An 882,686-nucleotide genomic window follows, 5' to 3' on the forward strand; every position below is an offset into this window, starting at 1 on the left:
ACACTCAGTGTACAGATATCAGTGTGCACTAAGTGTATATAGAAAAAAAATAAGGGTAATTAGATACAGGTTTGGAATAGCACCTGGTGGAAGGGCGCTGGGAAGGAACACTCAGCCTGCTTTGTTTACATTAAAGAAGTGTGACATACTAAACAGCTGGCCTGACGATCACACACTGACCTGCTGCTGTGCTGCCGAGTCTGGCCAGTCCATGCTGCAGTGCACCGTCTCCAGCTCTCTAAGTTCAGCACCTCCTGTCCTCCACCTCAGGAATGTAGACTGAGGGCGACGCTGAGACTAACTCCCCGGGAGAGAGAAGGTCAGAGTGCAGGTGCCATCATCCCCATGGCTGCGCGATCGTTTTCTCTTCCCAGCCAGAGATCTTGCCTGCATCATATGTATTTTCATTAGGCCGCCGGGTGGTGGACCGCGGGAGCCGGAGAAGAGGAAAAGGTGGGTGGAGCCAGGGCAACACTGACACAGCCTCACTCTCAACCCGGCCTCACTCTGCTTGTGTCTGTGTGTGTGTGACGTCACTGGTTGTTAGACGCCAAGCGGGGCAGCCCTAGCAACCAGTGATCAGTTAGGGTGGCTGCAACTGGTGTGTGTCAGGGAGCCGCAACCCAAATGCGGAACACTGGCGTACCTCACGGAAGAGAACTTAGGATATCCGGTGACCAGATGTCCCCAAAACTGCAAAGCGGGGACAAACTTTTTCCGGGGACAGAGTCCTCAATCCGGGGACTGTCCCCGGAAATCGGGGACATCTGGTCACCCTATTGTAAAGGGGGAGGCGTGTTAGTAAGGTGACCACGCCCTTGTAGGGGCGCCAGAAATATTTCTGCGCATATGACCCTAGGATCGGCCCTGGAGAGCGTCTTGACTCTCCTGTAGTCCAAGGGAGGGGGCGAGCACGACACTCCACACCAGGGAGAAAGCCTTGCATTACTGTGTGGAGTTACAGACAGAAGAACAGGAAGTGAGGATTTCTCAGAAGAAATAATGACATTTAACCTCTTTCCCACCGCGCTATAGACAAAGCACGTCTACAGCGCAGTCGAGTTGTTCTGGGAGGACGTCCCTGGGACGTCCTCCCAGAATCCTGCTGCCGCGCTCCCGGAATCATCCGTAAGCGCCGGGTCTAGAAGACCCGGCGCATCACGGATCGCGGTCAAATGACGGAGCGATCACTTGTAAACAAACCATCATGTGATGACGCCGGTTCCTCCCTCCCCTCTCTGTACCGATCGGTACAGTGTGAGAGGAGAGCAGAAGCAGCAGCACTGTGGGCTGGATCTGTGACAACTGCAGTCACAGATCCAGCCATCCATCCCTGTGCAATACTCTGCAATACCCCCAATACTCTGCAATACCCCCAATACTCTGCAATACTCCAATACCTTGCAATACGTCGCCTATGGGGATTTTTAAGTAGCGAAGTTTGGCGCCATTCCACGAGCGTGTGCAATTTTGAAGGGTGACATGTTGGGTATCTATTTACTCGGCGTAACTTCATCTTTCATATTATGCAAAAACATTGGGCTAACTTTACTGTTTTTTTTTTTTTAAGCACAAAAAATTGCTGCGAAAATACTGTGTGAGAAAAAAAGTTGTAATGGCCACCATTATATTCTCTAGGGTCTTTGCTAAAAAAAGCATATATAATGTTTTGGGGTTCTATGTGATTTTCTAGCAAATAAATTATGATTTTTACATGTATAGGAGAGAAATGTCAGAATTGGCCTGGGTGCTCCAGAAAGCCTGTTGGTGCTCCCTGCATGTTGTGCCTCTGTATGTGGCCATGCTGTGTAAAAGTCTCACATATGTGATATCGCCATACTCGGGAGGAATAGCAAAATGTGTTTTGGGGTGTAATTTGTGGCATGCATATGCTGTGTGTGAGAAATAACCTGCTAATATGACTGAAACAAGATTTTTTTATTTTTTTACAGAATTTTCAGTCTTTTTTCTTTTATAGCGCAAAAAAGAAAAAACCCAGAGGTGATCAAATACCACCAAAAGAAAGCTCTATTTGTGTGAAAAAAGGACACAAATTTCAGATGGGTACAATGTTGTATGACTGAGTAATTTTCATTCAAATTGTGAGAGCACCGAAAGCTGAAAATTGATCTGGTTAGGAAGGGGGTTTAAGTGCCCAGTGGTCAAGTGGTTAAAAGCAAAATCGAAGGATGAGGTAAGTGAAGGAGTAAAAGAAACTATTTAGGATTTTTTTTACCTTTACAACCCCTTTAACCACTTGCTTACTGGGCACAAATACCCCCTTCCTGCCCAGGCGAAATTTCAGCTTCCGGCACTGCCTCGCTTTAACTGACATTTGCGAGGTCGTGCGACGTGGTTCCCAAACAAAATTGACGTCCTTTTTTTCCCACAAATAGAGCTTTCTTTTTGTGGTATTTGATCACCTCTGCGGTTTTTATTTTTTGCACTATAAACAAAAAAAGAACGACAATTTAAAAAAAAACACAATGGCCCAGATTCACGTAGATCGGCACATCTTTATGCCGGCGTAGCGCATCTCATATGCGTTACGCTGACGTGAGTTAGAGAGGTAAGCTCCGTATTCTCATAGCAAATGCGCTAGGGCTGCAACTAACGATTATTTTCATAATCGATTCGTTGGCCGATTTATTGTTTCGATTAATCGGATAATAGCCTTAAAAAAAAAAATATGGAATTTTTAAATTTTTTTGGGCCAATTTGTTGTTGGGCAGATTACAAAACACAAATTTCCGCAAAAACACATTACATGCTTTTCTGCAGCTTCTCCATTGAAGTATATTGAACCAAAAAAATAAATAAAAATAGCACCGCTTTGCGTTAAAAAGTCCTTGCCCTTTTCAAATACGCAGCAGCTGAAAAAAAATCATGGATGTGAACGTGTCCCATAGGAAAACATGTAAATGAACTGTAGTGTGTTTCTGCAAAAAGCACCAAAAAACTGAAGTGTGAACCCAGGCCTGAGATGTTTAGTAACATAATGGGGTTAAAAAAACAAAAATTAGTACAAAAAGGGCAAATAATTGCTACTGTAAGGGGTTCATTTTTTTTTACTGTGGGACAGTGAAAGTAATATTTACAGTAGCGATTTTCTTTTTGTACTATAAAGGGCTAATTTTTTTTTTAACCCCATTATGTTACTGGCCGATTGATCGATTATGAAAATTGTAATCGATTAATTTCATAATCGATTAGTTGTCGATTAATCGATTAGTTGTTTCGGCCCTAAAATGCGCCCAATTTTGTGCCGGTGTAACGTTAATTCGTTGGCGTAATTCAAAGTAGGAAGGAAGTGGACGTGATCCAAATGGATCCAAAATTGGGCGTATTTTAGGGCCGAAACAACTAATCGATTATGAAATTAATCGATTACAATTTTCATAATCGATCAATCGGCCAGTAACATAATGAAGCGTGACCCCATGCAAATGAAGGGCCGAACGGCGCATGCGCCATAACGTGATCGTATGTCCCGCGCCCCTCTGCGCATGCTCACAACTAGAGGTCGACCGATATGGGTTTTTCTCTGGCCGATACCGATGCCGATATTTCAAAATCGGGGCGGCCGATGGCCGATATTTTAGGCCGATTTTTGCGGCCGATATTTTAGGCCGATTTTTTTTTTCTTTCCCATTATTTTAGAAAACCTAGGTTGGGGAGGAGGTTATTGTTTAGGGTGGAAAGGTGGAGTGCAGCCTATCAGTGTCCATCAGTGCCCACCAATGCAGCTCACCAGTGTAGCCTATCAGTGTCCATCAGTGCCACCTCATTAGTGTCCACCAGTTCAGCCTGTCAGTGCAACCTCATCAGTGCCTACCAGTTCAGCCCATTAGTGTCCATCAGTACCACCTCATTAGTGCCCACCAGTGCAGCCCATCAGTGCCACCTCATAATTATTAAAAAAGAAAAAAAATACAATCTTAGTCATTTTAAGGAGGGGGGTACAGAGAGGTGGTTGTGGAGGAGGGAGGTACAGAGAGGTGGTTGTGGAGGAGGGAGGTACAGAGAGGTGGTTGTGGCGGAGGGAGGTACAGAGGTGGCTGTAAAGCTACCTCTCTGTACCCCCTCCTCTACAGCCACCTCTCTGTACCCCACTCCTCCACAGCCACCTCTCTCTGTACCCGCCTCCTCCACAGCCATGTGTTGTAGAGAGGGATGGGTGGGGATGCATTGTGCCCCTTAACTTAAAATAAGGGTCACGCTGATGGGCACATTTTATGTTAAGGGGCACTCTGATGGGCACAACAAAACGTGCTCCTTAACATAAAATTTGCCCATCAGAGTGCCCCTTAACATGCAATATGCCCATCAGCGAACACATTAAAAATATACCCATCAGCGTGCCCCTTAACATAAAAGTTTTGTTGTGCCCATCAGAGTGCCCCTTGACATAAAATTTGCCCATCACAGTGTCCCTTAATAACATAAAATGTGCCCATGAGCACATTTATTGTTATTAAGGGACACTCTGATGGGCAAATTTTATGTTAAGGGGCACTCTGATGGGTATATTTTTAATGTGTATGCTGATGGGCATATTTTATGTTAAGGGGCAATCTGATGGGCACAACAAAATGTGTCCATCAGTGTGCCTCTTAAAACAATATGCTCATCAGTGCGCACATTAAAAATATACCCATCAGAGTGCCCCTTAACATAAAAAAGTGCCCATCAGCGTGACCTTGCCCAGCAGTGTTAGTGTTGACAAAAAATAAATGCCCATAGTGATCTACATCAATGAACGAATATGCCACATACCTAGCTCGAATGCAGGGGATGCTGCAAAATAAGAAGCCGGGAAGGAGTAGCAGGGGGCGGGGCGCGCACTGGGCGTCACGCCTCTACTCGCAACGGAGAGCCAGTAGAAGACCCGGGAACCAGGAGCAGCAGGGGGTGGGGCACGCAAGGGTGACGTGAGAGACAGGCGTGGCCCCCTACGCGCAATGTGAGCACGGAGTGGACCGCGAGCTGCGGGGGAAGGACCGTGACGTCACGCCCCTACTCGCCGCCGTACGTAGACTTCCAGGACCTGCGGTGAGTAGCAGAGGCCAATGCGGATGGAGGATTCATGGCGGGGGCGGGGGCACTGGTGACTGGTCAGTACATGACTGGAAGGCAAGGGACCTCAAGGCCTGGATATTGTAGCGGCGAATCGGCCGATTTTTTCACGATAATCGGCCGATGCCGATTTCACAAAAACGGCCAAATATCGGCCGATATATCGGCCGACCGATATATCGGTCGACCTCTACTCACAACTACGCCCAGCGTAAACCCTGAGATACGACGGCCAACCGTTTACGCCTAGGGCATAAATACGCCCAGACATGCGCCCGTCGAGTGCAAAAGTACACCCGTTTGGTTTCTTGAGGTGTAAGTACTTTTGCTGTGTCTTACTTTATGCCATGCCTTCTCCTCGCAGTGATAAGAGGAAGAATAATTTACAACGGAAAATATTGCGCTAAGGGATATGAAGTGCTAAAAATGAATCAAAGGAAAAATGAGCAAAACCATGTTAAATTAATAACTAAAGCTGCAACCTTTTACCACATGTGATAGACATATGAAAACAAACAAAAATACCAAAATAAGATTGCGCTAAATTATCACAAAATAATATTTGTGAAAAAAAAATGGGTGTGTGGTTATCATTAGAAGAATTTTTTCTTTTTTTTAAAATGTAAAATTATTCCAAATACTCTTTAGTGTAACCCATGTGCTAACATATCAAGGAAGACATATAAGCCATAGATTAAAATAAATAAATTGCATTCAGTCCAAACTCAAAACATAAAGTGAAAGCTCAGGGTAATTAACCCCACACAATATGTGACTCCTAAAAACAATTGTCCATAGAGAGAAAAAAATCGATTTCACATATGTAAGTTGAGAGGAATAAAGATGAAGAAATTCCACCACCGATCGAGGTAAAGTTTGAGTAGAATGTAGAAAATCCACCAAGGAAGTGGTAGGTATTAAACTCTTACCAGACAGCCAAACAAGTACAGCATAACGATCCACTCAATCCCAGAAGGGGGGGGGGGGGCTGAAACACTCCACAATGGTCAGCTGGTCCTTGCCTGGTTGTAAAGATCCCAGTCTTCCTCCAGGAACAAATTTGGCTCACCTCGAGGCTCCAAACACCAATGTAGTACCCAAGAAGGAATAAATGCTCGGATAGTGAAGTACCGCAAGGAAAAAACTCCGGATTTTATTTAAAAAAATATGTGTATCCAATACACAGTACTCACAGGTAAAAACAAATAAAAGACAAGATGTAAAACGAACGTGCGCCCGTGCTTCCGGGGTCACGTTTCGACGTGATGACGTCAGTGCGTGGCTCCGCCCTGACTAGTTTCGACGTGAACAGTCGTTCTCTAAGGGCACTAATAAGAGGAAGAAAAACTTCTCCTCAGAGGAAAGGGCGATTATTATATCTGCCATGGAGAGGTTATGATGCTTGCCTGCATGGGGCAGAATGTAAAGGCACGAGTAAGGCTAAGAGGGATGAGATCCTGATGAGGATCACCACCCAGGTCAATGCCCTAGGGAATGAGGTAAGGAGGCCCCAGGACATTGTTAAGAAGATAAATGACCTGCGTAGGAAGGTCAAAGAGAAGCTGGGCAAGATGAGGAGGCATTCCAGCGCCACTGGAGGTGGACCAGCCTCTGCTCTTAGCTGACTCCCGAGGAGAAGGTGGCTGCCCGGTGCCTTCAGAGGGAGCGAGTGGAGGGCTATGACTCAGTTGAACCGGCCTTGAGGACAGGTAAGTGTGTTTTTTCTCCGATCTGGTGTGTAGCATGTGAGGGAGTGGAAGGGAACATGTGACAAGTGTGTGGGTCCACCAACCTGTGAATGTTTTGTGTCATCCACATCCACAGATGTCCAGGAGGGAGCTGGGCCATCATCTGCCTCTGGCCGTCCCACACCATCATCCCCTGAACATCATGACCCTGACCCCCTGGGAAGCCAAGAGACATTGGTGGAGGGGAGTGGTGCCCAGACCTCAAATGAAGAGGTGGTTGAGGATGATGTTGTCCGTATGGGTGAGGAGGTGTGCCTCTATTTGGAGGAATCCTCCCTATCGGCTGAGCCGTCGCGCACTTCAAGCCCCATCTCGTCCAGCCCCTCAGGATCCATCCCCATTACACCCACTCACTCAAGGGCCTCTCCTGGCCCCAGGAAGGCTACCAGGAAGACCAGGGGGTTCCTGACTTCCTTCCTGAAACTTTAACAAGGGCATAGGACTCCCAGACCCGCCATATGGGTGAGATGACCGTGGAGATGCGTTGTGTGGCAGACAGCCTGGCCTCCACGGGCAACATAAATGATGCTCTTCTAGATCTCACTGGCAACGGTGCAGCGGTGATCACCTGCCTGGGGGAGCTGCAAGCCACAACGGCTACCCTCGTGGCAGAGGTGAAGCCCCTGACAGAGGCCGTACAGGGCAACACAGCTGCCATTGAGGCGGAGGGGAGGCAGTTGCAGATGGTGCAGGCAGAGACCAATTCCATCCTCACCCACATTGCCGTGGCTTTAGAAGGCAGGCCGCCAGCCAGGGAGAGACCAGGGGATGCTCCTCCACCTGATGACCAACCCCCCCCCACCTGAGGCTTCTACCAGGCAATTACAGAGCCGTGGCCGTGGCAGCAGGCTTGGCCCACAACAGGGCAACTGATTTTTTTGTTTTGCCTTATCTTTGCTCTGGTGTTGAGTGTTTTTTTTTTTTTTTTCCTTGGGTCATGAGTGTTGTAATATTAATATAGATATGTAGGTATTGTAAAATATTGTGGTATATGTAAGGCACAGTATATATGTGTGACATACAGGAATTCAAGGTTACACATCAAAAGGTGTTTGCTGGGTTAGTGGTCAAACACAGATCAAAGGAACAGCTGAGAACCCTTTCGATATGTTAATCTTATCTAAGTTGCATACTGTGCCGACCTGAACAGGTTGACCCGTTCGGATCCCGGATCGGGCACGAACTGTTGCACCCCTAGTGAAGAGAGATGTAACCAGTCTCAACTTAATATTTCATATGAGCCATTGTAAAGCATCCAGTATCTCAAACCATAATGACGTTTGTTGCTTGATTTATGGATCAGTTCTAGTAGTTAGAACCGATCCAAGTGGGGGAATATGTTGTAATATTAATATAGATATGTAGGTATTGTAAAATATTGTGGTATATCAGGGTTTGACAAATTTGCTTGGAATCTAGGAGCCAGCTAAAAAAGTTAGGAGCCAGAAAACGCGCCCCGACGAGCTTGAGCGCAGGAGTGAACACATTCCTTAAGCAGCGCCCGCATATGTAAACGGTGTTTAAACCACACATGTGAGGTATCGCCGCGATTGGTAGAGCGAGAGCAATAATTCTAGCCCTAGACCTCCTCTGTAACTCAAAACATGCAACCTGTAGATTTTTTTAAACGTCGCCTATGAAGATTTTAAGGCTCCATTCACATCTAGGCGGACGAAATCGCGGCGTTTTGTCCCCGCAAATCGCGGTACAAATAGCGGCGTTTTGTACCGCGATTTGCAGCGACAAAACGCCGGTATTGTCCGCCTAGATGTGCCCCAGATTGACCCCCTCTATGGAGATGCTTCCCATCTCCTAGCCGAACGCCGAAAGACGCCTGAAAAAAAGGTCCGGGACCTTTTTTCAGGCGGCAGGCGTCCTGCGTAGAGATGTGAACCATCTCCATAGAGGGAAATGTGTTTCCAGCCCTCTGGCGGCAGCAGCGTAGCGCTACAGGCGTAAAAACGCCTAGATGTGAATAGGGGCTAAAGGGTAAAAGTTTGTCGGCATTCCACGAGCGGACGCAATTTTAAAGTGTGACATGTTGGGTATGAATTTACTCGGCGTTACATTATCTTTCATAATATTAAAAAAAATGGGGATAACTTTACTGTTTTATTTTTTAATTTAAAAACGTGTAATTTTTTTCCCAAAAAAGTGCACTTGTAAGACCGCTGCGCAAATACGGCGTGACAGAAAGTATTGAAACGATCGCCATTTTATTCTCTAGGGTGTTAGGATAAAAAATATATATAATGTTTGTGGGTTCTAATTAGAGGGAAGAAGATGGCAGTGAAAATAGTGAAAAATAGTGAAAAATTACATTAGAATTGCTGTTTAACTTGTAATGATTAACTTGTAATACCAACGGCCACCACCAGATGGCGCCAACTTACACATCTGATGGTAATAACTTGTAATACCAACGGCTCACCACCAGATGGAGCCAGCTCACATAAAAAAGGTTTTTTTTTTTTGCCCCCCTTCCAAGCCAAGTCGCCAGGACCCTATTTCTAGTTGCCATGGCGACCTGGCGCCCGGGATTTGTCAAGCACTGGTGTGTGTGTGTGTGTGTGTGTATATATATATATATGGCACAGTATATATGTGTGGCATACAGGAATTCAAGGTTACACATCAAAAGGTGTTTGCTGGGTTAGTGGTCAAATACAGATCAAAGGAACAGCTGAGGACCCTTTTGATGTGTTAATCTAAGACTAGTTGTGTGAGATGGCCTGATACTTCCTTAAATACAAGTATTTATTGATGGTAATTAGACTTGGGGAAGTTTCCATTCATTCAGAGAACCACTCCCTCCAGTGTGAGACCAATATTTGAGGCAGTCAAGCTGGCATTTAGCTAGTCTTGTCACTCTATGAGGAATATAGCACAGGTCTAGGAAAAGATGGGATTCTGAAATACTCTGCTGGATTTGTATCGTCTGTGGACTTTGGACTTTGTATGTTATTGAAAGTTATTTAAATTTTGCGTTCTCTGGAGAGCCTGGTGTGTTGCTGCGAAACAACGTAATTTATAGTCATCATACTAACATCTAAGATATTAATTATCCAATAGGAGTACTGGACACTATATACATCTAGATCACTACATTTATTGGATGGAACATATCATTATCACTACAATGAGTTTTTTTTCTTTGCTAAATTACTGCATGCGGTGAGGCGTGCAGAGTATAGTGTGACTGGTGTGTGTGAATGTGGGGGTGACACTCCTGCCAGCAAAGGGGTGTCACCCTCGGTCGCTGGGGAGAAGTTTTCCCCATGACTGTGTGAATGTGGTATGAATAGACAGCGACATAATTGGGGCCTTGGCGTGGCCTTGCTGCTCCCAAGTCCTGCATGGTGGACTTTGGCTAATCCAATGTGATGTGGATGTGGTGTGTGTGAGCTAAGGACCACAGTGATGTGCATGCGTGCATTGTCCTTGTGCCATGTTGAATGTGTGTGTTTAACGTGCAAAGATACTTTCCACGAGGCATCTCCTGACTGCTGTTCCCTCAGCAGACTGGGTAGCCTCGGGCAGGGGGGGAATGTCTGGTTCGGGGGTCAGGTCATCACGTATATCAATCTCCAGGCCCTTTCTTTCTGCAAAGTTGTGCAGCATGCAACATGCACCGATGATCTGGCACACAAAGTTTGGGGAATACAACAGGGTCCCCCCGGACTTATCCAGGCATCGGAAACGGGACTTCAGGATGCCAAATGTGCATTCCACCACTACACGGGTACGTATGTGTGCTTCATTGTAGTTTCTCTCTCCTCTGGTTTGGGGATCCCGGAATGGAGTCATGAGATGGGACCCAAGTGCATATGCAGAGTCACCTGGAAGGGAAAAGACAGGAGGATGTTAGTCGTGCATGTGCCCCTCATGATGTCTGCATCATGGGGTCGAACAGTCTTGCCTGACTCCCATGTCACTCACTCACCAACCAGCCAGCTGTCCCCATACACGTTTTGTTCGAATTCTGTTGGGATAGTGCTTTGACGGTATATGTAGCTGTCGTGGCTGGCCCCGGGGTGTTTGGCACGGACGTGCCATATGAGGCCTTGGCCATCGACTATCACCTGTACGTTGATGGAATGCCAGTGCTTACGATTGAGGTATATGTGCTCTCTGGCACGGGGGGGCCGTAGTGCCACATGTGTGCAATCAATGGCCCCCACGGTGCTTGGGAATCCTGCAATACTGAAGAAATCCTGCATTGCCTTATGCCGCAGGTGCTCCTGGGTGGGTCTGATGATGTGGTTGGTTGGACATGCGTCTGAGGATTGCGGGGACAACCTGGTGCACACATCTGCTCATGCTGGTTTGTGACATCCCAGCCACTACTCTAATGATCCACTGGCAAGGAACTGGAGTGTTGCCAGTACCTTGACCAGTGGCTGCACTGCATGTGAGCGGTGTGTCTGGCTGGTGATGTCATCATGCAGAGTTGTGGCTAATTCCAGGATGGCATCAGTGTTGAATCTGAAGATGCGATACACCTCCGAATCCCCCATGCCAAAGACGTTCATGCGCGTTCGGTATATCCTCTCCCGTGCCCTCCTCCTTCTACGCGCCTCTGCACACACTAGTAGTGCTATGACCATGCCTGCCCCTGGCATGTTGGCATACGGATGTGTTGTCCTGCAAGTGTGGTTGCTCAGCTCGTCCGTCACGGTGCTGCTGTAATTGCTCTCCAGCTGACTTGCGCAAGTCTGGTGCAAAGTTACCCCTGCTTTATGAGGGGTAACTTTAGGCCGGACGTATGTCTTACACGCACAGCCTGCGTCGGACGCACGTACGTTCGGGAATCGGCGTATCTCCCTCATTTACATATTTGAATAGGAAATCAATGGGGGAGCGCAAGATGCGCCCAGCGTAAATATGCGCCCATGCTACACCAGCATAGAAAAGTTACGTCGGTCGGAAGAAGCCTATTTTCAGGCGTATCTGGTTCTGTGGGTACGGCGCATAGATACGCCGGCGTATAAATACACTTACGCCGGCGTAACTTCTTTGAGAATCTGGGCCAATATTTTTTACTTTTTGCTATAATAAATATCCCATTTTTTTTTCTCAGTTTAGGCCGATACGTATTCTACGTATTTTTGGTAAAAATAAATAAATCGTAATAAGCGGTTTGTGCAAAAGTTATAGCACCTACAAAATAGGGGACAGAATTATGATTTTTTTTTATTATTATTATTATTTTTACTAGTAATGGCGGCGATCTGCGATTTTTATTGGGACTGCGACATTATGGCGGACACATCGGACACTTTTGACAAATTTTTGGGACCATTCACATTTATACAGCGACCAGTGCTATAAATATGCACTGGTTACTGTAGAAATGTGACTGGCGTGGAAGGGGTTAAATGTGTGCCCTGCATAGTGTTTCTAACTGTGGGGGAAGGGGACTGACTGGGGGAGGTGACCGATCTGTGTCCCTATGTACAAGGGACACAGCATCGGTTTCCTCTCCCTGACAGGACGTGGATCCACGTCCTTGTCTGTGTATCTGCCGAGCGCGGGTACCTGGCGGACATCGCGGCCGCCAGGCATCGGCACTTCAGTGATGCGGCGTGCGCGCGCCCCCCAGTGGCCGGAAGATGTCTACAGACGTCCTCCCGGCAATTGAGAGCCACCTTGTGGACGTCTTTTGACAATTGCCGGGATGTCAAGTGGTTAAGGGCACGTTCACATTTACTAAACGTGTAGTAGAAAAACTGTTGTTTTCTCTTTTTTAGGTCTATTTATTTTCACTTTGTGGTGAGTGTTCTGGCACGTTGCACTATCACAATGGATTTTTGGACTTGCAGTACACAGACTTTTCTGCAACATTGTTCTATTTGGGACTTTATATTCAATGTATATTAATATACATTTTTTTTATTCATGGACTTTCACTAGTTTCTTTTTTTAGAGTGCGCTGCACTTTTGTTGTGAAAATAACATGGTGTGGACGGATTTCTGTAAGTCACAGACTGTGTCATGACCCTCTACCCCAGTGGTTCTCAACCATCTAGTGCCGTGACCCCTTGATAAAATTTCCCAAGTTGTGGGGACCCCTAAGGGTAAAAAAAATTCATAGCGTGGGTTGAAAGCACCCAAGGCAAGACAAATAATTTGCACCCCTAACCCGTGGACATTTAGCGCTCCCTGAGTGCCTTCCACTCGTACAGTATTAAAACCCCTTATGGTACATTTTAGAATGTACCACTCTTTCTCTTTGTTCTTCCTTCTTTCCCTTTTATCTCTCCCTATCCTAATTCCTTGTTTTTTCCCCCCATCTTTCCCTCTAACTGTCTTTCTTGCTCTCAATTTTTTTCCTTTCTCTCCCTTTTTCTTTGTTCTTCCCCCTCTTATCTTCCTTCCTGGGATAACAGTGCGGGCTTCAGGAACAGCCCAGGATTTGGTGACCCCTGGCAAATCATCATTTGACCCCCGAGGGGGTCCCGACCCCCAGGTTGAGAACCACTGCTCTAGCCAGTGTCATAGCATAAAAGCGAGATGAAGCCACCATTGATCTAAATGTAATGTCGTTCCCTGATTGTGTTTAGGTGGTTAGTGGGCGTGGAGGAAGGAGGGAGTGGACTGTCATTTACCACTCTGTATACATCCTCGTGCGTGACCCTATGTGGGCTGCTCAGATGTGACCGGAAGGAAATGCTCAGCATAGAAACTGACTGAAAACTGAGTATATGCAGAGTTGTCGCCACAGCTGAAAAATGCCTAGCTCAGGGGTGTTAAACCCAATTTCATCATGGGCCGCATCAGCATTATGATTGCCCTCAAAAGGGCCGGTTGTATCTGTAAGATTAGATGTCCAGGGCGTCCCTTCCAATTTGATGTCAAGAGCCACCCCACCATCAGAAGTTGAGTCCCCCACTCTCCCTTATGTCACAGTGCTCTCCCTTTCCTTATGCTGCTGCTGGGAAGAAGCTGGATGCATTGCTTGAAAGCAGAAAGTAAGGTTCTGGAGTAGAACCAGAGGAGGGCTGGAACTCTCCTGCAGCTACAGGAGAGGTGTGAGGGCCACATGAAATGGCCTGGAGGGCTGGATTCGGCCCTTGTTTGACACCTGTGGCCTAGCTGAATTGGGGACATGCACAGAAGGTGGAGATGGTGAGCAGCAGAATACAGAACACAAATTTCATAGTGATGGAGTATGAACAGCATGTAATAAAGCATTTATTAATATTTTTATGATGTGGGTTTAGTGATACTTTAAAGGGTCACTAAAGGAAAAAGTTTTTTTTAGCTGAAATGACTGTTTACAGGGCATAGAGACATAATAGTTAACGGATTCCTTTTAAAAATGATTAAAAATAGATAAAAAAACAATCATATAATGTGCCTGCAGTGTAGTTTCGTTTTTGCTGTTGTTTGCTGGTTCTCTGATGTACAGAGAGCCACTAGAGGGCAGTCAGCCAATAGAGAGCAGTGATACTTTGTCTAAAACTCCTCAGCACCAATCCAGTTTCGTTTTACACACAGTAATCACAGCTCCTTGATTAGTGACCACCGTGAGAAATCTCCCAGTACTGTGGTTATCAGGAAACAGGCAACCAGGATGTGTCCAGAACAGAGAGGAATTACAGCAACATCAAAGCAAAAACGAACAATGAGGACATGAAACCAGGACTGCAGTAAGGTAAAGGAAGCTATTTAGCTAAAAAAAAAAATTCCTTTAGTGACCCTTTAATGCCTTCCCTGACGTGTTATTGATTATCAAATGAAATCTGCACTGTTACACATCATTGTTGTTGCAATTCAGCTTGCATGTTAAAGAGATTGTGTGCTTTCTATTAAAAATACCATCCTCATGCTCTCCAGTTAACCCTATGGAAGCCATTTGTATGTGTGGCATACACATTGCTAAATCCCTGGCCCACAGCACTGACACCAAGAGCTATGCTGCTCTTTTGGAGAGAGTGAACATCTCTCACATGCAGAAACACCTGCTATTTATAGCAGGGGTCTCCATACTTTCTAAACAAAGGGCCAGTTTGCTGTCCTTCAGATTTTAGGAGGGCTGACTTGGCCATTGGAAGTAGAAAAGGTCCTGGCATCTGTGGGAAAAATCAATGCCCCTTCTTTGGTTTGGTTGAAGGAGTTTTGCCCCACATTGGTGTTAATGGGAGGGATTGCACCCCCTCTTAAATATGCAAGAGGAAATGGTCGAGTTAAATAATAAAAAAAATATTGTAACGGTATGGCCCGTGGGACCCAGAGGCTCTTGAACGATGTGGGGTACTCCTGTTTCAGCTTCACCAATGATTCTTGGGTCTAGGGTCATCCTATGTCCACTAGGGGCATAGGATGACTGAGAAATTATATCTTGAATTACATGAGATGGGACAGTAAGGATAATTCACAATGTATTGCAGGATATCTTGAAATATTACAGGTGGTTAATTCTGAACCCAACAGGTCAATAATAGTGTGATTCATTCAATGTGGGGACACATTCTGTTAAGGTGTTAATTAAGTCTGGCTCTTAAGATATTTCATTGTGTAATGCTAATTAACACTGTATTGTGTGGAAGTTCTATTGATGCTAATATGTGTTGCGAGTTAGCACACTCTAAAGGTCAGACGTTTACTAAAGGAATGTGTATTGTGTAGCAGGTGAGAATAGCTTATCGGGGAGTCAGAATGTCTGTCTAAGACGTGGATTGAGGGGGATTCATTAGTACCCATTGTATGATGTTGTGGGTGGAGTGTGTCATTGTCGCTTTGATTACTGCAGCATGCTTTTTACTGTATAAAAAGAGCCTGAGTTTGTCATTAAAAGATCTATTCGTTTGGAACCAGAGAACAGAGCTGTGCGTCTCGTTTTCTGGGGGAAATCCAATGGGTCCTTGTGAAGAAAATAGACTTTATTCTGGATTTTCTCATAGGTTCTGTTTGTTTTTTAAGAACCCCTGGACCGATATGGGTGAAATTTGGATATGTTGGTCCCCCAGATCAAAGCTATCAGGGCATAGGTAATTGTAGGGATACCTTGTGTGGAAAGGGGTGTTCCAACTTTTGGGAAACTTGGGGTGCTCTCTGCCTGGAGATAATTGGTTTATTCCTTAACTGATCTCAATATCTCCCAGGCAGAGCTTGCTGTGATAATATCGTCTGCGGTGTCATGTAAATGAACTTTTGTCTGTATCTCAAGAAGCGTTCATTGTGTGAATCTCTATTGTTTAGCAGGTGAGAAGAGCTCACCTCGTCTGGGTAACTGACCAGTAATTAACTCATGTAGATTATATCAGAGACAGGACGTCTGTCTCCTAAGAGGTCTATTGAAGGGGGGGCTCGTTAGTAAAACCATTGTATGATGTGGTGGGAGGAGATTGTCATTGTTCATCTGATTACGTCAAGTATTCCTTTTGCTGTATATAAGTAACCTGCCTCTCAATAAAGATATTCTATATCTGGACACCCTTCATGAAGTCTTGGCTCATGTTTGGGGGGGGGGGAAGATTCTAATAATTCGGAAGAATCATCTTGGAAACTGCATTCATCTCTACTATCCCTCTACCTCCTATGGTAGCGATAATCCCTTATGCTCGGCGATTGAGGGACGGAAAGAAGGCCGCAGTACCATAACCACTGCAGGTCTTAAAGCGGTGGTTCACCCTCCTTAACATCATTCTAGCATTACATTCGGCATCGTAGCGCGAGCTACAGTATGCCGGTCTTACATTTTTTTATCCCCGTACTCACTGTGCTATTGCACATTGAAGATTCCGACTCCCGCGGGGAATGGGCGTGCCTATGGAGAGGGAGGATGATTGACGGCCGGCTCTGGCACGTCACGCTCCCCGAAGACAGCCGGAGTAGGTCTCGGCTCTTCACGGCGCCTGCGCACAGGCTATGCGCAGGCGCCGTGAAGAGCCAAGCCTATTTCGGCTATTTCCGGAGAAGCGTGACGTGCCAGGGCCGGCCGTCTATCACCTTCTCTCACCATAGGAACGCCCATTCCCCGGAATCTTCAATGTGGAATAGCACAGTGAGTACGGGGATAAAAAATGTAAGATCGGCATACTGTAGCTCGCGCTACGATGCCGAATGTAATGCTAGAATAAAATTTTTTTTTTTTTTTTTTTTTTTAATAGGGTGAACCCCCGCTTTAACAACTGGTGGCAAGCAGCGGGGTTGAATGGGATGCATAAAGACAGCAGGTGAATGGCCCAGCATTACGAGAGACTAAAAAGGACTATGCTAAAGGATCTGCTGGTCAAGTGGCAAGCAACAAAAAGAGAGCTACCCTCATAGCAGAACTAATGGAGGGCGACCAAACCAGCAGCATGGCGAATGTCAGCCAGGAGGAAGCAGAGTTCCAACAGAAGGTGATGTGGAGGCTAAACCTATATGGGCCAAATCCCACACCGGAGATGGTGACGCAAGTCCTGGAGCAGGTGAGCGCAGAACGTAGAGCACAACAGGCAAGCTTAAACCAAGGAGACATCGCTTCCTTAGCTGGATCTATAAATGGAGGGCAGCGGAGAAAGATTAACTATGCTGCGTTTAAAAGTTTTTCGGATGGAGAAATGGAAATTGACGCATACCTATAAGATTTTGAGCGTCAATGCGCTTTGGAGGGTCTGGAATCGGAGCAATGGGCCGCGATTCTAAGCAGCAAACTCACGGGCCGAGCAGCAGAGGCATACCGAGCAGTTCCTGATACAGCCATACACGACTACGCCAGGGTAAAGGACATTCTGCTAGCCAGGTATGCCGTGACCCCAGAGACTTACAGGAAAAAGTTTCGGGCATTACGGAAAGGGGGCCGAGACTCCTACACCGAATGGGCTTTTAGGATGTATCGGGCGGCCCAAAACTGGATACAAGGCTGCCAAGCCGCGACGCTAGAGGAGGTGCTACAACTCTTCTTACTAGAACAATTTTTTGACCACACACCTGCAGACACCAAGGACTGGGTCAGAGACAGGAAGCCAGCCACAATCGAGGAAGCGGCCAAGCTGGCAGACGAGTGTCACGAAGGAAGAAAAGGAGAGGCTAGTGGAAACCGCCCTCTGGTAGGGTCCAGCACCCCAACGGCAGGTCCTGTGACCCACCACCGACCGAACGCGGTACCACCCACTACACCACCTAATGTTAACCGGAGACCGCCATTGGTATGTCACCAATGCAATCAGCCAGGGCACTACAAAATACATTGCCCTCAGCGGAGCAGAGGCAATTGGGAGCGGCAATCACCACCACCACCGAGGGCAGCCACTCATCACTATCAGCATGAGCTGCTGGAAGACCACAGCACTGAATCTGAGCAATGGACCAAACTACATGAGGTGAACCTAGCACAAGCCGAGGGGGACAACCGGGTGCACCACAGACAATGGGTCACAGTAGATGGAATGGAGGCTGAGGCACTACGAGACTCTGGGGCCACCCTCACTCTGGTGCAGCCTCACACCATATCTGCAAAGGCGCGCACCAACAGGACTGTTGCAGTAAGAGTGGCAGGAGGCGCCATCCACAAACTACCCACAGCCCAAGTGCAGTTAAATTGGGGCACCGGAGCCAAGCAGATGGAAGTAGGCATTATGTCGGGCTTACCTACGGAAGTATTGCTGGGGAACGATTTGGGGTGCCTAACTTCACAGCTGCTTACCCCAGATCCCGCTGGAACCTGCCCTGTGACTACCAGGGCGCAAGCCCGCCGAGTGGGACAGACGCACTCCGAGGAACCACAGGTAGGAACCGAAAACCCTGTAGTATGTCCGGGCCCTATCCCCTTCTGGGGCACTCCACAAGACTTTGGCCAAGCCCAGCAGTCAGATCCCACCTTAGCAGGTTACAGGAAGGCCGTAGGTACCCCTAAAGAAGGTAATGCTCAAGAGGACTTCCACTGGGACAAGGGACTGCTATATAGGGTCACAGGGGGAGTGGGAAGTGGGGCAGCCCAAGTTATAAAAAGGCAGATAGTTGTACCCCGCAAATACAGAGCAGAGCTTCTAAAGCTCAGCCATGATATCCCTCAAGCCGGACATCTGGGTATCAAGAAAACTAAGGATCGCCTTACCCAGACGTTCTTCTGGCCAGGGATATCAAAAGACTTGCAGACGTACTGCAGGACATGTGACACGTGTCAAAGGATTGGGAAACGTGGGGACCACCCCAAGGCCAAGTTACGGTCCCTACCTATGATAGAGGAACCATTCTCCAGAGTGGCAGTAGACCTGATAGGGCCCCTCAACAAACCCAGCGCCTCCGGAAGGTGCTACATCCTCACGGTGGTGGACTATGCCACCAGGTACCCTGAGGCAGTGGCGCTCCCCAACATTGAGGCGGAGACAGTAGCAGAAGCTCTAGTCAGGATCTTTTCTCGAGTAGGATTGCCCCGGGAAATACTCTCAGATCAGGGGACCCAGTTCACGGCAACTGTCACTCAACAGTTATGGCAGAGCTGCGGGGTGAAACCGTTATTTAACTTCCCCTACCACCCCCAGACCAATGGCCTTTGTGAACGATTCAACGGCACGCTTAAGCAGATGCTCACAGCGTTCAGAGTCCTGCGGTCAATGGGAGAAATTTCTACCCCATCTCCTGTTTGCCTACCGGGAAGTGCCCCAGGCGTCGACTGGGTTCTCCCCCTTCGAACTCCTATACGGGAGAAAAGTCCGGGGACCCCTGGACCTCATACGGGAGCACTGGGAGGGCAACACAGGAGAGGAAGGGATCCCGGTTTTGCGGTACGTGCTGGAGTTCCGGGACCGCCTGCGGGCACTGACCGAATCAGTTTGGGAGAGCCTACAGGCAGCCCAGAAACGACAGAAACAATGGTATGACCGGGGAGCACGAGATAGGAACCTGGAAGTAGGGCAAAAAGTATTAGCCCTCAGACCATCCAAAAAGGACAAGCTACAGGCAGCGTGGCAGGGGCTTTTTAAAGTGGTGGAACAAATTAGCGACACCACCTATATTGTGGCCCAATGTTAGGATGAAAGGATCAGACGAGCCTTTCATGTGAACATGTTGAAACCATACTCCGAGCGCTCCGAGGACGTGGCCGCTATCGGTGCCCCGTCCACTGACGCTAGTGAAGGACTCCCCTTACCTGACCTGCTGGCAGCTAACCAAGGTAACCTAGAGCAAGTTGGGTTGGGGGAGAAACTAAATCTCACCCTGAAATCCGAGAACTGCCATGGGGCCATGGCAGAGGTTCAATACCTAGGGCCTAGAGTAGGGTCTGGGAAACGGCCCCCTGAACCCGCAAAAGTAGAGGTCATAGCTAATTGGCCCCAGCCCTGCACCAAGACGCAGGTATTGGCATCCCTAGGCACCGCCAGGTATTATAGAAAGTTTGTCCCGGAGTATAGCACTAGAGGTCGACCGATATGGGTTTTTCTCTGGCCGATGCCGATGCCGATATTTCGAAATCGGGGCAGCCGATGGCCGATATATGATGCCGATTTTTGCGGCCGATATTTTGGGCCGATTTTTGGATTGGGATGCATTGTGGAGGAGGATGGATGGTGCTGGGCGTGGGTGGGAGATGCGCTGTGGAGGGGGAAAGATGGTGCTGGCTGTGCGTGGGGGATGCATTGTGGAGGGGGATGGCTGGATGTTGCTGGCGGTGGATGTGTTGTGGAGGGGGATGGATGATGCTGGCCGTGGATGGGGGATGCGTTGTGGAGGGGGATAGATGGATGGTGCTGGCCGTGGGTGGGAGATGCGTTGTGGAGGGGGATGGCTGGATGTTGCTGGCCGTGGAGGGGAAGAGATGGATGGTGCTGGCTGTGGATGGAGGGAAGGGGGTGGATTGATGGAGCTGGCCGTGGGTGGGGGATGCATTGTGGAGGGGGATGGATGGATGGAGCTGGCCGTGGGTGGGGGATGCATTGTGGAGGGGAAGAGATGGATGGTGCTGGCTGTGGATGGAGGGAGGGGGGTGGATGGATGGTGCTGGCTGTGGATGGAGGGAGGGGGGTGGATGGATGGAGCTGGCTGTGGGTGATGCGTTGTGGAGGGGGATGGATGGATGGAGCTGGCCGTGGGTGGGGAATGCATTGTGGAGGGGGAGATGGATGGAGCTGGCCGTGGGTGGGAGATGCTTTGTAGAGGGGGGTGGATGGATGGAGCTGGCCGTGGGTGGGAGATGCTTTGTAGAGGGGGGTGGATGGATGGAGCTGGCCGTGGGTGGGAGATGCTTTGTAGAGGGGGTGGATGGATGGAGCTGGCCGTGGGTGGGAGATGCTTTGTAGAGGGGGGTGGATGGATGGAGCTGGCCGTGGGTGGGAGATGCTTTGTAGAGGGGGGTGGATGGATGGAGCTGGCCGGGGGTGGGAGATGCTTTGTAGAGGGGGGTGGATGGATGGAGCTGGCCGTGGGTGGGAGATGCTTTGTAGAGGGGGGTGGATGGATGGAGCTGGCCGTGGGTGGGAGATGCTTTGTAGAGGGGGTGGATGGATGGAGCTGGCCGTGGGTGGGAGATGCTTTGTAGAGGGGGGTGGATGGATGGAGCTGACCGTGGGTGGGAGATGCTTTGTAGAGGGGGTGGATGGATGGAGCTGGCCGTGGGTGGGAGATGCTTTGTAGAGGGGGGTGGATGGATGGAGCTGACCGTGGGTGGGAGATGCTTTGTAGAGGGGGGTGGATGGATGGAGCTGGCCGTGGGTGGGAGATGCTTTGTAGAGGGGGGTGGATGGATGGAGCTGGCCGTGGGTGGGAGATGCTTTGTAGAGGGGGGTGGATGGATGGAGCTGGCCGTGAGTGGGAGATGCTTTGTAGAGGGGGGTGGATGGATGGAGCTGGCCGTGGGTGGGGGATGCATTGTGGAGGATGAGATGGATGGAGCTGGCCGTGGGTGCGAGATGCTTTGTAGAGGGGGATGGATGGATGGAGCTGGCCATGGGTGGGGGATGGATATATATAAAATGTGTGTGTATACAGGAGTATGTATATGAGTTTGTATACAGGAGAGGGGTGTGCTCTGACATGTACACACTGTTCCCTCCAGCACTGCCCATTGGATGACACCTGTGAGCTCCCACGTGAGTAGAGTACTATCACTAGAGAGCCGAGGCACCTATCATAGATAATATGAATACTGTACATTACCCCAGTATCAGGCTGCCAGCCTCCAGCAGCACGAGAAATGAATCCCTCAGCCACGCTGCTGGTAGCCTCAGCCTGCGCGCCGGCCCCGCCCCCCTACCTCGGCAGCTGCAGTAGTTGTCTGTGCGAAGAGATCACAAAAGCTTCCTGCATGCTGGGACGGTGGCGAGATTACTGAACATGGACTCTAGGCTACGGCTGGAGCTGTAGCCTAGAGCCCATGTTCAGTAATCCCGCCACCGTCCCAGCATGCAGGAAGCATTACAAGTGTGATCTCCGCACAGACAACTACTGCAGCTGCTCGGGCTTGTGACATGTTTGCTTTCTGCTACAGCCCGCCGAGGTAAAGGGGGGGGCGGGGCCGGCGCGCAGACTACCAGCAGCGTGGCTGAGGGATTCATTTCTTGTGCTGCTGGAGGTGGAGCGGGACTTAGTGTGGCAGCCGAAAATCGGCCGATTTTTTTACAATAATCGGCCGATGCCGATCTCTTAAAAACGGTCAAATATCGGCCGATATATCGGCCGACCGATATATCGGTCGACCTCTATATAGCACCCTAGCGAAACCCCCTCACCGACCTGACCAAAAGGGCCCTACCCAAGCAGGTAGCCTGGTTCTTGGAGTGTGCAATGGCGTTCCAGGGACTTAAGACGGCATGGAGCACCCGGTGGCATACCACAGCTGCAAATTATTACCTTGGGAGGTCAGCTATGCCACCATGGAAAAAGAATGCCTGGCTCTAGTATGGGCCTTAAAGAAGCTCCAACCGTACCTTTATGGCCGTGCCTTTAGCCTACCCACTGACCATAAACACCTCATCTGGCTCAACCGAGTCTCTGGAGACAATCCCCAGTTGCTGCACTGGAGTTTAGCATTGCAGCCCTACAATTTTACACTGCAATACCGCTTTTTTGATCTCAATATCTCCCAGGCAGAGCTTGCTGTGATAATATCGTCTGCGGTGTCATGTAAATGAACTTTCGTCTGTCTCTCAAGAAGCGTTCATTGTGTGAATCTCTATTGTTTAGCAGGTGAGAAGAGCTCACCTCGTCTGGGTAACTGACCAGTAATTAACTCATGTAGATTATATCGGAGACAGGACGTCTGTCTCCTAAGAGGTCTATTGAAGGGTGGCTCGTTGGTAAAACCACTGTATGATGCTGTGGGAGGAGATTGTCATTGTTCATCTGATTACGTCAAGTATTCCTTTTGCTGTATATAAGTAACCTGCCTCTCAATAAAGATATTCTATATCTGGACACCCTTCATGAAGTCTTGGATGTGCCACCTGCCAGTGCCAACCAGAGCTCCTCTCTCTGCAGCACCATGTGAAACGACGCACTGGATGGAACCAATTGGCAATAACAGATGGCACTGATTGGCAGATGGCACTGGCAGGTGGCACTAATTTGCACTGTCAGGTGGCACTAATTGGCATGTGGATGAGTTTGGGGGGGGGGGAAGATTCTAATAATTCGGAAGAATCATCTTGGAAACTGCATTCATCTCTACTATCCCTCTACCTCCTATGGTAGCGATAATCCCTTATGCTCGGCGATTGAGGGACGGAAAGAAGGCCGCAGTACCATAACCACTGCAGGTCTGAACAGTCCTGTCTGCTGGATTGTGGTCCTGTCTGCTGGATTGTGGTGTATCGGAAGATGTCGTGGGTTAGTGGAATGGAATATCGTAACAGCGTTAACCTCTGACCGTTATATATTAGAGGTCGACCGATATGGGTTTTTCTATGGCCGATGCCGATATTTAGAATTTGGGGCGGCTGATGGCCGATATATGATGCCGATTTTTGCGGCCGATATTTTAGGCCGATTTTTTTTTTTTTTTTTTTTGGCAGGTGGCGCTAATTGGCACTGGCAGGTTGCACTGGATGGAACCAATTGGCAATAGCAGATGGCACTGATTGGCAGATGACACTGGTTGGCACGTGGCACTAAGGTGACACTGGCAGGTGGCACTAATTGGCACTGCCAGGTGGCACTAATTGGCATGTGGCACTGGATGGCATTGGCAGGTGAAACTGGTTGGTACTGGCAGGTGGCACTAATTGGCAATAGTTTGCACTGGCAGATGGCACTGGTTGGCACTGGCAGGTGGCACTAATTAGCAGGTGGCACTGGATGGCAATAGTTGGCACTGGCAGGTGGCACTGGATGGCCTTGGCAGGTGGCACTGGATGGCACTAGTTGGCACTGGCAGGTGGCACTGGATGGCACTAGTTGGCACTGGCAGATGGCACTGGATGGCATTCGCAGGTGGCACTGGATGGCATTGGCAGGTGGCACTGGATGGCATTGGCACTGCCAGGTGGCACTAGATGGCATTGACAGGTGGCACTGGATGATATTGGCAGGTGGCACTGGATGGCGTTGCCACTGGCAGGTGGCACTGGATGGCATTGGATGGCATTGGCAGGTGGCACTGGATGGCATTAACAGATGGCACTAGTTGGCATTGGCAGGTGGCACTAGTTGGCATGGCATTGGCAGGTGGCACTGGATGGCATTGGCAGGTGGCACTGGCTGGTTGGCATTAGCAGATGGCACTGGCAGGTTTCACAGCACATAATGTAGCTGATAATGTGTGAAACTCTCTCTATACAGTTTCACATGGTGCTGCAGAGAGAGGAGCTCAGATTCATTGTGATGTTGAAGGTGGGCGGGACCCGGGTTGGGCGGGACTCAGCTGTCCAACACCAGCCAATGGGATGAGATCATTGGCTGGGTAGCTGTCCCGCCCACCCCGGGTCCCGCCCACCTTCAACATCAGGATGAATCTGAGCTCCTCTCTCTCTGCAGCACCATGTGAAACTGTATGGAGAGAGAGTTTCACACATTATCAGCTACATTATGTGCTGTGAAACTGTGAGAGGAGAGAGAGAGAGGAGCTCAGATTTATCGTGATGTGGGCAGCTATCCAGCCAATGATCTCATCCCATTGGCTGGTGTTGGACAGCTGAGTCCCGCCCACCCCGGGTCCCGCCCACCCCGACATCAGTCCGACAGCTCCATTCTCTATCTCCTTAGTGTTTCACACACACGGCACTGCTCTGCAGACAGTGTGGAGAAGGGAGGGGGAACCCCATGTTCCTTCTTCCTTCTCCACACTCTGCTGATGCAGATCTGCTAAATATTGGCCACATTTGGATAATAATCGGCCGATGCCGAATTTCTCCAAAATGACTGAATATCGGCCGGCCGATATATCGGTCGACCTCTAATATTAATATATTAATATATTAATATATTAATATATTAATATATATATATATATATATATATATATATATATATATATATATATATATATATATATATATATATATATATATATATAGTTGTGTTCAAAATGATTCAACCCCCCAATGCTGTAAAGGGTTTTAGGGAATTTAGTGTACATTTGTAATTGTATTCAGAATGAAATCCTACAAGGACTTCTTAAAGCGGTGGTTCCCCCCTAAAAACAACTGTTTTTTTTTTTTTTATTCCACTGCCCCCCCACATTCCATCACGATTAAGGCACATATTTTTTTTTTTCTGCTGTACATACCTTAGTACAGCATATTCACCCGTGCATCCGGGTTGCGAGTCCCGCGGGAGTGGGCGTTCCTCACATGCTGTTGATTGACGTTTTGCCCAAAAACGAGCTCTCCCCCCGTCGCGTAAGCCGTGTCACGATTGGCGAAAGGAGACGAACGGCGATGCGCAGTATAGCGCCGACTCGCCGTTCGGCTCCTTTCGCCAACCGTGATGCGGCTTACGCGACGGGGGGAGAGCTCGTTTTTGGGCAAAACGTCAATCAACAGCATGTGAGGAACGCCCACTCCCGCGGGACTCGCAACCCGGATGCACGGGTGAATATGCTGTAGTAAGGTATGTACAGCAGGAAAAAAAAAATATGTGCCTTAATCGTGATGGAATGTGGGGGGGCAGTGGAATAAAAAAAAGTTGTTTTTAAGGGGGAACCACCGCTTTAAAGAACCATTTGCAACTAAAATGACATCAATTGGTTTTGTAATACAGTAGTAAATGTTTATTTTGTGAATTGTTTATTTACACAATTATTCAACCCCTTAAAGACTACCACTCTGAAGAACAGAGGTTCATTGAAGTGTATTCAATCAGGTATTGAAAACACCTGTGGATGTCAGGGAGCAGCAATAAAGCCTAATAAGCATTAATTAGGCAGCTTTAAAATGACTGTGATACTCAGCTCCTTCTAGACATTTACTGGTGTGGTTACAAACATGGTGAAGTCAAGAGAATGGTCCAGGAAGACAAGAGAAGAGGCGATTACTCTTCACAGGAAGGGCAATGGCTATAAGAAGATTGCAAAGATGTTAAACATACCAAGAGACACCATAGGAAGCATCATTCGCAAATTCAAGGCAAAGGGCACTGTTGAAACGCTACCTGGTCGTGGCAGAAAGAAGATGCTGACTTTGACTGCTGTGCGCTACCTGAAGCGTAGAGTGGAGAAAAGTCCCCGTGTGACTGCTGAGGACCTGAGAAAAGATTTGTCAGATGTGGGTACTGAAGTTTCTGCTCAGACAATACGGCGCACACTGCGTAATGAAGGCCTCCATGCCAGAACTCCCAGGCGCACCCCCTTGCTGTCTCCAAAGAATAAGAAGAGTCGACTGCAGTATGCCAAAAGTCATGTGGACAAACCACAGAAGTTTTGGGATTGTGTTCTGTGGGCTGATGAAACTGTTTGGGCCCATGGATCAACGCTATGTTTGGAGGAGGAAGAACAAGGCCTATGATAAAAAGAATACCTTGCCTACTGTGAAGCATGGCAGGGGTTCAATCATGCTTTGGGGCTGTTTTGCTTCTACAGGTACAGGGAAGCTTCAGCGTGTGCAAGGTACCATGAATTCTCTTCAGTACCAGGAGATATTGGATGACAATATGATGCAGTCCGTCACAAACCTGAGGCTTGGGAGACGTGGGACCTTTCAACAGGACAATGATCCTAAGCATACCTCCAAGTCCACTAGAGCATGGTTGCAGATTAAAGGCTGGAACATTTTGGAGTGGCCATCGCAGTCACCAGACTTAAATCCGATTGAGAACCTCTGGTGGGACTTAAAGAAAGCAGTTGCAGTGCGCAAGCCTAAGAATGTGACTGAACTGGAGGCTTTTGCCCATGACGAATGGGCGAAGATACCTGTAGATCGCTGCAAGACACTTGTGTCAAGCTATGCTTCACGTTTAAAAGCTGTTATAACTGTAAAAGGATGTTGTACTAAGTACTAAGATTGAATGTCACTTGGGGGTTGAATAAAACTGATGTGAGCACAGAAAAGACATTTGTGGTTATTTCATTATAAATGTTATGTTATATTTGTCTGACCTACACATGCCTCTTTGATTTAATTGTAAGCAGGATGACTGAATGATCAAAATCAATGTCAAACTGGCCAAAACAATCAATTTCAGTGGGGTTGAATAATTTTGAATACAACTGTATATATATTTTTATAATATAGTGAAGCAAATACGGTAATTGTTTTTTACAGTATAAGTTTTTTATTGTTTTCAAAAGACAAACAACAACACACACATAAACACGACAGTACAGAGAGTGCAAAGTCACAGTGCAATTGGAGATAATCATACACGTACAGCACATACATGGCATACTCCTGGCGGGAGGGCATACCCGCCACGTCTAGGGCAGGATAAACTGCAGAGAGGGAGCTGAAACCGATGAAGGACGGCACCATGTGGCGCCACCCGTCCGCCAATCCCACCCCGTCACCCCCCCCCTCAGGAGGGAAGCGAGGGGGCAGAGGAGGGGACGGGCACGGCCGGGGGGGGGAGGGAGGGGGGGTCTCACCCACCTCCCGGCCCCCGGGGGGCAGAGATATGATAGAGGATGCGATCAGGGGTCTCCAACCGAATCAATCCATTTCGACCAAATGCGTTCGAATTTCGCTGGGCAGTTTCTGCTTTCGTATGTCAACCGGTAGAGGGGGAGGACTTTGCTGATTGTGGCCAGCCAGGAGGACACAGTGGGGAGCTCGGAGCCCCGCCATCGGAGTAGGATCTCCCTTCTGGCATAGAATAGTGCGAAAGTGATGGATAATTTAGTATATCTATCTCCCTCTATCTCACCCAGGTAACTCAGTAGGAAAATTTTGGGATCCTTCACAAGCACCACCCCACAGCGGTCCGAGAGGACCTCCGCCACCTTCCTCCAGTACTCATCTAGTTTGGGGCAGGACCAGACCATGTGGATAAATGTGCCTTCGTCCCCCAGACATCTTGTACAGGCCGGGCTCCTAGCGGGGTAGATTTTAGCAAGTTTTTGAGGGGTGTAGTAGGCCCTGTGTAGAAGTTTTAGTTGGATGAACCTGTCTCTGGATGCAATCATGGACGGAAGATAAGAAGAAACACACTCCTCCCAAATCTCCTCGTCCAGATCCGGTATGTCGGCATTCCACTTGGCCAGGGTGCGCGTCATGTCCGTGTCGTATGCCAACGTGAACCTTAAGTAGAGGGATGAGAGGGGTTTCCCCATAATACCCGAAACCAGGAGGCGCTCGACCGAGTCCGACTCGAGCACCACCGGCTCCGGGAACTGAGCCGCCAAGGCATGTCTCAATTGTGCATATCTAAAACTAAAGGAGGACGGGACTTTATAGGTCTGGCATAGCTCCTGAAAGGACATCACCACACCATCCGGCATCACATGCCGGAGGGTGAGGACGCCCCGCCGAGCCCAGACTACCGGGTCAGGGACCGTGTTCAGATGGGGAAGATGCGGGTTACCCCACAACGGGGTGTGCGGGGATACAGTCCGTGGTTTAAGCATTCGAGCTCTAGACGACGTCCATACCCTTATCACCGTCGCCATGGGCTCCGTGACGGAGGGATGGGCCCTGCGCCCTCGGAACACAAGGTTGGAAAGGGCCGCGTAGGACCCTAGTACCGCCGCCTCTAGATTGACCGCCGGGTTCTGTCGTGGCTGGGAAAACCACCACCGGACCGTCACCAGGACCGCCGCCCAGTAGTAGGCCAGGAAGTTTGGAAGGGCCAACCCGCCCCCGGACAAGGGGAGATAGAGGAGACGTTTAGCAACCCGGGGAGGGCTGCCCGCCCAAATAAACGACATCACGATAGCGTCGAGCCGTCGAAAAAAGGACCTCGGGATAATGACCGGGGTCTGCCGGAAGAAGTATAGCAATTTAGGCAGTATCACCATCTTGATGAGATTTCCCCGGCCCACCGGTGTAAGGGGGAGACTACGCCACGTCGTGCATTTTTTGGTCAGGAGGTCTAGCATTGGAAGGACATTTTTGTTTAAGTAGGATCCGGGTTCGAGACCCACCCTCACCCCCAGGTAGGTGAAGTCCTCCACCCACCGGAGAGGAGTGCGAGTGTCCACTCGTGGCAACGATGGATGAAGTGGGAGGAGGACCGACTTGTCCCAATTGATTCGCACCCCCGAAAACCGACCGAACGTCTCAAAATGTGACAATGCGTTCTGTAGAGAGGCGGAGGCATCCGCCAAGTATAGCAGAGCGTCATCGGCATAGAGGGACAGTTTTTCTTCCAGGGGACCTACCCTAACTCCCCGGACCCCTGGGTCGCGCCGAATGTGCGCAGCCAGGGGCTCCAGGGCCAGGGCAAACAATGCCGGTGACAACGGGCAGCCCTGCCTGGTCCCCCGTTCCAGGGGAAAGGAGGCAGACAGGGTCCCATTGGTCCGAATGCGCGCCCTGGGGCGGGCATACAGCATCTGTATCCAGGACAGAAATCGGGGACCGAAACCGAACCGAGACAATACCGCCCAGAGGTAGCCCCACTCGACCGAGTCGAATGCCTTCTCGGCGTCGAGTGAGGCCACCACCCCGGCCTCCCCAGGGCCGGCTAGTGCCAGGTGGGTGTGGAGACGACGAAGGTTTACGTCCGTTCCCCGGCCCGGCATAAAGCCCGTCTGGTCCGGGTGAACCAGGGCCGTGATCACCGAGTTGAGTCTATTGGCCAGGACCTTAGCAAAAATTTTTGCATCGACATTTAGGAGGGATATGGGGCGGTATGATGAACATAGGGCAGGGTCCTTACCGGGCTTAGGAATGACTACGATTATTGCCTCGCTCATCGACTCCGGGAGAGCTCCCGATGTCAATGTGTCAGCAAAAAGCGACTGTAACTTAGGGGCCAGATCCTCCCCGTAGAGTTTATAAAACTCCACCGGGAAGCCATCTGGTCCCGGGGTCTTGCCCCCCTGCATCATTTTTAAAGCAGCCTGTATCTCCTCCAGTTTAATTGGAGCATCCAATTTACGCACAGATGAGGTAGTGAGGACCGGGACGTCTACCCCCTCTAAGTAGCTCAGTAGGTCAGCTAAGTCATATGTCACTCTGGAACTGTACAGGTGTCGGTAGTAGTCAGTAAAGCATTGGTTGATCTCCTTCGGAGTCGAATGGAGGGCCCCGTCACTATCCCTAACCTGGGCTATGGCAGACGCGCCCGACTGTTCCTTGGACAGCCAGGCAAGAAGCTTCCCCGTCCGTTCCCCCTGCTCAAAGATGCGCTGGGATTGATGGAGGAGCTTCTTCTGCGTCAGGGCTGTCCGCAAAAGGACGGTTTGTTGTGTCAGTATCCGAAGCTGGGAATAGTGGTGAGGGTCTCGTGTTCTCACATATAGGGCCTCCTGCCTGACAGCCTCCCTCTCTGCTTCGGTAAGCTCCTTCCTCCGCTCCCTCCTCACCCCTGCGATAATCGATTGGTAGTGGCCGCGGGAGGACGCCTTGAAGGCGTCCCACACCGTGGCTTCCCCAGCCGAACCGGGGTTTTCCGTCCAGTATGTCCGCAGGGTATCGTGAAACTTGGGGTCCACCTCCGGGTCCGATGCCCAGAATCTGGAGAGCCGCCATGAAATGCTATTTGGTTCGGTCGACAGTGTCAACGAGAGTAGCAGGGGAGCGTGGTCCGAGATCCCTCGGGGGAGGATAGCTATGTCCCGCACCCTAGGGAGGACCGCCTTCCCCACGTACGCCAGGTCTATCCGTGAAAAGGATTTGTGGGTGGCCGAGTGGCATGTGAAGGCCCGGGAGGTCGGGTGTCTCCAACGCCAGACATCTGTGAGACCGTAAGTGTCCGCCCATTCCGCCAGTCCCTGGCGAGTGGTGCCCGATGGGGTGAACCTGTCCATACCAGTGTCTGGGACTAGGTTGAAGTCACCCATCAGGACCACATTGTCACAGGGGAATTGCGCCAACTTGGCCGCAAGTACACCCAGGACCCCCAAGGAGGCGGGGGGGGGGGAGATAGAGCCCCACCAAAACCCACGGAAGGTTACAAATCAGGGCGTGTACCACCACAAACCTACCACCCGGGTCCAGCACTAGATCAAGGAGTTTAAAGGGGAGAGATTTGAGCACCAAAACACTGACCCCTCTGGCGTAGTTAGAATACGTGGAGTGGTAGTGGTGTCCCACCCATGGTTTTTTCAGGCTAAGGGTCCTGCTGCCCACCAGGTGCGTCTCCTGCAACACACAGATATGAGGACTATGCTTTTTGATGAATTGGAATACAAGGGATCTCTTGATTGGCGAGTTCAATCCCCGTGTGTTCCAGGAGAGGACGTCAAGGGTTGTCATGGTGACCCAACAGGGAGAGTAGAGGAGGATGAGGCAAGCATAAACATAAGAGCCCCGGACCGTTCCCCCAGGTCAAAACGCGGTCGGGGGAAGGGCCCTGGCCCACCAACAGAGCATGCAAAACAATAATTACAATTGGTACTGTCGTTAACCAAAAAACATAAAAAATCAACCGGGAGCCAACAGGGCCCCCCAACCCCCCCCCCACCCCGCCTCCCCCCCCCAAACATGGAAGAGGGCTTGTATCCCCAAACTAAACCCAGCCCTCAGGCCGGACATGAGGGCATCGAACAAGCGACTGTCCGCTTCTGCTAGGTACAACAGTCAGTGAACCTGAGAATCCATAGTAGGATGAAAGTGTGTGGATCACCCGGAGCCCCGGGGGCGCAATACTTAGGGACAAATAAAAGGGGCGGAAAAACAGTCAGGATCCAACAACAGAAACAAAAAAGGACCGGTGAAGGGGAAGAAATCACTTGCCGTGTCAGCAAGGAGTGTGGGCCATCGCTGCAGTGCTACAGTTCCTGGGATTAAAGTGGGGGGGCCTTCGCTGGGGGGACTGGAGGGGTAAAGAACAGGGGGACGGCCCGGGGTTCAACTCTCAGGGGAGAGATAGTGAGCAATGGAGGGCTGGGGGGGCCAGCAAGTGGGGAGCGGGACCCATCCAGTCACCAGGGGACAAGGAGAAATGTGTAATCGCCAGGCTGCAGGGGGAATGAACTCCATAGTCTCCCTCCAGGATGGGCCAGTCAGGTGCACCCGCAGCCATGACAGGGGGGATGAGTGCCCCCAAGTACCTTACTGGCGATCAGGCAATTCCCCCAGCCCCCCCATAAAGAAAATCCCCCATGAGTCTACTCACAGTCAGCCAGGATGCACACTGTAGGAGAAACGGCCAGGCCTCTCATCTTGGAAGGGAATCAGCCCATGCTGCAGCATCCCTCGGGGAAGTGAAAAATTGCACCCTCTCGCCGTCCTGAACTCGGAGCCTGGCAGGGAAAAGCATGCTGTATTTAACCCCGCGATCTCGGAGCATGGCTCGAACGTGGTCAAACGACTTGCGCTGGCGCTGTGTCTCCACGGAATAATCAGGGAAGATCAGGAGCCGAGCATTCTGGAACTTGAGTTCTCCCTGTAGGCGGGCAGCACGGAGGACGGTGTCCCGGTCCCTGTAGTGAAGGAACTTGAAAATAAAGGTGCGCGGCGGCGCTCCCACAGGGCCCCTGGTCGCCGGGATTCGATGGGCCCTCTCTATGGAGAAGTAGTGCGAGAAGCGGGCAGCAGGGAGGAGGGTAGGAAGGATCTGCTCCATGAAGGCCACCGGATCGGTGCCTTCCGCCCCCTCTGGGATGCCGAGTACGCGCAGATTATTGCGCCGATTCCTGTTTTCGGCGTCTTCCGCCCTGTGCTCCAAGGCTTTCACTCTGGATTTCAGGGCCTGGATGTCGGAGTGGTGGTCATGCTGGATGTCTTCCAGGTCCGAGACCCGCCTCTCCGCTTCCGACACGCGGTCTCTGAACGCATCGAGGTCTCTCCGGATAAGCGCCGTGTCTGCCTGCACATGGTCTATCTTCACCGTGAGGGTGGTCTGGCAGGTGGAGATCGCCGTCATGAGCGCCTCGAACGCCTCCGATCCGGTTTGGATCACACCATCCCGCGGCGGGTCCACGTGAGCCTCCATGCGGGCAGGCGGCGAGGGCAGTGTAGGCCCCGATTTGGGAGGGGTGCCCACAGGAGCGGTTTTCCGGCGAGTCTGGCCTCCCTTGTTGTTCCGGCGCATTCCCCACGGAGGAGGGTAAGAAAGGTTGAGGAGGTAAGTCAAATTCCACACAGGATTAGGGCAGGAGAGATTCTCAGAGCGGGAGCTCGTGGATTACACGTCCGCTCCCATCGCCATCTTGGACACGCCCCCCAAATACGGTAATTGTTACTGTGCAAAAATAAAATAAAAAGTTATGCTTAAAGTGAAACAAAGTAACCATTCAGTATAATGCACAAAAAGTAAATGAAAGAAAAAAAAAAAAGGTTGTGATACATAACATCTCAAAGTCATCCACTACCAGATATCTATATATCAAACCGACATCTAGCATTCAAATGGTGTATGAAACCTAATTCAAAAATACAAGAAACATAGTCCACTGTATCCGAAGGGAATAAGTCCAATCCCACAAAGAAAAGTGCATACAGGTTGGAGTGAGGGATGAGGGAAAATAGATGGCTATCCACCACTAGGGATGAGCCGAACAACCCCCCCCCCCCCCCCCATTTGGTTCGCACCAGAACCTGCGAACAGTCCAAAAGTTTGTGTGAACTTTAGAACCCTGTTAAAGTCTATGGGACTCGAACGTTTGAAATCTAAAGTGCTAATTTTAAAGGCTAATATGCAAGTTATTGTCCTAAAAAAGGACAAGGGGACATGTATCAATGCAAAAAAAAGTTTTAAAAACTGCAGTTTTTTCAGGAGCAGTGATTTTAATAATGCTTAAAGTGAAACAATAAAAGTGAAATATTCCTTTAAATTTTGTACTGGGGGGGGGGGGGTGTATAGTATGCCTGTGAAGCTGTCCCTGCACAAAGTGTCATTTCTGAAGGAAAAAATCATTTAAAATCACTTGCATCTATAATGAATTGTTGGCTCCCGGCAATTCAGAGAAAATGAAAAGAAATAAATGATAAGCGCTTCAAATCTGTGATAAACCACAACTGAGGTAAAAACGTAATAGAAAGAAAAAAAATACACAAACAAGTATAAGTGGCTGCACTTGTACTGAAATGAATCAAAAAAGTGAGTCCGAACTTCAAACAATTTCTTCTAATAAGTGAAGCTCAGTTCACCAAAGTGTATCCGAGTATTGAGTGATAAACCAACAAATCAAAAATTAGGTGAACATAGACAGATCAGTCTATAAGGGATAATATGATGGTGTGTTGAAAAGTGATAATGCGATGGTATGTTGAATGGTCAATTGTTTCACTCTGACATCTGTTGGGCGTCTACAAATCCTCACAAGTCTCATAGTTCCCTTACCTTGAAGGTGCTATATATAGGCATATAGTGAAATTCCTCCAGGGTACGGGTCTTGCTTCTCCCAAATGTGTGCACTCCAGCTGCTGTTGCTGCACGCCACTGGGTAAATCCAGGCTCAGTGATCCAGTGGGAATGTAATGAGGAGGATACAAGAGAAAAAAAAGGATGCCTCCAATCGTGTAATAAGTTGTAAAACGGGGGGATTTATTACACAAAAAGAGGATCGTACATGAGGATAAAAAGATCGTGCATACAGATCATGCAAAAATTGCGGGGACGAGGCGATCATATTGCCGCCTTACGTCTGATGGCCTCCGGCTTGTGTGGGTATCTCGCAGTCTCGACTCCCTACGCCGTTACGTCACACACCTCATGACTTCATCAGGGGAACCCTATTGGCTGTCGAGCCACTGCTTAAGTACATCCAAACCGGAAGTAAACAATCCACCATTTTCTTGGAGTCCATACATTAGGACAATGGGGATATTAATAGAGACTTTTTTTTTTCTTTTTATTATGTTTTACCTCAGTTGTGGTTTATCACAGATTTGAAGCGCTATTATTTATTTTAATTTTAATTTTTGTGTATTGTGAACACTTTAGATATAGCTGCCTCATATCCACCTGTCACACACTCTGGTTAATTTATTTGTTTACTCACAGTAGAGCATTAGAATTCATTTATAAATTCAGAGAAAAGTCATTCATAAAAAGAAAAAGCGTGGTGGTCCCCCCAAATTCAATTACCAGGCCCTTTAGGTCTGGTATGGATATTAGGGGAATCCCGCGTCAAATAAAAAAAAATGACGTGGGGTTCCCCCCAAATATCCATTCCAAACCCTTCAGGTCTGGTGTGGATTTTAAGGGGAACTCCACCCCAAATAAAAAAAGGCGTGGAGTTCCCCCCCAAAAATCCACACCAGAACCCTTATCCGAGCAAACAACCTGGCAGGCTGCAGGAAAAGAGGGGGGGATGAGAGAGCGCCCCCCCCTGAACCATACCAGGCTACATGCCCTCAACATTGGGAGGATGCTTTGGGGGTCTGTGGGTGGGGGGGCTTATCGGAATCTGGAAGACCCCTTTAACAAAGGGGACCCCCAGATCCAGCCCCCCTATGTGAATTGGTAATGGGGTACATTGTACCTCCTACCATTTCACTAAGAAAGTGTAAAGAATTGTAAAAAAATAAAAAAACACACCGTGGAGAAAGTCCTTTAACCACTTAAGACCCGGACCTTTAGGCAGCTAAAGGACCCGACTAGTTTTTGCGATTCGGCACTGCGTCGCTTTAACTGACAATTGCGCGGTCGTGCGACGTGGCTCCCAAACAAAATTGGCGTCCTTTTTTTCCCACAAATAGAGCTTTATTTTGGTTGTATTTGATCACCTCTGCGTTTTCTTTTTTTTTTTTGCACTATAAACTAAAATAAAGCGACAATTTTGAAAAAAATTCAATATTTTTTACTTTTTGCTATAATAAATATCTCCCAAAAAAGATATAACATTTTTTTTCCCTCAGTTTAGGCCGATACGTATTCTTCTACCTATTTTTGGTAAAAAAAAATCGCAATAAGCGTTTATCGGTTGGTTTGCGCAAAATTTATAGCGTTTACAAAATAGGGGATAGTTTTATTCCTTTTTTATAAATTATTTATTTTCAACTACTAATGGCGGCGATCAGCGTTTTTTTTTTTTTTTCATGAATGCGTCATTATGGCGGACACTTCGGACAATTTTGACACATTTTTGGAACCATTGTCATTTTCACAGCAAACAATGCATTTAAAATGCATTGTTTACTGTGACAATGACAATTGCAGTTTGGGAGTTAACCACAAGGGGGCGCTGAAGGGGTTATGTATGACCTTATCTGTGTTTCTAACTGTAGGGGGGTGTGGCTGTAGGTGTGAAGTCATTGATTGTGGTTCCCTTAAAAAGGGAACACACGATCGATGATGGCGCCACAGTGAAGAACAGGGAAGCTGTGTTTACACACAGCTCTCCCCGTGCTTCAGCTCCGGGGACTGATCGCGGGACACCAGCGGCGATCGGGTCTGCAGGTCACGGAGCTTCGGACCGGGTCGCGAGCGCGCTCTGCGGGGTTCGCGGGCAAAAGCCCGCCCGCAACCCACGGCTGGGCACTTAACCACTTAAGACCCGGACCAAAATGCAGCTAAAGGACCTTCCCCCTCTTTGCGATTTGGCACTGCGTCGCTTTAACTGACAATTGCGCGGTCGTGCGATGTGGCTCCCAAACACCTAAATATTGATAGCGTTTACAAAATAGGGGATAGTTTTATTGCATTTTTTTAAAATTTGTTTTTTTTTTACTACTAATGGCGGCGATCAGCGATTTTTTTTTTTTTTCGTGACTGAGACATTATGGCAGACACTTCGGCCAATTTTGACACATTTTTGGGACCATTGTAATTTTCACAGCAAAAAATGCATTTAAAATGCATTGTTTACTGTGAAAATGACAATTGCAGTTTGGGAGTTAACCACAGGGGGCGCTGATGGGGTTATGTGTGACCTCTTGTGTGTTAACAACTGTAGGGGGTGTGGCTGTAGGTGTGACGTCATCAATTGTGTATCCCTATAAAAGGGATCACACGATCGAGGATGCCGCCACAGTGAAGAACGGGGAAGCTGTGTTTACACACAGCTGTCCCCGTTATTCAGCTCCGGGGACCGATCGCGGGACTCCGGTGGCGATCGGGTCCCGCGGTCACGGAGCTTCGGACCGGGTCGCGGGCGCGTGCCGCGACCCACGACTGGGTACTAGCACAGGACGTACCTGTACGTGCATGTGCCCAGCCGTGCCATTCTGCCGACGTAAATGTGCAGAAGGTGGTCCTTAAGTGGTTAAAAAAAAAAATAATAATCCAGCGGTGGTAATCCACTCTCGGTCTCCGCTCCAGCACTGTCGGTATCCTGCGACGGATGATCTTCTCATGGCTGGACCCCGGCGGAGAGGAGGTCTCTTCATCCAGGTCCGGGATCCAGCGCACGCAACGCCTGTCTCCACCGAAGACAGCCTGGCGATTGATGCGGCTTCAGCCAGTGACGGCTCTTATGTAGGTGAGGGCGGGGACACCCGTCACATGACCCTGTCCCCCTCTGACGCACCCGACACGTCACTGGGGAAGCCTGGGCTTTCCCTTGCGTCAGAGGGGGACGGGGTCACATGACGGATGGCCCGCCCTTCACCTACATAAGAGCTGTCACTGGCTGAAGCCGCGTCATTTGCCGGGCTATCTCCGGTGGAGACAGGCGATGCGTGCGCTGGATCCCGGAACCTGGATGAAAAGATCTTCTCATCGCTGGACCTCGGCGGAGAGGAGATCACCCGTCGCAGGATACCGACAGCGTTGAAGCGGAGACCGATAGTGGATTACCACCGCTGGATTTTTTTTTTTTTTTAATAAAAGGACTTTCGTAGAGAAAGAGAGTGTGTGTGTGTGTGTGTGTGTGTGTGTGTTGTTTTTTTTTTTTAACAATTCTTTACACTTTCTTAGTGAAATGATAGAGGTACAATGTACCCATTACCAATTCACATAGTGGGGGGGGTGCGGGATCTGGGGGTCCCCTTTGTTAAAGATTCCGATAAGCCCCCCACAACTACCGGGCAAGGGTTGTGGGGATGAGGTCCTTGTCCCCATCAACATGGGGACATGGTGCTTTGAGGAGTCACAGACCCCCAAAGCATCCTCCCAATGTTGAGGGCATGTGGCCTGTTACGGTTCAGGAGGGGGGGGCGCTCTCTCACCCCCCCTCTTTTCCTGCGGCCTGCCATGTTGTGTGCTCGGATAAGGGGTCTGGTGTGGATTTTTGGGGGGGGGAAATCGACGACATCTTTTTTTTTTTTTTTTGACGCGGGATTCCCCTTAATATCAAAACCAGGTCTAAAGGGCCTGGTAATTGAATTTGGGGGGACCCCCACGCTTTTTTTTTTTTTTTCTATGAATGACTTTTCTCTGAATTGCCGGAAGCCGACAATTCATTATAGCCGCAAGTGATTTCAGTCGGGAGGAAGTAGAGAGGAGACATTGTTGGAAGTGGCAGCAGAGGAGGTATTGCTCAGGAATCCTTTTTTGCCATACCAAGTTTTCCTTTGAAGCTGCCTGCTATCAGAAGTATTTGATGAGCCCATTATCCAGCTCATATCTTCAGGCTCCTGGAATGTCATTCCAAAGCCTTGTCTGACTTCTGGTGACGTATGTCCCCACAAGTCCACCATTTCTGGTAAGCAGATATTCACACTGGTGGAGGTGTTTCATCACTTTAAGGAAGACCGCAATATTTTGTGCATTGACTGATTCTTTCACCAGATGCAATCATCTTCTTTATGGACTCATTTGCATTTTTTATGATTTTTGAGACCATTATTATTAATATTCATTTTTGTGATCACCAATGTTTATTGTCCATCGTTTCGTTCATGTTTAATTAAGTTCTATATGTAATCATATTCAAGCACAATCTACATTGCCTTTTCATCCATGTTTATGGTCATAATTCACATGGTTTAAGCGCTACACTTTGTTTTCTTTTTGCAAGTGATTTTAACCACTTAAGGACCGCCTCCTGCACATTTACGTCGGCAGAATGGCACGGCTGGGCACATGCACGTACAGGTACGTCCTGTGCTAGTACCCAGCCGTGGGTCGCGGGCGCTTGCCGGTGACCCGGTCCGAAGCTCCGAGACCTGTGGACCCGATCGCCGCTGGAGTCCCGCGATCGGTCCCCGGAGCTGAAGAACGGGGAGAGCCGTGTGTAAACAGCTTCCCCGTTCTTCACTGTGGCGGCGTCCTCGATCGTGTGATCCCTTTTAAAGGGATACACAATTGATGACGTCACACCTACAGCCACACCCCCCTACAGTTGTAAACACACATGAGGTCACACATAACCCCATCAGCGCCCCCTGTGGTTAACTCCCAAACTGCAATTGTCATTTTCACAGTAAACAATGCATTTTAAATGCATTTTTTGCTGTGAAAATGACAATGGTCCCAAAAATGTGTCAAAATTGTCCGAAGTGTCCGCCATAATGTCGCAGTCGTGAAAAAAAATCGCTGGTCGCCGCTATTAGTAGTAGCATTTTTTTTTTTATAAAAATGCAATAAAACTATCCCCTATTTTGTAAATGCTATAAATTTTGCGCAAACCAACCGATAAACGCTTATTGCGATTTTTTTTTTTTTTTTTTTACCAAAAATAGGTAGAAGAATACATATCGGACTAAACTGAGGAAAAAAAATGTTTTTTAATATATTTTTGGGTGATATTTATTATAGCAAAAAGTAAAAAATATTGATATTTTTTTTTCAAAATTGTCGCTCTATTTTTGTTTATAGCGCAAAAAATAAAAACTGCAGAGGTGATCAAATACCACCAAAAGAAAGCTCTATTTGTGGGGAAAAAAGGACGCCAATTTTGTTTGGGAGCCACGTCGCACGACCGCGCAATTGTCTGTTAAAGCGACGCAGTGCCGAATCGCAAAACCTGGCCGGTTCCTTTAGCTGCATTTTGGTCCGGGTCTTGAAGTAATACTAAAGGTTAATTTTTTATTAGATCAACTGATTGCTGTAAGCTAGAGCATTTAACCACTTCTCTACTTTGGGTGTTTTTCAGATTTGGTGTTTACAAGACTAAAACAGTTTTTTTTGCTAGAAAATTACTTAAAACCCACAAACATTATATATTTATTTTTTTCTAATACCCTAGAGAATAAAATGGTGATCATTGCAATACTTTTTGTCACACCATATTTGCGCAGCGGTCCTACAAGCGCACTTTTTTTGGAAAAAAAACACTTTTTTGAATTAAAAAATAAGACGGCAATAAATTTGGCCCAATTTTTGTATATATTGTGAAAGATAATGTTACGTCGAGTAAAATGGTACCCAACATATCACGCTTACAAATTGCGCCCGCTCGTGGCATGGCGTCAAACTTTTACCCTTAAAAATCTCGATAGGCGACGTTTAAAAAATTCTATAGGTTGCATTTTTTGAGTTACAGAGTAGGTCTAGGGCTATAATTATTGCTCTCGCTCTAACGATCGCGGCGATACCTCACTTGTGTCGTTTGAACACCGTTTTCATATGCGGGCGCTACTCGCGTATGCGTTCGCTTCTGCGCACGAGCTCGTCGGGACGGGGTGCTTTAAAAAATGTTTTTTTTTTTTCTTATTTATTTTTATTTATTTTATTATTTTTTACACTGGAAAAAAATAAATAAATAAAATGATCACTTTAATTCCTATTACAAGGAATGTAAACATCCCTTGTAATAGAAAAAAGCATGACAGGTCCTCTTAAATATGAGATCTGGGGTCAAAAAGACCTCAGATCTCATATTTAGGCTTAAATGCAAAAAAAAAAAAAAAAAAAATTGAAAATGTCATTTTTTCAAATGACAAAAAGAGGCTGGGCGGGACTGACGTTTTGACGTCACTTCCGCCCAGCAGAGCTATGGGGACGGGTGAAGGAGATTTTTCCTTCACTCGCAACCCCGCACAGCTGCCGAACGGTCGCGATCTCCTCCGCCGCTACCGACGGCTACGGTAAGCGGCGGAGGGCGCGGGAGAGCGGTGGGAGGGGGGGGCCCTCTCCCGCCGCCGATAACGGCGATCTCGTGGCGAATCCGCCGCGGAGACCGCCGTTATCGTGTACGGGACCGCTGACACTAAAGATAGATACCTCGGTTGTGGTAGCAGCTGCTGCCGTTACCGAGATATCTATCTTTAAAGTTAGGCCGTATAAAGACGTACAGCGGTCTGGAAGTGGTACCACTTACCTCGTTTTTCCTTTTGACCTCCAAAATACAGTAATTCAGGTTTGAAAATGCCATTTCCTGTCTCTCCTCTTCTTGCTTTCCACCAGCATTTGAGCTGTTTTGCATGGTGGAAAGCAAAATGTGCTCACCCCCTCCCTATGACTACAGCCCTGTGTGAAGATGCTCCCTTATCCCTCACAGGCATGGAGGCTAAGCCTAATGGGAACTGTAGTTCCCATTAGGCCGTGATGTAGCAAGAATGAATGCGCACTACAAACCAGGAAGTCCGTGAGAATAATGATTCAGGAGTGCTGGAGGTGAATAAAACAGGTATCAAACTAGTTATAATGCAAAACATTACTTTCTCCTATCACCTTCCAGGACGGCACACCTGAGAGATGAGGGCTCCTCCCCACAGGAAACACAATCACTTGACAGTTTGTTATAAGTCCCCACCCTTCCCCTTGATCCTCAGTATTGATTGTGTTTCTCCCGAACACAGCGACACGTTTGTTTTGTTTTAAAACCTGGAGACCGGGGAGGGTCGAAAGGTACCCCTGTTGAGACAGGTTCTAGGGAGGCCGGGGAGGGCTGAACTAACCTGTAGGCTTGGTCCAACTCACAGGTCGCCCCCAGGCGTGCACCAGCGCTCTTAGCTGCGGTGAGGCGAGCCATCGCTGTAGTGCCAAGAAACGCTGCCATGGAACTGCTCTCTCCTTCCCAGGGGGGTTGCCGCCATTAGGAGCATTGCGCTCCAAGCCTCTCTCTGAGAGAAACAGGAACCGCCTCACCGGAGCATGTGCGGTTCCTCACAGCGCAACCCGGAAGTGACGCGACAGCGTGGAGAGCGGTGGAAGTGGTCGGCTTGCGGATAGCCCTGACAGAGGTACCGACAGCCAGGACCCAGTCAACCTCCTCATGGAAGAGGATGGGAAGACAAATGCGACTGCAGGCAGATCCAGGTCGGGGTACAGTGAGTACAAATCCCCCTTGGAAAAGGAGGAGGGAAGGGGGTGAGAAGCTCCTGGCCTTCAGGGGTCTGAGATACTGGAGCTAGCCAGAACAGGACTGGTTTTTATTTCTCACCTTACCCTTTCCCCTCCCCAGTACAAACCTGCAGTCTTAGGGGAGGACAAAGTAATATTATGCATATGTGTATATCTCTAGTCTTGCAGAATCCCCCTGCGGATGCCAGAGGCCACAAATAAACAGTCTCCTGCCGCTACAGGGCATAGCTCCTCTAAAAAATAAATATGTGGGTACTGTAAGATAAACTCCCACTCTAAGGCCCCATACACACGATAGAATCCATCCGCTGAAAAATCCCAGCGAATGGGTTTCAGCGGATAGATCCTATGGTGTGTACACTCCAGCGGATCTGTTTCCGCGGATATTTATCCCCTGGGATGGATTTCCAGCGGATAAATATTTGATGACATGCTATCAAATCTATCCGCTGGAATCCATCCCAACGGATGGATCCGCTGGTCTGTACAGACTCACCGGATCCATCCGTCCGAAGGGATCCCCCGCATGCGTCGTAATGATTCGACGCATGCGTGGAATTCCTTATATGACAGCGTCGCGCACGTCGCCGCGTCATAATCGCGGCGACGGCGCGACACGTCATCGCCAGAGGATTTTGGCGCGGATTTCGATTCGATGGTGAGTACACTCCATCGCATGGAAATCCGCGCAAATCCTCGAGAGGATTTATCCGCGGATACGGTCCGCTGGACCGTATCCGCGGATAAATCCTCTCGTGTGTATGGGGCCAAAGCCTTTTCTTGCTAAGAATGCATTAATAACTTGGCAGGGAAAGGGACTCCTGCAATAATGAGGTATCTCTCATCTATGCAGACGGAAAGGCCGGCAATTGTCAAAACTTTCCGTGAAGCCGCCAGGCAGTCAGTAACCTAAGGTCTGACATAGAGGAGCTTATCCCTAGAGAAGACATATCCTTCCAGGAAGGCCTCGTCTGAATGGGATCTAGTGCCCTTCCCCCACTTTCACAGTCATTCCCTCTAGCCCAGGTAGAGGAAGCAAAGAAGGACAGGGAGGATATGGAAAGCCAAGCAGAACAGGACGCCCCTTCACCCTAGAGGGTCTGGATGGACTCCTGCAGGCAATACAGGCCTCTGAGGAGATTATAGAAGTCCCTAGAATAATCTCATATAGGGGGCTGAGCAAGGCTCAATCCAGGGAGTTGTTTTTCACTCCATTAACGCTAAAGGATTAGGGCCAGCTGCTATGAATCTGACAGACAGCTTACAAATGGTGCTGTTAGAGGTTTTGTAGCCCCAAAAAACCTACCTCCTAAACTTTTAGGATAGGGGCATGGGCGCCCATAGGGGGCATCTTGGTATATTACCCTTGAGGGGGTTGCTTATTGGTTGCAACATCTTCCCAAGTTCCAACCTATCATTTCCTCCTTACACTGCTGCTATATCTATCAGTGTGTAAGAGTTAATCAAAACCTCTTGTGGCTCAGGCAACAAAACCACTTAGGGCGGTATGAGAAGCATAAAATGCTAGCCTGAAACCCTTAATTGAGAGTTTTCTCTGGTGCAAACCTCTATGCTAAAGCTATGAAAATTAGCCTGTATTTAGTGTGAAGCCCTACAGGTGTCTGATTGCCTCCAGCCTAAGATTGTGATCACCTCTTCATGAGAGATCTAATTGAATTCTGAGTCTCTGCTCGTTAAGACCTTGAAGGCTTGGACTCGCTCCCACCTGTGTGTGGACCAGCTACACCTACTCAGACCTATGCAATAGTATAATAGCAGCTACCATTATTGTGGTATAGTCAAACACCTCAGATTTCCATCATTTGAAACTACCATGTTCCTTCACTTGGATGAAGGATCAGTATCTGGAATTCAGGTTATGCCTAGGATAGATTGTTGGTCTGACCGCATCAGAAATGCACAACATGGGGAGTTTTTATCTTGTGTCATTTCTGATATATATATATATATATATAAATATCCTATGACTCACCAGAAATGCCTAATATTGATTAGGTAATGGTACACTGTTGCTTATCAAACGCATAACATTGAATGGTTGGTGTCACTTCCATTATATAACCGTACACTACGGTTCAGAAACACAGTTCAGAAACACACCACATTGAATGTCGGTGAAATTTCTGTCGGATACATGACTGTACACTATTGCTTATCAGAAACGCATGACGATAAGTTACTGATAACATTTCTGCTGGTTATATGACTGTACAATTTTGCTAATCAGAAACGCATAACATTGTATTATTGGTAGTGATATTTATGAATTCAGATAGGCACTGCATTAAAGGGTCACTAAAGGAAACATTTTTTTTTGCTGAAATGACTGTTTACAGGGTATAGAGACATAAAAGTTAACTGATTCCTTTTAAAAATGATTAAAAATAGATTAAATTCAATCATATAATGTGCCTGTAGTTTCACTTTCGTTTTTAAACTGGTTTCATGTTTATGTGAAGTAAAGAGACCCACAGAACAAAAACAAACAAATCCAGGGCAGTGTTTTGTTTTTAAAATGAATCTGATTGGTTCTGTTAAGTTTTAGACACACAGTAATGACAGCTTAGACCACCGTGAAAAGCTCCCAGTATGATGGTTATAAGGAGCCAGACAAGCAGGAAGTGTGGAGATCAGAGCAGTTTTACAGCAACTTCAAAGCAAAAACAAGCAATGAGGACATGAAACCAGTACTGCAGTAAGGTAAAGGAAGATATTTAGCTAAAATAATTTTTCCTTTAGTGACTCTTTAAGCATGAGCTTGCTACCCTTCAGAAAGAAATACAAGATTTATGACCTGTATATCTGCGATATTATACATCGGTCACTTTATTTCAGACCTTATTTTCCATGTACATGGAAGGAACAGGATTTCTGATTACAAAAGATTCAGTCCTTTACATCTAGGCATGCCAGAGACATTCCCTAGACTTGAACCCAGTAGGGTTATAGGACACTGGAAGAAGGTCATAAAATCACCTATCATGATTTTTTAGTAGGAAAGGGGTTACGCCTTTAGCAATTGTTTGCTTGAAGATACAGCATCTGAGCTTATCTGACTGGCTCTCCCAATCCGATAAGTGTTTAGCTCGGTATGTATACCTCATGTCACCCCCTTGGACGAACTGGATGTGACTAACCAATATTCGTCTTTTACTCCTACTATAGAATTAATCCCTTGTGGTAGGGATCTGCTTAACTTAACACTCATTGGTGCTTGGAGTGGATCATGACCTCAAACACTGGATATTTACAAAATACTGTATTTTTTTGGCGTGTGGCATTCACGTGTTTTGAGTATATAGGGTAAAATTGGGCCTGCGTGTTATACGCAGGGGGCTGTGGAAAGTTTTCTTTCCCCCACGCTTTTGGTCTTTTCTGTTATACCAATAAATGCAGTGGTTACTCGCAGGTTCTTACCAGGCTCCTTTCTGCAAGGGTTAATGTATCTACCCGCAGGGCTACAAGGAGCCTGGGGATATAGAACACTTTCACATCTGACATGTCAGCATTCAGATGGGAAGAGAACCAGAAGTTGGGAATGCCCAGGGGATGATTGGACCTACTTGCCAACCGGCTTGCAGAGCAGCCGTTTTGACCTGTCTAGCAGTGTGCGTGGGAGACAGGAGTTTTGTCCACGCGCGTTGACGGGCGCATGAGTGAGCCACGCCAAGGCATCCTAGGGTCCTGACACTGACCAATAAGTGTCCTCGCTATAGAGGCACATGAATTCTGATGAATGGAGGGGGGCAGGAGGACTGGAGGGGAGCCTCCCTTCCTTGAAGGTGCAGGAGCATACCAAATGCCCTGCCTGGTTACATACCTGCCCAGTCATTTGAGTCCAGGGAATAAGCTTCCCTTAATCTAGTATCCTTGAGTGGGTTTATTTCCTTGTTTCACCATGACTATGGCAAACAAAAAGGGGACCCACAAGGATTGTCTGTCAGGAGACCTTTTTTTCTTTCTAAACCATTCTCCTGAACAGACTAGTGGCTTAAAACCAGATGTTTTCTTGGTTGATCAAAGTAGTTCTTTGTTTCACAGAACAAATCTCTGATTAAACTTTTGATGGTCGGGGCGTGGCCTGGAACGGCATGTGAGAGGACGTAGCTCTCACAGCTCCTGACCTCGATCCGGTGCCGATCCTCCCTCAGCCACAATACGGACCGGCAACGGATATATGCTGACCCCCGCTGATCCCGGGACCTCGGGGGAACCTCCGCCAGCTCTCTGCACGAGGGGAATGGTCAGAAAAGTCCTTTCTGAGCCGGGTCCCGAATTCCAAGATGGCGCCGCTGCTCTCTCTGTGAAGGGGACTCCACGAGGCGCCGAGAAAATGAAGGAGCACGGACCCAAGCAGCAGAGGCAACCAAAGTCTCAGGGTAAGGAAGTACCTAGAGACATGCTATACTTCACTCAGAAGTTAAATGGACTAGCGGGGGCTGATAATGGTGGACGTCCCAAGCATAGTGACTCTGACATGAATGAAACGCAGGCCCTGGCGGCCATCTTTACCGAGCACAGTGAAGGAGAGGAGAATGATCTGCCTGACTCAAGGGCCCAGGGCGCAGGGGATGCTGATACACCTGCAGCTACCCAGCCCACGCTGGCTGACATATTAAGGGCTGTTAATCTGGGCAATGCCTCTGTTAATACTGTGAGGGAAGAACTATCATTGATGAGGCAGGACTTTCAAAAGATGAGGGAGCGCACCACGGCTGTGGAGAGCAGGGTGAGCGAGATAGAAGACTGTTTGACCCCCATAGAACGAGAGGCCAAAGCCGCTTACCAACTGGCGAGGAAGGCCACTGACAGGGCGGAAGATTTTGAAAATCGCCTCAGAAGGAATAACGTGCGCATTGTCGGTCTCCCTGAGAAGGTGGAGGGTAGAGACCCCACGGCCTATGTGGAAGGCTGGTTGTTGGACATATTTGGGAAGAATACCTTCTCTCCCCTCTTTGCAGTGGAGCGCGCTCACCGAGTCCCGGCTCGCCCCCCACAGCCGGGGGGGCCGCCCAGGCCGATGCTGGCGAAATTACTGCATTACAGAGATAGAGAAACGGTGCTGCGCCAGGCAAGAGAAAGGGCTAACATTCAACACAATGGGGCCAGGGTGTCCTTCTATCCTGACTTCTTGGATGAGGTGCAAAGACGTAGAGCCAAGTTTTTTGATGTGAAACGCAGACTTCGGCAGCTGCAGCTATCATACGCCATGTTGTACCCGGCTAAGCTACGGGTGATAGTGGAGGGGCAGGCGCAGTTCTTTGAGTCCGCTAATGACGCAGCTAACTGGCTAGATCGGAATGAGCAACCCCTGAGACGACGACTACGAGAGGGAGCAGAGGAGGGATAGTGATGCCCAGGCCCATATCGGGACCCCGAGATACCTTGGAAAGTGGGACACCACGTTTGGATGAAGAAATCTTCTGTTATGTTTATCTAGTTATCCTCTGGCTGAGGGACAATTATATTGCTGCTGATCAAGACAAGAGCTTCAGAAATCTTTAATGGCGAATCTACTACACGTGACTTGTTCTGGCCTTCTAAGTTTGAATGGGAGGCCTTCTGCCGGTCCTGCCCGGTTGGCAGGGTCCAGAGCAACAGAGTTGATGCGGGCAGCGGTTTGCGCCTTTTTTTTTTTTTTTTTTTTTTCTATTCTTTTTTTTCAGCTTTTTGAAAGGTGGTTCTTTAAAACGGACATTGCAACAATCAACGTGAGCAGCACGAAGCCCCGGTGGTTATTTCTGCAGTTTTCGCCATCGGGCGCACTGCTTGATGGAATCCTGGAACTACTTGAGGTACACTTGCTTATTACTGACTTCTCTTTTTACACATGGCAGAGGTACCTATAGTGTCGTGGAATGTGAGAGGACTTCACTCCCCACTTAAGAGAACGATGATACGTATGTGCCTTAAAAAATTTCTACCAGGGATTTTTTGTTTCCAGGAAACACATCTCACGGTGGACACTATTTGCTGCCTAAGGTATGGCTGGGTGACTAAAGCATACCACTCCACCCACACCTCCTACTCTAGGGGGGTGAGTGTTCTGGTACATGGCTCCCTAGACTATCAGGAACTGGACAATAGCATCGACCCTGAGGGGCGATATGTATTTCTTTATTGCAGGTTGGGGGATTTAACGTGTATTCTTGCGTGTGTGTATGTACCCCCCCCTTTCGCGGCGACGGAGCTGCGGGCACTGATTGCCTACTTGGATGGCAAGCCTGAGGTGCCGCTGCTGGTGATTGGGGACTTTAATTGCTGCCTGGACCCTGCGTTGGACAGACACCCGGCCGTAGGAACCTCTGCCCTCTCCAGGGGTACCCCCCTGGCGCGGTTGTTGCAAGAGGTGGGCTGGGTGGATGTCTGGCGGCAGCGGAACCCGGGAGTTAAGCAATACTCCTGTTTCTCTTAATCTTATGGAAGCTTGTCTAGGATTGACCTGGGGGTGGGAAACGCACACATGCTTCCGTATGTCTCTAAAGTGGAGTATAGACCTCGCAGTGTATCTGACCATTCCCCATTGATAGTGCATTTGGTGGTTTCTCAGCCCACTGAGCTCCCTAGGGCCCCCTGGAAATTTAATGCCTTTTGGCTAAAATTATTTGACTCTCCTGAGACTATAGAAGAAAGTGTGCGTGGGTTCTTTACTGCTCAGGATCCGCAGGGCTCTTGTGTACAACAACTGGAGGCTTTTAAACTGTTTTTGAAAAGGGTCATGGTAACAGAAATTAACAAGGTCAAGAAGGCCTCATCTGCTTTTGTGCTGGAGCTGGAGGAGAGGGTGGAGGCCCTGGAGGGGCAATTTGTCCTGGATCCCTCTGACTCAGCCAGGGAGGAGTGGCAGGCCGCTCAATCTGCTTATGAGCGGGTGCTCTCCTCTAGGGCCGAAAAAAAGAGGTTCTTTTCTAAGCAGGCGTTCTTTGAAGAAGGGGAGAAAACAGGGCGCATGCTAGCGCGATTAGCGAATTCACAGCAGAGGTCTCCGGCTATAGGGGCCATAAGATCCAAAACTGGGCCCATTGTTAGTGCACCCGAACTTATCATGAAGGAATTGGCGGGGTTTTATGAAGAGCTGTACCGCCCTGGCACTGCCTATGCTGCGGCTGATTTGGAGCAGTATTTGAGTGGCTTGACGTTCCCTAGGTTGACGGTAGAGCAGAAAGCGGGGTTAGATGCTGTGATACATTTGCCTATATGTCTCAGTTTACTGCTCCCTGCTAGCCAGGTTATTGATGTGCTAATGTCCCCTCACTATTTCTAAAGGTTAATTGATCTATTGTGTTGTGTGAAGGAGAGCTGGGTTTAAGTGGCTTGTGTTAATTATTCTGATTGCTTCATTGTGGTAATTATCTCTCTATATGCGGGGTCGAGCGGTCTGGTTGATGTATTCAGTACAGCTAGTGCTCAGCGTCATTGATGTCATTGTCTAAAGAAAATGTGTTTCAGCATCGGCCCCGTCGTGTCTACCTACTCATCTGTATGGAAGCCCCAGTGTGAGGGGGGCGGAGATTTGTCATTGTAACAGTTTTGGAAATGACATATAAGCTGTGTGTTATAACATTAAAGTCTGTGTTGTTCAAGCAGTAAGCTTGTCTCATGTGTGGCTTTCTGGGCGATTCCAGGGATATCCCTCCTCGTGGAATATTGGGGTGATTTTCGTTATGGGAAGAAGGGAACGTTGACGGGGATATCATACCGATACCGTCACAATTGGTTGGTAGCAGTGGGATTTTTCCCTTCTATTCCCCTTCACACCCGGATTCCAAGCAGACACTGGAAGAACTACTGGAAGTTCGTGGAAGGATTGCTAGCAACAAAACCAAGCGGGTCATCATAGCAGAATCAATGGAGCTAGACCAGGAGGACGGGATTGCAGCAACGCCAGCAGTACAAGAGATGGAGACACCAGTGATTCAGGAGGAGGAATCGCCAGCCAACAAGCTAATGAGAGAGAAGCTAGCGTGGTTCGGCCCGAACCCAACGCCAGATGTGGTACTGAAAGTGATGGACCTGTTAGCGAAGGAGGCTAAAGAAATAAGAGACGCGGAGCTACAGAAGGATAAACAAATAAGGGACGCAGAACTACAGTTAAAACTGGCAGCAGTCCAACAAGCAGCCGCACATTCTCCAAACAGTGAGTACAGCACAGCAGACGCAAGGAAGATTCCGTTTAGCGCTTTTAAAGCTTTTGATGAAAAGGACTGTGAGATTGATAACTTCCTGGCGGATTTTGAGCGACAATGTAACCTGCACCGAATAGCTAGAGGAGACTGGGTTGCAGTATTGTCGGGCAAACTGTCAGGCAAAGCTTCTGATGCTTTCCGGACCGTGCCAGATCAGGATATTCATAGCTACGCCCGGGTTAAAGAAGTGCTCCTGGCTCGTTATGCAGTAACCCCAGAGTCCCACCGACAGAAGTTCAGGGACTCACGCAAAACCACGAAAGACTCTTATGCGGAATGGGCATGCCAATTGTCCCGGTCGGCCTCTAACTGGGCTAACAGCAGCCAGGCCACCCCCGCAGAGGACATTTTGCAACTAATGCTCCTGGAGCAATTTTACAATCACATCCAGACGCACGTCAAAGATTGGGTGAGAGATCGCAGGCCCATGACTCTACCAGAGGCCGCGAAGTTGGCGGATGAATATGCAGATACTCGCAAGACGAACCAGGTCACACCACAGGAACAACCTCCACCACAAACGGTGCCCTCACACCCACCAACCGCTAGATACCAACCTCCTAACAGACCGGTGACATCTAGCCCTCGCTATCATCGCCAGGAGGGCAACGAACAACGCTGCTTCCGGTGCAAACAGCTGGGTCACTTCAAGCAGAATTGCCCCATGAATGACAACACCAGGTCAAATTGGTCTCAACCTGGGTACCGCCCACCAGCAGCAGCCCATTGTGTAGACTCGGCTTGGGATCCAAAGGAGCTGGGTCAGGAAGAACCATTGGGCACCCCTTACGAAGCCCTCATGGTACAATCTGTTATTACGGACAACAGGGAACACCATTGTCAGCTGGTCATGGGCGACAGCCCTGAGCCGGAGGGGCCCTGGAGGGAGCTGGGCAGAAAGAGGCACCGCCGGCCACCCTTCAAGAAGAAGAGGTCCTGGAAGCCGTATAACAAGCTGACCTGGGAGGAGAAGAAGCGACTGGAGGAGAGGGAGTCGCAGCGGGCGTCCCAGATGCGTGCCGAGATGTTCGCCAAGGGCCCACCGGTGGCCCCTTACACCACCACCCAGTTCCTGATGATGAAGGACCACGTGGAGAGCCTGCAGGACATGAGCAAGCAGGAGCTGATCCGTGAGTACATAGAGCTGGAGGAGTGCATAAGCCGCATGGAGGAGGAGAACAACCACCTGAGGTCACAGCAGCATGAACTGGAGATGGAGCTGGAGAAGCTCCAAGAGGAGAACCGGCGGCTGCGGAGGGAGCAGGGGGTGGCTGACCTTATGGGGCTCTGATTACCCTCCCCCCCCCCCCCCGGACTCTGAGCACCAGTGCTACAGCATTTCAACAAATATAACTTTTTCTTTTTATGAATCTCCTGGGATTGTCACTTCAGAGCCATAACCTGCCCCCTCCCATAGCGGGACACCTAGACGGCGGCGCACAGACCCATTCGCTGTCTTCACACTGACTTCTGGTGACTTTGCAGATCGCACAAAGACTTGGGGACTGACCGGCGTGTGATCTGACGACCCGGTGACATACCTGAGTCTGAAGCAGTTGCCAAGGGAGGTCAGTCATGCCAAACGGAGTAAACCTCTGACTAATAGCTCTGAACCCGTCAACCCTACTGGACCAGGGAAGGTCCAACCGGGTTTGCCGGAGCAGGGAGCAAAAGGGGGGCCATTGTGATACATTTGCCTATATGTCTCAGTTTACTGCTCCCTGCTAGCCAGGTTATTGATGTGCTAATGTCCCCTCACTATTTCTAAAGGTTAATTGATCTATTGAGTTGTGTGAAGGAGAGCTGGGTTTAAGTGGCTTGTGTTAATTATTCTGATTGCTTCATTGTGGTAATTATCTCTCTATATGCGGGGTCGAGCGGTCTGGTTGATGTATTCAGTACAGCTAGTGCTCAGCGTCATTGATGTCATTGTCTAAAGAAAATGTTTTTCAGCATCGGCCCCGTCGTGTCTACCTACTCATCTGTATGGAAGCCCCAGTGTGAGGGGGGCGGAGATTTGTCATTGTAACAGTTTTGGAAATGACATATAAGCTGTGTGTTATAACATTAAAGTCTGTGTTGTTCAAGCAGTAAGCTTGTCTCATGTGTGGCTTTCTGGGCGATTCCAGGGATATCCCTCCTCGTGGAATATTGGGGTGATTTTCGTTATGGGAAGAAGGGAACGTTGACGGGGATATCATACCGATACCGTCACAGATGCGCCACTTACTGTGGAGGAACTTCAGGAGGCGGTGGGACTATTCCCTAATTTTAAGGCACCGGGGGAGGATGGGATTCCAGTGGAGGTCTACAAACAACACGCGGAGGTGCTATTGCCAAGGCTGCTCCGGGTGTTTAATGCTGCCTTGGGGGACGGGGTACTCCCGTCCTCCATGGCAAAAGCAAATATTGTTCTGCTTCTTAAACCGGGCAAGGATCCGGTTGAGCCGGGGTCCTACCGGCCAATTTCATTGCTGCAATGTGACATAAAGATCCTAGCTAAGGTCTTGGCAATGAGATTGAACACTGTCATAACGTCCCTGGTGCACGGAGATCAGGCTGGGGTTTATGCCAAATAAGTCCACTGCCATTAACTTGCGGCGGTTATTTCTAAATATGCAATCTGATGCGGACAATGTAGGTAACAGGGCTTTGCTGTCTTTAGATGCGGCTAAAGCATTTGACAGCATTGACTGGAACTACATGTGGGAGGTTCTGGCACGATTCGGGTTTGGTGAGAGGTACATAGCATGGGTCCGTCTACTTTACAGCCGTCCGGAGGCGGCTATCAGGGCCTTCGGGTGCCTGTCCCATGGCTTTGCGTTGGGGAGGGGGACGAGGCAAGGTTGCCAGCTGTCCCCTCTCCTCTTCGCGTTAGCCATTGAACCCCTGGCCATAGAGATTAGGGCCAATCAGGACATAGTAGGGTTCTGCTATGGCCCCCTGCAGGAGAAGGTGATGCTATATGCAGATGACACCTTGCTTATGTTGGGAGACACTGATGCGTCTCTGAGGGAGGCCATGGCAACCATTATACGGTTCGGGGGGTACTCTGGCCTACAGATTAACTGGTCAAAGTCGGCCCTGCTATTGCTAGATGGGGAGGCTACACAAACGGTGACGTAGTCATGCCCTATACCAGTCACGACTTCCTTTAAATATCTTGGGATTTATGTAACAGCCAACCCCAGGGATTTTAGCCATTTGAACATATCCCCCCTGCTCCAGAGATTCCGGGAAAGGGTCAAGTCATGGAACAATCTCCGTATCTCTGTGGCGGGCAAAGTGAAGATGATTTTAATGCCGCAGCTGCTTTACTGCCTCCACAATGCCCCGGTGGTGATCCCTCTAAAAATCTTTAGAATAGTGAATTCTATCTTCCGGTCCTTGATCTGGAAAAATAAGACGCCCAGAATTAAACTTGAACATCTTCAGAGACCCAAGGACAGTGGCGGGTTGGCGTTCCCCAACCCGTGGCTGTACTACCTTGCGGCGCAATTGCAACACCTGGTGGGGTGCTTCGGGGGGAGCCGGCTGGTTCCTCCGGAGCACTGATGCTACACACGGTGGGGGATGGGCCCATCCCCATGGCACTTGAAGCCCTGGCCTTCGCCAAACCTAATAAGAAATACCCCACGTATAACCTCATACAAAAGGTGTGGAATAAAAGCAAATATGTTCAGAGAGCTGATGGATACACTGATCACAGTCCCCTATGGCATAATGATACTTATACAGAACTAGCTAAATTACAGATTGGGGCTGGGTGGAAAAGCCATGGGGTCACACACATTAAACATGTGTTTCGACATGGGAGGCTCAGGCCATTCGCAGATTTGCGCGAGGAGTATGGGCTCCCATCCTCGATGCTCTTTCAATATATGCAGCTTCAGCACGCAGTAAGGGATCAGAGTAGGTCATCTGAGTGGCATCTGTCGCCGACTCCGGTGTTTGATCTCCTGGGTGATGCTGTGTCCTCGAAGGGATTTATCTCTCAATGCTATGCCATCCTACTACAATACATCTTGGGGCAGCACCCAGTCATGGTAAGGGAAAAATGGGAGAGGGACGTGGGACAATTGGATGGAGAACAATGAGAGGAGATATTTCAGGGGGTGAGCTCCTGCTCACTGAATGTGGCTCAGCGACTCACTCAGATATACATTATCTTCAGGGTGTACTATACGCCGCACAGGTTACAATTGATGGGAATGCAAACGGATGATATGTGTACCCGATGCAAACGTGACCATGGGGATCTCATACACCTCCTGTGGAGATGTCCCAAACTGCATAAGTATTGGTCTGAGGTGATTAGTACTGTTAATTCTGTATTTGGAGTATCCATGCCCGTGGATCCCAAAGTATGTTTACTGGGGGTGTTGGAGGAATATGTTGAGGAATAATGACCATGATTGCTAGAATATTGGCACAGCCAATCTTTCTATCTTAAAAAATTCACAGGCTCTCAGATTTTTCTTTAAGAGCACATGCCACCTAGATCCTGCATCCGAAGAGGAGACAGGGGCATAGGTGGAGCAGACCTGCAGGTCAATTACATGATCCAGCTAGGATACCTTCATCACACACTAGGGAGTGGAGGTTTTTGGAAAAAAGTCAGATTCTGACATTTAGCAGAAAGACCTTGCAGGCAAGGGTCCCACCCTGAAGTAGGCCTGTTGGTTACTTGATTATCCTCTCAGGTGTGCCGTCCTGGAAGGTGATAGGAGAAAACCTATGTTAGACTTACCGGTAACGGTATTTCTACGAACCTTCCAGGACGGCAGGCCTACTACCCGCCCTATGTGGAGGGAAAAGATAAGCGAAACGCTAGGTGGTAAGTACCTATACGGAACAATGTCCCTTGTGAACCAGTTCAGGATTACTTTAATGCATACTGAGGATCAAGGGGAAGGGTGGGGACTTAAAACAAACTGTCAAGTGATTGTGTTTCCTGTGGGGAGGAGCCCTCATCTCTCAGGTGTGCCGTCCTGGAAGGTTCGTAGAAATACCGTTACCGGTAAGTCTAACGTAGGTTTTTTACTTTATCAGCTACTGTCAGACTTTAATTTAGAGGAAAATATTTTTGTCTTTACAACCCCTTTAAGTGGTTAAATTACTTTTTTTCCTTCAGAAATGACACTTAAAGGGTCACTAAAGGAAAAAAAATGTTTTTTCTGAAATGACTGTTTACAGGGTATAGAGACATAAAAGTTAACTGATTCCTTTTAAAAATGATTAAAAATAGATTAAATTCAATCATATAATGTGCCTGTAGTTTCACTTTCGTTTTTAAACTGGTTTCATGTTTATGTGAAGTAAAGAGACCCACAGAACAAAAACAAACAAATCCAGGGCAGTGTTTTGTTTTTAAAATGAATCTGATTGGTTCTGAGGAGTTTTAGACACACAGCTTGGACCACAGTGAAAAGCTGCCATGAGATTTTTCATAAGGAGCCAGACAAGCAGGAAGTGTGGAGATCAGAGCAGATTACAGCAACTTCAAAGCAAAAACGAACAATGAGGACATGAAACCAGTACTGCAGTAAGGTAAAGGAAGCTATTTAGCTAAAAAAAAAATTTCCTTTAGTGATCCTTTAATACAGGGACAGTTCTAAGAACGGGAAACAAGCGCTACTTCACAGGCATACTATACACCACCCCTAGGTACGGACTTTATAGGAATATTTCACTTTTATTGTTTCACTTTAAGCATTATTAAAATCACTGCTCCCGAAAAAACTGCAGTTTTTAAAACTTTTTTTTTTAAATTGATACAGGTCCCCTGGGGCAGGACCCAGGTCCCCAAACACTTTTTAGGACAATAACTTGCATATTAGTCTTTAAAATTAGCACTTTAGATTTCTCCCATAGAATTTTACCGGGTGTTCCTCGGCTTTTCGAATTTGCAGAGAACAACCCAAATTGTTCGATGTTCGCCGAACATGAGTTTGAGTTTGACTCGAACTCGAAGCTCATCCCTATCCACCACCACCAAGGTGAGTTCCTCCTCGTGCAACACAAAGGTAAACCGGGACCGGGACCCTTATCGAATCGGATAGACCTCTAGTAGCAAGATCATAGATGCCTGCAGATAAACCTATGCGGGTCTTATGGTCGTCCGGAGTATCGGGGTCACCAGGCTCCTGTAGACCTCTGTAGTAATTAGCGCAGTATTTACCCCCTTGTTTACACCCCTTCTTAAATACCATTGGGAGAAATTGTGTCCCATCAATGGTGTCATTGGGAGAAATTATGTTGCATCACTGGTGTCATTGGGAGGCATTGTGTCCTTTTGTTGGTGTCATTGGGGGAGATTCTGCCCCGTCGTTGGTGTCATTGGGGGAGATTCTGCCCCGTCGTTGGTGTCATTGGGGGAGATTCTGCCCCGTCGTTGGTGTCATTGGGGGAGATTCTGCCCCGTCGTTGGTGTCATTGGGGGAGATTCTGCCCCGTCGTTGGTGTCATTGGGGGAGATTCTGCCCCGTCGTTGGTGTCATTGGGGGAGATTCTGCCCCGTCGTTGGTGTCATTGGGGGAGATTCTGCCCCGTCGTTGGTGTCATTGGGGGAGATTCTGCCCCGTCGTTGGTGTCATTGGGGGAGATTCTTCCCCGTCGTTGGTGTCATTGGGGGAGATTCTGCCCCGTCGTTGGTGTCATTGGGGGAGATTCTGCCCCGTCGTTGGCGTCATTGGATAAAATAGTACCTCAAGGGAAGGTTGAATAAATGCAAACAAAGGACTGCAGTTTGGAGACCACTGTCTTATAGCTTTGGCAGGAAATTGTGATGCAGTGGGCCTGCTGCATCTACAACAGACACCTACCAAGTTAACCTGTTATGGAATACCATACTTCACAGCCTTCTTTTCTCCCATTCTAAGGTGTCAGGTTAGGGCTGCACGATTCTGGCTAAAATGAGAATCCCAATTTTTTTGCTTAGAATAAAGATCACGATTCTCGCGGTGTAACATCTTCTTTCACATTGTACAAAGAAATTGGGCTAACTTTGCTGTTTTTTTTTTTTTTTTTTTTTTTTTAAAGCATTTGAAAAATGCTGCACGAATACGGTGTGACATAAAATATTGCAACAACCACCATTTTATTCTCTGGGGTCTCTGCAAAAAAATAATATATCAAGTTTGGGTGTTCTAAGTAATTTTATAGCAGAAAATAATGATTTTTTACTTGTAAGCAACAAATGTCAAAAAATATACTTTTAGGTAGATTCACACACAATAGCCTAAACTTGCGGCGGCGTAGCTTAGCGTGTTTAGGCTACGCCGCCGTAAGTTAGCTAGGCAAGTACATGATTCTCAATGTACTTGCCTGCTATGTTACGGCGGCGTAGCCTAAAGCGGGCGGGCGTAAGGGCGCCGAATTCAAATGTGTGTTATGGGGGCGTGTTGTATGCTAATTGTGCTTGACCTTACATTTTTCACTTTTTTTGAGAACTGCGCATGCGCCGTACGCCTTTCCCAGTGTGCATTGCGGCTAAGTACGCCGCACGGGCCTATTGATTTTGACGTGGACGTAAACGACGTAAATCCCGATTCACGGACGACTTGCGCAAACAACGTAAAAAAATTCGAATTTCGACTCGGGAACGGCGGCCAAACTTGACATTACTATTCCAATAGGGCCTAGCTCTAACTTTACGCGGCCTATTTCTTACGTAAACGGTGTAAAAGTACTGCGTCGGCCGGGCGTACGTTCGTGAATCGGCGTATCTCCTTTACATATTCTAGGCCGACCGCAATGGAAGCGCCACCTAGCGGCCATCCAAAATATTACAAGCTAAGATAGGACGGCGCAAGCCGTCGTATCTTAGATATGTTTAAGCGTATCTCTGTTTGAGCATACGCTTAAACATAGGTCGGCTTATCTACTGATAAGTCGGCCTAACTCTTACTGAATCTACCATTTGTTTCCACTTATTCGCGTGTTGTATTAAAACTTGGCAGGCTGCCTGGAGTTTGTTTTTCCAGCTGTGAGAACTCTCTGCACTTGGTAGTAAGATCGGAAAGGGAAAAAGATCGCAATTATGATTCTCACAATTGCTCGTGCAGCTCTGTTAGGTGTGTGTAAATTACTTCCTACTTTAGAATGTTCACAGCTTATGCACTTGGAATTTGGCATAATATCCTGCAGATGCCAAATTTCCTTTCCCCCATCCTGAAGCCTTTCTTTACCCCCCCTTTTTTTTTAAACAGTAAGCTCCTCCCACTCTAGGGAAACCTAAAGAACCCCTCCAATTTTCCATATTTTGTGGCCATTCCCTTTTCCCATTCTGAAATGTTTCCTACCTCCACTGGGTGTGTAAATGTCCCCAAACCTCCGGGGAAGCCCCTAGCTTGGTAATCTTACCTTAACCCTGAAAAGAAATGAATTGGACAAATATAATATATACAGAAAGCGTGGCTGCCTCTTTGTGTGATCAGTGCTGTTCTATTATATAGCAGCCCTTATACCTCCTACTTGAAGTGTAAAAAAACAAACCAACCTAGACCTAAACTGTAGGCTTGTAAGAATATGTAAATAGTCTAACATTTTGGTATGTAAAATTGACCCAGACATGCAAATTAGTTCAGGAGCAGTTTAGACATCTGTGCATGTAGTTAACGCAGAATACAAACCCAGTCACAGTTTGGAAAAAATGTAAATAGTATTACAACACCATAACATTTTCTTGGTTTTAATGGTAATGTTCCTTTAAGCTAGGCAGAGAATGAGGCAGGTTTTACATGGTTTTAAATCCTTGGGCTCCATGCACACTGGAGCTCAAAAACATCCTTTTGAATGTCGAATTGCTGGCAGGAAAACACTGCTTTAAAAACGCGATTTTTATCAGCGATTTGCGGTGCTAGCTTTCAGCCGCGTTTCTCTGGTTCTATTCAAAATCAATGGTTCCCCATGGGAGCCCATTGATTTGAATAGAAATTGCACCGCAAGTCGGATCATCATGACTTGTGTGCTAAGGATGAAGGGGAACCCCACCAAAAAAAAATGGAATTGCCGCTGGGTTCCCCCTCGGAAGATACCAGGCATTACAGCGGGAGAGAGAGTTGTGTCAACATCGGAAGAAGAGGGAAGAATACGACAGAAGACCGGGCCAACACTAGTAAAAAGAGCTGGCAGAAGATAGCGGAGGAGCCCAGCAGAAGGCACTGGAGAGCGTGAGGAGAGGACGGAGAAGTCGGAAGGGACCCCCGAAGACGGAACAGACCCCCGAAGACGGAACAGACCCCCGGATCTGTCTAATAAATTACTTTAAAAACCCTTTGTAGTGTGTTTTTATTTTTGACAGATTTTTTCCCAGGGGAATGGGTAGGGGTACGATTTATTAAAGGGGGGCCCCCAGATTCCGATAAGCCCCCGCCCGCAGACCCCCGACAACCAAAGGCCAGGGTTGTCTGGAAGAGGCCCTTGTCCTCATCAACATGGGGACAAGGTGATTTGGGGTGGGGGCACAGGGCCCCCTGCCCCAAACACCTACCTACCCCCATGTTGAGGGCATGCGACCTGGTATGGTTCGGGGGGGGGTGCATGCTCGTCCCCACCCCCTTTCCTGACCGACCGGGCTGCGTGCTCCGATATGGTCTGGTATGGATTTTGGGTGCGGTGCGACTTCTATTTAAATCAATGGGCTCCCATAGGGAACCATTGATTTTGAATAGAGCCAGAGAAACGCCTAATGAGGCTTAACCTTCTTTTTACAGCACTAACCCTTGTTTAACACTGTAACGGGAGGGCCCGTGGGACCCAGAGGCTCTTGCAGGGTGTGGGGTACTCCTGTTTCAGCTTCACCGATGACTCTTGTGTCTAAAGTCATCCTATGTCCACTAGGGGCATAGGATGACTGAGAAATGATATCTTGGACTACATGAGATGGGGCAGTAATGTAATCCACAATATATTCAAGAATGTCTGCAAGAACGAATTACAGGTTGTTTATTCTGAACCCAACAGGTCAATAGAAGAGTGACTCATTCATGTGGGAACACAGACTGTTAAGGGGGTGATTAAGTCTGCTACTGTCATGTAAACTAACCTTAGTCTGGCTGCTAAAGACCTTCCATTGTGTGATGCTAATTAACGCTGTATTGTGTGAATTTCTATTGATGATAAATGTGTATTGTATAGCAGGTGAGAAGAGCCGGAGTCATGATGTCTGACTTGTCAGCTGTAGCTAAATAGCTCATGTGGATTGTGTCAAACCTGGCGCCAGAAAGTCTACCCAAAATGTGTATTGGAGGCTCGTTAGGAAGCATTGTATAATGTTGTGGGTGGAGTTGAGTCATTGTTCATATTTGGTTGCTGACTGTATATAAAGAGCCTGAGTTTACCATTAAAGGATCTATTCATTTTGAACCAGAGAACAGAGCTGTGTGTGTCTCGTTTCTGGGGAATCCTATGGGTCGTGTTTGTCTGCTGGATTGTGGAGTGATGATAAGCTGTCGGGGGTTGGTGGAATGGAATATCATAAACGGCGTTAACCCCTGATCATTACAAACAGCTTTTACCGGCATCTGGCATTTCTAGGACTGCTCTTGAGCGCAATTTTATGTTCAGAGAACTGCCCATAAACTCCACTGCTGATAAACGTCCACGTGTGCATGGACATGGACACATAGGATAACAGAGTGGAGTTTATGGGCTTTAAAAAAAATTAAAAAAAACGCCCAAACTCCAAAAAACTGCAGTTTTTGAGCTCTAGTGTGCATGGAGCCTTACTAACCCAGTGAAGTGACTGGCTTCAAGTGATACACAGAAATGAAAAAAATCCTCCTACAAAAGTTGTACTTGAGTAACTACAGCCATCGTTATATTACATCTATTCAAAGTGCAGAATTTACACAGAATCTTTCAGCTCTGACAAACAGGTGGCGGAGAGCTGAAGTTACTGTACCTCAGTGAGAAGAGCTCTGAGAGCTGATTGGAGGGAAAGGGACACTCCCCCTTCACACAGGTACAGGGTTGAGGCTGTTGATCACAGGTTGTGCCCTCCCCTGTCACCATTTTTCTTCTGGTGTCAAGAAAACTCATCAGAAGTGACTCCCACAGATAGTAGAGGAAGGAGGCGGCAGACAGAAATTACACATGGTGTTTTGGATTGAGATAAACACACACTATACAGGGATATGTTTTTGTTAATTTTTCATATCCGAGGTTTACAACCACTTTTTAGGCTCAATTCACATCTATGCATGTTGCTTTTGATTGTTTCTGCAGTGCTTTCAGACCCTTATCCGAGCATGCAGCCCGGTAGGTCAGGAAAGGGAGGTCAAAAATATGTAGAATACATATACGCTTGAACTATGGAAAAACATTATTTTTTTTTTAACAAAAATGTGTTTTATATTTATTATAGTAAAAGATATTGTTTTTTTTTTTCAAAATTTTCGTTGTTCTTGTGTTTATAGCGCAAAAAATATAAAAAAGCAGAGGTGATCAAGTACCACCAATGAAAGCTCTATTTGTGGGGAAAAAAAGGATGTAAATTTTGTTTGGGTACAACGTCGCACAACTGTCAATTAAAGTGTCGCAGTGCCAAATTGTAAAAAGCGCTGTGGTCAAGAAGGGGGTAAAACCTTCCGGGGCTGAATCGGTTAATTGGAGTTACGGGGGTTCCCCCTCAAAGGTTTTTAAGATCCAGTGTTCCCTCGGATCCTCCAAAAAGAGACTTATTGCTTCAGGCACTACATCATTTAGTGCATCAAGGAGTGATTGTAGAGGTTCCTGTATCCGAAAAAAGGCACAGGGTTTTACTCTAACCTGTTTACGGTTGAAAAAACAAACGGGGACATAAGGCTCATTTTGGACCCAAGATCCCTAAACCAGTATCTACTGATCCAGTCCTTTTGGATGGTGTCTATCTGCTCAGTAGTGGCCTCACTGCAGATGGGAGACTTTCTAGCCTCCATCGATATAAAGGATGCATATTTACAGGTACCTGTATTTCAGCCTCATCAGAGATTCCTGCGATTTGCAGTAGAGGAATGTCATTTTGAGTTTGTGGCTCGACCCTTTGGGCTTGCTACAGCTCCCTCGGGTGTTCACAAAGGTCCTAGCACCAGTACTGGGTCTTTTAAGGGCCCAAGGGATCTTGGCACTCGGGTATCTGGATGACCTCCTGCTCAGAGATCACTCACTACAGGCTCTTGAAAAGAGCATAGAACACATAGTGCGGTATTTGGAAAGCTTAGGCTGTATCATAAATACTGAACACCTTGAGACTAGCTCAAAGTCTAAAGTATTTAGGTCTGATCCTAGATAAGATCAAGCAAGAGTATTCTTGCCACTCGCAAGGGTCTGTGCCCTGAAGAATCAGGTTTAGATAAGGGGCACCAGACAACTCTCCATTCAGCTTGTATGAGTCTTCTAAGGAGGATGGTATGCTCCTTTGAAGCGGTGCCCTATGACCAGTTCCATTCCAGTCCGCTACAACAAAACTTCTTGGACTTGGGGTACCCCCCCCCCCCCCCATTACCACTCTAGACCAATCTGAGTATTCACTATTTACCTCCGCCCTGTGACCAGTTTTCTATTCATGTACAAACCCTATGATCCATGCCTACAGATATCAATTTGTTAATTAAGTGTCTAAGGGGAACTGTATCAAATGCAAAACCAAGATACATCACATCCACTGGTCTTCCCTTATCTAGACGGCAGCTCACTTCTTCATAGCATGTCAATAGATTTGTGTGGCACTTGGCGGAGCAGTGGCTAGTTTCAGGCCAGTGCACAAGAAAGTACACAAATATTAGATTAGGACACAGGAGCAGTCCTTCAAGGAGTTGTAAAGGCAGAAGGTTTTTTTTATCTTAAAGCGGAGCTCCACCCTAAGGTGGAACTCCCTGCTGATCGGAACCCTCCCCCCTCTGGTGTCACATTTGACACCTTCCAGGGGGAAGGGGGGTGCAGATACCTGTCTAAAGACAGGTATTTGCACCCACTTCTGGCCACACAGTCTCGGGCAGACTGCGGGCATGACGCCACCTCCCTTCCCCCCCGTTGTGTTGTGGGAACACTTGTAGTGAAAATGTATAGTGCCCAGTACTCCGGTTAGATAATTGATATCTTAGATGTTAGTATGATGTTTATAAATTGTTGTTTCGCATCAACTCGCACCAGGCTCTCCAGAGAACGCAATTTTAATTAACCGACTTCCAATACAGAATAAAGTCCAAATTCCACAGATGATACACAAGTCCAACAGAGTATATAATTAAAAGTTTCATCTTAGAGAATATATATATTCTCTCCACTTGTGATCTGAGTAATGGTTTGATATGTAAACTTGACTTCCTATCTCTTTATCCATTGACAAAGTCACTAATTATTATTAGGGAGCTAACTAGTATACATCCCTGCATACCAATAACCTCCAATAAGTAATTAGATTACCTGTGGCCTAAGTAATGGTTTGATGTGTAAAATAGATTTATGCTCTCTCTTAATCGACAAGCGTCTTTTGAAGTGTAACATGTAATTACAGGCTACTGAAATCTGGCCTGTATATGTTGGAGATATATATATATATATAACACCCAACATATTACCACCTATACTACAACATATTTCCCCACTTGGATCGGTTCAAATCAGAATCGATTCAAAACCAAACTGCTCAGACATCCCTGGCTCTTAAGATTGAAGCCATCTCTAGGTTTTCTTTACCTTTCTGAATTATTCTTAATTGCCTTCTACCACAACAATATAAACCAAACAAAAAACATATTAATATGAATTGAATAAACACAAAAATTATGGAAAGAGTTCTCAATAGCGGGTGAGTAAAAGTGTTTTTGGGTATGCTCCACCAAGGCTCCTGAAATTCCTTATTAATTTTATTAGAACTGATGAGGTTTTCCTTCACCAGTTCTTTTAATTCTATAATTGTCCTACTATCCCTCTTAAATAATGTAAGTGGTGGTATTTTCTTAAATAAAGGAGAAATCATAGAGTCCCATTTGCCAAGATCAGTTTGCTCAATGTCCATAGATACTTGATTCATCTGGATATTAGCTCGAATGTCTTCCTCTCCAATTGATAACAGTCCATCTGTGAGGTTCACACACCAGCCCGTGATGGGTGTCCGGCACTGAACTTGTTTCTGCCAAGTGAATGAGGGAACCCCCAATGCACAGACCCTCGAGTCTTCTCCATGAATTATTCTCTTCCATTCCGGTTCAAATGTTTGCAATTGAACCATGCAGTTTCCAGAGTGTGTAGCAGCACAGCCATCTATATACTCCAGCCGCTCAAAAGAACAGGAACAAAGCCAGGCCTGGGCACGTCTGGTACAGCAGTTGGGATCCATGGTTTTCCACACTTGGTTGTCCTTGACGACAAGTCTGCTTTGCGGTAGCAGTTGTTTCAGTATATTAGTGCCATTTCTCACCTCCACCTCACCAAGAACGATCATCTTGTATACGGGTAAGGGTGCTGTTGACCATGTAGGGATGTCAACGGTCAGAGGTATTTCCTGCTTTCCAATGCGATCTTTATTGCAAAGAGTATCCAGGCTCCTTACTTTGGCAAGGGCAAAGTTCCTACAAGTAACACCACTGTCTTTGATAAGATGGAATAATAAAGTTGAGTTCATTATCCGTGGCCATTCTCCTTGTTTGATTTCTCTAAGCCCTAGGCTCAGGTGTTCACTCAGCAAGTTTCCTATGATACCACAAACTATAGACTTGGATACATTATTGGTTTGAAGTGTTTTATTCAGTGCACTCACCGACATTTGAATGTTCTTCAAATCTGCAGCAATGGTGTGAATGTTCTGAATATCTACTTTCATTTCAGCTAGAGCGTTTAAATCCACTCTTCCCCCTTTTAAGCAGTATCTGCTGTAATCCACCCACAAAATTTAGTCCTCTTATATTTAGGCTGTCTATATCAACCCTATTCCAAATTGAACTACCCAAACTGAGGCCTGATATGATATCAGTACCCAGATCCCTCTTTGAGACTTTCTTAAAATTAAGCCCTTGTGTAGCATCCCAAAATAAGTTTATATGTGTTTGAAAGACCGTTTTAAACCATAATCCCATTGATTTTGGGCAACTCTCTGGAATGTTAAATGACGTAAAATTCAACAATAATGGTACTGATAAGTATGAAACATCGCTATACACTAACGTTTGAGTTTGCTCAAGGAAGAGTCCATGTTCTGGCCACAGTAAAATTGTAGGACAGTCTCTAGAATTTGTGACCATTATATTTAAGACTTTTGTATAGACTCCATCCTTCATATCATGAGGGCTACAGGATATAAGACCCTCCTTGAATATTGTAAAATTATTTTCTAAAGTCATTTGCATTTGTGGTCCATTCTTTGTCTCCACTAAAATTATATTTGTACTCCTGTGACGATCGCTTCCTTCTGGGTAAGTCCAAACAGCATATTCCATAAGGTAATCAGATTTTGGCATCATGATCTCACATTCAACGGTTATCCACCCCCCGACTATGCCCTTGACGGTATCCCCATGTATCTGGATGCCCTCCGAGTTCTCTAAAACAGTAAGTTCTGTAGTATGATCCATTACACTTCTTTTATTTTGATCAGATTTCCCCAATGGTAAGCATTTGATTTCTTTAACTTGACACTTTTCCACTCTGATGTTTGTGATGCAAAGTATCCAACTTGGTATTTACTAGTGTCACCCATTGCATTAAACCACTGTTGTGAGCTTTTATGAGTACATTCATCAGTGGCACACACAGCCTTATGTACTGTAATCACATGATCCTTTAAGATCTCTACCCATGATTCAGATAATGACACAGTTTCTAATGCTGCTGGGACCGTATTTATCAGATATTCCCAGGTTCTCATTGTTCTGCCGAGCAGAGCTTCATAAGGGGCAAAGCCTATGGACCTGCACACTCTGGAATGAATAGTTGCCAGCACAAATGGAAATTTTTCATCCCAATCAGTACCTTGCTCATTTACAACCTTTCTAAGAGCATTTTTAATTGTCCTGTTCATTCGTTCAACCTGTCCTGCAGACTCAGGGTGATAGAAGATGTGACATTTTTGGATGACACCAAGGAGCCTACATGTCTCTTGCACCACTTTACCTACAAAGCCTGGCCCATTGTCACTGTCTAAAACTTTTGGTATCCCCCACCGACTAAATATTTCTTTGACCAAGATCCTTGCAGTAGTAGTGGCAGTACAGTTTTTGGTAGGGAAAGCTTCAACCCGGTGACTGAAAGAATCCACAACAACCAGCAAATATTTGTTCTGGTGTGCAGTGTTAGGTAATTCACCTGTGTAATCAATTTAAATTCGCTCCCATGGGAGCTTGTCTCATCAGTGCCCCTCTCCTCTTCCTATTTGCAGGATCATGCCTGGCACACATCAAACATGATAAGATATGGTCCTGCATGTGTTGTTTATTTTGAGGCCACCAAGCTACATGATCTAATCTCGCTAAAGGAAGTTTGGGGTGTCCACCAACAGGGGACCCATGAATCCATGTAAGAATGTCTTTCCTCACACCTTTTGGGGCAACCCATAAAGATAAATCATTTTTGTAGGTTATCAAAATGCCATCCTCCACCTGCATCTCTTGACCCTCAAATTGTATGGGCCCAGTTCCACACCTTTCTTTTAGTTGAGCTAATTCCTCATCCTGATCTTGTATTTTACCCAACTCGCATGTCCTTTCTTCAATTCCTTTTGCTTGAGCACGTGTAAGGGCAGACACTGGAAATTGCAAAGTATGCTCTATATGAGGCTATTCGGGGGATGTTACTGAAGCCTCCTTTGCTAATCTATCTACAGTATTGTTCCAGTAGTGCTCGGTTGTTTGTTTTCTATGGGCCTGTACCTTTCGGATACAAATTTTTGAAAAGAATTGGGTTTCCTCCTCTATCATTTTCCATAAGGATGCATATCTTATTTCACTGCCATCTGTTCCTTTTAAAGCCCATCACATTCCACCATGAAAGATAGACAACTGCACCCTTGCATACCTGGTCTGAGTCAGAAGCAATGTTAACAATTCCACCATCATCTCTTAACTCAATGAGAACTTGCAAAAATGCTGCTATTTCCACATACTGTGCAGAACGAGCTCTACATGAATATGAAAATTGTCTCTGTACCCTGCCATCTTGTATACAAACACCAGCAAATCCTGAGATTCTATTTCCATAATTATAGTAAGAAGAACCATCAATGTACCAGCACTCATTTTCCAAGTCAAAAGGTCTGGATACAGCAGTAAAAATTCTGTGCTGCAAACTATTTTCTTGCACTCGACATTCATGGGTTTCACCTTCAATCAACAATCCACCAATCAGGACACTAGGTTCTTTTAACACCAAACCCTCTATTTTCTGTCAACAAAGCTGTAGTCCACCTTGCCAGCCTTTTACAATTTGTACATCTGCTTCCTTCCATTTCCCATTTGCTAACATGACTATAGGAGTGTGATGACTAGCAATGGTGACCCTTTGTGTACCTGAATTTGATTGCCCATTAACACAGCACCATACGAGTACACACAGGATACTTTTGTTCTACAGATGATAGTAAACGTGATGCATAGGCCACAGGTCTTTGTTTTCCAAAATAGTCTTGGGTAAGTGCAACAGACAAAGTACTAAGGCCCACATGTGGATAGAGTCTGAATTCTTTGTTGGGGTCTGGTGATGCTAATGATGGGGCATTGCCTAAAGTTTCCTTTTAATGCTTCAATAGTTTGTGTGTGCTCTGATCTCCATTCCCATTCATCTTGCTTCAGCAGATTATACAAACATTCTGTTAATGATGCATAATGAGGCACAAATTCTCTGCAGAAACCTGTCATGCCTAGGAATTGCCTCAGACTTTTTTCATCAGTGGGCAAGGGTAGCTTACCTATCAGCTCAACCCTTTGCTCATTGATACGTCGCCCTGACTGTTGTACAGTAACCCCCAAAAATTGAACTTCTTTCTTTCCCAATTGTATTTTCTTTGGATTAACTTTTAAACCTGCTTCTCTCAGAAGAAATAACATTTCATTCACATCGTTCACATGTTCCTCCATAGAGGCTGATCCAATCAAAATGTCATCAACATATGAAATTACTCTTTCAGGTTTTGAAAACTTATCAATCACTTCTTTTATATGTGAGTGAAATATTGCTGCACTGTCTTTGTACCCTTGCGGAAGAACTGCCCAATAATATTGAAAGCCGGCCCAGCTGAAGGCTGTTTTATACTGACATGATGGGTCAAGGGGTAAATTCCAATAACTGTTACTGATATCAATCACTGTGAACCATATCATTTCTGGTTTTAATTTGGCAATAATTTCAGGGTAGGCTGCTACCACAGGAGCCATACTTTTAGCATATTTGTTTAAGGCACGGTAATCTATCGTCAGCCTGAATGACCCATTAGGTTTGATGACTGGCCAGGCTGGCGAATTGCATGTTGATGCACCCCTTTTTAATGTACCTTGCGCCTCCAATTGTTTTATAGCTTCTGTTATAGGTTTAATGGTGTCTTTTGGAACAGGGTATTGTTTGAGAGGTGCTGGATCAAATCCTTCCAATAAAATCATTGTATTCATCCTACCACAATCTTGTTTATGCTTAGCCATTATGTCATCAAATTCACATATCAGACTATCCCAACAGGGATCCCAATCTCCATGTAACACACCGACGGGCTTTACTGCTGCTGTCACCAATTCCACGGGAGGATGTCACACATGACCCAATCCATAATTTCCAGGCATCATCCACAACTTCATGTTTGCAAGATCAACTACCAGACCCTGCTGTACACAGACATCGGCACCAATTATGTCCTGATTTTGACAAACAACGTCACACTCCCACTTCTCTCCCCCTATTTGCATCTCAACACCACGCACAAAAGGAGCTTCGATGGAATGTCCAGTGACACCTGTTATTCTAATTTTCTCATTTCCAGGGACAACAGATTTACTAAAGCTAACCGCAGCCCCACTATCTAATAATGCGTTTACACGAGTCCCCCCTAATGTTACATCAACAGTGGGCCACCCCCAGGAATCTTAACATTAAATCAGTTAAAAATCGTCAGGAAGGGGCGTGGGGGGCTCGGAAACCCCTAACAATGACTGGTAGAGGGTGACGCAGCACTTTCCATTCCTATTGCTGCTACCTTGACCCCTCCTGCTTTTATCCTTTCCATTTCTTCCTTTATCTTGTATAGCTCCTCCTACAAACGATCTCTCTCACTTCTCATTTCACTAAACGGCACCCAAGGCTGTTTACTAGGCTTCTCTCTGGGTTCTGGCCTTCTATAACTACCTGTATTGTTATAAGAACTTCCTTTTCCATGGCCCATAATCCTCTCTATTTTGCTGTCCCTCGACTCTAAAAACTCTAGCTGCATCAACCGCAAGACTGTCTTCTCTACACCTTCTCCTCCACAAATTTACTTGCTCTTAACAAAATATCATTATTATCACTAGGATCAGGTGTAACAGATGAAATGCCTTCCCTGACATCATCCACTGCTTCCAATAACATTGACCTATGAACCAGACCACCACGTTCAAAACCAGGATTCCCAGTCATCACATATTCCATCACACTGCTAATTCTATCTGCAAGTTCATACGGGCATTCATTCTTCATTTGCTTAATTTTTCTTCACAAGGACACATTTGTCGTCACACCATACAATGCTTTCAAAAATTCCCTTAAAACATCCTTAGTTTTATGACGCTGGCCACAATTTTGCAAAATCCGTGCCCATAATCCATTGCCTACACTTTTCTGCAAAATTCTAGCTGGGTCCTCCACATTCAAGTTATATGTGTCTCTGACTCTCTGCAAATCACAAAACCATTTCATGAACCTATTTACATCATAGCGGGGTACCTGACCTACCTCTCTTATAATGGCTTCCATCTCCTGTGGCTTTAATTGTTTTGTGATCAATTTAATTTCACTTGTATCATCAGTGTTCAATACAGTTGTTGTAGTGGTAAGAGCTGCTGGTATGCATGGGGCTGCATGTAACTCACCCAATGGATATATTGGCTTATAATCTTTGGTATCAAGCTGTATTTTAGAAGTATCATTTTTATGCGTGTAACTTGATTTTTCTGCCAATTTATCAAAAGCAATGTTCGCAGCATGTTTACACTCCTCCAACTGTTTCTCAACAATTTGTATTTTCACTGACAATTCCTCATTTACCCGACTTAAATCATCACATGATTTTGCCTTCTCAATCAGTGCCTCCCCAGTAGTGATGGCATGTAACCTGAGATCTGACATCCTCTCATTCAACCCTTTTTCCATTTTCTGCTTTTTCCCTTTTTAATCTCCTCTATTAATTCTCTACAACAAGACCGTAGTCCCTGAATAATGATACCCTTACGTTTCTTTTCTTTTGTTTTCTTATCAAAGACACTATCAGATAAAAAGCATTTCATTAAATCCCATGACTGTCTACATTCTTGGGGAATCTCATAAGGCCCCTCATGACTTTTTATATAATTTAACAGCCATATATTCACATTCTCTCCTTTAAGGCTATTGTCGCCACCAGACAGCTAAAGCCATTGTGAACAAAATACAATGAGAGAGAAGAAAAAACTGTTTGAAAAAAAATAATAATAATGAATAAGGCACACTTACCAATTGTTAGGTTTCTTGGAACTTCCTTCCTGGTTCCTCACGGTCTTCTGTCACCTCACAGATTGTGAGATCCAGTCTCCAGAAAATAATTCTAGGCTTTCAAACTTGTTAAATTTTGTAGATCAGACTCTTGGTTCTTCATCAGGAATTGTTGTCATCACTGTTGTCATCACTGGCTTCTGTTGCAAAGTCCTGAAAATGCGCTTCTGGTTCGGGTCACGGCACCAATGTCGTGAAAATGTATAGTGCCCAGTACTCCCGGTTAGATAATTGATATCTTAGATGTTAGTATGATGTTTATAAATTATGTTGTTTCGCAGCAACTCACACCAGGCTCTCCAGAGAACGCAATTTTAATTAACTGACTTCAATACAGAATAAAGTCAAAATTCCACAGATGGGGGGCGCATGCGCGGCGCTGATCGGGATGGACGCCTGAGGCTGTAGCTCCGCTCCACTCGGGACCCAGATCACTGCTAGAGGGCCATACAGACCAACTTTTCTCCCCATTTTAACACCCCTCTAGCCGCATCCCAGTAGTGCATGCCGCCGAAGAGGAAGAAACAGTCCCAGGGCCCGGCTCAGCACACTTTGACACACTATCTCCTCCGTGCGCGGGAGCAGGACAGCATGTCACAAGATGGCGCCGCCGAGGATCCGGGCCTGCCGTGCCCAACGCTGCATGCCTCACCACCGCTTCCGTCTCCTGCATGGCGTTTGGAGACGAACCGTGAGTACCAGTCCGGATTATCCAAGGCCGATCTAGACGCTAGCTTGGAGTTTATGTACGAAAAGTTAGCCACTAAGTTCCAGACGGAACTCCATAAAACTTCCCACACGTTGTCGCAGGGGACCGATCTCCTGGAAACCAAGCACGACGAGCTAGCATTGGCTTATGGGGACTTAAGCAGGGAATATGATTCATTGTCCTCAGCGTTTATTCAAATGCAGTCCCAAATCGAGGACCTGGACAATCGTAACAGGCGCCATAACCTACGCCTGCGGGGTGTCCCTGAATCAGAAACAGAACTTATTCCCACGGCCATCAAGATCTTTAAGTCCCTGCTTCCAAATTGTGACTCGGCGGCATTCACCTGCGACCGCATTCACAGGGCTCTTAGGCCGAAACCACCCCCTGACAAACCCCCGAGGGATATAGTCCTCTGTATGAAGGACTTCCTTATTAAGGAGGAGATTCTGAGGACTGCGCGCTTGAAGCAGCGTATTGTGTTGGAAGAACACGTTATCCAGATCTATCCAGACATTTCTCCAGCCACCCTTGACAGACGCAGGGGCCTGAAGGAAGTCACGTCAATGCTCCAATCTGCCAGGATTCGTTACAAATGGGGATTCCCCTTTAAGTTGACAATCCCCCACAACGGCTCAACGTACACCGCGACTTCTCTGCTAGAGGGACAGGAAATCCTAGTGAAGCTGGGCCTCCTGGATGCTGCTACGATTCGACGTCCCCCCTCTACACCTAGACCTGCTCCGATCTGGCAAACACCTGAACCTCGCAGAGACAGATGGAGGATCAGATATGACCCTGGTGACAAAAATCTCGACTAGCCCACTCCAGTCGCCCCACATGGGGCCTCTCTACACCTCTTCTTTGGCGACTACTACATTTGGCGATGGAACTTTTTATAATTTTTCTTTAATTTACTTTTTGATGAACCTCCATCATTCTGCATGGCTCTCCCCCTGGCGTTGGTCCCCCGGAGCCGTGTCATGTCCTCCCCACCCAGCTAAATTGTGTTACCTTTTGCTCCCCTATATTGGTGACTGAGCCTTTCCACTACACTTTTTTGGACCTGCTGGGTTCGAGACCTGGTTGTCTCGCTTCATTTTTGGTTCTCTTATTATCGGGTTGTGTTCTTATCTACCTGATCCAATGCTTAGGTGTTGCATTTTGATTTGTTTTCTTTTTTTTTGGCTTTTGGTTTTAATGTGTTTTTTTTCAGGTCGGCTGGTACTATGAATACCTGTCTTATTGCTGAACTATGTGCTCTACAAACGTATGCTCTGATTGAAGTTCCCTGGCGCTACTTTTATGCTGTTGGGTCTGTGATTATGGTGGCGCCCCTAGTGGGTAGTACTTCTGTGTCAGTCCCCCAGGTGGCATTTATCTCTAGTATAAACTTTCTATTTATAATTCCCTTTTACCCTCCTCATGCCGGTTACGTGTATATCACATAACGTGAAGGGATTTAACTCCCTTGTTAAGCGGCGTAAGGCCTTTGGCATGTATAAATCTTTGGGGGCCAAAATCCTTCTTATTCAGGAGACCCATTTTGCTCAATCCTCCCATCCCAAATTTTTCCACAGACAATTTCCTCAAGCCTATTATTCACTCCACTCCTCTAAATCTAGGGGCGCTGCCATTCTCTTGCACTCATCTTTTCCTATGGAGGTTAAGCAGATTGTTAGAGATTCAGAGAGTAGATATGTTATAATTAAGGGTCTAGTGAATAACAAAGAATTGACTATTGCTAGTGTCTATGCCCCTAATGATGCTCCGGTTTCTTTTTTTGGCTCCTTTTTTGCCACCCTGTCCAGGTACCAGTCCCCGCATATGATAGTGGGTGGGGATTTTAACATGTTTGCCAATGCTAATCTAGACAGATGTACCACCGCTGCCAATGCCAGGGCTTTTCCCAAGACCTTGGCAAGATGCCTTCTTGATCACCAATTGGTGGATACCTGGAGGGCGCATAATGTGGGAGTTAGAGAGTTTACCTTCTATTCCCATCCTCACAACAGCTCGGCTAGGTTGGATTATATCTACGCATCTCCAGTTCTATTGGCCAACTCCTCGTCCTCCTCGATACACCCTTGTGTCTGGTCTGATCACCATGCAGTTTCTTTTACCATGAATTTAATCGGTTTGCCCCCTGCCCCTTATTCCTGGCGCCTTAATGAAGCACTCCTGTCTGATGCCGTGGTTCAGTCGGATGTGGAGAGGGCCATAGTAGAATATTTCACACATAATGCCATCCCTGATACCCCGTTTGCTACAGTCATGGGCTGCCCAAAGGCGGTGATCCGAGGAAAGCTCATTGGAATTGCCTCGGCGCGTAGCAAACAGAATAGACATAAAATTCTATCACTCTCGTCTGAGTTAGACCTTCTCTATAAGAAAGCTGATTCTTTACATTTAGATTCCACCAGGCAGGCTATAGACCAGAAGCGTCTAGAGTTGGATACTTTACTCTCGGATAGAGTTGAAAAGGCTCTGAGATGGTCGAGGGCGCGGTTTCTGCTTCATAGCAACACGGCCTCTTCCATGTTCGCTAGGAAATTGAATCAGCAAACGCGCCCTCCACATGTTTACAAACTTGATGTGGGCCCAGGCCGTACCTCCTCCCACCCGCAGGAGGTGCTTCAGCACTTCATGCGGTTTTATTCCTCTTTATTGGCAGCTAGGCCCTCGGAAACCCTCAGTACAGAATGATCCCTGGTTCCAGGCCCTCCCCCTCCCTTCCCTTTCTTCCGCACAGCGTGATAAACTGAATGTACCGGTCACCCCTGAAGAGGTCCTGGGAGTGATTAAATCATTGAAATCGGGTTCAGCCCCGGGTCCCGACGGGTTTTCGTCGGTGTACTATAAAAAATTCTCCGAACCACTGTCCACTAGATTAGCCCAGTTATTTAATTTAATTTTGCAGGGTGGTAGCTTCCCCGAAGAAATGTTGCTCGCCAACATGTCCCTGATTCCTAAGCCCAATAAAAATCATGCTCTCCCTCAGAATTATAGGCCCATATCGGTTATTAATAATGACCTTAAAGTTTTTTCTAGGATCATGGCTGATAGGTTAGCAGGAGTGATCTCCTCTCTTATCTCCCCCTACCAGTCGGGTTTTATCCCCCATAGGCTTATCACTGATAATATCCGCTTAGCTACGAACATTATTCAGGATGCCAACTTATTCTCCCCCAAACTTTTTTTGTTATACACAAGGCCTTTGATAGTGTCTCCTGGAACTATCTGTCCACGCTTTTGCCCCGCATGGGTTTCCAAGGTGAATTTTTTCATGCTTTTCAGGCACTGTACCAGAATCCCAAAACGCGCATCCGAATCCCGGGATGCAGCTCGGAGTTTTTTAGCTTGGGTAGGGGCACACGGCAAGGATGCCCGCTTTCCCCTCTTATTTTTGCGTTAGCCCTTGAGCCCCTTGCCATTGCCATTTTAAATAACCCGGATATACGAGGGTATACTAAGAGTTCCTCCATGTATAAGTTCTGTATGTATGCAGATGACGTTCTAATGTTTGTCACTGACCCCTTGCTTACCTTGCCCCCTCTGTTGTCCACTCTGACTGCCTTTGCGCGGGTTTCAGGTCTTTCGGTCAGTGTCGCAAAATCAGTGGCTCTGCCGGTGGGTTTCTCCCCTGTGGAGATAGATCACCTGAGGCAGAGTTTTTTGTTCTCTTGGGCGGCTGACTCTCTTTCTTATTTGGGCATTGACCTGACCGGTGACTACCGCAAGCTCTTTCAGGCTAATTACCCCAAGATGTTTGCTAAGCTGAAAGGGCTCCTGAAGCTCTGGGCCCCCGTTACACTTTTCCTTCCTGGGCAGGATCACGGCCATAAAGATGACAGTCCTGCCCAAACTCCTTTACCTGTTCCGTTTCCTTCCTGTTAGACTTTCTAAGTCCCTCCTGTTAGATTTCCAGTCACACCTGAACAAATTTATATGGCAAAACAGACCCCCGAGATTTTCCAGAGATGTACTGTACCGTCCAGCGGCTTGGGGGGGTCTGGAAGTGCCTCAGATTTGGCTCTACTATCTGTCCAGCAGGTTCACCCAGCAGGCTCAGTGGAATATAGCTAACTCTAGAGTCCCTTGGGTTGGGTCTATTTCCCCATTTTTTCTCCCGGGCCTGCTGTGGTCCTCTGGTAAATCATGGCCAGGGTTGCACCTAAAGAACAACATTGTGGCTGAGGGTTTGAGACTGTGGTTAGAATATAAAGATAAATTTAAGCTGGTCTCAGCGGCCCTTCAGGGTGCTTCATTCTTTGGGGATCCTAGATTCCCCTCGGCTTTCAATTACCCTGACTCATTTGACATTTGGAGGGATTGTGGTCTGACTCAACTAAATAAATTCCTGGAAAACTCCAAGTTTGTCACGTTCTCTCATCTACAATCGCTCTACCCATTACCCACGAGGGAATTTTATCATTTCCTGCAGATAAGACATTTTTTCCAGCAGCATTACCCCCTCCAAGATTCAGGCCTGTCCTCCCTTTATGAAGATATTTGTTTTTCAGCTCCTAGACAGAAGGGCCTCATCTCGTTGGTTTACAGATTCTTAGAGTCAGTATCGGAATCTAATCTAGTGAAGTATAGGGGGGATTGGCAGCGGGAACTGAATTTGGAGGAGGATGCCTTGGACTGGGTTAAAGGTTGGCAAAACATGCGCAAATGCACTAAGTCTCTGACAGTTGGAGAAACGGCAATTAAACTCTTGATGAGATGGTATTACACCCCACTCCGACTTAGCAAAATATTCCCGCAGGCTTCCTCGACTTGCTTTAGGGGCTGCCCGCAACAGGGTTCCTTTTTCCACCTATTTTGGGAATGTGAGAAGCTGTTGCCCACCTGGACGGCAGCTCTTGCAATGATTGATAAGCTGGCGGGGGAACATGTTGCCTTAACCTTTAAAAACTGCTTATTGTTCCAGGACATTAGTGATACCCCCAAGCATATGGTTGGGTTGATTCACTCCATTTGTATCGCTGTTCATTGGGCTATTGCTCTTCATTGGAAAAAACAATTGGTCCCCTTCGCTCCTATAGTTGCTCGATTAGACCAGATGATGCTCTCAGAGAAAATATTTCACACCCTGCATGATACAATCCCAATTTATGACGCCAAATGGAACCCATGGTTTCTATATAGACTACAGGTATAACGGACCTTAAAGCGGGGGTTCACCCTATGAACGCAAAAAAAAATATTTTTTTTCTTCTACCATAAAATCAGGCATTGTAGCGCGAGCTACAGTATGCCTGTCCCGATTTTTTTACCCCCATACTCACCTTGTACTCGTACATCGAAGATACCGGGGAATGGGCGTGCCTATGGAGACGGAGGATGATTGACGGCCGGCTCTGGCGCGTCACGCTTCTCCGGAAATAGCCGAAATAGGCTTGGCTCTTCACCTACTCCGGCTGTCTTCGGGGAGAGTGACGTGCCAGGGCCGGCCGTCAATCATCCTCCCTCTCCATAGGCACGCCCATTCCCCGCGGGAGCCGAAATCTACAATGTACGATTACAAGGTGAGTCCGGGGTTAAAAAAATCGGGACAGGCATACTGTAGCTCGCGCTACAATGCCTGTCTCGATGGTAAAATCATGTGAGTGAGGGTGAACTACCGCTTTAAAATTATTTTAATATGATTTGATTCTTTGTGTCTTGTTCTGTTCTTGCTTTATTTTTTTATTATTCTCAATGTGTGTTTTTCTTTTTTTATTCCCTTTCCACTTTGGCTTTGGCCACATATGTTGTACGGGTTTGCTATGGAATACTTCCTGTGCTCTTAATTTTTGATTCCTCCCAGGGCTCTGGGTTGGCCTTTATATTGTTTTCCCTTCTTTTCAGATTGGATGTATTGTTTTTAACATGTATGTTCTGTTGATGCTGCTTAAACCAAATTGTTGTATTGGTTTATCTGTGCCTTTCTGTGTTTCACCGATTTATTTCTCATTTCTCAAATAAAAACTATTTGTAAACAAAAAATTCCACAGATGATACACAAGTCCAACAGAGTATATAATTCAAAGTCTCATCTTAGAGAATATATATATTCTCTCCACTTCTAGATCTGTGCCTTCATGTACGTATAGAGAATATACCGGGGACATATTCTCTATCTGATAACCAGAACTCCCAACATTATATTGCTTGTTCATTGAATAGCTGAGCAATTTGATTGTTCATCTTTGATCTGAAAGACAGGAAATACATCCTGTCTTTTAGAGTGGCAGGTAAATGACTCCAGCCGCAGTCACTAATTAGTATGCATTCTTGCATACTAAGCCCCCTCTAATAAGTAATTCGATTGCATGTGATCTGAGTAATGGTTTGATATGTAAACTAGACTTCCTATCTCTTTATCCATTGACAAAGTCACTAATTAGTGGGAATGCTTAATAAGCATTTCCAGTATTGATATTCGTTTTTTATTAGTGGGAATTCTATAAATAGCATTCCCAGTATTGTTGTTCGTTTTTTATTATTAGTGGGAATGCTATATTTAGCATTCCCAGTAGTGATATTCGTTTTTTATTATTCTTATTTTTATTAGTGGGAATGCTTTAACCACTTTCCCCCCCGGACCATTTGTCAGCCTTAAGACCAGAGGTGTTTTTACAATTTACCACTGTGCTGCTTTAACTGGTAATTGCGCGGCCATACAATGTTGTACCCAAACAACATTTGCGTCCTTTTTTTCCCACAAATAGAGCTTTCTTTTGATGGTATTTGATTGCCTCTGCGATTTTTAATGTTTGCAATATAAACGGAAAAAGAGCGAAAAATTTGAAAATTATATTTTCTACTTTTTGTTATAAGAAAAATCGAACAAACTCAATTTTAGTCATACATTTTGGCCAAAATGTATTCAGCCACATGTCTTTAGTAAAAAAAATGCCAATAAGCGTATATTTATTGGTTTGCGCAAAAGTTATAGCGTCTACAAACTAGGGTACATTTTCTGGAATTTACACAGCTTTTATTTTATGACTGCCTATCTCAATTCTTGAGGTGCTAAAATAGCAGGGCAGTACAAAACCCCCCCAAATGACCCCATTTTGGAAAGTAGACACCCCAAGGAAACTGCTGAAAGGCGTGTTGAGCCCACTGAATATATATTTTTTTTGTACCAAGTGATTGAATAATGACAAAAAAAAAAATTACAAAAAGTTGTAACTAAATGATATATTGCTCACACATGCCATAGTTATATGTGGAATTGCACCCCAAAATACATTCTGCTGCTTCTCCTGAGTACGGGGATACCACATGTGTGGGACTTTTTGGGAGCCCAACCACGTACGGGGCCCCGAAAACCAAGCACCGCCTTCAGGATTTCTAAGGGCGCAAATTTTTGATTTCACTTCTCACTACCTAAGACAGTTTTGAAGGCCATAAAATGCCCAAATAGCACAACCCCCCCCCCCCCCAAATGACCCCATTTTGGAAAGTAGACACCCCAAGGAATCTCAAAAGGATTAATACATCCTCACATGTAGTGCACATGTGGATGCATAATATTTTTACATATGCCACGTCCTAAACGAATTTTGAAAAGAAAGAATGACTTAGGGGCTAGTCATGGACTTTGTCGGCATGATAGGTTAGTAAAGATATGAGTCTTTCGAAAAATGACTTTATATATAAAAATATTTATTACAAAAAAATATATATTTTAAAAGTTTCACTCCAAAGAGTACACATAGATTACACATAGCATTTGATCAGTACAGCGTTCACAGCAATTGATGTAACTTAGAAGATTAGATCTGGTTATACAACATTAGCACCAAGTATATAGTACTAGACTAGATGTCCTGATATGGACTGATAGTTTAAACCATAAATAAGTACAAAGGCTTCTAAAGAAAATCATCAACAACTGGAGATTTTAGCACTTGCGCTGGGTTGATCGGAGTCCTGACATGTTTCGCGCTGTATCTGAGCGCTTCCTCGAAGGACTTAGTGAGGTCAATGTGCTATATTGGTGAAGAAAACAGATATACATATATAACATATTGATTTAGAACAGAAGAAAAATGTATAACAACCTGTATAAGTATTTGAGAAACCGGAGTGCTCCTATAACATGCAATATGGTGAGGAAGGATGAAAGAGAGTCACCCCCATGAAAATTGTGGAAATAGCCACAACTAGCAGACAGGATGCCTGAGAATAAGGTCCCAAAAATTCCAGTACGAAGGAGACAGAAGGCATAATAGAATTGGAATATGATAGTTAATAAGGTTAGAGGCAATTTGCTTACCTATAAAAAGGAGTATAACAGTACAGAAAAAATAGCTGTAGAATAACCTGGCTTGGTACTCTCTGGATAGAGAGATATGTAGCAGGGGCTAGCAAGGAGTTAAATTTGTAACTCCCAAAAGGAATTAGATGGCGTAGCAAAGGCGGCAGGGCTGTAGCAAGAAATCAATACACAGAATCAGAACATTGTTAGAAATTGTTGATAGTAAAAAATAGTAATAAAAATTAATAAAGGGCAAATAGTAATGAAAGCAAGCATAATGCTTACCCAATGTTTGGAACCAGTTACATGTAGAATTTGCAATAGCTCATAACAAGGCTGCATTCAGCAAATGTAAGATTGGAGTGTTTGAAAAACATTAATCTTAATCTTTAGAGCAGTTCAAGAGAACAGGGGCAAGGATTGCCTCGATAAGCCAGTTACTGGAAAAGATATAAAGGAAAAAAGACTGTGAGCCCAATAGAATTGGCCGCACAAAGGTATGGAAAAAACGTTTAAGGGTAAAGATATTGGGCTTACCAGTAAGCAATGCTAGCCACACGTGCCGGTTATTCGTATGCCTCCCAGGAGGCTGTGAATAGCGTGTGCGGCTTATGGGCTTTAAATAGCCTAGAGTCCCGCCCCAGATCGACAAACACCTCGGCGCTGCCGGGTGATGTCATCCGTGCTGGCCGCAAAATAACAGCAGATGCGCGCGCACCGGAAGAGGTGCGCGCGCAGTACTGAAGTTTATGCACCATTCGATGACGAATACACGCCATCTAGTGGACATATTAAGATACAGCCGAGATGGAAAAGCTGTATCTCGAGCGGCCACATCATCTGGAATAAATAGAAGGGACAAATAAAGAGACATCGCATCTGGAGATGATCTCGGGGGGGAAAAGATAATTCCATCCAATATTCACCATAATTGCAGAAATGGAGCACAACCATATTGTATACAAAAATGAACATTAACATTTATAAGGTGTGGAAGTAAATAAATCTTCCAAATTGATACATGTTATTTAGTTATGCAGCGCAGAAAACCTCGTATAAAAACAGGGGTACAGTAGATGTACTAAAAGAAAGGGACAACTGGGAAAATCACAATAAAACAGTGATCTATAAGCATCATTATATGAACAGTATGATTAGCTACTGTGACATCTAGTTCTGCAAATAACAAGGCAATGGTGACAAGGCAATCGGGAAATCAAGATTAGACTTAAGTGCTAATAGAGCAAAATAGGGATAACCAGTTAGCTTAGTGTTTCTACAGGAAAGATTTATAGGATTGTGCTTCATTGATGCCTGGGGGTTGTAGGGCATTTAAACGTTCGATCCAATAAGCCTCTTTTTGGAGTACCTGCTTGTCCCAGTTGCCTCCACGGCAATCTTTGGGGACAATAGCCAGCACTATAAAAGAGGCAACTGAGGTATTAAATTTATGATATAGGTCAAGGTGACGGCTAACTGATGTTACCATTTTGCCCTGGGAGGAGTAGTAAACATGATCCCTAATTCTATGCTTAAAGTTTCTGATGGTTTTACCCACATAAAATGCATGACAGCTACAAGTCATGAGGTAAATGATTCCCTGAGTATTACAATCCGCATAAAAATTGGGGGTAAAGATTTCCCCATTGGGTAAAGAGAAAGTAGTACCCTCTCTAACCCAGGGACAAAAGTTACACCTGCCACATCTCATCATACCATTTGGGGGTCGTTGTTGATTTGGGTTTATTTTATAGTGACTAGAGGTCAATTTATCTCTCAGTGAACGGGATCTTTTAAAAGTAATATCTGGTCTTTGGCCAATGTAATTACTAAGGATGGAATCGTTAGTCAAAAGTGACCAATGTTTATTTAGGATATTGCGCACCTCGATGTGATGGCTTGAGTACCGCGTAATGAATCTAACTGGTTGCGACTCTGTGTTGGCTTTTTGTTTAAATAATAAGTTGGTACGAGATTGTCGTGCAGCCTTATTAAATGCTTTGCGTAGTAAAGATTTACTGTAGCCTCTCACCAACAAACGTTGCTTGAGTAGGTTAGCCTGTAGCAGGAAATCTTTTGTCATAGTACAATTCCTTCGTAAACGGAGGTATTGTGCATAAGGTATGCTTTTAAGGAGGTTAGTTGGATGTGCGCTGGTGGCGTGTAACAAGGTGTTACCTGCAGTCTCCTTTCTAAAGAGAGAGGAGGTAATTCTGCCATCGCCATCCTTTAAGATGGTGAGGTCAAGAAAGGTGACCTGGTCTGAAGATGCAGTGAACGTAAATTTTAAATTACGTTCATTAACGTTGAGAATATCAATGAATTGATATAGTTGGGAACTGGTACCTGACCAGATGATGAAGATGTCGTCGATGTACCTTAGCCAGTTGATCACATGGCCAGTGTACATCGACAAGTCCTCATCTGAAAAAATGTCACGTTCCCACCCCCCCAGGTACAGATTGGCGTAGCCAGGGGCACAGCAAGTGCCCATGGCTACGCCCTGTACCTGGAGGAAGTGGGACTCTTTAAAAACAAAATGATTACGTGTGAGAATAAATCGTAAGAGGTCTATTACAAAATCAATATAGTTCCAATGGTGATGATCCTGTTCACGGAGGAAGGTACGTGCTGTCGAAATGCCCAACTCGTGAGGGATACTGGAGTACAGTGCCTCCACGTCCAAGGTCACGAGGAGGGCATCCCGAGGCACGACCATATCCTCAATTTGTTTGAGAAGATCCAAGGTATCCCGGGTATAAGAGGGCAAAGTGAGTACATGGGGCATAAGAATAGAGTCTACAAACCGACTGGCATTCTCGGTCAGGGAACCTATACCGGACACTATCGGTCTACCTGGAGGTGTGAGAGGGTGTTTGTGGATTTTGGGTAATGCATAGAAAGTTGCAATTCTTGGATTGCGAGTATTAAGGTAGTTGTATAGATCTTGGTCTATGAGACCCCTTTGATGAGCAAGGCCAATAATGGATAGGAATTCATTTTTAAATAGAGCTATTTGCGTATCATTGATGCGTTTGTACCACTCTTTGTTGTTCAGAATGTGGAATACCATCTTCTCATAATTGGCCTTGGTCATAAGGACCACATTACCTCCCTTGTCGGACGCTTTTATCTCGAGGTCCGGATGGTTTTGAAGGTTCATTATAGCTTGTCGTTGTTTTTTAGAGAGATTATTAGTCAATGCATTAGTGTCCATTTGTTTACAATCATTTATAGTACTCAAAAGAAAAGCCCAAATATTTGGGTTACTTGTTAGATCTGGAAAGCGTTGGGATTTTAATTTGAATTTTTTATTAGAAGAATTAGAAGATACAGTGGATGACGATACATCCGAACAAGGGAGGGGATCAGGGGAAGGGGATATGTTTTCGTCAAGGAGGAGCATGAGGTCCCTAAGGGCCCTAAAATCATCCATGGTAAAGTTTTTTACTTGTTCAGTAATATGTTTTTCTTGGATGTTACGTAAGCGGTTTTCATCAAATAAAAATTTATATGTTAAATTACGACAGAAAAGATAAATATCTTTAATTATTTCGTATTTATCGCTTTTCATGGATGGGCAAAAACTTAGGCCAAGCTGAAGGACCTCAAGCTCCTCTGAGGAGAACAAATAGGGGGTAAGATTGAGAACATTTAAGTTGGATTTGGGGGTTAGGTTAAGGGTGGGGTCATCATGGTTAAGTGAAAATTAGGAACCTGAGTGGTAATATGGGAATCGAGGGTTCCTTGCCTCATGTGTTGTTGCAATTGTAATGTTGCTTGGGAATTGTCAAGAGAGATGTTTCGCCTAGGAACACCACCTACACTGGGCTCGGAGGTACCCAAGATGGGTGCTGGACCCAGGGAGGTACATTGTGGTAATGATTGAGTTAGTAGAGTTTGTATTGCTTGGGCTGCTACACCTCCCATATAGTTGCCCTGTGAATGGCTACCGTCACCGCTAGAAGGAGTGTCACCCCGAGTGCGTTGTGGCATGGTATTCTCTTTCAGTGGGGGGCGTTTAGACAAAGGTACGTTAGACCCACCACCAAAACCCCTCTTACGTGTCCCCGAAGTGGAGGAAGTGGATGCTGGGTAGTTCCGTCTCGAAGAAGGCTGTGAAGGCAATAAGGAAGAGGAGTCAGATTCAGTATCATCTTCAGTTGTGTATTGGTTACTGTCTACGTTACGAGGTACCCTGAAGTTAGAACGTGAGCCTTTGTATTGAGTGGGGGCCTGCCAGCGATAGGCAAAGCCTTCACTGAATGCAAATCTGTCCTTAGATAGCTTCACTTGTTTTTTGTAAATGATATCTTTAGTTGTTTTGGTTATAAAATCTTTGATGTCTTGACATCGTTTATCATAATGGGTATGACCTTTAATACCTTCATTATTGGATTGTAGTAGCAAGATATCCTGTTCTAAGGATAGTAGCTCTGACTGATGATGGCCTACCAATAATTTCATTAATTGCGTGCTACATGTTGAGAGTGCTTGTTCCCACGCCACTTTGAATTCAGGTATAGTGGTCTGGAAAGAAGGAAACACTTGAATACGGAGACCTAATGGGCTAATGTTCTCTCTGGCGTACTTATTAAGGAATTCAATATGCCAATGTAAATTTGATTTTTTCTTTAAAAGGCGTTTCATTTTGGCCATATATTGATTGATATTGATTTCCTGTTCATTATCTAGGTTACAATTAGTCTGAATTTCGGACATGTATCCTGACCAACCTATACCGGCAAAGTCCATGATGTAAATTAAAAGGGTTTAAACAGGAAAAAAGAAAAAAGAGAGAAGGGGGGAGGGAGAGGAAAAATAAGGGGGGGGAGAGAAAAGAGGGGGGGAAAAAGGGGGGGGGAGGGGAAAACTACTGTATAAGGAAAAAGACGAGGAAAACTCGCTGATAAGAAGGGATAACCTAATTATACTTGTAGAAATACTGTAAATATCAATAAGAACACTAAGTAAACCTAAAATATGAAGGTTACTAGTAGCCCGGGTGCTTCCACCCTAAATTAAATCAAAAGGATTAATACATCCTCACATGTAGTGCACATGTGGATGCATAATATTTTTACATATGCCACGTCCTAAACGAATTTTGAAAAGAAAGAATGACTTAGGGGCTAGTCATGGACTTTGTCGGCATGATAGGTTAGTAAAGATATGAGTCTTTCGAAAAATGACTTTATATATAAAAATATTTATTACAAAAAAATATATATTTTAAAAGTTTCACTCCAAAGAGTACACATAGATTACACATAGCATTTGATCAGTACAGCGTTCACAGCAATTGATGTAACTTAGAAGATTAGATCTGGTTATACAACATTAGCACCAAGTATATAGTACTAGACTAGATGTCCTGATATGGACTGATAGTTTAAACCATAAATAAGTACAAAGGCTTCTAAAGAAAATCATCAACAACTGGAGATTTTAGCACTTGTGCTGGGTTGATCGGAGTCCTGACATGTTTCGCGCTGTATCTGAGCGCTTCCTCGAAGGACTTAGTGAGGTCAATGTGCTATATTGGTGAAGAAAACAGATATACATATATAACATATTGATTTAGAACAGAAGAAAAATGTATAACAACCTGTATAAGTATTTGAGAAACCGGAGTGCTCCTATAACATGCAATATGGTGAGGAAGGATGAAAGAGAGTCACCCTCATGAAAATTGTGGAAATAGCCACAACTAGCAGACAGGATGCCTGAGAATAAGGTCCCAAAAATTCCAGTACGAAGGAGACAGAAGGCATAATAGAATTGGAATATGATAGTTAATAAGGTTAGAGGCAATTTGCTTACCTATAAAAAGGAGTATAACAGTACAGAAAAAATAGCTGTAGAATAACCTGGTTTGGTACTCTCTGGATAGAGAGATATGTAGCAGGGGCTAGCAAGGAGTTAAATTTGTAACACCCCAAGGAATCTGCTGAGGGGCATATTGAGCCCACTGAATATTTAATTTTTTTGTACCAAGTGATTGAATAATGACAAAAAAAAAAAAAAGAAAAAAGAAATTACAAAGAGTTGTAACTAAATGATATATTGCTCATACATGCCATGGTTATATGTGGAATTGCACCCCAAAATACATTCTGCTGCTTCTCCTGAGTACGGGGATACCACATGTGTGGGACTTTTTGGGAGCCTAGCCGCGTACGGGGCCCCGAAAACCAAGCACCGCCTTCAGGATTTCTAAGGGCGCAAATTTTTTATTTCACTCCTCACTACCTATCACAGTTTTGAAGGCCATAAAATGCCCAAATAGCACAACCCCCCCCCCCCCCAAATTACCCCATATTGAAAAGTAGACACCCCAGGCTATTTTCTGAGAGGCATGTTGAGTCCATGGAATATTTAATATTTTGCCACAAGTTGCGGGAATATGACAATTTTTTTTTTTTTTTTGCACAAAGTTGTCACTAAATGATATATTGCTCACACATGCCATGGGCATATGTAGAATTACACCCCAAAATACATTCTGCAGCTTCTCCTGAGTACGGGATTACCACATGTGTGGAACTTTTTGGGAGCCTAGCAGCGTACGGGGCCCCGAAAACCAAGCACCACCTTCAAGATTTCTAAGGGCGCAAATTATTTATTTCACTCCTCACTACCTATCACTACCTATCACAGTTTTGAAGGCCATAAAATGCCAAGATGCCACACAACCCCCCCCAAATGACCCCATTTTGGAAAGTAGACACCACAAGCTATTTTCTGAGAGGCATGTTGAGTCCATGGAATATTTTATATTTTGCCACCAGTTGCTGGAATATGACAAACTTTTTTATTTTTTTGCACAAAGTTGTTACTAAATGATATATTGCTCACACATGCCATGGTTATATGTGGAATTAAACCCCAAAATACATTCTGTTGCTTCTCCTGAGTACGGGGATACCATATGTGTGGCACTTTTCGGGAGCCTAGCCGCGTATGGGACCCCAAAAACCAAGCACCGCCTTCAGGATTTCTAAGGGCGCAAATTTTTGATTTCACTCCTCGCTGCCTATCACAGTTTCGGAGGCCATGGAATTCCCAGATGGCACTAAACCCCCCCAAATGACCCCATTTTGGAAAGTAGACACCCCAAGCTATTTGCTGAGAGGCATGGTGAGTATTTTACAGCGCTCATTTATTTTTGAAAATTAAGAAAGATATATATTTTTTTATTTTTTTTTAATTTTCAAATCTTTGTGACAAAAAGCAAGATCTGCAAAATATTCACCATACCTCTCAGCAAATAGCTTGGGGTGTCTACTTTCCAACATGGGGTAATTTGGGGGGGTTTTGTGCCATCTGGGCATTCCATGGCAGTGAGGAGTGAAATCAAAAATGTACACCCTTAGAAAGCCTGAAGGCGGTGCTTGGTTTTTGGGGTCCCGTACGCGGCTAGGCTCCCAAAAAGTCTCACACATGTGGTATCCCCGTACTCAGGAGAAGCAGCAGAATGTATTTTGGGGTGTAATTTCACATATGCCCATGGCATGTTTGAGCAATATATCATTTAGTGACAACTTTGTACAAAAATAAAAATAAAAAATAATAATTCTTTTTCCCACAACTTGTGTCAAAATATAAAATATTCCATGGACTCGGCATGCCTCTCCGCAAATAGCTTGGGGTGTCTACTTTCCAAAATGGGGTCATTTGGGGGGGTTTTGAACTGTCCTGGCCTTTTATGAACAACATTTAGAAGCTTATGTCACACATTACCCACTCTTCTAACCACTTGAAGACAAAGCCCTTAGTGAGACTTTTTGTTTACATGAAGACATATATTTTTTTTTGCAAGAATATTGCGTTGAACCCCCAAACATTATATATTATTTTAAAGCAAAGGCCCTACAGATTAAAATGGTGGGTGTTGCATTTTTTCCCACGCAGTATTTGCGCAGCGATTTTTCAAATGCATTTTTCTGGGCAAAAATACATATTTTTTTATTTTAATGCACTAAAACACACTATATTGCCCAAATGTTTGATGAAATAAAGAAGATGATCTTAGGCCGAGTACATAGATACCAAACACGACATGCTTTAAAATTGCGCACAAATGCACAGTGGCGACAAACTACATACATTTTTAAAAGCCTTTAAAAGCCTCTACGGGTTACCACATTAGATTTACAGAGGAGGTCTACTGCTAAAATTACTGCCCTCGATCTGACCTTCGCGGTGATACCTCACATGCATGGTACAATTGCTGTTTACATATGACGCCAGACTGACACTTACGTTTGCCTTTGCGCGAGAGCAGGGGGGGACAGGGGTGCTTTTTTTTTTTTTTTTTTTTATTATTATTATTTCATTTGCTTTTTTAATTTTATTTTAAACTGTTTCTTACTTTTTTTATTATTTTTATAATTTTTATTGTTATCTTAGGGCATGTAAATATCCCTTATGATAGCAATAGTTAGTGACAGGTACTCTTTTTTGAAAAAAATTGGGGTCTATTAGACCCTAGATCTCTCCTCTGCCCTTAAAGCATCTGACCACACCAAGATCGGTGTGATAAAATGTTTTTCCACTTTCCCAATGGCGCGGTTTATATCCGGGGAGGGGACATTCCCTACCACTGCTTGTAAAAGCAGTTTAGAGGCTAACTAGCCGCTAGGATTGCTTTTACATGAAAGCCAAACGCTGGCTGAAAAGAATGATACCAAGATGATACCTAAACCCGCAGGCATCATTCTGGTATAACCATTCAAAGTCCAGCAACATACCATACGTTGATGGTTCTTGTCGGACATGTATTGTAATCTAATTTTTTTTCGTGCAGCCTGTTGGCTGAACGAAAAAAAAGAGATTGATCGGTGGGTATGCCCACCATTAGAATACCTCCCTTCATCCACCCACTTCTAATGATGGGCATACATGCACCATTTATATATGCCGAAGCATGGGGGCATCCTCCCGCAAAAAAGTTATGCCGCTCACACACGTATGTACGCCGCATAAAAAGTTATGGTGCATACACACGGTCGGACTTTTCCACGGGCAAGCTTCCGACGGAATTTTGACCGTATGTACGCGGCATTAGGAGCAAAATCGCTCCTCCGCCCCTAATGCCCCCATGCTTCGGCATATATGCTCTTTTTTTAACTGTGGTGGTGAAATCACCTCCTACAGCGTTGAAGTCACAGCTTTATATATCGTGGGAGCAAACGCTGTTGCTGTCACGCTAAATAAATCCGCGATGCAACTGAATGGCGTACCTGCTAAGCAAATGATGGTTAACAATAAAACAAACATTACAGTATAACATACCATACCTGCAAAGCAAATACAATAAAACATTGTAAAAATAGAGAGAATAGATATAGAATAGTGAGTGGACAGTAGAGAGTGAACATAAGAGAACAATAAAGAGAGGAGAAAAATACAACCACAACTATTTTTGGATTTTTTATTTTATATTTTTTTTGTGTGTTTTTTTTTTTTTCCCACTTTTTTCACTTTTATAAAAACTAAGAAAACTGTAAACTGAACGTTGCAGATTATGGTCTCTCAAAATGTGATGGCCATCACATATTCCGAGACCCTGTGTTGGTGTGCCTAGGACTGTGTGGTGCTGTACCCTACGCTAAAACTCAACTAGTGTGTGGTAGCGTTTGAAACATACACCAATGCAGAGACCAGGGTGGTCAGGACAGTCGGGACAAAAAAAGCGGTTGTCACGCCTAAATCCGCGTTTGCTGCAGACACGACATCTTTGGCGTTTTTTTTGGGTAGGGGTATCAGGGATGACAAAAGGAAAATGCCTCTCATACAGCCGGCTCACTGCATTTGCGTTGGGAAGGTGGGGAACAGCACCATCTGGAAACAGAAGGGCTTCGACGATCTCTTCCTGGAATTTTAGGAAGAATCCAGTCCGTCCTGAAGCTCTGTATAGCACATGAGCGTTCAGCAAAGCCAATTGAAACAAATAAACAGACACTTTTTTTGTACCAGCGTCTGGACTTCCGGGCAATTGGGTACGGCGCCAACAACTGGTCATTGAGGTCCACCCCTCCCATGTTAAGGTTGTACTCGTGGATACAGAGGGGTTTCTCCACAACACCAGCCGCCGTAGGAATTTGGACTGCCGTGTCTGCGTGGACAGAACGAAAACATTCCGTGAATCCCTCCACTTCACTGCTAACAAATTATTACACTGTAAGCAGGCTCTCTCCCCCCGACTAAGACGAGATTCTACAAGCCGTTGGGGGAAGCCCCGGCGATTAGGTCGCACAGTGCCACATGCGCCAATTCCATAATCAAAAAGGTGACTAAAAAGTGGCACGCTTGTGTAATAATTGTCCACGTACAAGTGGTACCCCTTTCCGAATAAGGGTGACACCAATTCCCACACTATCCTACCAGAGCTCCCTATGTAATCTGGGCAATTCTCCGGCTCTACGTGACTGTCTTTTCCCTCGTAAACCAAAAAGCTAGATGTATAGCCTGTTGCCCTGTCACAGAGCTTATACAACTTGACCCCGTATCTGGCACGCTTGCTGGGAAGGTATTGTTTGAATGACAAGCGGCCAGAAAACTTAACCAGGGACTCATCAACGCAGACAACTTGATGGGGATTATACAAGGCTGCAAACCGTTCGTTGAGGTGGTTTACGAGGGGCCGAATTTTGTAGAGCCGATCGAATCCAGGGTCTCCCCGAGGATGACAGAGTTCATTGTCACTAAAATGCATGAACCGCAAGATCTGCTCGTATCGTGTCCTGGTCATGGAGGCGGAGAAAATGGGCATATGGTGAACTGGGTGCGTGGACCAATACATCCGCAGCTCACTCTTTTTAGTAATGCCCATGATGAGAGAAAAGCCCAGAAAGATCTTAAATTCGGAAACCGTAATTGGCTTCCAATCTCTGGCAAGGGACAGCTGGGGATTAGCGGCGATGAGTTGACCAGCGTACAAATTGCTTTGGTCCACAATAGATCTATAGAGATCTTCGGTGAAATACAGCGAATAAAAATCCAGTGACGTAAAATCAACTGTATTCACCTGAATTCCGGGTTGGCCAGTGAATGGGGGAAGTACGGGTGCTGCAGAAGTGGTGGGTACCCAATCAGGATTGGCGAATGCAGCAGGAAGGGCACTATGGGGACGGGCCTGTCTTTGTCGTCTTCTTCTTGGTGGCAGCGGGACACTACTCGTGCTTGCCACCTCTCCAGCTTGAACTGCACTTATGGGACTCGCCACGTCACCAAGTGTTACTGCAGTGCTGGATGTATGACCAGGATGTACTAGGCCGCTGGTGCTTGCCAGTTCACCAGAAGGAATAGCGGCGCTAGTACTTCTCTGCTCCATACGAAAGCCCTGCGGTTCTTGCACCTCAGCGACAGCAGAAGATCGGGGTCTGGTACGCCTGACCCTAGCAGGGACCACAACTCCGTCGTCGGAGCTATCTGTCAGGGAGCCACTGTCGTCTACAGGATCGTATTCTGAGCAAGAATTTGACAGATGCGTGACCTCATCACTATCTGTCAGGCTCATAAACAAGTAGGCCTCTTCATCACTGTACCATCGATTTGCCATTTTGGGCTCTAAATTTAGGGGTACATCGGTGAGATTCACAGGCAAAAAAGCACCTGACCTGTTAGCGACTGAGTCAAGCGCTACCAAAAAACTGTTAGCGATCGCAGAGATCAGGCCTGACTCTGCGAACGCTGCAGTTATGTGTTTTGTGTCAGTGATCGATCGATTGATCGATACTGCACTTCGGTGGGCTGGGCTGGGCGAAGGGGCTAAACGCAGGTGCTAGCAGGTATCTGGGCTGATCCCGCTAACAATGCGTTTTTGGGAACCCTAAACTGCAGGAAATGCTAGTATAGATCTGATCAGATCAGGTATCAATCCATTCAGATGCTATACCACTAAAGGGAGGCGTATGGTGCGTGCGTGGGTGTTAGTGCTACTGGCACTAATCTGACGCTGCCTGGGGCGACGCAGGCCCTATCTGGCGCTAAAACCAAACTTTTATCACCCGCCGGGCGATCAGGGGGTTAAAACTTTATTGCAAAAAATATGGCGGGTGCCTTGATGCTATAAAAAATGAACGAGCTAAACTGCGTCACCCGTGACACTTGTACTGTGATCACTGGTGACAGGGGGTAATGAAGGGGTTAAACCTTTATTGGGGGGGGGTTAGGGGGGGTCCCTAGACTTTTTAGGGCCTAAGACTAATTACCCTAACAATTATTTTAGTCACTAATGACACTAGTACAGCGATCAAAAAAAATCTGATCGCTGTACTGGGTGACAGGCAGTGAATGGGTTAATTTGGGGGGTGATTGGGGGGTGAATTGTGTGCCTACGTGACCTAGTGTCAGTGTAGGCACACCCCTTGCCGTTATACTACGGGCTCTCGCCCAGGAGAGCCGACCTGCCGCCGTAGAATGACGGCGGCTGGTCGGCAACTGGTTAATAAGCATTCCCAGTATTGATATTTGTTTTTTATTATTAGTGGAAATGCTTTAATAAGCATTCCCAGTATTGATATTCGTTTTTTATTATTAGTGGGAAAGCTTTAATAAGCATTCCCAGTATTGATATTCGTTTTTTATTATTCTTATCCTTTATTATTCCGTACGTTTTTTGGCTCTGCGTAACTTCTGCATACTTTCAGCTATTGAGACCATTCAACTATTAAAATGTTCATCTCATTCAGCTAACGATGGGACTTCTTCAAGTTTTTTTGTACTATTTATACTTTTTAAAATATTAAGCTTTTAGACACTTTTTTTTAACATTGAAGTCAATGAGAACATCTTTTTTCCCGCTTGAAATCACACGCAGTGCCAAAAGTTTCAGCTCCTTCATACTTTCACTTACAGACACCAAACAAACTTTAAAGCGGTCACAAAATATTCAGCTATCCGGCTATGACTTTTCAGATTGATATCTTTTACGGTTTTTGTGAAAACGCAATTTACGTTTACTGATTTTTTCAGAAAATTTTATCGGTTATAATGTAATCCTATGGAACAGTTTTAGAGTGGGTCATGTGACCTTTACAGCACAGATCATTGAAAAAAAAATTATCTTTAAAAAAAGGGGAAACAAATTGCTCTCACGCCCACAAGATCTACTTGTCATACACAATTTATATATCAAAACGTAGGTATTTTTGTCTGGTTTCAGGCAATGTGATCAGTTTTGTGATAGGCATTTGACTTTTAGTTCCAGGAGCTTCTAAAGGACAAGTGCGCCAAAATAACTCTCATTGACTCTCATGTTAAAAATGTTAAAAATGTTCCTGCAAAACACACAAAGACGCTCTTTTCTAAATCGCTGGCATGGCCACAATTTTAAGTTTATCAACATAAATTTCATATCAATGCGTTCACAAGGGCCGTGTCTTTCAAACGGTGAAGTCGCTGTATCGATCGCATGTACGGTTGTGGATTTATTAAGTTTTGTTTGAAGGCGTATTTCACGTATTTGGTCTGTGAATTAAAAGGCGTTTTGTAATGTTATTTCTTTCCATAAATAGCTTTCTACCTCAGTGCAATATTCCTCCTCACTGACCTGGGGGAGGGGGGAAACCTCTTGAGGGGGGAGGGGCGACCAGGAAGTCAGGATACTCTTTACTTTGCAGATAGAGAAAGGAGCTGTGTGTCCTAAAGATACTGTAGTGGTTATGGTGAATGGCTTTGGTGCGGGCTCAGCAATTCAGCATTCCCACTCGCATTTTCCTCAGGGAATGCATTTTCTAGTTAGTGGGAATGCTTAATAAGCATTCCCAGTATTGATATTCGTTTTTTAGTGGGAATGCTTTAATAAGCATTCCCAGTATTGATATTCGTTTTTTATTAGTGGGAATGCTTTAATAAGCATTCCCAGTATTGATATTCCTTTTTTATTATTAGTGGGAATGCTTTAATAAGCATTCCCAGTATTGATATTTAGTGGGAATGCTTTAATAAGCATTCCCAGTATTGATATTCGTTTTTTATTATTCTTCTTCTTAATTTTAATTTTAATTTTATTCCGTACGTTTTTTGGCTCTGCGTAACTTCTGCATACTTTCAGCTATTGAGACCATTTAACTTTTAAAATGTTCGTCTCATTCAGCTAACGATGGGACTTCTTCAAGTTTTTTTGTACTATTTATACTTTTTAAAATATTAAGCTTTTAGACACTTTTTTTTAACATTGAAGTCAATGAGAACATCCTTTTTCCTGCTTCAAAACACACGTTCTGCCAAAAGTTTCAGCTCCTTCATACTTTCACTTACAGACACCAAACAAACTTTAAAGCGGTCACAAAATATTCAGCTATCCAAACATGACTTTTTAGATTGATATCTTATACGGTTTTTGTGAAAACGCAATTTACGTTTAGTGATTTTTTTATCGGTTATAATGTAATCCTATGGAGCAGGTTTAGAGTGTGTCATGTGACCTTTAGAGTGGAGATCTTTGAAAACAAAAATTATCTTTAAAAAAAGGGCGAACAAATTGCTCTCACGCCCACAAGATCTACTTGTCATACACAATTTATATATCAAAACGTAGGTATGCTTGTCTGGTTTCAGGCAATGTGATCAGTTTTGCGATAGGCATTTGACTTTTAGTTCCAGGAGCTTCTAAAGGACAAGTGCCTCAAACGCCCTCCCATTGACCGTCATGTTAAAAAGTCTAAAAAAAATTCCTGCAAACACACAAAGACGCTCTTTTCTAAATCGCTGTCATGGCCACAATTTTAAGTTTATCAACATAAATTTCATATCGATGCGTTCACAAGGGCCGTGTCTTTCAAACGGTGAAGTCGCTGTATCGATCGCATGTACGGTTGTGGATTTATTACGTTTTGTTTGGAGGCGTAATTCATGTATTGGTCTGTGAATTAAAAGGCGTTTGTAATGGAATTTCTTTCCATAAATAGCTTTCTACCTCAGTGCAATATTCCTCCTCACTGACCTGGGGGGAGGGGAAACCTCTTGAGGGGGAGGGGCGACCAGGAAGTCCGCATACTCTCTACTTTGCAGATAGAGAAAGGAGCTGTGTGTCCTAAAGATAGTGTAGTGGTTATGGTGAATGGCTTTGGTGCGGGCTCAGCAATTCAGCATTCCCACTCGCATTTTCCTCAGGGAATGCATTTTCTAGTTTTAATTTTATTCCGTACGTTTTTTGGCTCTGCGTAACTTCTGCATACTTTCAGCTATTGAGACCATTCAACTATTAAAATGTTCGTCTCGTTCAGCTAACGATGGGACTTCTTCAAGTTTTTTTGTACTATTTATACTTTTTAAAATATTAAGCTTTTAGACACTTTTTTTTTAACATTGAAGTCAATGAGAACATCCTTTTTCCTGCTTCAAAACACACGTTCTGCCAAAAGTTTCAGCTCCCTTATACTTTCACTTACAGACACCAAACAAACTTTAAAGCGGTCACAAAATATTCAGCTATCCAAACATGACTTTTTAGATTGATATCTTTTACGGTTTTTGTGAAAACGCAATTTACGTTTAGTGATTTTTTTATCGGTTATACAGTAGGTGTTTGTGATATTGTGCTTTTAGCAGGACAGCGTCGCGCTGATACTCGGCGACAGGGTGCCGAGATCTCGCCGACATCTCACACTCACTGGAATAGTGACAGCACATCCCAGCAAGCGCGTCATAGAAGCGACGGGAGATCCGACTTGGATTCCCGCCAATTCTACACGTGTGCGGCGTTTGTTATGAATCCTGAGGGGGAAGTCCCCGCCGGATTTTAAATAAAAATCCGGCATGGGTCCCCCCCTCAGGAGCATACCGGGCCCTTAGGTCTGTTATGGGTTGTAAGGAGAGCCCCCCTACGCCGAAAAAAACGGCGTAGGGGGTCCCCCTACAATCCATACCAGACCCGTATCCAAAGCACGCTACCCGGCCAGCCAGGAAGGGAGTGGGGACGAGCGAGCGCCCCCCCCCCCCCCTCCTGAGCCGTACCAGGCTGCATGCCCTCAACATGGGGGGGTTGGGTGCTCTGGGGCAGGGGGGCGCACTGCGGCCCCCCACCTCAGAGCACCCTGTCCCCATGTTGATGAGGACAGGGCCCCTTCCCGACAACCCTGGCCGTTGGTTGTCGGGGTATGCGGGCGGGAGGCTTATCGGAATCTGGGAGCCCCCTTTAATAAGGGGGCCCCCAGATACCGGCCCCCCCGCCCTAAGTGAATGAGTATGGGGTACATCGTACCCCTACCCATTCACCTGCAAGAAAAGTGGTAAAAACACAAATAAACCACACAGTGTATTAAAATATTTTATTTTTCTGCTCCGGAGGCCGCCCCCTGTCTTCTTTATTAGCTCTTTTACCAGGGGGGGCTTCTTCTTTGACGTCTTCGGGTGGGTGGGGGCCGCCGTCTGGTTCTCTTCCACCGCCGGGGGGGGGTGGCTTTTAAAAAAGCCCCCACCCCCCCGGCGGGTTTCCTCCGGCGTCTTCGGCGGGGCTCTTCTTCTTCCGCTATCCCGACGGGTCTTCTCCGCTATCCGGGGGGTCTCGCCGCTCTCCGCTGTTGACTCGTCGCACCCCGGTTCTTCGTCTCGCAGTCCGGTCCCTTCTTCCGTGCTGTACGTCTTCTTCCGCGCTGTGACGTCATGTTCTTCACTTCTCTTCTTCTCCCGATGTTGACTCGCCGGTACTCCTCGCTGAAATGACGGATGCGCGCCTTGCATCGGACCTATATAGGCCTCACAGTCCCATCATGCTCTGTACCTACCCATGTGATACCTACCACGTGGGTAGGTATCACATGGGGGGGGGGGGCCCGCAGGGGGGGGGGGGCGCTCGCTCGTCCCCACTCCCTTCCTGGCTGGCCGGGTAGCGTGCTTTGGATACGGGTCTGGTATGGATTGTAGGGGGACCCCCTACGCCGTTTTTTTCGGCGTAGGGGGGCTCTCCTTACAACCCATAACAGACCTAAGGGCCCGGTATGCTCCTGAGGGGGGGACCCATGCCGGATTTTTATTTAAAATCCGGCAGGGACTTCCCCCTCAGGATTCATAACAAACGCCGCACGCGTGTAGAATTGGCGGGAATCCAAGTCGGATCTCCCGTCGCTTCTATGACGGCTCTGTCTCCATCGCGGCAAGCCAGCTCGGCGCTGGCTCCCGCGATGGGGCTCGTAGGTGCTCAATCTCGCCGAGAAAGAGAGCGAGATTGACACAAAATCGGGTTCACCTACTGTAATGTAATCCTATGGAGCAGGTTTAGAGTGTGTCATGTGACCTTTAGAGTGGAGATCATCCACAAAAAATATTATCTTTAAAAAAAGGGGGAACAAATTGCTCTCACGCCCACAAGATCTACTTGTCATACACAATTTATATATCAAAACGTAGGTATGCTTGTCTGGTTTCAGGCAATGTGATCAGTTTTGTGATACGTATTTTAGTTTTAGTTCCTGGAGCTTCTAAAGGACAACAGCCTGAAATCTTCTCTCATAGACTCTCATGTTAAAAAGTCTAAAAAATGTTTCTGCAAAACACACGACGCTCTTTTCTAAATCGCTGACATGGCCACATTTTTAAGTTTATCAACATAAATTTCATATCGATGCGTTCACAAGGGCAGTGTCTTTCAAACGGTGAAGTCGCTGTATCGATCGCATATACGGTTGTGGATTTATTAACTTTTGTTTGAAGGCGTAATTCATGTATTTGGTCTGTGAATAAAAGGCGTTTGTAATGGTATTTCTTTCCATAAATAGCTTTCCTTACCTCAGGGCAATATTCCTCCTCACTGACCTGGGGGAGGGGGGGAAACCTCTTGAGGGGGGAGGGGCGACCAGGAAGTCAGGATACTCTCTACTTTGCAGATAGAGAAAGGAGCTGTGTGTCCTAAAGATAGTGTAGTGGTTATGGTGAATGGCTTTGGTGCGGGCTCAGCAATTCAGCATTCCCACTCGCATTTTCCTCAGGAAATGCATTTTCTAGTTCTTAATTTTAATTTTAATTTTATTCCGTACGTTTTTTGGCTCTGCGTAACTTCTGCATACTTTCAGCTATTGAGACCATTCAACTATTAAAATGTTCGTCTCGTTCAGCTAACGATGGGACTTCTTCAAGTTTTTTTTTGTACTACTTATACTTTTTAAAATATTAAGCTTTTAGACACTTTTTTTTAACATTAAAGTCAATAGAACATCCTTTTTACTCCTTAAAATCTCATGTACGCCAAACAAATGCTTCTTCTCCTTCATACTTTCACTTACAGACACTAAACAAACTTTAAAACGGTCACAAAATATTCAGCTATCCGAAAATGACTTTTTAGATTGATCTCTTTTACGTTTTTTGTGAAAACGCAATTTACGTTTAGTGATTTTTTCAGAAAATGTTATCGGTTATTTTTTTTATTTTTTTTTACACATTTTATTTTATTCCTTTTTTCCAAGACAATACAATAAATATACCATAACGACAACATACAAACTAACAACATATATGGTCTCACTAAAACAAAAAAAGAGAGAAAGACTCTACTGACACTACGACTCCTGGGATTTCTACCTACCATTATACCTCCATGTCTAATTTTCCCTTTATATTTTCTATGGGGAGCATCTGGGGACATAACCCTAGTACCCATAATGGGGAGGATAAAGAAGGTGGGGAGGGGGGACGAAATGGGCAGAGATAGGAGAAGAGAAAAAAAATATATGTATATAAATAAATAAAAAAAAATTGTGCAAAAAGAAGTGAAAGAGAAAAAAATAAATAAATAAATTATTCTAGGGGGAACAAATTTCCCCGATTGTGTATCGAATTAAATGTGAAGAGGAAGGAGACCAAAGGAGACCAAGAGAAAAAAGGGATTGAGAGAGTAAAAAAATAAAATAAAATAAAAATTACTCAGGGGGGGGGTGGGTTAATTCCCCATGATGTGAATTAACTTAAATGTGGAAAAAAAAAAACAGCAAGATAGTGGATAAAATTAATCTGGAGGGGTCTTACTACCCCTTATTGTGTATATACTTAAGTGTAGGAAAAAAAAAAAAGAGAAATAAATAAATAAAATCGTGAGATATAAGAGAACTAATGAGTTTATTCGGAGGGGGGTTAATTCTCCATATTGTGTATTTACTTAAGTGTAAACTAGAAAAAAAAAATACATAAATTAAATAAATAAATAGATTATTATAGGGGAGATAATCCCCCCTAGTGTAAAGATGCTCCCCTTATGAGAAGACAATAACTACATGTGGGATATTTCCCCTTATTATATGTGTAGCATTCAGAGAAAAAAAGGAAAAAAAAGAGAAAATATATATATATATATATATATATATATATATATATATATATATATATATATATATATATATATATATATATATATATATATATATAATATATAAAAATAATTATATTGTATAAGGAGGGGAGGCCACAAGAACTCCCCATCTCCCCTATTCCCCTCCATTCTCTCCCCCCTCGTCCCCCCCATCACCCCCCCAGCCCTATACTCCCTCCATCCCCTCCAGATCATTTCAAATCTTGGCCCGGAGTCCACATGAAAAGACCACAGTTCTTCCATCCTTTTCATTTTGTCAATTTCTTGGAGCCATTCCCCCATCGATGGTGCCTCTTTTTTCCTCCAATTCCTAGGTATTAGTGCCTTGGCTCCGTTCAATAAGAACGGGACCACGGAACCTCTGTACTTTTTCCTAGACAAACTCGTAGTATGGAACAAACATTCCCATGGGTTGTATTTTATCTCATATCCACTTATTTTATTTACCAAGACCAATATCTTCCTCCAGTATACCTGTATATGGGGGCACTGCCACCATATGTGGGCATGGGTACCTTCCATCCCACACTCTCTCCAGCATAGGGGGGAGGCCTCACTATTCATTCTATGCAATTTCATTGGGACATAATACCATTTAGTGAGTAGCTTATAATTGGCTTCTTTTACTTTTGTATCCATCGATGTGGCCTGAACGTAGTCTAATACCTGTCTCTTCTTTTCATTAGGTATAGTTTGATTAAGTTCTGCTTCCCAACTTTCTTTTATTTTCACTCTTCCTGGTTCCATCTTAGTTGTCAACATTTTGTAGATACTTGATATTCCCTGTCTTGCCACTCCTTGGGTCATAAACTTTCCCCATTGATTTAATTCATTCACGGCTCGCAGGGGTTTTGACAAAGTGCCCACAAAATGTTGAACTTGCCTGTGCCTCCACCTGTCCCCTGGATACAGCCCATATTTTTCCTGGAGTTCTACCACCGTACACAATTCACTACCCTTCATTACATCCTTCAATTTCAGAGTGTCCGAGGTTGCCCACCCCAGGAACATCCCCCCTCCCTTCCCCGGAGGGAAAAAGTCTGACCCTGTGAGTGGCAACAGCCATTTTTTAATCCTACAAACCTTATCCCATATTCTAAAAGTTTCTTTTGTTATTACAGGAGTATCCCGAGGCAATCCTCTATATTTCCTTGGCACCCATATTGCATTACCCAGCTCTTTCTTACTTCCACTTCCACCCACTTTTTTTTACTTCCATCATTACCCTGGGCCCAATCTATGATCCTCCTTAATACCGCCGCCTCATAGTACCCTTTAAAGTCCGGCAGCTGTACTCCTCCTTCCTCTTTAGATCTAATCAGGGTCTCTGCTGCTATACAGGGCTTTTTCCCACTCCATATAAAACCCCTTATTATCTTTTCCAGGACTTTAAAGTACATTTCTGGGATTTTTATCGGAAGTGTTTGGAAGATATATAGAACTTTAGGCAGAATCATCATCTTAATAGTTAATCTTAATTTTATCGGTTATAATGTATTCCTATGGAGGTGATTTACAGTGTCACATGTGACCATTACAGCATAGATCATTGAAAAAAAAAATTATCTTTAAAAAAAGGGGAAACAAATTGCTCTTTTGCTACGCATTTTATTTTTAGTTCGTGGAGCTTCTAAAGGACAAGAGCGCCAAATTTTCTGTCATTGACTCTCATGTTAAAACGTCTAAAAAATTTCCCAGCAAAACACACAAAGACACTCTTTTTTAAATCGCTGACATGCCCACATTTTTAAGTTTATCAACATAAATTTCATATCGATGCGTTCACAAAAGCCTTGTGTTTCAAACGGTGTAGTGGCTGTATCGATCGCATGTACGGTTGTGGATTTATTAAGTTTTGTTTGAAGGCTTAATTCATGTATTTGGTCTGTGAATTAAAAGCGTTTGTAATGCTATTTCTTTCCATAAATAGCTTCCTTTACCTCAGTGCAATATTCCTCCTCACTGACCTGGGGGGGGGAGAAAACCTCTTGAGGGGGGAGGGGCGACCAGGAAGTCAGGATACTCTCTACTTTGCAGATAGAGAAAGGAGCTGTGTGTCCTAAAGATCGTGTAGTGGTTATGGTGAATGGCTTTGGCGCGGGCTCAGCAATTCAGCATTCCCACGCGCATTTTCCTCAGGAAATGCATTTTCTAGTTAGTGGGAATGCTTTAATAGGCATTCCCAGTATTGATATTCGTTTTTTATTATTAGTGGGAATGCTTTAATAGGCATTCCCAGTATTGATATTCGTTTTTTATTATTAGTGGGAATGCTTTAATAAGCATTCCCAGTATTGATATTCGTTTTTTATTAGTGGGAATGCTTTAATAAGCATTCCCAGTATTGATATTCGTTTTTTATTATTAGTGGGAATGCTTTAATAAGCTTTCCCAGTATTGATATTCGTTTTTTATTATTCTTCTTCTTAATTTTAATTTTAATTTTAATTTTAATTTTATTATTCCGTACGTTTTTTGGCTCTGCGTAACTTCTGCATACTTTGAGCTATTGAGACCATTCAACTTTTAAAATGTTCATCTCGTTCAGCTAACGATGGGACTTCTTCAAGTTTTTTTGTACTATTTATACTTTTTAAAATATTAAGCTTTTAGACACTTTTTTTTAACATTGAAGTCAATGAGAACATCCTTTTTCCTGCTTCAAAACACACGTTCTGCCAAAAGTTTCAGCTCCTTCATACTTTCACTTACAGACACCAAACAAACTTTAAAGCGGTCACAAAATATTCAGCTATCCAAACATGACTTTTTAGATTGATATCTTATACGGTTTTTGTGAAAACGCAATTTACGTTTAGTGATTTTTTTATCGGTTATAATGTAATCCTATGGAGCAGGTTTAGAGTGTGTCATGTGACCTTTAGAGTGGAGATCTTTGAAAACAAAAATTATCTTTAAAAAAAGGGCGAACAAATTGCTCTCACGCCCACAAGATCTACTTGTCATACACAATTTATATATCAAAACGTAGGTATGCTTGTCTGGTTTCAGGCAATGTGATCAGTTTTGTGATACGTATTTTAGTTTTAGTTCCAGGAGCTTCTAAAGGACAAGAGTGACAAAACCACTCTCATTGACCGTCCATGTTAAAAATTTTAAAAATTTTCCTGCAAAACACACAAAGACGCTCTTTTCTAAATCGCTGGCATGGCCACAATTTTAAGTTTATCAACATAAATTTCATATCGATGCGTTCACAAGGGCCGCGTCTTTCAAACGGTGAAGTCGCTGTATCGATCGCATGTACGGTTGTGGATTTATTACGTTTTGTTTGGAGGCGTAATTAATGTATTGGTCTGTGAATTAAAAGGCGTTTGTAATGGAATTTCTTTCCATAAATAGCTTTCTACCTCAGTGCAATATTCCTCCTCACTGACCTGGGGGGAGGGGAAACCTCTTGAGGGGGGAGGGGCGACCAGGAAGTCAGCATACTCTCTACTTTGCAGATAGAGAAAGGAGCTGTGTGTCCTAAAGATAGTGTAGTGGTTATGGTGAATGGCTTTGGTGGGGGCTCAGCTATTCAGCATTCCCACTCGCATTTTCCTCAGGGAATGCATTTTCTAGTTATTAGTGGGAATGCTTTAATAAGCATTCCCAGTATTGATATTCGTTTTTTAGTGGGAATGCTTTAATAAGCATTCCCAGTATTGATATTCGTTTTTTATTATTCTTAATTTTAATTTTATTCCGTACGTTTTTTGGCTCTGCGTAACTTCTGCATACTTTCAGCTATTGAGACCATTCAACTTTTAAAATGTTCATCTCGTTCAGCTAACGATGGGACTTCTTCAAGTTTTTTTGTACTATTTATACTTTTTAAAATATTAAGCTTTTAGACACTTTTTTTTAACATTGAAGTCAATGAGAACATCCTTTTTCCTGCTTCAAAACACACGTTCTGCCAAAAGTTTCAGCTCCTTCATACTTTCACTTACAGACACCAAACAAACTTTAAAGCGGTCACAAAATATTCAGCTATCCAAACATGACTTTTTAGATTGATATCTTATACGGTTTTTGTGAAAACGCAATTTACGTTTAGTGATTTTTTTATCGGTTATAATGTAATCCTATGGAGCAGGTTTAGAGTGTGTCATGTGACCTTTAGAGTGGAGATCTTTGAAAACAAAAATTATCTTTAAAAAAAGGGCGAACAAATTGCTCTCACGCCCACAAGATCTACTTGTCATACACAATTTATATATCAAAACGTAGGTATGCTTGTCTGGTTTCAGGCAATGTGATCAGTTTTGTGATACGTATTTTAGTTTTAGTTCCAGGAGCTTCTAAAGGACAAGAGTGACAAAACCACTCTCATTGACCGTCCATGTTAAAAATTTTAAAAATTTTCCTGCAAAACACACAAAGACGCTCTTTTCTAAATCGCTGGCATGGCCACAATTTTAAGTTTATCAACATAAATTTCATATCGATGCGTTCACAAGGGCCGCGTCTTTCAAACGGTGAAGTCGCTGTATCGATCGCATGTACGGTTGTGGATTTATTACGTTTTGTTTGGAGGCGTAATTAATGTATTGGTCTGTGAATTAAAAGGCGTTTGTAATGGAATTTCTTTCCATAAATAGCTTTCTACCTCAGTGCAATATTCCTCCTCACTGACCTGGGGGGAGGGGAAACCTCTTGAGGGGGGAGGGGCGACCAGGAAGTCAGCATACTCTCTACTTTGCAGATAGAGAAAGGAGCTGTGTGTCCTAAAGATAGTGTAGTGGTTATGGTGAATGGCTTTGGTGCGGGCTCAGCAATTCAGCATTCCCACTCGCATTTTCCTCAGGGAATGCATTTTCTAGTTATTATTCTTCTTCTTAATTTTATTCCGTACGTTTTTTGGCTCTGCGTAACTTCTGCATACTTTCAGCTATTGAGACCATTTAACTTTTAAAATGTTCGTCTCATTCAGCTAACGATGGGACTTCTTCAAGTTTTTTTGTACTATTTATACTTTTTAAAATATTAAGCTTTTAGACACTTTTTTTTAACATTGAAGTCAATGAGAACATCCTTTTTCCTGCTTCAAAACACACGTTCTGCCAAAAGTTTCAGCTCCTTCATACTTTCACTTACAGACACCAAACAAACTTTAAAGCGGTCACAAAATATTCAGCTATCCAAACATGACTTTTTAGATTGATATCTTATACGGTTTTTGTGAAAACGCAATTTACGTTTAGTGATTTTTTTATCGGTTATAATGTAATCCTATGGAGCAGGTTTAGAGTGTGTCATGTGACCTTTAGAGTGGAGATCTTTGAAAACAAAAATTATCTTTAAAAAAAGGGCGAACAAATTGCTCTCACGCCCACAAGATCTACTTGTCATACACAATTTATATATCAAAACGTAGGTATGCTTGTCTGGTTTCAGGCAATGTGATCAGTTTTGTGATACGTATTTTAGTTTTAGTTCCAGGAGCTTCTAAAGGACAAGAGTGACAAAACCACTCTCATTGACCGTCCATGTTAAAAATTTAAAAATTTTTCCTGCAAAACACACACAGACGCTCTTTTCTAAATCGCTGGCATGGCCACAATTTTAAGTTTATCAACATAAATTTCATATCGATGCGTTCACAAGGGCCGTGTCTTTCAAACGGTGAAGTCGCTGTATCGATCGCATGTACGGTTGTGGATTTATTACGTTTTGTTTGGAGGCGTAATTAATGTATTGGTCTGTGAATTAAAAGGCGTTTGTAATGGAATTTCTTTCCATAAATAGCTTTCTACCTCAGTGCAATATTCCTCCTCACTGACCTGGGGGGAGGGGAAACCTCTTGAGGGGGGAGGGGCGACCAGGAAGTCAGCATACTCTCTACTTTGCAGATAGAGAAAGGAGCTGTGTGTCCTAAAGATAGTGTAGTGGTTATGGTGAATGGCTTTGGTGCGGGCTCAGCAATTCAGCATTCCCACTCGCATTTTCCTCAGGGAATGCATTTTCTAGTTCTTTTTATTCTTATCCTTTATTCCGTACGTTTTTTGGCTCTGCGTAACTTCTGCATACTTTGAGCTATTGAGACCATTCAACTATTAAAATGTTCGTCTCGTTCAGCTAACGATGGGACTTCTTCAAGTTTTTTTGTACTATTTATACTTTTTAAAATATTAAGCTTTTAGACACTTTTTTTTAACATTGAAGTCAATGAGAACATGCTTTTTACCGCTTCAAAACACACGTTCTGCCAAAAGTTTCAGCTCCTTCATACTTTCACTTACAGACACCAAACAAACTTTAAAGCGGTCACAAAATATTCAGCTATCCAAACATGACTTTTTAGATTGATATCTTTTACGGTTTTTGTGAAAACGCAATTTACGTTTAGTGATATTTTATCGGTTATAATGTAATCCTATGGAGCAGGTTTAGAGTGTGTCATGTGACCTTTAGAGTGCAGATCATCCACAAAAAATATTATCTTTAAAAAAAGGGGGAACAAATTGCTCTCACGCCCACAAGATCTACTTGTCATACACAATTTATATATCAAAACGTAGGTATGCTTGTCTGGTTTCAGGCAATGTGATCAGTTTTGTGATACGTATTTTAGTTTTAGTTCCAGGAGCTTCTAAAGGACAAGAGTCATGTTAAAAAGTCTAAAAAATGTTTCTGCAAAACACACAAAGACGCTCTTTTCTAAATCGCTGACATGGCCACATTTTTAAGTTTATCAACATAAATTTCATATCGATGCGTTCACAAGGGCCGTGTCTTTCAAACGATGAAGTCGCTGTATCGATCGCATGTACGGTTGTGGATTTATTACGTTTTGTTTGAAGGCTTCGATAACTGATTTTGTGTGTGGATGAAAGCGTTTCTAATGGTATTTTGATTCCCTAAATAGCTTTCTTTACCTCAGGGCAGTCCTCCTCCCCCACCTCATGTGGAGAAAGCCTCTTGAGGGGGGAGGGGCGACCAGTCAAGTCAGGACACTCTCTATATTGCAGATAGAGAAAGGAGCTGTGTGATATTAGGCTTTATAAGTACTGAAGGAACACTGCTTGTATGTCCTAAAGATAGTGTAGTGGTTATGGTGAATGGCTTTTGTGCGGGCTCAGCAATTCAGCAATTCAGCATTCCCACTCGCATTTTCCTCAGGGAATGCATTTTCTAGTTCTTAATTTTAATTTTATTCCGTACGTTTTTTGGCTCTGCGTAACTTCTGCATACTTTCAGCTATTGAGACCATTCAACTATTAAAATGTTCATCTCGTTCAGCTAACGATGGGACGACTTCAAGTTTTTTTGTACTATTTATACTTTTTAAAATATTAAGCTTTTAGACACTTTTTTTTAACATTGAAGTCAATGAGAACATCCTTTTTCCTGCTTCAAAACACACGTTCTGCCAAAAGTTTCAGCTCCTTCATACTTTCACTTACAGACACCAAACAAACTTTAAAACGGTCACAAAATATTCAGCTATCCAAACATGACTTTTTAGATTGATATCTTTTAAGTTTTTTTTAAAAAAAGCAATTTACGTTTAGTGTTTTTTTCAAAAAAATGTATCGATTATAATGTGTTCCTATGGAGCAGCTTTACAGTGTGTCATGTGACTATTACAGTGCAGATCATTGAAAAAAAAGGTATTTTTGTCTGGTTTCAGGCAATGTGATCAGTTTTGTGATACACATTTTACTTTTAGTTTGTGGAGCTTCTAAAGGACAAGAGTCCCAAAATTTCTCTATTGACTGTAATGTTAAAAAGTCTAAAAAATTTCCCAGCAAAACGCACAAAGACACTCTTTTTTTTAAATCGCTGACATGCCCAAATTTTTAAGTTTATCAACATAAATTTTATACCGATTTTGTTCACAAAAGCCTTGTGTTTCAAATGGTGAAGTCGATGTATCGATCGCATGTATGGTTGTGGATTTTTTAAGGTTTGTTTGAAGGCTTCAATAACTGATTTTGTGTGTGGATTAAAGCGTTTCTAATGGTATTTTGATTCCCTAAATAGCTTCCTTTACCTCAGTGCAGTCCTCCTCCCTTACCTCATGTGGAGAAAGCCTCTTGAGGGGGGAGGGGCGACCAGGCAAGTCAGGACACTCTCTATATTGCAGATAGAGAAAGGAGCTGTGTGATATTAGGCTTTATAAGTACTGAAGGAACACTGCTTGTATGTCCTAAAGATACTGTAGTGGTTATGGTGAATGGCTTTTGTGCGGGCTCAGCTATTCAGCATTCCCACGCATTTTCCTCAGGAAATGCATTTTCTAGTTAGTGGGAATGCTTTAATAAGCATTCCCAGTATTGATATCCGTAAATGTATTATTCTTAATTTTAATTTTACTCCGTACGTTTTTTGGCTCTGCGTAACTTCTGCATACTTTCAGCTATTGAGACCATTCAACTATTAAAATGTTCATCTCGTTCAGCTAACGATGGGACTTCAAGTTTTTTTGTACTATTTATTCTTTTTAAAATATTAAGCTTTTAGACACTTTTTTTTAACATTGAAGTCAATGAGAACATCCTTTTTACCGCTTCAAATCTCACGTCCTGCCAAAAGTTTTAGCTCCTTCATACTTTCACTTACAGACACCAAACAAACTTTAAAACGGTCACAAAATATTCAGTTATCCAAACATGACTTTTTAGATTGATATCTTTTACGGTTTTTGTGAAAAAGCAATTTACGTTTAGTGTTTTTTTCAGAAAATTTTATCGGTTATAATGTTTTCCTATGGAGGTGATTTAGAGGGTGTCATGTGATCAGTACAGTGCAGATCATTGAAAAAAATTATCTTTAAAAAAAGGGGAATCAAATTGCTCTCACGCCCACAAGATCTACTTGTCATACACAATTTATATATCAAAACATAGGTATTTTTGTCTGGTTTCAGGCAATGTGATCAGTTTTGTGATACGCATTTTACTTTTAGTTTCAGGAGCTTCTAAAGGACAAGAGTCCCAAAATTCCTCCCATTGACCGTCATGTTAAAAAGACTTTAAAATGTTCCTGCAAAACGCACAAAGACGCTCTTTTCTAAATCGCTGACATGCCCAAATTTTCAAGTTTATCAACATAAATTTCATATCGATGCGTTCACAAGGGCCGTGTCTTTCAAACGGTGAAGTCGCTGTATCGATCGCATGTATGGTTGTGGATTTATTAAGGTTTGTTTGAAGGCTTATTTCATGTATTTGGTCTGTGAATTAAAGGCGTTTGTAATGGTAATTATTTCCCTAAATAGCTTTCTTTACCTCAGTTCAATATTCCTCCTCACTGACCTGGAGGGGGAGAAAACCTCTTGAGGGGGAGGGGCGACCAGGAAGTAAGGACACTCTCTACTTTGCAGATAGAGAAAGGAGCTGTGTGTCCTAAAGATAGTGTAGTGGTTATGGTGAATGGCTTTGGTGCGGGCTCAGCAATTCAGCTATTCAGCATTCCCACGCATTTTCCTCAGGAAATGCATTTTCTAGTTAGTGGGAATGCTTTAATGAGCATTCCCAGTATTCATATTCGTTTTTTATTATTGGTGGGAATGCTTTAATAAGCATTCCCAGTATTGATATCCGTCAATTTATTATTCTTCTCCTTTATTCCCTACGTTTTTTGGCTCTGCGTAACTTCTGCATACTTTCAGCTATTGAGACCATTCAACTATTAAAATGTTCATCTCGTTCATCCAACGATGGGACTTCTTCAAGTTTTTTGTACTTGTGACAGACTCAGATTCTCCTATGTCTAGGGTCACCTTATGTCCAATAGGGCCATAGGGTGACTAAGAAATTAAATCATAATTCATGTATTGCAGAAGATGGGACATTACTGATAGTTCATATTCCAGGATGTCTTGGGATATTATAGGTGATTTTATTCTGATCCCCCAACCAGGTCAATAGACTCACAAGATATACTAATTGTCCATTGTGTAAGGCTGTAGAGGTGTTAATTCAGGTCTGCTCCTATACCTTTCTATTGTGTGATAACAATACTGTGTTGTAACTGATTAAGTCAAAAAGGTCAGAAGTCTCCCTTCAGGCTGTCTGGGTAACATATTCTGTTACAATTAGTAATTAACTCCACTGATGTCATTATCTAGGAACGTGTCTTGTCAGGTTCGGTGCCTGGGTGTCTATCTAAAAGTATGTGATTGAAGCCCCCCATGGTATGAAGGGGGGTGGAGATTTCATTGTTCCTGTGATTGTTGAAACATACCTTGTACCTTTTTATATAAAGCTGTATTCTTGTTCCTATTAAACAGTCCTTACTTAGCACACATACAAGTCTCGTCTCGTTGTGCCTTTCAAGGCAGCTAAAATCGAGTATCTATGTCCAGGCTGATGAAAGCGGTACATGACGGAAGCATTCGGTCTGGATGCGGGGACCTTCCGTGACAGTGGTGGCTAGCAGCGGGACGCTTTCTGCAGTCGGGGACATCCATCCTCCACCTGGATCCAAGGTCCGGATAGCAGGAGAGGAGAGGTACAGAAACCAGCCGCCATGGAAGAGGAATTCGGAAGGAGGTTGCGAGAGAAGCAGATACAGCACAGAGGACCAGTATCAGAGCAGGTCCGACTTGGATGGTCTGATTCGATCCGCTGCGAACTCTGGAAGGAAGCGCTGGCTCTCGAGCAGCAACACCAGAGAAAAGTTCTCCCCTCCATCCATGTAAGGTACTGGTCGCAGTATGACGTACGAATGCTGTTATTGGGGGAACAACCAAAACAGGAGTGGACAGCAGAGTTAAGCAGGCTGATCCGGGCAGAGATGCGGTTGGACGAAAGCTACAGAGCCCAAGAGTGCCCGTGGTCAGCGGATGACCGCCCCACGGAAGGCTTTGACTATGATGGCCTGGGATTGTTGTATTGGAGGATGCACGAGGACCCCGACTTTGGGAGCGATCGGGAGTGGCGTTTGGAGGACATAATGGAGCACAGAGAGCGAAGACTGAATCTCTCGGAAGTGCACTGGGCACTGGATGATTTGGAGTTTGTGGCCGTTCAGGAATGGGAGCTGGAAATCGCCTACAGACGGCTGCTAGACTCTGCTCAGCGCCAGGGCTGGGCTCCCTTTGCCTGGGACTATCAGGAAATACCAGTGGACAATGCTGAAATCCTGGCTGAAGAATCGGCAATGTGGCAGGGTAACAGTGTGCTTTGCCAACCTGCCCCTGCAGCTATGGACCCGGAGGTCTTATGGCAGATGCAGCAAGTGCTGACTGGCCTTGATGATCCTGTTTCTGCATGGGATGATCTTGAATGGAGGAATGTGCCTGTCCAGCAGTATGCCAGTGAATCGGCAGTGGAAAATCTGGAGATTGCCATTCCCAAATCTGAAGTACTGACCGCAGGGCCGAGCTCTGCTAACCTCTGCTCAGTACCTATAGCATCTTCTGGGTTCCATGGACAGGAGATGGTGAACCCCTATCCCCAGACACCAGTTGCAGAGACAGGGGATTTGATAGACTTTTCTGCTAAGGAAGAACAACCTGAGGAGCCTCCAGCAGAAGAGCGGGTATCGGGGCCAAACTTCACTGTGCTCTGCTCAGCACCAAGGGCAGTATTGGTGGAGTTGCAAGAAATTTCCCCAGCAGAAGCGCTGGTCACCGGACAGAGGGTTCAAGACCTCTGCCCCACCCCTGTGGCAGTTCCGGAGGCTCAGGGTGAGAAGGTGGCGATCACTTCCCAGCAGCAGATACAGGGGGAGAAGGGAGAGGAGGTGTTCATCGTCCCTCCCCAACAGTTGGCCAGGGTGGAGAACGTGGTCTTTCCTCCCCAGCAAAGATACGTGCATCTGGGAGACAGTACCACAGACATGTTGTCCCGGCAGCCAGATGAGGGAACGGAAAAGGAAGCAGTCAGCTCACCTCCCCAATGGCAGCTACACAGTTTGGGTGTGGAGGAATCCAGCCTCCTTCCCCAACGGTTAGCCGGAGCGGATGATATGATGTACCCAGCGGAAGAGCTGGCAACAGAGCAGAGTGCAATACGCCTCTGCTCTCAACTAACGGAAGAGGGGGTTCCTGTGGTAGTGGATGGGACTTCGATCTTCACTGACACAACCCCAGAAAATGGTGCGGCACTGAGACAGGAGGATGTCAGCTTTGTTTTGCAAGCACCGGGGGATTTTCACCTACCACCAGTGGAGGGGACTTTAGTCTCCACTGGTATACCCCAGGAATGGTGGGCAGTTGGCCCAGATCCCCAACAGCATGATGGACTGAGCCCAGCCACCCTGTCTTCTCTCCAGCGGCTGAAAGGACTCCAGGGAGAAGGGCCAGTCCAGGCCTCTCCCCAGCGGCAGACATGCTCTCTGAGAGAGGCAGAGGTTGTCGGGGTAATTCTCTATTTGGAGCAGTTTATTTGGGGTACAGTATGGATACCAGCATTGGAGGACCGGAACTACTGACTAACTTCGGAGTCAACCCGTTTGGGGTTCCCTCTACTGGTGTCAACTACTCCTTGCAGCCAAGATTGGAGGTCATGCAGACAGACTATGTGAATTCACTTTGTCCGACTAACGCATGTCCAGACCAGGTGGAGGTCTGGAACCCTGTTAGTCATCTTCTGATGGGGGAGAAATGTGACAGATTTAGATTCTCCTATGTCTAGGATCACCTTATGTGCAATAGGGCCATAGGGTGACTAAGAAATTAAATCATAATTCATGTATTGCAGAAGATGGGACATTACTGATAGTTCATATTCCAGGATGTCTTGGGATATTACAGGTCATTTTATTCAGATCCCCAACCAGGTCAATAGACTCACAAGATATACTAATTGTCCATTGTGTAAGGCTGTAGAGGTGTTAATTCAGGTCTGCTCCTAGACCTTTCTATTGTGTGATAACAATACTGTGTTGTAACTGATTAAGTCAAAAAGGTCAGAAGTCTCCTTTCAGGCTGTCTGGGTAACGCATTCTGTTACAATTAGTAATTAACTCCACTGATGTCATTATCTAGGAACGTGTCTTGTCAGGTTCGGTGCCTGGGTGTCTATCTAAAAGTATGTGATTGAAGCCCCCCATGGTGTGAAGGGGGGTGGAGATTTCATTGTTCCTGTGATTGTTGAAACATACCTTGTACCTTTTATATAAAGCTGTATTCTTGTTCCTATTAAACAGTCCTTACTTAGCACACATACAAGTCTCGTCTCGTTGTGTGTTTCAAGGCAGCTAAAATCGATTATCTATGTCCAGGCTGATGAAATCGGTACATGACGGAAGCATTCGGTCTGGATGCGGGGACCTTCCGTGACAGTACTATTTATACTTTTTAAAATATTAAGCTTTTAGACACTTTTTAACATTTGAAGTCAATGAGAACATCCTTTTTACCGCTTCAAATCTCACGTGCTGCCAAAATGTTCAGCTCCTTCATACTTTCACTTACAGACACCAAACAAACTTTAAAACGGTCACAAAATATTCAGCTATCCGGCTATGACTTTTCAGATTGATATCTTTTATAGTTTTTGTGAAAAAGCAATTTACGTTTAGTGATTTTTTCAGAAAATGTTATCGATTATAATGTGTTCCTATGGAGCTGCTTTACAGTGGGTCATGTGATCATTACAGTGCAGATCATTGAAAAAAAAATTATCTATAAAAAAAAAAAGGGGGAACAAATTGCTCTCACGCCCACAAGATCTACTTTTCATACACAATTTATATATCGAAACGTAGGTATTTTTGTCTGGTTTCAGGCAATGTGGTCAGTTTTGTGATACGCATTTTACTTTTAGTTCCTGGAGCTTCTAAAGGACAAGAGTCCCACATTTTCTCTCATTGACCATCATGTTAATAAGTCTAAAAAATTTCCCAGCAAAACGCACAAAGACGCTCTTTTCTAAATCGCTGACATGGGCACATTTTTAAGTTTATCAACATAAATTTTATACCGATTCGTTCACAAAAGCCTTGTCTTTCAAACGGTGAAGTCTCTGTATCGATCGCATGTAGGGTTGTGGATTTATTAAGGTTTGTTTGAAGGCTTATTTCATGTATTTGGTGTGTGAATTAAAAGGTGTTTGTAATGGTATTTCTCAGTGCAATTTTCCTCCTCACTGACCTGGGGGGGAGAAAACCTCTTGAGGGGGGAGGGGTGACCAGGAAGTCAGGACACACTCTACTTTGCAGATAGAGAAAGGAGCTGTGTGTCCTAAAGATAGTGTAGTGGTTATGGTGAATGGCTTTGGTGCGGTCTCAGCTATTCAGCATTTCCACGCTTTTTCCTCCAGGAAATGCATTTTCTAGTTCCGTACGTTTTTTGGCTCTGCGTAACTTCTGCATACTTTCAGCTATTAAGACCATTTAACTTTTAACATGTTTATATCGTTCAGCTAATGATGGGACTTCTTCAACTTTTTTTCTACTATTTATACTTTTAAAAATATTAAGCTTTTAGACACTTTTTTTTAACATTGAAGTCAATGAGAACATGCTTTTTACCCCTTAAAAGCTTCTCTGCTACCAAAAGTTTCAGCTCCTTTATACTTTCACCTACAGACACCAAACAAACTTTAAAACGTTCACAACATATTCAGCTATCCGGCTATGACTTTGCAGTTTGATATCTTTTACAGTTTTTGTGAAAAAGCAGTTTTAGTTTAGTGATTTTTTCAGAAAATTTTATCGATTAGAATGTGTTTCTATGGGGCTGCTATAGGGTCCATGTATCGCCTCATGCTACCAGTAGTGACACTGACCCTAGCCAAATGCAAAACTAGTGAAAAAATAGTCAAACGATGAGTAGGGAAAAAAGGTCAGTGGCCTCCACCTGTAAAACCATTCCTGTTTTGGAGGTCTCATTGTTGCCCATCTAGTGCACCTGTTGTTAATTTTTTATTACCAGCAAAGCAGCTGAAACTGTTTAACATCCCCCCTCTGCTACTTAACCGACCAGCTCAATATCCCAGGAGTTTAATTGACTTGATGCTACACTCTGATTAAAAAGTGTTCCTTTCATTTTTTTTTTTTTTTGAGCAGAGTATTCTGTATATGTGGTATTATTTTTTTGGCACAACTCTAAAAAGTCCCTTGGGCATCCTTTACGTAAATTCATAGAAATTAGATAAAATCAGGAATGCATTATCTTGAAATGATTCCCTAATTTCTGTTATGTTCCTATACAGGCGAACAGCCTGAGCTAATGCTTCAAAAGCAAGAACAGAGGCAACGGATGTGTCCAAGAGTCTGGGATAGTAAGCCCTTGTAGTTCTCCTACTGTTTCCCCCCAGGGTGTGGAGTCTAAGCCCCAGCCCGCTTCTTCACCAGGGCACCTGATGGTGGGGATGGCCTATCAGCAAGCTAGAACCAGGTTGCGGCCCCCCAGGTACGCCCAGCTGAGAATGTTGAGACCACTACTGTGTGCAGGAGACTGAAGGGAAACCAGGAGAAAAGCCAAGGTCAGGGTGGGAGGTACTTTAGGAAAAAGGAAAAATCCTTGCTGGTTATTCTGAACTGTGCATGTGCAGTCGAGACAGCCAATTGGAGGACCGCTGGGCTCAGCCTCAGATCTAGCAATGGGACGTGGCTTAAATTCACACACACCCCCACAAGTAATTTGGGTACAGTGTTGCATGACCGCGCAATTGTCATTCAAAGTGTGACAGCGCTGAAAGCTGGAAAATGGCTTGAGTAGGAAGGGGGTGAAAGTGCCCTGTATTGAGGTGGTTAATGTACTTTTTTCACAAAAATATCAAAGCTTTCCATTAAATCTACATACACTTCACTTGTCATCAATGTTTCCAAACGTATCCATTCGTTTTGCCTTACTTCCTGGTCAGAAGTGTGTGATGAGCATTTTCACTGTTCACACATAGGGCAGCCCATCCACCTGAATGGGCTGCTCTACACGCAACAATCGCCCCAAAGAAGCTTCAGGAATTTTTTTTTTTTTTTTTTTTAAAGCAGAGCATGGTGCTTTTTTTAAATGTGATTATTGGTTCAGCGCATTTCTGAAATGCAGGGAAACGCACAGATGCGAATGGAGCCTCATTGTTCTTGTGTTAATGCACCATTTTACTCTTTTTAAGACCCATTCACATCAAACATAGTGGAAGCGCACATTTTCCTTTGACACACATAGGCCAACCTGTTGATTTCAATTGTACTACATGTGGCTAATGGGGGACATCTTGGCGTTTTGTGGGTTGCGTGTTTTATACTGTGAGTTTTGCAGCATTTGCCACTAATTTTTTTCACATGGCGGTCATTGTAACTTTTTCTCTCTCACGATATTTGCACAATAATTTTTCAAACGCCTTTTTTGGGGAAAAAAAACGGTTTCATGAATAACAAATAAAACGGTAAAGTTAGCCCAATTTTTTTGTATAATGTGAAAGATTATGTTACGCCGAGTAAATAGATACCTAACATGTCACGCTCTAAAATTGTGCACACTCTTAATCTCCATAGGCGACGCTTTCATTTTTTTTAACGGGTTACCAGTTTAGAGTTACAGAGGAAGTCTAGTGCTAGAATTGTTTCACACGCTCTAACGCACCCAGCAATACGTGGCGGTAAAACACTTTAGTAAAAAGAAAAATCCTTGCTGGTTATTCTGAACTGTGCATGTGAGTAGAGACCAAGCTCCACAGTTCACTAAATGTCTTGCTCCAGACTGCGCAAGCACAGTTCAGAATCAAAGACAAGGAATTTTTTTTCCTTAAGTATTTTACCGCCATGAGGTATGACCAGGTCAGGAGTTATTTAAATAGGGGTAACCTGGATGAGCAAGACACATGGAGGCACTAAGGGGTACTCTACAGAAGGATACAAGGGAGCTTCTGGAGGTAATAATTTGGTACCTCCAGAGTGCCCCCTCTTTTCCTCTACTGCTGGCAGCAGCTGTAGGTAGTTCTGTGTTTACGATGCTTCAGTTTATGAATGTGCAGGAGTGTCTGTCTCCTGTTCATTCATCTGCAGTGCAGCTAGGGCTACAGAGAAAAGGAATGGGGATGTGTACTCTGTTTTAAATATGAGACTCCAGGGGTCCACCTAGACCTGATATTTCACCAAAGTGTGCTGGAGAGCTTGCCAACTGCATACCTCTAATGGGCATTGTGATTATTTTGAGTGGTTCATTGTAACGATTACTTTCCAAATAGAACTGCTCCTCACAAGCGGTGACGAGTTTGACGTCACCGCTTGTGAGGAGCAGTTCCGTACCGGTCGGAACTCTGTTTTTGCTGTTATTTATCTACTAACCTGTAAGTGAGATATTTTATTTATTAAATCTTTAAAACGATATCACACCATTGTGGCCCCCTTTTTTCTTTGATGGTTGGATCATTGCCCTGAGTGCTTCTCTGAGGATCGCTGGATGTGAAGTTTCCCTTCAGCAGCTGCACAGTCATCATTCACGATTTCTTTGCTCTTTATTCACATGAATCTGGTAATGACCAGTGTGTTCTGAGGTGGAGGTTTATGTCACACTGTCCATTTGCCAGTCACTTGGGGTTGTCATTTACCTGTATACCATACAATATCACACCATTGGAGCTTTTCTTTTTTTTGGTTCACTATTGCTGGATTATCGGGTGACTGTGTCTGGCTGGGGATCTGTTTTCCTGTCTAGCCCAGGTGTATGGCTATCTGCTCGTGTTGATCCTTTGGATCATTAACTCTGGTAAGGGTCTGCAACACCAGGACACCTGGACTATTTTGGTTTCTACATTCCTGTGCTGGAACACGTTCTCATAAGCTGTCTCTACACTGAATTGTTTACCATATCACCTTTTCACATTTTTATGTACATCTGAAAAAATTCTTTAGACTGTTCATTGGACTTTTTCTTTTGTTATTGGTATTATTTTTTCACTGGTGATCTGCATAAGACACAATTTTTTAGCGCAACTCCATCTTTTACCTATATCATAATAGATTATAAGGAACCATATAGGAGCAGTTCCTGGTTAGAGTTTACATACAATTTAATCAATTTCTTTCTTTCTCATCACACATTTTATGGCTTTTCTTTGATGCCTTTTCTCCAATTATATTGGAATAAGGAAAACCATAGTATAAGCACATTCTCCCTATAGGATGCAATGAATTTTTATGACATGCATATCGACAACAAAACAAAGACATATTGCTTGAATCAAATGAGAAATTACAGTTCAAATCCACTTGTCTGATGTAGGTCATTCAGCAGGGACAAAAAGGGATTCAACAGGGAGATAATTAAGGAACAGGTTGAGTGACTGAGGCGGCCAGCCAGGACCAGGTACCTACCTACGTGTACAAATGTCAGTGTCACTCACAACTTAGACTGAGAGCTAATTGCCTTATATACTACCCAGTAACTGCCACCAATGCCCAGCTCATTAAATTAATGAATGAAGCATATGCAGCAGCTAATTGAAATTCAAAGAGCAAAGAAGCTTTGCAAAGTTTGGTCACCTACTACCCAGGCTTACTAGTAGGTGACCAAACTTTGCAAAGCTTCTTTGCTCTTTGAATTTCAATTAGCAGCATATGCTTCATTAATTTAATGACCTGGGCATTGGTGGCAGTTACTGGGTCTGATGTAGAAGATAATCAGTATCATGTATATCAATCATCATGTGTATGTATGTTGTATCACCCGACCCACTTGCCATTATGCCATAACATGTTCTTAAAGCGGAGGTTCACCCTAAAAAACATCTACCGTATTTATCAGCGTATAACACGCACTTTTTTCCCTTTAAAATCTGGGGAAAATCGTGGGTGTGCGTTATACGCCGATCCCCGCTTTCTGAGCACCACCGCCGACATATACTGAGTGCAGTACGGTGTTCAAAAACAGCGCGGAAGAAGCGAGAGGACACCACGAGGATACCACGAATGCCGCAGACGGATGCCGGACCGGACAAGGCCGCCGATGGACGCCGGGCAACTGTGAGTAACTGTATCTGTATTGTAAGTATTTCTTTTTTTTTCTTAGGATTCTCCTCTAGGTTTGGGGTGCGCGCTATACGCCGGTGCGCACTATAGGGCGATAAATACGGTATATACCATTACATGCAGCATACTTTCGTCAGCTACAGTATGCTTCTTTTTTTTTTTTCGCTGTACATACCGTTATATAGTTCTTTTTCTTTTCTCACTCTAAGTAAGTTAAACGATCACTTTAAGCATCATAACCAGCTGCTGCCACAACTGAGATATCCATCTCTTCAGTGGCCGGTCCTGTACACGATAACGGCGGTCTCCACGGCGGATTCGCCGCGTGATCGCCGTTATTGGTGACGGGAGAGGGTCCCCCCCCCTCCCGCCGCGCCCTCCGCCGCTCACCGGAGCCGTCCGTAGCAGCGGAGGTGATCGGGTCCTCTTGCTGCCTGTGTGGGGATGCGAGTGAGGGAAAAATCGCCCCCACCTGTCCCCATAGCTCTGCTGGGCGGAAGTGACGTCAAAACGTCAGTCCCGCCCAGCGTCCTAAAGAAACATTTTTTTTTTCGTCATTTGAAAAAATGACAGTTTCAATTTTTTTTTTCTTTTTTCTTTATTTGCATTTAAGTCTAAATATGAGATGTGAGGTCTTTTTGACCCCAGATCTCATATTTAAGAGGACCTGTCATGCTTTTTTCTATTACAAGGGATGTTTACATTCCTTGTAATAGGAATAAAAGTGATCAATTTTTTTTTTCAGTGTAAAAAAGTATAAACTAAATAAAAATAAATAAGAAAACAATTTTTTTTTTTAAAGCACCCCATCCCAACGAGCTCGCACACAGAAGCGAACGCATACGCGAGTAGCGCCCGCATATGAAAACGGTGTTCAAACAACACAAGTGAGGTATCGCCGCGATCGTTAAAGGGTAAAAGTTTGACGCCATGCCACGAGCGGGCGCAATTTTTAAGCGTGACATGTTAGGTATCATTTTACTCGGCGTAACATTTTCTTTCACAATATATAAAAAAATTGGGCAAAATGTATTATTGTCTTATTTCTTTTTCAAAAAAAAGTGCGCTTGTAAGACCGCTGTGCAAATACGGTGTGACAAAGTATTGCAATGACTGCCATTTTATTCTCTAGGGTGTTAGAAAAAATATATATATAATGTTTGGGGGTTTTAAGTAATTTTCTAGCAAAAAAAAATGTTTGTTTTAGTCTCGTAAACACCGAATCTGAAAAACAAGCCCGGTGGTAAAGAGGTTAATGGAGCACATATATGTTGTATGTTGTATGGTGTGTGTGTGCACGTGTGCCGGCAAAATGCACCTTTGCCTGAGTTGGCAAAAATCCTTGCACCGGCCCTGCCGGTGAGGATGAAGAATGTAAGCCGGCTCCCAGCCCCGCGAGCCCGGCCGTGTCCCGAGTCCGACACGCAGCCGCATACAGTAGGAGGCGGAGCACAGAGTGGGCGGGGACATTGTACACGGCACATGAGGAGGCTCTGGAGTCTGGACAGGAGGTAGGAAGGGAGTGGGACTGGGAGACTGTCATCTGGTGTTATATGCCTGGCCTGGCCCTGGGTCTCCCAGCAAGAATTATGAACTTTCTTTATAAGGCTTACTAACAACAAATCAATAAGGGATGTAATTTAGATAAATAGAGATGTGTGTTGCTATATGCTGCTGGATACATATTATTTTGAGATATATATATATTTTTTCATGATGCATTTGGCAATTAAAGTATATGTCGAGCCAAATTTCCCACTTGTTTTTGGATCGAGGGGTTCAAACCCCTGTTACTGACATCTGAGGCTTCTTTAGAGAGATTTAACATCACTTTCTGCAGTGCTGAAAACTTTTTTACAGACAGGAAGTGAGGGGAAATTATTTGAATGGAGCCTGGATTGAAGTGCAAACCTAACTGAAGTCCTTATCCTTACCTAAGGATAAGAAAACTTAAATTGCAAAACTTGAAAAAAAATGTTTTGACTTTACTTAAACTATAATTTTCGGAATGTAACCTGTAGATTTTGCCAGGTTTTTTTTTTGTTTTTTTTTGTTAACTATGTAATTGAGAAGTAAGGGTCTTTCCCTGTACTGTATTTCTCAGTTTCAACCATAATGTCCAGTTACCATCATCAAAGTGGCGCTCACAAGCGTAAAAAGAAAAGGGAAGACACCAGCAAAACTGAGAAACTTCCAAAAATCCCAATTTTTTTTAATGTGCCCAATGTTGGTCAGAGCTCTACAGCAGACCATAATGCAGAAAAAGTTGATGAGGCAAGCCCAGAAAGCCTTGACCCCACAATTACTGACATGCCAGAACAGGAGCCATTGCCACTTAGCATGTTTCCCCTGAATGAACCAAGTACAAGCCAGGAGTTAGGTGGTGTTACTGAGGAAAATATTGAAAAAGATTATCCTGAAAGTGAGCCACTTTAGTAGTGACATAGCTGTGCTAACTGACATTGCATCTACAAAATATGCCACAGACAGGGCAAACTTCCCAATTACAATTACAGATGCACATATGAAGAGATTTATCATCACAAATGGTCCTTGCAGACCTACAGGGCCCTTTCCTAGAGACAATGATGAGGTGTTTTTCAGTAAAATATTATGAAAAAACAACAAAAACAGGACTTAACCACTTACCCCCCGGACCATATTGCTGCCCAAAGACCAGAGTACTTTTTGCGATTCGGGACTGCGTCGCTTTAACAGACAATTGCGCGGTCGTGCGACGTGGCTCCCAAACAAAATTGGCGTCCTTTTTTTCCCACAAATAGAGCTTTCTTTTGGTGGTATTTGATCACCTCTGCGTTTTTTATTTTTTGCGCTATAAACAAAAATAGAGCGACAATTTTGAAAAAAATGAATATTTTTTACTTTTTGATGTAATAAATATCCCCCAAAAATATATAAAAAAACATTTTTTTTCCTCAGTTTAGGCCGATACGTATTCTTCTACATATTTTTCGTAAAAAAAATCACAATAAGCGTTTATTGATTGGTTTGCGCTAGGGTTGTCCAGATACCGATACTAGTATCGGTATCGGGACCGATACCGAGTATTTGCGGGAGTACTCGTACTCGCGCAAATGCTCCCGATACCTAAATAGAATACTTTTTTTGTATTTATCAACATGTTCTATGAAAATTCTTTGAGTTTTTTACTACTGCGTGACAAGCAAATAAAACATTTTTATTCATTTTTACTCATTTTTATTCTTTTATAATGTCTTGAGTTAGAGTTCTTCATAATTCTAAAGAAAATATCCTTAGTCTGTATTGTGGTTTGAAAACTGTCACATGACATTTAAAAAAAAGTATCGGTATTCGGTATCGGCGACTACATGAAAAAAAGTATCGGTACTTGTACTCGGTCCTAAAAAAGTGGTATCGGGACAACCCTAGTTTGCGCAAAAGTTATAGCGTTTACAAAATAGGGGGTATTTTTATGGCATTTTTATTAATATTTTTTTTACTAGTAATGGCGGCGATCAGCGATTTTTTTTTTCCGTATTGCGACATTATGGCGGACACTTCGGACATTTTTGACACATTTTTGGGACCATTGGCATTTTTATAGCGATCAGTGCTATAAAAATGCATTAGATTACTATAAAAATGCCACTGGCAGTGAAGGGGTTAACACTAGGGGGCGGGGAAGGGGTTAAGTATGCCTGGGTGTGTTCTTACTGTGGGGGGGGGGGGTGGCCTCACTAGGGGAAACACTGATTTTCTGTTCATACATTGTATGAACAGAAAATCAGCATTTCCCCTGCTGACAGGAACGAGAGCTGTGTGTTTACACACACAGCTCCCGGTCCCCGCTCTGTAACGAGCGATCGCGTGTGCCCGGCGGCGATCGCGCCCGCCGGGCACACGCACGGGAGTCGGGGGCGAGCGGGGAGCGCGCGCGCGCGCCTCCGGCGGCGCGCACGCGCCCCCTAGTGGCGGCTATACGATAGGACGTATAGCTACGGGCTCTCGCCCAGGAGAGCCGACCTGCCGCCGTATAATGACGGTGCGCGGTCGGCTAGTGGTTAAACTACCAATTACCTGGCTCTGTTATTCTCCTAAATTGAATGTTGCATACTGTGAACCATGCTGGTTATTTGGTGACCGTAAAAAACTAGGCTCTGAACCAGCATGGGCAAAGGTGATACAAAAATGGAAAGGCTTGTCAACAAAAATACAGTTCATAAAACATCTCAAACTCATATAGATTCTTGCCTAATATATGATCAGTGGCGTAAAAAGAGAACAATTGATGAGGAAAACGAACAACAATTAAGAAAAGAAAACAACTTTTGGAGAGATGTTTTAAATAGAATAGTGAATGTCACCTTAACTATGGCTATGAATAACATGGCCTTCCGTGGCCACAGAGAAAAAATAGGAGAAGTCAACAGTGGAAATTTCCTGGCAATTATTGAGCTGCTGGCTGAAATATGATCCCATATTAAAGCAATTGCTACAGTTACCAAAGGGCAAAATCAAATACCTTAGTCCAAAAATTCAAAATGAAGTAATAGACATTTTGTCAAAGCAAGTTCTGAATGACATTTTGTCTGAAGTGCAAAACGCACAGTTTTACTCATTGATTATAGATACTACTCAGGATATCTCTAAATGTGATCAAATGAGCCAGGTGCTCCGATATGTTTCTATTGAAAGAGATCCAAATACGAGAGTAATACAAATTAACATACATGAGGCATTTCTTGGATTTAACACTATTCATGACCAAAGTGCTGCAGGTATAGGAAAATAAATACTTGCATTTATCGATGATAAGGAATTTCGCTGGATAAGTGCCTTGGTCAGGGCTATGATGGTGCTGCCACAATGAGTGGAACCTATTCTGGTGTGCAGACTCAAATTTTGCAGAGAGAGGATAATGCACTTTATTTTCACTGTGCAGCACACAATCTTAATTTGGTCCTCCAAGATGCTGTGGCAGAGATTACGGAGGTCTCAAACTTCATGGGTGTGGTTCAACATTTATACAAATTTTTTGGGCACAGTGGAAAGCGGTGGGAGATCCTGTCTTCATTTACCAGCGAATCCTCTGTTACACTGAAGAAATTGTGTCCCACACGCTGGTCATCTCGCTATGAGTCACTGCTTGCCTTGCGTTTTCGTTATGCAGATGTACTTAAAGCGCTATCAAAAATAAGCCTTGTAGCTACCAAAAAAAATGAAAGAGAAGAGGCAATGGGGCTGAAAAAAAAATTGGAGTCCTTCCCATCTATATTTCTAATAGTACTTCAAACTAAAATATTCACAAGCATAAATTCTCTGTCTAAACTCCTCCAGTCAGAAAGCTACTCATTTCATTAAAGGGTCACTAAAGGAAAAAAATGTTTTTGCTGAAATGACTGTTTACAGGGTATAGAGACATACAAGTTAACTGATTCCTTTTAAAAAATGATTAAAAATAGATTAAATTCAATCCTATAATGTGCCTACAGTTTCACTTTCGTTTTTAAACTGGTTTCATGTTTATGTGAAGTAAAGAGACCCACAGAACAAAAACAAACAAATGCAGGGCAGTGTTTTGTTTTTAAAATGAATCTGATTGGTTCTGTTAAGTTTTAGACACACAGTAATGACAGCTTAGACCTACAGTGAAAAGCTCACAGTATGATGGTTATAAGGAAACAGGCAACCAGGAAGTGTGGAGATCAGAGCAGTTTTACAGCAACATCAAAGCAAAAACGAGCAATGAGGACATGAAGCCAGTACTGCAGTAAGGTAAAGGAAGCTATTTAGCTAAAAAAAAAAAAATTCCTTTAGTGATCCTTTAAGAAAGTCGTGGATGAGATATCCAATTTCAGAAGCAATTTTGGGGAAGCCAGAAATAATGCAGTATTGCTTGCACAAAAATTGAATATTGCACCCAGATTTGAAGCAAAACTAATTCGCACTGTCAGAAAGCATTTTGATGAATTGTGTGTTGATGAGAGGTTAGAGAACCTTGAAGAACGTTTCAAAATCAACATTTTCTATGGGTGTTTAGACATAATAGTAAGCCAGTTGTCAAACAGGTTCCAGGGACTTAATAAGGTTGTTCAGCGGTTTGAAATAATTCAACCTGCAGTTCTAGCATCAGCATTGGATGATGATTTGTTTAAAGCTGCATCAAATCTGCAACAAAAGTATGAAAAAGACCTCATCAACTTTCCCTGGTCAGCTTCTAAGTTTTAGATCAGCACTTAAAGAGGACATTCAGAAATTGTCCTCTGTGAAGGATCTTGCACATTTGCTCTTAGTTGAGAATAGTGCTCTTTCTTCAAATCTGCCAGATGTGTGCATAGCGTTGCTTTTATTCCTAACACTACCTGTGACTGTGGCCTCAGCAGAAAGATCCTTCTCAAAACTAAAACTAATAAAGAGTTATCTCAGAAGCACTATGTCTGAGCAAAGGCTTTCTGGGCTTGCTATCCTAAGCATTGAAAATGCTAGAGCAAAACAGCTGGACCTAAACAGCATTGTGGACACTTTTGCAGAATTGAAGGCACGCAGACGTGTTTTCTAAGATGTGGTGTTTTGTGAGTATACAAGTTGAAAGAGTTTTTAAAGTTCATGCTTGGTTTTGTTGCCATAGCCTTTCTCATTTTGGTTAAACCATGGGGTCTATTTATAACATATTCGCAGAGCCATTCACCCTCCTGAAAATTTCAAAACATTTCTTCTTTGCCACTGCAATGTAATATTGTATTTTGACTACTAGATGGAGCTGAGCATAGGAAATATTCTATAAATAAAACCCTTTGGTTACAGTTTGGCAAAACCATAAAGTGGAACTTTAGGCAAATATTTGAATAAATACATGTTAGAATTGGCAGCTTATGTTTGAATGAGCAGACATAGAAGGGGGAAAGGTACAATGGTGCAAACCTGACTGGCTTTCTAAGATGGCTTTGATGTGTGAAACAGAAAACTGGCTGAACTGAATTATAAGTATTTGGCAAATATTTTGTCTGAATGCTTATATGTATATGTCAGCTATTTACTTTGTTGTGTTGGCTAGCGTTCCACTTTACTGGTTTAACTAGCCTAGCCTCAGTCGTTGAATTGGCTGGTTAACCAATACATTTCTTTTTACATACCTGTACACAGCTGCCCATGTGCCCTGTTTGAGCATTGCAAATCAGGCAGAATTTCTTTTTCTTTTTTTTTTTTATCCAGTCAAAATTAGTTTTCTGCATATACTCTTTTGTACAGTGTGTGTAGACCTTGCCCATTTACCCATCTAAATCTTCCTGTCTGATGACAAATTGCACCTTTCTAGTCAATTAAATCAGAGGATGGCAGGTTTTTGGCTTCTGCACTGCCTGTTGGGCTGGAAAACAGCTTTGGAGAGAAATGGATAACATCAAATAAAAGAAATGTAGTAAGATATTGTTAATTTATCATCATCTTATCTACATATTTTAGATCAAGATTCACTCTTTTTCAGGTTGACTTTTTCTAATGTTCTGTTGCCTTACATTTGGCTTGTTTTTGGCTGTTGGTTATTTTTAAAGACATGTTGAAAATATGCACGTTAAGCATCAAGGTCTAAATCAAGTAGGTGTAAACTCAAAAATGAAGATTTTAATGCCAAGTTAAAGTGCATAGATTACAATGTAAGACCTAATTTATTCCTTCCCTTACAAGGTTGCCATCTTGTTAATCTTCCTCTTAAACCGCCGCAGTTTGCCTTGTTTGCCCTTTACAAATCGTGAGTATAAAAGAGTAAAAGTAGTGCACACAATACTTTGAATTTTGCATTTTATTTATTATATGGTTATTTAAATTTTTGTTTTGCTGTTCAAAATTAATATAAGCTGTTGCTTGGGTACTGTGCCACATGAGTGTAGTAATGTGTTGTTCAATGGCATTAGTTCACTTTTTTTTGGAGGGGGGGGGGGGGCCCATACAACATTTTGCTATGGGGCCCTGTGATTTCTAGTTACGCCCCTGCCCACGTTCATTAAATGAGGAAAAAATAAAACAAAAGTCCACACAGGATTCCCAGGCAGGGGTTTAAACGTTATTCAGGCAACTGAAAATACCAACCCACCTGGCTACTCTTTAACGGCACTGCTGCCACAGGTACTGGTCCCTCAAACCAGCAGCTCCTCCAGACCCACGGTCCTGGATGCACACGTCTCCGAAGCCCTTCAATGCATACAGCATCTGTCCGCACACAGCGTCTGTCCCAACACAGAGACACCAGCAGCCAGCTGCACACACTCCACCTTCCTCTCCACTCTGCTCTCACCAGTCTCTCATTATATTGGTTGTGTGCACCTGGGCACACAACCTGCTGGCTATTCATAATACCTGGACACAGGGTTGGAGATCCCATCCCACCCAATTCTCTGCAGGATCTCCAAACTACACAGCCCCATTCGAACTTGGCTTTGAAACAGAGAAAATTGTTTTGGCAGCTTTCTCCGGGTTCTGCTATGCTGTGTAGTTCTACAGTCCACTGACATGCAGACTCTGGCCCAGATTTAGGTACGACTTGCGCGGGAGCAAGTGTGATTTGCGCCGCGCAAGTACGGATTTGCTCCCAGGCAAATTTGCGGGTGACCCAGAAAGCAAGCTAAGCCTGAAATGTGCCATTTTTGCACGGAGGCAGTTTCTCTGCCCCGGCGCAATTAAGGGGCAATTTTGCTCAGGGAGCAACTTGCGCTCTCATGGTTTTCCCTCAGCAAATATGCAAATTAAGAACTGCCACTGATTCATAAACTTGCGCGTGTGAGGAGCATTTTGCTCCCAAAGCGCGCAAGCTGTTTGGCCGGGGCAAATTTGCACTTTATAAAAGCAGGGGCAAGTTAGCAACAGATGGCCACAGGTCAGCTGGAGAGCAACTACAGCACTCCTCACCGTGTGTAGGGACTACAAAAAAAAAAAAAAAAAACTTTGAGCATAAACTAAATATAGAAAAGCTCCTAATCTGAGCAAAAAAAAAATATCCCCCAAAAAAAAAAATATATAAGCATAATCAAAATAAATAGAAAAAGCTCATTATATGAGCAGCAAGGGATAGGTAAAAAAATACAAAAAATAAAAGGAAAATATATATATATTTTTTGGACATCCTTGTGCCAAGGGTGCCCCGGCTCTGGCTCCTCAGTCTGCGTGGTTGAGTCTGTGGTGGGGATGGAGCCTGGGCTGAGGATGGAGCCTGTGGTGGGGATGGAGCCTGTGGTGGGGATGGACCCTGTGGTGGGGATGGACCCTGTGGTGGGGATGGAGCCTGTGGTGGGGATGGAGCCTGGGCTAAGGGAGGAAGCCTGGGGTGGGGATGGAGCATGGGGTGGGGATGGAGGGGGGGAGGAGCATCAACCCCTACTTCCTCACTCCTGGCAGGTGGTGCCTGCATGCCCTCCATGGCGTTGGCCAGGCGGGTGAGCACACTGTTGGTTTGGGCCAACATCCGCAGCTGCCGGGTGGTATTGGTCCTCTGCTGCCGCCGGGTTAATCTCCCCTCCTCCCGCACAGCAGCAGTGTTGGCCTCCACCGCACCTGCCAACCTGCTCACCTCCGCTGTTAGCAAAGCGATGGCGCCCTGCTGCTCGACCATGCAGGTGACCATGGCTCCACAGTTGGCACTGACTTCCTCCAAGCTCTCAGTATCTCGTATCCCCCGGTCAGCATGCAGGGTGAGGGCCTGCTGCAGAGAGGAGGAGGAGGATGCCAGGCTGTCCGCCACCCGCCTCAAGTCTCCCACCATGTCCCCTATATGGCGGGTCTGCCGGGCCTGCTCCTCCTGCAGACCTTCACAGAGGCTGGAGGGTACATCGACCGGTTTTACATAGAGCCTTCCTTGGAGGAGAGGCTGGGGCATGAACTGAGGGAGAAGAAGGGGAGGGGGCCACACTGGAGGGGGGACACTGGAGGGGGGGGACACTGGAGGGGCTTGCCCTGGAGGGGGATGATGTTATGGTCGGGGGGGTGGTGGGGAGGTCAGGGATGGTGGGATCCTCCTGGAGGTACACAGATTCATCCAGGTTGAGGATAATGGACTCCTCCACCACTTCCTCCTCCCTAGATGGACTATGGGCGATATCCTCCTCCACCAACATGCCCAGGATCTGCAGAGGGCCTGACTGCACCCCATGATGTTCTGGGGATGGCGTGGGTCACCCTACAGCCGACGACGGCCCAGCCTCATCATCAACATCTGTGGATGACACAAAAAAAATATGTTGCTGGAGCAACACACTTATCATATGTTCCCTTCTACCCCCTCCCATGATACACAGCAGATATGAGAAACAAAAACTTGTTACATGTTCCATTCTACCCCCTCATATGTTCACTTCTACCCCCTCCCATGATACACAGCAGATATGAGAAACAAAAACTTGTTACATGTTCCCTTCTACCCCCTCATATGTTCCCTTCTACCCCCTCCCATGATACACAGCAGATATGAGAAACAAAAACTTGTTACATGTTCCCTTCTACCCCCTCCCATGATACAGAGCAAATATGAGAAAAAAAACTTACCAGTCCCCAAGTCCCGAACAGTGGAGTCATAGCCTGGGAGTCCCTCCACCTGCTCCAGCGCTAAACTCTGTGCGATAACCTCCTCCTCTGGATTTAATCGTAAAGAGCAGGCTGGTCCGCCTCCCGTGCCCCTGCTATGCTTTCTGATTAGGACAATTTTGTCCCTGACTCGACGACGCATGTCAGTAAAAAATTTTTGTATGTCCTCCCAGGACCTCTCCTCAATGCCCAGGGCATTTATGTCCAATGTAATAGCCTCATATATTGCCCTCCTTTGGGCTACGGTGGTATTCTTCCGCTCTGAACCAAAAAGAACGGCAGTATGGCGCGTCAGTGCCGCAAGCAGTATATCCATCTCAGCGGAGACAAAATTTGCTTTTCTTTTTTTTTCTTATCAGGAGGTGCCATCTCAGAAAAAAGGGCAAAATTACCTTGCTCAGGGGGGGGGGTGGAACAAGCAGGATGTAATTTTGCACAGGACCTGCGCAGGTCTGCCACTATTTATTTGCTCAGTGCAAGCAGCTGGGCAGAATTTGCCCTGAAAATAGGCGCAAACCACTGCTGAGTGGAAAAAAAGATCATTTGCATAGGGCACACCCACTTTCACTTGCGCTGCCTTAGGCCCTGATTTTTGCCTTACAAAGGAGCAAGTTAGCAGACAAAAGGAATCCAGAATCAGGTGGCAATCTTTCCAATTTGCCCCAGCGCAGAGCAAATCAGCTGCTCTTCACATGTGCAACTAAAGGGCAAATCTACCTGAATCTGGGCCAGTGTGTCTGTTTTTGCTCCCTTTTTATAGTGACAGGGACTCTCACTATTACATATCCCCCCCTTTGTTTCGAACCCGAAGGGGGCGGAACACCAGCACACGTCATCAGGGTTGGGACACCTCTGTGCCGGCTGTCAGCCACGTAGGCCCAACCCTTTTTTCAGGTGCGCTTCCAAGTAAGTCCTACCCTGACTCTCCATGTGATCCCACTTGTTTCTATCCTACGATTTTTCCTCCTTCTGGGGTTCTTGGGCTTATCTGCTTTTCTCGGGGGAACTCTGCCCTCCCTGATACCCTCACTTTCTTGATATAGGGAACCTGTTCCTAATACTTTGCCTGATGGGGAACCACCTTTTCTCTCAGTGACCCCAGATTTTCCCATTACAATAGTTTTTTCTTTATCGTACATCACGGGACACAGAGCGGCATTCATTACTATATGGGTTATATGGAGTACCTTCAGGTGTAGACACTGGCAATCTCAAACAGGAAATGCCCCTCCCTATATAACCCCCTCCCATAGGAGGAGTACCTCAGTTTTTCCGCCAGTGTCTTAGGTGTTAGTCATGGTTTAGCTTGCCTCCACATCCTTGGGATTAGGTGAGCTAACCGGTTCTGTCCAAAAAAGCCTCAGCGCTAAAGTGGTCAGTAACCGGACCCCAAACCCTTGGGGTATAGCCCATAATGCCTTTCTTTTTAGAGAGCTGGACCCTGGGCCCAGAACTTAGAAACCTTTGGGTGCCTAATGTTTCTGTTGCCAGAGTGCTATATGGGCCCAGGACAGTGGATCCTTCATAGGAACCCAGGGCCTGAAGGTCTAGACATCCCCACCGAGATGGGGGAAGATTGGGCCTCTTGCTTGGCAAAGTCCTGCGGCATGGAGCAGGTAAGTGAGGGGAAAACTTGCGGAACTTGGTTCTTAGCAGGTTTTTTCTGGGGGGTCACAGGGGACATGCCTAAAGTTATGCACTGCATCTGGCAAACTAGTCACATATCATAAAGATAGGATGGCTCTATATGTATTATTCCCCATAAGATGTGACCTCCCTTGTAGTGTTGGAAAAGCATTGAGTGGGGCCTGTGTGATATAAAAGTATATGTGTGTGTCAGAGAGCTGTGCTTACCTGCAAGCCTCCAGGCGATGCTCCATTCAGTCTTCCTCCTCACGGCCTGCAAAGCAGGCAAAACGCTGACCTCCTCATGGTTGCAGGCTGCAGTTTGCTGGAGCAGAGAGGTCCCTTCCTCCCAACCCCACCCCCCCCCCCTGTCGGGAGGGGCATTTCCTGTTTGAGATTGCTGGGGGGGAAGGGCGGGTCAGTGGCTTAAGGAAGGGGCGGCCCTTCCTTGTTTGTTCCATATAGCTCATTCAATACTTTGGAACTGAGGAGGAAAGACCAGAACGGCAAGCACGGGGCGCCGAGGACACACAGTGGCCAGAAAGAATATTGCAGTCTTCAGAAAGACTGTTTTCAAGCCTAGGAATAGGCTGTTTCTTTTCCATCTCATAGTTTTTCTTGCAATACTACTCAGGGGGACAGAATGTTTTTTCTTTCCTAGATTTGAAAAAAAAAAAAAAAAAAAAAAAAGTGTCATCTAGGGGAGAGGAAGCATTTTTTATCCCCCAAACAGGTGTTTGGGCATTTAACTATTTATAAGTCCCAGGTACCAATAAGTAGCAGGTGTACCTCGGTATTGTACCATGGCATCAAAAAACAAGGGTACAAGAGGTGGGGATTCCCCCAGAGAGTCTGAGGTCTCGGACAATGCTATGCCGCTGCTTTCCCCACAGGGAGCCTTGGGGCCATCGGGATCTGGGGCTGGAGCTGACGCGGGTCAGTCCAACCCTAAGATGGTCACGGAGGAGGTATTACTCACCTCTTTAAAAGAGATGCAGAAAAGCATGGGTAAAATGATAGCCGCAGCTATGCGGGGCAGTAAGCGGAATAGATCTCCGTCGCCCGAGCGCGGACCCTCAGAAGAGGAGGTCCTTTCCTCAGGGGAATTGGACGACCTCTTGGACAAGGACCAAGTAGGTTCAGGGATCGAAGATCCGGATACAGAGGAGTCTGGGGCAGTCTCCCTGAGGGAGAGCTGGTGGATTCAAGGATTGTCGGACTTGGTCCATAGGGCATTCAACTTGCCAGTACCAGATCTCCAGGTATCGACGGTTTCAGCTTTGGGCTCACTGAGGGCGCCTCAAAGCAATGCTGTGTTTCCGATCCATCCTCTATTAGAGGGAGTTTTGTTCCAAGATTGGAACAAGCCAGATAAGATCTTCTTACCACCTAAGAAGTTCTCTGTCCTATATCCTATGGAAGAAAAAATTTCCAAAAGATGGGCTACTCCTGCAGTGGACGCAGCCATCTCATGTGTTAACAAATCGTTAACATGCCCTGTAGAAAACATACAGGTGTTCAAGGATCCAGTTGATAAGCGCTTGGAAGCACTACTTAAGAACTCCTTCACTACTGCAGGGGCAGTAGTACAGCCAGCTGTGGCTGCGATTGGGGTCGCTCAAGCATTATCGGATCAATTTAAGCAGATGCTTAAGCTTATTCCTGCCCAGCAGGCAGAAGAATTTTCGGATGTCCCTAAGGCCATATGTTTTACGGTAGACGCAATCAAGGATTCTATCCAGCAAGCGTCACGTTTATCGTTATCCCTTATCCATATGAGAAGACTCTTATGGTTAAAAAGCTGGGAGGCTGAGCCCCCATGCAAGAAGCTCCTGGTAGGGTTCCCCTTCCATGGAGGACGACTCTTCGGAGAAGACCTAGATAAATACATTCAGACCATTTCAAACGGCAAGAGTACTCTCTTGCCAACTAAGAAGAAGGTTCAGGGGCCTGCGTTTAAACGACAGTATTCCCCTGGGCAGGGGCCCTCTAATGCCAAGCAGTATCGACGGCCTCCTGCAAAAGCAAACTTCGGCTTCAACAGCAAATCACAAGGACAGGCTGTTAGAGGCAAAAGGCAGTGGTTTCGCAAACCAGCAAAACCAGCCCCCAAGCCAACCTTATGAAGGGGCGCCCCCACCCACGAAGGTGGGGGGAAGGCTGCGACTCTTTTCAGAGATTTGGGAAGCCAGCATTCCCGACGAGTGGGTACGGTCTTCCGTGGCCACAGGCTACAAATTAGATTTCCTAAAGGTTTCCTCCTCCTCATTTCCAGGAGTCGAGGATTCCAAACGATCCGCCTCGGATTCCGGCCAGTCCTGGAACAGGGGCTGGGTTTCTACTCCAACCTATTCATCATCCCCAATGGAGATGTCAGGCCAATTTTGGACCTAAAGATGGTAAATGCATATCTAAAGATCCGCTCATTTCGGATGGAATCCGTGCGGTCAGCAGCTGCCACACTCCAGAAGGACGACTTCATGGCGTCCATAGACATAAAGGATGCCTACCTTCATGTTCCAATTTATCAGCCACATCAAAGATATCTACGCTTCATGGTGGCTTCGCGTCACTTCCAATTCGTGGCGCTTCCCTTCGGGTTGGCTACGGCCCCCCCGGGTGTTCACGAAGGTCCTAGCTCCGATCCTAGCCAAGCTAAGGATCCAAGGGGTCACGATCCTAGCATACCTGGACGACCTCCTAGTCATAGACCACTCGTCTCCCGGCTTGGAGCGAGCAGTGGCCCTCACGGTCCAATACCTCGAGAGGTTCGGCTGGGTCCTAAATCGAGAAAAGTCAGCTTTCCAGCCCACAAGGCAGTTGGAATATCTCGGCATGAGATTAGACACAGAACAACAAGGAGTGTTCCTACCTCTGAGGAAGGTAAAAGCCATCAAGGAATTAATCCTACTGGTTCTAAGCAAGAAAGAACCGACTATTCGCCTATGTATGAGGTTACTAGGCAAGATGGTGGCCACGTTCGAGGCGGTACCATACGCCCAGAGCCACACTCGCATCCTACAGGCAGCCATCCTGTCAGCATGGAGCAGAAGGCCACAGGCCTTGGATATCCCGTTGCCGCTCTTATCAAGAGTCCGACAAAGTCTGTGTTGGTGGTTAGACCCTCAGAATCTACTGAAGGGGAAGTCTTTCAGCCCAGTGGCTTGGAAGATAGTGACCACAGACGCCAGCCTGACGGGCTGGGGAGCAATTTTGGATGGTTGCACTCGCCAAGGTACTTGGGCAAAGCCAGAGAAGCAGTTGCCCATCAACATCTTGGAGCTCAGAGCTGCTCGACTAGCCCTCAGGGCTTGGACGTCAAAATTGCAGGGGTTCCCGGTGAGAATTCAATCAGACAATGCCACGGCCGTGGCATACATAAATCACCAAGGGGGAACCAGGAGTCAAGCCGCTCAGAGAGGTGAGCTTGATTCTCCTATGGGCAGAGGCGCATGTGCCCTGCATATCGGCAATATTCATTCCAGGAGTGGACAACTTTCAGGCGGACTTCTTAAGCCGCCAGACTCTATGGCCGGGGGAATGGTCTCTGCATCCACAAGTCTTTCAAGCACTCTGCCAAAGATGGGGAGTGCCGGACGTGGATATCATGGCATCGAGACTCAACAAGAAACTAGACAGGTTCATATCCCGCTCAAGGGATCCGATGGCCTGCGGAACCGATGCGTTGGTTTGCCCTTGGCATCAGTTCAAACTTCTTTATGCGTTTCCCCCGCTCCAGTTACTACCCCGCCTGCTGCGCAGGATCCGGGTGGAACACATACCAGTCATCCTGGTAGCTCCAGCATGGCCCAGAAGGGCATGGTACTCACTCATCCTAAAGATGGTAGTGGGAGACCCTTGGACTCTTCCTCTACGGCCAGACCTGCTATCGCAAGGTCCGATCCTCCACCCTGCCTTACGGCATCTAAATTTGACGGCCTGGAAGCTGAATCCCTGATTCTCAGGGGTAGAGGTCTGTCTCAGAAAGTAGTCTCTACCCTAATCAGAGCCAGGAAACCGGTCTCTAGGGTGATTTATTACAGGGTCTGGAAGGCCTATGTAGGCTGGTGTGAGTCCAAGCGATGGCTTTCTCGCAAATTTACCATCGATAGAGTATTAAGTTTTCTCCAGCTAGGAGTGGATAAAGGATTGGCATTAAGCACAATCAAAGGACAGATTTCTGCTCTGTCAGTGTGGTTTCAGCGGCCGCTGGCCACCCACTCGCTGGTTAAGACCTTCCTTCAAGGGGTCTTACGTATTAGACCTCCAGTTAAATCCCCGCTTTGTCCGTGGGATTTAAATCTTGTTCTGTCAAGTTTACAGAAACAACCGTTTGAGCCGTTGGCTGAAATTCCTTTGGTTCTACTGACAAGGAAGTTAGTATTTTTGGTTGCCATAGTTTCCGCAAGAAGAGTTTCGGAGCTAGCGGCCTTATCCTGTAAGGAACCATATCTTGTTTTTCATAAGGACAAGGTCGTTCTCCGCCCTCATCCTTCCTTCCTACCGAAGGTCATATCCAGTTTTCATTTGAACCAGGATTTGGTATTACCATCCTTCTTCCCTAAACCTACTTCCAGAAAGGAAGGGTTGCTGCATACCTTGGATATTGTCAGGGCCATGAAGGCCTATCTTAAAGCTACAAAGAAGATCCGGAAAACAGATGTGCTGTTCATTCTACCGGATGGGCCCAAGAAGGGGCAGGCAGCTGCAAAGTCCACCATTTCTAGGTGGATTAAGCAATTAATCACTCAGGCCTACGGCTTGAAAGGGTTGCCTCCTCCAGTATCATTAAAGGCTCATTCTACTAGAGCCATGGGCGCCTCCTGGGCAGCACACCACCAGATCTCTATGGCTCAAGTTTGCAAGGCGGCAACCTGGTCTTCTGTCCACACGTTTACAAAATTCTACAAGTTGGACGTAAGAAGGAATACTGATACTGCCTTCGGGCAGGCAGTGCTGCAGGCTGCAGTTTGAGACCCTCGGATTCCGGGGGCTCCTCTTTTTTGAGTTAAATTTAAAATTTAAAATGATTTTTCTCAACTAAGTTGGATTTATTATGATTTGAGTATATCTCTAAATTAAATCCTTTTGTCTTGGAGATGTTCTCCCTCCCCTCATTGTAAGCATTGCTTTGGGACATCCCATATAGTAATGAATGCCGCTCTGTGTCCCGTGATGTACGATAAAGAAAAAGAGATTTTTAATACAGCTTACCTGTAAAATCTTTTTCTTGGAGTACATCACGGGACACAGAGCTCCCACCCCTCTTTTTTGAGGACCATTTTGGGAGGCATACTGCTTGCTACAAAACTGAGGTACTCCTCCTATGGGAGGGGGTTATATAGGGAGGGGCATTTCCTGTTTGAGATTGCCAGTGTCTACACCTGAAGGTACTCCATATAACCCATATAGTAATGAATGCCGCTCTGTGTCCCGTGATGTACTCCAAGAAAAAGATTTTACAGGTAAGCTGTATTAAAAATCTCTTTTTTTGGTTTAACAACTGAGGTTACCCATGGCAATTAAACCCTCGTTGGCAGTATAGACCATTAGATCACCAATTTTGAGATTTCAACTTCCGATACCATCAGTGCTTGGTTCAGAATTTGTTAGGACCCATCCTGAGGAGAGACCACATACAGACGAGTGACTATGCTCCACGGAACTATCACCAAGCTCCACCTCACTTGCTGTCCAAGCTCTATGGGTGGCTGTCCTAACAAATGACACTGACCCAAGCACAAATCATTCCCTATGGCGACAATGCCAACTGGTGTATGCATTACCTTGCTGTAGAAACCAACTCTTTCAGCACTCTCTCCCACAGTGTCTCCGGGTACTTTAATTTGTACCTTTTGTGCGACTGACAGGAAAAATCGCTGCTATTGCCATGTCCATTTCGGTCCCTTCCTTCATGTCAAGGAAGGGAGAGGCAGTGTTCATGCCCTCTACTGACCACCGCTCAGCTGCACTTTGGACTGCATCAGCAGAAGTTTTCCTAGTCACCGCATCAGGCGGAGAGACTTCTGATGTTTTCAAACGTTCTGAGTGCCTTACATCCAAACCGGTAACTGGAAGCACCCTCTCAGAGAACCTTGAGACCATCTGCCACACTACTAACAAACATGGTAACAACCAGTTCCTCTTGTGATTAACATCAAGCATAGCCTGTACAACTTGGCTCCACCTACTGGTACTACTCAGTACCACCTTGTCCGACCATGGTGGATACACCCAAGTGTACAGCAAATTGCCTTTTTGGACTTCAAGCATTTTCAACAATACATTGGTCATCTTAATGCGATCCACATCTACATACAAGACCTTTCTAGGGACTTTTCCATTATCAATGACGTGGAGGGGCTCATCCACTGAAGCTGGAAAGTTAGAGACATTTACAGCGACCTCCACCTCACTGGTGGTATCGGTCTTCACAGCCTGGCGCTTAACTAGAGCGCCGTCAGATGTACGTCTCACATTTATCCCTTCTGCCACAGCATCAGTGAGCCGCTACAGGTCATAAGTCACATTGCCATTTTTGCACTCACTATTTTCCAGAGGTTGGGCTGCGGATAACACAACTGCCATGCATGCGCCCTTAACCAGTCCTTCTGACTGGAGGGGATCAATCTCTGCAGGGGCCAACACACCCTTGGTCACTGGCCACCCTGCAATCCCTCTGTTGGGCATAGCAGGTGCTATGTCCACATCTGTGTTGCGTAACCTAGCCTTATCCAGCATGGCTATCAATTGTTTGGCCCCACTGTCCCAGTCAGTGGTACTTCCCTGACAGGCATTCTGCAGCGCTGCATCACCTGTTCCAAGAGGCACCAAAGGAACCTGGGACTCATTACCCAATACAGTACATTTGCCATCTCTATACGCATCACATTGTACAAGCACATTGGGACGATGCTTCGTTACAAACCTCAGGGTGCAATACACTATTTTGACCAGATTGTTCTGGTGGCGCTACCACCTCATCCAGCTTTACACTACAAGCTTTAACTGGGTGAATAAATTGTTCACCAATCTGGTCACATACCAGGCGGGTGGTCTGCACCCACACACTCTCATTGTGTGGTGCAATCCCTCCTTGTTCCCCCAGAGTAGTGCCAGAGCGGTCCTGGACAACCTCCAGTTCCAACACTGGGAGATCCCTGGAGGTTTCCACGGTTGGCTCTGCCTCTGGCGGTCACGGAAGACATCCTACTCCCAACCTTTTCAGTAAACACATTGCCAACATTATTCTCAAATATGACATTTCCAGAAATATATTTCTCAACCTTTAAAGGATCACCATGACATGTAGACATAGCTGTAGCTATTGTGGGTGGCCCCTTACCCACTAGAGTAGCTCTACAGCTGACCTGGGAAACCCTCCGCTCCAACACTGTGGACTCCTGGGAGGTTTCCCTGGGCAACCCCACAGCACCTGTCTCTGTCACTAGGGAACATGGTATACGGATTTCTTTGGTCACCCCTAGTACAGCTCTTCCAGCACTCTGCTGGATTCCACCAGGTACATACAGAGTCCCCATGTCCTTTTTAGTTTACCCTGTACCTCCCCCTACTATGGGTAGCACACTGTAGCAAGTCCACCTGTACTGCGGATCTCCCCACTGAACACACTTCCACTTCATTGGGTTCTGTCCCATAAACTGCAACAGTCTTACCAATTCCTGTAGTCAGTGTCATAGCCTTCATTTGAGTGTGTTGTCCCTCATCTGTGGTGTCTCCATAGGCTGACTCTTCCATGTGGTCATGGAGAAACACTGCAGCCTTTCCAGACCCATCAACACCCCCTGCTTGTAACACAGGATCCCTGTTGCTAGGGGTAACCGCAGACCAGCACTTCAAAGATGGTTGGCTACACCTCATGGTGGTTACAGACTGTTGGGTCCTTCTTTCTGGGCTGACCACTTCACATAAGCGGCCATAATACAGGGGTGACAACCGTCTGCAATATGTTTGCAGAAAACGCTGGGGCTGGTACACTGATGCACACTCATGCTCTCCTAAGCCATTTCTTGATTTTTGCTTTGTCGCAGTGATGCCTCTCCCGTTGCTATGGGTGATGACCTCCCTTTGCTGGAGCATTGCTGGTGGCCCATAATGCGATGGAACTGTCCTCTAAGAAGGATTTCCTCTTTAAACTTGCTGTAGTCATCCTGGTCACCGCCCATCAAATGGTAAACCGACCGGTACTCTACCAGTAATAAGGTTTGCAGCCGTTTTGGCCACCGGTCTCTAGGCCATTTCCTCCTTACAGCGACTTTTTCAAATGTTTCCAGGAAGTCTCCAACCTCCTCTGTAGGTAGCATGGGTTGCATGTAATCAGAGGCACAGGCCCCTTGAACTGCATTCGACTCTGTAGTTTGGTTCCGCTTCAACCTCTCATTTATGGTCTCATACACCACTGGCCCCTTTTGACTGGCCCTCCTAGGTGGAGACATCTTCTCAGGCCACGCTGAGCTCACTTCCCCCTTTTAACTTGCTTTAACATGAACTACTTGTGTTTTGACTGTCTCATCCTTGCAGTCGCATGCACAGCAGCTTTGTTACACAGTTCACAGCAGTAAAAAAGGAAAATAAATCTCACAGGTGCACCACCTGTCCATCAAAATAAACTTCTGCGCAATGCAGTTCGCCTGGCACCACACACAACTAGCAGTAGTTCCTGCTGCGACTCACCACGGAGCAAGGACCTGAATTCCACCATCTAGATGCCCGCTGAATCTACCACTGTAGTATTGGGGGTGTTTAACTCTTGTGGTAGATGCATTTTCGTGCAGTGAGTCGACACCAAACAGGTATATAACGTTAAGGACCTGGTAGCCCACGTTTATTAAATGAGGAAAAATAAAACAAAAGTCCACACAGGAATCCCACGCAGGAGTTTAAACGTTATTCAGAGACAACTGAAAATACCAGCCCACCTGGCTACTCTTTAACGACACTGCTGCCACAGGTACTGGTCCCTCAAACCAGCAGCTCCTCCAGACCCACGGTCCTGGATGCACACGGCTCCGAAGCCCTTCAACGCATACAGCATCTGTCCCAACACAGAGACACCAGCAGCCAGCTGCACACACTCCACCTTCCTCTCCACTCTGCTTTTACCAGTCTCATTATATTGGTTGTGTGCACCTGGGCACACAACCTGCTGGCTATTCATAATACCTGGACACAGGGATGGGGATCCCATCCCACCCAAGTCTCTGCAGGATCTCCAAACTACACAGCCCCATTCAAACTTGGCTTTGAAACAGAGAAAACTCTTTTGGCAGCTTTCTCTGGGTTTTGCTATGCTGTGTAGTTCTGCAGTCCACTGACATGCAGACTCTGTGTCCGTTTATGCTCCCTTTTTATAGTGACAGGGACTCTCAATATATATATATATATATATAAAGGGTTGTCCCGATACCACTTTTTTGAGACAGAGTACAAGTACCAATACTTTTTTTCAAGTACTCGCCGATACCGAATACCGATACTTTTTTTTAATGTCATGTGACAGTATTTTTTTTTTTTACACAATTTTTTTTTTTTTAGAGGAGGGGTAGTGGATTGTCAGTGTGTTTTTTTTATTTATTATTATTATTTACATTTTATTTTTAAATTATTTATTGCAAAAAAAAAATAAAGTTTTTTTAATTAGCCCTTTTGGGGGCCTTTGGTGAGATATCAGGGGTCTTAACTGACCTCTGACATCTCCCCTTTAAGACAGGGACTAAGGACACAGATTCCCCAGTCCCTTTCTCTGCAGCCTCAGCTGAAATGAATGGAAAGAAGCTCCTCTCCATTCATAAACTGAAGCATCGTAAACACAGGTTACGATGCTCAGTTATGTGAATGGACAGAGTCAGTGATATATATATATATATATATATATATATATATATATCACAAAAGTGATTACACTCCTCACATTTTTGTAAATATTTTATTATATTTTTTCATCTGAAAACACTGAAGAAATGACACGTTGCTATAATGTAAACTTTTACAGATTGCCACTGAAGTCCTCTTTCACTCCTCCATGACAACATCACGGAGCTGGTGGATGTTAGGCCTTGTGCTCCTCCACCTTCTGTTTGAGGATACCCCACAGATGCTCAATAGGGTTTAGGTCTGGAGACATGCTTGGGCTGGCCATCACCTTTTAACCTTGCTACTTTAGCAAGGCAGTGGTTGTCTTGGAGGTGTGTTTGGGGTCGTTATGATGTGGGAATACTGCCCTGCGGCCCAGTCTCCGAAAGGAGGTGATCATGCTCTGCTTCAGTATGTCACAGTACATGTTGGCATTCATGGTTCCCTCAATGAACTGTAGCTCCCCAGTACCAGCAGCACTCATGCAGCCCCAGACCATGACACTCCCACCACCATGCTTGACTGTAGGCACCATGCTTGACTGTAGGCACACTTGAGACAGAAGGAAGGGTGACAGAGGGAGGAGGTGGGGATGATACAGAAGGAGGGGTGACAGAGAGGGAGAAGGGGTGACAGAGAGGGAGGGGTGGGGGTGAGACTGAAGGAGGGGTGACAGAGAGGGAGGGGGTGGGGATGAGACAGAAGGAGGGGTGACAGACAGAAGGGGGGTGACAGGGAGGGAGCGGTGGGGGGTAAGACAGAAGGAGGGGTGACAGGGAGGGGGTGGGGGGTGAGACAGAAGGGGGTAACAGAGAGGGAGGGGCGTGACAGAGAGGAAGGGGGTGGGGGTGTGACATAGATGGGTGAGACCCCCCCTCACCTTTCCTGGCTCTTTACCCCTCATCTGTTTTGGTGTTACCTGCAATATTCTATACATGCACAGTGCCGCGGCCGGCGGTGGACTCTGTAGACACAACCCCCCCCCCCCGTTCCTATTATCCCTGCCGCGGGCGGTGATGGATTCTGTGGACACCCCCCCGCCCCCCTCCCGGGCTCCCCGCACCTGTTGCTAGCCGCGGCCGGCGCCAGCCGAAGTCTGGAGACAGAGGACTGGTGTGGGCAGCAATCATCACAGCAGGTGCCAGGGCAGGTCACACGTGCAGCCGTTGAGCAGCCCCCGCGCCGCTCTGGCGGAAAAACTGAAAGTACTGTGTGTGTGTGACGTGACTGACGTCACATCATCACACAGTGCAGTGTGTCAGGCAGGCACAGGCTAAGCTCTGCTGAGGCTCACCTCGCCGCTCGCTGGTGGCTGGCTCAGTATGAGCGGAGGAAAAAGTACAAAGTCCAGTCGGATAGACACACACGCGGCGGCGCTGCAGCACTGGGCATGTCATCTAAAAAAAAAACAATCCTCAATGTCAGGATGGTGTCACCCCTCTTGCGGGTGTCACCCGGTGCGGATCGCACCCCCTAGCAACGCCTCTGCTAAGGGCTCCTCCTCTGAAAAGCAACCTGTGTTTGGCAGGTGGTGAGGCGTCAATATGTTGCCTCCTCAACACCTGATTTAAAACCATGATTGCCGTGCAATGCACGAGATTGCGACACAGTAGTACAGCAATTGGACGTTTAAAACATGTGGGAGAAGGCGACACTGTGCCCGGTGATCTTTGACTTCTCCCATGTCGTTCAGGTAGATCTCCACCTCTGTAAGGCTGCCTACCTCTGGCCTAGGCCATCTTTATGTAGAGAAACAATTCTTTTTTTACAGAGCCTCAGAAATTTCCTTGCCATGAGGTGCAATGTTGAACTTCCAGTGACCAGTATGAGAGAGTGAGAGCTATAACACCAAATTGAACACACCTTCTCCCCATTCACACCTGAGACCTTGTAACACTAACGAGTTGCAAGACATCAGGGAGGGAAAATGGCTAATTGGGTCCAATTTAGAAATTTTCACTTAGGGGAGTACTCACTTTTGTTGCCAGCGGTTTAGTTATTTTGAGGGGACAGCAAATTTACACTATTGTACAAGCTGTACACACACTACTTTACATTGTAGCAAAGTGTAATTTCTTCAGTGTTGTCGCATGAAAAGATATAAAATATTTACAAAAAATGTGAGGGTGTGCGCACTTTTTCAGAGATACTGTATATAGCGGATAAAATGTCACATAAATATATTTCTAAAGGTGCTTTTCCCTAGTCGTCTTCCAGGACAGCCCTTGAGAGATGGAGTCTCCTCCCATCGACACAGGAAACACGTTACCAGCAGTTCAAAAGGCGGTCCCTCAGGTCCCTGGCCAGTCTTTTTGTTTCCTCTGTCGGAGGAACATGTTACTTTAAAAGGAACATATTTTTTTTTGGACTCCTTCTCTCAGGGGCTCTCCTGAAGGGAATAGGGGGCACACAGGGGACTGGGTCTTTTCTGTATGTGCCCTGAGAGTCTCACCTTAATTGGTGTAAGGCACGGGTACCGTCCAGCTTGAGGAGCCGACCCGTTTTCCTTCCTCTTCCCGGTGCCGATGCAGGTCTGTGGCAGAATGGCGTGGTTCCCCCCCAGAACGGCAGGATTCGAAAATTCGCGCCGTTCAGTGGGGACGGAGACGCCGTTGCGTCACTTCCGCCGGAACCGCGTCATAGCTGAGCGCCGAGACTTCCTGTTCTGGGTCTCCACGAGGCGCAGGGGGAAGAGAAAAAGCCACGCTGATCCTGCATATCCCGACCTGCCTCCAGCTGTAACGGACGAGTGGCGGGATCGGAGAAGGGACCGACCATGGAGGCGCAATCCCTATTCGCTCCGGAGGACGCAGGCACCAGCATTCCCCAGGTAGGCTGCCGGGCATGAACTCAGGGGGAACTACTAGGCATGTTTGGTGACTAGGTGTGCTCCATGGGGGGTCACATCCCAGGGGGACTGTTCCTTTGGTGGTGGTAGCACTGGTATATCCCTCAGTGAGGGTAATTCCTTAGGAATTGTTTTCTTTTATGCTAGGTTAAAGATGCCACAAAGGAAGATAGATCTGGACGTAAAAAGTGTCCAAACTGTGGTAGCAAGTTGTCCTCTGGCTACGATAAATCTTTGTGTAAACAATGTATTGCAAAACTGTTAAAGTCTGAGGCAGATTCGCCAGTAGTTAAATTTCTGGGGTCTTTCAAAGAGGAAATGGCATCTACTTTTCAGTCCCTTAGAGGTTTGATTGCAAATGTTAGCACAGTTGCTGCCACCAGTAGTTCTAATACTTCTCCTTCTCCAAGTCCCACTATGCCTATGTTCAGGGGAGCCCCGTAGGGAAAGGGAGCATAGACCCGAGTTAGCTAGAGCTGAAACCTCCGAAGCAGATTCAGATCAGGAGGAAAATCAGGTCGCAGCTAAAAGAGTGTCTAAATACACACTGTCTGTTGAAGAAGTAGATGATTTGTTAGGTGCCATATATGGTACACTAGATATTGAGGAGGAGGAATCTCAGTTATCTAGACATGACACAATGTATGCTGCCTTAGGGAGGAAAAAAGCCAGGGTTTTCCCCATCCATGAAGTCCTGTCTGACATGGTCCACAAAGAGTGGGCGGAGCCAGATATAAAAAAACATTTTTTCCAAATTCCCTTAAAAGGAGATTCCCCTTTGACGAGAACCCAGAGGCAGTCTGGAACAAGGTTCCTAAACTAGATGCACCACTATCTAAAGTATCCAAGCAGTCAGATCTGGCCTTCGAGGATATGGGGCATTTGAAGGACCCAATGGACAGGAAGACTGACATTGTCCTAAAAAGGGCCTGGGATGCCTCAATGGCAGGATTAAAACCTGCAATGGCGACTTCGTGTGTGGCCAAAAATCTGGAGTTCTGGCTATCCCAATTAGAAGAACATCTTAAGGCTGGTACACATAGGGAGGAACTTCTTAAAACCTTTCCTATGCTTTTTAAAGCAACAGGTTTTATTTCAGATGCAGCTACAGATGCGGTTACATTTTCAGCCAAATCTGCAGCCCTCTCTGTGTCAGCACGAAGATCCTTATGGCTAAAAACCTGGGCTGGGGATACAGCATCAAAAACCAGGTTATGCAGTGTCCCATTCAATGGAGATCTTATTTTTGGTCCAGAATTGGATACCGTCCTAGAAAGGACAGCAGATAAGAAAAAGTAATTTCCCCCTAAAAAGAAAAATTTCTTTCAGAAAAAGTTTTTTCGTGCCCCCAAGGAGCCAGAAAAAACAGGAAAAGATTTCAAACCCAAAAAACATTGGGCAGGCCAAAAAGGCAGGGGGATAGGGAGCATTCTTTTTAATCGCCCCGGTCCAGACCCCCAAACCACAGTGACGCCAAGGTCCCGGTGGGGGGGAGACTAGGAAACTTTCTTCCCCAGTGGAAAAAAGTAACCTCAAACGAATTTGTTCTCAATGTCATCAGGAGAGGTTATGCTCTGGAATTCCACAGCGAACCACCGTCCAAATTCCTAGTGACAAAGTTACCCAGTCACTCAGAAAAGGCCAAGGCCTTACCTCTACTAATAGGAGACATGGTGGATCAAGAGGTATTGACACCAGTCCCTATTCACGAACAGGGGGAGGGTTTTTACTCTCATATCTTTGTAGTCAAAAAGCCCTCAGGGAGGTTCAGACTAATCATGAACCTGCGACCCCTAAACCTCTCCATCCGTTACAAAAAATTTCGGATGGAGTCCATCTATTCGGTAAAGAATCTTCTGCAGAAAGAAGTATTCATGGCAACCCTGGATTTAAGGGACGCTTACCTTCATATCCCAATAAAGAAGGAATGCCAGAAATTTCTTCGGTTGGCGATCCAGATAGACTCAAAAATCTATCATTTTCAATGCAGAGCTCTGCCCTTCGGGCTGTCGTCCTCTCCAAGGATATTTTCAAAAGTCCTAGGAGAAGCACTAGTTCCTCTGAGACTTCAGGCGGTATCAATTATACCATACCTGGACGACTTGCTCCTCACAGCCACCTCAGAGAGGCAACTCTGTCAAGATATAGATCTAACACAACGGAGTCTAAGAAATCTAGGTTGGATAATCAGCCTGGAGAAATCCAAGACAACTCCAACACAGGATATTTTGTACCTGGGTTACAGGATCCTGTCAGTAGAGCAAAAAATCATCCTGCCAGAAGAAAAGATATCCAAGATACATCATCGGATGACTCTTCTTCAAACAAATCACAATTGTACTATAAGAGAAGTCATGTCCGCCTTGGGGCTTATGACATCAGCCATCCCAGCTGTACAATGGGCCAGGTTCCACCAAAGAAGCCTACAAAGCTTTTTATTGGATCAGATAAAAACAAAGGATCTGGAGGATTTAGTGACAATCCCCGACAGGGTGAAACTTTCACTTTGGTGGTGGAAGGACAAAGAGAACCTGAACAAAGGGGTTCTCTGGGTCCCTCCTATCAGGTACATTCTGACCACAGATGCAAGCAACTGGGGCTGGGGAGCTCACCTCAATGCTCTTTGGGTACAAGGCAAGTGGACTCAAGAAGAAAGGAAGTCTTCCTCCAATTGGAAGGAACTAGTGGCAATCTTGAAGGCTTTACTTGCCTTTCAGGACAAGATACAAGGGCACCATCTCCAAGTCCGTTCGGACAATGTGACGGCAGTAGCTTACGTCAACAAGCAGGGAGGTACCAGGAGCTCTCGCTTAATGACAGTAGCAAGACAACTTTTCGAATGGGCAGAAGTTCATCTAATGTCCATCTCTGCAGTTCACCTGAGGGGAGAACAGAACAATACTGCAGATTTTTTGAGCCGACATTTAGTGTCGAATCAGGAATGGTCTCTTCACAAGGAAGCCTTCAGGATCATAACGAGTCAGTGGGGGTACCCAGACATAGACCTGTTCGCAACCAAGGTGAATGCCCAAGTTCAAAATTTTTGCTCTCTGCACCCAGGAGATCATCCTTGGGGAGTAGATGCACTACAAGTTCCGTGGACTTTCAATCTAGTTTATGCTTTTCCACCTTTACATCTCATTCCAAGAGTATTGTCAAAATTTCTAGTGGAAGAAACATCTCTAATTTTGGTGGCCCCTTTCTGGCCAAAGAGGCCGTGGTTCACGACAATACAAAATTTAACAGACCAACCACCACTGAGACTTCCCTACAGACAGGACCTCCTGTCACAAGGACCTCTCCTGCATCCCCAAATACCCATGCTAAAACTATCAGCGTGGTTACTGAGGAGGAAATTCTGAGGCAGAAAGGCCTATCAGAAAAAGTAATCAAAACCCTGTTACAAAGTAGAAAACCAGTCACCAGGGCAATCTATGGAAAAACCTGGAAGAAATTTAATTCCTGGTTGTCAGAGCAGGGTGAATCGGAAAGGAGTATTAAAAACATACTACAATTCTTACAGGATGGTATAGACAAAGGGTTGTCCCTCAGTACTATTAAGGTCCAAATTGCAGCCTTAAGTGTTTTTCTTGAAAAGCGGTTACAAGAGGATCAGCTTATCTCTAGGTTTTGAAAAGCTGTTTCCAGGCAAAAGCCAGCCAAAACAAACACAACTCCCACATGGGACCTGGTTCTTAAAGCCTTTTTGGGTGCTCCATTTGAGCCCATCTCGGAGGCCTCTATTAAACTACTCACCTTGAAAACAGTGCTCTTAGTAGCAATTACCACAGCACGCAGAGTGAGTGAAATTCAGGCATTTTCAGTCAGGGAACCTTTCCTTCAAATTTTGGATGACAGAATTGTTCTGAAAACAGACCCTGGGTTCCTGCCAAAAATGACTTCAAATTTTCACAGGTCCCAAGATATTATTTTACCTTCTTTTTATCAGAACGCTTCTAATAGCAGGGAGAGACGATTTCATCTCCTTGATGTAAGAAGATGCATTCTACAATACTTAGAATCAACTAACCCCTTCAGATTAACAGATTCCCTTTTTGTTCTTTTCTCGGGTAAACATAAAGGTCAGAAAGCCTCAAAATCCACGATAGCTAGGTGGATTAGATTAGCTATTCTAGAGAGTTATAGAATAGTGGGATTAGACACTCCAGGGGTTATTAAAGCTCACTCCACGAGGGCACTTGCAACATCCTGGGCAGAGAAGGCTGGTGCCACTCCGGAGCAGATTTGTAAGGCGGCAACCTGGTCAAGTTTTTCCACCTTTACAAATCACTACAGACTGGATCTACTGTCCAGCCAGGATCAAGCCTTTGGGAGGAAAGTCCTCCAAGCTGTGGTCCCACCCTAGATCTGGTGAGTACTTGGGGATCCTCTCAAGGGCTGTCCTGGAAGACGACTAGGGAAAAATGGAGTTAGTACTCACCGGTAACTCCTTTTCCGGTAGTCTTCCAGGACAGCACGATCCCACCCTTTTATATCTATAGGTAATGCATTAAACGTATTAACCTGTTGTAGTTATATTTTGCAGTTCCATCCTTCGGTTCTTGGGGAAGACTGGCCAGGGACCTGAGGGACCGCCTTTTGAACTGCTGGTAACGTGTTTCCTGTGTCGATGGGAGGAGACTCCATCTCTCAAGGGCTGTCCTGGAAGACTACCGGAAAAGGAGTTACCGGTGAGTACTAACTCCATTTTTTACATTTCCCACTTGTCGGTAACAACCCATGCAATTTATACACACAAAGAAACCAAAACAAATATAATTTCATAAATAATGTTATGTGGAATAAAATGGAATGACACTCTGAATGTATTTAATACTTCATACAAAATCTTTTGTTGGTAATGACAGATTCAATATGCCTCCTGTATGGAGAAACTAGGCGCATGCATTGCTTAGGTGTGATTTTGGGCCATTCTTCCACACACATCTTGAAGGTTCAGTGGGCCTCTGATCTTGAATTCTTTCCATAGATTTTTTTATTGGATTCAAGTCAGGTGATTGGCTTGGCCATTCTACCAGCTTTAATTACTTCCTTTGAACCCAATTGAGAGTTTGTATTTGGGATCATTGTCTTGCTGAAATGTCCACCCTCATTTCATCTCCATCATCCTGGTAGATGGCAGCAAATTTTTATCAAGAATGTTTTGGTACATTTTTTCATTCATCCTTCCTTCAAGGATATAAACTTTGCCAGTACCGTATACTGAAATGCAGCCCCACACCACGATGTTCCCACCTCTAAACTTCACTGTTGGTATGGTGTTTTTGGGGTGATGTGCAGTGCTATTTGATCTCAAAACATGGTATGTATTATGGCATCCAAAGTAAAATTTTGGTCTTACCAGACTATATTCTCTCAGTATTTCACAGGCTTATCTAAATGTTGTGCAGCAAACTTTAACCACTTGCTTACTGGGCACATAAACCCCCTTCGTTCCCAGGCGAAATTTCAGCTTCCGGCACTGCGTCGCTTTAACTGACATTTTCACGGTCGTGCAACGTGGCTCCCAAACAAAATTGACGTCCTTTTTTCCCCACAAATAGAGCTTTATTTTGGTGGTATTTGATCACCTTTGCGGTTTTTATTTTTTGCGCTATAAACAAAAAAAGAGCGACAATTTAAAAATATATATATATATTTTTTACTTGTTGCTATAATAAATATCCCATTTTTTTTTTTTTTAAATATTTATTTTTTCTCAGTTAAGGCCGATACGTATTTTTCGACGTATTTTTGTAAAAAAAAAAAAAAAACGCAATAAGCTACTGATTTGCGCAAAAGTTATAGCGCCTACAAAATGGGGAACAGAATTATGATTTTTTTTTTATTATTTTTTTTTTTTTACTAGTAATGGCGGCGATATGCGATTTTTATTGGGACTGCGATATTGCGGCAGACGTATCGGACACGTTTGACACAAATTTGGGACCATTCACATTTATACAGCGATCAGTGCTATAAAAATGCACTAATTACTGTATAAATGTGACTGGCAGTGAAGGGGTTAACACTAGGGGGTGAGGAAGGGATTAAATGTGTATCCTGGGTGTGTTCTAACTGTGTGGGGGGAGGGGGGTGACTGGGGGAGGTGACCGATGCTGTGTCCCTATGTACAAGGGACAAAGCATCCGTTTCCTCTCCCTGACAGGACATGGAGCTCTGTGTTTACACACAGAGCTCCACGTCCCTGCTGTGTTACCGACGATCGCGCGTACCCGGCGGACATCGCGGCCGCCAGGTACACGCATCGGCTTCCCAGCGATGCGCCGGGACAGTGTTTACCCGCTGCGCGCCCCCCAGAGGCGCGCGCGGGTAATGCACCTTAAAAGACGTTCAAAGACGTCCACTTGGCACCTGAGAGCCGCGCTGTTGACGTCTTTTGTCAATAGCGCGGGTCTCAAGTGGTTAAACAAGCTTCAGCATGCTTTTTCTTCAGCAATGGAGTGTTTCTTTGTGAGCGTGCATATAGGCCATGGTGGTCAAGTGCATTACTTATTGTTCTCGTTGAAGCAATTATATCTGCTAATTCCAGGTCTTTCTGAAGCTCTCCACAAATGGCCCTTGGCTCTTGGATAACTCTTCTGATAGTTCTTTTCACGCATCTGTTAGAAATCTTGGGAGTAGCACGTGTTTGTGGCCGGTTTATTGTGGACGCACGCCGCCATATACCCGCGATAGCCTCACGGTGAGGAAGAACGGGGAGGTGCATCTCCTAGCTCTGCCTAGTGACAATGACAGTGATCATTGCTTCCTGTAATCGGAAGTGCTGATCAGTCTTGTCACACACACAGCCCATCCCCCCTACATTAAGAATCACTCACTAGGGCACACTTAACCCCTACAGCGCCACCTAGTGGTTAACCCCTTCACTGCCAGTGTAATTTTCACAGTAATCGGTGCATTTTTATAGCACTGATCGCTGTAAAAATGACATTGGTCCCAAAAATGTGCCAAAAGTGTCCAATGTGTCCACTATAATGTCGCAGTCGCAATAAAAATCGCTGATCGCCGCCATTACTAGTAAAAGTTATTAACAAAAATGCCATAAAACTATCCCCTATTTTGCAAATGCTATAATTAGTGTGCAAACCGATCAATAAGCGCTTAGTGCGATTTTTTTTATTTTTTTAAAAAATATGTAGAAGAATACGTATCCGGACGTTTTAAAAAAAAAATAATTTAATATTTTTGGGGGATACTTATAATAGCAAAAAGTAAAGAATATTGCTTTCTTTCAAAATTGTCGCTCTATTTTTGTTTATAGTGCAAAAAATAAAAACCGCAGAGGTGATCAAATACCACAAAAAAAGCTCTATTTGTGGGAAAAAAAGGATGTCAATTTTTGTTTGGGAGCCACGTCGCACGACCGTGCAATTGTCAGTTAAAACGACGCAGTGCCAAATTGTAAAAAGACCTCCATCTTTAAGCTGACAAATGGTCCGGGGCAGGTTAAAAGAGATTTAAAGAAATATACCCAGAAGTCAGATATACAGGATATTTTAACTGGGAGTCGGACATGATGAAGGGTGGAGGGGGAATATAAATGTAAATATTAAAGTAGTACTGAAGGCTGAGACTTTTTTCATGGATATAATCACGTTAAATATAATGAACAATGCTGATAAACTTTTACTTTAAATTTAATTGTAATGCCTTATATTACCTCCAGTCTATCGGCCTCCAGCTTCTCTGGGTTCAGAAGCAGATCTTCCTTGCACAAAGCCCTTAACCATTTCAGCTCCCCCAGTTTATCCCCCTTCATGACCAGGCCATTTTCTCTTTTAGTCCATCGACGGACACAGCTCCTCTAGTCTTGACAAGTGGGTTATGTTCCGTCTAATAGGAGAGAACTAGGCAGAACACGTTAGATATTTAAGTCCCCCTAGTCCAGCCATCGAGCATGAGCAGACCTTCGCTACGCGCTGGGTTGGCCACGACGGACCCCATGGCTCCAGGGGTGGCCAGTGAGCTCTTTTTTGCTCTGAGGTCCACAAATGTCCGGGCTGGTGTTGTCTCAATCACAGTGGACCGGGCCGACAGCTACTCCGTACTACTCGGTTGTAAGCCTGTCAGGAAAGCACCAGCAGGTCCTCGCAAGGACGGGTAAGTATGGTTCCTCCTGCTTCGGCAGGATGGAACAGCTGGGCTTTTCTAGGATTAAGGGGTTCTCCTGTCCTCCCTTTCTCTGCTCTCGGTCACCTTTTTCTCCTCCTGGCCTAGCGGAGGTTGCTGTGAACGGGGTATGCCTGCGCCCTTCCTCCTGAACTGTACCAGGCCGCATTCCCTCAACATGGGGGGGGTGAGTGCTTTGGGGCAGGGGCCCCCCCACCCCAAAGCACCCTGTCCCCATGTTGATGAGGACAGGGCCTCTTCCCGACAACCCTGGCCGTTGGTTGTCGGGGTCTATGGGTGGGGGGCTTATCGGAATCTGGGAGCCCCCTTTAACAGGGGGGCCCCCAGATACCGGCCCCCCACCCTATGTGAATGAGTATGGGGGGAAAAGTGTCAAGAAAAAAAAACACTACACAGGTTTTTAAAGTAATTTATTAGGCAGCTCCGGGGTCTTCTTCCGACTTCGGGGGTCTCTTCTGAGTGAGTGAAAAACTTATATAGCGCAACACATGCGAACTGAATCACCTCTGGGTGCTGTATCCATTCTGTGAGTGAAACCCCTTGGCCTCAGAAGAGATGGGTTTTAATCTTTCTCCTGAAGGCCAAGTGGTCCGACTCCAATCAAATGGTAGTAGGCAGAGCGTTCCACAGTTGTGGTCCCTGGACTGCAAACCTTCGATCTCCCTTGGACTTGTATCTGGCTTTGGGTATCTGGACAAGGTTTTGATTGGTGGAACGTAGAATACGATTGGGGTTGTGAGCTTTTATTTTTTCGCATAGGTATTGGGGGGCGTTTCCATGAATGCACTTATGCATTAGACAGAGTACCTTGAAAGTGATTCTATCTTTTACTGGCAGCCAATGAAGGGATCTCAGTGAAGGTGAGATTGATTCCCATGTTTTTTTGCCAGTCACTAGTCGAGTGGCCGTATTTTGAACGACTTGCAGATGAGCGATTTGTTATTTGGGGAGTCCGAGATAGAGGGCGTTTGCATAGTCCAGTTTGGAATTGATAATTGTTCCCACCACGACTGCGACGCAGTCGTGGTGGGAATAAAGGGGGTGAGGCTGCGTAGCAGGCGCAGCAGATGGTGCGATCCGCTGACTAACCGACCCTATTTGTGCATCCACAACTCTGACTCTCTCTCATCAACTCTGACATCCTACCCCTACCCATTCACCTGGAGGAAAATAAATGTAAAAAAACACACTACGACGCGGAAGACCGCCGCTAGTAAAAGAGCTGGAAGAAGATAGCGGTGCCTGGCAGAAGGACACCGGAGAAGAGGGAAGAAGGTGAAGAAAGACTGGGCCCCCGCTAGTAAAAGAGCTGCAAAAAGATAGCGGAGAAACCCGGCAGAAGGAAGAAGGCACCGGAGAGCAGAAGAAGAGACCCACGAAGTCGGAAGAAGACCCCTGTAGCTGCCTGATAAATGGAGCTCCCGGATTCCGATAAGCTCCCCACCCGCAAACCCCGACAACCAGCCCCCCTGCCCCAAAGCACCCACCACCCCATGTTGAGGGCATGCGGCCTGGTACGTTTCAGGAGGGGGGTGCTCACTTGTCCCAACCCCCTTTCCTGACTGACCAGGCTGCGTGCTCGGATAAGGGTCTGGATTTTGGGGGGGACCCCACGCCGTTTATTCGGCGTACGGGGGTTCCCCTTAAAATCCATAGCAGAAATAAGGGCATGGTATGCTCTTGGAGGGGGAACCCTTGCTGGTTTTTTATTTAAAATTTGGTGTGGAGTTCCCCCTCAAGATTCATACACAGTGCACTGTGATTACCTGAGGTTGTGTGCCGATAGCTGCGCCAGATGCATTCAATTCTATTTTTTCTATTCGCACCAAACTGCAGGTAACAAAACAGCAGCTAAACGCAGTGTGTGAAGGGTGTCATAGGAAAGCATTGTGTGCTTCTAGCTGCGGTAGAATCCGCAGCTAAAAGCACCATTCTATCCGTCCGTGTGAAAGGGTTTTAAGACCTTAGATGCTTGGGAGGCTAGGACTCGCTCCCACCTGTGTGTGGGCTAGCTACACCTACTCAGACTTATGCAGTAGTAGAGTAATGGTTACCACTACTGTGGTATATTCACACACCTCAGACTTCATTATTTGGAACTACCATGTTCCTTCACTGGAGGGTGAAGGATTGAGTTCAGGCTAGGCCTAGGATAGATTGTTGGTCTGACCAAGTCAGGAAAGGTTCCACTCGCTGGTAATACCATCTGATATTTGACGTGCAGTACTGATGTCCACCAGCAGGTGTCTCCTGGCAGTTTGGAACTGTCGGGAGAGCCTTTCCCTGCTGGTGTTATGTGGTCTTTGGGCTGCATTACTGGCGTCCACCAGCGGGTGGATCCTGGCAGGATGGAGCATGTATCTCCTCCTCCAATTAGGAATCACCTGAACCTGATAGCAGGTAATGGTAAAAAAAACCTGGCAAGTTCAACATACTTTGCCTTGGCTTTGTCTTGTGCCCTGATTGGAACTTTGAACCTGACTCTGACTCTGATCCCGATCCTGATCCCAATACCTGTTCCTGTCAGTCCTGGATCCCTGGATCCCTGCCCTGCTATCTGATCCCTTCCACCATCTCCCTGTCCATTGCTCCTTGTCCCCCATTTACTGATCTCCCGTTATGACCCTGGCTTAGCTAGACTATGATTCCGGTATTTCCTTTTGGCTATATTTATTCGTCTGATTATTGTTATTTTGGGGTTTTGTCTAATATTGGTTTGTTGTGCACTGTGTATTATTTGAGGTGGTTGTGTTACATATTATTCACATTTCATTAATAAATGTAGCGCTACCCCCGATGGAGCTGCTGGTTAGATTTGGGACGGCATAATTAAGTTACCTCAGTGATGTGTCTAGGGGTGATGATGGTGATGAGAGCAGTGACGGAATGTCCAGACAGATAGTTGGCGTTTTCAATGCTTTTATTTCTGGTCCAACACGACCAACAGTCAACTTAAGGTAGATAGTATAGGTTGGTGAAAGGAGAATAAACTTTGCAGATTCAGGCTATGGATAGAGAAGCAGTGCTGCCTCCAATGATCACACTTGTCTCATCGCCACTCCAGCCGGAGTGGGTAAAGTGCCCCTGGACAGACCCCTCTCACAGGCCTGGCAGCCAGAGCGTCACTTAGAACTTTTTGGGGAGGAACAGGTCTCTGCCACAGACCTGGCTCTATTTGGAATTTAGGATTTGTAAGAGACCTCTGCCACAGGCCTAGTACATCAAGAACGTGAAGAGCAGAGCGAATCCTCCCCGTTGATAATTGGCCTGAATCTCCCTCAGGTAGACTTTTTATCCTTGAGTCACAGACTCACAGTTTGCAGCATACAACCTGTCAGTGTCCGGCCACTCAGATCCCCAATGGTTCGTCTAAGCCCTGTTGGATCACCTGCCTCAGGGCTCACCTCAGACCGACTCCCCATCGAACAGCACAACTCGCTTGGGATCTCCTTGATGAGGGATGGAGAACCCAGTAAGTCACTGGGGTCCCTTTGCAGCATCAGTTGCTCCGGGCCATGAGGGCCCAGAGCCAGGAACTCAGCGTAGCACGTGCGCCCCGGCTTGGTAGGCCATTTTGCCGGGGGCCCGTGATGTGCGCACACCCTAAAGGTGGGTGTCACACCTGGAACCAGGAACCCGCGAAGAACCCCGAGCAACGGCCTCCGCCACAGAAATACCCCTCCCCATCATGCTCCGCGAGGGAGAACTCCTCTAATTGGCTGCTGGGGAGAAGCGGATCTGCCCGGACCCCTCTGGCGCCACCTGCCATCCAGAGATGAAACTACATCTTAGGAGCACAGAATGACCCACAGGACAGTTCAGGGCTGGCGACAGCCGAAATTTAACGAATCAATATAGATGAGAGCAAATAACTCTCTCATCCCCCAACTAAATTTAATATAGCACCTGTACTGAAAAGTACACAGGCGCTACACAAATTATTACTTTCTTCACCTATATACGTCTGGTTCAGTCCACACAGTTCTGATCGTATTTGATTCATGATAGACCACACATTAAAAATGCACAACATTGGAAGTTTGTTTTGCGTCTTTTCTGTTATATAATGATCTTGTGGCTCACTAGAAATGCATAATATTGGTTATGTGACTGTACACTGTTGCTTATCAGAAACGCATAACATTGAATTGTTAGTGACACTTTTGTCATATAACCGTATACTAGTGCTAATCAGAAATGCACAACATTGAATTGTCAGCGACATTTCTGTTGGATATAAGACTATACAAGGTTGCTATTCAGAAACGCACAACATTGAATTATTGTTGGTGACATTTATGTTGGATATATGACTGTACACTATTGCTTATCAGAAACACATGACATAGAGTTACTGATAGCGACATTTATGTTGGTTACATGACTGTACAAGTTTCTAATCAGAAACGCACAACATTGTATTATTGGTAGTGACATTTCTGTTGGTTATATGACTGTGCAGTGTTGCTAGTCAGAAATGCACTGCATTGAATTTTTTTGATAGTGACATTTTTGACAGTTATTGGACTGTGCAGTGTTGCTAATCAGAAGTGCACCACATTGAATTATTGTTGGTGACATTTTTGTTTTATGTCTATAACCTGACGTTAATCAGTAGTGTGTTAGTGCCACTCTCTGCCGGTTATGACTGCACGTGGTCCAGCACCAGCAATACAAAACTGAGGTTGCATGTATCTTTTCTGTTGTCATACTGGATATGCGACTGCATTTTCTTGATCATCAGAAATGTACAATATGTGTTGGTATAATTTCTGTTGGTTATATGACCGTACTGCGTTTGGTATCAGGAATACACAACACCAAAGTGGTTCTTGTCCTGTCTTGTACAGCAAACTAAGGTAATAGATGGATCAGAAAAAAAAACAGCAGTGGAAGGTGTTCTTCTCTGTTTTTCATATTGGTCAGAAAAACACCATATTTGCGAGTGTCCTTTCTTTTGGAAGTATGACCTTAACTTATTAAGCATCAGAAGTACACATTTGAAGTTTGTGTCCTTTCTCTTTGCTTAGGTTATATGGTATCTTAATACGTATTAGAAATACACAACATTTTACGTTTGGTTTGTGTCTTCTCTGTTCTACAGGTGACTGTATATCAGAAAATACAACAGTGAAGGCCGGGTGTGTCTTCCTGTTTTGTATTCCATATAATGCTTGAGCTTGCTACCCCTCAGAAATACAAGATTTATGGCCTATATATCTGTGATATTAATTATATATTTGTCACTTTTATTTCAGACCACCTTTTCCATGCACATGGAAGGAACAGGATTTCTGACTGCAAAAAAAATCTGTTCTTTACATTCAGGTATGCCAGAGGCATTCCCTAGACCTGAACCCAGTAGGGTTATAGCAGTGGTCCCCAACCTTTGTGGCACCGGGGACCGCTATTGGCGTCATATAAGAAGGCAGGTGGTTTGCAGAGTGTTACAACCCACCCTGCACTGTAAAGGAGCACTGTAACTGTAATATAAAGGGGCCTGCACTGTAAGGATTACACTCCCTTTATATCACAGTGCCCTTTTGCAGTCATGGTCCCCCATCACAGTCCTCCCTTCAGCCATGGCCCCCCATCACAATCCCCCCCTGCGGTTAGGACCCTGACCCTATCACAGTCCTCCCTGCAGTCATGACCCCCACCCCCATCACAGTCCGCCCTGCATTAATGCACCCTCCTACCCCAATCATAGTCCTCCCTGCAGTCATGCACCCCCTTTCCCCCTCCAATCACAGTCCTCCCTGCAGTTATGCACCCCCGCTCCCCCCTCCAATCACAGTACTCCCTGCATAGTGCCAATTTAAATCGCTGCCTTCCCTGCAGCCTATGTCTATTTCCTCATGCTTCAGCAAGAGGTGAGCCCTGTCACGGACCGCAGTATAGTTAGCAGCCTGTATGTATTCTGCCATTTCTCCCGAGCGGCCGACAATGTCAGCCTATTAGCAAGGCAGGGGGCGGGACAGCTGCAGATCATGACAGAGAGCAAGAGACTCTTCATAATAACAAGTGGGCAATCGCCCGCTTGTTAATATAAGTTTGGCAGCTCTCGCTCTTTGTCACGATCTGTAGCCGTCCCGCCCCCTGCCTTGCTAATAGGCTGACATTGTCGGCCTCTCGGGAGAAATGGCAGAATTCATACAGGCTGCTAAAAATACTGCGGTCCGTGACAGGGCTCACCTCCTGCTCCGATGGCGGCCCGCTCGACAACAGGCCACGGACCGGTACTGGTCCGCGGCCCGGAGGTTGATGACCCCTGGGTTATAGGACACTGGAAGAAGGTCATAAAATCGCCCATCATGATTTTTTAGTAAGAACTTGGGAGTTATGCTCATTGGAGTTTTTGGCTTGAAGATGCAGCATCAGAACTTATCTGACCGGTTCACCTAATCCGATAAGATCACAGCTCGGCAGGTATCCTTCATGTCACCCCCTTGGACGAACTGGATGTGGCTAACCAATATTCGTCTTTTACTCCTACTATGCATGTCAGCATTCAGATGGGAAAAAAAACAGAAGTTGGGTATGTTTGGTTACATGCCTGTCCAGTCATCTGAGCCCAGGGAATAAGCTTCCCTTAATCTATTATCCTTAAAGTGGAGTTTCCATCCCAAATTTTTTTTTCATTATTGTGCTCATTAGACCTAAAAAATAAAAAAAAATAAAAAAATGTTCTCATCTGGAAATGCCTGTTGCTATGCAGTCCCACAGTCCCAAATCTGCCTTTGGAATTACCTAGGATCCCGACATCATCTCCCTCTAATGCAGTGTTTCTCAATTCCAGTCCTCAGGCCCCCCCCCAACAGGTCAGGTTTTCAGGATTTCCCTCAGATGAAAAGGCTGTGGTGATTACTAAGGCAGTGAAACTGATCAAATCACCTGTGCAAAATAATGGAAATCCTGAAAACCTGACCTGTTGGGGGGGCCTGAGGACTGGAATTGAGAAACACTGCTCTAATGCTCCTGCATCATTTCCCAGGATGCAGTGCACTACCCAATTATCACTCCCCATCCAAGACTTCCAGGAAATAAGTGATTGTGAGCTTCACAATGCCAACAAGCAAAATGACAACGGTGTGGACATTAGTTTTATAAACTATCTTTTTTGAATAACTATGCGGAGCGGCGGCGGATTGTAAAATAGTAAATGACCGAATTTATATTATAAAAACGCATGATGAAAGGATATACATTTAAAAAATGCTAATTGTGGTTGGAACCCCGTTTTAAGTGGGGTTTTCCTTATCACCATGGCTATGGCAAACAAATAAAAAGGGGACCCACAAGGTTTATCTGTCAGGAAGTTTTTTTCTAAATCGTTCTCCTGAACAGACTAAAACCAGATGTTTTTTGTTGACCAAAGTAGTTCTTTGTTTCACAGAGCAAATCTCTGATTTAGTCTTTTTGGTGGTCCTATGCAGCAGTTAGACATTATTATAGAGTATAGACCATGATTGCTAGAAGGTTGACAGTCAATCTTTCTATCTTAAAAAATCCACAGGCTCTCAGATTTTATCTTTAAGAGCCCATGCCACCTAGATCCTGCACCCGAAGAGAAGGCAGGGGCATAGGTGGAGCAGTCCTGCAGGTCAGTTACATGATCCAGCTATGGAGGTAAAAAAATTCAAGTCAAAATCTGACATTTAGCAGAAAGGCCTTGCAGGCAGTGGTCCCACCCTAAAGTAGGCCTATGGTTTCTTTATTATCCTCTCAGGTGTGCCGTCCTGGAAGGTGATGGGAGAAAACCTACGTTAGACTTACCGGTAACGGTATTTCTATGAACCTTCCAGGACGGCAGGCCTACTTCCCGCCCTATGTGGAGGGAAAGATAAACTTAACTAAACGCTAAGTGGTAAGTACCTATGTGGAACGATGTCCCTTGTGAACCAGTTCGAGATAACTTTTATTACATACTGGGGATCAAGGGGAAGGGTGGGGACTTATAACAAGCTGTCAATTCATTGTGTTTCCTGTGGGGAGGAGCCCTCATTTCTCAGGCCGTGTACACACGACCGGTCCAAACCGATGAAAACGGACTGAAGTTCAGTTTCATCGGTCCAAACCAACCGTGTGTACAGCCCATCGGTCTGTTGTCCTTCGGACAAAAATGAGAAAACTTGCTTTAAAATCGAACCGATTGACGGCTGACCGATAAGTCCAAACCGATGGTTAGTACACAAAAGCATCGGTTCAAAACCCGCGCATGCTCAGAATCAAGTTGACGCATGCTTGGAAGCATTGAACTTCATTTTTCTCTGCACATCATTGTGTTTTACGTCACCGCGTTGGTGTGTACGCACATCAGACCATCAGTCTGCTTCAGCGGTGAACCGATGAAAACGGTCCGTCGGACCATTCTCATCGGATGGATCGACCGTGTGTTCGTGGCCTCAGGTGTGCCGTCCTGGAAGGTTCGTAGAAAAACTGTTACCGGTAAGTCTAATGTAGGTTTTTTGCGATGTCCGTTACTTTAACAGACAATAAGGCGGTTGTGTGACTGTACCCAGGTGTATTTTTTTCCCACAAATAGAGCTTTCTTTTGGTGGTATTTGATCACCTCTGAATGTTTTTTTTTTTTTTGTTTTGTTTTTTTTTGCGCTATAAACAAAATAAACTGCCAATTTTGAAAAACATTTTTTTTTAAATTTCTGCTATAAAACATATATATCCAATAAAAAAAAAAAAATCTTCATAAATTTAGGCCAATATGTATCCTGCTACATATTTTTGGTAAAAAAAAATCCAAGTAAGTATATATTAAATGGTTTGCGCAAAAGTTAGTTTGCAAACTATGGGGGATATTTATGGGATTTTTTTTTACTAGTAATGTCGGCGATCAGTGACTTGCAGCAGCATTGCAGCAGACACTAAGGGCCAGATTCTCAGTGGAGATACGACGGCGTATCTCCAGATACGCCGCCGTAGTCCGGCCGGTCGCATCTATGTGCCTGATTCTTAAAAAATCAGTTACGCATAGATATCTATTAGATCCGACAGGCGTAAGTCTTACGCCGTCGGATCGTAACTGCATATTCACGCTGGCCGCTAGGGGCGTGTACGCTGATTTACGTGTCAAAATATGTAGATCAGCTAGATACGCGAATTCACGAACGTACGCCCGGCCGACGCAGTACAGTTACACCATTTACATTAGGCTTTTCCCGGCATATAGTTACCCCTGCTATATGGTGGCGTAAGTGCGGCGTACCAATGTTAAGTATGGCCGTCGTTCCCGAGTCGAAATTTGAAAAAGTTACGTCGTTTGCGTAAGTCGTCCGTAAATGGGGCTGGACGTTGTTTACGTTCACGTCAAAACCAATGACGTCCTTGCGGCGTACTTTTGAGCAATGCACACTGGGAAATTCCACGGACGGCGCATGCACCGTTCGGGAAAAACGTCAATCACCTCCACACGCCCACCTCTTCACAATTTGAATCAGGCGGGCTTACGCCGGCCTATTTACGCTAGGCCGCCGCAATTTTTTTTGAGAATACGGAACTTGCCTGTAAAAGTTGCGGAAAGGTGTAACGTAAATAGGATACGTTACGCCCGCACACAGTTGCGCCATTCTATGTGAATCTACCGCTAAGTGACACTTTTGAATTTTTTTGGGGGGACCAGTGACACTAATACAGTGATCAGTGCTAAACAATATGCACTAGCACTGTACTAATGACACTGGCAGGGAAGGGGTTAATAGGGGCATTTAAAGGGTTAAATGTGTTCCTAGGAAAAAAACAAGAAAAGGGGCGCCTCTGAGTATGTATCATAAGAATACTTTAAAGCGGAGGTTCACCCTAAAAAACATCTATGTAGCATCCCATCCAGCATACTTGCGTCTGCTATAGTATGTTTTTATTTTTTTTGCTGTATTTACCGTTTAATCATTCAGTTTCTTTTCAGACTCCAGCGGGGAGTAGGCGTTCTTATGAAGAGGGAAACATGATTGACGTCCGGCTATGGCGCAATCACGCGTTTCGGAAATAGCCGGACTAGGACTCGGCTCTTCACGGCGCTATACGGCGCCTGCGCACAGACAAGGAGCTGATTGCGCAGGCGCTGTATATATCCGAGTCCTAATTCGGCTATTTTCGGAAGACATGACGCGCCATAGCCGGACGTCAATCATGTTCCCCTCTTCATAGGAACGCCTATTTCCCGCCAGAGTCTGAAAAGAAACTGAACGATTAAACGGTAAATACAGCGAAAAAAATAAAAAAACATACTATAGCTGACGCAAGTATGCTGGATGGGATGGTACATAGATGTTTTAGGGTGAACCTCTGCTTTAATAAACAACAACATCCACTCACATGGAGAACAGGTAAGTTGCATTCAAATCCGGTTGCTGGGCTGAAGAGATGAAAGTGGGACTGCAAGTCACACCAAGTCCTGTAAAGCACCCAGAATTACTTATCGCAAAGCTCCCAGCCTAAAAAATAAAATCGCCCAGAGCAAACTTAAAAGTAACCAGGTCACCCCCAATCCCACCCTGCTCATACCCTTAGTTGGCATGTTCCAATGCAAAAAAGCCTGCTGCAAAACTTGTCCGTTTGTCCTACACGGCAAAAAATCATTTTGCTCTAAGGGCAGAACTTATCCACTGGACCATTTCTACAATTGTTCATCCAACTTTGTTGTATATGGTCTTACCTGCCCTTGTGGGTTGATTTATGTTGGACAAACTCTTTGCCCTCTTAGGCAACGTTTCGGCCAGCATCAACGACTTATCGAGGGTGGTAAGGATATGCACAGCTTCCCCCGGCATTTTGCCGATCACCATAAAAAATCTACCACTGGTCTTTCAGTCTGGGTCATCGAGCAAATTCCCAATGCGATGACAGAGGCTGAACGCTTCAAAAAATGATGTGCCCGTGAGACATTTTGGATTTATTGCCTTGACGTTCGTCCATGGACGGACACAGCTCCTTAAATCTTGACAAGTGGGTTATGTTCCTGTTCATAGGAGAGGACTATTCAGAACACGTTAGTTATATTACAACATGTAACTTTAACAGAGTTGAACAGCCCCGCCTAGGGGCGGTCCCTCCGGTCATAACCCCTCACCCTGCATCATGCAGCTCAGTTTTTTTCTGCCTAGTAGAGGAGGTGGACCTGGCTCCCTTTGGGCCCAGGGTCCTGAAGACATTTTTATTTATTTTATTTTTGCGATTCTTCTACCAACTGCCGGCTGGGTGACAGGCTGCATATTATAGATCCTTGTAGTCCCCCCAGTTCGGACATCGAGCGCGAGCAGACCTTAGCTACGTGCTGGGTTGGCCACGACATACCCCGTGGCTCCAGGGGTGGCCGGTGAGCATATGCTCCGGGGTCCAAATATGACTGGGCACTCACAGTGAACCAGGCCGACAGCTTCTCCGTACCATCAGTTGTGGGTCTGTCAGGGACGCGCCAGCAAGGACGGGTAATTGCGGTTCTTCCTGCCTCGGCAAGATGGAACAGTTGGGCATTCCTGGGATTAAGGGGTTCTCCTGTCCTCCCTTTCCCTGCGCTCTGTCGACCTTTCCCCTCCTGCCCTAGGGCCCGCTGTGACCGGAGTGTACCTGTGGGGGGACTCTGGGTCCCTGTGGGATGCCAGGGTCCACTTTCTGTGAGGGGGGGGTCTGTCTCTTGGGAATTCTCTGCACGGCCTTTTCGTCCACATCGCGGGGCTCAGGCACCATTTTTTGCAGCGCAGACGCCATTTTTAGTGTGCCTGCTTTCTCTTAATTCGTAAGCGGGGGCCCTCCTATTCCGCGCAGAAGCGGTATTTTTGTCAGTCTGGGTCAGCCGGCAGATCCTCCCAGTCTGACAAAGCTCCAGCTGGGGGACAGAAGCGTCTCTGGGTGCACAAGCCAAAAAAGCTGGCTACCAAGCTGCTGCCGCATGAAGTTTTGCCCCCACCCGACTCAAGGGTGGGGGGATGGCTTTGCAGCTCGGACCTCCCTGCTCTCCGACCAGTGGGTCTGCGAGATGGTAACTTTGGGGCACAAGATCGAGTTTCTTTCTTGTCCACCAAACGGATGCTTTCCCTCAAATCTTCCCCTCCTTCCAGCTCGTCGGGCTGCTTTAATGGGAGCAGTACAGGACTTGCTCAGGTGCGGGGGAATTTTGCCTGTGCCACTGAAGGAAAAGTTTCAGGGATTCTATTCAAATCTGTTTATGGTCCCAAAGAAGGACGGTATCCGTTCGATCTTGGACCTCAAGGCCCTCAATGCCTTTGTGAGGGTGCGAAAGTTCAGGACTTTCTGGCATACCTGGATATCAAGGACGCATACTTGCATATCCCCATCGGCACCGGGCATCAGAGGTTTCTGCGCTTTGCGATCGGCAAAGACCACAATCAGTTTGTGGCTCTTCCCTTTGGCCTATCGTCAGCACAAGGTGCTCGCCCCGATTCTGGCTTTGCTGACAGCGAGGCATTGGTATCGTGAGCTACTTGGACAATCTTCTTCTGAGAGCTGCTTCCGACTCAGAATTGGAGGAGGACATGTCTATAGTCAGTCAGACCCTCCGGGAATTTGGTTGGGTGCTGAACATTCAGAAGTCGGCCTTGGTACCGACTCAGCGTCTGGAGTACCTAGGATTAATTCTGGACCCCTTGGAGGTAAAGGTCTTCCTTCCTTTGGATAAGTCACTTTGGAGCAGACACTCCAGTCGGCGGTAAAATTGTTAGCATCCCGCAAATGGTCGTCTCTCCGTTTTTTGAATGCGAGTTTTGGTGGCCTCATGGTGGCCTCCTTCGAGGCAGTAACGTATGCCCAATTCCACACTCGAGTCTTGCAGAACCGAGATCCTGTCCAAATAGAACAGATCTCCATTGTCTCTGGATCGTCCGTTTCAGGTAAGTCACCTGGTCAGGGCTTCCCTGAGTTGGTGGCTGAGATCCCTGATTCTTCAGTCTGGGAAGTCGTTTGTTCCTTTCCATTGGACTGTGATCAAGATGGACGCCAGCCTCACAGGTTGGGGGGGAGTCTGGGGGGTCCAGTCGGCCCAGGGTCGCTGGACTCCGCATGAATCTCGCCTGCCGATCAATGTACTAGATCTTCGAGCGATCAGGCTATGCCTCTCCTCGTGGTCGCAGAGGCTACAAGGACGTCCAATCAGGATCCAGTCGGACAACGCCACGGCGGTGGCTTATGTAAACCATCAGGGGGGAACAAGAAGCTTGGCTGCATCATCGGAGGTCGCTTACATCCTGCGGTGGGCAGTAGAGGAGCGTGCCGGCTCTGTCAGCCATTTACATTCCAGCCATAGAAAACTGGCAGGTGGACTACCTAAGTTGCCAGATGCTGGATCAGGGTGAATGGTTGTTACATCCGGAGATGTTTCAACTCCTTTGCCGAAGGTGGGGCACACCGGACGTGGATCTCCTGGCCTCTCGACTCAATCGCAAGGTGTCAAGGTTTGTGGCCAGGTCCAGAGATCCCTGGGCAGACGCGTTGGTGGCCCCGTGGGGTCAGTATTGGCTAATTTATGCCTTTCCCCCACTGAAGTTGCTTCCTCCTCTGCTCCGCAGAGTGGACACAGAGGGGATCCCGGTGATTCTAAACGCTCTGGATTGGCCCCGGTGTCCCTGGTACGCCGACCTCGTGCGCTTGGTGGCGGATGCACCCTGGCGGCTGCCAATGCGGGAGGACCGTCTGTCTCAAGGTCCCATACTTCATCCTACTTTACAGTCGCTGGCTTTAACGGCATGGCTATTGAAAACCAGGTGCTAAGGGACCGAGGTCTGTCGGATTCGGTCATTTCAACCATGCTGAGGGCACGTCATCTTCGCGGAAGAGTTATCATTGCACTTGGAAGGCCTACATCTCTATGCAGGGCTGGACTGGGACAAAAATGTGGCCCTGGACTTCATCCAGACTGGCCCACTTTGACAGGTCTCTCCCATGGCGGCCGGACAAATCCCCCCCCCCCCCCCCCCGGCCACCAAAGCCCCCTCTCCCCCTTCACTAGCCACTCTACTTTATTAGATTAGAACGGCTGGTACTGGTATTCTTATAGGCAGTACGAGTGGGGAAGCTAGACATTATTTCACCCGGGGCAAGGAATCAGTTTGGTTCTCCCCCTTATGGGACAAGATTAGGCAGAAGTGAGAAACCCCAAGGCCATAGCTGTTGAGTCAGCTGTCTGTCCCCTCCCCCATGCTCCTCTGTCGTCGTCCCTGCTCCTCCCCCTGCTTCTCTGTTCCCCCCAGGTGAGTGCTGCGGGAAGGGAGAGGAGGTGAGCGCTGCGGGAAGGGAGAGACAGAGGAGCGGAGGGGGGCAGCAGTCCGCTGTCACTGAAGCAGGCCCACTGAGCCATCGGCCCACCGGGAAACTCCCTGTAGTCCCAATGGCCAGTCCATCCCTGTCTCTATGTGCAGGGAGATGGAGTGGCGTCCACGGACGTATTCCGTTTCCAGGGTCCTGCTGTTTTTACAGCGTGGAGTTGATCAGAAACTTGCCTTGAGCACCATTAAGGGACAGATTTCAGCCTTGGCTGTTTTCTTTCAACGACCCTTGGCGACCCACTCGCTGGTAGGTACCTTGTGCAGGGGGTTCGACATGTGCTTCCCCCGATTAGACCATTGCTTCTTCCAGGGGATTTGAATCTGGTGCTCTCGGCTCTTCAGGAGCCTCCTTTTGAGAACATCAGAGAAATTCCTCTCTACGCTATCTCAGAAAATGGCTTTTCTAGTAGCCATTACATCTGTCAGACGTGTTTCTGAGTTGAATGAGGACATTGTACTTCCGTCCTTGTGTCCTCGACCGTCGCATCCCAAAAAGGCTGCGCTACATACCTTGGACGTGGTACGCGCTCTGTAGGTGTACCTGTCTGCTACGGCTCCATTCCAGAGGTCAGGCTCAATGTTGTGGCGGTATCTGGTCCGCAGAAGGGCCTGGCGGTCTCGCGGGCCACCATTTCTCAGTGGATCAGGCAGCCCGTCATCCAGGCCCTACGCCCTTAAGGGGCGGGCGCCTCCTTTTCCTGTCACGGCACATTCGACCAGGGCAATTGGTGCTTCCTGGGCTTTCTGACATCAATCGTCTGTTTCACAGGTGTGTAAAGCTTTTTTTCCAAATTTTACAAGGTTGATGTGAGTGCATCTTCAGATGCTTCCTTCAGCCGCAGGGTTTTGCAACTCCTCCGTTGCTTGTTTGGGGTGAAGTTGGTTTTTGATTACTGTTCCCACTTCTCATTTTTTCTGACACTGCTTGGGGACGTCCCACTTGTCAAGATTTAAGGAGCTGTGTCCGTCAATGGACGATAAGAGAAAATAGGATTTTTTTGTACTCTCCGTAAAATCCTTTTCTCTGTCGTCCATGGACGGACACAACACCCACCCCTCCTTTTTAAGTTTGTACTGCTTTTTGACGAACTGAGCTGCATGATGCAGGGTGAAGTGTTATAACCGGAGGGACTGCCCCCTGGGTGGGGCTGTTCAACTCTGTTAACATTGCATGTTTTAAGATAACTAACATGTTCTGCCTAGTCCTCTCCTATGAACAGGAACATAACCCACTTGTCAAGATTTAGGGAGCTGTGTCCGTCCATGGACAACAGAGAAAAGAATTTTACTGTGAGTACAAAAAAGCCTATTTTTTTGCGCTATAAACAAAAGAGCAACAATTTTGAAAAAAAAGCAATATTTTTTACTTTATGCTATAATAAATATCCCTAAAATATATATATATATATATATATATATATATATATATATATATATATATATATATATATATATATATATATAATAAAAATGTTTTCTCTGTTTAGGTCGATATGTATTCTTCTACATATTTTTGGTTAAAAAAAAATCGCAATAAGCGTATATTGATTGATTTGCGCAAAAGTTATAGTGTCTACAAAATAGGGGATCGTTTTGTGGCATTTTTATTATATATATTTTTTTAATGGTGGCAATCTGCGATTTTTTTTTTTTTTTTTTTTGTATAATCAGTATTTATTGAAGAAATAAAAGGGGAAGGGGGAAGAGCATATAAGACAAATGTCAGATACACCCAACAGGTTGTCATTGTATAAAGATCTGGCCACACAGGGCCGTCAAGCAGTGGAGATACATATCAAACAATGCACACTGTATAAGCATGTATGAACCGCCTGTGACAGACGTAAACTTAGCCATGAGGGCCGATCCAGCAGCCAACACCCGAAGGTCGCCAGTGGCCGGCTCGACCCCCCGGGCAACATGGTGGCCGCGTGGGCCGCAGCCAGAGAGGATGTGGGAGCGAGCACTTGTGGTGCGAGGTGTCGGAGGGGGAAGAGCTGTACTGTCCGCCGAACCACCAGAGCCTGGGTATGAGCCAGGTGGGAAGCCTGCATGAGAGCCGTGCCAATACAGGCGAGCCATAGGGCTCATGACCGAACCAGAAGCTCACGTCCAGGGCAGAGGGGGGGCGGGGCACTAAGACCTCCAACTAACCACCCACCACCCCCAGGCGAGCCCTGGGTCAGGGCCAGGGATCGGCAAAGGCTCCCAGGCAGGTTATGGGGTAAACCAAGTTCTAACAATTTGCTCCAACTAGCCCAACACCACACTCAACAGTCTTAAGGGGTAACATCCCCCTCACTGGTCACAAGCCGTGACAATAAAAGGGAGAAGATACTGGGAGGGGAGAGGGAGAGAAGGTTCTGGGAAAGTGAGAAGGCACAGGTAAGACATGTAGGGAGAAAGGGAAGTAAAGGGAGAGAGGGGGGGTAGAAAAGAAAGAGTAGAGAAAGGGACAGTGCGTACCTCGTTTGTAAGCAAAGAACTTGTCCGCTTCCACACCGGGCGCTCCCCTCCAGCTCCAAACATCAGTACTGTACGGCCACCTCCTTGGCTAAGTGCTGGTGGGTCCAGCTGCTCCCCAGCGAGAGCTTGCAGCCTGCGAGTCTTAAGGGATGGCTCCGCCAATTCCAGCAAATCCACGTCTAAACTAGAGGGAACAAAAACAGGGTCCGAGACATAGTCTGTCCACGGCGCCCACGCGGTCATATGGCGGTCGTGACAGGTCGCCACCCAGCTCTCGGCCTCTCCGATGTCACTCACCACCCGTATCCAGTCCTCTCGACCAGGTACTCTAGACTGCTTCCAGTACACCGGAAGCAGCCTCCTGGCTGCATTAAGTAAGTGTGGTATTACACTCTTCTTATAGTGACTGAGAGGAATTGTAGGGACATGGAGAAGAAAGTGCACCGGAGAAAAGGGTATATCAACCCCCGTGATTGTCAGTATCTGATCCTTAACATCCGCCCAGAAGGGCTCAATCAGGGGGCAGCTCCACCATATGTGGATGAGTGTGCCCGCACCCACGCCAACACAGCCCGGATTCAGTTGGGTAAATACACGCCAGGTCCGCCGGCACACGGTACCAGCGAGACAATAGTTTAAAATTTGTCTCTTGTGTTTTAGAGTCTACAGAGGAAGAATGAGTGAGGCGGTACAGATGGGTCAGTTGTGCGTCCGTAAGGACCTGATCCAGAGCTCTCTCCCATCTCCGTATGTAGGCAGGCACGGGCAGAGGGGCAGCAGAGCCCAGCAAACGGTAGAGCTCAGACACCAGGTGTGGGGTGGGTTCATCATTAATAAAAAGACTTTCAAACGGGGTGATAGACGAGGGATCTCTAATCCTGTGGCCCTGTTTTTCAAAAAAGTAGTGTAGTTGCCTATACCACCAAAAGTTCATCCGTGGTCCCTGCTTCCCCGCCGGAAGGGCCTCGTAGTCCAGGAGTTTACCATCCTTCATAAGCTTCCCGCAGCTGGCATTTCCGTCCTCTACCCATGGCCCAAAAAAGGCCATTTGCTCTCCCGGAGGGAACCAAAGGAAGCCACCTAGTGGGGCCAGCGGCGACACAGGGGGAGACAATTTAAGCGTAACGTTCAGTCTATCCCAGAGCGCGAGCACATGGGTCGTCAATGGGGAGGTCGTCTCTGATAGACCCCTGTGTTCTCGCTGTAACCATGGTGCGTACAATAGGTTCCGTCCCGCAAGGGATTTCTCCAGAGATACCCAGAGCTTCGATTGAGAGTGGAAACGCCAGTTCAGTATCCTTTGGAGAGCAACTGTTCTATAATATCGTCTAATGTCAGGAAGTCCCAGCCCGCCCTCAGTCTTAGAGCGCTTTAACGTCTTGAGGGCTATTCGGGGCTTACGCGCGCTCCAGACAAACTCAGTCAGCATACTAGAGAGGCGATCAAAGAACAGTCTGGGCAATCTAATCGGGAGCATCTGGAAATAGAAAAGGATACGCGGTAGGATGTTCATCTTCACCACGTTCACCTGGCCAAATCAGGTGAAGGCAGTGCGAGTCCACTTAGTAAGATCATCTTTAATCGCGGCAAGCAGAGGGGGGAAGTTTGCCTTGTACAAGGCTTCATACCTATCCGTGAGTTGTACTCCCAGGTAGCGTAAGGATGTAGTGGCCCATGAAAAAGGGAAGGCGGCTTTGAGCCTGTTTATTAGGTCTGGGGACAAGTTAATAGGGAGGATCTCCGATTTGTCAAAATTGATTTTGAAATTGGATAGGGTGCCAAAGTGTTTAAGTTCCCTCAGCAGGACCGGCAACGAGAGCAGTGGGTTCGCGAGATGAAAAAGAACATCATCAGCATAAGCTGAGAGTTTATGTTCCGCATTCCCAACCTGCAAGCCCCTAATATCACCATTGGCCCGAACTGTACGGAGCAGAGGCTCCAGTACCAGAGCAAAGAGGAGGGGTGAGAGTGGGCACCCCTGCCTCGTGCCGTTCCTGATGGGGAAGCGGAAGGAAAGGGTACCATTCACCTTCACCTGTGCACACGGATCAGAGTAAAGGGCCAAGATGGACGCCAACATACGGGGGCCCAAGCCCAAATGTTTAAGTACCTCCAGCAGGTACGACCAGTCCACCCGGTCGAATGCCTTTTTGGCATCAGTGGGGAGGATGAGGTAAGGTTGGGGGTCTGCACAGGAGCGGGCCCAGTGAATGAGCTGAACCGCCCGTAGGGAATTGTCCCTAGCTTCCCTGCCCGGGATGAAGCCTGTCTGATTAAGGTGCACAAGTCCAGGCAACAGATGTTTGAGCCTATTGGCTAATATTTTTGCTAGAATCTTCACATCCAAGTTAAGGAGTGAGATAGGGCGGTAACTCTGTGGGGCGGCGGGATCTTTGCCCTCCTTCGGGATTACAGTAATATGGGCTAGTAAAGCCTCCGGCGGAATTGTCGTACCCCCCGCTATAGAGTTAAAGTAGCGCAATAAGGGGTTTTCTAAGTGGGAGAGAAAGGTCGCAAAGTAGGCCTTGGTAAACCCGTCCGGGCCCGGGCTCTTCCCAGCGGGCAGAGACCCAACCGTTGATCTAAGTTCAAGCAGGGTGATTGGTTGTTCTAAAGCTGGAAAACCAGAACTGGTCATCCGTGAGCGAGGGGAGGCCCGAAGAGGTCAAATAGTCTCGAATCGCCTGACATTTCGCATCCCGCGCCGAAGGAGGGAGACCAGGATTCAAATCATACAAAGCGGCGTAGTATTCCCGAAAGCCCGCTGCAATTTTAGAGGACAGCACTGTCGGAACCCCCGAAGGGGAATTTAATTTATGAACATGCATCTGCGCCGTCCGTGTCCGGAGCGCCCGTGCTAGCATGCGACCGCATTTGTTCCCATGTTCGTAGAACCTATGGGACATGTGGCGGAAACGCTTGTGTGTCTGCCTGTCTAGAAGCCGCAGGAACAGCTCCCGTAGTTCCGTCAGGTTACGCAGTGCCTCTGGGCCCCCCGTCGTCTTATGGTCGAGTTCAGCTTTCTGAAGGGCGGTGTACACCCTGTGAAAGTCCGCCATGCGTTCTCGCTTCAGCCGGGAACCTTGGGAGATCAATGCCCCCCTGACCACGGCCTTATGGGCCTCCCACAACGTGCCCTCACTCACATCCGCAGTGGAGTTCTCGGAGAAATTGTGAGACAAGGTGTCTGTCTGAGATTTCCCCCACCACCCCCGCGTCATCTAGTAAGTTATCATTGAGTCGCCACGTCCAGGATCGACGTGAACCCAAGGGTAAAGCAAAGACCGCCGACACCGGCGCATGGTCTGAGATGGTGATCTGTCCTATGGAGGCAGATCGCAAAAAAAAGCTCCAGGGTGTTCCGATCTACGTACAGGTGATCTATGCTGGTGTAGACGTCATGTACCTTAGAGTAATAGCTAAAGTCGCGGTCAGATGGGTGTAGTGTTCGCCAGCTATCAGTCAGGAGGAGGGATTGGAGGGACTTGCGGAAGTGTTTGAGGAACGCGTAGGAATGCGGGGGCCTAGCATGAGAAGTGTCTAGCAAGGGGTCAGGGCTGACATTGAAGTCCCCCCCCCAGGATCGGGAAGCCCTCCCTGAACTCGCCCAGACGTTCCAACATAGTGTCAAGGAACCCCAGCTGATTTACATTAGGGGCATAGATAGATGCCAACGTGTAGGTGTGTCCGGCCAGGGAGCCCTTCAAAAATACGTAGCGGCCTAGGGGGTCTATCCGGGTGCCAGTGGGCTGAAAGGGGCATGACCTGTGTATAGCTATAGCGGTACCCCTGGATTTAGGGGTTGGAGACGTGCTAATAGACCACTGGTTAAAGAAGTGTTTAGGGAGCCTGGGTAGCGACTGTGGTGTAAAGTGGGTCTCTTGTTAGAAGACCATCTGCGTTTTGAGCCTTTTCAACTCCCACCAGAGCTTGCTGCGCTTGTGGGGGGAGCACAAGCCTCTAACATTGTAAGAGCTTACCTGTAAGGTGGCCATAAGGGAAAAGGGGAGACAAAATAACAAGCATCAGTAATCAGTAAACACATAGTAAATACGTAAAAAAAAAGAAAGAAAAGGCAGAGGCCAAACTGTCTAGCCGAGTCACTATGGACCCTGTCCGGGACCTCGATCCTATACGGAGGGGGGGCCTGGACCCTAGTCCAAGATCCCAAAGGGGATCAGTACCCAAAAAATTAAAAAGGGTAGCCTACTGGGGGAACGTGGCCACCACAACAAGAGGGAAAGGAGGGGGCGTCCGCCTCCGACCACCGCATCAGGCGTGGAGCGGCATGTGGGAGAGGAGTAGGGAGCTAAAAGTCAAAGGTGGCAGTCCCAAGGGGTATAGGCAACAGTGAGCCCAAACAGGTGGGAGTTGGCACATCGGTATTAGGCATCATCAAGCATCTCCAGCCGGAGATGGAGTAAAGAAGTATCAGTCTCCGACAGGAGCAGGGCCTTGTGAGGACTCGGAAAGGCATTGGGCCCGTCCCCGTCTGCGGTTCCTGCGTTTAGCCGTTTGCCAGGGGCCCAAAGGTGGGAGGGAGAGGGTAGGGACCTCCGACGACGTCCGGCAGTCTGCAAAGTCCACAGGGTCCAGGTCAAGAGACGAAAGGAAGTGCGGCAAGTCATCTTTCGTGCGTAGAGTCACAGTTCTGCCATCTTTAGTAGCCTGAAGATAGAAGGGGAAACCCCAGCGGTATGGCAGGCCTGCGTCTTGTAAGGCCGCCAAAAGGGGTCGCAGCAACCTTCTCTGCATAAGGGTGCGCCGAGAAATGTCCTGGTAAAAGGTCAGACGCGCACCATCAAAATCATAATGGGTTTTACCCCTCATCTTCTGCATTATACGGTCCTTGAGCGTGTATTTGTGGAGTTTGCAGATGACATCACGTGGGTTGTTCACGTCTTGAGACGGTGGTTTAAGTGCTCTGTGTGCGCGGTCAATCTCCACCACAGCCATAGCAGGCAGGCCTAAAATGTCTTTAAATATGTCTTCCAATGTAGGAGTTATATCCCTAGCTCCGGTCGCTTCAGGCAGGCCCCTTAGCCGGATATTCGCCCTGCGGCTGCGGTTCTCCATGTCATCTAAGTGACACAGCAAGGCCTCAATTTGATGACTCTGAGCAGAGCATTTCTCCTGTAGCTGCGATATGATGGGTAGTAACTTTTCCCAGTTTCTGCTCCAGGGTTTCTACCCTATTGCCCAGATGTGCAGTGTCAGCCTTTAATTGGGCCACGTCCTCTTTCAGGGCCCTTTCAACCCGGTCTGCAAAACGCTCCAGGTCTGCTTTGGTGGGGAGGGCCCAAATATGGCGCCTGATGTCCGCATCTTCCAGGGGGTCAGGCTCCTCAGAGAGGCCCAGGAGAGAGGAGGGCGAATGCGGGGAGATCGGGGCTGTCGGGTCACTCACCAGCGACGGAGAAGGCCCGGGGGAGCTCGGTTGCAGCTGGGATCGGGACGTCGGAGCCCGCGAGGCTGGAGCAGCGCTCTGTGATCTCCCGGCCGGCGCCATTTTGGAGGTCTCGCGGCCGCCTCTGGCCAGCTCCACGAGGAAGGAATCAAGCTGTCCCTGCCTCGAGCGGTCTCCCCAAGGGGTCTGCGGGGGTGCCCGGACCTTCTGCGACATGTCGGGGGACAAACGGTAGGCAATCTTCTTCTGTAGCTTAGGTTAGGTGCGGCGGTGGAACGGAGTGGCAGACACACGCGTCCTCACTCCTCCATAGCCAGGACACGCCCCCCGCAATCTGCGATTTTAATCATGACTGCGACATTATGGCGAACACATTGGACACTTTTGATGCTATTTTGGGACCATTGTCATTTATACAGCGATCGGTGCTATAAAAATGCACTTATTACTGTGTAAATGACACTGGCAGGGAAGGGGTTAACCACTAGGGGGCGAGGAAGGGGTTAAGTATGTCCTAGGAAGTGATTTTAACTATGGGGGGGCTGGGCTACGAGTGACATGACAGTGATCACTGCTCCCGATGACAGGGAGCAGTAGATCACTGTCCTGTCACTAGACAGAACAGGGAAATGCCTTGTTTACATCTCCCCGTTCTGCAGCTCCATGACCCGATTGCGGGACACTGGCGGACATGAAGTCCGCGGGTCCCGCTGGCATGGTCACGGAGCTCGCGGCAGGGGCGCACGCTGCTGGTGGCACACACGCGCCTACACGGTGGAAAATTCAAAGGGATGTTGCCCATTCTGCCGACGTAAATGTACATGTGGCGGTTGGCAAGTGGTTAATATCTGATACAATTGATTGCTCAGACTGGGCATTGTGGATGCATCATTTGGTCGGGATGGATATATCCCCATAAGGTTGCCACACTGATAGTTCCCTAGTGATCTTTTAATTATTATAAAGCATTGGGTCTTCATTAAGCTTCATGTACACTAACAGCAGCTCCTAAACATGAGTTTAGGCACTTTTGGCCGCAGTCAGGCCGTGTATTGTGTTTTCCCACTGCCGCAGACAAGAGCTGCCAGTGAACATGAAGCCTAGTGGTGCAACGGATTGTCATTGATCCGTGATCCGATCGGGTCACCATGTTTGGATCGGCACACAAAGTCATCCGTGGATTAAGCTCTGCTGCATCCGCCGCCTCCGCCATAGGAAAGGCCGCGGCTTCGGCCTAGCTCCAGAGCAGCGGGCATCTTGGTACACCCAGCGGCGGCCTAGGTAAGACTAAGTAAGCAGACAATTGTATATACAGTGGGGGAGATGTGGGAAGATGTGGATATTACAGTGGGGGAGATGTGGATATTGTTAATATCCACATCTCCCCCACTGTAATATATTGCAGTGGGGGGAGATGTGAATATTGTAGTGGGGCGAGATGTGGGTATTACAGTGGGGGGGAGATGTGAATATTACAGTGGGGGCTATATATGGTGGTGGTCCGAAAAATGATCCGATCCGTGACTCTGATCCGAGGAACGATCCGAACCGTGAGTTTTTTGATCCGTTGCACCCCTAATGAAGCTTAATCTGAAAATCCTCCGCCCTCCTTTTTTTTCTTTGTTTTGTTTATTTATTATTTTTTAACTGTCCATTTCGGCAAAGTGCATCCTGAATTTTCAGTTTCAGTCCAGCTTTTACATTTCGGTGCACCACTATTGGATATTAAACCCGCTATCACAAGGTTTACCCCGTCTATAAGTACTTTGGCTACATATTTAAAATCTGTGTTGATCAACAAGGAAGTGGGAAGGGTGCTTTGTCCAGGAAGGTACAAGTGCCAGGTTTTGGGATAACGCAGACTGCAGGTAGGCGAAAGCCTAAGCCAAGGGGAGAGCCTTTCCCAAGCCAACTAATAACTTGGTAAGATGTAGAGAGAGGAGGTCAGAGACATTTTTTTCGTAGACATCTGTGAAAACAAGTCCTAATTTTTCCTGAGTTTGTGCCTGTGGCCTGTTGTAGTCCCAACAGAGAATTTTTTTTATCTATTGAGATTCTGAAGAGCTCAGGGAGTTTCAGAAGTGCGAGTTTAGTAAAAAAGGGTTAATCCTTAATGTACAGCTATCGGCAAAACGTTTTTTCATTGTGGATAGAGTAAGGGAGGGTTATAACCCCCGTTAGATTTGTTTTTCCGCCTTCTGTGTCCCATTGCAGAGATTTCCCTTCATTCTGTCTCATAGCTGAACAGGAAGTCAGAAGAAATCCCTGCACATTAAGGAAATTCCTTGGGGACCCTCAGGTCACCAGAACTAATGTCCCCATCAGAACATTTTCCCTCTAGTACTTTTCTGGGGACGACCCAAAATTTGGTATTTTCTTTTACTTTCACTTTAAATGATAATTGTAAACAGGACAAATAGGGTGAATGGGGGCACAGACAGCAATAAAAACTGACAGGTTTTAATCCCTCTCCCCTCTATCCAAAATGGAAAAAAACGTTTTCCTTAGTTCTACTTAATAAGGTTCACTGTAAGGTTGCATCAAATTGTATGAAATTGAAATGTTTATAGGTAGGTCCAACATCTCGAGGCCTAGTGACCTCTATTAGTACAGAAGTACAGAAATTTGATTTTGTTATTCACAGTGTAATCAATGTACTGAAAATAATATTAGATAATACAATTACATAGACTAAAAGAAATGCAGAAATGTTATTTACTCATTATTTATCTAAACATAATTTTGTTTGCTGTTTAAGGTAAATGCTAATGAATAATTTGAACAATCCGCCTCGGTGGAACATCCAACCTAATGAAGATGGAAATGGGAGTAAATGGAATTATGCTTTGCTTGTTCCCCTAATGGGACTTGCTGCTTTCCGTAAGTATTTTGAATGTTTGGCCAACCTCACTGTAAGTTGTCTCTCTCACCTGGTTTTGGAACTGAAGCCCAGTTCCATAGAAACATTTATTCTTTCCTGACATTAATGATGGCCAAAAAGATTGAAAATGCTGTAATCGACTAAAATAAATGGTTGGGGCCGCACAGTGGTTAAGTGGTTAGCACTTCTGCCTGGCAGCACTAGGGTCGTTGGTTTGAAACTCAACCATGGCAAAACCTGCCTGGAGTTTGCAGGTTTTCCTTGTACCCATGTGGGTTTCCTGTAGGTACTCTGGGGTTTCTCCGACACTCCAAAGACATGCTAATAGGTTAATTGGATCGTGTGTGTGTGTGTGTGTGTGTTTGAATGAAACCTAGGGACCTTGGATTGAAAGCTCCTTGAGGGCGGAGACTGATGTGAATGTACAATATAAAAAAAGTAATGGTTCTGTAAAGTTAGGCTATTGAGGGGTGCATGCGCATTGCTGAAACATGGCAGCAACACATTAACCCAGCTCTGCTCCACTCCAGCTAAGAGCAGCTGATCTGGGACCTGCGCTGATCTCATATCTGCCTGAATGGTCTTATAGCCGCCCTGGTCACCTTTCTATGGGGAAACAGAAACCCGCAGCAGCCCAATTGCCAGAGGACAGCCATCACACTGCCGGACTAGCCAATATGGCGCTGGACCCACAACCACCGAGACCGCAGCAAGGAGAAATGGATTACACTTCAGGAGCAGAGGGAGGTGAGCCCACATTGACATTAAAAATGGGAGACTTTAACCACTTCAGCCCCGGAAGGATTTGCCCCCTTAATGACCAGGCCATTTTTTGAGATGCAGCACTGTGTCACTTTAACTGACAATTGCATGGGACTTTTAGCCGGACTGCGACATTGCGGTGGACAAATCTGACCCCACATGACACTTTTTGGGGACCAGTGACATTATTACATTGATCATTGCTATAAAAATGCACTGATCAATGTAAAAATTACACTGGCAGGAAAGGTGTTAACACTAGACTAGAGTCAGTCTGAGCTAGTGGTGGAGTAGGATGCTTCTCGATGAGTCTGCTCTCACCCAGGGACCAGATAGACTTGACAGTCAGGCAGGCAGGTTCCTCCTACCACCCTGCTACAACTTCTGCTACCATAGCACCAGGATCAACGATCTCCTCTTTTCCCCGAGCCTCCCTCCTCGCTCAGCAGCCATCACCTCACGGGAGCCCTGTAAGGTAAGCCCCTGTTTCTCAGGGCCATTCTACCTGTTCCCGGGGGCCCTTGGCGGCCGTCCTTTTTAGGACAAGCCGCGGCAGTGGCCTAATCATTGCAGAGCCAGGACCTAGCTCTCTCCTCACCCCCCACACCATTAGACGTTATCGAGGCATCCCCCCGCCACCTCTCCTCTGATTTTCAGACATCCATAACCCTACCTTGGTCCCTGCGCCCCTCCGCCACCTCCTGGAACGATTTGCGGCGGCCGCGATTAGGAAAAACCACGGCTTCACCCGCGGCCTAGTTGGCGTGCCGCATCCACACCCAGCAATCTCCCCCAAACTACCTGAAAACCCTCCCCCCCTGCCTTTTGACCACAGGAGGATCCCCATCCTCTCTCAGGTACCCCCGAGCCTCATCCCACATGATCCACCCAGCCGCACAGTCTTAGGCTGGGCCCCTGACCTTGGTGGTAGCCAGCTTGATACACCCCAGCACTGGGGTATCCCTATTCACTCACCCCCACTCCCTCCTCCACAACCCAAAAACTGGAAATTGGCTCCCACCGGATGAATTCAGGAGGGAGGACATCCCCCTCCCCCTCATTCTGCCCTAATAGGTATCCACCACCTCTTTAGCACTTGATCCAGGGTTCGCCCGATCGCTCTTGAGGGGTCAGGAAGGAATTTTTTCCACTGCACATTGGCTTAGCACGGCTAGGGTTTTTGTGCCTTCCTCTGGATCAACCAGGGAGAGAGGATTAGCTAATCTTCCTTCCCATCGCCAGTGAAAACCCTCCCCGATAAAACATCTGTCCCCCCCCGGCGTTCGGTGACCATGGTTAATCTGAGATACTCTGCAGAAACCATTTAGGGTCTAAAGTAGGGTTGTCCCGATACCACTTTTTTAGGACCGAGTACATGTACTCGCCGATACCGAATACCGATACTTTTTTTAATGTCATGTGACAGTTTTCAAACCACAATACAGACTAATGATATGAAAAATGCTCCTTACATTGGTGGTCGGTGGGAAGAATGCCCCTTACATTGGTGGTCGTGGGAAGAATGTCCCTTACATTGGTGGTCGTGGGAAGAATGTCCCTTACATTGGTGGTCGGTAGGAAGAATGCCCCTTACATTGGTGGTCGTGGGAAGAATGCCCCTTACATTGGTGGTCGGTGGGAGGAATGCCCCTTACACTGGTCTCCCCTCCCCCTGGGCCATGCAGAGCTTATCAAAACTCAAAATTGTCTTTGCTTTAAAAATCGGACCTAAAATAAGATACAAATTTATAAATAAAAATGATCAATTTATTTTAAATGAAAAATTAAATTTTTTGTAAAACTACTGTATACATTACATTGCTAAAGTCCAATTGAGAATGTCTCTCTCTAGTCTCTACAGATTCTATCATCTAAAGAGCCTCTAATTTTTAGGTGACTCCATACTGTTCTGACACAGAATTAAAATCATGCAATGCTAGATAGTGACATGGCAGTGACGGCACCCAATTACTCATTTTAACTTGGACATATAAAGTACTAGTGAGTAGTGACAGTCACAGCAGTATTCATTCAGTGTACTTCACACAATCCATTTTACTTCCTTACCTGAGGACTGCTCTGCTCTCGGTCCTGCTTGTTCTGCTCTCCGCCCACTCTCCGCCCCTCTCAGCAGTTTCTCATCCCGCTCCATCCGCCCACTCTCCGCCCCTCAGCATGTTCAGGCTGCTCTCCTCCGCCTCCTCTAAGCCTGCTCTCCACCCCTCGAAGCCTGCTCTCCACCCCCTCTCAGCCCTACGCTCGTCACTGAAGAAAAAGATAAAAAAGCATCAACCTGCTCTCCGCCCACCAGCACGTTCTCGGCCAGCTTTCCATCCGCCCACTCTCCATCCGCCCACTCTCCGCCCCTCAGCATGTTCAGGCTGCTTTCCTCCGCCTCCTCTAAGCCTGCTCTCCACCCCCTCTCAGCCCCACGCTCGTCACTGAAGAAAAAAAAGCATCATCCCGCTCTCCGCCCACCAGCACGTTCTCGGCCAGCTCTCCATCCGCCCACTCTCTGCCCCTCAGCATGTTCAGGCTGCTCTCCCCTGCCTCCTCTAAGCCTGCTCTCCACCCCCACTCGTCACTGAAAAAAAAAAAGTATCGGGCAAAGCATTGGGTCATTTGCGCGAGTACAAGTACTCGCGCAAATGCTCAGTATCGGTCCCGATACCGATACTAGTATCGGTATCGGGACAACCCTAGTCTAAAGCCATTTGCCGCAATATTGCCAGGCGTCACCAAAAAAATCTCTAAGAATTGAGCAATTGTTGAGAATCGATCGACGATCAACTGTCAAAAATTGCAGCCACTTACCCCAGCCTAAGCACATATCATGTGCTTTGATCAACACAAGATCGGCAGTAAAGCACTGACTAGAAATCCATGATTTCATCATACAATACGATTTAGACTGCCTCTTTATCACAGAAAGATGGCTTACAGCCGACTGTAACACCATTCTGGGAGAACTGGTGCCTGAAAACTATCGTATTATAACTGAAAACAGAGTGGGGCAAAGAGGAGGAGGCCTGGCGGTGATCCACAAGACTCTCCTCGCGATCACTAAAACCAGTCCTTCAAAACCCTCTTCCATTCATGGAAACCCTCACTCTGCAACTGCAAACCAATCCCCAGGAAACCGTCCATATTCTACTCTGCTATAGACCACCGGGTCCAAAATCGCAGCTTCTCTCACCTTTGACAGAGTTCATTTCCACTTATACCCTAAACAGCAAACCTCTTCTGCTGCTCGGGGATTTCAACCTCTGGGCCAACTCCTCACAGGATCCCGTTGCCGACGCCTGAATCGACCATTTGGAACGATTAGGGCTGCAACAACTAGTAAGTGGGCCCACACATGCATCAGGGCATACGCTCGATCTTATTTTCAGACAAGATCTGGAAATAAACAATCTGAAAAATGAGCTGTTACCATGGACTGACCACCATGTAATTAAATTCATAATTACCAAAAACGCCCCCTTAACAAAAAGATTAAAACCGGTGACAACGCACTGGACCAGATCTCTGAAGAAGCTCCATCCAACTACTTCAAACCGCCACAGAAACTCTAGATGCCATCAACACAGCTCTACTACAGTCAGCCGACTTAGTAGCGCCAAAACGCAAAACCTGCATCCGGAAAAACAACGCCAGCTGGTTTAACGACCAGCTGTCGTTGCTGAAGCAAGAGCGCAGAAAAGCGGAAGCCGTCTGGAAAAGAAGCTCTTAAGAGGAAAACCACGCCATTTACAAGGCAATAACAAGAAAATATCACAAAGAAATCTTTAAGCCAAAAAAATGCATTTTTCCAATGCCATCACCAATGCTCTAAACCGCCCTCGTGAACTCTTCAAGCTGGTCACCCAGACCATGAATCCAGTCTGTCTTGAAGCCCCCAATTCTGATTCCCAAGAATTTTGCAATGAATTATCGAATTACTTCGTTAACACAATTGAAGAAACCCGTGAAAGCATTCAGCGAAACAGTACTCCCTTTAACCCCCCCCCCCCTCAATCACTCGCCCAATACCCACAAAAAATCACCGCAATCAACAAAGTTCACGCTTAAACTCATCCCCATTGAGACCACCAATAATATCATCGGTACTCTGCGAGACAGCCCATGTGGAAGAAAAATATATTTTAAATATATTTTAAAAAAACATTCTTAATATATGTTAATCAAATATATTGGCATATATTCGAAATGCTACAATTTTGGCCAGATTCAATATATTTCAAAAATATATTTCAATATATTTGTGAATATATTTTGGAATGCATTGTGAAATATGTTGCAAATATACTCATAAATATATGTTAAATGTACTTCTGAATGCATTTATCAATATATTTATGCAACCATAAATATATTGCAATGTGCATTTTGAAATGCATTGTGAATATATTCAGAAATATATTGCTAAATGCATTCAGAAGTACATTTCACATATATTTCTGAATATATTCACAATGCATTCCAAAATGCACTTTGCAATATATTTAACATCTATGTATGAATATATTTGCAACATATTTCACAATGCATTCCAAAATATATTCACAAATATATTGAAATATATTTTTGAAATATATTGAATCTGGCGCAAATTGTAGCATTTCAAATATATGGCAATATATTTGAGGAAAATATATTAAGAATGTTTTTTTTATATATATTTTAAATATAAATATAAATGTACTTCTGAATGCAAAATACATTCCTATTACATTTTGAAATGCTGTGTATTTATATATTGTATTTTATATATTGTAGGCCTATAAAACCAGCAAACATTTGGAAAAAAAACAATAACACAGTACAATACACACAACTTTATTATCATGTAAATAAACAAAAACTACAACACAGGGAATAGAAAGTGGTGTTAACGGTGGTAAATTACATTAATGACATAAAAGTTTATTTGTGGTATTCTGATGAGGTTCCTGATGTTTCCCTTCAGGTGATATTTCAACGCCGCAATCTTTCTCGTAACAGCGTCACTGATCACACCTTATGAGGTCCCAGGAAACTTTGTCAAAGTAGCAGCTTTAAAAAGTAAATGGAAAATATTAGACTTATTAGATTTTCCCTGTGAATCAAAAGCCATATAAGACCCTTTTCACACTGCAGCGCTGCTAAAGCTCCAGCCGTTTTTGCAGTGTTTTTGTAGCACTTTTAGGCGTTTTTTTTTTTTTTTAAAAGGGAAAAAGTCCAGTTTTTAAGGTGCTTTGGAAGTGCTGCCCATTCATTTCAACAGACAGGTGCGTTTTAGGAGCACTATTTATAGCGCTCCCAACCCGCCCCAGATGCTGCTTGCAGGACTTTTTCTAACGTACTCTGCAAGCGCACCACCCCCCAGTGTGAAAGTTCTCATTGCACTGAAAGGGATGCAGTTTCATGAGCTTTTTAGAGCCCATTTCTAGCGCTAAAACGCCTGAAAACAGCCTCAGTGTGAAAGGGGTCTAATAGATGCAGCTGAGTAAATAAAACTAACAAAATTAAGCATGTATAAAAACATCAAAATATTGTAGACTTTTCAAAAATCAGTATAAAAATCAACATCTTGCCTACAACTTGTCTTATTAGTTCAGACTACTACCAGACTGAGCAAGATATCATCTCATTTTGACACAACAGTCAAATTGGCTTACAGTCTACATGTCAAAGCTGATGTTTTCATAGGGTATAACTGTCCCTGCTTCTCTCCATCTGTCAGCCGCTTGGAGGCACCACCTTGAAAGTTACTTTTTATTGAAGTGGTTGTAAAGACACAAGGGTTTTTACCTTCATGTATTCTATGCATGAAGGTAAAATCTTTAAGCCAAAAAAATGCATTTTTCCAATGCCATCACCAATGCCCTAAACCGCTCTCGTGAACTCTTCAAGCTGGTCACCCAGACCATGAATCCAGTCTGTCTTGAAGCCCCCAATTCTGATTCCCAAGAATTTTGCAATGAATTATCAGATTACTTTGTTAACACAATTGAAGAAATCCGTGAAAGCATTCAGTGAAACAGTACTCCCTTTAACCCCCCCCTCAATCACTCGCCCAATACCCACATAAACTCACGCAATCAACAAAGTTCACGCTTAAACTCATCCCCATTGAGGCCACCAATAATATCATCGGTACTCCTGGCACCACCTATCACGCAGCTTATAAACCAGTCCTTCGAGGAAGGCAGGGTGCCCTCCCAATTGAAACCGGGCATGATAAAAACCCATCTTAAAGAAACCCACCTTTGACCCCAAAGACCCAAAACATTGTTGCCCCATAACAGGCCTAAACGTCTTCTCCAAGGTAATGGAGAAAGTAGTGGCACAACAGCTGCAACAGCATCTAGATACCCATAATTTGCTCGATCCTTTTCAATCGGGTTTCCGTCCCGGTCACGGGACAGAAACAGCACTGCTTAAAATATGGGATGATGTTCTCGAGGCCGCAGACAAAGGAGAATCTTGTCTTCTGGTACTGTTGGACCTAAGCGCAGCTTTCGACACGGTAGACCACAAACTACTACTAACTCGGCTAGCTGAAGTAGCCAGAGTCGCGGAATGTGATCTATCCTGGTTCTCCTCCTTTTTGGAAAACCGATCACAAATGGTGAAATTGGGACCTTTCACTTCTGAAAAACGCACGGTGTCATGCGGGATCCCGCAAGGATCCCCCCTGTCGCCGGTACTGTTCAACATCTACCTCCGCCCTCTCTTTGAAATCATCAGTAGCCAAAAGCTACTTTACCACTCTTATGCAGATGACACACAACTGTACTTTCGCATCTGCAACAAAAAGGATCATCATCTAGGGCTAGAGAAATCCCTCTCTTTGATAGAAAACTGGATGACAAAGAGTTATCTTAAACTCAACCGATCGAAAACAGAACGTCTCCTGTTTCACGCCAATCGAAAGAAACAACTGGCAACAACTTGGACACCCCCGCCCATTCTGGGCCGAATCATCACCTCTAGCACCAAAGTCAAAAGTCTCAGAGTCATCTTCGACACCTACATGACAATGGATGCACAAATATAGTCAGTAGTCAGCGGATCGCACCATCTGCTGCGCCTACTATGCAGACTTATTCCATTTATTCCTAAAGAGGACATAGCAGTCGTGGTGGGAACAATTGTTAACTCCAGACTGGACTATGCAAATGCCCTCTGCCTCGGACTCCCAAAGTACCAAATCACCCGTCTGCAAGTCGTTCAAAATATGGCTGCTAGACTGGTGACTGGGAAAAAACCTTGGGAATCCATCTCTCCTTCACTGAGAACCCTTCATTGGTTGCCAGTAAAAGACAGAACTACTTTCAAAGCACTCTGTCTGACGCACAAATGTGTTCAAGGAAATGTCCCCCAATATTTATGCAAAAAACTAAAAGCTTACAACTCCAATCGCGTTCTGCGATCCACCAATCAAAATCTACTCCAAATACCAAAAACCAGATACAAGTCCAAGGGAGAACAAATATTTGCGCTCCAGGGCCCCAGACTATGGAACGCTTTACCAACCAGCATTCGGTTGGAGGAGAATCACTTGACCTTTAGGAGAATGATCAAAACCCATCTCTTTTGAGTTCAAAGGAGAAATGGACAAACGAGCGCCCAGAGGCGATTTAGTTCGCATGTGCAGCGCTACATAAGTCACTCACTAGGGGTGATCAAGGGGTTATGTGTTTTTTCCTAGGTGTGTTCTAACTGTAGGAAGGATGGGCTCACTGGCGCATGACAGAGATCGCCTTTCCCGATCACTATGAACTGTAGATCTCTGTCATGTCCCCTGTCAGAATGGGGATCCACTTGTTTACACTGGCAGATTCGCTGACGTACATCAAATCCGCCCGACCTGCGGGCATGCTCCCACAGCATTCGCCTGCGCCAGCCACCATACAGGTACAACGTTTTGCGCAAAAGAGTCGACCTGCTGCCGTATAATGACGGTGGCTGATCGGCAAGTGGTTAAATATACCCCAATAGAGGATTAATGCAAAAATAAACTGGTTTATTTTTAAGTCCCCCATTTTTCTATGTATGACTTGATTCTGGGAATAATATTTCTTCTAGAGTCCATTAAACTACGATATACAAAACCCCATCTTTTAACAGATTTGTTTTCCCACATTAACATTCAAAATAACAGGGACTGAATTTCCTTCTGGAGACATTTTTAACTCGGTCCTCTAAATTTGACAGAGCACTGGGGAAGATGGTACCCAGCCAGGGGAGTGCAGCGGGAAGTCTTTCCCCATCGTCTGAAATCCAACCTGCACAGCCCCTAAATATTCAGATGACCCAATATCTTGGCCAGGTTCTCTGCTCTCCTTGTTCAGAAATTGGAGAGGGCTAGCAAAAGATTCACCTCGGACCTGAAGGGTAAATTTCCGGAGTTGGGCACCCTTATTGGAATGATAAAAAATAAGCTAGACACTACTATTGGCAGAGTCATCCAAAAAACTGAATGGGTTCAGGATTTTAGAAGAGAACTCTGGGCAAAAACTTTTCTCTATGTCCTTGTTGCTGATCTCCCACCTTCACCGACTATGCCATCCATCTTCTTCTGAGCTACAGCCCCTCTGTAATAGCCTGCTGATTTTGAAGTAAAACTGTTACTGCCCTGTGATTTCCTGTTTGTAAGACTAGTGGCTGCTATTCCTCCTGTACTCGCAGCCAGGCACTTCCCATTTGTAGTTTGTAGGGACTTGTACTTCCGTCGCCCTGCTTGCTGTAGTGGGTGGTCTGTACTGCCCATGGAGGTTGTGTCATCGTCCTCTGCTTGCTGCCAGCATTCACCCTCCCCGCCGCCCCCTGTGACAGATCTTGTATGTGAAACACCTGGTGCCATAAAGCCCCCTCCTCCTAGACCAGCTTCCTGATAGACAGCACACTGGTCCAATGCTGATCCAGGGTGCGCGACTTTACAGCGACCGGAATTTCACATACAAGATCTGTCGCAAGCAGGAGATCCCTGTTCTGTCATCTGGCTGGTGTCTTCTAACGATCCCTGCTGCACATATGGGCTGGAACATCCCAATAAGTACACACTGTTGCGTGATGTTGCAGAAACCAGTCAGGGACCAGCAGTGCTGGAGCAGAGCAATGCCCCTACTGCCAGGGAAAAAACTCCACTAGTGAGGGCAGGAGCAAGGCTAAGGGTAAGGAAAGACAGATTCTGGTGGTAGGGGACTTAATTATTAGAAGGATAGAGAGTGCAATCTGTCAAAAAGCACATAAGCGCGGTACTGTTGTCTACTGGGCGCTCAGGTTTGCAACATCACGGATCTGGCGGACCGATTATTTGGTGGGGCTGGGTACATGTGGGTGGTGCTGGGTACAGCTGTCTTGGTACACATGGGTACCAATGATAAAGTTAGAGGAAGATGGAGAGTCCTGGAAAAACTATTTCAGGGACTTGGGAACCAAATTGAGGAGTAGGACCTCCAAGGTAGTATTCTCATAAATGTTACCGGTAGCTCGAGTCACGCCAGAGAGGCAGCGGGAGATTAGGGAAATTAACAAGTGGCTGAGGAGCTGGTGTAGAAAGGAGAGGTTCGGGTTCCTGGGGAACTGGGCTGACTTCTTGCCTTCTGGCCAAAAAATTAGAGGGGATTTTAAACTAGATGATGGGGGCTAACAAGCTGGTCTACCAGTGTCCATTCACCTGGAGATGAAGTAAAACCCAGCTGGTAATGAATATTAGCCTGACTTTGTGTCCCATGATGTACTAAAAAAAAGGGGTTTTACAGGTAAGTATGATGAAAAAAATCCTATTGTTTTGTTTATTTTTTTCAACCAATAAAAAGGGTAAATCCAAATTATATAAGGGAGCGAGCTGTTCAAAAAAAGACGATTACTATACAACCTGCTGATAAAGGTGGGGCAGTTGTTGTACTGGACAAAGAATATTATTGTAAACACATGAAGGATTTATTGGAGGATAAATCTCACTATAGGAGATTGGATATAAGGAGCAATGAAATAATAAAAGTGTGGCGCTATTACTGTGACCGAGAGATGTATAAATCTTTACGATACTACCCTCTCTTGTGACAGCGTGAACAGATCTCATAGGGTGTAGTCCCTTAGAGGAAATGTGTGATGGTAAAAATGTAACACAGGTATGCGAATTAGCCAATACATTTTACAAACACAAATATTTGTATTACAATCACATGTGAATGTAAAACATCAATAATAATGACTATTGTGAGAATGTCCTTAAAGGTATATATATCATAAACAACCCAAAAGTGGGCAATGTGAAAAGTCCACAAAATTAAAGTGATGTATGTCTTCCCGGCCTACACAGATGGACTAATTAAGCCATAAGTAATCCAAATGTCTTTCAACATGAAGAGGGAAAAACGGCGTGAGTTGACAATACACCCGGGACTGCCTCCACCATCCAATAAGGGGATAAACGATGGGTACTCTTACCAAGCGGCGTGGATCCAACTCGCCATGTGGCGGTGGATCTTCATAAGCGTGAGAAGCAAGATTGATGCTTCAGCGGAAATCCTTGTGTATATACTTCAGATTCCTCCTTAGCTGATCAATGGTGTATGGTATATACCATCCAATGTGTATAGCATTCGATCACCTTACGATGTAAATAGGAGAAAACCAGGTTCTTTTCTGCCTCACCAACAATGTGTGGTATATGGAAAGAGAAAAAAGGATGGCTCCTCATAGCGTAAAAAAGTTTAAAAATGTATTCACGTAAAATTCTCCACAGCCACATACAAATCTTAAGTGAAACCACCAAATGCAGAAAACATACCAAATGTCAAACATCCAAATATAAAGTCACAAATTCCAAAAATTGGCAAATTGGGCTGTAGCCAGCGTTTCTGTCAGTTTGTTTGTAGAAGGTGGTAGTTACAAATCTGCTTTATTTGATGGAAATCGTAAGGTCCAAGAAATTGACCTTTTCTTGGCTAGCTTCAAACGTAAATTTGATACCCCTGTTGTTGTTATTTAGGGATGACATGAACTCATGGAGGTCTAGTTCACCCCCATCCCATAGGAGGAGGACGTTGTCAATGTATTTTGCCCATAGTACCACCTCTGGTCTATGGCAAGTATCCACGACGTCCTCCTCCCACTTGGTATAGGTTGGCCAAGCTGGGGGCATAATTAGCCCCCATGGCTACACCCCTATCTTGACGAAAAAATTGGTGATCAAACCAAAAGTAATTATGACTCGCTGCATACTGCAGCAAAGTCATAATAAAGTCAATCTGTAAAGGAGCCAGATTGGACCCGCGACTCAGATCTATCTTCACAGCTTCCAAACCCAAATCATGGGGGATAATGGTGTATAATGAAGTCACGTCCACCGTCACTAACCATAAACCCGGTTTGGGTGAAATGCTGGTAAACAGGTTAATGACCTGTTGTTTTGTATCTCTAATGAACCAAAGGTTGCAAGAAAAAATCTATATATTTGCCCACCCGGAACGTGATTGAATCAATCCCACTAACAATGGGACGTCCCGGGGGGCAAGTTTGACTTTTATGTATTTTGGGAAGATAGTATATTACCAGAGTCCGAGGAGCAACCGGTACCAAATACAACCTCTCTTTCTCGTTCAAGATGCCACTTCGGAAGCCCTGATCAACAATCACCTCTAATTCCCATTTGTATTTAGCAACTGGATCCCTGACCAGAGGGGTATAGGTATCGGGATCGTCTGTGATTCGATGCATCTCCTTTTAATAATCGCATCTATCCAAAATGACAACCCCCTCCCCCCCTTATCAGCAGGCCTTATGATTAGAGATTTGTTGGAGCACAATGATTCCAGGCCATTTTCCAGATCTTTTTGCATCTTAACTTTTTTAACTTTGATGTTCTATAGGTCTTTTAGCATCACATCGCGAAACACTCTAATACTAGGTGCCAGAGACCCAGGAGGGTTGAAAAGTGATGCATTGGCTAGATTGGTGTGTTTAAATTCAGGAGGGGGGATTGATCTCTCCTTAATAGGATTGGATTAAAAATGTCTCTTGATGTTCAGTTTTCTTGCAAACTTATGAACATCCATAAAGGTTTGAAATTTGCTCAGAGTCCTCGGTGGAGCAAACTTCAAACCCTTGTCCAATAGCCTTTTTTCTGAGTCTGATAACACTTGTTGGCTTAGATTGAAAATACCTGTGCCTATGTTCTTTTTTCTTTTTGAGTGATTGGGCCCGCCTTCCCCCTCTGTCCCCTCCTCTTTGTTCTATGGGCCCTAAACGGCCCTGATGGTTCATGGGAAAACCCCAATTGGGATTCATCCGATAGTCAGTTGGGGCCTGGGGGTAGTGAGGTCTAAATTGGCCATAACCCATCTCATGGTGGCCGCAATAGACAGGTTGACCGTTACTATCCCCATTCCCGTAAAACCCTTTGTCCCTGAGTTCACGCACATCAGGGCCAACTGAGTCTGATAAAGGAAAAAAACGGTTCTGGGTGGGAATATTATATCCTGAATTGCCTTCCCTGTTGAAGATCAAAATTGCCCCAACCATACTCTGAATGATAAAAATATGGTCTGGATGGAGTAGAGTCCCACACTCGTGGAGACTCTCCTTTATAATGATAGTATTAAGTGTCCTCTCTACTAGTTGTGGGCTTCTGTGGCCCTCTGAATGGGGTAATGGCCTGGGTTGAACCTTTCTTAGCAATTTTCTCCTTACTCTTGGGTTGTCTAGGAGACTGTAAGGCCCCACCCCTCTGGGTTTGCATTTGAGAGCCACTAGAGCAGATGGTCTTCCCAGACCCTTGAGGTATGGTATCCATACCCTCCTCATTCGCTGTCTCACTAGCTATTTTTTTCTGCCACATAAACGCCAGACCAGATTGATAGTCTTCAGTGTCTCTGATAAATGTATTTTTCTTTTCGTTTTTTTGGTCCCTTTCTTCCCTTCTCAAAGTTTTAAGCAAGCTAAAAGAGCACTCCCTATATTCTTCCCCACTTCTGAAAGGGACCAACAGTTCTTTGGCAGTTTTAATTTCTAAGTCTAATCTGGTCAGTTTCTGGTTTTTCCTTTCCCCCAGAAAACACAGAAAAGCCACACCAGAGTCATTGAAATATTTGGCCCAACTTTCCAGATCAGCCTCACCTTTCTGGGGGCAGACCTCCCATCGAAGGCATCTTGGGACCATAGCACTTTTGATGTAAGTCTCCAAAAAGGCTATGTCCGATTGTGTATGGATTTCTGCTATTAAAAGGTTCTTTAATCTCATAAAAAGACCACTAACATCTGACCCAAGGGTGAGGGGGGTGGAATCAAACACCCCCTCTGTATTGACCACCCGTCTAGCACGGAAATCAAAAATATCCATTCTTATAAAGAAAATAAATCTAAGCAGCAATTAATGCAAGTTTGGTAAAGATAATAGAAAATGGAAAAAAGAACCTGCGCTAGGATAAATAGGGATATATGATGGCCTGAAGCTCTACATAGGTAATCAGAAAACATAACAGTGAAAAGAAGTAAATAAAATATATTAGCCAGATTCAGGTAGATGGGCGCATCTTTGTGCCGGCGTAACGCAACGCATATGCGCTACGCCGGCATATAGTCAGAGAGGTAACTACACGATTCACAAAGCACTTGCTCTCAACGTTGCCCCGGCCTAACGTAAATTTGAAGGCGTAAGCCGGCGAAAGTGTAAGTGGGTGTGACCTTATGCAAATGATGGCCTGAGCGTGGAGCAGTGGCTTACACCCGGCGAATCATCAACGGAGCATGCGCAGTGATGTCGACATATGAGGGCTAAAATTGGGAACAACTGCGCTAAGGTGAAAGATTAGGATTGATAAGCAGCAATTAGATTGTGTATAAACAAAGTAAATAACGAATAAAAAAGAATAATTGCGCTAAACCCAAATGTGCACTTACATCAAATGAACAATTGAAACATGTGACCAAGTGCATGTGTTAAACAACTAAATTTATACTTTGAGGTATAAATAATCCCATGGGATCAGGGGGTCATGGCCGCCTGTCCCTGCTGAGCAATAATGTGTGTGAGCCCAGTGATCAATAACACAAATGATGTGTAAACCGTGACTACAATAATTGCTAAAAAAGTAGACCACAAAATAATATGTGAAGTCCATAAAGTCCGAAATAAAAAATTAGATAAGTGATAAGTCCATATGGCAATGAAGACACCCGTGAAAAATTCCAAGAATGCTGTAGTTAGGCACCAGACGTGAATCCACCACCAATCATGCAGCTGCTTACCAGAAATAAGGGTCCTGCCGGACCACTATCAACATATCTCTCAACCAAAGATCTTTAAGGCAGTAGTAGATCCTCCACTTGCACTAGAACCAAGCCGTACTCAACGATGGATATAGAAAACAACAAGACAGAGCTCCACATGGCATAAAATCCGGGTGATTTATTTAAAACAGGAGTAAACAAATATACAACTCACATTTAGTTGATAAAAAACAGCATTTGGCCTGTAACGCCGGCCGGACGTGTCCAGGAACAAAAGCCACTCGTTGGAGTAATGAAGGGGATGGCGTCCACACGTCACTCACTCCACCCGACGCGTTTCGTGACAAGATCACTTCTTCTCGGGGTACTAGTGGCGTGGGACGCCACCCCTTTTTATAGGAATACATTAATAATCTAATGATCAAACAATTCCACTATCCAAGCCTCGCTCCGGGATCCACACGCGCACCGGAAGTGTGTCGATCTGCATCCGGATTACTGAGTTCACCGGAAGTCAGTACCCATAGGTTGCCCAATGGCTTCGCCCAAAGGGGCGGACACTTGTGACGTATGTGATATCCACCACAACGAGGCATGGCGGGAACACCCCCAAGAGGCAGGACTATAATGTCACTGCTCAAGGTTTTTTAAAAATACAATACAATTAGACATTCTGGGTGGTAGAATATCGACTGCTGCACGTGATCACACAATGTGCGTCCCTAGACAGCATCGAAATCTCCACCCGGTAGAGAAATTTAAAATTTTAAATATTAAACTAAATCATGACGCCGTAAACCAAGCCTCGCCATGAGTCACTCGCACATGCGCCCATCCAACACCTCCGAATGCTTGCGCTCCACAAAAAGCAATTCGTGATTGGTTAGCAGGGCGGACTACCCCACTTCTTTGTAGGCTAGTGACGAGATAACCTGGCAGCATTACATGTAAGGCTGCTGGCAAATAAACCTGGCAGCATTAAATATAAAGCTCAGCATGTTGGTATATATCCTTGAGCTAAAATTACAACCTATGTTAAGTGACATTACATAGAGTGACTAAACTCAATCATATTCAGAAATTACATATATATGTGAACAAAAAATAAATTAATTGTTGAAAATCAAGTCATTTCTATTGTATAGGTGACCGCACTAAACGGAGTCTCATATACTGATAAACACAATTAGTGATTGAATCCCAGTGAATCCACACTTAATCCCCAGATGGGGGTAATCAGGTAGTGAAACCAAAAAAAATTTTGAAAAATAAAAATTTAAATGAAAATAAATAGTTTATACTCAGTGTAAATCTTAAGGCAAACTTGCCCAAACACCTGTGAAGTTTATCTCCAAACAGCACATCCATGACTAATTATTGTCTCATCTATACAGACAGTATAATTGTCTTCAGAAAAATGAAAAATTACAAATTTATAAATTAGGCATTGTTAATGAAGGCGTTAATATCAGTGTCCACGTTGAGGCCATAAGGGAGGTATGTCCTCAATCTATGGATCCATGCCATTTCAGTTTTAGAGATTTCTCTAATTAAAGAACTCCCCCTCCAGTTCGGCTTGTATTTGTCGATGCCCACAAACAAAGTTCCTTCGGGGTTTCTATGGTGAACCAAGTCATAATGCCTCGAAACCGAATGGTTTGGAAAACCACTTCTTATCTTGGCTATATGCTCGTTCAGTCTAATTTTAAGTTCTCTTTTAGTCCTCCCCACGTACTGTAACCCACATGGGCATTGGAGCAAATAAATCACCCCTTTACTAGAGCAGGTGATAAATGGTTTTACTTCATGGGTTTGTCCAGTACTGGTGGAGGAAAATTGAGAGATCTTCCGATCTTGGCATTTGTTTAGAAGGCACACTTGGCAATTCTTACACCTGTGGTAACCCGTAAGATTTTGCCAGAAAATTCTTGTTTCGTTGGGGGGGTCCTGAACACTTGGGGCCACACTGGCTCCCAAGGATGAGGCACCTCGAAACACCACAGACGGTCTTGCTGGTAACACAGGTGCAAGTACAAGATCGCTTTGCAATATATGCCAGTGCTTTCTAATTAAGCGTTTAATATTTTGATGTTGTACTGAAAAGGTGGTTATGAACGGCAGAGAAAAAGCATTCCTCTCTTGTTTGGTTTGAACCTTTAACAAGGATTCCCTGTTCATGTCTCGGGCAGATTGTACCGCCTGATCTAATATCAAAGGATCATAGCCCTTCTCAAGGAATTTGTTTGATAAGACAGCAGCCTGGGTATCAAAAACTTCAACCTCTGTGCAGTTGCGTCTAATCCTGGTACCCAGGCTGCTGTCTTATCAAACAAATTCCTTGAGAAGGGCTATGATCCTTTGATATTAGATCAGGCGGTACAATCTGCCAGCGACATGAACAGGGAATCCTTGTTAAAGGTTCAAACCAAACAAGAGAGGAATGCTTTTTCTCTGCCGTTCATAACCACCTTTTCAGTACAACATCAAAATATTAAACGCTTAATTAGAAAGCACTGGCATATATTGTACTTGCACGTGTGTTACCAGCAAGACCGTCTGTGGTGTTTCGAGGTGCCTCATCCTTGGGAGCCAGTGTGGCACCAAGTGTTCAGGACCCCCCCAACGAAACAAGAATTTTCTGGCAAAATCTTACGGGTTACCACAGGTGTAAGAATTGCCAAGTGTGCCTTCTAAACAAATGCCAAGATCGGAAGATCTCTCAATTTTCCTCCACCAGTACTGGACGAACCCATGAAGTAAAACCATTTATCACCTGCTCTAGTAAAGGGGTGATTTATTTGCTCCAATGCCCATGTGGGTTACAGTACGTGGGGAGGACTAAAAGAGAACTTAAAATTAGACTGAACGAGCATATAGCCAAGATAAGAAGTGGTTTTCCAAACCATTCGGTTTCGAGGCATTATGACTTGGTTCACCATAGAAACCCCGACGGAACTTTGTTTGTGGGCATCGACAAATACAAGCCGAACTGGAGGGGGAGTTCTTTAATTGGAGAAATCTCTAAAACTGAAATGGCATGGATCCATAGATTGAGGACATACCTCCCTTATGGCCTCAACGTGGACACTGATATTAACGCCTTCATAAACAATGCCTAATTTATAAATTTGTAATTTTTCATTTTTCTGAAGACAATTATACTGTCTGTATAGATGAGACAATAATTAGTCATGGATGTGCTGTTTGGAGATAAACTTCACAGGTGTTTGGGCAAGTTTGCCTTAAGATTTACACTGAGTATAAACTATTTATTTTCATTTAAATTTTTATTTTTCAAAAAAAAATTTGGTTTCACTACCTGATTACCCCCATCTGGGGATTAAGTGTGGATTCACTGGGATTCAATCACTAATTGTGTTTATCAGTATATGAGACTCCGTTTAGTGCGGTCACCTATACAATAGAAATGACTTGATTTTCACCAATTAATTTATTTTTTGTTCACATATATATGTAATTTCTGAATATGATTGAGTTTAGTCACTCTATGTAATGTCACTTAACATAGGTTGTAATTTTAGCTCAAGGATATATACCAACATGCTGAGCTTTATATTTAATGCTGCCAGGTTTATTTGCTAGCAGCCTTACATGTAAAGCTGCCAGGTTATCTCGTCACTAGCCTACAAAGAAGTGGGGTAGTCCGCCCTGCTAACCAATCACGAATTGCTTTTTGTGGAGCGCAAGCATTCGGAGGTGTTGGATGGGCGCATGTGCGAGTGACTCATGGCGAGGCTTGGTTTACGGCGTCATGATTTAGTTTAATATTTAACATTTTAAATTTCTCTACCGGGTGGAGATTTCGATGCTGTCTAGGGACGCACATTGTGTGATCACGTGCAGCAGTCCATATTCTACCACCCAGAATGTCTAATTGTATTGTATTTTTAAAAAACCTTGAGCAGTGACATTATAGTCCTGCCTCTTGGGGGTGTTCCCGCCATGCCTCGTTGTGGTGGATATCACATACGTCACAAGTGTCCGCCCCTTTGGGCGAAGCCATTGGGCAACCTATGGGTACTGACTTCCGGTGAACTCAGTGATCCGGATGCAGATCGACACACTTCCGGTGCGCGTGTGGATCCCGGAGCGAGGCTTGGTTAGTGGAATTGTTTGATCATTAGATTATTAATGTATTCCTATAAAAAGGGGTGGCGTCCCACGCCACTCGTACCCCGAGAAGAAGTGATCTTGTCACGAAACGCGTCGGGTGGAGTGAGTGACGTGTGGACGCCATCCCCTTCATTACTCCAACGAGTGGCTTTTGTTCCTGGACACGTCCGGCCGGCGTTACAGGCCAAATGCTGTTTTTTATCAACTAAATGTGAGTTGTATATTTGTTTACTCCTGTTTTAAATAAATCACCCGGATTTTATGCCATGTGGAGCTCTGTCTTGTTGTTTTCTATATCCATCGTTGAGTACGGCTTGGTTCTAGTGCAAGTGGAGGATCTACTACTGCCTTAAAGATCTTTGGTTGAGAGATATGTTGATAGTGGTCCGGCAGGACCCTTATTTCTGGTAAGCAGCTGCATGATTGGTGGTGGATTCACGTCTGGTGCCTAACTACAGCATTCTTGGAATTTTTCACGGGTGTGTTCATTGCCATATGGACTTATCACTTATCTAATTTTTTATTTCGGACTTTATGGACTTCACATATTATTTTTGTGGTCTACTTTTTTAGCAATTATTGTAGTCATGGTTTACACATCATTTGTGTTATTGATCACTGGGCTCACACACATTATTGGTCAGCAGGGACAGGCGGCCATGACCCCCTGATCCCATGGGATTATTTATACCTCAAAGTATAAATTTAGTTGTTTAACACATGCACTTGGTCACATGTTTCAATTGTTCATTTGATGTAAGTGCACATTTGGGTTTAGCGCAATTATTCTTTTTTATTCGACATATGAGGGCTTCCTTGTGCGCATGCTCACAACTACGCCGGCCCAACTTCCTGGTTTACGCCGGCCCACCGGCTTAAGCCGAGCGCATAAATACGCCCAGGCTTGCGCCCGTCCGGCACAAAAGTACATCCTGCTTTTTTCCCCCCCTGTGCAAGGTACTTTTGTTCGGATATGGCTGGTAGAGTCCAGAAGGAGAGGAGGAAGAGGAATTTTTCACCCCAGGAGAGGGCAGTCCTCATCACTGCCATGGAGAGATATGACACCTTCCTCCATGGTGCCCAGAGTCGGGATACTAGCCAGGCCAGGAAACAGGTCATCCTGGAGACCATTGCGACAGATGTCAATGCCCTTGGCAATGAGACCCGGAGCGCCAAGGACATAAATAAAAAGATCAATGATCTGAGGCTCCATGTGCGGGAGAAGCTGGGCGCTATTAGGAAGCACCAGAGTGGCACGGGTGGTGGACCACCATGTAATGTCAGTTTGACCCCGGAGGAGGAGGTGGTCACCCGGTGTCTGCAGAGGGAGCAGTTGGAGGGCGTTGAGGGCTTTGATTCCCTTGATGAGGCCTCGAGGACAGGTAAGTGTTTTTTATTTACTATCTGCTGTGTAGCATATGAGGGGGTGGAAGGGAACATGTGACAAGTGTGTGGGTCCCCCAACATGTGACTGCTTTGTGTCATCCACAGATGTGCAGGAGGGAGTGGCCCATCTGCTGCCGGTGGCCGTCCCACGACATCTTCCCCTGAACAGCCTCAGTCTGAGCCCCTAGATCCAGTGGTGGAGGGGAGTGGCCACACCTCTCCTCTCGAGGAGGTGGTGGAGGAGACAGTGGACCTTGGCCAGCTTTGCCTCATTATAGAGGAGTCCACTGTTGTGCCTGGGCCCTCTCACACCTCCCCCCCCCATCAGGGGAAGCCCCTCTGGCTCAGCCCCCAGCAGGGGAAGCCCCTCAAGGGGCTCACCCTACAGCCGGTCCCAAACATCCTCTGCCCCCAGGAAGGCGACACAGAAGACTAGGGGTGTTCCTCAATGTGTGCAGGAACAAATTGCCATGGACCAGGGCCAGCAGACCCGGCATATGGGGGAGATAGCCGGGCACCTGCACTGGGTGGATGAAAACACGGCCCAGATTTTGGATGCAGTGCAGGATGGCAATGCTAATAGCGCAGCAGTGGTCACCTGCTTTGGGGAGCTGCAGGCCACCACAGCGAACCTAGGAGGAGGGGAGGCAGAGGCAGCGCAACCAGCGGCATAACCTCACCCGCCAGCTGAGGATGCAGGCCCAGACCAACCATTTTCTGAGCCGCATTGCCGTGGCCTTGGAGGGCAGGCAGCCATCACCTGCCAGGAGTGGCACACCCGGGGATGAGCCACCTCCAGATGTCCCACCCCAGGCTCCCCCCAGGCAGCGGAGGAGCCAGAGAGGTGCCACCAGGCGCAGCCCCCGTCAGGCCAAATGAGTGCCGTTTTTCTTTTTTTTTATGCTCAGGATTGGAGTATTTTTTTTTATGTTATTTATGCTCAGGATATGAGTTTTTTTTATGCTCAGGTCATGAGCCTTTTATTTTAGTTATGAATGTACACGGTGAGGAGTGCTGACTACAGTGTGACTGGTGTGTGAATGTGGGGGTGACATACCTGCCAGTAAGGTGTGTCACCCTCGGTCATCGGGGAGAATTTATCCCCACGACCGTTTGAATGTGGTATGAATGGACAGCAACATAATTGGGGCCTTGGCGCGGCGTTGCTGCTCCCAAGTCCTGCATGGTGGACTTGGGCTGATCCAATGTGAAGTGGATGTGGTGTGTGAGAGCTAGGGACCACAGTGGTGTGCATGCGTGCATTCTCCTTGTGCCACGATGAATGTGTGTGTTTAACGTGCAAAGATGCCTACTGTGAGGCATCTCCTGACTGCTCTTCCCTCAGCAGACGGGGTAGCCTCGGTTAGGGGGGGATTGTGTGGTTTGGGGGTCAGGTCATCACATATGTCAATCTGCAGGCCCTTTCTCATGGCAAAGTTGTGCAGCATGCAACATGCTCCGATGATATTGCACACAAAGTTTGGGGAATACAACCCGGTACCCCCGGACTTATCCAGGCATCGGAAACGGGACTGCGCTCCACCACTGCACGGGTACGTATGTGTGCAGCATTGTAGTTTCTCTCTCATCTGGTTTCTGGATTCCGGAATGGAGTCATGAGATGGGGTCCAAGTGCATATGCCGAGTCACCTGGAAGGGAAAAGACAGGAGGATGTTAGTCGTGCATGTGCCCCCCGTGATGTGTGCATCATGGGGTCGGACAGTCATGCCTAACACCCATGTCACTCACCAACCAGCCAGCTGTCCCTGTACACATTCTGTTCAAATTCTGTTGGGATGTGGCTTTGACGGTATATGTAGCTGTCGTGGCTGGACCCTGGGTGTTTGGCACCCACGTGCCATATGAGGCATTGGGCATCGGCAATCACCTGTACGTTGATGGAATGCCACTGCTTACGATTGCGGTATATGTGCTCTGTGGCACGGGGGGGCCGTAGTGCCACATGTGTGCAATTAATGGCCCCCACGGTGCGTGGGAATCCTGCAATTTCGTAGAAATCCTGCATTGCCTTCAGCCACAGATTCTCCTGGGTGGGTCTGATGATGTGGTGGGACATGCGTTTGAGGATTGCGGGGACAACCTGGTGCACACATCTGCTCATGGTGGACTGTGACATCCCAGACATGACTCCACTTGTACGCTGAAAAGATCCACTTGCAAGGAAATGCAGTGTTGCCAGTACCTTGACCAGTGGCTGCACTGCATGTGAGCGATGTGTCTTGCTGGTGATGTCATCATGCAGGGTTGTGGCTAATTCCAGGATGGCATCAGGGCTGAATCTGAAGATGCGATACACCTCAGAATCACCCATGCCAAAGACGTCCATGCGCGTGCGGTATATCCTCTCCCGCGCCCTCCTACGAGGTGGTGGACCCATTAGTAGTGCTAGGACCACGGCTGCCCCTGGAATGTTGGCAGACAGATGTGTTGTCCTGCAAGTGGGGTTGCTCAGCTCATCCGTAAAGGTGCTGCTGTAGCTGCTCTCCAGCTGACCTGTGCCCGTCTGGTGCAAAAATAAACCAGCTTTTTGATGGAATAACTTTAGGCCGGACGTACGACTTGCGCGCACCGTGCGTAGCCTGCGTCAGGCGCACGTACATGCGTGAATCGCCGTATCTCCCTCATTTGCATATTTGAATAGGAAATCAATGGGAGCGCCAGATGCGTCCAGCGTAAATATGCGCCCACGACACGCTGGCGTAGGAAAGTTACACCGGTCGGAGGTAGCCTATTTTCAGGCATATTTCGTTCTGTGGGTACGGCGCATAGTTACGCCGGCGCATATTTACACTTACGCGGCGCATCTGTAGATACGCCGGTGTAAGTCTTTCTGAATCTGGCTATATATAATTGCGCTAGTATCAAAACCACCTTTACGGGGAAGGTGACTTAATCACCACTACCATAAATGTGGAAATTAAATAAATGAACATAAACCGTGAACTATATTGCAAGTGACCTATGTGCACAAACAGTGAACCAAATTGCAATCATGAAAATGATAATGAACAAATTATGGCTGCAACTAACGATTATTTTCATAATCGATTAGTTGGTTGATTATTGTTTTGATTAATCGGATAATAGCCTTAAAAAATAATTTTAAATTTCTTGTTGGGCAGATTACAAAACACAAATTGCCACAAAAACACATTACATGCTTTTCTGCAGCTTCTCCATTGAAGTATATTGAACCGAAAAAAAAAACAAAATAGCACCGTTTTGCATTAAAAAGTCCTTTCCCTTTCAAAAAGATTTTTATAAACAGCTTACCTGTAAAATCCTTTTCTCGTAGTACATCACGGGACACAGAGCGGCATAGTAATTACTATGTGGGTTATAGAGTCTACCTTCAGGTGATGGACACTGGCACTCTCAGACAGGAAGTTCCTCCCTATATAACCCCCTCCCCTAAGGGAGCACCTCAGTTTTGTAGCAAGCAATATTACTCCCAATATTTTCCCCAAGAGGGGTGGGTGCTCTGTGTCCCGTGATGTACTACGAGAAAAGGATTTTACAGGTAAGCTGTTTAGAGAAAAAGGGATTTTTATATCATACATCACGGGACACAGAGCGGCATAGTAATTACTATGTGGGATGTCCAAAAGCAATGCCAAATGAGGGGAGGGAGAGTTAAAAGAAGGATCAGAGGTACCATCGAGCGCAGGGAACTCAAAGAGCTGCCTGTAGAACAGCCTGCCCAAAGGCCAGGTCCCCGCGCCTCCCCACGTCCAGCTGATAAAACTTCGCGAACGCGTGGACTGAAGACCAGGTAGCTGCCCTACATACTTGGGCCATAGAAACCTGGTGCTGTACTGCCCAAGAAGTCTCCAATGCTCTTGTAGAATGAGCTTTAATAGAAGCCGGCGGCTCCTTGCCTTTCAGGCCATAGGCCTGAGCGATTATCTGCCGAATACATCTGGCTAAGGTGGCTTTTGATGCCGCCTGCCCCTGCTTGGGTCCATCTGGCAGAATGAATAAAGAATCTGTCTTTCTAATCTCTGCCGTAGCCTTTAAATATATCTTTATGGCTCTTACCACATCCAAGGTATGTAGTAATTTTTCTTTCCCCGACCTTGGTCTAGGGAAAAAAGACGGGAGAACCAAATCCTGGTTCAAATGAAAACTTGAGACTACTTTGGGCAAAAAAGTAGATAGAGGTCGGAGCACGACCCTGTCCTCATGAATTATCAAGTAGGGTTCCTTACAGGATAGAGCTGCCAGCTCTGATGCCCTCCTGGCCGAAGCCATGGCCACCAAAAAGATTAATTTCCTGGATAGCAAGACCAAAGGTATTTGCCCCAAGGGTTCAAATGGCTGCTTCTGAAGGACTGATAGGACTAAGTTTAAGTCCCATGGACATAAGGGGAGTTTAACCGGAGGACTAATCCGTAGAACTCCCTGTAAAAAGGTTTTTACCAGAGAATGCGTGGCTAACGGTCTTTGAAAAAGCACCGACAAGGCCGACACCTGGCCCCTAAGGGAGCTGACAGCTAGCTTCATGTCTAGTCCCTGCTGCAAGAACTCCAAGATTCTGCCAATGACAAATTTACGAGGGTGCCATTTTTTTGGCCTCACACCAGGCCACGTAAGACCTCCACACCCTGTAATATATTTGCCTAGAAACTGGTTTTCTGGCGTTGATTAGGGTAGCAAGAACGGATTTCGACAAACCTCTTTTCCTTAAAACAAAGGATTCAGCCGCCAAGCCGTCAAACTTAGTGACTGTAAGGCAGGGTGGAATCTCGGTACCTGGGACAGAAGGTCTGGCCGTAAGGGAAGAGGCCATGGGTCCCTGATTGACATCCTGACAATCAGAGAATACCAAGACCTCCGAGGCCACGCTGGAGCTATTAAGATCACAGGTCTTTTCTCTAACCTGATTCGGCGCAGGAGCCGAGGCAACAGTTGCAATGGTGGGAAGGCGTAAATTAGGGCAAAATGGTGCCAAGGACACACCAGGGCATCCGTCCCGCAGGCCCACGGGTCCCTTGTCCGGGACACAAACCTGGGCAATTTCATGTTTAACCTGGATGCCAACAGGTCCAAGTCCGGAACACCCCATCTTTGACAGATGGCTTGAAAAACTTCGGGGTGGAGATCCCATTCCCCCGGGAATAGTTGCTGGCGGCTGAGGTAATCTGCCTGCCAATTCTCTATGCCGGGTATGAATACTGCCGACAGGCATGGTATGTGGGCTTCCGCCCAAATGAAGATCTGATCCACCTCCCTTTGAGCAGATCGACTCTTCGTGCCCCCCTGGTGATTTATATATGCCACCACCGTGGCGTTGTCCGACTGTATCTTGACCGGGGAGCCTTGTAACTTGGACGTCCAGGCCCTTAGGGCTAACCAAACTGCCCTGATCTCCAACAGATTGATAGGCAGGCGACTCTACTTGCTTGACCATACCCCCTGCTGGGATAAACCCCCTAGGATGACCCCCCATCCTTTTAGGCTGGCGTCGGTTGTTACAACTTCCCAAGCCGCTGGACTGAAGGATTTTCCCTTCTTCAGGTTCTGGGGTGTTAACCACCAGCAGAGGCTTCCCCTGACTGACGGGACAAGCCTCATGGGGCAATCTAAGGACTGAACCTTTCAGTTCCACCTTGCCAGGATTACACTCTGCAGCTTCCTTGAGTGGAACTGAGCGTAGGGTACTGCCTCGAAGGTTGCCACCATCTTTCCCAGCAGCTGCATGCAGCGCCGAACAGTTGGTTTTTGTCTGTCTAGCAGCGACCGAATGGTCAGTATCAGAGAATCGATTTTTGCTTGAGGCAAAAAAACTCTTTTCTGGGCCGTATCGAGGCGTAAGCCCAAGTACTCCAGCGTTGTGGTAGGATGCAGAGCAGATATTGAATGGTGGTTTGGACTGCTCGCTATATGCTGGGAGCCGAGTGGTCTATTAGCAACAAGTCGTCCAGATACGCTAAAATTTGGACACCCCGGGTCCTTAAGTTTGCCAACACCGGTGCCAGGATCTTTGTGAAGACCCTCGGGGCTGTGGCCAGGCCGAATGGCAGTGCCACAAATTGAAAATGGTGCTGACCTACCATGAACCGTAAGAACTTGTGGTGTCCTGGGTATATCGGGATGTGGAGATATGCGTCCTTTACGTCTATGGATGCCAAAAACTCTCCCCCCTGCAAAGATGCGGTTACTGAACGAATGGATTCCATCCGAAAGGTCCGAACCACTAAAAACTTGTTTAGCCGCTTTAGGTCTAAAATCGGCCTGACATCGCCGTTTGGCTTTGGGATTACGAACAGATTTGAGTAGAACCCCAGACCTTGTTCTTGAGTGGGCACCCGCACAATTACCCTTTGGGTCAAAATATGGTCTAAGGATGCCAACAGTGAGGCCCTCTTTCCTGGGTCGCTTGGCAAGTTTGACCTGAAAAAATGAGGCGGGGGGATCTCCCGAAATTCTAACCGGTAACCGGAGGCTACTGTGGAAAGAACCCACTTGTCGGAGACTCCCTTCTTCCAGACTTCTGAATATCGCTGGAGTCTTCCCCCCACCCAAGCGGATGGGGGCGCCCCTTCACAAGGACGTCGTTGGGGCAGGTTTACCCTGTTTACGGACCCAGGGTCTCTTGTTTGTTGAAAACTGGCCCTGCGGCTTGTTGTCATTATTGGGTCTAGTTGGCGGCCGTCGATACTGCCTTGAATTAGAGGACCCTGGTGCAGGTGATACTGGACGCTTAAAAGTGGGGCCCCTGAACCGTTTTTTAACCGGCAAAAGAGTACTCTTCCCACTTGTAATCTTGTATATATTTTTCCAGGTCTTCACCGAACAACCTTTCGCCATGAAAGGGAAAGCCTGTCAACAGCTTCTTGCAGGGAGTCTCGGCTGACCAATTTTTCAGCCATAGAAGTCTGCGCATATGCACAAGGAACATCGAGAGACGAGATGCTTGTTGGATAGAATCCTTTATCGCATCTACTGCAAAGCAAAGAGCTCTAGGTAAGTCAGCTAGCTCCTGAGCTTGTTGGGCTGGAATGTCCCTTAGGACTTGCTTAGTTTGGTCCTTCAGGGCCTAGCACACCCCAATGGCGGCTACAGCCGTTTGCACCACCGCACCTATCGTGGAAAAGGAGGACTTCAATAACGTCTCCAGACGCTTGTCCACGGGTCCTTAAACATCTGGACATTGTCCACAGGACAGGTCAATGATTTATTAACACACGATATGGCGGCATCCACAGCTGGGACTGACCACTTTTTGGAGAATTTTTCCTCCATGGGATATAACACAGAAAATCTTTTAGGTGGAATAAAGATTCTGTCAGGCCGAGCCCATTCCTTATACATAAGCTCCTCTAAGAGCGGATGGACTGGAAAGAAAGTGCTAGCATGTGGGGCCTTCAAAGACCCTAAAGAGGATAATACACCTACCGGAGACTCCGGTAAAGGCAATTTAAAAGCTGTACGGACCATGTCCGTTAAGGACTGAATCCATAGCTTTTCAGCTTGGGAAGCTGAAAAAGGTTCTTCAATAGTAGATTCCTCAGATTCTTTCTCTTCTAGGTCCTCCTCATGGTCCTCTAGGAAATGTACTTAGTCAGAGGAAAGACTTTCCAAACTCTGGGACCGCAACTTCGGAGAAGGAGACCTAGACCGTTTCCTCACGGAAAGAGATGCAGCAATTATGGCTGCCAATCTCACTTCCAGTCCCCCCAGGGAGGTAGCCAGGACCTCTTGTGTCACAAACATCGGGGCTGGCTGAACCGGGCCTGCTACAGCACCAGGTACCTGATTCTCCCCGACGTTAAGCTCAGGATTCTCAGGGAGGGGGGTTGCTGCTGAGGCCTGGCCTAGGTCCTCTGAGCTAGATGGGGATCCCTTAGATCTTTTTGCAGACTTTGCTGCTTTGGATCCCGACCCCTTGGGAGCCATTGGGTCAAATCCTAGGTGCTCCCCAAACCCAGCAAGGAACCTGGCCGCAAAAAGTATCCCTTATGTAGTGGAAACTACCTGGGACACTTTGTGGAGCTGCCTATGGGCTAAAGCTTCCACCAAAAAAAACAGCCTGGTACTTGATGTGACCTGTTCTTTGGGGGAGGAGGAACAAAGGCAGGCACTTCCCACGATATGTCCAGATTTGGGCTTTCTAGCCCCTGAACAGATGCACTTCAAAGTGCCCTGGTCCACCAACCTGACCACTCAACGAGGATCTCAAGGTGTCTCTCTCCGCACCACGCGCTCTGTGTCTCACCATCCGCCGCTACACACACGCTGCCTGAAGGGACGCTTTTACTCGTGCACCCGCGTGCACGTTCTCTCCACCCCGTGACGTCACGCCGCACCGTCAATATCACGTGCACCCGCGCGCGCGACAGCGGACCACGGCGGACGCCGCCGCAGCATGGAATCGAGACACGTGCTACAGGGGGGACCCAGGAACACCCATGCCAAGCGGAAAACACACGCTCTCAGGCCAGTAAGCTCTCTTTTTAGGCTTTGTTTCGAAATGCATCTAGTACCTGCTGCCTACAGATCACCAGCACTAGACAGGCGTGTAACGGAATGACCCGTGACACCCAAAGACTTTGTGAGGATGGAGGATACTCCTGTGTCAGCGTCACTGATAACTCTTGGGCATGGAGTGGCAAGGGAATCATAATTCATGTATTACATGAGATAGGACCTCAATAATAGTTCATATTGCAGGATCTTGAGAAATTTCAAGATGTTGGCCCAACCAATCAATAGTGACTCATTTCTAGTGACATGCTAATTGCATCAGGGCCTGGGAGACAGTCCATTGTCCTTGTGTAAAGGTGTTGTAACGGACAGGTGTTAATCCCAGGTCTGCTCCCAGACCTATAATTATGCATGCTAAAAACTGTTTATGTGTGATAACACTGTCTACAACCTATTGATGCTCAGAGGTGTCGAGCTGCATGCGGAGACGAAACGTCTGCCTAGGAGACGGAGTGGGTGAAGGTGTTTTGTTGTTGATTAAGGAATGTTAAGTAATTGGCCTTAGTGTATGATTAGGGGGATGGAGATCTCATTGTTGCTTTAATGCCTGGTACTGTATAAAAAGCTGAGAAGAAACCATTAAAGTGTCATTACATTTGGAACAAGTACAGAGCTGCGTGTCTCGTCTTGATTCTGGGAAAATGCCTGCTGGTCTGTCTGTGTGTCAGATAAGCTGTCTTGGATGGGATGGAAGGTCGTAAACGGTGGTGACCGTTACAGTGGTGGCACAGCAGTGGGATAATTCCATCCCTTAAAGGATGGCTACAAGGACACAGGACGATGGAGATGCTGTATGAACGGCTGAAGCTCTCTTCCCTCAAGGACTTACTGGAGAGCCGGGGCAGATCGGCCAGCAACCGTAAGAGAAGGGACATTATCGCACAACTTGTCGAAATGGATAGAGCTGAGAGGCCCAGCGTAACAGACAGGACACCCGATGAAGAGTTTTGGGACCGGGCTGTTAGACGTGGACTGGCACAGTATGGACCTAATCCTCCACCGGAGATCATAGACCGGGTTATAGCGGCTGTGGATGCCACTTGGCTAGAGCAAAGAGGTGCTGTAGCAGCAGAAGTCACAGCAGCACCAACTGAAGAGAGGGGAGAGGTACAGAGACCAGTCACCATGGAAGTGGAGTTCCAGGGAGCCGGGGCAATTGGCCCCTCTCCCCAGCAACAAGCTGTGGTGGTAAAGCATTTACCCCCAGCTGAATCCCTGGCAGCAGGGCAGGATTCGACTGGCTGCGGCACACAACTGCAGCTTGAGCTGACATCGGGGGATGGGACTGTGGTCTCCCCTCAAAGCGACCCAGCAGAAGGGCTGGCAACGGAGCAGAGTGCCACAAGTCTCTGCTCTCAACTAGCAGGAGAGGGAGTTCCTGTGGGAGTGGATGGGACTGTGGTCTCCACTCAAAGCGACCCAGCAGAAGAGCTGGCAACAGAGCAGAGTGCCACAAGCCTCTGCTCTCAACTAGCAGGAGAGGGAGTTCCTGGACCAGTGGATGGGACTTCAGTCTCCACTGGTATACCACAGGGATGGGGGCCAGTTGGCCCAGATCCCCAACCATATGATGGACTGAGCCCAGTCACCCTGTCTTCTCTCCAGCGGCTGAAAGGACTCCAGGGAGAAGGGCCAGTCCAGGCCTCTCCCCAGTGGCAGGCAGGTTCTCTGAGAGAGACAGAGGTTGGCGGGGTGAGTAAGGCTCTGTTTGGAGCAATTTATTTGGGGTACGGTATGGATACCAGCATTGGAGGACTATATCTACTGACTGACTTCGGAGTCAACCCGTTCGGGGTCTCCTCCTGTGTCCACCGAAAGGGGAGAGATGTAACGGAATGACCCGTGACACCCAAAGACTTTGTGAGGATGGAGGATACTCCTGTGTCAGCGTCACTGATAACTCTTGGGTCGGAGTCCACTCTGTGCCCTTTGGGCATGGAGTGGCAAGGGAATCATAATTCATGTATTACATGAGATAGGACCTCAATAATAGTTCATATTGCAGGATCTTGAGAAATTTCAAGATGTTGGCCCAACCAGTCAATAGTGACTCATTTCTAGTGACATGCTAATTGCATCAGGGCCTGGGAGACAGTCCATTGTCCTTGTGTAAAGGTGTTGTAACGGACAGGTGTTAATCCCAGGTCTGCTCCCAGACCTATAATTATGCATGCTAAAAACTGTTTATGTGTGATAACACTGTCTACAACCTATTGATGCTCAGAGGTGTCGATCTGTATGCGGAGACGAAACGTCTGCCTAGGAGACGGAGTGGGTGAAGGGGTTTTGTTGTTGATTAAGGAATGTTAAGTAATTAGCCTTAGTGTATGATTAGGAGGGTGGAGATCTCATTGTTGCTTTAATGCCTGGTACTGTATAAAAAGCTGAGAAGAAACCATTAAAGTGTCATTACATTTGGAACAAGTACAGAGCTGCGTGTCTCGTCTTGATTCTGGGAAAATGGGATGCCTGCTGGTCTGTCTGTGTGTCAGATAAGCTGTCTTGGATGGGATGGAAGGTCGTAAACGGTGGTGACCGTTACAAGGGGGAAAAAGTATGAGATGTTAACACAACCAACCTGTCTCAACAGACATTGTGGCAGACATGCCCATGCATAGCAGCATAATGTAGGCTGCCCATACTCCCCTTACTAGAAGAATCTGCTGACGGACCACGTCCCGCAGATCCCCCACTTACCTGTCCACGCTGCAGGGTATTGCCAATGGCAAGAGACCCAGCCTTCACCCTTCACCGTGGGCTTTGTTAAAAACCTTCAGGGACTGGGGTCCATAGCAGGTCACCGCTCCCCTGGACCCATATAACATCCTGGCAACAGATAACAGCATTTGGCCGTATATTTTTGACCAATGCTCTGGGTCCAGAATCCAGCTCTCAATGAGAAGCATTATAGGCAAAACCCCGTCTTCCACCGGGGCCCGGGTACCGTCCACTTTGGCTATGAAGCACCTTGGACGGATCCAGTTTGAACAGCTTTAGCTCAGCCACAAAGGACCTAGCATAGCTTCACAATGTGACCAACACCTAAGACACTGGCGAAAAAACTGAGGTGCTCCCTTAGGGGAGGGGGTTATATAGGGAGGAACTTCCTGTCTGAGAGTGCCAGTGTCCATCACCTGAAGGTAGACTCTATAACCCACATAGTAATTACTATGCCGCTCTGTGTCCCGTGATGTATGATAGAGTAAATCATGGATGTGAACGTGTCCCATAGGAAAACATGTAAATGAACTGTAGTGTGTTTCTGCAAAACGCAGGCCTGAGATGTTTAGTAACATAATGGGGTTAAAAAAACAAAAATAAGTACAAAAAGAGCAAATAATTGCTACTGTAAGGGGTACATTTTTTTTACTGTGGGACAGTGAAAGTAATATTTACAGTAGTGATTTGCTTTTTTGCACTATAAAGGGCTATTTTTTGTTGTTTTAACCCCATTATGTTACTGGCCGATTAATCGATTATGAAAATTGTAATCGATTAATTTCATTAGTTGTTTCGGCCCTAGAACAAATCATGAAATATGAACCCTGCAATGGGCTATAACATTAACCAATGTGCACAAACAATAAACCAAATGAAGATCATAAATTGATAATGAACAGATCGTAAACCATAAACCCTGCAATGGGCTATAACACTAGCATTGGTGAAGTGACAATATAAAAATGCATAAACACAGTGAAATGAAAAGAAAAGTAAAAGTCCATAAGACTGCAGTATGAATGAACACCCAGTGATAGTCCAAAATGACAGCTGCACTTTCTTCCTGAGATCAGCAACTTTGATGCTGATGTAACTGAATATTTTTTTTGTAAATGTCAGATCCCTTCAAGACTGCCTATGCTGATGCTGAGTGACTATCCTTTTCCTCCTCAATGATCATGCTGATAGCTTGTAAGAACATTTTTGGTTCTGGGCACTGCCACCAGTGGCTAAGGCCCAAATTTTTCAGCCCCTGTTTAACAGGGCGAGTAATTACGATTTTTGATGCAATACTTTACAGCAGGGATCATTCCTGCGCTCCAACTTGAGCAGTGGTCTCAAAGTACCGGCCCGCGGGCCATTTGCGGCCCGCGGACCAGTTATAAATGGCCCGCAGGCAGGGTGGAGCCATCTGGTGGTGAGCCGTTGGTATTACAAGTTATTACCACCAGATGTGAGCTGGCGCCATCTGGTGGTGGCCGTTAAGCATTACAAGTTAAACAGCAATTCTAATGTCATTTTACACTATTTTCACTGCCATATTCTTCCCTCTAATTAGAACCCCCAAACATTATATATATTTTTTATCCTAACACCCTAGAGAATAAAATAGCGATCGTTGCAATACTTTCTGTTACGCCGTATTTGCGCAGCGGTCTTACAAGCGCACTTTTTTGGGAAAAAATTACACTTTTTTTAATTAAAAAAATAAGACAACGGTAAAGTTATCCCCATTTTTTTTAATAATATGAAAGATAATGTTACGCCGAGTAAATTCATACCCAACATGTCACGCTTCAAAATTGTGTCCGCTTGTGGAATGCCGACAAACTTTTTTACCCTTTAAAATCTTCATAGGCGACGTTTAAAAAAATCTACAGGTTGCATGTTTTAAGTTACAGAGGAGCTAGAATTATTGCTCTCACTCTACCAATAGCGGCAAAACCTCACATGTGTGGTTTGAACACCGTTTACATATGCGGGCGCTGCTCACGTATGTGTTCGCTTCTGCGTGCAAGCTCGTCGGGACGGGGTGCGTTTTCTGGCTCCTAACTTTTTTAGCTGGCTCCTAGATTCCAAGCAAATTTGTCAAACCCTGACTTACACCAGTGCTGGTGGTAATAATGCGCTCGCTGACACCAGTGCTGTTGTTTTTGAAGTTTGAAAGTTTGCATGCGGCCCCCCATGGCATATGAAAACTTGTCTTGTGGCCCTCAGGTAATTTGAGTTTGAGACCCCTGAACTAGAGTATCTGTGAAAGGTTGCAGTGTTGTGGCACCAGCACCAGTGCCTAAGGCCCAATTTTTATGCCCCTGTTCAACAGGGGCATGTAATTACAATTCTTGATCTAATATTTCACAGCAGGGCCCATTCCTGCACCCACCAAGAGTAACTGTGAGGACTTAGGGCCAGATTCTGGTACATCTGGCGTATCTCCGCGGCGGCGTAACCTATGTCATTTACGTTACGCCGCCACAAGTTTTTCATGCAAGTGCTTTATTTACAAAGCACTTGCGTGTAAAGTTGCAGCGGCGTAACGTAAATCACCCGGCGTAAGCCCGCCTAATTCAAATTAGGCGGGTAGGGGGCGTGTAGAATTTAAATAAAGCGTGTTCCCGCGCCGAACGTACTGCGCATGCGCCGTCTGTAAAATATCCCAGGGTGCATTGCTCCAAATGACGTCGCAAGGACGTCATTGGTTTCGACGTGAACGGACGACCAGCCCCATTCACGGACGACTTGCGCAAACAACGTAAATTTATAAATTTCGACGCGGGAACGACGGCCATACTTAACATTGGTTGCGCCTCATATAGCAGGGGCAGCTTTACGCCGGGACAAGCCGAACGTAAACTTCGTAACTTTACTGCGTCTAGCTAATTTGCGGGGAAAACGACGGACGCGCCAAAAAAAAAATTGCATTTAAGATCCGACGGCGTAAGAGACTTGCGCCTGTCGGATCTAATGGATATCTATGCGTAACTGATTCTAAGAATCAGTCGCTTAGATACGACGGCCCAGATTAGGACTTACGACGGCGTACATGGCGCTGCGCCGTCGTAAGCCCTTTGAGAATCTGGGCCTTAGTGTTGTGGCACCAGCGCCAGCACCAAAGGCCCAATTTTTCTACCACTGTTCAACAATGGAATGTAATTACAATTCTTGATATAAAAGTTCACAGCAGGGCGTTCCAGCGCCCACCAAGACTAACTGTGAGGGCTTACAGTGTTGTGGCAACACCAACACCTAGGGCCCAAATTTCTGCAGAGTATATACGGCAGGCCCCTACTTTCAAACATCCAACTTACAAACGACTCCTGCTTGCAAACGCAAGGAGACAACAGGAAGTGAGAGGAAATCTACCCCTAGGAAGGGAAATTCTCTTCTGTAAGAGGTGTCTCCTGTCCACTGATGCTTTATCACCAATCCATATTTCACAAAAAAAAAATCATTTTCAAAAAAAAAATGTCATTGGGACAGAAAGTGAGGTGCAATCTTCTGAACAGATGCGCACAGACAGCAAAACAAATGTTACAGTGGTGATAACCCTTCTCTATGTTTTCTGAAAAGCTTAAAAATAGCTTTTTTTGGCTGGAGCTACACTTTAAAAAAGTACCAGTTCAAAATTACAAACAGATTCTACTTAAAGCGGAGTTCCACCCTATTTTACAACTTTTTTGCATTCGTTTTTACACTGCCCCCTTAAATACATTTGGGATGTTTTATTTTTGTCTTTTAAAAACTCACGTTTTTATCTGTGAGTCTCTTATTCCCCCGCCGCGGCGGAATGGCCCCCCCCCCCCGCCGCATCCAGCGCTGCTATGCCTCCTGGGATATGTGTCTCTTCAATCCCAGGAGGCTGGGCTGAACATCGCAGCCGTGGATGAACATCTCGGGGGGCGGGAGGGAGGGAGGGCAGTGCCGCCCATAGAGGTGGTGTCCTTCCTCTTCTCCCTCTCCAACTCCTCCCCCGTCCTAGCTCCTCCACCCGTCCTAGCTCCGCCCCCGTCCTAGCTCCGCCCCCGTCCTAGCTTCTCCACCCGTCCGTCACCGCCGCCCCCGTCCTCCTCCCTCCACCACCCGCCCACCTGCCATCTGTCTCCGTTGCACGGAGATACAGATCATCAGGCAGAGAGAGCGAGTCTCACTCTGTCTGATAGATCTGTATGTGAGAGCACCGTGCATAGTACAGCCCCGCCTCCCTGTACATTGCAACAGAGCTCTGCACTGTGTGTTACAATTCTAGTGCAGGGAGGCGGGGCTGTACTATGATCAGTGTTCTCACATACAGATCACTGTACTCACATACAGATCACTGTACTCACATACAGATCTACACAGACAGAGATCCGCTCTGTATGCCTGATCATCTGTACCTCCCCCCACTCTGCACATAATGTCACCGCACCATCACCGCACCGTCACCGCACTGTCACCGCACTAACATCACCGCACTGTCACCGCACTGTCACCGCACTGTCACCGCACTGTCACCGCACTGTCACCGCACTAACATCACCGCACTAACATCACCGCACTAACATCACCGCACTGTCACCGCACCGTCACCGCACTGTCACCGCACCGTCACCGCACCGTCACCGCACTGTCACCGCACTAACATCACCGCACTGTCACCGCACTGTCACCGCACTGTCACCGCACTAACATCACCGCACTGTCACCGCACTAACATCACCGCACTGTCACCGCACTGTCACCGCACTGTCACCGCACTAACATCACCGCACTGTCACCGCACTAACATCACCGCACTGTAACCGCACTAACATCACCGCACTGTCACCGCACTAACATCACCGCACTGTCACCGCACTAACATCACCGCACTGTCACCGCACTGTCACCGCACTGTCACCGCACTAACATCACCGCACCGTCACCGCACCATCACCGCACTGTCACCGCACTAACATCACCGCACTGTCACCGCACTAACATCACCGCACTAACATCACCGCACTAACGTCACCACACTAACATCACCGCACTGTCACCGCACTAACATCACCGCACTGTCACCGCACTAACGTCACCGCACTAACATCACCGCACTAACATCACCGCACTGTCACCGCACTAACATCACCGCACTGTCACCGCACTGTCACCGCACTGTCACCGCACTAACATCACCGCACTGTCACCGCACTGTCACCGCACTAACATCACCGCACTGTCACCGCACTAACATCACCGCACTGTCACCGCACTAACATCACCGCACTGTCACCGCACTAACATCACCGCACTGTCACCGCACTAACATCACCGCACTGTCACCGCACTAACATCACCACACTGTCACCGCACTGTCACCGCACTAACATCACCGCACTGTCACCGCACTGTCACCGCACTAACATCACCGCACTGTCACCGCACTAACATCACCGCACTGTCACCGCACTAACATCACCGCACTGTCACCGCACTAACATCACCGCACTGTCACCGCACTAACATCACCGCACTGTCACCGCACTGTCACCGCACTAACATCACCGCACTGTCACCGCACTAACATCACCGCACTAACATCACCGCACTGTCACCGCACTAACATCACCGCACTAACATCACCGCACTGTCACCGCACTAACATCACCGCACTAACATCACCGCACTGTCACCGCACTAACATCACCGCACTGTCACCGCACTAACATCACCGCACTGTCACCGCACTGTCACCGCACTAACATCACCGCACTGTCACCGCACTAACATCACCGCACTGTCACCGCACTGTCACCGCACTAACATCACCGCACTGTCACCGCACTAACATCACCGCACTGTCACCGCACTGTCACCGCACTGTCACCGCACTAACATCACCGCACTGTCACCGCACTAACATCACCGCACTAACATCACCGCACTGTCACCGCACTAACATCACCGCACTGTCACCGCACTAACATCACCACACTAACATCACCGCACTAACATCACCGCACTAACATCACCGCACTAACATCACCGCACTAATGTCACCGCACTAACATCACCACCGCACTAACATCACCACCGCACTAACATCACCACCGCACTAACATCACCACCGCACTAACATCACCACCGCACTAACATCACCACCGCACTAACATCACCACCGCACTAACATCACCACCGCACTAACATCACCACCGCACTAACATCACCACCGCACTAACATCACCGCACTAACATCACCGCACTAACATCACCGCACTAACATCACCGCACTGTCACCGCACTAACATCACCGCACTGTCACCGCACTGTCACCGCACTAACATCACCGCACTGTCACCGCACTGTCACCGCACTAACATCACCGCACTAACATCACCGCACTGTCACCGCACTAACATCACCGCACTGTCACCGCACTAACATCACCACACTAACATCACCGCACTAACATCACCGCACTAACATCACCGCACTAACGTCACCGCACTAACGTCACCGCACTAACGTCACCGCACTAACGTCACCGCACTAACGTCACCGCACTAACGTCACCGCACTAACGTCACCGCACTAACATCACCGCACTAACATCACCGCACTAACATCACCGCACTAACATCACCGCACTAACATCACCGCACTAACATCACCGCACTGTCACCGCACTAACATCACCGCACTAACATCACCGCACTAACATCACCGCACTAACATCACCGCACTAACATCACCGCACTAACATCACCGCACTAACATCACCGCACTAACATCACCGCACTAACATCACCGCACTAACATCACCACCGCACTAACATCACCACCGCACTAACATCACCACCGCACTAACATCACCACCGCACTAACATCACCACCGCACTAACATCACCACCGCACTAACATCACCACCGCACTAACATCACCACCGCACTAACATCACCACCGCACTAACATCACCACCGCACTAACATCACCACCGCACTAACATCACCACCGCACTAACATCACCACCGCACTAACATCACCACCGCACTAACATCGCAGCACTAACATCGCAGCACTAACGTCACCGCACTAACATCACTGCACTAATGTCACCGCACTAACATCACCACCGCACTAACATCACTGCACTAATGTCACCGCACTAACGTCACCGCACTAACGTCACCGCACTAACGTCACCGCACTAACGTCACCGCACTAACATCACCACCGCACTAACATCACCACCGCACTAACATCACCACCGCACTAACATCACCACCGCACTAACATCACCACCGCACTAACATCACCACCGCACTAACATCACCACCGCACTAACATCACCACCGCACTAACATCACCACCGCACTAACATCACCACCGCACTAACATCACCACCGCACTAACATCACCACCGCACTAACATCACCACCGCACTAACGTCACCGCACTAACGTCACAGCACTAACATCACAGCACTAACATCACAGCACTAACATCACAGCACTAACATCACAGCACTAACATCACAGCACTAACATCACAGCACTAACGTCACAGCACTAACGTCACAGCACTAACGTCACAGCACTAACATCGCAGCACTAACATCGCAGCACTAACATCACCGCACTAACATCACCGCACTAACATCACCGCACTAACAAAATGAATTTATTGACAGTGCACATGTCTGGTATATGTATACACACCACATATATAACAAGAGATATATATCATCTTGTTATGTAGATATATCTGCACAGGAACAAATTATTTCGTATATTTACTGGTTCCTGGAAGGAGGAGGGGAGGAGAGGAGAGGAGGTTTGCATAGATAAGGGGCGGTAACTTCCTCTGACACTCCCATTGCTATTGAAAACTGATCTGAAACCATTACACTGCTTGTACAGCACTGAGCATGTGCGAGGCTGAAATCCAGGAAGTCATACAGTCTGGCTTCATGATGCCCACACTTAAGATGGCCCCAGTCAATTTCTGTTTTATAAAGTGTCTAAATGCTGTAACAACCTAACAAAACGGACCTTAGTTTACAGACTAACTGTAGTAGAATACATTCAGCTTGTGTATTACAGGGGTATTTATATTTAAAAAGTTTTTTTTTTCAATTTGTGGCCGGAACTCCGCTTTAACAACAAACCTACAGTCCCTGTCTTGCTTGCACTGCCTGTATACTGCTGTTCAAAGTATATAGGGCCAAAGGGGCTAGTAATGACCTGCAACCCATGCTATTTTTCTCAATGATTTTCATCCATATTGCTGGGACCAGACATTACATTAACCACTTAAGACCCGGACCAAAATGCAGCTAAAGGACCTTGCCCCTTTTTGCGATTCGGCACTGCGTCGCTTTAACTGACAATTGCGCGGTCGTGCGACGTGGCTCCCAAAGAAAATTGGCGTCCTTTTTTCCCCACAAATAGAGATTTCTTTTTGTGGTATTTGATCACCTCTGCGGTTTTTATTTTTTTGCGCTATAAACAAAAATAGAGCGACAATTTTGAAAAAAATGAAATATTTTTAACTTTTTGCTATAATAAATATCCCCCAAAAATATATAAAAAAACTTTTTTTTTTGCTCAGTTTGGGCCGATACGTATTCTTCTACCTATTTTTGGTAACAAAAATCGCAATAAGCGTTTATCGGTTGGTTTGCGCAAAATTTATAGCGTTTACAAAATAGGGGACAATTTTATTGCATTTTTATTAATTTTTTTGTTTACTAATTGCAGCGATCAGCGATTTTCGTGACTGTGACATTATGGCGGACACTTCGGACACATTTTTGGGACCATTGTCATTTTCACAGCAAAAAATGCATTTAAAATGCATTGTTTATTGTGAAAATGACAATTGCAGTTTGGGAGTTAACCACAGGGGGCGCTAATGGGGTTATATGTGACCTGAAGTGTGTTTACAACTGTAGGGGTGTGTGGCTGTAGGTGTGACTTCATCGATTGTGTCCCCCTATAAAAGGGATGACACGATCGATGCTGCCGCCACAGTGAAGAACGGGGAAGCCGTGTTTACACACGGCTCTCCCCGTTCTTCAGCTCCGGGGACCAATCGCGGGACTCCAACGGCGATCGGGTCCGCGAGTCCCGGAGCTTCGGACCGGGTCGCGGGAGCGTGCCGCGACCCACAGCTGGGTACTAGTACAGGACGTACCTGTACGTACATGTGCCCAGCCGTGCCATTCTGCCGACGTACGTACATGTGCCCAGCCGTGCCATTCTGCCGACGTATATGTGCAGGAGGCGGTCCTTAAGTGGTTAAAGCCGCAAGCAGTTTTAAATGACTTTTTCCTATAGTAATGTCATTTTGTGCAGGGACAGTTCTAAACACGTACCACTTCACAGGCATAGTATAGACACCCAGCAGGTATGATATTTAAAGGAATTTTTCAGTATTTTTTTTTCTAAGCGTCATTAAAATCACTGCTGCCGAAAAAACATTAGTTTTTAAAACTTTTTTTTGCATTGATACATGTCCCCTGGGGCAAGACCCGGGTCCCCAGACCCGTTTTAGGACAATAACTTGCATATTAGCCTTTAAAATTAGCACTTTTGATTTTGAACGTTCGAGTCCCATAGACTTCAATGGGGTTCTAAAGTTTGCATGAACCGTCGGTCCGTTCGAAAGTTCTGATGCGAACTGAACCGGGGGGTGTTCGGCTCATCCCTAATCATGACATATAGAAGGAATTTAAACAAAAATTACAAGAGTATATATACCCCTACTTCCTTCAACCATGATCTGATGGAAAATAAAAAAATTCCCAAACCCTTAAAAGGATTCCGACCTTCACTAGCTATAGATCAGGCTGTGCCTTGCAGGGATTTAGCCTTATCCATATGGGCCTGAACTTTGTCACTGTTATCACCGATCCATGTACAACAATCTAAAGATGAATTCACAGAAACCCCCCTTGGATGCCAACAGATAATCAAGTGCCATTTTTTCCTGTAAAAGGAGGGTCTTGATCTGTCGTTGTTCGAGTGAGTTTTCCCTTACAGCCTCTACGGTTTCATTAAATATCCCATCCACAATGGATAAGAAATTGTTCAATCGTTTCATAAATTCAATCCCCCAGGCCTTGTCGGAGTCTGTGAACAATTCCCTTCTAGTTTTTTTTGCCGTTCTTACCCTCTCTCGCGCCATCAGATCCTCTTGATCATTCGTGATGAACCACTTGCATTAGGGGAAATTGCCTTATAAGCTGAGGTACCGCATAAGAAGTAGTAGGGGCCAGTCAGAGTCGCACAGGGGGAATCACGCTGACAGTTACGTTCATTGAGTAGTAACAGGATAGAATGGGGGATGACTCCCTTGGTTTGAACCTTCCAACAGATGTAACTGTTATACCTTCCTTACAGGTAGTGGACCCTACAAAGTTTTCCCCTCTACCGAAACTAAAGTTGAAGCACACTTGTGGGCTACCTAGTTGTCCCGATACCCATACTGATTTTGTGAGGGAGGGGCAAAAGCCAGAGCTAATGTTAAAACTATAACTAATTTTACCCTCTAGGAATGTATCCTTAAGTTCTATTGACAAGTGTCTGTTTGGAGTCTTTACTCGTTTTTCGAATTTCCTCATACCAATACGGACATCATATATAGCATGTACTGCTGCCATTGCTGGGGCATCAAGGCTTGGTGGGGGTTTGGAGCATACCCAGCAGTTGGTCCTGTTCGCCGTTTTTGCCAGGTGGAGGTGCATTTAAAAACAATTAATTGGGATGCTTTTTCATCATTACCCTTGCTAAAATACACGCAAATAAAGCTATAAATAAAGAAGATACTCCTCATTTTTTCATGTAGTTGAGCAGCTTCTTGCAGTGGCTGGCGTGGATCCAGTTGTCTTGTCCTTCAAGCTTTAGAGAGATCAGCGTGGTCAGCTGAACCTGGAATGGTCTAAGGGAACCTGTCCTTGACCACGACCCAGTCACCTGGTTGGATTGAATGTAAACCAGTTATCGAGTCTGGAAGGGACTCGTGAACTCTGTTGTGGATTTTTTGGTGCTCACGTTGCAGTGACTGCACATACCACATCAGCTGAGAATGAAAAGACAATAGAAGATTGGGGGTGTAGTGTTTTATTTTCTCGCATAAGTATTGAGGAGCCTTTCCTTGTGTGCGTTTGTGGGTGAGGCAGAGGGTCTTGAATGTGACCCGATTCCTTATTGTTAGATAATAAAGGTTCCTCAGGGATGGGGTGATGGATTCCCAGGGTTTTTTTCTCCGTTAACAAGCCTGGCTGCCGTGTTCTGGACGACTTGTAGGCACGAAATCTGGTATTTAGGTAGTCCTAAGTAGAGGGAATTTGCGTAGTCGAGTCGATAATTGATGATTGTTCCGACTACTACCGCTGTATCCTCTTCCGGGATGAAGGGGATGATTCTACGCAGTAGGCGGAGAAGGTAATGGGATCCGCTGACTACTGATTCTATTTGTGCATCCATCGACATCTCTGAGTCAAAGGTGACTCCGAGGCTTTTGACCTTGGTACTTGGGGTGATGATCTGTCCAAGAATGGTGAGTGGTGTCCATGAGGTCCTAGCTTTAGTCTTTTGGTTTACGTTGAGGAGAAGTTCTGCTTTGGATCCGTTGAGTTTGAGGGAGCTCTCATCCACTCGTCGATCAATGCCAGGCATTTTTCTAATCCATGATATGGATATTCGGTGATCCGAAAGTAAAGTTGAGTGTCATCCACATAGGAGTGGTAGCACAAGTCCTGTTCGCTGATGATTTTGAGGAGTGGGCGGAGGTAGATGTTGAAAAGCACGGGTGACAGGGGTGATCCTCGGGACTCAGCAAGAAATGGTGTGCGTTTCCGACGTGAAAACTCCTAGTTTTACTGTTTGGGAACGATTTCCTAGGAAGGATGCGAACCAGGGTAGATCTAAGTCTGTAACTCCGGCTACTTCTTTGAGACGAATGAGTAGAGTTTTGTGATCTACTGTGTCAAATGCTGCACTAAGGTCCAGTAGCACCAGTAGGCATGATTCTCCGTCATCTGCTGCTTCGAGGGCATCATCCCATATTTTGAGCAGTGCCATTTCTGTGCCATGGCCTGGGCGGAAGCCTGATTGTAGTGGGTTCAAGAGTTTGTGGGTGTCCAAATGGAGTTGTAGCTGCTGTACTGCTGCTTTCTCCATTTTGGAGAAGGTGTTCAGGCTTGTTATTGGTCTGCGGTGGTTTGGGTCTTTATGGTCAAGGTTGTTTTTTTTTTTTTAGGAGTTTGATTATCCCTTGCTTTAGGGAGATAGAAACAATACCTTCTTTAAAAGATGTGTTATAATGGGTGCCAAAATATTGGTACATTCTTTCAGTAGTTTTGTGGAAATGTCATCTGGTGATGTGCTGTCTCAGAGGCTTCTGATGGTGTTTTTGGTGATGTCAACGGTGACTGGGACCAGCGAGACATTCATCGATTGTAGATTATTTGTATTGTTTTCCTCTTCTTGCTTTGGCTGACTGAGGTTGGTTGTTTTTTCTGTTGAATTATTTCCCGAATGTTTTTGATTTTATTGATAAAGAAATCCGATAATTCATTACAGAATTATTGAGTGTCGTTTGCTCGAGGCTCTAGGCAGGTAGGGTTCAGAGTCTGAGTGACCAATTTTCAAAGTTCACGAGGTCGGTTTAGGGCTTTTGAGATGGTGTTTGAGAAGTGTTCTTTTTTTGCTTTGAAGGTTGCTTTGTGGTATTTCTTGGTGAGTGCTTTGTAGTTTGTGTGGTTTTCCTTCGTAGGGTTTGTTCTCCAGGCTCCTTCAGCTCTTCTGCGTTCTTGCTTCAGTAACGTGAGAGTGTCGTTAAACCAGCCGGAGTTGTAGGGGGAACCTTGCCTCTGAGATCTTTGGATCTCAGAACAGTTCGGGCTGCATCGGTGTCAATGAGGCAAGGGAGGGGATATTTTAATTCCTCGATAAACGGGTTGATATGTCCTGACACCGTTTTGCCAACGCTCTATGAAGAATCCTAGCCGTGGCTGGCCATCCCTACAACTGAAGTTGTCGGATCGTCTGGAATGAACTGCCACTTACCCTTGGATCTGTTAGGACAGTCACATCTTAGATGTCCTTCCTCCCCACAGATGTAACAAGTTCTGGCTTTCCAGCATTGTCTCTTTTTCCCACGATCCTGGCCCGTTTAGTCTGCATAAGGGGCTTGAGACACAAGGATTTTGGATGTTTTATCCTGTTTCTTCCTATCCATCTCTCTCTCTATAGCAGAGAGAGTGGATATAATGGCATGTATTGTCACTTCATTAAATTCGGGTCTGGCTTATAATAACTACCAGAAACAAGCGCATTCCTCTCCTGGGTTTTGACTGAGTTTCATCACATCTGTGGTAGAGGAAGCACCATACAACTCTGGAAGTTTGGCTATCAGGGCCACACAGAATTCCTTACCTCCAGAAGTGGCCTGGTCGTGGGCGACAATGTTGCAACGGAAGATTATAACCCCTGCCAGTTCTTCTCCTACTTTTGCCCTCAGAACCTGGGCACAATCTGTTCCACTCATGCCGTAACTAAATTGATTTTGACAAAACATTCTCGCGAACCCTCGTGGATTCGTTCTATAGTCAGGCAGTTCGGCCAGTATGTTCCTGATTTCTGAGGAAGCAAAAGGGACATGCCATACCACCCTCTCCCCTAAAGTCCTTTCACCGTTGTAATTGGGAACACCCTTGTATTGTTGCACCCGGACTGGGCAAGTGCCAGGTTCAGAGACATAAGTGGGGCCAGGTGTATACTTTGAAGGCTGTGGCTTCATTGGTTGGCTAATGTGTGCTACCTCGCCCACAATGTTCCCTGTCTGGAAGCCAACCAATGAAGGGTAGATGGCAGGTATGGCTGAATCAAAAGCTCTCAGTGCAGTTATGCAGTAATATATGATTTGATATCATGCTTATTTTTTTTGTTAGCCTGTAAATCATCTGGGATGATTTACAGGCTAACAAAATAAGCATGATATCAAATCATATATTACTTTTCATACCCTTTGCTAGGGTCCTGGCCAATAATGTGGATATAAATGTTTTACCTGAAAGTTTGAGTGTACAATACACTCAGGTTTAGATGGAATATTCACTTGGATGGGATTGATTTATGAGCATTAATGGTGTTCATAGTAGTGCACCTGTGTGTATTTAAAGAAATATATATAATCAGAATAAGTGCGTGAGGCAGTTGCAGTGTAAATTAAATTAAATAAAGTGAAATGTGAAAAAGTATACACTATTATATACTAAGGGGCAGATCCACAAAGAAATTACGCCGGCGTATCTATTGATACCCCGGCGTAATTTTAAAATTCCTGCGTCATATCTTTGTTTTGAATCCTCAAAACAAGATACGACGGCATCTCGGTTAGATCCGCCAGGCGTACGTCTTCGTACGCCGTCGGATCTTAGATGCAATTTTTCGGCGGCCGCTATGTGGCGTTTCCTTCGAAATCCGCGGCGAGTATGCAAATTAGCTATTTCCGACGATCCACGAACGTACGACCGGCCGTCGCATTTTTTTACGTCGTTTCCGTTTGGCTTTTTCCGGCGTATTGTTAAAGCTGCTATATGGTGGCGTACTCAATGTTAAGTATGGCCGTCGTTCCCGCCTCGCATTTTGAATTTTTTACGTCGTTTGCGTAAGTGGTCCGTGAATGGGGCTGGACGCCATTTACGTTCACGTCAAAAACAATGACGTCCTTGCGACGTCATTTGGAGCAATGCACCCTGGGATATTTTAGGGACGGCGCATGCGCAGTTCGTTCGGCGCGGGGACGCGCTTCATTTAAATGAAACATGCCCCCTATCCGCCGAATTTGAATTCCGCGCCTTTACGCCGCGAGAGATACACTACGCCGCCGTAACTTATGGCGCAAATTCTTTCAGGATTCAAACCAATGCAAAGTAAGTTACAGCGGCGTAGCTTATCTTACATACGCTGCGCCCGGCGCAGATGTATGTGGATCTGCCCCTAAGTGTATGCGACTAAACCATTATTACCTTAAATAATATTCGGTGATTTGTAACTGGTGTAATTGATCACTATGCAGACTCACAATCGCTTCTAGTTCATTAAAGCGGTGGTTCACCCTCCTTAACATCATTATAGCATTAAATTCGGCATCGTAGCGCGAGCTACAGTATGCCGGTCTTAAATTTTTAATCCCCGTACTCACTGTGCTATGGATCATTGAAGATTCCGACTCCCGCGGGGAATGGGCGTGCCTATGGAGAGGGAGGATGATTGACGGCCGGCTCTGGCATGTCACGCTCCCCGAAGACAGCCGGAGAAGGTCTCGGCTCTTCACGGCGCCTATTTCGGCTATTTCCGGAGAAGCGTGACGTGCCAGGGCCGGCCGTCAATCACCTTCTCTCACCATAGGAACGCCCATTCCCCGGAATCTTCAATGATCCATAGCACAGTGAGTACGGGGATAAAAAATGTAAGACCGGCATACTGTAGCTCGCGCTACGATGCCGAATGTAATGGTAGAATAAAAAAATTTTTTTTTTTTTTTTAATAGGGTGAACCCCCGCTTTAAATCTGGCAGACTTTCCACTAGGGATTAAAGTTCTGTAGATGATAATAGCAAGTATTTTAGTTATGCATGGAAGGATTCATGAATGTAAGCTTCCAGTAGTGAAAAGGTCAGAATTGACACTTACTTTTGAAGCCAAAACGAGATGTATGGATATCTCCTAATGGCAGCACACAGCTCCCACCAGTAGCACACAGCGGATATGACAGCCACTGTGTCTGCTTATTTTGTGTGTTTGTGAGATTTCCACCCAGTGACGTCCATGATGCCGAATGTCTGGCGTCACAGGGTCCGCTCCCGTGGTGCGCATGTGTCAAACGGCACATGGGCAATGGTCCCGAATTGGCGGATATACATGAAGGTACGCCACCAGAAAGACGGTGGGCACCAAAGTGTGACAATCACTTAGTTTGGTGCCCACCGTCGGAGCAATCTGTCCACCGGGCGGGTCATGAACAGCGCACGGGGGAGGGGCATGAATTGCCCTCTGAGAAACTCAAAGAAAACGCCCAAAAAATAAAAACACATACCATTAAAAGTACAAAAACTCACAGTTAAAGTTAGTCTTACTATCTATTAAAGTCAGTGCAAAGTAGAGATTTCACTTTAAAACCGAAATTCAATACAAAAAAACACAATAGTTTTACTGAAAAGTATATAAAAAGTACAAAAACCGCCAGAAGTATTTGGTTATACTCTTCTTTTTTTTTTTTTTGCATTTAATTCTAAAGATGATATAATTTGTTGAGAATATGGAATGCCAACCTTTTGTTCACTATCAGGGGCGGACTGACAACTCATGGGGCCCCCCGGGCAATAGAAGATTATGGAGCCCCTCTGGCTTATAGATGGCCACCACGCCAGGAGGCAGTGCAGAGGCAGGGCAGCTAAAATCTTGGGATCTTCACATTAAAAGCATGTCAGTTTCGGACATATCAGGGACAGATCTAAAAAAAACACCGATTTTTACATACTGTCCCTGGTTTTACTGAGCCTGGCAACCCTGATGGGGCCCCCTAGTGGCATGGGGCCCTCGGGCAGTGCCCAAGTGACTCAATGGTCAGTCCGCCCCTATTCACTATACCAAAAGTTTGCTACATGTACAATGTAACTTTACAATCACCAAATAAAGATAATTTTGACAAGGAAAAAAAAAAGTACAAAATAACTAAACCTGGAAAGATTGAATTTACACAAAGGAAAACAACAAGGATGCCTAGAAACAAGATGGTGGCTCAGGCCGCATGGCTCCACAAACACAAAGGAAAACAACAATGGCACTATAGAAACATGATGGTGGCTCAGTACACATTGTTTCACACAAAAGGAAAACAAAATAGTGACTGCACCGTGTGTAATAACAAAAATGGGCCAGATTCAGAAAGATCAGCGGATCTTTCTTCTGGCTTAACGTAACTCATTTACGTTACGCCGCCGCAAGTTTTTCAGGCAAGTGCTGTATTCACAAAGCATTTGCCTGTAAAGTTGCGGGCGGCGTAGCGTAAATCCACCTGGCAGAATTAAAATTCGGCGGGTAGGGGGGCGTGTATCATTTAAATGATGCGCGTCCCCACGCTGAACGAACTGCGCATGCGCCGGCCGCAACTGAATCCCAGTGCGCAAATGACGTTGGCAACTCGTCATGCTTTCGTCGTGAACGTAAATTATGTCCAGCCGTATTCGCGAACGACTTACGCAAACAACGTAAAAATTTCAAAACTCGGCGCGGGAACGACGGCCATACTTAACATTAGCTACCCCTCATATAGCAGGGGTAACTATACGCCGGAAAAAGCCGAACGCAAACGACGTAAAAAAAAAAGCGCCAGGCGGTCGTTAGTTTCTGAATCGGCGTAAATCCGCATTTGCATATTCCTTGGGTAATAATACGGAAGCGCCACCTAGCGGCCGGCCAGGAATTGCAGCCTAAGATCTGACGGTGTAAGTCACTTACACCTGTCGGATCTTAGTGGTATCTATGCGTAACCTGATTCTATAAATCAGGCGCATAGATACGACGGCCGGACTCAGAGATACGACGGTGTATCAGGAGATACGCCGTCGTATCTTGTTTCTGAATCTGGCCCGGTGTCTTCAAAATCTAACAGTGGAAAAACAATTTAAACTAGCGAGTTTAAAACAGTTTCTCAGTTCCCGGTGTCTCACCCCTGAAATTGGAGCAATTTCCACTCTGGGATGATTTACAGGCTAACTGTATAAAACAAAAATTCTTCAAAATGTGGTCCCTCTTGTATAAAGCGGTAACAAGAACAAATTGCTCCTCTACAAACCTAAATTACCTTTTTAACACAGAACAGACTGTACTACTTAACTCACACTAAACGTTAGACGGACTATAAGGCTTCATTTCCATGGACGTTTTTACAGCCACTTTTCTGAGCGTTTTTTGCAGCTTAAAAACGGCTCTGCATGTTAGTCTATGGCCTCATGCCCACCATGACGTTTTTGAGCTGTAGATGGCTGAGCCGTTTTTAAGCTGCAAAAAAAAACCAGGACCAGTGCGTTCTGAAGCTCCAGCGTTAGAGCTGTAAAAACGCCAGATGTTTAAAAACGCTAAAAACCCTACCGCAGCGTTTTTGAGCTCCAGCTCAAAAATTCTTTTTTTTTTTTAAACAAAAAACAAAACATGGACAGGCGTTTTTAAGCTGTAAAAAGGGCAAAAAAAACGTCCATGGAAATGAAGCCTAATAACTACGCACTGTACAAAAGTTATTTCACACTGTGACCAGCACTATGAAATAACTAAACGACACAATGTTATGTCATTCAATGTCTGCCACACATTTAAAACATCAACTAGCACACTCCATGCATACCGTCACATTTTACTACAGGAATGGTTTTATATTTAACATAAACCCTGTATAAAGACCCTGTAGGCTGTATTGACCAAGGGTCTACAGAGGACAGTAATATATAGACTCTATTCCCAGCCAATACACCTATCCCTCCCAGTACAGATATTAATCTCCGTCCTTGTACACAAAGAGTGAAATCACAAAAATTCATTATTTTGCTAAGCGGAGTTGCCTGCAACAGCGAGCAGATGCCGGTTCCTAGGACAAACATTTTCAAAAACTGAAATACCAAACTTTGCCGGCCTTTTCCTGTCCCAAAACCGGGGACCCGGTTACCTTTAATGTGCATAGCCATTTGAAGGCAAGAAGCCCAGCTCATTGTGCTTTATACCTACAAACCAGCAAACAACCACACACACAGAGAACACGTCTCCAATCCCATGATAAGGTTTTCATACTGACGGTTATTACTGCTGGTCTCAATTGTGCATTTTTTTTTGGCATTGCCCAATAGTGAGTATCACATTATTTAAAATGTATATACACCAAGTTATCACTGATGGCACACTGGTATTAACCACTTAAGGACCAGAAGGATTTGCCCCCTTAATTACCAGGCCATTTTTTGCGATACCACATTGCGTTGCTTTATCTGATAATTGCGCGGTCCTGTGATGTTGTACTCAAACTAAATTGATGTCCTTTTTTTCTCACAAATAGAGCTTTCTTTTGGTGGTATGTGATCACCTCTGAGTTTTTGTTTTTTTTGCACTATAAACAAAGACCGACAATTTTGAAAAAAAAAAAAAAAATTCATACATCATGGGACACAGAGTCAGGCTAATATTCATTATCTTCTGGGTTATAATTCATCACCAGGTGAATGGAAACTGGTAGAGCCAAGATTTTTAGACAGGAAGTGACCTCCCTATATAATCCCTCTCACACAGGGAGCACAACATTTTTTTTTTACCAGTGTCTACAAGGTGGATGGCAAGGTTTGTTTGAGCTCTCTGAGCTCCAAGTCTATACTCCCACAAACGGTTCCAAAAATGAATCTGACACAGGCTACAGTACCTGTCACCGATAATGTGGTGCCAGCACAACGACATTGCGCTGATTCTCAGCGACAGGGTGCCGACATCTCGCACTCGCTGGAATAGGAAAAGCACATTCCAGCAAGCGCAACATAGAAGCGATGGGGATCCGACTTGGATTCCCGCCAATTCTAGACACAGCGTTTGGTATGAATCATAAGGGGGAACTCCACGCTAAATTTTAAATAAAAAACCGGCATGGGTTCCCCCCCAGAAGCATACCAGGCCCTTAGGTCTGGTATGGATTGTAAGGAAAACCCCTACGCCGAAAAAACGGCGTTGGGGTTTCCCCACAATCCATACCAGACCCGTATCCAAGCACGCCGCCCGGCCGGTCAGGAAAGAAGTGGGGACGAGCGAGCTCCCCCCTCCTGAGCAGTACCAGGCTGCATGCCCTCAACATGGGGGGGTGGGGCAGGGGGGCGCCCTGCGGCCCCCCACCCCAAAGCACCATGTCCCCATGTTAAGGACAGGGCCTCTTCCCGACAACCCTGGGCGTTGGTTCTCGGGGTCTGCGGGTGGGGGGCTTATCGGAATCTGGGAGCTCCCTTTAATAAGGGAGCCCCCAGATACCGGCCCCCCACCCTAGGTGAATGAGTATGGGGTACATCGTATCCCTACCCATTCACCTGGAGGAAAGGTGTCAATAAAATAAACACACAACACAGGGTTTTAAAATAATTTATTAGTCAGCTCTGGGGGGTCTTCTCCGCTCTCCGGGGGGGTCTTCTCCACTCTCTGAGGGGTCTTCTCCGCTCTACGGTGTCGTCTCGGCGCTCCCCGGTTCTTCTCCCGCTCGCTCCCCGGTGCCTTCTTCGGGGCTGGCCGCCGCTATCTTCTTTGAAGCTCTCTTACTAGCAGTGGCTAGCACGGTCTTCTTTGCCGCCTTCTTCTTTTCTTCTGATGTTGACTCAATGCTCCCTCCCGCTGCATGCTGGGACTGTGACGTCATAAGAGGCCTATATAAATCACCACACACCTGGCATTACAGCGGGAGGGAGCATCGAGTCAACATCGGAAGAAAAGCAGAAGGCGGCAAAGAAAACCGGGCCACCGCTATCTTCTCTGAAGCTCTCTTACTCGCGGCGGCCAGCCCCAAAGAAGGCACCAGAGAGCGAGTGGCAGAAGAACCGGTGAGCGCCGAGACAACACCGCAGAGCGGAGAAGATGGAAGAAGACCCTCCGGAGAGAGGAGAAAACCCCCGGAGCTGACTAATAAATTATTTTAAAACCCTGTGTTGTGTATTTATTTTATTGACACTTTTCCTCCAGGTGAATGGGTAGGGGTACGATGTACCCCATACTCATTCACCTAGGGTGGGGGGCCGGTATCTGGGAGGCCCCTTATTAAAGGGGGCTCCCAAATTTCGATAAGCCCCCTGCCCGCAGACCCTGAACAACCAACAGCCAGGGTTGTTGGGAAGAGGCCCTGTCCTTATCAACATGGGGACAGGGTGCTTTGGGGTGGGGGGGCCATAGGGCGCACTCGTCCCCACTCTTTTCCTGACCGGCCGGGCGGGATGCTTGGATACGAGTCTGGTATGGATTGTGGGGAAACCCCCACGCTGTTTTTTCGGCGTAGGGGTTCTCCTTAAAATCCATACCAGACCTAAGGGCCTGGTATGCTCCTGGGGGGAACCCATGCCGTTTTTTTTCATTTAAAATTTAGCGTGGAGTTCCCCCTCATGATTCATACCAAACAGCGCAGCTAGAATTGGCAGGGATTCCAAGTCGGATCCCCGTCGCTTCTATGTCGGCTTTTTCCCATCGCGGTGAGCCGGCTCGCCGCTGGCTCCCACGACGGGGCTCGTAGGTGGTCAATCTCGCAGAGAAAGGGAGCGAGATTGACACACTATCGCGGTCACCTACTGTATATGCTTAAATAAATGGTACCCCAACCTCGTAAAGAAGGCTTTTGATCCTGCAAGGTTTTGCCTGTAAGTGGCCTCCAGGCGCTGGACCCTGCGAAGTGGAAATCCTGGACACTACAGCGCTAAGGCATTTCCTGCAGGGTGCTATACAGGTCCAAGGGAGTGGACCATAAACATGAAAGGGTACCCAGTCCTTGAAGGTCCCGAGTGACAGGAACCCAATGTGAAGAGTGAAGATTGGGCCCTTAGTTTCTAAGTGGCCCTGCGCATGGATGGGTAAGTGAAACCCTTTATTATCGCCCTATTGTCTCCGGCATAGGCTCAAAGACTGAACGAGCCAGCAAATTCGTAGATGAGTATCTTAGACCACATGTTAACACTATGCCCTCATATATCCAGGACACCCCAGGTCTATTGAGGGCGTTAGATGGCCTTACTGTGCCTCCAGGGTGCCTCCTTGTCTCAATTGACGTGGAAGCATTATATTCTTCCATTCCACACACAAAAGGACTGGAAGTAATCAGTAGATTCCTGGCCGAAAGAGGTCCTAAATCCTGCAAAACTTAACGATTTAATTTTCAAACTCTTGGCTCACATTCTAACTAAAAATATTTTTTCGTTCGATGGGTCCCACTTCCTCCAGGTACAGGGAGTCGCTATGGGCACGTGCTGCGCGCCGTCCTATGCGAACCTGTACCTGGGGGGGTGGGAGCGAGAACTTTTTTCCAGTGATGTATCTACGGATCTGCTATTTTTCGTTTTGGGTTGGTATCGATACATAGACGATATCCTGCTCCTTTGGACAGGATCTTTGGAAGATTTAAATACGTTTATGAAAAAACTTGGGCAAAACTACTATAATTTAAAATTTACGATGAACTCCAGCATGACTGAATTAGCCTTCCTAGATGTAACTATTTACATCTCAGAAGAAGGGAATTTAAATACGTCTCTATATCGCAAGCCCACGGCTGGTAACACTATCCTCCATGCCACCAGTGCCCATCCCAAATCTCTAGTCCTAAGCATACCGTTCGGACAATACTTGCGACTCCGACGAAACTGCTCGGATGATCAAAAATTCAAATACGAAGCAGATCTTCTATACACAAGACTGAGATCAAGAGGATATAGCAAAAATTGTCTAAAAAGAGCTTTCGCAAAGGCCAATGGCAAATCAAGAAGTGACCTCTTATTACCCAGAAACAAACAAACCAGCCCTAATACTACCAGACTGATTACAACATACTCTAACCAACATGCTGAGATACGAACAATAATACAGAAACACTGGCATCTGCTTACATCTGATCCAGTGTTGGCAAAACATATAGGGTCTAGACCCGAAATCACCTATAGACGGGCAAGATCTATCCGTGATTGTTTGGTCACCAGTAAATACACCAGATCAAGTGACATAAAACGTGACCTACCTGGCCTCTATAGGTGTGGTGAATGCAATTTTTGTAGGTTTGTGATGGTGGGTGCTAATGTTTTATTACCCAATGGACAAAAACATATAATTAAGCAACATATCACCTGCCAGACTACCTGTACCTGATCCAATGCCAATGTGGTAGTTTCTATGTTGGGAAAACGATACGCCCCTTCTGGAAACGCATCAAAGATCATACCTACTATGCAACTAATGGCCTATTGAATACCACCATGGGCCATCACATAGCCTTTAGACATAAATACGAATCAGACGTATTTAGATTTACCGCCTAGAGAGTGTCTATGATATAACTTTGACCAGCATGTTTTGCAATGTGAAACACGCTGGATCCATAGGCTGTATCTCAGAAAAAATAGACATATACTATATAGGGGACGAAGATGATTTATGTGAACCAACTTAATACTATTGTTGTTTCTCTTTTTTCTTTTTCTCTTATTTTCCATATCTATACGAACCAATGGATATAAATTCTATTTTATCTCAACGTATCTAATCAGGGAATCGATACATTATGTTAATGGTGTTTATTTTATACTTTAAAATTTCTTCTTTTAACTCTACTGATCACCTGTATGCAATTGGGGTCTCTGCTTCTGCCATTGATTGCTTTACAAGACATGTTCTGTTTTGTATCTGCCATCTTGTGGTAACTTTAATTATTGCACCCGCATTGGACTCTAGCCATGACTTTATTTATTGACAACTTATTGGTACATTTGAGTCCTTATTCAGGAAACACATGAACTAGCTTAGTTTTATTTGAGAATATTCCTTTTTTGAACCCGGCCCATGAATCATATATGGGGGATTTTTCCTTCCCCCCCCCCCCCCCCTCCCTCTGTTGGTAGTCTAAATCGTCTTCTGTAATTGTTCTTTTTTTTTTTTATATTTATCTTTACTCTCCAGTTCCAGGCTGCATATTTACTGCCTGTTTAAGATTCTGTTACCAGGTCCGTCTGGCCTATACCCCTATTACTAGTCTTTTTCAACACGGCTAAGCCGTTTGGTCACACCCACTCTAACTATTGGAGTATCGTATTTGCCTCGCTGACAGGGCGGGCCAGATTCGATATTACGATCTGCATGATACCGCCCCTAGACACGCCCAGCCCATCCTGAATGATAGGTCGGGGCGGGACCTGCTCGCCTGCTCGACGCCGCCTTTTGTGCACGCCCGCTCCCTCCGTGGCTTGTGTTGCGGACTCGATTGGGTGGGGCTGTGACGTAACGCAGCAGCCGGTCCATCCCTCCTTGAGCCCTGCTCTGTTTATGCGCCATCACCTTCGGCGCTGTAGGTATGACATCATCACGTCCTTTGAACGTGACGCTTTAGCCCACCCCCTCCTCCTCACTACCCTATATAATGTCAGTCGCAGCAGTCATTATTCGGCGTGCAGCACAGGCTACCCCCCCGGGACACACGAGGATTCTTCTTTATCGAGGTATGCTCCCTTCGCTGGGCTCTGTTCTTTTGGGCAGATTCATCACCTTCTTGCTCTCTTACCTGACTTTGTCTGTATTTTATTCAGGCCTCCAATCTTTTGGCTTGTCCGTTATTGGACATTGCAGCGTGGCTGCCTTGTGTACGGATCTAATTTCCCTCCAGGCTCCCTCCACCTGCTCCCTGCCTTATTGGTCCCGGTCTGCTTTGGTTCTTATTTTTTGTCAGGTAAACAGGCTTTTTCTGCAATCTATATATTTGTTTGCAATTTGTCTTAAAACCTTTATTTGTCAGTTATTACATATGGATCCATTTATCCATTTTCCTCTACTCCCTAGAACCCGTATTTATTTATGTATTTAGATACATTAAGGCTTGCTGCTAATTATAGGAGATCCTCTTCTCTCCTTCTAGTGGGGTAGGCGTTCTATCTATTGAATATTCTGGCCTATGATCTAATGCCAACATACTCAATATAATTTAATATCTGTTTCTTTATGTTCTAACAGCTTTTCCACAAATTATATATCACCTATACATCTGTGACTTCAATTGGTCCTCGATGCACGTGGATGGTTATCAATTCAATTGGTATTTTCTGAGACTCTTTTTGCATATCGGCTTTCAGTGTTTTAATTTATTTTTCCATGTTTTCTGTACGTTACAAATTTTATATCTCATTTCAGACCTATGAAATTAGCAATACTCTATTGTCAAACTCTCTCTCAAACTCGTCCTGAAGAAGCCGCTAGGCGAAACGCGTAGGCGAGACGAAAGAAAATATTGCTTGTGAATGTATTTTTTGTACTTTTTCATCATATTTTATTGAAATTTACTGTATGTATTTTTGTAATAAATTTATATTTTTCTAAAAACCTTATGTCCCTGTGATTGCCTGAAAAAGTCCGCCCTGTCACTACCTTGTGTAGTACTTTTCTCTTGAATCAATATTTCGGATGTTGGCAAATGTGAGTGCCTTTATGTCTTCCCCTTCCCCTATTTCTTTTGAACCTCTTATTATATTGTGGGGTGTCCCAGTAATCCCAGTAATTGTAACAATCAGCCAAGCTAGCTAGAGGCTGGACATTTGTGTGGGGGAGTTTTGGGCTAGCTGTGGGTGTTTGCAAAGTGTACTGTTTTTTTCTGCTTGTGTCTGGTTGTTTTCTACCTGTATGATAGTGCGCCATCTCGCCTTATTTTACCATGACGCACATTCGTTCGCAAAAGTGCCGCCGTGCACAGCAGTTGTTGTTTGGAGGCCATAACGCACGTGCATTCGCAACAGCGCCGCTGGACTTCGCAGTTTGTCGGGCCATGGCGCATGCGACTTTGCCGCAAATGCACAGTAGCCTTTAGTTGGGCGCACAAAGATTTGCGTTGTACACTAATGCAGTCACGCCCGTTTGCCGACACCGTGCACACGCACGCACAGAACATTCCGGCGCACACTCGGCTAATTTAAGCTGTGTATACCAAGCATGCAGTGCTTCCAGAAGGCAGCTGTGGGACACAGAGCAGACTCTGAACAGACACTTTTAGCGGTTCATTTCTCCTTACCCGGGACACGTGAGTCACAAAGTGTTGCTTGACAGTCTATGGTGCTAGCCGGATTGTTGCATAGGGGCTTGGTGAGCCCTATTAAGGGCACACCTTTGTCATCAGCAGTTCCTGATGATCTTAGTCGTTTACCTAGTGTTGTATCCCCGGAAAGACCAGAGGCTCCCGGGCAATTGAGACGCTGCCTACAGTCAACGCTGCTGCTTCACCTTTTATCATTAAGGGTAGGGTGGCAAGAAGCATGACAGATCCCCCTACCTGGAGCCTTCTAGTTTGGAGCAGGAATGGGTTGAGACTGGGGAAGAGCTAAAAAGCTCAGGATTCAATGGAGTGCCCAGCAGATAAAGCTGCTTCTGAGCAAACTGGACAAAAGGAGATCCAGTTGCTGTCTGCCTCTCAGTAATAGAGGATTTCATCCTAAACGCTTACCAAAATGGTTTGTTATGCCTTTAAGTGGCCTCTTTAAACAAGACAAAGGTGACTGAGCCCTGGTCCTCTTGGGATCCCTGAGGCCTCTTCAGGCCGCATAGTCTTTCCCCCTACACCCCCTGCTGGAACAGGCAGTGTATGCTGATTGGGATTATCCTGATAGGATTTCTGTTCCTCTTAAGAGGGTTTCCCTTTTTTTATACCATGGATGAAAAGTTTGTTAAAAAATGGAGCAGCCCAGCCATAGATGCAGCTGTCTCTTCCTCAAACAAGAACTTAACTTGTCCGGTAGATAATGCACCAGGGCCGGAAAGACCCCGTTGACAAGAAATTGGAGTTAATATTAACGGCTTCCTTTTCTTTGGCCAGTTCAGCCAGCCAGCTGTTGCCAAAATGGGAATTTGCCAGAAGGGCCGTCTTAATAGCATCATGGGCCCTTGGGCAAAGTAATGCTCTGGGGCCCCCTATAATGATGACAGTGCAGGTAAACAGACATCAAGTAGGTAGGAGGCAGACTGCCTCCCCTGTGTATCTATCACTCCCAGTGCCATCAAGGGGCCCCCAATTTTGGGGCAGCGTGGGCTCAAGGACCTGCTGCTTTGGGGGGAAAAACAGGGCCCCCCGTGCAGCTGGGGCCCCTGGGCAGTGCACAGGTGTGCCCTCTCATTAAGACAGCCCTGTTTGCCAGTCCGTAAAGGTTCGGATCAAAAGACCTAATAGGCTTTACCAAGAAGATGGTCTGCCTAAAAGTAGGACAGATATTCCTTAAGCGCTGTGTTTTGCTGTTGACGCCTTTTAAAAGGGATTCAATACAGCAGGTTTCTCGTTGGCCCTCTTGTCTGTTTATATGCACAGACTCTTTTGACTTAAGAACTGGTCAGTCGAGCTTTCTTGTAAAAAGTTTATTGGCAGGTTCCCCTTTTTTATGGGGAACGTTTATTAGGTGATCATTTGCATAAATATATCCAAAAGATTTCCAAAGGGGAAGAGTTCTCTAATCCCTGTGAAGAAAAGCACCAGTCGTCCCTTGTTTAAAGCCTCAGGGACTACTTCCTCAAATGTCTCAGCGTCAAGGCGGTTCCGCCGCCAACAGGATGCTAGGGCAGGGGAAAGCCTCAAGGCCAGGGCCACTAAAAAGGCCCTGGGTCCAAAATTCTTCTAAAACCACCACCATGCCCCCCCCCCCAGAGCTTTCTACGGGCCCTTTCACACTGGTGCGTTTTAAAAAAAAAAAAAAGCGCTATTAAAACGCTCATAAAACGCTCCCCATGCCCCCTCCATTGAAATGAATTAAAAACCGCCGTAAAAACGGAGCCTTTTTACCACGTTTTTAATTCATTTCAATGGACAGGGGCATGGGGAGCGTTTTAATAGCGCTATTTTTACCGCAAAAACGTGGCAAAACGCGGCAAAAACGCACCAGTGTGAAAGGGCCCTTATATGCAGCGTTCCCTCGGATCCTTTAAAAAGAAACTTATTACTTCAAGCACTAAATCATCTAGTGCATTGTAGAGGTTCCGATACTCGAAAGGGGCACAGGGTTTTGCTCAAACCTGTTTTAAGGTTTAGAAACCAAACGGGGACACCAGGCACATTTTGGATCTAAAGACCCCTGAAAAAGTATCTAGCAATACAGTCATTTTGGATGGAGTCTGTCTGCTCCAGTAGTAACCTCACTCCAGAGGGGAGACTTTCTAGCCTCCATTGATAAAAAAAACATGTATTTACAGGTAAGCAGGGCTCAAAATTTGAAGTCACGAGCCACTAGCCAGCCTTGAAAGTTACTCGACACCAGTTGCCTCTCCCAACCCAGGACATCAGAGCGGCTGCGGCGCGGGGAGGGGGGATCGATCAGGAACACTGGCTCTGTAACACAGCCTGCATCTCTGTGACACACAGAGGAGGAGAGAGGGAGGGGAGCGCTGTAGCCTCCTCTCAGAGGTGGCTCTAGGCTTTGTGAGGCCTTAGGCAAAATTTAGACATGAGGCCCCACTCACGCCCATAATGGATAAAAAAAAATTCAAGCAAGTAAAAATGGCTGCAGAAAGATGTATGATCTAGCACACAGGCGATCAGCACCACTTCCAGGGCACCTATCAGACATATGCAGCCAATACAACATCTGGGACCCAGCAAGGTGACAACCCCTCTAGGATTTTCCCATGTGCCCTGGGAGAATGGGAAGGGGGTGTCACTGATTCAATCCACATACACAGAGGAAGGAGAGTGGGGAAGATCCCAGCGCAGAGAGAGAGGGAAGGTGAGAGCGAGGGAGAGAGAGAGAGAGAGGGGGAGAGAGAGAGAGAGAGAGAGGAGAGAGAGGGATCCCTAGCCCCGTCCCTGTCTGCAGCCCCTCCTGTGTACCAGTCTGCAGTGCCTGTCTGTAGGAAGCTGTGTGTGATGCTTGGTACGGTACCTTTCATGACAGCAGGATGTTCATGACGGCCAGTAGCAGGCAGGGTCCGTTCTCATTCTGGGTGGGGACAGCGTCCTGCTGTGAGATGGAGTGGCCCCGGTCATCTTTACCTTCCACCCGTCAACTTTTTCCGGCCCCAGTCAGCCTGTCCTCCAGTCCTGGGAGGTCTTTAGAGCTCTTCTCCCTCCAGAACTATGGATCCTTGCAAGCCTCGCTGCTCAATTTGCCCGCCAGGCCTGGACTGGGTCAAAAGATAGACTGAGCAGCCCATAATAGCGGTGCCTTCCCCACTCCCCAGCCTGAGACCCCCGTAGCAGCCGAAGGGAAAAGAGGGGGGAACCTAGCAGAGCTATCAGGGGGTCAGAAAAGGGAACAGGGTGGCGGAGAGCACAGGAGTGAGGCTGAGAGCAGCAGAGGGGGGGAGAGTGTGGAGGGCAAGAGCACTGGGGGAGTGGAGAGCACTGGGGGGTGCACTGGTGGGAGTGGAGAGCCTGGCGGCTGCAGAGAGAACAGCGAGGTGATGGAGAGCATAGGGGTCAGAGAGCACCGGGGGAGCTGTATAGCACAATGTGGTGGAGAGCATGGGGGGAGCCAGGGAGCACAGGGGGGTGGGGGTTGTTGTAAAGCACTGGGGGGAGCTGGATAGCATAGTGGGGTGGTGAGCATGGGGGGGTGCCAGGGAGAAAAGTGGGGGCTGGAAAGCACAAGGGGAAGCTGGAGAGCACAGGGCAAGTTAAAAGCACAGGGAGAGACAGGGAGTGCCACGGGACGGGGGGGGGCAGAAAGCGCCTGGGGAGAATTGAGAGCACTGGGGGTGCAGGTAGAACTGGGAGGGGTTAGGGAGCATGTGGGGAGCAGAGAGCTCTGGGGGGCTGGAGAGCAATGTTGGGGGAGCCAGGGAGCATGGGGTTGGAGAGCACTGGGGGGGGGGTATAGGGAGGACCAGAGAGCACTGTGCCGGGGATATCAGTGTGGGGGAGCACAGAGCACTGGGGGAGGTGAAGAGCTATTGGAGGGGATGACGACTGGACAGCACAGTGAGGGGGAGAGCCAGGGAGCACAGAGGGGACCAGAGAGCACTGCGGGGGAGCTAAGGAGCAGTGGGGGGGGAACTGGACAGCACAGTGGGGGTAGCATGGGGGAGCACAGAGAGGACCAGAGAGCACTGAGGGAGGGGGGACTGGACAGCACAGTGGGGGGGGCAGGGCAGCACAGTGGGTGAGCCAGGGGGCACGGGGGCCAGAGAGCACTGGGGAGGAGCCAAGGAGCAGAGGGGGTATGCAGGAGGAACTAGGGAGCACGTTGGCAGTAAAAAGTTGGATAGGAGGAGCTCCAGTGGATGGATCACATCCCGGCGCCTGCTGCAGCCTGGCTGACCGACCAGAGAGAAGGTGAGTGCCCGGCCGTGCCGCCCTCCTGTGTGCCTGGATAGGAGTGGAGGCGACAGCTGCACATGGAGGAATTGATCTTTCCATATTCCTCCTGCAGCCGCTCAATCTTCTGCGGGCTTTCATTGGCTGCACATAAAATATGGAAAGATAAATTCCTCCATGTGCAGCTGGGCTCGGCCGGGTACTCACCTTCTCTCTGGTCGGCCAGGCAGCAGTAGGTGCCGAGATGTGATCCATCCACCGGAGCTCCTCCTGTCCAGGCACACAGGAGGAGGGCGGCACGACCGGGCAATCACATTCTCGCTGGGAGGTCGGCCAGGCTGCAGAAGGCGCTGGAAGGGGATCCATCCACCGGAGCAAGCTAAAGGAGCAGCTCAGCTGCTTTGTGCCGTAAGCATATATCGATCAGGGAATCCCCCTCCGGCAGCTCTGATGTCCTGTAAAAAAAAAAGCCTGCACTGCTTCTGCCAGAAGCGATCAGCGAGGAAGCTGTCAGACTGGTCCAGCCCTGCTCCTTACTCGCCCTGCACTAAATTCCACTCGCATTTTGCGAGTAGGCGAGTGGAATTTTTGAGGGCTGTATACCTATTTTACAGCCTCAGAGGTTCCTACATTTTGCAGTAGAGCAACGTCATTCTTAGTTTGCGGCTCTACCCTTTAGGCTGGCTACAGCTCCCCGGGTATTCACAAAGGTCCTAGCACCAGTACTGGGTCTTTTAAGGGCCCAAGGGATTCTGGTGCTCGGGTATCTGCACGACCGCCTGCTCAGAGATCACTCAGTTCAGGCTCTAGAACAGAGCATAAAATACACAGTGCAGTATTTGAAAATCTTAGGCTGAATCATAAATGAAGAAACACCAGCTCAAAATCTAAAGTATCTAGGTTGATCCTAAACCCAGTCCAAGCAAGAGTATTCTTGCCACCCATAACGATCTGTGTTTTGAAGGATCAGGTGTGTCAGATAAGGGGCACCAGACAACTCCCCATTCGGCTATGTATGAGCCTTCTAGGGAGAATGGTATCCTCCTTGGAGGCGATGCCCTATGCCCAGTTCCATTCCAGGCCCTTACAACAAGACATCTTGTTGGCGTGGAACAGGGGAAGAAAAGCCCTGGATTATGCAATGTGCTTATCCCCTCAGGCATGCTCAAGCCTAAATTGGTGGCTGCAGAACCTGCAAAAGGGAAAATTCTTTCTCCCAGTAACTTGGAGAGTACTGACTACAGATGTCAGTCTCTCAGGTTGGGGAGCGACCCTAGACGGGCTCTCAGCTCAGGGGAAATGATCAGGAACAGACCAGTTCCTGCCTATCAACGTCCTGAAATTATGGGCAGTACGTCTGGCTCTCTACACTCCTGGACGGTGGAGCTTCAGGACTACCCTATCAGGGTCCAGTCCAACAATGCCACTGCAGTGGCCTACATAAGCCCCAAGGCAGTACCAGTTTCGACAACAAACTACAGCAGTTTGTGTCCCGAACAAGAGATCCTCTGGCACTTGGAGCAGATGCTCTAATAGTTCCATGGAGCCAGTACTCCCTGGTTTATGCTTTCCCTCCGATCCCTCTCCTCCCACACTTGTTGTGCAGGATTCAGAAAGAGGGGGTTTCCAGTCATTCTGGTAGCACCAGCCTGGCCCAGAAGATCCTGCTTCCCAGAGATCGTGACAATAGACGGACCATGTATGCTTCCCTGTCGCCCTGATCTACTGTCTCAAGGTCCTATATTCCACCCCAATTTACAGTCTCTAAATTTGACAGCATGGCTATTGAAGCCAGGGTGCTGAAGGACAGCGGCATCTCGAGATCAGTAGTGTCTCTACCCTAGTAAATGCTAAAAAAGCTGTCACTAGAAAAATCTATCGTAAAGTCTGGAAGGCTTATATTGCTTGGTGTGAAGCCAAAAAATGGCATCCATGAAAATATGTGCTTGGGAGAATTCTTTCTTTTCTACAGTTGGCTGTAGAAATCAAATTGGCTTTGAGTACAATAAGAGGTCAAGTTTCGGTCCTATCAGTGTTCTTCCAAAGGCCTTTTAGCCTCCCATTTACTAATCTGAAACTTTTATGCAGGGGGCAACTCATTTGCTTCCCCCCATTAGGTCACCTATGTGTCCTTGGGACTTGAATTTGGTGCTGTCTGTATTACAGAAGCAACCATTTGAACCTATTAAAGGAAATCCCATTAGACTTGCTGTCACTCAAGCTAGCCTTCCTGATGGCTATCTCCTCGGCTAGGAGGGTGTCAGGATTGGCATCCCTGTCATACAGGGAACCATATTTAATCCTTCACCATGACAGGGTCATGTTACGACCTGTTACTTCCTTTTTGCCAAAAGTGGTATCGGCCTTTCATTCAAATCAGGACATTATTGTTTTGTAGGGTATGTAAGATTTTTTCCATTAAGTTTATATTGTTGATTCTGGGTTTGAGTGGGGCTAGGGGAATTGAAGGTGATTTCCAATGGAAAGCTATTAGCCAGTGTATGGCGACACATATTGTGTGAATCAACCTCAGTTGGCATGTGGAAAGACCGGTGATTGGGGAAAAAATAATGCAATTATGTATAGTTAAGGTAATTATATTGCCAGAGATTTTGGAGGCGAAATTCTCCAGTTGTGACCAAATGCCTCTGACCTTGTCACAACGCCAGAAGATGTGGGGGAACGAGCCTAAGGAACTGCAATCTCTGAAGCAAGAAGGGGAAGATAAAGGAAAAATGGAATGGAGTTTAATTGGGGTGTAATTCCATCTTGTAAATAATTTTAGGGACGTTTATTTGATAGAGATGGATTTAGTGCACTTGTGTAGGTTGTTTATACAATTATCCCAGTTAACTGTAGAGTATGTGAAGTTTTCGTCTTGTTCCCATTTAATCATATAAGGTAGTTTGTTAGTATCTGTGTTATTAATTAAGGTGGAACAAATGGTCTCCTTGGATTGAGCATTCCCCCCTGTTCTTTAACCCAGTCTAGTCTCCCCTCGTTTGTCATACTTTATTTGATATAGTTTGATTTCAGCCAATTACACTGTTTTTCCGGCCTTCAACTTGTCTGCTAATATGGATAATATTTGAGACCTTTATGCGATGTACTGATTTGTTTACTCGTTTTGATTTCTCATATGATTTAACCCTCATTTTGTATCTGCATTAATTGTATGGATTTGTACCACCATCTATTTCTTTAATAAAAGTTTGTAAACAAAAAAAAACAAAAAAATCTGGACATTATTTTGCCTTCTTTTTTCTCTCTGTCTCGTTCGGCAGAAGAGAGACGACTGCACTCCTTGGACGTTGTCCAGGCAGTCAAGGTTTATTTGTCTAGATCTGCGGAGATCCGAGAATCAGACTTTTTTTATTTTTTTACCAAAAGTATCCAAGAAAGGGCAGACAGCTTCCAAAGCTTTCACTGCCAATTGGGTCCGTCAATTGATCATTCAGGCCTACGGGCTGAAACATAAAGCTCCCCCCTTTCGGGTGAAAGCGCATTCTACCAGGGGTATAGGAACCTCCTGGGCTTTTTGCCATCAGGTATCTGTGGCTCAGATTTGTAAGGCTGCTACCTGGTTTTCAGGGTACACGTTTATCAAGTGGATGTTCGAGCAGCCGATGGTTTCGGCTTTCGGCTGCAGTATACTGCAGGCTGCCGTGTAAAGTTCTGATGGCTATTATTATTTGGCAGGGTGTCTCCCTCCCCTCAAGGATATTGCTCTGGGACGTCCCAGAAGGTAATGAATCTTAGCCTGACTCTGTCCCATGATGTACTCAAAGAAAAGCATTTTACAGGTAAGTATGACGTAAAAATCCTATTTTTTACTTTTTGCTATAATAAATATCCAAAAAAGAATAGGCCAATATGTATTCTTAGCAAAAGGAAAGTAGAGTGTACACCGCTCCAAGGCTGTCTGCAAATTAAAGATCTCTTCAATCTTGTATTCTTCTACATATTTTTGGCCAAAAAAAACCCACAATAAGCTTATATTCATTGGTTGCGCAAAAGTTATAGACCCGGATTCACGTTGCACTTACGCCGTCGTATCTTGAGATACGCCACGTAAGTGTAAATGTGCACCTATGTATCTGTGCGCAGTGCCCATAGAACTAGATACGCCTGAAATTGGGCTTCATCCGACCAACGTAAGTTTCCTACGCCATCGCATCGTGGGCGCATATTTACGCTGGCCGCAAGGGGCGCTTCCATTGATTTACGAATCGAATATGCAAATAAGGGAGATACGCCGATTCACGAACGTACTTGCGCCCGACTCATTCATATACGCGGTTTACGTAAGTCTACGTCCGGCGTAAAGTTAAGCCTCATAAAGCATGGGGTAAGTCATGTTAAGGTATGGACCAGGGAACAGCCGTCGTATTTTACGTTGTTTACGTAGTAGTACGTGAATAGGGCTGGGCGTAGGTTGCGTCACGTCATAGGCAGTGATTCGACGTATCTTATGGATGTGGTGGCAAAAAGCTGGGCTGTACGCAGAGCACAGCGCCATTTTGCCCTGTGCTATTAAGCACAGAATCCATCTTAATGAAATAATGCTTATTTAAGCTAAATAGATTCACTCACCATCATTCTCTGCCATTCATACAAAGAGACATCATCACCAGCCTGTTCTCATATCATTCTGCCAGCATCCCTGCCCCAAAGGCTCAGCCAAGCACCCTTTATTTACCCAAAACAGGAAGTGCTCACTGCACCCATTAAACACCTCCCTCATGGGAGTGGTTAACACATGATGTTCCACTGACACAGCTAACACCATATAAGGACGTTCCTTCTAACAGGAAGTCCCATAGAATACATGAATAGAATATAATACAATGGATACAATACAATGCATAGAAGTACATACAATGCTGCTAAAGTCTTATGGGCGTGTCCGGGCGGGGAGCGCATGTGCCCCTCCAGAAACGTCCATAAGCTCTCAATATTAATCGCTGATAGAATCCTAATCTGCGCCATTCCATAGAATAATGCATATCCAGATTATACCCTTATTAAGGTGGAAAGGAAGCTATCTACAGGCGTACGCTACGAATCGCAAGCCCTGCTGATCAGACAAGACCCAGATAAGAGCGCACATCTGTCCATAACCACTAGTGTGCCCGTGGAGTGAGCGCATCCCCTCCTCAACGATCGTCGGTGCTAAATGCACAGAGGGCCCCTCGTTAGCGGACATACACCCACGCCGCAAACATCACACTCCAACCTCAAGACATTTTCTACTACCAGACGAGATTCAACCAGCCTCAGACTGCCCCAGTCAGTTCTATTTAGAGCGGGTTGTGGCAGTACTAAGACTGGGTGCCATTATGACAATACATATTAAATACATCTTCAAATTTCCACCACATGGAGTATTTTCGACGTGATTCTGAGCATGCGCACTGGGATGCGTCCACGGGACGGCGCATGCGCCGTTCCTTTGGACCATCATTTGCATGGGGTCACGCTTCATTTAAATGTATCACGCCCACTTCCACCTACTTTGAATTAGGCAGGCTTACGCTGCCGAATTTACGTTACGCCGGCGCAACGTTGGCAGCATTTGCATTGTGAATTCGGTGCTTGGCTCTCTGCTTTACATCGGCATATGAGATGCGCTACGCCCGCCTAAAAATGCGCCGATGTCTGTAAATCCGGGCCATAATGTCTACAAAATAGGGGATAGATTTATGGCATTTGTTTTTCTTTGTTTCTTTACTAGGAATGGTGGTGATCTGCAATTTTTATCGGGACTGCAACATTGCGGCGGATATATCGGACACTTTTCTTTTGGGACCATTGACATTTATACACTGATCAGTGGTACACAAATGCACTGATTACTGTGTAAATGTCACTGGTAGGGAAAGGGGTTAACACTAGGGGGCGATCAAGGGGTTTAATGTGTTTTATCGTGGGGGTTTCTAACTGGGGGGGGGGTGGGACTGGCTGGAGGAGGAGACATATCGCTGTTTCTGATTACTAGGAACAGAGATCTGTCTCTCCTCTCCTGTCAGAATGGGGATTTGTGTGCATCGTGTCCCCTGCCGTGCAGCGGCCCACTACAGTGTTCTATCAGTGATAGCTTAGTGCATATACATATCAAATATGAAAAGTGCTGTAAAAATATGCAGGTTGAAGTCCTTATTCAACTGTGACCATTTTCAAATCCTTGCGCTTCAATTAAAGCGGTGTTTCACCCTGCAGAACAACTTTTTAGCATAAAATGAGGCATAGTAGCGCGAGCTACAGTATGCCTGTCTTAATTTTTTTATCCCCGTACTCACTGTGTAATCGTACATAGAAGATTCCGACTGCCCGCGGGGAATGGGCGTTCCTTTCAAGAGGGAGGGTGATTGATGGCCGGCTCTGGCACGTCACACTCCCCAAAGACAGCCGGAGTAGGTCTCGGCTCTTCACGGCGCCTGCGCACAGACTATGCGCAGGCGCCGTGAAGAGCCAAGCCTATTTCGGCTATTTCCGGAGAAGCGTGACGCGCCAGAGCCGGCCGTCAATCACCTTCCGTCTGGATTGGAACGCCCATTCCCCGTGGGCAGTCGGAATCTTCTATGTACGATTATACTGTGAGTACGGGGATAAAAAAATTAAGACAGGCATACTGTAGCTCGCGCTACTATGCCTCATTTTATGCTAGAAGAAATTTTTTTTTTTTATAGGGTGAACCCCCGCTTTAAATGATTCCATTCCACTGTGCATCTTTATATGATTCCATCAGAAAATGTGCTCCAACACTAATAATGCTCACTCACCAGAGCCCAAAGGCCCGCTGGACCACAAAGCGTGTGTAATGATGATATTATTACAATCTGAGCATGGCGTTCCAAGTTTTCTCCTTTGCCGCTCACAGACGCTGCTTCCCCCCAGCAGGATATACACCAATCGACAATCGGCCTGCTATCGCCCCTAAAGGTGCTGCTGTATACCTGCGGGATTGTGCCGACTTGCCGGCAGCTGGTCGGCAAGTGGTTAACTAAAACGTTTTTTTTTTCACAGCATCTCTGTGGAACTTTTTTTGTGCGACTTCTTTTTTGTGCAATATTTTTTTTGTGCATTTTTTATGTTTTTGGAATTGCACAATAGTGAATATGGGTGTAATCTTTATTACTGTCAATTGTAGGATGCATGTAGTTTAGTTGGTGCCTACTTTATATTTGTTGTACAATATAATAAAGTCTGATGATCTTCATGCAGGTGATGAATGACAATTCCATTATAGGTGTTGAATCCCTGGAAATACACCTCTAATGGTATGTAGAATCCTCCAAAGAAAACAAACCAAAAGCTTTAAACCCCAAATGCTGAGACCATACCACTATATAATCACATAGGTGAAATATATAGAGCCCCAGGCAGCTGTGGAGGCACTAGGAGTAGTAGCTGAACAGATGGGGAAACACACACGCAGCACTCAGATGCAATTGGCAATACACATGGAAGATCATAGTAATGTTTTTAAAAATTATGAGAGGCAGAACTGCCAGTGACGTGTCAGAAAACCACATTTATTTGGTTACATTTATTAGAAAACTTGAACCATGACATGCAACTCCAAAAGCCAACTCTTTCTGTTTTTCACTGATAACAGTGGCTTGTGGAATCTGCTATGATAATGACAGTTTACTGTGCTATACAAAGTCATGATTTTAGTTTTTTCGTTGTTATTTTTTAAATCATACCAAATTTGTAGTTTTTGCCATGTATCATTATTTACACCAGTAAAAGAGATGCCCCTGCCCCCACCTATAAGTGGCCTTCACAGCAAGGAGCACATAGAAGGAAAAATGCTTGAAAGACAAAACCAAAAAAAAATCCCAGCTCAATTCACCAACCAGTCTGCTTACCAATTAATGGGTGTAATGAAACGTCCCACACTCCGCTTGAGTGCTTTCGTCATATACCGTTTCCTATCAGTCTGGATATAGATATCCGATATTCCAGCTGCTCTCAAGCACACGATGACGCAATACTTGCTAAAAATTGACTGTTTATTATAACCAGAATCAAGTCTGATATACAGTAAAAGAGGAGGTGCTCATATTACTCTTGTAAGCAGAAACCTAATTAACATGAGCTAATTAACTAATCCCTTAAAGCAGCCGTTGTGACGCCCTAATTACAATACACATTATCATACATATCAAACACAGAACTCCTTCATACAACTGCAGGGTCAATTAGCACAGACAACAATGGGTGACAGAGAAGCCACACTCAACTCATTTACATTATAGAAGACAACAGACAGACAGGTGGTTGGAGGTGATTACATTAGCATCATCTTACAGTATATGTCCCAACAGTATGAATTGGTCACTCTTTCTAATATGACATATACAGGGTCCCCAGGCATATAGGTCCCTGTTCCCCTAAATGCCAGGGCCCATGATCGCAAGGCAAGAGGACAAAAAGAACACTTATGAAAAGGGTTTCGGAGCATATCTACAACATAGAAATTGGTTAAAAAATACCAAGGGGTCTCTCTCCACTTTAAGAAATATCACCAGAAGGACCCGTCCAGTCTGAAGTTCTGGGGTATAGACAGAATTCTTCCGAACTGGAGAGGCACAAAAATGGTGAGGGAAATATCAAAAAGTGAGACCCGTTGGATATATCTATATTTTTCCAGTATCTTCTAATATAGAGTTTTAATATATAGTTATAATACATATTTGTTTTACTCATTCTTGTTCGATTTGATGATCCCATCATCAGATTCCCCATGTAATTAATATAGAATGAGTGTTTGGCCCCGATTGAATGATCGTGTGGTTAATTTTTTAGCCATAGCCCATTGATGGGATTTTTAGGGTTAAGTAGACTGGGAATGCTAACATTGGACTAATGATGATGTTTGGCCCTGATCGAATGACCGTGGGGATTTGGCTCTGTGAGTCTGAACGTAATCTTCTTGTTATAGCCCACTGATGGGATTTATAGGGCTAAATTGACTAGGAATGCTAACATGGGTCTAAAGATGGTGTTGGATAGAGTTAATTTCTTTCCCTAATATAGTAAATATTAATGAATAAGTAATGTTAATACATTTTTATTTTTACATGAAGGGATTAACATCCATTTTAAATAATAACTTTTAAGATAGAGAGTATTATTCATTTCATATTATATTTATTTATTTTGTTTTTCATATAGTTTACATTTATATTTGTATCTGTGCATATGTATACAGGCATACCCCACTTTTAAGTACACAGTGGGGTTTATTTACTATAGCTGTAGAGTGCAAAATCAGGCTCACTTCTGCATAAAAACCAATGAGATTGGGGGCGTGGCGTGGCCTAGCCAGCAGGGATGATGGACGCTTAGTCTAAGAGCTCCTGTCACCTCAGAAAAGCACATTGGCTTTAGTGACAGTTAAAAACCTTTTTTCTAGCAGGAAAACGCCTGGCCAGCTGGAGACACCCTTCCTGCCTGCAGTTGAACTCCCAAAATAAAAAAAAAACGCCGTCTGAGGCCGCCGGGGACGGATTTCCTGGACCGGGGGAAGTGAACTAGGAAAGACCGCGGCTTCGGCCTAGTCTCGGAGCGGCGGCCATTTTGGTCTTCTCGGCGACGGCTTCCCACACTCATTTCTGACCCACCGTGCTCTTTAACACCCCACCGCTGCCTGGACCGGGGACCGGACAGCTCGGGGACACGACCGGAGCACACTACACCCCTCAAACACCGCCTGAAAGGCCGCGAACCTGGCCCTCACCCGGAGTCGGCGGCCATCTTGGTCCTCTAAGTGAAGGCCCCCGGCGGAGATAGCTGCTCCCCCCTGCCTCTCTACACCTCACCACATCCTGGACCGGGGACTAATCGGCCTGTGGACACCACCGGGGTTCCCTATACCAGGTAATACCTGCCTGAAGTGCTGCGGTGTCAGGCCTACACCCAGTGTCGGCGGCCATCTTGGTCCTCCCTGGGTGGGCTCCAGGCGACCACATCTGTCTCCCCCTGATTCCCAACACCCCACAACCGCTTGAATTGGGGACCGAGTTGCCTGGGGACACCATAGAAATACACAGCCCCCTGGGGGGAAAAAAAAAACAACAAAAAAAAAAAAGAGAGAAACTGTCTGTTGGACCGCAAAGCCTGTGCCCTGCATTGGTAGCTATATTGGTCCTCCCTGAGGTACCCATCTGCTCCCAATTCCTGCTCCTCCGGACCCCCCATCAAGCCACCAGATTCAGCAAAGACCGAAAGACCGGGGAACAACATTGCTGCTGTATGTTGCGCCTGGATTAAACGTCGGAAAGACCCGTAAAGTCTGTCAGACCTCCGGCTCGGCAACCATTTTGTTCCACCTAGAGGTGGCCTGCAGCACTTTCGTCTAAATTGACTCATCTCCTTACTTTACTGCAATATACCCGCTTACAGCCTACTGTCAGGAGTGACTGAAGTACATAAGGCACAAACTGCCCAGGAGACCTCTTTCAGGTGCCGGTTAGTATGGGAACTTCATCCCGCCGTTCCTCGGCCTCGCGTTCCCGGTCTCCCAGAGAAAACACCGGAGTTGCAGGGCACAATACCATGGACCAGCCCCACACTCCCCGAGGGAACACGGCACCCATCCACCGGGGCTCTACCCAGAGCTCACTCCAGACTTCCTCACAAACACCCACCGACATCGTGCTGACCGCTCCGGGACCAGAGATACCCCCTCAAATGATTAGGGGTACGGCGGAAACCGGGAGTGCTGGATTGCCACAGATTAATATATTGGACTTAAGAGCAGTGGCGGCAGACATCAAGGACACTCTTGCTGCGGCAATAGCTGAACTCCGCAGAGACCTGCGCTCCCTCTCTGACAGGGTATCAGCCACTGAACAGATAACGGATGAACATGAAGTAATTCTTCAAAAATCTACCAGAAAGATAGATGACCATACCCTCCAGCTGAGGGAAGTCAACCGACAGCTGGAAGATCTAGACAACAGAGGCCGACGCCGGAATCTTCGTGTGAGGGGAGTGCCGGAGGTAATTGAGGGCGACCAGATCCAAAGAGAAGTCACTACCCTGTTCAACTCTATTATAGGTAAACCCCCTCAAACCTTTATTGATTTTGAGAGAATACACCGTGCCCTGCGCCCAAGGGGTAGAGATACAGATCCCCCTAGGGACATAATATGTTGCATGTCAGACTTCAAACTAAAAGAAGAAATTCTGATCAAAGCCAGGGGACAGAGATTGCATTGTGGTGAAACCCCGGTCCAGCTGTACCAAGATCTTTCAGGAATCACCCTACAACATAGGCGTGATCTTAAACCACTGTTGGAGGCCTTGCGATCAAGAGACATTAGGTATAAATGGAAATTTCCGTTCTGTCTGGCAGCTTCTAACCAAGGTCGCAATGCATCTCTGAGAGTGCCGTAAGACCTGCCCAGATTTTGTGAAACACTTGGTTTGCCTCCGATCTCAGTGCCTGATTGGTATGCACCCTACCGACGGTCAGTTGGGAGAAGGGGGAAACCACCTGAGACACCCATGGAAACCCAAGCTACCAGGTTTCGCAGGATGAGATCCCCCTCCAACTCAAGACTCCCCCAGAACTCCCCTGGGGCAAGAAGAGAGCAAGACCACATGACCCCACCGGAGGCCAGAAGGGCCAGAAGAGATCACAATGAGTGAACGGCTTGTCATATGTATATGTTGTCTAATGGACCTTGAAAGTTTCACCAATTCCTGATTGATGTGTTTTCTTTCTTCATTTTTCGGAGTGCTCAAGAAAAAAGGACATAAAGCGATTTGTTCTCCACTAAGGTGTCATCGCCGACTGATGTCCCTCGGCTTGAACGTATAGACTTCCCTCTATGGTTAATAGCGGAAACATTTTAACCTCAGAAACTGTTCTATGGGCACCCAAAACGCACTTTGACCAAACAACAATGAACTATCATTTCGCCCTATACTGAGGGATACCCATTTTCCCCTGTTCAACCCTGGTAAAACTCCACCAGTTAATGTTGGATGATCACAGAGACCGATAACCCTGGAGTCGGTTTTCTGATACTGGACTTACCGGAAAATTCTCTGATCATCATTTCACCTGGACAGTATGATCCTAATACTCTAGTCCAAACCTAATACCTATTATAGTTAAGTCCCCACACTTGGGACAATTTAATACCATAGTCTCTCTAACCTCTCCCCTCTCCTGTATAACTTTGAAGGGACCTCGACATCCATGAGTACTCACGGTAGCAGGTAAAAGGCCTTGACCGGTCTTGTTGGCAGCACACCCATGCTACTTATACTCTTCCCGGACGGGAAGTTGCTTAGCAATATTGGTCAAGGCCCAGCAAAAAGGAATAATAACAATTTAATAGTGAATCTATATTGCTTTCTAATAGTTGAACAGTTTTTTCTTTATTCTGCTTTATCATACAGTAAGAAGTAATAAGTTGTTTTTTTCTCTGAATTGATAGAAATGTAAGATTCACACTGAGAGATCTTTTACTATTCTAAATTTTACCAGTTCTTATGATCCACTTTAGGTCAACTAACAAAATTGGCACCTGTATGCATTTTTTATATGCACTCTGTCTCCTCTCAGTCTGAATCTATTCTGGGGTGATATGGCAATATTTTGGTTATATTTACTTGTTTTGTTAAGAATCCTAGTTATAGACTCATAGGTAAAACTTTATTAACAAAATTTTGCCTTCTTGTGCTGGCTCTGGTTAACCCCACAACAGTGGTGTGCTGGGGCTTCTGGGACTTGGGTGAGGTCCTGGGGGTCGGGTACCCACTGTACCCTTCCGATTGTCCTTTGTAAATAGAAAGTGAGTGGACTTATCTCCACCACTTAATCGGTAACTATAATTTACTGGCTGTTTGGCGTACTTTAACAACATTACCCTTTACCTTGTTAACTACTCCTGAGGCTTGGAATTTTCCCGTCCTAACCCTTTCCTAACATATCTCCTGCCCTTCTCCCACCAGATTATTGCTCCACAGATATGACGCCGGTATCATCTCCCTTACCCACCTCACAGATGGGGGGACCCTTAAGTCACATTAAATTATATTCTTTAAACATTAGGGGACTGAATACCCCCGAGAAACGTTCTCGCTTACTTTTCTCACTACAAAAAGAAAAAGTACACATAGCTCTCATCCAAGAGACACATTTTCGTACGGATGTAATTCCCAAATTGACTGATAGGAATTTCCCGCTAGTGTTTCACGCCCCTAATAGTGAGGCAAAATCTAAAGGAGTCTGTTTTAATCTCTCGACATTGTCCTTTTCAAGTCTCAGAAATTCAGAGAGACCCCCAGGGACGATATATATTCCTACGTGGGACCTTACATAACGTTACGTACACGATAGCTAATATATACGCTCCCAATACGAAACAAGTTCCCTTTTTCCGTTCAACCCTTTATCAATTAACATCCTTTCAAAGGGGTACCCTTATTTTAGGTGGGGATTTTAACGTTCCCTTACAACCAGATTTAGATACATCCAATGGCTCCACCTGTTTAAAATTCAGCGCTCTGAAAGCGATCAAATCCACCCTCTCTACCTTGTCCTTACATGACACTTGGAGAACCCTTTACCCAAATGTGAAAGATTTTACTTATTTTTCACCACTTCATAAAAAATATTCACGGATAGACCACTTCTTTCTCACACAAAACAACCTCACTTCCCTAGTCAACGCTACTATTGACCCAATGCTGTTATCAGACCATCATCCGATCACTATTCTGCTCTCGATCCCTACAAGTCGTCCCAGATCGCCCATTTGGAGACTAGATGACTCCATTTTGCTAGACGATAATTACACTACTGATATATCTAAACATATCAGATGACACTCCCGCTCCACTGGTCTGGGCTGCTCATAAATGTGTCGTTCGAGGCCATTTCATTTCAATAATGGCCAAACGAGCCAAGCTGCGGAAAGCACGTATCTTAGAATTATCTGACAAAGTTAAGGCCCTGGAACTTACACACAAACGAACATTAGCTACCCAAACACACGATGAGCTAGTAAAAGCCCGAGAAGAACTTCTTGAGGAAATTAAGAAAAGGCTTGCCCGTAAGCACACACTTACAAGTAAACTGTTCTATGAATACGGGAATAAGTCTGGCAAACTTTTAGCTGCGGCCCTGCAAAAAAAAAAGGCATCCTATACCATCAATAATATAACCGCCACTTCCGGGGAATCCATTGTTACTAACAATGGAATTGCAGAACAATTTGTAAAATACTTTTCTGGGCTATATAACCTGCAGAAATCCCGTCAGCAGGAAGCAGCTCCTGATAGGAAGACCTTGATAGAGGAATTTTTGTCGGAATTCTGCCCATCGCACACCGCCCCCGAAGACATAACGGACCTTGGCTCCCCAATCACCTCCGAAGAAATCACTTTAGCACTAAGCCAACTTAAACCAGGGAAAAGTCCCGGTCCAGACGGCTTGCCAGTAGGTTACTACAAGACTTTTTCCGAAATACTAATCCCCAACTTTCTGTCAACCTTTAATACCCTTTCGGACTCCCCTTCACGCTCAAAAGATTTTTTAGAGGCCCATATATCTCTAATTCCCAAACCAGGCAAAGATGCTACACTTGTCTCCAACTATAGACCGATATCGCTATTAAATGTTGACGTCAAGTTATATGCCAAAATACTCTCCAACCGTATTCTCCCATTGCTCCCCAAATTCATCACAACAGATCAAGTTGGGTTTGTCCCTGGAAGGGAGGACAGGGACAATACTATAAAAGCTCTCAATATACATCATTGGCTATCCTCTTCAAAAAAAAGTGTTTTTTTTCTATCACTAGATGCTGAGAAGGCGTTCGATAGAGTGGCTTGGGATTTCATGCTGGCGGTCCTAAATAAAATGGGCTTACCATCACGCCTTACCCAAATGATCCATTTGCTGTACTCTGGTCCCACTGCCCGGGTCAGGGTCAATGGCCACCTATCGGACGCCTTCTCTATAACTAATGGAACCCGTCAGGGTTGCCCCTTATCCCCCCTTATCTTCATTCTCACAATGGAACCATTCCTCAGAAAACTTCGGGCGAACGACGCCATCAAGGGTGTCGAGATCCGGGGAAAGCATTACAAGACAGCAGCTTACGCTGATGATGTGTTGCTGTTCCTTTCGGATCCGATCACCACAATTCCCAATCTTTTGAAAGACTTCAAATTATTTAACACTTTATCTAATCTACAAATTAATTTCGACAAATCGCTAGCTCTGAATATCTCTCTGCCAACCCCAGTAGTTGAACTATGTAAACAAAACTTCCCCTTTAAATGGGAATCTGATTATATCACATACTTGGGCATTAAGATCCCTAAAGATCTGAGTAAGCTATTCGCACTAAATTTTTTACCAAACCTTGCAACCATTAAATCAGACTTATCGGACTGGAACAATGGCAGATTTTCGTGGTTTGGTAGATCAGCAATCCTTAAAATGAACATCCTCCCGAGGGTCTTATACCTTCTCCAGGCGGTTCCGATCATGATCCCACAGTCCTTTTTTACAACATTTAGAAAACACTGCAGAACATTCCTATGGGCAGGCCAAGCACCCAGACTAAGCTGGTCTAAAATGATTCAGCCAAAACACAGGGGGGGCCTGGGTATACCCGACCTAGCCCTATACCATAAAGCGTGTCTACTTACTAGGCTCGTAGATTGGCATCTCCACACTGGAAACAAGGACTGGATTGCCCTAGAAAACGCATTCCTCTCCTTCCCCATTACCCATTTGCCATGGATAGAACATCGTTCTATTCCTACAGATTGCTTGAACCACCCTTTAATAGGTCCTACGCTCCAAACTTTTAAGGTGATATGTCGATCTCTGAAAATAACTCCCTCCCCGGGCCCGCTGACACCTTTATCTCATAATCCTGATTTTATACCAAATATAACCTATAAATATCCAGTTATGGATCCTAATTCTCAGGCCATCAGAGCTCACCAATTTTTCCACAATGGTGACTTATTATCCTACCCAGAGCTAACCAAAGCGCTCCCTCATGTGACCATGTCCGTATTCAAGTATCTTCAAATCAAACATTTTCTAGGTCCTACCCAGACACAACGGAAATGGTGTAGAGACCTCTCACCCTTAGAACAAATATGCATAGCCGGAGAACCAAAACGCCATCTGATTTCTACTTTACACTCACTACTGATGCCAGACTCAACTCCTTCTTCAAACACTCGTTCAGCCTGGGACAAGGATCTTTCCATGTCCCTGTCTGACGAAGATTGGGACACTATATGGGATCACACACATAAAGGATCTATCAATGTCTCAGCACAAGAAAATCGATACAAGCTTTGCACTAGGTGGTACCGAACACCGGCGAAACTTCATAAAATTTTTCCGGCGGTTTCCCCGTCTTGTTGGAGGTGCGATGGAGCGGAAGGCTCGCTTTTACATATCTGGTGGGAATGCCCTCTATTAACCCGATTCTGGAAGGAGGTGCATGAATGTATTGTACAAATAACAACATTACCAATAAGTCTTACTCCAGCGCAATTCTTGTTACATCACACTCCCATTCCAAGATCGCAATATCGGAGATCACTAACACTCCATCTTGTCAATGCAGCCACCCAATGCATCCCAATATTCTGGAAGTCTAAGACTATTCCAACAACTGAAGATTGGCATGCACGTGTTGACAAGGTGGAGGAAATGGAGCGCCTTATTCACCAAGCCAAGGACATGCACGAGAAATACAGACATACTTGGTCATGCTGGTCACTGTATAGAAACCCCCCTACACAAACACCACCCGATACCCAGAGAAATTCAATTACGACATCGGGACTTGTACTCACCCAAAGATCTGATGGTTAGGTACTTTCTCACCCTACCACCCTGCCCTGCCACCTGGTATCAACCCCCCCTCCCCTTCACACAGGGCCATACACTCCCTTTGAATACAGACTCTGATTTTGCTCTTCTCAAAGGGTAAAAGGGAAAAGGTTAGATACATCACTGGTATGCCAAATTCCTGCTGTTCTTTCTACCCGTTTTTTTTTTTTTTTTTTTTTTGAACATTGGAAGTTAAGCCTATTTTGCTCTGACTTTAGCCCTTCCCCTCTCTGCGCTGCCCACAGAATGTCCCCGTTAAGGGGTGGGTGGGGCAGAAGGGGGTCTCTATCACAAAGGTTTAGTGAAGAGCTATAATGCATCATATTCTTTGTTAACGTGGGTTTTATTGATTGCATTTGGTCACTTGCTCTCAAGACTTGACCCATTTATTAACAAAAGTGTCGTTAACTGGTTTCATATGACATATCATTTATGATCACTTGTTATCATAAGATCCTGTTAAGATTCTATTTGAAATATGACTGATATATCTATGTTTTGGATTACGCTGTTATGTGGAAAACTTTCAATAAAAAGTTTATAAAAAAAACAAAAAAACAATGAGATTCATTGCTTGTTCGGTAATACAACCTGGAAGCTCATTGGTTTTTATGCAGAAGTGAGCCTGATTTTGCACTCTCCAGCTATAGTTAATAAACCCCATTGTGTACTTACAATTGGGGTATGCCTGTATGGAGACGGGATTTCGTTCCATTATATGCATAAGATTTAAATGTTTATATATATATATATATATATTGCTTTCGATTTTTTGCTTTTTCTTTTCCTTAACCACTTGACACCCGCACGCCGTCATATGACGTCCAAAACGGGGACCTGTTATCCTGGGTGGACGTCATATGACGTGATGGGCTTTGCGGGGGGATATCTCAATGATGCCTGCACCCGGAGGCATCATTGAGATATAATTTTTTAGCGGCGGCGATCCTGCGCACCGTAAGAACGATCATAGCGGCGGTTCCGCCGCTAGATCGTTCTTACAGGCGGCGGGAGGGGACATCCCCCCCTCCCGCCGCCATCCGGTGCTTCTCCGGGCTCTCCCGTCCCACCGGGGGCCCGGAGAGATGATCGCCGTCCGCCGGATGTTTGCCATAGAGAAGACTGGTGACCATCTGGTCACCAGTCATCTCTATGACCGTCGGAGGCCCGGGCGCGATGTGATGACGTCACGCCCGGGTCCCCGTAAGTAAACAAACCGAAATTGCGGCTAGTTTGAATGAGATCTGTGAATTTTTTTTCACGATCTCATTCTTTCCAGCCTGCAGGAGAGATGTGGGGTCTTATTGACCCTGCATCTCTCCTTAAAGAGGACCTGTCATGCACATTCCTATTACAAGGGATGTTTACATTCCTTGTAATAGGAATAAAAGCGATTGAAAAAAAAAAAAGTGTAAAAAAAAGTGTAAAAAATAAAGAAATAAGTAAAAGAAAAAATAATAATAAAAAAATTAAAATGCCCCTGTCCCCGGTAGCTCGCGCTCAGAAGCGTACGCACACGTAAGTCCCGCCCACGTATGTAAACGTCGTTCAAACCACACATGTGAGGTGTCGCCGCGTGCGTTAGAGCGTATGCAACAATTCTAGCACTAGACCTCCTCTGTAACTCTAAACTGGCAACCTGTAAAAATTTTAAAGTGTCGCCTATGGAGATTTTTAAGTAACGAAGTTTGGCGCCATTCCATGAGTGTACGCAATTTTAAAGCGTGACATGTTAGGTATCTAGTTACTCGGCGTAACATCATCTTTCATATTTTACCAAAAAATTGGGCTAACGTTACTGTTTTGTTATTTTTTAATTTATGAAACCGTTTTTTTTACAAAAAAAAAGCCGTTTAAAAAATTATTGCGCAAATACGGTGCAAGATAAAAAGTTGCAATGACCGCCATTTTATTCCCTAGGGTGTCTGCTAAAAAAACATATATAATGTTTGGGGGTTCTGAGTAATTTTCTAGCAAAAGAATGAGGATTTGTACATGTAGGAAAGAAGTGCCAGAATAGGCCCGGGAAGGAGGTGGGTTTTAAAGCCCGGTATTGAAGTGGTTAATGAATTGATAGTATGCCGCATGTCGGTATCAACACACTGCTAGATATGTATACTTTGTTTCTATTTGAATGTCTCTATCTTAATGTATAGTTATGATCTGATTAAAATATTTAATGTCGAGAGTGTGCAATTAACTTGTGCATGCATGAAGTAACTAGCCTGTGTAAATACTGGCTGATTGATTTGTCTGCAAGTAGCTAGATCGTCTCCAGTCGGTATTGGAAATGCCGACTTGGAAATGGCTGTGGTTTCTAAGCTGGCGGGCACGGTCTCACGGAGGATGATTGCATTATAACTTAAGTGCACTCCTCAGAGATCGTAGCGTTTTCAAGTGAGGAATAGTGTGTTACCCTGTTAATATGGAAATAGCCGGCTCGGAACACACGGCCTATTGTTTCTGACACGGACACGTGCTTGGGGCATAAAAGAACTGCATGTGTTACTTATCTTCACCCTCAGAGGATGTCTATACGACGAAACTAGTCAGGGTGGAACCATGTAATGCAAGTGGTGACGTCAGACGCTGTCAGAAGCAGGGACACCCATCCTAGCAGACCTCGCTAACAGGGAAATCGGTGTGCAGTAGGAGAGTCTATGTTTACGGACACAGGGCTGATGTGGATTATTGTGATCAAAGCTGATTGTTTTTTATTAACATGTGAGTGAACACCTTGATGATCTTTAGTGTTGTGTGAATAAAAGTTTTAACGGAGTCACGATATGTCCGCTCCCTCTCTCATTGCACGGTTATCACTGAGCAACCAGATCTTGCTGATTAGGAGCCATCTGCTGAGATTGTCCTTCTACTGATTACTATATGCTGTGATACAACTACTTTGGGGTGGGGGTTTACACAAGAGGGGGTGCCTGTCTACACGGGCCCCCTCACTTTTCTCTGTGAGCACATGTGTGGAGGTGATATCTGCTGTCTACAGCTAGACTTCTTTTCCTTCTGGGATTAAGCGGACTCTCATATCCTATTTTTTCATAAGTTTTTGTACAGCTGTGATTCACAACATGGATATTTATTAATCAGAGTGATATTACATGTGTATTTATTTATTTATATATATATATATATATATATATAATATATATGGGAACACATAACAAACATATAGTAGTGTCTTCTGAAATTTGACTGCAAACGTGGAACTATACTTTAAATTTGCCATCATTGAGTAAGACATTACATTTTATAATGGCAATGTATAATTTTTACTGTTGCTATCTAAGTAATATGTCTAAAATTCTTGTTGTCCACAGGATGGATCTGGTCAAAGGAATCTGAAACACAAATTAGAAAAGCCAAATTAGAGTATCAACAGAAAATAAATGATGTCCAAAAAGATTTGGAAATGAAATATCAGGACATTGTTGTTGAGAACCATCGTACAGTGGCTCATTTGCAAATCGAGCTTGAAAGGGAAAAGAACCGGACACTGAGTTACCGTAAAGCTCTCATATCTCAAAGTCGAAAATCGGTTGAAGAAAGGAAGCTCCTGACATATGAGCAAGACATATTAAAGCAAGAAATCAAGGCAGCCCAAAAGAGTGGAGCAGCAGGAACTTTGTATACAAGCTACATTGATAAAGAAAAAGAATGGCAGACAAAAGCAAAATGTTTACTTGGTGAATTTGAGGAAGCCCTCAAAGATAGACAGGACATTTACTGTAGCTTTGTAGCACCTAGGAAAAAAAGATTAGAAATCGAAAAAAACCTGCTTGTTAAAGCTGCAACCAATCCAGTAGCAGTAGAATTAGAAATGTCAGAAGGCTTGGTAGACATTTTTAAACATGACACTCACTGTGCAGTATCGTGGAACATCAATAAGTATGAAAATGGTAGACTAATGTGGTTATATTTGAAATATTGGGAACTGCTAGTAGACTTTAAAAAATTCAAGAGAGCTGAAGAAGCTATGATAGGGAAGTAGTGCGTGTTTCCATTTAAATTAAGACCCTATAGAAAAAAAACATGGTGGTAAATGTTTAAATTAATACATTTATGCCATTACTTGGTAATTGTAACTACCGGTATTTACATTTAGCAAGAGATATTAAAATGTTTCTCCTATAATTCTAAAATGTAAAATATAAAAAGTTCTAATTCTAAAATGTGATTTATGCTCATCTCAACTGGTCAGTGCAGCCCAATAATACCTTGATTTCAAGCAATTGTAACAATAGTGCTGCTTTTCACTATGTAATAAGAGGCTACTTAACTGCTTTCACGTGCTTGTTATCTGACAGGGAGGTTTTTCCAAAATTATGTTAGTAAGGTTTTCTGTGGTTGGTTGTCTGAGATTTGAGAAGAGTGTTCGCACTGGAGCAGCATATTCAATGATGGGCTGATATTGTCCAACCAGTCATTCTGAGGGCAGCATTAAAGGGGTGTTCCACTCAGTTTTTATGTTTATTAAAAGTCAGCAGCTACAAAAAGTGTAGCTGCTGGCTTTTAATAAACAGACACTCACCTGCTCCACGTTCCAGCGACGCGCCGGCCCGGGGCTCCGCTCCTCTCCCCCCCTCTCCGGCCGGCGTCTTCATTTCAAGTGTGGGCACCCGGCCATCACAGCTTTCGGCTTCACGGCCGGGCACCCACTGCACATGCGCGAGTGGCGCCATCCAATTGGACAGGCGATCGCCTGGGACCTGTCACGTGTCCCAGGCGATCACCTACAGGGAGCGGCTGCAGAAAGGCGATTAGGCTATTAGCCTTAGCAGCCCCTCGGCGGAAGGAGGAAGTGGGACAGGAAGTCCCACTCCTCCTGAAGCCCCCACTCCCTCCCCCAAAAAATTACATGCCAAATGTGGCATGTAAGGGGGCAAGGAGTGGATTAAGCGAAAGTTCCAATTTTGGGTGGAACTCCGCTTTAAAGGAGTGACTGAAGGGTGTTAAATGTTTATATAGCTAGCAAAAAGTAAATATTCTCCCTGATTTGCCTGGACTAAAAGCATTTGGATGTGAATTATTAACTACTTGCCGACCAGCCGCCGCAGTTCTACGGCGGCAGGTCGGCTCCCCTGCGCAAGAGCCCGTAGTATAACGTTGGCTCTCTAAGCGGGCACTATTGGCGCGTCCCTGACTCCCGTGCCCGGCGGGCGCGATCGCCGCCGGGCACCCGCGATTGCTCGTTACAGAGCGAGGACCGGGAGCTGTGTGTGTAAACACACAGCTCCTGGTCCTGTCAGGGGAGAAATGCCCTATACAATGTATAAACAGCAATCAGTCATTTCCCCTAGTGAGGCCACCCCCCCTACAGTTTGAACACACCCAGGGAACATACTTAACCCCTTCCCCGCCCCCTATTGTTAACCCCTTTCCTGTCAGTGGCATTTTTATAGTAATCCAATGCATTTTTATAGCACTGATCGCTATAAAAATGCCAATGGTCCCAAAAATGTGTCAAAAGTGTCCCAAGTGTCCGCCATAATATCGCAGTACCGAAAAAAAAATTGCTGATCGCCGCCATTACTAGTAAAAAAAAATATTAAGAAAAATGCCATAAAACTACCCCCTATTTTGTAAACGCTATAACTTTTGCGCAAACCAATCAATAAACGTTTATTGCGATTTTTCATGTAGAAGAATACGTATCGGCCTAAACTGAGGAAAAAAATAGTTTTTGAATATATTTTTGTGGGATATTTATTATAGCAAAAAGTAAAAAATATTTTTTTTTCAAAATTGACGCTCTATTTTTGTTTATAGCGCAAAAAATAAAAACCGCAGAGGTGATCAAATACCACCAAAAGAAAGCTATTTTTGTGGGGAAAAAAGGACGCCAATTTTGTTGGGGAGCCACGTCGCACGACCGCGCAATTGTCAGTCAAAGCAAAGCAGTGCCGAATCGCAAAAAGTGCTCTAGTCTTTGACCAGCAATATGGTCCGGGGGTTAAGTGGTTAATATGAGTAAAGAATGGTACAGCTGTAAAAATATAATACTCCCTAACTCTAACCATGATAAATGCTAAATAATACATCTCAGAAACCTTAACCCAGTGGTGACATAACAAACCCCACGTATTCAAAGTGTAGTATATAACTCAACACACTTTGGTGATACATTGTTATGTGGTGAATGTAAACAATTAATCAAAATCTTCAATGATAGTGTGCTGTCCATTTCCACGTGAAATAGTGTCTCTGCACTGAGAACCGAGCCACCGAACATCGCCGATGGCTCGGTTTTCACAGATCCCCGAGCTGAGAGCTGCTGTCAATCGGCAGCTGTGCTCCTCCACGCTCATTGAAGTGCTGAGCTGTGGAGGAGCAGGGAGCGGTCGTCTCAGCGGAGAGCTGAGAGGCCAAGACGCCCATCAGTCTAGGCACCTGGCGGATCCAGACTCCCAGAGTCGAGATGATGCGATGCCTGGATTGATTCCAGTGACGTCCGCAGAGAGCGGGTCACAGGAGTGCAAAACAAATTGCAATCCTGTGACCCATAGGTGAAGCCCAGCCAAACAAGCTCAGGCTGGACTTCTCCTTTAACTCCTTTTTTGCTCTTAATGATACCCCTGTGGTGCAACCCGTGTCAGTTTGGGAACACAGAAATGTTTAATTAGGGCCTCCCTTTCTAAAATAGGCACCAGGCATAATAAAGAACATCTCTTGAAATTAAACACATTTGCAACATAAGTCTTTGGCTTGTGCTCACACGACAGACCTCCACCTTCTTAGGCAAGAGGTCAAATTCCTACTGCTACTTTATAGCAGGCAGAGATATTTTTTTTATTTGGCAACAAACCAGGCAGACTTTCAGCTAAATCCCTTCGAGACTGCCTGACAAATAATGGCACACTCTTGCACCACCTCCTACCTAAAGATTCCACTCGCGCTCATATTACTGTAGTCCCAAAGGCTGATAATGATCCTTTACATTGTTCCCGTTACAGGACCATTTCCTTGCTAAACACTGGTCTGAAGTTATTCACATAGGTCCTATCCATTCACCTCCTGCCCTACCTTCCCTGCATCATACACTTAGACCAGAATGGTTTTATGCCTGGTAGAGAGGCGAGGGGCAACACCTGTAGAGCTATTGATCCCCTTCATTATTGTACCTCTGCTTATATACTACTATTATTGCTCTCCACAGATGCTGAAAAAGCATTCTATAGGGTGAGCTGTGTGTCTAAAACACACACCTAACTACTATTATTTCTGGTGTAGAGACTGTCATGGACCTTGGAATGCTGAAGGGTATCTCTTTGAAATCTGTTACACAGTGGGGGGTCTTCTGCTCTGTCTTAAGGCCAGCCGGCTCCATTGTTCGGTGTCTGGCTATTGTGTACATTGATTGCCCCCTGGGGCTTCTGTCTCAATACACATAACAGTCCCTCCATTCAAGCTATCGGACCAATCCCGGCTGACTCATGTTCAAGTCCTCATTTGCATGGTTATGAGGACCTGAATGAGAACTCAATGTACTTTACAATTGACCAATAGGAAAGCAATTGTTGGGGGCGGGATGTTCCAAATTCTGTTTAAAAGTGTGTTGTGTACTTCCAATAAAGGTCTTCCTGTTTGAACTTACATACAGCCTGCCTGGTGTTTTGTTCTTATGGATCCCGAACGACCCATAGCTGTAGTTCGGATCCCGGAGCCTTGGATGACCGAACCATCAGACTCAATAGTAGCAGAGGAGTGTCGGGAGAGCGGAAGCGAGCAAGGGTCTCGTTACATTGGTTGGCAGCGGTGGGATTTGCTCTCCAGTTACTGGGACACTCCAAACCACCACAGTCAATGACCAGCTATGCAGCATGCAGGAGAGCCACGCTGAAAGACTTACTTGAGAGCCATGGAGGGACCGGTGGGACAAAGAACAAGGCCACCCTGATCAGTGAGCTAGCCGAGATGGATCAGAGGGATGGTGATGCAGGACCCCGGTCAGTTGAAGACTTGTTTCAGCAACGAGTTCGAGAGCGGTTGGCATTATATGGTGCTAACCCATCAGAGACCGCCATACAGAATGCCATTAGAGACATCAAGCTGCAGGATGAGTGACAAGAGAAAGAACTAGAGCGTCAAGAGAGAGAACGAGAGCGGCAACATGAGCAGAGAATGGCAGAAATACGGCAATCGGAGAAAACGCCTAAAGATGCAGCGACTTTCCGTAAGTTGCCCTTTCAGGCGTTCAAACTATTTAAGGAAGGAGAGGAGGAAATTGAAGCATTCCTGCAGGACTTTGAGAGACTATGCCAGCTCCTACCTCTGAGTGAAGCTGTGCGGGTACCAGATAGAGATGAGTCTCCTTCACCCATTCCATCCACTTCCCGTCAAGCACCTGTTACTCGGTCCCAACAGCCACCTTCTACAAGAGAAAGTGAGGACGACAGCGATGAGGAAGATATGTGTCGGAGTTGGATGTGGCCATCGGAAACTATGGATGTTCATCCAACTATTATGACTCCTGAGCCGGATTTGAGACCAGATGCCCCTGAATTTGTGCCTCAAGCAAACAAGGATAATTCTGTACCCTCTCAAGTGGAAAGTATCTTGCCGGAAACCTCAGTGCTAGAAGATGCCCCTGTTCAGCCAGTTGAAAAGGAAACTGAATTCCCTCAGTTAACACAGCAAGTAGAAGAGGACTCAGCAGATGAAGGCCCATCTGGGTTTTTAGAATCAAGGTCCAAACGACTGGTGCGACCTCCTCAGAGACTCACTTATGACTCACCAGGGAACAGCACAGAGGAAGCTATCACTACTCTACGCAGATCACCCAAAGTGTGCACCCTAACCACAGAGGTATCAAAGGACTTGTGTCCAATCCCGACCATCAGCACACCTTGGTGGAGTGTTCCTCTGCCCCCTCCACTTGCTAGACGTTGTCATAGACTGCATCTATCTATGCGCAGTAAAGGTATTCAGATGGTCTAGTATAAACTTTATATGTGCCTTTCATACTGTATATATTGTCTGTAGAACTTACAAATACAGTTTACCCTTTGGGGGGGACCCCAAAGACTTTAAGTAGGGGGAGAATGTAGCCCTGTTGTGATTTTCAGCCATTTAAGAGGATGTAGATATATATATATTGCAGCAGGTGGAGCCAGAGAGCACAGATTTGGAGACTGCAGTACAGAGCAGACATAGAGATACATTTCTACAGCAAGGGGCTGGAGAACTGCATTTCCCAGGAGGCTGTGAGACAGGAAGTTCCGGAAGAGAGGGGAGTCAGGAGGAAGTAGTGAGGAGGGGGAGTCTGGAACAGTGACCCAGGGAACACAGATCTGCATCACAGGGCGATTTAAGACGGCTTGTGTCAGAGCTGTGTGTTTGCCACTGAGACACAGGCTCTATGCAATAGTTCTTGGAGAGGCTGATGTTCGTCTACTGAAACAGAGAGAGACTGTGTTTTGAGCGATCGAACTGAGGCCGGGTCGCAGGGCCGATCCAGCCACCGGAGTAATCCAGCCTGCCCAACTGAGTGAGTGGAGCTGACGGAGGTTATTGCCAGATTCCCCAGACGGCCCCTAGACGATCTGAGATGTCCTGCCAGAGGCTTTAAAAGACTGCATCCATTTCACAGACGTCGGTCTGAGGAGAGAGGGACATTCGCTTCCGCAGACAATCATCCTCCTTTCCCAAAGAGACACTGGAAGTGGTGAGCGGCCTTTGGCCATTGCAACAAGTGTACTTCCTACACCAGGGCCCCAACGTTGGCTAGCCTAGGACAGTACTACTGGCCAGTAGTTTAGGGTGGGGTAGATACCGCTAAGTATATATATATATATTACTGTTCATTGCATTCAATCTAAACGTATTATCTCATCCTGTTATTAGTTGTATCATATTAGAGTGGGGAGACGTTAAGGGCTTTTGCGCTATCCCACAGTTATTAAATTTGTTATAAAGCTTCACAAGGTGTGCTGGTGTGCTGTGGAATCATTGTTTGTGGTGTGTCACAGAGGTGAGACAGAAGACCCGATAATTCAGCGGCTCCTTCGGGGGTGAGCGCTACACACTCATTTATTTGAACTGTGAATGTACCCACTTGCTGGAGGGATCCATTTACCTTTTTGGAAATTCATTATTTGGACTTCATATACTTACCATTGGTCATGTTTGATTTACATTGACTATCATTTATTAGCGCTGCACTTTTTGTTTCATGCTAGCAAAGAAATAGGCCTATATGATTCTGGGTATTGTGGGTCTTTACCCGGCTTGAGCAGAACTATGATCTGAGCCTCCTGCATTGAGGAGGGGAGTTTTCGCAGTTCAAACATGGACTGGAATAGTGCCTTCAGTTTAGGGATAAGCATCTCGGAATAGGTCACATAGAACTCCAGGGGCAGGCCATCCAACCCCGGGGCCTTGGATTTAGCCAGCTGTGATATTGCTGTGGCAATGTCCTATGTGGTAATAGGTGCCTCTAGTGTCTGTACTTGCACCGCACTCAGCTTAGGGAAGCGTAATGTGTGCAAGTACGCCCTGTAATATTGGGGGTGTTTAGCTCAAGTGGGATTTGCGATTTTAAGCGATTCACGCCAGTCCGGAACTATGTTTAAGGGCTTGTTGGCCCACTTTTATTGAAAAGGCAAAAAATAAACAAAATCCAAACATAGGTTTCCCACGCAGGGGGGGTTTCACTGTCCACACAGAACGGTACCTTCAGCCTCCTGGCTTACACATGCAAAAGAAAATAGCGAGCCACCTGGCTCTTGTCAGCAGTAGCACAACTGCTCAGGCTCCAGCATGGAGCTCTCCTGACTCCTGTCAGCAACCTGATGCCCCGTACACACCATCACTTTATGTGATGAAAAAAAATGACGTTTTTAAAAACGTCACTTTAATTGACCGTGTGTGGGGGAAAACGTCGTTTTATGTCTTGTAAAAAAACGACCAAAAAAAAATGAAGCATGCTTCAATTTTATGTGTCGTTTTTCAAAACGTCAACTTTTACTTCACAGAAATTGACCCGTGTGTAGCAAAAAACGTCGTTTAAAACGACGTTTTTTCACCCGCGCATGCCCAGAAGCTACTTATGAAGCGAGCTTCAATGGAAAAACGTGGTGGAACGTAACCTCGCTTTGCTAGAACATTGTGAGCAAAACCATGGTGTGTAGGCAACTTCGTCTTTGAAAATTGAAGTTTCAAAAACGTCATTTTTTACTTCACAGAAAATGTCGTTTTTTTTCATCACATAAAGTGATGGTGTGTATGCGGCATTAGACTCAGGTCTCTGGGGTTTCACAGTGCACACCTGCACTCTCCAGCTTCTCTAGCCACTTCACAGTGCACACCTGCACTCTCTGCATTCTCCCTTGCAAGCCTGGACTCCTCGGGAGGGTGGAGCCCAGAATGCTGGTCCTGAGTCTCCTATCAGGCCCACACACACATGCACAATCAGTGTGCTGATCTATCTGAAAATCTGGATCCAGGACTGGGGATTTCATCCCACCCAGAACTCTACGAAATCCCCGGGCTCCAGGTCCCAAAGTGGACTTTACTAACAATTGAGGCAACTGAAATGCCAGTTTCCTCTGTAAACTGCAAGCTTCCTGGAGCCCCTCAACCAGTCCAATTGAAAACCCTGGGTCACCACACCCCTGGGGTACCACACTACTACATATCTCCCCCCCTTGTTTCGACCCAGAGGGCGGAACACCAGCACACGTCATCAGTTGGGACACCTTTGAGCCGGCTGTCAGCCGCGTAGGCCCAACCCTTTTATCCGGGTGCGCTTCCAAAAGTGATGCCTTTCTATTTCTCTTGGACCTACCCTAACCACCTTATCAGTGGGGAGTTTACTACTCCTGGCACCTTTTTGCACCCCAGGCTGATTTCTGAGCGTTGAGGGTCCGATACCATTAAGATTACCAAGGGCTCCCTCAATTTCCGATAGACCACCCCCTTTCCCTATATTTAATTTGTAAGCGATCAGATTTTTAAACCCTTGTTTAGCGAAAAGTGGGGGCTCTTTTATTGGGGTGACACTGGTCCCTCTCTGAGCTCTATGTATGGGCACCCTCTTACTGTCCAAACTTGGCGTCACTTGTTTCCCCATGTACACTGCATGCTTCATTCTGTCAGTTTCATCACTAACACCCTCATAAGACTGTGGCCTCGTCCTAGTCTCCCTCTGAAGGACATCCTGACTATCTCGGCACTCTGAGGTTTTTAAGTCATGTGACACCTTGCTAAGCTTTGGGCTATTTCCCTCCAACTATTGTTTACCAGGATCCTTCTCAGATCCTAGAAGTTCCTCAAACCTCAGGAAACCTTCCCCAGAATTACCCTCCTGAACCTTTAGGGGGTCTAATTCTGCTATACCTTTTACCTCTTCTGTGTCAAACCTACCGTTCCCTGTCTCACTACAATTTTCAGGGTTTTCTACAACCAGATCAACTTGACCAAGACCATCAGGTCTACCATTATTTTTGTTGTCACCCAGGGTAACCAAACCATCAACAATTGCAGATAAGCTGCATTCTCGAGATCAGAAACATCAATGCATTTGTCATATTTCATTTTACCCATGTTTGGCAGGGCAGTATCTGGAGAGGAACTGCACCCATCAGTGTGGTTGTCTATGGCAGCTTCAGTATACACCAACTCCATTGGCATGAGATCCTCTGCCAGCCACTGTCCTGACCTCTGAATATTATTGCATAACACAACATTTGGACCTTTGACTACAATCACTTCATTTATTGCTGTGACATCTGGCACTTCCACCAACATTAGCTCATTTGGCACGGCACCATCCATTACCACATCATTAGAACCTGTTTGGATCACAGACATGACCTCTTCTGTGCGTTCGCCGTTACTTGGCGCTTCCATCTTGTGAGCAACATCATCTGCAGCAGCAAATGCACCATTGCATACAAGTTGCTCTGCAGGTCCTTCAACTGGCACTGCAGAAATCATGTCTGCTCCACTTTTACCAACAGAGGCCTTTTCCAACAAAGCCAACAGGCTTTTTGCCCATTTGTCCCAGTCTATTATTTCTGCGCTATCAGAGGGACAGAGTGGCTCAGTAACAGACACCTTGCACATGTCACTTTTGTTTAAACCAGACTGAGGCAATACATTTTGAACCAGAGCAGACTGCAATACCACACTCTCACCTTCTGGTGGCGCTTCATTAAATGCATGAAGACCTTCACACCTGTCATTGCCAGACTGCATTAACCCATTTCCATCATGAGTGTTTCCAAACATATTAGTTTTAGCATTTAACATTTCATTATTACTATGTTCAGGTACCGTCTTATCCTTCAGAGTGGCACCATAGCTGTCCCAGGCAACCTCCGGCTCCAAAACGCAGAGCTCCCTGGGGGTTTCTAGGGATACCTCTGTGGCATTCATCACGGTTGCTAGGGGAGATAACACATCTTTAACTGTATTCATAGCAACATTTATATCTCTAGTGAGCTGCACTAGCCCATTAGCAGCTGGGCCATCAACTTTAGCCAACACAATATTATCAGTTTTACCCATCACATTGTCATATTCAAGTTTACCACTTGCCTCCCCACTGAACAGGGCACTGCAGCAAGGCCAGTCCTTTTCCACACAGACAGTGGATCTCCCATTTGGGGTCATTTCAACTGCAGTGTGCACATTCCCATAGTCATTTTCTATGCATTTACCAGCAACAGTCTTACCGATCACTGTAACAGGGGTTGTCATGTTCATTTGAGTACGTTGTCCATCCTTTATAGCACTTTCACTGGCCCACTCTCCCTGGTGGCCATGGGATGAAATTACAGCAGCCATTTCTGACTCCTTAGCACCCCCTGCAGGCACAACAGAAAACTCCTCCTTGTTGCCAGGGGTGACGGCAAATATATTTTCACAGGAAACTGGCTCAGCCTCATTACCTCCAGGTGCACCCCAGAATCTAGGGCAAGACAACATTTCATGCCCCAGCTGGCCACATTCCAGGCATGGTACATTTTTGCACATATCTTTAATGGGACGCCTCTCTACATCTCCACAGTAGCTCCTGCTTCCGGTTGACATTTGATCTCCTGTTGCTAAGGGAGATGGCACTCTTCCAGCTGTACTTTGCTGACTCCCCCAAACGCAGCGACTTTGCGATCCTTGAAACATTGTTGCTTTCAACTTGTCACGATCCTTTGTCGGCAATACGTTTCTCACGTGGTTTGCAGACCTGATGTCACCACCGTTGCTACGGGCAACCACATACCTCTCAAACTTCTGATCCGCCTTTTGGACGCTCCTGGCACTCAAATCAAGTTTTTCAAACATTGTCGCAGACCTTTGTCTGGCTGTGTCACTTTGTATTGGCGACTGAGATAAAGGGCACTTGGAGGCATGTTGCCCCCACTCACTGCACCGCAAACAGCGCTCTTGCTTCAGAGCCTTAGCAGGGCTTTCCCAACTTTCAACTTCCCCAACTTTCCCCTCTTTCAAACTTAGGACTTTGCACATTAACAGCTGGCCTGCTTGTATTAGCGTTACCAGGGGCGATCACATGCACTTCCCCTTTAACTGGCGTTAGTTTAGCAAAAAACAGTCTGCAATACTCTCCGGCAGGCTCAAACCCTTGCATCATCTTTGCAGTCACTCCACCAAACTTTTGCACCGTCAAACAAAAAAAATGAAGCACTGTCACTTTAAAGCAAGTTGCTTTTCACCTCTTGCAAGCTTTACTCAGCTGCACACAGATTGTGCTGTCTCAAGCACACAAACACAGTTCATATAACAGATGAACTTACTTTTGCAGGGATCTCCAGTTCTGCCAAGATTCTCCTTTCACAGGCACATAACCTGCAACATGCAATGCCTTTTGCCTGGCTGCACACAGCCAACAGTTACTGACGTGAATTCACTGTAGAGCAAGGACCCGGATTCCACCATCTTGTGCCCGCTGAATCCACCACTTGTAATATTAGGGGTGTTTAGCTCAAGTGGGATATGCAATTTTAAGTGATTCACGCCAGTCCGGAACTATGTTTAAGGGCTGGTTGGCCCACTTTTATTGAAAAGGCAAAAAATAAACAAAATCCAAACATAGGTTTCCCATGCAGGGGGGGTTTTCACTGTCCACACAGAACGGTACCTTCAGCCTCCTGGCTTACACGTGCAAAAGAAAATACCGAGCCACCTGGCTCTTGTCAGCAGTAGCACAACTGCTCAGGCTCCAGCATGGAGCTCTCCTGACTCCTGTCAGCAACCTTAGACTCAGGTCTCTGGGGTTTCACAGTGCACACCTGCACTCTTCAGCTTCTCTAGCCACTTCACAGTGCACACCTGCACTCTCTGCGTTCTCCCTTGCAAGCCTGGACTCCTCGGGAGGGTGGAACCAAGAATGCTGGTCCTGAGTCTCCTATCAGGCCCACACACACCTGCGCAATCAGTGTGCTGATCTATCTGAAAATCTGGACCCAGGACTGGGGATTTCATCCCACCCAGATCTCTACGAAATCCCCGGGCTCCAGGTACCAAAGTGGACTTTGGCATTTCAGTTGCCTCAATTGTTAGTAGTTTCCTCTGTAAACTGCAAGCTTCCTGGAGCCCCTTAACCAGTCCAATTGAAAACCCTGGGTCACCACACCCCTGGGGTACCACACTACTACAGCCCGTATCTCCTGTGGCGTGTGTTGGCACTGAGATCTATAGAGATCCCCATAAAACTGCATAAACTTTTCAGACACCCGCGGGGGGTCTGTGATGACCGAGCCGTCCGGGTCAGCCAGAGATACCACCACCGGCGGCCTGTCCTCCAAATGCGCCAGGTAAGCTAGCATCTTCCCTGCCTTTTCCCCATGTTCATATACCCGAGTCTTGCAAAAGAAAATACGCTGTTTGGCCTTTTCCATGTGTAACTGCGTGACCACCCTAGACTGTAGCTTTACCCTCATTAGATTCTCAGGGGATGGCTGCGTATTGTAGGACGTCTCTTCCAAATTCTGTAGTGTATCCTCAGACATGCTCACCACTACCCTAGAGGATGCTTTAACCCTATTTATTCGGGAATTAATTAGTGCATCATCCAGCCCCTCAGAAAATAAATACTTTAGCTCTCTCTCTATACCCTCGTGTTCCGTCAAAGCCGTCACCCAGAATGGATTAAGTCTCCATACCCGCTTGGGAGTCTCCCCAAGAGGGACATCTGCATCCAACATGGCGAGTGATCCGACAGAGCCCTAGGCGCAAATCCAGCCCCAACCACTCTGGGCATGAGCAATGCGGAAACCAGTATGTAATCTATGCTGGACATGGTAGCGTGGCTAGTTGAGTGACAGGTGTATGCACGGACCGTGGGATTCCGCTGCCTCCACACATCTACCAGGGCAAATTCCGTAAGCAATCTACTCAGTCTGGTTTGTCGGGGCACGCCGGTCGATCCATAGAAGGATCCATAGTCATGTTGAAATCTCCCATCCACACAGCCGGTACCGTCGGGTATCTAGACATAAAAGCCAGGCCCTCAGTGACGACCTCCGAGCTGTATGGGGGGGGACATAGCAAACTATCAGCAAGACAGGTATTCCTCCAAGGCATGCATGTACAAATAAATATTTCCCCTGCCGATCCGACTCCATCAATATTAGCTCAAACGGGGTACCCTTTGTCACCAACAGTGATACCCCCCTAGAGAAGCTGGTATGCATACTATGGTATGCCCAGCCCACCCACGGGCGCTTCAGGGCAGACTACAAGTGGCAATTATATTAGCTCTCTTCGCTTTCAAGAATGTGAGAGCCGATGTGCGTTTAATTTTGTTTCTCACACCCCGGACGTTCCACGTCACAAATTTTATTGAAGTCATGGTATCAGCTCATGGAAATGGACCAGTTGGATCAGCAATGCATTAGTAAGATATGTCTCTGGTAGCTCTCTAAGTACATCTAAGTCATCAGCAACATGCAGTATTAGCCTCATTACATCTCTACAGTAACCTACACATCTTGGAAACCTTTTAGAGTCACAACGGTGACCCTGCCCATAGAAAACAACCCCCCCTCCCAGCCCATCACCTCCCCAACTTGGTGCAGGCATTTGACCCCCAAACCTAGAGAAAACAAAAAACATAACACAAAACCGACTGGATTCTGACTGGAGGCACATATTTTAATTTCGGCTTATAAAACGGTAATGTACAACCAGTCATTCCCTTGGAGGCGATTGTTCACTGGACAACACGTATTGTCGGAGCGTGGAATAAACAGTACTCCCAGAAGGTATAGGCCTACGCTCCTCCTGCTGTCCAGCATAAATTCTCCTGTGCCCCCACCCCCATCCAGTCATTTTCCTAGTGTCTTTTAAGCATATCCACAGCGGTGAGGAGATGCAACAAAAATTATGTCTGGTGGCTCCCCTCCGCGCCCGGGGGGAGCAGCTTCCATCGCACAAAAGGGTTTCCCGCAAAGTAAAAAAATAAACACTCAATAAAAAAATAGGGGGGTATCAAAAAAAGAAGCATGTATGAAAACTCTGAACAAAGGTGAACAAAACCACCGTAGGGATGGCCCCTAAAGCATATTCGTGGCCCCTATATCAGGGCCACGAATACCTGTGGCAAAAGGGGGCGAGGGACAAACTTCCTTAATTCTTTCCAACAAAACAGTACTCACGGTGCCGCTGCTACTCCTGCCTCCCTTTCTGATCCAGCCAGGCCACAGCTGCTGCAGGGGTATCAAAAAACTATACCCGACCATCTTCTTCCACACGTAGTCTGGCTGGGAACAGCATTATATACTTGAGATTCATCACTCGTAGGCGACGCTTTACATCCTGGTATTGGGCCCTCTTCTTCTGGACTTCATTTGAGAAGTCTGGAAAGACCGCCACGTGTCCATTCCCCATCCGCATGTTGCCCTTCTCTCTGGAGAGACGCATAATTTTGTCTCTATCTCTGAAGTTCAGGAATTTAGCAATAAAAGTAGGGGGGGTGCTCCTTCAGGTGGGGGTTTTGCTGGTATTCGGTGCGCCCTCTCCGCCACGAACATGACCGAGAAGGCCTCTCGCCCGTACTCTTTAATTAGGAGGTTTTCCAGAAATTCTGCCGGGTCTCTGCCCTCCGCCCGCTCCGGTAGTCCTATGAAGCGTAGGTTACAGCGACGGAGCCTGTTCTCCATTTTGTCTTTGTGGGAGTGTAGTTGGTGGACTTGGCGCTGCATGTCCTCCGTGGCATGTTGTAAGGGATGCAAGATGTCCTCCGCGGCACTGATGTGGGTCTCCGTCACCCTGTCCCTCACCGTGGATAAGTCCTGACGCATGAGTAAAATATCTATCTTCACCTCATCGATTTTCGTCGTCAACGTGCCCTGGAGTGCGGCTATAGCCTCCAGCACCTTTGCTGTCTCCACAGCATGGCGATCGTCTCCCGGAGCTTCCTCGGCGACATCTTTGACCTGCCCCTCGTCTCCCTCGTGTCGTTATCTTGCCAGCTTATCCATTGCGACGGATGACTTTTTCGGCGCGACATGATCTACTCCGGTCCCGGAGCCACCAGATAGACTTGTGGGTGATAATCAACCCAAGTAGGGAGGCTGGTAGGCAGGATTTTTAGCAAGAGGAGCTTCTTCACCCCGTGTCCTACTCCATCGCTAGCCAGGCCACGCCCCTAGGGCACAGCATATTTACACTGTTATACAAGCTGTACACTCACTACTTTACATTGTAGCAAAGTGTAATTTCTTCAGTGTTGTCACATGAAAAGATATAAAATATTTACAAACATGAGGGGGGGACTCACTTTTGTGATATACTGTATATCTGCAGTGTTTTCTTATCTCTCTTCAAAGCAATAAGTCCTGTGGCTTTCTCCTGCTCCGTTCCTCTGTTATCAGCATGATAACTTCTGACAAGTTCTCCGACAGGAGATAAAATCAGCCTGAACTTTCCAGGCAACCAATGTAGTCTCCAACATATTGGAGTTGAGAGCAGCCTTCCAGGCCCTCCTGGTCTTCAGGAATCAGATTCAGGGAGCGCCCATTCTTTGAAACTAGACAATGTGACAGCAGTGGCTTACGTCTGCAGGCAAGTACACTACTGAGGGAGGTGACCCTGATCATGGACTAGGCTCAGGCCAATTTACAGTTGCTAACAGCAGTGTATGTGCCTGGACATCTGAACACTCAAGCAGACTACCTGTTCAGAGTGGAGTTGGACAACAACGAGTGGGCCCTGTCTCCACAGATCTTCCGGAGCCTGGTGGCATGGGCCTTCCTTCCGGAAGCAGACCTATTTGCCTCTGCCACTAACACCAAACTGTCATGGTTCTTCACCCAGTTCAGTCACACACAAGCAGCAGGAATGGATGCTCTAACAGCAGAATGGAATTTCAGAACAGCATATGCCTTCCCTCCGATCCCGGTGATGCTCCTCTTCCTGCGGAGACTGCAACAAGAGAAGGTATCTGTCCTGGCAGAAATTCCAGACTGGCCAAGAGACCTTGGTATCCTCTACTCCGCTCACTGAGCATCAGGAAGCCACGCCCTCTACCAGTAACTTTAGACCTTCTAAAGCAGGGGCCAATCTGCCACCCGGCCCCAGATAGCATGAAATTGATGGCCTGGGTCTTGAGAGGCATAGGCTAATCAGTCTGGGTTGCTCAACCAGAGTCACGCATACCCTCATGAAGGCGAAGGAAGGCAGTACCAACAATGCCTACAGCAGAACTTGGAACAAGTTTGTGGAATTTGCATACAGACATGGGCCCGGATTCCCAAAGCACTTACGCCAACGTATTTCGAGATACGCCGCGTAAGTGTAAATATGCGCCGTCGCATCTATGTGCCGGACTCAGAAACCAAGATACGCCTGAAAATGGGCTTCATTCGACCGACGTAACTTGCCTACGCCGGCGTATTGTGGGCGCATATTTACGCTGGACGTATTTGGCGCTCCCATTGACTTTCTATTCACATTTGCAAATAAGGGAGATACGCTGATTCACGAACGTACGTCTGTCCGACGCAGTGCGCGTGAAGTCATACATCGGCGTAAAGTTATGCCCTTTGCATGGATGCTGCTGACTTACACCTGCTTTATGGGTAAAGCAGGTGTAAGTCAGCAGCATCCATGCAAAGGGCTGCACCAGGGAACACAAGCCGATGTAGTTTACGTAGGACGTTAATATGATGTAGGTTACGTTCACGCCGTAGGCAGTGATCCGGCGTATCTTAGGGAGTAGATTCTGAGCATGCGCACTGGGAAGCGTCCACGTGATGGCGCATGCGCCGTTCAATATATGTATCTGTCTGAGACTCAGCCCATCATTTGCATGGAGTCACGCCTCATTTGCATGACTCACGCCCACTTCCACATACGCCGGTTTACGCCTAGGAAACCCAGTGCAGATTTGGCAGCACTGGCTTTGTGAATCCAGTGCTTGCCTCTCTGTGCTACTTCGGCGTAGCGTAAAGGAGATACGCTACGGTGGCATAAATACAGTATGCGCCGATGTATGTGAATCCGGGTCATGATTTTCTGCCTGACTCACCAAAAGTCTGCCACATTCTAGAGTTCCTCCAGGCGGGTTTGGAACTAGACTTCTCCACAAGCACTTTGAAGATTCACGTGTCTGCTATCTCAGCTTTTACTGGTGTCCAATGGGCCGCTGAAAGATTGGGGATTCAATTCTTCAGAGCAACCATCTGCATGAAACCACCCTTAATCTTGGACTTCCTGTCATTAGAATTTTTTTCTCAAGCATGACCCTCCCATGTGTGGCTAGTTAATTTCTAGCTGTGCTGACATGGAGCCATCAAGAAAACGGAAAATTGAATTCAAATACTTACCGTAATTTTCCTTTCCTGACAAGCTCCATGTCAGCACAGAACCCGCCCAGTTAAGTAGTAATAGTTACGAAACGCTGAGGCTGGGGTGAGTGAAAAATGAATAGTTAAGTCACGATTATGTAGGGGGTGGGCGGGGCCTCACCCAGCTGTGCTGACATGGAGCTCTTCAGGAAAGGAAAATTACGGTAAGTATTTGAATAAAATTTTCCATTTTAAGTGGGCTTCTCCTCAGAAACAAAGGGAAAGAATTCCCTTATTTATTTTCTAGTTGAAAATGCACTATGTTTGCCAATACGTGGGGGTACTATTAAAAATTACATCCCTGTGTGTTTTGTAAAGAGCAGTGTGTTTGTCTGTGTGTCAGGAACGCGCGCGATTTTGCGCACGTTCCGTAAAGCTCATTAATGTGAACCAAGCCTTAAGCCCTGGACACATGGCCGGGAATCTCGTCAGGAAAAAAACATTGGTTTTCCTGATGAGATTCCTGGCAAGCTTTCTTGCTTGCCGAGTGTACACACACACACACCATTCAAAAGAACCGCCGAAGTCTCATCGAGCATACGCTGGTTTCCATGGAGGCAGGTAAGTATACACACGCTCGGGTTTCTCCCGACGAGAAAATAGAGAGCAGGTTCTCTATTTTTCTCATTGAGATTCCCGGCCGTTTTCTTGACGAAAAACCATACACACGCACAGTTTTCTCGGCAAAAAGCTCTGCCAGCAGTTTTCTTGCAGAGAAAACCATGCATGTGTACGAGGCCTTAAGCCCTGTACACACGAGGCCTTAAGCCTGTACGAGGCCTTAAGCCCTGTACACACGGGCAAGAATCTCGTCAGAAAAAAAACGTTGTTTTCCCTAATGAGATTCTTGGCAAGAATTTCTTGCCGCTTGAGTGTACAGACTTTCCTTTCAAAAGAACCGCGGTTCTCTTAAAAGGAAAGAACGCGGTGATGTCATCGCGTACGGCGAGCATGCGCTCGTCACATTCGATGCCGTCGCCGCCATCTTGCTTCACCCTACCTATGCCTAGGAAGCTACCACGCATGCGTCAAAGTCATTTCGAGCATGCGCGGGTTTCTGCGGTGACAGGTAAGTATACACACTCTCGGGATTCTCGGCAGGAAAACTGCAGAGAATCTCACGACGAGAAAAATAGAGAACATGTTCTCTATTTTTCTTGTCTAGATTCTGGGCAGTTTTCTTGTCGAGAAACCTGAAAGCCTCGTACACACGCTCAGTATACTTGGCAAGAAAGCTCTGCCTGCAGTTTTCTTGCTGGTTCTTGCCGAGTAAACCGAGTGTGTGTACGAGGCTTCAGACTGGAGTGCCTTGGAAATAAAAAAAAAATTCAGGGCGCCCCCTGACTGGAAAAAAGGTTGCGAAACACTGAACTAGAGAACTGACCACTGTGTTTTCTACTTAGTGTGGTCAGTTTAAAAAAAAAAAGCAGAGGGACTGCCAGGCATATATTTGCAATATGAAATGTTTGGTTTACATATTCTTTAAGACTGAACTGCTTTTTATCCAGTAAACTGTGATTTGGGTAGGAAATGGGTTAGTTCATGCACCACATCCCAATAGTTTAACAATAGACTTTAAGGCAATACAGGACTTTTAAGATGCTAAAACACCACAATTGTATGCAAGTATTCAGTAAAAATTACCAAACGGTTTATTGAAAATCCATTAGAATCACAATTAAAATCAAACAACCATATCATAGTCTTTTTTGCCAGAAACCAGTTGAAATACCACATCATCAATTTTCCATGCTACAGTGATGTTACATTCTCAACATGTTTCGCCAAATAGGTGACTTCTTGTATTAGTTATTGTAGCAAAGGGACTATCCAATAATTATTTGGGTATTTATGCCCATGGGACAAAACACTGAGAAAATGGCATTATGGTGGCCAGGGTCCTGGAAAAAAATGTATGCAAAAGACCACCGGAGGGTGTCAAGAGGGACCTTGACTATTAGTGATGTGTGAATATTGACTGCCAATAGCAGGCAAGTGTAGTCGGCATCCACGTGGCTCCGGCTACCAGTCAATCTCTCTCCAGTTCAAGCACAGTTGCACTAGATTTTGCAGTCTCCAGTTTTAGTAAACAAACCCTAAGAGTGAACTATTGGATTCAGCCTCTATATCAGGGGTGTCCAACTCAATTTCACCATGGGCCGCATCAGCATTATGATTGCCCTCTGTCGTGGAAGAATTCCCTCGGGCTTTGTACGCAAATCCACACCACGCCAAAATGTGCACTTCCGACGTCTCAATGCGCACAAAGCACCAAACAATTCCTTCGTGCTTAAAAGCACGTTTGTATCAAGCTCTTTGTACAAGGAATGTGAAGTCACTTTATGGCACCAGGAAGAATCAGAAAGACAATGCTGCTTCTAGCTGGAATCTCAAGCTTCTGGGCAGAGCACAGCAAACTCAAAATCTTTTATTCATTGGAAACAAAAGAATAACAAAGCAGAAGTGATGGCCCCAACAGCCAATCACTTCCCTCAATACAAAATCACATGACAGGAAATGACAAACAGAAAAGGGGAGGGCACTCAAAGAAAGAGGAAGTGCACACACCCCATCTTAGCCAGCATGGAGCCCATTCAGACATCGTTCAAAGTAAAACAATATCTGAATAAAGATCATTCTACGTGTTCATATAGGCTTGAGACAATCTGCGGGGACATTGCTACTGCTGTTGTCAATATACGGTACAAGTACACCGGCAAGGCAGATATCAATGTCCTCTCACACAGATATGTATCCATAAAGGATAACAAAGTCCACAAGAGAGATATAATAGGCTTCTCTCGTTATGCGGACTTCGCTTCTCTGATGTGTATAGTCATTGGAAAGCAAGCAGTCCAGCGCATTGCGCTTGATATCTACAAACCAATAAATGCCCACACACACAGAGAACACGTTTCAATCCCATAAGAAGGTTTTCATACTGACCGTTTTACTGCTGGTCTTGATTCAACCCAAGTGCGCTCTGCTAGAGCGCTCCTCGGTTAAACATCAGACACAGGGAGACAGATGACAATCTATAAAACACACATCCTAGAATAAAATGTCCACATATATAAAATTTTCCACAACACCCTCAAATCTGCAAGATTAGCGCATCCCCTCCCCTTACCATAGATGTCAAGAGCCACCCCACCATCAGAAGTTGAGTCCCCCACTCCCCCTTACATCAGTGTACCACCCTTTCCTTATGCTGCCGCTGGGAAGAAGATGGATGCATTGCTTAAAAGCAGAAAGTAAGGGTCTGGAGGAGGACCAGATGAAGGCTGGAGGTGCGAGGGCCACATGAAATGGCCAGGGAGACCGGATTAGGCCCACTGCCTTGTGTTTGACACCTATGCTCTATATGGTTTATGTATAAATAAAAACAGAATTATTCCCAGGAGAGAGCCATGGGGTACCCCATATTTAACTCCAGACCATACAGAAAATATGCAATAATCATCCTTTAGACACAACCATTCCTGCAACCAGTTTTCTATCCAGGTACATAAAAGCTCATCAACAAAAATTAGGTATTCACAGGGGTACTGTATGAAATGACTTAGCAAAATCCATAGGCCTTCTATCCAAATTAGATCTTACCTCCCAATAGAATGTTAAAAGGTTGGTCTGGCAAAAGTGGTCATAAATCCATATCAGTAACTACATTCAATACTATGCTCATCAAGTTCTTGGATATGGTCCCTTATCATTCATTCCAATAGCTTACATACTATTGATATTAGAATGACTGGTCTGTAGTTTCCAAGTATGTAACTCTGTCCTTTTTTAGAAAATTGGTACCACTTTTTCTATTCGCCAATCAGCTGGTACCATTCCTTAAAAATATTGGTCTGGATATACCATGGCTAAGTTCTTTGAGAACTCTCAAGTGTAAGCCATCCAGTACCAGTGTAATCATCCTTAACAACCAGTGATGGGGGGGGGGGGGAGTGGTGGCAAATCTATTGCTCGGCTATATTGTGCACAGGGACAGGTACTCTGCTTGTCTTTGTACACCAACTTAAATGGGTTGTAAACCCTTGTGTTTTTTCACCTAAATGCATCCTTGCAGTGTCCAGCCCCCGTTTTACTTACCTGAGCCCTGAATTTCTGTGGGCGTGATTCCACGTCTTCATTGGATAGATTGATAGCAGCGCAGCCACTGGCTCCCGTTGCTGTCAATCAAATCCAATGACGCGGCTGCCGGGGGCAGGGCCGAGTCATACACTCGGCGCTATGGATGCCAAGTGTTGACACAGGAGCGTGCCCGCAAGGTAACCCTTTGGGAGAGAGCTTCCCAGAGGGGGCTATCTAATGCGTGGAGGAGCCGTGAAAGCCGCCGTGGGACCCCAGAAGAGGACGATCGGGGCCACGCTGTGTAAAATGAACTGCTCAGTGGAGGCAAGTATGATATGTTTGTTTATGGCTGATGATCAGCAAGTCTCGTAAGCCCACCCTTGAAGTACAACCACTGCGCCTTAAGAAAAAACACCTAACTAACCTGCTGCCACTTTTTTTTCCAAATCTCTTTATTATTTTTTTCCTTTCTCATATACAAATATTTATTTCACATTTTCATTTATCTACCTATTAAAATCACATTAATACAAACATTCCATTACATCCTATTCCCATTTAACCTCTTTCTTATCCCTTTCTTCCATTACTGTAGTTCCATCCCACTTCCATGCCCCCCTACCCTGAAGCGGTTACATTTTCTGTCCAATTTGCCCATATTTTTTTATACTTTTCCCCATTTCCTCTATTATAGTATGTCTCTTTATAAAATGACAAATTATTATTTATCAGATTTTTCCATTGCGCCACCGAAGGGACTTCTGTTTTTTTCCAATTTAACACTATAGCCTTTCTTGCGTAGAAAAGCAACAAACCCACCTGTATTCTTCTTTCTATAGGGGCCATAATTTCCTTTACAAGTCCTAACAGGCAGATTCCTGCCTCCAGGTCGAGTTGGACTAACGTCACTTCCTCAATTACTCTCAGGACCCCTCTCCAAAACCACCTTATCTTCGGACAGGTCCAGAATATATGTATAAAGTTCCCTGGAGTGCCTGCGCATCTCCAACAGTTTTGAGGATTTGATGGAAATATTTTGAACAGTTTATACGGTGTATAGTAGCTCCTATGTGTTATTTTAAATTGGATTAATTTGTCTCAGAGTGAGACTAAAATCTGAAATGGAAATTTGTATATCTCCCCCCAGTTTTCTGATGACAGCTTTGGGACGTCTCTCAACCAACACTCACATCATTTATTCATGTCTGATGACTCAGTGGGTGTAAAAAGTTGAGATAGACCCCTTTCCTTTCTCTTTCTCTAGTTCTAAGCCTGTTTCTATTAGCTGCGGGATTCCATCAGAGAATTGGGCTGCCAGGGCATGGACCAACTGCATTTGTCTAAAAAAATAATTCTCCGGCACATTCCATTTTTCTCTCATATATTTGCAGATGAAAATGAGGATATTTTTCCCCCATATATTACTTGTGATATTCTTTTTACTTCAAATTTTGTCCATGCTCTAGGGTCCCGAATAGAAGTTAAATGTATCAACTCAGGATTTCTCCATAATGGAGTATTTGGGGATATATCTGTTTTTAGATTACTCTCTCTTGCTATACCTGCTTTCCATACCTTTATTGTTGTTATCATTAACGGAGTTAAATCTCGCCTACATTTTAACCCACAAAATGGTAATGCCTGCAGTGCCTCCAAAGACTGGACCACTGTCGCCTCCACCATTGTAGCGGGATCATATCCATCTGGATTCAACCATCTCCTTATTGTCACCAGCTGGGTTGCAAGATAATATTTATGTAAATCTGGAAATGCTAATCCCCCCTGTTCCACTGGATGCATAAGTGTTTTTAATTTTATTCTGGCTATTTTATTTTGCCATATGAATGAGGATAGAACACCATGTAGCTGTATGAAAAAGCTTTTTGGTAACCATTGTGGTGAATTTCTAAACAGATATAGCAACCCGGGGAGAATCTTAATTTTGATTAAATTTATACGTCCCAAAAGAGACAGCGGAAGCGTTTCCCATATCTTTAGTTTTTTCTTATATTCCTGCAGCACTGGGTCTAAATTTAACTTTTTGAATTCCTCAGCATGGCGTGATATTATTATACCTAAATATTTAAACTCTGTTACCCATCTCAGTGGAAGATCTGGGGTCGCTGTATCCTGCGCACCTTGATCGATGGCAAATAACAGTGACTTATCCCAATTCACTTTAAGTCCTGTAAAACCTGAGAAGACATTCAGTAGCTCTAGGGCTCCCTTCAATGATGGACCTGCATCCTTTAGAAATAACAGCATATCATTAGCATACAGGGCTACCCTCTCCTCCAGCCCCCCTATTCGGAGTCCCTGGATGTCTTGTGAGGTCCTTAGAGCCTCTGCCACTGGCTTTATTGCTATTGCAAAAAGTACCAGGGAAAGAGGGCAGCCCTGTCTTGTGCCTCTGTACAGCTGAAAAAAGGATGACAGTTTTCCCCCCAATTTAACCGCTGACATAGGTTTTCTGTATATTATTTGTACCCATTTAATAAATGTTACTGGAAACCCCATTCTTCTAAGTACTTCCCATAGGAAAGGCCATTTGATCGTATCGAAGGCCTTCTCTATATCTAGGGAGGCTACCGTTCTTGTAGCAATAGGAGGAAGAAGATGGACAGCCGCACTCCGAAATAACTTTTCAAAAAAGTTGTCTTTTATTTTCAAGCAGGAACATGCATAATCACCACAACCATAAACCAGGACAGCCAACTAGTTTCGCACTCTTGCTAGTGCTTAATCATGGCTAAAATATGGTTCAAACACAGTAAAATTTATACCAAACATTAAATTTAACATGTGATTTTTTCAGCCTATGGCATCATAGAATTAATTGAAGAAGGGTACACACCCAAAATCAAGGCAATTAAGAGAAACACACATGTGTATAGAAAACCAAAGCACATCTTAAACACTGTGAAGTACAAAGATATATGCATAGATTTCAAAAAAGCACAAAAGGAAAATTAAGTAAAAAAATATATATACTTTTAAAAAAAAGATTATATGATGGTGAAATAATAAAATTAAATAATAAAGTATATATAATATAATATAATATAAATAAATAAAAGTACATATACCCACAATGTCTATTGGAGCGACATATATATGTACATGAAGTCGAGCAAACCTAAACCTGAATAAATGTGTATTAAAGGGGCCACGAAAATTTATGTGAATACAAAAAGATTTTCTTAGGGAATAAACATAAGTGACATAATAATGTGTCCCATGTGGATGAATATACACAAAGTGAAGTGTATGGATATGCAAAGATATATAGATTCAAGTGCATCAATTATAATATGGATAAAATTATATACTATGCAATGAGAAACATAACACATATGTGTGTGTATATGCATATAGGATAAAGAGTAAAGTGAAAGGAAAGAAGGACTGCTTTATACTGGGATGTTGTACAATAATATGTCATAAAAGATTTTTCTGAACGTAGTCAATGTGAACATATGTGTATAAAGAAAATCTAATAAATAAATAAAGTGCACACCAGTATTAAAATGCATCATGTGTGTGGGAAACTACTAGTGCAGAGATGAAATCTATTTACTAATATTAGTGACAAAGTTTATTTAGTGACAAAGGTGAAAGGGGGACAAAATCCTGTGTAGATAAAAAATGTGCATTATTATCCGAGCATGGGGGCCATACACGGATAGACGAAAAATTAGGACAGATAGAAAGTGATCCAAAGCTAACATCATGTGGTGCTAATCAGTAATGGTAATGCATGTCCAAACTCGGTCTCAGATCTAATAATAGAGCGGGACGTGTCAAATCCTTGTATAACAAGGGAATGCACAATGGTCGCATCGGTACAGGTGTAAGTGTAATGACCAATGTAGCCAATGTAGATCCGTAGTTAATTTCTTGTCTAAAACCAAAATTAAAAACAATAGAAAATACATGATAGATGAAGCTCTCCAAAGCAGCTATAAAAGTAAAAGCTGCAGAATGGAGACTCAAATAGCACACAACGCACATATATGTGAATAATAACAAGAGTAAACGCACATACATAAACACATATTTTGTCGTCATAAGAAAAAAGTAAATATGTAGTCAGTGACACAGATCTGCTAACAACATAGAGTTAGCTGTGTTTCTGATGATGGCTATATCTTAAACCGCAGCCTGCATGTATCTAGAAAATAGGAAGAAAGAGAGGAGCAAAAAGGAAAAGTTGAGAAATGAACAAGGAAAAGCAAGAACCACGATCCAGTGGATACCCTCGTGGACCCAAAGGAACGAAAGAGAGAAAACCTGCTATAAAAAGACAAGACGGGGAGGCAAGAGACACAAAAACCAAACCCACCCCATACGCTTTGCGAGGAGCGACGAGGAAATAACCACCAACGTGCTCAATGTATCTAAGAAAATTCTGAAAACTGAAGAACTTAACCTGCTGTCCAAAGGACTGAACTTTTGTCCAACCAATCACTTCGATCTTTTTGGAATTATTCTGGATGTTAATAGATTTGCACGGAATCTTACTTTGAAGAAACACTTTTTTGCCCCTTCCATTGATTTACATGATGTATCTGGGGACAGTTCGGGGTCAGGTGAGTCAGTCTCTTCTCCTGTACTATTTAGAGATATCTGCGGTCTCCAGGACCTAACAGAATTATTACTTGAATCCGATCCCTGTCCCATAGATCCCGCGGATGATCCTGTTACAATACCATTTAAACTTAAATCCCAATTTTACCCGCTGGGATCTAGGGGCAGTGAACTGGACATGTTTCAGAAGTTAGTTGAAAGAGACCTCACTCACCTGGCCCGCAACTGTCATAATGCTAATCATTCCGCCAATTTGACACATCTAGAAAAAGAAGCTTTAAGGTCGTTGAGTGCAGATCATAACATTACCATCAGGAATGCCGATAAGGGGGGGGGGGCTGTGGTTGTACTCGATTCATCCATGTACAAGGAGGAAGCCCTCCGCCAACTGTCAGATGAATCAACTTATCAATGTCTCAAATCTGATCCCACTGCGGCATATACTAAGGACATCATCTCTCTCTTGAATAGAGGGGTGTCCGCTGGTATTTTTTCTGACACTGACAGTAAACTCTTTGTCCCTGCCCATCCCATAATGCCCATTTTCCACCATTTACCCCAAATCCATAAGGGAATAAACCCCCTTATGGGTAGACCTATTGTGGCGGGTATAGGGTCACTCAATGAAAGGCTTGGGGAATGGGTGGATGGACAGTTACAACCTTTAGTATTAGAACTTCCCAGTTATCTAAGAGACACAAAACATCTACTTTCTAAATTGAATGGTCTATCCTGGGAAGACAACTATAGGTGGATGAGCTTTGATGTATCTAGCCTTTACTCGAGTATTCCGCACCATCTAGGTTTACAAGCGGCATCTAATTTCTTAAAGGAGTCAGGCAAATACTCATTAGTGTTGCAGGAGTTCATTATTCAGGCTCTTGAATACCTCCTGACCCATAACTTTTTCATGTTCGACGGGGTGCATTACCTCTAGAGGTGCGGGGCCTCCATGGGGGCTAAGTTCTCACCATCCCTATCTAATCTCTACATGGGGTGGTGGGAGAGGTCCTGCATCTTTGGATGTGATGGCCCCCGCCGAGGGGACACCATTCTATATTGTCGCTATATTGATGATCTGCTCTTCATCACTTCTGATGAATTTGCTGATCTTGATAGATGGTTGCATTTTCTCAATGACAATAACTTGAATCTATGCTTCACTGGCAACTTGCAACTTGCGACTATAGAATTTTTGGATGTCAGACTTACAGGGGTTAACGGTGTCATCTCTACAGGTTTGTACAGGAAGGATACAGCCGGCAATGCCCTGCTACGGGCTGACTCATCCCATCCCCCTCACACCATTAGAAGCATCCCTTTTGGGCAATTTCTGCGACTTAAGCGACTTTGTACTTCGCCCACAGAGTTTTCTAGTGAGGCTAAGGAGATGGCATATAGATTTAAAGCCAGGGGCTACCCCGCCAAGGTTATTAACAATGCCCTCCGCAAAGTGGATTTGGTTCCCAGAGTCTCTTTATTGGAAAATGGGAATTCTAGAGACAGACATACTCGGTTTTCTTCTAATGAATTCACCCCTATTTTTTCAACTTCTTATAGCACTGAGTTCTATAAAATCAAACAGATTATCACTAAATATTTACCAGTGTTATATAATGATGACACTTATCATACTATCCTGTCCAAAGGTTTCAGAACGGTTAGCCGTCGGGCTCCCACACTGGGAGGTGTCCTGTCACCAAGCTTATTTCAAACCAAACATGGTTCTCAGACCTGGCTACATTTTAAAGGCACCTATAAATGTGGAACTAACGGCTGCAGGTACTGCCCCCTTATTGGGACCGGACCATCAGTGCGCTCTTGTTCTAATGGTAGAAGCTTTGACATAAAACAATTTATTAATTGTAATACAAAATTTCTAATATATGTTATCACTTGCAGTATGTGGGCAGGACCATTAGAAGATTGCGAGATAGACTTAGCGGTCATCTATACGACATAGACAAAGACCATGGCACAAATGTAGCCAGGCACTGGAATGTTGTACACTCTAAAAACATTTCCAGCTTGTCTATACAAGGTATAGAAAAAATCGCATGTCCGGTTAGGGGGGGGTGACAAATTCAGGCTTTTGTGTAAACGTGAGGTATATTGGATCTTTCATTTAAATTCTAGATTGCCTAAGGGCCTCAACTTTGAATGGGATGTATCCCACTTCTACGACTAATAATCATCCTTTTAACAGCCTTTATAAATTTTGTCATGCCCCCTTCTAATCATTCCCTGAAAAATCTGATAATCTGAAAAATCTGCCATTTTTCGACTGAATTATGTTATGTTGAGTTGATCGTGCCTGGATCTTCTCTTTTTTTGTATCATCCTGATTTGATAATTATAAACTAAAGATCAGACGGCATTATACCCACATTCATCTTATGGGGTTATACACCAGGTCTCTACATACAAGCAGAATATAGGACATATATCATACCCGACTTTCCCATATCGATTCTCTTCTCCCTTTTTCCTTTTCCTTTTTTATATAAAATAAACTGCTCCTAGTTTGAGGGTTTTGCATAGTGGGTTTGATCGAACCATGCCTAGTTAGGGTCATGTTATGCTCTCCATGTTATACATATATGGAATCATGCGACTACAGTGCGACGAGGTTGGCTTATAGGATGGTTTCATTCTAGCCACCTCTTGTCCCTGTTTGCATTTCCACAGGAGACTGTATCATTATTATTTACTATTTTCTTTTAATTTTTGGACCTTTGGCATGTGTCAGTCAAACCTCACTATTTTATGGTTCTAGTCTTGTTCCGTTTGGAAACATGTACTGTTGAACACATCATTTAACTACCTGAGAGAGGAGTACCTTTCTCTGCTTTTTACATCTATACCAATTAAAACTACCTTTTATCCCTTTCGGGTCATACACCTATAGACACACAACATTGCGATCCTTTGAGATTGCTCACATCGGTCTGTTTATCTATATATACGCACGCATACATTAACTGAGCCTGTCTGCAGATGTATCCCCTTTTTTTTTATTATTATTATTTCCTTCTTCTGTGTTTTTTTTTTTTCTTGCTTTTCCTTGGTCATTTATCAACTTTTCCTTTTTGCTCCTCTCTTTCTTCCTATTTTCTAGATACATGCAGGCTGCGGTTTAAGATATAGCCATCATCAGAAACACAGCTAACTCTATGCTGTTAGCAGATCTGTGTCACTGACTACATATTTACTTTTTTCTTATGACAACAAAATATGTGTTTATGTATGTGCGTTTACTCTTGTTATTATTCACATATATGTGCGTTGTGTGCTATTTGAGTCTCCATTCTGCAGCTTTTACTTTTATAGCTGCTTTGGAGAGCTTCATCTCTTATGTATTTTCTATTGTTTTTAATTTTGGTTTTAGACAAGAAATTAACTACGGATCTACATTGGCTATATTGGTCATTACACTTACACCTGTACCGATGCGACCATCATACAAGGATTTGACACGTCCCGCTCTATGATTAGATCTGAGACCGAGTTTGGACATGCATTACCATTACTGATTAGCACCACATGATGTTAGCTTTGGATCACTTTCTATCTGTTCTAATTTTCCGTCTATCCGTGTATGGCCCCCAGGCTCGGATAATAATGCACATTTTCTATCTACACATGATTTTGTCCCCCTTTCACCTTTGTAAATAGATTTCATCTCTGCACTAGTAGTTTCCCACATACATGATGCATTTTAATACTGGTGTGCACTTTATTTATTTATTAGATTTTCTTTATACACATATGTTCACATTGACTACGTTCAGAAAAATCTTTTATGACATATTATTGTACAACATCCCAGTATAAAGCAATCCTTCTTTCCTTTCACTTTACTCTTTATCCTATATGCATATACACACACATATGTGTTATGTTTCTCATTGCATAGTATATCATTTTATCCATATTATAATTGATGCACTTGAATCTATATATCTTTGCATATCCATACACTTCACATCGCTTTGTGTATATTCATCCACATGGGACACATTATTATGTCACTTATGTTTATTCCCTAAGAAAATCTTTTTTTTTCACATAGTTTATTTATATATTTACATACATAAATTTTCGTGGCCCCTTTAATACACATTTATTCAGGTTTAGGTTTGCTCGACTTCATGTACATATATATGTCGCTCCAATAGACATTGTGGGTATATGTACTTTTATTTATTTATATTATATTATATATACTTTATTATTTAATTTTATTATTTCACCATCATATAATCTTTTTTTAAAAGTATATATATATTTTTACTTAATTTTCCTTTTGTGCTTTTTTGAAATCTATGCATATATCTTTGTACTTCACAGTGTTTAAGATGTGCTTTGGTTTTCTATACACGTGTGTTTCTCTTAATTGCCTTGATTTTGGGTGTGTACCCTTCTTCAATTAATTCTATGATGCCATAGGCTGAAAAAATCACATGTTAAATTTAATGTTTGGTATAAATGTTACTGTGTTTGAACCATATTTTAGCCATGATTAAGCACTAGCAAGAGTGCGAAACTAGTCGGCTGTCCTGGTTTATGGTTGTGGTGATTATGCATGTTCCTGCTTGAAAATAAAAGACAACTTTTTTGAAAAGTTATTTCGGAGTGCGGCTGTCCATCTCCTTCCTCCTATTGCTACTGCTACGTGCATTGGCAGCACCTTGGTAATCCGACCGTCCCTGATTGTCTATAGGGCTCACCTGGAGCGGTGAAAATCTTCTTCAGGCTACCGTTCTTGTTCCTTCACAATTATGATGGGCATGTATGTTTGTAAATAGTCTGCGTAGATTTATATCTGTCGTTCTTTGTGGCATAAACCCTGTCTGATCGGAATCTATAATAGTCATTAGTAGTGGCTGTAGCCTTTAATGTTAATATTTTAGTTAGTATTTTGAAATCTATGTTCAATAGTGCTATTGGTCTATATGACGAGCATATGTTTGGATCCTATCCTTCTTTGTATATTAATGTTTTCCTGACAGACTCCATGGCAGCCTACATGTGGGTTAATCCCGCCTCTCATACCTCATAGGACCCTACTCCCATAAAGCTTTGCTTCTCCCAATAGACTGTGTTCCTTTTTTGTCCTCCTCCTAGGACCGAAGTAGTTGTTTGTTACCTCAAAGAAAAGTTATATTCCCTGATCCCTAATCCTGGTAGCTCTGAAGTCCTACAAGTCTCAGCTATTAGCTGGACGGACATTTATAGTGTCTGCGGTACCCTTTTAAGAGCTTTCTAGCCTGCCACTGGCAGGTAAGCGACAATTTGACCATATATCCTGGCTATTAGCAGGGGGTCTCCACTATCCCAGACCTTGCAGAGTAAGCAGCGGTGGCTTCCGTTCCAGGCCAGGTCATGGGGTTCCTGTGGTGGTAATGTATAAACAAATGCACTTACTGTTATGGCAGACAGTTTTTGTGTGTTGTCTGTCTCTTTCCTTCTAGCTATGGCCGCTGGAACGCAGTGCGTTCCAGCTTCGCCGCTTGCTGGCAGTCTGCGAACGAGGCTTGGTTGTGTGTGCGCTTCTTTGGTCCAGCTAGCCGCGATCACGCGAGGTCGACGGGGTGACGTCATCAACAGGGCGGCAAGTTTAAATAGCTGTCAGGTACAGCTAATTAGTGGCACATCCCTGACGGTCTAGGATTGAAGGGTCTTGGTTGTGGATTGAGGTAAGAGGCTGTACTTGTACTGCCTTATGTTTCATTGAAGTTAGAGGTCCTTTTGCCTGATGCACTGTTCCTGTTTGATTTTTTTCTCAGTACTGTGTGTTATCCTCACTGCCATGGATGTGTCACCGCCCCCCTGTGGCCAAACCTTACGCTGCAGGTAGGATGGAATTATTTTCCCTCTGCCTGTTTTCTATGGGGTTTTTTTTTTTTTTTTTAAATGTATTTTGTCTTTTTTGTTTCCAGTCCCTCTAGGTCTATTTCTCAAATAGTAGCACGTGAAGATAATGTCTAAATTCAGTCGCAAAAACATCAATCAAGTTCTAGAAGCTCTAGATCTTCATCTAAAAATTATAGAGAAGGTTCTAGATCCTCGTCTGGTCACCGCTCTCACCGCCATTTCAGTCACTCTGGAAGGAATTCCTGTTGGGGATGTAGAGCTCAGGTCCCAGAAGGAAAATCCCTCTGTGAGCCATGTTATTCCCGTGCTGTAAGGGAAAGAGGGGGTGAAGACCAGCAGGTAGAAGCCCTGGTCAGAAGAGTGGTCCAATAATCCTTGAACGGCTCTATTTCCGCTCAAGAGGTTGTTCCTCCTGTTGAACCATCCCCAGTCCTGGAGCAGGATGATCCTGAAGTTGCAGGGCCCTCTCGAGTTAACCGCTCCCCAAGTGTATCTTCAGAAAGTGAAATGGAAAATGTCAATTATGCTGCAGGTTTTGATTTTTCCCTGGTTCCAACATTGGTAAAAGCAGTCAAGGACGCTTTAAAATGGGAAGATCCAGTAGAAGCACCTTCCAAGCAAAGGAAGTTCTTCAGCCAGGCATGGTGCAAAATACCCTTTTTGGGTTCTTCCCTGTTTGGGAACAAATTAGATGATGCCATCACCCGAGCCACAGGGGGAAAGTCAGGGTTCCTTCCCCAGGATCGTCGTCCGTATGGACAGAAAAAAATCTTTCCCAGGCAGGATCAAGATCGGGCAAGGGAGGCTCGTCGGTACAGGCCTGGATGTGATTTCAGGAGGAATTGGAGAAGAAACCAACCCTCTGGTCAGAAGCCGGCAAAGAGCCCTTCTAGTGGACGCGACGCCCCCAAATCCTTTTGATGTAGAGCCGGCCCAGACGGAAAGAGTCGGGGCTCGTCTCTTCCAGTTCAAGCATGTCTGGGCAACCTCAATAAAAGATTTCTGGGCCGTCAAGACGGTATCTACAGGCCATTCCTGGATTTTTACAGAACCCCCTATTCTTCAAATCATTCACACAACAATGCCAGGCTCAGAGGAAAAAAGACAAGTCCTCCTGTCATACACAAGCTCCCTGGTGGCTCAAGGTGCTGCTATACATGTCCCAACGGCCGAAAGGTTCCAGGGGATGCATTCACCCCTTTTTCTGGTCCAAAAAAAGTCAGGTTCCTGGAGACCAGTGATAGACCTGACAGATCTAAACACCTTTATCAAGAAGGAGAAATTCAAGATGGAGTCACTGCTCACGATCCGTCAAGCAGTTCAACCAGGCGACTGGCTTGTGGCCATAGACCTGAAAGATGCTTACTTTCATGTGCCCATAGCAATGGAATTCCAGAAGTATCTGCGGTTTGCAGTAGGCAGTGTTCACCTCCAGTTCGTTTGTCTTCCGTTCGGTCTCACAACATCACCACGGGTATTCTCAAAGCTCTTACTGGCTGTTGTGGCCCTGATCAAAACCAGAGGCGTTCGTCTACACCACTACTTAGACGACCTACTGCTGCGATCGCAAAACAAGGAGCAAATATTGATGCACCGGGATCTGGTCATATCGATTCTGACCGAGTTTGGTTGGCTACTGAACAAGGAGAAGAGTCACCTAGTACCGACACAATCTCTGATCTTTCTCGGGGCCCAATTCAATACATCTCTAAGTACCATCTCATTGCCCCTGGAGAAAATCCCAGTTGTTCGCGACAGGATCCGTTGCGCTCTAGAATCTCCTTTTCTGAAAGCCTCACAATGCCTCAACATTATAGGCACCATGGTCTCCACAACTCCGATGGTGAGATGGGCACAGTGGAAGATGTGGCCCTTCCAGAAGGGTTTTCTTCAGCAGTGGGATCCGAGATCACAAGACCAAATGATTCGCATAACATCACACATGCGGGAAAGTCTTTCTTGGTGGCTACTAAGGAAAAATCTCCTCAATTGCCATTCTCTAGCCCCTGTGTCTTGGATCACGATCATGTCAGATGCCAGCAACACAGGTCGGGGGGCTCTCTGCCTGGAGGAAGTAGCCCAAGGGAAGTGGGATTTTCCGTCCCAGAAAATCGTATCCAATGTGCTGGAACTTCGCGCAGCCTTCTGTTCCCTACAAGCATTTCTTCACCTGATAAAAGGATCTTCAGTCCTCCTAAGGATGGACAATACGTCAGCAGTGTCGTACATCAAGAGACAGGGTGGCACTCGCAGTCTGTCTCTACTGAAAGAGGTGAATCCAATTATGTCTTGGGCGCAGATACACTTGAAGGATTTGACAGCTGTATATCTCCCCGGGTCTCAGAATCTACAGGCGGATTTCCTGTCGAGGACATCTCTGGACACTGTGGACAATGGTCTCTCCACAGTGAGATTTTCAGTTGGATCCTGTCACTGGATTTTTCACCAGAAGTGGATCTGTTTGCATCCCCATGCAATTTCAAGCTGGAGAAGTATTACACCAGATGTCGCTGTCCCCAGGCCTTTGGGGTGGATGCTCTAACGGATCAGTGGAGGTTCCGCAGGGCTTATTGCCTTCCCTCCAATTCCAGTCATCCTCAAGTTTCTATCGAGACTCAGGTGGGAGGAAGTCGAGATAGTGGCAATAGTCCCATACTGGCCCAACAGGCCGTGGTTCCCATTGCTGTTTCAGTTGAGCTTCCGGGATCCAGTTCCTCTCCCATTAAGACCAGATCTCCTGCTACAAGGATCGACTCCTCATCCATGTCCAACCCATCTACATCTGATGGCCTGGTTCTTGAAAGGGGAAGGTTGGAAGCGTTAGGTTGTCCAAGCGGAGCCATCTCCACCCTATTGAACGCTAGAAGACCAAGTACTAACAGAATCTACCAAAGGATATGGTCAAAATTCTCAGACTATACCACTTCTATGGACGGTTCTCCTAGTAATCCCGGAATTCAAGACATTCTAGGTTTTCTTCAGACGGGTCTTGAGCTACCTCTATCTGTTAGCTCACTAAGAGTCCAAGTCTCTGCTATCTCCGCATTCACCGGGATATCCTGGGCCACTCACACTCTTGTCAGACAGTTTTTCAGAGGAGCTATCCGACTGAGACCTCTAAGAAAGCCAAGATTCTCCAAATGGGATCTTCCGCTAGTTTTGGACTTTTTCTCAAACATGCAGAATTCAGACCAACAATCAATCAAAGCTCTTTCTCTCAAGGTGGTCTTTCTCGTGGCCATGACTTCAGCTAAAAGGGTTTCAGAAATTGGCTCCTTACGTTCTTCCCGGATCGTGTGGTCTTGATTCCTATGCTAGGTCACAAACCTAAAGTTACATCAGTCTTCCATGAGAACCAGGAGATCGTCCTTCCCATCTTTCGTTCTTTTGAGGACTCTGAGATTCATCCTTTGGATGTTGGGAATGTATTAAAACAGTATCTGGAAGCTACAGCATCTTTTCGGCAATCCGATCATCTATTTGTTTCCTTTCACGGAAAGAACAAGGGAATGCGTGCTTCCCCTAGAACTATTGCAGCATGGATTGTACAGGCCATCCAAGGGGCTTATAAAGCGAAGGGTTTGGCTTCACCGGAAGCGGTAACCGCCCATTCTACTCGGGGCGTGGCTACGTCGTGGGTGGCTGCCCGACGCGTTTCTCCGGAAGTAATCTGCAGAGCGGCCTCTTGGTCATCACTGAATACATTTATGACGCACTACTGCATAGAACTGGCTTCTCTATCGTCGGTAAATTTTGGTTTACATGTTCTATCTGTTGACAATGTCTAGTTATTTCCCACACGTGGCTAGTTATTTCCCACACGTAGGCTGCCATGGAGTCTGTCAGGAAAAAGGAAAATTTATATGAAATACTTACCGTAATTTTCCTTTCCTGATGGACTCCATGGCATCAGGAGTTCCCTCCCCTTTGCTGGAGTAGCCTAAATTATGGAACACAGTCTATTGGGAGAAGCAAAGATTTATGGGAGTAGGGTCCTATGAGGTATGAGAGGCGGGATTAACCCACACGTAGGCTGCCATGGAGTCCATCAGGAAAGGAAAATTATGGTAAGTATTTCATATAAATTTTCCTTTATATGTGCCTGTCTCTTTGAATCTGGCAATATCTCTTTCATTAACCCATTTGTATATACCTCTGCCAATTTTGGAGCCAAAAGGGCTTCATATTTGTGGTAGAATTTTAGAGGGATTCCATCTGGGCCTGGTGCTTTTTCTCCTGGAAATGTTTTTATGACCTTACTTATTTCTTCGCTCGTTATTGGATCCATCAATGCCTCTCTCTCCCTATCCGACAACCATCCGAGAGCCACTCGGTCCAACAGTTCCGACATGTCCCCCGGGCGGAAGCCGGAGGGGAGAGAAGAGGCATATAGCCTACTATAATATTCCCCAAAGCCTTCAAGATCTCTTCAGGTTCCTTTAGACTCTTTTCTTCTGATGTTTCTATTTCTGCTATAGTTGTAGCCTGATATTTTTGCTGTGCCAATCACGCCAAGAATCTCCCACTTTTATCACCTTGCTCAAAGATATTTTGTCTTTCTTTGTAATTCCAACCTTGTTATTTCCTTCATATGTCATTGTAATTCTCGTTGTGTAGACATCATTGAATCAACATTAAAATTACTTGAGTCTTGGCTATATTTTTCCTTGCTAGTCTCTACCTGTCCTTGTAACTCCTGTGCCTTAGCCTTTTGTTTTTTATTTACTGCTGCAATATTTGAAATATATTGCCTTGAACGCGTCCTAGACCATAGCCACAGAGGATGATCCCTCACTGCTTTCCAAATATTTATTATAGTTACCATCTTTTCTGCTATCTCTGGATATCCCACCCATTGTGGAGATAACCTCCACAATGCTGCATTTCTAGGGGTAGGGATGCGTATTGACACCAACAGGGGAGCATGGTCCGAAAGGCCACTCGGTAGGCATCTATAATATCTATTAACATTGTTGAATCTACAAAGGCTAGATCTATCCTAGATGCTGTTTTATAAGATGTAGAATAGCAGGAGTCAGGGGTCAAGTCCTGGGGAAAAAAGTGTGGGAACTCCCACCCAAGATCCACTCCCCCACTAAAAAAAAAAAGTATACGCTCATATGCATAATTACTAAACCACATGTTTTTTTTTTTTTCTCGACCCACTGTATCTTAATAATCCTTTATGTCTGCTGCGAGTTATCTCGGGATTTAGAAAGAACTTTAAGCAAGTTCCTTCTAAATCCCGCGATAACTCGTGGCAGACCTCCGCAATGTCTCCTGGGAAAAATGACAAAAGCTCCCAGGAGACATTGCGGCATCGAGGAAGTGACGGAATACCCACACACTACCCGATGAATCCATATACAGGAAGCGGCCAGTAACATAAAGGATTACTAAGGTTTGCCTGCCCCTGACAGTGACTCGAGCTGGGCATCGCCGCTTAGTCAAGGATTGGCTCGGGCTGCTCGGGGCTGTGCTAGTCCTGCAAAGGGAACTGCGTTCCTGCTGTGAAAAAAGTGCAAGGACTCCGTTCCCACGCGTTCCCGCAGGACTTGAGCCCTGGCAGGAGTACATTCTTTTATCTGGATTTCTCCATCTCCATATCTCTGTCACCCCTGTCACTTGTGCCCAATTATATAAATCAGCAGACTGATACTTGGGAGGTCCCGGTCTATCCATCTTAGAAGATAATACCGAATTAAAGTCTCCAATGAGCATTTTGCAGGAAGAAATTGGATAATTCTTTCCATTATCGCATTTAGGGTTCTGACAGAGAATGGAGGTGGAATATATATTGCCACTACAATACATTTTTGCTGTCCAATCATATATCGGATATATATATATATATATATATATATATATATATATATATATATATATATATATATATATATATATATAGGCTTCCTCTACCTTTCCAGGAAAAGTTTTACTAACTAGAACTGATACCCCTCTAGCATAGGATGAGTAAGTGGCATGATATTCTTTTTGTATCCAGGCTTTTTTTAGTGTTGTTAATTTTTTTCCTGTTAGATGTGTCTCCTGAAGTATAATCAGATGGGGATTATATATTTTTTTTATGTATTGAAACATTAGAGCTCGTTTGAATTTGGAATTTAATCCTCTGACGTTCCATGATATTACTGAATAGCTATTTTTACCTGACATTGTATATTTGACCTATACCAGCATTTCCTATGCCTTTCAGTTTGGGAGAGGGGGGGGGGGCAGGGAAAATTTTATGAGATCCTGAACTACACCTCTGGACATTTACACACATCAGTCTTACAACATCCTTTCTTCCCTCCTCCCCTATCCCTCTCCACCTCCTCCTTTATTCTAACTTCCCATCCATACCTGGACGAGAGTGGAGAGGCACTTTGATTATCCCTTATTCCACTGATCATGGTATCTATTTCATAACCAGTATCCAACATATCCCCTAATCCCAAAAACTACCAAAAGAAAACCAAACACTCACTATTCCATTCTATTGTGTGGCGGGTTTACTACTATATATCTTATGTGCAACCAATCTTACCCCTTTCTGCCCTCTTTTTCCTACATTTCTGACTTTCCCAGTTTTACTGAAGATGAGTATATTTCCATATAGCCCCCCTTTGCTTCTCCTCTCCTCTCCCTCCCTCTCTATCCACCATCTATTGTTCCAGTATTTTATATAGGGTGTCTTCGCAAAAAACAAACAAAAAAAAACCACCCCCAATCCCCATATTTACATGACAACTACCCTCTTCCCTTACTTCATATATTCTATTACCACGTGTCATTTCATAGTGTCTTATCACACATACCATTATTCTAGTGCTATTATCATTTATTACTTATTCCCCCTGTGTCTCATCCCCCAAAAAAAAAAAAAGGAAAAATATATATATATATATATATATATATATATTCCCCCCCACCTTCCTTTATGAATCATCCGACATTTTCAGATGATAAATTACCACGTGTCATTTATAGTGTCATATTCCATCATAAAATCATTCTACCAGTGTTATTATCTCAAATAAAACTTCCTAAAAAAAAAAAGGAAGTTTAAATTAAACCCCTCAGCATTCTCTTAATGATACCTTCATAGCAGTAATTAATATTTCATAACACCTTGCTGAGAAAAAAACAAAAAACAAAGACCCCTCAACCTTCTCTTAAAATTCTCTTAGCAGTGCCTTCATAACAATCATTTTATAACATTATTCCGTGGAGAAAGAAAAGAGGGAGAGAAGAGTATCAAAACAGCATTAACCCTCCTAAAAAAAAGGGGGTATATGTTATCTACTATCTAGCCACTCTGCCACCGCAGCTGGCGTTCCAAAAAAAACTGTTTGTGTCTAATCATTCACCCTCAGTTTACTGGGGTACAAAAGACTATATTTTAACTCCTTCTCTCTGAGTCTTTTTTGAACTTCTATATAGGCTTTTCTTTGTTCCTGTATTTCAAGGGGATAATCTGTAAAAAACAGCAGCTTCACATTGTCAAATTGTATGTCCCCCTTTATCCTGGCTGCTGATAGAATTTGATCTCTGTCTCTAAAATTTAATAGACGCAGCAGAAAGGGTCTAGGATACTCCCCTGGCTTGGGGACATGGAAAGCGATCCTATGTGCTCTATTACAAATGTCGGGGATCTTTTTATCAGACCCAATATGTCCGTCAGTAATTTCTCTGAAAACTCTACCGGATTGTCCCCCTCTGCTCGCTCCGGCAGTCCCAAAATCCGCACGTTGTTCCTTCTTAATCGGCTCTCTGTTTCAATGGCCCTTTCTTGAAGTGTCTTAATTTGTTTTTTCATTATATGCCATTCTCCTTTGTCCATTTTTTGTTTTTCTTCCATTTTTGAGACCCAAGTTTCTATTGCTGCTGTTCTTTGCTGTACCTTATCAAACTTGTGTCTCATTATATTAACATCCACTGCTAAGGCATCTATTTTAAATGTAAGAGCCTCACTGCTTTTTTTAATTGCTTCCATAATATCTTTGACAAAAGAGGGTTGCTCTGTTTCTTTTTCCATTGTTTGAGTTTCCACTGGTTTTCCAGTAACTTGAGGAGATTTTATTATTATAGGAGATTTTACTGCTGCTTGCGCTGCACTTTTCACTGCCCTTGATACGGGGGAGGAACACGGGGTAACCGTCTGTGTTTTACTCCTAGTTTTGCTGGGAGCCATTCAAGTTCTACTCCGTTTCTGGATTTTTATTAGGGAATAGAGACTGTATTTTTATTTATTTTTTTCCCCCACCTCCTTTTCACAGAATCTCCTCTTTCTTAGGCAATTTTATGCCTTAGTGCAGCTCACTCACATAAATGTCCTTATTCTATTTTTTTTCCCTCAGCATCTCTCCCATTCTCCTAATTTTCACTCAGTAAGGGAGCAGCATTCAGTGTATATACAAGTAAGTAATAAAAATCAAACCTACTTGTGCTATCATTTGCTGGGAGAGTGTCCAGGAGAGCCAGCAGGGGAAGGAGAAGCCACAACTGTGGGGATGCCAGAGCTCAGTTCTGAAAACAGGATGCTGGGGATGCCAGAGCTCAGTTCAGAAAGCAGGATTCAATGCTGTGCTATGCTCCGAGAGTCTGGGGAGTCAGATTACATCCACAGATATGCAGGTATGCCGATGTGCGAGTATGAGGTATGCAGCCGACGGGGGCTGAAAAACACCAAAGCCCAGCTACCCACAATGACCGGGGCATTCACCTCCGCTCGTAGCCGTATCTAAGACGGGAGATAGAGAGCTGTCGGCAGGGGGGGGAGAGAGAGGCTGAGATGGTTCACACATGGAGCATCGCAGCAGAGTCCGCCCACACACGTCACACGCTCACTCCAACATCACTCCTCAACCTGCTGCCACTTTAATGATGTAGAAATGTGATTGTATTTTTTACCTCTATCCAAACTCAATAGTGAAAAAATAAGTGGCGCTAAATTACACTCGTGTATGGAACTCCAATAGATCTAAAAATAAAATAAAGACAACTTCATATGCGGTACAATTTAAAGTATCGCTATAAAGATGATAACAATGTGATAATTCATGACCCATGAATAAGTCTGTATGACAAAACATGTTGGGGGCGTGGCTTAAAGTCAACCATATGTAAGCACTTTTCGCTTGGACACCAGATCAGAGAATAACGGTTCGAGCTAGAGGAGCAGGTGAGAGTGATATCTAAGCCATACACCTCGGGTCTGCCGTGACCACACTATATACCGTATTTATTGGGGTATACCGCGCACCGGCATATAACGCGCACCCCAAGCTTAGAAAGGTAGTTTAAGGGAAAAAAAGAAAACTTACATTTTTGCCCTGCATCCATCGGCGGCCTTGTCCGGCGTCCGTCTGCAGCCTTGCGCGGGGTCCGTCCAGCCTTGTCGGGTGTCCATCTGCGGCTTTGGAGGTGTCCGTCTGCGGCCTCCACCCAGGTGTCCGTCTCTATCCAGCGTGTCCGTCTGCGAGTCCATCCGCACCTTGCCTGGGGTTGCAGCAGTGTTTGTTTTGGATTTGGCGCCTCGGCCGAGCCGAGAGGAGCTGGATTTCCTTTGTGTTCGACTTGTCTCGGCTCCTCTAGCGTAGGTTCGGGCGGAGCCAAACCTAGCCGAGTGCGCAGTACACTCGGCTCGGCTCTAGGCTGTGGCAGGCGGAGCCGAGAGTGGCCGAGCCTAGCCGAGTGCGCAGTACACTCGGCTCAGCGTATATCATGCATCCACGATTTCCCCCTGATTTTAAGGGGAAAAAAGTGCGCGTTATACGCCGATAAATACGGTACTACTACAGATGTTTTCTCCAAGAGCTGTTTGCTGTGATTTTACTTGCTGGCTTTGAAGTGTAATATACAAGTCTGTATATTAAAACTGTTTAGTCGGGCCAAATCCTCAAAAAACGGGCTTAACTTAACTTTTCCGAGTTAAGTTACACTGCCGCAAATCTCCCAAGTTAGGTGCCGATCCTAAAAGCACTTACCTGGAAATTTTCGGCAGTGCAACTTAACTCCGTCCGGCGCAAGGCGTTCCTAATACAAATGGGCGATTCCCATTTAAATTAGGCTCGCTCCCGCGCCGGACGTACTGCGCATGCCCGTGACGTCATTTTTCCCGACGTGCATCGCGTGTTTTTACGATACGCCGAGTTTTGAGGATCGCGCCGGGTTAAAAAAAAGATACGGCGAAAAAAAAAAATCAAATTTAAAAAAAAATCGCGGCGATCGAAAAAAAGGTCTGTTTTTACAAGGTGTAAACAGTTTACACCTTGTAAAAGCAGCCCTAATTTTACGCATGCAAACGTAAACTTACGGAGAAAAAACAGTTGAAAAGCTTTGTGGATCTCCGTAAGTCCTCATTTGCATACGCGAATCGGCATTTCGATGCGAAATGCCCCCAGCGGCGGATGCGGTACTGCATCCTAAGATCCGACAGTGTAAGTCTCTTACAGATGTCGGAACTTCTGCCTATCTTTGGAAACTGCTTCTGAGGATCAGTTCCAAAGATAGGCACAGGGATACGCAGGCAGAACAGCAGATCCGCCTGCGTATCCCTTTTGAGGATTTGGCCCAACATTTTTATATATTCAAATCAAAGCTATACAAAACTGTGTAGTGTAATGTACTCAATTTTAATGCAATGTACAAAACATTTTTAAATTTGTGCCTTTATTATGATTTTCATTTGGTGGAGCATTGAAAGATTTAAAGCATGTATTTTTTCTTGGACAAAACATGAAGAGGTCCTAAAATTCAGTGAAATTTTTTTGCATAGCTTTATTTATTTAACTTACCCATTTTAAAACTAACATTCCAATAGCTAATATCCTATTTAAAACAAATCTGCAGTGTTGATTCTAAAAATGAAATACAAGAAAGCAGAAATTATACACTTTATTAAAAGGGTCTCAGTTAAAAAAAAAAAACCTCACACTAAACAAATGAATATATATATATATATATATATATATATATATATATATATATATATATATATATATATATATATATATATATATATATATATACACACACACACACAGGTAAAACTCCAAAAATTTGAATATCCTTCAAAAGTTAATTTATTTCACTAATGCAACTTAAAAGGTGAAACTAATAAATGAGATACTCATTACATGCAAAGCAAGATAGTTCAAGCCGTGATTTGTCATAATTGTGATGATTATGGCTTACCGCTCATGAAAACCCCAAATCCACAATCTCAGAAAATTAGAATATTACATGTAATCAATAAAACAAGGATTGTACATAGAACAATATCGGACATCTGAAAAGGTCAGATACTGGCAATGTATATAAGAACAGGAGATTAGAGTGGGACACGTTGAGCCTAGAATATTGCACCTTTTCACAATATTCAAATTTTCTGAGATTGTGGATTTGGGGTTTTCATGAGCTACAGTATAAGCCATAATCACCACAATTATGACAAATCACGGCTTGAACTATCTTGCTTAGCCTGTAATGAGTATATCTCATATATTAGCTTCACCTTTTAAGTTGCATTAGTGAAATAAATGAACTTTTGCACGATATTCAAATTTTTGGAGTTTCACCTGTATATATTTTTATATGCATTACACACACACACAGTATCTCACATTTTTGTAAATATTTTATTAGATCTTTTCATGTGACAACACTGAAGAAATTACACTTTGCTACAATGTAAAGTAGTAAGCGTACAACATGAATAACAGTGCTGTCCCCTCAAAATAACGCACAGCATTTGATGTCTAAACTGCTGGCAACAAAAGTGAGTACACCCCTAAGTGAAAATGTCCAAATTGGGCCCAAAGTGTCAATATTTTGTGTGGCCACTATTATTTTCCAGCACTGCCTTAACCCTCTTGGGCATGGAGTTCACCAGAGCTTCACAGGTTGCTCTTCCACTTCTCCAAGACGACATCATGAGGCTGGTGGATGTTAGAGACCTTGTGCTCCTCCACCTTCTGTTTGAGGACTTAGGGGTGTACTCACTTTGTTACCAGCGGTTTAGAAACTAATGGCTGTGCGTTGAGTTATTTTGAGGGGACAGCAAATGTACACTGTTATACACGCTGTACACTCACTACTTGACATTGTAGCAAAGTGTAATTTCTTGTAACTTCTTCAGTGTTGTCACAGATCTTATAAAATATTTACAAAAATGTAAGGGGTGTACTTCACTTTTGTGAGATACTGTGTATCTGTTTCATAATTTTTTTTCCCTCTGAGGCCTCGTACACACGGCCGAGGAACTCGACATGCCAAACACATCGAGTTCCTCGGGGAGTTCAGCCCTGAAGCCGCCGAGGAGCTCGGCGGGCCGAGTTCTCCCATTGAACAACGAGAAAATAGAGAACATGTTCTCTATTTTCTCGACGAGTTCCTCGGCGGCTCCATCGGGCTGAAAGTGTACACACGACAGAGTTTCTCGGCAGAATCCGGCTCTGACCGAGTTTCTCGCTGAATTCTGCCGAGAAACTCTGTCGTGTGTACGAGGCCTAACAGATTTAATTGTACTGCCACTATAGCTGTTAAAGTGAAAAAGGAGAACAGTGGATACCGACATACACAAACAAATACAATAAAACATTTTGAATCATAAATGTACAGGTACTGAAAAAAATTCATGTAACATTTATACATGATGTAAAATACCTTAGGCTTTTTAACCATTTGGAGCCTAGGAAACAGGTCACAGATTGAAAGTGATTTGCAAATTGATGGCTTTGAGGAGTTACATTTGTTTGAAGAAGGTCACGTTTAAAAAAAAAAATGTATAAAATAAGCAGGTTTTATGGCACAGTTAATACCTGTACATTTTTTCAAAACATCCCCGTTAGGAATATTAAAAGGTATTCTGCACATACAAATTGGTTGTGTTTTTGCCAACCTGAATATGTGTTAATGAAATGGTGAAATTAAAAACTGAGTTAAAATTGTATAGTATAGATTTTAGAATGTGTAATGAAAATTCCAAAAGTAGACCACTATGTATACAAAGTTAAAAATATATATTTTCTAGCTATTAAAACGCTGATGCAAAAAATATGTTTAAGTGACATCAAAGTACTGTAAACACTGAACAAGTTTGTAAAATTCTATTGTATTCATGTTATCATATCTTGGTTGTCTTATATTGAAAGGGTCCAGGAGAATAGGCGAAAGTAGGTACTACCGCTGGTAGCTCACATGGAGATATACATGTGTACATAAACATTTTTGCTACAGTTAGCCTGAAAACCTAATGTGCCTGTTCAAAATATTTACACAGCATATATCAGGATTCACTATGTTCCAGAGGATTAAAATTGTCACTGGATACCTGTCACAAATCACCAGTGTTATGAAACAATTAATTCCTTGGATCGAAATAGTGTAAGTCTCTACAGTAATAATAATAAAAAAATGCAAAACTCCAAAAAAAAAACCAACACACATTTACGGTCTATGATGAGACAAATATTGGTCCTTATGCAAAAAACTAAATATACCGTATTTATCGTGGTATAACGCGCTCTGGCGTATACCGCGCACCCCCAAAGTGGCCCCCAATCCTGTGGGAAAAAAAGATTTTTTGTTGTTTTGTACTTACAGTTTTGATGTCTTGCGCGGCGTCCATCTGTGGCCTCGTCGGGTCCGGCGTCCTTCTGCGGCCCCGTCGGGTGTCCTCTTCGGCGGGTCCGGCGTCCGTCTTCGACGGGTCGGGCGTCCATCTTCGGCGGGTCGGGCGTCCATCTTCGGCGGGTCCGGTGTCCATCTTCGGCGGGTCCGGTGTCCATCTTCGGCGGGTCCGGTGTCCTTCGGCGGCGTCCTCCCGCTCGTTTCCCGCCACGACTTTGAATACTGCGCCCGCATATAGCGAGCGCAGTACACTCGTGAATCTTCGGGCAGGCTCGGGCGCCTCTCGCACTGACGTCCTGTACGCTCAGGACGTCAGTACGAGAGGCGCCGAGACTGGCCGAAGATTCACGAGTGTACTGCGCTCGCTATATGCGGGCGCAGTATTCAAACTCATGGCGGGAAAGCGGGTATCGGCGTATATCGCGCACCCACGATTTTGCCCTGATTTTCAGGGCAAAATAGTGCGCGGTATACGCCGATAAATACGGTAATTATATTTAAAACATATTTTCTATATAAGACATAGGAATTAAAAAATGTATTTCTCACAATGCGATTCTGTTCAAAAAAATAATTATCAAAAAACAATGTAATGACGATAGGTGTTTTAACTTATACACTATGCTTTTCTATAGCAAATTACTAATTGAATAAACTGTTACTTCACCCCTTTAATAAAAAATAAAGAAAAAAAAACTCCACCTAAAAAAAAAAAAAAGAGAATAGAATCTTTCCCCCCATACATATCATGTTGATGGTGGCTATTCCTTCTACTGACTCAGATAAATTATCAATGACCCAACTTTTTTCAAACACTTTGGAGGACCACGAGGAAAGAAAATCCTTTAAACGACATCCTTTATCTGCATAGGCTACAATAGCTGTGTTCCGACAATGATACCTGCATTTGAACCAGTAAAGAATGTAGGAGCAATATTATGACAATGCTAGCTGGAAACAGAAAAAAAAATAGAGGAAATTAAAGGGGTTGTAAAGAATTTTTTTTTTTAAATCTAAATTAGCTTCTATTACCTTAGTTCAGTCCTCCTTCACTTACCTAATCCTTCGATTTTGCTTTTAAATGTCCTTATTTCTTCTGAGAAATCCTCACTTCCTGTTCTTCTGTCTGTAACTCCACACAGTAATGCAAGGCTTTCTCCCTGGTGTGGAGTGTCGTGCTCGCCTCCTCCCTTGGACTCCAGGAGAGTCAGGACGCTCTCTACATTGCAGATAGGCCATTACCTAACCTTTTAGGGTGCCAAGATCTAGATACTGGTCAAGACCGGTTTGTAGAAAGGACAAAATACTAGGCACAGAGTAACTTCTGGGACTGAGTTGACTGCACTCGCACCAAGCAAAATAGGAGTTCCAGGTACAATAATAGATCTCCCTGGAAGTGGCCTCTCTTGCTTTCGGCAAGGTAGGAATCACAGATTTAGAAATCCCTCTATCCATTAAAGTGATTGTAAACTCAGTTTTTTTTACCTTAATGCATTCTCTGTATTAAGATAAAACACGTCCCACTGCCTGTTCGACACCTCCCCCTCCTCTATTGATCCAATACAGTGCCCAGTGTCTTCTCTCCCCTCTCCCATAGGCTTTGCTGAAAGCAGTTGTCAGTTAAATCCTGTGAGGGAGCAGGGGACGGGCCACTTTGGGTTTGTCGATGGAGTGCCCCCGGATTTGTGCTGCCATATCAAGCGGCTTGCTATGGAGGCACACGCAGAAGAGGAGAATCCGAGAGCGCTGGTGGGGGATCCCAGAAGAGGAGGTAAAAGGACCACTCTGTGCAATATACTTACCTGCTCTGTGCAAGGGTAAAATGTTTATTATTTTAATTAAATATAAAAAGAAAGGTTTACAATCACTTTAAGACCAGAGTTTGAACAGGCATACTGTTAAAGCTAGAGACTAGGGTTGAACCTTTACAGTTCGGGTTCGTAACGGACTTTTGGGTTTTTGGTACCCGGACCCGAACAATTTGCTGTAAGTTCGGGTTCGGTAATGTAATGGTGCGCTGCAGGGCAGCCAATCACCATTTGTTTTACTTCTGTGACCTAGAAGCCATCACAGCCATGCCTACTAATGGCATGGCTGTGATTGGCCAGTGCAGCATGTGACCCAGACTCTATATAAGCTAGAGGGACATAGCACAGCTCGTCACTCTGCTTTAGATAGGGTAGGGAAAGGCTGCTGCTGATCTGATCTGAGGGAGAGAATTAGATAGGAGTCAGACTGTCCTGCTACAGAAATCATATTACACCAGCGCTGCATATGTTCCTGTGAGATACTCTGCATTAGATACTTCAGGGAAAGGTTCCTGATTGTGCTTATAGTGAGAGAAATATATAGGAGTCAGTCCTGCTTCAGAAATCATATTGCACCAGCACTGTATATGTTCCTGTGAGATACTCTGCATATTGCACCAGCACTGCATATGTTCCTGTGAAATACTCTGCATATTGCACCAGCACTGCATATGTTCCTGTGAGATACTCTGCATATTACACCAGCACTGCATATGTTCCTGTGAGATACTCTGCATTAGATAATTTAGGGAAAGGTTCCTGATTGTGCTTATAGGGAGAGAAATATATAGGAGTCAGTCCTGCTTCACAAATCAAATTGCAGCAGCACTGCATATGTTCCTGTGAGATACTCTGCATATTGCACCAGCACTGCATATGTTCCTGTGAGATACTCTGCATTAGATAATTTAGGGAAAGGTTCCTGATTGTGCTTATAGGGAGAGAAATATATAGGATCAGTCCTGCTTCACAAATCATATTACACCAGCACTGCATAGGTTACTGTGAGATACACCCTTTAGATACTTTCCTTCGATTGTGCTATTCAAAAAACATCCATTTAGGGAAAAAATATTTTTTTTGCAGTTTCCTCCAGTTTTTGAGACAAGTAAATAATGCGCATAAATACACAAAAAACTTCTAATGTCAGATACAGCATGAATATCGAAGCAGCGGGAGATGGGGACAAAAGTCAGGAGATGACAGTTTAGGGTAAACTGATCAAAAGTCTGTGGTAAGAGTGAAATGGGTACACACTTCCAGGGCTGCCATCAGGGAGGAACAGAGACCATGTTCCGGTTTCTAGAAAAAAAGGCAAGGAGAGAGGCGCCTCTGGGTGTAGTAACTTTAAGACAGTTTAATAATTAAAATCAAACACATGTGGTTATTACACTCACATTTGAGCAGTATAGAGCAGGCATGTAAAGGTATACACTACACATAATTCCTATACTACTTTCAAACACGGTCTCAGTTTACACACATCGCTCCTCCCCGCCTGATACTTCCCATTACATTCTCGATATCCATTTAGTTTAGTTCACGGCCCCACCTCCTCTCTCTCCGTTCGCTTAGCCTTAAGTCACTCTCCCCATGCCCGCCCCCGTCCCATACGCTCATCACCGTGCCAATCACATTGTCTCCCATTTACATACTGACACTCCTGGGTTCACGCCCACTAGCATTGCCTTCACAATATGCCGTGCTCCGTCCCGCCCCACTTTCGCTTTGTTCCGCCCCCTCCATACCATTAAATACTAGCTCCGTCCCCCTCCTCTGTTATGCTTGAGAAAGGAGTGTAAGCAGCCAATCCACCTGCTGCTTTAAGACTCTGAAACGCGTCGCATACTAGTGACGTCATCCGCCCTCGCCAGCTCCCCACGTGCGCTCCAGACCTCGGGTTGATAACCATCTCCATCCCTATGGATGCCCTCCTTCTGATGAAGCAGTGACCTCCCCGCACAGCGCTCCCTCTGACTGGAAAAGGAACGCCCCTCCTCGGTGTTACGGAACCATGAACCAGACGTACAACAAGAGATAAGTGAAAATAAGAAGGCTTTATTGAAAATCAAGCTGTAAAGCAAAAGTCCAACGGATGGTGAAACCAGAGGTCAGGAACCAGAAGAGTAGTCAGACGAAGCCAGGATCAGGAACCAGCAGGGAAGTCAGACGAAGCCAGGATCAGGAACCAGCAGGGAAGTCAGACGAGGCCAGGATCAGGAACCAGCAGAGAAGTCAGACGAAGCCAGGATCAGAACCAGAAGCAGCAGCAGTCTTAGAAGCATGTGCACACAGGAGGACCAAGCAAGGAACTGAAGTCACAGACCTCCTATATATGTGAGCCAGGTATCCAGCTCCTCCCAGTGGGAAGGAGGAGCCGCAGGGTGGGAGGCTACAAGAGACCTAGAAACCAAGATGGCCGCCAGCACATGTCAAACGAAGGAGACAGGAGAGAGGTAAGACCATGACAGTACCTCCCCCTCAAGGGCCCCTCCTCCGCGGTGCAAAAAACGGTTTCTGAGGGAAGCGTGCGTGGAAGGCTCGGAGCAAGGCAGGAGCATGGACATCTGCGGAGGAAACCCAGGAACGCTCCTCAGGACCATAACCACGCCAGTGGACCAAAAACTGCACCCGACCGCGAACCAGGCGTGAGTCCAGGATATTGCTCACCTCATACTCCTCTTGATTGCCCACTTGGACCGGACGAGGCCGAGGAACCGAGGAAGTGAAGCGATTGCACACCAGTGGCTTCAACAGGGAGACATGAAACACGTTGGAGATCCGCATGCCAGGTGGAAGCGCAAGGGCATAGGCTACCGGGTTTACCCAGCGAAGCACTCGGAAGGGACCAACAAAGCGAGGAGCCAGCTTGGGAGTGGGCACTCGAAGGTTGAGGTTGCGGGTGGACAACCATACACGGTCTCCGACCTGGTAGGAAGGAGCAGGCGCTCGTCTGCCATCAGCCTGGAGTTTCTGGCGCTGCGCAGAGACCTCAAGGGACCTCTGGATCTGTACCCAAGAAGCACGTAGAGCAGAAAGGTGATCCTCCACAGCCGGAATATCCTGGGGAGAGAATGCCTCCGGTAACACGGCAGGTTGGAACCCATAATTGGCCATGAAGGGAGACGTCCCAGAGGAAGAGTTCACAGCCGTGTTCCTGGCAAACTCAGCCCAAGGCAGGAGGTCAACCCAATTGTCCTGGTGATCGGAGACATAGCAACGAAGGAATTGCTCCAAGGCCTGATTGGATCGTTCTGCGGCCCCATTGGACTGAGGGTGGTAGGCCGAGGAGAAGGAGAGATGAATCCCCAACTGGGAGCAAAAGGCGCGCCAGAACCTGGACACAAACTGACTCCCCTGATCCGACACTATCTCTTTGGGCAAACCGTGCAACCGGAAGACCTCCCGGGCAAAAATCGTGGCCAACTCTTGTGCAGAGGGTAACTTCTTGAGAGGAACACAGTGGCACATTTTGGAAAACCGATCCACAATCATGAGAATGACCGTATGGCCTCGGGATGCAGGGAGGTCCACAATGAAATCCATCCCCAGGTGTGACCATGGGCGCTCCCCGGTGGCTATAGGTTGCAGCAGGCCCAACGGAAGGTGCCGAGGGGACTTACTTTGGGCACAAACGGAGCATGCCGCTACATATGCGGCGATGTCGGAACGTAGGGAAGGCCACCAGAACAGACGTGAAACAGCCCAGGACAGCTGATTCTTACCAGGATGCCCCGCGGTCTTGGAGTTATGGTAGGTTCGCAACAACCGAGTGCGCAACTCCTCAGGCACAAAACATCTGCCGTTGGGTGTCCCAGAGGGAGCACCAGACTGAGCCGCCAAAATCTGCTCACCAAGGGGAGAGGTCAGGCTGGTGCGAATGGCGGCCAGGATCTGATTCGGAGGTATGACCGAAGTCGGTATAGATTCCTCCCTGGACAGCTCGGAGTACTGCCGTGATAAGGCATCCGCCCTGATGTTCTTGGAACCAGGTAGGTAGGAGACCACGTAATTAAAACGTGACAAGAACAGAGCCCATCTGGCCTGACGTGGTGTCAATCTCTTGGCCTCAGAAAGGTAGGTCAGATTCTTGTGGTCCGTCAGGATGAGAACCGGAACCACCGAGCCCTCGAGCAAGTGCCTCCACTCTTTGAGAGCCTGCACTATGGCCAATAACTCCCTGTCACCAATCTGATAGTTGCACTCCGCGGATGACAGTTTCCGGGAGTAAAACCCACAAGGAAGCAGCGGACCCTCTGGTGTCCTACGCTGAGACAGAAGGGCGCCTACTCCCGTCTCGGACGCGTCCACCTCGAGGACAAAGGGCAACCCAGGGTTGGGATGAGACAGAATCGGAGCTGACACAAAGGCGGATTTTAGGGCCTCAAAAGCCCGGATGGCCTCGAGCGGCCAGACCTGGGAATTACTGCTCTTCCTGGTCAGATCCGTGAGAGGCTTGGCCAGCATGGAGAAGTCCCTGATGAACTTCCGATAATAATTGGCGAAGCCCAAAAAACGCTGCAAGGAACGAAGACCACTGGGCTGAGGCCACTGTAAGACAGCCGAAACCTTCTCAGGATCCATGGAGAACCCCTCAGCGGAAATGATGTAACCTGGGAAGGTTACCTGGGATCGGTGAAATTCGCATTTCTCAAGCTTACCGAATAGCTTGTTCTCTCGTAACCGTTGCAACACTCGTTTGACATCCAGAATGTGGGCCTCCCTGGATTCAGAATATACCAAGATGTCATCCAAATAGACCACCACACACTGCTGCAACAGGTCACGGAAAACATCGTTGATGAATTCCTGAAAGACTGCGGGCGCATTGCACAACCCAAAGGGCATAACCAAGGATTCATAATGACCGGTCCTGGTGTTAAAGGCGGTCTTCCACTCATCGCCCGCCTTGATCCTTACCAGGTTATATGCCGCCCTCAGGTCGAGTTTGGTAAAGACCGTGGCCCCTTTAAGGCGATCGAACAGCTCGGAAATCAAGGGTATCGGGTAAGCGTTCTTGATCGTGATGCGATTGAGACCCCTGTAATCGATGCAAGGCCTCAACTCACCGCCCTTCTTTTTCACAAAGAAAAATCCAGCCCCTGCCGGGGACGAGGATTTGCGAATGTGACCACGGGACAGCGCCTCCATCACGTACTCCTCCATGGCCTCATTCTCCGCAACCGACAGTGGATAGACCTTGCCGCGAGGAGGAACGGCACCAGGTTGTAACTCAATGGCACAATCATATGGGCGGTGCGGAGGTAGGGCAACTGCGCGTACCTTATCGAATACATCCCGGTACTCCTCGTATTCAGGAGGCAACAGAGAGTCCGAGGAAGTACACAGCAACTTGACAGGCCCATGGATGCACTTAGCCCCACACTGTGGTGACCATGAGAGGATCTCGGCCGATCTCCAGTCAAAAATCGGATTATGCTTCTGGAGCCAGGGGTACCCCAAGACCACCGAGTAGTGTGGAGACGAAATAACTTGGAAGCAGACCGACTCTCTGTGAGCGGCACCAATGGCTACCCCCACTGGAAGGGTCTCATGAGTCACGTGTGACGGTTGGAGGGGTCTGCCGTCTATCGCCTCTAGAGCCAGCGGGGAACCTCGAGCCTGTAGAGGAACGGAATTGGCGGCAGCGAACTCACTATCAATGAAAAAACCACCAGCACCAGAGTCCACCAACGCCTGGGTCGTCACCGAGCCCCCGACCCAGGAGAGGACAACAGTGATCAGTGGTTTATCAACACGGGAAACCGGGGACGAGGAGACTCCACCCAAGATCTGCCCCCGACAGGATCTCAGGTGCGAGCGTTTCCCGGACGGTTCGGACATGCCAACCGAAAATGCCCATCGAGACCACAGTACATGCATCGGCCCTCGCGTCTCCGGAGTACCCTCTCCCCCTCGGACAAGCGAGCAAACCCCAGCTGCGAGGGTTCACCCCCAGACAAGTCAACACCAGGAGGCGTGGGAGGAGAGGGAGGCACGGGTGGGACAGCAAACGTAGGCGCCAAACTGTTAGGAGGCCTCCGCAGGCTCACCTTAAAGGAAGGTCTCTCCCTGAGTCTGGTGTCAATCAAAATCAGGAAAGAAATAAGAGCCTCGAGCTCCACTGGTAGGTCCTTAGCTGCAACCTCATCCTTCAAGGCATCCGAGAGACCATGAGAGAAAGCAGCGACCAGGGCCTCATTATTCCAACCTACCTCTGCTGCCAGGGTACGAAACTCAATGGCGTATTCGGCTACGGATCGTGAACCCTGTCTGACGGACATAAGGAGCTTCGCAGCAGAGGCGGCGCGAGCCGGCACATCGAATACCTTCCGAAGAGAAGCAACAAAACCGGAAAACTCGGCAACCACCGGATTGTTGTTCTCCCATAAAGGACTGGCCCAGACCAAGGCCTTGTCAGAGAGCAGCGAGATCAAGAACCCCACCTTTGATCTCTCAGTGGGAAAGGCATGTGGCAGCAACTCGAAATAAATGCCCACTTGGTTAAGGAAACCTCGGCACTGAGTTGGCTCTCCCCCAAATCGTTGTGGAAGGGGGGCAGAACCGGACATACCCCGAAACACCGCAGGCGCAACAACAGGTGTCGGGGTAGACTCTGGCGCAACAACCGGAGCGGCAGTAGGAGCGGGCCCAGGAGCGACAACCGACCCATCGGCAACGGGAGCGACATGAGCCGTGCGTTCAAGCAGGGTTTGCAACGCCACGGCGAACTGACCCAACAGGGACTCCAGCTGATCAAGTCTGGCAACCAGCGTGGGTAGCGAGGATGGCTCTGTACCGTCAAAATTCATGGCTTGGTCCTAATGTTACGGAACCATGAACCAGACGTACAACAAGAGATAAGTGAAAATAAGAAGGCTTTATTGAAAATCAAGCTGTAAAGCAAAAGTCCAACGGATGGTGAAACCAGAGGTCAGGAACCAGAAGAGTAGTCAGACGAAGCCAGGATCAGGAACCAGCAGGGAAGTCAGACGAGGCCAGGATCAGGAACCAGCAGAGAAGTCAGACGAAGCCAGGATCAGAACCAGAAGCAGCAGCAGTCTTAGAAGCATGTGCACACAGGAGGACCAAGCAAGGAACTGAAGTCACAGACCTCCTATATATGTGAGCCAGGTATCCAGCTCCTCCCAGTGGGAAGGAGGAGCCGCAGGGTGGGAGGCTACAAGAGACCTAGAAACCAAGATGGCCGCCAGCACATGTCAAACGAAGGAGACAGGAGAGAGGTAAGACCATGACACTCGGATGACAGCTCACCTTGCCTAAAGAAACCTTTACATGCCTGCTCTATACTGCTCAAATGTGAGTGTAATAACCACATGTGTTTGATTTTAATTATTAAACTGTCTTAAAGTTACTACACCCAGAGGCGCCTCTCTCCTTGCCTTTTTTTCCTCCAGTTTTTGCAGTGTTTCCTCCATATCTGTACGTGTGAGATAAACACTTTAGCTACTGTTTTTCTATTGTTCTATTAAAAAAAACACCCATTTAGGGCAAAACAAATATATTTTGCAGTGTTTCCTCCAGTTTTTGCAGTGTTTCCTCCATATCTGTACGTGTGAGATAAAGTGTGAGATAAACACTGTGGGCCAGATTCTCGTAGATTTGAGGCGGGCGTAGCGTAAGCCATTTACACTACGCCGCCCCAACTTACTGGAGCAAGTGCCATATTCCTCAAGCACTTGCTCCGTAGTTTGCGGAGGCATAGTGTAAAAGGCCCGGCGTATCCCTGCATATTTCAAAGGGGGCGGCTTATATTTAAATTAAGCGCGCCCCCGTCCCGATCAAACTGCGCATGCGCCGGGCTAAAAATAGCCCAGTGTGCATGCTCCAGTTCTCGGCGGAAAACGTCAATGACGCCGACGTGTGCGTCATTGACGTAAAGTCGTATTCAAGAACGACTTAGGAAAACAACGTACCCAATGCCATACTTAACATGGCATACGTGGGACTGGCGTAAGGTTACCCCTCATATAGCAGGGGTAACCTTACGCTTACGCAAACGACGTAAGCGACGGTTACGCGACGCGATTTCATTCGTGAATCGGCGTATCAGGCTCATTTGCATAAACAAATGAGACCTGAACGTCTCCTAGCGGCCGGCGGCGAATTACATTTAAGATCCGACAGTGTAAGTGACTTACACTAGTCGGATCCTAGCCTAAATCCGGCATATATTGTTTTGTGAATACAAAATAATGATACGCCGGCGGGAAATTCGATTTACACCGGTGTATCAGTAGATACACCGGCGTAACTTGTTTGAGAATATGGCCCTTTAGCTACTGTTTTTCTATTGTTCTATTCAAAAAACACCCATTTAGGGCAAAAAAATATATTTTGCAGTGTTTCCTTCAGTTTTTGCAGTGTTTCCTCCATATCTGTACGTGTGAGATAAACACTTTAGCTACTGTTTTTCTATTGTTCTATTCAAAAAACACCCATTTAGCGCAAATAATTTTTTGTTGGTGCGTTTCCTGCATATCTGTACATGTGAGATACACACTTTAGATACTGTTCTTCTATTGTGCTATTCAAAAAACACCCATTTAGGGCAAGATCCTACATTTGAGAAATATGAGAAGAACGTCAAATAAGGGACGTGGCCCCAGTCGTGGTGCTACTGGTGGAGCTCCTGTTGCAGGGAGAGGACGTGGTCGATCTGTGCCAGCTACACGCACAAGTGAAACACCTTCCTCAGGTGCGAGTAGGCGACAGAGTCTGCAGCGATATTTGGTCGGGCCTAATCCGGCTTTACGCATGTTGAGGCCAGGAGCAGAACAGGCGATAGTAAATCTACTATCGCCTGTTCTGCTCCTGGCCTCAACATGCGTAAAGCCGGATTAGGCCCGACCAAATATCGCTGCAGACTCTGTCGCCTCCAGTGCCTCCAGTGTCGCCTCCAGTGCCTCCACTGCTCACAGTGCCTCCAGTTCCTTCACACTGTCTCCCAACCAGTCTTGTGCTGAACGGTCAGAGTTGGCACCTGCAGCCAACATGGAGGGACCATCACAGCACGTCTCGGATGATGATGAAACACAGTTGCCAACTGCTGCTGCTTTCGCAATTGTGCAGAACGACAAGGAGGACAGTGGTGAAGACTGGGTTTGAAGATGATGTGGTGGACGATGAGGTCCTTGACCCCACATGGAATCAACGTCATGCAGGTGACCTATGTAGTTCGGAGGAAGAGGCAGTGGTCGCACAGAGCCACCAGCACAACAGAAGAGGGAGCAGGGTGCAAAAGCGGAGCGTTCGTCCCCTAGACAGTACACCTGCTACTGCCCAAAGCAGCAAGGGACCAAGCACACCAAAGCCAGGTCCAAGGAGTTCCCTAGCGTGGTAGTTCTTCACACAATGTGCTGATGACAAGACACGAGTGGTTTGCACGCTGTGCAGAGCCTGAAGCGAGGCATAAACGTTCTCAACCTGAGCACAACCTGCATCACCAGGCATCTAAGTGCAAAGCACGAGCTGCAGTGGAGTAGACACCTCAAAAACCAAGAAAGGTCTCTGGCTCCTGCTTCCTCTTCTGCTTCAGTCTCGGCCTCTTCATCCACCTCTGTAGTGACAGTGCCACCCCGCAGAGGATCGGCAAGCAACACTACCACCTGGGTCACCATACAACTCCACAATGTCCCATGGAAGCGTTCAGCTCTCTATCTCCCAAACACTGGAGCGGAAGAGGAAATACCCCCCTACCCACCCGCGATCCCTGGCCCTGAATGCCAGCATTTAAAAATTCCTGGCCTTTGAAATGCTGTCATTCCGTCTGGTGGAGACACAGAGTTTTAAAAGCCTGATGGCATTGGCTGTCCCACAGTACGTCGTGCCCAGCCGCCACTACTTTTCCAGGCAAGCCATCCCTTCCCTGCACAACCAAGTGGGGGACAAAATCAGGTGTGCACTGCGCAACGCCATCTGTGGCAAGGTCCACCTAACTACGGATACGTGGACCAGTAAGCACGGTCAGGGACGTTATATCTCCCTAACGGCACACTGGGTAAATGCAGTGGCGGCTGGGCCTGAGGCGGATAGCAGTTTGGCGCATGTCCTTCCACCACCGAGGATTGCAGGGCGCTTCAGTTTGCCTCCTGTTGCTAACTCCTCCTACTCCGCTTCCTCATCCTCTACCACCTCCTCAACCGGTCAGCGTAACACTTTCACCACCAACTTCAGCACAGCCATGGGTAAACGACAGCAGGCAGTTTTAAAACTTTCCTGTTTGGGGGAAAAACCCCACACAGTTGTGGAGGGACATGGAACAACAGACCGATGAGTGGTTGGCGTCAGTGAGCCTCAAGCCGGGCCTGGTGGTGTGCGATAATGAGCAAAATCTCGTAGCAGCTCTGGGCCTTGCCGGTTTGATGCACATCCCTTGCCTGGCGCATGTACTGAATTTGGTGGTGCAGAGGTTCCTTAAAACTTACCCTGATATGCCACAGCTGCTGCAGAAAGTGCGGGCCGTCTGTGCGCACTTTCGGCATTCTCACCCTGCTGCTGCTCGCCGGGCAGCGCTGCAGCGTAACTTCGGCCTTCCCGCTCACCGCTTCATATGTGACGTGCCCACAAGTTGGAACTCCACCTTGCACATGCTGGCCAGACTGTGCGAGCAGCAGCAGTAGATAGTGGAGTTTAAGCTGCAGCACGCACGTGTTAGTCGCTCTGCGGAACAGAACCACTTCACCACCAATAACTGGGCCTCCATGCGAAAGCTGTGTGCCTTGTTGCGTTGTTTAGAGTACTCCACCAACATGGCCAGTGCCGATGAGGCCGTTACTATCCCAGTTCTATGCCTCCTTGAAAAAACGCTTCGGGCGATGATGGAAGAGGATGTGGAGGAGGAGGAATCGGGATCATTTCCAAGGCTTTCAGGGCAGTCATTCACAAGTGGCTCTGAGGGTGGGTTCCTGCACCAACAAACGCCAGGTACACAATTGTCCAGCAAGGGCACAGTTCTGGAGGATGACGAGGTGGAGGAGGAGGAACCATGTTCACAGCAAGGTGGCACCCAGACCAGCTCATGGCCATCACTGGTGCGTGGTTGGGGGGATACAGAGGACACATATGATACACCGCCCACAGAGGACAGCTTTTCGTTGCCTCTGGGCAGCCTGGCACACATGAACGATTACATGCTGCAGTGTCTCCGCAACGACCGCCATGTTTCGCACATTTTGACAGGTGCTGATTACTGGGTGGCCACGCTGCTGGATCCCCGTTTAAAGGACAATGTACCATCCTTAATTCCCTCACTGGAGCGTGATCGCAAGATGCGCGAGTACAAGCGCACGCTGGTAGACGCGCTGCTGGTGGAATTCCCACCTGACAGCGGGGGCACAGTGCAAGCACAAGGCGAAGGCAGAGGAGGAGGAAAAGGTCGCCAACGCAGCCGGGGCACCGCCAGCTTCTCAGAAGTCAGGGTTAGCATGGCCAAAATGTGGAAAAGCTTCGCCAGCACGCCACAACAACCAGCACCACCAGCGGATATGGAACGTTTTAGCAGGAGGCAGCATTTCACCAACATGGTGGAGCAGTATGTGTGCACACGCCTACACGTACTGAATGACGGGTCTGCCCCCTTAAACTTCTGGGTCTCCAAATTGGGCACATGGCCTGAGCTTGCCCTTTACGCCTTGGAGGTGCTGGCCTGCCCTGCAGCCAGTGTATTATCTGAACGTGTATTTAGCACGACAGGGGGCGTTATCACAGACAAGCGCAGCCGCCTGTCCAGAGCCAATGCGGACAAGCTCACGTTCATTAAAATAAACCAGGCATGGATCCCACAGGACTTGTCCGTACCTTGTGCAGAATAGACATGTATACCGGCCTTACCCAGCCATTCTTGTATTTCTGATCTTTCTAGGGTTGCCACCTCATCCCTTTAAAAGCGAAAACGTATTAATTACACAGGTTCTCTGGCTGATTAAGGTGCTAATCAAACTCACTTGGTGCCTTATCGACATTAAATTAGCCCCAGAACCTGTGTAATTACTATGTGTTTGGGTTTAAAGGGATGAGGTGGCAACCCTAGATCTTTCTCACTCTTTTGGGGTGTACCCTAATTTAAAAAATAAATAAATTAAAAACAAAAACCTGTGTTGGCTACCTCGTCCTCCTCCACCGCCGCTTCCACCTACACCGCCACATCCACCGCCACCTCAACCTCCTACTCCATATGGACCTCGTCCTCCTAAGTCAAGATAATTTTTTTTATTTTTTTTATGTTATTTTAAGTTATTTCCCGATCCACATTTATTTGCAGAGTACTTGCCATACTCTTACCAATATTTTTCTGCCATTTGCAGCCCTCTAGCCCTTTCCATTAGTTTTTTAGAGACATTTTAGTAGTCAAAAGTTTGGGTCCCCATTGACTTCAATGGGGTTCGGGGTCAAGTTCGGGTCCCGAACTCGGACTTTTTTCCGAAGTTCGGCCGAACCCGAACATCCAGTTGTCCGCTCAACTCTACTAGAGACTGAAGTAATTTGGAATAAGGGCCTTTGAGATAGCAGATATAGCCTGCTGGGAAGAGGCCAAGGGTTGTCTGCTAGAAGGCTATGTATGCCTGTATAGCAGGCTCTTTTGGGTCAATTTGGTGCAACAGGTGAGACAGAGTTCTCCGGGATTCCTGGTTCAGGCCTATTGGATTCAACACATATGGATGAAGAGACCATTCCATTCCCCTTGGTCCAAGCCGTGACAGCGGAGATAAACTGCCTGTATGTTGTCCACTCCTGGGATGTGGACCGCAGAAGTCACTTGGCAGTGAGTTTCTGTCGATGAAAGAAGCGGATTTGATTCCTTCAAGGCAACCAGACACCTCGTGTACTCTTGATGGCAGATAGGACACTGTGGTGACACTGACTGCACTCAGATTGGGTGTCCCTTTACAAGGGGGTCCAGCGCCAGAGGGATAACCCGGCTGCCCTGAGCTACAAGGTGATTGGGGTGTTTGATTTCCTCTTTTGATTAAGTTTCCTGTTCCGGTTAATGCTCCATTATTCTAGACATAGGGAAGCCTGGAGAGCAGATGTATTCAAAATGATCACCCAGCAAAAGGTCTGAAACAGTTGAACTGTCTTTTGGATAGTTGCAAGGAAGACTAATTGTTCAGAAGAAAATCAAGGGTGCTAAGACAGTTGTGAACACCCTGGGAGCAGATAGGCCCTTCAGCAGTGCGACCTACTGGAAGTAGCTGTCTGCCACTGAAAAGCATAGAAAATCGCTGATGAGGTAGGTAAATGGGAACATGCAAATAGTAATCTTGGATGTCCGTGGATGTCATGTGTTCCCTTGTCCCACAAAGGCAATTACTGACCTTGAGGATTGAATGCAAAATTCTGGAATTCGATGAGACTTTGGGCAGCTTCACACTGAGCCGTGGCCGCATCAGCAGTAAAGCGCCGCTAGTTTTAGTGGCGCTTTACCGTGGCTTAAGCGGGGATTTTTGGCTGCTAGCGGGGTGCTGTTAACCCCGCTAGTGGCCGAAGGGGTTAAACATGCCCATCTTGCGACACTTCGGAAGCACTGCCCATTCATTTATTGAAATAAATGAATTGAGGAAGGGCATTTTGAGGAGCACTGTATACAGCGTTCCAAAGATGCTGCTTATAGGACTTTTCCCAACGTCCCGCAAGCGCACCACGCCAGTGTGAAAAGTCACACTGAAATGAATGGGGGCGGTTTTCAGGGGTTATTTAGAGGCTATTTCTAATGCTAAAACGCATGAAAACCACCTCAGCGTAAAGATGGCATTTAGGTCATATACCCACATTGGGATTTGGTACTGTGAACTTGTCCTGTGATGGTACAAAGACTCCCTGGGACAAGAGGTGGTTCAGGACATTCTGTAAATCTGACTGTCCTTGGACAATGTGGTACAGTATTGAACTCTGTCGTGTACCCTTTTGAAACCATTAATTGAATCTACAGGTCTGGGACAACTGTGACCCAGAGAGAATCAAACTGTTAGCAAGCATGCTTGTGTGAAGCTCCTTTTTCAATATAGTGGCAATGCAGCTTCCCCAACACTGTATTGACATTTTCCACATTCCCTTCTGATTCTGCATCCTCTAGGACTGGCATATCAGGGTTTGACTCTGGTTGAAAAATGGAAGTAGAAGACATTGGTCGTTTCTGAACCCTGGACAAATATGTCTGTAGTAAGGCTGTAATTAATCAATGGAATTGTGACATGGATGCTGTAAATTCTGCTTTGTTCATGCTTGTTGCGTGCCTGAAATAGAAGTTTGAATCAGATGCCAGAGACCGGTGTTAAAACCAGGTCTTGCCTTTGCTGTAGATGTGAGGAGGGCAATGGTTCGCTCTTTCACATCTTCTGGTCCTGCCGTCTTCTTCAGCCCTTCTGGATAAAGGTTCATCGCATAGTCCAGAAGATCACTGATCGGAAACTACCATGAACACCCACATTCTTCCTCCTGCATCACCACGGGATCCCAAGCAAGATCTATAGGAGATCCATATTACCTCTCACAGCTGCAAAGAACTGCATCCCACTGTTCTGGAATCAGACACAGCCATCGTCGGTAGCCATCTGGTTGAATGTATTCACTTCACAGTGCAAACTTTTCAAACTTGGCGCTAAACTTCAGCCACTTAGAGCTCAGTCTCAGGTGGATGACCAGGTGTTGCATCACACCACTGGTCACATGCTTTAAAACTGCTTCCTCCTAGAGCCTTTAAAAGTAACAAGGTGTTTCATCTGGTGAGAGCCTTATGCAGGATTCGGTTCCCAGAGATTACATCTCCCAGCAAAATTGAAGGATGAGGTAAGTGAAGGAGGACTGCACTAAGGTAAAGGAAGCTATTTAGGGGGAAAAAAATTACCGTTACAACCCCTTTAACGCAATGGTGGCAACTGAGAAATTTCTAAAAAAAATGGCATTACTGGCACTAATTTGCCTACTCTGAAGTGAATGCAGAACTGGTGGCTTAGTTCCCTGGTCATGGATGGAGCGACTGGCTGGTGCTACCCCCTCCCCCCTTCTTTTCTTCCTCTCTCCCCCCTCCCCACCCTCTTTCTTCTGCTATTTCCTCAGTGTTCTCTTCTTGCTATCAGGACCTTCGGGTCGTTTTTTTTCTCTACTTCGAATTAATCATACGATAATTACTGTGAAAAATTGGGTTGTGGGGTACAGAGACTTCCTAGACCAGGGGTCTCCAAACTGCGGCCCGAGGCGGCCCTTTGCTAGCCTTCATCCGGCCCTTGGAGCACTATTCCTCCTCCTCCTGCCCACCAACACTGGGGCCATGTTTATTCTCACTGATACTCGGCCCTTGGGCATTTTCTACCATGACTGGTCAGAATCCGGCCCCCCTAAAGTCTGAAAGACCGTAAACTGGCCCTTTGTTTGAGAAGTATGGAGACCCCATAGATTCCGAATTCCAGTTTTTTTCCTGCCAATTTTTTAACATCTATTACTATGCTGTGGTGCACATTTGGTCACATACTTGGAATTGTTTGAATTTTTTTTGTGCACACCAATGTGATGGTTTCTGTATGCTTTACCTAAAGAATAATAATAATAATAATAAAAAAAACAGGTATTGCTCCAGTGCAAATGTTCGCCTGCTGTTTGAATTGGCCTTGTTTTGCCTGGTCTCCACCATAGCTACATGTGAGGGTAGTTCACGGAGTAGAGCGCAGGAGATAGGTGAAGTGTGTTCAGAAGAAATATGCAGTAACCCATATGTAGACCAGCCTGCAAATAATTCTAGTAACCAAAAGGGTGAGATGAAACACCTTGTTACCTTTAAAGGCTCTAGGAGGAAGCAGTTTTAAAGCATGTGACCAGTGGTGTGATGCAACACCTGGTCATCCACCTGAGACTGAGCTCTAAGTGGCTGAAGTTTAGCGCCAAGTTTGAAAAGTTTGCACTGTGAAGTGAATACATTCAAAACGTAGCCCCAACTTTACAGTAAGGATCAGAGTTACAGAGTAGCTCTGTATTGCCTGTCCCTGATGCCGGACTGTATATAAAGTTCAGGCAATGCCTTTCACGGTGAGCATACCCCAAATGGGTTTTCAGGCACAACTGTAATGAACCATGGCCCTGGACCTCTATAGCACCCTGAGACCAACTCAACATGTTGGGCCAAGGTGAGAGCCTTATGCAGGATTCGGTTCCCAGAGATTACAGTCCCCACAGTGCGGGTCTAGTTACGGCTCCAAATGTTTTACAGAGGTTGTATTGATATTAATACAATGCTTCTGCGTAGATGTTAGAATACAATCAGGTATTGACTGAAGAACGAAAAATAAATAAAACTAGCAAAGCAGCTATCTCCAGGTAGGAGAAGAGGATCACCATCTTCAGACACCAGCAAAAAATGGAGACTCAGAGTAGGGAAGGGTAACCTCATCTGACAAAGCCGTGGAATTTTGTGCGAAGGGCGTTGTGTACACACGATCGGATAATCCGACATCACACATTTGTTGTTGGAAATTTTTAAAGCATGCTATCCCACATTTGTTGTCAGAAAATCTGACAATTATCCGATGGAGCATACAAATGGTCGGATTTTCTGACAAAACACTACCATCACACAATTCCCATTGGAAAATCCGATCATGTGTACAAGGCATAATAGTCTATAAACCATGGTGTATTAATAGATTGTCTGTGTAGATGTTATGCATCTTTTCACAGCAAGATTTGCATTTCAGGTTTTTTTGGGTTTTGTGACAGTCAGTGGAGAATGATTATATCTTGCATAGGTGTCAATTTTTGGTATAAACATCACATTTTTAACAACACTCCAAAACATTTTCATATTCCTGAAAATGACATTTTCACCTGGGTTACTTGCAACTTAAAAGACTTTGAAATATATTTTGCCAAAATTGTAAACATAAAAAACCTAATGCAATCTTGGGTGAATGTAAATGGGTGAGGAGAAATAACAATTCTTAATATTATTGGATTTGAGCAAGCATTAACATACAGAGGGTTAGAAAAATTCAACCCTGATCCTTGCTTTCCTATTGTTCATTAGATAGGAGGAGGAGCTACAACATGTGACATCACATGCTGCTATCCTAAATCGTCAACCCAAGGACGCTACTGTGTTTACAGTTATATGCATCTTAGCAAGAGAATTGTTTTACTTTATATTAAAGTCAACAATTTTAGACTAGAAAATGTATTTCCTGCAGAAAATGCATGGGAATGCTGGATAGCTGAACTGCTAAAGCTAACTGGATGAATAGCTTAAATCCGTAAGAAAAAGTGAGAATAGTTGGAAAAGTAGGAAAAGCTGAAAAGCTTTTTTTGAAAAGCTGACACTAAACTGAATAAGGCTCTAAAAGTTTGCAAAGAATAAGCAATAAGCAAATAATCAAAATTGCCTGAAATGATCACTAAACTTAAACAGCTTTTTCACAAAATCTGTAAAAGATATCAAATTGAAAAGATATAGCCAGATAGCTAAATATTTTGTGAACATGTTAAAGTTTGTTTGGCGTCTGTAGGTGAAAATATGAAGGAGCTGAAACTTTTGGGAACAGAAGAAGATTTTAAGGACTTGAAGCATGCTCTCATTGACTTCAATGTTAAAAAAAAGTTTTAAAAAGCTTAATATTTTAAAAAGTATAAATAGTACAAAAAAATGTTCCATCATTAGCTGAAAGAGCTGAACATTTTAAAAGTTGAATGGCTTTAATAGCTGAATGTATGCAGAAGTTACGCAGAGCCAAATAACATAAGGAATAAGAAAATTAAAGTTAAGAATAATAAAAAAACGAATAACAATACTGGGAATGCTTGGAGAGCATTCCCACTAATTAGGCAGAGAGCACTTATTCGTCTTTATTTATTCACATGTGACTGGGATGTGTTTGAGCATCAAGAACCATCGCTTTCCTATGTGATACACCGAGGTAGGACAAGTGCTTATTGACCATTCTGTTTGCTCAGGGGTCATTTTAATGAGGTAAGCAAGCATTTTGCCTGTTGGTGGTGCGACTCTGAGGCCGCGTACACACCATTGGTCCAAACCGATGAAAACGGACGAAGTTCAGTTTCATCGGTCCAAACCGTCCGTGTGTACGCCCCATCGGTCTTTTGTCCTTCGGACAAAAGTTGGAGAACTTGCTTTAAAATCGAACCGATGGACAGCTGACCGATAGATCCAAACCGATGGTTAGTACACAAAAGCAATCGGTTCAAAACCCGCACATGCTCAGAATCAAGTCGACGCATGCTTGGAAGCATTGAACTTCGTTTTTTTCAGCACGTCGTGTGTTTTATGCCACAGCGTTCTGACCCGATCGGTTTTTGGAACGATGGTGTGTACGCACATCAGACCATCGGTCTGCTTCAGCCGTGAACCAATGAAAACGATCCGTCGGACCATTCTCAGGATGGATCGACCGTGTGTACGCGGCCTGAGTGCAAGTGGATCTGGAATGTTCTTACATGATTAGTCTTGATTCAAACAAGTTTGCTCATTTAGTAACCTGGGTTTTTATTGGGAATAAGCAAAGCTCCAATAGCTTCCCCCACTAAACAGAAGTGTGCAAAAATAATTTTGCCCGTCAAAATATTTACCTTTATGCAGAGTAAAAACTGTTGTCTTTTCTGATAAATTATACACATCTAGTTCTAGTGGTCTTTTCAATGCACTTGATAACTGCTTGATAATTTCCTTGATAATGTACACATTCATAATGGGCGTAACCTTTCAGTGGATAACACTGGTAACTAACCAGTAAACCTCACTTTTGGAACCACTGATCTATATATTGGCAGCTGGTAACTGTTTATAGTTTGTAAAAAAAGAAAAAAACTGCGCTAATCTGGAAATATAAAGTGAGCAGCTCCACAAGCAATATGACAAAAATTGAAATAGAAACAGTGAAAAAAATATGCAGCGCTAATAAAACTCTTACAAAGATACAAAACATGCGTCAATGTGATAGGATCACAGTAGCCTGTGAATGAGTGTCCATTTGAAATGAAAAACACAAAAGACAAAAAGTCCATCAATAGGGGGTGTATGGCCACATCCTCATCATAGGAAAAACTTTCTGCACGATAAAAACAGGAGTAGATGGAATACTCTTACCGGATGACGTGGATCTGCTTGTCAGCGACAACAGATCATAAACGCATGGAAGGACTCCACTCGAATCTGCTTGGCTGGACGATGGCCCAATAGTAGACTCACCACGGGATATCCCGATGGATGGCTGTAAGCCTGGACTGGAACCTCACCGTGGGTGTACTTGCTCCAACTCAGATTCGTAGACAGTAACAGAAGGTCAGCTTGTTTCAAGCGACAAACGATGATGTAAACAGTGGTGTCCACTGATGGAAGGTGCACACAACATGGAGTATGAAAAACTTTGTATCCAGGCAGGTCATGCAGGAGAAAGAAAAAAACAATGCCCCGGATGGTGCAGGTAAAAGAGGATAGGTTTTATTGTAATAAAACCAAATAACATAAAAGTGATCACGTCAGTATAAAAATGAATAAAAGCAATATGGGGTGTAGGTATAGCAAGCCCGACGCGTTTCGTCCAAGATGCCCCAGTTGAAGTCCACTTGGACGAAACGCGTCGGGCTTGCTATACCTGCACCCCATATTGCTTTTATTCATTTTTATACTGAAGTGATCACTTTTATGTTATTTGGTTTTATTACAATAAAACCTATCCTCTTTTACCTGCACCATCCGGAGCATTGTTTTTTTCTTTCTCCTGCATGACCTGCCTGGATACAAAGTTTTTCATACTCCATGTTTGTGTGCACCTTCCATCAGTGGACACCACTGTTTATATCATCGTTTGTCGCTTGAAACAAGCTGACCTTCTGTTCCTGTCTACGAATCTGAGTTGGAGCAAGTACACCCACGGTGAGGTTCCAGTCCAGGCTTACAGCCATCCATCGGGATATCCCGTGGTGAGTCTACTATTGGGCCATCGTCCAGCCGAGCAGATTCGAGTGGAGTCCTTCCATGCGTTTATGATCTGTTGTCGCTGACAAGCAGATCCACGTCATCCGGTAAGAGTATTCCATCTACTCCTGTTTTTATCGTGCAGAAAATTTTTCCTATGATGAGGATGTGGCCATACACCCCCTATTGATGGACTTTTTGTCTTTTGTGTTTTTCATTTCAAATGGACACTCATTCACAGGCTACTGTGATCCTATCACATTGACGCATGTTTTGTATCTTTGTAAGAGTTTTATTAGCGCTGCATATTTTTTTAACTGTTTATAGTTACTTATTGTCACTGTTTTAGCTTTAACTGCATCATTGGTTTCTTTTACATCTGGTGCCATTTGTAGGTAGTATAAAAAGCATATTTGCATTTTGTTTATGTGTACATTAAGGTGTCATAAATGTTTTACTGAATAAAGAATACAGCTTTAAACAGACAACATAAGCAATAAAGTAAGCAACGCCAACAAGTGCAAGGAACACTGAGGTGGCATTTGTCTTGTGCATAGAAACATTTTCTTTTCTTACACCCCAGGCATAATTTTTTGAAAAGTGATCATTATGCCCTTATGTTGTGCCATCATCCCAAGTACCCATATAGGAGGACAAACACATTTACAATGTGCAAATCTACAACGTAACAAAAAGATTAAATAGTGAAATGGAGAATGTCTAAGCCCAGCCAAAACTGATATTTATTTTTGGTGGACAACAGTAAATTCAATACCAGCCAACAGCTACAGACACAGCCACTCATCCCCCCAACGGTAGCTAAAATCTTGATTGCCTTCAGATGGACCAATAATGTCAAGGTATACCATACTTTATTTATTACTACCCCCCCGACCCTCTTCAACATCCACTCAAAATCGATATCAATTCTAGCTGCTGGACTTTGTATTTAGATAACTCACCAAAGAATTCTGAAGAACTATACTCTAAAACATTTTTTTCTTTACATTTTAGTAGCTATTTTTGTTGTACAACTTTAAAATGTTGCATAATATTGAATACTAAAAAAGATAAAAATGTGTACCGATACATACAAACTGTGTGGCACTTACTGGTATTACATATAATTTTGAAGGCAAGTTGTATTGTACTGTATATAAAAGGAACTTGCATAAGAGATATCCAGAAAACACCACATGGTATTTGAGCAATATGACATTTAAAGGCTGTGAAATGAGCTGAACAGAAACTTTTTTTTTTTTTTTACTGTACTGGTGTTTTAAAAAAAAGTAATACCAAAAAGAAAAAATGGCACAAGGTAGGGTGCATTGATGAATTATATATAAAAAACAGCATTGTCATTGGTACTAAAATTAATACTAAATACACATTTACAAAATGTTCTGGGAAAATGGAGATTGCAACATACATAAAGCGAGGACTACACACTTTGCTGCATGTATGCATTGAGCTTTATGTTTATCCTATGATGTTTCAAAAAGGCAGCAATCTTGGGCCGTTTCCTCAGTGAGGTAGAACAATGAATCTTCAGATTGAATGAACCAAATAGGTAAAATTTAGCATAATTCAGTCCAGGGTGATAAACTACATCTTTATGCCTTCTTGCTGGCTAAGCTGTGATAGGGTTTTCTTGATGCGTAAAGCAGTAAGTCTTGCTGCTCCATTGGCATACCAACATTCTCTCATTATTTTAGCCATCACACGCAATGCCTAGAACAAAAAAATAAAGGAAAGAAAAACAAATCAGTCCCTTTACATACATAACAAAACAAAGACAAAAAAAAAAGCAGAGGTAATTGCAGTAGGGCATGGTTTATTTGCTAGTTCTAGATCCCAAATCTGTTTCAATAGGGATTCTGGGATGAAAGAATGCGTTTTCCTGGCATATTCCCAGAGCTTTCGGAAAATACCTCAGACAAACCTTGTGAGAGTTCCAAGGCATGATCTGTTACAGAGTTCACATTGTTTAAGAAATAATTATCAATTTCATTGTTTTTGTGGCTCGAAGAAGGGAGCTGTTTAATCTCCATACCGTGTGTCTAGGTGAGTGGTTAAGGGCAGATAGTTTGATCGTGATTGGTGCATGATCTGACCAAGTGATTACTCCAATTTGTGCTTCTGTTATGGATTGCAACAAATGTGTATCTGTGATAAATAAATCAAAGCGTTAGACTGACAGGGTGAACAATAGAAGGTGTTATCTCTCTCCAAATAGTGCAGACACCTCCAGGAGTCGTACAAATCTTCCTTTTTTTTTTTAAGCAGGGCAGAGAGCGCTAAGGATCTACGTTTTATTGGATTGGATGTATACAGTGCTGGATCGATGATATCCCCACAAGTTATTAAAGGTGCCATCCTCTATGAGGCTAATTTGGAAAGAAAGGATTAGATATCTGCTGCCTTCATCTGCTTTGCTATGATGCAGCAAAACATGTACTGATGCACTTATGGCAGTCATGACTCCTCTCTTTTTTTTAGGGGCATTTGCAAAGAAAAGTGTGGGTAAAGTCTGTGATTGCAGGAGGGTTGTTTGAGTTTAGAGAAGTGGATCCCTTGTACACAGAGTACATCTGCATGTTGTGAAATTGCTTCCTTCCAAAGGAGGTTGCGTTTGAAGGGGGAGTTCAGGCCCTTTGTATTAATATTATATATATTATATTTCGTTTTTCCCATTCTTTCCATACTTCTTTTTTAAGCCTTTGGCTTTGTTAAATTACTCCACAAAACTTAAAAACCTTCAGTATCAACTCAGTAAACATCTCCGTGCCAAATTCGATTATTACATTAAACGTATTAGATTACAATCTTACATCTCGGCCAAGAAAACAAGGAGCTTTCATGGCTACACAGATTAAAAGACAACTCTCCAACAAAAAAAAATGTAATTCCTTACCAACTCCCAGGGCAAATGCCTAAGTAACCCACTTAACATGGCAAACAAATACTGTACAGTAGCTTCTATGCCAACCTTTATAACCTTGTAAAAACAGACCACTTGACCTCCCATAATCAAGAAGATATTGAAAATTTCCCATTGTCTATTCACTTCCCTTCCATATCCTCTAAACAATTCAACTCCCTATCAGTGCCTTTTTCCCCAGAAGAAATCCTCAAAGTCATAAAGCAGCTTCCCCTACACAAAGCCCCTGGACCCATGGCCTACCCAACGAATATTACAAACGATTTGCTGCCCTCCTCATCCCCATCTCTGCAACACATGTAACCAATTTGCGTCTATTGCAAAATATCCCCAAAGAATCCTTGGAAGCAATAGTAGTTACCCTACCGAAATCAGGCAAGGCACCAGATAGCCCTGCCAACTACCGCCCAATCTCAATCCTCAACACAGAATATGGACAAAAGAGTGCAGCGCTCTGATACAATCAAATGTGACAATGAAATCAAAATTTGCATAAACAAAACGTATAAATATTGCACATGGTAAGGGGAAACACCACGTCAAGCAATAAACTTATAAAGTCCAGATAGTGCCAAGTGATGAGTAAATATCACAAAGTCTAAAAACTGACAACTCAAACTAAGAATAAATGAAATATAACGATGACTTTCAGTGATGAAATAAGTGTAAATGGAATTAGAGTTCCAAGTGTAGAAAGAAATCCCACCACCAGTATAGATGCAGGCTTACCAGAATGTATGGACTCTGTGAACATTTAATTTCCAGAGTCAATCAGGCTTGATAAGTACTTGGAACCTTGGTGTAGAATATCTTCAGGATGGGGTTTTTTTTTTGGCAAATAGCTGTGAAGCAAAATTTCTGTAACCTGGAGGCGGGCTGGAAGATCTCTCACTCAGGAAGTGCAGAAGATAAACATCCGTATTAGAAATCCCACATAGATGTAAAAAAGAGAAGGGGGGACGCCATAGTGAAACACCGTAAAAATCTGTCAAAATTTTATAAAAATTGCACTTACATATCAGATGAGAATACAGCGCATTTCAGTAAAAACGATGGCAACAATGAGGTCATCCCTGATGCATTTCGTGTCAACACACGTTTTCAAAGGGGTATCACTCTCATGTGGCCAACAGAGATATTTATACTAAGCCCCCAGAATACAACTCACCATCTGGGAGGAGGCAATCAGCTCTGTCACTTCCGCATAAGGCCTAATGGCGTCCTGGCGTGCGCTCCGAGTGACGTGTGTACCCCACGCCTCGTTTACATACAGAAATCCAAAAACCTATAGGAGACTGGTGTCCTAAAGCGAGGAAGCGCTTGGTTCACACGCTTCCGGGATGCGGCAAGATGGCGACGGAGCGTGCGCTCCACGCCTCGTTTTGAAACCGGGCTCTGATAGGAAGTCTGTGCAGCGAAATACGGCAAGCCGATAGGCACATATGGCTGCAGAATCGTGTGAGTGTCAAAGGAAGGGGGCGGTCTAAAAAGTAACAGCTGTGCGGTTCAGCCCTCTCTATGGGCGCCGCTGTGCGTTACACAGGAGCCAGATAAACAGATGGGGAACCGCGGCAGTAAAAAGCAACTAGTATACCATGGCAGGCAATACAGACTATGTGGATATTAACCACTGAAACTCAAGATGACTAATGCAAATGGAGTAAGTCTGTATATAATAGTCTGAAAATCAAAAGTTAAAAAATATATAGTTTATCAGAGTCAGACCTTAGAAATAAGCGTCTGAGACATAGATACTATAGATGGAAGTTTGTTTTAAAAAACTCATTAATGAATTGGATCAAGAATAATATATATTGCGAGGTCTGTAATGAAATGACCAGGAAGGCTTGAATCTCAGATGGGACTCAGCAAAATAAAATTCTTGGAATCTTTAAAAATATAAAATGTTGCTGAGTGAGTCGTCCAGATGGTGAGTTGGACTCAAACATGCATTAACAATGAAGTTGGACAGACATGCCATCCATAGGCATATATATATATATATATATATATATATATATATATATATATATATATATATATATATATATATATATATATATATATATATATATATATATATATATATATATATATATATATATATATATATAAAAATACAAAATTAAATTTAAAATTATGTATTCTCAATGAGACGAGTTGGAAATAAAAATAAAAATTATCATCTATAAGGCATGAAGTGTACCAATTTGGTGCATATTACGTAGGAACTTTTGTAGACAATTAATTCCCTTTTTTTATTTCCAACTCATCTCATTGAGAATACATAATTTTAAATGTAATTTTGTATTTTTATATATATATATGCCTATGGGATGGCATGTCTGTCCAACTTCATTGTTAATGCATGTTTTGTGTTTGAGTCGAACTCACCATCTGGACGACTCACTCAGCAACATTTTATGTTTTTAAAGATTCCAAGAATTTTATTTTGCTGAGTCCCATCTGAGATTCAAGCCTTCCTGGTCATTTCATTACAGACCTCGCAATATATATTATTCTTGATCCAATTCATTCATGAGTTTTTTAAAACAAACTTCCATCCATAGTATCTATGTCTCAGACGCTTATTTCTAAGGTCTGACTCTGATAAACTATATATTTTTTAACTTTTGATTTTCAGACTATTATATACAGATTTACTCCATTTGCATTAGTCATATTGGGCCAAATCCTCAGCCAGGCGGCGTAACTTAACTTTCAGCAGTTAAGTTACACTGACTTAAAGTTTTTACCTAAGTGCCTGATCCACAAAGCACTTACGTAAAAATTTCAAGCCGTGTAAGTTAAGTGCCGCCGTCGTAAGGCGTTCCTCCTCTCCGGGGGGCGTTTAAAATTTAAATGAGGCGCGCTCCCGCGCCGGCCGTACTGCGCATGCGTGTGACGTCATTTTCCCGACGTGCATCGCGCGAACGTAATTGACGCCGGGCGGCTTTGTGGATTGCGACGGGACACTAAAGTTGCGACGGGTGAAAACAAAGACGCGCCGGGAAAACAAATAATTAAAAAAAAAAATGACAGCGTCGCTCAGCATGCATTCCTGAGAGGGAGAACTCCATGCCAATTTTCAAAGAAAAAACCGGCATGGGTTCCCCCCCCCCCAGGAGCATACCAGGCCCTTAGGTCTGTTATGGGTTGTAAGGAGACCCCCCTCCGCCGAAAAATCGACGTAGGGGGTCCCCCTACAATCCATACCAGACCCGTATCCAAAGCACGCTACCCGGCCGGTCAGGAATGGGAGTGGCAGGCCGCATGCCCTCAACATGGGGGGGTTGGGTGCTCTGGGGCAGGGGGGCGCACTGCGGGCCCCCCCACCCCAGAGCACCCTGTCCCCATGTTGACGAGGACAGGACCTCTTCCCGACAACCCTTGCCGTTGGTTGTCGGGGTATGCGGGCGGGGGCTCATCGGAATCTGGGAGTCCCCTTTAATAAGGGGGCCCCCAGATACCGGCCCCCCACCCTAAGTGAATGGATATGGGGTACATCGTACCCCTATCCATTCACCTGTAGGCAAAAAGTAAAATGTAGTAAACACACAACACAAGGGTTTTTAAAATAATTTATTATTCTGCTCCGGATGCCCCCCCTGTCTTCGTTATTAGCTCAATTACCAGGGGGGGCTTCTTCTTCCACTCTCCGGGGGTCTTCTTCCACTCTCCGGGGGGGGTTTCTTCTTCCGCTCTCCGGGGGGGGGGGGGGGGGGGCTTCTCCGGACTCCGGGGGTCTTCTTCCATCTTCTCCCCTCTTCCGCTGTTGACTCGGCGAACCCCGGTTCTTCTGCAGATGTCCGTTGCCTTCTTCTTCAGCGCTGGCTGCCTGCTATGTTTGTGTGTTAGCTCAATTTCTAACAGGCAGCCGGCGCGGTCTTCTGTGACGTCAGGGTCTCCTCTTCTGTTCTTCTCCCCTCTTCCGATGTTGCCTCGTCGCCTCTTGTCGCTGCAATGATGGAAGTGCGCCTTGCATCCCATTTATATAGGCATCACCGTCCCATCATGCTCCGGTAGGTACCCACGTGGTGGGTGCACGTGGGTAGGCACCCACCACGTGGGTACCTGCCGGAGCATGATGGGACGGTGATGCCTATATAAATGGGATGCAAGGCGCGCTTCCATCATTGCAGCGACAAGAGGCGACGAGGCAACATCGGAAGAGGGGAGAAGAAGAACCCGACGTCACAGAAGACCGCGCCGGCTGCCTGTTTGAAATCGAGCTAACACACAAACATAGCAGGCAGCCAGCGCTGAAGAAGAAGGCAACGGACATCTGCAGAAGAACCGGGGTTCGCCGAGTCAACAGCGGAAGAGGGGAGAAGATGGAAGAAGCCCCCCGGAGTCCGGAGAAGCCCCCCCCCCGGAGAGCGGAAGAAGAAACCCCCCCCGGAGAGCGGAGAAGACCCCCGGAGAGTGGAAGAAGACCCCCGGAGAGTGGAAGAAGAAGCCCCCCCCTGGTAATTGAGCTAATAACGAAGACAGGGGGGGCATCCGGAGCAGAATAATAAATTATTTTAAAAACCCTTGTGTTGTGTGTTTACTACATTTTACTTTTTGCCTACAGGTGAATGGATAGGGGTACGATGTACCCCATATCCATTCACTTAGGGTGGGGGGCCGGTATCTGGGGGCCCCCTTATTAAAGGGGACTCCCAGATTCCGATAAGCCCCCGTCCGCATACCCCGACAACCAACGGCAAGGGTTGTCGGGAAGAGGTCCTGTCCTCATCAACATGGGGACAGGGTGCTCTGGGGTGGGGGAGCCCGCAGTGCGCCCCCCTGCCCCAGAGCACCCAACCCCCCCATGTTGAGGGCATGCGGCCTGGCACGGCTCAGGAGGGGGGGGGGACGCTCGCTCGTCCCCACTCCCATTCCTGACCGGCCGGGTAGCGTGCTTTGGATACGGGTCTGGTATGGATTGTAGGGGGACCCCCTACGTCAATTTTTCGGCGTAGGGGGGTCTCCTTACAACCCATAACAGACCTACGGGCCTGGTATGCTCCTGGGGGGGAACCCATGCCGGTTTGGATTTTACAAATTGCCGTGGAGTTCTCCCTCGGGAATGCATACCAAATGCCGTCGCTTGAATGGGCCTTTACAAGGTGTGACTAACTTTACACTTTGTAAAAGCAGCCCTAGTTTTACACCAGGCAAACTAACACTTACGGCGAAAAAACTAAGCACAAAAGCTTTGAGGATCGCCCTAAGTGCTAATTTGCATACTAGCAGAGGCATTTCGACTCGAAATGCCCCCAGTGGCGGATGCGGTACTGCATCCTAAGATCCGGCAGTGTAAGTCCCTTACAGATGTCGGATCTTCTGCCTAACTTAGGAAAACTGCTTCTGAGGATCAGTTCCAAAGTTAGAACCAGAGATACGACGGCTTACGCCGGAGTATCTCTTTTGTGGATATGGCCCATTGAGTTTCAGTGGTTAATATCCACATAGTCTGTATTGCCTGCCATGGTATACTAGTTGCTTTTTACTGCCGCGGTTCCCCATCTGTTTATCTGGCTCCTGTGGAACGCACAGCGGCGCCCATAGAGAGGGCTGAACCGCACAGCTGTTACATTTTAGACCGCCCCCCTTCCTTTGACACTCACACGATTCTGCAGCCATATGTGCCTATCGGCTTGCCGTATTTCGCTGCACAGACTTCCTATCAGAGCCCGGTTTCAAAACGAGGTGTGGAGCGCACGCTCCGTCGCCATCTTGCTGCATCCCGGAAGCGTGTGAACCAAGCACTTCCTCGCTTTAGGACACCAGTCTCCTATAGGTTTTTGGATTTCTGTATGTAAACGAGGCATGGGGTACACACGCACACGTCACTCTGAGCGCACGCAAGGACGCCATTAGGCCTTATGCGGAAGTGACAGAGCTGATTGCCTCCTCCCAGATGGTGAGTTGTATTCTGGGGGCTTAGTATAAATATCTCTGTTGGCCACATGAGAGTGATACCCCTTTGAAAACGTGTGTTGACACGAAATGCATCAGGGATGACCTCATTGTTGCCATAGTTTTTACTGAAATGTGCTGTATTCTCATCTGATATGCAAGTGCAATTTTTATTAAATTTTGACTGATTTTTACGGTGTTACACTATGGTGTCCCCCCTTCTCTTTTTTACATCTATGTGGGATTTCTAATACGGATGTTTATCTTCTGCACTTCCTGAGTGAGAGATCTTCCAGCCCGTCTCCAGGTTACAGAAATTTTGCTTCACAGCTATTTTCCAAAAAAAAAAAACCCATCCTGAAGAGATTCTACACCAAGGTTCCAAGTACTTATCAAGTCTGATTGACTCTGGAAATTTTATTTTCACAGAGTCCATACATTCTGGTAAGCCTGCATCTATACCGGTGGTGGGATTTCTTTCTACACTTGGAACTCTAATTCCATTTACACTTATTTCATCACTGAAAGTCATCGTTATAATTAATTTATTCTTAGTTTGAGTCGTCAGTTTTTGGACTTTGTGATATTTACTCATCACTTGGCACTATCTGGACTTTATACGTTTATTGCTTGACGTGGTGTTTCCCCTTTCCATGTGCAATATTTATACGTTTTGTTTTGTCCATATTCTGTTTGTTTGCTTCTCACTTTTCAGTTGCCGTGTCCAGCAGCTTGATACATACATGTTCTAGCAGCGCAGTTATTCACACCTCACTCCTCAACACAGACACAAAATTTTATGCAAAACTTTTAGCCCAACGCCTCTCCACAGTTATCCCCCAGATCAGGTGGGGCAAGCATTAGACGATACCAGACACTTCATAGACCTAATACATATATGGGTGGCGCATAGTCAGATGCCTTCTCTCTTACTCACTGGACGCAGAGAACCCAGAAGTGGTGCTTCACAAATTCGGACTGTCAGGAACATTCTTAATGGCCATACCAGGCCTCTACTAGGCCAAGTGCATGCGTTTGGACATCTGTTCACTCTCCCCCTTAATATTTTCCACGGTAATGGAACAGCTGGCACAGGCCATAAGATTTGAGCCAGCGATTGCAGGAATGAAGGTCTGGGACACTGAACATAAAATCGGCCTTCACGCTGATGATGTTATCATGCTAACAAACCCTAGGGCAGTGATGGTGAACCCTGGCACCCCAGATGTTTTGAAACTACATTTCCCATGATGCTCCACTACACTGCAGAATGCATGAACATCATGGGAAATGTAGTTCCAAAACATCTGGGGTGTCAAGGTTCACCATCACTGCCCTAGGGTATCCCTCCTCGCAGTTCAACGCATCTTAGATTTATTCAGTCCAATATCCCTATATAAAGAGAACCACAGCTAAATGCTAAATTTAGGTCTAGACTCCCAGTCAACTAAAGTTATATCTCCCGAATCCCCTTTTGCATGGGCTCCCAACTCCTCCCTGCCATATTTAGGAATACGTTTAACATTTCCGAGCTGTACACTACTAAGAATAAATTACGATAACCTCGTAGAGAAACTGTTGCATCTAAGGAAATGGGCCATATTCCTGCCTCCTGGGAAGGCAGGATTGCTCAAGTAAAAATGTATTTACTCCCACACATCCTATACCTATTCTGTACAATTCCCCTACCCTTCTTGCAAACCCAACTAAGGAATCTACAAGGGATCATTAACTACTTGCCGACCAGCCGCCGCAGTTATACAGCGGCAGGTTGGCTCCCCTGCGCGAGAGCCCGTAGCTATACATTACCTCACAAAGCGGGCACTAGGGGCGCGCGAGCGCCCCCTGCTCGTTCCTGATCCCGATGCGCGTGCCCGGCGGGTGTGATCACCGTCGGGCACCCGCGATCGTTCATTACAGAGCGAGGACCGGGAGCTGTGTGTGTCAACACACAGCTCCTGGTCCTGTCAGGGGGAGAAATGCCTGACCGTCTGTTCATACAATGTATGAACAGCGATCAGTCATTTCCCCTAGTGAGTCCACCACTACAGTTAGAACACACCCAGGGAACATCCTTCCTCGCCCCCTAGTGTTAACCCCTTCCCTGCCAGTGGCATTTTTATAGTAATCCAATGCATTTTTATAGCACTGATCGCTATAAAAATGCCAATGGTCCCAAAAATGTGTCAAAAGTGTCCTCTATAATGTTGCAGTACTGAAAAAAAATCGCTGATCGCCGCCATTACTAGTAAAAAAATAATAATAAAAATGCCATAAAACTACCCCCTATTTTGTAAACGCTATAACTTTTGCGCAAACTAATCAATAAACGTTCATTGCGATTTTTTTTTTACGAAAAATATGTAGAAGAATACGTATCGGCCTAAGTTTGGGAAAACATTGTTTGGGAAAACATTGGAGGGAAAACATTGTTTTTTTATATATTTTTGGGGGATATTTATTATAGCAAAAAAAATATATATTTTTTTCAAAATTGTCGCTCTATTTTTGTTTATAGCGCAAAAACTAAAAACCGCAGAGGTGATCAAATACCACAAAAAGAAAGCTCTATTTGTGGGAAAAAAAGGACGCAAATTTTGTTTGGGAGCCACGTCGCACGACCGTGCAATTGTCAGTTAAAGCGACGCAGTGCCGAATCACAAAAAGTGCTCTGGTCTTTGACCAGCAATATGGTCCGGGGGTTAAGTGGTTAATAACTTTATCTGGCAACAAAATTGCCCCAGGGTGAAAAGATCTATCCCCACGACCCCTGTTCAAAAAGGCGGCTTGGTAGCATCCAAAATCCAGGCATACTACCACACAACAAATCTAGACCAGCTGAACGCATGGTGGATAACAGATAACTGCACAACCTGCAAACAAAGAATCTACTGCCCTATCTGTGGACCCTAAACATCCTTGCTCCCACCGTGCTCAACTTCAAACCAGCACACCATCCATTGGGCACTATAACCGCCTCCCTACATGTGTGTGCAGCGATTCCACAACTCAACAAAGGACTATCATCGACCATCCTACCGTTATACCCACTGAATTCGTGGAACTTTTATCACCAAAATAGCTGATAAAAGAGCTTCTATCATCTCAGCCTGGAGGGAAGCAGGTAACTAACCTTGGAATACACTTATCCACAACAATACACTCCTTTTCTCATCTGTAAATCAGAAATATATCCCATCTCCCAGAACATTTATTCTCGACTTGAGGATAAGATCCCTTCTATTCAAGATGCAATGGTCAAAAACACACTTTTTTTTTCCATCTGCCCTCCTGAGATTCTATGATACTAGGAAAACCATGGCCAACGGAATCTCTTAAGCCTACAAACTGCTTACCATGCCCTCCTCTAAACTATTCTCTCCCTCCATTAAATACTGGACCACACTCACAGTCAATCCACCTCCTACTAAACAGTGGCACCGGACCCTTACAATCCACCTCCGTTTATCCCACTTCATTACCCTCTGGGAATCTTTACAAATTGTTCCACAAATGACACTACACCCCAGATAGACTGGTAGCTATATACCCTACTGCCTCATCGAAATGCTGAAGAGGATGCGACAATACTGGAACACTGCACCACATCTGGTGGGATTGTCCAACCATCAAAGGTTACTGGCAAAACATAGCTATCTTTATCTCCTCCCTATATGACATTTCCATTCCTGTCTACACTGGACTTACTCCAGGGTTTATCGCTCCCTGCCTGGCCTGAACAGCTCCAAACAGTAGTGACACACTTCCTGATTGCAGCTCGTCTTGCAGTGGCAAGAAATTGGAAATCATCTCAACCCCCCCATCCTGACAGACACCATCTGTCTTTTAAACACAAACTTCCAAATGGAATTCTCATTTGCCAAGGCCAATCTATCTACACCAACATTTTACAAAGTGTGGGCAAAATGGATTGCCGACCAGAGAAGTGTGTCCCTTTCTTAAAGGACCCATGTTCGGCTGAATCCTTTCTGTCCCCAAAATCTGAAGAACTATCCCTTCCTCAGCTCCACCCTCTGGGCCCTCCCCTTACCTGTTTAGTCGCTTCTAAAAATCAGCTCCTTTGACCCCAAGTACGGTACTTAACATGATGCTATACGGCACTCACAAGTTTTCTCATTTAAAGAGTAACTCCACTTTTGTGAGAAAAAAACATTTCCCTCTGGGTGATCTATGTGCATTGCAAGGATTATAACAACCTTTGTTGCAGATTCCTACCTTTTGTTATTCTGAAGTAATTTCTGTATGTTCCTCTGAGCTGAGTGGGTCTAATGCAAGTGGTTACATAATTATCTATCAGGTGTGCACCTGCGGGGCACCAACGAGGAAAGGTGCTTGGCCTGCATCCCTTTAGATGTGTTCCTACTGGGAGTGTCTCAATAAAAATAAAATTTTTGTTGCAGGGGATGTCTGAAATCTGACTTAGGCAGACTTCTGGGAAAATTGGTGAGTCAATCGCACAAGCAGGAAATTATGTTTCTGGGGGTGGTCTGTACACACTCTGTGTACAGAACAGCTCCAGGTAACCATATTACAATGCATTCTAAGAAAATTCAATGTGGCTGCAGATTAAAAAGGAAAGGTAATTTTTAATAACATTAAATTACAATATGACTTGTGCAGCAATTGTATACGCTATATTATTTTTTCTTTATTTGCTATTCCCCCCCATGAAAGTGGCATTACCCTTTAAGCATACAACTTGCCTCAGGTGTTACCACCTGAAGATCTCTTGTTGTTACAGTGAGAGAAAAAAGTATTTGATGCCCTGATGACAAATAAATGATCAGTCTATAATTTTAATGCTAGGGTTATTTTAACAGTGAGAGACAGAAGAAAAATATCCAGAAAAATGCATTAAAAAAAAAAGGGGGGAGGCGTGACCGGAAGCCGACTCGGATGCCAGCCTAGCCTTGCAGCTCTCTCTCAGCCCTCATGATCCAGGCGATTTAGGGGACTTTCCACCCACCGTCCATGGGCTGTTCCAGGACGACTAGGTCCAGCACCTCCAAGGGATCATTCCAGCCCCCTCCGGGAACATCCGCGGACCTCAGGGCTTTTTTTACACAGCCCGGACTCCCGCAGGACAGGGAGTCCAAGATGGCGCCGGACACAGACGCAGCAGACATGCGGGCCCCCCCGCGGCTCTCTCACTCCATCCCAGCGCTGCTCCGGACGCCTGACGATCGGATGACCACCCCGCAGACGATCGGGAGCGGGCGCCGCTGGTTGGGTGAGCAGACACCTCCTGCCTGGCCCGGACGCTTCACGGAGGCCTCGCAGCCACATTCGCGTCCGCCGCCATCTTGGGACACCCGGAGCACTACACACAGTGCTCCGAGGCCTACCCTTAGCTACTTCGGACTGCCTCAGACCCAGCCATCAGCAGGGATGGATATAGTTCCCCAGAGCCCACAGGAGGAGCGGAGGACTTCCCAGCGCTGCCACACTCAGCCCATCCCATCCGTTTGCTCCATCCAGGGCTGGCCAGATCAACAGCCCCAGAGAAGTGCCAGCAGGGACACCGTCCCCCCCTGAGCTACAACATAGAGAGCACCCCGGGCCCCTGAACCAAGCTACACCTCATCCAGTGCCACATGCCTCCTATGCCCAAATGACATGCCCCCCTGCCTCCTCCTCAACTCGGGACAGGGGAGGGGAGGCCTCCCAGTCCCCGCAGGTCCGGGTCTGTGACACACAGGAGGCCTGGAGATCCGAGAGCCCCATCTGGGGGCCTCCACAGCAGGCTCAAGCACAGCCTCCCTTACATCCTCCCCTGCCTCCAATACCGCTGGATACTGCTGCACACCAGTCCATCCCTCCACAATAAACAAGGAGAGAGGCGCCACAAGTTAAAAACCACTCACATTTTGGTGGTCAATCAAAGGCATGTAGAGGAAAATTCCCTGGTATAGCGCTGTGAAGTGCAGGGGATCAGTCCTTCTGCCGCTGATGGTTTCCGGTGTTATGCGGTGGACAGGGGGATCCTGGGCAGACACTGCAGGCGCGTGGGTACCGATGGATGAGCGGGGATGACGTCACCAGGAAAGCGACGCGTTTCCGAATGCTGGCATTTCCGAATGACAGGGCTGCTGCATTCCTTTCTCAAGCTCTTGAGCTTGAGAAAGGAATGCGGCAGCCCTGTCATTCGCTGCCAGCATTCGGAGACGCATCGCTTTCCTGGTGACGTCATCCCCGCTCGTCCATCGGTACCCACGCGCCTGCAGTGTCTGCCCAGGATCCCCCTGTCCACCGCAAAACACCGGAAACCATCAGCGGCAGAAGGACTGATCCCCTGCACTTCACAGCGCTATACCAGGGACCGGAGGAAGAAACCCACCAGATGCACCAGATGACATCCACCTCTCCTTTTGGAGAAATTTCCTCTACATGCCTTTGATTGACCACCAAAATGTGAGTGGTTTTTAACTTGTGGCTCTTTTAAAATTACTGTTTTAAAGTATTGCACCCAGTGGCGCCTCTCTCCTTGTTTGTCTCCTAGATTTGGAACATGGTCTCTGTTCCCTACTGATGGCAGCCCTGAGTACATACCCCCATCTAAGCATACCCGCACATCACCACCCTAACAGCCGGAACTTTTTCTGATTTCAGCTTTTTATACTGACTATGCTGCCTCCAATAACAATACTCTGAAAAGTCCTTGCGCATAATTTACTTGTTATACATCCCTCCACAATGGCTTGTATACTTGCAAGCGATGCCTACCAAGGAGGACTTTAGACAGCTCGTAATCGATGTGAAATCCACCTGCAGAACGGAGATCCAAAACCTCCAATCGGGCCTCAAACATCTGGCTGATCGAGTGGAAATGGCGGAGGAGGAAATCCAGGAAACCAAACTGGCGATCCACAGGACACAAACGCAAGGTATGGAGCATCGTACATTGCTCAGAGACATGCAGCGCCACTTAGAGGACCTGGACAACAGGGGGCGCAGGAACAACATCCGCATCCGGGGGATACCAGAATCGGAGGGCCCAGAAGATGTACAATCCACCCTACACACCCTATTCTACAACCTGATCGGGGAGCCCTCGACCAAGCCCATAGAAATGGACAGAGCTCACCGGGCGCTGCGCCCCAAAGGGGCCACCTCCAAACCCAGGGACATAATATGCAGACTAAGCTCTTATCCCCTGAAAGAGGAAATAATGCGTCAGGCCCGTCTCGCCCGGAGGGTGACCTTGGATGAAATCCCCGTCCAGCTATTCCCAGACCTTTCGTGGATTACCTTACAGAAGCGCAGGCTATTACAGCCGCTATTGCGCATCCTGCAGGAAGAAAATATCCCATATCGATGGGGCTTTCCGTTCAGCCTGACAGCAACTGCTCAGGGCAAGTCGGCTGTCCTGAGATACCCAGAGTATCTGCAAGCATTTTGTGAACTCTTGGACTTTCGTGCTCCCCAGCTGCCAGATTGGGATCTCGTGGCCACACCACCCCCACCACCCCTGGTGTGGCAGAAGGTCCCACAGTCCAAACTCCCCAGAGGCTCGGAGGGACCCAAGAGAAGCCCACACGGACATCACAGGAAGAACTGACCCGACCCTCCTGGCACACGTCCCAACACACAAGACACCCTGCCTTGCTTCGCCTGCCAGGGCCCTCGCCCCGGAAACCCATCTAGTAGCATTACCCACTCCCCACGCCCTAGAATTGAATCTAGTTTAGCATAAAGGGCAAGTCTCGGCCGAGACTTTAGAGAGAGTCCCTTCATGTCCCCTCCCCCATGTCCTTATTTAGCTTCCAGATTTTGTGGACTTTGTCTCCTGCGGTCTTGTTGTTCAGCATGATCGCCTCAGGGTTCCCCTGGCGCGACCCCCAGGGGCCGGGCTGGAGGGGCCCACGGGAAGCCGTTCAGACCTGGGCCAGTTGGCCCCAACAGGTCGTGACTTAATGTTAATGGTTTGTTATTGTTGCCTCACTCTAATGTTTTTTCTTTTCTTTCTTCCTCTTTCTAGACCCCTCTCTCCCCCCCCCCGCCTCACATCACCATGTGGTTCTACACAGCACTTCCGGAATAATCGTGGTTCTCCTCCTGCGGGGTCTGGCTCTCGACCTTTGGCACCCAAATCTTCTCTGTCCACATCAGATAAGTATAGCTCTCCTCGACATCACACACCCTCATGGCTAAGATACTGTCCCTAAATGTCCACGGCTTGAATTCCAATAGAAAGAGGCATCTGGCCCTGAGGGAGTTTAGGCAGTCGGGGGCGGATGTAGTTATGGTCCAGGAAACGCATCTTGACAAAGGGGGCTCCTTTGCGTTCGCAACACGGTACTACTCTCAGGTATACCTCTCCTCAGGGCCCCACAAAAAGGCCGGTGTGGCCATACTTATTAAGAAAGGGTCTCCCTTTATCAGCTCCCACCACTATAGCGACCCACAAGGTCACTACATCATCCTCCAGGGCTCGTGGCAGGGCCAAAAGGTGACCTTCTGCGCTATCTACGCCCCAAACATCCGACAGCTCGGGTTCCTGTCCAAGGTGTATGCGCGCCTCTTCCGCACAGACCATGGGATTCTAGTGATCGGGGGGGACTTCAACCTTATCCATTCGGCCACTTTAGATCGCCACGTGGTGAACCCCAGGGCACCTCCGGACCGAGTACTCAGGGATTTGAGGCTGTTCCGAAAATTTTTCAGACGCTATGCACTTTTTGATGCCTGGCGGGCTCTCCATCCTGGCGATCACCAATACACGTTCTACTCAGCCCCCCACCGCACCCACTCCCGAATCAATTACTTCTTTGTGAACAACCCTACCTTACGGCTGGCCAGGGCGGTGCAGATACAATCGATCTCCTGGTCTGATCATGCCCCAGTCCTGTTAACTTTAGCAATAGGCCCCCCAGCTCCCAGACCCTGCACCTGAACACATTTCTTCTTCAGCACCCCCCCTCAAAAATGGAATTGGAATCCACCTTGAGGAATTACTTCGAGGAAAACGACACTCCTGATATAACCCTATCCACTCTGTGGGAGGCCCATAAGGCGGTGCTGAGGGGGAAATGTATAGGCCTGTCCTCAGCCATGAAAAAAAACGCTCAGGCACTGAAACAGCGTACTGAGGCAGAACTTAAGATCTTGGAACGATGGTTGCAAGAGTCTCCTACATTAACGCTTCTAAAAAAGATCTCCATGCTGAGGGCTATTCTGGGTGAGATAGCGCTGGGTAAGGTGGAGAAAGCACTACTTAGGATTAGACAAATGTTTTACGATAGGGGTAACAAAGCCCATTCCCTCCTGGTGCCCATTCCCTCCTGGCCAGGAAACTTTGTGACAGCGCACAAGCCGCGACCCTGCATCAGGTCAAGAATAAGTCGGGAGACCTGGTTTCCCATCCTAAGGACGTAGTCCACTCTTTTGCAGACTTCTACACAACTCTATACAATAACCCGGACATTGCCAGTAATCCACCATCTCCCGAACTCGTTCAGCGTATGACACGCTATCTGGAGCAGAGTGGTGTCTCCAGGCTCAAACCCTCAGACCTAGCCCCACTGAACGAACCTATCTCGGTGGAGGAATTGGAACAGACCATTAAATCCTTACCCTCACACAAAGCCCCGGGACCCGACGGTTTCCCCTATGAGTACTACAAAACATTCCTCCCCTTACTATTACCTCGCATGTGTAAACTGTTCAATGCATTTCTCGGGGGCACTTCTGTCCCCGGGGATATGCAACGCTCCTTCATCACGGTGGTTCCAAAGCCGGATAAGAACCCCTCCCTGTGCGCCAACTACAGGCCCATCGCCCTCCTAAATTCGGACTTGAAGATCTTCACTAAATTGTTATCCATGGAAAAATGAAGGAAGAAAATTGGACAGCCGCACTCCAAAATGACTTAAAAAAAGTTGTCTTTTATTTTCAACTGTACACACACAGTCACTGCAACCACAAAGACAGAACAGCCGACGCGTTTCGCACTCGTAACTAGTGCTTAATCATGGCTTAAGCACTAGTTACGAGTGCGAAACGTGTTGGCTGTTCTGTCTTTGTGGTTGCAGTGACTGTGTGTGTACAGTTGAAAATAAAAGACAACTTTTTTTAAGTCATTTTGGAGTGCGGCTGTCCAATTTTCTTCCTTCATTTTTCCATTGCTACAAGCATTGCCAGCACCTTGGTAATCCAACCGTCCTTGATTGCTCATGGGGCTCACCTGGAGCGGTGAAAAAAAATCTCAAATTGTTATCCATCCGACTGAATTCGGTTCTACCCTCCCTTATCCACAAGGACCAGGTGGGATTTGTCCCGCTTCCTCAAGCGGGGGACAATACTAGGAAAATAATTGACCTGGTGGAGGTGGCGAATAGGGAGGGTCAGAGGTCCATATTACAGGTCCTAGACGCAGAGAAGGCGTTTGACTGCTTGGGATGGCCCTTTCTGTTCGCCGCGCCATGTGGGCTTTAGGGGGCCATTTCTGCGGGCTATCCAGCACCTTCACTCCGACCCATCCTCCCAAGTCAAGACCCCCTTTGCCCTCTCACCCGCATTTCCGGTAACTAATGGCACCAGGCAGGGGTGTCCTCTGTCCCCCCTGCTGTTCGCGCTCTGCGTAGAACCCCTGGCCGCAAACCATCCGTCAGAACCCAGATATTAGAGGGATCTTAGTTAGAGACCAAGAGTTCAAAATCTCACTATTTGCAGACGATATCATCCTCACACTCTCCCAACCTAGAATCTCCCTCCCAAATCTACATGTGGAGCTTGATCGCTTTGGAGCGCTCTCAGGCTACAAAATAAATGTGTCCAAATCGGAAGCGCTCCCGATTAACATCCCCGACGGGGAGGTGGCCCACCTACGATCCAATTTTTCTTATAGCTGGAAAGCCTCCTCGTTGAAGTATCTGGGGATCCACATCACCCCCACCTACACCACCCTCTATCAGCAGAACTTCCCCCCTTTTCTGCAACATTAGGACCCTGCTACAACAATGGAGAAAGCACCACATCTCCCTATTGGGGAGAGTAGCAGCAGTAAAGATGGCGATTCTCCCAAAAATACTCTACCTGTTTCAAACCCTGCCCATTCCAGTGCCCTACGCCCATTTGAGAAAACTCCAGACTGACCTCCTCCAGTTTACCTGGAACTATAAGCGTCATAGAATCCCCCGGTCGGTGTTGCTGGCGACGAGGTCGGAAGGGGGTCTGGCCTACCCAGATCTAGTTAAGTACTACCAAGCGGCCCAGTTGAAGGCAGTAGCCTCCTGGTTCACGTTACGCTCCTACAATAAATGGACACAAATAGAAAAGCTGTGGCTGGCCCCGGTACATCCAAATAACTTATTATGGAGTGCGGATGTGGAGGTTGATCCCGGCCGCATGTTAGGTCCTATGACCCAGCTCAGACGCACGTGGCGCAAATTGATACGCCAGCACAAGCTAACCTCCGACAGCTCCCTCTTGACCTCTTTCGCCGGCAACCCCGAAATCCCGGATAGCCTCACCCACAGAATGTCCGCTCCATGGACAACGAAGAACCTTTTCCACTATGGGAACCTAGTGGATCCCCTGACTCGCAAAATGCGCACATTTGCGGACATACAGGCCAAGTACGACTTGCCGCGCCAGGAGTTCTATGGATATCTCCACATACGCCACTATGCGCTGACGTTCGCTCCAAACCTGCAGTTTCCCCCCCCAACGGCTTTTGAAAGGCTGATATTGGCGGGGACAGCACAGAGGGGCTTGATCTCTAACATATATAAAATATTGAACTCTCGGCTGGTAGATACTGAGGGCAAACACGCATATATGCTTCGGTGGGAAAAGGCCCTAGGCGAGGAGATCTCCATGGAACACTGGCGGATGATCTGGTCCGAAACGGCAAAAAGCTCGATCTGCACTTTGTACAAGGAGAACATATATAAAATCCTCTACTTCTGGTACATGACACCTGACGTTCTCCATGCCATTTACCCGAACACCTCAGATCGCTGCTGGCGCTGTCAGCAGGACAAAGGAACGCTTATCCATGTTTACTGGACCTGCCCACTGATCGTCCCCTTTTGGAACTCGGTCCAGCAATTATTGGACCGACTTCTAGACACTCCCCCTGACTCCGAAAGTCTACTTATTAGGATTACCCCCACCGAACATCCCAGCACCCTACAAGAAACTGACCAGACATATCCTTACAGCAGCGCGTTGTCTGGTGGCTTTACACTGGAAGCATTCTGCCCCCCCCCCCCCCCTGAGGCCCTATATGCCAGGATAAAAGATGTGGAAATAATGGAGAAGATGACGGCCAGAATGCTAGACAGACTGGAGGCCCACGACAAGGTCTTTGGCACCGCCGGGAGGAGGTAACCTGATCAGGTAGCTGAACCACATTGGTGATTTCCCATCCCATTCCCTTCCCTTCCACTCTCCTTCCCCATCTCCCTCCTCTTTCCCCCTCCCCCTTCTTCGTCTTTTTGCTGTTTCCTTTCCTTTTCTTCTCTTTTCCTGTGAGCCCACTGGTAATACAAGATTGTTCACTAGTACAATGTTGCACTGAAAAGTTTATCTCGTACTTTGCACTTAACCGGCTCCTGTAGCTGATACTCGGTACGAACTGTTCGCTACCTCATGAGAGGACACATAACTGGTCAAACAGACCTTTAGACATTGTCAAATATGTTAATGACCACTCCTCTAGATATTGCTTTCGAGAATGGTCCTGCATGTATACGTGTATTGAACATTTTCTGAATAAAACTGTTATTGATAAAAAAAAAAAAAAAGGTATAAATTGAATTCCATTTTAATGAGTGAAATAAGTATTTGATCTATCAATCAGTAAGATTTCTGGCTCCCAGGTGTCTTCTATACAAGTAACGATCTGAAATTAAGAGCACTCTCTTAAAGGGAGTGCTCCTAATCTCAGCTTGTTACCTGTATAAAAAGACACCTGTCCACAGAAGCAATCAGATTCCAATCTCTCCACTATGGCCAAGACCCATCCAAGGATGTCAAGGACAAGATTGTAGATTCACAGAAGTCTGGAATGGGTTACAAGACCACCGCCCAGCAGCTTGGTGAGAGGGTGACAACAGTTGATGCGATTATTTGCAAATGGAAGAAACACAAAATAACTGTCAATCTCACTCGGTCTGGGGCTCCATGCAAGATCTCACCTTGTGGAGTTTCAATGATCATGAAAATGGTGAGGAATCAGCCCAGAACTACACGGGAAAATCTTGTCAATGGTCTCAAGGCAGCTGGGATCATAGTCAGCAAGAAAACAATTGGTAACACACTACGCTGTGAAGGACTGAAATCCTGCAGTGCCCGCAAGGTCCCCCTGCTCAAGAAAGCACATGTACAGGCCCGCTAATGAACATCTGCATGATTCAGAGAAGAACTGGGCGGAAGTGTTGTGGTCAGATAAGACCAAAATTTAGCTCTTTGGCATCAACTCAGCTCGCCGTGTTTGGAGGAGGAGGAAAAGTTTGTATACAAAAGGGCACCTACTATTAGGGACAAAATTGTTAAAAATGTACCCGACCCGCCAAAAAATAACTTCCTCTCTTTCTTCACTGGCAAAGGGTTTTTTCCATGCAAGCGATGCTACGCATGCTTGAGAACACATAAACCGAACCAGAAGAAGAAAGATTTTACTGCAACCAGTACAGGAGATGTATACGAAATAAAAGAATTTATCTGCTGTAACACAGAGGGAGTTGTATACGCACTCGAATGTAGTTGCGGACTACAATATATAGGCCGAACCAAAAGAGCATTACGAGTGCGTATAAAAGAACATGTTCAGAACATCCTTAAAGGTTTTGATAAACATAGCGTATCAAGACATTTTCTCACCCATCACAAAAAAGATCCGACACATCTTAGATTTTGGGGCATAGAGCCATATGTGAGGCACTGGCGAGGCAGCCATAAAGTTAGAACACTGAGCCAGTTAGAATCTCGCTGGATATTTACTTTGGACACTTTCGCTCCTCGAGGTCTTAATATTGATTTTGATCTTAATTGTTTTTTAAGTGACCGTTAAGACTACATTTTCTAATTCATTGTAATATTTCGCACAATTTAGTCTCCTTTTCTCCCCCTCCCATGTTTTTTGTTATCCATTATTGATGACGTAGACTGTTTTATCTGGATCTGTCCGCACACGTCATCTACGGTTTTACCTCATGTGGCATATTAATTTAACCCAATGGGTTTCAGAAATGATTACATATGTATGTCGACATATACTCATTTAATCTTTTTATATTTTCAACAAATATTTTTAACATATAATTTTATTGTGGCTTGCAACCAATTTTTTTAAATATATGTGGTAATAATTGTTTTTTATCCTGTTGACGTATCACGAGGTATCCTGGATGGGTTAAACCTCTCTGGCTCCCAACAAACAATTTTTTTTTTTTTTTTTTTTAAATATATGTGGTATTAATTGCTTTTTATCCTGTTGATCTATCACGAGGTACCATGGATGAGCTAAATCTCTTTCTCTCCTCGTTTTTTACAATTTTTTTACTTTTTTTCTCAAATGTTTCCTCCGAGGATGTTGTTTAATAAAGTTTTAATGCTTACTGGCCTCGGCAAGATGGCCGCGGCTCCACTTCCGGTGGCTGCAAAACGGCCATAACTCCACTTCCGGCGGCGCTCGTTTTGACGGACGCCGCCGGTATATGCTAGATGCCTGGCCTGAGATGTTGGCCGGGACCGGGGGGCCCCGTGCTGGCTCCTGACCGGGCGCAGGACAATATGGCTCAAGTTTGAAAGTCGGACGTCCAGTGCTCTGTGAGACACTGGGGACGTCTTTTTTGAGCTACAACAAAATGGCGACTGCCGGACGTCCGGCGGAACGTTTTATGCTGCTAATATGGTAACATACAATTGCCATGGAGACATAACGAGCGTTTTTTGTTCCCTGCTCGTTGCTTGCCCGAAAGTTTTCTAAAAATAATCATACAGATGAGATGCTATGCCTGCCACCCATCTGCTAAAATGCCATCAAGTCCAATATTTAACCCTTTAGGTGGGGCACCTATTGAGTATCAGCAGGCTACGAAAAAATGGCTGCAGCTGCATTTCCTGCATGACAAACAGCTGATTCTAATTGACAGCCCACCAAACAAGTCACCCTATATAAGGGATTTCCCCCATGCCTCTCACTACTCCTGATGAAGTCACATGATAGTGACGAATGCGCATGAGTCCACTGAGAGGTACCGGAGGTGACGTTGGCGCTAGACTGCCCCACTTTTTACATGCCTAATTGTATTTTAAACTGTGTGAGTACCTTTGTTTATTGCTTATGAGAATTAAAGTTTTAGAAAACGGTATTACACTATCGATGCTTTATTTCTCTGGGGCGAAACACTGACCAATCTGGGACAAGACTTCCAAGGAGGACCTTTCTTTTCTGGATCAGAGCCCATTCGGATAAGCATTCAATGTGGTTGGATTTATATGCTGTTACCTTACAGCAGTAAGGTAAGGGGACATCCTTATTCACTTTTAAAGAATCACTGGATATCCATCCCCTCTTCACTTCACATTGCGGACCCACACCAGCACTTTGTCTTACTTTTGGACTTTGAATATATGATTTATATTTTTGCTGATTTTTCTCAAACCCTGTTTATGGACTGTTTATCAATATTTTTTATTACACATCACAGTTTTTTTGGGTGTTGTGTCACACATATTATTTTGCACTTTATTTATAGTGTATTTCATTGCACCAAGAGGAACCTGTGGAGTTATATGATTTGCATTAGCACTGTTATTGTACACTGATCATTTTTATGCTATTTTGGTTATATTGTCACAGTCATATCATCTTCCATTTCCCTTCCCCACCTGTCCATTCACCCGTCCATCCATCACCCAATAGCGCAGCACTACCTTCCCCAATATCACTACGTATGGAGGAGGAGGAATGCTGCCTATGACCCTAAGAACACCATCCCCAAAGTCAAACATAGAGGTGGAAACAATAAGCTTTGGTGGTGTTTTTCTGCTAAAGGGACAGGATAACTTCACTGCATCAAAGGGACGATGGACGGGTCATGTACCGTCAAATCTTGGGTGAGAACCTTCAGCCAGGGCATTGAATATGGGTAGTGGATGGGTATTCCAGCATGACAATGACCCAAAACACATGGCCAAGGCAACAAAGTAGTGGCACAAGAAGAAGCACATTAAGGTCCTGTAGTGAAAACAGATAAAAATACTTATGTGGTAGCACTGCTTAATCAAAACCTCCTAATTAAATGCACATATGTCCATAAATAACTATAAAAGAACAAAACTTCATAATAAAGTGCAAGTGCCACTGTACCTATTAACGAAAAGTATAAAGTGCAAAAAATGAAAAAAGTAGTGTTATATTAATTCGAGAAAATCTGCTTATAAAACAGCAGTTTCCAATTATGAGCCTTGCTTCACAAACACACAATGTGACTCCACTCCATGACTTGTACCCCCTTCACCGAGTGCAATGCAGGCTCACCTCCATCATAGACCCCCAAGGGGTCAAAAGAGCTTATAAAATATTAGCTGATAATCCAGTTCCTTTAGACACTGTATGATTTCCCTTTAGGGGTGGCTCCACATTGGTCAAACAACTCTAGGAATTTTTAAAAATGGAAAGACAAAAATGATTCCAATAGTGCAGTACCTAGGTGTAAGTCTGAACAAACCTCACCCCCTCAGCTTCATACAATGCACTCACATTTATTGAATAAAAACATAGGCCCGGATTCAGAAAGAACTTACGCCACCGTATCTATTGATACGCGGCGTAAGTTCAAGAATGCACCGTCGTATCTATGTGCTGTATTCAGGTAACAAGATACGCCTGAATTTTGCCAAGATACGACCGACGTAAGTCTCCTACGCCGTCGTATCTTGGGTGCATATTTACGCTGGCCACTAGGGGCGCTTCCGTAGATTTACTCGTTGAATATGTAAATGAGCTAGATATGCCGATTCACGAACGTACTTGCGCCCGGCGCATTAAGCTACGCCGTTTACGTAAGGCGTAAAGTTACCCCTGCTATATGAGGCGCAGGTAATGCAAAGTATGGACGTCGGAACAAGCGTAGATTTTTACGTCGTTTACGTAAGTCGTACGTGAATGGGGCTGGGCGTAGGTTACGTTCACGTCACAGGCATTGAGCCGGCGTATGTTATGGTGTAAATTCGACGTGATACTGAGCATGCGTTGTTCGTTCGGTGCTTCATTTACATGGGGTCACGCTTTATTATAATACAACACGCCCACTGCCTTGCTACTTTGAATTACGCGGGCTTACGCCGGCCCATTTACGTTACGCCGGCGTACATATGGGAGCAAGTGCTTTCTGAATACAGTACTTGCCTCTCCAAGTTATGTCGGCGTAGCGCATATCAGATGCGCTACGCCTATCTAAAGATGCGCCGATCTCTCTGAATCCCGGCCATAGCATATAACAAAATCCAGCAGATCTCACATATTGCATCGATAATCCCACCGCCAGGCTCCACCTCTTCCCAAACCTGGTTGCCAACAAGGGTTTTTGCCACCAAGTCATTTTATGCGAAGGGGTCAAATACTTATTTCACTCATTAAATCAATTTATAACTTTTTTGAAATAAGTTTTTCTGGATATTTTTGTTATTCTGTCTCCCACTGTTAAAATAAACCTACCATTAAAATTATAGACTGATCATTTCTTTGTCAGTGGGCAAATGTTGTTACAGTGAGGGAAACAAGTATTTAATCCCCTGACGATTTTGTACAAGAGATCTTCAGGTGGTAACACACAATGCAAGTTTTATGCTTAAAGGGTAACTCCAGTTTTGTGGTGGAAAAAAAAGCAAATAAAGAAAAAAATAATATAGGGTATACAATTGCGACACAAGTCATATTGTCATATTGTAATTGAATGTTATTAACCACTTCAGCCCCAGAGGATTTGGCTGCCAAATGACCGGGCCACCTTTTGCAATTTGGCACTGCGTCGCTTTAACTGACAATTGCGCTGTCGTGCGATGTGGTTCCCAAACAAAAAATTTCCCCCACAAATAGAGCTTTATTTTGGTGGCAGTTGATCACCTCTGCAGTTTTTATTTTTTGCGCTGTAAACAAAAATAGAGCGGCAATTTTGAAAAAAAAAAAACTTTTTGCTATAATAAATATACCCAATATATATATATATATATATATATATATATATATATATATATATATATATATATATATATATATATATAAAATAGGATTTTTGTACTCACCGTAAAATCCTTTTCTCTGAGTTCATGGACGGACACAGCCTTAATCTTGACAAAGTGGGTATTAGCCTTCCTTTAGGAGTGACTAGGCAGAATGTGTTAACAACATCAAAGCTGAACAGCCCCACCCAGGGGGCGGTCCTACTGGCTATATCCCCTCAGCCTGCACTCAGCAGCTTGCAATGTAAATAAATCACCCAGAGGGGAATGTTTTTTCTCAACAAAAGTGGAGTTACTCATTAACCACTTCAATGCAGGGCATTTTCACCCCCTTCCTGCCCAGGCCAATTTTCAGCTTTCAGCGCTGTCACATTTTGAATGACAATTGCACGGTCATGCAACACTGTACCTACATAAAATTTTGATATATTTTTTTCCCCACAAATAGAGCCTTCTTTTGGTGGTACTTGATCACCTCTGTGGTTTTTATTTTTTGAGCTATAAACAAAAAAAAGAGTCAATTTTGAAAAAAAGCTATATTTTTTACTTTTTGCTATAATATCCCCCAAATTATATATATATATATATATATATATATATATATATATATATATATATATATATATATATAAAAATTCTCCTCAGTTCAAATCTCAATAAGTGTATATTGATTGGTTTGCGCAAAAGCTTATAGCACCTATAAAATAGGGGATACATTTATGGCATTTTTACTGTTATTTATTTTTTTACCAGTAATGGCAGCGATCTGCGATTTATATCATAACTGCGACATTGCGGCGGACACATGACACGATTTTGGGAACATTTATACATAGATCAGTGCTATAAAAATGCAGGGATTACTGTGTAAATGTGACTGGCAAAGAAGGGGTTAACACTAGGGAGCGATCAAGGGGTTAAATGTGTATCCTAGGGAGTGATTCAAACTGTAGGGGGAGGGGACTCACAAGGGGAGGAGACCGATCGGTGTTCCTCTGTACTGGGAACACACTATCGGTCTCCTCTCATCTGACAGGACGTGGATCTGTTCGTCTACACACACAGATCCACGTCCTTGGCTGTGTGAAAGGCAATCGCGGGTGCTTGGCAGACATTGCGGCCGCCGGGCACGCGCATCGGCTCCCAAGTGCTGCGGTGTGGGCACCCCCTAGAGGCTCGGGAAGCCAAAGACGTCATAGGATGTCGGTCTGGAGGGACAAAGGGTTCCTGCCGCCGTCATAGGACTATGAAGCGGTAGGGAAGTGGTTAAAAGAGAAAACTTGTGAGTTATTCGGTCTCTCACTGTTAAATAAACCTACCAATAAAATTATAGACTGATCATTTCTTTGTCAGTGGGCAAACTATGTCAGCCAGCAAGAACAGGATTTTGAGAAATGGTCCTTACACAAAGAGGTGTTTTTGTCCAAGGTGGAGAATGCTGGAAATGAATCTCTTTCCATTCCAACAAAAAAAGCAAGAAGCTTGGACAAAGGACCCTGACACTGACTGATATGATTTATTAAAGTAATATAGTATAGGGGTGGTGGCGCTGCCTTGGGGTGAACACTTGGATTCAAGTGATGGGTGAATTGTTTCCCTATAACACGTGATTAGTGAGTATGTTTAGTATAAAATGTTGGACACCTCTGGTGGGTGGGCTCATAAGCCAAAGGAGCCCCCTTGATATTCTCAGTAGGTGATCCTAATTAATGAGCTTCAGAGTCCTAATATTGGGCTCTGAATCTGTTCCACTTGTTAGTGTTCTGTGAGTGATAACGTGATACCTTGCGAATGTATGCCTATAAGTGGGTAATTTCCCTGTGATATCCTATACGGCCAATGCCTAACGTGATACTAGCATATGTGTATACCAATGAGTGGTAAATGTAAAATAAAAAAATGAAAAAAAACAAAGTGCAATGAAATTTAAAGTGCAAGTAATTCAGATGGACATCAATATAAATAACCAAAATGTCTAGTTAAATATACAGATAACCGTAGTGGATGACGGTGATTGCAAACCACTGTGCCTGGTAGGAACTTATACAAATAAAGAAAACAATCCGATTGATTATATCTAAAGTCTCGCTGCAATATTGATACAACTTTGTAGATGTAACTGTGCATCAAAACATGCTTCCTTAATGGTGGCTTGTGACAAAGTGAATGATTATCCTGGATTGTACTCTTCAGCGTGCTGACATCCGTGCTCCCCCTGTGAGATCCCCACTAACCAGATTGTAGCCCCCCTACTGGAGGTGTTGCGCCTTTGAAATGTTAGGGGAAATCACCAGTGTACCTCGGTTTCACAGCTTACTATCAGCTGGCGGCTTCCACCAGTAAGTAATTATCCACAGCAGGACTCAGGGGCCACGTATGAGCATTAAAAAATAAAAAGAAGAAGATATGGTGTAATATCAAAAAAAGTTTTGGGCGCTTTTAATTTTATGTATGTGCTGCAACCCATTTTTTTGAGACCAGCAAAGAGGTTGAAATAAAAACCTCTGAATCTTTCAGCAACGGTTATGCTCTGCAACAGGAGTCTTTGTATGGCCAACTACATATCTGCCAGCCTTTGTGGAGTCAGATGTAGGTGAAAAAAAATAACACTGGGAGGAAGGAGCTGAACTCGATTTACAACATCACAAACCATAATATCTGAAATATCCACAAGATCTGTAAATTACAGAAAACATCACCCCACTTTGTAGAAAACAGATGGGGACAGCACTTCATGCACAATAGGATTAGCCTGCAAGGACTGTTTTGTGCCTGTTAAGTTAGAAGAGGTAGAGACTTCTAAACTGTACTGAATTGTTTCTCATTTGTTGGGGTATAGTCACTAGGGAAAGCTGGCTTCTTTTGTTTTTCAATATGGGTGGTAACACATTCTTGAAACAAGATACTTTGCATTTAGTGCTTTTATTTTTGATATATGAAGTGTTCCTTAATTGTTTTTGTATACATTCCTGTAAGATTTGGTAGTAATACATTTTAAAGACATGTTATACTAGCATCTGCCTGTTTAAGAGGTGAACAGTTTCCCTATTGGATACCTGTCGCTAGCCAGTCAGCAGCCGTTGTGATGTTAGCTTTATAATTAAAGTTTGTGTAAAAAAAAAAAAAAAAAAACTTGACAGAGGAGGACAAAGTATTCGTGAAAGAAGGAAAAAAAATGCGCTGATCTAAACAAGTGAATAATAAGCTACTACACAACAATGTGACAAAAATTGAACAAGTGATAAGAAAAAATATGTAGCGCTAATGATAACAACACACTCAATGTCACATAAAGTGACTAAAGGCACAAATAAATTGTGTAGAAATATATGTGAAGTGAGAAAAACAAAAATAAATATTAATGTGCAAATGAATGTCCATCAATAGATATATAAGATGCTGAAAAACATGTAGCCACATCGATTATCATGGATAGGACATTCTTCCCAACTATATGAAGCAGATGAAATACTCTTACCAGATCCAGAGGATCTACCTGTCAGTGACAGCAGATCGTGAAAGCATGGACTATCCCTGGAAGGATCAACTCGACTTGTCCGGAGACTGGGTGATGAAAACCACACGCTTGACCTGGATGTAACCCGATAGTCCTTGACTGGAACCTCTCAGTGAGTATGGATCAATCTGGATCAAACAAGGGTGAATGAACCCAAGGGAAGAGGGAGGGCAAACCTCCACTTCAAGACAATGTGACGTGATGGAAGGAAACAATGCCGTAGGGGTAAAAGAAGCTTGATGATGAAGCTTAGAACTTAATCCAGCAGGTCATGCAAGGAGAAAAGAAAAAATGCTCCAAATGGTGCAGATCAAAAATGATAAGGTTTTATTGAAATAAAAAACCAACACAGTAATGACATAAAATTCCAGATTAAAAAGCTTATCACCTGCAATAGTACCCACGTTACATACGTAGTGGAATGTCCCTGTAAATTACAGTATGTGGGACGTACAACCAGACCCCTTAAAGTCCGTATCAGAGAACACACAAAGAATATTCGGAAAGGATTCCCCTACCACAGCCTATCGAGACACTTCAGTGAAGCCCACAATAGGGATCCATCACAAATGACCTTCTATGGGGTGGACATGATACAAGATCACTGGAGAGGTGGAAACAAAAAGATACAAATATCCCAAAGTGAAACGGAATGGATATACCGTTTGGGGTCCCTAGCACCCAAAGGGATGAATCTCGATATAGACCTCAATTGTTATATATCAAACTACTAGAAATGCAAATGTTTACACATTTCAAAAAAACTAATTCCATTAAAAAAACTACCATGATAACACCACTTATGACATCACTGAAACATAGTGAGGCGACCACTAATGAACCTATTCGGAACCACCTGCCCAATCCTTGGCAAGTGGTTGCCGACACTTTGGGGTTGTAACCCACTCCTTAACATGAACATAATCACCCTCACCCTACTTATCAATAAGCTCATATTGAGTAAATGGACACCTAATTTTTTCTTCCCATACCAGTTGGGTTGGGATTGTAGGGAGGGAAGGTTGAACCAGTAGGTAACCTGGGGATGGGCATACCCCTCAGTTCCATCATACGCTCAAGCCCCCACGCATATTGATGTTTTTATTGTTGCTGCACTTTGGGAATTCTTGCCACTTATGGTCACTTCAGCCCTAGATTCAACATAGCTTAAACACAGAGGCTCAATGCTCTTCTTTTCCATCAAGGGTGTATATATATATATATATATATATATATATATATATATATATATATATATATATATATATATATATCACCCATGTAAAAGTCCCTTCTAACATATCACAAACCTATACTTAGGTGACTATAGATTCTATCTCTCCTAATTCATATCTACCTCTGAGAGAACTGCACTATCAAAGTTTGACCAGTAGGTAAATAATAAATTGCATCTTTCTCACATTTCTGCACTGAACACAATACTAGAAAAAAACCCTTACATAATTATGGGGGCACCCCTATTTAGTTTCATCGCCTTAGGCACAAGGTAGGAGCGGTAAACATATATAAAGTATTTATTCCTTTCCCAATTGTGTACTTCATAATGTAATGTTTTCTAATACCACCTAGTGGCATACTAATTTGTCATCATGTCCATATGCTCTGGTATGGCAACATTTAGCCATCTGGGCACTGATCTTCTCACGTGCCCCTTTGGAGATATGTATATGACGTATATGTGCTATATTTATAATAGAACTAAACGGCATCCGAGACCTGTAATATATGTCAAATTATACTTCTAACTGAATTACGCTGTTGCACCCCTTTTTTATGGGAATTGATGCCTGTTATTGCCCCCCCCCCCGTTAACATCTATTGATGCTGAGCATATACATTTTATACCTTTGTATTCCATACTAAGGAGAGGTGCGCCTCTTTGTAGTGTACACTGTCATCTTGAAGCGCATTCCTATGCTCTCCAGCCACCCATGGGATGATTGCAAACCCACACACCCCCACGTCCCTCAGGATTCGATTGGCACAGGGAGGTAGTGTTACTCCCCTAAGGGCGGGAACCGGCTGCCGCTTAGAATACATAATGTAGTGCGACATGATGGGCGGGTGTCACCTTTGAAAACGTCCATTCGACGAAACCCGTCAGGTGACCAAGCCGCAATTACGTCACACGCACCACGCTAGAGTCATCTTCCGGGTAAGGAACGCCGAGTGGTGAAGCGCAAACAGACAGCACGCTCCACATTGGACTTTAAACCTACACTACCTGGGACCTTCCTGGCTTTACACCTTATCGTCAAGGATTCTGGCCGTTGCTTGCTTGCCAGCAAGTTTGTTTTTTACTTTTAAAGGTTTTTATTGAACAATTTACAGTTTAAACATATTTCTGCAGGTTATAAGGCAATACTGTGGAAATGCATAGAATGATATGTGGCTCATGTACATATAAATTCAACAAGTCAGGAACTCATGCAAGTTAAACCAGATGCTGAACAAACCGCAGTTGGGCGGAAACCTTCTATCTATGCTAATCGCGGGGTTCCCCACTGGGAGTGGTTATGACTCTATGAACCCCCAGTGCATGTGTCCGCGGACGCAAGCCACCTGTCCCAGATTTTGCTGTATTTATCTGGGCAACCTCTGTTGATGTAAATGAACTTCTTGTAGGGCAGTGTGCTATTTATATCTATTTTCCAGTCATTGAAGCTGGGGGGAACGGGTCTCATCCACCGCCTGGCTATAATTTTCCTTGCAGAGAACAGTGTTTCATGTAGGAATGTTTTGGTGAATTTGTCCATCTCAGAGTCAGGGAATATCCCTAGTAGACATTGTTTGGGGTCCAGGGTCAAGGGGGATCCCATGTCATCATGTAGGAAGTCCACAATCTGCTTCCACAGACCCTGAAGGACCGGGCACGCCCAAATTAAGTGGAAAAAAGAACCTGTCACCTGTTTACACATTGTGCACAAGGTAGAAGACTGTTGCCTAAAGCGGGCCACTCTTAGGGGGGTAAGATATGCTCGGTGCACGATATATAACTGGGTCAACCTGTCAGAGAGTTTGGGGGATACCGCCTTGCATGAGTCAAGTGCTTCACTCCACTCCTCATCCTCCAGCAGGCCCACCTCCCTTTCCCATCTTGGTTTAAGATTGTAGGCTAGCACAGTTGACGATGGGGTCAGGAGCATGACGTAGAAATCTGAAATCAGCCTTCGTGGATCTTCCCCCTTAACTATTGCCATAACGACATTAGGAGTGGACTGTGGTAAAGGCCGGGTGAACTGTGCCTGGACTGCATGGTGTACCTGTAAGAATTGGAAGAGCAGTGAACTGGGCAGTAGGAACTCGTTTTGGAGTCTCTCAAAGGTTTTAAGCGTTCCGTTCGAAAATATGTGGTGCAAGTAATATATCCCATGTTCGCTCCATATGTTTGTGTTAGGGATCGAGATAAACTCTGGAAGTATTTTATTGTGCCATAGAGGGGTATAATCATTGTGGGTAGGGGTCCCCAACATCTTGGCGGCAATGTCCCATATACGCCTGTATTGGTAGAGGAGAGACCCACGGCCCCCGCCGGAGCCGCCCCCCCTGTGGCCCACTGCGACTGCAGTAAGTGGATCAGTGGTCAGTTACACCCACTGTGGGCAGAGGAGCATGAGGAATCTAAGCCTGTCTGTTTTATCAATGTGGTATAGCTGAGACAGTTGGGATGCAAGGTAATAGAGATTCAGGTCCGGGAGGGCCGTTCCCCCCAGGTCAGTGGGGTTTTTAAGGACTCTCCAGGCCAGCTTATGCCTGTTGGTGCCCCAGATAAATGTCCTAAGTATGGCCTCCATTGATTTAAAAAGTTTTAAGGGCAAGTATACGGGTGTATGCCAGAGTATATACAGTATTTTGGGAAGTAGTATCATTTTAACAATATTAATGCGTCCCCATACACCAAGGGGCAATCTTGCCCACACCTGAGTCCTAGACTTGATGAGATTGAAAAGGGGCTCTATGTTCAGTGATATATAGTCAGCCGGTGTCCTATTCACTAACACTCCAAGATATTTAATAGTGTTTACTCGCTGAAGAGGTAACTGGTCCTGTAGCTTGGGAGAGGGGAAGCTGTCCATGGGGAGTATTTGGGATTTTTCCCAATTAATTTTGAGGCCGGAAAACTGGCCAAAATGTTCGATCATGTGTAGTGCCCTTCTGAAGGGATGTGTCGGAGTCGGCTAGATACAGTAGTGTGTCATCCGCATATAGGCTAATTTTCTCAGTCAGGGATCCAAGGCAAAGACCCTGGATCTCGGGGTCGTCTCTAATGGAAATTGCAAGTGGCTCCGCCGCCAGAACATAAAGGAGCGGGGACAGTGGGCAGCCCTGTCTAGTGCCCCTGGACAGGTCGAACGTCTGGGAAGCCCTCCCGTTAGCCACTACCTTACCCTTGGGCTCCAGATATAACAGTTGCACCCACTTAATAAAGTTGGGCCCAAAGCCAAATTTGCGTAAGCATCCCCAGAGGTATCTCCACTCCACCGAATCAAAGGCCTTAGCTGTGTCTAAGGCCACCACCACCCGTGACCCAACATTAGCGTGTGTCGCTTGTAAGTTAATATATAATTTTCTGAGGTTGAATGAGGTGTTACGCATAAATCCGGCTTGGTCTGCATGTATCAGGGTCAGTATAACTTGGTTAAGGCGGAGAGCAAGCACTTTGGCCAAGATCTTAGCAAGTTTGTTTTTAAGCTTATATCTTTTTATTTTAATTTTAAATTTTTTGCTGAAACGATCAACTTTTTTACAATAAATATACACAGAGTACCAGGATTACTACCCTGACTCCTCTCTTTTTCCCCTCTCATCATCACTTGCAATATTGAACGAGACCGCCGCAACCCGCTGAGGACCCCGAGAGACAACAGCTGGTAAGCGACCAACACGGCCCACTGATTCCTAAGGCTCTACACCCCCTTGTGGGGACTACTATTCGGTGAGTAAGGATCCAGGTGGGGGGAGCGCGGATTTTACCTGATGTCTCCAGCTAGGAATTGAGGCCGTCATTTATTGGAAATAAGAATTTGATCATCCCTCATATATTGCATACAATTACTGCTAATATACTGGACCAGGGACTGTTATATATTTACTGGAAATTTGGAGGGACCATAGTATTAGCCGTCCAATTACAGGGAACGCTGCCTATATAAACTGCACATTTGATTAATTAGCTGCATATGGCATATGTAGTTCAATTGATATACACATATTGCTGTTAATGTTATTACCATAACCATAGGTTGTTTTGCACATAATTCACAGAGGTTTCCATAGAATAGAGAACAACCAGGAGGACTCTTATCTTACTTGCACATATATTATTTTTTAATTTTTAGTTTTTTTTCTCAATGTTTTTTCCCTCTGTGATAATTTAATTGTGGTCCATCACAAAGTATTGTTGTCACTCTCCCATGTCATTGGAAGCCTAGTAGGCACACTTAGAGGGCTGATCTGCCCTATACCCACACTCTCTTAGCATACTACTATTTTTCACTTATAAGTCCACTGGATGGCTTATTTTACTTCTTTTGTGCATCACAGTCCCGTGAACAAGTCCCTGTTGAGACGAAATGTCGGGAGGCGGCGCTCTGACGTCACCGCGTTACACGTGTGAGGACCCGGATATTCCGGGCACACGCTCCTATACAGGCCGGCCGGCTGTGTTTTATGTTCGTTTTTATCCGGATTGATGTAAGTGCACAATCTGCTTTTATACAATAAACCTCCATACAGTATTACGCTATGTGCTCTCCTTGTTTTTTTCATATGTTTTGGAGTATTGCATCGGGCTGGTACTAGTGGGGACTATTCGTTACTGAGGCTTCACTATTGCACGGATGATTGAACCTGTTCCTGCTGTGGAGATTGGATATCTGTTTTTCATGCTGTTTTAAAATTGATTTGCGGTAAGAGTCAGTGTTACTCGTGGGTGGAGGTCTCCTGTCTGGTACCAATCACTACGCTGTGGATTTGTCTAGCACCTTTGGGACTCACTGCTGCTTCATCACTTTATTTGGGACTGTGTTTATGTCTTCAGCCCATTTCCCTTTTTTTTCATATACTACACTGTGGACTACCTTGATGTATTGACACTGCTATGAGGATTTCAGTATATGCCATATAAGTCTTCACTTATTAATTCATTGTTGTTCACATTATATTGGTATTTTTATCAATTCATTTCTATATCACATTGGTATCTTATCAATTTACTATATATTTTTCTAGCGCGACTCCCCTTTTTTCCATGTATTTGTTTGATGTTGTATGACATCTTGAGACGCAGCTGTTACACATTTTGTTTATCTTGGTATGCGCAATATTTTCTTTGTTTTACCGTACACAGGTGCCCGACACTTTATTATACACCTATCACTACAACAGTGGGATTGAACACAAGGATCTATTAATACCACATCCAAGCAGCGCCATTACCCTGCACATTCACTTTACCTAATGACATAAAAGTGATCACGAAAATGTATAAAAAACAGGAATAAAAGCAATATGAGGAGTAGGCGTACTAAACCCTACGCGTTTCGTCCTAAGGGACTTTAACTGGGGAATCTACCTGCTCCCCCATATTGCCATACAAATATAATAAAATACTCCTGATTAAACTGGGCAACAAACCAATAAAGTGAGTTTCACAGTATGTGTCTGTGATTGGAGGAGAGTCAATCACATGACATGTAGGACTCACAACTTCCAAGCACAGACCAATCACATGGTAATATGTGTAAACCACATCCTGGGTCAACCACATCACTGGCATGTGACCCGGTAGTAATCTCCATATAACCAATATTAGAAATTAAAAAGGCCGCCAAAAAAACAAACGGAGGAGGGGTTAAGGCACATGATGTTAAACACCCACATATCCACCCATCCTGCAAAATTGGTCAGATTCCTCTAACCAGAATAGCCAATAAGGACCCGTATTGCAGTCTTAATAATCAAACCAATGTGGTGAGGGGGGGCGACATCGCAAGGTACTCTACCACGGGCACACATACCACCCACCATCCACCACATTCCCGCTGCCAGCGGACCCGGCCTACCACACAAACACCTGTGCCGAATTCCCACCGACAGGGACAACATCCGGCCGGTGAAAGTGCAGAAACATGCATTTACGCCATGCTGTGCCACACGTGATGTACCGACGTAAAACGTCACCATAGTCACGTGGAGCACGGCAATGGAACGCAGCGCACCTAAGGAGCACGGCGATGGAATGCAGCGCACCTGACCGCGCACAAACAAAACAAAAACACACAGCCCCGGTGTCACGTCACGACGCATTGGCAGCAGAAACGTTACACAATGGGCGGCGGTAAACGTGAGGCCATATCGGAAGGATCATAGCAAGAATCTAAATCACGTATAATCTGGAATCTGACCAATTTTGCAGGATAGGTGGACACGTGGGTGTTTAACACCATGTGCCTTAAAGGGGTTCTAAAGGAAAACATTTTTTTTCATAATAAGCATCCTTTACCTGCAGACTTTCGCTTCCTCATTCTTCGTTTTTGCTCAGAAGTTGCTCTATTTCTTCTCTGTTCTGTTCACTTCCTGCATGTCTGATTGTAACTCACCACCGTGAAGGGAGGCTTTACTGCGGTGGTCAGTGACATGCTCGCCCCCTCCTGGGAACTATATCTGTGCGGCAGGACGCTCTCTACGTGTTAGAGACTTCAAGGAGGTGTGAATTACTGGGCGTGCCGCAATGCATACTGGGAAATGTAGTTCTTACATGAACGAGTACCGCAAACCAGGAAGTGAATAAGAGAACAGAAACTAGAACGCCGGAGGTGATATAGATGAAGGAATTTAATAGGTATTTACTTGTTTTTTAACAGAATCATTACACTATTCTGTCTGTCTACCTTGCAGACATTAATTTTAGGCAAAATTTTTTTTTCCTTTACAACTCCTTTAACCCCTCCTCCATTAGTTTTTTTGGCAGTCTTTTTAATTTCTATCATTGGTTATATGGAGATTACTACTGGGTCACATGCCAGTGATGTGGTTGACCCAGGATGTGGTTTACACATATTACCGTGTGATTGGTCTGTCCTTGGAGGTTGTGAGTCCTACACATCATGTGATTGACTCTCCTCCAATCAGACACATACTGTGCAACTCACTCGATTGGTTTGTTCCCCAGTTTATTCAGGAGTATTTTATTATATATGTATGGCAATATGGAGGATGCCCCCAGTTGAAGTCCCTTAGGATGAAACGCTCAGGGCTTGGTACGCCTACTCCTCATCACTTTTATGTCATTACTGTGTTGGTTTTATTTCAATAAAACCTTATAATTTTTGATCTGCACCATTTGGAGCATTTTTTATTTTCTCCTTGCATGACCTGCTGGATTAAGTTTTAAGCTTCACCATCGTGCTTCTTTTACCCCTACAGGGTTGTTTCCTTCCATCACGTCACATCAGATTGAAGTGGGGGTTTACCCTCCCTCTTCCCTTCGGTTCACCCTTGTTTGATCCAGATTGATCCATAATCACCGAGAGGTTCCAGTCAAGGACTATCGGGTTACATCCAGGTCAAGCATGTGGTTTTCATCACCCAGTCTCCGGACAAGGTGAGTTGATCTTCCCAGGGATAGTCCATGCTTTCATGATCTGCTGTCACTGACAGGCAGATCCTCTGGATCCGGTAAGAGAATTTCATCTGCTTCATATAGTTGGGAATAATGTCCTATCCATGATGATCGATGTGGCTACATGTTTTTCAGCATCTATTGATGGACATTCATTTGCACATTAATCATTATTTTTGTTTTTCTCACTTCACATATATTTCTACACAATTTATTTGTGACTTTAGTCACTTTATGTGACACTGAGTGTGTTATTATCATTAGCGCTACATATTTTTTCTCATCACTTGTTCAATTTTTGTTGTGTAGCAGCTTATTATTCACTTGTTTAGATCAGCATAATTTTTTTTCCTGGATGTGTTTGACTATAGACTATCTAGGTCATTCAATGTCGATGGTATATTTACCACCATTGGACCAGACACTGAAATCAGTGGTATGTTCATTAGATTAACCACTTGGGATCCGCGCTATGGACGAAAGACGTCCACAGCGCGGCTCTCAAGTGCTGTTGTTGACATTCCCCCGTGCGCGCCGCTGGGGGCGCGCAGCGGGGAAACAATGTGCCCGGCGCATCGCTGGGGAGCCGATGCGTGTGTCTGGCGGCCGCGATGTCCGCCAGGTACCCGCAATCGGCGGTGACAGCAGGCACGTGGAGCTCTGTGTGTAAACACAGAGCTCCACGTCCTGTCAGGGAGAGAGGAGACCGATCTGTGTCCCTTGTACATAGGGACACAGCATCGGTCACCTCCCCCAGTCAGTCCCCTCCCCCCACACAGTTAGAACACACCCAGGATACACATTTAACCCCTTCCTCACCCCCTAGTGTTAACCCCTTCACTGCCAGTCACATTTATACAGTAATTAGTAGGGATGCACCGATATATCGGTGCCGAAACATATCGGCCAAAAACAGCTGTTTTGGGCACATGCCGAAACAGCTTTAAAACTGCCAATCTGACTAGTGGCTGCAGAGCGGTAAACTGTCTTCACACACTGCTCGCACACAGCCCCGCCTGCTCCTAACCCCACGCTATGATAAACAGAAAGACGTTCTAATGTTGAGATGTGCTCTGTCTATCACACGGTGGGGTTAGGAGGAGGCGGGGGCTGTGTGCTAGAATCGTGTGGAAACAGTTTCAGCATACGGGCGACGGTGAGTTGTATTTCCTTCTAGCAGCCTTCCGTCCACCCCCCCCTCCCTCCCCCACATACCTCCGTCCTGCTGGATATATCTTCGGGACTCTGTCCCCCCCCTCCTCCTTCCTCCGGCTGGCTATATGTTCGGGACTCTGTCCCCCCTCCTCCTACCCCCACTGCCTAGCCTGGCTTCTGTGTTCTGTCCCTGATGCCAATCCACTCCTGAGGTGACAGGGTTAATAAAGAGAACCTGTCACCTCCAATTTTGTAAAAAAAAAAAATAAGAAATAATAATTCAATGAATAAAATAAGTAAAGTAAAGAATAAGAAAAAAAAAATTATTTCGGTTTCGTTTGGGTTCTGAAATTTCCATTTCGGTGCACCTCTAGTAATAAGTGCATTTTTATAGCACTGATTGCTGTATAAATGTGAATGGTCCCAAAATTGTGTCAAATGTGTCCGATGCGTCCTCCGCAATATCGCAGGCCTGACGAAAAAACGCAGATCGCCGCCATTACTAGTTAAAAAAAAAAAATCATAAATCTATCCCTTATTTTGTAGGCGCTATAACTTTTGCGCAAACCAATCAATAAACGCTTATTGCGATTTTTGTTAACAAAAATATGTAGAAGAATACGTATCGGCCTAAACTGATGGAATTTTTTTTAAATTGGGATATTATTATAACAAAAAGTAAAAAATACTGTGTTTTTTTTCAAGATTTTCTGTATTTTTATGTTTATAGCGCAAAAAATAAAAATCGCAGAGATGATCATAAACCACCAAAAGAAAGCTCTCTTTGTCGAAAAAAAAAAGATAAAAATATAATTTGGGTACAGTGTTGTATGTTGTAACAGGGAGACCCAGATATTGAGTCGTAGTTTCAATATTTTAATGAAGTGGGTAACAAATTGCTTGTCTTTTTGGTTGCCAAAAAACGTCTTACACACGATCATTTTTTGGCATGAATTAAAACCACATTTTCAAAAACGTAATTTAAAATGATCGTGTGTGGGATACACATTATTTTTTGGCTTCTGAAAAACGACAAAAAAATATATATATTTTTTAAAAGTTTTAAACCCGGGCATGCTCAGAAGCAAGTTATGAGATGGGAGCACTCGTTCTGGTAAAACTACCGTTCATAATGGAGTAAGCACATTCATCACGCTGTAACAGACAGAAAAGCGCAAATCGTCTTTTACTAACACGCAATCAGCTAAAGCAGCCAAAAGGCAAATAGAACTTCCCCTTTAGAGTGCCGTCGTACGTGTTGTACGTCACCGCGCTTTGTTCATCATTTTTTAAAAACGATGGTGTGTGTGCAACGTCATTTTTAATGATGTAGTTGGAAAAAAATTTTTTTGGACATGCTGAAAAACAACGCTTTTTTTCAAGCCGAAAAATGATCGTGTGTACGCGGCATGAAACTTTCACTCATTGATAAGGAGATCAAGGATTTAAAAGAAAAATTGACCCCCTATAAACAGTCTGTAGAGTATATTTCTCTTTCAACAGGTTTGAAAAATCACCTGGAAAAAGAGGAGAAAGACCAAAAACTTAAAAAACAGAAAAAGTATAATAGGGACGTGACTGACTAGAAATCTAACTTAGTTTTTAATTGGCAGAAGAAAATCCTTCAATCTCTGTCTTCTGGCAATGATATGTTGGGGATGGAGGTTACATCATCTGAAACTCAGAATTCAGAGAGAACACTTACCTTTGAACTAGGGCCGAAACAACTAATCGATTAATCGACAACTAATCGATTATGAAAATAGTTGTCAACTATTTTCATAATCGATTAATCGGCCAGTTGATTAGTTGGCCTGCATATAGTATGCATTATTTGTTTACATATCAGGAAATACAGTGCAGCACACATACAGCTCAGTACACCATCCATACATGTCACTAAGTGCCTGAAAATTTGTGAATGTGAAAGTGTGAGGAGCAATGCCTCATGGGACATGTAGTCCTGGAAGTGAGTGGTTCTAAAGGCAGAATTTTTTTTACCTTGCTATAGAGGGCGCTCTATACTATACTTTGCTGCTTGCTATTGAGGCACTCTGAAGGCAGGAGGAGCCAGAAGCATCGGTGAGGGACCCCAGAAGTGGAGGATCTGGGCAGCTCTGTGCAAAACCATTACACAGAGCAGGTAAGTATAACAAGTTTGTTTAAAAAAAAAAATCACTTTAACCGCTTAACGACCGCTGCATGTACATATATGTCCACAGAATGGCACGTACACGTACGTCCCTGCCTTTCTGCGGGTTGGGGGTCCGATCGGGAACCCCCCGGTACATGCGACGGTCGGTTCTTCCGTGGGAGCGATCCGGGATGAGGGCGCGGCTATTCGTTTCTAGCCGCCCCCTCGCGATCGCTCCCCGGAACTGAAGAACGGGAAGAGCCGTATGTAAACACGGCTTCCCCGTGCTTCACTGTGGCGGCTGCATCGATCGTGTCATCCCTTTTATAGGGAGACACAATCGATGACGTCGGACCTACAGCCACACCCCCCTACAGTTGTAAACACACACTAGGTGAAACATAACTCCTTCAGCGCCCCCTGTGGTTAACTCCCAAACTGAAACTGTCATTTTCACAATAAACAATGCAATTTAAATGCATTTTTTGCTGTGAAAATGACAATGGTCCCAAAAATGTGTCAAAATTGTCTGAAGTGTCCGCCATAATGTTGCAGTCACGAAAAAAATCGCTGATCGCCGCCATTAGTAGTAAAAAATAATAAAAATGCAATACAACTATCCCCTATTTTGTAAACGCTATAAACTTTGCGCAAACCAATCGATAAACGCTTATTGCGATTTTTTTTTTTACCAAAAATGGGTAGAAGAACACATATCGGCCTAAACTGAGGAAAAAAAATGTATATATGTTTTTGGGGGATATTTATTATAGCAAAAAGTAAAAAAAAAATAGATTTTTTTTCAAAATTGTCCTATTTTTGTTTATAGCGCAAAAAATAAAAACCGCAGAGGTGATCAAATACCACCAAAAGAAAGCTCTATTTGTGGGGGAAAAAATACGTCAATTTTGTTTGGGAGCCACGTCGCACGACCACGCAATTGTCAAAGCGACACAGTGCCGAATCGCAAAACCTGGCCTGGGCATTTAGCTGCCTAAAGGTCCGGGGCTTAAAGGGACACTAAAGGCAGAATTTTTTTTTTTTAAATAACATGTTATACTTGCCTCCCGGAAGTGACCCGGATCCGTGTCTTTTGGGGTCCCTCTGCGGCCGTCTCGGCTCCCTCCTCGCAAAAGCTTTCCACGTTCATGCAAGCTCCCTCGCATGGTGGAAAGCTTTTGCGAGCGCGCTCCCGTGATACATCGGCGGCCATAGCCGCCGACTGTATCACTCGGCCCACCCCCGGCGCGCCGCGTCATCCGCTGTGATTGACAGCAGCGCCAGCCAATCGCTGCGCTGCTATCAATCCACCCAGCCTAGCCAATCAACAGCCAGGCTGGGAAACCAAGAACATCACGTGAACGCGCTCGGGAATTTCGAACGGTCAGGTAAGTAAAACGGGGGCTTGGGGGGGGGGGGGTGCCATCGGATGTTTTTTCACCTTAATGCATAGGATGCATTAAGGTGAAACATTTTTTACCTTTACAACCCCTTTAAGTGGTTAAAGACTCTGTGCAGGGAAGATCAGCATCTGAACCCAGAGAAAGTGGAGGTAATAGAAGGCATTAACTGTAGTTGGTTATATTTACCACTGCATATGGATATTTAAGAATAAATTGCCTTTTTTTTTATTTATTTTTTTACATATTAACTAAATTGTACACCACACTTTTTTTTTTTAAGATTATCCGATTAGTTGATTAATCGAAACAATAATTGGCCAACTAATCGATTATGAAAATAATCGTTAGTTGCAGCCCTACTTTGAACCTGCTGTTAAAGATGGCTCCATCCGGCCACCTACTGCTTCACAAACCCCTAAGGGGAGACCTTTGAAGCTTCCAGATCACCGAAATAAACCTTGAGCCCTGGTTCACACTGATGCTACTTTGAATTTGTGCTACTTTACTTGAAGTAGCGCGATTTCAAAGTAGCAAGGTCAGCGCGATTTCAGGTGCTACTTGATAGACATTTGTGTGGCTTCATACACAGATGTCTATAGAAATCACACCTGAAATCGGCAAAAGTAGTGCAGGAACTACTTTTGCAAATCAGTGCGGAGCCGCAAAATCGGCGTCACACCGATAGGAACAGTGCCATCGCCGCCAATAGGCGGCTACTTGTCATGCGATTTGATCTCTTAAATCGCTCCAATGTGAACCTAGGCTGAACCTTACTCCATATACCCTCCCCCGAATAGAGGTAGAGGTTCCAGGAATAGAGGTAGAGGTTTCCAACGGGGACAGTCGGGTGAGTCATTATTATGGGAGCCCTAAGAGACCCGTGTTTGATCGTCATGATGGTCGCGTCGATTATCGCCGCGATGGTCGTGAATATCAATATAGAACCCCAACTCAGGTTCACAATAGGTTTCCTCCCCCACGGGAGAATAATACGAGAGATGAGTACCATGATTCTCGTGGTTATCATGATAGGGATGACGATTTATTGTCTCGGTCTCCGTATAATTATAGTCACCCAGGGCCCTCTTACCATTCGGGTTTTCACAGGGCATTGCAAGACTACCCGGGAAGCACGGACGGAGAAGAGGTACCCGGGGGGGGGGGGCGCAGGATCCAAGGCAAAAAGAAAAAGAACTTAAGCGGTTCTGGTGTCTTTAATTTAAGCTCGGTTAGTTTAACGGATGAAGAGAAACTTGTTCTAGATAAAGGTTTGAAATATGTCCCTCCTAGGACATTGAACAAGTTCTCCACGTATTGACGTACAAAAATTCATCCGCAAGCTGAGCATTCCGAGACACTTTCTATCCCCACCTTTTGGCACTGCCTCTACAGTTCCTAAACCATCAGATGACCATGTACATACGGGGCTTGCCAACCCCTCTTTATTTAACCCTTCTGGAACCATGGTTTCGGCAATTAATGTTTTCCGTAGCCTGGTTCTACAGGATTTGGGAAAAAACTTTGCGAACAAAAAGATTTGATCATTCCTCCAGCCGACAAGGGTGGTTATATGGACAAGGTTGATTATATAAAAAAAATGGAAAGAATTCTAGGGGACTCGGAAACGTACACCCCTATCCATACAAATCCCACCTCCCAATATAAGAAATCTCTTATTGAGTTGGTTAATGAGGGGTTTTCCTTGGGGACTTTGGATAAAAATGGAGCAGGATTTCTTGGTACCGGTTGTGCCTAGGATTCCGGCTATATACAATCTTCCCAAGGTACATAAAGACCCGGTCAATCCCCCTGGCCATCCTATAGTCAGCGGGATAGACTCGGTCACGGCCAATATAGGTAAATACATGGATTTCCATCTTCAGCCCTGATGCCTTCCTACCTCAAAGATACTGGTGACACCATCAGGTTACTTGAATCGGTCTCCTTTGAGGAAGGTATGATTCTGGCAATGCCTGATGTGGCTGCACTCCCCACGATTTGGGTTTTAGTGCAGTGGAACATTATCTATCTCTCAGCACAACTTTGTCCATCATACAGTGCAATTTCATTATGCAGCTCCTCAGGTTTGCAGCCAAACACAATTATTTTTGGTTTCAAAACACTTTTTATTTGCAGACTAAGGGGGTGGCTATGGGGGCTAAATTTGCCCCCAGCTTGGCCAACCTTTTTATGGCCAAATGGGAGGAGGATGTCATCTATGCCCTTAAAAGGCCTAAATTGGTTCTTTGGGCTCAATATATAGACAACATTCTCCTCCTATGGAAAGGCGACCATGAATCATTCAATGAGTTTATGTCTGTATTAAATACTAATGACAGGGGTATTCGACTGAGCCATGAGGCTAGTTCTACCTCCGTACATTTTTTTGGTTTAGAGATCAAGGTAACTGACAATCACCTTCAGTTTACCACCTATTTTAAGCCCACAGACCGTAACGGGTACATCCCGGTTGATAGCTGCCACCACCCACAGTGGTTGAAGTCCGTACCTCTTAGTCAATTTTTACGTTTAATTGTACTAGAGTTGAAAGCTTCACCATCGTGCTTCTTTTACCCCTACGGGGTTGTTTCCTTCCATTGTGTCACATCGGCTTGAAGTGGGGGTTTACCCTCCCTCCTACCTTGGGTTCATCCTTGTTTGATCCAGATTGATCCATACTCACTGAGAGGTTCCAGTCAAGGACTATCAGGTTACATCCAGGTCAAGCGTGTGGCTTTCATCACCCAGTCTCTGGACAAGTCGAGTTGATCCTCCCAGGGATAGTCCATGCTTTCACGATCTGCTGTCGCTGACAGGCAGATCCTCTGGATCTGGTAAGAGTATTTCATCTGCTTCATATAGTTGGTAATAATGTCCTATCCATGATGATCGATGTGGCTACATGTTTTTCAGCATCTTATACATCTATTGATGGACATTCATTTGCACATTAATATTTATTTTTGTTTTTCTCACTTCACATATATATTTGTACACAATTTATTTGTGCCGTACTGCCTTTAGTCACTTTACTGTATGTGACATTGAGTGTGTTATTATCATTAGCGCTACATATTTTTTCTTAGGACAAAGTATTAGCTGTGTATGTTGGTGTGTGTGTTTTTTTTCTTTTTTTCCTTGAGAGATGGTCTTGCTTACCATTCTGCTAGAACTTTGTGTATTAGCACTGCTTGGCCCTTGAAGAAGGGGGAACACCCCAAAAGCTTATCTTGAAAATTAGGATGTTCATTCAAATAAAAAAAAATTATCATGGACAGTGCTCAATTGTTCCTGGTGACATTTTTAGATTTCCAACTATTTTCTGTTTCAGATGAACAATGATCACCACGAAAAAGAGACAGTGAATCTACTTAGCTGGAATAAAAACAGTAAGAAATATTTTACAGGGGTTCTAATCCTTCTTTAACCCAAACTGTATAAAACTGTTTTAGTTATACATACACTTTTCAAAACAGCTTTTGATACGAAACTGTGAGTAGCTCCTCTTCTTTAACCCCTTCCGGCCACCTCTACACATATATGCGGCTTCACTGAAGTGGGTCCTCTTCCATGAGGCTGCATACAAACGTACCAGTGTTTGTGTCGGGAGCGCCCCGCACAGTGCACTCCCAATAAGGAGACTTTGCTCTCACTGAGAGCCTCGGGTCTCGTATCAATGATCAGGAACCTGAAATTCCAGTATTTGATTGCTGTGATAGCCTCTTACTAGCTAGAACAGTAATCAGTCACTGTGCAGCCTGCCTACAGTATGTGTTTTTCTCCTCTGAATGGAGAGAAAGATACATTGCACCTTTCGCCTTGCCAGGTGAAAAAAAACTGAAACGCAGGGCCAGATTCTCAAAAGAGATACGACGGCGTATCTCCAGATACGCCGTCGTATCTCTGAGTCGCGCCGTCGTATCTATGCGCCTGATTCTTAGAATCAGTTACGCATAGATTTCCCTTAGATCCGACAGGCGTAAGTCTCTTACGCCGTCGGATCGTAACTGCATTTTTTGACGCTGACCGCTAGGGGCGTGTATGCTGATTTCCGCGTCGAAATATGTAAATCAGCAAGATACGCAAATTCACGAACGTACGCCCGGTCGACGCAGTACATTTACGCCGTTTACGTTAGTCTTTTCCCGGCGTATAGTTACCCCTGCTATATGGTGGCGTAAGTGCGGCGTACCAATGTTAAGTATGGCAGTCGTTCCCGCAACAAAATTTGAAAATATTGCGTTGTTTGCGTAACTCGTCCGTGAATGGGGCTGGACGTAATTTACATCCACGTCAAAACCAATACGTCCTTGCGGCGTATTAGGAGCAATGCACACTGGGAGATTTCCACGGACGGCGCATGCGCCGTTCGTGAAAAACGTCAATCACGTTGGGTCACAGAAGATTAACATAAAACACGCCCCCCTGTCCCACATTTGAATTAGGCAGACTTACGCCGGTCGATTTACGCTACGCCGCCGCAACTTACGGAGCAAGTGCTTTGAGAATACAGCACTTGCCTGTCTAAGTTGCGGAGGCGTAACGTAAATAGGTTACGTTACGCCCGCACAAAGATGCGCGCACCTACGAGAATCTGGCCCAAAGTGTGTTAGTGCAGTTTACATATATACGACTTCAAAGTCACACGACTTGACAGCGGACATCCTGCACGACATCATTGCGGCTTGCTTGCAGCTTCACATAAGTCAATTCAAGTTTGGATGAAGTCACCCCAAAGTAATGCAGGAAAAGTTTTCTTAGTCGCACCAATTTGAACAGTTCCATTGCAGTTAATGTGTTGCGACTTGTCATGTGATTTAGAACTCTCAAGTCGCATGACAAGTCGTGTCAGTGTGAACTGAGCAAAATAAATAATGAAATGGCTAGATTGAGGTTTGATCTAGGTTAGTGTCAGAGTTAGGGTCAAGTTAAGAGTCAAAGGTCAAGGTGAGGGTCAAAGGTCAGTATATTTTGGATTTTTTTTAAATTAGCATCAGTGTGTTTTAGGTCGGATAAAAAAAACAAAACTAGCACTGTTGAATCTGGGCCATACTACAGAAACAAATGTGGTTGGGTTGCTCTGTAGTGGCAAGTTGTGGTAATAGCAAGAAATAAACAGCTAAATTAAAATGAAAATAACAAAAATAAAGATTTTACTATCTTGGGCCAGTTTTCCCCGGATAAGAAAAACATTAAAAAAAATCAGGAGATATCCGTTAACATTTACCACCAAAAGAAAGCCCAATTTGTCTTGAAAAAAAAAATAATAAAATAAACCACCTGAATACACAAAGTAGTTGCGATAATATGTACAGATTTACGAACACGTCAAAGTTGCAATATTGCGTTCAGGTATTAAGATTTGTTTTATCCTCCATCGCAAAGGGGTTAAATAAACCTCATGATGGACATGTTTTGTTTGTTTGCTGGAAGTTGCGTCAGGCTATGCAGGGCAAGGCTCGGCTCTGAAAACCTGGAAAAATAATTGAGAAGTAGACTTTCCAGCTCGTCTCCCTGGCAGGCACAGTAATTAATTTCTATATATAAGTGCCTAGTCCATTTTTTATCAATTATAGGTGTCGTGAAAATTTTATGAAGATGTACTTAATATGTATTGTCATAGTGTCACCCAGTGTTGGTTCTCCTGCAACCCGCTCTAAAGAGCTGACTGGGGCAGACTGATGATGGTTGAGTTCCGTCTGGTAGTGGAAAACGTCTTAAGGTTGGAGAGAGATGTTTGCAGAGTGGAAATATGTCCACCGACGAAGGGCCCCTGTGCATTAGAACAGACGATCGTCGAGGGGGGTATATGTTCGCTCTGCAAGGACATTATTGGTTAAAGGCGGACGTGCGCCCTTGTCTCTGCCATGTCTGATCAGCATGGTCAGGATTTGTAGCGCACGCCTGCAGATAGCCTCCCTTCCACAAGCAATAATAGTATAATCCGGATATGCGTTGTTCTCTGGAATAGAGTAGAATAAGGATTCCTATCAGCGTCCATGTTTTTTTTTAGCTTCCATTCACCCTGTCTCTGCTCAGACACACCCATCAGAATCCTTTAATTGTATTGTATAGTTTTGTAACGTATTGTATTGTACATCCTGTTGGAAGGATGTCGTCTTTATATGATCAGATCCTTATATGGTAATTTCCTTGGTGGAGCTGACATCATGTGACATCACTTCCTGTTGAGAATTTATTTTGTGATTTATAAATAAAAAGGCCAAACGGGGCCAGGGCTCGAGGCAGAGATGCCGAGGAGCTGAGAACATAGCAGTGCGGTGATCTCTGGTTATTTGGATGAATGGGAAATTGATTGATTGGTAAGATGCTTTATATTAAGACAAAATATGTGCTTATTTAGCACAGGAGATTTGGCTATGTGCTCTGCATACAGCCAACTTTCCACCTCAGGTGGCGGGCCAATGGTACAAGTGAACACGTCCTCCTTGAGCATCGGATCAAGGGGGAGAATGGATACACGTTCCGATGCGTGAGGAGGCTATGCTTTGCAAAATAAAATGTTCTTTGTCTTTTTGAAATAATGCTGGAAGTTTGATCATGTGTGTGTGTGTGTGCCTGTGACTTTGATTGTATGTGTGATTTTGTCATGGACTGGAAGTTTGATCGTTTGTTGTATGAGAGATGTATGAGTTGTGTGTGTGTGTGTGTGTGTTAAGACTGTCTCTGGAATGTTTGTGTGGGGTGGCTGCATGCTGTATGAGTAACTGAATGATGAATGTGTGTGATTGGATTGTTTGGCTGATGCAGGACACATGTCCCCATGGTTTACAATGAAGCTGTTTGGAAAAGTTACTTTTGTGTGATGTATTGAGCAGCTTGGGCAGACAGGGTAGCTGTTCCATTGCTTTTGAAAATGGCTGCTACCCACGTGCCTGAACGGGGGATGGGCGACCAGTGTTGTTGGTGGGTCTCTGTGTATTTCTTGACTTTCCAACTTCAGAACAAAGTTATGTATAACATGTTTATGATGCATATGGAAACTGTATATTGTGGATGATATGGCAGTATACTGTAGATGTGGGATTATTCAGCCTGCAATATGTGTGTGGCTGAGCAGTTTTTAAGTAACAGATTTTTTGTATGCCATGTGGTTTGAACGGGGGGTGGGCAGCCAGCATGTTATATCACTTACAATAGCAGCTGTTTGCATTCAAGGATCACTGTTTGTATTTCTCAATGGCTTGTTATGGAAGCTGATGCCACAGTGAGTATATGAACTTAGGTGGGGAAAAGAGTGTATGTGGAAGTGTTCCACCCGTTTTTATTTTTTGTTACGTACAATCTGAAAAACAAATTGAAAAAACAAAATACTCACCAGAAACCGAGTCGCGCAAACTGCCCGTTTCCCTTAGTCTGGATGGAAGCGCCAGGACCGAGCGATCGCCGTCGGTGGCCCAACATCGTGGGCGCCTAGGACAGGTAACTGTCCTTATTAAAAGTCAGCAGCTACACTGTTAGTAGCTGCTGACTTAAAAAAAAAAATTGCGGGTGGAATCCCGCTTTAAGTGAATGTAATCTATTGTAGGTGAGCTGTGTTTTTACTTTATCAGCTTTGCAGTACACTGAATTGTAATAGATTGTAAGTTAAGTGAAATCTCTACTTTATAAAAGAGTGGCGATTTTTGAATTACAAACTTCAACTGAGTTTTTGTACACAGCGGTGTGTGTTTTTATTTTTAAATATTTTGGAGTTTCCCAGAGGGCAATTTGTTATTTTTGAAGCTTGTATTGTATAGCTGTCAGTACTAGGATCCCTTTAGGACCCAGCACAACTCACCTGACACAGCCTTTACCTGGGAAACAACAGTGATTGGCCAGCTCACCTTTAAAACACCTGTATCATCAATCCAATCAATGCTTGTGATATAGTTACCTTTGTGTGCCACTTTTTGAATCAGCCTGACATTCTGCTCTGTGTATTTCGTGTATGACCCGGTGTTGTAAAAAAACATCGGACCTATGCAGAAATCAGACCACGTCACTTCCGGTGCTGCTCCCTCATGAGTACAGCTGATTGCAGGTCCACTGCGCATGCGCCGCTTCACCGCGCATGCGCAGATGCTGTTTTAGTCTGGAAAAATCATAGACTCGGGCGGGGGCGGAGCAAGATTCCTAATGATATAATCGGCAGCACCGCCTCCAGCCCCGTCCCTAACACACACTAGCATACTCTGGAGAAGGGGGGCGTGCCCCTTGTAAATCAATGGACCCGAGGTCGAGAAAAATAAAAAGAGCCGCACCTCCTCCAGCCCCGCCACTAGCCTGCTCTGCTGAAGGGGGGCGGCCCCGTGTATATCAATGGCAGGTCTGGGAAAAATCTAGAGCTTTGCCTGTGGGAGCAAAATACATATACAGGAGGTCAAGGAAAATTCTATAGCAGAATCTGTAACAGTGGCGGCTGGTGCTCAAAAATTTGGGGGGGCAATTGCAGCATCACTGTGCCCGTCAAATGCAGCCAGTGTGCCCGTCATACACAGCAATTGTGCACGTCATACACAGCCACTTGTGCCCGCCATACGCAGCCAGTGTGCCCGTCATACGAAGAAATTGTGCCCACCATATGCAGCCACTTGTGCCCATCATACGCAGCCAGTGTGCCCACCATATGCAGTCACTTGTGCCCGTCATACGCAGCAATTGTGCCCACCATTTGCAGCCACTTGTGCCGCCATACACAGCTAGTTGTGCCAGCCATACGCAGCCATTGTGCCCGTCATACACAGCAATTGTGCCCACCATTTGCAGCCACTTGCCCGTCATACACAGCCACTTGTGCCCGCCATACGCAGCCACTTGTGCCCGCCATACGCAGCCACTTGTGCCCGCCATACGCAGCCACTTGTGCCCGCCATACGCAGCCACTTGTGCCCGCCATACGCAGCCACTTGTGCCCGCCATACGCAGCCACTTGTGCCCGCCATACGCAGCCACTTGTGCCCGCCATACGCAGCCATTGTGTCCACCATATGCAGCCACTTGTGCCTGTCATACGCAGCCACTTGTGCCCATCATATGCAGCAATTGTGCCCACCATTCGCAGCCACTTGTGCCCACCATTCGCAGCCACTTGTGCTCGTCATACGCAGCCACTTGTGCCCGCCATACGCAGCCAGTGTGCCCGTCATACGCAGCCACTGTGCCCGTCTTACGCAGCCACTGTGCACGTCATAAGCAGCCACTTGTGCCCGCCATACGCAGCCACTTGTGCCCGCCATACGCAGCCAGTGTGCCCGTCATACGCAGCCATTGTGCCCATCATACGCAGCCATTGTGCCCGCCATATGCAGCCACTTGTGCCCGCCATACACAGCCACTTGTGCCCGCCATACACAGCCAGTGTGCCCATCATACGCGGCCACTTGTGTCCACCATATGCAGCCAGTGTGCCCACCATATTCAACCACTTGTGCACGTCATACGCAGCAATTGTGCCCCGTCACATCCCCCCCCCCCCCCCCCCCCCCCCCGCGCGCGCAGCTGGTCTGGCGACACTTACCGAATGACGGGACTTCCTCCCCCTCTTCTGTAGCGGTGGCTCCTGTGTCCGCTCGGCTCCTCAGGCTTCCTCCACCATGTCTCCTTTTCTGACAAAGCATTAGGCATCCAGTAGGATCGCCTAAAGCTTTGGCCAATCGGGAGACAGGTTTTACTGACCTGCCTGCTAATTGGCAAGGATGAACTTTAGTGTGAAAATAGCCTCTAGATTTAATCACGTGCTTCAAAATACACACCCCCGCCATAGTATGTCATGTGTCCGGCGTCCTGAATGGGGCCGGGCACATGAATAGGGAGGGCGGCAGAGGTGACGGGGGCGGTGCCCATGCATTGTGGTCCCACCAAGCAACCATGCAGGGCCACCAGTGGTCTTTGATCTCTGTCAAGTGCTGGGGTCTGGATCGCCTCCGCTGCTTTTCCTCCAATCGGGCCAAAGAAGCTGAGTGCGAGTTTACCTATAGCCTTCACACTGGAGACTTGTGAACCATCATCATGGCATCCCAGGACGGTGGGTACCAGGTCACGGGAGGGCAGAGTGCATGTGTGACCCGCTTTGGGGTCACTGGTGGCTTAGGGAGAAGGAGAGGGCTCCTGGGTGGACGTGGGAGAAGGAGATGGCATCTGGGTGTTTGGAGGAGGAGAGGGCCCCTGGGTGTCCATGGGAGAAGGAGAGGGCACCTGGGTGTTTGGAGGAGAGGGCCCCTGGGTGGCCATTTAGTGAAGAAGAGGGCCCCTGGGTGGCCGGGCGAGAAGGAGAGAGAACCTGGGTGGTTGGCAGAGAAGGAGTGGGCCCCTGGCTGTTTGAAGGAGAAGGAGATGAGCCCCAGTGTTGGCCAAAGTTGGAAGAGCTGATCCTTGGGTGGTTGGAGGAGAGGGTGCCACCCCTTATCTCCCCCGGAGGACGGGGACACCATTCTCTCCCCCGGAGGACGAGGACACCATTCTCTCCCCAGAGGGTAGGTACCTTTTTTTAAAAGCGAAACTGAACGGCTACTGCTATACATTTGCCTCAGTGTATGCGCCAAACACAGGAACGGCTAACCTCCTGATAAAAACGTTGAAATTACTAGAGAAGTATAGAGAAGGATTTTTGATTTTGGGGGGTGATTTTAATTTAGTAATAAATCCTAGTATAGAGACATCAACGGGCAAAACACCCATATCATTCAAGGCTCTAAAACACATAAAACAGCTTTTACGGTCTGCCCATTTGGTAGATGGATGGCGAGTATCGCATGAAGGGATAAAAGACTATAGCTACTAGTCCAAAATGCACAATATGTACTCTCGTTTAGATCTTTTCTTCGTGGACCAGTTCTACCTAGAAAAGATCAGATCATGTACGATAGAACCAATAACGATTTCAGATCATGCACCTGTCATTATGACCCTACATCTAATCTCATTGGGCCACCTGGAACGAGCTTGGTGGTTAAACGAGACACTGTTAGATGACAGTCAAGTCGTGGAAGACTTAATCTCTAAAATTAAAATATATTTTGAAAGGAACGTGTCTGGGGAAACTTCTGAACAGGCTATTTGGGAGGCCCATAAGTCAGTGATTAGGGGGTAATTGATAGTTTGGGGGTCAAGGGAAAAAAAAGAAAAACAAAAAAATAACAGATTTGCTGGAAGAAATAAATACGATAGAGATAAAACATAAATCCTCCATGGACCCAGCAGACGCTAAGAGGTTGGAAGAGGCGCAAAGTAAATTGACACAGTGTCTAGATCAGAAAACCAGAAATAAATATATATACTACGCGCACCGGTTCTATGAACTGGGAAATAAATGCGGTCGCCTTTTAGCTAGACAACTTAAAAAACAACAAGATACCAGACATGTTCATAATTTAACTATACAAAACAAAAAAATTGTAAAAACACAGGCAATTGCGGCAGAATTCCATAAATTCTATGAGAACCTATATAATATTCAACAGGAATCGGCAAACACCACTAATGAATATCGAGTGGGGGAGATCAGGGATTATATTGCGGACTCAGCGTTACCTTCGCTGCCCCCTGAAGCTACGGAGATGATAAATAGGCTGATAACAGTGGAGGAAGTGAATGGAGTAATAGCAAATTTAACAGTAGGAAAAAGCCCAGGGCCAGATGGCTTTACGAATTTATATTATAAAAAATGTTCTGAAAACATGGGTGCCCCAATATGTGATTACTTCAATTCAATTAACATTCTGAATCCACTCCCTCCAGAAGCAGTATTGGCACACATCACAGTCCTTCCAAAACCAGGAAAAGACCCCCAACACTGCGCCAATTATAGACCAATATCTCTGTTAAACTCTGACACAAAGTTATTATCAAAAATCTTGGCACTTAGACTACAGGATCATTTAGTGAAGCTAGTTCACCCTGACCAAACAAGCTTCATGAAGGGCCGTTAAGCTAGAGATAACACCATAAGAGCATTAAATGTCCTCCACTGGATGCAACACGGCCCGGACAGAGCCCCTAGAATAATATTATCTATGGATGCTGAAAAAGCTTTCGACAGGGTTAATTGGACGTTCATGACTGAGGTCCTGAGGTGGATGAGAGTGGGAAACCGTGTGATGGGCTGGGTAATGGCGTTATATGCGTCCCCGAGAGCAAGAGTAAAGGTGAATGGCACCTTGTCAGACTATTTCCAAATATACAATGGTACGAGACAAGGGTGTCCGCTGTCTCCCTTACTATTTGCAATGATATTGGAACCCTTTCTCTGTAAAATAAGAAAAAATAAGGGAATTATGGGAACGCGTATAGGGCTGGACGAACATAAGGTATCATATGCCGATGACCTGTTGTTCTATTTATCTACACCACAGACTTCATTACCTGCTCTGATGGAAGAAGTATCTAGGTTTGGGGTTCTATCCAACTTTAAAATTAATTTGGAGAAGTCTATATTATTTCCTAACCATGTACCTTTAACCACTTCCAGACCTGCGCACGACGATGTACGTCCTATTTTTAATGATTGATATCTCGGTAACGGCAGCAGCTGCTGTCACAACCGAGGTATCAATCTTTAGTGTGCGCGGTCTGGAATCCGATAATGGCGGTCTCCGCGGCGGATTCAATGCAAGATCGCCGTTATCGGTGGCGGGAGAGGCCCCCCCCCTCCCGCCGCTTACCGGAGCCGTCGGTAGCGGCGAAGGCGATCGGATGCTGTCGGCTGGTGAACGGGGACGAGACTGAAGGAAAAATCTCCTTCGCCCGTCCCCATAGCTCGGCTGGGCGGAAGTGACGTCAAAACGTCAGTCCCGCCCAGCCTCTTAAAGAGACAAATTTTTTTTTTGGTCATTTGAAAAAATGAAATTTTTTTTTTTTTTTTTTTTGCATTTAAGCCCAAATATGAGATCTGAGGTCTTTTTGACCCCAGATCTCATATTTAAGAGGACCTGTCATGCTTTTTTCTATTACAAGGGATGTTTACATTCCTTGTAATAGGAATAAAAGTGATCAAATTATTATTTTTTTTTTTTTCAGTGTAAAAATAATAAAATAAATAAAAATAAATAAGAAAACAAAAAATTTTTTTTTTTAAAGCGCCCCGTCCCGACGAGCTCGCGCGCAGAAGCGAACGCATACGCGAGTAGCGCCCGCATATGAAAACGGTGTTCAAATCACACAAGTGAGGTATCGCCGCGATCGTTGGAGCGAGAGCAATAATTATAGCCCTAGAGCTACTCTGTAGCTCAAAAAATGCAATCTCTAGAATTTTTTAAACATCGCCTATCGAGATTTTTAAGGGTAAAAGTTTGACGCCATGCCACGAGCGAGCGCAATTTTTAAGCGTGACATGTTGGGCATCATTTTACTCGGCGTAACATTATCTTTCAAAATATATAAAAAAATTGGGCCAAATTTATTGTTGTCTTATTTTTTTAATTCAAAAAAGAGAATTTTTTCCAAAAAAAGTGCGCTTGTAAGACCGCTGCGCAAATACGGTGTGACAAAAAGTATTGGAATGACCACTATTTTATTCTCTAGGGTGTTAGAAAACACCGAATCTGAAAAACACCTAAGGTCTGGAAGTGGTTAAGTATGGCGAACATTCTACAAGAAGCATATCGCTTCGTATGGAATAAAAAATCACTAGTCTATCTAGGGACGCATATAACGCCTGACCCAAAACTTCTATACGATCTGAATTATGGTGCCTTAATGGAAGGAGTAAGAGAGGACCTTCAGAAATGGAAGGGGCGGTTTTTAACATGGTTCGGAAGGGTGAATGCAATAAAAATGAACATACTACCTAAAATAATGTATGTTTTACATACAGTGCCAATTTCCCTCCCACAGAGTTTTTTTAAGGGCATACGGAAGGCTTTTGTATCCTTTGTATGGAACGATAAACGCCCCAGATTAGCCTATGAAATTTTGTGTAGAGAAAAGTCAGAGGGTGGAGTGGGGTTGCCAGATGTAATATCATATTATAGGGCAATGGCACTAGTACGTATACTAAATTGGAATCACGATCACTCAAATAAAATATGGGTAAAATTAGAGCAAACAATGGCAGGAAGGAACCTAGCAGGAGCACCTTGGATTCCGAAGTTAGAAAGAGGGCTCTCAAAATGGATGTCACCTTTAACTGATAATACATTAAGGATATGGGATAGAATAAATCAATCAGGAGACTATGCCCCTGGGATATCCCCCTTGGCTCCCCTGGAGGGATTCCCGTGGTTCCCCCCAGGAGAGGAAGTAGGATCAATGAAGGCCTGGGGGAGGGATGGGGACACCACATGCGGCAAATTTGCCCCATGTGGAACTCTGACTTCCTTACTAGAATTGAGGCGGAGCCTGGGAACAGTTCCAATGGTGGAGTGGAGGTATCATCAATTAAGGTGTTTCTTTCAAAAGTGGAAAACTAGGATAAGGCCTCTTAATTCGCTTACCATATTTGAAACTAGATGTGCAAAGATAATAAGGGCCAAACACTTACTGTCTCAAATGTACAGATTAATCCTAGGGACACGGATAAAAACAACACCTTACTATATTAGAGAATGGGAAGGAGAGCTAAACCACAGGTTTTCCACGCTACAAATTAAAAAACTTATTGATTCTGCACACCATACATCTGTAAGTTCACAGATTCAAGAGATGTCTTATAAATTTTTATCAAGGTGGTATAGAACCCCAGTAAGACTGGCACAGATGTATAGGAATGCGGACAATAGGTGTTGGAGGGGATGTGGACAGGAGGGTACCCTACTCCACCTGTGGTGGTCATGCCCAAAGATCAGAGGATTCTGGCAAGAGATTGCCCCTTGGGTTGGAAGGCTATCTCCCGAAGAAATAGAATTGACACCTCTAAATTTTTTATTTCACGGGTCAGCAAGGTCCATTGGATTATATAAGGAGAGTATTACGCCCCACTTATTAAATGCGGCAAAATTATTAATACCTAGATTATGGAAACAGGATAAAAGGCCAACTATTCTTGAATGGAAGCGAGAAGTGAATTTAATTATGGAGGCAGAAAGATGGATTTCCAGGGTTAAAGATAGGAAGGAAAAGTTTAGAGAAATATGGTCACAATGGGAACAATGCTGGCTAGAGATTGAATAATTTAAGGAGCTTCAGGAAAATGTAAGTGGAAAGCCTGTGGGGAAGGGCGGGGGGGGGGGGGGGGGGGGGGGTGGAGACTAATTTGTTTGAGTTTGTGTCTTGAGTTTGTGTCAGTTTTTTTTTTCTTCTCTCTTAGCTCTTAATGTGAATTCCAGTGCAGCACTGCCCCTAACCCCCACCTGTATAGGTTTAAGAGAGGGGGGCACTGAGGGTGGGGAGAAGGGAAGAGAAAGGGAAAGAAAGGGGAAAATAAATTAAATATATATATATATTTTTTGGGGGGGTTTATGAGTGTGGAATGGGGATGGGAGGAAGGGGAGGATATAAAAAGGGGGGGGTAAGTTATTAGTGGTTCTACGGCCTTTTAGAGGCCTCAGGTTTTGAACACTTGGTAAAAGTGTTTTAAGGGGAAGGTAATGGGGCTATAAGGAATAATGAGTGATGAGTTGAGTTTTAGAGGGGTTAATGGCTTTTTAGAAGCCTCATATCTAAGGGGTCACCAAATAATTTTAATTTTTTTTGTTTATTATAGGGGGGGGGGGAGAGAGAGAGAGCCGCGGGGGATAAGTGAGGGTGGAGGGGGACAATTTTTCTCCTTTTTTTTTCTCTTTTCTCTTTCCTTTTCTTTCCCCGGGGGGAGGGGAATGGGATACAGATAGGAATGTTTATGGTATAATGGTGTGATACATTTTAATATATTGTTAAACGGAAAGTTTGAAAAATTAATAAAAATTTTGATAATAAAAAAAAAAAAAACACCTGTATCATCAATCCAATCAATGCTCGTGATAGAGTTACCTTTGTGTGCCACTGTTTGAATCAGCCTGACATTTTGCTCTGTGTATTTCGTGTATGACCCGGTGTTGTAAAAAAACATCGGACCTATGCAGAAATCAGACCACGTCACTTCCGGTGCTGCTCCGTCATGAGTACAGCTGATCGCAGGTCCACTGCGCATGCGCCGCTTCACCACGCATGCGCAGATGCTGTTTTAGTCCGGAAAAATCATAGACTCGGGCGGGGGCGGAGCAAGATTCTTAACCACTTGCCACCCGCCAATAACAGACGGACGGCGGCAAAGTGGTTGTAGAATCCTGACTGGACGTCATATGACGTCCTCAGGATTCTGAGCCGCTGCGCGCCCCCGGGGGCGCGCATCGCGGCGATCGTTGTTGCGGGGTGTCAGTCTGACACCCCGCAACACCGATCTCGGTAAAGAGTCTCTCACGGAGACTCTTTACCACGTGATCAGCCGTGTCCAACAGACAGACGCGAGTAGAGGAGAGCCGATCGGCGGCTCTCCTGACAGGGGGGTTTGCGCTGATTGTTTATCAGCGCAGCCCCCCCTCGGATCGCCACATGGACCACCAGGGAAGCCCACCCTGGACGGGCAGATAAAAAAAAAAAAGTCTGTAAAAAAAAAAAAAATTCAAAAAAAAGTCTGTAAAAAAAAAAAAAAGTCTGTAAAAAATACATACCGTATTTATCGGCGTATATCACGCACTATTTTCCCCTTAAAATAAGGGGAAAATCGTGGTTCGCGATATACGCCGATAGCCGCTTCCCGCGCTCAGTTTGAAATCCTGCGCCGACATATACCGAGTACAGTACACTCGGGTACATTCAGCCAGGCTCGGCTTCGCTCGTGCTCACGCATAAATGTCACAGAGCGTGAGCGCGAGCTAATCCGAGCCTTGCCGAATGTACCCGAGTGTACTGCACTCGGTATATGTCGGCGGACGCGTTCGAACTGAGTGCGGGAAGCGGGGACTCGACGTGAGGCGAGACACCAAAACTGTAAGTAATAAAATCATATAGCATTTTTTTTTACAGGAATTTCGGGGGCAACTTTAGGGGTGCGCGGTATACGCGGGAGCGCGTTATACCACGATAAATACGGTATACAGGGGGTCAAGGAAAATTCTATAGCAGAATCTAACAGTGGCGGCTGGTGCTCAAAAATTTGGGGGGCAATTGCAGCATCACTGTGCCCGTCAAATGCAGCCAGTGTGCCCGTCATACGCAGCCAGTGTGCCCGTCATACACAGCCACTTGTGCCCGCCATACGCAGCCACTTGTGCCCGCCATATGCAGCCAGTGTGCCCGCCATACGAAAAAATTGTGCCCACCATATGCAGCCACTTTTGCCCATCACACGCAGCCACTTGTGGCCGCCATACGCAGCCACTTGTGCCCGCCATACGCAGCCACTTGTGGCCGCCATACGCAGCCACTTGTGCCCGCCATACGCAGCCACTTGTGCCCGCCATACGCAGCCACTTGTGCCCATATGCAGCAATTGTGCCCACCATTCGCAGCCACTTGTGCCCGTCATACACAGCCACTTGTGCCCGCCATACGCAGCCAGTGTGCCCGCCATACGCAGCCAGTGTGCCCGTCATACGCAGCCACTGTGCCCGTCATACGCAGCCACTTGTGCCCGTCATACGCAGCCACTTGTGCCCGTCATACGCAGCCACTTGTGCCCGTCATACGCAGCCACTTGTGCCCGCCATACGCAGCCACTTGTGCCCGCCATACGCAGCCACTTGTGCCCGCCATACGCAGCCACTTGTGCCCGCCATACGCAGCCATTGTGCCCATCATACGCAGCCACTTGTGCCCGCCATACACAGCCACGTGTGCCCGTCATACACAGCCACTTGTCCCCGCCATACACAGCCACTGTGCCCATCATACGCGGCCACTTGTGTCCATCATACGCAGCCACTTGTGCCCATCATACGCAGCCAGTGTGCCCATCATACGCAGCCAGTGTGCCCATCATACGCAGCAATTGTGCCCCGCGCGCGCAGCCGGTCTGGCGACACTTACCGAATGACGGGACTTCCTCCCCCTCTTCTGTAGCGGTGGCTCCTGTGTCCGCTCGGCTCCTCAGGCTTCCTCCACCATGTCTCCTTTTCTGACAAAGCATTAGGCATCCAGTAGGATCGCCCAAAGCTTTGGCCAATCGGGAGACAGGTTTTACTGACCTGCCTGCTAATTGGCAAGGAGGAACTTTAGTGTGAAAATAGCCTCTAGCTCTAATCACGTGCTTCAAAATACACACCCCCCGCCATAGTATTTCATGTGTCCGGCGTCCTGAATGGGGCCAGGCACATGAATAGGGAGGGCGGCAGAGGTGACGGGGGCGGTGCCCATGCATTGTGGTTCCACCATGCAACCATGCAGGGCCACCACTGGTCTTTGATCCCTGTCAAGTGCTGGGGTCTGGATCGCCTCCGCTGCTTTTCCTCCAATCGGGCCAAAGAAGCTGAGTGCGAGTTTACCTATAGCCTTCACACTGGAGACTTGTGAACCATCATCATGGCATCCCAGGACGGTGGGTACCAGGTCACGGGAGGGCAGAGTGCATGTGTGACCGCTTTGGGGTCACTGGTGGCTTAGGGAGAAGAAGAGGGCTCCTGGGTGGACGTAGGAGAAGGAGACGGCATCTGGGTGTTTGGAGGAGGAGAGGGCCCCTGGGTGTCCATGGGAGAAGGAGAGGGCACCTGAGTGTTTGGAGGAGAGGGCCCCTGGGTGGCCATTTAGTGAAGAAGAGGGCCCCTGGGTGGCCGGGCGAGAAGGAGAGAGAACCTGGGTGGTTGGCAGAGAAGGAGTGGGCCCCTGGCTGTTTGAAGGAGAAGGAGATGAGCCCCAGTGTTGGCCAAAATTGGAAGAGCTGATTCTTGGGTGGTTGGAGGAGGAGAGGGTGCCACCCCTTCTCTCCCCCGGAGGACGGGGACACCCTTCTCTCCCCCGGAGGACGAGGACACCATTCTCTCCCCCGGAGGACGAGGACACCATTCTCTCCCCCAGAGAACGAGGACACCATTCTCTCCCCCGGAGGGCGGGGACACCATTCTCTCCCCCGGAGGACGGGGACACCATTCTCTCCCCCGGAGGACGGGGACACCATTCTCTCCCCCGAAGGACGAGGACACCATTCTCTACCCCGGAGGACGAGGACACCATTCTCTACCCCGGAGGACGAGGGCACCATTCTCTCCCCCGGAGGACGAGGACACCATTCTCTCCCCCAGAGGACGAGGACACCATTCTCTCCCCCGGAGGATGGGGACACCATTCTCTCCCCCGGAGGACGAGGACACCAGTGCTGGACAAAAATTTTGCTCTGGACTTCATCCACTTCGACAGGTCTCTCCCATGGCGGCCGGACAAGACCCGCCCACCCCCCAGCCGGCCAACACCAATGGCCACCCAAGCCCCCTCTCCCTCTTCACTAGCCATTAGCTGTTCTACTTTATTAGAGTAGAACGGCTGGTACTGGTACTCTATAGGCAGTACCGTTGGGGAAGCTAGACATTATTTCACCCGGGGCAAAGAATCAGTTTGTTGCCCCCCCCCCAATGGGAAAAGATTAGGCAGAAGTGAGAAACTCCCAGGCCATAGCTGTTGAGTCAGCTGGCTGTCCCCTCCCCATGCTCCTTCTGGTCTCCCCTATGCTTCTCTGTCCCCCTCCCTGCTCCTCTGGTCCCCCCCTGCTTCTCTGTTCCCCCACATGCTTCTCTATCCCCCCGTGCTCCTCTGTACCCTCATGCTTCTCTGCCCCCCCCCATGATGCTCTGGTCCCCCATGCACCTCTATCCCCCGTCCTCCATGATGCTCTGGTCCCCCGCAGCGCTCACCTCCTCTCCCTGGCTAGTTAACTTCAGCGTGACTGAATACAGACACTCTCCTCGGGAGTCACACTCAGAAGATCATCATATGATCCGGAAGGACAGCGGCCACACGCAGCTGTGACATAAGCTTCCTCTGCACTCGTTCTCCTGGTCTTCAACTCCCCCGCTCTCCATGTAGATTCTCCGCAGCAGCAGACAGGTCGGAGAGTGGGGGAAGGAAAGGCCAGGAGAACGAATGCCGAGGAAGCTTATGTCACAGCTGTGTGTGGCCGCCGTCTTTCCGGATCGTGTGATGAGCTTCTGAGTGCTACTCCCGAGTAGCGTGTCTGTATTCAGTCACGCTGAAGTTAACTAGCCAGGGAGAGAAGGTGAGCGTTGTGGGGAACCAGAGCATCATGAGGGACGGGGATAGACACGCTAGGGGGACCAGAGCATCATGGGGGGGGATAGAGGAGCAGGAGAGGAACAGAGAAGCATGTGGGGGAACAGAGAAGCGGGGGGGTACCAGTGGAGAACAGGGGGGGACCAGAGAAGCATGAGGGGGGCTAGAGAAGCATGTGGGGGAACAGAGAAGCATGTGGAGGACCAGAGGAGCAGGGAGAGGGACAGAGGAGCATAGGGGAGACCAGAAGGAGCATGGGGAGGGGACAGCCAGCTGACTCAACAGCTATGGCCTGGGAGTTTCTCACTTCTGCCTAATCTTTTCCCATTAGGGGGGTAACAAACTGATTCTTTGGCCCGGGTGAAATAATGTCTAGCTTCCCCACTGGTACTGCTTATAAGAGTACCAGTACCAGCCATTCTACTTTATTAGAGTAGAACGGCTAATGGCTAGTGAAGGGGGAGGGGGGGCTTGGGTGGCCATCGGTGTTGGCCGGCTTGGGGGGGTGGGTCTTGTCCGGCCACCATGGAAGAGACCTGTCAAAGTGGATGAAGTCCAGGGAAAAATGTTTGTCCGAGCCCAGCCCTGGTGTCCTCATCCTCCGGGGGAGAGAATGGTGCCCCCTACCTCTGGGGAGAGAAGGGTGTCCTCGTCCTCCGGGGGGAGAGAAGGGTGTCCCCCGTCCTCCGGGGGGAGAGAAGGGTGTCCCCCGTCCTCCGGGGGGAGAGAAGGGTGTCCCCCGTCCTCCGGGGGGAGAGAAGGGTGTCCCCCGTCCTCCGGGGGGAGAGAAGGGTGTCCCCCGTCCTCCGGGGGGAGAGAAGGGTGTCCCCCGTCCTCCGGGGGGAGAGAAGGGTGTCCCCCGTCCTCCGGGGGGAGAGAAGGGTGTCCCCCGTCCTCCGGGGGGAGAGAAGGGTGTCCCCCGTCCTCCGGGGGGAGAGAAGGGTGTCCCCCGTCCTCCGGGGGGAGAGAAGGGTGTCCCCCGTCCTCCGGGGGGAGAGAAGGGTGTCCCCCGTCCTCCGGGGGAGAGAAGGGTGTCCCCGTCCTCCGGGGGAGAGAAGGGTGTCCCCCACATCCACCCAGGGGCCCTCTCCTCCTCCAAGCACCCAGGTGCTGTCTCCTTCTCCCACATCTACCCAGGGGCCCTCTCCTTCTCCCAAAGCCACCAGTGACACCAAAGCGGGTCACACATGCGCTCTGCCCTCCCGTGACCTGGTAGCCACCGTCCTGGGATGCCATGATGATGGTGTACAAATCTCCAGTGTGAGGGCTATAGGTAAACTCGCACTCAGCTTCTTTGGCCCGATTGGAGGAAAAGCAGCAGACCCCAGCACTTGACAGAGATCAAAGACCAGTGGTGGCCCCTGCATGGTGGGCCCACAATGCATGGGCACCGCCCCCGTCACCTCTGCCGCCCTCCCTATTCATGTGCCCGGCCCCTTTTAGGACGCCGAACACATGAAATACTATGGCGGGGTGTGTATTTTGAAGCACTTAATTAGAGCCAGAGGCTATTTTCTCACTAAAGTTCCTCCTTGCCAATCAGCAGGCAGTCTACCCAGGAGCCCTCTCCTTCTCCCTAAGCCACCAGTGACCCCAAAGCGGGTCACACATGCACTCTGCCCTCCCGTCACCTGGTACCCACCGTCCTGGGATGCCATGATGATGGTTCACAAGTTTCCAGTGTGAAGGCTATAGGTAAACTCGCACTCAGCTTCTTTGGCCCGATTGGAGGAAAAGCAGCGGAGGCGATCCAGACCCCAGCACTTGACAGAGATCAAAGACCACTGGTGGCCCTGCATGGTTGCATGGTGGGACCACAATGCATGGGCACCGCCCCCGTCACCTCTGCCGCCCTCCCTATTCATGTGCCCGGCCCCATTCAGGACGCCGGACACATGACATACTATGGCGGGGGTGTGTATTTTGAAGCACATGATTAGATCTAGAGGCTATTTTCACACTAAAGTTCATCCTTGCCAATTAGCAGGCAGGTCAGTAAAACCTGTCTCCTGATTGGCCAAAGCTTTAGGCGATTCTATTGTATGGCTAACACTTTGTCGGAAAAGGAGACATGGCGAAGGAAGACTGAGGAGCCACCGCTACAGAAGAGGGGGAGAAAGTCCCGTCATTCGGTGTCGCCAGACCAGCTGCACGCGCGCGGGGGGGGGGATGCCCCTGGCTGCATTTGATAGGCAGAAGTGGCTGCATATGATGGGCACAAGTGGCTGCATATGAAGGGCACAAGTGGCTGCATATGAAGGGCACAAGTGGCTGCAAATAGTGGGCACAATGGCTGCGTATGATGGGCACAAGTGACTGCATATGGTGAGCACAATGGCTGCGTATGACGGGCTAAATGGCTGCGTATGACGGGCACTCTGGCTGCGTATGGCGGGCACAAGTGACTGTGTATGGCGGGCACAAGTGGCTGCGTATGACGGGCACAAGTGGCTGCATATGGTGGGCACAATGGCTGCGAATGACGGGCACAATGGCTGCGTATGGTGGGCACAAGTGGCTGTGTATGACGGGCACAAGTGGCTGCGTATGACGGGCACAAGTGGCTGCGATTGACGGGCACACTGGCTGAGTATGACGGGCACAAGTGGCTGCATATGGCGGGCACAATGGCTGCGTATGACGGGCACAATGGCTGCGTATGGCGGGCACAAGTGGCTGCGTATGGTAGGCACAAGTGGCTGTGTATGACGGGCACAAGTGGCTGTGTATGACAGGCACAAGTGGCTGCGAATGGTGGGCACAATGGCTCTGTATGATGGGCACACTGGCTGCGTATGGCGGGTACAAGTGGCTGTGTATGGCGGGCACATAGTGGGCTGCATATGGTGGGCACAATTGCTTTGTATGACGGGCACACTGGCTGCGTATGGCGGGTACAAGTGGCTGTGTATGGCGGGCACATAGTGGGCTGCATATGGTGGGCACAATTGCTTCGCATGACGGGCACACTGGCTGCGTATGGCGGGCACAAGTGGCTGCATATGACGGGCACAATTTCTGTGTATGACGGGCACACTGGCTGCGTATGACGGGCACAAGTGGCTGCGTATGACGGGCACACTGGCTGCATTTGACAGGCACAGTGAGGCTGCAATTGCTCCCCCCCCCAAAATTTTTGAGCACCAGCCGCCACTGTTACAGACACTGCTATAGAATTTTCCTTGACCTCCTCTATATGTATTTTGCTCCCACAGGCAAAGCTCTAGATTTTTCCTGGACCTGCCATTGATATACACGGGGCCGCCCCCCTTCAGCAGAGCAGGCTAGGGGCGGGGCGGGGCGGCTCTATATTTTTCTCGACCTCGGGTCCTTTGATTTACAAGGGACACGCCCCCTTCTCCAGAGCATGCTAGTGTGTGTTAGGGACGGGACGGTGCTGCCGATTATATCATTAAGAATCTTGCTCCGCCTCTGCCCGAGTCTATGATTTTCCCGGACTAAGACAGCATCTGTGCATGCGCAGCATATCACGATGAAGCGGCGCATGCGCAGTGGACCTGCGATCAGCTGTACTCATGACGGAGCAGCACCGGAAGTGACGTGGTCAGATTTCTGCATAGGTCCGATGTTTTTTTACAACACCGCCTCGTTTGACCCTGTTTGTTCGCTTCTGATTCGGTACCGTTTGAACTCTGATCTACCTGTGTATGACCCAGCTTGCCTAGACTACGCTTTGCCTGATTCTACTATAGTACATCCATCTGCAGCGGTGAACTACAAGCACCAGCCAACATCCATCTGCAGCGGTGAACTACAAGCACCAGCTAATGTCCACCTTTATCTGCAGAGGTGAACTACAAGGTCCAGCCAACTTTTACCCTTATCTTCAGCGGTGAACTACAAGTCCCAGCTGACCTGCTCATCTCAGACCTGCTCATGGTATGTGCTCTTGTTCTTGAACTGTTTACATAGTTAGCACACCTGAAGTGTTGTTATCTGCTCCTAAACTGACAGAAGCCTGCAAAGTGGGGGGGGGGGGGGGGGGGCTTTGGTTGACCTCATTGAGCCATCTTTTTGCAGGAGTTTCAGTTGTGTGGTATTCCGGTCTCAAAACTTGTGGTTTGACTTCCCAGGGGATATGTGAGTCAAGGAGGATTCCCTCCCATTTGCAAATGGGGGGTTTATTCCATCCTTTCCTTGACAAAGTTTTTTTTTTTTTTTTTAAACGTTAGAGTTTCATAAATGATGTTAGACGTGAATTTGCTCCCCCTCCCCCTCCCTCTTCCTGTACATTGATATGTAAATAAACCAGTTTGTGTTCTTTATGAACTGAGCATGCAACAGGAAGTTCTTTTCAGCATTTTATGCATCCACAGGAAGTTGGTGGGAGGGGCTTGGTCTTCTGAAAGGTGAGCAAAGAGATTTGTGCTTGGAAGGACAATGGAAAACATTTTGGCGTTTGAAAGAGTGTTTTATACTATAATACAGTTTTGGGTACAGAGTAAACGTGAGGCATCCAAGTTATTGTCGTAACATCTAGATACAGAGAGAAGCCACATTGTTCTGTAGAGAAAGCAGGCGTAAGTGTTCTGTGTAGTTTAGTCTGGCAATGCAGTGTATGAGCGTACAGCGGAAAGCGCTTGTGTAAGCATACACTGTGAGGGGTAGAGACCTAATTCGGGGGTTATAATGCCTCAGTTAGGGTTTCTAGTTAGGGACTGGATCAGATATAGTGGTTGTAGTCCGTCAATCCACTGTAGAAGGCGGCACCGGGTGGTGCTCCCGAAATGGGTGCAAGGGTTTCCCTGGACGCAGGGGTAAGACGATAAGCCGATTCGAATCACCATGGGAAATGGCAGTCTGTGCAAGGGAAGGAATGCGAGGCTTCCCACAGTAAGACAGTTACACAGTGCACAAAGCCTAGTTTTGGGGCAAAGGCCAATAAACCCCAAAAAGATTGACATAGGTGGTCCAAGGATACTATTTTGGGTATCCCTCTGGAGTTATGTAGTGCGACTGCGGCTTCAGAAATCTGTAATGAGTGTGTTGATGGATGTGTAGTACACGCTTTTGTGATTCTCAGAGGAGGAACTGTGGTTAAAATTCTCATGCCCGTTTGCTTGAACTTTGTATGGCTGGTCCATGCAAGATTTTCAAGCTGCTCTCATGTTCTTCCCATTGTATTTTTTTCTATTGCTGAAAGAGTGAAGGTAGAATTCTGTCTGTTTTTGTTTTTTTCATTTTTGTTTTGGAATTTATCAAGTATCTCCCCCACATTTGTATCTGAATGTTTGTATGTAGTAACGTGAATATGTTCAAACTTACCGCAGCGATCCTCTGAGGTGTCGCGCCTGTTGTATTTTTGTAGGAACAGGAAAACTAAGGGTTAGAGGGTTTTTGTTTGAATCAGTTTTAACCACTTCCTTACTGGGCACTTAAACCCCTTCCTGACCAGAGGACTTTTTGCGATTCGGCACTGCGTTGCTTTATCTGACAATTGCGCGGTCGTGCGACGTGGCTCCCAAACAAAATTAACGTCCTTTTCCCCCCACAAATAGAGCTTTCTTTTGGTGGTATTTGATCACCTTTGCGGTTTTTATTTTTTGCGCTATAAACAAAAATAGAGCGACAATTTTGAAAAAAAATAACAATTTTTACTTGTTGCTATAATAAATAGCTCAGTTTTTTTTTTATCCTCAGTCTAGGCCGATACGTATTCTACATATTTTTAGTTAAAAAAAAAAAAAAATGCTCCAGTACCTACCCACGTGGGTAGGTACCGGAGCATGAAGGGACTGTGACATCATAAGAGGCCTATATAAATCGGTGCGAACCGCGTACCCGGCATAACAGCGGAAGAAGCGTCGTGTCAACATCGGATGAAGGCAGAAGAAGAGCGGGCTGGCCGCCGCTAGTAATTGAGCCAACACGAAGATAGTGGCGGCCAGCCCTGAAGAAGAAGGCACCGGAGAGCAAGCGGGAGAAGAACCGGGGAGCGCCGAGATGACAGCGGAGAGCGGAGAAGATGGAAGAAGACCCCCGGAGAGTGGAGAAGACCCCCGGAGAACGAAGAAGACCCCCGGAGAGCAGAGAAGACCCCTGGAGAAAGGAGAAGACCGACACACCCCCCCCCCCTCGCCGAAGAAGAAGGCCCCCCCCTGGTAAAAGAGCTAAAAAAGAGAGGGGGGCCCCCGGAGCTGACTAATAAATTACTTTAAAAACCCTGTGTCATGTGTTTATTTTCTTTCACACTTTGCCTCCAGGTGAATGGGTACGATGTACCCCATATTCATTCACCTAGGGTGGGGGGCCCCCTTATTAAAGGGGGCTCCCAGATTCCGATAAGCCCCCGACAACCAACGGCCAGGGTTGTCGGGAAGAGGCCCTGTCCTTATCAACATGGGGGCAGGGTGCTCTGGGGTGGGGGGAGCTGCAGGGTGCCCCCCTGCCCCAGAGCACCCAACACCCCCATGTTGAGGGCATGCGGCCTGGTACAGCTCAGGAGGGGGGCGCTCGCTTGTCCCGACTCCTTTCCTGACCGGCTGGGCAGCGTGCTTTGGATACAGGTCTGGTATGGATTGTGGGGGGACCCCCACGCCGTTTTTTCGGCGTAGGGGGGGTCTCCTTACAACCCATACCAGACCTAAGGGCCTGGTATGCTCCTGGGGGGGAACCCATGCCGGTTTTTTATTTAAAATTTGGCGTGGAGTTCCCTCTCAGGATTCATACCAAACGCCGCGGCTAGAATTGGCAGGAATCCAAGTCGGATCCCCGATGCTTCTATGACACGCTCGCTGGAATGTGCTTTTTCTATTCCAGCGAGTGCGAGATGTCGGCACCCTGTCGCCAAGAATCAGCGCGATGCTGTCGTGCTGGAAACACATTCTCGGCAACAGGTACTGTACCAATTGTCAAAATTCCTCATACCAATAATAACATCATAAATAGCATGTACCGCTGTAGTTGGGATACTTTTCATCGTTACCCTTGCTAAAATGTACTAAATTTTAAATTGACATTGTTTCTTTTTTCCTGCACCATACATTTCTTCTTTCAGTCTGTAATGAGGAAGAAATATAGGGATACAGTTGCAAGAAAAAGTATGTGAATCCTTTTGGAATGATATGGATTTCTGCACAAATTGGTCATAAAATGTGATCTGATCTTCATCTAAGTCACAACAACAGACAATCACAGTCTGCTTAAACTAATGACACACAAATAATTAAATGTTATCAAGTTTTTAATGTTTTTATAGAACACACCATGTAAACATTCACAGTACAGGTGGAAAAAATATGTGAACCCCTAGACTAATGAGATCTACAAGAGCTAATTGGAGGTGTCAGCCAACTGGAGTCCAATCAATGAGATGAGATTGGAGGTGTTGGTTACAGCTGCCCTGCCGTATAAAAAAAACACACACACCAGTTCTGGGTTTGCGTTTCACAAGAAGCATTGCCTGATGTGAATGATGCCTCGCACAAAAGAGCTCTCAGAAACTTACGATTAAGAATTGTTGAATTGCATAAAGCTGGAAATTGTCTATAAATGGAGAAAGTTCAGCATTGCTGCTACTCTCCCTGGAGTGGCCGTCCTGTAAAGATGACTGCAAGAGCACAGCGCAGACTGTTCAATGAGGTAAAGGAGAATCCTAGAGTGTCAGCTAAAGATTTACAAAAGTCTATGGCATATGCTAACATCCCTGTTAGCGAATCTACAATACATAAAACACCAAACAAGAATGGATTTCATGGTAGGATACCACAGAGGAAGCCACTGCTGTCCAAAAAAATCATTGCTGCACGTTTACAGTTTGCACAAGAGCACATGGATGTTCCACAGCAGTACTGGCAAAATATTCTGTGGACAGATGAAAGTTGAGTTGAGTTGTTTGGAAGAAACACACAACACTATGTGTGGAGAAAAAGGAGGTACAGCACACCAACCTCAAAACCGCATCCCAACTGTGAAGAATGGTGGTGGGGGCATCATGGTTTGGGACTGCTTTGCTGCGTCAGGGCCTGGACGGATTGCCATCATCGAAGGAAAAATGAATTCCCAAGTTTATCAAGACATTTTGCAGGAGAACTTAAGGCCATCTGTCCACCAGCTGAAGCGCAACAGAAGATGGGTGTTGCAACTCAAAGCATAGAAGTAAATCAACAACAGAATGGCGTAGACAAAAGAAAATACACCTTCTGGAGTGGCCCAGTCAGAGTCCTGACCTCAACCTGATTGAGATGCTGTGGCAAGACCTCAAGAAAACGATTCACACCAGACATCCCAAGAATATTGCTGAACCGAAACAGTTTTGTAAAGAGGAATGGTCAAGAATTACCCCTGACCGAGGTTCAACCAGTTATTAAATCCAAGGATTTACATACTTTTTCCACCTGCACTGTGAATGTTTACATGGTGTGCTCAATAAAAACATGGTAAAATTAAATTACATTATGTGTGTGTTATTAATTTAAGCAGACTGTGAATGTCTATTGTTGTGACCAAGATGAAGATCAGATCACATTTTATGACCAATTTGTGCAGAAATCCATATCATTCCAAAAGGGTTCACATACTTTTTCTTGCAACTGTAAATTACAGTTTTTCTAATAATACTAACCTTTCTAATTCTAACCAACGTTTGTGCCAAGACTTTCTTTGATGGAATTTGAATCAGCAAGCAAGTCTGGTGAAGTAGGTTCCCATCCCAGATGCTAAGAACCTTTTTGTCAATGGTTCCAGGTATTACACCCCAGATGGTAAGCCATGCACAGGTTATGCAGTGACCACAGTCCCGATGTCTGGGTTATTGTCATATGAGGTTTGTTTGGAGGTCAACCAAAACAAGAGTCGTACTTTTCTCATTAGCTGTCACTTATATTCTCAGCTAATGGGGTAGGTGCGGTCACCGTAACATGAACTTCAACAAGGTCCCTCCAGGACCCTGACACAATAACCAGTTTACATTCTTTATAACCAGGTGACTGGGTCGTTGTAAAGAAGCTTGAGGGACGAGACCAAGCCAGCCACTGCAAGAAGCTGCTCAACCACACCAAAGAATTGAGTAGTATCTTTGTTTATTTATATTTTTTTGTTTAGTAAATTTTAGCAAGGGTAACGAGCTTATGATACGATTGAACAATTCTCATCCATTGAGGATGGGACGTTTATTTAAACTGTTGAAGCCTGAGCTATAGCTAGTGAAGGTTGGAAGTCCATTTAAGGGTCTGGGAATCTTTGTGGATTTAATTTTTATTTTTGCAGCGGATCATAGTTGAAGGAAGGAAGTAGGGGTATATATACACTCATGTAATTTTATTTCTATTCTTTCTATATGTCGTGATGAGGTGCTCCTGTTGCCCGATTGGACGCGTGACCAGAGCCCGAGCAGATGACCACATCTTCCTTGATGAGACGCCCCGAAGCCCGACCCACGTACAAAAGACACAGAGGATCCCAGACCAATCGGCCATTACTACAGCTCACCATGTCATCTCACCTGAAGAACAGAGTCTACATGTCAAGTCGTGTTTTCCTTTTTATGGATTCATTTCCAGGTGTAAGAAGACGATCAAGATTTATCGAGGGACACGTGGGAGCATATGACAAAAAGATGTATTTAATATGTATTGTCATAGTGTCACAAAGTGTTAGTTCTCCCCGCAACCCGCTCTAAAGAGCTGACTGGCGCAGACTGACGCTGGTTGAGTCCTGTCTGGTAGTAGAAAATGTCAAGGTTGGAGAGAGATGTTTGCAGAGTGGAGATATGTCCACCGATGCATTAGCACAGACGATCGGCGAGTGGGGTATATGTTCGCTTTGCAAGGACATTAGCTCTTGTCTCTGCTATGTCTGATCAGCATGGTCGGGATTTGTAGCGCACCCCTGCAGATAGCCTCCCTTCCACAAGCAATAATAGTATAATCCGGATATGTGTTGTTCTCTGGAATAGCGCAGAATAAGGATTCCTATCAGCGGTAAAACGGGAGCCTTGGGTTTTTATGACCAGGGATGGCATCCATGTTTGTTTAGCTTCTATTCACCCTGTCTCTGCTCAGACACACCCATCAGAATCCTTTAATTGTATTGTATTGTATTGTAAGAGGATACAGCAATAGTGGTTGGAACAATCATCAATTCCCGACTCGACTACGCAAACACCCTCTACCTAGGACTACCTAAATACCAGATTTTGCGCCTACAAGTCGCCCAGAACACGGCAGCCAGACTGGTAATGGAGAAAAAACCCTGGGAATCAATCACCCCGTCCCTGAGGACCCTCCATTGGCTATCCGTAAAGGATCGGGTCACATTCAAGACCGTCTGCCTCACCCACAAATGCTCACAAGGAAACGCTCCTCAATACTTAAGCGAGAAAATAAAACCCTACGTCATCAATCGCATCCTCCAGTCAACTAACAAAAACCTCCTCCAAATCCCCAAATCACGCTACAAATCTAAGTTTTGCAGTAAGGTCCTCGGCTCTGGAACGCTCTACCTAAGACCATCCGCATGGAAGAAAAACATTGCGCTTTTAGGAAAAAACTAAAGACCCACCTCTTCTGAAAGAATAAGGACGACATTAGATGCAAAAGCGCCTTGAGGCGATTTAGTTCGCATTTGTAGCGCTATACAAGTTACTCACTCACTCATCCTGTTGGAAGGATGTCTTTATATGGTCAGATCCTTATATGGTCATTTCCTGGGTGGAGCTGACATCCTGTGACATCACTTCCTTGAGAATTTCTTTTGTGATTTATGAATAAAAAGGATAAACAGGGCCAGGGCTCCAGGCAGAGATGCTGAGGAGCTGAGAACATAGCAGTGCGGTGATGTCTGGTTATTTGGATGAATGGGAAATTGAATGATTGGTAAGATGCATTATATTATCAAGACAAAATATGTGCTTATTTAGCACAGGAGATTTGGCTGTGTGCTCTGCATACAGCCAACTTTCCACCTCATAGGCGTAAGATAAAAAGACACTGTTACCAGAAATCATGCTGCATACCTTTCTTTTTGCAATGTACCTGGCTATTAATTAGCCATTTTAATTGCACCCACAGTGGAAACAGCAGCTGCAGAGCTGTCATTTCTGTGATGCAGCCTTGCATATACCGAGGGAGGTGACTGCCGAGTGCACACTCATAGTGGGACTTTCATGATTATAAGCCAATTCTGTAACCGGACCAGCGTTCACATGACTGGTCTTGTGCACTAAACTGATGTGTAAGTGCACCACGGCAGGCATCCTGGAGATTGCAGGAGACCTAGTCCTGCAGGACTTGTGACATTAGGCCCAAAGGGGAAACAACTGCACAAAACCACTGCAGAGAGCATCCTACTCTTCTCGGGTCCCTTGCTGGTGCAACCGGCCCCTCCCTCTTGCCAAGTGCCCCTACAGCAACCAGCTTGCTATGGGTACACACGAGCCAAGCTGCTGCTCTGTGTGTCTATTCAGACACAGGTCAGTTAGGGGTCAGACATTAATGGAGAGTGGAATGGGGATAGATGGGGGAAGGGTTATGGCAGGTGACAAGAAAGTTCCCATGTTGCAAACAGCCATTGGAAATTATAGTGCCATTTGTACTACTATAAATTATATGAAAAACACCAGAAAAAAATGTAACAATACATTTAAGTGTTTGTTCACCAATGCCAGAAGTCTGCCAAGCAAAACAGGTGAGTTGGAAGCTCTGGTGCATGAGGAGAGCTATGATGTAATCGGTATTGCTGAAACTTGATTTCAATCCTCACATGACTGGGCTATTAATATTCCTGGCTATGCTCTCTTTCGGAAAGACAGGGTAAAAAGGAAAGGTGGAGGGGTCTGTCTCTATGTGAGAAGTGACCTCAAAGCAAGCGTGAAAGAGAACCTGGTTGATGGAGAGTGTGATGAGGCTGAAGCATTATGGGTGGAACTGCATACAGATGTGCGTAGTTCAAAGTTAATCATTGGAGTTTGTTATAAACCACCCAATGTTAATGAGGAGGTGGAGACTCAGCTCCTTACACAGATGGAAAGGGCTGCAAGGGCTGGGACGGTCATAATAATGGGGGATTTTAACTACCCAGAAATTGACTGGAATAATGGCATTGCTGGGACAGTTAAAGGACAAAAATTTAAAAACCTATTGCAGGACAACTTTATGGTCCAGTTTATTGAGGCCCCAACTAGGAATGATGCTCTGTTGGACCTGGTAATCTCAAACCATGCAGAGCTTATTACTAATGTTCAGATAAAGGAACACCTGGGTAGCAGTGATCATAACATGATTTCATTTAATGTTAACTATAGGCAAGAAATACATACAGGAAAGATAAAAACACTCAATTTCAAGAGAGCAAATTTTTCAAGGATGAGGGCTGCTCTCCAGGACTTGGACTGGCAGGGAATATTGGCACCGATGAACACAGAACAGAAATGGGAATTCTTCAATAAGACCGTTTATGAACTCACTACAAAGTATATTCCCATGGGCAATAAGTTTAAAAGGCTAAAAATAAAACCTATGTGGCTCACGGTCAAGGTTAAAAAAAGCTATAAACAATAAGAAAATAGCTTTTAAAAAATATAAAAATGAAGGAACACTAGTGTCGTTTAAATGTTACAAAGAATATAACAGGATACGTAAAAAGGAAATCAAGGATGCAAAAAATCAAAACGAATGACAGATTGCAAAAGATAGTAGGACAAACCCCAAAAAATTCTTTAAATATATTAATAGTAAAAAGGTGAAGTCTGAGCATGTAGGCCCCTTACAAAATAATCTAGAGTGGGTGACTGGGGACAAAGAGAAGGCAAATGTATTAAATGCTTTTTTCAGCTCTGTGTATACAAAGGAGCATGGGGGAGGGGCTCATGTCCAAAATGGGGGTGGTAGTGACACAGCCCCAAATCCACAATGGCTCAAAAGTGATATGGTCCAGAAATATTTTGACAGAATAAAGGTGGATAAAGCACCTGGACCAGATGGCATCCACCCACGGATCCTAAAAGAATTGAGCTCTGTAATTTCAAAGCCACTGTATCTAATATTTAGGGACTCATTAATGACAGGAATAGTACCACTGGATTGGCGTAGAGCCAATGTGGTGCCCATATTTAAAAAGGGAACAAAGTCTTTGCCAAGTAACTATAGACCTGTTAGTTTAACTTCTATAGTTGGGAAGATACTGGAACGTTTAATAAAAGACCACATGGATGAGTTCTTGCTGGAAAAAAAACATTTAAGCAACAGACAGCATGGATTCATGAAAGACAGAAGTTGTCAGACAAACCTGATTTCCTTTTATGAAGAGGTAAGTAAAACCCTGGACAAAGGAGTGGCTGTGGACGTGGTATACTTGGATTTTGCAAAAGTTCAGCACACACGGATCATGTGTAAGGTAAGGTCTACAGGATTGGATATATCAGTTTGTAAATGGATAGAAAACTGTCTAAAAGACAGAATTCAGAGAGTCGTGGTTAATGATTCTTACTCTGAATGGTCTAAGGTTATCAGTGGTGTACCCCAAGGTTCAGTGCTGGGACCCTTACTTTTTAATATCTTTATAAATGATATTAGGTCTGAGATCAAATGTAACATTTGTGTCTTTGCAGATGACACCAAGCTATGCAGTGGAATAACGTCCTTACAGGATGTCTCCAATTTACAAGCCGACCTCAATGCTCTGTCTGATTGGGCGACTATGTGGCAGATGAGGTTTAATGTTGACAAATGTAAAGTTATGCACTTGGGGGCTAAGAATATGCATGCATCATACATGCTAGGGGGAGTACAACTGGGGGGATCTGTAGTGGAGAAGGTTTTGGTAGATCATAAGCTCAATAAGGGCATGCAATGCCAAGCTGCGGTTTCCAAAGCGAGCAAAGTCCTTTCTTGTATTAAGAGAGGTATGGACTCCAGAGACAGAGATATAATTGTGCCCCTGTACAAATCATTAGTAAGACCTCATCTGGAATATGCAGTTCAGTTTTGGGCCCCAGTTCTCAAAAAGGATATCGGAAAACTGGAGAAAGTGCAGAGAAGGGCAACCAAACTGATAAGAGGAATGGAGGAGCTCAGCTATGAGAAAAGATTAGAGGAACTGAATTTATTCACTCTTGAGAAGAGGAGAATAAGGGGGATATGATCAACATGTACAAATATATAAGGGGTCCATATAGTGAACTTGGTGTTGAGTTATTCACTTTACGGTCAACACAGAAGACAAGGGGGCCCTCTTTACGTCTAGAGGAAAAGAGATTTCATCTCCAAATACGGAAAGGTTTCTTCACAGTAAGAGATGTGAAAATATGGAACAGACTCCCTCCAGACGTGGTTCTGGCCAGCTCAGTAGATTGCTTTAAGAAAGGCCTGTATTCTTTCCTAAATGTACAGAACATAACTGAGTACTGACATTTATAGGTAAAGTTGATCCAGGGTAAATCCGATTGCCTCTCGGGGATCAGGAAGGAATTTTTTCCCCTGCTGTAGCAAATTGGATCATGCTCTGCTGGGGTTTTTTGCCTTCCTCTGGATCAACTGTGGGTATGGAGTTGGGTGTATGGGATTGTACTGTGTTTTTTATTTTGTTTGTTTATTTTTTTGTGGTTGAACTGGATGGGCTTGTGTCTTTTTTCAACCTGACTAACTATGTAACTATGTAACAGAGCTTCTGCTCTGCCCCAATCAGGAGGGAGAGTTCCGGACAGCCATGTCTTTTGTGCAACATCGCTGGATCGAGGTGGGGCTCAGGTAAGTACTGGGGAAGGGGGGATGAAGGGCACTGCTGCACACAGAAGATGGTTTATCCGAATGCATTAAGATAAAAAAGAACTATTTGAAGCATTTTGTGCGTGGTGTGGTGACAGGGTCACATTAACATCACAATATTTTATCTACCTAAAACAAATCCATTTGATTTGCAAATGCATTACATTTTTAAAATATGACTTACTTCACAACTCTGCCATCGATTGGGAATGTTTGGTCTTAATTTCTGCTCGCAAACCACCTTCTTCATCTCCTCTACTGATGGGTCAGATGGAACAAAATCATAGTAAGGTAACTGATAGTCCTCATGTATTCCTATACAAACATAAAAAAAATAAAAACAACAAAAAAAACATTTAATAAAAATGGTCTCCCAAAAGCAATATTTTAGTTATAGTTGGAAATTCTTGGATTCGGTCAGAGCAAAATTTCAGTTATATTTTTGAATTAACTTCAACAGAAGATTGGGACACATTCATATTGGGTATAGCAGTTGTGCAGACTTAACACAACCATAAATACCTCAAAAATCAAGAGCCTGTCAGGGAGTTTCTCCCCCTAGCAGCTAATAAGAACGATCCATTTATTATTTTACCCATTACACTGCTTACTGTTTAGAATTACAGGTCTTTTTGTACTTGACAATTCAGCATTACAAGTAAGGTTGGTTACAGGACAAAATAGTACAGCAAAGCAAATTCAGAGGATACATCGGCGGGGGGGGGGGGGGGGGGTAATCCCGCCCATACATTATTAAGGACATTTACCCCATCAGTTGTCAAGGCAATCTAACAACCCAACATCACCACCACCCCCTCAGCTTCTCCGGTCAGCAAAAATACCAGCAGAATAATAGACCTGGGGGGAAAGGGGGGGGGGGGAAACAGGAACCAGTCAAAGGGAATGAGGAGGTCCGCTCCAGAAGAGGGGGGGGGCTCAGAGGAAGAGGGGGGGGAGAGAAGGGGAAGAGGGGGGGCCAGGATGGGGAGGGCACCCAGCATACCAGTCCCACAAGACAGACATCAGTCGGAGGGGGGGTCAAAAGTCGCACAGGCATCAGACCAAGCAGACCACACTTTATCATATTTCCCCGGGCACTGCCTGCTTTCATAGGTCAGCCTATACAGCGGGAGCACAGAGGACACTGATCTCCGCCAGGAGTCATGAGTAGGGGGGTCTTCCGACTTCCATTTTAACATAATCTCCCGCCTGGCATAATATAAGGAAAATGTTAAGCACAATTTACAGTATCTATCCCCCTCCACATCTCCCATATAGCTCAGCAGTAATATTTTTGGGTCCGCCTGTATAGTGATCCCACAGGCATCTCCAAGAGTAGAAGCCACAGCTGCCCAGTAGGGCTGGAGCTTGGGACAGGACCATACCATATGCCAAAAGGTTCCTACCTCCTGTTTACATCTCGGGCAGCAGGGATCTCTCTGTGGGTACACCCGTGCCAGTCTCTGTGGGGTATAATAGGCCCTATGTAAAAACTTAAGCTGTGCAAATATGTCCCTGGCAGCAATCAGAGAGCGAATGTATACAGCGAGGCAGTCCTCCCACTCCTCCTCACCCAGGGACGGGATGTCTTCCCTCCATCTATCCCATGTTTTAGTAATCTTGATGTCGTGACCCACCGTGAGGTAAAGATACAGGGAGGAAAGAGGGCGCCCCATCACATCCGAGATCAGAAGACGTTCTATGGAGTCAGACTCCACCTGCGGGGGTTCAGGGAACTGGGCCCTAAAGGCATGGCGTAGCTGCCAATATCTAAACTGGAAGGAGGCCGGCAGAGAGTAACCGCCACGCAGCTCCTGAAATGTTCGCAACCTGCCATCTGTGACTATGTGTTTAACCTTAATGATTCCCTTCCTGGCCCACAGAGCCGGGTCTGGGATACTATCAAAGTGGGGTAGCATGGGATTACCCCACAGTGGAGCATGCAGGGAAATCTGATTCGGCTTCCTACATATTGCTCTCGCCTCACCCCATACCCTCACCGTGGTGCGCATGAGCGAGGTCATGGAGGGGCTAGCCTTAGGACCCCGGAACGGTAGGTTACTAAGCGCAGCGTATGAGCCCAGGATAGCCGCCTCCAGTGTCACTTCCGGATTTTGCTTCGGCTGTGAAAACCACCACCTAACCGTGACCAAGACCGCAGCCCAGTAGTATATCTTGAAATTGGGGAGTGCCAGTCCCCCTCCCGACATAGGGAGGTATAGAATTTTCCTTGCCACTCTGGGGGGCCGTCCGGCCCATACAAAGGACAAAGCCACACTCTCCAGCCTCCGGAAGAAGGATCCGGGAAGAGGAGAGGGCGTACTCCGGAAGAAGTACAGGAACTTTGGCAGGAATACCATTTTCAGGTGTTAGGGGTAGGGAGTGCCACGCCGCACACTTGGACATTAACTGTGACATTAGCGGTTGTATATTGTTGGCCACATACTCCTCCACCCTACCAGTGATCTTCACGCCCAAATAGGTGAACTCATCCACCCACCTGAGAGCGCCACTCAGCGGGGGTCTCGGGAAGGCCAGGATTAAGCGGAAAAAGGACCGATTTGTCCCAGTTTATACGAATCCCCAGGTAGCGCCCAAACCTGTCAAACATTTCCAGCGCAGTCCGCAGAGAGGACGAGGCGTCCTCCAAGTACAACAAAGTGTCGTCAGCATACAGAGACAACTTCTCCTCCCGCAGGCCCACACGGATCCCCCGCACACCGTCCTCCGCCCTAAGTAGTATGGCCAGGGGTTCCAGCGCATAGTCCCGGGGAGTGTGGGCACCCCTGTCGCGTACCTCGGGATAACGGGAAGGCCTCTGAGAGGCCGCCATTAGTACGGATTGTAGCCACCGGGCCGGCATATAGCATACGTACCCACTGGAGAAAACCCGGGCCAAACCCAAATCCCATGAGGACCCTCCAAAGGTAGCCCCACTCGACAGAGTCGAAAGCCTTCTCCGCGTCGAGTGAGGCCACCACATCCGTCAAGTCCCCGCCAGCCCTATCAATGTGGGTAAGAAGCCTCCTGATATTAATGTCCGTGCCCCTGCCTGGCATAAACCCAGTCTGGTCCGGGTGGACAAGGGCTGTAATGACCATATTTAATCTAGTGGCGAGCACCTTGGCCAGTATTTTTGCGTCCACGTTAAGGAGGGAGATAGGGCGATACGAGGAGCAGCACAGCGGGTCCTTCCCAGGCTTGGGAATCACCACAATGACTGCCTCCCTCATGGTGGCAGGAAGTCCGCCGGACTCCCTCACCGAGGTAAATAGGACCTGTAGTCTAGGGGCCAGTTCGGCTGTATATTGCTTGTAGAATTCCACCGGGATACCGTCAGGCCCCGGTGTCTTGCCAGGTTGCATAGACTTCAAAGCCTGAAGGATCTCCTTCACCGTGATGGGGGAATCCAAGTGATCCCGGTACGCAGATGTGAGAACCGGTAGGTCAACAGCATCCAGGTAGCGAGTCAAATCTTCCTCTCTGTAGTCCACTCTAGAACTATATAAAGCCTGATAGAATTCAGCAAAGTAGAGATTGATCTCAGCCGGGGAGTGCACTATGACCCCAGACGAGCTCTGTATCTGCGAAATGCTAAAGCCCCCCATCTGTTCTTTAGAGAGCCAGGCCAGGAGCCTTCCCGACCTCTCACCCTGCTCAAAGATCCTATGGGACTGGGCCAATAGTTTTTTCTGTGTGAGTGAGGTGCGTAGACAGAGGACTTCTCTAGTCAGGACCTGTAGCTAAGCATAGTGTTGGGGGTCCCTAGTTCTGACATATGTTGCCTCCCGCAGCGATGCCTCCCTCTCAGCTCTGGTCAGGTCTGCCCTACGGTCCCTGAGGACCCTTGCAATAATGGCCTGGTAATGGCCCCGCGTTGCGGCTTTAAAAGCATCCCACACCGTTTCCGCCATAGCAGAGCCGGCGTTGGTCACCCAATAGCCGGCCAATTCCATTCCAAACTGTCCCTCAACCTCAACATCAGATATCCAGTATCTGGACAACCTCCACAGCTTAGGCAGCAGCCCCAGAGAGAGATCCAGAGCAAGGAGCAGAGGCGCGTGGTCAGAGATCCCCCTGGGTAGTATGCGAATCTCCGTGACAAGACAGGAGCCCCCGCATATACCAGATCAATGCGGGAGAACGTTCTGTGGGACGGCGAGTGGCACGTATAGGCTCGGGCCTGGGGGTTCCTCCACCTCCACACATCCGTGAGCCCATAGGTGTCCGCCCAGCTGGCCAGACCAGGGTAGGCCTGCCCCACCGACGACATCCTGTCTATGCCAGGATCAGGGACCATGTTAAAGTCACCCAGGATTACAACATTATCAGAGGCAAATTCAGCTATCTTAGTAGTCACTTGGTTCAGCAGGATCAGAGAGGCCAGGGACGGCAGATACAGCCCCACCACCGTCAAGGTCAGGGAGTGGACCCTAGCATGAAGTATAACATACCGGCCATCCGGGTCCAGGACCAGATCCAGCAGCCGAAACAGAAGAGACTTGTGAACCAGCACACTGACACCCCTTGCGAAGTTAGAGTAGAGTGGTAATGATGACCCACCCAAGGCTTCTTTAAAGAGAGGGTTCTACTCCCCACTAGGTGTGTTTCTAAAAGTATGCATATATGTGGGTTATGCGCCCTAAGGAATTGGAATACAAGAGAACGTTTAGTAGGTGAATTGAGCCCCCTGGTGTTCCAGGAGAGAATATTAAGTGTGGACATGGACCTCAGGAGCAGTAATCAAATAAGGATAAATATACACTATAGCTGCCGGATCTATTCCCAGGACCTCGGACGGGCAGAGCCCATGAACATACAATGCTGAGCAGTCGCTAGCACGAATTGTCAGATAAAACACTAAAATTAACAACATAACATCCCTGGAGCAAAAACAATACCCCTAACACAAAACCAGCCCTCCAGATCTCTGATATACACAACTGCAAAGCTTTAAGCCTGTTACACACTGGCATTTTTTTTGTTCAACCTAGCAGGACTGAATGAAAAAAAAAAACTGACAGCTCAGGAGGAGCCGATGTACTAACTGTGCAATGTTAGTACAGTAATCTCCCCTGCTGTACTATTGTGTTCTGACAGGGGGGCTTCACCCCTCGAACAGCTGGCTTCTGTCAGACTGACTGCAGTGCACAACATTCGGCCCATGTGTCCTAGGCTTTAAGAGGCTGGGTAGAGAAATGAGTGCCCTGCAAACTCCTTCTTGACTTTAAGTGGAAAAAAGGCTTCTAAAACCCTAGTTGCTCTGCTAACAAAAAAATTGACCAGAAAGCTTCTAGTTCCTGGTAACAGCAAATTATACCTTTCCATTATTCCTGTTCCCCAATACTGAGTAAAGACCTATAACTCTACATATGGGGTACTGAATTAAAATTCATGCAGGACCGGTCAATGAAATGTTCTTGCAAAGGTCCGAACTTCATGCTTGTTCTAGTACTAGAACTTCTAGATTCTTTCTTCACTGATGTGATCAGCTGCGCTGCACCTCACCCTTTGCATCACAGCCCTCTACATCAGTGTCCTCAATCCCCTAATGCAATGACAGCCCTCCTCCTCTTATATCACAGTTTACTTTGCAATCAAAGCCCCCCGCATCACAGCCCTCTATACATCAAGGTCTCCCTTGCAATTACAGCCCCCTCCTCACATTACAGCCCCCCTTAATCCACAGTCCTAGCAATTACAGCTCTCCCCCTTCAAAGTCCTACCTTAACCCAGTGGGGCAGAGAGTGGGAGGCACAGCAGGTCTTCAAGGAGGGTGGAAGCTGTCCAATCTTCATGTTAACAAGCCAGTGATTGGCTGCTAGGACTGCCTCATGTCCTAGCAATCTATCATCTGTTATTTGAAAAGTTGAGCAGCTCTCGCTCTCCATGTAGAACTGCTATGCCCCCCACTCTCTGCCTTGCAGTGAGGTTATAAGGAAAATTACTGGAGAACAGATTTTTTATGGTATATGGTCCAGCCAGCACAGTAGAATTATAATGGTGTTCAGGGAAAATAGTGATTCCATAGAATGTCAAAATAGTCCGTGGTAGTTGGGGGTACAATAAAGAATGCAGGGGACCACCTGCGGCTGCTATCCTCAAAGTTGTGGCTGGGTATCTGTGTAGACAGGCCTGTACAAGAAGCCAAATATTCTGAGCGCATAGCCTGTCTTGTTGTCCGGTATCACCTTTCCTTCCGGTGACGTCACTTCCGCCGTGCATTCCACGCTGATCATTGTGGCTTCCCAGGGTTTCTCCAGGCTTCCGAGCCAGCCATCTCCATGCCCAGCAGCTGGAACAGATGACAGCGGTCCTGCAGGATGGTTTCAGGAGGATCTACATCCACACACAGTGGGCCAGATTCACAGAAGAGATACGACGGCGTATCTCCTGATACGCCGTCGTATCTCTGTGATCCGCCCGTCCTAACTATGCGGCTGATTCCTAGAATCAGTTCCGCATAGATAGCCCTAAGATCCGACAGGTGTAATTGACTTACACCGTCGGATCTTAGGATGCAATTCTAGGCCGGCCGCTAGGTGGCGATTCCATTGCGGTCGGCGTAGAATATGCAAATGACTAGTTACGGCGATCCACGAAGATCCGCGCGTTCGTTGCAATCTCGTACGTCGTCGCTAGGCGTTTTTACCCGTCGCAAAGTTACACCTGCTTTAACATGGCTTATCTTTAGAACAGCCATGTTAAAGCATGGCCGTCGTTCCCGCGTCAAATTTCGATTTTTATATTTTTTGCGTAAGACGTCTGTAACGCACGTCGCAGTTAAAAAAAAAACATTGGGGCGCCGTAATTTCGCGCAAAGCACGTTGGGAAATTTTAACTCGGAGCATGCGCAGAACGTTCGGCGCGGGAACGCGCCTAATTTAAATGGTGCCCGTCCCATTTGAATTAGGCGGGCTTGCGTCGAGCGGATTTACGTTACACCGCTGCAAGTTTACAGGTAAGAGCTTTGTGAATCAGGCACAAACCTGCCGTGGAGCAACATAAATGTACCTGAATCTGGCCCAGTGTGACCAGATGAGCCTTTTATACATTTCAATCTTGTTTTTTTAATCTTTCTCCATAATTTTTTTTTCACTGGATAACTACACTTAACTTGCGATTCCTTTCCTATCTGCTTCCTGCAGTGAGGTTAAAGGGTCACTAAAGGATTTTTTTTTTTTTTTAGCTAAATAGCTTCCTTTACCTTACTGCAGTCCTGGATGTCCTCATTGTTCGTTTTTGCGTTGATGTTGCTGTAATTCCTCTCTGTTCTGGCCACTTCCTGGTTGTCTGTTTCCTGATCACCACAGTACTGGGAGATTTCTCACTGTGGTGACTAATCAAGGAGGTGTGATTACTGTGTGTCAGCACCAATCCAGTTTTGTTTTACAATCTATCACTGCCCTCTATTGGCTCTTTGTCTCTGTACATCAGAGAACCAGGAAACAACAGGCAAAAACGAAACTAAACTGCAGGTACATTATATGATTGTTTTTTATCTATTTTTAATCATTTTTAAAAGGAATCAGTTAACTATTATGTCTCTCTACTCTGTAAACAGTCATTTCAGCAAAACATTTTTTTTCCTTTAGTGACCCTTTAAGAGCAGAAGCAGTGGTAGGTGAGGGAAGACAGACTGGAAAACTGTCCACCCAGGCTGCTAACTAGTGTGGCTGCGGCTAGGACAGGCCTGTTACTCAGGTCTGTGTCTGGTCAGTAGTACACCATATAGCGAAGCCTGGGTAAATGCGCAATGAAGACTTCCATTTGTAAATATAACCCCTAAAGGGTTAGTTTAACATTACCAAAAAAAAAAAACTGCTCATGTAGATAAGGGGTATCTGTAGGGCTGCAACTCAAATAAAAACCTAAAAAAAATTTAGTGTGGTGTATAATTTCGAACTGAATCCACTCAGAATAACAGACAGAATATATATATATATATATATATATATATATATATATATATATATATATATATATATATATATATATATATATATATATATATATATATATACACACACACACACACACACATACAGTTCTCAGCATAAATGAGTGCACCCCCTTTAAAAAATATGATTTAAATCAATATCTTAATGAACATGAGAACAATTTCCCAAATTTTAACAAAAAACTCAGTTTTATAGAACATTTGTTTAGCTCATTACAATGAAAATAAGGTTAACAATATAACTTAAAATGACAAAATCTTCAGTTTTACTCAAATTAGTTGATACCAAATCATTACACCCCTCAACAAAAACTACTACATCTAGAATTTTGTATGACTTCCATAATTTGTAAGGGCAGCACCAAGTCTTCTAGGCATGGAATGAACAAGTTTGCAACATATTACAACATCTATCTTTTATCATACATCACAGGACACAGAGAAGTCACAGTAATTACTATGTGGGTTATACGCCAAAAAGGTGTGTGTGATGGTGGAGGGGTGTGTTAGGAGAGAGGTATGAGGAGGGGGGCTCTGACAGGAACACAGATGTGCGGAAAGGCTCTGACGGGGACACAGAAGTTGCTGAAAGGCTCTGACGGGAACACAGTAGTGCGGAAAGGCTTTGACGGGGGACACAGACATACGGAAAGGCTCTGACAGGGACACAGACGTGCGGAAAGGCTCTGACAGGGACACAGAAGTGAGGAAAGGCTCTGACGCGATTATTTAGGTACATTTTTATTCATTTATTTCTAAATACATTTTTTCCGCCATCGAATATTTATAAAATCTACCTTGGGCTAAAAAGTTTGAAGACCCCTGGTCTAAGGTGTTGGTCACGTTTAATGATGTGCTAAGCAAGCTCCTTGACAGGATCAAGGGGCCATGCTATCGGATCTATTCAAAGTGCCAAAAAAGGCCAAAGTGAATGGTACCAGAGCCTTGAGGAAGAAGACGAGGTTGCTGCCTGTAGTGCTCCCCTTTTGAGGGCTGGACCCTGGGATCCAGCTCCTTGGTCACATATATGATGCTATACCAAAAGGTTTGCTCTGGCAGGGTGCTGTACAGATCCAAGGGAGAGGATCCCATATACAAAGGAGACCAAGGTCCTTGAAGGTCTGTCATGACATAAGCTCGCCGTGATGAGTGAAGATTGGACTCTTGTTATCTACAGAGTCCTGCAGCAGGAATGGCAAGTCTACATTTGTTTAGATCCCACTGTCTGGTTTCCTGGTGGCCACTGGGAGCAGAGTGCTGTTTAATCATGCCATGTACTCTTACTCATACGGGCTGCTGTTTCTCCCCCAGCCACTAAAGGGCGCAGGTTTGCTCAAGTCTAGCCTATTGTTATATAGGCAGGAAAAGGAAGGGCGGCCATGACATGTGGTGACAGGTTCAGATAGGCCTTGGAGACAGAACGGCGGCCCGTGAGTGTGTGAGTACTTGCTTGGGGGAACTGGGTGCAGACAAGTCATGATTACATGCTGAATTTTTTTCTGCCTATACGCGGGGCCTGTACATCTGTAAGTAGATACACCCCTGGACGATTATCAATTCACTTTAACCACTTGCTTACTGGGCACATATACCCCCTCCTGCCCAGGCGAAATTTCAGCTTCCGGCACTGCGTCGCTTTAACTGACAATTGCGCGGTCGTGCGACGTGGCTCCCAAACAAAATTGACGTTCTTTTTCCCCACAAATATAGCTTTATTTTGATGGTATTTGATCACCTCTGCGTTTTTTTTGCGCTATAAACAAATAAAGAGCGAAAATTTTGAATTTTTTTTTTTTTTTTTTTACTTTTTGCTATATAAATATCCCCCCCCCCCCCAAAAAAAAAGGTTTAGGCCGATATGTATTCTTCTACATATTTTTGGTAAAAAAAAAAAAATCGCAATAAGCGACTGGTTTGCGCAAAAGTTATAGCGCCTACAAAATAGGGGACAGAATTATATATTTTTTTACTAATGGCGGCGATCTGCAATTTTTATTGGGACTGCGACATTATGGCGGACACTTGACAAATTTTTGGGACCATTCACATTTATACAGCGATTAGTGCTATAAATATGCACTAATTACTGTATAAATGTGACTGGCAGGGAAGGGGTTAACACTAGTGGGCGAGGAAAGGGTTAAATGTGTACCCTGCATAGTGTTTCTAACTGTGGGGGAAGGGGACTGACTGGGGGAGGTGACCGATCTGTGTCCCTATGTACAAGGGACACAGCATCAGTCTCCTCTCTCCCTGACAGGACGTGGATCTGTCTGTTTACACACACAGATCCACGTCCTTGTCTGTGTAACCACCGATCGCGGGTGTCTGGCGGACATCGCAGCCGCCTGGCACGCGCATCGGCATCTCAGTGATGTGGCAGGAGTGGCGCGCCACCCAGTGGCCGGAGGAGCCGAGGATGTCTAAAGACGTCCTCCCGGCAATTGAGAGTCACCTTGTGGCCGTCTTTTGTTAATAGGCTGGATGCCAAGTGGTTAAAAGTGTTACTAACTTCTTGTAGGCAGGAACAGCATAATATACGGGCTTACAAATTTATTGCTTAATTGCAGGCTTTAAACCCGAGGCCATCAACCCCCGGGCCGTGGCCCAAAGCCGGACCGTCTCTCTTTTCGGGCCGCAGCATAAAGGACACTGTCCGAGCCGTACCTTCTGTATAGCCGGGCCACGGTGGAGAGTATCAGCGGTGCAGAGAGATGAAATCTCTCTGCGCTACACAGAGGAGCGCCGCTGTTCCGCCGTAACACTGGGGTTTGCGAGGCTATGCTACACAGAGGCGCGGCCGGCCCATGAGAGAGAGAGAATGACGTCATCTCTCTTCGCTATGCACCGGCTTATACTCCCCCCCCCTCACTTTCCCCTGCTGAGATGCAAGTACAGTGTACCCTGCAGAGGGACTTGTATATTTCTAACAATATTTTCAAACTGGGACATGTGATAATATTTTCATACTGGGACATGTGATAATATTTTCATACCGGGACATTTGATAATACTTTCGTACTGGAACATTTGATAATAATATGTTTAATAATACTTTAATGCGGGGCGTGGCTTGGACGGGCATGTGAACAGTCGCAGTTCACGGAGCTCCCGCTAACGATCCTACAGTGATCCTGTTCCCGGCTAACACCGACGCAGACGACCGGTTTACCTGAGCCAGTACGCTCCACAGGCTGCAGTGGTAGGCGAACAGACGGTTGGCGGGGATCCGAATGACCCGTAAACCGGAGAAGAGAGCCGCGGCCTCATCGGCCATGGACATCCAAGATGGCGCCGGGGTCTCTCAGCAGCAGAAAGCAGCGCGCGGACCGGAGAAAAACCCGGAGGCTGGCGGTAAGATGACAGGTGGCTAAACAACAGGGGAAAGAACCCCCCAAAGACATGCTGTACTACACCCAGAGGCTGCACGGCCCCACCAGCTCCCCGGCTCTTACGCAGCTAACATGGGCACAGAGGGTGCAGGGCCAAAATGGCGATTCAGCCATGGATGACACGCTGCCGCTTGAGAGCTCCTCGGATACTATGCAGGACATATTTGGGGAATTGCAGGAGGATGCCCCACAGCCCACACTCAGTGAAATCCTCCGGGCGGTGCAGAAGTGCACAACCTCGGTCACTGCCTCAGTGGATGGTCTGAAGGCGCAGTTTGGAGAGCTCACAGAGACGGTGTCCCTTATGCGCCATGATCTCCAGAAGATCAGGGAAAGGACCACGGCCGTGGAGGGTCGCATCAGTGAGATAGAGGACGCGCTGCCACCCCTTACCAGAGATGCCAGGACTGCACTGCAGCAATCCGCACAAGCTAACGCGAAAACAGACGATATTGAGAACCGCCTGAGACGGAATAATGTCCGCGTGGTGGGCCTCCCGGAGAAGGTGGAAGGTAGGGACCCCACTGCATTTATTGAGACCTGGCTCCAAGAGGTGTTTGGCAAAGATGCATTCTCCACGTTGTTTGCAGTAGAGCGGGCGCACCGCACGCCTCCCAGACCCCTTCCACCTGGCAGCCCCCCCAGATCCATGCTTGCCAGACTCCTGAATTATCGGGACAGGGAAACCATCCTGAGGCTGGCCAGGGAAAGGGGAACAGTACATTACAACGGAGTCAGAGTATCGTTTTACCCGGACTTTTCAGCAGAGGTGCAGCGTAAGAGAGCCAAGTTTATGGAAGTTAAAAAACGCCTACAGAGGATCCAAGTTAACTATGCCATGCTGTTTCCCGCCAAGCTGCGAGTCACGGTGAGGGGCCAGGCTACATTTTTTGAATCGGCGGCGGAGGCCGCACAGTGGCTGGATCACAATGAACAGGACAGTTACCTGCAAGCCGGGACTGTTCCTGTTTTTTGCTTTGTTAGCACTACTTTAGAGCTTCAGAAGTTGAATTGCACCCCCTCTGGAATCTATGCTACAGGGGGGGGCCTGCACACATGTGCAATTTGATGCAACTACCGACCCCCGGCTGGGGGAGTCCACCTTTGTTTTTGGGTGCCCTGTTGGCACACGTCGATTGCTGAGCCCGCGTAGCGGGAGATCGTGGAGGAGATCGACTTCTGCCCCGGACGGGGCCGAGGGGTGGACACGTATCTTAAGTTACTTTTTGTTAACAGTTTTTGATACATTGCTCACAAGACTACACCACTTGATGCACGGCTACTTGCTGGAACTGAACCGGCTCCGGCTGGGGCCCAGCTCACTGGACCTGACTCTGAGGCCTCGAGCCTCGGACGGTAATTATTGTTTAACTCAACCATGGCCACCACCCCGATAGTGTCTTGGAATGTGCGAGGTCTCCATGACCCACTGAAACGAACTATGATACGTGCTGGCTTGAAAAAATTTCTCCCTGCTATTGTGGGTTTACAAGAAACCCACCTCACTAAAGACACAGTAGGGTGTCTAAGATTTTTCTGGGTGGGCAGGGCCTATCATTCCACCCACACCTCCTATTCAAGGGGGGTGAGTGTGCTGATCCATAGTGCCTTGGCCTACCAGGAAATTGATGCAATGGTTGACACGCCTGGGAGGTATGTGTTTTTATATTGTAAATTGTATACGGTGTCTATGGTTTTAGCTTTTGTATATATTCCTCCCCCTTTTTCGAGGGAGGTGCTGCAGCTACTTTTGACCTATCTGGGGAATAAGCCAGATGTCCCTGTAATGATCATGGGGGACTTTAATGCCTGTATGGATCCGAGAGAGGATAGACATCCACCAGCTAGGATACCCCAGGGGTGCAGGGGAACGGCTTTAAGCAGATTGCTGGGAGAGGTGGGGTGGCTTGATGTCTGGAGGGCTAGATTTCCTACAACCAAACAGTTCTCATGCTTCTCTAAGACGCACGGCTCATTGTCCCGTATAGATCTGTGTGTTGGGTCCCCACAGGTTCTCCACATGGTTCCCAGGATAGAATATTTTCCGAGGGGGGTCTCTGATCACTCTCCGCTGGTGGCACACCTGGCCACCCGCCCGGTGTCCTCTTTGCCCAGAGCCCCTTGGAAATTAAACGCTTTCTGGCTGAAATTGTTCATTTCCCATGATCAGGTTGCGCGCCGGATAGAGCAGTACTTTGTGGAAAATTGGGAGGGGGCGGAACGGACTCAGGGCTGGGATGCCTTCAAGGCCTGTTTAAGGGGAACATTTATTGAGGAGATTGCGTCAATTAAACACAACTCGTCAGCCCTGTTAGAGCGGGTGGAGGACCAGGTGAAGCAGTTGGAACTGACCTATGTGCTCGACCCCTCAGAGTCCGCAAGGGAGGTATGGATGTCGGGCCAGGACTCCCTGGACCGGCTGAGATCCTCCGCCGTGGAGAAAAAGCGATTTTTCATCCAACAGGCCTACTATGAGGAGGGGGAGAAGACGGGTCGTTTGTTAGCCAGGATTGCCCGGTCTCAGCAGGCGTCCCCTGCCATAGGAGCAATCCGGGATGTGCAGGGGCGGCTGGTGAATGAACCTGAGCTGATCCTGAAGGAACTGGCTGCTTTTTACTCTGAGCAGTACAAATCTAGAGACGACTTCACGGACGGGGAGCTGCAGCACTACATGGATGCGGTGGCTCTCCCGACCTTGAATGACAGGGCGAGGTGTGAGATGGAGAAGCCGTTAACCCTGGAGGAGCTGGGAGAGGCGGTTGCATCCTTCCCCACGTGTAAGGCCCCGGGAGACGACGGATTGCCCATAGAGGTGTATGCTCAGTATGGGGGGGTGATGTTGCCCAAGTTACTCGAGGTATTTAATGCCTCGTTGGAATCGGGGGTCCTACCCCCGTCCATGACAAGGGCGAATATCATCCTGCTGCTGAAGGCGGGCAAGGACCCTCTGGACCCTGGGTCGTATAGGCCTATCTCTCTCCTGCAGAGTGACGTTAAAATACTTGCGAAAGTACTGGCCCTGCGAGTGAATAAAATTATCTTGTCCATTGTACACTCAGACCAAGCGGGATTCGTGCCGCGTAAATCCACAGCGACGAACCTCCGGCGGCTATATTTGAATATGCAGACCCCATCGGACTCCGCTGGCAGTAGGGCTCTGTTGTCGCTTGATGCCAACAAGGCCTTCGACAGTGTCGGCTGGCGGTACCTCTGGGCGGTACTGACCAAATTCGGTTTCGGCCCTAGGTTCCTGGGGTGGGTCCGGCTCCTATATGATACACCAAAGGCGGCCATACGTATGGCGGATAGGATGTCTCAAGCTTTTGCTCTGGGTAGAGGGACCAGGCAGGGATGTCCCCTGTCCCCCCTGCTCTTTGCTCTGGCCATAGAGCCCCTTGCGGTTCTGGTAAGGAACTGCGAGGCGGTCCGGGGGTTCAGATATGGCGAAGTCCGCGAGAAAATTATGTTGTACGCCGATGACATGCTCCTCTTTTTGGAGGATGCAGAGGTATCCCTAAGACAGGTCATGGCCATTATTGCAGAGTTTGGCCGCTTTTCGGGGCTCACAATTAATTGGTCTAAGTCCGCCCTGATGTTTCTAGATGGGGAACCCGAGGGCGGGAGTGGTCATGTGTGTCCCGTACCCGTAGTGACATCTTTTAAGTACCTGGGGGTCTGGATATCCCCCACAATAACTGACTACTGTAAATTGAATGTGCACCCCCTACTGTCCAAATTCAGAGACAAAATACAAATTTGGAATAAACTGAGAATGTCTTTAGCGGGTAAAACTAACCTCATCAAGATGATACTAATGCCTCAATTGCTATATTTCCTGCATAATGCGCCCATGGTGATTACCCTTAAAATATTCTGAGTGGTCAATTCTCTTTTCAGACAGTTGTTGTGGCATACCAGAACCCCCAGGATTAAATTAGAACAGCTGCAGCGCCCAAATGAGGGGGAGGGCTGGCTTTACCCAATCCCTGGATATACTACCTGGCTGCTCAGCTCCAACACTTGATAGGGGCCACAGGGTCGCAACCTGGGACCTCGGCGGCCAGGCTGATGTTGAAGGGAGCTGGGGCAGCCACGATACCTGAGGGGCTGGAGGCTCGCAAGTTTCACAAACCCAATAAACGCATGCCCACTTATGCTCTTGTTCAAAAGGTGTGGAATAAGGCCAGACCGCTGCAGGATGTTGGGGGGTTCACTGAGTTTAGCCCTATTTGGGGGAACGATTCCTATGAGGAGTTGGCCAAAATTGAACAGGGTCACAGGTGGAGTGCTTTTGGGGTCACGCATCTTAAACATGTCTTTAGGGGGGGGACCCTGCTGCCTTTCAGTGAATTACAAACCAGATTTAACCTACCTCGCACCATGCAGTTTTATTACATGCAGTTGCAACATGCAGTGAGGGCTCAGGGGACAGCAGTTGACTGGGTTCAGTCCCCCACACCGGTTTTCCGGGCACTATGTCAGGCGCAGGACACCAAGGGCATGATCTCACACTGCTACAACATGCTCCTATCTTCATTCCTGGAAGGGCATCCCATGAGGGTAGCTGAACGGTGGGAGGCAGACTTGGGGCCTATTGAGGGGGACATGTGGGAGGAGGCTCTACAGGCGGTGAATACCTGCTCACTAAATGTGTCACAAAGGGTATCCCAGCTCTACATTTTACTTCGGGTGCACTACACTCCAGAGAGACTCTTCAGAATGGGCCGGGCCCCGGACCCGCTGTGTGGGCGGTGCAGGGCGGCCCAGGGTGATCTGGTCCACCTGCTTTGGCGCTGTCCCAAGCTGCATAGATACTGGGCGGAGGTCCTGGCGACCCTAAACTCGGTGTTCCAGACCAATGTCTCACTAGACCCACTTTGCTGCCTGCTGGGCATTCTGGAGGGGGTGATAGAGGAGGAAGCCACTAGGGCGGCGTTCGCCAGGGCATTGTTCCAGGCGAGGAAACTCATTCTCATACACTGGAAGTCAGGGGGGCCCCCTTCGGTTCAGACCTGGATACAACATGTGGGTAGAACAATGCTGATGGAAAAGTACATTTACCAGCACAGGGGGAACGCAGGGAAATTCCTTAAACTCTGGGATCCATGGCTCGCAACGCCCGGATTAAGCCCCTTGGAGCTAGTTCAAGCAAGGTTACTTGGGGGGTTGGAGAGGTAGGAAAAAACAAGCAAGGTTCGTGGCCTAGTAACTTTGGAGACCGTGAGGAGGGAGAAGAAATGGATCGAGGGGGGAGATAGGAGCTCGGGGCTGGGGGTCGGGTTTCATGTGTTAGTACAATAACAGAATACTATGGTGGGAAGAAGTGCATCTGTTGTTTAAACTGTAAATTTGCTGATATGCATGTTTGCCTACTAAGTGTAAAATGACATCCTTTTCATGTCAATTTGTTGTGTGAGCAATAAAAACCTTTTTGATTCAAAAAAAATACTTTAATGCTGGGACTTTTTTAATAAAATCAATTAGTGACAATCCACATCTGGGGACAGGCCGCAGCAGTGGCAATCCACATCTGGTGACAGGCCGCAGCAGTGGCAATCCACATCTGGTGACAGGCCGCAGCAGTGGCAATCCACATCTGGTGACAGGCCGCAGCAGTGGCAATCCACATCTGGTGACAGGCCGAAGCAGTGGCAATCCACATCTGGTGACAGGCCGCAGCAGTGGCAATCCACATCTGGTGACAGGCCGCAGCAGCGGCAATCCACATCTGGTGACAGGCTTTGCTAACTAGCCAAAATGAGTAAAAAACAAACGTCATTGGAGAGCTTTTTTGAAAAGGGGGAAAGACCCAATGATGAGACAACAGAAGACTCTTCTAAGACTGCAAAGAAAAAAAAACTGCATTTAAAGGAAAATACCAAGAGTCCTATTTAAATTACGGGTTCATTGCATCAGGTGATTCACATTCTCCAAACCACTTTGTACAATATGTGGTGAGCAGCTATCCAATGAAGCCATGAAACCTTGAAAACAGCTTCGCCACATGGAGACCAATCACCCTTCATTAAAAGACAAGCCTATTGAGTTTTTCAAAAGAAAAAAAACGTGAACACGAAGGACAGAAGCAATTATTGAAGACCACCTCTTCGATAAATGCGTCTGAATTGAGAGCCTCATTCTTAGTGGCTAACCTTATTTCTAAATCTAAGATTTACAAATTTACAAATCGGAGAACAGTTGATCCTGCCTGCTGCAAAGGACATTTGCTGTGAAATTTTAGGAGAGGCTGCGGTTGAAAAGGTGGCACATGTTCCTCTTTCGGCTAGCACTGTAGCTAGACGAATTAATGAAATCGCAGAGGATATTGAAGCACAATTGATAGAGAGAATTAAGGGGTCACCATGGTATGCCATACAGGTTGACGAGTCTACTGATGTTGACAACAAAGCAAAAATGCTCGTTTTTGTGCGATATATTTTCCAGGAGGATGTCCATGAGGATATGCTATGTGCACTCTTCTTGCCAACCAACACCACAGCTGCAGAATTGTTCAAGTCTTTAAATGATTATATGTTAGGAAAACTAACATTTTGTGTTGGTATATGCATGGACGGAGCTGCTGCCATGACTGGACGGCTTTCTGGTTTTACTACCCAAACCTACCCATTTACCTGGAGGCAAAGTGTAAAAGAAAAAAAACACACAAAACAGGGTTTTTAAAGTAATTTATTAGTCAGCTCCGGGGGCCCCCCCCTGTCTTCTTTAGCTCTTTTAGCAGGGGGGGGGCCTTTTTCTTCCGCTCTCCGGGGGTCTTCTTCCACTCTTCGGGGGTCTTCTCCCATCTTCTCCACTGTCATCTCGGCCCCGGTTCTTCTCCCGCTCGCTCTCCGGTGCCTTCTTCTTCAGGGCTGGCTGCCGCTATCTTCGTGTGTTAGCTTGATTACTAGCAGCGGGCAGCCAGCTCTTCTTCTGTTCTTCTTCCCATGTTGACACAACGCTTCTTCCCGCTGTTATGCCGGGTGTCCGGTGCGCGATAATTTATATAGGCCTCTCTTATGTCACAGTTCCATCACGCTACGGTACCTACCCACATGGTACCTACCCAGGTCTAAGTATGGGACCAACTGCAGTTGAGCAGGTGCTTGCTTACAAACTAGCTAAAAACACACGACTGCTGAAACGCACAGTTGCTGAAACGCACAGTTGCTGAAGATAACTGTTTTTACCAGTTCACATGTTTGCATAAAAATACATGATCATGGGTGTACAAAATGCATGTTTGGACATGTTTCTGTAAAAAAAAAAAAATATATGTTTATTGTTGATCACATAGACGCATGATCACATAAGGTGACAGGACCGCTTAAAGATACATGGTCACATAAAAAAATGCATGTTTATATAGATATACATGGTTTTTACATAATCGCATAAAAATGCTTGATCACATAAAAATGCTTAGTCGCATAAAGATGCTTGAGTGCACAGAGACGCCTGATCGCACAGGGATGCCTGATCGCACAGAGAGGCTCAATGGTCGCACAAGGGTGCTTTCTTGCATAAGGATGCTTAATCGCACAAGGGTGCTTGATCCCACAGAGAGGCTTGATCACATAAAGATGATTGATCACAAAGATTCTGGCTCGCATAAGGATGCATGATAGCCTAAAGTTGCATGATCGCCTAAAAAGGCATGGTTGCATAATGAGGCATGATAATACATGTTTACTCATGATTGCATAGGAATGCATGTCTGCATAGATACATGTTGCATAACACGTTTCATAAACGCATGCTTGCTTGGCAAAGATGCTTGTTCCATGGCACATGTGCTACATGAATGCGTGTGTACAGCGCACACATTTCATATTTTGCCTAAAAGCATATTTGTATGAACTCATGCTTCCATGAACGCACGCATGTACTTGTTTTTTCTGGTCATCTCTGTGGTAGCCCTAGGCTACAAACTAGAGTTTCAGAAGTTTCCTCTGGTTCACTTTCTAAGTTCGACCTTCCCCAAAGACCCAGTGAAAAGAAGGTCTTTATTTCTGGTGCTAGACCGATTGATGTCTCAGGGTGTAATCATAGAGACCCCCTCAGAAGAGCAGGGTATGTGGTTTTATTCAAATCTCTTCACGGTATCGAAACCGATTGGAGAGGTCAGACCCATTCTAGATCTCAAAGATCTGAATCGGTTCCTAAACATCCGCTCCTTTCGCATGGGGTAAATCCGGTCAGTCGTTTCTGTGAAGAAAATAGACTTTATTCTGGATTTTCTTCTAGGTTCTGTTTGTTTTTTAAGAACCCCTGGACCGATCTGGGTGAAATTTGGATATGTTGGTCCCCCAAATCGGAGCTATCAGTGCATATGTAATTGTAGGGATACCTTGTGTGGAAAGGGGTGTTCCAACTTTTGGGAAACTTGGGGTGCTCTCTGCCTGGAGATAATTGTTTTATTCCTTAACTGATCTCAATATCTCCCAGGCAGAGCTTGCTGTGATAATATCGTCTGCAGTGTCATGTAAATGAACTTTGGTCTGTCTTTCAAGAAGCATTCATTTTGTGAATTTCTATTGTTTAGCAGGTGAGAAGAGCTTAAAGGGTCACTAAAGGAAAACATTTTTTTTTGCTGAAATGACTGTTTACAGGGTATAGAGACATAGAAGTTAACGGATTCCTTTTAAAAATGATTAAAAATAGATAAAAATCAATCATATAATGTGCCTGCAGTTTCACTTTCGTTTTTAAACTGGTTTCATGTTTCTGTGAAGTAGAGAGACACACAGAACAAAAACAAACCAATCCAGGGCAGTGTTTTGTTTTTAAAATGAATCTGATTGGTTCTGAGGAGTTTTAGACACACAGCTTGGACCACAGTGAAAAGCTGCCATGAGATTTTTCATAAGGAGCCAGACAAGCAGGAAGTGTGGAGATCAGAGCAGAATTACAGCTACTTCAAAGCAAAAATGAACAATGAGGATATGAAACCAGGACTGTTGTAAGGTAAAGGAAGCTATTTAGCTAAAAAAATATTTTCCTTTAGTGATCCTTTAACTCTGAATCACCTTGTCTGGGTAAATGACCAGTAATTAACACATGTGGATTACATCGGAGACAGGACGTCTGTCTCCTAAGAGGTCTATTGAAGGGGGGCTTGTTAGTAAAACCATTGTATGATGTTGTGTGAGGAGATTGTCATTGTTCATCTGATTACTTCAAGTATTCCTTTTGGTGTATACAAGAACCTGCCTCTCAATAAAGCTATTCTATGTCTGGTAACCTTCATGAAGTCTTGGCTCATGTTTGGGGGAATATTCTAACCATTCGGAAGAATCATCTTGGGAACTGCATTCACCTCCACTATCCCCCTACCTTCTATGGTAGCGATAATCCTTTATGCTCAGCGAGTGAGGATGGAAAGAAGGCCGCAGTACCTTAACTACTGCAGGTCTTAACAGTTTCCACCTTGCAGGGAGGAGAATTTCTAGCGTCTATTAATAGACATCAAAAGATGAATATCTGCATATGCCACTTTCAGTTCCTGGCCTTACCCTTCGAGTTGGCCACCGCTCCCTGAGTGTTTACAAAGGTTCTGGCCCCGCCGTTGGCGAAACTAAGGTCCTAGGGTATAGCAGTAATTACATACTTGGACAACCTGTTGCTGGTCAAGTATCTGGAACACCTGGGTTGGATTCTCAACCTAAAAAAAAAAGTAATTCTTGCTTCCGGTAAGGAGGCTGGAGTGTTTAGGTCTGGTTATAGACAGCCCAAAGAAGGGTGTTTTTGTCTCAGACAAAAGTCAACGCTTGAAGAGATCTGGTTCAGGTGGTCAGGGCAAGGAAGGGTCTTTTCATTCGCCTTTGCATGAGGTTGCTAGGGAAGATGATGACTTAATTTGAAGCGGTTCCCTATGCCCAGTTTCATTCAAGACTGTTACAGTATTCTGTCTGCCTGGAATAAAGGGACCCAAGCCTTGGGTTACCCAATGGGTCTGGCCCCAAGAGGTGCCAAGAGTCTCAATTGGTGATTGATAACCAACAATTTGCAGAAGAGGAATCCTTCATGCCAGATACCTGGAAGGTAGTAACAATGGATGCCAGCCTCTTGGGCTGGGGTACAGTCCTGGAAGAATCCACTGTCCAAGGGAAGTGGTCAGAGACATCGCCCATCAACATCCTAGAGGTTCGGGCGGCACGTCTAGCTCTAATAGCCTGGACGTTCAGGTTGCCCGGTCAGGATACAATCCAACAATACCATGGCAGTGGCCTCTATCAATCACCAAGGGGGCACCAGAAGCCATGCAGCCCAGGAGGTGAATCATATTCTGGCCTGAGCAGAGGAGCAGGTACCTTGCCTATATGCAGTCTTCATTTCAGGAGTGGAGAATTGGCAGATGGATATCTTGAGCTATCAACAAATATTCCTGGGAGTAAGGGCTCTACATCCCTAAATTTTTTTCTGGCCATATGAAAATGATGGGGTACCCCGGACATAGTTCTATTAGCATCCAGGTTCAACAGAAAGTTGGACAACTTTCTGTCAAGGACAAGGGATCCACTCGTATACGGGAAAGATGCGTTAGTGACCCCGTGGGATCAGTTTTTACTGATTTATGCGTCTCAACCCAGTTAAGCTGCTACCGCTGCTTCTTTGCAGAATCAAAGAGGAATGGAAGCCGGTAATTATAGTAGCTCCGGCATGGCCCAGAAGATCATGGTATGCAGAGATCGTAAGGATTTCTGCATACCAGGATCGACCAAACCTGCTATCGCAAGGGCCGGTGTTCCAGCCCGTCTTATAATTGCTAAATTTAATGGTTTGGTATACCCAAACGACAGGAAGGGATCCTGAAATTTTTAGACAGAAAGTACGACAGTATATAAGGAAAACGGCCATTCCATCAATATCCACTACCGAAAGAGAGGACTTAGGACCTGTACACACGATCAGTCCAAACCGATGAAAACGGACTGAAGTTCAGTTTCATCGGTTAACCGATGAAGCTGACTGATGGTCTGATGTGCCTACACACCATCAGTTCAAAAACCGATCGAGTCCAACGCAGTGACGTAAAACACAACGACGTGCAGAGAAAAATGAAGTTCAATGCTTCCAAGCATGCGTCGACTTGATTCTGAGCATGCGCGGGTTTGGAACCGATGCTTTTGCGTACTAACCATTGGTTTTGACCTATCGGTCAGGCGTCCATCGGTCCAATTTTAAACCGAGTTCTCTGTTTTCGGACCGAAGGACAACTGACCGATTGGGCCCACACACGGTCGGTTTGGACCGATGAAACTGAACTTCAGTCCGTTTTCATCGGTTTGAACTGATCGTGTGTACAGTGCCTTAGCGATCGCAGGGATCAGGCCTGACTCTGCGAACGCTGCAGTTATGTGTTTAGTGTTTTATAAGTGACAGTGATCGATCAATACTGCACTTGGGTGGGCTGGGCGGAGGGACAAAAACGCAGCTGCTAGCAGGTATCGGGGCTGATCCCGCTAACACTTCATTTTTGGGAACCCTAAACTGCTGGGGACGCTAGTATAGATCTGATCAGATATTGATCCGTTCAGATACTATACCACTAAGGGAGGTGTATGGTGCGTGTGTCGGTGTTAGCGCTACTGGCACCAATCTGACGCTACCTGGGGCGACGCAGACCCTAAAACCTGACTGATATCACCTGCCGGGTGATCAGGGGGTTAAACCTTTATTGGGTAATATACGGCGGGTGCCCTGCCGCTATAAAAAACAAACTGACCAGCGTCACTTCTAACACTAATACGATGATTACTGGTGACAGGGGGTGAAAGGGTTAACTAGGGGGCAATCAGGGGGTTAAAACATTTATTAGGTAATATATAGGGGGGTACCTGACACTATAAAAACCTGACGGTGAAACAAATCGACTAACTGGCTAAATAGCATCACCCGTGACACCAATACGGCGATCAGAAAAATTATCTATTAGCGACACAAGGGGAGGAAAGGATTAACTGGGGGAGATCAAGGGGGTACCCTAGACCTAACGGGGCCTACCACTAATTGCCCTAACACTTATAGCAGTCACAAGGGACACCAATGCAGTGATCAGTAAAAAAATTAAAACTGCTATTGGTGTAACTGTGACAGGGGGTGCAGGGGTTAACTGGGGGGTGTATTGTGTGCCTATGTGTACTGGTGTTAGTGTGCCGTTGTGCAACTCACTGAGATGTCTTCTCTCCTCAGCTCCCGAACAAAAAAGGATGCACAAGGAGAGATGACCTCACTTCCTCTGCCTGTGTTTACGCTTTCACAGGCAGAGGAAGTGTTTCATTGGTCAGGAGCAATCGTGAGGGGCAGGCCATGAATAATTGGCCTCCCCCTCAGGACGGATCGCTCCTGAAACATTGACAACTGCCGCGGGCACCGGGGGGATACGCCCCTTTGCCTGCCTGTGCCAGTCGATAGGCACACATTACAACAGAGTTTAAGTTCCCTAGTGTCGACATGACACTTGAAATGTGAGTGTTCTTAATGTTTTTAACCACCTCAATACCGGGCTTTAAAACCCACCTCCATACCAGGCCTATTCTGGCACTTCTCTTCTACATGTACAAATCATCATTCTTTTGCTAGAAACTTACTCAGAACCCCCAAACATCATATATGCTTTTTTAGCAGACACCCTAGGGAATAAAATGGCAGTCATTGCAACTTTTTATTTTGCACAGTATTTGCGCAATAATTTTTCAAACGCCTTTATTTTGTAAAAAAAATGGTTTCATGAATTAAAAAATAACAAAACAGTAAAGTTAGCCCAATTTTTTTGTAAAATATGAAAGATAATGTTACGCCGAGTAAATAGATACCTAACATGTCATGCTTTAAAATTAAAAAATGTAAATTCACAGGCCCAGATTCACGTCCAGCGGCGTATCTCTGCGGCGGCGTAACGTATCTGATTTACGTTACGCCGCCGCAACTCAGACGGGCAAGTGCTGTATTCTCAAAGCACTTGCTCCGTAAGTTGCGGCAGGGTAGCGTAAATCGGCCGGCGTAAGCCTGCCTAATTCAAATTTGTATCAGGGGGGCGTGTTTTATGTAAAACTACTGTGACCCGACGTGATTGACGTTTTTGCGGAACGGCGCATGCGCCGTCCGTGGAATTTCCCAGTGTGCATTGCTCCAAAGTACGCCGTGAACGTAAATGACGTCCAGCCCCATTCACGGACGACTTACGCAAACGATGTAACTTTTTCAAATTTAGACGCGGGAACGACGGCCATACTTAACATTGGCTGCGCCTCATATAGCAGGGGCAACTTCACGCCGGGAAAAGCCTAACGTAAACGTCGTAACTTTACTGCGTCGGCCGCGCATACGTTCGGGAATTCGCGTATCTAGCTAATTTGCATACTTGACGTGGAATTCGACGGAAGCGCCACCTATCGGTCAAAAAAAAATGCAGTTAAGATCCGACGGCGTAAGAGACTTATGCCTGTCGGATCTAATGGATATCTATGCGTAACTGAATCTAAGGCCTTGTACTCACGAGCAGACATGTCCGATGAAACCGGTCCGCGGACCGTTTTCATCTGACATGTCTGCCCGGGGACTTCTGTTCGATGGCTGTACACACCATCGAACAGAGGTCCGCGCGTAAACAATACGCGGGGCGTGTCCGCGGTGTCGCCGCGGCGACGTGGGCGGCCTGCCTTTAAAATGCTTCCACGCATGCGTCAAAGTCATTCGACGCATGCGAGGGATGGCGGGCGGCAGGACATGTACGGTAGGTCTGTACAGACGACCGTACATGTCCGGGCGGACAGGTTTCCAGCGGACTGTTTTAAAGCAAGTCCAGGAAACAGTTGTCCGCTGGAAACCTGTCCGATCCGCCCGAAAATGGTCCGCTCGGGCCTACACACGGCTAAACATGTTTGCTGAAACTGGTCCGCAGACCAGTTTCAGCAGACATGTTTGCTCGTGAGTACGGGGCCTCAGAATTAGGCGCATAGATACGACGGGTCGGATTCGGACTTACGACGGCGTATATGGCGCTACGCCGCCGTAAGTCCTCTGAGAATCCGGGCCACAGATCTCATTCTTACTAGCCGCAATTGCAGTTTGTTTACTTACGGGTACCCGGGCGTGACGTCATCACATCGCGCCAGGGCCTCTGACGGTCATAGAGATGACTGGTGACCATCTGGTCACCAGTCATCTCTATGCTGCACATCCGGCGGACGGCGATCATCTCTCCGGGCCCCCGATGGGACAAGAGAGCCCGGAGAAGCAGGGGCGACTCTAGGGGGGGCCATAGGGGGCCCTGACCCCCCCCCCAACATTATGCTGTGCCCCACCATTTTTGTATTTTGCTCGGGCCGCCGCTGGAATAACAGTCTCTCCTGAGAGGGAGATCGTCCCCAGTCAGCACTGCAGGGCATTCCTCCCCCCTCCCTCTGCTTGCTGAAATGGCATAATGTGAGCTCTCACACAACCACAGCTGCCCAATCTGCTACTTCCCCTGCATCCTCATTGGCACGGAGAATAGCGAGTTGCAGAAAGGACTCCATGAGCACTGTGGGGGAGGACTCAGTTACTGAAAAAACAGACTGATTTCTCCCATCCTTAGGACAGGAGAACCAGCCTGTAAATTCCGAGAGTGGTGACTGCAAGCTGAGCCGAGTGTCAGTCTTTGACACCCTTTTACAGCCCAGCAAGTCCAGCCACCTCCCCACCCACTCTCCTCACATACGAGCAGGGAGGAATACAGCTCCTCCTCCTCCTTTCAGTCCCGCCCACACTATCCCGGTGTGCTGTATCTGAAGAGAGGGGATGTGTGGGCGGGAAATATGAAAATCAGCAGCATGTGTGTGAATGATGCCTGAGATTCTAGCCTGGACCGTGGGTGAGTGTGTGCACTGCAGACTGCAGTACACTGTAATCACTGAACTGCATTATCTCCACCCCTTCTCTCCCCCATCTGTCTCCCTCTCCTGTTCTTTCAAGACATTCACAATTTACTTTCTGTAACAATCACCACCGTTTACGATATTCCATTCCATCGCCCCAGGACAGCTTATTCGACAGTCAAACAGACATCAGACACGACCCATTTCATTTCCCAGAATAACCGAGACAACACAAGCTCTGGTACTGGTTCCAAAATGAATCCTTTAATGGTAACTTAGCTTTGTTATATACAGTACAAGCATGCTAGTTAATCACAGGGACAAAGACACACTCCACCCACACATCACACAATGGGGGGCTTCATACACATTCTTTTAGATAATGACATTCCGATGAGTTAATTACTACTCATTACCCAGACGATCTGGCTCCGCATTTAGAGTGGTTAATTACTACAGCTTGACAAGTCACATTCCACATCTTAACAGTGGCCTGTATTTAAGAAGCAATTGCGCCTGTGTAACCATAGTTACACAGGCGCAATTGCTTACTTGCCCCGGTGTAACGAATGCTCCTGATTCAGGAACCTCGTTACACCGACTGCAGCCTAAGATATGCGCGGCATAAGGCTCTTATGCCCGCATATCTTAGGCTGCATTCTTGCGATGGCCGCTAGGTGGAGTTCCCGTTGTGCTCAGCGTATAGTATGCAAATTGCATACTAACGCCGATTCACAACGTTACGCGAGCCTTGCGTACGCAGTTTACATAGTTTCCGTACGGCGCTATTCGCGTGCTATTAGCAGGGGCAGCCAATGTTACGTATACCCGTCGTTCCCGCGTCGCGAAATTTCAAATTTACGTAGTTTGCGTAAGTGAATCGTGAATGGCGCTGGACGCCATTCACGTTCACTTTGAAGCAAATGACGTCCTTGCGACGTCATTTTCCGCAATGCACGTCGGGAAAGTTTCCCGACGGAGCATGCGCTCTACGATCGGCGCGGGAACGCGCCTAATTTAAATGATTCCCGCCCCCTACGGGATCATTTAAATTGCGCGCGCTTACGCCGGGCATTTTGCCGGCGCGCCCATGCAATTTACGGAGCTATTGCTCCGTGAATAAAGGGCAGCGCAGTAAATTTGCAGGGGCGCAGGGCAAAAACGTTGCCCTGCGCCTCCGCAAAAAAAGCGCAAATGTACCTGAATGTCTAGGAGCAGACTCAATTAACACCTCAGAAGCATGTGTCCCCACATTGAATGAAAACACTCTATTGACCTGTCGGAGTCAGACTTTAACCTCCTGAGCGGTGTTCCCGAGTCTGACTCGGGGTGAGATTTTTGGGCTAAAATCGGTAACCCCGAGTCAGACTCGGGCTTGCCTCGCTGGATGTACCTTGCCTCCCTGGATCCAGCGATGCCACCGCGCTATGTGAGCGAGCGGGACCTCGCTCGATTCACACAGCGTCCTCCTGTGCCGCCGATCTCCGTTCCCTGCGACGTTACGACGCACGGGGACAGAGAACGGCGCCAAATTCAAAAAAGTAAACAAACACATTACATACAGTATACTGTAATCTTATAGATTACAGTACTGTATGTAAAAAACACACACACCCCTTGTCCCTAGTGGTCTGCCCAGTGTCCTGCATGTCATTTTATATAATAAAAACCTTTTTTTCTCCCTGCAAACTGTAGATTGTCCATAGCAACCAAAAGTGTCCCTTTATGTCAAAAATAGTTTTAGATCAGCTAGAAAACAGCGATAATAAATTATAATCACTTGCAGAATTGTGCGATAGCGATTTGTGGGGAAATTCGTCATAAAAAAAAAATAATAATGACAACGACAATTCTGCAACTGAGCAAATTTCTGTGATTTTGATTTGATTACATTATTGAATAATTTTTATTATAATTATATTATTATTTGTTATAATTATTTATAGTTACTTATTATATTATAATTTATAATTTTGTTTTTAAAAAAATGTCATACCCAGGATGCCTATTAGAATCTTGTTTGGTCAGATTTAAGTGAGTTATTTCTAAAAATTACAGGCCTACAATATAAAACGCCAAATTTCCTTGCAAATAATGGTACCGCTTTCAGCATGTTTTTTCTGAAAGAATCATACCGCCAGGGAGGTTAACAACAATATTTCAAGATATCCTGCAAAACATGAATTATCAGTAATGTCCCATCGCATGTAATTTATCATTATCATTTCTCAGTCACCCTATGCCCAAAAGGGGCAGAGGATGACCCTAGACCCAAGAGTCATTAGTGACGCTGGCACAGGAGTACCCCCCACCCATCCTTCAAAAGTCTCTGGGTGTCACGGGCCATTCTGTTACACTTTCACTTTCAGTTAGGCAGGTAATATACAGTGCAAATTTATTTCCTACATCCACAGATTGCAGGAAAGAAACTTGCATGATTCCCCCATCAACACAGACAGTGCTGACGGGAATATCCCTCCTGCCCAGCAATTGTATTCTCCCGACAAACAGTGGCCCAGATTCAAGTAGAATCGCGCAATATTTGCGTGGGCAAAGAGCAAATTTTTTTCTCTGCGCCCACGCAAATATTGCGCTTTGCCCCCGATTCACGGAGCAGTTGCTCCGTAAATTGCGCGGGCAATATGCTAAGCAGCCGGGCGCAAGGCTGCCTAATGTAAATGATCCCGCCGGGGGCGGGAATCATTTAAATTAGGCGCGCTCCCGCGCCGAGCGAACAGCGCATGCTCCGTCGGGAAACTTTCCCGACGTGCATTGCGGCAAATGACGTCGCAAGGACGTCATTTGCTTGTAAGTGAACGTGAATGGCGACCAGCGCCATTCACGGTTCACTTACGTAAACGACGTTAAATTTGAACGTCGCGAGCGGGAGGCGCAGCTATACTTTAGCATTGGCTGCGCCTGCTATAGCAGGAGCAACCTTATGCTAAAGGCGCCGTACGGAAACTCCGTACCTTGCGTGAGAAGGGCCCGCGCAACTTTTGTGAATCGGTGGTAGTATGCAATTTGCATACTACACGCCGATCACAAAGGCCGCGCCCCCTAGCGGCCAACGCAAGAATGCAGCCTGGGATGTGAAGGCATAAGGAGGCTTATGTTTGTCACATCCTAGGCTGCATTCGGTGTAACGAGGTTCCTGAATCAGGAGCACTCGTTACACCGGAGCAAGTAAGCACTTGCGCCGTGCAACCTATGGTTGCGCGGGCGCAAGTGCTTCTTGAATCTGGGCCAGTGATTATCACTAGTGGCTATAAAGCAACCACTAGTGATAATCATAAGAGAATCTGCTCATTAATGGTTCAAATCTCAGCCAGTTCCTGCTGAACCAGCTGAGATTTAAACTGTCTATGGCTGGTCTTAGCTCTTAGGCAGCAGTGGAGCCTTCTCTGACATGCTGATCGTGATGCAATCCAGGTGATGCTCCCAGTCAAATCCTAGTGTTAAATATCAGAGATTTTATTGATCAAAGCCCACACTTTACAGGCATAGAGCACACACGGCTGCGGAACATACGCTTGATTATTTATATATATATATATATATATATATATATATATATATATATATATATATATATATATATATATATATATATATATGGTTGTACTCTTGATGCTAATAAATACTGGCCGTGATTCAGATACATTGTAGTATTTTTGAGCGGGCGTAACGCATCTCCTATGCGCTACGCCGACGTAACATTGAGAGGCAAGTACTGTATTCAGAAAGCACTTGCTCCCAAAGTTACGTCGGCGTATCGTAAATGGGCCGGCGTAAGCCCGCGTATTGTAATGAAGCGTGACCCCATGTAAATACTCCCTAAGATACGTCGGCTCAATGCTTTGTCGACGTGAACGTAACCTACGCCCAGCCCCATTGACGTACGACTAACGCAAACGACGTAAAATACGACGCTGTTATGACGTTTACGACGTCCATACCTTAACATGACTTACCCCTGCTTTATGAGGGGTAAACTTACGACGGACATACGCCTTACGTAAACGACGTAGATAAATCCGACGGGCACAAGTACGTTTCTAGGTCATTTGCATATCCGACGCGTAAATCTACGGAGGCGCCCCTAGCGGCCAGAGTAAATATGCACCCAAGATACGACGGCGTAAGAGACTTACGTCGGTCGTATCTTGGCAAAATTCAGACGTAACTGCCTTTATGAATCAGTGCATAGATACGACTGCGCTCATTTGGACTTACGACGGTGTATCTGGGGATACGCCGTCGTAAGTCCTTTCTGAATCCGGGCCACTGTGTTTATTAGATCTGACTGGGAGCATTACCTGGATCACAACCTGATCAGCATGTCAACAGAGAAGGTTATACAGCATTACTGCTGCTAGGTGACCAGCTGTGGGCTCAGCTCTCTATAACCAATAGTGCCAGCCTTCCCCTGCATGCACCCATAATGTCACCAGCACTAGGTCCTAATAGACTGTCGCCGCTGCCAAGGAGACAGATGCCAGACCAGCGCTGTCAATAGCAGGGACAGGACAGCTGGGGAACCTCACAGGGGCAGAACACCAGGCCCCCGGTGGCAAGACAACCTTTGCAACCCTGAAAGTTATCCCACTGCTTTGGACCCTTATATTTTCTTGGTGTGCTGGTGACATATATCTCTTGTTTTCTGCCACCCTGGGGGGCCCCAGTATAGTAGGAAGGGAGCTCACTGCAGAACACGTGAAAGGGCCCGTTGTGGGATCGTAGTAAAGGGCCCCAGGAGAAATGTATATATATAATTGCATTTTATAGTTGGCCCCCCTACTTTTGTCCCTTTCCCCCCATGTGCCCCCCCCTAAATATGAAAGCTGGAGATGCCACTGAGCACCGGATGGAGGCGGGAGGGGAGGATGTCCCGCCGCTATGATCGTTCCTACGGTGCACAGGATCGCCGCCGAAAGAAAATGATATCTGCAGGGCTCAAAATTTCAAGCCCTGAGCTACTAGCCAGGCCTCAAGAGTTACTCGCCACCAGTTGCCCCACCTAATTCATACACTGCTCCACGCCTAATTGCGCCCCTAAACACGCTCTCGTAGATTATCTCATGGAATGACACTGTTAAATGTTTTATGCAGAATCAAGTTTCACAATTAATCATTACCAATAAACAACTTTAACAAAATGGGACAGGGCACTGGGGACAGACCAGAGGGACAGGGCACTGGGGGCAGACCAGAGGGACAGGGCACTAGAACTGGATCTCTTCCCCATTCTCTTGCTGTCTCCTCTGCAACTCCCATCCATCCATCCTCTCTCTCCCTCTCCTATTCATCTCATCATCAGGAGCCTGTGTGTGCGGCTCCACGCTTGCATGTCCCCACTTCCCCCTTTTATTCAGGCTGGCAGTGAGGTAGGAGCTGCAGCACAGCGGGAGGGAGTACAAATCAGCGCCGAGATCCACACAACTGCACAGCCGTTGACACCATAGCACAGCGCACATTGACACTGCACAGCACACATTGAGACCAGTCTGCTCACAGTGCTCAGGCTGAACTGCTGGACACCTACATAGAGCACAAGGAGAAGAAAACTGCACAAACTGGAAGGCTGCCACTCTCATGTCAGGGCAACTTTCAGTGAGCGCTGCACTGCCTACCTGGGACACCCGGAGTGGTAATTTTCGCAATCCTCCACCTGACTCATTACTTCCTGCTCCCTGCTCTCTGCTCTCCAGCTACATTGGTCGGGGGGAGGGGGGCAGGCTCAGAGAGGTCATACTGTTAGGTCCCATGGCTTAATGAGAATTGTAAGGAGAGCACCTGTGTACTGCTCTGCCTGTGCACGGCTCACCAGACTACTTTTCCCGAGCATGCACCTTTCCTCTTCGGCCGCCAATCGCATCGGGGCTCTAAGTGTAGGCACTAATTGAAGGGACATTGGTCATGCAGCCCTGTCATCACTCGCCCCCAGCTTAAATCCACTCGCCAAATGCTAGCAGGCGAGTGGAAATTTTGAGGGCTGTATCTGAATGATGCCTCTAGGTGCAGGCATCATTCAGGAATTCCCGCACAAAGTACAGGAAATCATATGACGTCCACCTGGGATAACAGATCCCCTTTTTGGACGTCATATGACGACGTGCGGTTTTAAAGTGGTTAATAAATTAGTCATTTTAAACGATTTTATGCTATGGAGATTTTCCTTCCTTTCTCCTTAAAAAAAACAAACCCATGTATGACGGTGCCCCACTTGAGAAACATATCGGGAGTAGCAGTGTGGAAAGTTGTTCCAGTTGGATTTATTTTACACAGAGCGCTTCTGCTGGATTATAATTTGAACAGCCATTGTTTCTGGTGAGTGATTTTGGAGCAAATAGCTAACATCTTTGATCACCTTCTTTGGACTTTCTTTTTTTGAGATTCTTGAATGGACCTTTTTTTATAATTTGGAATATATATGAATTTTGGACCACTCATGTACTTTATTAATGAATAGTAGGCATTCATTTTTGCACTCAGCACTTTAGCACATATTGTTTGCACTTTTTAATCAGCATTTAAATGCACTTTATTTACCCCACTGTGATAATTTTTTTGTATAAGGATTTGAGCCATTACATTCAAGATACAATATAACAGAAAAAAACTGCGCTAAAGGATTACTAGTAAGCTGCAACACCACGTGAGATAACACAAAAACAGAAATATAAAAATAAAGTGTCGCGGCTCAAATATTAAATATAGGTAATCGCAACCAATAATTACATATAAGTGAATAGATGATAAATTAGTCACGTGTAACCAATGTGACCAATGAATAAATATTGAATTGACCAATAAATGAATTACCTAAAAAATATTATACATTGATATTAAAGATAATGGAACCTGTGAAAAAATTAGTGTATAGAATATCTAATAATAATTGATAATGTCTGCACATCAAATATTCCGTGAACCAAAATTCAGCAATGAATAAACCAATCCTGTGAAGGTAAAAAAACCTGTGCAAAAGATACAAAAATTCTAAATAATATCAACATAAATTTTCCAGTGAAAAAAAACCTGGAATAAGTCCCGTGCAAGACAAAGTGTATGTAATCGCAACATATACTTTTTATCCTCAAACAGTCAGAATAAAGAAATCCGTCTAAAAGAACCAAAAATGATACAATGTTTATAGTTTTCTCTGAGCGCACAGCAATTGTTAATAAACATTTGCCAGCTTTTTTTTTTCCCTGACAGCTCTGAGCAGGGAACACTTGTTACATAGAATCGTGGAAATGCTGGATTAAGATCGTGAGAGGGTGTCAGGAAGGGTAAGCCAGTAATCAAAATGTCAGAAGAACATCTGTGCATGGAATCCCAGTTAGAACAGTCACAAGGCACATGCGCAGATGCAGGGCCGGTGCTAGACTATTTTGCACCCTAGGCGAGACCAGCTACTTGCGCCCCCCCCCCCCCCATAAAAAAAAATAATAATAATAATTTTAGCATCAGAACTCCTGGTGGAGGGATGGAGACAGGTGAACAGGAGAAGGGGTGCAGTCAGGTGGGGGGGAGGATGAGTCAGGTGGATGGATGAGTGAGGCGGAGGATGAGCCATGTAGATAGTGGGAGGATGAGCCAGGTGGGGGGGATGAGTGAGGCGGAGGATGAGCCAAGCGTGGGGATGAGCCAGGTGGATGGATGAGTCAGATGGATGGATGAGCCTGGGGGGATGAGCCAGGTGGGGGGGGATGAGCCAGGTGGGGGGGGGGGATGAGCCAGGTGGGGGGGGGGGTGAGCCAGGTGGGGAGGGGTGAGCCAGGTGGGGAGGGGTGAGCCAGGTGGATGGGATGATCCAGGTGGGGGGATGAGCCGGGGGGTGAGCCAGGTGGGGGGGATGAGCCAGGTGGGGGGGGGATGAGCCAGGTGGGGGGGGTGAGCCAGGTGGGGGGATGAGCCAGGTGGAGGGGATGAGCCAGGGGGGGATGAGCCAGGTGGAGGGATGAGCCAGGTGGAGGGATGAGCCAGGTGGAGGGGATGAGCCAGGTGGAGGGGATGAGCCAGGTGGGGGGGGGGATGAGCCAGGTGGAGGGATGAGCCAGGTGGAGGGGATGAGCCAGGTGGGGGGGGATGAGCCAGGTGGAGGGAGATGAGCCAGGTGGAGGGGAGATGAGCCAGGTGGAGGGGATGAGCCAGGTGGAGGGGATGAGCAAGGTGGAGGGGATGAGTCAGGTGGGGGGGATGAGCCAGGTGGGGGGGATGAGCCAGGTGGAGGGGGGATGAGCCAGGTGGAGGGGGGATGAGCCAGGTGGGGGGGGTGAGCCAGGTGGGGGGGGGGGGTGAGCCAGGTGGAGGGGATGAGCAAGGTGGAGGGGATGAGCAAGGTGGAAGGGATGAGCCAGGTGGGGGGGATGAGCCAGGTGGAGGGGATGAGCAAGGTGGAGGGGGATGAGCCAGGTGGGGGGGGGGTGAGCCAGGTGGGGGGGATGATCCAGGTGGGGGGGGATGAGCCGGGGGGGGGGGGGGTGAGCCAGGTGGGGGGGGTGAGCCAGGTGGGGGGGGTGAGCCAGGTGGGGGGGGGTGAGCCAGGTGGAGGGGATGAGCCGGGTGGGGGGGGATGAGCCAGGTGGAGGGGATGAGCAAGGTGGAGGGGGATGAGCCAGGTGGGGGGGTGAGCCAGGTGGATGGGATGAGCTAGGTGGGGGGGATGATCCAGGTGGGGGGATGAGCCAGGTGGGGGGGGTGAGCCAGGTGGGGGGGGTGAGCAAGGGGGGGGGGGTGAGCAAGGTGGAGGGGATGAGCCGGGTGGGGGGATGAGCCGGGTGGGGGGGATGAGCCAGGTGGGGGGATGAGCCGGGTGGGGGGGATGAGCAAGGTGGAGGGGATGAGCCAGGTGGGGGGGATGAGCCAGGTGGGGGGGATGAGCAAGGTGGAGGGGATGAGCCGGGTGGGGGGGGTGAGCTGGGTGGGGGGGATGAGCCAGGTGGATGGATAGAGTCAAGTGGAAAGGAGAGGGGGGTGCAGCCAAGTGAAAGCAGATGGTCTGATTACACCGTATTTATACATTAGCGGCAGCAGCTGCACAGACAGCGACACGTCCTCCACTCCCTCCCTCCCCGGAGACTCCTCAGCCCTGCACCTACCTCCCGACCACACTGATCCCTGGGGCTGCTCCTCCCGATCACCCGCGCCAGGCACACTTGAGAGCCGGAGGAGAGAGGAGCGGCCACACCCCCTGTCACATGGTACACGGAGGAAGCATGGTCTCTACGGGGCGCAGGAGCTGTGATGGGCTCGGGGCTGATCAGAGAGCGTGGAGGAGGGAGCAGACTGTCCCTGACGAGCTGTGCTGGGGGGAGGGGGGTTGGCGGCGCTGCATGACATGTCAGAGTGCTTGTGGATTGTGTGCAAGCTCTGTGGAGGACAGTGCGGCAGTACAATAACCAGCGGCCGGGCGCCCTAGGTGGCAAAGCGCCCTAAGCGGTCGCTTAGTTCGCCTAGTGGTAGCGCCGGCCCTGCGCAGATGCGCAAATGACGGGAACGTGCACGATGTGACTTTTCTTGGCACCAGATGCGCTATTTAAAAGGAGACTGATGCCCAGGTTTATTGCTGTCTGGTCTAAAGAGTTCCCCGTCACCCGCTACCAGTTGATTCCGAAAATCTGTTCCAGTAGACTTTTTGCTTGTTCCTGACTACTCCTGCCTTCCGCCTGACTCTGATCCCGGCTTGTCCTTACTTAGCTCCCGTCTCTCTCTTGGTTACTGACTCAGCCTGTACCTTGACTCTGCTCCAGCTAACGCACTTGTTCCTGATATGTCCGCTAGTGTATGACCCAGCTTGCCTGTACCTGTCTGTGTTCCGATCTACAGAACACCTCCTCGCTGACTGCTGAGTCCTGCTTCCAGTCTAATCCTGCCTTATCCTGTTTATATTTTAGGGCCTGAGGATGGCCATGAAGAATAATTTCTTTTGGCACAACCATAAGTATTACAGTCAAATTGAGGGGGTAGGTATGGGGAACAAGTATGCCCCAAGTGTGGCCAACATTTTCTTGAATAAGTGGGAGGATGAAGAGATTTTCGGAAAATGCTGGCCACACATACAAACGATTCATTGATGATATCCCAATTATATGGAAAGGCAGCCGGGAACAGCTGAACGGTTTCATAGAACATATTAACACCAACCAGTATGGAATCAAATTCACAGTCAATATACATCCTGATGTAACCCAGTTCCTAGATCTGGAAATATTCAAAGTTGGAGAAGAACTGCATACAAGAACACATTTTAAGGAAACAGACCGTAATGGGTATATACCGTTTGGGAGTTGCCACCATCCACAGTGGAAACGGGCTATACCCAAAGGCCAGTTTATTAGAATCAAACGCAACTGCAACTCCATGAATGATTACCATTCACAAACGAACACCCTGATCGACAGATTTGTCGACAAAGGATACGACAGAACAAGATTGCAACAAACGAGAATGGAAGTAGGATCTCTGAATCGGGATGAAATGCTAAAGGAAAAAGTGAAAAAAACGCTCAAAAAGAACGATGTAACGTTCATAACGGGTTTCAATGCAGAATACCAAGTGGTGGAGAACATCATAAGAAAGCATTGGCCCATCTTAGGGGACCCACAACTTAACAAAATCTTACCAACTAGACCTAAATTTATATACAGGAGGGCTAAAAGAATTAGAGACACCTTGGTTAAAAATGTACCAGATCCACCCAAAAAGATGACATCTTTTCTTGACCAGAAGGGTTTTTACAGATGTGGGAGATGCAAACCTTGCCGCACCACGAAAGGACAGAGGAAGGTTAAACATTTTCAATCACATACCAACAAAGAGAAATTTAAAGTGGATAAGCTAATAACGTGCAGCAGTACACGTCACATATGTATTGGAGTGTGAATGTGGGCTGCAATACGTGGGCAGAACCACAAGGAAACTTTCAGTACGAATGGGGGAGCACATTCGAAATATCAAAAAAGGGTTCATATACCATAGTGTGTCATTACACTTTAAACAAAAACATAATAAAGATCCTAGCAAATTGAAATTTTACGCCATAGACAGAATAGAACAAAATTGGAGAAATCTAAATTTAAGAAGGGAGGTATCAAAGAACGAAACCGAGTGGATTTTTAAATTAGACACACTTAAACCCAGAGGAATGTGGAATTAGATGTAAATTGCTTTATAGAGGACTATTAGCAATTTGCGCATACATATATGGAGTTTTTTTCTGGTATTTCCAGTATTTCAAAGTTCATGTATGTGTATATATATATTTTTTTTTATATATATATATATATATATATATTTTTTATATATTTTTATAAAAAAAAAAATTAAAATTTTTTTTTCCCAACGGAATGATATGTTAAAAATAGGAAACAATTCTCCCAGGGTTCGATTACAAGTATGTCCCTTTAAATATTTTTCCTTTAAACATAAATACAAAATCTACCATTTAAAGTAATGATAATGCTAGTGGGTGTACGTATTGATCAAGGCAGAAATAGTACAAGTATAGCAAGGTACCAGCAATGGTAATTCCTAGAAATAGATTAAGTATAAAGACATGAGTCACACTTGGGATAAACAATATCTGTTTTGACCTTAAAACACAATTTTGGAAGAGATTTGAAGTTTTGTTTTTTGTTTTCTCGATGTAAAGTGTCCCTGGCAGCGTCAATCTTAGACACTGACGGCTAGACAGGGACATCACCAATAGTTAAGATGGCCGATTCTGCACTTCCGGCGATAGAAAGGCAGCAAAGGAAAACACATACAAATAGGGAGGGCGCCAGAAACAAAGATGGCGAATCGCGAACATCCGGCGCCATAGTAAAGATGGCGGCGAACGGACTTCCGGCGCGGATTGGATAAAATTAATGCAAACAGAGTAGGTGTGCTGCGGGGAACATAGCAGCAAATAAAAACAAAGGGAGATGGCGGCATAATGCGCGCACAATGCGCGCATGCACAATAAGGACATCACAGGGCCAGAAAATGTATACAGCACATGAACACTCGACGCCATTAGTTAAAATGGCGACCGAGTGTATTAACATTAGGGATCCAGTATCCAAAATGGAGGTAGTGGTACTTCCGGCGCCATCAGCCAAGATGGCGGCCGGAGCACTTCCTGCAATGGGTGACCACACAACACATCTTTCAGCCAGTTTGATGGGGTATAAATACAAGCAAGTAAGAAGTGTCCACAGCTTTCCTGATGACGCAAAAACTGCGTAACGCATAGAAGCTGTCTGGACACACAAGGAGGGGGAAACATACCAACGCGCTGGGACTGCTTGTAGCAACACACGTGGTCAGGAACGGGGCTCGTACACCTTCCAAGACACCACACAAACGCTGGTCAGCGGCTAAAACGGTTGACACTGCCAAAGATACTCAGTGCCGGTCAGAGGCACTTCTTTCTGTAAGTGTATTTGTTTTTAATATTTTAATAAATGAATTTTACATACTACACTATGATGAGCCCCTTGTCTTTGAGGAAATAAGGACATCTTGTAAGAGGGAGAAGGAGGAACACCAGTGACGGAATGAGAAAGACACCATTGTGGGGCTTATTATCCGGGGTCTGGTGAGTCTTGAGTCCATCTATTGGTGATGGTGGCACATCATTGTCGGGTGGAAGAGATAGCTGCACCTTTCTATATGTAACCAGCATTACCAGCATTTGAACCCACATACCCTATTGGACCACATGGGACAATAGAAATATTGACTGTTGTTCTAGGGTTGGAGTTCCCAGTGCAGTCGGTGCACTTTGTATTTTATATTTGGGACTTTTTTTCACTTCTGCTTTCTGATTTCTTGTTTGTACTACGGTTTGGTTTTTTTCACTGTGGCCAGCCTTGAGCATCAGAAAGGGCCATTTTCTTCCACGCAGGAATATTATGGTGCATTGAAGCTTAAGCTGACATCAAACTTTGGGGCGCACCTTAAGTATTGTGTTCACAGCACTATTTATGCTATACATATGTATTGAATTTCACATTTATATGTATATATTTTATTTCAATTTTTTTTAATTAATTTTGGTATTAGATTGATTCACATAAGTTTATTCACATAACATATCGGGCATATAGCTGTACCTGATATAATATATATTTTTTTATATGGTTGTTTGTGCACTAATATAGTTCACAGTATATAAAGCATTCCCAGAGAGTTCTTTGGAGAGTTAGATCAGCGCAATAACATTTTCCTTTCTAATCCTGCCTCCAGCCTGCCTGCTGTTCCTGCCATCTTCCTTGCCGAGAGTCTCTCCACTGCCTCATCGGATGTTCCGACCAACCCCTACATCAGCGATCCTGCCACTCTGCACTCCCAAGCTCCCTGTCTGCTCTATCAGTAGTTCTTGAGTCAGAAGTGCAAGAGGCCTTTCCCTGCATACTTAGCTCTACAATCAGGTACGTGACAGTACCAGACAGCCATGTCTGAGCTCGAGTGGGGAACCTCTCCAATGCAAAAAAATAGGTAGTACCTTATAGCAGGGCTCGACAAATCCCGGTCGCCATGGCGACTAGAAATAGGGTCCTGGCGACTTGGCTTGGAAGGGGGGCAAAAAAAAAAAAAGTTTTTTTTTGTTGTGAGCTGGCGCCATCTGGTGGTGAGCCGTTGGTATTACAAGTTATTACTACCAGATGTGTAAGCTGGCGCCATCTGGTGGTGGCCGTTGGTATTACAAGTTAAGCATTACAAGTTAAACAGCAATTCTAATGTCATTTTTCACTATTTTTCACTGCCATCTTCTTCCCTCTAATTAGAACCCCCAAACATTATATATTTTTTATCCTAACACCCTAGAGAATAAAATGGCGATCGTTGCAATACTTTCTGTCACGCCGTATTTGCACAGCGGTCTTACAAGCGCACTTTTTTGGGAAAAAATTACACTTTTTTTAATTAAAAAATAAGACAATAAGACAACAGTAAAGTTATCCCCATTTTTTTAAAATATTATGAAAGATAATGTTACGCCGAGTAAATTCATACCCAACATGTCACGCTTCAAAATTGTGTCCGCTCGTGGAACTTTTACCCTTTAAAATCTTCATAGGCGACGTTTAAAAAAAATCTACATGTTGCATGTTTTGAGTTACAGAGGAGGTCTAGGGCTAGAATTATTGCTCTCGCTCTACCAATTGCGGCGATACCTCACATGTGTGGTTTGAACACCGTTTACATATGCGGGCGCTGCTCACGTATGTGTTCGCTTCTGCGCGCAAGCTCGTTGGGACGGGGTGCGTTTTCTGGCTCCTAACTTTTTTAGCTGGCTCCTAGATTCCAAGCAAATTTGTCAAACCCTGCCTTATAGGGATCTCAAGAAGGGAGATACCCCAAAGATAAAAGGGGCTACTATTGGTGGAGATGGGAAACTAATGGGAACAATGCAACATATGTGTCCCCGCGGGGGAGGTGAATGAAGGGAATGGCGGTGTAGTAAAAATTGATATAATTAATACATGGGCATAAATGGAATGCAGAGGGCATGTATTGAAAGGGAATCAACTGCCAATGATACTGCTGTAGTATAATATCCTGGTATGTTGTATGAAATTATCAGCGATAGCAGAGCAGTTCATCCATGCGCAATGAATGTCTCTAAGTATAGTCTCCCTGAATCAAATAGGGGAGGACTTATAAGGAACATGTAACCTGAAGCATGTATAGCAAGTAATATACTGCTGTTGAGGAAAATGTCTCTTTAAACAGAGTTGCCTGTAAATAGTCTCTCAAGGCATATGTTTCACTTTGCGCAAAGCCTGTGTGGTTTTAAATGACATGTCCTTAAACAATCATTGCTTATTCATCTTACTGCCTCAGAAGTCTTCAGTAGGACTGGGGCACACTCGTCCTCTATGTTTTGAGGGGGGCCCGTCACAGTCCACAGACTATACTGCACCTGTATGGTTGTATGAGGGTATTCGGCAGATAAATGTTGGATGGTGGCTGTTGTCCCGCTCTGCCTTGCGGCGCATGAAAGCCGCGCGTGGTTGATGTTGCCGATCAGCCGCCGTGTGTCCCTGCATCCACTCCTTGCTGACGGGGAATTGAATGTGGCATCCCGGAACAGTGACGTCAACGCGTTTCGCAATCTTAGTCACGTAGCTTCGTCTGGACGTTGGAGGGGGGCCCGTGCAGCGCTCCTTTATATTCCATCGGTGCACACCCCCTTCTCTTCGTTATACTTCATAGTTATAATCAGGAGTGTTAATCAATGGGTTGTATTCCTCCCTGTGAATTGTTTAGTCCCGCTGCGAATTCCAGTACACATATCACTGATAGGTCCCTCGTTCATGTGTGTCCTGGTGTGTTTTCAGCTAGATTAAATATCAATAACAATAAATAAAACCTGCGTGAAATCACTATAGGTTTTTACAACACCGTCATCCAACTTAGGATTATTAGGCTCATTGTCGCATGAAACAGAGGACAGAGACAAACATACATGTATAGGTATATATCAAAGATACCATGACCTAGAGAAAGTTAATGAAATAATCAAATATAGGGCAAATTCTGGCTAAGAGAGGAAAAATATTGTCAATTAATGAGCAATAATGAAGTTGTCCATCATCACCATGATCGAGTATATTCTTAATATATTTGTATGTAATCCCCTATGGGGCAATTATGGCATTATCCTATTTAGGTGTCAACAATATATATAATGCACCAAATATATATAAGTTGTGAATGTAGAAAAGAAAATAGAAAATAATAATAAAATTAAAAATAATAATAAAGGTTAGTAAATAACAAAAATAAGGAGATAATAAATAAATAGCATTGTAATATGCATATAGTTTGCCATGTGATGGAGATATGGAAGAGAAAGAGGAAAGCACACGGCTCTTCACTCCAGGAAGGACTGCATGCTCATTTCCACGTTCATTCCTAGGGGTGCTAGGGATTTTAGGGTGTAAATCCACCACTTTTCCTTCTGTAACAGAATTTTGTCAAAATCACCCCGTCTAGCTGGCAATCTAAGTGTATATATACCCTTCACCTTTAGACCATCAGGTTTACCCTGGTGGTATTCTAAAAAATGTTTGGCGACTGGGCTTTCATGGTATTTCTCCAGGTCACCATCTTTTTTACTTTTTTCTTTTTCTTCTCTTTTAACCACTTCCCGACGGCCGTACGACTATATACAGCCTCAGGGTGGTTCTACTTCTCTGGGACGCTGTCTTTTTACGGCCACCCCTTTCCTCGTATCCCGTGCGCGCTCCCGAGCGCGCAGCGGGGAACTTCTGTGCTGCCCGTGTCCCTTGGACACAGCCAATCGGAGTGGCCATTTGGTAGGCGATCTGTGCGGCCAATGAGAGATGATCTCATATGTAAACATATGAGAACATTTATCATTGCCGGCTCTCACAATGACAGCGTCCTGTCAGGGAGAGAGGAGACCGATCTGTGTCTCTTGTACATAGGGACACAGATCGGTCACCTCCCCCAGTCACCCCCTTCCCCCACAGTTAGAACACTATATAGAATACACATTTAACCCCTTCCTCACCCCCTAGTGTTAAACCATTCCCTGCCAGTCACATTAATACAGTAATTAGTGCATATTTATAGCACTGATTGCAGTATAAATGTGAATGGTGCCAAAAATGTGTCAAAAGTGTACGATGTGTCCGCCATAATGTCGCAGTCGCAATAAAAATCGCAGATCGCCGCCATTACTATTAAAAAAAAAAATAATAAAAAATAATAATTCTGTCCCTTATTTTGTAGGCGCTATAACTTTTGCGCAAACCAGTCGCTTATTGCGATTTTTTTTATTATGTATCGGCCTAGACTGACTTTTTTTTTTTTTTTTTTTTAATTGGGCTATTTATTATAGCAACAAGTAAAAAATATTGTATTTTTTTTCAAAATTGTCGTTCTTTTTTGTTTATAGCGCAAAAAATAAAAACCGCAGAGGTGATCAAATACCACCAAAAGAAAGCTCTACTTGTGGGGAAAAAAGGACGCCAATTTTGTTTGGGAGCCACGTCGCACGACCGCGCAATTGTCAGTTAAAGCGACGCAGTGCCGGAAGCTGAAATTTCACCTGGACAGGAGGGGGGTATATGTGCCCAGTAAGCAAGTGGTTAATGTCTCTAAGGTGTTCTCCAATTCTTATCCTCAGTTGCCTTTTCGTTTTTCCTATATATATTTTCGGACAGGGACAGGTAAGCATGTATATGACCCTTTCAGTGGAACAATTAATCAGGTCCCTAATTTCAAATTCTCGCTGGCCTTTTGCGTCTTTAAACATTTTAGTTCTGTCCACAAAGGGACAGATTTGGCATTTTGAGCATGGGAACATCCCTTTGCTCCGGGGGTATTCAGATAGCCAAGATGTATTGGGTTGTCTGACAAATTCTGATTGAACAAGTATGTCACCCAAGTTCTTGGCTCTACGAGCTACCATTTTTGGGCAGCCTCCTACAATGCTTGCCAGGGTTTTATTACCCGCTAGGATACCCCAATGTTTCTCCAATGCCTTTCTCACACTACCCCATTGGGAGCCATAGGTAGTTATAAGCCTTAGTGGTACTGAGTCTTTCTTCGTGTTACTTGTTTCATTTGAATTCATGAGAAGTAAGCTACTTCTGCTGCGTTGGGCCGCTTTACGCTTCCCATACTTGATCTGTTTGTGCGAATAGCCTCTTTTACGAAATCTCGTGTAGAGTTCCCTGCCCTCTGTGTTGAGGGTAGATAATTTTGAGCAATTTTGCTTAATTCTCATGAATTGACCTATGGGAATCCCATTTGTTTGCCACTGGGGATGATGACTGTCCGCCTGTAGCAGGGTGTTAGTTGCTGTTTCTTTGCGAAAAGTGCAAGTGGTAATTTTTCCGTCCTTGAGACCTATCTTTAGGTCAAGGAAGGAAATTGATGTCTTGTCAAAGGTATAGGTTAGATGTACGTTTCGATCATTGACATTCAGTTGGTTAATAAAGCTATGGAAAGAATCAATGTCTCCATCCTATATGACAAGAACATCGTCTATATACCTAGGTATTGTGGTAGGTGGAATACATCCTTCTCCTCCTCCCAAAGTCCCAAGTGTAGGCATGCATAGGCCAGAGCCCAGGCCACGCCCATTGAGGTGCCTTTGATTTGTTGGTAGAATTGGGAGGAGAATTGGAAAAAATTGTGAGAAAGGGCAAATTGAAGCAAGTCTATCAGAAACTCGTTCTGATGTCCTAACTGTGGATAATGCTTATCCAGGAACATCTTAACTGCTCTAACATAGAAGAAGACCCCCCCAGAGCTGAGAAGACCCCCGGAGCGGAGAAGACGTCACAGAAGAGCGGTGAAGACCCCGGAGAGCAGGAGAAGACCCCCGGAAATCGGAAGAAGCCTCCCCTGGTAAAAGAGCTAAAGAAGACAGGGGAGGCCTCCGGAGCAGACTAATAAAATATTTTAATACCCTGTGTGGTTTATTTGTGTTTTTACCACTTTTCTTGCAGGTGAATGGGTAGGGGTACGATGTACCCCATACTCATTCACTTAGGGTGGGGGGCCGGTATCTGGGGGCCCCCTTATTAAAGGGGGCTCCCAGATTCCGATAAGCCTCCCGCCCGCATACCCCGACAACCAACGGCCAGGGTTGTCGGGAAGGGGCCCTGTCCTCATCAACATGGGGACAGGGTGCTCTGGGGTGGGGGGGCCGCAGTGCGCCCCCCTGCCCCAGAGCACCCAACCCCCCCCATGTTGAGGGCATGCAGCCCGGTACGGCTCAGGAGGGGGGGGCGCTCGCTCGTCCCCACTCCCTTCCTGACCGGCCGGGTAGCGTTCTTTGGATTAGGGTCTGGTATGGATTGTAGGGGGACCCCCCTACGCCGTTTTTTCGGCGTAGGGGGTGCTCTCCTTACAACCCATAACAGACCTAAGGGCCCGGTATGCTCCTGAGGGGGAACCCATGCCGAATTTTTATTTAAAATCCGGCGGGGACTTCCCCCTCAGGATTCATAACAAACGCCGCACACGTGTAGAATTGGCGGGAATCCAAGTCGGATCTCCCGTCGCTTCTATGACGGCTTTGTCTCCATCGCGGCTGGCCAGCTCGGCGCTGGCTCCCGCGATGGGGCTCGTAGGTGCTCAATCTCGCCGAGAAAGGGAGCGAGATTGACACAATATCGCGTGCACCTACTGTATGTCCTCTCCTAAGGTAAATGCCATCAGATGATGGTCAGGAACCATATGATATAATGGAGAGGATGTATTTTTGTATGTGTGCCGTTACATGCAATAACCTTGCATATATTGGACACCTTACCATACGGTATAAGTACTGGATAAACCAGCGGGAAAGACAAACCTTCTGTCTGATAAGAGACCAATGACTTACCTACTATATGAGTAATGTTCCGACGGAACAAAAGAAAATCCAAATACACAGCATATAACAAAAGATGAACATACCCATATAGAGTTTCTGCTAAGAGGTTGTAGGGACTCAAAATGAGCAGTCACTCCCCATGTATGGGGTCTTTACCATAGCCAAATATGAACGCAAAAAACTAGGTACTACCTTATAGGGATCTCAAGAAGGGAGATACCCCAAAGATAAAAGGGGCTACTATTGGTGGAGATGGACAACACTTATATATGATGTAAATTATGAAAAATTGTTTATTATATAATAAATAGGTCACTACATAAGATAAAATAGTAAATAGCAGCAAAGCACTGGTGCAAGTATAAACATATGCCTTGAGAGACTATTTACAGGCAACTCTGTTTAAAGAGACATTTTCCTCAACAGCAGTATATTACTTGCTATACATGCTTTAGGTTACATGTTCCTTATAAGTCCTCCCCTATTCGATTCAGGGAGACTATACTTAGAGACATTCATTGCGCATGGATGAACTGCTCTGCTATCGCTGATAATTTCATACAACATACCAGGATATTATACTACAGCAGTATCATTGACAGTTGATTCCCTTTCAATACATGCCCTCTGCATTCCATTTATGCCCATGTATTAATTATATCAATTTTTACTACCCCGCCATTCCCTTCATTCACCTCCCCGTGCGGGGACACATATGTTGCATTGTTCCTATTCGTTTCCCTTAGGGATTGGTACTACATGATTACGTTTTTTTCCGTTGGGAACTGTAACAGATGTGGACTATTGGCGTCCGAACTGTTTTGTATATTTGTTATATGTTTGTCACTGTCCTTTTTGTGAATTTTGTTACTTGCACATAGTACATCTTTACTGGTGCACTCTGTCTGTACACTGAGACCTAGGTCTTGGGTTATACTTGCACCAGTGCGTTGCTGCTATTTACTATTTTATCTTATGTAGTGACCTATTTATTATATAATAAACAATTTTTCATAATATACATCATATATGAGTGTTGTCCATCTCCACCAATAGTAGCCCCTTTTATCTTTGGGGTATCTCCCTTCTTGAGATCCCTATAAGGTAGTACCTATTTTTTTGCATTCATATTTGGCTACGGTAGAGACCCCATACATGAGGAGTGACCGCTCATTTTGAGTCCCTACAACCTCTTAGCAGAAACTCTATATGGGTATTTTCATGTTTTGTTATAGAACCCCTCCAATGGATGAACTTTGTCGGCATCTTGCTGGAATGACTCAGGCCATTAATAGCTTGCAAGAAGGTTATATACTCAACTGGAAGGATGTGTCCAGGCCCTATCCTCTCCTGCTGCTCATCCAGCCTCCACCGGAACTGGGAATTCTACTACACCTACAGTGATAATGTTGACTCCAGAGCCCAAGGTTCCTACACCGAGAGATTCTCTGGGGAACACAGTAAATTCAGAGCGTTCCGTAATGCTTGCAAACTTTTTTTTGCCCTGCAACCACATATTTTTTCTTTGGAGAATACCAAGGTGGGCTTTGTTATTTCCCTGTTACAAGGTGACCCTTAGTCCTGGGCCCACCGTCTGTTGGAGCAAAAAGATGCATCTCTCAACAACTTGAGTACCTTCTTCCTTCTTCCATGCTATGTCCCAGCTCTATGAGGCCCCTTAAACTACCACCGCAGAAGCAGCCCTGCATGCTCTCCAGCAAGGCCCGCATAGCGGCTGAAGATTATGTATCTGAATTCAGGTGCTAGAGTTCCGATACAAACTGGAATGATACCAGTTTCGCAGTTACAGAAGAATTACAAGAAAAGACGAACTGGCCCGAGTTGGCATTCCTCAAACCCTTAGATGTCCTCATCAACCTGCCTTTCCAAATTGATAGGCATCCAAGAGAACGAAGGTCTGAACGAACATCCGGACCATCCCGTCCTGTGTGGATGTTACCACGAGTATCCAGCTTCCCTAATTCCTGCTCCCACGGCTCCTGTGACTGCCACCACCGATTCTGCCGAACCAATGCAGTTGGGCCTGCTCCGCCCCTCACTCACCGTTGAACAGTGTCAATGCCGGCGTATCAACAACCTTTACCTCCATTGTGGGGAACCTGGACACTACACGATACAAAATAGAACAATTTCCTCTATGGGACATTAGAAGGAAGAAACTCCTTGACAATCAAAGTGTATTGAAAATATATTTGTATTTTTATTAGAAAAGTTAAAATTCGAGAATATAACTTTGACAGTTATCAAAGTTATTTTCTCAATTTTAACTTTTCTAATAAAAATACAAAATAGGATTTTTATAACAGCTTACCTGTAAAATCCTTTTCTTGGAGTACACCATGGGACACAGAGCCTTAAATCATTACATAATGGGTTGTATGGTCACCAGAGGTGATTGGACACTGGCACAACCAATCAAAGACAGTTCTCCTCCATATAACCCCTCTCATCAGGGAAGTACCTTAGTTTTGTAGCAAGCAATGAGGTTCTCATAAGAAGGGGGGACCTCTGTGTCCTGTGGTGTACTCCAAGAAAAGGATTTTACAGGAAAGCTATAATAAAAATAGGATTTTTTGTACTCACCGTAAAATCCTTTTCTCTGTCGTCCATGGATGGACACAGCCTCTTCAATTCTTGACAAGTGGGTTATGTTCCCTGTTTACAGGAGAGGACTAGGCAGAAACATGTTAGATATTCATATACATGTCATTTAAACAGAGTTGAACAGCCCCGCCCAGAGGCGGTCCCTCCGGACATAACCCACATCTCTGCAGCATGCAGCCTTAGTTCGTAACAAGCAGTACAAACCTAAAAGGAGGGGTGGGGGCTGTGTCCGTCCATGGACGACAGAGAAAAAGATTTTACGGTGAGTACAAAAAATCCTATTTTCTCTTATCGTCCATGGACGGACACAGCCTCTTCAATTCTTGACAAGTGGGACGTCCCCAAGCAGTGTAAAAAAAATGAGGGGTGAGAACAGTATCGGTAAAAAACACACAACTTCACCCCAAACAGGCAGAGCTCCTCAACGGAGGAGATGCAATTTTAAACAGCCGCCTGCAAAACCTTGCGGCCGAAGGAAGCATCCGAAGATGCACTCACATCAACCTTGTAAAATTTGGAAATAGTGTGAACGGACGACCAAGTCGCCGCTTGGCACACCTGTGAGACAGACGCTTGATGTCGGAAAGCCCAGGAAGCACCAATTGCCCTGGTCGAATGTGCCGTGACCGGAAAGGGGGGCGCCCGCCCCCTAAGAGCACAGGACTGTATGACAGTCTGTCTGATCCACTGAGAAATGGTGGCTGATGAGACCGCCAGGCCCTTTTGTGGACCAGATACCGACACAGAAAGTGATTCAGATCTCCGAAACGGAGCCGTAGCTGACAGGTACACCCGCAGAGCGTGTACCACGTCTAAGGAATGAAGTGCAACCTCCTTAGGATGCGCCGGCCGAGGACACAAGGATGGAAGCACAATGTCCTTCGGAAGAAAGGAAGGTCGCGGGCGTAACACTGCCTTATCCTTATGGAGGACCAAGTATGGCGACTTGCAGGACAAGGCCGCCAACTCAGAAACCCTTCTGACAGACGTAATGGCCACCAAAAAGGCCACCTTCTGAGAAAGCGTCAAGAGAGGAATCTCTCTGATGTCCTCAAAGGGAGGTTTCTGAAGAACCGAGAGCACCAGATTCAAAATCCATGGGGGGGGAAGAGGTGGTCTAAGAGGGGGAAGTATATGACAAACCCCCTGCACAAACCTACCCGCCAGAGAATGGGCCGCCAAATGCCGCTGAAAGAAAACAGCCAAGGCTGAAATCTGACACTTAATGGTGCTTAAGGCAAGCTTCTGATCCACACCGCTCTGTAAAAACAGCAGTTTCCTGGACACTCTTCGCACATAGAGATGTAGGCCTTCCAGGTGCGATGGTAAATCTTCCTAGAAGAAGACTTCCATGCCCTCAACATAGTTGGAATGACAGAGTCGGAAAGACCCCCATCCCTTAGAACCTGGCTTTCAATAGCCATGCCGTTAAAGCCAGCGACTGTAAAGCAGGATGGAGTATGGGACCTTGAGACAGTAGGTCCTCCCGCATTGGTATCCGCCACTAGGCGCATGAAATCGGCGTACCAAGGACGCCGGTGCCAATCTGGGGCATTTCAACCAAAGCAGGTGACGTTAAACTACCGCCGAAACAGAAGCCCTGAATATTAAGGGTGCTGCATCTAGTGAAGCATCACAGACATAGACAAGGCCCTGGACCAGCTGGTCAGCAAGTCTAATAACTTCGGATGGGAGTTGGTACTTGTCATGGACCTTGGGATGCTAAAGTGTTTCTACTTGACATCTGTTACACAGGAGAGGGTGGCTGATAAATCATAATTCATGTACTACATGAGATGGGACATATTACAAGTGGTTTATGTTGTCCTGACTAGGTCAACAGGACAATGACCCTTCAATGCTTAGCTCAGGCTATTAAAATGCTAAGTGGAGCCGGCTTGTGAAATACCTTTTTATTGTGTTCTGCAGGTGAACAGCTGTTGTCAGAGACGGGACGTCTCTGGGAGATAATTACCTCAACTAAATGTCTTTTAGAATGTGATTGAAGTTCATTGTATGTGTATTGTATAGTGGGGAATTGCAGACGAGACGCCTAGTCACCTTGTCAGACTAAATGATTAGATAATTGGCTCATGTTAATTATTCTGATTGCTTCATTGTACCTTATATAACGCTGTAGTAATTACCTCTTCTATATGCAAAGCCTGTTACAATTAGTAATTAACTTCACTGATGTCATTATCTAAAGAAATGTGTCTTGTCAGGGTCGGCACCAGAGTGTCTACCTAAAATCTGTATGGAAGCCCCAGTGTGTGAAAAGGGGGTGGAGATTTCATTGTTCTTTGATTGATGATAAGCTTGTAAACTGTATATAACCAGCAGAATGCTGCCATTAAAAAGAGTCCTGTTTGAACATACATACAGCCTGCCTGGTGTGTGTTCTTAATGGGTCCGAACGGCACATAGCTGTAGTTCGGATCCCGGAACCTTGGATGACTGGACCATCAGACGTTGCAATCAGCAATCTGATCCAATAGAAGCAGAGGAGTGTGGGGAGAGCAGAACCGAGCGAGCAAGGGTCTTGTCACATTGGTTGGCAGCGGTGGGATTTGCTCTCCAGTTACTGGGACAACTCCAAACCACCACCATGAATGACCGGCTATGCAGCCTGCAGGAGAACCATGCTAAAAGACTTGCTTGAGAGCCGTGGAGGGACCGGTGGGACAAAGAACAAGGCCACCCTGATCAGTGAGCTAGCCGAGATGGATCAGAGGGATGGTGATGCAGGACGCCGGTCAGTTGAAGACTTTTTCCAGCAACGCGTTCGACAACGGTTGGCATTATATGGTACTAACCCATCAGAGACCGTCATACAGAATACCATTAGAGACATCCAGCTGCAGGAACAGAGAGAACGAGAGCGGCAACAGAGAGAACGAGAGCGGCAACATGAGCTGAGAATTGCAGAAATACGGCAATAGGTGACAACGCCTAAAGAAGCAGCACCAAATGAAAGAAGAGGAGAGGTACAGATACCAGTAACCATGGAAGAGGAATTCAGAAGGAGGTTGCAAGAGAAGCAGATACAGCTCAGAGGACCAGTATCAGAGGAGTTCCTGCTTGGATGGTCTGATTCGATCTGCTGCGAACTCTGGAAAGAAGTGCTAGCCCGTGAGCAGCGACACCAGGGAAAAGCTCTCCCCTCCATCCATGTAAGGTACTGGTCACAGTATGAAGTACGAATGCTGTTATTGGGGGAACAACCAAAGCAGGAGTGGACAGCAGAGTTAAGCAGGCTGATCCGGGCAGAGATGCGGTTGGACGAGAGCTACAGAGCCCTCCGGTGGTATGTAGTCCAAGAGTACCCGTGGTCAACGGATGACAGCCCCACGGAAGGCTTTGGCTATGATGGCCTGGGATTGTTGTATTGGAGGATGTCCAGTGATCCCGACTTTGGGAGCGATCGGGAGTGAGAGAGAGAGACTTGTAAAGCGCAACACATGCGAACTGAATCGCCTCTGGGCGCTGTATCCATTTCATGGGTAAGGAACCCCTTGACCTCAGAAGAGATGGGTTTTAATCTTTCTCCTAAAGGCCAAGTGGTCCAACTCCAGTCGAATGGTGGTTGGTAGTGCATTCCACAGGCGAGGTCCCTGGACTGCAAATCTTCGATCTCCTTTGGACTTGTATCTGGCCTTGGGTATCTCGAGGAGGTTTTGATTGGTGGATCGCAGAATGCGATTGGGGTTATGGGCTTTTATTTTTTCGCATAGATATTGGGGGGCGTTGCCTTGAATACACTTATGTATTAGGCAGAGTGCCTTGAAAGTGATTCTGTCTTTTACTGGCAACCAATGAAGGGATCTCAGTGAAGGTGAAATTGATTCCCATGTTTTTTTCCCAGTCACTAGTCGAGCGGCCGTATTTTGAACGACTTGCAGACGAGTGATTCGGTATTTGGGGAGTCCTAGATAGAGGGCATTTGCGTAGTCGAGTCTGGAATTGAGGATTGTTCCCACCACAACTGCAATGTCCTCTTTCGGGATAAAGGGCGTGAGTCTGCGTAGTAGGTGCAGCAGATGGTGGGATCCGCTGACTACTGACCCTATTTGTGCATCCATTGTCATGTAGGTATCGAAAATGACTCTGAGACTTTTGACTTTGGTGCTAGGGGTGATAGTTTTACCCAGAATGGGTAGGAGAGTCCATGTTGACGCGGGGTGATTTTTCTGGTTAGCGTGAAACAGGAGAAGTTCTGTTTCCGAACCATTGAGTTTAAGATAACTGTTTGTCATCCAGTTATCTATTAGAGTGAGCCATTTCTCTAGTCCAAGAGAATGATCCTTTTTGTTGCAGATTCGGAAATACAGTTGTGTGTCGTCTGCATAGGAGTGGTAAAGTAACTTCTGGTTACTGATGATTTCAAAGAGAGGGCGAAGATAGATATTAAACAATACGGGCGATAAGGGAGATCCCTGAGGGACTCCGCACGACACCGTACGTTTTTCAGAAGTGAAAGACCCCAGTTTCACTATTTGTGATCGGTTTTCCAAGAAGGAGGAGAACCAGGGTAAAACACATTCAGCGACTCCGGCTACTTCAGCTAGCCTAGCCAGTAGTAGTCCGTGGTCTACAGTGTCAAAAGCCGTGCTTAGGTCCAGCAGTATTACGAGACAAGATTCTCCTTCGTCTGCGGCCTCTAGAGCATCATCCCATATTTTGAGCAGCGCCGTTTCTGCTCCGTGACCCGGACGGAAGCCTGATTGAAATGGATCGAGTAATTTATGGGTGTCTAAATGCAGTTGCAGCTGTTGTACAACTACTTTCTCCATTACCTTGGAGAAGACATTTAGAGCTGTTATGGGGAGTGGCATTTGGAGGAAATAATGGAGCACAGAGAGCGAAGACTGAAGGTCTCGGAAGTACACTGGTTACAGGAAGATTTGGAATTCCTGGCCGTTCAGGAATGGGAGCTGGAAATCGCCTACAAACAGCTGCTAGTCTCCGCTCAACAGCAGGATAGGGCTCCCTTTGCCTGGGACTATGAGGAAATATCAGCTGACAACGCTGAAATCAGGGCTGATGAATCGGCAGTGGAAAATCTGGAGATTGCCATTCCCAAAGCTGAAGTGCTGACCGCAGGGCCGAGCTTTGCTAACCACTGCTCAGAACCTATAGCATATTCTGGGTTTCATGGACAGGAGATGGTGAACCTCTATCCCCAGACACCAGTTGCAGAGACAGGGGATTTAATAGATTTTTCTGCTGAGGAAGAACAACCTGATGAACCTCCAGCAGAAGAACTGGTAGCAGGGCCCCACTTCACTGTGCTCTGCCCAGCACCAAGGGCAGTATCTGTGGAGTTACAAGGAACTTCCCCAGCTGAAGCGCTGGTCACCGAACAGAGGGTTCAATACCTCTGCTTCACCCTTGTGGCAGTTCCAGAGGCTCAGGGTGAGAAGGTGGGGATCACTCCCCAGCCGCAGGTTACAGAATGTATGGGCTGTCCAGAGGATGTTATGGATTATGCACCCCCAGCAAAAGTGCTGGCAACAGGGCAGAGTGCTAGCAATCTCTGCCCAGCGCCGGAAGCAACTGTGGAGTTCCAGGGAGCCGGGGCAGTTGGCCCCTCTCCCCAGCAACAAGCTGAGACAGTAAAGCTTTTACTTCCAGATGAATCACTGGCAGCAGGGCAGGATGCTACTGGCTGCTGCACACAACTACAGCTTGAGCGGATATCAGTGGATGGGACTTCAGTCTCCACTGGTATACCACAGGAATGGTGGCCAGTTGGCCCAGATCCCCAACAGCATGATGAACTGAGCCCAGCCACCCTGTCTTCTCTCCAGCGGCTGAAAGGACTCCAGGGAGAAGGGCCAGTCCAGGCCTGTCCCCAGCGGCATGCATGTTCTCTGAGAGAGGCAGAGATTGGTTGGGTGAGTAATGCTCTGTTTGGGACAAGTTATCTGGGGTACTGGGTGGGTACCGGAATTGGGGTCTCTCCCAGTGTTAGTCTCCTGCCAAAGGGGGAGATGTGTGACAGGCCTAGCCGGGACAGGGGCTTTTGGAGAGGACTGAATGCGAGCCTCTGGCCGTCCGATTATGGGCCAGGGCCTCAAAACCGGAAGGCAGATGGGTCATCCCAGCAGACAGTCCTGGAACCTTAAGACTACTTTTCCAACATCCTCGAGTTGACCCGTTTGGGTCCCACTGCGGCTGTTGGACTGTTTCCCAGGGGGAGTAATGTCATGGACCTTGGGATGCTAAAGTGTTTCTACTTGACATCTGTTACACAGGAGAGGGTGGCTGATAAATCATAATTCATGTATTACATGAGATGGGACATATTACAAGTGGTTTATGTTGTCCTGACTAGGTCAATAGGACAATGACCCTTCAATGCTTAGCTCAGGATATTGAAATGCTAAGTGGAGCCGGCTTGTGAAATACCTTTTTATTGTGTCCTGCAGGTGAACAGCTGTTGTCAGAGACGGGACGTCTCTGGGAGATAATTACCTCAACTAAATGTCTTTTAGAATGTGATTGAAGTTCATTGTATGTGTATTGTATAGTGGGGAATTGCAGACGAGATGCCTAGTCACCTCGTCAGGCTAAATGATTAGATAATTGGCTCATACCTTATAACGCTGTAGTACTTACCTCTTCTATATGCGGAGCCAAGCTGTCTAGATAACTTATTCTGTTACAATTAATAATTAACTTCACTGATGTCATTATCTAAAGAAATGTGTCTTGTCAGGGTCGGCACCAGAGTGTCTACCGAAAATCTGTATGGAAGCCCCAGTGTGTGAAAAGGGGGTGGAGATTTAATTGTTCTTTGATTGATAAGCTTGTAAACTGTATATTACCAGCAGAATGCTGCCATTAAAAAGAGTCCTGTTTGAACATACATACAGCCTGCCTGGTGTGTGTTCTTAATGGGTCCGAACGGCACATAGCTGTAGTTCAGATTCCGGAACCTTGGATGACTGGACAATCAGACGTTGCAATCGGCAATCTGATCCAATAGAAGCAGAGGAGTGTCGGGAGAGCAGAACCGAGCGAGCAAGGGTCTCGTCACAGTACTCCTCCGCAGTCTGATGCAAAACCTTTGCTTATTCAGTAAGTGTCTGAGACACCAGGGTAGTGGCCACAATAGGCCGCAAGGCAGACCCCAGCATGGTAAAAAAAGGAGCGGGTCAGTGCTGCGGATCTCCTATCAGTCTGATCCTTAAAATCAGGGGTTCCCTCTATAGGCAGAGTGGTTACCTTATTTAACCGGGCAACCGGAGGGTCCACCACCGGAGGAGAAGTCCACTTTTTTAAAAGATTCTCCTCAAAGGGGTACCGAACCGCCAGGCGGTGAGGGACTACAAAAGCCTTCTGCGGCTTTTCCCAATCCGCATCAATGAATTTATCAAAGTAGGGCACATAAGGAAAAACCTTAACAGAGCGGTCTGGTTTTTGTGTGATCAAAAGGAGACCGAGCCCCTCAGCGGATACCTCAGCTGAACTATCCAGTTTAAGGGAGTCCCTAACAGCATTGATAAGCTCCCTGACAAGTGCCTTATCATGCCCCGACCCAGTTAAAGTGTCTTCCTCACAAGGAAGGTCCTGGTCCACGTCCTGGTACCTGAGCGCAGCCGGGTCCTGGTCTGAATCTGAGCATTCCCCAGGGGATAGCGGAGGGAGGGGATGCTTTTTACCCCCCTTACCTCCACACGGCGCTTCCACCCTGGAAACAAAGTGTCTATCGTAAGTGCAGGTGCAGAAGCACTAGCTGCCGCCTCTGTCATGTTTGGGAAAGAAGGACCAGATACAGAAAACTCCCAGGGCCCAGTTCAGACCTGAACAAAAAACCCACCACTCCTGCTGCGCTGACCGGGGGGGTAACCCAGGGGACTCACCACACCGGAGGAGACTGCTCAGTGCCGCTGCCCGTTTCCAGCACACAGCTGTATGTGAGGAGAAAGCCGTGAGGTAAGCTGTGGGGTGGTGCGTGGGGAGAACAGCGCAGCGCGCCGTAGGAATCAGCACTAGACGCCGAGATGGCCGCCGAGCGCAGCATATGGTGCCTGACGCGGCCACAGGAAAATGGCCGACCGCAAGAATATGCTGTATCATACAACAAAATGTCCCCTAATGGGTTTTCAATAGAAACTGAAAATCACGAAAAAAAAATGGCGCCAGCGCCACCAGAATGGCGGCGAAACGCAGAAATTTAAATGGTGAAAGCCTAAAAAGGCTACACAGCACCAAAACCCCCCCCAGAAAAAAAGACCCCCAGCATTAAACACACATAGACCAGACGCAGTCCCCTCAACAAGGTGCCCCTCCCATAGCATTGTAAAACAGCAGAGGGAAAAAGGGAGCAGGGAAGGGAGGATACCCAAACCCCAGGAATGCTCAGTCGTACCACCCCACCTAAGAGGGAGGGACTGTACTTACCCGTCCATGCGACGACTCACCGCAATGGAGGTAGCCGTCGGCCCGGTCCACTGTGAGTGAGACAACACCACAGCCCAGTCATGTGTGGACCTCGGAGCAAAGCTCACTGGCCACCCCAGGAGTCATGGGGCATGTTGTGGCAGACCCAGCCTCTTTGCAAAGGTGTGCTCACGCTCGCTGGCCGAACTGAGAAGACTACAAGGATCTATAATATCCAGCCTGTTTCTCAGCCGACAGTTGATGGAAGACAAAAATAAAATAAAATCTTTTCCTCCGAGCGCTGGGCCCAAAGGGAGCCATACGTCGTTCTCCTTTGCTAGGCAGAATGAAACTGAGGCTGCATGCTGCAGGGAGGTGGGTTATGTCCGGAGGGACCGCTCCTGGGCGGGGCTGTTCAACTCTGTTTAAATGACATGTATATGAATATCTAACATGTTTCTGCCTAGTCCTCTCCTGTAAACAGGGAACATAACCCACTTGTCAAGAATTGAAGAGCCTGTGTCCGTCCATGGACGATAAGAGAAAATCGTATTTTCTTTATCGTACACCACGGGACACAGAGCCTTAAATCATCACATAATGGGACATCTCAGAGCAATGCTCAATATGAAGGGGGGGGGGGGGAGACCCAGATCCGAGCCGGCTGTAAACAAACAAGAAGCCCTAGACTGCTGCCTGCAGAACACTGTGCCCAAAGGCAGAATCCACATGTCCTCTTACATCTATTTGATAGAATTTGGTGAATGTATGGACTGAAGACCAAGTTGCAGCCTTACAGATCTGAGCCATCGAAGTCTGGTGATGCACTGCACATGAAGCACTCATAGCTCTGGTCGAGTGCGCCTTAACAGAAGAAGGAGGAATCCTGTTCCTTAAACCATAAGCTTCAATAATTACTTGTCGAATCCACCGAGCAATGGTGGATTTTGATGCCGCTTATCCCTTCTTGGGACCATCTGGCAAAATAAACAAAACATCAGTTTTACGTATCTGAGCGGTTGCCTGCAGATACACCTTTACTGCTCTCACTACATCTAGAGTGCAATAACTTTTCCTCCGCTGTCTGCGGATCCGGAAAAAAGGAAGGCAAAATAATATCATAATTCAAATGAAATGTCGACACCACCTTTGGTAAAAAAGGTTGGATGGGGTCGTAGAACAATCTTGTCCTTGTCACAAATAAATAAGGCTTTTTACAAGAAAGCGCTGCTAATTCAGATACCTCTTCTACCCGGAGAGATAGCAATCAGAAATGCCAATTTCCTGCTTAAAAGAATCAGCGGAATATGGCGAATAGGTTCAAAAGGTTGCTTCTGCAACACTGACAATACTTAATTCAGATCCCATGGGCACAAGGGAGACTTGACTGGCGGATTGATCCACAGTACCCCCTGAATAAAAGCCCGAACTTGGGAATGAGATGCCAGCGGTCTTTGAAAAAAGACCGATAGAGCCGATATTTGACCCTTAATGGTACTAAGGGCTAATTTCATACCCACTCCTAGCTGGCAAAAGGCGAGAATCCTACTTATGTCATATCTTTGAGGATTCTATTTGTTAGTTTCACACCATGAAACATATGCCTTCCAAACTCTATAGTAGATAAGCCTGGAAGCTGGCATTCTGGCATTAATAAGTGTAGAAAGCACTGGACCCGAGATCCCTTGCTTCTTTAGAATGTGGGTCTCAGTAGCCAAACCGTCAAATTTAGCTCTTGTAAGGAAGGATGGAATACTGGACCTTGCGATAGCAGGTCGTGACGAAGCGGAAGCTTCCAAGGTTTTCCTACCACCATTTTTATGATTTCGGTGCACCAGGATCTTCTGGGCCAATTTGGGGCCATTAAGATTACATGAATTCTTTCCTTCTTGATCATGTAAAGTAGCCCCTGTAAGAGAGCGATCGGCGGAAATGCATAGATCAGTGAAAACTGATTTCACTGAATAATTAGAGCATCTGATCCTTAGGCTAGGGGATCTCTCGTCCTGGACACAAAGTTGTCCAACTTTCTGCTGAACCTGGAGGCTAGCGGGTCTACATCCGGGGTCCCCCATCTCTGGCATATGGCCTGAAAGATATTGGGGTGGAGAGACCACTCTCCTTGGTAGATAGTACGCTTGCCAGTTTTCTACCCCTGGAATGAAGATTGCAGAGAGACAAGGAACATGTTCTTTTGCCCATGCCAAAATCCGATTGACCTCTTTCTGAGCACCCTGACTGCGGGTGTCTCCCTGGTGATTGATGTAAGCTACTGTAGTAGCATTGTCGGATTGAATCCGCACCGGGTGGCCCTATAACCTGCCCATCAACATACTGGATTTGCGGGCAGTATACTTAGCCCTCAGAATCTGGACACACAGGTGTGTGTCCAGATTCTGAGGGCTAAGTATACTGCCCGCAAATCCAGTATGTTGATGGGCAGGTTTCTTTCGGGCTTGGCCCAGGTTCCCTGGGCTGAGGCTTCTTCTAACACCGCTCCCCAGCCCTTTAGGCTGGCATCCATAGACACCACCTTCCAGGTGACTGGGAGAAAGGATCGTTCTTTCCGCAAGTTCTTGGTTTTTAATCACACAACTGAAGCTTTGGCGCACTTGTGGAGACAGGCGCATGGGTAGATCCAGAGCTTGGATAGACGGCTTTTTCTTTGCCTTGACCTTGTGGATCAGGTCCTTTAGCGACTTGATCTTTGGTTCTGGCAGGAATACCCTGCCTTGGGCTGTGTCTATGATCATGCCCAAATACTCTACCATTTTTTGGGCTTGTAGAGAGGATTTTTGTAGATTTACAATCCATCCCAACTGTTCCAGGTATTTTATTGTGGTAAGCACAGAGTGATCTAATCCTGCCACTGACTCATCTATCACAAGCAGATCGTCTAGATAGGCCATTACTGCTATGCCCTGTACCCTCAGATTTGCCAACAGAGGGGCTAGTAGCCACCCCAAATGGCAGAGCCACAAACTGAAAGTGGCGATGTTCTACCGTGAACCATAAAAATCTTTGGTGCGCAGGATGGATAGGCACATGTAAATATGCGTCCTTGATATCTATTGACACCATTAATTCTCCGCCTTGTAGGGAGACGACCACTGATCGAATAGTTTCCATTTGGAAATGGCGAATGTTCAGAAACTGATTTAGAGATCTTAGATCCAGGATGGGTCTGACGTCTCCGTTTGGTTTTGGAATCACAAAGAGGTTTAAATAAAAACCTGAACCTTGCTCCTTCAGGGGTACTTCTGTGATCACCCATTGGGACAGAAAGTGATCCAATCCTTCTAAAAAGGACACTCTTTTTAGTGGATCCTTGGAGAGTCTTGAGCTTCAGACTTGTGAAGATGTGATTTCTCGAAATTCCAGTTTGTATCCTAGGCATACTGTGGATACTACCCACTTGTCCTGGATTTCTGTCTGCCATGCTGCTGAAAACTGACAAAGTCGTCCCCACACTCGGCCGAGCTGGGGCGCCTCTTCATGAAGAGGCTTTGGGGTTTTGCTTGTTAGCCTTTCAACCCCACTGCTTCTTGTTTTTCTGGGCTTTTGTGGCTGGCTGAAAATGCAGTCGCCACTGGCTGGAGCTAGATCTACCAGGAGCCAGGGAGAGAGAACGCTTAAAACAAGGACGCTTGTTTTTCTTCTTCTCTAGTAAAAGGGTAGTTTTACCGCTCAATATCTTTTTAATAAATTTCTCCAAATCTTCCCCAAAGAGGTGTTTGCCATGGAAGGGGAAGCTGGCCAAAAGCTTCTTCCATGGAGCTTCTGCTGACAAATGCTTTAGCCAAAGAATTCTGCGCATTAGCACCAGCTGCAGCGTTAGGTGGGATGCCTGTTGGATAGAATCTCTAATGGCATCCCCTGTAAAACATAAGGCCCTAGGCATATTCTCCCAAAATTTGATCTGTTCAGCATTCAGATCTTTCATCCTCTGTTTCACCTGGTCCTTTAAGACCTGACACATACCCACCGCTGCCACAGCAGGTTGGGTTACTGCGCCTGCCAGGAGGAAGGATGATTTTAGTAAAGATTCCAACCTTTTTTCAGAAGGATCTTTAAATACCTGAGCATTGTCCACCGGACAAGGTAGGCTTTTGTTTACAGAAGAAATCGCTGCATCCACAGAAGGCAGACTCCACTTCTTGGTAAACTTCTCCTCCATAGGATAAAGCACTTTAAACTTCCTAGGAGGAGCAAAAAGCTTATCTGGGTTTTTCCAGTCTGGCTAAATCAGATTCTCCAATAAAGGATGAATCGAAAAGGCACAAGCAGCCTGTTGGGATTTTAACAAGCCCAGAGAGGAGACAGGTGATTCAGTTAACTCCTTAGGAGGGTAATCTGAATGTGGAGCGCACTACTTCAGTATAATATTGCACCTGTAATTTTAGCACCTGAGATGCAGAAAAAGGTTCCTCTGATAGCTCTGATCCCTCTGAGTCCTCATCCCTTGATGGGGCCTCATCCTCCTCAGATCTTTCTGTAAGGAGATCCAATACAACAGGAGGAGATCTGATTCGCTTTTTGTCCTTTTCTGAGGGCATTGCAATTAACGCAGCTATTCTCCCTTCTAAATTGCTTAGGGCTGTTGCCAAAGTGTCTTCAGTAACATATGCAGGCACAACAGGAGAGGCTGCAACTCCTGATAGAGGTAACGGCTCATCCTGTATAAATACTTCAGGTATTACAGGAGATGAGGGTACCGAGCAGGCACGGCTAGAGCCTCCTGTCTCTGGCGGCAATGCTTTTTTGCTTCTTTCAGAGCCTCTTCTTTGGAAAGACATAATGCTAAGCAAAGCCAAGGTACCAACACATGCATGTATATGCAACACATGCTGTAGTATTACTGTACTAGTTTAGCAATCTACATATAAGTATGCAATAACATACAGTTTCATGCCAGAGTAGGTGTCTTATCCTTGGGTAGTGCTTAGCCAACCACATGGAGGTCTTATGTGCCCTTAAACGCTGCAGTATCAACAGGATGGCGTGCACGTGCATGTGAGAACGTGACGCGCTCGTAGGTGGGGGGAGCGGAGAACAATGGGATTGCCGGACGAGAGGGACGGATCGCCCTCCTGCACACGCTGACAAGCGCGCCGTACACCGCCGCATACCAGGGGACCCACGCCGATACCATCGCGGCGGGAGCTGCAGTCAGGCTCCGGAGGACCCGGGAGAGCTGTCAGCAAGGTGCGGTGACGGACGGAGACGGACGGGGACGGACGAAGTAAGGTAGGAGATGGGCTATACTGCAGGTGGATGGAGCCAGGGGAGCCCGTGAGAGCTAGCGTGGCCCCCCTCCCCCCGCAGGTTTGAGCAGTAAGCAAGAAGTGGAAACGTCAGACTGCCCAGAGAAATCCATCGTACAGAAGTTCAATAGTATAGGAAGGTTGGAGGTAAGGAGGGGGGATGACACTGAGTGAGATGTGAAGGAGAACCAGGAAAAGCTGGTAAAAACAGCCAAGCAAAGAGTGAACTATTTACAATTTACTATATTGGTACTGTATTGAAAATCAACAGAAATGTGAAACAAATATGTAAATAAATATGGTGAAAATATGATCTTAATTATCCACTGTCAACGTGAAATCTGACATACATGAACGGTCTCATTAAGAGTGCATAAGCATATAATACAGGAAATACAAGGTGAGAGGATTTAAGGGATAGGACTTGTACCGCAGTGAACGGGTCAAAGGGAGATGACCTCTACAATCAACCTATTAAATATAAGGACATAATTCATCTCCCTGCATAAGGTATAAGAGAGCTAACACAGTACATTTAGAAGCCTCTCGTGAACTGTGAACCCTGAACTGTATCCAACAAGCCTTCTTGTTTTTTTTTTTTTTTTTTTTTTTTCCTTCCCGTTGGTTTTCGTTTATGTATTTTCTTTTTTTTTTTTTTTTTATTCATTTTTCTCCTCTTGCAATTTGTCCTTACCTTTTGTACTCCTGGGACCCCAAAGATAGGTCAAATAAGTCATTTACATGAAGATTGGGATATATATAGTAACTCTAATTCAGGAGAAGTGACTGTGAAAGACAATCAAAAATCCTAACGGACCTGGAAAACTGCATTGATAAGGGAGAAATATAAACAAGCCCTCAAGTAAAGTTATCCCCTCCGTAGTCTGTCTTAGAAGCCCGTGCCTGCTGGCTGGGCATTACCCCTTGCATCACCTGTATCACCACCTGCCTATCGACACAGCATAAGTGGAAGGATCGAGGCAGGCAAAGCGAAGGGTGAGAGAGAGGGGGGGGGGGAAAGGGAACTTACGCCCTCCAATCCGCTAAAGATACAGCTACCCGCTCCCAAATAAGCGGCTAAAGGTACGAAAAGAAGCCTAGGGGATAAACCCAAAAGAAAGGAGTAGATCAGAAAAAAAAGGAGGACGAACTGGGTAAGAGAATTAGAAGGAGGGGGGGGGGGGAAATGCACAGGATGGCAAGTAGATCTACTAAAGGGGGACCCCCGAAGACACCAAGCGATAAAACAAAAACAAGCTCTATTAGTTCGTTCATGATTAAAGACGACACCGCACGATCACAAGGAGCAAAGCAACAACAGGTAAAAAAGGATAAGGAAAAAAAGATGGAAAATAAGAAGCCTCAAAATGGAGACTCCAGAGAAACTTCAATGGAACTAAGAGAAGGAGGCATAGAAAGTGACTCAGAAGCCAGTAAGATGGAGGAATCCCGGTCAGCCTCACAGACCCCATCAAAGGACGAAATGGAAGAGATGTTTCTAAGATTAGAGAGCAGATTAGAGAACGCAATCAAAGGGGAGATACAGACCCTAAGGACAGACTTGGGACACCTTCTCTCTAGAGTAGAGTCAGTAGAAGAGAGGACGGATAAGCAAGAGCTGGAGTCAAACACCCTAAAGGCCCAACTTGAGCAGGTACAAATCCAACAGAGACTTACCATGTACCGATTGGAGGACCAGGAGAACAGAAGTCGGAGACAGAATTTGAGAATAAGATCCATCCCAGAGGAGAAAGGGGAAGAGCTCAAAACAACAATACAGAAGATATTTAATCCCTTAATGGGATGTGCACTAGAGGAACCAATCAAGATCGAAAGAGTACATAGAGTGGGAAACCCCAGAAGAGCCAAGACTGATCGAACTAGAGATGTAATTCTAAGATTTCAGTTATATGAAGACAAAGAAAGGATTTGGAAAAAGCTGAGGGGAGCCCCCCCGATAGTGTTCCAAGGATCAGAACTTCAGATATTCGCAGACCTTGCTCCAGAAACATTGGCAAGATGGCGACTTCTAAAACCACTTCTAAATCAGCTTGTAGCCCAGAAAATCAAATATACCTGGGGTTTCCCCGCTTGCTTAACAGCAACAAAAGAAGGGAGATCTGCGATCTTAAGATTCCCGGAAGACTTGAAGGACTTTTGCAAAAGATTAGAAATTCAGCCCCCTGACCTACCGGGATGGGTATAGATCCCGGAGGGGGATTTTGTCTGTTGTCCGCCCTTTCTCTATTTTTTTTTTCTTCTTCTTGCCTGCTTCCTTTTCCTATCTCCTTCTTCTGCTCCCTACCTCTCACCTCTCCTAGAGGGGGGGAGGTGGGGAGGGAGAGGAGAGAACGATAGGGTCCGTACCCTACTAAAAGGGGTAAGTTAGATCCCTTTTCTGCCCCACTCGAAGTCAAAGAGTGGGAGGAGGCAATCCCAGCCCCACCTGGAGAGATCCAGACCAGGACACGGTAGCTGGTCTGGAGGTCAATAGGTGGCCAAAAGGGGGGGGGAGGGGGAGATGGGAGGGGCGGGGATTGCCAGGAGGGAGGAGGGGCTTGGGTGGAGGGAGGAAAAGGGGATGGGGGGACCTCACCAGGTCGGCCAATAAGAGGAAGCACAGGGAAAACGAAATGCTAGCCACAGGGAGGAAGGAAAAAAAAAGAAATGCCAGTAGTTAAATGCATATCCTATAATGTAAAAGGCCTCAATAATCCGGTGAAGAGGCATAAAATATTAAAGGAATTGAAAAATTATAGAACAGACATAGCATTTCTACAAGAGACCCATCTTACAATTGATTCCAAGATCAGGCTATACTCCCAAGATCATCCAACCTGGTATTACGGAGATACGATCTCTAAAAGAGCTAGAGGAGTGGCAATAGGGATAGCCAAGGGAACACACTTCAAATTGTATGATAGAATGACAGATCCAGAAGGAAGGTTTCTCTTCTTAAAAGGGAGAATAGAAGAGTTGGAATGTACCCTTGTGAACATATATGCACCAAACGATAGTCCAATAAAATACATGGAAGAGATCTTAGGAAAATTAAGAGACTTTAGGGCCGGAAAGGTGATCTTGGGAGGAGACTTAAATTTTTGTTTGGACCCTAAAATGGATAAGACCTCACAGACACAGGAAATCAGGAACACACAGACTAGAAAGATAAAAAACAGTTTATATAGAAACCAACTGATAGATATATGGAGAATTCTAAACCCGGGACAAAGAGATTATACTTTCTACTCACCGGTGCATGGAAGTTACTCACGGATCGACTACCTTCTATTAGACCACAGTATATTGCAAATGGTAGTGGAAACAAGAATCGAAGCAATGACAATATCGGACCACGCACCAATCAGTGTTTCTCTGAAAATTACAGGAAACCAGAAGCCAAACATGATTTGGAGACTTAATGAGGGCCTACTGACTGAGGAGACTAGCCTCAAAAGGATAAAAAAAGATCTAGAAGAATACTTTAAGATAAATGATACTGACGGAATATCAACAGCAACTCTATGGGACGCCCATAAAGCGGTAATCAGAGGGACCCTAATATCAGAAGGAGCCAGGAAAAAAAAAGAAAAAAGCCTCAAAAGGGAAAAATTAATTGCGGAGATACACGGATTGGAGCAAAAACATAAAGCAAAGGACACAAATCGAGAACTATACCATGACCTGGTGTTAAAAAGAAACTAACTTAAAGAACTTTTGGATCAGGAAACGAGAAGAGAGTTCCACCTTATTGCTAAAGAAAGATACAAGTGGGGAAATAAAACAAACAAACACCTCGCTAGGATGGTACAGAAAAAGAAATCAAGAAATTACATCAAGAAGATCAAAGACGAGAAAGGGAAGGAGGTACATACAACAAAAGACATTGCGGAAATTTTTAGAACATATTACGAAAAACTTTATGCAGTAGAGCAGATGACCCGACCGGAGGAGGAGAAAAGAGACAAGATCTCAAAATTTCTAGAAGAAGCAGGACTGACAAAAATGAATCAAAATGATAGGAGCCTGATGGACCAACCTATTACAGTCAAAGAAATTCAAACAGCCCTGACAGGTAGTGCGTCAGGCAAAAGCCCAGGGCCGGACGGGTTCACCGCCCTATACTACAAAAAATGTAAAGAGATCCTTCTCCCAGTACTTTGTAGATACTTTAACGGAATCGGAGAAGATTACTACTTGAGTAGAGAAGCCTCGGAGGCAACTATTACAGTGATCCCCAAAGAAGGCAAAGACACCAAAAACTGTGCAGGGTATAGACCCATATCCCTGCTAAACGCCGATATTAAGTTGTTCTCCAAAGTACTGGCAGAAAGAATAAAAAGAGAGATGGGTAAATTGGTCCATCCAGACCAGACGGGGTTCATCAAAGGGAGAGAAGGAAGGGACAACGGACTCAGAGCCTTGCTGATCCTCCAAAAAATGAAGGAAAATGGGTCCCCAGGTCTATTCCTGTCGATTGATGCCGAGAAGGCATTCGACAGGGTAGACTGGGGACTCATGTTACAAACCTTAGAAAACATGGGCTTCGGCCTGAGGATGCTAGATTGGATTAGAGCCCTCTATCGCTCGCCAACGGCAAAAATAAAAGTAAACGGTTGCCTCTCTAAACCATTTACGATGAAGAACGGCACAAGGCAAAGTTGCCCTCTATCCCCACTCCTATTTGTATTATCCCTAGAGCCACTATTGGCTAGGGTACGCAAAAACTCAAGCATAGAAGGAGTAAAAGCTGACCAAGAGGAACATAAGCTATCCGCATTCGCGGATGATGTCCTCTTTTATGTTGTGAATCCTATAACATCAATCCCAAAGCTCTTGGATTTATGCGAAGAATACGGAGAAATTTAAAATTTCAAACTAAATCTTTCAAAAACAGAAATCCTAAATATAAACATCAATAGATCAGAGGAAAGGCTCCTAAGAACGGGGCTCCAATTCCCATGGGTAAAGGAACTCAAATACCTTGGAGTCCGCCTAGCAAATACAATCAGGAAAATCTACGAGATCAACTATGTACCTCTACTGGACGAAATAAAGGGTGAAATCAAAAGGGTAAAAAACCGACAAATCTCATGGATCGGGAGAATAAACTTCTGTAAAATGGTACTATTGCCTAAAATCGTATACAAATTTCAAATGATCCCCATGGCCCTTCCGAAGTCGCTTCTTAATACGCTAAAAAAACTCATTATGAACTACATATGGAATTCTAAAAAGCATAGAATCTCCCTACAGACCTTAAAACAACCTAAAAATAAGGGGGGACTCGCAGTTCCGGACATAAAAAAATACTATGAAGCAGTGGTGGTATCCCGTGTAGTAGAGTGGGCCAGAGTCAATAAAGAAAAAAGGTGGGTTAGCCTAGAGAGCGCACTATCTAAGGTGAGATTAGACACAATAATATGGAATCCCCCTCAATATAGAAAATTTAGCACAAAAATACACGCGATAACAAAAAATGCACTTAGAATTTGGGACACACTAAATAAAAAAATGGAGAGTAAGTTCAACTCACCCCTTATTGCACTAAAAAATAACGAATACTTTGCACCAGGGAAAACACAAGTGGGAGGAAACTGGATAAAGAACGATAGAGCACAATTAAGAGATATAATTAAAGATGGACACTTGATAATATATTCAGAATTAAAACAGAAAGAAACCTTGATGGAAATCAATGAGTGGAGATACCAACAACTCAGTCGGTTTATCCAGAAATTACCATCCCCATTGAGAACAGGGGAACAGCTAACAGAAATGGAAAAAATATGTATAATGGAGAACGTCAAAGGCACCATATCAAAAGTATATAGAATACTACTGGAGATCGACGAGAGGGAGATACCACCATTTATTGAAAAATGGGAAAAGGAACTCAAATCACAGCACAATAGGACCCAACTACAGAGAATGTTGAAACTGACACACTCTTCAGCAGTAGATAGCCAAACGGCAGAAATGAACTATAAATGCATTGCCAGATGGTATATAACCCCGAACAAATTAAGTAAATTTAAAGAGGACCAATCAGAAAAATGCTGGAGGGGCTGCGAGACCCCAGGAACTATGGCACACCTATGGTGGGAATGCCCTAAAGTAAAGATATACTGGGAGAAGATCTTGAAGTACATAGAAGAGATTACAAAAAATAGAATAAAAAAAGATCCTTGGACGGTGCTATTCCACGGAGGTGTAGTTGGTCTAAGAAGATACAAGGAATCAATGGTGCCACACTTATTGAACGCTGCCAAAAGGCTAATCCCCAGAAAATGGCAAGAGACAGAATGTCCCATGATATGGGAGTGGATTGACGCCGTCGAAGAGACATACAAGATGGAAGATTTAAGGAATGGGCTGGAGGGAGATGAAAAAAGTAAAAAATGGGATGATTGGAGGGTATTTAAGAGGTCATGTAGCTATGCCGAAAACCTGAGGGCCGGCATAGGAGTCCCTGAGGAAATTCAATAAAGTGGCCAAATCTGGTGAGGAGGGGGGGGGAGCTGGGGAGGAGGGAGGAATAGGGGGGGGGGGGATAGGGGAAACCCAAATAGGAAAATTATTTTTGTATTCATGAATAAACTCAATTTAAAAATGATTAAAAAAAAAAAAAAAAACATAAATAAAATAAGAAAATAAAAACAAGAAATTAAAATAAGAAACAAAATAAATAGAGTACAAAATAAAATGAGTACAAAATAACCAAAAATACACCTTTACTAATGATGTAAAACCAAACAGAGACGCTATGTGGGCTGGCAAAAACGAAAGCTGAGCGCTCTAAAAGAAACTCTAGGAGGTGGAACCTGAAGTAAAGGGAAAAAAAAAAGAAACGAGAAAAAAAAAACAAAAAAACGCTGCAGTATCCCTTGCAGGGAAGCTCCAGACATGTGATGTTTATTCCTACCTGTCTGATCATCATTAACCACTTCAATACAGGGCTTTTATACACCCTTCCTTCTCAGACCAATTTTTAGCTTTCAGCGCTCTCACACTATGAATGACAATTACTCAGTCATGCTACACTGTACCCAAACTAATTTTTCTCTCACAAACAGAGCTTTCTTTTGGTGGTATTTAATCACTGCTGTTTTTTTTTATTCTTTGCAATATAAGCGAAAAAAGAGAGAGACATTTTTTGAAAAAAAAAAAACTTTTAGTTTCTAGTGAAAATTTTTGCAAATAAGTAATTTTTCTTCATAAATGTGGGCCAAAATGTATACTGCTACATATCTTTAGTAAAAATAACCAAAAAAAGTGTATATTTTTTGGTCTCTGTGAAAGTCTACAAGCTATGTTGCAAATCATTGAAAATGATCACACCTGATGTACTGAAGGCCTAATTTCTTAAGACCCTAACAAGCCAGGAAAGTACAAATATCCCCCAAATTACCCCTTTTTGGAAAGCAGACATTCCTATGTATTTAGTAAGAGGCATGGTGAGTTTTTTGAAGTTGTAATTTTTCCACAATTCTTGGGAAATAATTTTTTTCACAAAATTGTCATAATAACAAGTTATTTACATTCTACTACTTTTCTTGAGTATAGCGATACCACATGTTTGAGACTTTTACACAACCTGACCACATAAAGAGGTCTAACATCCAAGTAGCACCGTCAGGCGTTCAATGAGCATAAATTGCACATCTCATTTGATGACAACCTATCACACTTTTGAAGGCCCTGGAGCACCAGGTCAATGGAAACGCCCACAAAATGACCCCATTTTGGAAAACTAACACCCCAATGTATAATCTATGAGGCATAATGAGTCTTTTGAACGGGGGGGCCTGCAGTAGAAGTGGAAAGCCGAGGACGTCATATGACGTCCACCCAGGATGGGAGATCATTTGACTATGGCTGGGTAATGAAGTGGTAAAAAGCGTGCCATTCAGGCCCGTCCCACCCCCACTCCTAATGACATTGTCATAAAGCGCGCCCCTGTGCGTGCGTCCTAGGGGCATCATCCGCATCCATGTGTGGTTCATGGCGTTCTCCTGTGTTTGGAGCTGTGAAAGAGGGAGGAGGGCAATGCAGAGCTTACAGCAAAAGAAGTGTGCTTGTTGTTTGGACTGACACTGCTTTGGAGCTTGGTGAGTGAAAAACTCAGCCATTTACTCCCTCCAGTGGCGGCTTAAAAAATGACACCCACTCTAAATAGGAAAAGTCCTTAAAGGGGTTGTAAAATAATTGATTTTTTCCCCTAAATAGCTTCCTTTACCTTAGTGCAGTCCTCCTTCACTTACCTCATCCTTTCATTTTGCTGTTAAATGTCCTTATTTCTTCTGAGAAATGCTCACTTCCTTGTTCTTCTGTCTGTAACTCAACACCGTAAAGCGAGGCTTTCTCCCTGGTGTGGAGAAAGTCTCTTGAGGGGGGAGGGGGCGAGCAGGCAATTTAGGAAACTCTCTACTTTGCAGATAGAGAAAGGAGCTGTGTGTTCATGGGTGTCCTGACACTCCTGCTCGCCCCTCCCCCCTCAAGAGGCTTTCTCCACACAGGAAGAAAGCCTTGCATTATGGTGTTGAGTTACAGGAATGAGGATTTCTCAGAAGAAATAAGGATATTTAAAATCGAAGGATGAGGTAAGTGAAGGAGGACTGCACTAAGGTAAAGGAAGCTATTTAGGGGGGGAAAAAAATCCTTTCCAACCCCCTTTAAGTTTAAAACTTAGGACTTTTTCCTAACTCACCTTGTCCCCGCTGCAGATTCTCAGTCAGGCAGATGCCAATCTTCCCCCATACCGGCGGGGTCTGCGTGCCAACCTTCGTGGGTATGGGTTTCTACTTTAAGGAGACCTCTTCCCTGGGCCTTGTAAAAGACTCTTACCAGGACTTTTAGAGCAAAAGTGCTGGATCCCAGAGTCCAGTCCTCCGGAGAGAGACATTACAGGTGACACCTCATCCATGAGGTCCGGATACCATCCAGTTTTGGCGTAATATATTTAAGCGTCTTGGATGGACCCACAGTGTAGCTCTCTACCCTCATAGGGCTTGATTGGTTGTGCCAGTGTCCAATCACCTCTGGTGACCATACAACCCATTATGTAATGATTTAAGGCTCTGTGTCCCGTGGTGTACGATAAAGAAATATATTTTCAATACACTTTGATTGTCCTTTCCCAGAGACAGGGGTCCAAGGCTCTATTGCACCCGGTTGCATTTTTATCCCATAAGATATCAGAAGCAGAAAGAAATTATGACGTTGGAGATCGGGAAATGTTGGCAATCAAAGCAGCACTTGAGGAGTGGTGGTACCTCTTGGAAGGAGCAGCACATCAAATCCTGATCTATACTGATAATAAAAATCTGGAATACCAGAAATTTGCCAAGAGGTTGAAACCACGTCAGGCCAGGTGGTCGCTTTTCTTTACCAGATTTTCTTTCCATATTACTCACAGGCCAGGGTCGAAGAACACAAAACCCGATGCACTTTACGGCCTATTCAATGAATCAGAAGTTCCCACACTGGATACCATCTTGTCTTCAGGAAACTTTCTTGTGCTTTAAGGTAATTTGCTGTCACAAATCAGACAAGCTTCCATGGGGACGCCTTCTCCTTTAGACACAACTCTGCAGGCAAGAGATGGTCTATTATGGTACAAGGATAACATTTTTGTACCAGAAAATCTACGAGTGGTTATCCTGGGGTCCCGCCATGATCATAGCTTGGCGGGCCATTTCGGCGTATACAAGACTTCTGAACTGTTACAACGCACGTTCTGGTGGCCGCAGTTACAGAAAGATTGCAAGAAAAATGTGCAGTCATGCACCACATGTATCCAAAATAAGGGTAGCAAATCCAAGGCATGGGGTCTGTTGAAACCACCATCTGTCCTGGAGAGACCCTGGAAGATTATTTCAATGGACTTCATTGTGGAGCTTCCCCCATCAGAATGCTACACTACTATCTTTGTGGTAGTAGACTATCAAAAATAGCGCACTTCCGACCAATGAAGGGTACACCCTCTGCCTCTGAAACTGCAAAGATCTTTGTCAAGGCTTCATGGTATTCCTGAAACATTGTATCAGATCGGGGGGGGGGGGTACAGTTTTCTTCCAAATTCTGGAGAGCACTATGTGAATCCCTAAAGATTGATCTATCCTTCTCTTCTGCCTATCACCCACAGACAAATGGCCAGATGGAGAGAACTAACCAAACACTTGAGCAATACTTACGCTGTTTCTCTTCATTTTCCTAGGATAATTGGGTGTCACTACTACCTCTAGCCGAATTCACCTACAATAATTCTGTTCACTCTGCCACAAAGCAGTCTGCATTCTTCACCAATTACGGCTTCCCCCCATCATTCTTGGCCAACACCATTCCAGAATGCGCAGTACCAGCTGTCCAAGAAACAGTGAACAACTTTGAAGCAAACAAGCTGCTACAGAAAACAATGACAAAGACTCAGGAATACAACAAAGAGGTGTTCGTTAAGAAGAGAAGAGGGGAGCTTAGTCTGGAAACTGGAGATAAGGTTTGGTTATCCAGATTACATTTTCAAAGAAATTGGGTCTTAAATGTGTGGGGCCCTTTCCGGTTAAAAGAAGGATTAATAATGTGGCCTTTGAACTAGAATTACCAGTCATTTCAGATACATCCTGTCTTCCATGTATCTCTATTTAAACCCGCAGTTCCTGACCCTTTTACCATCGAAAAACAATGGTCCCCCTGAACCAATACTTGTCAACAGTGAAGAAGAGTTTGAAGTTGAATCCATCCTGGACTGTAGAAAAAGGCGTAATCAGGTTCAGTACTTGGTAAAATGGAAAGGGTATGGGCCAGAGGAAAATTCATGGGAACCAGAGTGCAATGTCAGGAAGGGCAAGCCAGTTACCAAAATATCAGAAGAACATCTGTGCACGGGATCCCAGTAAAAAGAGCCGCATGGCACATGTGCGAATGATGGTGCACAGGGATGCCCAGGTTCGTTGCTGTCTGGTCTACAGCGTTCCCTGTGACCCCTGCTACCCGTTGATCCTGAAAACCTGTTTCAGTAGACTTTTGGCTTGTTCCTGACTATTCCTGCCTTCTGCCTGCCTCTGATCCCGGCTTGTCCTGACTTTGCTCTTGTCTCTCAGTCTCGTTTACCTTGCTGCCTGCCTGTTACCGACTCGGCCTGTACCTCGACTCCAGATACCGCACTTGTTCCTGATCTGTCCGTGAGTGTATGACCTAGCTTGCCTGTACCTGTCTGTGTTCCGATCCACAGAACACCTCCTCGCTGACTGTTGAGTCCTGCTTCCAGTCTGATCCTGTCTCCAGTCTGCCTGTCGTTCCAGCCATCTTCCTTGCGGAGAGTCTCTCCACAGCCTCATTGGACGTTGCGACCAGCCCCTACATCAGCGATCCTGTCAGGCACTTGTGCCACTCCGAGCTCCCTGTCTGCTCTATTAGGGGTTCTCGAGTGAGAGGTGTAAGAGAGGCCTTTCCTTGCATAGCGGGCTCTACAATCAGGTATGTATCAGGGCGTTGAATCAAGATCGTGTTTTTTGATTAATCGTGCAGCTCTATATAGCTCTTATAGTAGTGGGTGTAAGATTGTGAAATTATAGATTTGCGCTGCTTGCCCTTCCATTCTGTTACAGAAAGGTATATGTGTTTTACAATACTTTATGCAGTGGTTAATAGAGAAAAAAATAAAAACACCACATTCATCTGAAGTTAAAGGGATAGTTCAACTTTACCACAAAACTGCCTATGCATCTAAGGGACATCGGTAGACAAAAACAAAACTGTCCAAGATCTGACTAAAGTTGAATAAAGCCCTTGCTGTAGATGTAGGCCATTTACATACTCCCAGGATGTTGCCAAGTAGTCCCAAGATGTTGCTTAGTGAGGCCTAGTCATCACGGCTCACCTACACCATCACAGGAGTGAGCTCTCAAATGCTGAGCTCAGAACTACTGCATCAGGGGAGACAGAGTATGTGAGGGGGGCTTGAATCAGAGAAAAAGCTCACTGCTGTGATGGTGGAGGTACGCAATGACAACTAGGCCTCACCTAGCAACGTCCTGGGAGTATTCCAGTTAGACTTCATAAGCTATGTAAATGGCCTACACCTATAGCAAGGGTATTATTCATCTTTAGTCAGAGCTGCATATTTTGTTTTAATCTACAAACATCATTTACCTGCATAGGCAGTTTTTTTCTAAAGGTAAACTATCCTTTTAAATGTGCATGATATTCTTGACAACATGCTTCTTTGCATATCTGCAGTTAAACTGTGAAATGACCTACCACCAATGGAACAGCGTCGAGCAATTTCCCAGAAAACTAATCCCATTGCATAGATATCAGCACGTTTAAAGGACTCAAAATGTTTCATATTTATAGAATCATCCAGTACCTCTGGAGCCATATATCTGAAATACAGAAAGAAAACATGTTTTTTCCTCCAAAGTGCAGCAATGTTTTAATAAATAAGACATCCTATCCCTATTGAGTAAAAGAATTAAAAAGTATGCTAGCACCTTGACCAGCTTGGAAGGATCCCTACTCTGACTTGTTCCTTAGGATGCTATTCTTTCATGAGGCTGGTTGTAAAAGGCTAGATCAGGGGTGTCAAACTCAGTTTCATCATGGGCCGCATCAGCAGTATGGTTGCCATCAAAGGGCTGGTTGTATCTGTAAGACTTTATACATTTACCCAGGGCTTTTTCTTCTCTCAAGCGAATAGGTGTAGGAACTTAACCACCCCCCCCCCTAACCAAATCGCATTGAATCAAATGGGGAGTGTGACCAAATTGCACTAGAGCAAGAGGTGACTGAATAGAGTTCTGCCATGTTCCAGCTGAAAAAAATGCTCTGGGTGCGAGGGCCCACATTGTTTGACATATGTGGGCTAGATAATCATATTTAGGATGCATTTTTTGCCACAAAACAAAATATGGGATCTAAGTCACAAATGGTGAAGCTTTTTGACATCAAAACAAAGTTTTTAACAAACCATGTTTACATCAATTTTTGTACAACTAGTTTCAGCCATGCTACAATTACATCTGAGAATGTACCTTTTAGTTCCAACTCTGTGATTTGGTGCAATATCAATTGTATCTGTAGCAGAATCATGTCGGACAGCTAAGCCCAGGTCTGCTATGCAGCAAGTTCCATTTTTCTTTACCAATATATTTTTCGATTTCAGATCTCTGTGGGCTATAGCTGGCTTTCCTTTAAGATAAAAAAAACATATAAGCAAGTAATAAAAGATTAAGATGCCATAACCTATATATTAATAAAATGATGGAAAAATACTAAAAACTGAATTTCCTTGCTAGAAGTTGGGTCATTATTTCCTGTGAGTGCTCAGTGCACCAAGTGCTCAGAGTGACTAGACATATTCAACGTTTCAATCCTTCTCCGTGTGTTCAATAACCAAAGATACATTTTTACTGTTTTAGCCTGCTGTAGGATTCTTCTCCCAGGGATGCATGCACCAGGAAGCATATGTGTCTTCTTTTTTATCATTGCAACAATGACCAGTCACCAGCTCATTGTTTATTTAGCTCCACACCATGGTAGAGATTCTTATTCATCAGTCGATATGCCCCCATCACACACAATTTCCTCCGCTGAGTCCACAAAATGAAATAGTCCACAGAATACAATGCATTCTGTAGTATCTCTTCCTTGGTAGAAACACTACCAAGCGTGGCAGCTCTCATTCTACATTTTCTGGTCAAGTTGCACACAACTTAAAAAAATATGTAAACCCCAAAATTTCATATGCTTAAAATGTGCCTGCTGTATCATGTGCTTGTATGAAAAAGTATATGTTGTCTTTGTATTGCTTCCTGTGTGTGAAATACCTGGTGTTCCTGCCAGTCCCTCTGCTTTCCTATTAAGAACTGACCATGCAAGGCAGGAGAGCATAGTGTGGCCAGTTCTCAATCTGTGCTGGGATCTCAGTGTGCTCTCCTCCAATGATCAGACTCCTGTTGACACGCCCCCTCTGCACACCCATTCACTGGGAAGTTCAGTGCCTGCTATTTCTCTTGCCTGAGAACAGAGATTATACTGTGTGTATACACACACACACACACACACACACATACATACATACACACAGTATCTCACAAAAGTGAGTACACCCTCACATTTTTGCTAATATTATATTATATCTTTTCATGTGACAACACTGAAGAAATTACACTTTGCTACAATGTAAAGTAGTGAGCGTACAGCTTGTTTAAACCGCTGGCAACAAAAGTTCAACATGGCAACAAAAGTTCAACATGGCACCTCATGGCAAAGAACTCACTGAGGATCTAAAAAAAAATTATTGTTGCTCAACATAAAGATGGCCTAGGCTATAAGAAGATTTCCAAGACCCTGAAACTGAGCTGCAGCGCGGTGGCCAAGACAGCGGCGGCTAGTGCTCAAAATTTTTAAGGGGTGTGCAAAACGAACTGAAAAATACTGAAACAAAAACATTGATTACAGCCTCACTGTGCCATCACATGCAGCCACATGTGCCCATCACATGTAACCACCTGCTCCCATTACATGCAGACACTGTATCAGAAAGATCCTGCCAGCAACAGATGATCCAGATCCGCTGGTGCGTGATCGTGTGCCAATGCACGTGCGCACGCGGGAACACACGCGAGCGCACCTATTAGCGCCAGGTAGGCTATTTAAACCTGACTGACACATGCAAACTTTGCTGTCTGCTCTACAACGTTCTGTGTTTACATGAAATCTGTTCCCGTCACAGGCAAGGCTTGCCTGTGACCATCCCTGCTATCCGCCTGCACCTGACCCCAGACCTGTCTGACTACTCTTGAGTGCGCCCTCCTTTTCTTTTTATTTGTGACTGCTCTTCTGCCTGCTCCTCTAGTCCTTCTGCTGCCCGCCTGATAACCGACCCGGCATGCCTGACCTTCCTAACAGTGCTATCCAGCTTGTTTCTGGTTCCAGTCTGCTGTTCCAGTTCCAGCCTGCTGTACCTGTCCACTGATCCAGCTAGTTCCTGGTTCCAGTCCACTGTTCCAGTTCCAGTCTGCTGTGCATGTCTGCTGATCCAGTTGGTTCCTGGTTCTATCTGCTGTTCTTGTTCCTGCCTGCTGTACCTGCCTACCCATCCTGCCTGCTGTTCCAGTTCCTGTCTTCTATCTCCTGCAAGGAATCTTTTGGACGTCTGGACTGACCTCCTGCTGTTGATCCTGCCAGGCACTCGTACCACTCCTCACTCCTGTGCTTCCTGTTTATACTATCAGGGGCCTCGAGTCAGAGGCATAAGAGAGGCCTTCCTCTGCAATTTTGGTTTACCCACTAGGTACGTAACAGTAGCAGACAGCCATGTCTGAGCCCGAGCAGGGAGCCTGTCCAATGGAGGAACTCTGCTTACACCTGTCAGGCCTGACCTAGGCTGTTAAGAACCTTTAGGAAGGTTGGAGGAATGGGTTCAAGTACTGTCATCTCCCACCGGAGCCCAGGGAACCCCCCATGCCTCTTTGTCAACTGGTGCAGCACCTTCTCCTACAGTTGTGATGCTTCCCCCTGAACCAAGAGTTCCCACTTCTAAAAAATTCTTCAGGGAACAATTCTTCAGGGAACAAAGCAAATTCAGGGCATTCCGCAACACTTGTGAACTGTACTTTGCCCTTCAGTCACGTACCTTTTCCCTGGAAGCCACCAGGGTGGGCTTTGTTGTCTCCTTGCTTCCCGGGAGGGCCCAAAACCTGGGCCCACTATCTCCTGGAACAGAAAGCTGAAGTATTAATCAATCTTACTACCTTTTTTGACACAGTGGCTCAACTATATGAAGATCCTCAGCTTTCCACAACTGTGGAAGCCCCACTGCATACCCTCCAGCAGAGACACAGGGCGGCGGAAGATTATGTTGCTGAATTCAGGCGGTGGAGTGTGGACACTAATTGGAATGACGCTGCCCTCTGTTACCAGTTCAGTTCCGCATGGGACTGTCTGACCCTTTGAAAGATGAACTGGCCCGAGTTGGCATACCCCAGATCTAGCTATACTGATTGACCAGCGTCTGAGGGAATGAAGGGCGGAAAGAGCAACTAGGCATCTCCTCCCCTTTATTTCCTGTTATCCTCTGTATGCCATTGCTACAAGCCCACAATCCCTATATCAACTGGGCCTTCAGGGATTGTCACTTTTCCTTATTGCCAGCAGTTCTGTGGTTCTAAAGACTCCTATGGACCCTCTACTCTGCTATGTCTGGACACTGGAACCAAAATACGCCAATCTGTTCAAGGCCTACCATGATTTCATGGGTGTATTGAGTAGGAAAGGAGCAGAGACACTTCCGCCCCATCAAGCTTACAACTGCCCCATCAAGCTCCTTCCTGGTGCCGAAATTCCCTTTGGCAGAATTTTTCCATTAACAGAATTGGAGCGGGGGGCACTAAGAGAATACATTGATGGAAATTTTTAAAAAGGTTTCATCCATCCATCCACATCCCTGGCAGGTGCAGGTATCTTTTTGTGGAAAAGGATCACACCCTTCGGCCTTGCATAGACTATCGTGAGCTAAACAAGATCACCGTTAAAAAACGTTATCCCTTTCCCTTGGTACCCGAGCCATTTCAGAGACTGGGAGCCGCTACCATCTTTACCAAGCTTGATCTCCGAGGGGCTTATAACTTGGTCCGTATCAGAGAAGGGGCGAGTGGAAAACAGTTTTTCACAGCCGATTCGGGCACGTTGAGTACCTGGTAATGCCCTTCAGGTTATGTAATGCTCCTGCCACATTCCAATATTTCATTAATGATGTCTTTCGGGACTATTTGGATCTGTTCGTTATCGTCTATAAACAATATTCTAATCTTCTCTTCTTCCCTAGATTCCCATCGCAGGCATGTCAGATCTGTGTTAGCCCAGCTCCGACAGCATGGTCTATACGCAAAATCTCAAAAGTGCGAGTTCAAGCAAGAAAGTATGTCTTTCCTGGGACTGATCATTTCTATTGAAGGCATCAAGATGGACCCTCAAAAGATTGCTGCAATCCTAGACTGGCCGGTCACTGCAGACAAGAAAGGAATCCAACGTGTTGGATTCGCCAATTTTTTCTGGAAATTCATTAAGGAATTCTCTGCCATTATTGCCCCCATCACCCAGTTAAACAGGGAATCCGCTTCCATTGGTCTCCGGAGGCACAAACTGCCTTTGAGTCTCTCAAGAGACTGTTCACCTTCGCCTCTGTTTTGAAACACCCTGCAATTTGTGCTTGAAGTAGACGCATTTGAAATCGCTGTTGGGGCAGTACTTTGCCAACAACAAGAGACAACGACCTTGCTTTAACCGTTAGCTTTTCTCCCACACGTTATCGGCAGCAGAGGAGAACCACGATGTGGGAGATTGATAACTAATGGCAATAAAATCTGCACTAGAAGAGTGGCGGTATCTGTTGGAAGGAGCGGCCTATCCAATTCTGATCTTCACAGATCACATGAACCTAGAATACCTGAGGTCTGCAAAGAGGTTGAAGCCACGACAAGCCAGGTAGACATTATTTTTCTCCAGGTTCTCTTTTCATGTTACTTATTGTCCAGGCTCAAAAAATACAAAACCTGACGCTCTGTCCAGGTTGTTTCATAGATCTCCTGACACTATTCTTTCTCCAGGAAATTTTCTTCTGGTACAAGAAGATCTGCTTTCTCGGATCAAGCAAGCTTCCGTGGGGTGGGCACCCCCCATTGAATCTGAGTTACAAGCAAAGGACGGTTTGTTCTGGTACAGGTACAAGATTTTCGTACCCAAAAGTTTATGAGTTTCTATACTGGAACTTTGTCATGATCATGCACTGGCTGGGCATTTTGGCATAACCAAGACAACTGACCTGGTGCAACGCACTTTCTGGTGGCCTCAAGTATGTGGAGACTGCAAGAAATTTGTGGAATCCTGCACTACCTGCATTCGGAACAAGAACAGTAGAGCTAAGGCCTGGGGGTTATTAAAACCATTACCTGTTCCAGACAGACCATGTAAGATGTTATCCATAACACTGTGCCCATCATATGCAGCCAACTGTGCTCATCAAATGCAGCCAACTGTGCCCCATCATATGCAGCCACTGTGCCCCATCATATACAGACCATCTATCCCAATTGCACAGAGGGGCTGGCTGGAGAGAGGGGGCAGCGCTCAAGTGCCCCTAATGGACACACTGCCACTGGGCCAAGACCATACAGAAATTTATGAGGACAGGTTCCACTCAGAACAGGCCTCACCATTGTGGACCAAAGAAGTTGAGTGCACACGCTCAGCGTCATATACAGAGGTTGTCTTTGGAAAATAGATGTATTAGTGCTGCCAGCATTGCTGCAGAGGTTGAAGGGGTGGGCGGTCAGCCTGCCAGTGCTCAGACCATACGACGCACACTGCATCAAGTTGGTCTGCATGGCTGTCGTCCCAGAAGGAAGCCTCTTCTAAAGATGATACACAAGGAAGCCTGCAAACAGTTTGCGGAAAACAAGCAGACTAAGGACATGGATTACTGGAACCATGTCCTGTGGTCTAAAGAGACCAAGATAAACGTACTGTATTTATCGGCGTATAACACGCACCCCAATTTTAAGAGGAGAGTTTAAGGAAAAAATGTTTTCTCAGCACCCTTTACAGTACAAGCCTCACCCATCCAGTACACATCCCCTCATCCATTATACATCCCCCCATCCAGTATACAGCCCCCCTCCATTATACATCCCCCATCCAGTACACAGTCCCCCCATACATTATACATCCCCCCATCCAGTACACAGCCCCCCCATAGATTATACATCCCCCATCCAGTACACAGCCCCCCCATACATTATACATCCCCCATCCAGTATACAGCCCCCCTCCATTCTACATCCCCCCATCCAGTACACAGCCCCCCCATACAATATACATCCCCCCATACATTATACAGCCCCCCTCCCCAGTATACAGCCCCCATCCATTATACATCCCCCCATCCATTATACAGCCCCCCTCCCCAGTATACAGCCCTCATCCATTATACATCCCCCATCCAGTACACAGCCCCCCCCATACATTATACAATCCTACCCTCCCCAGTATACAGCCCCCATCCATTATACAATCCCCCCATCCAGTACACAGCCCCCCCTGCACTCCCAGGAGACCCCCAATCTCCTGGGACAGTGCTACCAGCATTCTCTACAGTTAAGTAAAAAAAATAATCACTGTCAGCCCCTTCCACACTGCTCCTCCTGTGTCCCCTATTGCAAAAACGAAGCTTCCATTTACCTCAATAGCTCAGTTTTTTTTCACTGATATGGTCACATGACTTCTCTCCTCTGATGGGCATGTGACTGCTCTCCTCCTCCAATCAAAGCTACACTCAGAGGAGGAGGAGAACAGCCTGAAAAAACAGAGCTATATAGACATTTACAAGCTTCGTTTTACAATGAGGCTGACAGAGGAAGAGCGGTGTACAAGGGGCTGGCAAGTGACTTTTTTCCAACTTTAGACTATGCAGAGAGCGCTGTTCCAGGGCCAGGTCCCGATCCCCGTCCCCTACTGGTAGAACATGATATTGGCGTATAACGAGCAGGCACTGTTTACCCTCTGTTTTCAGAGGAAAAAAGTGCGCGTTATACGCAGATAAATACGGTATTTGGTTCAGATGGTGTCAAGCGCGTGTGGCGGCAACCAGGTGAGGAGTACAAAGACAGTCAAGCATGGTGGTGGGCGTGTGAAGGTCTGGGGCTGCATGAGTACTGCCAGAACTGGAGAGCTACGGTTCATTGAGGGAACCATGAATGACAACATTTACTGTGACATACTGAAGCAGAGCATGATTCCTTCCCTTCCGGAGACTGGGCCGCAGGACAGTATTCCAACATAACGACCCCAAACACACCTTTAAGACGACTACTACTGCCTTGCTAAAGAAGAAGAGGGTAAAGGTGTAAAGGTGATGGACTGGCCAAGCATGTCTTCAGACCTAAACCCTATTAAGCATCTGTGGGGCATCCTCAAATGGAAGGTAGAGGAGCGCAAGGTCTCCAAAATCCACCAGCTCCGTGATGTCGTCATGGAGGAGTGGAAGAGGATTCCAGTGGCAACCTGTGAAGCTCTGGTGAACTCCATGCCCAAAGAGGTTAAGGCAGTGCTGGAAAATAATGGTGGTCACACAAAATATTTACACTTTGGGCCCAATTTGGACATTTTCACTTGGGGGTGTACTCACTTTTTTTTGCCAGCGGTTTAGACATTAATGGCTGTGTGTTGAGTAATTTTGAGGGGACAGCTAATTTAAACTGTTATACAAGCTGTACACTTACATTACATTGTAGCAAAGTGTTGTCACATGAAAAAAATATAACAAAATATTTACAAAAACGTGAGATGTGTACTCATTTTTGTGAGATACTGTATACAATATATATCTATATATATATCTATCTATCTATCTATATATATCTATATATATATATATATATATATATATATATATATATATATATATATATATATATATATACACACACACACATACAGTGCCTTGCCAAAGTATTCGGCCCCCTTGAACTTTGCGACCTTTTGCCACATTTCAGGCTTCAAACATAAAGTTATAAAAAAAAAGAATCAACAACAAGTGGGACACAATCATGAAGTGGAACGAAATTTATTGGATATTTCAAACTTTTTAACAAATAAAAAACTGAAAAATTGGGCGTGCAAAATTATTCAGCCCCTTTACTTTCAGTGCAGCAAACTCTCTCCAGAAGTTCAGTGAGGATCTCTGAATGATCCAATGTTGACCTAAATGACTAATGATGATAAATAGAATCCACCTGTGTGTAATCAAATCTCTGTATAAATGCACCTGCACTGTGATAGTCTCAGAGGTCCGTTTAAAGCGCAGAGAGCATCATGAAGAACAAAGAACACACCAGGCAGGTCCGAGATACTGTTGTGGAGATGCAGCCAAGAGCCGGATTTGGATACAAAAAGATTTCCCAAGCTTTAAACATCCCAAGGAGCACTGTGCAAGTGATAATATTGAAATGGAAGGAGTATCAGACCACTGCAAATCTACGAAGACCTGGCCGTCCCTCTAAACTTTCAGCTCATACAAGGAGAAGACTGATCAGAGATGCAGCCAAGAGGCCCATGATCACTCTGGATGAACTGCAGAGATCTACAGCTGAGGTGGGAGACTCTGTCCATAGGACAACAATCAGGCCCTGTACACTGCACAAATAAGGCCTTTATGGAAGAGTGGCAAGAAAAAAAGCCATTTCTTAAAGATATCCATAAAAAGTTTTGTTTAAAGTTTGCCACAAGCCACCTGGGAGACACACCAAACATGTGGAAGAAGGTGCTCTGGTCAGATGAAACCAAAATCAAACTTTTTGGCAACAATGCAAAACGTTATGTTTGGCGTAAAAGCAACACAGCTCATCACCCTGAACACACCATCCCCACTGTCAAACATGGTGGTGGCAGCATCATGGTTTGGGCCTGCTTTTCTTCAGCAGGGACAGGGAAGATGGTTAAAATTGATGGGAAGATGGATGGAGCCAAATACAGGACCATTCTGGAAGAAAAACCTGATGGAGTCTGCAAAAGACCTGAGACTGGGACGGAGATTTGTCTTCCAACAAGACAATGATCCAAAACATAAAGCAAAATCTACAATGGAATGGTTCACAAATAAACATATCCAGGTGTTAGAATGGCCAAGTCAAAGTCCAGACCTGAATCCAATCGAGAATCTGTGGAAAGAACTGAAAACTGCTGTTCACAAACACTCTCCATGAGCTCGAGCGGTTTTGCAGGGAGGAATGGGCAAAATTTTCAGTCTCTCGATGTGCAAAACTGATAGAGACATACCCCAAGCGACTTACAGCTGAAATCGCAGCAAAAGGTGGCGCTACAAAGTATTAACTTAAGGGGGCTGAATAATTTTGCACGCCCAATTTTTCAGTTTTTTATTTGTTAAAAAAGTTTGAAATATCCAATAAATTTCGTTCCACTTCATGATTGTGTCCCACTTGTTGTTGGTTCTTCAAAAAAAATTACAGTTTTATATCTTTATGTTTGAAGCCTGAAATGTGGAAAAAGGTTGCAAAGTTCAAGGGGGCCGAATACTTTCACAAGGCACTGTATATACATATACACACACGTACATACACACAGTATAGTACAATTTTTTAGACAGGGACCTTTCTACTTTACACTTAAACAAGAAATATTTGACCACAAAAATCTATCTTAGACGCCTATCAACAACAAGATTCAGGAAACTGGTTACAAAATTATCACCTACAATTCTGCAATCTTCAGCTGAAGACTTCTGCTGATGTAGTTCCTATCAAGGGAATAATCTACATATTTTCTGTTTCCTCCCCTGAGAATATTCTGCATATTTTCTGGTCCTATCCCATTTAGGAAAAATTCCTGGGACCAAGCCCCTGCCTTCACCCAAACATTCACAGACCAACCTATACCTATGGGGCCTTCCTTCTTCATTCTTCTCCACTACAAAATCACTCTCAAGAGCTTCAAAGCTCAATCATAATGCATTTAGTGAATGTTCTATTAAGCAGTTTTTGTTGGCTAGTTATACACTGCTGGATTTTCTCAGAGCACATGGATTCTCCCACCAGGATCATCAAACTTTATATGTATACACTAAAGTGGTCAAGTTATTAAGTGGAGTTTTTTTACACATCAAGATGTGACACATATTGTTATGTGTATGGATGATTGACATCAAATTATAATATTTTTTCCATGTACACAGGTTTTATTTGCACATTGAGATCTGTCATGGATTGCTATGTGTATGGATGATTGGCACTACGTGTGACAAGTTTTCACTGCACTTGGTCTTATTATATTACGTATATACGCCAGTATAAGCCAAGTTTTTCAGCACATATTTTTGTGCTTAACAAGCCCCCCCCCTGGCTTATACTCGAGTCAGGTTTCCTCTCCTGCCTCGTCAGTCTTGATGAGGAGGGAAGGAAACCCGTATTATGCTGTACATTGTCCCTGTGTGTATAGGAAGTGTATAGGAACGTGCTGTGTGTATAGGAACTGGAAGTCTGCGCTGTCCCGCCTCCTCCTTATTCGTCCGTGACAAGGAGGCGGCGGAGCTTTGTTACAGTGGACAGCGCGGACTTCCGATACATACAGGAGGAGGCAGGATGGCATGGAGTTCCAGTTCCTATACACAGGGCGCCGTCCTATACACATAGGGACAATGTACAGCGCTGTACTAAATCCATTGCTGCCCTAATCATGGGTTTGTAGCAGATAGGAGATGGTAAGTAAATAGCAAGTTTACTGTGGTAAGTGGCTGAAAGGCCCCTTGTTACTGGTTTACTGATAAGCTTGTGTTAAACCCATTAGATCAATTACTGATTGTATTTGAGTCTGTATACAGACATTGTAGTGATCTCCAGTCTGGTTTCATCTTTTGGCCAGGGTACAGTTTCTTTCTTAGGTTTTGGCATTGGACTCACAAATGCAAAAATCCTGTGCAATAATAAAGATCCTGTGCAATACTGACACAGCAGATAAGGTACATGGGCACAGTGAGGCTTGCATAAGGGCACAGTGAGGCTTGCAATGGGCACAGTGAAGATGCAAATGGGCATTGTTGACACTCTTTTCCACTTACAGTAGCTGCTGCATTTCCTACCCTAGGCTTACTGTATACTTGAGTCAATACATTTTCCCAGTTTTCTGTGGTAAAATTAGGTGCCTCGGCTTATATTCGTGTCGGCTTATACTCGAGAATATAGGGTACATATATTTGGTATCAGAATTTTTGTGCTAGCAGATTCATGTTTTTGGTCAATTGTAAACCCAAGTGCCGAATTTTCTTCCTAAAAAAAAAAAAAAAAAAACATACCTTGTGTCCCAACAATTTCCATGTGGAGATGAGCCAAGCCACTTGCAGTGGATAATGACAGCTTTAACATCCCTTCCACTGTTACAGTATACCTGTTTAGGTAATCAAATAGTGAACCATGCTCATGATAATCAGACACCAACCAAAGCTGTGTCCATGTGCCATTATCTGTAAAAAGAAAGCAAAAAACATGCTGATGGAAATTTTAAACATGAAGGGTGAACATAAAACATGTTAACGCTAATCTTAAAAGCAAAAATGGTAAAAGGTAAAAACTACTACATATAAAAATGTTTTTGTCTTCGCTTTCATTTCAAGTAGGTAATAGTTTAAACTCCTCAGTTTTTTACCGTCTTTCTAAAGCCAGCCATAGATGGTTCGAATGTCGTCAGAACCATAATGCAAGCTGAATGTACCCAAGTTGATCAAATTATTCAACCTGGGTACAACCAGCTTGTTATACACGCCATTATTGCTAGCGGCTGCTATACCATCACAGTGTTTTCCAGGTGGGAGGACACAATGGCTCTGCAAGAGAAATTCCCCCATCAACATTGACTGACAGGTTGCAGGAAAGAAAATCGGAAGCCGTTTTTAAAAATTACTATTCCCTTTCAATCTGCAACTCTGTAATTTTCTGTAAAATGCAAGGCAATATGGCTACCTGGAGGTGTTCTGTATTCAGAATGTGTACAGAATGCCCCCCAGAAACATTTTCTGCCCTAACATTACATGTCAAAATTCAGACATCCCTGCAACAAAAAAGTAGTTTTTGGTGACATATTTCCAATAGGAAATCATGTCCAATGCCTGGTATACACAATGAGATTATTATTTTTGCATGCTAAGCTCATATTGAACATTATGGGCTAGATTCAGAGAGGACATACGCCGGCGTATCTCCAGATACACGTCGTTTCTCTGAGTAAAGGCCGGTCGTATCAATGCGCCTGATTCATAGAATCAGTTACGCATAGATTTCCCTAAGATACACCGTCGTATCTTAGGCTGCATATTTACGCTGGCCGCTAGGTGGCGCTTCCGTATAGTTAAGCGAGGAATATGCAAATGAGCTAGATACGCCGATTCAGAAACGTACGTCCGGCCGGCGCATTTTTTTACGTCGTTTACGTTAGGCTTTTTTCAGTGTATAGTTACCCCTGCTATATGAGGCGTATCCTATGTTAAGTATGGCCGTCGTTCCCGCATCGAGTTTTGAAAATTTTACGTCGTTTGCGTAAGTCGTTCGCGAATAGGGATGTACGTAATTTACGTTCACGTCGAAAGCAATGACGTTTTGCGGCGGATTTTCGAGCATGCGCGGGGTCACAGTTAATATACATAAAACATGCCCACATCATCCACATTTGAATTAAGCGGGCTTACGCCGACACAGATACGTTACGCCGCCGTAACTAAGGGCGCAAGTTCTTTCTGAATACAGAGCTTGCGCCCTAAATTACGGCGGCGTAACGTATCTGAGATACGTTACGCCGGGCATAAAGATAGACGAATCTATCTGAAACTAGCCCGAAAATTCTCGTACGACAGAATAAAAATTTAGAAGTGTTGTAATGTATTTGTATTGCATTTTGGAATGACAACTGTACTGATTAAAATAAAATCATGGGGGCGTGGTCTAGGCATGTCAGCGTGAAGACGCATCCTCACAGGGCTCCCGGCTCTCCCGTAGCGATATCACAGCATAATACCGGACAGTACCGGCACCTGCCTGCCTCCATCCACCCTCTCCGGAGACCGGCATGGGTTGCTACATGCGCCCACTCCAGCCGGCGGCCTCCACCCCAGCAGCCAAGATGGCGCCGGCCCACCATGCAGCCCCAGACACAGCGGAGGTCCCCAGCGTGACTGATCCTCCTTTACAGATGGTGGACAATCACACCATGACGCCCTTCTCGCCACCCAGTGACCTTTCGCCCTGTCTCCCCAGATCACTAGTAGCCTCACCAGACAGGGAGAACATCATACGGAGACCAACGCTCTCAGCTTCACCCTCAGCTCCCATCCCATCCGATCCAGCGCTCTGCGTTTCAGCCCAGGGGACATGGAGGGGTAGAGTCTGCCACCCACGTATCAGAACACAGCGAGTACACTCTATTGCATGCAGCAACCACAGGGTCTCACTCTCCATGCCTCCTCTGAACAAAGACTGTGTTTTTTTTTGCAGCAGCTACCCACAAGAACTGATTTGGAATCCCTTGTTCAGAAAATGGAGGCAGCCATGAAGGGCGAGATACAATCTATCAGACAGGATGTAGACGTGCTGGACTCCCGTGTTACTGTAATAGCACAGGACCAGGATATAGTGTCCCAATCTGTACAAACACTGTAGATTTCCCACTCTGAACTTACTGAACAAATCATACAGCTGCATCTACTCCAGGAAGACCTGGTGAATCGCAGCCGCAGGCAGAACATCCGGTTAAGGGGGTGCCTGAAAGTGTCCCACACTCAGAATTGCGCTCAACAGTGGTTAATGTCTTAAACCATTACCTAGACCGCCTGCCAGAATCTGAGATCATCATTGACAGAGTTCATAGAACCCTGGGCCCACGATCTGATCCATCTGACAGACCCAGAGACATCCTCTGCTGTTTACACTCCTTCACCCTTAAGGAGGATATATTGCAGCGGGCCTAGCAGGTAGGAGTCCTGGAATTTGATCGCGCAGCTATCCACCTCCTAGCAGATGTTTGCAGAAAGACTCTCCTAATGCGGCGATCGCTCAAACCTCTTCTAGATGGTCTTGGGGAGTGGGGTCACCCGTTTCACCTCGTAGTCTGCAAGTGCCCAGATACCTTTCCTTTACGTCACCCCTCGGAGCTTCCAGACTCATTCACCTTTGCCGACATGGACCTGATTCCAGTAACCAACTGGCTGATGACTGTTATCACCAAAGATCCTCAGCGTCAAGCTCCCCGGGTAGACCACAAAGGGCTTGCTATAGTCGCCGTGGGTGCCACTCTCAAACTAGACAGGCGGGAAACTCCCGCTCACAGCCCCAGAATGAAGAGGTGGCTGGCTGATACTACACATGCAGACTGCTGACACACATCCAGCTCAGCATTTCTCTATTTTTGTTTTCAAGACTGATGTTAGAGTTAATTCACCTTTGTTATTTACGGGTGCCATGCCAGGAACAATGTGTGTTAGGCCTGCGATCTTCCAGCTTGCAATTCAGTTTATCCTGGTCCACGGATGAATGAAGGTCTCTCTTATGCTCCTAACACTTCACACAATTGAAGGCTTGTCTCCTACGTTTTTTTTGACAGACCCAGTACTATGCTTGCTGCTCTGAACTTTAGCCTAACACCTCCACATTGGTATACTCTGAATTACCTGCTGGAGCAATGGTCATTAGACTACAGGCAAGAGCAATAGCTCTTTTTGGGGTTGGGCTACTGCCGAGTAGCCACATATTTGGGGTGTTTTGCTGACGATCTCACCCGGGCTCGGAGTATAGGATCAATGTCAGTGTAACTGCGGGATAACATTTTCTTGATCACACATCACGGGACACAGAGACTTAATTACTTAGTGGGTTAGATAGTCACCATCAGGTGATTGGACACTTGCAACCCTAATTACAAGGTGAGTTCCTCCCTATATAACCCCTCCCTTATGGAGAGCACCTTAGTTTTTTCGCTAGTGTCTAGGGTGGTTGGTCACGTTGAATACGTGCTAAGAAAAAAGCTCTGTTTGATAGTCTGCGAAGGCTTAAAAGCTATACAACCAAATCCATACCTCGGGCCAATACAAAACGCCTAAGATGGATGGTACGCAGACCTTGTGGAAAGAAGAAACAATGTTTGCCTGCAATGTCTCTCTTTGGAGGTCTGGGCTCTGGGATCCAGTCTTTTGTGTACTAATCTAAGTGGCACAAAAAGCTCCTGGCTTTTACAGGTCCAGGGAAGAGGTTCCTTTAAAGGGGTTGTAAAGGTAAAATATTTTTTCCTTAACCCTCCTCTTATGTTAGCTTTCTGTTACTATCCATGATGTTAACGGGTCGGTTTTGACCCGTGTCTTAAATCAGCCATAAAATACCCTCTGAACAATTACTTATCATCCAATTTGTTTCTTACCTCTTGGTTACCTTGTTAGGCTTCTTTATCCTTGAAAAGATTGGTTTTAATATTTTTGGTGTGACCCCTTAGACCTTTCTTTTGATAGCATACCTCTCATTTTCAAATAAAAAAAATGGTAAAATAAACCTCAATAGAATTCTTTACTTTATTTAGAGAAGCAGACAAGCAGGCAAAGAGATAGACCCCTCCCTAACTACAGCTCACAGGGTTGAGAGGTGATTGGCTGTCAGTGTTACTAAGCAGAGAGAGTGTTTATGATTTCAGTTTTGGCACTTATTAGTGTCCTATAATCCTATATTATAACTGGGTCAGAATTGACCCTAACACCATAAACGTCTTAATTTTCACCACAGTATTTTATAATTTAGTGAAAAGGATTATTTTTCCATTACATTGTTTAAATAGAGGTTCCTGACAAAGTAAAAAAAAACGTGATGCAATAAACAAATTTATGTGATACTTATAGACATTCAAAACCTGAAAACGGGTCGGTTCTGACCCTAACACAAGAGGGTTAATAGCTTCCTTTACCTTAGTGCAGTCCTCCTTCACTTACCTCATCCTTCGAATTTTGCTTTTAAATGTCCTTATTTCTTTTGAGAAATCCTCACTTCCTGTTCTTCTGTCTGTAACTACACGCAGTAATGGGAGGCTTTCTCCCTGGTGTGGAGAAAGCCTCTTGAGGGGGAAGGGGGCGAGCAGTAGGGACCAAGAACCCTGAAGGTTGGCACAACATTACCCGCCGTGATGGGTGAAGGCTGGATCTGTTCTCAGCAGTTTTCCTGCCGCAGGGATAAGGTAAGTGAAGATAATTTTTTAAATATTATCTTCTATGAGTAGTTGCATGTCTTACCTGGTTTCCGCCACCAGAGGGAGTAAGTGACATACCTGGTGTATACTTGCATGCCGTCCAGGAACACGCTCAGTGAAGTTGGTCCGTTATATAAAACCGCTCCCCTCTTCCGCTGCAGGCTCTGCCATATCTCATAACAGAGACCCCACGCAGTCCACGGGTCCTACGAAGTCCTCCAGCGGCCTTTTCTCTCCCCAAGAGAATTCCAGAGGTGGGCCATTGAAACTGAGTGGAGTGATGTCACAATTTCTCCTTGGCATTTCCAAACCACTCAAGGATGTGTTGACTAAAGCCGATCTCCCTGCTACTCTTAATGACATCATAAAACGTTCGATCACTGTAGATTGTAGGTTAAGAGAGAGACGAGCTGAACGTCAATCAAGTCCAATTACATCTGCCCCTGTGCCTAAAAAATTGAGTTTGATTCCCTTTGATGAAAAAATGGACATTGGAACTACACGTGCCCCACTTACCTCATCTGAAAGACTCCGTCGTCGCTCATTGAATCTTTGCCTTTATTGTGCCTCATCCGACCATGCCATCTCTTCTTGTCCTCTTGTAAAAAAGAAAAAAGGAGGAACGTAAGCCAATCCACCTTTGTAAATTGGCTTGCTCTGTTTCTAAACATGCCCCTTATATCTTTTTACTTCTTATCTTACAGTGGGATCAAGTTAGAATTCCTGTTCAGGCTATGTTGGATACAGGCGCATGTGGTAACTTCATCGATTCAGGCCTCGTTTCTTCACAAAAAATTCCACACTCGAAGAAATCATCTCCCCTTTCTGTGAGTTTTAAAGATAGAACAACTGCTGCATCTGGACTTATTTTGTACCAAACTCAACCTTTATTGACCATTTTTGGAGATAATCATAGTGAATTTTTGACCTATGATGTTATTCCATCTCCACTATTCCCTGTTGTTTTGGGTTTACCTTGGCTTAAACTACATATGCCTACTTTTCTCTCGGATCAAGCAACTGTACTTCTGCATTCACCATATTGTAAAAAGACTTGTTATCAAGTTGCTCCACTGCTTCATCTTGCCCCTCAAGAGATACCATCCCAGTACCTTGAATTTTCTGATGTATTCAGTGAGAAAAATGTGGAGACATTGCCTCCTCATAGGATATATGACTGTCCCATTGAATTACTGCCAGGTACCCCTATACCTACGGGTAGGATCCATTCTCTTTTTCAACCTGAACTTCAACATTTAAAGAAATATCTACAGGATAATCTAAAAAAAGGTTTCATTAAACCTTCTACTTCTCCTGCCAGTGCTGGTATGTTTTCTGTTACAAACAAAGATGGTAGCCTCAGAACTATCAGACTATCGAGCCTTGAATAAAGTCACAGTGAAAAATCGCTATCCTCTTCCACTTATTCCTGAACTGATCGAAAGACTACAGGCTTCTACCGTATTTACTAAACTCGATCTTAGAGGAGCTTATAATTTGATTCGTAGACGGCTTTCTGCACACGTTATGGACTCTTTGAATATGCTGTCATGCCTTTTGGGTTGTGTAATGCTCCAGCAACTTTCCAAAGCTTTGTGAATGATATTTTCAGAGACCTTCTCGACATATGCGTAGTCGAATACTTGGATGACATACTCATTTACTCAAAAGACTTGATGCAACATCGAAAACATGTCAGATGGGTACTTGCAAGACTTAGAGCTCTTGCCTTATACGCCAAACTTGAGAAATGTGTCTTTGAACAAACTACTATCTCCTTCCTTGGCTTTGTCATTTCTCCATAAGGAATACAGATGGATCAGTCCAAAGTGACTTGCATTTCGAATTGGCCTACACCTACTTGTAGAAAGGCTGTACAGAGTTTTTTGGGCTTCGCCAACTTCTACAGGAAGTTCATAAAAAAATGATCCTTATTGGTGAAACCACTTACTCAACTTACCAGTCGGCTCTCCCCAGGGATAGTGCAGCCAGGCAGGGTCCTCCCAGCTCTCGGCTGCTGCAGACACAGCACAAACAACCAGGACTCCCATAGTTTAACAAAGGGGTACATATCCCCCCCACCCTAGGCAATTGATCCAGGGTTGCACCGATCGCCCGTTGAGGGGTCAGGAAGGAATTTTTTTTCCCCGGTCGCTGCAGATTGGCACAGCACGCCTGGGGTTTTTCTCCTTCCTCTGGACCAATCGGGGAGAGAAGACTCAACGAGTGACTGCTCACTTGGACAGTCTTCCGCCCATCACCATATAAGACCCCCCCAATCAACATTACTTCCCTGCGTTTTTTTCTGCGACCATGGGTTACCTAAAATACTCTGCAGAAACCATCCGGGAACTAAAACCATTTGCCTCTATACTCCCAGTTGTCACCAAAAAAGCTCTAAGGAATGAGCGACTGTTGAAAATCAATCGAGGATCAACAGTCAAAAGCTACGCGCAGATACCCCAGCCCAAGCACATAATATGCGCTTTGGTCAACGCAAGATCGGCAGTAAAACACTGACAAGAAATCTATGATTTCATCCTTCAACACGATCTAGACTGCCTCTTCATCACAGAAAGCTGTCTGACATTCTAACAGAATTGGTACCAGCAAATTATCGCATTTAAATGCAAAACAGAGTGGGGCAAAGAGGGGGGGCCTGGCGGTGATCCACAAGACTCACCTCTCGATCACCAAACCAGTCCTTCAAAACTCACTTCCATTCATGGAAACCCTCACTCTGCAGCTGCAAACAAATCCCCAAGATACGGTCCATATGCTACTTTGCTATAGACCACCAGGCCCAAAAACGCACCTTCTCACGTCGTCGACGGAATTCATCTCCACATATACCCTAAACATCAAACACCTTTTGGTGCTTGGGGATGTCAACCTCTGGGCTAACTCCTCGTTGGACCCCGTAGCCGACGCCTGCATCGACCATCTGGAAGGATTAGGTCTGCAGCAACTAATACAAGGCCCCACTCATGCCTCAGGCCATACGCTCGATCTCATTTTCAAACAAGATTTGGAAATTGACGTCCTGGGAAATGAGCCGCAACCATGGACCGATCACCGTGCCATCAAATTCACAATCACAAAAAACGCCAGCCCAAAAAAAAAAACGACAAAACCGGTAACTCACTGGACTAGATCTCAGAAGAAGCTCCACTCGGAACTCTTCAAAACAACACTAGGGAACAAAATAAAAACAACCCAACAAAAACAAACAGCCACAGAAACACTTGACGCCATCAACAAGGCGCTACTACAGTCAGCTGACTTAGTAGCACCAAAACGCAAAACTTGCATCCGGAAAAACAACTCCAGCTGGTTTAATGACCAGCTGACGTTGCTAAAGCAAGAGCGTAGAAGAGCAGAAGCTGCGTGGAAAAGGTGCTCTTCAGATAAAAACCACACTATTTACAAGATAATAACAAAGAAATATCACAAAGAAATCTTCACGGCCCAAAAAAATCATTTCTCCAACATCGTCGCAAATGCCCTTAACCACCCCCGAGAACTCTTCAAGCTGGTCACTCAGACTATGAATCCTGCTTGTTAAGAGGCCCCCAATTCTGATTCACAAGAATTTTGCAACGAATTATCGGATTATTTCATTAATAAAATTGAAAAAATCCGTGAAAGTATTCAGCAAAATGGAACCGTGACCAACTCCCCCCCAAATCACAAACCTAATACCCACATAAATCCGCCGCAATCACCAAAATTCACTCTAAAACCCATTTCCAATCAATGCCACTAAAAACATCATCGGGACTCTGCGTGATAGCACAGCACCCAATGATATCATCCCCACTAAACTGCTGAAAAAAAGTGCCGATATACTGGCACCAGCTATCACGCAGCTCATAAACCAATCACTCAATGAGGGCATGGTGCCCACCTTGCTGAAACAAGGTACAATAAAACCAATTCTAAAAAAAACTACCCTCGACCCCAAAGAACCAAACAACAGGAGGCCCATAACAGCTCTAAATGTCTTCTCCAAGGTAATGGAGAAAGTAGTTGTACAACAGCTGCAACTGCATTTAGACACCCATAAATTACTCGACCCGTTTCAATCAGGCTTCCGTCTGGGTAACGGAACAGAAACGGCGCTGGTCAAAATATGGGATGACGCTCTAGAGGCCGCAGACGAAGGAGAATCTTGTCTCCTGATACTGCTGGACCTAAGCGGGGCTTTTGACACTGTAGACCACGGACTACTACTGGCTAAGCTAGCTGAAGTAGCCGGAGTCGCTGAAGGTGTTTTACCCTGGTTCTCCTCCTTCTTGGAAAACCGATCACAAATAGTGAAACTGGGGTCTTTCACTTCTGAAAAACGTACAGTGTCATGGGGAGTCCCTCAGGGATCTCCCTTATCGCCCGTATTGTTTAATATCTATCTTCGCCCTCTCTTTGAAATCATCAGTAACCAGAAGTTACTTTACCACTCCTATGCAGACGACACACAACTGTATTTCCGCATCTGCAACAAAAAGGATCATTCTCTTGGACTAGAGAAATGCCTCACTCTAATAGATAACTGGATGACAAACTGTTATCTTAAACTCAATGGTTCGAAAACAGAACTTCTCCTGTTTCACGCTAACCGGAAAAATCACCCCGCGTCAACATGGACTCCCCCGCCCATTCTAGGTAAAACTATCACCCCTAGCACCAAAGTCAAAAGTCTCGGAGTCATTTTCGATACCTACATGACAATGGATGCACAAATAGGGGCAGTAGTCAGCGGATCCCACCATCTGCTGCGTCTACTATGCAGACTCACGCCCTTTATCCCGAAAGAGGACATTGCAGTCGTGGTGGGAACAATCATCAATTCCAGACTCGACTACGCAAATGCCGCTCAACTAGTGACTGGAAAAAAACCATGGGAATCAATCTCACCTTCGCTGAGATCCCTTCATTGGTTGCCAGTAAAAGACAGAATCACTTTCAGGGCACTCTGCCTAATACATAAGTGTATTCAAGGAAACGCCCCCCAATATCTATGCGAAAAAATAAAAGCCCATAACCCCAATTGCATTCTGCGATCCACCAATCAAAACCTCCTCCAGATACCCAAAGCCAGATACAAGTCCAAAGGAGATAGAAGATTTGCAGTCCAGGGACCTCGCCTGTGGAATGCACTACCAACCACCATCCGACTGAAGTCGGACCACTTGGCCTTTAGGAGAAAGATTAAAACCCATCTCTTCTGAGGTCAAGGGGTTCCTTACCCATGAAATGGATACAGCGCCCAGAGGCGATTCAGTTCGCATGTGTTGCGCTTTACAAGTCTCTCACTCACTCACTTACCAGTTCATTGGTAAGATTCACCTGGTCAAAAGCTGCCCAAAATGCCTTTCAACAATTAAAACATCGCTTTACCACAGCCCCAATCCTGCAAGTTCCCAATCCTAATTATCATTTTGTATTGGAAGTCGATGCGTCACAATGCGCTTTAGGCGCAATCCCTTCTCAGCGTTCTGCTCCCGATTCACCACTTCGTGTTGCATTTCTCTCAAAAACCTTGAATACAGCTGAATAAAACTGTCCTATTGGTAAAAAAAGAATTGCTCGCAATTAAATGCGCCTCGGAGAACTGGAGACACTTATTAGAAGGATCATTACATCCCATAATGATTTATACTGATCATCGTAATCTACAATACCGCAAATCTAACAAATCCCTCTTCTCTAAAAAGCTACGATGGAGTCTCTTCTTTGATAGATTTAACTTCTTGATTACCTACAGGCCTGGTGCAAAAAATGGAAAAGCAGATTCTCTTTCTAGACTTTCAGAACCCGTTGAAGAACTTCCTCCTCCATCCCTACTTATTCCTTCTCATAAGTTTATACTTGCTAATCTCAATCTAAAACAGTTACTTAAACTAAGTTTGAATATGCAAGATACTACTATCCCACATGGCCTAACGCAAGATGAAGAAGGTTTCTTTTACAAGCATACTCAACTTTTTATTCCTCCTTCTATGGTTATCCATATATTAAAAGTACTACATGATGCTCTCCTAGCTGATCATCCTGGAATAGAAAAAAACACTGATCTCATCCAACGTTATTTCTGGTCGCCTAACATGACTAGCACCATAAAAGATTACTTATCGACCTGTGAGGTCTGTATAAGATCCAAACATGAAAAAAGACCACCTTATGGATTGCTTATGTCTTTACCTATTCCTACAAAACCTTGGGAAGCATTGTCTTTGGATTTCATTGTAGAGTTGCCTCCTTCTAATGTATATAACACCATCATGGTAACAGTTGATATGCTGACTAAAATGGCTCATTTTGTCCCTCTTAAGAAACTGCCTTCTTCCAAAGAAACAGTGCAAACCTTACTGGATCATGTTATTAAATTACATGGTGTTCCTTCACGTCTCGTTTCAGACAGAGGTTCTCAGTTTGTCTCGAAATTCTGGAAGGCCTTGTATCATATTCTCCAAATAGACCATAGATACTCCAGTGGATATCATCCTCAAACAAATGGACAGACAGAAATGGTAAACCAGTGTCTTGAACAATATCTCAGATGTTATTGTACCCATCTTCAGGATAACTGGTAAACCCTTCTTCCTCTTGCTGAATTCTCTTACAATAATTCAACTAGTTCTTCTACTCGTTATTCCCCTTTTCATGCAAACTATGGGTTTCATCCCAATATTCTACCAGAGTCTTCATTACTTACAAATGTACCTCCAACAAATGATTATTGGTCTACCCTTTCATCCGTATTACAAGTTTAGAAACAAAATCTCAAAAATGGCCAAAGTTCTTTTAAAAGTCTATTATGATCTTAGGCATAGACCTGCACCATCCTACAAAATTGGCGATCAAGTATGGCTCTCTACAAAAAATAAAACTACATTTGCATTCACCAGCAAGGAAACTCGCCAAACAATTTCTTGGTCCATTCACAATTTTTTTAAATTATTAATCAAAATACTATGCAACTTTCTCTCCCTCCGGAACTCACGATTCATTCCTCATTTCATATGTCTTTCCTCAAACCCTATCGACCTAACCAATTTCCTGGTAGGAAACCTCCTCCTGCACCTCCTATCCTAGTTCAGGGTGAAGAACATTCATTATGAGTTTGAACGTATTCTAGACGCTAGAGAAAGAAGAGGACGACTACAATATTTAATTAGATGGAAGGATTATGGTATACAAGAAGATTCTTGGGAAGACTCAGAGGAAGTACATGCACCGGAATTATGTAGTCAATTTCATTCTACATATCCTCATAAGCCTTCGCCTACTAAGATCCCCAGGAGGGTATCCCTTAAGAGGGAGGTACTGTAACGAGCGCTCCTCGCACCCTCTTCTTCTTAGTGCGTTCCACGCTGATCGGCATTATGGCGACCGCGCGATGACGTCATTGCGCTGCGCTGCGTGCGTTCCACCGTGGAACGCGGAAGTGCGCTTCTTTTTGAATTAGTCCTTATGCACTACAGATGGCCCCGTTCTATTGTTGTCAGCCATAGCTCGGCCACGCTACAAACTATGGTGCCATTGCATGTTGTAATGCGTCCATCCTAAGTAGCTCAACGCCTTTCTTTATGCGAGAGAGAGATGATGTAGAGAACCCCCAAACTCCTGTTTGTGTGGAGTGATGCCTGGGGTCCAATACTGAATTCTCACATAAAGTAGTGCATTGAAATCCTTGCTAACCACAGTTGTGGTTCACTCCATTCACCAGAGCTGTTACAGTATGTCCCTTTAAGATATTCCACAACTGTTACATAAAGGCACAATAAGTAATCCCAAGCAGCATGGTAGTACAAACTAGAGCCGGATTCAAATACAGTACTTAGTAAAGCTACATGTGAACCGGGTAATTGTAGAGCAATAAGTGTAACAAAGTAATGGTACTCATCTGTTTGCAGAGGATGAGAGTACTTCAGTAAGCAGAGTATTGTGGCAGCAATGGGATTCTGTAATGGAGGATCTTCTGGTGGAAAATATCTTAGGGTGTCCCCAGCAACAGCAGTAAGGTTGGCAGTGTGGATGCAGGTAGTGGATGACTTAGAGGTAGCATGGAACCCGGGGTGAGCTGCTATTTAGTTGAGGGGATATTGCCAGTAGTTTGTATGTAGCGTGGTCTGGCTATGGCCGACAATAATAGAACAGCGTGTAGTAAACACGCTGTTCTGTTTATAGCAGAGAGGCATGTGTGCCAAATAGAGTGTTGATTACGCTTGGCACTTCCACGTTCCATGCTGGAACGCATGCGGTGCCGAGCAATGACGTCAGTGCGCGGTCGCCATATGTGTTCCAGCGTGGAACGCAATACGGCGGCGATTACACACATGGAGGAAGGCAAGATGGCAGTGGCTGCACATACACACCAGCCCATAAACATCCACTCCCTCCCAGCCAAACCTACTCAAGTCAAATCAAAATAAGGGGTCTCCTGGTAACACTCCTCAGTCTGCAAGTTCAGCGAAAGCCAAATTCCGGATGGTTGGCTCTGGATGCAGCCCCACGGCCAGTCCTAGCACTGATTCTGGGGAGGACACTAGGGAACTCCCAGACAGCATTGAGGTATTTCCTACTACAAATCAGCCTGTAATGGACACTGTATTAAAGGACATGCTGCTGTCCCTTAGGAGCTCAATCCAAAATGACATGAGGTCCTGCATGCAAAAATGTAATAAAGAAATACAGGAGGTAAAATCCAGATTGGGCGTTAAACGCAAGATAGTGGAGTTTGCAGTTACAATCAATGATCTTGTAGATGCCCATGATGAAAAAGAGAAAGTAATTGAAGGGCTTAGATCTAAAATGGCAGAAATGGAGGACAGAAGCAGGAGGAACAACTTAAAAATAAGAGGAATCCTGGAGTCTGTTCAACAGAGTGACCTGTGTAACTATACCATCACCCTGTTCAAAGAAATCCTCCCTGAAATTTCAGATCTTGATGTGACCATAGGCAGGATACACCGCCTGCCCAAACCTGCTTTCCTCCCTGATCAGATTCAGAGAGATGTGATCCTACGGTTTAATTGTTACGACATAAAAGAACAGTTAATGTCTGCGATGCGATCCAAAGATCATATCCCCTTACAGCATCAAAATCTGCAATTTTTGCGGACTTATCGCAGTACACCCTCCAAAGAAGAAGAAGCCTCAACACGATCACAAAAGCCCTCAGGAACCATAAGATCAGCTATAGATGGGGTCTCCCAACAAAAATCACAATCAACAAGGAAGGACATACCTTCACCATTGACTCACTGGATAAGGGCCTGTCCCTATAAAGGAGTGGCAGATACTTCCAGAGCCTGACAGCAGAAATCTGTCCCCTAGGAATATCCCTCATGCAGAACCTGAATGGCAACAGGTCACAGCAAAGAATGCTAAAAAGTGTTAACATCAGCTCTGTGGGGGGGAGTAGCAATTTTCGGCCCAAGAACTTGCCCCTCTGATACCACTTGAGCAGCGTAATGCTGCATCCGGGTATGATCTACCCATACTTGGTTCATTCTGTTTCTTTGCACAAAGTTCCAAATATGTTCATTGTTAAAGTTTTTTTTTTTTTGCTTAAAAACTCGGTTTTGTTTTTTCTTTTACTATACTTTCTCAATACAGTCAGCCTTTACAGATCCCTTTGCAGCTTTCGGACGTATCCACTAATGTGCCCTACAAGACAACCTCCCTGCAATGTCTTCATCAGCATAACAAAGATGCCTACAATTTAGGCCTGCACTTCATACTGCGAATACAATTAATTTCCATTCTGCACTAGCACTTAAAGGGGTTGTAAAGGAATTTTTTTTTTCATAATAAGCATCCTTTACATGCAGACATTCCTCTTTTCACTTCCTCATTGTTCAATTTTGCTCAGAAGTTGCTCTATTTCTTCTCTGTTCTGTTCACTTCCTGCTTGTCTGATTGTTACCACCGTGAAGGGAAGCTTTACTGCGGTGGTCAGTGACGTGCTCGCCCCCTCCTGGGAACTACATCTGTGCAGCAGGACGCTCTCTACGCGTTAGAGACTTCAAGGAGGTGTGAAATACTGGGCGTGCCGCAATGCATACTGGGAAATGTAGTTCTTACACAAACGAGCGCCGCAAACCAGGAAGTGAATGAGAGAACAGAAACTAGAACGCCGGAGGTGATATAGATGAAGGAATTTAATAGGTATTTACTCATTTTTTAACAGAATCATTACACTATTCTGTCTGTCTACCTTGCAGACATTAATTTTAGGCAAAATTTTATAAGAGGGAGCTCTCTGCTAGCAAACAACCACATATGCACTCAAACTGTCGAATAACTGAACTTTCACAGCACAAATGGGAGTAACATTTCTTTTCATCAATGTCAAAGAGGCCATAACCATCCTGTTGACACAAATCATTATGGAAAGCAGCTCAACAATTCAAATGTGATATCCTCTGCGCTCAGGAAACACACTTTATCAACCTATCCCCACCAAAATGTACAAGCAATTCCCTCATATTTTCACTGCTAATGCGGATTCTAAAAGAAGAGGAGTCCTCATTGCAATACGAGATACTGTTTCATTCCAACTTCACAAAGTGCTTGCAGATCCCCTAAGGACGATACTTAATCCTAACATCCAACATCAATGCATCACAATATACCATTGTTAACCTCTACGCTCCAAACTCTAGCCAAATACGTTTTGTTAACAAGCTTTTCCGAAAAATTAGCACTCACCAAAGAGGAGCACTGGTGGTTTGTGGTGACTTTAATATAATCCCGGATGCACAACTAGAGTCTACCTCCACTGCCACCAGAGCACACCCAACGCTGCAAAGCACCATACACCAGCAAAAAATATTCGATACCTGGAGGTGCCTACATGCAGGGGAGAGGGACTTTACCTTTTTCTCCTCACGGCATAGAACATATTCTAGGATAGATCTATTCCTAGTAGATCAATGGACTCTTTCCAGAATAAAATCAGCATCTATTAACGACATTACGTGGTCGGACCACGCATCAATAACATTGAATATCCATGACACTTTTTCTTCAAACCCTGTTCCTATTTGGAGAGCGAACCCACTTTTATTGCAGGAAACTGAAACCAAAACTATTTTGGAACAAAACCTAGTACAATACTTTATGGATAACGAAAATTCAGTAGATAAGTTTACACTTTGGAATGCCCATAAGGCGTTCATGAGGGGTATCTTTATTAAACTGGGGGCAGGGAGAAGGAAGCGGCACCAACAGCAACTATTAGGCCCTGCACACACGATCAGTCCAAACTAATGAAAAACGGACTGAAGTTCAGTTTCATCGGTCCAAACCGACCGTGTGTAGGCCCCATCGGTCTGTTGTCTTTCGGTCCAAAAACAGAGAACTTGCTTTAAAATTGGACCGATGGACGCCTGACCGATAGGTCAAAACCGATGGTTAATATGCAAAAGCATCGGTTCCAAACCCGGGCATGCTCATTTTTCACTGCACGTCGTCGTGTTTTACGTCACCGCGTTGGACTCGATTGGTTTTTGAACCGATGGTGTGTAGGCACATCAGACCATCAGTCAGCTTCATCGGTTAACCGATGAAACTGAACTTCAGTCCGTTTTCATCAGTTTGGACTGATCGTGTGTACAGGGCCTCAGATCTTACAACTCAAATTCACAACCTAGAACAAACAAAATCCCACATCCTCTATTTCTAAACAACTAACCCAAATTAGCTATGACCTCTGTTTACTTCTCTTGGGGAAACACAAAAAATCCATCAGATGCCTAAACATGAATTATTATGTTAATGGTAACAGAGCGGGGAAGCTCCTAGCACAACGCCTTCAGGGATGTAGGTACAAAACTAAAATACCATTTATATCACACCCGCTTACTAAGGAAAAACACTTTCACCCATAGGACATTGCTGATGCATTAAATCACTACTATGGACCTCTGTATAATTTAGCAAACAAATGATCCTCACACTATACAACCAAATCCTGACATCATTCATAACTTTTTGAAGAGTGTGCCTCTTCCATAACTTACTCCAACACAACTTATGCATCTTAACTCCCCCTTCACATCTGAAGAGGCAACCCGAGCCATTGACACACTACCTTTAAATAAGTCCCCAGGTCCTGATGGGTATATAGGAGAATATTATAAAACTTTTAACCACTTCCCGCCCGGTCAATAGATAATTGACGTCCGGGAAGTGGTTCTGTCCTGACTGGACGTCTATTGACGATCCAATCACGGCTGATCACGATGTAAACAGGAAGAGCCATTGATCGGCTCTTCCTCACTCGCGTCTGACAGACACGAGTAGAGGAGAGCCGATCGGTGGCTCTCCTGACAGAAGGAGGTATACACTGATTGTTTATCAGCATAGCCCCCCCTGCGGATGCCCACACTGGACCACCAGGGAAGCCACCAGTACCACCAGGGAAGGGGGCAACATGTGGATGGCAGGTATGTACCCCATGGCCATTCACATGTTAAAAAATATTCGCAATAGATGCCAATCAGTGCCCACAAATGGGCACTGACTGGCAACATGGGCACACATAGAAAACATAAAAAAGTGATTCCCAGCAATGCCACCATCAGTATCATCAGTGCCACCTCTCAGTGACCATCCATGCCCATCAGTGCCACCCATAAGTACCCATCAGTGCCACCCATAAGTACCCATCAGTGTCGCCTATGAGTGCCCATCAGTGCCGCCTATGAGTGCCCATCAGTGCCGCATACCAGCGCCGCCTATCAGTGCCCATCCGTGCCGCCTATCAGTGACCATCATCAGTGCCACCTCATCGGTGCCCATCAGTGCCACCTTATCAGTGCCTGTAATTGAAGAAGAAAACATACTTATTTACCAAAAATATTAACAGAATTTTTTTTTTTTTTTTTATATTTTTCAAAATTTTTGGCCTTTTTTTTAGTTGTTGTGCAAAAAAAATAATCACAGAGGTGATCATATACCAACAAAAGAAAGCTCTATTTCTGTGAACAAAATGATAAACATTTAATTTGGGTACAGTGTAGCATGACCGCGCAATTGTCATTCAAATTGTGACAGCACTGAAAGCTGAAAATTGGCTTGGGCAGGAAGGTGCGTAAGTGCCAGGTATTAAAGTGGTTAAGAACATTCTTGCACCCCACCTCACCAACATATTTAATGCTGCAGCTGCTTCCTCCTCCTTCCCTTCAGAAATGTTAAAGCGCTCATTACCCTTCCCAAACCGGGGAAGGAACCTTCTCTACCTCAGAATTTTCGTCCGATCTCATTGTTAAATAATGATTTGAAATGATATGCTAAAATGATTACACTGAGGATGATAGGCGTATTACCACAGATTATACATACAGACCAGTCTGGGTTTACAAACGGTCATCAGACGACCGATACCACTAGGCGTTTAATATAACTCATCGGGCAAATTTGAAAGGAACACCTTCTCTGCTTTTAGCTCTGGACGCAGAGAAGGCGTTTGATCGGATACACTGGAGGTATCTTGCAATGGTGTTGGAAAAGTTTGGATTCAATGGTACTATATTCTTAGCAATTATGGCCTTTTATACCAATCCGTCTGCCCAAGTATATACTTCAGGGGTGCTCTCCACCCCATTTAATATCACAAAGGGAACTCGCAAGGGGTACCCACTTTCACCATCAATCTTTAATATGCTTATGGAACCTCTGGCAAGTTACATACGCAATCACTCTCAAATCACAGGATTTAAGTTTGGATAATTGGCACATACCATGTTTGCTGATGATGTCATACTTATGGTTACAGATGTGGAAAAGTCTCTGGAAGCAATACACTCAACACTTAACATGTTTAATGGTATATCCTACTACAAAGTAAACGATACTAAGTCATATTAATATGTTCAGGATATTAATGTTCCCCCAAAAACCAGAAGCAGAATGGAACAGTTATATCCATACACATGAACCGCCACAGGTACATGTATTAAATACCTAGGCATTACCTTAACACCTAAGACAACTGACTTATTCAAGGCAAATTATTCCACATTTTTGGACACACTTCAATCCAAACTCCGTGACTTAGCCAAGACAGAACTGTCCTGGTCAGGCAGACTAGCAGCATTTAAGGTGGTGCTGCTCCCACAATTCTTGTACTTGTTTAGGACCATTCCAATTCCAGTGCCTTCTTTCTAAAAGCGCAGTCCATGATTAATAGATATCTCTGGCAGGGTAAAAGGGGCAAGATGCACATTCTCCAAATTGACCACTACTAGGAAAGCTGGAGGGGTAGGCTAGTTCTACTCAAGGATTATCACACTGCAGCAATACTAGCTCAGCTCAAGACATGGTTCCCTCAAACCCCAACACTAGGAGGAAAGAATTAGAAAAGATACAAATAGAGGCGGGACCTGTACCACTTTTTCAAGCCCACTCACAGCAAACTCTCTCACATTCGATGCTCTCTCCTACTACTATAGAAACATCACTTCACGCCTGGTCAGCATTACTGACCACTCCTACTCAAGACTTAGTCACGTCCAAGATATCACTACCGACCCATAGCTTAGCCCACATCATCCAACTCCCAAACAATTCAGATCACTACAAAACGAATATCATTTATTCAACTCAGAATTCTATACATACCACAGGATAACATATTTTCTACGATCATACCTGAATCCATCTATATATATATATATATATATATATATATATATATATATATATATATATATATACCTTGGAGAATACTCCAATACTACTCTAACCCTGCAACCAAGATTAACCACTTAACCCCCGGACCATATTGCTGGTCAAAGACCAGAGCACTTTTTGCGATTCGGGACTGCGACGCTTTAACTGACAATTGCGCGGTCGTGCGACGTGGCTCCCAAACAAAATTGGAGTCCTTTTTTTCCCACAAATAGAGCTTTCTTTTGGTGGTATTTGATCACCTCTGCGATTTTTATTTTTTGCGCTATAAACAAAAATAGAGCGACAATTTTGAAAAAAATGAATATTTTTTACTTTTTGCTGTAATAAATATCCCCCAAAAATATATAAAAAAACATTTTTTTTCCTTAGTTTAGGCAGATACGTATTCTTCTACATATTTTTCGTAAAAAAAAATCGCAATAAGCGTTTATTGATTGGTTTGCGCAAAAGTTATAGCGTTTACAAAATAGGGGGTATTTTTATGGCATTTTTATTAATATATTTTTTTTACTAGTAATGGCGGCGATCAGCGATTTTTTTTCGGTACTGCGACATTATGGCGGACACTTTGGACACTTGACACATTTTTGGGACCATTGGCATTTTTATAGCGATCAGTGCTATAAAAATGCATTGGATTACTATAAAAATGCCACTGGCAGTGAAGGGGTTAACACTAGGGGGCGGGGAAGGGGTTAAGTATGTCCCTGTGTGTTATCTTACTGTGGGGGGGGGGGTGGCCTCACTAGGGGAAACACTGATCCTCTGTTCATACATTGTATAAACAGAAGATCAGCATTTCCCCTGCTGACAGGACCGAGAGCTGTGTGTTTACACACACAGCTCCCGGTCCCCGCTCTGTAATGAGCAATCGCGGGTGCCCGGCGGCGATCGAGCCCACCGGGCACACGCACGGGAGTCGGGGGCGAGCGCACGCGCCCCTAGTGGCCGCTCGAAGAGCGGACGTATAGCTACGGGCTCTCGCCCAGGAGAGCCGGCCTGCCGCCGTATAATGACGGTGGCTGGTCGGCTAGTGGTTAAAGGCATTTCATTATTTTATAATCTGTTAAACAAAGACGTGTTGTCCAAAACCTCCCATATGACTGCATGGGAGAAAGACCTAGATTTCTCCTACTCCTTAGATCAGTGGAAACAGGCGCTTTGCATCACGTACGCAGTAACAAAAAGTGTGAACCTGTGGGAATTATCACAGAAAATTATCTTTAGATGATACCTGACGCCCCACAGAATACCAAACTTTTACCCACACAGTCCTAACACCTGTTGGAGAGATTGTGGGGCAGTGGGAACACTATACCACATACTCTGGTCCTGCCCAAAACTAATCGCTTTCTGGAAAAGGGTGTATGAAACAATAGCACAAGTATTGCATATCACAGTACAAATTACACCAGGTAATGCACTACTATTCTTAGACATACAGTACAGACCAAAAGTTTGGACACACCTTCTCATTCAAAGAGTTTTCTTTATTTTCATGACTATGAAAATTGTAGATTCACACTGAAGGCATCAAAACATATGGAATTATCAAAACAAAACATATGGAATTATACATAACTAAAAAGTGTGAAACAACTGAAAATATATTTCATATTCTAGGTTCTTCAAAGTTGCCACCTGTGTCCAAACTTTTGGTCTGTACAGTAGATGCAGTTCCCCCAGAGGCTAGAACCATAACTGTACACATCCTTTTGAGTGCAAGACTAACAATAATAAGACACTGGAAAGACCGCATGACCCCGTCACTTAAAAAAGTGATTAGTACAACTAATTCACATGCAGCCTACTAGATGTTATACGCCTTAACCCCAATAATCAAGATAAAACCGGTAAAATTTGGAGGAAATGGGTAGTTTGGTATGCAAAGTCACAGAAGAGTTAACTATATCAAGCGACTCTCACAGTAATCAAAAGACACATAGCTCTGACTGTTTTCCCTAACTTCCTTAATTTTCTTGTTCATTTACTCACATTTTTTGGTATTTTTATTTTTTTGTGTTCCTACATCTATGTTTTATTGATCAATCCTGTTCTAATGTTTAGAGTGTCACTAAGCTATCTGACTTATTGAAAACACTAATCTTAGCGGGGGAGGGAGGGACTGCGGCACTCCTCCTGGGCACAGCAAAACCCTGGCTGGGGTGTCTGGAGGGAGGAGCGGTATCTGTTACATGCAACTCCATTAGGGAGAAACCCTTTAAAACCACTATATACTGTTGAATTTATATCTCAATTGTTTATATGTTATCTTTGTAAACATGTTTAAATGTTCAATAAAAACTATTAATTTGAAAAAAAAGAGCATATATGCCCTACACCATTCAGCTGCAGCACGGATTTTTTTTTGACAGCAACATGGTTTGCCCTCATGATACGTAAATCAGCGACTCCATCGCTGTAGGTGATTTCCCCACCAGTGTTAAAAAAAAGAGCATATATGCAGCAGCATAGGGGCAGGGGTGGACATAGGGGCGGATCGCCCCTATGCTTCGGCATATATTTTTATATTTATTGTATGCCCATCAATCGATCAATCGATTTGAATGGAGAAATCTGTTAGGTTCTCTTTTTTGTTTAGCCCACAGGCTGCATGAAAAAAAAAAAGGTTTAGGTATCATCTTGGTGTATTTTTTTTTCAGCCGGCGGTCAACTTTCATGTAAAGGCAATCCTATTGGCTAATTAGCCGCTGGACTGCTTTTACAAGTAGTGTGAGGGAACGTTCCCTCCCGCTGTCTTCTATGGTTTTCTCTGTCTCTATGTTTTCTCTGTCCCACCAGGGAATCTGAGAATGCAGCCGGGGGTTCCACCAGCTGACGATAGAGCTGATCGAAGACCAGAATGGCTCCAAGCATCTCTATGGCCTAAGAAACCAGAAGCTACAAGCATTTCATAACTTTGGTTTCACTGGATATATACAGCGCCATTGGGAAATTTGGTAAGCATCTTATCGCACCGATCTTAGTGTGGTCAGATGCTTTGAGGGCAGAGAAAAGAACTATAGGCCCCCAAAGTTTTTTAAAAAGAAAAACTATTGCTATCATAGGGGATATTTACATTCCCTATGATAAGAATAATAATGATTAAAAAAAAAAATGACTAAAAGAAACAGTAAAAAAAAAAAAAGCAAAAAAAATAATAATAATAATAATAATAAAAAAAATTAAAGCACCCCTGTCCCCCCCATGCTCGTGCGCACAGGCAACCGCAAGCATCGGTCTGTATGTAAACAGCAATTGCACCATGCGAGGTATCACCATGAATGTCTGATCAAGGGCAGTAATTCTATCAGTAGACGACCTCTAAAAATCTACAGTGGTAACCTGTAAAGGCTTTTAAAAATATATGTAGTTTGTCGCCACTGCACGGTTGTGCGTAATTTGAAAGCATGTTGTGTTTGGGCTCTATGTACTCGGCATAAGATCATCTTTTATATTTTACCAAACATTTGGGCAATATAGTGTATTTTATTGTATTAAAAAAAAGGGGGGGTTACCCCCCCCCCCCCCCCAAAAAATAATTGTCCCTTGCGTTTTCCTAAATACAGATGTGGAAAAGGCATTTGATAGAGTGAATTGGCAGTTCTTGGAGGAAGTGCTGGGGCATGTGGGGCTGGGGGAACGTATGATTAGGAGGATTATGAGCGTTTACACAGCCCCACGTGCCGCAGTGAAAGTAAACGGAGTGCTATCTCGCCCATTTAAAATTTCAAATGGTACAAGACAGGGGTGCCCCTCTCTCGCCTATGTTGTTTGCCCTTTCACTGGAGCCCTTATTGAATAGAATCCGGCAAAATCAAGATATTCAGGAAATACGGATGGGAGAGCAGACACATAAGGTGGCAGCATATGCAGACGACCTGCTCTTTACCTTGACTAACCCACATATTTCAATCCCCAACCTTGTAAAGGAAATTGAGTCATATGGGAGGATGTCCAACCTAAAGATAAATAGGAACAAATCAGAAGCAATGGAGGTAGCGATACCTGTTACGATGGGAGTTACCATACAACGGAACTTTGGATTTAAATGGGTTAAGGCCTTGAAATATCTGGGCACTCAAATACCATCAAATATAAAGAATATTTATGGGTTGAACTTTCCCCCTTTGTTTGACTCAATAAGAAAACTCTTAGGCCCCATACACACGACCGAGTTTCTCGGCAGAATTCAGCCAGAAACTCGGTCGGAGCTGGATTCTGCCGAGAAACTCGGTCGTGTGTACACTTTTCAGCGAGGAAGCCGACGAGAAACTCGTCGGGCCGAAAAGAGAACATGTTCTCTATTTCCTTGTTGTTCAATGAGGAAAGTCGGCCCGCCGAGATCCTCGGCGGCTTCAACACTGAACTTGACGAGGAACTCGATGTGTTTGGCACGTCGAGTTCCTCGGACGTGTGTACGGGGCCTTAGATAAATGGCAGCAGGGTCTGCACTCATGGTTTGGGCGGAGTAGTATCGTGAGGATGAGTATTTTGACAAAAATATTGTATCTTTTCCAGGCTCTCCCAATTGTTATTCCGGCTTTTTTTCTCCGTCAACTAGGAAGTTTAATTATGAAATTTGACTGGGCGGGGAAACAGCCGAGAATAAAGAAAGAGTTGTTGAGAATGCCAAAGAAAGCAGGAGGGATGGCAATTCCAGATATAGTAAATTATTACCGGGCAACACATTTGACAAGATTGGTGGACTGGGGTAGACACAGGGAGACTAAACGCTGGGTAGAGGTTGAACAACAAGTTAGCCCTATTCCTCTTTCTAGGGCCCCGTGGTGTTACGCAGCACTACCTATCTTTCTTAAAAAGCATCCGACAATAGGACCGACTTTGCAAATTTCAGCAAGGATATGTGGGAATTTCATCTAACCACTCACCTCTGCTACCAAGTTCTAGGAAACCCGAATTTTACGCCAGGGATGGAAAAGAGGGAATTTGATAAACTTAGAGAGAAGGGCCTGTATCAAGTGTCTCACTTTATACAGTCGGGAGCGTGGCCATCCATGGGAGACCTGACAAAGATTGGGGGTGTATTTGAGCTGACATTCTGGCAGGCAATTCAATTAAGTCACTTTGTGAGATCGTTGGGGGCGGCAGTGGACTTTCAAAAACAACTGACGAAGTTTGAGGTATACTGTAGTGAGGAGGAACCGCTCTCGAGAGTAGTATCCAAGATGTATAGCCTTCTGAATACACCTTCGGAAGATTATGTGATGTTAGGAATCAACAAATGGGAAGAGGCTCTGGGGCGGAATTTTTCTTTAATCCAACGTAAACAGATTATTCTGCTGACATTTAACTCCTCGATCTCTACAAAAACTCAAGAAACCAATTACAAAATTCTCACACATTGGTACTACACCCCAGAAAGGTTGAATAAATTTGCAAAAGAAAACTCGGATCAGTGTTGGAGGTGTGGGAAGGAGCTGGGATCAATCTTGCACATATTTTGGTCATGTGAAAAAATTAGACACTACTGGGGGAGGTGAGGAGACTATTACAAAAATGTACAGATTACCCGATTCCAGATGACCCGGCGTTTTTCTTGCTCCATTGCTCGCAGATGATGGTCCGGGAATACAGGAAGTTAGTGGTGTGTCACTTGGTTAACGCGGCAAAGGCGGAAATTACATTGAGATGGAGGGATCATAGAGTCCCTTCCATAGCAGGGTGGCTCAAGAGGACACAGGAGATAGAGGCAATGGAAGACTTGGTTCTAGCGGCCCAAGATAGGAGGAACCAATACAATGAAACATGGGGAGAATGGAAAATATTCATTAACTCTGAGGAAGGGAAGAGAATGTTGGAAGCGATATGAGAGGAGAGAATGGTTACCTAATTGCGGGTATAAGGGACAACAGAAGAAAGTGTGAGCCTTGCATCTCAGGGGGAGACAAAAATAAAGGGGATGAGTAGGGGGGGAGGTTGGTTTTTTTTTTTTCTTTGGGGTATGGGGGGTTTATGATTAAGGTTAAGAAGGAAGGAGAAAGGGACAGTAAAGAGTAATGGTTTGATTATATTGTCTTGATGTACGGAAGGAGGTTCAGAAGTATAAATGGATTGTTATATCTGTGTAGCTGTAATATCTGAATCTTCTGGAATGTTACTTTGTTATGTTTGTTTTTCCTTTTGATAAAAATAACAAAAATATAAGATATGAAAAAAAAAAAAATTGTGTTTGAAAAATTGCTGCGCAAATCCTGTGTGGAAAAAAAATTGCAGCACCCACCATTTTAATCTGTAGTACCTTTGCGTAAAACATATAATATAATATATATATATATGTTTAAAGTAATTTTCCAGCAAAAAAAGATGATTTTTTTTATCATATAAATGTGGTTAGGGGAGTGGGGGATGTGTGGCATAAGCTTCTAATCTTGTGCATAAAAAGCCAGGACAGTTCAAATCCCCCCAAATGATCTCTCTTTGGAAAGTAGACACTCTAAGCTATTCGCTGATAGGCATGTTGAGTCCATAGTATATTTTATATTTTGCCACAAGTTTCGGGAAATTGAATTTATATTTCTTTATGGTACATCACGGGAAACAGAGCACTATAGTAATTACTATATGGGTTATACGCTCAACTTTAGGTGATGCACACTGGCAAAATCAAGACAGGAAGTCCCCTGCACAGGGTGACCCTAGACCCAAGAGTCATTAGTGACGCTGGCACAGGAGTACCCCCCATCCTTCAAAAGTCTCTGGGTGTCACGGGCCATTCTGTTACAGTGACCAACTCCTTAGACACTGGTGAAAAAAGTGAGGTACACCCTGTGCCCCTTTTGGGCATAGGGTGACTGAGAAACGATAATTCATGTATTGCAGGAGATCTTAGAATATTACAAGTAGTTAAAGTCTGACTCCAAATGGAGTGTTTTCATTCAATGTGGGGACACATGCTTTTGAGGTGTTAATTATGTCTGCTCCTAGACATTCCATTGTGTGATGCTAATACTGTTTTGTGTCCATTGTGCTAATTAGGTCTGCGCCTAAGACTTTTCATTATGTATGCTAATAACACTGTTTTGTGTGTGGAATGTACTTGTCAACTGTAGTAATTAGGTCATGTTAATTATGTCAGACCGGTGCCAAAACGTCTGACATAGGAATGTGTATTATACAGGTGATTCGCTTATTGTCAGAGACGGGACGTCTGGGGGATGACTAATAATTAACTCCTCTGAATGTCATTATCTAAAAGAATGTGATTGAAGCCCCATTGTATGATGTGTGGGTGGAGAGTTTCTTTGTTCTTTTGATTAACTGTAACATGTCTGTACTGTATATAAGAGAGCTAACCATTAAAGGATGTATGCATACATTTTGAAACCAGTAACAGAGCTTGTCTCGTTATTCTGGGAAATGAGATGGATCGTGTCTGATGTCTGTCGGACTGTCGGATAAGCTGTCTTGGGTTGATGGAATGGAATATCGTAAACGGTGGTGACCGTTACAGTGGGGGTACAGCAGTGGGATGGTTCCATCGCCAGAAGAACAGCTACAAGGACACAGGACAAAGGAGACACAGTATGAACGACTGAAGCTCTCTTCCCTCATGGACTTACTGGAGAGCCGGGGCAGACCGGCCAGCAACCGTAAGAAAAGGGACATTATTGCAGAACTTGTCAAAATGGATAGAGCTGAAAGGCCCAGCGTAACAGACAGGACACCCAAGGAAGAAAGTTTTGATCAGGCTGTTAAATGAGGACTGGCACAGTATGGTCCTAACCCTCCACTGGAGATCATAGACCTAATTATAGCGGCTGTGGATGCCACTTGGCTACATCAAAGAGGTGCTGCAGCAGCAGAAGTCACAGCAGCACCAACTGAAGAGAGGAGAGGTACAGATACCAGTCTCCATGGAAGAGGAATTCAGAAGGAGGTACAAAAGATGCAGATACAGCACAAAGGACCAGAATCAGAGGAGGCCCTGCTGGGATGGTCGGATGTGATTCGTTGCCAACTCTGGAAGGAAGCACTAGCTCTTGAGCAGCAACACCAGGGGAAGGTCCTCCACTCCATCCATGTAAGGTACTGGCCGCAGTATGACGTATGAATGCATTTGTTGGGGGAACAACCCGAAGCAGGAGTGGACAGCCGAGTTAAGCAGGCTGATCCGGGCAGAGATGTGGTTGGACGAAATCTACAGAGCCCTCCGGTGGTGTGTAGCCCAAGAGTGCCCGTGTTTAGCGGATGACAGCTCCATAGAAGGCTTTGATTATGATGGCCTGGGACTATTGTATTGGAAGATGTCCAGTGATCCTGACTTCGGGGATGATAGGGAGTGGCGCTTGGAGGACATAATGGAGCACAGAGAGCAAAAATTGAATGTCTCGGAAGGCCACTGGTTACAGGAAGATTTGGAGTTTCTGGCCATTCAGGAATGGGAGCTGGAGATCACCTACAGACAGCTGCTAGACTCTGCTCAGCAGCAGGGTGGGGCTCCCGTTGCCTGGGACTATGAGGAAATTTTAGATGACAACTGTGAAATCCTGGCTGATGAATCGGCAGTGGAAAATCTGAAGATTGTCATCCCTAAAGCCGAAGTGGATGATGTGGAGTTCCAGGGAGACAGGGCGGTTGGCCCCTCTCTCCAGCAACAAGCTGAGGTTGTGAAGCTTTTACTCCCAGCCGAATCACTGGCAGCCGGGCAGGATGCTGCCGACTGCTGCACACCACTGCAGCTTGAGCTGATATCGGGGGATGGGACTGTGGTCTCCCCTCACAGCAACCCAGCAGAAGAGCTGGCAACAGAGCAGAGTGCCACAAGCCTCTGCTCTCAACTAGCAGGAGAGGGAGTTCCTGTGGTAGTGGATGGTACTGTGGTCTCCACTGACAGCAACCCAGCAAAAGAGCTGGCAACAGAGCAGAGTGCCACAAGCCTCTGCTCTCAACTAATGGAAGAGGGAGTTCCTGGGGTAGTGGATAGGACTTCAGACTTCACTGACACAACCCCAGAAAATGGTGCAGCACTGAGACAGGAGGATGTCAGCTTTGCTTTGCAAGCACCAGGGGAATTTTCACCTACCACCAGTGGATGGGACTTCAGTCTCCACTGGTATACCCCAGGGATGGGGGCCAGTTGGCCCAGATCCCCAACAGCATGATGGACTGAGCCCAGTCACCCTGTCTTCTCTCCAGCGGCTGAAAGGACTCCAGGGAGAAGGGCCAGTCCAGGCCTCTCCCCAGCGGCAGGCATGTTCTCTGAGAGAGGCAGAGGTTGGCTGGGTGAGTAATGCTCTGTTTGGAGCAATTTATTTGGGGTATGATATGGATACCAGCATTGGAGGACTGGAAATACTGACTAACTTCGGAGTCAACCCGTTTGGGGTTCCCTCCGGTGTCAGTCTCCCACCGAAAGGGGAGAGATGTAACAGAATGGCCCGTGACACCCAGAGACTTTTGAAGGATGGGGGGTACTCCTGTGCCAGTGTCACTAATGACTTTTGGGTCTAGGGTCACCCTGTGCCCCTTTTGGGCATAGGGTGACTGAGAAACGATAATTCATGTATTGCAGGAGATCTTGGAATATTACAAGTTGTTAAAGTCTGACTCCAAATGGAGTGTTTTTATTCAATGTGGGGACACATGCTTTTGAGGTGTTAATTGTGTCTGCTCCTAGACATTCCATTGTGTGATGCTAATACTGTTTTGTGTCCATTGTGCTAATTAGGTCTGCTCCTAAGACCCTTCATTATGTATGCTAATAACACTGTTTTGTGTGTGGAATGTACTTGTCAACTATAGTAATTAGGTCATGTTAATTATGTCAGAGCGGTGCCAAAACGTCTGACATAGAAATGTGTATTATACAGGTGAATTGCTTATGGTCGGAGACAGGACGTCTGGGTGATGACTAATAATTAACTCCTCTGAATGTCATTATCTAAAAGAATGTGATTGAAGCCCCATTGTGTGATGTGTGGGTGGAGAGTTTCTTTGTTCCTTTGATTAACTGTAACATGTCTGTACTGTATATAAGAGAGTTAACCATTAAAGGATTCATTCATACATGTTGAAACCAGTAACAGAGCTTGTCTCGTTATTCTGGGAAATTAGATGGATCGTGTCTGATGTCTGTCGGACTGTCGGATAAGCTGTCGTGGGTTTATGGAATGGAATATCGTAAACGGTGGTGACCGTTACAGTCACGGTTAATACTTTGCTAAAGAGTGCTCCATAGATGGCCAAGTCAGGGTCAGAGAGCTACGTTATCGGATCTATTCAAAAAGTCTATAAACAAAGACAAAAGTGGATGGTATCTGAGCCAGTTGATAAGCAAAGGTCCAGTGTCCTGGTGGTCTGTGCTCCTGCCTTGGAGGCCTGGGGCCACGGGTTCGGGTCCCACATATGGTATCACCTACTTGGGGCTTGCATTGTACTGCTGAAAATAGGCAAATGTCCATTATCCAATGCACATGATATTGGTTGATTCCATCTTATGCACAGATACTAAAATGCTAATACGCGCAGCTGCTAAAGTCGCACAGTTGCTAATACGCACAGATGCTGAAATGCAGTTGCTTAAATCGCACAGTTGCTAATACGCATAGATGCTGAATTGCACAGTTGCTAAAAAAACACAGATGCTGAAATACACAGTTGCTAAAACAAACCGTTGCTGAAGCTGTTGAAGATAACCGTTTTTACCAGTACACATGTGTGCATACAGTGGGGATCGAAAGTTTGGGCACCCCAGGTAAAAAATTGTATTAATGTGCATAACGAAGCCAAGGAAAGATGGAAAAATCTCCAAAAGGCATCAAATTACAGATTAGACATTCTTATAATATGTCAAAAAAAGTTAGATTTTATTTCCATCATTTACACTTTCAAAATTACAGAAAACAAAAAAATGGTGTCTGCAAAAGTTTGGGCACCCTGCAGAATTAATATCTTGTACTGCCCCCTTTGGCAAGTATCACAGCTTGTAAATGCTTTTTGTAGGCAGCCAAGAGTCTTTCAATTCTTGTTTGAGGTATCTTTGCCCATTCTTCCTTACAAAAGTCTTCCAGTTCTTTGTGATTTCTGGGCTGTCTGTCAAGCACTGCTCTTTTAAGGTCTATCCATAGATTTTCAATTATGTTGAGGTCAGGAGATTGTGAAGGCCATGGCAAAACCTTCAGTTTACGCCTCTTGATGTAATCCCCCGTGGATTTTGAGGTGTGTTTAGGATCATTATCCATTTGTAGAAGCCATCCTCTCTTTAACTTCAGCTTTTTCACAGATGGCATCAAGTTTCCATCCAAAATTTGCTGAAATTTTATTGAATCCATTTTTCCTTCTACTCATGAAATGTTCACTGTGCCACTGGCTGCAATACAACCCCAAAGCATGATTGATCCACCCCCATGCTTAACAGTTGGACAGAGGTTATTATCATTATATTCTGTGCCCTTTCTTCGCCAAACTTACCTTTGCTCATTCCGGCCAAAAAGTTCTATTTTAACCTCATCGGTCCACAGAACTTGTTTCCAAAATGCATCAGGCTTGTCTATATGTTCATTTGCAAAGTTCAAGCGCTGATTTTTGTGGTGAGGACGTAGAAGAGGTTTTCTTCTGATGACTCTTCCATGAAGACCATATTTGTACAAGTGAAGTAATGGTGATGCGCTCATATCAACTCATGTGCAGTGTAAATAATAACATATATAAGTATTCAAGCAATATACCCTAGTGCAAAAAATAACTTAATTAAGGTAAAAAGATCATGAAAGTCCTGATACTGAATCAGATAGTCCGCAGTGCTCCTTCACTGATTGCCAAACCACTCATAGAAACACACTCCAGTGTGATCAGGTCACAACAACCTCCAGCAGCGATCAGGTACTTTCAGGCGTGTTCACAGTCACATGCAAGAAAGGAAAGGAAACATGGCACAATACTGTATAACGTATATGATAGATGTGGATGTAGGCTGCACTAAGTGCACTCACGTATCCTCGCATAAACTTAGACAGGGTATGTTGCCGCTCAGTTAAGTGGACTCCTCACTCGGGAAAGATATCCGATGGTCCGTAACTGTAGGCTCCTCCCCCACGCCCATCGTCGCGTGACTTAATCATGGGTTTTCTATGTGACAGACAGCAACTAAACCTATAAATAGCCATCTGCGAGTCCGTGATTGTGGATAATTGAGCCAACGGAGGGAGACAACAAACATCATTGCGGGCAACCCTTAATTTAAAAAATGAGTGTATGCACACTACAAATACAAAACTTTTTAATACAAAAGGTAAACATTAAAACTAGTTTAAAATTAGAATTTTAAATTACCACGTATCTGATCCAGATTCAAGGATCAATCAGGCATCTCAAGCTCTTCATGGTGGGAATAAACATATGTATATATAGTACATCAGGTTGCCTTTAGAGTGGAATAGTGTACCTCAACTCCAGTGTCTGCCAGATCTTTCTGGAGGGATCGTGCAGTCAAACGTGGGTTTTGAATTGCTTTTCTCACAATCATGCGAGCTGTTCTGTCTGATATTTTTCTTGGTCTTCCAGATCTTGCTTTAACTTCAACTGTTTCTTAATTACATTCCGAACAGAGGATATTGACATCTGAAAACGCTTTGCTATCTTCTTATAGCCTTCTCCAGCTTTGTGAGTGTCAACTATTTTCAGTTTCAGTTTTCTAGACAACTGCTTAGCTTTGTAAAGGGGGCAGTGCATGCTATAAATTCTGTAGGGTGCCCAAACGTAATTTTTTTGTTTTCTGTAATTTTGAAAGTGTAAATGATGGAAATAAAATCTAACCCTTTTTGACATATTATAAGAACGTCTAATCTGTAAATTGATGCCTTTTGGAGATTTTTCCATCTTTCCTTGGCTTCGTTATGCACATTTATATAAATTTTTACCTGGGGTGCCCAAACTTTCGATCCCCACTGTAAGAGAAAAGTTGGTTTTGCGTCATGGTTTGGGCACTCAGGCTCAAAAAGGTTTGCCACCCTGAAACTGAGCTGCAGCACGGTGGCCAAGACCATACAGTGGTGTAACAGGACAGGATCCACTCAGAATAGGCCTCGACATAGTCGACCAAAGAAGAGGAGTTTACATGCTCAGCATCATATCCAGAGGTTGTCTTTGGGAAATAGACGTAGGAGTGCTGCCAGCATTGCTGCAGTGGTTGAAGGGGTCGGGAGGTCAGCCTGTCAGTGCTCGGACCTTACGCCGCACACTGCATCAAATTGGTCTGCATGGCTGTCGTCCCAGAAGGAAGCCCCTTCTAAAGATGCACAAGAAAGCCCGCAAACAGCTTGCTGAAGACAAGCAGACTAAGGACATGGATTGCTGGAACCATGTTCTGTAGTCTGATGAGACCAAGATAAACATATTTGGTTCAGATGGTGTCAAGCGTGTGTGGCGGCAAACAGGTGAGGAGTACAAAGACAAGCGTGCCTTGCCTACAGTCAAGCATGGTGGTGGGAGTGTCATGCTCTGGGGCCTCGTGGGAGATGCCGGCACTGGAGAGCTACAGTTCATTGAGGGAACCATGAATACCAACATGTACTGTGACATACTAAAGCAGGAGCCACAGGGCAGTATTCCAACATAATAATAACGACCCCAAATACACCTCCATGACGACAACTGCCTTGCAAAAGAAGCTGAGGGTAAAGGTGATGGACTGGCCAAGCATGTCTCCAGACCTAAATCTTATTGAGCATCTGTGGAGCATTCTCACAACGGAAGGTATAGGAGCGCAAGGTCTCCAACATCCACCAGCTCTGTGATGTCGTCATGGAGTAGTGGAAGAGGACTCCCATGCAACCTGTGAAACTCTGGTGAACTCCATGCCCAAGAGGGTTAAAGGGGTTGTAAAGTTTTATTTTTTATTTTCTAAATAGGTTCCTTTAAGCTAGTGCATTGTTGGTTCACTTACCTTTTCCTTCGATTTCCCTTCTAAATGTTTTTTCGCTTTGTTTTCTTTGTCTGAATTTCTCACTTCCTGTTCCTCCTCAGTAAGGTGTTCAGTAAGCTGTTCTAAATGACTTTCCACCGCTCGGATGATGGTGGAAAGCTTACTGAGGAGAAACAGAAAGTGAGAAATTCAAACAAAGAAAAAAAACATTTAGAAGGGAAATCGAAGGAAAAGATAGGTGAACCAACAATGCACTAGCTTAAAGGAACCTATTTAGAGAATAAAAGACAAACCTTTACAACCCCTTTAAGGCATTGCTGGAAAATAATGGTGGCTACACAAAATATTGACACTTTGGGCCCAATTGGGACATTTTCATTTAGGGGTGTACTCACTTATGTTGCCAGCGGTTTAGACAATAATGCCTGTATGTTGAGTTATTTTGAGAGGACAGCACATTAACACTGTAATACAAGCTGTACACTCGCTACTTTATATTGTAGGAAAGTGAAATTTCTTCAGTTTTGTCACATGAAAAGATATAATAAATATTTACAAAAATATGAGGGGCGTACTCACTTTTGTGAGATACTCTATACGGTTTGGGTGGTCTTTTTAAAAATCTGAAAGCTGCAAGTGAAAAATGAAAACCTCCACAATTTTTAGAGACATTTTGTAATATTAACCACTTGACCACTGGGCACGTAAACCCCCTTAATAACCAGACCAATTTTGAGCTTTCGGTGCTCTCACAATTTGAATGACAATTACTCAGTCAAACAACACTGTACCCAAATGAAATTTTCGTCCTTTTTTTCACACAAATAGAGCTTTCTTTTGGTGGTATTTAATCACCGTTGGGTTTTTTATTTTTTGCGCTATAAGAGAAAAAAGACTGAAAATTCTGTAAAAAATAATAACTTTTATTTGTTTCTGTTATAAAATTTGGCACATTTAGTATTTTTTCTTCATTCTTTTGCTTAAATGTGAAAGATGAAGTTACGCCGAGTAAATAGATACCCAACATGTCACCCTTCAAAATTGCACACGCTTGTGGAATGGCGCCAAACTTTGCTACTTAAAAATCCCCATAGACGACGTTGCAGGGTATTGTGGAGTATTGTGGGGTATTGCGGAGTATTGTGGGGTATTGCAGAGTATTGTGGGGTATTGTAGAGTATTGTGGGGTATTGCAGAGTATTGCAGAGTATTGTGGGGTATTGTAGAGTATTGTGGGGTATTGTAGAGTATTGTGGGGTATTGTAGAGTATTGTGTGGTATTGCAGGGTATTGCGGAGTATTGCGGGGTATTGCGGGGTATTTCGGAGTATTGCGGAGTATTGCGGGGTATTGTGGGGTATTGCGGGGCATTGCGGAATATTGCGGGGCATTGCAGAGTATGGGGGCATTGCAGAGTATGGGCGCATTGCAGAGTATGGGGGCATTGCAGAGTATGGGGGCATTGTAGAGTATGGGGGCATTGCAGAGTATGGGGGCATTGCAGAGTATTGCACAGGGAGGGATGGATGGATGGCTGGATCTGTGACTACATGTGTCACAGATCCAGCCCGCAGCAGCAGCAGCCCAGGATGAGAAATCCCTCCTGTGGACGTCATTTGACTACAGGCGGCTAAACATTTGCTCAAATATCGCAGGGCCTTAAAAAATTAGTAACATCTTTTATCTGTTATTCTACAGGGCATGTGCTTTTAGAAAAATCAATGGTTCCTGGGGTCTTTCACAAATTCTTAAAGCTGTAAGGGAAAAATGAAAACCTTCAGATCTTTAAAGAAATTTGGTAATTTACACTTTTGCGTCTATTCGATTTTCACCATTTTGCAAAAAGGTGCAATTTAAAAGTTACAAATATTTATTTATTAGCTCAATACAGGTTAAGCTGTTATAATTAGTATTAGTCTTGTAAATGTTGCTGTGTTTTTTCTGCCAAAAATGATTTTAGTGCATTTTTAGCAAAAATATTGTTTTGATAAACATTTGCACAAATATCGTGGGGCCTTAAAAATCAGCCACACCTTTTTTACTCTATTGGTCCTGTGCTTTCAGAAAATACATGGTTTGGGTCGGGTATTGTACAAACTCTGAAAGCTATAAGTGAAAAATAAAAAGGCAACTGCAAAAATAGTCTGGCCACTTGAGTTTAAAAGTGGATCACAGGGCCTGACAGCGAAAGGGTTAAAGTACAACTAAAATTAAGAAATACATTTTGGATAGAGTAAGGGAAGGTTATAAACCATTTCCGTTTTTTGGCAATTATGCCCCATTAGTAAGAATTCCCTTAAATTCCTGTTCCACATCCAAAACAGGAATTGGGAGGAAATTCCTCTAAAGTGAAAAAATCAGAGAGCGCATGCACGGGATCTCGGGACAGGACGTGCTCTGGACGAGCTCCGCACGCTCCGGCACATTAAAGCCATCTACAGCAGGGTTTCCGGACCGGAAAAACGGCGATCCGCTTCCCACAGCGGGGATGAATAGAAAGGCGACGGGGCAGCCTAAAAAGGGGCAAAACAAATATACTAAAGCCCATAAAGGAGCGCAATCCAAGATGGCGCCGGCCGGCGGAGGCACACGAGGCGGCTCTGGACATGCTGCAGACGGATCCCAGCAGATGGATCCCTCATAGGCACAGCTTGCCCTCATCAGGGACCCCTTTTTATCCCAGTCATTGGGAGACCAGGATGGCAGCAACCAGGGTGAGTCCCTATCACAGCCCCCATCAGCTGATGTATACAGGGATGTACAAGAGCCTGCAGACTCCCCAGTGTCTTCTATGGACAGAAATATGGCTGAAATTACAGAGGCCATATTTAGCCAATCCAGCCCTGCTAACATTCTGCCTCAGTCAGCCCACTATTCAGGGAATGCAGTTCTGCTTGCACGCTTCTCCACAATGCTGCAGAAAGAGCTCTCTAAGGCTTGCACAATGATCAATACCAATCTTAAGAGGGACATCCACAGTCTAGACGAGAGGTTTGTGATGAATGAAACCAAGGTGGATAACACTGTTAAAAAAGTTAATCAGAATTCTAATATGATCACAGACCTGCAGGACAGGCTAGAAGAGGCTTACACTAAAATTGAAGATTTGGAGAACAATTCTCGCAGGTACAACGTGCGCATACAAGGTCTTCCTGAAACGCATACTGATCTAGAAGGAGCCATGAGGGAGCTGATGCTTGATCTGATTCCTGATATAAACGCTCACCACATGGAAATTGACCGTATTCATCGAGCTCTAGCAGCCCCGCGGACGGACGGCCTGCCACGTGATGTCATAGTCAAACCGCACTATTACCGCATAAAGGAGAAGTTGATGTTTGCGGCACGGAATAGGCAGGACTTGTCATTATTTGGCTCACCGATTCAAACTTTTCACTGAACTAGCCCCTTCAACTAGGTCCTTGTTTCAACAGTTGATGAACAGACAGATAAAGTATCGCTGGGCCTTCCCCTTTAAATTGTCTTTCACGTTCAAAGCCAGATCCCATTCCTTTACGACATTCCAAGAAGGCGAAGATCTACTGCTCCCTCCCATCAAGCAGATCGCCCCCTCTCAGTTGTGGCAAGATCCGAAGGAATCCCGGGCCAGAAAATCATCCCGGAATACTTGAACATGGTGACGGGTGGTTTCCCCTGTTGAGAAACGTTATTGTCTCTCTATGTTTGACAGTTCCAGTTCCAATGTAGCCTGTGGAACTTTTGTGACCCACTTGGCTGGAACAGTCTGGTGCCCCATACAATCTGTATGTTCAACAGATTGTTTTTGTTTGAATATGGCGCATTGCCAGTGGTCAGCAGCATTGAATTGTGTAAACTTTTTATTTTTTTTGGCCCCCTTGGGCCTGGGGGCTCGGGGCGGGCGTCACCGTTCGGGAACTCGCCCGCCCTGATCCCGGCTCTGGGGGTGAAATGCTGGTTGTGGATCACTTAAGCAGCTTAATACGGCTATATTAGCCCAGGTTTAAGCCCTGTTACTAGGTTTTGGATTTATGTCCCGGGGGCGGCAATTCATGCTGCCTCACTGCAAGACTACTTCCCCTCCGGAGGGGATGGTACCCTTGCGTGTATGGTTCCAGACATTGCTTCCGGATGGGGATATTCCCCTTACTGATGTTGGTTTTAATATGTCTACAAAATGTTTATGTATAGGCCAATGGCCAAATACCTTGTTTTCATTTGTTTATTTGTTTCTTATTCTTTTCTTTCTTCCCTTCCCGGGTCTTGACTCCGTGCTCCATGAGCTCTACCTGGTCCAGGGATTTCCAGAAGCTGACATCATCCGTGCTAATAGCCACGCCTGCTTATTTTGATACTCAAGGTAAGAGTGCTCTGCCTTTCCACGATGGCTAATAAATACCCCACTGAATATTCGGTAATTACCCACAATGTTCATGGTTTTAATTCTTCAACAAAACGAACCAAGGCATTTCAGTTTTATCATAAGCAAAAAGCCGAAGTACTCCTATTACAGGAAACTCACTTCTCTAGGACATCTGCCCCCCGGTACTTGAATGTCAGGTATATTACTTGGCCTACGGGCCGAACAAAAAAGGTGGGGTGGCGGTTTGCTTCACTAAGCGAACCCCCTTCACGCCCATAACGATAGTCAAAGATAAAGGGGGTAGATATGTTATGGCGGTTGGACGTCTTCATGATCAGTTGGCCTCCTTCATATCATATTATGCTCCGTACGTGGGACAAGTTGAGTTTTTCAGCAAAATGCTTAGAATTTTGATGCCCAAGGTGTAGGGACAGGTGATCATGGGGGTGACAGTAATGTGCCGTTGGATAGGATAATGGACAAATCAGACCCAGTCAGACCGATCCTTAGACGCTCACCAAACAATAGCAATAAAATAGCGCACCTGCTTCATCTTCATGATCTGATAGATGCCTGGAGGGAGGCTAATCCCACGGCTAGGGATTATACACACTTTTCGCAGGTGCACCGCTCTTACTCCCGGATTGATCACAGTGCATACCCCCTTAATTCCATATCTGATGTCAGTTAAAATACTATCCACACCCTGGTCTGATCATTCCCCAATTAAAGGGTCACTAAAGGAAAAAAAAATGTTTGCTGAAATGACTGTTTACAGGGTATAGAGACATAAAAGTTAACTGATTCCTTTTAAAAATGATTTAAAATAGATAAAAATCAATCATATAATGTGCATCTAGTTTCACTTTCGTTTTTAAACTGGTTTCATGTTTCTGTGAAGTAGAGAGAGACACAGAACAAAAACAAACAAATCCAGGGCAGTGTTTTGTTTTTAAAATTAATCTGATTGGTTCTGAGGAGTTTTAGACACACAGCTTGGACCACAGTGAAAAGCTGCCATGAGATTTTTCATAAGGAGCCAGACAAGCAGGGAAGTGTGGAGATCAGAGCAGATTACAGCAACTTCAAAGCAAAAACGAACAATGAGGACATGAAACCAGGACTGCAGTAAGGTAAAGGAAGCTATTCAGCTAAAAAAATATTTTCCTTTAGTGATCCTTTAAGCTTTCCACGACTGGACTTTGGACAAAATCTAGCCCCTCTCCATGGCGGCTTAATGCTAGCTTACTAAATGAACCCTTATTATACACAGAAATTGAGACTGAAATAAAAGGAGTATTTTAGGCTCAATAAATCAACGGACACTTTCCCTGCGATAAATTGGGTGGCCCACAAAGCAGTGATCAGAGGGAAACTGATTCAAATTGCAGCCAGAGCGAAACGGTCCCGTGAGCAAACAATTAAACTATTAGAAAAAAAAATTGAGAAACTAATGGAGGAACAACATAGTAATCCTCGGATTGAAATTAGGCATAAAATAGAGGAAGTGAAATTGGCCCTTAACTTGAGCCCGACTACTCAGGCCGAAAAACATATTACTTGATCCAAACACAAATACTACACACTATGGGAGATAAACCAACCACAATGTTGGCCAAGAAGTCAGTACCCTGACCATATACACCAACTTTACCCAAGTTAAGACTACCTACTGGACATCCTACTCAAAACCCCAAACTGATTCTCGCTGAATTCCATAAATTTCACACCAGACTGTATGATTCCCTGACTTCCTATAGGTCAATTAAGGCGGACAAGTTCTTTCGAGACGTCCAAATACCCAAATTGACTCAGGCTCACATGGAACTGATGGACAAAGATTTTACTGAGGTGGAGATTACCATGGCCATAAAAACCATTCACTCTTCAAAAGCCCCGGGCCCGATGGCTTCTCGGGACATTATTATAAAAAATTTCTAGAGGTCCTTACCCCCCATTTATGCTCCTACTTTAATGACCTGAGACGAGGCAATAGGATCCCCAATAACGAGAACGCAGCTTACTTACACGTTATACCGAAACTGGGAGGGGATCACGGAGACTTGCAAATTATCGTCCGATCTCATTGGTCAACACAGATTTAAAAATACTAGCAAAAGTATTAGCAATTAGATTGAACTCTTTCCTTTCATGCTATTTGCATTTGGACCAGGCAGGCTTTGTCCCGAACCACCAGGCGTCTGATCAGACTCGTAGGATAATAAATCTAATATCAGCGCTTCAATCTGATTGGGAGAGCAAGGGACCGAAATGGGGGATGCTGCTTTCCTTGGACATCCAGAAGGCGTTCGATTCCCTCTCCTGGGATTATTTATTTGACATGTTGTGTCGCTTTGGCTTTGGTGAACGTTTTCTGGCCCTCCTTCAGACGTTGTATGACACCCCGACCGCTTCATTGATGCTTAGGGGTTACTCCTCCCAACCCCTTGCCATTAGGAGGGGTACTAGGCAGGGTTGCCCGTTGTCCCCGCTGTTATTCGCTCTAGCAGTAGAGCCCTTGGCGATGAAGATTTGCACCTGCCCGGATATCAGAGGTATAGTTTGTGGAGACGACGAACATAAGTGCCTCCTTTTTGCTGATGACCTGCTATTGGGTTTGACATCACCGATCACTTCCCTCCCTAATTTATATGCAATTTTACGACCATTTTCCGAGATTTCTGGTCTACACATTAATCACAACAAATCCAGAGCCTTGAATCTCTCCTTACTGAGCCCCACTCAGAAAACGTTAGAGCAGTCTTACCAATTCTCTTGGGAGCCGGAGGCTCTTTTATATTTGGGGATACGTCTGACTGCGTCTATACAAACGCTGTATAAGCAAAACTACCCTACCCTATATAAAAGACTAACCGATGATCTGGCCATGTGGCAGATCCAGCCCCCATCGTGGTTTGGCAGACTACACTCAATTAAAATGAACATATTACCGAAAGTCTTGTATTTGTTTCGTACGATACCTGTACCACTAGTTCGAACTGAAATTGAAGCCTTTCAAAATAAAATTCTCCAGTATATTTGTGGTGATAAGAAGCCCAGGGTGAACAAACAAACTATGTACACTCCGAAAAGAAAAGGGGGACTTGGTTTACCTGATCTATTGAAATACTTTCATGCGGCCCAATTAGCCCACCTTATTAGATTTAATTCCCAATGTCCCTAAGCAATATGGATGTCAATGGAATCATATTCCAGTCGTCCTGCACCAATATCACATATTATGTGGCTCCCAATGAAGGAGAGACTGACCGCATTATGCCCTACCCTTTCCTTTTCATTAGGAATTTGGGATAGACTTTCTCGAACTCTGAAATTCAGGTCACCCCATAACCCACTAGCACCTTTATTGGGGAATAAGGAATTCACCCCGGGCCTCTCTCCCCTTGCTTTTGAATGGTGAGCCAATAAGGGATTAATACGGATAGCAGACTTTTGCGATCATAGAGGTATACTATCTGAAAGCTCACTGGTTGAAAAATATCAAATGCCATCCTCTGAATACTATAAATATGCACAAATACATCATTATATACAAACAATAGCACGTAAGGGTGATTTAGCGACAATGACTCCCCATGGAGCATTTGTGCAGACAACATGATAAACTCAGGGGTCACATTTCAGCTGTATATACAATCTTGACGAATGTCTCAACCAAATTGAATTATATGCTCCAATGGTAGCGAGATATTCAGGAAACCCTTGATTTAGAGGAATGGCATGCGATATCTGATGCGGCATCTAGGTCGCTCCCTAATACCTCAATTATAGAGGCTAACTATAAGTTCTTATTACAGTGGTATATGGTCCCGGCCAGACTGACCACGTTTATACCCAGAGCCACCACTGGATGCTTTAGAGGTTGTGGCCAAGTGGGTTCCACCTTTCACATATGGTGGACATGCCCCAAAGTCAGGAGGTTCTGGATTAGGGTCTACAACTTTATATATACCCTTATCCAGATTAATCTGACGAAATCCGTGAAACACGCACTCCTGGGTGTCAGGATAGCGGAAGCCTCTAGGGCCCAAAGGCGACTTCTTACATTTATTTTTATTTCAGCAAAGATAACGATTGCCAGAAACTGGAGGTCTGCTGCCCTGTCATTCAATCAGCTTAAACACAAATTGTCGTGGCTAATGCTAAACGAAAGGTTAACTGCATTAGTACAAGACAAGATGAAGTAGTTTCACAAAATATGGAAACCATGGATTAATTACCTGACAAACGACCCCAGGATGCTCGTTGTTTAGATTTTATTGACTAGAGATGGGTCCTCAAGCACAGAGTCTTAACTCCCCCCTCCCCCTAGTCTCCTCTTCTTGTTCTTCCCTTTAAAATGTTCCTCCTTTTTCTCTATCCTTTCTCTCTTACTCATGTTGAGTATTAGGGTACAAAATTATTGTTATATATGTGGAGTCATTTCATCTTCCACTCTTGTCAGGTTATAATGTATTTCCCAATAATTGGATGGGGATCAGGTTCCTCCCATTGGGTGGACCGCATCCTGAGGCCTGAGACTAACAACATGCATTGGGTCATAGACATAGTAGCACCGTATGCAAATTACGACTCATATCAAGAGAGGCTTGTGTTTCATATTTCTCTGAGAATGAAAGTTTCTGCCAATCTGTATGCCTCTTAAAACATATTGTACTCTGCCTCATGTGAAGCCGAGATGTTTGTATTTTATTTGTTTTTATATTGTACTCTTTGTTTTTCTTTATCTTCTGTAATCTTTGTAAAACCTTAATAAATACTATTGAAACTAAAGTGAAAAAATCTCAGGGTGTCACTAGGGTCAACAGAACTAGTGTTCCGATTAGAAAGATTTCCCCTCTATTACTGTTCTGGTGTCAATGGTAAAATGTACAAATGGAGAGTGAATCTCACTAATTAAAACTGTCTGATGTTCTAATCCTTCTCCACTCTATCAAAAAGTAAAAAATTATTGCCTTTAGTTATATTTTAAAGCGTTGGTAAAGGATTTTTTTTTTCATTTAAAATAACAAACATGTTATATTTACCTCCACTATGCAGTTTGTTTTGCACAGAGTGGCCCCGATCCACGTCTTCTGGGGTCCCTCGGCGGCTGTCTCTGGTCCTCCCCGCAATTACTCACCACAGTCATGCGAGAGCTCGTATGGTGGTCAGTAATTGCGGGTGCGCTCCCGTGATACAGCGAGCGGCCAGAGCCGCTCACTGTATCACTCGACCCGCCCCTCTGCGTGCCACGTCACTGGATGTGATTGACAGCAGCGCCAGCCAATGGCTGTGCATGCAATGTTTTTTCACCTTAATGCATAGATTGCATTAAGGTGAAAAAAAAAATTCTTTACAACTCCTTTAAGGGCAGAATTGCTACAGCACATTATATGTGAACAGTGCATGTTCCCGGTAAAGAACATATGGCAGCACTTGTGTGTGTAAAGGGTTAACTACATAGATAACCAAACCCTCTATCCATCACACTCAGTCTGCTGGCACTTATATTGTCCCATGAACAGGAATATCTCTGTGAAACGCGAGGCTGAGAATCACTGTCACACACTGGTGACAGTGACAAGTTATTGCACTCTTGGCAATGGCTGAGATCCATCTGCCTCTGCCAGCTGTCATAGGCAGCAACTGATATAAATCCTGCCATCCTGCAATCATTTGCAATGCAGGAAATGGGCCAGGTCTATAAATTGCACCATGCATATTCTGCAGTCAGTGTATTAAGTAACAAAAATGTGCTAACTGACAAAGTACTTCTAGCAAAAGCTCCAACTGTTAGAAAATGTTTGTTTTGTAACTTTAGTTTGGCTTTCAGTGTACCACCAGACAGATCATATAGTATTTGTATTTCATTTTAGTTTTGGCAGCTATCCAGCATGTACTGAATACTTTATTGACAGCAGTTTCATAACACTATAATGGAGTAGAAGCCAGGAAATCAGATCTAGTACAGAGTATAAACCAATGTTCATTAAAAGCAAAATTAAGACTGCAAATAGTAATTTGGACAAGATCAAGCCATGGCAAATTAATGATGAAATGTATGAGGGCATGCTGGAAATCAAAGATGTTTGAGGAGATAGATGGGCAGGTAGGGCAATAAGGAAAGTGAGGAATGGATATTGTGCTACAAATCAAACGTCAATTAGTAAATTGAAGAATTTGAAAATGTGCTACAGATTTTAGAAAAAAAAGAAGGACTAACGAAATAAGATAGAAAAAGGCCAGAACGGCCCATATACAGGTGAAATTAGAAAAATTAGAACATTGTGCAAAAGTTCATTTATTTCACTAATGCAACTTAAAAAGGTGAAATTAATATGAGATAGACTCATTACATGCAAATCAAGATAGTCCAAGCTGTGATTTGTCATAATTGTGATGATTATGGCTTACAGCTCATGAAAACCCCAAATCCACAATCTCAGAAAATTAGATTATTATATGCAATCAACAAAGCAAGGATTGTACATAGAATAATATCGGACCTCTTAAAAGTATAAGCATGCATATGTACTCAGTACTTGGTTTGGGCCCCTTTTGCAGCAATTACGGCCTCAATGCGACGTGGCATGGAAGCTATCAGCCTGTGGCACTGCTGAGGTGTTATGGAAGACCAGGATGCTTCAAAAGCAGCCTTCAGCTCTTTTGCATTCTTCAGTCTCATGTCTCTCATCTTTCTCTTGGCAACGCCCCATAGATTCTCTACGGGGTTCAGGTCAGACGAGTTTGCTGGCCAATCAAGCACAGTATTCCCACAGTCATTGAACCAGGTTTTGGCGCTTTTGGCAGTGTGAGCAGGTGCCAAGTCAAGTCGGCATCCCCATAAAGCTTGTCTGCGGAAGGAAGCATGAAGTGCTCCAAAATCTCCTGGTAGACGGCTGTGTTGACCCTGGACTTAATGAAGCAAAGTGGACCAGACTGTGGAAACTTTGCACTGGACTTCAAGCATCTTGCAGTGTGTACCTCTCCATTCTCCCTCCATACTCTGGGTCCTTGGTTTCCAAATGAGATGCAAAATATACTATCATCAGAAAAGAAGACTTTGGACCACTGAGCAACAGACCAAGTCTGTTTTTCTTTAGCCCAGGTAAGACGCTTCTGACGTTTGTTGTTCAGGAGTGGCTTGACAAGAGGAATGCGACATTTGAAGCCCATGTCCAGGATCCGTCTGTGTGTGGTGGCTCTTGATGCACTGACTCCAGCCTCAGTACACTCCTTGTGAAAGTCCCCAACACTTTTGAATGGCCTTTTCCTGACAATCCACTTCAGGCTGCTGTCATCCATGCTGCTTGTGCACATTTTCCTTCCACACTTTCACTTCAACATAACTTTCTATTAATGTGCTTTGATACAGCACTTTGGGACCATCCAACTTCTTTTGCAATTAACTTTTGAGGCGTTCCCTCATTATGGAGGGTGTCAATGATGGTTTTCTGCACAACTGTCAGGTCAGCAATCTTTACCATGATTGTGATTCCTACTGAACCATACTGAGACCATTTAAAGGCCAAAAAAAGTTTAGTTATATACAATAATGGCGCACGCTTAGATAGAGGATATAGTAAATTTCAAATAAAAGTCCTTTGAGCAAAAAGCTCTGAAGTGAGAAAAACAGTCTTATATTCTGGGCAGCCTTGTATGGGGAGCTGAAGCCCGAACACCAAACATGCAATAGAGAAAACAACAAAAACAGGCGCCACTTAGAAAAACTGCAAACTTTAATGAACAAACAGCATCAAAGCACTCACATGGTAGTAGCTGTGTACAGGCATCTAGTTGGGGTCCAAAGGACAGTCAGTTTCTCAGCCGCTGTGGTGAAGTCCCTGAAGCAGTAGCTGCTGTGTATTACGATAATGCACTTCTGCTGTATGCTGTGTGGAGAGGCGCAAATGCCCGTTCAAACACAGAGGATTTCCGGGTATGGCGTGCAGTGACCAGATGGAGGGCTGGAGTGCACTCTGGGACGCATCGGCATGAGGGAGGAGAGACGTCACAGGACCAGAATGCAACTAGTGCCTGTACACAGCTACTACCATGTGAGTGCTTTGATGCTGTTTGTTCAATAAGGTTTGCTGTTTTTCTAAGTGGCGCCTGTTTTTGTTGTTTTCTCAAAAAAAAAAAAAAAACGTTTGCAGGTGTTGTGGCTTAATTAGCTGATTAGAGTGAGACAATTTGAGCCTAGAATATTGCACCTTTTCACAATATTCAAATTTTCTGAGATTGTGGATTTGGGGCTTTCATGAGCTGTAAGCCATAATCATCACAATTATGACAAATCACAGCTTGAACTATCTTGCTTTGATATGTCTATCTCATATAGTAGTTTCACCTTTTTATGTTGCATTAGTGAAATAAATGAGATTTTGCACGATATTTAAATTTTTGGAGTTTCACCTCAAGATGCATTTACTGTGTAGGCAGCAAGAATTTTTTTTATTTTTTTTAGCACTTTACTAACAATTTTGAGGACTTCAAATCTGTTTTGTATGCCATAGTTATACTGCACACATGTATAAACCCTTCAGCAAATACGATGTGTTCATGCAACACACACAACATCGATAGTGTAAATGCAATTTTTTTTTGCATACAAAGAATTTGTATGGGTCGCTCGGAGGCAACAACAGGAGCCCTCTGCAGAGGTTATTTTTTTTTTGTTTTTTTTTTATTTAGGTTTTTTATTTAACAAAGTATATTATTGGTTGAGATATTGATACCAGACATATTTTGACCTCCATGTGTCATTAATACCCACAGGCAACACAAAGTGTAAAATATATAAATAAAGTTTAAAAACCTTTGTTATCCGCAGCAATAAAGCCCAAAATATTTTCATGGCGCAGCATCACAGTTTGATAGATTTCTGCCTCTCTGAACCATGAGCGTTCCTCTCTTGATGAAAAAATCTTGACTGCCACTTCTTCTCCTCTCCACTTGCCTCGCCACACTTCCCCAAAGCGACCTTTGCCAATGCTTTCTTGCAAAACGATGGTTCTCGCAATAGTTCTCTGCACAAGCAATGGCAGACCTTGGACAAAAAAAAAAAAAAGAAGCAAAACAATAATTGCAGATCTAAATCATAAAAACAAACAATCCTAAACGAATTTCCTACCTTACTGCAACCAATAAACTTCTATCACCTACTGTAGATTCCTTCTGGCTCCCAGCAGCAGTGTAAAAACACACAGGTGAATGAGAGAACAGAACCTGTGTTAAAGAATATTTGATAGGGAACAGAACTGTAAAGTAAAAACTATCGAACAATGTTGTATTTGTCCCATGTTTTAAAGTGCTTTCTAACCCCGGTTAAAAGGGGTTGTAAAGGTAAATGTTTTTTCACCTTAATGCATTTTATGCATTAAGGTGAAAAAACATCCGAGTATTAGCGGCCCCCCAGCCCCCCCGATTACTTACCTGACCCCTCGAAAGTTCCACGCCGTGAACAAGCAGGCTTCTCGGCCGTCTTCCCAGCTCATTCATTGGTTGATTAAAATCAGCGCAGCCATTGGCTGTCAATCACATCCAATGACGCGGTGCGCCGGGGAACAGACCATGTGTGGGCCCCATTGGTCAGTTATCCTTCGGTCCAAAAATTTAGAGCTTTAAAATTCAACCGATGGACGCCTAACTGATAGGTCAAAACCGATGGTTAGTACGCAAAAGCATCGGTTAAAAACCCGCGCCTGCTCAGAGTCAAGTCGACGCATGCTTGGAAGCATTGAACTTCATTTTTCTCTGCACGTCGTGTTTTACGTCACTGCATTGGACTCGATTGTTTTTTTTAACTGATCAGTCAGCTTCATCGGTTAACTGATGACAACGGTCCTTCGGATCGTTCTCATCGGATGTACAGGGCTTTATTCCACTCGATCCACTGAAATTCTTCAGGGAATGCCATTCTTCCTGGTCCCTCACAGCTACCTCCCTCTATAACGTCCATGTCACTACAGGAGACATAACTTAGTGGAGGTCAGCAAGAAGGCAGTTCATTTTCAGTGTCTGATACAATTTAAGATAATAGGTCACTTCTGACAAGTTTTCCTGATACCAAGGAGAAAAAAAGGCGACAGGAGAGGGGTCTAAAGCTGATTCACTTCCCTCCAACCAGCTCTTAAGAGTTCTACTCACTGAGATCTGCAGAGTGCACCCTTTATTTCTCTGATCCCTTTTTTTCCAGACAGCTCAGAATATTTCCTGAACCAGAAATAGAAAAATGTACCAAGATCTTCTTGCATGAAACCCTATTTTCTGCTAGGAAATTATTGCTAGACAATGGATGAGGCATGCACCATCTGAATACTAGACATTAACAATCATTTTCCATACAAGAAATTCCTGTACATCCATAGAGGTTGCCCATCTAAATTCAACAAAATATGGGATAGATGGCTTCAAGCCCCTGAAACTTAAATTAGGAGTTCCCTCTGTAACTGTTTTACTGCTTCTTCATCACTGTCACCAGTAATATTGATATACCCGTGATTATACATGTTTACTTTCCAGGGTGAAAGCTTAATGACCACTTCCTTTTTTATGTTTATTTGTGTCTTATATATCTCGTTCTTATAAAGGGATGTAGAGTAAAAGCAGGTTTCTCAAATTGGGACTTAAACCACTTAAGGAACGCCGCCAGTAGATATACGTAGGCAGAATGGCATGTACAGGCACATCCACGTACCTGTACGTGTCTGCCTTTCCATGGGTGGGGGGTCCGATCGGAAACCCCCCCTCCCCAGTACTGGCGGCTGTCCGTTTAGCTATGGGAGCCATTCCGGGATGAGGGGGCGGCCATTGCTTTCTGACCACTCCCTCACGATCGCTCCCAGCGAATGACCTGCTTCCCCCTGCCTGTGTAATGTAAACACAGGCTGGAGGAAGTGATGTCACGCTCCTCAAGTCTTTTTGACCGGAGCTCGAGGAGAGAAGACATTACAAGTGAGTTGCACCAACACCAGTACACATAGGCACACTTTCACCCCCAGTCACAGTGTCACCGTTTGCAGTGGTCATTTTTTTTCCTGATCACTGCAATCAGTGTCATTTGTTACTGTAAAAAGTGTTAGGGACATTAGTCTTAGGCCCCTTTAGGTCCAGGGAAGCCCCCCTACCCCCCTAATAAAGGTTTAATCCCTTGATCGCCCCCCCCCCCCAGTTAACCCTTCCACCCCCTATCGCCAGCGTCACTAAGCAATCGTTTTTCTGATGGCTGTATTAGTGTCGCTGGTGCCGCTAGGTAGTCAGTTATTTTTTTAGGTTCCCCGTCAGGTTTTATATAGCGTCAGGTAACCCCATATATTACCTAATAAAGGTTTTAACCCCCTAATTGCCCTTAGTTAACCCTTTCACCAGTGATCACCGTATAAGTGTTACGGGTGACGCTGGTTAGTTACTTTGCTGTTTATAGCATCATCATAGCAACCCGTCCATTGCCTTATATAACCCAATAAAGGTTTAACCCCCTGATCACCCGGCGGGTGATATCAATTAGGTTTAGTCAGGGTCTGTGTCGCCCCAGGCAGCGTCAGGATAGTGCCAGTGCCAATAACGCTAACACCCACGCGCAAAGCATACACCTCCCTTATCGGTATAGTATCTGAACAGATCAATATCTGATCAGATCTATATTAGCGTCCCCAGCAGTTTAGAGTTCCAAAAACCGCATTGTTAGCGGGATCAGCCCAGATACTTGCTAGCACCTGCGCTTTGCACCTCCGCCCAGCCCAGCCCAGAGGCTTGTAGATTCCCATCTTAGGCTGGGGGAGAGAGCCCATAATTAAATGATGAAGACACTGAAAGATGTTGCAGTGCTGGAACCGAGGGAAGGGAGCAGACAAGGGACACCAGGGAGACAAATATAGCAGCAGGGCACCTTTTATTAAAGTAGAACTATAGGCAATTTTTATTTTTGGGATAGGGCAAGGGAGGGTTATAACCCCTGTGGAGATTTTTCTTAAAGCGGTGGTTCACCCTTATTGACATCTTTTTAGCATAAAATGAGGCATAGTAGCGCGAGCTACAGTATGCTTGTCTTTATTTTTTTAGTCCCGTACTCACAGTGTAATCGTAGAGACAAGATTCCGACTCCCCGCGGGGAATGGGCGTTCCTATGGAGAGGGAAGGTGATTGACGGCCGGCTCTGGCACGTCACGCTCCCCGAAGACAGCCGGAACAGGTCTCGGTTCTTCACGGCGCTATACGGCGCTTGCGCACAGACTATGCGCAGGCGCCGTGAAGCGCCAAGTCCTATTTCAGGTATTTCCGGAGAAGCGTGACATGCCATAGCCGGCCGTCAATCATGCTCCCTCTCCATAGGAACGCCCATTCCCCGAGGGGGGTCGGAATCTTGTCTCTACGATTACACTGTGAGTACGGGACTAAAAAAATAAAGACAGGCATACTGTAGCTCGCTCTACTATGCCTCATTTTATGCTAGAAGAAAAAAAAATAGGGTGAACCCACGCTTTAACTTCCATATCCAAACAGGAAGTGAGAGGAAATCCCTGCACATTAAAGGAATTCATTGGGGACCCCCAGGTCACCAGAACTAGTGTCCCCATTGGAACATTTCCCCCGCTATTACTTTTATGGGGACATCCCAAAATTTGGGGATTTTGTTTCACTTTCAATGGTAATGGTAAATAGGACAAACTGAGGTGGTGAATCTCCTTAACGGGGGCACAGAAAGAAAGACTGACAGGTGTTCTAATCTATCTCTACTCTAGCCAAAACTAAAAAAAAGTTTTGCCTTTAGTTATACTTTAAGATTTTTTACTTTGACATTCAAAGCTCTCTAAGGTTAGGGGGCAATGCATGGAGGGTCCGGTTTTTAAAGAACACTGTACTCTATACCATCATTCCCGAGTTGTCAGCACAAAAACCTAAGTAACTAAAACAGACATGTTTTGTAGTTACCTGAACCAGATCCGGATGTGGTCATATCATATATTAAATCTTTAAGCGTTGTTCCCTCTGATATGAAGGGCCTGTCCATTGAAGGATCTTCCTCATTTGGAACACGATGATGGATAACCGTGCGATTGTGGCAAATATATAGAATTAACATCAGTAAAATACAGATAAAACAAACAGGCCCAGCAATAATCGCTGCCAACTCCACCGGACTAAAAATAGTAATAGGTTTCGTTGATGGAACTGTAAAGAACAAATACCACACCACAGTATTACAATTTTGAAAAACAAAACTCTTACATAAACAATATTTGAATAAAAATCATGTACAATGGTTTCAGTCTTTAACCACTTCAGCCCCGGAAGATTTTCCCCCTTAATGGCCAGTCCATGTTTTGCGATACAGCACTGTTTTATTTTTTGAACAAAAAAGAGTGACAGTTAAAGTGAATTTCTTCATCAGTTTAGGTCAGGGGCCCTCCAGCTGTTTGATAGTTGCTGGAGCCTAGGCTAAACTAAATGGGACTTTATATGAGGCTATGTACATAAATAGACAGTAGCCTCCATCCCTGTTGAATTGGGAAAGGGAAGGACAGGTGGGACTTTAACCACTTCAATACCGGTCTTTTATACCCACCTCAATACCGGGCCTATTCTGGCACTTCTCTCCTACATGTACAAATCATCATTCTTTTGCTAGAAAATTAGACCTAGTACCTATGATAATATCACAGGGGATCTAAGGGCCAGGTAGCGGGCTAAAAATGGGGTCACCCCCCCCCACACAATATACATAAATTGAGGCTTAAAATCTAGGGGTGGCACCCCTCCAACATCTCATCAGGTAATGAAAGGGGTTTTCCGGTACTCTAAGGAGGGGACGGGGACCGGAGGCCAGCCCAACTAGTCCAACGGACAACAAGTGAAAACACATATGTTGCGCAAGTGAAAAGGGAAAGACGGTCGGGCGCGCATGAGGGAAGGGGGGCCACCATGGACCCAAATGCCTTTTTTTTGGGAAAGAAAATGGTTTCATGAATTAAAAAATAACAAAACAGTAAAGTTAGCCATTTTTTTTGTAAAATATGAAAGATTATGTTACACAGAGTAAAAAGATACCCAACATGTCACGCTTTAAAATTGCGCACACTAATGGAATGGCGCCAAACTTCAGTACTTAAAAATCTCCATAGGCGACGCTTTGAAATTTTTTACAGGTTACCAGTTTAGATTTACAGAGGAGGTCTATTGCGAGAATTGTTGCTGGCACTCTAACGCACACGGCAATACCTCACATATGTGGTTTGAACGGCGTTTACATATGTGGGCGGGACTTACGTGTGCGTTTGCTTCTGGGCGTGAGCAAAAGGCAAAGGCATTTTAATTTTTTATTATTATTATTATTATTTTACTTATTAATTTTTTTACACTTTAAAAAAAATTATTTTTTTAACACTTTTATTCCTATTACAAGGAATGTAAACATCCCTTGTAATAGGAAACGTGTGTGACAGGTCCTCTTTATGGAGAGATGCAGGGTCAATAAGACCCCGCATCTCTCCTCCAGCCTGGAAAGCATGAGATCGGTAATAAAAATGTCACCGATCTTATGATTAGTGTTGCTTACTAGCCGCAACCGCGGCTTTGTTTACTTCCGGGTACCTGGCGTGACGTCATCACATCGCGCCCGATGGCACGGGAGAGCCCGGAAAAGCACCGGATGGTGACGGGAGGGGGGATGTCCCCTCGCGCCGCCTATAAGAACGATCAAGCGGCGGAACAGCCCCTATGATCGTTCTTATGGTGCACAGAATCGCCGACACTAAAGAATGATATTTGAATGATATCTGCAGGCATCATTCAGATATCCCCCCACAAAGCCCAGGACGTCATATGACGTCCACCCAGGATGGGAGATCCCATCTGTGGACGTCATATGACTATGGGCCAGTATTGAAGTGGTTAAATGAATCATGCAACCAAGGAGAGAGCACGTCAAAGTGTGTTTGGTAGGTAGTACATAGTAAACAAGAACCATAGAAGTAGCATAATAGCACAGTAAATAGCAAAATATAAAATTTATAGCACATATATTAACCGGTTAAGACCCAGAACAATATGCAGGTTAAGGACCTTGCCCCTTTTTACGATTCGGCACTGCGTCGCTCTGACAATTGCGCGGTCGTGCGACGTGGCTCCTAAACAAAAATAGAGCAACAATTTTGAAAAAAAATCAATATTTTTTGCTATAATAAATATACCCAAAAAAGATAAAACATTTTTTTTTCCCTCAGTTAAGGCAGATACGTATTCTTCTACCTATTTTCGGTAAAAAAAAAAATAAGCAATTATCGATTGGTTTGCACAAAATTTTATAGCGTTTACAAAATAGGGGCTAGTTTTATGGCATTTTTATAAATTCAGCGATTTTTTTTACGACTGCGACATTATGGCGGGCACATCGGACAGGTTTGACACATTTTTGGGACCATTGTCATTTTCACAGCGAAAAGTGCTATAAAAATGCACCAATTACTGTGAAAATTACAATGGTAGTGAAGGGGTTAACCACTAGGGGGCACTGAAGGGGTTAAGTGTGACCTCATGTGTGTTTCTAACTGTAGGGCGGCGGGGCTGGACGCGTGACCTCAGTGATCGTCGTTCCCTATATCAGGGAACAGACGATCACTGACATTTTCACACAGAAGAACGGGGAAGGTGTGTTTACACACACACCTCTCCCCGTTCTTCAGCTCCTGTGACCCGATCGCGGCGATCGGGTCCGCAGGTCCCGCGGTCACGGAGCTTCGGACCGGGTTGCGAGCGCGTCGCCGGCGGCACGCTCGCGTCCCACGGCTGGGCTCTTAAAGGGGACGTATATATATATATATATATATGTCTCTGTGCCCAGCCGTGCCAATCTGCCAACGTATATCGTCGTGCGTCGGTCCTTAAGTGGTTAATAACATAGTTATGACATAACGTGATATTGTGTGGGCTCACTGCCACCAAGAACCACACAAGTAGCATGCTAGCACAATAGTTACAGTACATATGATACATTGTACGCATAATAACATATAGTTGACATGGCTTAGCGACATAAGGTTCATATTGTAAATAAAAGTAAAAACCAGACTCACTGACGTGTCACTCCATCTTAAAGGGAAAATGTAGAATTGGGATTCATTGGTGGACTCCAATGGTCCCAATAATGGTAATAATGGTACAATAGTAGTCTAGATGGTAATAGGAGAGCACAAAAGTAAACTCAAGGAGAAAAAAACACGACAGACTAAGTCTGGTGGGTATTGCATAATTGTTGTGAACCACATACGTTACATAGTAATCCAATGCATAGCCAGTAATCAAATATATGATAGGTTTCAAACAATTTGATAACATAATAGTAGCATAGCATGGTAACATGTGAGTTCATATTATGAACAACATTGAAACCAGACCAATAGGCATGCATCTCCAAATAAAATTAACATTTGCAGACTTATGGTTCATTGATATACTCCAGTATGCCTAGTGTAGGTAGAAATGGTAATCTGGGTAGGACGAACATCTAGTAGCTCTACGCCTTTTGTGGCTAGCGCCACTCATCAGGTCTAAAAAGAAGTACATTATAGATGCAGATCAGACAGGATTTATGCAACAGAGAACGACATATGTTAATCTACGTAGATTATTTACAAACATACATGCTCATCATAATTGTGAAGGAACTAGGACAGTGGCCTCATTAGATATAGAGAAGGCCTTCGATACAATCGAATGGCCTTTTCTATGGGAGGTACTTAGACGAATGGGGTTCCCACTAAAGTTTATCAACTGGGTACGAACAATATATAGACAGCCCATGTCAGCAGTTAAATTAGGAGGAAAACTCTCATCCCCTTTTCAGTTATATAGAGGCACAAGACAGGGCTGCCCTCTTTCTCCAGCACTCTTTGCAGTAGGAATAGAGCCAGTGGCAGAGGCTCTGAGGACCTCGCAAAACATCCAAGGACTTCGAGTGTAGGGGGGGGGGGGGGCTGGAGGAGAGGGTAGCCCTGTATGCCAATGATATGTTGCTGTTTTTGAGAGATGCAGGTCCATCTTTGAAGGGAGCTCTGGAATTACTGAATACCTTTACAGTGTTTACGGGACTGAAAGTAAATTGGGGTAAATCATTGCTATTTTCCATTGACCAAGGAGCACAGGATACAGCAAGCTCAACTCTACCATTAAAATGGGTAACAGAATTTAAATATCTAGGCATAATAATATCGAGACAGGTGGAAGAATATGAGAAAGTGGTGGTGTAGGTATGGTGCTGTTCTAAACAAACCATGGGGGATAGATGTAATATGGTGCCCGGTTTGCAGAAGTGTTGAGGCTCAAATGAAGCGTGGACTATGCAAATATTATGAACCAGTATTATATTCTAGAAATAAAAAATACTACTAATAAAAAAAAATATTTTATGTGTTAGACCCTCAGCCGGGTCCTATTTGCAAAGTGCCCTTGTAGGGAATATGCTGGGTGCTGTTTCTGAATGTGATGTCAGACTTCAGTGAATCATCATATACATAAAATAGCATAAAAAGCATTAAGACACATTTCTGTCCAAGTGTTAGACCCTTGGCCGGGTATTGTGACTCAAAAAAATCAGGAAAAAATAAATAAATTAAAGTTCACAAACAAAGGTTAATTGAAGAATCATGAATAAAGTCCAGAAAAACCGTCCATTAAATCAATATTATTTTGTGAAAAAAAAAAAAAAAAAAAAAATACCTGGTGCTCTCTCTGGTTCCGCTTCCTGTGACGTCATTGTCTGTGTTCCACGCTGGTTCTGGCTGGCTTCCTGATTACTACAGGATGAATTTCTACACTCTTCTGCCTACCCGTGAGCCTGGATGCACCTGAGACCGAACCGCACTGTGATTACAGCACACAGATGAGCCCGTTTTTTATTCATGTTTTTCAACAAAGGGAGGCATTGTCCACATTTGAAAAAACCTAACCCAACATAAACAACTTGGAGGAGACGGTCCCGATTACCCCCAGGTTGCTACACAGTGGCACTGATACTGTGGCTGTGTCGTACCCCAGGAGGGGAGAAGTGTCTTGTGAGTGCTTTTAATCACAGAGCACGGTGTGACACGCACAAGAAAGAAATCTTGAAGGCTCTCACCCAGCAACTTTAAGCCCTAAAGTCACGAAGTAATATTGATTTAATGGACGGTTTTTCTGGACTTTAGTCATGATTCTTCAATTAACCTTTGTTTGTGAACTTTAAAGGAACACTAAAGGTCAATTGATTGCTGTAAGCTAGAGCACTTAAATATCACTTACCTCGTTTTTCCTTTTGACCTCCAAAATACAGTAATTCAGGTTTGAAAATGCCATTTCCTGTCTCTCCTCTTCTTGCTTTCCACCAGCATCTGAGCCGTTTTGCATGGTGGAAAGCAGAATGTGCACACCCCCTCCCTATGACTACAGCCCTGTGTGAAGATGCTCTCTTATCCCTCACAGGCATGGAGGCTAAGCCTAATGGGAACTGTAGTTCCCATTAGGCCGTGATGTAGCAAGAATGAATGCGCACCGCAAACCAGGAAGTCAGTGAGAATAACGATTCAGGAGTGAGGTGAGGTGAATAAAACAGCTCAATTTCAACAGGTATCAAACTAGTTATAATGCAAAACATTACTTTTTACTTTATCAGCTACTGTCAGACTTTAATTTAGGAGGAAAATATTTTTGTCTTTACAACCCCTTTAATTTATTTAATTTTTCCTGATTTTTTTGGGTCACAATACCCGGCCGAGGGTCTAACACTTGGACAGAAATTTGTCTCAATGCTTTTTATTTTATGTATATGATGATTCACTGAAGTCTGACATCACATTCACAAACAGCATCCAACCAGCACTTAGAATATTCCCTACAAGGGTACTTTGCAAATAGGACCTGGCCGAGGGTCTAACACATAAAATATATTTTTTTATTATTAGTATTTTTTATTTTTAGAATATAATACTGGTTCATAATATTGCATACTCCACGCTTCATTTGAGCCTTAACACTTCTGCAAACCGGGGACCATATTACATATATCCCCCAGGGTTTGTTTAGAACAGCGCCATACCTACACCCCCACTTTCTCATTCATCCTTTATTCCACCTAGTGGTAGTAAATTAGTAGGGGCAGCAGTTATTTTTCTATTTTATCTGCTGTGGTGTGTTTGGCCTCCGCTGCGCGGATCCACACCCCCTTCTTCTAGGTGGAAGAATATAAAAGGATGAATTTGGACCCAGTACTACAGGAGTATAAGAAAAAACTAAAGGTATGGGAGACGCTCCCTCTGTCACTACTGGGTCGCATAAATTTAATAAAAATGAAGATTCTTCCAAGGCTGTTATATTTACTTAGAAATTCACCACAATGGCTGCCCAGTGGCACAGGGGGGGTTAGCCTTCCCAGATCTTTACAAATATTATCTAGCAACACAGTTGATGACAGTAGGAAGGTGGCTGAATCCCGATGGATACGACCCTGCTACAATGGTGGAGGCCGCAGTGGTCCAGTCTCTGGAGGTCCTGCAGGCACAGCAATTCAAAAACAGATCTGTCCCCAAATACTCCACTATGGAGAAATCCTGAACTTACACATTTAGCATCTATTCAGGACCCCAGAGCATGGACAAAATTTTAAGTAAAAAAAATATCACAAGTAATACATTAGGGGAAAATATCCTCATTTGTAGATATAAGACAAAAAATGTATGTGCCTGAACATTTTTTTTTAGATATATGCAGTTGACACATGCTCTGTCAGCCCAGTTCCCTGAGGGCATTCCACAGTTAATAGAAACAGGTTTAGAACAAATGGTGAGAAAGAAAAGGGAAAATTGGATGATTTCAACTATATATACTTATCTAGTAAAGACAGAACCATCAGATATGAATAAACTATGTGAGTACTATCACAAAATATCTCCATCAAATTCCCAAAATTGTTGGAGATGTGCAGGCACCCCAGGAAACTTTATTCTTATATTTTGGTCCTGTCATTTTGGAGAGAGGTCTTGAGGGAAATTGATAAAGTGACATTAGTTCAGCTTGACCTAGAGGCAGTGATCTGCCTATTGGGACTAGTAGAGGAAAACATGACCCCTTTAGAAAAAAGAACACAGGTGGGCATGTTTTTCTTCTATACAAGAAAGGCAATAGTGTTAAATTGGAAGAAGGTGGAAGCTCCCTCGTTGGCACAAAGGAAACATTTAGTAAATAGCAATCTGTCACTGTATAGGGAGACATATTGTAATAGAGAAAATGGGGAGAAATATAAAAAGGTATGGGCAAACTGGATAGAGAACGTGACAACGGCTTCAGGGTAGGGGGGGTAAGGAATTGGGATGGAACTACACCAATGGAAGTAAGGGTTAAGAAAGAGGTTAAATGCATATAATGTATAAATATGATGTATGTAATTGTAATGAAATGATTTGTATGATTTTATTGTATGATTTTATAGAAATTGGAGTAAGTTGATAAATGTGAAATGTGAGAGATATACTTGGATATGAGAAAAGAGAAAAATTTAATAAAGAGATTTATTAAAAAAAAAAAAAATTGTACAATGTTAGAGAATAATTAAAAAATGGTTATATTATGTCCATCTAGATAAACAGAGATGGAATATAGGTATATATTACAGGGATTGACAAATTTGCTTGGAATCTAATGCCGCGTACAGACGGTCGTTTTTTGTGATGAAAAAAAAACAACGTTTTAAATCATGAAATAAAACGACGTTTTTGAAACTTAATTTTCAAAAACGACGTTGCCTACACACCATCGTTTTTTTCACAATGCTCTAGCAAAGCGAGGTTACGTTCACCACTCTTTTCCATTGAAGCTCGCTTCATAACTAGCTTCTGGGCATGCGCGGGTTTAAAAACGTTGTTTTAAACGTCGTTTTTTGCTACACACGGTCAATTTCTGTGAAACAAAAAACAACGTTTTGAAAAACGACACAAAAAATTCAAGCATGTTCGAATTTTTTTTTTGTCGTTTTTTTTCATCATAAAAAACGACCGTCTGTATGCGGCATAAGAGCCAGCTAAAAAAGTTAGGAGCCAGAAAACGCGCCCCGTCGCGCCAAGCTCGCGCGCAGAAGCGAACACATATCTGAGTAGCGCCCGCATATGTAAACGGTATTCAAACCACACATGAGATATCACCGCGATTGTTAGAGCGAAAGCAATAATTCTAGCCCTAGACCTCCTCTGTAACTCAAAACATGCAACCTGTAGAATTTTTTAAACGTCGCCTATTCCATGAGCGGATGCAATTTTGAAGCGTGACATGTTGGGTATCAATTTACTCGACATAACATTATCTTTCACAATATAAAAAAAATTGGGATAACTTTACTGTTGGCTTATTTTTTTAATTAAAAAAAAAGTGTATTTTTTCCCCAAAAAAGTGCGATTGTAAGACCGCTGCGCAAATACGGTGTGACAGAAAGTATTGCAATGATCGCCATTTTATTCTCTAGGGTTTTAGAATAAAAAAATATATATAATGTTTGGGGGTTCTAATTAGAGGGAAGGAGATGGCAGTGAAAACACATTAGAACTGCTGTTTTACTTGGAATGCCAACGGCCACCACCAGATGGCGCAAGGTCACAGAAGTAAGCTTGGGCCTTCACAAGTCTGCAAAGCCGCAGCCTCAATTAACGGCCGTCGTGGGGGCGCACGGAGACACAGGTAATTACCGCGGCGGGCGCCAGGTCACAATTTCTTGTCGCAATTGCGACCGGGCGCCCGGATATTTTCGAGTCCTGTATGTATATATATATATATATACACACACACACACACATCCGATCATACCTTCAGAACCACAAGAGATTTGGATGTAGGCATGGAGGACTGGAGGTTGGCTAGGGGGTCATCAACCCAGGAGCTCAGGAGCTGAGGCGGCACACCCCAAGGCAGAGGATGGAAATTGCAACAGCCAAAACAAGTACTCCCCAACAGTAGATTCCCATGTGAGAGCTGTATCATTGTGAGCGTCTGTAAAATAATTAGATGAGTGAACAAAAAATGGTGTATGGAGTGATATGTAAAGTAAAGTGAGATGACTTAGGTGAAAGTGACAAAGTTGGTAACAAAGACCAAAGAAGATAAGTGTCATAAAATCCTTATATCAGTGGTATACTGAGTGATAAGGTGGTAAAGAGATAATGTAGTATGTTAACACCCAGGATGTGGGCAAGAGTGCGAGTCTGGCTAGACCGTTTGCCAAAAGCATAGTGTTAGAAAATAATAATGGTAATAGATGAACAAAAAGTGAAAAGTAGTTACCGCTGTGGTATTTGTTGGTCAAAAGATTTGTGTATCCTGTCCGTAAAAAGGAGAGGAGAGAGGAGTAACAGCTTACAGCCATACATGTTACTCCTCTCGCTTCCTTTTTACGGACACGATGCACTTTATGGAATCTTTTGACCAACAAATACCACAATGGTAACTACTTTTTTACTTTTTGTTCATCTATTACCATTATTATTTTCTAACACTATGCTTTTGGCAAACGGTCCAATGTTGTTCATAATATGAACTCACATGTTACCATGCTATGATACGATTATGTTATCAAAATGTTTGAAACCTACAGTGCCTTGCGAAAGAATTCAGCCCCCTTGAACTTTGCGACCTTTTGCCAAATTTTAGGCTTTAAACATAAAGATATAAAACTATTTTTTTTTGAAGAACCAACAAGTGGGACACAATCATGAAGTGAAACAAAATTTATTGGATATTTCAAACTATTTTAACAAATAAAAAACTGAAAAATTGGGCGTGCAAAATTATTCAACCCCCTTAAGTTAATACTTTGTAGCGCCACCTTTTGCTGCGATTACAGCTGTAAGTCGCTTGGGGTGTGTCTCTATCAGTTTTGCACATCGAGAGACTGAAGTTTTTGCCCATCCCTCCTTGCAAAACAGCTCGAGCTCAGTGAGGTTGGATGGAGAACGTTTGTGAACAGCAGTTTTTTAGTTCTTTCCACAGATTCTCGATTGGACTGGACTTTGACTTGGCCATTCTAACACATGGATATGTTTATTTGTGAACCATTCCATTGTAGATTTTGCTTTATGTTTTGGATCATTGTCTTGTTGGACGACAAATCTCCATCCCAGTCTCAGGTCTTTTGCAGACTCCTTCAGGTTTTCTTCCAGAATGGTCCTGTATTTGGCTCCATCCATCTTCCCATCAATTTTAACCATCTCCCCTGTCTCTGCTGAAGAAAAGCAGGCCCAAACCATGATGCTGCCACCACCATGTTTGACAGTGGGGATGGTGTGTTCAGGGTGATGAGCTGTGTTGCTTTTACGCCAAACATAACGTTTTGCATTGTTGCCAAAAAGTTCGATTTTGGTTTCATCTGACCAGAGCACCTTCTTCCACATGTTTGATGTGTCTCCCAGGTGGCTTGTGGCAAACTTTAAATGACACTTTTTATGGATATCTTTAAGACATGGCTTTCTTCTTGCCACTCTTCCATAAAGGCCAGATTTGAGCAGTATACGACTGATTGTTGTCCTATGGACAGAGTCTCCCACCTCAGCTGTAGATCTCTGCAGTTCATCCAGAGTGATCATGGGCCTCTTGTCTACATCTCTGATCAGTCTTCTCCTTGTATGAGCTGAAAGTTTAGAGGGACGGCCAGGTCTTCGTAGATTTGCAGTGGTCTGATACTCCTTCCATTTCAATATTATCGCTTGCACAGTGCTCCTTGGGATGTTTAAAGCTTGGAAAATCTTTTTGTATCCAAATCCGGCTTTAAACTTCTCCACAACAGTATCTCGGACCTGCCTGGTGTGTTCCTTGTTCTTCATGATGCTCTCTGCTATTTAAACGGACCTCTGAGACTATCACAGTGCAGGTGCATTTATACTGAGAAAAAAGAGGATCACCGCTCCAGGTGGGTCGCTATGTAGAGTAGACTGACTCAGGATACCGTGGGTGCTGGCAATGCACTGACCATGCATGAGATACGAAGAGAGGAAATGGATAGCCGCACTCCAATAACCAAAAAGGTTGTCTTTTTATTCAAACGAACAGCAAGATGTTGCTGTTCGTTTGAATAAAAAGACAACCTTTTTGGTTATTGGAGTGCGGCTATCCATTTCCTCTCTTTGCATTTATACGGAGACTTGATTACACACAGTTGGATTCTATTTATTAGGGTTGTCCCGATACCGATACTACCAGTATCGGTATCGGGACCGATACCGAGTATTTGAGGGAGTACTCGTACTCCCGCAAATACCCCCGATACTGAAATAGAATACTTGTTCCCCCCCCGCCGCCTCCGCAATCCCGTCGCCGCAAATCGCAAAGCCGCCGCCATTAATCAGCGTGCGGGGAACATTACAGCTTTCGTTTGAATAGCTGTATCCCCGCCGGGTATAGACACTCCCCCTTGCGCGGGATTGGACAGATCATCCGTCCAATCCCGAGCAAGGGGGAGTGTCTATACGCGGCGGGGATACAGCTATTCAAACGAAAGCTGTAATGTTCCCCGCACGCTGATTAACGGCGGCACGTGCGGCATCATCAAGGTATGTAGGGGACATGGCTGCATTATGTGGGGGACATGGCTGCATTATGTGGGGGACATGGCTGCATTATGTGGGGGACATGGCTGCATTATGTGGGGGACATGGCTGCATTATGTGGGGGACATGGCTGGAATATGTGGGGGACATGGCTGGAATATGTGGGGGACATGGCTGGAATATGTGGGGGACATGGCTGGAATATGTGGGGGACATGGCTGGAATATGTGGGGGACATGGCTGGAATATGTGGGGGACATGGCGGGAATATGTGGGGGACATGGCTGGAATATGTGGGGGACATGGCTGCATTATGTGGGGGACATGGCTGTAATATGTGGGGGACATGGCTGCATTATGTGGGGGACATGGCTGCATTATGTGGGGGACATGGCTGGAATATGTGGGGGACATGGCTGGAATATGTGGGGGACATGGCTGGAATATGTGGGGGACATGGCTGGAATATGTGGGGGACATGGCTGGAATATGTGGGGGACATGGCTGCATATGTGGGGGGACATGGCTGCATATGTGGGGGGACATGGCTGCATTTGGGGACACATTTAAAAAAAATATCGGTATTCGGTATCTTAATATAAGACCCAGGCTTATTTTCGGGGGAAACACGGTATGAACCTTATGTCGCTAAGCCATGTCAACTATATGTTATCATTATGCATACAATGTATCATATGTACTGTAACTATTGTGCTAGCATGCTACTTGTGTGGTTCTTGGAGGCAGTGAGCTCACTCGATATCATGTTATGTCATTACTATTAATGTATGTGCAATAAATGTAATATTTTACATATTTTCTATTTACTGTGCTATTATGCTACTTATATGGTTCTTGTTTACTATGTACTACCTACCAGACACACTTTGACGTGCTCTCTCCTTGGCTGCATGATTCATTTAAAGTCCCACTTGTCCTTCCCTTTCCCGCCCTCCAGCTGTTGCGAAACGACAATTCCCATGAGGCATTGCAAGGCTGACAGTTACAAGCGTGACTCCCACAGGCAGAAGCATGATGTAGTTGTAGTTTTGCAACAGCTGGAGGGCCGTCAGTTTGCGACCCCTCGTTTAGGTCAATATGTATTCTTCTATATATTTATTTTTTACCAAAATCACAATAAGCATATATTGATTGGTTTGCGCAAAATATGGGATAGATTTATGGCATTTTTTTTTTCTATTACTAGTAATGGCGGTGATCAGCAATTTTTTTAGCAGGACGATGACATTGTGGCAGACAGATTGAACACCTGACATTTTTGACACTTTTTGGGGAACCAGTGACCTTACAGTAATCAGTGCTTAAAATATGCACTGTTATTGTACTGACAATAGCAGGGAAAGGGGTTAACATCAGGGGGGATCAAGGGGTTAAATGTGTTCCCTCACTGTGTGTTTTAACTGTATGGGGGACTGTGTGACTGGGGAAGCCCACAGTTCCGTTTTACCTGCATAGCAGAAAGAAAGGATCTGTGCGATTTCCCCTGTCAGAACAGGGATCTTTCTGTGTAAAGAAGGCAAAATTTCCATTCCATTTTGACCCGCTTCAGAAGAAGTTACCTTACGAAACGCGCGTAAAGCGGTTACACGCACTTCCGGGTGTAACAGCTAACTAGCTCAGTGGAACGCACGGCGTCCGGCAGCTGCTACCACATACATACCGGACTGATAGTGCCGTGTCTGCACATCTGCGATTATCGCAGGCAGCTCATCTTTTATTTACTATTTTTTCAACTTTTTTATTTTTTATTTGTAATTTTATGTAATTTTATTTGTAATTATCCTTGTCCTGATTAGTTTATGGGCAATACTATACACTGTTTGTACACGCTCATATTTTATTTAGCACGCCAAGCTCTTATTGGCAGTGCAATAAAGCTTACCCTGGTTTTTACATATCACGCTATGGGAGCCTATCTTTTTTTCTGGAGGAGTCTGGACGATTAGGAAGATCTTTGCCACCTGGTGGAAGTCATTCCCAGAGAGCTCAGGGAAGGAAGGATTGGGATCGAGAGACATCGCAGCATGTTTTGCACCCTACCCCTGCAGGGGTGAGGGCTTCTGGTGAGTGGGGACCCAAGTGGGGGAGCACCGGGACCACCGCGCTTACACAAACTGCATAGTGTGATCACCCAGCACAGCAAGAAGCACTGGTTCAAGCTGATTACTGCACTCAAGTTGAATTTGAATTTCAATTAACTGTTTGAGGATTCATTACTTTACTGCTGATTTTTGTGACATTTTTTACACATATTTTTGGATTGACCTTATGACTTTTTGGTTTCACTTTTTGGTGTTTGTGTTACACTTTTCATTATCCAACACAGTTGGGTACATATATCCAACTCTGGTTATCACAGGATTCAATACTTTTTGGTGATATATGCTGATGTTTTTTGCACAATTGTGCGCATACTATATTTATATTCAACTATTATGCTACGGGCATCACAGGACTTTATCTCACTTTAGGTTCACATATATTTATATTTTGCTAGCGGAGTTCTAGTTCAATTTATTTTTATTTTTATCTATTTTACACATATGCGCCTATTTTTATCCACATAGTATGTTTGGTCTAACTAGCAATAGTTTTCCACTCTAGGTACTCACTATATAGTTACATTACTTTGGTTTAGATGCTGCTTCATATTTTGGTTTAGATATACTCAGCTGTGCCTAGCATTATATCATAATTCCAGGCTGGTGGACGCCATTTCTGGTGGAACTAGTGTGCATTACTGCATATATATTGCCGTGTGCCTTTTTTTTTTTTCTTCTTTAGCCAGTGGCTACTGAACAGACAGCGCCACTACCCCCACACCCCAATTTTAAAATTTCCATTCTGTCACTGCACGGAACGATTGCAGGTCGCAGGCGGACATAGAGTCTGCCGGACCCACTGATTGGCTTCTCCGCTGGCCAATGGGAGCCCACAAATCGCCATGCAGGAGCTGACGTACACCTATGGCGATTTGTGGGATTAAGCCACATTGCCGCAGTATGACTGCAGTGGCTGTTTTTTTTTTTTTTTTTAACTTCATATCTTTAATCCATTTTACATCAAAAACATTCAAACCCCCTTCCCCTGGAACATTCAAATACAGTAATCATATCTTTAAAAACACAGTTCCCCAATCCTTATATTTGAGTTGTTTATTCCAGCATCCTTTCCCTCGCCTTCCCTTTAACTAAACTTCCCTCCATTATCAAACACATTTTACCCACGCTCTCATCCATCTACTTTCATTCCTCTACCATTCCCTTTTTGTCCATTTCATCTCTTCCCTTCTTCCTCAACTATTCAAATACTCCTTCTCTCCTACCACTTTTTCCAGATTTTATCATATTTTTTAAGAGCACCTTGTCTAATATACGCAACTCTTTCCTTCAGTATCGTTATATTCATACTTTGTTCCCATTCTTTACTGGTCGGTGGGAGGACTGTTTGCCATCTCTGTGCAATCAGCTTCCTTGCCTGGAATAGGCATCTCAGGATTGCCAACTGGATGTTGCCAATTTTCCCATCTTCGTCTGCCCAGCCCAGTACACATTATATTGGCTCCAGTTGTATGTGAGCTTCAAAAATCTGCTCACTGATTCCCACTACTTCCCTCCAGTACCGAAATAATGTCGGACATCTCCATCTCTGTTCTTCCGCATCTGGGGCAGCTAGCATCTGGTCTGCGGCTGAACCGGAAGAGCTTGTACGGGGTATAATAAGGTATAATAAGCTCTATTTAATAAAAACAAATAAGACATCCTCTGGGAGGAAGATAGTGAAACCAACGAGGTAAGTTCCAGCATTCTCTCCCACTGTTTCTCAGATATATTAACAACATCTCTTTCCCCCTTCTTCTTATATGTCGGGTCTTGTACTCCTCACAGGCTCCCCTTGTATATACTAGGATAGACTTTTGATATTAGGCCCTTTGATGTTCTTGTATTGATAATTTCCTGAAGCAGTGGGATCTTACTCCATTCCACTACCGTTCCTTTATACTGAGCTGCAAGAGCGTGCCTTATCTGTAAATATCTATAGAAAGATTTATTTGATATTGCATATTGTTCTCTTAGAGCCGGTTCACACTGGGGCGACTCGTCAGGCGACTCAGCTGCCTGACAAGTCGCGTCCCGTTCTATTCAATAGAACCGTTCTAATAGGAGCGACGCAAGTCGCTACGACTTAGAAAAAGGTTCTTGTACGACTTTGGGGGCGACTTGCATTGACTTCTATACAGAAGTCATTTTGCAAGTCGCCTCTGAAGTTGTCTTCATGTCGCCTTGCAGAGTCGCCCCCAAAGTCGTGCCACCCCAGTGTGAACCGGGTCTGAATGCCTGAAAAGGTTTTTACTATATCATCTTGATACAATTGGATAATGTATTTTATTCCTTGACTCTCCCATTCTCTAATTGTCCCCATCGTCTGTATTTCCCCTAAGTTGTCATTTTCCCACAAGGGTGTGTACTCTTAATCCGTTATATCCCAATATTCTCAGCATAAGGTCTAATGTTGGTAGTTTCTGAGTGAAGGATCCTGCCTCCATAGTTTCTACTAACAAACTATTTATAGTATTCTGTAGGAGTAGCCTCCTCTCGATTTCTCCTCCTCCCGTATTAAATCCCTTCATATGTTGGAGCTGTGCAGCAAGAAAATGTGGAAGTGCCACACCTCCTTCCTGCTTTGATCCTTGTAAAGTGTTTAATCGAATTCTTGTCACCCCTCTTTTCCAGAAAAATTGTATTTATCTTTTGGAACCACTTTTTGTATATCCAAACTGGGGAGTTTTGTAAAACAAAAAAGTTGCGGTATCGACACCATTTTTATTAGAGTACATCGGCCCGCCACTGATAGTGGGAGCCGCTTCCATATTTTAATTTTCCTCTTATATTTATCCAGTAGTGGGACCATATTGTCTGTGATATACTGATTAGGGTCTCTGGAGATATTTTAATTTGTTCCGCCTCTTGCGGCAGGGTGTTTTCTAAAGGAAACCCTGGTAGCAGCGTAGATTTTCCCCAATTTATGGTGAGTCCAGAAAATTGAACAAAGTTTTTAATTCCTTCCATAGCTTTTCTGAGTGACTTCTGCATATCTCCTAAAAGCAGGAGAAGGTCATCAGCATGCAATACCACTTTCTCTTCTAACTCATCTTGTTTAAACCCTCTTATCTCAGGAGCCTCTCTAAGGGCTATTGCTAAAGGTTCAATTGTGAGGGCAAAGAGAAGGGGGGACAACGGCACCCTTGTCTCGTTCCCCTCTGCAATCTAAACCTATCAGATTGAGCATTATTTACTTTTACTCTCGCTATTGGTGTTTTATATAGCATCTTGACCCAGTTCGTAAAAATCGGGCCAATTTGGAATTCTACTAGCACTCTCCACAAATATTTCCATTCAAGGCTGTCAAAAGCCTTGGCAGCATCCAATGACACAATTGCTCTTCTTCATTTCTCATCTGTAGGAATCTGAAGATTTAGAAATACTCACCTTATGTTTATACTAGTGGCCCTGCTGGGTATAAATCCTGATTGGTCAGGGTGGACCAATTTCTCTATTATTTTATTTAATCTAACTGCCAGGACTTTCGCCAGTATTTTTTTATCCGAATTTAATAAGGATATGGGTCTGTATGAGGAGGTATTAAAGCGGGGGTTCACCCGAAAAACATTTTTTAACATTAGATTAAGGCTAATTACTGGAGGCAGAATTGGGTGTTTTTTTTTTTAAATCAATGCAGTACTTACCGTTTTAGAGATAGATGTTCTCCGCCGCTTCCGGGTATGGTCTTCGGGACTGGGCATTTCTATTTGATTTTACAGCGCGTCACCAAAATAAAACTCTAAGTTCCGGGAACAGCACCTTTCCAAAGTGCCGGTAGGTCTCAGCCAGGAGGCCATCTGGCCCTGGAGATCTGTCATCTCTTGTACTATCAGTTGGATTTCTTCCAATGTGATAGACAGGAAGGAACTAGATAAGCCCATCTCGGAAAGTGAGGGAATAGTCAACTTTACAAAAAAATTTACAATTTCTTCCCTCATTTCCTACTGTCGGGAACTGTACAAGTCTGCATAATAGTCTTGGAATCTATTCACTATCTCTGGTGTATGGGAGGATACTCTATCCTCCCCAACGCTAATCGCTGAAACCATCGATGTGGGCGAGTTTGTCTTAACCAAGTGGGCTAGCATTCGGCCTACACTTTCACCTTCCATGAAGGCCAATGGTCTTTGAAAAATGTGTTTATTCTCTATTTTCTTATGTATTGTGAGGTGATAATTCTGCTGTGCTTCTGTCCATGCTCTAAGGCCATTAGGTATGGATCGTTAATGTATTGTTCTTCCATTTGTTTTTACTTCTTCACTGGCCAGTCTCTCCCCCTCCCTAGACTTTTTCAACATTTTTGATATTTGTTGCATCATTAAACCTCGGAAAAAGGCCTTCAGTGTATCCCATACCACCCCTTCTGATGAAGTGCCTTGACTTATCTCAACAAATTCCCTAATAGCCCATAGTACCTCCTGCAGTTCTTCCATTAGTTCCATCTAATGGGGATTTATTTTCCCTTCTCTCGTTTGGTTACCATCCACATCTCTAAAATAACTGTCAATCAGGGAGTGGTCTGCTAGTCACCTTGTCATGTAACACACGTTTCTTACTGTGGGTATCGCCTCCTCATTACCTAGTACTAGAACAATTCTGGACAAAGTGGAGCCTGAAAAAGCACAAGTAACACCGGGCCTCTGGGTTCCGTATTCTCCATATATCCCTCTACACTAACTCTCCCAAAAACTGTGATAATCTATCATCCCTTGCTTTATCTAATTGTATTGGGCGGGGGAATCTATCCAGTTCACAGTCGAGCACCATATTGAAGTCTCCCATGACGATCATCGAAACACTTTGCTTATCCAGAGCAAACTCCACAAGACTACACAAAACCGTGGTGTTAAGGGGGGGGGGGGTATGTATATATATATATATATATATATATACACATACACAGGTAGTGTCAGGGCACAGACCTTTTGCGGTCACTTTCCCCAGTTGGTTCTGGATGGAGTTGAACATGGGATCTCGCCGTTTCAGGTCCAGCTCTTTGTCTTTGAGCCACTGCTCAGTGCTATCCATTTGAGCCTGGTGCTGAACTGTGGACCAATCAGTGGCCAGTGCGGCCTATTTAAGCCAGCCCCTTCCCCTCTGCTAATTGCTGGTTCGTCGTCAGCTTCTGACCCGTATCCTGTTTCCTGGAAACCTTACCTTGTGGATTGCTTCCCGACTCAGCTCTCTCCTGGAACTTTTGAACTTGGCTTGTCTCACCTACTTTGCTTGAACTCTCCTGACCTGACCTATTGGCTTGTGACCCAGACTTGTACTTTCTCCTGCCCTTGGACTTTGGCTTGTGACTTGGACCTGCTACCTTCTCTGCCCCCTGAACCTCGGCTTGTGTTTTGGAACGTCCTTAGTCTTCATCTGGACCTGATCCGTACCTGCATCCCTGACGTATCTTCGGTTATCTCCTGTCTCCGGCTGCAGTCCCGCTGAAGCTACTACATCTGCTGCTACTACCTGCAAGCACCGCTTTTTCGCTGGCACCGGTACCGCCTTGTGCTTCTGCCTCCTGTCTCAACCTCAGGGGACGGGCGCACTTGGTCGTAAAGGTGAGTCACCCTCTGCATATCGGTCTCGGTAAGTACTTGATTCCTGACAGGTAGTGCATGTATATTCATTTTATTATTGAACAACAAACATGTTCTCAATGAACCCAAAAAACTCATTAATATCAAAGCTGAATATTTTTGGAAGTAGTTTTTTTTTTTTTTTTTTTTAATTCTAGCTATTTTAGGGGGATATCTGTGTGTGCAGGTGACTACTATTACTGTGCATAATTATTAGGCAACTTAACAAAAAAAATATATATACCCATTTCAATTATTTATTTTTACCAGTGAAACCAATATAACATCTGAACATTCACAAATATACATTTCTGACATTCAAAAACAAAACAAAAACAAATCAGTGACCAATATAGCCACCTTTCTTTGCATGGACACTCAAAAGCCTGCCATCCATGGATTCTGTCAGTGTTTTGATCTGTTCACCATCAACATTGCGTGCAGCAGCAACCACAGCCTCCCAGACACTGTTCAGAGAGGTGTACTGTTTTCCCTCCTTGTAAATCTCACATTTGATGATGGACCACAGGTTCTCAATGGGGTTCAGATCAGGTGAACAAGGAGGCCATGTCATTAGTTTTTCTTCTTTTATACCCTTTCTTGCCAGCCACGCTGTGGAGTACTTGGACGTGTGTGCTGGAGCATTGTCCTGCATGAAAATCATGTTTTTCTTGAAGGATGCAGACTTCTTCCTGTACCACTGCTTGAAGAAGATGTCTTCCAGAAACTGGCAGTAGGACTGGGAGTTGAGCTTGACTCCATCCTCAACCCGAAAAGGCCCCACAAGCTCATCTTTGATGATACCAGCCCAAACCAGTACTCCACCTCCACCTTGCTGGCGTCTGAGTCGGACTGGAGCTCTCTGCCCTTTACCAACCCAGCCACGGGCCCATCCATCTGGCCCATCAAGACTCACTCTCATTTCAGCAGTCCATAAAACCTTAGAAAAATCATTCTTGAGATATTTCTTGGCCCAGTCTTGACGTTTCAGCTTGTGTGTCTTGTTCAGTGGTCGTCGTCTTTCAGCCTTTCTTACCTTGGCCAGTGGTCGTCGTCTTTCAGCCTTTCTTACCTTGGCCATGTCTCTGAGTATTGCACACCTTGTGCTTTTGGGCACTCCAGTGATGTTGCAGCTCTGAAATATGGCCAAACTGGTGGCAAGTGGCATCTTGGCAGCTGCACGCTTGACTTTTCTCAGTTCATGGGCAGTTATTTTGCGCCTTGGTTTTTCTAAAAGGTTCTTGCGACCCTGTTGACTATTTTGAATGAAACGCTTGATTGTTCGATGATCACGCTTCAGAAGCTTTGCAATTTTAAGAGTGCTGCATCCCTCTGCAAGATATCTCACTATTTTTGACTTTTCTGAGCCTGTCAAGTCCTTCTTTTGACCCATTTTGCCAAAGGAAAGGAAGTTGACTAATAATTCTGCACACCTGATATAGGGTGTTGATGTCATTAGACCACACACCTTCTCATTACAGAGATGTACATCACCTAATATGCTTAATTGGTAGTAGGCTTTCGAGCCTATACAGCTTGGAGTAAGACAACATGCATAAAGAGGATGATGTGGTCAAAATACTCATTTGCCTAATAATTCTGCACTCCATATATATATATATATATATATATATATATATATATATATATATATATATATATATATATATATATATATATATATATATATTAGCCATAACGTCCTAATTCATCAATCTTGCTCTGTATAAAATTAAACATTATTCCGGTCTTGATTAAAATGCACACCCCCCTAGAATAAGACGTGTGAACAGAATTATACGGTGTACGAAAATCTCCACCACCCCAATTGGGGTATGGAGATATTCGTAAGATGCGTCTTCTGGAGACATAAGATTGCAGATCTATATATTCTTGCCATTGATAAGACTGCTATTTTTTTGCCTGCGTCTCCCAGACCCCTAACATTTCAGGAACATACTGTTAGCTTTTTTGTCTGTGCCCTTCTAGTAATTAATTTTCACTTCTAATAAACATAAAAGTAAACATACATTTTGTGGTGTATCCTTAATTAGTAAACCGTGTCTATACCATTAACATTTCTTTCCTGTGATAGCTTTGTGTCGACCTGGTTAAGGAAGATATAGTTATATTTTAAACCTGGAGTTCTAATGCCCTGTACACACGACCGGTTCGTCTGATGAAAACGAACCGATGGATTTTTTCATCAGATATCCGATTAAGCTGACTTTCATCAGTCTTGCCTACACACCATCGGTTAAAAATCCGATCGTGTCCAACGCAGTGACGTAAAAGACAACGACGTGCTGAGAAAAATTAAGTTCAATGTTTCCGAGCATGCGTCGACTTGATTCTGAGCATGCGTGGATTTTTGACCGATGGATTTCCCCACAGACGATTGTTTTTTTTTCACCATAAGAAAATGTAAAAACAGGTTCTATTTTTTTTTACTGATGGGAAAAAACTGATGGGGCCCACACACAATCGGTTCGTCCGTTGAAAACGGTCCATCGGTCTGTTTTCATCAGACGAACCGATCGTGTGTACCGGGCATCAGCCTTCCACTCCATACACACAGTTCAATCTTACTTGTCCCTTTCACCGCCTCTCTAGGCTTGAATTGGGGCTTTCTATTGTGACCTTCCCTTACACCCTTCTTGAAAAATTTTGCACCCTTTGTTTTTCGCTGGTTTAGATCCCTCTCTGTCTCCCACCCTCCCTCCTAAGAAAAGAAGAAAAACCCACATGAAAACAAATATTACAATTAAACCGTAACACACAAAAAATAAATAAAAAACAAGAAAAATACCCCTCGTACATGGGGGGTTCCTCACAGTCCCCCCCCCCCCTAAAAAGGAGATATTGCACACCTCACTCCTCTCATTCCAAAATTCTACTTCTCTCCCTCCTCCTCCCATATCTCCTGAGTGTCTCCCTGTTGTCTCAAAGCAGATGAAAAATGTGCAGCAGTACTTAGTCAAAAAAAAAAGGGGAGAACAGTAGAAAATAAAAAATTGGTGCTGCATTAAATTAAATGTAGTTGTGCGTGCTCGTAACGCCTCCTGGATTTCCAAATAAATCAGTCCATGTCCATACTTTCTATGGGTTCCCTTTGCAAGTTGATAACCACTCCGTTACCCCCTCGGGTGTATCAAAGTACCTCGTCCCCTCTAATGCATTTACCTGCAGTCTTGCCAGGTATAACAATGCATATGTTATTTTCATCTTCTGTAGTTTGCATTTTATTTCTCCAAACTTGGCTCTCCGTTTTTGTAAATCGAGTGAGAAATTCTGTCCTTGTAGTAAAGCATCTTAACTAGTAGGGGACGGATGGATCCCCAGATTGATGGGGTTTAGAGGGAAACCTATGCGCTCTCTCAATTGCTAGGAACAGTTAAAATAATTCCTGACCAAATGTCTCTCTAATTCATTTCTCCATAAAGGCTACGAGGTCTGGGCCCTCACTGTGCTCAGGTAGTCCCACAATCCTGACGTTCTTCCTCTGCATTCTGTTTTCCATATCGTCCATTTTTAACTCTCTCCTCCAGGGCTGTAGTTCTGTTGCTTACTTTTTGTAGATCATGTCTGACAAAAGATAATTCATCTTGTATGGTTTTAAAGCAGAGTAGCAACTTCATTCAGGGAAGATTTACAAAAATGTATTGTTATCAAAACTTCCTTTAAGGATGGTTCTGTTTCCACTGGCCCTCGCCCCTCAGCTAGTAATCCCAGTGCCTCTCTGGTCTCTCCAGTCCCTGGAGGTATCCCCTCTGTGTCGGTTGTTTCTGTAATCGGAGATGTAGTCAACGGTGTTTTGGTGAGTCCTTGGCTTCTTCTTACCCCTGAAGCACCTGCCTGTGGTTTAGGATATGCCTGCTGGTTCTAATGCATATTTTTTGGTGGGGTCTGGGTTACAGTCTGATCTGGCGTATTAATATTTTTCAAGTTTTACAGCAGCTTTGCTTGCTGCCAAGATTGCTTTTGTAGTCGTTTTGATATCCTTGTAAGGCAAATTGTGATATTTTTTTGGACTGGGATATGCGCTTATGTACTGTGACAGGAAGTCAGGTAAATCTGTGGGTGTTGTCACAGACGGGAGATACATCTCTGCCCTGTTTAGACAATACACCAATTATTATCAGGTGTCGGCTGCAGAAGTAGCCAGAAAGATTTAAGGGCGTTGGAAAACTTCAGCTGTTCAGAATGAGGAAATTAAGGCCTCTATAAGTAATCCAGAGGATTACTACTGATTGCTGCATCCTGAGGCTTTTTGAGTGAAGGAGAGCAGTGGGCCGAAATACTTCTGAAGCGGTGAGGTTCTATTGATTTTTCTGTGTGATAAAAAATCACAAAAAGACTTTTGTTTTTTCACTGTATGATCAGCAGTGTCTACCCAGCAGTAGGCCGTGCTAGACTCCATAGATAGGTTCCTGTGTGGTGAAGGTAGACGCCCCAAGTGGCCAGGGTTTATTTTATGTTTGATTTTGTTTATGCTGTTTGGATGCTTGCACTTGTTTCCAGCAAGATGGAAGAATAAAGCAAAATCAATGGGGTACATTCACGTAGCTTTTGAAATCCACGCCCGCGTATCGTTACGCCGATTCTCAAAGGCAGATACACTAAAAAAATAGGCTTCCTCCGCCGACGTAACTTGAATGCGGCGGCGTAGAATTGTGTGCAATATTACGTTGGCCGCTAGGGGCGCTTCCGTTGTTTTCGGTGTAGAATATGCAAATTACTTAGATAATACTGCACTTGCTCCTGTAAGTTACGCCGGTGTAGCGTAAAGACGATAAGCTGCGCCGCCGTAAGAGGAAGCGCAGCTACGTGAATCTACCCCTTTGTTTTCAACCGTCTTCGACTGCCTTTCTGTATAGTTCCCTGTGTAGTGAACCCATCCAGAGGGTCACACACCCCCGCTACCGAGCTAACCCCTTACACATGGTGGAGAATGTGGGCAGTTAAAGTAAACTCAAAATGGAGGAGATACTCAAACCCACTAATGCTAATGCAAATCCACAGCAGACAAATGCATGTTTGCAGCGGAGCCTTGCAGCTCAACAACAGGCTCACGCAGCTCAACAGGCTCACCAAGAGAGCACGGCAGCTCAACAAAAGGTTTACCAAGAGAGCATGGCAGCTCAACAACAGGCTCACGCAGCTCAACAACAGGCTCACCAAGAGAGCATGGCAGCTCATCGAGAGAGCAGTGCAGGCTTGGAACAGAGACACCAGCAGCAAATGGAGGCCATCGTAAAAAAACAGCTTCAGAGACAGCAGACCGAGGCTGGGAGTCAGGCCAGTAACATACCGACTTTTCGAGTAAGACACTTATTGCCAAAGATGACTGCAGATGAGGACCCCGAGATGTTTTTGACCACGATTGAGAAAGCAGCGGAAAGAGAGAGTTGGCCTAAAGAACAGTGGGCTGGACTAGTGGCCCCCCTATTATCTGGAGAAGCCCAAAAGGCATATTTTGATTTGGAGCTGGCAGACACGAAAAACTATGATCGGTTAAAAGAGGAAATATTGGACCAAGGAGCAACTAGAGGAATTATCGGGACTACTGCTAATGTTTGGCGAGAGCGGCCTGGAAGACCCATCCCACAGGGGAGGACCAGAAGGTTGATTTGTTACCGTTGTCGGGAAGAGGGACATGTAGCAGTGGTTCGTCCAGCAGGTGATGAACCCATGCAGTGTGACTTTCTGACAGAGAGACGACAGTCCCTTTTTGCAACCACATGCACTGCAGTAAAGGAAAATGAAAAACCTTTATGTATAATGTGCTTAGATGGTAAAGATGTTGTGGTATTGTTGGATTCAGGTAGCCTGGTCACCTTAGTGAAAAGTGATCTAGTGGTGGGAAAAACCTTACATCCTAGGAAAATGGCTGTAGTTTGTGTACATGGGGACACTCGAGAATATCCGGTGACTACGGTTTCCTTTGAAACCTCCCTCTGTAACTAGTGTCACCAGGTGGGTTTAGTTCCCAAACTGCCACATGACGCCATTGTGGGAAGGGATTTCCCAAAATTCTGGGAACTCTGGGACTGCCCAGATTCCCCAGTAGGTGGTTCTTCTGAGGCTGAACCATCTACTCCAGAAACCTCTAACTGAGGATTCTCCTGAGTTTCCATTCTCAGTCTTAGCAGGGGAAACACCAGTCCCTAGGGAGGAGCCTGCTACCTCAGAAGAGGAACAGCGGCCGATAGGGTTTGATGACCTTGAGGTGCACAGAGAAAACTTTATCACTGAGCAATTGAGGGACCCCACATTGCTAAGAGCCCCGGGAGAATGTAGTGAAGATAGATGGGGGAGTTAGTTAACCCTGACAAGAGGGTTGCCCTCCCTTACTTCATTATTGAAAGGGACCTGTTATATCGAGTGTCACAGAGGATAGAGGACACCATTGAGCAACTGGTAGTGCCTAAACCGTACTGCAAGATGGTTTTGGAACTGGCCCATGGGCACATTCTTGGGGGACATTTGGGAGCAGAAAAAACCTGGGAGAGGATCACCCAGAGGTTTTATTGGCCTGGGATCACTAAGGAAGTGGAATTGTACTGCTCTTCCTGTCCAGTGTGTCAGATTACTGAACCCATGCCACATTTCCACAATCCGTTGGTACCCCTGCCCATTATCGAGGTCCCTTTTGAGAGGATCGCCATGGACTTGGTTGGCCCCTTACTGAAGTCCACTAGAGGGCACCAGCACATCTTGGTAATACTGGACTATGCCACCTGTTACCCAGAAGCGATTCCACTCCGAAACACCTCTGCTAAAAACATTGCCAAAGAGTTATTTCAGGTTTTCAGCCGTGTGGGTCTTCCTAAGGAGGTCCTAACTGACCAGGGCACCCCGTTTATGTCTAGGGTGACCAAAGTACTTTGTAAACTCCTGAAAGTGACCCAATTACGTACATCAGTATATCACCCTCAAACAGACGGGTTAGTGGAAAGGTTTAATAAAACCTTAAAACAAATGTTGAGGAAGGTGGTGGATAAAGACAGAAAGAATTGGGATTATCTGCTCCCTTATCTGATGTTTGCCATAAGAGAGGTTCCCCAATCGTCCACAGGGTTCTCTCCGTTTGAGCTACTGTATGGGAGGCACCCCCGGGGGCCTACTGGACATTGCCAGGGAAACATGGGAGAGTGAGAGTTCCCCTCATCGAAGTGTGATTGAACATGTGGCCCAAATGCAAGATAGAATTGCCCAAGTGATGCCGATTGTGAAGGAACATTTAGCCCAAGCCCAATTGGCTCAACAAAGGATTTACAATCATGGGACCCAGGTCCGTTCCTTTGCACCTGGTGATAGGGTGTTGGTGCTGGTCCCCACGGTCGAAAGTAAATTCCTAGCCAAATTGCAATGTCCCTATGAAGTGTTGGAGAAAATGGGGGTGGTGAATTATAAAATTAGCCAACCGGGAAGACGAAAACCTGAGCAGCTCTATCACGTGAACTTGCTGAAACCATGGAAGGATAGAGAGTCCTTGGTCGCTAAGACTACCCGATTTTCTGCTCCATTTACCCTGGCTGTCCCTGAAGTTGGGATAGCGGAGACTCTATCCAAAACTCAGCAACAGGAGGTTAAAGAATTTGTGCTCCGTAATAAGGAGAAGTTTTCAGATCTGTCAGGTTGGGTCTCCGGAGTTGAACATGACATTATCACCACACCAGGGAATAAGGTCAAGTTGAAGCCTTATAGAATTCCAGAAGCCCGGCGAGAGGCAATTCGCCAGGAAGTAAAAAAAATGCTTGAGTTGGGGGTGATAGAAGAGTCAAATAGTGATTGCCCCAGTCCCATTGTCTTAGTGCCCAAACCAGATGGAAGTTGGCGGTTTTGTAATGACTTTTGCCGCCTGAATCATATCACTAAGTTTGACACTATCCTTTGCCCCGCATAGATGAACTAATTGATCGCCTAGGCACTGCCCGGTACATGACGACGTTAGACCTGACCAAGGGTTATTGACAAATTCCTCTTTCGGAGTCGGCCAGGGAAAAAACAGCATTTGTAACTCCAGACGAATCTTTCCAATATCGGAGAATGCCTTTTGGGTTACAGAATGCTCCCGCCACATTTCAACGCACCATGGATAAGAACCTTTCGGCCTCATCGAGCCTATGCTGCTGCATACCTCAATGACGTTGTCATCCACAGTGATGACAAAAGTTCAGGCTGTGTTGCATTCCATCTGGAAAGCCGGGTTTACAGCCAATCCAAAAAAATGTACCCTTGGGCTAGAAGAGGTGAAGTATCTGGGGTATACTATTGGAAGAGGTATAATCAAGCCCCAAATAAACAAAGTTGAGGCTATTCAGGATTGGCCACTTCCCACCAACAAGAAACAGGTTCGTGCATTTTTGGGGATCGCGGGGTATTATCCCCCATTTTGCCTCACAGGCTGCTCCCCTGACCAATTTGACCAAAGGGAAGGAGTCTGTCATGACCAAATGGACTCCTGAAGCAGAAACAGCTTTTCAGGCTTTAAAACAGGCCTTATGTAGTCAGCCAGTTTTAAATTCGCCTGATTTTTTACGGGACTTTGTGGTTCAGACAGATGCGTCAAATGTGGGATTAGGAGCTGTACTGTCCCAGATTATCAAGGGGGAGGAACACCCTGTTATGTAACTCAGCTGAAAGTTGAAGACCCATGAGGAGAATTATGCCACCATTGAGAAAGAATGTTTGGCGGTGAAATGGGCTTTGGTTTCTCTTCGGTACTACCTTGTGGGTAGACAGTTTGAACTGGTGACGGATCATGCCCCATTGAAGTGGATGGCACAGAACAAAGAGACCAGAAGGAGAATAAATAGGTGGTTCCTGGCCCTCCAGGAATTTAGTTTTGTGGTAATGCATCGCCCCGGTGCTAAAATGGAGAATCACAGTGCGCTCAGCCTATCAGCGGCCGCAGCAATGTCCCGCCGCGGCCGCTGATAGTCTGAGCGCAGAGTGAAGTCACCGACCCGCAGGAAGAGGAAGCTGACAGGGACCGGAGCACAGGCGGCGATATCGGAACAACGGGGGATCGTAGGCAGGTAAGTGAAAGTTTATTTTGTATAGTTTTACAGCCCGGGCACAGCGGGGGTTAAAAGTTTTAGCTTTGAGAACTCCTTTAAGGGCGTTGGAAAACTTCAGCTGTTCAGAATGAGGCAATTAAGGCCTCTATAAGTAATCCAGAGGATTACTACTGATTGCTGCATCCTGAGGCTTTTTGAGTGAAGGAGAGCAGTGGGCAGAAATACTTCTGAAGAGGTGAGGTGCTATTGATTTTTCTGTGTGATAAAAAATCTAAAAGACTTGTTTTTTCACTGTATGATCAGCAGTGTCTACCCAGCAGTAGGCTGTGCTAGACTCCATAGATAGGTTCCTGTGTGGTGAAGGTAGACGCCCCAAGTGGCCAGGGTTTATTTTATGTTTGATTTTGTTTATGCTGTTTGGATGCTTGCACTTGTTTCCAGCAAGATGGAAGAATAAACCAAAATCTTTTTTTTCAACCGTCTTCGACTGCCTTCCTGTATAGTTCCGTGTGTAGTGAACCCATCCAGAGGGTCACACCCCCCCGCTACCGAGCTAACCCCTTACAGTACTTATATGTACTACCCTCCACCTCTCTGACCATATAGGGAGCGCGGCCACCACGTTCGTGGCGGAAGAGCCAGATAAGATTGTTCGAGAAAGAGGAGCCATATACTAGGCTATATGCCTAAGCGCCACCCCAAAAAACCCTGGGGGCCAAATGGGACCCCCCCTGCCTGAGTTCCACATAGGGGATGTTGACCAAGGCCCCGCCCAGGGAGCACCACCGAGGCCCCTCACAGGGGGCACAGACCAAGACCCCTTCACAGAGGGCACAAAACTGAGGGGGGCAAAGACCAGGGCCCCTCAAATGGGCACCGACCACCGCAGCATCACTCCTCTGGTAAGAGGCAGCCATAAGGCCCAGCAGACTGCAAAAGCCACGGCCGCGGGCTACATTTTTGACCACCCACCGCGAGTGTGCTGCCCGCGGGGGGACCGAACCGATCTGAGCCCTGAACGGACACTCAGTTGGTAGGCTGCAAAGCCATGGCCTAAAATTTTGGACGCAGTCGGTGGGAGGACCAGATCGGTCCGGGCCAGTATGCAGCAAAAACGAGGCCTAAAAAAGCGTGGGTAACGCTCCCAGACAGATCCTCTTCGCCACCGAAGTAGGGGGGGCTGTGGGCCATGAGGAATGCTGCGACACAGGCCAAGACCCTTGCTGGCCAGACTGGGGTGACCACTGGATCAGGTGTCCAGCCCGGCAGTTGATTGTAGATCTCACCGGGGGGGGATCCTTACTCCTGACTAGGTAGAAAAAAAAACTGAATACCTAGAGCAGGGTTATATACTGACCGAGGACAGCCCATGGGCGTAGCCAGGTGTTGTAATATAACTCTATGGTGTCTGTCAATTAACGAATGAGAAAGTAGAATTCCGACTTACCCAAAAATCCTTTTCTAGAGGTTCATTAGGGGACACAGAAGGATATTCAGCGATATAGGGTTATGCAGCTTCTTCTAATAAATTGGACAATCACAGCCAATTAGAGCTGTTAAAACAGCACAGCATACCTCCCCCTTTCTCTCCCCACATGTCTCAGTTTTATAGCAACTAATAGGGGCAGAGAACAAAAAAAGCAGAGGGTTGGGACCAGTGTCCCCTAATGAACTCCGAGAAAGTGATTTTAAAGCATAACTCCACTTTTGATGAGAAAAAAACACATTCCCTTCTGGATGATCTATGTATATTACAAGGATTTTAACAAACTTTGTTGCAGATTCCTATCATGTGTTATTCTCAAGAAATCCCTGTGCGTTTGTCTGTATCCACGTGGGAAAGTAAGTAAAAAGCTAATCTAGAAAGGAAACGCTTTCTATCTGCCCCAGATGTTGTGATGTCCTTATGGGCATCTGAAGGATCAGCAATAAACACCTCTTCCAATCTGTGTACCAATTGTGCAGCCTGCTCCCCCTGGGCTCTCATCACATTCCTCACAGTGTTACCTCTTGTATAAAGATGCCCCTCAAACATTCTTTGAAGCTGTCCCATACAACAGCTAGGTACAGGGGGTTAGAATGATCCTGCCAGAAATCAGAGATCAGGTTGGCTATCTTACCATGTGTAGTAATTAGTGACAGCCAAAGTGCGTTTAGCTTCCATGACGTTTGCAGTAGTGAAGTGGTAGGTACAAGTGGACAAGTACAAGTGAGTGATCGGATATTCCCCGCACACCATACTGTATCTCTTCTATGAGGGGAACTACTGATTAGGTACAAGAGACATAAGTCAATTCTGGAGAGAGACACGCTTTTGTTGAGGATTACGAGTACACCATGGATCCACCCATCCCACCTCTTCTAAAAATGATAATAGTGCTGTACGTTGCTACTACGGCCGACAGCTAAAGGGGGGTGTTTATCCAACCCTGGATAACAATGTCACCAATTAAAATCAGAGGGACATCTGGGCTGCCCAATTGGTACGTCAGAAGAACTCTTAGAATAGCTGATGTGAAAGGTGGTGGAACATACATAGCAACAATTATACACTTCAATTGAAATATTCTGCAAAGCAAGATTACGTATCGGCCTTCAGTGTGAATCAACTTGTCAAATACTTGAAAGTCCAAAGATCTGTGCACCACTCAACCCCCCCCCCCCCAGATTAGGCGGTGTGAGTGGAGTGGTATGCTCAACCTACCGAAGAGAAATTCACAGATGCCAAAGTGTCAGGGACCAAATGAGTCTCTTGCAGGGCACATATTGCAGGCAAGTATTTGTTAAGTAATTTTGTAAATAAGTACGTTTTCTCTTTCAATTATGGGCACTGATATGGCGGCACTGTTGGGCACCGATGAGATGGCACTGATGGACATCGATGAGATAGTACTGACGGGCACAGATGAGGTGGCACTGATTGGTGGCGCTGGTATGCGGCACTCATGGGCACTCATAGGCGGCACTGATGGGCACACATAGTCGGCACTGATGGGCACATAGGCGGCACTGATGGGCACTCATAGGCAGCACAGATGGGCACTCATAGGCAGCACAGATGGGCACTCATAGGCAGCACTTATGGGTGGCACTGATGGATACTTATGGGTGGCACAGATGGGCACTGATAGGTGGGCACTGGGCATGGATGGGCACTGTGGGGTGGCACTGATGGACACTGTGGGCACTGATTGGCATCTTTTTATTTTTTTTAAGCTTTTGTTTTTCTCAGGCTTTTTTTTTGCCCTTCCCTGGTGGTCCAGTGTGGCGATCCGAGGGGGGGCTGCGCTGATAAACAATCAGCGCGAACCCCCCCCGTCAGGAGAGCCGCCGATCGACTCTCCTATACTCGCGTCTGTCAGACGCGAGTGAGGAAGAGCCATCAGCGACTCTTCCCGTTTACATCGTGATCAGCTGTGATTGGACACGGCTGATCACGTGGTAAAGAGTCTCCGCCGGAGGCTCTTTATCGAGATCGGAGATGCAGGGTGTCAGACTGACACCCCGCATCAACGATCGCCGCGCTGCGCACCCCCACGGGCGCACGCGGCATGAAATCCTGCAGGACGTCCAGTCAGGATTTCAAAACCACTTCCCGGACGTAAATCGGCCATAGGCCGGGCGGGAAGTGGTTAAGTGGGCTTTGAATGCCTCTAATGTTTCATGAGACGTGGGGACCGTAGAAATCGATATCAGGTCAAGTTTAGATCAGAGAAACGTGTCATGATCACACACTTAGCCCAAATATTCCAGGCAGATCCCTGCCTGGCTACACATAAGGGATACAGTGGCACAGACAAGGCCTCCTCTCCGGCCAAGCGCCCTGAGTGTTGGTGCAGATTGCGTCACCGACCAAGGTTTTGGACCAGGGAACTCCACAAACATACTGTCACAGACTTCTGGAAAAAATCCCGGTTATCAGTAAGAAAACAAAAAGATAAAACCGAAAAAGTCTACGCCAACGGGCGGGATCTTCCATGTAATAGGATATTTTGGCATATTGGTCTGACTGGCATGCAGGAAGAAATGGGTAGAAAAGTGAACAAGCAGTATTGCCAGTATGTGGTCACTGCTCATAACCCAATTTGTAATCCACTGGAAACTTGTGAACGTAATCATTTGTCCTAGTAGGGAACAATTATCTCCTGGAAAAATAAAGCAAGAGTAAAACGTCTAGGCTCTCCAAATGGATAGGGCACCTGTTTCCCAGCTGAATATGTAGGATCTCAATAGGCAGCTAAAAAGGAGCAAGGCTCCGATTTTCTTGCACTGGACTCACAGAACCCATCAGTCTCCCTCTGCCTCCCCATGACCTGCTTGTCAGAAAGTTTTCGTTGGCATCCAATTATCCTGAGGCCTCCGCCGCATTTTTTTAAAAAGTGGGCTAGTCCCCTGACCGACACAAAGTTTGGCAGGAAAAAAAGCATTGCGTACGTTGCTTGCAGGTGCTGTAGCCATTCTTTCACATCTGTAAACCGGGCTCTGCGCCGCTGAACCTCTTCAGAGTAATCTGGATAGAAGGATATGCAGGTGCCATTTTGCACGACATTCTCTCTCTCTCTCTGGTCAGAGGTAGGAAAATTTCTTTATCCTTGTAGTTAAATAATCTGGTGAGGAAGGTGCGCAGTGGGTGCCCAGGTGGCATGGGCCTAGGAGACACTCTCAACTGAATACAAAGGGGTAAAGGCCTCTTTCCCAAACACCTCCACTAGCCACTGCTCAATAAATTCTGTAGTATCCCTGTCCTCCAGCCTCTCTGGGAGCCCCACAATCCGGACATTTTGCCTTAAAGGGGTTGTAAAGGTAAAAAAATGTTTTCATAATAAGCATCCTTTACCTGCAGACATTCCTCTTTTCACTTCCTCGTTGTCCGTTTTTGCTCAGAAGTTGCTCTATTTCTTCTCTGTTCTGTTCACTTCCTGCTTGTCTGATTTTACTGACCACCGTGATGGGAGGCTTTACTGTGGTGGTCAGTAACGTGCTCACCCCCTCCTGGGAACTACATCTGTGTGGCAGGATGCTCTCTACGTGTTAGAGACTTCAAGGAGGTGTGAATTACTGGGCATGCCGCAATTCATACTGGGAAATGTAGTTCTTACATGAACAAATACACAGATACAAACCAGGAAGTGAATGAGAGAACAGAAACTAGAACGCCGGAGGTGATATAGATGAAGGAATTTAATAGGTATTTACTTGTTTTTTAACAGAATCATTACACCATTCTGTCTGTCTACCTTGCAGACATTAATTTTAGGCAAAATTGTTTTTTCCTTTAGTGACCCTTTAAGCCAGAGGTCTCAAACTGGTGGATCTCCAGCTGTTGCAGAACTACAAGTCCCATCATGCCTTTGCCTATGGGAGTCATGCTTGTAACTGTCAGCCTTGCAATACCTCATGGGAATTGTAGTTCTGCAACAGCTGAAGGGCCACCAATTTCAGACCCCTGCCTTAAATGGTTTTCAATGTCCTCATTCTTTAGCTCCCTAACCTTTGCAAGCCTCATGGTTGATTGTGCATCCCTCATAAGCGGGGTCAAATGTATCCCCAAACTTCACCGACGCAGCCTTCCACTGCTGTGGTGCGCTCCCGGATTTTGCAAATCATAGCGGATTAGGCCCCAACTCCTCCTTCAACCCACCAAAGTTCTATTTCAGGGCATCTACTGAGGCTGTGCATTTATGAACAGCCCATAGAATATCAGCCAAAGTGGGTTGATCAGCCTCATTATCCTCCAAATCTTCCTCTGTGTCAGCAACGTGAGGTGTAGTGGTGTCATGGATTCACCACCCTGTGCAGTGGTCACCTAAGGGATTACAATAGTACAGAGTAATTGCAGTGATTGGGACCAAACTGCCTGGTTTAAGTGCTACAGCTGCACTGAGTCTTTTCTGTCTGGTCTGCAGCTTATACCCCCTGACAGTATCAGACAGCCGGGTCTCAGCCTGCAAGTGGAAAGTCGGCCATGGATGAGGTCTGTCAGCACCTTGCAGCCCTTACCCAAGCTGTCAAATCACTGCAGGACGGTTTCACCCAACTGGAACAACGTATGCAGTCTCTAGCTACACCAGCAAACACTACAGTGACTACTGCTGTGTCTTCTACCGCAGGGGCTGGCACTACAGCACCCTCAGTTGTGATGCTGCCTTTCAGCACCAGAAAGATTCTCAGGGGACCGGGGAAAATTCAGATCCTTCCGCAACTCATGTCAGTTGTACTTCGCCCTGCAACCTCAAACTTTCTCGCTGGAACCTAGCAAAGTTCATTATTTCACTGCTCCAAGGTGAATCTCAGTCCTGGGCCCACCGGATGTTGGAAGGTAATGATGTACCATTACAAACTTTGTCCACCTTCGACGCAATGGCCCAATTATATGATGATCGGCAACGGACCACCACAGCAGAGGCTGCCCTCCATGCACTCCAGCAAGGCTGCAGAATGGCCGCGGACTATGTCACAGACTTTAGACGCTGGATTGCAGACACCCAGTGGAATGACACCAGTTCCACTTAGGCCTATCAGAAAGACTAACTAGCACATGTACCAAATACCCTGGAGGGCCTAAATCACACTGGCCATCCAAATCAACAGATGGCTCTGTGAGCGACGGTCAGCCCAGCAGTCCCGTCCAGTCTGGATGATGCCCAGGGTTCCTGCTCTTACTCACCCCACTTCAGCCAGCTCTGTGCCAGTCCAGTCTGCTCCTGTCAATCCTGCAGCCGAAGTACCAGAGCCCATGCAGATCGGTCTCATTCATCCTTCCTTATCACCTGAAGAAAGCCTTCATCGTCGACAAAACAACCTATGCCTATATTGCGGAGAGGCTGGCCACTACCTACTTACATGCCCAGCTAAGACACGCAAGTGCTTGTCTATTGCCCGGAATAACTTGTCCTCTCCATCTGCCAGTGCCACTCACTCTCCTAATTTCAATTCAGCTACCAGAAAAGGGAAGTTCCAGTCACTGCGATTATTGAATTAGGAGCATGCAGTTGTTTCATTGACCTGAACTTTGCTATGCAAGGCATTCCACTGTAACTTAAGACACAGAACCTGTGAATTTACCTGCCCGTTGGCTCATGCATCAAATTTGGACTTGTGACCCAAGAGACACTACCGCTGCCTGTTACCCCTACCCAGCACAAGGAGATCTTGAGCTTGACGCCATCTCGTCCCCTCTGTTTTCAGTCATCCTGAGACTACCCTGGCTACAGGCCCATAATCTGCAAATTGAATGGGTCACTGGAAAAAATAAACTTTCCATCAATATATTGCCAGCAACATTGCCTGTCAGAGCCTTCCAACACTCCTGCCACTCTACTCTGCATGGACTCTGAGAATGAAATAAGACAGGCAGTGCCCAAGCCCCATCATGATTATCTCAATGTCTTTAGCAAACGGGGGGCAGACATGCTCCCACCGCATCGCCCATATGATTGCCCCATCAAGTTACTCCCGGGAGCGGAGATTCATTTTGGTAGGGTTTTTTCTCTGTCCAAAAGGGGAGGCGCTGAAAGACTATGTTAAAGGAAAATCTGAAAAAAGGGCTTCATCCGGCCGCCTACTTCCCCAGCAGGCGCAGGGACATTCTTCATTAGAAAAAAAAAAGAAGACGACCATTCCCTATGACAATGTGTGGATTACTGGGAGATTTACCAAGCTGGATCTACAGGAGACTTCCTAGACATTTTTTATGGTCGTGTATCTGGACCACATTCAGATTTTTTTTTTTTTTTTTGCGTTTCCTTGGACTTACATCGGGGGGCATGTCAGGAGTGTGCTGGGTCGGCTCCGCCAACAAGGCCTCTAAGCCAAATGTGAAAAATGTGAATTTAAACAACACAGCATCCAATTCTTGTGATTAGTCATGTCCCGCGCAGGAATTAAAATGCACTCTCAGAAGGTCTCTGCCATCCTGGATTGGCCTGCACTGATCAATAAAATGAGGGTGCAGAGCTTTGCGGGGGTTCAAACTTTTACAGAAGGTTTATCAAGGGCTTCTCTGCCACCATCGCCCCCTATTACACAACTGACCAAACAGAATACCCGTTTCCAGTGGAACCCTGGAGCAAAGGCCGTCTTTAATGCTCTGATGAAAAATGCTTTAATGCTCTGAAAAAAAAAAAAAACGTTATACCTTGGCACCCGTCCCGAGTCGTTCAGACCCCTCATTGCCATACATTCTGGAAGTGGATGCATCTGAAGTTGCAGTGGAAGCAGTTGTGTCACAACGCCAGGGTCTTAAATAAGCCTTATTTTTATGTAGACTTTCTCCTGCAGCGAGAAATTATGATGTCGGGGACCGGGAGCTACTTGCCATTAAAACTGCACTGAAAGAGTGAAGGCATCTGCTTGAAGGAGCGGCACATCCAATTCTAATCTATATTGATCCCAAAAATTTGAGTACTTAAAAACTGCCAAGCGCCTAAAGCCAAAAAGTCAAGCCCTGTTCTTTTCAAGGTTTGTGTTTCACATCACCTACCGGTCAGGCTCAAAGAACGTGAAACCAGATGCGATTTCCCAAATGTTCAATGACCCTAAAGGAGGCACCTGTACCGGAAACCATCTTGTCTAAAAGGTAATTTCTTGCTTCTACAGAGTGATCTTCTAAATCAGATGAAGCAGGCTTCAGTGAATATTACCAGTTCTCCAGGAGTCATATTAGTACGCCGAGACAGCTTACTATGGAAGATAGACAAGGTATTTGTACCAGAAAATGTATGTGTGGCTGAACTTCGGAGAAATCTGTAAAAAGTTTTTGAATTCTTGTGCAATTTGTACATGGAGTAAAGGGCTAAAAACCGAGCCTGGGATCTACTCCGACCACTACTAGCTCCTGACAGACCATGGCAAATGATGGCCATGGACTTTATTGTGGAATGCCCTCCATCAGAAGGACACAGCCATCTTTGTGGTAGTAGACCATGGGCCAGATTCTCATAGAAGAGCGTATCTTTGTTTTCCAGCGTAGCGTATTCTATTTACGCTACGCCTCCGCAACTTAGACGGGCAAGTGCAGTATTCTCAAAGCACTTGCTCCGTAAGTTGCGGCGGCGTAGCAAAAATAGGCCGGCGTAAGCCCGCCTAATTCAAATGTGGAACAGGGGGGCGTGTTTTATGTAAATGTTATATGACCTGATGTGATTGACGTTTTTAACGAACAGCGCATGCGCCGTCCGTGGACATATGTCGGTGTGCATTGCTCCAAAGTACGCTGCAAGGACGTATTGGTTTCGACGTGAACGTAAATTACGTCCAGCCCCATTCACGGACGACTTACGCAAACAACGTAAAATATTCAAAATTCGACGCGGGAACGGCGTCCATACTTAACGTTGGTACGCCGCATGTACGCCTCATATAGCAGGGGTAACTTTACGCCGGGAAAAGCCTAATGTAAACGGCGTATCTGTACTGCGTCAGACGGGCATACGTTCGTGAATTTGCGTATCTAGCTGATTTACATATTTCTAGGCGTAAATCAGCGTACACGCCCCTAGCGGCCATCGTATTGCCTTTGAGAATCTGGGCCCATCTGTCCAAGAAGGCTCACTTCCTGTCTGATAAATTTACCCTCAGCCATGGAGACGGCTCGGGTGTATTACAGGAAGATTGTAAAACTGCTGATCGGGGGGTCCAATTCACGTCCCAATTCTGGAAAAATAGGATTTTGTACTCGCCGTAAAAATCCATTTCTCCGAGTTCATGGACGGACACAGCAGCATTGACCTTAGGGTATTATCCTCCCTTTTAGGAGATTGACTAGGCAGAAAAACAGCATGTTAAGTGTTAAACACTCTACACAGCATAGTACCTCCCAGGGGGCGGTTCCCCCGGGTACATCCCCCATTCTCTGTTCTACAGTCACAGCTCGTAAACAAGCAGTACAAACAAAGGAGGGGTGGGTGCTGTGTCCGTCCATGAACTCAGAGAAATGGATTTTACGGTGAGTACAAAAAATGTATTTTCTCTTCCGTTCATGGACAGATACAGTAGCAATTGACCTTAGGGACGTCCCCAAGCAGTGTCAAATCGAGGGGTGGGAAAACGCAGCAAACCAACTTCACCCCAAACAAAACCAGAGTTCCTCAACGGAGGAACGTCAACCTTTAACAGCCGCCTGCAAAACCTTGCGGCCAAAAGAGGCATCTGAAGACGCACTCACATCCACCTTGTAAAACTTTTAAAAGGTGTGGACTGATGACCAGGTCACTGCCTTACACACCTGTAAAACAGACACTTGATGGCGGAAAGCCCAAGAGGCACCAATCGACCTGGTCGAATGCTCCGCAACCGGGAAGGGGGGTGCCCGCCCCTTTAGGGCATAGGCCTGAAGCAGGACCTGCCTGATCCACCTAGAAATGGTGGCTGACGAGACCGCCAGATCCTTCTTAGGACCAGTCACCGACACAAACAGTGAATCCGACCTCCGAAACGGAGCCGTAGCAGACAGGTACACCCATAGGGCTCGAACCACGTCCAAGGAATGCAACGCGGCCTCTTTTGGGTTCGCCGGGCCGAGGACACAAGGATGGAAGGACAATGTCCTAATTAATGTGAAAGGCCGAAAAAACCTTAGGAAGGAATGACGGCTGCGGCCGCAGCACCACCTCATCCCTGTGGATGACCAAGTAAGGGGCCTTGCAAGACAAGGCCGCTAATTCAGAAACCTGTCTGACCGATGTAAATGCCACCAGAAAAACCACCTTCTGGGAAAGAGTCAATAAAGGGATTTCCCTAATGTCCTCAAACTGAGACTGTTGAAGCACCGAAAGGACCAAATTCAAGTCCCATGGAGGCAGTGGAGGACGCACAGGAGGGGCCACATGCCGAACCCCCTGCACAAACGTACACACTAGAGAGTGCGCCACCAAGGGTCGCTGAAAGAAAACAACCAAGGCCAAAATCTGACCCTTAATCGTACTTAAGACGAGAGCCTGATCCACTCCACGCTGTAAGAACAGCAGAATCCGGGACATCACGTATGTACGGGGGTGCCAATTCATCTCCTAACACATAGAGATGTAAGCCTTCCACGTACGATGGTAAATCTTCCAGGAAGTAGACTTCCGCGCTCGCAGCATGGTAGAGATCACCGAGTCCAACAGGCCTTGATCCCTCAGCACCTGGCTTTCAATAGCCACGCCGTTAAAGCCAACGACTGTAAAGCAGAATGAAAGATAGGACCCTGCGACAGAAGATCCTCTAGCAGAGGCAGGTGCCAAGGAACGTCTGCCACCAGACGCACCAGATCTGCGTACCAGGGACGGTGAGGCCAATCCGGAGTGATTAGGATTGTTGGTATCCCCTCGGCTTCCACTCTGCGCAGCAGACGAGGAAGAAGCTTCAGAGGATAAAAGGCATAAATTAGGCGATAGTGACCCCATGGCGCCACCAACGCTTCTGACGTGTCCGCCCACAGGTCTGTTGACCTGGCCACGAACCGTGACACCTTCCGATTGAGAAGGGACGCCAGAAGATCCACGTCTGGAGTGCCCCATTTCAGACACAGACTCTGAAACACATCTGGGTGTAGCGACCATTCTCCTTGGTCTAGCGTTTGGCGACTTAGGTAGTCGGCCTGCCAGTTCTGTACCCCCGGAATGTACACGGCCGAAAGAGCCGGAACATTCTTTTTGGCCCACCGGAGGATGTGAGCGACTTCCGCCGCTGCAGCTGAGCTCTGTATGCCCCCTTGATGATTGACATACGCCACAGCCGTGGCATTGTCCTACTGGATCCTGACCGGGTGGCCCTGCAGTCTCAGAGATCACTTGGAGAGGCACAGCCTGATCGCCCAAAGTTCCAGGACATTGATTGGCAGACGGGACTCTTTCCGAGTCCAGCGCCCCTGGGCTGACTGGACACCCCAGACACCCCCCAGCAGGAGAGACTGGCATCCGTCGTGACCACCGTCCAATGGTACGGCAGGAATGATTTCCCGGCCCGAAGTACCGGAGATGTAAGCCACCACACCAGAGAGGACCTGACCAGGTGACTCACCCGAACCTGGTAATCAAGAGACGAAGGGAGCTTGTCCCAACACGACAGAATTTCTCTCTGTAACACTCGAGTGTGGAATTGAGCATACGGAACCGCCTCTAAGGAGGCCAACATCAGACCCAGAACTCGCATGCAAAAGCTAAGCGACGACGCCAACCGCTGCACCGCAGATTGCAATGTCTGTAGTTTCTCCATGGGAAGGAAAACTCTCGCCTCCAAGGAATCCAGGACCAACCCCAGGTATTCCAAACGCTGAGACGGTACCAACACTGACTTCTGAACATTTAGCAGCCAACCGAATTCCCTGAGGGTCTGGCAAGTGATAGACACATCCACCTCTAACTCTGAGCTTGAAGAAGCTCTCAGAAGAAGATCGTCCAGGTATCCCACAATATCGATCCCGCGCTGCCTCAGCATGGCCAGAATCGGAGCGAGCACCTTGGTGAAAACCCTTGGTGCTGAAGCCAGGCCGAAAGGGAGGGCCACAAATTGAAAGTGGTCCTCCCCGACCGCAAAGCTTAGAAATCTCTGGTGCTTTGCGCATATGGGGATATGCAGGTACGTGTCCTTGATATCCAAGGATGCCAGAAAATCCCCCTGATGGAGTGCCGCCACTACAGAGCGAACCGACTCCATCCTGAACTTTTGCACTTTGACAAAACAGTTGAGGGCCTTGAGATCCAGGATTGGACGGACCCCTTCCTTCTTGGGGACTACAAACAGATTGGAGTAAAACCCCTGAAACCGTTTCAGTAAAGGAACCGGCACGATCACCCCCCTGACCAGCAGATCCTGAACAGCCCCAAACAGGGCCTGCCGACGACCCGGAGGAAGCTGGAGGTTGGAAGGAAAAAATCTGTTTGGCGGACAAGGGAGAAACTCTATTATGTACCCCGAGGAAACTGCTTCGCAAACCCACCGGTCGGAAAGAAGAGACCTCCACCGAGCCACGAATTTGCGAAGCCGGCCCCCCACCCGAGGGACGGGTGGGGGAAGACCTTCATGCGGAAGCAGGTTTTTCCGCAGGCTTGTTGGGCTTGCGGAACCAGGGGCGCTTCTGCCCTTCAGCAGGCGCCTTAGCGCCCTGGGAACGTTTGCCTGCCGCACCGGGCGGACGAAAAAAACGCTAGGGGGTGGTAAAGGAGGGCCCCTGCCTACGGCGAGGCTCCTTTCCTTTACCAGATTGTGGGAGCAGAGTGCTCTTACCTCCCGTGGCATCTTTTATGATGTCATCCAGAGACGCCCCAAAAAGCCGTTCACCCTTAAAGGGCAAATCCACCAAAGCCTTCTTTGAAGACTGGTCCGCAGACCAACACTTCAGCCAGACAAGGCGGCGCAACACCACCGCGTAGGCCGAGGCCCTTGAGAGCAAGGGAAGCGTGTCCAGGGCCGACTCACAGACAAATTTTAGACCCTACACCAACTGGTCGGCCAGCGCCACACATTTCGAAGGTGCACCATGCTCCTCCAACTCCTGAAGCAACAACTTTGCCCGTTCGGTAAGTGTCTGTGACACTAGAGCCCCAGCCAAGACCGGTCTCACCGCCGACCCCACCACTGTGAACATGGAGTGGGCCACAGCCTCAGCTCTCCTATCTGCGGGATCCTTGAATGTGGGAGCCCCTTTCACAGGTAACGTGGTAGCCTTGTTCAGTCTGGACACAGGGGGGTCTACTGACGGAGGAGAGGTCCACTTTTTCAGGAAATCCTCCTCAAAAGGGTAACGGACCGCAAAGCATTTCGAAACAGAAAAAACTTTTTGCGGCCGATCCCATTCCTTGTACAAAAATCTTTCCAGATAAGGAACACAAGGTAACACTTTAGCAGTGCGGGTCGGCTTGCGGAACCATCTCTGATGTCTCCGCCGAATCCTCAATTTTTTGAGTATCCCGCACAGCAGTGGTAAGAGCTCCCACTAGCGCCCTATCATGCGCTGACCCTGAAGCAGAGTCATCCTCACTGTCTGTGTGGACTAGTCCTGCATCCTCTGACACCTCAGAACTAGGGGTGGAAGCAGAAGCAGGGCCCCGATTCTTTGTCAGAGGCATCCCCAGAGAAGGCGGGGGGAAGAGGCGCTTTTTACCCCCCCTCTGGCCACGCGCTGCTTCAATCCTGGCAACAAATGCCTCAAGGACTGCCGTCATAGCATTCACAGACGCCGCAGGAACGGCCACTAAGGGTTAAGTCCGGCATGTCTGGGGGAGAAGCAAACGGTTCTGACGCCATGCTGACCCACCCTAGACCAGACTGTACTGCTGCTGTCTGCCCCAGAGCGCTGTCCGTGCTGTGCCGTCCCTCAGGAAGTGTGCTGAAGCCGTTCGCGCCAAATTTCTAGCCACTAGAGGCAAAAACCCCATCCAAAATGGCCGGCTACATGCTACAAGGAAATGGCCGCCGATCACTAATAAAGGCGCCTTGGCGCCGGCAAAATGGTGGCCGCGATAGCGCAGAAAATAACACTAATCACACCAGCAACGCCTGGGACCCACGGGCAGGCCCCCCCGCACACACGGCAGCAAAAAAAAAACAAACACAGCACCCCCGATAGCGAACACAGTCCCCCAGGATGGAGTCCCCCAGACGGACCCCCAACCTCACGGCTGACCTCCCAGAACATGGGGAAAGGAGGGAGAGGAAAGCACATGCTCGATGCCCGAACTTGGGGGGACTACAAGGATCGAGGATCCAGCCTGTCACCCAGTCGGCAGTTGATTGTAGATCTCAGGATTCAAAAATGCAGGAAAACAAAAAGAAAAAGCAAGAAAATCGCAAAAATCTCCAGAGCACATGGGCCCAGAGGAGCCATGTCATCTCCTTGCTAGGCAGAAAAAAACTGAGGCTGCAGAACAGAGAATAGGGGATGTACTCGGGGGAACCGCCCCCTGAGAGGTACTATGCTGTGTGGAGTGTTTAACACTTAACATGCTGTTTTTCTGCCTAGTAAATCTCCTAAAAGGGAGGATAATACCCTAAGGTCAATTGCTGTTGTGTCCGTCCATGAACAGAAGAGAAAATCTGTTTGAAATCCTTAACATTGAAAGCGCTTAGTCATCTGCCTACCACCATAGATGTCAGTAACAAAGTGTCTGATAACACAGGTAGGTCAGGCAGAAGTGTAGTCTAGACAAGCTGGGTCACATACACGTAGATGAGTGCAAAGCGGTACACAATCACAGTGAGGAGAGGAAAAAGCAGGGTAAGATAAAGCCGGATCATACACAGAGCAGATACAAGCTGGGTGAAGCAAGAGTACACAGGGAAGTATGTCATGAGCACTGCTGGTGTGTACAACAGATGCTTTCAACATGCAGAGAAAGAGCTGTCCCAGGTGAATTTTGCTTAGCCTTAAAAAAAATAGGGACAACCCGAGTCCTGATATTGACATAACCCCACTTCTTCAAGGGGTAGCTCCTGCACCCCCAGGCTTAATTGGATGATTTGTGTACACAGACAAATTAGCCTGAGGAATTGTGCCTGGATAGCAGGTGCACAAGCACACATTGGCACCAAAAGGGCTATTTAAACTGCACTAGTGCAGTGTGTCAGTTCTGTTCTATTATGTTCCCTGTGTTCCTGTTATCCATTCCTGTTCTTCTGTTGCCGACTGGATCCTGCCTCCAATGCCACTTGAACCGACCCCTGGCTTGTCCCTGGATTACACTTGTGCCTGCTACTTCCTTCTGCTCATCCGCTCTGCTGTTACTGACTCTGACCACTCGCCAGCCTGCTGTCTGAACCTGATCTGCCCACTAGCTACTGACCTGGACTGTCCGACTATGCCTATCCTGCATCCACACCAGCCTATCTGCATCCATCACTGGCTACTGCTCCTCAGTCAGTGTGTCTGGTCCTGTGATTCCTGTATTCCAGACGCACATCAGTACCTGTCAGCCAGAGACTTTACAGGCACTCATGCCACACTGAGCTCCGGCGTTTCCTGTCACTCTATCAGGGACTCCAGAGCCAGCTGTAAGAGAGGCCTTTTCCAACACTTCAGGCACTACCACTAGGTACGTTACACTTCCTCTTGAAGAGAACAGTGTGAAGGTTGCGACAGGCTGAGGTGACAATTACAGAATCAGGCAGGACTAGAGCAATTGCCACAGGAACTGGTAAAACTGCGCAAGGCAAGACAGGGCTGGAAACATTGATATAAGAAAAACTGGACCAGAGTTGCTGACACAGAGGTGGCCTGGACTAAGGAAGTAGACACAGGCTCAGCAGAGACTGGCTGGGCAAAAGGCACAGGATCAGTGTCATCCGGCTCACACAGTAAAATAAACTTCCTCAAGGAGGTGTAGCACTAGGTAGGAGATCGCTGGAACAGTCATAACCACCATGAGGCGGTACAGTGTCAACTGACCCTTTTGAAAATACATTTAGGGAGTCGCTTAACAAGGTGAAATCTGTTCCACTTGGGAAGCAGCCATCTGAATAGAACACAAAATGCAGGTGTATAAACACCATCATCATCATCATCAAACAGAAATATTTCCTGGGCTCCAATCAATCATTGGATCACAATCCTGAACTATAGGCAGAGCAGATTGCTGGTACTTGTGGTGCACCACAGCAGATTCAAGTAGAGCAGCACCGAGACTGGTATGTAAGAGGAGCTGGTCAGAGCAGGACAAATTGTAACAGTCTGATAACACAGGTGGTCAGGCAGAGCATGAATTTTCTTGGCAGGCTCTCCACGGTCCCTTTCATATTGTTGATCTTGTATCCCAGAGTAACTTCCTGCTGTCAGTACTAGGATTTGGGCTGTCCCTTAGTGGTTGAGCAAAACTCACCTGAGACATCTTTCCTGGAAATGACAACGATTGTTCAGATCCTTGTTGTCTATGTTTAAAAGTATATGTTGTACCCACCACCAGTGCTCGTGGTAGCGCACACTACCTTGTGTTCTCTTAGGCATTATGCACGCTGTATTCTTTTGAATAAATTATTCTCCTACAGGAGTTTAGCAGCAGCAAAAATATGGTAAAAAGCAGCGTGCCCTAGTGTTATTGTGCGTTAGGCACTTTTGAATGGGTCACACACAATCACAGAGACAGCAGGGTCAGAGCAAACCATATATACTGTAATACATAAGGATCAACTAAGGCCTCGTACACACGATAGGTTAACCAGAGGACAACAGTCTGAAGGACCGTTTTCATCGGTCAAAACCGATCGTGTGTGGGCCCCAAAGGATATTTAACCATAGGTTAAAAAAAGCCAACTTGCTTTAAAACGAACCTACGGATTACTAACCGATAGGTCAAAACCGTTAGTAGGCACAACCATCGGTTAAAAACCGGCGCATGCTCAGAATCAAGTCAACGCATGCTTGGAAGCATTGAACTTCGTTTTTTTTCAGCACGTCGTCGTGTTTTACGTCACTGCGTTCTGACACGATCGGTTATTTAACCTATGGTGTGTAGGCGTGATGGACCATCAGTCAGCTTCATCGGTTAACCTTAGACAACGGTCCTTCAGACCGTTGTCCTCTGGTTCACCTATCGTGTGTACAGGGCTTAAGGCTTCATGCACACTTGAGCACAAAAACGCTGCTTTTGAGGGTTTTTTTCTGCCTCTGAACGCCCCTCCATGTTAACCTATATGTCAATGCACAAACAGAGGAGTGCAGGGGTGTTTAGAGGCAGTAAAGAAAAAAAAACACACACACACACACGTGCATTCAGGAGAGGAGCTTAAGAGCATAAAAACATTCAAAAGCGCCTAACGCACAACACCACTTGGGAACATGCATGCAAAAACTTGTGTAGAAGAAAAAAAACATCAAAAGAATACAGCGTGCATAAAGCCATGAGCACTGGTGGTGGGTACAACAGATACTTTAAACATGGACAAGGAGCTGGACAATCACTGTCATTTCTCAGGTGAGCTTTGCTCAACCTTAAAAGGGACAGCCCAAATCCTGGTACTGACAGCAGGAAGAAACACTGGACTCTGAGCTAGAAGATCAATAATATGAAAGGGACCGCGGAGAGTCTGCCAAGAAACCAAAGTTCAAGAACTACGTCTAGGAAAGTTTGGTGTTATAAAAATGAATGCCCTCCATCTTGATCCTGCAAAGGAGGCAAGGAAAGTGCTGCACAGGAATAAAAGCATAGATCAAGCTAAACTGATCCCATGGAGTCTCCAGGGCATCCACTTCAAAGGCTAGCGGATCACTGGACCTGAAGACAGGGGTGTATTTAGGTTTTGTGCCGCCCTAGGCCGGGTTAAACTCGTGCACCCCCTACATTATATATGACGCACCCTTTCCTTTTTAAGACCAGCCCTGTCATTTTCATGGGAGGAGGACAGAGGGACAGGATGGGATGAGGACAGGGTGGGATGAGGACAGGGGGACAGGGTGGGATGAGGACAGGTGGACAGGGTGGCATGAGGACAGGGTGGGATGAGCACAGGGGGACAGGATGGGATGAGCACAGAAGGATGGGATGAGCACAGGGGGACAGGATGGGATGAGGACAGAGGGATGGGATGAGGACAGAGGGACAGGATGGGATGAGGACAGAGGGACAGGATGGGATGAGGACAGAGGGACAGGATGGGATGAAAACAGAGGGACAGGGTGGGATGAGGACAGAGGGACAGGGTGGGATGAGGACAGAAAGACAGGGTGGGATGAGGACAGAGGGACAGGGTGGGATGAGGACAGAGGGACAGGGTGGGATGAGGACAGAGGGACAGAGCATCTTTTAATTTGGGGGGAGAGGGTGGTATGGGTATATGTGCTGGGAATCAGACCGCCCACTAGTACATATCTTCTTCCCTCTCAAATCACTCCCCAGCACATCCTCTCCTCTCCCATAACTTCATTTGTTCACCTCTTATCTGCCTGCCTCCCTCCTTCCTTCCTGGTTACTCTCTCACTGAAGTTCTGACATACCAGCAGCACGGCTCTCTCACTGACTGTAGTTGTGTCTCTCCTCGGCTCCTCCTCCTGGCTGCGTACACAGGAACATTGAGCCAGGGGGGGAGGAGCCAAAGACTGTGTGCGATGTCAGTGGAGAGAGAGGGACGGCTGGTGGCTGCACTGTAAAGCTGATCGACGCTGCGGGACCCCGGGCGGCAGATGTCCCGGGTGACCGCGCCAGCGTATCCTAGTCTGAAAAATTACCATAGTTCAGTGGCGAAACGTGCAGTGGCACTGAACTCCAGGATTTAGCTGTGCGGCTCTCCGTGCGGGAGGAGGGGGCTTTTTGCTGGCCTGGGCCTTGCCGGCCTAGGCCATAATACATCACTGCCTGAAGACAAACTCAGGTAGTATGCGGTTTAATCTGGAAACCAGGAGATACACATCCAACATCCCCCACCTGCAGTAGAGTTCTCAAAATGAAATAAATGATGGTGACTGCGCTGTGTGAGGAAGTGGAAAGAGCAGATGCACAGGGAAGTGAATAGCAAAAACCCACCACTGAGTAATCGCTAAAACCAGTGAGGGTGGGAGGTCTGTGGGTCAGTAATGGTGAACAGCGATGAACATAAATTAAATATTAACATATACTATAATTAAATTAAATAGTGAACATCACAAACATGAAAAGCATGTAAATCCAAACAGCTTAGTTGTGAATGGTGCCAGAAAGTTCAAATTAAACACAATCCAGGTGAAGTCCCAGAAGTCCCAGAAGAGGGAAGATGTGAGACCGTAATAAGGTAAAAAAGTAAAATAACACAAATAAAGTCTTAAAACCCACCACTGAGTAATCGCTAAAACCAGTGGGGGTGGAACGGCGAGTTTGTGCGATCCGTCTTGATAGGTGCACTTCCTCGGTAACGAGAGATAGAGGAAGTGCACCTATCAAGACGGATCGCACGAACTCGCCGTTCGTAGGAGATAGGCCCACTGCTATAGGCCTCCATGTGAGTGCATGTGATATATTATCTTCCATACCTGCAGTCACAGTATTATGCCATATCTGCCCTTGTCTTTCACTTTCAACATGACCATTTGATGTGGAGATTTTGATGTCACCTCTACCCTGCTGAGCCTGTGAACATACAGTGTTTAATTGGTTTTAGGCTGTCTGTGCTATGGCCTGGAGGTGAGCCTTTTACACCACTAGAGGTGTGCGCACCGAAGTCTGCTCTTCTACCACAGGATACCCCCTTGGGCCTCTATTATCGTTCACAGTGCACTTTAAGACTTTATTTGTGTTATTTGACTTTTTTACCTTATTACGGTCCCACATCTTCCCTCTTCTGGGACTCCATTTGGATTGTGTTATATTTGAACTTTCTGTCACTATCCACATCAACTAAGCTGTTTGGATTTACATGCTTCTCATGTTTGTGATGTTCACTATTTAATTTAATTATAGTATATGTTAATATTTAATTTATGCTTATAGCTGTTCACCATTACTGACCCACATACCTCCCACCCTCACTGGTTATAGCGATTACTCAGTGGTGGGTTTTTGCTATTCACTTCCCTGTGCATCTGCTCTTTCCACTTCCTCACACAGCGCAGTCACCATCATTTATTTCATTCACATATTTCTGGCCAGGACCGGTTCCAGGTAACTGCAGCAGTGCCCCCCCCATAGTATTTAGCACCGATAGCGCGAGATTATTGATAGAGTTCTCAAAATGCCTTTGAATAAAGAGACCGTTCTCTTGAGTACAGATGTTGTTGACTGAAGAAGCTTTCCTGACAATTTTTCATGCCTGGAGAGACAGTGTCCAGAACGTCTTCCCAGCTCATCAGGCTGGTATACATCATGGGAATCCCCTTGATCAAAAGGGGAGATTTCCCATGGCTTTATCTGGGTTTTGGCAACAGGTAAATGCGATCATTCAGAGAACAAGCTTTCTCATCCCACGCAAAACACAGTGGCCCAGATTCAAGAAGCAATTGCGCCTGTGTAACCATAGGTTACGCAGCGCAATTGCTTACTTGCTCCGGCGTTACGAATGCTCCTGATTCAGGAACATCGTAACGCCGACTGCAGCCTAAAATCTGCGTGGCATAAGAGCCTTATGCCACGCAGATTTTAGGCTGCATTCTTGCGTTGACCGCTAGGGGGCGCTCCCATTGTGATCAGCGTATAGTATGCAAATTGCATACTAACACCGATTCACAATTGTTGCGCGGGCCCTGCGTACGCAAGTTACGTCGTTTCCGTACGGCATGCTTAGCGTAAGGCTGCTCCTGCTAATAGCAGGCGCAGCCAATGCTAAGGATACCTGTCGTTCCCGCGTCGCGAAATTTGAAATCTACGTCGTTTGCGTAAGTGATTCGTGAATGGCGCTGGACGCCATTCACGTTCACTTTGAAGCAAATGACGTCCTTGCGACGTCATTTGCCGCAATGCACTTCGGGAAAGTTTCGCATGCGCTCTACGCTCGGCGCGGGAGCGCGCCTAATTTAAATGATTCCCGCCTGGATCATTTACATTGCGCGCGCTTACGCCGGGCAATTTTGGCGGCGCGCCCTCACAATTTACAGAGCTACTGCTCCGTGAATCGAGGGCAGCGCAAAATATTTGCGGGGGCGCAGGGCAAAATCGTTGCCCTGCGCCTCCGCAAATAGAGCGGAAATGTACCTTAATCTGGGCCAATGTTGGGTTGGAACGGTCTGGTGTAATCAAAAATACATTTGGTTGTGGGTGTCCACAAAATCTAAAGGGTTGAACCCCTGCGATATGGATGGGTGTCACCACAAGACAAATACCTGAACTATACAAAGAAAACTTACATGGCAGTACAGACGCCAACTAATAGTATATAGTCAATGCATAAGAAATAGGCAAAACATTAATATATAAAATGAGCATCATAGTACAAAAAACCCAGTCCTTCCACTGTTCCCTCCCAACTTCTCCCCTCTTCATAAAGCCACCCAGTGACCCTACACTACATACATAATCTGGTTATGTGGATCGTATGTAATAGACATGGAGTAAAAGCAGGAGTAGCAGCCGTTTTGCCATTTACTAAAGAAATACGCTGCTAGTGCAGTGTATTTCCCTAGTTACTAATGTGCTCAGTGCGCCCAGGAGAGGGCGCATGGTGCGCCTGATAGACCTGGCGCACGGCACATTGAAATGTAAATTGCGGGGATTCGGGCGGGAGATTATTAGGGGGGAGGTGTGGTGATGCAGGGGAAGTGAAGTGACATGTGTTTGAAAGTGTTTGGCGGGCCGAATTGAAAGTGAAAGTGTTTTTTGAAAACAGATCCCGTACGCTTACACAGTGCACCTGAACCTCGGGGAGGTTCATTTGCATACTGGGCATGCGTACAGGGAAATGTCAGGGATTCCCGTGCGCCTTGTCAGTACGCCGAGAAAATCTTGGTTTAGCTGTGCGGCTCTCCGTGCGGGAGGAGGGGGCTTTTTGCTGGCCTGGGCCTTGCCGGCCTAGGCCATAATACATCACTGCCTGAAGACAAACTCAGGTAGTATGCGGTTTAATCTGGAAACCAGGAGATACACATCCAACATCCCCCACCTGCAGTAGAGTTCTCAAAATGAAATAAATGATGGTGACTGCGCTGTGTGAGGAAGTGGAAAGAGCAGATGCACAGGGAAGTGAATAGCAAAAACCCACCACTGAGTAATCGCTAAAACCAGTGAGGGTGGGAGGTCTGTGGGTCAGTAATGGTGAACAGCGATGAACATAAATTAAATATTAACATATACTATAATTAAATTAAATAGTGAACATCACAAACATGAAAAGCATGTAAATCCAAACAGCTTAGTTGTGAATGGTGCCAGAAAGTTCAAATTAAACACAATCCAGGTGAAGTCCCAGAAGTCCCAGAAGAGGGAAGATGTGAGACCGTAATAAGGTAAAAAAGTAAAATAACACAAATAAAGTCTTAAAACCCACCACTGAGTAATCGCTAAAACCAGTGGGGGTGGAACGGCGAGTTTGTGCGATCCGTCTTGATAGGTGCACTTCCTCGGTAACGAGAGATAGAGGAAGTGCACCTATCAAGACGGATCGCACGAACTCGCCGTTCGTAGGAGATAGGCCCACTGCTATAGGCCTCCATGTGAGTGCATGTGATATATTATCTTCCATACCTGCAGTCACAGTATTATGCCATATCTGCCCTTGTCTTTCACTTTCAACATGACCATTTGATGTGGAGATTTTGATGTCACCTCTACCCTGCTGAGCCTGTGAACATACAGTGTTTAATTGGTTTTAGGCTGTCTGTGCTATGGCCTGGAGGTGAGCCTTTTACACCACTAGAGGTGTGCGCACCGAAGTCTGCTCTTCTACCACAGGATACCCCCTTGGGCCTCTATTATCGTTCACAGTGCACTTTAAGACTTTATTTGTGTTATTTGACTTTTTTACCGTATTACGGTCCCACATCTTCCCTCTTCTGGGACTCCATTTGGATTGTGTTATATTTGAACTTTCTGTCACTATCCACATCAACTAAGCTGTTTGGATTTACATGCTTCTCATGTTTGTGATGTTCACTATTTAATTTAATTATAGTATATGTTAATATTTAATTTATGCTTATAGCTGTTCACCATTACTGACCCACATACCTCCCACCCTCACTGGTTATAGCGATTACTCAGTGGTGGGTTTTTGCTATTCACTTCCCTGTGCATCTGCTCTTTCCACTTCCTCACACAGCGCAGTCACCATCATTTATTTCATTCACATATTTCTGGCCAGGACCGGTTCCAGGTAACTGCAGCAGTGCCCCCCCCATAGTATTTAGCACCGATAGCGCGAGATTATTGATAGAGTTCTCAAAATGCCTTTGAATAAAGAGACCGTTCTCTTGAGTACAGATGTTGTTGACTGAAGAAGCTTTCCTGACAATTTTTCATGCCTGGAGAGACAGTGTCCAGAACGTCTTCCCAGCTCATCAGGCTGGTATACATCATGGGAATCCCCTTGATCAAAAGGGGAGATTTCCCATGGCTTTATCTGGGTTTTGGCAACAGGTAAATGCGATCATTCAGAGAACAAGCTTTCTCATCCCACGCAAAACACAGTGGCCCAGATTCAAGAAGCAATTGCGCCTGTGTAACCATAGGTTACGCAGCGCAATTGCTTACTTGCTCCGGCGTTACGAATGCTCCTGATTCAGGAACATCGTAACGCCGACTGCAGCCTAAAATCTGCGTGGCATAAGGCTCTTATGCCACGCAGATTTTAGGCTGCATTCTTGCGTTGACCGCTAGGGGGCGCTCCCATTGTGATCAGCGTATAGTATGCAAATTGCATACTAACACCGATTCACAATTGTTGCGCGGGCCCTGCGTACGCAAGTTACGTCGTTTCCGTACGGCATGCTTAGCGTAAGGCTGCTCCTGCTAATAGCAGGCGCAGCCAATGCTAAGGATACCTGTCGTTCCCGCGTCGCGAAATTTGAAATCTACGTCGTTTGCGTAAGTGATTCGTGAATGGCGCTGGACGCCATTCACGTTCACTTTGAAGCAAATGACGTCCTTGCGACGTCATTTGCCGCAATGCACTTCGGGAAAGTTTCGCATGCGCTCTACGCTCGGCGCGGGAGCGCGCCTAATTTAAATGATTCCCGCCTGGATCATTTACATTGCGCGCGCTTACGCCGGGCAATTTTGGCGGCGCGCCCTCACAATTTACAGAGCTACTGCTCCGTGAATCGAGGGCAGCGCAAAATATTTGCGGGGGCGCAGGGCAAAATCGTTGCCCTGCGCCTCCGCAAATAGAGCGGAAATGTACCTTAATCTGGGCCAATGTTGGGTTGGAACGGTCTGGTGTAATCAAAAATACATTTGGTTGTGGGTGTCCACAAAATCTAAAGGGTTGAACCCCTGCGATATGGATGGGTGTCACCACAAGACAAATACCTGAACTATACAAAGAAAACTTACATGGCAGTACAGACGCCAACTAATAGTATATAGTCAATGCATAAGAAATAGGCAAAACATTAATATATAAAATGAGCATCATAGTACAAAAAACCCAGTCCTTCCACTGTTCCCTCCCAACTTCTCCCCTCTTCATAAAGCCACCCAGTGACCCTACACTACATACATAATCTGGTTATGTGGATCGTATGTAATAGACATGGAGTAAAAGCAGGAGTAGCAGCCGTTTTGCCATTTACTAAAGAAATACGCTGCTAGTGCAGTGTATTTCCCTAGTTACTAATGTGCTCAGTGCGCCCAGGAGAGGGCGCATGGTGCGCCTGATAGACCTGGCGCACGGCACATTGAAATGTAAATTGCGGGGATTCGGGCGGGAGATTATTAGGGGGGAGGTGTGGTGATGCAGGGGAAGTGAAGTGACATGTGTTTGAAAGTGTTTGGCGGGCCGAATTGAAAGTGAAAGTGTTTTTTGAAAACAGATCCCGTACGCTTACACAGTGCACCTGAACCTCGGGGAGGTTCATTTGCATACTGGGCATGCGTACAGGGAAATGTCAGGGATTCCCGTGCGCCTTGTCAGTACGCCGAGAAAATCTTGGTAAATACCAAGCGGCGTACCCGTAATTGCGCTGCGTGGCGCACGGGAATCTCCGACCTGTTTTCAGCCATGAAGGGGAACTCCGCGCCAAATTTCAAACTTGAAACCGCGGGTCCCCCTCCAGGTGTACATTAGGCTCTTAGGCTTGGTCTGGAACGTGAGGGGTTAAACCCGTGCCGAAAATCGGTTCCCCCCCAGATCCAAACCAAACCCTCATCCCAAGCACGCAGTCTGGCCCGGACAGGAATGGGGGTGGGGACAAGCGAGCGCCCCCCCCTCCTGAGCCGTACCAGACCGCATGCCCTCAACATGGGGGAGTGTGTGCTGTGGGGGAGGGGGGCACTGCCCCCCCACCCCACAGCACTCTTGTCCCCATGTCGATAGGGACAAGAGCCTCTTCCCGACAACCCTTGCCATTGGTTGTTGGGGTATGCGGGCGGGGGCTAATCGGAATCTGCGAGCCCCCTTTAATAAGGGGGCCCCCAGATGCCGGCCCCCCACCCTATGTGAATGAGTATGGGGTACATCGTACCCCTACCCATTCACCTGGGGAAAAGTGTAAAGTAAAATAAAAACACCACACAGAATAAAATATTTTATTAATCAGCTCCGGGCCCCCCCCTTTCTTCTTTAGCTCTTTCACAAGGGGGGTTTCTTCTTTCCCGATCTTCCGCCGGGACCCTGGGCTTCGGTGATTTCTGCCGGGGGATGGCGCCTATCCCCCGGTCTTTCCGGTGCCTTCCGCCAGGTTTCCGGTCTTCCTGGTCTTCTGCCGGGGGTGCGCCAACTCCCCGGTCTTTTCTCTGCTCCCTTTTCTGCCTGGCTCCCCCGCGGAGCCAGGGCTTCCTTTCCGCTTCTTTCTTCTCTGTTCCTTCTTCTGCCTGTCTCCTCTGGGAGCACAGGGCTTGTCTGCGCTGTCTTCTTCCTTCTCTTCCATTGGATGTTGACACGACGAAGTTCCGCGCTGACATGCCGTGTGAGCGGCGGGCATCGACTTATATAGGGCAATGCCACCATGTGACCTCAACCCATGTGACATCACATTCCCTGGGCATGATGGGAATGTGATGTCACATGGGTTGAGGTCACATGGTGGCATTGCCCTATATAAGTCAATGCCCATTGCTCACACGGCATTCCAGCGCCGGACCTCGTCGTGTCAACATCGAATGGAAGAGAAGGGAGAAGACAAGCCCTGGGCTCCGCGGAGGAGCCAGGCAGAAGGGGAAGGCACCGCAGAAGCCCGCGGGTGTCGCCCCCCGGCGGAAAACATCGTAGAAGCCCGGGACCCTCCCCCATAGGCAGGAAGCCTCATGGTGAAGGGGGTCCCAGTGAAATACGGCGCTGAAGACGGGGGGTGCAGGTGCACCCCCCCCCCGCAGAAAGCTACGAAGCCCGGGACCCTCCCCCATAGGCAGGAGCCTCATGGTGAAGGGGGCTCCGGCAGAAAACAGCCCGGGGGGCTACAGCAACCCCCCCCCCCGGCAAAAATCGATGAAGCCCGGAGCCCTCCCCCATAGGCAGGAGCCTCATGGTGAAGGGGGTCCCGGTGAATGGGTAGGGGTACAATGTACCCCATACTCATTCACATAGGGTGGGGGGCCGGAATCTGGGGGCCACCTTATTAAAGGGGGCTCGCAGATTCTGATAAGCCCCCCGCCCGCATACCCCGACAACCAACGGCCAGGGTTGTCGGGAAGAGGCTCTTGTCCCTATCGACATGGGGACAAGAGTGCTTTGGGGTGGGGGGGCAGTGCCCCCCTCCCCCACAGCACACACTCCCCCATGTTGAGGGCATGTGGTCTGGTACGGCTCAGGAGGGGGGGGGGGGGCGCTCGCTCGTCCCCACCCCCATTCCTGTCCGGCCAGACCGTGCCTGGGATAAGAGCTTGGTTTGGATCTTGGGGGGGACCCCACGCTGGTTTTCGGCGCGGGTTTAACCCCTTATGTTCCAGACCAAGTCTAAGAGCCTGGTATGCACCTGGAGAGGAACCCCCTTTTTTTTTGGTCTGGAGTTCCCCTTCATGAACAGCGATCTGTCATTTACCCATGTCAGTCCCACCCCCCTTTAGTTAGAACACACCCAGGGAACATATTTAACCCCTCCCTCGCACCTAGTGTTAACCCCTTCCCTGCCAGTGGCATTTTTATAGTAAGCAATGCATTTTTATAGCACTGATCGCTAGAAAAATGCCAATGGTTCCAAAAAAGTGTCCGATGTGTCCGCCATAATGTCGCAGTACCGATAAAAATCGCTGATCGCCGCAATAACTAGTTAAACAAAAAAAATAACCAAAATGCCATTTTTTGTAGACGCTATAACTTTTGCCAAAACCAATCAATAAACGCTATTTGCGAGTTTTTGGAACCAAAAAGATGTACAATATGTATCGGCCTAAACTGAGGGATTTTTTTATTTTTTTGAATATATATTTTTGGGGATATTTATTATAGCAAAAAGTCACAATTATTCTTTATTTTTTTTTAAATTGTCGCTCTATTTTTGGTTATAGCTCTAAAAAATAAAAAAACGCAGAGGTGATCAAATACCACCAAAATAAAGCTCTCTTTGTGGGGAAAAAAAAGGTTGCCAATTTTGTTTGGGAGCCACGTCGCACGACTGCGCAATTGTCAGTTAAAGCGACGCCGTGCCGAATCACAAAAACTGGCCCGGTCATTGACCAGCAATATGGTCCGCGGATCAAGTGGTTACAAATTAACAAAACACTAAAGTTAGCCCAATTTTTGGTGATAATGTGAAAGATGATGTTACACCGAGTAAATAGATACCTTACATGTCACGCTTTACTATTGCAAACACTCCTGGAATGGGGCCAAATTTCAGTACTTGAAAATCCCCATAGGCGCATTGTTTACATATGTGGGCGGGACTTACGCAAGTCCCGCCCACATATATAAACATTGTTCAAACCACACATGTGAGGTATTGACGCGTGCGTTAGAGCGAGAGCAATACTTTTAGCACTAGACCTTCTTTGTAACTATAAACTGGTTACCTGAAGAAAAAAAAAGGTCGCCTATGGGAATTTTCAAGTACTGAATTTTGGCCCCATTTCAGGCGTGTTTGCAATAGTAAAGCGTGACATGTAAGGTATCTATTTACTCGGTGTAACATCTTCTTTCACATTATTACCAAAAATTGTGCTAACTTTAGTGTTTTGTGAATTTTTAACCACTTGAGCCCCAGACCATATTGCTGGTCAATGACCGGGCCAGTTTTTGTGATTCGGCACCGCGTCGCTTTAACTGACAATTGCGCAGTCGTGCGACGTGGCTCCCAAACAAAATTGGCAACCTTTTTTTTCCCACAAATAGATTATTAAATGTGCGTGTTCACTTCTGTCTGTAAGGACAGGGGCATTTTAATTATTATTCTTTAGTTTTGTTACGTAATAATTCACTAAGACCTCCCCTTCAGGCTGGAAAGCATGAGATCAAAGGAGAAAAAAAAAAAGCTCTCATGCCATTGCAGCTTTGTTCCTACATGTGTGATGAACTGAGTCTGCTCAGACACTTAGAAAAAAATTATCCTTTCTTTTTAAAAGGTGAAAATCACTTGGATGGTCATAGAAGCTTGGTTGGGTTAATACCAGGTGGAAGCACTTACAAGCTCACCCAAACTAGAGAATGAAATTTGTTCATGTGATTTCAATTGCTTCATTACTAGCACTGTTATAAAAAGCGTAGATCGATCAGTCCTCAGCTGCCCTCATAGGGGCAGGCAGGCAGAAATGCTGTTGCCAAACACAAATGTGGTTTGTTGCATGTTTTTGTTTTATTTTGCCAATGTTTTTTGTTTATTTTTAAATGATGTTCACTTTGATGTATTTGTCTCTGCTGCCTTATTTTATGAAAAATTTGTGAAGATGTTGCGACGTTAAACCTATTTTTATTTTGATTTTTGAAATGTATTTTTGTTTGTGTGTGTGTGTGTGTGTGTGTGTGTGTGTGTGTGTGTTTGTCTTTTTTTGCTTTCCTTGTTTTGTTGACCAATAAAAATTACTTTAATTTTTGAAGTTTGTTTTTTGTTACTTTTTCATGCTACATATTTTGACAGCTGCAGCTGAAAAAGGTTTGGGCCTAACAAATTATGTGTGATTTCTGTCTAAGCTTCTTTCCTGGTGTGTAATCATGAAATGTTTGCCATGTTTATTCTCCATGACTTTAAAGACAAAGTGGTAAGTATTTTCTTTTTACTGCAGTGGTCCTCAGCCCTCAAGTACCCCCGACAGGACAGGTTTTGTGGATTTCTCTTATCAAGAATTGCTGTCCAGACTGTCTTTTAAAGCACATGTGCAAGATGAAGGAAAACCTGCAAACATGGCCTGTTGGGGGGGGGTTGCTATTGGTGGACAGGCTTGAAGTGCTGATTTACAGCACTGTGCTTAAATCTAGCGCAAGGCAATCCTATTCAAATTGTGGGTGGGAGGGAAGCCAAGTGAGTGTTAGAACCCCTGCTCGTGTTTTTTTTTGGGGTTGAGCTTTGTGTCCCTTTTCTTAAAATTGGCTTCACTTCCTGTCACACAGCTGAACAGGAAGTGAGGTTAAAACCCTACCAGTGTCTTTTCTTGGGGACACAGGTCAATCTAACTAGTGTCCCCATTAAGCAAATTGCACTCCAGCACTGCTGTGTACACCCCAAATCATGGGTCTTCAAACTACGGCCCTCCAGTTGTTCAGGAACTACAATTCCCATCATGCCTAGTCATGTCTGTGAATGTCAGTGCATTACAAGGCCTCATGGGATGTGTAGTTCTACAACAGCTGGAGGGCCGTAGTTTGAGGATCCCTGCCCCAAATGATTATTTAGTTTGGGGTTTAGTAAAGGCAAAGCCACTCTGCAAGTACAAGCATAGTTGCTGAAAATCAGAGAGGAAGCACTGATGGTTTTAACATCCAATCCTGTAGAATCAAAGTTGTTTTGTTTTCTTCCTTGCTTTGCACTTGTAGTGCAAAGTGGATTTGCCTTTAGTAAATGGACCCCAAAGTCCAAAATCCCTAATAATTTGGGGTGTACACAGCAAAATGCTAGAGTGCAATTTACATAATAGGAAACTATTTAGATTGATCTCTGTGTCCCCAAGAAAAGATATTAGTAAGGTTTTACCCTCACTTCCTGTTTGGCTAGGTGACAGGAAGTGAATGAATTTGAATTAGAAAGGGTGAAGACACCTCACAAATGTTGTCACTATCAGGGGTGCAGACATCCCCAAAAAATGAGCAGATAATACTTATTTGCAAATTAATAATTTTTTAGTTAACATTGGGTGGTGTTTGTGGGGTGCCCAACACACACATTCATACATATTAGCAACGCTGTATCCTGGCCTATTGGCATGGTTATATTTTCTTAGGCCTCTCAATAAAACTCTATGAAATTTGTGCTTAAACTAGAACTATAATCAACACTTTTTTATTTTCTTTAATTTTGGATAGAGTGAGGGAGGGTTATAGGCCCTGTCAGTTTATTTTGTATTATCTGTGTCCAATTGGGGAGATTTGCCTTCACTTCCTACCCCATAGCCAAACAGGAAGTGAGAGAAAAACTATGCAAATTAAGGGAGTCCAGTAGCCCCCTCCCCCCCCCAGAACTAGTGTGTGTGTGTGTGTGCCCTGAAAATTCCTGGGCGGGTGATACAAAAACAGGGTGTGGCTTTGACAGGAAGGGGTGGGTCATTTTTCTATTAGGAGGTGCAGAAATGTAGTCAGGCCTAGGGCAGCACAAAACCTAAATATACTACTGCATATTAGGGCTTATTTAGACCGGATCCGATTTACAGCATGTTTTTATAGTGTGGGAGGAAACCTACGCAGGCACAGGGAGAACATGCAAACTCCATGCAGATGGTGTCACGGGTGGGATTCGAACCAGCGACCCTTTTGCTGCTAGGTCAAAGTGCTATACACTACACCACTGTGCTGAACGAACATGATTGCAGCTGAAAGCATGAGATCTTTTTTTCATTTCAAATACCATGCTTTCCAGCCTTATTGACCCCGCCTCTCTCCATAAAGAGGACCTGTCACACACTAGTCCTATTACAAGGAATGTTTACATTCCTTGTAATAGGAAGAAAAGTGATCCGAAATCAAAAAAGTGTCAAAAAAGTGCAAGAAGAAAAATATGAGCTAAAAATCCCCCAAAAAAAAAACGCCCCTGTCCCTAGAAGCTCGCACTCAGAAGCGAATATGCATGTAAGTCCCCACATATGTAAACACCATTCAAACCACACATGTGAGGTATTGACGCATGCGTTAGAGCGAGAGCAATAATTCTAGCCCTAGACCTCCTCTGTAACTCTGAACTGGTCACCTGTATAAAAAAAAAAAACAAGCATCGCCTATGGATATTTTTATGTCCCGAAGTTTGGCGCCATTCCATGAGTGTGTGACAAGTTGGTATCTATTTACTCGGTGTAACATCATCTTTCACATTATCCATAAAAATTGGGCTAACTTTACTGTTTTGTTATTTTTTAATTCATGGACCGTAAAAAAAAGGCTTTAGAAAAATGATTGCGCAAATACCGTTGGAAATCAAATAAAAAATGACCGCCACTTTATTCCCTAGGGTGTCTGCTAAAAAATTATATATAATGTTTGGGGGTCCTGAGTAATTTCCCAGGAACAAAATATAATTTTTACATGAAGGAGAGAAGTGCCAGAATAGGCGCGCTATGGAAGTGGTTAAAGTGAAATAATAAAAGTGAAATATTCCTTTAAATTTCATACAGGGGGGGAGGGGGTTTACACGCATGTTTCCCATGCTTAGAACTGTCCCTGTACAAGATGTCATTTCTGAAGTGAAAAACAAAAAGTAATTTTAAAGTACTCATGGCTATAAAGAATACAGGCATTGCTCATTAAAACAAAAAAACAAAAAAAAATGTATGGGGGTCCCCCCAAATTAAATTACCAGGCCCTTCAGGTCTGGAATGGATATTAAGGGGAACCCCGCCGTAAAAACAAAAAAAAAAATGGCGTGGGGTCCCCTCAAATATCCATACCAGGCCCTTCAGGTCTGGTGTGGATTTTAAGGGGAACTCCACCCCAAATATAAAAAAAAAATGGCGTGGAGTCCCCCTAAAAATCCACACCAGACCCTTATCCGAGCACGTTAACCTGGCCGGCCACAGAAAAGAGGGGGGGACAGAGTGCGCCCCCCCCCCCCCTCTCCTGAACCGCACCAGGCCACATGCCCTCAACATGGGGAGGATGTCCCCATGTTGATGGGGACAAGGGCCTCATCCCCACAACCCTTGCCCGGTGGTTGTGGGGGTCTGCGGGCGGGGGGCTTATCAGAAACTGGAAGACTGGTCCTTCTTCTTTCATTCGGGTTTCTTCCTCTGCTTCTTTCTTGGGTCTCCTCGTCCACATCTTGCCGTCATGCCGTCTTCTCCCATCTTCTTCTCTGTCCGTCGACCTTCTCGTCCACATCTTCTTGATCTTCTGGGTGCTGCGCTTGAAATTGAAGATCCCGCCTTGTTCCAGGAGAAGACACCGGGCAAGATGTAGACGAGAAGGCTGAAGGACGGACGGAGAAGACAGGAGAAGACACCGGGCAAGATGTAGACGAGAAGGCTGAAGGACGGACGGAGAAGATAGAAGAACACGTCGGGCAAGATGTGTACGAGAAGACCCAAGAAAGAAGCAGCGGAAGAAACCCGAATGAAAGAAAAGAAGATTTTATTAAAAGATTTGTCAAAAACCGGCTACTGTCATTTTTAACACTTTGACATTTTTTTTGGGGTGAAATGGTAGAGGTACAATGTACCCCATTACCATTTCACATAGGGGGGGCAGGATCTGGGGGTCCCCTTTGTTAAAGGGGTCTTCCAGATTCTGATAAGCCCCCCGCCCGCAGACCCCCACAACCACCGGGCAAGGGTTGTGGGGATGAGGCCCTTGTCCCCATCAACATGGGGACATCCTCCCCATGTTGAGGGCATGTGGCCTGGTGCGGTTCAGGAGAAGGGGGGGGCCGCACTCTGTCCCCCCCTCTTTTCTGCGGCCGGCCAGGTTAACGTGCTCGGATAAGGGTCTGGTGTGGATTTTTAGGGGGACTCCACGCCATTTTTTTTTATATTTGGGGTGGAGTTCCCCTTAAAATCCACACCAGACCTGAAGGGCCTGGTATGGATATTTGCGGGAAACCCACGCCATTTTTTTTATTTTTTTACGGCGGGGTTCCCCTTAATATCCATTCCAGACCTGAAGGGCCTGGTAATTTTTTTTTTTTACTTGAATACTTTTTTTTTTATTTTATATTTTTTCCTTTCTTTACAAAAATATAATATATTACAAACAAAGATCATCACTTCTACATAAAAATTACATAGTGCACACATTCAAAGTGACATTTATCCTGTTGCCTGTATGTATAATGTCTTACCCACATTCCCCTCCCCCACCCCATGCCTACCCCCTTCCCCCCCCCCCCCCCCAGGCAGCCTGGTATGAATATTTGCCGGGAACCGCACGTCTTTTTTTTGGGGGGGGGGGTTTTACGGCGGGGTTCCCCTTAATATCCATATCAGACCTGAAGGGCCTGGTAATTTAATTTGGGGGACCCCCTACACATTTTTTTTTTCCTTTATGAATGAATCCCTTTAGAATTGCCGGGAGCCGACAATTCATTATAGCCACGTGTGAATTTTAAATGGCTTTTTTCCTTCAGAATGTCATTTTTTGCAGAGACAGTTCTAAGTGCGGGAAAAATGCGCTATTTCACATGCTGACATTACACCCCCCCCCCCCCTAGGTACGAAATTTAAAGGAATATTTCACTTTTATTGTTTCACTTTAAGCATTATTAATTTCACTGCTCCCGAAAAAACGGCCGTTTAAAAAAAAAAAAAAAGCATTGATACATGTTCCCTGGGGCAGGACTGAGGTCCCCAAACACTTTTTAGGACAAAACTTGCAGATTAGCCTTTAAAATTAACACTTTTGATTTCTCCCATAGACTTCTATAGGGAGTTCGGCGCGGCTTTACATATTACTTGCAATGCGCCGGCTGCTACGCTGGTTCATGCGCCTAATTAAGGCTTCACCCGGCGCACTAATTAAGGCATAAACCTGTGCAGCGCACAGAGGATAGTAAATCAGCCCCAGTATCTCATAAGAGTACACCTCTCACATTTTTGTAAATATTTTATTCAATTTTTTCATGTGACAAAACTGTAAATTTGTATAACAGTGTAAATTTGCTGTCCCCTCAAAATAATTTGACACACATTAATGTCTAAACCACTGGCAACAACAGGGGGTACACCCATTAGTGAAAAATGTTCAAATTGGGCCCAATTAGCCATTTTACCTCCCTGGTATCATGGGATTCGTTAGTGTTACAAGGTCTCAGGTGTGAATGGGGAGCAGGTGTGTTAAATTTGGTGTTATTGCTCTCATACTGGTCACCGGAAGTTTAACATGGCACCTCATGGCAAAGAACTCTGAGGAGCTGAAAAATAGGATTTTTTGTACTCACCGTAAAATCCCTTTCTCTGGCGTCCATGGATGGACATAGCTTAAATCTTGACAAGTGGGTTATGTTCCCTGTTTATACAACGAAGAGGATGAGCATATCCCGACCAAAACATTAAAAACATTGATATCAAAAGGATCTGTAAATTGTCACTTCCAAGAGTTTGAGGGTCACCACCGTAGCCATATGTTCCCTGTTTACAGGAGAGGACTAGGCAGAAAACATGTTGGATAATTAAATACATGTTACATTAACAGAGTTGAACAGCCCCGCCATAATCCTCCTTACTGCAGTATGCAGCCTCAGTTCGTAACAAGTAGTACAAACCTAAAAAGGAGGAGTGGGTGCTGTGTCCGTCCATGGACGTCAGAGAAAAGGATTTTACGGTGAGTACAAAAAATCCTATTTTCTCTTATCGTCCATGGATGGACACAGCTCCTTAAATCTTGACAAGTGGGACGTCCCCAAGCAGTGTCAAAAACGAGGGGTGGAAACAATATCAGTAAAACCAATTTTAACTTCACCCCAAAACAAGCAGAGCTCCTCAACGGAGGAGGTGCAACATTAAACAGCCGCCTGCAAAACCTAGCGGCCGAAAGAAGCATCATAAGATTCACTCACAGCAACCATGTACATTTTGGAAAAAATGTCAGAAAAAAAAACAGGAAGCACCAATTGCCTTTGTTGAAAGTGCCGTGACCGGAAAGGGGGCGCCCGCCCCCTAAGAGCAAAGATCTTTAGGACGGTCTGCCTGATCCACCGAGAAATGGTGGTTGACGAGACCGCCAGGCCCTTTTATGGATCAGACACCGACACAAAAAGATTCAGATCTCTGAAACGGAGCCGTAGCAAGCAGGTACCCCCGCAAGGCGCGTACCACACTTAAAGTATGAAACGCAAGCTCCGTAGGATGCGCCAACCGAGGACATAAGGATGGAAGAACAAAGTCCTTATTCAGGCGAAAGGCCGAAACCACCTTCGGAAGAAGGGAGGGTCGCGGGCGCACCACCACCTAATCCTTATGGAGGATCAAGCATGGCGAGTTGCAAGACAAAACCACCAACTCAGAAACCCTTCTGACAGAGGCAAAGGCCTGAGATAGTGTCAAGAGAAACATTTCTCAGATGTTTCCAAAAGGAAGGTTCCTGAAGAACCGAGAGCACCAGAGTCAAAACTCATGACGGAAGAGGAGGGCCAAGAGGGGAATGTATATGACATACCCCCTGCACAAAAAGGTACCCACCAGGGAACGGGCCGCAAAAAGGCCACTGAAAGAACACAGCCAAGGCTGAAATCTGCCCCAAACGGTGCTTTAAGCAATTAGATCCACTCCAAGCTGTAAAAACAGCAGGACCCTGGACACCGAGTACGTCCGTGGACGTCACCCCATCTCTTCGTACCAAGAGATGTAGGCCATTCCAGGTGCAACGGTAAATCCTCCAGGAAGAAGACTACCGTGCCCTCAGCATGGTTGAGATGACAGAGTCGGACAGACCTCGGTCTCTTAAAGTCTGGCTTTAAAAAGCCATGTTGTGCAAGTCAGCGACTGTACAACAGGAGGAAGTATGGGACCTCGAGACAGGCACCCGATATCGGCGTACCAAGGACGCCGAGGCCAATCTGGAGCGATTAGAATCATCGAGATCCCTTCAGCCTCCACTCTGTGGAGCAGCCGAGGAAGCAACTACGATGGAGGAACGGCATAAAGCCGCCAACACAGACCCCAGAGGGCCACTGATGCATCTGTACAAGATCACTAGACCAGGCCACCAACTTCGACACCCTTGCGGTGGAGACGAGTGGCCAAGAGATCCATGCCCTGTGAGACTCACCACCTGCAAGGGAGCCGAAACACCCCCAAGTACAAAGACCAGTCGCCCTGGTCCAGCATCTGGCGACTCCAGTAGTCCGCCTGCCGGTATACCTGATGGTAGACCGAAGCCACGGCCGCGGCGTTGTCCGGCTGAATCCAGATCGGACGACCTTGCAACCTCCTCGACCACGAGGAGGAGGCACAGCCTGATCGCCCAAAGTACTAGGACAATGAACGGTAGACAGGGTCTACAGCACCTGGTATTCCCAGGCGGTCTCCCATCCAAGTACTAACCAGGCCCGACCCTGAGTAGCCACCGAGATCAGACGAGAGCGGGCGCCTTCAGGGAGGCGTGGCCGTAGGCCCACGAAAGTCCAGCGACTCTGGGCTGACTGGACCCTCCAGGCGCCCCCACAACCCGCGAGGCGGCGTCCATTGTAAACACCGTCCACTGGAAGGAAGAAACTACTTCCTGGACCAAAGAGTTGGGGATCTCAGCCACCAATTCAGAGAGACTCTGACAAGGCAGCGCACCTGAATCTGATAATTCAGAGACAAAGAGATTTGTACCACTCGGACAGAACTTCCAGCTGGAAAACACAAAAGTGTGGAACTGGGCATACGGTACCGCCCTGAAGGAGGCTACCCATAGGCCCAGGATTTGCATGCAAATGGAGAGAGGACCGATTGCGTGATGCCAATACCTTCACCGCAGACTGAAGAGTCTGCAATTTCCCCAGGGGAAGAAAGACCTCCGCCACCGAGGAGTCCGGCTCAACCCTAGGTACTCCAACGCTTAGTCGGAACCAGGACCGACTCCAAATGTTTAACACCCACCCGAATTCTCAGAGGGTCTGAATGGCTACAGACACATCCATTAATTCTGAGTTAGAAAGTCGTTTAAGTAACCCACGATGGCAAAGCCTCACTGTCTCACAAGGCTAGGATAAGTGCGAGCTTCCTGGTGAAAACCCTTGGTGCAGACACCAGATCAAAAGGAAGGGCCACAAACTGACAGTGGGCCTCCCCAATCGCGAAGCACAGAAAACTCTGACTTGCGCAAAATGGGACATGCATGTATGCGTCTGATGTCCAAGGACGCCAGAAAGTCCCCCAGATGGAGCGCAGCTACCACCGAATGATGGGATTCCGTGTGGAAATACCCATTGTTCACAAAGGCATCTTAGGCCCTTGAAGCCCAAAATCGGACGGACCCCATCCATCTGTGGGACCGAGAACAGATTCGGATAGAATCCCTCAAACCTCTAGTCCTGCAGGAAAGGTAAAATTACCCCGCAGTTTAGCAAGTCCCACACTGCCCCAAGGCAGACCGACGAGCCGGGAGAGGCATTGCTGATCCTAAACGGGTGCACCGCACCCAGGCGCCTGCAGAGGGGGGGCGCTGAAGTTCCAGAGTGCTCCTCTCCCTCCTTGTGTGCCTAAATAAAATACTTCCGAACTGTTCCAGCTTTGCAACAGCACAGACAGTTCATGGCCGAATCTAGGGAGGTGTGCTGTGCCCGCCCCCCAGGCAACACCTACCAGGATGTAGATTGTGCCTGGGCAGTGTTGCTAAACTTCAGTGAGAAGGGGCATGGCGGGGCGGGATGGATGGACGGACAGGCTGGCTGGCTGCACCTGTGAGTGTTGATTTCCCCCCAAGACAAGCCAGCACACTCCCCCTTTTTGCAGAGACGGGACAGGAGAGGAGAGAGATATTGATTGACTCATCCTCCTCCCGCCCCTCTCCTCTGTGTCTGCCCTGCCCACACTCCAATCCCTGGATAGTACTGTGCACGAGAAAGGGGTGTGGGCGGGAAAATTTAAGCAATGGAGGAGACAGATCCACTTGAGTGTATGGTTGCTATATCCACTGTCAGAGACTGCAGAGACCAGCCCTGGGGTAAGTGAGTTTTACAATACTACTGGGCTCTCCCCAGGGAGTGAGTTTATGGGAGGGGTGGAAGGCTGCAGTCTCCTCATGCTGTGTAGAGGACTGGTGGCAGCCCATTATGCTGGGACTTGTAGTGCCCTCTGTGGGGGGACTGAAGAATCTTCAGTCCCCCACAGAGGGCACTACAGGTCCCAGCATAGTGAGAATGCATTAGGGCCGAAATTAATCGATTACCATTTTCATAATCGATTAATCGGCCAGTAACATAATGGGGTTAAAAAAAAACTAAAATTAGCCCTTTATAGTACAAAAAAGAGCAAATCGCTACTGTAAATATTACTTTCACTGTCCAACAGTAAAAAAAGAACCCCTTAGGGCTCTTTCACACTGAGCACCCGTACAGGTCCCTCTGTCCGTTTTTTTTGCGGACCTGTACGGGCGCTCCGTGCTCCTCTATGGAGCCGCGGATGTCAGCGGTGACATGCCCGCTGACATCCGACCCGCTCCGATCCGCCAAAGTGTGACGGAGGAAAAAGACTACTTTTCCTTCCGTCTGGCGGATCGGATGAACACGGACATACGGTCCGTGTTCATCCGATCAAACTATAGGGGGGAGTGGAGAAAAGACAGGGCGGTCCCTGCACAGTGTGCAGGGACCGCCCTGTCATCTGCCGGCTCAGCGGGAATCAACGGAGCGCTCCCCGCTGAGCAAGCGGAGGTGCACGGGGCGGATCATTACTGATCCGCCCAGTGTGAAAGAGGCCTTTCAGTAGCAATTATTTGCTTTTTTTGTACTAATTTTAGTTTTTTTTAACCCCCATTATGTTACTAAACATCTCAGGCCGGGGTCACACCTCTGTGTATTTATTTGTTCATTTTTGCAGAAACACTACAGTTCATTTACATGGGACACGTTCACATCCATGATTTTTTTCAGCTGCTGCCCATTTGGAAAGGGAAAGGACTTTTTTTTAAAGCAAAACGGTGCCATTTAGTTTTTTTGGTTCATTATACTTCAATGGAGAAGCTGCAGAAAAGCATGTAATGCATTTTTGCAGCAATTTGTGTTTTTTAATCCGCCCAACAACAAATTGGCCAACAAAAAAAAAATGCAAGTCACTGCAAAATTACTTTTTTTTTTTTAAACGTTATTAACCGATTAATCGAAACAATAAATCGGCCAACTAATCGATTATGAAAATAATCGTTAGTGGCAGCCCTAGAATGCATTATTTAGACCTCTCTAGTCTAGGGCACTACAGGTCCCAGCATAGTGGGAATGATGCATTCTTCAGTCCCCTCTAGTCTAGGGCACTACAGGTCCCAGCACAGTGGGAATGATGCATTCTTCAGTCCCCTCTAGTCTAGGGCACTACAGGTCCCAGCATAGTGGGAATGATGCATTCTTCAGTCCCCTCTAGTCTAGGGCACTACAGGTCCCAGCGTAGTGGGAATGCATTTTTCAGTCCCCTCTAGTCTAGGGCACTACAGGTCCCAGCATAGTGGGAATGATGTATTCTTCAGTCCTCTCTAGTCTAGTGCACTACAGGTCCCAGCATAGTGGGAATGATGCATTCTTCAGTCCCCTCTAGTCTAGGGCACTACAGGTCCCAGCATAGTGGGAATGATGCATTCTTCAGTCCTCTCTAGTCTAGTGCACTACAGGTCCCATCATAGTGGGAATGATGCATTCTTCAGTCCCTTCTAGTCTAGGGCACTACAGGTCCCAGCATAGTGGGAATGATGCATTCTTTAGTCCCCTCTAGTCTAGGGCACTACAGGTCCCAGCATAGTGGGAATGCATTCTTCAGTCCTCTCTAGTCTAGGGCACTACAGGTCCCAGCATAGTGGGAATGATGCATTATTCATTCCCCTCTAGTCTAGGGCACTACAGGTCCCAGCATAGTGGGAATGATGCATTCTTCAGTCCCCTCTAGTCTAGGGCACTACAGGTCCCAGCATAGCAGGCTGCTCTGACAGAACAGAAAGAGCTTGAGAATAAGATTGTCACCGCTCTGTGTGATCCAGGGGCACTGCTAGGCTACAATTGGTGGGCACTGGTAGGCTGCATTTTAGGCATTGGACTCTTGTATCATGTCTGCAGTCTCTGACCATGTCTTGTATCATGTCTGCAGTCTCTGACCATCTCTTGTACTATGAATGAATGAGGAAAGGTTGTGATAATGGTTTGAGTGAATGAGTAAGCTATATCTGCTGTATGTCTGGGGGCTCTTTCTAACAGACTCTCTAACAGCCCTCTCTGTGTCTGTATGAGAGAGACCCCCCTCCAATTCCAATTAGAGCACTCTCTTCCTGTATTCTGTTTATTGTTAAGAGATCATAGGAGGATCCCAGGGTATCAAAGACTCCTCAGGGCAGAATCTCTGTGTTTAATTCGTTGCCATAGAAACATTCGTAAAGGGGAGGAGTTAGTATAATGAACACACCCATGCAAGGGCGCCAGAAATATTTTTGCACCCAGGCGCCTGTGACCCTAGGATCGGCCCTGGGGAGAGGGAGACACGAGGGAAGAAATCTGTTTGGTGGATAGAAAGGAACCCTATCTAGTACTCCGAATAGACTACCTCGCAGACCCACTGGTCAGAGAGCAGGGAGGTTCACCGAGTTATGAACCTGCAAAGCCGACCCCCCACCCCAGATACGGGCAGGGGAAGCTACATACATTGGCGGGTTAGGGTGCCGGCGTGATCGGCTTACGCACCCAGGGACGTTCTAGTCCCTCAGCTGAGCCTTTGACGGCCTGGGAGGGTTTGCCCGTGGACCCTGACTGAAGAAAAAACGCTTTGGCGTGGGAAAGGAAGGACCCGGCCGACGGCGGGGCTCCTTCCCCTGGAGGACTGAGGGAGGAGAGTGCTTTTCCCTCCAGTGACATCCTTGATAATGTCGTCCAGCGAGGACCCAAAATGTCTCCCACCCATGAAGGGTGAATCCGCCAGGGCATAGGTTAGAGGCCTGGCCAGCAGACCAGCATTCCAACCAGAGAACCCGGCACAAAACCATCTCTGAAACAGAAGCCCTGGATAACAAGGGTGCGGCATTCAATGAAGCATCACAGACATATACAAGGCCCTGGACCAGCTGGTCCCCTAGCCTAATAGCTTTGGGAGAGAGTCGGTGCTCCTCCACTGTCTGGTACAAAATGCTCACTCGGTGAGTGACTGAGACCCCAGTGAGTGACTGAGCGGTGGCCACAATAGGCCGCAAGGCAGACCCCAGCATGGTAAACATGGAACGGGTCAGTACTTCAGATCTCCTATCAGTCAGATCCATACAAGCGGGGGGTCCCGCAATAGGGAGAGTGGTCACCTATACATGACAACCGGAGGGTCCGCCACCAGAGAAGAAGCCCACCTCTTGATAAGGCTCTCTTCAAAGGGGCACTGAACCGCCAGGCGGTGAGGGACTACAAAAGCCCTCTGCGGCTTTTCTCATTCCGCATCTTAGAAATTATCTGAGGAGGGCACAGAAGGAAAAAACCTACACAGAGCGGTCTAATTTGTGTGACCCAAAAAAGACCAAGCCCTCAGCGAAAGACCAGTTGCACTATCCAGCTTAAGGGAGTCCCTTACAGCGTGAGAAGCGCACCCACAAGTGCCGTACCATAAACCGACCCAGGTACCTGGTCCACGGCTCCATGACCGAGCATTCCCCAGGGGATAACAGGGGGAAGGGGCACTCTTTAAACCCCCGTCTGTCAGCAGTCGGCCCCCACCCTGGCACAAAAGTGCCCAGAACCAACAGTAAAATGTCTTTGGGAATCCCAGGTGATAACACCTGCTGCCACCACAAGCATGTTGGGGAAGGAACCCAGATACCCAGATACTGAAGCTCACAGTGCCCTATTCATGGTATTTCACCCACTTGCTGCGCTGACCGGGGGTACCCAGGGGACTCACCACAGGAGGAATCTGCCCAGCACGGCCGTCCACCCTTAGTACACAGCGTGTGGAGAGGAAAAAAACATGAGGTAACTTGTGCGGCATCTGAAGAGACCTGTGTGTGCCATAGGATTCAGCACTAGGGGACAGGACTACTCAAAGATGGCCGCCGAGCATTCGGCCACAGGAAAATGGCCGACCAACGACAAACGGGCCGCCAATGGGAGATTTCGATGCAATTGAAAACCACCCAAAAAATGGCGCCAGCAAAATAGCGGCAAAATGCTGCATTTAAACAGGAAAAGCCTTCTAGGGCTTTAAAAGTGAAAAAAAAAACTCACAGGAGAGTACCCCCAGTACAAAAAAACGCAGGCCAGATACCACAGTCCCCTCAGGAAGGCCCCCCCGACAGCAGCAATGTTAGCAGGAAAAGGAGCAGGGAAGGGAGGATAGGAGGACCCCAGAACCCCAGCCGTACCAACCTACCTAAGGGGGAGGGACTGTACTTACCCGTCCAAGCGAGGACTCGCTGACACATTCCTGACAGACCTACAACCACAATGGGGGTAGATGTCGGCCCAGTCCACTGTGAGTGAGACAACACCACAGCCCAGTCATATGTGGACCTCGGAGCAAAGCTCACTGGCCACCCCAGGAGTCATGGGGTATGACGTAGCAGACCCAGCCTCTTTGCAAAGGTGTGCTCACACTTGCTGGTCGGACTACTAGGATCTATATTATCCAGCCTGTAAACAGGGAACATAACCCACTTGTCAAGATTTAAGGAGCTGTGTTCGTCAATGGACGATAAGAGAAAAGAAGAATTGTTGCTACATAAAGATGGCCTAGGCCAGTGGTTCTCAACCTTTCTAATGCTGTGGCCCCTTGATAAAATGTCCCAAGTTGTGGTGACCCCCCCCAACAATAAAATTATTTTCAAAGTGTGGGCTGTCAGCACCCAAGGCAAGACAAGTAATTTGCACCCTCAACCCATGGACATTTAGCGCTCCCTGAGTCACCTTCCAACAGTATTAAAACCTCATATGGAACATTTTAGGATGTACCACTCTTTCTTCTCCTTCTTTCCCTTGTATCTCTCTCTCTATCCCAATTTCTTTTTTTCCCCCCATCCCTCTCTCTAGCCGTCTTTCTTGTTCTCTCTTATTCTCTCCCTTTTTCCTTTCTTCCGCCCCCTCTTTTCCACTCCCTTCCATGTATTCTCTATTTTTATTCCTTCTCTTACTCCTTGGAGGGGGGGGGGGGAATGGGATGAGTGGCAGTGGTGGGGGAGTTCTGATCAGCCAACTTAGGTGCTCTTGCTTAAGGTCATCTGCTGATCCGAGAACTGTAGTGGGGACTTGTAATGGAAACTATAAATCACAGGTAGTGTTACCCACTGTGTCTCCGACTTTGTAGTGTCTCGTAGCAGTGACACCTATGCTGAAGTCAGCCCCTCCCATCTCACAATCCTCACCAGTCAGCGGACATCTAATCTCTGCCCCCCAGCCATGCCGTGAACTGAATGGGTGGCTGCAAATAGGCTGAGTGGGTGGACTTGGGCTCCAGGAACAGCCCAGCTGGGTGGCCACAGGCTCCAGGGACAGCCCTGCTGGGTAGCCGCAAAAAGGCTGGGAGAGTGGTGCGGGCTTCAGGAACAGCCCAGGATTTGGTGACCCCTGGCAAATCATCATTTGACCCCCCCGAGTTGAGAACCACTGGCCTAGGCTATAAGAAGATTATCAAGACCCTAAACCTGAGCTGCAGCACAGTGGCCAAGACCATACAGTGATTAAACAGGACATGTTCACCTCAGAGCAGGCCTCACCATGATCGACCAAAGAAGTTGAGTGTATGTGCTCAGCATCATATCCAGAGGTTATCTTTGAGAAATGGACGTAGCAGTGCTGCCAGCATCGCTGTAGAGGGTGAAGGGGTGGGGGGGGGGGTCGGTCAGCCTGTCAGTGATCAGGCCATATGCCGCACACTGCATCTAATTGGTCTGCATGCCTGTCATCCCAGAAGGAAGCCTCTTTTAAACATGATGCACAAGAAAGCCACAAACAGTTTGCTGAAGACAAGCAGACTTTGGACATAGATTATTGTAACCATGTCCTGTGGTCTTATGAGACCAAGATAAACTGGTGAACCCGTAGTGTAGTTTCTACTACACTTCTGTGGTGTACACAGTACACGATACAGTGCAGCTGTAGTGCATTTGCTACTACTTTTCTGGTGGTGTACACAGTATTTAATACTGTGACGGTATTGGTATGATATCCCCGTCAAACAGTCCCTTCTTCCCATAACAGAAATCACAGAAGCATCCATACATGAGGCAAGGCTTAAGGCTGGAACAACACAGACTTTTAATAGTAAAAAACAGAGCTTATATGTGGTTACAACTGTTACAATGACAAATCTCCGCCCCCCCTTACACAGTGGGGGGTCTTCAATACAGCTCCCTTGAAATAAAGATATTTCTTTGAACTAATCAGTATCTAGCCGGTTCGGCTCCGCATATAGAGAGATAATTACCACAATGAAGCAATCAGCATAATTAACATGAGCCACTTATCTAATCACAGTAACCAGTAAACACAGGGCTAGAACAATTAACATTTGAAACAGGACTGGCTGCAGAAGGGTAAGTACCATTAACAGCCTTAAACAAGCAGTGAGGATTAACCTGAAGCATATAGGTAAAAAGTCCTTCACAATGGCCCCCCTTTTTCTCCCTGCTCCGGCAAACCCGGTTGGACCTTCCCTGGTCCAGTAGGGTTGACGGGTTCAGAGCTTTTAGTCCGAGGTTAACTCCGTTTGGCGTGACTGACCTCCCTTGGCAACTGCTTCCGACTTAGGTATGTCACCGGGTCGTCAGATCACACGCCGGTCAGTCCCCAAGTCTTTGTGCGATCTGCAGAGTCACCAGAAGTCAGTGTGAAGACGGCGAATGGGTCTGTGCGCCGCCGTCTAGGTGTCCCGCCATGGGAGGGGCAGGTTATGGCTCTGAAGTGACAATCACAGGAGATTCATAAAAGGAAAAGTTATATTTGTTGAAATGCTGTAGCACTGGTGCTCAGAGTCCGGGGGGGGGGAGGGGACTCAGAGCCCCATAAGGTCAGCCACCCCCTGCTCCCTCCGCAGCCGCCGGTTCTCCTCTTTAAGCTTCTCCAGCTCCATCTCCAGTTCATGGAGCCTGGGGGGGGTCAGCCCGCTGTGACCTCAGGTGGTTGTTCTCCTCCTCCATGCGGCTTATGCACTCCTCCAGCTCTATGTACTCACGGATCAGATCCTGCTTGCTCATGTCCTGCAGGCTTTCCACGTGGTCATTCATCATCAGGAACTGGGTGGTGGTGTAAGGGGCCACCGGTGGGCCCTTGGCGAACATCTCGGCCCGCATCTGGGGCGCCCCTGGGGCGCCCGCTGCGATTCCATCTCCTCCAGTCGCTTCTTCTCCTCCCAGGTCCACTGGTTATATGACTTCCAGGACCTCTTCTTCTTGGAGGGTAGCTGGCGGTGCCTCTTTCTGCCCAGCTCCCTCCAAGGCCCCTCCGGCTCATGGCTGTCGCCCATGACCAGCTGACAATGGTGTTCCCTGTTGTCCGTAATAACAGATTGTACCATGAGGGCTTCGTAAGGGGTGCCCAATGGTTCTTCCTGACCCAGCTCCTGGGGATCCCAAGCCGAGTCTACACAATGGGCTGCTGCTGGTGGGCGGTACCCAGGTTGAGACCAATTTGACCTGGTGTTGTCATTCAGGGGGCAATTCTGCTTGAAGTGACCGAACTGTTTGCACCGGAAGCAGCGTTGTTCGTTGTCCTCCTGGCGTGGATAGCGAGGGCTCGATGTCATCGATCTGTTAGGCGGTTGGTATCTAGCGGCTGGTGGGTGTGAGGGCGCCGTTGGTCGTGAAGGTTGTACCCGTGGTGTGACCTGGTTTGTCTTGCGAGTATCCGCATATTCATCCGCCAACTTCGCGGCCTCTGGTAGAGTCATGGGCCTGCGATCTCTCACCCAATCTTTGACGTCCGTCTGGATGTGATTGTAAAATTGCTCCAGGAGCATTAGTTGCAAAATGTCCTCTGCGGTGGTGGCCTGGCTGCTGTTAACCCAGTTAGAGGCCGACAGGGACAACTGGCATGCCCATTCCGCGTAAGAGTCTTCCGTGGTTTTGCGTGAGTCCCTGAACTTCTGTCTGTGGGACTCTAGGGTTACAGCATAACGAGCCAGGAGCACTTCTTTAACCCTGGCGTAGCTATGGATATCCTGATCTGGCACGGTCCGGAAAGCATCAGAAGCTTTGCCTGACAGTTTGCCTGACAATATTGAAACCCACTCTCTTCTAGCTATTCGGTGCAGGTTACATTGTCGCTCAAAATCTGCCAGGTAGTTATCAATCTCACAGTCCTTTTCATCAAAAGCTTTAAAAGCGCTAAACGGAATCTTCCTTGCGTCTGCTGTGCTGTACTCACTGTTTGGAGAATGTGCGGCTGCTTGTTGGACTGCTGCCAGTTTTAACTGTAGCTCTGCGTCTCTTATTTGTTTAGCCTCCTGTAGTTCTGCGTCTCTTATTTGTTTGTCTCTTATTTCTTTAGCCTCCTGTAGCTCCATCACTTTCAGCACCACATCCGGCGTTGGGTTCGGGCCGAACCACGCTAGCTTCTCTCTCATTAGCTTGTTGGTTGGTGACTCCTCCTGAATCACTGGTGTCTCCATCTCTTGTACTGCTGGCGTTGCTGCAATCCCGTTCTCCTGGTCTAGCTCCATTAATTCTGCTATGATGACCCGCTTGGTTTTGTTGCTAGCAATCCTTCCACGAACTTCCAGTAGTTCTTTCAGTGTATTTCTTTTAAGCAGGGTGTACCAGCCTTCCATTCACTGTTCCCAGTGTCTGCTTGGAATCCTGGTGTAAGGGAGAGTAGAAGGGAAAATCCCGCTGCTGCCAACCGATTTGTGACGGTATTGGTATGATATCCCCGTCAAACAGTCCCTTCTTCCCATAACAGAAATCACAGAAGCATCCATACATGAGGCAAGGCTTAAGGCTGGAACAACACAGACTTTTAATAGTAAAAAACAGAGCTTATATGTGGTTACAACTGTTACAATGACAAATCTCCGCCCCCCCCCCCCTTACACAGTGGGGGGTCTTCAATACAGCTCCCTTGAAATAAAGATATTTCTTTGAACTAATCAGTATCTAGCCGGTTCGGCTCCGCATATAGAGAGATAATTACCACAATGAAGCAATCAGCATAATTAACATGAGCCACTTATCTAATCACAGTAACCAGTAAACACAGGGCTAGAACAATTAACATTTGAAACAGGACTGGCTGCAGAAGGGTAAGTACCATTAACAGCCTTAAACAAGCAGGGAGGATTAACCTGAAGCATATAGGTAAAAAGTCCTTCACAAATACAGTGTAGTGTGGTGTTGCAAAACAAAATTTAGATGTCCGGAAGGCCACCATTGAGAGGCAGATGTTCACAGGCCACTAAAAGAGGGCAAGCAGGCTCTGTGTCTACAGTCAACAGTGCTGGTCATGGACATGGTGCATCCTCTAAACATGGCCAGTGGCTACTGTCAAGCCAGTGGCTACTGATCAAGGATGTATGCACTGTCCTGTCACCATTTGAGGAGGCCACGAGAATGGTAAGCAGTGACAAAGCATGCATCAGTGATACTGTCCCTCTCGTCTTCCTGTTGGAGCACACGCTTCGTGGAATGATGGACAGGGCACTTGAGGCAGAACAGTGGGAGAAAGAGGACTTCCTTACCTTTCAATGTCCCCTTTATCCAGATAGCATTCCTGCAGGCCCGGAGGAGAAGGAGGAGGAGGGAGGATAACACTCAGCAGCAGTCTTTAAGGGATCGTTTTCAGTCCCCAGAAACCCAAGGAGTTGTACGTGGCTGGGAGGAGGTAGTTGCGGATCATGAGATCCTTGATGACCCAGAATCGAATGCCTCTGAAAACTTACGCTGCCTGGCCTCTCTGATTCAACCCTTCTTAATCCACGTTACAAGGGTAAGTTTGCAGAACTCATCCTGCCTTCACAGAGGATGAAACATCTTCAGGAGGCCTTGAAGAAAAGTTTGTGCCATGCATTTCCAGACTCTGGGATGTTACAATTTCCTGGTGCTGGACAACGTGTTGGCCGGCTGACCGATTCCTTCAGATAATTTTTCAGTCCTCAATGCCAAGGTCTGATTGGTTCAAGCAACCATCGCCAGCATTACATGGTGCAGGAATATCTAGAGGCAAGAGAAGACCTTCCCAACAGTGTATCCACTGGGTTACTGGGTCTTGAGGATGGACCACTGGCCAGAGCTTGCTCAATTTGCAATTGAGCTACTGGCCTGTCCTGCATCCAGCGTTCTTTCTGAACGCACATTCAGTGCTGCTGGAGGGTTTGTAATGGATCACAGCGTGCGCCTGTCCACAGACTCCGTTGATAGGCTCACATTCATAAAATTGAATCAGCCTTGGATCAGCAGCTACCAAGCAACTGATGCTGACGTAACCGATTGATTTTTCTATGGATGTGGGATGCCTTAAAGACTGCCTATGCCGATTGACTATCCTATTCCTCCTCAATCTTGATGCTAGCTTCTAAGAGGGGCATGCAATTACAATTCTTGATCTAATATTTCACAGCAGGGCCCGTTCTTGCACCCAACAAAAGTAACTGTGAGGACTTACAGTGTTCTGGCGCCACCAAAACCAAAGGCCCAATATTTCTGCCCCTGTTTAACAGAGCCATGCAATTACAATTTTTTACCTAATATTTCACAGCAGGGCCCGTTCCTGCGCTCAACACGAGTATCTGTGAGGGGTTACAGTGTTCTGGTACCACCAACACCTAAGCCTAAGGCCCAATTTTCTGCAGAGTATATAGGGCAGGCCATATAGTCTAAATACTGCTGTTCAGAGTATATAGGGCCTGGGGGACCCCCACACCTTGTTTTTGGGTGTGGGGTTCCCCTAATTATTCATACCAGACCCAAAGGGCCTGATAATGGACGGGGGGGGGGACCCATGCCATTTTTTTCAATACGTTTTATCTGTATTGCCGAGACCCGACAATTCATTACAGCCGCGATCAGTTTTAAATTACTTTTTTCCCTTTAGAAATGTCATTTTGCTGCGGGACTGTTCTAAACACTGGAAAACGTTGCCACTTTACAGGCATACTATAGACGCCACCCAGGCATGAAATGTAAACGAATATTTAATTTTTATTGTTTCACAAATTTTCTAAATAAAGGTTTTAACCCCTGATTGCCCCTAGAGTTAACCCTTTCACCAGTGATCACCGTATAAGTGTCACTGGTGACGCTGGTTAGCCAGTTAGTTATTTAGGTTCGCCGCCAGGTTTTTAGAAAGCATCAGGTATCCCCATATATTACCTAACAAAGGTTTTAACCCCCTGATTGCCCCCTAGTTAACCCTTTCACCCCCTATTGACAGCGTCACTAAGCGATAGTTTTTCTGATCGCTGTATTAGTGTCGCTGGTGCCGCTAGGTAGCTAGTTATTTTTTGAGGTTCGCCGCCAGGTTTTTATAGCGTTAGGTACCCCCATAAATTTTCTAAATAAAGGTTTTAACCCCTGATTGCCCCTAGAGTTAACCCTTTAACCAGTGATCACCGTATAAGTGTCACTGGTGACGCTGGTTAGCCAGTTAGTTATTTAGGTTTGCCGCCAGGTTTTTAGAAAGCGTCAGGTACCCCCATATATTACCTAACAAAGGTTTTAACCCCCTGATTGCCCCCTAGTTAACCCTTTCACCAGTGATCACCGTATAAGTGTTACGGTTGATGCTGTTTAGTTAGTTTGCTGTTTATAGCATTAGGGCACCCTCCGTATATAACCCAATAACCCCCTGATCGCCCGGCGGGTGATATCAATAAAATTTTAGCGTCAGTCAGGGTCTGCGTCTCCCCAGGCAGCGTTAGGTTAGTGCCAGTAACGCTTACACCCACGCGCAAAGCATACACCCCCCTTAGTGGTATAGTATCTGAACGGATCGATACCTGATCTGATCAGATCTATACTAGCGTACCCAGCAATTTAGGGTACCCAAAAACGTATTGTTAGCGGAATCATTCCAGATACCCACTAGCACCTGCGTTTTGCCCCTCCGCCCAGCCCAGCCCAACCCACCTAAGTGCAGTATCGATCGATCACAGCCACTTACAAAACACAACACACATAACTGCAGCGTTCGCAGAGACAGGCCTGATCCTTGCGATCGCTAACAGCATGGGAGCATTAGGGGCGGAGGAGCGATTTTGCTCCTAATGCCGCGTACATACGGTTGACATTCCTACGGAGGCTTTCCTGTGGAAAAGTCTGACCGTGTGTATGTGCCATAACTTTTTATGCCGCGTACATACGGTCAAAATTCCAACGGAGGCTTGCCCATGGAAAACTCTGACCGTGTGTACGCGGCATAACTTTTTTAGCAGGAGGATGCCCCTATGCTTCGGCATATATAAATGGTGCATGTATGCCCATCATTAGAAGTGGGTGGATGAAGGGAGGTATTCTAATGGTGGGCATACCCACCGATTAATCTTTTTTTTTCGTTCAGCCAACAGGCTGCATAAAAAAAAAAAAAAAAAAAGATTACAATACATGTTCAACAAGAACCATCAACGTACTGGTATGTTGCTGGACTTTGAATGGTTATACCAGAATGATGCCTGCGGGTTTAGGTATCATCTTGGTATCATTATTTTCAGCCAGCTAATTAGCCTCTAGACTGCTTTTACATTCAGTGGGAGGGAATGTCCCGCCCCCCCCCCCCCCGGATATAAACAGCGCCATTGGGAAATTGGGAAATCATTTTATCACACCGATCTTGGTGTGTTCAGATGCTTTAAGGGCAGAGGAAAGATCTAGGGTCTAATAGACCCCGTTTTTTTCAAAAAAGAGTACCTGTCACTAACTATTGCTATCATAAGGGATATTTACATTCCCTGAGATAACAATAAAAATGGTAAACAAATTAATAAAATGGAAGGAACAGTTTACAAATAAAATAAAAAAAGCAAAATAAAAAACAAAAAAAAACAAAACAAAAAAAAAGCATCCCTGCCCCCCCCCTGCTCTTGCGCAAAGGCGAACGCAAGCAACGGTCTGGAGTCATATGTAAACAGCAATTGTACCATGCATGTGAGGTATCACCGCAAAGAGCAGATCGAGGGCAGTCATTTTAGCAGTAGACCTCCTCTGTAAATCTAATGTGGTAACCTGTAAAGGCTTTTAAAAATGTATGTAGTTTGTCGCCACTGCGCGTTTGTGCGCAATTTTAAAGTATGTCGTGTTTGGTATCCATGTACTCGGCCTAAGATCATCTTTTTTATTTCATCAATAATTTGGGCAATATAGTTTGTTTTAGTGCTTTAAAATAAGAAAAAGTGTATTTTTTCCCCAAAAAATGCGTTTGAAAAATCGCTGTGCAAATACTGTGTGGAAAAAAAAATGCAACACCCACCATTTTATTCTGTAGGGCCTTTGCTTTAAAAAAAATCTAATGTTTGGGGGTTCAACTTAACTTTCTTGCAAAAAAAAATGTTTTTATGTAAACAAACAGTGTCAGAAAGGGCTTTGTCTTCAAGTGGTTAGAAGACTGGGTGATGTATGACATAAGCTTCTAAATGTTGTGCATAAAATGCCAGGACAATTCAAAACCCCCCCAAATTACCCCATTTTGGAAAGTAGACACCCCAAGCTATTTGCTGAGAGGCATGTCGAGTCCAAGGAATTATTTATATTTTGACACAAGTTGCGGGAAAAAATAGGATGTTTTGTACTCACCGTAAAATCCTTTTCTCTGACGTCCATGGACGGACACAGCTCCTTAAGTCTTGACAAGTGGGTTATGTTCCCTGTTTACAGGGGAGGACTAGGCAGAAACATGTTAAATGGTTAAATATATGTTACATTAACAGAGTTGAACAGCCCCGCCCAGGGGGCGGTCCCTCCAGACATAACCCTCCTCACTGCAGCATGCAGCCTCAGTTCGTAACAAGCAGTACAAACCTAAAAAGGAGGGGTGGGAGCTGTGTCCGTCCATGGACGTCAGAGAAAAACAAAAACAAAAAACAAAAAAATAACGTGAACGGACGACCAAGTCGCCGCCCTGCACACCTGTGACACCGATGCATGAAGTCGGAAAAACCCAGGAAGCACCAGGTGCCCTGGTCGAAAGTGGCGCGACCGGAAAAAGGGGGGCCCGCCCCCTAAGAGCATAGGCCTGTATGACTGTCTGTCAGATCCACCGAGACAGGGTGGTCGACAAGACCGCCAGGCCCTTTGTGGACCAGACACTGACACAAAAGAGGGTCATATCTCCAAAAGGAGCCGTAGCAGGTAGGTACACCCGCAAAGCGCGAACCACGCCTGAAGTATGAAAAGCAACCTCCGTAGGATGCGCCGGCCGAGGGCAAAAAGGATAACCGAAACAATGCCCCTATTCAGGCGAAAGTCCGAGACCACCTTCGGAAGAAGGGAAGGTCGCGGGCGCACCACCACCTAATCCTTATGGAGGATCAAGCATGGCGGCTTGCAAGATAAGCCCGCCAGCTCAGAGACCCCTCTAACGGAAGAAAAGGGCCACCTTCCGAGATAGTGTTAAGAGAAAATCTCTCTGATGTTTCCAAAGGAAAAGCTCCTGAGGAACTGAGAGCACCAGAGTCAAAACTCATTGGGGAAGAGATGGGCCAAGAGGGGAAAGAATATGACAAACCCCCTGCACAAAGAGGTACCCACCAGGGAACGGGCCCCAAAGGGCTACTGAAAGAATACAGCCAAGGCTGAACTCTGCCCCCAAACGGACCCCAGCATGGTAAACATGGCAAGAGCCAGTACCTCGGATCTTCTAACAGCCAGATCCATACAAGCGAGGACTCCCGTAATAGGGAGAGTGGTCAGCTATACGTGACATCCGGAGGATCCCCTGAAAGGGCTCTCCTCAAAAGGGCACTGAACCGCCAGGCGGTGAGGGACTACCTCAGCGGCTTTTCTCATTCCGCATCTTAGAAATTATCAAAGAAGGGCACAGAAGGAGAGAACCTACACAGAGCGGTCTGATTTGTGAGATTCAAAAAAGGCCGAGCCCTCGGCGGAAACACAGCTGCACTATACTGCTTAAGAGAGTCCCTTACAGCAGTGAGAAGCGCACCCACAAAGATGGCCGCCCGCTGCACATGGTGCGGCTACGACAAAATGGCCGCCAATGGGAGTTTTCAATTTAATTGAAAACCTCCCAAAAAATGACGCCAGCGTCGGCCAAATGGCGGCAAAACGCCGCATTTTAAACAGGGAAAGCCTCCTAGGGCTTTTACAGTGAAAACCCCCACAGAAAAAAAACAGTATCAAACAGTAAAAGGTGCCAGATAACACAGCACTCTCAGGAAATCCCCCCCCCCCCCCCCCAGGCAGCGTGCCTTAGCAATGCAGCAAGGGAAAGGAGCAGGCAAGGGAGGAGAAGAGCACCTCCGAACCCCAGGAATGCCCAGCCGTACCAACCCACCGAAGTAGGAGGGACTGTACTTACCCGTCCGAGCGAGGACTCGCTGACGCATTCCTGACAGACCTACAACCGCAATGCAGGTAGCTGTCGGCACGGTCCACTGTGAGTGAGGCAACACCACAGCCCAGTCATATGTGGACCTCGGAGCAAAGCTCACAGCCACCTCAGGAGTCATGAGATATGGCGTGGCAGACCAAGCCTCTTTGCATAGGTGTGTCCACGCTTGCTGGTCGGACTGAGTAGACTACAAGGATCTATAATATCCAGCCTGTCACTCAGCCGACAGTTGAAAGAAGAATCTTCAAGAAAAAGTGAAAATAAAATAAAATAAGATAGAATAAAATAAAATTTCTTCTCAGGGTGCTGGGCCCAAAGGGAGCCATACGTCCTTCTCCTTTGCTAGGCAGAACGAAACTGAGGCGGTATGCTGCAGTGAGGAGGGTTATGTCTGGAGGGACCGCCCCCTGGGCGGGGCTGTTCAACTCTGTTAATGTAACGTGTATTTAACCATTTAACATGTTTCTGCCTAGTCCTCTTCTGTAAACAGGGAACATAACCCACTTGTCAAGACTTAAGGAGCTGTGTCCATCCATGGACGATAAGAGAAATACATTTATTTTTTTGCGCAAAGTTGTCACTAAATGATATATTGCTCAAATATGCCATGGGCATATGTGGAATTACACCCCAAAATACATTCTACTGCTTCTCCTGAGTACAGGGATACCACGTGTGAGACTTTTTCGGAGCCTAGCGGCGTACGGGATCCCAAAAACCAAATCACCGCCTTCAGGCTTTCTAAGGGTGTAAATTTTTGATTTCACTCCTCTCTACCTATCACAGTTTCGGAGGCCATGGAATGCCCAGATGGCACAAAAACCCCCCCAAATGACCCCATTTTGGAAAGTAGACACCCCAAGCTATTTGCTGAGAGGTATGGTAAGTATTTAGAAGATCTCGCTTTTTGTCACAAAGTTTTGAAAATTTAAAAAAGAAAAAAAAATACATTTTTATTTTCTTTCTTCATTTTTAAAAACAAATGAGAGCTGTAAAATACTCACTATGCCTCTCGGCAAATAGCTTGGGGTGTCTACTTTCCAAAATGGGGTCATTTGGGGGGGTTATGTGCTATTTTGGCATTTTATGGCCTTCTTGAAATCAAAAATGTATGCCCTTAGAAATCTTGAAGGCAGTGCTTGGTTTTCGGGGTCCCGTATGCGGCTAGGCTCCCAAAAAGTCCCACACATGTGGTATCCCCGTACTCAGGAGAAGCAGCAGAATGTATTTTGGGGTGCAGTTCCACATATAACCATGGCATGTGTGAGCAATATATCATGTAGTGACAACTTTTTTTGTAAGTTTTTTTTTTTTTTGTCATTATTCAATCACTTGGGACAAAAAAAAAAAAAATTCAATGGACTCAACATGCCTCTCAGCAGTTTCCTTGGGGTGTCTACTTTCCAAAATGGGGTCATTTGGGGGGGGGTTTTGTACTGCCCAGCCATTTTAGCACCTCAAGGAATGAGATAGGCAGTCATAAATTAAAAGCTGTGTAAATTCCAGAAAATGTACCCTAGTTTGTAGATGCTATAACTTTTGCGAACCCAATAAATATACGCTTATTGCGATTTTGTTTTTACTAAAGACATGTGGCTGAATACATTTTGGCCTAAATGTTTGACTAAAATTTAGTTTATTCGATTTTTCTTATAACAAAAAGTAGAAAATATCATATTTTTTTTCAAAATGTTCAGTCTTTTTCCGTTTATATCGCAAAAAATAAAAAATCGCAGAGGCAATCAAAAACCATCAAAAGAAAGCTCTATTTGTGGGAAGAAAAGGACGCAAATTTAGTTTCGGTACACCATTGCATGACCGCGAAATTACCAGTTAAAGCAGCGCAGTGCCAAATTGTAAAAACACCTTTGGTCCTTTAGCTGCATATTGGTCCGGGTCTTAAGTGGTTAAAGTGCCCCGTCCCTCCATGCTTGTGCAAAGAAGTGAACGCATATGCAAGTCGCGCTCACACACACGTAAATGGTTTTAAAACCACACATGTGATGTATCGCCGCAATCGTTAAAGTGAGAGCAATTCTAGCACTGTACCTTCTGTAACTCTAAATGGGTAATCTGTAAACCATTTTCAAAGCTTTGCCTATGCTTTTTAAAGTACCGTAGTTTGTTGCCATTCAACGAGCGTGTAACATTTTAAAGCATGTAATGTTAGGTATCCATTTACTCAGCGTAACATCTCATTATACAAAAAATTGGGCTAACTTTACGGTTTCTTTTTTTTATTCAAAAAAGTGTATTTTTTCCAAAAACACGGTATTTGCGCAAATACCGTGTGACATAAGATATTGCAACAATCGGTTTACTTCCGGTTTACTCGGCTGCCAATGTCGCCATTCCAGTGTGCACAATTTTAAAGCTTGACATGTTTGGTATCTATTTAGTCGGCATAACATCATCTTTCATATTATACAAAAATTGGGCTAACTTTACTGTTTCGTTTTTTTAAAAATGATGAAAGTCTTTTTCCCCCAAATATTTGGGTTTAAAAAGATAGCTGCACAAATACTGTGTGACAAAATATTGCAATCATCCACATTTTATTCTCTAGATTCTCTGTTAAAAAAAAAAAAATTACATTCTAAGTAATTTTCTAGCAGAAAATACAGATTTTAACTTGTAAACACCAAATGTCAGAATTAAAGCGGTGTTTCACCCTAAAAAACAAGTTTCTAGCATGCCATTCAGCATACTAGCGAGAGCTACAGTATGCCTTTATATATTTTTTTGGCGCCGTACTCACTGTTTAATCGCGTAGTAAAGTTTCAGACTCCCCGCAGGGAATGGGCGTTCCTATGCAGAGGGAACGTGATTGACGGCCGGCTATGGCGCGTCACGCTTCCCGAAAATAGCCGGAGTAGGTCTCGGCTCTTCACGGCGCCTGCGCACAGACATCGGAGCTGACTGTGCAGGCGCCGTGAAGCGCAAACTCCTATTTCAGCTATTTCCGTGAAGCATGATGCGCCATAGCCGGCCGTCAATCACGTTCCCTCTGCATATATTGATTCAAAGAAGGGGAAGAAGGGGAAAAGAGGAAAGAGGGGGAGGGAAGGAAAAGAAAAAACAGGGAGGAGAAGGATAGATAAGAGAAAAAGAAGGAAGAAAAAAAAGAAAAAGACATATGGATAGCACTCACATGGGCCACATCTGTAGTAATAGTTAGGAAAGAAACAATATCTAGCAAGTGGACATTGATGGTCAGACTTTCAGGCCAAGGAAGTATGTTAAAAAATTATATTTAATGACATATAAATACATAAACAATAATACAAATACATTTTTACAGAGAGATTGACCACTGTATATTCCTCAGAAGTCGCCAACGCACGTTTCGCCGTGGGGCTTCTTCAGGACGAAGACGAGGAATGCAAGTTTAGCAGAAAAACAGAATTTATCTGTAATGATACAGTGTGAGGGGTTAATAACATATACATATAAGAAAAAAATCAAAGTAAAAATAAAAAGATGAGTATCTCAATGTATATTTACATGACAAATGGTCCCTCAGAGGAAACATCCATGAGGCATATATGACACAAATAGGCGACAGCAAAGTCAGCGATGAATTTTGATAGACATTTTTCAAAAAGCCAGGGATCTGATTTAAAAAAAAAAGGTATAGATAAAAAATAAAAAACACTCAATAAGTCCCTTATTGCATGGTATTCACTATTGTCAATGCGTGAGAACACATAACTAGATATATAAGAAAGACAGCGCAGTGTGAAAATAGTAGAAAAAAGGAAAGTAAATCAAACTTGTCTGATATAAAGACAATTATACTCCTATAGCACAATAGTCACCTTTCAGGTAGTCAATAAAGGTCAAACCAATGGTCCGTGGATTTAGGGGTTGAACACCCCAACCAAGGTATACAGCTCAAATAAACTATGATCATGAAGAGAAAAGGAAATAAATTAGTGGCCTGTTGTTAACAGCCATTTTAGCAATAGAACATGGGGATAAACAGAGAAGAGTTTACCTAGTTTGAGTGGTCTCAGACTTACTGGGACAACAGACAGTGGCAGACAAGCTCAGCAAATGAATCCAGCTCAAGGACGCTTTAGCCGACAGCGCCGTCTGTAGACAGCAATATTGCAGTCAAAATAAGGCCTATGAGTAATAAAGCAATGAGGGTGTTATAAAAAGAGCCCCACTTGTAAACACAGGAAGCATAGGTAGAAATACCTAGAGAGACATGGATAATAGCACTTACCACAAGGCAGCATGTAACGCACACGTCTGTGTCCCAGGGTGTACACGAGGCAACACAGCGCTATTGCAGCTGCCTCTGCCTTAAATAGCCCACGTTTTCACGTCGGCGTCCGACGTGTGACGTCATCGGAACGCGCCGTATGGTTACAGCGTCGCATAAACAGGTCGCAACTTTCGACGGAACATCGGAACATATAATGTCGCCGTGGATCACGGCCGAGCTCAATCCCAACAGTAGGGACATAGAGGCACACCGATCCAGACATGGCCAGAGGCTACATCAAAACAACACCTCACAAAACAGGCCATGACTAGAGAACTCACACAGCAATAAATGGACAAAAATGTAAAGGCATATGATGGTCATAAATAGCATCATGTCGCCCTACGCTTGCCATCTAGTGGACAAGAAGGATAAACACATCCTATGCTAATAAATAAGGCTGTTTATTAACAGGACTTGTTATTTATAGATAAATGTAATTACCTTAGATTAAATACAGATAGGTGATTATATAAATATGAAAGAGAAATATAGATAAAAAATAATAAAGATATAAAATAAAATAAAATTGAAAAAATAATGAAAATAAAGAAAAGAATAAAGAGAAAAGGAGAGTGTGTTCACACATAGAGAATAGTAGAACATTCCATGCAGGGCTAGAAAAGCTTAGATTATAGATCGTCAATTAATTCTCGGGAATAGCCATGTCTGGATCGGTGTGCCTCTATGTCCCTACTGTTGGGATTGAGCTTGGCCGTGATCCACGGCGACATTATATGTTCCGTCGAAAGTTGCGACCTGTTATGCGACGCTGTAACCATACGGCGCGTTCCGATGACGTCACACGTCGGACGCCGACGTGAAAACGTGGGCTATTTAAGGCAGAGGCAGCTGCAATAGCGCTGTGTTGCCTCGTGTACACCCTGGGACACAGACGTGTGCGTTACATGCTGCCTTGTGGTAAGTGCCATTTATCCATGTCTCTCTAGGTATTTCTACCTATGCTTCCTGTGTTTACAAGTGGGGCTCTTTTTATAACACCCTCATTGCTTTATTACTCATAGGCCTTATTTTTACTGCAATATCGCTGTCTACAGACGGCGCTGTCGGCTAAAGCGTCCTTGAGCTGGATTCATTTGCTGCGCTTGTCTGCCACTGTCTGTTGTCCCAGTAAGTCTGAGACCACTCAAACTAGGTAAACTCTTCTCTGTTTATCCCCATGTTCTATTGCTAAAATGGCTGTTAACAACAGGCCACTAATTTATTTCCTTTTCTCTTCATGATCATAGTTTATTTGAGCTGTATACCTTGGTTGGGGTGTTCAACCCCTAAATCCACGGACCATTGGTTTGACCTTTATTGACTACCTGAAAGGTGACTATTGTGCTATAGGAGTATAATTGTCTTTATATCAGACAAGTTTGATTTACTTTCCTTTTTTCTACTATTTTCACACTGCGCTGTCTTTCTTATATATCTAGTTATGTGTTCTCACGCATTGACAATAGTGAATACCATGCAATAAGGGACTTATTGAGTGTTTTTTATTTTTTATCTATACCTTTTTTTTTAAATCAGATCCCTGGCTTTTTGAAAAATGTCTATCAAAATTCATCGCTGACTTTGCTGTCGCCTATTTGTGTCATATATGCCTCATGGATGTTTCCTCTGAGGGACCATTTGTCATGTAAATATACATTGAGATACTCATCTTTTTATTTTTACTTTGATTTTTTTCTTATATGTATATGTTATTAACCCCTTACACTGTATCATTACAGATAAATTCTGTTTTTCTGCTAAACTTGCATTCCTCGTCTTCGTCCTGAAGAAGCCCCACGGCGAAACGTGCGTTGGCGACTTCTGAGGAATATACAGTGGTCAATCTCTCTGTAAAAATGTATTTGTATTATTGTTTATGTATTTATATGTCATTAAATATAATTTTTTAACATACTTCCTTGGCCTGAAAGTCTGACCATCAATGTCCACTTGCTAGATATTGTTTCTTTCCTAACTGTTCCCTCTGCATAGGAACGCCCATTCCCCGCGGAGAGTCTGAAACTTTACTACGCTAAAAAAATTTTTTATGGAGAACCCCCGCTTTAAGCTTAGTCATGAAAGGGAAAAAGCAGCACCAAGACCGCATCATTTTACGATGTAAAGTGCATGTGCTGGGGTAGGAATTTTTACAAAGTAGTTTACAGAGAAATATTTGTTTTATTGTGCTCAATGTGTTGAGCTAAAAACACTGGGGGAAGAAGAAAGAAGGAGGGAGAATACAACACTAGTTACCAACTGAAGGCCGAATTTTCTTGTTGCAAAAATCCTCATCACAGCAGAAAGGAATAGTGTAAATGCCATTATTTGAAGAGGGCGCACACATGAATGGTCTGTCCCGTGGAATAAGGTCCACTTCATTAATACACATGCTGTTGTGTGTTTCTTTACCATCTTGTAATATCACCGATGCCAAGCACATTCCATTAGTAACACAGGTCTGATTATCTTTTGAACAGTGTTCACAGTGACATTTCAGTGCTAGAAAAGAAAAATACATAAAATCAAAAAAGTACATAAAAACATCAAAGAACAATTAGGGGCATATTTAGAAGCATTGAATGTGACAGTCACCAAATATTTAGTAGTAGTGAATCAACTATGATCATTTAAAACAGGGGCACCAGGGGGTGAATGCGAAATACTCTGGTATATAAATAAACCCCCTTGGATATGATCACTATTCTGACTTTCTAATAAAGCAAAAAAACACATCCTTAAAGCGGAGGTCCGCCAATTATTATTTTTTTTAAGTCAGCAGCTACAAATACTGCAGCTGCTGACTTTAAAAATAAGGACACTTACCTGTCCAGGGCGCCTGCGATGTCGACACCCGAGGCTGACCCGTCCCTCGGATGCTACCACCGTCATCTTCGGTAAGGGAATCAGGAAGTGAAGCCTTGTGGCTTCACAGCCTGGTTCCCTACTGCGCATGCGCGATTCGTGCTGCGAAATCAAAATGGCCCCTGCTGTCTTCTGGGACCCCGCCCCTTCCGTGTGTCTCCCAGAAGACAGCGGGGGTGGTATAACCTGCAGGGGGTCTATGCCTGGAAGTTGGTGGAAATACCTGTTTTATACAGGTATCTTCACCCCCCTCCCCCATGAAAAGGTGCCAAATGTGACACCGGAGGGGAGGGTTCCAAAAAGTGAAGGTTTCATTTTTTTATTTATTTTTTAGAAGTCTTTGCAGTTTTACATTGAGGAACGTCATTCTGAAATTGTCTGAAAAGCAGCATCTAAAAATTGTCAAAAAAATTGGTGAACCTCTGCCCATTTTTACTTCTGAGTCACTCTGGCTCTAATGCCGCGTACACACGATCGGTCAATACGTCGTTGTGTTTTACGTCACCGCGTTCTGACACGATCGTTTTTTTAACTGATGGTGTGTAGGCACGACTGACCATCAATCAGCTTCATTGGTTAACTGATGGAAAAATCCATCAGACCGTTCTCATCGGATTGACCGATCGTGTGTACAGGGCATAAGGGTCCTTTCAGACTGGGCGGACCAGTTTGACGGACTCTGATTGCTCGGCAGGGATCGATCCGCTGATCCCTGCCAAGCAGTCGGATGACAGGTCTGTCTCCGCTCACTTTGCTGAGACGAACATGTCAAGAGTCCCATTCTTCTCTATGGTTGTCTGTTTTCATCCGATCCCATCTGATCCGATCTGCCAGACAGATGGAAAATAGGGCCACCATCAGTCTGAATTTGGCGCACAGGATTGGATTGGATAGCAGTGGGTGTCAGCGGACATCCGCTGCTCCATAGGGGTGAATACAGAGTCCAATCAGGTTACTGACCTGTTGCCAGTTAACCCAATTACACTGAGCAAAATTATAAAAACGCAACACTTTTGTGTTTGCCCCTATTTATGAGCTGAATGCAAAGATCTAGGACTTTTTCTATGTATACAAAAGGCGCATTTCTCTCAAATATTTTCACAAATGTGTCTAAGGCCCCTTTCACACTGGGGCGGGAGGCGCGGTGGCGGTATAGCGCTGCTAAAAATAGCGGCGGTATACCGATGGATTTGCAGCGGGATTCAGCCGCTAGCGGTGCGGTATTAACCCCTGCTAGCGGCCGATAAAGGGTTAATACCGCCCACAATGCGCCTCTGCAGAGGCGCATTGCTGGCGGTATTACCACGGTATCCCATTGTTTTAAATGGGAAGAAGCGGTATACATACCACTCCTCTCACCGATCCAAAGATGCTGCTTGCAGGAGATTTTTTTTCTCTCCTGCCAGCGCATCGCCTCAGTGTGAAAGCCCTCCGGCTTTCACATTGAGGTTGCTGGGCAGGAGTTTTTCAAGCGGTATAGCAGCACTATTTTTAGCGCTGCACCACCTGAAAAACTCCTCAGTGTGAAAGGGGTCTTAATCTGTTAGTGAGCACTTCTCCTTTGCCAGTAATCCATCCACCTCACAGGCATATCAAAATGCTGATTAGACAGCATGATTACTACACAGGTGTGCCTTAGGCCGGGTACTCACGACCAAACATGTATGGTGAAAGCGGTCCGTCGGACCGTTTTCACCATACATGTCTGCCAGAGGGCTTCTGTACGATGGTTGTACACACCATCGTACAGAAGTCCGCGCGTAAACAATACGCGGGGCGTGTCCGCGGTGTCGCCGCGACAATGACGCGGTGTCGCCGCGACAATGACGCGGCGACGTGGGCGGCCCGCCTTTAAAATGCTTCCACGCATGCGTCGAAGTCATTCGACGCATGCGAGGGACGGCGGGCGCCTGGACATGTACGGTAGGTCTGTACTGACGACCGTACATGTCCGAGCGGGCAGAATTCCAGCGGACCGTTTTAAAACAAGTCCAGGAATATTTGTCTGCTGGGAAAAGGCCCGGCGGGCAAATGTTTGCTGGAATTCGGCCCGCTCGCGCCCACACACGACCAAACATGTCTGCTGAAACTGGCCTGCGGGCCAGTTTCAGCAGACATGTTTGCTCGTGAGTATGGGGCCTTAGGCTGGCCACAATAAAAGACCACTCTAAAAGTTTTAAATCACGCAGCACAATGCCACAGATGTCGCAAGTTTCGAGGGAGCGTGCAATTGGTATGGTGACTGCAGGAATATCCACCAGAGCTGCTGCCCTTGAATTGAATGTTAATTTCTCTACCATAAGCCATCTCCAAAGGCATTTCAAAGAGTTTAGCAGTACATCCAACCGGCCTCACAGCCGCAGACCACGTGTAACCACACCAGCCCAGGACCTCCACATGCAGCATCTTCACCTTCAAGATTGTCTGAGACCAGCCACCGGACAGCTGCTGCAACCATCGGTTTGCATAACCAAAGAATTTCTGCACAAACTGTCAAAATCCGTCTCGGGGAAGCTCATCCGCATGCTCGTCATCCTCATCGGGGTCTCCACCTGACTGCAGTTTGTCGTCGTAACCGACTTGAGTGGGCAAATGCTCAAATTTGATGGCGTCTGGCACTTCTGGGTTTCACTGTACAGGGCATATGGCAGACAGCGCGTATGGTACCGTGTGGGTGAGCGTTTTGCTGATGTCAACATAGTGGATCGAGTGGCCCATGGTGGCCGTGGGATTATGGTATGGGTAGGCGTATGCTATAGACAATGAACACAAGTGCATTTTATTGATGGAATTTTGAATGCATAGAGATACCGTGACGATAGCCCATTGTTGTGCCATTCATCCACAACCATCACCTCATGTTGCAGCATGATAATGCACGGCCCCATGTTGCAAGGATCTGTACACAATTCCTGGAAGCTGAAAACATCCCAGTTCGTGCATGGCCAGCATACTACCGGACATGTCACCCATTGAGTATGTTTGGGATGCTCAGGATCAATGTATACGACAGTGTTCCAGTTCCTGACAATATCCAGAAACTTTGCACAGTCATTAAAGAGGAATGGATCAACATTCCACAAGCCACAATCAACAACCTGATCAGCACTATGCAAAGGAGATGTGCTGCACTGCGTGAGACAAATGGTGGTCACACCAGATACTGACTGGTTTTTGGACCCCCCCCCCCCCCCTACAGTAAAACTGCACATTTTAGCGTGGCCTAAGGCACACCTGTGCAATAATCATGCTGTTTATTCAGCATCTTGATATGTCACACCTGTGGGGTGGATGGATAAGGCAAAGAAGAAGTGCTCACAAACACCGATTTTGAAGGATTTGTGAACAATATTTGAAAGAAATAGGCCTTTTGTGTACATAGAAAAAGTTGTAGATCTTTGAATTCAGCTCATGATAAAATGGGACAAAAAACACAAAAGTGTTACATTTATAATTTTGCTCAGTGTAGTTGCAAAATGTTCTTCCAGCTCTTTCTTGTTAGTACCATTTACTTTTCCAGCTTTTTGTTGCCCTCTCCCAACTTTTCTAAAACGTGTTGCTGCCAACAATTTCAAAAGTACCCGATAATATTCTTGAAATTATAAAAAAAAAAATTCTTTAGCCAATAGGATAATATCACCATACTCGCAAGTGGAATCTAAGTTTTGGGACTTACGGCCTGACTATCTTGACAGAATGGCGGGCTACTGTGGTAAGGAGTGGGAGGGGTTTGTTGCAGAGGTAAAGAAGTCTAGAACTAAGGACGAGGCGTCAGAAGAAGATGCCAATTACTTCTTCTTAGGACTGCAAAAGCTGGTTGAAAGAAAAACTTGGTTATTTTGGCATAGAGAATTTTTAGGTGTAGGTCGGCTTGAAAATGAGGGAGTGGTCGCAGTTTACAAATCATGTCTTGATTTTTCAGTTTCTGACATTCCACACTGTACCTCTCCCCACTCATTCCTATGGGAAAATTTCGCCGCAAAAATGACGATATTTCGCGAACGATTCGGCGAAACGTTCCACAAAGTAATAGCACACCATTCTGGATCAATCCGCACGTTTCGATATATTACTTGTCTATGTAGTGTAAAAACTGTGGGAGGAGATACCGTTTAAAATTTGGCTATAATAATAAGAATAAGAACTAGAAAAGATACAATTTCTGGGGAAATTGTGCGGCGTGGTCTTGCCTCCACCAATACTCCTGACTGGAGACGGTGCCCCTGGAGATGTAAATGTGATCCAACCGTGTGTCGATCCAATTCGGTCCATTGCCCCATCAAAAACTGCTCCATCAAAAACTAGCCCATCAAAACTGCACCATCAAAACTGCACCATCCTATTTGCCCCATCAAAAACTGGCTGCTATGGAGGGTTGCTACGGACTGATTGCTATGGACTGGTTGCTATGGAGGGTTGCTATGGACTGATGGCTATGGACTGGTTGCTATGGACAGGTTGTTATGGACGGTTGGTATGGACTGGTTGCTATGGACGGTTGCTATGGATGGTTGCTATGGACTGGTTGCTTTGGACTGGATGCTATGGAGGGTTGCTATGGAGGGTTGCTATGGAATGGTTTCTATGGAGTGGTTGCTATGGACGGATTGCTATGGACGGTTGCTATGGACTGGTTGCTATAGACTGGTTGCTATGGACCGGTTGCTATGGACCGGTTGCTATGGACCGGTTGCTATGGACCGGTTGCTATGGACCGGTTGCTATGGACCGATTGCTATGGAGTGGTTGCTATGGAGTGGTTGCTATGAAGTGGTTGCTATGGAGTGGTTGGTATGGACGGTTGCTCTGGACTGGTTGCTATGGAGGGTTGCTATGGAGGGTTGCTATGGAGGGTTGCTATGGAGTGGTTGCTATGGACTGGTTGCTATGGAGGGTTGCTATGGACGGGTTGCTATGGACTGATGGCTATGGATGGGTTGCTATGGACGGTTGCTATGGACTGGTTGCTATGGACTGGTTGCTATGGAGTGGTTGCTATGGAGAGTTGCTATGGAGGGTTGCTATGGACGGTTGCTATGGACAGTTGCTATGGACTGGTTGCTATGGACGGTTGCTTTGGACTGGTTGCTATAGACGGTTGCTATGGAGTGGTTGCTAGGGACTGGTTGCTAGGGACTGGTTGCTATGGACTGGTTGCTATGGACTGGTTGCTATGGACGGTTGCTATGGACGGTTGCTATGGACGGTTGCTATGGACGGTTGCTATGGATTGGTTGCTATGGATTGGTTGCTAGGGACTAGTTGCTATGGATTGGTTGCTAGGGACTGGTTGCTATGGACTGGTTGCTATGGACTGGTTGCTAGGGACTGGTTGCTAGGGACTGGTTGCTATGCATGGTTGCTATATGCAGAGCATGCAGAAGTTACGCAGAGCCAAAAAAAACTGAGCCAGATCACCTCACAGTGTGTGGGAGGAGCTATAGAAAGCCCTCACAGATGTGTGTATGGACTGGTTGCTAGGGACTGGTTGCTAGGGACTGGTTGCTAGGGACTGGTTGCTAGGGACTGGTTGCTAGGGACTGGTTGCTAGGGACTGGTTGCTATATGCAGAGCATGCAGAAGTTACGCAGAGCCAAAAAAAACTGAGCCATATCACCTCACAGTGTGTGGGAGGAGCTATAGAAAGCCCTCACAGATGTGTGTATGAAGGATTTTACCTCAGCGTCTCCTAGGAAACCAATGTAAACATATGCAAACACACTCTACCAGGCATCTCAAACTGACGGCCCTCCAGCTGTTGCAAAACTACAAGTCCAATGAGGCATTGCAAGAATGACAGTTACCAGCATGACTCCCACAGGCAGAGGCATGATGGGACTTGTAGTTTTACAACAGCTGGAGGGCCACCAGTTTGAGACCCTTGCAAAGGAGAGGAAAGTTCCCTCAGCCTTGTGTGGGAGGAGCCAACTCACCTCACAACTGTTTGTGAGGTGTTATTAAACTCCTCAGAGTTTCCTAGGAAACCAATTGTTTGGTTTGCAGGCTCTCTGTAAACACAGCAGAAATTTAGGAATGTTTTTTGAATACTTGTCCTTCAAATTAAGGTATTTACCCCACAGAAAACACCTCACAACTACCTCACAACTGTGTGTATGAAGGTATTTACCTCACAGAAAACGCCTCACAACTACCTCACAACTGTGTGTATGAAAGTATTTACCTCACAGAACTCACCTCACAGAAAACACCTCACAACTGTGTGGGAGGAGCTATATAATCCCCTTACAGCTGTGAGAACTTTTAATAACCTCAGCGTCTCCTAGGAAACCAAATGTAAACATATGCAAACACACTCTAGGCAGATTCTCAGATCCTGGATTTATTTTTTAATACTTGTCCTTCAAATTGTTGTATTTTAAAAACTATAAATCGCACAGCGAATATCTTTATATTTTACGAATCACAAGACCCAGACCTACATTTTGATGTATAGTATGTCTCTGAAATAATACAATTGAAGGCACAGTCGCAGTTTACAAATTCCAAAGCAGATTTTAGTTTTCTAAACCTTGACCTCCATTGACTTCCATTGAAATAATGGATGGCGTAGGTTGCAAACAAATTATCATATTGTGAAAACGGTTTGATCAATCACGTAGCTGTGAACATATCTGGTGGCAGCAGAGATAGCTGAACGTTTTGATATAAGATTTGTGTAGGTCGGCTTGAAAATGAGGGAGTGGTCGCAGTTTACAAATCATGTGCTGATTTTTCCGTTTCTGACATTCCACACTCTAGCTCTCCCCATTCATTCCTATGGGAAAATTTTGCCGCAAAAATGACGATATTTCGCAAACGATTTGGTGAAACGTTCCACAAGGTAATAGCCCACCGATCGGGAACAATCCGCACGATTCGATATATTACTCGTCTATGTAGTGTAAAAACTGTGGGAGGAGTTAGGGTGGCAAATTTTGGCTATAATAATAATAAGAACTAGAAAAGATACAATTTCTGGGGAAACTGTGCGGCGTGGTCTTGCCTCCACCAATACTCCTGACTGGAGACGGTGCCCCTGGAGATGTAAATGTGATCCAACAGTGTGTCAATCCAGTTCGGTCCATTGCCCCATCAAAAACTGCTCCATCATCAAAAACTACCCCATCAAAACTGCACCATCAAAACTGCACCATCCTATTTGCCCCATCAAAAACTGGTTGCTATAGAGGGTTGCTATGGACTGGTTGTTATGGAGTGGTTGCTATGGAGTGGTTGCTATGGAGTGGTTGCTATGGAGTGGTTGCTATGGAGTGGTTGCTATGGAGTGGTTGCTATGGACTGGGTGCTATGGACTGGGTGCTATGGACTGGGTGCTATGGACTGGGTGCTATGGACTGGGTGCTATGGACAGGGTGCTATGGACTGGGTGCTATGGACTGGTTGCTATGAACTGGTTGCTATGGACTGATGGCTATGGACTGGTTGCTATGGATGGGTTGCTATGGACTGGTTGTTATGGACGGTTGCTATGGACGGTTGCTATGGACTGGTTGCTATGGACTGGTTGCTTTGGACTGGATGCTATGGAGGGTTGCTATGGAATGGTTGCGATGGACGGTTGCTATGGAGTGGTTGCTATGGACGGTTGCTATGGACGGTTGCTATGGACTGGTTGCTATGGAGTGGTTGCTATGGAGTGGTTGCTATGGAATGGTTGCTATGGACTGATGGCTATGGACTGATGGCTATGGACTGATGGCTATGGACTGATGGCTATGGACTGGTTGCTATGGACTGGTTGCTATGGACTGGTTGCTATGGACTGGTTGCTATGGACTGGTTGCTATGGACTGGTTGCTATAGACGGTTGATATGGAGTGGTTGCTATGGAGGGTTGCTATGGAGTGGTTGCTATGGAGTGGTTGCTATGGACTGGTTGCTCTGGACTGGTTGCTCTGGACTGGTTGCTGCTCTGGACGGTTGCTATGGACTGGTTGCTATAGATGGTTGCTATGGAGTGGTTGCTATGGAATAGTTGCTATGGAATGGTTGCTATGGAATGGTTGCTATGGAATGGTTGCTATGGTCTGGTTGCTATGGCCTGGTTGCTATGGACTGGTTGCTATGGAGGTTTGCTATGGTCTGGTTGCTATATGCAGAGCATGCATATACGCAGGGCCAAAAAAAACTGAGCCATATCACCTCACAGTGTGTGGGAGGAGCTATAGAAAGCCCTCATAGATGTGTGTATGAAGGATTTTACCTCAGCGTCTCCTAGGAAACCAATGTAAACATATGCAAGCAGCCTCTAACCAGGCGTCTCAAACTGGCGGCCCTCCAGCTGTTGCAAAACTACAAGTCCAATGAGGCATTGCAAGAATGACAGTTACCAGCATGACTCCCACAGGCAGAGGCATGATGGGACTTGTAATTTTACAACAGCTGGAGGGCCACCAGTTTGAGACCCTTGCAAGCAGAGGAAAGTTCCCTCAGCCTTGTGTGGGAGGAGCCAACTCACCTCACAGCTGTTTGTGAGGTGTTATTAAACTCCTCAGCGTCTCCTAGGAAACCAATTGTTTGGTTTGCAGGCTCTCTGTAAACACAGCAGAAATTGAGGATTTTTTTTTTAATACTTGTCCTTCAAATTTAGGTATTTACCTCACAGAAAACACCTCACAGCTACCTCACAACTGTGTGTATTAAGGTATTTACCTCACAGAAAACACCTCACAACTGCCTCACAACTGTGTGTATGAAGGTATTTACCTCACACAATCCGCACGATTCGATATATTACTCGTCTATGTAGTGTAAAAACTGTGGGAGGAGTTAGGGGGGCAAATTTGGCTATAAGAATAATAATAATATATATGTGAGATAACAATAAGTGCTCTTGCTATGCAAGACCACTTAACTAGAAAAGATACAATTTCTGGGGAAATTGTGCGGCGTGGTCTTGCCTCCACCAATACTCCTGACTGGAGACGGTGCCCCTGGAGATGTAAATGTGATCCAACCATGTGTCGATCCAGTTCGATCCATTGCCCCATCAAAATCTGCACCATCAAAACTGCACCATCAAAACTGCACCATCAAAACTGCACCATCAAAACTGCACCATCCTATTTGCCCCATCAAAAACTGGTTGCTATGGACTGATGGCTATGGACTGATGGCTATGGACGGGTTGCTATGGACGGGTTGCTATGGACGGGTTGCTATGGAGTGGTTGCTAGGGACTGGTTGCTATGGATTGGTTGCTATGGATTGGTTGCTATGGACTGGTTGCTATGGACTGGTTGCTATGGACGGTTGCTCTGGATTGGTTGCTATGGACTGGTTGCTATGGAGTGGTTGCTATGGAGGGTTGCTATGGACGGTTGCTATGGACGGTTGCTATGGACTGGTTGCTATGGACTGGTTGCTATGTATGGTTGCTATATGCAGAGCATGCAGAAGTTACGCAGAGCCAAAAAAACTGAGCCATATCACCTCACAGTGTGTGGGAGGAGCTATAGAAAGCCCTCACAGATGTGTGTATGAAGGTTTTTACCTCAGCGTCTCCTAGGAAACCAATGTAAACATATGCAAACACACTCTAGCAGAGGAAAGTTCCCTCAGCCTTGTGTGGGAGGAGCCAACTCACCTCACAGCTGTTTGGGAGGTGTTATTAAACCCCTCGGCGTCTCCTAGGAAACCAATTGTTTGGTTTGCAGGCTCTCTGTAAACACAGCAGAAATTGAGGATTTTTTTTGAATACTTGTCCTTCAAATGAAGGTATTTACCTCACAGAAAACACCTCACAGAAAACACCTCACAGAAAACACCTCACAACTACCTCACAACTGTGTGTATGAAGGTATTTACCTCACAGAAAACACCTCACAACTACCTCACAACTGTGTGTATGAACGTATTTACCTCACAGAAAACACCTCACAACTGTGTGTATGAAGGTATTTACCTCACAAAAAACACCTCACAGAAAACACCTCACAACTGTGTGTATGAAGGTATTTACCTCACAGAAAACACCTCACAACTGTATGTATGAAGGTATTTACCTCACAGAAAACACCTCACAACTGCCTCACAACTGTGTGTATGAAGGTATTTACCTCACAGAAAACGCCTCACAACTACCTCACAACTGTGTGTATGAAGGTATTTACCTCACAGAAAACACCTCACAACTGCCTCACAACTGTGTGGGAGGAGCTATAGAATCCCCTTACAGCTGTGTGTGAGGAGTTTTAGTTACCTCAGCGTCTCCTAGGAAACCAATGTAAACATAAGCATGCAGCCTCTAAGCAGAGACTCAGATCCTGGATTTTTCTTAAATACTTGTCCTATTCAAATGATTGTATTTTAAAAACTATGAATCGTACAGCGAATATCTTTATATTTTACGAATCACAAGACCCAGACCTACATTTTGATGTATAGTATGTCTCTGAAATAATAAAATTGAAGGCACAGTCGCAGTTTACAAATTCCAAAGATGATTTTAGTTTTCTAAACTTTGACCTCCATTGACTTCCATTGAAATAATGGATGGCGTAGGTTGCAAACAAATTATTATATTGTGAAAACGGTTTGATCAATCACTTAGCCGTGAACACGTGTGGAGGCAGCAGGGATAGCTGAACGTTTTGATATAAGATTTGTGTAGGTCGGCTTGAAAATGAGGGTGTGGTCGCAGTTTGCAAATCATGTAATGATTTTTCATTTTTAGAAATCCCACCCTCTACCGCTCCCCATTCATTCCTATGGGAAAATTTTGCCGCAAAAATTACAATATTTCGCGAACGATTCGGCGAAATTTTCCACACAGTAATAGCCCACCGATCGGGAACAATCCGCACGATTCGATATATTACTCGTCTATGTAGTGTAAAAACTGTGGGAGGAGTTAGGGGGGCAAATTTGGCTATAAGAATAATAATAATATATATGTGAGATAACAATAAGTGCTCTTGCTATGCAAGACCACTTAATAATATATATGTGAGATTACAATAAGTGCTCTTGCTATGCAAGACCACTTAACTAGAAAAGATACAATTTCTGGGGAAATTGTGCGGGGTGGTCTTGCCTCCACCAATACTCCTGACTGGAGACGGTGCCCCTGGAGATGTAAATGTGATCCAACCATGTGTCGATCCAGTTCGATCCATTGCCCCATCAAAATCTGCACCATCAAAACTGCACCATCAAAACTGCACCATCAAAACTGCACCATCAAAACTGCACCATCAAAACTGCACCATCCTATTTGCCCCATCAAAAACTGGTTGCTATGGAGGGTTGCTATGGACCAATACTCCTGACTGGAGACGGTGCCCCTGGAGATGTAAATGTGATCCAACAGTGTCGAGCCAGTTCGGTCCATTGCCCCATCAAAAACTGCTCCATTAAAAACTACCCCATCAAAACTGCACCATCCTATTTGCCCCATCAAAAACTGGTTGCTATGGAGGGTTGCTATGGACTGGTTGCTATGGACTGGTTGCTATGGACCGGTTGCTATGGACCGGTTGCTATGGTCTGGTTGCTATGGACGGGTTCCTATGGATGGTTGCTATGGATGGTTGCTATGGACCGGTTGCTATGGATTGGTTGCTATGGATTGGTTGCTATGGACTGGTTGCTATGGACTGGTTGCTATGGACTGGTTGCTATGGACGGTTGCTATGGACCGGTTGCTATGGACGGTTGCTATGGACCGGTTGCTATGGACTGGTTGCTATGGACCGGTTGCTATGGACTGGTTGCTATGAACTGATTGCTATGGACTGGTTGGTATTGACGGTTGCTCTGGATTGGTTGCTATGGACTGGTTGCTATAGACGGTTGCTATGGACTGGTTGCTATGGACTGGTTGCTATGGAGGGTTGCTATGGTCTGGTTGCTATGGACTGGTTTCTATGTATGGTTGCTATATGCAGAGCATGCAGAAGTTACGCAGAGCCAAAAAAAACTGAGCCATATCACCTCACAGTGTGTGGGAGGAGCTATAGAAAGCCCTCACAGATGTGTGTATGAAGGATTTTACCTCAGCGTCTCCTAGGAAACCAATGTAAACATATGCAAACACACTCGAGTCTCAAACTGGCGGCCCTCCAGCTGTTGCAAAACTACAAGTCCAATGAGGCATTGCAAGAATGACAGTTACCAGCATGACTCCCACAGGCAGAGGCATGATGGGACTTGTAGTTTTACAACAGCTGGAGGGCCACCAGTTTGAGACCCTTGCAAGCAGAGGAAAGTTCCCTCAGCCTTGTGTGGGAGGAGCCAACTCACCTCACAGCTGTTTGTGAGGTGTCATTAAACTCCTTAGCGTCTCCTAGGAAACCAATTGTTTGGTTTGCAGGCTCTCTGTAAACACATCAGAAATTGAGGAATTTTTTTTTAATACTTGTCCTTCAAATTAAGGTATTTACCTCACAGAAAACACCTCACAGCTACCTCACAACTGTGTGTATGAAGGTATTTACCTCACAGAAAACGCCTCACAACTACCTCACAACTGTGTGTATGAAGGTATTTACCTCACAGAAAACACCTCACAACTGTGTGGGAGGAGCTATAGAATCCCCTTACAGCTGTGCGTGAGGAGTTTTTATTACCTCAGCGTCTCCTAGGAAACCAATGTAAACATAAGCATGCAGCCTCTAAGCAGAGACTCAGATCCTGGATTTTTCTTAAATACTTGTCCTATTCAAATGGTTGTATTTTAAAAACTATGAATCGTACAGCGAATATCTTTATATTTTACGAATCACAAGACCCAGACCTACATTTTGATGTATAGTATGTCTCTGAAATAATAAAATTGAAGGCAAACAAATTATCATATTGTGAAAACGGTTTGATCAATCACTTAGCCGTGAACACGTGTGGAGGCAGCAGGGATAGCTGAACGTTTTGTAATAAAATTGAAGGCAAACAAATTATCATATTGTGAAAACGGTTTGATCAATCACTTAGCCGTGAACACGTGTGGAGGCAGCAGGGATAGCTGAACGTTTTGTTATAAGATTTGTGTAGGTCGGCTTGAAAATGAGGGTGTGGTCGCAGTTTGCAAATCATGTAATGATTTTTCATTTTTAGAAATCCCACACTCTACCGCTCCCCATTCATTCCTATGGGAAAATTTTGCCGCAAAAATTACAATATTTCGCGAACGATTCGGCGAAATTTTCCACACAGTAATAGCCCACCGATCGGGAACAATCCGCACGATTCGATATATTACTCGTCTATGTAGTGTAAAAACTGTGGGAGGAGTTAGGGGGGCAAATTTGGCTATAATAATAATAATAACTAGAAAAGATACAATTTCTGGGGAAATTGTGGGGCGTGGTCTTGCCTCCACCAATACTCCTGACTGGAGACGGTGCCCCTGGAGATGTAAATGTGATCCAACCGTGTGTCGATCCAATTCGGTCCATTGCCCCATCAAAAACTGCTCCATCAAAAACTAGCCCATCAAAACTGCACCATCAAAACTGCACCATCCTATTTGCCCCATCAAAAACTGGCTGCTATGGAGGGTTGCTATGGACTGGTTGCTATGGATGGGTTGCTATGGAGTGGTTGCTATGGAGTGGTTGCTATGGAGTGGTTGCTACGGACTGATTGCTATGGACTGGGTGCTATGGACTGGTTGCTATGGAGGGTTGCTATGGAGGGTTGCTATGGACTGATGGCTATGGACTGGTTACTATGGACGGGTTGTTATGGACGGTTGGTATGGACTGGTTGCTATGGACGGTTGCTATGGACGGTTGCTATGGACTGGTTGCTTTGGACTGGATGCTATGGAGGGTTGCTATGGAATGGTTGCTATGGAGTGGTTGCTATGGAGGGTTGCTATGGACGGATTGCTATGGACTGTTGCTATGGACTGGTTGCTATGGACGGTTGCTATGGACTGGTTGCTATGGACTGGTTGCTATGGACTGGTTGGTATGGACGGTTGCTATAGACTGGTTGCTATGGACCGGTTGCTATAGACTGGTTGCTATAGACTGTTGCTATGGACCGGTTGCTATGGAGTGGTTGCTATGGAGTTGTTGCTATGGAGTGGTTTCTATGGACTGATGGCTATGGACGGTTGCTATGGACTGGTTGCTATAGAGTGGTTGGTATGGACGGTTGCTCTGGATTGGTTGCTATGGACGGTTGCTATGGACTGGTTGCCCTAGACTGGTTGCTATAGACGGTTGCTATGGAGTGGTTGCTATGGAGGGTTGCTATGGAGTGGTTGCTATGGAGGGTTGCTATGGAGGGTTGCTATGGAGGGGTTGCTATGGAGGGTTGCTATGGACAGGTTGCTATGGAGTGGTTGCTATGGAGTGGTTGCTATGGAGGGTTGCTATGGACTGGTTGCTATGGACGGTTGCTTTGAACTGGTTGCTATAGACGGTTGCTATGGAGTGGTTGCTATGGAGGGTTGCTATGGACTGGTTGCTATGGACGGTTGCTAGGGACTGGTTGCTAGGGACTGGTTGCTAGGGACTGGTTGCTAGGGACTGGTTGCTAGGGACGGTTGCTATGGAGTGGTTGCTATGGAGGGTTGCTATGGAGGGTTGCTATGGAGTGGTTGCTATGGAGGGTTGCTATGGACAGGTTGCTATGGACTGCTTGCTATGGACTGGTTGCTAGGGACTGGTTACTATGGAGTGGTTGCTATGGAGGGTTGCTATGGAGGGTTGCTATGGAATGGTTGCTATGGACAGTTGCTATGGACAGTTGCTATGGACTGGTTGCTATGGACTGGTTGCTATGGACGGTTGCTTTGGACTGGTTGCTATGGAGTGGTTGCTATGGACTGGTTGCTAGGGACTGGTTGCTAGGGACTGATGGCTATGGATGGGTTGCTATGGACGGTTGCTATGGACTGGTTGCTATGGACTGGTTGCTATGGAGTGGTTACTATGGAGTGGTTGCTATGGAGAGTTGCTATGGAGGGTTGCTATGGAGGGTTGCTATGGACAGTTGCTATGGACAGTTGCTATGGACTGGTTGCTATGGACTGGTTGCTATGGACGGTTGCTTTGGACTGGTTGCTATAGACGGTTGCTATGGAGTGGTTGCTATGGAGGGTTGCTATGGACTGGTTGCTATGGACGGTTGCTAGGGACTGGTTGCTAGGGAGGGTTGCTATGGACTGGTTGCTAGGGACTGGTTGCTATGGACTGGTTGCTAGGGACTGGTTGCTAGGGACTGGTTGCTATGGAGTGGTTACTATGGAGTGGTTGCTATGGAGAGTTGCTATGGAGGGTTGCTATGGACAGTTGCTATGGACAGTTGCTATGGACAGTTGCTATGGACTGGTTGCTATGGACTGGTTGCTATGGACGGTTGCTTTGGACTGGTTGCTATAGACGGTTGCTATGGAGTGGTTGCTATGGAGGGTTGCTATGGACTGGTTGCTATGGACGGTTGCTATGGACTGGTTGCTAGGGACTGGTTGCTAGGGAGGGTTGCTATGGAGTGGTTGCTATGGACTGGTTGCTAGGGACTGGTTGCTATGGACTGGTTGCTAGGGACTGGTTGCTAGGGACTGGTTGCTAGGGACTGGTTGCTAGGGACTGGTTGCTATGGAGTGGTTGCTAGGGACTGGTTGCTATGGAGTGGTTGCTAGGGACTGGTTGCTAGGGACTGGTTGCTATGGACTGGTTGCTAGGGACTGGTTGCTATGGACGGTTGCTAGGGACTGGTTGCTAGGGACTGGTTGCTAGGGACTGGTTGCTATGGAGTGGTTGATATGGACTGGTTGCTATGGACGGTTGCTAGGGACTGGTTGCTAGGGACTGGTTGCTATGGAGTGGTTGCTATGGAGTGGTTGCTAGGGACTGGTTGCTATGGACAGTTGCTATGGACTGGTTGCTATGGACTGGTTGCTATGGACTGGTTGCTATGCATGGTTGCTATATGCAGAGCATGCAGAAGTTACGCAGAGCCAAAAAAAACTGAGCCATATCACCTCACAGTGTGTGGGAGGAGCTATAGAAAGCCCTCACAGATGTGTGTATATGAAGGATTTTACCTCAGCGTCTCCTAGGAAACCAATGTAAACATATGCAAACACACTCTAGCAGAGGAAAGTTCCCTCAGCCTTGTGTGGGAGGAGCCAACTCACCTCACAGCTGTTTGGGAGGTGTTATTAAACCCCTCAGCGTCTCCTAGGAAACCAATTGTTTGGTTTGCAGGCTCTCTGTAAACACAGCAGAAATTGAGGATTTTTTTTGAATACTTGTCCTTCAAATGAAGGTATTTACCTCACAGAAAACACCTCACAACTACCTCACAACTGTGTGTATGAAGGTATTTACCTCACAGAAAACACCTCACAACTACCTCACAACTGTGTGTATGAAGGTATTTACCTCACAAAAAACACCTCACAGAAAACACCTCACAACTGCCTCACAACTGTATGTATGAAGGTATTTACCTCACAGAAAACACCTCACAACTGCCTCACAACTGTGTGGGAGGAGCTATAGAATCCCCTTACAGCTGTGCGTGAGGAGTTTTAGTTACCTCAGCGTCTCCTAGGAAACCAATGTAAACATAAGCATGCAGCCTCTAAGCAGAGACTCAGATCCTGGATTTTTCTTAAATACTTGTCCTATTCAAATGATTGTATTTTAAAAACTATAAATCGTACAGCGAAGACCCTTGCTCTAAGCAGAGGAAAGTTCCCTGAGTCATATCACCACAGTGTGTGGGAGGAGCTATAGAAAGCCCTCACAGATGTGTGTATGAAGGTTTTTACCTCAGCGTCTCCTAGGAAACCAATATAAACATATACAAGCAGCTAAGCAGAGGAAAGTTCCCTCAGCCTTGTGTGGGAGGAGCCAACTCACACTCACAGCTGTTTGTGAGCAGTTATAAAACTCCACAGCGTCTCCTAGGAAACCAATTGTTTGGTTTGCAGCCTCTCTGTAAACACAGCAGAAATTGAGGAATGTCTTTTATTACATGTCCTGTTCAAATGGTTGTATTTTAAAAACTATAAATCGTACAGTGAATATCTTTATATTTTACGAATCACAAGACCCAGACCTACATTTTGATGTATAGTATGTCTCTGAAATAATAAAATTGAAGGCACAGTCGCAGTTTACAAATTCCAAAGATGATTTTAGTTTTCTAAACTTTGACCTCCATTGACTTCCATTGAAATAATGGATGGCGTAGGTTGCAAACAAATTATCATATTGTGAAAACAGTTTGATCAATCACTTAGCCGTGAACACGTGTGGAGGCAGCAGGGATAGCTGAACGTTTTGATATAAGATTTGTGTAGGTCGGCTTGAAAATGAGGGTGTGGTCGCAGTTTGCAAATCATGTAATGATTTTTCATTTTTAGAAATCCCACACTCTACCGCTCCCCATTCATTCCTATGGGAAAATTTTGCCGCAAAAATTACAATATTTCGCGAACGATTCGGCGAAATTTTCCACACAGTAATAGCCCACCGATCGGGAACAATCCGCACGATTCGATATATTACTCGTCTATGTGGTGTAAAAACTGTGGGAGGAGTTAGGGGGGCAAATTTGGCTATAAGAATAATAATAATAATAACTAGAAAAGATACAATTTCTGGGGAAATTGTGCGGCGTGGTCTTGCCTCCACCAATACTCCTGACTGGAGACGGTGCCCCTGGAGATGTAAATGTGATCCAACAGTGTGTCGAGCCAGTTCGGTCCATTGCCCCATCAAAAACTGCTCCATTAAAAACTACCCCATCAAAACTGCACCATCTTATTTGCCCCATCAAAAACTGGTTGCTATGGACTGGTTGCTATGGACTGGTTGCTACGGAGTGGTTGCTACGGAGTGGTTGCTACGGAGTGGTTGCTAGAGACTGGTTGCTATGGACGGGTTCCTATGGACGGTTGATATGGACCGGTTGCTATGGACCGGTTGCTATGGATGGGTTGCTATGGACTGGTTGCTATGGACGGTTGCTATGGACTGGTTGCTATGGACGGTTGCTATGGACTGGTTGCTATGGACGGTTGCTATGGACTGGTTGCTATGGACTGGTTGCTATGGACCGGTTGCTATGGACTGGTTTCTATGGACTGGTTTCTATGGACTGATGGCTATGGACTGATGGCTATGGACTGGTTGCTATGGACTGGTTGCTATGGACTGGTTGCTATGGACGGTTGCTCTGGATTGATTGCTATGGACTGGTTGCTATTGACGGTTGCTCTGGATTGGTTGCTATGGACTGGTTGCTATAGACGGTTGCTATGGAGTGGTTGCTATGGACTGGTTGCTATAGACGGTTGCTATGGAATGGTTGCTATGGACAGTTGCTATGGAGTGGTTGCTAGAGACGGTTGCTATGGACTGGTTGCTATGGAGGGTTGCTATGGTCTGGTTGCTATGGACGGGTTCCTATGGACTGGTTGCTATGGACGGTTGCTATGGACCGGTTGCTATGGAGTGGTTGCTATGGAGTGGTTGCTATGGACTGGTTGCTATGGACTGGTTTCTATGGACGGTTGCTATGGACGGTTGCTATGGACTGGTTGCTATGGACTGGTTGCTATGGACGGTTGCTATGGACCGGTTGCTATGGACCGGTTGCTATGGACCGGTTGCTATGGACCGGTTGCTATGGACCGGTTGCTATGGACTGGTTGCTATGGACTGGTTGGTATTGACGGTTGCTCTGGATTGGTTGCTATGGACTGGTTGCTATAGACGGTTGCTATGGACTGGTTGCTATGGACATGTTGCTATGGACATGTTGCTATGGAGGGTTGCTATGGTCTGGTTGCTATGTATGGTTGCTATATGCAGAGCATGCAGAAGTTACGCAGAGCCAAAAAAAACTGAGCCATATCACCTCACAGTGTGTGGGAGGAGCTATAGAAAGCCCTCACAGATGTGTGTATGAAGGTTTTTACCTCAGCGTCTCCTAGGAAACCAATGCAAACACACTCGAGTCTCAAACTGGCGGCCCTCCAGCTGTTGCAAAACTACAAGTCCAATGAGGCATTGCAAGAATGACAGTTACCAGCATGACTCCCACAGGCAGAGGCATGATGGGACTTGTAGTTTTACAACAGCTGGAGGGCCACCAGTTTGAGACCCTTGCAAGCAGAGGAAAGTTCCCTCAGCCTTGTGTGGGAGGAGCCAACTCACCTCACAGCTGTTTGTGAGGTGTTATTAAACTCCTCAGCGTCTCCTAGGAAACCAATTGTTTGGTTTGCAGGCTCTCTGTAAACACAGCAGAAATTGAAGAATTTTTTTTTAATACTTGTCCTTCAAATTAAGGTATTTACCTCACAGAAAACACCTCACAACTATCTCACAACTGTGTGTATGAAGGTATTTACCTCACAGAAAACACCTCACAACTACCTCACAACTGTGTGTATGAAGGTATTTACCTCACAGAAAACACCTCACAACTACCTCACAACTGTGTGTATGAAGGTATTTACCTCACAGAAAACACCTCACAGAAAACACCTCACAACTGTGTGTATGAAGGTATTTACCTCACAGAAAACACCTCACAGAAAACACCTCACAACTGTGTGTATGAAGGTATTTACCTCACAGAAAACACCTCACAACTACCTCACAACTGTGTGTATGAAGGTATTTACCTCACAGAAAACACCTCACAACTACCTCACAACTGTGTGTATGAAGGTATTTACCTCACAGAAAACGCCTCACAACTGCCTCACAACTGTGTGTATGAAGGTATTTACCTCACAGAAAACGCCTCACAACTGCCTCACAACTGTGTGTATGAAGGTATTTACCTCACAGAAAACACCTCACAACTGTGTGTATGAAGGTATTTACCTCACAGAAAACACCTCACAACTGCCTCACAACTGTGTGGGAGGAGCTATAGAATCCCCTTACAGCTGTGCGTGAGGAGTTTTTATTACCTCAGCGTCTCCTAGGAAACCAATGTAAACATAAGCATGCAGCCTCTAAGCAGAGACTCAGATCCTGGATTTTTCTTAAATACTTGTCCTATTCAAATGGTTGTATTTTAAAAACTATGAATCGTACAGCGAATATCTTTATATTTTACAAAACACAAGACCCAGACCTACATTTTGATGTATAGTATGTCTCTGAAATAATAAAATTGAAGGCACAGTCGCAGTTTACAAATTCCAAAGATGATTTTAGTTTTCTAAACTTTGACCTCCATTGACTTCCATTGAAATAATGGATGGCGTAGGTTGCAAACAAATTATCATATTGTGAAAACGGTTTGATCAATCACTTAGCCGTGAACACGTGTGGAGGCAGCAGGGATAGCTGAACGTTTTGATATAAGATTTGTGTAGGTCGGCTTGAAAATGAGGGTGTGGTCGCAGTTTGCAAATCATGTAATGATTTTTCATTTTTAGAAATCCCACACTCTACCGCTCCCCATTCATTCCTATGGGAAAATTTTGCCGCAAAAATTACAATATTTCGCGAACGGTTCGGCGAAATTTTCCACACAGTAATAGCCCACCGATCGGGAACAATCCGCACGATTCGATATATTACTCGTTTATGTAGTGTAAAAACTGTGGGAGGAGTTAGGGGGGCAAATTTGGCTATAAGAATAATAATAATATATATGTGAGATAACAATAAGTGCTCTTGCTATGCAAGACCACTTAATAATATATATGTGAGATTACAATAAGTGCTCTTGCTATGCAAGACCACTTAATAATATATATGTGAGATTACAATAAGTGCTCTTGCTATGCAAGACCACTTAATAATAATAAAAATATATATGTGAGATTACAATAAGTGCTCTTGCTATGCAAGACCACTTAATAATATATATGTGATATAACAATAAGTGCCCTTGCTATGCAAGACCACTTAACTAGAAAAGATACAATTTCTGGGGAAATTGTGCGACGTGGTCTTGCCTCCACCAATACTCCTGACTGGAGACGGTGCCCCTGGAGATGTAAATGTGATCCAACAGTGTGTCAATCCAGTTCGATCCATTGCCCTATCAAAAACTGCTCCATCAAAAACTACCCCATCAAAACTGCACTATCCTATTTGCCCCATCAAAAACTGGTTGCTATGGAGGGTTGCTATGGACTGGTTACTATGGACTGGTTGTTATGGACGGATTGCTATGGAGTGGTTGCTATGGACTGGTTGCTATGGAGGGCTGCTATGGACTGGTTGCTATGGACTGGTTGCTGTGGACTGATGGCTATGGACTGGTTGCTATGGACGGGTTGCTATGGACGGTTGCTATGGACGGTTGCTATGGATGGTTGCTATGGACTGGACGCTATGGAGTAGTTGCTATGGAGTGGTTGCTATGGAGTTTTTGCTATGGACTGGGTGCTATGGACGGATTGCTATGGAGTGGTTGCTATGGAGAGGTTGCTATGGACTGCGCCGTTATCTGTTTTTTTTTCAGCCCTTCCGCCTGGTTGGCTGGTGGAACTGTCTGTCTCCCTCGATGTGAGAGTGGCGGGGAACACCAGCCAACCAGGCGGAAGGGCTGAAAAAAACAGATAACGGCGCAGGAGCCCAAGTGAAGTGGGACATTTTTTTCCCTAGGCAGCGATTGGCGGGCGGTGGAGTGGGAGGCGCTGTGCCTCTGGTGCGCTGATTGGCCGTATGGGATATGATGCCCATGATGTGTACACGTATTTACAGCGCGGTGGCGGCGCCAAGTTTGATTTTCTCCATCTGGAGATGGAGAATCCAGGCAGCAAGGTAAGCAAAACACTTTCTCCTGTACCGCAGGGGAGAGAGACAGTGAGCAGTGCCAAGTAGAGAGCTGCTAAAGTAAACCAGCAGGTGATTGCCCTCTGTTCAGCGCTGCTCACTGTCTCTCCATGTGCATGGTTAATGTAGGAAAGGACAGAGCTGGGGGGGTGTCTGTGTAAATCTAAAGGGGTCTAGTGGTGAAGAGTGTTGCTGTGTAATGTAAAGGGGCCCAGAGGTGCATGGTACTGTATAATGTAAAAGTGGACCAGAGCTGTGTAATGTAAAAGGGGTCCAGAGTGCTGTGTAATGTAAAAGGGTTCCAGAGATGCGGTGCTGTGTAATGTAAAAGGGGTCCAGAGGTGTGGTGCTGTGTAATGTAAAAGGGATCCAGAGTGCTGTGTAATGTAAAAGGGGTCCAGAGATGCAGTGTCGTGTAATGTAAAAGGGGTCCAGAGATGCGGTGCTGTGGAACGTAAAAGGGGTCTAGAGATGTGGGTCAGTGTAGTCAGGTCAGTGTAGTGCAGGGATATGCAATTAGCGGACCTCCAGCTGTTGCAAAACTACAAGTCCCATCATGCCTCTGCCTCTGGGTGTCAGGCTTGTGGCTTTCAGAGTCTTGCTATGCCTCATGGGACTTGTAGTTCTGCAACAGCTGGAGGTCCGCTAATTGCATATTCCTGGTGTAGTGTATGCAGGTCAGGTCAGGTCAGTGTAGTCAGGTCAGTGTAGTCAGGTCAGTGTAGTCAGGTCAGTGTAGTCAGGTCAGTGTATGCAATGCAGGTCAGGTCAGTGTAGTCTATGCAGGTCAGGTCAGTGAGGTCAGGTCAGTGTATGCAATGCAGGTCAGTGTAGGCAGGTCAGTGTAGTGTATGCAGGTCAGTATAGTCCGGTCAGTGTATGCAATGCAGGTCAGGTCAGGTCAGTGTATGCAGGTCAGTGTATGCAATGCAGGTCAGGTTAGTGTATGCAATGCAGGTCAGGTCAGTGTAGTCAGGTCAGTGTAGTGTATGCAGGTCAGGTCAGTGTAGTCAGGTCAGTGTAGTGTATGCAGGTCAGGTCAGTGAGGTCAGGTCAGTGTAGTGTAGTGTAGTCAGGTCAGTGTAGTCAGGTCAGGTCAGTGTATGCAGGTCAGTGTAGTGTATGCAGGTCAGTGTAGTGTATGCAGGTGAGGTCAGGTCAGTGTATGCAATGCAGGTCAGGTCAGTGTAGTGTATGCAGGTCAGGTCAGTGAGGTCAGGTAAGTGTAGTTAGGTCAGGTCAGTGTATGCATTGCAGGTCAGGTCAGTGTATGCAATGCAGGTCAGGTCAGTGTAGTCAGGTCAGTGTAGTGTATGCAGGTCAGGACAAGTCAGTGTAGTCAGGACAGGTCAGTGTTATTGTATGCAGGTTATGTCAGGGTGTACTGACACATACACACACTCACGTAGGTCTGGGTATGTGTCAGCAGGGCCATCTTACTGAGCGGGCACCCCTGGGCACAGCTGGGGCCCCATCAGAGCCAGACAAATAGCACTAGCCGGGGGAGTGTCAGACTGTCAGTTGGTGCGCTCGGGACACAGAAATTAGTACTGGGAAAGCCTGCTGTGGTATGGCGACTTCAATGCGACAGTGTAGCTGTCAAATTCTGCCTCTGATGTTGGGGATGGGCGGGCCAATCAGGTGTCCCGCCTCCTTCGTCAGGAAAACTATCTCCCCACACACAGAGTACATCCTTGACCCGGCCAACCACAGAGGGGAACCCTGCTCCTCCTCCCTTCTCCAACCATTAGAGCAGCACCCTGCCGTCCTCTTGACTCCGCCCACCACAGAGCGCCACCCTGCCCCTCCCTGACCCCACTCACCACAGAGGGGAATCCTGCTCCTCCCTTCACCGAATCGCAGAACGGCACCCTGCCCTTCGTTCTGACTCCGCCCACAGAGCAGTGGTCACCTGGTGACACGCGGGGTCCGGTGATCTCGCTGCTGATCAGCGGGATAAAGAGGATGGATGCCGGGGCCCCCAGAAGGGCCAAGAGTAGTTTGGCGATGGTCCGGAGGCCCCCCGTGGTGCGAGCCAGATCCTGCCCCTGCAGTCTCTGAACCCCAGGTGCTGGCAGCGGTAGAGTATGCTATGAGGGGGAATATCATCACCAAAGTCAGGAGATCGAGAGAGAGCTGCAGAGGGTAGTGGCTGCAACTACCAGCATGACAGGGGGACTACAACTACCAGCATGACAGGGGGACTACAACTACCAGCATGACAGGGGGACTACAACTACCAGGGGGACTACAACTACCAGCACGACAGGGGGACTACAACTACCAGGGGGACTACAACTACCAGCACGACAGGGGGACTACAACTACCAGCATGACAGGGGGACTACAACTACCAGGGGGACTACAACTACCAGCATGACATGGGGACTACAGCTACCAGGGGGACTACAACTACCAGCATGACAGGGGGACTACAACTACCAGGGGGACTACAACTACCAGCATGACAGGGGGACTACAACTACCAGGGGGACTACAACTACCAGGGGGACTACAACTACCAGCATGACAGGGGGACTACAACTACCAGCATGACAGGGGGACTACAACTACCAGCATGACAGGGGGACTACAACTACCAGGGGGACTACAACTACCAGCATGACAGGGGGACTACAACTACCAGCATGACAGGGGGACTACAACTACCAGGATGACAGGGGGACTACAACTACCAGGATGACAGGGGGACTACAACTACCATCATGACAGGGGGACTACAACTACCAGCATGACAGGGGGACTGCAACTACCAGGGGGACTACAACTACCAGCATGACAGGGGGACTACAACTACCAGGGGGACTAAAACTACCAGCATGACAGGGGGACTACAACTACCAGCATGACAGGGGGACTACAACTACCAGCATGACAGGGGGACTACAACTACCAGGGGGACTACCAGCATGACAGGGGGACTACAACTACCAGGATGACAGGGGGACTACAACTACCAGGATGACAGGGGGACTACAACTACCATCATGACAGGGGGACTACAACTACCAGCATGACAGGGGGACTGCAACTACCAGGGGGACTACAACTACCAGCATGACAGGGGGACTACAACTACCAGGGGGACTAAAACTACCAGCATGACAGGGGGACTACAACTACCAGCATGACAGGGGGACTACAACTACCAGCATGACAGGGGGACTACAACTACCAGGGGGACTACAACTACCAGGGGGACTACAACTACCAGGGGGACTACAACTACCAGCATGCCAGGGGGACTACAACTACCAGCATGACAGGGGACTACAACTACCAGGGGGACTACAACTACCAGCATGACGGGGGACTACAACTACCAGGGGGACTACAACTACCAGCATGACAGGGGGACTACAACTACCAGCATGACAGGGGGACTACAACTACCAGGGGGACTACATCTACCAGCATGACACACTGTAAATCAGATATATTGTACTTTTATTCTTGAGAGTAGGTGAGTAAATTGGGGCAACCTTGTAGGGGCCTCATAGCATCACTTTGCCCAGGGGCCCATGATGCTATTAAGATGGCCCTGTGTGTCAGGTAGGTCACCCTGCGCCACTCCACCGGCCGCATTAAAAATGCTGTCCCCCCCAGATTTGTAAGGGTTCCTACACCCATGAATTTGCCTCAGTTGTGTGGTAGAAGCCAGAACTCACCTCACAGAAAACACCTCACAGTGTGTGGGAGGAGCTATAGAATCCCCTTAGAGCTGTGCATGAGGAGTTTTAATTACCTCAGCGTCTCCTAGGAAACCAATGTAAACACATGCAAACACACTCTAAGCAGAGGAAAGTCCCCTCAGCCTTGTGTGGGAGGAGCCAAACTCACCTCACAGCTGTTTGGGAGGAGTTATTAAACTCCTCAGCGTCTCCTAGGAAACCAATTGTTTGGTTTGCAGCCTCTCTGTAAACACAGCAGAAATTGAGGAATGTTTTTTAATACATGTCCTGTTCAAATGGTTGTATTTTAAAAACTATAAATCGTACAGCGAATCACAAGACCCAGACCTACATTTTGATGTATAGTATGTCTCTGAAATAATAAAATTGAAGGCACAGTCGCAGTTTACAAATTCCAAAGCAGATTTTAGTTTTCTAAACCTTGACCTCCATTGACTTCCATTGAAATAATGGATGGCGTAGGTTGCAAACAAATTATCATATTGTGAAAACGGGTTGGTCAATCACTTAGCGGTGAACACGTGTGGTGGCAGCAGGGATAGCTGAACGTTTTGATATAAGATTTGTGTAGGTCGGCTTGAAAATGAGGGAGTGGTCGCAGTTTACAAATCATGTGCTGATTTTTCCGTTTTTGACATTTCACACTCTAGCTCTCCCCATTCATTCCTATGGGAAAATTTTGCCGCAAAAATGACGATATTTCGCGAACGATTCAGCGAAACGTTCCACAAGGTAATAGCCCACCGATCGGGAACAATCCGCACGATTCGATCTATTACTCGTCTATGTAGTGTAAAAACTGTGGGAGGAGTTAGGGTGGCAAATTTGGCTATAATAAGAATAATAATATATATGTGAGATTACAATAAGTGCTCTTGCTATGCAAGACCACTTAATAATATATATGTGAGATAACAATAAGTGCTCTTGCTATGCAAGACCACTTAATAATAATAATATATATGTGAGATAACAATAAGTGCTCTTGCTATGCAAGACCACTTAATAATATATATGTGAGATAACAATAAGTGCTCTTGCTATGCAAGACCACTTAATAATATATATGTGAGATAACAATAAGTGCTCTTGCTATGCAAGACCACTTAATAATATATATGTGAGATAACAATAAGTGCTCTTGCTATGCAAGACCACTTAATAATAATATATATGTGAGATAACAATAAGTGCTCTTGCTATGCAAGACCACTTAATAATATATATGTGAGATAACAATAAGTGCTCTTGCTATGCAAGACCACTTAATAATATATATGTGAGATAACAATAAGTGCTCTTGCTATGCAAGACCACTTAATAATATATATGTGAGATAACAATAAGTGCTCTTGCTATGCAAGACCACTTAATAATATATATGTGAGATAACAATAAGTGCTCTTGCTATGCAAGACCACTTAATAATATATATGTGAGATTACAATAAGTGCTCTTGCTATGCAAGACCACTTAATAACACGGTAGTGTATTTAAAAGTCCAAGTCCTCGCTGTACTGATATTTTTATTAAGGGTTCATCATATACAGTACAGCCCCCCAATATCATACAATACAGTCCCCCATAACAGCACAGCCCCCAAATATACAGCCCCATAACACAGAACAGCCCCCCCCCCCAATATTCAGCCCCACCCCCCATAACACAATACAGCCCCCAATAACAGCACAGCTCCCATATTACACACACCCCACCCCAATATTCAGCACTGCCCCATAACACAGTACAGCCCCCAATATCACAAAGCACACCCCCCCCCCCCAATAACAGCAGTCCCCCATATCATACAGTACAGCTCCCCAATATCACACAACTCAGTCCCCATAACACAGCCCCCCAATATACAACACAGCACCCCAATATCACACAAATCAGCCCCCCACCTCATAACACAGTACAGCCCCCCAATATCACACAACACAACCCCCTCAATTTTACACAACACAGCCCCCCCAAAAACACACAACACAGCCCCCCCAATATTCCACCACCCATAACACAGTACAGTCCCCCCAAATCACATAACACAGCCCCCCCATATCATACAATACAGTCCCCCCATAACACAGCCCCCCAATACATCACACAGTAAGTCTCCCATATCTTCCCCCCATCCCATGTATGAAGAGAAGACAGTGAGGAGCCCGGTGTGGGGACGGGGGGGTGGATAAACACGGTCTCACCTGGCTGGCTTTGTGGAATTGTTTCCTCAGCCCGGCCACCGACATGCTGTCCTCGGTGTGTGATGGGGGAGGGGAGTCCGGTGTCCGCCCGGCAATCTGACAGAACAGCGAGGAGCGGGAGACATCTCAGAAGGAAAAAGTCCCACCCCCTGGGTGTGATTGGCGAAACCAAAAGCCCCCGCCCTCTGTGTACAATCACGGCAAGCTCGGCTTCAGGTCTGCAAGCAGTGATCGGGTGGAGGGGCGGAGCGCCGAGCTGGAGCTCAAGGAGGAGCTTTAACTGATTAACCCCATAAGTGGGAGAGAATGTGATTTCAATGCAGAACAGAGAGGCGGGACAGGCAGTCACATGAGTGTGCCTTATACAAACAAGGCAACGTCTGAATGAGTGAACGGAGCGCTCTCCCGGAGGTGCGGGGCCAAACATCGATTAATACAGTCGCATGCATCGGTGCCGCATCGGGGACACCCGAAACGCGATGCACCGATTAAATTTGACACCCCTACTAGGGAACATAATTAACCCCTTCCTCGCCCTCTAGTGTTAACCCCTTCCCTGCAAGTGGCATTTTTATACTAATCAATGCATTTTTATAGCACTGATCGCTATAAAAATGCCAATGGTCCCAAAAATGTGTCAAAAGTGTCCGAAGTGTCCGCCATAAGGTCGCAGCACCGATAAAAATCGCTGATCGCTGCCATTACTAGTAAAAAAAAAAATATTAATAAAAATGGCATAAAACTATGCCCTATTTTGTAGACGCTATATGTTTTGCGCAAACCAATCAAACGCTTATTGCTTTTTTTTTTTTTATGAAAAATATGTAGAAGAATACGTATCGGCCTAAACTGAGGAAAAAAATATATTTTTTATATATTTTTGGGGATATTTATTACAGCAAAAAATATAATTTTTTAAAAAAAATTGTCGCTCTATTTTTGTTTATAGCGCAAAAAATAAAAACCGCAGAGGTGATCAAATACCACCAAAAGAAAGCTCCATTTGTGGGAAAAAAAGGACGCCAATTTTGTTTGGGAGCCAAGTCGCACGACTGCGCAATAGCCGAATCGCAAAAAGTGGCCCGGTCATTGACCAGCAATATGGTCTGGGCCTGAAGTTATATGCCGATAAATACGGTAATAATATTACATATTTGTTTTTTTAGGACAAACAAGGCATTCATTTGACAATATTGTTGTGTACAAATGATTCCTAGACATATAAGTAACAGAATTCTAAAAACACTCTACAGCAGGTATTAGCAACCCCCGACATGCGTGCCATGTAAAGCCTTGTTTACTGGCACGCGACTCCCTCCACATCTGGAGAGCGGCACAGCAGGGCAGTGTCAGTGAGACACATCTTCTGCCTAGCCTGCCGATGTCATAGTTGCCCGACCCACAGCGGCACTAAGGGGAGTCCACTGTGCCTCCACACATTGTATAACAGTAGAAATAGTTTGCTTCTCTGCCTTTGCTACAGCTGCAACTGTCACTCGCAGTCACAGCAAAGACCCAATCAGCTCCTGTGATGGGAGGAGATTAGGTGACGGGCTGCAGGAGGGTGGGTCCTTGTTTCCATGGGGGGGGGGGACTGCGATTGGCCACTGCCAAGGTCAATCACAATCCTCCTAGCCCCGCCCACCATGAACAGTTAGATGACTTGCTTGGCTGCAATGAAAGGATCTCTTTTTGACTGAGAAAACAGCATCAGGTGACAGTTTCTTGAATTATTAATGAGCTGCTTGGAACTTTGGAAAAAGGGTCAGCCTGGTCGTAAAAAAACTTTTCTCTGAAGTTCATGGACAGACACAGCTCCAAATATTCTTGACAGTAGGGTTATGTTCCGTCTATCAGGAGAGGACTAGGCAGACATGTTAAACAGTTAAAAAAATATATAACACAGCAAAGCTGAACAGTACTACCCAGGGGGCAGTCCCTCAGGCTATAACCCCTCACCCGGCAGTCAGCAGCTCAGTTAATCAAAAAGCAGTACAAAACTTAGAAAAAGGAGGGGCACGTGCTCTGTCTGTCCATTAACTTCAGAGAAAAGGATTTTACAGCGAGTACATAATATTTTCTTTTGTTCATGGACGGACACAGATCCAAATATTCTTGACAGTAGGGACGTCCCCCAAGCAGTGTAAAAAAAAACGAGGGATGGGCACAGCAAGCAAATCAACTTCCACCCAAAAACAAACAGTACTGCTCAACGGAGGAGTTGCAACCTTAAACCGCCGCCTGCAAGACTTTGCGGCCGAAGCAAGCATCCGCAGATGCACTCACATCAACCTTGTAAAATTTTGTGAAGGTGTGAACGGACGACCAGGTTGCCGCCTTACACACCTGTGAGACAAACGCTTGATGTCAGAAAGCCGAGGAGGCACCTATTGCCCTGGTCGAATGCGCCGTGACTGGAAAGGGGGACGCTCGCCCCTGTAAGGCATAAGCTTGAATCATGACCTGTCTGATCCACCGAGAAATGGTGGCCGACGAGACCGCCAGGCCCTTCATTGGAACAGTCACAAACACAGTAAGTCTGACCTCCGAAACTTAGCCGTAGCAGAGAGATGCACTCGCAGAGCTCGGACCACGTCCAAGGAATGTAGAGCAACCTCTTTGGGATGTGACGGCCGAGGACACAGAGACGGAAGCACAATACCAAAGAAGACCTGACTAGTTCACTCATCCGGATTTGACAATCCAGGGACAACTGAGACTCGTCCCATTTGGACAGGATTTCCTTCTGCAAGACACGAGTGTGGAATTGAGCATACAGTACCGCCTCCAAGGTGGTCACCATGAGACCCAGGACTCGCATGCAGAAGCGCAGAGTCGACCACCTGCGTGATGCCAACAGCTTCACCACCGACCGAAGAGTCTGCAACTTCTCCAAGGGGAGGAAAACTCTTGCCTCCAGAATTAAGCCCAGGTACTCCAGGCGCTGAGTCGGCACCAACACCGACTTCTGTAGGTTCAATACCCAACCGAACTCTTGAAGAGTCTGACTGGCGAACGCCACATCGTCCTCTAATTCTGAGCCCGAAGCGGATCTGAGCAGGAGGTTGTCCAAGTAGCCCATGATATCGATTCCTCGCTGTCTCAGCAAAGCCAGAATCGGAGCGAGCACCTTGGTGAAAACCCTTGGTGCTGATGCCAGGCCAAAAAGGGAGAGCCACTAACTGGTAGTGGTTGTCCCCGACCGCAAAGCGCAGAAACCGCTGATGTCTGGTATATATGGGGACAGTGTCAACCACCTGCGGGATGCCAACAGCTTATGTTTCTTTGATGTCCAAGGATGCCAGAAAATCCCCTGCATGGAGTGCAGCGACCACAGAGCGAACTGATTCCATCCTGAACTTTCGTACCCTCACAAAGGCGTCGAGGGCCTTGAGGTGCAGGATTGAACAGACCCGTGCTTTTTTGGGACTATAAACAGATTGGAGTGGAATCCCTGAAACCTTTCCGGCAGAGGCACAGGTACTATTACCCCACGCCTCAGCAGGTCCTGCACTGCCCCCAATAGGGCATTCCGTCGGACCTGGAAGAAAGTGAAGGTTTGAGGGAAAGAATCCGTTTGGTGGACAAGAAAGAAACTCCATCTTGTACCCTGATGAAACCACTTTGCAAACCCACTGGTCGAAAGCAGGGAGGTCCATCGAGCTGCAAACTCACAAAGGTGACCCCCACCCGAGAGGCGGGGGGTGTAAACCTTGATGTTGTCACAGATTTGTTCGCAGGCTTGTTTAGCTTGCGAATCCAGAGATGCTTTTGTCCCTCGGCTGGCCCCTCGTCAGCCTGGGAACGCTTTACCTGCGGGCCCAGACTGACCAAAAAAAAACGCTTTTCTGATTTTTATATTTACATCCTTTTATTTTTTCCAATAGACAGGCAAATACATGTTTACACCAGTCATAGTAGTTACATCTTAATATATAAGTGCTGGGTCTTCCGCTATATTTAAATCTGTAAAGCGTTGGGTAATTTGTATAATCTCTGCCCAGAAGGTTTTCAGGTCGGAACAGCTCCAGAAGATGTGCAGCATGGTACCTCTTTCCTTCTGACATCTCCAGCATATGTCTGGGACGTCTGGAAAGATCGTATTCAGTTTTTCCGGTGTTTTATACCATCTAGTAAAAATCTTAAAGTTCGTTTCTTGTATTCTCGTACACCTTGTTGTCTCGTGTATCAACCTGCACATCCTCTGTTGCTGCTCCTGACCAAAGGTCCTCCCCATTTCTCTTTCCCATTCCCCTATACATCTCAGTGTGGATCCTTCTGACTGTATTATTAGTAGTCCGTAACATACTGAAAGTGTGTGGGCTATTACTCCCTTTCCGTTACAGAGCTTCTCAAAACTAGTAAGAGGTCTAACAAACCTGTCTGGTTCTGGGAGTGCACTGAAAAAGTGAGCAAGTTGAAGTGCACTCCAAAATTTAAGCCCAAATCTGCTCTCTTGCTCAGTCATTTCCTCGATCGTCGGCCAGGCTCCATTTTGAATGAAACGATGTCATGGATATACAATAGCCTGGCAGCTTACCTGTGTTTCCATCTGTTCAGTAGAGGCCTGACTCTGTTCTGGTTCCCCTTTTATCACTTCCTCTTCCTGTATGGCCCCACCCAGGCCAGCCCAGGAAGTCTTTATTAACTGTTGCTCTACAGGTCTGCAGTGCTGTTCAACAGTGTAGTTTGCTAGTTCCTGTTTCCAGTGTGCTACAATCATCTTTCCGTGTACCGTTTTGGCTTGTTCCCGACTCTGTAGAGGCGCTCTTCAGTACCTCGTTCATTGGAAAGGCTTTGGTCCTGAGGAGAGGTATTGGGTTCCTGCATCAGGGGTCTTTGCACCTCGTCTATTGAAGAACTTTCATCTGAAGTTTCCCTCTAAACCCGGACCCAGGCGGGGAAGGGGGAGGCCTCGTAAGAGGGAGGGTACTGTCATGGATATGCAATAGCTGTCATGGATATGCAATAGCCTGGCAGCTTACCTGTGTTTCCATCTGTTCAGTAGAGGCCTGACTCTGTTCTGGTTCCCTTTTTATCACTTCCTCTTCCTGTATGGCCCCACCCAGGCCAGCCCAGGAAGTCTTTATTAACTGTTGCTCTACAGGTCTGCAGTGCTGTTCAACAGTGTAGTTTGCTAGTTCCTGTTTCCAGTGTGCTACGATCATCTTTCCGTGTACCATTTTGGCTTGTTCCTGACTTCTGCTGTTTGCCTGTGCCCCTGACCATTTGCCTGTCCCACGGTTATCCTTGTCTGCCTGTTGCCCTGACCTCGGCCTACCCATCACCACCGTTTGTCCTGCTGGCTGCTTCCCCTCTCTCCCTGCAGAGTGTGACTTAGGGAATCTTGGGGTCGCGACCTGGATCCAGTTGCGGCCAAGGCCATCCCCACCATCAGGGGCTCTGGTGAATACAAAACTGGGTCTTAGACTCCAGGCCCTGGGTGATCTTGGGTTCACACTTCGTCTCTGCTAGCAGTAGTCGGCTATAGGGTTCACCACCCTTTGGTGCATCCCTGACCCCAACGGGTGCACTTGTCGCCTGGCCACGGGTGACCTGACACTGGATGTGTAAATGCATCCAGTGTCCCTCAAAAATCGGAAATCCTTTCCTTCACACCCTGGTTGAAATATAGGGTTACCCAATACCGGGTACAGGGGCTAGGTTTCAGGGACTATCCCCAGTGTAGGGAACAGTATCGAGCAGAGTTTAGCCGTGTTTCCTACCACCGGGTGTTCCCTCATTTCTCTAGGCCAGTGATATGCAATTAGCGGACCTCCAGCTGTTGCAAAACTACAAGTCCCATCATGCCTCTGCCCCTGGGTGTCATGCTTGTGGCTGTCAGAGTCTTGCTATGCTTCATGGGACTTGTAGTTCTGCAACAGCTGGAGGTCCGCTAATTGCATATCCCTGCTCTAGGCAGTACCATGTAACACCAGGAAGCTCCATTTAATAAAATCCCTGATTGAGCTTGTTCTATCTGAACCCATAATTTAGTCTCCCTGTGTCTGTTCCAGTCTATAATTCTATTCAGGTGTACAGCCTGATAATATTTCCGTACGTCTGGTACTGATAGTCCTCCCTGTGCCTTATTAAGGGTAAGTTGTTTACGCTGTATCCTCGGATGTTTGTGTGCCCATATAAATTCAAATATTGTCCTCTGACACTGAAATAGTTTGGCGGGATATACACTGGCAATGCCTGGAATAAATATAGAAATTTAGGGAGTATACTCATCTTTACGATGTTACATCTCCCTAACCACGTGTGATATCCCGGATTCCATGTATCTAATAGCTGCTTTACTTTTTGTAGTAAAGGTGGAAAGTTTAAATCAAAAATCTTTGCTACATTTGTTGGGATTAGGGTTCCTAAATAAGTTAGGGCTTTGTTCGTCCATTTAAACTTAAAGGATCACTAAAGGAATTTTTTTTTAGCTAAATAGCTTCCTTTACCTTACTGCAGTACTGGTTTCATATCCTCATTGTTCGTTTTTGCTTTGAAGTTGCTGTAATTCTGCTCTGATCTCCACACTTCCTGCTTGTCTGGCTCCTTATGAAAAATCTCATGGCAGCTTTTCACTGTGGTCCAAGCTGTGTGTCTAAAACTCCTCAGAACCAATCAGATTCATTTTAAAAACAAAACACTGCCCTGAATTTGTTTGTTTTTGTTCTGTGGGTCTCTTTACTTCACAGAAACATGAAACCAGTTTAAAAACAAAAGTGAAACTGCAGGTACATTATATGATTGAATTTAATCTATTTTTAATCATTTTTAAAAGGAATCAGTTAACTTTTATGTCTCTATACCCTGTAAACAGTCATTTCAGCAAAACATTTTTTTCCTTTAGTGACCCTTGAGCCCTGGTTCACACTGGGTACGATTTGGAACGATTTGAGATGCGATTTGACATGTCAAATCGCATCTCAAATCGGCGGCAATTGTCGGCAATGGCACTGTCCTAATCAGTGCGACGCCACATCTGCGATTTCAAAAAGTAGTTCCTGTACTACTTTTTGCGATTTCGGGCCGCGATTTACATTAAATTGCGGCCGAAATCGCGGCAAAATCGCGGCCGCGAAATCGCGGTAAAATCGCGCATTTTACCGCGATTTTGAATTCGCAGCAGTGTGAACCTAGGCTTAAAGTCTTTTTTTCAATTGCATTATCGCTATTTGTGGAAGATTTAGAGCCATTGCCTCAGATTTGTTAAAATTAATGCATAGATTTGAGATCGAACCATATCGTTCAAACTCTCTCATCAGTTCTGGTATTGTAGACATAGGGTTATTGAGTGTGAATAACATGTCGTCTGCATAAGCCGAGATTTTACACTGTATGTTCTTTATTTGTATTCCTACTATGTCTTGGTTTAGTCGGATCATGCAGAGAAAGGGTTCCAACGACAGGGCGAAAAGGAGTGGAGACAGGGGGCATCCCTGTCGTGTCCCGTTAGAGATATCAAAGGTTTCTGAAAGTATGTGGCCTGAGTAGAGCAGATGTAAATCAACCGTTACTGCTGCTGCCACCGCCATAGCGAAGAAAACGACTGGTAAAAGCGTGCAAGGAGACATCCAGCAGTACCTGATAGTATTGCCACCCGTCTCCCGTCGGGGATCCACGAGCAAGGCGGAAGCTGGGCGCTGTGTACCGGTGGATACAGGCGTGGAGAAGATACACTCCCCACGAGGTCCTTCCGGGTCAAGTGTCGGGCGGAAGACGGAGGCGCCCCCGCTGGCTGGAGGACGAACGGGGAAGGAGGAAAAGGAGACATGGAGATCAGCGATATTAGAGCTTTACTAGAAGCTCTCCCTACCCGGCAGGACTTGGCTGCTCTCCCCACAAAACAGGACATAGAAGCATTGATCCTCCGTGTGGAGGAGACACACCGCCATGACCTGGAGCTAGTAAGGACTGATTTAACTACCCTAGCAGAGAAGGTGGCGGGGGGGGGAAACGCTATAAAATCCCTGGAACAGCGAATGGGAGAGTATGAAAAAGTACAGAGTAGAGCTGCACTACATTATCGCGATCTTTTTCCCGTTGCAATTCTTGACACAGGATTTGGCGATCTTTGACATGAAAAGAATTTTCTCTCTGCACTTTGGTATGCAAAGAATTTCCTGTCTGCTCTCAGCCAAAAGTCAGTCTGGGCAATCTGCCAAGTCTGGGCAGCCTGCCAAGTATTAAAATCATTCTTTATCAGTGGAAAGTTAAGTATAAACATTGTATCACTTCAAAAGGAATAAACTTCTGTATGTAAATTAGGGAACTTTAACCACCAAACCTTTTTCTGACAGCTCTTTTCAATTTAAAATCATAATTTTTTTTTGCTAGGAAATTACTTGGAACCCCCAAACATTATATATTTTTTTAGTAGAAACCCTAGAGAATAAAATGGCGGTTGTTGCAATATTTTATGTTGCACTGTATTTGCGCAGCAGGCTTTTTAAATGCAATTTTTTGGGGAAAAAATTACTTTAATGAATCAAAAAAAAACTAGCCAGTAAAGTTAGCCCATTTTTTTTTTTTTTTTTTGGTATAAATGTAAAAGATTTTACGCCGTGAGAATCGTGAGAGAATCGTGATCTTCATTCTAAGCAAAAAAATCGTGATTCTCATTTTGGCCAGAATCGTGCAGCTCTAGTACAGAGTATACAGGCGGATCTAATAATAGACCTACAACTACAAACAGAGATGCTCGAGGACAGGGGCCGCAGGAATAATCTGCGGGTGAGGGGGCTTCCGGAGGTATTGGAGGTCGAGGATTTGGAAGGGAAAATGAGAGCGGTATTCCAGAATATTTTAAACTCACCTACTACTGACTTGGTGATAGATAGGGTGCATAGAGCTCTAGGCCCTAAACCGTAAAATCCTATGAGACCAAGGGACATAATTTGCCGCATACACAGATACCAGCAAAAGGAATTGATCCTCAGGGCAGCTTGGAACAAGGGGGACATTACTCACGAGGGGGCCCATATTAAAGCGGAGTTCCGGACACAATTTCACTTTTTAAATATAAATACCCCTGTAATACACAAGCTTAATGTATTCTATTAAAGTTAGTCTGTAAACTAAGGTCCGTTTTGTTAGGTTGTTACAGCATTTAGACACTTTATAAAATAGAAATAGACTGTGGCCATCTTAAGTGTGGGCATCATGAAGCCAGACTGTATGACTTCCTGGCTTTCAGCCTTGCAGATCTCGCACATGCTCAGTGCTGCACAAGCAGTGTAATAGCATTCAGATCAGGTTTCAGCACCTGTACTGTCCAAGTCACATGATTCTTCGAGACTGGGGAGTGCACAGACTCCTGGAAAGTTACACCCTCTACATTCCCAGGAGTCTGTGCGATGTAGGTTAGGAAGATTAAGCACCTAGGTGCAGGAAGTGGGAAGATTAACTATTCTGCCTAGCAACAACACTTTGAAGGCATCTAAAAAAAAAAAAAAAAATTCTTAAAGGACTAATGAATTGTTTTTAAAACTACTGATGTAATGTTATATTTATGGGTGGAACTCCACTTTAAAATCTTACCAGATGTGTCACGAGCCACACTTCAGCGAAGGGCTTGTTTGTGACCCGTACTGGATAGGGCTAGAGAACAGGGTTGTACCTACAGATGGGGGTACCCACTGGCAGTTACATTTCGAAAGGGCGCTGCCTCATTTCCCCTCCGTGTACCCGCAGAGCTACCAGAGCTCTTTCAGTTTCTGGAGATCAGTGGGGATCCGAGGGGGACCCCTGAACTTCCAAGGACGAATTAAGAAAATGCAAGCAATACAGCAACCTGCACGGTCCTTACAGGAAGGGGCAGAGGAAAAGGGACAATAACTTGAACTTGAACTTGAACCCCCCAGTGGGAGACAAGGCTTACTGGAATAAGGAGATATAGTAGTTCCCATATAAGCTAAACTTTTTTTTGCCCATTTTTTCTTTTTTTTTTTTTCGACTACTTGGTTACCCCACCATCTCTTTTTTTTTTTTTTTTTTTTTTTTTTTTTAAGGGAGAACTGTTCAAAGAGGAGGTGATGGGGAATGATGAATTGTTAAGGACGGAGAGCAAATTGTAGTAAGAGTTTAAGGCTCCAATAAAATAAGAAAAGCAAACGGACCCTTAGAAGTGGAAGGGGGGGGGTATATTTTTCCTCCTAACATTTCCCTCCCTTTTTTTGGGGGGGGGGGGGATTTTCGACTCGGAGGGGGGTGAACGCAGGAGGGGAAGGGTTGGGAAATAGGTAAGGGGGATGTCCCCCAGAGGCCCTGCATATGGCATATGGGATTAGGAATAGCCTTATCCGCTTTTTTTGTTGTTGTTGTTTTTATGTTTTATTTACATGGCATCACCGGGGGTATAACATGTATAATGTTAAATGTATAATGTACCAGGGGTATAATGTGTAACAGATACTGGGTATTTCTTGTTTAATATTACTACTTAATACGGGACGAAGAGAGATGTTGTCTGGGGAACTATAGGCGCATGCAGATAGACAGACATGTGGGGATTATGTGTTTTATTCTTTTTTTTTGGGGGGGGGGGGTGGGGGGGTTGTTTTTTTTTAGATTTGTGTGGGGGTTTTTTCACACTATACTTAAGTGGCCAAATTGTAGAAAATGGCCTTGTAACGCACAAAATAGGGGGGGGGGGTTGAGAAAATGAAGGATATATAGATATGGACATGGGGGGACACTGATATTGGTTCATATGGACACAGATAGGTATACACAAACACATAAACGGAGTCGAGTTCAGTGGGTTGTAAGGGTATAGTAACTATTTTTGAGCCCTGGAATGGACTCCTTTACATATTTTTAATATATATATATATATATATATATATATATATATATATATATATATATATATATATATATATATATATATATATATATATATATATAATCTGGTGGTATGATTAATTAGTGGAATATTTGTAAAGATGTATATATATATATATATATATATATATATATATATATATATATATATATATATATATATATATATATATATATATAAATAAAAATATCTATATATATATAAATATCTATATATATATATATATATAAATATTGCACTGTACTTGCCTTGCACAGGGGTATACAACATTGGTACGGAAGGGGGGGGGTGAGGATACAAGGGGGAGGGGTCATGACACAGGGGAATTTTTTTTTTCTCTCCACCCAGACATATGGATTTGTAGACGTGTAAAGTGAGAAGTGAGCGCATGCGCATAGGTATGAACAAAATGAATAATATATCACTCTAATCCTGTAATTAAAGCGGGGGTTCACCCTATTTTTATTCTAGCATTACATTCGGCATCGTAGCGCGAGCTACAGTATGCCGGTCTTACATTTTTTATCCCCGTACTCACTGTGCTATTGTACATTGAAGATTCCGGGGAATGGGCGTTCCTATGGTGAGAGAAGGTGATTGACGGCCGGCCCTGGCACGTCACGCTTCTCCGGAAATAGCCGAAATAGGCTTGGCTCTTCACGGCGCCTGCGCATAGCCTGTGCGCAGGCGCCGTGAAGAGCCAAGACCTACTCCGGCTGTTTTCGGGGAGCGTGACGTGCCAGAGCCGGCCGTCAATCATCCTCCCTCTCCATAGGCACGCCCATTCCCCGCGGGAGTCGGAATCTTCAATGTGCAATAGCGCAGTGAGTACGGGGATAAAAAATGTAAGACCGGCATACTGTAGCTCGCGCTACGATGCCGAATGTAATGCTGCATTGTTGTTAAGGAGGGTGAACCACCGATTTAAGTATTTAATTTATTTGAATCTATGTGATATTTGGGCTAGATGGGACGGGCCGGGGGGGGGAATAAATTGGTGGAGGTTGTCCCTCGTTCCCTCAGTCTCCTTCCCTCCTTAAAATATACATCCCTTTTTTTTTGCCCTCCAGATGGGAATCTAGTATTTATACTCGAATGTACATAAGAATCTTACTGATACCCCCTCTTAGGTTCATGTCCCTCGGAGGGGTCCTAAAAAGGGGACAGAGCCCTTTTTTTTTTTTGGGCCTCCTTTTATTTTTGGGAGAGTTCCATTAGAGGCTTATATAGCCCTCTCCATTGATATTCTGTTATGTTGATATGGGGGACAGGGAGGAACCGGGAACCTAACCCTCTGACCATTTCAGGCCAATACATACCCTAATAGGTCGAGACCGTGAGCGTTTTTTGTTTAGCAAGAGCTAATATATTAGATAGAGAAGGGAACTACCCTCTCGGTAGGGGAAGGGTGGGAAGAAGGGTGGGGGGGGGGTAAGGATAAAGTATAGAGGGGTTTGTTTTTTCTTTTTTTTCGAGTGTAAGACGGGATGGAGACCCTAGACATATATGTGTGAAATATACTACAGCGCTATTAAATAATTAATTCCAAGTGCACCAAAATAAACAAATAATACAGCTGCTATCTGAGTGATGACCAAATCAAAAACCAGTGACACGGGGAGGAGCCTGCGATCGAATCCGAGTGCATCGGATCAAGCTGAGGAGACAGCTACTGAGCGGCGTGTTCATGCTTTACTCTAAAGCGGGGATTCGTGAGTGCATAAGTTGAAGCCTTAGGATCACATTATCCATAAGCCTATGATTATTGCGCAATGAGTTTTTCTCTTTCTTTTACATATACAACCTGCCTGTGAGTGTCTGCTCTATTGAGTGCAGCGGTGAAGCGCTGGGACAGCAATCACACTGGAAGGGGTTTTTTTCCTGAATGGGACTTGTTTGCTAATCTTATGTGCACATTTTTAAGTTTGCATCCAGCATTGGTGTCACGTATGGAGTAATTCTCTCCCTGATTAGTTTGTATGGTTTGTCACCTATAAGTTAATAATAGCGCATCTATTTAATTTTATGAGACCCTAGACATATTATCATTAAACGCCAAGGGACTAAATACACCAGAGAAAAGGAAGATCCTCCTCCAGGATCTACGACGAATGGGAACAGATATTGCATTTATTCAAGAGACACACTTCACAGAGGAGAAAGTTCCAAGTTTAAAGAGTCGCGGGTTCCCAACAGTGTACCATTCCACAAACCAAATGGCAAAGTCGAGAGGAGTATCTATTATGCTAGCTGAGAGAGTACCATGGAAATATATAGATGCGAGATATGACAAGGCAGGACGTTTCTTATTTGTAAAGGGGGAAATCGGTAATATAAGGGTTACATTAGCCACCATGTATGCCCCTAATGAGAATCAAGCAACATTTTTGAACAAGACCCTGGGGATTCTTATGGAATTCACAGAAGGGAATCTGATTTTGGGGGGGGGGACTTGAACATTAGACATAAAGGAGGACACATCCTCAGGAATGTCATCTATTACTCATAGTGCCCGAAAACGTATTACGCAAACCCTCCATAAGAATCAATGAATTGATATATGGCGATTGTTACATCCTAAAGAAAAAGGACTATACGTTCTTCTCCTCCCCCCATAAATCTTATTCCCGGGTAGATCTATTTTTGGTGCCTCATGCTTAACTACACTCCGTGAAAGAAGCTAAAATAGGGTCTACCACATGGTCGGACCAGGCACCTATTTTTCTGACATATGATCTACAGGATTTTTCTAAACCTAGATCTAACCAATGGAGGTTAAACGGAAGCCTATTAAGAGATAAAGAGGTCCTGGAAGACGTGACCAAAGAGATACATTTTTATTTTGACACCCCCTACTGTGACCCAGGAATAATATGGGAGGCGCATAAGGCGGTTATCAGGGGGGTGCTGATAAAACACGGGTCCAGGATTAAGAGAGAAAGATCAAAACAGCTTAAAGGCCTACTGAAAGATCTAACTATATTGGAGGAGAAGCATAAGCAGACACGATCTAGATCGGTAGAAAGAGATCTTGTTAGAAAAAGAACACAAATTACAGATATCCTCTACCATAAAGCAAAGGCGGATATTCAAAGATGCAGGAAAATCTCATATGAATCAGGAGACAAATGTGGGAAACTACTAGCTAGAGCCCTGCGAGACCAGAAGCTAAGTAATTATATCCCACAGATTACTAGATCTAATAATTCAAAAATAATGAAGCCAATGGATATACAGTTGTGTTCAAAATTATTCAACCCCCCAATGCTGTAAAGGGTTTTAGGGAATTTAGTGTACATTTGTAATTGTATTCAGAATGAAATCCTACAAGGACTTCTTAAAGAACCATATGCAACTAAAATTACATCAATTGGTTTTGTAATACAGTAGTAAATGTTTATTTTGTGAATTCTTCATTTACACAATTATTCAACCCCTTAAAGACTACCACTCTGAAGAACAGAGGTTCATTGAAGTGTTTTCAATCAGGTATTGAAAACACCTGTGGATGTCAGGGAGCAGCAATAAAGCCTAATAAGCACCAATCAGGCAGCTTTAAAATGACTGTGATACTCAGCTCCTTCTAGACATTTACTGGTGTGGTTACAAACATGGTGAAGTCAAGAGAATGGTCCGGGAAGACAAGAGAAAAGATGATTACTCTTCACAGGAAGGGCAATGGCTATAAGAAGATTGCAAAGATGTTAAACATACCAAGAGACACCATAGGAAGCATCATTCGCAAATTCAAGCCAAGGGGCACTGTTGAAACGCTACCTGGTCGTGGTAGAAAGAAGATGCTGACTTTGACTGCTGAGCGCTACCTGAAGCGTAGAGTGGAGAAAAGTCCCCTTGTGACTGCTGAGGAACTGACAAAAGATTTGTCAGATGTGGTTACTGAAGTTTCTGCTCAGACAATACGGCGCACACTGCGTAATGAAGGCCTCCATGCCAGAACTCCCAGGCGCACCCCCTTGCTGTCTCCAAAGAATAAGAAGAGTCGATTGCAGTATGCAAAAATCATGTGGACAAACCACAAAAGATTTGGGATTGTGTTCTCTGGACTGATGAAACAAAATTAGAAGTGTTTGGGCCCATGGATCAATGCTATGTTTGGAGGAGGAAGAACAAGGCCTATGATGAAAAGAACACCTTGCCTACTGTGAAGCATGGCGGGGGGTCAATCATGCTTTGGGGCTGTTTTGCTTCTGCAGGTACAGGGAAGCTTCAGCGTGTGCAAGGTACCATGAATTCTCTTCAGTACCAGGAGATAGTGGATAACAATGTGATGCAGTCCGTCACAAACCTGAGGCTTGGGAGACGTTGGACCTTTCAACAGGACAATGATCCCAAGCATACCTCCAAGTCCACTAGAGCATGGTTGCAGATTAAAGGCTGGAACATTTTGGAGTGGCCATCGCAGTCACCAGACTTAAATCCGATTGAGAACCTCTGGTGGGACTTAAAGAAAGCAGTTGCAATGCGTAAGCCTAAGAATGTGACTGAACTGGAGGCTTTTGCCCATGACGAATGGGCGAAGATATTCGTAGATCGCTGCAAGACACTTGTGTCAAGCTATGCTTCAAGTTTAAAAGCTATTATAACTGTAAAAGGATGTTGTACTAAGTACTAAGATTGAATGTCAATTGGGGGTTGAATAAAACTGATAATGATGTGAGCACAGAAAAGACATTTGTGGTTATTTCATTATAAATGTTATGTTATATTTGTCTGACCTACACGTGCCTCTTTGATTTAATTGTAAGCAGGATGACAGGATGATCAAAATCAATGTCAAACTGGGCGAAACAATCAATTTCATTGGGGGTTGAATAATTTTGAATACAACTGTAGCTCAAGAATTTCAAAAATATTTCCACGCCTTGTATAATCTTCAGGGTAATCCCCCTACAGCAACCCAAATAGAGCAATACCTTTCAGAATCACTAATGCCTAAACTCCCGGAAGGAGCTAGGGAGAAACTAGAGGAACCTATCACAAAAAAAAGAAGTAGAAGAAGCGGTGGGAGTGATGAAACTGGGGAAAGCACTGGGTCCGGATGGATTGACAGTGCAATACTATAGAACATTACTCCCCTTATTAGTGGATTATATGACTAAACTTTTTAATGCATTGGGGTCTTCAGCATCGTTAACAAAAGAAACCCTGCTAGCGTATATAGCACTAATACCGAAAGAGGGGAAAGACCCGGCACTCTGTGGAAGCTATTGCCCAATCTCCCTCCTAAACCAGGATCTTAAAATATTCGCAAAGATTCTGGCGAATAGGATTCAAGTATATCTACCGAATATTATACACCTAGATCTAGATCCCTGCACGTGAGGCCCGAGATAATACTACACAAGCGATTAACCTACTACCGATAGTAAATATAACAAGAACGCAATCGGTATTTCTGAACGCGGATGCTGAAAAGGCCTTCGACAGGGTGGACTGGAGGTATATGCAGGCGGTACTACAGTATATAGGTTTCGGGGAAAAAGCACTATTATGGATTTCCTCCATTTACTCTTGTCCATCGGCCAGAGTAAGGGTGGCTCCTTGCCTTTTCTGGATTGTGGAAGTAATGTGCTCTTACCCCCAGTGGCATTCTCAATAATGTCATCCAGTGAGACTCCAAATAGCCTCTCTCCCTGGAAGGGCAAATCTGCCAGAGCCTTCTTGGAAGTCTGGTCCGTGGACCAGCATTTAAGCCATATCAGGCGATGTAGTACCACAACAGAAACTGAGGCTCTGGAAAGCAAAGGAGCTGTATCCAGGGCTGCATCGCAGACATATTTAAGGCCATGCACCAACTGGTCAGCCAATTCCATGCAGACCGGGAAGCCTGTTGCTTCTCCAACTCACGGTGCAAAAATTTTGCCCACTCAGTAAGAGTCTGTGACACCAGGGTCGCGGCCAATACTGGTCGCAATGCTGACCCCAGTATGGTGAGAACATGGACCGGGCCACCGCTTTGGACCTCCTGTCTGCAGGGTCCTTAAATGCAGGGGTCCCCTCTACCGGAATTCTGGTGGACTTGTTCAACCTGGACACCGGGGGGGTCCACAACCGGGGAAGATGCCCATTTTTTCAAAAGGCTCTCCTTAAAAAGGTTAACGACCCACCATGCATTTTGGGACCGCAAAGGTCCTCTGCAGCCGTTCCCATTCCTTGTCTATAAACTTCTGAAAATAAGTTACATAAGGAAATACTTTAGCAGTGTGGGTCGGCTTGTGGGACCCAAAAGGGACCGACGTCTCAGTAAATGCCCCAGCCGTATCCTCCAGTTTGAGGGTTTCCCGCACTGCGATGATAAGTGCTCCAACAAGCGCCTTCCTCTGCGCTGACCCGGACACGGAGTCTTCCTCACTGTCCGAATGGTCCTGGTCCGCAGCCTCTGACACATCAGAACAGGGGCCCTGTGTCACAGGCAGGCCTGAATCTGAGCTTTCCCCAGAAGATGGTGGGGGGGTGCTTTTTACCCCCCCCTTACACCTGAATACCGCTTCCACCCTGGCAACTAAGGACTCCAGGACCGCTGACAAAGCGTCCACAGGTACCGCAGGTGCAAGGGCACCAGTTGCCATCACAGGAATGTCTGGGGAAGAAGCGCCAGCCTCTGACGCTATGCTGACCTCACTCACCTGACAGCCACTCAAGGAATAGGTCAAGGTACACCAAAAAAAAACACCCTCCTTGCTGCTACAGACCGAGGGGTATTTTTCCCAGAGGAACTCACCAGCAAACTGTGGGGATACGATGGAAAGGTTGTAAAAGGTAAAAAAAAATGGGGATGGGGTTGTAAAGGTAAAACATTTTTTTCCTAAATAGCTTCCTTTACCCTAGTGCAGTCCTCCTTCACTTACCTCATCCTTCGATTTTGCTTTTAAATGTCATTATTTCTTCTGAGAAATCCTTACTTCCTGTTCTTCTGCCTGTAACTCCACACAGTAATGCACGACACTCCACACCTGGGAGAAAGCCTTGCATTACTGTGTGGAGTTACAGACAGAAGAACAGGAAGTGAGAATTTCTCAGAAGAAATTACATTTAAAAGCAAAATCGAAGGATGAGGTAAGTGAAGGAGGACTGCACTAAGGTAAAAAAAAGCTATTTAGGGGAAAACATTTTTTGGTTTGATGAGCACCTCTCTTTATAGCTAAAGGACAGTTCAGAGTCCAGGACTACTCCTAGGACCTTGGCATGTGGGGATGATCATAGGAAGAGGCACGTGGGGAAGGAAAAATGATAAGTTCAGTTTTGGATAGATTGAGTTTGATGAAGTGGTGTGACATCCAAACTGATATATCTGATAGTAAAATAGTCATACGTGAGGAGAATGAAGCAGTGAGTTGAGGGGTAGAGAAATAGATTTGAGTGTCATCAGCATAAAGGTAGTATTGGAAGCCGTGGGAGGCTATCAGCTGACCCAGGGAGGAGGTGTAGATTGAAAATAGGAGAAGTCCAAGAACAGAACCTTGGGGGACCCCAACAGAGAATAGAAGAGGAGAGGAGGAAGTAGAGTTGTAAATAACGCTGAAAGTGCGGTTGGATAAGTAGGTAGAGAACCAGCGAAGAGTACAGTCCAAAGGTGTCCACGAAGACCAAAGGTGTGGAGTTTTTTGAGGAGGAGGGGGTGGTCAACCGTATCAAAGGCAGCAGAGAGGTCCAGGAGTACAGAATAGTGTCCCTTCGTTTTGGCCTTTAGTATATCGTTTGTTCGTTTTAGGAGAACAGTTTCTGTGGAATGTTGAGGACGAAATCCAAACTGAAGGGGATTAAGAAGGTTATCAGCAAGGTGGACGCTTAGTCGGTTGTAGACTAGACGTTCAAGGAGTTTGGATAAAAAGGGGAGCAAGAAGATGGAGTGTAGGTTGTCAAGATTGGATGGGTCCAGTGAGGGATTTTTAAGTATGGGGCTGACTAGTGCATGTTTCAAAGAGTTAGGGAAGATGCCAGAAGAGAGCAAGAGATTGAAGTGTGGGTTAGAGCAGGGGTCGTCAACCTCCGGGCCGTGGACCAGTACCGTTCTGTGGCCTGTTGTTGAGCCGGCCCCCATCAGGGGGACCATGACTACAGGGAGGACTGTGATGGGGGACCATGACTGCAGGGAGGACTGTAAAGGGGGACCATGACTGCAGGGAGGACTGTGATGGGGGACCATGACTGCAGGGAGGACTGTGATGGGGGACCATGACTGCAGGGAGGACTGTGATGGAGGACCATGACTGCAGGGAGGACTGTGATGGAGGACCATGACTGCAGGGAGGACTGTGATGGGGGGGGCATAACTGAAGGGAGGACTGTGATGGGGGGGCCCATGACTGAAGAGAGGACTGTGATGGGGGACCATGACTGCAGGGAGGACTGTGATGGGGGACCATGACTGCAGGGAGGACTGTGATGGAGGACCATGACTGCAGGGAGGACTGTGATGGAGGACCATGACTGCAGGGAGGACTGTGATGGAGGACCATGACTGCAGGGAGGACTGTGATGGAGGACCATGACTGCAGGGAGGACTGTGATGGGGGGGGGCATAACTGAAGGGAGGACTGTGATGGGGGGGCCCATGACTGAAGAGAGGACTGTGATGGGGGGCCATGACTGAAGGGAGGACTGTGATGGGGGGCCAAGACTGAAGAGAGGACTGTGATGGGGGGCCATAACTGCAGGGAGAACTGTGATGAGGGGCCATGACTGCAAAAGGGCACTGTGATATAAAAGGGGAGTGTAATCCTTACAGTGCAGGCCCCTTTATATTACAGTGCTCCTTTACAGTGCAGTGTGAGTAACACTCCGCAAACCACCCGCCTTCCTTATATGACATCACCCACACCCCCCCCCCCCTCCCCACCGGGCCCTGAAAAAAGTGGCTACACCAAAAGCGGTCCCTGGTGCCACAAAGGTTGGGGACAAAAAAAATGTGATAAAGATGGCGCACGATTATTAGGGTGTACACAATAATGGTCAGTGAAATAATGGTATATGGTCCATAAATAAATAAAAATGATCCTAGAGTTAAGTCCAACATCCAATAAAAATCCAAACAATAGTCCAAATGCATATAAGCACTAGCGGCAGCAACCCTGAAGCAGAAGCAAGCTCTGAAATATATGTAAAGAAGAAGATGCGCCAATCTAAGTGCAGTAAAAATAGAAAATTTAATAGGAATATGTATCACATACAGCCAAATTGCTACTCACAAAACTGGAGAGGTACAAGGCATGGTAATGGTAAAAGCAGGTCCGGTGTCACTAAAGGTGCTCCGCGGTCCCTGGTCCTGAACAGAAATCCTCGGCAGGCAGGAGAGCTGGGTATGATGGAGATCCAGTGTCACTGAGAGCCACAGGGAAGCAGGAAACAGGAAGCGCCGATTAAGACGGTGTGCGTGTCAGCGTGGAGCGCAGCGCTCCGTCGTCGCTCCGGAAGTGACGTAGAACACGGAGCCAGCCAATGGGATGACGCGTTTCACAGCCTCCGCTGTTTCTTCAGATCCATAATGTCCATAGAGAAAGGACGTACTATATGGGCTTGCCAGATGATGTACAGGACACCCTTCAGATATGTAATTTCCTGCTTGTGTGATTGGCTTTCTGATTTTCCCAGAATACTGCACCAAGATGCAGGTCAGATTTTGGTTATCACCTTAGTATCACTCCATAGATGTTTTGTCATTTCTGTGCGTTATTGACCCTCTCGTCTGTCCTGGAAAATTAAGCTCTTTGGCATTAACGCGACTTGCCCTGTTTGAAGAAAAATGCTGATTATGACCCTAAGAACACCATCCCTACAGTCAAGCACAACGGTGGAAACATGATACTTTGGGGCTGTTTCTCTGCTAAAAAGGTATGAATATGATTGCAATCTACTCGCTGGGGGAAGAACCTCTGGGGAAATCTAGGATGGAAAAGGAGCTGGGGGGTCCTAGTAGAGGACAAGCTGCTGCAAGCAAAGCCAACAGAATATTGGCATGCATTAAAAAGGGGATTAACTCCAGAGATAAAATAATTCCCCCACCCTACAAGACTCTGGTCCGGCTGGACCTGGAGTATGCCATCCAGTTCTGGGCACCAGTCCTCAGAAGGGATGTGCTGGAACTGGAGAGGGTACAGAGAAGAGCAACAAAACTAATAAAAAGGGACTGGAGCATCTCATCTATAGGAAAAGCCTGCAAGCACTGAACTTATTCTCTCTGGAGAAGAGATGCATAAGAGGGGATAGGATTTCAATGTACAAATATTGTATCGGTGACTCCACAACAGGGATGAAACATTTCCGTACAAGGGAATTTAAAAAAGACACGTGGCCATTGACTGAAATGAGAAGACTGCATAGAGCAGTGGTTCTCAACCTGGGGGTCAAATGAGGATTTGCCAGGGGTCCCCAAAACCTGGGCTGTTCCTGAAGCCTGTGGCCGCCAACTCAGCCTCTCCACAGCCGTCCATTCAGTTCACGGCATAGCTGGGAGGCAGGGACTAGAGGTCAGCTGACTGGTGAGGAATGTCAAGTGGGAGGGGCTGGAGACCCTATCTGCTGATTTCAGCATAGGTGTCACTGCTACGAGAAACCACAAAGTTGGAGACACAGTGAGTAACACTACCTGTGATTAGAGTTGCTTTAAAAGTCCCCACTACAGTTCTCAGATCAGCAGATGACCTTGATCAAGAGAACCTAAGTTGGCTGATCCCAACTCCCCGCTGGCACTGCCACTGAATCCCAACTCCCCGCCAGCACTGCCACTGAATCCCAACTCCCCGCCAGCACTGCCACTGAATCCCAACTCCCCGCCAGCACTGCCACTGAATCCCAACTCCCCGCCAGCACTGCCACTGAATCCCAACTCCCCGCCAGCACTGCCACTGAATCCCAACTCCCCACCAGGGAATAAGAGAAGGAATAAAAATAGAGAATACATGGAAGGGCGAGGAAAAGAGGGGGGGAGGAACAAAGAAAAAGGGAGAGAAAGAATAAGAGAAAGATCAAGAAAGAAGTCTAGAGAGGGATGGGGGATAACAAACAAGAAATTAGGATAGAGAGAGATAAAAGGGAAAGAAAGGAGAACAAACAGAAAGAGTGGTACATCCTAAAATGTACTATAAGGGGTTCTAATATTGTACGAGTGGAAGGGACAGGGCAGCGCTAAATGTCAGTGGGTTAGGGGTGCAAATTACTTGTCTTACCTTGGGTGCTGACAACCCACGATAGGAAAATAATTTTACTGTTAGGGGTCCCCACAACTTGGGAAATTTTATCGAGGGGTCACAGCACTAGACAGGTTGAGAACCACTGGCATAGAGGGTTCTTTACTGTTAGAGTGGTAAAAATGTGGAATTACCTTCCACAAGCAGTGGTTTTAGCAGGGAGCATCGATAATTTCAAAAAACTATTATATAGGCACCTTAACGACCACAACATACAGGGATTTACAATGTAATAACAACATAAAAGCACACACAGGTTGGACTTGATGGGCTTGTGTCTTTTTTCAACCTCACCAACTCTGTGATTACATACAGGCCAACTTTGCCGCATTGAGGGGGCCAATAGACGGGGCAATGTATTGTAAAATCTTGGATGAGAACCTTCTTTCCTCAGCCATGACACTGAAGATGGGTCGTGGATGGGTCTTCCAGCATAACAACAACCCAAAACATACCGCCAAGGCAGCAAAGGAGTGGCTTAAGAAGAAGTACATTAAGGTCATGGAGTCTCCAGACCTTAATCCTATAGAGCATGGGTCTTCAAACTACGGCCCTCCAGTTGTTCAGGAACTACAATTCCCATCATGCCTAGTCATGTCTTTGAATGTCAGTGTGTTACAATGCCTCATGGGATGTGTAGTTCTACAACAGCTGGAGGGCCGTAGTTTGAGGATCCCTGCTATAGAAAATGTCTGGAGGGAGCTGAAACTTCGAGTTGCCAAGCGACAGCCAAGAAACCTTAAAGTAAGATTGCGATCCTGATCTCGATTCACCACGCCCCCACGATCTCCAGGCTGGATTAGCGCGATTTTCTGATCTCCCTGCCGGATCCACGGAACCAGCGTGGAATGCAAATGGCGGATATCGGAACTGAAGTCAGCAACCGGAACAGACTTCAGTCATCAGAGAGCGTGATGCGGCGCAGCACCGCTGGATGTCAATGATGCCAGGGCAGGAAACGGCCGGGAAACAAAAAAAGCACAGCACAGCAGTGAGTGCGCACTGTGCGAGTGTGCACACCAGCAGCATGATCCGAGGATTCCAAAACACAGTAAGTGAGCTTCCTTCCTTATGCCTTACTACCAAGTACATATATTATGAACACCACAGTGAGTCAGCTACCCCAGGCCCAGACCTTGCCTTGCAGATGACAGTCAGGCTATTAAAGGGGGGCATGTGAGCCGAGGAGTGGACTTAAAATACCAGCAACCGCTGTCCCTTATTATGAATATTACCACAGTCAGCTACCCAGAGTCTGGGGTAGCTGACTGTGGTAATATTCATAATATATTATAAGGGACAATGGTCGGCGGTATTTTAAGTCCACTCCTCACATGCCCCCCTTTAATAGCCTGATGATGACCTAATGTTCAGAGGTTGTAAAAACTTTATTTTAAAAAAAAATTGAGAATCATGATCTTCATTCTAAGCAAAAAAGAGATTTTTAATACAGCTTACCTGTAAAATCTTTTTCTTGGAGTACATCACGGGACACAGAGCGGCATTCATTACTATATGGGTTATATGGAGTACCTTCAGGTGTAGACACTGGCAATCTCAAACAGGAAATGCCCCTCCCTATATAACCCCCTCCCATAGGAGGAGTACCTCAGTTTTGTAGCAAGCAGTATGCCTCCCAAAATGGTCCTCAAAAAAGAGGGGTGGGAGCTCTGTGTCCCGTGATGTACTCCAAGAAAAAGATTTTACAGGTAAGCTGTATTAAAAATCTCTTTTTCTTTATCGTACATCACGGGACACAGAGCGGCATTCATTACTATATGGGATGTCCCAAAGCAATGCTTACAATGAGGGGAGGGAGAACATCTCCAAGACAAAAGGATTTAATTTAGAGATATACTCAAATCATAATAAATCCAACTTAGTTGAGAAAAATAATTTTAAATTTTAAATTTAACTCAAAAAAGAGGAGCCCCCGGAATCCGAGGGTCTCAAACTGCAGCCTGCAGCACTGCCTGCCCGAAGGCAGTATCAGTATTCCTTCTTACGTCCAACTTGTAGAATTTTGTAAACGTGTGGACAGAAGACCAGGTTGCCGCCTTGCAAACTTGAGCCATAGAGATCTGGTGGTGTGCTGCCCAGGAGGCGCCCATGGCTCTAGTAGGATGAGCCTTTAATGATACTGGAGGAGGCAACCCTTTCAAGCCGTAGGCCTGAGTGATTAATTGCTTAATCCACCTAGAAATGGTGGACTTTGCAGCTGCCTGCCCCTTCTTGGGCCCATCCGGTAGAATGAACAGCACATCTGTTTTCCGGATCTTCTTTGTAGCTTTAAGATAGGCCTTCATGGCCCTGACAATATCCAAGGTATGCAGCAACCCTTCCTTTCTGGAAGTAGGTTTAGGGAAGAAGGATGGTAATACCAAATCCTGGTTCAAATGAAAACTGGATATGACCTTCGGTAGGAAGGAAGGATGAGGGCGGAGAACGACCCTGTCCTTATGAAAAACAAGATATGGTTCCTTACAGGATAAGGCCGCTAGCTCCGAAACTCTTCTTGCGGAAACTATGGCAACCAAAAATACTAACTTCCTTGTCAGTAGAACCAAAGGAATTTCAGCCAACGGCTCAAACGGTTGTTTCTGTAAACTTGACAGAACAAGATTTAAATCCCACGGACAAAGCGGGGATTTAACTGGAGGTCTAATACGTAAGACCCCTTGAAGGAAGGTCTTAACCAGCGAGTGGGTGGCCAGCGGCCGCTGAAACCACACTGACAGAGCAGAAATCTGTCCTTTGATTGTGCTTAATGCCAATCCTTTATCCACTCCTAGCTGGAGAAAACTTAATACTCTATCGATGGTAAATTTGCGAGAAAGCCATCGCTTGGACTCACACCAGCCTACATAGGCCTTCCAGACCCTGTAATAAATCACCCTAGAGACCGGTTTCCTGGCTCTGATTAGGGTAGAGACTACTTTCTGAGACAGACCTCTACCCCTGAGAATCAGGGATTCAGCTTCCAGGCCGTCAAATTTAGATGCCGTAAGGCAGGGTGGAGGATCGGACCTTGCGATAGCAGGTCTGGCCGTAGAGGAAGAGTCCAAGGGTCTCCCACTACCATCTTTAGGATGAGCGAGTACCATGCCCTTCTGGGCCATGCTGGAGCTACCAGGATGACTGGTATGTGTTCCACCCGGATCCTGCGCAGCAGGCGGGGTAGTAACTGGAGCGGGGGAAACGCATAAAGAAGTTTGAACTGATGCCAAGGGCAAACCAACGCATCGGTTCCGCAGGCCATCGGATCCCTTGAGCGGGATATGAACCTGTCTAGTTTCTTGTTGAGTCTCGATGCCATGATATCCACGTCCGGCACTCCCCATCTTTGGCAGAGTGCTTGAAAGACTTGTGGATGCAGAGACCATTCCCCCCGGCCATAGAGTCTGGCGGCTTAAGAAGTCCGCCTGAAAGTTGTCCACTCCTGGAATGAATATTGCCGATATGCAGGGCACATGCGCCTCTGCCCATAGGAGAATCAAGCTCACCTCTCTCTGAGCGGCTTGACTCCTGGTTCCCCCTTGGTGATTTATGTATGCCACGACCGTGGCATTGTCTGATTGAATTCTCACCGGGAACCCCTGCAATTTTGACGTCCAAGCCCTGAGGGCTAGTCGAGCAGCTCTGAGCTCCAAGATGTTGATGGGCAACTGCTTCTCTGGCTTTGCCCAAGTACCTTGGCGAGTGCAACCATCCAAAATTGCTCCCCAGCCCGTCAGGCTGGCGTCTGTGGTCACTATCTTCCAAGCCACTGGGCTGAAAGACTTCCCCTTCAGTAGATTCTGAGGGTCTAACCACCAACACAGACTTTGTCGGACTCTTGATAAGAGCGGCAACGGGATATCCAAGGCCTGTGGCCTTCTGCTCCATGCTGACAGGATGGCTGCCTGTAGGATGCGAGTGTGGCTCTGGGCGTATGGTACCGCCTCGAACGTGGCCACCATCTTGCCTAGTAACCTCATACATAGGCGAATAGTCGGTTCTTTCTTGCTTAGAACCAGTAGGATTAATTCCTTGATGGCTTTTACCTTCCTCAGAGGTAGGAACACTCCTTGTTGTTCTGTGTCTAATCTCATGCCGAGATATTCCAACTGCCTTGTGGGCTGGAAAGCTGACTTTTCTCGATTTAGGACCCAGCCGAACCTCTCGAGGTATTGGACCGTGAGGGCCACTGCTCGCTCCAAGCCGGGAGACGAGTGGTCTATGACTAGGAGGTCGTCCAGGTATGCTAGGATCGTGACCCCTTGGATCCTTAGCTTGGCTAGGATCGGAGCTAGGACCTTCGTGAACACCCGGGGGGCCGTAGCCAACCCGAAGGGAAGCGCCACGAATTGGAAGTGACGCGAAGCCACCATGAAGCGTAGATATCTTTGATGTGGCTGATAAATTGGAACATGAAGGTAGGCATCCTTTATGTCTATGGACGCCATGAAGTCGTCCTTCTGGAGTGTGGCAGCTGCTGACCGCACGGATTCCATCCGAAATGAGCGGATCTTTAGATATGCATTTACCATTTTTAGGTCCAAAATTGGCCTGACATCTCCATTGGATTTTGGGATGATGAATAGGTTGGAGTAGAAACCCAGCCCCTGTTCCAGGACTGGCCGGAATCCGAGGCGGATCGTTTGGAATCCTCGACTCCTGGAAATGAGGAGGAGGAAACCTTAGGAAATCTAATTTGTAGCCTGTGGCCACGGAAAACCGTACCCACTCGTCGGGAATGCTGGCTTCCCAAATCTCTGAAAAGAGTCGCAGCCTTCCCCCCACCTTCGTGGGTGGGGGCGCCCCTTCATAAGGTTGGCTTGGGGGCTGGTTTTGCTGGTTTGCGAAACCACTGCCTTTTGCCTCTAACAGCCTGTCCTTGTGATTTGCTGTTGAAGCCGAAGTTTGCTTTTGCAGGAGGCCGTCGATACTGCTTGGCATTAGAGGGCCCCTGCCCAGGGGAATACTGTCGTTTAAACGCAGGCCCCTGAACCTTCTTCTTAGTTGGCAAGAGAGTACTCTTGCCGTTTGAAATGGTCTGAATGTATTTATCTAGGTCTTCTCCGAAGAGTCGTCCTCCATGGAAGGGGAACCCTACCAGGAGCTTCTTGCATGGGGGCTCAGCCTCCCAGCCTTTTAACCATAAGAGTCTTCTCATATGGATAAGGGATAACGATAAACGTGACGCTTGCTGGATAGAATCCTTGATTGCGTCTACCGTAAAACATATGGCCTTAGGGACATCCGAAAATTCTTCTGCCTGCTGGGCAGGAATAAGTTTAAGCATCTGCTTAAATTGATCCGATAATGCTTGAGCGACCCCAATCGCAGCCACAGCTGGCTGTACTACTGCCCCTGCAGTAGTAAAGGAGTTCTTAAGTAGTGCTTCCAAGCGCTTATCAACTGGATCCTTGAACACCTGTATGTTTTCTACAGGGCATGTTAACGATTTGTTAACACATGAGATGGCTGCGTCCACTGCAGGAGTAGCCCATCTTTTGGAAAATTTTTCTTCCATAGGATATAGGACAGAGAACTTCTTAGGTGGTAAGAAGATCTTATCTGGCTTGTTCCAATCTTGGAACAAAACTCCCTCTAATAGAGGATGGATCGGAAACACAGCATTGCTTTGAGGCGCCCTCAGTGAGCCCAAAGCTGAAACCGTCGATACCTGGAGATCTGGTACTGGCAAGTTGAATGCCCTATGGACCAAGTCCGACAATCCTTGAATCCACCAGCTCTCCCTCAGGGAGACTGCCCCAGACTCCTCTGTATCCGGATCTTCGATCCCTGAACCTACTTGGTCCTTGTCCAAGAGGTCGTCCAATTCCCCTGAGGAAAGGACCTCCTCTTCTGAGGGTCCGCGCTCGGGCGACGGAGATCTATTCCGCTTACTGCCCCGCATAGCTGCGGCTATCATTTTACCCATGCTTTTCTGCATCTCTTTTAAAGAGGTGAGTAATACCTCCTCCGTGACCATCTTAGGGTTGGACTGACCCGCGTCAGCTCCAGCCCCAGATCCCGATGGCCCCAAGGCTCCCTGTGGGGAAAGCAGCGGCATAGCTTTGTCCGAGACCTCAGATTCTCTGGGGGAATCCCCACCTCTTGTACCCTTGTTTTTTGATGCCATGGTACAATACTGAGGTACACCTGCTACTTATTGGTACCTGGGACTTATAAATAGTTAAATGCCCAAACACCTGTTTGGGGGATAAAAAATGCTTCCTCTCCCCTAGATGACACTTTTTTTTTTTTTTTTTTTTTCAAATCTAGGAAAGAAAAAACATTCTGTCCCCCTGAGTAGTATTGCAAGAAAAACTATGAGATGGAAAAGAAACAGCCTATTCCTAGGCTTGAAAACAGTCTTTCTGAAGACTGCAATATTCTTTCTGGCCACTGTGTGTCCTCGGCGCCCCGTGCTTGCCGTTCTGGTCTTTCCTCCTCAGTTCCAAAGTATTGAATGAGCTATATGGAACAAACAAGGAAGGGCCGCCCCTTCCTTAAGCCACTGACCCGCCCTTCCCCCCCAGCAATCTCAAACAGGAAATGCCCCTCCCGACAGGGGGGGGGTGGGGTTGGGAGGAAGGGACCTCTCTGCTCCAGCAAACTGCAGCCTGCAGCCTGGAACCATGAGGAGGTCAGCGTTTTGCCTGCTTTGCAGGCCGTGAGGAGGAAGACTGAATGGAGCATCGCCTGGAGGCTTGCAGGTAAGCACAGCTCTCTGACACACACATATACTTTTATATCACACAGGCCCCACTCAATGCTTTTCCAACACTACAAGGGAGGTCACATCTTATGGGGAATAATACATATAGAGCCATCCTATCTTTATGATATGTGACTAGTTTGCCAGATGCAGCGCATAACTTTAGGCATGTCCCCTGTGACCCCCCAGAAAAAACCTGCTAAGAACCAAGTTCCGCAAGTTTTCCCCTCACTTACCTGCTCCATGCCGCAGGACTTTGCCAAGCAAGAGGCCCAATCTTCCCCCATCTCGGTGGGGATGTCTAGACCTTCAGGCCCTGGGTTCCTATGAAGGATCCACTGTCCTGGGCCCATATAGCACTCTGGCAACAGAAACATTAGGCACCCAAAGGTTTCTAAGTTCTGGGCCCAGGGTCCAGCTCTCTAAAAAGAAAAGCATTATGGGCTATACCCCAAGGGTTTGGGGTCCGGTTACTGATCACTTTAGCGCTGAGGCTTTTTTGGACAGAACCGGTTAGCTCACCTAATCCCAAGGATGTGGAGGCAAGCTAAACCATGACTAACACCTAAGACACTGGCGGAAAAACTGAGGTACTCCTCCTATGGGAGGGGGTTATATAGGGAGGGGCATTTCCTGTTTGAGATTGCCAGTGTCTACACCTGAAGGTACTCCATATAACCCATATAGTAATGAATGCCGCTCTGTGTCCCGTGATGTACGATAAAGAAATAATTGTGATTCTCATTTTTCCCCAGAATCGTGCAGCTCTACCTCCTCAGTACAATAAAATCCTCCCATCCCCTCTGTAACATAACGATATGTGTCCCTGTGCCTGTGTTATATAAAAAAGCTGCTGTTCTGTACCTATACGAGAGCATCTCCCAGCACTCACGTGACTCTTCGGTGCTCTCCTCTGTACGGCTGACAGCTATAGGGGGCGGGGACCAAGAACTCCAGCTGATGGAGGAGGAGAGAGAGCCGAGACGTCAAGTGAGCGACGGGAGAGGCTCTAATATAGGTACAGATTATCAGCTTTTTTTTTTACAACACAGGCACCAGGGGCACATATCGTTATGTTACAGCGCAGGGCTGCAGATGACAGAGGCATGTAAACTGGCAACGATGTCAGGGCTCAGCAGCCATGTTAAACCGTGGTTAGTTCAAAGGGGGGAGGGAATACACAGCACAAGCACTGTGCTGTATAACATGCTTTAACCACTTCCCGACCGCCGCATGTAAATGTACGTCCACAGAATGGCACGTACAGGCAAATGGGCGTACATGTACGTCCTTGCCTTTCCGCGGGTCGGGGGTCCGATCGGGACCCCCCGCTACATGCAGCGGTCGGGTTCCCTCGGGGAGCGATCCGGGACGACGGCGCGGCTATTTGTTTATAGCCGCTCCGTTGCGATCGCTCCCCGGAGCTGAAGAACGGGGAGAGCCGTGTGTAAACACGGCTTCCCCGTGGCGGCGTATCGATCGAGTGATCCCTTTTATAGGGAGACTCGATCGATAACGTCAGTCCTACAGCCACACCCCCCTACAGTTGTAAACACACACTAGGTGAACCCCAACTCCTACAGCGCCCCCTGTGGTTAACTCCCAAACTGCAACTGTCATTTTCACAATAAACAATGCAATTTAAATGCATTTTTTGCTGTGAAAATGACAATGGTCCCAAAAATGTGTCAAAATGGTCCGAAGTGTCCGCCATAATGTCGCAGTCACGAAAAAAAATCGCTGATCGCCGCCATTAGTAGTAAAAAAAAAATATATATATTAAAAATGCAATAAAACTATCCCCTATTTTGTAAACGCTATAAATTTTGCGCAAACCAATCGATAAACGCTTATTGCGATTTTTTTTACTAAAAATAGGTAGAAGAATACGTATCGGCCTAAACTGAGGGAAAAAAATGTTATATATGTTTTTGGGGGATATTTATTATAGCAAAAAGTAAAAAATATTGCATTTTTTTCAAAATTGTCGCTTTATTTTTGTTTATAGCGCAAAAAATAAAAACCGCAGAGGTGATCAAATACCACCAAAAGAAAGCTCTATTTGTGGGGAAAAAAGGACGCCAATTTTGTTTGGGAGCCACGTCGCACGACCGCGCAATTGTCTGTTAAAGCGACGCAATGCCGAATCGCAAAACCTGGCCTGGGCATTTAGCTGCCTAAAGGTCCGGGGCTTAAGTGGTTAAAGGAGACAGAATCAATTTGTTTTTTTAGGGTAACAAACTCTTTAAGGATTTAGAGAAGATATGTTAAAAAGAGTGAAAATCCCTCCTAAAATGTGTGCCAACATGGTCACTAACTTCAAGAAACGTCTTAGCTCTGTGCTTGCCAACAAGGGTTTTTCCACCAAGTACTAAATCCATGTTTTGCTTGGGGGATCAAATACTTATTTTACTCACTGAATTGCAACTTAATTATAGCATTAGTTATGTGTTTTTTCTGAATATTTGGTTGATATTCTGTCTCCGTCATTTAAAATACACCTATGATAAAAACTAGAGACTCTTCATTTCTTTGTAAGTGGGCTTACAAAATCTGCAGGGGATCAAATAATTATTTTCCTCACTGTATGAGCTTATATTGAAATGGATTGAGATGCCCAGGGCGCACGCACACACACACACACACACACACACACACCTCATTACTCCTCATCCCGGAATTCGGTCTCATTTACTGAACCCCTGCACTCTGCACTCACGCAACGAAAACCCCACTCAATTTTTGCTGCGGCGCACTGCACTTTTTCTCATTCGGGAGGACCCAACTTACAATCTTGCACACAGGCCGGCTTCTTTCAGAAAACACCCATGATATTAGCTCATCACTGATGTTTGTCTCAATGTTTATTTCTTATTATTCAAGTAGTTTACATTTACTTCATAAAAATTCCTTCATAAAAATTACATGACAGACAAAATACACAACATGGAACTAATCATTTATCAGTATTATTAACAAAACCCTAAGGCTACATTCACACCTGATGGTTTCCAGCTCACAAAACGCCTGAAAAACGCCCAACAAGAAAAATCCCATTAATTTCAATGGCACCTGTTCACATTTGAGCATTTTGTCACCTGAAGCAAAACGCCTGAAAAACGCCCTAAGCTTAAGAACATGAGCTCCTTTGGGGCAGATTACAGGCATTTTCTGCCTTTTATGTTGGTGACCTGAACAAAATTGCGATAAAAAGGCGCAACTTTGAAACGCTCAGGTGTGCATGCAGCCTAAACCTCAAAGACCTAGATTCAGTGAGTCACATAACGTAAAACAATAGAGGGAATATGGGGTGAGAGGGATGTAGAGGGTTGTGTATGAAACCAAATTGGGTGTGGGGGGGGTTCTCACCCCCCTTTTTTTCCTCTGTCCCTTCTCTTCCTCCTTTCTCCTCTCTCCCTCCTCCTTCCCACCTATGTCTGCTTTTCCTCGGTATCTTGTTCTAGGAGGGCTGAAACAAGGCTGCCACAGGAGAAAGAAGGGATTGGGTAAATAGATAGATAGGTCTAGGTAAAGTATCCATGGACGACCCCATCCCTCGCCCTCTCCTTGTACATGGATTTCCTGGGTATGAGAAGGGTAATACAGAGGTATAAGGGGTAGATTCGAGTGAAGAGGAGACAAGGCACCTCCAGGCACAGGGATATCAGCTTTTTATATATCATGTGTAGACGGTTTTCTTTTGTAATAGGACATATTGAGACCTTGTATGTGTTATATCTGTTGTATTATGTATGTCATGTGTTGATGAAAAATGAATAAAGAAACTTAAAAAAAAAAAAAAAAAAAAAAGACCTAGATTCAGGAAACCCACTAATAAACCTTATCAGGTTCAAACCCATAACAGATCCTCATCCTTACAATATGAGGAAAATTACCCTGAGTCCCTGACTCCTTTTTTTAAAGGAAAGATGGAATTATCACACACGTGAGGTGGAAAACAAAAAAGGGCGGGCAAAAGAGGGGGTAAGAGAACACAACAAAAAAATAAGGCAATAATAGACCAGGGCATTTACAAAGTGAATGAATGAAAAATTTATAAAGCGCGGCACATGCGAACTGAATCGCTTCTGGGCGCTAGTTGTTCGTGTCTCATGCCATCAAAAGAGCAGAGTCTTGATCTGTCTTCTGAAAGTCAGGTGGTTTTCCTCCAACCGAATGCTGGTTGGTAAAGCGTTCCATAATCTAGGACCTTGAAAGGCAAACCTTCTTTCTCCTTAAGACTTGTATTTGGTTTTTGGTACCTTGACCAGATTTTGGTCGGTGGATCGCAGAACGCTATTCGAGTTGTGAGGTTCTATCTTGTCGCAAAGATATTGCGGAGCCTTCCCATGGATGCACTTATGTGTCAGGCAGAGTGCTTTGAATGCAATTCTGTCTTTTACTGGCAACCAGTGAAGGGTTCTCAACGAAGGTGAGATTGATTCCCATTTTTTTTTCCCAGTCACCAGTCTGGCAGCCGTATTCTGAACGACTTGCAGACGGGAAATTTGGTACTTTGGGAGTCCGAGGTAGAGGGCGTTAGCGTAGTCCAATCTGGAGTTCACAATTGTTCCCACCACGACTGCTTACGTCTTCTTTGGGGATAAATGGAATAAGTCTGCGTAGTAGGCGCAACAGATGGTGCGCTCCGCTGACTACTGACCCTATTTGTGCATCCATTGTCATGAAGGTGTCGAAAATGACCCCAAGACTTTTGACTTTGGAGCTAGGGGTGATGATTTGGCCCAGAATGGGCGGGGGGGTCCAGGTTGTCGCCAGTTGACTCTTTCGGCTGGCGTGAAACATAAGGAGTTCTGTTTTTGAACTGTTGAGTTTCAGATAACTCCTAGTCATCCAGTTTTCTATCAAAGAGAGACATTTCTCTAAACTGGGATGATGATCCTTTTTGTCGCAGATGCGAAAATAGATTTGCGTATCGTCTGCATAAGAGTGATAGAGTAGATCTTGGCTACTGATAATATCAAGAAGAGGGCGAAGATAGATGTTGAAAAGCACCGGGGACAGGGGGGATCCTTGGGGGACTCCACATGACACCGTACGCTTTTCCGACGTGAAAGATCCTAGTTTAACTGTTTGTGATCGGTTTTCAAGAAAAGAAGAAAACCATGGTAAATCACCTTCTGCGACTCCTGCTACCGTGGCTAGTCGCATCAGTAACAGTTTGTGGTCTACCGTGTCGAAGGCTGCGCTTAGGTCCAGCAGAACCAGGAGACAAGATTCTCCTTCGTCTGCGGCCTCGAGAGCATTGTCCCATATTTTGAGTAAGGCCGTTTCTGTCCCGTGTCCGGGACGGAAGCCTGATTGTAATGGATCCAGTAGATTGTGGGCATCCAGATGCTGTTGCAGCTGTTGTACCACAACTTTCTCCATTATCTTGGAGAGAACATCTAGGCCTGTTATGGGACGGCAGTGAGTTGGGTCCTTGGGATCCAGGTTAGGTTTTTTCAAGATGGGCTGGATTGTGCCCTCTTTCAACAGGGATGGCACTATGCCTTCCTTAAATGACTGGTTTATAAGCTGTGTGATGGGTGGTGCCAGGATGTCGGCACATTACTTCAACAGTTTGGTGGGGATGATGTCATTGGGCGATGTGTTTTTCCGCAACGCACCAATGATATTTTTTGTGGTATCGATAGAGATCGGTTCCAGAGTGAACTTTGTTGATTGTAGAACGTTTCTGTGGGTATTTTGTGGTTGATTGACGGTGGGGTTGTTTTGCTTGATGCTTTCACGGATTCTTTCAATTTTGTTGATGAAGAAATCCGATAGTTCATTACAGAACTCTTGGGTGTCTGAGTTGGGGACTTCAAGACATCCTGGATTCATGGTCTGGGTGACCATCTTGAAGAGCTCGCAGGGACGGTTTAGGGCGCTGTTAATCGCCATAGAAAAATGATGTTTCTTGGCTTTGAAGATTTCTTTATGATATCGTGTTGTTATTACCTTGTAGGTGATGAGGTTATCCTCTGAAGGGCTTCTTTTCCAGGCGGCTTCCGCCCTTCTGCGCTCTTGCTTCAGAAGCGCCAGCTGGTTGTTGAACCAGCCGGACTTTTTTTTCCGGATGCAGGCTTTGCGTTTCGGTGCTACTAAATCGGCTGACTGTGGAGTACCCTTCAAGAAGAACTGCAGCCTGCTCACATAATTTGTAATAAAAACATCTTTGAAATATGCTGAAGCTTCCCTCCAACCACTCTGCATATTTTATATATACACTGTGATTCTGTAATTGGCAAATATGCTGCAGAAATCTCTCTCCACCGAGTCTGGCTGCAACCATTTTAACTGAGCAGCTGAAGCTGCTGCCTGCTCACTTCCTAGATTAACGCAGACACACACCTCCAAGTCTGCAGCCCTCATTGGCCCCTTTTATGACTCAGTATCCCTACCTTTCTGGCAAATTCTCACGAGAGAAAGAGAGCTGTGCACACTGTCATAAGCCTAGGCTTTTTACCAGACAAGAAACAGGAAGTGGGCTTTATAAGGTATTTTAGCGGCAGAAAAATAGTATTTTTATAACAGCTTACCTGTAAAATCCTTTTCTTGGAGTACACTACGGGGCACAGAGCCCAAGTCATTACATAGAGGGGTTGTATAGTTCACCTCAGGTGATTGGACACTGGCACAACCAAAGACACTTTCCCCTCTATATAACCCCTCCCATAAGGTAAGTACCTCAGTTTTGTAGCAAAGCAGTAAGTATCCCAGAAGAGGGACGGGACCTCTGTGTCACGTGGTGTACTCCAAGAAAAGGATTTTATAGGTAAGCGGTTATAACAATCCTATTTTCTTTATCGTACACCACGGGACACAGAGCCCAAGTCATTACATAGTGGGACGCCCCAGAGCAATGCTCAATATGAGGGGAGGGAGACACAAATCAAGCAGACCGCCATCGGACTAGAGGCCCTATACCGCTGCCTGCAGCACACTATGCCCTAAGGCGGCATCCTCATGTCCTCTGACATCTATTTGGTAAATGTATGGACTGAAAACCAAGTTGCAGCCTTACAGATCTGAGCCATCGAAGCCTGATGAGGCACTGCCCAGGAGGCACTTATTGCCCTGGTTGAGTGTGCCTTAACAGGAAAAGGAGGAATTATATTCCTTAAACCATACGATTGAATGATCACTTGTCGAATCCACTTAGAAATGGTTGATTCCGAAGCTGCCTGGCCCTTTTTGGGACCATCTGGCAGAATAAACAGAACATCTGTTTTACGTATCTGAGTAGTTACTTGCAGATAAACCTTTTATTGCGCTCACCACATCCAGACAGTGCAATAACTTCTCCCTTGCTGACTGTGGTTCAGGAAAAATTAAGACAAAACAATATCTTGATTTAAATGGAATGGCGAGACCACTTTAGGAAGAAAAGTAGGATGGGACCGTAATACAATTTTGTCTTTGTGACAAACTAAATAAGGCTCTTTACAACAAAGAGCTGCCAATTCAGAAACTCTCCTAGTAGAGGAGATAGCAACCAGAAATGCGCGGGGAGGGGCGGCTGCTTGGCTCTCTCGCGCGCGCGGGGAGGGGGGGCGGCTGCTTGGCGCGCGGGGAGGGGCGGCTGCTTGGCGCGCGGGGAGGGGCGGCTGCTTGGCTCATATCTGCAATTTTTGTCAGGACTGCGATATTATGGCAGATACATCAGACAGTTTTGACACATTTTTGGGACCATGCTATAAATGTGACTGGCAGGGAAGGAGTTAACACTAGCGCCAGTCAAGTACACAAGCATTTTTGGGTGCTAGTACTTTTGTATCTTTTGAATTATTGGAATAATGTCTGCACCGGCGGATGACCAACTTCAGCCCTGAGGAGAAGGCCATTATTATTGATGGCCTCTCCCAACACGGCGCCCGTCTCTATGGGCCACAGAGTGGCACCACTGGGAAGGATGACCAAATCTGCATCTATGCAGAGATCACCACCCAGGTGAATGCCCTTGGCGTGGCAGCTAGGGAGCCAAAACACATACGATCTGCGGAGACTGGTGAAGGAGAAGCTCGTAGCGATGAGGAGGCATGCCACTGGCACAGGAGGAGAACCAGCCACAAACATCTCCCTGACAGCAGAGGAGATGGTCGTTGTCAGGTGTCTGGATAGGCAGCTGGTGGAGGGCCTCGAGGGCTTTGATTCTGGGGAACAGCCCTTGAGGACAGGTAAGTGTGTTTTATCTTCTTTCTGGTGTGTGGGGGGTAAGGGAACATGTGACAAGTGTGTGGGTTCACCAACATGTGAATGTTTTGTGTCATCCACAGATGTGCAGGAGGGAGCTGGGCCGTCATCGGCTGATGGGTAACCCACGCCATCCATGGTGGAGAGTGACCCCCTCCTCACCTGTTGAGGAAGTGGAGAAGGTCAGGATAGAGGAGGACGCGGTATACTTTATGGAGAAGACCCCCATACCTGGTCCCTCCCAAACCTCCTCCCCTATCAGGGACACCATGCCTATCAGGGACACCATGCCTATCAGGGACACCATGCCTATCAGGGACACCATGCCTATCAGGGACACCCCCCCTCACGGGACACCATCCCTATCAGGGATACCCCCCCCCTCACGGGACACCATCATCCCTATCAGGGATACCCCCCCCCCCTCACGGGACACCATCATCCCTATCAGGGATACCCCCCCCCCCCTCACGGGACACCATCCCTATCAGGGATACCCCCCCCCTCACGGGACACCATCCCTATCAGGGATACCCCCCCCCTCACGGGACACCATCCCTATCAGGGATACCCCCCCCTCACGGGACACCATCCCTATCAGGGATACCCCCCCCTCACGGGACACCATCCCTATCAGGGATACCCCCCCCTCACGGGACACCATCCCTATCAGGGATACCCCCCCTCACGGGACACCATCCCTATCAGGGATACCCCCCCTCACGGGACACCATCCCTATCAGGGATACCCCCCCTCACGGGACACCATCCCTATCAGGGATACCCCCCCCTCACGGGACACCATCCCTATCAGGGATACCCCCCCCTCACGGGACACCATCCCTATCAGGGATACCCCCCCCTCATGGGACACCATCCCTATCAGGGATACCCCCCCCTCACGGGACACCATCCCTATCAGGGATACCCCCCCCCTCACGGGACACCATCCCTATCAGGGATACCCCCCCTCACGGGACACCATCCCTATCAGGGATACCCCCCCTCACGGGACACCATCCCTATCAGGGATACCCCCCCCTCACGGGACACCATCCCTATCAGGGATACCCCCCCTCACGGGACACCATCCCTATCAGGGATACCCCCCCCCTCACGGGACACCATCCCTATCAGGGATACCCCCCCCTCACGGGACACCATCCCTATCAGGGATACCCCCCCCTCACGGGACACCATCCCTATCAGGGATACCCCCCCCTCACGGGACACCATCCCTATCAGGGATACGACACCATCCCTATCAGGGATACCCCCCCCTCACGGGACACCATCCCTATCAGGGATACCCCCCCTCACGGGACACCATCCCTATCAGGGATACCCCCCCTCACGGGACACCATCCCTATCAGGGATACCCCCCCTCACGGGACACCATCCCTATCAGGGATACCCCCCCTCACGGGACACCATCCCTATCAGGGATACCCCCCCTCACGGGATAGCCTGGCCTCCTCTGACCGAGAGCCAGGCTGCCTGCACTGTGGCTGTGCAGGCTGGCTGATCAATGAGAGCCTGCAGGATGTTGTGGGCAACGGCGCAGCCCTTCTAAATTGTATGGTGGACCTGCAGGCCACATCTGGCCTTGTCTCTGAGGTCCGGAGCCTGGCAGCTGCTGTCTGTGAGGAGGGGAGGCAGACAAGGCGCTAACAGCGCAGCAACACCACCTGCGGATGCAGGCTGCCACCAATAGCTACCTCCACAGGATAGCCGTGGCAATGGAGGGCAGCCAGGGAGAGCCCGGGGCATGTTCCCCCACCTGAGGCTCGCCCCAGGAGCCTGGGGACCAGACGGAGCCCACGACAGGGCCGATGAATTTTTGGATTCTGTTAAAAAATAAAACTCAGCACTTGAGTATAAATTATTTTATACTCAGGTGATGAGTTTTTTTTTTTTTTTAAATCCCTGCACACAGGGAGTAGTGCAGGCTACAGTGTGACTGGTGTGTAAATGTAAGAGGGGGGGGGGGGTGACACTCCTGCCGGCAAAGGGGTGTCACCCTCAGTCGTTGGGGAGAAGTTATCCCCACGACCCGTGTAAATGGTGTATGAATGTACAGCAACCTAATTGGAGCCTTGGCGCGGCGTTGCTGCTCCCAAGTCCCGTGCGGTGTACTTGGGCTAATCCAATTTGATGAGGATGTGGGGTGTGCGCGCTAGGGACCACAGTGGTGTGCATTCTCCTTGTGCCATGATGAATGTGTGTGTTTAACTTGAAAAGAAGCCTACCACGAGGCATCTCCTGACTGCTCTTCCCTCAGCAGATGGGGGACCCTCAGGCGCGGGGGGGGAACTGTGTGGTTGGGGGGTCAGGTCATCACGTAGGTCAATCTCCAGGCCCTTTCTTATGGCGTAGTTGTGCAGAATGAAACATGCACCGATAATCTGGCACATGAAGTTTGGGGAATACAACAGGGTACCACCAGGCATCGGAAACGGGACTGCAGGAGGCCAAAGGTGCATTCCACCACTGCACGGGTACGTGCGTGTGCTTCATTGTATTTTCTCTCTCCTGGGGTTTGGGGATTCCGGAATGGAGTCATGAGATGGGGTTCAAGTGCATATGCAGCGTCACCTGGAAGGGAAAAGATAGGAGGATGTTAGTCATGCATGTGCCCCTTGTGATGTCTGCACATGGGGTCGGACAGTCATGCCTGACACCCATGTCACTCACCAGCCAGCTGTTCCCATACACGTTCTGTTCAAATTCTGTTGGGATGGTGCTTTGACAGTATATGAAGCTGTCGTGGCTGACCCGGGGTGTTTGGCACGGACGTGCCATATGAGGCATTGGGCATCGGCTATCACCTGTACGTTAATGGAATGCCAATTCTTCCGAATGCAGTATATGTGCTCTGTGTCACGGGGGGGGGCGTAGTGCCACATGGGTGCTATCAAGGGCCCCCACAGTGCGTGGGAATCCTGCAATTCTGTAGAAATCTGCCATTGCCTTCTGCCGCAGATGCTCCTGGGTGGGTTTGATGAAGTGGTGGGACATGCGTCTGAGGATTGCAGGGACAACCTGGTGCACACATCTGCTAATGGTGGATTGTGACAAACCAGCCACAACTCCACTTGTTCTTTGAAAAGATCCACTGGCGAGGAAATGCAGTGTTGCCAGTACCTTGACCAGTGGCTGCACTGCATGTGCGCGATGTGTCTTGCTGGTGATGTCAGCCTGCAGGGTTCTGGCTAATTCCATGATGGCTTCAGGGCTGAATCTGAAGATGCAATACACCTCCAATTCCCCCATGCCAAAGACGTCTATGCGCGTTCGGTATATCCTCTCGCGTGCCCGTCGACGCAGTAGCGCTATGACTACAGCTGCCCCTGGCATGTTGGCATACAGATGTGTTGTCCTCAGGGCCGTCTTTACCATAGGACAAACATGGGCAGCTGCCCAGGGCCCTGTCACTGTTGGGGGCCCAAAGCAACACCCTTTTTTTTTTGCAAACTTTTTTTTAGGGGTCCGGAGGTCCCCAGGGCCCCATATGGCAACCCTCTTTTTTTTTTTTTTTTTTTTTTAATTAAAAAAAATATTTTTTTAATATATTTTTATTTTTTATTAAAGGGCCAATTTTTTTTTTGTTTTTTTTTAGGGGTCCCCAGGGGCCCAGATGGCAACCCCCCTTTTCTATTTATTTTTAAATAAAAAAATATATTTTTTTAATAAAAAATAAAATATATTAACCACTAGCCGACCGCGCACCGTCATTATACGGCGGCAGGTCGGCTCTCCTGGGCGAGAGCCCGTAGCTATACTAGGGGGCTCGTGCGTGCCACCGGAGGCGCGCACGCTCGCCGCGACTCCCGTGTGTGCCCGGCAGGCGCGATCGCCGCCGGGCACACGCGATCGCTCGTTACAGAGCGGGGATCGGGAGCTGTGTGTGTAAACACACAGTTCTCAGTCCTGTCAGCAGGGGAAATGCTGATCTTCTGTTCATACAATGTATGAACTGAGGATCAGTGTTTCCCCTAGTGAGGGCCCCCCACAGTAAGAACACACCCAGGGAACATACTTAACCCCTTCACTGCCAGCAGGGCTGTGGAGTCGGTAGATAAATGTTCCGACTCCTCAGTTTTATGTACTTCCGACTCCTCTGTATTAATATGCGAATGTATTTTATACATTCCTTGAGGGAAAGAAACGCAACCTACCACAGGACTACTGGCTGGGAAGCCAACAGTCTGTCTTTTGCTTAAACTGTGCAATACAGTAAACACAATGAAAACAATCAAGTGGCTGGATAGTAGCAGCAGGCATAAACATCAGGAACAGGATCTTTACCAGTTCAAAAATACAAACCACATTATTTGGTTGTTTTAGAACAAAAACAAAGCTTATCTATAATGAACCAAAAACAAAATCTGTAAAACCTAGAAATGGTTTATATTAATCTTGAAATGTAGTTATAGGCTTAGCAAATGCAAATCAATTCAATGTAGAGTTCTAAGGAAGAGCATATCCTCTTTCATAGAGGCTCTTAAGTCCGACTTTATTATTTTTAGGGCTGAAAATAATCTTTCGACACTGACTTGGGTGGGTGGCATTGCAGTAACTATTCTGGCCACATCACTAACGATCTCTGGATAAACAAGGATGGCTTCTTCAACAGTAAGTTTTGATGAGCGATCATACTTTTCAACTTCTTTTAGTGCTTTATAAAACTCCTGTTGGAATTTTTTTATTTGGACACTTACTGGTTCTCTAACATGCGTTCCCTGTAAAAGCAGAACACAACACTATGGAAAGTATAAGTATTGCAGCTCCTAATTGTGCGTTGCGTGCCATATAGTGAAGCACATGAAAAGCATGCTTCTTCACAGTCACTTAACGTGTTCGTTTTGCGGTTACGTGAGGCACTGCATGCATTGGTCTTTATTCTTACAGTAGAGAAGTCATTAATTATAACTTTTTGTGAATTGGGACATTTAAACTTGCTTTTTTTTTTTTTTTTTATTCCAATCTAAATTTAGTAGGAGTCGGTGCATTGTTTGCCGACTCCAGGTACCCAAAATTTCGTCCGACTCCACAGCCCTGACTGCCAGTGGCATTTTTATAGTAATCCAATGCATTTTTATAGCACGGATCGCTATAAAAATGCCAATGGTCCCAAAAATGTGTCAAAAGTGTCCGAAGTGTCCGCCATAATGTCACAGTACCAAAAAAAAAAAAAAATCGCTGATCGCCGCCATTAGTAGTAAAAAAATATATTAATAAAAATACCCCCCATTTTGTAAACGCTATAACTTTTGCACAAACCAATCAATAAACGCTTATTGCGATTTTTTTTTTTACGAAAAATATGTAGAAGAATACCTATCGGCCTAAACTGAGGAAAAAAAATGTTTTTTTATATATTTTTGGGGGATATTTATTATAGCAAAAAGTAAAAAATATTAATTTTTTTTTAAATTGTCGCTCTATTTTTGTTTATAGCGCAAAAAATAAAAACTGCAGAGGTGATCAAATACCACCAAAAGAAAGCTCTATTTGTGGGAAAAAAAGGACGCCAATTTTGTTTGGGAGCCACGTCGCACGACCGCGCAATTGTCTGTTAAAGCGACGCAGTGCCGAATCGCAAAAAGTCCTCTGGTCTTTGGGCAGCAATATGGTCCGGGGGTTAAGTGGTTAAAGGGCCAATTTTTTTTAGAGGTCTGGAGGTCCCCAGATGACAACCCCCCCTTTTTTTTTATACAAAAAAAACTTATATATTTCTTTATTTCTTTTATTTTTTATATATACGAAGGCATAGCAGCCCATTCAAATCAATGGGCTGCTGTGCCTGCACAAATGAGGGCTGCCAAAACACATGCATGTGAACCAGCCAGGCCCAAAAAAAAATGTTTGCCCAGGGCCCAAACCATATTAACCACTTAACGCCCGTCGCACCACTATTTACGTCCGCAAAATGGCACAGATGGGCGTATATATACGTCCTTGCCTTTGCGCGGGTCGGGGGTCCGATCGGGACCCCCTCCGCTGTGGGCTTGATTCCCTCGGGGAGCGATCCGGGACGACGGCGCGGCTATCGTTTATAGCCGCTCCCCGGAGCTGGAGAACGGGGAGAAGAATAGGTAGAAGAATACGTATCGGCCTAAACTGAGGAAAAAAAAAATGTTATATATGTTTTGGGGGATATTCATTACAGCAAAAATTAAAAAATATTGAATTTTTTTCAAAATTGTTGCTCTATTTTTGTTTATAGCGCAAAAAATAAAAACCGCAGAGGTGATCAAATACCACCAAAAGAAAGCTCTATTTGTGGGGAAAAAAAGGACGCCAATTATGTTTGGGAGCCACGTCGCACGACCGCGCAATTGTCTGTTAAAGCGACGCAGTGCCGAATCGCAAAACCTGGCCTGGGAATTTAGCTGCCTAAAGGTCCGGGGCTTAAGTGGTTAAAGACGGCCCTGGTTGTCCTGCAAGTGTTGGTGCTCAGGTCGTCTAACGCTGCTGCTGTAGTTGCTCTACAGCTGACCTGTGCAACTCTGGTGCAAAGTTACCCCTGCTTTATGAGGGGTGACTTTCCACTTTCCGGCCAAATGTGCGTTTCTGAATCGGCGTATCTCACTCATTTGCATATTAAAATACAAAATCCATGGGAGCGGAAGATCCGTCCAGTGTAAATATGCGCCTACGCCACGCCGGCGTAGAAAAGTTAGGCCGGTAGGAAGAAGCCTATTTTGAGGCGCAGGGGTCGACAAATCCCGGGCGCCATGGCGACTAGAAATAGGGTCCTGGCGACTTGGCTTGGAAGGGGGGGCAAAAAAAAATAAAAAAATTTTTTTTTTTTTGTGAGCTGGCACCATCTGGTGGTGAGCCGTTGGTATTACAAGTTATTACCACCAGATGTGTAAGCTGGCGCCATCTGGTGGTGGCCGTTGGTATTACAAGTTAAGCATTACAAGTTAAACAGCAATTCTAATGTAATTTTTCACTATTTTCACTGCCATCTTCTTCCCTCTAATTAGAACCCCCAAACATTATATATATTTTTTATCCTAACACCCTAGAGAATAAAATGGCGATCGTTGCAATACTTTCTGTCATGCCGTATTTGCGCAGCGGTCTTGCAAGCGCACTTTTTTGGGGAAAAAATTACACTTTTTTAAATTAAAAAATAAGACAACAGTAAAATTATCCCCATTTTTTTAAATATTATGAAAGATAATGTTACGCCGAATAAATTGATACCCAACATGTCACGTTTCAAAATTACGTCCGCTCGTGGAATGGCGTCAAACTTTTACCCTTTAAAATCTCCATAGGCGACGTTTAAAAAACTCTACAGGTTGCATGTTTTGAGTTACAGAGGAGGTCTAGGGCTAGAATTATTGCTCTCGCTCTACCAATCGCGTCGATACCTTACATGTGTGGTTTGAACACCGTTTACATGTGCTGTCGCTGCTCACGTATGTGTTCGCTTCTGCGCGCAAGCTCGTCGCGACGGGGCGCGTTTTCTGGCTCCTAACTTTTTTAGCTGGCTCCTAGATTCCAAGCAAATTTGTCAACCCCTGTTGAGGCGTATCTGGTTCTGTGGGTATGGCGCATAGATACGACGGCGCACATTTACACTTACGCCACGCATCTCGAGATACGCCGGCGTAAGTGCCATCTGAATCCAGGCCAGTGAGTTTTTTGATCCGTTGCACCCCTCCTGTGCATTGCGGCCAGTAAACTAAAGACTTTAACGCTTGTTGGAATAGCGATAAATATTGTGGCAGATGTAAAGTATATGCTACATTTAGGTCTGTGGTGGAAGCCATGTTTTTTCTTTTTCTTTTTTTTTTTAATGGTGTTGACCTGGAAGGGGGTGGTCTTATACAGTGAAGACAGCTCAAAAGCTGTGTTTTCACTTTGAAAATAGGGGGTTGTCTTATATACCAGCAAATACGGTAGCTTATTTTTTTAGTGAATGATTAGATTCATATACATTGGGTGCATGTAAAAATCTGGGTCATTTAGATCATTACAAGGATTATGGCACAATGTATGCCACTCAGGAACTTATTAATACAATAGTTGTTCTTCCTTTTGTATACTATAAGGATTATTATTAGACATTTTTCTAAAGTGTCATTTATGATTTTTATTACATTATTATTTTAGCAAATGTCTCATCTATGAATTTATCTCCAATTTCTTTTGTACATTTTTTATGTCATTCCGATTCCATATATTGATTTAATGTCAATCATATCACAGAATAGTGATTATATACCGCATTTTCCGGCGTATAAGTCGACCCCCTAATTTTCCAGGAAATATGTTGGTTTTGGGATATACTCACTGTATAAGACTACCCCCTTCTTACTAGTCTTTCTGGAAGCTGAGGGGTAGCCAGAACCGCTGACAGAAACAGGCTTTTTCAAATCTCACTGTGCCATTACATTCCTCACTGTGCCATTACATCACCTGCCCCCTCTCTGTTGCCATCACTTGCTCCCCTCTCTGTTGCCATCACTTGCTCCCCTCTCTGTTGCCATCACTTGCTCCCCTCTCTGTTGCCATCACTTGCTCCCCTCTCTGTTGCCATCACTTGCTCCCCTCTCTGTTGCCATCACTTGCTCCCCTCTCTGTTGCCATCACTTGCTCCCCTCTCTGTTGCCATCACTTGCTCCCCTCTGTTGCCATCACTTGCTCCCCTCTCTGTTGCCATCACTTGCCCCCCTCTCTGTGCCATCACTGCAAACGGTGCATTTACTCACTTTTTTTCTGAATAGCAGGCGGTGCGGTGCGGTGACAGTCTCCGTGCTGCGAGCGTCAATGATTTAAAAGACGCGCCTTCTCCTCAGACTGCCCTGTGTTAGGCGGAACACAAATCTTCCAAGCAGCGCCTCTGTTCTGTGTTCCGCCTATCACGGACGTCTTCTCATCTCGTCCGAGGATGAGAAGGCATCTGTGATAGGAGGAACACAGAACAGAGGCGCTGCTGGGAAGATTTGTGTTCCGCCTATCACAGAACACACTGAGGAGAAGGAGCGTCTTTTAAATCATTGACGCTCGCAGCAGCAAGGAGACCGTACCCGGCGTAAGACGACCCCCTACTTTGGATGCTTTTTTTGCATCCAGAAAGTCGTCCTATACGCCGGAAAATACGGTACCCAAAGGCTGTGTAGAGCATTATAATGCAAGCACCTTGGAGAGCCCTCCTGTATAGCAGAATAAACATTACGGATATACACTGCTCAAAAGGATTAAAGGAAGACTTTAGAATCAGAACTCCTGGGATATTGATCTAGTCAGTTAAAGCGGGGGTTCACCCTTAGAGGGCACTTTTCCCCCTTAGATTCCTGCTCGTTTTTACTAGGGGAATCGGCTATTTATTTTAAAATATGTGCAGTACTTACCCGTTTACGAGATGCATCCTCTCCGTCGCTTCTGGGTATGGGCTTCGGGAATGGGCGTTCCTTCTTGATTGACAGGCTTCCGAGAGGCTTCCGACGGTCGCATCCATCGCGTCACGATTTTCCGAAAGAAGCCGAACGTCGGTGCGCAGGCGCAGTATAGAGCCGCACCGACGTTCGGCTTCTTTCGGCTACGAGTGACGCGATGGATGCGACCGTCGGAAGCCTCTCGGAAGACTGTCAATCAAGAAGGAACGCCCGCTCCCGAAGACCCATACCCGGAAGCGACGGAAGAAGATGCAGCTCGAAAACGGGTAAGTACTGCTCATATTTTAATACAAATAGCCGATTCCCCTAGACCGAACGAGCAGGAAGCTAAGGGGAGAAAACATTTTTTTTTACAAATGGGTGAACTCCCGCTTTAAGTAGCAGAGGGGTTGTTAATCAGTTTTAGCTGTTTTGCTGTTAATTTCAATTAAAAACAGGTGCACTAGATGGGCAACAATGAGACGACCTCCAAAACAGGAATGTTTTTTAAGGTGGAGGTGTCTGACATTTTTTTCCCTACTCATCTCTGACTGTTTTTCACTAGTTTTGCATTTGGCTAGGGTCAGTGTCACTACTGGTAGCACAAGGCGATACTTGGACCCTATAAAAGGTTGCACAGGCAGTTCAACTCCTCCACATCAATACATGTCATTGCCAGAAGGTTTGCTGTGTCTCCCAGCACAGTCTCAAGAGCATGGAGGAGACTCCAGGAGGCAGGCAGTTATTCTAGGAGAGCTGGACAGAGCCGTAGAAGGTCCTTAACCCATTAGCAGGACCGGTATCTGCTCTTTTGTGCAAGGGAGGAACAGGATGAGCACTGCCAGAGCCCTACAAAAATGACCTCCAGCAGGCCACTGGTGTGAATGTCTGACCAAACAATCAGAAATTTCATGGGGGTGGCCTGAGGGCTCGATGTCCTCTAGTGTGCTGACTGCCAAACACTGTGGAGCTCGATTGGCATTTTCCATTGAACACCAGAATTGGCAGGTCCGCCACTGGTGCCCCATGCTTTTCACAGATGAGAGCAGGTTCACCCTGAGCATATGTGACAGACGTGAAAGGGTCTGGAGAAGCCGCAGATAATTGTATGCTGCCTGTAACATTGTTCAGCATGACCACTTTGGTGGGGGGTCAGTGATGGTCTGGGGAGACATATCCATGGAGGGACGCACAGACCTCTACAGGCTACACAATGGCACCCCGACTGCCATTAGGTATCGGGATGAAATCCTTGGACCCACTGTCAGACCCTACGCTGGTGCAGTGGGTCCTGAGTTCCTCCTGGTGCACGACAATGCCCAGCCTCATGTGGCGAGAGCATGCAGCCAGTTCCTGGAGGATGAAGAAATGGATACCATTCAATGGCCCCCAGGACACCATCCGTCTCATTAGGAGTATGCCCTGATGTTGCCAGGCATCCATACAAGCACTTGAGGGCCATACAAACTACCGACCGTTTTGAGTTGTTGCAATGAAATTTCATCAAAATGGACTAGCGTGCTGCATAATTTTTTCACCTTGATTTTTGGGGTGACTTTGAATTCAGCCCTCTGTGGGTGGAACATTTTTATCAAATGATGTGCCATCCTCTCATTCCTAACACATTACCCAATCCATATCAGTATAAATATCCAGCATGAGATTTTTGCCCGTTGAGATGGAATAGGTTTTCACAGTGTTCCTTACATTTTTTTCCAGCTGAGAGAGAACAGTTTACACGCGACGCCCAGCCACATTCCCCCAAAGACACCACATGACCGGTGTCGCAACAAGGTAAAGGGGCAGGCTGACGTTGCAGTGTTTGTAATACAAGACTGATGCGGTAAACTAACCCGGGATTTTATATGTGCGTTATTATTCTACTTGGATCCATGCTTGTGATAGTTTGGTGCACTTGGAGCACCCTATACATGCAAGTACTACCATTGGCGTTATTAAAGGTTTTAAAAAGGGTACAAGCACGGTGTATGGTTTTCTATTGTGGTTACATGTTTGCGAGAAGGAGAGATACAGTGGAAGAAACATCTGCACCATATCGTGTGCACAAAGAGGGTTCACTCCATTGGTTGTATGCAATATTGGTGACAGAAGTAAAAAGGAGGATAATCCTACAGTACGGGAAGTGTCCAACATTATTAGCACACTGCTTTACCCCCTAAGGAGAATCAAGGCGCATATAGACCATTGGTTGGTCTAAAGGTGAGGGCACACCTGGTGGGGGTTAAAATGCACACACTGGTGGTGATATGCATATTTCTGTCACACCTGAAAATTGCCTCCCATTCATTTCCATGAGTACTGTCACAATCGGGCAGTGTGCTTGTGGGACGTTAGAAAAAGTCATGCAAGCAGCATCTTTGGGGCGGGTTTGTAACACTGTAAAAAAGCACTCCAAAATACAAAAAAAAAAAAAAAAAACACACCTGCCCATTGAAATTAATGTGCAGTGCTTTTAACCACCAGGCACGAAAACCCCCTTAATCACCAGACTAATTTTCAGCTTTCGGTGCTCTCACATTTTGAATGACAATAACTCAGTCATACAACACTGTAACCAAATGAAATGTTTGTCCTTTTGTTCCCACAAATAGAGCTTTTTGGTGGTATTTGATCACCTCTGCGGTTTTTATTTTTTTTCGCTATAAATGAAAAAAGAAAGAAAATTTTGTAAAAAAATGAATTTTTCTTTATTTCTATTATAAAATTTTGCGAAAAAGTAATTTTTTTCATAAATTTGGCCTAAAATGTATACTGCTACATATCTTTGGTAAAAGAAAAAAAAATGTGGTTATTATTTAGTCTGGGTGAAAGTTATAGGGTCTACAAGCTATGGTACCAATTACTAAAAATGTATCAATTTGATCACACCTGAAGTACTGACGGCCTCTCTCGTTTCTTGAGACCCTAACATGCCAGAAAGTACAAATACCCCCCAAATGACCCCTTTTTGGAAAGAAGACATTCCAAGGTATTTAGAAAGAGGCATGGTGAGTTTTTTGAAGTTGTCATTTTTTCCCACAATTCTTTGCAAAATCAAGATTTTTTTTTTCCACAAAATGTTCATATTCTCAGGTTATTTCTCACACACAGCATATGCATACCACAAATTACACCCCCAAAACACATTCTGCTATTCCTCCCGAGTATGGCGATACCCCAAAACATTATATATGCTTTTTAAGCAAAAACCCTAGAGAATACAATGGCGGTCGTTGCAACTTTTTATCGCGCACGTCATTTTCGCAGCAATTGTTCGAATGCGTTTTTTTGGAAATAAAACAGTTTTGTGCTTTTAAAAAAAAAAAAAAAACACATTAAAGTTAGCCCAATGTTTTTGCATAATATGAAAGATGAAGTTACGCCGAGTCAATAGATACCCATTCAAAATAGTCACCCTTCAAAATTGCACACACTCGTGAAATGGCGCCAAACTTTGCTACTTAAAAATCCCCATAGGCGACGCTTTAAATATTTTTACTGGTTACATCTTTTTAGTTGGAGAAGAGCTCTAGGGCCAAAAGTATTGCTCTCGCTCCAACGTTCGCAACGATACCTCACATGTGTGGTTTGAACACAGTTTCCATATGTGGGCGGGACTTACGTGTGTGGTCGCTTCTGTATACGAGCACGCAGGAACAGGGGGCGCTTTAAAAAAATATATATTTTTTTTTATTGTTCATTTCACTTTATTTAGTTTGACACGTTTTTCTCCAAAAATAAATGTTTTGATCACTTTTATTCCTATTACAAGGAATGTAAACATCCCTTGTAATAGGAATATAGCATGACAGGTCCTCTTTACAGTGAGATGTGGGGTCAATAAGACCCCACATCTCACCTCTAGGCTGGAATGCCTGAAAAAAAAAGCGATCCTGGTTTCGATCGTAGCGGTGAGTCGGAGAAGGGAGGGGGGACGTAAGAACAATAAAGAGGCGGAACAGCTGACATGATTGTTTTTATGGTGTAGGGAATCGCCGGCTGAAAAAAATGATATCTGAATGATGCCTGTAGCTGCAGGCATCATTCAGATATCCCTGCACAAAGTCAAGGACGTCATGACGGCCGGTGGGCGGGAAGTGGTTAAAACGCATTTTTTTTCCGCAGAGTATTGGTGCGGGGGGTATTGCAGAGTATTGGTGCGGGGGGTATTGCAGAGTATTGGTGCGGGGGGTATTGCAGAGTATTGGAGCGGGGGGTATTGCAGAGTATTGGCGCGGGGGGTATTGCTGAGTATTGGCGCGGGGGGTATTGCAGAGTATTGGCGCGGGGGGTATTGCAGAGTATTGGCGCGGGGGGTATTGCAGAGCAATTGCGCAGGGGGGTATTGCAGAGTATTGGCGCGGGGGGTATTGCAGAGCAATTGCGCAGGGGGGTATTGCAGAGCAATTGCGCAGGGGGGTATTGCAGAGCAATTGCGCAGGGGGGTATTGCAGAGCAATTGCGCAGGGGGGTATTGCAGAGCAATTGCGCAGGGGGGGTATTGCAGAGCAATTGCGCAGGGGGGTATTGCAGAGCAATTGCGCAGGGGGGTATTGCAGAGCAATTGCGCAGGGGGGTATTGCAGAGCAATTGCGCAGGGGGGTATTGCAGAGCAATTGCGCAGGGGGGTATTGCAGAGCAATTGCGCAGGGGGGGTATGCAGAGTATTGCGCAGGGGGGGTATGCAGAGTATTGCGCAGGGGGGGTATGCAGAGTATTGCGCAGGGGGGGTATGCAGAGTATTGCGCAGGGGGGGTATGCAGAGTATTGCGCAGGGGGGGTATGCAGAGTATTGCGCAGGGGGGGTATGCAGAGTATTGCGCAGGGGGGGTATGCAGAGTATTGCGCAGGGGGGGTATGCAGAGTGTTGCAGGGATGGCTGAGCAGGGATTGATGGATCTGTGACTGCAATAGTCACAGATCCATCCACAGCGCTGCTGACACCCGCGCTCCCCCCTCTCACACTGTACCGATCGGTACAGAGAGAGGAGGGAGGAACCGGCGTCAAATGACGCAGGTTTGTTTACATGTGATCGTTCCGTCATTGGACGGAGCGATCACGTGGTAAACGGCCGCAATCAGCGGCAATTTACCGCGATTCGTGATCGGCCGTGTCCTCTGGATCCGGCGGTCACGGACATTCCCGAAGACATCTAACATGAGTTGCACCAACAGCACACTGACAGTACACATAGGCACACTTTTCACCCCCCCAGTCCCAGTGTCACCGATTGCAGTGATCATTTATTTACTGATCGTGTCATTTGTGACTGTAAAAAGTGTTAGGGACATTAGCTTTAGACCCCTTTAGGTCCAGGGTAGCCCCCCCCCCCCCAATAAAGGTTTAACCCCTTGATCGCCCCCCCAGTTAACCCTTTCACCCCCTATTGCCAGTGTCACTAAGCGATCGTTTTTCTGATCGCTGTATTAGTGTCGCTGGTGCCGCTAGGTAGCCAGTTATTTTTTTTTAGGTTCGCCGCCAGGTTTTTATAGCGTCAGGTACCCCCATATATTTTCTAATAAAAGGTTTTACCCCCTGATTTCCCCTAGAGTTAACCCTTTCACCAGTGATCACTGTATAAGTGTCACTGGTGATGCTGGTTAGCCAGTTCGTTCTTTAGATTCGCTGCCAGGTTTTTATATAGCGTCAGGTACCCCCATATATTACCTAATGAAGGTTTTAACCCCCCCCCCCCCCCCCCCGATTGCCCCCTAGTTAACCCTTTCACCAGTGATCACTGTATAAGTGTTAAAGGTGACGCCGGTTAGTTACTTTTATAGCATCAGGGCACCCGCCGTATATAACCCAATAAAGGTTTAACCCCCTGATATCAATTAAATGTTAGCGTCAGTCAGGGTCTGCGTCGCCCCAGGCAGCGATAGGTTAGTGCCATTAACGCTTACACCCACACGCAAAGCATACACCCCCCCTTAGTGGTATAGTATCTGAACAGATCAATATCTCATCAGATCTATACTAGCATACCCAGCAGTTTAAGGTTCCCAAAAAAACGCATTGTTAGCGGGATCAGCCCAGATACACGCTAGCACCTGTGTTTTCCCCCTCAGCCCACCCAAGTGCAGTATCGATCGATCACTGTCACTTACAAAGCACAACACGCATAACTGCAGCGTTCGCAGAGACAGGCCTGATCCCTGCAATTGCTAACAGTTTTGTTTTTTTAAAGCGTTTTCTACATTTGCGGACAGATCAGGTGCTTTTTTTACCTGTGAATCCTTACTAGTGTACCACTAAATTTAGAGCCCAAAATGGCAAAGCGAATGTACACTAGTAAAGAGGCCTACGAGTTTCTGAGCATGACAGATAGTGAAGAGGAGGTCACGCATCTGTCAGATTCTGACTCAGAATACATCCCCGTAGAAGCCAGCAGCTCCATGTCAGATAGCTCTGTCGATGAAGGTGAGGTCCCTGCTAAGGGCAGGCGTACCCAACCCCATTCTGATGTTTGAGGCGCAAGAACCGCAGGACCCTCGTATGGAGCAGAGAGCCAGTACTAGCGCCACTATTCCTTCTGGTGAACTGGCAAGCACCAGCAGCACAGTGTGACGTGGCCAGTCCCATAAGTGCAGTTCAAGATGGCGAGGTGGCAAGCACATGTAGTGTCCCGCTGCCACCAAGAAAAAGACAAAGACAGGCCCGTCGTGCCCATCCTGCAGAATTCGCCTATCCTGATTGGGTCCCCACCACTTCTGCAGAACCCGTACTTCCCCAATTCACTGGCCAACCCGGTATTCAGGTGGAAACAGCTGATTTTACGTCACTTGATTTTTATTCGCTGTTTTTCACGGAAGATCTCTATAGATCTATTGTGGAGTCATTTATATGCTGGTAATTTCATCGCCGCTAATCCCAGTCCGTCCTTGCCAGAGCATGGAAACCACTTACGGTTTCCGAATTTAAAACCTTTCTGGGCCTTTGCCTCAACATGGGCATACATCAATTTCCTAAGTTGAGGACTTATTGGTCCACAAGTCCACATGACCATATGCCCGTGTTTTCTGCTTCCATGGCCAGGAAACGATAAGAGGAGATTGTGCGGTTCTTGCATTTCAATGACAATGAACTTTGTCGTCCACATGGAGACCCTGAATACGACCCCTCGTAAAACCACTTCTACGAAAGTTTTGCAGCCTTGTACGCTCCCCATCAAGTAGTCTGCGTTGAGGAGTCCCTAATTAAATTTTCTGGCCACTTGTCTTTCAAGCAGTACCTTCCCAGCAAGCGTGCCAGATACGGGGTCAAGCTCTATAAACTCTGTGACAGGGCAACAGGCTATACATGGAGCTTTATGAGGGAAAAGATAGTCAGGTAGAGCTGGAGGACTGCCCAGATTACATAGGGAGCGCTGGCAAGATTGTGTGGGACTTGGTGTCACCCTTATCTGGAAAGGGGTACCACATGTATGTGGACAATTCCTACACAAGCGTGCCACTTTTTAGTCACTTGTTTGATCATCAGATTGGAGTATGTGGCACCGTGCGACGTAATCGCCGGGGCTTTCCCCAGCGGCTTGTAGAATCCCGTCTTAGGCTGGGGGAGAGAGCCTACTCAAGGTGTAATAATTTTCTCGCTGTGAAGTGGCCGGACAATAAGAATGTTTTCATTCTTGCCACCCTTCACGCAGACACGACAGTCCAAATTCGTACGGCGGCTGGAGTGGAGAAACCCCTCTGTGTCCACCAATATAACAAAAATATGGGAGGAGTGGATTACTATAAGAAAAAAAAAAAAGTCATTTAAAACTGCTTGCGGCTTTAGCGAATTTAGCCTTCCAAACTCCATGTTTTTTACCTACTTACAGGTTAGACACGCATTACAAGCCCAATTCAAAACACAGCCGGTAAGCTGGCAAAAGCTCACGAATCTTCAAAGACTAATAAAGACGGGGGTTCTGAAAGGTCTTATTTCAGAATTATATGGACAGATCAGTGATCAGCTAATAGGAAAAGAGAAGTTGAGCAGGAATAAACAGAGATGGGAGGAGGATATTGGACCTTTAACGAATGACCAATGGGATAGGATACTGGAATTAGGGATGAGGGTCTCATTAGCCCCGTCACAGCGGGTCTCCCATTTATTTCTCCTACATAGGGTCTATTATACCTCAAAGAAACTACATGGATTTGGATGGAAGCTAGATGACAAATGTCCTCGATGCCAAGATACAGGGGACCTCATCCACATGATGTGGAATTGCCCAAAGTTGCATAGATACTGGGTTGGAATTCTGGACACTATAAATGCAACCTTCGGTACCACCCTGGAACTTGAAGCTAGGGTCTGCCTTTTAGGATGCATTGAGGAGAGAATGGGGCAGAGGGATACATCAGAAGCAATTATAAGATGCCTGTTCCAGGCGAGGAAACTAATAGCACTAAAATGGCAAGCACAAAACCCACCCACAGTAGAGGAATGGTTTAATGAAATAAATAGCACAATTGGGAAGGAAAGGGCAACATGGATTAGAAGGGGTAATCTCAAAAAATTCAAAGCAATATGGGAACAGTGGTTATGTAAAATAGGTCGCTCACTTTAAATTAAGGAATAATAGATAATAATCTAAGGAAAAGAACAGAATTAAAAACGTGTATGCACTCTAGAGTAAGATAGGAGGGAGGGAGGGTAGGGAGGGGGGAATGGGACGATTGGACATTTTTAATGTTTGTAATTAATCTCTTGTACGCACCAAGCATGGAAAAAAATGTATTTGTAAATTTCTCTTTGTATTTGTATGAAAATAATAAAAAAAAGTATTGAAGTTAAAAAAAAACTGCTTGCGGCTTTAATGTAATGTCTGGTCCCTGCAATATGGATGAAAATCACTGAGAAAAATAGCATGGGTTTCCCCCTCCCCCCAGGACATTACCAGCCCCTTTGGCCCTATATACTTTGAACAGCAGTATGCAGGCGGTGCAAACAAGACAGGGACTGTAGGTTTGTTGTCAAGTAGAATCTGTTTGCAATTTTGAACTGGTACTTTTTTTAAAGTGTAGCTCCAGCCAAAAAATCTATTTAAGCTTTTTGGAAAACAGAGAGGGGTTATCACCCCTGTAACATTTGTTTTGCTGTCTGTGCGCATCTGTTCAGAAGATTGCACCTCACTTTCTGTCCCAATGACAAATGATTTTTTGAAAAAAATGATTTTTTGTACTCATTGTTGTCCATGGACGAACACAGCTCCTTAAATCTTGACAAGTGGGTTATGTTCCCTGATTACAGGAGAGGACTAGGCAGAAACATGTTAGATAATTAAATACATGTTACATTAACAGAGTTGAACAGCCCCGCCCAGGGGGCCGTGCCTCCAGACATAACCCTCCCCACTGCAGCATGCAGCCTCAGTCCGTAACAAGCAGTACAAACCTAAAAAAGCAATGGGGGGTGCGGTGTCCGTCCATAAACATCAGAGAAAAGGATTTTGCGGGGAGTACAAAAAAAAAATCCTATTTTCTCTTATCGTCCATGGATGGACACAGCTCCTTAAATCTTGACAAGTGGGACGTCCCCAAGCAGTGTCAAAAACAAGGGGTGGGAAATATATCAGTAAAACCAATTATAACTTCACCCTAAAACAAGCAGAGCTCCTCAACGGAGGAGGTGCAACTTTAAACAGCCGCCTGCAAAAACTAGCGGCCGAAGGAAGCATCAGAAGATGCACTCACAGCAACCATGTAAATTCTGGAAAAAGCGTGAACGGACGAGCAAGTCGCCGCCTCGCACACCTGTGAGACCGACGCATGATGTCGGGAAAAAACCGCAGGAAGCACCAATTGCCCCGAATGAAAGTGCCGTGACCGGAAAGGGGGGCCCGCCTCTTAAGAGCATAGGCCTGTATGACAGCCTGCCTGATGCACGAGAAATGGTGATCAAGGAGAGCGCCAGGCCCTTTTGTGGACCAGACACCGACACAAAAAAAAAGAGTCAGAACTCCGAAACCGAGCCGTAGCAGGCTGGTACACCCGCAAAGCGCGTACCACGGCTAAAGTATGAAAGGCAACCTCCGTAGGATGCGCCGGCCGAGGACAGAAGGATGGGAGAACAATGTCCTTATTCCAGCAAAAGGCCGAAACCACCTTTGGAAGAAGGGAAGGTCGCGGGCGCATCACCACCTAATCCTTATGGGGGATCAAGCATGGCGGCTTGCAAGACAAGACCGCCAACTCAGAAACCCCTCTAACAGAGGTAAAGGCCACTAAAGGGGCCACCTGAGATAGTGTCAAGAGAAAATCTCAGATGTTTCCAAAAGGAAGGTTCCTGAAGAACCGAGAGAACCTGAGTCAAAACTCATGGGGGAAGAGATGGGCCAAGAGGGGAAGTATATGACAAACCCCCTGCACACAAAAAGGGGCCTGCCAGGGAAAGGGCCGCAAAAAGGCCACTGAAAGAACGCAGCCAAGGCTGAAATCTGCCCCCAAACAGTGCTTTAAGCAATTTTTAGATCCACTCCAAGCTGTAAAAACAGCAGGACCCTGGACACCGAGTACGTCCGTGGACGTCACTTCATCCCTTCGCACCAAGAGATGTAGGCCTGCCAGGTGCGACGGTAGATCCCCTGGAAGAAGACTACCGTGCCCTCAGCATTGTTGAGATGACTGAGTCGGACAGACCCTGGTCACTTAAAGTCTGGCTTCCAATAGCCATGTTGAACAAGTCCGTGACTGTACAACAGGAGGAAGTATGGGACCTCGAGACCTCCCGCCCTGGCAACCGCCAGGGTACCTCCGCTACCAGGCGCCCGATATCGGCATACCAAGGACGCAGAGGCCAATCTGGAGCGATTAGAATCATCAGGATCTCGTCAGCCTCAGCAGAGGAAGAAACTACAATGGAGGAATGGCAAAAAGTCGCCGATACAGACCCCACAGGACCACCAGCGTGACCAACGTATCTGTATCAGATCACTAGACCTGGCCACCAACTTCGACACCCTTGTGGTGGAGACGAGCGGCCAGGAGATCCATGCCCTGTGAGGCTCACCTCCTGCAAGGGAGCCGAAACATCCCAAGCACAAAGACCAGTCGCCCTGGTCCAGCATCTGGCGACTCCAGTAGTCCGCCTGCTGGTATACCTGATGGTAGACCTAAGCCACCGTTGGGATTATCCATAAACAAGAAGAGACTCACATAGTGTGTTAGCGCAACAAATTTAATAAAAGCATAAGCTGATGCACTTACAATGTTTGAAGATGAAAACAGCATGGAAATAAAGTGCATCCGCTTATGCTTTTATTAAATTTATTGCGGTAACACACTATGTGAGTCTCCTCTTGTTTATGGATACTCTGCCACTCCATTGGTGACCTCGAGGACCATAACATTAGGACGCTCTGGCTTTCCATGCTGAATGTACCTTCCCTGCTCGGTCTGATCCCTGAGGATCTTAAGTTCTGGTAAGGGTCAGTGTGCTCTATAGGTGGTGGTCGTCTTCCCTACTTCACACTGTCTGTCCATCACTGGGTGTTGTCCTATGTGTTTGATGATTGTTTACGGATTCACACTATGTTAATATCTTTCCTTTGGATGCTCCGTTGGGATTATCGGTAATCATTGAGGAGCCTGCCAGGAGCCACGCTACGGTCTATCCAATTGATTGGGATATTTTCTGCACTATCTGATCCGTCAGGATCTTAGACTCTGGTAAGGGTCAGTTTTTTCGTTTGGTGGTGGACTCTACAGTACGATTATAATCTACAGTATTCATTTACTACAGAAGTTTTGATTACTCAGTATCACACAGATTGAACACATCAATTTTCTGGGGACTCGTTTTCCCATAACAAAGACTTTATTTAAAAGTTTTTTTTTTTTGGTCAAAAAGTTTTTTTTGGGTCATTTGGTCTACTGAATTGTATATTCACAGTACCTTACACCTATTTTGTTTTTATATTTTGCACAGTACTTTCACTAAGGCACTTTATCCTTGTTTAGCGCAATTCCATTTTTTGATTTGTAGTGGTCACAATAGGCCGCAAGTTGGACCCCCAGCATTGTAAACATGGAACGTGTCAGTACTTTGGATCTTCTATCAGTCAGATCCATACAAGCGGGGGTTCCCGCAATAGGCAGAGTGGTCACCTATACATGACACCTGGAGGGTCCACCACCGGAGAAGAAGCCCACCTTTTGAAAATACTCTCTTCAAAAGGGGCACTGAACCGCCTGGCAGTGAGGGACTACAAAAGCCCTCAGCGGCTTTTCTCATTCCGCCTCTTAAAAATTATCAAAGAAGGGCACAGAAGGAAAAGTCTGCTTTGTGTGATCCAAAAAAGACCAGCCCTCGGCGGAAACCTAGCTGCACTATGCAGCTTGAGAGTCCCTTGCAGCAGTGAGAAGCACACCCATAAATGCCTTATCCTGTTTTTTTTTGTTTTTTGTTTTTTTTACTACCCAGGTACCTGGTCCATGGCTCCATAACAGAGCATTCCCCAGGGGATAATGGGGGAAGGGGGCACTCTTACCGCCCGTCTGCAGTCCACCCCCCACCCTGGCACAAACGTGTCCAGGACCAACAATAAAACCCCTGTGGGAATCCCAGGTGCAAAATATGCACACCGGTCCTTACAAATAAACAGAAGCTCCTAGAGCCCTATTCTCACCCACTTGCTGCGCTGACCAGGGGTAACCCAGGGGACTCACCTCAGGAGGAGACTGCCCAGCGCTGCCGTCTGCTCTCAGCACATGGCGTTTGAGAGGAAAAGAACCGTGAGGTAACTGTGCGGCATCTGCAGGAACCTGTGTGCGCCGTATACAGCACTAGGGAGTCAGGACTACTCCATGATGGCCGCCAAGTGTTCAGAACGCGGCTACAGGAAAATGGCCGACCGCAATGTAAGCTGCACCATAGCGCGGTTACGACAAAATGGCCGCCAATGGGAGTTTTCAATGTAATTAAAAAACCTCCCAAAAAATGGCTCCAGCGACGGCCAAATGGCAGCAAAATGCTGCGTTTAAACAGGAAAAGCCTCCTAGGGCTTTTTAACAGTGAAAAACCCCTCACAGGAAAGCCCCATACAAAAAAGAAAACACACAGGCCAAATAATATAGTCCCCTCAGGAAGGCCCCCCCCCCCCTGACAGCGGCAATGTTAGCAATGCAGCAAGGGAAAGGGAGCAGGGAAGGGAGGAGAAGAGGACCCCCCGAACCCCAGGAATGCCCAGCCGTACCAACCCACCAAAGCGGGAGGGACTGTACCCGTCCGAGGGAGGACCCACTGACGCATTCCTGACAGAACTACAACCGCAATGGAGGTAGCCGTCGGCCCAGTCCACTGTGAGTGAGACAACACCACAGCCCAGTCATATGTGGACCTCAGAGCAAAGCTCACCGGCCACCCCAGGAGTCATGGGGTATAGCGTGGCAGACCCAGCCTCTGCAAAGGTGTGCCCACGCTTGCTGGTTGGACTAAGACTACAAGGATCTATATTATCCAGCCCGTCTCTCAGCCGACAGTTGAAAGAAGATTCTTCAAGAAAAAGTTAAATACAATTTCTCCTCAGGGCACTGGGCCCAAAGGGAGCGATATGTCCTTCTCCTTGCTAGGCAGAACGAAACTGAGGCTGCATGCTGCAGTGAGGAGGGCTATGTCTGGGCAGGGCTGTTCAACTCTGTTAAAGTGGAGTTCCACCCATAAATATAACATTACAGTAGTTTTAAAAAAATGTCATTAGTCCTTTAAGAATTTTTTTTTTTTTTAGATGCCTTCAAAGTGTTGTTGCTAGGCAGAATAGTTAATCTTCCCTCTTCCTGCACCTAGGTGCTTAAGCTTCCTAACCTACACCCCACAGACTCCTGGGAATGTAGTGGGTGTAACTTTCCAGGAGTCTGTGCACTCCCCAGTCTCGAAGAATCATGTGACTTGGACAGTACAGGTGCTGAAACCTGATCTGAAAACTATTACACTGCTTGTGCAGCACTGAGCATGTGCGAGATCTGCAAGGCTGAAATCCAGGAAATCATACAGTCTGGCTTCATGATGCCCACACTTAAGATGGCCCCAGTCAATTTCTATTTTATAAAGTGTCTAAATGCTATAACAACCTAACAAAACGGTGAGAGTGGGTATTACCGCGCTATCAAGGGGAAGGGGGGGGGGGGAGGTACAGCTGTGGCACTGGAAGGTGTATCAGACCATAAGTATAAATAATGGGGAAGGTAGTGCTGCGCTATAAGTGGAGGATGGAAAGGTGAAAAGGAAGTGAAGGGTGGTCTGACTGACAGTACAAACAAAAATGGCATCAAAAAGAACTGATCAGTGAGCGGGCTGACAAAATTATAACCATTCTAAGCAAAGGTGCAAATAACATAACTTCATAAGTTCTTCTTAGTAAAATGGGATACACAATCGATAAGGTGACGAGAAGTGCAAATAAAGATATACAATCTGTGTAACACAACACCCAAATAACTATGATGGGCTCAGTGATAAGCTTGTGAAAAAAGGTCCATAAAGCAGTAAACTTGTGATAAAGATCGATAAAGCAAAACTTTAACAATAACAACAGAAATCTAAATAATAATTGAAAGTCCAAAATTAGGAAGTGCTGGTGTGGGTCCGAATAAATAATGTGAAGAAAAGGTGGATATCCAGTGATCCTTTTAAGGTGACTGAGGGTGTCCCCTTACCTTACTGCTGTAAGGTAACAGCATATAAATCCAACCACATATGGTTATCCAAATGGGCTCTGGTCCAGGGAAACTGGGTCCTCCTTGGAAGTCGCGTCCCAGGATGGCCAAAACTTGTTTGTTTTTTGTTTCATTAGAAACAGTTTCTGGTGGATGAGTCGTCCTCGAACGTCGTTCTTCTTGTAGATATTGGCCATCCTGGGACGCGACTTCCAAGGAGAACCCAGTTTCCCTGGACCAGAGCCCATTTGGATAACCATATGTGGTTGGATTTATATGCTGTTACCTTACAGCAGTAAGGTAAGGGGACACCCTCAGTCACCTTAAAAGGATCACTGGATATCCACCTTTTCTTCACATTATTTATTCGGACCCACACCAGCACTTCCTAATTTTGGACTTTCAATTATAATTTAGATTTCTGTTATTGTTAAAGTTTTGCTTTATCGATCTTTATCACAAGTTTACTGCTTTATGGACCTTTTTTCACAAGCTTATCACTGAGCCCATCATAGTTATTTGGGTGTTGTGTTACACAGATTGTATATCTTTATTTGCACTTCTCATCACCTTATCGATTGTGTATCCCATTTTACTAAGAAGAACTTATGAAGTTATGTTATTTGCACCTTTGCTTAGAATGGTTATAATTTTGTCAGCCCGCTCACTGATCAGTTCTTTTTGATGCAATTTTTGTTTGTACTGTCACAGTCAGACCACCCTTCACTTCCTTTTCACCTTTCCATCCTCCACTTATAGCGCAGCACTACCTTCCCCATTATTTATCCTAACAAAACGGACCTTAGTTTACAGACTAACTTTACTAGAATACATTAAGCTTGTGTATTACAGGGGTATTTATATTTAAAAAGTGAAATTGTGGCCGGAACTCCGCTTTAATGTAACATGTATTTAATTATCTAACATGTTTCTGCCTAGTCCTCTCCTGTAAACAGGGAACATAACCCACTTGTCCATGGACTCAGAGAAAGGGATTTTACGGTGAGTACAAAAAAAATCTTTTTTTTTTTTTTCAAAAAAATCATTTGTCATTGGGACAGAAAGTGAGGTGCAATCTTCTGAACAGATGCGCACAGACAGCAAAACAAATGTTACAGGGGTGATAACCCCTCTCTAGGTTTTCCAAAAAGCTTAAAAAAAAAAAAAATAGATTTTTTGTCTGGAGCTACACTTTAAAAAAGTACCAGTTCAAAATTACAAACAGATTCTACTTAAAGCGGGAGTTCACCCAAAAATAAACTTTTAACATTACATTCAGCCGAATTGTCCTAATGACAATCGGCTGTTTTTTTTTTTTCGCCGTACATACCTAATTTCACCGCCGCTTCCGGTTATGTCTTCTCCGGGACTTGGCATTCCTATCTGATTGACAGGCTTCCGACCATCGCATACTACGCGTCACGAGTTGCCGAAAGAAGCCGAACGTCGGTGCGGCTCTATACGGTGCCTGCGCACCGACGTTCGGCTTCTTTCAGCAACTCGTGACGCGTAGTATGCGACGGTCGGAAGTCTGTCAGATAGGAACGCCCAGTCCCGCAGAAGACATACCCGGAAGCGGCGGTGAAAATAAGGTATGTACAAGAAAAAAAAAACAGCCGATTGTCATTAGGACAACTCGGCTGAATGTAATGTTAAAAATAGATTTTTTGGGTGAACCTCCACTTTAACAATAATGTAACATGTATTTAATTATCTAACATGTTTCTGCCTAGTCCTCTCCTGTAAACAGGGAACATAACCCACTTGTCAAGATTTAACCACTTGCGGACCGCCGCATGTACATATATACGTCGGCAGAATGGCACGTACAGGCACATTGGCGTACCTGTACGTCCCTGCGTAGACGTGGGTCGGGGGTCCGATCGGTACCTGCGGCGGTCCCCGTGGCTGTCCGAGCGATCCGGGATGAGGGGGCGGCTGTTCGTTTTTGTCCGCCCCCTGCGGATCGCTCTCAGCCAATCCGCGCGCTCCGGGTGTCACTTCCTCTGCCTGTGTAAACACAGGAAGAGATGTGATCTCTCCTCTCGGCGGTATTTTCAACCGCCGCTGAGGAGAGATCACATCACACAGTGAGTCTGCACAACACTACACTGACACCAGGACACACAGGCACATTAACCCCTTGCGATTATCCCCCCCCCACTCCCACCCCCCTGTCACAGTGTCACTGAATGTAATGATCATATATGTACTGATCACTGCATTTAGTGTCAGTGTGACAGGCAGTTAGTGTCAAGTTCAGGGTAGCCCCCATAACCCCCCCTAATAAAGTTTTAACCACTTGATCACCGCCCTAGTTAACCCTTTCACTCCCTATTGCCAGTGTCACTAAGCGATCATTTTTCTGATCGCTGCATTAGTGTCGCTGTTCCCGCTAGGTAGCTATTTTTTTTTTTTTTAATTGCGATTTTTTTTTTACTAAAGACATGTGGCTGAATACATTTTGGCCTAAATGTTTGACTAAAATTTAGTTTATTTGATTTTTCTTATTACAAAAAGTAAAAAATATTGATTTTTTTTCAAAAATGTCGCTCTATTTTTGTATATAGCGCAAAAAATAAAAAAAATTGCAGAGGCGATCAAATACCACCAAAAGAAAGCTCTATTTGTGGGAAGAAAAGGACGCAAATTTTGTTTGGGAGCCACGTCGCACGACCGCGCAATTGTCCGTTAAAGGGACGCAGTGCCGAATTGAAAAAACCCATTGGGTCGTTTAGCAGCATATTGGTCCGGTCCTTAAAGCGGAGTTCCACCCTCTTTCACAACATAGCTTCATCCCCTGTAGGTCTGTCCCCTTATGACGTTTTGGCATATATTTATTTTTTATCTTTAAAACTCAGTTATATTGTATTCCCATTTACATCCACGCCGCGGCGGCAGCTGCCTCGGCGTCATACACGGACCGCTATGCCTCTGGGAGAATACATCGCAGAATTGCAGAGGAATCAGCTCGATGTCGGGGGGCGGGACCAGCACAGCAGCCGAAAACACCAACATCAGCTGAGCCAAATGGTATGGGATCTGGGCGGGACGCTACGTGTATGTAGCCCTGCCCACTTTCTAAAGCAGCCCAATCATTGGCTGATGTTTGATATCTGCATGGCTCCGCCCCCCCCCCCGTTCCGCCCGCCCCCGACATCACGCTGACAGCTGGTCTCTGCATTTAGTTACATATAGTGTAACTGAAGCAGACAAATCGGCTCAGTGTGAAACTGCCAGTGCCAAGCAGTGACACCAGCCAGTGCCAAGCAGTGACACCTGCCAGCAACACCAGCCAGTACCAATCAGTGACACCAGACAGTACCAAGCAGTGACTGCTAGTGCCACCCAGTGACACCAGCCAGTACCAAGCAGTGACACCAGCCAGTACCAAGCAGTGACACCAGCCAGTGACACCAGCCAGTACCAAGCAGTGACACCAGCCAGTACCAAGCAGTGACACCAGCCAGTACCAATCAGTGACACCAGCCAGTGCCAAGCAGTGACACCTGCCAGCAACACCAGCCAGTACCAATCAGTGACACCAGACAGTACCAAGCAGTGACTGCTAGTGCCACCCAGTGACACCAGCCAGTGACACCAGCCAGTACCAAGCAGTGACACCAGCCAGTGACACCAACCAGTACCAAGCAGTGACACCAGCCAGTACCAAGCAGTGACACCAGCCAGTACCAAGCAGTGACACCAGCCAGTACCAAGCAGTGACACCAGCCAGTAACACCAGCCAGTACCAATCAGTGACACCAGCCAGTACCAATCAGTGACACCCGCCAGTACCAAGCAGCGACACCCGCCAGTACCAAGCAGTGACACCTGCCAGTGACACCAGCCAGTACCAATCAGTGCCTGCCAGTGACACCAGCCAGTACCAAGCAGTGACACCCGCCAGTACCAAGCAGCGACACCCGCCAGTACCAAGCAGCGACACCCGCCAGTACCAAGCAGCGACACCCGCCAGTACCAAGCAGCGACACCCGCCAGTACCAAGCAGCGACACCCGCCAGTACCAAGCAGCGACACCCGCCAGTACCAAGCAGCGACACCCGCCAGTACCAGGCAGCGACACCCGCCAGTACCAAGCAGCGACACCCGCCAGTACCAAGCAGCGTCACCCGCCAGTACCAGGCAGCGACACCCGCCAGTACCAAGCAGCGACACCCGCCAGTACCAAGCAGCGACACCCGCCAGTACCAGGCAGCGACACCCGCCAGTACCAAGCAGCGACACCCGCCAGTGACACCAGCCAGTACCAATCAGTGCCTGCCAGTACCAAGCAGTGACACCAGCCAGTACACCAAGCAGTGACACCAGCCAGTGACACCAGCCAGAACCAATCAATCAGTGACACCAACCAGTACCAAGCAGTGACACCAGCCAGTGACACCAGCCAGTACCAATCAGTGACACCAGCCAGTACCAAGCAGCGACACCCGCCAGTACCAAGCAGCGACACCCGCCAGTACCAAGCAGCGACACCCGCCAGTACCAAGCAGCGACACCCGCCAGTACCAAGCAGCGACACCCGCCAGTACCAGGCAGCGACACCCGCCAGTACCAGGCAGCGACACCCGCCAGTACCAAGCAGCGACACCCGCCAGTACCAAGCAGCGACACCCGCCAGTACCAAGCAGCGACACCCGCCAGTACCAGGCAGCGACACCCGCCAGTGACACCAGCCAGTACCAATCAGTGCCTGCCAGTACCAAGCAGTGACACCAGCCAGTACACCAAGCAGTGACACCAGCCAGTGACACCAGCCAGAACCAATCAGTGACACCAACCAGTACCAAGCAGTGACACCAGCCAGTGACACCAGCCAGTACCAATCAGTGACACCAGCCAGTACCAAGCAGTGACACCAGCCAGTACCAAGCAGTGACACCAGCCAGTACCAAGCAGTGACACCAGCCAGTGACACCAGCCAGTACCAAGCAGTGACACCAGCCAGTGACACCAACCAGTACCAAGCAGTGACACCAGCCAGTGACACCAACCAGTACCAAGCAGTGACACCAGCCAGTGACACCAGCCAGTACCAAGCAGTGACACCAGCCAGTACCAATCAGTGACACCAGCCAGTACCAAGCAGTGACACCTGCCAGTAACACCAGCCAGTACCAAGCAGTGACACCCGCCAGTACCAAGCAGCGACACCCGCCAGTACCAAGCAGTGACACCTGCCAGTGACACCAGCCAGTACCAATCAGTGCCTGCCAGTGACACCAGCCAGTACCAAGCAGTGACACCAGCCAGTACCAATCAGTGACACCCGCCAGTACCAATCAGTGACACCCGCCAGTACCAAGCAGCGACACCCGCCAGTACCAAGCAGCGACACCCGCCAGTACCAAGCAGCGACACCCGCCAGTACCAAGCAGCGACACCCGCCAGTACCAAGCAGCGACACCCGCCAGTACCAAGCAGCGACACCCGCCAGTACCAAGCAGCGACACCCGCCAGTGACACCAGCCAGTACCAATCAGTGCCTGCCAGTGACACCAGCCAGTACCAAGCAGTGACACCAGCCAGTACCAAGCAGTGACACCAGCCAGTACACCAAGCAGTGACACCAGCCAGTACACCAAGCAGTGACACCAGCCAGTGACACCAGCCAGAACCAATCAGTGACACCTGCCAGTAACACCAGCCAGTACCAATCAGTGACACCAGCCAGTACCAATCAGTGACACCAGCCAGTACCAAGCAGTGACACCAGCCAGTACCAAGCAGTGACACCAGCCAGTACCAAGCAGTGACACCAGCCAGTACCAATCAGTGACACCCGCCAGTACCAAGCAGTGACACCTGCCAGTAACACCAGCCAGTACCAATCAGTGACACCTGCCAGTAACACCAGCCAGTACCAATCAGTGACACCTGCCAGTAACACCAGCCAGTACCAATCAGTGACACCAGACAGTACCAATCAGTGACACCCGCCAGTACCAAGCAGTGACACCTGCCAGTACCAAGCAGCGACACCCGCCAGTACCAAGCAGCGACACCCGCCAGTACCAAGCAGTGACACCTGCCAGTACCAAGCAGTGACACCTGCCAGTGACACCCGCCAGTACCAAGCAGCGACACCTGCCAGTACCAAGCAGCGACACCCGCCAGTACCAAGCAGCGACACCCGCCAGTACCAAGCAGCGACACCCGCCAGTACCAAGCAGTGACACCTGCCAGTACCAAGCAGCGACACCTGCCAGTGACACCAGCCAGTACCAAGCAGTGACACCTGCCAGTGACACCAGCCAGTACCAAGCAGCGACACCCGCCAGTGACACCAGCCAGTACCAATCAGTGCCTGCCAGTGACACCAGCCAGTACCAAGCAGCGACACCCGCCAGTACCAAGCAGTGACACCCGCCAGTGACACCAGCCAGTACCAATCAGTGCCTGCCAGTGACACCAGCCAGTACCAAGCAGCGACACCAGCCAGTACCAAGCAGCGACACCCGCCAGTACCAAGCAGCGACACCCGCCAGTACCAAGCAGCGACACCCGCCAGTACCAAGCAGCGACACCCGCCAGTACCAAGCAGCGACACCCGCCAGTACCAAGCAGCGACACCCGCCAGTACCAAGCAGCGACACCCGCCAGTACCAAGCAGCGACACCCGCCAGTACCAAGCAGCGACACCCGCCAGTACCAAGCAGCGACACCCGCCAGTACCAAGCAGCGACACCTGCCAGTGACACCAGCCAGTACCAATCAGTGCCTGCCAGTGACACCAGCCAGTACCAAGCAGTGACACCAGCCAGTACCAAGCAGTGACACCAGCCAGTACACCAAGCAGTGACACCAGCCAGTGACACCAGCCAGAACCAATCAGTGACACCAACCAGTACCAAGCAGTGACACCAGCCAGTACCAAGCAGTGACACCAGCCAGTACCAAGCAGTGACACCAGCCAGTACCAAGCAGTGACACCAGCCAGTAACACCAGCCAGTACCAAGCAGTGCCTGCTAGTGCCACCCAGTGACACCAGCCAGTACCAAGCAGTGACACCAGCCAGTACCAAGCAGCGACACCCGCCAGTACCAAGCAGCGACACCTGCCAGTGACACCAGCCAGTACCAATCAGTGCCTGCCAGTGACACGAGCCAGTACCAAGCAGTGCCTGCCAGTGCTACCCAGTGACACGCAGTGACACCAGCCAGTACCAAGCATTGACACCAGCCAGTACCAAGCAGTGACACCAGCCAGAACCAATCAGTGACACCAGCCAGTACCAAACAATGACACCTGCCAGTGACACCAGCCAGTACCAAGCAGTGACACGAGCCAGTGACACCAGCCAGTACCAATCAGTGACACCAGCCAGTACCAATCAGTGACACCAGCCAGTACCAATCAGTGACACCAGCCAGTGACACCAGCCAGTACCAATCAGTGCCTGCCAGTGACACCAGCCAGTACCAAGCAGTGACACCAGCCAGTACCAAGCAGTGCCACCCGCCAGTACCAAGCAGTGCCACCCAGTGACACCAGCCAGTACCAAGCAGTGACACCTGCCAGTGACACCAGCCAGTGACACCAGCCAGTACCAACCAGTGACACCAGCCAGTACCAATCAGTGCCACCCAGTGCCACCAGCCAGTACCCGGGAACTCAGCACAGCACAGGGATGGTGGGAACCCCTCATAATGAGCACAGCGGCTGTACAGCCCCAGGAACTCGGCACAGCACAGGGATGGTGGGAACCCCTCATAATGAGCACAGCAGAAGTACAAACCCAGGAATTCAGCACAGAACAGGGATTGTGGGAACCCTTCATGAGGGGTTCCCACCATCCCTGCACTCTGCCGACTTCCTCGGGCTGTACTTCTGCTGTGCTCATTATGAGGGGTTCCCACCATCCCTGTGCTGTGCCGAGTTCCTGGGGCTGTACTTCTGCTGTGCTCATTATGAGGGGTTTCCACAATCCCTGTGCTGTGCTCATGAGGGGTTCCCATCATCCCTGTGCTGTGCTGACTTCCTGGGTTTGTACTTCTGATGTGCTCATTATGAGGGGTTCCCACCGTCCCTGTGCTGTGCTCATTATGAGGGGTTCCCACCATCCCTGTGCTGTGTTTATTATGAGGGGTTCCCACCATCCCTGTGCTGACTTCCTGGGTTTGTACTTCTGCTGTGCTCATTATGAGGGGTTTCCACCATCCCTACAGCCCCAGGAAGTCAGCACAGCACAGGGATGGTGAGAACCCCTCATAATGAGCACAGCAGGGGTACAGCCACAGGATGCCAGCACAGGGATGGTGGGAACCCCTCATAATGAGCACAGCACAGGGATGGTGGGAACCCCTCATAATGAGCACAGCAGAAGTACAAACCCAGGAATTCAGCACAGAACAGGGATGGTGGGAACCCTTCATGAGGGGTTCCCATCATCCCTGTGCTGTGCTGACTTCCTGGGTTTGTACTTCTGATGTGCTCATTATGAGGGGTTCTCACCATCCCTGTGCTGTGCTCATTATGAGGGGTTCCCACCATCCCTGTGCTGTGCTCATTATGAGGGGTTCTCACCATCCCTGTGCTGTGTTCATTTGAGGGGTTCCCACCATCCCTGTGCTGTGTTTATTATGAGGGGTTCCCACCATCCCTGTGCTGTGCCGACTTCCTGGGTTTGTACTTCTGCTGTGCTCATTATGAGGGGTTCTCACCATCCCTGTGCTGTGCTCATTATGAGGGGTTCCCACAATCCCTGTGCTGTGCTCATGAGGGGTTCCCATCATCCCTGTGCTGACTTCCTGGGTTTGTACTTCTGATGTGCTCATTATGAGGGGTTCTCACCATCCCTGTGCTGTGCTCATTATGAGGGGTTCCCACCATCCCTGTGCTGTGCTCATTATGAGGGGTTCTCACCATCCCTGTGCTGTGCTCATTATGAGGGGTTCCCACCATCCCTGTGCTGTGTTTATTATGAGGGGTTCCCACCATCCCTGTGCTGTGCTGACTTCCTGGGTTTGTACTTCTGCTGTGCTCATTATGAGGGGTTCCCACCATACCTGTGCTGTGCTCATTATGTGGGGTTCCCACCATCCCTGTGCTGTGCTCATTATGAGGGGTTCTCACCATCCCTGTGCTGTGCTCATGAGGGGTTCCCATCATCCCTGTGCTGTGCTGACTTCCTGGGTTTGTACTTCTGCTGTGCTCATTATGAGGGGTTCTCACCATCCCTGTGCTGTGCTCATTATGAGGGGTTCCCACCATCCCTGTGCTGACTTCCTGTGGCTGTACTCCTGTGCTCATTATGAGGGGTTTCCACCATCCCTACAGCCCCAGGAAGTCAGCACAGCACAGGGATGGTGAGAACCCCTCATAATGAGCACAGCAGGGGTACAGCCACAGGATGCCAGCACAGGGATGGTGGGAACCCCTCATAATGAGCACAGCAGATACTATTAGTCCTCTTCAAGCGTCCATATTTTTTAATTCATCATTCATCATAACGAATGCTGGTAATTGTTATGAAAAGTGAACAAATTTAACGAAAATTCGTATTTCGTACGAATCCGAATTGAGTTTCGGGCACAAAATACGAAATAACAGCCAATGCGAAACGGAACTAAACAAAATTAATTTATTGACAGTGCACATGTCTAGTATATGTATACACACTACATATATAACAATAATTATATATATATATATATATATATATATATATATATATATATATATATATTCTTGTTATGTAGATATATCTGCACAGGATTATTATTTTGTATATTTACTGGTTCCTGGAAGGAGGAGGGGAGGAGAGGTTTGCATAGATAAGGGAAGTCATACAGTCTGGCTTCATAATGCCCACACTTATAGCGGTGGTTCCCCCTAAAACAAATTTCTAACAATACATTCGTAAGACCCGTTACACTGCGGGTAGGCTGGCTTTTGTTTTGTTTTTTGGGCATACTGCACGTCACGACTTTCCGACAGAAGCCGAACGTCATTGCGCAGGCGCCGTATAGAGTCGGCTCTATACGGCGCCTGCGCAGCGACATTCGGCTTTTTTCGGAAAGTCGTGACGTCACGTATGTGCCCGTCGGAGGAACGTCAATCAACTAAGAACGCCCACCGCCAAGGGACAAAACGCCGATATCGAGGTATGTACTAAAAAAACAAAACAAAAGCCAGCCTACCCGCAGTGTAACGGGTCTTACGAATGTATTGTTAGAAATTTGTTTTAGGGGGAACCACCGCTTTAAGATGGCCCCAGTCAATTTCTATTTTATAAAGTGTCTAAATGCTGTAACAACCTAACAAAAACGGACCTTAGTTTACAGACTAATTTTACTAGAATACATTAAAACTTGTGTATTACAGGGGTATTTATATTTAAAAAGTTAAATTGTGGCCGGAACTCCGCTTTAAGTGGTTAAAGCGGGAGTTCACCCATAAATGTTTTTTTACCCTTAGATGGATGCTCATCTAGTCTAGGGGAATGGGCTAGTTGTTTTAAAATCCGAGCAGTACTTACCGTTGTAGAGGGCGATCTTCTCCGCCACTTCCGGGTATGGGTCTTCGGAACTGGGCGTTCCTTCTTGATTGACAGTCTTCCGACGGTTGCATCCATCGCATCACGTGTAGCCGAAAGAAGCCGAACGTCGGTGCGGCTCTATACTGCGCCTGCGCACCGACGTTCGGCTACTTTCGGAAAATCGTGACGCGATGGATGCGACCGTCGGAAGCCTGTCAATCAAGAAGGAACGCCCAGTCCCCCAGCCCATACCCGGAAGTGGCGGAGAAGATCGCTCTCTAAAAAGGCAAGTACAGCTTTGATTTTAAAACAACTAGCCGATTCCCCTAGACTAAATGAGCATCCATCTAAGGGTAAAAATAGCAATTTACCGGTGAACCTCCGCTTCAAAGGAGCCGTGTCCGTCCATGGACGATAAGAGAAATTTTTTTTTTTTTTTTTTAGGAGACACCTCTTACAGAAGAGAATTTCCCTTCCTAGGGGTAGATTTCCTCTACTTTGCAAGTAGGAGTCGTTTGTAAGTTGGATGTTTGAAAGTAGGGGCATGCCGTATATACTTGCAGAATGATACCCTGCCGGTGGTATTATTATGAGGAGATCCCTGCCTTTTAGAGCTGCACGATTAATCGCGAGAATATCGCAATCTCGATTCACACCCCCGCGCGTGCACGATCTCCAAGCGTGTTGACCTGCAATCTTTATATGCAGCCGCCGGTTCCACGTAACCAGCGTGGAACGCCGCTGGGCATGGGCGGTGCAGAGACACAGTGTCCCACGCTTGTCTTGGGAAACGAGGAGCACAGCAGTGAGTGCGCAGTGAGGTAGGGTAGTACTGTAGAGACGTTATACAAAACAGCCATGCTATTATCAGCTATCACTGCTGTGGTTTGATGACCCTCGGCCTCCTGACTGTTTTAAAGGTTCAACTGCACATCTATGCGATGCATCAGAGTATGTGCCTTTCTGCAGAACAGCCTATTAATTTGAAAATTAACTGCCTGCCACCCCTCAACAGCACCAAAGTGCATGGGCCTTTTTTTTTATTTTATTTTTTAATGCCACTGCACCAAAATGCATGGTGCTTTTGTTAGCATGCAACAAAAGCACCATGCATTTGTTTGAGAATCGTGATCTTCATTCTAAGCAAAAGATTTGCGATTCTCATTTTTCCCAGAATCGTGCAGCTCTACTGCCTTTAAGAATAAATATGAGAAACACCAGCAAATCTATTGACGTAGCTTCAGGTGCACACTGTACAGAGGACACAGACAGTACACCACGTGAAAATACTGCAGCTAGCACAATCACCTGCCTGCCTGTCAGTATATTAGGAAGAGCGGATATACCGCATTTGCCGGTGTATAAGGCGACCCCACTACAAGATTTTTTGCCTGTACTCACTGTAAAAGACGACCCCACTTCTGAGGCTTCCGACGCTTCATATTTCTTCCTTCTGGAGCCATATTCTTCATTCTTGCTGGAGCCATGTTCTTCCTTCTTGCTGGAGCAGGAGCCAATCACGGCGAGCAATGCTATTAAAGCAGGGGTTCACCCAAAAATACATTTTCAACATTACATTCAGCCGAGTTGTCCTAATGACAATCGGCTGTGATTTTTCCCCCGTACATACCGTATTTTCACCGCCGCTTCCAGGTATGTCTTCTGCGGGACTGGGCGTCCCCATCTGATTGACAGGCTTCCGACCGTCGCATACAGCGTGTCACGAGTTTCCGAAAGAAGCCGAACGTCGGTGCGGCTCTATACGGCGCCTGCGCACCGACGTTCGGCTTCTTTCGGCAACTCGTGATGCGTAGTATGCGACGGTCGGAAGCCTGTCAATCAGATAGGAATGGGAATGCCAAGTCCCGGAGAAGACATAACCGGAAGCGGCGGTGAAATAAGGTATGTACGGGGCAAAAAAAAACACAGCTGATTGTCATTAGAACAACTCGGCTGAATGTAATGTTAAAAATGTTTTTTTTGGGTGAACCTCCACTTTAAGCCTGCTTGGATTGGCAGAGGCTGTAACATCATTAGCCCAAACCTCTCTGACTCTCAAAGTCAATCGGAGCAGGTTACTGTATGTAGCCTGCTCGGATCGGAGTAACAACCTCTGCCAATCCGAGCAGGCTCTGTATTCATTTGAATACATAGCTCACCGGGAATGGCTAAGCAGTATATACTGTATGTAGCCGAAGCTATATACAGTATTACTGCACATCCAGCAGGCATCCGAGCAGCTGACCCGGCGTATAAGACGACCCCTGCTTTTTGGCCATTTTTTTTAAGTGTAGAAGGTAGTCTTCTATGCCAGCAAATACAAATATATATATATATATATATATATATATATATATATATATATATATATATATATATATATATATATATATATATATATATATATATATATATATATATATATATATACATACACATACACAAAAAATTACTCTCTCTCTCTCTGTAAACCACCAACACACTACGCAAGGCCGACTTCTAGGCAGCATTATATAGTGTGGGGCCTGTACTAAACCACCTGAGCCATAATTGGCTAAAGCCAATTATGGCTCTCCGTTTTTTGCGCGCTGTGATTGGCCAAGCATGCCGGTCATAGTGCATGCTTGGCCAATCATCGGCTGGCTAGCAATGCACTGTGATGCCGCAGTGAATTATGGGCCGTGACACGCCACTCGAAATTGTCGCGAATGGCCCAAAACATTCGTAATTCGACGAACGATCGAACATACTATGTTCGAGTCGAAACACGAGTTCGACTCAAATACGAAGCTCATCCCTAGTCTCCAGAATGCTCACATTTGGGTGTCCGTTTATGAAGCAGTGAACAGCGGTGATCCCAAGGATCAGAAATAATAGGGGGGAGAAGTGTTTGAACTTGTTCTCCCGCCGATTATCTCCACACCCAGAGAATCCTCAGACTGACACAGGCGATCTTCACTGGCGATCCAAGTCAGAATTCACACTCCCGACTCATCTCAGAGGTGGTGAATCAGGAAGTAAAGAGGGAATCCCAGGGGATCGAAGGCGGCAGGAGGAAGATTTTCATCTTCCTTCTACCTCGGTCAGACCCCCCCCCCCCAACACAAATCATGTCCCCCAGTGAGTGAGTATGTATGTATGTATGTATGTATGTATGTATGTATGTATGTAGATAGATAGATAGATAGATAGGATAGTAGGGGGGGGGACTCATTTTAATAACAATAACCACAGTTATTTATCACTGCACAATAAAACTGACATCTTGGTGTTTCTGTGAATTTCTGGTACTGTAATCTCAAAGTCTCACAAGATTCCAGTATCAGGGGCCATTCTCCACTGTTTGAAGCGTTGGTAGATCACTTCACTCCTCCAAGGGTGAAGCGATCTTTTCCGATTCATAGACACAGAGGAGAAAAATGTCTTCCGTAAATGCCGGAGAATGAAGCAGCGAATAGATTTCAATGCTTCATAAAAAGGAAAAAGGACTGGTTGCTCTATGCAGAGTATGTTATATGCAAAAGTTACGCAGAGCCAAAAAAACAGCAAAATTCCCTCAGCCTTGTGTGGGAGGAGCCAACTCACCTCACAGCTGTGTGCGAGTTATAAAACTCCTCAGCGTCTCCTAAAAAAACAATTGTTTATATGCAGCCTCTCTGTAAACACAGAGCAGAAATTCTGGCTTTTTTTGAATAATTGTCCTTCTTCAAACTTCAAAAAATCGTACAGCGAATATCTTTATATTGTGTGAATCACAAGACCCAGACCTACATTTTTATGTATAGTATGTCTCTAAAATATTAAAATTGAAGGCACAGTCACAGTTTATATATTGCCTTTAAGATTTTAGGTTTCCAGACTTTAATTTCAATGGAAGTCAATGGAGGTCAATGGATGGCGTGGGTTGCAAACAAATGGTCGTATTGTGAAAACGCTTGGGACTATCGCTTAGCTGTGGACACGTGTAATGGCAGCAGGGATAGCTGAACGTTTTAATATAAGATTTGTGTAGGTCGGCTTGAAAATGAGGGCGTGGTCGCAGTTTACAAATCATGTGCTGATTTTTCAGTTTTTGACATCTCCACACTCTAGCTCTCACCATTCATTCCTATGGGAAAATGTTGCTGCAAAAACGACGATATTTCGAACGATTCGGCAAAATGTTCCACAAAGTAATAGCCCACCGATCGGGAAGAATCCGCACGTTTCGGTATATTACGCGTTTATGTAGTGTAAAAACTGTGGGAAGAGTTAGGGTGGTAAATTTGGCTATAAGAATAACTAGAAAATGCATTTCCTGAGGAAAATGCGTGGGAATGCTGAATAGCTGAATTACTGAGCCCGCACCAAAGCCAATTCACCATAACCACTACACTATCTTTAGGACACACAGCTCCTTTCTCTATCTGCAAAGTAGAGAGTGTCCCGACTTCCTGGTCGCCCCTCCCCCCTCAAGAGGTTTTCTCCCCCCCAGGTCAGTGAGGAGGTATATTGCACCGAGGTAAAGAAAGCTATTTAGGGAAATACCATTACAAACGCTTTTAATCCACACATCGAATAAGTGGAATAAGCCTTCAAACAAACCTTAATAAATCCACAACCGTACATGCGATCGATACAGAGACTTCGCCGTTTGAAAGACACGGCCCTTGTGAACGCATCGATATGAAATTTATGTTGATAAACTTAAAAATGTGGCCATGTCAGCGATTTAGAAAAGTGTCTGTGTGTTTTGCAGTAAAATTTTACAGACGTTTTAACATGACGGTCAATGGGAGAAATTTTGGGACTCTTGTCCTTTACAAGCTCCTGGAACTAAAAGTAAATTTCCTATCACAAAACTGATCACATTGCCTGAAACCAGACAAAAATACCTAAGTTTTGATATATAAATTGTGTATGACAAGTAGATCTTGTGGGCGTGAGAGCAATTTGTTCCCCCTTTTTTTAAAGATAATTTTTTTTCCAATGATCTGTGCTGTAATGGTCACATGACACACTGTAAATCACTTCCATAGGAACACATTATAACCGATAACATTTTCTGAAAAAAATCAACGGAAATTGCGTTTTCACAAAAAACGTAAAAGATATCAATCTAAAAAGTCATAGCCGGATAGCTGAATATTTTGTGACCGTTTTAAAGTTTGTTTGGTGTCTGTAAGTGAAAGTATGAAGGAGCTGAAACTTTTGGCAGCGCGTGTGATTTGAAGCGGGAAAAAGGATGTTCTCACTGACTTCAATGTTAAAAAAAAGTGTCTAAAAGCTTAATATTTTAAAAAGTATAAATTAGTACAAAAAAACTTGAAGAAGTCCCATCGTTAGCTGAACGAGACGAACATTTTAATAGTTGAATGGTCTCAATAACTGAAAGTATGCAGAAGTTACGCAGAGCCAAAAAACGTACGGAATAAAATTAAAAATTAATTCCCACTAATTAAGAATAATAATAAAAAACGAATATCAATACTGGGAATGCTTATTAAAGCATTCCCACTAATAACTAGAAAATGCATTTCCTGATGAAAATGCGTGTGGGAATGCTGAATAGCTGAGCCCGCACCAAAGCCAATTCACCATAACCACTACACTATCCTTAGGATACACAGCTCCTTTCTTTATCTGCAAAGTAGAGAGTATCCTGACTTCCTGGTCGCCCCTCCCCCCTCAAGAGGTTTTCTCCCCCCCCCCCAGGTCAGTGAGGAGGAATATTGCACGGAGGTACAGAAAGCTATTTATGGAAAGAAATACCATTACAAACGCCTTTTAATTCACAGACCAAATACATGAATTAAGCCTTCAAACAAACCTTAATAAATCCACAACCGTACATGCGATCGATACAGCAACTTCACCGTTTGAAAGACACGGCCCTTGTGAACGCATTGATATGAAATTTATGTTGATAAACTTAAAAATGTGGCCATGTCAGCGATTTAGAAAAGAGTGTCTTTGTGTGTTTTGCAGAAACATTTTAAAGTCTTTTTAACATTACAGTCAATGAGAGAAAATTTCGGTCTCTTATCCTTTAGAAGCTCCTGGAACTAAAAGTCAAATGCGTATCACAAAACTGATCACATTGCCTGAAACCAGACAAAAATACCTACGTTTTGATTTGTTCCCCCTTTTTGTATAGATAATTTTTTTTTCAATGATCTCCACTCTAGTGATGTCATCGTCCACTGTAAAGTACTCCCATAGGAACACATTATAAATCGATAACATTTTCTGAAAAAATCACTAAACGTAAATTGCTTTTTCACAAAAACTATAAGAGATATCAATCTGAAAAGTCATAGCCGGATAGCTGAATATTTTGTGACCGTTTTAAAGTTTGTTTGGTGTCTGTAAGTGAAAGTATGAAGGAGCGTGATTTGAAGCGGTAAAAAGGATGTTCTCATTGACTTCACCGTTTGAAAGACACGGCCCTTGTGAACGCATCGATGGAATTTATGTTGATAAACTTAAAATTGTGGCCATGCCAGCGATTTAGAAAAGAGCGTCTTTGTGTGTTTTGCAGGAACATTTTTAAAATTTTTAACATGACGGTCAATGAGAGTGGTTTTGTCGCTCTTGTCCTTTAGAAGCTCCTGGAACTAAAACTAAAATACGTATCACAAAACTGATCGCATTGCCTGAAACCAGACAAGCATACCTACGTTTTGATATATAAATTGTGTATGACAAGTAGATCTTGTGGGCGTGAGAGCAATTTGTTCCCCCTTTTTTTAAAGATAATTTTTGTTTTCAAAGATCTCCACTCTAAAGGTCACATGACACACTCTAAACCTGCTCCATAGGATTACATTATAACCGATAAAAAAATCACTAAACGTAAATTGCGTTTTCACAAAAACCGTATAAGATATCAATCTAAAAAGTCATGTTTGGATAGCTGAATATTTTGTGACCGCTTTAAAGTTTGTTTGGTGTCTGTAAGTGAAAGTATGAAGGAGCTGAAACTTTTGGCAGAACGTGTGTTTTGAAGCAGGAAAAAGGATGTTCTCATTGACTTCAATGTTAAAAAAAAGTGTCTAAAAGCTTAATATTTTAAAAAGTATAAATAGTACAAAAAAACTTGAAGAAGTCCCATCGTTAGCTGAACGAGATGAACATTTTAAAAGTTGAATGGTCTCAATAGCTGAAAGTATGCAGAAGTTACGCAGAGCCAAAAAACGTACGGAATAATAAAATTAAAATTAAGAATAATAAAAAACGAATATCAATACTGGGAATGCTTATTAAAGCATTCCCACTAATAATAAAAAACGAATATCAATACTGGGAATGCTTATTAAAGCATTCCCACTAATTAAGAAGAAGAATAATAAAAAACGAATATCAATACTGGGAATGCTTATTAAAGCATTCCCACTAAATATCAATACTGGGAATGCTTATTAAAGCATTCCCACTAATAATAAAAAACGAATATCAATACTGGGAATGCTTATTAAAGCATTCCCACTAATACATTTACGGATATCAATACTGGGAATGCTCATTAAAGCATTACCACTAATTATAAAATGGTCACTCACATTTGAGAAGACATATAAAGCAAATAAAATCAAAGTACCGCAGTGGCATAAGCGGCGCCCTTCCCAATGTGTTTCTCCTAATAAGGCATCATCCTTATTGAAAAAGTTTTATTAAACACTTGACAACCGGCCCATAGCCAAAAGGCAGCTACAGGGTGGTTTCTTAACTCTGGGAGGGCATACAATGACGTCCTCCCAGAAGCGCGCACACAGGAGTGTCCGTGACCCCGGGGTCCAGAGGACCCGGCGCATCACACATCGCAGTAAATGGCCACTGATGGCGGCCGTTTACCACGTGATTGCTCCATCAAATGACAGAGCGATCACTTCTAAACCGGCATGTCATGACGCCGGTTCCTCTCTCCCCTCTCTGTACTGATCGGTACAGTGTGAGGGGAGTGATCCCATCCATCCATGCTCAGCCATCCCTGCAATATCCACTTCCTGCTCGCCATCATATGACGTCCTTGAATTTATGCGGGGATATCTGAATGATCATTCAGATATCAACTTTTTCAGCCGGCGATTCCCTACACCATAAGAACGATCATAGCGTCTGTTCCGCTGCTTGATCGTTCTTATGGGAGGCGAGAGGGGACGTCTCCCGCTGCCCTCCGATGCTTTTACCGACGATAAACCGCTACGATTGAAGCCAGGATCGTTATATTTTTTATTTCAGGCCTCCCAGCCTAGAGGTGAGATGTGGGGTCTTATTGACCCCATATCTCACTGTAAAGAGGACCTGTCATGCCATATTTCTATTACAAGTGATGTTTACATTCCTTATAATCGGAATAAAAGTGATCAAAAAAATAATTCAAAATAAAGTAAAATGAACAACAACATTTTTTTTTTTTAAACCCCCCCCTAACTTAATCTTTCACATTATGCAAAAACATTGGACCAACTGTACCGTTTTGTTTTAAGCACAAAACATATACAATGTTTTGGGGTTCTATGTAATTTTCTAGCAAATATATGACGATTTTTACATGTAGGAGAGAAATGTTAGAAATGGCCTGGGTGCTCCAGAACGCCTGATGGCGCTCCCTGCATGTTGGTCACGCTGTGCAAAAGTCTCACACATGTGGTATCACTATACTACCATACTCGGGAGTATTAGAATATGTTTTGGGGTGAAATTTGTGGTATGCATATGCTGTGTAGGGCTGTGGAGTCGGAGTCGAGGAGTCGGGGGAAATTTTGGGTACCTGGAGTCGGAGACGGAGTCGGCAAACAATGCACCGACTCCGACTCCTACTAAATTTAGATTGGAATTAGAAAAAAAAAAAAAAGCAAGTTTAAATGTCCCAATTCACAAAAAGTTATAATTAATGACTTCTCTACTGTAAGAATAAAGACCAATGCATGCAGTGCCTCACGTTAAGTGACCGTGAAGAAGCATGCTTTTCATGTGCTTCACTATATGGCACGCAACGCACAATTAGGAGCTGCAATACTTATACTTTCCATAGTGATGTGTTCTGCTTTTACAGGGAACGCATGTTAGAGAACCAGTAAGTGTCCAAATAAAAAAATTCCAACAGGAGTTTTATAAAGCGCTAAAAGAAGTTGAAAAGTATGATCGCTCATCAAAACTTACTGTTGAAGAAGCCATCCTTGTTTATCCAGAGATCGTTGGTGATGTGGCCAGAATAGTTACTGCAATGCCACCCACCCAAGTCAGTGTCGAAAGATTATTTTCAGCCCTAAAAATAATAAAGTCTCTGACTTAAGAGCCTCTATGAAAGAGGATCTGGCAGAGGCAATTCTCTTCCTTAGAACTCTACATTGAATTGATTTGCATTTGCTAAGCCTAGAACTACATTTCAAGATTAATATAAACCATTTCTAGGTTTTGCAGATTTTGTTTTTGGTTCATTGTAGATAAGCTTTGTTTTTGTTCTAAAACAACCAAATAATGTGGTTTGTATTTTTGAACTGGTAAAGATCCTGTTCCTGATGTTTATGCCTGCTGCTACTATCCAGTCACTTGATTGTTTTCATTGTGTTTGTCTTTTGCTTAAACTGTGCAATACAGTAGACTGTTGGCTTCCCAGCCAGTAGTCCTGTGGTAGGTTGCGTTTCTTTCCCTCAAGGAATGTATAAAATACATTCGCATATTAATACAGAGGAGTCGGAGAGTCGGAAGTACATAAAACTGAGGAGTCGGAACATTTATCTACCGACTCCACAGCCCTGATGCTGTGTGAGAATTAACCTGCCAATTAGTGGTGAAACGGATCACCGTTGATCCGTGATGCGAACGGGTCACCCCCTTCGGATCAGCACACTATTTGACTTGCGGAATTCCGCCGCAGCCATAGCATTAGGAAAGGCCATGGCCATCTTGGTGGCCCCTCCTCTCCGTTTACACCCACGTGAGGAGGAGGAGCCCGCGCTCGAGGGACACACCGCTGTACTACTGGGGGCTGTCTGTACCAATGGGGGTGTCTGTACTGAGGGGGGGGGGGGGGGTTTACACCATTTTTATGCTGATCCGAAAAATGATCCGATCAACGATCCGAACCATGTTTTTGATTCATTGCACCCCTACTGCTAATATGACAATTTTGTGGAAAAAAATTATAATTATTTTGCAAAGAATTGTGGGAAAAAGCAGAGTTAATTTCTTACCGGTAACTGTTTCCAGTAGTCTTCCAAGGCAGCCTTTGAGAGATGGAGCTCCTCCTGACAATCAGGAAACACATTGCCATAATTTTCCTCCCTTTAAGGAGGCGGACACTCCAGTTCTCAGGGATGACTGACCAGGGACCTAAGACCGGAATCTGAAAACGATATACAATACACAACACAACCCCACAAAGTTAGACATTTTAGGGTGGGATCGTGCGGCCTTGGAAGACTACTGGAAACAGAGTTACCGGTAAGAAACTGCTTTTCCCCCCAGTTGTCTTCCAAGTCAACCCTTGAGAGGATAATCAAGAACTCACCAGATCTAGGGTGGGACAACGGCTTTGAGGACTTTCCTACCAAACGCCTGGTCCTGGCTGGAAATCAGATCCAGTCTGTAATGCTGAACAAAGGTCGAGAATTTTGACCAGGTTGCAGCCCTGCAGATTTGTTCTGAAGTGGCTCCTGCCCTTTCTGCCCATGGGGCTGCTGAAGCCCTTGTAGAAGGAGCTTGAAGTTCTTTTGGTGGCATTTTCTCCATAACACAGTAACATTCTAATATAGCTGCCTTTATTCATCTGGCAATTGTCTTTTTGGATGCTCGTCTGCCCTTCATTCGGCCTGCGTACAAGATGAATAGAGCATCTGATGTTGTGAATTCATTGGTGACCTCTAAATATTGAAGTAGACACCTTCTGACATCCAGAAAACGTAATTCTGGTGCCTTGCTGTTTTTTGGTGAACTGCAAAATAAAGGGAAAACTATATCCTGGGATTTATGAAAAGTTGACATCGCTTTTGGAGTAAATCCCGGGTCTGTTTTGAAGTACGATTCGATCGTCATGGATCTTCAAAAAAGGTTCTCTAACAGATAAAGCCTGTATTTATCCTATCCTACGTGCCGTCGTGATGGCTACAAAAAAAACAGTTTTAAGAGTCAATAATCTTAAAGTTGTCTCTTGCAGTGGCTCGAAGGAAGGTTTGATGATCCCCCTGAGCACCACTGATAAATCCCATGTGGGGCATTTTTGTGTCTTGGGCTTTTATTGCAGGCCAACAACCTGCAAAAACGATAGACCAATGGGTCCTCTTGTAGTGTCCTTTCCAGATACACCGACAGCGCTGCAATCTGAACTTTCAGTCTACTGAGCGCTAGCCCTTTATCAGCGCCTTGCTGTAAAAACTCAAGGATAGTCGGTGTATCCATTTTCAGTGCACCAACTGTTACATTTTCCTGTCAGGGGACCCCGATACATCAGGTCTACCCTGCGAGGGAGAAGCCACGGCTTTTCTGCCGAGAGACTGAGGAGTTGAGAGAACCAGGCTCTCTTGGGCCAGTATGGTGCGATTAGTATAAGTTTTGTCTGTTCCTGTAGAAACTTCTTTACCACCCGTGGAATTAGGCATAGCATATTTTGAAGTTCCAAGGGTTCTGGTCTTCTTGGTTTAGCGAGAAGAAACGCTTCACCTGAGCATTCTTCCGAGAGGCAAACAGATCTATGTTTGGGACTCCCCAGCGGGCTGTAATTTCCTTGAACACCTCTGGGTGTAATACCCATTCCTCTTGGGAGATCTGGCGGCTGAGAAAGTCCGCTACTTGAATGTCTTCTCCTTTTAGATGGACTGCTCTCAGTGACAGCAGATTCCCTTCTGCCCACCGGCATATCCGATTGGAGATGTGGCTTAGAGATGGGCTTCTTGTGCCCCCTTTCTTGTTCACATAAGCCACCGCTGTGGCGTTGTCTGAAAGTATCAGGATGTGACGACTTCAGTCGCCATAAGCTCTCTCCAATTTGAGAATGCCTTGGCTTCTTCCGGGGACCATCTCCCGAGCAGGTTGCCATGCCAGAGGAGCTTCCCAACCCCAACTGCTTGCATCTGTGGAGATGGTAAATGACCAAGCCAGACCCCGATTTAGGTTTGTGTGGACCCTCCACCAACATAGCGACTTCTTTACAAATGTTGGGAGTAATAACGACTTTTCCATATCTTCAGTTTTTTTAAGAGAAATACTTGAAGTGGCCTTAGATGGAACTTTGCCCACTGGACTGCTGGTATTGATGTCAGACACAGAACCGACATCAGCTCTCTGATGGTTATCGGGAGGTTGTTCTGTATAGAACTCACCCTCTTGATGAGATTTGGGATTTTCTCCTCTGGAAGAGATGTTTTCTGCTCTCTGGAGCAGAGTAGATACCCCAGGAACCGAATGTTCTGGGTGGGACAGAGGTTTGATTTTTTCAAAGTTTAGGATCAACCCCAGTGACTTCAACCACAGTTGCGATTCGTTAAGGTCTCTTACCAGCTTCTGATGGTGCTGCGAACAGTAGGTCATCTAGATATGGTATTACGGTCATCTTCTTCAACCTTAGAAGGGCCAGAACCTCTGCCAGCACCTTGGTGAATATCCTTGGTGACGAGGACAACCCGAAAAGGAAGAGCTCTGCTCTGGAAGTGGCATTCCATTTCTTCTATCTCCACTGCTAACTTTAGATATCTCTGGGATTCTTCTCGGATGGCAATGTGGAGATAAGCGTCCCTGAGATCCATGGTCGCCATGAACGTTTCTGGTTGCAGAATGTTTTTGACCGAAAATATGGACTCCATGCGACATTTTTTGTATTGAATCGCTTGGTTCAAGGGCTTGAGATTCAGTATCAATCAAAACTTCCCGGAAGCTTTTTTGGTGACGAAAACATGAGTAAAAACACTTTTTCCCCCTTCTCTGGAACTTGGGTAAGGACATTTTGGTCCACCATCTCCCCTAGCAATAGTGGAAGAGCTTTTTATTTTTCTGAATCTCTGGGACGTTTTGTTAATTGGAATCTCTCTGGAGGGCGACAAGTGAATTCCAGGGAGTAGCCCTTTGCGATAATTTCCAAAATAAATTGACTGGCTGTCTTCTGCCATTGAGGTAGGAAGGTAGCTAGTCTTCCCCCTACTGGCACTTGTTTGGAGCTGCTAACCAAACCACTAAACAGTGACAAAGAGCATATTACTCTTTGGTTTCCCTTTGTGACCCGTCCAGTTTTTTTTTTAGGGTACTCTTTTATTCCTTCTTGGGGACGATCTCTTTGTCCACGAAAAAAACTTGTGGAAGTTTGCGTTTTTCTACAGGAAAGGTTTTTTGTTTTTTTTTAAACCACTTCAGACTCCACCAGCCAACATGAGACCCGATCACATTAAAATTGCTTATAACGTCTCTGTTAAGGTTTCGCATCATTTGTGGTCCCCCCCCCTTTTTTTTCCCCCTGGTATGAAATATATATATATATATATATATATATATTTTTACTTAACCACTTAGGGACCGGACCAATATGCTGCCAAATGACCCAAGGGGTTTTTACAATTCGGCACTGCGTCGCTTTAACAGACAATTGTGCGGTCGTGCGACGTGGCTCCCAAACAAAATTGGCACCCTTTTTCCCCACAAATAGAGCTTTCTTTTGGTGGTATTTGATCACCTCTGCGGTTTTTATTTTTTGCGCTATAAACAAAAATAGAGCGACAATTTCGAAAAAAAATGCAATATTTTTTACTTTTTGCTATAATAAATATCCCCCAAAAACATTTATAAAAATATATTTTTTTCCCTCAGTTTAGGCCGATACGTATTCTTCTACCTATTTTTGGTAAAAAAAAAAAATAAAAAAAAAACGCAATAAGCGTTTATCGATTGGTTCGCGCAAAATTTATAGCGTTTACAAAATAGGGGATAGTTTTTTTTTTTACTACTAATGGCGGCGATCAGCGATTTTTTTCGTGACTGCGACATTATGGCGGACACTTCGGACCATTTTGACACATTTTTGGGACCATTGTCATTTTCACAGCAAAAAATGCATTTAAATTGCATTGTTTATTGTGAAAATGACAGTTGCAGTTTGGGAGTTAACCACAGGGGGCGCTGTAGGAGTTAGGGTTCACCTAGTGTGTGTTTACAACTGTAGGGGGGTGTGGCTGTAGGTCTGACGTCATCGATCGAGTCTACCTATAAAAAGGGATCACTCGATCAAAGCAGCCGCCACAGTGAAGCACTGGGAAGCCGTGTTTACATACGGCTCTCCCCGTTCTTCAGCTCCGGGGAGCGATCGCAAGGGGGCGGCTAGAAACGAATAGCTGCGCCCTCGTCCCGGATCGCTCCTGAAGCCGCCTGTACGGGGGGGGGTCCCGATCGGACCCCCGACCCACGTCTAGGCAGGGACGTACAGGTACGCCAATGTGCCATTCTGCCGACGTAAATGTACATGCGGCGGTCCGGAAGTGGTTAACAAACGTTTTGTCATTTACAATTATTATTTTGTTTTGTTACATACATACATACATACATACATACATACATACATAAACATATATATACACACACACACACACACACACACACACACACACACTCTTATGCTCCCATTATTTCTGCAAATTTCATGGTCTGCTTAAATTCTGTCCACTGTGTCCAGCTCTCCCCAATCTTCTAGACCAGGGATATGCAATTAGCGGACCTCCAGCTGTTGCAGAACTACGATTCCCATGAGGCATAGCAAGACTCTGACAGCCACAAGCATGACACCCAGAGTCAGAGGCATGATGGGACTTGTAGTTTTGCAACAGCTGGAGGTCCGCTAATTGCATATCCCTGTTCTAGACCATCTGTTTCACTGAACCTTAAATATTCTAGGTTTTGGATAAAATGTATTTTGTTATACCATTCTCTAATAGAGGGACTTTCCCTATCTTGTCAGTGACTGGCTATTAAGCTCTTGGCAGCGTTTAGCAAATGGGGGGAGCAGTGTTTTCTGAAATTGCTTAGTTATTCTATTCCTGTGATGTAAACATCCCCATGGGTCATCTGTAATCTCTATATCAGTTATTAATTGTCTGATCATGCTCCAATACCTTTTTATTTTTGGGCATAACCACCATATATGAGCCATGTTTCCAATTTCTTTGCATCCACGCCAGCAAAGTTCTGATGTTTCTTTTTTGTATTTATGTGCCTTATCTGGTGTTATATACCAGCGAGTCAGGCATTTATAGTTTAATTCCGTTGTTTTACTGTTTACTGACGTGGTATGTACTCTCAATATTTGTTTTAGTTCTGATTCGTTCAGCTGTGACCCCAGTTCTTCCTCCCTTTTATAATGCATGGCGGTATCTCCAGGTGCCTCACTTCTATCAAGCTTTTATAGATCTTAGGAGGTCACTCCTTTCCCTCCTTTTTCTTTGCAAATTTTCTCTAGAGGGCGTAGATTTTCCACAGATCTACTAGGCTGTCCCCCAGAAGTGTTTTAGCTGGGTGTACCGCCACTCATTAATCTCGACCACTTCCCCTCTATTTTTTAGTTTTTAGTTCCTGGTATGCACTTAATTTATCTTGCGTCATAACATCTTTCAACTGTGCATTTTCTTTTACAATCCATTTCCCAAATAGCTTCTCAATACCTGGTGTGAAATATTTTGAATCCGTTAGTGGAATTAAAAGGGGAGTTAAAATCCCATTTTTCATTATTGTGTACCTTATCCCAAATTTTAATTGCGTTCCGTGTGAGTCCCTACTTAATTCTCTTTATTGTTCTGGGATCCATATAAATACTCCCCAGTGATACCTTACTCATTTGATATTCCATGCTTACCCATCTCATTTGATATTCCATGCTTACCCATCTCATTTGATATTCCATGCTTACCCATCTCATTTGATGTTCCATGCTTACCCATCTCATTTGATGTTCCATGCTTACCCATCTCATTTGTTTAGTGTTTCTTATCCAATCTATAACTCGTGTGAGAATAACTGCGTTATAATAATTTCTTACATCTGGTGCACCCCATCCCCCTTGTGTCTTTTTTTTTTTTTCAATGTTGCCCAGCCGATACTGGCTTTTTTTTCCTGCCACACAAATTTTAACAGCATCGTTTGTAGGTTTTTAAAGTACTTCTGGGGTAGTGCAATCGGGAGCATCTGTATTTTATACATAATTTTAGGTAAGAGGTCAGTCTGTTAAATTCTGCCTTAATGTCCTCTAGCAGAGGCAAATAATTTACTTTATATACCCTCTTAATAATTGCTATCTTGACTCCTAGACATTTTATTTCTTTTTTGCCCCAGACAAATGGGAACTCGTTTTGATAGATTTTTTGGTCTCTTAGCTATATTTATGCTCAAGGTTTCGGACTTGGTCGGGTTCATTCTGAACTTAGACATCTCTCCATATTCTTTTATTGATTTCATTAAATTTGGTAGCGTTATTCTTGGACTGGTTGAATAAAATAGAAGGTCATCAGCATAAGCCGCAAGTTTGTGTTCTTCCTGTCCCACTTCTATCCCCCTTATGTCTGGGTTCTTCCTTATCCCTCTTAATAAGGGTTCTAGTGCTAGCACGAACAGCAGGGGAGACAGAGGGCATCCCTGTCTTGTGCCATTATGCAGTTCAAATATTCCCGGAAGGGTCCCGTTAACTTTTACTCTTGCCATAGGTTGATTGTATAGTGCCTTAATCATTTTTTGGTCCTATTCCCTCTAAGGTATTATATATGAAGCCCCAGTCTACTCTGTCAAATGCTTTTTCCGCATCCACTGACAGGAGCAGACCTGGGGCTCCACTATTTTTATTTTTTGTATGGCTAATAAAGTTCTAATTCCGTTATCCCTACCCTCCTGTCCGGGCACAAAACCGACCTGATCGGTATGTATCATGTCGTTCATAATTGTTTTCATCCTCCCTGCCAGTATTTTAGAAAAGATCTTGGTATCACAGTTCAATAATGAGATTGGTCTAAAGCTAGAGCAGAGGGTGCTGTCCTTACCCTCTTTCAGGATTAAGGTAATAGTGGCTTCTATCGGTTCTCTACGCATATCCCACTTTGCCCCCAGACCGTTCATTTAAGAGCACATTCTGGGGGCTAAGATGTCTATAATTTTTTTATAATAGAGGATCGTCAGGCCATCCAGTCCTGGGCTCTTCCCGCCTGGTGAATTTTTTTTAAATTTCTCGAATTTCCTCTTCTAAGATTGGGGCTTTTAGGCGATTAAATTTATCTTCTGTTATTGTATCCCAGTCAGTTTCCTTTAGAAAAGATTTCATTTTCTCTTTTGTTTCGCCTCTTCTCTTGTTTCCTGTTTAATTGAGTAGAGTCTCGCATAATATTCTTTAAATGTCTCCGCTATTTCACCTGTTTTATGCACTAGTTCTCCCCTGATCGTTTGTATTTTCTCAATATAATTAAAAAAGGAACAAAGAAATTCGCGCTAACCAGAAAATATGGCAAATGAATAAATGTAAAATAAAAAATGGGTGTGTTAGAACCGAAGGCAGCAATAAACAGTGCATATACACATAAATAACATAGGGAAAAGAAAAAACTGCACCAACTCTATAAGCCAGCTATGATACTGGAAAAAGAAATGTTCAATATAAATAAAAACATAGAAATCGAATATTGAAAAAAAATGAATAATAAATGAATTAGTCCAAAATAAATGTCCCGATGAGTATAAAACAGAGGATATGCAGCAGGAATCTTTTCAGCTGAATTCTGATAACACCACAGTGAAAGGTATTACAAATCAGTGAAGCCGCCACCACCACATAGATAGCCTCTTACCAGATTGCTAAGAGGGAATAGCCTTGAGCAAGATACACCGCTCTGTGTTGATAACAAATCTCGAGGGAATCCTGATCACAATCATCCAAGGGAGAAGAGCCAGCTATCCAGCGAATCCAATCCTCCACAAAAGAGAGCGGCAGCCCTTCCACTCAGAAATCACGTAGTTCCAATCATTCTAAAAACTTCAAGCATAAAAACAAATGCCGGCCGTCAATGAGAGCCCTTTCTCATTCGAATAGAGCGCGGTAGAGTCACTGAGTGCACGTCCCAGATGCGTTTCGTCATAGGCTGACGTCATCAATGGGGGGGATAATTAAAAAAGGTTTTCTTTTTTAATAAATTCGCTAAATGTTTCCCTGGCTTATAACCCCATTGATACCTCTCTTTCCTTACTTGGTTATACATTATTTGGTTTCCTGCTTTTTTTGATCCCTCAACGCTTCTCTTTTGATGTTTAATTTTAGTAGTGTTTCTTTTGCTCTAATTTGTTTATGTTGTTGTTCCCAATTCATACATTTCTTTTATTAGCCTGGTTTTGTTCTCAGTTTTTTTTTCTCCGCTCCCTCCTTAATTAATAACCCCCGTACATGAGCCTTATGGGTATCCCAGACTATGGCCTCAGACATATCCTCTGTCAAATTTATCTTAAAAAATTCTTCTAAATTCCTTTATTATTCTTGTTTCTATTACTTTATCCTGTAAGAGTTCTTCGTTAAGCCTCCACTGAATATTTTTATATTGTGTCTCCCCTATTTTCAGTTGTAATGATACTGGCGCATGATCAGAGAAGGTCACTATTCCTATATTGGTGTTGCTTACAGTTTCTAATAACCTGTGTTCAGTAAGAAAAAAAAAATCTATCCATCTCGTGAACAGGGGAGCGGAACGTATAGTCCTGTTGCTTATTATGTTGAATCCTCCACACATCCACTAACGGATGTTGATGTAATTTCTTTTTTAGTTTATTCCTCCAAGCCATTCCGGTCCCCTGAGCACGAGACGTACTATCTATCTATCTCTGGATCCATACAGAAATTAAAATACTTTGCTATTATAGCTCCTCCCCTTTTGAACTCCATGAAGTCGGTTATAATCCTCATTAAGTATCTAATAGACTTTTTATTTTGGGCTATATATGTTTGCCAATGAGATTTCGGCCCCATTCATTTTCCCTCTCAGGACCAAATATCTCCCTTCTGGGTCCGCCCTTCTTTCATCTAATATGAACCTGATCCCCTTGGCCAACCCTATGGCCACCCCTTTAGCTCGACTATTTGGCGAATCTCCATAATACCATAGGGGATAGAACTGTGTAATATTTTTGCGATTTACACCTACGTTGAAATGTGTCTCCTGCAGCATGACCACATCCGCCTTCAGTATGCCAAGTTCTTACATAATATTTGCACGCTTAATGGGAGCATTTAATCCTCCAACGTTGTATGAGATTATATTTATATCTGACATTTTTCCTAAAAGGTCCCTTCTAGAACTTTTAAGGTATCCTGGGGTTCTCCAGTCCTAACTAATCCTTGTACCCCCCCCCCCTCTCTCCTCCCTTCCCAGACTCCAATTTTATTTCTGAACCATGATTGTCCAACCTTTCTTCCACTTCCTCCACTCTTTAACATATGTTTCATATCCTCCCGTAGGATAGTTATTTCCCCTTTTATAGATGTTTCTAGTCTTGATTCCATTCTTGCAAGCATTTCAGCCATTTCTCCTTTAGCTAATGGTTGCTTTTTTTGTCTCGTTTCCATGCCTCCTTCGTCCTCTTATCTCCTCACTTATCAGACAAGCTGAATCCGTGTTGATTTTAGGTCCCGTTTTTGTTCCGGTGCAATCTTTTCCCCCCTAGTGTGACATATATTTTCTTATAGATCCGGGACTCGCACTGGTTCTAGGAAGATTTACTGCTGCCCCTCTCCCTGGCCTTCCCCTCATCATTATGTGATAGGGAACGATTTCACACTATGACCGAGTTTACATAAATATATTCTTAGTCCAATATTTCCTAATAGTACAACGGTTTTAGAGGTCTTAGAGAGGCCGAGTAAAACAAGCAGTTCGTTCTTCCCCTTTTTTCCCCCCTTTTTCCCTTTTGACTACAGTACAGACCAAAAGTTTGGACACACCTTCTCATTCAAAGAGTTTTCTTTATTTTCATGACTATGAAAAGTGTAGATTCACACTGAAGGCATCAAAACTATGAATTAACACATGTGGAAATTATACCTAACAAAAAAGTGTGAAACAACTGAAAATAAATTTCATATTCTAGGTTCTTCAAAGTAGCCACCTTTTGCTTTGATTACTGCTTTGCACATTCTTGGCATTCTCTTGATGAGATTAAAATTTCCCCTCTTCAAGAGACAATTTCCACCCTAGTACGAGCCAATTACCAACTGATCAACATCGTACCTTAGCCATTTTAGTGCATTGAAAATAATTTTAAGCAGGTTCAGAAAAGAAAAAAAAAAAAAAGGCAAACCTTACCAGATAGTCCACCTGGTCAGTATATTGATTTAAAGCAGGCAGGCAGAAGATATATGGCCAGATTCACGTACGGCGGCTTAAAGTTGTGCGGGCGTAGCGTATGTAATTTACGTTACGCCGCCGCAAGTTAGAGAGGCAAGTGCTGTATTCACAAAGCACTTGCGTCCTAAGTTATGGCGGCGTAGCGTAAATGTGCTGGCATAAGCGCACCCAATTCAAATTGTGAAGAGGTGGGCGTGTTTTATGTAAATAAAGCATGACCCAACGTAAATGAAGTTTTGAACGAACGGCGCATGCGCCGTCCGTGGACGTATCCCAGTGTGCATGCTCCAAATCACTTTGCAAATAGTCAATGCTTTCGACGTGAACGTAACCTACGCCCAGCCCTATTCTGAATCGACTTACGCAAACGACGTGAAATTCGACGGCGGTTTCGACGTCCATACTTAACATTGGCTGCACCATCTTTTTGGTGGTTCATCTTTACGCCTGAAAACGCCTTACGTAAACGGCGTATCTTTACTGCGACGGGCGAGCGTACGTTCGTGAATAGGCGCATCTCGCTGATTTACATATTCTAGGCGTAAATCAGCGTACACGCCCCTAGCAGCCAGCGTAAATAGACAGCCAAGATACGAGGGCGTAGGAAGACTTACGCCGCTCGTATCTTAACAACATTTAAGCGCATCTCAGTTTGGGCATACGCTTAAATGTAGGACGGCGCGGATTCAGAGTTACGACGGCGTATCTGCTGATACGCCGGCGTAACTATACCTGAATCTGGCTAATATACAAATTCAGTGAGCCGATCTAGAGATGGTTAAACAGACATCAGCACCCGTTTCAGAAAAACCAAAAATTTTGTTTTTTTTCAACCATATTTACGTGCAATCAGAAGTTCAGCCGGTTATCCAGACAGCAAAAAGATCACTTTTTCACTATTTCACTATTTTCAATGACTTATGCACTTTTAGCATTTTATGGAGGTTAGGAGTTTTCATCCAGACAATAAGCTTAACCACTTGAGAGCCGCGCTGTGGACATCTTTCTCCATAGCGCGGATCCCAAGTGTCGGGTGGACGTCCCTGGACGTCCAGTTGACATTCCCCCTGCGCGCCGCTGGGGGTGCGCAGCGGGAAAACAACGTGCCCGGCGCATCGCTGGGGAGCCGATGCGTGTGCCTGGTGGCTGCGATGTTCGCTAGGTACCCGCGATCGGCAGTGACAGCAGGGACGTGGAGCTCTGTGTGTAAACACAGAGCTCCACGTCCTGTCAGGGAGAGGAGACCGATCTGTGTCCCTTGTACATAGGGGCACAGCATCGGTCACCTCCCCCAGTCAGTCCCCTCCCCCCACACAGTTAGAACACACCCAGGATACACATTTAACCCCTTCCTCGCCCCCTAGTGTTAAACCTTTCACTGCCAGTCACATTTATACAGTAATTTGTGCATTTTTATAGCACTGATAGCTGTATAAATAAATGGTCCCAAAATTGTGTCAAAAGTGTCCTATTCGTCCGCCGCAATATTGCAGGCCTGACAAAAAAAAAAAAAAAAATAAATTGCAGATCGCCGCTATTAATAGTAAAAAAAAAAAAAATGTTTATCATAAATCTATCCCCTATTTTGTAGGCGCTATAACAACTTTTGCGCAAATCAATATACGCTTATTTCGATTTTTTTTAACAAAAATATGTAGAAGAATACGTATCAGACTAAACCGAGGGAATTTTTATTTAAAAAAATAAAATAAAATAAAATTGGGATATTATTATAACAAAGTAAAAAATAGTGTTTTAAAAAAAAAAAAAAAATAAAAAAAAAAATCGGTCTTTTTTGGTTTATAGCGCAAAAAATAAAAATCACAGAGATAATCAAATACCACCAAAAGAAAGCTCTATTTGTGGAAAAAAATATAAAAATATAATTTGGGTACAGCGTTGTATGACCGCGCAATTGTCATTCAAAATGCGTCAGCGCTGAAAGCTGAAAATTGGTCTGGGCACGAAGAGGGTTTAAATGCCCAGTAATGAAGTGGTTAACCTCATCTCTGAGATAGGCCAGTTATAACATTTAGTACAGGCTAATCCAAGATAAATCCAAGTTAATACAGTTTCATGCAGATTGAAGCTTAGGTTAGTCAGGTTAAGCACGTTAAGGATATTAAACAGTTTGTTATTTTTCCCAGACTCAAGTGGGTTAGATAGGTGTAACAATATTGAAACGATTAAATAGTTTAAGCAACTTAGGCAGGTTTAATAAGAGGTAAGATTCAAGGTAGTCTCTGATAGATCCCTTAATGTCCCACAAGGTTTTCTTATCTGCTGTTCTTTCCAAGGCCTTGTCTAGGCCTGAACCAAAAAGAAAATCACCTGTGAAAGGTAGATTGCACAATCTTGTTTTAGATGCAGCATCACCTGTCCAGGTTTTCATCCAAATCGCACATCTTGCTGCAACAGCTAGTCCTTCTGACCTTGCTGCCAGTTTAACGGACTCTGCGGATGCATCCGTAATGTAACCGACTGTCTTGGAGAGCACTGGAAGAGTCTTCAGAATCTCCTCCCTAGGTGTCCATTTTTTATGTGATCTTGTAATTGGGATAACCAAAACTCCAGATTTCTTGCCACACAGGTGGTGGCTAGCGCTGGTCTCCCATGCTCTTTTTAGGTCGATATCATCCTTCTTAGGCCTCGTACACACCAGCGGACAGTCCGATGAAAACGGTCCGCCGGACCGTTTTCATCGGACATGTCCGCTCGGAGATTTCGGTCTGATGGTTGTACATACCATCAAACCAAAATCAGCGCGGACAGACAGCGCGAAGACGTGGCCGCGCCGATGACGCGGCGACGTGCGCGACCCTGGAAGGTCAATGCTTCCACGCATGTGTCGAATCACTTCGACGCATGCGAGGGATGGCGGCCGATCGGACATGTTCGGTCGTCTGTACAGACTCACCGGACATGTCCGACGGACATGGTTCCAGCGGACATGTTTCTTAGCATGCTAAGAAACATTTGTCCGCTGGAAACCTGTCCGATCCGCCGGACATTTGTCCGGTCGGCCGTACAGACGACCGAACATGTCTGCCGAAACTGGTCAGCGGACCAGTTTCAGCAGACATGTTCGGTCGTGTGTACGAGGCCTTATCCATGGCATCTTTTAGGTGTCCCATATCTTCAAAAGCCAATAAAAGGATTTATAGAGACTTTGGAAAGCGGTCGCTTCTTGTGACTAGCCGCAAAGAATGGTTTCTTTTCCAGATCTGTCCATTCGTTTTTTAATAGTGTCTGACATCGGATGAACTGGAAATACTTTGGTACATCAGGTCATGTTTGGAAGGTTGTTCTTTTTCATATTCAATTTCCAAAGTTTCATAAATGGCCCCAAGCAAATCATCCACATCCTCTAATGATAATTTGTCATTGGGTCCCTTTCTTCTCCCCCCCTCCTCTAGGTCTGAGCTATCGCTGGCCATAACGCTAGCTGCGCTGCTGCCGACTCGCTCCCTCACTGACTCATGCGACCCTGGTGCGACTTCCGATCTGGTTGAGGCTATGGGAGAGGGACTTCCATAAGGAACTGTTGGAGGTATGACTTCTGTAATGAATTTTTTGAGATCCTTAAAGGTGTTGGCCATATCATCTCTCACGGATCCAAAAAGTGTTGCATACACTTCATCTGATTGTTTTTTAACCAGCATGTTAATGCAAATTTGGCATAGCGGTTCTGTGTACTACAAAGCTAATCAAAAGATAAGAAACACAGGGGCTCCATGGTGGTGAGACTCAGCACACTCCACCATACAATGTTACAGTGCACACCCGGTGACACTAGTACCCCTGTAAGCCCCAGCTAAGCTAGTGACCATCTAGCTGCTGTCCCTTTAAAACAGATACAACATTTCACCCACTGGTGCCTACCTGTATCCTGCTGGTGCTTTCACCTCCTGGAGCCTGGGCCGATGGAATATCGTCCTCTTCTAGCATCCTGGCTTGCTATGGCGTCCGTACTGTAGCCTGCAGCCTCGTCCATGCTAAAAAGCACCAGCTGGCCGCTTGAATTTCCCCCGGCACACGCCAATGACGTCCACCCGCCCCGGAATTGATGCGCCGCATCTTCCGGGTCAAGCGGCGTCAGCTCCGGGTACACGCCCCCCGCTAAAGCTGCCAAGGGGGCGATGAAACGGCGTCTTCTCCACGCCTGGGCACAGAAGAAATACAAAACCAGGACAACAACTGCCCTTTGCTAGAGCGGGTTGTCCGTGGCCACACGCCATCCTCCTCCACACCAATACATGGCTCTGGTGAGTCCACTGACCATCTGTGTAATGCCGTCTCCTGCAGCCTGTATATACACACACACACACACACACACACACACACACACAAAAAATAAAAAGTGCTTCCCCAGCTGGACCCCTGCCCTGGTCAGGTCCTCTGGCAACATGTCTCCGGATGGAGGAAACACGAAGACTGACCAGGGACCACCTCTTGAAGGGAGGAAAATTATGGCAATGTGTTTCCTGATTGTGAGGAGGAGCTCCATCTCTTAAGGGCTGACTTGGAAGACAACCGGGGGAAAAAAAAAATAAGACCTCACCATGCCTTTTTCTAAATACCTTGTAATGTCTTCCAAAAAGGGGTCATTTAGGGGGGGGGGTATGTGTACTTTTCTGGCATGTTAGGGTCTCAAGAAATGAGATAGGCCGTCAGTACTTCAGGTGTGATCAATTTTCAGATATTGGTACCATAGCTTGTGGGACTCGATAACTTTCACAAAGACCTAATATGCACCAATTTGTACTTATTTTTACCAAAGATATGTAGCAGTATAAATTTTGGCCAAAATGTATGATGAAAAAATTACTAAATTTGCAAAATGTTAGAACAAACGAGAGAAAAAAAAAAAAAAAAAAAGAAGATTGCCTTAAAATCCCCAAATTGTCATACTTTTTCGTTATTATAGGGGGTGATAGCAATCACATACCCAGCCCTTTGAGTCAGTATATTTTTCGGGATATAAAAAGATATACAAGGAATTGAGTGCCGGCCTTGCTGCCGATTGGCAAAGGGGTGGGCAGAAGGGACAGATCCATTTACTGGAGGAAGGGGGGGGCGCAGTCAGTGGCATACTAACTGGGGGGTGTTAGGCGGCTCACCCATCCTCCCCTGTAGGAAACAGTGAGAGCGGGGTGGGCTTGGAAGTGCAGCGGCGATGCGACATCATGCTGACAGCGCAGGGAGAGCTCAGGCGAACTGACCCATTGTCACAATGCTGTGTGTCTGTTAAAATCCTAACAGCCCAGTGAGTACAACTCCCCCCTTCCACAAAAATGGAAAAGGCGGCATCGGCTCTGCCTCCTCCCTCCCCTTCATTTCTGTGTCCTGTCACATGCTCCATGCAGCCCGTGTGCTGCGTCTGAAAGTAATGTGTGGGCGGGAACATTTAAACAAGTAGCTGACAGGTAAAGAGCTGCCGAGTGAACTAGTGTGAGCATCTGGGAACATCCAAGCAAGTCATCAACACTGTCACTGTGTCCAGACACTGCCCTCTCGCTCCCAAATATTTCACTGCCCCTCTTTCCTCTGTTGTCCTCCAGCAGAGTCTTTCATTAACTCTATCCCAAAAGTTTGGTTTTAAAAAGGCCCATGCCAATAGTTGGCCACATCATGTTCCTTTAGCCAGGATTTTTACTAGTGTGATCATAGACATTGCATGCGAGTCACACCACATTGCTGTGCAAATCACATGCGATGCAAATTCAGACATACAAACTGTATGGCTGAAATAAGATTTGCACCAAAACGGTGCAGGACCCTTTTTTTTGGTACGCACTGGAATCGGATCGCATGGATGTTCACACCTATGCAATAAGAATCCTTCACCATTTCACAGTTCTGACTGCGATCTGCAAACCGATCTGGGATTTTACATTGACACTCGTAGCATTTTGCAAAGGGCAGCGTGAACCACCGAAAAGCGACATGCAATGCAGAAATCTGCAGTGGAATCACGCCAATTTCTGCTTCGTATATATGTGAACCACTGCTCAAGTTGGTTTACACTGATGCGCTGTGGATCAGTTGCAGTGCTGGTGTATACACAGTTTTCCTGCATTTACCTAAATTTTCACTACAGTCCCACAGACTTCCATTAAGTTACACATTTTTGCAACATTATCTGAAAGCACACCAAACGTCCTCTTTATTGCATCTTTGGTGCGCTTTCAGAAAACACAGTAAAATTACACAAGCTAATATAAGTCTGTGGGACTGCAGCTAATAATGGGGATAAAAATGCAGAAAAAAAAACTGTGTATACCCCAACACTGCGACAAACTCCAGGACACCAGTGTGAACCCAAAGGCTTTAGGGTGCTGTGTAATGTAAAATGAGTCCAAAGGTGTGGGGGGGTTGTGTAATGTAAAGGGGTCCAAAGTAGTGACAGAGATATTGGGGTATGCAGGGGGACACAGTGGGTTGTTTTAACATTTTAAAGTGGGGGGGGTTCCAGATATAGGAGTCGCTCCCGGGTGCCAAATGATCTAGGTACGCCCCTCATCAGCAGTGTTCAGCCCCTAATCAAGAAGTGGAAAACGAAGGGGGGGGGGGGGGTTCTGTTGAAACCAAACCATGGTCAGGTAGACCAACTAAAATTTCAGCCACACCTGCCAGGAAAATTGTTCAGGATGCAAAGAAAAAGGTATCCCACTTACAATATGCCAAACAGCACAGAGTCAAGCCTCAAATCTTCTGGCACAAAGTCATTTGGAGTGAGGAGACCAAAATGAGCTTTGGCCACAACCATAAATGCTACATTTGGAGGAGTCAACAAGGCATAAAGACTTAATTTTAAAGTGGAATTCACACTATTTTGCACACTTGAGAGCATATTCGCACTGAATAAATCTGAATGATGCATAGGACATATTCTGGTTGGAAGAGGGAGGCGTCTTGTAGTACACTACAATTTTCTGTACTTTTATCACTTTGTTTTAGCATGTGGTTTATGAGAATTAATTTGTGCACACTCATATGCATCTTGTACAATTTAAAAGGTATACACTTCCCAGCGGAGGGAGATGTATTATAGTACACTTGGGGAGGTATTGTTACATTCTTTGATAATACATCATAAGGCCATTTTTTTTGAATTGTGTAATTTATTTGAAATGGGAAAAAGAGGGTGTGTACAAGGTTGTTTTCACACATTCTCTTAGAAAAGGTTTTTTTTTTTTTCATTTTTTTATAAAATTTACACGGTCTTTAAGAAAAATTAAATTGATTGCTTTTATTGCATTTAAAAAGGAATGTAAACATCATCCCGGTACAGCCACTTAACTACCGCCTAACGCCAATATACACAAATCGCAAATCTGAGGAACCTGGCAGATATGTACATGAAGATAAGCATCCTGAAGATCCAGGGTTACCATGAAGACCTCTGGCCACAACAGATTTTACAGAATAAAGATTTTCCATCCGGAAACATCTGTAGAGAATACATTCGTTTAGGACGCTTAAATTCATGACCATACGAAAGCCGCCAGAGGCATTCCGAACCAGAAAGACGTGGTAATAAAATCCCCGGAATTTTTGAGTTTCCAGAACAGGGGAAATCACCCCCTATTTCCCACACTGAAATCAGACTCAATATGGTTCGCCGTCTCCTGGCAGATGGGTAAGAAAAAAATCTCTGGGGGGGGGGGGGGGGGGGAGAGAGAGACTCTTGAATTCCAACCTGTAACCCTTTTCTAATGTTTGAATAAAGGAATTGTCGGAAATCCTATTTTGGCGTCACTGGGGATTCTTGGAAGGGGCTGAAGGAGCAAAGATAGTTCCCCCTTTTTGATTATCTTTGTTAAAAAGACCACTTTTTTTTTTTTTTTTTTTTTTTTTTTTGCCTGTTGGTTTTAAAATTAACCTTGTTCTGAAAACCACGAAAAGGCTTCTTATTCTGTGGCTTATTCTTTGAGAAGAAGGAAACCGTTTACTCTTCTCAGAGGAATGAGCTAGGACCTCCACTAAGGAGGAACCGAATAAGAGCTTGCCTTCAAAGGGGATGCCGCAGAGTTTGTTTTTGGAGATAAGATCACCCTTCCAATATTTAAGCCAGATGGCCCGTCTGACCGAATTAATGAGAGCAGAAGATCTGGCTGCAAGCCTTTACGAAATCTGCAGCAGCATCAGCCAAGAAGGCAACTGACTTAGGAATGAGTGGAAGAGACTCCCTAATCTCCTCTTTGGAGGTGTCTGGACGATCTTCTTTCATCGGACGCTGAACCCATACATCCAAATTCCTAGCCACACATGTGGATGCTACAGCTGGACTCAAGGAGGAAGCTAAGGCATCCCAGGCTAGCAAGGAATCAGCCTTCCTGTCCATTTGATCTTTAAGGACCCCGGAGTCTTCAAAGGACAGGTCCGACCTTTTTGACACCTGCGACGTGGGGGCATCTAGTCTAAGACATTTAAAGAAAGGCTCCTCGATTTCAGACTGAACGGAAATATCCTTTTGTGTCCTTGACTGGAAAAACCTCCTCTCAGGTTCCTTCCACTCTTCAAGAATCATATCCTTACGCGACTGGTGCACCGGAAAAGCCCTTGCTTTCTGCCCCTGTAGACCTATACATTTTATCTTGTACAGACTGGACCAGCTGAGGTGTCTCAATCTGTTCTGAAGTATATATCGACTTAAAAGTTCGTCAATATGTTCCACCGGAAAAAGATACTACTCGCCTCCTCCTATGATGCGGAATCCCCATCAGATAATGAGCTTGGGTTCTCACCTTCTTCCAGATCAGAAGCATTGCGCAAACTAATGGTCTCAGATAATAATAGAGGAAGAGGTCTAGCCGAAGCTGAAAGCTCTTGAACTATAGAACTAGATGAGGAAGGCTGCTTTAAAGAGGCAGTCTCTGAACTAGCTCTGGATGGAATACAATCATCACAAAATAGTTTCTTTTAACTATCAGAGAGCCTGGCCCTACAGTTCCCACATTTCTTCTTCACCGGTTTGGCCTAGTACAAAGCAGAAACAAGAACCATAAAGAAAAAAGGTCCATACATAAAAAGGTCCCTTGCTGTAGAACCACAGACTAGGACTTACCTTAGGGGCAGTATGGGATCCGGAGGCTGCCGCTGGTTCAATCCGAGCGGATGCTACACCCTCAGACCTGTGACTAAACACCAATAGTGTGCAAAACGCGTCAGCTGTCCCTTCTTGTGACTGTATTTTTTGGATTTGCATGTCCCGTTTTTATGAATAAAAGACTACTTTAAGTTTCCCTGGAGTGCGGCTGTCCATTTATCTCCATTTTTTGTATCCTGTCCTGAAGGTCCATCTGGTGAGCGGAGATCGGCCAGAGAAATAGGCTGCAATTGACCTGCGTTCAGCAGACTGTCCCCTAGGCAGCATGTCCTTAGTGTATCACACGACTTCCGGTTTCTGCGCCATCCTGCCGCATCACCGGAAGTCGTCCGACGCCATCTTGGTACACCTCGGTGAAGCATAAGGAAGGACAGGTTCCACACAGCATGGCTGGGGGGAAAAAAAGTGAAGGAAGTTGCCACCATTTTACAACCAGGTAGGCAAGAAACTCCAAACAGGGAACCCTTCTGGACAGAACTCCTCTGGGAGTATATGACAAAAAAAAAAAAAAGCACCCAGGACTTGGCCACAACTAGTCCTGGATGACGCCAAAGAAGGGGGGTCCACCAACCAGTTACCAGACCCAAGAAAAACAAAAAAAACCTGCCGGTGCTCCTGGAGGGTCTGGAAACACAAAACAACCGAGGGTCAGAGGAAAGGGAGGGGGTCTTTTAAACTGTATCCGATATGTGTTTCCTGTAGAGGGCAGAGCCAATCATCTCTCAAGTAGCTGTCCTGGAAGGCGAGGGGGGAAATCCTGAGGGGTTATGCTGTGCCTATGAGCACCAGGTTTGTTTTCTCGTTCATTGGATTGGCCAGACCAGGTCATACACACCGTAATTTTTTTATTTTCTAGTATATTTCTGTGTGTCCATGCACACACAGGCTTTTAGGAGCGGTAAGTGGCATAGGCGTTTTCAAGCTGTAAAAAAAAAAAAAAAAACACCCCAGGGCCAGCGTGTTCTGAGGACCGGCATTAGAGATGTAAAAATGTATGACGCTGGTAAAACCTAAACGTGGCTTAACGCTGGATACAGCCACTACGATCGACTTGCAGTGCAGTTTGTGCCCTGTGGATTTTGAAGGGGAACTCTTGTGTAAAAAAAAACAAAAAAAACAAACTAACACACACACACACACACACACACGTATGAGCAAGCTCCCCCTTGACCATACCAGGCCACATGCCCTCAACATGGGGGTGTGGGCACTTTGGGGCAAGGGGGGGCCCCCAGATCCTGGCCCCCACACTATGTGAATGATTATGGGGTATTGTACCTCTACCCATTCACCCCCCCCCCTCAAAAAATAAAATAAAAACCAGCATACAGGTTTTTGATAAAGTAATTTATTAAAGCAGCTCCGGTGTCTCTTATCCCTCCGCAGAGATCTTCTCCCGCTGCCGGTTCTCATCTCTCTGCTGTCTTCTCCCTCTGATGTTCTGCTGACGCTCTCTACCGCTGTAATTCTGAGTCTGTCATGTGTCATTACTTCCATAGCAATGGGACGGGGCCACCCAGTGACGTCATGCAGAGGCCCCGTCCCTTGTTACGTCACCACCTGGGGCATGATGGGGCAGGGCCTCTGGATGATGTCACGGGTGGCCCCACCCTATTGCACACAGCGGAGCGTCAGGAGAAGATCGGAGGAAGAACAGGAGGGAGAAGACAGCGGAGAGGGGAGAACCCCATACTCATTCACATAGGGTGAGGGGCTGGGATCTGTTAAAGGGGGCTTCCAGATTCTGATAAGCCCCCCGCAGACCCCAACAACCACGGTTGTCGGGAAGAGGCCCTTGTCCCCATCAACATGGGGACAAAGTGCTTTGAGGTGGGTGGCACAGTGCCCGCCTTCCCCAAAGCACCCATGCACCCATGTTAAGGGCATGTGGTCCAGGAGGGGAGGAGCCACTCGCTTCGCCCCCTTTCCTGGCCTGCAAGACTTCATGCTTGGGTAAAGGTCTGGTATGGATTTTGGGGGGGAACCCCACACCAAATTTTCCCCTATTCTGGCGAGAGTTCCTCTTCAAGATCCTCAGCGCACAAGCCCACAAGTCAGATTATCATGATCTGACTTGTGGTGCGACTTCTATTCAAATCAAAGGGCTCTCACAGGGAACCACTGATTTTCGAGGCAGAGAAACGCTGCTAAAAGCTGGTGCAGCTAAACGTGCATTAACACCAATGAAAAAAGCTATTAAAAGCACATTTTTACAGCCACTTTTTCTTGGTATTGTTAGAGGCTTTGCGGCTCGATTTTTTAATGACCTATGTGCGTGAGGCCATATGCTTATGTCGCACTACCCCCGGAGGAGCTGCTGGTTTGTTTTGGGCGGCACATTTACCTCGTGGCTCTCCGAATTCCTAGGGGTGTATGGTGCATATAGCAGTAGTAATGGAATGTCCACGACAGGTGTCTTTTGCTGTGCTCTTTATTACCCAGCCGGGTAAAAACAATAAAACTTGTGGTGAAGACGGTAGAGTTGGAAGGAAAATAAACATAGCAGATTTAGGCGTAGCAATAGGGAAAACAATCCTGCTCCCATTGTGTAATGCCGCGTACATACGATAATTTTTCGGGTTGTAAAAAAAATGAATTTTTTTTCAGCCTCCAAAAAAGTTTTTTCCAACTTCATCATTAAAACAACGTTGCCCACACACGATCGCGGAAAAAAAATGCTCTAGCAAAGCGCGGCGACATACGACGGCACTATAAAAGGGGAAGTTCCATTCGGTTGGTGCCACCCTGGGCTGCTTTTGCCGATTTCTTGTTAGTTAAAGACTTGCGCTTTTCAGTCTGTTATAGCGTGATGAATGTGCTATCTCCATTACGAACGCTAGTTTTACCAGAACGATAGCTCCAGTCTCATAACTTGCTTCTGAGCGTGCGCAGGTTTTTCACGTCATTAAAGCCCACACACGATCATTTTTTACAACCCGAAAAACAACGTTTCAAACGTTGTGAAAAATAGACTGTGACGAGATCCTTCCTCGCCCAGGTCCTGCTCTCCCGACACTCCTCTGCTACCAGTGAGTCAGCTTGCAGATTGCAGCGTCTGATGGTCCAGTCATCCAAGGTTCCGGGGTCCGAATTACAGCTATGTGCCATTCAGACCCATTAAGAACAAACACCAGGCAGGCTGTATGTAAGTTCAAGCAGGACTCTTTATTTCAAGTACACAGCACACTTTTATACAGAATTTTGGAACATCCCACTCCCAACAACCGCTTTCCTATTGGTCAATTGTAAAGTATATCCAGTCTTCACTCAGGTCCCCCTTGACCATGCAAATGAGGACTTGAAATTGTCAACAGGGATTGGTCCAATAGCTTGGATAGAAAGACTTGTGTATTGAGACAGAAGCCCCAGGGGGTAATCAATGTACACAATAACCTGGTTCCAGCTAGACGGCCTGACTCCGACACCCGCTCTTAACCTGCAGAACACAATAAAAGGTATTTCGCAAGCTGGTTCCACTTAGCATTTCAAAAGCCTTGCATTGAATGTCCCTCTCCTGTGTAACATATGTCAAGTAGAACCACTTTAATATCTCAAGGTCCATGACATTACTTCCCCTGGGAACCAGTCCAACAGCCGCAGTGGGACCCAAACGGGTCAACTCGAGGATGTTGGAAAAGTAGTCTTAAAGTTCCAGGACTGTGCTGGGATGACCCATCTGCCTTCCTGTTTTGAGGTCCTGGCCCATAATCGGACGGCAAGAGGCTCACATTCAGTCCTCTCCAAAAGCCCCTGTCCCGGCTAGGTCTGTCACACATCTCCCCCTTTGGCAGGAGACTAACACTGGGAGAGACCCCAATTTTGGTACCCACCCAGTACCCCAGATACCTTGTCCCAAAGAGAGCATTACTCACCCAGCCAATCTCTGCCTCTCTCAGAGAACACGCCTGCCGCTGGGGAGAGGCCTGGACTGGCCCTTCTCCCTGGAGTCCTTTCAGCCGCTGGAGAGAAGACAGGGTGGCTGGGCTCAGTTCATCATGCCATTGGGAATCTGGGCCAACTGGCCACCATTCCTGGGGTATACCAGTGGAGACTGCAGTCCCATCCACTGATGCTAGGTAAAAATCCCCCGGTGCTTGCAAAGCAAAGCCGACATCCTCCTGTCTCAGTCCCGCACCATTTTCTGGGGTTGTGTCAGTGGAGATCGGAGTCCCATCCACTACCACAGGAACCCCCTCTTCTGTTAGTTGAGAGCAGAGGCCCGGGGCACTCTGCTCTGTTGCCAGCTCTTCCGCTGGGCTGCTGTGAGTGGAGACCACAGTCCCATCCACCGATATCTGCTCAAGCTGTAGTGGTGTGCAGCAGCCAGTAGCATCCTGCCTTGCTGCCAGTGATTCAGCTGGGAGTAACAGCTTCACTACCTCAGCTTGTTGCTGGGGAGGGGGGCCAACCGCCCCGGCTCCCTGGAACTCCACCGTTGGTCCCAGTGCTGGGCAGAGATGGCTAGCATTCTGCCCTGTTGCCAGCACTTCTGCTGGGGGTGCATAATCCATAACATCCTCTGAACAGTCCATACATTCTGTAATCTGTGGCTGGGGAGTGATCGCCATCTTCTCACCCTGAGCCTCCGGAACTGCCACAGGGGTGGGGCAGAGGTCTTGATCCCTCTGTCCGGTGACCAGCGCTTCAGCTGGGGAAGTTCCTTGTAACTCCACAAATACTGTCCTTGGTGCTGGGCAGAGCACAGTGAAGTTTGGCCCTGATACCAGCTCTTCTGTAGGAGGCTCCCCAGGTGGTTCTTCCTCAGCAGAAAAGTCTATCAAATCCCCTGTCTCTACAACTGGTGTCTGGGGATAGAGGTTCACCATCTCCTGTCCATGGAACCCAGAAGATGCTATGGGTACTGAGCAGAGGTTAGCAGAGCTCGGCCCTGCGGTCAGCACTTCAGCTTTGGGAATGGCAAGCTCCCGATTTTCCACTGCCGATTCATCAGCCAGGATTTCATCACTGTCAGCTGATATTTCCTCATAGTCCCAGGTAAAGGGAACCTCACCCTGCTGCTGAGCGGAGTCTAGCAGCTGTTTGTAGGCGATTTCCAGTTCCCATTCCTGAGCGGCCAGGAATTCCAAATCTTCCTGTAACCAGTGCACTTCCGGGACATTCAGTCTTCGCTCTCTGTGCTCCATTATTTCCTCCCAACGCCACTCCCGATCGCTCCCAAAGTTGGGATCCCTGGACATCCTCCAATACAACAATCCCAGGCCATCATAGTCAAAGCCTTCCGTGGGGCTGTCATCCGCTGACCACGGGCACTCTTGGACTACATACCACCGGAGGGCTCTGTAGCTCTCGTCCAACCGCATCTCTTCCCGGATCAGCCTGCTTAACTCTGCTGTCCACTCCTGCTTTGGTTGTTCCCCCAATAACAGCATCCGTACTTCATACTGTGACCAGTACCTTACATGGATGGAGGGGAGAGCTTTTCCCTGGTGTCGCTGCTCGCGGGCTAGCGCTTCTTTCCAGAGTTCGCAGCGGATCGAATCAGACCATCCAAGCAGGACCTCCTCTGATACTGGTCCTCTGTGCTGTATCTGCTTCTCTCGCAACCTCCTTCTGAATTCTTCTTCCATGGTTACTGATATCTGTACCTCTCCTCTTCTTTCATTTGGTGCTGCTTCTTTAGGCGTTGTCACCGATCGCCGTATTTCTGCAATTCTCAGCTCCTGTTGCCGCTCTCGTTCTCTCTGTTGTCGCTCTCGTTCTCTCTCATCCTGCCGCTGGAGGTCTCTAATGGTATTCTGTATGGCGGTCTCTGATGGGTTCGCACCATATAATGCCAACCGCTGTTGAACTCGCTGCTGGAACAAGTCTTCAACTGACCGGGGTCCTGCATCACCATCCCTCTGATCCATCTCGGCTAGCGCAATGATCAGGGTGGCCTTGTTCTTCCCACCGGTCCCTCCACGGCTCTCAAGCAAGTCTTTTAGCATGGTTCTCCTCCAGGCTGCATAGCTGGTCATTCATGGTGGTGGTTTGGAGTTGTCCCAGTAACTGGAGAGCAAATCCCACCGCTGCCAACCAATGTGACGAGATCCTTCCTCGCCCAGGTCCTGCTCTCCCGACACTCCTCTGCTACCAGTGAGTCAGCTTGCAGATTGCAGCGTCTGATGGTCCAGTCATCCAAGGTTCCGGGGTCCGAATTACAGCTATGTGCCATTCAGACCCATTAAGAACAAACACCAGGCAGGCTGTATGTAAGTTCAAGCAGGACTCTTTATTTCAAGTACACAGCACACTTTTATACAGAATTTTGGAACATCCCACTCCCAACAACCGCTTTCCTATTGGTCAATTGTAAAGTATATCCAGTCTTCACTCAGGTCCCCCTTGACCATGCAAATGAGGACTTGAAATTGTCAACAGGGATTGGTCCAATAGCTTGGATAGAAAGACTTGTGTATTGAGACAGAAGCCCCAGGGGGTAATCAATGTACACAATAACCTGGTTCCAGCTAGACGGCCTGACTCCGACACCCGCTCTTAACCTGCAGAACACAATAAAAGGTATTTCGCAAGCTGGTTCCACTTAGCATTTCAAAAGCCTTGCATTGAATGTCCCTCTCCTGTGTAACATATGTCAAGTAGAACCACTTTAATATCTCAAGGTCCATGACATAGACCATGTTCGTTTTTTTTTTTTTGGACGTTTTTCAGAACCCGAAAAATGCTCTGAAGCCCACACACGATCGTTTTAAATTACATTTTTTAAAAAAACATTGTTTTTTTTACAACCCGAAAAATTATCGCGTGTGCGCGGCATAACACTTCTTGCACCACTCCTGCTTGAGTGGGAATAGCGTACCTGGACAGGCCTCTCACCAGCCTGGCAGCCAGGGTATCGCTCGAACCTTTAAGGATAAGTCTCTGCTACAGACCCTCCTGGAATGAACTTAGGGAAAGACCTTTGCCACAGGCCTCCCCGATTGTGATTTCGGAGATGAGCCTCCTTGATAGAATTACCCCTGGATCTCCTTCAAGTTGCTTTCAGGTACCAACTGACAGGTAACCAGCCTCTCATTGTCAGGATACCTTGATCGCCGGTGGTTTGTCGAGACCCTATTGGATCGCCAGTCTCTTATTGGCTCTCCTCAGATGGACTCCCCACCGAACAGCTATCTCGCTTGGGATCTTCAAGATTGGGAACCCAGTCGACCACTGGGCTCCCCGCTACAGCTCAAATGTCCCGGACCAACATGGTCCTGGAACCAGGAACACTGCGTGGCAAGCACGCCCCGGCAGGCAATAACCCTGGGGCGCCGTAGTGCAGCCACCCTAAAAGGTGGGTGCCGCACACGAAGAAGAAAGACCAAGAACCAATGGCGTCTGTCCCATAAATACCTTCCCCCATGCACAGCAAGGACCAGTCATCCTGATTGGCTGCTGGGGAAAAGTACCCAAATCTTGACTCCACTGCTGCCACCTACTGCCCTGGGGTGGGAAGAACACCCCAGCAACAACTAAATGAGCCCACAGCACAGCCAAGCTGAGACAGAGACCGAAGTTTGAACACATTAACTGGATCAGAGTTCAATTAACACTCTGATCTCCCTCTAAATTTAAATAGCACAGTACTTTGAAGTAACCAGGCACTACACTTGTGCGTTCAAACAAATAGCTGATCACATGACAGTTACAGATCAAACAGAGGCCAAGATGGCATCTTCCTTTGCTGAAAAAAGGATAGAATAGGAGGGTCGCCTCCCGCTGCTTGTAATAACAGCTGACCTGCATTGGTAGTTGTTACAATAAAGCTGACCATCCGCTCTAAAGAGCAGTACCAGTGTGATGCATGCATCATCCCGGTAAAACCCCTTGAAGCAATATCGGTAATAAACAGGTATGTTTGTCACCGATACTGCCAAAAAAGTGAATATCAGTCAATCCCTACTTTTGATAAGTTTTCCTGACACCAAGAGGAGGGAAAAAAAAAAAAAAAAAGTGTGACAGGAGGGACATCCAAATGATTGACAGCCTCAGCTCTGTTCCTGTGTGAAGGGGTGTGCCCCTTCCCTCCAATCAGCCCTCAGAGCTCTCCACACTGAGCTCTGCAGAGTGTAACTTCAGCTTTCCGCCCCTCTTTTTTTGACTGCTCAGACAAACGTTATAAATTCAGCACTTTTGAATGCCCCTTTACTGGGTAAATGTAAGGGCTAGTTTAACAACTGCTGGAATTGTACAGGAACTTGGTCCGCAATCCTGTTCAATTCAAAACCATGACACTTTTCAGCCTATTTATTGGAATGGGGCGAAATCATACGCTACATTAAATTAAACACTGCAGCCAGATTGCTTGGTATTATATTACCATGTGACCCATTGCATTTGTGATCTGTGCTTGGGGTGAAATACATTGACACCTGCAGCAGATCACACACCCTGTGCCGTTTGAAGGCGGTGAGTGGAACGTGGGTTTCCTGAAGGGCTGCAACTAACGATTATTTTCATAATCGATTAGTTAGCCGATTAATCGGATAATAACCTTAAAAAAAAAAAAAAAAAAACACAACACATTACATGCTTTTCTGCAGCTTCTCCATTCAAGTATATTGAACCAAAAAAAAAAAAAAAAGCACCGTTTTGCGTTAAAAAGTCCTTGCCCTTTCCAAATACGCAGCAGCAGAAAAAAAAAAAAAAAAGTTCAAAGAGAGCAAAAAAATAGCTACTGTAAGGGGTTCATTTTTTTACTGTGGGACAGTGAAAGTAATACTTACAGTAGCGATTTGCTTTTTTGTACTATAAAGGGCCAATTTTAGTTTTTTTTAACCCCATTATGTTACTGGCCGATTAATCGATTATGAAAATTGTAATTGATTAATTTCATAAATCGATTAGTTGTTTCGGCCCTAGTTTCCTGTACCACTTTCTTGTGTGAAATGGGCCCTAAAGCTACATGAACAGATACATTTTGAAACCAAGTTTTTTTCCCCCCCTATTTCAAAAGATGGAAGCATTTTATAGCTCACAAGTTTCAGTTATACGGCGGCAGGTCGGCTCGCCTGCACGAGATCACGTAGCTATACGTCATCTCGCATTTCAGCCAATAGGGGCGCGCGCGTCAGTCCCACCCCCCCCTTCAGTTAGAACACACCCAGGGAACATAACTAACCCCTTTCTCGCCCCCTAGTGTTAACCCCTTCCCTGCCAGTGACATTTTTATAGTAATCAATGTATTTTTATAGCACTGATCGCTATAAAAATGCCAGTGGTCCCAAAAATTTGTCAAAAGTGTCCGCCATAAGGTCGCAGTACCGATAATAAAAAAAAAAAAAAAAAAAAAGCTGATCGTCGCCATTACTAGTAAAAAAAAAAAAATAATAATATTAATAAAAAATGCCATAAAACTATCCCCTATTTTGTAGACGCTATAACTTTTGCACAAACCAAACGCTTATTGCGATTTTTTTTACAAAAAAATATGAAGAATACGTATCGGCCTTAACTGAGGAAAAAAAAAAATTATATATATATATATATATATATATATATATATATATATATATATTGTGACAGTATGCCAGGTGCGATACATGATCATAGGTACATTTCACCTCGCATACGTTCCATTATGAGAGACTGAACCGGAATCCATTCCGGGTTTTACAGCCTCTGGGCCTGGCTAGGATTCCGGTCCGGATGTTTGGGTCCACTGGAGTCCACAATCAGCTGGACTTTAAATGTCCAGGAAGAGAGCACAACAGGGCTCTGGCTTGAAACTCAGGAAGGGACCTGAGTGAGGGGAGCGCTGGGTGCTGGACTGAAAAGGTTTGCTTTACTACATGTTTTGTGGGTGTCAGGGACTAGCCCCACACTGTATAGAGAGGAGATCCGGTTTGTTTAGTTTAGCGCCGGACGGCAAGGATTTAATTTATTGTTTTGTTTGTTTTAATCTGCAAACCGTTTATAAATAAAATCTGGCATCCGCCAGACTTAAAAGAAAGTGCCTGCTTACAGACTGTGATTTCAGAAAAGGTGATCCCCACGAGCTAATCCCTCACAATATTATATATATATATATATATATATATATATATATATATATATATATATATATATATATATATATATATATATATATATATATATATATATATATATATATATATATATATATATATATATATATATATATATATATATATATATATATATATATATGGGCTGTTACTGATCAAAAATTTTCTGTTTGATTAATCATTTTTTTTAATCGATTAATCGACTGATTTTGATTAATTATAACGCACATACAGATCCAACTACTTTTAGCTGATCTCCTTGCAGGCTGATGCCCAGTGCAGCTACCAACCACTGGAAAAATGGATAGCAGGATACTAAAACACACAAAGGCACCGCTCGATGGGAATAGCATTAAAACTTTTATAGTCTTCAAGTAGGTAACCACATAAATATTGCACTGGAGATAAAATCGATGTAGCTACATAAACTGTAAAAATGGTGCGAGTAATACCAAACGCAGGGGTTGACAAATTTGCTTGGAATCTAGGAGCCAGGTAAAAAAGTTAGGAGCCAGAAAACGCGCCCCGTCCCGACGAGCTTGCGCGCAGAAGCGAACACATACGTGAGCAGCGCCCGCATATGTAAACGGTGTTCAAACCACACATGTAAGGTATCGCCGCGATTGGTAGAGCAAGAGCAATAATATTAGCCCTCCTCTGTAACTCAAAACATGCAACCTGTAGATTTTTTTTAAACATCGCCTATGAAGATTTTAAAGGGTAAAAGTTTGTTCCACGAGCGGACGCAATTTTGAAGCGTGACATGTTGGGTATGAATTTACTTGGCGTAACATTATCTTTCATAATATTAAAAAAAATGGGGATAACTTTACTGTTGTCTTATTTTTTAATTAAAAAAAGTGTAATTTTTTCACAAAAAAAGTGTGCTTGTAAGACCGCCGCACAAATACTGCGTGACAGAAAGTATTGCAACGATCGCTATTTTATTCTCTAGGGTGTTAGGATAAAAAATATATATATAATGTTTGGGGGTTCTAATTAGAGGGAAGAAGATGGCAGTGAAAATAGTGAAAAACAACATTAGAATTGCTGTTTAACTTGTAATGCTTAACTTGTAATACCAACGGCCACCACCAGATGGCGCCAGCTCACATCTGGTGGTAATACCTTGTAATACCAACGGCTCACCACCAGATGGCTCCAGCTCAAAAAAAAAAAAAAAAGTTTTTTTTTTTTTTTTGCCCCCCCCCTTCCAATTCAAGTCGCCAGGACCCTATTTCTAGTCGCCATGGCGACCTGGCACCCGGGATTTGTCGAGCCCTGCCAAACGGTACCAAAAGCAGTCATAAAAACATGTAGCTAGGTATGATACTGGTATAAAAATGTGTACAAACGATAACACTGCTGAATCCAGATGAGGAGAGGTTAACATCAGTCCGTCGGCATGTAGATGTCCCATGAAGGGAACTATCACAACTCCCAGTGGATGGCTGTAGAATCCCACCAGAGTGATAGAGGGAAGTGTAACAGCCCTTTCGTGTGGCAGATAGCGAGGTCCCGCCGGGATGCAGATATGAAGGCACAGCAAAGGAGCCCTTCAGATGGACACGGCAAGGCCCGCCGTGTCCGTGATGTTACTGGATCTCTGACAGAACTCCCCGAAGGCCCAGAAGCCGGCGGAGAGGTGAGTACCAATCAAAAGAATTTTAATCAATCAAAAAGATTTTGATCGATCAAAAAAAATTAAAGATTAATCGATTAACTAGAAAATGCATTTCCTGAGGAAAATGCGAGTGGGAATGCTGAATAGCTGAGCCCGCACCAAAGCCATTCACCATAACCACTACAGTATCTTTAGGACACACAGCTACTTTCTCTATCTGCAAAGTAGAGAGTATCCTGACTTCCTGGTCGCCCCTCCCCCTCAAGAGGTTCCCCCCCCCCCCAGGTCAGTGAGGAGGAATATTGCACTGAGGTAAAGGAAGTTACTTATGGAAAGAAATACCATTACAAACGCTTTTAATTCACAGACCAATACATTAATTACGCCTCCAAACAAAACGTAATAAATCCACAACCGTACATGCGATCGATACAGCGACTTCACCGTTTGAAAGACACGGCCCTTGAATGCATCGATATGAAATTTATGTTGATAAACTTAAAAATGTGGCCATGTCAGCGATTTAGAAAAGAGCGTCTTTGTGTGTTTTGCAAAAACATTTTTTAGACTTTTTAACATGACGGTCAATGAGAGAAAATTTCAGGCTGTTGTCCTTTAGAAGCTCCAGGAACCAAAACTAAAATACATATCACAAAACTGATCACATTGCCTGAAACCAGACAACCATACCTACGTTTTGATATATAAATTGTGTATGACAAGTAGATCTTGTGGGCGTGAGAGCAATTTGTTCCCCCTTTTTTTAAAGATAACTTTTTTTTTCAATCATCTCCACTCTAAAGGTCACATGACACACTCTAAATCCCTTCCATAGGGTTACATTATAACCGATTCCATTTTCTGAAAAAAATCGCTAAACGTAAATTGCGTTTTCACAAAAACCGTAAAAGATATCAATCTGAAAAGTCATAGCCGGATACCTGAATATTTTGTGACCGCTTTAAAGTTTGTTTGGTGTCTGTAAGTGAAAGTATGAAGGAGCTGAAACTTTTGGCAGGGCATGTGATTTCAAAGGGAAAAAGGATGTTCTCATTGACTTCAATGTTAAAAAAAAGTGTCTAAAAGCTTAATATTTTAAAAAGTATAAATAGTACAAAAAAACTTGAAGTCCCATCGTTAGCTGAACGAGACGAACATTTTAATAGTTGAATGGTCTCAATAGCTGAAAGTATGCCGAAGTTACGCAGAGCCAAAAAACGTACGGAATAATAATAATAAAAAACGAATATCAATACTGGGAATGCTTATTAAGCATTCCCACTAATAATAAAAAACGAATATCAATACTGGGAATGCTTATTAAGCATTCCCACTAAAAACGAATATCAATACTGGGAATGCTTATTAAAGCATTCCCACTAACTAGAAAATGCATTTTCTGAGGACAATGCGAGTGGGAATGCTGAATTGCTGAGCCCGCGCCAAAGCCATTCACCATAACCACTACACTATCTTTAGGACACACAGCTCCTTTCTCTATCTGCAAAGTAGAGAGTTTCCTGACTTCCTGGTTGCCGCTCCCCCCTCAGGAGGTTTCCCCTCCCCCAGGTCAGTGAGGAGGAATATTGCACTGAGGTAGAAAGCTATTTATGGAAAGAAATAGCATTACAAACGCTTTTAATTCACAGACCAAATACATGAATTAAGCCTTCAAACAAAACGTAATAAATCCACAACCGTACATGCGATCGATACAGCGACTACACCGTTTGAAACACAAGGCTTTTGTGAACGCATCGATATGAAATTTATGTTGATAAACTTAAAAATGTGGCCATGTCAGCGATTTAGAAAAGAGTGTCTTTGTGTGTTTTACAGGAACATTTTTTAGATTTTTTAACATGAAAGTCAATGAGAGAAAATTTCAGGCTGTTGTCCTTTAGAAGCTCCAGGAACCAAAACTAAAATACATATCACAAAACTGATCACATTGCCTGAAACCAGACAACAATACCTACGTTTTGATATATAAATTGTGTATGACAAGTAGATCTTGTGGGCGTGAGCAATTTGTTTCCCCTTTTTTTAAAGATAATTTTTTTGTGGATGATCTCCACTCTAAAGGTCACATGACACACTCTAAACCTGCTCCATAGGATTACATTATAACCGATAACATTTTCTGAAAAAATCACTAAACGTAAATTACGTTTTCACAAAAACCGTAAAAGATATCAATCTGAAAAGTCATAGCCGGATAGCTGAATATTTTGTGACCGCTTTAAAATTTGTTTGGTGTCTGTAAGTGAAAGTATGAAGGAGCTGAAACTTTTGGCAGGACGTGCGATTTGGAGCGGGAAAAAGGATGTTCTCATTGACTTCAATGTTAAAAAAAAGTGTCTAAAAGCTTAATATTTTAAAAAGTATAAATTAGTACAAAAAAACTTGAAGAAGTCCCATCGTTAGCTGAACGAGACGAACATTTTAATAGTTGAATGGTCTCAATAGCTGAAAGTATGCAGAAGTTACGCAGAGCCAAAAAACGTACGGAATAATAAAAGGAGAAAACTAGAAAAAGCATTTCCTGAGGAAAATGCGAGTGGGAATGCTGAATTGCTGAGCCCGCACCAAAGCCATTCACCATAACCACTACACTATCTTTAGGACACACAGCTCCTTTCTCTATCTGCAAAGTAGAGAGTATCCTGACTTCCTGGTCGCCCCTCCCCCCTCAAGAGGTTTCCCCTCCCCCCCAGGTCAGTGAGGAGGAATATTGCCCTGAGGTAAGGAAAGCTATTTATGGAAAGAAATAGCATTACAAACGCCTTTTAATTCACAGACCAAATACATGAATTACGCCTTCAAACAAAAGTTAATAAATCCACAACCATATATGCGATCGATACAGCGACTTCACCGTTTGAAAGACACGGCCCTTGTGAACGCATCGATATGAAATTTATGTTCATAAACTTAAAAATGTGGCCATGTCAGCGATTTAGAAAAGAGCGTCGTTGTGTGTTTTGCAGAAACATTTTTTAGACTTTTTAACATGACTCTTGTCCTTTAGAAGCTCCTGGAACTAAAACTAAAATATGTATCACAAAACTGATCACATTGCCTGAAACCAGACAAGCATACCTACGTTTTGATATATAAATTGTGTATGACAAGTAGATCGTGTGGGCGTGAGAGCAATTTGTTCCCCCTTTTTTTAAAGATAATATTTTTTGTGGATGATCTCCACTCTAAAGGTCACATGACACACTCTAAACCTGCTCCATAGGATTACATTATAACCGATAAAAAAATCACTAAACGTAAATTGCGTTTTCACAAAAACCGTGAAAGATATCAATCTAAAAAGTCATGTTTGGATAGCTGAATATTTTGTGACCGCTTTAAAGTTTGTTTGGTGTCTGTAAGTGAAAGTATGAAGTAGCTGAAACTTTTGGCAGAACGTATGTTTTGAAGCAGGAAAAAGGATGTTCTCATTGACTTCAATGTTAAAAAAAAGTGTCTAAAAGCTTAATATTTTAAAAAGTATAAATAGTACAAAAAAACTTGAAGAAGTCCCATCGTAAGCTGAATGAGATGCACATTTTAAAAGTTGAATGGTCTCAATAGCTGAAAGTATGCAGAAGTTACGCAGAGCCAAAAAACGTACGGAATAAAATTAAAATTAAGAACTAGAAAATGCATTCCCTGAGGAAAATGCGAGTGGGAATGCTGAATTGCTGAGCCCGCACCAAAGCCATTCACCATAACCACTACACTATCTTTAGGACACACAGCTCCTTTCTCTATCTGCAAAGTAGAGAGTATCCTGACTTCCTGGTCGCCCCTCCCCCCTCAGGAGGTTTCCCCTCCCCCCAGGTCAGTGAGGAGGAATATTGCACTGAGGTAGAAAGCTATTTATGGAAAGAAATTCCATTACAAACGCCTTTTAATTCACAGACCAATACATTAATTACGCCTCCAAACAAAACGTAATAAATCCACAACCGTACATGCGATCGATACAGCGACTTCACCGTTTGAAAGACACGGCCCTTGTGAACGCATTGATATGAAATTTATGTTGATAAACTTAAAATTGTGGCCATGCCAGCGATTTAGAAAAGAGCGTCTTTGTGTGTTTTGCAGGAAAATTTTAAATTTTTTTAACATGGACGGTCAATGAGAGTGGTTTTGTCACTCTTGTCCTTTAGAAGCTCCTGGAACTAAAACTAAAATACGTATCACAAAACTGATCACATTGCCTGAAACCAGACAAGCATACCTACGTTTTGATATATAAATTGTGTATGACAAGTAGATCTTGTGGGCGTGAGAGCAATTTGTTCGCCCTTTTTTTAAAGATAATTTTTGTTTTCAAAGATCTCCACTCTAAAGGTCACATGACACACTCTAAATCCCTTCCATAGGGTTACATTATAACCGATTCCATTTTCTGAAAAAATCGCTAAACGTAAATTGCGTTTTCACAAAAACCGTAAAAGATATCAATCTGAAAAGTCATGTTTGGATAGCTGAATATTTTGTGACCGCTTTAAAGTTTGTTTGGTGTCTGTAAGTGAAAGTATGAAGGAGCTGAAACTTTTGGCAGAACGTGTGTTTTGAAGCAGGAAAAAGGATGTTCTCATTGACTTCAATGTTAAAAAAAAGTGTCTAAAAGCTTAATATTTTAAAAAGTATAAATAGTACAAAAAAACTTGAAGAAGTCCCATCGTTAGCTGAATGAGACGAACATTTTAAAAGTTAAATGGTCTCAATAGCTGAAAGTATGCAGAAGTTACGCAGAGCCAAAAAACGTACGGAATAAAATTAAGAAGAAGAATAATAAAAAACGAATATCAATACTGGGAATGCTTATTAAAGCATTCCCACTAACTAGAAAATGCATTCCCTGAGGAAAATGCGAGTGGGAATGCTGAATTGCTGAGCCCGCACCAAAGCCATTCACCATAACCACTACACTATCTTTAGGACACACAGCTCCTTTCTCTATCTGCAAAGTAGAGAGTATGCTGACTTCCTGGTCGCCCCTCCCCCCTCAAGAGGTTTCCCCTCCCCCCAGGTCAGTGAGGAGGAATATTGCACTGAGGTAGAAAGCTATTTATGGAAAGAAATTCCATTACAAACGCCTTTTAATTCACAGACCAATACATTAATTACGCCTCCAAACAAAACGTAATAAATCCACAACCGTACATGCGATCGATACAGCGACTTCACCGTTTGAAAGACACGGCCCTTGTGAACGCATCGATATGAAATTTATGTTGATAAACTTAAAATTGTGGCCATGCCAGCGATTTAGAAAAGAGCGTCTTTGTGTGTTTTGCAGGAACATTTTTAAAATTTTTAACATGGACGGTCAATGAGAGTGGTTTTGTCACTCTTGTCCTTTAGAAGCTCCTGGAACTAAAACTAAAATACGTATCACAAAACTGATCACATTGCCTGAAACCAGACAAGCATACCTACGTTTTGATATATAAATTGTGTATGACAAGTAGATCTTGTGGGCGTGAGAGCAATTTGTTCGCCCTTTTTTTAAAGATAATTTTTGTTTTCAAAGATCTCCACTCTAAAGGTCACATGACACACTCTAAACCTGCTCCATAGGATTACATTATAACCGATAAAAAAAATCACTAAACGTAAATTGCGTTTTCGCAAAAACCGTATAAGATATCAATCTAAAAAGTCATGTTTGGATAGCTGAATATTTTGTGACCGCTTTAAAGTTTGTTTGGTGTCTGTAAGTGAAAGTATGAAGGAGCTGAAACTTTTGGCAGAACGTGTGTTTTGAAGCAGGAAAAAGGATGTTCTCATTGACTTCAATGTTAAAAAAAAGTGTCTAAAAGCTTAATATTTTAAAAAGTATAAATAGTACAAAAAAACTTGAAGAAGTCCCATCGTTAGCTGAACGAGATGAACATTTTAAAAGTTGAATGGTCTCAATAGCTCAAAGTATGCAGAAGTTACGCAGAGCCAAAAAACGTACGGAATAATAAAATTAAAATTAAAATTAAAATTAAAACTAGAAAATGCATTCCCTGAGGAAAATGCGAGTGGGAATGCTGAATTGCTGAGCCCGCACCAAAGCCATTCACCATAACCACTACACTATCTTTAGGACACACAGCTCCTTTCTCTATCTGCAAAGTAGAGAGTATGCTGACTTCCTGGTCGCCCCTCCCCCCTCAAGAGGTTTCCCCTCCCCCCAGGTCAGTGAGGAGGAATATTGCACTGAGGTAGAAAGCTATTTATGGAAAGAAATTCCATTACAAACGCCTTTTAATTCACAGACCAATACATTAATTACGCCTCCAAACAAAACGTAATAAATCCACAACCGTACATGCGATCGATACAGCGACTTCACCGTTTGAAAGACACGGCCCTTGTGAACGCATCGATATGAAATTTATGTTGATAAACTTAAAATTGTGGCCATGCCAGCGATTTAGAAAAGAGCGTCTTTGTGTGTTTTGCAGGAAAATTTTTAAAATTTTTAACATGGACGGTCAATGAGAGTGGTTTTGTCACTCTTGTCCTTTAGAAGCTCCTGGAACTAAAACTAAAATACGTATCACAAAACTGATCACATTGCCTGAAACCAGACAAGCATACCTACGTTTTGATATATAAATTGTGTATGACAAGTAGATCTTGTGGGCGTGAGAGCAATTTGTTCGCCCTTTTTTTAAAGATAATTTTTGTTTTCAAAGATCTCCACTCTAAAGGTCACATGACACACTCTAAACCTGCTCCATAGGATTACATTATAACCGATAAAAAAATCACTAAACGTAAATTGCGTTTTCACAAAAACCGTAAAAGATATCAATCTGAAAAGTCATGTTTGGATAGCTGAATATTTTGTGACCGCTTTAAAGTTTGTTTGGTGTCTGTAAGTGAAAGTATGAAGGAGCTGAAACTTTTGGCAGAACGTGTGTTTTGAAGCAGGAAAAAGGATGTTCTCATTGACTTCAATGTTAAAAAAAAGTGTCTAAAAGCTTAATATTTTAAAAAGTATAAATAGTACAAAAAAACTTGAAGAAGTCCCATCGTTAGCTGAATGAGACGAACATTTTAAAAGTTAAATGGTCTCAATAGCTCAAAGTATGCAGAAGTTACGCAGAGCCAAAAAACGTACGGAATAAAATTAAAATTAAAATTAAGAATAATAAAAAACGAATATCAATACTGGGAATGCTTATTAAGCATTCCCACTAATAATAAAAAACGAATATCAATACTGGGAATGCTTATTAAAGCATTCCCACTAATTAAGAAGAAGAATAATAAAAAACGAATATCAATACTGGGAATGCTTATTAAAGCATTCCCACTAATAATAAAAAACGAATATCAATACTGGGAATGCTTATTAAAGCATTCCCACTAATGCATTCCCACTAATTAAGAAGAATAATAAAAAACGAATATCAATACTGGGAATGCTTATTAAAGCATTCCCACTAATTAAAATTAAGAAGAAGAATAATAAAAACGAATATCAATACTGGGAATGCTTATTAAAGCATTCCCACTAAAAAACGAATATCAATACTGGGAATGCTTATTAAAGCATTCCCACTAATTAAAATTAAGAAGAAGAATAAAAAACGAATATCAATACTGGGAATGCTTATTAAAGCATTCCCATTAAAGCATTCCCACTAATGAAGAATAATAAATTTACGGATATCAATACTGGGAATGCTTATTAAAGCATTCCCACTAATTAGTGGGAATGCTTTAATAAGCATTCCCAGTATTGATATTCGTTTTTTATTATTAGTGGGAATGCTTTAATAAGCATTCCCAGTATTGATATTCGTTTTTTTATTATTCTTCTTCTTAATTAGTGGGAATGCTTTAATAAGCATTCCCAGTATTGATATTCGTTTTTTATTATTCTTTTTATTCTTATCCTTTATTCCGTACGTTTTTTGGCTCTGCGTAACTTCTGCATACTTTGAGCTATTGAGACCATTCAACTATTAAAATGTTCGTCTCGTTCAGCTAACGATGGGACTTCTTCAAGTTTTTTTGTACTATTTATACTTTTTAAAATATTAAGCTTTTAGACACTTTTTTTTTAACATTGAAGTCAATGAGAACATGCTTTTTACCGCTTCAAAACACACGTTCTGCCAAAAGTTTCAGCTCCTTCATACTTTCACTTACAGACACCAAACAAACTTTAAAGCGGTCACAAAATATTCAGCTATCCAAACATGACTTTTTAGATTGATATCTTTTACGGTTTTTGTGAAAACGCAATTTACGTTTAGTGATTTTTTTTATCGGTTATAATGTAATCCTATGGAGCAGGTTTAGAGTGTGTCATGTGACCTTTAGAGTGGAGATCATCCACAAAAAATATTATCTTTAAAAAAAAGGGGGAACAAATTGCTCTCACGCCCACAAGATCTACTTGTCATACACAATTTATATATCAAAACGTAGGTATTGTTGTCTGGTTTCAGGCAATGTGATCAGTTTTGTGATACGTATTTTAGTTTTAGTTCCTGGAGCTTCTAAAGGACAACAGCCTGAAATTATCTCTCAGACTCTCATGTTAAAAAATCTAAAAAATGTTCCTGCAAAACACACAAAGACGCTCTTTTCTAAATCGCAGACATGGCCACATTTTTAAGTTTATCAACATAAATTTCATATCGATGCGTTCACAAAAGCCTTGTGTTTCAAACGGTGTAGTCGCTGTATCGATCGCATGTACGGTTGTGGATTTATTAAGGTTTGTTTGAAGGCGTAATTCATGTATTTGGTCTGTGAATTAAAAGCGTTTGTAATGCTATTTCTTTCCATAAATAGCTTTCTACCTCAGTGCAATATTCCTCCTCACTGACCTGGGGGGGAGGGGGAGGGGCGACCAGGAAGTCAGGATACTCTCTACTTTGCAGATAGAGAAAGGAGCTGTGTGTCCTAAAGATAGTGTAGTGGTTATGGTGAATGGCTTTGGTGCGGGCTCAGCAATTCAGCATTCCCACTCGCATTTTCCTCAGGGAATGCATTTTCTAGTTTTAATTTTATTCCGTACGTTTTTTGGCTCTGCGTAACTTCTGCATACTTTCAGCTATTGAGACCATTTAACTTTTAAAATGTTCGTCTCGTTCAGCTAACGATGGGACTTCTTCAAGTTTTTTTGTACTATTTATACTTTTTAAAATATTAAGCTTTTAGACACTTTTTTTTAACATTGAAGTCAATGAGAACATCCTTTTTCCTGCTTCAAAACACACGTTCTGCCAAAAGTTTCAGCTCCTTCATACTTTCACTTACAGACACCAAACAAACTTTAAAGCGGTCACAAAATATTCAGCTATCCAAACATGACTTTTCAGATTGATATCTTTTACGGTTTTTGTGAAAACGCAATTTACGTTTAGCGATTTTTTCAGAAAATGGAATCGGTTATAATGTAACCCTATGGAAGGGATTTAGAGTGTGTCATGTGACCTTTACAGTGGAGATCTTTGAAAACAAAAATTATCTTTAAAAAAAGGGCGAACAAATTGCTCTCACGCCCACAAGATCTACTTGTCATACACAATTTATATATCAAAACGTAGGTATGCTTGTCTGGTTTCAGGCAATGTGATCAGTTTTGTGATACGTATTTTAGTTTTAGTTCCAGGAGCTTCTAAAGGACAAGAGCGACAAAACCACTCTCATTGACCGTCCATGTTAAAAATTTTTAAAATTTTCCTGCAAAACACACAAAGACGCTCTTTTATAAATCGCTGGCATGGCCACAATTTTAAGTTTATCAACATAAATTTCATATCGATGCGTTCACAAGGGCCGTGTCTTTCAAACGGTGAAGTCGCTGTATCGATCGCATGTACGGTTGTGGATTTATTACGTTTTGTTTGGAGGCGTAATTAATGTATTGGTCTGTGAATTAAAAGGCGTTTGTAATGGAATTTCTTTCCATAAATAGCTTTCTACCTCAGTGCAATATTCCTCCTCACTGACCTGGGGGGAGGGGAAACCTCTTGAGGGGGGAGGGGCGACCAGGAAGTCAGCATACTCTCTACTTTGCAGATAGAGAAAGGAGCTGTGTGTCCTAAAGATAGTGTAGTGGTTATGGTGAATGGCTTTGGTGCGGGCTCAGCAATTCAGCATTCCCACTCGCATTTTCCTCAGGGAATGCATTTTCTAGTTAAAAGATAAGTCCGTAAACATATACACCGATAGTCAATATGCATTTTCAACAGTACATGTTTTTGCACAACAATGGAAAAACAGGGGGATGGTGACCTCTAGTGGTAAGCCAATTTCACACACGGACTTCATTTTAGAACTCTTGGATGCAATCCAATTACCAAAAGAGCTTGCAATATGTAAATGTCAAGCACACACAAAACATACAGACCCCATTTTGAAGGGAAATTAAAGGACAGATGAAGCGGACAAAATAGCGGCACAACGCATCAAATAATGACAGAACTGGAAATCATAGCGATAGATCATACAGTCCTTACCGATATGCAGCAGAATGCACCCCCGAGGGAGAAACAATATTGGAAAACAAAAGGTTGCACAATAATAGATAACATTTACACATCACCTGAAGGAAAACCGGTATTGCCAAAATCCCTATTTAGGTATACAGCAGTGTTGACACATGGAGTAACTCATGTGTCAAACAGGGGGAAGACTGAGATGTTGAATAAAGTATGCACAGCCTATGGTTTCACCAACTACTCAAAAACTTTTTATTCTCAATGCCTTATATGTGCAAAACATAATGCTCAGGGAGGCATAAGACCACGGAAAGGAAAGTTCCCCAAACCGCAATATCCATTCCAACACATTTGTATGGATTTTATTGAATTGGACAAATGTGAAAGGAAAAAATATTGTTTGGTTATCATAGACGCCTTGACCAAATGGGTGGAGGTATTCCCGACAGGAAGTGCGGACACACAGACTGTGGCCAAAGCATTACTAAGAGATACAATTCCTAGGTTTGGAATCCCTGAAAAGATTTACAGTGATAAAGGATCCCATTTTGTAAATAAAACTATACAACATTTGACAGAAGTGATGGGTATCCAAGTAGAAAACCATTGCGCCTACCACCCCCAATCAGCTGGATTGGTGGAGAGACACAATGGGATCCTGAAAAACAATAAACTGAGAAAAGCTATGGAGGAAACAGGTAAAAAAATTGAATGTACTGCCTACCATTAGCTGTGACTAGCATGCATATTACACCCACATAGGAAAGTTTAAGCCCATTTGAAATGATACATGGAAGGTCATATAGAATACCCCTACTACTAAATGAAACACGGTTGAAGAATCTGAATGTACCTTAGCAGAATATATGTCTAAGTTGTTGAAACAGAAACAAAGTAAGGAGGTCTGTTCTATCCCAGAAGGTTCAATCTAAGGAGAAGAGAAAATCCATATTGGAGATTGGGTCCTGATAAAAGTAATAAAAAGGAAACATTGGCACTCGCCTAAGTGGGAGGGGCCATATCAGATTCTTCTCACCACTTCCACAGCAATAAGGATTGCAGAGAGGTCTACCTGGACTCACCAGTCCCATTGAAAAAAAGGTTTTACAGTAGGCAGAGCAGGGTCAGTTGGTGGCAGAGCTCTGGTAAAGTCCGGCTACAAAGGGAGGTTCTGCACAAGGTGGGGCTTATCTCAAACTGGTGAAGACTCCCTTACCTTACCCCCCAGGGCTCTGTAGCTGGTTAGAAAGAGGGACAGTATTTATCTTGGGTCTACTGGTGACTCTAGAGGAGACGTCCATACGGGGAGGCAGAAAAAAAAAAGGGAACCTTTAGAATGGGCAAGTACGGGGAAGGCCTTGAACTTAATCTTAATAGAAGGGGTAACTAATACCATTTTAGTTGATTGTTGATAGCCTTTGTTTGAATGGTGCTTTTATAGTCGCATCCATTTCTGACCCTACTGAGATAAATCACATTATTAAGTTTAGTGGGGAGGATGAGGAGCAAACGTTTGTTTACCTGATACCAGAGACCAGCTACATGAAGAAAAGGATGGTGACGAAGGCAAATAAGATATGCTTTGGAATGGATGTTATAAAGTCATACTGTTTGAATTAGGAAAAACAGAAGTGAAAAGATGTACTACAATCAAGCCTGCTAGCTTTTTCCTCAAAGAGGAGGGTGACCACATCTGCTTAAGACTTATGGAAGAAGAAATGCAGTAAATCTTCCCAGTAAAGGACATTCCTCTTGAAAATTCTGATCTGATCCGGTTTGCAGAGGGTTCACGCCTGTACAAAGATGGAGTCCCAAGAATGGCATATGCGATGACAACATTGGAGGAAGTGATTGAGACCCAAATACTCCCTTCGTCACTTTCAGCGCTGGTTGCCAAAGTGGTAGCACTCATGAGGGCCTGTGAGACCGCAAAGGATCAAACAGCCAACATCTACACTGATGGCAAGCATGCTGTCGAAGTAATCCAGGATTATGGACCCATAAAGAAGAACAGAAGTTTTACAATTGCTGCAAGAAAATCAATTCAAAGCTGGAAATATGTTTAAGAACTATTTGAACCAGTCACCCTCCCAAAGGAAGTAGCCACCCCGAAGGTCAACGCACATACTGAAGGACAACCCATGGAAGAAAAAGGAAACAGTTGTCTGATCATACTGCCAGGAAGACTCCTTAAACACCAATAGAAGCAATCGTGACCCTAATTACTGATTTTGCAAAGAAGGAGAAGCCTGTAGCAGATAAAAAGAAGAGAACAAATACTGAAAGTAAAAGAACTTGCAAGAATCTGCACTCATGGACTGAATCATGTATGCCCTAAGGCAATTGAGAGAAATGTATGCAAAGCTGGAAGGTTTATTCGATACACCAGAAATGCATATCAAAACTTTGTTGAGGGATGCATAATCTGTGCTAAAAATAAGGAAAACACCCCCTAGAGAAACAATTCTCTTGCTTCTCCAAGACACATATGTCTCTGTCCAGGATAGATTTATGTCTGTGTTCGGCCCCGGCAATTCAGTATATTGAGGAGGTACAGTACCTTCCCCGGTGCGTCTCGGATCATTCTCCTGTCAGACTTTCATTGAGGGTTAGACCTCTTGCAACACTTCCCAGAGCACCGTGGAAGCTTAATGCCTTCTGGCTCAACCTTTTCCCCTCTCATGAAAAAATTGAGAGGGAGATGGTGGCATACTGGCAGAGACACGCGGATCATCCTGGAACGGACACTGCTTGGGATGCTTTTAAAGCCTTTCTGAGAGGTATTTTTATTTCTGAGGTAAATGCGATTAAACATAACACTAATGCACAAAGGGAACAAGTAGCACAGATGGTGAAGCATTTGGAGGCAGAGTACATAGCTAATTCGGGGGAAGGCTCTCGGGAGGCATGGATAGCTGCTCAGGACGCACTGACCAGGCTGGACGCATCTAAGGCTGACAGGAAACGCTTTTTCTCAAAGATGGCGTTCTATGAGGAAGGGGAGCAGACAGGCAAACTCCTAGCTAAAATAGTACAATCACAACAGACGTCCCCGTCCATAGGTGCGCTTAGGACAGAGGGAGGTAGCATGGTAAATACTCCTGATTTAGTGATGAAGGAACTGGTTAGATTTTATGCTGATCTGTACGAATCAAAGCAAATACATACTGGAGAGGAGACTCGGGATTATCTGCAGGGGATAGTGCTACCGTGTTTGACGGAGTCCCAGGTGGAGTCCCTTGAGACTCCCATTACTATTGAGGAGATGATAGAGGCCACTAACTCTTTTCCCAACGCCAAGGCCCCAGGAGATGATGGCATACCGATTGAGGTGTACAAGCAGTATGGGGGTGTTGTGCTCCCGAAACTGCTTCACACCCTGAACGCGGCCAGGGAGGGAGGTCGGCTCCCGGATTCCATGAGGCAGGCCAGCATAGTTCTGCTACTCAAACCTGGAAAGGATCCATTGGATCCTGGATCCTATAGACCAATTTCGCTTCTCCAAAGCGATATAAAAATACTAGCTAAGGTATTGGCGATAAGACTAAACAAAGTGATCTCGGCGATTATACACACGGATCAGTTGGGTTTTATACCGGAGAGGTCTACAGCTATCAACCTCAGGAGGTTATTTGTTAATATGCAGTCGACGGCGGACAATGTGGGGGATAGAGCAATGCTGTCGTTAGATGCCCACAAAGCCTTCGACAGCATTGAGTGGCAGTACCTGTGGGCGACGTTGTCCAGATTTGGATTTGGGCCGGTATTTCAGTCTTGGGTGAGGCTTCTGTACGACTCCCCCCTGGCGGTGATTAGGGAGGAAGGCAGAGTGTCCTCTCCCTTCCCGCTACATAGGGGGACTCGACAGGGGTGCCCCCTTTCACCCTTGCTGTTCGCGGTTGCCATAGAACCGCTGGCGGCTCTGGTGCGCTCCAACCCCCAAATTACGGGATTTAAGTACGGACTGACGCACGAAAAAATAATGCTCTACGCGGATGACACCATGCTATTGCTAGGAGATACGTCGGGCTCTCTTCGGGAGGCGATGTCGGTAGTTCAGACATTCGGCTCCTTCTCGGGTCTATTGATCAACTGGACTAAGTCCGCAATTATGCTACTAGACTCGTCGAACCCGCAGGATAGCACGTTGCAGAACATCCCAGTGGCAACTAGATTTAAATATTTGGGTGTATGGGTTACCCCCCAGCCGCTCGAGTATATTACTTTAAACCTAACCCCCTTAGTAGACAGGATTAGAGATAAAGTTAAAATATGGTCGAAATTTAAAATGTCCCTGGTAGGCAGAGTGAACCTCACAAAAATGGTGTTTATGCCCCAACTATTGTATATCTTACATAACACCCCCATGGTTGTCCCCCTAAAGATTTTCAGAATCATTAACTCCCTGTTCCGGGCATTCCTCTGGCTTAATAAACCCCCCAGAATTAAATTGGAACAATTGCAAAAACCTAAGGAGGCGGGAGGGCTAGCTCTCCCTAATCCATGGGTGTACTACTTGGCAGCTCAATTACAGCACATAGCTCGAGCTATGAGTAAGGGACAGGGGGACCCGGTGGTAGATATAGTTACCCACACGACCGGCGTGGACACTCTGGTGTCTGGTCTGGAGTCGTTACAATGCGCTAAGTCAAATAAACTCTTCCCCACATACGCCCTAATGCAGAAAATTTGGAATAAGGCACGACAACTACAGAATATAGAGGGTTTTACAGGACACAGCCCAATTTGGAACAACCGCTATTATGAGGAATTGATGTCTCTGACATGTAGCGAACACTGGAGGAGATATGGAATTACACACTTGGTGCATATTTTTTCTGGGGGTTCTCTGCTCTCTTTTGCGGAGCTCCGAGAGAGGTATGGTCTTCCCCAGACGATGCACTTCCAATACTTACAGCTGAAGCATGCCATTAGGGCCCAGGCGGGAAGTAACCCCTGGATATTGTCCCCTGCCCCGATCTTTCACTTCATGGTTGGGATAACTAGCTTTAAGGGCTTTATTTCAGATTCATATGCCATGTTACTAGCAGCACTTCTGCCGGGTCTCCCTGAAAAGGTGGTGACCTCGTGGGAGAGAGACGTGGGCGTTTTTGAGGAGGAACAGTGGGAGGAGGCATTGCTAGCCATACAGGGAGCCTCGCTCAATGTAGCACAACGGTTGTCCCAACTGTTCATCGTCCTACGAGTTCATTTCACCCCGGCCAGACTGTATGGGATGGGGCTGGTAGAGGATGATAACTGTCCTAGATGTGCAAGGGACCATGGTGACCTTATTCATTTGTTGTGGCGATGTCCCAAGCTGCACATGTATTGGGCGGGGGTTCTCAAAACTCTTAACGAGGTGTTCAAGGTTCAGGTGCCGCAGACCCCCAAAGTGTGTGTCTTGGGTATAATAGAGGACCTCCCACTGGAAGATAACCCAAAAAAAGCTGTTGGTAGAGCCCTGTTCCAGGCCCGCAAACTTATCCTTAGACACTGGAAGGACGCAGAGCCACCAAGGCTGGGGGAGTGGATAGCCCAGATGGGACTCACTCTCCGAGCTGAGAAATATATCTACCAGCGCAGGAAACGGGGGGGAAGGTTTGAGTTGCTGTGGGCCCCATGGTTAAATTCCCCGGGATTGGCCCCTCTTGAGCTGGTACTGGACAGGCTGCTCATGTAAAAGGCCGAGGGCAAAAAACTCGAGACTGGGTCATTAGTGTACTATGGAAGGAGGAGGAGGAAAGGGACAGGGGAGTGGACCCAGTAATACACTGGAGGGGGATACGGAGTGTGAGAGCATGTCAGTACTCTTAAAGAATGTATTAATGTATAATGCAAGGATTAGATGGGAGGAGAACGTAGCATTTCAGAAGTTCTTTCTTTTGTTGTTTTATTTTTGATGTTTTATATTATTTTATTACCCTGAATGGTATAACATGGATGTATATAACAAAAAAAAAAAAAGCTATGTAACAGACAAGATGTATGTACCCATGTATTTTTGTCATATTTGTCAATAAACATCCTTTTTTGAGAAAAAAATAAATAAGGAAAACAGACCAGAGTAACACAAAGTCATTTGGCCAAGTCACTATTCCTTTTCCAAAAGACTACATGTTTATTAAATCCAATTGCTCAAATCAGGCCAATATCAAAATGTTTTGCCGTGCTTAGAAATGTTTCAAAGTTGGATAGAAGTCTGACTGGTGGCTAAAGAAAATGCCAAGACAACAGAGAAGAAGATACTTTCTGAAGTAATATGCCACTTTGGAGTCTTTGAAACTTTAGAGAATGACAGAGGAACACGTCCCACTGGACAGATCATGCAAATTACATGCAAGGATTTGGCAATTGAGCGGGCCTCCAATGCTCCCATCATCCTCAGAGTTCAGGGAAGGTAGAAAGGTATAGTATAGTCATTAAAAGCAGGCCAGCTAAATCAATGCAGGAAAAGGGTAGATGGGTTAGTAAAGAAACAATGGCCAACTGTTTCCTTCTTTACAACATCAGGATTACCCCTACTTTATAGGTCAGAGAACTTGAGCCCTTATGAGATTTTGTTTGGGGGCCCACCTAAGACAGGGTTGTATTTTCCACATCAGACTGTTGTAATATATAATCATTTTATTTGTTATGCAATTATGTAATATAGGCAACTGTGAACTAAGATACCAGCCAATGCTTGAGGGGATTGTGCTATGGTCCAGCTAGTTATGCCCCTGAAAATCATATCAGAACACCCGTGAACTAAGAGTCACCAATGGTATCAAAGGAAAACTTCTCCCAAAGGGTCATTTAACTCTCAGATCTACTTAGATGATATTGGGGTTCCTTGCGGGGTGCTGAAATGAGTTTATGGCCAGGAATCGGGTAACGGCTGGGTTGGAGTCTTTTCTCTGGTGGGTGACTATAAATAAAAATGTTGACTGAATTAAATATATATATATATACTATAACCAACAATGATTTGTAAACTTTAGTAAAGATACTGTAAAAAAAAAAGGTCTAGCAGAACCGAATGGCCTTAGATATGGTCCTAGTTGTAAGAGGAGGGGTATGCAAAATGTTTGGTAGCATGTGTTGCACCTTTATCCCTAATAATACAGCTCCTGGGGAACCGTGACGAGAGTCCTGGAAGGACTAACTGCTCTATCAAATGAATTGGCAGAAAACTCAGGTATTAACGATCCATTCACAAACTGGACTTATCACATCATGTTTTATCTAATTTGCTGTGGTTTTGATTGTTTTGGTCACTTGCGGATGCTGCTGCATTCCCTATATTCGAGGACTTTCACAAAGACTGATTGAAACTGCAATCTCAAGAACGATGTATCAAGCCGTTCCTACCTCGGAGGAGACCTATGTGGACATTGAAGCTCAACTTAATGACATACAGTCGGAAAATGTATAACACAGGGACTATTATCCAAATGTGTTGAGATAAAAATAGACACATGAGGAGGGAATGTTAGAAAAGTTTTGTTTGTGTGTCTATTTAAAACAGAGCTGACACTCATTCTTCTAATATGGCTTCCGAGCACATGTTACTAACTGGTTATATTCTTTTGTTCTTAATAACCCCATATGTAATGTATAGATAACAGATTGTGCAGGAAGCTCTGTTTGGTAATAAAGTGCCAGTCTGTGCCAGGTACAGATAGACCTTCCTTAGCTAATTTAGCCAATAAGAAGTGTTATCGTTGTTTCACTGTAAGGATGAGAAGGTGGGGGCTCCTCTCTTCTCACTCTCTTTTGCTTTTTCTCTCAACTTGTAAGCATCACTAAAATGTGTTGCTGCATTTTGAATTAAATGATCTTCCCTTTCAAAACACCTGGATTTCGATTGATTACAAAGAAAGAAATAACCTAACACCCCCCCACCCCCAGCCCCAGTTTTACTTACCTGACCCAACGAAAGTCCCGCACTCGGTCCCGAGATCCTCTTCGCCGCTCACTGGCTATAGCGGATGGATTGAGAGGAGCGCAGCCATTGGCTGGCGCTGCTGTCAATCACATCCAGTGACGCGGCTCGCCGGGGCCGAGTGATACAGTGAGCGGCTATGGCAGCTCGCTGTATCACGGGAGCGCGCCCGCAATTACTCACCACCATGCAAGCTCTCTATAGAGTACTTGCGGGGAGGACCAGAGACAGCCGCCCGAGGGACCCCAGAAGATGTGGATCGGGGACACTCTGCAAAACTAACTGCACAGTGGAGGTAAGTATAACATGTTTGTTATTTTAAAGAAATACAAATTTTTCCTTTAGTAACCCTTTAACCACTTAAGGACCGCCTCCTGCATATATACATCGGCAGAATGGCGCGGCTGGGCACATGCACGTACAGGTACATGCTGTGCCATTGTCCAGCCATGGGTCGCGGGCGCGCACCCGCGACCCGGTCCGAAGCTCCGGGACCTGATCGGTCCCCGGAGCTGAAGAACGGGGACAACTGTGTGTAAACACAGCTTCCCCGTTCTTCACTGTGGCGGCGTCATCGATCGTGTGATCCCTTTTATAGGGGGACACAATCGATGACGTCACACCTACAGCCACACCCCCCTACAGTTGTAAACACACTTCAGGTCACACATAACCCCATCAGCGCCCCCTGTGGTTAACTCCCAAACTGCAATTGTCATTTTCACAACAAACAATGCATTTTAAATGCATTTTTTGCTGTGAAAATGACAACGGTCCCAAAAATGTGTCAACATTGTCCCAAGTGTCTGCCATAATGTCGCAGTCACGGGGAGAAAAAAAAAAAAAAAAAAAAAAAAAAAAAAAATCGCTGATCGCCGCCATTAGTAGTAAAAACAAAAAATAAATTAATAAAAATGCAATAAAACTATCCCCTATTTTGCAAACGCTATAAATTTTGCGCAAACCAACCGATAAGCGCTTATTGCGATTTTTTTTACCAAAAATAGGTAGAATACGTATTTTTTTTTTTATATATTTTTGGGGGATATTTATTATAGCAAAAAGTAAAAAAAATATTGCATTTTTTTCAAAATTGGCGCTCTATTTTTGTTTATAGCGCAAAAAATAAAAACCGCAGAGGTGATCATATTCCACCAAAATAAAGCTCTATTTGTGGGAAAAATAGGACGCCAATTTTGTTTGGGAGCCACGTCGCACGACCGCGCAATTGTCAGTTAAAGAGACGCAGTGCCGAATCGCAAAAAGGGGCAAGGTCCTTTAGCTGCATTTTGGTCCAGGTCTTAAGTGGTTAAGTGCCCATTAGTAATGGCAGTCAGTGCTGTCCATCAGTGCCACCTGTGCCCATAAGTGAAGGCGAGAAATTACTTATTTCCAAAATGTACTGACAAAAACAAAGATTTTTACAACAACTAGAAAATGCATATTCTAGCTATGTATAAAAGAAGGTAAATCAGCGCAAAATGACAAAAAAGGACGCAAATATAAGCTGCTGAACACCAGGGTGAAATCTCAAATCCCTCAAGTAAATATATAACAGATGGTGCAGCGCTAAAAAGACAAGTCCATATTATAAACAATCAAAGCACCCTCCGTGGGATCTTCAGTGAAAATAATAGAATATGCAGAGATCTTCGTGATATGCGAAAAACACCTCCACCAGTAGAGATCAAATGGCCGCTCACCTCACAGTATGGACCCCGCAATGAAAGGGTCAAAACAGCATTCCCTTACGGCAGTATTCGACAAATTTCGGGCGCCAGGCCGCCGCGCATCCCCCCACACCCGCGATCGGGTCGAGCCTCTAATTGAGGCCCCACCTTTTTGCGGCCAATGCATCGGGCAGTATGGATAACTGTCGATGATACAAGCAGAGGCTGTGGGCGCTCCGCCTCCGGGCGCCTCTCGCCCCTGGGGATTGGGGAATTTCTCAGAGGGAGCGGTGCCACGGGGAGTCACAGGAAAGGAGCTGGCCGGAGGCTGCACATGCTGTTCGCGCTCTGTGAGATCAAGGTTAAAGGTAAGAAGCAAAAAAAAAAACACTAGCAACACTGAGTTAGGGCACAGCACAGGCTTATTGAGATTGTTCACTTTGCAGCCACTGTGCCCATCAATTGTCACTACTGTGCCATGCCAAACGCAGCCACTGTGCCATCAAATGTCACCACTGTGCCATCAAACGCAGCCACTGTGCCATCAATTGTCACCACTGTGCCATGCCATCAAACGCAGCCACTATGCCCATCAACTGTCGCCACTGTGCCAATTGTTGCCACTGTGCCCTTTAATTGTCGTGCTTACTGGTCCCCGCTGTGTTCTGGGAGCTGTGTGTTTTCCCAGAACACAACGGGGGGGGGGGGGGGGGTTCTGAGTTCTGATGAGCGGAAGTTCCACTTTAGGGTTGAGCTCCGCTTTAAAGCGGAATTTTTGGTCTGTCAATTTTACACAATTAGATTGGTCTAATCATGCAAGTGTGTAATGTTCCTCACCTTGCCAATTCATGTTGAAGCTGGAAATGACTATAGTAGACACTGCTACTACTGTGATTGCCGCTAGCTTTTGGGTCTAGTGCCCAGCTACCGTTTAGTGAATATGGGAGGTTCTTTACTCGGCACGGGCGCCTTCCAGTGGACACTGCATTTTCTCAGTGAATGCAAAGTGTTCTCTGATTGGACAAGGTGGAGATTGTAACGTCACAGGGCCAGCCGTTTCAGGCTGGCGAACCATGGCCGCTTAGGCCAGAACGGTGTGACCAAAATTAGGTCTGTCGTTTCTCTGAGGAACTTTTGAATCACCCTGGATATCAGCCGTACTGGGGGAAATGCATATGCCAGGTTGAACTGCCAGGGATGGGCAAAGGCATCTATCCCTTTCGCTCTGTCTTGTGGGTGAATGGAGAAGTACGTTGTAGTCTTCCTGTTCCCCTCTGCTGAAAACAGGTCCACCTCTGGTAGTCCCCAGAGAGACACTATCTGACCGAAGACCTCTTGGTCTAGAGACCACTCGTCCTGGCACACAGTTTGTCTGCTGAGGAAATCTGCCAGGGTATTTAGAGAACCCTTAGGTGAACTGCTGAAAGGTGCACCAGATTCTTCTCTGCCCAGGACAGAATCTGTGTAGCCGTGGCTTGAACTCCTTGTCCCTCCCTGCTTGTTTATATATGCTACCGTGGCAGCATTGTCCGTTCTGACTTGTAGATGCTGACCCACTAGGTAGGACTTGAAAACCTGAATGGCTTTTAGAACGGCTAGCAGTTCTTTTTGATTCGATGATCGAAGGATCTCTGAGGATGACCATTGCCCTTGGGTCCAAATTCTCCCAGGTGGGCTCCCCAACCTTCCTTGCTGGCGTCGGTGGTCAGCACCAGGGCTGCTGGAGGATCCCAGAGAAGGCCCTTCTCTAGGTTCTCTCTGGATCGCCACCACCATAGAGCTCTCTTGATGCTCTTTGGGATGGGCATTGGGAGGTCCAAACCCTCTTTCCTGCCATTCCAATGTTTGAGCATGAGCGCCTGAAGAGGGCACAAATGGGATCTGGCCCAGGGCACCGCTGGGAAACAGGCCGACATCAGGCCCAAAACTCGCATCACCTCCCTTATGCCGATCTCCTGGTTTGTCTGGAGCAGAGCAACCGCCTGATCCAACCTGAGAGCCTTTTCTTGGGGAAGGAAAACCTCTTTCTCTACCGAGGAAATCCTGTATCCCAGATATATTACCTCCTGGGACGGTACTAGCTGCGATTTGTCCTTGTTGACCAGCCATCCCAAGGAACGCAGAAAGGACAAGGCTACCTTCAGGTCGCTCTCTAGCTGAGGACCTGACGGGGCTACAAACAACAGGTCGTCTAGGTATGGAATTATTGTTACTCCCTGGAGTCTCAGGGGTGCCAATGCCTCTGCTAGGACTTTGGTAAATATCCTTGGGGAGGATGAAAGTCCAAAGGGAAGGGTCCTGAATTGGAGATGCTTGGTGACTGAACCCAGCCTCACCGCTAGTCGCAGGAATTTCTGGCATTCCGGGCGAATCAGGATGTGTAAATATGCATCTCTTAGGTCCACCGTGGCCATAAAACAGTTTGGGAAAATCAGACTGGTCACCGAAAATATCGATTCCATTCTGAAGCGTTTGTACCTGACCCACCTGTTGAGGGGACGCAGGTTTAAAATCAGCCTGTACTTCCCTGAGGGCTTTTTCACTACAAAGACGTGTGAATACACCCCCTGACCTTCCTCCTCCCGGGGAACCTCCGTTAGGACCCTCTGGTCTAAGAGGTCTCCCAGAAGGAGGCCTAGGGCCTCCGCTTTTTCCCGATCTCTTGGGAGTTGGGTGACCAAGAATACCTGAGGGGGGGGGGGGAGCAGAGAACTCCAGCTTGTAACCGTTTATGAGATCTTGCACAAACGGACTGGCAGTTGACTCTATCCATTGCGAGAGGAACTCCCCCAATCTTCCTCCCACAGGGACCTGAGCGTCACTGGGATTTGGGGGGAGCCTGAGGAGGGTTAAACAAGATACCTCCTCTTCCACGTCCCTTCTGGCCAGCCCAGTGTTTTTTAGGACGGGAATCTCCCTCTTTCTGGTTTTGCTTAAACCTTCGAAAAAAGCGCTTCCTTCTTTCTTTCGGGAAAGGCCTTTTTCTTGTCCTGCATTCTTTCCAATGCTTCTTGGAGACCAGGACCAAACAGATGTCGCCTGAAAAAGGCAAACCACAAAGTTTTAATTTAGACGCAGCGTCCCCGGTCCAGGTCTTCAACCAGACCGACCTTCTGGCTGCGTTAACCAACGCTGCTGATCTTGCTGCTAGCTTCACCAACTCTGAGGATGCATCTGCTAGATAGCCCACCGCCTTCAAGAGCAACGGAAAGGATTTTAAAATGTGTTGCCTGGAAGTACCGGCTGCGATATGGGCTTGGAGCTGGTTTAGCCAGCACTCCAAGTTTCTGGCTATGCAAGTAGCCGCCAGGGCTGGTTTCATCGCAATAGTAGAAGCGTCCCATGCCCTTTTTAGGAGGATATCACCCTGTTTATCCATAGGATCTTTAAGTGACCCTAGGTCATCGAAGGCCAGATCAGTTCTTTTTGAAACCCTGGCTAAGGGCGCATCCAGCTTTGGAACTTTGTTCCAGGGCTGTGTTGCGTCTTCTTCAAAGGGAAATCTTCGTTTCAAATTTCCCGCAAAAAAGGGCCTCCTTTCTGGCTGTTCCCACTCCAACAAGATTGCTTCCACGAGCGACTTGTGAACAGGAAAAACCTTGGTCTTTATAGCACTGCCCTGGTAAAGCTGGTCGTGCTTAGACAACTGTACCGGTTCCTCTCGGATCTCTAAGGTTTCATAAATGGCTTTAAGCAAGTCTCCTACATCTTCCAGAGCCAGCTTGTACCTAGTCCCCCTGGAGGAGTGTTCCTCTAGCTCAGAGCCAGACGCGGAGTCTACCTGGGAAGAGGCCTGGGATCGCGTAGACCCTCCTGCTTCTTCCTCCTCTTGCTCGTCCCCTTCAACAGGAGCTGCCAGGGACGGCGCACTAGAGGTCCTATAAACAGGGGACGGCATCTGCACTCTGTCCATCATTCCCCTGAAGGACCTAAAGGTGGATGCCAACTCATCCTTAACGGATGTTAAGACCTTATGACATTCCGCCACAGAGTCATCTTTAACCAAGCTGGCAATGCACTCTGCACATAGAGGCTTTTTCCAGTTGGAACCTAATTTTCTCCCTCGTCTTCCAGGACGGCACGCTGAGAGTAGACTGGCCACCTGACAGGAAACACAATCAAAAAGAGAGGTTAAAAGGCCCCACCCTTCCCGTGTGCCTCAGTTTCTGATTGTGTTTCCCCTACAGCGAAACAGTTTTTTATTTTTCACCTGACCTAAAGCCTGGGGCTGGTGGTCCCCCCCCCGGAGTCTAGACCACAGGTACTGGGTGCTTTTGGGTCTGGTCAAGGTGCTTTGCACTTTCCCGGGGGGTGTCCCTTCTTTATGGTCCAGGGAGGCTGAAGGTGCTAACTGAGAAGAGTGCCTCCCTGGACGCCAGAGCCTCCTAGCTAGCAGGGCTTCCCTAGTGCTCTGAGGTGGCCGTTCCTCTCTCCCCCCCCTGTCTTCCCTCCTACCTTACAGGGAGACTTCCCCTCTCTGCAGCGTGGTGTTGGCTGGGCTGGGCGCCGCTCTGAGCGGCGCCATCACTTGCTGGGCGCGTATTGATGACGCGCACGACGTCGTGACGTCACTCCGCCCCTCGACAAGATGGCGGCCTCCACCGGAAGATGCCGCATTTCGCTCGGCAGAGCACAGCAGAGGCAGAGCAACACGCAGCCGGGGAGAGAGAAGGGCCGGGCGCCCTCATCATGGAGGATCGTCTGATAGACTTGGCTGCTGAGGAGTCCACCCGGGGTGAGTCCTCCTTGTGTTCAGGGGGAATGGCTGCACTGCCCCCCCCCCCTTGTTGTAAAAACTCAGCTGTGAGAGTATGTTGCTAATGGGCCTTTCTATTTTTTCATCATGTTTTAGGAGAGGACCCTTCTGCCCAGGGGGAAGCCAGTAGCTCTACTAAGCCCCCTAAAAAAAAATTAAGAAATGTGGGAATTGTAATGATAAACTCCCGACAGATTATAACAAACCCTTTTGCTCCAAGTGTATCCTAAAACTAGCTGGGAAAGAGACCTCGCAAATCATAAAGGATTTTCTTTCTGTGCAGTCGGAAATGTTTGCCACTCTCAAAGATTTTAAATCCTCCTTGAAAAGTAGGGAGTCTGATCCCCCTGTGCCTGGTCCTTCGTCCCAGGAGGGATCCACTTCTTCGCGGCTGGTTTCCCGCCAGCGAACTAGGAAGGCTCCTTCCTCTGACTCCGAGGATTCTGAGGTTACTCTTCAAGACGAGGGCCTGGCAGAAAGCCAGGCGGAGGAGGAGGACGAGGATGCCAGGTCAGGAAAATATATATTTTCCGCGGATGATATGGAAGGTCTCCTTGCAGCCATTTACGCCTCTGAGCAGATCCAACATCCAGCGGAGCAGGTTTCAGCCCAGGACAGGATGTATTTGGGTTTAATTAAACCTCAGTCTAAGACTATCCCAGTGCATCAATCCCTCAAGGATATCATCCAGAGGGAATGGGCTGAGCCAGAAAAGAAACTTCCCAAATTTAAAACCTGGAAACGCCGCTGCCCCTTTAAAAATGAGGTGGAGGATACCTTTTTCAAGGTTCCCCGTCTTGACGCATCTTTAGCTCAGGTCTCTAGGCAATCCGACCTCTCTTTCGAGGATGCAGGGAGTTTAAGGGATGCCATGGATAGGCGTGCTGATACCTCCCTCCGTAGAGCCTGGGAAGCCAATGCAGCCGCTTTGGGTCCTGCGTTAGCTTCAGCATGCGTCGCAAGGAACACTGCCGCTTGGACTTCCAGGCTGTTGGATCATCTAGCAAGTTCTTCCAAGTCTAGAGAAACTCAAGAGTCCCTCCAGGTTATTGGCAGTGCGGTAGCCTATTTGGCAGACGCAGCTATTGAGACAGTTCGCGCTTCAGCCAAGACTGGAGCACTTATCAATGCTTCTAGGAGAGCTGTCTGGTTGAAAACTTGGAGGGGCGACCTTGCGTCAAAAAACCGCTTGTGTGCTATTCCGTTTGAAGGTTCCCTCCTGTTTGGCACCGCATTAGATCAGGCCCTAGCGAGATCCTCTGAGAAAGGAAATAAGTTTCCCTCCAGACCTAGAGCGAATAGGGGGAAGTTTTTTCGTCCCAACCAGAGGAAAAACCCTCCTCCAGGGAAGAAATCGGCGCCCGGCAGGCGCTGGGGGTTTGGAAAAGATAAACCAAAGAGTGGGATCCTTTTTTCCAACCCCAAGCCTGGTGAAAAGGATCCCAAGTGACGAGAGGGTAGGGGCAGGCTCTCCAGGTTCCTTCCCGTTTGGGAGGATATAACCCGGAGTCCTCACGTCCTTCAGATCATCAGGGAAGGTTACAGGCTAGAATTTCGCCAGTTTCCTCCCCCTATTTTTCTCCTCACACATCTACCAAGCGATCCTCGCAAAGCCGCTGGACTTTCCCAGAACGTTGCCAGCCTGGCAAAACAGGGAGTCATAGTCCCAGTCCCTCCAAATCAAGAGGGCCAGGGAGTATACTCCCATATTTTTGTCGTTCCCAAACCATCCGGGAAATTCAGATTGATCATCAATCTCAGACCCCTGAACGTTCATCTTCAATACAAAAAATTTCGTATGGAGAATGTTTACAGTCTCAGGGGCCTCTTGTTAGAGGGCGTGTTCATGGTGACAATAGACTTGAGGGATGCTTACCTTCATGTCCCTATTTGTCCGGATCACCAGAAATTCCTCAGATTCGCCCTCACCTCTGCCCAAGGAGTTCAACACTGGCAGTTCTCGGCCCTCCCCTTCGGACTGGCTTCCAGTCCGAGGGTGTTTACGAAGGTCCTGGCAGAGGTGATGGCTTTTCTGCATTTGAAGGGGATCTCCCTCGTCCCTTATTTGGACGACCTTTTGCTCTTCAACCCAAGTCGGGATCAGCTCCTTTTGGACCTGGCCACTGTCATGACCACCCTGGAATCCCTTGGTTGGATCGTGAACAAGGAGAAGTCTTCTCTCCTTCCAGAACAAAGGAAGGTGTATCTAGGTTTTCTTATAGACTCCCTAGAAAGGAAGCTTGTCTTAACCCAAGACAAAGCACAGGGTCTTATGACAGCGGTCAGGTCCCTAGTAGCGGCTGTAGATTCCTCTTTCAGAGAAATCATGAGGTTGTTGGGACGGATGACTTCATGCATCCCGGCAGTTCCTTGGGCCCAACTCCACTCAAGGCCCCTGCAGGCCTTCCTTCTCTCATCTTGGGGGGGAACGGAAGAGACGCTGGATACCAGGGTCAGTATCCCGGTTCCAGTAAAAGACACCTTACAGTGGTGGCTGTTTCCCCAGAACCTTTTAAAGGGTCGTCTGTGGAGTCAGGTCAACCCGATCAAAGTCACTACAGATGCCAGCAGCTGGGGTTGGGGAGCCCATACGGAGGAACTTCGAGCCCAGGGTTCTTGGAATCCCCAGCAAAGGCGGGCTTCTTCCAACTACCGGGAGTTATTGGCGGTTGGGGAGGCTCTGGAAGCCTTCGAGGAGAGAATTCGGGGCCGAGAGGTCCTAGTTCTCTCCGACAACGCGACTACGATCGCCTTTCTCAACCGGCAAGGAGGCACCAGGTCTCACTCTCTCCTAGCCCTCTCCCTGAGGATCCTAAGTTGGGTAGAACAGAGGGTGCCCTCTCTGCTAGCAGTCCATATAAGAGGGACCCTCAATCTGGAGGCCGACTTTCTGAGCCGCCAGCCCATCCTTCAGGGGGAATGGGAATTATGCCCGGAGACCTTCAGCTGGATTTGCCAACAGCTCGGTCGTCCAGAAGTAGACCTCTTTGCGTGCAAGGGGAACAAAAAGGTGAACAGGTTCTTTTCCCTCTCCCGAGAGCAGGGTTCACTGGGGGTGGATGCGTTGGCTCAGCCCTGGAGATTCCGGATGGCCTACGCCTTTCCCCCCTTGAATCTCATCCCAAGGGTTCTGCAAAAATTGAACGCCTCAGACACCAACCTGATTTTAATCGCACCTTGGTGGCCCAAGAGGTCCTGGTTCCCCACCCTGAAACATTGGGCTCTAGCTCCTCCGCTTCCTCTCCCTCTCCGGGCGGGTCTTCTGCGGCAAGGGCCGGTCTCTCATCCGAATCCAGAGTTCTTCAGCCTGACGGCATGGCTCTTGAGAGGTGGAACCTGCAGCAGAGAGGCTGTTCAGAAAAGGTGATAGGAACCCTGTTGGCTAGTCGCAAGAAAGTCACCAGACTCATCTATGCGAGAATTTGGGGGGTCTTTTCGCGCTGGTGCTCCGCGAAACAGATCTCCTGCCCCGACATCCCCGCCATCCTGGATTTCCTCCAGGATGGGGTGGACCTAGGCTTAGCCACTAAGACCTTGAGAGTCCAAGTTGCGGCCTTGTCCTATTTTTTGGACAGGAGCCTTTCTGGGGATCCTCTTATCAGGAGGTTTCTGACAGCTAGGGACAGACTTTCCCCTATACAAGTGTCTAGAATTCCCCCTTGGGACCTCTCACTAGTCTTGAATCAGCTATCTAAGGCACCATTCGAACCTATAGATAGTATTCCAATTAAATTACTTTCATTTAAATTTACTTTTTTGTTGGCTATCACGTCTGCCAAAAGAGTTGGAGACATGCATGCTTTTTCCATTAAGGAACCCTTTCTTCGGGTTTTTGAAGACAGGGTGGTACTGAGTCAGGATCCTCTGTACCTGCCCAAAGTGGCAACTAAATTCCACACATCCCAGGAGGTAGTCCTCCCTTCATTTTGCGCAGATCCCAAGAATGAGAAGGAGGCTACTTTTCATTGCTTGGACGTAAGACGTTGTCTTTTGATTTATTTAGAGAGGGTAAGTGAGTTTAGGAATTCCCCTCATCTTTTGGTTAATTTTTCTGGTCAGAAAAAGGGTCAGCAGGCAACGAAAGCTTCTATATCCAGATGGATCAGGCAGGCTATTTCTTTATCCTACACCTTAGCGGGTAGGCCAGTTCCTGTTATCAAGGCCCATTCCACCCGATCACTGGCAGCCTCCTGGGCAAAAAGAGCAGGAGCTTCCATAGAACAGATATGTAAAGCGGCGACCTGGTCAAGCCAGAATACGTTCGTCAGACATTACAGAGTCGAACTGCTGTCACCGCAAGATCGGATGTTTGGTAGGAAGGTCCTACAGACGGTGGTCCCGCCCTAAGGTAGGCCCAAAGATTGCTTGTTTTTCTCTCAGCGTGCCGTCCTGGAAGACGAGGGAGAAATGACCAGTTACACTTACCGGTAGCTGGATTTCTACGATGTCTTACAGGACGGCAGGCCTACTTCCCTCCCTGTTATTTACTGCTATCCGGAGTTATTTTTTGTTAGGTCCTAGGACCGTGTTCTAATAGCGGTTACTTATCTACAAACTGAGGCACACGGGAAGGGTGGGGCCTTTTAACCTCTTTTTTTGATTGTGTTTCCTGTCAGGTGGCCATTCTACTCTCAGCGTGCCGTCCTGTAAGACATCGTAGAAATCCAGCTACCGGTAAGTGTAACTGGTCATTTTCCCCACATACAGCGCACTTTCTTTTAGGGGCCTGGACTGGTGTTTTGTCCTGAGCTTTGATCTGAAAGTAAACAAACACCACAGCAAGTCCGTTAGAAAATAAAATAACCCCCTGACTATACACCACTGTGTTTTTTTTTTTTTTTTTTCACTGACACAAAAAGAGTGCTGGGGATCCCTCCACCACAGGTTCCCCACCCAGGGAGGGAGAGAAGGTCCTGAGATCTTTCAGACCTGGTCCCCCAAAGGCAAGTAAGAGTCAGCCTCACCCCCTTACCTGGGAGACGCCGGAGCCGGTGGACCCGGAGTCTGTAGCCAGCCTCGCTTCCTCCATTAGTCCTGGTGTCCTGTGCAGCCCGGCTGCCTTGTAACACACCGCTCCGTGTGCCTTCGTTCCACTGCCGCGCCTGAATCAAATGGGACCAACTTTCGACGGCGCCCCTTGATGACATTGTTCCGGTGACGCACTTCCGCCCTTTGGAACGCAGCCGCCCCGCCCCTCAGCGCCGCTCCGGAAGGAGGAAGTCTGCAGTGCAGAGCGGCATGGCCAAGCCAGCGTCTCTCACCGCCATCGCTGCTGTACCGCGCTGGCCTTCGGACAGAAGCCTGAACGCACACAGGTACTGGGGAAAGTAGGGGGGGATGCCGCCATCAAGGGTTCCCACTCTCTCTAAGCATCAGAGGAATCGGTGACCTTCTCTTCCTAACAGGAGCAGAGAGGTACCAGGCAGAGAGGGAAAAAAAAACAGTATTTAAAAGTCCCTTAAAAAAAAACGCGCTCCTTCCCTTCTGGCAGGAAACAAAATAACTGAGGAGGAGACCTGGAGGACCGCCCTTTAAAGAAAAGGGTGTACGTGTTTCCTGTCCCGGAGGGAGGAGCCCAAGGTCTCAAGAGGCTGTCCTGGAAGACGACTAGAGAAAAAACATTTTTTTTTCCTCTAGCATAAAATGAGGCATAGTAGCGCGAGCTACAGTATGCCTGTCTTTATATTTTTAGCCCCGTACTCACTGTGCAATCGTAGAGACAAGATTCCGACTCCCCGCGGGGAATTGGCGTTCCTATGGAGAGGGAAGGTGATTGACGGCCGGCTCTGGCACGACACGCTTCTCCGTAAATAGCCGAAATAGGACTCGGCGCTTCACGGCGCCTGCGCATAGTCTGTGCGCAGGCGCTGTATAGTGCCGTGAAGAGCAGAGACCTGTTCCGGCTGTCTTCGGGGAGCGTGACATGCCAGAGCCGGCCGTCAATCACCTTCCCTCTCCATAGGAACGCCCATTCCCCGCGGGGAGTCGGAATCTTGTCTCTACTATTGCACAGTGAGTACGGGGCTAAAAAATTAAGACAGGCATACTGTAGCTTGCGCTACTATGCCTCATTTTATGCTTAAATGTTGTTATGGAGGGTGAACCACCGCTTTAAGCTCTGCAAAGGAGAGAAAATGCATCGACGACCTTGACTCCGTTTTAAAGAAGCTGTACCAATTTTACCAGCATTCACCGAAGACAATGCGACAGCTGAAGCAGGTAGCTGAAAATTTTCATGAAAAAAATCCAGAAATTTCAGTACTTGCATAACATAAGATGGGTGTCAAGCAAAGACAGCGCTCTCTCTGCGCTTGTCAAAGATTGGAAATGTGTGACAGTCCACCTTTGAAAGTGTTGCTGCAGAAAAAAAAAAAGACAGTGCTTCTGCAGTTGCACATGGTTTGTTGAAGAAACTAACTGATTTTAAATTTGTTCACATGCTCCATTTTGTGCTTGACTATCTAGAAATGATTAAGAACCTCTCCCTTTTATTTCAAAGGGAAGAGCTTTTCTTAAAGCACAATTAGGTTGCATGTGAAAAAACACAATTTCTTCTTTGCAATCACTCAAAGGTGTTCCAAAACAGTATGAGGAGAGATTTCTAACTGGAACGTCACTATCAAGATGTACAGTTGCATGGACTCAGCAATACTGCAACTTCTTTGATCCAAAATGAAAAGGAAAAATTGATTCAGCATGGTGCAAAATATCTAGAAGAGCGATTTCTCATTCAAAAGGAATATTGAACGCTCCACTGCAGTGTTCGATACCTTTGCCTGGCCATCGGGAAAAGCACTACAAGACTATGGTGTGGATTAGGGTTGTCCCGATACCGATACTAGTATCGGTATCGGTACCGATTCCGAGTTTTTTCGGCGGTACTCAAGACGCCGATACCCCGCCCCGATACACAAATAGAATACTTGCCGCCCCCCCCCGCCGACGACCGCCGCAACCGAAGCCGCAATCCGCCGCCGCGATCCGCTGCCGTTACGCCGCATCCCCGATACCGCCGACTGTGTAATACGGGCGGGAACATTACAGCTTTGAATCACTGTAATGATTTGCGCATAGACACTCCCCCTTGCTCGGGTGAACTGTCAAATCCCGAGCAAGGGGGAGTGTCTATACGCAGCGCGGGGCCAATCATTACAGCGATTCAAAGCTGTAACGTTCCCGGCGTATTACACAGTCGGCGGCAGCGGGGATGCAGGTAAGTGGAACATGGCTGGATGGGGGGAGATGCTGGAGGGGGGGAGACGATGGCTGCATGGGGGGGGGGGGGAGACATGGCTGCATGGGGGGGGGGGAGAGACATGGCTGCATGGGGGGGGGGGGGGGAGAGACAGGGCTGCATGGGGGGGGGGGGGGGAGAGACATGGCTGCATGGGGGGGGGGGGGGAGAGACATGGCTGCATGGGGGGGGGAGGAGAGACATGGCTGCATGGGGGGGGGGAGAGACATGGCTGCATGGGGGGGGGGGGAGACATGGCTGCATGGGGGGGGGAGACATGGCTGCATGGGGGGGGGGGAGACATGGCTGCATGGGGGGGGGGGGAGACATGGCTGCATGGGGGGGGGGGGGGGAGACATGGCTGCATGGGGGGGGGGGGGAGACATGGCTGCATGGGGGGGGGGGGAGACATGGCTGCATGGGGGGGGGGAGACATGGCTGCATGGGGGGGGGGGGAGCCATGGCTGCATGGGGGGGGGGGAGACATGGCTGCATGGGGGGGGGGAGACATGGCTGGATGGGGGGGGGAGACATGGCTGCATGGGGGGGGGGGAAGACATGGCTGCATGGGGGGGGGGAGACATGGCTGCATGGGGGGGGGAGACATGGCTGCATGGGGGGGGAGACATGGCTGGATGGGGGGGGGGGGGGGAGACATGGCTGGATGGGGGGGGGGAGACATGGCTGCATGGGGGGGGAGACATGGCTGGATGGGGGGGGGGGGGGGAGACATGGCTGGATGGGGGGGGGGGGGAGACATGGCTGCATGGGGGGGGGGAGAGACATGGCTGCATGGGGGGGGGGGGGGGAGAGACATGGCTGCATGGGGGGGGGGGGAGAGACATGGCTGCATGGGGGGGGGGAGACATGGCTGCATGGGGGGGGAGACATGGCTGCATGGGGGGGGAGACATGGCTGGATGGGGGGGGGGGGGGGAGGACATGGCTGGATGGGGGGGGGGGAGACATGGCTGCATGGGGGGGGAGACATGGCTGGATGGGGGGGGGGAGACATGGCTGGATGGGGGGGGGGGGGAGACATGGCTGCATGGGGGGGGGGGGGAGAGACATGGCTGCATGGGGGGGGGGGGGAGAGACATGGCTGCATGGGGGGGGGGGGGGAGAGACATGGCTGCATGGGGGGGGGGGGAGAGACATGGCTGCATGGGGGGGGGGGGAGAGACATGGCTGCATGGGGGGGGGGGAGAGACATGGCTGCATGGGGGGGGGGAGAGACATGGCTGCATGGGGGGGGGGAGAGAGACATGGCTGCATGGGGGGGGGGGGAGACATGGCTGCATGGGGGGGGGGGAGACATGGCTGCATGGGGGGGGGGAGACATGGCTGCATGGGGGGGGGAGACATGGCTGCATGGGGGGGGGAGACATGGCTGCATGGGGGGGGGGGGAGACATGGCTGCATGGGGGGGGGAGACATGGCTGGATGGGGGGGGGGGGGGGAGACATGGCTGGATGGGGGGGGGGGGGAGACATGGCTGGATGGGGGGGGGGGGGAGACATGGCTGGATGGGGGGGGGGGGGAGACATGGCTGGATGGGGGGGGGGGAGACATGGCTGGAGGGGGGGGGGGGGAGACATGGCTGGATGGGGGGGGAGACATGGCTGGATGGGGGGGGGGGGGGAGACATGGCTGGATGGGGGGGGGGGAGACATGGCTGGATGGGGGGGGGGGGGAGACATGGCTGGATGGGGGGGGGGAGACATGGCTGCATGGGGGGGGAGAGACATGGCTGCATGGGGGGGGGGGGGAGACATGGCTGCATGGGGGGGAGACATGGCTGCATGGGGGGGGGGGGAGACATGGCTGCATGGGGGGGGGGGAGACATGGCTGCATGGGGGGGGGGGAGACATGGCTGCATGGGGGGGGGGAGACATGGCTGCATGGGGGGGGGGGGGGGAGACATGGCTGCATGGGGGGGGGGGAGACATGGCTGCATGGGGGGGGGGGGAGACATGGCTGCATGGGGGGGGGGGAGACATGGCTGCATGGGGGGGGGGGAGACATGGCTGCATGGGGGGGGGGAGACATGGCTGCATGGGGGGGGGAGACATGGCTGCATGGGGGGGGGGGAGACATGGCTGCATGGGGGGGGGGAGACATGGCTGCATGGGGGGGGGGGGAGACATGGCTGCATGGGGGGGGGGGAGACATGGCTGCATGGGGGGGGGGGGAGACATGGCTGCATGGGGGGGGGGGAGACATGGCTGGATGGGGGGGGGGGAGACATGGCTGCATGGGGGGGAGACATGGCTGCATGGGGGGGGGGAGACATGGCTGCATGGGGGGGGGGAGACATGGCTGGATGGGGGGAGACATGGCTGGATGGGGGGGGGGGGGGGACATGGCTGGATGGGGGGGGGGGGAGACATGGCTGGATGGGGGGGGGGAGACATGGCTGGATGGGGGGGGAGACATGGCTGGATGGGGGGGGGAGACATGGCTGGATGGGGGGGGGAGACATGGCTGGATGGGGGGGGGAGACATGGCTGGATGGGGGGGGGGAGACATGGCTGGATGGGGGGGGGGAGACATGGCTGGATAGGGGGGGGAGACATGGCTGGATAGGGGGGGGAGACATGGCTGGATGGGGGGGGGGAGACATGGCTGGATGGGGGGGGAGACATGGCTGGATGGGGGGGGAGACATGGCTGGATGGGGGGGGAGACATGGCTGGATGGGGGGGAGACATGGCTGCATCTGTGGGGGGACATGGCTGCATCTGTGGGGGGACATGGCTGCATTTGGGGACACATTTAAAAAAAGTATCGGTATTCGGTATCGGCGACTACTTGAAAAAAAAGTATCGGTACTTGTACTCGGTCCTAAAAAAGTGGTATCGGGACAACCCTAGTGTGGATGACATTACAACGATAGCTCAGCATTTCCAGAAACAACTCTCAATGCCTGAAATGCATGATAAATGCATGCATGCAATCCACAATGAGTGGTATGAATTTAAAGTTCTTGGAAAAAGAAAAAAACTGTGAACTTCTGGATTTGGCACTCTCCAACACAGACAGATTTCCAGTTTTGGGAAACTTGTTGTCTATAGTGCCTGTTTTGCCCGTCTCAACAGCATGTTGTGAGAGAGGGTTCCGTTTGATCTTTAATGCAGCAAGAAAGTTTAGGTGATTTGTTGATGACCAACATGAATGGACCATCAGTGAAGGATTTTGATCCTGCAAAGTCTGTTGACCATTGGTACTTTAATTGCAAAAGTACAAGGCATATTCATGGCCACAAAAAGCCAAGTGGAAAAAATTGACATTCATGATTAAACACTTGGTGTCACATAAGAACATATTCATGATCTACACAAGTTAAATGCCTATATATAAAGTTTAGTTCTAGTCGTTTATAAAAATTAACCAATCTTAAATTTACACATTGAAAATAAAGCTTTGTCGTTAAAAAACCTGGCTCCTGACTTTTTTAGCTGGCTCCTAGATTTCAAGCAAATTTGTCAAGCCCTGCCTTACGGGTATAATGGGTGATATGATGGATTCAGATCCTTTTGGCATGTGTAGCGGTGTCACAAAAGATAAGATTCTCTCAATGTGGCATATATCATGTAATGACAAATGACAGTACCATAGTGCTCTCCGAAACGACAGAACATTTAATAAAAAAGAGCAAAAATTAACTTACAAACAAAGCACTCGGCCCGTGCTAGCTTGGTAAACATATAAACGCAGATGAGTGATGGTCGCGGGAGACGTCACTGCGCTATGCGAGCTCCGTATTTATTACATCCCTGTGGGCGGGACTTCTTCAACGGATACAGAAACTACGTGACGCCCGCTATTAGAGAGAGCGGGGGGGATTACCATAGCAACCCGATGCAGCATCACGCGACACTGCACAGGACATGGAAAACCACTCACGAGAAACCCGGAAGTATCCCCTCAAGGGATGACCATAGCAACCCGACGCGGGATCACATGATGCCGCGCAGGACATGGATACTCAATCACGGGAAACCCAGAAGTGTCCCCGAGCTCCCCTTTTTAAAACAAACACCTATTCGCAACCCAAAAAGGAGATGCGGAGGAATCAAAAAATGAAAATTAAAATGTGTATAGAACCAATAGGGATACAGGTTCAATAACTAAAAAAATTTTAAAAATATATATTATAAATCAAAACGTATAATACCAAATAAATTAATATTCAGTCGGAAAGAATAATAATCTATGTCTTAAATAGATAAAAAAAAAAAAAATAAAAAAAAAAAAGCACGCGACAACATCCGCGACCATCGTAAAATATATATGCTAAATCAACGATCAGTTATAAAACAATTAATATCGAATAGCTGAATATTTTTTGAACATTTTAACGTTTGTCATTGATGTATAAATTGTGTATGACAAGTAGATCTTGTGGGCGTGAGTAATTTGTTCCTTCTCTATAAAGATAATTTTTTTTATAGCTCTGTGCTGTAGCGATGACATCATCCACGCTAACCAGCCACATAGAAACTCTGTTTAATCGATAAAATTTCCTGAAAAAAACACTAAAAACGTAAACGGCTTTTTCACAAAAACTGTAAAAGATATCAAACTGAAAAGATATAGCCGGATGGCTGAATATGTTGAACATTTTAACGTTTGTTTGGTGTCTGTAGGTGAAAGTATGAAGGAGCTGAAACTTTTGGTAGCGGGAGAATGTTTTAAGGATTTAAAGCATGCTCTCATTGACTTCAATGTTAAAAAAAATAAAAAAAATAAAAATAAAGTGTCTAAAAGCTTAATATTTTAAAAAGTATAAATAGTAGAAAAAAAGTTGAAGAAGTCCCATCATTAGCTGAAAGAGATGCACATTTTAAAAGTTGAATGGTCTTAATAGCTGAAAGTATGCAGAAGTTAAGCAGAGCCAAAAAGATGTAAGGAATAAGAATAATAAAAAACGAACAACAATACTGGGAATGCTATTGAGCATAACTAGAAAATGCATTTCCTGCAGAAAATGCGTGTAAATGCTGAATAGCTGAATTGCTAAGCCCACACCAAAGCCATTCACCATAACGTCTACACTTTCTTTAGGACATAAAAGCAGTGTTCCTTCAGTACTTATAAAGCCTCTCTTTGATCATTAAAGGGGTTGTAAAGGTAAAACAATTTTTCCCTAAATAGATTCCTTTACCTTAGTGCAGTCCTCTTTCACTTACCTCATCCTTTGATTTTGCTTTTAAATGTCCTTATTTCTTCTGAGAAATCCTCACTTCCTGTTCTTCTGTCTGTAACTACAAACAGTAATGCAAGGCTTTCTCCCTGGTGTGGAGAAAGCCTCTTGAGGGGGGAGGGGGCGAGCAGGATGCCCACTAACACACAGCTCCTTTCTCCATCTGCAAAGTAGATAGTGTCCTGACTTGCCTGGTCGCCCCTCCCCCTCAAGAGGTTTTCTCCACACCAGGTAAGTGAAGGAGGACTGCACTGAGGTAAAGGAAGCTATTTAGGGGAAAAATTACCTTTACAACCCCTTTAATCCCCACACCTAATGAGCGAGAGAACCCTTCAAACAAACCTTAAAAAATACACAACAGTACATGCTATCGAAACAGCGACTTCACCGTTAGAAACACACGGCCTTTGTGAACGTGACGGTATAAAATTTATGTTGATAAACTAAAAAAAGGGGGCATGTCAGCGATTAAAATAATAAGTTCTGTGCGTTTCACTGGGAAATCTGAACAATTTTTTACATGACAGTCAATGGAAGAAAGTGTGGAACTCTTGTCATTTGGAAGCTCATACAGCCAAAAGTAAAAAGGCGTATCACAGAACTGAGCACATTGCCTGAAACCAGACAAAAATACCTGTGTACGATAAAAAAAAAAAAAAGGGATTTTTAATACAGCTTACCTGTAAAATCCTTTTCTTGGAGTACATCACGGGACACAGAGCGGCATATTCATTACTATATGGGTTATATGGAGTACCTTCAGGTGTTGACACTGGCAATCTCAAACAGGAAATGCCCCTCCCTATATAACCCCCTCCCATAGGAGGAGTACCTCAGTTTTGTAGCAAGCAGTATGCCTCCCAAAATGGTCCCCAAAAAGAGGGGTGGGAGCTCTGTGTCCCGTGATGTACTCCAAGAAAAGGATTTTACAGGTAAGCTGTATTAAAAATCCCTTTTTCTTTATCGTACATCACGGGACACAGAGCGGCATATTCATTACTATATGGGATGTCCCAAAGCAATGCTCACAATGAGGGGAGGGAGAACATCTCCAAGACAAAAGGATTTAATTTAGAGAAATACTCAAATCATAATAAATCCAACTTAGTTGAGAAAAATAATCTTAAATTTTAAATTTAACTCAAAAAAGAGGAGCCCCCGGATTCCGAGGGTCTCAAACTGCAGCCTGCAGCACTGCCTGCCCAAAGGCTGTATCAGACTTCCTTCTTACGTCCAACTGGTAGAACTTTGTAAACGTGTGGACAGAAGACCAGGTTGCCGCCTTGCAAACTTGAGCCATAGAGATCTGGTGGTGTGCTGCCCAGGAGGCGCCCATGGCCCTAGTAGAATGAGCCTTTAATGATACTGGAGGAGGCAACCCTTTCAAGCCGTAGGCCTGAGTGATTAATTGCTTAATCCACCTAGAAATGGTGGACTTTGCAGCTGCCTGCCCCTTCTTGGGCCCATCCGGTAATACGAACAGCACATCTGTTTTCCGGATCTTCTTTGTAGCTTTAAGATAGGCCTTCATGGCCCTGACGATATCCAAGGTATGCAGCAACCCTTCCTTTCTGGAAGTAGGTTTAGGGAAGAAGGATGGTAATACCAAATCCTGGTTCAAATGAAAACTGGATACAACCTTCGGTAGGAAGGAAGGATGAGGGCGGAGAACGACCCTGTCCTTATGAAAAATAAGATATGGTTCCTTACAGGATAAGGCCGCCAGTTCCGATACTCTTCTTGCGGAAACTATGGCGACCAAAAATACTAACTTTCTTGTCAGTAAAACCAAAGGAATTTCAGCCAACGGCTCAAACGGTTGTTTCTGTAAACTTGACAGAACAAGGTTTAAATCCCACGGGCAAAGCGGGGATTTAACTGGAGGTTTAATACGCAAGACCCCTTGAAGGAAGGTCTTAACCAGCGAGTGGGTGGCCAGCAGCCGCTGAAACCACACTGACAGAGCAGAAATCTGTCCTTTGATTATGCTTAATGCCAATCCTTTATCCACTCCTAGCTGGAGAAAACTTAATACTCTATCGATGGTAAATTTGCGAGAAAGCCATCGCTTGGACTCGCACCAGCCTACATAGGCCTTCCAGACCCTGTAATAAATCACCCTAGAGACCGGTTTCCTGGCTCTGATTAGGGTAGAGATTACTTTCTGAGACAGACCTCTACCCCTGAGAATCAGGGATTCAGCTTCCAGGCCGTCAAATTTAGATGCCGTAAGGCAGGGTGGAGGATCGGACCTTGCGATAGCAGGTCTGGCCGTAGAGGAAGAGTCCAAGGGTCTCCCACTACCATCTTTAAGATTAGTGAGTACCATGCCCTTCTGGGCCATGCTGGAGCTACCAGGATGACTGGTATGTGCTCCACCCGGATCCTGCGCCGCAGGCGGGGTAGTAACTGGAGCGGGGGAAACGCATAAAGAAGTTTGAACTGATGCCAAGGGCAAACCAACGCATCGGTTCCGCAGGCCATCGGATCCCTTGAGCGGGACATGAACCTGTCTAGCTTCTTGTTGAGTCTCGATGCCATGATATCCACGTCCGGCACTCCCCATCTTTGGCAGAGTGCTTGAAAGATTTGTGGATGCAGAGACCATTCCCCCGGCAAAAGAGTCTGGCGGCTTAAGAAGTCCGCCTGAAAGTTGTCCACTCCTGGAATGAATATTGCCGATATGCAGGGCACATGAGCCTCTGCCCATAGGAGAATCAAGCTCACCTCTCTCTGAGCGGCTTGACTCCTGGTTCCCCCTTGGTGATTTATGTATGCCACGGCCGTGGCATTGTCTGATTGAATTCTCACCGGGAACCCCTGCAATTTTGACGTCCAAGCCCTGAGGGCTAGTCGAGCAGCTCTGAGCTCCAAGATGTTGATGGGCAACTGCTTCTCTGGCGTTGCCCAAGTACCTTGGCGAGTGCAACCATCCAAAATTGCTCCCCAGCCCGTCAGGCTGGCGTCTGTGGTCACTATCTTCCAAGCCACTAGGCTGAAAGACTTCCCCTTCAGTAGATTCTGAGGGTCTAACCACCAACACAGACTTTGTCGGACTCTTTATGAGAGCGGCAACGGGATATCCAAGGCCTGTGGCCTTCTGCTCCATGCTGACAGGATGGCTGCCTGCAGGATGCGAGTGTGGCTCTGGGCGTATGGTACCGCCTCGAATGTGGCCACCATCTTGCCTAGTAATCTCATACATAGGCGAATAGTCGGTTCCTTCTTGCTTAGAACCAGTAGGATTAATTCCTTGATGGCTTTGACCTTCCTCAGAGGTAGAAACACTCTTTGTTGTTCTGTGTCTAATCTCATGCCGAGATATTCCAACTGCCTTGTGGGCAGGAAAGCTGACTTTTCTCGATTTAGGACCCAGCCGAACTTCGAGGTATTGGACCGTGAGGGCCACTGCTCGCTCCAAGCCGGGAGACGAGTGATCTATGACTAGGAGGTCGTCCAGGTATGCTAGGATCGTGACCCCTTGGATCCTTAGTTTGGCTAGGATTGGAGCTAGGACCTTCGTGAACACCCGGGGGGCCGTAGCCAACCCGAAGGGAAGCGCCACGAATTGGAAGTGACGCAAAGACACCATGAAGCGTAGATATCTTTGATGTGGCTGATAAATTGGAAGATGAAGGTAGGCATCCTTTATGTCTATGGACGCCATGAAGTCGTCCTTTTGGAGTGTGGTAGCTGCTGACCGCACGGTTTCCATCCGAAATGAGCGGATCTTTAGGTATGTATTTACCATCTTTAGGTCCAAAATTGGCCTGACATCTCCATTGGACTTCGGGATGATGAATAGGTTGGAGTAGAAACCTAGCCCCTGTTCCAGGACTGGTACCTCTACTATTACTTCCTGGGAAAGTAGATGATTTAATGCCGACATTAATGCGGCTCCTTTCTCCGGATCGTTTGGAATCCTCGACTCCTGGAAATGAAGAGGAGGAAACCTTAGGAAATCTAATTTGTAGCCCGTGGCCACGGAAGACCGTACCCACTCGTCGGGAATGCTGGCTTCCCAAACCTCTGAAAAGAGTCGCAGCCTTCCCCCCACCTTCGTGGGTGGGGGCGCCCCTTCATAAGGTCGGCTTGGGGGCTGGGTTTGCTGGTTTGCGAACCCACTGCTTTCTGCCTCTAGCAGCCTGTCCTTGTGATTTGCTGTTGAAGCCGAAGTTTGCTTTCGCAGGAGGCCGTCGATACTGTTTGGCATTAGAGGGCCCCTGCCCAGGGGAGTACTGTCGTTTAAACGCAGGCCCCTGAAACTTCCTCTTAGTTGGCAAGAGAGTACTTTTGCCATTTGAAATGGTTTGAATGTATTTATCTAGGTCTTCTCCGAAGAGTCGTCCTCCATGGAAGGGGAACCCTACCAGGAGCTTCTTGCATGGGGGCTCGGCCTCCCAGCTTTTTAACCATAAGAGTCTTCTCATATGGATAAGGGATAACGATAAACGTGACGCTTGCTGGATAGAATCCTTAATTGCGTCTACTGTAAAACATATGGCCCTAGGGACATCCAAAAATTCTTCTGCCTGCTGGGCAGGAATAAGTTTAAGCATCTGCTTAACCTGATCCGATAATGCTTGAGCAACCCCAATCGCAGCCACAGCTGGCTGTACTACTGCCCCTGCAGTAGTGAAGGAGTTCTTAAGTAGTGCTTCCAAGCGTTTATCAACTGGATCCTTGAATACCTGTATGTTTTCTACAGGGCATGTTAATGATTTGTTAATACATGAGATGGCTGCGTCCACTGCAGGAGTAGCCCATTTCTTGGAAAATTTATCTTCCATAGGATATAGGGCAGAGAATCTTTTAGGTGGTAAGAAGATTTTTCTGGCTTGTTCCAATCTTGGAACAAAACTCCCTCTAGTAGAGGGTGGATCGGAAATACTGCATTGCTTTGAGGCGCCCTCAGTGAGCCCAAAGCTGAAACCGTAGATACCTGGAGATCTGGTACTGGCAAGTTGAATGCATTATGGACCAAGTCCGTTAAGGCTTGAGTCCACCAACTCTCCCCTTGGGAGACTGCTCCAGACTCCTCTGTATCTGGATCTTCGATCCCTGAACCTACTTGGTCCTTGGTCCTCGTCCGTGACCATCTTAGGGTTGGACTGACCCGCGCCAGCTCCAGCCCCAGATCCCGATGGCCCCAAGGCTCCCTGTGGGGAAAGCAGCGGCATAACTTTGTCCGAGACCTTAGACTCTCCGGATGCCATGGTACAATACCGAGGTACACCTGCTACCTATTGGTATTTGGAACTATAAAAGTTAATTGCCCAAACACCTGTTTGGGGGATAAAAAATGCTTCCTCTCCCCTAGATGACTTTTTTTTTTTTTTTTCGTTTTTGTTTCAAATCCAGGAAAGAAAAAACATTCTGTCCCCCTGAGTAGTATTGCAAAGAAAAACTATGAGATGGAAAAGAAACAGCCTATTTCTAGGCTTGAAAAACAGTCTTCTGAAGACTGCAATATCCTTTCTGGCCACTGTGTGTCCTCGGCGCCCCGTGCTGCCGCTCTGGTCTTTCCTCCCCCGTTCCAAAGTATTGATGAGCTGTATGGAACAAACAAGGAAGGGCCGCCCCTTCCTTAAGCCACTGACCCGCCCTTCCCCCCCCAGCAATCTCAAACAGGAAATGCCCCTCCCGACAGGGGGGGGCTTTGGGAGGAAGGGACCTCTCTGCTCCAGCAAACTGCAGCCTGGAACCACGAGGAGGTCAGCGTTTTGCCTGCTTTGTAGGCTCTGAGGAGGAAGACTGAATGGAGCATCGCCTGGAGGCTTGCAGGTAAGCACAGCTCTCTGACACACACATATACTTTTATATCACACAGGCCCCACTCAATGCTTTTCCAACACTACAAGGGAGGTCACATCTTATGGGGAATAATACATATAGAGCCATCCTATCTTTATGATATGTGACTAGTTTGCCAGATGCAGTGCATAACTTTAGGCATGTCCCCTGTGACCCCCCAGAAAAAAACCTGCTAAGAACCAAGTTCCGCAAGTTTTCCCCTCACTTACCTGCTCCATGCCGCAGGACTTTGCCAAGCAAGAGGCCCAATCTTCCCCCATCTCGGTGGGGATGTCTAGACCTTCAGGCCCTGGGTTCCTATGAAGGATCCACTGTCCTGGGCCCATATAGCACCCTGGCAACAGAAACATTAGGCACCCAAAGGTTTTCTAAGTTCTGGGCCCAGGGTCCAGCTCTCTAAAAAGAAAAGCATTATGGGCTATACCCCAAGGGTTTGGGGTCCGGTTACTGACCACTTTAGCGCTGAGACTTTTTTGGACAGAACCGGTAACTCACCTAATCCCAAGGATGCGGAGGCAAGCTAAACCATGACTAACACCTAAGACACTGGCGTAAAAACTGAGGTACTCCTCCTATGGGAGGGGGTTATATAGGGAGGGGCATTTCCTGTTTGAGATTGCCAGTGTCAACACCTGAAGGTACTCCATATAACCCATATAGTAATGAATATGCCGCTCTGTGTCCCGTGATGTACGATAAAGAAAAGTAGATCTTCTTGGCGCGAGAGCAATTTGTTCCCTCTCTATAAAGATAATTTTTTTAAAGCTCTCTGCTCTAGCGATGACATCATCCACTCTAATCGATAAAAATTTCTGAAAAACTCACTAAAAACTTAAACTGCTTTTTCACAAAAACTGTTAAAGTTATCAAACTGAAAAGATACGGATAGCTGAATATGTTGAACATTTTAAAGTTTGTTTGGTGTCTGTAGGTGAAAGTATGAAGGAGCTGAAACGTTTGGTAGGGGAAGAAAGGATTTGAAGCATGCTCTCATTGACTTCAATGTTAAAAAAGTGTCTAAAAGCTTAATAATTTTAAAAAGTATAAATAGTAGAAAAAAAGTTGAAGAAGTCCCATCATTAGCTGAACATTTTAAAAGTTGAATGGTCTTAATAGCTGAAAGTATGCCAAAGTTACGCAGAGCCAAAAAACGAATGGCTCACGAAATATCGTTTTTGCAGCGAAAATTGTCCCATAGGAATGAATGGCGAAACTAGAGTGTGAGCTGACAAAATCAGGACATGAATTCTAAACTGCCACTACTCCCTAATTTTTAAGGCCATCTACACAAATCTTACATCAACGTTCAGCTATCCCTGCTGCCACTACACGTGTCTACAGCTAAGCCATATTCCTGATAGTTTTCACAATATGACCATTTGTTTGCAACTCACTCAAATTACATTCTAAACACCTAAAATTTGAAGGGCAATATCTAAACTGTGACTGTGCCTTCAATTTTATTATTTCAGAGACATAGTATGCATCAGAATGTAGGTCTGGGTTTTATAGTTTTTAAAATACGACTGTTTGAAGAATGACAAGTATTGGTTTCCTGGCAACGCTGAGTGGAATTGTAGCTCCTCCCACACAGCTGAGGGGGAATTATAGCTCAGTAGGGTAGGGTTGTATACTAGTATCGGGACCGATACAGAGCATTTGCGCAAGTACTTGTATTTGCACAAATGCTCCCGATGCCTGACGCGATACTTGGTCAGCGGGCAGAGATTTTGAGCAGAGAGGGCAGGCAGAGTTTGCGAGCAGAGAGGGCGGGTGTATGCTGCTCTCCCCCTCCGCGCTCCTGCTGTCCTCCTCTGTGCGGTGTCCCGTGTCCCCTTCTGCGCTCTGTTTCCCCTCCATGTCCTCATCAGGGTGGAGAGCGGAGGTAGGAGCCACTAAATCCAGCTCCTACCTGTTCTGAATGAACAGAATCAGTGATCACCGACTATCCATTCACATAAATGAGCAAAAAAAAAAAAAAATTCCAATAAATATAAAATAAATGAATTATAAAACACACACACACACACACACACACACACACACACACACACACACACACACACCATCCACTCCGCGCCCCCCCCCCCCCTAAAAAATAAAAAAAAATAAAAAAAATGAAGAAAGCATCGTAAAAAAAAAAAAAATAATAATACTGACATATGTGCCACTGCGAGCACTTGAAAATATCGTAACTTGTACTCTGTCTTAAAAAAGTGGTATTAGGACAAGCCTATAGCTCAGTGTTCAAAAATAGAGCGAGAGCCGACAACCCCATGATCAGCCAAAACATTGTGACCTCCCCATGGGGGAAAGAAGAAGAAAAAAAAAAAAAAAAAAAAAAAAAAAGAAACCCAGACGTGATTAAATACCCCCAAAAGAAAGCTCGATTTGTGTTACGAAAATTATAAAAATTTCACAGTGTAGCATGACCGCACAATTGTCATTCAAAGTTTTACAGCACTGAAAGCTGAACAATGTCCTGGGCAGGAAGGGGGTGCAAGTGCCCTTTATTGAGGTGGTCAACCACATGCCGACATTGCTATAGACAAAGTATGTCTACAGTGCGGTCGAGTTATTCTGCAAGGATGTCTATGGACGTCCTCCCAGAATCTTGCTCCCACGCGCCCCCCATATAAAATCAAAGTACCGCAGTGGCATAAGCGGCCCCCTTACCGACGCGTTTCTCCTAATAAGGCATTATCCTTATTGAAACGTTTTATTAAACACTTGACAACCGGCCCATAGCCAAAAGACAGCTACATGGTGTGTTTTTTTTTTTTTTAAACAATAGATTTTTATTGAAAGTATTTACTTAACAGTATAGATTAAACGTGTCACATTAATCCTTAATAACCAACCGAGTTACCTTGGTTCATAAGATTGTTCTTATAACAATACAGTACTTGGTAGCCTGTACCAGCCCACCCCTATCGGGTTCAATCTGTAGGCATGGCTAGGCCCCCAATTGAGTTAACTATTTGTATATAGAAAAATCATAAAGAAAACAGAAAATGTACACACACTCACACACAGTGCCTTGCGAAAGTATTCGGCCCCCTTGAACTTTGCGACCTTTTGCCACATTTCAGGCTTCAAACATAAAGATATAAAACAGTAAAAAAAATTTGAAGAATCAACAACAAGTGGAAAGAAATTTATTGGATATTTCAAACTTTTTTACCAAATAAAAAACGGAAAAACTGGGCGTGCAAAATTATTCAGCCCCTTTACTTTCAGTGCAGCAAACTCTCTCCAGAAGTTCAGTGAGGATCTCTGAATGATCCAATGTTGACCTAAATGACGAATGATGATAAATAGAATCCACCTGTGTGTAATCAAGTCTCCGTATAAATGCACCTGCACTGTGATAGTCTCAGAGGTCTGTTTAAAGCGCAGAGAGCATCATGAAGAACAAGGAACACACCAGGCAGGTCCGAGATACTGTTGGAGAAGTTTAAAGCCGGATTTGGATACAAAAAGATTTCCCAAGGAGCACTGTGCAAGCGATAATATTGAAATGGGAGTATCAGACCACTGCAAATCTACGAAGACCTGGCTGTCCCTCTAAACTTTCAGCTCATACAAGGAGAAGACTGATCAGAGATGCAGCCAAGAGGCCCATGATCACTCTGGATGAACTGCAGAGATCTACAGCTGAGGTGGGAGACTCTGTCCATAGGACAACAATCAGTCCCTGTATACTGCACAAATCTGGCCTTTATGGAAGAGTGGCAAGAAGAAAGCCATTTCTTAAAGATATCCATAAAAAGTGTCGTTTAAAATTTGCCACAAGCCACCTGGGAGACACACCAAACATGTGGAAGAAGGTGCTCTGGTCAGATGAAACCACCACCATCATCACCTTGAACACACCATCCCCACTGTCAAACATGGTGGTGGCAGCATCATGGTTTGGGCCTGCTTTTCTTCAGCAGGGACAGGGAAGATGGTTAAAATTGATGGAAAGATGGATGGAGCCAAATACAGGACCATTCTGGAAGAAAACCTGATGGAGTCTGCAAAAGACCTGAGACTGGGACAGAGATTTATTTGTCTTCCAACAAGACAATGATCCAAAACATAAAGCAAAATCTACAATGGAATGGTTCACAAATAAACATATCCAGGTGTTAGAATGGCCAAGTCAAAGTCCAGACCTGAATACAATCAAGAATCTGTGGAAAGAACTGAAAACTGCTGTTCACAAAAGCTCTCCATCCAACCTTCACTGAGCTCGAGCTGTTTTGCAAGGAGGAATGGGCAAAAATTTCAGTCTCTCGATGTGCAAAACTGATAGAGACATACCCCAAGCGACTTACAGCTGTAATCGCAGCAAAAGGTGGCGCTACAAAGTATTAACTTAAAGGGTCACTAAAGCAAAAAAATGTTTTTGCTGAAATGACTGTTTACAGGGTATAGAGACATAAAAGTTAACCGATTCCTTTTAAAAATGATTAAAAATAGATTAAAATTCAATCATATAATGTGCCTCTAGTTTCACTTTCGTTTTTAAACTGGTTTCATGTTTCTGTGAAGTAAAGAGACCCACAGAACAAAAACAAATCCAGGGCAGTGTTTTGTTTTTAAAATGAATCCGATTGGTTCTGAGGAGTTTTAGACACACAGCTTGGACCACAGTGAAAAGCTGCCATGAGATAAGGAGCCAGACAAGCAGGACGTGTGGAGATCACAGCAGAATTACACAGCAACTTCAAAGCAAAAACGAACAATGAGGACATGAAACCAGTACCGCAGTAAGGTAAAGGAAGCGATTTAGCTAAAAAAATAAATAAAAAAAAAAATGTTCCTTTAGTGATCCTTTTTTGCTGAATAATTTTGCACGCCCAATTTTTTCATTTGTTAAAAAAGTTTGAAATATCCAATAAATTTCGTTCCACTTCTTGTTGATTCTTCAAAAAAAAATTGTTTTATATCTTTATATTTGAAGCCTTTCTGAAATGTGGCAAAAGGTCGCAAAGTTCAAGGAGGCAGAATACTTTCGCAAGGCACTGTATATATACACACACACACACACACACACACACAGAAATTAAATGAACATAACAAAACTTGCTACACAGATCAATAAAGTAGGTCCAGGATAATACATTACAACTGGGGTAAGCATATATATGACGTGTTTCAAATTTAACAATAGATTAAATATTACACTCTTTTAAGTATTTGGATGCTCTAGGATGGGTGATCCAAGCTAACCATTTCTTTCTGAATGTAGTAGTGGAATAATTTTTATAAGCCAGCATTATTTCGTATTGGGCCTGTATATTGATTCTAGCTATAACGGTCGATAGGTTGGGCGCGTCTTTGGATTTCCATAGGCTGGTTATTGTGAGTCTTGCTGCTACTAGTGTGTGGAATACAATTGTTCTATATACTTTAGGATAGATATCCAAATTGATACCTAGTAGAGCTGTGGCAGGGTTTGGTTTATATAGGATGCCTGTGAGATCTGCTATAAAGGAAGTAATTGAATTCCAGAAGCTATGTAGATTTTTACAGCTCCATAATATGTGTAAAAGGTTTCCTATCTGATCGTTGCATCTCCAACACTCAGACGTTGAGGGATATATTTTCGCTAATTTATATGGGGTCAGGTACCATCTATTTATTATTTTTTGTGCATTGTCCCAGTGTTTAATACATGCTGATGACTTGCTCGCTATATGGATTGCTTTTTTCCATTGGTCCCAGGTAAATTCTTGTTCTAAATCTTTCTCCCACTTAATCATGTGTGCGTTTTTGTTGTCAAATGGGTGGGTAGATAGTAGATCGTAAAAGAGAGAGATTCCTCTTATCATTTGTTGATTTTGGCGGGTGAAAAATTGCCATATTATTAAGGGGATTTTAAGGGAATCCCCTTAATTACAGGGTGGTTTCTTAACTCTGGGAGGGCATACAATGATGTCCTCCCAGAATCGTGCTCATGTGATGACGCCAATTCCTTCCTCCCCTCTCTGTACCGATTGGTACAGTGTGAGAGGAGAGGGGGAGGGATCGGATGGCAGCAGCAGTGCTGTGGGCTGGATCTGTGACAATTGCAGTCACAGATCCATCCATCCCTCCATGCTCAGCCATCCCTGCCAATACTCTGCAATACGTCCCCTCCCGTCACCCTCCAGTGCTTTTACGATCAAAGCCAGGATCATTTTTTTTTTTTATTTCAGGCTTCCCAGCCTAGAGGTGAGATGTGGGGTCTTATTGACCCCACATCTCATTGTAAAGAGGGATGATTACATTCCTTATAATAGGAATAAAAGTGATAAAAAAAAAAAAAAAAATGTATTTTTGGGGGGGGGGGGGGGGGAGGGTCAAAACTAAAAGAAAGTAAAATGAACCAGTTGTCAAAAGAAGCCGAACGTCGGTGCGCACCGACGTTCGGCTACTTTCGGGAACTCGTGACGCGCTGTATGCAACCGTCGGAAGGCTGTCAATCAAGTAGGAACGCCCAGTCCCGCAGCCCATACCCGGAAGCGGCGGAGAACATCTATCTCTAAAACGCTAAGTACTGCATTGATTTTAAAATAAACACCCGATTCTGCTTCACATAATTAGCCTCAATCTAATGTTAAAATATGATTTTTTGGGTAAACCTCCACTTTAAGCCTCTGTATGTGGCCACGCTTGTGTAAAAGTCTCACACATGCGGTATCGCCATACTCGGGAGTAATAGCAGAATGTGTTTTGGGGTGTAATTTGTGGTATGTTTTTTTGCAAAAATCAAGTTTTTTTTTTTTCACAAAATTTTCATATTAGCAGGTTATTTCTCACACACAGCATGTGTGTGAGAAATAACCTACTAATATGAAAATTTTGTGATTATATATATATATATATATATATATATATATATATATATATATATATATATATATATATATATATATATATATCTTTTTTTTCCAGGGGGAACTCAGTTCCACCACCTCTGGCTCAGACAGTTTGGTGTCTGCTCACCACAATCACTTGTAAACACAGAAGTCTGGTTTCTGTGTTTACAAGTGACAGCTCTGCACTCTGTGTGTAACCCCCTGAATTCTACACTCTGTATGTAATCCTGGTATTTAATGCCCCTTTAAGACCTTTCTACTGTTTGTGAAATTTGAATGGAGTCGTGGTTGAGTTCCTGCACCTATTTTTTGAGAAAAAAAGCTCTGTGTATGTATGTATGTATGTATGTATGTATGTATGTATGTATGTATGTATGTATGTATGTATGTATATATATATATATATATATATATAAATAATCGATTTTGCAAAGAATTGTGGGGAAAAAAAAACTTTAAAAAAACTCACCATGCTTCTTTCTAAATACCTTGGAATGTCTTCGTTCTAAAAAGGGGGGTATTTGTACTTTTTTTTCACAGAATTTTCAGTCTTTTTTCTATTATAGCGCAAAAAATTTAAAAAACAGCGGCGATTAAATACCACCAAAGGAAAGCTCTATTTGTGTGAAAAAAAGGACAACAATTTCATATGGGTACATTGTTGTATGACTGAGTAATTGTCATTCAAATTGTGAGAGAACCTTAGGCCCCTTTCAGACTGAGGCAGGAGCTGCGGTTGCGGTATAACGCCGCTAAATATAGCGGCGCTATACCGCCGGGCTTACCACGGGACTCGGCCGCTAGCGGTGCGGTATTAACCCCCGCTAGCGGCCGATAAAGAGTTAATATCGCCCGCAATGCGCCTCTATAGAGGCGCATTGCGGGCGGTATTGCCGCGGTTCCCATTGTTTTCAATGGGAAGGAGCGGTGAAGAAGCGGTATACATGCCGCTCCTCTCACCGCTCCAAAGATGCTGCTGACAGGAGATTTTTTTGTCTCCCACCAGCGCATCGCCTCAGTGTGAAAGCCCTCGGGCTTTCACATTGAGTCTGCAGTGCAGGAGTTTTTCAGGCGGGATAGCAGCGCTATTTTTAGCGCTTTACCGCCTGAAAAACTCCTCAATGTGAAAGGGGCCTAAAGCTGAAAATATATCTGGTTAGGAAGGGGGTTTAAGTTCCTATTAGTTAAAACCGCTCTTCTGCTGGGTCACACAGACAATATCCCAGTTTATTACACACAGCTATTACTGAGTATTCCACTATAGTTTTTATCGACCAGCACAGCTCATGCTGACAACTATACAAGGATCTCCCTTTCCTTGAAGGCACGCCATAAAAGCCAGAACAAACACGGCACCGGCTACAACATACACAAAGCTCTGCCAAAAAGAATGGACTGTGGTCATCCTCTCCAGGCCATAGTGCTCGGTCAGAACACAGCCCCTCCTTCACTTACCCGCAGATCCTGTCAGCTGTATAGGTACAGAAAGCAGAAGCAGGCAAAGCCGGGGCAGTCCGGAGAAGGCAGCAACAGACATGGCCTATCAATCTGTGCCCATTACATCACTAGCGGTGGCTCACTTGGCTTCCTCTTCGTCGCTGTCTTTAAAGCTCGGTCTTCCTACCGTTAATTCTCGCGACTATGTAAAAGAATCCCCTCCCACTTCCAAGGTTTCCTATTGGGCAGCTGGGTCTAGGCCAAATCTCCGTCCGGCCTCGGCTTTCAAAACACTGCCGCTACACACAAAGCTGATTCTTTCGTCTGATTCCTCCCCCTCTGTGTACACACGGCTATCTTCATGGCTCCTCCCCCCAGACGAAGGCATTACTGTTACTGTTGTGAGCGTGTGCGCTCGGTGCAATATCGGGTGTGTGAATGGTTGTCTGAGAAAAACAAAGAGCTTCCTCTAACGTCACACGGTTATTATAGTCCCCGGGTTGTGAAATATTTGGCTGAAGAATCCACTGTCGTCTGGATGATAATAATTTCTCAACTGCATAAAGCGAGCCATGAAAAAAATGAGTCATGTTAATTCCTGATACAAACATTCCTGAATAACATTAGGCTCACTTTGTAGTTGATGTGCAGAAAATATTATTATTCTCATAATTAAAGTAGAACTTTAGGCAACATGTTTCTATAGAGCAGTCAGGGCTGGACTGGGACAAAAATTTGGCCCTGGACTTCATCCAGACTGGCCCACTTTGACAGGTCTCTCCCATGGCGGCCTGACAACTCCCGCACCCCCCCCCGGCCACCCAAGCCCCCTCTCCCCCTTCACTAGCCACCAGCCGTTCTACTTTATTAGAGTAGAATGGCTGGTACTGGTACTCTTATAGGCGTACAGTGTAGAAGCTAGACATCATTTCACCTGGGGCAAAGAATCAGTTTGGTGCCCCCCCCTTATGGGACAAGATTAGGCAGAAGTGAGAAACTCCCAGGCCATAGCTGTTGAGTCAGCTGTCTGTCCCCTCCCTCATGCTCCTCTGTCGTCCCCCCTGCTCCTCTGGTCCTCCCCCTGCTACTTTGCTCCCCCAAGGTGAGCTCTGCGGTGAGGGAGAGGAGGTGAGTGCTGCGGGAAGGGAGAGACAGAGGAACGGAGGGGGGCGGTGGTCTGCTGTCACTGAAGCCGGCCCACTGAGCCATCGGCCCACCGGGAAACTCCCTGTAGTCCCAATGGCCAGTCCATCCCTGAGAGCAGTGTTTCTCAACCTTTTTCGGGCGCCCTTGAAAAGTATTTTCAGTCTTGAGGCACCCCTGTCCAAGGCTTGGTTCTTGTAATTTTTAATGGTATCCCACACATTGGCAAACATGGGGTGCTTTTGGTGCGGCGCAATGTGTACATTTGTGTCTATATGTGTGCATGTGTCTGTGTGTTTGTACATTATTATTATTATTATCCACTTCAGCCCCGGGTGACCACGTGTCCTGGTGTGTCCGGGATTATTCCGTATTGTACATCTTTGTCCCGTGTCCCGGACAGCTTTATTGCGGGACAATACAGTGTCCCACAATGAAACTGACAGTCTGGGAACAGGGGCAGACCGAGCAGCCATAGCTCTGGCTCCGCCTCCACCTACTCCTGATAGCCGTTGCTATAGCCGCTTGGTGTCTGGCAACAAGTGACGTCACTGCCCACGTTGAAAGCGTAGGAGGATTTCGCTTTCTCCTCCTCCTTGCTAGTGCTGCTGGGGAGTCACTGCTGGTTCTTTCACCTCCGCACTTGGCTCCAGTGACTGGCTTGCTGCTTCTGTGGGGTGTTTCTGTTCCCACACGCTGTGAGGCATCTCTCCCTCTCCCTTCCTCCTCCCTCCCCCCTCCTGCCCACCTCACACTAATGCTGGCCATACACTCTACGAAAAATCGTCCGAACGAACTTTCGAAAAACGAATGTTCGGCCGTGAGCGCAAACGATATTGCCATCATGTAATGACCGATAAATCGTTTAGTGGACATAAATATATATATTTTTTTTTTTACATATACCTAGTGCAGAAAGTTTGGACGAGAAAAACACATTAACCTTCCGATTTATCGTTCGTTCGGCAGAAAATTTCCAAACTTGTCCTTCGTTTTTTCGTCTCAAAAACATCCGAACGATTATCGATTTTGTGTCCATTAACTGTTCGAAAAACGAACAAACTTTCTGAACGAACGAATTTCGCCCGATTTTTCGTATAGTGTATGGCCAGCATTACTCCCAGACTGAAGTCCCCTCCCCCTTCTCCTTGGCTCGGATGTCTCAGGAGGGAAGGAGGGGGAGGAGAATGGACACACAGCACTCAACACGACGGGACATTCTGATCTGAGGTTAGTACACAATCTTAATGCTTGGCACTTGCAGAAGGAGAAGGAGACACAGAGACAGGGGGCAAGTTGTCAAAAAAGGATACTTGCAGTGATTTTGGGGGATAAGAGCATGTTGTATGTGCTAGGGGGCACTTTAGGAGGGGAGAGAAATTGTTTTTTATTCAACCCCCCCTTCCAGCACAATTTCTCTCCCCTCCCAAAGTGTGCCTCCTAGCACATACAACATGCTCTTATCCAGGGGCGTAACTAGAAATCACAGGGCCCCATAGCAAAATGTGGTATGGGCCCCCCCCCCCCTCCAAAAAAAAATGAACTAATGCCATTGAACAACAGATTACTACACTCATGTGGCACAGTACCCAAGCAACAGCTTATATTAATTTTGAACAGCAAAACAAACATTTAAATAACCATATAATAAATAAAATGCAAAATTCAAAGTATTGTGTGCATCCGCTAACGTCCGCGTCCGTCGGGATCCGGTTTTCGGACGGAAGAAAACCCTATTTTTCTTCCGTCCGGCGGAACGGAACGGATGCAGACGGACAGACGGTCCGTCTGCATCCGGTTCCCCATAGGGCAGAGCGGAGCTGAGACAGGGCGGTCTCTGCACTGTGTGCCGGGACCGCCCTATCCGCCGACAGCTCAGCGGGGATCCCCGCTGAGCCGACGGAGACACACGGAGCGGACCCAGAAACGGTCCGCTCCGTGTGAAAGAGCCCTTACTCTTTTATACTCACGATTTGTAAAGGGCAAACAAGGCAAACTGCGGCGGTTTAAGAGGAAGATTAACAAGATGACAACCTTGTAAGGGAAGGAATAAATTAGGTCTTACATTCTAATCTATGCACTTTAACTTGGCATTAAAATCTTCATTTTTGAGTTTACACCTACTTGATTTAGACCAAGTGGGAAAATTGGCTCGACATATACTTTAATTGCCAAATGCATAATGAAAAAATATATATCTCAAAATAATATGTATCCAGCAGCATATAGCAACACACATCTCTATTTATCTAAATGACATCCCTTATTGATTTGTTGTTAGTAAGCCTTATAAAGAAAGTTCATAATTCTTGCTGGGAGACCCAGGGCCAGGCCAGGCATATAACACCAGATGACAGTCTCCCAGTCCCACTCCCTTCCTACCTCCTGTCCAGACTCCAGAGCCTCCTCATGTGCCGTGTACAATGTCCCTTCACAGGCGTGCTCGAGCGGTCTGCCCCGCCCACTCTGCGCTCCCTACTGTATGCGGCTGCGTGTGTCAGGACACGGCCGGTGACGCGTCATACTCCGCTCCCCATCACAGAATGCTGCGGAAGTGCTGTGGCGGCCAACTGCGCATGCGCGATGCGTTCCAAACGCATCTGCGATGCGTTCCAAACGCATCTGTGATGCGTTCCAATGGATTTACAACAGTACACACCAGAAAAGCCTTCATTCAGGGCGACGTGGACTTAGGGGAAAGTGGCCAGTCAGCCTCACGTCCTCCTCCTGGCTCTTTTTTTAACATCCTCCAATCCACGGGGATGTTAAGGAAAGAGCCTGGATGCCGAACGAGGTGTCGCTGGTGTGCACTGTCTTAAATCCATTGGAACGCATCGCCCATGCGCAGTTGGCCTCCACAGCACTTCCGCAGCATTCTGTGATGGGGAGCGGAGTATGACGGTGCACCGGGCTCTCAATGTCCCTTCACAGGCGCGCTCGATCGGTCTGCCCCGCCCACTTTGCGCTCCGCCTCCTACTGTATGCGGCTGCGTGTCGGACTCGGGACACGGCCGGGCTCGCAGGGCTGGGAGCCGGCTTACATTCTTCATCCTCACCGGGCCCAGTGTTGTTCATCTTCCTTTAAAAAAGTAACTAGTTACAATTTGAGATTTTCCTAGCTTGTGACGGAAAATATTGATTATATGATGACAGGAGGCGAGTATCTTGTGCATTAATCTTCCTTTATTAATGCTCACAGCAGAATAACATTTCTAATAACTTAATGTAAAAACTTTTTAAACAGACTACCCCTTCCGTAGTCCATAATAACCCTCTAACCACGCCCCATATAGTGACCCCATAAAAGGGGCCGTCTGTGAACGATCCTCCTCTTTCTTGATGCGATAAACTTCATCTAAGAATGGTACCGGAAAGAAGGATTGAAGCGTGTCCTTGGAGTGAAGACCGGCCGGTCGACCTCCGAATGACTTCCAACTGGAAGTGCACCACCAATCGTGACCCAACAGGGGTTCCAGGAACAAGGAATCCAAAACGAGGATTTTCAAGCAAACTGCATTCCAACGAGCAGGCAGGATTCAATCAACTTCCGTCTGTATGTCCCAGATCGACCTTCAGTAACCTGCGAAGAATGAAAACAATCGTAATAGGGAGGGTCGGGGGGGAAGATACTCGCCTCCTGTCATCATATAATCAATATTTTCCGTCACAAGCTAGGAAAATCTCAAATTATATATCAGACAGGAGGCTCATATCTTGTGCAAGTTCAAAGCTTAAATTTTTTTATATACATACAGATATAATTAAACACAAGTCATAAATCTAAGGAAGGACCGATAGGGAGACATGGTCCTGAGGTCTGAAATAAAACTGACGGAATGTGGTCTCGGAAGACCAATCCGCTGCTCTCAAGAGATCAGAGAGAGAGCCTCCTGAAATGACTACTTTAGTAGCCATGGCGCCCCTGGTGGAATGAGCTCCGAACAGGGTAACGTCAATCCCCGCCATCTCCATGGCGGTTCTCACCCATCGTGCCAAGGAGGCAGACGAGACAGGAAGGTGGGGATTGACATAAGATATAAGAAGTTGAGAAGAACCCGCAGGGCGTAGATTAGCCGTGAGGGATTCGTATGTCTGAAGACACCGAACGACACAAAGGAGGGGGTGAGCAGGAAAAGAAGGATAGAAGACTGAGTGAATACCGGTCTTGGTCCTGCGTACGATGGAAAATTCAACGCCGTGTGGCGAAAATTGTCTTCTGGAAATGTCCAGAGCTCTAACATCTGACACCCTCTTAATGGAAATTAGACAAAGAAGGACCGTCAATTTCATAGATAAAAGTCTCAGAGATAGGTCCGAATTGTCCCCCCAATTGGCGAACATACCAAGTACCTTCGACACATCCCAGGTCACTTGGTATCTAGGCCTAGGGGGACGTTGAAATTTTATGCCTCGCAATAGCCGGCATATCAGCGGATGTCTGCCAACTGGTAAAGAATCCATAGGGCAGTGATAGGCTGAAATGGCTGAGCGATATATGTTGATAGAACTGTATGCCTTTCCGGATTCAAAAGACTCCGTCAGGTAATTAGCTACTAGCGAAACAGGGGCCTGTATGGGATCAACCTGTCGTTGATCACACCAACGAACCCAGAGTCCCCAGGCTGATCGATATGCCGATCTAGTCCCGGGGGCCCAGGCCAGGGTGAGGAGATTCCGAGCCGAGACTGAAAGGTCTCTATCTGTGGTCGGGATCCTGAGACTAGCCACGCCAGAAGTGGCAGGTTGTTCTCCAGAACCATGGGGTGAGGATCCCCGGTCGGATTGGTGAGGAGGTGAGGGGAGTAGGGAATCAGTCTGGGGAGGTCTATAGTCATTCCCAGTAGGAGAGGAAACCATGGTTGGGTCGGCCACCATGGTGTGATCAAGACCACCGTCGCTCCCAGGTTGGTTATCCGTAGGAGAAGCCTGGGGATTATTTGAAAGGGGGGGAACGCGTAGTGTGTCCCCTCTGGCCAAGGTTGGCAGAGAGCGTCCACCGCGTGTGCTTCCGGATCTGGCCTCCAGCTGAAGAAATGAGGTAGCTGGCGATTGAGGCGTGAGGCAAAGAGATCGAAAGATAGCGGACCCCAAAGTTGTTGCAAGTGAAGAAAAATTGATCGATCCAATTTCCAATCGCTGGAATCTCGGAGGTATCGAGAATTCCAGTCGGCTACCGAATTGGATACCCCCGGGATGTATTCCGCTATAGGGGTAATGTCGTGAGACAGGCAGAAATGCCAAAAGTCTTTGGCGATGTATGCCAACGTCTTGGATTTGGTGCCTCCCAGTCGATTGACATATTGCACCGCCGCCACATTGTCCATGCGAAATAGAATACAGCATGTGGACGTATGGGGCATAAAACTCTTGACGGCAAACAGAGCTGCCAAAAGTTCCAGTGCATTGATATGCAGGGAGGTTTCCGTTGCGGACCACGTTCCTCCTGTGGAGGACGTCCCGCACCGGGCGCCCCAGCCCCTGCGACTGGCGTCTGATTCTATCACGACGTCCGGTGAGGGATTGAAGATGGTCTTGCCGTTCCATTCCACGGCATGATGAAGCCACCATCTCAGTTCCTCTGTAGTCTCTTGACATAGGGGAATCTCGTCTGAATACTTGAGACCTTGTCTCAGGTGCATAATTTTGAGTCGTTGTAGGGCTCTGTAATGTAGTGGGGCCGGGAAGATGGCCTGGATGGAGGCCGCGAGTAGGCCCACCAGCCGAGCTAGAGTGCGGAGGGATAGAAAACCTCTGCCCAGTGCTGCCCGAATTTCTTTTCGGATGAGCGCAAGTTTTGCTTTGGGTAAACTGAGGGTTGACTGTACGGTGTCTACCGTAAAACCCAGGAACTCTATTTGTTGGGCTGGGGTTAGACTGGACTTTTCGTGATTGATTACGAATCCTAGTTCTTGGAGTAGGGAAATTGTCCAAGACATGTGAAGGAGGGCCTGATTTTGGGAGTAGGCCATGATGAGGATGTCGTCGAGATATATAATCAGACGAACTCCTCTGCTCCTCAAAGCTGCCACCACTGGTTTCAAAAGTTTGGTGAAACACCATGGGGCAGACGACAGGCCGAACGGGAGGCAGGTGAATTGCCACATTCTGGCCTTCCAAGGAAAGCGAAGTAAATGTTGTGAGTCGGGGTGTATGGGAACCGTAAGATATGCATCTTTTAGGTCCACCTTCACCAGCCAATCGTTGGGGTGGAGAAGGTCTCGGAGGAAGTGAATTCCTTCCATCTTGAAATGTCGGTATTCGACATATTGGTTCAAGCCCCTCAGGTTTATCACCGGGCGGAAGCCTCCCCCTTTCTTGCTTACTAGAAAGAGGTTGCTTATGAAACCTGTGGAGGAGGGATCTACTTCCATTATTGCCTGTTTTGTGACCAGATCTTGAATCTCTTTGTCTATGAGGCGTTCTTTTTGTTTTGCAAACCGAATGGGAGGGGGAATTATATTGAGAATCGGTGGGGATTGCAGGTCTATGACAAACCCCCTGACGGTTTGTAAGATCCATGCGTCTGCCGTAATCGCAGACCAATTTTGGGAAAAATACCTCAGACGTCCCCCCACGGGGGTGTAATTGAGTGTGGTGTAAGGTATGCTCACCGGTAGGAGGTCGGGATCGTGGATATCCGCGTCCACCACGTCCGCGCCAGGGTCTGCCTCGAGGAGGAAAGAATGGTGCAGGTTGTGCCATCGGGGTGGCATAGGACGGAGCCTGGTACTGATATTGGGCAGTGGATCTGCCCTGTGGCCTGAAGAAGGTAGAGCGGCCGGCAGAACGGCCTCTATTTCTGCCGGCCCTGTTAAAAACCTTGTTGTTTCCCGTTTTTCTTAGGGAATTCTGGGCCTTATCCAGACTGGTGAACAGTCCAACAAATTTATTTATATCCTTGATGACCATGTCACCAAAGAGCATGCCTTCGGCTGCCGGGCCGGGCTCTGACTCCGCCAGGTGGGATAACGCATAAGAATTGACCTGCGTCTTTCCACTGAGCATGCCGTGTTGGCGGTGCCAGCTAGGCACAGGGCTCTCTGTGCCCAACCTCTGAGCTGTGGTAGGTCAACTGGTTGTCCAGAAGCCGCAGCTTGCTCTGAGAGGTTGAGTATTTTGGTTAACGGGCCCATTAGGTCCAGGACGCGGTCCTGTATGGCTCGGAAGGACCGTTCGATGCCCTTCTTTTGAAATTTTCCTGTTTTTAACAGGTATTTTGTTAGAACCGGATCAACCTCCGGGGTGGCTACCACTTTTTTGGGAATGGAGGGTCTGGGGCATTCAGCCTTCAATTTATTGCGGCTACCCTTGTCTAATGACTTCCTTGCCCACAGTTCCACGTATTGTGAGACGTGCGGCAGAGGGGTCCACTCTCCAGAACGCGGGTGTGTTATTGCGTCTGGGTGGAAGAAGGGTTCCCCAAGTGCGTCCAGGAGGACCTCGTCCTGTGTGGCAGGAGTGGCTGCTGTATTAAGAGCCGTATCCCCAGCATCTTCAATATCTGAATCAGAGTCAGATCCGTCCGATCCCTCTAAAGGGTCGGCAGAGTCCTCCTCAGAGGAAACCACGTAGGAATCAGGCTTTGCCCTTCTGGTGGCATTAAGCCCCTTTTTCTGGGTCTCCCTGAGGTTCAGGGGTCGAGATGTAACAGAGTGATGCTGGGGTTGGTAGACCGTGGTGGGGGCTACCTGTAGCAGATTATTTACTTCCCCTGCCGGGGAGTCATTGACCGCAAGGGTGTGTTTCCTTTTTTGTAAGGATTTTCCCTTCTTAGTGGGCGGTTCACCGCATTGCAGCGGGATATTTGTGGCATCCGTGGGTTGTAGTGCCCAGGGGGATGGGGTAGTGGAGGCTAGGGCGGCCTGAATAGACATCTGTATGATGTCCTGGAGTTGAGAGGCACTCAGGGTGTGTGAGATGCCTGTGGTTTGCAACTCCCCACTGGGGTTCAGTGGATTGGCATCAGTCATTTTGGCAAATGTCCTAAGACAGTCACTAGAGCAATGAATTCAATTAGTTGCTCAGGCTGGTAATATGTATATTTATATATATAATTTGCTGTTAATTATTGGTAATTAATATGAGGACTGAAGTTAGCCAGCGCTGGGGAAGGATTCTATGCTCAGGGGCAAACCACTGTACTTAGCTGTTTTATGGGGGAAAAAACAGAGTGTGCAGGCTCCTGTCCTATCCTCTCCTCCGTCGGCTCCGAGTGGCTACGGAGGAGAGGGGAGCCTCAGAACTGCAGCGGCCCGGGAACGAAATCTCGCGAGATTTCGTCCGGTGCGCGCTGATTGGTTGAGCGGCGAACGAGGGCGGAGCCGCCCCCTGAAGCGCGCGAATGTAGTGAGGGAGAAGGTAACAGTAATGGCGCTGCGCCAGGACTGTCAGCTGTGCAGCGGTGTCGGGAGGAGACGCGCTCCCGACCCCAAGCTGCCTGAATGACGCTGCGGTACGATACAGTAGTTAACCGCGATGTGCAGTAAGAAAATTAAAGGCAAAGGTACTATAAATCCTGGAAACACAGGACAGATTGCAAAAGCTGTAAAATTATATATATTAAGGAATATCGGGAAAGATAGAACACATATATGTGAAAAGTCAGGAATATAGGAAAAATACAGGAGATAATCTCTCTAGTAATCCTATAAAAACAAAACACACTAGTAAATGAGTACTTATCTGATCTGTGAGCAGAAAGAAAGAGGAGGATCGTTCACAGACGGCCCCTTTTATGGGGTCACTATATGGGGCGTGGTTAGAGGGTTATTATGGACTACGGAAGGGGTAGTCTGTTTAAAAAGTTTTTACATTAAGTTATTAGAAATGTTATTCTGCTGTGAGCATTAATAAAGGAAGATTAATGCACAAGATATGAGCCTCCTGTCTGATATATAATTACAAGTTACTTGCCCGAAAAAGTAATTGAGTTAGTGACTCAGTTACTTTATTGGCAAAGTAACTAGTTACTCGGCAAAGTAACTGAGATTTTTTTTTTTATATTCTACAATGCAATTACGGTTAATCATATGTTTTTTTTTCTTTGTGTGACTTTTCTACTGCAGGGCATGTTTTTTTAAAATCTATACCAAACCTAGAAATCTATAAAGGATTTTAAAGGTGGACCACATTAAAAAAAATAAAAATAAAAAAAAGAATACCGATACTTTTTTTTAAATGTGTCCCCAAATACAACCATGTCCCCCACAGATGCAGCCATGTCCCCCATATATGCAGCCATGTCCCCCACATATGCAGCCATGTCCGCCCACATATGCAGCCATGTCCCCCACATATGCAGCCATGTCCCCCACATGATATGCAGCCATGATGTCCCCCACATGATATGCAGCCATGATGTCCCCCACAGATGCAGCCATGATGTCCCCCACAGATGCAGCCATGATGTCCCCCACAGATGCAGCCATGATGTCCCCCATATATGCAGCCATGATGTCCCCCACATTATATGCAGCCATGATGTCCCCCACAGATGCAGCCATGATGTCCCCCACATATGCAGCCATGATGTCCCCCATATTATATGCAGCCATGATGTCCCCCACATTATATGCAGCCATGATGTCCCCCACATTATATGCAGCCATGATGTCCCCCACATTATATTCAGCCATGATGTCCCCCACATTATATGCAGCCATGATGTCCCCATACCTAGATGATGATGCCGCCGCGTTAATCAGCGCGTGGGGAACATTACAGCTTTCATTTGAATAGCTGTCTGTTCCCCGCCGCGCCGCGTATAGACACTCCCCCTTGCTCGGGATTGGACGGGTGATCTGCACTTTGATAGACAGATCACCAGTCCAATCCCGAGCAAGGGGGAGTGTCTATACGCGGCGGGGAACAGACAGCTATTCAAATGAAAGCTGTAATGTTCCCCGCACCCTAATAAACTAGGCGGCGTTGCGGTATGTGACGGCGGCGGGGGGGGGGGTAATCTCAGTAACGCCGCCCATGTAGTGGGAACGGCGTTGCCAAGAGGGTAAAAGTAATCAGGTAGATTACTGGTTACCCACAGGAGGCCAATCGTTACGTAACGGCGTTTATTTAAACGCCGTTACTTGCAACACTGACCGGGCCCCACTCGGCTGCGGGCCCCATAGCGCCCGCGTGGGTCGCTATGGCGGTAGCTCCGCCACTGCTCTTATCCCTCAAAATCACTGCAAGTATTCTTCTTTGACAACTTGTCCCTTCCCCGTCTTCAAAGACAAACTGGCTGCTATTGAGGGGACAATTGTACCATCTTGAATCCTGGAAACTTTGCTAGAGATTCAGGGCAATTGCTCCAGGTGCCAGTGCCCCCCTGTCAGGCAAATTAGTGAAGCCAAGTGCCTGATCTTTTTTCAGCAATGGGCTGCAAGACTCAGGGCTGGTTCACACCAGAAATCACATAGGAACATGCTCTGCGTTCCTTTGCAATTCACATGCCTTCCAGGTGCTGTGCGATTTCAGCCTTTTCATTTGAATGGGCTGAAACCATGCCGGTCTGCACCAAGAGCTGCGCATGCGCTACTTTACAAAACGCACAGCAACTGGATCGCATGTGAATTGCAAAGGAACGCAGAGCATGCTCCTATGTAATTTGCTGATCATACATTCTGGTGCAGGCAATCACTGTATTTGCTACCTGCATTTGGGTAGTCATTAACCCCTTGTTACCGGCCACACACAAATATGCGGCTTCTCTGTGCCTGGGCCTTGGCACAGAGAGGTCACATATTTGAATGAATTGCGATCAGTAGCGCTGTGCCAAGAGCGCATGCCCTGAGCACCCCCTTCACAGTTACCGGCGTCTAAGCGAAAGCTTGCGATCGATCAGGAGTTTTTGGATCGTGTGTCCCAGAAGGCAAAGTGTAAAGAGGTTAAGTTGACACCAACTACAGATCGCTATGGGAGTGCATTTTGAAATGCACACAAAACGCAGGATTCCCTCACAGCATTTTGGTATAAACAGACCCTTAGTCCCGATACACAGGATTTCATTTGTATATCAGGAAAGTCCCACCAAAATCTTGCACACGGGCCCGCTGATTTCATACGCCCCTGCCCCAAAAATCGGCAAAAAATATGTCAAAAATCATATTTTTGTGGGGGGGGGGGGGGGGTGTCCCTGTGTCCCTGAATGGCAGTTTGGAAATGTGTTCACCCGAACCATTTGTCAGCCTAAGGACCAGAGGTCTTTTTACAATTTCGCACAGCGCTGTTTTAACTGGTAATTGCGCGGTCATGCAATGTTGTACCCAAACGAAATGTGCGTCCTTTTTTTTCCCACAAATAGAGCATTCTTTTGATGGTATTTGATTGCCTCTGTAATTTTTATTTTTTGCAATATAAACGGGAAAAAAAACGAAAATTTGGAAAAAAATATATATTTTCTACTTTTTGTTATAAGAAAAATTGAATAAACTAAATTTTAGTCATACATTTAGGCCAAAATGTATTCAGCCACATGTCTTTAGTAAAAAAAATGTCAATAAGTGTATATTTATTGGTATGCGCAAAGGTTATAGCGTCTACATCAGGGGTGGGGAAGCGGCCCGCGAAATCATTCCATCCGGCCCCCCATGGGATCGTAAAACAGCGCCGCCGATTGTCACTATGGAGCGGAGTAAATGTATTGCTAAACAAACTGACAATGAATGAATGATCATGGCGATCATTCATTCATTGTCAGTGTGTTTAGCAATACATTTACTCCGCTCCTGCGGCCCGCCCCTGTTAGCCGCCTCCAGTCAATAGGATGATTGCACTGCAGCTGATGAGCCGCTCCCCTTAGCTTACAGCCCCCGCCCGGCGGCGGCGCCCGTCCTGGCGGCGTGGCGTCACTCACGGCGGGCGGGGATTATCATTCATGGCTGGCTGGGATGGCACTGATGGGAGGAGCATAGAGAGGACGAGCCAGCGCCACCGACAAGGAACCATTTCTACAGCATCAAGTAAGCCATAAATATTATGCTGACGGCATCATGACATACGGCGTATTTTTTTTTTCTTTAATACTTTTTTTTATTTTATATTTCTTTCTTGCTTTACAAAAATATAATATATTACAAACAAGGATCATCACTTCTATATAAAAATTACATAGTTCACACATTCAAAGTGACATTTATCCTGTTGCCTGTATGTATAATATCTTGCCCACATTCCCCTCCCCCACCCCACCTCTACCCTCCCTCCCCCCCTACCCCTTCCCCCCGCCCCCCCCCTCAGGCAGCACCCGTATCATCTTAGTTCAAAGCAAAAGCAGAGGGAGTCAGGAAGGAAGGAGAGAGCTAGGGGCTCCATAGCCAACGCAAACAAAAGAGGGGACAGGGGGCATCCCTGTCTCGTTCCTCTCTCTATTTCAAACAGGTCTGACGTTACTCCATTGATCTTAACTTTTGCACAAGGTTTATTATACAGGAGCTTGACCCACCTAATAAAGGACGGGCCAAATCCAAAACCCTCTAGTGTTCGCCATAGATATGACCACTCTAAGCTGTCAAATGCTTTGGCAGCGTCTAAAGCCAATAGTGCCCGAGGTGTCTCGTTGTCGGTAGGGATCTGAATATTTAAAAAAACCCTCCTTATATTAAGGCTTGTTGACCTATTGGGGATAAATCCCGACTGGTCAGGATGTATAAGACGCTCAATGCATCCCTTTAGCCTTGTTGCGAGTACCTTTGCAAGGATTTTTACGTCCGTGCAGAGTAGGGAGATTGGGCGGTATGATGCCGGGTCAAGTTGATCTTTTCCCTCTTTAGGAATTATGATAATTGTTGCCTCCGTCATAGAGGGAGGGAGATGTCCTTTAGAGAAAGCCTGGTTCAGCGTATTCAGGAGCTCGGGCAGTAGTATGTCGCCGTATTGTTTAAATATTTCTGTTGGAAGCCCGTCGGGACCGGGTGACTTATGATTGGCCATCTCTGCCACAGCACATCAGAGTTCTTCCATCGTGAGTGGGGATTCTAGTTTTTTTTTCTCATTATCTAGCAGGGTTGGGAAGGACAGTCCCTGAAAGAAAGCCTCCATATTATCGTTCCCCCCCCCTTGATTTATATAGAGTTTTATAAAATTCATGGAAGGTATTTCTTATCTCTCTGCTTTCCGTTACAATATCACCAGTCGAATTTCTAATGGCCCGAATACTGGAGGATGGAGAATTGGTCTGTATCAGGAGCGACAGCACCCGTCCCGCCCTTTCCCGGTATGCCAAATTGAACTTGTTTTTGAAAGATTTGGCGGTTCGCGGTTTTTCTCCTGATTACCATTTTATAGGCCTGTTGTTTTTCAAGCCATTCCCCTTGTCTACTTAAAGAGGGATCTAATATGTACCGTTTCTCGGCTAACATCACGGCATTTCTCACCTCCTCTTCCCATTGCCTAGATTTACGCTGTAGTCTTGCAACTTTTTGTATTAACAAGCCTCTTAGATATGCCTTCAGGGAGTCCCAGACCATATCAGCTTCTGCTGTGCCAGCATTAATCTGGGTGTATTCCATCAGACTATCCGACAGATCTTGTGATTTCCCAATCAGTTCAAGCCAATAAGGGCTGATTTTCCACTCCTTCGAGATTGGTCTCTCCCTTTTTCTAATTGTTAGGTCTAATGGTGCATGGTCTGAGACCCCTCTCGGGCCATATTCTATTTCCTTTATCTTATTTATTGAAAATGAGTTACCCAAGGCCAAGTCAATCCTAGATAATGTATTATATGAGCTAGAAAAGCACGAGTACTGACTAGTCGTTGGATGATGGACACGCCAGATATCCTTTAACCCTGCCTCCTCCATAAACTGGACCAGGCGACCTCCCCGTTCTCTCCTCAAGTCCAGCCTCGGGGGGAATCTATCATGCACATTATCAGGGGCTTCGTTATAATCTCCCACTGCTTTTAGGGGGACATCTGGCCTCTCCATCATAAACTCGACTAGTTTCTGTAAAACTAAAAGGTTAAAGGGAGGGGGGACATATATATTGGCTAATATATAGGGTTCATTATCTATTGTGCAGTCCAAGAAGATATAACGTCCCTGTTCGTCTATCCGACTCTGTTCGCAGGAGAATAATAGTCCCTTACTTACTAGAATACTAACTCCCCGTGAATACGAAGAATGTACCGCATGATACCTATGCGGAAATTTACGTATTCCCACTTGGGTCATACTATCTTTCGTCAAATGGGTCTCTTGTAGACATAGTATACCTGGTCCCCTCCCCTCCATTGAGGCCAGAACCAATGCTTTTTTTGTTGAATTGCCCATCCCTCTTATATTCCATGACCTAATACGCCAAGCCATATTTAGAGTTCAGAAAAAAGAGAAAATAAAAAATGCGAAACCAAAAAACATAGGAATTAACAAATTGAGCATCGCTCTCCCCCCTTAATGACCCTTGTAAACAACATCTACTCTCCTTCCTATCCCTTTTCAGCCCTGTGATGCTACCTGCAGTATATCCCACCCCAAATTGACCCTCCCCCTCCCTCGCGTCCCCCTCCCTCCACCCGAGACCCCCCCTCCCTCCCTCCCCCCCTTCCCTCCTGCCCATTGGGGCTCCCCATAGGGGCCTCTCCTGTGACCTTACCACTCATACCCACTCTCTGCTCCACTGTCATGTCCCCGCCTACTTATCCCTTAGTCCCAACTGAGGGTCTCCCCTCCCCTAACCCTACCAGCGTCCATGTCTCCCTTTTACCATGATATATGTGCTAACCAAATCATATAAAAATATCTCTCTTATCCAATTCTATCACGTGTCAAAATTTAAAGTGGTTCAAGGCATAAAAATTTGCCCCGAATTTCATATGTGAAGTAAAACCGTTTAGTATTTATCAGTTAATAGTGTGTTCAGTGCGGGTACATCTATAAAAAGTTCCAACAATACACACACAAAAAAAAAAAAATTCTTTCTTTTCTTTTCTTTTCCTCTAAACGGGTCATTGGATCCTCAAACCTAGTGCGAAATATATTGAATATACAATTGTGCCTAAGTATTTAATTATTAATTATTAATTACTGATTGGTTACTATTGATGTCTTACTATAACAGTGACGTTTATAGGGTATAGCCCGAGTTCCCTAACACCCCTCTAAGAGGGGGGAGAGAAAAGAAGGGGGAAAAAAACAAAACAAAAAAAAAAACCTTCTCCCTCCACCCCCCCTTCTCATCCTTATGTACCCTTTCTCATCCCGCCTACCATCCTATCTGTTCCTTACCCTGTGCCCCTACAGGGGGTCTCCCCTTGCCTACCCCTTGTCTCAATATAGACCACCTTTTTAGCATGACAAGCAAATAACCAAGAACAAAAAATAGCCAAACATGAAATCCCCACAAAAAGTTTACAACCGTGTGTCTCACTTGTGCGTTTCTATAAAATATTGAACCTGGAAAAAATGTGCAAAACATAAAGAATGCCCCCACATCTCAGAAGGGACAGATCATTGACCATTACTAATGTGAAAAACACAGATGTATACCTCACAACCAATAAATCAAAAAATTTCAGCAAACAGCTACCCTGTGCATTAAAAAATTGTGCCCTGAAGTGGTCCGACAAGCTCCAATCAAGGGCTATCAGATAGTTAAACCCCCAATTAAAAATACAGGATAATCGAGGAATACATTTGTGGCTGTGTGTTAAGTTTGCTGGATAGAAAAATATGCAGCATAGCGGCGGGGGGAGGGGGGTAAATGTCCTGCACAGTGCACAGGACATTAATACATAAGTTACCATGACCAGTGCAGGACATTTACCTGCATTTACCTAAACAGATCATATTCATCATATTTACATTTAATAATTTTCAAATTGCATCAATGCGTATGTCATACGCAATGATGCAATTTGAAAATGATTAAATGTAAATATGATGAATATGATCTTTTTTATATGCAGCATGTCAGGGGGGGGGGGGGTAAATGTCCTACCTACACAGTTGCACTGGTCATAGTAACTCATGTATTAATGTCCTGCACTGTGAGTTACCATGACCAGTGCAGGACATTTACCCCCTCCCCCCATGCTGCATATTAAAAAAAAAATCACAATGTCATTAGGGGAAAGTTCTTATCTTTATTCAGCAGTTCTGAGTCCCGACAATCTAATCTCCCCACGTCCTCTTCTATACAGATACCCTGGCTGAGTAATGTATTTGCCGAGAACCTCTGCACAAGGATTACTCCGCCTGAGCCCGAAAACCATCAAATAGTCCCTGCAGAGTAATCCTTGTGCTGCTGATCCCGGCAATTACATTACTCAGTGTATCTGTATAGAAGAGGACATTGGGGCTCAGATTAAATTGTCGGAACTGCTGTATAAGGATAAGAACTTTCCCCTACCAACTTTAACTACTAGTGTTCCTCCACCAGCTAAGCCACAGTACAGTTTGAATCATGTGTCCGGGTAGAAGGCGGAAGAAGACCCGGACACATGATTCAAACCCCGTACTGTCCGGGTCAATCCCGTACAGGTGGCAACCCTAGGTAAATGTCCTGCACTGGTCAATGGTCATGGTAACTCATGTATTAATGTCCTGCACAGTGCAGGGTGATGTGTAATGTAAATGGGTCCAGTGATGCAGGGTGCTGTGTAATGTAAAGGGTCCAGTGATGCAGGGTGCTGTGTAATGTAAAGGGTCCAGAGGAACATGGTGCTGTGTAATGTAAAGGGGTCCAGTGATGCAGGGTGCTGTGTAATATAAAGGGGTCCAGTGATGCAGGGTGCTGTGTAATGTAAAGGGGTCCAGTGATGCAGGGTGCTGTGTAATGTAAAGGGTCCAGTGATGCAGGGTGCTGTGTAATGTAAAGGGGTCCAGAGGTGCAAGGTGCTGTGTAATGTAAAGTGGTCCAGTGATGCAGGGTGCTGTGTAATGTAAAGGGGTCCAGTGATGCAGGGTGCTGTGTAATGTAAAGGGGTCCAGAGGTGCATGGTGCTGTGTAATGTAAAGGGGTCCAGTGATGCAGGGTGCTGTGTAATGTAAAGGGGTCCAGTGATGCAGGGTGCTGTGTAATGTAAAGGGGTCCAGTGATGCAGGGTGCTGTGTAATGTAAAGGGGTCCAGAGGTGCAAGGTGCTGTGTAATGTAAAGGGGTCCAGTGATGCAGGGTGCTGTGTAATGTAAAGGGGTCCAGAGGTGCAGGGTGCTGTGTAATGTAAAGGGGTCCAGTGATGCAGGGGGGGGCACGTTTAATCCCCGCTATAACAGGCAAATTTTTAAGTTGATCATTTTGTACGGCCCCCGAATGATGTTACAAAAATCAAAATGGCCCTTGGCAGAAAAAAGGTTCCCCACCCCTGGTCTACACACTAGGGTACATTTTCTGGAATTTACACAGCTTTTAATTTATAACTGCCTATCTAATTTTTGAGGTGCTAAAATGGCAGGGAAGTACAACCCCCCCCCCCCAAATGACCCCATTTTGGAAAGTAGACACCCCAAGGAAATTGCTGTTGAGCCCATTGAATATTTTTTTTTGTCCCAAGCAAAAGGAAAAAGAAAAAAAAATACATTTGTTTTACAAAAAGTTGTCACTAAATTATATATTGCTCACACATGCCATGGTTATATGTGGAATTGCACCCCAAAATACATTTTGCTGCTTCTCCTGAGTACGGGGATACCACATGTGTGGGACTTTTTGGGAGCCTAGCCGCGAATGGGGCCCTGAAAACCAATCACGCCTTCAGGATTTCTAAGGGCGCAAATTTTTGATTTCACTCCTCACTACCATCACAGTTTAGAAGGCCATAAAATGCCAAAATAGCACAAAACCCCTCCAAATGACCCAATTTTGGAAAGTAGACACCCCAAGCTATTTGCTGAGTGGCATGGTGAGTATTTTACAGCTCTCATTTGTTTTTGAGAAATAGGAAAGAAAATAAAAATTTTTTTTCCTTTTTTTCATTTTCAAAGCTTTGTGACAAAAATCGAGATCTGCAAAATACTCACCATACCTCTCAGCAAATAGCTTGGGGCGTCTACTTTCCAAAATTGGGTCATTTGGGGGGGTTTGTGCCATGTGGGCATTCCATGGCCTCCGAAACTGTGATAGGCAGTGAGGAGTGAAATCAAAAATGTACACCCTTAGAAAGCCTGAAGGCGGTGCTTGGTTTTTGGGGTCCCGTACGCGGCTAGGCTCCCAAAAAGTCTCACACATGTGGTATCCCCATACTCAGGAGAAGCAACAGAATGTATTTTGGGGTGTAATTCCACATATGCCCATGGCATGTTTGAGCAATATATAATTAAAAAAATTGTCTTTTTCCTGCAACTTGTGTCAAAATATAAAATATTCCATGGACTCCACACATCTTTCAGCAAATAGCTTGGGGTGTCTACTTTCCAAAATGGGGTAATTTGGGGGGGGGGGTTTTGAACGGTCCTGGCATTTTATGCACAACATTTAGAAGCTTATGTCACACATCATCCACTCTTCTAACCACTTGAAGACTAAAGCCCTGTACACACGATCGGATATCTGATGGAATCTAATCCGATGGATTTTTTCGTCGGATATCCGATGAAGCTGACTTTCATCAGTCTTGCCTACACACCATCAGTCAAAAATCCGACCGTGTCCAACGCGGTGACGTAAAAAACACTACAACGTGCTGAGAAAAATGAAGTTCAATGCGTCGACTTGATTCTGAGCATGCATGGATTTTTGACCGATGGACTTCCACACAGACGATCGTTTTTTTGCTATCGGTTTTTTATCCATAGGAAAATTTTAAAACATGTTCTATTTTTTTTCACCGATGAAAAACAAACCAATGGGGCCCACACACAATCGGTTTGTCCGATGAAAACGGTCCATCGATCCATTTTCATCAGACAAACCGATCGTGTGTACAGGGCTTAAGCCTTTTCTGACACTTTTTGTTTACATGAAAACATATTTTTTTTGCAAGAAAATTACGTTGAACCCCAAACATTATATATATTTTTTAAACCAAAAACCCTACAGATTAAAATGGTGGGTGTTGCATTTTTTTTCCACACGGTATTTGCGCAGCAATTTTTTGGGGAAAGAATACACTTTTTTTCATTTTAATTCACTAAAACACACTTTATTGCCCAAATGGTTGATGAAATAAAAAAAATGATCTTAGGCCGAGTACATGGATACCAAACACGACATGCTTTAAAATTGCGCACAAATGCGCAGTGGCGACAAACTACATACATTTTTAAAAGCCTTTTAAAGCCTTTACAGGTTACCACATTTGATTTACAGAGGAGGTCTACTGCTAATATTACTGCCCTTGATCTGACCTTCGTGGTGATACCTCACATGCATGGTGCAATTGCTGTTTACATATGACACCAGACCGCCGCTTGCGTTCGCCTTTGCACAAGAGCAGGGGGGGACAGGGGCAAGCCTCCGTCAGAATTTTGACCGTATGTAAGTGGCATTAGGAGAAAAATCACTCCTCCGCCCCTGCTGCCCCATGCTTCGGCATATATGCTCTTTTTTTTAACTGTGGTGTTAAAATCACCTCCTACAGCATTGGAGTCACGACTTTATGTATCGTGGGAGCAAACGATGTTGCTGTCAAGATACATAAATCCGCGCTGCAACTGAATGGCGTATCTGCTAAGCAAATGATGGTTAACATTAAAACAAAGTAACATACATGACAATGGATGCACAAATAGGGTCAGTAGTCAGCGGATCCCACCATCTGCTGCGCCTACTATGCAGACTCACCCCCTTTATCCCGAAAGAGGACATTGCAGTCGTGGTGGGAACAATCATCAATTCCAGACTTGACTACGCAAATGCCCTCTATCTAGGACTCCCCAAATACCAAATCACTTGTCTGCAAGTTGTTCAAAATACGGCCGCTCGACTAGTGACCGGTAAAAAAACATGGGAATCAATCTCACCTTCACTGAGATCCCTTCATTGGTTGCCAGTAAAAGACAGAATCACTTTCAAGGCACTCTGCCTAATACATAAGTGTATTCAAGGCAACGCCCCCCAATATCTATGTGAAAAAATAAAAGCCCATAACCCCAATCGCATTCTGCGATCCACCAATCAAAACCTACTCCAGATACCCAAAGCCAGATACAAGTCCAAAGGAGATCGAAGATTTGCAGTCCAGGGACCTCGGCTGTGGAATGCACTACCGACCACCATCCGACTGGAGTCGGACCTATTGGCCTTCAGGAGAAAGATTAAAACCCATCTCTTCTGAGGTCAAGGGGTTCCTTACCCATGGAATGGTTACAGCGCCCAGAGGCGATTTAGTTCGCATGTGTTGCGCTTTACAAGTTTCTCACTCACTCACAATTACCCTTACCTACACTTGTAGAGTGCAACCAGATACCAGCCAACAAAGAAGAAATACCTACACCAGAAGTTGCCTTCTACCACCCTCACCTAAAGTCAATAGCAAGTGAAATCCCACCACTTGACAAAGATGCTAAAATCCTTCTTCTGCTGGGAAGAGATATTCTAAGGGTCCACAAGGTGCACAGGCAGGTCAGCGGACCTCCAGAGGCTCCATTTGCCCAGTACCTGGACTTAGGCTGGGTCATCATAGGCAATGTCTGTATAGGCAAAATGAAAAGGCCTACTAACATTTCTTCATTCAAGACAAATGTATTGCCAAATGGTCGTAATACTCACTTTGAGCCATGCCCACATCACTACTGGGTAAAGGAGAAGGTAACTAGCTGCAAGTTCCAACATTGCAACACAAACCTTTCCCGCACTTGCGATGACAGCTTTGGTTCTACAGTTTTCAATGTAAGCAGTGAAGACAACATGTTAGCTCCTTCAGCAGAAGACAAAGAATTCCTTAAAGTAATGGACAATGAGTTCTTTCAGGAAGATTCCAATAGCTGGGTAGCACCCCTACCCTTTCGCCTCCCGAGAAAGAAGCTACAGTGGGTGACCGCGATATTGTGTCAATCTCGCTCCCTTTCTCAGAATTTACCACCTACGAGCCCTATCGCGGGAGCCAGCACCGAGCTGGCTTGCCACGATGGAGACAAAGCCGTCATAGAAGCGACGGAGATCCGACTTGGCCCGGCCGGTCAGGAATGGGGGTGGGGACGAGCGAGCGCCCCCCCCCTCCTGAGCCGTACCAGGCCGCATGCCCTCAACATGGGGGGGTTGGGTGCTCTGATGTTGATAAGGACAGGGCCTCTTCCCGACAACCCTGGTCGTTGGTTGTCGGGGTCTGCGGGCGGGGGGCTTATCGGAATCTGGGAGCCCCCTTAAATAAGGGGGCCCCCAGATACCGGCCCCCCACCCTAAGTGAATGAATATGGGGTACATCGTACCCCTACCCATTCACCTGGAGGCAAAGTGTAAAAGTAAATAAACACACGACACAGGGTTTTTATAATTTATTAGTCTGCTCCGGGGGCCCCCCTGTCTTCTTAAGCTCTTTTAGCAGGGGGGGCTTTTTCTTCACCGCCGTCTGGTTCTCTTCTGCTCTCTGGGGGTCTTCTCCGCTCTCCGGGGGTCTTCTCTGCTCTCCAGGGGGTCTTCTCCGCTCTCCAGGGGGTCTTCTCCTCTCTCGGGGGGTCTTCTCTGCTCTCCGGGGGGTCTCCGGGGGTCTTCTATCTTTGTGTGTTAGCTCAATTACTAGCGGCGGCCAGCACGCTCTTTTATGACATCTTCTTCTCTTCTTCTGCCTTCTTCCGATGTTGACATGACGCCTCTTCTCACTGCAATGACGGGTGCACGGTTTGCATCCCATTTATATAGGCCTCTCTTATGATGTCACAGTCCCATCATGCTCCGGGACCTACCCACGTGGGTAGGTACCACGTGGGTAGGTACCGGAGCATGATGGGACTGTGACATCATAAGAGAGGCCTATATAAATCGGATGCAAACGGCACACCCGTCATTGCAGCGAGAAGAGGCGTTGTGTCAACATCGGAGGAAGGCAGAAGAAGAGAAGAACAGAAGAGCGTGCTGGCCGCCGCTAGTAATTGAGCTAACACACGAAGATAGCGGCGGCCAGCCCTGAAGGAGAAGGCACCGGAGAGCGAGCGGGAGAAGAACCGGGGAGCGCCGAGTGAACAGCGGAGAAGATAGAAGAAGACCCCCCGAGAGCGGAGAAGACCCCCCAGAGAGTGGAGAAGACCCGCCGGAGAGCGGAGAAGACCCCCGGAGAGCAGAAGAGAACCAGACGGCGGTGAAGAAGAAGCCCCCCTGCTAAAAGAGCTAAAGAAGACAGGAGCAGGAGCCCCCGGAGCAGACTAATAAATGATTTTAAAAACCCTGTGTCGTGTGTTTATTTACTTTTACACTTTGCCTCCAGGTGAATGGGTAGGGGTACGATGTACCCCATATTCATTCACTTAGGGTGGGGGGCCGGTATCTGGGGGCCCCCTTATTTAAGGGGGCTCCCAGATTCCGATAAGCCCCCCGCCCGCAGACCCCGACAACCAACGGTCAGAGTTGTCGGGAAGAGGCCCTGTCCTTATCAACATGGGGAAAGGGGGCTCTGGGGTGGGGGGCCGCAGTGCGCCCCCCCTGCCGCAGTGCACCCAACCCCCCCATGTTGAGGGCATGCGGCCTGGTACGGCTCAGGAGGGGGGGCGCTCGCTGTCCCCACCCCCATTTCTGACCGGCCGGGCAGCGTGCTTTGGATACGGGTCTGGTATGGATTGTGGGGGGACCCCCACGTCGGCTTTTCGGCGTAGGGGGGGGGTCTCCTTACAACCCATACCAGACCTAATGGTCTGCGGGGGGAACCCATGTGATAGACGTGAAACTAAAATGAAAATTTTATGTTATGATTAGAAATATTAAAGTGTATTTCGGTAATATTTCTTTAGTATATTGCTTATTTTCCTTGATGAAGATTTTGTCATATCAGGAATGAAATGAAGAGATAGGTGTTTTAAAGTTATAAGTACATCTTGGAACTTAAGGTTGACCATACAAAGATATGTTATTAAAAACAGATGTAACCCTCCCTCCTGGATTCCTCAGTTGTAACAGGAAAAGCCTTCCCATCCCCCTCCTTCTCACTCAGACTGCTTGGAAGGAAAATGTGCAGAGCTGAATGAACTTTTTTTCTACACTGGATGATGTGGGCAGCATGCCCAAATATGGACTTTGACTTCCCCTTCTACACACTCAGAACATGAAATGGACTCGTGAGGAGAAACCACCCTTCTATATGAATTGACCAATAATAGACTCACAAGGGTGATGGGGAGGGATTGATGGGTGTGTTGTGTGATATTTTCTCTGTGTTTTAAATAAAAGAACCAGCAGGGTTTTTGTTCTTCCTGTTGGGATCGAAGCTGAGAGGTGAGCATCATGTGGTCTGTTTTTATTCTGTTCATAGATTGCATTCATCCGGCAGAAATGTTTACCCCTGAGTTTATCATCAATTAAGTAATGATTCCTCATCAGTTGGCCGCCCAACGTTTGTTTTGCTCTATTGGGAAGATGCAGCACCCCAGGATGTGGTGGGGTACGTCTGTACGGATGGTGACTGATCACCTCCATGGCTGCGTTTTTTTTTGCAGCGATCTACTTCCGTGCAGACGCACTTCATTCTTTTGGTCGTGCTGCGCCTTACCCAATCAAAGATGGGGGGGAAAAGATTTCTTGAGCAAAAATATTTAACCCATCGTTCTTTTTCTGCCGGTTTGACGTTTGTGTCTGTTTTATGTCTTTGATATCTGTGTTTTTATGTTTCAGTGTTGTGTTAGTTTGAATGTGACTGTTTCGGGGGTCTATGTCTGTAGGCGGTGGCGGACAGTATTTTTCTTTCAGGGGTCCTGAGCCGGTGACGCATGGTAAGCGTGTCTTGGGGTGGAGATGTTTATGTGTGCATGACTGTCCCTGGATAGGTTGGCAGTATGCCCATGTCAATATGTCTGGTCTGAATGAAGAGGTTTTTGGGGTTAGCTAAGTAATGGGGGGTTGCTTTTGCTTGGCTTGGTGAGTCGAGATTTGGCCTGGCACGGTTGGTCAGGATTTGGGGGGTTCCTTGACTAAGGTAGTTCAAGGCAGAGTTTTTTTAAGGGGGTTCCTTTTTAAGGGGTACAGGGTGTGTCAGTCACTAAGACGAGCGTTGACTGAGGGGGGACTGGAATTAACTTGGGGAGTTGCTTTGGCCTAAGCGAGTAGCGCTGGCTTTTGGCTTGAGAAAAATTGGGGGTTGCTAGTATTTTTGGGGGGATTCAAATTGGGGTGTATCAGTAAGTTGCTTGGCTTGGTGAGCAGAGATCCTTGACTAGGGCAGTTCAAGGCGGAGTTTTTTAAGGGGTACAGGGTGTGTCAGTCACTAAGACGAGCGTTGACTGAGGGGGGACTGGAATTAACTTGGGGAGTTGCTTTGGCCTAAGCGAGTAGCGCTGGCTTTTGGCTTGAGAAAAATTGGGGGTTGCTAGTATTTTTGGGGGGATTCAAATTGGGGTGTATCAGTAAGTTGCTTGGCTTGGTGAGCAGAGATCCTTGACTAGGGCAGTTCAAGGCGGAGTTTTTTAAGGGGTACAGGGTGCGGTAATGAGGGGGACCCGGATGTGTCCCAGATGCCAGCCCACTCTGTGAAACACATTTTTGGGGTTAGGGGTTAAGAAAACAGGGTGTGGTAATGAGGGGGACCCGGATGTGTCCCAGATGCCAGCCCACTCTGTGAAATTGGGGTTAAATTGGTGGTTGCTACACATTTTTGAGGTTAGGGGTTAAACTTTATGGGATTTTAAGCTAAATTGGGGTTACATTTTTGGGGTTAGGGGTTAAGAATTAGGGGCTGAAAGAGCCGTGTGTTTTGTGTTGTTTTATTGTTTGTCCGTGCGTTTTTTTTTTTGTTTTTTTTTTTACATGCATTCTTGTTCTGAGGGCTGCTCGCAGCCCACTTTAAATGGGAGACGAGCACATTGTGCAGCCAATTTTTTTCCTTTTTCATTACACCCTCCTCCCCCCCCCCCCTCTCCAGCGTAACCTGGCTGTGTGGAGTTTTATCAGCAGACTTTTTTTGGAGTTTCAGATTTCTCACAGGCAGTGATGGCCCCCTCCCCTCTCCCCCCCCTTTAACTCTTTCCCTGCTGGGCAGGGTTTCTCTTTAATTCCCCCCCCCCCCCTCTCCTTGCTGCCAGTCTGAGAGGAACACTGTGAGATATGTGTGTATATATGTCGTGGTTTGTCTGTTTCAAAATCTCAGCAGCTGCTGGTGTATCTTTTTGATTCACAGACCTTTGAGGTTTTTGGGATAACGCAGACTATTTTTATATCCGAATCTATGTGTACAATGGGGCTTATTGTTATTTTTGCTGGGTTTTTTTTTTTATATACTTCTGGGATGCCTCCCTGATATAATATATACTCCTGCCCCCTCCCTGGTGGGGGGATAGAACTGGGTGTGTGAGGAATGTGGGCGGTCCAGACCCCTGCATCCTGCCCGCCGTGAGCTCTGCCACATTTGCAAGTTGGAGGATAGCCCCCCCCTCTCCCCCCCCCAGGGACGACAACCTAGGAGACAGTTTTTTTGTAACACAGAGTTTTTTTTAACAAAAGGTTGACTTGGGATATTGCACTGTCTATGTCCGTTAGAGTCTACGATTTCAGTTGCTTTGTCGCAATTAATAAACGGTAATCAGTAAATAATGGGATATTTCTCCTGAGGTTTAAAAAATATGGAACAGACATTTGATGCACATAATAAGCAATTGTTAAGTCTTTATTTTACAGTTAAAATCTTCTACAGAGAATTAATTTAGGTGAATTATTTCGTCCCGTTTTTTATCCTTTTAATCGGATAGATTGAATGCGTGTTCTGTGGGGACCTGTCCCATCTGGGTTGCCCACTTACACTTACACTGACGATGCCATGCACTGTATTTTGACTTGATACATAGAGGTTTTTTCCAGTTTGGTTGTTGTAATGTGATACCCAGGGCCTGTTATTGTCTTAATTTCCCTCATGTTCTGCCCACGATGCCTGCTGGAAGCATGGGCCCCGCCCGACTGCTTGAGGCTGTGCCCCTTCCTTGCCCAACTGTATGCCCCGCTGGAGGAAGCATGGGCCTGCCCGGATGCTCTTCCCTGCTGAAGGCTTTGCCTCGTTCTGAACGCATATGGTGTCGCCTCCTGCCCGCTGCCCATACTGGATTCTGTGCCCTCCGGCCCACGGGCCTTCTTCTTCATGCCCTCCTTAGTCTGTCCAGGGGGGGGTAACTACAATGCCACTTCGCTGGACAGACACGTAAGGGAGGAGAATGATGTAGATGGGAGTGGCAGACCTACCTGAAGGTAGAATCCGCTCATATGCTGTCACGTGTGCCCAGACCTCAATGCCTTGACCTCATGGGGTGCCCAAAAGCGGTAGAGAGAGTGTGTAAATCCTGGCGTTCATGACTACAGAAGCTGTGTTCACAAGTCACAAACGAGGGATGAGGAGATTCTGGGTATCACATTGGAACAGTAGAACATTTTACATAGTACATTTAAATGGTTTTATTCCACATGCTGTGCCATGCCATCCTCAGGGTTAAGTGGGTAAGTGGCCCCAAGGGGGGAGCATTCAATACATTATCCCTTTCTGAAATCTTGTTTGAGACAGTCTCTAGATTAGATTGTTATGAGCTATGATTATGTGACCGCTTTTGAAAATAGGTAACTAATATTCGTGTACGAGTTTTTTCTCGCATTCCTGATGTAGGTACCGATAATTACCAATATCCCCTGGGTGATGATTAAGAGGTTCCTTCGAAAATATTCTCTGGAAGATGAGTGATATTATGGATTGTGCCGCCCAAATCTGAATGAAATTATATATCTTTTTTCAAATACATGGGATTGTGACCACTGGGGTTTGTGGGTTGGAATATCTCAAAGGGGGGTCCCGGTTACATGGGGTAATTAGTTAAATAATGTCAGAGTGTAAAGAAGTTCTCTAATGAGATAATTAAGTTTAATTCTGCCTGTAAATGTTTATGAATATGTTTACCCCAACAACTGAAAATGTATTATGACATGTCAAAACATGCATGGGATTAGAACAAAGGTTTAATGGGAAAATTGTTGATTGAGATTGTGTGAAGAATTGTATACAATTCAGTAAATGGTAAACAACATGGTATTTTATGTTTAACTGAAATCCTACAGATCTGGTTGTAAGAATTAATAAGTAGAGGTTTGAGCAATGTTTACAACAGATTCTAAACTTGGGTTTGGTTTATTATAAGGTTCCCCAGAGAAAAATATTAAAATATGAAAGTTATGTTCAATCTAAAAACTTTATAAAAAATATTATTATAAAAATTGTAAAAATAAAATTAAAAAATAAACAAGTGTTAAAAGTTATTATAAAATGACATTTCTGATAAAATATAGATTGTGAGTAATTATGAGTGACTTTATGAGTAGAAAACAATGGTCGGTTCATGCGCAGGGACTGGTCAGTGGATTTCATGAGATTTGTCCTCTAAGCGATCTTTTGTCGCTATTGGAAGTTAAGGAATGTCATGTTATAATGTGGTGTACATGAGTTTTGGCAGATGTACAAACCAAATATGTTTTAAAATTTTTGAAAAAGAGTTAAAAATGAGAAAAACGATGCAATTCGATTGGATTGTATATGGTCTAAAACTTGTACAATCTGCTCCAAGCATGGGGGGGAACAGATGTTTTCCCTTAGAGGTCATTAACAGCAGATCAGGTTACAGGCTGTGGTGAATTACCCTTCTATCTGGAGTGAGTGCTAGCGTTGAAACCAGACACCTCAGCTGCTGTGATTTAAATGTCTCTTTGCAAGTTTGAAGGGAAAAATAAATAAATATCAGAGTTTATGTTAAGTAGACTATAAAGCATATTATAGGGTAAATCTTTCTTTTATAATAAAAGGTAATTTGTACACAATCATTAGAAGATCTGAAAGAAAGCCCTTATTAATAAAATATTCTTTTTCTCTCTTTCTTTTCCTTTCTTTCTCTCTCTCTCTCTCTCTCTCTTTCTTTTGCTCTTTCTTTCTTTCTTTCTTTCTCTCTCATTCTTTCTTTCTCTCATATGTTACTAAACTGTGGGTTTTTGCACCATTTGGTTTGAAGAATACCTTACTTTGAGGGTGTCATTTTAAAGAGAATGATAATGGTGTTAATCTGCATAGCTTAAGAAAAGTCAGTTAAAATAGTTTAAAAATAAAATACATGGATAGATTATGCGGTATGATACAGCCATATTTATGGATTAAAGGGTCATCTTCCAGGTTTTGGAGTGACGAAGGTGTTCAGTCAGAGAGGGAAGTTGTGTTTTGTAGAAGGATCCCTATGAGATACAGTGAATCTTTAAGACTGAACCAAAGGCTGCTATGTTTGTTTAAACAGACATGCGACAAGAATATTCATGCTGCATGATCAGTCCTGAAAACTAGTGTAATGTAATAAAGTTTCTTTAGGAAATAAAATATTTAGAACAGAGCCCAATATAAAATTAAAATGCTAATGAAGGGAAATATAGTAATTTGGTGGGAACGGATGCTTTTATGAAATTTAACTTAGTAATGTAAATGTAGATTGGATAAATTCTGGTTGCTATGGTCAATAGAGGTTTGTTAACTATAAACAAGGATGCATTCCAGTATATTACTGAACACCTAGAGGCCACTTCACAAATGACTTTGTATAAAATTATGGCCTTATACAGGATATTAGGTGAACAAGGGGGGGCATTTAGAATGTCACCTGCGGACAATATTTTGGGTGATAACACATTTGTACTTAAATAGGTATAGCAATTTTGTTTCTGTTTATATTGGTTATGATAATGTTTTGTTATATTGACCATGTCCTCCATTACTGTCCTTGTCTGTTAAGAATAACAAAGAGAATGAAGTGATAAAATATTCATTTCAAGGGGGGGCTGTGATAGACGTGAAACTAAAATGAAAATTTTATGTTATGATTAGAAATATTAAAGTGTATTTCGGTAATATTTCTTTAGTATATTGCTTATTTTCCTTGATGAAGATTTTGTCATATCAGGAATGAAATGAAGAGATAGGTGTTTTAAAGTTATAAGTACATCTTGTAACTTAAGGTTGACCATACAAAGATATGTTATTAAAAACAGATGTAACCCTCCCTCCTGGATTCCTCAGTTGTAACAGGAAAAGCCTTCCCATCCCCCTCCTTCTCACTCAGACTGCTTGGAAGGAAAATGTGCAGAGCTGAATGAACTGTTTTTCTACACTGGATGATGTGGGCAGCATGCCCAAATATGGACTTTGACTTCCCCTTCTACACACTCAGAACATGAAATGGACTCGTGAGGAGAAACCACCCTTCTATATGAATTGACCAATAATAGACTCACAAGGGTGATGGGGAGGGATTGATGGGTGTGTTGTGTGATATTTTCTCTGTGTTTTAAATAAAAGAACCAGCAGGGTTTTTGTTCTTCCTGTTGGGATCGAAGCTGAGAGGTGAGCATCATGTGGTCTGTTTTTATTCTGTTCATAGATTGCATTCATCCGGCAGAAATGTTTACCCCTGAGTTTATCATCAATTAAGTAATGATTCCTCATCACCCATGCCGGCGTGGAGTTCCGTCTCAGAATTCATACCAAACGCCGCAGCTAAAATTGGCGGGAATCCAAGTTGGATCACCGTCGCTTCTATGACGTGCTCGCTGAAATGTGCTTTGTCTATTCCAGCGAGTGCGAGATGTCGGCACCCTGTCGCCGAGAATCAGCGCGATGCTGTCGTGCTGGAAACACATTCTCGGCAACAGGTACAGTACCGAACAATCTACATCAAGCAGTTAAAAGATTCTCCTCCTTAAAGGGGAGTTCCACCCACAATTTCACTTTTTAAATATAAATACCCCTGTAATACACAAGCTTAATGTATTCTAGTAAAGTTAGTCTGTAAACTAAGGTCCGTTTTGTTAGGTTGTTACAGCATTTAAATAGTTTATAATCTAGAAATAGACCGTGGCCATCTTAAGTGTGGGCATCATGAAGCCAGACTGTATGACTTCCTGGATTTCAGCTTTGCATATCTCGCACATGCTCAGTGCACAAGCAATGTAATAGGTTTCAGTCAGGTTTGCAAGGACTACTGGGAAACATGATGCCTATCCCAGAAACCCTTGCAAATAGCCTAGGCAAATAAGGAGGAGGAAGTAATGAAGGACTACAAAATAAAGGTATTTACAAGCAACAAATTAAATAAAAATTGTCCATTCTGAACACTATGAGATTAGAGCATGCAGCACAGACAAACATAAAAAAATGGGTGGAACTCCACTTTAAAGCGTACTTTAAGCAGGAAGCCAGAGATGGAAAGACATTTTGTGGACTTTATACAGAATATCTTTGATAGGGGTCATGCCGAACCCCCACACCCCCATTTGTTAACTAATAATTCTATATTTTATGATTTAATATCTCAAAGCTATGATAAGAGTTAAGTAAGCGTTCTTTAGTAAGTGGAAGGGCTCCCCAATGGGGTTTTTAGGCAGAAAATGGGTAAAAGATTGAATGAAATGCACAGATGTAAAAAGTAAAAAAGTTTAATTAATTATAAAAATAAGCTCTGGTAAAAAACATTTACACAAGGAGTATGCACCAAAATACATGACATCAATTAACATGAATGGTTAACATGCAAGTCACGTAAATACTGATGCGTTTCAACCCATATTGGGGTCTACTTCGGAGGAAGTTGAGGTGCTACTGTAACAGAAAATTAATTTATAAAAGTAAAACAGTCTTAACAATTACCACTGAGTATTGTGGAACATGAAAGTATTAGTATATACAGTATAGTTACCCACTCACAGCGTGTAAACTTAATTGTGTCTAGACCAGAGTTGACTTAAATCCACAGAAGGACCCCTGGATGGACATTTTCACAAGGAGGGCAGACCCCCAAACGGTACCGCCAAGGCGCCAAACCAGACGGCCTGCAGTGGCCCACAAGCACAAGGGGAGGGTCCAAAGGGGTCCGGGCCGGGCGGGGGAGGGAGACCCAGCAGAGCGACAGCCATAGAAAGCACCTATTAAAAGTGTAAATATGTATTGATAAATTGTCAAATCAAGTGTTAAATATTGTCATTTGAGTTATTTGGGGGAACTGGGCATGCACTGAATCCCTGATCTGTCACTGATAGACAGGGGGATATCAAGCGGGCAAAGGGTTAACATATATAGGAATGAGTGATACTAGACAGTAATTTGTATGCATAGGTAGGAAAGAATCTAAAGTTAAAAAATTTTAATTGGTTGGTAGAATCATTAAGGTGGGTTGTGATGTGTTGATGTGTGTGAAAGCAGGTGTGTGAAAGCAGGTGAAAGTGTGAGGGATGCCAAAGTGATGGTGATAAAAATAAGAAAAGAAGGAAAGCGAGGAGTGAGTGAAAAAAGTGCAGGAAAGTGTGCAAAAAAAAAAAAACAACCAGATGAAAAAGATGAAAAAGAATATATATCGAGTCAGAATGTGTGAACATATGAGATATAAATACCTATATAAATGTATAGGAATGTGAAACATATATAAGGTTGTAGGTACCTTGTTGGATATTATAGTGCAGGTATGGAAAGACTTCCAGGCTAAATGTGGCTACCCATATCTAAAGGGGAGAACATGTATATAAATGAGGAAAGTAATAGTATAAATAAGTGGAGAGTGTCGGTCAGAAGGTCTAAAGGTCTAAAGAGATCTTACCCGGTGTGTGATAGCTCCACTCCTGCACAGGTGAGAAGGGATCACAGACTGACATGATGAGTTCACGTTGTCTGTTATATATGAAAGTGATTGCTGCTGGCTGTTGTAACCGCCCTGATGCACTCCCCCCCCCCCCCCCCCTGACGCCTAAGGCATCCTGGACGACCAAATGGAACCAGGGCCAAGGACATGGCCCTCCCTGCTGTGGGCCTCTCGGCGTCAATGGAGGGGATACCCCGGCTACTGCAACAATGATGGTCGCGCCGGTGGCGTCACGCGCATGCGCCGCGCGCACAAGCACGTGCGCGGGACGCACCCGGCGCTGGAGATTGCCATTGATGCCGGCAGTGAGGAGGAAAGTCTCCATGGTTGCGGGACCTGCCCGCCATCCAGTAGAGAAACATGGGAGCACAGGGCCCTGTGTCTCCCCCTCCTCACTAAAAGGCCATTAGGAACACCGAGGCGGACACAGATGGGGATGAGCGCCCCCCAGCGAAAACGCACCAGGATCCAGAACCTTTGGTGTTTTTTACCAAAGGTTGCTTCGGCCTTCCACTACAACCAGGATATCGTCCTTCCACATCTTACGGACGAGAACGGCGAACCTCACGCTCTGGACATTAAATCTACCATATCCAGCTATCTTTCAGCTACCACTCACCTTCGAAAGACAGATGCCCTCCTGATTATTCCGCACGGAGCCAGACGCGGCCAAGCAGCTACTTCTCGTACCATCGCCTCCCCGCCTCCTAGCTAGTCAAAGCTATCGAGAAGGCCTACTCTATTCAACAACTTATGATAGCATGCTGGACAGGTTTAGCGAAGGGAAAGATGCATGTAGGACAAAAAAGAGCATGGAAAGCTTCAAACAGGCTTGGGGACAAAAGGGAAAATTCACAGCATAATACAATCATGGGAAGTAGGGAAATATGCTAAAAATAAAGAGATATTAGCATACATTAAAAAAACAGAGATTGTGATGATTAAAGGAGGAAGCTTACCTTAATAAACTCCTCCTGCATGACTTGAACGATAGCAGAACACGTCTCCGGTATGATCATCCCAAGCGCCTGGGGAGAGATGCCTGTCGAGAACTTGATGTCCTACAGGCTCCTCCCAGTCGCCAGGTACCTCAACGTGGCAATAAGCCTCTGCACGGCCGTGATGGATTGGCGCATCACAGTGTCCTGCCTCGTGATATAGGGGGACAGAAGATCCAATAGACGGTGGAAAACGGGGTCCGTCATACGGAGAAAGTTCCTGAAGTCATCAGGATTATTCTCCTGGATTTCCCTAAGCAGAGGCATATGAGAAAATTGGTCACGCTGGCACAACCAATTCTTGGCCCAGGAACTCCTCCTCCCTCTGGTCCTGGCCAAAGTCCTTGAGTAACTATGAACTGCAGAAGCCAGCCCATACGCAGCACGAATTTTAGCAAAATCACGCTGCTCCATCATGGCTTGAAACCGGTCGGCTGGTCAGAACGCACTTCAAACAGAAAGCACCCCCAAATTCAGCAAAACCTGTAAAGAACGCACTGCACCCAGATACGAGCGAACAGGACGGCACTGCAAAGCAGAAACGACCTGAAAGCCAGCACTGAATGACAAATACGAACCAACAAGCACACACTGAACCCGAGAATACGATCTGAAAAAGCACGGAGACTGAAAAGCGTGAATCGGCTCTCAGCAACCTTTCACCAACACGCAGTTACACGGAATTAGCAAAAGCAGACTCAAGGGCGGCAACGAAGGCTTTGGCCTACCCCTTTATAGTGATGTCGTACGTGGGTCACGTGTCCGCGTTCTGACCCGGTCGGATTTTGGACTGATGGTGTATATGCATATCAGGCCGTCAGGCCACTTCAGCGGTGAACCGATGAAAACGGTCCGTCAGACCATTCTCATCGGTTTGAATCGACCGTGTGTACAAGGCCTCAGAGAACCATGAAAAGGTTGCTGTCACTTTATCTCCTCTTTCCACAGATCCAACTCACCCTTTCCTACCAGGAGACAAAGTGCTGATAAAACAGTTGGCTGTCAGAAAAAGGCTGGTCCAGTATATCAGGGTCCATTTGAAGTGCTCCGAGTTTCCCGCACTGCTGTCTTAACCGACCAGAGTCCACAATGGATACACACGTCCAGATTGAAAAAGTCCCCGCCACAACCGATCCCAGGAAGTTTCTTAAGACTGGAACAAGCAAGTGGTACCAGAAGTACCCAACTATAGAAATGTTCACTATAGTACCACAGTCTTTGCATAAACCCTATCTGAGATGGCTAAACGGTTACCCACTTCCTTTTCACTCCCTTGACCCGAAGACAATGAAAGAACTGTATGACATTGAAATTAAATTTAAAGAATATGCTAGCCAACTAGATACAGAGTACATGAGAGGGCTGAATACACCTGAACCAGTGTCTGAGGCTATGATAAATATGTTAACTTTATTGAGAGAAGGAGAGGTGTGGAGGAATCCTTCACATTATAGGAAAATACTGACATGGAATGAGGAGAGGAAGAAACTAATTGAAGAGTTTGAAAGACCCCTCGACCCCATTCCATCCGCAGGAAGAGATAGGGATCCAGCTGACAAGGGAAATTCATCACCAGCTACACCACCCTGGCCAACACACCTTAAAATAGCAGTTGGAATACTAGAATTTATGTTCCTGCTTAGTTACAGCTTGGCTTGTGTAAAGTTATTCTACGAGCCAAGACAAAACCCTGAGAGCACACTGATTAATGCAACACGCAACCTTTCACGCGCTAGTAGACATAAGAGATCCACTTCTATTTTTGGAAGACCCAATTATAAAAATGTAAAGGTTGCTTGCTGTACAAAAGCTGGAAATAGGTTGGGGAAGATAATGTTGGATAGGGCCATAGGGTGGCACGAGCATGAACTAGGAGGGCCGTGTAAAATAGCAGCCATAACATTGATCATTAGAGCCTCACCCCAGAATATCTCTTTGTGTCTTACACCTAACCCAACTGATGCAGCCACTAGAAGGAAGGTACAGGAGCTTAAGCGATTAATTCCTCAGTCTGATGAGGAAGATATTCTCCCCAAACCAAACTTTAGAGAGACAGAACAAGTAGCAAAGGATTTGAATTTAGCAATACAGGAGTTCATAGATCCCTTACCATCGATCCTAGGGAGTGTACATCCTCAAGGCTTCCAGGATATGGATAGAATTCCCCATCATTTTCTGCTAATGCATGAATACGGTATACAACAGTCACAGGGAAAGGGAGATTGCTGGGTTTGTTCTCATATGCATTTAGGAGAAAATATATTCCCAATGATAGCAAAACCAATATCATTATCGCAGCTAATGAATGACACATACATGTTTACTGGACAGGCAAAACCAGATAATAAGCAATTTCTGATTCAGGGATACACACAACCACCAAAATTTTGTTTTCTGAATGGTCATCCACTAAATAATGAAACAAATACTTATGCCAATGCTGAGTTCTTTTACAACACAGATGTTAATTTTACACTTCTAAACATTGAAAAATATAAAGCACTAAACTTAGTAGACATCATTATTATTATTATTATTATACAGGATTTATATAGCGCCAACAGTTTACGCAGCGCTTTACAACATCAGGGAAGACATTATAGTTACAATACAATTTAATACAGGAATGATCAGAGGGCCCTGCTCGTTAGAGCTCACAATCTAGAAGGGAGGGTGAAGTGGATCAGAGGGTAGTAGATGTGGGGGGTGATAAGGTGGGCAAAGTTAAAATACAGTTGTTAGGTGTGGGTAGGATAGGCTTCTCTGAAGAGGAGGGTTTTCAGGGATCCTCGAAAAGCTAAAAGAGAAGGAGATAGACGGATAGTTTGGGGTAAGGAGTTCCATAGGCTTGGAGAGGCTCTGGAAAAGTCCTGTAGACGAGCATGGGAGGAGGTGATGAGAGAGCTAGAGAGCAGGAGGTCTTGAGAAGAACGAAGAGAGCGATTAGGTTGGTATTTGGAGACTAGGTCAGTGATGTAGCAGGGGGCAGAATTGTGGATGGCTTTGAAGGTCATAGTTAGTATTTTGAATTTAATTTGTTGGGCAAGCGGAAGCCAGTGGAGGGATTGACATAGAGGAGTAGCAGAGACAGAGCGGTTGGTAAGGTGGATAAGTCTGGCTGCAGCATTCATGATGGATTGAAGGGGGGTTAGAGTATGCAGCGGTAAGCCAATGAGAAGGGAATTGCAGTAATCAAGGCGAGAGATGACCAGGGAGTGAATTAAGAGCTTAGTGGCGTCATTGGTTAGAAAGGGGCGTATTTTGGAGATGTTGCAGAGGTTGAGGCGGCAAGATTTGGACAGTGATTGAACATGAGGCTTAAAGGACAGTTCAGAGTCCAGGACTACTCCTAGGACCTTGACATGTGGGGATGGGCTGATAGTTGTGCCATCAATTTTGACAGAAAGATCAGGGGAAGAGGCACGTGGGGGAGGAAAAATGATAAGTTCGGTTTTGGATAGGTTGAGTTTGAGGAAGTGACGTGACATCCAAAGTGATATATCTGATAGTAAATTAGTGATACGTGAGGAAAATGAAGGAGTGAGTTGAGGGGCAGAGAAATAGATTTGAGTGTCATCAGCGTAAAGATGGTATTGGAAGCCGTGGGAGGCTATCAGCTGACCCAGGGAGGAGGTGTAGATTGAAAATAGGAGGGGTCCAAGAACAGAACCTTGGGGGACCCCAACAGAGAATGGTAGAGGAGAGGAGGAAGTAGAGTTGTAAGTAACGCTGAAGGTGCGGTTGGATAAGTAGGTAGAGAACCAGCGAAGAGTAAAGTCACAGAGACCAAAGGTGTGGAGTTTTTTGAGGAGGAGTGGGTGGTCAACAGTGTCGAAGGCGGCAGAGAGGTCCAGGAGTAGGAGCACAGAATAGTGTCCTTTAGTTTTGGCCGTTAGTATATCGTTTGTTAGTTTTAGGAGAGCAGTTTCAGTGGAATGTTGTGGACGAAATCCAGACTGAAGGGGATCAAGAAGGTTATTGTCAGCAAGGTGTATGCTCAGTTGGTTGTAGACTAGACGTTCAAGGAGTTTGGATAAAAAGGGGAGCAAGGAGATGGGGCGTAGGTTGTCTAGATTGGATGGGTCCAGTGAGGGCTTTTTAAGTATGGGGCTGACTAGTGCATGTTTCAAAGAGTTAGGGAAGATGCCAGAAGAGAGGGAGAGATTGAAGATGTGGGTAAGAGAGTGTAGAATAGAGCAAGAGGGTGAACGTAGCATTTGTGAGGGAACAGGATCTAGAGCGCAGGTGGTAAGATGGACATTAGTTAGTAATTTAGCGACCTCCTCTGTAGTGGTGGGGTTGAACGAGAGAAGTAGTGACTGTACCTGTGTGCATGAGGTGTGAGGTGTGGAGGATGTCTGAACAGTAGAGATCTCCTTGCGAATTGTATCAATCTTCTGTTTGAAGTGATTGGCAATCTCCTGGGCGTTGATTGAGTTAGTGGGTGGAGGCAATGGAGGACGAAGGAGGGAGTTGAAGGTAGAGAAGAGTTGACGGGGACGGGATGATAAGTTTTTAATGAGGGTGATGAAATAGGTCTGTTTGGCAGCGAGGAGGCTGGAATTGTATTTTTGGAGGGCAGATTTATACTGGACGAAGTCTTCCTGGGACTTAGTCTTGCGCCACTGGCGCTCGAGAGCACGGTTGTGTTTTTTCAGACTTCTAGTATCATCAGTTTGCCAGGGTTGAAGGGGGCGGGGCCTTATTCTGCGTGTGGTGAGGGGGGCCAGTCTGTCCAGTGATGCTAGAAGTGAAGTGTTGTAGACAGAAGTAGCTAGGTCAGTGCAGGACAGGGGTGCAATTTTGTCATAGAGGTGGTCAGTTGCAGAGTGTAGAAGAGAAGGGTTGATATGCTGAAGGTTTCTACGAGTGACTGTTAGGTATTTGGAGGGAGAGGAGACGGAGGAGAGGGAGAGCGTGAAATTAATAAGGTGGTGATCAGAGAGGGGGTAAGGATCGATGGAGAGGTTGCATGGAGTGCATAGGTGGGAAAAGACAAGGTCAAGGGTATTGCCTTCAGAGTGAGTAGGAGCATGTATCCATTGCTTCAGGTCAAAAGAGGAGGTTAGACTGAGAAGTTTGGAAGTTGCAGGAGTGTTAGCATTTGTAGGAATGTTGAAGTCGCCAAGAATGATTGTGGGGATTTCAGAAGAGAGAAAGTAGGGTAGCCAGGCAGAGAAGTCATCAAGAAAGGAGGATACTGGACCGGGGGGGGCGGTAGATCACAGCTATCCTTAGAGAAACTGGGGAGAAGAGACGAACGCAATGCGCCTCAAATGAGGAGAGTGACAGAGAGGGAGGTGGGTGAAGTACCTGAAAGGTGCTATGTGGGGCTAAAAGGATTCCAACACCCCCTCCTTTGCGTCCACTGAGTCTGGGGGAGTGAGTCCAAAGAAGACCACTTAGAGCAGCAGAAGACGCAGTGTCGGATTCGTGGAGCCAGGTTTCAGTAATGGCGAGTAGATTAAATGAGTTTGCGATAAAGAGATCGTGGAGGGACGTGAGTTTGTTACAGATGGAGCGAGCGTTCAAAATGGCGCAGGAGAAAGGGAGTCTGGTCATGGGAAGAAGAGAAATGGGAACCAGATTGTGTGCATTGCGACTGCACCCAGAGCGTGTAGGGTAATGTGTGCGTTGAGCACGGTTTGATGAAGGAGGCCCAGGGTTTGGGGAGATATCACCAGAGGATAGGAGAAGCAGGAGGGTGAGGGAGGTAATGTGGGAATGCGATTTATATGAGTGGACCTGCCCCAGTGATTTGGAGCATTGGGCGTTTGACTTTAGAATTAGCATGAGTTGGTGAGTGCAGTAATAAGGAGAGGACAGAAGTGAGGGTGATATATAGAGGGTGTAGGGTGGACCAGAGGGGTGACTGGAAGAAAGTTTGAGGATAGAAAACACAACTGTCAGAAGGAGTGGTAGAGAGTGCATTTTCGAAGGGGAGGAATGTGAATTCCACAAAAAAAAAAAAAAAAAAAATTATACCTGTATCATGAACAGCAAACTAAAGATTTGTTTTGATTTGTGCAATCGCTGAAGTGCTGAGGCCGAAGTGCTTCCACTTATAGAAAAGCCCCACTTGAAGAATAGCCCCAGATGCAAGGAGCCCCCTGCATATGCTTCCCCCCAAAAGGAAGCTTACATTTATACTGCTGGATATAGGGGGTGGGTGCTTTCAATTAACTAATCAGGAGGCAATAAGGTATGCTGTTCAACAGGGCAGAATTCTTAGTTCAGAAACAGAACAGCAAGAGGACAATAAAATTAATGGCCCATGATTTGGGTAAGCCAAGGAAGATAATAAAACATTGTAAGGTGGACAGGGCTACAGAGGGTTAAGCAAAGATAACATGCCAGTATTATCAAATGGACATAAGCAATGCAGACAGCAATGATTCAATTCTGGGTGGATGTCAGTCAGCTGCAAACACATACCAGCAATTTAGACTATGGGGAATTAAACACGTTCAGTTTTCAATTCTGGGTGGATGTCAGTCAGCTGCAAACACATTAGGAAAATGTATTCTTACCTGAAATTTTTTTTTCCTGTAGTCCGTAGGCGGCACACAATGGGTTAAGCTTTCCATCTAACCCCTAAAGGAAGAAAACTTAAACAAGCAGTGAGACAAGTTAAATCAATTAATCAATTAATCAAGCACAGCAAGTCCACCTGTCCTGAAGCTATAAACCTCCCCCAAGAACACACACAGACGTATCTTATGCAGCAATAGAGTAATTTTATTGGGAGGGTAAACTTGTGCCGCCTACGGACTACAGGAAAAGAAAATTTCAGGTAAGAATAAATTTTCCTATTCCTGGGCGTCCTACGGCGGCAGACAATGGGATTTGCAAAGCAGTGCAAGAAAGAAAGGGAGGGACATCAATGGTTTATGGCACCTTGAAGCACTCTCGAGCCAAAGGCCGATCCCTCGGACGAAACTACATCGATTCTGTAGTGTTTTATGAACGTGTTCGGTGAAGCCCACGTAGCTGCCTTACAGATCTGGTCCATTGGAACATGATAACTCTCAGCCCAGGACGTAGCTGTAGACCTTGTGGAGTGAGCTCTTAAGAGAAGAGGGGATTCTTTGTCTTCTAGAAAATAACAGTGCTTGATGGTATCCCTTATCCATCTTGCTAGCGATGACTTACTCGCTTTTTTCCCTTTGTTTGGCCCTTGGAACTGTAGGAACAGTGCCTCGGACTGTCTGAACCCCGAGGTTCTCTGTAAGTAGGTAGAGATGGTTCTTTTTACGTCCAAGAGGTGTAGGTCATCCTCAGAATCATCTTCGAACACAGGCAACACAATTTCCTGATTGATATTTGTGGACGTGAAAATAGTAAAAAAATCAGCGCAATATACAGGTAAAACGGAATCAGCAGCTATGCACTAGGATTCAATTTATAAATTCCTTAAGAGTCAATGTAAAGTAGATAGTGCAGCGCTAGAGGAAAAGTCCAAATAAAGATCATCCAGGTGATTCTCTTATAAGTGACTGACAATATGAGGCATGCAGGTGATATAGCGTGGGTTAGCAGGAGACCTCCACCAATAGTAACAATGGCCGCTCACCTCATTGATAATAAAAAATCGCTTTCCCATAAGGGTCAATCCCAGGCATGTAACAGCATAATCCAAGCAGGAAAGGAATACATCTCAGGTAATATCAGCATGGATGGCAGATCTCAAGTAATATCAGCATGGATAGCAGCCATGGAATCCGATGTAAGAAAAACAAAACATAGTGTTTCTCCGCAATAACCAATATAACATTTAATAGTGAAAATACACTTACATAAAAAGCACTATATCCAGTGCTAGGAATCAAATGCAAACAAAAACGCACAGCGTGGTCCGATAGATGGCAGCGGGTGACGTCACGTACTTCCCTACCGAACGTTGCGTCCCAAGGGCGGGACTTCTTCAGCGGATGTTGATTCGCTGATTCATTCGCTGAAGAAGTCCCGCCCTTGGGACGCAACGTTCGGTAGGGAAGTACGTGACGTCACCCGCTGCCATCTATCGGACCACGCTGTGCGTTTTTGTTTGCATTTGATTCCTAGCACTGGATATAGTGCTTTTTATGTAAGTGTATTTTCACTATTAAATGTTATATTGGTTATTGCGGAGAAACACTATGTTTTGTTTTTCTTACATCGGATTCCATGGCTGCTATCCATGCTGATATTACTTGAGATCTGCCATCCATGCTGATATTACCTGAGATGTATTCCTTTCCTGCTTGGATTATGCTGTTACATGCCTGGGATTGACCCTTATGGGAAAGCGATTTTTTATTATCAATGAGGTGAGCGGCCATTGTTACTATTGGTGGAGGTCTCCTGCTAACCCACGCTATATCACCTGCATGCCTCATATTGTCAGTCACTTATAAGAGAATCACCTGGATGATCTTTATTTGGACTTTTCCTCTAGCGCTGCACTATCTACTTTACATATTTGTGGACGTGGAGACTTTGGGAAGGAAACCCGGCATAGTCCTTAGAATAACTGCATCCGATAGAAACCTGAGATAGGGTTCTTTGGATGAGAGGGCCTGAAGCTCACTTATTCTTCTGGCGGATGTAATTGCCACTAGGAAGATACATTTGAAAGTCAGGAACCGTAAGGATGAATGCTCCAGAGGCTCGAAGGGAGGTGATGTTAGCCTTTTTAGCACTAAAGGTAAGCTCCAAGCTGGTAATGGCTTATGGAAGGATGGTCGTAATTCATTAATTGCTCTGAAAAACCTGCTGACGAGAGGTGTTTTTGAAAGTATTCCGTTCAGGCAGGAGTTAATGGCGGTCAACTGTGCCCTCAGAGTGTTCGGCTTCAGACCCTTTTGGAAGCCCTCTTGTAAGAACTGCAAGAGAGATGCCACTTGCTCAGGAGAAGATGAATTCCTGGCGCACCAGGCCGAGTAGAGGGTCCACACTCTACTGTAGACTTTTAAGGTAGCAGGCTTCCTAGAGGCTAGAAGGGTAGCAATAACCTCCTGAGATAGGCCTTGAGCCGTCAAGGCTTTGAGTTCAAATTCCATGCCGCCAGCTGGAGTTTCTAGAGGTCTGGGTGGAGCATCTCAGATTGGAGAAGAAGGTCCTTCTGGATGCGTAACTTCCAGACCTGATTCTTTGCCATATTCAAGGCTAGCGCGAACCATGCCCTCCTGGGCCAAAATGGCAGGATTGCTATTGCTCTCACCTCCTCGTCCCGAATTTTCTGCAGCACTTTGAGGATAAGTGGAATCGGGGGAAAGATATAGACAAAAAACTTCCTCCAGCTTATCGACAGAGCGTCTATCGCTAGCGGATTCCCCACTCTGGATAGGGAGCAGAACTGGGGAAGCTTCCTGTTCTGAGAGTTGGCCATCGCATCCAAATCTGGCAGACCCCACCTGGAGGTGATCTTTTTGAAGACCAGAGGGTTCAGCTCCCAGTCTCCCGGGCCGATCGAATTCCTGCTGAGCCAATCCGCTCTCACATTATCCACTCCTCTGATGTGGATGGCCGTTAGAGAAAGGAGGTTTTCCTCCGCCCAGAGCATGATGCGGGCACACTCCTTCTGCATGGAGGGGCTTCGTGTTCCCCCCTGTTTGTTCAGGTAGAATACTGCAGGTAAGTTGTCTGATTGTACCTGAACCGCCTTGTGAAGAATTCTGGACTTGAAATGGACGAGCGCTTTCCTGATTGCCGTGCGCTCTTTCAAGTTCGAAGACATTAGAAGCTCCCTTTGCGACCAGGCTTTTTGTACCCAATGATCCTCCACATGGGCACCCCAGGCTAAGCCTGAGGCATCCGAGGTGAGGACCGTCTGAGTCGGAGCCTTGAGGGATATGCCCTGCAGGAAACGTTGTGGGTGTATCCACCAAAGGAGATCCTGCTTCACGGCCAGAGAAATGTTGATAGTCCTCTGCAAAGAGTCTGGGCTCTTGTCCCATTGGGTCAAAATGCAGTCCTGTAGCACTCTGAAATGAGCCCTGCCCAAGGAACAGCTTCCAAGGAAGATGTCATCATTCCCAGTACTCTCATTGCCTTCCTCACTGAGCAGTGATCGATTTGCAAGAGATCTTGTACCGCCTGTTGAAGATTGGTAGCCCTCTGATCTGAAAGGAACAACTTCATCTGAAGGGTGTCTATTGTGAACCCGAGGTAGGGAATGACTGGAGTAGGGTTCAGAGAAGACTTTTTTACGTTTACTATGAAACCGTGGGCGTCCAGCATTTGTAGAGTCTTGTGAAGATGTTGTTTCAACATGGCCTCTGAGGGAGCTCTGACTAGCCAGTCGTCTAGATAGGGTGTCACACATATCCCCTGTAGCCGCAGGGCTGCAGTCAGGACCACCACCACTTTCGTAAAAACTCGAGGTGCCGAGGTAATGCCAAATGGCAGGCATGTGAACTGAAAATGGAGAATCTGGAGATTGAAGAGGAGAACGACCCGTAGATATTTCCTGTGTGCCCTGAGAATAGGGACGTGCAGGTATGCGTCCCGGAAGTCTCCTTCTTCTATGTTTGCAATGGCAGACCGAATTTATTCCATTCTGCATTTGCGTTTGACAAAAAACTGATTTAGGTAAGATAGGTCTATTACTAGCCTCCCTCCTCCTGAAGCTTAGAGTACTGGAAATATCGGGGAGTAGAGACCTTGGAATCTTTCTTGATCTGGAACCTTTTCTAGAGCGTGCTTTCTTTATGAAATCTTCCACCAACTCTAGAACTACTGGGTTGGAGGGCTTGTTGAGCATGAACCTCTGTGGTGGAAAAGACCCCAGCTCTAGAGAGTACCCTCTTGAGACGATGTCCGTTACCCAGGAGTCCGACGACGTCTTTTGCCAGATCTGAGAAAAAAACCTCAGCCTGCCTCCCACTGGAGGAGAGGCGCTGATGGCGTCAGGCTTCTTTGGGCTTATTGAAAGGCTGCTTCTTGGCTGTCGCTGAATCTTGCCTTTTTTTTATAGTAGGACCTTCTGCCCCGAAAGGAGAAAGGAATAGTTCCTTTTTGGGGAGTATCTGGAACTCCCGTAAACCGGCTTACTCGACCTTTTCCTGTCTAAGGGAAAGGCAGCATCTTTCTCCTCATTGTAAGATTTGAGAATATCTTTCAGATGAGGGCCAAACATGGATGAAGGATGGAAAGGCATGTTAACAAAACTGACTTTGATCATATGTCACCCGACCATTGCCTTATCCAAAGCGCCCTCCTGGTCGCATTGGACAAGGCGAGGGATCTGGACGAAAATTTTAGAACATCCACAGGAGCATCACATAAAAACTCTGCGGCCGACTTCATCATGTCAACTCCTTTCAACAAAGAGTCTCAAGACACCCCTTCCTCAGCCAGATCCTTAGGGCTCTGGCTCCTGGAACTGAGGAAGCCGCAATTTTTGAGGTGGAAGCCGCCGCTAGGTAATTCTTTTTAGCCAAGCTATCTGCCTTGCGCTCTAAAGGGTCGGACAATCTGGAGGATTCTTCTGAGGGAAACAGAGACTTTTTTAACCATCCGGGCAGCCGCCAGATCCAGCTTAGGTGGATTTTCCCACTCAGATGACAATTCGGAGTCCAGCCTATAAGAGGATTTAAAGCGGGCCCCCGCATCAGATTTTCTGTCAGGATTGGCCCAGACCTTTTTGAACCAGTCACTCAGAATGGGATGAGAAGGGAATCTCATATCTGGGATCTGAGGAAAATAATATAGCTGATCCTTCTTTAGTCTCGATACATCTTTGGAAGATTCTATAGTATTCATTACCGCAGACAGTAACTTGGGAATCTTATCTTTGGGTAACAAGTACAAGTCGTCATCCAAATCATCAAAAACAACTTCCGGATTGGATGAGGAGGCACTACGTTCCCCAGATGAGGAGTTAGATGCAGCAGGGGATATATCTCTGGTACTTCCTTTTTGGGCACCAGAGAGTTTTTAATTTCTTTGAATGTGTTACACATTTCTCCCTTAAACCATGACAGGAAAGAACTAGCATTATCAGATTGATTCAAACAAGATGCGCAGGTGTCACTTGTATATGATTCTGGCAGTGGTTGTTCACATTTGTTGCATAAGTTGCCACTTAAATAATATGCTGCTGCAGATTTTAAGTATAAAATAAGTAAAAAATAAGGACCATGCCTCCTACCTCTGACCGGCCAAGGGATCTGCTGCCTAGGCTGAGTGCAGCCATTTGCAGATCCCGCCGGTCAGAAATAAGCCAGGGACCCAGACCGGAAGTGACGCTGCAGAGCACTGGGATCTCCGGACCCCAGCCGCCTATACTGTACACCATATTCATGCAAGCTGCCGGTCAGCAATCGCTATCCAAAAACGAGTACTTAATTCGCCATCGGCGCTTACCGTTTCCTCCGGTCCTAGACGCGAATTCCGGAACTCCCGGAAGTGCGTCATAGGTCTGCGCGGTCCTCTGCGGCGACTTCCGGCCTATGGAGCGCAAACATCCCCGGTATCCATTCAGCCGCTGAGCGGGGAATACATGGCGGCCTCCTCAGGAAAACAACGTCCTTTATTGCCAGACCAGGGGATGTGGGGGTGCAGGCCGAGGGACCGAGGATAGCACCCGGTATACAGCCGCCCCTAAGCTCAGCAACCCAGAAGCACCGGGTGTGAGCACTTGCCTCACGTCTTCTTCATCTGTGGTAAGAAGAAAGAAAAAAATACGTCTGTGTGTGTTCTTGGGGGAGGTTTATAGCTTCAGGACAGGTGGACTTGCTGTGCTTGATTAATTGATTAATTGATTTAACTTGTCTCACTGCTTGTTTAAGTTTTCTTCCTTTAGGGGTTAGATGGAAAGCTTAACCCATTGTGTGCCGCCGTAGGACGCCCAGGAAACCAGCAATTTAGACTATGGGGAATTAAACACGTTCAGTTTTCAATTCTGGGTGGATGTCAGTCAGCTGCAAACACATACCAGCAATTTAGACTATGGGGAATTAAACACGTTCAGTTTTCAATTCTGGGTGGATGTCAGTCAGCTGCAAACACATACCTGTGAAGAGAGAGAATCATAGGCCTAAACACTGATACCACTGCTGACATAAATGAAAGGATAAGAAATTTGTCAATGTATGATATTTCTTCGTGCCCAACATCTAAACCAACCTATAACAAGTCATAAATATATAAATAGTTACATTTGGTGAATGAAACATTGGTACTTGATAATAAGGTTAAGTTAATACACATAGCTGAATGGTTGTGTTTAATAGGAATGCGAACAGGTCTGATCACTCAGGAGATGATATCTGCCTCAAAGTTACCCGAAGGATGGATAGTTTGTTGTGGGTTATGGTGTCACACTACCATACCTTTCCCCAAGGGAGAAGAATCAGCCGGGTGGTGCGCCATAGTTAGATTGTTCCCCTACATGAGTACTGAATCAGGAGGGCATGTGAGCATGGGAACAGCTTCAGGGGTGCTCACTAGGGATGAGCTTCGAGTTCGAGTCGAACTCATGTTCGACTCGAACATTGCCTGTTCGCCTGTTCAGCGAACAATGAACAATTTGGGGTGTTTGCGGCAAATTCGAAAAGCCGCGGAACACCCTGTTAAGTCTATGGGAGAAATCTAAAGTGCTAATTTTAAAGGCTAATATGCAAGTTATTGTCCTAAAAAGTGTTTGGGGACCTGGGTCCTGTCCCAGGGGACATGTATCAATGCAAAAAAAGTTTTAAAAACAGCTGTTTTTTCGGGAGCAGTGATTTTAATAATGCTAAAAGTGAAACAATAAAAGTGAAATATTCCTTTAAATTTCATACCTAGGGGGGGTGTAAAGTTAGCATGTGAAATAGCGCATGTTTCCCGTACTTAGAACTGTCCCTGCACAAAGTGTCATTTCTGAAAGAAAAAAAGACATTTAAAACTGACTTGCGGCTATAATGAATTGTCGGCTCTGGCAATTCAGAGCAAATTCATTCATAAAAAAAAATAGCGTTGGGGTCCCCCCAAATTCAATTACCAGGACCTTCAGGTCTAGAATGGATATTAAGGGGAACCCCGCGGTCAATTAAAAAAAAATGACATGGGGTTCCCCCCAAATATCCATTTCAGACCCTTCAGGTCTGGAATGGATATTTGGGGGGAACCCCACGTCATTTTTTTTGTTCAAATTGACGGCGTGGTTCCCCTTAATATCCATTCCAGACCTGAAGGGCCTGGTAATTGAATTTAGGGGGAACCCCACGCTATTTTTTTTTTTTTTTTATGAATGAATTTGCTCTGAATTGCCAGAGCCGACAATTCATTATAGCCGCAAGTCAGTTTTAAATGTCTTTTTTCTTTCAGAAATGACACTTTGTGCAGGAACAGTTCTAAGTACGGGAAACATGCGCTATTTCACATGCTAACTTTACACCCCACCCTAGGTACGAAATTTAAAGGAAAATTTCACTTTTATTGTTTCACTTTTAGCATTATTAAATTCACTGCTCCTGAAAAAACTGCAGTTTTAAAAACTTTTTTTTGCATTGATACATGTCCCCTGGGACAGGACCGAGGTCCCCAAACACTTTTTAGGACAATAACTTGTATATTAGCCTTTAAAAATAGCACTTTAGATTTCAAGCGTTCGAGTCCCATAGACTTTAATAGGGTTCTAAAGTTCACACGAACGTTTGGTGTGTTCGCAAGTTCTGGTGCGAACCGAACAGGGGGGTGTTCGGCTCATCCCTAGTGCTCACATTTCACAATAAAGGAAGATATAGAAGGGCACTGACTAGTTCATGGGAGAAATTCTATATGAGCATCCTACCAGGCGGTACAGCAATGGCTCTTATTAGGCTTGATACATTTGCCGATATTTTGGGAAAAATGGATCAACACAACAATAAAGGATATAGGATTAATTAATGAGGAAATTAGGAAAATTAGGATGGAACAGGAAGTAATTAGACAGCTGCAGGAAAGACTTATGATGGCAGTGACAGGTCTGTGCGATCAAACACAAAACAAACAGATATGCTGCATATATTTCCACAACTTCACCAAGGAGACCAAAGACGTTCAAGTACCAGACTATTATGACATTATTATTGGCCATCAACTAGAGCAGTGATGGGGAACCTTGGCACCCCAGATGTTTTGGAACTACATTTCCCATGATGCTCAACTACACTAGAGTACATGAGCATCATGGGAAATGTAGTTCCAAAACATCTGGGGTGCCAAGGTTCCCCATCACTGAACTAGAGAGAGAGAGACTTCAAGGGGAATGGCATAATCTCCCCGATACCTGGAATCTATTTGATTCCATAGGAGGGTGGTTTGGGGGATTCTTCTCAGGTATATTCAACTTCTTCAAGAAAGCAGGAATAGTAATCTTGATGACTATAGTATTCTTGATAATGATATTCTGTGTTATTAAGTTTGCTGTTTGGGGAGTGGGAAAGATCATGAAAAGGATGTCAACAAACACAGTGGGGCTGATTTACTATCCTCTGTGCGCTGCGCTGGTTCATGCCTTAATTAGTGCGCCGGGTGAAGCCTTAATTAGGCGCATGAACCAGCGTAGCAGCCGGCGCATTGAAAGTAATATGTAAAGCCGCGCCGATCTCCCTATAGAAGTCTATGGGAGAAATCAAAAGTGTTCATATTAAAGGCTAATCTGCAAGTTTTGCAAAAGTGTTTGGGGACCTCAGTCCTGCCCCAGGGAACATGTATCAATGTTTTTTTTTTTTTTTTAAACGGCCGTTTTTTCGGGAGCAGTGAAATTAATAATTCTTAAAGTGAAACAATAAAAGTGAAATATTCCTTTAAATTTCGTACCTAGGGGGGGTGTAATGTCAGCATGTGAAATAGCTAATTTTTCCCGCACTTAGAACTGCCCTTGCACAAAGTGACATTCAGAAGGAAAAAAAGCCATTTAAAATGGACACGCGGCTATAATGAATTGTCGGCTCTGACAATTCTGACAGGATTAATTCATAAAACAAAAAAAAAATGTGTAGGGGTTCCCCCAAATTAAATTACCAGGCCCTTCAGGTCTGGAATGGATATTAAGGGGAACCCCGCCGTAAAAAAAAAAGAAAAAAAGGCGTGCGGTTCCCCGCAAATATCCATACCAGGCCCTTCAGGTCTGGTGTGGATTTTAAGGGGAACTCCACCCCAAATTTAAAAAAAAAAATGGCGTGGAGTCCCCCTAAAAATCCACACCAGACCCTTATCCGAGCACGTTAACCTGGCCGGCCACAGAAAAGAGGGGGGGGACAGAGTGCGGCCCCCCCCTCTCCTGAACCGCACCAGGCCACATGCCCTCAACATGGGGAGGATGTCCCCATGTTGATGGGGACAAGGGCCTCATCCCCACAACCCTTGCCCGGTGGTTGTGGGGGTCTGCGGGCGGGGGGCTTATCAGAATCTGGAAGACCCCTTTAACAAAGGGAACCCCCAGATCCTGGCCCCCCCCCTATGTGAAATGGTAATGGGGTACATTGTACCTCTACCATTTCACCCCAAAAAAATGTCAAAAGTGTTAAAAATGACAGTAGCCGGTTTTTGACAAATCTTTTATTAAAGTCTTCTTTTCTTCTTCCATTCGGGTTTCTGTCGCTGCTTCTTTCTTGGGTCTTCTCGTCCACATCTTGCCCGACGTCTTCTTCTATCTTCTCCGTCCGTCCTTCAGCCTCCTCGTCTGCCCGGTGTCTTCTCCTGTCTGCTCCGTCCTTCAGCCTCCTCGTCTGCCCGGTGTCTTCTCCTGTCTTCTCCGTCCTTCAGCCTTGTCGTCTGCCCGGTGTCTTCTCCTATCTTCTTCTCCTTCCGTCGGCCTCCTCGTCCGCATCTTGTGTCTTCTCCTGTCTTCTTCTCGGTCCGCCAGCCTTCTCGTCCACATCTTTTTCTTCCCCGGACGGCGCGCTTGAATTTGAATTGGCCGCCGTGTTCCGCTCCTGGGACCCGCCCCCCTCTGACGCGACAAGTAAACTCCTTAGAAGGTTATGTGCGTCAGAGGGGGGCGGGGTCACAGAGCGTCACACGGCGGGGAATTCGATTTCAAGCGCGCCGTCCGGAGAAGAAGCCGCTGCAGCTTCCAATTGAAGTTCCCGCTGTGTCACACTCATGTGACCCCGCCCCCCTCTGACGCACATATGCCACACGCGGACTTGAGGATGAGTTAACCTGTGGCGTCAGAGGGGGGCGGGTCCCAAGAGCAAGAACACGGCGGGATCTTCAATTTCAAGCGCAGCACCCAGAAGATCAAGAAGATGTGGACGAGAAGGTCGACGGACAGAGAAGAAGATGGGAGAAGACGGCAAGACGGCAAGATGTGGACGAGAAGACCCAAGAAAGAAGCAGAGGAAGAAACCCGAATGAAAGAAGAAGAATGAACCGCGGAAAGAAGATTTTATTAAAGGAATTGTCAAAAACCGGCTACTGTCATTTTTCACACTTTTGTCACTTTTTTTTTGTAAAATGGTAGGGGTACAATGTACCCCATTACCTTTTCACACAGGGGGGGGGCCAGGATCTGGGGGTCCCCTTTGTTAAAGGGGTCTTCCAGATTCTGATAAGCCCCCCGCCCGCAGACCCCCACAACCACCGGGCAAGGGTTGTGGGGATGAGGCCCTTGTCCCCATCAACATGGGGACATCCTCCCCATGTTGAGAGCATGTGGCCTGGTACGGTTCAGGAGAGGGGGGGCGCACTCTGTCCCCCCAAATTTTCTGCGGTCGGCCAGGTTAACGTGCTCGGATAAGGGTCTGGTGTGGATTTTTAGGGGGACTCCACGCCATTTTTTTTTTTAAATTTGGGGTGGAGTTCCCCTTAAAATCCACACCAGACCTGAAGGGCCTGGTATGGATATTTGGGGGGACCCCACGCCATTTTTTTTTGGTTTTTACGGCGGGGTTCCCCTTAATATCCATTCCAGACCTGAAGGGCCTGGTAATTTAATTTGGGGAGACCCCCATACATTTTTTTTTTTTTTTTTTTAGTTTTAATGAGCAACACCTGTATTCTTTATAGCCATGAGTACTTTAAACTTACTTTTTTTTCACTTCAGAAATGACATCATGTACAGGGACAGTTCTAAGCATGGGAAACATGCGTGTACCCCCCCTCCTCCCCTGTATGAAATTTAAAGGAATATTTCACTTTTATTATTTCACTTTAACCACTTCCATACCGCGCCTATTCTGGCACTTCTCTCCTTCATGTAAAAATTATATTTTGTTCCTGGGAAATTACTCAGGACCCCCAAACATTATATATAATTTTTTAGCAGACACCCTAGGGAATAAAGTGGCGGACATTTTTTATTTGATTTCCAACGGCATTTGCGCAATAATTATTCTAACGCCATTTTTTTTGCCCAAAAAAAAACCACGGTCCATGAATTTAAAAATAACCAAACAGTAAAGTTAGCCCAATTTTTATGGATAATGTGAAAGATGATGTTACACTGAGTAAATAGATACCGACTTGTCACACAATCATGGAATGGCGCCAAACTTCGGGACATAAAAATATCCATAGGCGATGCTTGTTTTTTTTTTTTACAGGTGACCAGTTCAGAGTTACAGAGGAGGTCTAGGGCTAGAATTATTGCTCTCGCTCTAACGCATGCGTCAATACCTCACATGTGTGGTTTGAATGGTGTTTACATATGTGGGGACTTGCATGCATATTCGCTTCTGAGTGCAAGCTTCTAGGGACAGGGCCGTTTATTTTTTTGTGTTTTTTAGCTCATATTTTTCTTCTTTCACTTTTTTGTCACTTTTTTTGATTTCGGATCACTTTTCTTCCTATTACAAGGAATGTAAACATCCTTTGTAATAGGACTAGTGTGTGACAGGTCCTCTTTATGGAGAGAGGCGGGGTCAATAAGGCTGGAAAGCATGGTATTGGAAAAAAAAAAGATCTCATGCTTTCAGCTGCAATCATGTTCGTTCAGCACAGTGGTGTAGTGTATAGCACTTTGACCTAGCAGCAAAAGAGTCGTTGGTTCGAATCCCGCCCGTGACAGCATCTGCATGGAGTTTGCATGTTCTCCCTGTGCCTGTGTGGGTTTCCTCCCACATTATAAAAACATGCTGTACATCGGATCCGGTCTAAATAAGCCCTAATATGCAGTAGTATATTTAGGTTTTGTGCTGCCCTAGGCCTGACTACATTTCTGCACCTCCTAATAGAAAAATGACCCACCCCTTCCTGTCAAAGCCACACCCTGTTTTTGTATCACCCGCCCAGGAATTTTCAGGGCACACACACACACACTAGTTCTGGGGGGGGGGGGGGGGAGGGGGTTACTGGACTCCCTTAATTTGCATAGTTTTTCTCTCACTTCCTGTTTGGCTATGGGGCAGGAAGTGAAGGCAAATCTCCCCAATTGGACACAGATAATACAAAATAAACTGACAGGGCCTATAACCCTCCCTCACTCTATCCAAAATTAAAGAAAATAAAAAGTGTTGATTATAGTTCTAGTCAGGGGCGGACTGACCATTGAGTCACTCGGGCACTGCCCAAGGGCCCCATGCCACTAGGGGGCCCCCATCAGGGTTGCCAGGCTCAGTAAAACCAAGGACAGTATGTCAAAATCTTTTATTTTTTTAGATCTGTCCCTGATATGTCCGAAACTGACATGCTTTTAATGTGAATATCCCAAGATTTTAGCTGCCCCGCCTCTGCACTGCCTCCTGGCGTGGTGGCCATCTGTAAGCCAGAGGGGCCCCATAATCTTCTATTGCCCGGGGGCGCCATGAGTTGTCAGTCCGCCCCTGGTTCTAGTTTAAGCACAAATTTCATAGAGTTTTATTGAGAGGCCTAAGAAAATATAACCATGCCAATAGGCCAGGATACAGCGTGGCTAATATGTATGAATGTGTGTGTTAGAGCACCCCACCCAATGTTAACTAAAAAAATATTAATTTGCAAATAAGTATTATCTGCTCATTTTTTTGGGGATGTCTGCACCCCTGATAGTGACAACATTTGTGAGGTGTCTTCACCCTTTCTAATTCATTCACTTCCTGTCACATAGCCAAACAGGAAGTGAGGGTAAAACCTTACTAATATCTTTTCTTGGGGACACAGAGATCAATCTAAATAGTTTCCCATTATGTAAATTGCACTCTAGCATTTTGCTGTGTACACCCCAAATTATTAGGGATCTTGGACTTTGGGGTCCATTTACTAAAGGCAAATCCACTTTGCACTACAAGTGGACAAGCAAGGAAGAAAACAAAACAACTTTGCTTCTACAGGATTGGATGTTAAAACCCATCAGTGCTTCCTCTGTGATTTTCAGCGACTACGCTTCTACTGCAGAGTGGCTTTGCCTTTACTAAACCCCAAACTAAATAATCATTTGGGGCAGGGATCATCAAACTACGGCCCTCCAGCTGTTGTAGAACTACACATCCCATGAGGCCTTGTAATGCACTGACATTCACAGACATGACTAGGCATGATGGGAATTGTAGTTCCTGAACAACTGGAGGGCCGTAGTTTGAAGACCCATGATTTGGGGTGTACACAGCAGTGCTGGAGTGCAATTTGCTTAATGGGGACACTAGTTAGATTGACCTGTGTCCCCAAGAAAAGACACTGGTAGGGTTTTAACCTCACTTCCTGTTCCTGTGTTCAGCTGTGTGACAGGAAGTGAAGCCAATTTTAAGAAAAGGGACACAAAGCTCAACCCAAAAAAAACACAAGCAGGGATTCTAACACTCAATTGGCTTCCCTCAAACACCCACAATTAGAATAGGATTGCCTTGCACTAGATTTAAACACAGTGCTGTAAGGCTGCATTCACACCTCCGCGACAAGATACGCGGCGTATTTTGCCGCGAGTGTGTAACTTTTTTTTTTTTCAGCAAAGCCTTCCCATTGCTTTGTATGACCGAACGCCAATGCCGCCTGAAAAAAAGGGTCCGGGACTTTTTTTCAGGCGGCAGGCGTACGGAGTCTATGAGATGTGAACCATCTCATAGAAAGCAATGGGAATTCTCCCCTCCAGGGCCTAAATCAGCACTTCAAGCCTGTCCACCAATAGCAACCCCCCCCCCCCCCCAACAGGCCATGTTTGCAGGTTTTCCTTCATCTTGCACATGTGCTTTAAAAGACAGTCTGGACAGCAATTCTTGATAAGAGAAATCCACAAAACATGTCCTGTCGGGGGTACTTGAGGGCTGAGGACCACTGCAGTAAAAAGAAAATACTTACCACGTTGTCTTTTTAATTTCCTGGTGAATAAACATGGCAAACAATTCATGATTACACACCAGGAAAGACGCTTAGACAAAAATCACACCTAATTTGTTAGGCCCAAACCTATTTCAGCTGCAGCTGTCAAAATCTGTAGCATGAAAAAGTAACAAAAAACAAACTTCAAAATTTGAAAGTAATTTTTATTGGTCAACAAAACAAGGAAAGCAAAAAAGACAAACAAACAAAAAATCAAAATAAACATAGGTTAACCGTCCCAACATCTTCAGAAATTTTTATCAAAATAAGGCAGCAGAGACAAATACATGAAAATGAACATCATTTAAAAATAAACAAAAACCATTGGCAAAATCTAAATAAACATGCTCCAAACCACATTTCTGTTTAGCAACAACATTCCTGCCAGCTTGCCCCTCTGAGGGCAGCTGAGGACTGCTCGATCCACACTTTTTATAACATGTGTGCTAATTAATTAATTTCAGTCTCTAGTTTGGGTGAGCTTGTAAGTGCTTACACCTAGTAAGGATGTCCTTAAATTACTAACCCGCCCATATGAGCATCCAAGTGATTTTCACCCTTTAAAAAGAAAGGAAATTTTTTCTAACTGCCTGAGCATGCTCAGTTCATCTCACATGCAGGAACAAAGCTGCAATGGCTGCTGAAAGCATGAGAGCTTTTTTTCCCCCCCCCTGAACTCATGCTTTCCAGCCTGAAGGGGAGGTCTTAGTGAATTATTACGTAACAAAAATAAATAATAATAATAATTAAAATTCCCCTGTCCTCCCAGTCAGAAGCGAACACGCACAATTTTTTCTCTTCAGGTTAACAGTTTAGAGTTACAGAGGAGGTCTAGTGCTAAAAGTATTGCTCTCGCTCTAACACACGCGTCAATACCTCACATGTGTGGTTTGAACGATGTTTATATATGTGGGCGGGACTTGCGTAAGTCCCGCCCACATATGTAAACACTGTTCAAACCACACCTGTGAGGTATTGTCACGTGCGTTAGAGCGAGAGTAATACTTTTAGCACTAGACTTTCTCTGTAGCTATAAACTGGTAACCTGAAAAAAATAAAAAAACGTCGCCTATGGGGAATTTCCAGTACTGAATGTTGGCCCCATTGCAGGAGTGTTTTCAATAGTAAAGCGTGACATGTAAGGTATCTATTTACTCGGCGTAACATCATCTTTCACATTATCACCAAAAATTGGGCTAACTTTAGTGTTTTGTGAATTTTTAACCACTTGAGCCCCGGACCATATTGCTGGTCAATGACTGGGCCAGTTTTTGTGAAATTGGCAACCTTTTTTTTCCCCACAAAGAGAGCTTTATTTTGGTGGTATTTGATCACCTCTGCGTTTTTTTAATTTTTAGAGCTATAACCAAAAATAGAGCGACAATTTAAAAAAAAAAGAATAATTTTGACTTTTTGCGATAATAAATATCCCCAAAAATATATATTCTAAAAAATAAATAAATCCCTCAGTTTAGGCCGATACATATTCTACATCTTTTTGGTTCCAAAAAAATCGCAATTAGCATTTATTGATTGGTTTTGGCAAAAGTCTCCAAAATATGGCATTTTTGGTATATTTTTTTTGAACTAGTTATTGCGGCGATCAGCGATTTTTATCGGTACTGCGACATTATGGCGGACACATCGGACACTTTTTTGGAACCATTGGCATTTTTCTAGCGATCAGTGCTGTAAAAATGCATTGCTTACTATAAAAATGCCACTGGCAGGGAAGGGGTTAACACTAGGTGTGAGGGAGGGGTTAAATATGTTCCCTGGGTGTGTTCTAACTGAAGGGGGGGTGGGACTGACATGGGTAAATGACAGATCGCTGTTCATGAAGGGGAACTCCAGACCCAAAAAGCTTCCAGCTCCTCCCAGTTTGGTCATTCCACTTCCTGCTGGAGTAGAGAGAAGACCTGTCTTCCAGAGCTCCTGTGTTCCAGAGGATCCAGCCACCTGTACCAGCCTCCAGCCCCAGCCCCTGGCCCCGGAAGAGGGGAGGGATGGCCTCCCTCAGCCCAGGTGAAGGACCAGCATCCGGCCTCCGGAGTAACCAGCAGCACCTGCCCTCCTCCAGCCAGACGAAGATCAGCAGGGATGACCGCCTCTTCCTGGGCACCCAGCAGGGTCTCTCGGACTGGACCACCATACAACCAGGTGAGACTGAGGCCAAAGCCAGGAAGAGGTGTGATAAGATCAAGTCCCTGCTGGTTAGGATAGCCCAGGCCTGCGTGGAAAAAATGACAGCTCTCGCAGGCCTGAGGGACAAGAGGGACAGGTGCTCTAGTAGTAAGAGGTCGGAGTATAGGGGGGCCATCAATACCCTCAAGCTTGAGGTTAATGAAATCTGGGGTTACCTGGGAGGTTTTTTCGAACGTGGGGCTGGAGAGGTGTGCTTTCTTGAGGAGCTCCGGAAGACCCTCCAGCAGGCCAACCAATCAGGAAGTCAGACGGCAAGGAGGAGCAGCGGGCGGTCGGGGTCCCAACCCTCCAAGCAGCCGGGGAAGTCAGGAGAGCCTGGGTGTAGTGGGGGGGGTGGAAGCTCTGGTGGTGCAGGGCCCAGTAAGGCCATAAAACCTGGGGAGGGCTCCCGAGAGCCGATCCCTCGGTCCGTGAAAAAAGGGGCTGGGGGGTTGGCTATGACAGGGGAGCCCAGTGATCCAGGAGGCCGCAGGGCCCAGGTGCCGCCGGAGGTACCCCCCCGGTGTCTTCGGGTCAGCATGCCCAGGCTCCCTCAGGATGGTCACGCTGCCACAGCTGGGGCCCACCATGTGCCGGCCTCCATGACCCCTCAGCGTGCAGTAGAGCGGGATGATCTGGCAGTGAAAGTGTCAGGGACTGCTCCTGCAGCTGCTATGTCACCGGGAGAGGGGCAGGTACATGGTGGAGGTATAATAACAAAGTCAGCTTCAGGCAAACAGCTGGTGTGTAGTGTGACCAAGATGGCGCCGGCTGCTGGGGGAGGAGCAGCTGAGGCCACATTCCCCAGTGGGAATCAACCCCTTTTCAGGGAAGGGGGATGTGGCCAGCTCCCATCCAGTGCTCGGGACCCGGAAGTGCACCCCCCGCGAACCGGAAGTGCACCCCCCGCGAACCGGAAGTGCACCCCCCGCGAACCGGAAGTGCACCCCCCGCGAACCGGAAGTGCACCCCCCGCGACCGGAAGTGCCCCCCTGCGAATCTGCGGCTGGTGTCACCGGCTTGGAGGACCTGGGGGATGAGAGGCCGGGGGTGCCTAGTCCCGGATGCTGCAGCAGGCACCTCCAGGCACCCCCGGCAAGTAATGGACGGTAATATGGACGGTAATATGGACGGTAACATGGACGGTAAGCTGCCACCCCCCCAGGTCCCCATGGACATTACCACAAGCCCCGAGGGGCTCCCTGCAGGACAGGCGGGGTGGGGGGAATGTCAGGTGGGACCCCTCCCGGTGGACTGTGCAGCTTATGACTTTATCCGGCAGTTGGAGGGGTCCCAGGGGGGCATCCCCCCAATACGGGTTGAGTCCCAAGGGGCTGGTGAGGTCGCAGAGGGGTCTGGTTGGGGGAGTTTGGTGGTGGAGGTACCCCCCTCTGCTGTGGCCCCAGGGGGGGAGGGGCCTGTAGTCAGGCCAAGGGTGGTGGGTCAGGGAGGTCAGGGTAGTTCAGTGGGGGTGGGTGCAACACCACCGGCAGGGATGGGGGCCCCCCCGCTCCCCCCCACTTCTGGGGGTGCTGAGGGGGGTGCCCCGCTTCCGGAGAACATCTTTCGGGGGTCTCCGGAGGCCAACTTATTATCTGCCCTAAAGGGGGGTCGCTCTTTCGCCCAGGTGGCGGGCTCTCGTGCCCCTCTGGACCACCTGTACAGCCGGTTTGGCGCCCAGAATTTCCGCGCCCCCCCTGCTGATCAGGAGAGGACGCAGGGGTCGGCGTGGACGAGGGGTACAGGTGGTCCAGAGAGGAGGCGTAGGAATGTTGTCCAGCTTCGGTACGAGGGTCCGGACCCCTGCCCCGCCCGAGGGGAGGTGGTGGACCTGGTACTCTCCTTGGGTTTTGGGGTGGGTGACCTTTTTGCTGTCATCCACCCCACCAACACACGGGAGTTTGACATCAGTTTTGTCACTCCCGTGTGTATGGAACGCTTCATCACCAGCTTTGGGCTGGTGAGGGGCGTTGACCCTTGGAAGAAGTACAGGCTCATTCCCATCTCCAGGCAGGAGGAGGTAAAGAACATCACCATCCTGGTGAGGAATGAGTCGCTCCCTCCGGAGGACATTGCCACCTGGCTTGGGAGGTACGGGCAGTTGCAAACCCCCCTGAGAAAGAACCTCGATGAGCGCGGGGTCTGGACCGGGGCTTGGTTGGCCAGGATCCGGCTTAAGAGGGAGGGCAACAGTGTTGCCCACCTCCCTGGCAGCGCCTTCCTGGGCAGAGACCGGATCCTGGCCTTCTACCCGGGACAGCCCCGTCGTTGCTTCAAGTGCGGCAGCCCGACCCACATGAGCTCGGACTGCACGGTGGTCAGATGTGGCCGGTGCCACGAGTTTGGCCACCAGTCCGAGTCATGTGGGAAGATATGCTGCAATTTGTGTGGTGAGATGGGGCACCCATTCAGTCGGTGCCCCAAAGCATATCGGGGTTCTTTCTCAGGGGGGGACCTCCCGGGCCGGGAGCGGCCGAAGCCCCCCCGGCGAGTGATGGCCGGGGGGGTGGGGATCCTGGGGCCCCTAATGCCCCTCCGGAGGGACCAACAGGCCCACAGCCTCAAAGAAGGCGGAGCAGGCGTGGGCGAGGGGCTCCCCCCCCGGGAGATACGGGCTCAGTTGGCCAGGAGGCTCCCGATCCTCCGGAAGGCGAAGCCGGTGGGGAGGAGTCGGGGAGGCCTGGGGGTCCCGGGCCTGAGGGTCCGGGGCCCCGGCTTTCCCCTCCTTTAGTTGCAGGGCCGATCCCCCCCCCTCCACCTGTTCTATCTGCCTCCCCATGCAGCCCCCCCTCATCTTCCCATCCCCGTCCCCCCCCCCCTCGTCCCCCCCCTCCCAAGTCCCGTCCCCCCCCTCCCCCTTCTTCTGCCGATCCCCTTTCTGTCCCCCCCCCTGTCTCTGGCCCCCCTCCTGCCTCTCCCATCCCCCCCCCTTCTGGACCCAAAGTCTCCTCTGGCCTTGTGGCCATGGAGACGGAAGCTGCTCGAGCCTCATCTAAGAGGGAAATCTCGAGCAGCGGGTCCGAGGAGGGGGGTGGCGTAGTCACCTCAGAGAGATGGCAGGAGT

At 45.8% G+C, this 882,686-nt stretch overlaps 2 protein-coding genes and 1 pseudogene across 5 annotated transcripts in view; 1 reads left to right on the forward strand and 2 right to left on the reverse strand.

The window, feature by feature from the left end:
- CCDC127 (coiled-coil domain containing 127) overlaps nt 1-259,285 on the forward strand; it is a 267,130-nt gene extending 7,845 nt beyond the window's left edge. The window contains exons 2-4 of one of the 3 annotated variants that reach the window (XM_040353432.1): nt 126,071-126,134; nt 176,380-176,501; nt 258,472-259,285. In XM_040353432.1, the coding sequence (XP_040209366.1) occupies nt 176,384-176,501; nt 258,472-259,142 (789 nt within the window). In that variant the 5' untranslated portion in view covers nt 126,071-126,134; nt 176,380-176,383 and the 3' untranslated portion in view covers nt 259,143-259,285. Of the gene's footprint in view, nt 1-126,070; nt 126,135-156,715; nt 156,786-176,379; nt 176,502-258,471 lie in introns of all 3 variants that reach the window. The other 2 variants (XM_040353431.1, XM_040353430.1) reach the window with 2 other exon arrangements.
- A 67,310-nt stretch (nt 259,286-326,595) lies between these two features.
- Nucleotides 326,596-822,774, reverse strand: TGFBR1 (transforming growth factor beta receptor 1). 2 transcript variants are annotated; one of them, XM_040353433.1, is made up of 9 exons: nt 822,425-822,774; nt 630,191-630,436; nt 541,147-541,386; nt 537,032-537,262; nt 490,365-490,532; nt 479,533-479,689; nt 478,760-478,884; nt 404,839-404,969; nt 326,596-327,612 (listed from the first exon to the last, which is right to left on the reverse strand). In XM_040353433.1, the coding sequence occupies exons 1-9, from the start codon at nt 822,504-822,506 to the stop codon at nt 327,487-327,489; spliced, it is 1,506 nt and encodes a 501-aa protein (XP_040209367.1). In that variant the 5' UTR covers nt 822,507-822,774; the 3' UTR covers nt 326,596-327,486. The 2 variants fall into 2 exon arrangements, with proteins under 2 accessions (XP_040209367.1, XP_040209368.1); XM_040353434.1 differs by lacking the exon at nt 630,191-630,436 and having other exon boundaries at nt 822,425-822,772.
- On the reverse strand, nt 606,514-606,632 carry LOC120942136 (annotated as a pseudogene).
- Nucleotides 822,775-882,686: the final 59,912 nt, after the last annotated feature.

Source organism: Rana temporaria, chromosome 5, assembly GCF_905171775.1.
Source record: "Rana temporaria chromosome 5, aRanTem1.1, whole genome shotgun sequence".
Classification (NCBI taxonomy): domain Eukaryota; kingdom Metazoa; phylum Chordata; class Amphibia; order Anura; family Ranidae; genus Rana; species Rana temporaria.

Coding starts and splice junctions, on each gene's coding strand:
- TGFBR1 (XM_040353433.1), bottom strand. CDS start 822,506: ATGTCTGTTGCTGCCTTCTCCGGACTGCCCCGGCTTTGCCTGCTTCTG. Junction 537,263..541,146: donor CACATCCGGATCTGGTTCAG/GTAACTACAAAA, acceptor TTTTTGTCCAAG/GTCTGCCATTGCTTGTGCAG. Junction 479,690..490,364: donor GGAAATTGTTGGGACACAAG/GTATGTTTTTTT, acceptor TTTATCTTAAAG/GAAAGCCAGCTATAGCCCAC.